The 982,504-nt window shown below is 47.0% G+C and overlaps 6 protein-coding genes, 1 long non-coding RNA gene and 1 pseudogene across 18 annotated transcripts; 4 read left to right on the top strand and 4 right to left on the bottom strand.

Annotated features, from left to right (window-relative positions):
- Positions 1 to 24,997: 24,997 nt before the first annotated feature.
- Positions 24,998 to 84,156, top strand: PSMB7 (proteasome 20S subunit beta 7). Its single transcript, XM_007094386.2, has 8 exons — positions 24,998 to 25,106; positions 25,548 to 25,641; positions 26,372 to 26,469; positions 27,895 to 28,035; positions 34,200 to 34,315; positions 54,470 to 54,528; positions 80,826 to 80,977; positions 83,920 to 84,156. The coding sequence occupies exons 1-8, from the start codon at positions 25,045 to 25,047 to the stop codon at positions 84,029 to 84,031; spliced, it is 834 nt and encodes a 277-aa protein (XP_007094448.2). The 5' UTR covers positions 24,998 to 25,044; the 3' UTR covers positions 84,032 to 84,156.
- A 1,002-nt stretch (positions 84,157 to 85,158) lies between these two features.
- On the bottom strand, positions 85,159 to 170,562 carry NEK6 (NIMA related kinase 6). Of its 3 annotated transcripts, none has more exons than XM_042964130.1 (10): positions 170,503 to 170,562; positions 130,251 to 130,368; positions 119,259 to 119,399; positions 117,639 to 117,701; positions 112,894 to 113,004; positions 108,482 to 108,590; positions 108,022 to 108,129; positions 98,276 to 98,370; positions 90,283 to 90,396; positions 85,159 to 86,765 (listed from the first exon to the last, which is right to left on the bottom strand). In XM_042964130.1, the coding sequence occupies exons 2-10, from the start codon at positions 130,338 to 130,340 to the stop codon at positions 86,655 to 86,657; spliced, it is 942 nt and encodes a 313-aa protein (XP_042820064.1). In that variant the 5' UTR covers positions 130,341 to 130,368; positions 170,503 to 170,562; the 3' UTR covers positions 85,159 to 86,654. The 3 variants fall into 3 exon arrangements, with proteins under 3 accessions (XP_042820064.1, XP_015398560.1, XP_007094447.2); XM_015543074.2 differs by lacking the exon at positions 170,503 to 170,562 and adding an exon at positions 139,690 to 139,889; XM_007094385.3 differs by lacking the exon at positions 170,503 to 170,562 and adding an exon at positions 137,714 to 137,855.
- A 63,567-nt stretch (positions 170,563 to 234,129) lies between these two features.
- On the bottom strand, positions 234,130 to 242,553 carry LOC122233112. Its single transcript, XR_006210572.1, has 3 exons — positions 241,231 to 242,553; positions 240,260 to 240,339; positions 234,130 to 234,393 (listed from the first exon to the last, which is right to left on the bottom strand). It is a non-coding gene; the product is annotated as an uncharacterized LOC122233112 (long non-coding RNA).
- A 72,503-nt stretch (positions 242,554 to 315,056) lies between these two features.
- On the bottom strand, positions 315,057 to 334,339 carry LHX2 (LIM homeobox 2). The gene is made up of 5 exons (XM_042964501.1): positions 334,220 to 334,339; positions 332,508 to 332,710; positions 331,104 to 331,511; positions 325,276 to 325,474; positions 315,057 to 315,367 (listed from the first exon to the last, which is right to left on the bottom strand). Exons 1-5 carry the CDS (start codon positions 334,337 to 334,339, stop codon positions 315,080 to 315,082), a joined length of 1,218 nt encoding a protein of 405 aa, XP_042820435.1. The 3' UTR covers positions 315,057 to 315,079.
- Positions 334,340 to 406,020: 71,681 nt separating this feature from the next.
- DENND1A (DENN domain containing 1A) lies at positions 406,021 to 915,285 on the top strand. 5 transcript variants are annotated; one of them, XM_042963734.1, is made up of 28 exons: positions 425,389 to 425,419; positions 427,000 to 427,059; positions 429,183 to 429,239; positions 429,371 to 429,405; positions 441,463 to 441,572; positions 449,164 to 449,234; positions 535,946 to 535,989; positions 560,639 to 560,688; positions 572,177 to 572,296; positions 648,148 to 648,217; positions 653,321 to 653,401; positions 658,011 to 658,064; positions 673,508 to 673,618; positions 693,927 to 694,027; positions 710,779 to 710,824; positions 735,567 to 735,668; positions 760,884 to 761,009; positions 848,066 to 848,170; positions 848,549 to 848,636; positions 850,531 to 850,571; positions 852,877 to 852,948; positions 854,195 to 854,251; positions 862,839 to 862,970; positions 886,988 to 887,044; positions 893,745 to 893,833; positions 907,934 to 908,062; positions 910,790 to 911,048; positions 912,200 to 915,285. In XM_042963734.1, exons 2-28 carry the CDS (start codon positions 427,044 to 427,046, stop codon positions 913,391 to 913,393), a joined length of 3,417 nt encoding a protein of 1,138 aa, XP_042819668.1. In that variant the 5' UTR covers positions 425,389 to 425,419; positions 427,000 to 427,043; the 3' UTR covers positions 913,394 to 915,285. The 5 variants fall into 5 exon arrangements, with proteins under 5 accessions (XP_042819670.1, XP_042819668.1, XP_042819669.1 ...); XM_042963735.1 differs by lacking the exons at positions 425,389 to 425,419; positions 886,988 to 887,044; positions 907,934 to 908,062 and having other exon boundaries at positions 429,174 to 429,239; XM_042963736.1 differs by lacking the exons at positions 425,389 to 425,419; positions 427,000 to 427,059; positions 429,183 to 429,239; positions 429,371 to 429,405; positions 441,463 to 441,572 and adding an exon at positions 406,021 to 406,121.
- LOC122233348 lies at positions 818,609 to 818,757 on the top strand (annotated as a pseudogene).
- Positions 915,286 to 915,725: 440 nt separating the features above from the next.
- CRB2 (crumbs cell polarity complex component 2) lies at positions 915,726 to 939,050 on the bottom strand. The gene is made up of 13 exons (XM_042963733.1): positions 938,943 to 939,050; positions 931,352 to 931,675; positions 928,775 to 928,970; positions 928,518 to 928,657; positions 927,905 to 928,090; positions 927,594 to 927,707; positions 924,018 to 924,893; positions 923,420 to 923,928; positions 922,724 to 922,889; positions 921,091 to 921,874; positions 920,176 to 920,292; positions 919,502 to 919,619; positions 915,726 to 917,813 (listed from the first exon to the last, which is right to left on the bottom strand). The coding sequence occupies exons 1-13, from the start codon at positions 939,037 to 939,039 to the stop codon at positions 917,589 to 917,591; spliced, it is 3,852 nt and encodes a 1,283-aa protein (XP_042819667.1). The 5' UTR covers positions 939,040 to 939,050; the 3' UTR covers positions 915,726 to 917,588.
- A 14,414-nt stretch (positions 939,051 to 953,464) lies between these two features.
- On the top strand, positions 953,465 to 973,746 carry LOC122232990. Of its 6 annotated transcripts, none has more exons than XM_042963743.1 (7): positions 953,465 to 953,562; positions 957,114 to 957,215; positions 957,352 to 957,472; positions 959,230 to 959,377; positions 968,055 to 968,172; positions 972,351 to 972,431; positions 973,177 to 973,746. In XM_042963743.1, exons 2-7 carry the CDS (start codon positions 957,126 to 957,128, stop codon positions 973,246 to 973,248), a joined length of 630 nt encoding a protein of 209 aa, XP_042819677.1. In that variant the 5' UTR covers positions 953,465 to 953,562; positions 957,114 to 957,125; the 3' UTR covers positions 973,249 to 973,746. The 6 variants fall into 6 exon arrangements, with proteins under 6 accessions (XP_042819677.1, XP_042819676.1, XP_042819681.1 ...); XM_042963742.1 differs by having other exon boundaries at positions 953,465 to 953,835; XM_042963744.1 differs by lacking the exon at positions 953,465 to 953,562 and adding an exon at positions 955,319 to 955,359.
- The last annotated feature ends 8,758 nt before the right edge of the window (positions 973,747 to 982,504 follow it).

Below are 982,504 nucleotides of genomic sequence, written 5' to 3'. Positions count from 1 at the left end.
GCCCCAGCCTCCGTTCCAGGCCCCCCTCTGGCACTGACAAGCACAGGGACCCAAGTGACCATGTCTCTGCACTTGCTCTTGGTTTCCCTCTCTTGTAAAGTTGGGCTTCTTGCCCCAGCTTAGAATGCTCACGCATATCTGTGACATACTTGGTCTGGAGACGTATGCAGCAGGCGCTCCATAAGTACCTGTACGTAATAGGGGAAACCAAGAACCAGAGACAGAAAGTGAGCTGTGGTCGCGTAGCAAATCCACGGCACAGCCTGGCCCTCCCCTTTCCTCACACAGCCCACCCCACCCCACCCATCTGTTTTCTCCCAAGTGCAAAAATATTTTTACCTCTATCTGACGTGACAGTGCTCCAGCAGGTGCAGAGTTTCTTTCGGGGGTGATGAAGGATTCTAAAATTGACTCTGGTGACGGTGGCACAAATGTGTCAATGTACTAAAAACAATTAAATTGTGTACTTTAAGTGAGCGAATGGTGCGGCATGTGAATTATATCGCGATTAAATGTTATTTTAAAAAAATATAACGTGCAAGAAAAAGTGGCAGACCAGGAGTCAGAAGACGTGGCTCCTAGTAGCTGCATGGATTCTTGGGCCCCGTTCACTTCCCCGGTGACTTGGATCCTGTGCCCCACTCTGGCTTCCTGCCAGCAATTTGTAGGGTAAATTGGAAAGTTGAGTCGTAATATGAGCAGAGTTGAAACCAGCATCAACAGTGTGGCCATTTCTATAAAAATGAATCTCTTACTCTCCAAGATGACTGGCTAAAGAAATGAACAAATACTTTACCAAAGAGGAAAAAAGAAAGTGAAAAATACATGGGGAAAAATTTTCCTCCTCAGTTTTAAACAAAAGAGTGAAAACAAAAGCAACGTTAAGGTATCGTTTTAAAATGGTAAAATCGGGGGCACCTGGGTGGCTCAGTCGGTTGAACGTCCGACTCTTGATTTTGGCTCCTGTCATGACCCCAGTGTCGTGGGATCAATCCCCACGTTGAGCTCTGCACAGAGTGTGGAGCCTGCTTAAGAATCTCTCTCTCTCAGGGCGCCTGGATGGCTCATTCGGTTAAGCGTCCGACTTCGGCCCAGGTCACAATCTCGCGGTTAGTGAGTTCGAGCCCTGTGTCGGGCTCTGTGTTGCCAGCTCAGAGCCTGGAGCCTGCTTCGAATTCTGTGTTTTCTTCTCTCTCTGCCCCTCCCTAGCTCTTTCTCTCTCTCTCTCTCTCTCTCTGTCAAAAATAAATAAACTTTAAAAAAATAATTCTCTCTCTGTCTCTGCCTCTGCCCCCTCCCCTGCTTGTGCACACTCTCTCTAAACAAACAAACAGCAAAGCTAAAAAAATAAAAATGGTGAAACTCTGTGCTGGCACAGTTGTAGTGAAATCAATATCCAAATACTGTTACACCATGTAAAATAGCACACTCACTCTTGGAAAGTGATAGATTAATATATTAAGAGCACCAAAAATGTTAAAATCTTTGACCCAAGCAATTCAATTTATGTTTGGGAGAGACATCCAACTAAATGAAAATGCTTCATGCATGAATATGTTCATCATAGTAGTACGTACAATATTGGAAATGTCGGCAGCTCGTGTCCAACAAATACATTATGGCTTATCCGTTGAAGAAATACTTATTGTCAAACCATTAAAGAGGAGAATTACAAAAACAGTGTACAGATAAGGAAATTATAAGTGACCTAAATTAAAGGGGGAAAAGTAGGAGTTAACTTATGATAAAGGAGCCAAGAACATTCAAAAGGGAAAGGAGAGTCTCTTCAGTAAGTGGTGCTGGGAAAACTGGAAAACCACATGCCAAAGAATGAAACTGGACCACTATCTTATACCATATACAAAAATTAACTCAAAGTGAATTAAAGACTTGAACATAAGGCCTGAAACCATAAAACTCACGGAAGAAAACATAGGCAGTAAGCTGCTTGACATCGGTCTTCATGACGATTTTTTGGATTTTACACCAAAACTAAAAGCAACAAAGGCAAAAACGAACAAGTGGAACCGTATCAAACTGAAAAGTGTCTACCCATCGAGGGAAGACATCAACAACACGAAAAGGCAATCTGCTGAATGGCAGAAAATATTTGCAAACTGTATATCTGATAGTTAATCAAAAATACATCAAGAACTCTTACAACTCAGTTGCAAAACAAACAAGCAAAAAGCAACCCATTTAAAAAATGAAGATTTTAAAAAATCTTCAGGCTGAAGATCTGAATAGACGTCTTTCCAAAGGCATACCAACAGGTACAACAAGCACATGAAAAGACGCTCAAATTCACGCATCATCAGGGAAACGCAAATCAAAACCACAATGAGATGTCGCCTCACACCTGTCAAAATGGCTATTACCAAAAAGACCAGACATAAGAAGTGTTGGCGAGGGTATGGAGAAAAGGGGACCCTTGTGCACTGTTGGTGCGAATGCAAACTGGTGCAGCCACTGGGGAAAACAGTATGGGAGTTCCCCCCAAACATCAAAAATAGAACTACCATATGATCCAGCGTTTGAGTTCTGGGTATTTCACTGAAGAAAATGAAAACACGAACTTCAAAAGGTACCTGCATCCCCGTGTTCATTGCAGTGTTATTTGCAATATTACAAATCGTGGAAAAAACCTAAGGGTCCGTTGGTAGATGAGTGGATAATGAAGATGTGGTGTATGTATATATATGAAATATTATTCAGCCATAAAAAAGAATGAAATCTTGCCATTTGGGAACTTGAGAACATCATGCTAAATGAAATAAGTCAGATAGAGAAAGACAAATACTATATAATTTCCCTTATATGTGGAATCTAAAAACCAAACTAAGCCAAACCACTGAGCTCACAGGCAGAGACAATGGATTGGTAGTTGCCAGAGCTGGTGGCTGGGGGTGGGCAAAATGGGTGAAGGGAGTCAAAAGGTACAAACTTCCAGTTCAAAAATAAATAGTTCATGGGGAGGTAATGTACAGTACGGTGACTCTAATAATATTGTAGTGCATATTTGAAAGTTGCTAAGAGGATAGATCTTAGAAGTCCTTATAAGAAAAAAAAATCTGTACGTACAGTAATAAATGTTAACTAGATTTATTGTGGTGATCATTCTGCAATATAGACAAATATTTTAAACCACTGTGTTGTACCCCTGAAACTAATATAATGTTGTATGTCAGTTTTACCTCAATTTTTAAAAAAAGGCAAGGAAAAAGTAGGAAGCAAAAATTATGTGTCGTGTAATTGTAACCAAGTACAACTCTAAGTAAACTCGTAGATATTATTGGAGACCAACGTAGCATTTGTGTCCTCCTTTGTTTTCAACATGTTCTTTCTCCGCCTCCCTTGCAGCTACAGATAGTCATGTTCCCATTAAGATATAAACCAAAGTCTCCTGGAGGAATTCAGAAAAATCTTTTTGCTTTTCTGATAAAAGGGATTATCACTGTTTTCACCATCCTCTCCTCCTATTCTCTTCTGTCTGGAATGCAGGTGAGGTGCCTGGAGCTGCAGCAGCCATTTTGTGACCATGAGACCCAAAGCAGTTGAAAAGCAACCTATCAAGGATGATATGAACAGCAAGATTTAAAAATCCTGGGTCGATGGCATCATTGTGCTGCCTCCCAACCTAGATACCACCTACTGTCAGTCTTTTGTTACACAAGGAAAATAGGCCACCATTTCTTTATTTTATTTTTTTTTTAATTTTAATGTTTATTTATTTTTGAGAGAGAGAAAGAGACAGAGTGTGAGCAGGAGAAGTGCAGAGAGAGAGGGAGACACAGAATTCAAAGCAGGCTCCAGGCTCCAAGCTGTCAGCACAGAGCCCGACGTGGGGCTCGAACCCATGAACTGCGAGATCATAACCCGAGTTGAAGTCGGATGCCCAACCAGCTGAGCCACCCAGGAAGTCACCCAGGAAGCACCGTTGTTGTTAGTTGCAACTGAGAGCATTCTTAACTGATACCTGGACAAAGACGTGAAAATACACTGGATGGTGTATGAGATTTGCAGGTAGATAAACGGATTCAGATCCCATTTCTTCCATTCTGTTTTTGTATCTGTGAGTTCAGGCAAGCCACTTTGCCTCTGAGCCTCAATGTCCTCAGCAATGAAATGGAGCTAAGGACACCCACCTGTTGGGCTTTTCAAGGCTAGAATGACAAGGCAGATTTAGAAGTGCTTAGTGATATCCATGTTTAGTCTTATCAAACTTATAGTCTGAACTGATACAAAAACAACAAATGAGCTCATTGTGGTAGGAAGGGGAATTTGACATGAATTTTCTCCCTTCCTTCCTTCCTTCCCTCTTCCTTCCTTCCCTCTTCCTTCCTTCCTTCCTTCCTTCCTTCCTTCCTTCCTTCTTTCCTTCCTCTCTTCTTTCTTTCCTTCCTTCCCTCTTCCTTCCTTCCTTCCTTCCTTCCTTCCTTCCTTCCTTCCTTCCTTATTTCCTTCCTCTCTTCTTTCCTTCCTTCCTTCCTTCCTTCCTTCCTTCCTTCCTTCCTCTCTTCTTTCCTCTCTTCCTTCCTTCTTTCCTTCCTCTCTTCTTTCCTCTCTTCCTTCCTCCCTCTCTTCTTTCCTTCCTTCCTTCCTTCTTTCCTTCCTCTCTTCTTTCCTTCCTTCCTTCCTCTCTTCTTTCCTCTCTTCCTTCCTTCCTTCTTTCCTTCCTCTCTTCTTTCCTCTCTTCCTTCCTTCCTTCTTTCCTTCCTTCCTTCCTTCTTTCCTTCCTCTCTTCTTTCCTTCCTTCCTTCCTTCCTCTCTTCTTTCCTCTCTTCCTTCCTTCCTTCTTTCCTTCCTTCCTTCCTTCCTTCTTTCCTTCCTCTCTTCTTTCCTTCCTTCCTTCCTTCCTCTCTTCTTTCCTCTCTTCCTTCCTTCCTTCTTTCCTTCCTCTCTTCTTTCCTTCCTTCCTTCCCTCTTCCTTCCTTCCTTCCTTCCTCTCTTCTTTCCTCTCTTCCTTCCTTCTTTCCTTCCTCTCTTCTTTCCTCTCTTCCTTCCTTCCTTCCTTCCTTCCTCCCTCTCTTCTTTCCTTCCTTCCTTCCTTCCTCTCTTCTTTCCTCTCTTCCTTCCTTCCTTCTTTCCTTTCTCTCTTCCTTCCTTCTTTCCTTCCTTCTTTCCTTCCTTCCTTCCTTCCTTCCTTCTTTCCTTCCTCTCTTCTTTCCTCTCTTCCTTCCTTCCTTCTTTCCTTCCTCTCTTCTTTCCTCTCTTCCTTCCTTCCTTCTTTCCTTCTTCTCTTCTTTCCTTCCTTCCTTCTTTCCTTCCTTCCTTCCTTCCTTCCTTCCTTCCTTCCTTCCTTCCTTCTTTTTTGTCCCCAATAATCTTTAAGGCTGCTCTTGCTCTCTGGCTTCCAGGCAGTGACCCCACCTTTGAGTGGAGTGTCTGGACCTGAGACAGGGGCCTGGCTTTCGGTCCTGTGTGAAGGTAGCAGTAGGTGGAGCTCGAGGCTCATGGCAGAGCTGGGCCGGGGCGCTGGGCTCTTCACCTGGTCCTGGCAGGCGGGCGGGCACTGGGGAGGCTGAGCATCACGGCTGTGACTCGAGGTAAAAATAATCAGGGAAGGACAGCTGCTTCCTTGTCAGCAACCAAGAGGGAAATAAAGCTCATGTCCCCTCCAGCGAAAACCTGCTCTCCGGGTCCCCTGGCTCCTGCCACCAACTGCTCCAAGTCTGCGTGCCAATCCAATTTGAACGCCTGCGATTCACCCCAGAGACGGCTTATTTTAACTTCATCAAGCGCAGAGAAAAACATCCAGACTGGAGTAAGTGGGAGGGAGGAGAAGCCGCTTGGGGGCCTAGGCCGGGAACGGGGCCCAGCTCTTCTGCCCCTCCAGCGGGTAGACTTGGGGTCCCCTCCTCCTGACCTGGTTCAACAATTGCCCATGTGGTTAATTCAGCCGAGGCTCAGTGTGCGTGTCATGGGTGTTCCCTGAAATCAAGGGGGTAAGTTAACCACGCGGCCCAGCTCAGAAGTTCGTCTCTGATGTCCTCAACCTCCTGTCCTGTCCCCTCTCTTCTCCAGTGCCCTCTCTGGGGCTGTAGTGGAAGGCCCAGATGTGCCGTATTCTCTCAGGCTTCCGTGCCTTTGCATGGCCGCCGTGCCTTCCACTTGAACTGCCTTTCCTATTTCTCTGTCCACAAGTTCTAGAGAGTTCCCAGTCATTCCTTAAGACTCTGCTTGCTTGGTGTCACTGGCTGCTTCCACGCCCCTCCAGGCAGATTGAGCTGTTCTCTGTGGGTCCCCCCAGGATTCTGTTTTAGCAAGGAAGTGGGGTGTCTCCTCTCCTTCCTTCTTTTCCTTTTTATCCATTCTCCTCTCCTCCTTTCTGGCAAACACAGCAGCCTCTCCTCTCCACCAGGCCCTCTGTTAGCTGCTTGGGACAGATGCGGATCCCAGCCAGTCCCTGCCCTCAGGTGGGGTCTCTGGGGACAGTTGTCAGCATGAGGAGAGGTGATCTGAGGGGGCAGCCACACAACCGCCTCCAAATGACAAAGTGAAGGATGGTGTTTGCGTTTCTCGTTTTCCTCCTTTATTATTATTATTTTTAATCAAGGGATGGCACAAGCAACATTTCTGACTTCTGCTCTGATTACCAGGGACTCACGTTTTAGTTTATTCATTACTCTCTTGTTTTTATGAGCATGTAGTACCTTATTGGTGAAAATAATAACAAAATAACAAATATTTAAATAACAAAGTTTAAATACTATGTATCAGAAACCCCAGTACATTAAATAAAAAATAAAAAATTGAGATAATAATAAAAGAACTGTAATTTAAAATTAAAATTTTTTTATGTTTATTTATTTTGAGAGAGAGAGAGAGCGAGCAGGGGAGATGCAGAGAGAGTGAGAGACACAGAATCCGAAGCAGGCTCCAGGCTCTGAGCTGTCAGCACAGAGCCCGACATGGGGCTCGAACCTGAGAACTGTGAGATCGTGACCTGAGCCGAAGTTGGACGCTTAACTGACAGAGCCACCCAGGCGCCCCTCAAATTAAAAAAAAACTTTTTTTTAATGTTTATTTGTGAAGGAGAGAGAGAGAGAGAGAGAGAGAGACAGAGCACAAGTGGGAGAGGGGCAGAGAGAGACAACGGAGACACAGAATCCGAAGCAGTCTACAGGCTCCGAGTTGTCAGCACAGAGCCCGACACGGGACTTGAACCCACAAATCGAGAGATCATGACCCGAGCCGAAGTTGGACGCTTAACCAACTGAGCCACCCAGGTGCCCCCCAATTTTTTTTAATGTTTATTCATTTTTGAGAGAAAGAGGGAGAGCATGAGTGGGGGTGGGGGAAACAGAGAGAGAGAGAGAGAGAATCTGGAGTGGACTCTGCACTGACAGCAGAGAGCCCAATGTGGGGCTTGAACTCACGGACCATGAAATTACGACCTGAGCCCAAGTCGGACGCTTAACTAACTGAGCCATCCAGGTGCTCCTGAAAGTAATTTTAAAATTAAGGTTTACTTTTTTGCCTGGCTTAGTCTTGCTTGCCCTGCCTCCCCAGGGGGGCATTTAGTCTGCATGCATGGTTAGGTTAGGAAAACGCAGTGTCCCGGGCTCCAGTGGGATGAAGAACTTACCTTCTGCCACCTCCCTGCTCTGGGGTAGGAATCCGGGGCTTGTTGATCTGTGACTCCCACTGCTGAGCCTGAGGGGGTCAGTCGCGCAGGGACAGGACTCAGGGCTGGACAGACGTTGTCCGTTCTGCAGGTTTGGTAATTTGGAATTTCTGGAAGTTGAATTGTTTCTCAGGCCGCATCGGAATGGCCTGGCATCCGGGAGAGAGTGTTAGCACAACCCAGGCTCAGTCTTGCGGGGTGTGGGGTGGGAGATAAGGGGATGGGGAGGGTGGGTGCTGCTGAGGCAGGCCTTTCGGAGGGTAGGTAGACAGGGTGAGAGGCAGAAGGTGGGATCCTAGGTGTGTGTGGGACTGGCAGGGAGGGAGCGATGACAGACCGGGAGATAGAAAAGAGGGAACTGGTGTGGTGGCTCAGAGAGGTAAAGCAAGTCACCCAAGGCCACACAGCTGCAGTGGCTGAGGTGGGCTTTGACCTCAGCTCTGTCTGACTCCAACACCCACACTCACCTCCCGAGAGTAGTGGGCGGGGCCAGCTTGAGACACGATCCCTGGGGTTGACCTTGGAGTCCTCCACACCTTTGTCCTCTTGCCTCCACACACTGTGGCCTCCAGATGGACCTCCTTGCAAGAGGTCAGGCTGACCCCAGTGGGTTCCTTCAATGGTGTCCACACCTGAAAGGTTGGAGAGGGAAGCTATCCCGTGAAGACTGCCACAGAGTAGGGTGGAGAGTGCCCAGCCTGGGGGTCAGGCCAACTGGGAGTCCCCACGTGCTAGCTGTAGTAGGCACCCATCGCTTCCCGGGTGCCAGCACACCCCCTTCTTCGGGGAAATCCCCCTCCCCCACCACTCATGTGACCCCACTCTGGCTGCCTCTCCTCAAAAGCAAACAAACGAGGAACACAAAACACACCAACTGTAGGCTTGGGCCACGGTTTGTCCATTTCTCTGGTCGTGTGTGTATGTTATACCAGCTGTGGAGTGAAGAGAGCAGGGGCCCTGACTCGGAGTTTCTGAGTAGGAACAATGTGAAATCAGAACTGCTTGTGGCCAGGCATCGTGGGGTTAAGTTTGGCTGCCTCTAACAAAAATTGCAAATAAAAGTAGTTTAAACATGCAAGGGTTGGTTTGTTTGTCACGTAAAAGAAGCCTTGTGGTGTCCAGTCCAGGGCTCATATTACTGGCATGGACATCCAGCCTCATGTCATGGCCCCAAATGGTTGCCAGAGCTCCAGCCATTACACCCATGGTTTAGGCAACAAGAAGGAGAAAGTGGAGAAGGGGAAAAGAGGTGCTCCTTCCAGCGGAGTCAGCTTGTCTTCCCTTAGGCAACCTTCCCATAAGTACCATAGAATACCTTCATTTACATATCGCTGGTCATAAGGGAGAAATGTTATTTATCACCTGGACATTTTACTGTCCAAATAAAACCAGGCTTTCATCTCTGCCAGGGGTATGCAGGGGGAGGGCATAAAGCAAGCCAAGAGGAGGGCGCTCATGAGATGGGAGACAGAAAGGAACAACCACACAGAGAGGGAGGGAGGGTGGAAGGGAGAGAAAGGTAGAGAGACAGGCAGAGAGAGAGAGAGAGAGAGAGCACGCGAGGCTGAGGGACTCACTGAGTCCCTGAAGGCAGCCCGCTCCTCGGTCTTCCTGGTCTCCTGCTCCAACACATGCTCCTCTTTCTCAAGTGAGGTTGTACTTCGTCTCTGTCACTTGTAACTGGAAGAACGGGCAAGGATTTACCTTTTGTGAGCCTTGATTTTTTTTGTTCTGAGAAATGGGGATCCTATTGCCCACGAGGCGGAGCTGTGACAACGACTAATGGTGGCAGTGCCCACCAAGCACACAGCACAGGGAGCCCTGCCCGGGCATCCCGTGACCTGGAGCACCTGCCGTTTCTCCTGTTACTTCCTCCTGTCCAACTCCAGCGATCCTGCACCGCGAGGGTTTACATGGAAACTGCATCATGTCTGACCCAGGGAGCCGGCCAGGCTCGGGTGAGTTTTCTGGACGCCTGCGTAGTGTGGGGTGAAAACTGAAGAAGCCAGAAAAACGGAGAGAAGGGAGGGGCGGGGCTGGAGAAGTGCCAGGGGCAGAGAAAGCCACTGCCACCTGGTTGTAGGGGCATTGTCAGAGCCTGACGCCGGGTGCCAGGGTGCCAGGCATCGGGGAGTCCATTCTGAGCTTGGACACTGTGGTGGACCCTGTCCAGGACCCTTTCCTGCTCCTTCTGGGAACAGCACCTGATTCGGGGGGAGCCCCGCCTTAAGGGTAAGCCTCTGTGCTGTTGGGAAGGGCTGATCCTGCTCTGTGCTCCATGGGTGGTATATTTGTTTTCTAATTCCTGCCGTAGCGAATTACACAAATTTAGCTGCTCCGTATAACACAGATCGATGACCTCACAGTTTGGTGGGTCAGATGTTTAGGTCGGCTCAAATGGCTCCTCTGCTCTGGGTCTCACAAGGCCAAAATCAAGCTATTGGCTGGGCTGCGTGTGTTTCTGGAGGTTCTGTGGGTAAATCACTTGCAAGCCCATTCAGGGTGTCAGCCAGATTCTGTTCCTGTGGTTGTGGGACTGAGGTCCTACTCCCTTGCTGGCTGTCATTCAGAGGCTGGGCTTTGTCCTGGAGAATCGTGTGTGTGTGTGTGTGTGTGTGTGTGTGTGTGTGTGTGTTTGTATATGTGTGTGTGTATATATATATATATATATACACACACACATATATAATATGTATATAAAAATATATATGTAGGGGCGCCTGGGTGGCTCAGTCGGTTGAGTGTCCGACTTCGGCTCAGGTCACGATCTCGCAGTCCGTGAGTTCGAGCCCCGCGTCAGGCTCTGTGCTGAGTGCTCAGAGCCTGGAGCCTGTTTCAGATTCTGTGTCTCCCTCTCTCTCTGACCCTCCCCCGTTCATGCTCTGTCTCTCTCTGTCTCAAAAATAAATAAACGTTAAAAAAATTAAAAAAATATATATATATGTAAATATATAGAAAAAAATATATAAAACATATAAAATATGGAGAGAGAGACAGAGACAGAAGGACAGATTTACTTTAAGGAATTGGCTTGTAGAGGATTATTGAGGCTTGGTCAATCCAAAATCTGCAGGGCAGGCTGGTGGGCTGCAGACCCAGGAAAGAGTCATAGTTCAAATTCAAATGTAGTTGGCTGGCAGAATTCCTTCTTGCTCTGAGGAGGTCGGTCTTTAGTTCTATCAAGGCCTTCAACTGACTGGATGAGGCCCACCCACACTACAGAGGAGAATCTGCTTTTTTTCAGGCGCCACTGCTTTACATGTGAATCTCATCCAAAAACACCTTTACAAAAACATCCCGAATAATGTTTTTCCCAACATCTGGGTCAAATTTGACACAGAAAATTAACCCATCACAGAGCAGTACCTAGGTTAGTGCTTAGTTGAATAACCAACAATGGAAATCAGGCCGGGGAGGGCATCTTTAGAATTCTGCCTCCCACAGGGGGGCATATAACCCAGGTTTATGCAGTCAGGGTATGATTCTATGTCCCCAGCCCAAGAGATGGATTGTAGGATGGACACATGACCCGGTAGCTCTTCTGCGAGAATTACCAGAGGAGCCATTGCAACTGGGGCAGCCAGACTGGGAGAATGGTACTCATCTCTGCCACGCTTTAGGGAAAAGTCAAGTGAACGCAAAGCCAAGCAAGAAGAGAGCAAAACCAAGAACAGGAAGAAGTTCTTGAGGCCATTATTTGTGTGCTGAATCCAGCCATCTCGGAAGTCGGCACCGATCAGTTTTGCTGAAAACAGATTCTCCCAAGCCAGTTCACCGCCAATCAATTAACGAATGATTACATCTCTAAAGAAACAGGCAATTGGCCAAATGAATCGAATGTATCTGTTAAACAAAAACTATTTCTTTTCACTAGGGCTAGAAGCACGTCCATGACCCCTGTAGCCAGAGAATTAGCTCCTGGCATCCTGCTGCCCCAGTAGAGACTGAGCACATGACGATGGGACATCTGGTGACTATGAGATTGAGCTATGCATCACGAGCTGGCATTTCGGGTCCTCAAAGCCTTAGGTCCGGTGGGTGCGGTGGCACCACCTCATCATATATGAAAATAGTACATTAGTGTTTGGGCTCAACCAGGTTCAGAGGACAGAGCTCTGTGACTCTGAGGCTGGGGCCTGGGGCTCGCGAGGGCTGATGTAGATACTCATCCTTCAGGCCTCAACTCCAAGTCTCCTGCCCCCCCATGATCTCATAAGGACCCTATGACTACACTCCAGCCGCAGCTCCTTTCCACTTGACCTCGAGGCTTGGCCACTGCCCTACTCTGGATGCGGGCTCACGAGGGCAGGTCACTGGGCTCAGCCTCTCTCGGCTGGAGACCGAAATGAACAAGAGTCTGCCTCTGATCCAGCAACGCTCACAGAGCATCTGTTGTATGCCTGGCACTTCGTTTGCTTTTGCCAATCTGAGGGGCAGGTTTCTCCTCTCCTTTGTGGGTATGGAAGACTCCGAGAAGCCAAGCGGCTTGCCCAAGGTCACACAGAGCGGAAGTAGCAGGTTGGAAATGAGGTCCAGGGGACTCAGGCCCATAGACGGGCCTCAAGGATGTCAGCTTCTCCTCATCTCCGGGTCATTTTTCCAGGGCCTCCAATTTTAGAGTTCTAGCTCAGTTCCCTCTGAGTTCCGCAGGAGTCGGCTGGGGCTCTTGGGAACAGAAGACATTAGGTTTCCTGTGCTGGGGGCCCCCTGCCACCCGGCCCCCAAACTACTGTCACCTTTTAATAGATTTCTCAGGGAATGAGTAATTTGTTGCTGGTGCCGGCTTGGCATTCGGCAGGAAGTCCCTGCAGGCCTGGAAGGTCAGCATGGAGCCACTCAAAGGCAACCGCTGGGGGAAGATAGTGGGTCAGTGCTGGCCGCTTAGCACAGCTGTGCCGCCAATTACTGCCCGGCCTGCTTCCTGCCGCAGACGTGCCCAGGGCCAGGGCTTTGAACCCTCGCAGGGAGGCCAGCTTCCAGTAAACAACCCAGGGCAGCGGGCAGATTGACAGCAGAAATGCGGGCGGCTGGCCGGCCACTGGTGCTGCTCACTGCTTCTGCTGGCAGATGGACAAGACCACAGTCCCCTGGGGGTCCCCCGGTCAGGGGCTCGGGGGCCGTCAGAGCCTCACTGCTGGGTAGACAGGCTCCTGCCACGTCCAGGGGGATTTCTAGGCCATAGTTTCTGGGCCACCGAAGATGAATTTTTTTCTGGGTCGGGAAATGAGCCTGGTCTGGGACCCCTTCCCAGCCACCAGCCTGGGAGCAGGGATTTGGAGAAAGAACTTGCAGACGGACAGCAGCGTCCTGCTTCTTCCTCTCTCCCCAGGAAAGCTCCAGAAAGATCTGGGGTGCAATGGTGGCACTGCCAGGCTCTCCAACACCGTCTTATTTGGCAGCTAAAAGAAAGGAGGTGCGCTCACTGCACGACTCTGTTTATGTGAAGTTCTAGAATGTTTGGGTATCAGAAAGTGATGGTCTCTTTGAGGGACTGACTGGAGGGAGCAGGAGGGAACTTTCTGGGCGGGGAGTGGAAGTGTTCATATCCATCTTTGTACTCTAATTAACATTCTTCCATGCACAAGCAGTAAATAGATGGATGTGAAGTGATATATGTGGGCTGGTGCTTGTCCCTAAGCAGCCACCTCAAGGCAACTGGCCCTATCCCCGTGGGATGGGGCCATTAACTAAAGCCCCGGCTGTTGACACTTCGGAAAGAGAACTTGGGGTGCCCACCAGCCCCCGATGCTTCACTCACTGTCTGCCGTGCTCCTTCAGGGCTCCCATGGGTCCAGAGGTGAATGGCTGTTTCTGTGCCCATGAGGCTGGATGGACCTAGCACGTGCTCCGTTGAAACATCCCATTGTGCCAGAGAGCAGACAGGGACTAAAACTTGTGGGGAGCCATTTTGAAAGGGCTCCAATGGCCAAATTTGGGGCAATGGAAGATCAAAATGATGAAGAACGTGAATGGGTTATGACATAGAATAAAAAAGAAATCCTTGAATTTGAAAAAAAAAAAAGAATTAAAAAAAACCCCAAGGGATTCCTTACAAAAGAGGGTCAACTAAGGAGCGATGGAAACAGAAAATGGCATCTTACAGTGAACAAAATCTGGGCAGAAATCATCGGTGGGTGTTACCACCAGTGGGTAAAAGACTACTGGGAATAGGGTATGCACGCAGTTTTCAAAGAATTAACCCACAAATTGACATTCTAATTATGTAGAGGAGAAAATCGTTTTACAAAAAGAGAAATCTGACAGATACCACCTTACCCAAATGGTTAAACCTCAGACCACTAATTTTGGGGGACACCTGGGTGGCTCAGTTGGTTAAGCATCCAGCCCTTGATTTTGGCTCAGGTCGTGATTTCATGGTTCGTGGGCTCAAGCTTCCCATTGGGCTCCATGCTGAGTGTGGAGCCTGCTCAGATTCTGTCTCTCTCCTCTCCTGCTGCTCCTCCCCACCCCCCTCAAAATAAATAAATAAATAAATAAATAAATAAATAAATAAATAAGCATTAAAAAACCCACAAATACTGGGATAAGCCAATATCTTCTGCACCCTGAGAAAGGACACATCACTTACGAAGAACTTCCAGAAAATGCTTACCTGCCAAAATCATCAGACAAGTCTATGCTGAGGACCATCCTTCAGAACAACTGACCTGGCCTCTTCAAGAGAGAAGAACAAAAAGCCTGGAGACTGCTCCAGATTGAAGGAGGCTAAAGGGTCACAATGACCAATTCAATGGGGATCTCTGATTGGATCCAGATCACAAAAGTCATAAAGGTGACACTGGGGAATATGCAGACTAAATATTAGATAATTATATTGAAACCTTATTAAATTGTCTGAACGTGACAATGGTAATATGGGGTTTTTCGGTCTTTTTTTTTTTTTCTCCTCAAATCTTATTAGGGAATAAGTGACAAATATAATTGTGTATATCTAGAGTGTACAGCATGATGATTTCATTACATATGACAAAATGATTACCAGTATCAAGGAAATTAAACACATCCATCATCTCCCATAGTTAACTTATGTGTATGTGGGGGGGGGGTGGGCAGGGTCAGAGTGCTTACCATTTCCTCTTGGCAACTTTCAAGTATGCAAAAAATGTCTACATATGTATCCTTCCCCAAGGAATAATTGCAATACTTAGCTTTCAATTCATCAATGTTTACTACCCACTGACAGTGTGGCCAGTGCTGTGCTGGGTGCCAAAATAGAAACAAAAAGAGAGTATCTGCTTTCAGCCCTCAGGGACCCCCAACCTCACCGGGAGACCACAGCTAGATTCACAGGCTCCAAGCCAACCCCTGGTCCCAGATGAGACTAGGGTCCCCAGCGATCCAAAGCTATCTGCTCTGTTAGTGGGGGTTGAGACTAATCCACTGGTCTCTAATCTCTACTTACAATCTCTACCACAAATGTGGGGCTTGAACTCACAACCCTGAGATCAAGTGTCACATGCTCCATCGACTGAGCCGGCCAGGTGCCCCATCCAAACTTCTTAATTTCTTGTTTCTTTATCTACAACATGATTTCCACTTGGGAAAATAAATATATATATAAAGTATATATTTATATTTATATATATTTTATTTACTTATTATATATATATTTTTATATAAAATTAAAAGCTAACTTGAGGGTATGACAACACATCTAATATTTATAAGGATGCATTTTTTCCCTTCCAGTTTTATTGAGATATAATTGACACGTAATATTGTACAAGTTTAAGGTATCCAAATAGTGATTTGAGATATACATATATTGAGAAAGGATTACTACAACTAGTTAACGCCCATCACCTTATGTAGTCACAAATCTTTTTTATCTTGTGATGGGAACTTTTAAGATTTACTAAGTAGCTTTCAAAAATAGAATACAGTACTGCTACCCAGAACTTACTTATCTTTTTTTTTTGATGCATCATTGACATACAATGTCATTCGCTCCAAATATTACTTTCAGGTGTACAACCTAGTGATCTGACAATTCTATACATTACTCAATGCTCACCAAGGTGTCACCGTATGATATTATTACAGTATTATTGGCTTTATGCTCTATGCTAGACTTTTCATCTCTGTGACTTATTTATTTTATAACTGTAGGTTTGTGCCTCTTTATCTCCATCACCTATTTAACCTACCCTCCACACCCCTCCCCTCTGGGACCCATCAGTTTATTCTCTGTATTTAAGAGTCTGTTTGGTTTTTGTTTGTTTGTGTTTGTTTTGTTTTTTAGATTCCACATATAAGTGAAATCATATGGTATTTGTCTTTCTCCCTCTGACTTGTTTCACCTTGCATAATGTCCTTTAGGTCCATCCATGTTGTCATAAATGGCAAGATTTCATTCTTTTTTATGGATGAGTGATATTCCATTGAGTATATATACTACACCTTCTCTATCCATTCATCATCTATCGATGGACACTTCGGTTGCTTCTGTATCTTGGCTATTATAAATAATGCTGCAATAAATATACAGATGCATGTATCTTTTCAAATTAGTGTTTTTGTTTTCTTTGGGTAAATACCCAGTAGCAGAATTACTGGATCTTATGGTATTTGTAGGCATTGTGGTTTTGCAGGAGAATGCCCTCGTTTTGAGGAGAATCCTGTAGAAGTATTTTTGGAGACAACTGAATTCAGTGTGTGATATTCGACTGGCTCCTGGATCACAAAAATCATAATGGATGGGTTTTTTTAATTAAAAAAATTTTTTTTAATTTTTTTTAATGTTTATTTCTGAGAGAGAGAGAGAGAGAGAGACAGAGCATGAGTGGGGGAGGGGCAGAGAGAGAGGGAGACACAGAATCCGAAGCAGGCTCCGGGCTCCGAGCCATCAGCACAGAGCCCGACTCGGGTCTTGAACTCACAGACCGTGAGATCACGACCTGAGCCGAAGCCGGATGCTCAACTGACTGAGCCACCCAGGCGCCCCTAATTAAAAAAATTTTTTAGGTGATCTCTATGCCCAACGTAAGACTCAGACTCATGACCCCAAGATCAAGGGTCATACACTCTACTAACTGAATCAGCCAGATACCCGCATAATTGTTGTTATTGAGATAACTGGGGGAATTTGAAAGTAGATTGAATAATAGAGAGCAATATTGCATCCACACAATGGTATTGTGGTTAGGTAGGAGTATGTCCTTGCTTTTAGGAGATTCATGCTCTAGTTTTTAGGGGTGGATCGTTGTGTAAAGTTGTGTAACTTTCAGTTGGTTCATCGGAGAGACGGGGAGGGGGGATTGTTCATTGCATTACTCTTGCAACTTTCTGAAGGTTTGAAAAATTTCAACATAAAAAGTTGGGGAAAAATAATGGCTATGTAGAGAATTTGAAAAAAAATGCAGAGAGGCACAAGGAGTAAAATGGGAATAGCCTGATATCCCACCAGTGAGGAATTATAGCTGTTAGTAACATGATTTTTTTTACATACATAATGTACATATATGTCATAAATTTGGAACCACGTATACTCTGCTCACTTCTCACTCTTTCTTCTGTCATTAAACATGCATTGAAAACACATTTTTTAATGGCCTCTTATGTTCCATCAAAAAATATTCAGTTACTCTCCTGTTGTTTGACATTAAAGCGGTTTCCAGATTTTCTTTAGATTATTGCTATATATTATAATATAAAGAATCCAGTATAATATCTAATATGTGTAATCCACTATCTAATATATACCCAATATATAATACATTATAAAATTCAATATAATCCATTTTAAATAACGCCACAATGAGCATTTTTACACACCAATCTTTGAGGATAAGAGTCCTAGGAGTGGAATTTTGGGGTTAAATGCCCTGAACTTTTTCAAGGATCTTGAACTTAAAAAAAATCCAGCTTTCCTGAGGTATAATTGATACACCAGAAAAAAAACTGTATAGATTTAATACACACTGTTAGATGAGTTTGGACATGTGTATGCATACATCTGTGATGCCCTTACCACAATCAAGGCAATAAACGTATCCATATGCCTCCAATAGTTTCCTTTTTTTCTTATGGGGTGTGTGTGTGTCCCAAGGACACTCACCGTGAGAGCTACCCTCTTAACAAATTTTGAGGTGCACAATACCGTGTTGTGAATCGTAAGCGCTGTGTCATATAGGATTCTGAACTATTTGGCAAACGGCTTTTCAGGAAGCTTGTATCATTTTACACTCCCACTAACAAACTACAAAAGTTAGGCACATCATTGCTAACACTGAGTGTTATTATTAGAAAAAATGTCTTTGCTAGATTTGATAGTGACAACAGCACAGCCAGTGAGAATGGTCCGGTGGACACATTTTGGTCCTTCTCTTGCCTGACTGTCATCGGGACCCTCCCTCCATCTCCAGCCTTCTCCCCCGTCGTGGTGGCTGTGATGTCATTCTCCCCTGGTCCCCGCCTGCCTCCCTGCCTGTGCCTTCTCTCCCCACTTCGCCCGTGCCTCATCTTTACTTGCCTGATAAATTACTGTCCCTGGCCTCTGTCCTTGGCTCCCCTCTCTCCCTCTGCCCACCCTCCTGTGGCATCTTATCCACACTCGGGACTTGCGCCACTTTCTCGAGAACTCTTGTACCTCTCCCCAGCCCAGCCCTCCAAGGCAAGATGTCCTAAGGGAACCCACGTGGAAATTCCTGCCCCCCAAGTCAGAGCCCTGGAGAATGTCACTATCTCCAACCTCTGACCACATCCCGTCTATCCGACTTTCTGTAGTATGTCTTGAAACTGTTCCCTTCTTGCCAAGGTCACTGCCATCACTCAAGTTCAGGCCACCTTCATCTCCTCCCTGCTCTCCTACTTCCGGCTTCTCCCTGTCCATCCATCTTCTGACCAGTTGCCAGGTTGATTTTCACAACACACTGTGTGATCGCGTCATCCCCCTGATTAGTACCAGAGGAGGGGCTCCCAGGTCCCGCCTGCCTTGGTTCCTGCCGAGTGTCCAGCTCCCCTGCCCCCAACCCCTCTCATTTAATGCTTCCCCACATGCCCGGCTCTTTAATGCCTGCACAGGTCTGCTCAGCCTGTCCCTTCCTTCGGGAGTGCACATTCTCTTCCTCCTGCCACCCCAGCTAGCCAGCTCCTGCTCCTCCTCAAAGTTCTGTTCACACTCCCACGTTTTGTTTAAAGGACTCGCTGACGCCTTTCCTCCCCTGGGGGAGCTGCCCTCTCTTTCTTTGTACTTCTTTGTACCCTGTGCAGTCCCTATCAGAAACTTCTGGTCTTTTAACTCTCTTATTCATTTCTGTATTCATTTTTCTTGAGGGCAGAGTCTTTGTGTTCCTGTGCCGGGCACAGTGCCAGACACAGAAGTGAAGTTTGTTCAAGGAACGTCTGAATGAATGAATGAATGGGGTAGCATTTGCCTCGCTGTGGAAAGGCACGGCAAGTCTAGGACCGTAGAGAAGATACAGAGGAGGATGTGCCTCGGAGACACATTCAGAGGTAGGCTTAGCTGGAGAAAGCATCCGTCAGCTGTGGTCCAGCAGCCCCAGGATGCCTTGTTTGGATGACATGCTCTGCTCAAACTCTCTTTGTCAAGTAAGCAGCCCCTTCTCCCAAGAGAGGACGTGCTGCTTCTCTGCTCACAAGCCTGCCATGGCTCCCCAGGGCCCTCGGGACACGCCCAGGCTTCAGAGCCGACCTACCTGTCCCGTATAGTTGGAGCCCACCCAGCTTACTATCCTCACCTCCCCACCTCGCCCCTGCCCTGCGGCCACACCCACCTACCTGCTCTTCTGCAGACCTGGCAAGCCCTATAACCTACCCCCCCCCCCCGCCTTTGTATGGGCTGTACTTCTCTTTGGAAAGCTCTTCCCTTCTCTCTACTCTCTTCCTCAAAGACCTGGTGTCAGCTTCGCCTCCCCAAGGAGGCCTGCCCTCAACGACCAGGTACTCACATCTACCCGAATCTCCTCTGTGATGCAAACAATCCCACTTTCTGCAGCCCACACTCCAGGGACCCACGTCTCAGCCTTGACTCTCCCTCCCTGTGGCCATGGGCCTGTCCCTTGTCACTCTGAGTCCCGCCCTCATGGTTTATTAAGAGAATCAGGTATGTTGAAAGGAGAGGCCGGGACAGGCCTGGGTTCAAATTCTGGTTCCTTTGCTAACCAGCTACGTGACCTTGGGCCAGGCACCTCCTCTCTCTCAGCTTACAGTTCCCCACCCTTGCGCTGGAAATCTAACAGCACCACCTGGGTAGCTGGGAGGATTAATGAGGTTGTGGCATGTAAAGTGCTTAACAGAACACCTGTTCTACATCTGGAAAGCTCTCAATGGGTGTTGACCATGATGATTAAACCAGGTAGAGAAAGGATTTATAATAAATTCTAACGTGCTACGGTAGCGGGAGGTATTCGCTGATTTCCCAGAGACTTGTACAAGCTCCAGATGGGAAAAGGGGGGGGGGGTGGTGGTGCCCACTCCTGCTCACCGTCAGCTGGGGGGTCACTCCTTAGGGGCTCATTTCATTCTCTGGGGTTAGGTAGTGAAACACCCATCCCAGGCCTCGTTTACAGTGATTGGGATTTTGTGGGTCTCCTCAGGGCACCCCAAATCCGCTAACTGTCCCAGGGGAGTCCGGAGTGGGTGGCGGGAATCCACATGGCTGGGACACGGCCGTGGGCCCGCTGTGCCTTCCCACTGGGCATCTGTGGCTGGGCAGTGAGGTTCGGCACCTGGGCGCTGTGCCAGGCGCCCTGAAGCCTGGAGCAGCTGCTCTAATTCATGCAAAGGAAGGCGCCCAGGTTTGCCCTGTCTATTTATAGCTTATTTATGAAGAAGGAAAAACAAGGGCCCAGTTGCCTTAGCAACCAGGAGCATCATGGGCTGCTTTCCCTGCAGTGGGAAATTGGCCAAGACTCCCGGTGGGGGGCACCCCCGGATGTGTGTGTATCCTGACAGAGGATGGGGGTGAACCTTCTAGGACCTGTCCCACTCTGGATTCCTAGCAGCCTACAGGCCACCTCCAGAGGCCCCAAGACAGGGAGGGTGCTTGCCAGGCCCTTGGAAAATCCGGGGTGATGCAGGGGGCCACGCACAGCTGAACTCTCTGTGGAAAGACACGCTCTGGTCTCTCGGTCTCGGTGCTGACTCCTGTCCTGTGGGTGCCCACCCTGCTGCCTCAGACCCTCTTGGGAACGTCTTCTGGCTGTGATCTGATGCCCCTAAAGGGCACTTAGTGCAGTGAACTGAAGGTGTAGTTCCCAGACCAGCACTCCTTAAGGCTGTGATCTGGCCAAGAGCCTGGCACCAAGGAGGGGCTTTAATAAATACTGAATGAACGCATAAATGAAGTGCTTTCATTCAAAGTGCATGGTCTTACTCAGGACGCATGAGGTAAGGGAAACATTGTAATGTTCTCTCATTTTACACATGGGGAAACTGAGATTCAGAGACATGAAGAGACCAGCCTGAGATCACACAGCTGGGAAATAGCTGGGCTGGATGAGAATCCTTAGGGAGGAAACCTTGCTTTTGCTCGGGCAAAGCCCCAGGGAACATGGGAACTTGGGTTCCAGCTGAGCCGTAATCGAAGGGAGGTGTGGTTCTGTGTGTGGTCTGGGGCTGAGAGCCATGTGGTTTATATCTTGACTGCCAGTTGTCAGCTGTGCAGCCTTGAATCATTGGCTTCACCTCTCTGGGCCTCAGCTGTTTCATCTGTAAAGTGGGGCAGTGTTGCCCGGTCCTTGGGGACCTCTAGCTCCCCGAGAGGGCAGGGACAGTATCTGTCTCCTAATCGTCTGTTTTTCCAGTGTTGGCACAGTCTCAGCGCCTGGGATGATGAGGAGATCCTGTGTACAAAGCAGATTGGGTGTTCTCAGGGAAGGTGGGTTGTTAACTATATTACTAGGGAACTGAGGCACAGAGAGCTTGATGGTTCCCCTGAGATCACACAGCCAAATCCAGAGCTTTACTGGTCTGTCAAGTTTTGGGGCCCTTGCTGGGGATTAAGTGGGACTGTGTCCACATCCTGGGGAGGGCATTCTGGACAGGGTTGCAGTCCCAGGGGACAGCAGTCATGTTGGACAGGGAGGCTGAAGCAGGGGTCTCTGAGTGCTGGGGACCGGGAGCTGCCCTTCAAGCCACTGAAGGGACCGAGGCCCTGTCACAGGCTGAGTGGAGCTTGCCTGGCCTTGGGCTGAGCCTCTCAAAGGCCAGGCCCAGGCTGCCTGGAGGCTCTCTGTCGCCCTCTGCTGGCTCCAACTGTCTTTGCTGGGCCACCTCCAGAGGCCCCAAGACCGGCAATGCCTCCCCTCCAGCTGTCTGAGAGCGATAACGGTACCTAAGAGATCCACGTAAGAGGAATGCCCCGGGACAAACCGAGATCACAAATCATTTCCAAATCCTTCCATATCCTGGGTCTCACCCAGACTCTATGGCAACACAGGCGCCCTGCCACCGCCCTCTGGGGGCTGCGGGCTGCTGTGCTTCCTTTGCCGCAATCGCATTCCAGTCATCACTGTATCTGGTGATTGGCTGCCCATCGTTGACGTTCCTTGGCGTGTAGAAGCATCACACACTTCTGCCTTCAAGTCCACAAAGCTCTCCCTGTGTGAATGTCCGTCTGTAAACTCGCCCCACCTCTATTTATTTATTTATTTATTTATTTAGAGACAATGCAAGTGGGGGAGGGGCAGAGAGAGAAGGAGAGAGAGAGAGAATCCCAAGCAGGCTCTGTGCCATCAGCACAGAGTCCGATGTGGGGCTTGAGCCCAAGAACCATGAGGTCATGACCTGAGTCAAAATCAAGAGTCGTCGCTTAACCAACTAAGCCACCCAGGCGCCCATAAATTTCCCCTTTTTAACAGGACATCAGTCATACTGGGTTAGGAGCTACCCCAATTCCCTTTTTTGTTGTTTTTTTAATGGTTAGTTTTGAGAGAGAGAGTGCGAGAGGGGGAGGGGCAGAGAGAGAAGAAGACAGAAGTTCGGAAGCAGGGTCTGCGCTGATAGCAGAGAACCAATGTGGGGCTCAAAACCCTGTGTGTGTGGGGGGGGTGGGCCTGGGTGGCTCAGTTGGTTGAGCGTCCAACTCCGGCTCGGACATGATCTCACAGTTCGTGAGTTCGAGCCCCATGCCGGCCTCTGTGCTGACAGCTCAGACCAGGCTTCGGATCTTCTCTCTCTCTCTCTCTCTCTCTGCTCCTCTGCTGCTCACGTTCCATCTGGCTCTCTCTCAAAAATAAATAAACATTAAAAAAATTAAATAAAAAAAAAGAAAAGAAACCAATGCGGGGTTCATAAGATCATGACCTGAGCTGAAGTTGGATGCTTGACTGACTGAGCCACCCAGGCGCCCCCCTAATGACCTCTGTAACTTAATTGCTTCTGTAAAGGCCCTGCATCCAAATTAGGTCACATTCTGAGGTATTGGGGGTTGGGACTTCAACATAAGAATCTAGGGGTGACAGGGGCGCCTGGGTGGCTCAGTCAGTTGGGTGTCTGACTTTGGCTCAGGTCATGATCTCACAGTTCGTGGGTTCGAGCCCCACATTGGGCTCTGTGCTGACAGCTCAGAGCCTGGAACCTGCTTCGGATTCTGTGTCTCCCTCTCTGCCCCTGCTCATGCTCTGTCTCTCCCTCAAAAATAAAGAAACACTAAAAAAATAAAAAATATATAAAAAAAGAATCCTGGGGTGACAAAATCCAGCCCCTAACATGCGGAGGGGAGGTATATCTGGTTCATCTTGTGTTCATTCCCTTGAGGCTGGGCCCAGGGCAGGAGTGAGAGAGTTTGATGAATATTGTACAGGCGGTTCTAGGATTATTTCCTGATTCCCACGGCATCCAGGGCATGTCAAACTGTCCTGTCTTGGTCTTATGGTGATGAGTCTCTGTCATCAGGAAATGGACTTCTCTAGAGCAGAGCTCAGATCTTCTCATTTTTGACAATCACCAGAGGATATACTCAGACTTTTTCATCGGTAGATTCCTGTGGAGGTAGGTAGGTGAGCCTTCATTTTCCTAATTCCACACAAAAGGCCCAGAAAAGTAATGAAAGAGAATTCAATCTTTGACAAATATTTATTGAACACACAGTTGTGACAGACTATGTCACTTCATTCCACAGTTACTGAGGCTGTCGCTTACTTGCTATGAAATGAATGTATTAATATTAAGTACTATTTATTGAAAAGCTGCTATATGCCAGGGATACAAGCTTTCCATGTACAATTTTCAATTCTTACAGCAGCCTTTTACAAATCAAAATAAAATTAATCTAACATAAAATGCACCGTGCAGTTTGGTGGTTTTTAGTATATTCACAATGTCATGTAATCATTACCACAGCCTAATTCCAGAACATTGTCATCACTCCAAAAAGAGACTTTGTGCCTCTCAAACAGTCACTCCCCATTTTCTCCCCCCATTTCCTAGCAACCACTAATCTAGTTTCTCACTGGAAACTAGTGATTTGTCTAGTACGGATTTCACAGAAATGGAACCATATTACATGTGATTTTTTTGTTTTTGTTTTTGTGCTTAGCTTCTGTCACTTAGTGTAGTATTTTCAAAGTTCATTCCTGTTGTGGTATTTATCAATGCTTCATTCCTTTTTATGGCCGAGTAATATTCTGTTGTATGGATGTACCACATTTTGTTTCCAAATGATGGACATTTGGGTGGTTTCTATTATTTGGCTATTATGAATAATGCTGCTATGAATGTTTGTGTACACGTTTTTGTGAACATATGCTTTTGATTCTCTTGGGTATATACTTCAGAGACAAATTGCTCAGTCTATGTTTAACATTTTGGGCAACTGCTGAACTGCTTCCCAGCAGATGTGTATGAGGGTTCGGGGTTCCCCATAATCCTCGCCAACTTTTGTTATTTTCTGTCTTTTTAATTATAGCCATCCTAGCGGGTGTCCATTGTGGTTTTGGCTTGCATTTCCCTAATGACTGATGATGTTGAGCATCTTCTCATGTGCTTCTTGTTCATTTTCACAGCAGTCTCTTGAGATAGCAGTTATTTCCATTTGGCAGCAGAGGAAAGAGATTCAGAACTGAGAGGACTCGCTCAGTGTAAGGAGGACGTGGCACTGTGCCTGGAACTCGCGTGTGTCTGTGTCCTAAGCCCCCATGGAGTCTGATCTACAGTAGACACGGCTCTGGTGTGGTCAGCAGGAGTCTGGTTTCCCGTGCCACCAACTTGGACAAGTCCTTTCCCGGCCCCCAGCGTTAGTTACTCCTCCGCGCCACTTGGGGCGAAATACTCCAAACACGTCCGGGCTCCTCTAGGAGTCCAGAACTCTAAGATCAATCGCCCTGGCGCGGAGTTTGCCCCGCCCCTTCAGGCCAGGTCGCCGCAGGCGCCGGAAGTGCCCTGCTCTTTTTTGCTAGTTCCCGCCCGTGTTCCGGAAATACTTTCTCGGGAAGATGGCGGCTGTGTCGGTCTATGAGTCCCCGGCCGGAGGTTTCTCTTTTGATAACTGTCGCAGGTGTGGCCGTGCTCCGGGCCAGGTTCAGGGCGGGAGCGGGAGTGCGGTGCCGGGGTCGGAGCTGGGCCGCGGTCTGATCTGGGAAGTCCAAATGAAGGGTGAACGGCGGGGCCTGCGGCCTGCGCCCCGCGGCCCGTGTGACTCAGGGGAATGAGGGCCTGAGAGTGGGTTTCTCTCAAAGCCGAGTTTGCCTTTCCGCTTGCCCAGCGCACCCGGCCAGTCCCCATCTCTGCCTCCTTGGGCGAGATGCGGCCCCTCTCTGACGCTTTGCATGCCGAATAACGCGACACTAGTCCTGATCTTGAGGGGATTCGGTGAACAGAGGGATGGAAAGCGAATAGTAGCTTTTCTCTTCCTGAGTTCCCTATTAGACATTCTTCGTGCCAGTGCGGCGCAAGGTGGTCCTGCCCTTCGACGCTTTATTCTCTGCTTTGCTTTCAGAAATGCCGTCTTGGAAGCTGATTTTGCGAAGAAAGGGTACAAGCTTCCAACGGCCCGGAAGACTGGCACGACCATCGCGGGGGTGGTCTATAAGGTGAGCAGGGATAGGCCAGCAGCAGCAGTGACAGCTGATTACGGGATGCAGGCCACTTGGCCTCCATTCGCTTCTCTGGGCTCTGTCAAGAAGGGTGCATATTTCAGAGAACGTCAGGAAAAGGGCCTTTGGGATTTGTCGGGAGGTTTTGTGCGTTTAGTAACAGTTTATATTCTTTCTTCACTTTGCAGAATTTTTGACAGGAGACCAATACTTTTCTGTCTTAACGTACTGCTTTGGGAAGCAGGGTGATATAATGGGAGAATACAAGATTTCTGGTCAGACAGGTGTATGTAGCCATTTAACTTTTATGCTGCTTCCAGCTTTGGGCAAGTCACTTCTCACAGCCACGCTTTCCTGCCCATCAAACGAACAGAGTAACTCCTGCCTTAAATTGTTGAAAGGGTCGAAAGAGAGAATGGTTATCGTGGTTAAAGATAAAGGGTGGCATATTTTATTTTATTTTATTTTTTGAACATTATTTATTTTGAGAGAGAGAGAGAGAGAGCGAGTTTGCACACATGTGTGAGCAAGGGAGGGGCAGAGAGAGAAGGAGAGAATCCCAAGCAGGCTCCATGCTGTCAGCGCAGAGCCAGACTTGGGGCTCCATCTCACCAGCCCCTCAAGGGTTTGGGGGGAGCAGGGGACGGCTAACATTGTTTTCCCTAGAGTAGAGAGCTGCGGGTTTGTATATGTGAACTTGTTTTAAAATATATGTTTTTAAAAATAGGATGGCATAGTTCTTGGAGCAGATACAAGGGCAACTGAAGGGATGGTTGTTGCTGACAAGAACTGTTCAAAAATACACTTCATATCTCCTAACATTTAGTAAGTATCAGTTAGTTTGAATAGCTCTTATATTTTCAAACTTGCCAGAGCCAACATTGAATTTACTGCGTTCCTTACTAAAACCTGTTGTTTAACTTGTATTTTCTTTTTATCTCCCTTAAATGGTATTTTCATCTGCCTGTCACCTGAGCTGGTTATCCTCACGTTCTCTCTTTGCTTTAGTCTTTAATTCGCTTGGTCCCAGTTCTGTTTCAGCTGTTCCGTCTGCTAAAGCCTTAGTTCATATGCTTGTTTCTCAGCTGGACTATTGCATTTGTCATTTGTTTGTTTGTTTGTTTGTTTGTTTGTAGCAGATTAAAACCCCCAAGTCATTTTTTACCTTGAGAGAGAGCTCAGGGGAGGGGCAGAGAGAGAGAATCCCAAGCAGGCTGTACAGGATCAGTGCAGAGCTTGTTGTAGGACTTGAACTCACAAACCATGAGATCATGACCTGAGCCGAAGTCAGCTGCTTAGCTGGCTGAGCCACCCAGGGGCCCCTGCATTTGTCATTTAAATGGCCTCTTTGCCTTTGGTCTCTTTATTATCTGTTCTTTTGCCATATTGAATTTTGTAAAACACAGATCTGATTATGTCTTTTTCTTCTTTAAAAACATTTCAAGAGACTTTTCACATTTCCACACTGCTTTCAGAATAAAATTGAAACTCTGTAGCATGATATTTAAGATCTTGCACAATGTCACAAAAATTTACCTTTTCAGCGTATTTAGCTGCCATCATCTTGTGTTCCAGTTACAGCCAGACCGTCCCTGTTCGCTTCATCTCTAAGCTCTTTCACCTTTGCTTTTGCCAGTCCCTCTGCTTAGAATTGCCCTTTCCTCTTGTTTTTACAGTGTTTCTTATTTGATCCTTTCAAATCCAGCTCATATGAAACCTCTTCTCAAAGATCAGAATTAATCGCTCTCTCCTCCAGTTTCCCATAGCATTTTGTACTAATGCTACTATATCGTATTATATAAGGTATTAGAAATTTTGCCTACTTTTGTTTCCTGCACTCAACTTTGCAATCAAGTACCAGGACTGTTTCATATTTTCTTTATTCTCAGCACTTTGTAATGGCTGGTACCTGGTAGTAAATGCTTGGTGAATGTTAAATTTTAAGGTTTTTAATATGTCTTGCTCTTTGGTGCAACTCAGATATGTTTTTAGGAGTAGTAAAATGCTCAGTCTGGTAAGAGCACAGAAGCTAATGATTTGAAATGTTCTGTTGAGGCACAGAAAATATATTTGCATATAACAAGATGAGTGTTCTCAGTTATGTAAGATTAGAGTAGTTAACAGCGCAGAATATGCGCAAAAACATCTCTCTGTGTACCTAAACTTGATGGAAGTTATCCAAGAAGCTCCACTTCTAATTGAGCCCTTTGGCAATTGAATTTCATCTAAGTTTCTAATTGTATTTTTTAGTTGTTGTGGTGCTGGGACAGCTGCAGACACAGACATGACAACCCAGCTCATTTCTTCCAATTTGGAGCTCCACTCTCTCTCCACTGGCCGCCTTCCCAGGGTTGTGACGGCCAATCGGATGCTGAAGCAGATGCTTTTCAGGTAAGATTCCAGGATAGGGATTTCTATAGCATCTTTTTCTTATGTCTTAGGTTTTTGGCATCTGGGAACCTAGAAACTACAGAAAAAGCATTCAGGTATACACATTTTATTCTAGAAATCAGTTGTTAACCATTTTAATTTCAGAAGGCTTTTTGATTATGTATTTGAATTTATGGGGTCTGTTTTTTTCCCCCATGAAGGTAACACATGTGACCAACCAAGTCATTTCCTGAGGCATAGGGTATTACTGGATTACAAACAGTCCTCTTTTGTTTATGGAAAGAAAGTTACCTTTGAGTTCATCTTGTGAACACAGACACAGACAGTTGGTTTTTTTCTCTCTCTTGTAGGGACAAAGTAGCAGTGAAATGAAAAATTGTATTTGTAGTTGGCTGTGAGTGGGTATAATAACATTAATATTAACCCACATTTACCTGTCTCTTTGTGCTGGGTCCTGTGCTTCGTGCTTTATGCACGATCTCCTTTTATCCTTGGAACTCTGAGATAGGGACTGTTAACATCAATATTTAAGTGAAACTGAGGCTTACAGAAGTATAGTCACTTGTCTGATCTGACCTTCATGCCATGCTGACTCCCACCCACAGCTCCTCTCAGTTTTGTCTCCTTTTTTTCCTTAATCACATCATCACTTTACGTTTGTGTAGGTCTCCTGGTTTTCACATCCTAAGTCTCTTTTCTCATTTGCTTCTCATTTGCTCCTCGTAAAGAGAAGAGAGGCCGTGTATTAGAGCAGAGCTTGGAAACAGCCTGAGCATGTAGTCATGGGTTAGAATACCAGCTTCTCTTTTGGAGACCTGCATTACCTTTAATAGGTTCCTCTTTCTCTTTCTCTCTCTCTCTCTTTTTTTCTTTTTGAAGTTGATCAGAGGCCTTTATTATTCTGGCCCTCCTCATTCATTAAGCAGCTTGCAAAAAACATTTTCTTTATCTCTGCTCCGAGCAGCAGCAGCTGTATCAAGGCCTGCAAGATTAAAGGGAAGCAGGAATAGAAAGCAGAGGTTGTAAGCTGCCAGCACACAGGCCATGTTCTGCTTGTAGAGAAATTATATTTGGGTCACAGTGTCTTTAAAATTATAGTGGTCAATAAATCTAAATTGGGGAGATTGGAATTAAAAATCTGGATTTCTGGCTTTTTTAAAAAATGTTTTTATTTATTTTTTCTGGCTTCTTTTGAAAAAATTCAGAAAGTGGGTGGGATGATAGGTGGCAGTAATCTTCTGGAACTGAGTGGCAGATGTTGCCTTTAGAAGTGGGAGAAGTGCTGTGGTCTGTCGGTCCTTGCCTGGTTTCACTTCCTGCTTGCCTGGCCCTTGCCTTCCTGTGAACTTGTGGGTCTTTGTGAGTCTAGCATGGCCCTGGGCTCTCAGCACATGGCTGTGAGGCACAGCGTAGCTGTGTAGCAAGGGCTGTGGCATAGTTCCCATTTTACAGGTGGGAAGACCAGGACTTAGAAGTTTATGGGTAGGAAGTCTAGTCGTATCTACCTAATCCGTGCTCTGGCTGTACTGAGCCCTTATGTCAGTGATTTCCTTTTGTTTATGTCCATGGTCATCGTTGTAATCCTGGAGAATTACCGCTTATCAAATAAATTTTCCCAGTACAGTGGTGAGAACTTGTTAAAGCACATCTGTTATCAAGAGTTCTGAAGACCTTTGTGATTTTGATTTTAAATTTAAAGCTCCCTCTGGTGGTTTGTGTGGTGCATTACATTTAAAACAATTTTTAAACTTGTAAAATTGCAGTTAATAGCAAATGTTCAAGATTCTTTCCAGTCATCTCGCTAAACCTAGCAGATGTTTCTGTTAATCTCTTTAGAGTGTTTTAGGAATTCTAAATTCACTTTTTTCAACGTCTTAATGTTTTTAGTTACTTTGCAAAATTTGCAAAATTTTAGTTACTTTGCACAAATTAAATTTTACCAAAGTTTTGAGAGGATCATTTAAAAATTTAACCAGGATGCTTGTGGTTCATTATATCTTCTTACATTTTTGTTGAGTTACATAAAATGAGTTACAAAAAATAAAGTGGTATAAGGGGGAAAAACAGAGGATTTGACTTTAGAGGTTTTGGTTCAGGTCTCATCTAAAGCACTTAGAGTTGTGTGACCTTGGGCTGTTCATCTGACCTTTCTTAACCTCATTTTCTTCCTCAGTAAAATGAGGATAATAGTTTCTGACTCTGACTTGAGGAGGAAATGAATAAAGAAGCAAGGCTTACAATAATGCCTAGTACAGGGCCTGATGCACAGTTAGATCCCCATAAAATTCAGAGGCTGAGAAAGAGAACAAGATGTAGTCAAGGTGCTATTACTGTTCTATTTTTCCCAGAGTGACCCATTTCTGTGTAGGTGAGTTGGTGAAGAAAGGGGGTTTGATAAATAGAAGTGGACATCTTTTCCCTCATTTAAGCAGTTTTTTTATTTTACTTGTATGATGGCTGGATGTATTACTGTTCCTTCTGAGCATGAGCCTCCTAGTTGAATCTAATAGAAGTCTTTGTGGTTCTGTATTCTAGAAACTCTTTGAATATATAGAAACTCTTTTATTTATTATATTAGTGGTGCTTTTTTTCTTAGGAAAGAATAAATATACATTGTAAAAAAGTTGGAAAATACTGAAAAGCCCAAAGGAAAAGGTAAAGATTTTACAATTCAGGGAGAATCACGTTTTGGTTGGGTATGTGTACTCCCACTCTTTTAAGTTGTTTGTTCACCCATTCATTTGTTCCTTCTTTGCTTCCTTCCTTATTACTAGTGTGTGTTCACAGTAAAACTTAAGACAGAAGATAAGAGATAAACTAAAAATACAAAAATTATCTGAGTTCCTACTACCCATAAGCAATTGGTGCTAGCAGGTTGCTGTATGCCTTTCAAGCTTTTTTTCCACTTACTAATACATATTTTGTTCCATAAAAATGGGATCATAGTTGTATATTCTATCCTAGAATACAACCTAATCTTCCCATCTGCCAGTTCGTGTTGCATAGTTTCCATTTGGAGCATTTCAAAATGAATATCACCTTTGAAACAATTTTTGTAAAAGTAACATGCGATGATTATAAAAAATTCCTACAGTGGAAATGTGAAAAGAAGGAAGTAAATGTTACGTGATGTTTCGTTACTTAGACACAGATGTTGTAAACCTTTGAGAACTATCTCTTCCAGACGTTTTATACTGTTGCTTATGTGCTCATTTATTACCAAAATGGAATCCTGTGTGTGGTTTTGTAACTGACCTGTTCTCATAATAGTATATCATGATTGCTGTTCCCAGTGGTAGAAGGGTTTTTACCTTGAGCCCACAGAGGTGTTCTGGAGACCTGTAACCCTCCCAAAACAGTAGAACCTGTGTGTACATTGTTATGGGGTCAGGGTTCCACAATATGAATCCGTTTTTAAAGGGGTCTATGACCCATCAGTATTAACTTTTGGTGGTATCGCAGTATTCCATTCTCTAGATGTGCCATAATTTAACCAGTTTTTGAATTTTAACAATATTGCTCGTTTTAAGGTAGTCCATGAACCTTTGAAACATAGAACCTTTAGGTACTTACTTGTGTGATTGATTTCTCAGGCTGTATTCTAAAGTAAATTCCTAGAAGTGGATTATTGAGTCAAAGGTATGCATGTTGAACATTTTGATACATACTGCCAAAATCACCCTTTGGAAAGGTTGTACTAAGTTGCACTACCATCAGTAGTGTAGGAGAAATAGCCAAACTATGGAAAGAGCCCAAATGTCCATTGACTGATGAATGGATAAAGAAGATGTGGTATATGTGTTCAATGGAATATTACTCAGCCATCAAAAAGAATGAAACCGTGCCATTGAAATCTTGCAACCACGTGGATGGAGCTAGAATGTATTATGCTAAGTGAAATAAGTCGGTTAGAGAAAGGCGGATACCATATAATTTCACTCGTGGAATTTAAGAAACAAAACAGGTGAACATAAGGGAAGGGAGATAAAAGAAGAGAGTTGGAAGCAAATCTTAGGAGACTTTTTTTTTTTGTTTTTTTTTTTGTTTGTTTGTTTTGGGGAGTGGGGAGGGACAGAGAGATGGAGACACAGAATCCAAATCAGGTTACAGGCTCTGATCTGTCAGCATAGAGCCCGATGCGGGGCTCGAACTCACAGACTGCAAGATCATAACCTGAGCCGAAGTCGGTCGCTTAACCAACTGAGCCACCCAGGCGCCCCAAGAGACTTTTAACTATAGAGAACAAACTGAAGGTTGGTGAAAGGAGATAGGTGGGGGATGGGCTAGATGGGTGATGGGTATTAAGGAGGGCACTTGTGATGGGCACTCGGTGTTATATGTAAGCGATGAATCACTAAATTGCACACCCTGAAACCAGTTTTACTGTATATGTTAACTAGAATTTAAATAAAAACTTGAAATTAACAAAAATAGTGTATGAGAAAACGTCACACAGATCTGGATCGTGTAGTGTTCTGTTGCATAGCTATATATATATCAATTTGTTTAGCTAGTTCTGTTTCCGCTTTTTTGGCATCATAAACTGTTGCAGTAAACATCCTTGTGCATTTATTTCTGTGTATCTGTCTTAGTATATCCTTAGAATTTGATTCCTGGAAGTAGCGTTTCTGGGTCAGTTTTTGAGGATTACAATAACTTGCCAAAGTATTTTAGATTCTTTTAAAGACATCAGACAGGTTATATTTAGCTTGGAGGGGAACTAACTGATTATTGTTGACTTTATGTAAACACTGTGTCTGGTAGGCAGTTGGGGTAGTGGGTCAGGCACTGGACCTTGCTGGGGGTGGTGGGTCTGTTAATTCCCCCTCCTTATCCCAGAGCCCAGAGAGCTAGTCTTGACCCTGCTATTACCTCATGTGGCTTAGGACTTGTTTCTTTTCCTCTGCCTGGGCCTCTGTTTTAAGACTGTTTTAAAATCCTTTCCTGCTCTTTAATTTTTCACTTCTAACTGGAAGATTCTTTTTTTTTTTTTTTTTAAGATTTTATTTCTTTAATTTCTATACCTAGTGATCAAGATCAAGATGAGGAGTCACACGCTGTACCAGGCGCTCCTGGAAGATTCTTTCTGAAAGAACAGTTTGGTAGTCAGGCATGGGGGAAATACTGGAGTTGACTATTCTGGTTACCTAGAGCACTTCGTGATGAGTAGTTATGTCTCAGACAGTCTATAGTTAGGGCTTTGATTGGTTCTTGTGTTTATTTGTATCAGTTTTAACAATTATATCATTAGGCAAATTCAGCATGTGCTCATTTCATTTTTCTTCCCAAAGAGCTAAAGGCACATAGTGGAGGGCTTTAAATCTAGCACGTGTATCTAGCATAGCAATTCTCATGGTAAAAAATGGAACAAATACAGGGAAAGCAATCTGTAGAGGTAGAAAACCAACCAGATAAAGGACACAGAGGAGGAGATAAGTGCACAATTACACGGAGGTAGGGTGGGGTGGGAAAGGTATCCCCCCGCCATGTTCCTGAAGAGGCGTAGCTTCGTCCTGTGGGCAGCAGCAGTGGGTTTTATAGGGTATTGTGGAGTTATTCTGCCGTTCACTTCCATGTATGATGGAATATTTTTCTCTTACCCAATATGAGCTTATATCTATGATTATAATTTTGTGGGTTTATTCAAAAGAGAAGGTGTTTTGACATGAGCCATCTTCCTGTGAGGCTGCGCTGAGGTGAGGTTGAGAATTTGAACAGCTTGAGTTTAGCCGCTCCTCAGAGTTTACCTTGAAAGTAGCTTATCTGCTAATCACTGAGAGGTGTGATGGGAAGGGGGCCGATAAATTTTGGAGTAAGCCAAGCTTGGCTCTGAGAGATTGGGCTGGCACTTAAGGTCTTTGGGTTCATTTTCTCTTCTCTAAAGTGAGAATGGTCCTCTTTTAAAGGGAGTTCTGTGACTAAGGAAATAGGCACGTTGGAGGGCCTCACACAATTGAGTCTGTATGGGCTGATAGTGGTGTTCCAACTCATGTTCCTTCAGTCCACATTTTGTTCCCATCAAACAGTAACCACTTAATGAAACAGTAGCAGTGTAAGAAAGCCTTTTGTTGTCTGACTTCTTCTCATACAGCTTTTGGGTAAGTTACAGTGATGCATTGTAGACTCATTTTTTTTTTTTTTCTTATACATACTCTGATCACCAGGTATCAAGGTTACATTGGTGCAGCCCTAGTTTTGGGGGGAGTAGATGTTACTGGACCTCACCTCTACAGCATCTATCCTCATGGATCAACTGATAAGTTGCCTTATGTCACGATGGGTGAGTGTAACATTTCCCTGATGTTTCAGAATCCTCTTATTTGCCAAAGTGGTCTCTTAAAGAGCTGGGCTATTTCCTATTAGAGGAACCAGGGCAATATAGTGCTTTGATTCATTCTGCAACATTTATTGAGTTCCTCCTATGGGTTAGGCCCTGTTCTAGGTGCTTGGGATATAGCAGTGAACACAAGTTAAAGATTCTTGCTTGCAAGGAGTTTGTATTTTAGTGGGGGTAGACAGACAGTAACAACAACTGTTACAAATATATTAATATTTTAGAAAGTGATAAATACTAGGAGAAAAAGTTACGCAGGTGATTCTGTACTACACTTACACAAGATACTACCTTTGGGGGAAACTGGGTCGAGGCTGTATAGAAACCCAGTGTATTATTTCTTATATCCACATGTGAATTTACCATCATCTCAAAACAAAAGGTTAAAAAAATTAATGCAGGGTAAGGGGGCTTTGGAGTGTGGGAGTGGAAGTCAGAATATAGTATTAAATAGAACAAAGTAGGCCTCAGGGTCAGGTTTCAGCGGAGAGAAGTTAGAGTGGAAGCCTCGTGGTGGGAACACGTCTAGTACATGCATTGACTTTTTTTTTTAACCGAGGGTGACTGGGGCCCCTCTTAATTTCTGAGAGATCAGAGGCATTTAATTCCTCTCCGAACCTTGATTTCCTCACCTGTGAAATGGTATCAATAATATCTACCATATACACCAGGTTGTAAGGATTAGAAGTAATGTATATAAAGCATCTGGTCAAATGCCTGGTCTATAATAGTGGTTACTCTTTTCAGACTAGCTTTCTATATTTGTATTTAGCTCTAAAGGCTAGTCAAGAGTATTTTTTTTTTTTTTTAACGTTTATTCATTTTTGAGAGACACAGAGCACTAGTGGGGGAGGAGCAGAGAGAGAGGGAGACAAGAATCCGAAGCAGGCTCCAGGCTCTGAGCTGTCAGCACAGAGCCCGACACGGGGCTTGAACCTACAAACTGTGAGATCATGACCTGAGCTGAAGTCAGACGCTTAACCGACTGAGCCACCCAGGCACCCCAAGAGTAATTTTTGTTTTTAATGATCACACACACGTGCATGCAAACACTTACACACAAAGGAGTGATAAAATTGGGATTTTCAAATTACGACTTTTATGTTAAATTTCTGAGTCAAATTGTGTAGGTGCAGAAATTTGAACAGGTCATGTGTAGCTGGTATTTTTCCAGCTGTTGTTTACCTCTTATGTTTTTTGTCTTGGTATCTTGGCTCTGAAGAGCTAGGAGAACTGCCTTGAATAGTTTGGAAATTGCCAGTTTGAGACCTTGCTATTCCATTGTGCTCTCTAGCCTCTTAGAAGGTTTTTAGACAACAGATGTTCCCTGTTTGCTGGGGAGAATGATTTACCCCCAGATACCATATGGGAGAGTCTTTGTAATTATTTTAAAATGAAGATACTTACAGTAATTTTAGAATTGTTCGGAATTGCTTTATTCAAATATATTTGTTATCTCCATCAAAGTACTGTTTTTATTTCTCCCTGTTTGATTGATGCCCTTAAATGGTGGTAAAGATGAATTAGCTCTTTCTCTTAAGTAGTTGCTTTTCTTCTTTTTTTTTTAACTGTAAAAGAATTTCACACTTGCAGAAAAGTAACAGTAATGTACTTTTTACTCCTATGTACTCTTTACTCATATGTGTCAGTTAACATTTTAGGACACTTGCTCTTGCTTTCTCAGACCTTATTACTGTTAACTTTTTGTGTGGAATCATTTGAGAGTAAGTAGCGGACACCATTATCCATCTCTGAATCCTTTACCTTGTTCTCTTACATTACCTTGATAAAATCATCACATTCGGGAAATTTAACGTTACAAAGCAGGTTCAGTTTTAAGCTGGGCAAATTGGTTTCTTTTGCTTTTGAACTGTAGTAATTTGTCTTCTGAGCCCAATCCCGAATTCAGGAAAAGTTGTTGAAAGTGAGCAGTCAGGCAGTTGGGCCACATGTACTCTCCCTCCCGGTCGACAGTGAACTTGCTCTTCCAAGTCTAGCGTGTCTCCAGGGTGATGCTCCTCAGCCTGAACTCAACGTGGCCTACGTCTGTTGAGAGATCTTTGCTCTACAGAGTCTGCTTTTGCTACCGTGAAAGACCAGATTAAGGAGCAGACATTTGTAACATCTGATTAATACACGAGTAAATGACTACTTTGAGCTGCAGTTTGTTCATCTGTTCATTTATGTGCCAACCATTTCTTGCCTCCTCTGTCTAGGCACTGTGGCTGGCTCCACAGATAGAGATGAACGTGTGGATCTTTGCCCTCGATATAGTCGCAGTGTAGTGAGGGAACCAGATGTATGAACTGACAAGGGCAGTAGGTAGAAAGGCCAGTGGAGGCCCAAGGGAGAAGGGATCACATGGAAATGGGAGGATCTCAGGAAGAGCTTTGCTTCACGTGAACAGAATCTTTTTTTTTTTAAATTTTTTTTTTTTTTTAACGTTTTATTTATTTTTGAGACAGAGACAGAGCATGAACGGGGGAGGGGCAGAGAGAGAGGGAGACACAGAATCGGAAGCAGGCTCCAGGCTCTGAGCCGTTAGCCCAGAGCCTGACGCGGGGCTCGAACTCACGGACCGCGAGATCGTGACCTGAGCTGAAGTCGGCCGCTTAACCGACTGAGCCACCCAGGCGCCCCTCACGTGAACAGAATCTTAAGAGAAGCATAAGTTACCTTCATTCATCTATCAGATGAATGAACTTAGCCCTCACGGTGTGCTGGGCACTGTGCTAGGTGCGGGAATATAGTGGTCAGCACAGCACCTGCCCTCAGAGCTTAGAGCCTCATGTGGGAGACAGGAATTTAAAAAGTAAGTACACATTCATCTGAAAGAATGCCCTGTGCTAAGTGCCCTGGAGGAAAAGAACAGTAATACGAGAAATAACAGGCAGGAATATGTGGATAATGGCTGTTTGGGAGGTCCTTACTGAGCAAATGACATTAAAACATTTTCTAATGATAGTAATTTACGAACATGACAAAACATTCAAGTGGGAATATTACATGAAAAATAAGTGTGTTTCGTATCCCTCCTCCAAAGTAACCACCTTTAAGGTTTTTTTGGTGTTTTTTTTCCAGATAATGTTTTATGAAACCGCTTCATGTATCTGTATCAGTCTGTCACTATTAAAGATACACAAATGAAGTCATACCAAACACACTGTTCCCTTACTGTTAACTTGTTTTGGAGAGGTTCTTGATCAGCACAAAAGAAGTTCTTTATCATGTAGATCTGTATCACAATGACAACTGCATAGAAATGCATTATATGGCTGTATCAGGACTTAACCCATTCTATTGATGCATATTTGTGTACTTCAGATCAATTCCTAGCAGTGGAATTTCAGGATGAGGGTATGTGTATGTATTGTTCCTGGTCCTCTGTGGCAAGCGACAGAATTACTGGATCATTTAAGGAAAAGAGAAATATGTTGGAAAGGATAGTAGGTGGCTCATGGAATAGCTGGGAGGGCAGGAGCTGGATGTGGGGCCGCGAGCAGTGCCAGAAATCCTGCTGTGGCATAGGCTGCCGCAGGCGAGCGCAGAGTGCTCCAGACCGTGCTGGGGCCACAGGTGCTGCTGGGGCCTGGCTCAGCCTCCCTGACTCTTCTGGAACCGATTCTTCCTGACATCCCTTTCACCACTGCCGGAGAGTTCCTTATTGGCTGGGGGGGGGGGAGGAGGGGAGGCAGGGATGCTTCTAATTGGTGAGGTTTGGTCACTCGCTCCTAAGGGGGTGGGGTTCCCCAGAATAGGAAGGGAGTCATACTATACACACTGCCACTGATCAGCCCAGCAAAGTGACAAAGGGCCATATAGCTCATTCTGCTTTTTGAGAGCTGTTGCCAAATTGCCCTCCGAAAAGATTATACTAGTTTATATTCCCACCAAGAGAATGAGATTGCCGTTCTCTTAACAACCTTACCAACACTGGGTATTTGTGCCAGTCTGATGGGTGAAAGATGGGAAGACGTAGCACGTAAGCAGAGACCTGAATGGTAAGTAGAAATTCGCCAGGAATTCGCTGCCCTGCTCCTTGTCCCCAAGGAGAGACTTCAGGCCCTGTGTGCACTAGGGACCTGTACGGTCGAGGAACTAAAGGGCCAGAGTTTGCTGGACGGGTGAGGCAAGTGCTCTGGGTGGGGGGAGTGCTCAATGCAGGGGGCAGAGCTGAAGCTAAGACCTTCTGGAAGGTGGAGTAGAGGTATGACTAGAAAGCTAGGCCCGAGAGGGTCTCAGTGATAGAGGCCAAGTTGTTTGGCTTTTGTCCTGAAGGTTCCCATCTAAAGTTTTCACGCCAGAGAAGGATGGGATAAGGTTTGCTTGTTAGAAAGAGCAGTCTTACGGCTGTCGGAAGGAGGATTGGCATGAGGGAGTCTGAGGCAGAGATGGAGATTGTGTCTGGCCAGAAATATTGAGGGTGTGGCGGGGTTTGGTGACGGTAGCGGTGGCCACTGTCTTTACAGCGAGCCCTCGGTAACCAGCTGACCATTAGACCAGATCGCAGGCGTCTGGCTTCCATCCTCTCCTGACTTCTCAATGCCGGTTCCTTCCTGGTTCTTGACTGCAGTGGCGCAGTTAGCTCCTTCACCTGGGGTCACCTCCCTTCCAGTTGGGCTGTAGGCCCCTTTTCCTGTCTCGTTTCCTGTTCCTCCTCTACCTGTCCCCTAGGCCTTAGTTGTAACAGAGGCACCTTGTACCTCTCGCCCTCCCCTGGGCTGGCTCCTACACCCCGCTGTTGTAGTGCTGCCTTCCTTACGAAAGGCCTTTTCTGCCCCCAGTGTTCTGCTGCTCATCCGGGGTCTAGCCCAGAAGCCAGTCCCTCGTGACTGCCCCAGGCTGGGTTAGCAGGTCCCTCTCGGGGCATTCCAGGATTCCCGCCTTGTCTGCTCGGCCCAGCTCTTGTCCCTTCCGCGCATGCGAATGTTTGGCGAATGTTTGAAATCTCTCAGAGCGTAGAATCTGTCTTGCCTCCAGTGCCCCAGAGTCCTGTGTGACTCAGTGAATATTTGATGGCGAAATAATTTTCTGATTCGCTAACTGGCTTGTGTCAAAGAGTATCTGAAACTTAGCGTTAGAAACCTTAGCTACTCGTTATTTTTGATGAACAGTTTCCAGTACCCTTGGAATGGAGTTGATTTATGATTTAGATTGTGGTGCATATGGGGGGCCTGAGGTCCGCTGTGAGAGAATGGCACAAAGTATTGGGGTAAGGTTTTTTTTTTTTTTTTTTTCCTTTAAAACTAAGTATCATTTCACATTTAAAGTGTCTTTGTGCCAGAGTCTCCTAGCGCTCTAGTGCGGTCACATTATTTTCAGTTAAAATTCTATGCGAGGGATGCCGCAATTGCTGTTTTATTGACGAGAGGCCTGAACTCAGATTAAGTGGTAACTTGCTTGTTATTGCGGCAAAGCTGGGATCTGGACTCTTCCGGCTCAGGCAGCCCTGGTACAACACAGCTGCTTTGATTTTACCTCTTACAGATGTTACTTCATTAAGCTATTAAGCCTTGCTTCTGAATACTGAAAATACCTCTACAGATTCCCAAAGGGCATTTATTTGTTTTGCCTATTTTTGACTGCCTGTGTGCGGATTTTCTATCCTACATATTAAAAATGGTATTTGCTGAAACCACTTAGTAGTATCAAAGGAAAAATTTAAAAATTATACAGTTTTACCATCCAAGACAACATGCTTTTTATTTTTTTGATTTTTATTTTTTCCAATCCAAGTCCGGTGTGAAGAGGAATGCTTTAGCAGAGAATATAAAATAAAACAGTTTTTGTACTGCCCTGGCTTGGTGTTTGTCATTTTTTAAGTTGCTTTTAGCCATTGTTCCCTTTGGAGCAGGGCTGGCTCGCGTCTCTCCCTATGGCGATGGCAGGTGCGGCACTGCCTTTCTTCCTAACCAGCCAGTTCTTCTGGCTTCCAGTCGTTGCTGTCATCTTCCCTCCCTCCCTTCTCCTTTCCTTAGTTCTTTTTTTTTTTTTTTTTTTTTTTTTTTTTTTTTTTTGAGAGGGTAGGGAGCTGGATGTTGAGGGAAAAACCCCGCAATGGCCAAAATTTGGTGGATCTTGTTTTAATTCATGTTACAGTTGACTCTTGGACAGCAGGGGCAGGACATGGATTGAGGGTCCTGACACACTCTGCCCCCCACCCCCCAAACCCCCTCCCCGCCGGGCACAGTTGAAAAATTTGCATGCAACTTTTGTTTTTAATGTTTGTTGATTGCGTGAGAGAGAGAGGGAGTGAGAGAATCCCAAGCAGGCTCCACGCCATCAGTGTGGAGCCCGACACAGGACTTGAACTCATGAACTGTGGGATCATGACCTCAGCTTAACTGATTGAGCCACTGAGGTGCCCCTGAAAAATTTGTGTGTAACTTTTGACTCCCTCAACACTTAAGTACATAGTAGCCTATTGGTGACTTGGTAGCCTTGCTGATAACGTAAACAGTCCAGTAATACGTATTTTGTATGTATTATGTACTGTGTTCTTTTGATAGAGTAAGCTGGAGAAAATGTTATTAAGAAAATCCTAAAGAAGAGAAAATGCATTTAAATTGCTGCCCTGTATCAGAAAAAAATGCACGTCTAAGTGGACCCATACGGTTCAAACGTGTTGTTATTGGGGGTGAGCTATAAACCAAACGTCAAACTACAGACACAATAGAAGGCCTTCCTGAACGAGATGTCCCACGCAGCATTAGCATCCACTGTGGAACTGAGGCTTTTCCTAAGTGTAGCTTAAGTGAGAAAATGAATATTTCATGGAAATTCCCATGTTTTAGTTAAGTTACGAGTTTTTTATTACGAGAAATAACAAAACTTTGTAATTAATCTTCTTTTTTTTTTTTTTTCCTGAATGATTTGACAGTAAGAGCTGGAAGCTACAAATTACCCGTAAGACAAGGGTGTCTAAATTTTGTCTACCCATGGGCTTGCATTGGCCACTAGCCAGGTGCCTGAAGGCTACTCTTAATTTACATGGAATAGAAGACACCTGTCTTGTCTTGTGCATCTTTAACATGTTGGCACAGCTTAGTGAGCACGGAGTCCAGGAGCTCCTCTCTGAGGTCTTGCTTTCCTCAGGATTTACTTGGGAGAAGAATGTATCCAATTCCTTGTGGTGTGGCCCTTGGACAGCTTCTGTCCTAAAACCTCTTGTGGACGTGATGTTGACCGCAATGACAGCAACGTTCAGTCAGCAGCTTACCCGTTGCGTTGCCGGCAGCTGTCGTGAGATGCTTTACTGATTGAATCTTTGCAACATTGTGAAGCGGCTACTATCGTCCCTGTCTCACAGGTGCAGAAATCGAGGCTCAGAGAGGTGTGCTCACGGCAGACGGCCAGGGTGTGCGTGAACTGGGATGGGGACCCCAGCCTCTGTGACTTTTCTCCCTTGGCCGTATTATTGCTGTGAATGGTGTGTGGCATGTGGTCCAGACCAAATGTGATTTGGTGCCTTCTCAAAGAAGAGGAGAGGGCCCCTTAGGTTTTGTTTAATTATTATTTTTTTTAAGAGAATAATTTGCAAGAGACTGCAGGTGATTGATTAGTGTGATTGTTGAAAGCCAGGCAGGATTCTTTGATTTTTCTTTATTAAGAAAGGGAAAAGGGTTTGGGTTGTATATTTTATAGACAAAATGGGGGCTCTTTTAATTCTCAGATTAATTAGCTTTTTCTTTTAACTTGCCAGCTTTTCTTTATTAGGCAAACTGAAGTAGTGTCAGGAGAAGCTTGGGGACCATCTTTTGCTATTAGTTTGGCAGTGTTCCTTGTAGCGGCATTGGCAAGGTATATAAAATTTTTATTTTTGCCCACTTATTCACATAAGAATTAATATGAATACAATTTCAAGCATGACATTCCTGGAAATGAGGCCCTTGGACAATTTAGGAATACTAACTTAAGGAATAAACATTGGTATGCACCATTAGGGAAGACTCGGGGTCACTGCCAAGGCCATCCAGGTAAAATTTGATCTCTAGGTAAACTGGTTGTAGGATTTCCTAATTACTGGAATGTACCTCTCAAGCCCCAGTTTACAGAGCCCCCTAGCAATTAAAAAGATTTGGGACAGGGTAGTAAACGTACTGGATGTCTCACCTTGTGGGCAAAAAAAACGAGTCTTAGAATTAAGTTGGAACATCAGTAGGGAATTCAGACCTGCCATTTTCTCCGTATTTTTACACTAAAGTGCAACCTTTGTGCAGACATTTTGATATCTCCGCATGACTTGATTTTGAAAATTTTCCTGCTCTGGATCAAATTAGTGCACTGCAAGATGACAAATGTTTCTTCTTTTTTTACTTTTTTTATTAAAAAGAATTTTTTTTCCTTCTTAACGTTTATTTATTATTGAGAGAGCATGAGCATGGGAGGGGTAGAGAGAGGTGGAGACACAGAATCTGAAGCAGGCTGCAGGCTCTGAGCTGTCAGCACAGAGCCCGACGCGGGGCTCGAACTCAAAAACTGCGAGATCACGACCTGAGCCAAAGTCGGACGCTCAACCGACTGAGCCACCCAGGTGCCCCTACTTTTTTTAATTTTTTAAACTTTATTTATTTTGAGAGTGAGAGAAAGTGCAAGTGAGGGAGGGGCAGAGAGATAGAGAGAATGAGAGAGAGAATCCCAAGCGAGCTCCACACTGTCAGCATGGAGCCTGATGTGGGGCCCGAACTCACAAACTGTGAGATCATGGCCCGAGTCGTAGTGGGATACTTAACCGACTGAGCCACCCAGGTGCCCCAGCAATTGTTGCTTCTGTGTTCATTTTCAACTCTTAAATCAGGTGTGGACTCCGCATCACTGCATGTGGTTCATAGGCCTACGTAAAAGTCGTTTCGGAGGCCGTGTGGACTTCATGGCTCCAGCATTGCTGGGGAGTCTTTTCCTAATAGTGTGGGCTGAGTGACTGTGTAGGGGTTCCACAAACATGAGTCTCTGTCAGTCCTAGACTGATGCTCAGACCCTGCTTTCCGCAGGTCAGGGGCTCTGCAGTGGACGGCACCCCATTCTGTTGGGGGCTTTGTCAGACAGCTAGGGACTTCTCAGAGCGGCATTTCTGTAAACCACCTGAGGCATAACCTAGAATCCTAGAGAAAGGCGGAGCCCCTGGCTCAGTCCTAGTCCTCCTTGTCCAGGGCTGCCCACCTAACCTTTCTGAACCCCAAGTCCCTCATTTCAAAAAAGAAACAGCGTTGTTTGTTTGTTTGTTTGTTTGTTTGACTTGGGAAGGTCCCAGGGTTATTGGGGTGCTGCAGTGTCATGTTGTGTGTGAACACACTGTAAGAAACCATGTATTTTTCTGTGCATCTGGTGCTCTTGACATTGTTTTTCGAGGTAGTGTGGGAGTCCAGTTGGGTTCAGATCTAAGTCCAACATTTACTAGCTTTTGACCATGAGCGTTGATTTCATCTGTAGAATGGGGGTTAGAGGAGCTCTCCCATGGGAAACCATACATAAAACATTCTTCGTAGCCCAGGGAAGGTGTTCAGTGCACGATATCTTGATTATTTTAGTGCTAATACATTCCCTGTGTGCAGTTCTGTACACTAAGATTTCTCTGGCAGTTTTCCTTGCTTCGATTAAGTACGGTGCATTTCCGAGGATTTAAAATGTACAGTGCATGGATTTTATATTTTAACATTTGTGCTGCTGTGGAATACCAGGAAACGAAACCACTGGAAACCAAAGATTCATGAAAGTGGGATCATGCATCTTGATTCCTGGTTACCGTGAAGGTGGTATATGAAGCCAATAGATGGTGCCGTTATGTAAGAAAAAGAGAAAAATGTTTACTCCTAAAATTCATCATGTCGTTGCAGGGAATGTTATCTAGCCAGCCCTCCGCAGCTCTTAATCTTTTCTAATTAAAGTGGACTTTGTTCTTGGTTCCGTGTAAAAAATATTTAATGTCTCCTCTAGGTAAAATTGAATTAATACGTAGGGTGCTATTCCACCTGTTTTTTCCCTGCTCTGACATTTTACCGTCAGAGTCTTTTCTGACTTGCGTTCAGTCCTTCGTCTACCCCCAAGTAAAAGCCCTCGCCAGCAGTACTCTTCGGAACGGTGAAATGCAGCCCTTGCAGTTTTAATTTCTTTGCTTTAAACCCTGCTGCAGAGAGTGTGAGGCTAACTAATTCATCTTTACCTGCTCTTGTTTCAGAAGTGGGCCAGAATTGGCCCTGCTACAGAAAAGGGCCTTTATTCTCTTCTAACCTAGTGTTCGATGGTCTTTTACTTATGGGACAGACTAAGCGGAAAGTCATTTTATGCATCGGAACACTTTTCACTGTGGAGTTCATTAGAGCAGGGATTTGCTGTCAGCCGTATCTGTCATGACTAGCTGTGTGACTTTGGGTAGGTTCCTTCACTTGTCTGGACTTAGTTTTTTTCAGTCTATAAAATGGAGGTAAAACCAGCTCGTCCCCAGATGGACTAAGTGAGAAAATACATGTAACGGTGCTTTGCGCATTTTTTCCACCCTGTAGGATTTCTTATTTGCGCACAGGCTCTGTGGGCCAGATAAACCTTTCCTGGTGATTCAGGCCGGGTGTGTCTTACAAATTATTAAACTCTGTGGTCCTTGGTCCTTGAGGGTCTGAGGGACATGAAAACTTGAGAAAGGCCTGCAAAGTGGGACAACCTGTAATTTGGGAAGTTGTTTTGAAACGTGGACCAGAGTGAAGGATGCCTGTGAAAGACCTGTCCGTTCGGACTGCCTTGAGCTCCTCCGGCAGGAGGGAGGAGTGGGTGCCCCGCGCCCACGGTGCTGAGTGAGCTTCGGTGTCCTGGGGGGGCCTAGTGCTGCGGGAGACTGAGTGAGAGAGGCCTGTTTTAAGAGGATTTCATCCTCCGTCTTATCCCCGAAGCATAGGGTTAGGTGGCTCCTCTGTTGGAAGGAGAACCATTTCCATCCTCATACCGTGGCGTTTCTTAAAAATACATTAATGAAACTTTCACTTTTGAGGCCTGGATGCCCTGATTTTAGTCTTTTCTTAAGAATTCGTGTTTTTAGCCTGTCAGGTCAGTGAGATGTTGCAGTTCCAGTTATAAAAAAAAGTCCCTGTTTCCTTCAAGTGGCATTTTAAATTACTTACTTAGAGTAAAATTTAACTCCTTTTTGACTATATCTAGAAAAGGAACTGCATTTTTTTGGGACATTCGTTTTTGAGTGAAAATGTCAGATGCTTTAAAAATCTATTTCTAAGCATATTAAACGGAATAATTTTTTTTTTTTTTTTATTCATTGGGAATAAAAGGTAGACTCTTTGACATTGAGGTACATTTGCTGATGAAAAGGAAGCATTCTTTCCCCTCACGAGGGGTTTAAATGTAATACTCAGTGCTTACTCAGGAGTGAAAACATCAAATTAAACTGTTTATGCTGACAAAGGACAAATCTGGATTTCAGCAACCCATGCAAGATTGTCTGATTGCTTGGCCTGCCTCGCCTGGAAGCTTTTGGCCAGGACTTATAATGAAATGCACGCATACAATTAAACCATTTCAAGTCGGTGTCTTGGGTTTTCCCGAGCGATGTGAGGTGCTCCACTGCTCTCTAGTGGCTGAATGTGGTCCCCTAGCGCCAACATTGCTTTATATTCATAAATCAGCTCTTCATACATTGGCGGTGTTGGCCTCCAGAGCAGGCACTAACACCGGGAGACTAGTCCTTGTAGACAGGAACGGAGTGAAAAATGATCCCAACCCATGGGTCTGCGGAAAGCACCGAATTTTACCCGGGACGAGTAGCCGGTTGACAAACAATGAGCAAGTGTGAGTAAGCACTCTGTCTGGGAGATCTGACACTGATGGATTAGAATGTTCTGTGTGTTACTCTCTTATCGCTGCATACATCTTACACCTTGGCAGGCCACGGTGGCAAACAGGTCCTTGGGCACTTAAAACAGTCCGCTCCTTAGCAGAAGGAGCAGCTTTTTTCCTGAAAAGCTCTGGTTAAATTGATTTGGGGGAGAAGCAGTAGAAATCCATTTCCGGCTGCCTGTCAGAACTTCATGACTTTGAGAAAAGAAATTTTGAAGACCTCTGTTTCCATTAAAACTGCCAACCCTGGAACTTGTTGAGGATGATTATATAAAATAGCTCCTGGAGGACGGGGACTTTGTCTTAGAGTAATTACAATAGCTAGTTTTTATTGGCCTTTTCCTGAGTGCCAGGCCTTCTGCTTTCTGTGTCCTTCAAGCTTCCCAGCCACGCGGTGAGGAAGATCCGTTCTGCTGTCCTCTCCGTCGTACGTTGTACGGGGGTGGAAGCTGAGGCCAGGGCGGCGTGGCTGCCACACTTGCAGCTTTCGGGCGACAGTCGCTCTGGGCTCGGAGTGATGGCGCGTCCCGGAGCAGCTTGGCCGCCTTGCGGGGCGGGGCTCTCAGCGCCTCAGTGATGTGCTGGGGCAAGCAGTGAAGTGCCGGAACTGTGCCCCCTCCTGCGCAGCAGTGTGCCCTCTGAGGCCGCCGCCTGGCGGGCTCCTGGGATGGTTTGCTTGAAGGAAGGAGGGGAAGTTGCCCTTCTGAAACGTGGAGCCACGAGGCCTGGGTTTGAGTCTTGGCTCCACGTCTTATTGACTGTATTGCTTTTACTAGTTGAGCCTGTTTCCTTGCCTATAAAGAGAGGAAATACCTACATCGCTTGAGTTCAGGGTCTGGGACCTAAAAGGCTCTCAGTAAATGCTTTCCCCTTTTCCCGTCTGGGATTTTGTGAGCATAGACCTTCTTAGAAAAAAGCAAATTCTGCCTGCTGGCTTTCAGTTCCTTCTAAGAGTTGGACTTAGAGCATTGGGTTTTAGAAAATTCTTTCAGTCTTTAATTTCTTCAGCATGTCTAAAAACATAGATTCTAGAATTGCTGAGTTTGATTTCATGCTTTAAAGAACACTATGAAAATAACATTTCATGGCTTTTTAACAAAATTCTTCTGCCCTCAAGCTCTATCAGTTCAGGTGTTTTTGAATATACAGAACAGGTAAAAGTGATCGATAGTAAAATTTTCTTGATACCCTTCATATTTTGTCCTGAATTCCTTCTAAAAAGTGAAGGTCACACTCACTGAAGTACTAATGCTGATAAGCTAAGATCAGAAATACCTTCAGAGGTTTTAGAAAATGAAGACTAATTTCATTGTTCTTTTTATTAAAAAAATCTTTTTGAATGGGCTTGTTTTAAAACAAATAGAACAGGTTCTTGAGTGGCATTGCTAAACAGTGAACGGCATCTGTTTCATCATTTAAAACATGTAACTAAAATTTCAATCCCATTTGAATTTCCAAGCAAAACTACACAAATTAACCATACCCAGATGTGTACTAATCATTCTGCTGAAATCCGAAGAAAAAGCAATTTAGAAAGCATGCTTTTTTTGCAGTGGGGAGCTAAGAAAATATAGCTGTTTCCACGCTTACTTGTTAATCTCGATTTCACGCGTTTGGTTTTGCTACGTAAGAGGCCACGTGGTGGAATGGAAGGAGCATCAGAACGATCTGGGTTCAAAATCCCAGATTTGCTAATCAGATTGGTTATGTGATGTGGGCAAGTTCGTCACCTCCTAGATTGTCTCCCCTTTTGTAAGATGGGACTACTCCGATCTGCCATGTCTGAAGAGCAGACAAAACCAACGGGACTGCGCTTTGAAATTTTTTAAACACTATGTGTACTGTGTTATTGTGGTTGTTTAGTGATTTGTGTGCCACAGTGTAGACTTCTGGATAAGTGGGAGCTGGCTTGGGGCTGATCTGCTCAGAGGACTTCATGATAAAGATGCTTTTACCTTGAAGGCCGTACTAAGGAGGCCCTCCTCAGGACGGTGGTAGACACGGTGTGTATATTTGTTTGAGATGATTGATTGCTGTCGTTCCTTGGACGTATTGACTCCTGCATGGATTGCCCTTCAGGCCCCTGGACACAAATTTCAGGAATCAGCTGCATGCTGCTGCTCTTAGCATGATGGTGACAGCTGGCAAGATCTTGGGGTTTTTGCTTTTGCTTTTTGATTTTTCCATCCCTGTACCATGTCAAATTCTTACTTTCTCCAAGTTTATACCTTAAAAAAATTGTAAGTAATGTCTGGTCTTTTGAAGAAAAATAAAAAAAAATGTGAGTAAACAAAATAGTATCACTCAGATATAAGCATAATATTTTGACTTATATTTTTCTAGATTTGTGTAATATGTGTCATAGAAGCTTCTGTGTTAACATTGCTTTGGAACATGTTTTTCCCCTCTTGAATATTTTATCACGGACATCTTCTTATTGCCAAAAAAATATTGTGTTAATGACTGTATACATAATATTGTCTATTTTTTCCTATTGTCTGATTGTTTACCTCTAGTGTTTTGTTTTGTTTTTTCTTCTGCTAATCTAAACAGTGATCTTTTTATATACATAATTTGGGTACTTATCCATTTATTTCTTTAAAATGACTCTAGCAGTGGAATTGCTGGTGGAGATGTATAACTTTATCCTTTCTGATTGATGTTTCTAAGTTGCCTGATAAAAAAGTTCTATTCATTTTTCTTCTACTAGTGTGTTAGATTTGCCTGTTTCACAACACCTTTGTCAGCCCTGGGTATTATTTTTTTAATCTTTGTTAAATGTAAAAGTCAAAAAATGATTACTTAAATTCATATTTCTTTGATTACTAGTGAACTTGAACAGTGTTTCTAAATGTACAGGCCTGTCACATTTTTTCTTTTTTTGGCAATTGCTGTGTCCTTTTTTCTGTTGGCATATTGCTGTTCTTTATCTGTGAGCCCTTTTTATTTATTGATGCCCTACATGTTGCATATATTTTCCTGAGTTTCACAGCCTATATTTTACATTGTTTACAGAAGTTGGTCTTCCCCGCCCCCAAACCAGTGGCCTGCTGTTAATAAGAGCAGATACTTCATTTTAAAAGATTGGCTGGAGGTGTGGCCCCTTGGCATTTTTGCCTGGGACCCCCTTCTCCTGGAGGTTAGCAGTGTGGATGGCTCCCACTGTCATCTTGAAGCGGGTTAGGCCCCGACAGTCAGAGATGGGGAGCAGACCTGCTTTCCGGGACCCCACAGGGTATCTGTTGTGGGAGGAATTCTTTTAATGGCCACCAAACAGGAGCAGCCAGGGTGCAGTGGTACCCACCTGGTGACTGCAGTGGATCAGGGAGCGCAGGGCAGTTCCTGGCCCCCTCAGGCGGAAGAGGGCTGCGTTCTGTATCCTTCCCCCCATCCCTGTCTCCACAGCTTGGCTGCTGGGTGGTTTGGGAGTCCCAAGGGGTTGAGCAGGGAGGAGGTGGGAGGTGAACTAGGGACATACGGTGGGTGCAGGAGGTGAGTCAGTGAATAGGGAGCCACCACTATGTCTTGCACCATTCTCTTTTCTCTTTCTTTCTTTCTTTCTTTCTTTCTTTCTTTCTTTCTTTCTTTCTTTCTTTCTTTCTTTCTTTCTTTCTTTCTTTCATTATTTATTATTTATTTATTTGGAGAGAGAGAGGGGGAGAGAGAGAATCCCAAGCAGACTCCTGCTTGTCTGCACAGAGCCCGAAGCGGGGCTCGATCTTACGACCGCAAGATCATGACTTCAGTCGCTGTCAAGGGTCGGACGCTTAACCAACTGAGCCACCCAGGTGCCCTGCACCATCGTCTTTCCAAAAGCTGGTCACTGATCGCACCTCGTTTTTCTGTTTTGAAGAACTTTGTTCTGGAAGCAACACTGGCTACTCAGCAACTGTGGGTGGGCTGCAAAAGGCAGCCTTGGTGGAGGTTGCTAAGGAGCAGCTACATGGAGACTACGAATGAGACGGGCTGTCTAGTAAAATGCAGGAGCCCACGGAAGGCATTTTACCCCTGTGGTATCACAGAGGTTTGGACCAGACCAGGACATATAATATGACATGGTTTTGTGGGTTTAAAGCCTTTTTTTCCTTTTGAACACTGAACTTGCTTCACATCTGAGTTTGTCTTATATTCACCCCAGTATGGTAAATTAGGCAATAAATGTCTTTTCCACTTTATCAAGGCATTTATTGCTATCATCACTCCTTCAGGGCCAGCTCAGAGTTTTCCCCAGCTCCTTCATTTGGACAGGTGTCCTCAAATCAGCCTGGCTTAATTCAGCAGATTCTATTTAGTGCTTGCTGTGTGCCTGAGACTGCTAGGGATGGGGGTGCAGATACGAACCCTCGTGGTGGGGGTTGGTCAGGGAAAGCTTGTGGGAACAAGCAGTCTCTCGGCTGGGGTTTGAAAGGTGACTAGGAATCCTGTAGACCGTCAAGGGGGCAAAGGGCATAGCATGTGCCAAGGTGCGATTGGCTTGAAGTGGTATAATTTAGGAAATTATTATCAGTTTTATGTTGGTGGGATGTCAAGTGTATGTGTCAGGGCTGAGGAGGGGGTCGAGGGAGACAGAGACCTGATCGTGGAAGGTCATGCACGTCTGCTCTGGCCAGTTGTGGTAGGAGAGGGTGACTGCCTCAGGTCATGCCTGAGACAGAGTCCTGCCGTGTGTTTATTCTGTAATGCCAGACAAGAAGCTTTACCACTTTAGTGGGGTGACTGAATGGCATGACGTGATGCGTGGCCCATGGCGGGTGCTCAGCGTGCCCTGGTTTCTTCCTCCTAGGCTGCCTTCTCCTCCCTGCTGTTAGATAAGCTCTTTGAGGTCAGGCCTCACACCTCTTGCTCCTTGAGCCCATCCTGCATTTGTGGAAAGCATCCTCCCTCTGACCTGTGTTTCCTTCACCTGACATGCCTGCCGTCTGAAGCAGAGGCCCTCGTCTCCTGGCCTTTCTGTTCATGCGTTCCTGAACGGGAAGCCAGGTACTTCTGACTAATTGTCTAAGGTGACCTTGGTTTTGGAATAGAAAACCAGTGTAAATGCTCCTTAGAAGATCGTTTGCCTTGGTTTTGGATTTGGAAGTGCCACGTTTGGGTAGGTTGATGCTGAAATAATGGAATGTATCAGGGCATTACTGTGGCTTAAAAATGGGATATAATATTTAAACATTTTGTCGGTCCATGGCTGCTATACTAGTGTGGCATTAGGTGATTTCCTGTATATAGTTTTAAGTGGCATGGAAGCAAGATCTAGGAAACCTGAGTGAAATTATTAAAGAATACTGGTCTCTTGGAGTTTACCATCTGTTTTTTCTTTTGAATGGCCAGCTTCTGTTCCTTCCCCCAGTTGCATTGCCTTGAAATTATGTGAGGATTTGCATCTTGTTCTCTGGCCACTTTGGGCAATTGCAGTCATTTTTGAAATTCTGACTTCAGTTTTCTAAATAGCCGGCACACGTTCAGGGATTCCTAGAAACCTGTTGACAAAAAGTCCACGGCTCTCCATCTCCTAGCGCTTCCACGGATTTCTGAAAAGGGGGCGCCAGAGTCCTCCTTTCCTAAAAAGCTGGGAGCAGGAGCTAATTTGCAAGTGACTTAGAAATTGTTTTTAATGTTGAATTTCCCTTTCTTTTCAAGTTTATTTGGAGTCTGCTTATCTTTGATCTCCAGAGCAGCAGAATCAGGCAGTTTAGCAAGACTTCTCCATACCATGCCTGTGCTCTGTAGGTTGGAGTGTGTGTGTTGGGGGCATGGTGTGAAAGGGGAAGTGGAAATACAGCGGGATAAATACCCCCGTGTCCTTTCTACATTGACCTCACCTGCAGCTTCCAGCGCTTGAAAAAAAAAGTCATCCTCTCTGATAATGTGAGAAGCATCCCCACACTGAAGAGACTCTTTTTTGGGCAACAGTTTAGACATAGTACATAATTTCTGCTTATAGAAATTTTGCCTGCAGCATTGTTCCCTAACAGGAAAAATAATATTTTTGATAAAGGAAGAATTATTATATTGAGAGGAAAGTACTTTTCATTCTTTAAAATATTAGATGAAGCTAAACAGAAGGAAATATATGTGCCCAGGAAAAATTAGAGTAAAATTAACCTGTTTATTACGGTGAACTGCCAAAGAAAGGGTGACCTGAGAGAAAAAGAACAGGGCTGGTAATTTTTAAGGAAAAATGTCTTTTAAGGTAAGCTTAAGCTTAGTTTTCTCTTATACAGTAATTGATTACAGTTTTCCACAAAGTTGTTAGCTTTTAGGTTCCCTGCCCTTCCCTGTCTTGTCCTAACGTTTATTTCAGGCCTCTGGTACATTTACCCGTAGCTCTTCAGAGGGAGATGCTTGAGCCAGATCGGATTAGGCAAGGCTGCTCTTGGGCACATTTGGTGTCTAGAAATCTTTTCTTCCGAGATTTTCTTATTTGCAGTTTTCTTGTTTCTTCATGAGAGCTGGCCTCTGTTTTCCGCACAGAACCAGCTTGTCTTTTTACTGAAGTCCAAGACTGGCTCTCACCTGGGCCTTAAAACTGGAGTTACTTTTTCTTCTTGATCCCTGAATCTCAGAGTAAACGAGCGACTCACAGAACGTTGGTGGACTTTGACTCTGTTTTCAGGTTTTCAAGGACATGTTTATTAACGAAATTCAGAGGCTTGGCTTTGGTGAATTTGCTCTTGCTTATCTGCTGGTTTTATTTGGATGCACTGGTTTTATAGCTGTTTAATTTCTCTCCTTTCCAAAGGGCTTTTAATATCTCTTTAGATCCCCCCCCCTTTTTTTTAAGGAGAAAAAAAATGGTAAGAGGGGAGAATGGGGTTGCCTTTTGCTCCCAAGCCTAAATGAATAGTCATTGCTTGTAATACCGGTCTACACTTGACGCTTCCTACTGCTTTAGATGTGATGTATCCGGTGCTGGGAAGGTAATGATCCTCAACCACAGCAATATTCCATAACAGGAGTATCTGTCATATTCATCGGGATTACCATGTTCGTTGATTTGTGTCTGTAAATCTGCTGTTTCTACCCTTTAAATTTGATCTATAATTGGACCTCCTTAAATGGTTCAGATAAGGTAGTCTGTATTTTCTCAATGCAGCGTGGCTGTCAGCTTCTCCTTTTTCATTATACATTCAGCAGACTTGATAAAATCAGCAGGACACCTCATTTGAAACTGTTTAATCGCTGCCTTTTTCCTTTGCTAAAACCATTGAGGTGGTCAAGCGATGTACACAAATCATTTTAAATAGAAAATATGGTTTTCTCTGTGACCCAGCTAAATAGATAGTGTTATGCAAAACAAGTTAAAAAGTAATAAATGCCAAAAAAATCTTCTAATTGGAGTAAAAAATTGTGGGCAACTCTATCCTCTCTCCAAAAGTACAGTATCCTGAAATATTGCCAGGACTCTGTAAAGACAAGATGATGGTTTTCTAAAGATTCTCTGGTTTCTGAACAAAGCAAGTTTAAATTTTCAAATAGTGCTGAGCTGCCTTTTACATTCATTCAAAGGGGGCCCACGCTTATTTGTAATGCCTTTATATCCTACTTTTGTAGGGAGAATTTGCTGTCTGTTAATATCTATGCAGCATAACCTTTCAGCCATTTGCTATTGTGATAATAAATTTTTGTTTCTTTGTCTGTCATTTTGTCTACTCAGCTGTTACTCTTCAAAGTGCGAACTAAAAATAATAGCTCCAAATAAATGCCACATAATAAAGTGTTTTACAGTTGAAGCCGGAATAACCTGGTGGCTGCGGCTCGCAGGCCTATTACCATTGCCGGTGCTGTGGTTTCTTCCCCGTGTGTCAAGGTGACTCTACCAGGGCCAGCTCATTAAAACAATCTATTCTTTCTAACTGGCCTGGTATTTAGCGCTGTACCCAGCAGCCTGCCAAGGCACAGTTGTGGAGCACAGGTCTCAACGGCGTAGGACGTATGAAATTATGTGCCATTCACTTTTTTGAAAAAATACAAATTCCCCATAACCTCATTTTCATGCTTCAGCGTTTTATTGTGAATAATTTACAATTACTCCTGTCAGTGGTGGATGTTGGGCCAGTTGCGGGTTTACCCGAGATAGTGGTAAGTGTGACTTCAGGCTTTTGAAGAGCATTGTTTACCTGGTTTATGTGGCCCTGTAGGATTAATATTTACACCGCGCTTGAGTGGGACGCTGGGCGTATTTTGCCATTTTTGCTGCCCCAAAGTAAACTCGACATGGAGAAGCTGGGAGTTGGTAAATACACTAAAAATGCATCTTTTTTCTTTCAGGTTCTGGTTCCTTGGCAGCAATGGCTGTGTTTGAAGATAAGTTTAGGCCAGATATGGAGGTATGTCGGTCCCTGCAGTTTTCTCCTCTTTCACGTGTTTTTCCAGTTGTATGTTGGACATTTACAGATCGATTGCCAATTCCTCCAGAGCTCCTATATAGCACTGCTGTTAGTTGGAACGCTCTTCGGCGCAGATAAGCATATTTGCTGAGAAGACAGGTTGGTTGCGAGAGCCTCGTTTTGGAGTGGCCCTGCCGTGCCCTCCCTCAGGCTTGGGGAGCCAGCACCCCTCAGCTATTTGCTCTGGCCTCTGGGCTGTCCGGGAGTCTTCTTGGCTGTAGATGCTGCTGCACCGTGGAATGTTTTTGTGTGCACTCAGCTTTCTGTGTCACGGTATCTTAAAATGACAAGTTTTTTTGTTTGTTTGTTTGTTTGTCTTCTCACCGAGAATAGAGAAACTGTGTATATCTTTGCATGTTACACAGACCTGGTCTGAAAATGGAGGCCGCTTAAAAAGTCCCTGTAGATGGTTCTGCATCTGGCAGAAGATGGGGACAAGATCGCGGGTGTAGTGGACCATGCTCAGAGGGTGATCAGGCTCTGGTGTCTCCCATATATTTTTAGGAGGTTCCGTATTATATTTTCTTTGGTGGTGGGGGAGGGTGGTACCTTCTGAATGGCATTCCACCTGTCTGCCTTAGTGATAGATGTACCCACCATTAAGCAACTTCCCTGTCTCCCAGACGTCCAAGAACAAACCCACAGGTCTTCCATTGTCCCTTTCGAAGGAGTGTTCCGTATGCTTGTGTGCATGGGACCGCATTATTCCTCCACTGTGCTTTGTCCCTGCCGCTCAGCCAGCTTGTGGGCACAGAGGTCCTGAAGGCAGCCTTCACTACCTGCTCTTGGTCTGTTGATAGTTGTTAATTTTGTGATAGGGAGTAGCAACTTGTTTTCGACAGTTTAGTAGGCTCTTTATACCCTCTTCTTTAATAGGTAGGCATCTGCCGTTTCTGCCTTCGCAATATTGTTTTCTTTAGATACCAGAAGATGTCTCTGGGAGTTGCTTTTTGACAATGCTTTATGCCTAACCATCTTTGGAGAAGATTGCATGTTAAAACTTTTTGATTTTTCCACCAGCTCATTGTCATCAGAGCACCAGCTGTCATTGGAACCCTGAAGCTCTCTCTCTGCCCTTTAGGTTTGGGCCAAGTGCCCTGAGAGCCAGAGGATGTAGGGTTATGGATGCTGCCCAAGCAGGACAGGGGTCTCCTGCCAGAAGCCTTGTTGCCCTTGGTACGTGACGTTAGCACACACAAGTGACTTCGTCACAGATAGCTAGATTTCTCCCCTTTGTTGGACATCTGCCGGAATTGAAACATAATGACTAAAGATAGGATTTAGCTAGGTGTTTCGTAGTAAAGATAATAGAGTCTTGCTCCAATTAAGGATAGTAAGCAGGTCTAAGTATCAACTATAAATGAGATTAGGATTCTGTTCTCATTTCTCAATGTGAAAATTTATTCCCAGATCAGCATTATTTTCTGTTTGGGGTTCTTAAGTACTGAGAAAAAAATAAGATGTACTAGGTCACTTAAAAAGAAAAAGAAAAAAAGGTCTCCCAGTCTCCAGACTAAAGGAGAGGAGTTCCTGAGGCTTCACAAATCTATTAGAACTAACGAAGGTATGGGGAGAAAGACTCTGATGATTTTTGTTTAGAAAATCACCTCAGTAATGTCAAGCCCTCCTTTAAACCACATTAATCTTTTCAAATTTTCTTGAAAGCTTTGTCTATTTCCAATTGATTGGAACCTCCATATGTTAGAGAAAAATGGGAACTGCAGAAAAAGTTGAAAGCATGAGGTATATTAAAAGTGACTTTAACCCTCTGCTAAAGTAATTTTACATTATTTAGAGTTTGGATTTGAAGTGATTCAAAGGCCATGAATTTAATATTGATGTGATTCGAGGAAGTAAAGGGAAATGTGATCATCCCTTCAATAAAATTTGTGCTATTATCAGTCTGAAGAATGTGTTCCTTAGATCAATTTTGTATGCATCTCAGACCACTTAGTGTTCTGTATTAGCTATGAGACCTTCAAACAGCCTGACCAGATTCCCATTTCAGATTGATTAATTAATTTCCCAATTTCAGGTGACCGGTTTTGTTCACTGAAGTTGTTGAAACTTGACACAGATGGACAGTGAACAGAATCACTTCATTGTGAAGAAGGTAGTAACCTGTTTTCCCAGTGAAGTGGGTTTAAATGTAAATAGAAAGCAAATAATAGTATAACAACTGTCTGTGGATAGTATTTACTCTAACGGGACGTTAATAGATACCAAGAGAATTTATTATAAAGACTGAGCAGCTGACTACTGGCCACCTTGCTTTGTTTTGATGGAGATTATGTGATGTGGTTTCAGCGGAGGCTGAGACTGCCAGTCAAGGTTGAGAGGATGAGTTTTAGTGACTTCTTTGCTATGAGAAAGAATTCAGCAAGGTGTCATTTCTGGTTTGCATAGAACTCGTGGAAACATTTTGGTTTCAGATTTCCCAACTTTATTTTCCTTCTTTCCGGGAAGGCTTTCTGTCTCCGTGACAAGAAGCCTTCCGTGACTTTTCTTTCTTGCCTGTCTAGAGATTGCAGGCTCGGGTGGCTAAATCCGCTTATTTCCTTCCAGTATGAGAAAGGATTATGGACATGTCTCACGCAGAGACCCAGGAGAGCGTTGCTGCCTCTCAGAGCGTACGTGGATTGCTAGGACGGTGGTAGCTGTTCTATACGTCACAGAATTGCGTAGGGAAGGGGCCATTTTAGGCTAGCATAATTACGTATTTTTAGCCAGACAGTCATTTTTAGTCCAGACTCGTTGAACAGACTCTTGGCTTTTTTATTGTCAAAACAAATCAATAAGAGGTACTCCATAGCCCCCCTCTCCTCTTTTTCTTTTTTAAAACTACAGACCTGTGCCTCGGACAGTGCTGGTCCTAGACTATCGTTATTTGTAGACTGAAAGCCCCTGTCTCCTCAAAAACCTCATGTTCTTACTGCCTTTTGCTACACGGTCCAGCGTGGTAGCCAGCAACCCCACATAGCTACTGAGCATTTGAATGTGGCTAGTCTGACTTGAGAACACACTGAGTGGAAAATACACACCAGATTTCAAAGACTTAGTATAAAAAGATTGGAAAATAAATTTCATTAATAATATTCTATTGATTACATATTGAAACAGTGCTACTTTAAGTATATTGGGTTAAATAACAAATTACTAAAACTTAATTTCACCTAATTTTACTTTTTTTTAAAACGTAGCTAATAGAAAATATAAAACTACATATGTGGTTCACATTATTTCTGTTGGACAGGGCTGGGATAGCATTGTTTCTTGAACTTGTCATTTGACATCACATTTAAGGTTTCTGCCATATCCAGGTGCCACCTGTGCTACTACTACTGTTATTATTTAAATATTTATTTATTTTTTTAGAGACAGAGACCGAGTGTGAGTGGGGGAGGGGCAGAGAGAGAGAGAGAGAGAGAGAGAGAGAGAGAGAGAAAGAGAGGGAGGGAGACACAGGATCTGAAGCAGGCGACACAGGCTCTGAGCTGTCAGCACAGAGCCCGATGAGGGGCTTGAACTCACAGACCACAAGATCATGACCTGAGCTGACGTTGGATGCTTAACTGACTGAGCCACCCAGGTGCCCCTGTGCTATTATTTTTCTTGAAAAATATTTTAAAAATGAATTCACTGTTTTACAAATTGAGACATTACCATTTACATGTAATAAAATGCACAGATCTTAATTAAGTGTACAGTTAGAGAGGTTTTGGCATTTGGGTTTTTGTTGTTAAGGTTTATTTATTTATTTATTTTGAGAGAGAGCGTGAGCAGGAGAGGGTCAGAGAGAGAGAGGTAGAGAAAGAAGCCCAAGCAGGCTCCACGCTGTCAGCATCGAGCCCGACGCGGGGCTCAATCTCATGAACCGTGAGATCATGACCTGAGTCAAGATCGAGAGTGTGGGATTCTTAACCGACTGCATTACCCAGGCACCCCAGATTTTGGCATTTGTGATTCATTTCGTTTCTTGTCAGTTCCCTTTCTCTTCTTCCCTACAACCACTTCAGTTCACCTTTTTAATATAAATTTAGTTTTTAAATATAGTTTGTATCTGTGAAATCCTGGGTTTGATGTGTTGGTTACTTTTCCCCCCAAAACACATGAAAGTGAGTGCACACTATTAATAGAAATTAAAAATGTATTCATGGCATCACCCATCGTGTGTCAGCCCAGGGGTATGAATATTAAACTTTGGGAAATGTAGGGCTACATTTCCACTCCACCACAGCCCGTCTTGCCAGCTTGCTGTTCTTTGAATTTTTTTTTTTAATGTTTATTTATTTTTGAGAGAGCGAGCGTGAGCATGAGTGGGGGAGGGGCAGAGAGAGAGGGAGACACAGAATCTGAAACAGGCTCCAGGCTCTGAGCTGTCAGCGCCGAGCCTGACGCGGGCCTCGAACCCATGAACTGGGAGATCATGACCTGAGCCGAAGTCAGACGTTTTAACTGAGTGAGCCACCCAGGCACCCCGGCTTGCTGTTCTTTGAGTACAGGGTGTACATGCTTGTCATTGAATCCTCACTGCTGGTGTCAGCCAGCAATGCATGCCCTCAGTTGCTTCTTCCTTTATTTGTGTCCTTGTCCTCCGTTGTACACCCCTGTCCCATTGTTTTATGGCTGTTTTCAGGGACATCTCCCTCACTTGCCCTCGATAGGGGGAGATCCTTGAGGGCAGAGGCCATGAAATCATCTCTGTTCTTCGGCTTCTTATGTTCAGTAGGTGTTTGATGAGTTGAGACAGAATAACCCTGCACTAAAGTAAAATCTGAGTCATCAGAAACCACTTGGGAAATTGAGGGGACTTTCTCTTCTTCCGACCTGGAAAGTGCTGAACGTTTGTTTGAGATAACGGAGGAAGATAACTACTACCGTTCTCAAATAACCTACAGCGTTGGGCAGAGTCAACAGAGCAAACACCCCATTAAGTACACAGGCGACACAAAGATGGAGCAAAGGGCAGATGCTCATTGGGAAATTATAGGCCAAAAAGCAGAGCAATGGAACCCAGCTGGGATTCATGAATGGCTAAGACAGGCCTCTGCTGTTTCAAGTTATCTGAGCCGATGATTTGCCTCAGGTGGAAGCCCTGGTTCGTGGTTGCACAGAAGCTGTCAGCTAACCATGTGAGTTTAAGGGACAGGTAGAGTCTTTAAAAATCTTCAGGGTACCTGGGTGGCTCAGTCAGATGAGCGTCTGACTTCAGCTCAGGTCATGATCTCACAGTTCCCGAGTTTGAGCCCCACGTCGGGCTCGCTGCTGTCAGCACGGAGCCCACTTTGAATTCTCTGTCCCCTTCTCTCTGCCCCTGCCCCACTTGTGTGCTCGCTGTCTCTCTCAAAAATAAATAAACATTTAAAAAATTAAAAAAAAAATCCCCAACCCGGTTGTGACCCTGACACTGCTTTTAGTGGTCTTGCAATTTTCGTCTTCTCGTCCTTCTCCTTGCTGTTCGTCTGGAAGTCCTCTGAGGGCAGGAACTGTGCTTCATTTCTCTTTCCTCACACCTAGCATGGTAACTGGTGCATGGTGGGCATTAAACCAGTATTTGCTGAGTGAGTGGTTGAAAAGGTGTCAAAAACCGCTTTACTTCATCGTTCCCAGATTAACCCTCCTTTGATGCGGTTTGATAACTTCACCTTTGGTGTTCATAGTACTCAGCTGTGATAGAAATGAAAGCAGAAAAAAACTGAATTACTTGTGATAAATTCCCGCTTTATTTTTATCAGCAAAGGTGCTTATTTGCTCTGTATTAGCAGAGTAGTGGATCTTGAAATGTGTGAGTTGACCTAATGACAAGGGGTCAGTTACGTTAGAGGTTTTTTTGGTGATGATGGATTGCACGGAGCCGTTCCCCCAGATTTTTTTTTTTTTTCTATTGTTAAAGCTGGAGTAAGGATTAAGCCCCTGATCCTGGTTATTACCCAAGGCTGGCTAGACAGGAAAAATTGTGATAACCACACTGTGGCCTTTTGAGTCCATTTTCCAGTTAAGTATAAGGGATTTGACTGAAATACCTGGAAATAATGGTGTTAGCTTTGTGAGGGTGTGTATCTTGAAAATTGTTACAATTGCTGAAATAAAAACATTTTATTTTAGGGCGGGGGAGGAATGAAAGGAATCCATCAGATAACTTGGGTTAGTTTTCTTTCCATCCCACTTCTTTGTAAGAAGGAATGTTTTCATTTTGCCCAGTGAGAAATTTAAACTCTTGAAGATTATAATTCATTAAAACGGGTAGAAGATTAATATTTAGTCTGTCAAGATCAATACTGTCCCCTCTTTGCACTAATTGTCAGAAGAGCGTGCGAGGGCCGCTGAAGGGTAGCGGTGTGCGGCAGGACCCTCACATCACAGGGAGATGATTCAAAGGCAAACTGTCCTGCACCCTCTGGTATCGACTTGCAAATTAGCATCTGGAATCTAATTAAACAAGCTTAATGAAAGTAGCAGCTGAATGCTGCTGGAAAAGACAATCAGCTTTTTTCCCCCTCTCTGATACATATTCTGTACTATTGAAGTTGGTCACCAAACACATCGTGTGAGCACAGTTAAAAAAAATTAGCATTTATTTGAAGAATAGAAACTGTTTTTCATTCTGTTATGCATTTGGCATGCTCTGGCGTCCCATGAGAGCCATGCCACAGCAGATAGTGCACAATATTTATAAATCCATGACAGGCAATAATAGCAACTTGAAAAATTCTTTTGCTAGAATCTCAAGTTGAGAGCTGCCAAAAGCGGAGAGGATCAGATCTGCAGTGGCAGCTGCTGTGCCCTACAGTTAGAATTCTAGACTTTGAAGATGCTCAGCTTAAAGAAATGAAGACTGCAGGCTTAGCCAATTTTTGCAGGTTTCTAGAGCTCTGGCGCTCTGCCTTTTGAAGATGAGTTGCTGAAGCTCCTACCACTGCCTGAGGCGTGCTAACACCAGCAGGATCTTTTTTTTTCCCCAGTCTTAGTGTGTCTTCAGTTTTAAGTAGCACATGCTTAGTCAGTGCCAACTCTGATGGTCCTTTCTCTGGTCACAATACCGAGGGATGAGCTCTTACCCTGTACCCTTCAGAGGGAAGCCGCGAAGATAGATGGTGACGTATACAAGTGCCACTTCAGCCGTCTGATTTATGGAGTCATATTTCATCGCTCGGCAAGTGCTGGCCTCTAGAGAAGCCCTTATAGATTGCTAAAGATGTGAGCAGCTATCGCCCTAAAGGCTTGTGGTTACCTCACAGACGTGATGCCAAACACCTAGCTACCGAAGAAACAGAATTAATCTGTCATTGCAGGCAGCTATAGATCCACTTTAAATAATGAAAGAGTTCATACCAATATGGTGTCCTGACAGCAAATCTTGGAAGTAACTATAGTTGCGTTTTTTTTCTTTTTTAAGTCTGGTAGTAGAAAGATACTGAAGTTACAGGTTCGTTTGTCCTTTGCAGATGGACAGTGGTGGAAGTGAGCTGCATTATTTTGATTAAAAAGAGGAATTTCTTCAGTTTGGCACATAGACGGGTCCCCAAGGAACACATGGAGGATGGGTTCGGTGTGGTCAGGTGGAAAGGGGCAGCGTTGCTTGGGAGCTAGAGGATTGGGCTGTGAGCCTGTCTCCACTGTCCTCAGGGCATGACTCTTGAGTAAGCCACGGCCCGAGACTGTTCATCTAGAAGATGGGGATCCAGAGACCTGCCTCGAGGTCGCTGTCAGGATTAGATGTGGTCTGTAAAACACCTTATATGGTGGCTCACACAAAATTGGCTCTAAAAGATGGCAGCTGCTTCTGTCTTACAGTTACTCAGTGGTCGGATACAAACCTCACATAGCAACGACTAGATACGATTATTTGTACTTGCATCAGGCTTGGAGATTATAGCAGAATATAGAGGCGATTTCTCTTTCCCATCTAGAAGCTTAAAATCCGAGACAGACTTGTGGGGAGGTCATAATGACAGTAGAAGAAGCCTGCTCAACCCATACCACGGGCTGTGGAAGGATTTGCCTTTCTGCGGTGACGGGGGAGGAGGTGATGAAGATCCAGTAATCACGGTAGCCGATGCTCGTTGAGTGTTGGCACACTGTGCCAGACTTTTCTAACCGCTTCCTCGGCATTCTCTCCTTTACTTTTCAGTAACTGTGCGGGGCCTGTACTTTGTTAGCGCTGTTTTGTGGAGCGGAACATGAGGATGTGGGGAGGTCAGATACCTTGCCCCGGGTCACACAGCTAGTCAGCGGTGGAGTCACCGTTTGAATCCCGGTCGGTCTGTCGGTCTGGCTTTAGAGCCCTCCGGCGCGATCCGTCACTGTGCCATTCTGCCTCTTTGCTAGGCTTGAGATTCTCTGACAACAGAGTGGGGAAGACATCTTATTCCAGGTGAGCAGAGGTCTGGGCTGCTCGGGCTGTTCCTTTTCTCTGATGAGGTCTTGTGAAGACGGCAGGAAGCCAAACAAATGTCAGTGGAGGTGCGTAAACCTCTTCGGTGAGCTCAGCGATTGGAAGGAGCCCAGGAACAGAAAGACGCAAGGAAGTTTAGAAATCCAGAGCTATTGGGATCTATAAAAAAAAGTCACTTGGCTGTGAAAAATATATGTTTTTCCTCTTTGAATTCATCGGACTTTTTCATCTTTTAACCCTTCTTCACCCCAAATACCCCGTGACTGGCTTTCTTCCCCCGCGAGTTTTCAGATATTTACAAGGGAGCTGTTTTCTCTATATAGGTAGCATTTAGCTGGCATAAGCCTCTTCAGATTTAGTAATGAGACCAAGAAGTCCTTAAATATTGGTGAATGGCATTTGTCCATTTGAGGCAAATCATGAATAACTTGAACAAAAATAAAAAAAAAAATAAGCAAGACTATCATATTTGAATAATGAGGTGCTCTTTTTTTCCCCAACTGCCAAAACTTTTTAATCTTCGTCAACAATTGTTCTGTCCTCCGTCTTATTTCGGTTGCATCTGTGTGACTCTGAGCTCAGGAGCCCTGACAAGCGGCATATGAATTCTGTATTCATTAGTGATCTTGATCCAAATGCCTCTGTCCCTGCCACGGGGGCTCAGGTGTGGAAGCTGCTGGCTAATCCCGCCAGCTGACATTCAGAGGTTTAATGACTCCATGGGTAGGTGACCACTCGCTGGGAGGGTTGCTGGCGGAACCCACACAGCAGACAATGGAGATCAAGGAAGACGATCGGTGTTTAGCCGCAGCACCTTCCTGTGCGACTTGAACCCTGTTGGCATCAAACAGAGTTTTAAGTAAATGCAAAATTAAAAAAAAAAAAAACTGACCTTCGCTAGCTCTCATAAACAATGGTTTTTCTGTCCTGTATTGATATTGATGGGGTTTAAGACTGTTTTTCTTGTTACACTTTAATGGGTGTCAGCTTAATGAGCTGAACTTGACGCACTTTTCCAGATTTTACGTTTGTCTGGTTGCTACATCTGTTTAGGGGTCTTATGTATGTCTGGGAAAAATATATATAGTTAGAGCCTAAATTCTTTCATATTAAATGCTTTTAAGGATCTGTGCTGACGTTTTTGTTTACTGTGATCTCTAGCTTTGAAAAAAATACTATTAGAATGTGAGTTCTTTGACTTGTGATGTGTCACAGGATGTTTTGACTCTTCTTTATTAGGTCCTGTAGTCTAAAAATGTTGGATGCCGGGGTGCCTGGGTGGCTCAGTCGGTTGAACGTCCAATTCTTGATTTCAGCTCAGGTCATGACCCCAGGGTGGTGGGATCGGGCCCTGCATCGGGCTCTGTGCTGAGATTGGAGCCTGCATGAGATTCTCTCTCTTTGTCCCTCTGCCCCTCTCCCCCACTCATGCTCTCACTCTCTCTGAAATAAGTAAATGAGATAAAAATGTTGCAGGCCTTTTTTTAAATAGTAGCTTGTTCAAGATATAATTTACATCTGTACAGCTCAGCTACTGTAAGTGTACAGTTCCGTGATTTTTAGGCTGTTCACAGAGTTGCACAGCTATCACCACAGTCGCTTTGGGAACATCTCCATCACCCGCAGAAGAAATCCCATCATCATTAGTAGTCACTCCTCATTTACCCTCAACCTCCCCAGCCCTGGGCAATAACTAATCTACCTTTTGTCTCTATAGGCTTGCATTTTCTGGACATTTTGTATAATAGGAATTATACAACATGTGGTCTTTTGTGACTGGCTCCTGTAACTTCCAATGTTTTCATATTGCATCCATGTTGTAGCATGTATTGGTACTTCATTCCTTTTTATGGTTTAATACTATTCCATTGTGTGGACATAACCACATTTTATTTACCCATTCATTCGTTGATGGACATGTGGATTGATTTTACTTTTAGGCTATTATGAATAATGATGCTATGAATGTTTGTGTACAAGTTTTTGTGTGGGGCATATACTGTCATTTCTCTTGGGTATACATACCGTGGAGTGGGATTGCCGGGTTGTATGGTAACTCTACGTTTAACCTTTTGAGGAACCATCAGACTGGTTTCCAAAGTGGGCTGGGTCACTGGATGTGCATTAGTTGTGTCTTTATTGTTGAATAAAAAATGTATTAATGTTCCTTAATAATTTTGTCTCTGGTTGTATTTAATGTAAAGCATTAGGTTTTTTTTTTTTTTTTAGAGATGTCAGAACCCAAAAATATAATCCCCAGGGCCCTGTGTAGAATTCTTAAGTAGCGACTTCCAGTGGAGTTAAACAGTTAATTTTAGAAATAAACAGATAGTGAAGTTGGCGTTAATGATTCCATGGGTGATTAGGAGAATCACTATTAAACCTTTAGATGATAAGGAGACCCTACTGATGGTCGTTAAAGCTTCTTACCAGATCGGATATGTTGAGTTGTCCCCCGTTTACAAAGTGAGTATGTTCTCTTAAGTTGGAGCACACTAGTGAATCTAATTTGCAGAGGCAGAAAGGGACTTCTTGAGTTAAGGTTACTCCCTTGGATCTTTTCCTTTTGTGATGTTTTATAAGGCAGATGGAAGTTTGGTCTCACTCCTGATGATTCAAGAGCAGGACTTTGCTCCCTATGGTACAGAGTTTGGGATTTCACAAGTAAATGCTTCTCTCCCCCTGATTCTGTGGGATTCTTTAGTCTCCCTTGACTTAGGAATGGCCACTTCAGTGTCCATTCATCTGGCTGAGTCTGTTTGTCCTCCTCGCCTCTCTGTCTTCAGACCCTCAGTTAATGGTGGTGGCTGGCCATCATGTCCACCGTGACTGTTTTTCTTCTGTCTGTGATACAAGTTGAAGTTCAGAGTGGAATATTTCAGGGAAGGGGCAAAGGAAATTTTAGAAAGGGTGTCTTAATTTTTCCCACTTAGTTTCAGGAAATAAAAGGGGATTGGATGGGAGGAGGCCCAGAAAGGAAGGTGTAGCTTACCAAAATCTCCGGCGTGCTGGGAATGGGCTCCTCTGGGGGCCAGGCCTCTGGGCTTCAGTAGTCCGCAGATCTTCGGGAAGTGATCCTGTGTAAAATGCGAAGTCATCTATCTCCAGATCTTTGAGGCCGTGTGGAGAGTACTGCAGGTGCCACACTGCCACAGTCACTGGCTTGGAGAATTCTTTGTTGGTTTTCTGCCAAAAACATTTCTGTGCAAAAATTTTTCCCACTGTGCTTATGTACACTGAATTTCGTTTTCTTGTAAAGTCAATATGTAATCAATCAGCAGGTACTTATTGGGCACCAGCTGAATGCGAGACATTACACGATGTAATGTCTCATCGTGGTGCTGCGATCCAGAGGTAGGATTGCAGGAGGCTGTTCTGTATGATGGTGGAACGTTCTTATACAGCTATGGGCAAAGTAGATTGAAAAGGAGGGATTATTTTACTCTGTGGTATATAGGTAATTATTTATGATGCATTTCTTTGGAGCAGGTGTTCCATTTGAAATGTTTTCACTTTACATATTTCCTGTAACTGAGAAAGGCAGGGGGAAATATTCCATACAGGAGAAATATTTCAGAGTATATTGCTTGCTGCACCTGTGGCAAAGATCCAGCAGGCAAAATGTAACTTCTTTGTGACCAGCAACTCTTCAATCAGAGAGAGGCAAGAGCTAGTTTCTAATGTTGAATAGAAATAAATGTTTGGTGACTTTCAATTGCATGGGTAGAATTAATAGGAAGTTATTATTGTTAACACAGTATTCTGGATCATGTTATCAAAGAGAAAACATGAACTTCTTTATCTGTCTCTTACCAAATTAAATGGTCTTTGCTAACTTGGGTCTCAGGGACATAATTTAAGACACTAAAAATGTCCCCTTTATCTGGGTTGTCTTTTTCTGTTACTCAAGCCAAGACTGGACTGCCATAGCTCCTTGGAAAAAGAAATAAACTCTTTTATTATTTTTATTATTCACTGATTTCTTTCCATCCTGGAACTCTTATTTTATAAAAATTTTGAATCGTAGCTACTTACTGAATAGTGGCTTTCAGGAGAAGAGGGGGAAACTCCCCTGAATTTCACTGTCAAGTAAGGCTGTGTGTCAGGAATCCAAGAGGCTGTCTGTGGTTAGAGGCTCGTGGCTCTTAAACAATGGATTTCCACTTTTCTTGTATATAAGTTAGAGGAATATAAGAAATGAAATATAGGACTGAGTGTTATTGGATGGTAGCTTAGAATCTTATAAGTTTTGCCTTGGCAGGTAATTTGGCATAAATTGTTAATGTAAATCTGGGTTAGTGGTGAAGACGTTATTTTAGTAAAAAAGATAAACTGCTGATTAATTCAGCATAGAACTCAATTACAAATTGAAAGTGTCTCTGCGGGACTCCCGGACCCTAAAGACAGCAGATGTTGAATTGATACTCCAGCATATTTCACAGTGGTATGAAATATTAACATGGTTTATTATACTTGTGTGGTGTGTGATATCAGACAGGGGGAGAGGTGGTGGGCTTGTGGGTGTGCAAAAGCAGCCAAACATTACACATTCGCTCATATACACTCAGTGTGATTAAGAATTTTAGGAAAGTTTCATCTTTTTTTTTTTTTTTTTAAATGAAATAGCTCTGTGGAAAAATGAACTGTAAAAGAACATTTGGGGCTAAATATTTAAATGTGGTACCTGTGTACATTTACGTTATACATGTAAATGAACATAAAACAAAGATGGTAAACTTACACAAGATACTGAAATGTTTTTTAAATTTTTTAAATGTTTATTTATTTTTGAGAGACAGCATGCGAGAGGGGGAGGGGTGGAGAGAGAGGGAGACACAGAATCCTAAGCAGGCTGCAGGCTCTGAGCTGTTAGTACAGAGCCTGATGCGGGGCTCAAACTCACAAAGTGTGAGATCACGACCTGAGCTGGAGTCACATGCTCGAGCAGCTGAGCCACCCAGGTGCCCCAGATACTTAAATGTTAAATGGGACCACTGTGCACAAGAGTAGGGGAACTTGAGCAGTTGATCTGTCAGCTTTCATGGGCTGGGAGGTTTTCATGGGCTGCTGTCCTGGTTTTACCTTCTGATCTAGAATGGATGGGAATTTAATAATGCCCCTGTAATTTGCATGGGCACAGAAGTTTTGTTTCACACTCTTCATATATCTGTATCAACTCAAGGGGGAAAATCAGCAAATATTATGTATCGGAAGATCTGAATAAATGGAACTGCCAATATTTGAAGAGATTAGCAATTTTTAAGAGGCGTGAGAGTAAAGTTGGCTTAGATGAGATATCTCAAAGCCATTACTACAGTTATGACAGGTTTTTTGTTTGTTTTGTTTTTTTTGCATCACAGCCTAGTCTAGGTTTTGCTAGCTGAAGTAAAAACTGTTCCAAAAATAGCCAGATGATTATGGTCAGAACGAATATACCCTGGATACCTTCTGTTGTTATGAAGGCTTTAAAAAATGGTGCTTTCTCAAAAACACCAAAATTGGCAAAGGCGGAAGGGTAGTGCGGGAAGAAACGAGAAGTTTCTGGGTACCTACGTCATCAGAAGGACCTCTTTTATATCCCCATTGAGTCACCAGGAGAACCCTTGGAAAGTATTGAGACGCGGGCCTCATTCAGAGATGCGAAGGGTGGCCTTATGTTCCGTTCACCTAAATCGTATTTTGATCTCCGAATGGGTGCCAAGCTCTGTGCCTGGGTATGAGCCATGGTCCCTTCCTTAGTGACATTTATAACTTAGTGGGGCGGACAGGCCTACGAGCCACTACTGAAAGTAGGGCATGAAAAGCACAAGAATGCAACATCTAAGGGGGGCACAGAGGTAACACAGGAGGGGAATTGGTGGGATCTGTCTCGGTACTTTAAGATGACCTCAAAGCACATGTGACTCCTCGCTTCAATTTTTTCATCCTGGGGTTTGAGGAAGAGGTGGGACAGGGAGCCTGCAGAAAAGGAGAGACCATCCAGCCAAGGGGCATCATGTCACGTACAAAGGTGCAGGGTAGGGAGAGGTTCCTGCTGTAACTTTTTCTCAGTTGTATGACCCCGGAAGTTTGGACAGCTGAAGATATTTGGAAATAGGAAAACGAAACTCCAGACGGTGTCCAGAGTTGTCTGGGCGGTCATTTCCTGAGTCAGTGTGGCCTTTTAATTAGCATCCGCTCTTCAGTGTGGGATAAGGCCGAGCCTAGCATCCCTGTCCCTGCGTGTGAATATTTAGTGTAGAAAGCTGCCACGTTCCATTAGAGGTGGTTGTGCTTCGGCAGTGGGTGCAGGAGCTGCGTAGACTTTTCAAATGTCCTTTGAGATTTACGTGGCAGTGTAATTGGGAGATGCTGGTACTTAGTGTGTTGTGCATGGTGGAATGTGAGATTACCTGCCGTAATGAGACCCCAGCAGCATACCTCAGGAAGGTAGTTAAAGTTTTAACCTTAACGGGTAATGTTACTTGTGGGTTTCTGTGAGGTAATTTATACTGCTCTCCCCTAACCCTGAAACTGTGTGGAAACAAAAATAAGAAAATGGTATGAAGTTGTGCTAAATTGATATTTTAAAATTCTACCCGGTAGTACAGATTTTGGAAACTGTTTGCGGCGGACAGCGTGTAGAGCAGAGTCGCGCTTGGAGTCGTCGTCACCCTGTCATAACGTTGGAATATGGTTTTTCTAAACTTGGAACTGCGGTGATACCAGAATATTGAAAAGATTTAAGGACTCACGACTTTGATTCCTGACAAGCACAGTGATTTCTTTTAACTGAGGTAAATTGAGTAGGGGTGACAGAGGAGCAAAAACGAGGCACGATGGAAAGTGCGTGCCTGGGCTTTGAAGATGTCTGGGCGCGAAGATTGATTTTTGCCTCTTGTGTAACCCCTGGAGCCCCAGTGTATGAAATCCAAAATCCAGGCGTGAAATGGGCTTAAGTCAGTACTTGAGGGTACTCTTAGGAGGAGGACCCTGTTTGTAAATTGCACTCAGCTTAACAAAAGTTTGTTCTCTTATCCTCTGACTACTACTTGCCCTGAAATGTCAAAAGAAAATGAAACTGCACTTGCCTTTCTTGATCAGTTTTGGTTAAGATTTATAATCAACCCGTGGCCTGATGGGAAAATTAAGTTAAATGGTATCTTTTTTTGATATACTGGGTGGTTGGAAAACAATTTGACTCAGTCTGTTTGCTGAGAGGTTTTATCCATGTGGGGAAAGGAAAACCTTTGAATGTAGTACTGATGTGGTGAATCGATAGGCTGTTGTTCTGGAGTTTGAGGAGTGTACATTCTGTATTAGAGAAATTCATCAGGATGTTCTTAGTTTTACCGGTTGTTAACAAGCACGATGAATTGCTGGAATGATTGAGTGGCATTATGTAAGCTTGCAGCTTTGAAGAATTTTAGAGGTGAACTATTTTAAAAAGGTGAACCCGTGAGCGGTCATCGGTTACACCTAAGGATCAGGCGAGCATCATTATTGATTTTGGAGACCAGTCGTTCTGAGGTTCTCGTCTTGAGTGAAAAAAAAACATGGGCTTGTGAGTCCGACAAACCTGTGTAGAATCTCAGGCCTTCTGTTGTTGGCCATGTGCCTTTGGGTTAGTCCTTTTCCCGGTCTGAGCCTTTGTTTCCTGGATTTGTAAATTGGACGTAAGGATTGTTTCTACCTTAAAGGGTTATTCGGAATAGTAAGTGGAAGAATGCACTTGGCACGGTGCCTGCACACAGTAATGTAAGTTCTTTTACTGTTTTCTTTTAGGATATAATTTCTAATGAAATACAATAAGTGAAAATGTGCTACTTAGTACAGTTCTTATTGACATGGCAATAAATTCTGTATGGAAGGTGTTCATGTGAACACAGGGTTTTATGGCATCATTTTGAATTTCATTTTTAGTATAATGGTTACTCATAATTGATTTGCTCCGAACTGGGGGTTGAAAAAGCAGAGTACTGAGTTACGATCCGTTGCCCGTTGCATCAGTAGTTCTGCACGAGTTAGGCTTTTGGTAACGGTGTTTGTGAACATTAGAGAAAGGGGGAGAATTAGATCAGGTTAGCATCTATCATGGATTTCCTGCGTATCAGGCACTGTGCTAGCAGTTTCTCCTATGCATAGAGTACGTTGGTTTAATCCTTATGACCACCCCGGTGCCAGATGGTTTTAGGCCTCTTTTGCAGATGAGGAAATTGGGACTTAAAAATGTTGACTTTACCACCAGGGTCACATAGTTCATAAGTAACAGGACTTGGATCTCCTGGGTCTTCATTTTCTTAAATTCTTTGCCGCGGCTCCTCCCTCCCTCCGAACAACCTTAAGTAACTGAGAGGGTATCTGAAGGCCGTGTGTGCCTGGGATCCCAGGAAAAGGTGATCAGCCGGGAGCCTCACAGAGGAGCGTCTGAGTTGGTAGCTCTGCACGATCTCCACCCACCTCTTGCCCCATAACTCCCCCCATCTGCTGTCTGCTTTACTTAGGTCTGTTCACTTTTACTTCCTTATAACTTTACTTTGCACACGGCCAAAACCTCATGACCACGATTTTCCCTTAGAACTTCACATTCTTTTGGCTCTTGCCCCCACAGTTGACGAACCCCCATACTTTTTCTGCCACTCTCCAGACGCCAGACAAGCATACTTCGAGAGCCCCTGCCACCAATGAAGTGGCATCTAAAAGTTGGCAAATGTTTTGGTTTTTTTCCAGAACAATAGCTTTTACTGGCTCTACCATTATCTTGTTTGTTTTTGGTGACACCTGTTAGGGGTGCCTACCGCAGGAGCTTACTGGTGCCTAGAATATATAATTTAAGTTAATCATTGCCTCCCATCAACCTACCAGAAAAACGGCTGCCAGGAAGTTATAAAAGGCCTTTCTGTGGTGGCCGAGTTTGTTGAGAGCTGGGTCAGTGCCCGTGACTGATGCTGGAAGTCCGGGCGGCACCCTCCACTTCCCGTCTCCTGCACTCCCACCTGACCACCGTTTCCTCCTCGCCATGCCGGCCTCCCGGTGCTGTTGATGGTCCTTCTCCCTGCCCCTGCCTGCCCACCGCCATCTCACTGAGAACGCTGTGATCACCTGCTCCACTTTCGCCTGCTTTGGCCTCTCCTCCCCTCCTGCTTCTGGGTTGCGGTTTCGTAAAGCTCAAACCTAACTACATCGTTTGCCGGCTTAAAATTCTCCACTTCCTCTCACCACCTCACGTGCAGGACCCGTGAGGTTCTCTGGCATTCAGCCACACTGCACTGCCTACCTGACCACACCTTTCTCCTCCTCCCCACTGTCATGGTTTTACTCCTTCCATCACTTCTGCCCCTTGGCTTGGCTATCATTTACTTGTATGTCAAGACTCAGCCCAGTCTTCATCACCTCAGCCCCATGATACCTCTGTACCTATAGTTCTCCCATCAGGCCTGCCTCTTAAGACTTCTTTACCACACTGTAGTGAGCTTATCTTCTTTTATAAAAATTTTTTTTTTAATTTTTTTTTTCAACGTTTTTTATTTATTTTTGGGACAGAGAGAGACAGAGCATGAATGGGGGAGGGGCAGAGAGAGAGAGGGAGACACAGAATCGGAAACAGGCTCCAGGCTCCGAGCCATCAGCCCGGAGCCTGACGCGGGGCTCGAACTCACGGACCGCGAGATCGTGACCTGGCTGAAGTCGGACGCTTAACCGACTGCGCCACCCAGGCGCCCCAAAAATTTTTTAATGTTTATGTATTTTTGAGACAGAGACAGAGTGTGAGTGGGGGAGGGGCAGAGAGAGACACGCACACACACACAGAATCCGAAGCAGGCTCCAGGCTCTGAGCCGTCAGCACAGAGCCCAGCACGGAGCCCAAACTCACTAACTGCGAGATCATGACCTGAGTAGAAGTTGGACGCTTAACCGACTGAGCCACCCAGGCCTGTAGTGAGATTATCTTCTTGTTTCCCTTCTCAACTCTACACTTTGGGCAAGGTCTTTGCTCAGACCTTATTTCCAGTGTTTAGCACAGTGTCTGCGGAGCATAGGAGTGTCAGCGTTAGTAAATGTTTGCTGAACCAAGCTGACCCGTACATTTCGTTCAGAGGTTTTGCATCATTTGAAATTTGCTTCGTACGTGGTCATCTTTAAACTTCCTCAGACAAAGGTGCTCTGTATTACGATGGATCTCCTTCTAGTCCTTCATAATCCTTGTGAGACTCTAGAAGCAGGATTGTGCTATAACACAGGCCCCGTAATAACCTTCCCACATGTGCCGTGCACTCTGCAGTGCTTTCTGTCCTCCAGACTTTGGAGGTGGGAAAGGCTCAATGTGAGTGTGGCTCTTGTTTTTTAATCTTTGTTGTGACCCAAGGAACAAATTCACTTCATTTTTCCCCCCTCTGTTTTCATCTGCAGGAATTTATTGGCAGAGTTATCACTGACCGCTGGAGAGAGAGAAATATTATGAAGATCTTATTACTACCTGGGGCAACTTGGTTTTCATTTGGAGGATTGTTGAGCATATTTCTTACTCTTTCTTTAAATCCAGTCTTGTTTTTTTCTCTGATTATATTTGATTCACTGCAGCCTTGGAAATATATATTTGTATACACATATGCTGTGAACGCTGATTTCTTCTTCTTGCAGAAAGCAATATGTTCCTGTCTCTCTTGGTCCTTTTCCCTCTGGAAGCTTAGGTGTTTTTCCTTCCATTCACAGTCTCAGAATCCAGCAAGACCTCTTGCTCCCCACTGATTTTCCTGTGGCGGGATAGGAGCACCTAGGCTTTGGTGATGCAAGGCACTGACCTGGCACCCATCCCTGACTCCCAGTCAGACACGGCCGTGTGCCATGAGTGCGTCAGCCAGCCTTTCTGGAGCCTCAGTTTCCTCTGCTCTCAGGCGACGATGAGGAGGATTAACTAAGTAACGTAAACGTTTGGCTCAGACCCAGGGACGTGGTGGGTTCCCCTGTTTTCTCACACCCTGGCCTCTCCTTCTACCCTAGAACCTGCTAATAATTCTGTTTATAAAGTCTGTGCGTCGGGGACGTTTCTGTCCCTTTATTCCTCCCAACAGCCCCTGGACAGAGGCATTAACTCTGTTCTTCCAACAGGCACCCCGTGGCTCCCAGAGTTCAGTGCCGTGTCCGTCAGTGACCCAGCTGTCCTGGCTTTTCTCTTTCCATAGTGGCAGCTTCTGGCCCATTTTGGCTCTGCGGCCTCAGACCTCTCTTCTCCTGGCCCTGAGTTGTGATCAGGCTCTTGCATCCTTTGGTGATCTGGGACAGGCCAGCTTGGCAGTGGCCTTGTTGGTAGTTCCTTGAATGTGAACACCCACCCCTTCCCATCCCTGCTGAAAACCTCTGAAATCACTCCTGCACTCCCCGCAGGTTGGTCCTTCCCTGTTTGCATCACCCGGGTCCTGGGTGCCCAAACAGCTGTGAGGGAAAGAAGTGGCAGCACCCTGTAGACCTTAAAGACACAGTCACTGCCTCGCTCCCCACCAGCTGCACCTCAGTTATGCCTGACAACCCGCAGGATCACACTGGCGGGCCGGGCCCCGTGGACCCCAACAGCTCGAGCCACAACCAAAACTTGGACACCTTTGCTTTTGTCACATAGCCCAGTCTGAAAAAAAATTAACCTTTTCCACCGTAAAATATGTGGCTACACGTGGGGTACGTCACCTGTTACACAGTGCGGGAAGCATTCTGCTTGTTGGGGGGGGGGGGGACTGTTTTAAACACTTTTTTGAGCTCTTTGAATTTTATTCAGCCATCAGCCACAAATGACTCCTTCAGGCCGCATCAGTGGCATAGGCAGAACCTCGGCGTGTCCACAGGCCACTGTGGAACGTTATGTTTAAACCTCTTCCTCTCTCACGTGTTTAAGGGTCTTTGAGTGCTCTTGTTCCCTGGTCCCCAGTTGGGACTGGTGCACTTCTGGAACTATCCCTTTTGGTCTAATCTGTCTCATAACTCATTTCATCTCTGAGTTTGGCAAAGCCACGAATGCATTTGAAGTTGGTGTTTCATGTTTTCATTCGTCGACATCTGCACCAAGCCCCGTGCTAGCAGCCTGGGATCCGGGGATGGAGACGGGGTGATTTTGGTCCTTTCGTTTGAACCCAGGCTCTCACCACACATCTGGACTTGTAATCTTTTCGGCTGCGGATCATCAGAGCAATAGCAGTTTTTGCCGTTTCGAGAAAATCGAAGTGACAAAAGATAATGCAGGTTTCCCAAGATGAATTTGGACTGATTCAGTTCTCTTTGGCTAAAATTCTTAGTTTTTAGTAAAGGAGCAAACTGTCATGAACTAAATGGTCCTTGCAGATTTCCTAGCAAACAGGAAAAGTGATGGAAGCTGTGAGAGAGTTCAGCTGTGTCACCATCCACAGCTCTCCCCGGAGCAGAGGTAGGACAGCCACTGTCCCCTGACTCCCGTGGGATGGTGGGGTGGAGGGCAAAGGGAGGCACCTGCGGTACCCCAAAGCCAGGAGAGCCAGGGCAGCCCTATTCTTCGTGAAGAAGGCTGAGTGTTTCTTCCTTTTTCATTCAGTGCCTCAGCCACACAAACGGGCCAAGTTTCCCAGCAAATAACTCATTGCATTTCTTTCTCAATTCTTAAAAAAGTTCTAGGTCAAGTCAGCTGTTTCGGATGGCTTGCCATCACAGGTACTCTCACACTCCAAAGCCGTATCTAAAAGTAGTGTGCCAGGGTTTCCATCAGATGCACATTTAATGTTTCGCCCGCCCCTAATGCATGTAAAACGCTGCTCAGCACGCGTAACTGAATGGTAGAACGTAGAGGGTTTATTTAAAGGGTAGTAATTTGATGCTGAACTGTCCAGGGTGCCCATTGGCTGGGGCACCTGCATTTTCCTCTGGCGACATTCCCAATCTAAAAATCACTTAAGTGAGAAGAGAAATTCGATTGTAGCCGTAGGCAAGGATAATGTGGAAAAGTTTCTTTGCAGTACTATTTTGGACCTGCACCATAGTGGATGCCGAGGTAATCTATCAGTTTGTGAGTGTCTACAAAATGCAACTCTCTAGATAACAGGTTTAAAGTAAAGATTTAATACAGTCTCCATCTCCTATGATGTTGCAGTGACAGTTTAAAACTCATTCTCTAAATCTCAGCAGACTTTATAGCTAGCAGTGGGCCAATATAAAGTTTAATGGCATTACAACACATAAATCATCTTTTAAAGATGCTACCAGTAGCTCCAATATTAAATGCAGACAATCGCCTGTGTTATAAATAATTTATCAAACACCATTTCAGATTAGCCTTCCATGCTGAGTTATTTATTTTAGCCTTTTCTGTACGATTCCTAAGGCACTTTTTGAAAGATCCATTACTGGTCAGTTTAATGAACTTGGGGGTCTGTTTTGTCCCCTCAAGCACTCGGGTACAGCTGTGGTGACCATTACATGGCCGACGCGGACCTCTTTGTGCCTTTTACAAGTGCTGCCCATTTGTCATGTAGCGGTAAATGGAGCTGCACATTGGAGTCGAGGGACACATTGCGCGATGCAGTGATGGAGACAAACAGATAGCTCTATAAAGTGCTGCTTGTCACAGCTGACTTGTAGTACAGTACATCACTCTTATTGTAATCTCATTTAAGAAGCCGGGGTGGCCCGGGGGACTGATATTCCCAGTTAGTTTGGTCTTTGTAGCCATAAAGCAGGAAGTGCTCCTTTTATATTCTCTGAACTTTTAGGGAGTGTGCTTTTTGCTTGGATTAATTATTACAGGAACTTCTTCACAGAACTGGGTGCAGATTCGTCAGCAGGTTTGTTTGGACCTCCTTCTCCTGGCCTGGGGTCTGGTCCAGGCGGTTGCTGCTTAGAGATAAACGGTCTCTGTGCTTCCAGGAGCCCTCTGGCTTGCTTCATTAAATAAGTTACCTTTTATTAAGCAACAGCTATATGCCAGACACTATAATAGGTGCTTTCTATACCTTATTTCTAATTCTTGCAGAAGTCCTGTGGTAAATCCTAATTTGTCATCACCGTACTACAGGGAGGGGAGAGTGAACTCAGAGAGGTGAAGTGACTTGTCTATGTTTGCATAGCAGTAAGTACGAAACGGGGTTCAGACCCAGTCTTTCTGCCTCCACCTCTGCCAGGTTAACTTTTAATCACCAGGTGGTGTGTTTTGGCTGAGGGTCTCAAAGTAAAAGGAAGCAGCCATTGGGCCAGAGGGCCATTTCTCCGGAAGCCAGGATGAGTCCTACTGGTTGGTGTGCACGCTGAATCCAAGTTCCCCTGTGACTAGCAACGTAAATCCATGAGCAGCTGGCTGGGGGAGGACGCCGGCCTGGCAGCGGGAAAGAGCATGGCACCTGGGCCTGACCAGCTGGGGTCACGGGCTCTGCAGGGTCCTCGTCAGAGCCCCTCTGTAGCAGCTGTCCCTGGGCAGATGCTCCTCAGAACTCAGGTTACCCCACGGCTTCCAGAAAAGGGAGGTGCAATTTCTCTATGAAGAATGAATCCTAGAGGAAGAAACGGTGCTTCCTGCATTTATTGTGGGCCAGAGATGGATAAAAATGTGGTGTTTTCCCCAGCTCTTGCTTTTAGTTTGTGGTTCTTCTCGATGGTATTCTTAAATATTTGGTAGAACTTGTTAAAGACAAGAGTTGTTTAATTGTGAAACTCCACTATAAAGAAAACACAGTATGAATATGCCCAGTAGCATATTTGCATATGTGTCTAGAATTCTGAGTGTGGAAATACAGTGGTAAAAGACAGTCTTCGACATACGAAGCATTTCCTGGAACATAGTAGGTGTCTTTTAAATATTTGTTGAAGACATTAACTGTGCAAGTAACGGGTAGACAACAAGTCCTTGGTAATTTTCACCCTGTTCGCCTTTTGACAGGTTTTGGTGGGGGTGGGGAATATGGGAAATAAGACATGGCTTCTTAGTACTGATCTCTACCATATTATTACAGTATAGAAATGTGTAAGGCGTGGTCTGTGGGCAAGGGAAACAGTGCTCCCCCACCGGTTGTGGAAATGACCACTGGAGGAACTGCTGGTTGGCCCAGAGATTAGTTGGCAGCCACCATCCTTCTCTTGAACATCCCCGGCTTCCAAAGATCCTAGGTGATTGAGGAGTGACATACCCCAAGTCAGGGAACTGCTGTCCACTGTCCCTAAGTCACCACGCAGGTTACTTGTGAGCTGGTGTGGTGCTGTGGCATTCTGGCTCTGAAGTCCAGTGGACCTGTTTTACTGGTTACTAGCTTGGTGACCGTGGGCAGGCCATTCACCCTCTCAGCTATAGTTTCTTTTCAGTACTAACTTCAGAAGAGGGTGAAGGGCGGAGGTAAAAACGATGATTGGCAGTATGCCTGACTCAGTACTTGACACGTTGTAGTTGGTGCTCAATAAAATGTAAGGTTCATTCCATTTCATGGCAGCTTCAATCCTGTGTACATGAGATGGGGGTGGGACTGGAAATAAGATTGCAGGCTTGTGAGATTTTTCTTCCTTAAGGAATTATCTTCTCTAGAATTGGTGGGGAGGAGAAGAATTTAAAAGGCATATTTTCTCAATTTTTAAAAGCCTTTTATACTTAAACAATAGCACGTACGATAATTTATCAATAAATCAAGCTATACATAGTACATTTTGCCCATTTTTAAGTTATTTAAGTTCATCTATTTACATTACAGAATATTTGCAAAATAGAGGCAGATGCGCCTGGGATCTCTGCACTGTCGCATTCTGGTATCTGTGTGCCCAGTTTAATTCATGGACATTAGATATGCATGCCTGATATCATGGGTAGATGTCCGTTTCCTCGGAGTCTTCCCCCATCCCCGTCCCCAAAATCTGCACTCAGTCCTGAGTGCTGCCAGTAGGGTTTGTGACACCCACCGGGTGCTGTTGGCTGGCTCGAGGCACCGGCAGCAGTGACGAGAAAAGCCGTGATGACAGAGCAAAGGAAATCCTCAAACAACAGAGAAGAGAAAGGAAGAGGAGAGGGTTGGTCAGGAGCAGGGGAATAAGGAAGGTGCCCTACACATACGCGCATGCGCACATGTGCAAATCTAGCCATTTAGTAAGAGAAACAAGTTGGAATGAGGCTTAACGAGCAAGTGTGTTAAGTTACTGGTTGGTTTTTGCTGTCTGTTTGGTAGCAGCAGCCACCTCCCTAAGATGCTTGCTTTGCTAGCACTTTCACTGGCTTTTGGCCCGTTGGGAGCCCCAGGAGAGATTTCCTGGTTAGAGGATCCTCTGTGAACGGATTCTCACGGGGCTGTAAATGCACAAGAGATAAACCAGCTCCGTTGGTCCCACATGGGTGCCACTCGGGAAGCGAAAAAACCTGGTGGCGTAAAGATCCAAATAACCCCTCAGCTCCTACTGCTGGGTTGCTTTGGATCCCACTTCCAGCAGAGCCCTCTCTATCCTCCTCCGAGTCTGTAGAGGGCACTCATGTCACTGGAATCCCACTTCCTGGCCTAGGGCAGGCAGAGGAGCAGGAGCCCTGAGTGCCTCAGATCCTTTCGCAAGGGAAAGTCAGCAATCTGCCCTTCGGGGATCTCAGGACGCCTTTGGGGCAGGGAGTGATATTTCTCAAAGGGTGGTATTTAGATGAGCTCTTTAGTTCAGCTTGCATGCTTAGGCACTCACGTGCTGGTGGATTAGGAAGGGGCAGCACAGGTTAGAGTCCCTTCCTTGGGAGAATGGTTCGTTTTTGTCCTTCTTGCCTGAAGAACTTGTATTTGATGTTCTCCACGTCCCACTGTGCTGCCTCCATTACCTGCCTTCTGTTTTACTGCCTTGTTTTCTACATGCCGGGCACGTGGCCTTTCAGCCCTTCCCGAAGCTTTGCTGACCCGGCTGGTGTTCCCACGGCTCCTTCTCAGTTATCTGTTAGCCCATATCACACTTGCCTTGTAGTTACTTAGGTCTCATACCCCCACTGGACTCTAAACCCCTACAGGGCAGAGACCTTGGGGCCTCATCCATCTCTGCAGCCCTGGCTTCTAGCATAGGACCTGGTGCGTGAGAGGCCTTCTCGGGTAAGAAATGAATTAATCCACTTAAGTAACTGTTGGTGACTTAGACTTGCTTCTAAGATGAGTAGAAGAGAGAGTGATTCAAAGAAATGAGTCACTTCAGTGAATTCGTAGGCTCTTTATTAGAAGGCAGTAGATTTTCTTGGGTAAGAGGTCCTGCCCTTGGCTTTGCCACCATTTTTCTAGAACTATAATGTTTTGGTGTATGTCTTACCACCCCCCCCTCCCCATGATACTGACTTCTTCATTATGTTACCTGGAGGCAGGTTCCAACCATTATTGCACACTTTTGACCAGGGGTTAGCAAACTACAACCCATGTGCTAAATCTGGCCCACCGCCTATTGTTAATAAAGTTTTATTGGCACGCAGCCACACACATTTGTTTATATATTGAGGGTGACTGTTTTGTGCTACCATGACTGAGTTGAGTAGTTACGACAGAGACAGTAGATCTACAAAACCTAAAATATTGACTTCCTGGCCTTTTACAAGAACAGTGTACTGACCCCTGTTTTAGATGTCCCGTTGCGGTCTGCCAGCCCACAGTCCTCGGTTATGCAGGGATTATCTGATGTGAAGCAGCATGTTGAAGAAGGGGTACGTGCATAAAGGGTTTGAAACACCTGTTCCAGCACTTGCCATTCGAGGAACATTCAGCACATTGTTGTGGTACTGTGCGATCTCTTCTTCATCTATAAAACGGGCATGGAAAATGTCTGCCTCACAGGTGATTCTGTGCCCTGCTTGTGAAAGCACTCTGTGGATGTCCGAGCAGGCCCTCAGAGCGACCGTGGACATTATTGCTGCTGTTCTCTTTCTCAGGAGGAGGAAGCCAAGAAACTGGTGAGTGAAGCCATTGCAGCTGGCATCTTCAATGACCTGGGGTCTGGAAGTAACATTGATCTCTGTGTCATCTGCAAGAGCAAGCTGGACTTTCTCCGCCCGTACTCCGTGCCCAACAAGAAGGGGACTAGGTGAGTGAAGGAGATGAAATTCTGCCTGTGGCCCTAATTTCCTTGGCCACTCTCAATCTCTCCGTGGCATTTCAACTGGGTTTTCTTGACTGTTAGCCACGTTAGGTTTAAGTAAATCCAGTGTCCCTGGGCCGGCCGGCCTGACACAACAGACCTGTGAGTCATTATTTGCTTTATTTGCTGTCAGGTGTAGGAAAGTGATTTAATTTGAAAATGGTGGTGGGAGAGGGAGAGCAGGGCCCAGGAAAGAGCCCTACCCTGGAGGGTTGTGGGGGAGAGGTTCGAATCGCCTGGTGTTCTTTCTCTGGTCTCTTAAAGAAGCCCCTGAATTCTGTATGAAATTCTGTGAGAAGCATTTTTTGGGGAAACCAGCCCATAGCTTTTCTCAGAGTGGTCCAGGAGTCGCAAGCAGTTATAAACCGTTCGTTAGGAGTCTCTGAAAGTCTTGGGAGCTGACTGGTGCCTCCTGCCCTCCAGGGAGCCCTGTCCTTTAGCCCGTGGCCATGTGCCGAGCAGGCTCCGTGTGTCGGTGGAGTGGCCCGGGCTCGGACTGGGGGACAGGGTTCTAGACGATTTGCTGAATAGAAGTGGAAGGTTTCCAGCCTCGTGGCTGGAGCATGCAGACGAGCTGCTCATTTGCGGTCTCCCATGGCCGTCCGGCCGTCCTCTGGCTCCCGGCCTCTTCTGTACCCTGCGTGGCTCAAGACGTGGCTCAAGACGTGGCTCCTGACCGCTGCTTCCAGCCACGTCCGTGCGAATGCAGCACGGCAGGATTTATAAACTCAACCACTTCCGTTTCGCCCCACAGCTAGCCCAGAGTGTGGCAAGCACCTTCTGGAATGCTTACTTTAACGCTCACTACTCATACCCAGATTCCAAATCGGGAGTAATTCCAAGGAAAGAGTAGAACATTGAGAACCAGCACTGCGCTCGGCATTGTGGGAACTCCCGTGTGCTCATGGAGGGTAGGACAGCTCAGCAGCAAGAAGTTCTCGCTCAGGGGTTGGAGAGATCTCGTTGCCTGGCGTGTGACTTCGGGCGCGTCAGTGTCCCAGTCTTTGAAATGATGGAGCTAGATTAGGTGATCTCTAACGACCTGTGGGGTACCTGGCGCTGTACTGGGGGAGCAGGCTTTGCCAAACTCCCTGATGGACTGCCTCCCCCATTATTTGCAAGATGCTGCGTGAGCTGAACAAGTCCATGGCGAAGAGTTCAGGGAGGGGGCGTGGTTACACTCCATCCAGACTGAACGGTGTCCTGGGTGAGGATTCCGGAAGCCATGTTGGAGCCACGGAAAAGTATTTGTGTTGGACAAGGAACCTGTGCTCAGCAGTAGCACATCTTAATTCTTGGAGACGCTGGCTTTCCTCTGGAAGGGAGACTGAACGAGAGCAGAAACAAAATGATCCCGTCGGCTGGTTGTGAGGGATTCAGTGAGGTGGTGTGAAAGGTGCCGGGCCCGTGGCAGGTGTGGGCAGCTTGCTCTCTAGACGGAGCTTGCTCGCTCCTCGGGCCCTGAGGCGGGTGCCATGTGGCGTCAGGCCCCGTGATGACAGTGTGTACTCTGGGATCTTCCCGTCACCTTTTCTGCCAGTGGCTGATCGCTGGGGCGCTCCCTGGGGTAGGGGAACCTCTCCCAGAGTGGGCAGTCCGGCGGGGGAGAGAGCGGGGGCAGAGCCTCAGGCCTGGGCAGGTGCAGACCCGGCCATGCACCTTCCTCTCGGCTCTGCCCCCAGCCCTCCGCAGCCCTGCTCCGGGAAGGAAGCCCTCTCTGCATGCCGACACCGGGCGCCATGACTAGGGTGGCGGGGCGGCGCCCGCGGCCAGGCCTCCCACAGATGTTGTGCTTCGGAGGAGTTGGGCGCAGCAGCCACGTGGGGCTCTGGCTCCAAGAGGACAGGCTGCCAAGGGCCGGTCTGGGGGAGGGAGCCACGTCTTCACACTGGCACGGACGGGTGGGGCACATCTTTAAAAGGTGCTGCTGGCCCCTCCTTGGAAGGGTGTGGTTGGGACCCGAAGGTTTGGCAGAAACGCGGCCAGCCATTCTTTGCTGCACAGGCTCCTCTGACGTCACCCACTTTTTTCCGCTTCCTGCTCCCTGTTTGAGCACAAGTGCCCACTCGAGGGGGTGATTTTCGAGGAGCACGTGGTCATGGCACAGCTAGCAGCCTTCTGTTAGTCCATGCCAGATTGACAGAAATAATGTCCCAGCTGGGGACAGACCAGAGGAACAGTTGGATTTGTATTGTTTGACGATATTGTAATTCCTGGCCCCAGTGTGAGAATTAGCAGCTCAAATGTGGATCTCACAGACCGCTTGTGCTCAGAGAAACCGCTGTCCACTCAGAGAGAGGTGTGGGGAGTGTCGTCGCGGTGATCCGCCACGCCGCCACAGGCAGCAGGCCACCCTCCTCGAGGCTCAAGGGTGTCGTCAACAGTGACAAGCCCAGAGTGCGGCTGTGGGCCATTTTTATACTTAAAATGTTCTTGAAGTGTTCAAGATAACATTTAAGTCATCCTTTTTTCTATACAAGAGAAGGGTGATGGCGGCTTAACAGATCTGCTTCCCGCTGATACTGAAAGGTGCTCTTGGGAGGTTGATGCTCGAAGGCGAATGACCAAGTGTTTTCCAGCATCTTCTGGGGATGGTAAGGTGGTGGGGAAGGAAATCTGAGTGCCCATTAAGTGCCAGGTGCTCTGCAGGAGTGCTTTTAATGCACATCTCTCCCAGGCGTCCCTATTTTGTGGCACTTGAGCACTGAGGAGAGCGAGCCTCGGGACGGCTGAATGAATCCCCCCCAGGCTACAGAGCAGGGAGTCAGGAGAGCCAGGCTCTGCGTCCGGGCTGTTCGCCACCTTACCTGAGCGCATGTCCCTCGCTCCGGCCCCGTGTGGGGCCCCTTGAGGAGATCCTAACTCGGCCTTTGTTTCTGTCCCGTTAGGTTTGGCCGGTACAGGTGTGAGAAAGGGACCACCGCAGTCCTCACGGAAAGGGTCACTAGCCTGGAATTCGAGGTGCTGGAAGAAACCGTGCAGACGATGGACACTTCCTGAATGGTGTCCGTGGATTGGGGTGGCGGGGTTACTGCTCTACCGGACGGGGGGCAGTGGAGGCTCCCCCGTAAGACATTCATTTGGCAGTGTGTGCTGATGAAACCCAATAAAAAATGAAAACCAAACTGAGTGGCTGAGGCCTGGGGGTCGTGTGGTTTTTTGGCCACCAAGGCTCAGTGACCTGGCCTGAGTGCCAGTCTGCGTTCAAGCAGGCGTGAGAGCAACGTCACCCTCCTGAAAGCAGGTGAGGCCTCATCCGTTGCAGCAGTCAGATGGACCTTTCTCCCCACCCCTTGTGCTACTTGTCTTTCTTCAGGGCGGTCCCAGGTTTTCTTGTTTTGTTTTTTTAGGGTGAGGGCAGCACAGCCTTTTACCTCAGCAGCCAAATAGGAAGAAAGTAGAGACGATCAGTTCTAAGTACGCAGAAAATGCAGGTAGGTTAGGTGGACAGTTTGCTTCTCCGTGGCCGTGTACAACTGGGTGCGCTCCACTTGGGCCGGTTTCACGGAAGTCAGAGGAACGCTTTGGGGCTGTCGGTAATGATTAGGATACCATCATTTCACAGGCACTCAGGCCTGCTGAATGGTTGAAATCTCATGCCTCCAGAGCGTTCTGGAGTAGGCAGTGTTGCTCTCATAGTGTTGGACGTAGATGGCATGCAGAAAGCAAGTTCATCTGGGTCTGAGGCGGATTCTGCCAAGGGTGACACAGTAGAGGCTCAGAGCCTTAAGCAGAGTAGGTGTTAAAAAAAACCTGTGTGGAATCAGAAAAACCTTCAGTGGTAGAGGCGAGGCAGAAGATAGGGCTTCGACTCTCCCCTAGAGATAGCGTGCTGGGATACACAAGAAAGAGTCCCGGCACCAAGGTCTTCCAGAATGAACCCACTCTCGGTCCAGCCCCCCCTTGTTAAAACTGCAGAGAGAGGGGTAGGGAGAACAATGCAATTACTTAGGGCAGCATTGTGGCTGACGATTGTCAGAATTATCTGGGGAGCTGAAGAAAATTCCAAGATTACTCAGAATGCCTGGGGTCTGAGAAATGTTTTTTAAAGGCGCCTCGAGAAATGTTGCTGACACACGAAGCTGTTTTAAAATTATGAACCCATGAATTGTACACATTCACAGAAGTGACCCCTCTTACCCCATTTTATTTCAAACATGGAGAACAAGTACAAAGCAAAGGTTGCGTCTGAAGAAAATGTCTCAAACCCGACAGTGTTACAGTAGAACAGAGTTCACACATGGAAACAGAGCAGTGGCCCAGCCCAAGTCCTTTATCCCCAGGGAGGCCTGGGCCCCTGGTCAGCAAGTTGGCTGCAAGCGGACCACCTGACCAGAACGCTAACAGAGCGGGCGGGCATGTCTCTATCTAGCTGGAGGGCTGAACTGTCACCAAGTCAGCGGGTGACAACTTAGACCATTTGAGGATTAACTTGAGTATAAGCAAACGATTTCCTTCAGAGCTTGAGTTTTCCTTAAGTTCACATTTATAAATTAGTCTTCACAGTTAATCCTATTTGGGAACAAATAAATGAACATAGTTCTGGTTTCCTATGCATAATACAACTGTATGTTAACTCTTGACTTACATGGTCCATGGGTCAGTTTTGTGAAGGGGGGAGTGGCAACCATTTTGGGATCGTCTGCAAGGCGATGATGCTAGGTAACTTGCAGATTTTATTTCAAATTCTGTCAGCAACGCTGAAGGTAGATAGTCTTAGTCCCAGTTTACAGATGAAGAAATTAAGGCTCAGGCTAAGGAAGATGCCCAGGGTCGCGGCGGGAAGTTGCAGAACCAGAACTTGCACAGAGAACAGCCCAAGGGCATGTTTTGTATTTGTTTTTTGGTTTTTTTTTGTACCCCATGCTTCCTTCCCACGGAGGACAACGCTTAACACTGATTGTTAAGTGACCTGCCGGCACTGAAGCAGGTGACGGAAGTGCCTGCTACACGGCAGGTGTTCAGGAGAAGGCGGCTGAGCCGGACTGCATGGAAGGCACACGTGGCTTCCCAATATTATTTGCCTTCTGAAGCTCTGTGCCAGATGCTGAGTTCTCCTCATCGTCATTCATCGAGTTATAAACATAGATAAAATATTAGGAAAATCACTCTGCTTAAAAAAAAAAAAATTTCCACCTTATCCTTTTACAACAGAGCAAGCACACAGCTTGATTTTTTAAAAAAGATTCTAAGAGCTAAACCGAACTTGCTACTAACCATTTTGAAAGGCTCACTACAAATCACACCGTCTCCTGCAACCCCCCTGTTCTTACAAACCTTGACAGGTCACTGAAGGAATTATCCTCAAGATTCACATTACAGTCCAGACACATGGGGCGCGTCAGTGGCTCGCCGAACCACTCACCCTTGGTAACAACCCAGCTGAGATTGTCCACAAAAGTTTAAAGAAAGGACTTTCGAATTTGACCACCAGTTTACGTGTGACCAGTGCCCCTCCCCCCAGCTGCTCTGCATTCGGCATCTGCTGTAAAGCCCGGCCCCCTCGGGGAACCCGCTGAACCCTCTTGTCTTAGTTGATCTAGGCTACCAGGCGGCCACTTTGGAGAGAAGACTCAAGTAAGGCAAAGTGGTGCGGCTCTGCTAAGGCACGCCGTGTCCACGTTCAGGTGCTTGAAGTCCACACGTGCATCTGTTTGGCAACCTGGTGCACATATCCGATGTCCGGTCTCTGGTTGGGGTCGGGGTAGATGCACATACTGACCAGTTCTCGCAACTGTAAGAGAGAGAACGCTGCGTGTTATTTGTAAGGAAGCAGCAGCCTCGTGAGGCTCTGCCGGCACTTGACCTGTCTGGACTCCTTCAACCCTCGCGGCTCTGGGGGGTGAGGGCTGGCACTTCCGGTAAGGGACGGGTGTGCAGGCACGGCCACCGCGGAGAGCCAGCCGAGACCAGTCCTGCGCCTGTCGGGCCCCGAAGGCCACGCTCCGAGACCTCGCGAGCGGGTACGTCCAGACAGCTGTGAACTTCCAGCTGCCCACGCTGCTGTGTGCGCGCGTGTGTGTGTGTGTGCGCGCGCGTGCTGTCGGTCATGCGGATACCCAAACCAGAGGACAAAACTCAAGGCGAGGGCTTATTGATGATAATAAATGCATTAACATGCAGCAGGGCTGCAGTCTGCCCACCCCCTGGCCTCTTTATTGTGCTCATGAAAGACAGAGCTTTTAATTATACAGACACCGAAGGCTGCTCCTGCCTCGGGGTGGGGGAGGGGCGCCTTGAGCCTCTGATCGCCTCGTTCTTCTGATAGCCAGAGTGCCAATTATTTTAATGGTAATTAAGATAATGACCTTAAAAAGCCTACGTCTCAACTTGCATCACTGGGCTCGCTGCAGTTTTAAATACCTGGTGCTGGAGGGGCTGGCCTGCCCTGGGGTGGGGGGCAACGGCGGAGAGACGCTTGGTTCCCAATAAGGGGGCTCGTGTGGACTCGGTGGCCACGCTCAGGGAGTCTGGGGAGGGCGGAGGGGTCACGCGGAGGCCCCGGGGCTACTGTACGTGCTCCACGTTTCACACCTGAGGTGTTTCGGGCTGCAGACGAGGTTTTTCCGGGTCGGGCATTGGGAGCATCTCCTCCAATCCGCGTGCCGCCTTTTTGGGGTTCCGCTGCTTTCTCGGCACCGGGAAGCCCCCCGGACAGGCGCTGAGGCCGAGTCTGCGGTCAGCCCAACACGCCTGGAGTCTGAGGCTGCCCACGACGAGCACGTACTTTTCAGAGCCCGACAGCAGTCAGGGGAAGGTGGCGGCTGGCCCCTGACAGCTTAATGTACCCAAGAAAAACACATCAGGGTAAAGTCATTGTGACTCCCAGTTACTCCTCTGTGAGTGGACTGTGCGGTTGGCAAGAAGGGCAAGTTTGGTAAACTTCAGAAATCAAGAGAAACAGACAATAAAGTGTCTTTATACCCATTTCTAAGAGGTGATGTAAACTTCAAAAGTGAGGTGTACTGAGTGACTCCAGTGCTAAGAAGCATCTCTCCTCACCACACTGCCTAGAAATGCTGGGTGTACGAGGTGAAAGCCAGATGCCCTGGGGAGTACGAGGTCACGGAGTTGGAATGATGGACTTGGGAGGGAAGGGGGCTGAGGGCTTTACTCAGCAGATTCATTCATTTCAGCTTCTGTCTGGAAGGCAGAGAGAAGTTGTGATCTGCTCCAAATTGCAAGTCTAAGCTTCTAAATGGTACAGAGTTCCAAATTTGTTAATTTACTTATTTTTTAAAGTTTTGAAAATGCTATTTGTTTGTTTATTTATTTATTTATTTATTTGAGAGAGAGAGAGAGAGAGAGAGGTGGTGGGGGGGGGGTGCGGGGGACAGAATCTGAAGCAGGCTCCAGGCTCTGAGCACAGAGCCCGACACGGGGCTGGAACTCGTGAACCATGAAATCATGACCTGAACTGAAGTCGGATGCTTAACTGACTGAGCCATCCAGGCACCCCTCCCAATTTAAAACGGTAAGAAAAGAGGGGCCCCTGGGTGGCCCAGTTGGTTAAGCATCCAACTCTTGATAACTGGGTCAGGTCATGATCTCGTGGTCACGGGATCAAGCCCCTCGTTGGGCTCCATGCTGAGCATGGAGCCTGCATGGGATTCTCTCTCTGCCCCTCCCTCTCCCTCGCCCACACACACACACACACTCTCTCTCTCTCTCTCTCTCTCTCTCTCAAAAATAAACTTAAAAAAAAAAAAAGGTAAGAAAAGAAAAACCAAATGCAACTATTAACTTGGTTAAGAAATCTAGTTTTTCCTTTCCTGCCAACTTCCACTCCAGAGCACTTCGACTTCTTCCAACGATACGTAGAAGAATTCTGTAAACCACTGAGGCAAAGGCCATGAGAGTGTGTACTGAACAACCCAAGGACTGTGTACTCCTGGTCCTCTCTCTCTCCTCTGGGAGCGTGCAAAGCCAGTGAGCACAGCCTTAAGTATGAAGCCTGCCAAGAGAAGGGTGGCTGACGACCCTTTTGGCTGGCCTGCCTGGACATGGGGTTCAAGCACGTTGGGAGACCTGGTCTCTGCTGCTCAAGCCCCCGGGAGACCAGGGCTGCTCCTTTCAGAACCTTCGGGATGGGGATCGCGGCGAGCTGCACAGGTGGCGCCTCATCCCAGCTGGACACCTGGGTACTGGAGACATGTGCCATCAAGATACGCTGGCACAGTGGTTGGGGGCGGAGTCTCTGGGTTCAAATCCTGCCTCCACCGCTCGCAAGTTACGTGACCTCGGGAAAGTTACTTTAACCTATCCGTGTCTCGGTTTCCTCAGTAAAGTGGGAGTTGGGGAGCGGGGAGGACTCAACGGTAAGTCATAAACGTGGGCTGTTACCGTGACAGTAGCTTCCAGTCAGTGTTAACCTGGTGCTAAACTGAGCGCATCACGTGCATTACCCTCATCCGTACGCCGACCCTGTGAGGTAGAGTCTAGGATCATCGCCACGTTACAGACGAGGAAACGGAGACTCAGAAGGGACTCACCCGAGGACGGTGAAGGGAGCGTGCAAGTGAACACATCCGTCTCAGCCCTCACACCCTCACATCAGCCTCAGCCATCTGTCACATCCGCCCTCAGCCAGGCTGTGTCGTAAACCTGCCATTTCACCTTCACATTTGATTCACAAAGGTGAAATCTTAGCCCTATTTTCAAGAAGACGGACCTGAGGAAGGGGACGCTCAGCCAGTAGCTGGCACGACCCAATGCCAGACCTGTCCGTCTGGACCCAGAGCAGAACGCTGACGGTAAGAACCCAAGGTGTGACTCAGGTCTGTGACAGTAGGGAGACCAGTCCGCTTGCCGTGGCTTCCGGTCGTGGGAGCGGAGTAGCAGCCGGCCGGCCGGGCTACGGGGCAAGCCAAGGCCCCGCCGCCTCCCGCCTCCGCATCTGGTTCCTGTTGTCCGACACCACGTGGAGCCCGTCTCCGCGACCCGCAGCAGCGAGCGTCCCACTCAAGCACCGGGTTGGGAGCCAAAAGGGCAGAAGTGTGCCCACGGGGCCTCCCCGGCCAGCTCCTGCTGGATTCGGTGCCGGTGGGCAGGCCACAGACTGCTGCTGGGGGCCCACACTGGTGTCTGTGAAACCTCTCCCGTAAAACTAATCTACTTTGCCCCCTCACTGAGTCGCTTTCCCAGAAATGTCCACCCGGCGAGGTGAACCCCCGCCCAACCCCACAAGATGCCTCTGCTCGTGAGCCACTGCTGGCCATCGGAGTCCCCAGGTCTGGTGACAGCAAACCCACCTTCTCAGAGTAATGTTCTCCAGGGAGAGGTGGGTAGTCACATTGCTCGATCTTCTGGCAGAGGGAGAAGAGATTCATTTTATCTCCATAGAAGGGGCTCTGGAGAGCTGCCATCTGCAAGGGGAGAGGGTGAGAGGCATGAGTTTGCAGCCCTGAGGTCCGGGGACAAAAGGGACCGCTCCGGATGGCCGTACGGTCCTTCTCTGGTCCTTGCTGCGACTGTCGGGCAGGCTGGCTTCACAACCCCGACGAAGCTGGGATTCAATAGAAAGCAGCAGTTTTAACGTGATCCTTGTCTTATAAGCAAAGCAAGCGGCACAAGGTTTCAGTGACAAAACCCGAAGGGCAACGAGGCGGGGCCAGCCTCGCGCAGGCACACCCCGCCTCACACCTCAGCTCCCAAGGCCTGAGTTTTGGCCGTGCGTGCCGCGCCGGCAGACGGAAAGAGGCTCTGCTCACTGGGATCGGGGCCCAGCAGGCCCGCTCTGGTACCCTGTCTTCTACTTCTAAGAAGCAATTCCAAAGACACCCGTGGGAGGATGTCCGAGGAGTACATTTACGGAATTACTTACCTGAGGACTAGCGTGTTGGGAGTGGTGGGGAGGTAAGGTTTTGGTTTGCATTCTGGCTATTTCGCTAGCTGCGAGTTCAGGGTTCTCTTTGGAAGCTGGACGCCCAGACATCATCAGGGAGGAGGGGCGGGAGGAAGAAGGCTGGCCGCCGGCCACCGACTGCAGGGGCCTGGGACCCTCCGCTGGGCAGAAGCTCCAAGGTGGGAGCAAGTGCCCGGCTCTGCGCTCTGCCTGCTGCGTCTTCTGTCTTCTGCCCTCTGGTCTCTTCGTCCATAAAACGCAAAGACGCTCCACGCACAGGGCTGTGGGGAGGCGTGGCTGGCACCAGAGGCGCCAGGAGCTGAGGCTTCCCGGACTCCCCACCCCGACCGTTCAGGGCACTACTGGCGGGGTGTCTTCAGAGGGGGTACGTGGGAGCTACGGGCGGCTCCGTCAGGCAGCCGCGTGGCGGCCCAGCGCAGTGCCCGCCGGCCCCATCTGCTGATTAATCCACGATGGGATTCAAGTGCTTCTTGTCACTCCCACTCACTGTCGCCTGCCGCCGAGAGACGGCCCAACGCCTCCCGCTGATGAAGTGCCCTTGGGTAATTGTGCCTGCCCGTCCGTTTGGCCTCGGTTCCCTTCGAGGAGCCGGGCTGCCAAGGCCACTATGTGCAGACTCCTTGGCCGGGGCACTGGGCTACCCGAGGACTCCTCACTTGTCCTCGGGCCCCGGAGGACAGGCCAGCAAGCGTGATCTCAGGGCAGGAGGGAGCCCACGGGTGCTGGGTTTATGGGTGCCCGCTAGCTTTAGTGTCCCGGTCTGCCCCCAACCTCTGTGCACCCCCGTGAACAGGTCCGGTGGCCCCCAGGGCAGGGCCGGCCTCCTTCAGGAGGGCCCAGGGGGCTTCAGACCCAGGCAGCATCCTTGGGTCGACACACGGCCTTTGGGGAAGCAGCTGAGCGTGACCGGGAGACTCTGGTTTCCTCTGACCCCGGTCCAGGCGTCTGCCCGGGGCGGCACCTGTGCGCCCAGGTGCCTGGGCCACGCTCGAGCTTTCAGGTGGATGTTCAGGGCCGGCCTCACCCCTCCTCCCGTGACCAGGGACTCCGACCCGCCCTGAGGAGGGCTGCGGGGAGTGGCCCTGGTCCTCGGCAGGGAAGGCTGTGTACGTGGAGGCCCTGCCCACCGCGGGCTCCGCCAGCCTGACGGGGAGCTGGCTTTACCACTGAGTGTGCAAAACGGCATCGCTCGGGTGATGCGTTTCCAATAGTTAAAATGAGAGCCTCGGGTGCAAAGGGTTAATTGGGCAGCTTCAAAAGGACATCTGTTGCCACAGCGGAGAGCAGCTGAGGCTCCGGGGCGGTCACTCGGGGTGATCTGCGTGCCCCGCGAGTCGTGGCTAGATGATTAAGACAGATTTTCCTGGAAAGTGTTTCTGTTCAGAGTAGAAAGGACATTTAAAATGTTGGTCCACTAACACAGGCCCTGACTTTCCATGTGTCGGAGCTGGGAGGCTGGCGAAGCCCTTCGACGAGCCAACCTGATCTGCACAAACCTTGCTGTTTAGGAGTCCAAAAGGGCCCCAGAAATCGGTGGCCTTCAGCGCACCCCTGCCTCCTTTCCGGCACCCTCCCACACAGGCCTGACCGGGGTCGGCAGCGGCTCCACCAGGGAAGCCCTCCCCCCGGCCTCCCCGCTGACAGCGGCTTCTCCATCCACACAGGCAGATTCTAGTGGCAGCGACATCCCCCCCGCTGCCCCTCCAGCTGCGGGCCCTGGGCCTTCCACCCGGATCAGGGCACTGGGCTGTGAAGGAACCTCGGGCTGCCCGAGAGGCTGGGATTAGAACGATTACCCCGAACGACGAGATCCTCGCACCGGCGACCACCCACGTCTGCACGGGCGACGCAGAGGAGGAATCGCCGTCTGGGGCCGATCCTGGCCGTCTGTCAGGGCTGCTGGAGCCGTGGCTCTCAGCGCTGCTCCTCAAATGCAGAACTGTCCCTCTGTGGCGTTATCGGGATGACACACGACCGGGGACCCGGGAGAGTGCCGGCACTAGCCCCCGCCGGGGGAGCTCGGAGAGACTGGTGTGCGATCTGAGGTGTCACAGGAAGAAGGGCAACTGCCTTTGACTCCTGCTCTGTCGGGGCCTCCGACGCCCATCTTGTCACCTAGTGTCTCCCAGAGGCCAATCACCAAGCGGTCTGCAGCCCTGTTCTGCCACGAGGTAAAGGGCAGCCGGACCACGCTCTGGGTCAAGCCACGATTCCAAACGCGCCTCTGCGCCAGGGGCGGCTGATTCTTAGTCTGTTTCCCCCACTGCTTTCTTGCTGGGTCTCAGTCCCTTGAGGCTGCTGTGAGAAGGTCCCCCGCCGAAGATCCTGAGGCTGGCACCGGATGAGCCAATTCCTTCAGCTCGTGCTTCAGAGCTGAGCTCTCGTGTAAATAAATAAATTCCGCAGAGCCCGGCCAGTCCGCCGGACTGTAGTGAAAACAAAGCCCCGGGCCTTCTAACAAGGCCAAGCCCCAGCATCTCTGGGACAGAGGGGAGGCTGCTGAAGTCACTTGGGGCTCCTGGCTCCTCACAACCTGGTCTTTCGTCTCCCAGGGGCTCTGGGCAGAGGCCCGGGTCCCTTTCTCCACCAGGGGCGCCTACTCCAGAAGGCCTGCCCGTCCTGCGTGGCCAGGGCCTGGCTCCTGTCCACAGGGGAGTGGGCTCCGACAGGCAGCCTGGGGACAAGCGCCCATCCTGGCCACTTTCCTGCTGTGTGACCCTGGGAAGTCTCTCCGCTTCTCCGAGCCTCAGTTTCCTCGCACAGAGCCAGGCTGGGACTGGCCTAGCGTGATTTCCCCGATTCACCCCAACGTCCCGGGCGGCGCTGGCCTGGCGGGGCTCCCCGCTGCTGAGCCAATTGGCCGGTTTCTCCTGGTGCTGACCTCTTCAAGACAGATCCCAGTTTGCGCCCACTCCTGGGGGACACAAGCCGGTGCTTTGTGGCAGCTCCTCACTAGCCACGGGTCAACATCAGCATCTTAAAGTGACCTCAGGAGTTCCTCCCTGGATATGGGGATGCCGTGAAAGGGGCATGGTGGGCTGAGTAAAGGCTCCCAGAAACGTCTGTCTCTTAATCCTTGAAGCCTGTGAACGTGTTACCTTAAATTCCAAAAGGGAGTCAGCAGATGTGATCGAATTAAGTGCCCCAGATGGCAGGTTCTTCTGGTTGGTCCAAGTGGGTCCTAAATGTAACCACAAGTGTCCTTACATGAGGGAGGCCGAGGGGGATTTGACTGCAGAGGAGGAGACGTGTCGCCACAGTGCTATGAGGAGGGGGTCACGAGCCAAGGAATGCAGGTCACCTATTTTCCATGGAAAAGGCAAGGAAATGGGCTCTCCCTAGAACCCAGAGAAGGAACCAGCCTCACCAACACGTGCTGTCCACTGAAATCGATTCTGGATTTCCGGCCCCCAGAACGGTAAGTGGATAATGTTGTTTTCGACTTCGTGATAACCTGTTACAGCAGCCAGAGGAAACTCACACGGGGGGCTTTTGAGACTTCCAGTCCAAGCTGGGGCTCCCGGAAGGGCAGGCCTGGCCGCATCGGGCAGGTTTTCTCTCGCTCTGTGCTGTCGCCCCAGACCTCACGCACCCCCCGCCCCCACCGGGTTCAGGTGTGTCCCTCAGGAGCCACGCCGAATCCTCAGATGTGGTCTGGAGGGGCTGCGTGGGCACGGAGCCTCTGTGGCAGCTCCTCTCGCCGGCGCTCCTGGAACCCACCACAGGCTGCTTAGCGGGAGCTCCAGCCGTGTCTGCGGGATGTTTCCTCCCAATTACCAAGCCCTGGGCACAGATGCATCTCCCTCCCTGTCTGCTGGGAAAACATCCGCTCCCCGCGGGGCCGGGGGTGTGGGGAGAGGGGTGGTGGCCCGCAGCAGAGCCCCTGCCGCCTGACATCCTCCGAGAGGCTGGCCACGGCTGGCCACATCAGCCACACTAGCCCTCTTCTGTGGGAGGCCCAGGTCCTTAGATCAGTGCCTGCTGTCCCCAAGGATGTCAGTGCCCGAAGGAATTGACTGATTTCATTGACCTCCCACTGCCAACACGTCCCTCCCTGGCTGCCAGCTGTGCGGCCCCCCATGCTGCCGACACGTAAATCAGCTCAGCTGAACGAGAGGCTGGTGCTGGTGAGCCACGAACACGGACGCTGCCTTGTTAGACGCGCGTTTAGGTGCCGCCGAGACCCAGAGGACCGCCTACCGGGAACCCACGGGCCGAGTGTGGCAGGCCTGGGTGGGCATCGGCCTCCAGAAGCCGAGACAAAGGCTCGGGCAGGGAGCAGGGCGGCTCTGTGCCCGGGGCTTGGCGCAAGCACAGGGAGCCAGCTGCCACCCTCTGGCCCCGGGGAGATGAGCCTGCCGCCTGCCGCACCCACCCTGGGCTCACACCCTGGTCGGTGGCCCGCGTGTCTGTTTATGTTTGCAGACCCTCGGGGTTCACAGAGGCAGGGAGCGGCTTACGGAAATCCCAAGCCCGGAATGGAAAAATAAGAGGACCAAACCATCTGGACCAGGGACGATATCCATGAAGGCAGGGGGACAAAGCTGAGTCCTCCATGGAAAAGGGGGCCAAGCTGCACTCTGGTTTCCTGCTGGCCAAAGCAAAAAGGGAAACGTGGCCAGTTGTGGGGTAGATGCCAACTGATCGGCCCGCACTGGGTCAGCAGCTCCGGGCAGCAGGGGTGGGGGGGCGGGGGGGGGGCAGGGGCGGGGGATAATGAACTTCAGTGACCTGCCTGCCATTGCCAGAGGGCTTTCTCTGAGCCACGCTCTGTTGGTGCCTCACAGCAAGGGACGGTGTGACCCCATTTTGTACTGGGGCGACGGAAGCTCCTGGAAGGAGACGCTGACTTGCCCCAGGGCCTTCATGGGGTGAGGGGGCAGCTGAGCTCTGAACGCAGGTCCTTCTGCCCAAAGTGGCCCCACACCAGGATCCTGCGCGCTCTCACCCAAATTACCGCAGCCACGTGAGTTAGCTGCGTGCACGCGCGCGCACAGTCGGATTCAAACTCGCACGCCCTGCCCCCTGCTACGCGGAGGGCATCTGCCTGGTCCTGGGGAGACCGGGAGCGGCAGTCCGGCCCCCTGAAGACTGACCCCGGGGTGGACGACGCCCGGTTAGTGGGGGGCTGGAACCCCCTCCTCAGAGGGGCAGGGGGGCAGGGCTGTGGGTACAGGAGCACGGAGCCCAGGGAGGGTGGGCTTGGCTTTGTCACCGGCCTTAGCCCTGGTGGCCCTGGTGTTCACCTGAAGAAGAGACTGTACTTGGAGAGATGGCTGGAGAGACCCCGAAGTCAGGATTCATCTTGGGAGGCAGATACCGGTGCCAGAGATTCTGAGACTCCGGAGCTTTGCCCACCTGGCTTTCATTCACTGTAGGCAAAACGCAACCGAACAAGCCCTCTGGGGCTATTACGAATGTGCAGGCACGTGGGGCACCCAGTAAAAGCGGGTTTCTTTCCTTTCCTGTCATCCTTGCTGAGGAGAGTTCCGACTTTCATCTCTTTTCTCTTGTTGCTAAAGACGCCAATTCCCCTCCACATTCCCTCCCGCCCCCACTGTCCTTCCCAAGGTCACCGCCCACCCCCCTGCTCAACCTCAACCACTCTGACTCCCAAACCCCACGGCAGCCGGGCTGTGGAGGGAGACAGGGACGGGGAAGGACACAGAACGCAGCCCTCTTCCGCCTGAGGGGGCCAGGAACTGCCCTGCGCTCCCTGATCCACTGCGGCCACCAGGTGGGCACCACCGCACCCCGGCTGCTCCCGTTCAGTGGCCATTAAAAGAATTCCTCCCACCACAGATGCCCTGTGGGGTCCCGGAAAGCAGGTCTGCTCCCCATCTCTGACAGTCAGGGTCCGACTCCCCCTCAGACCTTCAAGATGACACCGTGGGTGGCCCACACTGCTGACCTCCGGGAGAAGGGGGTCCCAGGCACAAATGCCACCTGGCTTCCTCTTTAACCACTAGGTTGCTTATTTAAAATGAAATGTCTGCTCTTAAAAGCATTTGAGTTGCTGCGAAGTTTCAACCTTGCAAAGGGATCAGTTTTGACCTCAGAGTCTCAATCAGTAACGTGGGGAGGGGGGGACCCTACTGCCAAAGGCCCCGACCACAGGGGCAACCACGGTCCCCACGTGGATCAGCAGTGGGCAGCTTTTTCCTTAAGTTCACGCCCAAGGACTGTGAGGTCAATTCCCAGAGGCAAAAGTCCCAAGGAAGCCAAGAAACCAGTCTCCGTGACACCCACACACTCCCGGTGGCCCCTGGCTGCTACCTTGAGCGTCGCCGCCCTGGCGGTCACGGGCCACGTCAGCGTGATAAGGGGCCTCTTCAGCTTCTCACTTCTGAGCCAGACCCCACGTGTGCTCAAGTCAGCTCCGGGGAAAGCAGAAAAATAATCAAGGTTCCAATTTTGAAAGCAAACCGTGCTTTCTGGTCTCATGGCCCTTGGAGGATTGTCAAAGCTTTTCACATCTGTTGTTGCATTTATCTGGACGGTGACGGTGCAGGATGGGTACTATTCCCATTTTACAGATGGAGAGGCGGGCTCAGCAGGATGCACAGAATCCCAGAGCTGCCCAGCACGACGGGGCCAGGGCCAGGGTGCTGGAGGGTGTGGCTGCCAGCGTGAAGACACGGGAGGGCTCAGGCCCCCTGCCCTCCCACTGGCGGCTGCAACAGCTTCATGGCTAAGAATGGCTTGTGCTCCCAGACCCCCAAGGGTGGCTGGCCAGAATGAGCGGGAGCTTCTGTTTGTTCGTGGCGTCTCATGTCTGAGCCTGCCGAGACTCAGAAATATTCCCGTCCTTCCATCCTGATTGACCACCACATCTGGAAGTGGCCATTTGGTGGCTCCATTTCATGGCTCACGGGAGGGAACAGTGGTCTTTAGTGAGACCCATATTGCTGAGCCCGGGAGAGTGTGGACACCCTCTGTGGCGAGGGCTTCAGAAGCATGGGCCAGAGCTGACCCCTTCTGTCCCCAACAGAAGCCTGAGGCATGGGTGAATGTCAAACAGTGGACAGGAGCACCCTGGTTACCAGGGAAACTGGGGCAACCAGACCCCCTGCCTGTGCCACAGGCAGACACTGGACTCTGTTTCTAGTCTGTCTCCCTCTGAGCTGCCCAAGGGTGGCATGGAACCCAGTCTGCCACTGGTCACACATCTAACAATGTCCTCCAGCCCAACGGTGTTAATCAGGCAGACGATGGGCTGAGTGGGGTGAAGGACAGGACCCAGATGGTGCCCATGTCACAGGTGGACACCGTACATCCCTGGGTTCCCACCTTGAGCCGGTCGGGGGAGCCCTGCCCCGGCTGGGTCCCTGACACGCATGCCTCCCTGAACGCCGCTGAGCCGTGAGGCAGACACTCACCTCATACAGCAAACAGCCCAGAGACCAGATGTCGGACTTGAAGTTGTAGCCATTCTCGTGGATCCTCTCCGGTGACATGTAGTACGGCGTCCCCACTGCAACACAGGAAGACGGAAGAGGGGTGGGTGCTTATGCTCTGTGCGGGGAAGGACGTAAGGGGGAGGGGAAGGTGTGGAGGCTGGGGAGAGATCCAGCCTTGGTCTCCCTGGGTGCCTGGGCAGCCCCCTCTCACTCTCCGCCTGTCCCCCCTCAGCCAGAGGAGATGCTGGACAGGACCGGAGCTCCCACACTGGGTATGGTGCTAAAGCCCCTGGGGACAGGGACCTCCTCACACCTGAGAATCAGCCTGGGGACTGGGCAGTTGGGGACAGTGTTTCTGCCAAGGGCCCGGGGGTGTGGGATGCAGTGGCCAGGCTCCGGGAAGCAACTGATCAAATGTCCTTTAGGGTGAGTGCTTGAATCCTAGAAGAGTCCAGATTTCTCAACAGTGGGAAGGAAAAAAAAAAAACCCCAAAAAACCTGTTAATGCTGACCTAACATTCGTGTTCCTAACAGTCCCCCAAGGAGGCATACCCACTTTACAGATGGGGAAATGGAGGCTCAGAAAAGCGGCAGGACTACGGTTCAAACACAGATCTTTAGGCTCCAGGAAGTGAGCTCTTAGCCACTACCCTTGGCTGGCACCAAACGGCATGTCCAGACTTGGGGTTGGCCAAGATGTCTTAAATCAAACCGAGGACAGAAAAGATAATAACCATAAAAGAAAAGACTGATAAATTAGACTTCACTAAAATTACGGACTTCAGTTCCCCAAAAGACCATTTAGAGAGTCAAGGCAAGCTGCAGGCTGGAAGAAAACAGTCCTTCCATACATATACCCAACAACGGCCCCGTACACAGAATATTTTAAAGCATCTATAATTCAGTAAGTAAAAGACAAACAACCCCCTCTCTCAAGTTAGCAAAAGATTTGAAAGGGCACTTCACAAAAGAGAATTTCCAAGCGGCCAATAAGCACAACAAACAGGAGCCACGAAACTGGTCGATCTCGCAGACACGGTGTTGAGTGAAAGCAACCATGACAGAAGGGCATGCGCTATCTGATTCCATTTTTATCAAGAACAGCGTATGTATATACGTGAGAATTCAGTTAAAAAGCAGAGGGGGCACACCCTTGACGATGCGGAATTAATTGTACAAAGATGAGAGGGTGTCCTGAGAGGAGGTGAGCTCCTCATCACCAGAGGCATGCAAACTGCAGCAGAGGGGCTGCTTTGGCGGGGCGGAGGAGGGGCCCAGAGTCAGGATTTGTAAACAGATCTGTGGTCTGAGACTCTGATCCCAGTCCATTCGGAGGATGACTGTCCTGGATGCTTTGCGATCAGACCTTAAAGGTTGCTACACAGAGAACATTTCCACTGGCCTGCAGATGCCACCTGGACATGATGGTGGCTGCTGCTGCTCCAGCCAGAGTCTGTGTAAGGAGCCGGAGTCCAGGGGCGCCTGGGTGGCTCAGTCGGTTGAGCGTCCGACTTCAGCTCAGGTCATGATCTCACAGTTTGTGAGTTCGAGCCCCGCGTCAGGCTCTGTGCGGAAGCTCGGAGCCTGGAGCCTGCTTCGGATTCTGTGTCTCCCTCTCTCTCTGCCCCTCCCCACCCCGCCCCATTTATGCTCTCTCTCTCTCAAAAATAAATAAACTTTAAAAAAAAAAAAAAAGGGAGCCGGAGTCCAGCTCGGCAGAGGCTGAGCCTGACATGTGGCTTATGACCTGCGATGGAAGGATGTCCTGCGTCACGAAACACGCGCGACCCTGAGGGAGAACAGGCCTTTCAGTGAGCTGGAAAACGACAGGCGCCCTAAAGCAGGGGCCCAGGCCTCAGAAACTCGTGGGCCAAAGACTTCCTGGGGCAACTTTGATTTTGCCAGGTCAGGTGGTTTTAAAAGTACAAAACCCCAACTGCCAGTTAGTGGCACTATTATTATAAAAAGAGAAGGCGGTTTAACACTAGAATAAGTGGAAGAACTCACAATCTCAAACTCAAGGACGGTCCTTTACATTGAAAAGTTTAGCTGCTTGAAAACTTGATTACCTTCTAGCGTTTTCTCAAGTCATTAGAGACGGATGAGGACTTACCACGGCCAACTTGTAAAGGCTGTGAAGAGTGATGGGAAGCCCTGCTCTGGGCTTGAGCGCCCTGGGGCAGGACCTTGTTAACCAGAGGGTCCCGGTGCCCTGTGCAGGACCAGGCCCCTGGGGGGCATCTTCTAAGTGCCGACTCACAGAGTCAATGAATCCGTCCCCGCGTCGTCACTGTTAACACCTTTTTCTTGCAGCCTAATGCACACCTGTTTAATGTACTGCCGTGGAGGAGCCTACTGGTTGGTGCCGTATGTGGACACCAACACCCTTTGATGGCAGCAGTCCTCAGCAAGGGCAGCAGCCATCACTTAAATGCATGTTGGAGAGACGGCGTCCTATATGCAACCTCCTGTATATTCTGGTCACGAGGGAGCAAAATGAATGGGCAAATACGAAGTGGATGACCAGCTCTCAGACCAGACGGTAAGGGACTCTGGCACCAGGAAGGCTGTGGATGGAGGTCAGGGGCCCTGTCCCTCAGCAAGGGACAGCAGTGTCCGCTGCTGGCCACATTTCACCCCTACTCCTGGCCCAGGCCCTGGGCGCTGCGAGCACAGGCTGGTCCCGACGCCTCTCGCCACCCTCAGTCTTGTCCTCTGCTCATCTTAGACCCACCTGGGCCTCTACGGGAGCAACTTGGGACAGATGCCCTGCAGCGTGGCCAGGCCCACCTGAAAGAGAAGACTTCGAGTGCCCGGCCCCTGCTTGAGACCCTCATACTGCACCCCAGCCCAACCCTACCTGCTCTTCAGTTCACCTCTGTGCCTTTGCACATGCTGTCCAGGTAAGCTGCCCCTCCCCCAGCCAGGGAAAGCTAGCTGCTCGGTGAGGCCTGGACTTCTGGGTTGTCCCTCTTTTCTGTCACCACTTTCTCCCTCCTCGGGCCTGCCTGTGGTGAAGGCCTTGGGGAACGTGGGGAAAGAAAGGTCAGGGAGCACCACTTCTCCCCCATGCTGCACCCAACCTTCAACCTCTCCATGGCTCCTTTTGCTTTTACCCGTTTCCACAGCGCGGGGGAAAGGCAAACACCCAGATGAACGTGAACTTTCTTCTAAGATGCCAGCGCTGCAGATTCTATCCATCTGCCTGTCCGTCCATCCATCCATCCATCCATCCATCCATCCATCCATAATCACCCATCTATTGTCTGCTTATCTACCCATCCATCAGTCTATCTATGGTCTGTTCATCTATCCATCAGTCCACCCATTCATCTGTCCTGCATCCAGTGTTAACGGAGCCTTGATGTTGTGCTGGGCCCTCCCAGGAGTGGGCCCATCAGGAAGCAGTGAGTTTCCAGTCCCCGAAAGTGTCTAGAAGGACACAGAGAAAGGCTGGAGTGACCAGGAGCTGCAGCTGAATCACTTGTAGAAACCTGTTAAAAATGTGGACCCCGGCCCATCCCCAGACCTATGGGATCAGAGTCTCTGGGGCCAGTGCTCGGGACACAGCATCTCTCTCTAGCTCCGGGGAGATGCTGACACATGTCACAGTCTGGGGGGCTGCCTCCCCCCACCCGCCATGGTCATGCTTTCAGATGCCAAGACACCTGCGGAGCAACCAAGCTTACGAAGTGTTAACTTAGGGAAATCTGGCCTGTCCCCGCTGGGCACTGGGTCCTCGTGCCCCCACCCCTGGGCCGATTCTCCAGATCTCTTGACCCCACCTGTGAACTTTAAAGCTGGGGTGCTCAGCTTGCGCCAGGTGAACACAGCACCTCTTCCTGTTTTGTCAGCTTTTCCTGGGAGTAAGTCTGTAAGACCTGCTTTCTATACTGACAACAGATACTCAAACGTAACGAAGCATAATGCACAACTTGCATGAGTTTTAAAGATAAAATGAGACACTTCAAAGAAATCCCAAGCTTGCGGCTGGCCCTGGAGGATGCATCCCCAAGCCCCAAGGGAGCGGTGATTCTGGGGAAGATTGGGAGAAGCCAACAAGAGGAGGGGCCCTGAAGGCCACAGCCGACTGGGTCCCCAGTCCTGCCCCAGGGGCCCCTGCTCACTGCCAGCAAAGCAGCAGCGCAGACCCGGAGACACTCAGGCGGGCCCAAGCCCCCTTCCAGCAGCCTTCCCATTGGAGCCCCAGCCCCACCAGATCCCAGCCAGCCCCCGCCCTCACTCCTCGCTGTGGGGGACGGAGCTGGCGTATGAAACAGGAGCCTAACAAACCCCGACCTTCCCCGCGTCTTTGCCTAGAACTCCCGGATTTCAAACCGGGTGGATATCAGAGGAGAACGTGGGACCTCAAAGCGGAGGCTGATTAAAGGGGCCGCATCCCAGAGATGCGCCACTCCTGTCAAAACAAACTTTGCTGCGTCTGGAGATGCTTGCCGTGTTTGAAACGTGTTCATTAGATATGAAAAAGGCAAAGATTTCACATGAAGGAGACGCTGGCGTCTGTGGGCTGCACTTCTTCCCCACTCGGCAGTTTTGAAAATGGCTGGAGAAATGGGGGTCCCCGCCTGACACCCACCCGCCAGGTGTGACTGGGGGCTGGGACCCCGTGTACAATCGTGGCGGCAGAGGTGGGGACCGCATGGACTCGAGGCGGCACGCGCTTCAACCCCTCAGCAGGAAGGAACTGAAATTCTCTCTCCCAACCTCAGTTTCCCCAGTGGTGCAACAGAGGGGTTGCACTTGAGGGTCCCCGGAGGCCTCCGCTCCACCTCGTGGAGACTTGGCTTCTCTCTCTGGAAAACGGGGACAGGACAACTGACCCACAGGTGCAGGTGGAGGGGCTCTGGGAGGCCCCCTCGGGCCCCAAGAGGGAGAGGTGGACTGCAGCCAGGAGGGCGGGAGAGGGGGCAAAGCGAGCGAGCAAGTGAGCGAGTGGGGGAAGAACACAGGAGGGAGTGAGGACCAGATTCCGGAACCCAAGGAGTGGCTGGCTCCCTCCGGGCTGGGCCCTGTGACCCACATTTCCATCTCACTGTGACCTGTCTTGTGAAACTCCCTCCCCACCCCCAACATCCAACCAGGCCCCCACATCCTGAGAGTGCTCCCCTCCCCTCCACCCACCGACTGGCTTGGCCCTCCCTGTCCTGCCTATTCCCACCCTTCCTCTGCCCCAAGGCGGGGGCCCCTGCCCCCCATGCCTGGCTGGCTTCTTATCCCCCCAAGGGAGAAAGGCCAGGTCCTCAGCCTGGCATTCGAGGCCTCTCCAGACTGTCCCTGCTCCCCGCGACACTGGATCTTTGGGCAGCCACATAGGCTGCCACTCTGTGCAGCACCTGCCACTCTGTGCAGCACCCTGTTATCCAGGTGTTAGGGTCTCACCCAAGACGGCCCGGGGGTGTCGGATGGGAAGGCGGGCGGCCGCGCTTCGGGCTCTGGCTGGAGCACCCCGCGGGCACCGCGAAGGTGCTCACCTGGCGGCACCCGGGCTTCCTCCTTTGTTAATGGACGGGGATGCTCCCCTCCCCCAGGGAGGCTGCAGCACTGTCGCCCGTAACACCCGGGGTACAATTATTAGAACTGCACTAGGACGGGGGAGACTCTAAGTGGATTCCGCAACCCGCCGCCCCCCGTCCCGCCCCCAGGCTGTAAGTTCCAGAGAGCAGGGGCCTTCCTGGTGAGCGGCCCTGGGGCCGGCCTGGCACAGAGCCGGCCAGGTGAATGAGCGGACAAACAGGTGAGCTGCAGTTTGCTTCCCAGCCAGGATCCCGTCTTCCTGTGCTGTCCTCTTGAGACCCTCTCCTTCCCTCTCTGGTGTCAGCTCAACCAGGAACAGTCTGTGCCCTGAAAAATGCCAGGGTGTGGCAGACAAGCCAGGTGCCCCTTGCCAGCCAGGTGTGATCTCCCGGGACCTCCACCAGATCAGAGTTCAGAAACCAGATGTACCTGCCGAAGCAGGTTTTCTAGGCCAGTTACTCCCAAGCGTCCTGGCTGCTGGAACGGGCAGGAGGTGGCCCAGGGGACGTATCTACACGAAGTGGGGTCCCCAGGGGCGCTTGGCTGTGAGGTCCGTGTGCCCACTCAGCAGCTGTTCCCCAGGGCCTACCCGGTGCCAAGCGTGGGCACGCTCACGGGACTGTCAGCGTGGCAAGGACCGGAGGCCATCCTCCCTGCCTGCAGCCCTGCCGGGAGGGTAGATGAGCTTCTCCCCTGAGTGGCTGGGCACCCAGAAAGCTCATCTGGACTCAAGCCCATTTCCCAGGATGCCGTGGCTGTGCCTGGAGAGGAGCGGACACCTCAAGGAGCTCTAGTCCCTGTGGGCCAGGTGACTACAGGGATGTGGTATCCCTCCCTCTGGGCCTCAGTTTCCTCATCTGTCAAATGGAGATAATAAACCTCGTTTGGGATGACTTTTTAAAAAGCCACACGTTTCAGACATCTTTTAAGCCTTGTCTTCTTTGTTAACTCACGTCTTCGGTGAGGTCGGTGACTACAGAAAACGGAAGCAAAGGGGCAGCCCTGGGAGGACCGGGCACGGCCCCGGACCCCCCCAGGGCTGGTCAGGGCACAGTTTAGAGACAAGAGCCCGGCACCCAGCCTGTACACAGGGGCCCTCAGGGGACAGTTTTGCCTGCCCCTTCCCACACCACCCTGGGACTGGCTGTGTCTGGGGGCCTCCTGAGAGCAGGGAAGGCTGCGGGATCCCATCTCCAGCACCCAGCCCTGGGCCAGGGCGGTCGGCCAGGAGAAGGGAGAAGGAAGGAAGTTCTGCCCTGTGGTCAGGCCAGGGGTTGACAGCCTGGGAAAGCCAGCGTGCCCTGACCGCTGTACCTGTCTGGGCTGCCCCCACTCGGACCTGCGAGGTGGCTGAGGCCCGGCACGCGCCCTGGGCACAGGCTGCCTCCCCGCCCACCCCTGATCCCAGCCTGCGGCCGCCCTGTCACTGCCGCCGAACAAGCAGGGCCTGCTCTCCCAGCCCTACAATTTGTCTTGCAGCTGCCGCCGTTGCTCGGAGCCAGACACTTGCTTGTAGCTTGTGAGCTGTGTATGGGCAAATCTTTCATTTTTCTTTCATTACGCCGGCGTGTACTGTCACTTAATTTTTATGTATGCAATCCTTCCTGACAAATATGATCTGCTGCCTGGTAATTCGTCTGACGCTCATTCTGTTCCGCGCTCTAATTACGGCTTCTATTCCTGACACCGAGGCAGCCGCTCTGCCACCGCTGGGTACCGCACCTGTCAGCCCGGCCATGGCATGACTAATGCCCTTTCATGCCAGCCTCGTGTTAGCAAATACAGAGGCGGGGAGGGGCCCGGGGGAGGGAGAGGCAGAAGGGGATGCGATTTGCATAAGCCTTGCCAGGGGGTCAGCAGCCTCAGGAGAGGAGGTAGTTGCCAGGGTAACGTGGCTCCCGCCACAGCATCCCCACATAGTAGGTGTGCAGGGACAGCGGATACATAATTCATACCCACGCGCGGGGCGTGAAGGAGCCCTGACCCCCGAGTCCCTTTCTGAGTCACGACGCAACAGCAATTAGTCTGATATCTTGCCGGAGCAAATTTGTGCAGGAGACTTAGCTGTGGCAGACCCGCACTGTGGAGAGGGGGCCTTTCTCCCACGTCGGGGGGGACTTCGGGCCCTGGGTTTCAGCTCTGTGCCGTCTTGCGGTGGAGCCCAGCCCTCGGTTCTGAGAGTGGTCCCATGCCAAGCCCCCTGCGGCCTCTCAGCTCCCTGGCATCCCCTGGACACGGGCACAAGGCCCCAGGAGGGCTCCTTCCATCCACCACTGGGCCCGGTCGCTGCTCGGAGGCCTCGGGAAGACCCCGGCCTAGCAAGCAGCCTTTTCCCCAGTTCCAATTCCTTCTCATTAATATAATAAGTGCACCAGTCCGAGTCGATAAACTCACACTGTCGGACGAGCCCGTATTTCTGCCCGTTCCTAATGATGTGATCTTAACTGGCTCTGACGAGCGCGCAGTCTCCTCCGTGGAGGGACCGAGAGGAGGGACCTGACTGACAGGGGACAGAGGCAGTGGCTTTAACTCTTCTCTTTGACAGTTGCCCCTGAATGTCTGGCCTTTTGAAACTCCTAAACCAGAGAGGTAAACAGTCCCAAACTCACCGAAGCACTGATTTTCATAAGGAAGGGTCTGAGGGGACCAGGGAACAAGGCTTCCTCTCGGCACGGCAGGCTGGGGGGCTCTGGAGGGAGAGCCAGCACAGCTTCCACGGCCCAGCCCTGGTCTTCTGGAGGAAGCGTGGGCTCCGGAGGAGAGGCCCATGTTCGAGTCCTGGCTCTGCTATGTGACTCAGAAGAATCCCTCAAGCTCCCAGGTTCCAGATTCCTCGTTTGCACAAAGGAAGGGTCCTGTGGACCCTCCCGGCTATTAGAGGTGTGAGTAAAGTGTCATAAACGCAGGGGACGTCCTTTCAAGCCCTGCCCACACCCCACATTCAGACACACACACACACGCACATGCACACTCACACACTCAGACACACGCACTCACACGCGCACACACACATCAGAGCTGCTGATCTCTTAGTGCACTTCTCCTGATTGTGTGCTTTACCCCGAAAGCCTCTAAGCCATCGGGACCTGTATGAACAGTGACAGATTCCACCAGGAAAGTGTGTCTCCGGGAGAACACCTCGCTGTCACCAGAAGCTGCTTTCTGTACTCACAGCATGCCGCAGGCACTCGGGGAGAGGGTGGGGGACACACAGGCTGGGGCCGTGGAGAAAAGAGTGGTTCCCAAGGGAGGGGGTCGGCCTTCACAGGGCAGGTAAGCCTCAGGAGCACCTTCCCCGGCAAACGCCACCTCCAAGAACCAGGGACAGGCTCGCTGGGAGCAGGATGCCCCTGCCATATCTGCGTCCTTCCCACCCAGCCCTGGTTAAATGTGGATATGCCCTGCTGTAACGCACAGGGGACCCCCACGTCTGTGTTCCACTGGGGGCCTCCCGGTTTCTCTTTCCTAATCAAATGAAAACTCCTCATCCTCCAACATTCCACGTTTCATACCCAGTCACGTACCCGGTGTATGGATTCGGAACTGTCATTGCTTCACGGAACCCGAAACCCACGCGTGCCCAAGTGTATCCCCAAGTCCAGCCCTCAGGTGCTCTCCAACTCTGGGAATGGTACCGGCCCAGCGAGCCTGGCACTTAGGCACCCCTGTCTGCGGCACCCCGCGCACCCCACTCTCCGGCTCACCCGTCCCCTGCTCCCTGCACCACAAGCTCCCCTGCACCCTTCACAGTCCAGCGACAATGTCACCTCCTGCTGGGTGAGACCCTGGTAACCTGGTCCCTGGGGCTTCAAAACTGCCGTGTAAAAGCCAAAACCTGAAAGAGCGCCAGTGTCCCCCACCAGGAGGACTGGACCGAGCGTGGGGCATCCACGGGACGGAACACGACGGGAGAAAGAGAAAGACGGGACCGCCATCCCGGACGGGCTCTGCCGTCCTTTCCTGGAAGGGGCGGCGAGGCAGCGTGAGGACGCAGGGGACCCCCAGCCGAGGCCTCTCAGTTCGCCCTGCTCTGGGTCACTGTGGTGAAGAGGTTAGTAAAGACTGGGGCTCAGGAAGGTATGTTCCTGCGTTAACGGACCAAAGGCCCTGTGGGGTGAACATTCGCATCTCCCTGCAGGGTCGCCCAGGACCGCCAGCCGCTGCTGGGATGTGGGCACAGGCCTCCTTACCTAGGGAGTGGGCTGCAGTGGTCTCGGAGCTGAAGAAGCGACCCAGGCCGAGGTCACCAAGCTTCACGACGCCCGTGGCCGTGATGAACACGTTGGCAGGCTTGATGTCTACAGAGGAAGAAGGCAGCTGGTGTGGGGGCAGAAGTTGGGGGGGTGGCGGGTAGGGCAGGACACAGTGTCGAGCATCTTGCGGGTCCTCGGGGGAATTGGAGAATGGGCACGTGCGAGGCCCTGGGCTGGACTCCCGGACTCCCCGAAGGCCAGGCAAGATGCTCACACGCCCCTGTCCGGGGAATACAAAGTGGTCCAGCTTCCTCACGGATGTCCCCAGACCATTCTCCCCAGAGCAGGGAACGCTGCCTCCTGGGCCCCAGGGGTGCCCAGCACCCCCCCGCCCCACCCGCGGGCTCTGGGGGGGAGTGGCGGTGCCCAGACCCCGCGGGCTCTGGTGGACGCGTACCTCGGTGCATCACCCGGCGAGAGTGCATGTGTTCCACGGCGCTGCACAGCTGTGCGAAGTACTTCCACACCGTCCTCTCGGGGATGAGCCGCTTCTGCTTCTTAAAGTACTGCGGTGGGGAAGACAGACAGGCCTGGGGGATGGGCTGCAAGGGAGGTGGCCACGGGGCAGTGCCCCTGTCCTGTCCCCAGCGGTAGCTGGCACCTGGCACGGGGGCGGGTGGTCAGGCTGCTGAACAAACAATACATCTGGAACGGAGGGTGCTGTGCTCCCGTCTACACTTCAGCCCCAGACGGCCCTCCGTGGCCACCGGTCCACCCCCACCCAGCGCTGACCTCCCTGCGGGTGGAGCAGGTCTGGCCCAGAGTGAAGGTCCTAGAGGACTTTGCAGAATGGATGCCTGGTCTGCATCTTGAAGGCTTCTCTCAATCACACTTTTTCTGGCATTTTCCGGACACAGGCCCGTCTCCCACACAGCCTGATGGGGAAGCTCCTTGCTGGAGCAGATAGGCATGGACTCTGTCTGCCCCTCGCCCCAGCTTGGCCCAGAATGGGGGTACCCGGTGCCTGGTGGTTAAATCCCAGCTGCCCTGTCCCTGGGAACCCAGGCACTAATCTACTTCATTGCCTGAAAAAACATATTTAATGCTCCAGAAAACAGAACGAAACCCAAAATGCCACCCAAGCTGCACTGAGTGAGCCGTAGGTAACCAAAGGTCCCGGAAGGAGCACACGGGGAAGAGGTCCTCACCCATGACCCTCCGGGGAGTCTCCCGTGAGCCAGGCCTGAGCGGTGGGGTGGGGGGTGGGGCAATGACTCACGCACACCGGTAACCTGAGTACTGGGTTTTTGTTCAGAGGCTTTTCGCTCCAGAACAACCACCTTTTCCAAAGCAGCCAGAGGTGAAGCCATAGGCCCATTTGTTCGGGCAGCTGCTCGGGTGCAGGGAAGACAGTGGCCGCCCCAGGACACGCTCCTGGCCTAGGGAAGGGAGTTTGTGGCAGAAGACAGGACCTGGGCTCACACGGGTAAGCACCCGCCTTGTGCAGCCACTGTGCTGGGCCCTCAGTAGGGGTGACTGCACCCATCTTACACACGAGGAAACCAAGGGCCACACAATAGCTGGTAAGGGGCAGTCACGGCTCAACCCCAACCTCCCAGGGCCAAGCTCTTAACCCTAATTAACTCTGAATGACACTGGTAACCACTGGATGAGGGACTGAGCTCAGAGAGGTTCAGGAACTTGCCCAAGGTCACGCAGCTGGAGTGCCAGAGGGGGGACTTGATCTGGGCACCTCCGACAATGGGACGGTCATGGCCGAAGGCCCCTGGCCTGGCAGTAAAGCCCCATGAGGCTCTCCCGAGGCTCTATTCTGGGACAGGGACCTCACGGGTGAGCTGCCGAGGCTCCCAGCACAGACCGCTGGCACAGGACCCCACTCCCCTCCATGCTACCCCGGGTCTCCGTGGTGGGTTGGGCTGGAGCGTTGTTTACGCTGTGATGTTGGTTAATCCTCATTACAGCTTTTAAGCTCGGCTGCGAATGGTGCTTTTCTAAATGTCACGTCCTATAAGCGCCGTGTGACATTTAGCGGGAAGGCGCAGAGTCTCTGGTGGGTTTTGGGGTGGCGGCAACTCTCAGCTTCACTGTCCGTCATAAATAACGTCGGCGCTGTGGCAGTGGTGGCACTGCTTGGCCTGAGGCTGCGGGCCCTTGGGACACAGGGCCTAGGCCAGTAGCCTTCAGGCTAGCCCAATGGAGTGGCCGTGGTGCAGCCCGGCCTGGGGCCCCGGCAAGATTCCCAGTTCCCCTCAGTACCCAGAGGCAGCCAGAGAGTGGGAAAGGCCACTCGGGGAAACTGAGCTCCTACCAAGTCCCAGGCATTGTGAAGAGCGTATTACAGATGGGGAAACTGAGGCATAAGGCCCCCTTCCCGCCAAGGGAGGAGGGTCTAGCAGGTGTGTCTGCCTCCAGACCGAGGGTGTCTCTCCTGCCCTGCCTCTCCCGCTTGCTGGGGGCAGCACCCAGCCAGGGCCCTGCAGGGGAAGTGGCTGGCACTGCATCAGAGGGAACAGGAACAGGCACGGGGGAGGGCCCTGTGACCGAGAGAGAGGAGGTACCGTGTCAGGAGGGGAGGGCTCCCGAGATGGGGCCGGGAGGCCGCCCCCCAGAAACCCAGCAGGTATGTGACCAACTTGATCTCTCTGGGCTGGTGTGGGCCCTGAGGAGGCCAGGGAGAAGGGGAGGGCAGCTGGGGAGGGGGCACCCCACCCCCCAGGCCAGGCACAAGGTGCTGGACACCCACATGCCTCCCTCCTCTCTTTCACCCGGAAGGAGCCTGCACCCAGCCCCGCACCCAGCACCCCCCCCCCACCCCGCAGTCCCTCACGCACCCCCAGGACAGAGATGGAAACCGGGCTTTGTGGGCAAGGGGTTTGATTTGCCCAGTCGCCAACCCCCGACTGTTTGATTCCAGCCCCGCTCTGCTGACTGAGACGCTGCAAGGGGCCTGGGTCTGCAGGGGCTTCAGGGTGCAGCACCCTCGCCATGGGCCACGTCCCAGGGCCCTTCCTCTGTCTCCCCTCCACCTCCTGTTCACGGATTCCACTCCCACCCCCCACCCCACCTTCTGCTGGGCATCTAGTCTTTCTTCTAGAACACCATACAAACCATGTCTACTCCCCACCATGAGTCCCGGGAAGCTCCCTGCTGACCTTGGGGCAAGGTCTCGAATCCTGGGCCCAGACGGTGAGGCCCTGGGCGACCTGACTGCCCCACCTCCCCCCGCACTCCCTCCACCTCACCCAGTACTTTGTGGACTCTGGACTGCTCATCCCACTGGGTTCTTGCAAGCTGTTCTGCTACAACACCCCCCTCCCCCCTGCGCTGTCTCCTTCAGGTCTCAGCTCAGGCCACCTCCTCCAGGAAGCCTTCCCTGGCTCCCACAGGTCCTGAACTTGGCTTGCTCACATGGCCTTGTGACTTTTTGTTCGTGGGTCTGCCCTCCTGTTAGAAGGCAAGCTCCCTGAGGGCAGCACTCACGCCTAGGTCTCGGCACCCAGCGGGTGCTGGATGCGTGTGTGTTCAGCAAGAGAACGACATGTGAAGGAGAAACACGGGGTGGGGGTGGGGGGGTGGGGGGGAGAAGGAAGAACTAAGACATGATAGAGCACATCTGTTCCCACCAGGGATCTGTGTGGAGATTAACATCCCGGCAAACACATTAATATGTCAACGAAAATATAAAAGCAGGTGATAACAGCTCAAGTAATGCCGCTTCCCAACGACGCCCGAATTCCTAGGAGCCAGATTTCAGGAGAGCAAGCGCTGAGCAATTGCTCGGTCCCCAGCGCCTGGTGGGAAAGACGGAGAACCCATGTCTGGCCCCTTTTGCAAGTGTTGCCGGGAGCAAGGTGGGGGCTCCGGCGTAGCTGGCCTCGCTCAGAAGCAGATGGACTGGGCTGGGGGAAGGAGGCGGTGGGGGCCCATGGCCAACAGCCTGCAGGCTGGTCAAGCCAGCAGGGGAGTCAGGGCCTTGAGGGAGGAGCATAGAGCGGGATGGAGGGCTGAGGGCTGGGGCTTGGGGGTCCCACAGAGAGGCTGTGTGGCCTCAGGCAGGCAACTAAATCTCTCTGAGCTCTGCTGAGGACGGTGTGTGCTTAGTGAGTGATGTGTGTGCTCAGCACGGTTGTGGCTCACAGGAGGTGCTCCAGCGATGGAGCTGTGATGGTTCCTGAGTCCAGACTCTCGGTGGGCCTGGGCCTGGGCCTGGGCCTCAGGATGGGGGGCAATGGGGGCAGGGCAGTATGGGGGCTGCCGTGGGACACAGAGCAAGAGCCAGACCTGGTAAGTCATTCAACCTCTCAGAGAGCCCCGCCTCAGCCACTGCATGGAGTGAGGTGTCCCTCCAGCGCTGGAGCGGCCCCAGGGGGATCACTTGGGTGCTGATGCCTGGAGGCCCTGGCTAGGAAACAGAGAGCGGCGCCACACAGGCACGGCGCTATCCCCGTGTTACTGGGTATCCTCGGGTAAGTCTCTTAGCCTTTCTGGGCTTAGTTTTCCCTTTGGAAAGTTGGACGCACAACACCTTTTCCCAGATTCTGTGAGCTGGGGTCTGACCTAACGTGGGGTTCTATCCCTGTCTCTACCATGAGGCGGCCTGTGGGCAGCCTGGGGCAGCCAGAGGCGTGCTTTCTGTCCATGGCTGACCCTCTCCCAGAGCCCGAGCGGGCACCCTCCAGGCCACGGCTGAGGCCTGTGAGGCACTGGCCAGGGAGGCTGAGTGGCCCTGGTGGACAGCCTCCACCCGAGGCCACAGCAGCAAAGACTCCAGGCCGAGGGGCTGCCTGATCCTGGGCTCCCTGTGTCTGGACAGTCCCCGGGGCCGGCCTGCCTGCCGGCCTCACTCACCTTGATCATCTGCGAGAGGTCACCCGCATCGGCCAGCTCCAGCACAATGTTCAGCTCGTTGTCCTCAATAAACGAGTCCAAATACTTGATGATGTTGGGATGATTTAGTTGCTGTCCAAAGAGAGAGAAAGAGGGGGAGGCAGAACCAATGAGGGCTGGTCCAGCCTAGCGCCTGCCCCGTGCTGGCTCACAGCAAGTATTCATTAGCAGGGCCCTGGCTTTGCTACACAAGGGAGTGTCTTGGGGGAAAGGCCTGTGCTTGGGAGTCAGGCAGACCCAGGCAACACTGGGAATGCCTTTCTGCATCTCTGAGTCTCAGTTTCCCCATCTGTACAATGGGCATAATGTATTCATGAGTAGTAGTGAGCATTAGATGTGCCGAGGCCTCTAACACAATGTCTAACTTGGTGACTGCCCGGACCTGAGACTCCATGGACACCTGTGGACAGGATCCTCCTCCTCCTCCTCCTCCTCCTCACCACCCGTGACCCTCGGCAGCAGGGCTGGGCCCCCACTGCCCTATTGCTGTGCTCAGCAGGCCTGTGCTGGTGCTCCCAAGTGCGCCCATCTCCCTTCTTCCTCCCTCCTCTCATTTTGACACATCCTTGTGAAATCCTGAAAAAAAAAACCCAACAGTTCCTGGCGTGCTCTGTGCTGAAGCCCTGCCTCTGGCCTGACCACCACGGCCCACGTGCTTTCCAGACAGGACAGCTCCCCACCAGCTGGAAGTCAGCCCCCGCCTGGCTAAGAGGGGACAGACCTTGGCAACTTTTTATAACTCAGACTGACTGTTTCCACCAAATGATTCCAGAGTCTGGGAAAGCAGAGGGGACTCAAATATTCTGCCAGGGCTTGGTCGGCCAAGTCCACGGGGGCGGCTGTCAGCAGACAAGCAGAGGCCACCGTCGCACACATTTTCTAGAAGACCTGGAAGTTGCTGTGAGAGGGGTGTGGATTTGTGCTGTGTGCCGACCTGTGCCCGCCTTCGGATTCTAAAATGAGGGGGACCTTGGCAGGCATCACATGGCTGTGCTCCAGGTCTGGGTCCGCAGACACCCCTCAATCAGAAGCCACAGGTGGCCTCTGTCGCTGGCCATGTGTCTGCCCCTCCCTCGACTCCACTCTATCCTGATGTCCACTGCCCGTCCGAGCCCTCAGGCCCCCTGTCCTGGGCCTCACCCCCTTTGTCAGCACAGCAAACAGCATGATTATAGTCTTAGCCTCTACATTTAGGGCTATGCTCCGTTTCAAATAAATTTTTATGTACAGCGTGAGGCAGCGGTCAAGGCTCACTTCTGTCCCTTTGGACGTCCAGTTTTCCCAGCACCTGGACTAAGAGTCTTTCCTTCGTCCACTGAACTGTTGTGGTGCCTTCGTCAAAAGTCACCTTTACCCGGATTTTGTTTTGAGGCCTTCCCAGAGCTAACGCTGGCCATCACATCAGCTGATATTTTCCATTTACCAAAAAAAATATCAAAGCGAGTGGAATGCTGGCACTTGATCAAGTTGAAAACGCTTTGAAGTCTCGAATGCACCTTATGACGTGCCAGCGCTGTTGTTATTATAAACGAGAGTCCCCTGCTCTTTCAGCCCACTCTTGGCGCTCACCTCCCCACCCCCCCACCTCCCCGGGGGGACCTTACATCCTCCCAGGGAGGCCTCCCCGACACCCACCAAGGTCATCAGCAGACTGGGCAGCACAGTTTTTCAAATGACTTGGAAAGACTGGAGGGGGTTTGGGTGGGAATGAAAGCTTCAGTCAAGGGGGCTGTTGCCTCGAGGTGCTGGCTCCTGGGGGGAGGAGGGGGAGGCCTCTCTCCCTGCTCCCAGGGCAGGCCTGAGGAGGGCAGGTGACGTCAGGGCTCCCTCGAATACCCCGCCAGGCTACAAAGGTACAGGCTGGGGCGAAAAGGGACCCCCAGAGGTCAGCTGGGGGCAATCCCCGAGGCCTGGAGAGGGAAGGGACTGGCTCTGGAGGACGAAGCCCGGTCCAGAACCTGGTCCAGTAACCGAGGACTGCTGTCCACCCAGAGTCCCCTTCTGAGCCTGCAGCCTGTTGGGGAGCTCAGGCGTGTCTCAAAGGGGACATGCCTGGGCCAAGGATGTAGGAAGTGCTCCAGAGGTGCGAGTGGTGGGGTTTCGTGGTTTGTGAGCGGGGGAGGGGTAGCTGCTTTGGCTTCGTGTATCTAGGGTTCAGGTAAGTAACACCTCAAGATTCATCTCAGTGCAGCTCCTCCTGGCAGCATCGGCCACCCTCTCGCTCTCTGGCGTCCCGACAATCCACGCCCGTGTCTCTCTCTCTCTCACAACCTGGAGCTCCACAGGGTGGGGCTGTCCCTGAGGTCCCGCGCCATGCCTGGCGGTCGTGCTGGCTGCCGAGGGATGGACGACGGACAGATGGCCAGACGGAAGGAAGGCAGAGGTGACAGTAAAGGGCTCAGGTCCCCCCCCCCCAACTTGAATCTCTGCCGCCAGGGGCTTTGCTCCGTCCCACTCGTGGCCCCGCTGGGACGTGACACGGCAGTCTGTGAGGATCTGTCTTCCCTGCTGGCTGCATCCTTGTGCCCAGCACTCAGTGCTGCTCAAAACTGTGCTGACTATATGAACACATGATCTCTGCCCGTGTTCCGACAGGGTCCGCCTTCCCGCCCCACGTCCGGGGGGGGGCCTCTGCACTGGGAGGTTTTGGGGTTCGGGTCCTGGCATGAATGACGTGAATGATGTTGCCCAGTGGCCCCTCTGAGAACTGTGGTTCCCTTTGTTTTGCAGGAAACACCTCGCGCCCTGGCTCATCCTGTTGACTTCCTCTGGGCAGGCGGGGAGCTGGATCGGCGTTCTGGAAAAGGGCTGGCGGTGAGCGGCAGAGGTTGTGACCACGATGACAAGGGCTGCCTGTGACCGAGCACTTACACACAAAAGATGCTACACTGAGCCCTTCCAACCCATTTTCTAATTCCCCCGGCACCTGAGGACAGTCCTGTTATCATCATTCCCTTTTACAGATGACAAAACGGAGGCCGCGAGTGGTCAACAGCTTGCCTATAGCCACATAGCTAGTGAGTAAGGGGTGTGCCCACTTCCAGAGCCATGGTCAATGGCACACGGCCACACTGCAGCCTGAGGAAGCCCCCGGAATAGGCCCAGGTCGCACCAAGCCTCACCTATGACTTCACCGAAGCCCAGGGACCCAGAACAAGCTGGCTCGGTACGAGCACACGTACAATTCCTTACTCGTTGTGAATGGCACATGTGCATTCTTGGCCACAAGAGAGGAGAGAGGGTGGGTGACCATGGCAGCAGGTCCCCAGGGCTGGGAAATCAGTCTGAGTCCTGAGACCACACCCGGGTCCCAAAGTCGACTGTTAAGGTAAAACTTTAAAAAGGTTATCCGAAGGGGATTTTTGGACCTGTAACAGCTGGAGTTAAGGACACCTCCCTGTAAGCCTCCCTGGGACCCATCATAGGCAGGGTCACAAATCACATCAGGCCGCAACCCCCCCGCTCTCAGCCACTTCAGGGGCCTCCCCGTTCCCGCGTTCGAGTCCCACATCCCAAGGGTGGCGTCCGAGGCCGCCACCACCTGGCTCCCCAATTCCACACTGCGGGGATCCCCCAGCCTTCCAGAGTCTGGGACGGGACCCTGCCCTCCTTGGGCCCTGGGTCAGCCGGCATCCCTCGCACAGTCACACCGGCTGCCTGCCTGCTCCCTGCTGCCTGGAAATGGCTGAGGGCAGGCAGGGACCAGGCCTGAGAGCCCAGGGCAGACCCGGCAGGGTAAACCGCTAACCAGAAATCCCGCAGTGGGGCTTCCGCATCATTGCGACCAGCAGCCCCACTTTACCAGAAGGTGTGGAGCAAGCCCTCTGTCTCCTGAAAGGGGAGGACCTACTGTGTGCTCTACTGTGCTGAGCCCTCCTCGGATACTATTTTACCTCATCTTCTCCAACTGCCCGTATCCCGTGAGGCAGGTATTCTCACCACTGAGCAGATGGGCAAACTGAGGCTCCCGGAGGCTAAGGCACTTGCTTAAGGTCACACGGCTTGTAAATGAAGACATTAGGATTTGAACCTAGGCTCCTGGGCCTCCGATATGCGGAACATTCCTCCTCCTCCACCACCCGTGAGACCACAGGCAGAATCCCAAGCCTGGGGAGTAGGGAGGGATCTCCAGGAGAAAGCAGCCTTAGTCTGGGGGCAAGTCTAGTCCAGAGAGTTCTGTTGTCTCTGACTCTGGGGAGACCAAGGAGGAAGCCAGCGGGGAGGAGAAAGGAAAGGACACAGATAGCACCACCCCCGCCCCCCAGCCTCCTGTTTGGGTAGGTCTGGGAAGAGCTAACAGGGTGACAACCCTCCAGCACCAGGAGCCCCGGGCCAGACAACTGGCTGTGAATCCTCTCCTGCATCCCGGGCTGGCCTTGCTGAGTCACCCCGGGTGGGGGCATCTCCCGGGTGGCAGTGATTTGGTGCCCTCGGGGGAAGGACTTTGGTGCCAGGTGCTGGTGTCCATAAACAGAATCAACGTGGGGCAAGGACGGCCAGTCTGGGGGCGCCATGAGGCCTGGGCAGAGGTGAGGTGGGGCCCACGCCCACCCAATCATGAGAAAACAAATGGACCACTAACCCTCAAAAGGGTGTTGTTTCTGAACCTAACCGGCTGCGGTCTGTGACAGCCAAGAGGTGGCGCAGGGTGGGGACCAGGCCACCGCAAGGAAGCAAGGGGCTCCTGCTCAGCCCAGGGCACTCACCTTTAGGAGGCCAATCTCCTTGACGCAGTCCTGCCTGGCTTTGGCATCCATCATCTCAAATATCTTGGGTGAGAAGAAAAAGAGAGAGAGTGGTCAAAACCCAGCTCCCAGGACCCCCACCGGGAGCCACAAGAATGGGAACTCCCACCCTGGCTCTCCCACCTCCTCGCCGAGGGACGCCATAAACACAACGGCTGTTTACCGGGTGCCCATCCTATGCCAGGCGCTCTGGGCTGAATCCTCCCGTGAGGCAGGGGTTACTGGTGCCGACTTACAGAGAAAGACCGAGAAATGTAGTGACTTGCTGAGGTCACCCACTGGTAAGTGGGAGGCCAGGAAACGTGCTTGGAGCCTCAGTCTTCACCTCTGGAAATGGGGCCAATAGCCTGGCCTGACCTCCCAGGCGGTCATGTGGGCTGAGTGAGAGGGTGTAAGCACAGCACCTGGCACTGCACACCCTACCCCCCCCCGCCCCGCCCCCCCGGGGCCCGTTCAGTGCCCGTTCGCCGTGGGCCCTCAGAATACCTTCTGACTCCCGGCAACAAACAGAAGGTCCCCACTACAAAACCCGACATGGCACAGAAAAGCAGGACAAAGAGGGCCAGGCGAGCCCCTCCTTGGAAGACAAATCAGAGCAGAAAATGGGCCTTTTCTAAAGAGAGGAGCCCGCCTCTCCTCCAGCGACCCGGAGCCACATGTGCGGTTTACAGACCAGCAAAGAAACCATCTGTCGCCTGGGTCCCCACCCGTGGCTGCGTCTGCGTCCCCTCCTCTGCCCAGGCGGTTAGGCTCATTCTCGAAGGACAAATGAGCAAACTGAGGTGTCGGGAAACTCTGCTGGGGGATTTAAAGCCACCTTCTGTGGCAACGTGCTGTTCAAATGTGCCCAGTGGCTCTCACTGAAACGCATCCTGGCAGGACTCTGCGGCTGCCAACCCATCTGCTTGAGCCCCCTCCTCCATTTCGGGGGGACACGGAGGTCAGGAAAGGCTCTCACACCCAGAGGCAACCAGCAAGTGCTGAGTCGGTGTGGGTCAGAGTCTGAGCTCCCCCTCAGCTCGCTCTGTGGGCTCGGTGAGATGGATACTCACGCCTCTGCGGTTCTTCTGATCTGAGGAATGGGGTGACCGCCCTCACCCACAGGACTGTTCTCAAGACACGACCCGGTATACAGTGGTGCTCAATGCATGCTCATTTGCCTTTTCCTCTAAGGCTCACGATGAGCTTTCATCAACAGGAGCCCACCTAATCCTTCCCACAGCCCAGTGAGTTGGGTGACGATTTCAGAGGAAGGGTCGAGGACTGGCCAAGGGCCACAATGTTTTTTTGTTTTTTTTTTAAATTTTTTTCTTTTAACGTTTATTTATTTTTGAGACAGAGAGAGACAGAGCATGAACGGGGGAGGGGCAGAGAGAGGGAGACACAGAATCGGAAACAGGCTCCAGGCTCTGAGCCGTCAGCCCAGAGCCCGACGCGGGGCTCGAACTCACGGACCGCGAGATCGTGACCTGAGCTGAAGTCGGACGCTTAACCGACTGAGCCACCCAGGCGCCCCAAGGGCCACAATGTTTAGACACAAAAGCTGGCTCCCGTGATGTGGTTTTGACCTTATGGGCTCACCTGCACCTTCTTTAGAGCCACCGTCTTCCTGTCCAGCAGGCAGGTGGCCTTGTACACCTCGCTGAACTGTCCTCGGCCTATCTTCTTCTCGATCTGGAAGTCTGCCAGCGAGCAGCGAAAAGACAGGGTGTTCGGGTGCCTCTGGAGGAGACGGACAGAGGGGTATCAGTAGCCAGGCTGTAGTGAGGGGCCGGGCCCTGGGCAGCTGGGGCCCCTTCCAGAACCTGGCAACTCCAGCAGTGCTCCTCCAAGGCCACGGAGAGACTCTGAATGCCAACCTCACTGTCAGAGACTCCATCGGCCCCCTGGGTGCTGTCCACACCACAACCCCCACTCTGTAGATGAGAATCTGAGGCTGCTGGTTTCTGCCATGGCACTTAGCACCACCCCTCATTACCTGATCGCACGGTCATCTGCTTGTTTCTGTCCCGCACTCCCAGAAAGCTGACTCCCTGGGGCCAGGGCCTCGCCCACCTTGTTCACTCCTGAAGCCCTTGTGCCCAGGCTGGAGCCAGCAAGCAGAGCAGGTGTGAAGGAAGCGACCCACCAAGATCACACAGCTAGGGCGAGGCCCCTCTGGGTCTCACTGGCCCCAAGGCCCTCCACGTGTCGGCCCCAACCCTAACCCTACGAGTCACTGTAAGACGTGACTTCCCCTCCCGGGGTAGCCAATCCCATCCAAGAGATGAGAAAACCAAGATTAAATCTGCAGTCTCACCATTCCGAGCCCCTTCTTTGAATAAACAGGCCCCTTTATGGCAACATGAGGGGTCCAGACACTTCACGGTGACTCTCCAGGGGCCAGCACAGAAACCCACAACTGAGCAGTACGACCTGCCCAGGGATGGTGCTGCCCAGTGAGGCAGCAGTGGCCACGTAGCCCCTTGCCACCACCCCCCCGCCCCCCCAACACACGTGCAAAGTGCTCTGGGGAGAAGGAGAGGAGGGGGTGCCTTCTTGGGCCCTGGAAAGGGGAAGAGGAGGGGAGGACGGCGAGGATGCCTTGGCTCTGGTCTGCCCCGCGCTGGCCTGCCAAAATACGTCCTCCTCCTGCTACCCGCCCCCTCGCGCCACTCTGGGACAGGGGGTCACCGCCACTGGGGACCCGCCCCGGCTGGGTGGCGGAGTGAGGACAGGGTCTCACATATAGAAGGGGGACAGAAACATCTGTGGAGTTCATTTTAGGGGGTGAGGGTGAGGCAAGAGGCACAGAGAGCCCCACCCAGGCAGGAAGGGACAAGTGTCTGAATTTTCTGATGCGAAAAGGCCTCTTCCAGACTTGGGCCGGAAGCATCCAAGAGGGTGGAAGATCAGGAACTTTATTGGGCTGCCTTCTGGAACTCTCCTTCACCCGAATACCAACTTTTAGACAAATAAGCCCCGGAAGGAGCCTGCGGAGCCCTGTGGGGCTGGCATCCGTTTCAGTACGTCTGCTCTCAATCAGCCTCGAGTTTTTCCTTCTTTTTCTTTGCTACACGAATGTGTTCAGTTTGAACCGTGAAATAGGCGAAGATAAGGAGAGCACGCCATCACGGTGAGGTGAGTAGGGTTAGCAACCTGCTATGGTAACTCAAAGTCCTCGCCCGACAACCACCCACGAAGCCTTTAAGACCCCACGTGCTCTGCCCACCCACATCCTCGCACCTCTGCGTCCTTGCTATTTTAGGACTTTCTCTTGGTCGCTTCGCTCCTTCCACACTGACTATCCTTTTTTTGTTCTCGCTGGGCCTTCGGCCTGGAATGTCCCTCGGACGCCTCACCGTTTCTCTCCCTTCCACACTTCTGACTCTTCCCCCTTCGTGTTCACCTTCCAGCATTCCAAATCCCACCCATATTCTACTTAGTTATCTTCTTTGTGTCCCGACCACTAGAAGGTATGCCCCGCAAAACGGTGTCACATGCTGTAGGCACTCAATAAATGTTTGTTCAGTGAACAAATAGTCACATATATGGAGATGGTGTACTTTTTAAAGACACAAAATCGTAGGGTGCCTGGGTGGCTCAGTCGGTTAAGCATCCGACTCTTGATTTCGGCTTGGGTCATGATCTCACGGTTTGTGAGTTCGAGCCCCGCACAGGGCTCCTCGCGGAGAGTGGGTATCCCTGCTTGGGATTCTCCCTCTCTTTCTGCCCCTCCCCCACTCACGTGTGTGTGTGTGTGTGTGTGTGTGTGTGTGTGTGTGTGTGCGCGCGCTCTCTCTCAAATAAACTTTAAAAAATTCCACAAAATGGTGTGAACGTTTTACTCTAAGACTTGCTTTCCCCTCTCTCAGTAACTGATGGATATTGTCCACTGACAGTGATTTAAATAACTGCCAAATATAGTCCACAGTAGGCTTGTTTCTAGTCTCTCATCACTACAAATAACGTTGCGATAAACATCCTTATGTAGATCTCCTTATGCCTATTTTCTGGGTTGCTGACTGGTGACCTTGGGCAATTACACAAGCTGCTGGGTCTCAGTTGCCTTGTAAGGCAGAGGTATAGAAGCGTGCCTGTCTTATAGGGTTGCTTTAAGGATCACGTGAGATTGCTGAGTATCACCCCCAGCACACAGTAGGTGCTCAGTGGTTTTTATTACTGAGAAGTGGGGGTGGATCAGGAGAGAGGGGCCCTGAGCTGCTGCTACTCCTCACCCCGGCCTTTCTGAACCTGCCCAGACCCAGCTCTGTGCCAAGGAAACCCTAACAGCACCCGCCTGCCAGGAGTGAGCGATGGAAGTCCGAGGCTCACAGCCTGCTGCCTCCTTCCCTCAGCAAGGTAACGGTGGGGCCAACCTTGGCTCTGAAGTCTTGAGGCATAATTACCTCTCCTGGTGAGAGATTTGAAGATGCTTCCTAGGGGGGTGCTGAGCAGAAGGCAGGGCTGGTGGAGGAGGAAGACCACAATCTTATCCACCATATGCCAGTGCCCGTCTAGTAGGTTGTTCAGTAACAACAATTAACCTACTTATATACAAAGTGCCCATGTAAGAAAGTACAAGCATTTATTGAGCACTTACTGTGTGCCAGGTACCGTGCAGAATACTTCCCACGACCCTGTGAGTAGGCATCACTGTTACCGCCGTTCTAGGAAACTGAGGCTCGGAGGGGAGGCAGTGACCAGCTCCAGACCTCGCAGTGAGTAATGGGCGGGATTTGAGCCTGGGACCCGAGACTCCAGAGTCCACGCCCTTTGTGCTATGCTGTGTGGCCTCCCAACTCAGATTCCTCCTCGGCTTTTCCTTCAAGATCCCGTGACTGGCCAGGTCTAGGCTTCTTGCTTCTTGCTTCCAGTCACCTGAGCCCCACCCTGTCCCCCGAACAGGGGCCTCTCCAAAACTGCGCCCCTTAGTCCCCTTCATGTCCCCTGAGCTGAGGCCCTCACCTGCCCAGAGCGAGTGCTCAGGGCACGTGTGTCCAATGACACAATGGAACGGGCTCAAAGCAACCTGGTGCGCTGTGGGACTTGGTGATGCAGCCACTGTCACTCGTGAGTGCAGCTGAAATCACACACCCTCAGAAAAAGTCACCTACAACGCATCAGTTACTGTACTAGCTGCCTACACAGATTTTGTGACTTAAGTCTCCTCACAGCTGGTCAGTGGGGAGCTGAGACCTGAACTCCCTGACCACATAGAGTCAGCTGCACTGAGAGGTGACATGGGCAGGGCCCCTCCCCTCTCCAGGCCTCAGTTTCCCCCCTGGGACAGCGAAGAGTTTGGAGGAGGCGATCTCCTAGGGTCCTTGCTCTGCAAACACTAGGTGAGAAGCCATCGCAAGTGGCTGGAGTCCCCAGCACTCTCTTGTCCACCCCAGAGATGTGCCCTGAAGGCCATGCTGCCCAGAGGAAACTCCCAGAGGACAGAGGTGACATCCCGGCTGGCATCCAGAGACTCCAGATGCACATCTGCATATGCGATGACCCAGATTTGCATTTCCTGTCACAACCCATTCGACCTAATTAGAGGAGTGAGCTCCTGTGTGGGGCTGGGGGGAGGGGGGTGGGGGGCAGGGGCGGGTTCCTCTGGCAGCAGCACAGCCTGTGAGGGGGACAGTCTGGGCAGGCTCAGGGCCACCACCATCCTCACAGGGGTGGGGATGGGGCCCTGTCCCCAGGGTGGCCTCTGTTCAGGTAGGGGACACCGCGGGCCACACGGTGCAGTGCCCGAGCCAGGAGAGCCCTGACTCAGATTTAATTCAGGGGATGTGAGCAGAAGAGGAAGAGGTGAAAGGAGTCATGGCCCCATAAGGCCATACCTCTCTCCTCAGTCACCTCCAAGGCTTCCTCCCCTGCTGGGGCAGCCCTCAGCCAGCTCGCTCTTGCCCTACAGCTGAGGTCATCCACAACAGGGGGACATTAGCGATATCAGCCCCAGGATTCCTCGGAGGATTCCAGATGATGTTGGTGCCAACCATCCAGGGAGCTCTGAGCTGCTGGGCAGACCGGGGGGCAGACTGGGGGCTGGTGGCGAGCAGCTTGCACTATGGAGACGTCAAGGTAATACCCCAGCCCCGATGGCCTTTCTGAAAACTGCTCGTCTAATAATCCTCACTGCCCCCTGTTACATCTTGGACCCCACGCTGGCTCCTGGGGAAAACAGGCACCAGCCCTGGAGCACGGGTTGGCAGAGGGGTGACCCCTGCTCTGGCTCCATCAGCTGAGACACGGACACTGGGGTGCAGAGGCTGGAGTTCCCATCCCAGATCTGCCACTTCCTGGCCGGGGGCCTTGGAGAAGCCCTCTGGGCCTCAGTTTCCTCAACTGGACAATTAAGGTAATAATAGTGCCTCCTTTAGAGGGCTGCTAGGGGGTAAGTTACCGAATGAAGGCTCTTGGAAGAGCGCCTGGCACGTGGGAGATGCTATAGGGTTGTTAATGTCATTACTGGTATTGGCATTGCTCTGTCTGAGGTGTGAACCTCGGACAAGGTCGGCGCCTGCCTCCTAGGGGGCTGGGGACGAGCTGAGGCAGGGAGGTCGTGGCTGTTGTTATCACCATCACCATCACCATCACCATCACCATCATCCCCACCCCACGGAAGGTCTGCACTGGGCCTATTTCAAGCTCTGGGCTCTTTGGCTGTGAAAACTACAATGAGTTTTAAAATAGAATAAGATCAATGGTATGCCATTTCCTTAACACCCACCATGTCAGATGCCACGTTGGGGGTTTAAAGTATACCATCTTGGGGCGACTGGCTCAGTCGGTTAAGCATCCGACTTCCGCTCAGGTCGTGATCTCACAGTTTGTGAGCTTGAGCCCCGCTTCGGGCTCCACACTCTCTCCCTCTCTCACTGGTCCTCGCTCATTCATGCTCTCTCTCTCAAAAAAAAAAAAACAAAAAACAAAAAATATATATATATACACACCATCTCAGTCTTCACGGCCCCATTTTACAGATGAGGAAACTGAGGCTCAGAGAGGTCACTTAACCATCGTCACCTGACTGCAGTAAAGCAGTGAGGTGGACGTGCCCCTGTAGCCTTCTGACTTCATGGTCCCCTACACGGGTTGTCCAGGACTGTTTGCCAAGGGACTGAGTTAGACCACAGGCTCACTCGCCTCCCTTTGGAGGGTTATTCTGTGAGCCACTCACTGGGAAAATGTGGCTGGAAATTCTGACTCCTCACCCCCCTTCCCCAGGGTGGGAGCCCCTTACTTCTCCCCCAGAGGAGGAGCAGATGGGCAGAGAGGCCGGGAGGCGGCGGCAGGGGTGCTGACCCGCTCTGGTGCTAGCTGCAGTGAGCCCACGGGGGAAACACCATCTCAGAGAGAAGAAGAGCCTCTGGGCGACTCCCTGGGCAGCAGGAGGCTCGGCTGAACCAGGAGTCCCCTCATTCCCTGATCCCATCCCTCCCCCAAGAAATACCACCAGGCTTCTCAGGCCAAGGCCAGACATGGCGGGCTAGTGAACCACCCCAGGACAGCCCCTCCCCAGAAAGCTCAGAGAAACCCAGGCTCTCTTCTGCAAGTCAGATCAAATTAGGCCACGAACACCTCCCATCCTGCGCTAAGTTGAGTTTAAAATGTTTGAACCACAATAAGCCTCAGCCATCGACAAATCCTTAAAAAAAAAAAAAAAAAAGGAGCATAAAATTACATGTTAAAAGAATAAAAATGCATTCGCCCAATTAATTTTCTGAAATCTCATTAAAAAATTTAGCCTGACTAAGTCAGACTTCTGACCTGAATTTTAATCATCTTTACACTGAATGGGTCTTTTTTTTCCCCTGATATTTGCAATGCATCATTAATTTTAAGGCAACTGTTTCTGTGATTTTAAAAAGCATACTTCATCAGAATGACATTTCCTGTAAACGAATTTCACCTTTAAAGACATCTGACATTGTGTGTAGGGAACTTCTAATGGGTTCGGTATACGTGTATACGGTGATGTGTTTTAAATCTGTGTTACACAGAAGAGGGGCATGATTTACAGAGAGTCCATATTGTCAGGCTCTTCACGAGGCCATCCCTGCTCAGCTCTTCACAATCTGGCTAATTTCAAGCCCAAGGCTCATCTTCCCTCTCGTAGATCTCGTGACGAGAAGGAGGGGTGCCGTGGGGCCCCAGGACCCGGGGTGACTCCTGCCTCTGCCCCTCAAGAGCAAAACGCACACGTTATTCACCTCGATTTCCTTCCCTGTGAAACAGAGTTCTGAATAAGACCTGGTTCTCTGAGTCAGAGGAGGATGGAATGAGGTCAATGCCAGGTGTCACTACTGGCACCATGGCCGCCATGACTGTCCCAACCTGAAAGTCTAGACTCTGCTCCGAGGGCCACAGGCGCGTGGGAACAGTGAGCAACATGCCCAAAACTTGGAAGTCACCTGGTAACAAACCTAGAATCATCTCAGCTGCGGTGCATCCCCCAGGACAATTCCCACTAACTGAGCTCAGAGAAAGCTGAGCTTAAACATACATAAAAGAATCTGGGAACCAGCCCCGATGACTAACGAGCCAAGACTTGAAAGGGGAAAGGCATAGAGAGCGTCAGTCATTCCACCACGAGGTTGGATACATCCTCGACTTCTCTCTCCCTCACCCCTTCAGTTACCAAGTGCAGTTGCCTTTCCCCCCCGGAAGTCTCTGGAATCTTTTCTCCCTGTGTTCAGCCGTTTAAGACCGAGACAGGGAAGGGAAGGGAAGGCAGGCTTCCTCCTATTTTCACCTTACTTGTGCCTTGAGCTCCAGCAACCGGTGTTCTTTCAAAAACGCAAACTCCCTTGTCCACCTAAGACCCTTAATGGGCTCATCATTCATTCACTATAGACTCAATTCTTAAGGACACAGCCTGTCATCAACACCAGGAAGCACTGGCATTTAAACACCTGCCTAACCTGACTGGTCCTGCACCTTCAAGACTGGCTCCTTCCTCTTCCTGGGACATCCTCTCCGTCCTGCCCCAAACTCCTGATCGTTGCCAGCCCACACATCATCCCTCTAGAGCTCCCCCGTCCCACCCCACCCTCTGGGCTCCCTCAGCATCTACCCATCCCTCCGTGGGGCCTTCCACCTCTCGTACGGACTGTCTCTACTTCTGTGTGGGGCTCCTTAGCAGACCCAAGGCAGAAATGAGACAGGTCCTTGCTGAATTTATGACACGTCGGCAAACACTTCTTGAATTTTAAAAGCTGTTAATATTTGGCCATTAAATCTTACCTAACTACCAACACTGCTTTGGGAAGATTTTTATAAAGATTTTGGCCTGTGTGATTCAGATCTAAGAGGCAGCTGTCTATCCATCCCGTGAAAAGGAACGCGCATTCCTCTTTCTCTGAATAGGGCCGAATGTAACTGAACTTGGCGTGCCCCAAGCAGGTTTGCAAAGACTTTCCAGATGGAAGACACATTAACCAGGGCTTTCTCAGACAAGAGCACCTTTCTCCTTCTTGGAAATTCACGTGGTTCTTAGTGGGTCAGCTATGTTTCATTCCTGACGAAAACGGTCTGCAGCACACTGGTAAAATCATAAAGCATCGGGACATTAAAGCTCTTTTTCTCAACTGCATTCATTCGTTTGTTCATTCATTCATTCATTCACTCACTCATTCATTCATTCATCTGAAATCTCAATGATTTCACATGTGATTCCACTGGGTTCAGCAAACATATTTTCATAAGCTGACAGCTCTCACAGCTAGCAAGCTCCTTGAAATGACAAACCATTAGCCTGCAGCACAGAAAGTTAACGAAACCAGTTTTGAGTGTTTGTTAAGTTGTTCTTTTGACACTGTGGGTATTTCCAACTCTGGGCTCCTGAGTCGTGAAAACTAAAATGAATGTTAAAATATGAGAATAAAATCAGTGACAGGGGTGCCTGGGTGGCTCAGTGAGTTAAGGTGGGGGGACTCTTGGTTTCAGCTCAGGTCATGATCTCACTGTTTGTGAGATTGAGCCCCACACCAGGCTCTGTTGTGACAGTGAGGAGCCTGCTTGGGATTCTCTTTCTCCTTCTCTCTCTCTGCCCCTCCCCAACTCACACTCATGCTCTCTCTCTCAATAAGTCAACTTTGAAAAAAGAGTAAAATCAGTGACACACATCTCCTTGACACCCACAATGTCAGACGCCATGATGCTTTAAAGTATACAGCCCCATTTTACAGATGCAGGAACCGAGGCTCAGACCGGTCTTTTACCCAATGTCACCTGGCTGGTGACGGATGGAGTTGGGAAGTGAGCCCCACCTGGTCTAGAGCACAGTATTTTTGTCACTGTGGGCCCTGGCTCCTTCCTCTAAGGATGATTTCAGGGAAACAGCAGCGTGTCCTGCCCCGAAGGAAAATGCCTCTGTGGTCAATTTGAGGAGTTTCTATGGCCCGAAACTGGCAAGATTCGGGCCCTGATGTCTCCCCAGCTGGTGTTTAAATACCGGTGCTTCCTGAGTGGAGGAGAGAGGAAGCGTCTGTCTTCATTCCCGCCCGAACCTGCAACAGTGCCGGTGTGAACACGGCTGTGGACCCTAGTTCTGCAAACCCAGCCAGATGCTGGTGGGTGTGGGGGCACCTTCACCGACAGCCGCCGCCCAACGACGAGTAATCGCGTCTAATTACACTTAACTATGTCATTACCCACTCCAGCATGTGCGGCGAGAGGCCCGGACGCTGCGGCCGCCGCAGCCCGCCGCCGCCTCGCCTTGTTCGTGAAATAATTACGGGGCTCTCTCCTCTGCCAAATGAGGCTGTAATTAACCCTAATTGCTCAAAATGCAACTGGCTAATTCTGGGAGATTAATCAAGGGGGACTCAATTGTTAGTGAATGACTTAATATGACAAATTGCTACATCACCCGAGGAGGCCCCACTGCCCCCAGCCATCAGTGAGATGTCCTGGTGGACTCTGGACCAGCCGTGTCCATAGGCCTTTGGGCTTTCTGGGATCTGCGCCCCCAAATTCCACGTAGGAAATGCGCCCGCATCCCATCCAGTAATGGGAACGAAGTACGAACAGTGTAGATGTGCTTGGACAGCCTGTGTGTGCAAGAGCATGGGTACACACACGCACAGACACACACACACAGACACACACACACACACACAGACACAGCGTCTACCAGTTCACACATCTGGCCTCTGCGTGAACCTAGAAAGGTGCTCCCTCCCTTGGGCTGATGCAGCTCTACCCTGGGAAGCATGGCTTGATGGGAGCTTGGGTGTAGAAGGATTTCAGACCCGTCTGCCTCCTTGACCAGGCGCCTTTGTGCAGCGTGCACCTGCACAACTGCACATGGCAACCCTGGCCAAGCAGGTCAAACACCAGCCCACCTGAAGCCCTATGACAGGAACTAGGCAGTTAGTAAAGGCTGGTACAAGCCTTCCATGGCTCAAGGAGGTAGCTGTCTCCGAATCTCCCCGATTCAGGTCTCACGGCTTTGGGGAAAAAGCCAACCCTGGACCTGACTTTTCATCGTTCCAGGCTGTGCACCAGACCCTACAGCACCTGGCCCTGGCTCTCTGTCCCCCCTAGGCCTTTGTATGCCACTTCCTCAAGAAGCCTCTCTGGCCATCTAGTTTGGATCATGTGCCTTTTTCGAGCTCCATGGGCCCCCGAGTTTCTTCTGCCCGGCTCATCTTTCTCCCCCAGGAGGCTGTGTGCTTTCTAGGAGCAGAACTGGGTCCGTCGCACACACCGCCAGGCAGGGCTATACTACACGTATCTGTAGTTCGTTCAGTCAGCAGGCATCGAGGGGCTCCTCTGTGCCTGGCCTGGGATGATGTGACCAGTGATGCCTCGCCCTAGAAGGTCCTCTGTTTAGGAAGGGAGACAGACTCAGGAAACCAGCTCCCCAGCGGGACACCGTGGCCATAACCCAGCACCCGTGCGGCACAGAAGAAGGAGTGGGGTGGAGCCGGAAGGCTTCCTAGAAGCAGCAGCATTTGGACTGAGGCCTGGAGGAGTTGGGGAGGGGACCCAGGCCCAGGGAACAGTGTGCACAAAGGCACGGAGTGTGAGGGCGGCTCGGAACCCCAGAGACTGTCTTCAGGGAAGCTGCAGGTGGCTGCCTGGCTCTCCAAGGATCTACGTCAAGGTCGAGGCAGGTGTGAGGAAACCAGTGTCCTGAAGCTCTGCTGGTTCTAGACAAAGAGGCTGAAGAGGGCCAGGGCACAGCTAAATCCAAAAGGAAGGCTGGCCTCAGCTCAGAGCGAGGAAGCACTTTCCGACCCCGCGCACAGGCTGCCCCAGAGCCCCTCACTCTCTCCTTGGGGCCTCCACAACATGGCCTTTCTACCCAGCGTGGATCCCACTGAAATAAAGCTGTTCCAGTCACACGGAAATCCCAGGGACAGACCAGAGTCCGGCACAGAGAAGGCTTCTCTGAGTGCTGCTGACTGAAATAAGGGCTGAGCTGGTGGGCAGTGAGCTCCACTCCCACCCTTGGATGCATTCGAGAAGCGACTCTGTCTAGTGGCTGCTGAGGGGCGTCCTCCAGTGCCCGGGATGAAGCAGCCTCAGGGATCTGTGTTCCTCGGTGAATCCCCAATGCTCTGCAGACAAAGGAAGAGGCCTCACCTGTGGGTCAGGAGGGTGTGCGGGCCCCGGCGTGTGGCAGAGGTTGTTCGGGCTCCCTCCGTGGGGCATGTGGCTGGGCTGTCCGGCCATCCTGCATGCCAGCCTCACAAGGCACAGGCTGCAAAAGAAAACGAGGGCTTTCTTAGACACACGTCTGTTTGCTTTCTCTGCCGGATGGCACTGGGATGAGGCGGGACTGTCAGATTTTACATTTTCCAGATAGACCAGCCCGGGTGCTGGGCGGCCATCCAGCCCAGCAGTGCCTGGGCTAAGACTCGATACCCGACGTGACACGCTTTCCCTCCATTATCCTGTCTGACTAGGTCACTGGGGTTATCTCTCCCCACTGGATAGAGGAGGTGGAAACACACTCTGTGCAGGGAAAAGTCTAAAGGTGGCCCCCCTGCCAGCCAAGGATGTGCCAGATTCAACCCCACAAGTGCTAGGCTCCAAAGCCTTGTTCTTTCCACATTACTGTCCACCCCGTGCCTCCTGGCAGAAAGTTACAAAGCCCTGTCCCCCATTACCACCCCCACAAAAACCCAGGTCGGCAGCCTGGGTGGTCAGGAGAGAGACCGTGAGTCAGACTGCAGGCAGCGGCTGCAAGAAGGACCCAACCTCTCCATCCTCGCTGGGCCCTGATGCACAAAGCCCTGGGAAGGCCAAGGCCATGGGGGCCCCTCACAGTGCCGCATATACCTCGGGGCAGGCGCAGAGCCCTCTGTACAGGGGAACGGCCCCTTCTACCCCCAGGGGTTGGGCTGCCACGTCAGAGGCCCCCAGGAGAGTCAAGGACACTAGCCACAGCAGCTGCTCCTGATTAAGCTCCCACTAGGTGCCCAGGCCTGCGCTAAATGCCATCTAAGAATCACTCCCAATGTCCCTTCCACCCCCGGGGTCACAGGCAGCCTCTGCTGGCCTCCCTAGCAGAGGCCTGCCTCGGGGGCAGGGACCAAGGCTGAGGCACACAGAGGCAGCTGTACAGACGGAGGGGAGAGCCAGCCTCCGGCTACCATGAGCCTCCTGGATGCAAGGGAAAAAGCCCTCCTTGGGAGGAAAGCCTTTCCTCCACCCACAGGCATTTCTGCAGCACCTTGTTGTGTCCAGGGCCAGGCCTGCGGAGCATGAAAGGGGCTGACTGATGCCCAGGAGGCACCCGTCACACTGCAGGCATAAGGTGAAGGCCCCCGAATCTGGCTGCCTCTACTTCTACCAGACCCCGCCCTGGCTGTCCCACGGACTCGACACATCCCAAATAGAGCCCCTGAGGACTGGCCCAGGCTATTGGAGCAGGTTCGTCTATATCCTCTGGAGAGCCAGAGTCCCTAGGAATCAATGACCTCAGTCAATGACCAAGGGGTCCAGATGAAAGTCAGTGCCCTTGCCTTGGGTCAGGATACTCTGAGGTGTAACCCACACTCCAGGGCCCTGGGTGGGGCCTCCCCCGCTCCCTTATGGTCTTCCCCACTCGGCCCTCTCCGGGTCTGCTACTGGGGAACCAACCTAAGACATCACTTTCTCCCCCGACACACTCTGCCTCTCTCAATCTTGAACCTGGTCATCTATACCAGCCAAATCCCAAACAGAGAGCCTTCCCCTGGTCTAGTGGCTCAGCAAGCTGCGGTACATATCTCCTAAGTAAACACATGCCCCCATTAACAGGGGTGTCTGGGCTGCGGGAAGGGAATCTCTTCCTTCCTCCCCGCCGTAGGTTTTTTCCAGCCACAGCGGGTGGCATCCAGCCCTCCCAGGCTCAGGGATGTCTGTGATGCCTTCTGATCCATCAAAGCATGTCCACCAAGCCCCAAATGACCCACGATGCTTGCCTCCCCAGCTCTGCCCCCGAAGCGACCCCCGGCCACTCTAGAGCCTGCACACTGGCATGATGGGGTCCAGTGCCCACGCTTCCTCTGCCCTCCAGATGGGACCAGCTCTTCCCTCACACGTTTCCTCAGCTGTTTCGGGGGGAAAGCAGCTCTCCGGCACACCAAGTAGACGGCAGAAATCAAGGCACCCAACTCAGGCTAGCAGGGGGAGCCTCCGGCGGCGGAGAGGGCATGCAGGGTGGGGGCTGCATCCCGCCAAAGCACAGCCCGTGCTGTCTCCTGTCTGTGAAGCTGCCAAGACGGAGCCAGTTTTGACCCACAAACATGGCATTTTATGTGATAGATGTCTTGCTCCCTTTTTTCTCTTATCTCGAATAGGCAGCAGGGGGAGGGCACCGTGGGGGTGTCTATACATCTGAGGCCTCTCCCCCCATCAAACCCCTCCCTCTGTCCCAGCGCAGGACTCACCTCCCACCTGGGTCCCCGGGTCTCCCAGTGCCTGTGCTCCGCTCACGGAGCCCCGCTCCATGTGGGCCACGGAGGCTTCCGGAGATGGGACCACAGCCCCCTCGGCATCTCCCGGCCATCTGTGCCTGAGCTCCCACACCGGAGCGCACGCCCCCAGGGTGACAGGGTGAGGACCAGGAGGAAGAGCCCCAGGATAAACAGACAAACACGAGCAGCTTCCCGAGGCAGCGCTGTTACTCAGGGGGGTAAACGTGTGCAACAATAAACCGGATTTGGAGGGAACAGAATGTAAAATGCGCATGCATTTTAAGATAAAACCGGAGACTCCTGCAGGCTCTGCGGCTGCTCGGGGCTGCACCCCCAGACCCCTCAGGGTGACATGTTCACCGTCCTCTGCCCTTAGGGAGACCTCCAGGGAAAGGTTGGAGAAGAACTGTCTTCAGCAAGAAGGTTCTGTCTTTATCTTAGAAGGTGCCAGAGTGGCCTAGAGGCCAGGTGCACGCATGTACTTGCTTATCCGCCCACCTGCTGACTCTGGATGCCTCTTCCCTCATCACACCCCACCCAGCCTGTGGGGGCCCGTGGGCCTGGGTTTGTATCTCAACACTGTCACTCACCAGCCAGGAGCCTGGGCGCCACACTGGGCAGAAGCTTAGCAGGTGTTTGCCTGGGTCATTCCTACCCGCCCCCGCCGCACCTCGTGTGGTATTAACAGCGCCCTCCCAACATCTGCACCCAGAGGCAGCAGACCGCACGCTCTCAGGGCTTCTCGGGAGACCCCAGACCTCACACGGGGCTCCGGGGGCACTGTCCAGGGGTCCCTGGCCTCATCAGAAATAAGAGTAATTAATAATAAGTCAACGATTATGTACCCTTATTATGCTAGGCCTTGCTCTATACACTTCTCCTCTTAGCCCACCTCGTTTTAACAACGCCATGAGATAGGGTCTATTATTGTCCCATTTTTCAGAAGAGGAAACCGAGGCACAAGAAGGTTAAGAGATTTTTCCCAGATCCACAGCAGTGGAGCCAGGACTCAAACCCACGGTGGCATCGTTGCCTAAAACCACCACGCTGCACTCCTCACAGGCTCTCAGTGGCAATTCATCATCTTTCTTTGTTACATACAAAGTTGAAAACTTCCTACGTCGTCTCCCCACTGAACAAACAGTCCCCTCAAAAACAGGACCTGTGCTGGGTGGGCAGGGGTGAGGGGCACGAGGGGCCATTTCCCCCACAGGGGCCCCACACACAGGAGCCCCCAGGGTCCATGCCCTTTGGGACGGCACCGTGGTGACTCAGCTCTGCCGTCCCTGGTACCTTTTCTGCCAACCCCCTGGAGCTTTGGTAAATTACTGTGCCTCGGAGCGGTTCTGTCCAGAACCTAATGGAAGGGCGGCTCCATGTCCTCCCCAGTGAGGAAGAGGGGTCTTTGTTCTAGGAAAGAAGCAGCCAAGGGGGACTCTGCAAGCCACAGAGTCCCAAGTGTCAGAGAGGGACACTACACAGGGGAAGGAGGGAAGAGGGAAGGGGGGGGGGGGGGGGGGAGGGGGGAGGGGAGAGGTGGGGAGGAGAGGAGGAGGAGGAAGGGGGAGGAGAGAAGGAGTGGGAAGGGAGGGAGGGAGGTAGAGAAGGAAGAGGGGATGGTTGGGAGAAAGGCATGGAAGGTTCTCTGAAAAGAACCTTCAGTTTTTTCCGGTGGGCCAGATCTTTCCCTTGCATCCTGGGGCTGTTGGGAGACCCATTTTATAGATGAGGACACAGGCTCAGAGAAGGGAGGCTGGAGGTCATGTGGCCAGTAAGCTGCATGGGGAGATTTACTCTCACTGACTCCAAAGCCTTCCTGGGTCCAAGATAGCCACTGCCTCTCGCTCTCCAGGGGTGCTGGATTTCAGAGATTTTGCATTCTGTCCGTCTATACCTCACTGGAAACCCAACCCCTTCACCCTGGAAATTCCTGCCAAAAACTGCTTCTTAGGGAGTGTTGATGCAGAAAGGCCGAGGCACACAGACACAGAGAGCAGGGAAAGTCCCTCAGCACTCATGGGCATCTCATGGGCATCTCTGGGTAGCACAGGGAGCAAGCTGGCTGCCTGTGCCTGGTGGCTCCCGCCAAGTTGCAGAACAATGAGGCCCAGGCAGCCAAAGCCCAAGTCAGGGGCCAAAAATCCGTGGAATGTGAGACCCAGGCACAGACCACACTGAGGGCCACCTAAAAGAGGGCCTTTCTTCTACAGGAAGCAAGGGCCTTTCTTCTACAGGAAGCAAGGGCCCTGCATTTCCAAGGCAGGGAGGATGCACAGTGTGGCTCCCAGCCTGGGTTCTCAATGTGTGTGCGTCTACCAGGTGCCCGGGGACCGAATCAGGATGCATCTAAGGGTTTAAGCAAGGCCTGCTGGGGAGTCCAACTGCCTAGGTTCAAATCCTGGCCTGGCTTCATTTAACCACGCAGTGTCTCAGTTTCCTCATCTGGAAAATGGGGCTAACAAGTAAGATGTTCCTCTTAGGGTCACTGAGAGAATTAAACATGTTACCAGATGTAAATGCTTACAGCAGAGCCCGACACAGGTGAAGGCCCTCTGAGATGCCAGTCGCTCCCAGTATGGTCATCACTAACCCTCACTGGGCAACAGAGGGCTGAGTGATCGCCTCCATGTGACAGACACGGGAACTGGTGCTCAGAGAGGGGTAGGGACTTGCCCAGGATCACGTAGCTGGTAAGTGACAGAGCTGGGGCTCTTGGCCCCCAGATCTTGCTCTTTCTGCCTCACTGCACGTCCTCCTTAGGACCACTCTGGAACAAATGCTTTTATCACTCATGTGAAGCGTGGCTACCTTCGCAAAGCCCCCCGAAACTCTCCTCCAAGCCCTGGCCTTTGGACAAGGCTCTTACTAATACGGGGCCTGGGTTTCATCTGGGCGCTCCCTGGAAGGGATCGGCTTCTGGGCTGGGTAGTGAGGTTTCTCCAGTGGCCTCTCTGACCAGGACTGTCACCTGGACCTTGCCTCCCAACTTCTGGAAACTTCACCTAGAAGAGTCGTGTCCCTCCTTACCCTACTGACAAATGCCACACCTCGCAGAGGCTGGCAGCTCAGTGGGGCCCTTGCCCTCCCCGTGAAAGATGACTCAAGACTCCAGGTAGGCTCAGGAAGGCTCAGGGCGAGGCCCCGGCTTGGGGCGGGTTCAGGGGGGGTCTGTGCGCGTGAGGATCTGTGTGTTGGGGGTCTCATGGTGGTGCATTCCTACACTGTGTGGGCGCAAGTATGTGTTTATACCCCACTTTGTTCCCAGACCCTGAGGCAGAAACAGCGTGTCCTGCCTGCCCTTCTCAAAACGTGTGCACGCAGGTCGGGTCCTCCTGATGACCGCGAGACTTTGAGCCCGGCCACATTCTGGGTCTGTCAACTGAGGCAGGGGCGTCACTGCCCCTCATTCGGGGGTGGGAGTGGTGAAGGCCAACGCGGCTCCCCGGCTGCCAGGCTCTGCCAGGCCCTCAGCCTCTGAGGCTCAGCCTCCACCGGAAGCCAGCCCCCATGCCAGTTTCCCTGAGGAAGGCCCCTCTCGGACCTTCCAGCGGAGTGAACAGCTTTACTGGTTGTTTTCCCAATGCAGGAAACTATCACTGTGACTTTCCACCCTCCCCTTTCCTCCCTGAACAAGTGACCCAACACCAGCGTGGGCACCAGGGACTTTCCGTCTGTCCAGCAGGCTCCCGGTGGCGGAAGCCCAGGATGGATGCCCACCGCCCGAAGCCGTCGGCCAACCCAGAGAGGAGAGACGCCACAGGCCAGCACTGCCTAACACACCCCTTCACTTACGGAGATCCGAGGCCCAGCCAGGAAACGCGGCAGCTCGCGGAGCCTGGCCGCTGGTGGGGTCAAGGTTAGACCAGCTTCAGCACCACAACACCCACTTCGAGCTCCTCCCCTGAGCTGAGTCACCTGAACAGCTCCCAAGAAGCCCAAGAGGTGCCATCACCCCCATTTTGCAGATGAGGAAACTGAGGCTCTGAGGAGAAACAGCCCTTGCCAGAATCTACACATCAGAGAATGCTGCCATTTAAACGTGCTTCTCAGACCAGCAAGGCCGTGAACAACCAAAGAAACTCCACTGACTTCATGTCCCAGGACGAGGCCTGGGGCCGTAAGGAATGTCCTACCCACGCAGACCGGCTGGTGGGGAGAACATAACAACAGCCGCCACTAATGGAGCATGTGCTGTGTTTGTACCCGGCCCGTGCCCAGTGCTGTGCGTACCCTGCTCCTTTACGGCAACCTTAGGTGGCGGCTGCTATAATCCGCATTGTGCAGAAGAGGACACACAAGTTCAGACTGGTTAAGTGATGAGCCCAAGGTCACACAGCACACAACAGGCAGAACTGACCCTTGAAGCCAAGTCTGTGTGACTCCCCTGGTCCATACTGCCTTGGGAGAGTGAATGAATGAATGAATGAGTGAGTGAGTGAGTGAGTGAATTCTGGCCCAGAGGTTTGGTTCTGGCTGCTGCGTCCTTCCCCCACCCTGGCCTCACTTCTCTTCTGGTCTTGGGATAAGCAGACGTTACCCATTCATCATTTGACAGGAAGCAGCCAGATCTCAGGCCAGAGTCATGGGGGCCTGGGAGCCATAGGGGATGAGCCACAGATGGTGTCTGGTTTCCTGACTGGTCCTATGTCCCCTCACTCCCCACCCCCAAAGCCACACACGCCGCTCCGATTCCTCAGCTCCAGGACCAGTAGAAGACTGTCTTCTCTAAGACACGGGACCGCGACCAGCCCCGTCCTTCCAGGATGGCAGGACCTCTGTACAGGGTGGGCCTGCAGAACCTAGAGGTCGGCAGCTGATCTCCTGCCTCGTAACCCAACCGCCAGCCCACAACGGGAAGGTTCCCTCCCCTGAACACACAAATCCCAATCTGCTGCTTCCCACCCACAGCTCCCCAGGCCAAGGCCCACGTGCCTGGACACGGCATTCCAAGTCCTGCCCGGCCGGCATGGGCCTGCCCTCCTGCATTTCCCAACTCCTCCACCCCACCCCAGGCCCCTGAACAGAAGGGCCTCCCCTTCCTGACCACATACCCGTGTGGCAAAGTCCCACCCGTACATCAGGACCAGATCCTGGGTCCTACTCAGACGTGACACTTCCTGGGAGGTCTTGGTAAAGTCTCACCTCAGATGTCTCCGTCCATAGAGAAGCAACAGTTGAACCCTGAAGAGCGGGCACGCAGGGGCAGTGGGGCGCTACCAAGGCCCCCCTTCCCCATCTGCTGGCGTCTAACTGATTTCTTGGTCATTCTCTCTTCCTCCTCTGCTGGCCTTTCAAACAGGAAACCCATCTGTGTGGTCATCTCTAAACCGTCAGTGTCTCGCCCAGGGCCTGGCGGAGGGAGCAGGCTGAATAAACTTCTGACCAGCCAGGGCGGGGAAGCCGGCGGTTCCTCCCACGCTCCTGAAACCCAAGCAAGAAAAGTGCGCCTTGGTGCGCAGGGCCCCCCTCAGATCAGACAGAAATCACCAAGCCACTCAAAACAGACCTTCCCTCACACTGCAGGGCTTCCCAGAGCCTTTTTAAAATTGAGAAGGTTCCTAATCACCTTTCATTTCCTCCTGCTTGTTTAATAAAACTCGATTCTGGGGAGAAAAAATATATATATAGGAGCGGGACACATCTCGTCCTTCAGTTAAAGGAGCAGTGAGGCAACTGGTTTCCGTCCAGGAAGGCCTTTGGCTCCAGGACCTGGTGAAGGCCATGCCTCATCCCACCCGCTGGGAAGAGGAAGACACTTGGCACTTCCTCTGGGCCAACGCGGCACCTCAGCACATCCCCGCTGTGAGGTCTGCAATGACCCCGTTTCACGGAAGGAGAAACCAAGGCACAGAGAAGTGACCCACCAAGCCCCGGCCTCCAGCAGGATGGCAAGTCCTGTGTTTGAACCGAAACCTAACTCCCTCCAAAGTCTGGGCTTTAATCTCATTCGCTTGGGGCAATCCTTGGAGACCACCTCGGAGCTGGAGGAAGCTGGGATCTCACTCACTCACCCCTTGGGCAATCCCACCATCCCAAGGACCCCTGCCCTTTAGATAAATGACCTCAGTCTCTCCTCAAGGCCTTCGCGGACTCTGCTCCCCCTCCCTGGCATGAACTGCCTCCAGGCAAACCTGGCTCCTGCTTCAGAACCCAACCTGGGCTACCTCCTCCAGGTAGTTTTCCTGGACTCCCTCAGTCAGCTACTCCTTGGCTCCACAGCCTTTGTCCTGGTGTTGTCGCTGCCTGTTCACATGCTTTTCCCTCCCCAGATGAAGATTTCCTTGAAGGCAGAGACCAAGCCACTCATCTCTGCAGCCCCAGCAGGCCACAAAGGGAGGGCCAGGTAAATGGCTCTCATCTAGTCCGTAAACGCCAGAGGCCAGAAAGGAGAAGCCTGAGGTCCTGGGGCCAGCTCATCGCAGGGGCCACTGGCAATGGATAATTTCAGGGAGAAATTCCTCTACCCCCATCTCCTGTCTTAGACCATAACTACTGCCCTGACAACCAATAACCAAAGGAGGAAACCCAGCGGACCGGCCCCCAGCTTCGGTGTTTGGGAAAAGCATGCCCTGGGAGCCACCATAATCCCACCCAGGGATTTCCACACGTGGGACGTTCTTGACCCCCTTGCCTCGCCTTATTTGGTTTCCTGCCCCCGTCTTAAGGTTTGAAGGGAGAGCTATCCCTGGTGGGAGAATCTTCTGCGGAGAACTCACTGCTCAGACATCAGACACGAGCCCAGGCAGCCGAACTTCACCCGGGAGAAATAAAAGAATTTTTTCTGCCTCCCTCATAACCTCAGGGCTTCTGGCAGAGCCCGCGAACGCACAGTGTGAAACCTGGTATTGACAACTGCCCTCACCCCCAAGCTGGGTGGTGGCAAAGGTCATGCCAGGCTGGAGATGGTGCTGACCCCCGCTGGCAGCCCCCACCAGGCGGATGATCAAGTGAGCAGCAGTGACAGAGGTACAGCCAGGTCAGGTACCCCAGGAGTCCAGGCCCCAGAAGTCTCTCCTGCCTGCCTCCCTGCCACTTGCTGTGCACACCCTTGCGGCAAAGGTGGCAGCAGGAAAGAGTGAGGGCTTCCCCGTAGCTGGAGACAGGGCAGAGGCCAGTACCTTGCAAAGTGGCTCCTGAGAAGCTCAGGAGAAGTGCTGCTCAGCTCAGGGTCGAGGTTGGGTATGTGCAGTGCAGGGGCCTCTGGGCATCTGGGAGGCCTCTCTGTGCCAGGGCGGGTGTGGGAAGAGGGGCCGGCCCTGTCTCGGTGTGGGACTTCCCCTGCCCGAGACTCCCATCCCCAGTCCCTGCCAAAAGGAAACTCCCCCACCACCCGCTGCTCCAAAAATAACTCCACTGCCACCTCCGTGGTGAATGGAACTTGTCACAGCCACCGGGGAGCCCTATGGTCACCAGGGACTGGAATCTGATGGCAGCGGCCACCAGACAGTCTAGGAAAACACAAGTGTGCCCCAAACCAGCAGGCTGGGAATGCAATCAGAATGCACTCTGGGATCACCCAGTCCTGCTCCCCTTTTACCTTCCGGGAAACTGAGGCTGGAGGACAAGAGGCTGGCTAGGGACGTGAGCACAGCAGTGGCAGCATGTGGCCAGGACCCAGCCTCCCTAACCCCTTCCATACCCTACGATGCTCAGGCAAAGGGATGTGCTCTCCAGGCTCTTTATGAACCCCTTTCCCCCAACCCAGAACCAGGCACACTGCCAGCAGACGGCAGGATTAAACCAGCCTGGGCTTTGGGAAGGACAAGGTGTCCCTTCCCTTGTCCCTTGCACTCCATCCCCACCCGTCCCTGCTGGGGCCCAGCAAACGCTAAGAAGTATAAAAGTTCTTGCTGTCCCTTGAAAAGCCTAACCCTTTCTAGTCTCTTCCTTTGTAAGCTGGGACAAAGATATTTGTTGCCTCAGAGAGGAGAGCTTTGGTAGGAAGCGGCCCTGCTTCGGAGTCCTGGGTCTGCCATGTCCCAGCTGCGGGTACCCCAGCGTTACCACCCTGGGCTGCTGGAGGGGGCCGTGATGTTACATGAATCAAAAGTACTTAGCCATGGGCCCGGCACGTAATAGACACCCAATCAATGGAGTTACTATTCATTATTATTACATCCTTATTCAGGACCCATACTCTCCCACCAAGGCTGTGGATCCTGGAGCTGAGGACTCAGCGTGTCCCTGCCTTCCCTTCTTCCATACGTCTTCCCAGCTGCTCTCTGTGTGCAGGGCCCAGGCTGATGGCCAGTCACCCTGAGGTGACTCAGACAAAACCCCGCTGCCTTTATAGTGTCCACAGGAGAGAACCCCCGAAACACAGAAGCAGATCCAAAGGCCAGAAAAGAACAGGAAAGGTACCCCCAGGAAAAAGACTGATGCATTCTCACTTTGGGCCAGGCAAGGTCACGGACAGCTTTCTACAACAGGTGGAGTACGAGGTGGCCTAGATGAATGGGCAGGTTTAGGAGCAGAGGGGAAGGGACACAGTGGGATCAAGGGCACGGAGGCTGGTGGACCTGAGCAGACGTGAACTTGGGAAGGCTCCAGGCCAGCCCCGGACCTCAGTCTCCAAAAAGCACCCCTGTGGCCAGCACCTGCTTCCTCCTCCAGAACAAGAGCCACCTCTACCCTGGGCAAACTACCCCCCTCTCCCCCCACCAATGCCCCATCTGCAGCTCGACCGCTGGGACTGACACAGGCATATGGCAGCTGAGGCCCCAGAGGGCACACGGAGCCAGATCCTGGCACCATGGCTCGGCCACCTGCCAGCATACCTTCCCCGCCGGCCGGGCCCAACTGTCGGGCATATGCCAGGTGCTGGGCCCCTGGGTGGCCGCTTCTGGGTCCAGGCCAGCCTTCCACAGGCCTGTGGGGTAGACTCTGCCCAGGCCCTGGTGTGTGCAGCACTCAAGGACCGTCCTCCATAACCTCGCTATGGGGGTGTCATCGGCCTTGACTCACAGAGGAAGCTCCAGACTGGCTGGACCAGGTCCCCGAGTTGGGCACTGTCTAATGTTTTTCTTCTGCTTCTGGGATCCTGTCTGCTGGAGAGGAATTCTCTCCAGGGCAGAGAGCTGCCTCTGAGGGGAGAGTGTGCTCCTGTCCCTCGGGACACAGCACAGCGCCCAGGGAACACAGATTCACACCGTGTGAGCCAACCCCAGGGAGCCTTCCTCTTCCTCCTGGGCCTGAGGTGGTGATAAACCTCCAGAAGTCTAACTCAGCTCTGCTCAGCCCCTGTGCCCTCAAACACTCATGTTCACTGCTGGTCGCTCCCCACGTCTGTCCACCTGGGACACGGAAGAGGGGGCAGAGCGGTGCCGGCGGGGGGGGGGGGTGCCGACAGGTGCACCAGCCCCTCTGTCAGCTGCAGGGCCTCCTGAGCTACCACGTGCCTCTGGCACCATCTCCACAAGGCTGAGCTCCACTTCTCCATCCAGTCCTGCCACCCGGCACGGAGTTATTGGCCAACAATCACAGCTTCTGGGGCCATACCTTCTGGGACAGGTGAGGTCCCTGCGCCTTCCTGTGTCAGGATCCTCGCTGACCCAAGCAGGGCCTGGGAAACGCAAGGCCATTTGTAACCCATACGGGTGATTTCTGCTCGGAGCGGTGGCATGTGGCATGGCGGCTGGCCAGGGAGGGGGTGTCGGGGTGGGGGGAGGCTAGGGCCTGGGACTCTCCCAGGACCGCGTGGCCTTGGGGAAATCTCGGCCTGTGTCTGGGCCTCAGTTCCCCACCTACAACGTAGTGGGTCGGCCCCACAGTCGAGGGGCTCTTTCTGTGCTGACGCTTTGTAGGAGTTGACGGAGGCCTTGCTGGCGTCCCCGGCTGAGCTCAGGGATCCTGTATCTAATCATGTATGTAGTGCTGGGAGGAAAACCAGATCTTCTGGGTCTGGAATTGCTGAGGGGACACCCTGTCTGGTTCGAGAAGACTTTCAGAAGCCCCCTGAACACTGCCCTTCCTCACTCACGACAAGCCACAGCATATGGGGGCATGGCTCACACACACACCCCCACCCCCTGCCCCAGGCTCCCAGACACACAACCACGGAGGTGAGTACGTATGTGGGAGGATCACACACAGAGTACCCCCTAAGTGCAGTGTGCTGGGCCTGGTCCTTCTGGAGTGAGAGCTGCACACACTCGAGCCACTCGTGTGCTCATAAAATAACCCTGCAAGGCAGACACACTGCATCCATCTGACAGGTGGGAGAACTGAGGCTCAGAGGTCACGTGGCTTGCCGGAGGCATCCCAGCTGGAGAGAGGCCGACCCTGGATGAAAAACGCAGGCCTGAATCCTCACTCACCTGGACATCCCCTGCAGTGTACAGACTGGGTTCCTGCCCTCAGGGAAAAAGGCAAATGTGGTGGAGAGGGGACGAGAGCAAAGTGCTTACCTAACGTTGCAAAATCACAAAAGGGGCCAATGCTTCTAACTTGAGCCAATCAAGGGGGCTTCAGGGAGGTGGTGGCTCTTGGTCCACCTGGGACCAGAGGGCCAGGGAGTCAGGAGGCAGCCCGGCACAGGCTCTAGAGTCAGAGAGCCCCAAGTTCAAATCCTGTGCTGCCTCTGTCCAGCCACATGAGCTCCAGGCCAGTCCCGAAGTCAACTCGTTGTCGTTCCCTCCTCTGTAAACAGGGGGCTGGGGAGGACCCACTTCTTAGGGTTGTTAAATGAGGACATGCAGGCAAAATACCAGCCTAGGACTATCAGGAGCCTGGAACACACAAGAGCTCAATAAACGTGGCTGTTGCTATTATGATTACCGTTATCATCGTGAAAAGAACAGTGCTTGTTCAACAGCAAACCCTTCTGGCAGCTCACTCTGCAAACCAACTGTTCACAATAAGGCCAGTCTTCATTCTCCAGGGGACCCCAGTCTCATGGCCAACCGGGCCCTTGGGCCTGCGGATGTGGCTGGAGGCACCCGTGGTCTCTGGGGGATCCCCCCTTTCCGGAAACACGGGCGAGGCCACGCTAGCTCCTGCCGCATTCTCTCGGAAGCTGGGAAGTGATGGCAAAGCGTTTCACAAAGTTACCAGGACGATGAACCTGAGCCGCCCCCCTCCCCCAACCGTCTCAATAAAATAAATCTTGGCCCGCGGCTGGCGAGAGACCCTATATATTTACATGACGATCGTGCCTCATGATCACAGGGCTCGTGGTTCCGGCAGGCGGCGTGTGGCAGGGATGCCGGCGGTCCTAGGAGACTCACTATTTTCCGGCGACTTTTATTGTCCATTATATCCTGGCGTTTACAGGGCTCTGCTCCGGGCCTGGCAGGAATATCGCACACAGTGGGGCCGGCAGGCCTTAATATTGCAGTCGCTGTACAGCAGCTGTGTCTCCGGGGCTCATCCATCCCGCCCAAGTCTCTGGGCGACACCAAGACCCCCAGGAGCCGTGGGGGCTCTGGCGGGACAGGGCTGGGGATGTGTCCCAGGCACAGCTATCACCCCCCACACGCACCCCCAAGCCATCTGCTTGGCTCCAGTCTGGGGTCCCAGGCTGGGGACACTGCTAACTCTGTGGCCTTGGGCCTGCACAGGGGAGGGTGCAGAGGGGCGCTGGAGCCACTGCTGGCTCGTGAGGGCCGCTGGCTACATTCTCAGGGATTTCGGGAGACAGTTGCTATCACTTTGGTTGCTTGAAATCAAACACGGGAGGAAGATTTACACCGTGGAATTTGGCAAACACTACGCGCCGGGGCTCTGGACAAGTGCCTCCCTCCACCCCCCCGGCCAGGGAGCTGTTTGTTCAACACTTGGCAGCGGACTCGGGGAGGGAGTGACCCAGTGGGCCACTGTGGGGTATGGGAACTTCAGAGTCAGGTGTGGATCCTAATTTCCTCAACCACTTGCCGTGTGGCCGGAGAGAAGTTATTTCCCTTTCTGAACCTCAGCTTTCCTATTGGTAAAATGGGGACATACCTAAGTTCCCAGGGCCGCTGCAAGGCTTAGAGCACCTTATGGGAAACCCCCCTGTGTCGAGCTTAATACGTATCAGGTGCTTAATAAACAGTAACTTTTGTCACTTATTCATTCAACACCTACCTGAGCACCTACTCTGTACCAGACACTGGGGTGGAGGTGGGGGATACGTAAATGCCCCGGGTGGGGGGATAAATATTTAATTCTTCACATCCGGACAGTTCTTGAACGTCTGCACAGGGATTTATACCCACACCATCTTATGAAGCCGCATGACAACCTGGAGAGGTGGGCAGAGCGGCATTTCTGAGACAGGGGCTCAGGGGTGGGCATGATTTGCCTGAGGCCCCTGTGTGGGGGTAGCAAGGTGGGGCTCAGCCTTGAGTCCCCACCTCCTGCTGCGGGTCCATCGTGGCACCCATCTCCGAATTCCCAGGCTCAGCTGGGCTGGCCCCCCGATGGTGGCCGGCTGACCTCAGAGTGAACCCACACACAGAAGACAGGAGAACTAGGAGCGAGGTGACACCGGTCCAGCATCCTGGCCACTAGTCTCGGCTCCGCGGCCTCCCTGCTCCAGGCCCTCCCCTCTGGGCCCCAGGGTCTCCATCAGAAGGTTGACAGGGCTGCACTCAGGATGCTGTTGGCCCTGACGGGCCAGCATCTGTCTCCAGGCTTCCTGGCTTGGCCAAGTGTCCCCTCCTGTCCACAGCCAGAGAGGACTCGGGCGTGTCAACACCTCCTATGCTCCAGCTGGGTCCCAGGTAAGCCAGGGCCTTGTGGGTGGGAAGAAAGAGGGGAGTGAGATGGCACAGGACTCCGACCCAGCCACCCTGGGTTTGCTAACTCACCCTGCTGGGCAGGGCTCGCCTACCCATTTCATAGGTGAGGACAGTTAAGTTCGGAGGGGTGACCCCAGGCTGGCAGCATCCAGGGCTCAGGGCTGGGGTCCCCAGCAGAGATCAGGAGGCCGCCAAGCCCCTCGGTTCTGACGCCCTGGAGGCCTATGGATGTGACGCTCCTGGCTACCCTGGACTCAGCCCAGAGGGACGGCAGAGCATTTTGCCGAAACAGGGGAGTGAGAAAAAACACAGGCAACGCCGATGACTCAAAGAACCTTTGCAACAGGAGGTGGGCGGAAGTGGGTGGCATGTCTGGTGGGCTTCAGCTCACTTCCTAGAAGGATGTGCCACCAGCTTTTGCGCCCGTCACACTCACACCATGGTCAGCACGGACCTGCATTTGGGTGGTACCTCCTGGCCCGCCCGCCCCCAGGGCCATCACAGGCTGGCAGGTGGGGGCCGTCCACCTGTCAAGGGACGGAAACTTCTCATTCCACAGATGGGGAAACTGAGGCCCGGGAAGCGGGGTGGGTGGGCTGGTTCAGGGATACACAGTAGGGACTGAAGTCTTTAAACTCCTTTACCAAAAGGGTAATTTTCCTATTTGAGGAAACAGGAAAGGAGAAATCCTCTGGAGCTTCAAAAGAAAAAAAAAAAAAAAAAGGGAGAAAAAAGAACTAGCAGCCGAACAGAATTGCAGCAAGGCCCCCAGCCAGCCCGAAGAGGTTTCCGAAATTCTGTGCAGTCTGAAGTTTTGCGGGCTGAAGGGTCACGCGATTTCCTTTGCAAGAGGCAGAGTTGAAAAAGTCTGACTGAGGGTGAAGGGGGAGGAGGGAAATGTCCACGGGACTAGAAATCATGAGTTTCAGCCTGGCTGCCCCAATGACTTGCTGGATGACCGCAGACGAGTCCCTTGCCCTTTCTGGGCCTCAGTTTACCCTTATTCATTCACCACGTGCCAAGCCTTGTTCTAACGCCACTTAAGTGACGTGAATCACCCCTCATAGGTACATTATTATCTCCGTTTACAGAAGGGGAAAACTGAGGCACAAAAAGGTCAGGCACGCTGTGCTGGTGAAGGGCTGGGATCTGGAGCAAGGTGATGCGGTTCCAGAACCCACGCTCCCAATGACAAGGCCCTCTCGCCTGCAGCATGCTGATCTCCAGCGGGCATCCTGCTTTTAGGGGCTTTGCATCTGGGGCTTGGATGCCAGCAGGCCTGTTTCTGAAGACACTGGGCCATCCTCCTCAATCTCGGCTGCCGTTCTGAGCTGCTGTCTTTTCTGTGACCTCTGATTGTGTCTGTTTGCTCAGCAGCCTTTATAACCACAGCCTGGGGCTTCGGGAGGCTCCCAGGTCACTGCAGCCATCGACTCATCTCTTTGAGCCTCCCTGGGTGCCGGGAGTCAGAGCAGGGATGGACGGCCCCGCTCTGATGTCCATTTTGGAGTTTTACACACAGGTCGGCCTCTGGGACCGCGGGAGGGAGACTTGCCATTCAGGCATCCAAGAAAGAGGGAAAAAACATCTATTCATAGCCAGACAGAGCCCGCTCTGTGGAAATGATGCTACCGACGTGACAGGCAGCCCAGCTGTGTAAGAGATTCCCGAAAAGCCTGACCTGGGAACGTCCACGTGGAAGGCTCAAAGGCTTGGGTGGTCACCGAGCTTATAAAATAACGCCTGGATGCTCAACCATGAAATTCCTGAGGGAATCAGGTTCTGACCCAAAACCTGTCTTCCAAAACAAAATTCTTCAGACAACAGACATTTTTTGGCTTAAGCAAGCAGACTGCTGATCTGTTTCACCCTGATCTCTAACGTAAGGAATACTCCGGCTAAGAACAGCCACCGTATCATGTGATCCTACCCCATGCCACACACCATGCCACATATTTCGTCCACTTGCTCATTCCCACAGGGCGGGAATTACTATCTCCATTTTGCAGGTAAGGAGACTGAGGCTCGGAGAGGAAGATGTTTGCACAGCTGGGAGACCGTGGAGGTGGAGGTTTGAAATCCGGTGCCAGCCTGAAGCGGAGGGAGCTGGGGACAGACCCAGCGGAACCTGCTGTATACATCACCAGGAGGCCTGGCACACGTAGAAGAGGAGAGAGAGAGTTCTCCACACCTCCATCCCTCCACAGGCCTGGGAATAAGTCCTGCAGAGGAACGGGGCGGGAAGGGCCACCGTGACTGCAGTTAAAACAACCAGCGAGGCTGCCTCAGTCCTGCCTTTTCAAAGACACCGGAATCCATTAACTGAGGACGTTGCGCTGAGTACCCAGAAAGTCCCCCATACCACGTTCAAACTGTTGCACGTCCGTGGCAACTGCTAGCCAAACGTGTGCTATTGTCACGCTTCTGTTTATTCCTGGGAGCAGGAGAAACTCTGAATCCATTCGAGAGTTCATGTCTCATCAGAGACCTCAGAAGGGCCCCAAGGAAGCCAGCAGTCCACACCTATATCTTCAAGACCGGAAACCAAGGAACCGAGCAGAGAAGTGTCCAAGGATGTTCAATCATTTGTTCACTCAATTTTCAAACACGCACTATGACCAGCCTCTGTGCTCAACGGGGCTCCTTGTTTACAGATAGGAGTCTCACACCAACACCTACAGCCCAGCGACATCACTGTTGTGTATGCCCAGGGTGTGGTGACCCAGGGAAAGGTATGTGCAGTCTGTGTGTCCCATCTCAGAATGGAAAGCAGCTCTGAGCAGGGGAGCAGGGGGAGGGCACTCCAGGCAGGGAGAACAGCAGGTGCAAAGGCCTGACGGCTAGGCAAGTCCGGCATCAGCTGTGGGACAGAGGCCCAAATGACAGCAGTGGCCTCAGGTCTACAGCAGAAAGTCTAAAGCAGGACTGATGAGGGCCCGTGAGCATCTGCACACAGGGCTCATAAGGGCTGCAAAGCCAGACCCCCTGCCAGTGCTCTTCTGCACACCCCTCTGCCTCCCACGGCACCAAGCCCAGGTATAATTTTACTCAATGCATCACGTGAGGAATCAAAGCCCCACATGTGGTTTAGCGGCACCTTCCCTCCGCCAATGCTACCTGCACACACTTGACCTCCTCACGCCTACCATGGTTAGCTCAGGTAACTGTGTCCATGCCCAGGAGCAAGGACATGCCTACAGAACCTTCCTCTCAAGGGACTCTGTTGGGACCAGGTCTCAAGAGTGCTGTGAAGTGTACTTCAGGCTCCACGATACTCTCTCTTATCTGGCTTGTTTTTATTGAGCGCCTACTGTGCACCAGGCTCCGTGCGAGGCACTGGGAAGATTCACAAAAGGGGGCTACAAGCCACTAAGTCACACAGCCATCTCCTAATCGTTCGGGGCTAGAATCATTACTTCGATTTCACAGTGGGGGCGATGCAGAGCTCAGAGAGGCCCTGGGACTTGCTTGAGCGAGATCACTGGCTAGGAGGTGTCAGGGCTGGGATGCTAACCCAGAAACGTCTGACCACAGAGCCTGTGCCAAACTAGATAAGGGTCCCTGGAGGAAGAGAAGAGACTGGATCCCTCCTCCCTGCCACACAGGCAGCCTTTTATCCACAAAGCAGGCAGAGGCTTCACTGGCGGTACTGCTGGGAATGGCGGGGCCCTGTCATTGCCGGGAGGGGCCCCCTCCATGCCAAAAGCACAGCCAGGCTTATGCAGAGCACTGGGGGGGGCGGGGGGGCTCTCGGTGCCAAGGTGTCCTAGCAGGTGCCACCGAAAGACTAGATACTGATGGCCTGTCTTTCAAAAAGTTGAAGTGAACCAATCCACTCATGTGTGGCGCCTGCATTAAAGGACAGAAAGAAGTCTAGGACGCAGAGCACAGACTCTGGAGTCAGAGTGCAGGGTGGCTAGGTCCCCTCCCATGAGACTGTTCAGTAGGGAGGGTGTCACACGACCTGGCCCTGGCTGTGGTGATGGTACTCCCTCCCTGGACTTGGGTCCTTGAGTGCATCTGTCCCCTCCAGCAAGCACGTCAGCGGGGATGCTGGGGCCACCTGGGTCCTGCAATCACAGGCGGCCTTAGCAGTCCATCTTGGGGACCCTGTTTTAACTCAAACAGCGGCAGACACTTGGCAATGCCCTATCCAGAACAGGCCTTCCTCCTCACCCCCTCAAGTCCCTGTCCCAGGCTGAACAGTGTCCTCACAAAACTCGTGTCTACCTGGAATGCGGGAACGTGGCCTCATCTGGGAATAGGGTCTTTGTGGATGTCATCAGTGGAAGATGAGGTCACACAGGATTAGGGTGGCCCAAACCCAACGACCGGTGTCTTTATAAGAAGAGGGACACACAGGGATAAGGGCATGTTATGACAGAGGAAGGGACTGGAGTGATGAGTCTACGAGCCAAGGGGCACCAAGCATCACTGGCAACCACCAGCAGCCAGGAGAGAGACGTGAAACACACTCTCCCTCGGAACCTCCGGAAGGAACCAACCCCTGCCAACACCTTGATTTTAGGCTTCTGGCCCCAGGACTGTGAGAGACTAAACTGCCGTGGTGATAAGCCCCCAGTTTGGGGTGATTTGTTATGGGGGCTCTGGGTAACTCACCCACTCCCGCCTCAACCCCAAGCATGGCCGCTGTTCACAGGCCGCCAGCTCCCCAGCCTCCCCAAGCACTGAAGACTTCCTGGAAGACTCCAGGCTCAACTTCTGTTTCTCAGGCTGCAGAGGAAATAAATCAGTGGTTCCCAGGTCTGGGGATTTCACAGGCCTGTAGCGTTTCCCCTAAATTCTGAAGATGGACCTTAGAAGGTTGCCAACTTTTTTTCTGGCACCTACGATAAAATTCCCACCTATTATCACCGTCCTGCGTGAAAGAGGACACCTGACATAAGAAAGTAGTTGATGCCAGGCCTGTCTTTAAGTTTTCTCATTTCCTATAGATGGGTGAGAATCTCACACAGCCCCGGGCCTGGCGTGGATCTGGCATTGGGGAACCAGCAAACTCAAGCCAGCGTGCCCTCCCGAGTGATTATTTTTATTCAATCCTGGCCGAGGAGAAGTGAGGCTGGCCTCCCCCACTCTCCTCTGTGGACGAAAAAGGTTTTCTCCCTCTCAGAAATTTGCCCGATATACCCCAGTTAACCTGTGGGTCATTCCAGACTGGGTGATCTCCCAGCCCCAGGGAGGAGGCATTCCAGGCCAGTCAGTGAGGGAGGGTCCTAAGGAAAAGAAAATACAAAGGAAAAAGCAGGGGAAGGAGAAAGAAGCCCAGACCCTTCTTTTGAAAAGAAAAAAACCAAAGCGTGAAATTACTCAATGTACAGACATCACGGGCCGGATGACTCCAGCTCTCTTCAAAGACACCTCGTAAACCCGCACCCGGCCTCAGAGGGAAAGGCCAGATGCCAGGCACTCCAGAAGGAGCTTTTCGAAACATCTGGCCCTGGCGGCTTGATGACCCAATGGAAGCCAGTCACCCTGTGCTTCATGAACGTCGCACCCACGTGTGCCACGTGGTAACCCGTGAGGTGTGCTGGGAGAGCCGTCCAAGGGATAAAGCTTTGTATGAGCGTGAGGAATGCTTCTTTTCCAGTAACTCAAGAGCGCTAATTCCCCCACAGAAGATGCCCCAAAAGTGGAGAAACTTTTGCCTGGAGTGCTAGGATTAACGGCCATGCAGGGGTGGCCTTGCTGGGACAGTCTCGGGCACAGGGTGGCCAACCTCAGATGATAAGGTCTGATGCTGTCGCTTTCCAGGCCGGAGCCCATCGCTCCCTCCCTCCCATTCTGCAAGCCCCGGCCAGGGGCAGGGTGGGCCCCAGTTCTCAGGAAGCCAGGAAACACACTCTCTTCTGGGCGAAAGGCCCAGATTCCTTGAGCGGTCACAGGACACGCTTTTTCAGAGCTGATCCAAAGCCACAAGCGCAGACTGGAAGTTTCTTTGGGCAGCGTGAACCTGTGGGGACACAGACAGGCACACCTGGAACTCCAGGCTGAGAGCCGGCCAGTGAGCAAGGCCCCAGCTGGCGGCGGACTGGCCGGGGCTCCACGGACCTCAGTTTCCTTTTCATCCTATTGTCGTGCATCAAGCATTTCTTGAGAAGCCTACAAAGCCAAGCGCTGTCTGAGGCACAGACCCTACCCATCCCCCCTCCCAGAGGGGTCAAGTGGTGGACACAGACATTGGACCGCAGTAAGCGCTATGGGGGAAGTGTAGCTGAGGAGGGGGTCAGGCCATGCAAATAAGGACATGTGGCTTCACACGGTCCCTGGCACAACTAATTCAGACTGGGTAGCAAACTGCTTAGCATGTAATCAGCACTCAGATAAGCCAGGTCCTCCTGTCCTCCCACTGCCCAGGTAGAGCACCCGAAGCCAGAAAGAGGTGGGCTGGGTGGGTGCTCGGAGACCAAGTGGGTTTGGGGCCCTATCTAGCCCCACATTTCCTGGGGAACCAAGGGGCCGCCCCCCTACCCTGCCCAACCCTGGCAGACTCCCTGCTTTTTCTGCATGGGAAAGTTCTGCCTCTGACATCATGCCCACAGTAACGGGTCAAAGCCACCCCTTCTCTAGCCAGCAGGTGACTGTCCTTCCTGAATTTGAACCTGGGCCCCATCACTTGTTTGCTGGGAAACCCTGGCCAAGTTTCATTCACCTCTCTGAGCCTCGCTTTCATGATCTGAAAATGGGGAGGACACCCACCTAAAAGGCTCACTTGCTCAATGACGTGGCGTAGATCAAGTCCGCAGGGTGTGACTGGCACACAGGAGGTGCACCTGCCCCATCTCCGCCCAGCACTGAGGGGAGGGGGTGCTTACAGGAGGGAGGGGCCCTGGTGCAGGAGCAGGAGTGCAGGCCTGGTCTGGGCAGGCCACGTCCAGCCCTGGGGGAGCTCGGTGTCCGGAAGGAAAGGCCAGACAGAGGGACCAGTGCTCTACTGGGAGTGGAAGTTCACACACGTGGGCAGACCAGCCTCAAGGCTTCTCTGCTGGGTGTCTTGGCCACAATCCTCACCTCTCTGAATCTCAGTCTCCCCAACTGAAATATGGCTTCTGGAGATAATAAAAATGAGACCCTAGATACATGAAGTCACCCAGCCAGTAAGTGACACATTTATCTCCTCACCCTCCTCTGTCCACTCAACATAAAAACACTCAGACTGTATCCCCAGCAGGTGCTAGGCCCTTTGGTGGGCGGGGGGCTGAGCCCCTTAATGGCAGGCAGAACCCAGTCTCCTTTAGAACCACCTGGCTCCATGGGATGATACCCAGCGGCTCTTGGGCTAGCCCGGGCTCACCCTCCTGGGAATCTTGCCTCCGTGGAAAACTACACCTGGACAGATCCCAGGAACAGCCAGCTTCTCCGCTGGGCGCGCCTACCACACCGCACTGCCTTACACCAAACCTGAGGCTGTGAGCGCCCCTCACTGCACGGCTGACGTCGGCTGCCAGACGGGCCGACTCCCAGCGGGCAGGGGGGGAAGCTGTGGCCCCAGCCCGCCCCTCAACACACACCACATGTCACAGAACGCAGAACTCAGGAGAACTTTGCCTCTTTCACGGCTTTGCCTCTGACTTCTCCAGATCAATCAACCGACCAAGCAATCAATCAATCAAGGGAGGATCAGAATTCAATCACAGTGACAACACAACTCGATCCCTGGGAAGCACGTTAGAACCAGGGATCCTGCAGATTAATGAGATGGCCTGGAAATCGGGAAACGAATGTAGTTAGGGACAGACAGCTCAAATGGGCCTGGCCCTTGGCTGATGCACTGGCATGAACTCCGACTTCTCTCATCCCCAAGAATCAGAACTGCTTCTCTGACGGGGAGGAAAGAAATGACAAGCAGAAATAGGATTTAGGGAAAATAACACACCCATGGCACCTTTCCCCCCCTTCCCAGAGCAGTGCTGCAAGCTTTACATATTTTATCATTTATTCTCACGTTGTCCCCAGCAAGTCCTAGGCGTTGGCCTTGCCTTTCACAAGAAAGCTGTGAGGGAGGCTGGGGTGTGGAGGTGAGGGGCCTCCCGCCAGACACCCAGCAGGAAGGGTTGGGGTGGTGGGTGGGGAGGTGGGGGGCTGGGGTCGAGTCAAAGGGATGGGACTGCAGCCTCAGGCGGCTGAGAGGCTCGGAGACCATCCACACTGTCGTCCACGTCGGCGCCTCTTCACCCCCTCCTGGTCTTATCACCCACCCTCACCAAGCCATTTTCCACACACGCTGCCAACACCACCACCCCTCCCGTGTCAGCCTTCGAGGCGGCCAGGTAAAGCCATCACTCCAGAGCTTAGCATCGAAGGCCTCCTTGCCTGTCGGACCCCAATCCCAGGTGGCACCTGTCATCCACCACGTCGGCCCCAGAGAGCGTCTTATGGTTTCCCGCAACCCCTGCTTCCCACCCCCAGTGCTCCACCCAGCATGCCCTCTCCACCCGACTATCCCCTGAAGATCCTCCCAGGTTATCAGCACACGGGCTCCCAGAGGAAACAGATCTGGGTCCAAATCCTTGCTGTGTGACCTTGGAGAAGTCCCTTTACCTCTCTGAGCCTGGAATTCACTTACACAATGGAGCTGTTTAAAGGTGAAGACTAGCTGATGATAGCAATGTGAACCCCTGATGGGTGCTCTGATGAAAAAGTAACAATAGCTCAATGTGCTGCAGGGTCATGACTGCTTTGTAATTCTTCTGCGTTCCCTCTGGCTGCTAGCCTCGCCCTATGGCTTTCGTGGGCCTTGGCCTCACCCCAAAGCCAGGTATCAAGGGCCAACCAAGGAGACTCAAAGGGCACAGAGCTCATGGTCCCTCCCTTTACTGATGAGAACAGAGAGACTGCCCCCCCCCTCCCATGCCCCCCTCCCCCCGCAGCTGCCCATCAGGAAGTCGATCCTGACATCTTGAAGCAGCTCAAGCCACGGTGGAACGTTCTAACCTGCAGCCCCAACTGCTTTGCTCCCTGACACAGGGTCTCCAGGTAGGATCCCAGATTGCCGACCCCAGGCCCCATCACTTGTGCCGTCTGCTCTCCTCTGAGAGGCTCACGGCACTTCCTGCCCAGGAATGTGAGCAGGAAGCGGGGCTGAACCTGCCCGGCTGCCTCTTTCCTCCTGAGCCCAGGCTCTTAAGACCTAAGGAACCAGCCATTTGTGGGAGTTTGGTTTTTCTCTCTTTTTCTTTCCTTTCCCCCTAAGCAAAACTGCGTGGCAGCCGCTCCTGCCTCTTGTCCCCAAGGCAGTTCGAACGGGCCCGTCTTGTCCTTGCAGCAGTGACGGCGGTAATTCCGTTAATGGGAAGCAAGACGGATGGTTCATGGTGCCCAAAGTGCAGGAGGCAAGGAATCGGGCCACCCCCGGGGGGGGAAGGAAAATGTTGCCGGAACACACCCTCCTTTGGGGCCTTATTAGGTCTTGAAAGAGCTGCCGCACTCGCTAAAACCTGCTTTTGCCAGCAGAAGCCTCATTTTACAAATACACAACAACAAAAAAACCCGTAAATGGGAAGAAAACCCTGCAGATTAGGCTCCCCTGCTGCAGTGAGGCGGCGCGCCCGCTCAGAGCTCAAGTCTTTAGCCTCGTCGTCTCTGGGTTTAAATAAATAGGTCTGATCGCCGGCTCACCATTTCGTGAATATGGAATATACGGCAGTTTCCTTGCTGTTTGAGGGCTGTCTGCTAATGGAGGAATGGGACAGTCCTGGAAGCATTTCCTTTGAAAAGGCCTGTCTGTCCCTGAGGTCAGGAAACCCTATCGCCCTGGTTGTCAGTCTGGGGAGGACCCTTGACACCTTATCTTATCACCTACCCTCGCCTCCATTCCCCAGGCCCGATCCCCAGGCCCACGCCTGCCAGGCCCTCGTCAACTGCTGTAATTTCTCTGGTCTTCTGCCCTGAGGGCCAGGGGCATCTCAAAAGCAATTTCACTGTGGAAAGGGTGTCCATTTCCAAAAGTACGCCAGGACCCACCCTCCTCCAATTCAGAATCAAGCCGCTGAACTGTTCTTTGGGCTTCAGTTGGTCCAAGCGCAAAATGAGGGTGGAGGGTGACGCCGGCAGGAGACAGCGGCGGTTGAAAACAGGCGGAGCAAGTGGAGGCAGGCAGCTGGGGCTGTGTGACCTTGGCAAGCTGAGGAACCTCTCTGGGCCTCAGCCTCCTCATCCCTAACACGGGGCTAACGGTACCCGCCTCACAGGCGTGGAGGAAAGAGTAACTGCCATCATTTCTCAGGCCGATCTGAGCGTTCTTCTCGACCACGCCCTCCCGTGGCACCCAGCGCAGCCTTGACACATAGTAGGTGCTTGCTGAACATCTGCTGCTCTGGGTGGAGCACATGGTTTTTGACGCCCAGAGAAACAAAAACACCCATCCACACTAGAACACAGTGGTTTAGGATGTGTGCTCTGGGAGCCAAAGGCCTGGGTTCAAATCCTGACTTGGCCACAGACCCACCGTGTGCCCCTGGGCAGGTGACTCAGCTTCGCTCGGCCTCCCTCTCCCTGTCTGTAAAATGGGACTAAAGAGCCTGGCTCACAGGGTCACCAAGAGGAGTCAGGGCAATAATACGTGGCCAGAGCCTGCCCAGGTTGGCCCTTGGTAACCGGCAGCCCTGAGACCGAGCAGTTCAAAGTCTTGGGAATGCCTGAGGGAAAATTCCCACATTCTAGCTGGGAAAACCACTTTCTCAAAGCAAGCCCCGTGATGCCATCCCAGCACCTCCCGGGAGAGCTGGGACCTAGAACAACAGGCAGTATGTGAACTCTCAGGAGACTGCCCTTGGAGGGAAGAGAGAGACTGCAGGAGCATCACCCCAGGAGGGAGCCTCATGGCGGGGATGGGGGGGCACCCTCACCCCTCCCACACCACAACTCCCATTCGTCTGTCTCCAACACTCGGACCAGTAACACTGGACATACTTGACTCATTTCTTGCTTATGACGGCTCTCCCCAACCAGAATGCCAGCCCCGTTTTGTCTCTTTTGTTCATTATGCCCCTCAGAACAGTGCCTGGCTCTGTTGGATGGATGAATGACGAAACAAAGCAAGGAAGGGAAGAATTCTTCCGGGAGGGCAGCTCTGGGCTGAGTGATGGCTAACGTGGTCCCCGTGTGCAGAGGAGCTCCTGAACATCACAGGTGACACCAAACTACAGTCCTCGCCCCACACAGGGTTGCTTATTGTCAATACAGTAACAGTCTCCAACTGCTGAATGGCTGTTATGTGCGTTGCTTACCTCACCGGGTCAGGAAAACTCCCCCAGGGACAGGAACTGAGATTTCCCCCTCGCTCTGCCACGTGAGAAAACTGACGCCCCCAGGGGGAAGCAACAAGTCAAGAAGAGTGGTGAGCAAAAGGCGGAGGCGTGGCTCGTATCCAGGGTGTCCAGGTTAACCCCCCCCACCTCCCTCCTCCGTATCTGGACCTAAGACCGCCGCACCGCTGGCTGGTCTCGGAGGGGAAGAGCTGGAGCGAGAGCCTCGGGACCTGCTCCCTGCCAAGAAGGGTGTTTGCTCAGAGGCAGGAGCTGACAAGCAGCAGGGTCTGGCTCCTGTCCCGTCCCCGTGCACACGCAACGGACAGTGCAGAGGCAGAAGACTCAGCCAGGTGGTGGCCCCAGCCACCCAGCCGAAGAGCACTCACTGGCTTTAGGGGTCAGCCAGGCCTGGGTTCAAGTCTCAGTTTCCAAACCATGTGGCTTATAGCTTTAGACTGGTGGCCTCAATCTCTGAACCTCAGTTATCCTCACCTGAAAAATGGGGCCAGCCCAAAGTTGTGGGGATTAACTAAGGTAACACGGATAAAGCGTTTGGCCACGCTGCCGGCACACAGTAGGTACTAAACAATAAGCAATAGTTAACTTTCCCAAGCCTCCCTCATTCGTGTTTTCAAGAGTGGCCAGATGTCCACATCTTGTAGCTGCCAGGCCCCCCAGTTTCAGGGCTGAGAACAGCGTGGGAAGCTGGTGGAATCTGAGCTCCCCACCCTCTCTGATCTCTGGGGCACCACCTGCTTGGCATTCTTCCTGAGTGAATGGGTCAGGACCTTGGCATTTGATTTCTGACCCTTGTCACTCAAGGATAAGTCGGAGGGGATGGGTTTGTCGGTACGATAACATCTGGCAACAACATGAGGAGTGAAATCGGGGAAGGGGGTGGCATTTCCAATTGGCTCGTGTCCATGTCTATGGTGTGGGCTTGGCAAGAGAGGCCCAGGGTGAGGAGAGGGACCAGCTGGCCAGCTGATAGCACTCACATTGCAGGCCAGTGGTCTGCAGACAGCACCTCACAGGGGAGCTTCTCCCCCGGGTTAGATCCGGCCCCAAGCCCATGCGGGGACGATACAGGGGCCGTGCTCTTGAAATTGGTGTCTCGGTGGGAGGAGGCTGCAGCCCTCCCACTGGGGCCAGCTTTGCACGCACTGCACGTGACCAGCGCAGTCTCGTCTTGCCCCGCCCTCGGAAGGGAGCCCCGTGCTTGGGAGTTTCATACTTGTGTCCGCTGCCTTTCAAGTCTTCACTTTACCTTTGAACTTGTGTTTTTTAAGTGAACTCTGGTGGAATAGTGGTGCACGTGCTGGGGGCTTGGGGCCCGAGCCTACAAGGACTTCCGCTCCTGACCCCTAACTCATAACCCCTGCCACCCTCCACCCTTGGCAGGGGCTCGAGTGCAATCAGGGGGTCAGGTGTGCCACAGGGTAACTGCAAGGGTCTGTCCTTGCCCTGTGAGTGTCCCTGCGCCCCAGGAAGCATGGCATTTAACAGCCAATAAAAACCACCGTGACGGATGGAGAGAGACTGACAAGGAACGGGTTTTTTTTCCTGCTTTTTAAACAAGAAGACCTGCATTTTCACTTTGTGCTGGGCTTCACAAATTATGTAGTTGACCCTACTGTCCATTTATATGACCTTCTGACTCCTATCCCCTAGCCTGGAGGCCCTTAGGAACATCCCTAGGCCTCCACAGAATTAGAAGACACCACGTGGTCTGCGACGATCACTGGCCCTTCCCTCACCCCTGCCCCCAGACCTTCTTTTTGGAACCCCTGTAGTTGGTCACTTACTGCTGTCTTGTGGACCAGGCCCAGTTTCCAGGGCTGGGGATGTGATGATCAACAGGATGCTGAGCAGTGACAAAAACAGGCAGGGCCGATGGTGGCACAGACAGGTGGAGGGAGCCTCATCCAGCGGAGCCTCGGGGAGGCAGGGAAGGAATGGTCCGCACAGGCACACTGCCTCCCGAGGTGGGGCGTGGCCTCGGGGAGATGGCAGGAGCCCCTCATCTGTAGGGTGGTGACCCAGGGCTTACCTCGCAGGGCTGTCGGGAGACCCAGGGGCTACTGTGTCTAGCACCCCCGCGTCGCACTGCAGGGACAGGGTAAGGCTCAGGTAAAGGCTGGGGCCCAGGACGGTCTGCAGACAGCCCCCTCCTGAATGACCACAAAACCAACAGAGAAAAGCATGGCAGAGGGGCAGAACTGCCACTTCCTGCGTCCCTGCCTCGTGCCAGGTGTGTGGCCTGGTGGCTCTCCTGGCACACAGTCGCCCCTGCTCGGCTAGACATTTGTTCCCAGGGTTTCTACTCCTGCCCGACATGTCACAGACGTCATCTTTCTTTCTGTGATTCAGAAAGTCCAGTCGGTACCAGGTGGCAGTGGCAGCTTTTCCGACAGGACTGGTCACGGGCAGAGCAGAAGACACAGTGACTATGAGCTCAGACTGCAGCCAGCCTGGGTTTGATCCTGGGCCCCTCCAGCTGTGGAGTCTAGGGCAGATCTGACCTGCCCGGGCCTCGGTGTCCCCTAGGTCACGTGGGATTATCAAGAGCCTCATCCTCGTGGGGTTGCTCTGAGGATCAAATGAAATGACATCAGTGAAGGGTATGGCTCACAGCAAGTGCTCAATAAATGTCAGCCACTGCTATTGTCACGAAACCCGAAAACATCAAATCAAAACCCTGAGCGTCGCGTGGTGCTTCCCAGGATCGCGTGAATCCGCTCCCTCCTTTCCAGCATCTGCCCCGACTCTGCTCCAAGACTACACTCTCCCCCCATTGTCACGGCGCATCAGTCCATAAATATTTAAACAACATGTCATCAGATTATTATAACATATGATCTATAGCACTGATGTGCTGCAGTTCTGCACATTTGGGCTTCGTTTTCAGAATATCGAGACATAAAATATTTATGTATTTAGCCAACCACGAGATCTCACATTCTGTCTCAAAATGCTGGGTGGCGGCAAGATGCGGAACTGAGACGCAACGTGTGAAGGAGATGCCTTGTTCTCACGTCGGTTCCTGGGGCATCTGGATTGTTTCTGGTTCATTCCAGGGCCTGTGAACGGTGGCTGGCTGGATTTGCCACAGGAAGCGGGGGGCCAGGACCAAAAGACCCCATCAAAATGCAGTGAGAGTTCAAACCACAAGGCACTGGATCATTTTCATTCGGCATCTCTATGGGTCTGTGCATAGTAGGTGCTCAGTAAACGACCACAGGGAAATGAATTCACCTGTAGCCCACACCACCACCCAGTGGGCTGGCACCCAGCGGGGATTCGGTAACATTTGCTCTTCTGTTTCATTCTGTCCCCAGTGCCCAGCACCAGTCCAGGCACAGAGTGGCACCCGGCAAATGTTGCCAATGAACAGCAATGGAAAGAATAACGCATGACCAGATAAATCACTTAATTAGCTAATAAATTAATGAGGGATAATGACTCCCTGTCTGCTGGTCCGGATTACACAGTGTGAGACCTTCCTCCTGAGAAATAAAGGCTCTCCAGTAACCCGTAGTGGATAGGCAAAGGGTTTTTTTCTGGGTAATTAAATATCTCGATTGCTAACATTAGCACATCACAGTGACCATATGTCCTAGAATTTTCAGCACTGTGCAATTTCAAAGATGCCGCCCCGTAAGCCGTTCAAGCATCCATGAACTTCTTACATACTAGCGACCAAAGAGCATCTTCCACACTGCCTCTCTTGTCCCCAAATGTCACTAAAATGCTTGTACAGACCACTGCCCTTTTGAGAGTTTGGAAACTGTGCTCATCATGTGCCTAAGCTCTAGATGGGTGATATCTGAAGGCCTGGGATGCCACAAAAGCATGTGCAAACCAAAGTTGTTAGCTTGAAGTACAAGTATTTTCTGTGCATTAGTTCCCAGATGCTGTGCTGTCACCATTAAGAGTGGGCAGCCCTCACCCTTGTCCCCAGCCTCTCCACAGAGAAAAATCCAGTCTTCATTTCCTCTTGGGTTAGCTGAGGAGGCTGGCATTTAAAACAAACACAAAAGGCCACCAAAATTCCTGGGGGAGATGAACGAAGGAAATGCATACACACTGAGTCAGGCACACCAAGTCTGCACTCGAGATGCTAGTGTAACTAAATCCGGCTGGACTCGGCCGGACCCGCCAAACGTACGGGTGGGTTCCCTCTCCCCCAGCTCCCTGTATGTCGCCATGTGGTCCCCGGTGGTCCCGCAATCTGGGCACCCACCCTGGTGGCCTGCCAAGGCCACACCAGCTAGGGAATCACTTCCTCTTTCAACTCCCAACCCCCCGTTTTCTGGGCTGGGTGAACTGTGGGCTCTGCTCATTTGCTGCACAGCAGTGTCTGTGCCCAGAGGTGGCTTGGGAAGGTTAAACACCTCCCTTTCCCTAAGCGAACCCCAAAAGATATGTGCTCTGAGAAAAAGAAGTATGCCTGATAAAAAATGTAGCTTTAAGACATGCACCCACTCAGTCCAACCCAAAGCTGTTCCCATACGGGCATCAAGAATGGCCCCTGCAGAGAAGGAGCAAAGAAAAAGACCCCAATAACTCTGGGAGGTACAAGCCCTCTATAAGTGTAGGTTTCTCCCTTGGAATAATTTGAGCCTTTCTCTAAGAAACCTTTTCTGAACAGAGAAGGGTCAGTTGGACACAACTCAGCTCTTGTCTGTCCACTGGGAGAAGCAAAGTTTGCTAACAGGTTTAGCAACTCCACACAGACACTCTTCAAGGATCCTGCCACTTGCCCACTTGAAACTTTCCATTCATTCAGTAAATATCCATTGAGCACCGACTACGTGCCAGGCCTAGTGCTGGGCACGGGGGATACAGTGGTGGTTCGCAGGTCAAGTCTTACCCTCATGGAGCTTACGTTCCAGTCTGGGAGGGAAACAACAAACACAGGAAATCAGGAAGGGGTAGGGGTCCCGAAGAAAAATAAGGCCAGGTCAGGGAAAGAGGAGTAAAGGAGCGAGGGACTCATTTTGACAGGATGGGGATAACAGGGTCACTTTGGAGAAGCGACTTTTGTGGTGTCCTCAATGAAGGCTAGGAGCAAGTCAGGGGAACACTGGGGCGGGGGGGGGGGAGCGGGAGGATTTCAGGAAGAGGGGACAGAGGGCAGTATCTGCTTGACCCGTCTGAGGAAAGGTTTAAGGAGGCCACATGGCTGGAGCGTAGCAAGCAAAAGAAACACTGCTGAGCAGCGAGGCTGCAGAGGCAGCAGAGCCCCACTGCCCTTCCAATAAAGTGCGCCCCCCCCCGCCCCCCGCTAAGGTCCCGCAGGCCGCAGCAGTGTCTTTTCCCACCATTTGCTCCTTGCCACGTGCTGTTCCTTCCAGCTGCCTAGGAGGCCCTCTCCCAGGCCCTGGACCTGGCCACCAACTCACAGCCCACATGACAGGCACTTCCAGATGGCAGCCTCTGCCCTCTGACTCTGCACACCAGACCCCGATGCGGCCGGCTTCCATCCAGCACACATGCTGATAGTAATCAACTAACCACATATATCCTGGATTCTCAGTGTCTGTTTCTTCGTCCACACAGTGGGCATAATGACATCTACATCAGAGAACTACTGGGAGGACCAAATGAGTTAATCCTCGTAAAGGATGGGGCGCCTGGGTGGCTCAGTCAGTTAAGCGTCCAACTTCGGCTCAGGTCACAGTCTCGTGATCCATGGGTTCGAACCCCACGTTGGGCTCTGTGTTGACAGCTCAGAGCTTGGAGCCTGCTTCAGATTCTGTGTCTCCCTCTCTCTCTCTCTCTACCCTTCCCATGCTCATGCTCTCTCTTGCTCTGCCTCTCAAAAATAAAATAAACGTTTAAAAAAAATCCACGTAAAGGGTTAGAATGGAATGACGCATACAGTAGGTGCCAGGTCTATGGAAGAGGTCAAGAGCTGGGGAAGTGGCAGAGGTCTCTGATTTCACACTGCTGGGGGTCTGCCCACAGCCCACGACCCCATCCCACAGCCCACCCACCCACTCACCCTGTGGTCTACCTGCCCTTCACCCCAGCCCTCTGAGACCTCCAGGCAAACCTCGCGTTTCCCTCAAGGCTGGCTCGGATGTCCTCCCTCCTGGAAAGGGTTCCTGCTTCCCCAGAGAACGAGCCCCGGAAAGATGCCTACTGCAGATGTTCACCAGCACCCAGAGGAGCTCGTGACACAACCCCTGTCCCTACCAGGTTGTTAGAGGCTGTGGGGTGGGGCCCTGAGAGGGTCTCTGGGACCCAGCTCCCAGAATAAGGCCTGACCCAGACATTGGGATGTATTACTCGAATCAATGAGTGAACGGACGGCCGCATACCAGCCGGCACAGGCGGGTCTGGTTAACCAGAGTCCACTCCACCCGCACGACCGTGAACGGGTCTGTGTTTCTGCATCGGACTCCTCGCCCACAGCCCAGGCTCAAGCACCATGACCAGAGCCTTGGCCTGAGAAGCAGGACAGCATCCATGACCTTGGAAACTGGTCACAGTCTCTCGGGGCCTCAGTCTCCCCATCTGTAAAATGAGAGGCTTTCATGCTTTTATTTTTAAGCATCGGAACCTTGTGAACATTTTTTGCACGTAACATAAAGTTGACCGTTCTGAAGTGACCAATTCGGTGGCGTTTAGCACATTCACAGTGTTATGCAACCACCACCTCTCTCTGGTTCGGAAACACTGTCATCACGCAAAAGGAAACCCTGTACCCATTAAGTGGTAGTTCCCCATGCTCCCCTCCCTCAGCCCCTGGTAACCACCAATCTGCTTTCTGTCCCCACATGGACTTTTAGATTATGGATGTTTCATATGAGAATCTTTTCTTTCTTTTTTTTTTTTTTAACGTTTATTTATTTTTGAGACAGAGAGAGACAGAGCACGAACAGGGGAGGGTCAGAGAGAGGGAGACAGAGAATCTGAAGCAGGCTCCAGGCTCTGAGCTGTCAGCACAGAGCCCGATGCGGGGCTTGAACTCACGGACCGTGAGATCATGACCTGAGCCGAAGTCGGACGCTTAACCGACTGAGCCACCCAGGCGCCCCGAGAATCTTTTCTTAAAATGACTCCTGTGCAAAGCCTCCTTATGTAAAACGGGTAACGGGGTTAGTGCTGTGGGAAGACAGGTCTGCCCTGCGCGACAACCCCCCCTCCCCCCCAGCTAGAGTCCCTCTCCCTTGGTGACCCTTCAGGGAAGGCTCTGATCCCAGACCCCTTTCTTTTCACAATTCTGGTTCTAACGTTGGATTTCTTTTTTTTTTTTTAACTGTTTTTGGAAGTTTATTCATTTTTGAGAGACAGAGGCAGAGCGTGAGCAGAGGAGGGGCAGAGAGAGAGAGGGGGACACAGAATCCGAAGCGGGCTCCAGGCTCTGAGCTGTCAGCACAGAGCCCGACGAGGGGCTCGAACTCAGGAACCTCGAGATCCTGACCTGAGCTGAGGTCAGACGCTTAACGGATGGAGTCACCCAGGCGTCCCTCTTTTTTTTTTTTAATGTTTATTTATTCATTTTTTGAGAGGGAGGAGGGGCAGAGAGAGCTGAAAACAGAGAATCCCAAGCAGGCTCAGCACTGTCAGCGCAGAGCCCCACGCAGGGCTCGAAATCACAAACCGCGAGACGGTGACCTGAACCGAAATCAAGAGGGGGTCGTTTAACCGACTGAGCCACCCAGGCGCCCTAAAGTTGGATTTCTAAGGCAAGTCCCCCCCTCACCCTCCTCCCTGCCAAACAGTGTCCAAGAATCAAGGGCCTCAAGCCTGGTGCTACTGGCCCATTTTCCTGACGAGGGAGTAGAGGTGCAATATTCCAAGGCGGCTCCGGAGCCCGCTGAGGCTCTCCCCTCACCACACACAGCACGGCAGGGTCTCAGGTGTGAAGAGCGTTTGCGGCCCATCGAAGCTGCCTCAGGAGGGGCGGCCACTTCCGTGGGACAAGGACCCCCCCCCCTTAGGGACAAGCCAGCCCGACAGAACCCCAAATGGCTTAGGAGGGAGCGCCAAACACGCACGGCCTCTCCCCGCCCCCACCCGGGGCCGGGCCTCGCTGTGCGGACCCTCCGCGAGGGCTCCCTGCCCCCGGGCCCAGGGCTGTGACAGCCGCTTCTGTCAGCACAGACCTCTGATGGGGCCCGACGCTGTGTAAATAATTAACAAAACATCTGCCTTGCTTAATAACACACTGTGGCTGACGCAGCTCTCGGGGCCTCCCGAGACCCTCCGACTCCAAGAGGACGCGTCAAAACCTTATAAGGCTCCCTTTCCGAGCCTCGTGGGGGGGGGGGGGGGGCGGAGGGCAGCACAAGACACTGACTTCTACACGTTTTCCTGGGCCGCCCAGAGCACCCGGACTTAAAGCCCGCCTCGGTCCAAACCGCGCGTCTCTTCCCGGTCTATTTTGAGGGTCATGATCACGGGGAAGTGCTTCAGCGGCCCCTGACACCGCTTTCAGCCTCATTTAGGGCCTCAGTAGGCAGGGGCGCTGAAAATGCTCCGGACAGAGAAACAACCTTCCTGGCCCAGTGACCCCGGCCCGGTGACCCTAGGAAACAACTAGTTTCCTCACCTCCCATAAAATCTCGGGGTAGCACTTCCGGGGTGCCACCCATGTGCTGAGGGGTTTATATCCATTGTTTCCTATAGTTCTTCCCTCAAATGTCATGAGGTCCTGATATTGTCTCTGTTCCCCAGTGGGGGAAACTGAGGCTCCGGGAGGTGAATGGCTTGCTCTGGGACTCCCACCTCGCTCCATTTGGTGCCAAAGCTCAGGTCCTTAATGTGATCGTGGGTTAGTGCCTTCCCCTCCTTGGGCCCCAGTCTTCATTCTGTAAAATGGGCGTGTGGTTCTTCTCTGGACTGCTCTGGACTCACCAGAGCTGAAGGTCATTTGCAAGGCAACGGGTACCCCTTTGCACGTCTCTTCCTGACAACTCCCAGTTTCAAAGACTTTGGGGACAAGAAGGAACAAGGCAGGGCAGCCCTCGGGGAGAGGGGTGGTAGACAAATTCCAAGTCTGCCACTCACCTGCAGTGACAAGGGCTCTGAGGGGCCAACCCCATATCCTCAACTACAACTTGGGGGCTTTGGGGAGCTCTCCTCTAAGGCGCCAGCTCCGTTTGTCAAGGTCAAGCACTGCCCCACCCCCAGCCTAATTTTGAAGTGTGGGGCTTCAACAACTCGAGGAAATGCAGAACCGCAGGCTCTCAATGGCAGCTTCCCTCCCCCTTCCCCTGCAGAAATTCCTTCACACTCTATGGAATTCCTACATAAAGCCCCTTTTTCTCTTCTATGAGGTCACCATCACACAGATGTCTAAGAGAAAGAAAGATCGGCTCCATGCGGATCAAGGCGGCCGGAACTGAATGCATTTCAGATCCCAACTGCACCACCTTTCAATTCGGCTGGCCCCTCGCTCGTCCGTCCCCCAGAATCCAGCCAAAGCAACCAGTTGGGTTTGGGGTGCGGCGATCCTGCTGGTGGATGCCAAGAGGCCCAGCCAGAATACCGGGCCTTTGCCACCAGACCACCCGAGCAGTCGTCTGTGGAAAAATCCAGAATTGGAGACAACACAGCAGAGGCTGTATGTGTGGGTCTGTTTCCACACAAGCAAGTCCGTTGGAAGGACAGATGTCAAACTGCTAGATCACACTCCACGTTCAAGTTCCCAAATTGAACGTCACAGGAAATTACACCACCAACTGATTTGCCCCAATGTCCGCTCCTGTCTGGAAGCTGAGTCTGAGAAGGCTGTTGGTTTAATTCAGTCTGGGCCAAACGAAGAGACTGCGAGTATGTCACCCAACTCAGACAAGGATGGGTGAAGCCACTGACCTGATTTTTTTCTTTTTAAAATAAAAATATTTTCGGGGCACATGGCTGGCTCAGTCGGTAGAACGTCTGATTCTTGATCTCGGGGTCGTGAGTTCAAGCTCCACAATGGGCATACAGCTTAACTTAAAAAAATACAAGTCTAAAAAAAAAATAAACATAAAACATAAAACCTTTTCTCCAAAGGCCATCTTGTCACTACCCAAAAGTCAGACATTAGAAGATGGTCACATACCAAAAAGCCACTGAAGATCTTTGGCCAATCCTGGTCATCATCTACCACCCACTCATTTCGAAGCCATTTCACAGACCCCCCGGGAGGTGCTCAGACCACCCCAGATGACGCCCCACACACATGCCAGGAGCAGCCTTGCTCCCCAAAGCTCCACATTCTGGTCATCAGCATTCTGGCAACCATCCGAAGTGATGGCCAAAAGAAAGGCCCGTGGTATGTGCACACCGCTTCCTAAGAATGACATCAGCAAAACTAAATAAATAAATAAATAAAGATAAAAATGTAGGAACAAGGACTATTTTTACCTCCCCAAATCGCAGGCCAGTCGGGAGAGAAATCCATCAATGCCAGAAATGTGGCTGAGCCTTCGCACAAGATCTATTATTTCACACCTTAAATTAACGCATCTCAAAGCAATTTGCAAATGTTCATCAATGTGCAGAACACGCTCAGAAGGGAGAGGAATGCCTTTTCCTTCCCAACATCAAAGGACACTTGCAGGGGCCCCACACACCCCAAGCGGCACAGGTCCGCACGCACAACATTCCTTTCAAGAACAGCATAGTATAAACCGTGATAAAAAGGAAAACGAACAAGGAAGAGAGACAGGCACGGGGCTAAAATGGCAAGTGACAAGCAGCCTACATGGAAATGATCCTGGTGTCAGGTATTCAGCATTGGGAGTCGGGGCCCTGGGGGTAACGCGCCATCACTGGGGGTCCAGCACTGGGCTCTGCCTGAGGGCAGTGCCCCAGCTTGCTCCCTCCCCACACAGGCCCAGAGATGCCAACCCATGTTTAATCTCGGATGACTCACCAGGGTCCTCCACTCCCCACCCGTTAACTCCCTTGCTTGGTCTGACCCGAGAAGAGGAAGGGAATATTCTTCTCTTTTCGACAATTGTTTTGACACTTCCCTTCTGAAACCAATCTTTGGCACTTCATGAGCAAAGAAAAAAATGTGAACTGTAGACCTTTCTCTCTGACAGTCCTGGCCCTGGGCGTGGGTCATCCACAGCAGAAGGGCAAGAGTGGACAAGGAAGGAGGGCAGCACCTTCAGGAAGCCCTGTACCGGAAGGCTGGAGCCGGCCGACAAACCCAGCCCTGAAGGAACCTGGAAGACAGTGACCATTACTTTCCAGGTCCAGTGGGAAGACTGCTGGCTCTGCCCAGACCAGCCTGAATTCAACTCCAGGGTCAACCGCGTGGCAGTCCACGATCCTCGGCACATTATTTAATCTGTGTCCCCAGTTTCCTGTAAAATGGGCATCAAGATAGTTCCCATCTAAGGGTGCCTGGGTGGCTCCGTCGATTGTGGGTCCAACTCTTGATTTCAGCTTAGGTCATGATCCCAGGGTCGTGGGATTGAGCCTTGTGTTGTCAGGCTGCATGCTGAGCGTGGAGCCCGCCTAAGATTCTCTATGTCTCTCCCTCTGCCCCTCCCCTGCACAAATGTGTGTTCTCTCTCTCTCTCTCTCTCTCTCAAAAAAAAAAAAAAGTTTTAAGCATTCAGATAGTTCCCATCTCATAGTGTTGCTGAGTGGATTGAGGGAAATAAGCCTAAAGCTTTCAGTATCATGCCTGGCACACAGGAGACCCTCAATAAATGGAGGCCCCTAATTGCAGCGCTACCTACAGAAAATTATGCACGTCGTTTCATCTCTTTGAGCCTCAGTTACCTCATCTGTAACATGGAGATAATAACCCCCTACATCCTCGTGAAGGTTAAATGAATAGATGTGTGAAAACACCGAGCACCCTGTGCGGCACCTTCAGAGGACAGGCCTGAAGTCAGGCAGGTGACAGGATCCTGCCTCCACCTCCTTTCAGCAGTCCCAGGACACAGCCTCGACCTCTCTGTGGCACAACTGTGATCAGGGCACCGTAGGGGCTCCATGAGCATGGCTTCCTTTCCCCCTTCCCTGCCCCCTCCTTGCTCGGAGCCACGGGAAACGCCACCGGGCAAAACCAGGAGCTTTGATTCTTCAAACCCTCTTGAAACCCCAAGCCCAGACCAACCTGGGCCACCGCTTCAGTCTGAGACTTTGTTTTGTGAGGACAGAAACTACTTTTTAGTCATTTCCGAAGTAGACTGGGACGGCAGTGGCTGACAAACCACAGGGACCATTTTAAATCCTGGGCCTTTTCTTCTGGGAAGTTAGGCAAGAACCTTCCCAAATGTTTGCCCGTGGGGCTCTCTGCCAGGGAGTGACTCATCTGCAGCTCCCCACAGGCATATTTTATTTGGGGGTGGGGGATGGAGGCAGGGCCTGGCCTTGAGGGGAGAAGGAGAGGCAGCATTTCCAGCAAACCCAGAAGGTGTTTTCTTCGTTTTTTGGGTCTTTTTTTTAGGACAAAAAAGAAAAAGAATGTGGGTCTTTTTGTTTCCTTCCAGGTTTTGTTTGCTAAAAGAGACGTCCAAAGTTCACTCTGTAAGCTGCTGCTTGGGGAACGGGCGCTTCCAGCCGGCTCTACATCCCTTTCAATGAAATTCTTCTTCCATTAACACTACGGATTTTTAAATGTGCCTCCAAGATTTGCCTGCGCACGACATTTTCCCCTCAGAGAGGCAAGCTGAGTTCTGAAAACGCAGGGGAACTAGGGCGCTCCGGAGTTTCTAAAGTTGGCCTTGAAGCAATTGAGACCTTCAACTGCAGAGATGTTCAACATTTCTAAAGCCCCCCCAAAAAACCGTCCCTCAAAGCTGCAGGACAGACCTTGGAAACCAGCATCCCAAGCGTGCTGTGCTGTTTCTTACTGTCTTGGGGACTCACGCTTGGAGCCCAGGCTCAACAAATGGATCAACTGGACGAGTATTCATCTACTTAGCAGAGTAAGCAGAGACAGAGAGACCCCCGGATACACAGGCTAGTATCCTGGGACCCCTAGTCTCCCCAGGGTCAGGCCCCCCAGGCACAGGGGAAAGGTTAAAATCTGCCAGGGCCGGAGAGGGGCGAGAACAAAGCCAGGAGACCCAGAAAGAGTATTTAGGAAGAAGTGAACACAAGTCCTCCGACACCAGGCCAAGTGGCTCTGCCAGACCCACCATAGCGCCAGCCCAGCCTGGGCACCCGGGGGACCCCATGCAGGGTCCCGCCAGCGGGCCCCACCAACGCCTGGCTCTGAGGCTTCCCTCTCTGCCAGGCCCAGCCTGGCTCCACCGGTCTGACCGCTGGCCCTCATTCACCACACAAGGCCCAGCACCCACCAGGTGCCCACCCCTGGCCTACTTCTCCCCATGGGCTCCCTGGCATCGGGGCCAGGGGCTGACGCATCATGCAAAACGCCGTATGGGTGCCAAGGGGGGCCCTCGGCCTCCATAATAAACACACTCCCACACTCCCGGACACAAAATACACATCCACACGCACGTCTGTACACTTTAGTCCTCAAAGGCTCACAAATGCACACAGAAACCACTTGTGAACGCTCACACACGTGCGCGCACGTACTCCCCGAACCCACACAACTCCTTCACAAAAATGGGATCCCACGTGAAGCGCTTGGCACACTCCTTGGCAAACAGTAAACAATAAACGTCCAAAAGGGAGCCACGCGCGCGTCCCCCGCACTCCTTCACCGCACACCCCACCACCCAGACCCTCCGCCGTGCACGCGCACACTCGGGCGCACACCCCGAGGGGCAGACGGACACACGCCGCCCACGCACGCTCGGACGCACGGCCGCCGACACACTCGGGCTCTCGCGTACACTCGCGTCCCGGCCTCCCGCGTACACCCCCGCCCGCCGTCCCCCGCCGAGTCGCGGCCGCGCGCGCGAGCACGCGCACCCCCCTCGGCCCGGCTGCGGGTGACTGCCCCGCCGCCCGGCCCCCGCCCCTTCCCCGGCCCGATCCCGCCGGGCCCCGGCCCCAGGCCACTCACCGGCGCGCGGGCGGCTCGGCTGCCGGCGGGAAGAGCGGCGCGCGGCCCGGCGGGCGGCCGGCCGGAGCGGAGGGTCCCACACGAGTCGGCGGCGCCGCGGCCGCACGCCCGTCCGCTCGGTTCCGCCGCCGCCTGCGCGGGCCCGCGCGCGCTCCCGCCCCTCCCCACCGCGGGGCCGCGCCGCCCCCTGCGCTCGTGCGCGCTGCCGCCACGCTGGCCCGGGGGGCGCCCCGCGGCTACCGCCCGGCGCCGGGACCGCTCCGCGCCCCCGAGCCGTTCGGACCGCGGGTGATCTGCTCGGCCGAGCCGCACCCCGCGCCCTACTTCAAAGATGGGGAAACTGAGGCCCAAACTCTCACAGCGAGTCAGGCCCAGCAGACTCCCCTCCACCCCTCCTCGGGTTCTAGACGTTTAGGATTAGGGTCCGCGATCAGAGGACTCGTGGACCCCTCCCATCTATTCTTGTGTACGCATCACCTAACGTTGCTCCCTTCACGGCCCTGGGCATACTGGCCAGTCAACCAGCGCTTATTGTGCGCCTACTGAATGTGGGCACTGAGGTAGGCTCCAAGGATATCTTGATGTGGCGAAGGTGCTGCTCCCTGCCCTCAAAGTGCCAACATCTCCTCATCTGGAGCTCCCCACTTCCTGCGGACCCCAGGACTAGTAAGAGTCAATGTGCAGAGCTTTCTGGGAGAAGGCTCTACTAATGAATGCTTAGGAGACAGAGTCTCCATGGGGCCCCAAAGGTTGCTGCTCAGTTCCCTGCTTCACTTCCTAAGGGAACCCGTCTCCCCCACCCCACCCCCCATCCCCAGAGGGGACGCTTCTAGCCTACACGGTTCCTGTTTCCACACTGGCTGCTTCTCCTCCACATGCAAAACTGTGCTATGTTCCCGAGGAGGACTGGAACCAGGGACTGACACTGACTGCCTGTCTACTGTCCAGCTTGGTCACAACACCGTGCTGGGCACAGAGAGGATACCCCAGTATTGCACCTGGCTGTGATCTGTAACAATAATGATACCAACCGAGTACCCACTGTGTGCCAGTCTTAACGACCGCACAGCCATTCTGTGAAGGAGGCATGAGGCTGCTTTCGTGCCCGTTTTACAGAAGGGATACATGAGGTTTAGAATAGAAGCTGAAAGAAACAAATTCTCTTGCTTAAAGTCACCCAGATGGTAAGCGGTTGAACAGGTAGCTGGGCCACAGATTGTCTAATTCCATTGCCTGCTAATCTAGGCAATCCTACCGCGTGAACAACATAGCCCTGGGCTGCTGGTATAAGAGAGGACAGATGGGGAGGCAGCTGGCCCAGAGGACCCAGCTCAGTCCCAGCCCTTCCACAAACTAGCAGGAGCAGAGTGGATCATTCGGCACATTTGTTAGCCGTTTAGTTGGGGACTCATTTACAACCTCGCTTCGCATGATATACGTGACAATAAATATCAGGTAGATCGAAGAGGTAACTATAAGCAATAACATTGCAAAAAGTAATAGAAATAAATAGAAGTTCTGAGACAACGTGTTGCAGGGTTACTAGCAGATCAGTGGTATTGACCACATCCACTCGGCAAACAGTAATTGCTTCATTCAATCACCCGACGCCTATCTCTGTGCACCTGATACCGGTCAGGTACTATTCTAGGCCCTGGGATATGCTTGGGAACAAAATATAGCCCTGACTCTCCTGGGGCTTCAATCTGGGGGTGGGGCGTGGGGAGAAGAAATTGCTAATATGCATGATGTGGTTAATAAGTTTCATGGAGAAAATAAAATAGGAAAGGGCTAGGAGAGCACAGGGGTGCTTTTTCATAGAAGGTGCTGGAAGAAGGCCTGATGAAGTGATACTTGAGCAGAGGGGGGGTGATGAGAGGTCTTCTGTATGTAGGACAGGCCCGAGGTTCCAAGAACAGTCCTGGTAAGCTACAGAACAACCTGAAATTTCCCTTGGAAGGAACCTTTGAGAGCAGTGTCAGACCGCCAGGAAGAGAAGCCCTGGTGTAGGATTTTGCAGTTTGTAAAGCCCTACCCCAGCCTCATGGAGCCCCTTTAACAGCTACTCCTAATATCCTCATTTTCTAGTCAGGAAACTGAGGCTCAGAGAGGTCAAGCAGCATGCCCCAGGTCACACAGCACACAGCCAGCTGCAATCAGCAGAGATGCTTCACACCTCCTGCGAGCTGACGCCAATGCAGAGTGTTAGGGGGATAAAGAGGCTTGTGCACCTCCCCGCCCCCTTCCTGCCCTCTTGGACTATAATTCAGAAGCTGGCAGGGTGGAGCATTCACTGTTTTCCCGGCCTTTCTCCTCCTCACCCATTTCCTTCCCTCCGGCATGGTCCCAGCCCCAGGTGATACGCTGAGGGCAAAAAAGCAGGTCAAATTCAGCCCAGAGACCCTCCAGATTCCCTGCACTCCCCCCACTACGTTGGCCAGGGTAGGGGGTAGAGGGAAATGGGTGCAACCTGAGCCCCATTCGACTTTTGTTTTTAACTCAAAGGATTTTTCAGCGAGTCCCCAAATGAGTCACCGTGAAGAGGTGCTTCGCAAAATGACTCCCAGAATTAGAATCAGCATCTCCCTGCGCATGCCGCCTGACACCTCCTCCCACGGTGGCATTTGTGAATCTAGTCTGGGAGAAAGCCTCTCTCTGTTCACCCCCGAGAGTTTCAGGATTAAGCCCATGTCGTTTCATTATTTCTCTGCATTAGGGGAAGAGAAGCTACCATTGCTGGCACCTTCTGGATCCACACCCAGCTCTGCATGAGGCATTTCATTCTCCCAGCGCGCCTCGAGATGGGGGCCGGGCTTTCTGTTTTACAAATGAAGAAACTGAGGCTCAGGGTGATAGAGTGGTTTGAACACAGCCAGGATTTGAACCCGGGTTTGCTGCTGTTGTCAGTATTTGGGGAGGCAGCAGTGGGGGACGAGAGAAGGCCTGAGAGACTAGAATCAGAACCAGGCCCTTTGGACACAAGGTCATCTTGCCGGCTTCCCAACGATGGGAATTTTTGGTGGGGGGACAATCTCGGTTTTCCCAGGAAGTCTCAACTCTGCTTATTGTCTGGACGAGATTACTGTTAACAGCATCCCTTTTCAGTCCAAGAATGTCTCGGTTCGGGTGATCAACGTTACGGTCACTTGGTTGTGTGCAAACGTCACTGCATTGGGGGTTTCAGTTTTTACATTATATGCGGTGCAAAATGGGGGCCCCTTGTCTGCGGGGCCTTGTCCACATCCTGATGACTGCACTTCCAACCGAGAGTTTATGGAACTTTCTAAGAGTAGCAAACCCAGCTGGCTGGGGAAGGAGTCAGGGCTGTGTGTCAGGACTCTGTCCCACCCCAGCTCTGCCATTTACTCCCTGTGTGACCCTGGGCCAGTTTCCCAGCTGGCAAAGTGAGGGGCGGATCTCCAAAAGCCCTGTCAACTTTGACCTTCTAGGGTTTCCCATTGCCCGGTGCATGCTGGGAAACCAACTAACAATTTTGGTAAGGACCAGGAATGCAGGGAGCCTCCTTCCCTTCCAGGCCATCATACGGTTCACTTTTTTTTAAACAACATACCTCATTTTTAGCTATTTTAAGTTTTAAAATAGTGTTCTAATTTATTTTTTGAATAGCTAATACCCACAGCTCGAAATTCAAAAGGTGCCGGAAAGATACACGGTGAAAAGTTTCCTTTCCTTTCGCCTCCAGCTACCTCCTTCTTTTCCCTGGAAGTAACCAGTATTGCCAAACACACTCTGTTCCCAGGCAGTGTGTTTTGTGTGGTTGTGTGTGTGTGTGTGTGTGTGTGTGTGTGTTTTCTCATTTTTCGTACAAATGATAGTGTCTGGTCCACACTGCTATATACCTTGTGTTTTCTTCACTTCCTTGGAGACTGCTTGCTATCACTTCGCAAAGAGCTACTTCCTTGTTTATGACTGTGTAGTACTCCAAAATATTTGCATTTCATCCCCATTAAATTGGCATTTGCTCTGTGTACTGTTCTAAGCACTGTGGGAGATAACAGAAGTTTTGGTCATGGCTCCAGCTCCCAGGGACTTACAGTCTGGTTGGGAGACAAGAAAAACAGAAAATACTGGCGGGACGAAGAAGCGCAGGTTCTCTAATGATCCCCAAGTTCATTTGTGAGGTTTGGCTTTGGCGCTGATTTGTTCCCAACTCCAGGTATGGGTAGGGCTGTTGGAAGAGCCCCGACGTGGGTGCTTTAAGACTTGAAAACTCAGGAGTGCAGATTCAGGCATTCTGCGTCTTCATTCTGGGCCTCGGTGTGCTCATCTGTACAACGGGGGCAGTCACCCTCTCTGCAGGACGGTGGTAGTCACACACAGGTGAGATCGTGTTCCTGAAAAGGCTTGATGAAGAGTGAAATCCCCCCGGGCCGGAGGGGCGGGGAGCCTGATGCAGCTGTAAGGAACGGAATATTAAGTGAGGCTAGCGTGCCTCTTCCTGGCCAGAGAGAAGCATCTGATTAAGCTTTTTGTGCTTTTCTGATCCTGTGATAGGAGCTGTTAAACAGTTATCTCCTTCCATCTTTGGCAGTGACATTCGCCAATTCTGGGTGTGCTACAGGCCAGTCCCGGAAGACCCCACACCCAGAAGAGGCCCTGGAATGTGGAAACGACATAAGCCAACAATCTTAAATTAAGGCATGGAGGGCTGTTGGGGATCACATCCCTACTCTCGTTACAGATGGAACTGGTTCAAAGCCACCCCAGCAAGAGGCAGAGTTGCACCCAGTGATGTTGCCACACCCCTGCACCTCCCTGCAGTTCCCTCCACCACCTTCCGCTACTTGCCGTTTCAAGGAACAAATTCAAATGCTACTGACTGAGTGACGAGGGGCAACAATCCAGCACCATTAATACTAGTGTGTCCTTTAAAAAAAAAAAATTTAATGTTTATTTTTTTTATTTAAAATTTTTTAACGTTTTATTTTTGAGACAGAGAGAGACAGAGCATGAACGGGGGAGGGGCAGAGAGAGAGGGAGACACAGAATCCGAAGCAGGCTCCAGGCTCTGAGCCATCAGCCCAGAGCCCGACGCGGGGCTCGAACTCACGGAGCATGAGATCGTGACCTGAACTGAAGTCGGACGCTTAACCGACTGAGCCACCCAGGTGCCCCAATGTTTATTTATTTTTGAGAGAGTGGGGAGGGGCAGAGAGAGAGGGAGACACAGAATCCGAAGCAGGCTCCAGGCTCTGAGCTGTCAGCACCGAGCCCGACGTGGGGCTCCAACTCATGAACCGTGAGATCGTGAGGTCATGACCTGAGCCAAAGTCAGATGGTTAATCAACCGAGCCACCCAGGCTACTAGTGTCCCCTTTGATTCTCCAAAGTGACTTAGATCAACAACCAATTATATGGCCCCCTTGTTATTCAGCTCAAATGGGTCAATTACTGTCCAGGTGAGTAAATCAATCATCGCCTGCAGCAGGTACAGAGTCAGGCACTGGTGTGGTCCACGCATCTGTTCTGTGATGTAGGTGACAGTGTCCCCGATGAGAAAGTTTACAGAAGAGAAAACTGATGAGGTTCGCCAGTGTGTCTAAAACACAGTTTAAGGGGGCATCTGATGGTTGCACAGTCTGTGTTCCCACCCACTCGGCTTTGAACCCAGACAGCAGGTCCCAGGCTGGCCGTATGTCTCCCCCAGGCATCCAGGCATCCAGTTGGCTCTGGGTGCCAAATGAGGGGGCCCAACTATCCTTCTAAAAGCATGTGGCTAAGGTGAGCCTCCTCTGGGCCCGAGGCCTCCCCTGCATGCCTAGTTGTGCTGGCCACTCTCAGAGCAGACAGAGGCAAGGGGCCCTCTGGATTTAGGGCCGATGACACCAGCCATCCATCCATCAACCCCAGATCCCAGACGTGAAGGGAGTGTTCCTAAGGAGCAGACGAGCATTCAGTTGTTGCATTTCTCAGCCCCGCCCCTCCCTACCCCCCAGTTTTCTGGGAATAGGTATAGTTTTTCCAGGCATCAGGACATGCCAGGCTTGTCTTGGGGACACAAAGAGGAGGAACCAGTGGAGACTGGAGACTGGCAACTGGGAGTGAGGACAAAGAGGGCAGGGCAGGGAATCAGAAAAGGGTTGATTGTTTGAGAAGGTGCTTGCCCGAGTCTGAACCTTGCCACTCCCTACCCACATCCTCAGACCGGCCCTCTGTATGAGGAATGGGGGCAGCAAGGGGCTAACCCGTCACTGGGAAATAAAATCCATTTTCCCTCATCCGATGATATTCTGAGGGACTTGGTTTTGGGGTGGCCATTGCTGTTTGGGGGTGATTCTCCCGAGGCAGGATACATGGGTAGAGGAGCACACCAGTGGAGAAGCAGTCTGGGGATTCCAGAACCCCTGAAGAAAGAGACATATGTGGGCACTGCCTGGCTCAGGAATGTAGGCTTTGGGCACTGAAGGGAGTCGCTCTGGCAGACCCCCGGGATAGGCAGCCATGCTGACCCCACACCTTCTGCCTGAAGCCGGTTGTCAAATAGCACAATCTGGTCTCATTTCTCAGCCCCCCAGAACTGGGCTGGGGCCAAGGGGCTTGGCAGAAACCCAACCTCGGAGCCAGTCAGACCAGGGTTCGAAGCCCGGTTTGCCACCTGCTAGCCATATGGCCATGAACAAGTCCCTCACTAACCAGAGCCTCAGTTTCCTCAGTGGGAGACTGGAAGTGATGACCTCTTTCTCACCAGGTCATGATTAGGCGAGGATACCAAGTCATCACGTGGCTGAAAATAATATTACCATCAATGGTTTATCAGACTTAAGACCTAGCACTTTACATTTTAATTTTTTTTAACATTTATTTATTTTTGAGAGGAAGAGAGAGAGAGTACGAGCAGGGAAGGGGCAGAGAGAGGGGGAGACAGAGAATCTAAAGCAGGCTCCACGCTGCCAGCGCAAAGCCCGACGTTGGGCTCGAACACATGAACCAAGAGATCGTGACCTGAACTGAAGCTGGGTTCTCCACTGACTGAGCCACCCAGGCGCCCTGCACTTTACCTTTTACATGTGTCATTTCATTTCATTATCCCAACAAGCCCTTGAAATGAGTGCCAGCGTTATCTCCTTTTCAGATATCCACACAGCTGGGGATTTACCTCAGTTTCTACACCAGACCAAAAAAAAAAAAAAAAAAAGGCTCAGAGAGGTAAAGTGACTTGCCCAAGGTCACGCAGCCAGGGGGAAATAGTGAAGCTGCAACTTCTAATAGATATGCAGATATGTTGAGCTGGCACAGCTAACCCCAGACTCTCATCTGTAAAATAAGCATAATGATACCGTGAATCACTTCCCACTTCTGGCAAATCCCATACTATATGCCTTTATTTAAAAAAAAAAAATCTCTGATTTGTAGTGCTTGCCAATTTCCATGGTGTAAAGTCCTCCCACCATGGCTGATTTAAAGCTACCGACAACAGCCTTCGCAGTTCCCAAATATTGAGCCACCGGTTCTGAAGGATCAGCTCTCGCCAGCCAGTGCAAACCTGGCCAGCACATTGCTGGTCCGATCTATCCCCCTCTCCAGGTTCTAAAGGGTGGCCCTGGTGTCAGTGCCTTAATATCCAATTTTCCTCTGTTAGGGAAGAAGGAAGGCAGCCAGCCTGTACTGAGTACCTACTGTGTGCCAGGAGCTATGCCCCTACATCCAAACCTAGGACCTCTTTTTATCTTTGCAACAACTCCTCAATGAAGGTATTAGGATCTCTGTTTAATAGATGGGAAGAGTGAAGCTCAAAAAGAGTAACATCCACTGGCTAAGGTCACCCAGAAAGTAAATGGCAGAATCAGGATTCAAACCCAATTTGCCTGCCTGACCAGACTCTCCCTTCCATCCTTCCTTCCTTCCTTCCTTCCTTCCTTCCTTCCTTCTCCTCTCTCCCTTTCCTCCTTTCTTTCTCCCTTTTTTCCTCCCTTTCTTTTTTCTCCCTTTCTCTTTCTCTCTCTTTTCCTTCCTTCCTCCCTTCCTTTTCTTTCTTTCCCTTCTTCTTTCCTTCTTTCTTTTTTTCTTTTTAGACTCTTTCCACTGAAGCAGGCTGTGTCCAAGTAGATCTGGGTTTGACGTGAACAAGTCATTGCTCCTTTCTGGGTCTCAGTTATTGTATCCATAAGGAGAAGGAATTGGGTGGATCAATATCTAATGATCCTTTCTGGCTTCAGTGAGTCACAATTTTAAGATTCCAAGTGGGATCTCATCCAAGTGGGGATGGGTGCTCATATCAATGGGCTGAATGCATCCCTGAAGAATCGTTCCTGTTAACCAGGGAGAGACGCACGCAGGAAGGGCATAGTGCCAACACGTACCTGGGATATGTGTACTTGGGAATCAGGGTGGTGTTATACAACCAACTTGGATCTGAACCCCAACCCCTCCACTTCCTGGCTATGTGATCCTGGGCTAATAGCTTCACCTCCCGGGTTGTTTTTGGTGCTGCTAGAAGCCTGCCCTGTTGTCCTGGAAGCCTAAAGGGGCCATGAAGGGTCCCAAAGTGGAATCCTTTGCTGCAGGTAAAAGTGGCAAAAATACTCCGTCTTTATAAACTACCACGACTCCTTCCCTTCTCCAGCCCCCGTCTCCCCAAGTGGATTTTAGCAAAAGCCAATGCTCTTTGCTCCCCAGTCTGGAAGCCCAAACCAGCTGAAAGCAGAGGGGAAGGCCTGAGGTTTCTGTTTCCAGCGAAGGCAGAAGCCAAGTCCCTCCCCGCTCCCCACCCCCGCCAGTCTGGGCCCACCTCCCTCTGGCCTGCACCGGCTGGCTGGTCTTCTCAGGTTTCTGAAAGCCTGTGTTCCCAGAGGAGGCATTAAGGATGGAGGAATGCAGACCCGGGTGTGACGGTTGAGGGGCTGTGCTGAGAAGCAGTCTGGAGAGAGAGCCCCCCCAACCCCGCCAGCTGCGCCCCAGCCCAGCCCCCACTGGAGAGGAGGAGAAAGGAAGCGGAAAGGAAGCCAATCCAGCAGGCTCTCAGAGGAGTTCCTGTGCTCTGGGTTAGGAATTCTTGTGTGGGGAGGGGTGGGGAGTCGGGAGGGCTCAGACCAGTCGGAGAGAATGAAGGAATTGGTTAATCAGGGGGCTTGAGACAAGAGCGGACAGGGTCCTGGTCAAAGGCGCTTGATGGTGAATATGAGAAGGGACGAATATTTACTGAGCAGCTATTGCTTTCCAGGCATCAGAAAGCCTCTTTACCCGGGTAACCCAGCTATAAAATTGGGCCCCCTTGCTCCCAGCCCACGACCCATCTCAGCAGGGAGTCACATCCAAGAAAAACACGAAGCAAGCAACCCGCAAGCGAATGCATAGGATTTAAAGAAAAGATTATCCAACCCAAATCCAATTCCCAAACTCTGCAAGGCAAAGCGGCTCTTTACTGAAGCCCTCTGGAGCACGGCGGATGGAGACACACGGAATCAGCACGTCCTGCTGGGAGACTTCCTAAAGTCAGCTCCAGACAGCATGCCCTCTCTCCAAAGTTTGCTTCTCGGAGCTCCTGCGGATGTCTCTCTTCACCTCTGCCTCTCCCGGATTTCTACACTCCTCTGTCACCAGGGGGTCACGGATTCTGGTTTCCTCCGGACAGCCCTGGCTTAAGTCTGTTTATTACTAACAGCGCCCCCTTGCATGCTCAAAAGGGTCCTGGGAGAACAGTAAATACCCCGGCTTTCCTCCTCACTCCCTGCCGACCTCCGGTCGGCCAGGGCCCCTCTGCCCAGCAGACTTGCAAGCAAAGGGCACCCATAGAAGGCAAGGGAAGGAACGAGGTTCTTCTGCCAGCACTTTTACTGTCTTGTCTCCAGCACCTGAGAGTTTTCTCGTTTATTCCATACAGTAGTGACCTCGCCAATCAGTCTGCATTCTCTCAATGAGAAAATTTAAGGCCCAGAGCTTAACACTTGGTCAAAGGCAAACATCCAGTGTATCCCAAAGTGGAGACTCAGACTCAGCTCTGTGTGAGTCCAGACCCCTTATGTTTCCCATGAGATCAGGTAGAGTGACTGGAAGGAGAGGATCAGCGTGGCACATCCTTAATTTCCAAGAGAGGAATCGAGAAGAAACCAACAACCTCCCTCGTGCTACATACAGAGACCCTAAGGCCCAGAGAGGGTTTGTGCCTTACTCAAGATCACATAGCGCGTAACAACAGAACTTGAGCTAGAACCAGGCACACTTAATCCCAAAACATTCCTGGTTTTTCCTGAGCAGACAAGAAGGCTTGGTGCTACTCGAGGAGAAAGCCAGAGAAGCCTCGGTCACCAGTGTTTCCACCCCCACCCCCAACCCCCACCCTGTGTTGGTCCCACGCATACAACTAAGTATCTGTCTTAGTTTCCTTGTCCAACAGACCTTTCTGGAGTCACTTGAAGGAACTCTTCTCCTGGCCTGCCCTTGACGGCCCCTCTCCCAGAGAAAGGAGCCTGCTCCCAGACCCCAAGCAACCCCACAGATCGGAGGAGATGTCATGAGGGTGGGAATAGTGTTCACACCCTGGAAGCTCTCACTGCAGTCCCCATTTGTCAAAGTCACCAGTGTGGAATGCCACATCAGAGATGTCTTGGGTAACCATGTCACCCAAACTTAATGTGGTATTTAAGACCCTCTCTTCTCCACCCTCTCCCCCATATGTATTCTATGCTCCAGCCATTCAGTTCTAAGTGGACCCTGTTTTTTCTAGTCATCAGGCCTTAGCACATGCTGTTCCCTCTGCCTGGAGTGTCCTTTTCCTTACCTGTCTGAAGAACTCTTATTCATCCATCAGGATCCACATCAAATGCCCCTTCCTGGGGCATTAATAATCACACTGAGGGGTCCTATGGATTATTTACAACCAGTATCCTTCTGATTGGTCAGTGACCAGGACAAGTAGGTTTTTAAATATTAAGGATCTTTCCCAGCCTTTCCCTCTCTGAAGTCTTCCTTGACCCTAGACAGGGTCATCCTTCCATCTCCCAGGGTCCCTTGTACCTCCCTCTGCTGTAGCCCTTCTCCCCCTGGCTGGCGTGGTTGTATGTGCCTCCCCCCTAGATGGTGAGCTCCCAAAGGGCAGGGACACTGACTGGTCATCGTGGTGTCTCCTTAGGTCATGCCAATGCCCAAGTGGCCACGCTAGCCCTTTGGGTACAGGTGCTGATCCCTGGAGGTGACTGCCAGGAGCTGGAGGAGCACCAGGACACTTCGAATTGTCCCCATTTTTGACAGGAGGTGCATCCTACGGGCTCTCACATCGTGTGTGCTCTCACATCAGCCCACCCCTTCTAGTTGACAGGAGTTGGTCCCACTTCACAGATAGAGAAACCGAGGTATACAGAGATAAAGAAACTTGGCTAACTAAGTGATGGGCCTGGGATTTGAACCCTGGTCTCAACCTAAACTGTCTACAGTTTCCATGAAGTCGCTGAATCCCAAGCAACCTTGCGTGGAGAAGGGCATGCTCACAATGGGGAACTGAGGAGCATACACTCACTCTCCCCACCTGCAGCAGCCCCAGGCCAGGGGGGTCACAGAAGTGGGACTGACCCTTTGCCGTGAGCCCCCCATCACAAGCCTCTAGGTCAAGCTGGCTTTGGCTGCCCTTAACATACATTCCAGACAAGGATTCTAGGAAACAGTTTTGCAGAAGCTGTGGGGCTTTCCAATGAACCAAAGGCACAAATGACCCTCCCGCAGGGTCACATTTGCATGGAGCCCTTAGAAGATCTTCTTTGTCCCAGATGCCACCCACATGTCCAGCTCTGTGTTGCTTTCAAGGGGAGTTCAAGGTGGCTTGGTGGAAGCAGCCCCAAGCCTTGGGTCATGGCATCTGAGTTCAAATCCTCACTCCAGTGTTTAACTTGCCCTATAACCTTGGCAAGCCACTTGACCTTTCTGACCCTTACTGGCTTTGTGAGGTGAGGGGTTATTGGGAAAACTAAACGTGGTGATTAGTACCAAGTGCCTGGCATGGGGCTGACGTTTCCTCTACAATGGGGATTGACTGGGAGCCTAGAATATTCCTGTCTTTCCAGAGAGGGTCCCTAGTCTCCTTCCCTCCAGTCTCAGTAATCTACAAATTCCCCAGGTAAGAGCACCACACCCCCTTCCTTAACATAACCAGGTTTGACCTTCAGGCTTGTGGGTGGGGAAAGCACAGTCTTTTTCCCTCTGTCCAGAACACTCTCCTTTGAAGCCCATGTGGGAGGCCCTGGGCCTCGTTTAGATGAGATTTTGCTTGAGAGAAAGTCCCTGTACTCCAAGAAACAGAAAGCAGAGTCTTGTCACCTCCACCTCCATGTGGTTTGGACAAACTTTTCAGAAGCTGGCTGAGCTGCAAACGTAATATATGAAAATTCCAATTTATTGAACACAAAAGTCACGCCTGGGGATTCACTGGTGGGTTCATTTAAGTAGTCGGCTCCCCTACTTATATTGTAAATGGGTCTCCCTTTATAGAATTGCAAACCACACACAACTTCTCAGATGCCTCCGTAGAGTCAAATAAAGTAGTCTTCCTGAAGTTCTACTGCATGCTGGAAGGCACCCGAGCAGGCATCTCAAGTGGACGCTTCTACCCTGAGCTTCACCGATGGTGAAGCCAGCACACATCCAGCATCTCACCTAACTCACCAGAGAAACTATTATCTCCATTTTCTTTCTTCGCCTTCTCCTTCTCCTTTCTCCTCCTCCTCCTCCTCTTTCTTCTTTTAATGTGTATTTATTTTGGGGGGGGGAGGAGGGAGAGAGAGACAGGGAGACAGAGGATCTGAAGCGGGCTCTGTGCTGACAGCAGAAAGCCCAATGCGGGGCTCGAACCCACAAAAACCATGAGCTCATGACCCGAGCAGAAGTCCAATGCTTCATGGACTGAGCCACCCAGGCGCCCCTATTATCTCCATTTTCCAATCTGAAAAACCAAAGCCCGCACAGCGGAAGAAACTCACGTCAACTCCCACACAGAGTTAGGACCCAACAGGACTAGAGTGACCTCTCTCCTTTCCCTGTGAACTCGTCTCTTAAGGCAGAGCTTGCAACCTTTCCTCCAGCTCCCATAGAGTTGGTTTCTCTTCTCTGGGTTCCCTGCAACCAACAAGGTGAAGTCTCAACTCCTGAGAATGACAAGCTGCGTTCTGACATCTACCGGTTTCTCCAACCCCAGCGTCATCTGTGTTCCAGCTTCACAGAACACCCCTCCTGGCCCCCAAAATGTGACTTAGAATTATCACCCATGTGAATGCTTCAAAGCTGCTAATGTGGATGGGGAAGGGTGCCGTGGGCATGAAGGTCATAGATGGGTGCGTGTGCACCAGGGCTGGGCTAGGATGCAACAAGTTAGACGCCCAAGGCGCAAAATGTAAGGAAATGGTTTGTCGATAAGTTAAACACAGAATTAGCATATGACCCAACAATTCCCCTCCTAGGTATGTACCCCCAAAGAACTGGTGTCCACAGGGGCTCTATTCGCAATAGCCAAACGGTGAAAACAGTTAAAATGTCCATCAACAGATGAGTAGGTAAATGAAATATGCTCTATCCATACAATGGAATATTATTCAGCCAGAGAAAGAAATAAAGCGCACCGATACAAGTGACCGCATGAATGAACCTTCAAAACATTCTGCCAAATGAAAGAAGCCGGTCACAAATGGCCACATATTGTGTGATGTCCAGAACGGGCAAACTCCTAGAGACACAAAGCAGATGAGTGGTTGTCGGGGGCCGTAGGAGGGGCGAGATGGGAGTTTCCTTTGGGAGTGATGAAAATTGTCTGGAACTAGATGGTTCCACAACAGTGTGAATGTAGTCAAAACCACTGAAATGTACACTTTAAAATGGTTTCAGTGGTAAATTTTATGTCGTGTGTATTTCACCACAATAAAAAGCAAATGTAAGGAAGCAGTCACTCTTGGGTGCCGACCCGTCCCGCATACCCTGTGCGCACACGTTTTGCGCCTGGGTGCCTCAGCCACCCATTCTCACCCTGGTCCTGGTGTCCGCAGTCTTCTCCGTGGAAGAGAGAATTCTGTGTTTGCTCTGTAAGTTCTCTGCCCACCACCGCCCCTGAGAATCCTTTCTTTGGCAGTCCCGTTCATGGGCTGATGCAGAATAAAAACATTTGGTAAGCAGACTCAGAGATAGGGAATTCAGAGCAGGGATTGCCTGGGAACAGCCAAGAAATAGTTATTGGAGAGAAAAAAGAAATTATAGAGAAAGAAAACAGAGAGGGGGAGGAAAGAGAAGAATTATGAGGCTCAGTTTTTAGAAGAGCTTTATTGAGATATAATTTACATACCATACAGCTCACCCATTCAAAGAGCACAATTCAGGGGTGCCTGGGTGGCTCAGTCGGTTAAGCAGCTGACTTCAGCTCAGGTCATGATCTCACGGTTCGTGGGTTCGAGCCCCACGTCGGGCTCTGTGCTGGCAGCTCGGAGCCTGGAGGCTGCTTCAGATTCTGTGTCTCCCTCTCTCTCTGCCCCTCCCCTGCTCACACTCTGTCTCTTTCTCTCTCTCTCAAAAATAAACATTTTAAAAAAGTGTACAATTCAATAACTTTTGTGTATAAAAAGGGTACAAACTGCCAGTTATAAGATGGATGTCTGAAGTACAGTGTGGTACCTATAGATCATAATACTCTATTGTATACTTGAAAGTTGCTAAGAAAGTAGATCTTAAAAAGCTTTCACCTCCCTCCACACACACACACAGTAACCAAGTGAGGTGATGCATGTGCTAACTAACCTGACTGTGGTACTCCTTTTGCAATATATGCTTGTATCAAATCATTGTACCTTACATTGTACCTTAAACTTACACGATGTTGTATGTCAATTACATGTCAATGCAGCCAGAAACAAAACAAATTTTAAAATGGTTTTTAGTATAGTCACAGATAGGTCAGCTGTCACCAAGGTCAATTTTAGGGCATTAAAAATTTTTTTTTAATGTTTATTTATTTTTGAAGGAGAGAGACAGAACGTGAGGGGCGGGGGGCAGAGAGAAAGAGAGAGACTCAGAATCTGAAGCAGGGTCCAGGTTCCAAGCTGTCAACACAGCACCCGATGGCGGGACTTGAACTCACAAACCATGAGATCATGTCAGACGTTCAACTGACTGAGCCACCCAGATGCCCCAATTTGAGGGCATTTTTTATTACCCAAAGAGAAACCATTTTTCTCTTCCTTCAACTCTTGGTTACTGCTTCAAGGGATCAGGGTCAATGTCTGCCTGTGGGAATGGGACAGCTCTGGAAGGAGGAGCTGAGGCCAGAGCTGGGATGGAGCATGGCAGCAAAAGGCCCTGAGCAGACACGAGGTAGAGGGACACGTGGCTCAACCACTGAGGACAGCAACCTTAGGATCGCTAGCAAAGGCAAAGATTCACATGTCTAAAGACCTAGCTGTTCCACTCCCGGTTTAAAACCGAGGGGCTTTTGCATTTGTGCAAGAAAACAAAGTAAGGGTGATGAAAGGAAAAGGAAACAACTTTAGTATCCCTCAGCAGAGAAAAGAATCCTTCTATTGTGGAACATGTGCACGGGGGCTGTTATATGACAAGAAAGTGCATGACTCCCTGTGCATGTAGCGACATTTTTCAAAAACATGGTGTCCCATGAAAAAAATCAAGTTGTGAAAGACCGTATGTAGTCTAAATACTATATGTGCATTTTGTCATACATTTTATCATACAAAAGCAATCATGTATAATTTTTAACTTCTTTTAGACGGAGAGAGAGAGAAAGAGAGAGAGAATGTGGCCACACGCACACGTGAGCAGAGGAGGGGAGAGAGAGGGGGAGAGAGAGAATCCCAAGCAGCCTCCACACTCAGCACGAGCCTGATGCACAGCTCAATCAGTCCCATGACCCTGGATCATGGCCTGAGCCAAATCAAAAGTTAGATGCTTAACTGAATGAGCTACCCAGGCGGCCGTTAACTTTTTATTTTGAAACAATTTCAGACTTAGGAAAAGGTTGCAAAATAGAACAAAGAATGTCTGTATACTTTCAGATTCCCTAAATGTTAACATTTTCCATGTTTGCTTTGTCAGCGTCTCCTCACTATATAAACACATATATGTGCTTTATCATTCTTACCCCTCTAATCTCTGTAGGTGTATAGATATAGATACATATATAGATATATACACATACATACATATATACATATACATGTAGGAGGCATGCACAAAGAAACACACAAACATATTCTTTTTCTCTGAGTTATTTGTCTTTTGTCTTGTTTTTTAAAGATTTGATTTTTAAAATAATCTCTGCATCCAACGTGGGGCTCAAACTTACAGCCCCAAGATCAAGCGTCTCATGCTCTACTGACTGAGCCAGCCAGGTGCCCCTCCTCTGAGCTATTTGAACGTCAGGTTTACTGAGATATAATTTACATATGATTAACGTATGCCTTCTAAGTGTAGGATTTGAAGACTCTTGAAAATAGAATATGGTCTTGTAACTACCACCACAATCAACACACAGAACATTTCTGTCACCCCCAAACTCTTCCATGCCCCCTTGTAGTCCTTCCCCCCCAACTCCCCCTTATAGACATTTTATGAGTTTCGTTAAGTCTAGAAGTTCTAGAAATTTTATAGTATTATATTTTATGTCATTCAAGGAATTTTCCTCTTTCATCTAAGTTGTCAAGTTTATGGTCATAAAGTTAGGCATAACATTCCCTGATTATCTTTTCAATATTCTTAGCATCTATAGGGATGTACTTGCTTCCTTTTTGATATTGCAACGTGTGTCTGTCTGTTCTTCCTGATCAGTTTGGCTAGAGGTTTATCAATTTTATTTACATTTTCAAAGAGCCAGTGTTTGGTTTCATTTATCTTCTCTATTGTTTTTCTGTTTTCTATTCAGTGATTTCTACTCTTATCTTTGCTTTTTCCTTCTTCTTGCTTGCTTTGGGTTTGATTTGCTCTGTTCTGTCTAGTTTCTTAAGATGAAAGCTTAGGTAATTGATTTTGGAACTTTCTTCTTCTTGAATATATTCACTTTGGGGCACTTGGGTGGCTCAGTTGGTTAAGCATCAAACTCTTGATTTTGGCTCAGGTCATGATCTCATGATTCATGAGTTTGAGACCCACATCGAGTTCTGTGCTAACAATGCAGAGCCCGCTTGGGATTCTCTCTCCCCCTTTCTCTGTCCCTCCCTCATGTGTACCCTCTCTCTCACTCTCTCTCAAAATAAATAAACTTAAAAAAAAAGAAAATGAGTATATTCATTTTTAATACTATAACTTTCCCTCTATTATGCGGCTTTAGCTGCATCACACAGACTTTGATATGTTGTGTTTCCACTGTCATTCAGTTCCAAATATTTTATAATTTTCTTTGTGATTTCTTTCCACCTATTATTTGCTTATGCATACAGGTATATTAAAAGTCAAAACAAAATCCGTAGACGAAAATGATACACAACAGCTTCCAGATGGGGCTTATCCCTGGGAGTTGAGTGACAGATGGAAATAGGATAGAAGAAGCGGTAGATATTAACAAAGCTCACCAACATTTCGGTTCTTCTTCTGAGCACATGAAATGATTACACTTCACTGACCCTTTGAAGTTGTACGGGGACATATGACTTGCTTTAGGCAATGAAACGTGAGCAGAAGTGACATATGCCGCTTCCAAATGGAAACATCTAAGAGCAAATGTGTGAGTCTTCGTGCTCCCTTCCCTGCGTGGTGAGCCTTGGAGTCTCTTGTTGAGATCACAGCATCATAAAATGATGGAGCAGCCATCAACCTGGGGTCCTGGGAGACTACAATAAATACAGCTCTCTCCAGGCAATCCTCACTGGATATAGAGAACAAGAGAGAAATAGACCTTTGTTAATTTAAAGCTACTGAGGTTTGGGGATTGTTTGCATAACCTAGTCTTTCCTGACTAATAAGGGAGCTTTGATGGGGTAGTTGGTGCGTGAGTGTTTGTCATAAAATCTCCTGTAATTTCTGTACATTTTAAATATTTAGTTTTTGAAAGGAAAGCAATATTAGGGAAAGAGGGGAAGTAGAAGAGGAGGAGGAGGCTACTGGGGTGTTGGGCTCCTTTGTTCTAGCTGTTTCTCTATCTCTATCCTCTGGGTTTGGGCGAGTCGGGGGAGAGGGGCCTGACTGATTGTTTCTTCAACCAGATCATCATCAGGCCACTTGTCACCATCTGGTACATTATATACTCATTCGTACGTTTATTATCTCTCACCCTGTAGAAAGTGAAGTCCTTAAGACTGGGGGCTTGACGACCCCAGCATCTAGAACAGTGTCTGGCATCCAGAAGCAACTCAGTATCTGTCTGTTAAAAGAACTTATGCAGAAGATTCCGCTGGTCATCTCTGCCCAGAGAGGACACGGACCTCGTCTTTATATTCCTTCTCACTTCCCTCAAAGCGAACATACAGTGGAGTTGATGGAAGTGTGAGCAGCTGTTTACTCAAAGGCTCGTATATAAGTTCCAAAGCCATGTTTCTGTGCAACGTGTGTGTGTGTGTGTGTGTGTGCACGCCTGCATCTGTCTGGGCTTGGGATGAGGGGGTTGGGGGCCATGTCCTTGTGTAGACATCTTCTTCTACTCCATCCCCTGGCCAGGAGGCAGGCACAGACAGCCCCTCCTCACCAGGGCCTTCCCCACAACCTCAGGGAAGAGCCTGGAGCTTGGCTTTCTCCAGCGGACGCAGGGAACATGGGCCTTGCTCTCAGGGCTGTTGTGAGCTCCTCTGACAGCCCCTGCGCTGGGACTCAGCTGAAGAAGTTCCCTGGCCACTTGGGCACAGAGACGCTCTGGCTCCACCAGCCCACGCAGAAGCCTGAACTCGTGTAATTAGACATAATGACACATGGCGGGAGCTTCCAGCATCTCATGCTCTAATGACACATCAGCCTCCCAGCCCATCTCAGGGGCCAGCGAGGCTCTAATTAGGTCTGGCACCAGCAGGTGGGAGAGCCAAGGGGTGACGGGGCAAGGAAAGAACCTTGGCCTCGGAGTTCATCAACCCGAGTGCCGAGTCCAGTTGGGCTACTTTTTGACTAGGAGGCGCTGGGCGAGCCAGTTCATTTTCCCAAGGTTTCATTTCTCATCTGTAAGATGGGGCCGTAAATTCATACCACACAGGGCGGTGGTGAGGAGGGTGAGTCCTCCCCAGGGTGCTGCTGGGGGACTGGGGCTGGACTGCGGTGGGAATGGCCTGTGTTCGGGGGAGGGTCTGGGTGCAGGGGAAACCACCAAACCTCCAAAGGCCAGTTTGGCCAAAGTTAGTCCTCCAAAGGCTCGTTGAGGGACCACTGCCCCATATTACCAAATCGCTCGGTTTCCCAAAAACTTGTTTAAGAAATATTCTTTTCAGTTGTGTTAAGCATACATTTTTCTGTTAAAAATTTTTTTTTGAATGTTTTTATTTATTTTTGAGACAGAGAGAGACAGAGCATGAGCAGGGGAGGGGCAGAGGGAGAGGGAGACACAGAATCCGAAGCAGGCTCCAGGCTCCGAGCTGTCAGCACAGCGCCTGACACGGGGCTCGAACTCATGGACTGTGAGATCATGATTTGAGGTGAAGTCAGAAGTGTACATTTTTCTAATGGACCTAGTCCCTTCCTGGCAGCGTGTCAGGGGTTATTCAATGTGACCAAAGCTAAGCATCGTAAGACCCAAACTCTTCTAGTTTATTCTTCTTTTAAGATAACATCCTATGAATATTTTTTCATTGTATCACAGGGGAAATTTTCATTTTAGACTGATTTTGAAAAAAATCCCTTAAGAAGTCCTTTTCTGTTTTCTCAGGCCTCTAGCATCTGGGGGATTCTTTTGCAGATTTTGCTAAATAGGCAACTCCACAAATTGTCCAACTGCATTGCTTTGCTCAAAACGTGTTTCTGTTCATTATATTTTTCGATTTTGATTTCAATTTTTATTAAAATTGTACATGCCCTGTGTTCTGCAAGACTTACAGTGCTGCGTCCTATCTAATCTCTTTGCCCTCGATTCCCAGCCACCAGAGGCAACCGCTTTCAACAAGACACAGCAGTTTCTGTTTCTTTTACTTTTGTGCTTCTAAATAACATGCTCATATTGGGGGTTTTTTTTTTTGAATTTTATATGAATTCATTGTTTATTGTTGAAAAATCCTTTATCGAATTGAATGTATGAAATATCAATGTATATACAAAGGGATCTCACACTTAATATATACCATCATCTTTAAAAAGGCAGGATGAGGGGCGCCTGGGTGGCTCAGTCGGTTAAGCGTCCGACTTCGGCTCAGGTCATGATCTCACGGTCCGTGAGTTCGAGCCCCGCGTCGAGCTCTGTGCTGACCGCTCAGAGCCTGGAGCCTGTTTCGGATTCTGTGTCTCCCTCTCTCTCTGACCCTCCCCCGTTCATGCTCTGTCTCTCTCTGTCTCAAAGATAAATAAACATTAAAAAAAATTTTTTTTAAAGGCAGGATGTAAGTCATAATAATGGGTTCTTTCTATTCCCTTTTATTTCTTTTTCTTAGTCCTTTCTGTTTGCTTGTTTAAGTAAACTCTACACCCAATGTGGGGCTCAAACCCATGACCCTGAGATCAAGAGTTGCACATCCTACTGACTGAGCCAGACAGGTGCCCCTGTTCCCTTTTATTTCTTGATTTTCAGTTTTATTTATTTATTTTCATTTTTTTAAAGAAGTTTACTTTTTAATATTTATTTATTTTTATTTTTGAGAGAAAGAGAGCAAGCAGGGGAGGGGCAGAAAGAGAGAGATACACAGAATCCAAAGCACGCTCCAGGCTCTGAGCTGTCAGTGCAGAGCCAGATGCGGGGCTGGAACTCACGAACTGTGAGATCACGACCTGACCTGAAGTCAGACACGTCACCACCTGAGCCACCCAGGTGCCCCTTGATTATCAGTTTTAGATTGAATTTACTGCATTTTCTACTTTAGCAAATAAGAGTTTCCTTCCCATACGATCCCCTTCCCTGCTTCTCCTGGTAACATCTTCCTTATATGATCAGATCATAGTTTTTGGTTAGATAAATACTCACAGTTTATTTTGTGACAATGTAAATGTTATTGATAGCCCAACCACGGAGAGTACTATGATTGCATTTACTTTCTTGTACATGTTTCTGTTTCTCCTGGAGTTATTCATCTTCCTGGTTTTTGCTTGCTTGGTTTCAGGGTATCCATCCTGATTAACCCCAAACTCTCTACCAGGAGATGCGATCATCACACAACCCTCAGCTTCCTCTTTTTCTCAGAGATATACACCAGCAGTCCCCTTTAGCACTTTTACAAAGTTGTGCTGCGTGGGATTAAAAAAGAATTTTAAGGGTGCTTGGGTGGCTTAGTGCATTGAGTGTCTAACTCTTGATTTCAACTCAGGTATGGCCCCGGGGTCATGGGATCGAGCCCTGCATTGGGTTCATAGCAGAACGTGGAGACTGTTTGATATTTTCTCTCTCTCCCTCTGACCCTCACCTGCTCTCTCTCTCTCTGTCTAAAATAAAAACAAAATAATTTTAAGATACTTCAAATTAAGGAAAAGATGCAACAATGATGCTAAGAACTCCAAACGCCCACCACGTTTCACCAGTTGCCCCATGATATGACTTACAGAAAGTGAACCAGCCCAGCATCCTTTCCTCCATCCTGCCTGGGGTTTCACACTCTTGATGTTTTAAAGATAACAGGGCGGTCATTTTGCAGAACGTTGCTCGGGTTGTGTTTGTTTGTGTTTCCTGGTAATTATGCCAGGATTGTGCATTTCAGGGCAGGGCGCCACAGGAGAGACACTGTGCTATCTCACTGCCCCTGTCAGGTGCCACTCAATGTCACCTTGTTCCCACTGGTGGCATTAACTTCAATCAATTCACCATTTGACCCAGTTTCTCCATTGCCGAGGGCTTGTGTTATTTTTGTATGAACGAGCTTCTGGGTGGGGATACTTCAGCACTATGTAAACATAGCACTCCTGGGTCGCCTGGGTGGCTCAGTCGGTTGAGCATCCGACCGCGGCTCAGGTCATGATCTTGTGGTTCGTGAGTCTGAGCCCCACGTCAGGCTCTGTGCTGATAGGTCAGAGCCTGAAGCCCGCTTCAGATTTTGTCTCCCTCTCTCTCTGTCCCTCCCCTGCTCACACTTTGTCTGTCTGTCTCTCTCACTCGAAAATAAATCTGAAACATTTTAAAAATTGAAAAAAGAACCCCACTCCTTATTTCACTTATGCCCCTAGGTTTAGCTTTCCTTGTGGTCACTTACTTGAAATCATCATCACGATCACAGCTGCCAAGAGGTGATTTTTCTTCTTCCTTTATTGTTTGGCATCTTCTTGTAAGGAAAAGCCTTCTCTTCCGCCCATTTGTTCATTTGTTTGTTCACAGCCGTGTGGATTCGTGGATTCCTATTTTATTTGACGGGCTATGCTCTATCGCTCATTTGTTTTGATATTTGAATTATATCAGGTTTGGCCCCAGCTGGTTCTTGTGCCCTTTCTTTTTTTTTTTTTTTTTTTTTTCAACGTTTTTTATTTTTTTATTTTTGGGACAGAGAGAGACAGAGCATGAACGGGGGAGGGGCAGAGAGAGAGGGAGACACAGAATCGGAAACAGGCTCCAGGCTCCGAGCCATCAGCCCGGAGCCTGACGCGGGGCTCGAACCCACGGACCGCGAGATCGTGACCTGGCTGAAGTCGGACGCTTAACCGACTGCGCCACCCAGGCGCCCCTCTTGTGCCCTTTCAACGTGTCCCTTTGATCTCCGGGCACTCCTTCACTTTCTGACACCGGGCACATCTTGTACTTCCTCTGGCCCCGCCTCAGAGCCAGCCATTCCTCCAAAGAGCTTGATTTCTGTCTAGGGGGAGGATGGTATTTGGAAAACAAGACCTCGGTGCTCAGTGTGCTTGTTACTGGAACGTTGCTTCTCCCAGACCTTTTTGGTGAACAAGCTGGAGAAAAACACATGCACACACATGTGGGCACACACACGCGCGCGCGCGCGCGCGCGCACAGATGCATACGCGTGCACACACGTGTGCAGCCCACACCTGCACACAGGCACATACATACACATATGCACACACACGCACACACAAACACACACTTTAAAGGACGCATTCTTGCTAACAGCTCCAATTCCAATCCAACACCACAGGGTTCTTCAGTGTCCTCCTTTCCACATTCATGCCTCCCTTGTCAGCGAGAAACCTGCCTCCTTTAACCTGCGGTGGTTCATTCATCTGCTCCATCCCCTGTCTATACCCGTCCTCTGACCCTCCAGGCTGTGGTCCCACCCGATTTTAACTCTGGCCTCACCAGGGCCACCAGCACCTGCCCGGTGACTTTCAATGGGATGCACTGAGAAAGGAAGGCAGGCAGGAGGAAGAAAGAAAGAGAAAAATAGGCCGACAGGCATGGGATGGTTTTTATAGCTTTAGCAGATTGCAGGGATTTATAGGAATGTTCACATTGTCTCTACCCCACCTCCCCGATGGAAAGAACTAGAACAAAGACTCAGGGGAGAATGGGCTGCACCCCAGGCTGCGCGGCAGATCCCAGAGATGGAGGGATCTGAGGGCCCCAGACCCTGGCTTCTGGTGGCCCTTTGAAGGCCTTGCCAATTCATCTCCTGCACATTGTTAAAGAAACAAACTTTAAGTCAGGCTAAGTGTGGCTAGCCCCAAGAATTGGTGATATGGCAAACCAATTCTCTGCTGAATTAACTCAGTCTAGGTGGGGGGTGGGGGGCGAAAGGTGGTCGCTCCTCACGCACTCTCGGGTCCCCCCCTCTTTCATCCAGAGTGCTTCTGCTCATCTGTGTTTAAACTATGGGGCCTCACTATGATCTTCTTAGGTTTAGAAAGAAGATTGAGCCTGGACGCAAGCCCCACTGGGCCTCCAGCTTGCTGTGTGACCCTGGGCAGGCTCCCTGCCTTCCCTGGGCCTCAGCTTCCCCTTTGGGAAAGGAGAGGTTGGGTTCTAAGTTCTGTGCATCTCTGCCTTGGCGTGTGGCACACACAGCTGGGGACCAGTGGAGTCCTCTTTGGGCATCAGTTCCCAGGGCAAAGGAGCCACCTTCCTTCCCATCCTCCTCCCCCCCCTCCCCTCCCAGGAATAGGGTGGCTGGCTGGGCCTGGGCTGGTGGCCAAGGGGAAGCGCAGACAATAAGCCAGAGTCACCCTGACTGCCTGGGGCAGGTTGTGCAACTTCCTCCGGCAAATAAGACTTTGGCCCCAGGACTTTGAGCTCTGGGCAGCCCGCTCCCCTCCCCCAGGCCACCCAGCTTAGGGGACAAGGCTGGGGGAGTGGCCAGGGTGCTTTCGGAGTCCCAGGGGCAGCCAGGCGGCTCTGGGTTTGTGAAGAGGGTCTCAGCAAGAGGGGTCGGCCCACATGCTGTGGGAGCCGGAGGAGGAAGCCGGCCAAGGGGAGGCTCTGTGTGAGGGTGTGTGTGTGGGCAGCAGCTCCTGCGGGCTGGGGGGAGGCCTTGCCTGTGACGTGGTGATCCCCATGGTCACGGTCGTCAGGGGAGTTATACTAGAATGGTGGGCCCGGCTGGATGCACGGGAGTAAACGCACCAGTCTGCATGTGTTTGAGGGCACCTTGGTGAGCCGATGTACGCACGTGTTAGCTGTGGTGTGCGTGCACGTTGTGGGACACATGCTGCAGATTACATACATGTGCGATGACGCACACCGTCGTGATCCCACGGGGCCACGTGAGGGCTGCGTGGCTCTGAGTGTGTACTGATGAGTGTGCATGTGAGCGTGGATCCATGTATGTGTGCACGTGTGGGTGGTCGTGTCTGCCCGTTAGGGGTACACATGTGTGCGTGTGCTTATGCATGTGTTAAGTGCCCGGTTGCTGAGCCCGCGGTCTCTGGCCGGGGGGGGGGTGGGGGGTGGGTGACGGTTTGTAGACATGTGTGGCCTCTGGGGCACGTGTGTGCACAGGAAGTCTGGACGCTCACGCGAGTGCTCGCGTAGGACACATGTCCCCGGGGTCTTGGTCCAGCTCCTCACCTGCTTCACCCCACCCCCTCCCACCAACCTGCCGAGGACGCTGTGTGCTTCCAGTAGGTCTGCATTCCGACCCCCAATTTCCCTACCTGTACCACGGAGGGCAAGATCGGACTAGAGCTATCAGGCTCCTCCTTACTTTGGGGGGGTTTGTGTAATCGCCCCCAAAGAACACACACAACATGAGGGCGTTGAGAGCCCAGGAATCCTGGGATTTACCTTGGCCCCTGGGTGAGGGGAAGGAGGCCTCAAAGGAATAGGTGAGGCCAAGGGCCCGGAGCCTGGGATGGGGCTCTCCCAGAAAGGGCCTGAGGGGACCTGCTGGAGCCACCCTTCTGACCAGGCCCTGCTGTGGCCTAGAGGCAGGGGGCTGCCTGGAGTGACCTCTACCCCGGACTCCGGAAAGGAAGAAGGGAGTAGGGGGATCACGGCCAGGGGACCTCTGTGAGCAGCCCCCAATAGGAGCCTCAGGGGGCACTGGTTGGGAGGCAGGACTACACCCCTCCACTCACTCAAAGGAGTCTGGCCTGGCTTCTTTGCTCCTTGAGGAGCGGGGCCCTGGGTGGCTGTCCTTTCACGGAGAAAACCTTCATTCCCCTCAGAGCTTTGGCCCGAGTTTTAAAATTCAAGGCTTTGGCCTGAGTCCCAGGGAGGATCCTGAAGCTGGAGGAAAAGTTACACTTGCTGATACACAGGTCTGTCCAGGCCCCCTGCAGGGGTGGCAGGATGGGGTGCTCTTTGCCTCCTTCACTGTTTTCTTCTTTACCCCAGCTCCCAGCCAGTTGTCCCAGCCTTCGTGCAGACGAGCCTTTGTGCAGGGCAGCAAAGAGGAAGCATCGCAGCATCCTGGCACACTCTGTCTGTCACACAAAGGGCAGGGGTACCACTAGAGAGTTCTGTTTGCTGGGAGCGGGTTCACTGCAAAGAGCTCAAGGGAGCTAGAGTCCTGTCCAGTCCTGGTGTGGCACTCCCGCCGGGCTCGGACCCTGACCCCAACCACCCAGGACAGGGACCCCGGGCTTGGACAAGAGGGAGGAGATTCCATGGGAAGGAAAGTCCTAGAGGTCTCCTGCAAAAGTCAGGTCCAGTGGGGGGGGGGGGGGGGAACCAGAAACCACTCTAGGTATTTCGAACAGGGGAAATTTAATACGGGGGATTGATTCCACAGGAGAGGAAAGAGCTGAAAAGCCCTACAGCAAATGGGAAGGCAGTCTAGCTAGGGCACGAGCTACTACCACTCTAGGCCGGAGCAGCACAGGGAGGAGGTGATGATTCCGCCCAGGGTGGCTGAATCATGGCGGGGATCGCCGTGGGGCTGAGCCACAGGAGAATGGGTGGTTCTGCGGGAGCTGAAGACAAGGAGGCAGCAGTCAGCGCTGGAACCCTGGCTTCCCCCACCCTCCAGTCCTGTCCCAGCACTTCCCATTGGCCCAGCCTCGCAAGAAGCCAGTTGGCAAAGGAGCCTGGGAAAAGCAGGCTGCGGGAGACGGGCAGTCGCGAGCGAGCGCAAACGGACAATGCCCAGTACTTCCCCATGTTGCACTCTGCAGGGGCTGGGAACTCGGGAAAAGCAAAGACATAATTGGCACCGTCCCCAAGACTGGGGATATGACTAAGTTTTGATAAGAGTTCGATGGGCTTCATGCGTGCACACACACGCACACATACACACACCTGCCCCGGGCCGCATGCCCCCCTGAACGTTGGATTCACGCTGTCCCCACCAGAGCCCAATGAACTCAGGACAAGGCCCTCACACCAAAGTCGAGGACACTGAGGCTTTTGGAAGGGAAGTGGCTTCTCTCGGGCCCCACGGCTGGAAAACGGCCGAGCCAGGGCTCACACCCACGTCAGTGTGACTCCAGGGACCCAGGGCCTAGGAGGAAAGTGGTAAGTCTGCCATCCGGTGCTATAGTTGGGAGCAGATGCTGACAGACAACCAGCCTGGGTTGGAGGCACTGGGTAAAATTCTCAGGAGGAGAGAGGCGTTGAACCGGGTGAGACGGCTGGAGAGAGAGCCACGGATGGCCGATTGGGGAGCATCGCGTGAGTGGCAAAGAGTAGGACTTGGGGACCCAACAGGCTGGGTCAGATCTGCCCTGCCACATACCAGTTGTGTGACTGGATCTCTGTGCCTCGGTTTCCTCATCAGTAAAATGGGCATAATAGTGATAGTCCCTGCTCCACGGGGCTGTGTGAGAACTGAAAGTTGGAGAAGTGTTTGCTACTATTATGTGTTATTCTTATTTCTGTTTTATAGGTGAGGAAATTGAGGCTCTGAGAGGTAAATCAGATGGCACCACTAGGAAGTAGAATATGACTCAAGTCTGTGCTGAGTCTGTGTCACCCTCTCCCACCCCTTCCTTCCCTGCCTGGTCCCCCAGACTGCTTGCTCACCCCCTGTGAGCACAACCCATCCCCACCATGATGTGAAGTGCCCTTCTCCTCGTGTCTCCCTCTGATCAGTCACCTCCTCCCGTTGGCCTCCAGGCTTGGAGGTGCCACCAGCTTCCCGCTGTCACTCATCTGTGGGTAGCAGCACTATCCCCCCGCTGGGTTTCTTCTAACCTTCTTGCCAGTCCCTGTATTGACTTCCTTCTGTTAGAAACCTAGTGTTTCAAGAGCGCCTGGATGGTTCAGTCGGTTAAGCGTCTGACTTCGGCTCAGGTCATGATCTCACAGGTAGTGAGTTCGAGTCCTGCTTCGGGCTCTGTGCTGACAGCTCGGAGCCTGGAGCCTGCTTCGGATTCTGTGTCTCCCTCTTTCCCTGCCCCTCCCCTGCTCACGCTCTGTCTCTCAAAAGTAAATAAATGTTGAAAATAATTTAGAAACCGAATGTTTTGGTTTTCCTGCAGAGACCCTGCCTGGTACAGTAGTCGCTGTTTGTTGCGGTTTCCTTGGACCGGGGACGCTTCCAGGTGCCTTTCAGAGGCTAATGTCCAGGTTAGGGACCCTCACCACTTGACGGAAGAGGAAGCAGGGCAAAGGAGAGAGGAAGCCGTGTGCCTGCGGTCACGAAGCTAGTGAGAGGCAGGACCGGGGCCCCGAGTCAGGAGGTTGAGATCCAGAGCCCACGGCCTGCCCGCCTCCCCGCCTGCCAGTGGCCACCCTAACTGCTAGGTGACTGCCTAGGTCACCTCTGTGACCTCCCTGTCTGGCTGCTCTGCCCCACGCCAGCCCTCAGAGACACGACTGTGGATGGTATCTCTGCACGTCCCCTCCCGCTAAAGACCACCAGGGTCTGCAGGTGATTTCACGTCCTTCACGTTCGGTGGCCTCCTAGCTCTCCCTCCTCGTGGTGGCACCCCTTCCTGCCAGGCTCTTCTCCCCGCCCCGTGCCACTCCCGGCAGGCCCCTCCAGGCCAGGACCCTCGATGACTCACCCACGCAGGGCTTTCACTTCCTCCTCGGATGAGGCTCTTGACCTGCTGCAGCTGCAGAAAGGAGGTGCCTCCTTGGAGGCTTGAAGGCCAGGAGGACGAGTCGTGGGCCCTGTTGAGAGCTCAGGGCCCAGGCCTGAGGGGCTGGAGGGCTGTCTCCGCAGAGGGCAAGGTGGCGGGAGGGCTCCTGGGGCTCCCTGTCTGGCGCTGAGCTGGGCGAACTCTCTCCAAATGACCAGTCTTCTACACAGGCTGGCACACAGGGAGATTGGTCTAAGAACGTTTAAGCTGGAATTACGCCTCTCATCCTTACTGATGGCATTCAGTATACCCATAAACAGAAAGCCCAGTACCATAGGGAAGCCTTGGAAATACTTCTGGGATCTCTTCACACAGTTCACCAAAAATGTTTACACAGAAATACTTCCTCATTACAACCTGGCTTCCTCTCTCCCTTTAAAGCACTCTCTAACTCCCAGCTGCTCCAAGGAGTGGGGAAGGGCAAGGCTGAAAAGTAAGCCTCCTCGGTGCAGGTGCGTTATACAACTTCCGGGGCCCCCATTCCTATCCTGGTTAAATGACCCTGCTGTGGAGTCAGACCTCCATTACACTCCTGGTCATTTTCTGACCGTGTGACCTTAAGGAAGATGGTCATCTTCTCTGAGCCTTGGTTTACTCATCTGTAAAATGAAGCTATTATTGATAACAACTACAGCATCGTGTTTCTGTAAGAATTCGATGAGCTCAGCCAGGCAGAGCACCCGGCACATTGTCAACATTGAAACACTCGGTAAATGCCAGCTGTCACAATAAATACTCCTGTTTACGATGAGGGTCTACGGGCGCCTGATCCCGTCTGTGCTCACGTGTTTGGGCCTGTGTCTGTCTACGGGGTGGTCAGGGAAGGCTTCCCAGAAGAGGTGACACTGGCCTTGTGTCTTACAGGAGAAGGTAGGGGAAAGGGTAAGGCCAGACGCCGTTAGAGTGTGGGGAGTGCGTTGGGGCAGGAGAAGGGACCGGGCCAAGAGTGGCCTGGAGGGGAGGCCTGAGCTCCTGGGGCCTCCACGCTGCAGCCTGGCTGGAACCGACTGTTGGATCTGGGTGGGTGGGGGCTGCCCCAGCTCGGTCTCTGAAATGCTGGCAGCTCTCACCCTTCTGCCCCCTCCCGTTTCTGGGCCTCCACTTCCTTCCCCTGCACAGACCACAGAGGCGTTTCAGAGGAAGCTGCTACTTATTTTAGCAGTGATCCCTGGACACCCCCACCCGCAGCTGCCCCTGCCCCTCTGGGCCCCTGAAGAGGCACCAGGCTATTCTTCTGAGTCACAGCCCAAAGCACTTATGGGTGAGGGTCAGGTCCCACCCCTTCCCCGCTGCAAACTGGGCACTGGAAGACATGGGTTTAAGCCCCGCTCTGACGTTAACTTACTGGACGATGCCCCAGTCCCTTTATCTTCCAAGCCACAGGTCCCCATCGGGGCTCTGGGACCTGCGGCGGGGCGGGCACTGACTTCTGGGCAGAAAGGGGGGTGGGGCTGGATATGCCCTGGAAGAAGCAGAGAGAGGGTCTCAGGCAGGTCAGGTTTGGGGAGCCAGAGCTTATATTTTGGGGGTCTGTCTTTAAGAAAAACAGAATCACAGGGGCGCCTGGGTGGCTCAGTTAAGTGTCCGACCTCGGCTCAGGTCATGATCTTACAGCTCGTGGGTTCAAGCCCCGCCGTTGGGGTCTGTGTTGACAGCTCAGAGCCTGGAGCCTGCTTTGGATTCTGTGCGTGTGTGTGTGTCTCTCTCTCTCTCTGCCCTTCTTTGCTCACATTCTGTCTCTCTCTCTCTTAAATTTACATAAACATCAAAAAAATTAAAAAAGAAAGAAAAACAGAATCACAAACACAGATTTGCTTATGCAAGTGAATTTCTATTTAGTGAGGAGGAGCCCCGAAGTTTTTTTTTTTTTTCAGCATCCTGCAAATCTGCCTTTGGAAAGGCTCCTCCAAATCCTCAGGAGACAGTGGGGAGGGAAACTGAGGCAGAGAGCGAGGACGTCACAGGCTCTGCACAGCCACACAGCTGGGGAGTGGAAGGCTAGGCTTTGAACCCAGATTTGTCAAAAATCAATACCCACATTTTACCCCCTACCCTCAGCAGCCCCTCGTAGCGCCACTGAGGTGAGGAGGGCATTAGGGAGGAAAGATGAGAGACTGACAGACTGACAGCCAGGGCAGGGCAGTGCTGGAGAGAACACAGGACTGGGGTCAAACAGACTCTGACCCAAGTCCCAGCTCTGGCCCTTTCTAGCCATGTGACCTTTATGGAGTCTCTGTGTCCTCATGTGTAAAATGGGGTCACAGAAGAGCAGTTGTGGGTCCTGCACAAGGCAGTTCTATTTCTGTCTTCACCTGGATCTCGTAAGTTCAGCCTGAACCACACTGATAATGCCAATGGCTAAAGCTTGTCTAGCGCTTACCTTGTACCAGGCGTGGCTCTGAATACAGCTACTGAACTTCACAACAGCATGATGAGGTAGGTGCCGTGATCACTCCCATGTTCCAGATGAGGAAACTGAGGCCCTGAATCCATACCAGGCTCTGGGCTGGGCGCCAGGCATGCAGTTGTGACACGGGGATGGTCTCTGTTCCTCAGGACCCCAGAACTCCAGAAGGGTGCTGGTAAGTGTAACATTTGGGATCTAAAGGAAGTCTCGAGGGAGCAGAAGGGAAGGAGACGTTCCTTGGGACCGGAAGCTTCGTGCAGGACCTGGCATTTGAGCAGAGCCCTATGGATTCCTAAAGGAGTTTTCCACATTGATCATGGTGGGGGGGTATTGCGGGCAGAGGGAACAGCACATGCAAAGTCAAGAGGCAGAAGGATGTTGGTGGGGAGGGGACAGGAAGCAGGAGCTTGTGGATCTGGGGGGAGTTTGTGGGCCAGGAGCAGTATGGAGGAGGCCGAAGAATTAGCTCCCTGGTTTCTGGTTTTCTTCTTGGGTTCCAGCCCCCGAGCGGCAGCTTCAGTCCTGCGGGACAAGTGTCTGCGAGGGGCAGCCCTGCGTGTGTGCAGGGCAAGTGTAGGACACAGAGTCTCAGTCGGGGGGCAGTCTCTGACATCAGTCTTTGGGTTGGGAAAGCCCGTGGCAATGACACTTTGCTGCCTTCCCTCCTGTTCTTCTAGCTTTGACAATTCAGAAGCCTTCACCGGTGAAATGAAGCGGGAGAAGATGTGGTCCTTAGGGTCACCCCACTGACCAGCTCCTCTCTCCCCAGCTCACTGACCCCTTGTCCACCCTCACATCCAGCCATGAGTCCACACGTGCAATGTTTACCCGGAGCAGATGCTGTTCGTGCATTGCCCCTATTCCCTCGTTCTGAGGTCCCCTGCTCTGTAATGACTGTCCCCACTGCAAAGGGGGATACCCCTTATCCCGTCCCCAGCCGTCACATCTCCACTTCCCTGCCTGGAACTTTCTCTGGCACCGCAGGAACCAACTTCCCACAGGGTACCCAGGGCCGGAATGTCCATGGGGGCAGCCTTGACCCAGTGATGGATGGTGGCCAGTGACCAAACACTCCAGCCTACCGGTCACTGGGTAGGACGGCTCTAGGCACACTGCTCACAGTCGCTCAGTGGACCCCCAGGGGGGCCGAGCCCCAGGTGCCCACTGGGTAGCCTGCTCCTTTTCCCCCCTTATTGGCTTTTCCCTCTTCCCCGTCACACTTTCCCACTCACCCCTCCTTCCCTAGATTAGCGCCTCCCGGAGAAGCCACGTGCTCCCATCGTCTGCCCCGTGTCCCCCCACCCCGCTCACCTGCTCTTGTGCTTGTCCAGACAGCAAATATGCACGGTACCCCGCTCTGCCGGACCCTTGTGAGATAAGGGAGGCACAGCCCTGCCCTCGAGAGCCCGCTAACTTGCATAGATGGACACGGGCTCCTGGGGGCCACGACCTGTCCGCCAGGTGGGCTGGGACAAGAGGAGGGTAAGTGCTGAGCTAAGCCACTCCCTCATCCAGTCATGGGTCCCCACCCGTGGCTCTCTCCTGTGTGTAACTTTCCAAGGAAGCTTCCGGCAGCCTGGGCTGTGCACGGCAGGCAGGCAGGAAGAACAATAGTTAACATTTTTGCTTGCCTCACTCGAACTGCTTCACACATATTAAGCCCATGCATCTTCCCATCCGCCCTGGGACGGATACTCTTAATCTGAACTCCATTTTGCAGATGGGGAAAGTGAGGGACCAAGAGGCTCGCCCAAAGTGGTACAGGTAAGAAGTAGAGCTGAGATTTTGGTCCAGGCAGCATGACCTCGAGAGCCTGTGGTTCGGCTTCTGTGCTCTACTCTTTGCGGAAGGAGGGAAGGCAGGACGGGTGTCGGTTTGATGCAGAAGGGAGGATTCAAATGCACGTGAGGGTCTGGGCAGAGAAGGCAGGTCAGCACCCCCCAAAAATGCCTGGACCCCCCACTTCCACACCAGTGTGCTTTAGCATGAATGCCACGTACACGCAAAGACAAGTCTACACAAAAGTGTGTGTTTTGCTAAATGCCGCCATAGCCACCTAAGTGTGTAAATACGTGCACGCCCTCCGCACCTAGAGGCTTGTTCACACACACGTGCATGCATCTGGGCATCCAGAGGCCACCACACACACGCACACACACACGTTTGCACGTGTGCACAGGCATCGGCACGCGTGCACATCCACACACATCGGCACACGCGAATACAAATTAGCGGTCGCTTCGAATTCTTTGCTTAAAGAAAACTTGTGACTGTATTAAAAATGTAGGACACATTGGCCAAATAATTAAAGCGAGGAGCGAGGCAGTGGGACTTCTCACCACTCTCTCGGGGCCGCCTGTGCTGGGCTGTGCTCAGCGTGGCTTCGTCCTATATATTTGAGGAAGAGGCACTTTATTACAGTAATTTATCACCCCCATAAATGTGGCTCCTCTGTAACGCGGAATAATTTGGGAAGAAATATGTGTTAAAAATTAAAAATGCAGTCGGCATGCGCCCCGGCGGGTCTGCAGGGAGACATCGCCGCACCTCCGGTAACTGCCCGTGTAGCTCTAATACCTACAACTTCCATTATTTAAAGTGTGATTATATTTTTCCTGCTTGGAGCTTTGTCAGCTATAAATAAAAGATAAGGGTGAATTGTTGCGGGGCCTAGTAAGCACTTCCATTATTGGTACTTAAGGGGGCTTGGGGATGGAGGGAACGGGCAGGGGGTGGGGAAGGATGGGAGGCCATCTGGGGGGTACCGCCTGGGTCTGGAAGGCGAGTTGTGGGCATGGGTGGGCCCAGTCCTTTCTCTAGTTGAGTTTTCCATTGGGTCCAGAGCGACGTGACCCCACGAACCTGGGTTCTGTTGTCCACCGTGGACCACAGTGAAAGTCATCCACAGAGGTTGCCACCTGCTGTGGCTCCCTACGTGCCGACCCGCTCCTGTTCTCCCCAGGGACCCCACGACCATGGGACACCCAGGGGAGAAGGATGTCACCCATTTGAAGAGAAAGGGATTCATCCACTTGAACGTGTTTGTTTTTTCACAACCAAGAGTTGTTGCTTTGAAGTAAGTCCAGACTGTGGCCGTGGGAGAAAAAGGATTCACAAGAGAGTGTACGTGTGGGGGGTGCCTTTATTAGCCAAAGCAGGTCCTTGGCCTCTGAGCCAGAGAGCTGTTCTAATTAAACAGAGAGTAACACGCCTCTAACAACAATCAGATGGGAAAACAAATGTGTTTGTTTTGTCACAAGAAGAAAAGGAGCAAAATAAAGCTAAATGAAAAAGAAAAAACTGGAAATCATCTCTTTGTCCAGTTTCCCCAAGTCTTGCACGTTTCTCTAAAGTTTTCTCACTTCCCTGAGCCTCTGTTTGCTCGTCTGTAAATTGGGGATGACAGCACCCATCTCCAGGGTTATTGTGGCAATTAAATAAGATAACATCTGTACAGCATTGGGACCGGCTGTCGCCATACCCCAGTTAGAGCTCCAGCCGTCACACTCTTTGGTATTTACCAAAACGATTTGAAAACTTCGGTCCACACAAAACTTTATAGCAGCTTTATTCATGACGGCCCAAACCTGGAAGCAACCAAGATATCCTTCAGTAAGGGAAACGGATAACCAAACTGTGGCCTAACCAGACAGCAGACTATTACTCGCAGATAAAAGGAAATGAGCTACAGGAATGGGACATTATTGTCTTATGGGTATGGAGTTTCATCTTGGGAAAGTGAAAACAGTTCTGGAGGCAGTGGGGAGGCTTGCACAACACTGTGACTGTGCTTACGGCCACTGACCCGTACACACTTAAAAAGAGTTCAAATGGAAATGTTTAATGCTACATATATATTTTTTTAAAATTTTAGCATTTATTTTTGAGAGAGAGAGAGAGAGAGAGAGAGAGAGACAGAGCATGAGTGGGGGAGGGGCAGAGAGAGAGGCAGACACAGAATCAGAAGCAGGCTCCAGGCTCCGAGCTGTCAGCACAGAGCCCGACGCCCCAAGGACCACGAGATCATGACCTGAGCCGAAGTTGGACACTCAACTGACTGAGCCACCTAGGCTCCCGTTGTGTTATTTATATTTTACCACAAAAAAAAAAAAAAAGAAAAGAAAAAGACAAAAGAAATGGGCTGTCAGGCTATGAAAAGACCTGGAGGAATCTTAAATGCATGTTGCTAAATGAAAGAAGCCAGTCTGCAAAGGCTTCATGCTATATGATTTTGGCTGTAGGACATTCTGGAAAAGGCAAAATGGCAGAGACAGTTTGGGATGGGGAGGAGAGGGAGGGTTGAAGAGCCTAAGTTCAGAGGTTTTGGGGGCAGTGTCACGGTACTGCATGATTCTGTAGTGATAGATGCACGTCATTACACATTTGCCAAAACCCGTAGGGTGCACAACACAAGGGGTGAGCCCCTACATAAACTACGGACTTCAGTTGATAATGATAATGCATTGATACTGGCTCATCAGTGGTGGCAAATGTACCACAGTGAGTTTAATATCAGGGGAAGCGGATGGGGGGATTATAGGAGAACTCTGTGTACTTCCTGCTCCGTCTTAAACCCCAAACGGCTCTGAAAATCGAAATCTAAATATTTAAAATTCAAATGAAAAATAGGGGTGCCCAGATGGCTCAGTCGCTTAGGTCTCCGACTCTTGATGTTGGCTCAGGTCATGATCTCGAAGACGTGAGATGGAGCCCCGGGTCCAGTTCCATGTCGGGCGCTTGGGATTCTCTCTCTCTCTCTCTCTCTCTCTCTCTTTCTACCCCTCCCCCACTCCTGCTTGCGTTCTCTCTCTCTCTCAAAATAAATAAATAAACTTAAAAGAATAAAATTCAAATAAAAAATAAAAACTTAGGATTAAGGGGCACCTGGGTGGCTCAGTTGTTTGAACGTCAGACTTCGACTCGGGTCACGATCTCACAATTTGTGAGTTTGAGCCCCACATCGGGCTGAATGCTGTCAGCTTGGAGCCTGGAGCCTGCTTCGGATTCTGTGTCTCCCTCTCTCTCTGCCCCTCCCTTGCTCCCACTCGTGCTCTCTTTCTCTCAAAAATAAAATAAAACCTTAAAGCAAACAAGCAACAACAACAAAAAAAACCCGAACACTTAAGATTAACCTTAAAGCTCTAAAAATTAATTTTAGTAATTGGACGGAAGTCATTTTCTCAGTTCTCGACACCACGGAAAGCAGCCTGGAAGCCATCTTAGCAATCATTCCACCTGGTGACTTCCAAACGCTTTGTTTCTTTTTCCATCCCAACATTTACAGGACCCCCCAATACACTTACAAAGCCTACTGTGACCAGAGCACGTTGGATGGGAGCAGCAAACAGGTTTGGACTGGCTCAAGCCACATCCTGCCTGCAGGGGCTCCCTGACAGTAACTGTCCACAAGCCCTCGAGTTGGCCTGCGTCAGCCAGGCCGGATCAGGGGAATTCGTCTGAGCTCCACAAACAGAAGCAGCTGATTCAGACCCTTTGGAGCTGGTCCTGGCTGGTGGCATTTGTCCTAAACCAGCTCAAACCACTTGCAATTGACTGAAATTAGCCCCCAACCTAGAGCCAAGGGGTATGCCCCCAAACGGAGCCCCAAAGGGAAGAGAAGCTGAGATTCCACTTGGGGTGATCAAACAGGAGTCTGGGCGCAGGTCAGGCTGGATCAGACCTGTCAGGACTGATGAGCCCATTGCTGCTGAGGCCGGAGGGAGAGGCTCTGGCAGACACAGAGTTCCTCGCCTCCCTCCCCAGCCCCTGGAGCACCTCCCTGGGTGAGTGGCTCCGAGGAACAGAGGACGGTTGGGTTGGGCTGGGGAGAAGATCAGGCAGGTGAGGAGGAGGAAGAGATTCTTCTGAGAAGATGGGGGGAGAGGAGGTGCAGTGGGGCCCAAGGGAAGGCTTTGTAAAGAAGCAAGACCCTGGAGCTGATCTGTGCGCGGATGGGCATGGACTGGCAGGGAGGGAGGTGCTGCTGATGGAAGGGAAAGGGAGATAATGAAGGGTTCCAGTCCTTGAAAAGGTGAGAAGCAACAGGACCGGGGGCACAAGTGGCAAGATCAGCCTCTGAGAGGAGAAGGGTCGCAGCCTTTAGGTGTCAGGAGGGAGGCAGCAAAGACCAAGGCAGATACAATAGGTCCACAGGATGGGGCGGGGGAGACTAGGATGGCAGTCACATCTCGTGGCACCTGTTCTTTCAATGACATTTGGGACAAGGTCACCTACTGAGAGCGAGGTGGGTGGCAAGGGGGTGGCGAGTTTGAAAGGAGAGAAGATAGGGCATGGTCACCCCAGAGAAGCAAAACACAGGGGGCTCTGGGGGGCAGCTTGAAGGGCCCATTGGAGGTCTGTGGTCATGAATTTAGAGCGAAACCTGGCAGCTCGGGGGTGTGATTTTCTCCTACAATATTCACTGACATGCAATAGCACAGGTCTCCAGAGCACCCAGTAATGCGATGGCTGGGCTAAATAAGACCAGAAATGCCAGGAGGGAACCACTGGACGGAACCAATGGCAAATGGCAAGGGAGCCAACCAAATGGATGGCAGTCCCCACAAGAATCCCAGAACCACGATAGGGGTGGTGCTTGAGCAGTGAGGCAAGTGTCGGTGTGGGGTGTTTATAGAGTGGGAAACTGAGGCCAGGAGAGGAGATACAATAGGTATCTATTGGAGATAGACTTATCCGAGACTTATCCTATCTCTTATTGGAGATAGACTTATCCGAGGTCACACCGTTATCTGTGGCTGCGGAAGAAACTTCCGGTTTTTAATCACGTCTTACGTCATTCGCTCGTTTAATCGCTAAATTCCCGTTGAGTGCCAACTATGGGCTAGATGCTCTGCACACTGAGGCCAAAAGATCTGATTCCCACTCTCAAATGACTCAGTGGATGTAAGTATGAAATTAATTCATCATTTTCTTAATGTAGTACGTCTATCATTAAATAGTAACATGCACATTGTTAAACAAAACCCAGCACCCTTATGGCTTGTGTGGAGCTTGACGTATAGTGACTTACTAGCGGGATGTTGGGCCAGGATCTTGGCTTCATATCTTTGTGTCTCAGTTTCCTCATCTGTAAAATGGGGATCTTAATAGTAGTCGCCCCACCCGTGGAGATGGAATGAGTTAATAGTATATAAAGGGATTCAACATAGTATGCTCTCAGTAATGTAGCTATTTTTGCTCTGTGGTAATTTGAATGCATGTATATCCTAGATTCTCAAAAGACCTGTTGCGGCAGCCATTGTGGGTGTTGAACCCATATCCCCTGTGCACTCTCTTTTCCCAGACGTGGTAAAGCCTGAGCCCTTCCTCTTGAATCCGGTGCAGAGTTGGTGAGCGTGGGCCAGAGGCACTGAGTGGTTAACACCTCCAGGAGCACCCTTTAGCCAAGGGTACATGGGAATGGGACACCCTTGGGTGTGCCCCTTGGGTCAGACATTTCTTGGGCATGTTCTATTCTGCCAGTCCCCAGTGAGTCTGAGGCTCAGCTGCCCACAGTGGGCATCTGTTCATTAATACACACATTATCGGCCTTCCTTCTCTGTGTCCCTTCCCCATTCTTTATTGCTATTTCTGGGGATCAGCTTTAATTTTTTTTTAATGTTTATTCATTTTTGAGAGAAAGAGAGAGAGAGGGAGAGGCAGAGAGAGAGACACACACAGAACTTGAAGACAGCTCCAGGCTCCACACTGTCAGCACAGAGCTCGATGCGGGGCTCAAACCCACAAACCATGAGATCATGACCTGAGCCGAAGTCCGACACTTGGCTGACTAAGCCACCAAGGCTCCCCTGGGGATCAGCTTTAAAACAAGCTAGCTGCTTTACTCCATCCTTGTCTCAGATCTGCTCCTGAGCTCAACCAAAGACAGTTGTGATACAAATGGTCCTAGGAAGTAGACTCTCGGGATGGGCCCCTGGGACTGAATCACTCACCGGCCAGTTGGCACCAAGGACCACATTGCTGGTAGGAGCAGAGTGGTTCCAGCCCCTGGTATGCAGATTCTCTCACCTGACTGGGTTAGGAAGAGGTGCAGGTGGGAGAGAATGCCCTGGTTTATCTCGCGGCCCTAGCATCTGAGAGGAGGGGAGCCGGGGGGGGCCGCTGGTAACTCAGGACTGCAGAGTTGTTAAGGTGAGGTTAACTGCCGTGAAAGCCCTGAAGGAGGAAAGTGTTGGTCAGCCCGCTATCAACCTAGGACCCAGTGCGAAAGCCAGAAGCCTGTGCGCTCAACTGGACCTTTCATTCCCAAAGCTGGAGGGCAGACTGTGCCGAAAATCAGACCCAAGATCTGAACCGGAGGAGTAGAGAAGGCACGCGGGAGGCTAAATGCTCAGCCCGGCGGGCCTTCTGTGTTGAAGTCAGCGAGCTGATAGAGAGAAGCGGGGGCCGTGAGACCTCGGATGGGAATGTTCGTGTGGATATGCTTGATAAACCTGAGCCTTGGGGCTGGGAGAAGCGGCCCCTCCTCTTTGCTAGAGCTTCCGGTGGGTGAGACACAATGCCGAGGCCTCACCTGCACCTGCGCTGGACGGTGTGGGCCCCTCCACAACACCCCCACCCCAGCTTCTCCTCCTTGTGGTCCACACCAATAACTAGGTCTCAGCGTGGCCTGAGGGGGTTGGGATTGTCTCTGTAGGAGGAGGAAATGGACTCTACCAAAAGAGCTGCCAGACCTGGCTGATGCGTAGTGGCGGGAACCAGGAGAACACCCCCAGGAGTGGGTCCTGAAGGTCCTATACCAGGGCAACGAGGCTGTAAGGCTGAATGGGGAGATGACTGATACGGGAGCACTCTCCCGTGACTCAGCGCATGAGCCCATCTCCTGGTGCTGCCGGGATGGCTTCCAATGGCTTAGATACGAAGTCAGTCCACAGTACATGAGATGGAGATGGTAAAACTGTGGTGGCAGAGCACCAAGGGGGGACCAAAAGCCTCCAAGAGGTGGACTTATTACAATGGGCATAGTACGACATAAGACGAGCGAATTCACCAATGTGCTACGCTGGGCGTACCGAGGCAACGCGTGGAGTGCTGGCCTAAGCCCATCTCGAAGCGGGCCTCGTGGATCCGCAGACCCACCCGTGGTCATTTCCCCAGTCCCTGCGTGGGTCATTGGCTTGGACACACGCAACAGCTGGCAGAGCCCTCAGTGTGGTTCCTTACCCTGTGGTGTAAAAGGCCTCCTCATAGGGAACGTGGAGTGGAGGCCCCTAAAACTGTCCCCACCCCAGCCAAGATAGTAAATCAGAGCCATACCGCATTCTGGGAGGCTGGCCGAGATTAGAGCAGCTCTCAAGGACGTAAAGAATGCAGGAGTGCTGGTTCCTATCAGATCCCCATTTTGCTCGGGCATACAGCCCCTGTAAAACCTGAAGGATCACAGGAGATGATGGGGAATTAGCACAATCTCAACTACGTGCGGGAGCCTCGATCTCACTGCCTGCCGATCGAAACGCCTCGGGCACTTAGTAAGCGCCTACTGATCTGCGGAATGTTACCTTCCACCCCCACAGGACACACGGGAGGGGCAGAAGCACTTCAGAGTCACCTGGGGCAGAGGGCAGTGCGCATTCAGTGCCTTACCCTTGCTCTCCCTGTCACTGAGGTTATGGGAACTCTCCTGCTCTGTCACCACAGAATCTGAAGGGATCCTGATCATCTGAACCGGGCTCGCTTGGCGCCCGGGTCAGCCTAACTAAGTGGAATCCACGTTTCCCAGAATTCCGTTTCCTGCGTCTCTCTGGGGTAGCTCGGGTCCCAAGAAGGATGGTTTGAGAGGTTTAGCTAAGATGGGACTGAAGCCACGGACATGTTCATTTCACGCCTGGAAGGTGATGGCTCAGCGTGAGACGCTGCTGCAACCCCGTCTGTGGTCACTTAGCTGCTGACTTGTGTTGTCAGGGGGTAGCAGCCGTGTCTCCAGCTTTGCCACCTCTTGCCACTACGTGTGCCAGCCCTACTTCAGGTGCTGGGGATGTGGCAAGACAGGACACGTTCCTGCTCTTACTGAGCGCATAGTCTCTCCGAGGTCAGTGAAGGGGGTGGAAAGTGCTTCAAAAACCGGTTCTTTGCAGCAACCCTGTGCTCTTAACCCTCCTAGGATCTAAATGACCTCCCGGGACAGTATGATCCATAACCGTTGGGGTCACGATGACCAAGGCCATCCCAGCCTTTCCATCTCTCCCTCTCGGTTTCTATCTTTCTCTCTCTTCTGGGTTTGCATCTTGAAAGAGAAGAGTCTGCAAAGACACCCTCTGAACCGTTAGCAGGGGTCACTTCGGAGAAGTGACTTTGGGAACAGGGTTTTCCTGCTCCTTTAACACACCATGGAGGCAGAGAAATTACATAATGTGCCCGAGATCACACGGCTGGCAGTTACAGAGCAGAGCGGAGGCCTTGTCCCCCTGACTGCTTTGCACATCCCAGTTCCTCCCATGACCAAAGACAGTCCTTTGCACCTCTCATCCCTTCCGGCTCAACTCGGCCTCCAGACTTCCAACTCGGACTTTCCCCTGAAATCCCCTTGTGCCCTCACTGCCTTTGCCGAGGCTCTGCGGTAGAGGGACAGAATTAGAACTTGCCTCGTGGTGGGAGGTGGTAGCAATGGCTGCAGAAGAGAAGTGACTTTCAACTTCTAGGAATTGACTCTGACAATCAGATCGGGCAAGGGGCTGAGTCACCGGCAGGCCCCTCTGGCTGGGTTTTAATCAGGTCAGATGGTGCAGGGCGTGGGGGTGGGTGGGGGTGAAGAGGGCTCGGTTCCGCTTCCTCCCGTAGAGGCCCAGGCCCTTTCTTGCAGTTTCTGTCTCTTTGATGGGGAGGACTTGCCCAGCAGGTGTCAATCCAGGCCACCTGGGTGGGCTAAATTTAGGTCCTAAGATGTCAAAGCTGTGAGGACCCAGTATCTTGTTTTGCAGGTGAAGAAGTTCAAATGGAGAGAGGTCAAGAGACCTGCCCCAGGCCCCACAGCTGGACTCACAGCTGGAACTCAAACCCAGGCCTCTCCAAAAGTCACCACACCAACTCCAGAATGAGTGCTCTTTCTAAACACCCACCAACCTGGGCTACCGTCCTGAGACCAGCCCTGCCTTGGGGTTGAGGGTAGGGAATGGGGCACTGCTCTGTGTCTGAGACCAAACACTGTTTTGGGGGCAGACATCTGGCTTCTAATTCTGGTTCTGCAATTTACTGTATGACCTTAGGCAGCTTCTTCATTTCTCTTGAAAGTAGGCATCATGGATATTGTTGGATTCAAGACACAACTGTAACCCAATTGCCTAGGACATAGTAGATAGTCAATGAATGCGAGTTCTGTTTTCTTTATGTAATGATTTCCTAAGTGACTTTGGTGGAATCCTGGGGCTCTTTGACAATATCTCAGGGGTCCTGGCTGGGTGGGACCAAACAAACGGGGGCTTGGAGCTCCCCACCCCCATCCTTCTTCCCTACCCCCACTGCCACGAATGTATGTCCCCCGTGAACCAGAGTATTTCTGTCTTTATCTGTCATATGGTTTGAGTTATGCCTGAAATTTTTTTAATGAGCCTGCTACTAAAAATCTGGCCATCCTCCACGGCCTTAAGTTTGCAAACTCAGAGAGGACCTAGTGGAATCGCAGAGAAATAAGAATCACAGTGCTATTTTAACGTTCATGCATTTGGAACCTGCATTAAGGAATGTTGTGTTTGATTGTTGGTTTCCTGGGGCGGCAGGAGGCTGTGGCCACCTTGTGGGTTCCCACTCAAGTGCTATGGCCCACTTCCTTTCATGCTAATGGAACCCACATTTCAGTTGACCACTGGGTGCCCCTATGATTCACAGAACCCCTTCCCCACCACAAGGAGGGAGGAAACGTGCATTAATATGAACAAATCACAGTGGTTCCATCCTTCTTGCCAGTGATCAACTAGGGCGTGTGTGACAGGCCTGTGACAAGACTCTGCCCATGAGACAGGAGGAGATGTTTATGGGGGAGGAGGTTTCTGGAAAAAGATGTCCCTTTTGATTAAAACCAAAAAGCTACGTGGAGAAAAGCTGTCCCCTTCTTCTGCCTGCCCATGTAGCTGTGTGGCCACCTGACCTTCAGCACCCGTCTGAGACTTGAGGGCACCGGCCCGAGGACAAAGTGAACCCCCAAGAGCATCTGTACTAATCCCCAATTGCTACAATAATGCCACGAAACAACCATTCCCCAAACCCAGTGACTGACAATAGGCATGTGTTTGCGTGCTCACAGGTCACAGGTCAGCAGGTTCACCACGGTTCATCTAATTTAGGCTGGGCTGGGCTGGGCCACTCTGCTTCAGGCTGTGGGTCAAGTTCCAGTCTGTTCCACATGTGTTTATTCTGGGGCCCTATGGAAGGGGCCGCAGCAAAACCAGGGACAGCTCTTCCCCCAGCAGATCACAGGAGCTCAAGGCCAAACCAACTGGCACAAGCACATTTAAGGCCTTGGCTCATGTCATGCCTGCTACATTCCAGTGACTAAAGAAAGCCACAGGCTGGGCCCAACATAGTGGGTCGGGATGTACATTCTCCCCAGGGGAAAGAAGGCCAGTAAATATTTGCTGACCAATCCTACTCCAGCCTATCACAGAGGCATGCACCTGAAAATGGCCCTGTCTCCCTGCGGCTTCCTCCTCTGTGACACAGGAAATTCTGCCAGCTGAGAATGGCCAATGGAAGCCGGGGTGCAGGGAGCGGCTGCGTGGCCTCCTAGGGAGAATTAATTGTGAGAAAACGTGGATTCTGGAGTAAGTGACGGAGCCTGAGCACAAAGCAGAGTCCTAGAGTTGAGGCAGTGCCTGGAAACTGAAAGCCCCCTAATTCCACTCTCCTAGCGAGATATGTGCTACACCCAAGGGAGAAAGGCATCGTGTGGGTTTGAACTAACAGAACAGCTTCACTGGGGTGCCTTGCTGGCTCAGTCAGCGGAGTATGTGATTCTTTTTTTTTTTTTTTAATGTTTATTTTTTGAGAGAGAGAGTGGGAGAGGGGTGGAGACAGTGGGAAACAGGATCAGAAGCACTGACAGCATAGAGCCCGATGTGGGGCTCAAACTCACAAACCGCAAGATCACAACCTGAGCCAAAGTCAGATGCTTAACCAGCTGAGCCATCCAGGCACCCTAAGCATGTGGCTCTTGATTATGGGGTTATGACTTCAAGCCCCAATTGGGTATATACAGCTTACTTTAAAAAAAAAAATCATCATCTCTTTCTCTGTAAAAGAACAACTTCATCAACTTATGCATCGCATTAGGACTTAAGCACTTTTACTCCAGGGACTTCCTGACTGACCAGAGTGTTTGTCACAGACCTGGGAGCTGCCTGGGCCTCAGGCCCTGGAACCTTCAGTAAGGGTCTGAAGCCGGGCCAAGACCAAGGCAGAGTCTAGGTGGAGCAGAGGCTGGTGCAGGAGACTGAGCGCCTCAGAGGACGGCCAAGGTGCCCAGAAGGCCCTGAGAGGTCCACCACACAAACAGAGGGGCGGAGGCCAACTGAGGCCGATGCCGCCCGGTCAGATTCATGGGCCTGTGGAAGGCCCCACTGAAGGACAGCCAGAACTACCCAGGGGAAGTAGCAGGCAGGGGTTTGTGCTGGACTAGAGGTCTGGGCAAGGATGTGGGCCTGGGGGGCTGGGTGTGATCTCTTTGTACCCATAGGCTGGTGAGACCCGGACAGACTTATGTCTTGGGCTGAGGATCCCGGGTTCAGTACCCAAGTCTGCTGTGTCTCTAGACCCCCTGTGTCCAGCCCCGGGTCAGAAGAGAGTGGGCAGTGGGGAAGTCTGCTCAACGGGCAAGAAAATAATAACACGAACAACAAGAAACTTAACAACAGCAGCTGCTTCTGTCCACAGGGTGTGGACGGTGTCCCAGGAGACCCTAAAAAACACCTAGGGTATTTGATGTCTTACAGGCCCAGGTGTTTCCCTGCCTCCCTCCCCGCGCTGCCTGGGGTGCCCCACTGATTCCAGGCGGGGCTCTGGGGGACTGGTTCGTCCACAGGGAGCTCAGCCAGTCCGACCGCGAGGCTCAGTGACAGAGAATGTGGTCAAGTTTGTGGCTTCAGTGGCCAATCACAGGCACTCTGGTGCGTGCCCCAAATTAGTGAGATGTGTGTGGTGGAAGGGGTGGGCGGCATGTCTCGCTGGGCATGATTGGGCACCCAGGGGCCACACTGGCAGAGGTGAAGCCTGGTGGTGGCAAGAGAAGAAGGGAGAAGGGTGGTGGCTGGTGAGGAGCAGGGGACCTTTGGGGACTTTAGGGAAGTCAAATGTGTCATGGTCTACTGTGACCAGCCGGGCCCTGGGCACTCTGCCCACGTGATCTCATAACCACCCTGCTTTGCAGGCTGTCCCCTTCTCGCAGATGAGGAAGCTGAGACTCGAGGAGGGAAGTAGCTTGTACTGGAATTCAGAGAATGCCAATCGGCCAATCATTCAATTTTCAAGCCAATCTCTGAGAGGGTCTAGCTGGGCGGGCAGGCGTGGCAGACACCCTCTGTGGCCCTCCAGCCTCTATCTCCTTTTCTGAGACCTGCACCTCCCCCGGGATGGCACCCCACAGGCCCTGTTAGTGGCCCACCTCTCTGGCCCCCTGATGACACCAGGGGTGAACGCTGACTCAGGCTGGGCCAATCAGCTTCTCTCTTTTGCAACTTAGCACTGAGGGTCAGTGATGCTGAGCTGCCTTTCGGTTAGCTATTCGAAATGAAACATAAAGCAGGGTCAGACTGGCTGTATTTGGCCATGCGTTCATAAAATGGCAGAGAAAAGACACAATCGTAGAGAATCTGAAAGCTGCTTAGGGGAGAGAAAGGGAGACAGGGAGGGTGGGGAGGGTACCTGAAACAGAGGAGCCAGGCAAACGGGGGCCAGAACCCAGACGTTAAAGCCCAAAGAGTCAGAGCAAAAGCACCGAGCTGCCGTCAGCCTAGAATCCACAGATGCTCTGTAAACCCTCCCTCTTGTCAACTACAACAAAGCATTTGTTGGCAGTTTGTAGCATTTGCCAATTTCCGTGGTGTAAATATTCCCCCTGTGGTTGATTGCAAGCTACCGACAGATGTCCCGGGGAAGAGACAGCTGGAAAGACAGCCAACTCCATCCAGCACAGCCAACCAGGAAATGGGGATGAGGACTAGGAGCCCTGGCAGGTGGCCTGGAGAGACCTGGGGCAAGAAGGGAGAGGAGGGGGTCAAGGTAATACTCCCAAAGTATCACTGCAGGAACTTGGCAGGGGTGGCAGTTCTGTTTAAAGGAGCCAGAAAAGACAGCAATACCTGGTTTGCCGTGGGCCTGTGTTTGTGCCCCAGGGGACCACACTAGTGAGGCCTCTGTCTGGCAAACAAGGAGATAGTCCATTTCTCAGAACTCTGGGCTGAAAGCAGAGCTACACTAGCAGCAAAGGTGGGGGAGGTTTCATTCATTCATTCATTCATTCAACAAGCAGTTAATGAGCTCTGACTATGCACCGGGCACCAGAGTTATAGCAGAGAACAGGACAAACACTGATTTTCCCTTCCCTCGGGGAATTTGGAGTCAGATAGACGATGTGGGCATAGAAATAGGCAGAGAAAATGCACTGTGAGAAGGGCTGGAGGGGGTGCACAGAGCCCTGGGGAGCCCTAAGAAGCAGCATCGAACCCCCAGTGGGGAGGGAGCATCAAGAGAGGCTGTCTAGGGGAAGGGTCTGTAAGCTGAGGGCTACAGGAAGCATGGAGGAAGGGGCCCAGGGCAGGAGAAGGGAGAGGATTCTAGGCAAGGGAACAGCCTGTGCCAAGACCCCAGAGGTGGGAGGAATGAGGGCCATTCAGTCTGGTGGGAGGGTGGGGAGAAAATGACAGAGTCAGCAGGGGCCTGAAGGAGTGGTCAGAAGCCGTCAGGGGCTTTCGAGCTGAGGGCTGCTGTATCAGATACCCCTTCCCCTCAAGATTCTGGCTGCTCTGGAGGCAAAAGAGGGTCAGGGAGACTAGTTACTAATGTCCCAGCAAGAGCCAGATGGGGCTCGAGCTGAAGAGAAGTGAGACTGACTCAAAACATATTTTGGAGGTACATGGGTGAATGTAGGGGATGAGAAATAAGTCATCAAGGATCCTGGCAAGATGGTTGGTCTGAAAAATGGAGCGATGGTGGCACCATTTACCAAAGTGTGTGTGTGTGTGGGTGGCGGGGTTGGGGGACCTGGGAGAGGAATGAGTTGGGGTGAGAAGCTTATTATGGGGGTGTTTTACCATTTTTTACACTAAGCTTTTTCCTTCCTTTGGAGAGATTTCCACCTTGGGAGTCTTGGTGGGAGCAGAGACTTCTACCAATGCAAATGCAGACAGAGTCCCTTGTTCAAAAATTATGAATTTCAAAAGATGGCAAGAGCAGACCAGTAAACCAAGTACAAGGCTGTATAGGCCACATGTCCTTGGAGTTGGCCTGACAGAGGCATTGATTTTCCCAGCATGACATGCAGCTCAGGAACCATGTGGATGATATTTCAATAGATGGTTTTAGATGAACCATGGAATCAGGTGAAGACACCTAGGGATAGAGGGCCACAGAGAACCCAACACAGCCGTGGGCATTCAAACATTCAGAGGTCCGGGGAAGACAAGAATCAAGGAAAAAAATGAGAAGGAGCCAGAAATGTAGAAAACAGAAGGGTGTGGCATGATGGAAGGCTAGGGAGGGAGTTTTTCAAGCCTGAACTATTCAACAACATTGAATGCCTGCTGAGAGACTGAGGGATGCTACCATTGAGGGATGCTCCATCAAGGGGTGGAGTTGAGGGTAACAGGATGAGGTCCTTGGGGGCACCGTTTATCAAATGCTAATGTGCACAGACTTGTCTTGGGGTCTTGTCAAAATGTGAATTCTGAGCCCTCAGGTCCAGGGAGGGGCCTGAGATTCCACATGTCTAGCTCCCAGGGGATGTTGGTCTTGGACCACACTTTGAGTAGCAAGTCCTTAGGGTAGCGGTTTGGCTGCATAGGAGAGACATCTGGAGAACTTGACCAGCATGGAGCGCACCCTAGATTCAGAATCAAAGTCTCCAGGTGTGGGGCCAAGGCACTGGGAATTTTTAAAGTTCCACAGATGATTCTAATGTGTAGCTGGAGTCCAAGACTCATACTTAGGAGTTCAGAGCATAAGTGTTTGTGGCTCAAGATAGCTCTTCTTTGAATCCTTCCAAGTATATTATTATTATATATTTATATTATGTATATAATTATTATCATTATTATTATTTAATACTATTGTTCTTAAAGTTACCATTTATTGCCCATTCATTGAGCTGGACACTTTACATTCATTACCAACATCATTATTATTTTTGTGATTTCATTTTATTTATTTATTTATTTTTAATGTTTATTTATTTTTGAGAGAGAGAGAGAGAGAGAGAGAGAGAGAACGTGAGCAGGGGAAGGGCAGAGAGAGACAGGGAGATACAGAATCTGAAGCAGGCTCCAGGCTCCGAGCTGTCACCACAGAGCCCAATGTGGGGTTCAAACCCACGAACCGTGAGATCATGACCTGAACCAAAGTTGGATGCTTAACCAACTGAGCCACCCAGGCACCCATATTGTTGTTATTTTAAAAATAGGAAGAGTTAATGTTTATTGCAGGCCTGTCCTAGACCAGACACTACGCTAAGCGATTTGCACACATTATCTTATTTCACAAATGAAGAAACTGAGGTTTGGAGAGGTTAAAATACTTGCCCATGATTCCATAGCTAATACATGGTGGTGACAGTTTACAATCTCAGATCTGTCTGAATCAAGCCTATGATATTATCCATGATTGTATAAAACTGCATTTCTCAAATGTTCCTGATAATAAAGATGATCATCTGACATTTGTTAAAAAATACAGATTTCTGGGGCCCTCCCTTGGAGACCCTGGTTTATTAGCTCTGAATTAAGACTCAGGTCTTTATATTTATTTTATTTTATTTTTTAATTTTTTAAAAATATTTATTTTTGAGAGGGGGGGGTGAGAGGGGCAGAGAGAGAGGGAGACACAGAATCCGAAGCAGGCTCAAGGCTCCGAGCCGTCAGCGCAGAGCCCGATGCGGGGCTCGAACTCACGGACCCTGAGGTCATGACCTGAGTAGAGATCAAGAGTCAGACACTTAACCGACTGAACCACCCAGGCACCTCTCAGGTCTCTATATTTTGATCCCCAGGAGATTTTTATTGTCAGGCAAGCTTGGGAAACCCTGCTATCACACCTAGTGATAGGACTGTAATGAATTCTTTTATTGTTGACAATTATTTGTTCCCTTCCTGATAAGAGGATGGTATAGCCACACCCTGGCCCTACCCCCTGGTAGGCTGGAACATAGTTCTTGGCACCACTGCCAGGCTTGGCAGTGTGAATTACTCTGACCACTGGAAAGTAAGCAGTATGGCCTCCAAATGTCTAGCACAAGCTTTGAATGCGATTGTATGGTTCAGCCTGCTCTCTTGCACTTTTGTCCTCTGCCATGAAAATGACATGTCTCAGAGAAGGGGCTATTTCTTCAGCCTGGCTTCCAGAACAAAAAGTCATATGAGGCAATGCTAACTTGCAGTCCCCATGAGAAATAAAGATTTGTTATTGTGACCCTTTGAGATTTGGGAGGAGTTTGTTACACAGCACCGCTGACTAATACAGTATTTATTTATAATACTATACAATAATAGTGGCATCTGTTGAGGACTTCTTATGTGTGAAGCATTTTATTTATATATTTCGTCTCTAATCACAGCAAAAGCAAATTGTAAGCTAGGGATTATTGTCTCCACTTTAGACACGAGGAAACTAAACTCAAAGAGGTGAGGTGACTTGTCCAAAGTTGGGAGCAGCAAAGCCATGGCTTCCAGAGCTCTTTGCCCATGAGTGAGTCTTCTTGCCCCCTCCCCGTCCCCCTCTTTTCCACCTCTCCCCTCTGCTTTCCACCATCATCAGTCTCAAGTGCAACCTGTTGGCAGAAACAGACATGTGCAATATGTAATTCACTTTAATTAAAATATATTTTAGTGGATTTTTTTTCCTCTGGGACATAACTCATTTTGATGGGAACCCATTGGATTTTAATGGGAAACCTATTAGAGGAACATATTGTGATCTTTAATGAAGCTGGGCTGTGTGGAGAACCACCTACAGGTAATTAGAAACCCTTCAGGCCCTTGGGGAATAAGGTGAGACGAACTTCGGTTTGTTTAAGACAATTAATGCAGACAATGATCTGGGAACGAATTAAATGGTCCTTGATTAGGAGCAGCTGTGCAGGTGACGTCCTCAGGAAAATGGGACATGCAAGTGGGGCTTTTAAGAAAGAGTGATTATTAATGCTTATCTGTTTATATTGGCAGCCAACTTCACCAGGCTGTCAGTTTGATCAAGTGGCTCCATCTCGCCCACCCCACCTCTTCACGCTACCTCCCCTCATTGATAACTTCTGGGTCTGCCAGTGTCTCAAGGGAACTGCCTGCCTCCGCTAGCAGATGGGTGCGTCCACGTCGGCAGGCTGGGAGCCCCCACTCTCCCGCCGGTAGATGCTTCCATACTGATGGGCACTTCTACATCGGTGGGATTGGGAACCTCTGTATCCTCAAGGATGGCTATTTCTACAGTAGTTAGAATGAGGACTTCTATGCTTATTTGTGTGAATGTTTTGTATTTGCAGCTCTAGGATACTTTGTACCCCAAAACGACTTTTTGTACTCCAAAAAGGAGGCATTGCTCCAAGTCTGAGATGGGCTCGTTCCTGCTGGAATACTGAAGAAATCCACATTGGAGGAAATAATAAACAGTGGTTTGTACTGCAGAGAAGAGCATGTTTCCCCTTTGCCTTGACTGAGGGCCCCTCTGCACATGCAGGGAGGATGCATCTTCACTGGAAGAATGGGAAGGCTGCCTGGAAGAAGAGACATCTAAATTGGGTCCGTGTGGGAGTTAGCAAGAGGGCACTTCTATATTGACAGGAATGGAGCTCACAGCTGTGGGTGCTTCTATGTACATCAAAAGTATCTGCAGTGATTGGGCTGGGAGTGTCCCCATGGACGGGAATAGGTATGATTATCTTGAAAGAAAGACCGGTGAGTCTATACTGGCAGGGAAGGGTGCCTCACACAGGTAGAGATGGAGCACGTCGACACTCACGTGAATAGGAATCCCTACATTTGCCAGAATGAGCGCTTGTATAGATGGGCATGTCTACATTAGCAAGGATGGGCCCTTCTATGCCAACAGGGCTAAATCCCAGAAAAGAACGGAGATTTCGTACTGAAAGAGAAGGTTGTCTCTTCATCGGTGAGCATGAGCACTCCCACACTGCTCTCTGACATTTCCTGACCCCTGACCAGTACAACCAGAGCGATTCCACTGACTTCTCCAAAGTCCCAGACCATTCCCTCAACTTAAGGCAACTCAGCTCACAGTCCAGGGCCACTTTGTCCAGAGGTGGAGGAAGTGGCCACACTGTGGGTGGCACAGGACGGGGAGAGATAATGGAGAGAGGAAGCAGGACCACTGGTCACCGACCTGCCCAGGAGTGGGTTAGGAAGGGAAGAGCCCAGGGTGGATTCCAAGCAACTTTCTGGTACTCAGAACTGATGAGGCTGGGAGGGTGGCAGCCAGGACCCCCCACCAACACCAATCAGCCCCAAGCCCCTTCCCCAATCCCCTCACAGCTCAAGCTTCTGGCAGGGGCTGCTGTGAGATTCCCCATGCAACCCTGACACGGGGCTGTAGCTAAAACATTGGTCTGGCAGTTTTCCCTCTTTAAGTTGAAGTGTGATGTTGGCAGGCAGTGAGCTGTGGTGGCAGGCTGCCAGAGGGAGCATGTGTTGGAAATCCTTGTTCCACGTTGCAGCAATCTGGGGCTCCCCCACCCACAAACTGCTCCAGAGCCAGCCAGCCATGGGGGCCAGAGCCTTTCCCTGATGGGGAGCAGCCACCGAGGATAAGGAGGATGAGACACAGGATTAGAGAAACCAGGAAGAGAGGAAGACGTGAATAGAAATGGAGCCACAGAGAGACACAGAAACAGAACCACAGCCAGAGACAGACATAGAGAGACACATGGAGACCCAAGGTCAGAGAGATCCAAGGAGGACAGAATTGAAACAAAATAAGACGCTTGGGAGATTGGATAAAAATGATAGACTGGGTCCAGTCCACTCTCCTCAAATCTCCAGTTACAACAGAAAAAATATATGTATTGATGTAAGTGTATATACTATTGTAACAGTTGTAGAAAACAAGAAAGCCCTCAGTGGATCAGAAACTCTGTGCGATTCCTGAAAGATGGAAAGTAGACAGGCCTGGATTGACAGAGGAGCCCATAGCCCCAAACGCACAAGGATAGCATTACTGTGCAAAGTGGGGCTGGTTCCAGGAATGCTCCAAGCTCAAAGTCAACAGGACCACAGGCTATCCAGAGCAACAGGGGAGCCAGTGCAATAATCAAAATGAGCAACTGAGAGCTGCATTTGGAGCAGACAGGCTGGCCTATTCCTGCCCAACTGCCCCCCCCCACCCCCCGCCATTGCTCGTGCTGAGCAGCTGACAGCAGGGGAGTTTACCCATAAGCCAAAGCAGCGAGTGGACATATTTAGCTCTGAGAGTCAGGGACATGCCCTGGGGAATCTAGTGACACAGTGGGAAGTGGGAAGAAGACCAACTTCCATCACATACCACTGACAACACTCAGCCGCAGTGATCACCAGAGACAAGCTCTTGTGCAAAACCATCCTTCAGAGAGAGCAAATAGAGCAAATCACCACAGAAAACCAGGAAGGCCCAAGCATTTGAGGAAAATCAACACTGCTAAAGAGAGGACTCAAATTTAACAAACGGAAGACCTAAGACTCAAGGGAATAGACTTAAGGGGGCAAACACACAAAAAAAGAAGACTTTAAAGTAGTATAATTACCATCCCTGGGGAGATTGGAGAAGATATCATATCCATAAATTGAGAACAGGCTGTTACTAAAATGAAGCACTGAGATCTTGGAATTTTAAAATAATTGTTCAAATTTAAAACTCAGTAGGTTGGCTGAATAGTACAAAATACAGCTAAAGGGAAAACTGGAATAAATTCAAAGACATGCAGCCCCTATACCACTTCTAGGTGTATGCTTAGAAAAACTTTTACATGTATGTAAGGAAACATGTGAGTGTTTACTGTCGAATTGTTTGTATTAGCAAAAAATTGGAAACAATCCATAATCTAACAGAGAATGGATAAGTAAATTGTGGCTTGTTCACACTACAGAATCCTATGCAGCAGGTTAAATAAATTACCTGGAGCTACATGACTCCACAGGGATCAGTTTCTTTCTTTTTTTTTATGTTTTATTTATTTTTGAGAGAGGGAGAGGCAGAGAGAGGGGGCCAGGGACAGAGGATCTGAAGCGGGATCTGTGCTGACAGCAGTGAGCCTGATGTGGGGCTCGAACTCAGGAACTGCAAGATCATGACCTGAGCCAAAGTCAGATGCTCAACCTACTAAGCCACCCAGGTGTCCCAGAGATCAATTTCAAAAATATAATGCAAAGTGAATAAAAAGCAATTTCATAATGATAGATTGGTACACTATCATATAAAGTTAATATATGAAAACAATAGTATATGCCTTTTCTATGAATTCAGTATAACATTGATGGTCATATTTCAAGAAAATGTACATTAAAATTGGAACATGTGTATCTAAAATATATAAAGAACTGTTACAATGTGATAGTAAGACAAACAATCCAATAACAATGGATAAAAGATTTGAATTCCACAAAGGAGGATAAATAAATGGCAATAATCACATTAAAAATCCCCAGCTTCATTAGTCATTACAGAAATACAAATTAAAATAATAATGAAGCACCACACACACTACGGTTAAAAAGACTGGCAATACCAAGTGTTGGCAAGAATATGGAGAAACTGAAACTCTCATAGGTTGCTGGTGGGAATGATGCAAAATGGCACAGCCACTTTGGAAAACAGTATGTTAGCATCTTATAAAGTTAAACACGCACTTACCCCATAATGTAGCAATTTTACTTTCATGTATTTACCTACAGAAATTAAAACATATGTTACACAAAGATCTGAACACAAATGTTCATAGTTGCGTTATTCAGAATAGTCCCAAACTGGTAGTAATTAGAATGTTCATCAACTGGTGAATGGATAAATGAATTGTTGTACAGACATACTACTCAGCAATAAAAAGTAATTAAACATGAATAATGCATGCAAAAATGTGGCTGAATCTCAGAAATATTATGTTAAGTGAAATAAACTGAACATAAAAGAGTATGCGCTATCTGATCCCATATATGAAATTCCGAAAAAGGAAAAGCTATAGTGACAGAAAGTGGTTGTTGTCTAGGGCCAGGGTAGAAGCAGGCAATCAACTGCCAAGGGGCACAAGAAAACTTTTTTGGGTGATGGAATTGTTTTATATCTTGACTATGATGGTGGTTACACAATTTCATACAAATAGCAAAATTCATCAAATGGCACACTTAAAAATAAGTGAATTGTATAGTATATAAATATACCTTAATATAAAGGTAATTTAAAAATCATAAAGACAAAATTCAACATAGTTGTTACCTATGGGGAGAAAAGAAGAAGAAAGGAATTGGGAAGAGAACACAAAAGAGCTTCAACTTTATTGATAATATTTTATTTCCTAGAAATAGAAATGTAAAGCAAATATGGCAAAATGTTAAGATCTGACAAATCTGGTGTGTACTAATGTGTACTAGTTTGTTTGTTATATTGTTTATTCTTTATACTTTTCTATATTATTGAAATATTTCAAAATTATTTTTGAAATAATGGATTAGTGAGTTAAAAATAAGCTGAGGAATTCACTAAGACGGTGGTGTAAAATGGCCAAGAGATATGGAGAATGAAAAAAATAGTTAAATGACATAGAAACTAGATACAGAAATGTCAACATTTTTCTAGTACTTAGTAGGAGTTTCATAAGCAGAAGGTGGGGTTGGGGAAGATAATCAATCAATAGGAGATCATTTCCCAAAGCTGAAGACAGGCAAGAGACTTGAAGTTGAGAGGATCAATCAAATGCTAAGCAAGATAAAGGGAGGGAGAAAGACTCATTCCTGATACACAGTTGGTAAAATTTCAGAAGGAAAAGTCTTAAAAGACAGAGGAGGGACGGAGGGCACTGCTTATTCTCAGAGGAATAAGATTCAGACTGGCAAATGATTTCTATTTGGCAACAATGGAAAACAATGGAAAAAGAGCTTCAAATTTCTGGAGAAAATTGTTTTGATCCTAAGATTCTGTGCATAACTCAACTGGCCTTCAAGAGCGAGGGAGGATCAAAGATATTTTGGACAGAGTGTCTCTGGACAAATATATTATTCACAGACTCTCTAAAAGAATTACTCAAGGATGTACTGCCATAAAAGAAAAATAAAATGAATACAAGACCAAAAAAGACATGGGGTATGGGAAACAGTGATTAAAAAAAAAAAAGCAGTATAAGCTAACTAACTAGGATGCAAATTAAATAAATAAAAATATTTTAAAAAGCAGTAAAACTTTGTAGTTAAGTCTAAATTTTGATGCTTAATATAACAGCAGTAGCAGCATCAACAGAATAACAGCAATAACAACCCAGGAACTTGCACTCCAGGTGATCTCAATGTAGGATGTACTCAGGAGTGGGGATGAGGATTGAAAATGTTTTTAACTTGTTCAAGGAGAGGATATAGATCTAGACATATATAGAACAGTGCAAGTTTAAATACGTGTTAAGAGAAGGAGATTTCTCTTTCTGAGTAGGGTATAGTGGCTAAGGCAAGTCAGCCTCTCACTACATTAGCTAGGAAAAAAAAGATAGGTTACAAAATCATACTATTAAAAACATCACAAAGCTGTGGGAATGAAGACTAGATGAGCTAAAACCCAGAGCAGGAGGAGCCCTTTCTAGAGGAGTTGGTGATCAGCCTTGGGAACATTTCCCAATTCTATGCTTGTCTGAGGATCCTGTTTGGTTCAGGCTGAGAGGCTTTACTGAAGCAAAGAAAAAACAGCAAAGCTTTTGGTGGTCTTGTAGCACCAGTGTGGTAGGTGGAAACTGTAGAAGCCCACAATGCATTGTCCCCACAGAACATTTCTTGAGGTCTGGGCTGTGTGGGAGGCTGACTGGCTAGACCAGAATCTTCTTAAGAATTATGTGAAATCTGTGGTTTCACAGTACTTGGTCCCAATAGAGAGAGGAGACTGCCTCAAACACTAGTGTTCTCTCTATCAAGAGGCCAAACCTCCAGAGAGAAGAATAGGATCTCTCAGTCATGTAGGGATGAGGAGACAGACCTTCCAGTCTCTCAATCAGAAGCTCAGGAGGCCATACCCAAAAAACAGAAATAAATCAGAGATAGGCTGAGACTTTCTAAACTCAGGGGGTGCCTGGGTGGCTCAGGCGGTTGAGCGTCCGACTTTGGCTCGGGTCATGATCTCACAGTCCGTGAGTTCGAGCCCCACAACCAGCTCTGTGCTGACAGCTCGGAGCCTGGAGTCTGCTTCAGATTCTGTGTCTCCCTCTCTCTCTGACCCTCCCCCATTCATGCTCTGTCTCTCTCTGTCTCAAAAATAAATAAACATTAAAAAAAATTTTAAAGTCAACTCAGCCTTCATCCAACTCAATTCCTCATTGTATTGAACTGATCAGCTTCCATCTTGTCTAACAGGGGGATGGGTAAGCCTTCATCTGGAGCATCTATGATTGTTTTATACACAGTGTGTGGCATAACATTTTTAAAACAATTGTTAAACATGTATAAGGGCAATACCAATAATCAATGGAAAATATAAACAATAGAAAAAAACTCATAGATGAATGAAATATTGGAATTATCAGGCAAAGACTTAATAACTATGATTAATATGTTAAATTAAATCATTGAAAAAATGGGAAATATGAATGAGAAGATGGAGAACTTCAAGATATTTGAAATTAATAAAAATAATCAAATAAGCATTCTAAAATAAAAATATGAAAACTGAAATTAAAAACTCATTAAGAGATGCATGTGGCTCAGTCAGTTAAGTGTCTGACTTAGGCTCAGGTCATGATCTCACAGTTCGTGGTTTGAGCCCCATATCAGGCTCTGTGCTGATAGCTCAGAGCCTGGAACCTACTTTGGATTCCGTGTCTTCCTCTCTCTCTCTATTCCTCCCCGACTCATGCTCTGTCTCTCTCTGTCTCTCAAAAATAAATACACATTAAAAATATTTTTGAAATAAAAACTCATTAAATGGGCTTAACAGCAGTTTAGACACAGCTAATGAGGTAATTAGTGAAGTGGAGAATAGGTCAGAAGAAAATATTCAGATAGGTAAGAGGTATGGAGAGAGGCAAAGAATGCAATACACAGAAAAGAGACAAAGACATATGAGATACAATGAAAACAGGGAGTCTATCTCCCTTTTCTCTATTTTTTAAAAATATTTTCTTAAAGTTTTTATTTATTTTTGAGACAGAGAGAGACAGAGCATGAGCAGGGGAGGGGCAGAGAGAGAGGGAGACACAGAATCTGAAGCAAGCTCCAGGCTCTGAGCTGTCAGCACAGAGCCTGACGTGGGGCTTGAACTCACAGACTGTGAGATCATGACCTGAGCTGAAGTCGGATGCTTAACCGACTGAGCCACCCAGGCGCCCCTCCCTTTTCTCTATTATAACTGTAGTTCAAGAAGGAGAGAAAAGAGGAAATGAGGGAGAAAAGATATCCAGAGAGATAATGCCTAAGAACTTTTCAAGACTGGAAAGTTAGTAGCCCCCAAATACAGGAAGTTCAGCAAACTACAAGGAGATTAAAACAGGTAAACCACATGTAAGGGCATTGATATCATCTCAAAAACAGAAAGAGACACAGAAGGGGAAGACACACATTACTACATTTCCATCAAAGAATTACAGTAAGACAGCTGACTTCTCAATGGAAACCACAGAAGCCAGAAGGCAATGGAACGAAAATTTTAAAGTATAGAAGAAAAAAGAACCTGTCAACATAGAATGCTATCACAACAAAAATAGCCTTCAAAACTGACATTTAAAATAAATAAAAGTAAAAAAATTCATTGCCAGACCATTTGTACTACAAGAACTACTGAAGAAAACTTTTCAGACTGAAGAAAGCTTTCTCAGACTAGGAAAGTAAGCTCAGATGTGTATATGAAACTACAGGAAAGAATGAAGAATGAAGAAAATAGATAAACATAAGGCTAAAAACTCTTTATAACAACAATGAGGCAAATGTGTTTTGACCTTAGAAACTATGTAAAGGTAAAATATATGACAACAGTACCAAAAAGATCAGGAAGAGGTAAATAGAGTTAAACTGCTATAATTTTCTTACATCCTTCAGAAAATGATAAAAGGATATAAGAAAACTACAGCAGTTTGACTCTATTTACCACTTCCTGATCTTTTTGGTATTATTGTCATATATTTTACCTTTACATAGGACTAACTTAAGACCTGAAGCTATAGAACAATATCAAATGGTCTAATATACATGTAACTGAAATTCCAGAAGTAAAAGAGAGAGGAAAACCAGGTCAGAAGAAATATTTGAAATGATAACTGAGAATTTCCCAAAATTAATAAAAGACAACAAACCACAGATCCAAGAAGCTCAGAACACAACAAGGAGGATAACATTTTTTAAAAGAGAGTTACATCATATTCACACTGCTGAAAATTAAAGATGAACTGAAAAACCTTAAATCTTAAAGGCAGCCAGAGAAAAGTCACATTACATACAAAGGAACAAAGATGGGAATCTAGCAGACTTCTCCCAGAAGCCACATAAGCCAGTAGCACTTAGAATGTCATTAATGTTTTAAAGAAAAATAACTAGCAACCTGGAATTATCTACCTAGTGAAAATATTTTTCAAATATTCCAGATAAATTAAAACTATCCTTCTTTGAAGACAATAAAAGTAGAGAATCCAACAGGAACATAATGAAAAACTATTATAAACTGATAAGAGAATTCAGTAAAGAGGCAGATATAAAAACAACACACAAAAACCCATAGCTTTCTGAGCCATTGGTACTAACCAATTACAACACTTCCCAGGGAAAACCCCACTCACAATAGTATCAAAAAGTAATAAGTGTCTAGGAGTATAAAGCACCTGTGTGGCTCAGTTTGTTGAGCATCTAACTCTTGGTTTTGGCTCGGGTCATGATGCCAGGGTCATGGAATTGAGCTTCGTGTCAGGCTCCACACTCAGCATGGAACCTGCTTAAGATTCTCTCTCTCTCCCTCTCTCTCTCTCCCTACCCCCCCCCCCGCCACTCTCCCTCTGCTCACACACACACACTCTCTCTCTCTCAAATAAAATTTTAAAAAATTCCCAGGAGTAAACTTAACAGGGAATTTGTTCACATCTATGAAGAAATGTACACAACTTTATTGATGTAAATAAAGGAAGACTTAAAGAAAGACACACAGCATTCCTAAAGGGGAAGGCTTTATGTCAACAACAACAACAACAAAAATACAACAAAAACAACAACTCCATTTCCCTAAGTTTATAAATTCAATGCAATGCCAATTAAAATTCTACTGGAATTTTTCCAACTGATTCTAAGGCTTATTGAAGGAGGAGACATGTACAAAGATAGTAAAGAAACTTTGTAAACTTTATAAAGAGAACAACAATGGAATCTTTAAGTATAAACTATACAAATATAAAGTTATAGTTATTAAAACATTATGGTATTGATGAGGGAAGATATGAATGAACCAACAAAACACACGGGATTTAAAAAATAATCATAAAAGTTTTAGAAGAAAAAGTAAAAGAATATTTTCAAAATCTCATGGCAGGAAAACCCTCATTAAAAACCAAACCAAAACCAAAACCAAAAGTAAACCTAAAAGAAAAAGATAGATATGGCAAAACATATATAAAATTCTCTATGTACCCTAAGGGCTCATCTAGAATACGCAAATAGCAAACGTCTCATAGCTTACTGATTTTCCACTTGTGGCAGACATCATTAATCAATCTCAGAACAATTTCCTGCTGAACCCATACAAGTTTTCACAGCTCTGTCCAAAAGAGTACATTGGGCAGCTATTACCAGTTCCTTATACTTGGCATAAAAAGTGAAGCCATCTGACACCCCAGGGTTATATAATTCTTCCCTATGGATGTGACTTATAGGGGTATTCATGAACTTCTCAGGATAAAAGGCTTTTGTCCCCAGATCATCCAGTACAGCTCCCTCAGAGCTCTCCTTGGTGCTGAAAAGTAGTCTCCATTTGCCTGTAGGTCCCTGGATCTTGCCACTTCCTACCCTGCCATCACTGTTCACATGGTCCAAATTTCCTATAGCTGCCAGAGATGTACCTTGTAAATAAACAGGACCCAGACTATATTAAAGGATGACTAAAGAACAGTTTTGAAATAACTAATTCTGAAAGGGAAGTGTTAGAATTTGTTATAAGGTATGATCTAACAAAACCAGAACCCAGGTAATTGTGGCAGTCAGAATCAGAGAAACTTCGGTGAACATTAGAGCATCCTGCAAACTATGAGTGACAGTGTGCATGTGGGGGAGTGAGAATCTAATGTTTTCAACCTGAAGCACACCTGAGACAGAGTGAAGATGAAGCAGATCTCAGACACAGGAAATCAGAACCAAATTCAGGCACTGGGAAAGGTGAGTGACAAAGAATTATATGGACATTGATTAAATTCAATTGAAACGATCCTTATTGGCTAATGGATACTTATTTCTTCATGATTACTTCTTTATCATGTGACTCAAAGACCCAACCCTCTAATCACATGGCTTGACTTTCTGGAATGCTCAGTGTCCATCCTAAGTCTTCTCATTAGCATAAACTTTCTTGGGGTCTATAAGTCACCTCATTAGTGTAAGCCATCAGGTGATTTCTGAGGGGCCCATCTTGAATAACAAAGATACTCCTATTACCCAGAAAATTCCAAGGATTTGGTGGTACCTCCCAGGAACGAGGGACAAAGACCAGCCAAATTCTTTATTACACTCTGCCTGTACTTTTGTAATTATCCTTATATTTAGCTCCCTTTAATTTACTTGATTTGAGGGTGCCATCTCTTTCCTACTGGGACCTTGACTAGTACAATAAATGAAACTAAAGTTAAACACATCCCTTCTAGCACTTCCATTGGCAAGAATTTAGTGACATGGCCATACCTAGCTGCAAAGCAGCCTGGGAAATATAGTCTATAGCTGTGAGTCCATGTGCCCACCTGTAACTCTGCTATAATGGCAGAAAAAAAAGGATGTGTTTGAAGGAATAAATAGCAGTCTGTCACATTGCCTAAGCATTTTAAACATCTCAAAATCTTTGCCTGTTTGATAAGCAAAAAATGGTATTTTGTCATTTTATTTTATTTTATTTTTTATTTTAGAGGGAGACTGGTAGTGGGGAAGAGGGGCAGAGGGAGGGAGGGAGAGAGAGAGAGAGAGAGAGAGAGAACCTTAAGGCAGACTCCAAGCTCAGTGTGAAGCCCAATGCAGGGCTTGATTCCATGACCATGGGATCATGACCTGAGTCCAAATCAAGAGTTGGATGCTGAACTGACTGAGCAACACAGGTGCCCCATATTTTGTCATTTTAATTTTCATTTTTTGTTCACTAGAAAGGAAAAACATGTTTTCATTTCCTATTGACCATTTGTCTTTATTGTACAATGATTTATTTTTCAGGTCTTTGGTCCATTTTCCATTGACTTTTTAGAGAGTTTTATTGATCAAATGAGCTCTTTAAAGTTTAAAGATAACTCTTTTTCTTGTCAAAGGAACTTAAAAAAAATGTTAGTTCAAAACCGAAATGAAGAAAGTAATAGACAAATCACAAAAAAGACAAAGTTAACTAAGCCTCACATAAGGTAACTTCTTCCTGGTGACTTATTCCTCATGGATTCATACACACTTTGTCTTCGTCTCTCTCTCTGGTAGTTCAGGTCTCCACGTAGCCATTCTAAATGCCATCACCTTGGAGCAAGCAAATTAAAAATATTGCTATGTTCCCTTCTTTCCAGAAGGTACAAATCTCCTCCTGTTCAGGTTGCACCTAACTTGCAGCCTATTTCTCAAGCCCAGGAGACTGTCTTTACTGTAGAGGTCCAGTGACTGTTAGCTCTTTTGGGGGTTTTCAAGCTGACCACTTCTGGAGAATTCTGGTTAGCCCAGTCACCTGGCTGGGACTTCACAAAATATGATTCTAATGTCTTAATTTGTATTCCTCCCTAAAGTAGAGCCAGAGTCAAGGACTTGGGAACCAAGAGTTTCATGCTGAGGTAATATCACAAAACTGGAGTAAGGGAGAAGGGGAGTGGGAAATGGGTAGGAAACGCCAGGGAGGGGTTGCATTAGACTGGACAAGTGACAGAGTCTTCTGGGAAATCTCTAAGGAAATATGTAGAATACACACTTGCAAATGGTCTCTCTAAAAGACAGTAGAGACGTTTGTCCACTGGCTTCCCTCCCCCTATTGGCAGAAGCTGACCACAGGACTGTTAACTCCCCTAGACTTCCCAGCTGCCTTGGAAAATCCCTAAGTGGCCACCATAGCTGCAATTGAACTTAGAGTTGGGTCAAGCGGATATGGTATGGGCCACAAATAGCATGGCTCTGTTGCATTTTTTTTCAATATGTAAATACTTCAACCACATACTAAGAAAAATACACTTGTTATATTTTGGGTGGGCCCATTCCCAAAGTGGCTGGGACCTCAGCAATATGGTGGTGGGGAAGGGCTAGAAGCTGGACCACATGGAGAGGGTCTCCAGGTGGCACCCAGTGAATCAAACTCAGACAGGGAGTGGGATGCAGAGTGCGAAGACGTGTAGCTCCAGGCAGTAGTTTGACAGGCTGAGGCTGCTGATACAGCCCTCAAGGGCTGGACGGCCTGGCCCAAAGGTGAGACCGGTGTCCCAACCATGCCCTATCAGAGCAAGGTATCCACAAGCAGGCAAGGGAGTGTGTGCAAGGATGTTCCTCTTAGCGTGGCTAATTATAGCAATTCAAAAAGATATGCTGGGCAAGCAGAAGGCACTGGTTACAAATTACAATGCAACCATTAAAAATAAAGCCGATTTGCATGAATTGCAGAAGACAAGGGACAAATTGAATTTCACTGGACAAAACTCAGACTGTGGGAAACTCTATAGGCCAAACAGCCAGCGTTTCTTAACAGTCAGATTTTAAAGAGAAGGACAGGGAGGAGGCAAACCTGTAGGTGAAAAGAACTTCAATGACATATCAATTTTTTTTTTAAATGGCCAACTTAACTACAGTGTCTAAGTATTTCCACTTGGGTGACAAAACCACAGAGAAATGCAAAGGAGTGATTGACATAAAATAAGGACAGTGGTTATTTTGGGGTGTAAGGAACAGTTGTGGCCCAGCAGGGCACAGGGAGGCATTAGGGAGGCTGGCCAAGTCCTCTGTCTTGAACCAGGTGGTGGTCACAATGGTGTTGATCATAATTCATTAGGCTATACATTCATCTTACTGTGGCTTCTGTCTCTATGTTTTATTTTTATAATAAAAAGGTGGGCTTTTTCTGACCTGTGTTTCCTTTTACCTTTCTGTATTACCTGACTCTTACACAGTGAATCTTTTTGTTTGCATTGAATCATTTAAATAACTATTACTTTTATTTCTTTAAAGCCAATTTTGTTTTAGGGGGAAAAAAAGAATAAAGCACAGACAGTCACCATGCCAAGCCCGTGCCACCTGTCCCACAGTCCCAACCAGCCCTGTCCTCCTGCCCTCATCTCAGCTGTGTGGTTCTGGCAGGCACATCCTCACTCCCCGGCACTTCATAGTGGCCCATGTTCATGGAACACTCACTCAGGGCCTCACCCTCTGGCACTGGCTTCTTTACTCTTCATGTCTCCAGTGACAGGACCTCCAAGGTGTCAAGAGGTTGGCACACCTAGAGCATGGAAGCTGTGTGCCCCCTCCACCTCACACCTGCAAACACAAGTAAAGTATTTTTCCGTCAGGGGTTATAGGTGCACTCAATACGGATTTCTTCCGGGAGTCCAGTAAGGACCTGGAAGAGTCTCTGAGACTGGAGCGAGAACCTGGGATCCAGTGGAGGCAACAGCCTCTGGTGAGACCTGGCCAGGTCCCTAGACTCTGTCAGGGACATGAAGCTCTCCCTGGAGGCTCAGCTCGGAGTGGGACTTTATCTGGTGAGAGTCAAAGGTGGGAGGAAGCCCATGGGTCTCCTCCCAGGCTGCAGGGCAGGTGGGGACTGGAGGCTGGGGATAGGGGGGCTCACAGGAGCCACAGACTCATCATCCTCCCCAAACCTGCTCAGCCTGCAGGTCCCCCAAATAAGTGGGCAGAACTGCCACCCTCCCAGGCCCCACCCCCACCAGGACAGAGTGAGGATATATCTTTGACTCTTCCTTTCCCATCCTTTCCCTCTCCATGGTCTCACCCATTCCACCCCCCTACATCTCTCAAGTTCCCCATTTGTCCCCACCCCTGAGCTACTTTCCACATCTAGGCCTCTTTGCTAGGTTGATGGTTAACTGCTGTGACTCCATGATGGAAGGCATGTGCTCCCCCAGGACACTATGACATAGTGACAGTGCCCTGCCTGCAGGCACCTTGCCAAGCACTTTGTTCTCACAACCCCACGAGGTGATGCTATTATTAACCCCACTTTACAGATGAGGACACTGAGGCCTGGACCTCTTATGTCAGTTGCCACATTATGTCAGATGTCACATGCTGCAGTAAGGATGGGATTCAAATCTAGGCAGCCTGGATCCAGGCTTGGAGACTGAGAGTGAGGGCTCTGTTATCTGTTAGGTCTGGACTGGAATTTCCCTGTTTCTTGCCTAGAATCTTCCAGGTCAGTTGGGTTCTTGCCAAGCTCCCAGGAGCTTGCAAGCTGTGTAGCCTTAGGAAATTCACTTCATCTCTTGAGTCCCAGTTTTTCCATCTGTAAAATGGACACGCTGATCTTACTTGGGTTGTGGAGAAGGTAGGAGGAAGCCATGCACGTAAGGCTCAATGGACGGTACCTACTATCTCATTGCTGATGGTGCGTCCTGCTTCCCACCACCCCTGCTGAGTCCCACCCACCACCCAGCAGGCAGAGTAGTCTTTCTAAAAACAAGAAAATCAATTCTTAAAAAAATAAAAGCCATCTTGATCCCATTATTCCCTGGTTAAAACATTCTACATTTCCCCAAGTCTCCTCATTGCTGCAAGACAAATCCTCTCTCTTTCCGCCAGATTTCAAGGCCTCCCTGATAATGCCTCTGATGTTCTGTCCCTGGCAAATCTCCTCCTCTGCCCCTCCTGCCCTGGGTTCTCCCTCTCACATCCTACACTCTATTCCCTGGCCTTTTTCTTTACCTACCAGGCTCCTCGCACACCCTCTCCTCTGCACATGCAGTTCCTGCCTCCTAGGACACAATTCCCCACCATGTCCACTTGGCACTCTCCAGCTCAGACCTTAAGACTCAAGTTCAATTTCACCACCTTTGTGGCTCCCCTTCTCTGCCCAGGTGAATTAGCCAACACTCTCCCCTCCACCCTTGCCTTGCAACGCCTTTATCCTTTATCATTACTCTTACAATGCAAGGTGGAGTTATGGCATCTGTCTCCTTTACTAGAATATACGCTCTTGGAGGCAGAGACCATATGCAGATGAGCCACACCCAGCTTGAGGTTGGGAATGCCAAGTGGCCCTCCTCCTGGGCCCCGAGATCCTCTTTAGCCTTTCCATCTGCCTCCCTGGAGGACAGAGAAGCACCTGCTGTGGGAGGAAGCCCTGGCACCCAGGGTCAGGAGTGCCCCTTGTTGGAAGATGCCTTTTGGAGGGCTCTGCCCAGCTCACAAGGCCTTCTCCTCCAGACTGCTCTCCCGTCCAGTGGTGGACCAGCTCCCTTGGACACATCTGATCAGACTGTAGGCGGTGGCCCCGAATGTCCAGTCTCAGCACAGAATCAGATGCAAAGACATAAACCATAGCCATCAAATAGGGAATTAAAAAGAATTCCAGCCTTCACCTGAATGTCAAGAACAATGAAGGAACCCAGACTAGAACTCACAGCAGCACTTCCTGCCTGTCCTTCCCTCTTCCCCGCCCCCACTAGCACCTGCTCCACTGCCCTTCACACACCAAATCCCCAAGATCCCCCTTAGGTTTCTGTTTTTCTCTCCTTCCTTCTTCCCAGTTCTTTATCACGTAGATTGTCTTAACCTCTCACCTGTCTCCTTCCTTCTTTCTGCTCCTATCCCCTATACCCATTCTTCCGATTCTTCACAACCGGGGAACCAGGTTGGCAAATGATGGTTGGAGAACAGGGCAGGGGTAGGGAATGTACCTGACCTTGGCACATTGATAAATATCATCCCCACCATGTACACAGGGAACCGGGCACTTTCTGTTAGTCTTTTATTCCTGACACTGGTCTTGTGCACAATTTGCATATCATTACCATATTTATCCTCAGGTCTTGCAGCAATCCTGTGACACCTGTCTTTTCCCATGACTTGTCTGCCTTTTATAGTTTACAAAGCCCTTTTGTATTCCCTGTCTCACTAGAACTTCATGATAACCGTGGGAAGGTGGAGACTAATATAGTCCCCATTGTACAGATGGAAAAACTGAAAGAAATGAAATCACCTGCTTAAGATGCCACAGGCAGGATTTGAACCCAGGTCTTCCTGAGTCCAGGGTATGGCTCTTTTGTTCATTTGTTTGTTTTTAATGGTTAATTATTTTTGAGAGAGAGAGGAGGAGGGGCAGAGACAGAGGGAGACACAGAATCTGAAGCAGTTAGGGTACAGCTCTTAAACACTACTCTCTTTCTCTCTCTTTTTTTTTTTTTTTAGAGAGAGAGAGACAGGCAGGGGGAGAGGGGAAGAGAGAGAATCTTAAACAGGCTTCACATGACCGACCATAAGATCATGACCTGAGCTGAATCAAGAGTCAGATGCTTAACCAACTGAGCCACCCAGGAACCCCAGCTCTCCTGTCTTTTAAACTAAATCTTCTTTCAGCTAATGCTGAGACCACTGTATTCATATTAAGATACACACACATATACACACATAATCACATCCATCCACACAGAAACATATCTAGATTCACACACATCTATACACTCCAACATGCAGAATAACCTGTGGATGCCAAGTGGTGCACGCGTCCACAGGGGCGAGTACAACACCCGGGCACACGTGTCCACACACAGTATAGTCTCCAGCAACCCACGTGTGCATCCTCTACTAGAAAAGCTTCATTAATATGGACAAGAGTGAGGCTAACCCCACTGCTCCCCCTGTGGTCCTCCAAGGCCCTGAACTCCTCCCAGTCCCCCCAGTACTGGGGCCTGCCCCTGCCTGAGATCCTCCACCCCCTTTCCCCCCTGCACATTTCTTTCGTTGTGCCCTTTCCTGAACTCAGCTCTGCCACCAGGCTCTGCTGGGACCTTGTTATTTTTACAGCTGCAGGGAGCAAACTCTCAGAGAGAAGGGAAGGCTTTGCTAAGAGGGCGGGTGCCTAATGTTCTGAGTCACTGTCAGCCCAGCCTAGAGGGGCAAAGTTTTCCCCCGTTCAGCTGGGATGGTGGCTGTGGTCAGCCTGCACCAGCTCCGAGGCCTGCCGGAGGGACCTTCCCTGGCAAGCTGGCTCAGTACCTCTGCCAAGTCTCCCCTCGGGGCTGGGGACAGTCTGGGTTGGCGCTGGGCTCTGCGCCCAGAAAGGTCTCTAGACCAGCAGCCAGGAGAAGGGGATTCTGCATCAGTGAGGATGTGAGCAGAGCCCTGGAATTCTCCCTGTTTCACTTCCCCTTGCAGGGTGGGGAGCTCCAGGGCTCTGTCCCTTTGTGTGGGTCAGAGAACCTACTGGGTGGTTCACAGCGTCAGGAGACAGGAGGGAAGGGCTGGTTCTGGGAATCTACATGAGGGAAGAAAAGTGTGGGGGAGAGAGGAAGGGAGAGGCTTGGGGACAAAAGGAGGGAAGAAGAGAGCATATTATGGGTAGGGTCTCCTGTTGGATGTAGAAGCCAGAGACGACCACCTCCTGAAGACACGTGCATGTTGCCATCTTGCTCCCACCTCCGTGAATCTGCCAAGAGAGCAGAAGGACTCTGGATTCTTACCGCTAACTTCCATCCCACTCACTGCGATCACTTTAGCTAAAGCGGCATCTTCCCTCCCTGACATCTGGCTGTAAAGACCCAGTGTGACATCAGATGTTCTCCTTCCAAGCCTCCCCTCTTGCTGCCCTGCCTCTCAGACCCACATCCAGCCTCATAGGCCCCAGAGTCTCTGCCAAGAATTGTCCATGAGATTGGACACCTCTGAGTCCCTGGCTGTGCAAGGAGTGGCCCCTGGGACAGCCTGGAGGCCCCATACTGGCACAGGGTCTGGGAGAGGCCTCTGAGGGCTCCCCCAAAGAAGTTCTGCATCTTTCTGCTGCAGAGCAAGGATGTTGTTGATTTTAGCACAAAGAACTCATTATTTCGTTTTCCAGCCCAGAAAGCCCCACGCATGGAGTTAATTCCCCATCCTGACTTAGGGCTAGTGCCAGCCAGAATCGAGAGTTTTACTAAATACCCACTGGGCACCACTGTTTCCATCACAGGGTTAATTGGTCCCCACGAGCCTCAGCCAAGGAAGGCTGCTTGGGCTGGGAGTCCAGAGACCCGGCTGTCAAATCTACATTTGCCAACGCCTGTCAGCTCTATCAGACAAGGCCCTTCCCCTCTCTCGGCCTCAGTTTTCCTATCTGCAAAATGAGCAGCTGAACCTGGACAATTCCCAGAGTCCCTTCCAGCCGGCTCAAACTTTCTATGACATTCTGTGATGCTGACATTTCTATAATAGCCAACCACACGGTCTAGGATGACGTTCTAAGTCATTCCGTGACATTACAGCCATCTACAGCCTTCTCGGATGACATGGAAGGTTGGTCCTTGACATCTGATGACATTTACAACCATCTACAGCATTCTATGACATGTCTTGACATTTACAACAATCTGTGACATTTACAAGAATTCACGATATCCTGTGACATTGACATTCCAGAGCATTTTACGACATTCCTTGACATTCAACAGCACTCTATGGCATTCTAGCCATGATATTCTGTGGCATTCTGTGACATTCTAAATTTATACCTCTCTTCTGAGGAGCCCCCTGGTGTAGCCAGAGAAGCCTCATGCCCCCTCAAGAGCCTCCACCAAATCTCCTACCCAAGATACACGATCCCTCTGTGGCCAGAGGTCATTGAACTTGGGCCTCTTGCGCCATCTGGCCACAATCCTGATGTGGGCTTTGGGGTTGGAGGGGACAATCTCTCCAGTCACCTCCTCAGGAGGCTTTGCTCCCAAAGAGATTCCCCCTCTCACCCCGCCACCAGAATGTTCCAATTAATGACTCCTTCCTTCAGGATAAGGGAGTCCCCTTGTCATAGCATTAAACTTAAGCATACCAGATATTTGTAAAACTTTGACCTATGGGAATGGCAAGTTTATATAGTTCAACCTAATGCAACAGAAAGAATGTGGGTTTGGGAATCAGTCCTGGGACAAATACCCGTGCTACCATTGCTTATAGCTGTGAAACCCAGGCGACCTCACCAGGTCTCACTTTCCTTATCCATAAATACAAATAAGAACTTTTTATTTAAGGGATTGGTGTAGGGGTCGACAGAATAATGCAGGCATAGAGTAAGGCCAAAGATCCAGAACAGAATAAGAAGGCCTCAAAGATCATCTTCCTTCTCCTTTGTTCTCTTCCCCTAAAACAATAGGAAAACAATGCATGCGTGAGGTAGCACAAGTCAAAAAAGAAGACCTACGTTTTGATCTTGGTCCAGCTACGTCCCCACAGCGTACCCTTGAGACAATGATTCTGTTCTGTGGACCTCAGCTTTCCCATCTGTAAAATGGGATGGGAAACACATCAATTCGAAGACCTTCTGGCTCTGATGGCCTGGGCTTCTTTGGCTGGGGAGGCGAGGGTGATAGAACACGGAATCCTGAAGTCTGGTGGGGCAAGCACTGGGGAGCAACGGGCCACCATAGTCTGTGAGGACAGGACACTGGCAAACGGGAGGAGGCAGACCTGAAGAAGCGCTTCCTTCTAACCACTGTAAGATGACGGGCTTGGTTGGAATGCTGTTCCTCCAGTGTTTTAGGAGAATGGCCCCAGTCTCCAGCTGAGGGGGTTGACAGGTACCCCACCTGGTGGGTGGTGCGGGTTCCAGCCTTGCAGGCCCTGAGTGGTGGGAAGGATTCGGGACCGGCGCTGAAACCTTAAGAGACTGCGCCCCCTGGTGGCCAGACTCTGTCACTGCAGCACAGGGCTCCAGGCCCAGGAGGCTGACTCACCCCCCTGACCGCTGGCTTGGTCTTAGCAGGGCAAATTTCTTTTTGAGGGGACACTGGGATCAGGGATTGGAAAGACATGACTCAAGTGGCGGCAAGCCTATAGGGTGGAAGTCTGCTAAAGATCCTTAGTAACCTTTTCAACAAAGTTTAGTGAGCACCTACTGTGTGCCAGGCAGTGTATTGAGCTCTCCTGCCTAGTGTTGAATAAGACAAGGCCCTTGCTTTGCTTGGAGCTCACACAGTCCAGGGCTCCTGGACTGGCTGAAGACCTACTATGGACCCAGTTCTTATCTCTGGACTCTTCACAGTAATCCTGGGAGGTGAGAATTATCATCCCCATTTTACAGGCAAGGAAACTGAGGCCTGAGGCCCACATAGCTGTAGGGGGCAGAGCTGGGATTCATTCTTAGGTGTAGATGATTCCAAAGCTTCCCATCACCTGAGGTTTGTGTGGCAGGAAGAGCCCATCCTGGGCAAGCCTCTCATCCCAGGTAGCCTCCTTTGGGAAATGGGGTCTGTGAGGTGCCAGTGGGTTCAGCAAGGGAGGGAGTGTCCTGACGCTCACGCCCTGTGCCCAGTGGGACCTCCTTCCAGAGTGGGGGTTACTCCAGGGAAGCAGGCGTCCGGGAGGCTGGGCGTTGTTCTCATTGTCTCGGCCTTCTCTTTGTCTGAGGAGCATCCGGGGCTCGCTCCTCCCCTGGCGGAGATGGGGGCCAGCTGCCTGGAGGGTCTGCTGCTGCTCATTAGAGCCCTCACAGATGCCTCTCTCACGGGACTCCCCACCCCAGGGTCTGAGGGAGAGTTTGACACGAAGCTAAAAATAGCTGCTGTTTTGTTCCTTTGTTGGGGGGGAGGGGCTGGCAGAGGGCTCCGGCTCCCCTTAATGACCTGCCCACAAAGAACAAAGCCTTTGCTCTGGATTTGCTCTGCTTCTGCAGTGCCCCCGCCTCCCCAGCTCCTGGAGATGGACGGCGAATGGTGGTCCGGCTGGCAGGGGCAGGGCCGGGGCCCAGGACGCTGAGTCAGACACCCTGGGCCCCAACAGCACACAATGTGCGGTGACACCTGTGGGCAGGGCTCTGTGGGGGGAGGGGTCTGCCCATGCCATGTGACATAGCGTGTGATGTCATATCCCCGGCACCACTGATAGAGTAAGGGACAACAGATCACTGTGTGAGGCTCGTTGTAGGACTCTGTGGGATTGTGTGCAACTGAGCTGGAGACACCGTGTGGCTGTGTGCGGGTGACACCATGAGTGAGTGATGGCTGTTCATAGTGAGCTTCACTATGTGCAGGTGACACTGCGTGTGACTATTGGTGACATTGGGAGGTGGGGCTAGCTGCGCAGGTGACATAGCAAGTGGCCCTGTGACTGTGCGGGTAACAGTGACTAACCAAAGGTCAGGAAGCCACAGCAGCCCCCATAGTCTGTCACAAGCTTGACCCAGCTTCTAACTCCCTGTCTCTCTGGGCAGCTCATGGGGCCTCCTTCTTAGGGTTTCTCTTGCCCATGGCTCCTGTTCTGTTCTGCTCACTTCCTTGCCTTGCTCCCCTGGCATCTCTCTGCATCTGTGCTTGACTCTCGGGGGTCCCACAGATGTGGCCATCCATCACTCACTGTTGGGAGAAAAGCTGGACTAGAAGTAAGTATACCACACTCCTGCTGAGGCTTGTCCAGGGAAAGAAGGCAGCAGTGGGACTTGGGGACGGGCTGGGAGGCTCTCAGCTTCACCTGTAATGTTTGGGTTACTTCCCAAGGGGAGAATACGTACATATATTACTGCATGTAAAAAGAATTGAAGCAGATGTGACAAAAAAAAGTAATTTGTTGTTAATCTGGTTGGTGTGATTAAGAGTGATTACTATACTATTCTTTTGACCTCTCTGAATTTTTAATCTCTCAAAATAATTAAACAAAAGCAATACATGCATGTGATAAAGTTTATTATACATAAAAGTGAACATTGATGTCAGGCATTGTGATGAGTGCTTTATGTGGATTATCTCACTGGATGTTTGCCACAATCCTAGAAAGGGGTATTACTAGCATCCTCCATTTTATAGATGAGGAAACTGAGGCTCTAAGGCCCTGTGGCAGGTCTGCTGGCTTTGACATCAACTGCCACACTGCATGGGGGCTCAGGAAAGCCCTGAGTTTCCCTTTGCTGGATAACGTGGCACAGGGGGAATGAGACCCGTGTCCTATGTATTATCTATTCCATACAAAATAGTTATCTATTCCATACAAAAATCGTCCCCAACTGCAATTGCTTAAAACAACAGTAATCATTTGATATCTTTCACAGTTTCTCTTAAGTCAGGAATCTGGGGGTGGGCTGGGCTGGGAAGTCTTCCTTATTGATCTTGAGTTTTCAATAAGATGTTGAGGGGCTGCACTCATCTGAAGGTTGGACTGGGACTGGAGCGTCCACTTGCAAGTTGGTTGACTCATGTGTCTGACAAACTGGCAAGACTTATCAATCCCTCTCCATGTGGGCCTCTCCTCAAGGCATCTGGAACTTCCTCACAGCATGGGTACTGGGACCCAAGAGTGAACACCCCAAGAGAACCAGGCAGAAGCTATCTTGTCTTTTATGACTTGGTCTTGAAGTAACATAGCAGCACTTCCATGGTATTCTGGCTGCAAGGGAAGGACTGTCAAGGACTGTGCAGAGTTTGAAATTTTACCCTAATTGCATGCTAATAAGTTAGCCTGCCTCTGCTTCTTGGGTGCTGGCAGAGGACGTGAAACAGACCAGAAGTTTGATACTCACAACAATAGCAGTAGTCAGGATTATAACAGAGGAACCCTGATTCCCACAGATCAGTATGAAGAGGGCTAGAAATCACCTGTACACACAGTGGGTTGTGTTACAGGAGCAAATCTGAGCTTAGGGGACCCAAATCTTCTATCACAGGCAGTAGCACGCTTGCTCTTTGCCCCAGATGGGTGCACTATGTCTTCTAGGGGGGTTGCCACACAAACGTCCATGACAAGAGAGCCCAAAACAGAGGATAGTCAGTGCCTGGCTCTCAAGTCATGCCCAATGTGAGCTCTGTCTTAGTCAACTGGGGCTGCTGTCACATAATACCACATTAGGGGGCTTAAACAGCAGAACTTGATTTCTCAGTTTCAGAGACTGGAAAGTCCAAGATCAAGGCACTGGTCAATTTGGTTCCTGGTGAGAGTTCTCCCATTGGCTCGCAGATGGCCACCTTCTCACTGTGTCCTCACATAGCAAAGAGACAGAGAGATCTCTTATGAGGCCATCAGTCTAAGGGATTAGGGCTAAATTAACTCCCAAAAGCCCTATTTCCAAATATAGTCACATTGGGGGTTGGGACTCTTACATAAAAATTTTGAAGGCACACAATTCAGTCCATATCTAGCTCCAGGTGAATTGTCTCCCAACAGGCACTGCCCAGGAAGGTGAAACGTCACCTTGGAGGCTGGCTATCACAGCTCAAGTTCTGTAGCAGCATCCTTAGGTAATCTCTTCTTGGTGCAACAAGTGGGGAATGGAGGCCATAGCCTCTTTGTTGTTAGTGATAACATCCTTTGACTAACACCCTTAACTAACTGACTGATAACCCTCCTCCAAGCCCAGGTCCCAAAAGGTAGGAACTAGGGCCCTCATCTCTCACTGTGTCTCTGCCTTCTCTGCCTTTCTTTCTCTCCCACTTTTATCTCTGGGGCAGGCTTTCCTCAATGTCACATCCCTCCTCCTGGCTCTATCCATATGGTTATAGATTTAATTGATAAATAGGACCAACAAGAAGTTGACTATTGTGTGGCCACAAAATCCTATTTTTGAATGTCCAAAGCTGAAATTTGTCTTTCTCTTATTTCTTCTGGAACATTCCTAATTCCCCCAAGGCAGATGGATGTTCCCTAATTAACCATTGCCAAGATCAGAAAATTTTTAAAAAGTACATTGATAATTTTTAAAACCATTAAGTCAGTTTGCACACAGAATGGTTCAGAAACACAAGTGGGATTATCTAATACATACCGTTTAAAAATGTACTTTTTACATTAGAAAGCATATTATAGATTCTATGTTAGTAATACAGATCTGTTTTTTAATTTATTTTTAATTTATTTTTTACATTTTTAAAGTTTATTTATTTATTTATTTAGAGAGAGCATGAGGGAGAGCAGGGGAGGGGCAGAGAGAGAGAGGGAGAGAGAGGACGAATCCCAAACAGGCTCCATGCACAGCTCCATGCAGGATTCGGTCCCACGAACCGTGAGATCATGACCTGAGCCAAAACCAAGAGTCAGACGCTCAACTGAGCCACCCAGCTTCCCCAGATCTACATTTTTTTAAAAAGCAGTGCTCTCCTGTTCCAGAGTATAGATACACCACAGTTTATTCAACCATAATTCTTCTGAAGGACATTTAAGTTGTTTCTACATATTTCTGTATTACTGCAATGCTGTAGGGAATAACCTTACAGATATATCTTTGCCTGCATGTGCTAGTAATTTTGTAGGACGGATTTTTACAAGTGGAATTGCTGGGATTTAGAACATACATATTTTATATTTTGATAGACATTTGAGTGTGCTCATTTCCCCACACCCACTCCATCACTGAATATCATCAAGCTTCTTAGTTTAGTAAATCTGTTGGGCAAAAAGTGGTTTCCTCACACATTTTAGTTTTAATTGCTGTTAGTGAGCTTAAGCTTTCTTCATCATTTACTGGCCATTTGTGATATTTCTTTCTGAAATACTTGACCATGTATCTAGCCCATTGTACTATTGGATTGCTGCTATTTTCTTATTTGTTGACAGCAACTCTTTATATGTTATAGATATTACTCTTTGTCCATAATATAAATTTTAGAGGCTTATTTCCAGTCAATTTGCTTATCCTTTAAATTTCCTTGATTCCTTTCACTGCACAAAAAAATATTTTTATAGAGTTGGATCTCTTTATCATTTGCTTTATAACTTCTGGGCTTCCTGTTTTTCTTCCACAAGCCCTTTATGAAATAAAGGCATTAACCCTGGCAGTAAGGCTGGATCTTGCTCTCTGAACATTGTCTGATGCTGCCATTTGAGGTCCTGAGACTGCAGCCAAAAGAGGTTACCTCCCCCTAGCCTGGCACTAAAAAGGGGGGCATCCCAGAGGATGATGATGGAGGCAGTGAGGGCCCCCCAGTGGTGTTTGTTGAACAAAACAAGCTGAACTCCCAGGAGCAGGTCTCTCTGCAAGGGCAAAGCTTTTTAAGAGGCCCCAGGGGGAGTCTGGGAGGGGCAACTCTGGATCCTCGCTTCCTGGGAGGCTGTAGGAGGAGACTGCACCTGACACCATCAAGCTTCCTCCCTGTTGTGCCTCTGCCAGCACACACTCACAGCCACTCACAATCGGTGTCACCCAACAACAGCGAACACAGCTGAAATACACACCCAGGGAGGGACAGCAGAAACTCAATAAAAAATGCACGCGCGTGTGTGTACGCTCATGGACATACATGTTATGTGGCCCTATTGATACAAGGTAACACGTGCACCTATAAGCATGCTCACATATACAAAGCACATGTACATGTGTGCACAAATATATAGAAACGTGTACACAGGTCCTTCCACGTACAGCTCTACTAAAAGATGCAGTGCATATCCAAATGTATGCACCTGCTGTCTCAGAATTCCAGCAAGAAATAGTTGGAACACTCAAATAAGGTGAACAGAATTTAATAAAGGGGCCATTCACAAAGGTGAGGGTAGGGTAAAGGGAAACTGGAGGCAATAGTGATGCACCTGGGGGCTGGCAATAGCAAGGAGCCAGATTGCCAAGCCTAAGCCTGGAGGGTCAGGGGAAGGAGCCATGTGGGAGTCGGGGAGAGCTGTTGCTTTGCAGAGGACTGCCCAGTAGAAATTGTGGTAGTCAGACGATCAGATCACAGCCACTACTGAGCCACAGCCTGATGGGGAAGAAGCCAACCTGTCCAGCCCCCTGCCCTGCGATCTGTTGGCCAGGTTTCCCATTGACCAAACCCAACCAGACAAGTGTCTGATTGATGTGTTCCCAGGGTCGGGGTCTTGGGGGGCATGACACAGGGTGGAGAGCAAGTCTGAGGGGGACAGAGTATGTCTAACATCCGTGCACGTGTGGTGATGCCCACACTCAGGGGCACTAGGGTACACACACACACACACACACACAGAAAGATACACAATGCACACATGTTCACACGTGTACATCTGCCTGCATGCAGTTTAGAGCTCTGTGTACGCAAGCTCAAACAGGCACAGACCCACACTGGCCTGTAAGGAAGGCTGAAAGCAACACTCTGGGCCTGGCCTAGGCCAGAGGCGAGCCCCTCCCCCTTTGCCTCCCCCCCTCCCACTTCCCTACCCCTCCCTCCAAGCCCAGAGCCAGCTCTTTGCTGAGCGCTTTGTTACTCTTGGCAAAGACCGAATCCCAGTGGGACAATGGGCCAGCCAGGCCTGCACAAATCACCAGCTCTTTGGGGGCCTTTCAAGGCCTGGCCTGCCTGAGTGACAGCTGAATCAGGTCCAGAAAGGGCAGGGGGGAGGCACTCCTGGAGGCAGGCCCTATAGCCACAGAGCTTGGTGGTGTCCAGGCTCCTGCCTGACTCCACCCCCAACAAGTTCCCCCCACCCCACCATTGACTCCTGTACAGGGGCATCTGGCCTAAGTCAGGGAAATTGGAGCCCTCACTCCTCTCAAAGCCTTACTCCCCACTCACATCTGGCCCACCCCCAAATCCTATCCATTTTACCTTCTGAGCCCCACCAATGCCACCCCCAGTCCGAATCTTGGTTTCCTCATGGCCTGGATGCCGGCCCAGGAGCTCCCTGCCTCCAGGGAGCTGCTACTCTTCAGCCAGAGGAAATTTTTTGAAATGTAAATCAAATCGTTTTCCACTCTTGCTTAAGATCCTTAAATGACTCCCATTTGTCCCTCCAGATGAAATGCCATCTCAGCCTCCTCATACACTGTCTGGTCCCTGACCCCATACCAACCTCTTGGCTCACTAGCTGCCCCCCTCCCTCACCCTAGGCTCCAAGTTCTCCCCAGGCCTTAGCACATGTTGTTCTCTCTGCCAAAAAGCCTTTACCCCAAGTACTTCCTACTGACTCCTCCCAGAGGAAAACTCAAACTAACTGTGGGATGGGATCAAGTTGGGGTTTTTCCCTTTCAGCCCATCATGAAGAAGTGCTGTTGTAAAACACAATAAAATTAGGGGGGGAATTGGAAAACAAAGTAAGGAAAAACCACCTTGGAAAATAATAGTTTCTTGTAAAGTTAAATATTCACTTACCATGTGACCCAGCAATCCCCACTCCTAGGCACATATCTAAGAGAAATGAAAACATATGCCCACACAAATCCTGTACAAGAACACGTACAGTGGTTTTATCACGATCACGCCCAACTGGAAACAACTGAAATGCCCCTCACTGGTGACTGGATAAATAAACTGTGATACATCTATACATTGGACTACCACTCGGTAACAAATGGAAAGAACTACTGATTCTCACAACATAGATGAATTTCAGATACGTTACGCGAAATGAAAGAACGTTGCATTCTGCGTGAGCTGGTCTATATGACACTCTGGAAGAAACAAACTATAAACACAGAAAACAGGTAACTGGTTGCAAGAGCTGGGTTATTGCAGGGGGGCGGGGGTGAGCACTGATGACAAAGGAGCATGAAGGAACTTTTGGGGATGAAGGAAACGTTCCGTATCTTGATTGCGGTGGAAGTAACACGACTATACATATTTGCCAAAACTCACAGAACTATACAGTCGAAAGGGTGAATTTCACTGTGTGTACGTTAGCTCCAATAGATCCAACTCTTTAAAAAATGCAAACTCCAACTCCATTTTTCTTACTGTGCTAAAATTGGCACAATGTAAAATTTACCATTTTAACCCTTTTCGAGTGTAAAATTGAGTAGCATTAAGTTGATTCACAATGTACAGTCATGTTGTACAACCACCACCACCTTGCATCTCCAGAACGTTTTTCATCTCGCAAAACTGAATCTTTGTACCCATGAATTACAACTCCCGTTTCCCTCTCCCTCAGTCCTTGGCAGCCATCATGGTGCTTCTGTGTCTATGAATTTGACTATTCTAGATGCCTCACATAAGTGGAATCATACAGTATTTGTCTCTTGTGACTGGCTTATTTCACTCCGCACAATGTCCTCAAGGTTCATCCATGTTGTAGCAGATGACAGAATTTCTTTCCTTTTTAAGGTTGAATAATATTTCATTGTTATACCACATTTTGTCCATTCATCCGTCGATGGACTTTTGGGTTGGCTCCACCTTTTGGCTGTTGTGAATAATTCCATTATGAACATTGGTGTGCAAATGCAAGACCTATTTTTATTTTATTTTATTTTATTTTTTTCTATTCTATTTTATTTTATTTCATTTATTATTTTTGAGAGAGAGAGAGAGAGAGAGAGAGAGACAGAACATGAGCAGGGGAGGGGCAGAGAGAGAGGGAGACACAGAATCCGAAGCAGGCTCCAGACTCCAAGCTCCAAGCTGTCAGCACAGAGCCCGATGCAGGGCTCGAACCCATGAACCACAGGATCATGACCTGAGCCGAAGTTGGACGCTTACCGACTGAGCCACCCAGGTGCCCCTCAAGACCTATTTTGAAAAACTATTAGACTTAACACACAGAAAACTATTTTGTCCATTTGCTAAGCACTTACTCTCAATTTTATTATCCATCTCCCTAGTCTGCCTTTTTGGTAGCAAAGGTGGCCCGTTCCCTGGGCTGGCTAGATCCTACCCTTCCTGAGCCCCCAGTTATCTCACAACTCCCTGGCTATGTCACACCCACTGGAGTGTCCTGTTTGGGATGCAGGGCTCTCTGAGGTAGCACTAGGCTTGAGTCTTTTCTAATTGCAGCCCCTAACTATCCCCTAACTGGGGTTGGGGGAAGGCCCAGGCAAGGGACTCAGTGCAATCCTGTCTGGGGGCTATTGGGGGAGCAGGGGTCTGAACCCACATCTGTCTGGCTCCAGGTTTGTATTCTTTGCTGTAAGATACACACAGTAACAATAGCCCTGAGTTAGAGACAGAACTCAAGGCCTGCCTCTCTCTAGCTGTCATGCTCAGGATTTTTATGGCTTGCAGAGACTTCTACTCATTTCCAAGTTCAAGGTGGGGTCACTGGTCAAGAAGTATTAGTTGTTGTCTGCCTTGTGTTGGTGTTACCTGAAACTGGGTTCTCTTGGTGGGTGTTGAGCCAAAAGACACAACCAAGCCAAGGAATAGGAAAAGGAAAGGTTTCACTTACAACAAGTGAAAAAGAATACTGCGGATATTTGCCAAAGCAGTGTCTCCTCGAACAGAAAATTCAGCATGGAATTGGAGCAAAAGTCATCTTAAGGTGACAGAGTCCAGGTCAATTCTCTGGCTTTAGTAGGTCAGGTATCTGAGTGCTCAAAGGGGTTTAGATCCTGCAGAGATAGGTCAAGAATGTGCATCAGGTCAATCTTACTTTTGAATCAGCCTTGGGAGTTTTACCACTGACTTATTGTTCCTGATATGATTGAGCTATCTCCCGACCTGATAGTGGCTGTTTGTTCTTACATTCTTTTGTTCCCTTAAAAGCATTATCCACTGAGGTCTATTCTTCTGCAATTTCAACATATTCCAGGAAGTTCTGCAAGAAAGGCGCTTTGGGCAAGTAGTGCTGGTCGGGCATATCACAGATGGGCAGGAGCCTGAAATGACTTTTCTTGTGTCTTGTTGTTTTTTTTTTTCAGGGGACCACAAACTCTTTCTGCTTACACTGGCTCCTGGGCTGTGGGCTGGGATGTACTACTAATATACGTGGGCACACGCGTGTACCACAAATATGTTACCTAGGTCTGGGGGTTCAAAACGTGTGTGTCTGAGTTTCAGATGACTCAATTTTTTATTCTTTTTGAAAGAACAGTCATCTCTTTTCAAAGTCCTAGGGTCAGGGAAGGAGCTTTTAAGGGGTGATAGGAGCATAAATCTCTTTTCTAGTGGTTTCCTTGGCACTTGAGCTCTCAGAGGATCATAGGAAGTTTTTTTTTAAGCTGCAATATACATACAGCATCATGCTGACATACATGCTTACACATAAACATACAATACTATGTGTTTAACCACAGACTGGCCCCTAAACACCTGCTTAGACAGATACATAAATCCAAAGACAACCATATACCCATAAATACACATAAAACAAATAATTGCCAGTATTCATTAACTGTTTCCTACGATCCAGGTATGGTGCTAAGTATTTTACATGCACTGCTTTACTAATCCCTTTGCAAAAATCAACCAATATGGGCATTCTAATTTTCACCCCTGTTTTACAAATAAGGAAAATAAAGCTCAGAAAAATCACTTCACTTCCCAAGGTCACGGAGCTAGGAAGTGGCTGAGCTGAGATTTGAACGTCTGTGGGTGAAAGTCTGAAACCAGAGTGCATAATCATTAGACAATTTGCGAACACAACTGCATACATCACATACTTGTGAATTCACACATAGATCACATGTACTGACACATTGGTTCACACCTATAGGCATACACACGCACATGGACCCCCACATATGGCATACTTGTGCACAGAGACACATATACACACAGACATACAGTCAGATACCAGCAGACTCATAGCCACACATTTAAATGTAGACCACACGCATTCATACACACTGAGCTTATGGACATGAGTCCGTACGGAGCTGAATCTAAGACTTAGATCTAGGTTCTGGCATAGACTTCCTGCCCTTGTTGCCTGCCCTGCTCCCTCCTGGCAGGTAAGTGCTTGCAGGGTTGGGCAGGGCTGCATTGAGCCCTGCCAGCTGGTGGCTCAGATCCTCTGGGGACAGGCTCCTGCCTCCTGCTCCCATCCATCAGGTAAGCAGAACCACCCTTGGGGCCAGCATCACAAAGCGCCACACCTGGCCCCCACCCAGGAGAGTCTGAATTCAAGAAAACTTCCAGGTGGCCACCACAGTGGCTCTCCCCAGACTCAGCCCACAGCTCCTGCTGCTTTGTAGCACCTTCTGCAGTCGCAGGTGTGGATTATGGAGGCAATGACCTCCTACCTCTTGTGTCTCACCTTCCATTCATCCCCCTAAGATCCCCCCCCCACACCCTGGTGCATGTGGGGCCCCAGGGAACACAGAGCAGCAATACCTAGCCAGACTGGAAGTCAAGGAAAGCTTCCTGAAGAAAGAGGCATCTAAACTGAACTCTTAACCTGAAGGTAGAATGGGAATTCGTGCATGAGTCAGAGCAGAGGAGAACTTTAGGCAGAGGGCAGCATGTGCAAAGTCCCAGAAGTGAGAGAAAATAACACCTTCGGGGACTTGCAATTGATTCATCATGACTGACAGGGAATGAAGAGGATTCCAGAATGATCAAAAGCCTTGCTTTGTGTGCAGGGAGGCTGGGCCTTCCTTGGGGGACAGAGGTGAGTTCAGAACTACAAAGGCCTTGGGCAACTGCCAGAGCGGCCACTAATTCAGGCCTCCATGAATGCTCTCGGACCCAGAGCACTGGCTCACTGTCCTAGGGCCACCTGGCAGCCCAGGACTTGCTCAGATGACTCAATGGTCATGTCTCACCTTCATGAGCCAAGCTAGTGACACTTCTGGGTGGGTATCAGTAGTCTCATTTTACAAGTGAGGGAATTGAGCCTTGAAGAGGTGAATTTGTAAAGCAAGAGCATGATCTGTCCAGAGCTAGCCATGAGGAGAAAGATCCCTCTGGGTGTGGTTGGGAAAGCAGCCTAGGAAGCCTGTGCTGTTATCCGGGTGGGGGTGAGGGGAGTGACAGGAGAGAATTAGTGGGGCTGAGGGGCCTAGAGAAAGGGGCCTCAGAGACCAGAGACCAAAGCTGGACTTCCTGGGTGGGAGTGGGTCTCCCAACCTTGGTGTGACCTAAAAGGCACTCCTTTGCTTTGCTTCATGCCATACCCAGCTTCAACCCCCTCCCTGAGAGTCCAGAGACTACCTACCCCCATGTCCATGTTGACAGTCTTAAATAAAACTTTCTAAGAATCCTAGAAAATTCCATTAATTTGTATGGTTCCCAAGTAATTTCCCTGTGAGTTGGGTTTATGACTGTAACTGTGGTGACTACACTCCTAATGAGACAGACGCTGCAGTCCCCTCTGCCCAGCCTCCAGCTCAGGCCTTCTCCTGAGCCAGGCCCTTGGCCTATAGAGAGTCAATGACCCTTGGCCATGAGAGGAAGGACTAGGAGGTACAAAAACCAGAGTTTTCATCCTGGTTCTGCCCCAGAACCAGCTTTGTGGCCTCAGACAAGTCCCTTCCCTCCTCTGTGCCTTAGTTTCATCACCTGGAAGAAAGGGGATGATTATAACTATCTCAAGGTAATTCATTACAAAACTGTAGTGAGGATTTAATTAGAAAATGTATGGAAATGGTCAAGCCCTATGCCTGGTTCTTAGTAGAGTCCCTATGGATGGTGATTTTTTTTAGGGGGCTCCATATTTTCCATGGGAAATAATGTAATATTCTATAGTTCATAATTCAAAACTCTTCTAAAGTGGACCTCAGTCAAGCTTCTCCACCTTACCTTTCCCACAGAACATGGCAGAGCTCAGCAGTAAGGCTCAGAGAGCAGGAGGTGGTAGATGTCAATGGAGCAGCACCCACTAGGGGAGGGTACTAATGCGGTCTCAACCTCTGCTAGTCTGAAAGGGCTCTGGGATGGGGGATCCAAGCCTTTGGGTGGAGATCTCTGTGCCTCCTTCTTAGGTGACCTGCATAACACCTCATCCACTTTATTGACTAGGGCTGCCATAATCTCCCACTGACCAAAACCTTGGCTCTGGGTGGAAGACAGGTGGGTGGTTGGGAATGAATAAGACAGTCCATTTCCCAGATACTCCTAGGACAAAAAGACTCACAAATCAACCCTTCACCAGCGTGGAGCCAAGGTCACCAGTGTTTGATGATTTGCCTGATGATGAAATCCGGGGTGGACTCCCCACCTTGTGAGGATGGGGAGTGGGAGGTCTCTGAGATCTGTGGCAGCAGCATGAAAGAGGGACTAGATCACTAGCCAGATCATTTTAGATTCAAATGCTAGTTCTATTACTTGCTGTGTACACATAGACAAGGTGCTCTGTGTCACTGATCTTCAGTCTTTGCACCTGCAAAATGGGGGAAATGATATCTACATTTCAAGTCCATTGGGCATATTAAGTAAGATGACATATGTACACCATTGGAATGGTGCCTGGCACTTAGTCGATATGATAAATGTCCTCTTCTCCCAGCTGTTAGCACTAGTACCCGGGACAGCTCCCCACCCTTGCCTGCTTGGCTGCTGTCCACGGTTCTGATAAAAGATTACAATCTGCTATTCTCTCCCCCTTGCTTCATGTTATTGACCACTGTAGCATTTGCAGAGGTCTTGGAGATCAAGACTTGAAAAATTCTTGTCTCCTCTTCTTTTCCAGTCATGATAATCTGTAGAGAAAAAGCACCTGTCCTCCTGGATCTCTCAGTCCCAGTACTGTAGTCAGGGATGTAGTCAAACCCTTGATGATTCTTTCAGCACATCTTCTAGCAGGATGAATCACAGGTACACACACAACAGAGTATAGAATTTGGACTCTGCCAGACCTGAGTTTGAGTCCCAGCTGTGTTACCTCACCAGCTCTATGACTTTGGCAACTTCTCTGAGCCACAGATTTCTCATCTACACAGTGAAGTTAGTAACTGTACCTCCTCCTTAGGGCTATTGGGAGGACCAACAGGAGATGTTGTTCCTAAAATGATTAGTAGTGTCTCAATAAATTCTCAATTAATTGGTAGCTATTATTACTTCAGACATCTGACTCTGAATCTCTCAATGAGGCAACACCAATCACCATGTGTCCTTTCCAGTAAAGTCAGCTGCAGACCCCTTAATATTGGGGACTGTCATGGAGGCCTGGCTTTCCTTCTATTAGCATGGGCTGTTGTACCTCCCAGGATACTAGTTCCTTTCTTTTTATTTATCTGTTCAGGATAACACCTGCCCACTCTCACTCCCTGTCTTTATCAATTCTTGTTTGGTTCAAGTCCATCCTGTACAGAGTTTGGTTAATATCTATTTGAGAAAGACAGGCAAACTTGGGTTTGAATTCTGGCTCTGCACCTGCTAGCTGTGGTGCTTCGGGCAAGTCACTTAGGCTCTCTAGCCTCAGCTTCCTCATCTATAAAATGGTGATGGCTACATCCCCTTCCTCATGAGATTGTTGCAAGGAGCAAAGGGAAAATGCATTAAAGGTCTTAGCACAGATGTACATGGCAAGTGTCCAATACCTATTGTCCTTATTATCGTTCTTCTTGACTTCCTGATTTTTGCTTCTACCACTCTTTTCTCGGGATGTTCTGCCTTCTCTATAACAAGCTGGAGAGTAGAGAATCATATCTCCAGCTGCTGTCCTCTCTTCAGAAGCAAAGTGAACACCTGTATTTGGAGCTCATCTGGTGTACTTTCATCTCTGGAGGGGAAGACATGCGTGGAGCACATCCTCAGTCCTCTGGGACCTTTATCTCTTACCTAGGGTTGCGATCCCAAGGGGAATGCTCAGCCTTTGTGGTTGTTTTTGCTTTGGGGTGTGTGTGTGTGTATGTGTGTCTGTGTCTGTGCACCAACATACACAAGATTATGAGTATGTATATCTGAGTGTAGAAATAGGTATGTCATGTGATTGTAGGTAACTTTTTATGGAATTACATGTAATATGGCACATAAGAACATGTGCAAATGAGGAACAGTAGTGTGTGTGAGGTTGTGCACGTATGTGTGTGTGTGTGTGTGGGGGGGGTGTAGCTGTTAGACATGGTGCCAGCTCTTTAGCCATCTGCAGGCTTGAGGCATCTGGGGCCATTCACGAAGTTGCTGGTTGCCAGCACCTGCCACTCTGAGGAGCATTCCCAGCCCGTTGTTTTAGGAATAGCCATGCTTCGATGACTCACAATCCTGCTTACTCAGAATTTTTCATAATCTGACCTAGGCAAGGGATTGTGAAAAGATTTGCCAAGCACATAAGTGGTACAGGGAATATGGTTAGCTTTGTAAAGACAAAGTTCCCCAGTACTTTCAAAACCACCCAGATTGAAACCCCTTGCTTACAGTGAGTGCTTAATTACCCGAGATTCTTATCTGTTCATTAAAGCAACTCTCCTGAGGGACCTTTTTTTGACAATACAATGTTAGCCATTCATTCGCATTAATTTAAAAGTAATAAAAATTTTGCAATGTTCTATAATTCAGACTTATCACTAATTCACCAACACCCTCCCTCCAATTATTCCAAATCAGGAAAGTTCTATTATTTAACAGCAATATATCCAATACTCAAGGGAAATAATTTCTATGTCACCATTTAGAATTCAATAGCAATAACCTAACTATAGAATCCCTTCATCTGGACAGAGAAGAAAATTTCCAAACCCTTAACCACACATTGTTTTCTCTGATTTTCACAACAGGTCAGGGGGTATAGTGCCCGTTTATCAGGGAACTGATGCTCACAGTGGTGAAGTGAGCTGCAGCCCAGGGCTCACAAAGCTGATTAGTGAAGGCAGTGAGAATTGGATCCAAGGGGTCTCAGTGGCCTCAGTTTCTCAACACACAATTGCCCCCAGAAAAAGCCAGACTGAACTCTCGTCCTTGGCTATAGGCTCAGGAAAGATGTAGTTTTTGGCAGTTTGTCGTTTCACTTACCCCAGGGTATTGTTTCAGGAAATAGTAAGAAGCAGAGAGATTTTAGCAACAGGGAGAAATTCCTCAAAAACCTATTTCTTCCCTGCCTCCTCCAGCTTATCCTCAGACCCATCCTAAATATCCACCGTGTGCATAACCTTGTGCTAGGGCCAAAGACTGGCTCCCAGGTGGGTCTGTTAGCTGAACCCGAGGACCTCAAGGTCCGATAAGGAGAGATGGAGACAGAAAAAACAACTATTCCAACCCAGAATGACCTGTGGGGGCAGGGTGAGCAGGGCAAGGGACCGTGGAAGTGCAGAGAAGGGTGGCCAATGCACCCTGCGGGGTGGGGAGTCAGAGAAGCGGAATAACGTGGAGTTGAGTCAGCCAGGCAAAGTATTATGGGCTGAATTGTGTCCCCCAGGAATTCACATTAAGGTCCTAACCCCCCAGTACCTCAGAATGTGACTGTATTTGGAGAAAGGGTCTTTGAGGAGGTAATTAAGGTAAAATGAGGTCATATGAATAGACACTAATCCAATATGACTGGTGTCCTTATAAGAAAAAGATATTAGGACACAGCCACGTACAGAGGGAAGATGATATGAAGACAGGGAGAAGATGGCCATTTATACGCCAAGAAGAGAGAACAGATCCTTCCTTTACCATTGTCAACACCATGATCTTGCACTTCGAGCCTCCAGAACTGTGGGAAACTAAATCTCTGTTGTCTAAGCCATCCGGTCTGAGGTACCATGTTCTGGCAGGCCTAAGGCAAGTGTGAGGAGTTGCAAGTGCTTGGCTGCTGTGGGCTGTCCTGGGCAGGGGGGCGGGGGCAAGACTAGAGAGGGAGCCAGAACCAGAAGATGGGGGAACTGCGCATGCCAGGCTCAAGATTTTAGATTTTGCCAAAGGCCGTGCAGTGCCGTGGAAATTTTTAAGCAAGAGAGAAACAGTTCTCTAACTACAGGTACCCAAAAGGAAAAAACAAAACAAAACAAAACAAAACAAAACACCTAACAAGACGATGACAGAACAAACAAATCTTGGAAATGGCCCCCTGAGGCCTCTGGCTCATGGAAACAGCTCCAAAGCAGGCCATAGAGGAGAGGGAAGTACACAGGCTTTTAAGTCAAACAGATCCAGGTATGAATTTTAGCTCCACTATTTTGTTCATGCCTTTATCGATTTGCTTGGCTAGCAAATATTCACTGAGCACCCACTATGTGTTCTAGGCACTGGGAATACGTCAGTGATCCAAACACAAAGTCTTTGCTCTTTTGGAGCGAGCCTCCGTTCTGCCATACACAATAAACAAATTCATCACTAAATATGGACATGGCAGGTTGTGATAAAAGCTGTGGACGGAAGTCAAGCAGGGGAAAGGACGCAGATGGAGAGAAGGATACTTTTTTTTTTTTTTAGATCAGGTGGTTAGGGAAATGACATTGAAGCAGACACCTGGAGGAAGGGAAGGGATTGAGTCAAGCAAAAATCTGGGCAAGTACACTCCAAGTGGTGGGAACAGCAGGAACAAAGGGTTGGCAGGGGTGACAGGCTGACTTATAGCTGCTTCCTAACCCCCTCCAGAGGGCAGAGGCCAAGGATCCAGAAGCCGCAGTTCCTGGACTTCGGTGTCTTGACCAGAGTGTCCTCACGAGGGGTAGGGATGAAGGTCTGACCTGGAAAGCTGAGGAGTGAACGGGAGAGGGAATGGAGACCGCAACTCCAGGTAGCTCTGGCAAGAAGTTTTGCTCCAAAGGAGGTCAGAGGAGTAGGGTGGTGCCTGGAGGGGATGTGGAGTCACGGGAAGGTTTTCTTCCGGGGGATATCAGACGTGTTTGTGTGATGGGTGTGATGCAGTGGAGGGGGAGAGCGAGGGCTCAGGAAGCAGGGGCGGTCACTGCAGAGGTCAGATCCTTGCTGGCGAGACGGGAGGGTCCGGGGGCATTTCCACGCGGGTCCTGGCCCCACCAAGGAGCAGGGAAGGTGGAAAAGCGAGTGAAGGGTGGACGAAGGTTGGGGAGACTGGGGCATGTCGACCCAGCCCTGTGCTGCACTGGTGCCGACTCAGAAGAACAGATGGTTCTATTTAAGGACTTTTCATGAGCTGGTTATTAAGCCATCGGCAGCTTGAAGTAGGCTGTAGTGGGAACATTTACACCACGGAAATCAGCAGGTGCTACAAATCAGGGCCTTCTGTTTTTAAATTTTTAATACTTATTTACTTATTAAAAATTGTTAATGTTTATTTATTTATTTTTAATGTTTATTTTTGAGGGGGGGGGAGACAGAGCACGAGTGGGGGAGGGACAGAGGGAGAAGGAGACACAGAATCCGAAGCAGGCTCCAGGCTCTGAGCTGTCAGCGCAGAGCCAGATGTGGGGCTCAGACTCACAGACGGCGAGATCATGACCTGAGCTGAAGGTCATGCTCAACTGACTGAGCCACCCAGACGCCCCTAATGCTTATTTATTTTTGAGAGAGAGAGAGAGAGAGCACGCAAGTGGCGCAGGGGCAGAGAGAGGGAGACACAGAATCTGAAGCAGGCTCCATGTTCCAAGCTGTCAGCACAGAGCCCAACGCGGGGCTCAAACTCACAAACCACGAGATCGTGACCTTAACCAACTGAGCCACCCAGGCGTCCCTATTTATTTTTTGAAAGAGAGATTGAGAGCAAGCCAGGGAGGGACAGAGAGAGAGAGAGAGAAGGAGAGAGAGAGAAATCCCAAGCAGTCTCTGTGCTGTCAGCACAGAGCCCAGCTGGGGCTCAGTCTCACAGACCATGAGATCATGACTTGAGCTGAAACCAAGAATCAGACACTTAACAGACTGAGCCAGCCAGCTGCCCCAGAAATCAGGGCCGCCTTATCCAACAGCCGGTTGCTGAACCTTTTCCAACACATCCAATCCAAAGAGGCAGTTGTCTTCCGATCGCCTCATGCACTCAGTGAAACAAGAAGGTGAGGTGGTGAGCTGACCAGGAGGAGGGGGAAAGGGAGCCAGAGAGGCGAGGAGAAAGACAAAGATATACAGCAATCATCTTGGAGTCAGAAAATCGTCATCTCGCCCAGGAAACTTTCTGGACGGTGTAACCCACTTCTTCCCACTTCCCACTTCCGAGAGCCCGCTTCCTGGCCACGTGCCCCTGGGAAATTTGCTCAGTCGCTTTGAGCCTCGGTTTGCACATCTGTAAACGTGGAGTCCCGATTCCAAGGTGACTGGGAGCACGAAGTGAGGTAAGGCACACAAAACGTCTGCCCAGGAGAAGAGGGCAGTGGACTGGTTGAATGGCCAGTGATCTGGGTCTCAGGTTTGTAGAGGAAGAAAAAGCTGGGGATAGTTCTCGTTTTTGGCCACTGCAGGAGGTGGCTGATGCCCCCTGACCACTCCTAGCCGACCTCCTCTGTGGACTGGGATAGATGGAGTCCAGCTTCAGGCTCAGAATGTATTACCCCAACTTCCCCTGATCTATATATTTATCACAATACAGCAACTGCATAATTTAAAGTGGGTGTTAAAAAATATTCCAATGTGTTATGTGATTTTGCATTCCTGGGTGAAGAAAAATTGCTACAAGAAGGTGGTTAATTATTTCAAAAGACAAATTCCATGCAATAAAATAAAAATAGACTCCTTGTCCAGAGGGAAAGTGAGAAAAAAAAAGGCGGGGGGGAGACATGAGGAATGGTCCTCTCTAAATAGAATGTGGATGTTTCCTCAAGTAGTGAGAGGGTCCACGGGACAGAGGCGGACTCTGGGCACCTGTCACATGGCCAGGAGAGGAGAGGACAAGGGGCAGCGAGAGTGCCAGTGGGGAGCCCCGTGAGGAGGCTGTGATTGCTCTGGACGTGGGACGCGGCGATGCCCTAGTCAAGGGGAGGGCGTGGTGGTGGAGTGAAATGGTGAGGTCCAAGAGAACGTGCTGGCGGGCATTGGAAAATAAGGCCCATGTGCCCCCTGGGAAGTGTTGAAGTGGGGAGCCTGCCCAGGAGGCTCTGGTGGCCCAGATGGGGAGCAGATGAGACCTCCCGCTCCCTGTGGTCAGCTTGCTCCCAGGGATAAAAGGAAAGCACCAGATCCAGTTTATTCTCCCTACATGTATCAGTCAGAACCGTCACTCTGCCTCCTCTGGGACAGAAGAGTGGAGGGAGGGAGAGAGCCTGGAGTTACACCCACTCAGCCTCGTGCAAGGTGGCCTCCGGCATTACCCCAGAACCCCTGCACAGAAATGAGGCAGCAGAGGACAAGCAGGCTTCAGGGAGGGTGATGGGCTCCGCGTCGGCTGGGAGACACCCGGCACCGTACGACCAGTTCATTAGCCATCAGACACATCATCCCGGAGCGCGCGAGAGACCCCGAGACATTTGTGTCCAGCACGGTGATCTCCCCCTCACCTGCCTTCTCGTGTGGTTTCTTGAGCAGGAGGGGAAGAAGGGGCTTCGGGACAAGTGCCAGGAACTTTGCAGAAATCCTCTGTGCTCAGTCTGCACACATCTGTGAAGCCTTCTGGGTCCCCACTGCTCGGTCTCCTCCATGCCTCGTGGCTTCTGGGTCTTCTCTGCCCCCCTCTCCCGGACAGAGGACTCCCAGAGGGTTTGCTGAATGAAGGAAGCGAGTTGACCATCAGCAGAGAGGGAGAGGCGAGCCCTTCTCTCTACGGCGGCGGGAATTTTCCTTCTGAGCACAGACCTGCTTGGCCTCCCTGCACTTCGGGGTGGGGGTTCATGCCCCAGTTTCTTCTCCAGCTCCCGACACAGCCTCAGTCGAGTGAGGTGTGGCCTCAGCCAGGTGACTTAGCTCAGCATTTCTTCACGGCATGATTGTTGAGGGGCAAGTCGTGTGCTGATGTGATGAGACCGGAGAAACTGCTTTTATGAAAGGTGGCAGGAGCTGTGAGCCGGCTGGCTTGGGAGGGTGCAGAGCCCTTCTTGGGGGAACCCTGCTCCCTTATTAAGGCAAAACACCCCCGCGGGCCAGTTTGGTCAGGTAGGGCTCGGGGGGAGGAGGTCAGGCAGTGAGGAGTCAGTGGTTCTGCCCATAGCTGCTCGTGGGCACTGAGAGGGAGGTGCCCTGGGGGAGAAGGGTCTGGAGAGGGGACAAATGCAATCCAGCAGGCTGAACAGAGCAGAGTCTCGGGCAGTTCCCGTGGCGGGAGGGCCTGAGCTCAGCCGGCAGGGACCATGTCTGACTTCCAGACGAAGGCGCTTCCTCTTGCACTCAACGACAAGTTGGGTGGGTAGGTCTTTGGGGAATGAGGAAGAGGGAGAGCAGTGCCAAGCTTCCACGCTGTGCTCACAGCCTGGGGTGCAGTAGTGGCCTGAGAGGGAGCGGGGCATCAGAGAAACAGGCTGCCACGCGGTCTTGAGACAACTCCTTTCCCCAAAGAAAGTGACAAGGTGACCTTTAGGGGCAGGGCTAATGTGAGAATGAGGCAGGAAGGGGGCTAGGTCCTGCTGTTCATGGGATGAGGGTGGTCGTTTTGTTTCAATATTGAGGCTAAGGGTGACCCCGGGGTTGCAAAGGCCTTGGAGGTCCACGGGCAGCACTAATGGCGAGTTACGTGCCCCGTGGCTTAGGGTCATCTCCGTGAGGACATCCCACCCACTCTCTGGCTTTCTGTTTAACTTCTTGAGTGGGAGAGAAGGGGTGGGCATTTCAGCCAGTGCCTGCATGTGCCAGGGAGTGAGTGGCTCACATGAATGTCACATGTCACATTGGTGACGTGGGAGAAAAGGTCTCATCTCACCGGCACGGGTGTAGATAATGGACTGGATTGGTGATGGACGGTGGACGGGTTCAGCCATCTCTGGGGCCGAGAGGCACTGGCCTCCTCCAGCCCCCGCAGACCGGCAGTGGTGGGAGTCTCAAAAGCTCAGCTGGCCCACCACGGGCCTCTGTGGGCTGCACACCGTGGGCCCACAAAGAAGCAAACACAGCCTCTGCCCTCAGTGACCGGGTTGGGGGGGGGGGTGCGGATCCGTGGGGAACTTCCATGGTCTGTGTTAAGAATTGTAAGATGTCAGCCTGTGGGGAGTTTGGAGATTGCGGTCACGTCCGGGCACACATCCTTCACCACGCTTGGGCTTAGTTCGAGCAGCTGGGTACCTGTTGTGAGGCTTTTGGGGGGGGGGGCAGGGGATGTGGCATATTTGTGTTTGAGCGTGAATGGGGGGTAAGGCGGCGGATACACGCGTGTGCTTGAAGGTACACATTTGCGTGTGTAACTGGGTGTGTGCACGTGCGAGGATCGGTCGGTGCGTGTGAGCACCAGTTGGGAGGGGGGGCAAGCATTTGATTGTTTCTGGGAAATGTCCCTGAGTGTCTGCGAGTGTCAGAGGGTGGAGGTTAACTGGGGGACGCAGACAGACGCACGTCTCCGTGTGTGGGTGCGTGTCTGCAGGTCGCCGTGGCTGTGCGTTATCCACCGGGAGACCTTGGGCGAGTTACCCAACCCCTCTGTGCCTTAGTTTCCCCGGGGGTGAAACGAGGATGCTTAGTACCCACCTCGTAGCTTGCGGCGAGGGCGCCGTGAGGTGGTTGGCATGGACCCAAGAGAGCGCCTGGAAAGCGTTAAGCGCCGTGTCCACGCTTGCTATTGTTATTACTGAAGTGTGAGTTCGCCTACGTGAGTGCCCATGTGTGAGCATGAGCGTGTGTGTGTCACGCCCTCGTGAAGGGGCGGGAGTCCCCGGTTCTCAGGTAGGTGACTCCCGGCACAAGGAATTAGGAGACAGATGGACGGGAGGCCTGAGGCCTGCAGCCGGGCATTGAAGCCAAAGCCGGAGGCGAGACCCAGGCCCGGCTCCTCTCCCGGAGGCATCGAGCCCCTTCCCGCTGCCTCCTGGGAGGACGGAGGACCTGAGCCAGACCGGGGTTCCCAGGGCCCTCCTGCCCTCCTGGGCCCGCTGCCTGCCCAAAGATCTGACAGAAGGTGGGGGGCTGGGGACAGACAAGCCAAGGGACCAACCCCTCCTGCTCGGCAACCTGACAGCTGTGGCCCAATTAAAATCAACAGTTCACAGGTGTTCCTGGTAATGACTCACGAGCAGAAAGCTCGGCTCCCTTTAGGGCTCTTCTAAAAAAATTTAGAGCTCTTTAAATTTTATTCACCCACAACATCAAACCCAGGGAGGAAGTCATAAACGTGTGTGTGTGGGGGGGGAGGGACACTGCACACACGTGTGTGCACGCACACACTCACTCATAGGTACATGCGTGAACTAGCACACCCTTGCCAACACACACACACACGAACACACGCCATCCAAATCCCTACCCACTGTCGCACACCCACCACGTGACCCACACCACGTGAGACACACTCACGCATGCCCCAACTGTTTTGGTGCTCTCTTGCCGCTCAGCAAATGACCCGTTGGCTTAAAGCAACACATATTTATTACCTCACAGTTTCCGCGGGTCAGCAGTCTGGCCGTGGCTCGGCTGGGTCCTCAGCTCCGGGTCTCCCGACGCCGCAGTCAACGTGGTGGCTGGGCTGTATTCTTACCTGGATGCTCGGCTGCCAGAAAATCCCCACCTAAACTCCTTCAGGTTGTCGGCAGAATGAGTTTCTTTTTGGACTATGACTAAGGGCCCGGCTCCCTGCTGGCTGCTGGCTGAAGATTCCCGTAGTTCTTTGTCCCGCGGGCCTCCTCAGCGTGGCCACTAAGCTCATTGAGCCAGCCGGGAGAATTTCCCTAGTCTGTGCTAGCCAGCCAGAACTCTGTGTGTGTGCGTGTGTGTGTGTGTTTGGTACCTAATCACAGGAGTGACATCCCATCACCTTTGCCATGTTCTGTCGGTTAGAAGTAAGTCAGAGATGCCACGACACTTAAAGTGAAGAGATTATACAGGTGTGAATGTTGGCCACCCTTGGGTCTGTTCACACCTGCTCACATTCGTTTACCCACCGTTGGATGCGTGCACTCAGAGATCACACACCACACGAGCCCATTCACCAACCCCTTTTGCTGGCCCTTGTATACACACTCAGCAGCCTTCAGGCCATCCAGAAGGTTCTGCCTAGCCTGGTCAGACAGGTGAGGCCTTGACACTAAAATCGCTCTGGTGGGGGCACCTGGATGACTCATTCGGTTGAGCATCTGCCTTCGGCTTAGGTCACGATCTCACAGTTCGTGAGATCAAGTCCCACATCGGGCTCCGTGCTGACAGTGTAAAGCCTGCTTGGGATTCTCCCTCCCCCTCTCTCTGCCCCTCCCCCAGTCAGACTTTCTCAAAATAAGTAAACTTAAAAAAAAATAAAGGTAGCCAAACACCTTCAGAAGCTGGAAGCAAACCCACTGGCCAGCACCTGTTCCCAGTGTCACTGCCTCTGAAGTCCTTTCCCGATCGCCCAACTCTTGATCTCGTTCAGTCCTACCTCTTCTCCACATGTTCACATTCCCAGCGTCCACAGGGACTTGGTCCCCAGACTCCACCCTTGGATCCTGGACTCAGTCTAACACCCACCCGGTGAACTGCCAATTCCTTTTGTTTTCTTTTAAAATTGTATTAAATGTTTATTTTTGAGAGAGAGAGAGAGACAGAGAGACAGAGTGTGAGCGGGGGAGAGGCAGAGAGAGAAAGACACAGAATCCGAAGCAGGCTCCAGGCTCCGAGCTGTCAGCACAGAGCCCGACGCAGGGCTCAAATTTATGGACTGTGAGATTATGACCTGAGCTGAAGTGAGATGCTCAACCGACTGAACCACTCAGGAGCCCTTGACAATTCCTTTTTTCAATTTATTTTATTTTTAATTTTTTTTAATGTTTATTTATTTTTGAGAGAGAAAGAGACTGAGCAGGGGAGGGGCAGAGAGAGGGAGACACAGAATCCGAGGCAGGCTCCAAGCTGCATCAGTGCAGAGCCTGATGCAGGGGTTGAACCCACAGACCGTGAGATCATGACCTGAGTCGAAGTCAGATGCTTAACTGAGCCACCCAGGCACCCCATGACAATGATTTTTTAAAATGAAATCCATGACACTTTTTAAAGTCCCAACACTTGCACCATTCCTCCCAACTTCAGATCAGCACAGATCAATTTTCTGGGTGCCTTTGACAAGTTTATTCAATTGTCTGAAAATGTTAAATTAAATTACAGAGCCTTATGGCACACCACTGGAGACTTGCCCGAAGGCCAATACCGTGGGAGGGCATGGTGGAGGTTTTGGAGCCCAGGAACTGGACAAAATCTTCTGACTCTCCATCCTTTTGTTTGTAAAATGTAAGAATTATTCCTAATCTGTATCAACTACAGTTAAATCTATACCTATCTTATGACCAGTAACTCCACTCCTAAGTGTAGACCACAGAAATACGTACAAATGTCCATCAAAGCACAATTATAGAATGTTCACAGCAGAGCTATTCATAACAGCCCCCAAAATGGAAACCACACAAATGTTCATCAGAATAGAATGGATTCTCTCTCTCCTTCATTTCTCTCTCTCAACGTGTGTGTGTGTGTGTACGTGCGTGCGTGCACACACACACACGCACGCACACACACACATTTTTTAATGCAAGGACATTCTCTTACATACCTTTTCTTACTCAAGAAATCTAATCCTGATCGAAAGTGGACTGTATAGTAAAGGCAGAAAAAAAGAAAGAAAAGAATTGGGTTGGGGCGCCTGGGTGGCTCATTCGGTTAAGCGGCCGACTTCGGCTCAGGTCATGATCTCACAGTTCATGGGTTCGAGCCCCGTGTTGGGCTCTGTGCTGACAGAGCCTGGAGCCTGCTTTGGAGTCTGTGTCTCCCTCTCTCTCTGTCCCTCCCCTGCTTGTGCTCTGTCTCTGTCTCCCTCAAAAATAAACATTAAAAAAAAGAAGAATTGAGTGGATACATACATTGTGTGTACACAAAACAGCAATGAAAAAGAGCCGACCACAGCCACGTGCACCCGTAGGCGTGAATCTCCCAACAGTGAGCAAAAGAAGCCTGACACAGAGGTGAACATACCTCGTGATTCCACTTGTAGGAAGTTCAGAAAGGAGCCAAACCAACCTACAGTGTCAGGAATCAGGGCAGTAGCTGTCCTTGGGGGAGATGGTGCCTGGAAAGGGGACACAAGAGGTGCAGGCTGTGTGGGTGAAAAGTCACTGAGTTGTACACCTGTGTGTGCAGTTTTTCGTATGCGTGTGTTACCGCCACAAAAGGACGTAAAAATAACAGAAGACTGCCTAATGCCTGATTTGCACCTGGTACATCATAGCGACTCCCATTAAGACTAGCTCCTCCTTCTCCTTTGTGAAGAATGTTCTCCCTCGTGAGGGGGCAGGAAGAAAACCAGAATGTTCTGTCTTTCTGTTAGCATTACATTCCCAACAAGCAGTGAGTCTGTATCTTGTGTCTCTCTCCCCAGACACACCCCGAAGCACCTTCGGTTTGTTGCAAACATTTTTCACAAGCTTTGACTTTTCCCCAGCCTTCAAACCTTCAAAACCCTCTTGCGCTCCTCTGGATCCTTCTTAATTACGCTCCTCCTGCCACCCTGGGTAGCGCACTGGGGTTGTTCCCACTGATGTCCCCTTCCTCATGGGCCCCCTTGCGGTTAGATTGTCAGAATTTCCTCTCTGCTCTCTCATTCTGCAACTTAATAACCAGCCTTGGCCTTCCTGCAAATTCTTTGACATCCACTCTCCAAAGGAAGTGGAAAGCCAGGGAGGAGTCTGATGTGGGGCCTGGCAGGATGCGGGGACAGCTGGGAACACCCGGGCATCCTATTTGCATGAGGACTCACCAGGCTTCCAGGGACATAACCTGGTAATGACTTTGGAACTGACAGGTGGGTCCAGGAAAAACCAGGACTCACAGTTTCGAATTAAAAATGGAGATCGTTATCTGTTAATCTCGGGGGCTGTCCGAGTCCCGCTCTGTAGAAGTCATCGCTTTCTGGGGCTAGGTGACAATGGCGATGAGAAGGAGCTGGGGCCAAATCGGTGTGGAACAAGAGTCTGAAAACTTTCTCCGTAGAAAGCAAAATCAATATTTTAGGCTTTGCAGGCAAAACAATACATAAATGAATGAGCGGGTTGTGTTCGAATCAACTGTATTTACAAGACAGGCATGATTTGCGGATACAGAAGATCGTCTGTCCTTTAAGAAATTCCTTGAGCCTCTTGGCAAAGGTAGCCGTGCAAACATCAGTCTCGGGGGCCCTTTGCGAGATTAACAGAATCAAACTCACTGCCGTGCAATGAGAATTGATCTCAGGCCCTCTTCTCTCTTCAGCCACCCTGGGAAGGGACTCAGGTGGATTCCAGATGGGAAGCCTCATTCCCATCACCCTACGCAGTATTGAATGGGCCCCACATCGCCGGGACCATAGACTGGGTCCATCCCAGCTGCTTCCTACCACGCATTCCCCACTGTTTACCTGCATCCCACTCCTCTTCTGCCTGCTTTGTTACCCTTAATGCTGGTCCCCGTCACTTCCCTCCTGGAAAACTGTAGTGGCCTCCGCTGGTTTCCCCGTCTCCTCCCTTCTTCCTCTGCACCCCTAGGGGAATAATCCCTCCTAACTCTGATCATGCTATGCCTCCGAAACCTTCCATGGCTTCCACAGCCTGTTTAACAAAGCCCACATTCCCTAACATAGTGTAGTGGACACTTATTATTTCTGGGATTCCCGTCCTCTTTCTGGAAACTTCTTCATCTCCCATCCCTAACAGACACATCTGTGCATTCCATCCACAGGATTCTGGCATGAGCAGTTGTGTTAGTCAACATGACCCTTCCTTGAGCCACAATCGTTTGGTCAAGGTGTGGGCAAATGACTCAAGCTGCATCGATCAGAGGACTTGCCTGGAAATTTAGACCTGGAGCTGAAATGAAAGGTCAGGCTCTTTGGATGGCTGAACCTTAAGACACAGAAACCTAACAGCCTTGTTGGCTATGCCCTGCCATGACCCAGGAGAAGAAAAGGCCAGGTGTCAGAGGGAAGAAAGCAGACTGGAAGCCTAGAGGGAAGTGGGGTGTAAGACAGAGAGCATTTCCTGGGTTGGTTATTGGAGATGTCAGGCCCTGGTTCTGTCTGCACCCAACGCATGCCCTCAGGGAACTGGCCAGGCCCTCCAATTCTCCTTCTCTTGGACTTGAGTCTCCTAGAGGTGCCCCCCGTTACTAGCAACCAGAAGCGAGATTCCAAATATCACAATTGGGCCATGTGACCCTGACAATCAGAGGCATTGGTTCCTGGAGCAGGGTCCCAAGGTCCTCTGGTCTTCAGGACATTAACCTTTTAATTGAGAATGGAGAGATCTAGCAGTTCCGGAAAGAGCCAGGGTGGCCTGGTATCAGAGTGGGCAAGGGTTGCTGCCAGGGATTTGGGCCAGCAACTAGTTACCAACCAAACAGGTGTCATAATATCTAAAGAAGATGCCAGCTGCAAATAAGCCATACCTGCCAGCAGAACTGACCAAGCCAATACAGCCGGAGCCTTTACACTCAGACTCCACCTCTTAGCCAGCTCAGGTGGCCACACACACTGAATAGCTAAAGCCACAGAAATGTATTTTCTTGCAGTTCCGGAGGCTGGGATCGTGGTGCCAATTGATTTGGTTCCTGGAACTCTCTTCCTGACTTATGTGGCCTTCCTAGTGTGTCCTCCCATGGCTAAGGGAGAGAAAGAGACCGCAAGCTCGCTGGGGTCTCTTCTTATAAGAGCACTAATCCCATCATGAGAGCCCTGCCCTCATGACCTCATATAATCCTAATCATCTCCCAAAGGCCCCACCTCCAAATACTGCAGTGGGGTTTAGGGGCTCCATATGTGGATATTGAGGGGACACAAACATTCAGTCCATAATACCACCTTACTATCAACATTCACTCAACAAACATTTGTGGAATGCCAACTTTGTGCAAGGTGCTGGGATCAATAGTGTTGAAGACAGTGCTGGGCCCGCCCTCTTACTCCTTAATAGGTTGTGCATTCTCCCAGGGCCCCCTGCGGGCTTCCCTCTGGAATGCCCTTGCCCTTCTTCTCTGACCTCATACCAGCCTCCAGCCAGCCTCCTCCTCACAGAAGTCCTCTCAGAATCTCCAGTCTACATGGGCTTCCCCCTTCTGTCCCTTTTATTCCCAGCATGCTTCATGCTGCCAGAATCTTCTGGAATCCACCTCATGTTCACGTTCTCTCTGTGGATCTGCCACCACCCCACACCTCCAAACACACGAAGGTTGAGGGCTTTTAGAGGACAGGGATGGGGTCAGGGTTATCTCTGTGTTGCCCAGCGGCAGCTAGACTTGAGCTCTGCACGTAGTAGGGACTTTAACTGTCCTCCTCATTGATTGCTGATAATCCAGTTTTATTCTGCAGATATGCTCTGCTGATGGGGCTTGGTGAGAAGCAGGAGCGAATGGATGCTGATAATTCCATAAGGTCACACTGATTACATCTCTCCCCTCTCTGAGCTTTTCACTGCTTTCCCCATCTATTTCCTTTTGGATAAAGGTCAAGCCCCTTAATGTTAAGGGCTGATGAGTTGCTACCTGATCTGAGCCCTGCTTACAGCTCCAGCTCACCTGGAAACTCCAATCACCCTGAACCACTAGCCTTTGCTCCCCTCTCTTGCCTCTGGGCCTTTGCACATGATATTCTGTCTGCCTGCATCAATCTCCCCGGGATCCCTCCTCTTTCTCTTGGCTAACACTTAGCTTGCTCCAGGAAGTCGTTCATGATCCCTCCACCCCCACTCCCAAAGCCTGGTCCAATGGTCCCCCACACAGTCTTCCCTTGTCATAACATTTGTCATTGACATCACCTATTGAATTGCCCGTACTCTTTGTAAGATTTATGCGGGCAGTAACTACCTCTGCCCAGCCTAACTTGGTACCCAAGCCCCTAACAGAGTGCCCAGAGCCTTGCTATTCAAAGTGTGGTCCTCAGACCAGCAGCATCACCGTCATCCAGGCACTTGTTAGAAACGCAGCTCTTGGGGCACCTGGGTGGCTCAGTCAGTTAAGTGTCCAACTTTGGCTCAGATCATGATCCTGCAGTCCATGAGTTCAAGCCCCACATCTGGCTGTGTGCCGACAGCTCAGAGCCTGGAGCCTGCTCCGAGTTCTATGTCTCCCTCTCTCTCTACCCCTCCCCCCACTCGTACTCTGTCTCTGTCTCTCAAAAAATAAACATAAAAAAAATGCAGCTCTTAGCAACCCTGCCCCACCCCCTGACCTAGTCTACCATATTCTGTGTTTTAACAAATCCTAGGGAACTCATGTGCACATACAAGTCTGAGAAGCCCTCATTCAGGTCGGTTATTCTCAAACATTGGTAAGTCCTGGGGAATCTTTTAAACTACCGAGGCCCCCTCAACCTGAGAATCTGATGTACTTGATCTGAGGTGGGGCCTGCAGACCTGGAGCATTAAAACTCCCCACATGATCCTAATGTACAACAGAGCTTACAAACCCCCGGTCTGCTCAGTAGACACCCCTTGAATGAATGAACGAACATCTATTGAGCATTTCATACAATCTTCACAACGACCCTGTGAGGTATGAAATAATACCGTTCCCATTTCACAGACAAGGCAGGTGAGGCTCAGCCAGGAGAAGAATTGCCGAAAGCAGTGGCAGAGTCCAAAGCCCACGATCTTTGTCCTGCTCCAAGCTGCTTCCTGGGACAAGGACAAGGATAGTCCTCAGGAATGAAACTTGGCTGCATCCTGGCTCTTCCTCCCTGCACGCAGCAGCCCCTGTAGGCACACGGGAAAACAAGCCCCTTGGGGCACCAGGAGGCAAAAACACACATAAATAAAACTTGAACCCCTGTGCCCGCTGCGAAGATTAGGCATATATTTATAAAAATCACCAGAGCCACTGTTCCTCGGTTTCGTGTTTCATTTACGGCGAACACAAATAGCTTCAGCACGAATATCTGGGATCAAAACAGAGCTTCAGGTTCCGGAGCATCTGTGCTATAGGAGGTGCAGTATGCGCTGAGATAATTTTAGCCAAATGTGTTATAAACAAGATCTGCAGAACTGCGCGGCGGGCTGAGTTTTGAAAACTTAGGATTCTAAATGTATAAATTGTTTGGAACATTTAACATCTAGTCATTAAGCAGTCACCCCCCTGCCCTCCGCTTTCAGTGAGAAGCCTGCCGCACGGCAGCCTCCAGCTGACACCCCCTTCCCAAGTATTAAATAGGGACCACTAGGCTGTGATGCACACACACATGCACACACACACACACACACGTGCGCGCGCACATACGCACACGCACACAGGCGCGCGCGCACACACACCAGCTGGTCCAGACCGTTCCTTGGAAGGCTGTAGCAGCACGGAGGCAAAACATCCATTCACCGCTGTGCTGCAAAGACCGTTTCTCAGACACTGAGGCCTCTTTTTTTTTTTCTATTGAATTTTTAAAGCCAGTCTTACACCTCAGGTTCCAAACAGCCCCCTTGGATGGCGGAGAGGGAGGCAGAGAGGCAGGGAGGGAAGGAGGGAGGCACTGGGATGTTTATATCTCATCATGTAGTCTGTGCTACTTTGACCAGGTAAGGATATCGTTCCCTCTTTACCAGGGATAAAACTGAGGCAGAGAGAAGTGACATGCCCAAATCAGAGAACTGTCAGGAAGCAAAGCTAGGATTTCAACAGAAGGGGAAATTGTCTAAATGGCAGCCATATGGCAGACAGGGAGTGTTGATACCCACTCGAGTTGTTTCTTTTAGAATACCTGAAATCGTTCTTTCCCCGATTAAACAATCCCTTTTGAATCATAGCACTATGTGCACACACACAGCAACAAATCAAATGGTACAGAAATGGTTGTGATCAAAAGCAAGTCTTCCACTCCTTCCTACCCCTCCCACCTACCCAATTCCACCGGGGAAAAACAACTTTAAAAAAAATAGTTTGTCTTTCTAACTCTGTCTAGCTAATTTGTTTTTCTTTCTCTTTCTTGGTTTATCATCTTTGTACAATATCAACTCCATGATCTAAAAGATGGGAATTCGGCTCACTTAGTTTATCTCTTTTTTTCTTTTTCTCCCAATATGTGGTGCTTAATTATTTTTAAATCCCCTATTTGTTACCTTTGAAACTAAATGATATGTGAATAATTTACTTAAAACCGTTGTGTCTTGTTCACAACACATAAACTACTTTTTAAAAAAATATTTCTTGACTCCTTACTTTGAAAGTAAGTATTTTGCACTCCTGCCCTTTGCTTCTCCTTTCTGTCAGACTCAGTTTTATATTCACATTGTCACTAGCATTTACATTCTGATCTTCAACCACAACTAATACCTCTGTGCTTGGTCCACAGTTTGACTGTAGGTTGAGAGTCAAGAAATAGCATTTAAATTATTAACATGGTATAAATATTACTTACTGATGAGTCAAGTGATATCTTAGGGTCTCACTGCTCTTAACATCAAATTTCAGGACCTTTGGTTCACTGGTGGGAAACTTTTCCTAACATCACAGTCAAATCGATTTTCTTTTCATATGATCTATCAAACACTAAAAACATTGCCACAGTTTAGTGTACTTTGTATTTGGACCATGACTTTCTTACAAATGTTTGCTTCTCCTGGAGTTTATAATTGCCTTTCTTTTCTTTTTTATGCTTCATTACATCTTCCATTTTTTTTCAAATTTTCTATTATATATTTCTATTTATTTCTATTATATATTCTATTTCTATTTCTATCCACTAATCTGTTGAATTAATACCCACTCCTTCAGATACTTCTCTTTCTAACCCACCCATTCTCCTCTTCTCCTTTCTAACCCGAGAACCTCACTGTCATTCTTCTGTTTTGGGATTGGACTCACTGTTCCTAATTTTCATGCCTTTTTCTTTTTGGGTTTATTTCCTTATTAATACTAGAAGACATCTTCAAATAACCTCCTGAAAAAGGGTGCATGGAAAGTAAAATTTTGTGAGTCATTGCATGCCTAAAAATAGTCTCTCCCTCACATTTGACTGGTAAATAATGATGGGCATTGCATCTAAATTGAAAATAATTTTCTTTCAGAATGTTAAAAAATATTTCTTTCATCTTTTTGAACCCACTGTTGCTGATGAAATCACTAGTGCTAATCTGACTTCATTCTTTTGTTGGTGGACTGCTTTTTCTCTCTGAAAATTTTTAGGACTTCTCCTTTACCTTGACATTTCACAAAGATGTGCCTAAGTGCAGGTATTTTCTGATCCTTTGTGCTGGGTACCTGGTGGTCCTTTCAATGTAAAGATTATCTGCAAAATTGTGTGCTCCTATTTCTTTGGCTGCTTCCAACCCCTTCTGTTTTCTGTCCACTCTTTCTAAGGCTCAAACTGGTCCATATAGATTTATCTTTCTAAGAGATACATACCTATGTGTTTCAGGGTCTCGTGAATTCTTTTTATAATCATAATTTTAATCCTTCAGAGTTATTTCTTATCCTCTGATTGTTAATTTTTTTCATGACAACTTGTCTTGGTTTTATGGGCATAATACTTTATAACCTGAGTATATTAATTAGAGGATATTTTAAAAATTTCTTCTGTTCTCAGAATTAGTTCTATTTCCTCTCAGGTCAGTTTTTCTGTTTAGCTTGATCTTTTCTGAAAATTTAATAATGTTGGTTCCCTTCATATGCTTGCTGCTCCTTGGGTGTCTGTTAATATTTATAAAAGGACAGTGGGTTTCCTCTGCTTTTTTGTAATAAGTTTAGTTTTCTACTGGGACTCCCACCAACTGAAGATTTTGACTGCATGTTCTGCAAATGGTAGGGTGCAGTGTGTGACTGGCAAGGCTTTGTTTTAAGGAAAGTATGCCAGGAGTCAGCCCCCAAATGTTATAATGAGAAAACTTTCACTCTAGGTCACTAAAACACATACCAGGAGACTTAGCTTTCCCAGACAACTTTCTTAGCTCTTTATAAAAGAGTCTTCCAGAGGTGCCTGGGTGGCTCAGTTGGTTGAGTGTCCAGCTCTTGATTTTAGCTCAGGTCATGATCCCAGGATCACAGGATGGAGCCCTGCATCAAGCCCTGCATTGAGCTCCACACTGAACGTGAAGCCTGTTTAAGTTTCTCTCTCTCTCTCTCTCTCTCTCTCTCTCTCTGTCTCTCTCCCCCATTCATGGTCTCTCTTAAATCAATCAATCAACTAATCAACCTTCTGTTTTTTGGCCTGGGGTAAATGCTGCAGCCTGCTTTCTATACAAGGTAAAAGACAGGGCTGAAGAGACATACATGTAATCCCATGTACAGGCCTACAGGTAACATGTTGCCTTTAGCCCCTTCTTCTCTTTTGTCCTCCACCAAACCTGCTGACTCTAGGACTGAATGTGCCCATGGACCTCCACTGCCATCTTCTCTGTGACCCTCTAGGAGTGTATTCTATGTTGGGCCCACTCTACCCATCAACCCTCTCCTATCTGTTTTCTACCTTTTACACATTTGCTGAATCTGTTGTTTTAAGAGAAAGATGGTGAACCTCCCCAACCCCAGCATTTGCTATTGTGGGTGTATTCTTTCTTTAACTTAACTCTTATTCTTTTATTTCAGTGGTATGTCAAGATCAAAGATAGGGGACAAAGGCATGGGTCCAGTGGTTCATCTTAAACTTGAAGTGCTGAATGCCTGGATTCTGCTAGGAATGACCAATGGGTACCACATTTCACAGGTTCTAAACAGTAAGAGTAATGACTTTGCATTAAATAAAGTAAGTTTGTAGAATAAGATAATTCAGTATCTACAATTTACATTAAGTAAATGTCCACCAAATGGTAACACTTTTAAAAATTTGAAGTAGGTTTAAGGCAGATTCTAACTGTAATGGCTGTTGGGTACTCTGTTTTCCAGATGGCTTTCATTTCCTCACCATGTCCAGTTCTCCCAATGACCCAGTGAAGCAGGCATTTTTGCCTACCCTTTGCAGGTAAAGAAACTGAAGCTCAGAGAGGCTGAGTTGCTTGTTCAAGGTCACACAGTCAAAAAGGAACATTTCCCATGGATTTAGCAGAGCTGAGATCAGAGCAGCATCTGGAATGAGAGACTCCAACTTAAGAGAGAAGGAACCCATAAGTGGGAGGAAATATTTGCAAATCATATACCTGAGAAAAGATTTGTATCCAGAAGATACAACGAATACTTACAACTCAATAATAAAAAGACAAATAACCCAATTAGAAACTGGGCAACGGATCTAAATAGACATTTCTTCAAAGAATTTATCCAGTAGCCAGTGTGTGAATTATATCTCAATAGAGCTGTGTAAAAAAAGAAAGAAGAAAACAGATGGGAAATAAAGAAGGAATGAAGCCAGAATATCATCTTTTCATTCATGATGCAGTGACAGGATGAAGCCAGGAGGACCCAGGCTGAAGTAGGGGTGGGTGACAAGTGGGACCTTATCAGGAGTATGGAGGCACAAGCAGGAGACTAGACAAAGATGGCAAGTCAGTGAGATCTTTTAACAGTTAGTTATCCTTGTCCCATTGGGTGGCTGCGCCTGTCTTAAAGTGACACTTGCATTGTAATGACACTCCCATCTCCCTCAACTGCAGCAGGGTGGGGTCCTCTTATGGAAAAGCTCCTCCCACTCTCGCCCACCTCCGCCTCACCCCTGCCTTCCAAGAACAGGCTTCACTTATAATAATAGCTACATTAGTGGCAGGCAACTGGGATAAACTCTTTAAAAACATTTTTTACTATAGAAGATTTCAAACATGTACAAAAATAGGATGGTATAATGAACCCCCATGTACTCATGCTTCAGCTTCAACAGCTATTGATGTTTTGCTAATCTTGTTTCATTTATGCACCCCACCACCACCATATGCTAAGCTCTCTACTTATGCATATATTATCTTGTTGAATCCTCACAGCAAGCCCATGATGTAGGTGCTCTGATTATCCCCACTTTTCAAACTAAGGCCCAGAGAGGTGAAGTCACTTGCCCAAGGAAGTGGCAATGTTGGAATTCGAACCCAGGACCATCTGATTTCAGACCCTGTGTTTTTATGCTATCCCCAGCTGTGTGCAGCAGAAGGATAGAGAAGGATATCCCCATCCCCGCCACCAGCAACCCTCAATCCAACACCTGCTCTCTTTGACCCACCTTGCAATGAGCACTGACCCAGGGAGCACTTATTTTTTCCCCACCTTTATTGAGATATAATGGACATAGAACCTTGTGTAAGCTTAAGGTGTCCAACACGATGATGTGATACATGTGTATGCTGTTAGCCTTGTGAGTGTGTGTGGTGAGAACATCTAAGATCTACTCCCTTAGCAACTTTCAAGTGCACAACACAGTTATTATGGTTAACTGTAGTCGCTGTGCTGTACATTAGATCCCCAGAATCTCTTGATCTTTTAACTGGAAGTCTGTACTCTTTGACCACTTTCACCATTTCTCCCACACCCCTGCCCCTGGCAACCATGAACCTACTCTCTTTTTCTATGAGTTCAGGTTTTTTAAGATTCCACATATAAGTGAGATCACACAATATTTGTCTTTCTCTGTCTGGCTTATTTCAGTGAGCATAATGTACTCAAAGCCCATCCACATTGTTTCAAGTGGTAGGATTTTTTCTTTCCTATGGCTGAATAATATTCCATTATATGTGTAATAGATGTGTATATACACATATATATCACATTTTCATGTATACATACATATATTAACACATTTTCTTTATTGGTTCATCCATCAATGGACACTTAGGCTGTTTCCATGTCTTGGCTATAGTAAATAATATTGCAAAGAACATGAAGATGTTCTTGTTGAGATAGTAATTTCATTTCCTTTGGATATACACATAAAGTGGGATTGCTGGATCATAAGGTGGTTCCATTTTTTTAAAACTTTTTAAAAAATTTTTTATTTATTATTGAGAGACAGAGACAGTGTATGAGCATGGAAGGAGCAGAGAGAGAGGGAGACACAGAATCTGAAGCAGACTCCAGGCTCTGAGCTGTCAGCACAGAGCCCGACGCGGGGCTCAAACCCATGAACTGTGAGATCATGACCTGAGCTGAAGTTGGATGCTTAACTGACTGAGCCACCAAGGAGCCCCAGTTCCATTTTTTAGAAGTTTATTTATTGAGAGAGAGAGAGAGAGAGAGAGAGAGAGAGGCAGAGAAAGGGGGAGAGAGAGAATCCCAAACAGGCTGCACACTAAGAGTGGAGCCCAACACAGAGCTTGAACTCAAACCACAAGATCGTGATCTGAGCCAAAATCAAGAGTCAGACGTTCAACCAACTGAGCCACCCAGGCACCCCAGAGTAGTTTCATTTTTAATTTTTTGAGGACTCTCCATACTGTTTTCCATAGTAGCTATACCATTTATACTGGTTTTCCTTTTCTCTGCATCCTTACCAACACTTGTTATCTCTTGTGTTTTTATAACCGCCATTCTAACAGGTGTGAGGTGATATACCTCATTGTGTTTTGGTTTGCATTTCCCTGATGGTTAATGATGGTGAGCACCTTTTCTTTAGAAAAATGTCTCTCCAGATCTTTTGCCCATCTTGAGATTGGATTATTTGTTTTGTTGCCATTGAGTTGTATGAATTCCTCATATATTTTGGATATTAACATCTTATCAGATATACATTTTGCAAATATTTTCTATCATTCCATAGGTTGCCTTTTCATTTTGTTGATTGTTTTTTTCACTGTGCAGAGGCTTTTAGATTTGATGTAGCCCCATTTGTTTGTATTTGCTTTTCTTGCTTGTGGTTTTGATATCATATCCAAAAAATCATTGCCAAGACCAATGCCAAGGAGCTTTTCTCCTATGTTTTATTTTCTAGCAGCTTTATGGTTTCAGGTCTTTAATCTATTTCAAGTTAATTTGGGGGACTGGTGTAAGGTGGGAGTCTGATTTCATTCTTCTGCATGTGAATATCCAGTTTTTCCAACACCATTTATTGAAGAGACTATCCTTTCCCCATTGAGTATTCTTAGCTCCCTTGTCAAATACTCGTTGACCATAGATTGTTGGGTTTATTTCTGAGCTCTCAACTCTGTTCCATTGGTCTATTTTTATGCCAGTACCATACTGTTTTGATTATAGTTTTGTAACATACTTTGAAAGCAAGCAACATGATGCCTCCAGCTTTGCTCTTCTTTTCCAGAATTGGTTTTGGGTTTTCAAGGTCTTCTGTGGTTCCATATGAATTTTAGGATTGTTTTTTCTATTTCTTTTTTTAAAAAAGTCATTAGAATCTTGATAGGGACTGCATTGTATCTACAGGTTGCTTTGGATAGTATGGACGTTGTAACAATATTAATTCTTCCAATCCCTGAGCATGGAATACCTTTCCATTTGTTTGTGTCTTCTTCAATTTCTTCCATCAGTGTCTTACAGTTTTTGTTGTACAGATCTTTCACCTCCTTGTTTAAATGTATTCCTCAGCATTTTATTGTTTGTAATGCTATTGTGAGGGGGATTATTTTCTTTATTTCTTTTTCAAAGAGTTTGTTGTCAGTGTATAGAAATGCAACCGATGTTTCTGTGTTGATTTTGTTCCCGGCAACTTTGCTGGATTTGTTTATTCTAACAGGTTTTTTTTTTTTTTTTCTGGAGACTTTAAGGCTTTCTGGGCATCCCATTTTTCAAAACATCCTATGTTAATGATGTAGAAACTGAGACTCAGAGTAGTTAAATAACACACCCGGGGTCACAGCTAGAATTCACAATCTGGACTCCATTCAAAGTCTGCCTAACTCCAAAGCCTGGGATCTTCCTAGCACAAGATATTGCTTCTGCTGTTCAGCCCCTGAAACAGCCCTAAGCACTGGTTGGTGCAATACCTAATAGAGAAGAAACAGAGAAGGAAAAGAAAGATCAGATTATGCACTTCAGCGCCTATAGCTTCTTCCCCACCTTAACTGCTATGCCCCCACCTGAGTGTATATGTGATGTGCGGCTGCCTATATGGAGGTGGGGAGTGACCATGGGCATCTGCGTGTGTCTCTGGATGTTTGTGTGTCTGTGAACATGTGGTGCGTGCTATCATTGTAGCATGTGCCGATATGTCTGTGTGATATGTGTGTGTATATGGGGGTATGTGTAACGTAAGTCCTGTGTTGGTATGTGTTTGTGTGTGTGTGAGAGGTTGCGATATATATGGAGATCTGTTTGTGTGGAGTGGCATGGGCTTGTGGGCTATGATGTGTGCTGTGTGTATGGGGGGGGGGGGCGGTGCGTGATGTGTGGCATAGCGTGTGTTCCAGGAGAGGAGATCCAGGGACTGGTCTCGGGCGTGTTTTCCCTCCTCGAGCATCCCAGCATCTTGCTGACACTGATCTGGGTCTGAGAACGTCTTTCCTGAATAAACATGATGTCATTTCCATTCCATCCAGCCTGCGCCGGGACAGCTGCTGTCAGCATCACTGAGGGAAATGCCACCTCGGCCCTGACAGCTGCCACTTGGCACACTTTGTAGAGAGCTTCTCCGGGAAGAAAAAAACCAGCCAGTCATGCAGATGCTATTTAAAGTATGTTGCATCTTGATGAGAAATGTAGAGGAAGCTAAAGTGTGCTGCAGGGATGGCTCGGGACCCCGGGCTGGGGGGAGGGGGAGACTTGGGTGTCTATCGCACAGGTTCCATGTATCTCGAGCTAAGTCTAGCCTTACGTCCCATTTTACAGATGACGAAACTGAGGCCCAGAAAGGGGAAGGGGCTTGTCCAAGATCAAAGAGCAAGTCAGAGTCACAGAACATGAGAGCCAGAAGTCACAGTCAAAATTTTCAAATGTAACTCCTGCAATGCATCAATGGGGAAACGTTGGCCCAGAAGAGAGAAGCAATGTGCCCCAGTTCATGCAGCGAATCAACGGCAGAATATAATCCAGTTCTCAGGGATGAGTATTTAACCTTTGGCTGGAACACACCGAGAGCTTCTGTCTTGCATACAGTAGGAGCTAAACAAATACTTGCTAAATGAGACTTGCGTTGCTTTGGATGACTTGGAAATGCATTGAATTGTCCTTATCCTGTCCCTGCCTTTCGCACTCAGGAATATCACATTGCTTGCTATGCAGCTGCCTCTAGACCTTCCAACATCCTGGAATTGTTTTCTACTCCATCAGGGAGTATATATGATGTGCCTGGTCAGGTCAGGGGACTTCTTACTCCTTTAACTGAGTGTTATGCAAACGATGGCTTGAGTTTGACTCCACCTGGCTGACTTCTCCCCGTTCAAACTCCTTTCAGTGACATTCAAAGCTTTTCATCACCTGGTCTCTTTTCACTTTCCATGCTTTTCCCATGAATCCTATAATTTCTCATTCTCCCAGAGTAAACTATGCTCTTTCATACTTCCATATGCTTCTGCATATGCTTTTGCCTAGAACGACCTTTCCCTGCCTGTCAAACTCCTACTCATCCTTCAAGGCCCCACTCTAATATCATGGAACAGGTAGGGGACCTGTTCTTGGACTCACAGCCTCATGGACATCCTTTGGTCATAAACCTCACTACAATGAGTTATATTTGACGATCTGACTCCTTTATAAGATCAAGAGCCATCAGGCAGTAACAGAGGCTGAGCAGAGTCCGTATCTCCAGCATCCAACTCAAAGCCTGAAGTAGAAAGGTCTTGAAGAAATGTTTATTGAGTGAATGTCCTGCACAATGACCTACTGATGGACCATGGCAGAAACTCTGGCCCAAAAGGCTAGGATAGCCCTGAAGAAGTGAAAGGAAAGAATGACACCAGCATGGCATTGTATTCCAGGTCAAATGAAGAGGTCAACCTCTAGCAATTCATAAAATTCAGCCAATTGTGTCTTTGAGATCTTACTTCTCCCCTTTCATGGCCCCCGTCTGACTCCATTCTCACACTTGTCTTGCACCTCACCAATACCTAGAACATCTTCCAGGCTGCTTGTCTCTTGATGGAGCAAGGCTCTAGAGTGACCTCTTATTTCTCCCTTAGCTTCCAGAAAAATTCCATTACTCTCATTGAGATGGATTGTCTTGGATGTTCGGAAAGCAATCTGACTTATAATTCAAATATAACAAAATAGAAATAGAATACGATCAAAACTTGAGCATTCAAGTGAAAACCGAGTTTGACAACCGCCTTATACTTAAAGACTAACGAGATGTTGTCAAGTGCAGCTTTCTGATGTTGTATATCAAGACGTGTCAATATTTGGAAGCTCTGCACAATACAGTCAACCAATATTTTCCAAATGACAATGAGTTATAATATAAAACTATGCAAAAGCTCCATTCAAGATGCAAGATATCAACTATACTCAAATTTTCAAAATCGAAATTAAAAAAATAGACGTATTTTATTTTAAAAATGCAAAATAGACCAGTGGATTTTTATGAAGCAGAATATGAAAAACTCACTGCTATGATTCAGAGTAAACATTGCAACGAGCTTTTTAGAAACTACTACTTCTCGGGGCGCCTGGGTGCCTCAGTCAAGCAGCTGTGTCTTGATTTCTGCTCAGGTCATGATCTCGCAGTTCGTGAGTCTAAGCTCCGCATTGGGCTCTGTGTTGACCTTGTGGAGTCTGCTTGGGATTGTCTCTCTCTCCCTCTCTCTCTGCCCCTCCCCTGCTCTCTCGCTCGCTCAAAATAAATAAATAAACTTTTAAAAAACTACTACTTCTCAAATTTTAGTGTAGTATCGAAGAATATATCTATAGTTATCTGAAAAAACTATTAAAATTCTCCTCCTTTTCCCAACTACTATTTGCATGAGATCAGAGTTTTCTTACATACTTCAACCAAAACAACATATCACAATAGATAGAATGCCAAAAACAAATGTAAGAATCTAATTTTCTTCTATTTTTTTAATGTTTATTTATTTTCAAGAGAGAGAGAGAGAGAGAGAGAGAGAGAGACAGAGTATGAATGGGGGGAGGGGCAGAGAGACACACACACACACACACACACACACACAGAATCCCAAGAGACTCAGAGAAATGCAGTGTCTTTGCCCAAGGTTCCAGCGGGAAGGTGCAAAGCTGGGATTTGAGCCAGGCTTATTCAGTTACAGAACTTGCCTTCTTTCTGCCCCTCTCTGGTGAGCCAGTGTGTACGTCCATCCACGCATACAATCCTCATGCAATCACTCGTTGGAAGTGCTTTATTTGTTTCAAGTCACCCTGTGATAGTTACTTGAGATGCACTTCATAATTTGGAATGAGGCTTGTTCAGATTTCTTAGATACAGAAAATTTCTAGTGCATTTAGAGGGTGGGGGGGAAATTATGAATGCCAGGATAAAATACCAGGACTATTTTTGGTCTCTCGAGCAATGGATTGATTCAGAAGGACTCAAATAAATTAGCTTTCTTACATTGAGTGATTCATTTGCTGCAAGACAAAATTTTCATACTATTTATCTTAGTTTGGAGTCTTCGAGACAACTATTTGGGTGCAAATAGTTTATTTGAGAGATGGTCCCAAGGAGGATGGTGAAGGAGCAGGGAAGCGGGTCAGAGAAAGGAACAAAGCCGGTAACGGTGCATTACTGCAGGGTTGACCACCGTGGGCAGTCTGGGCTTAGTCCACCTGGGGATCTTCAAGCAAGGGCATGGAACATGCCTCAAAGGGTCAGCTGAGGGGCAAGAAGCTGGGGGATTCATCCACCAGTTCCATCCCCTCATTGCTGAGGATTGCTGCTAGGGCAGCAACTCTCCAGCATTTCCCCGTGCCCACAGGTGGGCAGAGCATGACCAGAGAACAGCCTCAGGTAGAGAGAGCAGGCTCCCAGCTTGTAGGGAATTGTCTGCCTGTGACCTTGGGATAAGCTGAAGGGACATGGAGAGGCCGCTGATAGCATGTGCCCAACAGCCACACCTTTCATCCCTTTATTCAATAAATCCTTACAGGAGCCCCTGTGTGTGTGCCAGATCTTGTCCCAGGCCCTGGAGCTACAGAGACGATCGACCAGCACAAGCCCCGCCCTCATGAAGTTACCCATGGGCTGGCCCTTCACGCCCACACTTCCCTGAAGCAGGAGAGTAGATCGGGAGGCTTTCTTAGTAGAAACAGATACTGTTGAATAGCGGATAACAAGCATATAGAAGCAGAAAGACTCTTCTTTCCTTTTGTCTTTTTTTTTTTTTTTTAAGAGAGAGAGAACGCAAGTAGGACAGAGGCAGAGGAAGAGGGAGAGAGAGAATCTCAAGCAGGCTCTATGCCTAGCACAGAGCCTGACTCGGAGCTCGATCTCACAACTGTGAGCTCATGACCCAAGCTGAAATCAGGAGTCGGACACTGAACCTACTGAGACACCCAGGTGCCTCTTTTTTCTTTCTTTCTTTCTTTCTTTCTTTCTTTCTTTCTTTCTTATGGTGCCACCATGGGCCTCTGACTGGCATATAAAAGCAATGAGTACCATTTTTGCTGTCCCTGTTTTGGGACAGTTTATACTTTGCTGCCCCTGTTATAGGACACTTTGCACACATTATGTCATTTAATTCAAACAACCCTGCTGGTCGGGAACTGTGAGCCCCATTTTACAGATGGAAAATTGAGGATCAGAGAGATGCAGTGAGTTTATCAAAGACATAGCAGCTTAAAACCAAAGTCAATATCAATCCACCATCCTGGTTCTTTCTCCCCGCCACACCGTGGAAGGGAAGAGTGAAGAGGGGAACAGTGAGCAGGAGTGGGGAGAAGAGAGAAAGTGGGGAAAGGAAGAAGAAGGAAAGGAGAGAAACAGGGGTAGAAGAGGGAGAGCCTGTGGGGACAGAGCTTCGTGTTACCTAACACGTGTCTTCATCCATATTAGGAAAAATCACCCCTCTGAGCCATCGCAGCCCTACAAGCTTAGCTGCAAGGAACACATTGTGTGTAAAAAAAAAAAAGAAAAAAAAAAGATGTCCCTTCCTACTGATGGATGAAGCTCTTCCCAGGGCATGAGGTTTGGCAAGAAGAATGAGGGCTGGATTTCGGGCCTTCTTTTCCCCTTGCTTGGTCCCCCTGAGCAGGAAGGTGAATCAGAAGAGCAAAAAGGCCAGTTTGTATTGATTCAAGAGAAGCAGGAGAGCTCCTAACAGAGGCAATCTTTGCAGGTCCCACAGGCAGAATCGTGAAGGCACTCGGTGTCTAGAGGTGATAGGAGAGCACTCAACAGAGAGAAACCTGACTTCCTCCTATCATTCACACTTCCATCTTTTGCCCATCTTGTTCATCTACCCAAACTTCCACCACTCCTTCATGCTTCTGCCTCCTTCCATCTGCACATCCATCCACGCATCGATTCAGTCACTGCAAAAACCCTTTGAATCCACTCTGTACAAAAGTCTCCGTTGGATTCTGGGCAGAGGTAGTCAAGCAGGCACATCTTCCAGACCTTCAACGAGATGCAAACAATAGACACTAGGAACCAAAGGAGAAAAGTAGAGAGAGGAGGTATGGGGGTGGGGAAGAGAGAGGACGAGGGAGAGGGAAAGGGAAAGAGAGAGAGGTCACAGTCGAAGAGGAATTGTGTGAAAACAGGAAGAGAGGGGAAAACTACATGCAGGAGGTAACTGGTCTAGGCTTTGAAGACGGGGTAGAATTTATTAGGGAAATGCAAGTCATCAAAACCACAACGAGATACCACCTCACATGCATCCCCTTATGATAGCTACTATGCAAAAAAATAAAATAAAATGACAAGTATTGGAGATGATGTGGAGAAACTGGAACCCTTGTGCACCGTTTGTGGGAATGTAAAATGGCACAGTCACAATGGGAAACAGTAGGCAAGTTCCTCAAAAAAATTGAAAATAGAATTAGCATATGATCCAGCAGTCCCACTTCTGGCTGTATACCCCAAGTAATTGAAAGCAGGCTCTCAAAAAGATATTTTAACACTCATGGTCATAGCAGCATTGCTAACGGTAGCCCAAACGGGGAAGCAATCCAAGTGTCCACTGAGGGATGAATGGATAAAGAAAGTGTGTTATGTGCATACAATGAAATATTATGCAGCCTTAGAAAGGAAGGAAATTGAGACACGTGCCACGAAATGGGTGAACCTTAAGGACATTAAGGTAAGCAAATAATCCAGTCCCCCCCAAAAATACTGTATGATTCCACTCAACATGATGTACTACAGCAGTCAAATTCTTGGAGACAGATAGTAGAATGGTGTTGCCAGGGGCTGTGGGGGGAGAAAGGAGCGGTGAGTTGTTGTTTAACGAGCACAGAGTTTGGGATGTACAAGATGCAAAGAGTTCCGGGGATTGGTGGCACAGAGATGTGAATGTATTTAACACCTACTGAATGTACACGTATCCACGGTTAAGAGAGCAACTAAGGAAACAGGAAGGGCACCTGTGGCTGCTCCTCCCTGAGTGGATGGCAAATGACCACGTGGCACCCGGAACTGAAGGATGCATTCTGAGCACTTGCCAGTCCCCCCATCCCTGGGGACAAATCAAACAAGTGGAGAGGCTGATGGCACAGCTGAAGCCTTGCGAGCAACTAGGCAGAGACCAGGACCAGCTGGGACTTGGGGGCTAATGTCGATGACATAGCCTTCGTCTTTATAGACTAGTGAAGTCCAAGGTGGCCAGGCTGCCCTTACACTTCTGATCCAAATATATCTATTAAAATTAAAAATGTGTATGCTCTTTGACCTAGCGGTGACGCTTGTAGGTATTCATCCTACAGAAATACAAGAGACCAAACATATATGTTTATAAGGATGTTCATTGCAGTGTTGCTTATAACTTGGCAAGATTAGAAACAACTTAAACGTCCCTCATTAAGGGGAGGGGGTGAAATTTATTCTGAGACATCAGTACCATGGAAGACTGTGCAGCAATTTTGTCTAAATGAAGTCGTTACAGATAGGGTACAACGATCACGGCATATCGTTATACGAAAACAAGAAAGTTGCAAAAGAATGTGCATGGAATGATGACGCCATTTTTTTAAAAAGTCATTACTACTGCAGATCTTCATTTTGCATAGAAAAAGCTGTCTAGAAGATTAGACAGCAAAATATTCACAGAGATTTCTCTTGCCAGGCAAAGCCACGGGGAAACATTTGCTTACTATATTAGTGTCCGTAGGCAGTCTATGCAGTGGGTAATAAGAACCAACACTACAGTCTCACTGCCCAGGATGGGACAGCGCCCCGTTGCAACACCAACAAGCAGAGTGACCTCTGCAAGGCGTTCGACAGTCGTCCATCCCCTTCTCTATAAAGTGGGAATGATGGTTACTTATCTCAGGGAGGGGTGAGGACTAAAATGAGCCGGTGGACCCAGAGGCTGCAAATCGTAGAGGTTCAACATTGACGGTTTGTGCCAGGCAGACCCAACAGGTTGGATCCCCTGTTCCACTGCTCAGAAGCCTTGGGCAAGTCACTTAACCTCTGTATCTCGATTGTCTCATGCATCAGATGAGCATGAACTTAACTACCTTAGTACAACAGCTTTTAAAAACAACTACCTTATAAACTACGGTTTATACAGTTTATATATATAAACTGACATATAGTAAGTACCCAACACACGTTGTTTGGTATATGGTTGTGTGATATTTGCATTTTTATGATGTATATGCATTTTATCTTTTTCAACCCCTTTATCGAGACATATTTTTACATATTATAAAATTCACACATTTCAAGTGTATAATACAACAATTTTTAGCAACTTTACCGACCAGTGTAAACATCACCATAAATCAGTTTTCAGACAATTTCCTTCTCCATGAGGTTCCTCGTGCCTGTTTACTGCTGATCCCCATTCACAGCACTCTGACCACAGGCATCCACTCTTCTTTCTGTCTCTATATTTTTGCCCTTTCTGGTCATTTCATATCAACGGAATCATACAATATGTGGTTTCTTATATCTGGCATGTTCCACTCAACATCGTGTTTCTAAGGTTTGTCCATAATATGATATGTGCCTGTCATTTGTTCCCTTATTTGATGAATACTATTCCATTGTACGGATATACCACATTCCGTCTGTCTGCTCACCAGTCAATGAACATTTCAGTTGGCTACAATTTTGGGCTATTATGAATCGTGCTGCTAGGAGCATTCATGTACGAGTCTTTGTGTAGACATCATACATTTTCATTTATCTTGGGTAGAAGATGCCTAGGTGTGAATTTGCCGGGTCTTATAGTAAGTGCACCTTTAACTTTTTGAGGGACTGCCAAACTATTTTCCAAAGTGGCTGCATCATTTTACACTCCCCCCAGTGCTATATGAGCATTCCCGCTGCTCCACATCCTCGTCAACACTTGCTATTATCTGTTTTGTTTATTTTAGCCATTGTAGTAGGTGTGAAGCGGCATCTCCTTGTGGCTTTAGTTTGCATTTCCCTAATGACTAGACTGCATTTTACTTTTGTAATCAGAAAACAGGCGTGCCCAGGTGGCTCAGGTGTTTAAGCGTCCGACTTCGACTCAGGTCATGATCTCACGGTTTGTGAGTTCGAGCCCCACGTCGTGCTCTGTGCCGACAGCTCAGAGCCTGGAGCCTGCTTCGGATTCTGTGTCTCCCTCTCTCCCTGCCCCTCCCCCCTCTCAAAAATAAATAAACATTATAAAAAATAAGAAAACAAAAAGAGTTTGGATGAGTAACCATTCCTCTCTAGTGAGTGAAAGCTCTCCCTGCCCCTTTCCTGCCTCTCTCATTCCTGTCCCACCTCAACATGGACAAACACCCCCCCATCTGCCTGGGGGAGGAGGCCAGAGCAGACCCAGCGATATCAGCACCTGTTCTCCAGCAAAGGAAACCTGACAGCTTGGCTGTTGAATATAATGGGACCCTCTGTCCTGCCCCAGACTATCTCCTCCCCCTGCACACCTGCCCAGACTTACCCAGGGGTAGCCTAGGGCATACCATCTTACGAAGGTCACAGGAAAGGAACAAACCACAGGGACTACGCGGGGTGTCCAGATGGAGGGTTTAGCCCACCTGCCTCCCTCCCTCCACTCAGGGCCAGGAACAAGCTCTAGACGTGAGAGCAGGTCAACCCACAGCTGCCTGGGCCCAACCTGAGTTGCAGGGCTCTCCACAGGGTGCTCACGAGGGACCTGGAAACTGGGTGATAAAGGTTGGGTCCTTCCCTGGTGTCCGGAAGGATGCCTGGCACTGAATAGTGGCACTGTGCCCCAGTACCTGTGTGCACATGCAGGGTATGGTTTAGCGGTCAAGGGCACAAGTTTTGGAGGCAGACACCATATCAAACCCCAGCACTGGGCTCTAAGGAAACAGAGAAGCCCCCACAGTGTAAGGAGTCAGTCACTAACCCTCACAAACCAGGGTGACGAGTGCCGTGACAGGACGTACAAGGGACCTGGGGTTGAGGGGAGCAGCCAGAACAACAGTTTGCCGAGGGCCCTCCCATGCTGGGCAGAGGCCTGAATGTGCCTGATCCTCCCTGGGGCCTTGTGACGTATGCGAGGGAGAAGTTATCTAAACCGACCTGCACTTAACCGGTTTGCGGGACTGATGGCTACCCTCCCTTCCCCGGTGGAAACACACTGACACTGCCCACCAAGGCTGACGGCTCACCTTCTACAGCCTTCTCCACCCTGCCTGAGCTCTGCTCCCACTGGCTGAGCTGTGAGCTACCAGAATCTGCAGAGTTTGTCTCCAGTAAGGAGTGGCCAATTTGCGTTGATTGTTATAATTATGTAATTTAGCTAAATAAAACAAGAAGTGAAATCTGACTGTGAGAGAGAGAGAGAGAGAGGAAGTAATGTTTTGAGAACAACTAAGTCCGATGCTTTGGAAATAGGCAATAAAGACGGATTGCTAAAATTAGATCTGTTGCTGTAGTTCGGGGGAAGATGTAGGGTGGGTGGGAGGGAATAATAACAATGTAGAATTACAAATTCAGACGGCTTCACAAGGGTTCTAACGATCCATTTAGAAAGAAAAAGGGGCTGGAAATCTTTCGCAGGGCTCTGTGGCCGCAGGCAAACAGGCACAGGAAAACTCCAGCCAGAGGATTCGAACCCAGGGCAGCAGCTCCAGCCCGCTGTGATTATTTTATGTTACAATAAAGTGTTTAAAGTATTTATAAATCCATTATAGTGACTACCTTTCTCAGCCAACCTTTCGATTACGTAATCAACTTGTTTTGTTTTGTTTTTAATGTTTATTTATTTTGAGAGAGAGAGCACGCGAGAGCACACTCGAGCAGGGAGGGGCAGTGGGAGAGAGAGAGACAGAGACAGAGACAGAGAATCTCAAGCAGGCTCCACGCTGTCAGTGCAGAGCCCCACTTGCAGCTCGATCCCACAAGCCACGAGATCACCACTTGAGCCGAAATCAAGAGTCAGACACTTAACCGACTGAGCCACCCGGGTGCCCCGCTAATCAACTACTTGTTAGCTGAGAGGTTTCTACTGGGTTATTATTATGCCCATTTCACAGACGAGGAGAGTAACGCAGGAGAAGCAAAGTACCTTGTTTAAGGCCACACGGCCAAGAAATGCTGGTATTGGAACCCAGGCCTGAGCAGCTCCTGAGCCAAGATCCTCCCGCCCCTCACACGGCCTCTCGTGGGTGGGGGTACTGAGTGTGAACCGGAGACTGTGTGAGTGTGGGTGTGAGAATGGGTGTGTGGAGGGTGGTGTGGTGACAGTGTCTGCAGGCGACAGTGTGATAGTGTAAGTCCTGGGCATATGTGTATGTGTGTAGATGAGTGTGTGTGTGTGTGTGTGTGTGTGCGTGTGCACGCACATGTTCCTGACACGGTCTCGGTGCCAGCCTGGCCCACCTCCTCAAGTTTCCTCTGATAAGTCCGGGTCCCGGCAGCATGGCCTCCATAGGGGCGCCTGCCCCGTGCAGAGACGCGTCTAAATAACCCTGGCAGAGGGAGCCTCAGGGATCTGGGACCCAAGGAGAACACTTGGACATAAGTGATCAGGGCACAGCCCAGAAAGGGCCCCACCTCATCTGCCCTCCTGGCCCCAAGCGGTCAGAAGGTGGTCGGCCCTGCCCAGTCCTACACCCCAAGGAGGGCCCAGCCATATTGGTAATGTCAAGCCCTGCCCCCTCCTCAGCCCAAAGAGGCTGCCCACCTGGGCCTGCTGAGGACCTCCACCTTTCCAGCCGGCAGCCTCACCCTTTTCCAGGGGCAGTGGGCCTGGCTTCTGCATGGGAAACCTGAGGGCTCAAAGGACCTCCAATTTGGAACCCCTACGCTGTGCCATTTTTCCTGGGGATACGTGGGTTCCAGGGCACATCAGGATGGTGCAGGAGAAAAGCCAGGCAGCCTGGGTTGAAATCAGCACTACTCACTCAGGGAGGCTTGGGCAACCCGGGCACTTGCCCTTTCCACAGCTCGTTCTCTGCATCTGTTCAATGGGAGCGGGGGCACCCCCTTGTGAAAGGCAGGGAAAAGCTCACACTCAGGACTCTCTAGGTCCAAGCTCTTGTTCTGACACTTGCTCGCTGTGTGAGCTTGGGTAAGTGACTTAACCACCCTGTGCTTCAGTTTTTCTCATGTATAAGAAGGGACTGATAATAGTACCTATTTATTCGTAGTTATGAAGGTAAAATGAATTAATGTATGTAAAAACTTAGAATAAACATGCAAGACACATAAATCTGCAGCTGTTTGTTATTGTGATTATCATCATTATAATCATTATGTTTAACATTGCAGAGTTTAGGTGAACGTGAAATTAAATGCACTCAGCACAGTGCCCATAGGAGCCCGGGACATCTTGGCTGCCCCTCCCAGCCTGGGGAGAAGGCGGGGGAAGACACATGAGGAGAGACCTGGGAACGTCCCAGTTTCTGTACCAGCCTCTCCTATACTTTCTAGGACACGAACGTCCTTCCCACATGCTCACTACTGTCCGCTATGCGTGTATTTCCTGTCTCCTACCTTGTTTAGGCTAATAACAGACTTCAGCGGGGTTCTCGCCCCCATTTTCGAGATGAGATAACTGAGAAAGTTTCCAGGGTGTTTTACTGCCACCCAGAGGTCAGGATCCCAGAACATTCGAGTCAGAAAGAGCCTCAAGGCTCCCCGATCCCAGGAGTGGTTTCATCTCCCATGCCGCTGGGGCGGACTGGCCCTGGAGGCCTGCTTGAGGCTATGTGGGACCTCAGACAGAAAAGGTGCTGTGATTGATCAGCGAGGTGTTCCATGAACACAGAAGTGTTATTGGTCATCCCGTTCTCACCCATCCCCCTAACTTAGTGTATGACTTAGAGATGGGAGCCACTTGCCCATGGTCTCAAAGGACATAGATGGTGCCCAGTGGAGACAGACACTGCCCAGGCCAGGTTCTTCCCCCCATCTGGCACTGGATCATTCCTGCTTTCTCGGGGAGAAATTTTCTTGGTGCTTCCTTCCCCATCTGTGATTTTTCTAGGAATTAACTTATGCAGAGTGGACTGAGAAGCTTGTGGGAGGCTGCCCCTGCCTCTGCCCAGGCTCCTGCCAGATCCCGATGAGCCTCATGCCCCTGTAGCCTCCCACTCTGGGGCTGTCGGTTATCCGGAAACTTCAGGAGCGGTATGAACAAAGTAGGTCTCTGATATACCGTCAAGCTGTCCTTGTCACCCAAGTCACTGGGTGCAGACCCAGCAAGCCTGCCCCCACCATGCCACAAGAATGTGTACAGCAGCAGAAGGTGCCAGCAAGGCAGCCAGAGCAAACAGGAACACGGGAAATACACAGAGATGCGCATATCCCTTAAGCAAAGATGCGAAATTCACATATGTGCATGATTCATATATGGTCACACATACACAGTCAGGAGTAACAGAGAACCCAGAGAATATAGCGTAACAAAACCCACACACACCTGCTACCCTGAGTTAATACGTGGATGCAATGAATCATTTTTGCTTTAGACGGTTTTTATGAAAGAAACCGATGTTGAAGACTTTTAAATTGAAGTCCTTTATGATACCCCTCCCCAGCCCTATTTCCCTTCCTTATGCAGAAGCAACCACCATCAAGAATTTGGTATGTCTCCTCCCCAGGCCGTTTTTTAAAACCCACAAACAATACATAGTATTGTGTGAGTTTTAAAATTTTGCGCAGATGATGTCATGTTATACTTAGCATTTTCCAACTTACTTTATGTATGAGTTTCCTAAGGCTGCTCTAACAAAGTGCCACAAGCCAGGCGGCTCGAAACAACAGAAGTTTATTCTCTTGCAGTTTCGGAGGCAAGAAGTCTGAAATCAAGTGTTGGCAGGACTGTGCTCCTCTGAGGTTCTGGCCTCTTGTGATGCCCAGTGGTTGGCTGTCAGTCCTTGGCTTCCCGCTGCATTTCTCCAGCCTCTGCTTTTGTCATTATGTGGCCATCTCCCTCTGTGTCTCCGCCTTCACCTGGCATTCTCCCTTTTGAGCGTGTCTGTGTCCAAATATCCCTCTTCTTATAAGGTCACCGGTGATATTGGATTAGGGCTCACCCTAATGACCTCACTTTAGCTTGATTGCATCTGCAGACACCCTGTTTCCAAATAAGGCCACGCTCATAGGTAGGACCTCAACATATCTTTCAGGGCGACACAATTCAATCCGTAACACTTTTTTTTGTAATTTTTTTTTTTAACGTTTATTTTTGAGACAGAGAGAGACAGAGCATGAACGGGGGTGGGTCAGAGAGAGGGAGACACAGAATCCGAAACAGGCTCCAGGCTCTGAGCTGTCAGCACAGAGCCCGACGCGGGGCTGGAACTCACGGACCGTGAGATCATGACCTGAGCCGAAGTCGGACGCTTAGCTGACGGAGCCACCCAGGTGCCCCTCCGTAACACTTTTAAAAATCAAAATTATACTCTTTAATGTTTATCCAGTGTTGATAGATGTAAGGCAAGGCCCTCTAGTGTACAGTATGATGTTCTCTTTTATAAATAGGTAATACCGATTTATTTAATTACTCTGTTGAGAGATTCGCGAGTTGTGTCCTAGTTTAATATCCATGACATTTCCTTGACCACCGTGCAGGGATTTCTCTGGGGTGCATTCTGGGGAGCAGAACGGCTGGCCACTTGGTATGCATATTTCCAACTTGCGTAAGTTACTGTCAAATTGCAGTATTTGAGAGTTCACATTTTCCCACATCTTCACCAACACTTAATAGCGTCAAGCTTTGAACCTTTGCCAATCGATGGGTGTGAAATGGAATCTCTGCTGTTTAATGTGCATTGCTTCGAAGCAGTGAGGTTAAGTGTCTTTCGTATGCTTATTCACCATTCCTGCTTCCTTTTTTTGAGAATCGTTCATAGCCTTTACCCGTTTTTCTATTGGTTTGTCTTTCTCTTATTGATTTATGAGAGTTCTTTACATATGTGGACATTAGTCCTACGTATGCTGCAAATGTCTTCCCGCAGACTCTTGGTCAGATTTTAACTTTGCAAAGGGCCTTTTACTGCACTACAGTATTGGATTTGGTTGAGCCTAAAGCAAATAATATTTTCCTTTATGATTTCTGGCTTTTATAATTTACTCCTTTCCTATCCCAAGTCGTAAAAAAATTCTCCTATTTATTCTCTACAAACTTTTAAGATTGTTTTTCACATCTAAGGCCTTAATTCATTTTGCTTATTTTGTGTATATTGTGAGATAGGGCCGGATTTCATTTTTTCCCATACAGAAAGCTTCTCCAACCCCCATTTTTTTATAGTCCATCCCTTCCCCTCACAGATTTGTGATGCCTTTTGAACTTACACTATGGTCCCATATAAGTTGGGTCTGTTTCTGGGATTTCTCTTCTGTTCCATTGATTTATTAGTCCACTCCTGTGCTAATCACCAGGATACATTCTTATCAAAGCTTTGTAATAAATCTGGATACATTTAGGATAAGAGCCCTACCTTGTTCTTCCTCAGATTTATCCTCAGATTTTTATTTGTGATCTTAGCTATTCATGCACTTTTACCTTTCTGGGTGGATTTTAGAATCAGCTTAACAAGTTTGATGAGAACTGCTGTTGGGGGAATTTTAAATCGAGATTACGTAGATTTTATGAATTAATTGTGGAAGAATTAAAGTAGCTATGAAATTGAGTCTTCCTTTCCGTAAACATGGTGCATATCTTCATTTCTGTGTGTGTATGTGTGTGTGTTCTCCAATAATATTTTGTATTTTCTTCACTAAGTTATTACACATTCTTTGTTCGTTCATTACTAGACCATTTAAAATCCTATCTTTTTTCTGTTACATTTGCAGTCTCATTGGTTCCTGGTAGATAAGCACATGATGGATTTTCTATGTTAATCTCATATCCAGCAATGTCAATCCCTTTCTTTCTAGTTCCAGGAAGAAAGATGGGGAGCTTTGGACTTGCTGACTTACAGAACCCAAGTCAGGACACAGTGTAGGTTATGTGTTTCGAGCACGGATTTTGCCATCTGACAGGTGAACCTGGGTTTGAGTCTTGGATTTACCACTTACTAGCTGGATAAATTACTTAGTCTCTCTGAACTAACGATCACATTCATCCCCTGAGTTATTTCGAGAAATCAGAGAGATAAAATGCATAAAAGGGTCTAGCACAGTGCCGGGCACAGAGAAAATGTTTAACGGATGCTGGCTCTTATAATGTTTACCGAGTGGCTTCCCCTGCTTAGCTGGGGAGATAATAACCCATAGTAAAATAAATCACTACCTGCCTCTATTTATCATGAAGCAGCTATACAGAGTTGCCAGCATTTGAAGCAGCTTGATTATAAATTAACACCCACATTCAGTGACTTCCCTAGTGACTGCTGATTTGGAATTCATGTTTAAACCCCAGTTGTTCTCTCTGCCATTTTAATACACGTGGCCTCCCGATCAGCAAGCAATGGATTGTCAATAACCATTGATGTGAGAAACCTTGGAGGACAAGGATGGGTAATGCCCATCTCTCTGACCCTGCCCCATGCCCCCAGTCCTAAACCACTCTTGAGTAATGTGGTGGACATCGAGTGCTTTAGACTGGATGTATCCACCTGTCCAAATACGGATGTTGAAATCCTAACCCGCAATGTGATGGTATTTGAAGATGGGGCCTTTAGGAGGCCATAAGGTCATTCCTGACGAATGGGATGAGTGTCCATATAAAAGAGATCCAGGGAACTTCCTCACCTCTTTTACCATGTGAGAACACCACAAGAAATGGCTGCTCTGACCCGGGAAGAGGTCACGCAATCTTCCGGCTCCTTATTCTTGGACTTCTGGGTCTCCAGAACTATAAGAAATAAATTTGTGTTGTCTATTAACCACCCGGGCTATGGTATTTTTGTTGTAGCAGCCCAAACAGACAAAGACACCCAGTCAGACCATCCCAAACATACCTTCCAAACAATTCATGTGGCTACTTCTTCATAATGTGGAAAAAGATAAAAGGGGAGAATTATATCAACTATATTGATATTATTAGTAGTGTCACTACAACTCCTAATACACTGTAATCAACCATGTACACAGGGCTCAAATCCAATAGCTCTAAAGCCAGAGCCCAGAAAAAACTAGACGGTGGCTGTTGTTGATTAAAGAAGGAGAAATGGATCTGGGTAGGGGTCAGGGCTTTCTAAGACACAGTCAAAGGAAAACCAGAAAGTACACCTGAAAAGATACCCTGAAGGGTCGCATGATGTTTCAAGCTGTGTGTAATGCTCACGTGTTTTGTTCAAAGAAGCCATCCCATGGGACTCCTGGGTGGCTCAGTCAGTTAAACCTCCGACTCCGGCTCAGGTCATGATCTTATGGCTTGTGGGTTCGAGCCCCATGTCGGGCTTTGTGCTGACAGCTCGGAGCCTGGAGCCTGCTTCAGATTCCGTGTCTCCCTCTCTACTCCTCAACCACTTGCACTCTGTCTCTCTCTGCCTCTCAAAAATAAATAAATGTAAACACATTCACACACACACACACACACACACACACGGAGTGAATATCCCTACAGAAGAAGTTTAGCTCAGGAAGGGGCAGGGCCAGGACGTGAACCCAGATGCAGTCCAACGTTTTTAGTTTTTGTTGCTTTCCAAGAGAGCGAGTGCTTGTGGATGGATATGCACCACTCCAGGCTTAGTGAGTGTCTTCAGCCGCCTGTGAGTGGTGTCACTGGGCTGCAGAGTCATTTCAGCGTGCTGCTGAGTCTGGTCGCCAGGCCGAGGAGTATTTGATCACGCTGGTAAGCACTTCTGCCCAGCGGCCGGGTATGGGTGCAAGTCCTAAGCTCATCCGGGGGTGAACTGAGCACACAGCCGTGGCCAGAGCCCTGGCTCTGGCACCTCCCTTGGGTGCTCCCTGGCAGGATGGCTTCCCAAAGTACACAGCAGCTGTTCTGACTCCATGGAAATAGTTGAGGCTGGCACACCTTACCCCTTCTCCCCCTGCCTCTCCCAGACCCCCCACTCCCACTTCCCAGGGAGCCTGAGGCACAGCTGAGGCCAGGTTGAGGGTAGGAGGAAGCCTCTGGGGCCCAGTTCCACAGAGCCTACCCTGGCAGAACTTTGGGGCCCAGGGCATTGCCCCACCCCTTAAAACCAGCCAGAGTCAGTACTGCCGCAGACAGCAGCCTAGGGGGTCGGAGGAGAGGGGCTAAAAGAGAAGACCGCCAGAAGACTGCCAAGACCCCAAAGCCTCAGAAGTCACTGAGTCCACCACTTTCCGGCCCATTGCACAGGTAGGGAGAGTGAGGCCCCAAATCGGACTCTACAGGAATGCCCATCAGATCTGCCCATTGGAGAAAACATACAGGCAGACCCTGTCCTCTCTTCCCTGGAAGGGGACCCGAGAGGGCCCAGGCACAGCTAATTATCTCCCAGCCCACCCCCAAATACCTGTGCTTGACCTTCCCCTCTGGAATCCAAACCACATACCCAGAAGCTGGAACTGGGGCCCCTGAAGGTTGCGGGCTCACCTTCCACATGGCACTCTCTATGTGCTCCTTCTAAAGTGATATTAAATCACTTGTCGACTCTTCCAAATTTCTTTTATAACAAAGGTGGTACATGCTTTGCTAAATAAATACACACCGACTCCACGGCCCAGCAATTCCACTCCTACTCGTGTATGCAGACATGAGTGCATATGGCCACGAAAGGACCTGACGCACGTGTTCACAGCAGCCTTGTTTGGAAGGGCTCCAAACCGGAGACAACTCAATGCCATCAAGGGATAAATGAGTTGTGTGTTTGCACGATGAGGTGTTGCACAGCAGTAAGAAGGGGATGAGCCACCGCCATGTGCAGCAACATGGATGAATCACACCTTTATTATGCTGAACCAAGAAAGCCAGACAGACAAGAGGACTTTCTGTATTATGCCATACACATGAAGTTCAAGAACAGGTAAAACTATTACAGACAATAGAAGACAGGACAGCGCTTACCTCTGGGGGCAGATACATACTGCGTAGGGGCACTTTCTGGGGTGTTGGAAATGCCTACACCTTGACCTGGGTGGTTACATGGGTGTACATACATAAGTAAAAAGATTACCAAACCATACATTTTTACACACGTTACTGCATGTAATGCCACTTTCAAAAATAAAAATGTTTTCAGTGTATATAAGCTATAAAAGTACATGGGGGGTGCCTGGCTGGCTCAGTCAGGAGAACATGTGACTCTTAATCTCAGGGTCGTGAATTCGAGCCCGGTGCTGGGTGTAGAGATAACATAAAGAAGAAATAAGCTCACGGTCACTGATAGGAGTTGACAAATGCAAAGTTCTTTAAAGAAATTCTAGCTCTCCTTCTCCCAACACCAACCACTTTTCCCTGCTGAGTGTCAGATTCCATTGTGGGTCTTGGAGTCCGTCCGGAGGAACATTCTTGGGAGATGAACCAGGCGGACTTCCCTGCCTCCAGAAACCCACCACTCATTTTTAAAAATGTTTTTATTTATTTTTGAGAGAGAGAGAACGAGAGCGGGAGAGGGGCAGAGAGAGAGGGGGACAGAAGATCCAAAGCAGGCTCTGTGCTGAGAGCAGACAGCCCAATGTGGGGCTCGAACTCACAGACCTTGAGCTCATGACCTGAGCCAAAGTCAGATGGTCAACCAACTGAGCCACCCAGGCGCCCCCAGAAACCCACCATTCACTTGACGGAGGCAGGAGACGAGTTGCAGCCCAGCTCCTTACCCACCCTTCCAAGGCCTAGTTTTCTCAGATTGTTGTCCCCCTTTCTGGGGCCCTTTCTGCAGGAAGGGTAAGAGGAGGAGGACCCCCCGGGCTTGGAAGGAGCACCACTAGCCACATGACATATAGGCCAACTCTGCCCACTCATGCTCCTCCTAAGCCATACAGAGAAACATTCAGCCACCAAACAGTTAGCAACTGAGCCTTCGGCTTGTCTCTGTCTTCTCCAGGGACCCTGGAACTTGGAACAAAGCAACGATCCCACCCCTCCACCCAAGATAAGATCACTCAAGAACCCCAAAGAGTTAGGGAGAAAAATAGGAAAGTTAAGGAGTCTCCACCTCCTGCTTTTACATCTCCCATGATGCAGAGCTTACTACCTTCCAAGGTACCTCTCCTCTCCCTAACTGGTCCTGACTAAACAAGTCCTTGCTCTCAAGGAGAGGAAATCCGTGGCTTGTAGCTCCATCACTAGGGTGACCAACTTGTCCCAGTTTGGCCGGGCCTTTCCCAATTCAGGTGCTGCAAGTCCAGTGTCCCAGGAAAGCCCTCAATCTGGAGCAAACCGGGAGGTTCGTCGCCCCGTTCCTAGCTCCACCCTCTGGGCCAGTTAGGAGACATCGCCTCAGGGATCCTCTCCCTGGGGTACCACGTCCAGGCCCAGCCGCCACCCCAGGCCTGATAGCGTAGCATGTCTTCATTCATACATTTACGTATAGCCCTTCAGAATGGCCTAGAGACGTTCAGGCCTGGGCGCTGCTTCAGGACAAACCTGGGTTCACATTCTGGCTGTGTGACTTTGTACTCGTTACTTAGCCTCTCAGTGCTTCTACTTGGTCTTCTCAAAGTGGAGATAATAAGCATCTACCTCCCAGGAGTTTTGTACATATTAAATGAGATAATGAATGGGAAATGTTTCACATAAGGTCTGGCATCTAGTAACTACTCATAAACTGTTAGCTTTTATTCTAGTATTCACTCATTCAAAAACATTTATCGTATATTTAGTCTGTTTGGGCCCCACTTTAGGCACTGGGGACACACAAATAACCCAGACATGCTCCCCCTCCCCGCCCCACACACACCAAGCTGCTCACAGGCTGGTGTGGAAAGCAGAGGAAGACACAGGCAGTTATAGTCCAGCATGAAACAGGCTGTGAGGAGACAAGACAGAGGGAAAGACCTGGGAAGTTTCCCAGAGGAAGTGACTTCATTCTGGGCCTGAGAGAAGCCGGGGCGAAAGGTGTTCCGTGAAAGAGGGACTAGTTTGGGGGCAAGGACTAGAAAGCATGAAACAACAGAGCTGCTCAGGGATTAACGAGGGATTCTGTACCACAGAGTCTAGGCTGTACGTGGAAGAGGCCAGAGAAGGAGGCAGTTTAGAAAGAATTTTTTTTCTTGATAAAATAGGAAAATATTTAAATGCAATAGAATATATTTATTTTAGTTTTATTTTTAGAGAGAGCAGGTGAAAGGGGCAGAGGGAGAGAGAGAGAATTTTAAGCAGACTCCACGCTCAGCCCAGAGCCCAACGTGGGGGTCTATCCCACAATCTTGGGATCATGACCTGAGCCAAAATCAAGAGTTGGACTCTCAGATGACTGAGCCAGCAAGACACCCCTAGAATATATTTATTTTAACCCAAAAGCCAGTGTCATGTTTTTAGGGGAAATCCTTAAAGGCATTCCCATTACGATGAAAAATAAGAAAAGCGTGTCTATTTTCAACACTATTATTTAAAATAGTCTGAAGATACCAACCCTTATGATTAGACAAGAAAAAGAAACGAAAGGTATAAAGATCAAAAAGGAGGAAAATTGATCATTACTTACAGAATCAACGGAAAAACCTTTATAAATAATAAGGGACTTCAGTAAGATGGCTGGGTGCAAAATTAATATACTGAAATGAAAAGCCTTCATAAAAATAAAACAGTCAGTGAGAAGAGATAATGAAAGAGAAGTCCCTGTTTACAATAGAAGCAAAAACGACAGAATATTTAGAAATAAATTTAACAAAACTAAAATATACAAGATTATTAGGAATGTATTTTACACCTGAAACTAATATAACACTGTGTAGTTACTGGAATTAAATTTTATTTTATTTTATTTTTGGAAATAAAATTTAAAACAAGAAAGAAGGAAAGAAAGAAAGAAAGAAAGAAAGAAAGAAAGGGACTTTAATAAATTGCTGAGGGGCTTAGAAGAAAGCTTGAACATGTAGAATGGTTTTAGATTAGATGACTCAACATTACAAATATATACCAAATCTTTCCTAGTTTACATATTATATATTTGTATATAATATATATGTACATATATATATTCTGAATATATGTATTATGTTCTGGATACATATAATACATATATTCTGGTAAAAGGCTAATAGGAAGCTCCTTCTAAAGTCCTTATGGCAATGTGAATAAAAGGAAATTCTGAAAAATTCTGAAAAAAGAAGAATATGAGTGGGGACCAGTCTTAGATATTAGAACATAATATAAAACTACAATATTTTAAGGGGCGCCTGGGTGGCTCAGTTGGTTAAGCATCCGACTTCAGCTCAGGTCATGATCTCACAGTCCATGAGTTCGAGCCCCGCCTTGGGCTCTGTGCTGACAGCTCAGAGCCTGGAGCCTGCTTTGGATTCTGTCTCCCTCTCTCTCTCTGCCCCTCCCCTGCTCACACTCTGTCTCTCTCAGAAATAAATAAACGTTAAAATTTTTTTTTTAACTACAATATTTTAAACAGTGTGCTAATTTTAGATAGATGGATCAATAGAGCAGAATAAGACATTTGAAAGCATACTTGTAGTGGATAAAATTGTGTCCCCCCAAAAGTTAAGATCAAGTCTTAACCTAGTGAATATGACCTAATTGAAAATGGGTCTTTGCAGATATAATCAAATTAAGATGAGGCCATATTGAATTCAAGTCATATTGAATTAGGCCGTCATCCAATGGCTGGCGTCCTTAGGAGAAGAAGGAAATTTGGACATTGACATAAACTCACAGGAGAAGCCATATGAACACTGAGGCAGATATTGGAGTTACACTGCAACAACTCATGCAATGGCAAGGGTTGTTGGAAGTCACCAGAAGCTAGGACAGTCCAATTGCATGATGTGACCCACCAGAGGCACCACAGGGAGTCTGGCTTTGCTGACATCTTGGTTTCAGGCTTCTGGCCTCCAGAACTTCGAGAGAAGACATTTCGGTTGTTATATGCTACCCAGTTTGTGTGCTCATTTGTTACAGCAACCCTGGGAAATTAATACAGTAGCTAAATGTGTATAGGAATTGAGTTAGAACAAAAGCGATACTGCTAATCAGTACCAAAAAGATGGATTATTCAATAAAGATGTTGAGACAACTCGGTAGCCAACCAGAGAAAGAGCTGAACCCCTACCTCACACCTTACACCAAAACAAATTCTAGAGTGAGTAAGACCTGGTAGTAATTTCAAAAGTGTTCTTAGACTAAGGAAGGCCTTATAAAATATAAAACAATTTACTGAATCCATAAACGAAAAGATTGATAAATCTGGCTACACAAAATTATGTTTAATTCTTTATGAAAAATAATATAAACAAAGTCAAAAGGCACATATTATAGACGTATCACATGTTCCTGACAAAGGGCTGATAGCCTTGCTATTTTAAGAGCTCCTACATAATCAGGAAGAAAAAAAAAACAACCTAATTAAAAGATAGGCAAAGGATATAAACAAACAGTTCCCAGGAAAGGAAATGTAAATGATTCTTAGTCATACGAATACATGGTCAACCTCCCTTGTAGCAGGAGAAATGAAATGACAGCTACGAGATATCATTTTCTATCTAACAGATTGACAAAGATCCAAAAGTTTGATAACATGCTGTGCTGGCAAGGCTGTGGGAAACAGACTCTGTCATTCATTGCAAGTGGGAGGGCAAATTGGTCCGATCTCCCTGAAGTGCGGATTTGGCAATATCTAAGTAAATTAGAAATCTACATACCCTTCCACCAACAACCCCATTTCTAGGAATTTACCATACAAAATACATGCGCGTGGCAAGTTGACTATGGATATGGGTATTTATTGCAGCTTGTAATGTAGCGGTGGATTGGAAATAGACTGATTTTCCACCAGGAGGGGACTGGCGAAATAAGTTCTGGAACATCCATTCTGTGGAATACTATGGACCGTTTTTGAAAATGGAGCAGTTTTATATTTCTGACGTGGAAAAAATCTCTGATATGTAGTTAAAAGCAGGGAGTGGGGGGCGGGGAGCAAAGCTCAGAACCACACGGACAGTATAATACCATTTGTATAAGACCTACTTTATGGACGTGTTTTCATAGGCATAGAACGTCTCCCCAAAGATACAGAAAAAACGAATAACAGAGACTGCCTTTAATTAAGGAACCAGGACGCTGGATCAAGGTGACTACATACTTAAAACCTTCCTATTTTACATACAGGTGTTCCTCATCCAAAAAGAAATCGAATATATCAAACAAACAACGACAACAGATCCTGAAGAAAGCCCAAAAAAGTGAAAGTTTTCATCTGAGATCCGAGTTTAACTGTTAGCGCCACCATCTTCTTGGACACGTTTTTTTTTCAGCTCTTAAACTTCAGCTTCCCCAGCTGTAAAGTGAGAATGGTAACACTGCCCACCTAAGGATGGAGAGAAGGCACACAAGTGGCAAAGGTTAACAACTGGTGAATCTCCAAAGGGGTTCATGGCGTTATTGTATTATCGCCTTCTCTGCAATTTTGAAATTTTTCCCAAATAAAGGGTTTTGGGGTTTTTTTGTTTCTGTTTTAAAAGTTGCTGATTCCTGTGTCCCCGGCCGACCTCTTAAGTCAGAACCCCTGGAGGTAAGGCTGGCAAACCAACTTTTTCTCCCAAGCACCCTTGTACTCTGAGCACCACCGGACCAGGACGTAGGTGGGGCGAGAAGCCAGGTGACCGAGCCTGGTGACTGGGCCACCCCAGCATCTCACTGCTGGCCGCTTCCCTCCAGGGCGCAGGTAAAGAGGGCCCTTTTCCCTTCAGGCACCTGCCTGACAGGGAACTGGGAACCGGGCTTTGGGGACAGAGACTGGGGAAGGGGACCCTTCCCCAGTCTCTGCGCTTTCTGCCTCGGGATTGAGCGAGAGAAGCCGAGCCCCAGGCGCCAAACCCCGCCCCCCACCCACCGCCAGGGCTCCCTTCGCGGGGCCTGTGCCGGGACACGCAGGGAACCCCGGCCCTGGCCCAGCCCCCATCAGATAAGGCCGCCTCCCCCGCGCTGGCAGCCCTCGGAGCCGGCGAGGAGTTTACGTAAGCCTGTTGTTGATGGAAAAACAAATGCACCAGCAGGCGTTTCCTGGCCTGCTTGGAGCCGCGGGCCCCAGACGCTGGCTCACCCCAGAGAGGCTCCGTCCAGACAGCTCCCCGGGGGGCTCAGGCGAAACTCTGGGGGTCCCCTGTGCCGGAAGACTGGCTCTTAGGGGGCCACCCAGAGCCCCACCGCCAAGCCCAGGCCGCCTCGCCCTTGAGCCCAGCATGCAGGAGGCGGTTAATCAGTGCGGGTCTTCACCCCTCTCCCTCCGGCCCCAGCACCGGCCTGGGCCTCCCGGGGAGGCAGCTCTGGCCCTCTCCCCGCCCCGGCCTGGAGCCCAGGAGGGGCCGCTTCAGGCATCAGTCAGCACCGCTTCACCCGGCGCTCACTGCATGCCTGGCCCTGCTCCGGGGGGCGGGGGGGGGGGGGGGGGCGGCGATGGAGGTATGGGAACCAGGAAAGAGCTGAGAATGAGCCTGTGCTAGGAGAACCTTAATGGGGAATCGCAGCCGTCCGCGGGGCCTCCTTTCTTGCTTTTCAGAATGAAGGAGAGCCGAGGCAGACCTTCACGGAGCTGTCAAAGACAGAAAAGAGACAACCAACCGAGGAGGACGTCCCCCCTCCCCAGCCCATACCCATCTTTGCCAGGAGGGAGGCAGATGACCAGGGTTCAGATCCCAGCTCTGCCAGCGGCACGACCTCATCACCTTATGCCCGAGTCTCTTTATCTATAAAATGAAGCTGATTCTTGTACCAACCTCAAGTTTTGAGACCGTAACGAGACATTTTGAGGATTAAATGTGATAATGAATACGAAACCCTTAAAGTATGCCTATCATAATGTCTGGCGCAGAATATCACACAGGAGCATGTCCCCGTAGATGTAAATATCTGCCTTTCCATCTTAGCATGGACATCTGCCTTTCAGGGTGGCCTTTCCTGACCCCCGCCATAGGTCAGGCGCCCCAGTTATACTCCCTCCCAAGTCCCCCTTCTCCACTCCTCCTGGAAGCCCTCTTCGCCCACGTAACCACCCCAGACCTGTGTCTTCTCCATCAGACTCTGCACCCGCTGTGTGCCAGGCTTCGTGCTGGCCCTGGGCATCCAGAGGTAAATCACATTCTGGCCCACATTCCTCCAGGGGTTCCTAGCCTGGTGGGGTAAAGATGGGTACACAGAGCAAGGGGCAATGAGGAAACCCAGTGGATTTGGACATCACTAAGCATGTTATGGGAATTACAATAAGATCACGTGCACAGAGCACTGGCATGCAGCGGGACACCCAGTAGGTACACCCCCAAACCTTAATTACATAAAGCGATACTATTTAATAGTGGAAAGGCCTAGAATGAAACACTGACTCTGCCGCTTACTTGCTGTGTAAGCTCTAGCAAAGTACTCTTTCTTGGGGCCTCGGTTTCTCTGATTATCAAGGGAGATGCTATTATTAATGACCCATTGGGAGGCTCCAGTGGGATTCAAACAAGTCGATGCAGGTGAAAGCGCTTTCTAGGCTCTCAGAGGGTTCATTCTATCAGCTACAAACTATCCTATCAAGGCCAGTGGGGCAAATACAGCCGCGGACAAGGCTTTGGCAACAGACCTGGTCTCAGGACCCAGCCTGGACACCTTTTTGTTTTGTGACCTATGGCTAATGGCTCAGCCTCAGTTTCCTCATCTGTAAAGTGGGGATAACAATATCTCCCAGGGTGCCGTGAGGAGCCAAGAAAATCACACTAAGAGATCGTACTTGTTGCACACGTATTCAATGCCAGACAGGGCTTTAAAGTGATTTTTATTTATGAATTTGTCCACTGTTATTTTACGGCTGGGAAAATTGAGGCAGAGGGATTTTAAGTAACCTACCCAAGGTCACACAGCTGGGAAGTGTTGCCAGGAAACAATCCTGGCAGTCTGGCTGGCACTGGAGTCCAAGGTCCTGGCCACCCTGCCTCCCTGCCTTCCCAAAGCTGCGTAAAGCACTTAGAAATGGCACATGGTCCAGCCTCAGCGAACAGTAGCCGTTATTATGATTTTATTAATATATGTGTTGATATCATCACGATCTTAATTACTCATCAATCCCTTCTTCGAGCAGGGCAAGCTGGAGCTCTCCGGCCCTGGGTGGGTGCCAGCTGAGAGCTGGTGCCAGGAGCCTAAACTGTGGGCAAAGTTTTATTTCCTGGTCACACCCAATGACAGTCAGCCCATGGGGTGGTGAGGCTAGTGGGTCCAGTGCTGGGCTGGCTCCCAGGGGAGCATGAATGTCACAAGTGGCCATCTTTGCCCAGTCTGTCACTGGACACCCACTCGGCTCTTGGAGCAGGGCAGGGCCAGGAAGGGGAGGCGAGGGCAGACACTGGGCCTTTTGTGTCCTGCTCCCCACGCGGCCCAGCCCCGAAACCTGTCCCCACCCCTGCCCCGGGCTGGGCAAAGGGTGTGCAGTGCCCTTCTGGGAGAGGAAAAACTTCAGGCGGGAGTCAAGAGTCTGACCAATACCCTGGCTCCACTGCCTTTCTGGTGGAGGGTCCTTGGGCCCGTCCCTCCCGGCTCTAAGCCCGGTTTCCTCATCTCCAAAATGAGGCTTAGAGAGCTGGACTCAGGTACAGGTGAGGGTTAGGAAGGGAGAGGAAAAGAAGATAGTGGTCCTGAGAGGGCTGCAGCAAAGGGACAGGGCCGGGGCCTGGCCACCTCTCTGTTGGGTGGAAACGTGGTTAGGGTTTTTCACCCCCTCCACGGACAGGCCCCGATCGCCCTTGAACCCCAACACACACCTCCCAACCTGCAGTACACAGCAACCACCTTGAACGCCTGTGTGCACCCGAACACACAGAGGCACACTAACACACACACCTGAATACAGACACACCCCTGATCTCACACACACACACACACACCCTTGATCACAGGCATACGTAGACCCATATCGACACACTCCTAGTAAGAGACACACATAGACACACCCCCGGAATACACACACACACACACACACACACACACACACACACATCTGATCACAGACACACACATCTCAACAATACAAAGGCGCCCCCAAATTAACACCCACACCAACATGATCGCACACACCCCCTTACACCCACCACACCTCAATGCACACTACATCTCCGACCCCCGCCCCACAACCCGCCCCCATCGCACACGGGCTCCAGTGCTCAAGGAGGCCACTGGAGGGCAGAGTGAGCCCCTCGGGGAGCCCAGGATGAGTGCCTGGAACTGCACCTCCTCACCCCTTCCCGTACTTGGGGAGCTCTTCAGGCTTGAGCCCAACACTGCTGCCCATAGGAGCACAGGAATGAACCTAAAAGGAGGGCAATGGGGGGACCTACTGTGTGCCAGTCTCTGCGCTGTGGGCTTCCATATGCTGTCACAGCCACTAGACCGGACACACACGTTAAGGGGCTCAAAATTATCACTCCCGTTTTGAAACTGAGGAGAGAGTCCGGAGCCTGGAATAGATCTCAGGCCTCTGATTCTCTCCTGAGAGTTTTCTTTAGTGTAGACACCTCCTGGCCAGGAGTGTCGGGGGCGGGCGGGTTTGGAAACCCCAGGGCTATGCCGCGGTGCACCGCCAGGGGGCGCCCTCCGCCCGGCCCCTGCGGGGGCTCAGTCGCCTCGCGTCTGGCGTCCCTCTTCCCAGCCCCGCGGTGCCCGCGGTGCCCCCGCGGCTCCCCTGGGAGCTTCCCTAGGTCCTGGCGGGCGCCCCCGCAGGATGTCTCGGCTCCCCACCCCGCCGGATCCGACCTCGGCTCCGGCTTCCGCCCCCTCCCTGGTCCCCAGGGGCCATCTCCAACAGCTCCGGGCCCGCGGCCACCCCCTCGGCCCGGAACCGCCCCAAGCCCACCCCCACCCCGGGCTCTGAGAACCTCGGAGACCATCCCACAGCGCACGCAGAGACTCAGAGAGATGCCTGAACTGAAAGACCGCCGTTTCCCTCGAGCAGCGCATTCCTGCGTGCGTGCCAGGCACCCTGCTCGACGCTGCGGCTGCGTGAGTTCTAACAGTGTTCACAACACCCTGGGAAGCGGGTGTTACCGTTACCCGTGTTGCAGATTTAAAAGGCTAGAAGCTCAGAGAGGTTAAGTATTTTGCACAGGATCCTTGGAGCATGAGGTGGCAGGACAGGGTCTAGGGCCAAATTTCTAAGGATTAGACAGACCCTCAACCACAGTGATTGCCCCTACTAACATTTCTTCTCTGCAGGATTTAGAAAGTATTTAAGGACCCACCCCCTACCTGCCAGGCATCGTCTGGGTGTAATATAAAGACAGACGCACTGAGTCATGGAACTTACAGTGGCAGGAAAAATAGTAAAATAGTCCCAGAATACGCACCTACAGTTCATCATTAATTGGCTCACTTACTAAAGATGTGTTACTAGGAGCTAGGTGCTGGCCGTGGCAGGGAGGGCCCACCTGCCATGTAAAGCTTGGATGAATTTGGTGCACTTGGCTGACTTTGAGCCCAGAGACAGGTGGGTCCCAAGTCCTGCCGGAGAGGTGGGCAGGGACCAGCTTGTGCCCAAGTCTCAAACACCAGCTTAAGGACCAACTTGCTCAGGAGGGATGGGAAACTCAAAGAAGAGAAGCAATGGGTAAATGTCCCAGGTCTCTTTCGTGCCTTTCTCATGTGGCTTGGAGGCCCCAAAGGGAAGAACCAGCTAGCGCTATGATGTCTTAAGACATCAAAAATTCAGCAAGTCCCAACCCCAAATCCTTAATTCTCGTCCCTCCACCACCCCCCCCGACATCCTTTTCCCAGTGACTTCTCCCATTGCAGTGAAGGGCATCACCATCTACCCAGTTATGGCTCTGTCCCCCGCTTCCCTCCTTCCCCCTCATAGCCGGTCTGCCTTCTCTCCACCCAGTCAGATGCCTCATCATCTGACTGATCTCAAGAGCCTCCTCTCATCCATCCCTATCCCCTCCTGCCTTGATTCATCATTCCCAACTTCCTGGTGCTACCAGAATGAATACCTAATCATGCTGCCAGGAAAGCCCATATCTGTGTCTTCAGCCACCCCCCCCCCACCACCACCACCATTCTGGCCCTTCCTCTGAGAGCCCCAGCCACACTGGAGGGGTACACCTTTTAATGCCTTGGACCAGCTGGGCTCAGGGCCTTTGCACACACCGTTACTCCTTTTTCTCCACCTCCCCGTCCCACCTGCTAAGTTAATTGCCACTCGCTTGTCTGATTTCTCAGTGATCCCTTTCTCCAGGAAGCTGTCCTTTTCCTCATGTGTGTATACGCTGTCATGGTCCCACATATGCCTTATCACAGACATCATTAAGAAGTTACTCTCGAGGCTGTTGGACATTTGTATTCTCCACTAGTCTCTGAGTTGCCCTACTAGGAGGGCAAGGACCATCTCATTCACTGGTATCCCCAGTGACCAACACAGGACCTGCCACTCAATAAGGGTCCTTACACAGGATAAACCCAGTTCTGCTGCTTCCTGACAGGGCACCCTTAGCTAAGTCCCTTCCCCTCTGTGAGCTCACACTGCTCTTCCCTAAAATGAAGGCACTAGGTCCCCAAGTGGCGCTGCCTATCAGAATCCCTGAGGGACTTTTCAAAACCGCCCAGGTGACCACCATCGACATCATCGAATTGGGAGTGGTGGGTGCATGGAGGTACAGTCGTTACAAGACGGAGTGAATGTTGATGACTCCGGAAGCCGGGCAGTGAGTGCACGGGCGGGCGTTCAGTACACTCTTCTGTTTACTTTGTATATGTTTGAAATTGTTCAAAATAAAAAGCTTTTTATAGGATACGCCAGCCAGGGCTCCTCCCCAGTGAGTGGTGGAGAGCTAGTAAGGGTATTTGGGAGAAGCTGCTGGAACGGTTCGGAAGCACGTCTCTGGCTAGAGGCTCTCTGAGGCTGCTTCCAAAAATTGGCAGTGGTTCTCTCCTGCCCACGTGAGTGCCGTTCACTGGTGGAAAAATACCACACCCTGAGCGCACGCTTCTGTCCTCTCCCTTAATCCCCCTGTGGCCCCAAACACTTCTAGGTCAGTCGCCTGATCTTCCAACTCAAAAAGTCCCCCCACCCCAACATCAGTCTCTGCCAGGAGCCTCTTCTGGGCTTCCCCCGCATCTGGAAACCCCAGTTCCAGCTACACTCGCACCCGGTCTGCTTCTGTAAGATCCTAGCCTGGGCCTGAATTGTCAAGGTGCCCCCCGCCACAGTGCCTGGCATGACGGGGGAATTGATACGGGTCAACTGGATTGGCTGAATTGCGATGAAGGTATCTTTGGGGCCCCCAAAACTGTGTGATCCTGGGCAAAACGCTTCTCTTGGCCTCTCACTCTGTGAAATGGATGATAATCCCTGTCTCGTAAAGCTGTGGGGAGGACTCAGTGAGATCATGACTATAAAGGTGTGGCAAGTTGTGTGGCAAGATGGTCACCCCATGCAGAGCCAGCCTCTCTCTCCTGGGGGGGGGGGGGGTCCTGTAACCCCCTGGGATTCCCTCATGTTGGGAAGTGGCTGGCTGTTGACACGTCCGTCTCCCAGAGAGCCCCGGGAGCCAGAGGGAGGGGCTGTTGGCCAGATAATCTCCATGCCCCCGGTCCCCAGTGCCCAGCACTGGGCCAAGGAGGGGGGGGGGGGGCAGAAGAAGGGAAAGGTGGAAAGGGAGAAATGAAGGGCCTACTGGCACGCTTACAGTCCCCAGGGGCCAGAGGGTCCAGGTGGCCCTCCCTGGGGCTTCCGCTGGCAGATGAAGCCTGACAGCCTCCACTCTTACAGCAGGACACACAGGTCACAGCAGCAAACACTTTCTCTCCAGAAAGTCCCATGTGGGACTCCAGCCTGAACACAAGGTGGGAAAGGGGGCCTGTCGGGCCCGCAGCCTGGGAGAGAAGAAGGGTGTCAGAGGCAGCTACCTGTAGCCCCCAGGACGAAGTTCCTGGTGTTCAAGGTTATCTGTGCTGAAATTTCACCCACCTGTCTAGGGGCACCCCCACTGTTAAATCACTCTCCACTCCTGAATGTGCTCTGTGGCCTCTCGGCTGTGCCCTGGCTGTTTCCCCAGCCAGGAGTGCTCCCCTGCTCCCCTCCTGCACCCAGTCACATTTGGTTCATCCAAGTTTCCAGCTCAAATATCATCTCCTCCTTGGAGTCTCCCCACTTCGCAGGACGCTTCCTCACATCTCCTCCATGGCTCCCCCCCATATTTGGTCAAATACAACATGTACACAAATACAGCACGTACACATGGGTCCTGACAATGCCCCTGTCAAGTGGATACCCTTGGCCCCATCTTACAGATTAAGACACTGGAGTTCAGAGTGGCTAAGTACCTTGCCAAAATTATTTCAAAGCAGAGAAGACTGTGGAAGATCTGCCCCAGACCTCCCCACTCTGGGGAAAAGGAGACTCGGTGGGCTGGGACAGGACGAGGGGAAAGTCACGGCCGAGACCTCAGCTCCTGTAGGGTGCCTAACGACGATCTTGGGCATGCGTCCCAAGAACCGAGAGACTCCCCATATTCACAACAAGTGGGGAGCCCAGAGGGTCTTGGAGACGGTGCCTTGGTCTCCTCTGTGGCAGCATGAGGGGAGGTGGGGACAGTGCCCCAGAGCCACAGATGGCAGTGCTGAGAGGACCTCCTCCTTCAATCCCAGCACAGGTAGACCGAGCTGGACTGGCAGCCTCAGTGCCTTCCCCACTAAGCGCCTGCCCTCCTATGTCTGTCTCTCCCTCGGCCTGGGACTCTGTCTCCCTTCTCCCTCTCTGAGAGTCTCCCTTTGTCAGTCTCTAAGCGCCCTTCACTGTTTCTCTGGCTCTCTCTGTCTTGGCCTCTCTCAGCCTCCGAATCTGTCCCGGGGTCTGCCTTTATCTCTGAGGCTTCTCTTCTCAGTCTCTTTGTCTTGTCATCTGTCCTCTGTGCCTTGACACTCTGAATCTTGGCCCCCGTCTTTGTCTGTCTGCCTCTCTGCCTCTTCACTACTCTGCTGCTGTTTCTCTCTTTTCAAAAGTCTGTCTATTGTTGATCCGTCTGTCTCTGCCTCCTGCCCCCTGTATGTTTGTCACTGTCCCTTTCTTTCTCTGTCACCCAGACTCTGCACTATCTCTCTGCCACCCTCCCTATCTCCCTGTCTCGAGCACTATCTTTCTGAGTCTCTGTGTGTGTGTCTCTCCCAGTCTCTGACTCTGGGGAAAGCAGTGTCTCCTCCACAGCGCCCCCATCCCTGGCCTGACAGCAGGCCCTGCTTCTAAAGCTGCTCCCATGCAGGGGGAGGGGGACCCCCGGGCATCATTCCAGGGTCTGCTCCATCTGGGTGGCAGTGCTGACAGACGAGATAGGGATCGGACTCGGCTCTGTCCGGGCCTGAGCAAGGGGGCACAACCAGGCTATGCAGGGGCGCCTGGGTGCCTGCAAACGTTTGCACGTGTGCACATCTGGGTTTGTGTGCGGGTCTCCCTGTGTGGGGTGGTCTGGGTGTCTGTCTAGATGTACTTGTGAGTGTCTGGGCCTGTTTATGTCTGTCTGCGAGCTTGTATGTGTGTCTGTATGTAGGGCTGTCTGGGTGTAAGCAGCCTCCATGAGCGTCTCCAGAGCGGACACGTGCGCTTGTCTGTGGGCACGTGTACAAGCCCCCGGGAGTACCTGGACTTGTATCTTGTGCTCCTCCAACACGCCAGGCCCCCTGCTCGCGTTCTCTCATGCAGCCATCCGTGCGGTGCAGATCCTATTACCCTGTCTGACAGAACTTGGGGTCTGGAGACAGATCTGGTTCAAATCCTGGCTCCGTCACCACTAGCCGCCTGACCTCAGGCAAGTTGGCTAATCCTGAACAATCCTGAATTCATTCAGCAGAAATGTATCGATCGAAACCAGATAAAACTAATCCATGGTGCTAGAAGTCAGGATAGGAGCTACCTTGGGAGGGGTTCACAGCGGGGAGGCCCAAGGGAGCCTTTTGGGTGCTGTCGATGTCCTATATCTTGATCTGGGTGGTGTTTGCATGGTTGCTCTTCTTTTAGAAAACATTAATCAAGCTGTTCGTTTCAGATGTGGGCACTTTATGTACATTATACATCAACAGAATAGTTTACAAAAACTTACTGAGCTCCTGCCGTTTTCCAGGCACTCAACAGCAATAACCGCAGTAGTGTTTGTGAGTGTGTTTTTAACATTTCGGGAAGTGAGTCAGTCCAGGCTTTAAGCACTCCCAACCCATTCCTCCCCAATCCTGTCCCCACCAGGATGGCACAGGGAGGACAGGGGAGACCCCAGTCCTGGGCTGGATTGTTCCCCTGCCCAATCTCTCCTGGCTGTTTTCTCCTGAGGGCAGCTCTGATTTTCCCTCTGGATTTTCACATTGGCAGGCCACTAAGGGACATTTTGCTAGGTAACTGCTGGCATTCGATGAAGCTGGGAACAAAATGCTCTGCAGCAGGGCTCAGAGCAAGAAATCAGGGATGTAAGATGCCCAGTGGACAGATACCACACCCGCTTGATGCATCCGGCAATGACAGGCGATGCCTGGATACACACATGCCTGCTCTCCACCTGCAACATCCTCATGAGTCATGTCTGTGACCCAGTAAGAGATAGTGGGCCTCTGCTATATGCCAGGCCCTTTGCTGGGCCCTTCAACACACCTTGCCTCGTCCTCACTAGAACTGTTTATAAAGGTCACTATCTTCATCTTCCAGCTGAGGAATTGGAGGCCCACAGAGGTAAAGTGACTTCCTTAACTCACACTGCTACAGGAGAGACTCCAGCCCCATTCCGCCTGTCGCTAATCCTCTGTCCTCCCTGGATGTGTCTTTTCTGTGGGTTTCTGAGGTTGCCTGAAGCCTTAATAAAGGAGCTAAATTCATTTGCTTCTGCCCTCTAGGCAAATGATTTATTGACTTAATGAATTATTTTTTATTCATTAGGAAAACTGGAGTTTAAGCTGCCCTTTGGTGACAGGGTTCACTCCTAATAGGGATAGGCCTTCCTCGTTGCCTGAACCACCCTCCCAGCCCAAAGAAGAGCAGAAGAGGCAGATGTGATGACCTTTGACTTCTGTATTCAGCAGGATGTACATAATATTTGAAATGAATGAACTAATGATATACTTTGTGGACATACTCTCCACTCGGCACCTATGGCACCATGTTAAGATGATCTCTTCTGGGGCGCCTGGGTGGCTCAGTCGGTTAAGCATCTGATTCTTGGTTTTGGCTCAGGTCGCGATCTCATGGTTCGTGAGTTTGAGCCCCACATAGGGCTCCACTCTGACAGCACGGAGTCTGCTTGGGATTCTCTCTCTCTCTCTCTCTCTCTCACTCTGCGCTTCCCCTGCTCGCTTTCTCTCGAAAATTAATAAAGAAACTTAAAAAAAAAAAGATGATCTCTTCTGTCTCTGCCTCCACTCTAAATTCCTTGATGGCAGGGCCTGTACGGACTTCGTCTATGGATCCAAATTTCTGGCATTCCAAAGCCTGGCGCAGAAGAAGGGGCCCCATGCACATTAAAAATAAATATTATAGATAAATAAGGGTAGACCCCGGATATACGTCTGGACTTCAGTAAGACGGTTAAGTCCTGTGAATTTCGCGCCCAACTAAACGGCAGTGACACCAACTAGTTTCAATAAGTGGTTTTATTACTGGTTAGATTTTACAAATTCTGATATTCGAACAGACTTCCACCTTAAAATTCTAAAACAACAAAGCGACCGTTGGAGGGGGTTTGATTTTTCTTTTTTTTTTTTTCTTTTTTTAGGACTATTCAAAGTAACAAACTTTTTTTTTGTTTTTTTTTTTGTTTTTGTTTTTGTTTTTGTTTTTTTTTGCATTTTTGCTCTGGTCATAAATATACAGAGAGAAAAAGAGGGAGAGAAAAATGAACAAGTCATCCAAAGTATGGACATAAAACAGTATTCCTAAGGCACGTGGCAGTCTTTGAAAATACAGAAGCTCTAGCCAACTTAAATTATTTGTTGTTTTTCCTCGCTCAGTCCACAAAACTGTACAGTGACACAAATGTTGTGTTGCAGATAGATTTTCCAAGTAACTCCTCAATCCACACCGCTGCATTAGCCGGACGCACAATTTTTTCTTCCTCTGTTTCCAGGCGAGATCCTAAAATGTGGTTAGTTAGTTGCTCAAAGCCTCTATTTTAAAATACACTTGGAATTCAACTAAAGATAATTTCTTTTTTAAAGAAATTGTGGGGCGGGGGGCGGGGGTGGGGAGGGCGTGAGTCACTAGAAAAGGTTGGTGAGAGTCGTTTGTGAGGGGCTGTGAGGCTCGTGGCCCTCCAGGTTGCCAGGCACAGAAGTTAAGACTGACGTCACAGTTGGCAGGGCGGGGCTAGTCAAGTCTGTGAGGGTGGTGGGCGTGCTGGAGGGGCTGAGCGAGGCATTGGAGAGCTCCGAGGCTGGCCCCGAAGGCGTCCCGGTCTGCAACGCTGCCTCCGTAGACTTGTCCACACCCGTGTTTTCCTGCCGTAAGAGGTTGCGCCTGAACTTGGCCCTGGCGTTCTGAAACCAGACCTGCGTGGGGCAAGAGAGAGAGAGAGAGAAGGACTGGTTAGGGGAAGAGAGGCAGGGACTGGAGAGTAGCAGAGCATTCCCCAGGGATGCTAATCTGGGTTTTCGGGGGAGGGGGGGATAAAAAATTGGGCTGGCAATATTTTGCTCTTCATAAAATAAAATTGCCTTTGCCCTAATTGGCTATTACTGGGTTTCCCTTTCTGTTAGAAGGTTCTAGAGCTAAACAACATGGTAGGCACTAGCCATAGGTGGCTACTGAGCACTTGAAATATGTATGACTAGGGGGCGTCTGAGTGGTGCAGTCGGTTAAATGTTCAGACTCTTGATCTCGGCTTGGGTCATGATCTCATGGTTCTGTGGGTTCGAGTCCCACATAGGGCTCTGTGCTGATGGCGGGGAGCCTGCTTGGGATTCTATCTCTCCTTCTCTCTGTCCCTCCCCTGCTTGTACTCTCTCTCTCTCTCTCTCAAAATAAATAAATAAACTTAAAAAAAAAAGTATGACTAGCCAAAAAGTGGCTCCTTTGTAGATGAAAACACAGAATTACATTGGAAGATTCAGTATGAAAAAAAGAAGGTAGGATATCTCAAAAATAATGTTTCTACCTGTTATATGTTGAAATGATAATATTTTGGATATATTGGGCTAAATGAAATATATTCTTAAAATTAATTTTATCAGCTTCTTTTTGTGTTTTGAATGTAGCTGCTAAAAAATTTAACAATTTTTTTTAACATTTATTTATTTTTGAGAGAGAGAGCATGAGCAGAGGAGGGGAAGAGAGAGAGGGAGACACAGAATCTGAAGCAGGCTCCAGGCTCTGAGCTGTCAGCCCAGAGCCTGACATGGGGCTCCAACCCACAAACCATGAGATCATGACGTGAGCTGAAGTTGGCCACTTACCCAACTGAGCCACCCAGACGACCCCCCCTTTTTTTTTTTTTTATAAAAAATTTTTAAATGGAAAATTACATACGTGGCTCACGTTGCATTTCTATTTGACAGCACTGTTCTGGAAGATGTGCACAAATCAAATCTTGATCATTGTTCACAATGGTTGAGAGATTTTTTTTTCCCCCTTGAAAGTCACCGTTAAGCAGGCAACAGAGGGGCACCTGGGTGGCTCAGTGGATTAAGCATCTGACTCTTGTCTTCTGCTCCGGTCATGATCTCATGGTTTGTGGATTGTAGCCCCACATGGCACTACCAGTGCCGAGCCTGCTTGGGATTCTCTCTCTCCCTGCCCCTTCCCTGCTTGCGTTTGCTCTCTCTCTCTCTCTCTGCCCCTCCTCCGCTCTCTCTCTTTCTTTTGCAAAAATAAACAAACATGAAAAATTTTTTTTAAAAAGAACTGAGCTTGGTATGAAAAGAATACCAAAGAGAAAGAATAAGGGTTTGTTTTCATTTTTCCTTGGGCACAGACACACACACACACAAACACACACACCCATCCACGCCCATACCTTTGCACACAAGCCTGTTCGCTCTCAGGAAGACATGTGTGGAAACTCATCTCCACGGCACCCCCTCCCCCAACTATGACCACCTGTCTAACTGCACAGAGAGATCTAGCTGTACCCAGAGGTCCTCAGAGTACTTTGAGAGAGGCCTAGGAAATCCAGGCCACCGTGGGGCTGGTGGGGGGGGGGGTGTCTCCTAAAGAAAAAAGCCTGAAAGGCAGGGCCCCTTCACTTCCCTTTGCATGAGAAAAACACCCGCCAGAAGCCTCCCCATAAAACAAAGGGCCTCAGAGAATTCTACTGATTCTGGGGTGTCCAGTTGCATATTTCCAGATGTGCCTGCATCTGCCTGTCTTCCCAGTGTCTCAGGCAGGGGTGGGAAGACCTCACCCCTGGCCCCACCTTCCCCTGGGGACCACCCCATGACTTGGGCCTATGGTGTCAAACTAGCCTTTCTAGTTGCCTGATAAGATTTGTGCTCATTTAAAAAGCACATCCAGGAGAATCCTGGGGTAAGGAGAGAGACTTGGACCCTGTGAAGTCAGGAAATAAAGCTCTTTCCCCAGCATGCTGGATCTTCCCGGGAAGAAAGCACATTTTCCCCTGGCCTTCTGCCCAAAGCAAGCCCATCACCTCTTCTGGAGGTTTGCAGATAAGTATAGTGCTTCTAAGACCACCATCAACGTGCTCCTCTTAGGGTAGGGAATCCTCCCTGCCCAGCCTGCAGAAGTCTGCAGGGGTGAGACTGTCTCGCTGGCCCCGGGAATGGCTGATGGTAAAATGGATAAAGTCTGCAGAGGCCCTCAGGGACAGGAAGCGACTTCCCCAAAGTCTCATGGCCTCCGACAAGGCAGGCGAGAGCCTTGGGGCCACCCTTTGCCTCTGTCCTGGCCTGTGTGTGTCTCTCCAAGCAGTAGCTGGAGGAGGGAGCCCCGGGGGTGGGGTGCACGGCTCCCAGGTCCAGGGCTCTAAGCCCTCGGGAAGGGCTGGAACCAGTTAGCTGCCAGCTGTTTGCTCTTTCCTCTGCGTTGCCCCTAACAGTGATTTGTAAACAATGACACCATCTTCCACAACCGCCCTCTCTGCTTTACTGAATCTGAGGCGCTGGAAATCTGGCGGGTGAAAATCAACAACTCAACTAGAAGCCGGGTTGCTGTGGGGTTTGGTGTTGTGTTTTTCACCTGAAGCAGGGCTTCACCAGAATTCTCTCCTGACCATTTTACAAAGTCCCCTCCTGAGCGTTTTGCTGGGCAGGGCCCCCTAAGTCCACTTCATGTCCTTGGGATGTGGTACAGGGACCGGCAAAGACTAAGATTCAATAATATGCATTGAATTAATAGCAATGATGATAGATAACATTTGTGGACCACCATGTCCCAGGCACCGTGCCACCCTCTAACATGCAGTCGTAGGTTATCTTCAAGATAAGCCAAGCATCCCCACTTTATAGATTTGAAACCAGACAGGCTCAGAGAGGTGAAGTCACTTGCCCAAGGTCACACAGAGGCCAAGCTGAGACTGGAATCCAGGAATATCTGCCATTAAGTCCATACGCTCCCTACCACATGATCCTGAGTCAGCAAATAAATGAATGAATGAATGAGTGAATGAGTGAATGAGCACAAAAGCCACTGTGGCGAGGTGGACAGAGCACCCGCTGCAGTTTCCAGTTCTGGTTCTGCTACTGACCAGTCCAGTGACCTTGTGCTAGTCCCTTACCTCTGGGTCTGCCTCGGTTTCCCTACCTGCACAACAAGAGGGTCGGACCACCCCCGCGTGACCTCTGTGGCCCTTGGGGTTCTGACAGTCTGGGATTTCCAGCAGGCGCGAGACGATCTGCCCCACCCACCCGTCTTCTTAAACTGGCAGCCCCTTTTCTTCATCCACGAGGGGTGCCTTCGCCTGGTGCCCAGGGGACCCCCAGTAAGTCCTGGGTGAATGAAGAAGCCCACACTACCGCATGCCCCTCCTCAGGCACCCACTGGCCCTGCACGCTGTGTTTTGACTCACAAATTCCCTTCCTTAAGATTCTTTCATCAAGGGGACCAAGGGAGTAAGTGAAAAACCCGTTTTGCCTCACAAATCCCTTTCTAGGTCACTAAGGGAACCAGCCCAACGACAAAAGCTTTATGCCCAAAGATGTCCATTGTGGCATTAAAAAAAAAAAAAAAAGATTTTATTTTTAAGTAATCTCCACACCCAATGTGGGACTCAAACCCACAACCCCGGAGATCAAGAGTTGTGTGCTCCACTGACCGAGCCAGCCGGGCACCGTTCCCCCTCCCACTCCCACCCCCCCCCCCCCCCGCTTTATTAACATTTCATTTTTCCATTGTGGTATTTTTAAATAACATCAACTAATGGCCGCGTGCAAAGTGTCCAACCAGATGGGGCAAGTGGAAATCATGACACAGACACTCCATGCAGTTGCAGGGGTAATGTCTTATGATGAATGTTATATGAGGAAAAAAAAGAATAAAGAGGCTATGTCTTGGGGAGCCCGGCTGGCTGGCTCGGTCGGTGAAGTGTGCGACTCTTGATCTCAGGGTTGAGAGTTCAAGCCTCGCTTTGGGTGTAGAGATTACTTAAAAACAAAAGCTTAAAAAAAAGAGAGAGAATTTGTCCTCTGGTACAGCAACTTCATAAAGAAAGTAATGACGACAAATAATATTCACTCACTAAGTAGCAGGCATTGTCTAAGGAGAGTTTTAAGCATTTCACACATAGTAACTCATTAGTGCTTTACAAGGTGAGCGCTAACATTATTTTTTTTTAAGTTTATTTACTTTGAGGGGTGCCTCAGTAGCTCAGTCAGTTGAACGTCCGACTTCGGCTCAAGTCATGATCTTGCGGCTCACGGGTTTGAGCCCCGTGTTGGGCTCTGTGCTGACAACTCAGAGCCTGGAGCCTGCTTTGGATTCTGTGTCTCCCTCTCTCTCTGCCCCTCCCCTGCTCGTGCTCTGTCTCTCTCTGTCTCTCAAAAAATAAAATAAAAAACCTGAGAGAATCCCAAGTAGGCTCCTCGCTGTCAGCACAGAGCCCGAGGCGGGTTCAAACTCACAGAACCGAGAGATCATGACCTGAGCCGAAATCAGGAGTCAGACACTTAAACGACTGAGCCACGCGGGCGCCCCACAAGTGAGCGCTAACACGATTGCCATTTGCAATTCTTTGTTGCACATCTGTCTCCCTTCTGGATTGGAGTTCCAGCTCCAGCGGGTCCCATTCACCGTCTGGGTCACACCCCACCCAGAACATGGCGGAAGGTCAGCGTAGAACAAATGGGTGGCCAGAGAAAAGCTAGCATTCTCGGTTCCTGTGTTCTCACACAAGTTAGTGACCACTAACCAGTCATCTGAAGAATGTTTTTAAGCTGTTGGTGGCTAAAATATATTTTCTGCCAAAGTCACACCAGGAAGCCCTAAGGAGACTTTCAGCCACCCAAATCAGTCAGCTCACCTCCCCCGTCCCGAAGCCTGGCCTACTCTGCCTTCCTGACCCTTCCCCAGGAAGGAAGAGGGACTGCTCAGACGGGCATCTATGTGCTGCGGGAAGGTCTGCAAGCATTTACAAAGCTTAAGGCCTTCGTGGACCTCTGTCCAAGGGACCATTCTCTTTCCCAGTGACCTCGCCCACTGGTAGAATGTGAGAATTGTGGCCGTGCCGTGATGACAATTTTGAGCACTTTTTATGCATTTACGGCTTTACAGCAGGAAACATGCTTTGCTACCAAGACATGGCATCTATGACCCGCCCCTTCCCTTTCCTTCTCTCCACCTGTACCGCTGCATTCTACAGCTAGACCCAAGGCGGGAGGGCCAAAGCCCTACACTGGGCGATGCTGGAAAGAGCTGTGGAATCAGACCGATCTAGGCTCGACTCCTGGCTTCCTCACTTACTAGCTGTGGGACTTAGGGCTAGGGTCCTAGTCTCTCTGAACCTCAGTTTCTTCATCTGCAAAATAAAGATAATTAAATTTTTTTATTGTGTATGAGAGGTAGGTTGACTGAACCCTACTGTATAAAAGTGTGTGTGAGGTCCATGTGCATTGAGTCCCTAATCTGTACTTTAAATTTTTTTTAATGTTTTTATTTATTTATTTTTTAACATTTATTCATTTTTTGATATAGAGAGACAGAGTATGAGCAGGGGAGAGGCAGAGAGAGAGGGATATGCAGAATCTGAAGCAGGATCCAGGCTCTGAACTGACAGCACAGAGCCCGACGTGGGGCTAGAACTCACGGACCATGAGATCATGATCTGAGCTGAAGTTGGATGCTTAACCAACTGAGCCACCCAGGCGCCCCATGTTTTTATTTATTTTTGACACAGAGAGAGAGAGACAGAGCATGAGTGAGGTAGGGGCAGAGAGAGGGGGAGGCAGAATTTGAAGCAGGCTCCAGGCTCCGAGCTGTCAGCACAGAGCCTGAAGCGGGTCTCAAACTCACGAGCTGTGAGATGATGACCTGAGCCGAAGTTGGATGCTCAACCAACTGAGCCACCCAGGAGCCCCCCTAATCTGTACTTTATACATTACACTTGAAGTCATCTCATTGGCTCCTTGCAAACACCCAGTGGGTATTAGTATCGTCTCCATTTTATAGCTGAGGCTGCTGGGGCCCAGAGAGGTTAAGTCACTTGCTCAATATTGCTCAGAAAGTAGGTGAGACAGCTGAGCCTGGACCTCACATCAACTGACTCCAAATTCCAGCAGGGTTACTGCATCCCAGGCCTCCCATATTGATGGTGCTTCTGCATTACAGATCCAGGAACATCCCAGAAAACCTACACACACACACACACACACACACACACACACACACACACACACACCCTATATCACTGACCTCTGGGAACACAGCCTCAATCTCAACCTGTCCCTGCCACACAGACTCTCTCCAAAGGGTGGAGGTTGACCACCACCTCCGCGGGGCCCCCAACGCCTAGTACCATTAAGCTGGTGCAGACAAGTGATGAGGAACCATTTCATGGGCACCTACTTTGTAGCAGGCAGCACGCTGCCAACGCCTTCTCAATCCTCAGTTCTCAAGATACAAACTATTATTACCTTCGTTTCGTAGATAAGTAATCAGGCTCCAGGAGGAGATGTTAAAGTGCCTAAATCACACTGCTGGTAAGTCCAAAAGGATCTGAACCACTCTGTTACCTTCCAAAGCCACACCACCACCTGCGTGGCCCCAAACTGCCCTCACCCCGCCTCCCCCAGCTGGCCCAGCAGCAGTCAGAACCCCTGGGAGAGAGCCCCACCCTGCCAATGCCTGGCTCCTGAGACCTCCAGCAAATCACTTCATCTCACTACTTCTTAAGCTTCTCATCTGTAACATGGGCAGGAAAACATTAAGGGAAGGTAGATGAGTGGCTGGAAAGAGAATGTTTTGCAAACTGCTGCATAATCATGAACGGTTGTGCTTTAGGGACTATTAAGGATCAGTGCAAGAGACCTGGATGTCTGAGAGGAGGGAGAAAAGTGGTCTAGTACGCCCCCACTCCCAGCAACATACAGGCCCTACATGATCCTCCCACTCAGGAGCGGGCACTGCCAGGTTGGCTTAGTGGAGAAAGAGCTACATCCGTGGACCAGACAGGCCTGGATTTGGGTCCAGCTCTGCTACTTACTAGCAAAGTATGACTTGGGGCAAGTGGAAAGCATTTGGGCCTCAATGTTCTCATCTGTGCAGTGGGGAGGAGGTTATCATGATGCCTACCAGTGAGAACTCAATGAGCAAATGTATTTCACGGGCCTTTCAAAGTGCCTGACACACAGTAGTGCACTCAAACATTCATTGATTGGTAGACCCACCATGACTGTCCGTGCTCTTCTCTCTCAGCTAGTTCCATGTCCCTGGCTTTTCTGAGTCCCCATGGTAGAGGGGACACACAGGTGTGAGCAGGCCTGGCTCGGGATTGTAGGGGAGGAAGGCTCAGGGCAAGCATTCACCCAGGTCCCTCTGGTGAACCTTCCCTTAAACAAAGAACAGTTAGTTCTTCCTCTGGTCTCCAACAGAACGCCCCTCCCAACTGATCACACTGCGGAGAAACCGAATGTGGGTCTGTCTCTATAGCTAATAGGTGAGTTTCTTCTGGGCCAGGACTGTGGTTCATTCATCTCTGTGTCTCCAAGGCCAGTTGATATTGGCACCCCAAGGTGCCAATAGATATTTGGCCAGATGAAAGAATGAGAGACAACGATACTGGAAATCCGATTTGTTCCTAAATCAGGTAACCAAGCCTCTTGCCTCAAAGGCCAGCAGAGTGTGGCTCCTTATGCGGATTCAGACTCAACAATGGACACTTAGTCTCTATCATTTAGTCAGGATACCAGGGAGAGGTATATGTCCTAATGGTGCCCATTATATAGGTGAGAAAGCTATGGCTCAGAGAGGGTAACTAATTTGTTTAAAATGCACAGCCAGCGAGTGAGTAGAGGGACAGAACTGAACCCAGGCCCTCCTGAACCGAGCTCTCTGCTTGACTCCAAGTGCCTGCTCCTGTCCTGGCCTGATTCACCAAATGGCTCCCACCAACATGCCATAAGGGGCTCTAGAGAGGGGAAGGGACAAAGTATCCTAATAACCAGAGGAGAGGCTGATGACCAAATTCGCCCAGGGCTGAGGAATGGCGCTGGGGGGGGGGGGAGAGGGGGAGGGGGTGGTGCCAAGAAGGGTCCCCAGACCTAACCCAAGAAGGTAAAGTCCAAGGGAAATGGACAAGGGGGAATCCGAGACCCAGTCAGGCGCAGCAACGTCCTCGCCCCTTCTCAAGCCCAGGCCAGAGGGACCCCTCAGACAAAAGGGACGCAAGGAGGGGAGCGTCCCACAAGGAGCAGAGCCCCGGAGGTAGGGGGCGGGCCCAGAGAGGCGCATCGGCGCCCCATTGGCCAGCACTCAACTCCCTCAGCTACGTCATTGAGCCCTCCAGACACCGGCTCCCCTCGCGTTGCGCAGGGGTGCAGGCCCGACTACAGGAATCTACCAACCAGCGCCCCAGTCACAGTCCATCCCGCGCAGCCATCACACCCAAAATGCTTCCCCCCCCCCATGACATACTCGCAGGAGATCTTAGGGTGACTGCGTAGCCCTTGGTTTCCATTATCGTCATTCTCACTACACACACCCCCACCCCCGCAGTGTTGCAGTCCCCCAGCCCTAAGTCCCCAACCACCTGGGGCTGGAGGGGGAGATCAGACTGGCCTGGACTTGAATCTCAGTACCTCCCCTCCAGTTGTGAGACTCTGGTCAGATCTTCCTCTCTCCATTTCCTCCCCGCCAAATGTAAATTGCTCTCCCCACAGCCACAGGTTCTAAAGAATAAACTGGTTACACTGTGCTATAAAGAAAGATGCTGTCCCACCTTATCGCTGTACAGATGGGAAAACTGAAGTCCAGTGACCAGAAGAATCGTTCCTGCTACTTAATACCAGTTGACTTATTAACCTAGCTCATGTTATTCTTAGCTACCATCCACTGAGCAGGTAAGCGTTAGCTACCGTGGTGGACACTTCCTCATCTCAACGGCTCCTCAAATAAGCCTGCAGCGAGATAATTTCTTGTGTCCGTTTCACATGTGAGGGAACTGAGGCCCAGAGGGGTTAAATGATTTGCCCAGGACTGTGAAACGAGTAACAGGAAGAGCTGAAGATTTGAGAAGTGCTAGTCCAAATCCCTGCCATGAATCTGGGTCAAACAGGAGCCTGGGACTCCCCAAACTGGGCTTCTTAACGTCTCTGAGGTAGGGACAGGACCTTCAAAGTCTAGGGAAAGCTCTGGATCCTCTATCCGGGAAGCGCCCTCACATACAAGTGCAATTCTGCGCAGTTTCAGAGGTGCCCATCTGCCTCCAGCTCCCTGCAGGCAGATGAGCCTCCCGGGCCCACCCAGGGGATCAGCCCACACACCCCCCCCCCCAACCTTGCTTCTGGGAGAGTCTAAGAAACAACAAAGAGACAGAAGAAAAATCTAGAGAAAGAAAGAGAAACTGGAGACGGCAAGTCAGGAGAAGAAGCAGAAGGAGGAAAGAGCTAACGGCAATTAGCTTGGACAGCCATCCTGGGATGCGCTGCGTTTATCTGAAATGCTTGAACCTTTTACTACATGAACATATTTGAGTGTCACTCTAGTAATAAAGAGCAACTAAGAAGTGTTTACAAGAAAGAAAGAGGCTGAGTGTAGAGACAAAGAGGAAGAGGGACACATACACAAAATAGAAAGATTAGACAAAAAATTGGAAGAGAAGAGGAAAAGTTAGAAAAAAAATCCCTGAAATACAGCTAGAGTCTGAGGAGGTAGAGAAAGGGTAGAGAATGACAAAGAGAAGGGCACACATAGAAGGGAAGGTCCTTCCAAAGCCCATGGCAGCTACGGGGTTCCAGCGCAGGCCCTGCAGGCCCCGGGTGCCCCCGCCCTCAGCCCCTGTCCCGGCCCAGCTGACCTGGAGGACCCGTTTGGTGAGGCCCGTCTTTTGCGCAAGCTGCTTCAAGTCCTTGGCGTCGGGGTTGTGGTTAATGGCAAAGTAAGACTTCATGGTCCGAAGCTGGTGGTGCTTGAAGGAGGTGCGCATGCGCTTTGTCTTCTGGCTGCTCGGGTAGGGCTGGTCGCGGTCCAGGTGCTCCGCGTCGTTCTCGTTGCAGCTCAGCGCTGGGGAGGGGACGCAGAGGCGGCGGGTGAACCTCCTGACCTGCCCCCTACACCGCCCCACCTGCCACCAAATGTTTCTAGCCGCAGGACCACACAGCGTGAACTGCACCGCGCTGAGGTGAAAATATTATCCCCATCTTCTAGATCTATAGGAGAATCTGAGGCTCCCCGAGAGCCACCTGCCCGAGTCACTCAGCTAGGAAATGGCGGGATTCAAACCCAGCTCTAAGAGAATCCAAAAACCATTCTGTGCCATCGTGTCAGAATAATAACCAACAGCTACAACTTGTTGATGGCTATTCGACTCCAGATGGATGATGTGCGTAAAGGCTTTATATATTTTCACTGAATCCTTAAAACAACTCTAAGAGCCTAGCATTATTTCCTCCTTTTTACAAACGTTGATTAGAAACGGGAGTCACTTGACTTGAATACAGAGCAGTGTTCAGGACTCCCGCGCCCACACTCTTCCTGTTTCCCCCTGCACTCTCTAAGGAGGGAGGCTGTCTCCCCCGACAGTGTCCGGCACCCGGCACCTGAAAGTGGATGACTGACTGACATCTCTCCACTCACCCTGATTTCACCCTCATCGGTTCCCCAAACCAGAAGTTCTGGATGACACTGGGCCGCCGGCACTGGGCTAAGGTCGGAAATTGTATCTTGCAGTTTAATCCTGATCCTCACCACTGCCCTGGGAAGTACTTGTTTTCCAGTTATACAAATGGGCTGAAGGGGCCAGAGAGGTTAAGCGATCTCTAGAAATCTCACGGAGTGGTAGGATTCTAACCCGAAAGAGAAGGAAGTTGGAGGAAGAAATTGACATGTATCTGACACCCAGGGTATGCTTTTGGCTTTACATACATCATAGGGCCTTCACTACTGCTCCAAGAGGTGGCTACTGCTTTTCATCCCATTTTTGAGATGAGGAAACTCCTGCGAAGGGAAATGAAGCCATGTGTACACAGCCACACCACTGGTAAGGGCTGAGCCTAGATTCAGTACTGCAGTCCTTGCCCGTTTCCTTCCACCACGCCACAAAGGCAGGCAAAGATGACGCACGACTCTTTGGGGAGCCGGTCCCCATCCAGAAGGGGCCCAGCTGGGGCCTGGCTGCCAATGCCTGGAAGGCAATGGGGGTGAGGGACAGGGGTGGAAACCTAAGGCCTCAGAAAGTTGCTTGGTAACCTGGTGCCTGATGGGGACATCAAGAACTCCAAGATTCCTTCATCACATCCCCAGCCATCCTACATGTAAAGTTTTGGTTTGGGGAAAACCTCAGAGGAGATCAATTCAGTCCCCTTAAAGCAGACAACTGGGAATATGTCTTGTGCCCCATCACATGCCCGTAACAGAGCTGCTAGATTTAGCAAATAAAAATGCAGGACATCCAGTTAAATCTGAATTTCAGATAAACAATAAACAGTTTTTTAGTATGGCTCTAATTTTGCATGGGACATACCTCTACTGAAAAATTAATTTGCTGTTTACCTAAAATCCAAATATTGCATTGGATACAATTACACTAAAAAATTACTCATGTATTTAAAATTCAAATATTGCACTGGATACTCACACTAAAAAATGTATTTGTTGTTTACCTGAAATTCAAGTGTAACTGGATGTCCTGCATTTTATCTGGCAAAACCACTTCAGAAGTACTCCCGATCTCCTGGTGACCTACTCCACCCACTGCTCAGGTGGGGAACAGTCCCTTGCAGAAAGAATTTGCAAGATGCTGGTCTTGTCACAAATCTTGAAGCTGTCAGCAAGTGGCTACACTTCCTAAGCGTCCCTTCCCACATGCACCCAGGCACCCAAGTCCCCCACCGGGGCTGTACTCCCACTGAGAGCGCCCAGGGTGAAGAACGGGGGTCCAGCAATTTAAAAGGGATCAGAAAATGACTCCAAACAGAATCCATGGAAACTGCCCTGCCCCCACTGCAGGGAGCGACCCTCTCCTTGCCCCCAGTCCCCAGCTCCACGGGGGGGTGGGGCAGGCCTCCCCACGGGGGATCTCTGGGCCCATCCCTCTGCCCAGTCCCCGCCTGGGCCTTGCTGCTCTTAATGAGCTCCGTGGGGACCCCGGCGCCCCATTCACCCAAGGGACGTGCCCTGAGTGCGGCCTAGATGGGAGGAGGTGGTTTGGGGGAGGGAGACAGAAAGGGCACAGAAAGGAGAGAAAGACACAGAGGTAGAAAGACAGACAGAAGGGAGAGAGAGTAAAGGAGAGGGGGGAGGGAGGGGAGGTGGACAGGGCCAGGAAGAAAGAGAGGAGAGACGGAGGGAAAGGAAACAGTGGAGATGGGGAGAACCGGAGAGAGACAGCTACAAAGACAGAAAAAAAATCAGGAAAGACACAGAGAGAGCCCGAGGGGACAGCGAGGCCTGGAAAAAAAGGAGGACTGTGTGGTGGAGGGCCCAGGTTAAGGAACAGAATCCCGGATCTCAAGGAAACCAGGTCCCTTCGGGGAAGCGTATTCCAGAGCCGTTACTGGCCGGGGAGTGGCGAAAAGGGGAGAGAGGGGAAAAGAGGGGAGGGCAGAAAAGGAGCTGGCCCAAGATTGGGAGGCCGAGGTGGCCAGTGGCCCGGGCAGGGGGGCTGCGCTGGAGGAGTGAAAGCAGCCGGGAAGCAGCCGTTGGGTCCAGATTTGTCCGGTACCCCAGGCGCCCTCACTCCCGCCTCCCTCCCCAGGCCCCGGCTGGGTCGAGATTCCCCAAGATCGGATCCGGGGAGGAGCAAGGGGCTGAGGGGAGGGGGAGGAACAGGCTTTCTCTCTCCTTTTTTTTTTTTTTTTTCCTCTCAATTAGGCCGATTCAATGGAGCTAAAGAGCTCGTAAAATCATGAATAATTTACTCGTGATCTGTTATTAACCCATCGGGTTTCGAGCTCTTGTCGCTGGGACTGAACCTGTAATCAAATCTGACTTCGCCTCATTTTACTAAAGACGAGATTGTAGGTTCAATTGTCTAAATAATGGATTGGAATCAAATCAGTAATTACGCCGCCAGGCACACACACAAAAAGCTGGGGCTGGGGGAGGCCCGGGCGTCCGGCCGGTCCGCGCGGGACTCCCGCGGCCGTGGCTTACAAACCCCGGCGCAAAGTGCGCGGCCCGGGCCTCGTCCGCGCCCCGGCCCGCTGGCAACCCCGCTCAGGGGTTTCCTTCTGCCTCTGGGACCGGGGCTGCGCTCTCGGACCCGAGGGGCAGCCGGAGCAGGGCTGCCGCGGCCACCGCCCCGGAAGGACTTTCCGACCCTGCGGCCCCGCCGCTTTGGCTGCCCTTCCCCAGGCGGCGGGCTGGGCGCACCGACGGCCGTCCCTCCCCAGTCTGCCCGAGCTCGCCGCCCTGGAATAAGGTGCCGCCGCTCCGCCACCGGACTGGCCCACAGAGCGAAGGGCTTTGCAAGGGGTCGGTGTAGCTGGGCTCCCGGGTGTGGGACACTCACACCAGCAAGCTCGTGTCCTCAACGGTCAGAAACACGCACACACGCTCTTGCCCATACACACGACCCGCAGTGCACCCTCCACCCTCCACGGTGCCCTTTCCAGCCGCCCCACGGCCCACACTGCGGCCATTTCTCTCCTGCCCGGTGCGGGGAGAGGAGGAGAACGGCAGCCAGACCCGGGGAGGCCTGGCTGGGCCCGGCGCGGCCAGGCAGGCGCCCCCTTTTCCCAACCCGGCCCCGGGAGCCCCGAATACGCGAGCAGCGCGGCCACCGCCGCCGGCGCGCCGTGTGCGGTTTCTTCCGCCTGAGTCAAGGCCAGAGACGCGCGCCGGGAGAGAGAAAAAGACCGGAACAGAGAAACCCAGACAAAAACACACAGAGGGAGAGAGACAGAGAGAAAGGGGGATCGAGAGAGTTGAAAGGTAAAAAAGAGAGAAGGGTCAAAGAAAAACAAAAACCAAAAACCGAGGAGATGGCATGGGTGGGGAATGCCTTGCAGTGGTGCCAGATCCCTTGAAACTCAGCCTCCAGTCACATCTTCTCGCTCCGTGCCGCCGGACCTCGCCAGCGAAGGCGGCAGAGCAGCAAGAAGCACAAATAAATTTCTGAAACTCTTCTGCCTTTCAATTCCAAACCCAGTTGCAAACCTGCCTACCTAGAAAAACATGATCCCACTCCCCACGCGCTCTGCGGCCGAGTCAGCCTGCTGCTTCCTACTGGGGGCCGACCCCATTTGATAAATAGACGTGGCTTTGTTTGGGGGGGGGACCCGGCCTGGACCCGATTTAGTTTATTTTCAGGGTGCTGAGAGATGAAGGATGGAAGTTTTTGAGAGCCGGCATCTCCGGCAGAACCTTCGACAAATCTTTAATCTGCCGCCACAGACCTGTCTGCGGCCACTTCACCATTTACCAGACTGGGGGCTGCATTTTCCTCCCAGCTCCACACACTGAGACACATACACCCATCCATCTTCCAACAAGCAACTTCGCTGGATCGAACAGGGGACAACCCCCACCCCACCCTGCCCCTGGCTGAATTTTCCTGCCCAGCCAGCTCAGATTTTTAAAGATCAAAATAACCCTGACTTCCCCACGCTGCCCTCTCCCCCCAATCCTGGGTTTTTGTTTTGTTTTGTTTCCACTTGCGCATTAGACTAAGGGGAAAAGGAGGAAGAAAACAAAATCCCGGAATCCGATTCTGTCGCAAACGAAAGAAAGAAAATAATTGCAAATAAACTCTATCTAGTTCAGAAGCCCGGGGAGTCATAAACCTTTCCCGGCCTTGCAGACGTCGGGCAGATGTTGACGGTTCAATTTGCCGGGCCCCAGAACCTCCACAGCTGTCCAGAGCAGCAGGGAGGGGTGCGGGAGGGGGCAGAGCCTCTCCTGAAAAGGCTTGGGGTTCTGAGATGCCGGAAATGTGAAACGAGCCCTCCACCCGACTCCGTGAGAGGCCAGGCCTACTCCGGTCTTCTCATCCCCGGGCGCCGGCCTCCAAGGGTCGCCGCTCTCATCCCAGCACCCCGCTGGCGCCCAGAACTCCGAGGAAGGAGCCCGGGGAAAACTGAGACCTGGCGGAGCAAGAGGATCCCCCCGGGCACAGTGACCTGCTCTTGTTCATAAGGGTCCTGGGCCCAAGTTTCCGGAGCCTGCTGCCCTCAGTACATTTCACCTGACAGGCCCAACGCCAGGCCCAGCAAGTTACCCCAGGCCACCACCAGTCCTTTCTCTTGGGACCGTCGCTGCCCTGCCTCCTTCATCCATCGCCCCAGCTCCCTGTCCTCAGCCCTGCCAACCCAGAGCCTGTTTGGTGCCGGCTCCTCCTTGCTTTCTCTATCCTCACGCTTTCTGACCAACAAAGTGGGGGAAAGGCCCAAACCAAAAAACTGCCTCTAAAAATTTTCTCAGCGACGAGGCCCTGCACCGGGGTCAGCAAGACTCTAATGCACCTTCTCCTTCCACCCCAGCCAAGTGTGCGGAGGCTGGAGCCGAGGAGCCTAAACGTCCCTTCTGCTAGGTCCTGTGGCACCTAGGGTCTGGGGAATCTAAGGACTAGAGTACCCAGAGTGATATATACATATGCGTATCACACTGAGATTCACTCCGGCTTCAGGCGGTGGTCAGCCACGCACTTTCCCCCAACCCGACGGGGGCGCTCGGTGCGCCTCGAACTCACCAGCGTTGTAGGCCGCCAGATCCGCCCCGGGGCCGGGGCTCTTGCGCTTCCTCGGCCGCCCCTTCTGCACCGTGCCCACGCCATTGTAGTAGGGAAGACCCAGCGGATTGGCCCCGGCTGCGCCCAGCCCGGCGCTCTTGGCCGCCGCCGCTGCGGCTGCCGCCGCCGCCACGTCGGCGTGGTTGAAGTGCGCAGGGTACTCGCCCTGCAGCAGCGCTTCGAAGTGCAAGCGGCAGTAGACCAGGCTGTCCTTCATGCCGAAGTGGTCACCCGTGGTCAGCATCTTGTTACACGTGGTGCATGTGAAGCAGTTGAGGTGATAAACCAAGTCCCGAGCGCGCATCACCATCTCCGAGGCCGAGATGCCCAGGTGGCAGCGGGCGCAGCGCTGCACAGAGAACCGCCTGTAGGGACCATGGAGGGAGGGACTGTGGGGACACACGGTTGGGTACCCCCCATATCCCTCCTCCAGGTGCCGCTGCTGCCACGGGGGGAGATCTACTCCTTAAAATGGGAACCAGTCTTAAGTTGGAGGATGGGGAAAGAGGGAACTAGATTTTGGCCCAGGTCTTGTCCTACCCTAAAATACAGTTTCCCTTAAGCATATGTATGTCCACAATGCTTCGACCTTACCCAGAGTCTGGGCAAGCCCCAGGAAAGCCTTTGCTTGGGAACGCAGGGAGAGGGGGACTACCCACTTACCCTTTCTCAACCTTTACCCCTGCCCTCCATACCGGTACCTGACAATCCTACAGACTTTTGTAATTTGGCAGGGGGGAGGGGGGAACAGAGACAGGGAAAAAGAGAGAGGGGAAGGGAGAAAGAAGAGGAAGAGAGAGAGAGAGAGAGAGAGAGAGAGAGAAGGAATATAAACAGACCCTAACCCTAAACCAGAGGGGAGAAACAAGAAATTTGCAGCCTGTTAGTGACTCTGGCTCTTTAACCCTACAGGCAGCTTTCACCCCCATCTCCACGAAAGACCCAGAAACGCACCCAACTGATCCCCCAGCTCTCCCTCCAACTTTGTCGCACACCAGCCCAGGCTGCCTGGGCTTGGGGTGGGGGGGGGGAGGTGGTGCTGCCTGTTTCTGTTCTCTCTGCTTGACCCAAGAAACTTCAAAGGGAGAGGGGTGCAAAGACCCCCCCCCTCCAACCCAAGCTTATTTATGGTCTAAGCTCAGAAGAGAGCCCTTTACTCTGGGTCCCTATAGTTCTCAGACCTTTCCAGGAGTTCCCTCAAATTCCTGTTTGAAAAGGTTGTCACCCCATTTGTACTGGCTTGGAGAAGGGGGGACCCAGGTGGGGAACCCTCCCTTGGGACTGGAGGCCAATAAGACCGGGTCAGATTGTGTCTGAGAATACGGGGTCCTGGGGGGCAGAGGGTCCTGAGTTGGGGGTACCTGTAGTAGTCTTCCTTGCAGTAGATGCTCCCATCCTTGCTGAAACAGGTGAGCTCCGACTCCAGGTTGAGCTTGCACTCGCAGCACTTGAGGCAGCGCATGTGCCACTGCTTGTCCACCGCCAGCAGGTAGTAGCGGTCTGAGATCTTGCCCCCGCAGCCAGCGCACAGCGCGGCTCGGTCACTGCTGATGGACGGCATGGTCTGCGGAGGGAGGGAGGCGGGAGACCGCAGCGCCTGCGTCAGCCTGCGACTTCACCACCGCTTGGAAACGGGCACCCTCAGCTCCCCCCCGGTTGCTCCGGCTAGCCCTAAACCCGGAGAGGGCCGCCGGGGTGTGCGGTGGCTTCCTCGTCCCCAAAAGGCCCATAGTGAGGAGGCTCAGAACCCAGGCCCGCCCACACAGCCCAAGCCGGCCACAGGCCCAGGCCTGGCTGCTGGCCTGGACGGATCTCCCTCCTTAGTTCTCCCCCTTCCTGCCCCCTCTGCCCTTTTCCCAGAAAGGCTTGGGCTGTGTTTGAGGGCTGGGGCAGCAGTGGCTACTCCAGTCAAGCCCTGCAAAAGCTCTCTCAAAACTGTTTCTTAAAGGAGCCACTCTGCTGGGCCCCAGGAAAAGGGGTAAGATGACCATTAAAAGTCCCCCTCTCTCTACACAGACTCCTCTCCTCTCAGGAGACACACAGAGTTCCTGGCCCCGAGCCCCAGTGACCTCTGGATCCGTATGCCAAAGGTTTAGGCCAGGACAGGTCGCAGCCACGTCTGCCCCTCCACTACCTTGGCCACACTGGCTGGGGCCCTCTTGGGTTCTGGGAGATGGTGAGTGGAGTGCAGAGGCACCCTCAAAGTCTCCGAGTGCAGGACAGAATGAGAGTTTAATCCAGGAAGAAGAACTCAGAAGCCGGAGGCACTGAGGCTGCTGCCCTTGCTTTCCAAGTGGAGAGGCTTCCCTCCTGCTCCCCACCTCCTCGGCCTGGCCTCTAAAGGTCACTTCTGGGCCCAACTTGGATAGCGACTGCTTGCCTGGCCCTCTGGGAGGTCTGAGGTGAGGAACTGGCTATTTGGAGCTGGGCTGGCAAAGCCAGGTGTGGAGATCCAAATGGACTCCCCTTCCACAAGAGCCAGGCCAGGGCCTGAAGTCCCAGCCCTGGCCTGGCCTGGCCAGGTCGGCCGGCCAGGAGGCCAGGGGCGTGATCAACGAAAAGCACTGGCCCAGAAGACTTGGACCCCTGAAATTGTGCTGGGGAGGGAACTCCGATTGCCAGGAGGCGGGACGCGACTGGCCCACGCCGGCTGGAGCCCCAGTGCTCCCGTTTGGTTCGCCTTTCCTAGCGCCGCAGGCGGCGCCGCCCGCAGCTACAGCCGAGTAGTGGAGGGGAACGCGGAGCTGGCGACCAAAGGGGCCCGGTGTAGTGAGAAGAGGGCCAGCCCGGGACGCGGGTAGGACTTCGCTCCCACTTCGGGAGAAATGCTCTCTTGCACCCTCGGGGTCTGAAATTTCGGTTTAAACCTTGTTTCCCTCCTCCGCCCCAGCAGCCGGGTTTCCCCCGAGCCGGGAGCTACGGGCCTTGCATCCTGTCCGCGGATCCCCAGCGCCCAGTCCCGTGCGGCACGAAGGACGCTCCCCAAAGTGCCCCCAAACTTCGGAGAGCAGAAGCGCGGACCGACCCGGCCCCGTCCCAGCTTTCAGCCCCGACCCCGCAGCCGTGCGCCTACCGTCTCCGTGTCGCCGCGGTCGATGGCGGAGCTGATGGCGGGAGCCTCGCTCTTGGCCCTGCGGTCCATCTCGTCGATGACCCCGTGCACCTCGGGGCCCGACAGACTGTGGAACAGCATCGCGGCGGGACCGGCGGGGCCGGGGGCGCGGCTCCTCCGCGGGAGGGCTTGCCCCCCGCCTCAGCTGCCTGGCGCTCCCGGCGCTAACGGGCCCGGTGCATCGCCACCGCGGCCCCGGCCCCGCCCGAGCTCGGCTGCGCCCCCAGGCCGGGCTCCGGGCCCCGGGCGCCCGCGGGCCAGGACGCCTCCCGCCGAGGCGCAGGGGCAGCTACATCGCGGGGCGCCTGGGCGGCGGCGCCAAAGCCAGGGTCACAAGGGCAAGGGGCGGGGGGGGGGGGCGGGAAGGGGGAAGCCGAGGGCAGAGGTCGGCGCCCGCCGCGGGCGCTTTCACGCCGCGGGCATCGCCCGCCCGGCTTCAGCGCCCCGGGCGCAAAGCAGGAGCGCAAACTCTGCCCGAGGCGGCGACGGCTGCGGTCGGGGCTCACTCGGGAACAGCTAGGTGCCCGCGGCGGCCCAGCTGCCTGGACCTCTCCCCTCCCTGGGGTGTGCCCCCAGCCCTAGGCGACCCGCTTAGGCGCTGGGTCGGCGACTGTAGTACGGGTTTCTCCGAAGCCAGCGAGCCGAGCCGAGACACCGAGAGAATTGAAGAGGAGGAGGAAGAGGAGGAGGAGGAGGTGGTGGTGGTGATGGTGGTGGTGGTGGTGGTGGTGGTGGTGGTGGTGGTGGTGGTGGTGGTGGTGGTGGAGGAGGAGGAGGAGGAGGAGGAGGAGGAGGAGAAAAAGGAGGAGGAGCAGAGTGGGAGGTGGAGCCGCCGACCGCGGGCCCAGCCGCGCGCAATGCTCTCCAAGAGCGCGCCGAGCCCAGCCCCGGCTCTGCAGTCCGCGCCAGCCAAGCGTCCGCGCCTTTTCTACAGCCGCGCCTTACATCACGTCCTGCCGCCGCGCCATTGGCCGCCCAGCACCCCGGGCCCTGGCAGCGCGTGCTCCGGGAAGGCGGGAGACCCGAGAGGGAGGGGAGAAGCAGGAGGAGGAGAGGAGCGACGAGATGGTGGGAGCTGGTGGGCAAGGCTGGAGGGAGGGGGCGGGAGGAAGGGAGGGAGGAGGGTGAGCGCGGGGTTTGGAGTTTTTAAGCTACGAACAGTTTCCTGCGATTCTTTGGGACGGAAAATTAAACCCTCTCTCCCCGCCGTCTCCATCCTAAGAAGGCGCAGCCAGAGGATGCTTGAGGAGCTCTCACTCGGGTCTCCCCTCGGCCCAGAGCCGCCGCCTCGGGCACCGGCTGGGGAGGCTTGGGAAGGCAAGCCTGGGGCAGAGCTGCAGGAGCCTTCGGCTGCTTCCCGCGGAGCTCAGCCTTCGGCCCAGGCTCCGCGCTGCGGGTTGCGGGCGGCGGCGCAGGCCTCCTGAGGACCGGGCTGAGCCAGAGCGGCAAGAGCGAGCGGGAGCTGTTAAGACTCCGGGGAGAGGAGGGCCAGCCGGAATAGCCTCGCTCCAAGCAAGCTAGGGCCCACTTTATGGGAGCGTGTAGCTCATTCCTGCACTTCCCTGTCCCTCTGCAGCCTGGAAGAGTGGACGGGCGCATGGCTTTAGGGACTAGGAAAGGAATAGGTTCGAATCCCAGTTCTGCCATTTACGTGCAATGTAACCTTAGGCAAGTGACTTAACTTCCTTTAGCCTGTTTCTGATCTTTCCACCGAGGGCCAAGACAGCACCCTCCATACAGATGTAATGAAAAAAAAAAAAAAAAAGATCATGGATTTAAAGTACCTAGAATACAGTAGGCACTCACCAAACTTTCATCACTCCCTCTTTTCTTTTTCCATCTCCCCCTATTAAAAACTTTCCTACTGCAACATACATTCAGCGTTGCTGAGGTTCCTAAAGACCACAGGCCCATCCTCTGCTGGCTGGTTGCATCATGCCACAGACCCAGCTGTTGACAGACGTCCACCCTGCCACCTGACTGCACCACTTCTCCAAGATCAACAACCCGGCCTGTGGGTAAATCTCAACTGCCACCCCAGCCCCCAGAGTTCAGGCTCGACCTAGAGTCTCTTGGGGACTCAAGGATGACACCTCGGTGTGTGGTGAAGCTGAGATTTAGAAGATAAAAAGTGACTGTGGGGAAAAACTCAGTGAGCAAGTCAGTGACAGAGTCCCATTTTCTGGGTCTGCTTTGGAGGCGGGTCAGTCTGATCTGTGCGGTTCATCTTACAGGGCAGAGATGGGGGGGGCACAAAGTCCTACCTTCTACCTACCGGACGTAACTTTCAAATATAAATATATGTGTGCTTGTACTGCCCAAGCACATGCACTAGTGTTCGTGTGTGCAAACACACATGTTCATCTCTGTTGGCATAAAATACGACCGGCAGCGATGTAGAGCTAGGGTCTACACAGACACATCAAGTGTAAGTGTCCAGTGCCAGGCGGGAGGATGCACTTGTAAACGGGTAAATTGCATGTTATACATGCAATTGCATGTTCAGACAATACTACCTAAATCACTGCGTGCGCTTCTCCGAGGCCACGTTTTGCATATTTGAAAAAACTCCTTAAGTTACAAGTATGTGTGTACACGCTGCACATGCACAGATGCCCCAATGCGACGGAAGGACCATCAACCCAAAGACGCGCGCGTGCGCGAGTGTTCACACAGACGTGTGCCTTGGCGCCTGCACACGGCCCGCGCCCAGGCACGCGGACGCCTACACGTATACACAGGCATGTTTTACCGACGCATCTGGGGCACTTTCTTTCAAAGAAAGTAAGGAATGAAAACCTAATCTGGGAGTCACAGGGGTTCATCTGGAGGTCGCCCAAAGGGTAGAAAAAATTGTAACAACGCTGGAGAGGGTGTCCTTGGTGCAGCTCCGCGCCCAGGCTAGATGAATACAATACGCTTTCGAGAATTCTAGGGGCTGCTTTAGGAGGAGGGGGGCGGGTGGGGGAGGAGGAGCACTCGGCAACTCTTGCCGCGGGCTTCTCAAGAAACAGGGAAACGCACCCTGCGGCTCTTCATTCCCCCCCCCCCCACAAATGTAAGTACACGATTTTACCGCCTGTCCGACCTCCAGCCCACGCCCATCCCTGACCGACCCCAAATTCCCTGGCAGTCAAGATTCCCGCCGGTGCGCCCGCTTAAGCATCCCTAGGTGTCAGGCTGGGACGCGCCCGGGTCCGCTAGAGATTCAAAAGCATCTCCCGCCGCGGGGTGGGATCTGGGTGCCCTAGCCCTGGGCTCAGAGGCGGGTAACTTTGCTAATCTCCCCCAGCGGCGGGGCAGGGGTGGGGGTGGGGGGGGACGTCGCACAACCGCTGAGCCCTGTCCGTGAAGACTAAACAAGGAAAGGAACAGGCTGTAAACACACATCCTGACACGTGAGTGACATTTACACGGTTCGAGAAGCCGCAGCCGAGGGGAAGGCAGGGGGTAGGGGGAGCAGGTAAAAGTAATATTCCGAGGCGTCGGAAACGGCGACCCCTCGACGCCCCTCCCCCAGATAGGGAAAAAGAATCCCTAAATCCCCAGAACCTGCCTTTTGTGGGAGGTGACAGGTGAACGGGATTCAGGTCTGGCTACTCACGCCGCTGCCTACCTCCCCACCATCTGCTTCCTCGCAGACAAGCAGACCCGGCGCATAATGAGGTAGCAGCCTCCAGCCGGCCACCGTGACTAACTCAGAACAAAAGCGCTCCCTCCACGCCTCTTCCAACAAAGGGGCCACCAGCCCCGGCGCTCCCCGAAGGCTGCGGGGCTCCCGGCTGCCGGCTGCGGAGCTGCCGCGCGCAAACTTCCCGGGGCTCCCGGGGCTGCCGGCGCCACGGAGCCTGGGCCGCGGAGGGAGGAAGCACATGCGGCCCAGAGAAAGTGAGGCCGGGCGGGGCGGGGGACGAGGGGGTGGGATCCGGGGAGCCGCGGAAGGAGGGTGATTGATCAGTGCGCTGTTCCCGGCGCTCGGTCCCGTTATTAGAGGCGGCCAAAGCAGGGCCACGCAATAACCTCCGAATCGCCAACTAATTGACGCTGCAGGCAACTACTTCATTGTGCGCGCTGGTTTTATGTCTTCATAGCCGGTGATTGACAAGGTGTAATTAGTCATCTCACTCGGTGATAAACATGGGCACCCTCCTCCCGCGGCATCAGGCCGTGTGTACCAGCAGAGGAAGCGATAGTTGACGCTGATATACCATTAAATCAAAATGAAGACGTTCAGAAGTGTGTGTTTGCTGTGACGCTCTGATGGTTTATTTCTCAAATACGGCACCAACAGATTTACTTGATTTGCAAGTTAACTACAACATTAACTGGTTTTATTTATTTTGCCTCTTCCTTCCTCTTCCTAGGCAGGGATGTTGCTCTTGGAGAATGTGAAGACAGTTTGCTTCTTGACAAGCGAGCGAGCGGGCGCCCAGATTTTTGCAGCCTCTCCGAGAGTCTCCCCCGAGGGAAAGGCAGGCAGAGAAATCGCCGGATTTGGGAGTCACTAGGGAAGGATTCCGCGCGGAGGGAGCCGCCCTCCTTGGCCCCAGACCGGCTGCCTAGGGCCCCCCCTTTGGGCACTGCCAGTGGATGACCTGAAACTCTGAGGATGGTCTTGGGGATTGGGGTCGGGGAAGCCTCTCGGATAATAACTGCAAATAGAAAAAGAGGCAAAAACAATTTCTTCTCTGCCTTGAAGCAGAAAGGACTGTGTTCTTAAAGCCGCTGGTTGCAGTCACAAGGCCAGTTGCCTGCCTCCGTTGCCTGCGTCAAGTGTAATGTCGCCGGTTTTTCCAGTAGCACCATTCAACAAATTATATTCCTTGCTCCCGGGAGTGGGTCCTGCTTAGGGGAGTGTGCATGTGTGTGCGAGTGTGTGTGCGTGTGTGTGTGTGTGTGTGTGTGTGTGTGTGTGTGTCCCTCTACAGTGAGGCTGCTGTTAGAAGTGCTGGTTACTCCTTCCAGAAACCTGAAGGTTTAAATTTTAAAAGAAGAGGGAGCATTGCTCCCTGGGATTGCTATAGTCTGTCTTGACCCTAATTCTGGTTAGAGAATGGCAGGGACTGAACAAAGCCACCAACATCTGAAAGTCCACTTCGAAGGTATCACACTAGCCCCCAGGATCCGCTCCCCACCCCCCTGCCGCCCTCCAGTGGGGTAGGCTTCCTGCACTTTCCCCTTTCTAACCTCTGTCTCCTGTTTATACAGCAGAGGGATTAATGGTGGTTCTTTGCCACTGCGCAGGAATGTGGGGTTGTGGACATCTTCAAGAAAAGATGGGGTGAGGCCAAGTCACAGGGATGGCAGAAAAGCCCCGTATCTTCAACAAGGATTCCCCCCTCCCTTCCCAGGCCTGTGGGCCTCCTTCAGCAAAGAGGGGGAGTGTTTTATATTGATGTGAGAGGCTGTCAGTCAGCAGCAAATCAGCTCAGGCATGGCTACCTCTTTATGAAATCAGCTCATTGCCTTGGTCACACCTTAGAGAAAATCCGGTGGTCGCCGCTATCGATAATAAAAACTGGTGGGGCCTTAGTTGTTTCCAAGAAGAACCTCATGTCTGTGGACAGATAAATGCCCATCTCAGGCAGAGAAAGCCCAATTCTTCCTTCCCTTCTCCCTGCAGCGATCTGAACAATTCCGAAACCGCCTCCCTGGGCGTCAGCTGAGCAGGTTGGGGAACTAACCAGGGCCCTCTCTCTAGGGCCCTGTTAAATGCACAGAACTTAAAATGAAACACGAAGTGTGAATTTCAGGTTTGAACATGATGCATCAGGATACGTGGAGGCTGGCAGCCCCTTTCCTCCCTCCTGCATTTCGGTAGCAGGTATTAATATTGTATTAAATGTTATGAGGAAGTAAGGGCTGCAGAGAGGAATATGCTCAGATGCAATTTTGTCAAGGTTTTTATCTGTGATTATGATTCCAGATGTAGAAACTCCCGGAGGAGGGAAATGAGGGGCTGCTGGCGTGTGACATGTGTTTTAAGGTGTTTGGCAGTGTTTCTCAAAGTGGTGACAAAATGTTCAATTTTATTACAGCGAATCGGTAAAAAAAATATGAATACTAGGTCAGAGACGGTTCACCCCAGCAAACGGATTTACCCTTATTGATTTGGGTGGGGAAAGTTTGTATCTGGGTCCTGCTTAAATCACATTGTCAACAATGTAAATCTGTCATATCAGATTATTCTTAAAGAACACTTGTAACAAAATACACAATAGCTGATTGTATCTCCCCCACCTACTAATTTCCATGCAAAGATGTAGATTGCCCTGGGCTGGGGCACACATACACACACACACAGTAAATATTGCAACAAGATGGTCAATTTTTTTTTTCAGCCGGTATAACTACAGCCATTCCTTGAGGGTAATTTCTTTTTAATCTAACCCAGAATACGACCCAGTCCTAGAGGGGCCATTTTGCTAATCTCACTGCCTTTTAGGTTGAAACACAAATAAACGGCAATAAATTTCTTCACACAGGGAACCACGTTTTGCTGAAAGGAAAATCAGGAAGACTTTGTGTGAAAAAAAGGGGGATGGGGGAGGAAGAAGCTGAACTCTCGACTAGCTGGCAACTCTTGTATCTACATGCATGCCCTGGAGACTGGGAGTATTTCCCACCACAGTCTTTTTTAATTTAGAGGCATCTCTGCCATCCCTCTCTGACAGCAGGATACCCCTAAACTCTTTCTAAGCGAAGGTTTCCCCATAAACATTTTATGAGCTTTACATACACTAATCGACGCGGGTGCCCAGCCAGCACTGACCATACCAGGGAATGGGTTTGGTAAACATTTCCAGAGAACAAAAAGAGGGGTTTTTGGCTAAAGATGCTGGACTTGGCTCCTCCTTGGGTCCCCAGTCATAGGATGAGAGTCTCTACACACTCGCTGTAGGCATTGTTGTATAGATCACCCTGTGTCTAGCAGACCCAGTACGTTTCTCAGCCCAGTTCACGAAGAAACCCACACATAGCGCCAGCGTCTACTTAATTTAGGCTAAAGAATGTTGATTTTGGCTTCCCAGCCACTGGCACTATTTTACCATCACAAAACATTCTAGGCTCCTAGAAGAAATTGAACCTTCCTTCGAGGTAAGAAGGTTCCTCTTCTGCGAGGTGATGTAGGATGTACGTTTCTGAGGGGAGCAGTAAGGTTGCAGGAAGGGAAAATGCTCACTGTGGCCACTATCTCTCACCCTGAACTTCCGGCAGAACCTTTCCCCTACCCCAGCCCAACTTCCCACTGGACCCATTAGCAAATCTCTACTGCTATTTGGGAAGCTGGCATTGTCTCTTTAGGCGAGGAACAGTCATTTCCCACATGTTTCAGCTGAAGCCCAGCCCCTCATGCCTCCCCCCCCCATTTTTATTCTTCCATTAATTAAAACAACTAATGTCCCACCGATTATCTTTGCGTGAATGAAAATCATTATGGGCCCTTGCAGGTATACCGGAAATTCTGTTTGCTTAAGTATTCACACTTTGATTTCCAATAGACTCATTTTCTCAGGCATAAAGAAATTCAAACAAAACAAAACAAAACAAAACAAAAACAAAAACAAAATCTCCTGACACTTCGCAATAAGGCAGGAAGACTAGTAGTAACAAGCTTGTGTTGATCTCTTACTAGAAGTGTTCAGATGGCCCCGTTTTAGAGCTGAATTATACTACCTGGTAAAGGATTCTAGACAGTTAAAGCAAACATTGATAGGTCATCAGACACAGGTTTTGAATTTGTGCTTGTGTTGAGTCAGATGAGCTGATCCAAATTCACTTTTACATTACTGTGCTAGTCCTCGAAAGTAAAAAAAAAAAAAAAAAAAAAAAAAAAAAAGGCAGGGGACAATCAGCTCTATTTGGAATTTCTCAGCTACTTGGCCATTTCAGCTTGTATCTCCATTTCTGGGGGCTGCCATAATTAGAGCAATCTATTTTGCATTTACTTCTCTTTGCAAGCACTACATTATTCACTCTTTCCTGTGCTTATTAAACAGTGCCACCTGCACCAAATTCAACAAAGCTCTTCCATCAGTCAACCCAGCTAAGGATCCCGGACCATATATTATCATTAATTGAGGCTCAATTGAATAGTTGACGATAGAGGCATGAGTAAAAGCAACACATTTTCTAGGACCTGTTTATAAAAATATTTTAAGCAAAAAGTAAAAAACAAAAAACCCCCACACATTTATTCTCCAAATTGTTATCTTTTATAAACTCATTGCATTCTCTCTGTACAGTAATTCAAGTAGCAATTAGCAAGTCTTTTAATTAATGAACTATTCCCTGTAAGTCACCAAGGTGCCTCCAGTACAAATGTCCTCCTTCACAAGGTACTAGCAAATGCAGTCAATATTTTGTCACCCAAAGCCTTCGAAGCTGACCGCCTCGATTGTCCTAAAGCTATAAAAAGGATCTGAAGACTCAGAGACAAGGCTGGGAAGCAGAAGACAATTTTCAGTAAACCAACCATGGATAGTCTGAATCCAGAGAAGGAGTGGCAGAAGGAAGGGGACCATCAGAGAGGAGAGGCAGAAAATGAATGTAGGTAGGTATCAGTGGTTAAAGAAAGACACAGAAAGTTTTGTGCAGAGATGGGACCACCTCGGCTCCAGCTATGTTATAACAAACTCTCCATCTAAATGCTGATGATTTACACATTTTTAAGAGCCTCAAACCTCACTATGCCTTGTTCTTTAAAAAGCATCCTGCTTTGTTCAAAATACTGCTTATCTTTGGCATTGTCAACAGCTCTGCATCTGGGAGAGATTAATTAAGTGATAGGTCAGACACAATGAGGTGAAAGGGCATGTCCACCCAATCAGGACTGATTCATCCATTTCTTGGTGGATCAACTTTTTTGAGGGATGCCAATTTCAGTTCTATTTCCAGGGAGGATTTATCAATAGGAATGCCTGAGCTCCCCCAGTGAGCGGCTCTTAGCTGGAAAAGATTTTTCTGCAGATAGAGAAATCTAAAATCTACACTCTGTCTTTTTAAGATGTGAAACCAAAACCTAACTATAAATTGTATGCTTAAGTTTCACTGATCTGGGTGAAGGCTGATTTTCTTGAGCATGATCCTTCTATAAAATAGCTAATTGGATGATTGCAAATAAGATTGCCAAGCAACTCAATCAAAAAAATGAAAAGTTTGCTCTCTCTCCTCCCCCTTCCCAACTATTTCTTATTACCCCTTCCTTCCAAAGTCCACTTTTAAATTCTAGAAGGCAAAAGGAGAGAAAGAGATGTGAAAGAGAGTAGGAGAGGAGGAGAGAGGGGAAAAGAATGAAAGGGAAAGGTTTTCTAGACGTCGACTGATTTTTTTTAGACCAATTAGAGGTTATCTTTAAATCTCTATCCCTCCACCCCTTCCACACCTTTCTAAATAGATCTTTAGATTAGCGAGAAATTAGTTAATTGGAAAGGACTTGTGGCCAGTTCACCCTGTTCCTAACCAAAAAGGTTTTAAGGACCTTAGACTCCACTCCCAGAAATGACACCTTCTCCATCTCTTTAATAGCACATCAGTCTGGAGCAAAATTGTGGCTACCAGTGTGTGTGTGTGTGTGTGTGTGTGTGTGTGTGTGTGTGTGTGTGAGAGAGAGAGAGAGAGAGGGAGAGAGAAGGAAGTATACTCCCAGTCTGTGAATAAGCCTCAAATAAAGTGACTGTTTTGGGTAGACTCCCCCCCAAAACACTTGGAATATCGTTACCCTATTTGTGAACACCATTTCAAATGAAGTTCACATTTTCCAAAGTACTTGGTGGGGGGGGGGCAGTTAAACAATGGTTTGTGTTTTTTGTAACTGACCAGCTATTTCTACTTCTCCAAAGAAATGCAGAATGCCAGTTTTTGTAACTATCCAATTCTTAAAATCATCTGGGATCCATCTATATTTATAAAACCGAGCAGAAATACTTAACAGCCTGATCAATAGCCATTGACCGTCAGTGCACCCCACACCCTAACATGCACAGCTTGATCATGTATATTTGATCATCAAAAAATTCAAAGCATCTTGCAGCACTGTATCAAGCTTCCCATAAAATAGCCTGCCTTTTTCTGTGGTCTTGAAAAGAGTGTGAGCTTCTCTCTCTTCTGCATTCATCTATCTATCTATCCATCTATTTACACACACACACACACACACACACACAGGCACACACACACACGCCCCTCCCTTCTGGAGAATTTATTGCTCATATATTTGATGAAGAACAAGGTAATTAACTGCGAGGCTGTACATCTGGGTGGCACTTCATATCCATTGCAATAATAAAACACTTTTTTCCCATTTTAGCAGAAGAAAGGCTAGTCCTGCCCACAGATTCAGAGGACCCCAGAGTCTCCGTCTGCAAAGCCTCCTTGTTATAAATCCTGCCTCCCTCTTAAGTGATGGCACGCACAATTGCACCAAGGGGCACTAAGTTTATCTGTGCAAAAGCATCATTGGGGAAGCTTGTCCCTTCTCAGACCTTCAGCATCAGCTTGTGAGGGTTTGAAATAGACGTGGCTGGCTCCTCTGTCCTCAGTCTGCTTGGCAGCAAACAGGGACAAGAGTCCAAAGGGTCTGTCTTGCAAAGGGCCACAAGTAGAAGAGGTGTATTTTGGGATCTCAAGGGCTGATGTCCTGAGCATGTGCCAGTAACCTCCAGTACCCCCAAAAAGGACCTAGCCCTGCAGACTCTTCTGATATTCAGGGGTCAGAAGGCTGGTTCTAAGTTTCTCCATAAGGTATGCCCGATCTGTCCAAGCTGCTCCAAGGGTCCAGCCCAGGAATACCAGCTGGCAAGCCTGCTCCAAGGCTACAGCACAGTCATCTAACCCCAGCTCCAGAGATCACCCTCACCCCCCTCTCCCAGCCAGTGAAACATATTACCTGCAGAACCTCCCATTTCGGGAGTCCCCTGCTCTGTATTCCGAACCGTGCCCGGGACAAATTTCTTGGGGCCCTTCCTTCTAAAAGCAGCAGCATCTGGGCTGAGGCTCCCTCCTTTATATGGGGGGGGGGAGACTTCATATGATAATACGTGTAATATGATATGGAATGACAGAATGCATGACAGTTGCCCATAATACGGAGAAGTCAGTCAAAGGACAGAGGGGACATTTGGATAATTACCATCCATTGGCTAGTCAATCACGCGAACAGAGAGAAACTGCACAAAACCCACAATGGAGTTGGGAAACAAAAGAGACCCGAGCCAGACTCAGGATTAACCGGTCTAAAGCGATCTAAATGCTTTTGTATCTGAAGAACTGAGGCTCCCCAGTTACCCCCCCTTCCCAATCCCAGGGAACTAATTGCGGGGATCAGAGTTAAAGCTCTCTCTCTCCTTTCCCCATTCTCTTTGTAGACTGCTCACCACGCAGAAAAAAAAAAAAAATGATTTCTCTCTCTGTGTTCATTAAACTATTTTAAAGTTAAAGGGATGGGGGAGGGAGGCTCGATGTGGCCCCTCAGCCCAGAGGCTGGGATTCTTCAGCCTTCGAAGGGGCTGGGACAGTCTCCTTGCCCTCAATTCTTTGTTTCGGGGTAAAGTCTTCCCTCCCTGCCCCTGGAAACAAATGCCCTGTTCACTGGGGAAGTTGCCCTTTGCCTGGAGGCTAACATGGATGGCTGGTACCCTGCTTTGGGTGATGAGTCCCCATAACTGGCCCCTGCACCAGAAAAACACAAGGTCCAACCCCTGGCCGAAACCTCAAATTGAGTCTGCACACTCAGAATTAAGTGGGCTAAAAAGGTGACAGAGAAGGGGATCTAGGCTTCAAAATGGGAGAGTGAGACAGAAGACGGTTGTAAATTGTAAGAGAGAACTTCCTTATAAACTGGGGAGTGAGAAAGAGGAAGAAAATCCTAAATCGGAGCAGGGAGAGAATACGCTTAATTGGGGAAAGAAACGAGGAGTCTCTTTCTGCCGGAGAAAGAGAGAGGCAAAGAGTTGAATCCTCAAAAGAGACACAGGAAAACGGTCCCATAAATTTTTAGAGACACAGAGATGAAGGCGAGAGAGGATGAGGATTCCTTGAAAGATAAACGACAAGAACAGAGATCTCTGTCCCCGAGAGCAAGACCCCCCACCCCCACCCCCACCCCCTCGCCCCCGATCCCAGGACGGAAGGACGGGTAACTACCTCACCCATTTCCCACCAGGTCCTCCCTGTGCAATTCTAACTCGTCCAAAGCCCTCCCGGCCCCGGCGGGGCTCTCGCGCGTCCCCGGCTCGGTGGCAGAGGTAGCTCCGGGTCAGAGTCCGCGGGTGCCCTCTGGGCCCCTGCGCGCGCCGCCCCCACCCCCACCCCCGCGCAGCCCCCAGACTCCTGGGGCGAGCCTCGGCGCCTCCTTACCTTTCCGAGTCCTCCGCAGCGGGTGTGGCCGGCTCTGCGGGCGGCCCCGGGCCGGGGCCGGGGGGCAGGGGGCGGGAGCGCCGGGCTGGGGGGGAGCGGCAGGGTGAGAGCTGGGGGGGCTGGCACGGTGCCCAGGGGGGGCGACGGGGCAGTTGGCAGCCCCGGGGCGTGGGGACGAGCCCGGCCCAGCCGGAGGAGGTGCGAGATGGGGGAGGTCGAGGAGGGGCGCCGGGGCCCGGGCCGGGGGGCGGGGGGCTCCAGCCTGCGGGACCGGCCCGGGAGCCGGCCGAGGCGCCGGGGAGGGAGGCCCGGCGCCCGGGCGGCCGAGGACCGGGCGCGCGGATCAGAGGGGCTGTTTTGTCGCCTCGGCTGACAAATCAATCAGGGCCCGCCGAGCCGGGGGACTGGCACCGTGTTTGCGGCGCTCTCGGCTCCCCGGCCGGCCCCGCGCCGCCAGCTGCCGGCCGCCTCGAGTGGGCGCGGGCCGCGCGTCTCCGGCTGGGTTGCGGTCATTGGGCTGCGGGCGCGTGCGGCCGGGGGCGGGGGCGGGGGCGGCGGCGCGGCGCCGGGAGGGGGCGGGAGGAGGCGGCCCCGCGGCGCACCCTCCCCGGCCTCCCCCGCCCCGCCCGCCGCCGTCCCGCGCCCGCTCCGCGCGCTCTTGGGCCCCCCAGCCCCCGGTCGCTGTCACTAGCTCTGGCTGTTGGATCTGGCCGTCCCTGCCGTCCTCCCTCTGTCTCTCTTCATCTCCCGGTCTCTGTCGCGTCTCTCTGTCTGCCCTCCTCTGCCGGTCTCTCACTGTGTCCCCAGCGCTCCTGCTCACTGCGCCTCTCTTTTTCTCTTTGGATGGTGGTGCTGACTCTTACCCCTCTCCCCTCGGTCGTTCCCACCATCTTCTCCCTCTCTTCCTTCTTGCTACCTCCCCTCACTCTCCACCCTTCTCTCCCTTTGCTAGGAGGACTCGCTGTCCCTCCCTCTATCCCTTCTTGGAACGGCAGCCCGGGAATGCAGCTTAAGTCATTTCTCCGCTGAGACCTCGGACAAGTCACTTCCTCCCAGCTGCAGTGTCCTTATCTCTAAAAGGCGTTAAGCGGCTCTTGGTGGTGAGGCTGGGAGGGGCACTGGGTGGGGGGCACGCAGGAGGTGCTCAGTGACTCTGGTTTCCCCTCTGGGAGTTCATACTTACCCGGAGGCAGCAGTCACTGTGGTAGCCGCCTGGAACCAGGGCTCCTGGGGTGCCACGTGTGCCCCGCAAAACCCTTGTCGCCAGCCTTGAGGGCCAGGACGAGTACCAGAAAGCCAGTTGAGCAGAGAGAGTCAAGGGCTTTTTAGGGTCCCCAAAGTCCCTCCTGGGAAGCCTCTGTGCCACCTCTCTCCACCTCCCCAGAGCTGGAACCGACATTTCAGCCTCTGTCACCTGCTGGTTCTCCCTCACTGACACCAAGCAGAGGGGCAGTACTCTCCTGTCCTTAGACCCAAGCAGGAGAAAACCTATTTCTCCCGACTTTACACCCGCATACGTGCGCGCGCCGGCGCGCGCTCACACACACACACACACACACACACACACACACACACACACACCATGAGTGACTTTAAGTTTCAAAGATGTTTCCTGGATGGAGTGTGATTTCAGAGTCAGACAGATTCGGGGTCAAGACCACTTACCTAGTGCATGGCCTTGGGCTAGTCCTACCACTCTAAGCTTCAGTGTCCTCATCTGTAAATGGGAACAATAACTACCTCCTTTCTAGGATTATTTTAGGATTATCCGTAGTATGCATAAAGTGCCCAGCCTATAGAAGGTTATTCATTCTGTTCAGCTTTTATTCAACAAATACTTATTAAGTATTTTTGCTTGGCACTGAGGACACAGCAATTCGCAAAGCAGGCATGGTCTCTGCCTTCGTGCAATTTGCAGTCTAGCTAGGGAGACAGACTGTGAACAGCAATTTCATAATTATTTCACGACAGTTGTACAAGTGCCATGGGGGAATACAGAGTGCAGTGAGACCTAACATCAGGGAAACTGCCCTGGGTGGGGGCTCAGGAAGGGTTTTCTCAAGGTGCCATAGAAGCTGAGACCTGAAGACAGGTGTGGGGCGAGGGTTGCAGTTGGCAGGAAGTGGAAAGGAGCTGCTAAAGGGAGACTGTTCTTGGCAGAGTGACCAGCATGTGACAGGGCTGGGAGGCAGCAGGGAGCCTGGCGGGTGGTAGGAAGGCCAGTGTAGCTGGACCAGAAGGAAGGAGGGGCATGAGGCTAAAAAGGGTGGGGATGAGGCTGGAAAGGTGGGCAGAGCCCAGCATGGAGGGGGCGGGGCTTGTAGATTCTGAGGAGGAGCCTGTACCAAGGTACAGGGGAACCCCAGGAGTCCTGATTTCTCCTGTTCTGAAGTGGAAGGAAGACTGAAGCCAGACCCACTTCCGATATACGTCCTTTGCCTTTGGTCCTTCTTGGGGATGTCATCTCTTGTCCCCTCCTCTGCTCTGTCCCAGCACTGTCCACTCCACAGTGTCATCGCCTGCTTTGGCACCTATGTCCCTGCCCCCTGAGGGCACACACCCAGGCTTGGTTCCTCTCTGGGCCCTTAACAGTCAGTCCCACAGGAGGTGCCCACAGCCGGCATTTGATATTTGAACAATCAGTAGCTACCAAGTGCCTGATGTGTGCCGGGCTCTATGCTGGGCATTGCACCGGCCATCACAAAGTGCTCGTTTTGTGGGGACGACACTTTGGAACAGACAGGACTAGGATGGCCATCAGGAAGGAGTCCCACAGGAACTTGGGATGTGGGATTGGAAGCTCTTTGATGGCAGGCCCGTCCCAGGTTTACTCGCCTGGTGTGGTCTTAAGGGTGTGGCACAAGGTGGGCACTCGGTGACATGTGTTGAGAGGATGAGAAAGAAAACTAAGGTTTAAATGATCCTATAGTTAAACTAAGGGTGAAGGACAAGTAGGAGTTCAGTGACCCAAGCGAGGATAAGGAGACTTGCCTGTGGAGATCTGGTTAGTAGCAATACATAGACGGGAGGAGACCCAAGAGTCTGTATACAGGGAGGGAGATAATGCTTACTGAGCTTCTCCAGGCCAGGCGGGTACCGGGCACTTTTGTGCAGTTACCTTGGCTGACCTCCACAGTGCCCCTGCCTCATCAGCACTATTGACCTCAATTTTCTGAATAAGCGCTGGGGCCCAGAGACGTGAAGTCACTGGGCTCAGGTTGCACAGCTAGTAAGAGACTGCATATGCACTTGAACCAAGGTCCGCCTGCTCTCCTTCACTAAAGAAGAAAGCAAAAGAGGAGGGAAAAGGCAGAGGAAAGAGACAACCGAGAACAGAAGAGCTGTGGCAAAGGAGTGAGCTCCACGAGTAATTTTTCCGCTTAAAAACAATTCCCATTTCCCAGCCCTGCAGAGGCTGGCGCAGCGGATCTGAGGCGAGGCCGGCCCTCTGACTCGCAGGAGCCTGCCGAGGGGCCCTGGCAAGCTGCTTCAAAGCCAGCCTCCTCAGCACAAGCGCTTTTCAACTTCACACGGGAAACTTTCCAGGGCTGACTTCTTGCACTTTGTTTCCAAATCAAGAGATGGGGAAGTCCCTCTCAGCCCAGCGGGGAGGAGATCGCACTGAGAGACTTGCCCTGGGGTTCCCCACTTGGCACCGGGCTCCCCCACCTCCCAAGGCAACCTCCCAAGGCAGGGAGCCTCCCAAGGCAACCTCAGTGGGGTGAGGGCAAACTGCCCCCTGCCCTCAGTGGGTCCCCAGGGAGGATTCGGGATGTGGGCTTGACAGCAGCTTCCTCCTGGATGGATAAGGCCTCTCTTCCTGTGTCCTCCCAAGCCTGGTCTCTGCCAGGGTTCCCGGTGGTATTTGCTGACCAGGTGCGACCGTCTCCCAAGGCTTATTATAAAAATACACCTTGCTCTTCTCTGGGCAGCGGCTTCAAAACCAAACCACACTCCCTGTCCTCTCGTGATCACCATCTCGAGCAGCGGCGAAGGGTTTTCCTAACCCTCGGCTCCCTCTGATTTTTGGAATTCAGATTTGGATTTTGGATGTACATCAAGAGGCTGGCTCCATGCATTTTAATTAAGCTGTCTTTTTTCATTTATTACTAATACGCTCCTCTTAACTATGATTTATTTGTTAAACAAAGCACCATAAGCCGTCACTTATTCATCTTAATTTCAACAAAATTAAAGTAGTCGCTGTTAGATTGCACCTAATTGCTCTTGCAATGAAAAGAACGGAGATGTTAATCAAAATAAATTGAAGATAAACAATAAAATCATTACATCTTTGCAGCGGTAAGTGTAACTAATCAGTTTTGACTCTCAGCGACCAAACAGGAATAATGAATGTGTCACTGAAGGCGCGCTCATTAAGGAAAGCTGCTGCGGCCTGGGTCCTCAGGGCAGCAGACGGCCACCCTGCCCATGTGGCCCTGAGGGTTCTTGCCTCTTGGGTTGGGCAGAGGGGCCTGTAGGAACAGAGAGAGCAGGGAGGAAGCTCATAGAATGGGAGACAGTCCTGAGTGAAGGATCCTGAGGTTGCCCTGCTACAGAGGGGTTCTCTCACTCTGATGCGAAAGCAAGAGGTCCCAGGTCTATTTCCAGACATCCCAACTAACCAAGGACGGGGAGAGAGACAGGCAGAGATCCAGGGGACACAGACAGCTGGACACACACTGGGGGACATAGTAGAGAAGAGTCCAGGAGAAAGAGACAGGAGAAAGAGACATAGGCCGACAGAAAGAGACTGGGACAAGAGACAAAGGAAGAGGGGCAGAGCAAGGACAGGAATGGATGGTCAGACAGGACCTGTGAGGAAGAGGCAGCTGGGATAGGGTGGTGGAGGAGGGATGGAGAATGAGTCCAGTAAGGAGACAGAGACAAAGAGACAGAACCAGAAGGGTCTGCAGAGGTGGATGCTTGTTAATATCAAGCCAGTTAAAGCTCAGGAGGTCTCAGGCTAGGATTCCAGAGACAGAAGCCATCCTCGAGAGTCTGTTCAGGCAAGTGACCATCAGGTTGGGACCCCAGGGCTGGGCTCTTGGAACACAGAAGGGTGGGGGACACTGAGACAGATGAGGAAGAAGACCACCCTGGGGCATCTCCTGGGGTCATCCTCTAATTACAGGGATTTGCTGGGCCAAAAGGGTCCAGACTGTAGTCCCTTCCACATTTCATAGGCTTCTTCTTCTTCTTTAATGTTTTATTTATTTTTGAGAGAGTGCAAGTGGGGGAGGGACAGAGAGAGGGGACAGAGGATTCGAAAAGGGCTCTGTGCTGATAGGCTGACAGCAGCAAGCCCAGTGTGGGGCTCGAACTCATGAACTGCGAGATCATGACCTGAGCTGAAGTTGGATACTCAACCAACTGAGCCACCCAGGTGCCCCTCACATTTCATTGACTTCTGTACCAGCCCTTGGGTCACTAGCCTGGGCACCAGATGCTTAGCCAGAGAGATACAGCTCAGGGTGTTCTGGCTGAGGCTGCCTCAGCAACGCCCCTTTCCAGGCTGGGAAGACCCAGAATGTGGGCCACTTTGGGAAATAGGGCAATGCGAGGATATGACTATTGTGGTAAGATTGGACAACCAGGAGAGACAACCTAAAAGACCAATTTTTTGAATGCCAACCATGTATCTTGCCCTGAGCTGGGCCCAGGAAATAGAGATGAATCAGATATGATCTTCCTGTATCAATTTCCTTATCTTTAAGCTGAGGTTAATAATTGAGCCTAATTTCTGTGTTTATTATGAGGATTAACTGAGTTAATATTTGTAAAGAGCTTAGAATGGTGGTCGGCCCCGGATAGGGCCGTGTGTGTGTGTGTGTGTGTGTGTGTGTGTTAAATAAAATAAAAATAAAAAAATAAAATAAAATAAATCTCTGCCCTCATGGAGAACAGAGTTCGAAAGAAGAGATACATTCATTAGCAGTCAAGTTTACTCCAGTGGAGTAAGGGTCGGCACAGACGCACTTCGGGATGCTGTGGGGGATCCAGAGTGGAGGTAAAGCCTCCAGCTGAGCAATCTTGAAGGAGGAGTAGAAATCAGTCAGATGAAGAGTGTGGGGAAGGGGAAAAGAATCTTCTGAGTAAAGGGGACCATGAGCAAAACCATGTGGGCAAGACACGGCAGGATACATCTGGGATGTCAAGGGAATCGGAATTGAGGTCAGGCAGGAGACCAGGGGCTCGAATCTTGATGCGTCTTGGCATAACCGTTGACGAGCACCAGGGCGGGCATTTAAGGTTTGTTTGTTTGTTTGTTTGTTTGTTTGTGCCTGTTCAGCATGCACTTGCTATCCTCGGACTGGCACTTTTCTTTGGGAATTGTGTTTCCGTGCCTTTTTCTCCTTCTTCCTTTCCAGTCCCCCTGGTTCTGGTAGAAGCAACTCCACCAAGACGCTACGGAGGGAGCACGTGACCTAGGCCCAAGCCAATCAGCACATTCCATTCCTGTGGCCACAGTGATTGGCTGAGGGATGGACAATGGGGGAGAGCCGCTCCTGGGCTCAGGCTCAAGGGCCTGGGGGAGGTCTTTGAGTTTTCTGTCCTTCTCTAATATAGCAGGATGTAGGGCCCAGGGCTGCTGCCACCCTCCCGCTGCCACGCAGAGCTTGACACCGAAGCCAACAGAGCAGAAGGCAGCACCACACATCAAAAGGAGTTCCAGTAACATTGTTTGGCCTTCAAGCCCAGCCAAGATGAAGCTAGCTAGCCCTAGCCCCCCGTTTCGTGAGCCAGTAAATTCCTTTTTGTGTAAGCCAGTTTGGGTTGTGTTTTCCGTCACTTGGAACGGGAAATTCTAGCTGATAGGCTTCAAACGGGAATGTGACACCATGTGTATTTTAGTGACATCACTCTGTCAGTCACGGTGTAGCCGAGCGACGGAAGGGGGTGAGCTTGGAGGCTAGGAGGCCAGAGGGGAGGCTGGCTTATGATGAAGCCACCCAAGACGGCTTATGAGGAAGAGCAGGCAGAGCTAGGAGCTCTGGTCGCCACCAGTACGCGAGTTTCTTGCTGCTGTTGCAACAGATCACCGCAAGCTGGGTGGCTGAAAACGAGGAAGGTGTATTCCCTCACAACCCTGGAGGCTGGAGGTCGGATTCGGGACTCAGCAGGGTCGGACTCCCTCTGAAGGCTGTAGGGGAGGATGTTTCTTTCCCTCTCCCAGCTATGGCTGGTTCTAGGTGTTCCTTGGCTGGTGGCTGTCTAATTCCCATCTCCGCTGCCGTCTTCACGTGGCTTTTTTCTCCTCCGTGTCTTCTCTTCTGTCTCTTAGGACACCTGCCATTGATTGGATATAGGCCCCACCTGTGTAATACAAGATGCTCTCATCTCAATTATGTCTCCCAAGACCCCTTTTCACGAATATGTTCACGTTCATAGGTTCCAGGACATGGACGTGACTTTTTGGGGTCAACCCACTGCAACCAGCAAGGAAAATGATCACCAGACCCCGAGAGACCTGAATGAATATTGCCGATTAGAAACAGGAGGCCAGGAAAGATGAGGCAGTGGTGAGAGGGCACCAGGGGGCACAGAATTTAATATATCCCGGCTGGGAGGAGTTCATTCCAGGGCAACAAGAGAATTTGCACACAGGATTGCCAAGCCACTGTTCCGGTTTCCCAGGGAATCTGGGAGAACCAGAGAAGGCTCAAGAGCCTAAGAAGTGGACAAGGGTGGTTTGCATTTTCAAAGTCTGCAGGCCAAGAGATTCGGCAAACACAGTGGTGGTGAGCTTGACATTACTCTGAGCAGCTTTCCAGAAAACTCGGGGCTTGCAAGAGCACTTAGAAGAGAAGGCAGTGATTCTCAGGACTGCACACTGATTCCCTAAGAACAAGGTGTGCCAGATCAGTCTCATTTCTTTCTTTGCCGGAGTCACTGGATGGGTAGATCATGGAGGATGTGGTGAATGGAGTGAGCCCAGCCTCTCACTGTGTTCTTGCGAACAAGACAGAGAGACGTATGATGGATCTGAAGATGACTAGGAAGTTGACTACCCATAATCAAAGGGTGTTGACAGGTCTCTGTTTCATGGAAAAGGAACTCTAGTGGGGTACCTTAGCTCCTCTCTACTAGGCCCTGTTCTGTCCATCCAAGTCACATGTGATGGTGCTGAACATTGGACAGCCTGCTTGTCCCACTGGCAGATGGTTTCGGGAAGGAAGAACCAGAGATTGCTGAATGATAACACTCTTTTTTTTTTTTTTTTTTTTTGATGGGGGAGTAGTAGAGGGGTGCCTATTATGCCAGGACCTGAACTAGGCTCTGGTAGAATAATGAAGAATCAGACAGAGAGACAGACAGCTACCTGCCCTGATAGAGCTCACTGTTCAGTGGAGAAATCATACAAGCACATTTAGTGTGATAAGCATCCAAAATGATCTCAACAGGATGGGGTTTACAAGATGAGGGGAGGCAGGGGAAAACACGAACACCTGCCCCTGGCTCCACAACACCAACAGCATCAGCTCAGAAGGGAGACCTGGCCAACAGCAGCCCAAGTGAAGTGGAGAGGGCACTGATGGGGGGTGGGGGGTCCTCCGGCCCTGTCATGCTTGGACCTTGGCTGATCTGCACTCTCTAATTTCATGTAGAGCCTTTCCGCTTCTATAGAGTAGCATAGAAGAGGGTTTGAAAGTGGGGACAGGGAGCGGTAAAGATTCTAAGGGCAACTGGAGGCAAGAATAGGAAGGTTCAGAATCATACTGTTGATTATTGTGGGACCTGGAAAACCAAGGGATGGGGCAGGGGTGGCTGGGAGGGAGGCAGTGTGGCATCCTCCTCCCTCACCCCAGGCCAAGATACAGTTGACCGTGACTTAGGAGCCCTAGAAGCCACCCCAGAGCAGCATGGGTTGAGGGGGGCAAGGAGGGTTGGAGATACAGAGCCACTGACTCTTCTAGGAAACTTGTCTACTCCCAGGCCAAGGACAGAAGAAATCCTGTTCCATGGGAGGGAGGGAGAGACCCACACCCACATCATCACCATCTCCCAGGCCCTGCGCCTAGCTCAGTGCCTGGCACACGACACGGACTTAGTGAGGGTGGCCTGAAATAGAGCAATTTCCAACTCCAGTTCTCTGTGGCGCCCATCTCAGAACCTCATTTTTACCATCTGTAAAGTGGGCCAAGATGACCAACGCACCACGTGACAGAATTGTGTGAAAATTGAACAGAAAAACTGAACAGAAAGCCCTGTTCAAATACAGGGAATTAAAGAAACATAAGAAAGCAACCTCCATATGACTGCCTCATGCCCTTTTAGTCATATTTTAGTGGCAAAAAACAGGACCAATTTTCTGATAAAAATTTTTCTCTTCAATTAAAGAAGGATAAATTAAGTTGTAGGGACTGACACTTTTTCTGTGAGACACAAGGCATACTAGCGATATTCCATAAATGTGTGTTTGCTTCCCCACCATCGGTTTATATTAAGGAAGGGGAATTTAAATGGAGATAGGCCCGGGACGCCTGCTTGGCTGTCAGTCGAGCGTCCAGCTTCGGCTTAGGTCATGATCTCACGGTTTCATGGGTTCGAGCCCCACTTCGGGCTCTGTGCTGACAGCTCAGAGCCTGCAGTCTGCTTTGGATTCTGTGTCTCCCTCTCTCTCTGCCCCTCCCCTGCTCGTGCCATCTGTCTTTCTCAAAAATAAATAAACATTTAACAAAAATTAAATGGAGATAGATAGACCTGTGCAGAGGAGAGAGGTTTGGCCAACCTGAGATCTGCTTCCAAATGTCCTCAGCTGGGACCCTGAAGTGTCTCACCATCCTAGCTCCCTTCCATCTGGAAGCTTCACCTCCTTCAGTCTGGTGACCAGATGATGGCCTTGGTCGTGAAAGTTCCATTTATGGTACCAGGCAGAGGGCTTAGGGATTTCACTGGATTGGCTCACTTTTCTTATTAACAGAGCTTATCACTGTCCCCTTTTATAGGTGAGGAAACCGAGGCTCAGAGGGAGAAGTGACTTTCTCCAAGTCACACGGCCAGCAACTGCCAGAACTATGTGTCAAGCCCAAATTTGTCTGGTCCCGGAGCCCATGACTGTAACTAGGACACTAAGATGCTTGGATGCACACTCTGGAGAGCCGGTGGGGCTGGAAGACAATGATGCCCTGGGAGTGGGGTCCCCTGGGCTGTCAGCAGGAAGAGGTCATCTTCCCAGTCGGTGGCGCTTTAAGGCAGTTGGGCTCCATGGTGTCTATGCTTCAGCCTCATCTAGGGATTTCCACGAAACAGGGGGTGGCTCCTAAATTCCCCTTTGAAGTGAGAGCAAGAAGCAGGAGCTCCTGACGAGGGATGGCTGGATGGCGTGTGTCAGCGGAGGGCCAGGAACACACAACGACACCATCATAGTGGAGGTCAGCATGGCCCAGAGGAGCCTTGGGTTGGGTGCAAAGCCTGGTGGTGGGGAGAACCTGCATTAACTCTGTGCCGGGCCTGGGAAAGGTGGAGAAGAGCCCCGATTTGGCCATCGTGTCTCTGTTTAAGCTGAAGAAATGGAGACTTTAAAACACACTATATAGGGGCGCCTGGGTGGTTCAGTCGGTTGAACGTCCAACTCTTGATCTTGGCTTGGGTCATGATCTCACAGTGTGTGACTTCAAAACCCGCATCAGGGTCTGTGCTGACAGCATGGAGCCTGCTTGGAATTCTTTGTCTCCCTCTTTCTCTGCCCCTCCCGGGCTCACTTGTGCTCTCTCTCTCTCTCGCTCTCTCAAAAAATAAATAAATAAACATGAAAAAACACACACTATAAAAATGAAACATGGAATTATCACAGGATCAGGGTGACTGGGTAGCTCCGTGGGTTAAGCATCTGACTTTTGATTTCAGCCCAGGTCATGATCTCACATTGTGGGATTGAGCCTCACATCGGGCTCTGTGCTGACAGCATAGAGCCTGCTCGGAATTCTCTCTTTCTCCCTCTCTCTCTGTCCCTCCCCCACTTGTGCTCATGCTCTCTCTCTCTCTCTTTCTCTCTCTCTCTCCTAAAAATAAATAAATAAACTTGGAAAAAAAAGAATTTTCACATGATCTAGCAATTCCTCTCCTAGATATATGCGTCCAAAAGAATTGAAAGCAGAGACTCTAACATCCATGTTCATACAATATTATTTACAATAACCGAAAGGTAAAAGCAACTCAAGTGTCCATTGACAGCCGAAAGGACAAACAAGATATGGTCTCTGCATACAGTGGATTATTATCCAGCCTTAAAAAGGAAAGAAATTCTGACCCCTGCTGCAACACGGATGAGCCTCGAGGACATTGTGCTGACATTCAGCCGTCACACAAAAGGATGAGTGCTGTACGGACCCACTTATATAAGGTACCTTGAATGGGCAAATTCCCAGGGATGGAAAACAGAATGGTGATTGCCAGGGGCTGGGGACTGGGGAATGGGGAGTCCTCCTGTTCATGAGGACAGAGTTGAAGATTGGGAAGATGAGAGGAACACCTGGGTGGCCCCGTCGTCGGTTAAGCGTCTGACTCTTGATCTCAGCTCAGGTCTCGATCTCAGGATCGTGAGTTCGAGCCCCATTTTGGGCTCCATACTGGGCATGAAGCCCACTTAAAAAAAAAAGATTAGGAAGATGAGAAAGTGGAACACGGATGGTGGTGAGGGTTGCACAACAGTGTGAATGTGCTTAATGGCACTGAAAACTTAAAATGGTTAAAATGATAAATTCTAAATTATGAATATTTTAACACCATTAAAAAACCCAAAGCTGGCATTGTCCCTACTTCTTTTTTTTTAAAGATCTAATTTTTAAGTAGTCTCTACACCCAGTGCAGGGCTCGAACTCACAACCCCAAGATCAAGAGTTGCATGCTCTACCGACTGAGCCACCCAGTCACTCCGCCCCTATTTCTAATAAAATGTCTTCCCAGATGAAAAGGTAAAAACAAAAATCAAGAACAATGTGCTATGTAATCTTTTTTAAAAAAAATTAATTTATTGATTTTGAGAGCAAGAGCGCAAGAACAGGGGAGGGGTAGAGAGAGGGAGAGAAGGAGGATCCCAAGCAGTCTCTGCAGTGTCAGCACAGAGCCCAGCGTGGGGCTCGAACTCGTGAATCTCGAGATCCTGACCTGAGCCGAAATCGAGAGTTGGATGCTTGGGGCTCCCGGGTGGCTCAGTTGGTTAAGTATTCAACTTCGCCTCAGGTCACGGTCTCACGGTTCGTGGGTTCGAGCCCCACGTCGGGCTCTGTGCTGACAGCTCAGAGCCCGGAGCCGGCTTGGGATTCTGTGTCTCCCTCTCTCTCTGCCCCTCCCCCCGCTCGTGCTCTGTCTCTCTTTCTCTCAAAAAGCAAATAAACATTTAAAAAAAAACAAACAAAAACTTGGATGCTTACCTGACTGAACCACCCAGGGGCCCCTGTGCGGTGTGATCTTTAGTGAGGGCTCACAGCGTGCCGGGTACCGTGGCAACTGAGTTCCATGCATCATCTGTTTAGTCCTTTGGAACCGTCACAGCGGTACACGTTTTCCACGTGAGGAGGCTGAATATCACAGAGATACACCCCAGGCCTTACAGCTAGGAAGTAACTAAAGCCTGTGCTCTTTTGTTTTGTTTTGTTTGTGACTTTGTAATTTAATTTAATTTAATTTAATTTAATTTAATTTAATTTAATTTAATTTAATTTAATTTTTTAAAATATTTATTTATTTTTTGAGAGAGAGAGCGCACGAGCAGGCCAGGGGCAGAGAGAGGGGGACAGAGGATCCAAAGTGGGCTCTGTGCTGACATCACAGAGCCCAATGTGGGGCTCGAGCTCATGAACTGTGAGATCAAGACCTGAGCTGAAGTCAGACCTGAGCTGCTTAACGGACGGAGCCACCCAGACTCCCTTTTTTTGTGTGATTTTAAATGTGTGTTTATTTATTTTTATTTGCTTCAACAGTTTTTAAAAAATGTTTATTTGTTTTAGAGAGAGAGAGACAGAGAGACAGAGCCTGAGTGGGGGAGGAACAGAGAGAGACAGAGACACGGAATCCGAAGCAGGTTCCAGGCCCTGAGCTGTCAGCACAGAGCCCCACACGGGGCTCAGACTTACGAACTGCAAGATCAAGACCTGAGCTGATGTGGGACGCTCAACCCACTGAGCCACCTAGGTGCCCCTAAATGTTTATTTATTTTAGAAAGACAGACAGAGAAAGAGAGAGAGAGCGCGCATATGAACAGGGGAGGGGCAGAGGGAGGGAGGGACAGAGGATCTGAAGCAGGTTCTGTGTTGATTGATAGCAGACAGCCGGACACGGGGCTCAAACTCGCAAACCGCGAGATCATGACCGGAGCCGATGTGGGACACTTAACCGACTGAGCCGCCCAGGTGCCCGGAGCCCATGTGCTGACACAGGGCACTTGCCCAAAGGAGCACAGCCTAAAGTGGCAGCCCTGTTTGTCAGACTCTTTTTGGTGCAGAGGCAGAGTGAAAAGCGGGGAGAAGTCAAAGTCCTTGGCATACTTGACCTCTAGGCAGGGTGGACAGGCAGCCCAGGGGCTGGCAAAGAGGGTCTATGAGAGGCCAGTAGGGAGCCCTTCCTATGGCGGACACCCTTTTTGTATCTTAGAAAAGTCCTTGGGGCAGCTTCTCCTCCCCATGTTTTATTGCCTGCTGGGAATTGCAAGGAATCAGAGCATGTCCAATAAATGTTTTATTCTATCCTGAGCTGGCTCTCTTGGGCAAAATAAGCTCCTTTCTCCGGGAGGAAATGAAGGGGCAAGCATTTTTTAGGGCACCTATGTGGCAAGTTGTCTCTTTATTTCACCTGGAATAACTTTTGACTCAGAGAGGTAAAGCAACTTGCCTAGGCCCACACAGCTGGTCAGTTCCCAAGGCCCAAAACCAGCTTCTGGCTTCTGGCCCAGGACGCAGCAGATACTACCCTCCACTCTGGAGCTTTCTGAGAGCTGAGGCTGCTTCCCTCCCAGCCTCTGGGGGCCCCCTGTCTGGTTGTCCAGCAAGAGGAACACCCAGCAGGGCTGTGGGCCCAGGAAATCTCTTGGCATTGAAACTACAGAAATCCTCTTCCGGCCCCAAAGGGCACTGGACTGATTAAGTCATTAAAGATCTGTGAAGGTGACTTTTCTTGGGATGGCCCTCCATGCACAGATCCCTGCCTGCTTCTGCAGCCTCATTTGTCACCAGCCTGTCTTCCCTCCTCCCAACTCCCCCAAGCCACTGTGCTCTTTCTCTCCCCAGGACTTTGCCCCTGCTGTTCCCTTCCCACAGGCACCCTCACACCCCCTCTCTGCTGATCTAATCCCTTCTCATTCCTAGGTCTCACTCAGCTTACGTATCACTTCTTCCGGGAAGCCCTCCCTGATTCTCGCCTGCAGCCTGCACCACACATATGTTCCTAGATACTTGTATATATACACTCACTCTCACACACACATACGCTCACACTTACATACTCTCACGTGCTCACACACTCACTCGCACGCTCACACAGACCTTCTCTAGTGTTCACGGTTGCGTCCCCAGTGCCTACAGCAACACCTGGCCCAGAGCAGGCCCTCAGTACATTTTGGTTAACTGAAAAAAATACATTCAGACTTTGTTAACAATCTGGGATTTGCCACTACGCAGCTGGAGAGGCCTTGGGCAAGATGCTCAAGCTCTCCAGGACTCAGTTTTCTCATGGGTAAAATGGGTATGATAAAAGGCCCTACCTCACAAGGGGTGTGGAGTCGATGGGAGATTCTACGTAAAGTGCCTGGCACACTCACTCATTGTGAGGCCTTAGCAAATTGTAGGTACCATATGCTGGGGTAAATGTGCCCTCATCATAGCCCTCAAGCTTCCTTTGAAGCTTGAACTCCAGGGGCGCCTGGGCGGCTCAGTCTGTTAAGCGTCCAACTCCTGATTTCGGCTCAGGTCACGATCTCACAGTTGATGAGATTGAGCCCTGCGCTGATAGCAAGGAGCCTGCTTGGGAGTCTCTCTCTCCCTCTCTCTCTCTGCCCCTCCCCTCTGTCAAAATAAATAAATAAACTTAAAAAAAAAAAAAAAGAAATCTTATGAGCTCCAGAATTAGAAGTTTGAGGCATAAGTACCTTGACCTTCAAGGAGTTTATGGTGCCATGGGGGAGAAAGGCCCTTCATAGACAGTGACAGACAGGGCTGTGGTAGGGGGGTCCTGGTGGGAGCCCCAAGGATGATTTTCCGGATAAGGCAATGCTGGAGCTTTACCAGGAGAGAAAAGGCAGAGATTTAGGTGGAGGGACATCCTTCAGGCAGCGGAAGAGGCATGGGCAAAGGTATGGGGGCACCACTGAGGAACGGCGAATCGATCAGAAGGACTGGGCACTTGCTGGGGCTGGAGGAGGCTGGGGGAGGGTGGGCACTGGCCAGTGAAGGGTGGAGGGAGCCGCCATCTTAAGGAAGCTTTGAGCTGTAGGCCAAGAGGGCCATGGCAAGTTTCCGAGCGACCGAAGGTGAGGTTGAGAAGGTGGCATCACCAGATTCACTCTCTGGAAAGAGCATGGCCGGGGCTGAGACTGACAGAAGAGATTCCATAGGAGGCACATAAAACATGATTCCCCTAAGTTCATAGAAATAAGTCACTGGGTTTGGGGGTCAGATAGGCCTTGCTTCCTCTCTGGCTCTTCTTAAAGCTGTGTGACAGGTGGCTGGCCCTTTCTGAGCCTATAGTTCTCACTGTGAGTCAGGGACAAGGAGACTGACCCGCAAGGGTGCTGAGGGGATTGGGTGGGATTCTGGATGCGTGAGCGCCCGTGGGTGTGCTGGGCACCACACCAAGGCTCACTCCTTCCTCTCTGGGCCTAAGGGGGACATTATCCCAATTAGCCAAAGGACTTGGGTGTAACCAAAGCTCCAGGTCTGTTTTATGCCCATGTTAACCAGGTTCCTTCCAGAAGCAGCCTTCGGGACTTTCTGGAACACACCCCGCATCTCCAACACCCCTTATTAAAGACACCCTCCAAAATGGCTGGAGTGCCATCACCTCAGGAATGGGCAGGTGGACCTTTGTAGCCGCACATCAAAGCTGCCCATCCCTGGTTTCAGAGTTTATAACCAGAGTGACGCAGACACAAGATCTTGTGCTCAGGGAGATGTCCCTGATGCAGACCTTCCATCCACCTCGCTAGTCTGCCCCCCAAGACACGGGGAAGTGAGGGAACTTCAGGAGATTCAAGGCATACTGGATGCAAGCTATGAGTCCCAAAGGCTTACCAAGTAGCTGAGAATATGTCATATTCCTTCCCTCTCAGCTCTGCACACACATTAAATGTCACTCTTGTCCCCTACGATGTCGCCCTTTGTTAATAATAATCACATCTCTCATTTCTTGACCCTGACTGCGTGCCAGGCACCTTGCTAAGTTCTTTCCTTGGACAAATTCTCTTTACAACATCAAGAGATGTATAATTGCTAGTCCCACTTTACAGATGAAGAAACTGAGGCTCCCAGAGGTTACTTCACTTGCCGAAGTTATTGAGCTGAGAACTGGTAGCCTAGGGCTCGAATCTGGGTCTGTGAGCTCTAGATCCTTTACTTATCGCTGTTGCACTTTTCAGTTTGTTTAAAAAGACCCTTTCTAGGAGTACCTGGGTGGCTCAGTTGTTTGGCCGTTGGACTCTTGGTTTCGGCTCAGGTCATGATGTCGCGGTTCGTGAGTTCGAGCTCTGCATCAGGGTCTGCGCTGAGAGTGTGGAGCCTGCTTGGGATTCTCTGTCTCTCCCTCTCTCTCTGTCCCTCCCCTGCTCCTGCTCACTCTCTGTCTCTCAAAATACATAAATAAACTTTAAAAAAAGCTCCTGGCTAGACAAGGGGATGGGGGCAAAGATCCTATCAGTTGGGCCAAGGCCGGGCTTTGTTGCAATCTGAAAGGCAGGTAGTGGAGTCTACAGGAGGTTGCTAAGTCTCACTAAGGAGAGACTGGAAACAGAGCAGGGACTGGTCTCTTTGGGGCTGCACTGCCAGAGACCAAGGTGGAAACAGGGGGCTGGAGGACCCCACTGGGTGCTTCTCACAGCCAAACGCAACTCTTACCTAGTCCCTCACCCCAAAGACCCTTGCTGGCTCCCTGTTGATGCTGGGACAAAGTACAAACCCCTGTCTGGCACGCAAGGCTTTTCCTAAGCTCTCCACGTCTAACCCTGTACCCCCCAGCCCTACTCCCTGCCACTCGGCCCCTCCTGAGAGCCTCACCACTCTTCCATAGCCCTGTGCCGTTGTACATGCTGATCCAGCTGCCTGAGATCCCCTTCCTGCTTTTCCCATTCGGTGAACTCCTGTCCATTCTTCAGCACCGAGCTCAGACATCAGGGAAACCAACTCAATCTTTCCTGCTGGGACATCTCCTCTCTCTCTTAATCTCTGTCTCTCTCTCTACCTCTATTCCTGCCTCTATCTCTTTTTAAATGTTTATTTATTTATTTTGAGAGAGAGAGAGAGAGAGAGAGAGAGCGAGCACAGAGGGGGAGGGGCAGAGAGAGAGAATCCCAAGCAGGCTCCACACTGTCAGTGCAGAGCCCAATGCAGGGCTCGATCTCATGAACTGTGAGATCACGACCTGGGCCGAAATCAAGAGTTGGACACTTAACCGACTGAGCCGCTCAGGCCCTGGCCTCTCTCTCTTATTTCTACCTCCACTTCTAGCTCTCTGTCCCTAGCACAGGGTGCAGTACAGACTAGGCATGTGAGACGCTTGGAAAAGAACAGATGAGCCAAGGGGATAGACAAAGGTTATGGATGTGGTCATGGGAGGCTCAAAATGCTGTCCCTGGGAAAGGAGAGAAGCAAAAGCCTGAGGGAGAGGTCAGCGTGGCTGGAGGGAGATTCCAGTTTCTTTTGACTGGCTAAATGAAAAGCGATGCCCCAAGATTCTTTTTCAAGAAATATTTTTAGTGGGCTTTAGGACAACTAATTCTTTGACAGCTTCATTACACTCATAACTTCTTCTTTTTGTTAATTTTTTAAATGTTTATTTATTCCTGAGACAGAGAGACAGAGTGTGAGCGGGGGAAGGCCAGAGAGAGCGGGAGACACAGAATCCAAAGCAGCCTCCAGGCTCTGAGCTGTCAGCACAGAACCCGACGCGGGGTTTGAACCCATGGACTGTGAGATCATGACCTGAGCCGAAGTCGGATGTTCAACCAACTGAGCCACCCAGGCACCCCATACACTCATAACTTCTGAAGGGGCCTCGTGCCCCTGTCCAAACCCAGAAACCTTCCCTTAGTTCCGCTCCATTTCCTTACTGATTCCAGAAGTCAGAATAGGATAAGATCTGCTGCGGTAACAACCACCCCAGAATTTCAGTGGCTCCTTCTGTGTGCACATTGCAGGGTGGCCGGGGACCTCTTCTCTCCATTGTTCTCCCTCAGGGAACCAAGCTCAGGAAGGCTCCTTCTCTGTGCCCCTATGATTGCTGAGGCAGAGAAAAGCCAACACCACAAATCGCTCGCTAGCTCTTAAAGCTTCTGTTCAGAGGTGACTCACGTCATTTCTGCTCATATTTCACTGGCCAAGACAAGTCACATAACCTAATTTTACAAATTGGCAGAGAAGTGCAATCCTAGCATGTGCCTTGAAAGCAGAGCAACGGAAATATTTAGCAAGTAGCACGAACTACAACCACATGCATCAACATTTACTGTGCACCTACTATGTGGCATGTGTGGTAGGAGTTCCGGAATGGGAGGTGGGAAGTGCTCTGCCCCCGCGTTACCCCTGGGGTGTCCCTGGGGACTCCTGGCGGGCTCAGTTACCCCTTCTTCACACTGTGACGTTGCCAAAACTCTGCACACATAGTTCCTTCTGCTTCGAATGCCCTTTCTCTCTTTAGCACTTGGCAAATTCCCATCCTTCCTTCTTCCTTCTCTTCCTCCCTCCCTTCCTTCTTTCATTTCATAAATATATACTGAGCACCTCGGTGTGCCAGCACAGTGCGTGGTGTTTCAAGATTCAGTACAAATATATCATGTGTTCTTGGAGATTTTCCCTGATTCTCTCACTTGAGTAACAAATGCTTTCTGCTCTGGGTTCCCAGCACTTTGGATAGTCCTCTGCTTATCCTCTTGGCCTCCAGGTATCTGTGTCCACACTGTATTTGCCCACTAGGCTATAAGCTTTGCAAGGGCGAGGACTGTCTCTCATTCATCTTCATATTCTCATTCCCTGTGCTTGTGTTCAGAAAAGGATTGTTGACTGACCAGTCAACTGGCTGAGTGAAGGAATGAGCAAATGAATGAATGTCCGATAATAAGTTGCATACAACTTATGGACATGACTTCCCACTGCATTTATTTTTTATTTTTATTAAAAAATTTGTTTAGTGTTTGTTTTTGAGAGAGAGAGAGAGAGAGAGAGAGAGAGAGTGAGCAGGGGAGGGGCAGAGAGAGAGAGGGAGGCACAGAATCCGAAACAGGCTCCTGGTCTCTGAGCCGTCAGCACAGAGCCTGACACGGGGCTTGAACCCATGAGCCATGAGATCATGACCTGAGCTGAAGTCAGACGCTTAACCAGCTGAGCCACCCAGGTGCCCCTGGATTTTATTTTAAATGCAGTGGGATGGGACACCTGGGTGGCTCAGTCAGTTAAGCATCTGACTTTGGCTCAGGTCCTGATCTCATGGCTCATGGGTTCAAGCCCCATGTCAGGCTCTGTGCTGACGGCTCAGAGACCAGGAGCCTGTTTTGGATTCTGTGTCTCCCCTCCGCACCCCCCCCCCCCGCCCCTTCCCTGCTCACTCTGTTTCTCTCTCAAGTATAAATAAACATTAAAACAATTTTAAATAAAATAAAATAAAACCCAGGGGTGCCTGGCTAGCTCAGTCAGTAGAGTAAGTGACTCTTGATCTCAGGGTTGAGAGTTCAAGCCCCACGGTGGGTGTAGAGATTGTTTAAAAATAAAATCTTTAGAAAAGGCAAAATAAAATCCAACCCCCTTTCCACAGCCTCCCAGGCCCTGCCTGATCTGACCCTGGCCCACCATGTTCAGTTCCATTCATCTTGCAGACAACCAAAACAGCAAGTTCATTCTTGCATCAGGGCCTTGGCGCCTGTCATGCCCTCCTCCTGAAACACTGTATTTCCAGTTCATCGCTGGGCTGGCTCCCTCTTCTCATTCTAGCCCCAGCTCGATTGCTGCCTCTTCGGGGAGGACTTCCCTGACCACCCAGTCTAAAGCAACTTTCCACTGCTCTCGTTAGTGCACGTTCTGTTTTATTCCGTTCAAAACACTTCCTCTGAAGTTATTTAGTGTCTTTATTTGCCTCTGCTCCTCTGTTCTGCACCCTCCTTCTAAAATACAAAGTTTATGAGAGCAGAGACCTTATCTGACCTCTTCCTACTGCTGTCACTGGGGCGCTGAGTGGTGCCTGGCACGTAATAGGTGCTCAGTTCTTATCTGTTGGATGAATGAGGGAAAGGTACAATGTGAGCCATTATCTAAGAGTGGGGCAGCCTAAACAAGGGGGAGGGGGGGGGCTTCCGTTGCTCCCCGCCTGCCAGCAAAGCCACAGGCCAATCAAGCCACAGGCCTTGAACCTCCTGGCCCTCCCACTGCTTCCTTAAAGGTGGGTGAGCCGCAGAGCAGGCCGTGAGATGTCTGCACATCGAGGACATTGACATTCTCAACAGGCACACGCATGAAACCCCACCGGGCCATCCCTCCGGTCAGAAGCAAGAACTTGACTCGGAGCAGAGAGGTCCCGCAGGCCATCTCCTCGCTCACCTCACTCCTGGCCCCCGGGCCGCGTCGCTGCCTGGTGCCCGAGCTCCCGGCCCCGAGCAGCTGTGGCACAGCCCCGGGCTTTAAAGCCAGACTGGGTTTTGCTGCTGTTCTTCCTCAGAGGACGGGGCACGGGGCAGCCATAGCCCGGCTGGCAAGGCAGACACAGACTTCAAAGTCTGCTTCTTTAACCGCTCGTTGCCAGGCAGCCTGAGGCCAAGGGGCTGCGGGCAGGGTGGGGTGCGGCCTGCATCGGGCAGTGCTGCACGTGCTGGGGTCGGGGAGGGGGCCGTCTCCCCCGCTGGGGCCAAGCAGGTTCGTATTTGCTTTCTTCTCTCGGTAGCAGGTGAGAGCGCCACAAGGAAGCATCGGGAAGATTCATGGCTGGCTTCCCCATATCCTGTATGGGACTAAGTGGAAGACACTATACTCTCACGAACGCTCCAAGTGTCTTCCTTGCGGTGTGGAAACCAGCCCTCTCATTCCCCCACGTTGGTTCACTTTTTCCAGAGGGCAACTTTGCGACCCGTGAACATGCTCTGAAAATGCATACCCTGGGACCTGGTGGGTCTCCTGAGGACTGTGCCCTGTAGAAGCTAATACAAGTATGCGTTGATTCGTACGGGAAGTTGTTCCTTTACTGTTCACATAAAATGAACTGTTGGGGTCCTATTAGGTGCAAGGCACCGAACTAGTTACTAAGAATGTGTTCATGAACACACAGACGTGATCCCTTAGGATGCCTTAAAAATCTCAGAGCTTAGTGGGGGAGAGAAAAGTCGAACAGCCATTCACAGAGCTCCTTAGTTGAGATTATACCAAGTCCTTTAAGTGAGCAACGCAAGGCATGGTGGGACAAGGTACAAGCAATGCTTTTGCAAGTGAACAAAGGCGGCAGCCCAGGTATCTATCCACGGGTTAGCGGCAAGGGAAGTTGGGGTGCATCCATACTTGGGATTCCCGTGCACCTATGTCTTGGTCCGTGAGCACTGCCATAACAAAAAAGTCCCACAGACTGGGTGACTTATGAGCGGCAAACATTCATTTCTCACGGTTCTGAAGGCTGAGAAGTCCAAGGCCGAGGTGCTAGAACCTTTGGTGTCTGGTGAGGGCCCACTTTCTGATTCACAGATGACTGTCTTCTTGCCGTGTCCTCACACGGCAGAAGGGCTGAGGGAGCTCTCCGGGGTCCCTTTTATAAGGGCACTGATCCCACTTACTAGGGCCCTGTCCTCATGACCTAATCACCTCTCAAACCTTTACCTCTCAGTACCCTCACCGTGGGGATTAGCTTCAACCTACAAATTTGGCGGGTGGGGTGCGGGTGGGGGACAAACATTGGGTCTACAGCAATCTGTTAAAAAGAATGAGGCACATTACATGCGCTGACAGTAAAAGATGTTCTCGATGTAGTGTTAAATTTTTTTTTTAAGGTGTATGGTGTGCTTAATTTCTGTAACACTAACAATTATTATGTTATTTGTGTGTGTTATTAATATTTGCATGGGAAGAGACTGGGAGAATATGTTGCATGTTGTTAACAGCTGTTATTTTGGGGGAGGGGAATACCTGTGACTTTCACTTTTTAAACATTCCGATAATGTTTGAATTGTTAAAAATAGACACGCAATACCTTGGTAAAAAGCAAAAATAAAGATGGGGGGGTGGAATCTGATGCCGACCATTCTTGTGACTATCCAGCCATCCAGAATCAAGGCTTATTCAGAGAGTGGGATCTTCCTTCTGGGAGACACAGTTCCTTCCACCCAGGCCAAGAATCACAGTAATTAGGGAGTGGAAAGGTCTGTAAATGTCAGTATGGCGCAGTGAACAGAGTGTGAACTTCAAAGTTGGGGAGAAGCGGGTTCTAATCCTGGCTCTGCCATCCTGGAAAAGTAGCTGGCAATCTGCATAGATTGCATAGATTGCCCTGCATAGATTGTTGGGTCTCAGTTTCCTCCTCTGTGGGAAGGATCTAATAATCTCTCCCTCACAGGGTCGTCTGCAAATGCTACCTTAGAGTTTTCTCGGAAAGCTACTAACTCGGTGGTTTTAAACGGAGGGAGTGCCTTTGCCAGACCTGGAAGCATCATATGGAATCGTTGGAAGAGGAGAAACAATCTTGCTCTTGGGTTTTCTTGCAGGGAAGTGGAGTTTGCTTACATCATCCACCTAGGAAAATCCAGGAACCCGCCTGCTTGCTGATAAGAAGTGGTGATTTCAGGGTGCTTTGCTCAGCATCCCTCTCTGCCACAGAGAAGGTATCGGAGTTTGTTGACCGAATACATGAGCGAACTACTCGAACCTAGAAGTGACTTGTGGTTGTCACCCAGTGTGGAAATCAGCTGGACAGTTCACCGAACAAAACCCACATCTCACTGCCCAAAGAGTCTGGATTGTGAAACGTCTTAGGCATAATCCCACCAGGCGCACTTCCTCATCCAATACGAGCCTGGGGGATGCTCGGACTCAAGCTGGCTCTCAGTGGTCTTGGCTTCAGTAGCCAGCTCCAAACCGGAGAAAATAGTACAATTCAGGCAGGAAAACCCAGTAAGAAGATAATATTCTGAGTTGATTATGTAGCAGACACTGTTGTAAGCCCTGCACCCGGATTGACTCATAAGCCCCTACAGGACATGATACCACTACCCAGACCCTTCTGTGGCCTGATGTTGAGGTGTTCCTACCAAGCCGACCCTCAGCCAGCAGGTGGGTGGGCAAGAGCTGAGCCCAGGGTGCACCTGGGGCCTCAGAGTTTCCCCCAGACACATGGGTACCAGATGGGTGATGGCCAGACTGCTCCTGGGCTCCACCTGCCCAAAGGGCAGGTGTCTGTGCCCTCCCTCTACCGCCCCGCCCTGGTCAAGAGAAGTCCAGAAGCCTGGTGCGCTGTGGGCCAAGGCTATGCCTGGGGTCAGGACAGCCCTGTGTGGGACGGCCCCTCCTGGCCAGTCCTGCAGGCCTTCTTGGAGAAGGGAGTGTGGTCACCTGGTAATGAGCTAGTCTCTGGCACACCAAGCCCAAAGTGGAGGCAGAGGGTGATGGAAGATGGCCCACGGTCCTCACTGGAGGGTCCTCTGACCTGGCCTTTGCCTTCCTCTCTAGAATCATTTCTGACCATATCCTCCACGCCCACTCTAAACACACACTCAAACACACTCACATACACTCAGACACACACACACAGACACACACACACACACACACACACACACACACACACTGCCATTCTGAACAGTTTCCTGGAAGCTCTCTTAAGCTTCCATGACTTTCCATCTGCTGTTTCTTTTGCCTAGAATGTTCTGTCCCCCTTCCTCACCTGGCTAGCTCCTACTTCTCCTTCACGTTGACCTTCACGACTCAGCTCTGGCAACATCTCCTCCAGAAAGACTCACTGACCCCCAAACTGGGTTAGGTGCCCTCCCTGGTGTCTCGTGCCTCCTCCCTCTGTCACTGTGTGTATCAGGCTGGAGTTGAACTGTTTTTCTGTGTGTCTCCCTCCTTAGCCCATGAGCGCCTCCTCTCTCAGGCTGGACTGGGGGTGTCTCACTGCCATCCCCCCCGAGCCTCGCCAGGCCCCGTGGAGGGCAGGTCACCGTACGGGCGATGGTTGCTGAGTGAATGAATGGATAATAGACAAGAGACCCTCAAAGTCTCTCTCTTCTGCCTCTTTTCCTTCAAGATTGTGAGACTGGCAGCAAGAGGGTTAAAGCATGGAGATGCTCCAACATTGTTAGCAGCGTGAGGACCAGGTGAAAACAAATGGTTACCAGGCTGCCACGCCACATCCGCCAGGCTCTGCTTGTTCCTGGCACCACATATGGTCTGCACGCCTGCCCGCCTGCCCAGGAGAAGGGCTGAGCCGGGAGGGCTCTGGGGGCTGCAGGGCTCAAAGTGTGTGTGCCTGGTGCGGGGAGGAGGAGGGGAGAACCGAGGGGATGCAGGGGAGATAAATGAGGAGGGAAAGGAGGAGGAGAGAGAAAAAGAGAGTGATCGAGGATGAAAGAAGAAAGAGAAGGTGGGATGGAGAGGAGAAGGCGGGGGTGGGGGTGGGGGAAGTAGGCAACATTTACCCAAAAGAGAAATGGACACGAGGCTGTGATTCTTGGGAGCTAGACAGCGAGTGGACCAAGAACTCAGCTGGCCCACGGGACTTTCAGGTGACACAGAAGCCAGGGGAAAGTGAGCGGGAGAGAGAAACAGAACTGTGAAGGTTTGATCAGGAAAGGCCTACCAGGGGACCCTGTTGGCACTCTGGTGTGACCCAGAACGGCACATGCTTTGGGGTGTCTTGACATTTTCTGGGCCCCCTTCTCACGGCTGGCACTGGCTAAGCTCGCTGTGTCATTTGCCTGGGACACCCTGAGCTCGGGCTAGAAATTTGTGGACCACAGAAACCATTTCTTCCCCTCAGTCCGATGCCTGGAGAGTTTCAAGTCTTATGCTGGTGTGGGCTGGCCAGACTCCAGTTCTAGGAAGGTGGCCTGGCAAGCCAGTCATTCCTGGTGGCTAATGCAGAATTTTGCAGAATCTTGTGAGATTAGGCCACCAAAATGATGCTGACTTGCTGGTTTTAAGGGACCCAGACTGTTCACATAGGACCTGCAAGAAATATACGCCCAGTGCTCCGCCAACCTTAGGAGGACCCACCGGGTTGGAAGGGGAAAGGAGTGTCTGTTTGAGGAAGGGCAGCCTTGGCTTCCCTGCTGAGCATTTCTGAGCTGAAAACGGGCGGCAGGTGCAGAGCGTGAAGCTGTGATGGTTGCCGGTCCAGCCAGCATCTCTCTCCCCACTATGTCCACCAACCGGGGTCCTGAGTTTCTTCGCCCACCTGGAGAGGAGGACATCCTCTCTCTCCTCCTCCATCAGCCAGGACAAGGTAAGGAGGGAAGGTGATGGAGCATGTTGCGGGGAAAGAAGAGGGGACGTGGGCACAGAGGAGTCAGAAAGCTCACAGAGGAAAGTAGCTTTTATTCAGCTCTAAATGTGAAAGCTGAAACACAGGCTTCCCCAAGAAAACAGAGGCGACTATCTTCATGACCTGGGGTTCGCGAAGATTTTTTTTTAAAACCGGACACACAAAAACCTTCCACCGTAAAGAAAAATATTGATAAATTGAACTTCACTAAAAGTTCTGTTCATCAAAACCCATCATGAAGAGAGTAAAAAGCAAGCCACGAACTGAGAGTATTTGCAATGTGTTTATCCAACAAAGAACTCCTACCTAGTATATTCAAAGAGCTCTGCAAATCAATACCAAAAAACTCCCCAGATAATCCAATAGAAAACTGGACCAAAACCTTAACAAGACACTTAACAAAATCAGGAATCCAAATGTCCAGTAAACGTAGGATAAAATACTCAGCATCATTAGAAATCACAGAGGTGGAGGGGTGCCTGGTTGGCTCAGTCGGTGGAGTGTGCAACTCTTGATCTTGGGGCTATGAGTTCAAGCCCCACATTGATCATAAAGATTTTTTTAAAAAATTTTAAAATCTGGGGCACCTGGGTGGCTCGGTCGGTTGAGCATCGACTTCGGTTCAGGTCATGATCTCACGGTTCGTGGGTTCGAGCCCCGCATCGGGCTCTGTGCTGACAGCTCAGAGCCTGGAGGCTGCTTCGAATTCTGTGTCTCCCTCTCTCTCTGCCCTTCCCCGCTCGCACTCTGTCTCTCTCTCTCTCTCTCAAAAATAATTTTTTTTTGCTTTCATGTTTTCTATTTGAATTATTTACATTTTTTTCAAAAATAAATTTAAAAAATTAAACACATTTTTTAAAAATTTTAAAATCTTAAAAAAAAAAAAAAAGGAAATCACGGAGGTGGAAGTCACCATCACAGTGAGATATCACCCCACACCTTGAATGGCTAAGATTTAAAAATCTGACACTCTTGGGGCACCAGGGTGGCTCTGTCAGTTGAGTGTCTGACTTCAGTTCAGGTCATTATCTCACCGTTCGTGAGTTTGAGCCCCGCATCGGGCTCTCTGCTGTCAGAGCTGAGCCCGCTTCGGATCCTCTGCCCTCCTCTCTCTCTGCCCCTCCCCTGCTTGTGCTCTCTCTCTTAAAGATAAATAAAACATTTAAAAATTTTTTAAAAATTAAAAAAATAAAATAAAAATCTGACACTCCCAAGTCTTGGTGAGGATGTATGGCAACAGAATTCTGTACTCTGCCGGTAGGAGTGTGAATTTGCACAACCATTTTGGAAAACTGGCATTATCTTCAAAGGCTGATCACATGTACACTTAACATAGCCATTATTAAGTATTGAGTAATAGAAATGAGAGTGCAGATGCACCAAAATGTATGTACAACAATGTTCATAGATCCAGAGACAGAAAGTAGAATGTGGTTACCAGGGGCTGGGGAGGTGAGAGTGGGGAACTATCTTTTAACGGGTACAGATTTTCAATTTGGGAAGATAAAAACATTCCGGGAATGAATACCATGATGGTTGCACAACAACGTGCATGTACTTAATGACCTAAACTGTGCACTGAAACCTGGCAGAAATGGTCACTATGATGTCCATTTTGCCACAGTAAAAGAAAAGAATATTCAGAGTGACTTTTTTTCATATTCATCCACCTAGAAATGACCTAAATATCCATTCAGGATAGAACGGATCAGAAACAAAAGGGAATAGAATGGATAATAAATTGTGATAACTCTGTATAAGGGATTACCACTCTATAGCAACAATAAATAGCAATATAAGGGATTGCAATATAAGGGACTACCACTCTATAGCAATGAATAAATCATTACTACAAGCAACCACAGGAATAAATCTTACAGACAGAATGTTGAGTGAAGGAAGCCGGTTTCCATCTACGTAGAGTTCAAAAACAAGCAAAATGAACCTATAGTGTTAGAGGTCAGAAAAATGGTCATCTTAGGGGAGCAGGTAGGGAGCAGTGAGGATGTTTTGATGTGCTGGTAATGTTTGGTTATCTTCTTGTGAATGATGGTTACACTGGGGTGCTTATTTGAGAAAATTCATCAAGCTTGTGATTTGTAAATTGTGAATATTTCTGTGTTCCTGTTGTATTTCAGTAAAAAGTTTAGGGGCGGGGGCGCCTGGGTGGCGCAGTCGGTTAAGCGTCCGACTTCAGCCAGGTCACGATCTCGCGGTCCGTGAGTTCGAGCCCCGCGTCAGGCTCTGGGCTGATGGCTCGGAGCCTGGAGCCTGTTTCCGATTCTGTGTCTCCCTCTCTCTCTGCCCCTCCCCCGTTCATGCTCTGTCTCTCTCTGTCCCAAAAAAATAAATAAAAAACGTTGAAAAAAAAAAAAAAGTTTAGGGGCGCCTGGTGGCTCAGTCGGCTGAGCTCCGACTTCAGCTCAGGTCATGATCTCACAGTCTGTGAGTTCAAGCCCCGTGTCGGGCTCCGTGCTGACAGCTCAGAGCCTGGAGCCTGCTTCGGATTCCGTGTCTCCCCCTCTCTCTGCCCCTCCCCTGCTCACACTCTGTCTCTGTCTCTCTCTCTCTCAAAAATAAACAAACATTAAAAAAAATTTTTTTTAAGTTTAGTTAAAAAAGAAAAAAAAACTAACCTTGTTGTTGGGGAGACATGCATAAATGACTCTAATGCCACCAATAATCTATTCTGTGCCTGACGCCCTCTGTATTAGTCAGGGTTGTCCAGGGAAACAGAAACAACAAGAGATATATATTTATTATAAGGAATAGGCTCACATGATTATGAACGCTGACAAGTCCCAAAATCTGCCGTGGGCGAGCTAAATCCCCAGGAGAGCCAGCGGTGTAGTTTGAGTCTGAAGGCTGGCAGGCTCAGACCCAGGAAGAGCCATGTTTCACGTCAAGTCAGAAGACAGGGAAAGACTGAAGTCCAAGCTCAAAGGCAGTCAGGCAGAAGGAGTTCCCGCTAACGCAGCTTTTTTGTTCTATTCAGACCTTCAACTGATAAGATGCGGCCCACCAACATTAAGGAGGGCCATCTGCTTTATTCTGTCTACTGAGTCAAATTGATCTCATCTCATCCAGATACACGTAGAATAATGTTTGGCCAAATATCTGGGCACCTTGTGGCTCAGTCAAGTTGACCCATAACATTAACCATCACACCTTCCCTGCATCAGCTCAGTTAATCCTCCCAGAAGCACTAGAGAAGAGCTTAGGCTTTAAGGCACCCTATACACTTCCTCAGTGTCTATTGGCCTCCAATTTCTGCCATATGCATAAGCTTGGGCTAACTTGTTGGAAGAGGAGAGAGCTCATGTAGAAGACTGCTGAGTCACCTAGCCACAGCCACCCAAGACCACCAGCCCCCAGTGCACCCACAGGCTGACCTCATAGCCACTGGAGAGCTTTACAAAGTTCAGCCAAGGCTGGCTTGAAGCAGTAGAACTGCCCAGCTCATCTATCGACTCATAAGCTAAAGAGACTGTTTTAAGTCTAAGGTTTGGGATGATGTGTTAGGCAAAAATACCTAATGGATACATCCCCGAGGCCCTGTGTGATCCCCAGTGGCATTGGCGCTCCAGCCTTGAGTTCCCAGTGAGGATGTTCCTCAATCTTATGTTACAGTGGCACAGAGATGCATCCCGTCTCTCCTCTTAGACTGTGAACCCCTTGAAGGGAAGGACTCTGGCTTGGTTTCTTTGCCCGACTCTAGGACCCTTAGCAGTCAGGTGCGCGATCCTTGCTGGTGCGTGAACACATGGGCGGCACCAACCCACTCAACATGTGACACAGTCAGCCAAGGGAGTCCTATCAAGCTCACAGCATTTCACCACCCTGTGCATATGAATTCCATTCATTCATTCACAGGCAGAGATGGCTCAGCTCCAGTCCCCACAGTTGAGGAACTCACAGCCAAGTTGGAGAGAGAAACTCATGAAGAATGAACTGCGGCAAGGAACTGAGCACCCTGATGTCAAGGGCAGCAAGGAACGGCAGTTCAGGTGGGGCCAAGAGGGTGGGCCGTGGCATCAGAAAGGCTGTGAGTTCAAGTCTCAGCTGTTAACTTACTAGGACAAGTTGCTGAGACTTTTCATCCCTCCTGGTGCCATAAGGATGAGATCATTTATGTCAACTGCTTTGCATAATTCTTAGTGAATAGCAAGCCATTGTATTAATCCTAAAGATCGTTATTATTACACCGGGAGAACCAAAGATGGAATCATCATCATCATCATCCAGGCCCCCAATTCAAAAATCCTAAATGCCCTGAAAAACAGCACCAACACACCAACGTTTTCTTTCAGAACTGACTAAAGCCTCACCTGACCTGACACGAAGCTATTTTAGTCCTCATTTAGCGTGTGAATATTCATGCAGTCACTGCAGGCACATTAATGAGTTTTGTTATGGGGACCTGCTCCATATTCTGTTGAAGCTCTTGTATACAATATGGTATATGAGCTTTATATATTTTGCAAGATCGAGAAACTTCCGAATTTCGAGGCCCACCCAGCCCTGACGCTTACTGTCCTAAGCATTTTATGCGAAGTGGGTGATTTAGTGGATATGTCGATTGGGGGGAGCAGGAGACAGGGAAAGGCCTGGGAAGTTTTGTGGGGAATCATCGCTTCAGCTGAGCCTGAAGCAGAGCGCAGATTAACCATGGCAACAAGGCAGAGAAGGTGCAGCGGGCAGCGGCAGCCTCTGTAAGATATTGGAGGAATAGAAGTGAGGATGTTCTGTGGAACCGTAGTTCTTTAGTGTAGCTGACAAGGGGAGGGCCGGGGAGAGCACCAGGATAGGAGGCCGGGAGGTGTGGTAGAGACCGGATCACTGAAGGTCTTATATGCACAGCTGAGGAGTTCACTATCTATCCTACAGGCAATGTGGAGTTGTGGGTTCTAGCAGAGGAGGGCCAGGTCAGACTTGTGTTTTGGGGAGTTCCAGGTAGGCGAGACCCTCCTTCGAGCGGCTTGCTGAAATCCAGACTCACTCTGCCTACAGCCTCCCCCAATCCACCCCGACCACACATGGAAATGAGGCTGCTTTGGCATGGTTTGCCTGGCACAACTCGACTTCTAGAAAACATATCTGTAAGAATCGATCATGTTGTGGCAGGAAACCAACAAAGAAGCAGGCAAGTGTGGCTTTGAGAAGTCGATAAGCAAGGTTCTGTGGGCAACCTCCAACCACGACTTCCTCAGCTGCCCCCTCCCCTGCCCCCCCTCCCGGCTTCTATGCCATCGGGGCCGACCTGGCCTGCGGGCCAGGCCCAGCCGGAGAAGGGCTCACAGCTCCGCTGCTTACTGGTCTCTGCTCCGTGACGCTGTCACACACACTCAACAGCACCCATTTGCAGCCCAAACAGACACTGTTCACTTCTCAAGTTGGTTTTAAATTTTGCTCTTTTTGTTCCTGTTTTTCATTTAGATTTTTGGCTGGTTCAAGTTCGACAGGCAATTTCAACACTGAGATCGAGGGGAGAGAATATAGCCTGTAAAAGAGCAGACGACGTGCGTGTCTCGTGATGTTACTGATTTTAGAGGGACCCTAAGAAGGTACATACGTGCATTGAGTCCGTTCGGCCAGGTCCCCAGATTCGTGGCATCCCACTGTCTTCATCTAGTATGACCCCCGCCCCTAGTTTTTTGGTCCACTACCTTTCTTTCATAACCTTGACCCTTCCCCCAAGGCATCCACCTTTGCGTATCGGGTGTGTGTTCTTTCAGTCCATCTTCTGTATCTTTATTCACATGTACGTAAATATATAGCATTGCTTTGCGTGCACTTTTAAAATTCTACAGAGGTGATATCGGCGTACATCTAATCCTGTTTCTTACTTTCTTCTTTTGACATTATCTGTAAGTGGATGTAAGTCATTCCCTTTGACAGGTGTCATATTTCATCCCATGCATTTCCCACATTTGACTTACTCATCTCCTTGCTGACGGACATACAGGTTGCTTCCGGTCCTTTGCCATTTTAAACAACACTGTGATGAGCATCTTTATGCCCGGCTAGGACAGAAGCTACGCAATCCTGGAAGGAGTTCAACTTGTACCACCCATTCATTGCATGAACGTAAGCGTCAATTTCATCATCTGTTAAAAAAAAGGGGGGGTAGGTGAAATAATAGCAACCCTCCCTAATAAGGTGCTCCATCCCCAAGCTCTCAAAGCCTGGCACAAAGTAGGTACTCAATAAATGTATATTGACTGGAACGACTCTTGTAAGGATCAGCTGAGATACTGCATACGAAAGGCCCTTGGAAATGCTGAATATATATATACACAAATGGGAGTTCTTATTACTCTTATTAAATAACCATTACTCATGGTTATTTAAGTGAAATTAACCAGCAATGTATAATCCCAATAAAATGAAACTTACTTATTTTAAAAATTAAGGTTTTAGATTTATTTTACATTTTTTTTAACGTTTATTTATTTTTGATAGAGAGACAGACCGTGAGTGGGGTTGGGGCAGAGAGAGAGGGAGACACAGAATCCGAAGCAGGCTCCAGGCTCTGAGCTGTCAGCACCGAGCCCAACCCGCGGCTCGAACTCACGAACTGCGAGATCATGACCTGAGCCGAAGTCGGACGCTCAGCTGACTGAGCCACCCAGGCGCCACTTTAGATTTATTTATTTTAAGAGAGAAAGAGAGAGCGGGGGAGGGGCAGAGAGCGAGGGAGAGAGAGAATCCCAAGCAAGTTCCGCACTGCCAGGGTGGAGCCCAACGTGGGGCTCGAACTCACAGTGAGATCATGACCTGAACTGAAACCAAGGGTCAGACGCTCAATCGACTGAGCCACCCACGTGTCCTAAAATGAAACATATTTAAATGACGACAGCACCAGGACTTACATTCTGCATGTGTCCCCAGTTTTTCTGCCTCTTCTTCCTATCCACCTTTCTTCACATCAGGAAACATTTTCTGAAGATTAATCGAGTGGGCCTGGTTTGGGATTGGGAAATCTGAGACTGGCCTGCCAGACCATCCAAAGGCCTCCCCTGGGCCACCTTGGCCTATAAAACCCGGGTAATGCCATGCACCCACCTCACTAAGGTGTTGCAAAGATTAATTATGGCTTGTAAAGGGCTTTGAAGATGAAACGTGCTTGTTATGGAAATAAATGGCTTGAGACGCAAAGCTTTCTTCAAGTCTTCCTTCGTGCCCTCTCTCTTGCTGTTCTTGCCTTTAAAGAGCCCCGGATGAGTTCAGAGGTGAGGGTGACCTCCCCATGACTCCTGTGGCAAGCCAGGGTTGAACGCAGACTTCCCTGAACAACATATAGATGTGACCCCTCGCTGCCACTTTCAAATTGAAACTCCTACTCCATTTCCTAACCAGCCGAGCTAGGCTGGTTCGGATGCATTAAACAGATTCAGCAATCGGGTGGTGAAATGTATTTCCGATACCAAGCTTTCTGCTGCCAAATGTAATTATTCAAATTGGTAATTAAAAAAAAATGGGGTTTCTTCCCTCACCATGTCCTCCTAGATTTAGAGGTATCAGAAGTGGAGAAAATGTGGGCCAAATGTCTTCCAGTGGGAAAGTGGAGAAAGCATGGGTGTTAATGTCTGACAGACCTGAGTTCAGATCCTGGCACAGCCTCTCACCTGCCATGAGCAAGTTATATAACCTCTTTGAACTTCAGTTTCCTAACCTGTCAAATGGGGATAAGAATCACCCGTATAAGAGTTATTGTCAGTGTTAATTGAGTGGATTCAGGAAATGTACATAAAAGGCACTCAATAAATGTTAGCCATTCATAATAACACAACCAAAACCTGGTGAGAAAGGTGTTATCATTCCCATTTCACAAATAAGGAATCTGAGCTCGGAGGGGTGATGTGTCTTGTCATAACTTGCAGAGGGAAACTGGGGTGCCAGGATTCAAACCTTGATCTTCCTGACTCCAGAGCCCTGGGGTCACCCACACGTGACCTCATCCCTGCACGGAAGCTTGTTTTCCAGAACTGGAACGTGCAGTAACTGCCAATGCAAGCAGAGAGAGAAAGAGGGAGCCCAGCAGAGTGTTGGAGCCTGGAGGGTGGCTGTTCCCATGCCACTGAGTTGTTTAATCCCACGTCTCTGTATTACATTGGCATTCCATATGTTCACTCCTCATTTCTCGCTTCTCATGTTAACCCTTGCTTACCCAAGTAGGGAGTGCTGGCTAGAAGCATGTTTTCTCAGGCACCCTGGTGGGGCCAAGAATGTCCTGGTAGCTTTGAGGGCTCCTGACCCCTGAGCGGCGCTTCTGCTGTGGAAAACCTAGAGGCTGCTCAGCCTTTCCTGGGTCTAGGCCCGTGGGCCTCATCTTAGCGCATGTGGAAGTCAGTGTGGCCAGATCCCTAATGGAAAACCAGGATCTTTGCTCGTATTAACTCGTGTGCATTCAACGCTCTTCATTCTTTTCCTCAACAGACGTTAATAGAACTTCTACTGGTTCTGAACGCTGCTTAATTACAATGGTCCTGTTTGATATTTCCCATCTGTCAGCCACTGCACTTTCAAGGCATCATCTCATTTAAACCTTACAAAAGATGGGGTGCCTGGGTGGCTCAGTCAGTTAAATGTCCGACCTCGGCTCAGGTCATGATCTCACAGTTCGTGGGTTCGAGCCCCACGTCGGGCTCTGTGCTGACAGCTCAGAGCCTGGAGCCTGCTTCGGATTCCGTGCCTCCCTCTCTCTTTGCCCCTCCCCCACTCATGCTCTGTCTCTCTCTCTCTCAAAAATAAGTAAAAACATTTAAAAAAAACTTTAAAAAAACTTACAAAAGGGCTTTGGGTTAAATATTAATATCATCATCATTTTGCAGTTGAAGAAAAAGGACTCAGGGCAAAAATGAGTGCCAGAATAAGGAACAGAACCCGGGTTTTTTTTGTCTCTACCATCTGTGCTCTTAGCCATGACAACATACTTCCTCCTTGAGGGCATGCATGGCATCTCATTCATTTCTTCTCTCCAGCCCCCCAGCACCGTATACAGTAGGTGCTCAATAAGTGTTTGCTATTGAATAAATACATAAAGTGCTAGATAATCACTAAGATGTGTATAGTGCTCTACAGAGTTTACAGAATGCCTGTCTTTTGCATCAGACGGAGGAGATAGGTTTCATGATCCCGTTTCACAGATGAAGCTTGTGCGGTAACTGAACTAGGGCCACAGGAAGAATAAGAGGCTGGAGCTTGGGCGAGACCCCAAAATAAACTCACAGGGAAGACACAACATCCAACGGAGCTGCAGAGTGGAGAAGCATCCGTCTGGCTGAAAAAATACGGATGTCACAAAGCACTAGAATTTAAGCCGAAATCATATGCCCAGCACATGTTTTCTGAAAACATTCACATCACTCAACGTGGCCGGTGTGAGGTTTCAGATATTAAAAGTATGAAAGAGCAAAGCAAGATGTGAAAGGCAGAGATGGAAAGAGAACAAAGTAAACTTCAGCCTTGTCGCCACCTTCCAGAAACTTCTCAAGGATCCAAGTTTCTGACCCAAATTCACCTTCAATGGGATAGCTTGTGGGTGGGAACCATGCTGTAAATAGACAGATTTGAAGATTTGAAGCTGGGTTCCAACTCAGACTCAGTTACTTTCCAGCTATGTGGCCTTGGTCAAGTGTCCTTGACCTCCATGTCTGAGTCTGTACAGTGGAGATCAATCATGGCTTATTGGAATAATGACATGTTTTGTAAATTATTATGCATGTTATTTTTTTGCTTCCTTTTTGGAATTGTAGGAAGTAAAAATTATAATAGTTATTTAATATAACAGCAATACAGGTTGGAATAAGCTAGATTTTGCTATAATAATAAACAACCCCAAAAACTCAGTGGCTTAACACAACAAATGTTTATTTCTTTTTTCTTAATGTTCATTTTATATTCTAAAGAGAAAGAGAGAGAGGAAGAGAGAGAATGAGCAGGGGAGGGGCAGAAAGAGAGGGAGACAGAGGATCTGAAGTGGGCTCGCGATGACAGCCGAGAGCCCAATGCAGGGCTCAAACTCGTGAACAGGGAGATCATGACCTGAGTCAGAATCAAGAGTCACACACTTAACTAAGCCACCAAGGCACCCCAACAAATGTTTATTTCTCACTCATGTTCCGTGTTCATCATGGGTCAACATGAGAACATGCTGTTCATTGCGGTCACAGAGGGAGTCAGGATAAGCCACCATCTTGTTTATGATTATTGTATCCAAGGGGAAAAAGGGATTTAGGGGGTCTCCGAGGGTTAATTAACTGCGTTAGCCTGGAAGTGACACATGTCACTTTTTGTTCACAATTCTGTGGGCCAGAACATGTCACATGGCCCAAGCAATCACCAGTGGGTCAAGGTGAGCCTATTGTGTGCCTGTTAGTGGAGAGAATCAGAAATATTTGTTGGGGCTCCTGGGTGACTCAGTCGGTTAAGCGTCCGACTTCGGCTCAGGTCATGATCTCGCAGTCTGTGAGTTCGAGCCCCGCCTCGGGCTCTGTGCTGACAGCTCAGAGCCTGGAGCCTGTTTCGGATTCTGTGTCTCCCTCTCTCTCTGCCCCTCTCCCTCTCACGCTCTGTCTCTCTCTCAAAAATAAATAAACATTTTAAAAATAAAAAAAAAGAAATATTTGTCAATTGGTATCCACCATTCATTGAATACTTATCACATGCCAGGCATTGTGCTGAGGGTTTTTCGGATGTATCTGTTCATGCCTTCAACAATCCTCCAAAGCAGGGACTTCTATCTTCAGTTAATCCTGGAGCAAACTGGCACTCAGAGATGTGAAGTAGCTTGCTCCAGGCTGCACGATGAGTAAATAGCAGAGTCAGACCTGACAGTCAGGTAAGAGCGCCTGCCCCTTCCCCGACAGCCAGGCAGGTGTCCAAACCAGGTGGTCAAGTATTTTCTTGTTCCAAGAGCTGAGATTAACAGAGCTCCTCCTCTGTATTAATCCCTTTACTACCCTCTCAGGTTATACCTGAGAGTTCATTTCCATGTGAATGATAAAGGATCTGAGGCTCAGAAAGTTTAAACAACTTGCCTTGGAGAGGTAGCTCTTGAACCCAAGCCTTTCTGGGTCTAAAACCTATGCTTGTTTTATACCCGCTCTTCTCTACTCCTCCTCATTATTTGTCATCATTTACTATAGTAACGATAGTACGGAGGAGTGGGAGGCAGAGAGGGTAAAAGCATGGATGTTAGAGCTAGATTGCAGCTGCACTTGAATTTGGGCTCTGCCATTTCCTGGCCGTGTGACCTTGGGTGAGGATATCACCTCTCTGGGTTTCCGAGTTCGCAACATGGGCTGATAACCGTACCTACCTCATAGGTTGCTGTGAGGAATAAATGAGATTGCCGTTGTGGTGAAAATAATAACTAATATTTTTCAAGAACTTACTGGGTCCAGGTACTGTGCTCAGGGCTTTATCTGTGTTGCTTTATAACTTTTTATTTGGGGATAATTTTAGATTTATAAAAAAGTTGCAAGGATAGTACACTCCACTTTCCCCTAATGTTAACTAACGTCTTACGGAATCAAAGCACCTTTGTCAAAATAAGTTAACATTCGTATGACACTATTAAGTAAGTGATAGACTTTATTCAGATATTATGAGCTTTCCTACTAATGTCCTTTTTCTGTCCTACAGTTCAATCCGGGACACGACATTGCACTTAGTCACGTCTCCTTAGTCTCTGCAAATCTTTAAGTGCATTCTTTTATTCTCATTTTCTGTTGAGGAAACCGAGGGTCAGGTAATTAAGTCCCTGGCCAAGGTCACAGAGCCAGTAGGGGGTGGAGTTAGAATTCCACCCCAGGTCTGTCTGACTCAAAGCCCCAGTCTTTACCATTCATAAAGAAATTATCGGAAAGAAGTCCAATGTTCCGAATCACATCAGCACACAGAGAATAAGAAGCTCAGAGGGAGAAAAAAAGACTAAAGCACAGAGAACTGGCTTTACAGCTTTAGAATACTAACTCAGCATGAGCTACTCGAAACACAGCCAAAGTCCGGGTAATCTGTTCAGTAAGGAAGAGACTCCGGCTGGTGAGTGTGTACCTTGGGAGTCATGCAAAGCCATCAAGCTAAGCTCTGGCTTAGCCACTGGCAGAGGGGGTCCCTCCAAGGGCCAGACTGCTCACACCCTGGCAGCAAAGCCTATTGCAGAGCACCCTGGTAGAGGCAGGAAGTCAGCAGGACGAGGGCCAGAGACAGGACCACAGAATTCCTTTAATAGGTGTTTCCCGGGGGCTCCTGCTGTCCAGTGCACACGATGGAGTGACTGCCCCCAAACCACCTACCGCAAATTTGACCTGATGAATACCTACTATAAATCGTCCCTGCTTGCCTGGCATTTTATGTGTCTAAGCTCCAGGGAGGGGGAAACAAGAGGAGGGTCCTGACATTCTGTGTCTTCAAGGAAAGAGAAAGGATCGGATGGATCGGACAGTCAGTGCACGGAAAACTGAGGGAGGGCGCCCCGATCCTTCCTGGACCCCTAAACCCTGGATGTTGAGCCCGGGCGTGGCTGCTCTGGCACAGAGTTGGGCAAAGAGCAGGTACCAGTGATTGCCTGTTGAGCATGTGAGCAAGTGAATTAATTAATTTCCACGTACTCCAGTACCCGGCATCAAGCATGGCACCTGCTAGGAACTCAAGAAAAGACGAAATAAATCAATCAGACCACTTCGATCTGGGCCAATATTCACGACTCTGGCTGGCACTTAGGAGCTCTTTAAATGTTTTTTGACCCAGTTGGTGGGCCATGGCTAGGGTCTCCGGGGAGAGATTTCTACCTTGTGGTTTGCAGTCTGTTCGCACGGAGACACAGTATACCATAGCTGCTGGGAGCCTGGGGCCTGGCTTCTCAGGTTTGAATCTTAGGTTTGTTACCTACTGATTGCCTGACCTTGGACAGATCACTTAAACTTGTCTATAAAATGGGGGATGAAGATGATGATATTATGTACTTTAAAGAGCTGGTATGAAGATTGAGTTAACACACACACACACGAATAAATGTGTGTGTGTTTTAATCTGTTCACGTAAAATTTAGCTCGATTTTATAACAGAGGCTGACCCATAGTAAGTACCTCCCAGGGTTAGTTATTATACGAAAACTTCCCAGCCTCCTCCCTGCCCCAGCCCCAATTCCGATTTAAATGCCTCTCTAAATCTGACTTATCTGTAATCTATTACAGAATCTGTTTAAGTTAGTTAATATTAAGTGAATTCTGCAGTCAATATTTATAATGTCAAATAAAACAGAAGTTAGAGTGCATCACACAGAATAGGGAAATGTCCTATTTGATGTTTCTGCTATAATACATACGCATGTGTGTGCTCAGGGTTGCAATGTTAACGAAATTTTTTCCAGTGGGTCACAGTAAAAAGCCAATGCCTCCAGAGGCAAATGGTGAATGGCTTTCAGCAGAGAGGGAGGAGGAGCAGAGGAAAGGGCTGGCTAGCCCCCCAAATGAGCTTCGCAGCCTACCTCTTCCTTCTGGCCTCTGTTGCCAAATGACCTCTGGGAAGACGCCTCTCCTATTTGGCCAGCCCCCTGTCACACTGGCCCACATAGCTCTATGGTTTCTACGGAGAACTTACTGAGCACTGCACCGGGCCTTGCACACACCTTAGCTCACAGAATTGGCCCCATCAGGCCACGGAAGTGGCTCTCAAAGTGTGGTCCCCCTGTGAGCTTGTTAGAAATGCAAATTCAAGCCGCAGCCCAGACCTACCCCATCAGAAACTCTAGGGCTCAGCAACCTGTGCTTTACCTCCAAGTGATTCCAATGTAATCCGAAGTTGGCAAGCCACTCCCCTTTGAGGAAACTGTTTTCCTTTGGGACAACTGAGGCTTCGAAAGAGGAAGTGACATCCCCAAGACCACTTAGGGAGGAAACAATTGGGCCAGGATTCTAACACTATGAGCACACAGCAGTGCAATTTCTTACGTGTCTATCCCTCCACTGGATAGTGAGTCCTTCCCGGAAGAGACCAAGACTGACTGATGTGTTCCTTTTTTCTCATCTTTATAAATGAGTGGGCCTGAAACACAAGTGCTGTGTGACCTCTGATGGCTGGGTGAAAAATCACACACATCCTTTAAAAAGTCAGTCCCGGTGAATGCTCGCATCACATTCAAATGGACATAACCACCTCAGATTGGAAGAGAAGATACACACGGGATTGAGGAGTTCTTGATTAGCAAAATTCCCCAGAGCCCCTCATGCAAATCATAGCCCAGAGCTGAGTCATACTCAACTTTGACTCCTCTCTTAAAAGGGTGTCAGTTCCAAGTGGAGCTGTGTGGGGGCGGGAGGGGATGGGAGCCAGAAAATGGTTAACAGTTTGATAAAGTTAAAAAAAAAAAATCCTCTACTGGTTGTGAGACTTTGCAATAATGAGAAGTCAACACAATTAGACAAGGCACTAAATTTTTGTGCAGAATGCCAGCTGTCACTCTTCTTGACTAGCTCAGATCAAAGAAACGTATTTTATCTCCTAAGTTATTAGACATGATGGGGCCATTAAGTGGAGATATTGTCATAAGAAATGTAAGAACATAAGAAAAATGTTGCTTGCTTTGAAAATAAACGTCTCACCTTTGCTCCTTTTTCCCTGTGAAAAGCTGAGAGCCATCAAACTATTAGCTTGGGCCTTTCCAACATGCTTGCATCCTGCCATCTTTTCCGGCAGTGAGACCTGGGGTTTCAGTCCTTCCTCTCGGTCCCTAATGTCTGTGGGTCGGAACCACGACATTGAGAACCCAGCAGAGGTTCCTGTTAGCTGTAGCCCATCCCTGCTTTCACCAGTCATAACACAACCTACCACTGATCCAAAGCTCTACGTGCTTTGAAAGGAGCTCATCCTTAGATGTCTTTCCAAGTGCCTCACCTTACTTAACCTTTCTTCATCTCTAACTTGGATCGGAAAGAGCTCCCTCTTCATTTCTTTAAGGAACACGGCCACTTGTCTGGCCCGAGAACGGGCCCTGGGTTGGTGACGTTTACTTACATCCGCTGATTGCAGGGGACCTGGGGAGCTCCGGGGAAAAGACTTCATATCACTCAGGGGCCAGGATGGGAAGAAGGGACGCATTCAAAAGGGAATGCTTAAGAAGAGTTTGGTGCGAAGGGACTATTTCCAAGGACGGGCAGCATTGAGGATGGTGAAACACCACAGGGGCAACACCAGGGCGACATTACTCTCCTTGGTGTGAGGAGGCAAGGAGAAGGGGAAGTTACTGGAAATTGATGAGAGTAGTAGCTGAGGACAGACGTCACCGATAGAACCTGTGGCCCTGGAGACCAGAGGCAGCCTCTGCCAAACCACGTGCAGCCCCACCCCTCCCCCTCCCCCTCCCCCTCCCGCCCTCCAATCTGCTGCTGGTGTTTCCCATTGGCTGGGCCTGACCGGAAGCCAGACTATAAGGGAGCCTGGCGAACTCAGTCTGTATGCTCAGCCTCCAGGGCCTAGAGCAAGCAGAGTGGAGAGCGGATCTGGGGAGTACCCGGAGAATTCCCAGCACGCACTGAATCCCAAGCACCACGGAGGTTTGGACATATCCAGACAAAATAGGGTTGGGTGATGGAGACCCTGCAAAAGCCACACTGCAGGGTAAGGATGAGGGCTCGAGAGACTTTAACATCAAGTGGTTTGGCATAATGAGTGAGACTCTACAAGGAAGGTGAACACAGGCACTAATGAAACTCGTCCTGCGGTTGCCCCAGGGAGCAAAGAGCTTTGTTCCCGAATGGAAAGAACTTCAACACCTCTCTGACCTCTGTGACTCTCAGGGCTCAAACAGCCTTGCTCTGGGGACCCGCTCTCACCAACTGAGCACACAGGAGGCATGTTCTCCTCACCTGACAAGGGTCATGAGGGGGGCTTCCAGCTTTCCAGCTTCCTGGTCCCTAGATGGTGGCTCAAACATAGGCCCAGAGGCACCTGAAGTGCCCCTCTGTGCAGGTGTGGGTCACAGCAGGGATGGGTGTGGGTCCCACCCTGCCGGGTGATATAGCAACCAACGTCCAGGTCTGTGATGCAGACACACGTAGGCGCGCTGAGAATCCCAGAACCGCTTTGCAACCGCGAAAGCCTGGACTTCTTAACGAGAGAGAGAAGACTTTGGTGTACTAATTAATGCATTGTCCTCAAGGCCATCGAAGCCAAAGATCTTTTCCCACCCTTGTGGCTGATCTTCAAGGTAGGAATTCTGGCCCCAGTTTTATTAAAATTTTTTTTAAGTTTATTTATTTATTTTGGTGGGGGAAGGGGCAGAGAGAGAGACAAAGACAGAATCCCAAGCAGGCTCCACGCTGTCAGAGCAGAGCCCAACGTGGGGCTCAAACTCACCACCCGTGAGATCACGATGTGAGCTGAAGTCAAGAGATGCTTAACCAACTGAGCCACCCAGACTCCCCATTATAAATGAGGATTCGATCCAGAGAAGACAGCCCCAGCAGACCGTGGGCACCCCTCCCAGGCTCTTCCTCTTCCCTCTGCTTCCATCACACCAGCCTCCTTGCTCAGCTAGAACTTGCCAGGCTCATCTTTGTTCTAGCACATTCGTGCCTGCCCTTCCCTCTGCCTGGAAATTTCTTCCCCCCAGATAGCCACATCCCCTACTCCTTCACCTCATTTAGATCTTTGTTAAGTGACACCTCTTCAGAAAGCCTGAGTGTTGACCTAGAACACCCCCCTCCCCATCCAGTTTTTTCTAATTCCTTACCTTGCTTTGCATTGCCATCACCTTGTTTTTGTTTTGTTTTGTTTGCTTGTTTGTTGACAGCCTGTCCTAGGCTCCATGGAAGCAGGGCTTTGTCTCATTCTTAGAACAAGCGCCTAAATGCCTAAGCCCCTAAAGATCACATAAGGATTTTATTATTTTATTTTATTTATGTTATTTTTTAATTTGAGAGAGAACAAAAGCAAGCAGGGGAGAGGGGCCGAGGGAGGGAGAGAGAATCTTAAGCAGGCTCCCCACTCAGCACGGAGCCTGATGGGGCCTCAATCCCACCACCCTGGGATCATCACCTGAGCTGAAATCAAGAGTCAGATGCTCACCTGACTGAGCCACCCAGATGTCCCTAGGATTTTTTTCCTTCAAAGTTTTTTCTTAAGTTTATTTATTTTAAGAGAGAGAGAGAGAGCAAGAGTGGGGAAGGGACAGAGAGAGAGGGAGAGAGAGAGAATTCCAAGTAGGGTCTGCACTGACAGTGCAGTTTGATGTGGGGCTCAAACTCATAAACCACGAGACCATGCCCTGAGCCGAAATCAAGAGTCAGACACCTCACTGACTGAGCCAACCCGGTGGCCCGGATTTTATTTTTTGAGATGAAATTCACATAACATAAAATTAACCATTTTTAAATGGACCATCCAGTGGCATTCAGTACATTCACAATGTTGTGCAATCTTCACCTTTATCTAGTCTCACAACATTTTTATCACCCCAGAAGTGTCCCTTGCGCCCACTAAGTAGTCGCTCCCCATTCCCTCCTGCCTTCAGCCCCTGATAACCACCAGTCGACTTTCTGTCTCTATGGATTTGCCTATTCTGGGCACTTCATAAAAGATGTGGCCTTTGGGACCAGCTTCTTTCACTTCGTATCATGTTTTCAAGGTTCTTCCCTATTGTAGCACCATCAGTCCTTCATTCCTTTTCATGGCTGAATAATATTCTATTGTATGGATATACCACAATTTGTGTATCCATTGGCCAGTGGATGGATATTTTTGTTGTTTCTACCTTTTGCTATTGTGAATAATACTGATAAGAACATGCATAAGTGTCTGCTTGAATACCTGTTTTCAATTAGTTTGGTTATCTACCTAGTAGAATTGCGAGGTCGATGGTAATTCCATGTCTACACGTGGGGGCTTTTCACAAATATTTATGGAATGAATTAGCAAGTGAAAGAAAGAAAGAAAGAAAGAAAGAAAGAAAGAAAGAAAGAAAGAAAGAAAGAAAGAAAGAACGAACTAGAAATCCAGGTTTTTGCAATTCCCGAGTGCCCTCTAATCTGCCACATTACCTTCCAGAGGAGGGGACTGATGACTGTGGGTACCCTGAGGCCTAATCAACCTTAGGACAGTATCATGCATTAGCTGACATATAATAGGTGCTCAACTAAAAAAATGAGACAAATAAATGCTGCCGTGACCATTTTTATGCATTTATTTTGTCTACAGCATTGATTGTTAATGTCAGACAGATTCTGAGAGGGAAATTACTATATCAAAGAGAATTAACTTTTAAAAGTCTTTTGATGTGTACACAAAACTGCTTTCTGAAAAGGCTGAAAAATTTTCATTACCAGTCTCAAGAATGTTTAGGCTCATTTAGATGGTTCTACCTGGTGGGTGCTTCCTGTTGGAGGAGAGTTTTCTGGAACTGTCTCTACCATCCTCTTCAGCTAGGTAAACAGAAGCTAGGCTGATTGCTATTGTTGCTTTGCTTTTCCGTATAATTTCTCCACCTGTATGATGCGCTCCAGCCAACGTGTGCTTCTTGACGTCGATAGCCTTCTTTCTCTTGAACACTGGCCCCCACTTGAGCCCCGGATGCACCCAGCCAGTTGGAATTTCTGGACTTAGAGACCTCAGGAATGCAGCCTGCTGGAAATGAGGCCAAATTAGTTCTTCCAAAGAAAATGCCCATTTGGAAAATGACTTCCCGTGTCTGTGCAGCCACAGGCTTGCCATTCTGGAGAGACGTGTCAGGATACGTTGTGCTTGGCGGCAAATGAAAGCTGAGGGGTTTATTGCCACTATTAGTGATTATTTGTATGGGGCCGTAGGTGTATACAGCCCCTTACAATGCCCAGAGGAAACTGGGACAGAGGGCAAAGTTTCCGCCCTCAAGGGACATCCTGCCTTGGCTGGTGGTGAGAATGGGTGCCCATAGGAACTGAATGGACTGGCACAAACCAGGACTGTCTGAATGACTGGGAAGAACAAACTGGGAGAAGGAGCAAAGAAGGATTCCTCAAGCGCCTCTGTGTGCCCGGTATTTAAGAGACATGTCTTGTTTAATCTGCTAAATAATCCTAGGATTTAGGAATTTTTATTTCCATGTTCAAGTGAAGGGATTGAAGTTTCGCCTCTTTCTCTCATATTTTCTGGACGCTCCTTCTCCCACATTGTCTTAGCATTTCCCAACTGTGTGAAGGGTGATGATACCACCGTGGATATACTACCAGGGTGAGAATTGCAGGAGGCAGCAGAGTGGGTAAAAGTGGGGCTAGAAAGAAAGGACTGAGATGTTTTTTATGGATTCTGTGCTCTTTGCACTAGAATCTGCCTGACTTGGGAGTTTGTGTGAGCATCCGGGGTTCAGAATCCAGCAGACCTGGGTTCAAGATCTGCTCTAACCCAGGAGCCTGGGATGCATCGCTTCTCTTTCTGAGCTTTCATTTTCTCCTCTGTACATGGAGGTAAGGACCTCTGCCCACCCGGTGGTTCATGTGAGGATTAAACAAAGCAGTGTATGAATATTGGTGCACAGATGTCAACAGTTGTTGACCTACCACCAGAAAGAGTTGAGGAGGAACAAGCGGTGGGGAGGTACGATGGGTGCTGTCACTCACATGTTGCTTAATAGCTTGATGCCTCAGTTTCCTCATCTGTAAAAGAGGAATGATCAGGCGTCTTCCTCATCAGGTGAATGGGAGGATTAAAGGAATTAATACAGGTAACACACTTAGAACAGTGCCTGCTACAGGGTAAGCTCTCAATACATCTCCACTGTTAATATTATCTAATTCTAAGGGGCGCCTGGGTAGCTCAGTCGGTTAAGCGTGCGACTTCGGCTCAGGTCATGATCTTGCAGTTTGTGAGTTCGAGCCCTGCGTCGAGCTCTGTGCTGAGAGCTCGGAGCCTGGAGCCTGCTTCAGATTCTGTGTCTCCTCCTCTCTCTGCCCCTCCCCCGCTTGTGCTCTGTCTCTATCAGAAATAGATAAATGTAAAAAAAATTTTTTTTTAAATATTATTCCTCTTGACTTTAGGTTGGATCAGGAGGCTATACAAAATGAATCAGTCATTTGCTGGGGCGGTGGGGAGAATAGAAGTCACAATGAGGATCACTTGATCCCCTAGCAGGGAGGGGAAGGACCCAGTGTTGTCTGTTCTACTGTTCTACCTCTGGGTGCGGGGGTCTGGTCTGATACCTGGCATCACCCAATCCTGAGAGAAGAGCTGTGTCAAGAACCTAGTCTGCCAAGGTCAAGTGGGACATGAGTGAATGGTGACTTATCATAATGGAAGAATGGAAGAACTCGGAATTTGGGATTTCCCTAGCTGTGAAGATGGTGCCTAACCTCACTGAATGTTGTGAGTTTGAACTCTGATTTTATATATATATATATATATATATGTGTGTGTGTGTGTGTGTGTGTGTGTGTCCAACAGAGACACACACACACACGTATGTATATATACAGGTACATGTTAAATAGCATTATTTTTTAAATGTTTATTTATTTTGAGAGAGAGAGAGAGCACTATCAGGGGAGGGGCAGAGGGAGAGAGAATCCAAAGCAGGCTCTACACTCAGCATGGAGCCTGATGTGGGGCTCTAACCCACAAACCGTGAGATCATGACCTGAGCTGAAATCAAGAGTCAGATGCTTAACTGACTGAGCCACCCAGGCACCCCTAAACAGTATTATTTATGGATTTCTTACTAATGTTCACAAGAGAGGAGAAGAGGGGTGGGCACATATTGAGCCTTTGCACATGTTGTTCCTTGCATGGAATCCCCAACCCCCATGCCAGCCCTGCTATTTTCTTTGTCAATTAACAAATATGCATGTATGTGTACTATAGGCCGGACACCAATGTTGAGTGGGTCCTTGCTTCCTAGAGCTTAGCTCAAATAGTATGGCAGGTACCATTGACTTCCCAGATGCCATAGAAGCTTTCCCTCAGACAGAAGAGAAAACCAAAGACTTTCTTTGATGTCTTGATGAAACCTGAAACCAACCACTTAGGTCCATTGCCCCTTGCTGCTCTTTGGCTGGGTAACTTCTTCTATTAATTGGGATGTCAGCTTAAAGCTCACTTTTTCTAAAAGATGCCATTGATGGCCCATGCCAGAGGTCAGGTCCCGTTTCCTTAACATCGTGGACTTCTCCCTCATCCTACTCATCATGATTTGCCATTATTTGTCACATAATTTAACATCACTACCTTCCCCCCCCCCCCCCCCCCCCCCCCCGCTAGACTGCCAAGTCTGGGAGGGGCAGGGGTGGCGTCTCTTCTCAGGTCCATATCCCTTGGCAACAATTGCATAGCAATCAGTGAGGTCTCTATAGAACCTTATCGAGTGAGGAAATGAACAGAAGAGAAAGCATTTTGAGGGCAATAATATGAAATAAATGAACATACACATTAAAAACCCTTGTCTTTCCTCCTGCTTGTGCAGCAGAGATGAGAAAGCGGTGCTTTGGCAAACCAGGCTGAACTCAGCCTTTTGGGGCCAAACCAAGTAGAGGGATAATTATTTTTTATTTTTCTCATCCGCTTCTTGTTGCCGTAGGTGCTGAAGGCCGACGAACTGTGGGCTTTGCTGAGTCCCCAAGGAAAGCCCCTCAGGGTCTCTCTGCTGGAGGCCTGCCTCCCCCCCTGCCAGATCTGTACCTCTGCCTGGGGTTTCATCCACTCTTTCATGTCTGGCTCCTCCCCTTTACTTGAAAATCCGTCTCCTTGTTTTCTGGAAAGTGCCTCATTTCTCCCAGGAGGCCCAGGGCTGTCTCCACTCAGGGGCTGGAGACCTTGGGCTGGACTTGCCGGTGGGCCCCAGCCAGGCCCCCCCCCCCCCCCAGACCCCAGCGTGGCCTTGATTTCTTTCCTCAGAAGCTGTGCAGGCTGGGCTGGGTGGGATCCGGCGACAGTTCCCACCAAACTCCCAAGCTGACTGCAGACATTTGTGCTGTCAACAGAATTGCAAAAAATGCAATTCGTGTTGTTAATGAGCAGCTTGTTTGGGTAAACAAACCAGGTGAGGTGAAAAAAGCGATGCTCTCCAGTAGGAAACACAAGTGAACATTAGCCAGATGGAGAGCCGTGCTTCCCCACGCTTCCTTTTCGGCAAGGCTCTGGGTGGCTGGAAAGGACGTTGCCTGCGCTGCATGGTAGCTGGGACTGTGCACACCTCCCACCTGGCCTGGATTTCCTCCTGAGGGAGAAGAGCCACCTTGTACCCAGCACAATCCTAAGCCTGGCACTGTGCCTCATGTCCCGCCAGGCCTTTATCTGCTTTATTACTAGTTCTCAAGCACCGCGTAAGATGGCTGTTATGAAACCAATTTCACAGCTGGGGAAACCGAGGCTCCGACATGAGAAAGAGGTTGCCCAAAGTCAAAGTGGTGGGTTTGAACCCTGTTCCACCTGACTCTTCAGGTCTCTGATCCCCCCACTCTCCCACATAATTCTCCCTGCCCTCATTCCTGCCTACGCAGTTCTTTAGTCTAATGGAGGTGTCTGCGGCTGCCACTAACGACCTCCTCTCTCAGACTGTGAGGCTAAAGAAAGTTTTAACTTCCCATAGTGGGGGCCCCCCCATCTGCCTAGTGAGGGTGGCATGGCTTTCTGAAATTCGTGCGGGTGGATCTTGGACCAGCTTCCCCATGACAACAAAGAGAGTGTGTGTATGTGTGTGTGCATGCATGAATATGTACATTTACCCATCCATTCCAAGAGGAAATGCTTGCCCCTGGAAAGTCAATAACTTAGGGGCCTTCACAGTCCTGTGTCTATAAACTGCATATTCTGTTTTGTTAGCCTCAGATCATTCCAGAAAACACAAGCACAATGATTGTGAATGATTTGGGTGATTGCAGTGGCTAAATCTTCTCCCTGTATAGACAGGGCCGGGACGAGGGAGATTCAGAGTATAGACTCAAGTCCACATATGTTTCTGAATTTCTCTCCACATTGCTCAAGAGAAAAACCCCATATTACATTCATATGTTATAATGCCATGAGTTATTTTCTCCTTAGCATTCAAGGGTAAAGAGTCCATTAAGCTGTCATCGGCCACATTACCAGCAGGAGAAGCCAGGGCAGACAGTTCGGCTTTAGCTGCCCGGAGCACGTGTGCTCCGCCCCAGGATGAAGGCTCTGTGGTGTCCGTGTATGCGTTGCCCTAGAAGCAGAAATCAATTACTCCCACTGCTATTAGAGAGATGATCTGGTTGGGAAGGCTTGCTGTGAATGCAGCCACCGTTCATTATCGTGCTCTTTATATGTATTATATCTTTTTTACTCTAGGAAAACCGAGGCTTGGGGAGAGAAAGAAACTGTCACAGAACCAGAGCATGCTATATGCTGGGGTCTGATCCAGCCCCCTCCTGTGCAGTTAACCACGAGGCTATCCTGCCTCTCCTGCGAGTGTTGGTGATCTACTCCACGCACGCGGCCTGTATCGCAGAAGCTCCCAGCTTTTGACGGACCACATATTACATGTCAGGCTCCATGGATTATCGTTACTCAATCTTCACCAGAACTCTAAGGCAAGTGCTTCTATGAGCTCAGTGTAACAGCCAGGGAGACTGGCTCTTGAGAAATGAGTAGGGACTTGCCCAAATGTGGTGGGAATGTGTGAATGATGGGGGGTTGTTTTCCACTCTGCTCTGCTGCCATCCAGCTAGAGACACAAGCCTGGAAGCGGGGGGGTGGGGGGGGGAGGGGTTCAACAGGCAGCTCCCTTTTCTGAATTCAGATGAGTTTTCACTCAAGGAGAGGAACAGCTCAGCTCCTTCCTTCATGTTGGTGGGAGCCTTTTCTTTGAATGAACTGATTATGTTCAAAAAAGCAAAAAATAATGTACGCATATTAGCTGATGAGGATGCTGTTCTAGATATTTTTAGCCGAGCTGAGAGAGAGGGTGAGAGAATGGAGCTTGGTAGAAGTTGTTTTGGAAGAAGAGGCAGCTTGGGAATCAGACAGCCCTTTAACATTACTATCAGTTCTCACTGCTTTTGGCTGGGTGACTGTGGGCAAATCACCTTCCCTTTTGGAAAATGTGTATCACCGTACCAACCTTTCTGGGGTGTTGTAAAAACTGAGGATAATGTGAATAAAGCATGTGGTCACTGGTTACCCATTGTACCTATGATAATTATTCATTTATCAAATACTCATTGTCACTGGGTTCTCGGTGTTTATGGATATAATCATCTCATCCTCATCACCATACCATGAAGCAAGTACTGACAGTATTTTCATTTTCCAGATGAGGAAACTAAATTAAGGTTGAGTAATTTGCTCTTGCAGGGTCACGATGCAACCCCAGGCAACCTGTGCCCTAACCACCATTCAATGCTGCCTGCATCACTCCTAAAGAGATTGGACTTTCACTACTGGAAGCAGAGCTCACAGGAGGGTCATTGTTTTTAGGGGCAAGAATCTCCTTTGAGAACCTCACAAAGCTCCCTACAAACTAGGAACAACACTGTCCTAGTCTAGACCCACTGAACTGGGTCAGAAGATCTCTCTAATACCATGGCCACTCTGACCAGTGGAAGCTCTGCTCAGGCCAAGAGGTCAGAGAACAGGGGTCTTAATCTCCACTCGGATGCTAGGCAGGCCACCACTGTCACTCATTTTGTGTGCCCAGATGTGGGAAATGGGAGGAATGCTAGGACTGAAACTTGAGAATTCAGCTGATTTTTTGCTCACAACCAAAATACTAAAATGGTTAGGTGAGAGATATTAGTTTAGGAGAAAGGGTAGTTGAAATCAAGAGGGAAAAATAACATATAATACCTATAGTAATGAGATATATATATATATGCATATGGGGTGGAAAAGTATAAAATAAAGGAAAACTGGCAAGAGAGTCCAAGAGTACAATGGGGCAGAGTCCTGCAAACTCTCTGGTTTACTTCCAAAAGGGTAGAGGCCCGTGGTTACCATCTTCAACGTGGAAGGGAGGAACAGGGCTGTGCCTCTGGACTTCAGGCCTGAGTCTTGCCTAGAAGACTGGGTTAAACAGATGGAAATGGGAGCAGCCCTAGGACAAAGGGTCAGGACTGGGAAGACAATGGGTGTCAAATCCCAGAGTTGCCGAGAGGAGGATGTGGAATAACCCATTGCAAGAGAGTGAGCCAGAGAGCTCAGAGATCTGAGGACCGGGACAGGGGTAAGGGTCTTGGAAGCAAGTTCCAGAACACAGAGGTCCTTTTGCAGGGTGTCCAGCACGAGACACCAGGAGCAAGCAAGGTGACTGTAGGGATCACACCAGGCCAGACCCTGTACTGTGTCTAATCTACTGACCATCTCATTTGTAGCTGTATCCTTAGCACAGGCCTGGGGATCAACCACACAGTAATCTCACAGGGAATGTTTGCTGAAGGCTACACCACAGGGGTGGGCAGAGGGATGGGCCTCAGCTGGGAGCAAGAAATAGTCCTCAGCACCGGACCTGGCTCGAAGGAGGAATTTGGTGCATGAGTGAATTGTTTGTTGATGACACCTCCCTTGGGTCTCCGAGTACTAACGAGGCTCAGCCCAATGCACTGACTGTCTTAGGAAGCCAGCAGGTGGAATGCAGGATCTAGAGCTGGAGGCTGGTGAATCTTGGGAGAGGAGCAGGTGCCTTGCTGAGCTCTGTAGGTACTAATGGGAATTCAATTCTTATTGGCATCTGGGTAAGGCTTAAATCAGTGATTCCCTACCTGGTTGTGGATCTGCATTACTTGTGGAACTTGTTAAAACACAGAGGCTCTGATCTTGCTTCTGAATCAGAGTTTCCTGGACCAGAACTCCGGACTCCACATTACAAACAAGCTCCACCAGTGGTGCTGATGCACAGAGCTCATTATGGGAAGCAAAGCCTTAAATCATCAATTCTCATTGGCCTTTCTTAAAATTTGTCTTTTAGTGTTTGTTGTTAAGAAGACACTATATAACAGCACGCATTGAGCCATTACTAAATTCAAGGCTGATCTATGTGGTTCATATATATTCACACATTTAATTCTCACAACGACCCCATGAGGAAGGTACTATTATCCCCACTTTACAGATGAGGAAACTGAGTCTGGGAGAAGTTAGTAATTTGCCCGAGTTCACACACATAGCCAGGCAGCCTGGCTCCAGAGTCCATGCTTCTTAGCTTCAACCAGAAAAGACTTAAGTACATAATTTCAAATTCATGTAGAGCCAGGAAAGGACTGCAAAGGGATTGTGTGTGCTATTTATTCTTTTTAAAATTTTTTTAATAATTTAAAATGATTAATATCACTAAGAAAAATAATATTTGATGAATTAATGAATAAATCAACGAAGGAAAACCAGAGGGAGATAAAACGCTGTATCCTAGGGAACTAACAAATAAACCCACAAGTGGGAGCTGGGGAAGTTGAGTTGAGTCCTGGCTCTTCTTTTCTAGCTGTTTGATTTCAGGGAAGTCGCTTAAGCCAGCTGTGTATCAGCAAGCAAGGATAACAGTTCTTCCCAATCATTGAGCAGTTAGAAAAATAGAAACCATTAAGTATTTACAAGGTGGTATTATTAAACACTAGAAAAAGAATGAACCTTGTACTCAGAGAGCAGGTGAGCTTTCTCGCTGGGGTTACTAATCACATGAGAGGGAGGGTTCAATCCCTGTTTGCCCTCAAAAGAAGGTAAAGACCTTTACACTACATACAAACATTAGCTCTAAATGCATTAAAGACCTGGGTGTAAGAGCTGAAAGTATAAAACTCATAGAAAAGAAGCACAGGAGAAAACTTTATGACATTGGCTTTGGCAATAATTTCTTGGACATGACACCAGAGATACATGTAACAAAAGGGAAAATAGATAAATTGGATTACATCAAAATTTAAAGCTTTTCTGCATCAAAGGACTCTATCACCAGAGTGAAAAGGCAACCCACAGAATGGGAGAATATATTTGCAAATCATATATCTGTCAAGAGGTTAAAAATCCACAATATATGGGGCGCCTGGGTGGCTCAGTCGGTTAAGCGTCCGACTTCGACTCAGGTCACGATCTCGCGGTCCGTGAGTTCGAGCCCTGCGTCGGGCTCTGGGCTGATGGCTCGGAGCCTGGAGCCTGCTTCGGATTCTGTGTCTCCCTCTCTCTCTGCCCCTCCCCCCGTTCATGCTCTGTCTCTCTCTCTCTCTCTCTCAAAAATAAATAAACGTTAAAAAAAATTTAAAAAAATCCACAATATATAAATAACTCCTGTAACTCAATGACAACAACAAAAAACAACCTATGCAAACAGCCAGCAAGTATGTAAAAAGATGTTTAGCATTGCTATCTTTAAGAAAATACAAATCAAAACCACAGTGAGATATCACCTCCCACCCATTAGGATGGCTACTATGAAAAAACAGAAAACAGCAAATGGTGGTGAGGATGTGGAGAAATTGGAACTCGTGTGCCCTGCTGGTGGGAATGTAAAATGGTGCAGGCCCTGTGGAAAACAGTATGGGGGTTCCTCAAAAAGTTGAAAATAGAATTACCATATGATCTGGCAACTCCACGTCTGCATATGTACCCAAAAGAACCGAAAGCAGGGATTCACGATATTTAGATACCTATGTTTATAGCAGCATTAAAAAACAGTGGCCGAAAAGGTGGAAGCAAACCCAAGTGTCCATTGACGGATGAATAGATAAAAAAAATGTGGTATACACATGAAGTGGAAAGGAAGAGAATTCTGACTTATGCTTCAACATGGATGAACCTTGAGGACATTATGCTAAATGACATAAACCAGCCACAGGAGGATAAATACTGTATGATTCCACTTACGTGAGGTTCCTAAAGTAGTCAAATTCATAGAGACAGAAAGTAGAATGGTGGTTGCCAGGGGCTGGAGGAGGGAGGAATGGGGAGTTATTGCTTAATGGGTACAGAGTCTCAGTTTGGGGAGATTTTAAAAAAAGTTCTGGAGATGGATGGTGGTGATGGTAGGAAAACATTCTGAATATCTTTAATGCCACTAAATTGTATACTTAAACATGGTGAAAGTGGTAAATTTCATGTTATGTATATTTTTATTTTTATTTATTTTTAATTTTTTAACGTTTATTTATTTTTGAGACAGAGAGAGACAGAGCATGAACAGGGGAGGGGCAGAGAGAGAGGGAGACACAGAACTGGAAGCAGGCTCCAGGCTCTGAGCCATCAGCACAGAGCCTGACGTGGGGCTCGAACTCACGGTCCATGAGATCGTGACCTGAGCTGAAGTCGGACGCTTAACCGACTGAGCCACCCAGGCGCCCCAACGTTTATTTATTTTTGAGACAGAGAGAGACAAAGCATGAACAGGGGAGGGGCAGAGAGAGAGGGAGATACAGAATCTGAAGCAGGCTCCAGGCTCTGAGCAGTCAGCACAGAGACCGAGGCGGGGCTCGAACTCACGGACCGTGAGATCATGACCTGAGCCGAAGTCGGACGCTTAACCGACTGAGCCACCTAGGCGCCCCAACATGTTATGTATATTTTATCACAATTTTAAAAAGAAAAGATAAGGGGTGCCTGGGTGGCTCAGTTGAGCATCCGACACTTGATTTCAGCTCAGGTCATGATCTCATGGTTTGTGCCTTTGAGCCTCGCATTGAGCTCTGTGCTGACAGCATGGAGCCTGCTTGGGATTCTCTCTCTACCTCTCTCTCTGCTCCTCCCCCCACCAAAGTAAATAAATAAACTTAAAAAAATAGAAAGTGAAGAAATATATTAATTTAATACACTAAGTTCAAATTTAAGAAAAAAAGCATTTCCCAAATCTTATTCTGTGGCTTATTATTTCTAGGAGATGAGCCTCAAAATGAAGGTTTTGAGGTCATTTATTTATTCAGTCAATATTTGTTGGTCACTGCATGCATGCCAGGCTCTGTACTATATATTGAGGTCTAGGTATGAATGAGCCTGATGTGGTTTCTGTCTTTATCAATCTGGCATTTATGACAATAATATTTCCATTTATCGAATACCAAATATATACACAGCAGGAATCCTACATTATTTATTTCATTTCATCTTCATGAGGTGGGTATTATCATCCCCTTATTAAAAATGAGAAAATTAAGGCTCAAAGAGTTTAAGTAACTTTCTCTAAATTCACTCAACTAGCAAGCTGGGTCTCCTTGATTCCGGTGTCCATTCTCTTAACTACTGGGAGCGCCTGTGCTCCCCTCTTAGGAGATCCCCGATACACTTTGCCACATGAACGTCCATGAGATGTTCAGGGAAAAAAAACTAACTTGATATGGTTCTGTATATCCCAAACTTACTTCATTATATAATGTCTTCTTTTTTGGGTGAAGGGAGCAGTACCCCCTATTAATGAGCTGTGGATTCTCTCCAAAGAATATAACCACAACACCCAAGAGAATTATCAACATATGTCTGCACAAAAGCTTGTATGTGAATGTTCATAGCAGCACTATTTATAATAGCCAAAAAGTGGAAACAACCTAAATGTCCATCAATAACAAAATGTGGTCTAGTCACTCAATAGAATATTATACGACAATAAAAAAGAATGATGTATTGAGAGGTGGTACAAGATGCATAAACTTTGAAAACATTATGGTAAGTAAAAGAAGCCAGACAGAATGGCCACATTATTATATGATTCCTCTTGTATGAAATATCCTGAATAGACAAATCCATAAAGACAGAAAGTAGATTCAAGGCCAGGGGCTGGGGGGAGGGCAGGAAAAGTGAGTGTGTGCTGATGGGGACAGACTTTTCTGGGGCGTGATGAATGAAGTGTTACAAAGTTAAGGTGGTGATAGCTGTCCAACTTTGTGACTATACTAACAACCATTGACTTATACACATTAAAATGGTGAATTTAAAAAAATTTTAATGTTTATTTTTGAGAGAGAGAGAGAGAGAGAGAGAGAGCACGAGCAGGGGAGGGGCAAAGACAGGAGACACAGAATCTGAAGCAGGTTCCAGGCGCTGGGCTGTCAGCACAGAGCCCGATGCGGGGCTCAAACCCACGAACCATGAGATCATGCCCTGAGCTAAAGTTGGATGCTTAACTGACTGAGCCACCCACGCGCCCCTAAAATGGTGAATTTTATAGCATGGGAATTCTATCTCCATTTTTAAAAAAATATATAATCACAACTAAGTGTGCTAAGAACAACATGTCACCGACCCATTGGTCCCGGTGTTTCATACTGTATTGTTGATGAGGTATTAGAAATCTTTGGGGTTGCAGGTCCTTCCCTAAGTAGATACAGATCTCAAAATCCTAAGCAGCAAAACCCAAACAGGTACAGAGAGTGGGGGCAAGCTTGGAAACAGGAGCATCAAAGTGTCTGTGCGGGTGGTATCACACACACCATTGGACTATTTATCTGCCAGGTACGCTTAGCCTATTTTGACAACAGTCCAGAAGGCAAAGTTCCCAAGCCCTTCCTCATCACTGGAAGGTTTCAATTCCAACAACTGATTATGCCATGTACTTGGCAGAGAGGCCTCCTTTTATTTGAATAACATCAGATTTACCTAGGTTTATAAAACAATAAGCCAATGAGTTATAGACTTTTAGAACTGGTAAGGACTTTGAAGAGCGGTCGTCTGGCCTATTTCTCCTACTTTGGATATAGGGAAACTAAGGCCCAGAGAAACACCGTGACTTGCCCAAGGTCATATAGCCACACCCAGCCTGGCTGAGACTGCTGGTTGTCTTGCACTGTCTGTTCTCCCTTTCTTCCCTGGAAATGACCCCCTTCAGCTATGCACATGATTGTCTGAAAAAAAGGGCTAGATTTCTTAACGAGATGTGGTTGTATAGCTAAGTTCCGGCCAATAGAACGTACATGGAAGTGGTGGGAGGAACTACAGGGAAGTGTACTTAAAGATGGGTTGGGATGGGCATGACCTCCTTTCTTCCTGCTGGCTGGGTTGCGGATTAGATGGCCAGAGTTCAAGCAGCTTTCCTGGACCACGAGGTAGAAGATTGGGAGAACAGGGGAGCAATATGATAGATTTCCGGGTCACCCAAAGAGTCTGACACAGATAGAGGACAGGTACACAGGCTAATGCAGAGAAAACACTACCACAGCACCAAATCAGCTGCCCTGTCCTGTTTCTGTGCCTTCAAATCCTAGAGTATGCTTTGTAGAACTGCCACGTCAGCTCTGGAATGTGCAGCTCCAGACCTTAGGTGAAAGAGAAATTTCTTTTTTTTTTTTTTTCTATCACTGTTATTTGAGTCTTCCATCATTTACAGTTGAACTAAATTGTGCTTCAGAATATAAACAATTGCATTCTGGGTTGGAAACTCAGGTCTCCCGAATCCAAGTACAGGACTATTTATTAGGAAGATTATTACTGTTAATCATGAAACCAAAACTGGGCCGAGTTGTGCATATAATAGTTGCTGATAACTTTTGTGTGCTTTTCATAAGCTCTTCCCTGTTTAAATACTTTATAGATGTCATGTATTCATTTAAATCTCAGGTCAACTCAGCAAGATCTATGACCATCATTTCCATTTTACAGGCAGAGAAACTGAGGCACAGAGAGAGTGAATACCTTCTCAAGGGTACACATTTAGTGAGAGGTAGAGCTGCGATCTGAACCCAGGTAGCCTGGCTCCAGATCTTGGGCTCTTAACTCCTACATTATACTCTCTCTTATGATGCGAGCTCCTCCTCATCCTCTATAGCCATTTGACCGAGGAGGAAACCGAAGCAGGCAATTTTCTGATCATTTGCTTTAAATTGCTCTGCTAGACAGTGGTGCAGTTAGCATTAGAAGCCAAACTCCTAACTCCCAGTTCAATGCTCTCTCCCCAGACCACCCTGTAGTCTCAGAGGCCACCTGGACAGATACATAACCCCCCAAGCCCACTTCCAGTCTTCCCCTCCAACACACATACACACACACACACACCACCCAGCAGGCACCCAGACATTTTTGTGGCCAGGATGGCTACAACCTCCTTTGAAAGGCAGCCAGCTTTGCCCTCCACCAAATAACTTTGTTTTATTTATAGTCTCCTGCTCAGAGCTTTTGAACTGGCTGCTCATTCCGGGGAAGATCTTGATAACAACTGTTCTTTGGAGAGGGTCCATAAGAAACAAGGTGAATAAAAACCACAGAGGCCCTGCCCGTCTAGCAGAGTTTTGCTCCTGGGGGTGTTTATAAGTCGGTGTTGGTGTCTGGGTGCAGAAGACTTTGAATTCAAAATGGCGGTTTGGATTTTCAATTTCTTTCTTGTTTCTTTTTTGCTTTAATTCAAAAAAGTTTATTCTTTTAACAATCTCAAGGCATAGGTCAAAGAGAGAAATTACCTTTATACTGAATACAACTCCAAAAGAAGCAGTTCTTCTTGCTTTCTTTGCTCCCTGCCTGGCTGGGACCTAGGGCCAGTTACTGTAGTGATTGAGGGGTTGGGGGGACACTTCACAAATTTACAAGAGCTAAAACGGCAGAAAGAATGAATGGCATCGTAGGGCAGAAGAGTGTAAAAGAAAAAGAAGTGGAGGAAGAAGGAGAAGAAAGAAAAGACTAATTTCAAAAGTGAACTATGAACCTGGTATGTTTTCTGACTTGTGGCCAAGGTGCCATCCTAAAGCATAACTGTGTCACATGTGTTTGGAATTATTCAGCCTGGATGCTAATCTCCGGTCCACCAGTTGCTAGTTATGTAACCTTTCCTCTTTGCGAGATGGAGGGGTGTGTGTGTGTGTGTGTGTGCTGTAAACTCACTAGATTATTGTGAGATGCTAACCACGTAGGGGAAATATAGTGCCCGGTTCAGTGAGAACACTCACTCACCCACTCAGCCAACAGTAGCTATTGGTAGCTGTCTTTATTACTCCCTTTGTGATTCCTCCAGGCTTAGAGGGAATGATATTGAGGTGTTCATGAAAGTAGCCCCAAGGGGGAAAGGAGGCAGGCAGCATGTTGGTGCTTGACTCAAATACGTTCATTTGCGTTGTTACTGTTTGTCAGGGGCCGTTAAGGTGACATAACCTTCCTGCATGGGAACCTCCCAAATGGCTTATAAAGGGAGGCAGAGGTCCTCAAGGGTAGGGCGGAGCAGAGCCACTAAACGGGTAGTACAAAGCCCCCAGGTGGCGTTCCTGCGGGTATATGAGGTCTCCTTACGGCTCTAAGGGGAGAGGAAGGGGCTTCCATCAAGCACCATGCTGGGGAAGTGGATAGTGTGCTAGAGGAGAGGGTCTGCGGTTCCCTTAAGGAACTTACTGGAAGGTATGGCATTTAAAAAAGGGAAAACTTGTGCTTTCACGGAAGCCTGATTGGGAGACATGATCTCAACGCCAAAGCTACTGAGCGGGAGGACTCCAAGGGGAGGAATGGGTGAAGGCTTCTTCAGGTGAGCTCGGGAGTCTCTAAGGGACGAGGGTCTCTCTTCAGGGGACTGTAAGGTTTCCACCGGAGCGCAGTCGGAGTGGGGGAGGCCCTCGGGAACACCGCGCCCCCAGCTCCGCGAGGCCGGCGGACAGACGCGCCCTTCCCGCCCCCCACCGCCCTCAGGCGGCCCCGCCTCCCGGCAGCCGGACTACACTTCCCGGCAGCCCCCGCGGGTGGCGGCGGCGGCGGCGGCGCGGACAGGAGGAGGCGGCTGTGTGAGAGGCGGAGGGGGCGGTGCGCGCCGGGTACGCGCGCCGGCGACCATGGCGTTCGCCGGGCTGGAGCGAGTACATTAACCCCGGGAGGCGGCGGCGGCGACGAGGGAGCGAGCTGCGAGCGGGCGGGCCCAGCCTGAGGGAAGGGAGGAAGGGGCGGGGAGAGCGCCGGAGGGAGGCCGGTCGGCCGCGGGCGGGCGGGCAGCGCAGCGCCGAGCGGGGCCCGCGGGCCCATGAGGAGGCCCGGGGACCATGGGCTCCAGGATCAAGTGAGTGCGGCCGGGCGGAGCCGGGCCGGGCGCGGGGCGGCGAGGCCGGGCGAGGGCTGCAGGCCGCGGGCGGCGCGGGGGACTTGTTGCCGGGGCCTGAGGGGCGCCCCGCGTGCCGGCGTCACGCGGGGAGGGGGACGGTTGCCATGACGATCCAGGGAGGCGCGAGGGCGGGGTACGCGGGGCGGGGGGGTGGTGGTGGTGGTGGAAGGGCTCTGGTGGTCAGGTGTCCCCTGTTCACCTGAGGGCGGGAGCCGCAGAGATTACGAGGTGGCCCCTTTCCTGGGGTAACAGAATTTCTGAAAATGCTCATACAACTGTTGGGGGGGGGGAGGGCCAGAAACCTCCGGAAGCAACTCCCCAAATGGGCGTGTTTGGGGCTCCCCTGAGAGTTGGGCAGGTCCTGAGAGGTCTGCTTAGGGCCTGCGGTCCCCACAAAAAGTCGCCTGCGGTTGTCGGAGGGGCCACTCGTGGATTTAAGGTCTGGATGGCCTGAGGGAGGAGGGCCCTTTTCTCTTTCCTCCTTTAAAAGCCCTGTTATCTGTGAAAGTCTCCACACAGCAAGGGCCAAAGGCTATGAAGATGCCTCTGTGTCGTAATTGAGCACCTGATCCCGATGGTGGTTGGAAAGGCTTTGTAATCCAATCTGGCAAATTCCTTCACTCATTCATTCACCTGGAATCCTCAGTGGGGGATTCGTTTTCCGGGGATGTTGTTGATACATGGAACTTCAGAACCCGTGGAAACATTGTTGCCTTTGCTTCTAGACCTAGAAGTTGACTTTGGAAAGTGCAAACTTTTATGCAGTCCAATTTGGGTGTGTTGCTTTGGACTCTATCTCCCCTCCCAGCCGGGTCCTTTTTCGGCCTCTCCCTTCCTCAGCTCCAGAGCATGAGATGCCTTATCTCTAATCACTAACAAATGTTCAGTTTTCTCTATGAGTAATAGAATTGTTTAAGGGCACTTAAAGTGGACAGCATAGGCTTTTCCCTAAACGGCTTTCACAGGACACTTGAAACCTGCTTACAAGAAAGTCTGCGGAATGTGTTTATTTCAGCGCTTTGAGAATGTTGCTTGGGAAGTTGGAAAGGGGAAGGGCCTTGAGGATGAACTCTCCTACTTACTCAAATGCTGCCTCTCAGGTGCAGTCCGTGACCTTGCAGCGTGACCCTTGCCCATCCTTGTAGTCCCCTGATTGACTTAGGCTTCCCATTCACTAAATGTCTCCTGTGCTGCCGCAGCCCTGAGACATGCGCTAAGTGAAGCTGCGAAAGTTTGCTTATGATAATGAAAACGGAAGAGGTGCGGGAGCCCACTGTTCATTCTTGACTTTGTGGAAAGGAGGGGAGAAAGTTACAAGTGTGCTCCAAACAAGAGCTTAAGGGGTTTGGGAGGTAAAAAGACGTGGTGTGTGAAGCCTCGGGATTAAGGAGGTACTCCAAGTTCAGCTGCTGCTTCCAAGTAAGAGTTGTAAACTTGGATTCCGATAGCACTTAGAAACACTTCCCAAAAAGCCGCCTTACGGTCGCAGAGTATGCTTGTGACGATGCTTACCCTTGTTACAGAGACGTTCAGAAACTTGGCCGACCTGAGGCGGTCAGTGTCAGAACTAGCGTGAAAATCCAACAAGTGGAAGGTCAGATGACGGGGCATCAGGTCTCTCTCTTGATCTTGAAGGTTGCAGGTTAATGTGCATCTCAGGCGCGTTTTGTGGAACCCATAAGTGTTCTGAGCACTTGGGCAAGGGAACTTAGTAAGGTGTGAAATTAGCATAAAGAATAACCTTCTTGGTCTTGAAACTAGACTGCTCTGGGATAAAAAACTTAGGCTTGGGGAAATACGTTTGCTTTCCCTGTGGTGAGACTGGAAGAGGAGCTCTGAAAAGTAGTTGTAATTTACGGTGACTTCTGACTAAGCAGCGTCTGTGTGCAGCTGGGAATGGGGATGGACAGGTGGCTTGGGACCATCTACTTCGATGCTGCCCTAGTCTTTGGAGGAAACAGAGTTTTGGCCACTACTGCCTGTTGCACCCTGACAGGAAAGAACAGACTTCGCTCAAGGTGTTGAGCTGCCTGAGTTGAAATCTAAGTGTACAGGCTCTGTTGTGTAGGGACAGTTGGGGGGGGGGGGCGGACTTGTAGGGGGAGTGTGGGACAGAAAGCACTGTGGGGCCCCTCTGGGCAGGAGAGCATTGTGGCTGCCAGGCTTCCCACTTTTTGCTGCCGTGTGGCCCAGTCAGGCTGACGATGTGGAATCAGATCTGGGTTCAAATTCCAGCTTTTGTCCACTGACTGTGAGACTTGGCACAAACTACTTCTTTCACCCTCAGTTTCCCTGAGGGTAGAATGGGGGAGACTATAATGCTGCAGAGTCATAATGAACAAATAAATGCAGTGTCCACGTGATTGCTGGGCCCGGATTTAAAAATTCAGTAACTGTTAGTTTTCTTTTATACCTTCTCTATCAAAAAAAACCCTAAGAAAACCAGTCTGTTTTATGCCAGGAATGTCAGGGAATGGCACGCTATGAGAAATGGAAGAAAGTTTTGATGATCAAGGAATTAGACTGTTAATGTGAAGAGCAGGACTTAACACTCTCATTATTAAAAAATAAAAGTTGATGAAAAACAATGTGTGTAATTGTGCAGCTGGTGTCTCTTGTATCATCAGTAAAGCAGGTGAGTTGCCAGGCATAGGTGCTGAGATTTAGTGCTTGATCAGACTTTGAGGCTAAGGCTGGTTGAGCACAATCTCTGTGTCAGGCGTGGTGGTATTGCCTTGTGTGAACCATTTTATCAGATCCCACAACTGTCTAATGATGTAGGTACTACTAACCACATTTTTCAAATGAGAGAATGGGAATTTATTGCCTAAGGTCAGATGCCATCCCCAGGAAGCCTGCCCTGATGCTGGTTCTGCACCCTGAGTCTCCTCCCCAGCCTAGGCCAGCCGCCCTCATCTCTGCATCCCCCTCCCCAGCCTAGGCTGGGTGCCCCTCAGCTGTGTGTCCTCTCTTCAGCCTAGGACAGGTGCCCTTTGTCTGTGCACCCCTTGCCCAGCCGAGGCCACGTGCCCCTTGTGTTTATCGCCATCACAGCACTAAAGTTAGTTCCTTGACCGTCTTCCACATTAAGCCAGGCATACTTGAGAGCAGGGACTCTCTTTGTCTTTGAGTTCTCTGTGTCAGACCCAGTACCTGCCATATAAGGTTGTTTAGGAAGAATTTATGGAATGATTTAAGAAGTCTGCTAGGATCTGAATTAAGATCCTAACTAAGGCTCTGGGTTGAGTACACGTAGAGTTAAAAGAATAGTTTGCTACCTAAACTCTTGAGGACAAGAGTTTTTATGTTTTTAAGTCAAGTTGCCCTGGTCTATGCAGAGAATTACTTATTTTTTTCTGAAGAGTGTTTTTTAGTTCATGTTCACTTAAGTAAAGGAATATCGTCTGGCTTCAGACCAAACATTTACTTGACCAGGGAAGGAAAATGTCACCAGTATGCAGGTAGCACCCTGGAAAGCAGACCTTTATCTAGAGGGATGAAAGGAGCAGGGGTAACTGGCAGTCTTCGACAGGTATGTTTAAATCTTATTTAGTGTTTGAGTGATCCCGGTGGACTAGAATGTGGTTAATGTGAAGCAATTTAACTGATAATGCAGACATATAGCAGGAAACTGTGTGGCAGTTTAATATTGCTTGTGGTGACATCTTAGAAACTGTTTCCAGGCACCGAGGGCAGGAAGTGGATTGTAAGTAATCGAAGGAAGTATTCTAAGTGGGTTTGAGGAAACCTGACATTTATGGATGCAGAGAAGAGCATACTCTAAGATTTGAAGGCATAGGGACAAGGCAGAGCAGCTCATTTGGCCTTGTGGTGGTATTTATTTTGCATTAGCCTGTGTACCTGTCTTCTGTCCCTGTCAGACTGTGACCTCTTTGAGGTTGGTGACCCAGAAGCGTATCCGTTTATTCATTCACTCACTGTGGAACTAAGTGTGAAGCACATATTGAACATTCACCCACAAAATGTTGGTGATTATGTTAGTATTGTCGTAACTAGTAGTACTCTATCATGTGCCTGGTAGTGGGCTGAGTGCCCGGGACACAAAAATAAAAGTTTTTCTTAAAAAAATAAACTAAATACAAAATAAAGATTTTCCTTCACGTTAAGGTTTTCCAAAATAGTAGTGAGACAGAAATGCAAAATAAACTCCCTCTGGGGCCCCTCCCCACCAAAAAACCCGAGTATGATACAGTACGAGCAGTGCTATGGTAGGGATGCGGCTCATGCTGAGTAGGTGAAGGGATGGAGAGGCTGTCTGCCGAGGTGGTTTCAAGGAAGGAAGGCCAGCTGGCTTCATAGAGCTGTTTTAGCTGAGACAGGAGAGGTGATAAGGGTGTGAAAAGGGCAAGTGGTGGCAGTAGTCCCCACCGAGGGAGCAGTATGTGTGAAGATGTGGCATACTAAGAAAATAAAAACGTTAATTACCGTTTTTAGGCACATGCCAGGAATTGTGTTAGACACTGAGAATTACGGTGCTGAATAATGCATATTCGTTCTTACTCTCATGGAGCTTATAGTCTGGTGGACCCAACAGATGAAAAATCACAGATCAATTCCCATAAAGCTATGTGGATGTGCTAGAAAGGAAACAAGATGCTGAGTGACAATGCAGGGTGGCTGTCCTGTTTTAAAGCAGTGAGGGAAGGTTTACTGTAGAGCTGACATTTGAGCTGAGACTTCAAGGATGAGAAGTCATTAGTCCTGTAAAGAGACTGGGCAAGACTTTCCATTCGGGACAGAGTTGAGCATATACAAAGGCCTCGAGGCAAGACGATTCTAGACCTGTTTCAGGATCTGCTAGAATTCCACAGGTTTGGGTAGTGACTGATGGGACAGAGCCTTGTTGTAAGGTCTGAGATCAAGACTGGGGACTGAGTAGGGCCTTGTAGGCCATGGCAGTCAGAAAACAACTTGAGATGTAATTCACACAACTATAACATTTGTTTTTTTTAACGTGTAATTAAATGATTTTTAGCTTGCTCACAAAAGTGTGGTCAATAACTACTATCCGACTTAACATTTTCATCCACCCCAGAAGGAAACCTCATGCCCATTAGCATTTGTTTCTCATTCCCCCCAAACCCTCTCAGCCCTGAGCAATCACTAATCTATTTATAGTTGCTGTAGATTTATACTGGGCATTTCATATGGAATCATATGTGGAATCATACAATAATTGCTGAATAATATTTCATTGTATTGAGAAACCACATTTTCATCCTCTCATCAGTTGTTAGGTATTTGGGTTGTTTCCACTTTTCCACTGTTATGAATAATGTTGCTGTGAACATTTTGTGTGGGCATATGTTTTCCTTTCTCTTGGGTATATACCTAGGAGTGGAATTGCTGGATCATATGGTAACTCTGTTTAAGAAACCGTTAAACTGTTTTCCGAAGCAATTGTACCACTTTGTGTAAAGTGGTTATCTCCTTGTGGTTTTGATTTGGCCCAGATGAGTTGCGTGGAAAACAAAAGATCAGCATAGAAAGAGATAGGTTTCTCAGCAGAGGTTGGAACTTGAACTGAAAGAAAGGTGATGTTTGTCTGTTTTCCTCCCAGACTCTTGGGGTTCAAAGTCCTTTGGCTTCAGCCCTTGTTTGTTTGGGAGACGCGGGAAGTACGAATCCCCCTACTTCTCCACCATGTTGGCCTTCTTGTAGAAAGGTGATATTTGGAGAAGGGAGGAGGCATTCCTAGAGGAAGAACAGCGGAAGTTTTATGACTTGGGAGTGGGAGAACCCCTTCTTATTGTTTTCTGGTACAGAGAAGCAGCTTTGGTTTCTTAGGATAGCTCGGCTCTAGTCTTGTTTTCAGACTGCTCCTCAAAGGATCCCGTTACCAAAATACACTACAGACTTCCTTCTTTGTGAGGCCTGTGTGTAGCATGGCCGACATGTCTCCCTAGTGTGGGATGAGAGCAGAAGTTGATAAGTGCCTTCCTCCAGGGCTTCTCCCACTATTGTCTCTTCTATTTCCTCTCGCCACCACAGTGCTCCCCTGCCAGTCCCCGTGGAAGATGGTACGAAGGGTGGTGGAATGAGAGTCTTGTTGCAGACCGTGCTCCCCATTGTCAGTGCCCAGAATCAGTCACTTGAATTGTCATGACTTTTCTGAACAGTGTATTGGGTGCCACTCTGTCGTTCTCGTCTTAGCCTGTTGCAGTCAACTTCAAGGGTTTTGTACAGCAGCTAGGAAGGTTGAAACAGGGAATGTAAAACCTGGAATGTTGCTTTAGGAAAATATGTTTCAGACTGTTACATCTGTGTGTAAGCTCCTAGCTGGAATTCTAGTTGTGGGTTGCAAAGATTCAGCCTTTTTCCTGGCCCTAGAGGGAACTAATCTCTGGATTTACAACATCCTTTTGCTTAAAAGGATTTTGTTGGGAAATGGAAAGATAAACAAGGAAGAAAAATAAACCAAAGAAAACAAAAACAAAGTTGGTCTCCTTGACTTTTATTGGAATCCATACCCATTCTTTCCAAGTACTTAGGACTTGAAAAGGAGCCAAGTAAAGGAAGTAACAAAAGGTATGTTCAAAACATTTGACTTCCTATAGAAAAGATAGGTTATCTTCCCAAAATTCATTTGTAAATTGGTTACAGTATTTAGAATGTATTTTTTTTCTTAGAGACATGTTACTATATATGAATCAGTGGTTGTCAAAGACTTTGTAGGCAGAAGGAACTGTGTAAAAGACAGGTAGAGCTGAAATATAGGACATGTGAATAAAGGTTAGGGGTGAAATTGAAAAAGTCAGCTTATGCCACCGGGACATGATGCCATTGAAAGATTGAGTTGGGAATGTGATACGATCAGATTTGGGTTTTTAGGAAGATGACTGTGGCAGCAGTAGTTTAGAACAGTGATATCTCAGGCTTGTACAAGATGATGCACTGGGGTGTGAAAAGAATATGTTAGAACTTATCTTTGTTTTTATTCTTATTTTTCTTAAAGTAGGCTTCACACCCAGTGTGGAGCCCAACGTGGGGCTTAAGCTCATGACTGTGAGATCAAGACCTGAGTTGAGATCAAGAGTTGGGGGCTTAACTAACTGAGCCACCCAGGTACCCCTTCTATATGTATATGTTTTTTATCAATCTTCAAAATTTTCTTTTGTGTTTTCAAGTGTATATATTAGTATAGTAAGACATTCTTATAATTTATAAATCATTGTATCAAATGTATGCTTAAATTTTTTGATAGGGAAGGAGTGCATGGAAAAAAAAATTGGAGACCACTGGTTCATGGAACTGTGTTACAGATGCTGTAGAAGATCAAGGCCTGATGTGAAGTTTTAGTTGTCAAAAGAAAAAGGACAGATTTGAGAGAGATTTTGGGTAGAATTGACAGGACTTGGTGACAAATTACATGTAAGGGGCGAGAGAAGAATCAAAGACGATTTGCCGAGGTTAGCAAAGTTACATTAGAAATGAGTGTTTGGAAGGTGAGGGCCAGTTATGTAACGTGTTTGCTTTTCTGAGGAAAAGTGGAAAGTTATAATTGGGAGAAGGCGTTTTAGTCTGCAGCGAGAAGGGAAGAAATCTTTTAAGGGCCTCGTAGTGAATGTGTGTGCTTCATTTGATGAGTAAGACTTTAAGTGGCCTGAGCCAAGTTGCTGAAGGGAAATCTGTCCATGTTAGATGTTAGAGAAGAAATAAACTTTTGAACTCACTTGAGCCACAGGAAAGGTTTCAGGGATGTTTCATTGATCTCGCTTAGGCCGTATGAATAAATAGGAGGAAGGAAACTAATGTAGAGAAAGATGCTGTTTGACTCCGAGCAAACAGTTCTTGTCCTCCAGGGTGTGAGAGGAGCTGGGGAATGTGGGCCTTGGAGACCCGTGCAGTCCCGATCTGAGTCCTGAAGCTAACAGATTCACCTGTAAGGTTGTTGTGAGGGCTAGAAGCGACCTTGCATCTCGCCTTCAGTGGAGAAAGGATTGTTGAGTAAATGGCAGCTGTCACTACTACCGCTTGGAGAGGACGAGCACGCCTGTCTGAACCACCTGGAGTCAAAGCAAGTGTTCTTTTTTATAGGCTTTTTTTTTTTTTTTTTTTTTTTTTAAAGCCAGAGAGAAAGTATTTGCTTGCTCTCCGTGAGTATGATAGGATGGTGTGTTTTACATTTTACTGAATTTATTTGAAGGTTTGTGATCCTATGCAAGGCACTGTTCCTCTTGCTGGTTGGGAGAAAAGAAGCTCAAAGTCCACTGAGAGAGATAAGAGAAGCATGCGAATAATTAGAACAATAGTGATTAACATCATGTCTCTTCTCTCACAAACTATTTGAAGATTTTATTCACCTTTACATAAGATTTATACCTTCTTATATTTATCTTTGTGTAGCTGGTGCTGTTGTTCACGTCTAGCCTTTTTTTTTTTTTTAATTAAAAAAAATTTTTTTTTTAATTTACATCCGAGTTAGTTAGCATATAGTGCAATAATGATTTCAGGAGTAGAATCCAGTAACTTATCCCCTACATGTGACACCCAGTGCTTATCCCAACAAGTGTCCTCCTTAATGCCTCTTACCTATTTAGCCCATCCCCCCAACTACAACCCCTCCAGCAACCCTGTTTGTTCTCTATATTTGAGTCTCTTATGTTTTGTCCCCGACCCTGTTTTTCTATTTTTTTGCTTCCCTTAGCTTCGTCTGTTTTGTATCTTAAATTCCACATATGAATGAAATCATATATGTTTTTTTCTGACTAATTTAAATTAGATAATACACTAGTTCCATCCAGATTGTTGCAAATGGCAAGATTTCATTCTTTTTGATTGCCAAGTAATACCCCACTGTGTGTATATACCACATCTTTTTTTTTTTTTTTAATATGATGTATTGTCAAATTGTCTATCATAACAGTGTGTAAAGTGTGCTTTTGGTTTTTGGGGTAGATTCCCATGGTTCATCGTTTACATACAACACCCAGTGCTCATCCCAAACTGCCCTCTTCAATGCCCATCACCCATTTTCCCCTCTCCCCCACTCCCCATTCACCCTCAGTTTGTTCTCTGTGTGAGTCTCTTACGGTTTGCCTCCCTCCCTCTCCGTTTGTAAGTTTTTTCCCCCTTCTCTTCCCCCGTGGTCTTTTGTTAAGTTTCTCAAGATACACATACGAGTGAAAACATATCTGTCCTCTGACTTATTTCACTCAGCATAATACCTTCCACTTCCATTCACATTGCTGCAAATGGCATGATTTCATCCTTTCTCATTGCCAAGTAGTATTCCATTGTATATATAAACCACATCTTTATCCATTCATCAGTTGGTGGGCATTTAGGCTCTTTCCATAATTTGGCTATTGTTGAAAGTGCTGCTATAAACATTGGGGTACATGTGCCCTTATGCATCAGCACTCCTGGATCCCTGGGATAAATTCCTAGTAGTGCTATTGCTGGGTCGTAGGTACCATATATGCTTTATCCATTCATCTATCGATGGACATTTGGGCTCTTTCCATACTTTGGCTATTGTTGATAGCACTGCTGTAAACATTGGGGTGCATGTGCCCTTTTGAAACAACACAGCTGTATCCTTTGGACAAATACCTTGTAGTGCAATTGCTGGGTTGTAGGGTAGTTCTATTTTTAGTTTTTTGAGGAAACTTCATACTGTTTTCCAGAGTGGCTCCACCAGGTTGCCTTTCCACCAGGTTGCCTTCCCACCAGCAGTGCAAAAGAGATCCTCTTTCTCCACATCGCCCACATCTGTTGTTGCCTGAGTTGTTAATGTTTGCCATTTTGACAGGTGTGAGGTGGTATCTCATTGTGGTTTCGATTTGTATTTCCCGGGTGATGAGTGATGTTGAGCATTTTTTCATGTGTCAATTGGCCATCTGGATGTCTTCCTTGGAGAAGCGTCTATTCATGTCTTTTGCCCATTTCTTCACTGGGTTATTTGTTTTTTGGGTGTTGAGTTTGGTAAGTTCTTTATAGATTGACTACTAACCCTTTATCCAATATGTTATTTGCAAATATCTTCTCCCATTCCATAGGTTGCCTTTTAGTTTTGCTGATTGTTTTCTTCACCGTGCGGAAGCTTTTTATCTTGATGAGATCCCAGTAGTTATTTTTGCTTTTGTTTCCCTTGCCTTCAGAGACCTGTTAAGAAGTTGCTGCAGCCAGGGTCAAAGAGGTTGTTGCCTGCTTTCTCCTCTAGGATTTTGAAGCTTCCTGTCTTATGTTTAGGTCTTTCATCCATTTTGAGTTTATTTTTGTGTATGGTGTAAGAAAGTGGTCCAGGTTCATTCTCCTGCATGTCGCTGTTCAGTTGTCCCAACACCATTTGCTGAAGAGACCGTATTTGCTCCATTGGATATTTTTTCCTGCTTTGTCAAAGATTAGTTGGCTATACATTTGTGTCCATTTCTGGGTTCTCTATTCTGTTCCGTTGATCTGAGTGTTTTTGTGCAAGTACCATACTGTCTTGATGATTACAGCTTTGTAATACATCTTGAAGTCTGGAATTGTGATGCCTCCAGCTTTGATTTTCTTTTTCAGGATTGCTTTGGCTATTTGGGGTCTTTTCTGGCTCCATATAAATTTTAGGATTGTTCTAGCTTTGTGAAGAATGCTGATGTTATTTTGATAGGGATTGCATTGAATATATAGATTGCTTTGGGTAGTATCAATATTTTAATATTCTTCCAATCCAAGAGCATGGAATATTTTTCCGTGTGTGTGTGTGGTCTTCAATTTCTTTCATAAGCTTTGTATAGTTTTCATTGTATAGATTTTTCACCTCTTTGGTTAGGTTTATTCCTAGGTATTTTATGGTTGTTCACTTCTACTCTTTAACTGCTGATTTCTTTTTCCTGGGTGCTTAAAATGATTGTTTGTAAACCTTTTTTTAGGGAAATTTTAAACATCTACAAAAGTAGAGAGAATAGTATAATGAGCCCTCAAATGACCATCACTGTTTCAACACTTACTAATTTATGGCGTATCTAGTTCCATTTATAGGTAACTACCCATAACTCCTTCTGCCCTCCAGTTCTGAATTATTTTGAAGCGAATCCCAACTGTCCTATCTCATTCTTAAATATTTCCATATGTGTCTCTAAAAGAGAGACATTATTTTTAAAAAGGTGACATCACACCTAAAAAAAAATTCCTTTGTGTCATCAAATATCTATAGTCACTAAAAAGTTTTCTAGTTACATCTCTCTTTAAGGGTTGATTTATTTAAATCAAGTAAGATCATACTTTTCAATTGGTTGATGTGTATCTTTTTTTTTCGCAATTTATTTATTGAAGTGTGTTATTTATGCTATGTAGTTTACACTGCATCCTGTTTAATATGTTCTGTCCCCTTTATTTCCTACAAATTGGTAGTTAGATTTAGTTACTTGATCAGATTCAAGTTCATTTTCTTGGCAAGCATACTTAAAATGTGATAGGTACTTCCATCAGGAGGCACATTATGTCTGATTATCTCTCTTTTTGGTCCATTAATTTATTAGGGGCTATTAAATGGTGATATTTTGCTTCTATCATTGCTTCATATTAGCTAGAATACTTCTATATAGAAAAACTTTACCATATCCACTATTTGGTTACCCTGAGGTATAGTTTATCTAGGAAAAGCAGGATAAATATTTCCTTTAATCATTTTTCAAACTGAGTTAATTGGCTAGTGTTTTCCAGACGGGACTGTTTTTTGTTTTTGTTTTTTTCCCAAGTGTCACTTTAAACACATGAATTTAAACCTATTTATTATATTTGAATCTACTGTAGTTCTCAATGATGTTTAATTTGTCCTTTGTCTAGTGACTGCTTCAAGTTAACTTCCAGAATCCTTTTGACAGGATCCCAGTAGTTTTTTTTTTTTTAAATGTTTATTTTTGAGAGAGGCAGTGTGAGCAGGGGAGGGGCAGAAAGAGAGGGAGACACAGAATCGGAAGCAGGCTCCAGGCTTGGCACCATTAGCACAGAGCCCGACTCAGAGCTTGAACCCATGAACCGTGAGATCATGACCTGAGCTAAAGTCGGAAGTTCAACCGATGAGCTACCCAGGCAACCCTCCCAGTAGTTTTTAATATCTCCCTTGCTTTTTGGTATGACAAGATGTTCTAGGCTTATCTTGTATTTTTCCTGCTCCAGACCTGTATTCCTGTTTCTTTAAGGAGTCTTGTTTCCTTTTAGTGGGAAATGGTATTAGAGATTTCACTTTGGGTTTTAGGACTCTTGTTTTTTGTTTTTGTTTTTGTTTTGAATGACTACTGTTGTCAGTCATTATTCTAGGCTTTTCCAGGGATCAGCACTAGGAGGTTGTGTGTGTGTGTGTGTGTGTGTGTGTGTGTGTGTGTGTGTGTGTGTGTGTTAAAGGTAAACTTCATATTGATATTTCCAGTTCAAGTCTATAGCATTGTTATTTAACTTTATCACTCTTGTATCTGAATCTCCTGTCATTCGTACCAAAAAGTGCTGATTTCCAGTGACACCAACATAAGTATCTTTGCTTTATCACACAAGACCCACATAACTCAGCAGCAACACCGACATTACTATAAACAATATGATTACTGAAAACTGGTTGGTTTTGTTTTTAATTTGGCAGTTCTTTCAAGCTTTGCGTTGGGTTCTGTGCTGACAGCTCAGAGCCTGGAGTCTGTGGATTCCAGGTCTCCCTTTCTCTCTGCCCTTCCCCCTACATGCTATCTGTCTCTGTCTCTGTCTCTCTCTCTCAAAAATAAACATAGTATAAACAAGGTTTTAATGTAGCCTTTAAAACAAAAAACAAAAAACAAAATGTTTAACTTCTATCCCTCCCTCATCACTGTGTTCCCTCCTTCGTAGGTAGTTTTTAAAAAGATGTTAATTTGTCATTAAGAAAAAAAGGTAAATACATGTGTGTATTCACACCTTCTTCCACCAGTCCCTCAGGTAATGATAGCATTCTGAATGTGCTTTTCTCTCTTTTTCTCATTTTATACCTTGTAAAGAAGTTCCTTCTAGCAGTGTCTAGGGGTCATCCTCATTTCCTTTTTTTTTTTTTTTCCTTTTTATTTTAGAGAGGGAGTGTGAATGGGAGAGGGGGGCAGAAGGACAGAGGGACAGAGAGTGAGAATCTTAAGCGGGCAATATTTGTTAACTCCCTGAAGTGAAAGACGATGAGCACCTTTATAGTAATTATCTTTTCCTCTTCTAGTGTTTTATATATTTATATTATTTCGAATTCTTAGAATGGTTTTATTTTGACATAATTACTTAATCCTTTTTATTCCATTAACTTTCAATAACGTCTCTTAATTCCTTACTCTCTAAGGGAAGGATACCTTTTTTCTAGTTTCTTCTAAGCTATACTTTTATGTGGTTATTTTAGTTCTGATCCATGGCCAGAACCAAGTCTTTTATTTTTTTTTCTTTATTTTTTTAAATCTTTATTTATTTTTGAGACAGAGAAACAGAGCATGAGTGGGGGAGGAGCAGAGAGAAAGGGAGACACAGAATCTGAAGCAGGCATCAGGCTCTGAGCCATCAGCACAGAGCCTGACATGGGGCTCGAACCCACGAACCGTGAGATCATGACCTGAGCCGAAGTCAGAGCTTAACCAACTGAGCTACCCAGGTACCCCTCCAAGTCTTTTATTATATATGCTTAGGTTAAGCTTAAAAATTAAATGTTATTGGGGTACCAGGATGGCCCAGTCAGTTAAGTGCCAAAGTCTTGATTTTGGCTCAGGTCCCGATCTCACGGTTCATAGGTTCGATCCTTGCACTGGGCTCCGTGCTGATGGTGTGGAGCCTGCTTGGGATTCTGTCTCCCTTTCTCTCTGCCCCTCCCCTGCTTGCTCTCCATCTCTCTCTCTCTCAAAATAAACATTATTTTAAAGCATTTAAAAAAATTAAATGTTATTGTGAGTATTTAAATACTATTCAACATAGGCCGGGTAGGGTGCTGGAATAACCTTTTCTTTCTTCTTGGTGCATTACCATCCCGTTTGAGGGAGAATGTGCTTAACATCAGGGTCACAGAAACTTTTTTCCATATAATCCATCTAGAATAAAAAATTATGCTCTATATGCTAATACATACATTATTGTTGCATTTATTTGCACAAAAAACACAGGGGGACACCTCCCTGTATAGAGAGCAGCACAAGGTGTCATGTGAGTACTGCCATCCTCATGTTGGCAGACAGAAGCCTCTACTTTGCAGTCCTTGTGGGGGCTGGGGCACTTTTGGGAGCATGAGCCTTGGCTTTGATTTTGACCTTGTTGGTAGTCTCAGTCCAGCAGAGAGAGGCTGGCACCCTGGCAGTGTTGTAATAAGCTTGTTTCTTAAGCTTGGGGCCCATGCCTTTCAGAACATTGAACTTGACAAAGGCCTTGATGGTCTTAGTTTTTTTTTTTTTTAATTTTGTTTTAATGTTTATTTATTTTTGAGAGAGAGAGTGTCTCTCTGCGGGGGAGGGGCAGAGAGAGGGAGACAGAATCCACAGCAGGCTCCAGGCTCTGAGCTGTTAGCACACAGCCCGAAGTAGGGCTTGAACCCATCATGACCTGAGCTGAAGTCGGAGGCTCAACTGACTGAGCCACTCAGGTGCCCTGATGGTCTTAGTTTTATTTTATTGTTCTGCATCTTCATTAGATCCTTCGTGTGTTTTCTTGACAAAGTTCGAGGTTCTCAGGAACTTGACAAAGTGTATCTTTATGATTAGGGCTTCCTGATGCCGTTTCTGACCCATTTTGCAACTGATTATGTGTGGTGTGGTTCTTGGACTTGGCTGTGTCTGCATTGCTGCCCGCAGTCCAGAAAGTGCTTGAGACTGGAAAATAACGAGCTATATCTGGATTTTGATTTTTTAAAATCATAAGTCTCTTCTTCCCCTTCTCCCTGAGTTTCTCGTCTTTTTTCTCTTCTTGCATTATTTGCTTTCTCACATCGTTAATTTTTTCAAACTTGAGATCATACTTGCAGTTTTATTAAGGCTCTTTTTTTTTTCCTTCTTGGTTTCTTCCCATCTTCCTGTTGTGATCTGTGCAAAGCTAGCTATTTTGTTGTAATCCTGGAATGTCCCTATTTCATTATTTCCTGGCCCCTGTGTTCTTTTAATTTATTTGCTGGGGTATATATTCAAGTTTTTTGTTTTGTTTTTTTAAATTTGGAGAGAGCAGGGGACAGGTAGAGGGAAAGAATCTTTTTTAATGTTTATTTAAAAAATTTTTTTTTATGTTTATTTCTGAGAGAGAGAGAGAGAGAGAGACAGGGAGAGACAGGGAGAGACAGGGCATGAGTCGGGGAGGGTTAGAGAGAGGGAGACACAGAATCTGAAACAGGCTTCAGTCTCTGAGCTATCAGCACAGAACCTGACATGGAGCTCAAACTTGTGAACTGTGAGATCATGACCTGAGCTAAAGTCAAACACTTAACTGACTGAGCCACCCAGGCACCCCTTAAATGTTTATTTTTGAGAGAGAAAGAGACAGCATGAGTGGGGACGGGGCAGAGAGAGAAGACACAGAATGTGAAGCAGGCTCCAGGCTCTGAGCTGTCAGCACAGAGCCTGACATGGGGCTCAAACCTGTGAACTGTGAGATCATGACCTGAGCCGAAGTGGGCCGCTTAACCGACTGAGCCACCCAGGCATCCCTTAAATGTTTATTTTTGAGAGAAATAGAGATGGAGACAGAGACAAACAGCATGAGTGGGGAAGGGGCAGAGAGAGAGGGAGACACAGAATCCAAAGCAGGCTCCAGACTCTGAGCTGTCAGCACAGAGCTCGATGTGGGGTTTGAACTTGTGAACTGCGAGATCATGACCTGAGCCGAAACTGGACACTTAAGCAACTGAGCCACCCAGGCACTCCAAAAGAGAGAATCTTAAGCAGATTCCACGCTCCGCTTGGAGCCTGATGGGAGGCTAGATTCCACAACCTGGGATCATGACCTGAGCTGAAATCAAGAGTCTGATGCTCACCCAAGTGAGCCACCCAGGAGACCCTCAAGTTCTTGTAAGAGACAACCACACCAGTGGACTTGCAGGAAGGATGCATTTGAGTTTTTGCATGTCTGAAAATGTCTACTCTCTTACACGTGATCAGTAGTTTGTATGGTTGCTAGAGTTCTGGGCTGAAAAAATTGCCCAAAGAACTTGAAGAAAGTTTCCTGCTTTCACCTGACTTCCTTTGACACTGCTTTGGAAGGGGAAGGGAGTACTTGCCCTCCTGTTGACTGTTAGGGTATATGTGTACATTCCCTGTTGAGGCTTTGTTAACACTCGGGGTAGGGAATTCCCTTTACCTAGGGAGTAGGTGGGAGTTCTCATTCCCCAAGAGGTTTCTGCTGACACCTCTCTGGCTGGGTAGAGTGGTGCCTTTTTGCTGCTCTCCCCATGGCCTCAGTGACTGCCACCGGTGAGCGGACGTCCAGGTTTTCCAGTTTCCACCGAAACCACATCGAGGGGCTCCTCATTACTGCTGGGGATGATGAAAGTCCCAGCCCCCTACTTGACTTTCTTGGCAGTGGTGGGTGGATGGGATTCTTGATGACAGCCCGGCCAAGGTAGAAATTTGGTTTCTTCCCTGTTTGTCCTTTGCTGACCTGAGTGAAGGTGAGGCTGAACAGGTTTTTCTGGGGTGCTTGGCTGGTGTTTGGTGGTGGGTTTTTGTCTTTGTTTTTCTTTTACTAAAAGGTTTCTGACTTGTTAGTCTGGCCCTTTGGCAGACTTTTGTTTGAGTTTTTTGGTCTGCGTCAATTGGGATTTATGGGTTGCCAGCTTTAGTCATGAATGGAGGTTGAATTTTATCAAATGCTTTTTCTACATCTATTGAGATGATCATAGGATTTCTTTCCCATGTGTTAACGTAAGTGATGTTTATTTTCAAATGTTAAACTAACTCTGCATCCCTGGGACAAACCCATTTGGTCACGATATATTATTCTTTTTATATATACTGCTGGATTCAATTTACTGATATTTATTTTATGGTCACATCTATATTCATAAGAGATTTTAGCTGTAATTTTCCTTTATTGTAATGGTCTTGTTAGTTTTTGGTATCAAGGTCATTCTGGCATCACAAAAAGGATAGGAAATATTTTAAAAAACTGTTACAGAAGTGGTGTGGTTTTAGTATAATAAGTTATTGGTGATTGTAGATTTTTGGATGAGCATTGAATTTAGGAAAATTAAACATTACTCATAAGCATTTCCTTAACCCCAGTGCTTATTTGTGTTTCCCTATAATATGAGGGGATAAGTAATCCCTTCTCCCACCCTCCTTATATACACATATTTATTTTACTTTTTTTGGCTGGATAATTCCATGTCAGGTGAAGGCCGTCATTATGTTTCATCTGTTCGTATTTTGGTGCATGTCTCTTAAGAACACCTGTATTTTTCTATATAATGAGTGTACTTTTGTCACCATCAAGAAATTTCATACACTATATTATCCAATAAACAATCCAAGTTTACATCTTCCCATTTGTGCCAGTGATGTCTTTTGCAGCTGTTTATTTTTGAACCTGGGTCCAGTTAGGGATCATATGTTGCATTTAGTTGTCGTCTCTTATTCCCTTTTACTTAGAACAGTTCTGGGGTGCCTGGGTGGCTCAGTCGGTTGAGCGTCCGACTTTGGCTCAGGTCATGATCTCACCGTCCGTGAGTTCGAGCCCTGTGTCGGGCTCTGTGCTGACAGCTCAGAGCCTGGAGCCTGTTTCAGATTCTGTGTCTCCCTCTCTCTCTGACCCTCCTCCGTTCATGCTCTGTCTCTCTCTGTCTCAAAAATGAATAAAACGTTAAAAAAAATTAAAAAAAGAACACTTCTTCTGCCCTCCACCTTTTGCCTCTAAAACTGACTTAAAATTTTTTTTTTCTAAGTTTATTTATTTTGAGAGAGTGTGTGAACAGGGGAGGGACAGAAAGAGAGGGAGAGAGAGAATCCCAAGCAGGCTCTGTGCTGCCAGCATGGAGCCAGATACGGGCTTGATCTCACAAAACCATGAGATCATAACCTGAGCTGAAATCAAGAGTCGGACACTTAGCCCCCCTAGGCATCCAGGCGCCCCTGAAGTTGACTTTTTAAAGCATCCAGACCAGTTGTTTTATAGAATGTCTCTGATTTAGAATTTGTGTCATTGTTTCCTCATGCTTAAGTTCATGTTTAAACATTTTGGCAACAAAACAATAGGTAATGTGTCTAATGCCATGCATTTTTTTTTTTTTTTTTTTTTTTTAAAAGTAGGCTTCACGTCCAACATGGGGCTCAAACTCACAACCCTGAGATCAAGACCTGAGCTGAGATCAAGAGTCGGGTGCTTAACCGACTGAGCTACTCACGTGCCCATAATGCATTTTTATTCTCTTTGGAGTTACTCTGTTACTCTTTTTTCTTCCATCCCCCCACCCCCTTTTTTTAAAAGGCTTTTATTTGTCATCTTTTTTATCCTCTTGTAGCTTTCTGTTCCTGTTTTGTAAAACTCATGTTTTTTTTTTTCCTGTTCTATTTAAGGATACCAGTTTCCTGAAACATATTTCTTAATCATTTTCAGAGATATATTCTTCTTCCAAGAGATGATGTTCCCTTTCCTCCATTTTTAAAAGGTCTTTTATTTTCCACATGGCCTTGAGCTAGGTGAGCCCTATCTAGATCTGCTGTTTGCCATAAGCGGGGTGAATGGGTTACCATGGGCACTGTTTTTTGTGCCCTGGGTGACTATCCGGTCCCCTTCTCAGAACTTGCAGCTGAAGAACTGGTTCATGTTCGCTGTTCCTGTTGAATTCCTAGTGACTAGCAGGCATTTATGCCACTGAGGTAGAATTTTATTCCCTCACTGCCTGATACTCTCCTATTTTCAACTAATGATATACAGAAAGACTACAGTTCCCAAAGTGTACTCCTTTAGAGTTGTTCTTGTCTCTGTTCTCACCGTACTTTTTGTGTGCAATTATTATAACCAGTATAACTCATTTTAAAAGTAATTCAAGAGATAAGTGGCTCTACCTACCTATTAAAATGTGTGTGTGTGTGTGTGTGTGTGTGTGTACAATCCATGACTATAACCAGGATTGAAGGGCACAGTGAATAAAGGTAACCCATTATAATAGAAGAGCCGTAATGAGGACTGATATTTGGGTATTTCCTTTTGGTTTACATCACATTGTCTTCAAGAGTCCAGCTATCAGTGACAGTTGTCAAGAAGTAATATCAGAAGAGGAGAAAGTCTTCACAGCTAGATGGATGATGACTCAAAGGTTTGTCACTTGGGTGACCAAGAAAAAGGTGACAGAACTTGCTTTAAGAAGAGGGAAATTGAGATTTTCTGGGTTTTGATTTTTTATTGGTTTGATTTGGGTTCTATGGAGTGTGAGGTTACTGTCCATGTGGAGCTCTCCAGTGACAGTCGTAATCTTGGACCTGAAGGTCACTGGAAAGGTGGGAGCTAAAGATAGAGTTTGCAGTTGGCTACAGAGTGGTGAGCAGGAAGAACTAAAGACATTTCATGAATCTTTAGCAGGCAGATAGAGGGCCGGAGGAAGGGAGGGGTCAGTAAGACCTCTTACCTCCTAAATCCAAACATCAAGTCGTGTGTGTGTGTGTGTGTGTGTGTGTGTGTGTGTGTGTGTGTGTATACACACATACATACATACATATATATATATTTGCCTCCTTCTCTATTGCTGTCCTCTTGGTCCTGGCCACCATCTCTCACCATAGTGGCTGTAATCCCTCCCGACTGGGTTGTTTACCACTCTTGCCTCTCTCCAGTCCTATCTCTGCAGTATCCACAGTGAGCCTTCCAGAGGGCAAATCTGATCCTGTCAACTCACTGATTAAAATCTTTTAGTTGTTCCCCACGCTTCCAGATTAAAGTCCACACACCTGACATGGCTTATGAGGCCCTTTGAGATCTTGACTCTGTTATTATACAAATAGCGACTAACATTCATTGAAGTCTTTTGAATGTTAGTATTTATTCTAAGTACTTGGTATGTGTTATCTCCCTGAATCTTCACACTTAATCTTTCAATTTACTCTTAACAACCTGATGGAGAAGGTACTGCTATGATCCACATTTTGCAGATGAGACAGACACAGAGAGATTTCCAGTTGCCTAAGGTGACAGAGCTGACCAGGGGCATCTACTGTATATTATGTAGTCCTTACCATAAATCTAGGAGGTAAGTATTGCTACCCTCTTTTACAAATGAAGTAATTCCAATCAGAGGTGATGTTTGCCCAGATGACACAGATTATGGGTGGTGGAATTGGGATTGAATCCCAGATCTGTGTGACCCTGAGCGTGTTTTCTCCTCCATTCTGTCTGACCCTGGCCTCATCTCCAGTCCCCTTATGTCCTACTTCTAAGCACACATGCATGTACCCTTGGTTCACTTCCAATCATTCTTCAGGTTTTAGCTCAGACAGAGCTCTGGAGAAACCTCTGAGCATCCCCTTTACCTTTCCTGCTGCACTTGCAGGAGCTTTGCCCATCAGCCCTAGTTGTTACTGTTGTTGATTTTCCCCAGAGTGTACAAACTTCATGAAGTCAGGTGCTGTGAGAGCCTTGCTCACTATTAAACTTTGAAGGACTTGCACAGTACATGGCACATAGTGAGTACTCAGTTAATACAGATTGAAAAATTAATGTTTAATACAGTGTAGAAGTTTGGTGTTGACCAGGTTTCATCTTCAAAGAGTATATAATCAGTAGTCTTTTCGTATCTTTAACTCCCAAATATTTATGATTTTTCCAAATAACTAATGATCCTCAAATCATGTGGTTTTTGGCAGATTCCCTTTGGGATTGTAAATATTTACTTTTTGGAGACTAATATTGTTATGCTTTATTCCTGGAGCAGAGAAAGTCCAGAAAGTGCTGATTTAACTGGAGGATGCAGCCTGGATGTGCCTCACTTGTGGTGACTACAGTATAAATTCATTTATTCTTATACTGATCATTGAAAGTTGTTTCTACTCTACTTGTAAGATGGTTATTCTCTTTGGTGCCAGAGGATGGGCATTCACAGCCTGGAATTAAAGAGGAAGAAATTTATAGAGTGTTCTGATGGCCTACTTCTTAATCTTTTCTCAGGCAAATTGGTCTCACCTTTCCCATCTTGGACTGACTTCCTCATTGGAAAAGTTTCACACTGCGTAGGAAGGAACAATCTAGCAGGAATATGAGTTGCACATTATTAGCTCAGTGGTGCTCAAACGTGTTCAGGTGATCGAGTGCCTGAAAGTCATGGTATTGTGTGGAATACTCTGAAATATTTATACATTAAATGTCAAACTACATTTCCCCTCCCTAAATCTGATACTATTTTATATTCTATTTTAGAAGAGACAGGGAATAGCAGGTGAGAAAGGTTTAAGAAAAACTTATGGTAGGAAAACTTAAAATTAGATTACATTATTTTTCTCATGCAAATTGAGAAGAGGCCATTTTTGGCCTCTTAGTCTAGTTCCCAAACCTCCAGTGTTTTAAGTAGCATAGCTGAAGAACTATTAAATTCATTGAATATGGGGGAGAGAAGAGAGAACTAAAATAGAAGGTGACCATGTCAAGGTTTTCAATTTGGGAGCATCAAAACACCACTGACAGAAACTGGTGAGTCAAGAGGGAGAACTGGCAGTGAGGTCAAGAAGAATGACTTCGGTTGACGGTAAACTTAATGACAGGTCAACGAGAAAAATGCAACAGGCAGTTAGAAGGTAGCTTTAGCACCTATCACATAGTATGGCCTTCAGAAAAATACTGGATGGCACTGTTACCAGGAAGAGACTGTAGAGCTTTGGAAATCATTGGCACGGATGAGAAGCATGAAGCTATGAACGTTGTTTTCAGACTGAATATAGCAAAGCACAGTTCAGGGTTTGGACCTAAGAGGAAAGAGGACTGACCAAGATAAGCAGCGTAGCATGCTGTTGGGATCGCAGTGGAAATGGGAATCCAGAGAAGATGATTTGGTTTAACAGTGGGTTGTGGATGTCCTTTGAGAAAATGGTCTCAGGGTGGTGTTCCACTAATTCACTCCCGCAAGGCAGAAATCTAGGAGTTGTCCTTGATTATCTCCCATATCATTTGTCCCTTCAGTACAGTGAGGGAGTGCTGTCAAATTCACCCTCCTAAGCAGGACACAAAAGTGAAACTATACAAGAGTAATGGCTACATTAGGCTTTATCAAAATTAAAATCTTTTGCTCATCGAAAGACACTCTTCAGGGAAATGAAAAGACAAGCCATCAAGTTCTGAAAACTCAATTTGTACACTCTTGCTACTCAATAAGAAAATCCAGTAAAGAAAAATGGGCAAAAGATTTGAACACTTTATCAAAGATGATCTACAGATGGCAAATAAGCTTATGAAAAGATGCTTAGCATCATCAGTCGTTAGGAACATGCAAATTAAAACTACCTTTGGAAGGCTCTGTACAACCAGAAGAGTGGCTAAAATTAAAAAGACTTACACTATGAAGGGTTAGTAAGGATGTGGAGCAGTTGGCATCCTCATGCATTGCTGAGAGACTCAGATGAGCCTTGGTCGTCAAAACCCACTTCATGGGGTCATTTTCCTGAGCTCCTCTCCTTCTCTTATCTCCCTGTTTCCCTGGGCCTCTCCGTTTGTTCTGCAGGTCAGAAAACTGGGGCTTTGTTTATCCTGTTCTGGGCACTTCCCACGACTACATCTGTAGTCCAGACCTAGCAGTGGGAGGACACGGAGGAAAAGAAAGTAATTGGGATTTGCCCCATTCTCTTAAGGTTGCACTACTGATTGGAGAGGAAGGTTCTTCACACACTGCTTTAGGTACCTGTTGATCCCCCTGCTTCTTTTCCACTCCTTGAGCCTGAACTAGAGTGCTTTTCCTGGAACTCTGTCTATGCTGTTGTCAACTCCAGTTTTTATGCTGCCTACATCCATGCTGAGTGATGCCAGAGGAAAGAAAGCGGTAAATGTATGGTTTATCACTGGGTTGGTGAAACTGAATTCTAGTTTTCTACCCCAATCCATATACTGTTATTTCCCTTCTTGATTCCTCAGACAGGTGCTCCATGAATTTTGCCCTGGTTGTAGAGAGGTGTAGCTATGAGAGACCAGGTAGAGTATGCCTACTATATTTTTACTTGGAACCAGAACTTCTACATTTCCTTTTATCTGGCTCTGCATTGATTGGACTTCTTGAATGTGTATCTGTTGTCAGTTTTGGAACATTGTCAGCTTTTTTTCAGACCGAGAACTAAGTGAAGATGGGAACCCAAAAAAGGTAAATAGAGCATTAAAACCAGTTTGGGTTGTACCCCATTTTCTTTACCTCTTCTGGAGTATTAATTAGTCTCATAATTTCTGTGTCTACCTTTGTCTTTTGCTTTAATAATTTCTGTCTCTGAACACTGTTCTAAATAATTTCTGTAAATTTTTGAACTCATTTTGGTTGTATCTCTAATTCATGTTGGTTGTGACCTTTCTGCTCTTAACCAACCATAGAGTTATTCTTATTTTGAGAAATGCTTTGTTCTCTTCAGTTTTGCTTGGTCACGTCATAGTTTATTACTCTTTACTAATTTTCAATCCTTTTTTTTCCTTTAAGCTTATTGAACATTTATTCCATATCCTGTCGTTTGTAATTGTAATATCTGAAATCTTCAAAAGTCGGATTCTGCCATCTTTTATTTCTGAGGTTCTTGTTTATGGGCTTTGTTTCCCTGAGGATTCTAATTTTTGCCCACAAACGCATATTTCTTAGAGCTGTGTGTGTGTGTGTGTGTGTGTGTGTGTGTGTGTGTTTAGGCCAAGGTTGAAGTGAATTTTTCCAGAGAAGATTTACATACTTTTTGTTAGTGTTCTGCAGCCACTTTCAGTTTGTGACCACTTCAACTTGAATTCCTGGGCTGAGGTTTTTGACCATTCAGTAGCAGCCCCTTGTGAGGGCCAGCTTGTGGTTGAACTTGCAGGAAGATTGCCAAGTTTTGAGAGTAGTGGTTTTCATTATAGTTCTTGATGTGTATGTGTGTGGATGGGTTTCTATCTTGACCACCTTTTGTAGTCCAAGTTTAAATTATGAGGTGGGAGCATATGTTATTCTTTCTGCCTCAGGCTGGATGTTACTTTTGTCTTGTATTCCTTGAGCCCCTCTTAAATGGGAGAATGAATTTTGCATTGAACTATGCAAATGCCTTCAAGGGGAAAGCTAGTTTTTGTGTTTTGCTTACCCTGTTGGGTTTCTCTCGGCACTTAGTTCTTCTTCATCTGAATCTTCCTGATTTTCTTCCAGGCTCATTAATGTATTTATTGGAGAAGATAAAAACATCCATTATTTGTAATTATTTTCAGTAGAGGATCAGAAAGTTACTTAGCTTGTCATATTGCCAGAAATAGAATTCACAGCTGCAATTTTTCCAAGTTTCAGCCTGATTTAGTTACTATCCTTCAAACTTTACAGGAACACTTATGCCTCAGTACTTTGATCAGGCTGTTTCCCCTGCTTAAAATCTCCTGTTCTCCCCACCTAGCCAAATCCTGTTCACTGTCCAGTGTTCACTTCAAGTTCTACCTCTTCAGGAGAAGCATCACAGAATGCCCTACCTCAGTACTTCCCAACTGTTTGGAATGCTTGTACCAATAAAATCTCAAAAACAAGTTTTGTGGAACCACATGGAAATGATTATCTTCCATCATTATTTTTGAAAAGAAATGACATTTTTACAGCAAAGAGCAGGAAGAACATGTCAGATTAAGGACGGTTTTAAAAATTGAATTAAACACTTTTATATGGAGACCACACTGCAAAGTCCCTGCTCTCCCCCTCATTTTGCTTCTGACTGTAAATAGCCTCATTGCAGACTGTCCACAGGTAATTGGACCCATTGCCTTCAGCCTGGATGAGGTCTTCAACTTGCAAGCCCACAGCATTTTATTACCAATTATGGGGCATACATATAGTCATGTATTTTCTCATGGCAGTTCATGTTTGACTGTTTACATTTTATTAAAAAAATTTTTTTTAATGTTTAATGTTTTTGAGAGAGAGTTGGAGCATAAGCAGGGGACGGGCAGAGAGAGAGGGAGACACAGAATCTGAAGCGGGTTCCACGCCCTGAGCTGTCAGCACAGAGCCCAACACGGGGCTTGAATTCACGAACCGTGAGATCATGACCTGAGCCGAAGTCGGACGCCTGAGCCACCAGGCACCCCATACCTTTACATTTTATTATATTTTATCTCCTTGACTGGGTTGTAAGCTCCTTAAGAGCCATTATATGTATGTATTTAGATTATTCATAAATATGTGTTGAATGAGTTAAATTTAGATGCCTCTGATGATAGTTGAAACCTAGAGATATTTATAGAGCACACATTTGAGTATATCACAGCTTTGAATGTTGTTTATTTCTTGAGGAAAAAGAAGTTCTAATATGAATCATGAGTCTCTTACTCATCTCCCTTCTCCTCAGGGAAATTCATTCAATTAACAAACTTACTGAGTGCTTGTTAAAAGCCAGGCCTTTTGTTAGAGGCTGAGACTACAAAGATGAAGTGAAACAAGGTTCCAGTCTAGTGGGTAATATGTACATAAAAGTAGAAAGCATGGAATACCACCTGGGAAGCCTTTTAATAGAGCTTTGAAACCGGTCTTGTGACAATGTGGAGAGAGCAACTGAGTTTTGTAAGGGAGTCAGAGAGGCCTCCAGAGAGGAGGAGAAGGCATTTGTTCATTTATTCATTGATTCAGCAAATAATCTCAAGTCCCTATTATTTGCCAAGCACTGTTCTAGATGCATCTTGAATGAACAGGATGTTTGGAGGTAGAGCACATTTTAGGAAGGAAAATTGTGATCAAGAACATACCCTTTGAAGGAACAACAGACCTGGGTCTGAGTTCATACACTGCTACTTACTAGATATTTGTCCTTGGGGCAAGTTATTTAATTTCTACAAGGCATTTATTTATGTATGTACGTGTGTATGAGAAAGAGCTTGAGCAGGGGAGAGGGAGAGGGAGAATCCCAGGCCCATGCCCAGTGCAGAGCCCAACTCAGGGCTTGATCTCATGGCTGTGAGATCATCACCTGAGCTGAAATCTCAAGTCAGATGCTTAACTGACTGAGCCACACAGGCGCCCCATCTACAAGACTGGTTTGTAAAATCCACAGACACTCCCTACATCACAGGATCGTCATGTGGATAAAATGAGGTGTGGTATATAAAATACTTAGCACAGTTCCCTGCCCTTCTGAAACAGCTCAATAAAAAGTAAGTGTACATACAAGGCATGGGCGATTGAGGCCTGATGAGAAGCTGAATGTGACTGTAACATGGGAGGTGTGTGTGTGTGTTAGTGAGTAGTGGCAGAAGCTGAAGGGTCTGGCTGGGGCTCAATTGGAAACAACCTTGCTTGTCATGTTAATTAGTGTCTTTATTCTTAAAAAAAATTTTTTTTTAAATGTTTATTTTTGAGAGAGAGATAGAGAGATACAGAGTGCAAGCTGGGGAGGGGCAGAGCGAGAGGGAGGCCCAGAATCCCAAGCAGGCTCCAGGCTCAGAGCTGTCAGCACAGAGTCCGACTGAAGCTGGAAGTCAGGAACCGTGAGATCATGACCTGAGCTGAAGTCGACTGCTTAACTGACAGCCACTCAGGCACCCTTCTTCTTTTTTTTTTTTTTTTTAAGTTTATTTATTTTGAGAGCGAAAGAGAACAGGCATACAAGTGGGGGAGGAGCCAAGAAAGAGGGAAAGAGAGAATGCCAAACAGGTTGCACACTGTCAGCACATAGCCTGATGTGGGGCTCCATCCCACGAACTGTGAGATCATGACCTGAGCTGAAATAAAGAGTCGGATGTTTAACCGACTGAGCCAGCCAGGTGCCCCAGTATCTTTATTTTGAATGCATTTGGGAGTCTTGGAGATTTATGTTTTTGTCTTTATTGACTAAACCGTGTTGTGACACATAGAGCTTCGCACAGTAGTTAGGAGCATGGACTCTGAAGCCAAAATGCCTGGGTTCTGGGTCCCACCTTCCTCATTTCCTAATTGTGTGACTTCAGACAGGTACTTGAACCTATCTGTACCTTAGTTTCTTCACTGGTAAAGTGGATTGTAAATTAACCTATCTTACATGTTTGTTTTGTTTGCATATATGCTCTTGAGCTACTTTTTTTTTTAAAGGTGTCAGAGGAAATATTTAAAATTTAGAATTTTAAAAAGCAGTAAAAGTAGATCTATATGATGGGTCTCTTCCCTTCCCCCTAAGGCCTCTGAGACATGTCTGCCCTACACTGAAAACCACTGCCCTAGAAAAGTGACCATCTTTCACTTGTTCGTTGAATTGATATTCAGGGCAAATAACTTACGAAAGTTGGGAAGTTAGCATTTGTATTAATCTAAATATTTTGATAAAAAATCATGAGCCTTCATATTAATTAAAACATAACTTTGTATTTTACAAAAAAAAGATTTTGCAAAATCTTTTTTTTTAAATTTATTTATTTTGAGAGAGGGGGAGAGAGCATGAGCAGGGAAGGGACAGAAAGGGAGAGAGAGAATCCCAAGTAGGCTGCACACTGCTGGCAAAGAGCCCCATGCAGGGCTCAAACCCATGAACCTGAGATCATGATATGAACCAAAGTCGGATGCTTAACCGACTGAGCCACCCAGGTGCCCCTGCAAATCTTTTTGACTTAGAATGCTAGAGCTACAAGATGTCAGAACTAGAAAAGATCTTAGTGATCTGTTTATAGATAGGGAAATTGGATTCTACAGAGGGAGGTCTTTAAAGCTGTGCTATAGCCAGTCCCCATGTGCTCATGTTTTAGACCTTTTGGCCCAGTGTTGTCTCATTTCTTGCCCAGAGTGGCATAGCCAGTTCATTGCCAGAAGGAGGGCAAGCAGACAGTTTTCACCATTCTAGGAGTCCTGCTGCTTCTACCTCTTGCTGTTTTGCAGTATGTATTCTTGGCTTTAATGTTGACTTTGCTGTGAAAGTTTACTCGGTGAGTCCATGGGTTGTTTTTTGTTCTCCTGATTGATCTTAGAGCTCTCGGAAAGTACCTAAGGATTGGGACTTGGGCTGATTAGGTATTCCAAGATGCCTTTCCTATATTGTTAAGTTTTAATAGCTGTGATTAATAACCGTCTATCCATAAATCTAGGATGTAGGTAAACTATGAAAAATAAAGATGTTCTAAATTAAAAGTGGGTATTATTATTTACCTGGGTGAGTAAGCAGACCCACCATAGCTGAAAATCATAAGGAAAATTACAGTTGTTTTCCTCTCTGTTAATAGTCTTTATATTAAGGAAATGGCAGACCCTTGAATGGGTGTCCATGACTGGTCACACAGAGCCTGCATGCTCCTGAACATTCACTCGGGAACTAAGGTTCTGCAATTAGGCTCTCAAAACATTCTGACAGTGTTTAGGCTTTTCTAGTCTCTCAGGGACCATACAGACTCTTGTGTTGGATTTTCTGTCTTTCTTAGTCTTTCATTTTTAAGCACTGTTATTTAAGTGGGTCCTAAACCTGGCTGGCTATGCACCAGAATCACCTGGGGAACTTAAAAATTTTTTGGGAGGGGGGAGGGCCACTGTAGATCCTCTGAACCAGAACCTCTGGAACACCTGGCAATCTATATTTTCAAAAAGTTTCCTCAGGTGATTTTCTTCAAACAGTTCACTGACCGAAGTTCTAGAACAGTTGTATAACTGACATCAGCTCTGAGGTTTCATTCTGGATTCTTAGGAGAGAGAATCTGACTCAACTTATTCTCAATCCTTGTCCATGTATTTTTTCTAATTGAATAGTCCTATATTTTGCTTCTTAGTGATGGATGAATTTATAGCAGTTTTCAAGCTATATTCCCATAGAACTTTGGTTTTCCATGAGTTGCTGTTAAAATTGAATGATGCTGGATATTTTTCCCCAGGTCTGTCTCTTTCTGCCCCATCCCCCCCCCCCCCCCCATAAATGGACAGAATATTTCCATTTAAAGTAAAAATTTCTGTTGTTGGACAGAAACTCTTAATTTTTATATAATCAAACCTCTTCATTTTTCACATATGGTTCTTTTTAAAAAAGTTTATTTTCATTATTAGTAATCTATACATATCACGTGGAGCTTGAACTCACGACCCCAATATCAAGAGTCATGTGGTCTTCTGACTGAGCCAGCCAGGTGCCCCACTGGTTTGTGCTTTTGAAAGTCTCCTATCCTTCGCTATCCAGATCTATGGTTTGGGCTTTGAACACTATCAGAGAAGGAGTTCAAAGAGAAGGAGATAAGATGGAAATGGAAGAGTTGTAGATGGAAGAGAGAGAATGAAATTATCTTAATTTCAGTTCCAAATTCCTTTCTGCATAGATGGTCCTGTTGTCTGCGTGACAACATGACCTTTTCAGTCCATATGCCTTTAATTTTTCTTGCCTTATTTCCCTGGCTGGACTGTCTAGGACAATGGTGAAGTGGTGTTGGTGGACATCCTTGGCTTGTTTCCAATCCTGGAAGGAAGGTATTCAGTATTTTACCATTAAGTATAAGGTTAACTGTAGGTTTTTCATAGAGGTTCTTTATTAGGTTGAGGAAGATCTCCTCTATCCCTAGTTTTCTGAATTTTTTATCATGAATGTGTATTAAATTTTATGAAATGCTTTTTGTGGATTGATTGATAGAATTGTGATTTTTCTTCTTTAGGCTATTAAGATGGGATAGACTGTATTGAATGATTTATCGATACTGAGCCAGCCTTACATCGTTGGAATAAACTCCACTTGGTCATGGTGTATCTTGTTGAATTCTATTTGCTATTTGCTACTATTTTGGTAAGGAGTTTTTTTGTCTGTATTTGGGAAGGATATTGACCTATTGTGTGTATGTGTGGAAGTTATATTTTTGGTAGTGTCTTTGTCTGGTTTTGGTATTAGAATAATACTGGCCTCATAAAATGAGTTGAAATGATTCCTCTTCTGTCTTCTGGAAGATACTGTAAAGAATTGTTTGTTTGTTTTTACATTGAAGTATCTCTATGTACAGTGAGTTATTAAGGTAGGTATCTTGGGTGTCTGCAGTTAAGGTATCTGGGGTATCTGTAGTAAGGGAGGCATCTTGGAAGACCCGTTCAAGGAAGTTCATTTAACCCAACTTAACGAACCTTATATCCTTTGTGTACTGACGGAAACACTGGCAGCACCCAGTGAGGCCCTATTTCCGGATCAGACTGTGCCAATTTGAGTAGATGCGGCAAGGATGAGAACCCTCGCCAGATCTCCTCGGATGGCTCCAGGAGAGCTGCTGGTGACGTCTTGCTCTCTTGGGTGCAACGAGGCGAAAGGTAGAATTGGTATTCTTTAAATGTTGGGTAGAGTTCTCCAGTGAAACCATCTGCATCTATTGAGATGATCATTTGACTTTTTTTATATAGTTCTTGTAGTACCATTTCTTCTTTTTTTTTTTTTTAATTTTTTTTCCAATGTTTTTTATTTATTTTTTGGGACAGAGAGAGACAGAGCATGAACGGGGGAGGGGCAGAGAGAGAGGGAGACACAGAATCGGAAACAGGCTCCAGGCTCTGAGCCATCAGCCCAGAGCCTGACGCGGGGCTCGAACTCACGGACCACGAGATCGTGACCTGGCTGAAGTCGTACACTTAACCGACTGCGCCACCCAGGCGCCCCTTTAGTACCATTTCTGATGCTCTTTATTTCTTGGTATAGATCCACATTTCCATCTGGCATCATTTGTTTCTGCTTGAAGGACTTCTAACATTTCTTGTAGTGTGGGTCTGCTGCTGCTGAATTCTTTCAGCATTTGTGATGTCTGAAAAATCTTTATTTTGCCTTCACTTTTGAAATATTCTCTGGGAATAGAATTTGAGGTTGTCAGTTTCTTTCTTTCTGTACTTAAAAGATGTTGTTCTACTGTTCACTCATTTGCCTTGCTTCTGACAAGAAATCTGTCATTCTGATCTTTGTTCTTGTGAATGTAACCTGTGTTTTTTGTTCTACTTTTAAGATTTTCTCTTTATTACTGATTTTGAACAATTTGATTATGATGTGCCTTAGATTTCTTCCTGTTTCTTGTGCTTGAGGTTTGTTGAGCTTTTCGGATTTGTGCTTTTATAGTTTTCATCAAATTTAGAAAGTTCTTGGTCATTATTTACTTAAAATAGGTTTTCTGCCTCTTCTCCACCTTTGGGGATTCCAATTACTGATATATTAGGCTGTGTGATGTTGTTCCATAGGTCAGTGATGCTTTGGGTTTGTTAGTTTGTTCCCCATTCCCCTTGTGTGTTTCATCTTGGGTATATTCTAAAGATCTTCAAGTTCACTAATCTTTTCCTCTGCAGTGTTTACTCTGCAGTTAATCTCATTCAGTGGATTTTTCATTGTAGTTTTTATCTCTAGAAATTCAGTTGGGTCTTTTTTGAATCTCCTGTGTCTCTTAATTTTGTGAACACTTGGAATACAGTTAGAACAGTGGTTTGAATGTCCTGTCTTCTGATTCTAACATCTGTGTCAGTTCTAGGATGTCTTCAATTGATTTTTCTCCTTGTTATGGGTCATATTTTCCTGATTCTATGCATGTCTGGTAATTTTTTATTGACTGCCAGCCATTGTGTATTTAATTTTGTCGGGTGTGGGGTATTTTTGTATTTTTCTGAATAATCTTGGACTTAAGGCAGTGATTGGAGGCAATTGAAGGGTCTTCTCATTTGTTTTGCATCTCTCAAGGGATTGCTGTGCTTTGCTGCCTGATATCTTGAAAAACATTTTTTCATATGTTACATTAGTTGAGTTTGAAAGAGTTTGATCCTTCTGGGTCTTGCCTTTAAGATTTGCTAGGTGGGACTGAAGCAATAATCAACCTACGGCCAATTGTTCCCCATTCCTAAGGTAATACCCTTTTCTATCCAATGCACTATGAATCGTGAGTTTTTCTGCCTTGGCTTGGTTTTTTAACTTTTTTATTTGGTTTTAAACAACCAAAATCTTAACAGAAAGTTGATAATACAATATGAAGAACTTAAAAAAAAATAAAAAACCCAAATCAAAACAGTTTTAAGTGAGGTGATCTGATGCCCCCTGAAAAATTCAGTGGGCTTTTCCTACAAACAAGGACATTCTCCTATGAAACCACAATCTAAACCTCAAAATCAGGAAATTAACATCAATGCATTACTACTCTAATCCTTAGACCCCATCCACATTTCAGTAATTCCAATAACATTTTTTTTTATTATAGCAAAAAAAAAAAAAAAAAAAAAATCCAGGTCAGAATCACACATTGCATTTAGTTGTCGTGTCTCTTTGGTTTCCATCAGTCTGGAAGAACTCTTAGTCTTTTCTTGATTTTCATGACTTTGATACTTTTAAAGATTACAGGCCAAATATTTTTTAGAAGATCCCTCAATTTGAATTTGATTGTCTGAGGTTTCTTAAGATTAGATGCTGGTCAAGCATCTTTGGCAGGAATATCATGGAAACGATGCTAGTTTTCCCATTGCTTTCTAACAGGTTGTCTCATTACTTAAGTTGATCACTTTAACGAGTTAATTAAGGTAGGTTTTGCTGAACTTCTACACTGAAAAGGTACTGTTTTCCCTCTTGCAATTAGTATTTTGTGGGAAGGTACTTTGAAACTATGTAAGTGTTTTGTTTCTCATTCAGTTTTCAACCTATTCACTTACTTATGTCAATGTGGACTCATTTTCCTATTTTATTTGATGGGTTAGTAATCTGTTAATGTCATTATTGAACTTGATGCTCAAATGACCCCAGATCTGGCCAGCGGGAACCTTTTCAAGCTTGTCTTTTTGACAGTTCCTATCATTCTTTGAGCACTTCTTTGCTTTCTGACACAATAAGATGTTCCAAACTTATCTTGTACTTTCTCTGCCCCAGCCCTGGAATCGGCTATTTCCCCAAGGAGTTCTGGTTCCTTTTAGAGAAGAATTGTATTTAGAACTTAATGTCTGGGTACTAGGTATATTCATTGCTATTGGGTGTTGCTGCTTCCAGACTGAGCCAGGAAATATGTGTATGTTCAAAAGTCACATTACAGGGGCTCTTGGGTGGCTCAGTTGGTTAAACATCCTACTTCAGCTCAGGTGATGATCTCACTGTTCGTGAGTTGAGCCCCGCATTGGGCTCCGTGCGGACAGCCTGGAGCCTGCTTCAGATTCTGTGTCTCTTTCTCTCTCTCTGCCTCTCCCCTGCTCTCGTTCTGTCTCTCTCAAAAATAAACATTAAAAGAAACTTCCCTTATTAAAAAAAAAGATTACATTTACATTTTATTTCCTTATGGATATATTTATTGAAAACTTTGTGTTCACAGTAATACTTCCAATTCAAACCTAACTCTACAGAATTCTGGTTTCTTGTTAACTTCGCTTGTAAGAAAACAGGCCCTCCTTACTGGTCTTGGGCTCCAATTAGGCACATTGCCCCTTCACCCCTACCCCATGTGGATGCTCTCCTCTTTCACCTTGCTTTCCTGGGATCACAGCACCTACTCTGGTGGTTTGAAATGCCACTGCCGTCCCTGCTGCCCTGTGGGTACCTTGCTTGGACTCTGATGCTCCATCATGCTGAGCAAGCCTGACCCAGCCCCACATGGCCAACCTCTTTATACCTACCCAGGCTTCCACACCCCACTCTAGGGTGCCCTTGTGCTTGGACACGCCCCTCACCCTCTTGGGTTCTGACACCCATGTACCTCTGTGCAGCACACTCCTCACTCCGCTTATGTTTCAATATCCTTGGCCCGGCTGCCCCTGTGTGTGAACACACTTCTCCCTCCGCTCAAGTTCTGGCTCCCCCTGAGTGAATGTCTTCCTTATCCACTTGGGTTTTGCATTGTATTGCGAGGTCATCCCTGAGGATGGATGTCCTCCTACCGTGCTCATGTTCTGACATGCCTTGTCAGGGTCTTTGAGGGACATTTTCCTCGCCGTGTTCAGGTTCTGACACCCCACACTGGGCCATTGTCCACGTGGACATCTACCTTGCTTTGCCTATGTAATAACTTTAGCACTAAACTGTTCAGAAAGAGCAGAGGAAACGTTAGGGAAAGGGAGGCTTTTAAGTATTTTTTAAGAACAAAAGTTTATCAGTTGTGAAATAGATATGATCTTTGCACATGTTATAAATATGGTTGAAGACTCTATTTCACACTGCAGCTCAGCACGGCAGAGAATTTCTTAAAACTGTATGGAGTATTGTACATGGCTGAGGGGTGTGCAGGCACTGTTTTTCTTGAAATCCAGCTAAATTTCTTCCATTTGCTTTGCTCATAGTGGCATGAGAATCTTTCCATAGGCATATATGGAAAAGTGAAACTTTGAAAGTCCTCGCACAGCAGGATCTGTGTATCTTTATTAATCTGATCCTGAGAGCATTATTAGAAATGAAAAGTTAAGTGTAAAATCTTGAAACGACTTGTTTGTATAATTACACAACTAAGTTAATCATTTTCTAACAAGTCTCAACAATGACTGCATTCTTCTATGGAGGTGTTAACTTGTTATGGGTTAGAAAGCACCCTTTGATACAGCATTTTCGGCCTGGAAAACGGCTTTAATTTCAGAGTTCACTGAAACAAATGGAGACTTGTTGGAAATATTAACACTACTCTTTTGCTTGTTTGTCTGGCTTAAAGGAATCAATGTTCAGTAGGTGATGTTTGCTAGCATGTTCCGAAGCGTATAGTTTCTCTTGACTATGTTGTCAACTTGAAGACAGTTCAACTGGTATGAATTTTGAAACATACCTTAGCCGCCTCAGCATATAAGTCTGTAACTAAAGAAACAGTGTGGTAAAGTCAGATCATTAGACTAGGTTGCTATTTTGCTTGATAGATAGTAGCTATCTAGTGTGTGAAGATTTGATGCTGTGAAATGGGCGAGGGGTCCTAACACTGTGTTGCAGTTTGTAGCTCAAAGTAACACTTAAAAGGATGAGGGCCTAGCATTATAGCATGGTTACCATATGCGGGGAAGATTCATTTTGTGAGGAGTTAGTGTTATATTTTTCTCCTAATCTCATAATACGTTGTAATTGAAGAAAAGTAGATCCTAATTGAAAGCTGATGATCCAGCAGAGTGATCAATAGCATGATGCTCTAAAACAACAACAACAAAAAAACCCATTAAGCTTTCCTGCTGCCTGAATATTGTCAAAGCCTTTGTCTGTTTCATGACTTCAAGCTGAGTGTACTTAATCATTTTGAGAACATGGCCCTGAGCACTGAGCATGGCCCTTCCAGTGAATCACTGAGAATTGTGTTCAGAAGAGTGGTATTGAATAGAAATGCTCTCTTGGCTTACTTTCAGGCTTCATTCTCCCAGAAGCAAGAACTGAACAGACCTCCCTTCTTTCAAACACATTTTAGCTGTTGGTGTGTCATTTTTCTGTATTTAAGAGCCAAGGCTGTTGTCAGCAGGTGTGACTTATTGACTTATTGATTCCAAAGAAAAATATCTCTAAAGACTAACAGTCGTGTGTAAGCAGTGTGTTCAGTAAGTTACCTCTTGTCAGAGAGAGAAACAATTATTGGGAGTTGGAAACCACATGTCAGGTGTTGGAGGAAGACTCATTTGTCAAACACTTACTATGCCAGGTGTCAGACTGGGGTTATGAGAAGACAGTCGGTGCCCTCATGGAGCTGCCAGTCTAGTGGGGAAGATGGATATTTGATTAGAGGTACATGGGTGGTTCTCCACTGGTTGCCCATTAGAATAAGTTGGGGGAGCTTTAGACAAATACTGATGCCTGGAGATTCTGATTTAATTGTTCTGGGGTGTGGCCTGGGCATTAGGACTTCTAAAAGCTCCTCGTGTGGGGCTCCTGGAAGCATACAACTCTTGATCTTGGCCCAGGTCATGATCTCACGGTTTTTGAGTTTGAGTCCCATGTTGGGCTCTGTGTTGATGGCGTGGAGCCTGCTTGGGATTCTGCCCCTTACCTGCTTGTGTGCATGGGCACACGCACGCGCTCTCTCAAAATAATCTTTGAAAAAAAGCCCCTCGGGCAATTGTAATTGCATCAGAGTGGAATGTGGTAAGAACAGCAAGAGTGGGGGAAGCACAGGGAGCCCTGGGAAGGTAGAGGAGGGGCTCTACCCAGACTGGGTTATGGGTATGGGGCATTGAGGAAGGCTTCCCAGAAAAGAGGAAGTGCTGAGCCGAGGCTTGATGAGTGCATTTGTCAAGGGCAAAAGACTGGAAAGACTATTCCTCCCAGAAGAGCACCTGAATAATGTCGAATGGTAAAGTGGTTCGATCATCCTTTGGCTGCTCCGTGTTGATTCAGCTGCTCCCTTGCTTTGACTGTGGTTAGTTTATCCTCTGAGTGTCGGTACCTCCTCTTTAAATGGGACAACAACACGTACAGGGTGGTTGAAGGTTAACTGAGATAATGCACGCAAAGTGCTTAGCATCACGCCTGGCACATAGAAACAGTCACTAGTGGAAGTGTGCAGTAACGATGTTATTAGAGAACCAGAGCATGGTTTGTTCAGACGGCTGCAAGTAGTTCTGTCCAGCTGGATGTTCGGGTACAAGACTGCAGGAGATCAGGGTGGGTGGCAAAAATACTGGTTGGCAGGTGGGCAGGGTTCCAGATCATTGAGGTATACGAATGTAAGGCAATTAGTAGTGGGATATCATGGCAGAACCAGGACATTTCCATGGTAATATGTTAAGCTAGATCATGAAGTGTTCTGGGAAAACTTGGGTCCATATTGGAAAATTGGCTCCGAATATGGTATTCTCAGCATCATTACGTGTACTGAATTAGCAGTGAGTGTTAATAGGACAGAAATAGGATTTTCGGTTCCTTTAGCCAAGTAGTTAAAAATATTGAGCATCTTGAAGAGTAATGGAGGAAATAAGCAGTCTCAAGGTAGTCCTAGAGACTCTCTGGAAAGTGTTATAGGCTTAGTTGTTTATAGGCTTAATGAAAATATTAAGAGTCTCTTGGCCATTTGCATTTAGAAGAGACACTTTTAAATTTGTTTTTTTTTTTTTGTTTTTTTTTGTTTTTTTTTTTGATTTGCAGAGAAATAGAAAATGCTTCCATCTGCATTGGCTTCACTGGCCCTTAAAATAACTTATGTATATTTGTTGGTATGTTATATAACTTGTCACAACATTAGTCACCACTTCTTCCATAAGGCAACATGTAAGTGATCATGGATAAGCATGACTATAACTTATAATTATAGTCCAATTTGTTCTTAGTGTTTTTAGTCAGCTTTTTGCCTTTTTTTTTTTTTTTTTTTTTTTTAAAGAAACTGTCATAATCTTTGGCTCCATGTAATAAGAACTCTGGCAGCTATTTGAACTGAGTGAAAAACTTAGGTAGTTTTATTATTACTCATTAGAATGAGGCAGTAACCATGGGTAGCAAGAGAAGAGGAGTAAGCTTCAGTGCTTCTACAAATGCTGCTTTTCTTTGAAATTATTTTATTGCAAAAGCGCTGTGGAAATGATGGATTCTTGAGGTAGACCTTAGGATTATTTTATGTTGTGTGTACTAAATTATTTGGAAGAAGAGTTCCATTTAACTAGATCAATGGTTCATTCTTAGAGTGAGATCACTAGTCCAGCAGCGTCGCTGTTACCTGTTAGTAAACAAATACTTGGGTACTCGTTAGAAATGCTTATGCTTGGGTCCTACCCTGCTTCCCGCCCCCCCCCCCCCCAGCCCCCAAACTCTGGAGGGGGCTGGAAATCTCTCTTTTCACATTTTGACAATCATGGAAGTGTATAATCACTTCTGTCATTTATTGAAATCTTTCAGACCCCAGGAAGGCTGGTCTGTACTTCCTTTATTCCTTCTACTTAGTGTTTGATTCTGATTAATGTGCCAGGCACTGTTTAGGTACCTGGGAAACACTAGTGGGTATGATCAATGAAATCCTTGCTCTCCTGCAGTTTACATTCAAAGGAGGGAAACTGACAATGATCTAGATTGTGACAGGTATGCTGTGGAAAATTAAAATTAGATGGTAGAGAATGTGTTGGGGAAGGCCTTTCTGAGGAGGTCAAGTAGAAGCTGAGTTTTGAATGGCAGGAAGGGTCACCCGTATGAAGATCGATGCGAAGACTATAGATAGGAATGAGTTCGGTGTGTTTGAGGAGCTGGAAGAAGGCCAGTGTGGCTGGAGTGCAGTGAGCACAGGGGAAATGTATGAAATGAAGTTGGAGAGATACAGGCCAGATCATGTAGACCCTTGTAAGGACCTTTTTCCCCCTCCTCAGTTTTTTTTAGTTTTTTTCTATTAGAGTGAGTGTGTGTGTGCACACATGTGCACGTAAGTGGGGAAGGAGGAGGGGGAGAGAATCTTAAGCAGACTCCATGTGCAATGCAACACATAGCTTGATCCCAGGACCCTTGGGATCATGACCTGAGCTGGAATCAGGAATTGGACACTCAAAAGACTGAGTCACCAGGTGCCCCAGTTTTGTTTGATTTTTTTTTTTTAATTTTAACTTGTTTTATTTTTTATTTTTTTAAATTTACATCCGAATTAGTTAGCATATAGTGCAACATATGCTAGATGATTTCAGGGGTAGATTCCTTAGTACCCCTTACCCATTTAGCCCATCCCCCCTCCCATAACCCTCAGTTCTCCATATTTATGAGTCTCTTCTGTTTTGTCCCCCTCCCTGTTTTTATATTATTTTTGTTTCCCTTTCCTTATGTTCATCTGTTTTGTCTCTTAAAATCCTCGTATGAGTGAAGTCATATGATTTTTGTCTTTCTCTAATTTCGCTTAGTATAATACCCTCCAGTTCCATCCACGTAGTTGCAAATGGCACGATTTCATTCTTTTTGATTGCTGAGTAATACTCCATCGTATATATGTGCCACATCTTCTTTATCCATTCATCCATCGATGGACATTTGGGCTCTTTCCATACTTTGGCTATTGACGATAGTGCTGCTATAAACATGGGGGTGCATGTGTATCTTTGAAACAGCACACCTGTATCCCGTGGAGAAATGCCTAGTAGTGCAATTGCTGGGTTGTAGGTTTGTTTTGTTTTGTTTTGTTTTTAATTAGGATAAAATACATATAAAATAGACCATCTTAACCATTTCTGTAGTGTACAGTTCAGTAGTTTGAAATATGTGCATCTTGTGCAACCATCCCCATCATCCATCGCCAGAACTAAGACTTGACTTTGACTTTGTGTGATATGGAACACTTTGGGGAGGTTTTGAGCACAGGCCTAACATAAACTGACCTTTACAATAAATGGATTACTGGCCACTGAGGTGAAATCTGACTGAAGGAGGGCAAGAGAGGAAGCAAGATCAGGAGAGTATTATAGTCATCGAGGTGAGATGATGGTGACATGGCAAGGATAGTAGGGTTGGGATGCTGAGAAGCATTCAGATTCTGGATATATTTTGAAGATCAAACCAACGGTATTGGCTGATTATGACATGTAAATGATTGTGGTATATTGAACAGAGGAGTCAAAGATGATAGCAAGTTTTTTTTGGTCTGAATAATTGGTGGATTTCAGGTGATGCGGATTTAAGGAAGAAAAGCACCATTTGTTAAATTAGAAATGCTTCTAATGTCTATCCAAATGGGGATGTTGAGTAGGCAGTTGAATAAGGGAGTCTGGAGTCGGGGAAGGTTGGAGACATGATTTTGGGGCTTGTCAGTATTTGCATGGTAATTAAAGCCATGAGGCTGAATGAGATCATCTTAAGTAATGAGTGGAGACCAGGAGAGGTCCAGGACTAAATTCGAGGGTAGGAGAGCTTACCCTCTCTTGCATTACCCTAATGCAAGGGGATTAGTAACGGAGCAGCCAGTAATGTAGGAAGAGAACCAATAGAGAGAGTGATATCTTGGAAGGCAAGAGAAGAAAGTGTTTCAAGTAGGGAAAAATCGATCACCTGCGTCAAATGCTGCTGAGAGATTAAGACAAACCCTGAGAATTGGTCATTTTAGCACATTTTAGCAATGTGGAGGTCATTGGTAATCGTGACAAGTTGTTGCAGTGTTGTGGTGGGTTCAGAAGCCTGGTTGAAGTGGATTAGAGAAAGGGAGGAGAAGCAGCAGAGACAGTATAGACAACGTTAGGACAGTCTTCACTTAGTAGGTCTGTACAAAATGCTTCAAGCTAGTGGCACAGGTTAGTGTATCAGAGCTCCAGTGTTTAAAACTTTGGTATGTAACACCTTTCTATGCACATTATTTGTTATTTTAATTTTCCAAATGAAATTTTGAGATGAAATAAAACCAGTTGCAAAATAGGCTTAAGAAAGATTTGTTTAGGTCTTAGAAGGAATCTTTCTGATGTTCTTTAGATGACCTAAGAACATTCCTTTTCTTTCATCAAACACTCCACTTTGAGATTCTTTGAATCAGAGGCATGTTTCCATATGACATTTTCCACAATATTTGGTGGCTGTAGGATGCTGACCTGGTAGAGCTTTTTGTACCCTCCTGCAGGGAAAAAAGCACAAAAAATTTTAAGACTCTTTAAAAAAAATTTTTTTTTAATGTTTGTTTATTTTTGAGAGAGAGAAAGAGAGCATGAGCAGGGGAGGGGCAGAGAGAGAGGGAGACACAGAATCTGAAGCAGGCTCCAGGCTCTGAGCTGTCAGCAGAGAGTCTGACACAGGGCTCGAACTCCTTGACCACAAGATCATGACCTGAACCAAAGTGGGAAGCTTAACTGACTGAACCACCCAGGCGCCCCTTCAGGCTCTTTTAAAACTTCAGTTTACTTTGTTTTATTCAGCTTTTCAAATAAAATAGTCTGCTTTACTATCTGCTTTTAAAATTATGTTTGACAATGTGTATTTAAATACCTTGAACATTAGAGCAGCCAACTCTTTTCACTGTAGGTACTTATTTAAAGCAAAATCTTAAAGTTTCTCTTTAGTGAAGGAGTGATGATCTTCACAAGACAACTAAATAGACCCTTGATCGATAAAACAGAGTTCTCTTACTTCTAAGAAGAGGGAGTATTAACATATTTTATTGAATCTAAGATGCCATTATTTGTAAAATGCACTGTTATATGTATTACTAAGAAAGAAAAAAAAAATGCTGCCATTTAGCATTGTAAGATGCAATAGATTGTAAGAGGTGTGCAAATGTGGGGAAAAAAGTTCATCTTAGAATCAGTGGAGCACAGAATTTGTGCACCAGGAGGGTGAATTCTGACCCCTGGCAGGTCACATAGAATCTTTTTGCCTCAGGTTCCTCACCTGTATGTTGAGAAGAATAATAACTGATCCGCCTGCCCTCATAGGATTATAATGAGGTTGAAATGAGATGAATGAGAGTTATTTTGAAACGTGGAGTATACTGAGCAAATTCAAAGTATTTATTTGATTGAAATTAACCCTTAAAACTGACAAGGTGACTCAGTTTCTTCTCTGAGCCTTGTCAGGTTTAGAATACAATTCAGTTACAGACATTTAAAAGTATAACATTTTTGGGGCGCCTGGGTGGCTCAGTTGGTTAAGTGTCCGGCTTCGGCTCAGGTCATGATCTCACGGTTTGTGAGTTCGAGCCCCACGTCGGGCTCTGTGCCGACAGCTCGGAGCCTGGAACCTGCTTGGGATTCTGTGTCTCCCTCTCTCTCTGCCCCTCCCCCACGCACGCTCTGTCTCTCAAAAGTAAATAAACATTAAAAATTAAAAGTATAACATTTTCTTCTGAACGATTTTCAGTCAATCTGGAATTTAGTCAATCTGAATTTCATTTAACCATTTTTTTAAATGTTTATTTTTGAGACAGAGAGCGAGTGAGAACAGGTTCCAGGCTCTGCTGTCAGCACAGAGCCTGATGTGGGACTCTGACTCAGACCTCACGGACCTGGAGATCATAACCTGAGCTTAAGTCGGATGTTCCACCTACTGAGCCACCCAGGCGCCCCTTAAATGTTTATTTTGACAGAGGGAGGGGGTGGGGGAGGGGCAGGGAAAGAGAATCCCAAGCAGCTCGGAGGCTTTATCTCTCGAACTGTGAGAGAACACGACCTGAGCCAAAATCAAGAGTGGACACTTAACTGAGCAACCCAAGTGTCCCAATCTGGAAATACCTTTTTACTATAGTTTCAGAATCAAAGAGAAAATTCAAAGACAATATAACCCAATGTTCTTGTCACTCAGAATTAACAACTGTTAATATCCTGTTAGTGCTGTGATCTTTTTCAAACTTATTATGAAATATTTATGACATAAAGAGGTAAAAGGATATAATAATGAACACTCATATGCTTGCCATTGCCGATACTGGTGAAGCCCCCTTTGTGGGAATGTTACGTTAAGAAAATTTTTTTTTTCTAGTGTTTGTTTATTTTTGAGAGAGAGCATGAGCAGGGGAGGGGTAGAGAGAGGGGGAGATACAGAATCCGAAGCAGGCTCCAGGCTCCGAGCTGTCAGCACAGAGCCCGACACGGGGCTCAAACTCACAAACTGTGAGATCATGACCTGAGCCGAAGTCAGACGCTTAACCAACTGAGCCACACAGGTGCCCCAGGAATGGTATCTTTTATTTAGATTAGCATCTTGTCTTCGTAATAGCCTAGTGGTGTAGGGTACTGTTTCTCTTGTTTCAGTCTTTAAGTGAAAATAAGCAAGCTGACTTCATCATATGTATTGTATCCTGGAATATGTGGGAAAGCTACTTTGTACTAGTGTTGCCTGGGTTTGAGTTTCCTCAGAATTCTTCCTGTGGCTTTGGAGATACAGCTGTGTAAATTCAAAATATGACACCTATGGAATCATAATAATGGCTAGCCTGTTATTTGCCTGGCATTGAACCTAGACAGTTTTTGTGTGTTTTAAGTTTCACAATAATTCTTCTGGTTAGGTATTTTCATTTTATAAATGAGGAAGGGCATGGCTCAGAGAAGCTGAGGACCTTGGCCAAAGCTATTAAGTTGTGGAGCTAATGATTTTGATGAAGGTCTGTTTTATACCATAGCCCACATGTTCTATATCACGCTGCCTCAATCCTTGTCAGTAATCACGATCTGTTTCTTTTGTAGGCAGAACCCAGAGACCACGTTTGAAGTGTATGTTGAAGTGGCCTATCCTAGGACAGGTGGCACTCTTTCAGGTATTTGCACATTCCATTATGATATGTTTATTGTGTGAGATAGCTGTGCATGTGGGGTATGCAGATATTTCAAACAGTGGTTTATCTTTATGTTTAATTGTTTTTCCTTTTATATGTGCCCGCATCATCCCAAGGAATGGAGAATAAGCACAGTGAACAATTTAGAGTCACTGCTATAAGAGGCTTGAAACATGGCTCTTTTCATTGTAACCATCGGGTTTCGGTTTGTATCTTTCACAGATGCCTGGAAGTCAGCTGTTTAATATGAACTATTGTCACCTTGCTAATGAGGAAGGCTAAGAATTAGGTTACAAAATAATATAAAGGGCAATCGCGGCCACTAAACTGGAAGGAGATGTTTTTTTTTTTTTTAATTTTTTTTTAACGTTTATTTATTTTTGAGATAGAGACAGAGCATGAACAGGGGAGTGTCAGAGAGAGGGAGACACAGAATCTGAAACAGGCTCCAGGCTCTGAGCTGTCAGCACAGAGCCCGACGCGGGGCTCGAACTCACGGACCGCGAGATCGTGACCTGAGCCGAAGTCGGCCGCTTAACCGACTGAGCCACCCAGGCGCCCCTGGAAGGAGATGTTTGAAATGGATTTAATGTAGTATAAGTTTTATGTCTGCCGATAAAAGATGGTTGGAAATTAGCTGAAGGAAGTACCTTCTCTGGCTTTAGTTTTTGGAATAATTTGGACATGTATTCCTGGACAAACAGGGTCTTGATAAAGTAAGAGTATCTTGCAAAGGCTGAGTATATTATTTCTCAACCTAAAATCTTTCTTGGTTAATGAGAAAAAAATAACCCTCTAACCTAGTGCTCTTTTTCTTGGTGAGTGAGAGAGTGATGCATTTGCCAGAGGTATGTCAGGGAGCATCTCTTGGTCCACACACACAGACAATTGTGTTATATTACTTGGTGTTTTAAGGGGAGTGAATTTACTTGGATTAGAAACTTGGAATAATCATGATTCCAGTGATAGTTATGCTCTTAATTGGCTATGCAAGATTTTCAATTTCATTATGTTAGACTGTAACACTCCCAACATAGCTACCTTTCGTTCAGTCTCTGTTGTTCTGTTGTCCTATGTGCTTGACGTACATAGTCCATCCTTACAATAGCCCTCTAAAGGTAGCTGGGTGGCATCTTCATTATACCTACGAGAAAATGGAATCTCTGGTCAAATAACTTCCCAAGATCACATAGCTACTGTGTAGGATAACCAAGATTTTTGGTTCAAGTCTTCTTTACTCTGCTAAGTTGAGGGCAGTGACCATGTTGGGCACGACTCTTCATGTCACCTGCAGGGCTTTGCAGAAGGTCACTAATATTAAAATGCATGAATTTCTCTTAATATCAAAAGTGAGATAACTGTGTGCTTCACTTTCTGGATTATGGAATGAAGGCTGTGAAACATGTTACAAATTTGTGGTCATTCCAGAAGTAGAATGTTAATATGCATGTCGAGTTATGCCTGTTATTCTGCATCTGCTATTAGGTATGCCCCGGCAGCAGCTTCTCGGTAGGCTGACTTTACAGAGTGACCATTTGATGATGGCTATGATTTGACAGATTTAGGGACAAACCTTTTCTTATTTCTGCAGTTGCTAATATTTCCTCTTGCAATGTTCTAGGATTTCTTCCCCCACCCCTGAAGTTAAGATGAAATTTTTTTCGAATATGAACAAAATGCGAAATGTACCAATATGATGGAAAAATAGGCAAAATGCAAAGTCTTTATCATAATTCTCTTACCCAGTCACCTAGTTCCTCTTCCCATAGACAACGTCTTTCTTGTTTAACCCTTTATTGTATTTTGAGAACTTATTATGAAAATATTAAAAAAAAATGAAAGTTATAAGAATGGTCAAGTGCGTATGCCCTTTCCTTGGATTCATCAGTTGTTACCATTTGTCATATTTGCTTTAACACGCTGTATGTGTATACATATTATTTTTGCTGAGCCATCTGAGAATAAGTTGCAGACATAGTGACCCTCTACCCCTAACTACTTCACCATATATCTCCTAAGAATTTTCTTACATAACTCTAGTACAATTACTGAAATCAGAGAATTTAATGTTGATATAATGTCAGTTGTCCATATTTAAATGTAATCAGTTGTCCCAGTAGTATCCTTTATAGCATTTTCCTTTCTGATCCAGAATCCGATTCAGGATCATACAGTCCATTCAGTTTCACATGTATTTAGTTTCTTTCAGTAAAGAATAGTTTTGCAGTCTTTCTTTACCTTTTACGACAGACACATTTTGAAGAAGTTAGGTCTGTTGTTTTGCAGAAAGTCCCTAGATTTGGATCTGATCATCTCATGATTAGATTCAGGTTATGGATTTTGGCAGGGGTCTCTTTGTGATATTGTGTATCAGATCAGCATGTACATGATGTCTATCCCATTATTTGTGGCAAGAAGTACATGAAACTTATATGTACATTTTAACAAACAATTAGCAAGTCAGTGCCCATGTTACTGCTGTCCAGGCTAAGAAATAAAATGTTGCATGGGTCTAAGGAAATATTGTTCCTGGCAAGAGGAATTCTTCCCTGGCCCTGTGCTTCAGTGGGCCTTGCTTTGGCCATCTTCTGTGGGGCAGAGAGTCTGTGGAGCCCATGGGACATGCCCACTTAGAGCCTGAACCCTTCCATGGTAGACCACACTTAAGTACCTAGGATCTCAGAATTTCTTGCCCACATGGCTCTGAGCTTGTTTCCAGAGCCTGTGTGAGTCCCTTTCCTAGGGTCCGTCCTTCTGAGGGTGGACTAGGCTGCTGGTGTAGACAAGAGATGGCCTAAGTGTGGCTGTTTGTGGAGAGTAGGGTATGGGGTGGAGCTTGGACTTGTGAGTGGAGGTGCGAGGTCCTTGGCAGTGTGGGATGGAGAAGGGGGTGATGAGCAGTGGGCCAGTGGCTGTTTCTCTCTGTACCACCATGTTTCTGCATGGAATGCTAAGGAATCCAAAAATTCTCTGTATGAGTCTGTCTTTCCAGGCAATTATAAAGGTATGTTTGTCATGATAGGAGGATAGATCAGATTTTATGTAATAGTTTGTAAGCTTGCTTCATATCTTTTAAATATTTACCCATGGGGTATGTGGGCCTCTATTCATACTCTTGCTGAGGCCCTGTAAATGTTGGAGGTGGGTTTGGTTGGCACCCCAGAGGTACCTCCTTTGCTTTCTCCAGAGGTAACAACTATCCTGACTTCTAGGATAATCATTTCTTTGTTTTTCTTTCTAGTTTTACAACATAAGGATACCTCCTTGAAAAATAGAACTTAGTGCCTGTTTCTGAATTTTATAGAAATAGGATAATTTTTTTTGTGGAGTTTTGCTTTTTTGCTCAAGACTATGTTTGTAGGGTCCTTCATGTTGTGTGTAGCACAACATTCATTTTCGTTACTGTCAATGCACGTTAGGATTATATCCATTTTATCCATTCCACTGTTGAAAACACTTGCTGTTATTTGCCGAAGCAATACTTCCGTGATCTTTCCTTATACATGAATCCTGGCACACTTAAACGTATATTTCCTTAGGATGGATACCATACTTAATTACTGGATCATACTAAACTGTTTTTCAGAATTGACTGTGCTAGTCTATACGTCCTCCAGCAGTGTTTGAGACTCCTTATGGGCCTACAACTTTGTCAGTCCTTCGTACGATTAGATGTGTTGATTTTTGCCAAGCTGATGGTTCTTTAGCAGTATCTCCTTGTTGTTTTTACTTGCAGTTTCCTGATGACTAATGAAACCAAGCACCTTTTGTTTATGGGCCTCTTGAATAGCTTCTTTTTTTAAAGTGCCTGTTCAAGTCTTTTGCTAATTTTTCTTACTGAGTTTTCTGCCTTTTCCTCATTGATTTATAAGATTATCTTTGTCTTATGGATGCCATAATTATCCTAATTATGGATATTAGGAATATCCTCTTCCACTGTATGGTTTTTCACTCTCTTTATGTTACCTTTGATCAGAACGTCTAGATTTTAATGTAGTAGAGTTGATCAATATTTTCCTACCCTCCAGATATGAAGGTGTTTTCCTCTAAGAAATTTATAGTTTTGCCTTTAAGTCTTTATTAAGGATTTTAGTTTTCTATTAGGTGACTAGCTGATTTAAAAATTGGGAAACTGGGGGTGTCTGGGTGGCTCAGTCAGTTAAGTGTCTGACTCTTGATTTCGGCTCAGGTCATGATCTCAAGGTTGTGAGATGGAGTCCCACGTAGGGCTCAGGCTCGCGCTGGACGTGGAGCCTGCTTAAGATTCTGTCTCCCTCTCTCTGACTCACCCCCACTCACGAGCGCACATGTGTGTGTGTGTGCTCACTGTTTTTCTCAAAAATAAATAACCATAAAAAAAAAAGATTCTCTCCCTTCCTCTCATTCTGCTCCCCCCTGCTTCAAAAAAAAAAAAAAAAAAATTGGGAAACTAAATAGGGACACCTGGCTGGTTCAGTCAGTAGAGCATGCAGCTCTTGTTCTCAGAGTTGTGAGTTCAAGCCCCACACTGGGCATGGAGCCTACTTAAAATTTTTTTTTTTTTAATGTTTTTGTTTATTTTTGAGAGACAGTGCATGAGCAGGGGAGGGGCAGAGAGAGAGGGAGACACAGAATCTGAAGCAGGCCCCACGCTCTGAGCTGTCAGCACAGAGCCCGACGTGGGGCTCAAACCCACAGACTGTGAGATCATGACCTGAGCTGAAGTCGGATGCCCAACCGACTGAGCCACCCAGGCGCCCCGAGCCTACTTTAAAAAAAAATTGGGAAACTAAATAAGGATGAATTACTGGGATCTGCTACTCCTTTACTTAAAACATCTTAAGGAAATGATCAGGTACTTACTTCTAGGAGTGCCTGGTTGGGTAGAGTGTGCAACTCTTGATCTTGGGGTTGTAAGTTTGAGCCCTATGCTGGGTGTAGAGATTACTCAAAAATAAAATCATAGAAAAAAAAATGATCAGGTACTTCAAAATCATACCTAAAAAAAAAAAAAAAAAAAAAATTCCCCCACAAAAATGACAGATGTGAGAAAGGGCAGTAAGAAAAATTACTAAACTTTAAAAACAGTTCTTTCCCCCTCGATTACATGTCTACATTACAAAAGGCATGTATCATAAACTCTTTGTGTGCTGTGCTCTGAAGAGCATCCCATGACATCCATGGAAGGAACATGTGATCTGTCAGTTTCACTTAGTGCATCAAGACCCATGACACTGAATGGGACACCTTGGAAACATTGTGCCCATAAGGTTTGGGAACACAAACCGAACTCACGGTGCCGCTCGCTTTCTTTGGGAATTTGTAAGACTTCTTAGTTGCTATTACCAGGAACTAACCTGTCACTTAGTATTTGATTTAAGGTACCCTTTGTCTATTTCTACAATCTTCTTGTTTTTAATAAAACTTACTATGTTTGCCTTTTTCTGATGTTATTGAGTGTATTATTGTCTGCCACTTTAAATGATTACAAGGAATCTCCCTTAAGATTAGTCTTTGTTCCTTGGATCTGCATCTCTGATCTCTGCCAAAGTATCTGAGCAAACTTAGGTATAAACCTTATGCTCTACAGTACTGGTGTCTGGGCATAATCTTCTCTTTGAAGTTTGTTTGCATCCCCCAGAGGGATTAATTCCCTGCTGTGAGAAGGTGGGTTAGAAAGCACTGAAACTACTTTACGGGCCTTTAATTGGAGGATTTAGTATACATTTTGTTCTATAAACTTCTGTGGGAGTTTCATTCTTACAATTTTTCTTATACTGTGGTATATTATATCCTCATTGTAAATAAAAAAAACCTAAAAATTTTCTCAGGTTATTTGAGTACATATTGACTGATTATCCTAGCTTGTGTGGTTGATTTTTTTTTTTTTTCTCTTTAAATTTTTAGTAGTTTTCTGATTGGGTTTTGAATATGCATACAATTTAGACATTTTTGAAAAATTAGAGAAAAATCCTCAGTGGGTAAACACTGTTAATGTTTTGGTATACTTATTTCCTTGTAGTCTTCTTTTGTGGGTGGGTGTGTATAAATAACACCTATAAACTTTTTCCCTGAACTCCTGCTGTATGTGTGTTTTCCTTGCCATCTCCCCCAAATCATTAAGCTTTTTCTGAAATTATTTGTATAGTTTTGTGAAAATCCTTTCAGTTGCTGTGAATTATTATATCATGTTAATGAGCAATAGTAACTTATAATTGGATCTTTAGACTGTTTCCAGAGTTCTCTTGTTGTAAATAATGCCGGCAGACATCTCTGTACAGTGCTCGCTACTTAGGTGTGTGATTTTAAAAAGAAGCTGGAACATTTCGAGTAGAGATTTGATCTACTTTGCTCTTCATTTTTATGCTTCTTTGGCCATGTCCCATTTTGTGTACTCCCAACTTATGCATTTGTTCAAGAGCCCACCTTTACCCAGGGATCCCGGAAAACGAACAGAGCCATCTTGAGCCGTGAAAGCTGCCGAAGCTGAGTTCAGCCTGTCTGACAGAAGGTCTCGGAAGAGGGTGCTCTTGCAAGAGGGATGAGCCGGCCGGTCCCATGATCAGATGGTTCTGGCCATGCCGAAACTCTGGAATGCATTCCAGACACAAGTGTCTCCTTACAGCTGGCATCCCTGGGCCACTGCGTGGGCAGCCGCTTGGCCCCGGAGACTGGCAGCAGCATCAGGTTCTCCAAGGCTGTTCGTGCCCCCACCAGCTTCCTGCAGTGTCGGCTCCCCGCCCAGTGTCCTAAGGCAGTAGCCCAGGGGCCGGTTGGTAAAGAGAAGTGGACGGCCCAGTTGAGACACTTGTGGGAACTCGGAAGGAGGTTAGCTGAGGTTTGCAGCTCTAATCCGTTAACGTTAAACCAACAAAAACCCTGGCTTTACAATGTCCCTTGAATATCTGTTCCCATTTCTGGATCAGCAGTATCCTGAAGAAAACTGAGTCTCATCCAACTGAAGGGATTGAATGAGACTGATTTGTTATATTCTGAATTTGAGCTCTCACTTTGCAGGACTCCTAATTCTACGAACTTCGCCTAGATCTGTGACCCCAGTGGACACTCAACTTTGTTAGATATTTTTAAAAAATTGATTTAAAAAAATAACAATTTACGCTGTCTCTTTAGAAGTGGAGCGGAGGGAAAAAAAATCCCTTTGAGAGTTGTTTTACTTCAGATTAAAATACTATTAGAGGTACTAGCTAAATTTATTATCTTCTTTTCAGTAATGTAATCATAGTAAGCTTTTGAAGAGTGGTGATAAAGTAAGCTGACTTTTACTGACTTTTCATAGTATTGACTTTTCATAGTATTGACTTTTCATAGTATTGACTTTTCATAGTATTTGACTTTTCATAGTCAAAAGTTGACTTTTCATAGTATTACTTTGTTACACCTTAACCCTATAAGATGGCTCTTATTTTTGAAGAAACTGAGGCTCAGAAAGGTTAATTTGCTTGCTTGGATTGGACAACCACCAAGTTGTAAAATCAGGATTTTAACTTCATTCTTGTAGCATCGTCCCAAAAAGTACTGGCTAAGAATACCTGCATATGCAGTAATTAGAAACATCAGATATTGGGAGGGAAGAAAAATCAGGCTTGTACAGAAAATCAGGGGAAGGGCAGTTTTCATTCATGAGCTGTACAAGGATTTCTTTCTTTTTGTTGTTTTTTTAAATGAGTCAGCATGATTACTTTAGCTTTTCTTTCTTTTTCTTCTCTTGAATTTTCCGGTGAAAGTGAGTCCATTTTTATGGAGTATTAAGGTGTGAACCATGATTGGCAGTGATGTAGGGACAGATTACCACTCACTCAAAAGATATGGATTCCCTAAAAGTCTTCGTAATTTTTCCTGACTCCTAAGTACTTGACATGCTTATTGGAAAACCTCTTACTTGGGCTAGAGATGTGGAACCTCATCTCACTGTACTTTTTTTTTTTAGTTTTTTAATGTTTTTTTTTTATATTTGAGAGGCAGAAAGAGGCAGAACACGAGCAGGGGAGGAGTAGAGAGAGAGGGAGACACAGAATCTGAAGCAGGCTCCAGGTTCTGAGCTGTCAGCAGGGAGCCTGACATGGGGCTCGAACTCACGGACTTCAAGATCATGACCTGAGCTGAAGTCGGGTGCTTAACCAAATGAGTCACCCAGGCGCTCCTCATTGTACTTTTGAAGCTGATTTTCAAAAGGGATACCTTTGAGAATCGTAATGTGCCTATGTTTTAGTATTGTTGGAATATTTCTTTAAACTATAGTTGAGCCTAGTTGAGCTCATTGTGTTAAAGCTTTTGCCTACCACCTGATGAAGTAAAAAGTATTAGCTGAATTATACAGGTAAGAAAAGTAGCATTCCATGTGGGCAGAAATTCCTTTCTTGTATCTGTATATTCCAGCAGATAGAACAGTACCTGGCATATAGTAGGCCCTCAATAAGTATTGGGTAATTAAAGCGTAGAAATAAGAAGTGACTTGTCCAAAGGACAGAGTTGGAATGGGTGTGTGTGTATTTTTAAGCTTATTTATTTATTATGAGAGAGCTCACGCGTGTGAAAGTGGGGGAGGGATAGAGAGAGAGAGAGAGAGAGACAGAGAGAGAGAATCTCAAGCAGGCTCTGCACCGTGAGCATGGAGTGAGGCTCAAACTCCCAAACCGTGAGATTGTGACCTGAGCTGAAATCGAGTCAGAGGCTCAACTGAACTGAGCCACCCAGATGCCCCCCCAAGAGTTGAGATTTGAAGTCTAGTCTGACTGTGTTCTTTACACAAGTTTATGAAAACTGTCATGCAAATTATATGTGTGAGTACAGCTTAAAGAATAAACAAAAATGTACATACCACCACTCAATTTAGGAAATAGAACATTTTGTATCTTTGAATCCCTTCTCAAGTTGCCTTTCTCTACTGAGATTACATTTTGAGTTTTACCTTAATTATGTATGCTTGCTTGAAGCTTATGCTTTTTTTTTTTTTACACTATGCTGATGCTCTAAATTGGTGAGGTAGAATGACTTTGAATTGCTGTTCTTAAAAAGTCACAGAAATTGAGCCACATATTTTCTTAATATTTAGTTATTTGAAGCTGATTCCAGATTTCATCCTAAAGTGTGCAATTTAGGGGCCATCTGGGTGTAAATTACAGTGTAGGAGAGTTTCAGGATTTTTGGTAATTCGTGGCAGTATGATTCGTGCTGCATTTGTGGTTCACAGTGTAAGGCCTTTGGCCCTCTAGGTGGAACAGCAGTTCATTGATCTACTAAACCATAAAATGCGTGTGAGCAGCAAGTTTGTTGATACAGATTTTAGTTCCCTCAAAATACAGTTTGAGTCTCATTTTGTCAACTATAAAATGGAAGCCTTAATAGTACCTACTTCATTTAGTTGAAAGGTCAAATGGGAGTGCACCGAGCATGAGACATGGAAAATTCTTAGTAAATGAGAGCTATTATTTATCATTTGTTTTAAAAGTTATTTTAGAGAAGGTTTAGGTTTACTGCAAAACTGAGAGGCAGTTGCAGAGGTTTCCCGTATTCCCCACCCCAGGCTTCCACAGCCTCACCCATTGTCAACATGCCCCACCGAAGCAGGACGTTTGTTAACTATCCAAGAACCTACACTGACCTATCGTAACCACCCCAAGTCCATTGTTTATGTCCTGGTTTACTCGTGGTGTTGTATATTCTGTGGTTTTAGAGAAATGTATAGTAACATGGGCCCATCATTACAGTATCATCCAGAGTATTTTCAGTGCCCCCCAAATCCTCTGTGCTCTGCCTGTTTATCCCTTCATGTACCCCCTAGCCTGGCAACCACTGACCTTTTTTATTGTCTCCGTGATTTGGCCTTTTCCAGAATGTCATATAGCTAGAATTATACAGTATGTAGCCTTTTCAGATGGGCTTCTGTCCCTCAATAGTACACATTTAAGGTGACTCCGTGTCTTTTCATGGCTTCCTAGCTCATTTCTATATAGTGCTTAATCACACTGCATCATCTGGATGTGCTACAGAGTATTTATCCACTCACCTACTGAAAGACATCTTGGTTCTTTCAGGTTTTGACAATTATGAATAAAGGTGCTCTAAACATTCACGTGCAAGTGTTTGGGTGGATGTAAATTTTCAACTTCTTTGGGTAAATACCAGTGTGACTGCTGGATGGCAAAAGTATGTTTAGTTTTTTTGTTTTTTGTTTTTGTTTTTGTTTTTGTTTTTTTTTTAAGAAACCACCACAGCTGTCTTTCAAAGTAGCTGGACCCTTTTGTATTCTGCCAGCAGTGAATAAGAGTTTCTACTTCTCCATATCCTCACCGGCATTCGGTTTTGTCGGTGTTCCAGATTTTGGGCATTCTAATACATGTGTAGTGGTATCTTGTTTTATTTTGTTTTGTTTTATTTTTAAAAAAATTTTTAATGTTTATTCATTTTTGAGAGAGAGAGAGAGAGAGAGAAAGCAAGCAAGCAAACAAGCAAGTAGGGGAGGGGCAGAGAGAGAACGAGGGAGACACAGAAACCGAAGCAGGCTCCAGGCTCAGAGCTGTCAGCACAGAGCCTGATGCGGGACTTGAACTCCCAAACTGTGAGATCATGACCTGAGCCGAAGTCAGACGCCCAACTGACTGAGCCACCCGGGCTCTCTGGTATCTTGTTTTAATTTGCGTCTCCTGATGACATATATGGAACTTTCACATGCTGATTTGCCATCTATATATCTTTTTTGGTGAGGTGTCTGTTAAGGTGTTGGGCTCACTTTAAAAAATTGGATTGTTTTCCTACTGAGTTTTTTTGTTTGTTTTTTTAAGAGAATGAGCATGTGCATGAGTAGGGGAGGGGAAGAGAGAGGGAGAGAGAGAGAATCTGAAGCAGGCTCCATGCGCATCATGGAGCCTGATGCAGGGCTCGATGTCATGACTCTGAGATCATGACCTGAGCCAAAATGAAGAGTCAGTCACTTACCCGACTGAGCTACCCAGGTGCCCCTCTTATTGAGTTTTAAGAGTTCTTTGTATATTTTGGATAACAGTTCATTATCAGATGTGTCTTTTGCAAATATTTGCTCCAAGTTTGTGGCTTGTCTTTTCATTCTCTTGGCAGTGTCTTTGGTAGAGCAGAAGTTTCTAATTTTATTTTTATTTTTATTTTTATTTTGAAGTTTCTAATTTTAATAGAAGTCTAGATTATCAGTTATTTTTTTCATGGAGCATGTCTGTGGTGGTATATCTAAAATTCCTTGACCTGGAGTCATCTAGATTTTTGCCTATGTTATCTCTATTAGTTTTATACTGTGTGTTTTATGTTTTGATCTATGAATGATTTTTTAAAACATTTTTTCGTTTTTATGTTTATTTTTGATAGAGACAGAGCACAAGTGGGGGAGGGGCAGAGAGAGACAGAGACACAGAATCCGAAGCAGGCTCCAGGCTCCCAGCTGTCAGCACAGAGCCCAACGCGGGGCTTGAACTCACAAACTGCGACTGTGAGATCATGACTTGAGAGGAAGTCGGACCCTTAACCTACTCAACCACCCAGGCGCCCCATGAACGATTTTTTTAAGGAAAACTTTCATAAGTTTTTTAGAGAGCACGCATGCACAAAAAGGGGAGGGGCAGAGAGGGAGAGAATCCCAAGCAGGCTCTGTGCTGTCAGTGCAGAACCCGACACAGGGTTTGATCCCACAAACTGTGAGATCATGACCTTAGCCAAAATCAAGAGTTGGACACTTAGCTGGCTGAGCCACCCAGGTGCCTCGATCTAGGATTCATTTTGAGTTAATTTTTGTGAAGGGCGTAAGGAAGGTCTGTGTGTAGATTCAATTGATTGCATGTGGATGTTCACCTGTTCCAGCATCATTTGTGGACTAACTTGCTCCTTTGGCAAAGATCCGTTACTATATGTGGGTCTCTTTCTGGGTTCTCTCTTGATCTATTGTTTCGCCAATACTGTCTCGTGTTGGTGACTGTAGCTTCATAGTAAGTCTTGAAGTCAGTCAGTGTCAGTCTTCCAATTTTGTTCTCCCTAATATTGTGTTCACTCTTCTGGGTCTTTTACCTCTCCATGTAAACTTTCAAGTCAGTTTGTCAGTATCCAGAAAGTAACTTGCTGACATTTTGATTGTGATTGCGTTGAGTCTAAGATCAAATTACAAAGAGCTGACATCTTGACATTGAGTTGTCTTATCCATGGACGTGCAGTCTCTCTCCATTTATTTAGTTCTTTGATTTCATTCATCAGAGTTTTATAGTTTTCCTCATGTAGTTCTTGTACATTTGTTAGATGTATCCCCAAGTAACTTATTTTAAAATACTACTTTTAAGTCAAGAGTTCATGTCTGCATAGAACTCTGTTATTCAGCAATTGTTAATCAAGCTAACACAGCTGAAAAATGGGAAGTAAATAAAAGTGATGAGCCAAAGTAGATTTCTCAGAATCCATGCATTTAAACTTAAATCTTTTATTCACGGAAAAGCCCTTTACTTACGCCCTATGTGCTTTGGTTTGCCCTGAGGACTTTTCTTTCTTTTTTTCAAACTTTTTAAAATGTTTATTTATTTTTGAGACAGAGACAGAGCATGAGTAGGGGAGGGTCAGAGGGAGAGGGAGACACAGAATACGAAGCAGGCTCCAGGCTCCGAGCTGTCAGCACAGAGCCCGACGCGGGGCTCGAACGCACAGACCGTGAGATCATGACCTGAGCCGGAGTCGGAAGCTCAACAGACTGAGCCACCCAGGTGCCCCAAGGATTTTTCTATTATATTGATTGCTCAGCAGGGTTATTGATCACGTTGATGACATTGTATCATTGTATTAGTCAGGATTCTTTTTGTTTAAGTGGCAGAAACCCAGTGAAATCTGGCTCGAGCAAAGGAGGGGATTATTTGCTTCTCAGTACCTCGAAGCCTAGTGGTAAAGCTGGCTTTCGGTTTTGGTACATCTAGGTCATCTACTTGCATTTTCAGAGATTTGTCACCTCTTTATCTCTTGGTTTTCTGTCTAGTGTGTTGGGTTCATTTCTGGGCAAGTGCTTCCCATACAGTGCCAGAGATGGCTACTGGCAAATCCAAGTTTATATTCTATCAGTCTAGTCACCCAAGTGGAAAAAGAGGGTCTTACATTATTTTGAGCCATAGTCCCAGGGCTGACTGTAACAGGCCCAGTTTGGGTCATAGGCTGATCTGTGAACCAATCACCAAGAGATTGGGTGGGGACTCTGAAATATTGGTTGGGTGTTGAGGGAGTACGTCTGTGGGGGCCTGTTCAGTGCCACCTGGATTCTGTAGCCTGATAGTGGGGCAGGGGAGTTCTGCAGAGAAAATCTGGTGCTGTTAGCAGAAGAAGGGAGAATGGATGCTAGGCAGCCAAAACAGATGTCCATTGCAGTCATCAAGAAAATGTTTTATTCAAAATATTCTTTTCAGAAAAGCAGTGAGATGTATAATCTAGCTTGGAAAGATTTACAACCAAAATGTTTCAGTGCTTAAAAGTATAGGTCTTCAGCTTTTTCAAAAATTGCCATATAAGCCTGATTCCCCAGGAGTCTGTGACTGAGGTCTTATCATCATCCATCTAATTTTTAGAGTTCTTTAATCACTTATTCTTTGAGCACTCACATTTAGGTTCAGCACTGTGCTAGACTCTCTGGAAAGTGGAGTGTAAGCTCTATAAAACAGGAACTAGACCTCATATTTTAAATGCTTAAGAGACTTTTTTTTTTTTTTTTTTAAACCTTTAGGAAATTGTATTCCAGCTTTTGAACTTCTCTGGTATTATTTCACAACACATTTTGCATTTCCTTCTTTATGTTACATTGAAAGCATGCGGTGTGCTCAGAGGCTTTCATTAGAAAAAGAAAGCTTTACTGAAGATTTCACTATGAGCTTGCTTTGCCCAGCAGGAAACTGTAATAAGTTGCTTGATTTAAAGACAGTTTTCTTACCTTTAATGTGTTCACAGGCATTAGAATTTTATGCTATCACAAAGCCTTATTTGAAGAGAAAATAGATGCAGATGAATTGCTGTCTAGATTATAACAATGTCATTAAGTATCTTCATGGATAATTTGTAATAAAAACAATGTAATGGGAAAGACTGTAGGCTTTGAAATCAGATTTCTTCTGCCACTCACTAATTGTTTGACCTCGGGGAAGTTATTAAACTGAATTCTAACTTGGCCATTATTTAAATGGGACTTATATCTATTTGGCAGGTTGTTTTGTAAATTAGAAACAATATGTATTTAAATGTCTAACATAGACACTTGTACAAATTAGGCATTCTTGGAGTGACTTAATTCAACATTATACTTAAATGAAAAACAAAAAACCTAAACTCCAAACCAAAACCAAACAACAAAACTTCCTGCAATTGTGATTTTGTTAAGAGATTAAATCTTCCTTCTGATAGAATTAATTTAAATTCCTTTTTGAAAGGGTTCAAGGGGCACCTGGGTGGCTTAGTCTGTTAAGTGTCTGACTCTTGATTTCTGCTCAGGTCATGATCTCATGGTTTGTGAGTTTGAGCCCTGAGTCAGGCTCTGTGCTCACAGCACAGAGCCTGCTTGGTATTCTCTCTCTCTCCCTCTCTCTCTCCCTCTCTCTCCCCCTCTCTCTCCCCCTCTCTCTCCCTCCCTCCCTCTCCCTCTCTCTCTCTCTCTCTCTCTCAAAAATAAATAGACATTAAAAAAAAAAAAAAGCATTCAAATACCAGAATAATAGTATGATGAAGATTGAAACTTGATGAAAAGAAAACTGAGTGACCAGTTTTCTCTTTCCAAAAATGTAGGATTTACTCTGGGTTTCCAGAAAAGCATACTTTGGATAATTTCAAATGATTAACTTATGTATATTTTCCCTCTACTTACATGTTAAACTTTAACAAAAACAATGATAAATTTTAGTTACCAGAGTTTCTTATTTGAACTGGCTTTTTGTGAGGCGAGCCAGATACCAAGAAAATAAACTGGTATCAGGGACTTAATAATTAACAGCCCATTTCTGAAATTTGGTGTATAGTTCATGTATATGTAGCTCAATTCTCTGTTCTTAGCAGTAATCATCACTGATATTCAGAATGATGGAATTGGGTTCTAAAACATGAAAGGAAAGAGTTTTATTAGTTAGATTGTGCTTATATGAAAGGAAAATTGACAAAAGAAATTGGGAAAGATTTTCTATAAAGACTGGAGTGAAGGATGTTTTCATCGTGGCTGTCAGTGAGGTAGAAAATCAACTAAGCAAAACATTTACCTTATTCCCTCTTCCTACCAAATATTTTCGTTAATAAGAGTTTCTTCCCTGCCTCCCCCCGCCCCCCTCCCCCGCCCCAAATTTCAAACATATAATCAGCAAAATCTAGCTAAGAGCATGGTTTTTAGAATCAGATCATCTGGATTCAGATTTCAGTTACACCACTTATGACTTCCATCCCTATGTGATTTGGGGCAAATTACATAATCTCTCTCTTTGTTTTAGTTTCCTAAACCATAAAATGGGGTGACGATAATAGTATCTCCTAGTGTTGTTGTAAAGGTTAAATGAGAAATAAAAGTTGAAGAATTAAACATAGGATGAGTACTTCTCAGTTTGAGCTTTCATTAAAGAAAAATAGGTTGGGTTTGTTTTGATTCTTCGAACTAAAAGTTGAGGATCATTGTGGGGCTGAACTGGGGTAATGTCACTTGCTCCTGTTGTAGGTTCTTTCCTTCTGTATTCGGGATAGAAGGGCATTAAGACTGGATCTAAGGAAGGCCCAGGCCCAGGGCCTTTGGGAGGCTTGACTAGGTTTCTCTGTTGCCTCCAGCCGCCCCTGCAAGTCCGGTTTAGGTTTTTAAAAAATTCTTAATCCCTGGGGTGGACCCTGGAACAAGCTGACCTATTTTCTCTTGCTGAATGGAGATTGAGTTGACTCAGGTTTTATTTGGGCTTCTCTGGATCTGATGCAGGATAAAAGCTCAGGTCTAGACCAATTTAAATTGCGATTTAAGGCTGACCACTGTTCTATTTCCTCCTTTTTGTTTAGGGAGATCTTTTTATATCACCCTACATTCCTCCAGCAATATTGGTTACAAGCCTGTGGTGTGATAGGTGGTGGGGTGGGGGTGGGGAGGGGATTCCAGACAGAAGGCAAAGCATTTGCCAAGCTATGGAGGGATACTTTTTTTTAATTAATAAAAATACGATTTTTAGCCAGATCAATTTGAGGAGACCCTGCACAATCACACTCAGCCTGGCAGTTCTATAAGACCAGAGATCTTTATTTGGTTCACTGATACGTCCCAAGCACCTAGAACAGTGAGTGCTGCATAGTAGTAGCTATATCTGTTGGAAAAATGAATTAACACAATTCCAAGTTGAGGATGATCGGATCCTTTGATTGCTGTGAACCTTGATATTTTGATTAATCTCTGCGGTTTCATTGCAGACTAATAAGTCATGTCCAGTAAGCTAATGGCTGTTCAATTCACTACATTCTGTTTTTTAATGGAAATTCTTGGACAGCACTAGGGGAGGGTATTTATGGTAGAAGCAAGAGTTGTCTTAGTTTCGTCCAGCAGTTTTTTGGAAGAGCTCTTTCTGCCTTTTCTGTGAGCAGATGTGCTCAGGATGAAAAGTTTAAAGGAAGGCGCACTCACATTCGGCTCACTAGGCGAGGAATGCCTTTTCCTCTTCATTTAGTAAGTGTCCATCAGACTTCCCAGAGTACAATGAGGCATTTACCCAAGGCCTCAGCGGCAGCCCGTACTTTCTGCATTTTAGGCTTTTTCTGCCACCCCTGGGAAACTGCCTGGTGGTCTGGCATCATGGGAATTTGTCTCACTGAAAGCTCTTTCTCCACCCTTTCCTTCTGGAGAGGCAGCGGGTGTAGTGGCAAGAGCTCTGGCCTTGGCATCTGAATTTTGGCCACAACTAATAATAGCATTCTGGCCTTCAGGAAGTTCTTCATCATTTTTGCTGAGTCTCCTCAATTGCAAATATGAGTTCGATAATGCTTAAGATTGCTGTGCGGACTGAATCAAACACTAACAGCAAAATAATGAACAGTGCCTTGTTAGTTTTCTTTCTTCTGTCACATCAAATTATTGTTTTCCACTCTTATCCTACTGACACAAAAGGACACCCATATTTTTCCTCGCTCGGACAACTTAGTCTTTGGAACACTCGATAAGAATTTTCTGTGTGTGTGTATTTGGTGAAGCAATGTGGAGTTTTGTTAATGTATTTCCAAAAACATGGAGAAGCTATGTTAAAAAAAAAAAACAAAACGACAACGACAAAACCGCCTCGTATACTTAATTTAGAAGTTTTCCACAATGTGGCCTTTAAAGTAAGGATCTTCCAAGGCCGATCCTATGCCCATACTCTGCTTCCTATAGAGGGCATAGCATGTTTTCGTGTTTATGTGTTGGTGAGTGAGTGAGCGTGTGTATGTGAGAGAGAGAAAGAGAGAGAGAGAGAATGAAAATATGTGTGGTGAAAGAGATATTTTAGCCTGCTTTTGTAACTTTAGCTTTCTGAGCAATGTGCCAAAAGTTATTTCTCCCTAGGGAGTGTCTCTTTCAACAGTTTTTGAAGGCAGCATAAATTCTCACTTGGTGTTCAAGGAAGATGGTAATACAATTTAGTACAGCCAGAGTATTTTTCTTTAACTTGTTAGGAACCAAAATGTGATTGCCGTGGCAAAGTTGTCAGCCCACTCAAGTTTAACAAGCGTTGGAAGGATTAGTAAAGGAAATGTAGTTTACTCTGCAGCTTTTATGACAAAGAATTTAAAAGGTTTTGCTTTAAGCCCCTCCGTGTGTTTCTTCCTTTTCTCCAAAACATACCTCTAAGTTGAAAAGAGAGATGAATCTCTTAGGGAGAAACTATTAACTCTGAGGGAGTTGATCATTGTTTGAGAGGAAGCAGAACATTTACATTTGAATCAGCGCTGAGTGTAGCTTGTGCCCTAATCTCGTTCCTCCTAGAAGTTGGTGAAGAGTTTAAGTACTTCCTACTTTGTGTTCTGGTCCTTGTAGTGCCATCCTAATTTTCTCCGGGATCATAAATTTCCTGATTCCAAGTAAGCAAACTTCGGAGACAATGTGCATTGGCATTGCTTGGAAATGCTTTCTGTGGTTGTCACAGCTCTCTGAGCGGGGTCACTGGCCAGAATGGTCCTTGTTTTCACAGCACGGATTACCACACTAAAAAATACCATAAAGAAGGACAGAATATTAAAGGAAGTGTGAAATAGAGCAGATAAAATCACCTCTGTCACATTCCCACCCCAGAGTTTTGAATATTCCAGTTGACGTCGTTGCGACTGGTGTATAATTTTAAATGGGAAAGTAACACCTTATTTGTCATGAACATTTTGATCAGTGTTTGAAGGCTCTCTCAAAGTCTTCCAGTTTGTTAATCAGTTCTCTATTATTACACATACAAATTCGGCCCCCTTTAAGACAATACTACTCACAAGTTTATGGACTTTTGGGACCAAATCTTTGGTATTGCCTTTTTTTTTTTTTTTTTTTTAAAGCTGTGTGGGACAGAGAAGGGTTGGGGACATGGAGAGGCAGGTAGAGGAACAGAGAGCTGACGAGGACTTTGCCAAAGATTAACTGTTACAGATGGAAATGTTTTCCTAACTCTACATCTTGTAAAAAGCCTTAAATTGAGCCATTTTCTGAGATTGAAAAAAATACTTCTGTTTTGCTCTATCATGGATTAAAGTACAAATTCTTTAAAAAAATTAGACTTTAGGGATTCTTGGGTTATTTTTAATGCATGCTTCTATCACTGATTTTTATTTTCTTATTTTACTTGAAGACCATTGGTGGATTTAGGTCATTTTAGCTTAAAGAGAATAGGAACCATCTACCTAAAAGACTGGTTGGTGGGAGAAATTCTTTGTATTTGCTCTTATGTCTTGTTAAGACAGCTGTGTTCTGGACTGGAGTTAGCTTTTGTAGCAGCTGTGAAGTCATCACCTTACATAAAATGTTCCCAGTGAACGGTTGTTTCTATAACTTGGGACTGTCATTCAAACCCACCCCAAAGAAACAGCGTATGTATAATACTTCCTAGGTGTCAGATGAAGAAATCTTGTTGGAACTATAGTTTACTTAAACCCAGTTGTGTGTGTGTGTGTGTGTGTGTGTGTGTGTGTGTGTGTGTATTTTTTTCCTTAAAGGAATTTAGTCAGGGTTTGGGGAGGTAACCTGTGTTCATTCCTTAGAGATTGGGACAAGAATTTTGCCTTTGCTGAAAGAGCTTATGTAGTTAGGGACTAGCCTGAAAATGATTTGCCTGGCATTTGCACTGGGCATATTTGGAAAGGAAAGCCTCTTTGCATTGTGCATTTAGAAAAGTGTCTGTAAGCGTGCTTAGAAAATGGCAGCATTTGCTGGTCTTGGCTGTCAATGTCTTGCTGCTACTGACTGTGTTTAACCAGAAAGGGAAACTCAGAGTAGAAAAAGTCTCACTCCCAAGACTTTACAAGAAAACCCCTCTTTGTTGATTTATATATATATATTTTAAAGGAGCTTGACATCTTCATCAAGTTCACAGTGGGCTTGCTTTGTTTGCTTTCTCTTGAATGCTTGATAAGATTTTTCTTCTATTGTTTTGTGCAGCAAGAACAGATCTTTCCATGGCTGGGGTGGGTTTTTTGTAAATCCACAATATGGTCATTGTCTGGTGGTGAATAATTGTGGCTGCTTTTTGTACAACCAGAACTAAGGCTTTGGCTGTGAACAGATTCCTTCTTAGCGTGAAAAGGGACTAATCCATGTAAATACAGCCCCAAAATAAAGCTTTACAGAAAAAGGGGAAGGCCGCTAAGCAGGAGGGCACAGGTCAGCAATTTAACCTTTAACCTAACAAATAAGAAGCATGAAAGTTCCAGAATTGGTTTACAAAAGAAAGCTCCTGTGATCTGTCAGTTTTTCTTTTCAGGAGGGAGCTGGGTGAGAGATCTGACTGACAGCTAGTGCCTTTTAACTGCAGACTGAAATTAACTGCCAAATCGAAACTTGAATATGTGAAGGAGATTTTTTCTTAAATAAATTGAGGTAGCAGAATAGGCTAACATAAGCGTTGGTCAGGCCGGGTCTCCCAGGAGGGTTTTACCCTTGGAGCTGGGGCATAGGCATTTGACTGGACTACCTTTAAGGTCCCTTCCAAGTTTAATAAAGAGTCTGTGGTCTGCCTCTTACCAAAGTAGACATGAACTTAGCAGTTTAAGGCCAGATGAAACTCCTTCCTCTTTTGTTACTATCATTGATCCCTTTGTAGACTTTTCATGGCTCCATAAATTAATTGCAGCCTTTACTAAAGATTGGTTAAGAGCTTTTTGTAAATATAATTGATGCGTTTGTCACAAAATAGCTATCTAGAGATTTCATACTATGTACAACTTTTACGACCTGATGCACTATTAGAAACTCTATTGAGCCACGTGAGCACTGTAAAGCAGAGGACACGGGCTTTCTTTCATGTGCTGCTGCTTTGTTCAACATGCTTAGGCATTATTAGCAGATACAATTGAGGAAGTTAAAGCTGCAGAGAGTGAAGTAGAGGTGTTTATTAGGCAATGCAGCGGGGGGAAATGGTAAGCTGTGAAAAATGAGGGAACTGCCCCGTTTGGTACATGGGCTTGAAGAGTTAACAAAGTAAGGTTTTGTGCTAAGTGGTAAGTTTTACTTTTATGCTGTTGTTGTACTCATTTACAAACTTTGTAAACAGTTTGTATTTATTTAATCACAACAGGTAATCTTGTTAATGAGTGTTATTTTTTGCTTAAAGCGTAATACATCTGAAGTCAGCTGTTCTGTTTCACTATAGAGAATTCTGTAACTGATAAAAAAAAACTTTAATTAATGAGAATCATTCTGATTAAAAAGAAACAATGAACTAATGACTTTAAAGTAGGCTCCCTGTAGATTAATAAGAATGGTAATTATGCTGTGTGATTCATTGTGGAAACAAAATCCCAGGGATGATTGTTTTAGTTTTGCAGGTGTCCATAGTATGACTGTATAGGTTGTTTAAAACTTGCTTTTTCTGAAGGCCTCACAGGCTGCCTCAGTTTCCCCAAGGGTGTTAGAGACCAGAGACAACATAATGTTGCGGATTAAAATTAGCATGAAGTTAAGTGGCCACCTTCGGTTTAGCTTAGGCATCTACTCTCTTTTTCCCAGCTTATTATGATAGCCTCCTCACTGGCCTTTATGCTTTCCTTCACATCCGTATTTAATGCTGTCATCTGAGAGCTCTTTCGGAAGCACAGCTGAGACCACAGGACTCCCATTCTTAGAGATTTCCGTGTCCTCTTATCCCCACAAGCTCAAGTCAGGCTCGTTAGCCGGGCCAATGAGGTCTTCAGTGATCTATCCCCTGCCTATCCCAGCATCATCTTGGCTAGCTCATTCCCGGCTAAATAGGCATCTTCCAGTATGTCCCAAGCAAAGTGCATGCATGTTTTCTATTTCTGTGTCCTATCTGGTTTCCCGAAAATGTAAGAAGGCTGGTATCTTTAAAGGGGAGATCTGATGCTGATGCTTTGAAAACAGCTAACATGTGTATAGGCTTCACCCTGTAAACAGCGCCGTGTTCTTTTCTTTGCTTCTCACAGCAGCAATACAGAATAGGCCATGTTTTCTGAGAGGTACTTAATATTTGAATGGATGGATGAATAAATGAATGAGTGAACTGTGGAGTCAGAAAACAGGAGTGACAGTCCAAATTCTTCTAATTAGCCATGTAATTTTAGATTAAGTAATTTGACCTCTCAGCCGATTTGCTGATCTGTAAAATTAGGTGTGTAGTGGTGTTCCTTGTCACGCTAGACGGTGTGAGGTCTGAGTGAAAGAATGCGCAGTAAATAAAAATGCTTCTCAAACTATAAACCCCATGCAAATGTTGGTTTCTGCTGCGAATATCCTTACTGTATTCCCGGTCCTATAAAGGAAGAGCAAGCATTCATGGATATAGATAGATTTGTGTTTTAATGACTGAAAGAACATCAGAACTGTTTTATTCATATCGTGTGAAAATATAAGCCCACTTTGATAGCAAACAGAAAACAGTATACCCTTGTTTTCTTTCATGAAGAAAATGTCAGGTTTATACTGTTAGTAAATGCTAACAAAGGAAGCACACACTCTGTGGTAAGCTGGTGTTCACATGTAGCATTTAGAGGCTTGTCTTTGCTCTGCCTTCTCCTTGGGTTGCTGCTCAGGAACCTTAGAGCCTTTCTTGCCTTCCAGTTCTGTGAACTACATGCAACTCTTTGGGTAAGCTATTGTTTTTGTATGCATTTTTTTTGATACTATGCATTTTTGTATGCTGTTATGATCTCCGGCTTGATGTGTCCTCCTTTTATTCTTAGCCTCTTAGTTTACACGTGTATTTTTTATCCTTTGAACTATATATATTTTTGTAAGATACCTCAAATTGTTTCTAGAATGTGGCGGAGTGTAAACTCTTCCAGTGTGATCTTAGTCCTACCTTGGTTTCTCCTGTCACCTACAGACCGATAGATAGTTCCCCAGTCTGTGTCTTTGGCCCAGACTCTTGAGTGACAGGCTTGGATCCTTTGCCAGTGCTGCTTCTAGATGTGCCACAGGTAACTCACATTGAATTTAACACCCCCCCCCTCCCCCCAACACATCTGTTCTCCCAGGCTTCTACCCCCCCACCCCTCTCCCCGCGGCCACCCAGCAAAGCAAAACTGAAAAGCCAGTCCTAAACTGTTCCTTCTGTTCTGGGGTCTTGTCGAATGGCATTAATACCCATTCACTCGCTCATGCCAGAAACCTGAAAGTCATCCTATACATCCAATTAAACCTCAATATTTTTTTTTCATGTTTTTAAAAGCCTTTAAAAGTATTTTAAATAATCTCAGAGTTAGAGAAAAGCTACAATTACACTGCAAGGAACTTGTTTTCTCCTGCACCGTTTGTGAATGAGTTGCAGACTTCACGCTCAGATAATTCAGTGAGTGTTTGCCATGAACCGGGTGACTCTCCTGTATTACCACAGTATACCCATCAAAATGAGGACACTAACATTGATCCAGTCCTGCCACTTAATTCTCACAGTTTTGTCGGTTGTCCCAGTAATGTTCTTTAAAGCAAAAGGACTCCGTTCAGGACCACATACTGCATTTCGTTTTATGTGTCTTTGGTCTCTCTCAGTCTCAGCTTGGAAGAGTGCTCAAGCTCTCCTTGATTTTCGTAACCTTGATATCTGAAGATTCTCAGGCCTCCTGTTTTTGTCGGTCTGGTGTTTTCTTATGGTTAGATATAGGTCAATAAGGATCTTTGGCAGAAAAATCATAGAAGTGATGTTGTGCTGTTCTCGTATCGGATAATGGGACAGTTTCAACTTGTCCCATTACTGATGATGATCGTTTGATTAAAATCATGTTTGCCAGCCTTCTTTATTGAAAAGTTACTCTTTACTGCTTTGTAATTAACAAATGTTTTGAGGACAGTACTTTGAAATTATACAGATGTTCCATGACACTTTCAATTTGTTTGACTTTGGACTCATTTCCTTTTTTAATTCAAGGCTCTTATTGAATTACTCACATTATTATTTGAATACATTGCATTATTCAGTCTGTTCCAGCTTTGACCAGCAGGAGCCAGCTTGAAGGAGCTCTTGTGCTCTTTTGACATATCCTCCTTATTCTTTGCTTTCTTGCATAAGATGTTCTGTGGTCATCTTTTACTTTCCTTTTCTTAGACCTGACCTCTGCCATTTCTCCAAGGAGTTCCAGTTCCTTTTAGTGGAGGAGGCTATTTAAGAGCCAAAGTCTGGATGGTAGGTGTGCTCATTGCTGTTTGGGTCTTGCTGCCCGTAGGCCTTCTTAGTGGACAGAGCTAGAGAGTATATGACGTGTATGTGCGCACACATTTACATTTGTATGTATTTCTGTACCCATCTGTGTATATTGAAAAGTGTGAGTTCGTGCCAGTACTTCCAATTTCAATCTAACACCACGAGATTCATTCTAGTTTTCTCCCTTTGCATATTTGTAACTTCCTCCTTTGGCAGCAAGCAGCCTGGTTCCCGTTATACTTAATACATCTACTTATTTTGTCAATCTCTGGTATATGACGATCATGGCTGCCACCACCCCCTTCCCAGCACGAATGCCCTTATCCACAAGGGTTCTGATACTGAATGCTACTCTGCCTCAGCTGCTTGGATGCCCACCTCATCCAGCTTGGGCTTTGACAACCCATGACAGGCTGGTCCTTCCTTATGCATGCTTTCTTCTTCTTGGGTTTTGAGACCTCATATATGACTGCCACTTCCCTCCATGTTGCCCTCTTCATCCTGTTTGGGATTTGACACCCTATATTAAGTGGACTGTGCATGGATGGCCCTTTAGCTTACTCAGGTGCTCTGACACCTCACATCGGGCAGCTGCTCCCTGTGGATGCCTCGTCCCTCCTTGTGCTCTGACTTCCAGCACTGGGCAGCTCCCCCTGTATGGACACCTTTGTTATTCTTCTTGGGTTCTGACACCCTGTGCTTACAACAAGGATACCCTCCTCATATTGCTTGGACTCTGTCTCCCCATGTTAGGTGCCTTCCGTTGTAGGTACCGTTCTTAACCTGTTCTGGACCCCTATGGCTACTCTTGCAAGTGTGGATGTGTTCCTTGCCCTTAGAATTAAATAGTCAACTAGGAAGAGGGGAAGGGAAAGGGGAAGTTTAATGTCTTGATCTCGTTCCTATCTTCTTTTTTGTCATTCTACTCCATTGTCTTAGTTCTGGCCCTTCTTATTCTTTCTTGGATTTTTGCCACTTAATTGGTTTTCTTGGCTGGAGTCTTTCCCATTTCTATCTATCTTCCATCTTGCAGTTAATGAGAAGTGTGTATTAAAGAGATATGATCATGCTTGTCCCTTGCTTAAACTCTGTAACACCTTTCCATTACCTACTGGGCAATACTCCTGAGTATGACATACAAAGCCCTTCATGACTTGGCTGACCTCTTCTCCCTCATTTCTCACCAACCCCTGGCATTGACCTGTGCTCTAGCTGAATCACTTTAATTTCTTCTACCTCCATGCCTTGACACTTGCTTTCTCCTTTGTGTACCATTGTCTTTCTCCTTCTTTTCCTGATATACTTACATTGTCCTTTAGGACTCAGTTCTGGTACCCCCTCTTCTAGAAGGCTGCCCTTAATTGTCTCTCTTACTTTTCCCTCTCCCTTACCCCATGCAGACTTGGTAAGATGACTTTCCTCTTGGTACCCTGCATATTGTATTATAACTGTCTTTTCCTATTATACTTAGGGGCAGGAACCATATTGTCCAAATTCTTTTCCAAAGGATTACCCTATTCAGTAAGTAGCTGGCTAAATGAAGAGATATTTAAAAGTACTTGTTTTAGAGTATTTCTCAGTTAGTGGGATTTGTTTTGTCCAAATAAGCAAGGCAATATTAGTATCAGTTGTTTGTGAAGCTTTTGAAGTAGCCCCATTTACATAGGACTGGACACTGTAATTGTATTTCTTTAGACTGGGGTTTTACCTATAGTTACATTTACTTCTAGAATATCTCCATGGATTTATCCTTTTTTCTCCTAGCAGGGTGAAAAAGAGATTTAGAATGTAGCAAAGATTGGCTCATTACCTTCTGTTTCTCATCCATTGCATTTATTATCACTATGCATGCAGTAGGCCACTATCTAGGTAGCTGATAAAGATATGCTTGACTGAGAGAAGAGGGGAGACAGACTTCACCTAGATTGTTAACCATTTGCCTAATTGGTGAAATTGTTCAATTCGTTGTTTTTTGGTTTATTTTGCTTTCTGGATCAGTTTGAATTTAGTTTTTTGCTCTTAGGCAAAGTTGTAACCTCAAGGGTCCTATAATTTACAATAATTGTTTATTTTTGAGAGAGAGAGAGAGAGAGCGTGCGCAGGGATGGGGCAGAGAGAGAGAGGGAGAGAGAATATTTAGCAAGCTCTATGCTCAGCACAGAGCCTGACATGGTGCTCCATCTCACGAACCGTGAGCAGAAATTAAAATTTGGATGCTCAACTGACTGAGCCACCCAGGCACCCTGCAGTAGTTCTTTAGAAAGGTTGTGATTGGGATCAAGAAATAGTCTCAGGTTCACGGGCAGGAGAGTTAGCCCAGGGCTGGAATGAATGTTCACTACTTAACATTTTGTTAAGAGAGACTAGGAGGGCTGATTGTCAGAAGAAAAGTACTATGAATGATCAGGCTTAAAGTGAGATAATGTAACAAATTCAAAACTGATTTGTAAATACTTCCACCTGCCTGAGTTATTGCTGCCCAATACTTGTGTCCCCGTGGGTTTCCTTTTTCCTGCAGATTGTACGCTCAGATAATACAAGTGACTTGAAGTTGAAGGTGTATATACTTAATTTTTATTTTAGAAGTAGCCCATTCAGGTGTATTGTAATAAGTATCTGAAAGAGGTGATTCTTAACCTGAGAAATTTTCCAGCCCAGTGAGAGAGGAACAGTAGCCTTGTGGAGAAGCAGACATCTCCAGACAGAAAGCTGTCTCTAAGTGCTGCCCTAGAGTGATACTGAGTGGTTTCTTTACTCTGTCATTAGCCCTTATTGTGTCATGAAAGAAATCTCTTAGAAACCCTCACAGAAGAATTTGTTCCTGAAAACCTGAGTATTAGCAGAGTAAACTAGCTAGAACTCATAATTTCAGTATCTTCCATTCAGGGCCTTTCATGAAAGTGTTGTTTTAAATGAGATATTTCCTTCTATCCCTCCCTCTTCTCTTATACAACATCTGGGGGAGTCATCTGTACCCTGCCCTGTGCATAATCTATCACTGGTTGTTTATAGTCAAATTTAAAATGAAGATAATCATCTTTGGGACTTTTTTTCTTAACCAATTGTATTCTGATCAGACAATATTTTTGAGTATGTCAGGCTATTAAGATACAGTTCATAGGGCAATGTTTTCAGGATGTTCTTGAGACTCAGTCCTGCGTTTCAATATTCCATATGCTGCTGTGGTCCACAAAGTGACCCTTCTTGTTTTTAATCGATTAGTGATCCTAAAAATGTTTTCCTGGGGACTCACAAGTGCACTCACGATGTGGTGTCATTGCCGTCAGCATGGATTTGCATGGTCTGACTCCCTGACGGTCTGGGCTTTCTTCGTATACTGACTGATGTAATTCAAACAGGTATTTGAGGGACCAGTAAGTGTGGGGGATATAAATAAAACACTTTGTTTTTAAGGAGTTTAAATCCGGTGAGGAAAACAAACATTAAACCAGTAACTATAGGTATTTGGGATAAGTATATTAGAAGTAGGCCCAGGGGTGCCTGGGTGGCTCAGTTGGTTAGGTGGTTAGGTGTCTGACTCTTTTTTTAATTTCTTTTTTCTAATGTTTATTTATTTTTGAGACAGAGTGTGAGCAGGGGAGGGGCAGAGAGAAAGGGAGACACAGAATCTGAAGCAGGCTCCAGGCTCTGAGCTGTCAGCACAGAGCCTGAGATGGGGCTCGAACTCAGGAACAGTGAGATCATGACATGAGCCCAAGTCAGATGCTTAACCGACTGAGCCACCCAGGCACCCTGGTGTCTGACTCTTGATTTCAGCTCAGGTCATGATCTCACAGTCATGAGATTGAACCTCCCATTGGGCTCAGTGCTGACAGCTTGGGATTCTCTCTCTCTCTCCCTCTCGCTGCCCCTTCCCTCCTCAAAATAAATAAACATTTAAAAAAATAATTTAAAAAAAGGAAATAGGCTAGAGTGCTGTGGGAGCTTAATAGAGGGAGCAGGGAGCAAACAATTGTCCACCCTATTGTGATGGAAATCTGTGTACACCCAGCATCTCTCAAGCCCCTCCCCTCTTTCATTCCATTACAGCCTCAGCTCAGAGCCCTCTATCCCCTGAACTAGATCAGGCCTAGATGGGGATGAGGCACCTTAGATACAGTTCCTGAAGTACAGCTTCTCAAGCACAGGCCCTTCTAACTTTTTTTAAAAAAAAATTTATTTATTTTTTCAATGTTTGTTTATTTTTGAGAGAGAGAGAGAGAGAGAGAGAGAGAGAGAGAGAGAGCGCCAGAGACAAAACACAAGTGGAAGAGGGGCAGAGAGAGAGGGAGACACAGAATCCGAAGCAGGCGCCAGGCTCTGAGCCATCAGCACAGAGCCCGATGTAGGGCTTGAGATCTCAAGAACTGTGAGATCATAACCTGAGCTGAAGTCAGAAGCTCAACCAACTGAGCTGCCCAGGTGCCCCCTAACTTGTAAACTAAGAGAAGTTATCTGTTCCCCCACCCCAACATATAATGATGAGACAGTCATAGGATGACTACTGTAGACACCTTTCTTCTAGAAGCGGGATAGTGGAAGGCACACAGGAGCACTCAGAAGGCCCTGCTCCATAGCATTTCTGAGATAAGGTTTGGCAAATATCAGAAATGTCTTGATGGAGACTCAGTCCTACTCCTGAGAATGATTCTTCAGGGCTCTTAGTCCCACCTTCTAGGCTTTTGGATTCTGAGTTATCTTTTTATATTTTATTTTATTTTTTAATTAAAAGGGAATGTTTGTAACTCAGTTTTTGCAGCCTGTTTCTTGCCTGTAGAGTTTGGTGATTCCAATGCCTGTTTTGTTTTTCTTCATTTTGTGTTGTGTTTGTTAGTTTTAGTTGGCAGTGTCTTTCCCAACACACTTCTGTGAAGTCCTTGGTTCTCCTCTGAATCTTTGGAATTTACTCCTTCACGTTATATTCATATCCACAAATGTCTTTGAGATTAGCCTGTTTCTGCTTTGGGTTTCTGATGAGGCCACTGAGGGAATTATACTCTTAATCTTACAAAAAGCCCTCTTGTTTGACTGAATGGTTCTCTGTAGTAGCACCTTGGATCTTTCACTGGTCTTACAAGGACTTTAAAATTTTTTCCTTCAGCTTCATCTTTAGACAGTGTTTTCCTAGGAATGCCCTGGATTTGATCTTTACTCAGAGGCCATTTCTTTAAGCTTAACATAATTTGTTATCTGGAGAGGCTAGAAATGGATAAAGAAATTGACTTATATGCATATGTGATAGAATACTAGTAAGTAATAAAAAGGAACAAAGTATCAATACACTCAGCAACATGAATGGATCTCAACCTGGTGATGCTGAGTGAAAGAAACCAGACAAGAAAGAATACATACTTTCTGATTCCGTTTATATAATCTGGTTGAAAGTGCAAACTAATGTACAATCAGTGGTCTCCTAGGGATGGGTAGTGCGGAGTAGAGGGGAGGGGTAGATTACAAAAGAGCAGGAGGAAATTTGGGGGAGTGATTGATGTGGCCATGGTTTCACCAGTGAAAAAATAGGTTAAAACTCATCAAATTGTACACTTCTATCCTCTTAATTTCTTATTTTTTCAATCTTGTGTTGAAATGTGTCTCTTATAGTAACATTTAGGTGGATCTTCTTTTTAAAAAAAAATTTTTTTTTAAGTTTATTTATTTTTGACACAGAGAGAGTGAGCGTGAGCTAGGGAGGGGCAGAGAGAGAGGGAGACACAGAATCTGAAGCAGGCTCCAGGCTCTGAGCTGTCAGCACGGAGCCTGACGTGGGGCCTTAACTCACGAGGGCCAAAGTCGGATGCTTAACCGAGTGAGCCACCCAGGCACCCCTAGCTGGATCTTCTTCAATTCAGTCTGATTATCTGTATCTTTCACTGAGAGAATGCTTTTTTACGTTTCATATTTTATTCTTTTTTTGCTTTCTTTTGGATTAAGCATTTTTATTGTTTTGTTTGTTCTCTCTTATAGTTTCAACTTAAATAGTGTTTTTTTAATGTTTTATTTATTTTTGAGAGAGAGGCAGAGTGCGAGTGGGAGAGGGGCAGAAAGAGAGGGAGACAGAGAATCTGAAGCAGGCTGTAGGCTCTGAGCTGTCAGCACAGAGCCCGACACGGGGCTCGAACCCATGCACAGTGAGATCATGACCTGGAGCCAAAGTCGGACGCTTAACCCACTGAGCCACCCAGGCACCCCTCTATATTTTTTAACAGTTACACTAAAAATAATAGCAGCTATTATTCTGTGTGTGGAATGTGTAAAACACATTGTTCTATGCGTTTTACATGTATGTAGCTCATTTAATCCTCATTAAAATGCCGTGAGACAGATGGTATCATTGTCTCGATTTTACAGGTGGGGAAACAGTTGGCATGGAGAGGTTATGTAATCTGCACAAGGCCACACAGCCATCAAGTAGTAGATCCACTCTAGTACTACACTACTCACATAGCATGCCTTTAGAATCCATGGTGTTCGTTAAAATAAATATGTAGTCTCTGAGCAATTTTAGCTTGCTTATGTAACTTAGCAAGTTAATTAGCATATTCTCCTTCCTCCCGAAAAATGTAAAGGACCTGATGTTGTTTCAACTGTAATCCCTCCTCTCCAGCTTGTATGCTTTTATTGTGGTGTATTACTTTAAACCTATATGACATTAATTTTTATATAGCCGATTATTTAGATTTACCCACATACTTTCCATTTTCCTTTTTCTTCATGGCTTCCTGTGTCTTGGAGTTTTTCTACTTGGTATACTTTTATTCTAGCTTGAATAATATTCTTTTGTTGCTGGCAAATCTCTCAGTTTTTGTTTATCTGAAAAGTTTATTGTTGTGTTTGTTCCCCCCCCCCCACCCCCCGCAAGATTGATAGTTACCCTCTTTAAGCACGTTGGAGATATCCTTTAATTGTCTTCTGGCTTCTCTTGGTGCTGTCGAAGTCACTTTGCATTCTAGTTATCCAGTTTAGCAATCACCTATGTCTGGCAGTGGATTTTTCTTCTAAATATCCTGATTAAAATTTAGCTCTTTGAATCTGAGGACTGAGACCTTTTTAATATTTGATTCTCATTTCTTTCCCCACTCTCTCCTTCCTTCTCACTTTTTCCTTCACAATTTTTTTTTTAATTTATTATTTATTTTAAGTAGGCTTCACTCCCAGCATGGAGGCCAACGTGAGGTTTGAACTGAAGGCGCTGAGATCAAGAGTTGGATGCTAATGACAAAGCCCCCCAGGCACCCCTTCCTTCACAATTTTAAACCATGTTATTTTGTGTTTTCTATCACTTCCAGTCTTTTTTTTTTTTTCCTTTTTCCAGTTTCCTAGTTCTCTTTTCAGCTGTGTCTAATTGCTGTTAAAGCCATCAATTTAGTGTTTAATTATTTTTTAACAGCTTTGTGGGGATATATAATTCACATATCATTCAGTTCTTCTGTGTAGGGAGTACCATTCAGTGGTGTTTGGTGTATTACATTAATCTATTTAAATTGTGGCAATATCTATCCTAAAATTTGCCATGTCAACCATTTTAAGTGTACAATTCAGTGGCTTTAATTATATTCACCCTGTTGTGCAAGCATCATCACTATTATTACCAAAACCTTTTCATCACCCCAAACACAAACTCTGGAACCATGAAGCAGTAACTCATTATTCTCCCTCTCACCAGCCCCTGATAACCCCTAATCTACTCTCTCTCTGAATCTGCTTATTCTAGGTTATTCAGATGAGCAGACTTACACAATGTTTATACTTTGTGGCTGGCTTATTTCACTTACCGTGATGTTTTCAAGATTTGTCTGTGTTGTAGCATGTATCGGAACTTCGTTTTTTTTTTTTTTTTATGGCTGAATAATATTCCATTGTATGTCCATACCACATGTTGTCTATCCATTCATTTGTTGATGGATACCTGGGTTTCTGCCTTGCGGCAGTTGTGAATCATGCTGCAATGAGTAATAACATATAGGTATCTGAGTCCTTGCTTTCAATTCCTTTGGGTATTGCTGTGGAATTATTGGATCTTATGGTAATTCTATTTTCAGCCTTTTGAGAAACTGCCAAAATTTTTTCAAAAGCAGACGCACCGTTTTCCATTCTTCGAAATAATAAGAAATAATACATATTGGTCTCTGCCTCTGGTCCCTGTCACAGGCCTCCTAGAAGTTTTGTAAGTAGAGATACTAGGAGAATCTTTTGTTCTCATGTTTCGTCTTTGACCATAGTTCTCAGCACAGACCTCCTACAACCTTTGTAATTTCCTAAGTGATAAGAGCACTAGGAGCATGTTTTATTTTATTATGTGGATTTGACCCCAGTTCCTGACACAGGGCTTTCAAATCCTTTGGAATTCCCTAGGGAATAGGAGTGTCTTTTATTTTAATGAGATGACTCTGAGTGAGCTCCTGGATGGCTCCTGGATGGGGGCTGGTCTGAGACCAAGCCATGATTAGAAGCTTGGAATCTTCAGCCCTAACTTCCATTCTCTAGAGAGGAGAATGAGGTTGGCTATGGAGTTAGTAATTGATGGAGCGTAGGTGATGAAACCTCTGCAAAAATAGTATGGGAGCCTCCAGTTTATGAAGACATCTATGTTCTGGGAGGGTTACATACCCTAACTTCATGGGAATGGAAGGTACTGTGCTCGGGACTCTCATAAACTTTGCCCTATGTCTCTATTTCACTGTCTCCATTATCATACCTTTTATTTTATAATAAACTGGGAAACGTATTTCCCTGAGTTCTGTGAGCTGCTCTAGCAAATAATCCAGTTCAAAGGGGAGGAGGTCAAGGGAACCTTTGCTTTTGGCCAAGCCAGACAGAAGTTGCGGGTAATCTGGGGACAACTGTTTCCCCCGCCACCTACCTTCCCTCTGATAACCATCAGTCCTCTCTAGTTATGAGTCTGTTTCTTGGTTTGTCTCACTCTTTTTTCCCGTTATTCATTTGTTTTGTTTCTTAAATTCCACATATGAGTGAAATCATGTGGTATTTGTCTTCTCGCTGACTTATTTCACTTAGCATTATGCTCTCTAGTGTCATCCATGTTGTTACAAATGGCAAGATTTCATGCTTTTTTATGGCTAAGTAATATTCCATTATATATATACACCACATCTTCTTTATCCATTCAGCTATTGAAGGATACTTGGGCTGCTTCAATAATTTGGCTATTGCAAATCATGCTGCAATAAATAAACATAAGGGTGCATACATCTTTTCAAATTAGTGTTTTTGTATTTTTGGGGGTAAATACCCAGTAGTGTGATTACTGGATCATACAGTAGTTCTATTTGTAACTTTTTGAGGAACCTCCATACTGTTTTCCACAGTGGCTGCACCAGTTTGCATTCCCACCAATAGTGCCTTTCCTCCACATCTTTGCCAACACCTGTTGTTTCTTGTGTAATTGATTTTAGCCATTCTGACAGGTGTGAGGTGATACCTCATTGTATTTTTGATTTGTTTCCCTGATGACGAGTGATGTTGAGCATCTTCTAATGTGTCTGTTGGCCATCTGTATGTCTTCTTCGGAGAAATGTCTGTTCATGTGAAGCAGAGAGGGATAGAGAGGGAGAATCCCAAGCAGGCACTGCGCTGAGGGACTAGATCTCACAAACTGTGAGATCACGACCTGAGTCATAAACCGTGAGTTGGACGCTCAACTTACTGAGCCACCCAGGCGCCCTCTGAAGCACAGAAGTTTTTAATTTTGATGATGCCTTCTCTGTTTTTTGTTTTGTTGTTTGTGCTTTGGTGTTGTATCTAAGAAACCATTTTCCATCCTAAGGTTACAAGGATTTATTCCTATGTTTTCTTCTAAGATTTTTATAGTTATATTTCTTACATTTGAGTCCATAATCAGTTTTGGGTTCGTTTTTGAGTATGGTATAAAGAGCAAGTCTAACTTCATTCTTTTGCATGTGGCTATCCAGTTGTCTTAGAACTATTGGTTGAGAAGCACTGGGGTGGCTTAGTCTTTTAAGTGTCCAACTCTTGGTTTTGGCTCAGGTCATGATTTTGCGGTTTCATGAGTTCAAGCCCAGCATCGGGCTCTGTGTTGGTCATGCAGAGCATACTTGGGATTCTCTGTCTCCTCTCCATCTGCCCCTCCCTCGCTTTGCAGTATCTCTGTCTCTCTCAAAATAAATAAACTTAAAAAAGAAAAAAACTATCTATTGAGAAGACTGTTCTTTTTCTGATTGAATTGTCTTGGCTCCTTTGTTAAAAATTGCCAGTTACAGTGCACAATTGTAAATATTTATTTTTAGACTCTTCCATTCACATCCTTATGCAAATACTATGCTGTCTTGATTGCTGTAGCTTTAAATGTTGAAATTGAGAAGTGTGAATCTTCCAAGTTTGTTCTTTTCTAAGGTGGTTTTGGCCATTTTGGGTTCCCTGCATTTCCATATGAACCTTAGGGTCAGTTTATCAATTTCTGCAAGAAACAAACAGCTGGGTTTTTGATAAGGATTAAGTTGAATCTTAACATCACCATCTCAACATCAAGTCTTTCAGTCCATGAACGTAGAATGTCTTTCAATTTGTTTTGGTAATGTTATTTTTTCCTATAATGTTTTGTAGTTTTCAGAGTAGAAGTTTTGTAAATTCTCTTGTTAAATTTATTCCCATGTATCTTACTCTTTTTGATGTTATTGTAAGTGGAATTTTCTTAATTTCATTTTCATACTGTTCATTGGTAGTGTATAGAAAAAAATCAGTTTTGTATATCGATCTTTATCCTACTGCAATTTTGCTGAGCTAGTTTACTAGTTCTAATAGTTTTTAGTGAATTTCTTAGGATTTTCTTTATATAAAATCATGTCATCTGTGAATAGAGATAATTTTACTTTTTTTTTTTTTTTTTTTGAGAGAGAGAGAAACAGAGCACAAGCAGGGAGACACAGAATCCAAAGCAGGCTCCAGACTCTGGGCTGTCAGCACAGAACTCAAGAACTATGACATTCTTGACCTGAGCTGAGTCAAAGTTGGATACTTAACCGACTGAACCACCCAGCTGCCCCTAGATAATTTTACTTCTTGCTTTCCAATCTTGATGACTTTTATTTCTTCCTTAATTGCCCTGACTGGAACCTCTAATACAATATTGAATAGAAGTTGCAGGAGTGAATATACTTGTCTTGTTTTTTATCCTAAAGGGAAATATTCAATCTTTTACCCTAAAGTATGATATTAGCTGTAGGTTTTTTGAAGATGCCCTTTATCAGGTTAACCCCATTGAAGATCTGGTCCCCTTCTGGTGACCAACACTTTTTTTTTTTTTTTTTTTTTTTAAATCCAGTGTATAATTGGCTAGAAACCTGTTAGCTTTGTCCTGGTTGCCTATCTTCTCACTCATCCTCCATATTCAATATATAAGAAAAGTTTGATTGATTTACCTAAATGTCTTAAAAAAAATTTTTTTTTAATGTTTATTTTTGAGACAGAGACGGAGTGTGAGCAGGGGAGGGGCAGAGAGAGAGGGAGACACAGAATTTGAAACAGGCTCCAGGCTCTGAGCTGTCAGCACAGAGCCCGATGAGGGGCTCGAACCCACAAACTGTGAGCTCATGACCTGAGCCTAAGTTGGACGCTTAACCAACTGAGCCACCCAGGCGCCCCTACCTAAATGTCTTTAAAAGCTAGGTATTTCTTTCTTCCTTTTTTTTTTTTTTTTTTTTTTTTTTTAAGTTTATTTATTTTGAGAGAGGGAGAGGCAGAGAGAGACGGGAAGAGAGAGAATCCCAAGCAGGCCGCTCATTACTAGTGCAGAACCCGGCACGGGGCTCGAACTCACATAAACACAAGGTCATGACCTGGCGCCAAAACCAAGAGTTGGACACTTAACCTACTGAGCCACCCAGACACCCCCAAAACTAGGTATTTCGTTGTCTCAACTATCATTATCCTTAAGTCCCCCCACCCCCTTTTTTTTTTTCTCACTGGGTGACTCCCATTCCTTCAGATCATACTTCATACATTACATCTTCAGGGAAACCTTTTCGGATCACCAGAGTAAACTTGTTCCTTACACTGTAGGCTCTTGTAGCACTTATCATAGCTTGCAGTTAAGCTGCCACAAGTCTGTAAGGGTAGGATTACCTTCTGTTTTCTTTACTGCTATATGGCCAGTGTTGAATACTAAGAAGATTTAATAAATACAGAATGAATGAACCAGTGAAAATGAACTAACTTATGTGGAAATACTTTTAAAATGAAAATTGCTAGAGAAACACATATTATTTTGATGATCTCAACATTTAGAATAACTGTGATTACTTTATTGAATTTACAGTATTTTGCTTGGGTGTAGAGAAATTCCAAGGTCTGGTGGTACTTCACGGTGGATCATCTTGGATAGACTCACTTATTACTGATTAGATTTTGTTTACTTGGATTATGGAGTTAGTATGACAGTAACAAAGGGTATGGAAAGGTCTCTCTAGGAAACACTATAAGACTTCCTAAATGACACCTTCTTGGTAATAATCACATTTGGTTTAAGATTTCACTTAGCACAAAATGGGTTGCAGAAAGCCAAACCTTCGTATATATTCAAGTAAAGGTGATGACTTTCTTCACAATAGAGCAGAGATGAGATAGCTCCCACATTTGTTATTCTGAATGGAGCCTTGGGATGAAATTCCAAGCAGCAGAATGCCACTTAACATTCTGCATGCTATTTTGCTCTTTAGTAGTATAATTGTAAAATGAGGCAATAAAACCAGAGAGGATATAATATTTATACCTGTGCAGGCACTTCACATGATAAAATGTCACACGGGACTGTTTACTCCATGCTGGTTATTTGGATAATGCCCCACCTGCCTACTGACAGGAGGTGCTGAGTCTTGCATAAATCTTGAAAAGAAGGTTAGGGTTAATATAGTGAATTTTTCAGCAGGAAAAAAGAATACATCATATGTGATAATAATAATGGCTACTCTTTGAGCAGTATTTTTGTGCCAGCACTGTACTGGGTCTTTGGGGACCAGAGAGGGACAAAAGGGGAGAGAATTAATAACAGTGAATACCTTCCATGTGTCAGTTACTCTACTACACACTTCACTTAAAATCTAAACCTTAACAACTCTCCCAGGTAGGTGGTGTTATCCCCATGTATATGTGACTGACTCTTGTTTATGTCATAAAAAAAATTCTAATGACCTCACTAGAGTTCTGTTATAATTATCATGTTTAAACTTTGGTGTGTGTGTGTGTGTGTGTGTGTGTGTGTGTGTGTAATTTTTTTTTTTTTTTAGTTTAAATAGCCTTTTTTTTTTTGAGACAAAAAAAAATTAATGAGAAGAGACAAAGAAACATCAAAGAGCTTTTTCCTCTGATTGCTGTGTTAGAACTTTTGCCTGAAAATAGGTTACATTCCTTCTGTTTTCAGCTGAATCCTCATTAACTTTACATTTTAATGATGTCCAGGGCAAATTACACCATTTATGGTCAGTGCCTTAAAGGGATGCTTAACAGGGACTTAAAAAAATTTTTTTTTCTTAAAATGGTGGATGCATTTACCCTGGGAATATAAATTGATGCAGAATTCTTTAAAAAAATAAATAACAAAAAACTCTTGAAGTGGGGGGTTGAATTTCTGTTTCCAACTATTCTGACAACTTAATTCAGAGGAAATTATTTTCAGCTTAAAATAAAATGAATCATTGAAGAGTGTATTTATAATATTTGGGAGTATGTAACTGAAACCAAGGTCCTCCATTTATTTTTGAAAATAGTTTCAGTTTCTCATTTACTTGGATTTAAATTCAATTTTACTGCTTAGCTTTAGAAATAATTCATAGGAGGTAGATGCTCCATAGGAATAAATGAAGACAGCTTCTCCCAGTTATGAAAAAAAGCAAGGGTGATTGAAATGCTAATATGTTGATAGACAGATTGTATTTGCACAAGAATGAGGGAATATGCTGTAAGGTGGAACTCTTCACAGGATTCCAAATTATTCAATTTAAAAGAACAATATGAACTACGGAGCTGTGCTTTCATTGTAAGCTTTGAATGCTTAATTATTATTAGATGATAAGTTAGAATAAAGTGTCATGTTGTGTCAAATACTGTTTATTTCCTTAACAATTATTTGATAAGTGGATTAAGGGAAATTGGCCTGTCGAGGGAGCTGTAATTATAGGAATACCCACCTAACATCAGGTATTTGGTAAGGTTTGTGCTTCTGTTTTTTAAATGCGTTTAACTGAATCCCTTCTGTGTGCTAGGCCGTGGGCTGATGTCCTTGTGAAGGCTTTTTTGAATGCAAGGAGAGGAATTTCACTAAAACTAGCTCATGAAGGGCAGGGATGGAAATGGAGGGATCTGTTGTAGAGGGAAGAACAGGAAGCCAAATACGGCTGGGGTTCCTGAGGACAGACTAGGACTGGAAAGTCATGGACCAAGTGACTTTCTCTCTTTCTTTGTGGCTTTCCTCATTCTCATCCCCCACCCCCACCGGCTTCCTTGGTTAGTGTCACGACACAGTTCACATTGATGCACGCAGACTATGTGATCTTTCAGACCTGGCTTCCCATGGCTAAGAGACATTTTTGTGTTTGTTCCCAGCACAGAGCATGTGGCTCAGCTCAGGCCCTGGATGATCCCTGTGGTCACCCAGGTGCCATGCTGCATGCCTTTCCATGCCTCACCTGTGGGTGAGCAGAGAGTGAAATGTAACTGGATGGTTAAGACATGGCCTTTGCCTGTGGGCAGCCTTTTGTGAGGATGATGATGCACATAAAAAGGATAGTCTCTACTTAATGTGCTGAGGACTTCCCTGTAAATAAAAACAGATGGACTGTTGTAGTCATCTGTGATGTTTGGAGACTGAGGAAATGGTGACAGGGCTTGGGGGTTACCACTGAGGGCAGATGGAATGATTTTCTTTTGGAATGACATTTCCGAGGTAGGACTCCTCAAGGGTCCAGATCCTTAATTGGATCCTGCCTGCAATTGTGCAAAGAAACCGAGTTTAGAAAGAAAAGTAAAACTTCTTTCTTAGTTGGGTTTTCCTTCCAGGTGTGTGCAGCACTGAACAGTTGGCCGAAGTACCTGATACAGTTCAAGGAAGTTTTGCAGTGTTGGAGTTGGGTCCATTGCGGCTAATGAGTCTTGATATGGCTCTTTCCCTACTTTTCAACATTTCGGTTTTCTAATGACCTAATTAAAGTACTAGTAGATTTTTGCATTTGCTTTTCAACCATCGTCTCCTCATCTTTCTTCTTTTATAACTGAGCCTTGAAATGGAGCAAATTCCAGGGGGGTAGTAAAGATTGTGGATATTGATGTGGGAAACAGAGGCAAAAGAAAAAATTAAATTTCCTTAGTACCTACAACCCATTGACAAGTCCTTGAAACAGGCAGAGTGACCTTCCTTTTGGGAGCTCAGCTGCCTCCATGTTGACACTTTGCTAAGGGCAAAAGGCAATCTTAGCTTAACATTATCCCTACCCCCTAGGATCCTGTAAGTCTGCTTTAACATAAAGAAATTCCTTTGGCAACTTCCTTTATCTCTACCCCCAAGATATATGTTAGCATTCGTCCTCCAGGCATAGGGCGCACTAATAAACATCTGAAGGGTCTCCTGACTGAGGGTTTACTAAACAGTAATAAATGACCTTTTCCTAACAATAGCTAGCCTACCCCCCTTCCCCCAGGGGCCTGGAAATCTTGTTTCCTAAATTCCCTGGAGGCTTGTGCTGTCCCTAACCCACTCCCAACCTGAAAGTATGTATGATAATCTGTCAACCCTCACAGCCCCTGTACAGCCCTTTCTGCCCACAGGTCCTGTCCCTGTGCTTTAATAAAAACACCATTTTGCACTCAAGAGGTCTCAATTCTTTCTTGACCATTTGCTCCAAACCCCAGCATTTCCACATCAGATATGACATTTGTTGAGTTTCTATTTGCTGTATACATACACACACATACATGCGCACACACGTGTGTGTATTTTATTCTTCCTAGAGCCCATAAGGTATGAATTCTTGTCTCCCTTTTACAGCTGTTGCAAACAAAGGCACAGAGAGATTAAGTAACTTGTCCTAAGGTAATCGAGCCACTAAGTAGTGGATTGGTGATTTGATTCTAGATCTATTTTTTCCCCACTCTACCATGCTGCCTCCAAAAATATACACCGCTGTCTGTGATATCTCTGTTTAAGGATAGCGGTTCAGGGGCACCTGGGTGGCTCAGTCGGTTAAGGATAGTGGTTCATTTGTGTTCTGGAATGTTCAGCTTCTCTGATGGAGCAAGGTGTTTTGTTTTGTTTCGTTTTGTTTTTTTCCAGTATAGTTCAGCTATAAAAGCGTAAGTTCAAGTATAGCCATTTATAAGCTGTGTGATGATAGGCTGTGTGAGTTAGCTCTTTATTTTTTAATTTGTAAAATGCAATTATTAATGGGCCTGTCCTAGAGGCTTGGTATGAAGAATAAAGGATCTAGTACAGTTTTTGTCACATGTGTTTCTGTCATGCAAATTCACTCATAGCCAATTGGTAAAGAGAGGAGTGTTCAGTAATGTAGAAGTTGCATTGGTTTGTATATTTTATACTTCCAAGTTACATTAGGTGAATTCAAAGTAGATTAATGCTGTTTTTCTCGGTCTTTACCTTTGAGCAGATTTTCCACTGTAAGTTCTGCCTTTTTTGGGGGGAGGTCTTTAGGAAGAGAGGTTTTGACCTTGAGGTTTAGGATGGGATTGGCACTGATAGGGTAAGGACTCCTGAATTAATGCTTGTTGCCTTTCTTTGTAGAAATTACATAGTTTTGAAAAATAATTTAAAAATAGTTTTGTATTTCAGTTTTCAGAAAAGCTGTATATGTATGTATGTTTTTATCCATATTTTTACTCCCGGACAGGAGAATGTAGTCGCTTCTGGGTTGTGGTGATCTAACAAGACTATTTTGAAGTTTTGTTTTCTCCTCCTTTAACTTCACCTGGTTTGTTGAAAAACAGTCCTTTCAGGAGCAAGCAAGGGGGTGCTAATTGTGGACTGTTTGAGTGATGAGACACTGGTGTCTGAATGCTTTGGGGCAGTGTATTGCTTTGCTTATTTTAATTACAAAAACATAGTAATATGGGAAGAAAACAGCATGCGTTGTATGAAAGGCACAGGCTCTGTTCTCAGCTTGGAATTTAAATCCTGGCCCTTCAGTGGCCAGTAAACTGACTTGAACAAGGCACTTAATCTTTTTGAATCTCCGTTTTCTCACCAATAATACAGAATTATCCTCGTCTGCCTCACATAGTTCTCTTGAGAACTGTTCTAATGTCTAAATGACATTAGAAATTTAATGATATGATGTATTCAGAGTGCCTCACGCATAGTAGGTATTTAATAAATGTTTAGTAAGGGAACTAGAGAAGATCACAGAGATACACTTGTAATGTGTTTTGTGCAATAAATACTCCAAATAATTTCACATTGTTACTGTTTTTGTAATAAGTCACTGTCAAGTGAAAAAGAAATGGAACTTCTTTGGAAAAAGTCTGGCGAATCTTATATGTGAATAACCACTTGTAAGACAGCCTTAAAAGTTATTTTTAAAAAAGCAACGTACATCTGTATAAAAATTTGTTATACTGCAGTATTTTCTCAAAGTTGAAATGAATACGTTTCTCAAAGTTGAAATGAATTGATTATGTCAAATCAGTTCAAAAAATCCTGTGATATGAAATATTTAAAAGCTTAGACTCAAAGTAGAATATATTTTACCTTTTGGGTCACTTTGGAAATTGTACTTTAGATTCTCCCCCTTTAATAAAAAAAAAAAAAACCACAAAACTATATTAGCTCTTTTTCTTAAGCCACGTTTTTCTTCTTTGTAATTTTATTTGAAAAAATAAATTTGTATTACTTTCTTTTCTCTCACAGGCGGCCAAGGCTAGTGAGTGAAACGCCCATAGTCAGCTAATTTGCATGAGCTGGGTTACACCGTTAACTCCCAGCTTTCCTTCACTCCTGTTATTTCATATGTGAGTGAACTATTATTGCCCATTAGCCTTTCCTCACAGTTATTTTGTGAAAGTCAGAATTGACGTGTGAGTGTTGTGAACTCTTTGGAGACACAGTGCCTTGGACCTACTGGGGTAAATTTTGTTCACAATTGGCACCTAACAAAGTACCATAATCTGCCGGTGCCTTGTTTATGTCAGTAAAATTTCTGGTTCAGCAAAGACTTTTTATTGTCCTTGAAACTTAACCTACAGTGTGCCACAAGTCCAGAAGAAATCATGATCGTAACTGCTACACACCTACTGTGTGTCAGACACACTGCTGGATACTGTACAGATAGGATCTTCAATCCTTATCACAGCAAAATGGAACATATTTGTCATTTGATGGAGGCGAAGAAAACTGCCCCAGCCACACTGCTTTTGCCAGGCTTCATAGCTGGAGCTCTCCCCACTTTTATATTCTATTTTCATAGCAACCCCAATGGAGCTAGTGGAAATCAGAATGTATTTTGATGGAAAGTTAGTGATTCTCTTCTGCTTAGTTTTTTGTTTTGTGTTTTCCACTAGAGTACATGAAATGTGTTGTGGAGGAACGGGAGAAAGGTACTTCGATTTTCTCTCATGTCTTATGAAAATGAAGAGGAAAACATTGATATCCAAGACAAAAGAGTGAGGGAAGTTAGTAGTTTGTGGGCAGAGTTTAGATTAACCAGACTTCTGGAAGGGCCATTGGATTTTTGAGTTTATTATTATTATGCTTGGATATTTGTGTGGTGGGGCTGGGGGAGTGGTCCTGTGTGTGCTTGGCCCTCATAAACCAGAGGGACAACAGATTTTTTTGTTTTCCTTCCATGACTGTATAGTTGAAAGCTTTCTTTTATCATTTTGCTGCCATATGTGTTTGTGAAAATCAGTTGCGCTGTAAAAATTCTTACTTCCTGGAAACCAGAAACCCATTCAGTAAGTGTCCCTGCCTTGACCACTTCCTCTTCGTTATTTCTAAATGATAGTGCTGCTCTGGAGCATTCCAGACATTCAGCTAGCTAGGATTCCTTTTTCACGTTTGCTATTTGGTGCATTTTCTCCTGTCTTATTTCACTTCTTTGTCCTGATGAGTTCACCAAGTATAATAGAGGAGACATTTTCTTTGTTTTTTTTTTCTAAAGCAAGTTATTTTAGAGAGAGAGTTTACTAGTGATAAGAGCTGTTTATGTCCTAAGCGATTGATTTGTAATTAATGTTGCCTGGGCTCTCACATGTTGGCAGAATTGGTAACAGCTTGCAGAATTTTTTTAATTCACTTTTCTTTTTGGTATTTTGACAATGTCATTCATATCTCATGAAAAAGTACCTCAGACAGGTTAAATGTGTTAAAACATGGAATGAAAAGGATGGAAGGAGACCCAGTGCTGCCTAGAAACCTTGATCTTTTGCCAAAGTATTTAAACAATTTAGTGTTTTGGTTTCCTAGCTCCAAGCTGCTTCTCAAATCCCTTGCTAATTAATCCAGTTAATGCTTTGTGGACTTACTATATGCAGTGCTTTGGCTTGCTCGGCTATCATTGAGAAGTCCGTTTTGTTTCTTGGAGCAAACCTAAGCTCTGTTCGGGTGCAGTGATACACAGGAGATTTGCAGACGTGAGTATAGTTTTTCGTCTTTAAAACCATCATTAAGTGTGTATATCTGTACGTGTATGTGCAGTTCCCTGCTCTACATAGTACTTAAGGCTTAAAAATCTCAGGATAAAAAAAGATTGACACAAAGCAGAAAATATAAATAGAAAACATCTTTCACACCAAACTAGAGAACTGATTAACTGTGTGAATTATGCAAATTGTTTGACTTCTCTATGCCTCAGTGTTCTCATCTGTAAAATGGGGAAAGTGATCTTTCTTGTAGTGCTGTTGTTATAATAAAGTGAATATCTTAAATGCTTAGCCAGTGCCTAGCACTTGGTGAGACTCAGTAAATAATGACTACTTTCATTATCGTGTTATGTTGAACAAATTCTTAGGGTGCTTTGCTAAAATTTGGAGTAGGTGGATTCCTTTCATCTATTTTTCTTTTGGCAAAGGAATTTGGAAGGTCTCGGTTTGTGTCAAGGATATAAAATTCAAGCACTCATTCTTTTAAGAAGGATAATAAGAAACAAACAACTGTATTTTGCTTCAAACTGTGGTTTTAAGACCCACCGATGTGGATTGTCAGTACAGGTGATTTCTTAAAACATTTTGAAAGGTAAATTTCTCTCATTTGCTCACTTGAAAGCTTAGGTGCAAAAAAATCCATGAGCTGTTCCCCTGCCCCCTCTGCATCCCGCCCTGCCAGTTAAATCAAACATGGATGCAAATTCGGGAATCTTCACTGCTGGTGAAGCTGATGGTGGCTTTCAGCCACTCCATTTCTGAAATCCTATATTACGCCTTTTAACCTCATGGTGTGTCCTAGTGATTCAGAATTAATCAGGTCCTCATTTGATCATTAGGGGAAATACTCCCCTTCCCTGAGGATTTCAGAAAAGAAATTGGCTGACAAAACATGTTACATTCTAATTTTTTTTCTCCCTGCATACTTTAACAACTTGATGAACTATCGCAGAGTCAAAAGATCCATGTAACTCCCATCCAGGCCAAGAAATAGAACATTACTTAGGTCTTACAAACCATTCTTACATGTCATTCCAATCACTACCCTTCCATTCTCTCTAAAGAGAAACATTATCTTCTAAGAGCATTGATCATTTTTGCCCATTTTTGAATATCTGGAAGTGGAATCATTAAATAGAGTCATGAGTGAATTTTGTTTTCTTTTGCTAAATGTTAAATTTGTGAGATTATCTTTGCTGTGTGGTCCTGTGATTTGCTCGTTTCATTCATTGCTATACGGTGTTCCATTATATGAATATGCCATAATTGATCCATTCCACTATCAACAGACGTTAATATTTCTTTCTTGTTTGGGCTATTTCGAGTAATGTAGCCATATGTCATTAGTGTGACTATATCTGGTGCTTACGTACTCACATTTCTGTTCTGCTAATATAATTAGGAGTGAAATTGCTAGGCCGTGGTATATGTGTCTGTGTGTTTAACGTTAGCATAAAATGCAGCGGTTTTCCAATGTGGTTGAACCAGTTTGCATCCCATCTGTATGTGAGAGTTTCTATTGTTCCATATCTTCACCAACACTTAATATAAAATATCTGTCCAATTTTAACTTTTCTGGGTAGTGTATAATGTATTTCATTTTGGTTTTAGTTTGCATTTTCCTGATTAGCAATAAAATTGAACATCTTTTAATACATTGATTGGTTATTCGGCTATCTTTTTTTTTTCTTTGTGTATTCTGGTTATAAGCCCTTTGATGGTTATATACGTTATAGTCCTCTTGTATTCTGTGGCTTATATTTCCACTTTTTAAAACATTTTTCCTTTTTTAAAATTAAAAAAAATATATTTTATATTTTTGAGTGAGAGTGCATGCTGGGGAGAACGACAGAGGGAGAGAGAGAGAGAATCTTAAGTGGGCTCTACCCTCAGCATGGAGCCTGACAGGGGGCTGGATCTCACAACCATGAGACGACCTGAGTTGAAATCAAGACTCAGACACTTAACTGACTGAGCCACCCAGGCGCCCTCTATCTTTCCACTTTAAAAAAAAAAAAAAAAAATTATTTATTTTGAGCGAGAGAGAAAAACGCAAACGGAGGAGGGGTAGAGAGAGAAGGAGTGAGAAAGAATCCCAAGCAAGTTCTGCACCATCAGCGCGGAGCCTGATATGGGGCCTAAACTCGTGAACTGTGAGATCGTGACCTGAGCCGAAGCCGGATGGTTAACCACCTGAGTCACCCAGGTGCCCCGTGTCTTTCCACTTTTGATGAAATCTTTTGCTCAACAGAAATTTTTCCTTTTCATGAAATCCAATTTATTAATAATTTTCTTTATGCTTAGTGTTTTGTGTCCTGTTTTAAAACTCTTTCCCTATTCCAGGGATTTAAAAGATTTTCTCCTATATTATCTTCTTGAGGTTTTAACATTTAATTTTACCTTTCACATATAGTCTGTAATTCACCTGGAATTGTGTGTGTGTGTGTGTGTGTGTGTGTGTGTGTGTGTGTACACACACCTACACGATGAGGTATAGGGTGATAGGGCGGCAGGGGCAAAGAAAAGTGTTGCCGATCCCCTGCTCTATGTTACTTAATTCTGTGAAATTTGTTGAGACTTGCTTTTCGGCTCAGAATTTGGTACATTCTTCTAAATGTTCCATGTGTACTTTAAAGTATATTGTGTGGTTGTGGTTACAGTGTTCTGTCTACATCAGATCAGGTGTTTTTCCATTTATCTATGCCCTGACCAATTATTTGTCTTGTTCTTTCAGTTGCTTGCAGAAGATATGTGTATTAAAATTTTATTCTGTGATTATGGTTGTTTTTCATTTATGCTTGTGGTTCTGTCAACTTCCTTTTTTTTTAATGGTTGTTTATTTTGAGAGAGAGCGTGTACATGCTGGTGGGGGGGGGGGCAGGGAAAGAAAATTCCAAGTAGGCTCCATGCTCAACGTGGAGCCAGATGCGGGGCTTGATCTCACAATTGTGAGATCATGACCTGAGCTGAAATCAAGAGTTGGACGTTTAACCAACCGAACCACTCAGGCACTCCCAATTTTTGTTTTTTATATTTTATGTGGTATTGGCATTGTACACTTAGAATTATTTCTTCCTAGTAAGTTGATCCTTTTATTATGAAATGAATTTTATATTTATTAACGGTTTTTGCCTTAAGGTTTACCTCATCTGATATTTTAAAAATCGAGATACAATTTATATACTATAAAATTCACCATTAAAAACATTTTTTTTTAATGTTTGTTTATTTTTGAGAGACAGAGAGACAGACAGATCGTGAGCAGGGGAGGGGCAGAGAGAGAGGAAGACACAGAATCCGAAGCAGGCTCCGGGCTCTGAGCTGTCAGCACAGAGCCTGACATGGGGCTTGAACTCACGGACCATGAGATCATGACCTGAGCCAATGTCGGACACTTAACCTACTGAGCCACCCAGATGCCGCAAAATTCACCATTTTAAAGTGTACTAGTCAGTGCTTTCGCAGTATATTCACAAGGTTGTACAATCATCACCACTATCTAATTCTAGAATATTTTTATCTTTGAAAAAGTAACCCCATGCCCATTAGCAATTACTCCCCATTCCCTTTCTCCTCATGCCTTGGTAACTATTAGTCTACTTTTTGTCTTTATGGATTCACCTATTCTGGACATTTCATGGAAATGGAATCATATGGTATGTGGCCTTTTGTGTCTGTCCGCTTTCACTTAGCATAATGTTTTCAAGGTTCATCCATATTATAGCATTTATCACCACTGCATTCCTTTTTATGACTGAATAACATTTCATATTGCCCACCCTAATCTTAATTCCTTCTCTTAAAATAATCACTATCATAACTCTACAGTAATCACTTTCTGTGTTTCTTTATCATTTTATCACTTGAATGTACCTCCTAGGCAGCATAGTTTAATCTTGCCCATTTAAAGATTTTTAATGTGTCCCTTTAAATTTCTTCTACATTAGAAACTTACCTTTCATTGCTTTGTTTTTATTGATATTTGTTGATGAATGAATACCAGTCATGTGACTAATAGAGTTTCCCATAGTCTCTATTTTGCTGATTGTGTACTCAGGGTGCACTTTAACATGTTCCTTTCTCTTTGTATTTTCTACAAATTGGCTGTTGGGTCCATAGGCTTGGTTGGAATTATGTTTGATCTCATTGTCAAGGCATAGGGGGTGGCATGTTTTTTCGTGCGGAGACATCTAGTGTCTAGTGACCTCTGTTTTTATGTTAACAGCTGTTGTTGCCCACTGTCTAGATCTACTTATTAGTAGGACTACTTTTATAAGGAGACACTATCCCTTGTTTACTATTTGCTAAATGTGTTACTCTTCATGATAAAGGTTGGATAATGGTGGTTTCTTTCCCTTTACCAGTTTTCAGGATAATGAATTAGTTTGTATTTTTCTGCTTCTTTGCATGGCCTGATAATCTTTAATTTGATGCCAGAAATAGTGAATTTACCTTGTCGAGTGCTGGATATTTTTGTATTCCTATAAATATTAGTGATCTTTGTTCTGGGACATAGGTAATTTACTGTTCAAATGGGAAGCAATTTGATCCTTTTGGGTCTTCCTCTTAAGATTTGTTAGGGCCAAAGCACCATTTAATCTGGGACTGAGGCTAGACCCTTCTTTGTACCCTACCTGGTGCCCAGTGAATCATGAGTATTTTTCCAGCCTCACTGGAAGAGCAGTCACTATTCTTGACCTTGTATTAGTATGGGCAGTGTTACCTCCAATTCTCTTGGGTGATTCTTCCCTCATCTTTGGGTAGTTTCCTCATGTGCACGTGTAGATCAGCAGGGTTCTGAATACTTAAGGGAGCCTTCAGAGATTTCTAGAGTTCTCTGTGCAGCTGTTTCCTTTTTGGTATACTTCCATGCTAACTCTAATCACTTTTGAGTTCCCTTTACACCCTTAGCTGTGTCTTTTCAACTCAAGGTATCTGATGGGATCTTCCTGTGCATTGGCCTGGAAACCTTCTATAGGCAGCAAGCTGGTGCAGTTGTAGGCTTACTTCATTTGTTTGCCATTTTAAGGGGCCACTTTTGTTCATTTCCTGAAAACTCTTGTTTCATGTTTTTGTTTTTGTGTTATTGTTGTGGTTGTTGTTGCTCCGGCAGGAGGTGAATCCTGTCTCTTGTTATCCCGTCTTGAGCCAAAGCCAAGTAATTTTACTAGACTATGTGATGGTTGGTTGTTCTAGGTCAGTATTCTTCGGGACTGGGTGTGCTTCTTCAATATGTAATTTCAAGTCTTTTTTTGTTGTTGTTAATTTTGAGAAGTTTTCTTGAATTTAGTATTTCCTTGTTTTTGTTCTTTTTGTCTTTTATTATGCATGCGTTTGATTTTCTTTGCCTCTCTTCAATATTTGCTACTTTATTTTGAATTCTTTTCATCTGTTTCTTCACTTACTTTGGCAATGACTCCCCTTTCCCCTTACCTTCTGTTTCTCTTCAGGTTGTGTTTGTTTGGTTTTTGTGTTTCCTCTGATTCATTTTCCTATCCTTTTTTCCTAATTCTGATTCTTTCCTGAGTTTATTACCTCATTTGTACATTTTTACAGTTCTGTCTTCTTTCATGTCTCTACAGTTTTCTTAATGTATTTTAACTAGTTTGAAATAGAAAGTTACAGTTTTGATTCTCATGGTCCTGTTTTTCTGGCTGTAGGGGTATCGGTCTGAATCTTACTCTGATTTGTCTTATTATAACTTCCTATCTATTCAGTTTTGGTTCCACTGCAGCAGTTTCCCTTTAGTGGAGGGCCGTATCCTGGAAGAGAGCCCTATATGAGGACTCAGAGTTTCAAAAATTAAGCTGCTGTCCTCCAGCCTCCTCCTCAGCATATCCTCTTCATCTGTAATATTCTAATTGGCTATAAAAATGTAGTTATCTGCAGTTATTTTCCCCCCAGAATCTTAAAAGTATTATCTCATTGTCTTCTGGCTTCCATTGTTTCTACTGGAAAGTCAGCCTTAAGTCTTGTTGTTGTTCCTTCAGTGGTAATTTTCTTTCTTTTTTCTGGCTGCTCTTAAGGTTTTCCTCTTCATGTTTTTTTGTTTTGTTTTATTTTAAAGAGAGCACAAGCAGGAGAGAGGGGCAGAGAGAAGAGGGGCAGAGGGAAGAGAGAGAGAATGCCAAGCAGCCTCCAAGCTTAGCACGGAGTCTGGTGCAGGACTTGATCCCGTGACCCGGGGATCATGACTTGAGCCAAGATCAAGAGTTGGACGCTCAACCAACCGAGCAACCCAGGAACCCTCATCTTTTGTCTTCAACAGTTGTGCTATGTTGTGTTGCTTTATATTTGTCCTGCTTGAAGTCTGGAGTATTTCTTGAATCTAGGATTGGATTTTTCTCAACTGTTTTGGGCCTTTCTCACCATTATTTGCCTAACTATTGCTTGTAATCCTAGTCTCTCCTCATGCTGCACCCCCAATCCGGTGGTCCAATTACATATAATTTAGACTTATTTATAGTAATTCATATATTTTTTTATTCTCTATTTTTTATTTTCCAGTCTTGTCTATTTTGGCCTAATCTGGAGATTTTCTTCTGGTTTATCTACCAATTGACTAACTTTTCACCTTATTTGACTTTGTTAAAGTTTGTCCAGAGGGGCACCTGGGTGGCTCAGTTGGTTGAGTGTCTGACTCTATTTTGGCTCAGGTCTTGTCCATTGAGTTTTTAATTATGTTTCCAGTTCTCAGATTTGTTTTTTATTGTTTCTAATTCTATGCAGAATCCTTCCATCTTTCCTTCCTTCCTCCCTTCACCCTTAGGCAACATTATTTTAGTGTCTGTGTCTTTTAACACCATTATTTGAATCTTTCTTGCTTCTGGGACCCTCTAGTTTTCAGTCATTTTGCTTTTCTTGTTTTCTTGGTTATTTTTTGAGTACCAGTTATTAGCTATTCAAAAGTGCAGATCTATTTTAAGGCCTAGGGTAAGGATTTACATTTATTTTTGGCATTGAGGCTAGGAGCATTAGCAGTCTGCCATCTTTCTTTCTCTCCCAACCAGGGATTTAGATCTGTGAGGGTTCACCTATTTCCTTTTTACTTTCTCATGAGAAGTTCTAATTATCTAAGGTCCCAAACCAAAACCTGACGTGCTTCCTGGGACCTTTTCCCCTTTATAGGCTCTGAATTCCAGTTTTGTCCTCTTAACCTGTTGGTGATTTGAAAACTCTGATCAGCTTTTAGCCTCCTCCTCTCCTGGAATCAGTCTGTATCTTTAGGAGAAATGTGGCCTCAAACGCTAGAATAATTTTTTTTTTTTTTTTTGAAGATTTCTTCTCCGGGATCTCGGCTCAGTGTAATTTGCTACTTTTTTGGTAATTCTTTGATGCCTTTGAACAGTTGCTCTTTTTTTATATTTTATTCATCTGTTCTATTTTTTCTGAATAGGAACATTGATCTAAATCCTAATTCACCTTAACTGGAGTGGAAATCCAGCTCGCTTTTTAAAAAGGAGCCCTTTTTATTCGGGCAGTGGTTTAAGTTTGTTATAATATATCCTAATCCTAACATTTGCTCTTTGAGGAAGATGGTATTTATCCCCATTTTCCTTATGAGGAAACCTATGCCTGAATAGGTTAATGAAGTTGTCTAAGGTCACAACAAAATTGTTACCTTGAGACACTAAGTAATTCTGTTCCAGGCCTACTTCTCTTTCAGACTTTGGACTTTAGAATAGCAAGTACCTCGATATTGTATGGCAGGTACACAGGAAATCTAAGTGATAGAGAAACGAGTCCAAAGAAGATGAGTGTTATGTGGGTGTATATATGTAATGTAGACTATAGAAAACCTATAATTAATTTCATATGCATGAATAATTGGGTGTGAATCCTCCCACACAATCAGTTGAGTAGTATTTAGCTATTTTTCAATGTAAAAATCATCTTCCAAGTATTTGTCATACATTACAAGCTTTGATTCCTTGTTGAATCTCTCTGTGTATAATTTTCAGTCCATACTGTGTGATTAATCCTGGGTGTGTTAGAATTACAGAAATTATTTTCCAGCTTTCAGTCGCATTTAAATTATTTCTAGAGTTGTACTTTGTACTTTGTTGTCTGTTTCCATACTGCTTGGGATCACATTCAGTTTGAGAGAGGAACTTTTAATTTTTTTTCCAGAAACATTGTATTTTATTTCGTTTCATTTTTAATTTATTTAAATTCAAGTTAGTTAACATAACAGGGTAGTATTTGGTTTCAGGAGTAGAACCCAGTGATTCATCACTTACATACAACACCAAGTGCTCATTTTAACAAGTGCCCTCCTTAATGCCCATCACCCACCTCCCCTCCAGCAACCCTCAGTTTGTTCTCTATATTTAAGAGTCTCTTATGGGAGCACCTGGGTGGCTCAGTGGTTAAGCATCCGATTTCGGCTCAGGACACGAACTCGTGGTTTTGAGTTCAAGTTCTGCATCCAGCTCTGTGCTGACAGCTCAGAGCCTGGAGCCTGCTTCGGATTCTGTGTCTCCCTCTCTCTGTTCCTCCCCCACTCTCTCTCTCTCTCAAAAATAAATAAAGATTAAAAATAAAAAAAAGAGTCTCTTATGGTTTGGTTCACTCTCTGTTTTTATCTTATTTTTACTTTCCTTTCCTTCCCTGTGTTCATCTGTTTTGTTTGCTAAATTCCACATATGAGTGAAATCATATGATATTTTTCTCTGACTTATTTTGCTTAGCAAAGTACACTCTGGTTCCATCCACGTTGTTGCAGATGGCACGATTTCATTCTTTTTGATCACCGAGTAATATTCAAGAGAGGAATTTTTAAAGTACTTTTTGGTAGATCTCCAGCTAAGAGAATCTAGTTGTTGTTTGGACCTTATGTCTGATGCAAAATCTGCATTCACATTTCTTTGGCCACGACTTCCACAGAGAAGGCCACGCAAGTCATGTGCCAACAGGCAGGGATGCAGAATTCTCTCCAGGAAGGAGCAGTGAAAAACCGGGTACAAAATTTACAATCAGCCACATCTTCTTTTCCAGATGAGCCTTTCATATGATAAATGGATGATCTTGTAGAATTCAAGCCAGTTTACCTTCCTGGTTCTAGGATGGGTTTTCTCCCATAGTTTAATGTCTGAAATCATGATGCGTCTACAGTAGATGGGATCTTATAATCGCTGCAAGCCCGACAGCTGTTGTGATGTCATTGCGTAGGCATGGAAGAACTTGGCTGTGAGTCCTGGTGGTACGATCGGACACCTGCAACTACTGACCTTTCAGGATCATTTGAGAAAGTAATATGAGGCGTGATTGTAATCTGAAAACTTTCTCTTGACATCCTTCTGCAAGATCAGCATCTATTAGAGATGGGTGTCAGCAACTTGGGAAAAAGGTCTCAGAGGCCATAGAGAAACATTTAATTTTGTTTTAGAAAAGCTGCATTATCAAGTGCTCCTGGCAACAAGGGGTCATACTGTGTGGAAAACCTGGATGGAGGACTCTGAGTTGAAAAGTGATTCAGAAGAGTTGCGCTCTGAATGTGGAAACATTTTAGGAATACTTGCATTAATTTATCATGCTTATATTTTATGTTTTATGTATGCACAGTAGTGTCTGATTAAAAACTCTGTTCTAAAAAACTGAAGAAGTTATTTTTACTTAAGAAACCATTGCGCCGTAATTTAATTTTCCCTCCTTTCTTTTGGGATGGTGATAGACTGGTGCATCTTACTCTCAGTGGTTTCTGAGATTCTCTGAAGTACAATAAGTTGTTTCTTGCATACTTAAAAAATGTTCAGTATTTATTGGGTAAATGGGGCCAAAGTTTCTTTCTTAGAAGGCATTTTTATAGTACATGCCTTGAGATTAATTTTGAACTAACTTTATTCATTCTGGTTTTAAGTAAGATATATAAAAGATGGATTAGTTATACCAGTGTTCTTTTTTTTTTTTTTTTTTTAACATTTATTTATTTTTGAGAGACAGGGCACAAGTGCAGGAGGGGCAGAGAGAGAAGGAGACACAGAATCAGAAGCAGGCTCCAGGCTCTGAGCTGTCAGCACAGAGCCCAATGTGGGGCTTGAACTCACAAACCACAAGTTCATGACCTGAGCCAAAGTCAGACACTCAACCGACTGAGCCACCCAGGCACCCCTGTTTTATTTTTCTAATTTAATCTTATATTGGGGTAGGTGGCTAAAACCTCTTTTGAAACAAAATAAGTTTATAGTAGTAGATTGGGGGGGTATGCTGGTATCAGAAAACAATTGGATGATACGTATAAGAACACATCTGGAAGAATATTTTTGACATCTTTTTTATTTCATTTTGTAGCCCTCTCGGTTTTGAAGTTACCTTTATGTTTTGAATTTAAATTACATACATTATTTATAAAAGTTAATGATATGCCATCTCTTGGTGATTTACCAAATCTAAAACTTGATTTAACAGCAAATCAAGGGAATGTGCCTTCTTGACATTCCATTCAGCAAACCATTAATGATGCATTGTGGTAGAATTTACAGAGCCGAGCTGAGCACTGTTCTGCCTTCAAAGAACTTTATTTATTATTTAAAAAAAATTTTTTTTTAATGTTTGTTTATTTTAGAGAGAGAGAGCATGAGCAGAAGAGGGGCAGAGAGAGAGGGAGGCACAGAATCTGAAGCAGGCTCCGGGCTCTGAGCTGTCAGCACAGAGCCTGATGCAGGGCCGGAACTCACGAACCGTGAGATCACGACCTGAGCCGAAGTCAGACGCTTAACCAACTGAGCCACTTAGGCGCCCCTGCCTTCATAGAACTTTAAATCTCTTGTTGGCAGGTGGTTGGGAGTTAAAGGTCTTGGTGGTCCCACTCTGGATTTCAGTGTCATTGTGGTTTAGAGGTTAGGAGCATAACTTTTGCAGTATGTCTAGATCTGAGTTTAAATCCTAGTATTGCTCCTTTGTCAGCTTCTTCAACGTTCCTCACCGCTCCAAGCATGGTTGTGGTTGTGAGTACCCAGCACACTGTAGAAGTTCAGTAACTGTTGATGCTGTATCGTATTCCTCATTATCACCGTCATAATTCTCATCTGCATTTCGGTGTAGTGAAAGAACTTTGATGTCAGGTAGACCTGGCAAGATCCCAGTCTGTCTCTGACATTTATTAGGTGTGTGGTATCACACCGTCTGCTTGAAGGCTCCTCTTGAATTTCTCCTTATGGACATCTTAGACCGTGCTTAGGATCTTTCCCTCAAACTTGGCTCCTTCTACAGCTTTCCCATCTTAGAGTTGTTTGTATCAGAAACCTGGGAGTCATTCTCTCTGTCTTCATCTCTCCTCTCACTCACTCATTCATCTTTCATGTCCAGTTCTGTCTCTCATCTCAAGTCTGCTAACTTGTCTTCCATTGCCATCACCTGCATCAAAGCCCCTCCCATTTCTCACTCTGACGATTGCTGTGGCCGCCTAGCTAAACTTACTTTAGGCTTTGCCTATTTACAGTTAATTCTCCACAGAACAGCTAGAGTACTCTTTGGGAAACATATCTGATCCTGTTCCCTACCTCCCAGTCCTTGTCCAAAACTTTTCAGTGGCTTCCTTGTACACCTGAATAAAGTCCAAAGCCCTTAATGTGCCCCGTGAAACCCTGCATGGCTTGGCACCAGGCTCTTCTGGCTTCGTTTCCCTTGTGCTCAGCGATTGTTACACTGGCCTTCTTTTATTTCTTCTCTTGACCCAAATTCCTTCCTGTCTCGAGCGTGCTTCTCGTCAACACTGTTCCTTCCTTCCACCCATACCATGTTTCCCTACTTTTGTCTGCCTGATTCCTTTGCATCCTTGAAGTCTTGTGATAATTCTTTTGGGAACCTTTTAAAATCTCTCCTTCTAAGTTGGATCTCTCTGTTAGGTACGTCATAGCATGCCATGCTTTTCTCTGTAACACTTACCTCCCATTTAAGGTCTTCCTTCCATGGAATCTAGTTTTTTGAGGGCAAAGACTGTATGGGTTTGTTCATTGCTCGGTTATTCCCAGATTTTTAGTGCTAGTACCTAACACAGAATAAGCGATCAGTCAACATTTGTTGAAAGGAAGTTACGTTTGTTGAAATGACTAAATATGACCTGACTTATTGGGTTGGTGTAAGAATTAGGACACAAATGATATCTTATTGCATATTATTAGGTGGCACATAGTGGGTCTGTGGTATTATTCTTTTTTCCCCTTCGTCCTAAGCATCACAAAAGGCCTGCTGGTAGTTTTTAAATGAACTAGGTTGTGACCCACTTGTGGGTAATGAAATCAATTCAGTGGATCTTAAAGTAAATGAAAAAAAAAATTAAATAGCAGTTCTCAGAGAAAATAACATCTAGTAAGGAAAAGCATTGTTTCCTGAAACTTTTGTTCTGTGGGCATAATGTGTGTACAAGTGGAGATATAACATATTTCTTAATGTGGGTAATTAATGGGCAAAAGAAGTTTGAAAGCCACTATTACAGCTGTAACACAATATAGTATATACCTTCTGAGCAACACAGTGTTTACGTTAGGGCAGCTAAATGTGAATTTATCCAGTTCTTAAAGAAAGGTAATTCCAGGGGCACCTGGGTGGCGCAGTCGGTTAAGCCTCCGACTTCAGCCAGGTCACGATCTCGCGGTCCGTGAGTTCGAGCCCCGCGTCAGGCTCTGGGCTGATGGCTCGGAGCCTGGAGCCTGTTTCCGATTCTGTGTCTCCCTCTCTCTCTGCCCCTCCCCCGTTCATGCTCTGTCTCCCTCTGTCCCAAAAATAAATTAAAAAAAAAAAAAATGTTGAAGAAAGGTAATTCCATATACTCTTGCTGACTTGTTAGTATTGCTGAAGTCCCTGGAATCTTTTTTAGGCATCAATGTTATCACCAAAACTTCTGGGATTTCTAATTTTTCCCTTTTATATACAGCCTGTAATGATCTATCTCTAACCTGCATATTTTTTGAAAGTAATTTTTACTTCTGTATGTTGTGCACCATGACCTCGTCCAGGGTATTGAAAAGATAGCTCCAGTATTGTTAGTATTTATTACGGTGACATCTGTCTTATATAAACCATATAGTGATGATGGTAACATTATGTTATAATGGTATTCTCTAATAGCTCAAAGTATTGCTCTTATTAAATTTTATTGCCTTAGTGACTTTATAGGCTAGTATTACTAGTTTGATAAAATCAAGCGCTGTACAGATAAATAAAAACCCAGATTATATGTATGGTCATAGAAAGACCCAGACGAAAGGAGACCAAAGCATTTCAAGATTAAGACCGTAATAGTTATGACTGTGGTAGCTTGGTAAGTGATTTCATTTTTCAATGAATTTTTAAAATACAGGTTCGATAAGCATTTGTGTAACTGAACTACAATTTTCTTCTTTAAGGCCAGTGGTCACTTCCAAACCTTTGATGCTGTTGGCTTCCTCAGCATTAATCATTGTTTTATGCTCAGGTCTCCAAGGATGCATAAATTATGATAATGGAAGCAAGAGGAGGGCTGAAGCTTGTGGTTGCTGCTGCCTTATTGTGTCCACTGGGATGGTGTATTCTGTGTGCTTGTCCTCTGCAGATTGTTGGGCTGAGAACTGGATCCCGTTCCCTGCAAAGCTAGAGACAACAATGAATTTTTAAAAGACACGAGAGTAGTCCTATTCATCTGTTTGGAACTCTTATAGACTTGATGGACCAAAATTATTCTGGGGATCTTAGGAAATCTCACGCAAGCATAGATTGTCTCCTTCCTCACAGTTAATCTGTTTTGTAGGGATTAGTGGCAAATGCTCAAATAATTCACATTGTTACCTCTAACCCCCCCCCCCCCCCCCCATAAGGAAAGATTGCAGTCAAGCCACAGAGTTTAGTTTTCAGGTTTTCTCATGACTGGTCTCTGTCAGCCATTGCAGACTGTTGAGCTCGGTGTGGTCCTGTTCTCCGAGCAGGAGCCAGACAGTGGTTCCTTGTTTACTCTTCACATTTTTCATTTTAAAAGGGTGACACTTGTTTTGGAAAATTTGGGAAATAGAATATTTAAAATGCAACATAAAATTTTCCCAACACTCAGGTAAATTCCTGTTATTTTATAACGTATATTTCTCAGTCTTTTGTCTGTTTACATATGAGGGAATACTGCGTATATTTTTTGCTGATAAATTTGAGATGAAATGAATATTTTTAGGGAAAATACATTACCAAAGTAGATGAAGAAGAGGTAGAACACTTACCTGGAGTGATGTGCATGGAGGAATTTGATAAAGTTGTCAAAACACTATTCGTAAGAAGTTGCTAGTTCCAGATGGCTTAGCCAGTCAGTATTCACATCTTTGTGTAGAGGATGCCTGTGTTATTTAAATTGTTCTAAAATATGCTTTTCCATGTCTTGCTTCTTCATCTTGCTAAGTTGCTGTAACCCAAATACAAAAATGCTGGACAAAAAGATAAGATCAGTCTGTACTTTTCTTTTTGGTCTTATTTATGACAAGGAAACTGACATTGGATAATCCGCAATCGTGGTGCTGTTCCAGCCATGTGTTTGAAATCCCACAAGAAAATAAACTTCGTTATATTTTGAATATAAAATGCTATTACATTATTCACTTTAGATATAAATAACTTATACATTAAAGCTTTTATCCTACAAAAGATGATTTATCATCTCTAAGATATCAGAAACAGCAATAAAAAATTTATTTTCCATTCTCTGTGGCTGCCTCTCAAAATCACCTCGAAATTGCCTTACGTGATGCAGTACTGACTTACTATTTCTCACACTTCTGTGGGTTGGCTGGGCTCTCACCTCAGCGTTTCTGCTCCATGCGTTGTTGGCTGGAGCCACTCATTCAGCTCGGAGCTCCGATGTCCAAGATGGCTTCACAACTGTGTCTCATGCTTCACCTGGGTGGCTGGAACAGCTGGGTCCAAACTGGGCCTTTCTCTGTCTCCGTGGCCCCTCTCCTTTCGGGAGCCCAGCCTGAGATACATGGCGGCCAGATTCCAAAAGGATGCAAACAGCTCCAAGCTGCCAAGCCTGCAGAGGCCCAGGTCCCAAAGTGGATCCGTGTAATTTCTGCTGCGTTGGGTTGTTCAGAGCAAGTCACTAAGGCAGCCTGACTGAAGGAGACGGCAGCAGGCTCCATGGCTGGGGGGGAGGTGGCGTGTGCCAGAAGCGAGGGACATGTCTGAGGATAGTCTACCATATTAGTTTAAACAGAGCATTGCTAAGGTCTGCAAGCCGTCTGTGTGCTCCTTCCCTGAATTTACCCTCCTCTTGTCCCTCACTCCCGTCCCGCATAACCTCTGCTCCTCCCCCCACTGTTTTCATTGTCTTGCTTTTCATGATCGCTTACCACATATGTAGGTATCTCTAAATAATGTATTATTTAGTTTGCATGGTTGACATATATATTTCTTCGAGTGATCTCTGAAGTTTCAGTTTAGAGTACCTACATTGAAGATTATTTACAAAACTCAGAGAAGCAACCAGAACAAAACTAAATTAGCTTCTGCTCCCAATTCTTAGGTATAATCATTGGTAACATTCTGGTATATGTTAACAGGTGTGTATACCCCCAAATTTATATCAAACATCTCTTGTTCTCTGAATCTATTTCTTGAGTTAGAGTGGTAAGGACTTCTGCTTTATCTGATTTTGTAATAACTGGTTCCTGAATTTTGTATGACAAATGGCAAGAACTTGGATTTACTAGAGATTCATTTAAACATTATTTGACTCTGTTAGGATGATTAGAGTTTGCATAGTGAAGGATGAGATACATGTGTGTGTGTTTGTATGGTGTGTAACTTTAAGCAAAGGAGGCAGAGGATCATATAGAAATGCTGCTCTTTAAAATTTAGGATGGGGAGGGGTGCCTGGGTGGCTCAGTTGGTTAAGCATATGACTTCAGCTCAGATCATGATCTCGTGGTTCGTGAGTTTGAGTACCGCATCAGGCTCTGTGCTCACCACTCAGAGCCTGGAACCTGTTTTGGATTCTGTGTCTCCCTCTCTCTCTGCACCACCCCCCACCCCCACCCCCACCCCAAATAAATAAACATTAAAACATTTTAAAGTTTAGGATGAAGAAATGGTCTTAGTAAGTAGGTGACAAATGTTATTCTGTCACAGTCCTCAAATTTTAGTGTGCATGACAGTCACCTGGAGAGCTTGTGAAAGCACAGCTTGCTGGACCTCAAGCCCAAAATTTAAGTAGGTGTGGTGTAGGCCTGAGAACTTGTATTTTTAAATTTCTAAGTTACAATTCTGCTGGGCCGGGGACCACACTCTGAGAACTTCTGTTCTACAATATGATTTTTAATGGAGGTATTGTATTTCATTACATAAATGTATCATACTTTATTTAGTCAATCCCATATAAGTCAGGTATCTAGTGTTGTTATTATAAACAATATGGTAATGATCATCATGTACATTTATTAGCATTTCATTTGAATATATTTCTAGAAGTTGAATTACCTGGTCAAAGGGTTGGCACATTCTTTTTTTTTTTTTTTTAATTTTTTTTTTTATTACGTTTCTTTATTTTTGAGAGGCAGAGAGAGACAGAGCATGAGCGGGGGACGGGCAGAGAGAGAGAGGGAGACACAGAATCCGAAGCAGGCTCCAGGCTCTGAGCTGTCAGCCCAGAGCCCGACGTGGGGCTCGGACCCACACACCGTGAGATCATGATCTGAGCCGAAGTTGGACGCTCAACCGACTGAGCCACCCAGGTGCCCCAAAGGGTTGTTACATTCTTAAGGCCTTTAGTATGTAATGCCTAATCATATGCCAGAAGACTGTATTCATTATATTCCCAACTAGGAAAATATGAGAGATTTAAATGAACATTCCAAAGTCTCTGAGGGACGTTTCCAAATGGGACTCTCAAAATAATTTAACTGAAATAAATGTACTGCCAACATAAGGTTATTATTTTGTGAGGGTAGTACTCCTTTGGATGTAAAAATTCCAATATATTAAAAAAGCATTGCACAAGGATTTTAAATATGTCTTCCTCAACCCTCCCAACATGTGGACCAACATGCCATTTATCATTTATAATCTTATAGTGAAATCTCTGTAATTTTCATTTCCTGTTGTAATTTGACATAAAAATATCTTTCTTTTTTTTTTTTTTTTTATAAAGATATCTTTCAAAGCAGTTCTTCGGGGGATAATAATTTCTAATCTTGAAGGCTAAAGATTGGATCTGAATCTCATGTCTGCCACTTACTTTGTTGACTACATTAATAATCTAAGCTCTGGGGCGCCAGGGTAGCTCAGTCGGTTAAGTGTCCGACTTCGGCTTGGGTCATGATCTTACGGCCTATGGGTTCGAGCCCCATGTTGGGCTCTGTGCTGACAGCTCAGAGCCTGGAGCTACTTCGGATTCTGTGTCTCCCTCTCTCTCTCTCTGCCCCTCCCCCGCTCGCACTCTGTCTCTCTCTCGCTCTCTCAAAAAGAAATAAACGTTAAAAAAAAAAAATCTAAGCTCTGGTTGTCATTTCTGAAATGACAGTAACCCTTGGAGTTGTTTATGTAGAGAGATTGGGTATTTATGGAACAGGGCCGTATTCTCTTGCTATAGCCCATGGAGTTCTGCCTGAAGTCACCTCCTTGTGTGAGCCTCAAGGGAGGATGACAGTGAGAGACCAGTTGATGGATTACTGCACTTTTTATCCTGGTGGCCATGTTTTTGCCTTGAGAGGGTGTGGGGGATAGAGCTTGGGACTGATGACTACTCTTGCCTGTGTTTAGAATACCTCTCTTTATTTTCCTGTTTAGGTATCCGCTACATTCCTTTAATCTTTTCACTGGATTGTTTTGAGGATTTTATGAATGCTAAAACATGTGAAAGCTCTTTGAAAACTATAGTCTTTTTTGAACTCAAAGTAACATGATGTTTGGCTCTATTCAGAGATTAATGGAAAGAATCACTTAATGGTCCCCGAGGATAGTTAGTATTAGAGAGCCAGGTAATTATTTATATTCCTCTAAATTGTTTTCTGATATTTGTTACAGATTTTTGTTACAGATCTTTGTCATGGATTTTTGAGGTATCAAATGTTCCCAACTTAAGAGGGGGTCATTTAAATAAGTTTATAAAATATGTATTTGGAATTATAAGTCTCCTTAGACACAACTTCATCCACAGCATTTAATTTCTCAGACCAGTCCACACAGGCCATTTCATCATTTGTTTGTTTGTTTGTTTGTTTTTGGTGAGGAGAACTTGGTGCAAATGACAGTTTGGACTTTAAAGTCATACAGACTTGAGGTTCTATCTCGGCTTTGTCCCTTAGCTGCATAACCTTGGGGAAACCTGTTAACTTCTGAGATGTGCTTTCTTCTTCCATAAAGAATGATTGTGCCTATTTCATAGGATGGCTGTGAAGATTGAAAAAGGAAAATGTGAAGTCAGTTTGGGGCCCATTGGCAAACAGGTCCTCAATAATCATTTTCTTTCTTCTTACCCTCTGAATATATTGTTGTAAGTTTTCCTATTCTTTTTGAGTTACTACAATACCTTTGGGTGTTGTTTGTTTGTTTTTTGTTTTTTTGGTACAGATTGCTAGATTGCCCTGAACGACTAAATTATAGATATGTTTTAGCCTCTTCATATTGGTAGATGTTATGTAATAAAGGAGAATAAAGTCAGTTTGGAAAATTAGGTAGGTCATAATAATGTGTATCTTTAGGAATTTTCTTAGAAAACATGCTTTTAATTAATTAAACAGTTACCCCATTTTAGGTACTAGAAGTTATTCCTGATCTGCCGCACAATAGCTGTTTGCAATAACTGACTTTTTGATCCTTTTATGAATTAGATTTGTTCAGTGTGTGCAGTTGTTTATAGTCACGCAAATTTATTGAAGCGGTTCTGTGGTCAAATGTGTATTTGGGAGGGGGGATGTCAGACTTTACACATTTGCTGATTATCTAGTTAGGAATACTGCTTATGCTGGTCAATGGTTCCTGCTGATATAAAAACAGAAGGTGCATCTGTAGACAGTGCTTAGATGGTATAAAATTGGTTGCATTAGCATCTGACACTGCAGGAGAGCAAATTATATCTTGAACGAATAATTTTAAAGAATACAGCTGTTTGTGATATCTTTGTAATGAAGGTACCATTTTATCTCCATCGTTTTACTTTCAATAAGATTTTAATTTCCTACCTAACCACATCACTTCTTTTCTAGTGGGATTTAGTCTTTATAGGTTGAATCGTTTCTAGTTTTATATTTTTAATGAAGAAGATTGTCAGCATTAGGAATTCCTCTAAGGCATTTTAATTCATTTGTTTTCAGCTGAAGTTGGAACTGTTGTTAACCTCACACAAATATCAGTGAATAAGACTGTAACTGATTGGCTTTAAACATATTTTATTAGTATTAATATTATTCCAATTATTGCATCTTTGGTTTTTCTTGTTTAAATATCTTTTAGGTAGCATCACTTGGACACAGGAAACTAACGTGCATTGTTCTCTTAATAAAGACGTGGTTGTTCTCTGATTTGATTGTTTGAATTGTGTGAATTGGAGAGTAATGTTTTTTTAGCATGACACTTTGGGAACTGCTACTTGGTTAGGATACTTTTGTTCCAAGGTCTCTTTGAGTCAGTTCCTATTAAAAGTGAAATGTGACAACCTGTATAACAATGAGAATATTTGAACAATACAAACTTGTATTATTATTGTATGGCTTTGAGGAAAACCTCATACTGTGTCTAATTGAATTGATAATGCTTAATGAATTTTAAGCCAAAGAGTACCTTTTTTGTTTCCTTGACCATTGAGTTTACGTTTTTAAGTATATGTAAAACATACTATGAAGTAGGTAGAGTGCTGAAAATTTGCAGCCTAAAAGATAATTATACAGCAGTTACATTATAGCATTTCCAAAGAAATACTGCTAAAAATTGTATTCTCAATAAGTTCTAATAGATGGCAGAAGGAAGGGGTAAAGAATATTAAATTAACATTTGCTTTCATTAATAGTTCCTGTGAATTTTTATAAAAGAATTGATCACAGTGAATTTATTTGGTAAATTATCAATCTCCGTATTACATACCTTTGTAAGAATGCCTTGGAGTGTCATATTCAGAAACATATCATTAACTTAAAATGGTGTTCTTTCCCTTTTTCAAGAGAACAAGGAATTTACATTTAACTGCTTGATACTAGCTATATTATGTAAATTATTATGGTAAATGTAAAATTATGTAAAAGCCTCCCAAGTAGTTATAAAGTGGTAGTAGTTATGAGGATTTCTATCCAGTGAAATAATTTTTGTTATTTAAGAATATCACTGTGAATGAAGTTTAGTGATGATTACAGCAGTAGCAAGTAAGCATTTCTCTTTTCTTCATGTTGTAACTATTGAAATAAACATTACTTAAGTGACCCTTTAATAAATCTAAGCTTTGGAAAAGAAAGGAAAGCCATGAGAGTATGAATTTTGAGGGCTAGGTAAAAGTTGGGGTTTGTGTCCCCATGAAACTCTTAAAATTTGGTATTTCGTGACTGTTAAAGAAAGCTGGTAGGAATGTCTGACCACTTTGCTCATTGCCCAGTATTTGCACTTGCTAGATGGTTTTGTATCTGGATTCCTTGTGCTTTTATTGGATAAAGACATATTGGTCTTTTTTTCTTGGGTCTAAGAAAAGTTGACCCAGTATGTTCTGTTCTACCAAATATCCCTAGCTATGGCTTGCCATGTTGAAGGGATATTAAAAAATACCCAACCCTTTCTTTAAACATTTTTTGTTTTTTTTTGTTTTTTGTTTTTTGGTTTTTTTTTTTTTTTTTTTGATGAGGAGGGCTTTGCCAAGAGCCCTTAGGAATTAGGAGTAAATGGCTGTGATCAGACTGTTCTGCTATTTTGGAGAAACAACTGACTATCCACTTAAAAACAGTTGCTTGCTCATAGCCTTCATAAAAATAAATTTCAGTTGGATTAAAGACCTACATTAAAAAAGGAAAAGTTCATAATATTTGAAGAAAATGTGAGAATAGTTTTAGAGTTATAGATAGGAAAGAATTTCTTGACTAAGATATGAAAAAGCACAAATCCTGATGGAAAGGACTTGATGTAACCACACCTAAAATTTGAAACCTTGGTATGGCAAAAGAAACTATAAACAAAAATTTCAGATTAAAGGGAAATTTTTGTGAGGCTTGGGACCCAAATACATAAGGGAACATATGCAAGAAAGAAATAGGAAAACAGGCAAAAAGTATTAAACAGGTCACAGAAGAAGAAATCCAAGTGGTTGATAATCATATAAAAAGATTGCATCATTAAAAATCAGGGAAATAACAATCAATGCCAAGAGATACCATTTCTTACATGAGAGCGGCAGAAAAATTTAAAAGTTGAATAATACCAAGTATTGGTGAAAATGTGGGCGGACAAAAACTCGTAACTCTTTTGTTAATACCTAGTAAAGTGAAAGGTGCTCATACCCTAGGAACCAACAGTTTCAGTTTTAAGTAGATAATGTAAGGAAATTCTCACATATGCACAAGGAGGTATAATCAGTATGTTCATAGCATCATTTTTTAAATAGAAAACTTAAATATTTTTAAATATTGAAAACTTAAATGGCCACCAGTAGAGGAAATGGATAAACTATGACTTATGTGTAATCAGAGAATTTTATAGCCATTAAAATGAATGAATCCAAATTGGACAAATCTCAAAAAATATAATTGAGTAAAAAAGCAAGCTGAAAAGGCAGTATCCAGATATGTCAATGTTAAAACCGCAAAACAACTCTATATTTTTGCCATGCGTGCATTCATGTGTGTTAATAGTGTACAAGCAAGGGGAAGGCTGCACACTAACCTCGAGATGATGGTGATTCTCTAGAAGGAGGAGAATGGGATGAGTGTAGGAGGCAGTGCTTTAGCTAGATTTGTAAATAGAAATGTTGCAGAAGTTAATGTTTCTGCCCATCGGTTGGTGAATTAATAGATAAAATGTGTTAGACTCGTATAATGGGAAAGTATTCAGCTATATAAAGAAACTACTGATATATGCCATGGCGTGGATGCACTTCCCAAACATTACTCCAAGTGAAAGACACAAGACACAAGAGGCCAGGTATTGTACGATTGTATTTAGGTGAATGTCCAGAAAAAGCAAATGTAGAAGGTTAGAGTAGATTAAGGGTAGGAAAATAGGTTAAATAGTAAAGGGGCGTGAGGATTTCATTGGGGTGATAAAAATGTTCTAAAACTGATTTATGGTGATGGTTGCACAAGTTGGTAAATTTACTAATAATCATCGAAGTATACAGTTCAAACTGGTGAATTATGTCATGCGTAAAATGTACTGAAGTCATCCCATAAAAAGTTAATATTAAATCTTTGTAGCAGTCAATATGAAAGTATTTCCGGGTCCAATTAAAAATTATTAAGGGGTGCCTGGGTGACTCGGTTGGTTAGGTGTTCTGACTCTTGGTTTCAGCTCAGGTCATGAACTCATGGTCTGTGGGATCAAGCCCTGCATTGGGCTTCAAACTGACAGCACGGAAACTGCTTGGGATTCTGTCTCTCTCACCCTCTCTCTGCCCCTCCCCTGCTTGTGCAAATGCATGCACGCTCTCTCTCTTTCTCTCTGAAATAAACTGTAAAAAAAAATTATTAAAAAGGACACTTTTTCATGTCATTTACAGTTCCAGATCACTTTATTATTTTTAAAAATGTATTGAGATTTAGAAAGAGGTTAAATCCACGAAAGTAAGTATATAGCTTCATGAATGTATATAGTCCTGTAACCCTTACCCAGATCAAGATCATTTGGAGTACAGCAATGTGATTATAGTTAACAATACTGAATTATGTACTTGAAATTTGCTAAGAGGGTACATCTTCAGTAAGTGTTCTCACCACACACAAAAACGGTAACTGTGCGAAGTGATGGATATGTTGTGCAGCTGGATTGTGGTGATCATATAAGAATATCAAAACATCAAATTGTATACCATAAATGTATACAGTTTTTTGTTTGTCAATTATACCTCACTAGAGATTGGGTGAAACATCCTGTGTGGCACCCCAGAAGGCTCTGTTGTGTTTCCTCTTAGCGTCCTCCCTTCTCCTGCCCCCAAAGACAACTACTGATTTGATTTTTATTGCCAAGTATTAGTCTTATTTTTGAACTTCATAGAAGTGGGTTCATATAGTTTTATTCAAAAATATGTCTGTGAGATTCACCCATGTTGCATATAGTTCATTCTTTCTCATTGCTATACAGTCTTCCACTGTAAATATACTACAGTTCATCCCTCTGTTGATCGACACTTTTGTTTTATAATAAAGCTACAATAAGCAATAAAGCTACAGTGAATATTCTTGTACATGTCTTTTGGTGTACATATACATTTGGTTCTCCTGGGTATATATCTAAGAGGGAATTACTAGGTCATGAGGTGGGTGTATGTGACTTTCACTAAATATTGTCAAATTTCTAAAGTGGTTGTTGAACTTATTCTCCCTCTAGCAGTATATGAGTTCTGGTTGCTCCACATCGTCCTAAACCACTCTTAATGGCTCCATTGCATGGGTTGACCATAATTTATTTACCCATTTCCCTGTTGATTGATATTTGGGTGGTTTCATAGTTACAGTATTTTGAAAAACACTCTAATGAACTTTTTTGTAGAAGGCAGTGGCTTCCATGAGTTCTATAAATGCTTTCCTAGAAGTAAAATTGGTGATTTAAAAGGCATGGGCATTTAAAATTGATTCTATTTGTGCTTCTGAAAAATTATAATTAATTACTTTCCATCCAACCACATTCTCTGTTGCTGACTGTGTGAGAGTGCTTCTTTCCCCAGATGCTTCGGCCTCCAGAAGTTTTCCATACTTTTAACCTTTGCTTACCTGATGAGGGGAAGACAATGACAGGACTTATGGGACTGTAAAATTTCAGCACCTCTTTCCAACCCTTTTCTGGCATCTTGCAGGGTGGTAAGGTATGGGGCCTGGTGTCCCAACTCCTTTGGAAATGCTTTCAGTTTTGGAGTCTGCGAGGGGAAGGAAGGCCAGGTCGATCGCTTAACAGGATCTAGTCAAGGCTTCGTGCAAGAAAGGTGAACAAATTCAAGCTCAAATGGAAATATTGGCTACCTAGATAACTGTGGACTATGTTGGTGTGGGATAGGGAGCAGATACATTTCTTTGGCAGAGGCTGCCACCTCTCTTCCCTCATCTGAGTAGGAATGAGAGTCCTTGTTGACCCTTTCTTTCAAAACTGTCCTAATTTCTGTTGTACTTGAGCAACTTCGACAGAGTATTTGTTACCTCTTATGAGGGAGAGAACACAGGTCATGTCTCTTGATGCCCTCTTAGTGCCTAACATGCTGCTTACCAGTAGTGGGTGTATAAAAAATAATTTTTCGGTGAATGACTCCTTCACCGAAAGACTCTTTTTTATCACCTTGGAAAGGCAATATCAGGATAGTTTGACAACCTCGTATTACTGCTCAAGATTAGACCTTCTTGGGGAGGGCCAATGGTGATCAACTGAGGGCAAGGACAGGCTAGGAGCCCAGTGTGGGTTAGCAAAGGCTCCTGTCTGGCTGAACTGGGATAATAGGACAAATGTAAAAGATCAAACGTCTTACCGGGAAAGGAAGGGGAGCACTAAGACAGCAGGGCTGACCAGGAAGGGTCAGGATTTTAAGTAGAGCTCAGAAATAGAGCTGAGGTGAAGACTCCAATCATATGTAAGCAGACGGTCGCAGAGAGGAACTGAATCATTGGCTACTTTGGAAGCTGTTTAGTGTCTTTTTTTTTTTTTTTTTAAGTTTATTAATTTTGAGAGAGAGAAAGAGAGGCAGTGCAAGTGAGGGAGGGGCAGAGAGAGAAAGATAGATAAAGAGACACACAGAGAGAGAGAGAGAGAATGAATCCCAAGCAGGCTCCGCACTGAGCCCAATGTGGGGCTCGAACCCCTGAACTGTGAGATCATGACCTGAGCCAAAAATCAAGAGTCGGACACCTAACTGACTGAGCCACTCAGGCACCCCAAAGCTTCTTAGTGTTTTTTTTCTGCCTTATGCATAATGGGGGCCTTGGGAGGAAAACGAGTATTAAGCATCTGCTAGGTGCCAGCTACTGTTCAAAGTGCTTCACATCCAGTATTAATCTTGAAAATTCTGTGAGGCAGATAATTATTATGCCCAATTTATATATAGATCAGGGCCCTGGTGCTCAGAAAAACAGGTTTGTGCAGGATCACACAGCTGGTAAGTAGTTGAATCAAGATTCTAATTTAGGACTGAGTTCAGTGCTCATTCTCTTTTTTGCTTGCCACACGATTATGAAAAATAATATTAAAAATGATAGTAATGCCTAATATATACTGGTAGCTTACACATGCTGGCCCTTAGTTCAACTTCTTTAAGTGCATTATTTCATTTATTGTGTCATAGCAGCCCTATAAAACAGATACTGTCTTAATCCCCATTTTACAGATGAGGAAGCGAAGCCCAGAGAGGTTAAATAGCCAACACAAAGTCACACAGCTGATTACTAGAAGAGTTAAGTGTCGAAATCCAGTTCACGCCAGCTTCTCGGGTTGTAGTCTGGAGTGATCTTGCCCAAATGGTGTCCAAACAACTTCATTAGCCTTGAGGGTCTGCAGCTTTCTCCTGTCAGGCACTGGGATCACCTTACTGTTCACCGTTTGCATAATCCTGCAGGTGCCAGGGGCTTCCAGAAGAAATAGATCTAGAGTTGGCTGTGTACGTTGAGCTAACCCATATAAGCTACTTATATGGGTTGTCTTCCATCAGGTGAGATAGTGGACTGTGTAAGTCCTAGAAGAGGGCCATGGTGGTGTGGGGCAGGTTTGTCCTGACTAGCATGTGTAGAGAGAAAGGCCTGATCAATGCCCTGAGATTAACACTCCACAGCCAGAGTTTACTGCATCCTGTGAACTCAGTTACTCACCCCTGTCCCCTGTTGCGTCTGGGAAGAGTCAACCCTGACAAAGTCCCATTCCTATTCTTGGGGGATGATTTGCTTGTTTATACAAAGGTATCTATGTGAGGGACTGTGTGAGCAAGTCTGAGAGAAGAGCCATAACTGTCTTTGCTTCACCTTTATCTCAATGTGCCCTGAGCACAGACTAATTCTCTGAGAACCCTAGTTTATTTGGTCTTGAAGAGCTTGAAGAACTTACTGGAATTTTGACAGTGGTTAGCTTTAGGCACTATAGGGTTTGCATAGGGTCTGTTTTGTGTACCAGCCTTCTGCTGCCCTCTTAACTGCTCCCTTCTCTCGCCTGCTGGCCCACATTTCCTGTGGGTCCTGTTTCTCCAGCCCTGGCTCCTCACCTGGCTCTACAGAGCTTGCCTTCCCTTGTGATTCGGCATGGATGCAGAGTCCAGAGCGTAGGGAAACCCTGAGTGAACTTTATCCAGAAGAGAGTTGTGCTTTTAAGACCCGTTGAGGAAATGCAAGTGGAGGAGGAGAGATCTCCCAGCGTTATTCCAAGCCAAGAATTCTTGTGTTATCTCCTACGAAGTGTTATTGGTTGAAATGGAGGCTGGGCCTTTATAGAATGCAGGTTTTATAGCAATGGAAGGAGGGAGGAAACCCCTCCAGATAATGAGGCGAAACCACAGAAGCAAAGTCGTGGAACCAAGCAGAGGACGAAAGGAGTCTTTAAAATTCTCATTGTTATGTCAAGTGTATCGGTCTAGTTCAGGACAGTTATTGAATTAATTGCTTCTTTTCTTTCTTTTCTTTTAAGTTTATTTATTTACTAGGGAGACAGCGCAAGCGGGGGAGGGACAGAAAGGAAGAGGGAGACACAGAATCCAAGACAGGCTCCAGGCTCTGAGCTGTCAGTGCAGAGCCTGGCACGGGTCTCGAACTCACGAGCAGTGAGATCATGCCCTGAGCCGAAGTCAGACGCTCAACCAACTGAGCTACCCAGGTGCCTTGAGTTAATTGCTTCTTAATGTAAAATAAATATTTCAGCGTGCAGACTTCCTAAATCCTTAAAAAGGGCCTATATAGAATGGTATTTCAGTATTAGCCACTCCTGCTTAAATTTAAAATTTCACTTCATTGAAAGGACTTTATTTTGTTTTCTGTCTTTTATGAGAGTCTTGTTAACTCGGTAGGATGGTTGGCCACAGGGAAAACCAGAAAGAAGTGCTTTCCTCAGGGCCATTTTCCTTTAAAGGAAACTTGTAGATATGGATGTTTTACCAAAGCAGTGAGTTGTCTGAGGATCTTAGATCATAGGATGACAGAATTTTAGAGTACAAAACACTCTTTTAGTCAACACTTCCAGTTTATATTTCAGAGAATTCACAAAGACTTACTTATGATCACATAGTGGCAGAATCTAGGCCTGCTGATTCCCAATCTGATACTTTAGTATTCGTGCTAAATCTTTTTCATGTTACAATGGTTATTGCAATTTTCTGAAAGCTTACTGAAAATGATTGTGTGTTAAGAGTCAGATATTGTTCTAGGTGCAGAAGACACAAAGATAAATAAAAGTGGTTCTACGTTCAAGAAGGGTAGGGTTAGGTAGGGCAAGTCAGCAAGTACATAGAAGATTGTCCAGTGTGATAATAGCACAGAGGTATGCACAGGAAGCGTATCAGTCAAGGTCTAGTTGAAGTTAAGAGAAACCACTCTATCAGAAAAGGAGTGAATACAGAGAATTCAGTCTTACGGAATCATTAGAAATCCTGAGTGTAGGAATACGCTTTAAGTTGAGTCTCCAGGAATGACTTTCAGAGTCACACTGTAGAGGTAGCTGGAAGATTCTGGAAGCTGCTATCCCAAATGTCAGCCCCAGGGTATTCCCACCTTTGACCACTTGGGCTTAGGAAGTGTCTAACAAATTTGTTGCCTCCAGAGCCATCATGCCATTCCTGCTAGTTCTGCATTAGAAAAAAAAAAAAATCTTTTTGTTCCCTCCTGGCTCTCTTCTTGCCTGTGCTCTGATTTCAGGTCTCACCAAGTGGATCTGATTGGTGGAGCCCAAATCATAGCTGGTACCCTAGTGTCAGGGGCCTTAGAGAAATAAAATTTTTAACTTTCCAGCCTTTATAATACTAGAGGACCCATAGAAGGAGATTATAGTAGGGGTCTTACTAGTAATAGTGTTAGTAATAGTAATGGGGCGCCTGGGGGCCCAGTCGGTTAAGTGTCTGACTCCTGATTTCGCCTCAGGTCATGATCTCACAGTTTATGAGTTCGAGCCCTGCATCAGGCTCTGTGCTAACTGCACAGAGCCTGCTTGAGATTCTTTCTCTCTCTGCCCCTCCCCTGTTGATGCTTGCTCTCTGTCTCTCAAAACAAACAAAACATAGTAATAGTAACAATGTAATATATACATATAACAACGTAATATATACATATAATATATAGAACACATGATTTATATAATACATTGTGTACGCACGCACGTAATGTAATTGTAACATAATGCTCAAAGTAGAGTGAGCCAGTCTATAGTTAACTGGGATCAAGGCCTGAGAGGGGCAATCAACCTGCTAGTGGTGGGAAAGAAAGGCCAGAGAATTTTCACTGAAAGGAGTACCTGACCTGAGACTCAAAGATGGAATTGAAGCTGTCTCACCTTTTCTGAGGAACGTACCCTGGTATTTATCAGGTCTGTAAAATAGCTATCCTCAGAGCTCTGTCCTCAGATGAGCGACATCAGTACGACTTTGGGACTTGTTAGAAATGGAATTTCTTGGGTGCCACCCAGACTTACTGAGACAGAAGCTGAATGAAGCCGTTCAGGTGATTTTGATGCACACCCAAGTTTCATAACCTCTGCTGTGTTAGTCCAGTGAGTAAGACCTGTAGTCAGCGGTAGTAGATTCCTGGAAGAGGCTGGTGGGGGGCATAATAAGCTATATATGCACAGTGATTAAAATCTATAGATTTTTGAGTCAAATCTATGGGTTTGAATCTTGGCTTTTACATTAGCCCATCTGTGTGATTAAGAGCCAGTGATGTCACCTCTCCTGGTCTTCTGGGGATAACAATACTTGCAGAATTGTTGAGCTTCAGTGACACGGGTCTATGCCTCTCACAGATGGGACGCAGGATGGGCATAAAGTCTTTTGGAGGAGACTTGATGAGAAACACCCTTAAATTAATCTTTCTTGGGAAATTTTATAAAGGCATTTCAGAGTAGAGTTCAATTCAGAAAGCATTTATGGCAGGCAGTCTGCTCTGTGTTTGGCACTGTGCTTGAATGCCATGGTGCCTTGATTCTTGGGAAGAGTACAGATGGTAGAGAGATGTGGGTCCTGGCCTTGGGAACTGCTTATTTTATTAAGAAGACAAGTACTTAGACAAGGGAAGTAACAGTCTAAGATAGTAAAATAATTAGATGCACAGTCAGGTGTTAATAATTTATGATGCTACAAAAACAGTAAATATTACAGAAGCTCAGAGGAAATCAGTCATTGTGAATTGAAGTAATCAGGGGTAGATTCCTGGAAGAGGCAGATGGGGACATTATATGTGGGCCGTTTAAGTCAAATTTCTCAGGAGCATATTCCTTTATTTACAGAGTTTTTTTCTCCTTTTTTCTTTTTCTTTTTAAATTATGAACGTTGTTTAAAAATGTGAAAAATTCAGGAAATAAGGCAAAAAAAAAAAAACAAAACGCTGTAATTCCACAACTCAGACACGTAGCTAGAAGTTTTGCTGGGTTTCCATTTTGTGTCTTCTGAAAAAAAATTTTTTTTTAATAGCAGTTGTTGTTACAGTGTGATACATCTTTATATTCCATTGTGAGTTAATTCTTCTTAATGCAGTGATGTTAGTATTCTCCCATGTTATTACAGACAAAACCGAATTTTGATGGTGGCATGTCGGTGTTGGGTCACTTGAGTTTATTAATACTCCCAATTTTTGAAATGATGTTTGAAAAAACATAAAAGCAATTATTGTATTTCCTTGGGATAGATTCTGAGAAGTGGAATTACGAGGGTATGGGTTGTGGGCTCAGGAAACATGTTGCCAAATTATTTGCTGGAAGGAGTGGTTGAATTTATGCTCCCTTTCTTCCTTCATTCTCTTTGACTCATTCAGTATTTATGTGCTAGGCCCTATTCCAGGTTCTGGGGATATAGTAGTGAATGAAATAGGCAAAATTCCCTGCCATCAGAAAGCATACACACTAGTAGGGGGAAACAGATAATAAGAAAGTATGTAGTATGTTGGATGATAAAATGTGCTAAGGAGAAAAATAAGACCGGGAGAGAGAACAAGGAATTGTGGGGAGAGGGAAATTATAATTTTAAATAAGGTGATTGGGCAAGGCAGCGCTGGGAAAGGAACTTGTGAATGAAGACAGATAACACATGCTTCATTCCTGGGTATTTATCTCACAGAGCGAACGGTGAGGGAAAGGGCCGCGAAGTGGAAGCACGGCTTGCGTGTTTGCAGAAAGGCAAGGAGACCTGTACGTCTGGAACAGAGTCGGGGGGCAGGCTAGTAGGAAGCGAGGTCAGAGGGTTGCTGGTGAAGGACGACCTGACTTAAGTGATAGGATTACTCTGGCTGCTGTGTTGAGAACAGTCTGTAAGGAATCAGAGGCAGGAGCAAGAGAACCCTTTGTTAGGACACTGTTGTAGTGGAATGATGGTGACTTAGACCAGAGTGATAGTGGTGGCGATGGAGAGAAATGGTCAGAACTTGAGTTTATTTTGAAGGTTTAGTTGACAGGATTGGCTGACAGATTGGATCTGAAATGTGGGAGAAAGATCAGGAGTTTGGCGTTGGACATGTTAAATTTGAGATGTCTGCTAAGGCATCCAAGTGGAGATGTTGAGTAGACAGTGAGATAAATGAGACTGGAGTTGGAAGAGGCCTGAGCTGGAGAAATCAGTGTAAAGCTGACAGTGCATGTTTGTATTTGTAGTGATGAGACTGAAAGAGACTGGTGAAGGAGGACATCAAGAAAGAAAAGTGAAGTCCAAGGACTGAGGTCTGGGGCCCTTCAGCAGGGAGAGGTTAGCAAGGAGCTTAAAAGAGAAGCCGTGAGTCAGAGGGACCCTCTGGAAGAGTGTCGAGTGGTGCTTATAGGCCAGGTAAGATGAGGAAGGAGGACTGATAATTGATGTTGGGAGTAAGAAGTGAGTTGGTGTGGTCATTAGTACGGGAGCAGTTTTACAGAAGTGCTGGGGCATAGAAGCTTGGTTGCCATGGGTTCAAAGAGAGTGAGAAGAGAGGAATTGGCAAGCGCGAGTATACTCTTGAAGTATATAGCTGTAAAGACAGTGAAAGAAATGGGGTGGTAGCTATGGGGGGCTTGCCCTTTTACTTTTTTTTTTTTACGTTTATTTATTTATTTTGAGAGAGACAATGTGAGTGGGGGAGGGGCAGAGAGAGAGAGGGAGAGAGAGAATCCCAAGCAGACTCCACACCAGCAGCACAGAGCCCAAAGTGGGGTCTGAACTCATGAAACTGTGAGATCATGACCTGTAACTGAGACTAAGAGTTGGACACTTAACTGATTGAGCCACCCAGGCGCCCCAGGGGCTTGACCTTTTAAAAAAGCATAGCAGAAATAACTGCATGTTGGCATGCTGATGGGAAAGATCCAGTAGAGAGGTAAAATTAATAACATAGAATTGGTAGAGCAATGTCTGAGTTGGCGAGAGGGGATGGGGTCCTGGTGCACAAGTGGAAGAAGGGCCTTTGCAAGGGCACAGACAGTTGATCGTATCAGTAGGACAAAGGCGGAGTCTGTGGGTCAGTGATCTCAAGTGGCTAGAAGACGTGGCGGAGGCTTGTGGGAGTTCTCTTCTGATTAATTTTCTCAGTGAAGGGGCAAACAAGGTAATTAGTGGCAATTGAAGATGGAGAAGGTTTGAGGGGAGAGAAGAAAGTATGAAATCCTCACCGTGGAGAACAAGAGAGTGAATGAATTAAGGAGAATGTGGTATAATTACCTACGCTCACTTAGAGTAAAGAATCCAAATTTAAAGCTAGATTAGTCAGCAGAGTTGGATGTTTTTCTCTGGCCGGTACCGGGGTGCAGGTGGATCATTGGATTTTTGCCAAGTAAGGTTGACAAAGTAAGGGAGGCATAAAGATGTCGAAGTATGGAAAAGAATGGTTATAAAATAGAATTTCAACTGGGTGAGGAGGATAGTGTGGACCTGAGGTGGATAAAGGGGAGTGAAAAGATTAGTAGAGTGTCCCTGTGGGGTTGAAGAATGAAGACAATACTGTAGGGACTGAACTAGAAGGGAGGGTCATGGTTGGAGGCTTAGGTGCTGGAAACTGATTATTGAGGGATTTTCCGTTTTTGGTAACTGCAGAGTTTGGGTTTGACCATGGGAGTGAGTAGCTGAGATTGGGTAGAGGATCAGATCCTTGGCCGGGAGGAGGCCAAGGAATCAAGAATTCAGGGATTCAGAAGGATTTTCTGTGTGCATAGTGGGATCACTAAGACTTGTGGTGGGAGTGGCCGTGGAGTCAGTGTCCGTGCACCAGGATCCGTGTGACTCAAGGAACGAGGAGTAACCCCGGGATTGGTAGATGAGAACAGAGTGGGGGTTGGGGAGTGTAGTTGGAGAGTAGTTTGGTGACCTCAGGTTAAAATCTGGAATTTTGGACGATGAGGGAGAAAGGTCCAGAAGTGGAAACAAGGAACAGAGGCTTCCAGGATGGAGAGGAAGCATTCGGCCGTGGAGAGGGCTCCAGAGGAAGCCAGCATTAGGTCAGGGTGAGAACGTAGGAGTGGGAAGGGAGCTTAGTGCGAAGAGATTGAGAATTCTACTGATCACTGACCAGGAGTGCCAGAAGGCGAGTGAAGGAGTTTCAGTGAGTGTGCCAGTTTTGTTGTTCCTTTGCCAGCTACACTTCAAATTCATTGCACTTGTGATGGAGGACATGGTTCTCTGTCTTTTTAATTTTTTGAAGTGCCAGTGTAATTGAATGTTAATTCATATAAGAATATACAGTTGGCCATGTTTGTAGGTTGTGCTGCCTGACAGCATGAACCGGAAGGGTCTGATTTGGATGTGGGAGGAGGAGAAAGATGAGCAGAGCATGTCCCGTTTTGTGGCAAAGCCGATTGATCAGGCTGGCTAGGTTTGGAGGTTGATTTTTAAGAAACAGAGATGAAATTGGGTGGTTTGGTCTTAATGGCCAGGCCAAGGATTCTAGACAAGTCTAGCTTTACAACACAAAGGTCTTGAAAGATGTTAAAAGTGGAAAAGGTCCTCAGAAAAATGGAGTGTAGAATTGTCACATGATCCAGCCATTCCAATTTTGGACATATATCCAGAAGAAGTGAAAACAGGGACTTGCACAAATATTTGTACACTCCTGTTCATAGCAGCATTATTTACGATAGCCAGAACTAGAAGAAACTCAAGTGTCCACAGATAGATGAATGGATAAATAAAATGTATACCCATTCAGTGGAGTATTATTCAGCCTTAAAAAGGAGGGAGGGGCGCCTGGGTGACTCAATCGGTTAAGCATCTGACTCTTGGTTTCTGCTCAGGTCATGATCTCAGTTTCGTGAGTTCGAGCGGGGTTGTCTCTGTCTCCCTTCTCTGTCTGCCCCTCCCTGGCTCACACCATCTCTGTCTCTCTCAAAATAAATATATAAACTCAGGGGGAAAACGGGAAATTCTGACACATGGCCACAACATGGATGAGCCTTGAAGACCTTGTGCTGAGTGAAATAAGCCAGTCACACAAGGATACATACTGGATAATTCCACTTATATGAGGCACCTAGAGACGGAAAGTAGAATGGTGATTGCTAGGGGTTTTGGGGAGGGGGGAAAATTGGGAGTTATTTAGTGGGTTCAGAGTTTTAGTTAGAGAAATGAGAAAGTTTTGGCAATAGTGATGGTTGTACAGTAATTCAGTAGCTGGACTGTGTACTTAAAAATGTTAAAATGGCAAATTATATATATATTTTACTCTCTGCTACCCTCCCACCCCCCACAAGTGGTATAGGATATATAGGTGCTGCTTCTTTAATGGTACAGACAAGGACTAGGCAGCAATAACTTGTTTCCAGGGAAAGAGAGGCAGAATTCTGTCTATAAGAAAGTCTGGTTGACAGGCACAGTATATATCCCTTGCTGAGGTGTCAGCTCTATCAGTACTAATGTGGTAGTTTGGCCTTAGCATTGGGGTTCTCAGTATGGTTTAGAGGCAGTGGAAACACATTTCCCAAGTAGGAAAACATTTTCTCTGTGTTCTTATTCATTTGGTTTAGCAAATAATTTCTTTCGTAGATAATCCAAGGATAACCTCTACTCTATAAAAATACTCAAAGTTCATCGGAATTCATCTTTTCATTCTTTTTTTTTTTTTAATGTTTATTTATTTTGAGAGCTAGAGAGAGCGAGTGCCAGCAAGTTTGAGCAGGGGAGGGGCAGATCCCTCCCTCGAGATCATGACCTGAGCCAAAATCAAGAGTCGGACGCTTAACCGACTGAGCCATCCAGGCGCCCCTTGGAATTCATCTTTTAATTATCATATTTACTAGTTGAATTGAGTGCTAGTTACTTTGGAGTCATTTTATTTATATCCTCAACTTGGCAAAGGAGTTTAAATCGAGAAATTGGAAAGCTCTCATTCATAATCTGCTAAGGCCTATTTCATGACAACATGTTTTGGTTATTTGTCCAGATGTATTCTCATTGTTGAGTCACAATAATAACTAGAAGACAGATCCACGGGAGGACATACATAAATAAAGCCAAAAAAGAAAGCCACTGTTGGATTCTTGGGAGTCTGATGGATCCATGCTGAATCCCAGCTCTGTTTCTTAACTGAATTTGTTCTTAGCCTCACTTCTCTTATTTATAAAACAGGGATACATGTACTTACCTGGCAGAGTTGTTGTTATGATTAATTAAGATAATAAACCATCTCTGGCAACAACTGGGATACATAGGCATTCAGTAAATGGTAGCTGGTAGGTAATATTGTAATTATTACTGCAAAAATGTTTAACGGAACTGTTTCTGAACCCCGGAATGCAAACTTAGAACGCAAAGAAATTAGCAGAAAGGTCCTTCCATTTATACAGAGATTCACCTCAGGGTTTCTGTAAATCTGGGAGAGTCCCTAGTGCATTTGATGTTTACAGATCATTAGCAAACAGATGCCAGGAGGCAAATAAACTGTAGCTTAAGGATTTTCGAACCACTGACGATGAAGAGAAAAGCAGTTTCTGATAAAGTTATAACATCTCTAAGTACGTAGTGGCAGGCAATGGGAAAATTTTAATTGGGTTTATAAAAGTTTATTTCAGGAACACATGTACTTCCAATTTGAGGCATACCTATACATCTGTAGCCATCTAATTTATAGTGCTTGCTTATTTCTCCACTGGGGTTAATAATAAAACAACAACTAATATTTATTGTGTGCTTACTTATATGCCAATGTGTCTTTAGGAAGGAAGCCTGTAGCGTTCAGAGGCTTGTTTTCAATGGGATGTTTTAAAATTGGCCTTTTATCCATTTAGAGAGGCGGGTATTTAAGGAGTGTGTTCTGTTTATTCTGTTTTGCCAAAATATGTGTTGAGCAGTTGTAACAGGGCAGACCTTTTGCAGGAGACCATGCTAAGTAGAACACGGGCCCTGGCCTCACCAAATACTGACTCCCTGTCCCCTGGACTGTTCACAAGGGGGCTTGTGGTAGCACGAGATGAACCATGCATGGTCTGGTCCTAGATTCCACGTCTGGCTCTGTCACTTCTTCCCTGAAGCTTTTCCTGTCCTTGTGAAAATTGGGTTCGATGCCCTTCTTTTAATCCTTGCACAGCACTTGGCAAGCTCTGTGGTTATTGTTTAATTCTGCGGATTCTCTGCTAGGGTTACACTGTAGACTCCTTGAGAGAGCAAGGACTGGCCCCTTCCTCATCTGGGCCAGTCACTTCTGCATATTTATGCCGTGAATAAATACTGATTTTCTAATTTTGGACAAATGGTAACCTATTGCTTTCTTTAACGATGATGCACTTATGATAGTCCTAATGTCATAGCTTTGTTATGAAGATAAAATTAGAAATTTTATTTTAAATTCCTATCACAGAGCCTGGCACATAGTGGGTACATGGTCAGTCGTTGTATTTGAATAACTGATGAAGTTCTCTCTTCCCCCTGGATCTGATAGAGGTGTTCTATCTATTTGTGAAAAGACTGTATGCAGTGATGTTACATTTGTAGTACACAAAGGACACAGCTTCATTTAGGTTGAGTCTGAAGTAGTTATTCACATTGGAATAAAAGTCGGACACTTATGGTACACATTCAAAAGAGGGGCTAAAACAAATCCTAACTTACAGGGAAGTTAAATGGAAACCTGGGATTTTAACCGTTAAAAAAAACAAAAAAGGACCTTCATCAATATTTATCAGTTTGATAGATTTTAGCAATTAGTTCCAAACTTAGAACTGATTTTTAAGAACCTAAATATTTAAATAACAATGAAAGTTGAAAACTAGGATGTTCAGCAGGCAAAAAAGCGAAGTATAAGTGCACGTATTCTCTTGACTTTTTTCGTCTCTCCAGTACACCCCCTTTTTCCATTTTAAAGCTCCCTTTGGGGGGTGCCTAGGTGACTCAGTTGGTTAAGTGTCTGACTCTGGATTTCAGCTCAGGTCATGATCTCTCACAGTTTATCGGTTCGAGCCCCACATTGGGCTCTGTACTGACAGTGCAGAGCCTGCTTGGGATTCTCTGTCTCCCTCTCTCTCTGCTTCTCTGCCTTTCTCTCTTTCCATCTCTGTCTGTGTCTCTCTCTCACATACATACATACACGCACACACAAACATTAAAAAAAAAATAAAGCCCCCTTTGGAATTCGACTTGTGTTTGATTTTGGGGTTCACGTGGCATAAGTTCGATTGAGAATCAGGTTTTCATAGACCTTTTGTGGATGGAATTAATTATGAAAAATATTTCAAATTATTGGTAAGTAGCGGCATTTGCTAGTGAAAAGTCTATCACCCTTCCCTAGAAAGAGAGATGAAACTCCCAAGATTTTACTGCGTAATGTCAGTGGACTTATTATTTGTAGAACAGTTGATGCATTTAGGACTTGCTGATTCACTTAATTGGTAACTGTACTACATTCATAAGTCCAACAACTGAAAACAATAGGTCAGTGTCTGCTGTTTATGCATAAATAGTCACATCAGAGCAGGATATGTCTGAAAGGCAGAATCTGTTAGTTTGTGGAGGAATCTGGCACGTGAATGGTTCCATTGCTTACCCTTCTGAGGTGGGTCGTGGTCTCCTTCCCTGAATAATGTTGTTTGGGTTTTTGTTGTAGGTGTAGACGGTGACCTGTTCTTGTGTTATCAAGCTGGCTGCTGTTAAGTAGTATTTGAATGTGTTTTAAATGCCAGTGTTGAGGGAAAAGGCTAGACTGGATACATAGTTTTAAAACCAGTGATGACTCAAAGTTTTATGTTTTACTGCCTTTATGTTTTAGAGCAAAAAGTTAAAACCTACAATAATTTTTGTTTAAGAAATTCCACTTTTACATGGAAACCAAATGTTCATTTAAAGGACTTTGAAATGCTTTTTATAATAGTGAATTATATTCCTTTGTAATTTCAGGGTAAAACCTGCATTTTGAAATCAATAATTTTTTGAGAAGAAGTAATTTTTAATTTAAAAACATTTTTATTTTATTTATTTATTTATTTATTTTTAGCGTTTATTTATTTTTGAGACAGAGACAAAGCATGAACGGGGGAGGGTCAGAGAGAGGGAGACACAGAATCTGAAACAGGCTCCAGGCTCTGAGCTGTCAGCACAGAGCCTGACGCGGGGCTCAAACTCACAGACCGCGAGATCATGACCTGGGCCGAAGTCAGCCGCTTAACCGACTGAGCCACCCAGGCGCCCCTTTAAAAACATTTTTAAAGGAAAGACAACATAAATTATTTTGTTCCACTGTTAAGAAGAAGGAAATCATGTTGATGGTTTTTTTTTTTAACTGTGTACAACATTTGTAATATTCCTTTCAAAAATACATTATTTTTAATAAGTAAATTTTAACTATGATAAGTGGAATAGTTTAGTAGAATAATTGTATTTAGTTAAAATGCTATACTAATGATTTAGGTATTTTGGAATATAAAGTAAGTGAAACTGACTCTTTATAACAGTAATGAGTTTAATAGGTAGTGTCCTTAAAGCTCTGTTTTAGTGCAGTCCAGTTTGCATTCATACTGTCCAGAAACTTTAATGCTACATTATACAAAAAAAAAAACAAAAAAAAAACTTCTCTTCATGAAGATTAAAAAAAAAAAGTTTATTTCTGAGTGCGTTTTGGGGAAGATTGAGCTCGTCCTCAAAATATACGACTTCTCAGACTACTTTCTGAGAGTGACCATTTTCAGTGTATAAAATTTGAAAATGTCATTAGGGAAAGAGCAGGGTAATGGACTATTTCCCCGTTTGCAGCATATTCTCATCTTCTCATCTGGAAAATTAAATCTGATTACAGCTCGGATTAACATTTACGGTTGTGGGAGAGAGGAAGATGGTACCTTAAACAACATGGAATTGAACAATGAGATTCTATCGTTTATAGCTAATTTTAAAGGCTAGCTTTTGAAGGGAAGATTTTTATAATTGTAAGCTTTAATATGTTCACTGTTTTGTTTCTTACTGACTGAAATCTCCTAGAGGTAATGACTGGATAAACTGAGAGGGCATTAAATGTAATGTTTTCTGCCTTGATGCCTACCATGTTAAAAGTGAAAGCAATGTAGATTCCCGTGTTGACGGCTACATTTGCAGTTTCTCTGAAATTTCCTAAAAGAGCTCCAGCTCTAGAAGATTGTGACGTTTGGTGAGTGTGCCGTTGTTACACATTTCATAGAAAAATGAAGTCGGTGTGTTTTTCAGTAGTCAGTTCAAGTGTCATGCCTTGACCCTTCAAATGGAGTCCTTGGTGTGACAGAGAAAAACAGGCAAATAACTTGGTAAGGTGTGAGTGTGTGCACACATACTGGTTCCTGATCTGCAAATGAGCCCTCATACATAACCACAGTACTTTTATGAATTATTTTGCATTTCTGTTGTAAAAGATCTGTCTACCACGTTTTCTAGGAACTTGAAGCCTAAGGCAGAACTCAAGGTTTTGGAGCCTGTGTAAAATAATTTATAGCACCGTTCCAGCAAGTCTTGCCCAAACTCTTATTCTATTAATTAAACATCCTGTGGCAATCTGGTATATCTTAAAGATTTAAAGTATGTTACGGTAGAAGACTAGAAAACATGAACAATTGAAGTTGAAGAAAATTAACCTTTCTTTAAAAAAAAAAATCAAGACATATTTGTTCTGAGACTTTTTTTTTTTTTTCCCCCCCGCTGTGAAGACATAGCCTCTTAAGCATGGTCATGTTCGGTGCCTGAATCAGATCGTGCTGTTGGGATTCCCGTGCTGTGAAATGTCTTAAGTATGGAAATGCTTCTGGTGGCTTCCAGTGGAAGTGGTGCCCATGTGTCTTTGTGGAGACCTCCTCTTGCAGGGCCACGGTGCTGGAAGCAGGGAGTAGCCCATCACATGGACATAATGCAAAGCCTTGTCCCAGAGCCAGCTGCCTCTTTGAGGTGTACGTAGTTAAGAGATGTATGGACTCTACCATACCATGCGTCTTGTGGCGAGATATTTTTAATATATTTTTTGTCGAAAAGTATTTTCCTGAGAGATGATGAAATTAGTTTTTAATTTCGTTAAGAATCAACCACTTAAATCTGGAGAAAGTTGCCGAGAGAGAAGGAAAAGGAATGTTCTTAATTTTCCTTCAGGGGGACAATTCTTAGAGAAAAAGCTTGACATATGCCCATGCTTCTCTTCTCACTGCCAATTGCCTAAGCAAATTGTTGCTTTTTTCCTTGGTAGTTCTCTGATCTGCAGATTTTTGTGTTGAAAGTTAGCTGTTTGGTGACACTGCATTTGGCGGTGAGGGTATGAATGTGAGAAGGTGTTTTGGAACATTAGCAATTACAGTATTGGATGGTGGATAAAGAAATAGATATATAAATATTAGACCGATGCACAGTTTTCCAGTGTATGTTATTTTCCATATAAAGATATAGAACATTTCATAAAATGTTCCCAGACCATTTAAAACTCAAAGAAATGCAGCTGATGCAATGAAATACATAGAGTCCTTGTAAAAACATACAGACACGCAAGTGGATTGCTGCCAGACAGAAAATTTAAAGGCGGTTTGCTTAACTGCAGGGTGCTACGTTTTGCACAATGTGCCATGCTGAAACTGTTAGTAAGGCGGGTGTTGTGTTGCTTGAGAAAAGCAGATTGTATTTGGACCTTTTAAACTCAGATGTTTCCAATGTCGATATTTTGGTGACATTATGGCATTATGATCGACTCAATGTGAAAAAAGAGGATTTCACTCTACTGTGCAAAATAGACATTTTAAGGAAACTCAAATCAATTATTTTCGTCTTTTTTGTTAATTTTTACAAAATTCCTTTCATAGTGTTTTATCAGATCGGATCTTTAGCTAATGGAATGGGACTTAGTAGGTTGGGCTTTGGGTTTTAAAAAGCATTGCCCTCCCTATCTGCCCCCATTCCGCTTTAAAAAAAAAAATATTGCTTTAGAGAATGTTAAGAACCCATGAAGTTTGCTTTTGTGACCCTCAAGGCCTTAAAGGAAAGCACAAGCTTTATGCTTAGATCATAGTAAATAATAATCCATGTATTCTCTTGGAACGTGATTCTGTAAAACTCTGGGCGTCTCACTTTGGGGTTAGTCTGAGGACAGTTGGAGGAATTTGATGATGATGGTGGTTATGGCTACCACTGAGGCAGTGTTGAGGATGGCATGATTTGAATGAGTTCCATCTTGGCATTCCATGGTCATCTTTACCGTTAGTATATTAAAATAAGTTGAGTTTTCTTTTTATCCGTGCTTTCTTCTCGTTTTAAAGTTCTGCACTGCATATATGAATAAAATACATTTTCTAATTATTAATGTAGTTTCTTATTAACGTAGTTGACCAAGGATGTAAAAACCTTCCTTCTCCCACCCATGAGTAGGAAACTTATTTTTTAACTTGAAGAATATATCACAAATTTTGGTTTTTGACATTTGTCCCCTCAGAGAATGGTGATAAGAAGATAAGTCTTTGTGTTTTTTGCCATCTTTATTTTCATGAGTATTTTTGTGGTTCCTGAGAAGCACCAACTACTGCAAGAAAGAGGACATGATATTAAAGATGTATATGTGAGTCATTTCTGTATGAGGTTTTCTGGTTAAAGAGTGTTAATCACATGACAGTTGGAAGAAAAAGAAGCCTTAGATTATTTTGTGGCTTTCTGAACTTGTTTTTTACCATTTCCCTCAGTGGCTTGCTTACAAGTGCATTTTTGTTTCAGTCTTGGGCGCAAATTTTAAATCCTAATACGCCAGTTTTTCTCTGCACCAGGGTGACGTACGTATGTTTCAGGAATTGGAACCCCTGCCTCTTACGGAAGCTCTCCCCACCCCCACCCCCACCCCAGCAGCACACTTTGAGAGGTTTGATAGGCATCTGGCTGTATCTTTGCATCCTGCTGACTAATTCTTCCCTGTAGACCTAGTGCTGCTCAGCCCACACCGTTAGCGCCCTCTGGCCTCCTGTCCCAAGAGGGCCAAGTTCTTGAGTGATTTCAGCCCTTCCGGCCAGAGAGAAGCAACAGCTTCTCAGCTTCCTCAGGCTTACTGGGGCAGCCGTGAACAGTACCTCAGAGGGGGTCACTCCAGAATTCTGCTGGTCACAGTCTACACGGGTCCTTTGTCCCATCTACTACTTGCAGATGAAGGTTAAGAAGGAAATTGGTCCCCAGTTTGTAAGTCAACCAGAAGATCCTTCAAGAAGAGTTGAAATGGTCTACAGATAGTTTCAGCTTTTTTGCATCACCCATTGGTGGAAGCTTTGTTTTTTTGGTATGCCTTTTTGAATATTCCTGCTTTTGTTACTACTCTTGGGTTTTGAAAAAATAACATCCATTGACTTGAATGACTTGAAAACTGGTATTTCTAGGGTTTAAATGTAGTATGTGAATAGGCTCTTTGTTTTCTCCCTTTTTGATTCTTTGCTGCAGAGAGGTTCTTGGCTGCATTGTTGTGTTGTGATTTGGAGGGTTTTAACTTTTAATGTGGATTCACTCATCGAGAAGTAAATTGATGATTTAAAAGGTAGTTATGAAAAAAAAAAGATAGCTCTGAAAACCGAGTAGCGTATTTTGTGATCAGTGTGCGAGGGGACCCTCAAATACTATGCTTTTCCACAAGCCTTTGCACTGATATGTGATTTCTCAAATATGTAATATTATTATCACTCCCCCATAATGTGTCTCTGAGGAACCAAGTCTTACTCTTATTAGAAAAGATTGAATGTTTTCCTAATCAATAGCAAATGGAGTGCTAATAGCTTTTAATTAGTACACTTCTGTATTGACTTGCAGACGATGGCATTGGATTATCTTGCAATTATGATTGAGGAATCAAGTGAACCCTTTGGTAATTCCATTTTAAACAGATGGCCATAAAAGGTGTTTTCACCTATGTATTTTTATAGTTTCTATGCAAGTCTTATTATGTTCAGTAGAACATAATATCTCATTTCATGATATTTTGTCTGCACTGCCAAACCAAAAGTCTATTGTTTGGTTCTGTTTTGAAGAAAACTTCATCTGGTTTTATCTGTATTTTCAAGAGTTCGTGAGTGTTTTGCTAAGGGTATATTTTATTTTGAAAAGCAAAGAGTTTTGCATTTGTTCCTTGAAAGAATTCTTCTCTTACTCCCCCCCACCCCCGCCCACACACACACACACACACACACACACACACACACACACACACACACACTCACACACACTCACACACACTCACGCAATCTGAAACTGGTGTTTAAGGTGGTTTATCAAGCCCACATCTGTAACTGTGAAAAGGAGGCTTCTGATTAGAGAAAAAAAAGTCAAGCCAGGTTTAAGACTCATTTTCTTTGGAAAAATATATTGAGTGCAATTTTCAGCGGGCAAGATTTTTGCATTAGGTAATAGTCTAAAGTTAACAGTAGCATCAGGTCTTCAGAATTTTTCTTTTTTATATTTCTGGAGGAGGGTAATGGGAGTGCCTTGCCGAGTCCGTCCTTGTGCTCATCAACATAGCAGCCTCAGCTGCCCCCCTTGGATCCCCTGCCAGGGCTGCTATCATCTTCTGATCAAATATTAATGTGTGATCCTCTGCTTGCTCACTAATCCAAAGCCAATTAATATTATCTGTCAATTATTTACAGATCCTGAGGTGCAGAGGCAATTCCCGGAGGACTACAGTGACCAGGTTCGGAATGCGTAATTAATTTTTTACATGACAAAATTTATTTCAGAGTTGTTCAACATATTATTACTGTTCTTTTTACTGAAAGAGATAAATGAATTTTTAGAGGGAAGAGAAATAGCAATTAGGAACCCAAGACAAAAAGTAAAAACAGATGAGGTATCGGATTGAAAATATTGGTGCTAGATTTGGGGTGTTAACCTTCAGGAACAAATGCACAAAAAGTAAGGAAGAAAAATCTATCACAAATTTTTACCTTTTACTTTGAGGTATGCTGTAGTCTGCAGTTCGTTAGGAAATCCTTTTTGGGCTGCCTGTGAACTTTTATTTATTTATTTATTTATTTATTTATTTCTTATTTATTTATTTATTTATTTAAATGCTATTTAAGCAATCAAGAACCAGCATAACAAAAAAAGAGATGATGTGGAGGGAAGTTTATAACATTTCCTGGAATTTGAAATAGATTATGAAGCTGTGTGTTATGGTAGTACTCCAAGAAGAAGATACACATTCAGGAACGGTCTTCAGGGTGAGGTTAGTTCTAATGATGGTAGTGAAAGTTGAGGTTGGCTGGTTGGCCCTGCCATCTCGAATTTCCTGTATCCCGCAAGCATGGAGTGAAGTGAAAGGAAATATTTTAGTCACAGAATAGCGCTGAAGTTGTGATGTTGCTCTACTCTTGATAATTAGATCCGGGTTATACATTCTGGATTCCAGTGTCTATCTTAAGAAATATTAGAGATGTTTTATAGCTTTTTGGGGGGCATCTTACATTTTTAGTTCAAATAAGCAATTTGGGATGCTTTTTAAAGCCATTTCAAGATAGAAGCATCCTTGATTACACTGAGTAAAACAATTATAAGGTCTTTCACATGTAGAATATTGTACACAATAAAAACATGTTTCTGAAGTACCTCCATTGAATTTTGTCTATTAAAAAATGTCCTTGAATGAGGATAAGTACAATGGAATAGAAATATCCAGTACAATAGTCGTAACACCTTTGCAATGTGGCCTGTTATATAGAGGGCAAGGTATCTGAGACATCTTTATGAATACAGGGGACATAATGTGACCAGGAATATAACTGGATAATCAGTATAATGAGATGCTTTGTAATGAGATTTTATTGTACAGGAACCCAAGAGAACTGGTATGGTTTGCTTTGTGTGTGATCTCAAGACTCTTGAATGAGATTTTAAAAATACTAATCTTCTCTAACCCTTGCTTCGTCTTCCAACAGGAGAGTTACATTTTTATCTTGCCTTAAATTGCTGTGTGATTGATTGAACCCATTGGATTTAAACTGCACAATCCAAAGATTATAAGACCTCATTATTAATTTTTTTCGTCAAACAATGTCTAAAGAGTGAAAAATCTCAAAGTGTGGTTCTGAATAGACTTGAGTCCATAGCTCTTAAGAAAATCATTATTCTAAAATCTTTTGTCTAGGTAAATAACCTTTGTGGTCCCAGGTTCTGAATTAGCCAACAAGAGAAAATTTTGTGGGACAAACCTGAAAATAACAGGGTTAACATCTGCATCTATTCCTTTAAACATAGTTTCTTGCTATATCTGAAACTTTTTGACCAGAATGACTATTTCCTCTTTTTGGTGTAACTTTTAAAAATCACATGGGTAGTATGTTCATGACAAAATACTTAGGAAATATGGATAAATCAGCAATAAGTTTAAAAAAGAATGAAAAGAAAGCAAACGTAATTCATCTATAGTTTTTACTCAGAGATAACCACTATGACAATTTGGTATTTACCTTCCCATGTTTGTTTTTCTGAGTATATGTTTGTATGTTTGGGAGGCACATATGTGTATATACACATATGTATGTACAGTCCCCATATATATAGTATGTGTGTGTATATAGAGAAATACTCTTCTGTTGCATGTGAAACTCAGTTTAGAGATTAAATATTATGTTATGAACTTAGTTCCCTTTACTTTGGTTAATGGATGTTATCACAAGTATTTCATATGTTGAAGTTGGAATAATTTAAAATTACGGTAAGAACCTAAAAAAATGATGATTTTCAGCTATTTTAAAGTATTCACAGGATAGTTACTTGTTTTCTTTGTTTAGATCTGTTAACATAATGTTAAAATTTGGAGGACGGTACTCATGGGCTAGATGCAGACTTAGGAGAGTCTTATTTAACATTTCTTCCAACTCCGCATACGTGGTTTCCCTTCCTTATCACATATAACTCGAGAATGAAGGGTGAATGAAAGGTCTGCTTTGCTTTTGGGGAAGTTACCTCCACGTTCCCAGAAATTGATTTGACAGTTGATTGGATGGTCAAGGGAATGAGACCTGCATGTTTCTTATTTACCTTTTTATCAGTTGGGTGCCAATCTTCTATTTTTTCCTCCTCTTCTCAGCATTTTTTGGATTAAACCAAATTATCTTTTCCCTTGGTGTACTATATTAGAGGGTTCTTAGAAATGTTTTAGTCCATAGAAACCTTAAATGCTGAATATGTGCTTGATCTAGACAACATTTCTAGTATTAAAACATTTATGATGTAATCCGTAAGGAATATGGGAGCTAATTCACCACAAAGCATAGTGCTTGTTACTACATACGCACGCACACAAAATTCCCTCCTCCAGTTTTCCTCCTCATTCGCCTAACCTACCAGTGCTTGTTTTTACATATAGTGTATTTCCCATGTACCAGCACACTTGATCAGAGACACTTGCTGCTGCTAGATGTTTTATTCTGTGTGTTCTTTGTACCTTACAGTAAAAGAATCTGTCACAAATTATTGTGGCTCACTGCTTTAGAAACTGAGAAAAAAGGGAGGTTAGATTGACATCTGTGACTGAATAATGATGACCAGCCTTTTGGCTCTCCTTGAGCCACAAAGCTAGCACTGCCTTTAGAGTGGAAAAAGAAGTAAGAAGAAAGGGGAGGGATAAAAGAGAGTTACAAATCTGTGGTCCCGGAGATGTATTACTGTTGGGCCAGTTGTCTGCGTGGTATGATAATCCATTTTGATCTTCTCTGTCTTAATTGTCTGCTAAAGACAAATGGGCAGTAAAAGTTCATCAGTTTCATCTTTTTGCTTCTCGTTTAGAAGCAGAATAAATGATCCATCACTACAGAAGTAGCCTTTCTTTCTGACACGGAAGTAATGCAGACCCAACACGTTTTATTAAAATGTTTTCCCCTCATTATTTCCCTCCTCTCAGCTCTGATACATCTTACTGTTTCATAAAAAATGTAATCTGAAATGTAAATAAGGGTCTCGATTCAGAAAGAAGAAGTAATGAGCAGCCTGAGCCACATCTTAGGACTCTTGATTGTAATTACTGACAAAGTGATTTCTCTGTGCCCCATTTTTTTTTCTTCCTTAAGTTGTCTGTGACACCCTCAGACCGCAACGACATCTATGGTTTAAAACCATTAAATCACTGTAGCACTCAATATTTCATTTAAAATCTGGTAAGCCTGCTATCTTGAAACCTGAAAGTATAGGCTTTGTTAATTCCGGAAAGACATGCAATTCCTGTATTTTTGAAAATAGAGGAACAAACCAAAAAGGCAAAAGCAAGGGCTTCTCAGAGTTCACATTATTTATTCATCTGCTTTTGTTTAATGCTTAGCTGGTTTATATACTAAAACATCAGCATTGATAGGATCCTGACTTGAATCCTGCATTTAAAAAAATAAATCTTGTAACAACGTATTTAAGAAATTTAAAAAATTGTGTCCCTAAGCGTAATATGAAGTAGTCTAAATTTTTTTTGGCGGGGGGGCGGGTGGTGTTAAGATTCCGAAATCACGGATATGATTTTTTGGTTACTTTGGTTTTGGTAGCTTAAACCACATTCTTTTCAATCTCTCACTCCAGGTTTAGATAATGAAGTTCTTAATAAAGCCTGGACCATAGAAAAATTTGTTAAAAAAGACCAGAATCGCAATAAGATTATTTTTCATTTCTAGAAATGGTTCTGAAAGATATGAGCATGTCAATCTAGCGTTAAAAATAAAATACAAAACATGAATACCTTTTTTTGTTGGAAACAGGCTGTAGTTAATTAAGTAGATTTATAATTATTCTGTTTACTGTATTCATTCATAATTATGGAAATAATTGGTAAAACTTTATTCATTGTGATTAGTGTAGTTTTAATGAATACTAATTGAATTAAGGGAGGAAAGGATAGTTAACATGTTAGCAAATTATGGTCAACCATTCTCATCAAAATCCCATCTTTGGTTTCAAAACATTATATGCTTTTCCAGATTAAAAAGGGCCTTTAGTAATTATAACGTACTATGGGATAATTTGGAGTAAAGCTATGGTAACCTATCAGAAGATTTCCATAAATAGCCTTGTAATATGTCAAGTGTAATAGGCATTACACATACCATTTTAAAACATGTTAGTTATAATACGATTACCTCTTGTCCTAAAACATGAAGAATTAATAATTTGTTCTCACAGTTGCACTTTTTACAGCCTGTTTGTTCCAAGAGTAGTGTTTAGAGGGGGTGTGCGAGAAGTTGCTTCTCCAGTGTGCTCATCTATATTTTGGTGAAATATAGCCAGTGTCTTAGAGGTTTTTGAATAGAGGTCTGAGCACCCTTACTCACCCTATTTATATAGTTCGCTGTTTAGAGTTGCAGGTAATTTTTCTTTCCATTGGCACTGAAACAGAGGTTATAATGAAACCAACAATCTTTATGCATTTATAGAAACTATAAAAATTTTATGGAAATCTTTATATAGAAACTAACAGTGTTTCTTGTACAAGCTCTATAAGCAATGTAGAAACATGGGACATTGGGAAAAATAAAAAGGTACCCTTTCTTTTATGGTTTTATATGGTCTGTGTGATTTTAAAATTTCACTATAGGCAGTTAAGCAAATTATAAAAACATACATCACCTATATACTAAAAAGGAACAAAAATATGTTGCATAACTTAGGCTAATTGTGATGGAAATTGGCATTTGTGAGTTGCGTGTAATTGCTTAAATATGGAGTTTTCATCTGTTCATACTTCAGGTATGCTCTAAAGAAAACATTTTTTAAGCTCACAATTATTCATAGTGTAACCTATGTAAATGGTTTGGAAGATTCTGGTTAGAAAGACAACAGAGATAATATTTACTCAAGACTTAAACTGCCTGTATGTTGGTGATGGCCTCAGTTCTTTTGGTGAGCTCCTGTTTAAAAACTTTTGTGTTATTTTTTTTTTTCTAAATCTTGATAAGCCAGAGACTAAACATTTCTATTCAAAACTTGTTCATGCCCTGATTCATTGAAAGAATACAGATATAGTAACAATATAATATATAATAATACAGAAAATTACAGATACAGTCCACAGCTCCTAAATTTTCTGTTACTGTGAAAGGAAGTCTCATAGTGACATTATATAACATGACATATGTGTGTAATATTCACACAAGATTTAAAACAAATGACACAATTTGATTTTTCTCATTATTGTTAGGTGGAGAACCACAGTGTTGTGCGCCTGGTTTGCATAAAATGTGACATTGATTCCAGAAGGATTCTGCCAGTCTTTCTATAGTGACTTGTCTAAGCTGTAGAATCTTCAAATTGGAATTGAGACTTTGGGCCTTGCTTTCACCAAACTCACAAAGAGTGGACTCAGACCTGGGTATATCCCATTTCTCTTGGAAACTTGAGCTTCCTTCCCCCCCACCCCCATTCTTCTCCAAGGTGTGGGTGCTGTCATACTTCCAATCTGCTCATATAATCTCAGATTTGATCCACTTTAAATGGTGAGGTCAAGTTTGGTCCTGGAAACCATATACATGGGAACAGAATATATTGATTCATTTGAATCTCAGCCAGAGGGTCAAATAGATCACACTTTAAAATGGCTCTACAGGGGCACCTGGGTGGCTCAGTCGGTTAAGCATCCAACTTCGGCTCAGGTCATGATCTTGCAGTCTGTGAGTTGGAGCCCCGCGTCAGGCTCTGTGCTGACAGCTCAGAGCCTGGAGCCCATTTCAGATTCTGTGTCTCCCTTTTTCTCTGACCCTCCCCTGTTCATGCTCTGCCTCTCTCTGTCTCAAAAATAAATAAATGTTAAAAAAAATTTTTTTTTAAAGGGCTCTACAACCCGACCTTTAAAAGACTAACTTATAAGTGGCTGCATTTTCTGATTTTTTTTTCCCCCTTGTGCCTTTGATGGCAGAAACTGGGAGACTAGATTTGATTTTATGCATTCATTGAATGAGAGATTGATAAGTGTAGTGTCTGCACACTGTGAGCCAGATACCATATCAGGTAAAGAAGAGAGAAGTAGTAGATTCCATCTTTCCCCTGAAGGACCTTAGTGTCTAGTAGGCTACAGGGGTAATGGGGTCTAGTAGGGGTCTAGACCTTACGGTCTAGTAGGCTACAGGGGTTGTTTTGTTGGACTGTTAGAACAATGGCATGACCAGAAATTGGGGATGTCTCTGAAAACTAGGACCTTTGGGTAGTGACGCCACCATGTAATCACATTCCTCAAATTTCTTGTCCTTTGTGTCATGACACTGTAGAAGGTAATAAAGTTAATCAGAGTAGTACAGAGAAACCCAAGTGGAAAGTCCTGAAGCTGCCCTTAAAGATCATCTTTTAAGTTTGTTTTAGATGTGTGCTTTTTCCAAGAGTCACTGTTGATTTATGGATTTTTCCACCTCTTGCTCAAAAAGGTCCGTTTCCATATTTCTTAGTAACTTGGCAGTCTGGGACTGTAGATGGAAACATAATTTTCTCATCCACAGATATAAACTCTCAATCTCTTTAGACCCTAGGAGGTGATTGTTTAGCATAATAGCAACAGAGCACCCCGCCGAAGCAGCTTTCTTCAAGTAGTGCGTCAGTATCCACGATTGCCATCCACTGTAGCCATTTTGATGGACCACATTACAGATTTTGAAAAGATTCATTGATAGATTGCAGATGTATAAATGCAATCCAGATTAAACATCTGCTTCCTTGTATATGTTTAAGAGTGTCCTGTTCTTGATGATTGTCTTGGTTTTAATGTTTTTTCGAGTATAGGTTCACGGATGGGTAAACAATAATCCTAAGAAAAAAAAAATCTGTCACGTGTTGCTTTTATTTCTCCCAGTGTTGTTACAAGTCAAATTTATCACCTTGGATGAATGTCAAAATTCATGCTTGTTAAAGTGTGTGCTGAAGAGAAAGCCACCTTGTATATAAGAGCAGCTATCCTGTCATATCTATATCATGAGTTTCCCCCTCTCCCCCATTTCCAGAAAAGGGTGAATTTAAGAATGGGATAGGGTTGGGCTGACTTCTTAACGAAAACTGTATTTCAAAACCTTAAACATGTAGCTGAACTCAATTGAAAAATTGATACATTTTCTGACTTAAGGCTTTTCTTTTAAGTTGAAGATTTCTTCCCAATTTGGTCACTCCCCAGCTGTTACAGTTATATAGAAGGAACTCATTAAAAAGACAAATTCTTTCTGAGCTATTCTTTCTGAAAGCGCGCCAGGCTATGCAGCTACGTTGTACTACTACTTACTTGAATCTAACGCCAGGAAATGGTAATTATGCAATCCTTACTTACACATTCTTATTAGAAGTGTTCTTCTGGTTTTATTCTGGCTCCAAAAAAGCCCCACTAAATTTTAGACATCTGTGAATACTATTGGATGGTCTTGTTTCTGGTGAGTTACTCCATGATTATGACTAAATGGACTGTGGCTGTTTTTGAGAGTTGTAGTCTGAGTCTTAACTTCAGCCTCACGTAACCAGTCTGTTACACATAGGGCAAGTCTGTAGTCATCCAGTCTCATTCATTATCCCTCCTAAGGTGCTCTCCAGTCTCCCTAGTGTGCCATTTCTCTCTGCATTCAACTCTCAACTTCTCTCATGTGGACTCTTCCTAATGGCCTACAACCCAATGTCCTTATAATCACTACCTTCCATAAGATGGCCGAAGAGAATTTTCTAAAACCTACGTCAAATCACACCATTTCTCTTTAGTCAAAACTCTCGATGGTTCCCTGATGCCTTCAAGATTGACACCAAATTTCTTAACTTGGATTTAAGGCCCTTCACAGCCTGACCTTGACTCAGCCTCCAGCCTGGTGTCCTACCACTTTTCACTTTATAAGCAGACATAGAACACCTCACTGTTTCCCAACACGGTTTTCTTTCTCCCACTTCTGTTTTTGCCCAAGCTGTTTTTATGGTTGAAATGCCTTCCTCAAGCTCCCACCATGTATCCCCCAGGTATACTTCTGTTCAGCATTAATTGCCCTGCTTTATATCACTTCCTCTGTGAAATTTGCCCTGACTGATCAGTTACTCCATCTCAGCACTTGGAGAGCACTTGGAACATTGACTCCTTACACTGTATTATTGTCTGTCAATCTGAATTGTTCAAGTATTGGAATGACTATAGTCCATGTTAGAGACTCTTTTCAGCAGATAGGATAAATTACAGGCCCGTGAATAATTGTGAATATGAAGTATGTAATACACAGACATAATTGTTAAGGAGTCCAGGTTCCAGAAAGGAGACTACAGGTGCATGACACTGGTAATCAAGAGCATGGACTTTGGAGCTAGACTGATTGGGTTTGAATCCCAGCTCTGTTATTTAGTGGGATTTACCTCTTTGGGATGTCATTTCCTTCTCTATGAACTAGAGATAATCAGAGTAAAGACCTCCTAGGACTTTTGCGAGGGTTAAGTGATTTTGAAATGTGTAAGAGTGCTCAGAATGAGAACAGGCATCTAATAACCAATAGTTATGTAGTGCCTCCTCCTTCTAGGGGGCAGGTTTAAGGTAGCAGTTACCCCGGTTTGGGTACTTTTGTCAGGTATTAGGGTTATATGTGATGAGCTTTGCCTCTAGAATTTGACAGGTCCTAAGAAGAATTCTAGAAAACCTTTCCTGCATAAGCCTGCGCTATTCCAGAGCAAATTTTAGAGAAGTCGTAAAAGGAAGAGAGAGTACTTTGTCAAGTAGAGATGAAGAGATATAATCAGAAACAGTTTCTGAGTATTTATGTTCTAAAACGTACTGAAAATGTGGAAACTCTTGTAATGGTGATGAAGGGGTTTCAAATAACTAATTATTTTTCATTTATTTCATTTCCGTCGTGAAATCTGTTTTGAGACTTTCCATGTTCAAAACCCCAGAAATTTAGTAACGGGGCCCACAGTCCTTGTGAATTAGCCCTTTTTGTTGCATATAGTGATTTGTACTATTGTGTTAGCTTTTATCTTTTAAGTACTTACATGCAGCAGAGTTAAGAGTCTTGTGGCTACCATAATTTCAAACTGTCAACTTTGGTCAGTTTCAGATTTCAAATGTGAACTAGCATGAAGCCCAGACTGTTGGACTACTCTGTAATATGTGCCTGTGTGTGTATTTGCAAGTGGGGATTGGTGGGTAGAAATGAAATGGTATTTATGAAAGAATTAAGATTGTCTTTGAAAGAGCATTGAGTTGACCAAAGTCACTTGCTTATATATCAACCTTGTGAAATGTGTGATATAATACTGTTTCACGTTGCTTTTATTCCTGGAATATTCTTACCCGGCACTTTGTCTAATAAATACTGACTCATCTCTCAAAAGTCAGGTCACGTGTCACCACCTCTGAGGAGTCTTCCACATCCCCTTGGTAGAACCTGACAGTACCTTCCTTATTCCTTGACCATACTTTCTGTCAGAAAACCCAGCACACTTTATTGCATGTATCTTCATGCATGTATCTTCTTCCTCCCTTAGGCAGGAAGTCAGGAAATCTTACTTGCTTCCTGTCCGTATCTCTAGGACCTGGTACTGTGTATGGGGATTTGTATTCCAAATATTTGCTATATAATAATAAATGATTGTTTGAATAACGTTCCCACTGTGATCTTGGGCTCAGAATTTGAATGAGGTAGGACAAACCAAAACCCACATTTATTGAATCCTATCTTACCTAGCAGAGGCTTTTAAGGTTCTTGTATTTGAATGTATTTCAAACAGGATGCCTCTTTAGTAACATCTAATTTTAGAAGTGTAAACTGTAAATTGTTGAGAGCATCATTTTTATCAGAGAACTCTTCCAACCTCCCAGATACTTCTCATCTCTAGAGCTCTAAACCGCTGGTAAATTGAGTGTTTCTAAATTTCTAAAATATATCTGTTATAATAAACAGATTTAATGGCAGCTAAAATCTTTGCATTATTCATGTATCACTTCTTTCTTTTTTAAAATTTTACTTATTTATTTTGAGAGAGAGTGAGTGAGTGTGACTGGCGGGAGGGGCTTAGAGAGAGGGAGAGTGAGAATCCCAAGTGGGCTCTGAGCTATCAGCAGAGACCCCAACACAGGGTTCGATCTGATGACCTGTGAGATCATGACCTGAGCCAAAATCAAGAGTCGGATGCTTGATTGACTGAGCCCACCCAGGTGCGCCCAATCTTAACAATAATCCCCCCTACAATTTTAAGTGCCCCCCCCTTTTTTGTGTACATTTGGCCCAAAGAAAAGTAGAAGGCAAGTATCTCCATGTTACATGAGGTCTGGCTTTGTAAAGGTCACGTTGGGCAAAGGCTTTAGTTTTTCAGCCTATTTTTTTTTTTCATCTTTAAAACGGGAAGTATAGTAATTTTGTAGAACTGGCAGGAGAAGTGGGCATGATATATACACAACACCTGGATTAGTCTGGTTTGATAAAGGTTATCTGATGTAGCATGAGGAGAATGAAGCAAAGAGAAGATTTTCCTGTTTCCATGTAATTGATGATGTCTGGTATTGTATTAAGTCCTAGAATATAGATAAGTTTTTAATGTGGATAAAGAGCCTAGAGTCAAGTGATAAAAACTATTCTAACCTCTCTCCCCAGTTTCCCATCACAAGGCAGATAGAACAGCTGTGTGTTCTTTCACTACCCTCCAGACAAGCCATGGGTTTCTCTCTAAGACTCTGATGACCATAACATCTAGGGCACTTTCGAGAGTGAAATGGGCACCATGATAACACAGAAATCATGAGCAGACCAGGATGTCTTGGGCAGGCTGGCACGTGAGACTCCCCTACCTAAGAGCCTGTGACCCAACAACATGAATCTTTCACTCCACTGCTGCAATTGGAAAGTGAGGTGGGAGAGAGGCTTTAGCTTCATTTGGTGTGGAGGGCTACCACTGCAAAGGTGTAGCTGTGTGAGTGTTTGTAACTGTGGAGACAGAATCCTAATCAAGTAGGGACCAAGAATGAGACTCTCCTTTGTAGTCAGCAAAACAGCAAGCTGAGAATTGTTGGAACAGCTTAAGCTCCAGGGGTAGATGAACTTGGGTTTGAATGTTGGCTTGTCCATTCACTGTCTACTTGCAGTTAGGCAAGTTATTTCACTCTTCTATCTGAAACTAATGTTATTCTGCTTTCAAAGTTCAGTTCACTCATAAGAAGTTGATAATCGTTATAATACATAAGATTACTGGCAGGATTGTTGAGCATCTGTACTTCTAGCACAGGTTGTGCAATGTATTAGCTGCTTTGTCAGTCTCCTTCCACTGGTCACTTTACCCCCTCCAGAGAGCAGATGACCATTGGTATATGAGGAACATAATGAAGGCTGAATCAGAAGAGACTTACATAGGTCAATTAGATACTTTAAATTATATACATAATTCTTTTTTTTATGTTTATTTATTTTTGGGGGGGGAGAGAGAGAGAGAGAGAGAGAGGGAGAGAGGGAGAGAGAGAGAGAGAGAGAGAGAGAGAGAGAATGAATATATCCCAAGCAGGCTCCACACTATGAGTGAGAGCCAGATGCGGGGCTTGAACTCTTAAAAGGTGAGATCATGTCCTGAGCCGAAACCAAGAGTCGGCCACTTAACTGACTGAGCCACCAGGTGCCCCTAAATTATATACATAATTCTTATGTTTATTGGGCACAGATGGTAAGCTTTTGACAGAAATTACTGATACTACATTTATACCAACTTTAATCATTTCTTCCATTCGTTTCATTTTCTATATCAAAAATAAATATTGATTCTCTGGTAAATTCCGGTCTCCTTTGGCCCATTTGGTCTCACGGTTTCCTATGAAAGTTAAACAAGAAGACATGTAGGCTGTTAGCACAGTGCTTGGTAGTAACAAGTGCTCAGTTAATGCTATGTTTTTTCTTCTAAATCCCCTTAATATCGCCCAATCATTTTTCAGCACCATCTTTCACTGGAAGTTTCCTCTGTGCTGGGTACTCCACTGGACATTGGCAGTGGGTGTAATCCCTAGCATTCTTAGCTCAGTCTAGTGGGAAAGACAGATCTGTAAATAAATGTATTCCATCAATTCTAAGAGGCACACATTTTCACATCTTAACATCTTAACGTCTCTGAAATTGGGATGCATCTTAGAGTCGATGGTAGATCATTTATGGCCATTTTCTCCCCTAGTGGTACTGAAAGATAATAGTCTTACAATCAGTGGCTTCTTAGATGCAATGATATCCAACAGGTTACCGCAGTAAGAAGTCTGCTTTCTTTGTATACGGGAAAATGGACTTTGGGAATCTCAGAAGAAATAACAGATTATCAGGAGCATGTTCTGAAGAGAGATTTAAGCTGATCCTGTGTTCAAATTTGTTACACATCTTTTGTTCTCTTCAACTACAATCCCTTTCCATGCTGCTGGGTTATTATTAAGGCTCCTGTGTGAGGCCCCTCTTCCTTCTCAGGGGCCTGGCAGGCACCCAGTTGTGTGTCTTCACCGTCCTGAAAGAATGTAGGGTCCTAAGATTATGGTCAGTGTAATGCTAGGAATGATAGCAGTAGGATTGGCGTGGGAGCTCAGGTGAAGAGCTCACTGAGGGTAGCTTCTGAACCCCTCACAATCTGGAAGACTTTGCGGGTGGCAGCAAAGTTAGAAAGCAGCATGCAAATAGATGTAAAGGATTCAAACCCTCTTCGTGACTTCCAGTGCTCTAGAATAACGTCCAGACTCCTTAACATGCCCTGTAAGGCCCCTCATGATTTGGCCCCTGCCACCTTGTCCAACCTCATCTTCTTGCGTTCTCTTTCCCTGCTGCCTCTGCTTCAACATGCTAGGCTGACTTCAGTTCTTTGAACGTGCCCAGGTTCTTGTTCAGTGGCTCCTGCTCATGCTTTTACTTTTTTTTTTTTTTTTTTGCCTTGCCTCTCCCTGTTCCTCTTCCAATCTTTGGTGAACACCTCCTTGTTCCTAACATCCCAGCTGAGAATGCCACTTCCTGAGATGCCTTTCGTGACCCTTCCATCTAATTTCAGGCCCTGTCATTCTGTCGGAGAGCACTCTCTTCTGTCATAGCACCTGCCACGGTCACCTTCTACCTTTGCGAGGCATCCATCTCTCCAACCAGATCACGAGCTCTGCACAGACGGGGCCTTTAACACATTGGTTTGAAAAGATTATCTTGCTTAGGGAAAAATAACCCTCTTCATCTTCTAAGATGACTGAAATATTTCTTCTAAAATACATCTTCTAAAAATATTCCTCTTCTAAGATGACTGAAATGCTCTTGATTCCAGGGGCTCCCTTGTGTCTCCTTTCTTGTTTGTTAACATTGGAGAAGCTTTTAAGGAGTTGGAAGCTTTTCTTCACGGATTTATTTCAAAATTCAACAACCATGGCAAATAAATTGAATCTAAGTCACACAAATGGATCGTCTGTCCCCCAGCGAGTAATAGTGGTGCCCTGAGTTCTTTTCTTGTTTCAATGGGGTGAAAGAGCTGAATGAGTGGTGGGGTTCCAGGAACCTAGATGATGCATCAGGATTTTCAACATGTTAAGCTTGAGGTGCTTAGGGGACATGGGGCAGTAATGTCCAAAAGGCGGGGCGCCTGGGTGGCTCGGTCAGTTGGGTGGCCCACTACAGCTCAGGTCATGATCTCGCGGTCTGTGGGTTTGAGCCCCGCATTGGGCTGTGTACTAACAGCTCAGAGCCTGGAGCCTGCTTTCAATTCTGTGTTTCTCTCTCTCTGCCCCTTCCCCGCTTGCTCTCTCTTTTTCTCTCAAAATAATAAACATTAAAAAAAAATTTTTTTTTTTAATTAAAAAAAAAGAGAAAAAGAAATGTCCAAAAGGCAGTCGGAATAGAGCCTGGTGCTAGATGTAGTCTAGGAAGTGAAGATTTGAATCGGACTCTTTACAAAGCAATGATAATTGGAATTAAAGTGTAAATAGACTATGAATGGAGGAGAGTGCAGAGTTAGAAGAAAGAAGATAATATCCTGGAAAACACACTTAAGGGGAAGAAGTTGAAAGAAGGGCCAGAAATTAAGTAGTGAGAAGGCCCTGGTACATTCTACATCTAATAGCACGTTGGGTCCGTAACATGTTGTTCGCATGAGTGGCGAGTAAAGCGGTAGAAAAGACTTTTCTTTTAATACTGCTTTTTGTGATACTGTAAACAAAATAATTCTCAAATTGAAGAGCTGTCCATGATCCGGAGAACATCAGTCTATCTGTTAAGAAAACCCTGAACCTTACTTGTAGTAATAGTGAACTGTTAATTTAGGAAGTTGTTTCTCTGAGGGGTTTGTGCCAAAAAACAGTTGTGAATTTTGAATAGTGAAATATGGTTGGTTTGTAATTCTTTTGTTTTTTATTTTTGACAATTTTTTAAAGTCTATTTTGTTTAGAGAGAGAGCATGAGCAGGGGAGGGCAGAAAGAGAGAGATTCAGAAGCAGAGCCCGATGTGGGGCTTAAGCCCATGAACCATGAGATCATGACCTGAGCTGAAACCAAGAGTCGGACACTTAAGTGATTGAGCCACCCAGGTGCCCCTGTTTCTGTTTTTGTATTTTAAATAATTTTCTAAAAAGAGAGCATGTTGGAATGCAGTAGATATTTGGCCATTTAGCAATAACCGTGTGTGAATTGTTGGCTCACCATAGAGCCAATACGATTGGCATGGCCATTTGACCTTTCAGAAATTTCTGGATTGGGGGCTGGCACACTACAGCCACCTGGCCAAGTACTGCCTTGGGGTGGCTCTTATGTGTGTCCTTTGAGCTAAGGTGGTTTTTACTTTTATGAAGAAGTTTTTTTTTTTTAATTTTTAATTTAATTTTTATTTTAGAGAGAGAGTGCAAGGCAGGGAGAGAGGCAGAGGGAAAGAGAGAATCTTGAGCAGACTCCAAGCTCAGCATGGAGCCCAGTGTGGGGCTCAAACTCATGACTGAGATTGTGACCGGAGCCTAATTCAAGAGTCAGTCACTCAACCGACTGATCCACCCCAGGTGCTCCTATGAAGAGTTATTTAAACAAACAAACAAACAAAAAGCCCTAGAAGAATCTTTGATGGAGTCCATAAATGTCCTGCAAAGCCTTCAAATATTTACTATCTGGCCCTTTAGAGAAAAAGTTTGCCAACTCCTTCTTTACTTGGTAAGTTGTAAGTGAAATGAACCAAAAATTCCTTAGGAAAACTTCAAATTGATGATTGTTGTTCCAGAATGTCTTGCATGTCATAAAGCTTTTCTTTTAAATAGTGACTTAGCTGTTGAATTACGAGAACATGTTTTCGTTGGTCAATCAATCAACACTTGACTGATGGATGACTGCCTTGTGTGGCTTGATAGTGTGGTCAGAGGGTGGAGGCTTTCAAGATTGTATGGTATCTTCTAGAATTGATCTGAAAAGTGTTTAAATCTATTCAGATACTGTTGTTGTGTTTACAGTTTATCCCAGCCTCAGGTAAACACTGGCATCCACATATTAGAGCAAGATATGTAAAGTAAAATAAAACATATATGTGGAATTATTTTCTTTGTTTACATTTTGCTGGCCCTCTGAAGAGCTGTCTCTAGCTTCAAAAGAAAGAAATCCTTGAGTATTAGATTTTGGAGAATTATTTAAATTGCAAACTTTTTTTTATTTCAATACTGTTTCATATCACCTGCCTTCTGTCTGTATAGTGGGATGTCATTGATCTGTTCTGAGTATAAATTTCCTCAGTTCTCGAGTCCTCCTGATACCATTTTATTAGGATCTGCAAGTTGTGGGAAATAAAAGTTGATTTGAAATCGTTCTGTAATTGGAGATGACTGTTCAGTGAGGCCCTGTCTAATCAATTGCTAAATAATTCTCTCTCAAAAGCAGATTTGATATTTACATTTTGATCTTCATAGTCTGTTCCCAGTGTTTGTTGATGGCGTCTGACATCTCCTGCCACTGGATAAATAAAGCCTATTATTTCCTTTTCAACGTTTTAAGCGATTACTCTCATACAAGAGCTGAGAAGCAGAAGGTTAGATATATTATCAAACTATGATCCTGCCTATCCAAAGAAGCTGGGAACCTTGATTAATATGCCTTGTTAACTGATGATTTCAGTTCCATACTGGTAGTGCTAGAATAATTTGTATAAACCAAGCAGTACAGATTCCTTATTTTAGCACTAAGACTTACAAAGGCTTCTTTTAGCAGCCTTTAATTTTGTACTTATGTATGTGACATAGCCTGTGGCTGTGATAGCTACTGTGAATCTCCAGTTGTTTGGGGATGAAAGGAGGAGGCAGCTGGAAACTCGGTAGCTACATCTAGCTGTCTACCTAGAGAAGGCCTTGATTTCAAGTTTATCTAAACAAGCTCGACTAATCCCAACTATCTAGGGGGATCCACTGTCAAAACAAGCAGCGTGGCCCTGAGGCAAACACAGCTATACAGAAATGAAGGCTGGGGCTTCCAATACTCCGATGACTGCATACTGGAGGCTTTTTTTCCCCCCTGAAAGAGGGTAAGAGAGGTAGAATTTGCATAATGCCTTTTCATTGGAAACTTTTGGAAAGCTGACAGACCTCCAGCTTATAGATCTGCAGCCACAATACAGAGTCTATAGGAGAATCCTTGAATGACCTAACCATATTGAAAGAAAATATAAAAGCGTCCAAGTATAGCCAAGTGAGAGAGGGAAAGAGGCTGATGCATTGTCTAACATCTGCTGTACTTCTCGTTAGTTTTGTTCTTTGCTATTCTGTGTGGACTTTGGAGAAGCCTAAGACAGCCTAACACGAATCCTATAATCTTCCTTCTGAATATTTATGTAGTGTGCCAGCTTCTAAGCTGTCCTTTGCGTTTCCCTACTTCCCCCTCATTTTCATGCTCTCAAATGAGGCCAACATTTCAAAAGCTAAATAAATGTTTGTGAATGTTTATAAAAGATTTGCATAAATTTGTCCTTGTCTGACAGAGATCACTTTTTTCTTATGCCAGTTCTGAAAAAAATTTTTTTAAGGTTTTGGTGCTTGTCTGGACAACAAAGTCCTGCATCCCAGAACAATGATTGCTGATTAAGTGGGTATGCAATTGTGACTGAATAGGCTTTCAAGATACTGGGTAAAAAGGCCTATCATCTGAAGGCCGAATCATAGCATTTAGAAAATGTTATCAGAAGTACACATTTAAATCTATTTTTTTGGTACCGTGTCATTAGGTAAGACAAAGAGTGCTTACAAGTTTAAAAGTATAACTGCCCACCGGTTTTAAAAATTCTTCTGTATACATTTTAATAATCAGGACGTTTCAGTAACTCAGAATATCACCGGTCTTTCCTACGGTTGGACACATTTAAAAATAATTTTTAGACCTGGAGGCACTCTTTGGAAACTGTAAGCCTACCAGTTGTGCGTGTTTAACACGGTTACTGGGGTGGTGATCAGAGGAAATCGGACACTCCTTCAAGACATCTGAATGCACAATCATACCTTGAGAAAATATAAACTACACGAAATATGTGTTAGGGCTTAATTATAGGACACACACACACACACACACGCACACACACAGCCCAGACACTTGTGCCGCCGACGTGTTTTGCTGAATTCATTTATCTTTTAAAATTAGAATAGATTTTGTGGGGTGGCAGGGGATGTTGTGGGTAGAGGTGCTAATTCAGTTCAGAGATATTCAAAGATTGGCAGGAGAGAGAGGTAACAGCCAGTTCTGTTAGTCCTTTGGTTGTATTGGTTTAGAGGCTTAAGTTGTCATTAAGGCACAAACTAGAGCCACTTCTCTGACACAGTTTTTATCACATCTGCTAGGCTTGTGTCCCAAGAGGAGACGTGGAGAGCAGTGAATTCAGCATGGGCCCATTATCGACTGCTTTTTCGTGTGTTGTAAAAGGAGTGAGACCTCAGGGAGGCTTGGAGCCTCCTCCCGTGTAATGTCCAAGTCAGATTTGAAGGACTGGTGGCAGGAAAGCTTTGGCCTTTGGGTGTGAATTCTTAGAAATAGAGGCACAATTAAGTTTAAAAAATTCAAGGACTTTGAGCTTGATAATGAAAGATTTTTTTTTCTAGACTAATGTGAGCAGAAAAGTTGCCCATCTGTGCACATTTTTGTGTGCATTTAAAATATTTAAAAGCTGACAGCTTTTAATATGCTTACAAAATACTATTTCTATCAGTGCTCTTTTTTTTTTTTTTTTTTTTTTTTTTTTTTTAATAGCATCTTCCTGAGGGCCAGTTACTTCTTCAGTGAAATCACGTTTGCAGTTTTACTGTTGGGACTCTATTCCTTTGGTAGGTGTTGACTTGTATTCCCTCCTTGCCCATTTTCCCCATTCTTTCTTCCTTTTAGGTATATTGATAACATAAACGTTCAGATGACAGGACTTAAAATGTTTAAGGAAATGAAACAAGGCAAAATATTTTATAGTAATAATGTTAGGGCCAACCAGTGCCACCAAATGCTAACTGTAAGAGATTCTAACCAAATCATTTGTCCATCTTCTAAGTATTTGAAACAAGTGTCAAGAAGTTTATTGGTGTTTAATACTGACCTTAAAAATATAGCTCTCTCATTTTCACCTCTCTGCTATAAGCTTTTACGTTAATAAAATGAAATGTTAGAACAGAGGATTTTACATAACACTGTAATTTGGGAACGACTTTAAGTAATTTTTTTGAAGAAAAAGAGGGATAGAAAGAGAAATTTTGTTAGTTTTTTTTTTTTTTTTAAATAAGATCCAGTATTTTTACTTTTGGACTTCACTTCTTGAAGCTCTGTACTTAAAAGTAGTTCTAGAAGAGAGGTGGTTCTTCTGCTGTTGTTAGCATTCCACCGATGTACTTACTATCCATGATAATTTAGATATAAAATTTATATGATACATGTTACAGAATATAATGAATTTCTGTACTCTTTTGTAATTTTATCTTTGCATGACAACAGCGAATGTGTATATTAGGTATTGCACAAATTAGCATGATAACATAGGTAGAACTCAAAATTAACATTTATATTTAAAAAAAGAGTAAGGTAGGAGTAAACATTGAAATATACCAAAGAAAGGAAGCAGATTCTGTAGCATTGGAGCAGCCCTGTTAGAAATTTGACCTGGCTTTTATGTTTAGGTTGAAAGGCCTTTCTATAAAATCCCTTATGCAAAGATTTTTCTCACTGAATAACATTTTTTTAAAGTTTGGTTGTAAGTGTAATATGGATCTTGGATTTAATTTGACATTTACAGAGAAAGAAAAAAATTGCATTTCCTCTTTTCATATTTAGAAATTTCTGATCAACATTCTTGAACTTGGTGCTAATTAGGCCTCTAAAAACTTGTTACCATTCCGCTTTACCCTTCTCAGTCGTACGCATTAAAACCTCTGGTAGCTTTTACTTGGAGTCCCTGGTTTTAACCTGAAATGGTTTAAAATCGAAATTTTGTTAGCTTTTTGTGTGTTTGGATTTTGTGTGTGTTCTGTTTTTAACTTTCAACTTGAGTTTTAAGATCATCAATCAAAGGCTTTTCTTTCAAGTCAGTGCCACTCATCTCAATTGCAGGACTTGGACGGTCAGCATTTCCCTCATGCTAATAAAAACAAAAAATTAAACATTGAAATAGAGTATTTTAGGAATTTAAGCTCCACTGATCTTTTCATCACAGTCTACATTTTGAAATGAACAAATAAATTGGATATAAAAAAACTCAGGAAACGTTCTCCCACTCTGTTTCCCTGTCTGTCCCTCCTTAACTCTTTTTGGACAAAGGTAAATTATCGACTGCTGTATGAGCTTTCAGCAAGCTACAAGAGGGGCTGATTATAGCTCTCCGTGTTTTAAAATATACATTCATTTACTCAAGCTGTCTGCTTCCTTTATTTGAATGTTTGCCTGCACACATTTCCTTTTTCCTTTTGAACTATTGAAAATGTGTCTCATCTCCCAGCATTCTATAACCCCAGTGGACATTATAGTCAGCCTGCACTTTTGTCTTTCAGATGGCATTTATTTGTGGGGTGTGTATGTCTGTGTCTGACTGTCGGTGGTTTTCATCTGCTGAATACAACTAATTTTTGTTTATGGGTTTCAGTGAAGCAATGAAAACAAAGTATTGACATCCAAATTGATGGCCGTTGCAGGATCTCGTACATCTCCCCACCCACACCCCAAATTCAGAGTGAACTGGTTAGCCTCATTATTCATAATCTCAGTTGACTGCATCAAATGTAGTCTTCGAAGTTTTGCTTCCAGATAGAATTCTATGATGAATAATATTATAAATTAAAACCTTTACCGTTTTTTTTTTTTACATTTATTTATTTTTGAGAGACAGAGACAGAGCATGAGCAGGGGAGGGGCAGAGAGAGAGAGGGGGAGACACAGAACCCGAAGCAGGCTCCAGGCTCTGAGCTGTCAGCACAGAGCCCAGCACGGGGCTCGAACCCACGAACCGTGAGATCATGACCTGAGCCGAAGTCGGACGCTTAACCGACTGAGCCACCCAGGCGCCCCGTAAACTTTACTAGGTTTTTAAGAGCACATCTCAGTTTCAGCGAAAATTCAATTTACTTTATCCAGATTGGAGCAAGTCCCCTCGATGGGCCTTCTCACCAGATGAGAATTCACACTGGGGGAAACGAATCCAAAGGAGACTGATGTGAATCTCAAGTTCTTTTCTGATTTCCATTTGCAAGTGAAACCAGTGTTAGGTGTGTTGATTTCGTGTTTGGTTCATACTCTGAGGCTTGGTATCTCCTTGTGGGCAGAGCTTTGTAGCTGTTGTTTCTCTCCTATACTGTGCAATCTGCTGTTTGATATATGCATAACTGAAGGTTTGTGCAACTGTCCTCCATGCATCTCCCCACCCCCTCTGCTCTGCTTTCCTCCCACATGAAGTATCGTTGATTTTGTTAGGAAGAAAAGCCCTTTCAGAAATTGCCTATTTCATAAATTGTCTGGTGACACAAGGGGTTGAATGCTGCATTCTTGTCTCATTTATTTTGAAAACTTTGCTACTGAACTCACCTTAATCAATGAGCTCGGTGTTGTCTCCAATAAGTTATGTGTTGGATATATTGATTGGGAAGGATTTTAGAAAACCCGTCTGGGGTTTATAATGTCAGCAGTGTTTTGATTATGAAAAGAGTTGGAACCTGGGGACGTGGAACCAGGTGGCGAATGTCCTAAAGCCAGCGGTGACATGGTGGACTGGTTCTCTCCTGGGATCTAGTTCATGCCCTGCACTTTAACTGTGGTGACTGGCTACTATAGATGCACTTTTTTTGCTCATTAAAATGTTAAGAAATCAAACTGTACATAAAAAGATTTGTGAAAATATAAACTTGGGAATTGATCTGGAGAGCTGGCACGATTTTCCCCACCCCCTGCCTTAGCAATGAGGTCATTTACATTTCATCAGCCGTACTACATCTTGAAGATCTGATTTATGTGGCAGTAGTTGAGGTTGTACTGAGGCTGGTTGTCTGAAAGAGCTTGTGTAGGCAAGAGAAAAAGGGGAGAAAACAGGAAGATTACCATTTACAAAGAAAGTTCCCCAGCCAAAGACACAGAGAGGGCAAAAAGGGGTTGCTAACTGCCTAGTGACTTTGGCCAGTAGAGTTAACATTGAAAGACACTCTGCCATAAATATAATGCTCAAAATATATTTATATCAGGGTTTTGAAGTCCCCTCTATTAGGGAGTGGTACTTTTCCTATCCAGGTAATTGTGTTTTTTCCTTTGGAAAAGGACGATACGGTAGTTAGATGTGTATATATAGGGAGAAATCAGTATTAAGAAAACTGGTCTATTTCAGCAGTTTTTATGTATAAGATACATTGCTTGTTTCCCCCTTCCCAAACTAAGACGTGGATTTTTCAGTTCTGATTGAGATAATGTGTGAATATGCCTAACACAGAGTAGATGCTCATTTTTGTTTTCTCCTCTGACAGCACACCACTGTCTTGTTTGACTTAAATTGGAATATCAAGCTCTTGTAATATCACAAACATGAAGAAACATATTGTAATGCACAAACATGTGCCTACATTTGCCTATATTCCCTTCCCTCCTCCCCTTCTCCTGCCCTATTGCTTAATTAGACTTATCACTGCTTTCTTGGGTAAAAGGAAAGCTCTTGGGAGGTGGGTTATACCCAGCCCACATTGGGTATTTTGATATTTGTTCTAATATTATCTGACAGACAAGTTCACGGTTGGTTATTACACTTGACATTAGAAAGTGGTAAGTAGTTTCTATATTGTAGTGAGTAATAAGTTGGGCATATTAGATTCCTTTGACTCTGCTGTAGAGCACAATGCTTCCTCGGAGCCATGGGGGTCCTTTCTTTCAAAAATCTTGAGGCCTTTTGGCAGCTCCACTCCAGCATAGAGTAGAGAAGCACTTCTGCACCTGTCACTTCTGAGGGGAGAGGATAACTGTCTTTGTAGCTGATGTTGGCAGTGAGTGAGCACCGGGTACTGAGTTTTAAAGGATGCTCAGTACATATACTGAAGTCAGGAGATGCTTTGTGGTATCTGGAACTTGACGGGAAAGGAATTTGCAAGGATTTCTTTTTTGCATGTAAATCGTAAGAGTTTTGTATACGTGGGTTAGAGTATGTTTTAGAATTAAGACGGCAGACGTTGAATGTTTTCTGTGACCGTTTTCCCAATATTTGCCTGATACTGACATTATGCACTAAGAAATGGCTAATTTTTTTCTGATTCTCAATTAGCTTTTGCAATTCATTTAAACATGACTGGTTTTAAAACAATATGTATGGACTTCTGAATGCCACATTATGGAATTAACTGATGTGTCAGCGATGCCTCATAGAACATGCTGAAGTATTCTTATCCACTCTTTTTCATTTTTTAGTTTCCTCTGCCTTCACTCTTTCATGACATGCCTTAACAGTACTGCAATATACACAGTAGCAGTCCAAGATGATATTAAAAAATAGGATATGCTCAATTGAATTATGTAGGCGGAACATGCCTGGCAGAGCAAGTCAGTGTGCTTTCTGCTTCATTGAGTGGGTTATTAGATTGATGTGGTTTATTTCTTGAATGATAGAACTGGTTTTAAAAATAAATGAAGCGAGAAGCATCAATTCAGTTAGCATTGATAATTCATTATTATTGGTTAGAAAAGTGCTACATTTGTAAACTGATCTATAATTTATCACTTGGATTAGGATTTGCAATGGGCAGGTTTGTTTTAATTTGAACCAGCTTCTCAATGGCCGAACAATGTGTTCTTCATTTTGTCTTGAGGTTGGGATTTTAAATAGTTAAAGAGGAAATCAAATGCATGATAGGAATACTTTTTTAAAATTTATAACATTGGTCTGTGAACTTATGATAAGCACCAACTGTGGGCTGTCCAAGTCTGCAGTTAAATTAAGTCAAGCTAGAGAAAATTTTATGAAGGAAGTAATAATTAATTACTTGTATATGTGTTTAGCTATGTGTATATATGCCATATATGTGGAAATGTGTCTCTTGGGAAAAGACACACACACACACACACACACACACACACACACACACACACACACACACTGTATTGTGTCTTATGTAGTGGTGGTCTTAATGTCAGAAGCCTCTCCTTTATGCATCTTCGCAATGTTGCTCTGCTTATTATTCTCTTTTTGTACACTTCCCTTAAATATTATGTTTGGTTTTATGTACACGTTTGTAAAAAGGTATCTAATCTGGTACTTTGCTTCGGATTTTCACAAATTACAAGCAGGTAAGTGTGCCCATCTATAATGACATTTAACTGAAAATAGTGCATACTTAAAATTGCTGGTGTTGTGATTACAAAATAAATCTATGCCAGAGATGGCAGCTTCTTTATAAAGTAAGTAAATGAAGTTTTAAACTCTAAAAAATGTAGTTGACAATGTTCAGGGACAATTACCGTCAAGTTGGCTTTCTCTTCTGCTTGCGATTTGGCCTATTGATGTAGGGAAGCGTTGTCTAATCCCGGCCCCCTCTGTTCCTAGGTAACAGGCAAAAACGGTGCCAGCAACAGCGGCCCTGCCAGGCCAAACCCATGTGGCTCGGTGTTATTCACTCTGATCCATATGGTCAGGCTGGAGATGGTCCCTGGAGGGGTGTTAACACTCAGCAACCCAACCGCCTCCCTCCCTTCAGAGCTTTCCTGCACGGCTCCTGCTGCTCGCCCATGTGTGATTCTTGATTAATTTTTCATTTTTAATGAAGTTTGATCATGTTTATTATTTCTCATGATTGACTGCCTGTACTCCTCCCATGTAATTGATAAAGCCCATATTTCTTCATCTGTCTCCTCTTTCTTTAGGGTAAAGTTGCTAGATTGTGTGCCGTGGTTAATGCTAGATTTATTGGTCCCATTAGATGTATAAATTATCTCTCTTTCTCTCCACAGGAAGTTCTACAGACTTTGACCAAGTTTTGTTTCCCCTTCTATGTGGACAGGTAGTGTCAGATTTTCAAACTTTACTAGAAAAAAAAGTGTCAATAAACCTGCTATGGAAAATAAAAACCACACCATTCTTAACATTCTGTCTGTTTAACCAAGATTTAAAACATCTATGTTTGAAGGAGAGTTGCAATATTCTCCTTTCCTGGGGATTTTATTGACACTATCAAAAAGTTTAAAGCTTAGAGCTTTGCATTGGTCAGTCTGTGAGATGTTTTTCACCCGGCATTAAATTTTTGATTTTGGTTATCAGTCTCAAACCATGATTAAGAATGGTTGGTATTTATTCCAATGCTATTTAATTTTACTTAAATATGAATATATTTAACTTAAGCAAGCAATGTTGCATTATTCCATGACCTTATGAATATTATATAGACTTTGTTTTTCCTTGATTTAACTTAAAATTTAAATGATCACAGGCCTATCTTGTTTAAAGGTGTTCAGCTATTTAAAAGACATGTTGCTAAATAGCATCTTGCATTTTAGGTGGCTAAGAATGGCATCTATGGGCAAATAAGCATTTTCTATAGCTTTCTAGACTAAAAACAAACAAAACCATCTGAATATTACCTTAGATTTTGCGTTCTGGTAAGCTGTTGGAAAGGTATCGATATAAGAACTCCAAGATAATTAAAATAGTCCGAGGGTTAAGAAAAAAAAAAAAAAACACTAGTTAATGGTAACAATTTTGGAAGAACTTTTTTTTAACTGTATAAAAACTATACTTGACTAACAATATTAATAAAATGTCAAAGCAGTCTTCTTCATCTTATTTTCAAGAAATGTCTCCTGTGTGTTTCATTAAAGTTTAAGCATTATTTTTGCAACCTACCTTATGCCTTCAAAAGCCCACTTTTAGTGACAGGGCTTTTAGAAAATATCATTATAAGTTATAGCTGCCATAATGTGTTCTAAGGAAACTACACAATGGCCCATCTTCAGGAAGGTTCTGTCTTGTATTTTAGTGTGCCCAAACCAGGCAGGTCTGAAGGGTTTTGGTGGTTTAGAGAGCACGTGGGGAGTGTGCTGTTTGGTCTTTTCTACACTTGGTAGGAGGGGCGTTCCGCTTTGTTTGGCAGCAACCTGAAAATGGTGTGAGATGAGAATTGGTAGCCAAAGGAGTTTAAAAGAGTATTAAAAGGAAAAAGAGTACTAAAAAGCAGCACTGGGATGTTGCCAACTACTTATAATCACTATTTTCCCTGGTTCTAACATGTTATTTTTAAGCCAATCAGCCATTGTAGTATTTCCAGACTTGGGCCTTTTTAAATCCTGGTACCCATGTTGTTTTAGCAGTGGATTCATGCTCAAAACAGAATAGCCTTAGTTTTAAGAGGGTCAGTCTTTGTAATGAGAGTCCTCTTGTCTCTTCTTTATCCTGTTCCTTCTTAAAATAGCAAGGAGGTAGGGTTTTCTTGAGAGACGTTTAATGCAAACTTCACATTTATATGTATGAATTAGCGATGCATGAAATTTCCTCCAGTCGCCTTTAAAATGTATTACAAATTATGGCAAGGGCATATTTATATAAATTAATAAAGCTGAGATGTTTTTATTTAAGTTTTTTTTTATTTTGTTTTTTAAGTTTTTAAAGTTTTTTTTTTTTTTTTTTTTTTTTTTTTTTTTTTTTTTTTTTTTTTTTTTTTTAAGTAGTCTCTACACCCAACATGGGGCTTGAACTCATGACCCTGAGATCAAGAGTTGCACGCTTTGGTGACTGAACCAGCCAGGCCTGGAGCCCTAAAGCTGAAATGTTTTAAAATGTGGTTAGGAATCTAACAAAGAAAAATGAGAGAGCACGTTTTTACATGACTTCTTGTAGTGGTGATCAGTTTGGGAGAGGTATTCCTTAACTGACTTTAAAATCGAACTTGGGAAGAAATGCACAATGTGATTAGATCCCCTCTTTTCCTCTCATGGCAACCACACCCCTCTACTTCCCTACCTGTCTCGGTGATTACATTCTTGAGAGAAAGCAGAGTCTTTAAATAGTTCTAAAGGTTTTTTGTTTTGGTTACCAATCCCCTGATACCTTTTTTTCTGTTGTTAGAAAAATATTTTTCTTCTAAAATGCTTCTCTTTAGATCACTCTCCCCTAATCATGTTTCTCATATTTTTAAACAGAATGATTTGGGACAGACATGTCCCTTTATGGATCTGTTTTAACCCTTGCCTTGTATAATGGTTCTTCTTTTTTTAATGTTTGTTTATTTATTTTGAGAGAGAGAGAGCGAGAGAGAGCGAGAAAGCATGAGTGGGGGAGGGGCAGAGAGAGGGAGAGAAAGAATCCCAAGTAGGCTCCACACTGTCAGCCCAGAGCCCAATGAAGGCTCAGTCTCATGAACTGTTAGATCATGGCCTAAGCCAAAATGAAGAGTTGGACATTCAGTCGTCTGAGCCACCCATGTGCCCCTATAATGGTTCTTTCTTACATTTCATTATGTTCCACACTCTGTAAGTGTTGATAACTTTTATTGATATAAAAAAAAACAACTCACTTTATTTTGGGGACTGTATTTTTTTCTCTTCTCTTTCCCCACTTGTAACCTTTGCATACTTTAATGCCGAAGAGATAATAATGATGGAGTGTACTTACAATAAACACAAAGGTTTTAATGTCAATATTTTTTTTATTACTTTGCAGTTGGCCCTGTCGAATGGATATGCCCAGATTCTGAGGCCCACAACCCCCCCCACCCCCAATGTATTTATGATATCGTTTGCTTTAGAAAATATGTCAGCATGAGAGATGAGTAATGCCCTAGGTGATTACGTTCAAAAAAGAAAGCTTCCTAATCTTTTTAGTATTTGTACTTTTCTACCCCAAGGAACAGTAATACAACTTTCCGACACTTCTAGTCTATATCAAGAGTGGGATTTTCACAGTCATCATCAAATCACCCGTTAACATTGACATCTTACTGTCTTTTGTGTTGTTTTAAGATTTTTCTTTCTGAAACTAGGACTTATGAAAAATAATAATGCCAGTGGCTCTTCAAAAGAAAGTGCTTTCTCATGTGTTACCTCACTTTATCCTCCTATCCCAAGAGATGAGAACGGGTGCTATTATTCTCATTTGAACAAACTCTAAGCTGCAGAGAAATTAGGATTTGCCCACAGCCCCCTTAGGCTGCTAGCACAACGTAGATGTCCATCTCCCAAATGAATACATTTTTCTAGAACATGTTGTGGGAGCATCAGTCACCAAACAGAGCAGAAAGGAAGGAAATTTGTATTTGAGCCCTTAATTGATTCTAGTCAGCGTGCTGGACACGTCCACACTGGTACTTCATTTGTTTCTTCTAAAAGATGGATGATGGTGGTATCTATTTTACAAAAGAGCAAAGGAAGTCTCCAAATGTGTAGCCCTCTGTCGGGCGGCACGGAAATGGTATTGGACTTGGGGTCCCGCCCACCATGTGTTTCTCAGTGTAGTTCAGGAAGTATTACAAGCACACATTAAAGAGTATCTCTCCAAATGGACAGTGAGGTTAGAGAAGACTGAGATGGTCAGAGAAAACTTCTCACGGTGGGGGAGACGTGGGTTGAGTCTGCAAGGACAGTAAGAAGGGGGTAAGTGGAAGGGAGAGCCTCCCTCCCCATCTGTGCTGAAGAGCAAAGCAGAGGAGAAACCACGAGTGAGCCTAGAGCTTGCTCAGCCAGAGCAGATGGAGCCTGTTGGGGAGAGGGTGACGTGTACCGTGATAGCTTGGGCTCTGGCTACAGGAGGCCTTGAAAGTGTGTGGGAGCAAGATGAAATTCATCTGGTTCAGACGTCCCATTTTACAGAAGGGAAACCAGGATTTGTAGAGGTGAAATGATTTGCTTATGGTCACAACGAAGTAATCACAGCTGGGAAAGAAACATACTCTTACTCCTAGTGCAGAGTTATTTCCACCCTATGCTGTACTTGAGGCTCTTGGTGGAAAGGAGTCTTGACTTGACCTGTTGAATGGCTCAGTTGGTTAAACGTCGGGCTTCGGCTCAGGTCATGATCTCGCGGTTTGTGAGTTCGAGCCCCATGTCAGGCTCTGTGCTGACAGCTCAGAGCCTGGAGCCTGTTTCGGATTCTGTGTCTCCCCCTCTCTCTTTCTCTCTCAAAAATAAACATTAAAAAAAAATTTTTTTTTAAAAAAGGGAAGAAAAAAGATTTATGTGCCATTTCATACCGTGGTGCTACTTGCTTGCCCTTGGTAGCTGGCAACCTGCTTCAATCGGAGCACTCAGGAGACTTGCTGGAGGATGGAAAAGCTCTTCCTTCCTTCCAGGTTTGTGCTTCTCTTTCAGAACCCAGCAAGTCAGCTACCGTTCGATTGCCCTATAAATCATCCTGTACCCCAGTACACACAGATGACATGAGCACAGGATGAAGTGACATGATCTTTTAAGGGTCAGGGGAAGGTGCAGTTTGTTGGTTTAGGATGTAACCAGGGACGCAGATGGGATTCACACGCTGTTTGCTGTTTTGTTATGTATCTGTTATGTGCCAGGCAGTGTGCTGTGTTCTCCTGCACTAAAGGTTTAAACATTTGACAGCTTACCATCACCATAATGCCAAATATGAGGAAACGGGCTCAGAGAGCTTCAAAACCTTGCCCGAGGTCCCACTCCTAGTAAGTGGTAGAGCAGCTCTCGGAACCCACATTTATCTGACTTCCAATTCCACCTTACTTTTTCTCTATCACACCACCTCCATTAGATCCATCACACCAGAAATAAAGTAACCAGGGGCACCTGGGTGGCTCAGTCGGTTAAGTGTCTGACTCCTGGTTTTGGCTCAGGTCACAATCTTACAGTTTGTGGATTCGAGCTCCGCATCAGACTCTCTGCTGACCGCACGGGGCCTGCTTGGGATACTGTCTCCCTCTTTTTCTGCCCCTCCCCTGTGTGCACGCGTGCACGCGTCCTCTCTCTGCTCTCAAAAATAAACATTACAAAAATTAAAAAGAAATAAAGAAATACCAAAAAAAAAAAAACAAACCCCATCAAAGTTTCTTTCAAAGCAATGTATATTTGTTGTAGAAAAGCAGAAAATTCTAAAATCGGAAGAGAACGAAACCTAAGGCAGAAAATGAAACTAATGTGCATGATTAGTGTGTCAGTCTCTGCCTGCCCAGACCTTGGCCCTTATTCTGCGTCTACACATTCATCATATTCTGCTTTGTGAAACCGGATTCGTTTGGCCCACTTTCATCCCTGTCTGTCGTCTTTGGTTTTGTCCCGTGACTTTTCTTACCAGGGTCATCTGCAACCTCTGTTTTGCTCCTCGCGCCTTGTGATCACTGTCCACGGCATTTGATAACAGTGAAGCAGCGGGGCTTTAGTGGGCAGATCATTGGGGGTAGCAACCTGGAGGACCTAGGTTTTATTTTTTGTTCTGCCACTGACTTGGTCCCTGATGTGTGGCAAGTGACGTTTCCCCTAAGGGCCTTAGTTTTCTTCATGGGTAAAATGAGGGGACTGGATTAGATCTCTCCTGTTCCTTCTGGTTTTGATACTGTTTTCATTTTCCAGTTTAGGATTCAGTTTTGCTTTGTCAGGTTCATGTAGGCGAAGGAGTGGAGAGCTCTCTCTAAATTATCTGGTGAGTTTCTCGAGCAGATAGGTATTGCCCTGTATCTGGCAGTGTGTAACCTACTCTAGGTCCCCAGACATTTTGGGTCAATGCCACTCTTGCCACTTGGATCTTTGAGCTTGGAATGTGAGAAACTTGAGTCTTAGGCAGATGAAAGGTTTATGGAAGGAAGCTTTGAGGCTCATGTAACTTAAGGTTGAGATGTGGTAGTATGATAAAACTTGATCCCTGCCCAATGTCCTGTATGCACAGAAGGAAAGGAAAAGCAGCACTAGGGGGGCCCGGCAGTGGTGCTTGACAGGTAATTGTTAGTGAGCCATATTAAATTGAGGATGACAGAACGTTAGGTTCCATGTCTCGAATTTTATAATTTCATAACGATTATTTTCACTTTGTATCTACTATATGCTAGTTTACTTTGCATACATTGTTTCTACTCCCCAAAACCACTCTGCAAAGTATTTTCATTTTGTAGGTGAGGGTCAGAGAGGTACAAACTTGCCTGCCCTCCCAGAGCTAATGACCAGCATATCTGGGATTCGAATCCAAAGGCCTGTTTCTTCCCGCTCCTGCGTCATGAATTTCTGCCTCTGTTGAATCATCTCGAGCAGCTTAAAAAACCAGTTCTGCTAGTTCTCTATCCTCTTGTTCCCGTTCATTGTCCTTCTTGGAAGAGTTAGCTACACACTCCAGCTTACCCCTCAGCCCTCTTCAGTCTTTCTTCTGCCTCTGTCATTCACCTCGAGCTTTTCTTATCAAGGGCATCTGCAACCTGCATATCGCTCACTTCAATTTTTCTGTCCCATCTTGATTCATGGGTACAGTTGACCATTCCTTCCTGCCTGCTCTCCACTTTTCCTTTGATGGTCTTTTATCTATGGGTAATCTCGTCCTGATCCTCTTTTGTTTCTCTGAATGCTCTCGCTAAGTGACCTTGTATTTTACTGTGACATTAAATACATCTGGGTGTAGATGACATCAATTTATAGCTCCAACCCAAACCTTCCCTCTGATTTCCTAGGTAGTATGTTAAACCACGTACTTGACATTTCTATCTCAGGGTTTCTCAGACTTACCATGTCCTGAATGGAACTCTTAGCTCTCCCCGCAAACTGGTGTTTTGTATCATGAAAGAGTAATTTGCTGTCTTTTCACTCTCCGTACATCTGCAAGCCTGTCATTATGCACACCAGCTGGCTGTAATTTGGAACGCTCCACCCGGACCCCACCTTCACTCTTCCCACCATGAGTTAAGCCTCTACCTTGTCTCACCTGGACTAGTCCAGCAGCCTCCTGATTATTTTCTCTGCCTCTACTTCTGCCTTCTCCTAAACTATTCTCCACGTAACATTTACAGTTGGATTAGACTGTTATTCCCTTGATGAAAACCTGTCAGTGGCTTTCCATCACCTTTACAAAAAAAAAAAAAAAAAAAAAAAAAACCAAATTTTTACCATAACCGATGAGGCTTTCTGTATGATCTGGCTTTTGCTTTTATCTAGCAACTTCCTATCATGCCACTTTCCCTTTAGCTCCCGTATCTTAGCTGCACTGGTGTTCTTTGAGATCCTTGAACATGCCTAGCTCTTTCCCACCTGAGAATCTTTGCCCTGCTCATTCCTCTGCCTGAAACACCCTGAAGTCGTTTCTGAAGTCGTTGCTCCGGCTCGTCTTTTGTCATCTTTGAGAAGCTGTCTCTAACCTCCTTGTCTGAATAGGGCTTTGCCTTTTCTTGCATTTTCTTCCCTCCTTGTTCTTGCTTTGGTTTCACAGAACACTGGTACAAGCTGTATGCTTTGTGGCACACTTGTTTATTATTCCTTTCCCGCTAGCTGGGAATCTCTGTGGCAGGACAGATGGTGAGCACTTCTTACGGGATAGTAGTCTAGTAGTTGCTCTCATAAGATGGACAGCTAAACTGAAAGTGAGATAATACGGAAAATCCCATCTCTCCCTGGAAGGTTGAAATCACCCTGTCTGTTGACATGCTTCCTGTCATGTATACACTGAACCTGTAAGTAACTTCGAGATTAAGCAAAATGCTGCTGGAGGAGCCTTGAATGGTTCACAGGCATTTCCATGTCAGCCTGAATGTTAACATCTGGTTTGAATATTCGTTGCTTTTCTCCCTTGTTTTCCATATTCATCTCGGCTTGGGAAGTGCAGTGAAGGGTGGTGTTGGCCCTGGTCTCCTGGGCTTATTTCTGGAAATACTCAAATTTGGTTTCCCTTGCTCAGTGGGCAGTGGGTCTGTTTGAGAAGACAACTGTCTGGATCCCTCACATACCTGAGTTCCTTCAGTGGAGTTGAACGCTGGAGGTGAGGGAAGGGTTTCATTGTGTTTAGTGGAGGCTGGCAGGATGGAGAGGGCTTTGAAGCAGAATGGGGCGTGGAATTTCGTTTTAGTCCTGATACCTTGAGAAAACAAAACCAACAAGACAAAAAGACCATGTGCCTCAGTTTTCCCATCTTATAAAGCAAGAGACTCGAGCCAGATGGTTTCTGCAGTTCCTCCCCGTTTTAATCATTGTGAAATCTCTGATCCCTGTTAAAAAGTTCTGGATTCTGATACTGGAGGTAGACACAAACCCTGCAGCGTCTAGCGAAGCAGACCCTTTCCCCAAAGTCATTTTTATGGAGAGAGAGTGAACACTCTCCCACAGTACAGCAGCAAGCGGAGAGGGAATGACAAGATTCCTCAGAGATTGAGAACCCTTCAGCTTAACCTCTGAGCACCCTTGCCTAACTTTTAGTTTATTGCAGATTGTCCAAGGAGAAGAGATTTGAGAGTTTGCTGCTTTAGGACCCCTTTTGCTTGTTTGTTTAAGTGGCTTGTACTTTATTAGTGTTTAAATGGTTTTTTTTTAATCTTTTTTTATTTTTGAGAGACAGTGTACACGATTGGGGGAGGGGCGGAGAGGGGGAGACACAGAATCTGAAGCAGGATCTGAGCTATGAGCACAGAGCCTGATGAAGGGCTCAAACCCACAAACCACGAGATCATGACCTGAGCTGAAGCTGGATGCCTAACTGAATGAGCTACTACTACCCAGGCACCCCTACCCTGTTAGGATTTAAAAACGGTGAATCAACTGAGAATAACAAATGTTGTCTCCTAAGCTGTGTCCCTTTACTCGTTTACATTACTGAAAGCATGAGCAGCTCCCTTGGTCTCCCAAAGGACTGTCCTTTACTGAAAAGATGCAACTGAGAAGAGGGAAAGGCAGGCTTCCTTTCTCCACTCGTAAGGATTACAAAAATGAGTCCGTCAGGAAGATGCTGAGCAAATGCATGATTTTAATATGAATTTTTGGTTTCCTTCCGAAGGTAACTTGACAGCTTGCATCTCTCTTATTAATTGTTTTTATTATGGACTGGCCTTTATGGTAAATGCTTACCTCACTTATTCCCAAAACCTCCTTTGGGTTGAGCAGTGGTCTCTCATTGTTATTCCAGGTAAAGAAACTGAGGTGCTTAGAGGTTAAGTAACTTGCTAAATGAAGGCCCCGTTAGCAAGTGATTGAGTTGGGATTTGAACCAAGTAAATGAGTGATGAATCTTTCTTTGAGCCTAGGATGTCGCTAAAAGCATTTTCAGCATTTTTAATGGTGGTGAAAAGATAAATAGGGAAATTAATGACACTCACTTCACAAACCAAGTTGTGTTCATTCTGTGTCCTTTTCCTAAGGATCCCGGGTGTTTTCTTTTCATTCAGTCCTATCAATACCCCTTCCTTCTCAGATGCCTCATTTTAAACATTCTAGAAGTGAAATCACACCCTGAGTTAAAATAATGAACAGTCATATTTTATATGATCACATAATAGTATGTCACAAAAGCATGACCTTATTTGTAATTTAGAAATCATTGTGACCTGTTGCTTTAAATATTTCAATAATTCAAGTTTTTTTCTCCTCCCCCCAGTGAGGCCCACTTTTCTCCCCAATCACTTTAATTATGTGAGCTAGAATCCTGTTTCTCACACATCTTCAGTTCTCAACCTTGTTAAAATTAATCATATAATCCCCCTTTAAAACATAGTATTAAATCACCATAGTAACACAGTATCCAAGCTTTATTGATAAAACATAACAGCCATAGGAAGGTAGAGTTTGGTGTCCCCTGGACAGCTCTATAACTTTTATAGAAATGTGTTCCTTCTCCTGGCTTGTGTAAGGTGGAGGGGTAGCATTACTTACACCTGTTTTATTACCGCGTTGCTTTTAAATTGCCACCTTGTTTTCGCTCACCTTCCTAGTTAAGAAGGGAGAGTGGAACACTTTCTTTTCTTTCTGAATTATTTTCTTGTACTCTGTAACCACCCTCTAGGGGATGGAATTGTTTCCTTAAACATGACCAGGTAGGGTCCATTGACCCTGTTGTACTGGGATACCTTGAAAGTCTCTTTCATTTTAATTTTCTTGTGTGGTTTGTATAAGGAAGTGTTAGAAATGAAGGCTATCCATATTTGAAAAATTAACTACGTATCCTATTCCAAAGACTCAGTAAATCTATCTGCCTTTGGAAGGGGCTTGGTGAATGATTTTTCATTTCTGCTGGCAACTTATAAAGTAAATTACAGGTGAGAGCATTGATTTGAATATTTATCAATTTGAGTATATTTTGTAAAATACAATATATGTGAAATACAAGTTAATGAGTTCGTTTGAATAATTCGATGTCAAATTCTAAAATATTACGCTAGCATAGGTTTGTGTATTAGAATTTGGAATATTTAAGTTTTTAAAAAGGAATCCGAACTAAGTGGTAAACTGATTTTAAAAAGGGGGTTTTAAAAACATTTTGCAAACGCCAGAAACGTTTCTAGATTAATCTGATTAGTAACATGCCTTTTAATCTCTTGAAACATATTTCCTATTTTATGTTTTATGCGTGGCTTGCTGATTTTTGTGTCGATGCAGGAATTTTTGGCTTTTTTTCTTTACTGTTTGTCTTTAAAGCCTGTTTCCATTTCTTAGCACCTTGCATTGTTAAGACATTTGGTATTTCTGTCCTGTAACATACATGTTCCCCCCGAACCCCAATGTTGTGAAAGATACAAGAATTCAGGACAGTAGTAACTAACCTTGCCCTCTTGAATTCCACCTCCTCCCCTTGGAAGCTCTGTGAACATGATTCGCTTACATGCCTATTCCGTCCTGTAGTTGCTTTTCCTGTAAAATGGGAACATCATCTAAATTCCAGGGTTGTTTGGAGAGTAAATGAGATGGAATATATCAAGTGTCCAGCTTGGTGACTGGCACACAGTAGACGCTTAAGTTCTGTTGCCATTTTGTTTTCTGAACTAGAGGAATGGTCAGGTGAACATCGTTAACAGCAAGCTGGCAGGGTAGGCTTTGGCGTCACAAAGGCCTAGGTTTAAAACCCAGCTTTTCGCAGCTAACCAGCTGGCACCTTAGGCAGTGCTGCCCTAGGCTGTTGCCTTGTCTATAAAATGAGGTTAATAGAATGCTCCTTTCAGGATTCGGTGGAATGATTAACAGGGCTACCTGCCTGAACTCAATCTGTGGAAGGCATGGGAGCTCCAATGAGGTGATGAGGCGGTCACTATGTATAAAATGAGGTTAATAGGATGTATCTTCAGGATTTGATGAGATGATTAACAGGGCTACCTGCCTGAACTCCGTAAATGGAAGGTTTGGTAGCTACTTTGGTAGTGAGGTGGTCACTAGAATGGGCTGCTTGCGGTCTTTTTTGTTTGTTTGTTTGTTTGTTTTTTACTAGCTCACAGTCTGTTCCCTTCAAGTGTGTAAATTTTGAGTTCATTTGTAAAGAGTTTCACTGAGAAAGGAAATGTTACAGGTTCAACGACTTGTCGTGATTAGATACTTTATCAAGAAACTCACTGCACATTCGTTTTTCCCTTTGTTCTGTCTTTGCCGCAGCCTCACAGTTAGCCAAGTTGGCCAGAACTTCACGTTCGTGCTCACTGACATTGACAGCAAACAGAGATTCGGGTTCTGCCGCTTATCTTCAGGGGCGAAGAGCTGCTTCTGTATCTTAAGGTAAGGGAGAGTGGCTTTGGCTCTTGGCTACTTCCGTGAAACAATGTCAGCCTCCACGTTGTTCCTCTGCAATTAAATTTTCCAGCTGTTCTCCTTATTTTCCTATCTGTTTCCCACAAGTCACTGCATTCGGGGAGAGGGACTCCACAGCGTTGTTCCTGCACTCTAAGTTCTGCAGATAATTGTATTTATTTATTTGCATCACGTCCCTTGGGTGGGAAAGGGATCATGGCTTCTGTGGAGTTTGTGGAAGCTGGGGAGTCAGCATGGCTTCGGTTTGTCCCGCTGTTATCTGGAGCTGTCAGAAATTCGCCTGTTAGGCTTTCCCTTGGACATTTTGTGTATGTAAGATTATTAATAAAGTATGCGTCTGCAGCTCAGGACGTCTTGCAGACACTGATTGTGTCCTCCTCAAAGTAACACCCTTGCCCTCTCTGGGTCAGTGAGGGAGTAACTGTTTCCCCAACTGGGCTACTTCTCTAGAGGTTTGAAAAAAGTATGGGATCCTGGAAGAAGGCTTCTTTAGGTCTTCCAAACCCCTTTGTACACCAGAGCCACACTTGGCCTAATGCTCTGTTTCCTCCTGCCAGAGGGCCAAGGTGTGTTCCGAGGAGGCGAGGAGGGGGAGGATGTGTGGAAATCCGATTTTGGAGCTGCTGGCTCTGTGGGCTCCTGCTGGGCGCCTCCTAAGGGGGAAGTAAAGGCATCCCACACACTCTCCTCTCCATCTGCCTCGGTTAAGTAGGTGTCAGAGGGGCCTGCCTCCTGTCTCTCTCTGCTCGTGTGGAGCAGCCCCGGGCAGGACAGCAGGGAGGCGCCCCTGACAAAACCCGGGTCCCCAGTCTTGGGCTTGCGCCCAGGGATAAAAGGCCAGACTCTATGAATTCCAGAAAGAGCGGTTCTCTGGTACATTAGTTTTTGCACTTTCTTCCTCTCCTCACCAAGAAAAGACCTCCCATCCCAGCCCCCCAAGCACATACACACTCCTACCATAGGAGAAAGAGGGGCTGACTTTTGAAGTACCTTTGCTCAATAACTGTCAGTCTGGTTTACATTTCTCCGCACAAATGTTGTTATTGTTGTTGTTAATCAGCAAAGTCAGCTCTCTTCTTCACCAAGCATAAGGTCTGTAATTCGGCCCTAGAGGGCAACCGCTGGAAAGACCACGGGAAGGAGATACAATGCGGATGCTCTGTGAGATTAAATGTGTGTAACTGCTCTCAAGCTGGCTCAGGAGCCCAGGCCCAAGGGTTACCCACTTGGAGCATTAGCGTCTGATGTAAATGATGATTTACATTTTGATTCAGCAATGTTGGATTTGTTTTTTCTTTTTAAACAAAGTTTTCTCTTCCATTTTGCCTAACGTTGCATTTTAGACTTGGCTTGGGCGCTGATATTTACATAGTCATTTAGAGGAGATGGAGGTTTAAGACAAGTTCTTAAAGTTTTGCAGAAAGGCTTTTTTGTTGTTGTTTTTTGTTTTTGCATAATGTTTTGGTTTACAATGTTTCTTCCTTTCAAAGCTGGGATGTGCATGTTGGGGGGCGGGGTGGGACTCTGAACTGGCACTATCTCGTTCACTCAACAAATTTCTGAGAGTGGAAAACTGTTGATGTAAAAACATCAACAGTGTGTATTTGACTTTGCGTGTCTGTGCGTAGGGTCATGGATGGCGTGCTTACAAGAAGCTAGTTGATTAGCCTTCATGCTGCCATCATTTAGAATGAAAAAAAAGCAGCAATTGGTCTGTTTTCTCTCTGTTATCCCAGCTTGGAACTGTGGGAAGAATTTGGTGGGTTAATTCATTCATTTGTTCGTCAGCCCTTACTTGAGTGCCTACTATTAGCTGGTCCCTGCCCTAGAGGAGTTCCCAGAACAAACTGGGGAGAAGTATGATCATGCTGTAGTATGCTATATATAAAGCATAGGACGGTTCCGCGGCACAATGTCTCCTCACTATTGATGTTCTAGGGCCAGAGGATAGTGATTGTGGTTAAAAATAGAGTCCAGATGAAGTCTGGGACACGCGTTTCACGGGTATTCAGCATGGCGGGTGGAAAGCTCACTTCCCTTGCCCAGGTTGTACATATGCAAAAAGCATGCACAGGGCCACTTCCCCCTGTGGCTTCGTTTGGGAACATTGCTGAATTGAGACTGGCATTTGAATGGAAGGGTCTGCTGTTCACCTTGGGTGACAAGTTGGCAGCATGTTCAGTGGAGAGTGGAGAGGTCTGCCGGGAGAATGCAGGTGCGATTTAGGCCTAGGTTCTATTAGCATTTTCAGTCTCCTTGCTTTTTCGAGATGCTTCATCTCCTTGCTTTTTTTTCCAGATGCTTTTCCTTTATTATTATTATTTTTTTAATGTAATTTCTTGTCAAATTGGCTAACATACAGCGTGTAAAGTGTGCTCTTGGTTTCTGGGGTAGGTTCCCGTGGTTCAGTCACTTACATGTAACACCCAGTGCTCATCCCAACAAGTGCCGTCCTCAATGCCCATCACCCATTTTCCCTTCTCCCCCAGCCCTCCATCCACCCTCAGTTTGTTCTCTGTATCTAAGAGGCTTTTATGTTTTGCCTCCCTCCCTCTATTTTTTTCCCCTTCCTCTCCCCCATGATCTTCTGTTAAGTTTCTCAAGATCCACATATATAAGTGAAAACATATGATATCTGTCCTCCTCTGACTGACTTATTTCACTTAGCATAACCCTCTCCAGTTCCATGCTACAGTTTGGACAGTTTCCTTGCTACAAAAGGCCAGATTTCATTCTTTCTCATTGCCGAGTAGTATTCCATTGTATATATAAACCACATCTTCTTTACCTTTTCATCAGTTGATGGACATTTGGGCTCTTTCCATAATTTGGCCACTGTTGAAAGTGCTGCTATAAACATTGGGGTACAAGTGCCCCTATGTATCAGCGCTCCTGTATCCTTGGATAAATTCCTAGCAGTGCAATTGCTGGGTCATAGGGTAGTTCTATTTTTAACTTTTTGAGGAACCTCCACACTGTTTTCCAGAGAGGCTGCCCCAGTTTGCATTCCCACCAACAGTGCAAGAGGGTTCCTGTTTTTCCACATCCTCACCAGCAATAGACGCCTTCCCTTTAGTTCACCAGTGCCTTGAGGTCCAGTGTCTGTTCGCAGTGTGCCCGGTGCTCTAGCTTGTGTGCTCATGAGCCACCTCTACTTGTGCTCTCCATTTCTTCTCATGGTGGGGAGGGCTGGGTAGCTCCCAGTGATTGTGTCTTGTGCAGACATAGTCTCCACTGTTCTAGAATTTGGCTTCTTAGGATTGCCCCCTCTCTGACTGCTCTCCCAAGCTCATGTGCTTCCTGGCCCATATGAGTCTCTGGGCCTTTCTGCCTTCACACCTTTATCCATCCACCCACAGCAGCCTTTTCCAGGCAGAAGTAATCATCCTCACCTCTGGGGGCACCTAGCATGCTTTGCATACTTCAGTTACATGCTCATAAGCCTGCATCATCCTTTTACCTCTTCCTCCTCTTCCTCTAAAATGAACTCATTAAGGGTAAAGATAGTGTCTTAAGCAACTTTGTATCTCCAGCACTTAGTGCAGCCCTTGGCCAACATACTGTGTGCATGGCCTTCAGACATGGAGATGTATTCCATTTGAATGCAAGAATAGGACACTGAAGGCTCTGAGTGACAGGACAGGCCTCATGGGACACCAGTTCAAGAGAAAGTGTGAAATACAGTAGTAGAGAGATGTGGTTCATACTCCCAGACTTATTTCTGTTAGTTACAAGAGGTCCTCTTGAATCTCACTGTGGAGATCTAGTGTTGAATGACAGGCATTGTGTCCATAAAATCCGTAAAGGACTAGGCCATCAGTGTTAGAAACTTTAAACTTAATTTCACAATGAAAGGTTCTTAGATACCTGTCATACAGTATAAGTTATTGGGTCCATTGTTAGAAGTGTTGTCTGTTCCTTCCCCCTAGAATATAAGTTCCATGAAGCTTGGGAATTTTTATCTGTTTTGTTCCCAAATATACCCAACGTACAGAGTAATGGCTATGCATAGTAGGCACTTAGTAATACTTGTTTCATGAAGGAAAGAATTCCTGATGAAGAAGCCCTGTGTTTATTTTTAACACAGGTCTAATTCTGTCACCAGCTAACCTTGACAGAAATGTAGTTGTGCTAGGGTATGAACAAGTCTCATTAACACAAATACCATGGTTTGTAAAGTTCAAATGCATTATTTTGTCCCACGGTTGACTAGTTCTTTATATTTAGGCATTTTACTTTTCCTTGAGATTCGCCATAATATTATTTAACTATTTGCTGGATGGTAGTCAATACTGGCTTAAAAGCACAGCTGGGGGTGGGGGTACCTGGGTGACTCAGTCGGTTAAGCATCTGACTTTGGCTCAGGTCATGATCTCATGGCTCGTGAGTTCCAGCCCTGCATCGGGCTCTGTGCTGACAGCTCAGAGCCTGGAGCCTGTTTCGGATTGTGTCTCCCTCTCTCTCTGTCCCTCCCTTGCTCCCCCTCTGTCTCTCTGTCTCTCTGTCTCTCTGTCTCTCTGTCTCTCTCTTTGTCTCTCTCTCAAAAATAAACAAACATTAAAAGAATTAAAAAAGCACAGCTAGAGAGCAATAGATACGTGTAAGTTAGTCCTTCTTCATTATAAACCCAGGAATGTGAGGCAGAATTAGCATTTTCAGGTAGCACCAGCTGAGTCTGTTATGGTATAAGCATTTACCTCTGAAATCCTTCAAGTATCATAAAGTGACCTAGAACCATACTTTTTTCATGACTTCCGACTTGTCCAAATGGCACATGTTTCATCAAGGCTAAAACTGTAATGAAATATGTTATTTATAGCCAACTTCTGGTTTGGAGAAACAGAAGGAGCATAAGAGTTCAAAGCCATAACTGTGTTGTTTGTGGGTGTGGATTATGGGAGATATGTCACATAATAATTAAATGTTTTACTTTTTATAAAGGAACTTTTTAAATTTTTTTTTGAATCTTTATTTATTTTTGAGAGAGAGACAGTGTGCAAGTGGGGGAGGAACAGAGGGAGAGGGAGACACAGAATCCAAATCAGGCTCCAGGCTCCAAGCTGTCAGCACAGAGCCTGACTCGAGGCTTGAACTCATGAACCGTGAGATTGTGACCTGAGCTGAAGCTGGTCGCTTAACCAACTGAGCCACCCAGGAGCCCCAAAAGGAGCTTTTTAACAAAATTTATTTATTTAATTAATTATTTTTTAATTTCCATCCAAGTTAGTTACCATATAGTCCAACAATGATTTCAGGAGTAGATTCCTTAATGCCCCTTACCTGTTTAGCCCATCCCCCCTCCCACCACCCCTCCAGTAACCCTCTGTTTGTTCTCCATATTTAAGAGTCTCTTATGTTTTTGTCCCCCTTCCCGTTTTTATATTATTTTTGCTTCCCTTCCCTTATGTTCATCTGTTTTGTATCTTAAAGTCCTCATATGAGTGAAGTCATATGATATTTGTCTTTCTCTGACTAATTTCACTTAGCATAATACCCTCTAGTTCCATCCATGTAGTTGCAAATGACAGGATTTCATTCTTGTTGATTGTTGAGTAATACTGTATTGTGTGTGTGTGTGTGTGTGTGTGTGTGTGTGTGTGTGTGTGTGTGTATATACACACCACATCTTCTTTATCCATTCGTCCATCGATGGACATTTGGGCTCTTTCCATCCTTTGGCTATTGTCGATAGTGCTGCTATAAACATGGGGGTGCGTGTGCCCCTTCGAAACAACATACCTGTATCCCTTGGATAAATACCTGGTAGTGCAATTGTTGTGTCGTAGGGTAGTTCTATTTTTAATTTTTTGAGGAACCTCCATACTGTTTTCCAGAGCGGCTGCACCAGCTTGCGTTCCCACCAACAATGCAAAAGAGATCCTCTTTCTCTGCATCCTCGCCAACATCTGTTGTTGCCTGACTTGTTAATGTTAGCCATTCTGACAGGGGTGAGGTGGTATCTCATTGTGGTTTTGATTTGTATTTTCCTGATGATGAGTGATATTGAGCATCTTTTCATGTGTCTCTTGGCCATCTGGATGTCTTCTTTGGAGAAGTGTCTATTCATGTCTTTTGCCCATTTCTTCACTGGATTATTTGCTTTCTGCGTGTTGAGTTTAATAAGTTCTTTATAGATTTTGGATACTAACCCTTTATCTGATATTTCCTTTGCAAGTATCTTCTCCCATTCCGTCAGTTGCCTTTTAGTTTTGCTGATTGTTTCCTTCGCTGTGCAGAAGCCTTTTATTTTGATGAGTTTATTTTTGCTTTTGTTTCCCTTGCCTCTGGAGGCATGTTGAGTAAGAAGTTGCTGCGGCCAAGGTCAAAGAGGTTTTTGCCTGCTTTCTCCTCGAGGCTTTTGATGGCTTCCTGTCTTACATTTAGGTCTTTCATCCATTTTGAGTTTATTTTTGTATATGGTGTAAGAAAGTGGTCCAGGTTCATATTTGTGTTCTACAATTTTCTTATGTATGGGAATCTTATTTAAGCTCTTGAGAAAGTTTGAGTAGCTTTTTTTTTAAATGTTTGTTTATTTTTGAGAGAGACAGAGACAGAGTGCCAGTGGGGGAGGGCCAGAGAGAGAGGGAGACACAGAATCCAAAGCAGGCTCTAGGCTCTGAGCTGTTATCACAGAGCCCGACGTGGGGCTTGAACCCATGAACTATAAGATCATGACCTGAGCCAAAGTTGGGCACTTAACAGACTGAGCCACCCAGACGCCCCTGAGTAACTGCCTTAGTACCTATATCAAACTGTTCAGTCCCTATTATACATTTTGGGAAGAAATAACTTGTTTCATCAAGACAGGATCTAAATTTTTTTTTTAGTTTAACATGTAAGATTTTTCTTCAATTAGTGAGTATCTTGGTACGTAGTATAAACCAGGAGTGAACAATGTGTAACACTTGGTCTTTGGCTTTTTATTCACTTCAAGTTCCCTTGATACAGAGGTAAAGATCTCTCCCCAGTTCTCTATAAGAACCTTTCAGATATCATGTTCAGATGTCATTCAAGATTTTGATGAGCTGAACTTTTAAAGTTGGTCTTACAAACTGAAAACAATATATACTTTTGGTCCTTTACCAAATTTAAAACTTAATATGCTTCTGGGTGCACCGTTCCCAGACCACCTCTGATTTTGTTACTTCCCCTCCTGTTTCGGTTCGGCTACACTTACTGTCCTAGGAGCCACTAACTCTTTGGGAAGGGACTATGTAAACAAGGAAAATATGATGTGATAAGTGCTATTTAAATCAAAAATATGTATGTGCGAGGTTCTTTGGGGTCACTGATTAGGAAGTGCCCATCTCTGGCTTGGAATCAGAGAAAGTGTTGCTGACGGTTTCCAGTTAAACTAGGTCTTACAGAATCACTGGGGGCTGGTCTGGAGGAGAATTGGAGAAGAGCTTTCTAGGCAGTGAGAACTGACATGTAAGGCCCAGAGAAATGAAGGATATGGCAAGATGGAATACTGATGTGATGGTAGGGGATGATACCATAAATGTCTTGGGGCCAGGTTGGGAAAGCCCTTGTGGGACATGCTCAAGAATTTGGATTTACCCCATAGCAAATGGAGCATGCTCAGATGATAGGGCAGGCGTTAGAAATATCGATGTTTATAGACCAAAAGGAAAGTGGCTTTTTATACATGTAACTGGTATTTACACATGCTTGGGATTTTCTGGATAGTGTTAGAAGGGTTGCTGCATATCACCTTGGGGGTAGCACTCTGATTTAGATGAGAAGTTTTAAGCCTCAACTTTAGTTGTTTGTTTGTTTTAAACTATAACAACGAAATACATTTCTGGGACCTTGCTGGGGAATTACTGTCTTTCTTTCCATGCAGATTGGCATATGGGCTTGTGTTTCAACATTAATTGTGTTAAGTGATAACCCATCTTCCTTCTGGAATACTTTCTGACTTAATGGCAGGAACAACTATTGCGTCCTTTTTCATCTGAATTGTACTCATTTCTACTATAAACACAGAAGAGCTCAGTTTTCACAGAGAAAAAAGAAGCTAGAAGTAATAAAATAGTGTGGTTTTAAGAACTTTGGTTTCTCCCCCTAACTGCTCTAGTGTTTTTAAAACAAGACATATAGTTCAGGAGAAAAATCAAAGGACTCTTTCCTTAAGCAGGTGCGGTGGCAGAGCCCTTTTGGATGGATTGTGTGTTAGCTGCTTTGGTTTAAAATAAGTGTATGGGGGGTGGGGAAGGGAGTCGGGAAGGAAGGCAGTGGGGACGGCTCCCAGATTTTTACCTTGAAAGCAGGTGCTGCTGAAATATTCCAGAAACAGATGGAATCTCCTATTCTTGTTTTAAGCTATTTATGGTTGTCTCGCCTGAGGGTACCCTGCTATACAAAACTACACAGCCTGATGTTTGAGGGCAGTTTGGGCATCAAAGCTGGGGCCCCTCTGGGAGAAATCAGCCTTTCTTCCCAATGCCTTAAATACCATTTGGGAAACCTGGATCTTTCATACTATTTAACAGAGAACTTTCCTCTGCTTTTCAAGTGTTTCCATCTCTCTGGAGCTGTTTGATTTCTTCTTAATTTCTCCCCCTTAAAAGTATGGTAGGGTACAGTGTTGTCTTCTGAATGGTCAGCTGGGAGAAGACCCAGTTGCTATGGCAGATTATAATTCCACCCGTTGTGGATCTGTCAGGAATTGAACCCATGGCTTGGGTCCTGTGAAGGCTCTGGTTTAGTAGCCTCAGGACCCTTTCTGACATCTTCAGTATTTTGAAAGGCCTGCACGGGGAATGTGTTCATCAGGACATCATTTTGTGGGATGTGATAACTTTTTTTTTTCTTAATTAAAAAAAATGTACTGGTTGGGGAATGTTGCACATTTTATTGCCACACAGATGCCTCCATGCTTAGGAACGTATAATCCTCTGGGGAGCCACAATTCAACAATAGTAACAAGCTGTACAGTTTAAAAAAAAAGTCACCTTTGAAGAGAAGAAAGGGACATAAACGAAACTGCTCTTACTGTCCAAGCAGAGCCTGCTGTTTGAGGGCTGGGAAGCTGGGCAGTTGGAAGGACAGGTGTATCTTCTGTAGCAGCGGCCAGCCTCAGAGCTGTCCACTGTAGGAGGAAGCTTCTTTTCTCCTCCTGGTCCTTTTCAAAGGACCCCAGCCTGGCTCAGCCTTCCCTCAAGCAACCTGAGCCCAGCATTGTGGGTATTTGAAGCTTCAAGACTTTGGCTACAAGAAATTTCTCCTTTTGGGACTGGATGAGTTGGAGATGACAAGAGACACGGTATTTTGTTGATCTGTTCTGAATTTTTTTTTTTAACGTTTATTTATTTTTGAGACAGAGAGAGACAGAGCATGAACAGGGGAGGGTCAGAGAGAGGGAGACACAGAATCCGAAACAGGCTCCAGGCTCTGAGCTGTCAGCACAGAGCCCGACGCGGGGCTCGAACTCCTGGACCGCGAGATCATGACCTGAGCCGAAGTCGGTCGCTTAACCGACTGAGCCACCCAGGCGCCCCTTGTTGATCTGTTTTGAAAGCAGAACATTTCCTTGTCTTCATGATCACAAAGCTTACCATAGGGCAGCAAGTGAAACCACCCTAAGTAGGCGCTCCAGGAGTGCACTTTGGTTCTTTCGTTAGTTTCCCCCATACGTCACTCATCTTGCCACCTCCACCAGCTACTGCTGACGGTTAATGTTGTTATACCATTTCGTAGATGGATAGACTAAGTCAGGAGAACTCATTACAGAGGATTTGGAAAGGAGCAGGGTTGGGGGTGGGAATGATCATTTGTTAGCATTTATTTAATATGGCAGGTGGCTTATATAATTCTCATTCTTATTGCAACTTGATGAAATTATGTCCATTATAGAGGAGTAGGGATCGAGACCGAAAGAGTTGCCGTGTGACTTGGCCAAGATCTCACCAGGAAGGAGTAAGTGAGGGAATTTGGTTTGGAACCCAGAATCCAACCCAAAGCTCATGCGCTCAACAGCTTTGGGCTTATTTCTCATAACTTCCTTTTGGCTCTGATTCAAAGTTTCAAATTTTATTTTCTTGCCACTAGAGCAACCATTATGAGTTTCAAAAGTTTTTTTGTCTGTGTATATTTAGTTAAAAGAGCCACGATGGGTAGTTTGCCACTGCTCCAGGATTTCAGAGGTGAGCTTGCAAAAATCAGTATACTACATACAGCCCACCCTCATTTTATAAATAATGAAACTGAGACCTGAAGAGAGATTGTTGTGCCAAGTTCTTTAGCTGGCTAATAGCAATCTTTTGCCCCCCACTCCCACTCCAGTCCAGAGTTTGTCCAGGATATGGCAATGATTCTTCCAACTCAGGAGAATAAGGCCAAGGCCACCTGGACCTAAAGTTTTTTTTAAGACTCCGTAACCTCCAGTTAGCATCAAGGAGTCACGTTGCCTTTTGGCCAGCATCATTGCAGTCTATGTGAACAATCCAACCATATGATTATAGAGTAAAGAAAATGATCCGCTCTGTTTAAATCTGATGCAAAGTCTGTTTGAATGGAAAACCAGTAAAACTGAGCCTGCCTTCTGAAAGAAAGAGTCTTAAGAATTCCACATGAGGGACTCTTTTTGGGAGTTGGAAAACATTCTATAGGAGAAGCCAATTGATGCTCTTTGGTGGAGTTTGAGTGTCAGCAATTTTTTTGGACCCCCACCCCCAACCCCCTCCCCTTGCAAGCAAACCACTTTCCTATAACAGCAACAACAAGCAGAAGGCATTTATTTGAGCCTTATCTTTGCTTTTCACTGGGCAGGAAGTGGAAAGGAAAATAACTCAATATGCTTCACACCTAAAATTGCCCTTTGGATCTAAGCTGCACTCTTATTTTAAGAGCAAGTTAGATTTGTGAATACAAAGAGGAGTCTGAATTTAGGTTGTCTGGCCCTTTCAGTGATCAGTTTAGAAGCAGTGGGAAGCCTAGCATTTGTCCCTCGTGGAGAAGCTCCAGAAGACTGAGATAATTGTGTACCTCTTTATATCATGTCAAACAGAAAAATCATTGTGCCATCTAAAGTTTGAAGATGCCACAATTCTCGTAATCACTTATGAGCCATTGATTTTTAGGATGTTATTTTATGAGACTGTGAAGATATACTTCCTCATTAGAGGAATTTAGAAAACCTTACAGAAGTAAGAGAAGGAGTTTATCATCCCATGACTCTAATAGTGACTAGAGGTGTTTTGTTCCTTGCATGGGATCATGCTGTAGGTGGAGCTTTGTACCTAGCCTTTTCACTTAGTATAGTGTAAGCATCTTTGCATATCGTTAAATATTCTTTCCTGGGAATGTTTTTGACTGTGTACTTTGTGTGAGGCTGATTTACAAGGGAAGAAAGCTCTTAGTAAAATCTGAGAAAGTATTTTTTGTCAAGACTTATGTTCTTTTAAAAAATGCATTTGCTGTAGTGAATTTGTCATTGCGCTAATTACTTTGGTAATTCCGTAAAAACAACCCAAACAACCCAAAAGCCCTCAACTACTTTTTGCCTTCAAATGTGAGATATTACCAGATTCTCGATAGGAAAGATAGTTCTTAGCTTCTGAAAACAATGAACATAAAAGTATGGAAATAGTATCAAAGTGTTCATTAAATCAGGTGGTAAATAATGTACTTAGTTTATTTTTCCTTTCCATATTTCCCTTTGTACATTTACGTCTTTAATCCTTTTCATCAGTATGAGTTGTATTGTGAATGGCAAAAACAGTAATGTGGCATAAAGGGAATACTTTTAAAGTTAGATAGCAATACATTCTGAATGAGAACTAATTACACATATTTCAAGACTTTATGTAAAACTGTATGGAAGTTTTAAACATTGTAGGCACAATTAAGTTCTGCATTCTAGTATGCAGTGGAAATTGCCTAGATTTTTATTTCCTAGACATGGGTCATGAAACTATTGGCAATCTTCAGTACAGCCAAGGTCGGTTGCCCTTTAACTCAGTTCACAGGTGTTAGGCTGCTACTCTGGAGCTTTTTAATCCCTTATCTATAACACAAAGCAATATTTATTATAAAATTAATTCTGAGAGGCATCGTTTAGGGTTTCTAATCCATTCTATTTCAGATGCCTTTGAAGTAAAGTGGGTGGAGCTTTGTATGTGGGGTTAATTGTCCCATTGTTCATTTATTCAGTCTGGTATTTTAACTAGCTCTTTATTTGTATTAATGAGCCCAAAATGCGGCAAAAAAATCCTTGGCTCTAAAAAACTTGAGATTAAAAAAAAAAAACACCTTATTTAAAAAGTGTGATGGAAAACGGAGTTGGGTGAAATTTAGTGCCCTGTACTTTTTTGCCTGAGCTCTTAATGACTGGTTTCTTTTTTAAAAATATAGTCCCATAGGAAAGCAAGAAGTCTTTGGGGGAATAAAAAGCAAAAAACAAAAAGCCACTGCAAGCAAAAACAACTCCAAGCCCAAAGACTCTAGGAAAGTATATTTCCTAGTGTCTAGTTAGGATTCTGCTAAGTTCTGCTAAGTTAGGATTTTTATGGTCCCCTCTGCTTAAAAAAAAAAAAAAAAAATGAATTTTGGATACCAATTTTAGAGAAATTTTTAGTTTGTACTTCCTCTTTTTTATTAGTATAAGAAAGTATACTAGAGGCGCCTGTGTGGCTCAATCGGTTAAGCGTCTGACTTCAGCTCAGGTCATGATCTTGTGGTTTGTGGGTTCAAGCCCCGCATTGGGTTCTGCACTGACAGCTCGGAGCCTGGACCCTGCTTCAGATTCTGTGTCTCCCTCTCTCTCTGTTCCTCTGTTGCTTGTGCTTTGTCTCTCAAAAATAAATAAACATTAAAAAAAATTAAAAAAAAGAAAGTATACCAAATGTTGATCATCCTCATTAAAGATAACCAATGTTTCCTGACCACTGGAGACTATACTTGTTTTTTTTTTTTTTTTTTACTATTCACTAATATTTCCCAGTTATATATATCCCCAACTATTATAATTTTAGATCTTTTTATTTGAAGAGGTAGTTTAACTTTCATATGGTGGAGCTCCTCCCTGAACTTGTCTTTTCCTTGATTTCAGTCCCTGTGTTGTGATAGAAAACACTTGCGCTGCATGAGTTAAAAAAAAAAAAATCTTCTTCTTAAGAATTGCATTTATAATAAACATGTTTTTTACTTATCTGTCGCTCATTTTTGTCTCTGTTACTTTAGTGGTGAATTGAGGATAATACTAACTCAGAATATTGTGGTAGGAGATTAAATAGTGAACACTTGATAAAGCTCTTTATATATTGTATTTACTATGTTTAATTACAACCTTGTGCCTTCCTTTTGTAAATTGTGAAATATAACCTGCAAATAGAAAAGTGCGTTGAGTTTAACTACATACGTACACACACACACACATATACACATAAATATATACATATTTATATATATGCACACACATACACTAACTTAAGTACACACTAATAATTATATAGCAAATATCCATGTAATCCTCCTGTGAGAAATCTGTACCCCAGAATAATTTTTTTCAGCTGCGTATGTATTCCTAAATAATGTTGGTATAGTTTTGTCTGGTTTTTGAAATCTGTATGAATGAATTCTACAGTTTGGAATTGGTAAGTCTTATTTCTTTTGCTGAACACTTTTGAGATTCAACCATGCTGTTGCTTATAGTTGTAGCTTGTTTTCTTTGCTATCTAGCATTCCGCATCGTGTTTGTTTGAGCATGCAATTATAAGTGTCCATTTGGGCTGTTTCCAGTTCATGGCTTTAATGAACATTCTTGAACAGGTAGCTCGCTGTGTACAGACACTAGGTTTTTTGGCGTGTAAACCTAGGAGCCGAATGGCTATGTCATAGGGTACGTGTATCTTCAATTTTATTGGATAATGCCAAATTGTTTTCTAAAGCAGCATTAGAATCTTATGGTTCTGTCAGCTGTGTATGAGAGTTGCCATAGTCCCACGCTGCTGCTTACATCCTGCTTTTTAAAGACGTGCAACATGCTCTTTCCTTTCTCAAAGCCTGTGAGATCCAGGGACTGTCCTTCTTCATTGACCTCATTGTCTAAAGAGGCGTCTCTAGAGAAGGAGGCAGTCCCTGGGGAGGTGAGAGGAAGGTCAACCGTCCCTGAAAGGTAAAATGAGCTATGAGGTGGCAGGGCCTTAAGAGCATGGTCAGCGGTCTGTACAGGGCTTAAATCCTAGTGCTGCCAGTGTGGATGTGGGCTTTTGGGTGCCCCATTTACTCTTTTTGAATCTTAATTTCCTCCTATCCACTCTTTTGGTGAGGATTAGAGCTAATATAAGCAAAGATGTTGGCAGGGCAGTTGTTGGCACCTTCCAGTATTACACAGTGCTAGAGTTATTGCTAGAAGGATAGGCCAGTTGTAACATACATGTCTTTGGCATAGGTGTGGTTTGTGTGGGCATGTACACAACCAAGTCTACATGAACCTGGTCATGTCAACATAAAGATGACACTTGGTGGCCATGAGGTAGGCATTTACAAACTTGTGGCTGAGGGTATAAAATGGTTCAGCATTCTTAGAAAACAGTTAGCAGTATATATTCAAAACCCTTCAATTATTCCCACTTTTGAGATTCTGTTCCTAAGGAAAACTCAGGAATATATGTACAGAAACATGCATGAGGATGCTTATTAGCATGTAGAATGAAAAATTAGAAACCATTTGTGGAGAGGGGATAGCTACAATATAGCCATTAAAATGATGTTTTTTGGTGATTAATGACTTAGAGAACATTTTGGACATAATGTTATACAGGAGAAGCAAGAGATGAATTATGGTATGATCTGTGTTTTGTAAGAAATTTTTAGAAAAGCGATGGGTTGATTGGGTAACAAAGTATTAACAATAAGAATAATTAGGTAATAGAATTATGAGGATTCTAATTTTCTTCTTTTTTTGTCTTTAAAAAATTTTCTTCTTTTATGTCTTTCTTGTCATACCCAATCCAAATGTTCTTCGTACCACAGTTTACAGATTTTTTTTAACTTGGAAAAATGATATCTACCATCATATAGCACATGATTTCAAATACAGAATGCTACAAACAGTAGTGCTTTAAGTACCCAATGGATGACTAATGCTGTAGTGGGTTTTTCTCCCCCTGAGTTTGTGGTATAGACTCGAGCCCTAGGAAGACCTGTGTTCAAATGTTGATTCTACTACTTACTAGATCAGAATGTAAGCAGGTCATATCACCTTTTTGAGCCTGTTTCCTGGTCTGCAGAATAGAAGATAGTTCCCATGGCAGCGTGAGGATTAAGTGAGATTTTTGACGTTCAATCCAAAGTCATTATTCCTGTGTTGCCTTGCAAGATTTAAAATACCACCATCAAGGGACACCTGGGTGGGTGGCTCAGTTGGTTAAGCTTCTGACGTTGGCTCAGGTCATGATCACATGGTCCCTGAGTTTGAGCCCCGCATAGGGCTCTGCGCTGACAGCTCAGAGCCTGGAGCCCACCATGGATTCTGTGTCTCCCTCTCTCTCTGCCCCTCCCCCACTCATGCTCTGTCTCTATCTGTCTCAGAAATAAACAAACATTAAATAAATAAATAAATGGATGTTAAAAAATTAAAAAAAAAAGATAACGACCATCAGTTATGAAATGTACCGTTGATGTGAAAACGGCTTTTCCTTGCTTTCAAGAAGCATCTTGATTTAAAAATGTTAAAAGTGAGTTAGAGTTCATCTTAACTGAGAAATGATTGTATTAATTTCACAGCGGGATATTTAGCGTCTGTCCCATAGATTATTGCTATTCTCCAGTCACCTAGTTGACCTTTTAATTTTCTCAGAAATTTCTATCTTATTTGTGTAAAGGGACTAGGAGCCTATTCCCAATGCGTGCCTCAAACCTGCTTTTTATGGCCTCAGGATCTCTGTCATAACCCGTTTTATTCTTTCACAAACTGAGCCCCTGGGGAGCTGTCTGCACTTTTCAGTGTGATCCAGCTGAATTCCTTCCCTTCCCCACTCGAGCCCTTTGATTTGCCAGGTTTTTGTTCATCTACCCTAAGGATGGACTGAGATCGCTGAGCTCGGCCTCTCTTGTGGTGCAAAGTGAGAATTGTTTTTAATTGGGCAGAAACATGTGGAAGGATCAGGAATATCTCAAGGGATTACAGAGAAATTCCAAATTTGTACTACTTACAGCTTGTGTTTAGAACAGGGTCTGCTGGGAATAAATGTTAGTTAGTGTGGCCTGTGACCTTAAAAACTGTTGACATGGACTTCAGCCAGAAACTAGCCACAGACCTCCTTTGTTAAACTCATTCATAGCTCCTTGAAAACTCTAGTCAGTGAAAGTTGCCAGCTCCAATCTAAGCAGAGCGCCTTTTTTTTTTTTTTTTTTCCCATGCTTTGGAAACAGAGGACGCCCCTTAACCAGCAAGGCTTCTTTAATAGGACTACATGGCCTTAAACGCAATTGGAATTGACAACTTCCTGGCTTGGGTTTGCCAACTGGCAGGGCTCTGAGGCCGAGGGGACAAACAGCGTTGGGGCGCTGTGCACTTGTGTTTGTGTATGTGCAGGGGAGACTGAACTCCAGAGCATTGCGATACCCCTTCACTCCAAAAGCCACACTCTGGCCTGAATTGGACACGTCTTCCTAGTGTTCTGGCTGGGACAACTCTGGATTCTCTCTCCATATGAGGGAGGAAAAGAAAACTGCCCTTTCTTTTCAGGGGTGTTAGGCCTAGCTTTTCCCTTCTCCCCCTCCAAACCCTTGATTTAATCTTCTTTTCATCTGTGTTGTGTTGCTCAGATACAGAGTAAGAGTTTGCAACTGAGATTGGAGAATTGTTAGTGCTGAGCGGTACCCCTCCCCCACTCAGGAGCTTTACGTGACAGATTTTAGTTTCTAAAACTGAAGCTGAAGGGGCAGCCAGAGTATCTCTTCATTTTACTTATTGAGGAAACTGAGGCATGGAGAGGTTAAGCTCTCTATCAAAAAGGATCCTAAAAACAGGCCTTACACAATTGGCTGCCTCTGCAAACCAGCATCTTAATTAAACAAAAAACCAGTATTTTTCCTAGTTCTTGTCTTTAATCCAAAGACTACATTATCTGAATTTGAAGACAGGGAGGCAAATAAAATGCGTTGAAAAATGAGTAAGTTAATCCTACTAAAAAGAGGAAACAGTTATTCTGCTTACAAAGTTTATTTATTTTAATACTGCAACATGTTGATGGTGGGTAGGGAATCTATCTTAGTTATCAGCTGTCATCCTGAGATACACAGTCATACCCATCGGTCTCTCTCTCTCTCTCTCTCTCTCTCTCTCTCTCTCTCTCTCCCCCTCTCTCCCCCTCTCTCCCCACTTAACCATTTGTTAAATTTTGGTGGTTGGGAAATAATACTTCTTTTCCGTTATGCTGTGGAAATTGTTATTTTTAACATAAATGCTCTAGCAAACCCATCACTTCTAAAAGCTGCTGAGGTTTGGTGTGATTTCAGCCAGGCATGTGTGAGGGGAAAAAAGGGGATGTCATGTTGGCCTAGGAATCAATGGCACATAGGCCTTAGGAACATGACAACTCTGGAAAGAGAAATTATATGATTTCCTAGAGACTTCACAAGAGTTTAGATGTAATTAAGAGAGAACACTCACATGTACCTGATCTGAAGACGCTCTGTAAGTATTTGTTGAATGAATAAAGTGGGTGAAATAAGTTATTTCCCAGTCTCAGTTTCCCTTCCTCACCACCCTTACCTTAGAGCATTTATTCCTCCCACAGAAGATAGATGATGCTCTCATGTTGGGTCACCTAAAGTTCTAAAGAAAAGCTTTTAGATTTAGTCAGAACTAGACTCAAGTTCTGACTTCTTAGCCATGTGACAAATCAGAACACTTTTCTGATCCTCATTTCCCGTATCTATAAAATAAAGATAATGAGACCTACTTTGTAAAGTTGTTAACATACAGGTAAAAATGTTATATAAAACATCTAATTGGGGAGTTAGTAATGTGGATTTTTTTTTTCCAGAAAGGAACTTATATTTTCATCATCTGCTTCTCTTTTCCTTCTATCAAAGGGATTCCAATGAAAAGGTCTCAAATACTTTGCTGCCTCTGTGACTCTCACTGCTCATTCAGGGAATGTAGTTACTCTGTAGACCAGCTAAGAATGATTGAAAATGTCCCAGACTCCACATAGAAAATCGTTACAGAGCCCCTTTTCATGACATTACTGATTGCATCTTTGTGTTTCATACTTGGTATCGGAAAATTTAAATGCTGCGATTTGTGTAGATTTCCGTACCAAAGACAGAAGTAGACGGTTTTTCCATATACTTTCTTGCCTTATGCAGCTCTTGTGTAATACGGTGAATCAGAGTGATATTTCACTTTGTAGTATTTTATAAACATGTCAATACAACAAATAGTTATTACTTGCATTAAATTGAAAAAAGTCTTTAGTGGACTGTGGAAATTGTTTAATGGTTGCTTACCATACTAAGAATAGATTATGTTGTTAGACAAGATATTTAGATAGATTAATAGGTGATTAAGAAAGCCAGATTCTATGTTTGATTGCTTTTTTGACAAAAAAGGAATGATAGTAATCTCAGAACATTAAGCAGTACAGAGAATTATGTAGAATTCTTCAAATTTGTGTTGAGTTCCCCTTCGTATGGGAATTCACTATAAATTATCTCTTTCTTAAACACACTTAAAAGTTGCTTTATAAGAATTCTAAAAGTCTCCTCCATTTGAGCTGATGAATCCACTGGGTTTCATAACCTCTGTATTTATTGTGTGAGTCTCTTGGTGTTTTGCGTGAATAGCAAATTATAGGAAGCCCATTTTCTGTCTCCTACATACCAGGGGATTAAGAATGTGCTCTGGACAAGGCGGAGGAGGGCGAGGAATTCTGGTGTGTAGAGAAGGGAAGATTATTTTTCAGATTTCATTTTACTGGAATATTCCCTCTCCCCCCTGCCCCCCGCCCAAGAGTTCATAAGATGAGAGTATGTCATCTTTTTTTCTAAAGATTTGCCCCTCTAATGCTACCTCATTTTCTAAACTTTCATTAATAGCTCTTTGCAGCTGAAGCAAATATTTTAGATCTTTCTTGTACTCTCCTCCAGCTGGGAGTGTCTTTCACACATCAAAGGCAGATATGAGCCTCTCATTAAAAATGATAGTATGAGTTCATCATCTCAGAAGAGTAGGACCTGAAAACTTGAGATAACTTTCAGCTACAAGTCAGATCTAAGCCGGACTGAGATTTTTCCATGGGTTACCACATTTCTTTTCTCAATTTGTCACTCCAGATGCTTTAAAGTCTGCCCCCCCTTAGTTTTATTATATCTGAAGATTATCTTTATTTAGTATAGGAAGTTAGTTGTAGAGCTTAGGAATGATAAATGCCTTAGAATTTATTCTTAATGAGAAAATGAGGAATCCCGAAGCTTAGGAAGAAAGCCTAGGGTGTGCCTGTTTTTTTCCCTCCCTCTTCTCCTAGTTTTGGGCTAGGCTGTCATACTCCCTAACTGCACTGCCTGGCCTAGTGTCTGCAAGATAATTACTTAAAACTTAAGTCAGCTCTGAAAATTCACAAATTCCTTTTCTCCTACCTTTTGCTAGTGAAAAGCAACACTAAAGTCAGAGGGGTTGGCAGTGTTTTTGAGAGTATGGGAGGACAACAGATTGGGTCCTTTAGATTTTATTTTTGAAAACATTTGTAGACTGAGGTAAAGGCTGGAATGTTATAAAAGCCATACTAAGTATCTTTAGCTGCTTTTGTACCTATGTGTGCGCGCACACACACATGAACATGTTATAACAAAGTCTTATGGGTTCCATCATTTCCATCAATAGCCACAGCAAATCCAGATTAAGCCTTTTCCATGGTATTTACTTTCCTTACTTTGGTCAATTTCAAGCTCTGTGTTAGCATTTTCTAGCCAAAGGTGAAGGTTGTCCCCCAGATAAATATTAGGATGGCCTGCCAGCCAAATCCCAGGCAACCCACTGAATTGCTCTCTTTGATAGCAGAAAGGTCCATCCAGTTCAAGTTGCTCTGAATGGTATTTTTTAACTATAAAACAATAGCCTTAACAAAAGTTACTGGTGTCCTTCAAATGGTTTCTGAGCCAGCAGCCAATTCTTTTGGCATTTTAGCATATGAGGCTTGTTCCATAATAAATCAGAGTACAAGTTTTCAGAGCATTACGTAGCCAACAAATGGTGGGGCAGCGGGGGTAGGGGGGTTGGGAGAGAAAAGTACATAGATGTATTGCAAATGCATGAAGCAAAAAATGAAAAGCAAGCAAGCAAACAAAAACATCACCCCCCACTCACTCACACGCACATGCACATGTACGCACACACAAACCCAGAAGCTGTTGACTCGGCAGATTTTCATTCTTTATGGCTCTAGGGACAGGTTTAAATTGGGAAAAAATTTTTTATTCTCTTGTGCTATGTTGAACAGAAATGCAGTGTTTGATGTAATCTGGCCCAGATGTCAGCAATGCGCAGTTTTGTGATGATTATTTATCTTCAGGTTTTTACTCTGTAAAAGGAGAATCCGCAAACAATTGTTTAGGGTTGTAAGTTCCATTTAGTGACTGTTTTTGAAATCCTGTGTAACAAATAAACATATAGATTAGGTTAAATATGTATTAAATTTCATTTCATTTTAGCTATTAATCTTAAAATCCTCTTTAACAAATGCTGTTTACGAGTCCCCTGATAAATGTTAATATGTTCAGCGCTTTTCATTCTGGGTATTGTTCCTCTTACTTCAATTTCTTATTCTTATAGGAAGTTTTCTCAGCTAAGATCATTAAACTCATGGACTCTTTTATATGGTCTTTGAAAGAATTTTCTCATGTAAATTTCCCAGAGGGATATTTGTGTTTTTGGTTACATAATAGCTTCAAGTGTAAATGGTGAATTTCAATAACAGCTACCAAATGGCAGTCTATTTACTTACTTGGAAGTCAGGTGTATTTGTTTTAAGACTATTGTTTTCAAAGTATTTTCAAAGGATGGGAATTGCTCATAATTTACACCAATCCATTGTTGGCCCCCTTGGCCCCCTTTGAAGTGCTCCAATGGCTACTAAGTCCCCTGAAGAGAGTGGGGTTAGAAATTTGTTTTCAGAGGTTGGAGAGAGGATGCCCTGTTGTCACATACTCCTATTTTAAAGATCAAGGGATGCACACAAAAATCTTTGCTTCTGTTATGTTTCTTCCAAACACAACTAGGTTTTCTTAGGAAATTTCATTCAAATTACTCAATTATATGGTGGGCTGCCCTTTCAGGACTGAGTTCAATTCAAGGTTAAATTAAAAATTTTTTAAATGTTTTCCATATTAGATGCCAACACTAATTCAAACCTAATATAATTATAATCCTAACTCAGGCAGGATTAACTACTGTGCTCCTTTAGGTCTCCTCATTGGCTTTAACAAAATTGTCTTAAAAATGCTGAATAAATTATATTGACATTCTGTAACTTTAAGTGCCAATGTGGGGCTACTGATCTTAATCAATTAAGGCAGTCTTCGTTGGCAGCATTTTAATATGTATAGAAAAGATTAGGTTTAATATCCAGGTTCAAGTTTCATACATGTAGCACTAATAGGCCAGGTGACATGGGACCAGTATCCTCAACTGTAAAATGAGGGAGTTGGATTACATAGTTGTCATCATCCCTTAAGACTCAAATATTCTGTAACTTTAAAAAAATTTGTTTTTGATAGAGCACGTGCATGCGCATGTGGGAGGGGGCAGAGAGAGAGACTCTCAAGCAGGGTCTGCACTGTTAGCATGGAACCCGATGTGGGGCTCGGTCTCATGAACCCCTAGATCATGACTTGAGCCAAAATCAAGAGTCGGTCGCTTAACTGACCGAGTCACCCAGGTGCCCCTGTGATTTTTTTTTTTTTAAATCACACCATCTTATTAAGTTCCAATGAGCTTATTAGAGCTTTATTGCCGTGATGCACATTTCCTGGATGATTTCCTTATTCCCATGAATGTGTTTGAGATACACGATCAGAGGGATTATAGAAATTTTAGTACATTCTTGCTAATGTGTGGCAGTGTTTAAAACTTTTAAAGTTGCATTTGATTATTAGCATTTTCGTAACTTTTAGATGGAACATTAAATATGAGACCTCATCCATTTTTTTTTTAAAGTAGGTAGAAACAGTGGCTTGATGTTGTCATCATCTTTTCCCCCCTGACAGCTCTCCCTGGGGAAACAAAGAGAGCAAGGGACTTTCTCCTTGCCACAACATAACATGACCTAGCCTGAAACCCTGGTGTAGTAAGAGAAGACCACTGCATAAGAACAGTCAAGACCTTTGATCTAGACTCTGCTTAGACTCATGGGCTGTGTGACTTTGGTTAAGATGCTGGATTTTTCTCCCTCTGTTAAATGGAAATGATAATGTTAGCCCTTCCAAGCTCACAGGTCCTGTTCTCAAACACTTACTGAAGACCTTCTTTTCATTTATTCGTGCCGTCAGCCTCAATTAAGACAAAATTGCTATTGGTGTGTTTACTTATTGTGAGGGATTTTGCCTCTCAATAGAACTGCATGTCTAGGTCTGAGTACCTATGGAGAAGGTGCAGTCTAACTGCCTTCAGTGATTTTTCTAAAAGGTAGATGTTGCTTTGGCAATTCTGAATTCTTGGTTAATAATAAAAACTTCTCTAAAGGAAATAGGTCTCAACGCTTACTATTTTGAAAGGATAATTTCTAGATGTTCAGGCGAATATTCAGTGCTTGTGTATGCAGTGAGGATGATGTAAGGAAATCATGAAGTTGGCCCCTTTGGAAATTTAAAAATCATAATAACATCCTAAAGCTTCCGGAAGTGAGCACTGTGGTATAGTGGGCAGAACGGGAGCTTTGGAATCAGATGGGTTTGTGTTTGCTTCCCAGCCCCCCACTTGACAGCTTATGATCTTTGTTAAGTTATCTAACCCCTTGAAACCATTTTCCTCCATCTCTGAAATTCAGACATAAAGATTTGCCTCAAGGTGTTGTTGTTTGAGACGGTATTTGCAAATCAGCAGAGTGCCTGGTAAATAGTAGGGACTCTGAATGGTAACTATGCATGCCTCCCTGGATTGACAGGTGTAGAGCATTGAGAAGTGATCATAGTAGCAATTGGACTATTTTAATTTTCATCAACTGGTTAATACTGGGAAGGTCACTGAGCCTTTAGATGGCTGTATCTTTTTATTTGTTCCTTGATTCTCCTGGGTTGAAAAGCCCAGAATAGGGGTGCCTGGCTAACTTGTTGGTTGAGTGTCCACCTTCAGCTCAGGTCATGATCTCACGGTTCGTGAGTTCAAACCCCACGTTGGCCTCTGTGCTGACAGCTCAGAGCCTGGAGCCTGCTTGGGATTCTGTATCTCCCTCTCTCTCTGTCCCTCCCCTACTCATGTGCGTGCATGCTCTCTCTCTCTCTCAAAAATAAAATAAACATTAAAAAAAAAAGCCAAGAATATAAACTAAGAAGGTTCAAGTCCCAGCTTTTGTTTTTTTAAGCTACATCTCTATAAGCATATCCTCACTTTTCTGGACTTCTTTTCCTCATCTATATAATGAGAACAGTCATAAGTCCTTCAAAGGATTGTTATGAGTATCAAAAAAATAATATGGTACAACTTTGTAGTATTGATCCCTATACAAGTTTTACCTGGTGACCAACTAGAAATCTAATATGGCTTTTAATTTTTATTACTTAAAAATTTTTCCCACGCCATGTTTTGGATGTGTTAATATAAGAGAATGAGATAGAAATTTGCCATAGAGGTAGAAGCCATTACATTTGGGGAACTGAGTGCTTGCTATGGTGATGAACATGATCCCATTCTGTCTTCACGACAGTCCGGCAAGGGAAACTGTATTTTCATTTTATAGAAGAGGAAAAGGAGCCTTGGACATTAGTTATTAGCTAATAAGTTAATATTAGTTATTAACTAATAGTGTCAGTATTTGAACCTAGCTCATCTGATTCTAAAACCTGTATGCATTCGACTCTTCTCTGCTGCCCCCATCCCATACTTTCTGTCTTACCAGAGTTAGGTTAAGGAGACAATTATTAGGTGTCTGTAGGTCTGGATATGCCACTGGAGGCCCAGGGGTCTGATGGCAGACACATAACCAATCAGTTGTAATGTTGAACACTGCTAAGAAAAACACAGAATATTAGACGACTGTGTAAATGGTTGTCATCTGTGTATTTTAAACAATTTCCTCTGAAGAACTGACTTCTTTTGGTTTTTCAGGTATCATATTATATAGCCTTATAACCTTAAAGTAGTTCTGGTTTTTGAGTGAATGCAGCATCCTTTATTTCCATAACTTAAAAAACTTGCTAAAATATGCATACAAATTCAATAACAGCTCATATTTATTAAATACTTGATATTTGCTGAATGCTTTCCATGCACTTGCCACTTCTCATTTAATCCTTATAAGGACCTTAGGAGAGGGTGCTATGGTCTCCATTGTACAGATGAAGAAACTGAGACTTGGAGAGATTAAGTAGTTTGCCTAAAGTGATACAAGTAAAAAAATGACAGGATTCTTCTGATTCTAGAACCTGCATTTCTTTTTAAAAATTTTTAATGTTTATTTATTTTTGAGAGAGACCAAGAGAGCACAAGTGTGGGAGGGGCAGAGAAAGATGGAGACACAGAACCCGAAGCAGGCTCCAGGCTCTGATCTGTTGGCACAGAGCCCTGCTCGGGGCTCGAACTCACAAACCACCGCTAGATCATGACCTGAGCCGAAGTTGGATGCTTAACCGACTGAGCCACCCATGTGCCCCTAGATCCTGCATTTCTAAACAAACTTGATCAAATAAGGATATTAGAGAAGTTTAAATCTATTTCCTTTTAAAATTAAGAGATACTGCAATCCCTATCAAAATAACACCAACATTCTTTACAGAGCTAGAATAAACAATCCTAAAATTTGTATGGAACCAGAAAAGACCCTGAATAGCCAAAGCAATCCTGAAAAAAGAAAACCAAGGCTGGAGGAATCACAACCCTGGACATCAAGCTGCATTACAAAGCTGTAATCATCAAGATAGTATGGTATTGGCACAAAAACAGACACTCAGATCAGTGAAACAGAATAAAGAACCCAAAAATGGACCCACAAAAGGATGTTCAACTAATCTTTGGCAAAGCAGGAAAGAATATCCAATGGAAAAAAGACAGTCTCTTTAGCAAGTGGTGCTGGGAAAACTGGACGGCGACATGCAGAAAAATGAACCTGTACCACTTTCTTACACCAATACACAAAAATAAACTCAAAATGGATGAAAGACCTAAACGTAAGACAGGAAGCCATCAAAATCGTAGAGGAGAAAGAAGGCAAAAACCTCTTTGACCTTGGCCGCAGCAACTTCTTAACACGCCTCCAGAGGCAAGGGAAATGAAAGCAAAAATGAACTATTGGAACCTCATCAAAATAAAATCTTCTGCATAGCGAAGGAAACAATCAGCAAAACTAAAAGGCAACCGATGGAATGGGAGAATATATTTGCAAACGACATATCAGATAAAGGGTTAGTATCCAAAATCTATAAAGAACTTAATCAAACTCAACACCCAAAAAGCAAATAACCCAGTGAAGAAATGGGCAAAAGACATGAATAGACACTTCTCCAAAGAAGACATCCAGATGGCCAACTGACACGTGAAAAAATGCTTCACATCATTCATTATTAGGGAAATACAAATCAAAACCACACTGAGATAGCACCTCATGCCTGTCAGAATGGCTAACATTAACAACTCAGACAACAACAGATGTTGGGAGGATGTGAAGAAAGAGAATCTCTTTTGCACCGCTGATGGGAATGCAAACTGGTGTAGCCACTTTGAAAAATAGTATGGAGGTTCCTCAAAAAAGTAAAAATAGAACTACCCTATGACCCAGCAATTGCACTAGGAGGTATTTTTCCACAGGATACAGGTGTGCTGTTTCAAAGTGGCACATGCACCCCAATGTTTATAGCAGTGCTATCGACAATAGCCAAAGTATGGAAAGAGCCCAAATGTTCATTGATGGATGAATGGATAAAGAAGATGTGGTAGGTGTGTGTGTACGCATGTGCATGTTTGTGTGTACATACATACATGTATATATACACACACACACTATATATACATGTATACACACATGCATACATACACACAATGGAATATTACTTGGCAATCAAAAATAACGAAATCTTGTCATTTGTGGCTACGTGGATGGAACTAGAGGGTATTATGCTAAACGAAATTAGTCAGAGAAAGACAAATATCATATGACTTCACTCATATGAGGACTTTAAGGTATAAAACAGATGAACATAAGGGAAGGGAAGCAAAAGTAATATAAAAGCAGGGAGAGGGACAAAACGTAAGAGACTCTTAAATATAGAAAACAAACAGAGGGTTGCTGGAGGGGTTATGGGAGGGGGGGGGAATGGGCTAAATGGGTAAGGGACACTAAGGAATCTACTCCTGAAATCATTGTTGCTATATGTTAACTAACTTGGTTGTAAATTTAGAAATAATAATAATAATAAAATTAAAAAGTAGATACTATGGCTAATTTAAACATTGTTCAGTTTACATACAATAAAATTCGCTTCTTTAATGTACAGTTTTAAAGTTTGACAAGTGCATAGGCCTATATCTAAACTGCAGTCAAGATGCAGACAATTCCAAATTCCCTCCCAAATTTCCTTGTGTTGCCTGTTATAGTCAAATCCTCCTCCTGTTCCTAACCCCTGATGACGACTCTGTTCTCCATCCTGATTTTTGCTTTTTCTGCAGTGCCACTAAAACGTAATCATATGATCTGTTTCTTTTGGGGACTGGTTTCTTTCACATAGCAAAATGCATTTGAGATACATCTATGTGGTGCATATCAGTGACTCATTCCTTTTTATCATTGAATAGGCATTCCATTGTATGGATGTAACCACAGTTTGTTTATCCATTCATTATTGAAGGGCTTTTGGGTTGTTTCCAGTTTTTGTGATTATGAATAAGACTGTTACATACATTTGCATACAGATTTCTGTGTGAACACAAGTTTTTGTTTCTCTTGGGTAAACATCTAGGAGTGGGATTGCTGGGTCATATGCTGACTCTATGTTCCACCTTACAAGAAACTGCCAAACTGTTTCCCCAAAATGGCTGCATCATTTTGCATTTCTACCAGCAACATATGAGAGTTCCAGTTGCTCCACATCTTCACCAGCATTTGGTATTGTCACTTTTTTTTTTTTTTTTTTTTTACTTTTTATTCTGTTAGGTGTTAGTGGGATCTGTTGTGGCTTTCATTTGCATTTCCTTAATGACTAGTGATTTTCAGCATCTTTTTATGGCTTATTTGCCATCTGTGTATCATTTTTGGTAGTGTCTATTCAAATGTCTTGCCCATTTAAAAAAATTGGTTTGTTCATCTATTGTTAAGTTTTAAGAGTTTTTAAAGTGTTCTTGATACAAACCTTTTGTCAGTTACAATTTGCAAATATTTTTTCTGTGGCTTGTCTATTCATTCTCTCAGGGTTATTTCACAAAGCAAAGGATTATCATCTTGGGAAGGTTTATTAACACGTCAGTCTTTTATGGATCATGCTTTTAGTGTCACATCTAAGAACTATTGGCCTTCCTCAAGGCCACAAAGATTTTCTCCTGTGTTTTATTTTTGGGAATTTTGTGTGGTTTTATAGTTTACATTTGGATCTGTGATCCATTTTGAGTTTTGTTTTTTTTTTTTTTTTTTTTTTTTTTTTTTTTTTTTTTTAGGGTATGAGGTTGAGATTTTTTGGTGTTTTTGATTTTTGCATCTGGATGTCTAGTTGTTAAGCACCATTTTTTGAAAAGTTCATCTTTATTGAATTACCTTTATACCTTTGTCAAAATGAACTATATTTGGATGGGTTTGTTTATGAACTCTATCCTGTTTCACTGGTCATTGTGTCTGTCAATACCATACTGTCTTGATTACTGTAGCTTTATAGTCAGTCTTGAAATCAGCACAGTTCTTCTAGTTGTGTTTTTTTAAAAAATTGTGCTTGCTATTCTAGTTCTTTTGCCTTATTGCATAAATCCACTGGGATTTGGATTAATATTGAGTTGAATGTACAAATCAGTTTGTGAGATTTGGCATTTTAACGATGTTTGAGTCTTCCATGAACACGGGACATCTCTCCATCTATTTAGGACTGAATTGATTTCTTTCTTTGGTATTTGGAGATTTTCAGCATTCAATTCCCATACAGACTTTCTTACATTTATACCTAAATGTTTCCTGTTTTTGTTGTTGTTGTTGGCTTTTTTGAGGGAGGAGGTGCTAATGCAAATGGTATAGTTAAAAAATTAAATACTACTTTTTCATTAATTTCACTCTAACTTAGAATCTTTGTTTTCTGAAGGTATTTTCCTATCATTTAAGGTCTTTAGCGAGTAAAAGATTGTTTCTTGATGTTTGTTCTCTGATTCTTCATCTGTTTGTGACTTCATGGCCCTTACACCATTTTGTAATTATGATGTCAAAGCAGAAGCTTCAGAGGATACATCTGGGAGGATCCGAAAAGGGTTCTCTGTGGACTAGTTTTGAGAGAGAATCCATGTTTCCTTCTTTCAGTTGGTGTCATAGCATTTTAGAATTTCTTTTGTTTTGCTATGCATGTGAAAATACAATTCAACTCCTTTTACCTCAAAATCTTGTCTAAAGTATGTGTATTAACTTTTAGCTTGATTTAGAATGAGGCTTTGTAGTGTACACTCTGGAAAAAGAGGGTGTTTTCCGGGTCTTTCCTCTTAGATGACTTAAGAAGAGAATAGTTTCAGGGAAAATAACAGCAGCTGTTACCTCCATTGTATTTCCTTCAGTGGTTCTGTACCATCTCCTGTTCGTGGTTTATTGTTGTATAGCATACGCACTTGGTGTGCGACCAGGTAGAGAGGACATATCCTGCCTTAATGCTTTCAACATTCATCATCTGATTTAGTTCTTTTGACAACTATGTAAATTACAGATGACAGCACTGACCTGAAGGTCAGCAGTGACATGACCAATGTCGAGTGGCTGCCGGAGGGCATGACTTGAACACAGACCCCCCCCCCCCCCCCCCCCCCCCCGGCACCAGGATTCCTGGTCTTCCCTACTCTGCTCTCTCAAGATATCTCTTCTCCAATTTTAATACTTTGTGGGGCTAACCTTTGGGGTGATGGGAATCCTTTGAAAATCTGCTAAAAGCTCCAGGAACTATTTTCAACAAAGTGTTTTAGGGATGTCCTTATAAAGTTTTACAGGGTTTTCACAGAACCCCTTCTATGGTCTTGAATCCTAGGATGAAAATCCATATTCAGGACTTCCTCTTTACACACTAATTTCTTTTTTCCAGTTACCAAGAGCCACCTAAGTGCTGTATTCTCTCCTGTGACACTTGGATGCTCATTGACCCTCCCCAGCATGGATGCTTGCTTGTGGGCAAGGGGGAAAGGCCTCAGGCGCCTCTTCCTACTCTCTTCACTTCCTTCTACTCGCTCCATTCATTTTTTTTTCTTTTTTTTTTTTCCTTCATTCGTTCTCGGTCTGTGCTGGCCCTGGGGATTCAGCTGTGAATAAAACCCTATCCCTGTCCTCAAGGGCTTCATGGTCTAGTGCATTTCGGAAATAGTCATGCTTAGAATGGCTAAAGTTTGTTCCAATGATGCAGAGAGGCAGCATGGAGGAGTGGAAGAATCTGGATTTGTAGTCAGCCCCTGGGTTAAATCTTAGGCAGGTTATTATTGAGTTATTCTAGGCCTTTGTGTGAAGGGAATAATGATCATGGCACCTACCTTACGTCATTTCTAAATGAGAGCTTTTCCTGGTAAAAAAAAAATGACTTTTTCTAGAAATTTAATACACATAAAGTCTTCAGAAGAATGACTGTTGCAGACTTAGCCTTTATTAATGTTTCATCGTTATTAGCAATTAAGACTTTATTCTAAAATGTTTGAGGGTGAGTCAATGCTGTGAGTCGGGACCTGTTAATGGAGACAGAGCAGTAGCCTAGCGCAACAGAAACTTTGATATTTAAGGTCTGTATTTGCTAACATCCGGCCAGATTTTACTGACAATGGGTTTAAACAGTGAGGAGAAGTTCTATTTGGCTGTGCAGTTTTTCTTCCTTGCTAAGAGCTGCCCTCGGTTTTCTTTTGTCGTGTGCCGTTGACCTGTGAGAATCCAGTTTTTAAGTGACCACACAGGTATTTCCTCGGGACGAACCCTGCCTCAAGATTTCCATGGCATAATTTGTGACAGGATTAAGTTATGCCACCTTTGAAGTCAGTCACAGCCTGAGAGCACAAGAAGTTGTTTACAAAAGGAGCCCATCGATTCTCCCTCTTTCTCTGGAAGCATCCGAGCAGTGAGACTCGCACAGTCTGTTTGGCACAGTGGCCGCTCTCAGCTGGCCTGGGGCCCTCCTGCCGCTGGGCAGAGAGAGAGGAGGCACCAGGACCCTGCTTGTGGCTGAGCAGAGCCCGCCTGCCGGTCTGCGCGAGCTTAGCTGGGACCTTGCAACTGTGTGCCGCAGCCTGCTGGTTTCGTTGCAATATCTTTTCCTTAATATTTTCCATCTGGCCAACAATGACCTATACAAAGACAGGCACAAACCAGGATTTGAATTATGAGGAGTGCGATGCTAAAATGCTTCCAAATCACACTCTAGAACCTGGAGTCACGGGCGGCTGACTTTGCATACTGGAGCGAAGGAAACTTTTCCCAAGTTGGTTTGTAAAGCATTCAGTCACATCAAAGACCTGAGCCATTCAGCTTTTAAGTGTCTTAAAAGGCTTTGTAAGTTGTCTCTGAACGTCACTGAATTTTTGCATTTAATTCACAATTATGCACTAATATTGGGAACTTTTTGAGCAAAAATATAATGAGGGTCATGAGCCAGTTTCATATGCAGCAGCTACATTTTTAGCTAAATCTAAAGCTTTAATAGTTAGTGAGGCTTGGGGTATAATTGGTATCATTGCCGTCTGAATGGCATTACAGTTGCCGGGATGATATACTATAAACTTGGAACTCCTTGAAAATGAGATTTCGGAACCGAATGAAGAATTGCCTTTGAGTTTCTCTTTGCTGAGAATTTTCCCGATGATGCGTTTGTTAATGGCTTTTGAACCAGACTGAAATGGTATAGAGTAAAGCCAGTTTCATGGTCTTGAGTCATTAGAAACCAATTTAGAATATTAGGCAAAATTAGAAGGCACGTTTACATTTTGACAATTTTGTATCCACTCTCAGAACACTTAGGGATCGTTTGTAATTTTTTTTACAGCTTGGTTCTTTGAAGAATTGCTAATCCTCTCAGTCTTTTTGTTCTTAGAGCGTCCTGTAGACCAACAGAGGTGAGTTGCTCCTTCCTTTTTCAGAGGACAGACATGTGCTCAGAGAGGTTATGATCCGGCGTCTGTGGCCCAGCCTTGAAGGAGAGGCTGGGTGGGGAGGCCTGGCCAGGCATTTTGATGCTCAGACCTCAAGTCCATGCTGCCACCTCCTGTCTGCATCCTAGCTTTCATTTGAAATCAACCCGGCTTTTCTTCTGAAGTTTGCTCCACGAATATATATATATATATATATATATATATATATAAATTTGCCATTTTGTGCTCCTCCGGCTTCTCCTCACTTTTCTCTTCTCCTCCCCTCTCCTCCCCCTCACTCCAGGTGGTTAACTCTCAGTGCCAAAGTTGAAGACAGATTTGGCCTGGAGCCAGCATTGGGAAGGCAGTGTTTATTTTTCAGTACCACTAAAGGATGAAATTCATGCTCAAGTCTTATGAGGAAAGTTTAGGTGTGTGTGGTTTTAGAACCTGACTGGATGCTCCACATCTGTGACCCTGGCCCTCCCTCTTTCCCGTCTGCCCTGATGAGTGGTGCTGGTTTTATATTGTGGCTCTCAGTTTCCAACTCTGGGGGTTAGGATGAGAAATGCAGGTTAATTGGAGCAACTCAATTGACTTTAAAAATGGGAGCGGGCGCCGACTGCTGAGACTACAAAGGTTAGACTAGTTCAGTGCCTTTGAGAAGAATAAGGAAGGAAGGGAAATCTGGAATTCTCTCTGTCTCTCTTTCTCTCTCTTTCTTTCTCTCTTTCTTTCCTTCCTCTTTCTTTCTTTCTTTCTTTCTTTCTTTCTTTCTTTCTTTCTTTCTTTCTTTCTTTCTTTCTTTCTTTCAGCTATCAGGGCAGCAGGCACAAAGATCATACCAGAATATGGTTAGTGTTACAGTCTATTCCTTCATTCAATAAACGTCGGTTCAGTAAACATTTACTGTGTTCTACACGAAGCAGCAGTGTGGAGACGAGGTGTTCTTGTGGGAGAATGTGGTCAAGCCAACAGTTTCAACGTGGTGAGTGCGTGAAAGAGGAGAGCCCCGGGGGAGGTGGGAAGTAAACTGAGACTGACAGGGCAAGTGAGCATGTTTAACCCAGGGAATTGGGGAGCAGGGGTAGGAATGGGGAATAGAAAGAGCATTAGAGGCAGACTGAATCACACGGCAGAGAGGCCAGGCAGCAAGGCGGCTAGGCACGGCCAGGTGCCTCTGCCTAGTGGCAAGTCATTAACTGTGCCTCCAGCAGAGTGCCTCTGGCAGGGGGAGCCTGAGAGCAAGGACCTCACATGCCACGTCGTGGCTTTTGGACTTGAACCTGAAGTCAGTGAAGAGTGACCTGGAGAATCTTAAGTAAGGGAGTGACATAATCGGATTTGTGTCTGAGAAAATCCTTTGCACTCCAGTGTGGAGATGCTGATGTGGGTCCCAAGCCTCGCTTCCTGACCCGTGCTAGTGCCGAGGGGTAGAGGAGAGCGAGGAAGCAAGCTTGCGGTCGAAGGTGAGAGACAGGCCGTCACTTCCACACTTGGAAAGACTATCATTTATGATCTAGAAATCTTGAAGGCTAATAATTGAAAGGTCCTGTTTTGTATACCTAAATTCCTAGCGTTTTGTCTCTTAAATGCCCATGAGATGTTTGTTGGAAGAATGAACGCCATTTCTTTTGGGCAAAGGTGGCCGATTTAGTCTTCTCCTTCCATTTTGCTTGAACTCTCCTATCTTGTGTTTCCCAGGTGTATGCTCACAAACCACAGAACTGAAATAACGCACACAGATCCTGGGTGGCAGCAGGAAGCCAATCTTGGCTTCCGAAACTTGCCAATGATAAGTAAGAGTGAGTTGTAAATTATCGTGGACCAAACCGTGAAGGAATGGTAAAGTTAATTCTGCTAAGATTAGTCAGAAAATAGTTTGAATGTGTTTTGAATTGCCCTGACAGAAAGGTGAGCATGTGTCTGTACTGTTTGCTGGGCCTGGTCAAAAGACCGTATTTTGCTGAATGAAAGGATCGGAGGGGCAATTCTTCTGATCTTTTGCTAGGCTGAACTGAGTCCTCCACTTTGATGACATTTGAAGTTGCAGGCCCATTAATGAGAACACTTTAGCTGGTCTCAGACCAATCTTTCTTCCTCTTGTCTCTACCTTTGTTCATTTGGGGCCCCCCTCTTTGGTCCCTCAGCATGGGCAGACCTTCTTCCATTAAAGAATAAGAGCATTTTCCTCTGGAGCTCAGGCCGTCTGAGACAGCTGCCCCTTCTCTCTCCCCCCCTCCCCCCCCCCCCCCCGCCCCCCATCCCCAGTCCCTCTTGTTTTCTGTCTTCTTTAAGACTTAGCTGAGGGGGTGAAGAAAACCTTTTTTCCTCTCACCAATCCATTACACTGCTCTCAGGGACCTTCCCCTGTTTGAGTACATGGTGATTTTGAGTTACATTTTGATGTAGAAGGTGCAGTCTTTAAAGAAGAGTTCACATATTTAATTGATGATCATGGCATGGAGGGAATAGAGTAATTGAGTATATTGTCCATTTTCAGGATGGAAATTAAATTAGAGCCAGCCTTTAATTAAGAGCTGCGGTAGTTACTGAGGCAGTGCGCCATGGTGAAAAGGAGGAAGGCTTTGACTCCACAGACTTGAGTTCAAGTGTTGGTTTCCTCACTGACAGATTTGTGACGTTGGGCAAATACTTAAACTTGGCTTCACTCTCCTTCTCTTTAGAATGGGAATTAATAACACCAGCAGAATCTCGGTTGTTGAAAAGAATGAAGGTCAAATAAAATAACAGATATTGAGTACCAGCTCTGTTTTTGACACCTAGTGAGAACTCTCTGTAGGACAGTTGTCCTCATGATTGTCATCCACAGTGGTGGCAGCATAGTGCCCTGTGGAGCGAGTGGACCCGGGGTCAGGACAGGGTGTGTGTCCTAACCCGAAGCCACATTCTGGCGGTGGGTGTGATGCTGAGGAGGGGGCACTTCGCCTCCCATAGCCTTAGCTTATACAGCAAGGGCTGCGATTTCTACCCTAAAGGGCTGTGGAAACTGAGATGGTGAACGTCCAGCAGTAGTCCAGACCTTGGCAAGTCATAGGCATCCCGAACGCAGACCTTTGTCAATGTCATCTGGACTCTCCTTTGAAAACATTTTTTTTTTTTTTCCCAACAAAGCCCCTAATTCAAATTCAACATTGGCTTCAAATTTTGATTACTCTCAACGTTGCTGCAACAGAAGCACGCCCAGAAAATAATCATTCCAGTGTTCCTCTGAACCTGGAATGTACGAGGAATCAAATGCAAACATATAATCCTCGATATGAATCTTGGTAGGAGACTCTCGTTTCAACTGCCTTGAGAAATTGCACTGAGTATGGAAAGGATGTCAGAACTTTAGCCAGAGCTGCAACTATAATCACATTATTTTGCTGCTGCTCAGTGGAGCTAAGAAAGCTTAAGAGTATTACCATCTGGGCAAAGCCAACCAATGGTGAACTGTGAACTGCTTACCAACTTAACAGAAACTCTTGCTACCTCATTCATTAATTAGGCCTTTATGGCACACCTTCTCTTGGTTGCCTGGCAACCATAATAGCAGTCATTAAATTCTGTCATTTTGTATTAACCCTTTGGCCCTGGGTGGATTGGGAGCCCCCACCTTAACACTAATGCATTTTACATTAGTACATCTACCTGGGAAATCCCATTCCCTTGACACATAAGCCGTAAAGAGCAAATAGCCAGAGTCCAAAACCAGAAAAATTTCCTTTTTTCCTTCACATTAGTGTATGTGCTTTTAAGGCTTTACAAAATGTATCTGTCAGGATGGAGGCCATTTCCCAATTTGCTGACAGACAGACATAACATACACCCAGCAAGATGAAAAGACTGCTGGTTTCCCAGAAAACAGGAGCTGACTGTGACTTCTGTGGGCTTATGGAGGAAGGAGCCCGTGTGAAAACCAGATGGGAGAGCTGTGAAGAGTTGTATGTTTCCAAAATTGCCTTTGTAGCTGCTTTACAAAAATTTGGACCATGCATGCTGGAGGGATAGGGGCCATTCCAACGACACACTGCTTGGCATCTCAGCGATGGATTAGCATGGTAGAGAATAAACTCACAGCAAAAGCTGTGAGGAAATGGAGTGGCCAAAAGGCAGCCTCTAGGAGACGGTCAAGGGCTCCCGCAGTGTTCCGTCCCCTATTACTCACAATTCCGTAAATGTAAACACGGGGTAAAAGTCCTAAATTAAAATAGGGTTTAGGAATTTAAAATGATCTATTCTCTTTTCTTGAATGGACTGAAATGATTTGGGGCATGTGTGGTGTAAGTAAAATAAAATAATTCAGTTTCAAGGAAGTAGTATTTTTCTCTCACCGAAAGGAAGTTAGGTTTTGGTTACACAAACCTAGGTTCAAATCCCCACTCTACCCGGTGGCTGTGTGATTTTACACAGCTGGCTTGCTTTCTTTTTGAACTCCCTTTCCTTATCTATGAAGTGGGGGTAATCCTTTCCCCCATAGGATTGTTGCAGGGGTTGAATGAATTATATACATCTATGGTCAGAACTTGGCCCATGATATGTATTCCATACATTTTTTCAGCAAACGAGTACTGGGACTACCGTGGTGAGCCAGACACTCTGCGTTTCTCAGGAAATTTTACCGCCACAGTTGGTGTCAGATCCCCTTTTTCCCCCAGTTTACCAGTAAGTCCCAGAGAAGGTGTCGCCTGCCCAGATTATTTGACCAGATCTGAGAGTCGTATTTGGGTCACCTGACTAATCTATCTGGCGGCTTCTCGATTAATTTTGTAAGAAGTGAAAAGCAGCCACGTGCATTCACTCACTAAGCCGGAGTTGTTTTATCAGACGTAAAAACTAGATGGTGCATTTGTGGCTCGTGTGATTACAGTGGGGTGGCCCTGTCTTAAAGTTGTTGGCATGGTTTATTGAGAAGTTAACATAAAAATGTATTCTTCATGCCTCCATCCCGCCAAGAATGCATGTGATACTAAGAGCATCTGGGATTTTAAGTGGCTACTGTTTGTTAACAAAGCAGTAACTTCCCCAAAGGAGTTTTGCGAGTTGGGAGAACTCACAAAGGCAATTAATTTTGTTCTTCGGAGCAGTGCCTCCACTGCATTCGTTTGCACTTCATGCAAGCTTAAATTATAACCCAGGAGCCAGTCCTACCATGATCCGATTTGATATTTAGTTTTGATTTTATTAGTAGTTGTCTTTAATAGATGTCTTGTCATGTAGGTTTCCTGATTATTAGTAATTTAAATTGACTCTGAGAATGAAAGGAAACCGCAGGCAAGAAACTGATGGGCTGTGACCACAGCGGTCCTCCAGCTCTCACGGCAGCTGTGACGCCTCAGGCCCCCCCACCCAACCCCCTCCAAGGCTTTGAACAGTCTTGCAGCTAATGCTGAAAATGAGAGCTTAATACCGTTAGTGTATGGGAACCTGTAAAAGCAAATGAGCATCGTAAGTGTTCTTTCCTCTTTGAAGGTAAGTGTTGTCCATGGGTCCCCTCTCTACTTGATCAGATCGAATTTGACCCAGGAGTAGCGATCTGGGAGGATGCTAACTGAAAAACAATGATCGCAGGAGAAGTAATTTCCCTTGTTCTTATGCAGGGCCTTTCCACCACCCTCTGGAATTGCTTATGGTGTCTTTGTGAAGGGAATAGATGAACACTTGCTTTTCTCTGCTGTGCTTTAGGTAGTGGCCAGATGCACATGTATACTAAAAAAGGCTGTTCCCTGGAGGGGTCCAGGGCAGTGCAAGTCATGCTCTTCAGGGGCATTTCTTGTGGGCTTTAAGATCCAGTGCTTCAGCACTAATTTCCCTGAGCTCCAGTCCTACGGTTGATGACCCTGGAATCTCGTACCTTAGGGTAGATTTAGCTTACTTTAAATCCAGAGATTTGAAAGCCAACTCTAGGTCATTTGCTAAATAATTCTACTCATTAACCAAGCATGTATTAAGTACCTACTTATTCAGGCATTTATGTGAAGGAAGGAGGGAAGGACGTTATTTGGGTGAGTTACTTTCTGTCTTGAGGTAGCTCCCAGTCCCTCAAAGGATGGTCTGACCAAGGCAGTTTTTATAGGAGTTCTGGAATCTCATGTGATATGGCCCCACCCCAGGGTCTCTAAGCCACAGAGTTACTTTTTTGCAATAATTTTGTGTTCTCATTTTTCTTGCCGATCCAGAAAGTTAAATTGTGAACAAAATATATTTTAGAAGTGAGTGAAAAAAAAGAATTTTTAAGAAGTCAGTGAAATCTGTTACGGAGAAATGTTTGTTCCTGGCAACCAACCTGAAGACTTTTCTTACGGAGCTAGAGCCTAGAAGGGAATCCATTTTCAACTTATCTGTCCCTCCCCTTCTCCCCCCTACCCCAGCCCAGTTTTCACCATTTTTATAGTTGTGGTAACATACAGGCATGTGGTAGTGTGTGAAAGCATGCTGCTTTTCTCCTGCCACAGCACTCCTGGCTCCCTCTCCAAGAAGGGCTGGCTCTGAGAGGTTTTGTCCTCCCAGCCTGCTGGTAAACAAGGTGGCCCGGAGGAAGTCACCAGCACAGCCTCCCACACCTCTGGGGCTGATGTCTGTGACTGAAGCAGGCTCAGTGAAAAATCAAGAGGACACCAGTCCCAGCCTGCCAGAATGACTTTTTTGGAATATTCGAGGGTGGGCACTGGTTACCGCCACCCAGGCTGATCCCACTATAAATGTACGTTTTCCAGCATATGATAATGCCCGTACTTTGCCTTTTGCTTACTTGGATCAATTCTAATGTGTCTGCTATAGGCAAGAATGCTTTTAATTATACACATTAATTTTTAAGCAATTTCAGAAGTAAATTTCAATTTCTGGATAGCTTTTGTTTGTAAGCCATGGGTCTAGCTTTAAAAAGGGACATCATCTTATGATTTATTTTTAACCTCCCCTCCCTATATGAAAAAGTAGAGCGGCAAAGTCATGTCTAGACTCAAACCTCAGCTCATCTTTTATGAACTAGGTGTCCCTGGGCAAGATATTTCACTTCCAAACTCCAGTTTCGAGAGAAAACCAATTAATTAATTAACAAATTAATCCCCTCTCATTGTTGCTAGAATTAAATATAATGTATATATGAAATATTGGCAGATTGTGATGCTTAGGAGAGTCCAGCCTTTTCATGTTCTCATTCTCTTTAAATTTTAAAATGTATTCATTGTCTTTACTGTGATTTGTGGGAAAACTGTGTAGTTTGAAATGCCATAATAAGGAGTTTGTGCAAAGCCGTGATGAAAAGCCCGAAGTCCCATTGCCCTGCTCCTATGAACAGTTGCTGTGAAGAAATGGAAATGCTATTCTGAATTGACCTGAGCCAGTGGTCCTGTGCTCTAGTCTCTGATTCCCAGATGATAACAGATGTCTCTTAAGTGATTCCAGGTGTTCTGAACATTGTGAAATCTCTTATCTGCCACCTCCACGGTTACTCCTTAAAGTTCTTTTATATCGCCTCTTTAATAGTATTTGAAGGATCGGGGTTCCTTGACAGCTGTTGGAACTCTAACTCCCTACTTGAAGGGACGCTGCTTTTAGTCCTCAGGTGATCTCCAGACTTTCATGCTGTACTGTTTGATTCGAGCCCACATGCCAAATAGTTTTTAATATGTTCTCCTTTTTTATTAAACAGATTTTGTCATGTCCAGGAGATTTCCTGCCGGTAGCAGCTCTAACTTTTTCTCACCATCAAGGCATTCCCTGCCCCTTGTTAACTCTCGGCCTGGGATTTTCTGCATACTTCTGTTCACAGTATTCCTGTTGGCATCCTGTGGGCTAGGAAACCTTCCCTGACCACCTTCAGAATCCAGTCCTCCCTCTCCCATAATTTAGAGTGTTTTATGCATACTTGTAGGTTCAGGCCTTTCAAAGCCCACATTCACTTTGGGGGAAGTTCTCGTGTGTCACATCTGAGCTTCACTTCTGTAGCAGGAGTTGAGGTATTTCGGTAGAACATTCTGTCAGATTAAATGCGATGGGAAGTATTTAAGTATGTAAGTATGTAAGTCCATTACAGAGCTGGACTTGATGTCTAAGTTAAGCTGTACATCTTAACAGCTCTATGACCTTGGCCTAGTATTTCGGCTTCTGAGGCTTCTCGCATTAGGCTGTTGCAGTGGTTTTGTTTTCATCCTGCCCCAAACCCAGTGAAAAGGAGGGGAGTGGAGGTCTTGGCTTGAGATGGAAGGAGACGTAGACAATTTCCTGTGTTTTAGCAGAAGGGAAGGAAGACGAGACGAACGTACATTTGCATGTACGTCCCATGTCTGGCCATGTAGCTGTCGTCCTGGTGGTGGTAGTGGCTGATATTTATGGCATGCTTACTCTGTGCCACCCACCATTCTAAATGCTCCAAATATGTTATTTGACTTTCCTGCAGTCCTGTGAGGTTGGTGCTACTCTTATCTCCCATTTAGAAATGAATAAATAGCACAAAAAGGTTGACTTACCCAAAGGACAAGGGAGAGAATAAGGGCCTCGGTGATCTGGTTCCAGAGCCCAGCCATCCAGTGGTGTTTAATAAATATTTATTGAATGAATGTGTTTTTGGAAAGTTGAGGCAATTCCTGTCTGTTAGCTTCTATTTTCTTGATGAAGTAGGTGGTGAGATGAGACACTGAGAGTGAAGAAGAGTGTGTGTGGAGATGAGATGTTTGAGTGGAGAATGGAGGAGATGTAAAATAGTTATGTAGGCCGACTGGTGAAAACAGAATTGCTGGGTGGTGTTGAAGGCTTAGTTGGTACTGTAGACTCTGGAAGTGTGGAATTTTTAGAGGCGCAATATGTTTGTGGGGATTTTTTTTCCCCGACCATGCTTATCAGCCCAAATGTAGGCACAGAGAAGGTAACTAGTTGTATTCATTCAGGAATTAGGTGTTTCCATGCATATGTGATGAAACGGAAAGAAACATGATAGACCACAGAACTCAGCTAGGTGAGGAGCAGTGAAGAATGAAGGGTCTAACACATGGGGAGGTGTATGGTCTGGTGACAGTTGTGAGATGAGTAAGCACCAGGGACAGGAAACTGGTTTCAGAATTGGGGATTCTGAATTGGTGACTTCAGAGGCAGAAGAGGTTTGGGAGTGGCAAGGTCAGAGGGACACTAAAGGAGAAGGTACAGTACAGAAGATATACAGAAGATGTACAGAAGGTACAGTACAGAAGGTGGCCGAGGTGCAGTACAGAAGATGGTCAGAAAGATGACAGGCCATTGAAACTCCTGAGAGGCCAGGGTATTGGATGCAGTCAAATATGCACTTCTGTTTTTAGGTAATATTTCCCAGTAGCAGGGGAATCATTAATACTGATGTATATTTGTTTATTCCCTTTTGTATGAACATTCTCAGGTACATATTACTCATCCCAGTAGGTGAGGGAGACGAATGGAAACAACCTCTTCCAAGATGTTTTAGTTATATTATAATTTTCAAGGAGGTGGGAGGTCCCTAGCAACATTTAAAGATTATCAGAACTTTCTAAAAGTGCAAACCAGGGACGCCTGGGTAGCTCAGTCAGTTAAGCGTCCGACTCTTGATTTCAGCTCAGGTCATGGTCTCACGGTTCGTGAGTTCAAGCCCCATGTCTGGGTCTGCACTGACTGCCAAGCCTGCTTGGGATACTCCCTCCTGCTTCCCCACCTACCCACCCACCCCCCTGCCCCTCCCCTGCACCTGCTCTCTTGGTCTCTCTCAAAATAAATAAATAAAAACTTAAAAAAAAAAGTGCAAACCAAATTTATATAATACTGAATTTTTTAAAAAATAAGGTACTGTTAGATGCAGGGCAGTTGCACTTTGGGGTTATCTTTCATTGGCTGGTGTGTGACCAGAAAGTATTCCCTAGAGCAATAGTTTTGTTGAACCTTGCACATTTGGCTTTCAGACTCTGATAATGATATCCCGATTGTTTGTTGCTTGCAACTGAAAAAAAGGCCGTCGAAACTCATGATACGTGGTGCCTTGTTAGAAAATTTGGTTGGTGGTATAAAAAACAGAACAGGACAGGGGCGCCTGGGTGGCTCAGTCGGTTAAGCCTCCGACTTCAGCTCAGGTCACGATCTCACGGTCCGTGAGTTCGAGCCCCGCGTCGGGCTCTGGGCTGATGGCTCAGAGCCTGGAGCCTGCTTCCGATTCTGTGTCTCCCTCTCTCTCTGCCCCTCCCCTGTTCATGCTCTGTCTCTCTCTGTCTCAAAAATAAATAAACGTTAAAAAAAATAAATAAAACAGAACAGGACAAACAAAAGACTCTTGCATCAGAATGCTCTGTAATTACTTTATCTTAGTTTTTATAACTTTAAATGCATGCTTTTTGATTAGCGAATATAAAATGTTTATAAATCTGAGTATTATTTACATAGGTAGGTAAGGAACTTGCAAATGCTTTGGTAGCTCATAAGTATGTTGGTTTGATGAAAAGAGCATTAACTTGAAATCAGAAAGACCTGAGTTCAAAACTTGCTCTACCGAGTGCTATGGGTTCTTTAATGGTAATTCTTAATTCATTGAGTTGTGACAAGGATTAAATAGCTTGTGTAGGTAAATGTTTGGCAGGTAGTAGTTGCTGAACAAATATTAATTTTCCCCATTATTCCAGTTATTTTTAGATCATTTGGCTTGAGGAAACTTTGGTTTTTCAAGTTCCTTAGAAACCCTAAGTGGAGGGACACCAGGGTGGCTCAGTCAGTTAAGCATCCGACTCTTGATTTTGGCTCAGGTCGTGATCTCATGGTTGGTGAGATCGAGCCACAGTCCAGCCACTGTGCTGACAGTGCAGAGTCTGCTTGGGATTCTCTCCTTCTCTCTCTCTGCCTCTCCCTTGCTCATGTACTTGCACACTCTCTCAAACTTAAAAAAAAAATTCTAAGTGGAAAGTTTGTCATACATTTTCCAGCTTTCATGAGTGTGGCCAAGTTTTAGGAGAAATTTCAGTAGGTACTATCAGAAATACAGTTCATAGTGTAGGGATATTTGCCAGAATTGACCCTTGTAGAGATTGACCTATATGGGTGGATAGTAGCCATTGTTGAGGCGGCCATGCACCAAGGGGGTAGAAATAAGCCTTGATGCTAGAGGAAGGTGGGTATTTGCAGAACACTTAACAGGACTAGGGAAGTGCCCAGGGGAGAGGTGTAGGGAGTAAGAGGCCTCTGACATTTGTCCTCTGGGGTCAAGTTCAGGAGTTAGCAAAGCAGAGGCAGTGCCAGGCCAAGCATAGAGACTCAAGGGAAATCACTTTGGGGAGAATGAGACAGAGAAGGCTTTAGAGCAGAGTTGATCCCAATGTGAGTCAGTTCTTGATCATTACAACAATTCCATCCAAAAGGCATGAGAACAAAGAACATACCTTCTCACCTGGAAACGGGGGCACTGGTGCTCAGAGAGGGGCCAGAGGCAGGGGCAGGGCCGGGAAAGAGAAGTCCCTGGAATTAAGGAGACCTCATACAGAGGGGCCGCTGAGCTGACAGGAGACTTGTCTACTCCACTTAGGCCTTCCCCCCTGATAGGGTTGCATAATGCTTGGCATCTCCACTTTTAGACAGAGAACAGACCTGACCATTTTCCATCCTGCTGGGCTGTGGAACGACAGCTCTTGATATGCTGACCAGCTGCCTCAAGGTTGATTCCAGGGGAACAGTGGGAAACTTGCTGATAGCCAAAAGAGGCTGAGACAGAAGTAGTTATCACAAAACTGTAAATGAAATTCAAGTCATATGTTTAACCCAGGGTCACGTATTTATTATGTAATACCTGAGAATGAAGGGTCAAAACCAATGACATCACAAAGAAATCAAGTGACCATTTATTAAGAGATTAGAATCCAGTTAAAAACAAAACTCAGTTTTGGGTATGTTAAAAGAGGTGGAAAGAAGCAGAAGGCTCTAGGAGTTTTGTTTTCTTTTAATTTTGTTGCTGATTATATAATCAATATACGCTCATTGCTCAGCCTACTCCCCTAGCAAATTGAAGGTGCTATAAGAAAATAGAAGAAAAAAACCCACACAACCCTACCATCTGCATGCAACAATTATGACATATTCTTTTAGTGTTTTTCATGTACTTATATTTTATATATGGTTATTTAAAATTTATTTTTTCTGTCATGAATATATTTAGGCTCTCGCGTAAATGTAGAGCATGCCAAAATTGAAGAAAGTGACCCATAATCCCCTCTACCCTGAGAATGTAGATGTCCGAAACTATTAAGCAAACAGTATATCAACATTTTCTTGGTAAATCGTTAATATAGAAATATGTAATTGAGATAATACAGGTTAATAAAAGGGTACAGTTGACAACCCTTCAATTCCACTTCTCCATCCAGAATATCACTTTTATGCATAGTTATTACATGTGTTATGTGATGCATATGAAAGAACAGAACATGTATAAGGTGTCATAAATTGAATACCTGAGAATCTGCTGCCCTAAGAATATGACCACTGGCATTAAAACTATTCCTGTGGGACACGTGGACTGTTTCCAGTTGTTTTTCACTTGTTTGTTGTTATTTTGCTGTAACAAACACTATTATGGATGGTCAGAAGAGAAAGCCTGGAAGCTGCTACCACATCTTCTGACCCATCTGTACATTTGTCTGTGAGTTCTACTTTTTCTCCTGCTCTCATGGATGTACTGTCCAGATTCTTGGCAAGAGGAGAACCCGCATCTGCTAGGTTCCATCCGCTCTCGCCTACTCAAGATGTGAGTCCATCACCTCTCCCCTTTCTATTCTATATTATCGCTTCCCTCACTCTGTACTCTATCTTTCCCCTCACTGTACAAGCATGTGGCTGTTTTCCCCCATCTTAGAGGGGGTGTGAGAAATCACTCTGTTGGATCAAATTTTTTTTTTAATGTTTATTTTTCAGGGAGAGAGAGGGAGAGCGCGCGCACGCGCACACACGCAAGTGGGGGAGGGGCAAAGAGAGAAAGGAGGACGCAGGATCCAAAGCGGGCTCTGTGCTGACAGCAGACAGCCCGATGTGGGGCTCCACCTCCGAACTGTGAGATCATGACCCGAGCCGAAGTTGGAGGCTTAACCCACTAAGCCACCCAGGCACCCCTGAACCAAGTTCTGATATCTTTCATCATCTGATCTCCAAGGAACCCTATTTTCCAGTTTTCTTCCTACTTTCCAGGCTTTTCTGTCTCCTTTGCTGATTCTTGTATGGTCTCCCAAATCTTTCAACATTTGTGTGCCCCAGGGCTCAGTCCTTGGACTGACTTCTTTCTCTTTGAAATGTATTTAATCCGCTGATTACATCCAGTGTCATGTGATGGCTCTAAGTACCATCTGACAGCTCTTAAAATTAAACATCAATCTCAAGCCTGGACTTCCCTGTGAATTCCAGTTGTCTACAGCTCTGCTTGGCTGTTTGACAGGCAGTTTTTTATAGCATATCCAAAATTCAGCTTCTGATTCTCTCAGTCTTCCCCATTTTACTTAATAGTAATGCCATCTTGCCTTGTGATCATGCCAGAAACCTTAGAGCTGTCCTTGACCTCTCTCTTTTGCTCACACATTCTGTATCTAGTCTCCTGGTCAGCTTTCGCTTGTATTCAAGTATATCTTAAGGATGTAATCACTTCTCTTCACCTTACTGCTACCACCCTGGCCCAAGCCATAACCATTTCTTGCTGGATTACTACAAGTGGCTTCCTGGTTTTCAGTTTTAACCTCTTAAATATTTTTATATTTTATTTTATTTTATTTTATTTTTATTTTTATTTTTATTTTATGTTATGTTATGTTATGTTATGTTATGTTATGTTATGTTATTTTATTTTAGAGAGAGAGAGAGAGACTATGAGTTGGGGAGAGGGACAGAGTGGGAGAGAGGGAGAGAAAGAATCCCAAGCAAGCTCCACTCTCAGCGTGGAGTCCAACTCAGGGCTCGATCCCATGGCCCTGGGATCATGACCTGAACTGAAATCAAGAATTGGATGCTCAACCAGCTGAGCTACCCAGGCACCTCCAGTTTAAAAAAAAAATTTTTTTTAATGTTTTTATTTATTTTTGAGACAGAGAGAGAGCATGAGCAGGGGAGGGGCAGAGAGAGAGAGGGACACTGAATCCGAAGCAGGCTCCAGGCTCTGAGCTGTCAGCATAGAGCCCAACGCGGGGCTCGAACTCATGGATTGTGAGATCATGAGCTGAGCCGAAGTCGAACTCTCAACCAACTGTGCCACCCAGGCGCCTGGGGCACCCCCAGTCTTAACCTCTTAGCTGCAACTTTTCTCAAAAAGCATTCCTCATCTGATCCCACAATGCAGAAAAGGGTTTGAATGACTATTTTCTCAATTCTCTCAAGGAGGGAACATAAATAGTATCACTCTTGATATATAGAAGTGTAGTTAATCCTTTACATACAAAGGAATACTTAAGGCATTAAGTCTCCCCCCACCCCAGTTTCACTGACATACAACATTGTATTAAGGCACACAATACAATGATATATGCATACATTATAAAGTGATTACCACAGTGCATTAAGGCTTAATTCTTTCCTTAGAATTTTGAGAAGAGAATGACAGTGTCTACAGTAGGCACAGCACCTCGAGGGATTTTAAAAAAATTGTCAGACCACTCCTTGGCCCCATCCTCCAGTGGTTTCGTTTTGTAGGCCACGTCTTCACAGTACAAGGCCCGAGGTAATGTGGTCCCCTTTTACCTCTCCTTATTTTCATTCCATCTCACGCTTCCTCTCACTCACTCTGCTCCAAACATATTGTCCCCTGCATTGTTTCGTCTGGTCAGTGTTCTTCCAGATAACGACATGATTTGCTCTCACCTCTGATTCACGTCACCTGCTTAGTGAGACCTTCTCCGACCCCTGTGTTTAAAATCACCCCTTTATATACCTCATCCCCCTTCCTTGACTTACTTGTTTCATGCTATTTCAGTTCTCTTTTTCTCATCCTTCCATTTGCTCTCATTATCCTAGGAAACTTGATTTTTCTGTTATCATTTCCCACTTCATTTTGTGCTTTTTTCTTCAACTTTTAACATTCATATATTCATCACCTAGATTTTAAAATTAACATTTTACTATACTTGCTCTACCACATGTCTATCCATCCATCAATACGTCTTTTTTATGCATTTCAGAGGAAGTTGCAGACATTAGTACACTTCACCTCTAAACACTTCTGCTTATGTATTACTAACTAGAATTCAGTATTTGTTTATCATTCTTTCCCCACCCTTCCTAGAGAAAAGTTATGTACAATGAAATGTATAAGTCTTAAGTCAGCTATTTGGTGAGTTTTGACAAATGCATACACCTGTGTGGTCCAAGCTCTTCTCAAAATATGGAGCATTCTCATTACCCCAGAAAGTTCCCTCATGGTTTTTCACAGCCAAACCCTGCACCTGTCCCCAAAGGAAGCTACTTTTATTATTTTCTTCCATAGGCGAGTTTTCCCTGTTCTAAAACTTCATGTACTCTTTTGTGTAAGGATTCTTTCCTCATTGTGATGTTTTTGATATCCATGGTGGTGTTGGTTTATCAACAGTTCTTTGCTATCTATTGCTGAATATTTGTCCATTATATGATTATGTCCCAGTTTGTTTATCCTTGCTCCTATTGATGGACGGCTGGGTCATTCTAGTGTCTGACTATTGTGAGCAACGTTGCTATGAACACTCTTATAGAAGTCTTTCTGTGATCACATATTGTCATTTCCCTTCGGAAATACAAGAAGTAAAAGTGTTGGGTCATAGGATAGTTGTATATTTAGTTTTATAAGAAATTGCCAGGCCTTTTCTTAAGGTGGTTGTACCATTTTGCACTCCCCCCACGTGTGAGAGTTCCAGTTTGGCATCTGCACCAATATTTTGTGTTGTCAGTCTCTTTATTTTCAGTCATTCTGGTAGGTGTATCTCACTGTGGTTTTAATTTGCATTTCCCTGGGGACTAATAAGCACTTAATGTGCTTATTGGCACGTGCAGAAAGTTGGTTAAACCTTTGACTTTTTCTTTATTGAGTTGTAGGAATTCTTTATATATTTTAATACCAATCCTTTGTCAGATATATATATTTCACAGATATTTTCTCCCAGTCTAGAGCTTGCCTATGCATTTTCTTTTGATAAACAGGGTTTTTTTTATGTTGATGAAGTTTATTAATACTTTCCCTTTATGATCAATATTTGCTCTGCTTTACAAAACTTCTGCCTGCCCTCAAGTTGCTCTTATGTTTTCTCTTATGCGCTCATCTAGAAACTTTATAATTTTTGCATTTAAATTTGTTCTCTATCCTAAATTAATTTTTGTGCCCGGAATGAGGTGGGGATTTGGTGTTCATTTTTTTTCTTTCCATGTGTTTATCCAGTCTTTCCACATCATTTGTTGTGAAGACTATTTTCTCTGTTGGGTTGCTCTGGTGCCTTAATGATTGTATAAGTGTGAGTCTATTCTGTGCCATTGTTGGATTTATTTATCTTTATGCCACAGTCTTGAGTACTATAGTTTTGGAGTGCCTATTGAAGACCCGTAGTATATATGCTCCAACTGTGGTATCTAGATTGCTTTAGATATTCTAGATCATTTGCATTTCCATGTATATTTTAGAATCAGTGTGGCAGTTTCTACAAAAACATCTGATTGCAACTGTATTGAATCTATGGCTCAGTTTAGAGAGAAGACATCATAACAGTATTGAATCTTTTAATCCATGAACATGGCCTATCTCTCCATTTATACATATCTTTAATTTCTTTCAGCAGTATTTTTTACTTTTCAGTTTCAAGGTCTTACATGTCTTTCATTACATTTATTTCTAGGTATTTTTAGGGTTTTTTGTTTTGTTTCGTTTTACAATGCTGTAAACAGAATTGTTTATTTTATTGTATTAGCCAGTTGTTTGATATACATGTAATTGATTTTTTTGTATATTGACACTGTATCCTGTGACCTTGTTGATTTTAGTTATTAGCTGTTATAGTGCTTTATTAGATTCTCTAGGTCATATAAACAATCGTGTATTCTGCATGTATAGAGAGACAGTTTTACTTCTTCCTTTTGGATTTTTATGCCTTTAATTTTTGTTTCCTTCCTTATTGCACTGGGTAGGACCTCCAGTGCCATGTGGAATGTTGAACACAAGTGGTGTTTTTTATCTTTATCTTGTTTTCAGTGTTTTACTATAATGTATAATAAAGAACTGTAGATTTTTTTTAGAGATGCCCTTAAAGGGAGGAAGTTTCCTTTTATTCCAAGTTAACAGAGGTGTTTGTTGTTGTTGTTGTTGTTGTTTATCATGGGTGGGTATTGACCTTTGTTTTTTATTCTGCATCTATTGCTATGAACACCTGTCTTTCTCCTATGTTCTTTTAAAATGGTAAATTACAGGGGCACCTAGGTGGCTCAGTTGGTAAAGCATCTGATTCTTGATTTTTGGCTCAGGTCTTGATCTCACAGTTTGTGGGATTGAGCCCTGAATTGGGCTCTGCACTGACAGCACAGAGCCTGCTTGGGATTCTCTCTCTCCCTCTGTCTCTCTGCCCCTCCCCTGCTCATTCTCATTCTCTCTCTCTCTCTCTCTCTCTCTCTCTCTCTCTCTCTCTCTTTCTCTCAAAATAAATAAATAATAAAAACATTTAAAAATTGAAAAAAGTAATCTTAAAAAAATAAAATGGTAAATTATAATCAATTGCTTTTAAATGTTCTACTAAACCACTTGATAATATTTTATCCTTTTTATATATTATTAGACTTTGTTGAATATTTAGTGTAGAAATTTTGTCTGTTCATGAGAGATATGAGGTTATATTTTTTAAATATCTTTGTTCAGTATTATTATTGGGGTTATTTTTCTTTTAGATGTTTGAAGTTTCTGCCTTTCACATTTAAATTTTTAATCTACCTGGAATTGCTTTTTATGGGTATTCTGTAGTTGAATTCCAATTTCATTTTTTTTTTTTTCTCCATTTGGAAATCTAGTTGCCCCTGTAATATGCTTTGAATAGCCATTCTTTCCCCTAGGGGTTTGCATTGTCCACCTCGTCATATATCTATATCAAGTTTTCCTTTATCTATAGGTCTTATTTCGGGTTTTTCATTCTGTTAGCTACTTTGTCTATCCCTATGCTAATATTTTGTTGTGTTGGTTACTGTAGTCTTAATATTTGTCAATAAAGTTTCCTCACCTTCTTTTCTTCAAAAATGTCTTGCTTTTCTTAGTCCATATACATTTTAGACTTGTGTTACTAAGTTTCATAAAAGCCATGTTGAGATTTTGATTAGACTTTCATTGAATACGTAGATCGGTCTGTGGTGGATTAACATCTTTATGTTAATGAAACTATCCAATTTCGAATGTGATGTCGGTTTTTTTAGGTCTCATTTTAATGTCTTCTAATAACATCTAAACATATCTTCCATAGTGGTCCTGCACATCTTTGAGTCATTTTTTCCTGAAGAACTTATTTTTTTGTGTGTGAGTTTATCAATGGCATGTATCTTTAATTTTCTGTTGTTTAGCAATTCAGTTTTTAATATCTTGATCTTTGGCCCATGTACCTAATTAATTCTAGTTATTTATTACATGTTCTTTTGGGTTTCAGATAGAAATTCATGTAATTTATAAATGACTATTTTGTCTTCTTTCCTTTTTTAAAAATGTTTGTTTATTTTGAGAGAGAGAGTGAACGTGTGCGTGGGTGCCCAAGTGCATGTGAGTTGGGGAAGGGCAGACAGAGAGGGAGAGCGAGAATCCCAAGCAGGCTCTGCGCTGTCGGTGCAGAGCCTGACCTGGGGCTCAGTCTCAGGAGCTGTGTGATCAAGACCTGATCCGAAATCAAAAGTCAGATGCTAAAGCGACTGAGCCACCTAGGCGCCCCACTTTCCTCTTCTTTATACCCTTTATTTCGTTTGTTTGTTTGTTTGTTTTTTTTGTCCAGTTGTACTGTCCAGTATCTCTAATACAGTGTGGAGTAGAATTAAAGATAGTGAATTTTTTTTACTGTGTCTGATCTTAAAGAGTATTTAACATTCCTCCATTAAGATAGGTCTTAATTAGTTATTCATTAGGTTATAGAGGTTCTTTTGTGTTTCTGATTTGCTTTTACTTGTTTGTTTCATTTACTTGCCACGAATTAGTGTCTAATTGTTGATCTTAAATGAATTTGCTTATTCCATCTTCCTGATTTGTCTTTGGAGTTCTGTAATTTCACAGTGCTTTATCTCTGATATAGATTTCTTTTATTTCTCTTGCTTGGGATATATGGATCAGAAGTTCTGGAATATTATCAGCCATTATTTCTTTGACTTTTGCCTCTTCTCCATTCTTTTTATTACATTCTTTTAGAAATCTGATTAGAATGTGTTAGTTAGGCTTTTTCACTCTCTCTTCTTAGTTGCCTATCTTTTGCAGACTTTCAGGGTGGTATGGCCATAGACTATCTTCTTTTTCACATGTAATTTTTTCTCTTTGTCTATTTAGACCATATTATGGGTAACATATCTGGGTTTATTTTTCAGTTCACTAATTTTACCTTTACATGTGTCTAATTTTTTCGATTTGTGAAATTCCATTTTATTCGTTTATAGATCTGCTTGGCTATTTATAGTCTTTTGTACTCATTTTCAGTCTTATTTTTTAAACATATTGAACAGTTTTTAATATTCTGATTATTTTAGTTGTCTATAAAGCGATATCTGTAGGACATTTTTGAGGCCTTGGTTAAATTTTGAGTCCCTCTACACTAGATCTGTATTTCACTTATGCTTCTGTCACCTAGATGTACTGATAATTAATTATGCTGCCCTATAAATTATCTGTTTGCCATTTTATGAGACCATAGTAGGTGAATTTGGGTTACAAATCCATGTGAGAGCATATTTTAGTTTGAAATTCTCAGTGGAGATGTTTGTTTCCACCCTGCAAGAGCATCCAGAATAGAACATTTTCTGCTGGCAGAATTTATGCAGATTTAAAAATTTTTACACTAAAGATGTAGCCCTCAAGCACCTAAATTTAGGCTGTAGTATACTTAGGAGGTTTCTAGGCTTTACCTCTTTTCACTTCTGCCTTGTATCTCCATCATTTGGGAACTCAAAATGCCCACAGCTTGGTAAAGGGTTTCGGGGTAAAAGCCAGCTTTGTTGCTAATTTACCTGAGTTCCTGTTTCCATTTCATCTTCTGCTCTCTGGAGTATTTGCTTTTTGCCAGATTAACAATTTGTTTTTCCGAATATCTAATTTTCCATACGCCAAAATGGAAGACCTAACAATATGCAAACACACACAAGCACAAATTCACCGATTTTAAGTGTACAGTTCAGCAAATTTGACAAAAGTATACAGTTGTGTAACTACTACCATAGTCAAGATACACAACACTTGTTACCCTGAGAAGTTCCTCGTTCCCCTTCTCAGTCATCCCCTCCCAACTTTGGCCCTAGGCAACTGAAGACCTGTTTTCCTTCACTAGAGATTAGCTTTGTCTGTCCTGGGATTTCACGTGACTGGAATCATATATTAGGTACTCTTTTATGTCCATCTTCTTTTGTGCATCTTAACATTTTTGTGATTCATCCATGTTGTTATGTATATGAATAGTTTGTTCCTTTTTATTGCGGAGCGATATTCCATCGTATGGATATATCTCCGTTTATTCCCTCGTTGGTGGCCATTTGGGTTGTTTCCAGATTTTGGTTACCCTAAATAAAAGTGATATGTTTAAGCTTTTGTATGAATGTATGATTTCTGGGTCTTGCGGTATAATAACTTCATAGGAAACTGTCAAATTTTTCAACAATATATAATCGTTCAATTGCTCCTTGACTTCATCAACTGTTGCTATTGTCTTTTTCATTTTAGCCATTCTGTTAAAATCATGGTAGTGTCTCATTGTGGTTTTCATTTGCATTTCCTTGATGACTTACAATGTTGAAAGTCTTTTCATGTGCTTATTTCCTAGAAGATACTGTATCATGTATTTCCTTTGGTGAAATGTCTATTCAAATCTATTGACCATTTATTAGTTGGGTTCTTTGTCTTACTGTTACTCAGTTGTAGGGGTTCTTTATATACTTCAGGTACAAATCTTTTATTAGATATGTGGTTTGCAAATATCTTCTCTTAATCTGTGGCTTTTCTTAAATTTCCATAACATTTGCTTAATTTCAGAGTTCAGTTTTTTCCCAATTGTTTCTTTAATGGTTCGTGTTTGCTTTGTGTGTTTTATGAAATCTCTGCATGACCCAAGAACACAAACATTTTCTCCTATACTATAGATGTTTCATAGATTTTTCTCTTATATTTAGAGATCTATTTCTATTACTTTTATATTTGATGTGAGGTAAGGAAATTGATATTAAAAATTATGAATTGAAATTAATAACATACTATTTTCTGGTAGCATTAAAATATGAAATACTTATACCTGAAATTAATATATTCTGTGTCAACCTTAATTTTGAAAAAAATGAAATACTTAGGGGTAAATTGAACAAAATATTTGCATTCCCTAGACACCAGAAGGTGTGAAGCCTTTCTGAGAAATGTTCAAAGAAGATCTACATAAATGAAGTGATAAGCCATGTTCATGGATTCTAGAACTCAATGTTGTCAGGATGTCGTGATGGTTTATTGTACATATCAATTGCGCTATGCTGTGATGCCCGGTTGTTGGGTCAGACGCTAGTCTAGGTGGTGCTGTGATTAACATTTATAATCTGTTGACTTGAAATAAAGGAGATAATGCTCCAGTACTTGGTTGGGCCTCATCCAATTAAAGTCCTTAAAAGCAAAAACTGAGCTTTCCTTGAGAAAAAGGGATTTTTGCCTCAGGACTAAAACATAGAAATCCTGTCTGAGTTTACAGCCCGCTGGCCCACCCTACACATTTTGGACTCAAGAATGCAATATCTCCTCTTACCTGAGTTTCCAGCCTGCTGCCTGCCCTAGAGATTTTGAACCAGTTCCTTAAAATAAATCTTTCCGCGCGTGTGTCTGTGTGTGTGTGTGTGTGTACACCCCCTATCGATACGGTGTTTCCCTGGAGTACTGTTACAAAGATGTCAGTTCTTCCCAGGCTGACCTATGGAGTGCAGTGCAATACCACTAGGCTTTTTTTCTAGAATTCAGTAAGCTGATTCTAAAATTCGTATGGAGATTTATATGGCAAAGGATTTAGCTAAAATAAGTTTGAAAAGGAAGAATGAAGTTGGAAGAACCACATTACCTGATTTTAGGTCTTATTGTAAAGCTGTCGTAATCAAGACATTGTGGTATTGGCACAAAGATGGACATACAGATCAGTAGAACAGAATAGAGAATCAGTTTGTTTGTTTGTTTGTTTGTTTGTTTGTTTGTTTGTTTGTTTTTGACAAAGGTGCCAGAGTCATTCATGGGTGGGGAGGGGAAAGGATAGTCCATTAAAAAAAATGTCAATGGAACAATTGGATATCCACAGAGGAAAAATGAAAGTGACTTTTGAATGAATGAATGTACTTCTTTTCAGTACAGAACCAAAAAATAATTAACACCATCCTAAAATAGAAATTGTTATGTGTTTCCTTTTCAATCTTTTCTAATGATACATGTAATATACATATGGTACACATGTACGTATTTGAAAATTTACATATTTGAAATCATGTACCTTTTTTATCTTACTCCCTTTTTACATATTTTTGTAACATTAACGTGTCCTCTCTGAAGGACATTTTTTTCCTGAAGGACATTTTAATGGCCACATAATGCTAAATCATGAAGGTGTTTCCATACCTCACTGATCCTTCACTGTCGAAATTAATAATAGTAATAGTAGCTGCCATTTATTGGTTACTCGCTACCTAGGAACTGTTAAGCATGTTACATGAATGTTACTGTTGAATCCTTATGACAACTTTAAGATATTTAGCTCCATTTTAAAGAAAAAGAGGGACACCTGGGTGGCTCAGTCAGTTGAGCGTCCGACTTCGGCTCAGGTCATGATCTCACAGTCTGTGAGTTCGAGCCCTGTGTCGGGCTCTGTGCTGACAGCTCAGAGCCTGGAGCCTGCTTCGGATTCTGTGTCTCCCTCTCTTTCTGCCCCTCCCCTGCTCATGCTCTCTTTCTCCTTCAAAATAAATAAACATTAAAAAAAATTTTTTTAATGGAAGTACATCATGCTGGTCAAGTCACTTAACTCTTCTCTGACTTGTTTTCTGTCTGTGAGAAGGTCACTAGGTTTATAGCTTTATGGCCAAGTGAAGTGTCCTAAGGAGGGAGTGTTTCCCAGTGAGCAAAACCTTACCAATTCTTGATTGGGAAGACACTAAGGAGGCAACATGGTGTTTTGGCTTTGGATCCAAAGAGAGCTGGATTCAAATATAGCCCTAACATTTATCAAGTGATCTCACACACATTTCCTGAGGCTCACCCCACTTTTCTAATATCTCAGGATGTAGAACAAACACATGCTGATCTTCCAAACAAAGGGATCTCAAGAGTCCTTGGTTTGTTCTCCAGTGCACACACTGCCGCCCTCCCCCCTCACGTCCTACCCCCCCATTAGGGTACAAGAAGCAGGGTAATCCCGCTTTCATATGATCCCAGCCTTTCTTCCTCTGAGGAGTTACTCAGTTCAGCCTCTTCCATATGACATGGTAATGGTGGAGTTAAATCTTCCTGGTTCTTGACTTCTGTCATCTGCAGGTCTATTATCCTTTGCATTCTCTTAACCTGTTGTTTGAGATCCTAAGACCCAAGTGAGATAGGAGGTCACGTCTAAGTTTGTGGAAAAGATTGTTTTTAAGCAGCCTAAGGATTGTGTTTACGTTTAGAATATCCTTTCATTTTCATTTCCAAGCTTAAGGCTTAAGTACCCACCCTTGGTGTTAGGGGAGGAAAGATAAAGACAACTCTAACTGTCCATTACACCTGGTGTCAGTCTATAACTCCTTCTGCAGTTCCCGGGATTTGCACTGAGGCGCCAAGAATCTCAGAAACCCACCACAGAAGAGGAGGAGGAGGAGAAAGGCTGATAAATTAAAAGTTGGAGAAGATTAGCTAGTAGGTAGAATAATGCCCATCCACTTGTACTCACTTCTGCTGATGGGAGCATGCACTTCTAAATTTTGTCTATATTAATAGAGCTGTGGTGATTTTTGCTTAGAGAAACCTCTGTTAAAGATGATTGTTTTTAAGTGCAAGAAGAGAGGAATACGGAACCTAGGTGGAGATTAAATAATTATGCATGTGTGCATGTTTATAAATATGCATGCTTTCTTCCTTTTCTCTTCCTAAAATGGCAAGAAGGATATCTGGGGAACAGAATGTGCTTCTTCTACAAGCAGATCTTTACCTTGTTGGAATTTGGGGATTCCTCTTAATGCATAAGGCATGCCTCTTTCACTGTTTAGCTCTGATTTCCATTTTAAATTTAATGGGCTTGGTTAAGTTAGTGTAGTGGCAGGTATTTGGTAAGGCATACTGTTAGGTAGCATCTTAAAAAGTTTGTTTAGAGTGAGCCACAAAGGGTCCTGGTGAGCTTTGTGGTTTTTATTTCTTGTTTTCATATGCTTAAGTAACCTTAAGAGGACATGATATGTATAAAATAGCCATCGTAATTTAGAAAGGAACATGCTCGATCCCTGTCTTTCTCCGTCTAATGAGTTCATGTAAAAAATATATCAAAAGAAGGACTCATAGCAGAATCCTCACATTTCAAAGGGGAGTATATTTATTATAAGAACTGCTGATTCATTAGGAATGCTTCCTAATTTGAACAGCAGCAGCTGCTTCTGGTTAGAATAAACTCCATCTCTTCTGTGCCCTCTCTCTCCAAGGGGATGTTAAATTTTGGTTTAAGACTTTTCTCCTGCTTTAGCTTTTTCTCTCCCTTCCTCACCCTTTCCTCAATTAGGATGCTTTATCCTTTTCAGTGTTCGCACGATTTGAACAACCCCCACCTTTAAAGAATGACTTTTGCTAACATTACAGATGCTAATAAAACCCTTCTGATAATGCGTTTTGTTTGTATTCACAGTGGCAGTGGAGTGCACTGTGCAGCAGAAAGAAAAAAAGTTGAGACATGTTGTAGTCGTGAATTCTAAGTGCAATAATTTAAAATACAGAGAGCATTTGAGAAACTGCCATTGTCCATTAAATGAAACCACCGTATTAACGTATCATAGCATGCTGTTCTAATCACTTTTCTCCAAATACCAGCTTTTGAAAGAAACATGGTGGTATTTTTCGTACAAAATCTGAAATCGTGTAATTGAATGGCTTGGCAGAATAGGTAAATGAATGTAGCAACATGCATTCAAATATGTCTCTTTGGTTTGTAATGAGCTGATTGAAGTTCACAGTTGTAAGACTCGCCATTTTATTTCCTGATTTTACATTCTCAACCCAGACAAAGGTGCCAGTTTTTTATATTAACAGAAAAAGGAAGAAGAAAATTGTTCATAAAAATCAGGTGAGCTCTTTTTGGGGGTCACTATTGGATTCTGTGCGCCAGTAGCTTTTACTCAACTGTCCTTCTATAAAATAAAGAATCCTCTAGTGTGACCATTTCTGTTTGATTTTAGGATTATTAACAACCCCTCCTAGGGCTTAAGGAAATTCTGTCACATCTGATGGAGTTGGTCATCTGCCACGTGTGTGTGTGCTCTCATGAGAAAGATAATTGGTGCCTGTGCATACTTCTCTCACAGCACTTATCTTGGTAATTACACTTGTTGATTTATGCATCTGATTCTCCCTCTGGGCACTGAGCTCCTTAAAATTAGAGACTGTTTGTGGTACCTGTTAGCCCCAGGACCCAGCAAAGAGCCTCCCAGTCAATGAATGTTTGATGACCAAATGAGCCATGGGATACTAAAGGCAAATGGGGGTCAGAGTAGATGTCAAAATACACAGTAGACAGAAAGATCATCATGTTTGGAGTTGAACAGGCATTATTTTAAATCCTGGTTAGTAAAGGACTCTGGGAATACCATGTGGAATCCAATTAAATTTTTGATGTTTCAGGACAATTCTAAGTATTGAAGACCACAGCTGCTCTACGTTCTCTCAGACAAGAGAATCCGTGGTTTTTTTTTTTGTTTTTCGTTTTGTTTTGTTTTTTGTTTTTTGTTTTTTTGTTTTTTCACTCTTCTTGGTAGGAGGTACAGCAGAAAAAAGAGAATAATACCAGGGGGTTGCAGGGCCATGCATTAGGGACAGAGATAACTACTTCTGGGTTTGTCGGGATGTCCTTTTGGCTGTGCAAATGTGTGGCTCTGGGTTTTGACTCCCATTCTTGCTACAAAATAAGAGTGTTGAGTAGTTCGGAACGGCTGGCTGCTCTTATACCTCCTTTGTCTCACATGCATGGGTCAGGTGGCAGAGAACTTTTGTCATGCCTTTTCTGATCATGGAGCAACCCCTTGCCACCGCCCATAGTACTGTAGTTAAACCTCTGGACCGGGCATGGTTTCTTAACTAGGAGAAGACATGATACAATACGGAGGTACAATACATTACCACCCCAGTGTAGACAGACTGGTTTATTTCATTCACATGTGAGATGCATCTCAAGTAATCTGTTAATGTTAAGTTACATAGCTAATGAAGCTTGTGAATGTTACGCTGTTTTAGTACGTTAGGTGGACTGGAGGTATTCCTGTAATATCTCCTCACTTGGGATAGAGTGACAGCTCGCACCATGAAATTGTGATACACGGGCATGCCCACGGGGATATGTTACTATTAAAATGTGTCCTTCATTGGTCAGCACTGGGGACAAGGCTAAAGTATATGGTGTGGCTTAAGAGATCATATATAGAATTATAGGACTGCATACCCAAATGAGCGAATTTTAATTGATATTTAAAAGATATGAACTTTAAAAAGATAGATGGTGGTCAGAACAGGTGGTAAACAGATGATCTCAATATAGCGTGGTAGGAACTGGGATACATTAGTGGACACCCCATACGGGGTGAGGAGGGTTGACTTAGATGGGGCAAAAGGAAACATTTTGGGGTCCTGGAAATGTTCTATGTGTTGATCGTGGTGGTGCACACAGCTGTGTGCAGAGTTATCAAAACTCCTCTAAGTGCACATGTGGAATGGATGGGTTTTATTATATGTAAACCATAATTCAAAGTTGATTTATAAAAAAAAAGAGGATTATGAGCTCTGGAACAGGAAGACCTTCAAATCCTGACTGCTACTTAACTACCTTGGTGATTGCTACGCATCTTTGAACCTCCATGTCTTAATCTATCAGTCGCAGCTGAAGATACCTATGTCATGTAGCTGAGGTGAGGAGAGATAATGGCCTTGAAACTGTGTAGTCCAATGCCTAACATAGCTGAGGTGTACTAGATATTTTCACTCCCATTCCACAAACGGCTCAGTATGCTGAACTGGTCTTTAGCTGAAGCTGCTTTATTTTATACCCATAAAAGTTAAGTTCAAACATTTGTGAAAGGTAAAAATGTTAACATCCATATGTTTGTTTAATGATAGCTCTTATAGTCTTTACTGTTGCTATCTTTTATATCACCATAGCATACTAAATCTTATAGGGTTAAGTCTTATTTAATTAGGAACAATATATGGTATTCCTTCAGTCAGGAAAGCACAAGGAATTATTTGCAGTGTTATTTTGAAAAGAGTCATTCATTGAAGAATGATTGAAAAAAAAATACTGGTGATACAGTTATGATCCCTACCTTTTTTTTCTTTTGCTTTCATTCTGTCTTTGAAATGAAATCTTTATCTTGCATCAAGTAGAGAAATATTAATAAAATCCCTATTGACCTAGCCCATTCTTTTGTGATAAATACAATCTTAAAAGTAACTGTGAAGAATATACATAGGCCTGTGGCACCTTAGCATTTTAAAGGCATTTAGAATAATCCAGAATATGGCTTAGAACCACTCCGTGGCCTGAGAGAGCAAGTAGACCTCTTCTACCCAATAATCGTAACAGGAGTTACCTATTTTGAGTACCTGATATGGTCTGTGAACTGTAGTGGGCACTTGGTATTATTTACGTTACTTTATTATTGAGTTGCTTAATTTGTTCTGCCTTGTTGGGTCAATAGGAAGTGGCATCCTTTTGTAGAAGAAAGTGGGCTTGGAGAGGTGAAGAACAACTCGGGGGGCCCTTTGGTAGGTGGGGGAACCACACCTGTTGCTCTGGGCTGTCCACATCAACCTCTTCTCCCACCGTGTCACACAGCAATGCTCCCCTCTTTAGGCCATCCTTTGCCTAAAAGGAGCTCATTTTTTTTAGTTCTTCTCCTAGAGCCAAATCCTAGGATTTCATTGCATTTAGTTATTTCTTTAAGTAATTAAAAGGGCGCTGACATAGCCTTTACTTTCAGAAACTTCCTTCTTCCTTGAGGACTTAGGCCAGCTACATGGGTCTTAAGACCTTTGAGTTTATCTGCTTCCAGACTTCCACTCTGTTAAAGTGATACCCTATAAAAAGATAAATCTGATCAAATTCCTCCTCTGCTTAAACTCTGCTTTCAGGAAAAGAACTAAACTCCCTAGTCTCACACATAAAACTCATAAGCTGGTCTCTCTGGACTTCTCTGGGTCATCTTCTGCCAGGATTTCCCTGCCCCTCCCCCACTTCACAAAACATTACATAGAGAACCCTCTCGCCCCACCGGTAGGTGGGATCCAACCACCTCAAGTCATTTATGGTTCCTTGTCTCTGCCTCTGAAAAATTTTGTTCCCTTCAGACAGAAGCGCTCCTTTGGCTTTCCTCGTTTGGCTGACACCCTGGTCTAGTCAAGATGCTCTCTCCTTCCACGTTCCCATAATGCTTGGTGCCCACCTGTATCACAGCATCCTCATGTTGCACTGTGATGAACTGTTTACATGTCTGTCTTCTCCTTAGAGACCTATGTCCCTTGGGGACAGGCAGCACTGTGTCATGTATTTATCCTGGCTGTTGAGCACAGGGCTGGCAGGTATTGATGCTTACTAAATGTTCATATAAATGCCCTGGTGTTAAAGATTTGGCCTCACGATCTAAATCTTCTTTCCTTTCTCAAGTTAGGGTAGCCTTGGCTAAGTGAGGGTGTCTCACTTTCTGAGGCCCACTAGAGTTTATTGAGACTAACTGTTCCCACATGAAGGAAGGTCACTGAAAACCTTATTAGCCAACCACCCCTTCCCTTGAACTGAGATCTATGATAAACATGGTGCAGTGGAAAGAGCACAGACTCTGGCATGACCAGTAAAGAGTGCGAACTTCTATTTCATCCAGAGAGCCTGTTGGGGAACTGGGTCATCATAGTTATTAAGCATGCTTAAGGAAATAAGAAGGTAGGCTTTTGATTCCACTCCCTGAACAATTCATTTCCCTACCACCAAGCAAGATGACTTGGAAGTTGGTAGGCAGAGAGGAATTGAACATGTGGCTATTTTTTAATTTAAAAGTTAATAACAGTAGGGGTGCCTGGGTGGCTCAGTTGGTTGGGCATCTGACTCCTGAAAGTTAATAAAAGTAATATGTATTGATTGTAGAAAGTTTGGAGAATATAGGAAAACACAAAAATGAGAAATTATTTGTACATATTACAGAGCCTGCTTTTATATCTAAATCTATTGCAAATATTTTTCTGTTAAAATATTTTCCTGTAGTCTGATTTTAATGAATATATAACTCCATCATTTGGATAGTTCATAATTTATTGTGAACTACTGTACATTTAGTTTGCTTCCAAGTATTTGCACTTATTTAAAAAATTTTTTTAATGTTTATTTTTGAGAGAGCGGGAGAGAGAGCGAGCGAGCATGAGCAGGGGAGGGACAGAGAGAGAGGGAGACACAGACTCCAAAGCAGGATCCAGGCTCCGAGCTGTCCGCACAGACATGGGGCTTGAACCCATGAACTGTGAGATCATGACCTGAGCTGAAGTCGGATATTTAACCGACTGAGCCACCCAAGCGCCCCAGTACTTGCCCTTACGAACAGTACAGAGTACTAAAAGATGAAACAACCTTTTCCTAATTTTTAATAGATTTTTTTAAGTTTACTTATTTTATTTTGAGAGAGAAAGAGCAAAGGAGGGGCAGAGGGAGAGGGAGAGAGAGAGAGAATCCCAATCAAGTTCCACACTGTCAGCGCAGAGCCTGACGCGGGGCCTGATCTCATGAACCATGAGATCATGACCTGAGCCAAAATCAAGAGTTGGAGGCTTAACTGACTGAGCCATCCAAGTGCCCCGACTTTTTTTTTTTCTAATTTTTAAGACACTGCATGTTTAGTACATAAGCCATAGAAATTGGAGAAAAGAATGTAAAAGGAAACAAAAATTGTCTACGAATTCCATAACCTAGAAATAACCACTGTTAATTTATCTTCTAGTCTTCCTATGAATGTATATGATTACCTATGAAACATAGTTGTGGACATTGCTTCTTTTCAATCTATATTATGTCATGGATATCTTCCTGTATCATTAAGGATTTTATTTATTTATTTATTTATTTATTTATTTATTTAATATGAAATTTATTGTCAAGTTGGTTTCCATACAACACCCAGTGCTCATCCCAACAGGTGCCCTCCTCAATGCCCATCACCCACTTTCCCCTCCCTCCCACCCCCATCAACCCTCAGTTTATTCTCAGTTTTTAAGAGTCTCTTATGATTTGCCTCCTTCCCTCTCTGTAACTTTTTTTTTCTCCTTCCCCACCGCCATGGTCTTCTGTTAAGTTTCTCAGGATCCACATAAGAGTGAAAACATATGGTATCTGTCTTTCTCTGACTGACTTATTTCACTTAGCATAACATTCTCCAGTTCCATCCATGTTGCTACAAAAGGCCATATTTCGTTCTTTCTCATTGCCAAGTAGTATTCCATTATATATATAAACCACAACTTCTTTATCCATTCATCAGTTGATGGACATTTAGGCTCTTTTCATTAAGGACATTTTAAAACCTCATTTTCTGTTTCTTGGATTTAACTTAATTTACTTAACCATTCTCTTAGCACATGTTTAGGTGTGTGTATGAAGGTATTGCTATTATACATAATAAAGAACTACCGTTTAAAATATATTCCCCCCAAAATTAAGCCACAACATTTAATGCTGGTGAAAACACAGTAAAAATAATTCATGCGTACATTTTTGGACCTTCATTTTAATGTTCTGCTTTTAGTAGTTACTCATTGAAGGACAACTTTACTGCTCTCTTTCAAACTATGTGAGTTTAAGAATTTATATCCAAGAAACCTGTTTCTGCCAGGTTTGCTGTTTGAGCCTCCTTTCTCTAAAGATTAGTTTTTAGGGACTCTTTTGAGGAAGACTCACAACTGGTACTGTCTCTGGGGATTTAAGACTTACGCCTTTTTTAACCAAACACTTCACCTCCCTCTAAGCTACCATGTTTTGAGTGAGTAACACCACCAGTTTTAGGGTTTTGTAACATTGCCGACTGCTCTTCTAGGTTTATAATAAATCAGTAAGTCATAGGCACCAATATTATTTAAAAAATAAGGAGTGGCTGGGAGGTGTAGGGTTGTTTTTGTATTTATTATTGTTTTTAAATCAAGGGAACAAAACAGTGAGTGATTGATGGCATGTTGTTTCAACTCAGTCTCCCTGTTAGTGGATCCTCAGCTCCTCCTCAGCTCAGGATTGGGTCTGCCCAGCCTGTCGAAGGGCTCACCTGAGGAAACTGGTTCGTGCTATGGCTGTGTTATGTGGTTATGAGGAAATGCACACCTCACCTCTTCTCAGGGGGGCCCAACCGCTACTCATAATTTTCAAGTTGTGTTTTTATTGCCTCTGTCAGATCGTTCCTAACGCCATAGTGGTTTCACATACAAATCTAAACCAGGGACCTACATGCGTGGAGGCTACCCTTTATTCACCTCTATCCAGTGCTTGGCTTATATTAGGCAGTGACTGGATGAATGAGAGCTAGCTACAGAGCAGATGAGTTTAATGGTTGTTCTGTTGCGACAGTTTGAAAACACCTAATCAAATGTCAAGTGCACATGTCATCTATGGCATTTCACTGATGCCGTGTCATTGATACTATTCCCTGAGAGATTTTTTTTCAGTAAAGAACCTGCTGGTGTAGTAAAGCACACACACCTACCTGAATTTAACCCTGATCCCCTGATCTGCTTTGTGGCTGCGGGACTCTGAGCGGGTTACTTACCGTGTCTGTGCTTCAGTTTTCTTATTTGTTACTAGGGAGATTTAATGGTACCTGTTTAATAGAATTACTATGAGGAATAAATAGGCAAACGCATCTAAAGCTCTTGACACACTGCAATTTCAGAATATTGGTGGTCTCTACCATTATTACTTTTATGTTTGGTGCATGATAAGGAGCACAGCAGTAAAGGTTCTTGGATCTAGATGGGTCTTGCAGTTGGATAGATGATACTACCCTGTTCGGGGTGGCTGTGTCTCTGTGTGATTAATTTTGTATAAAGAAATCTGCTTCCCTCAGCCTGGCCCATGTGCGCTAAATGAGATAGCGGTAGAGGTTTTCTCCAGGGTAAGAGAATCCCATGAGCAAGACAGAGGCCTGTGGCAGAATGAAGCAGGGGAGGGGCTGCTGGGCTTGCACAAATTCCTTTTTCCTTCCCTCAAAACCTTTAGCCTCATTTCCAAGAACATCTTGGGAGAGACCTCTTGGTGAGAGAGTTGCTCTGTCACAAAAGGTAACTTGAGAGCAGTTTCCTGTCTGTCCTTGTTGCTAGCTCTTAGTAAGGTCCTGCTTTGTACCCAAAGGAGGCTTTGAACATCAGTTGTCTCGAACAATCCCTAGTCTTATCGCTTATTTTAATGTTCCTTGCACAGGTCACTCTTGGATGTGGTGCTCTGGGCAATCTCACCCCAGAATGCTTCCCTTCCTTTATTTAACCTCTGACCTGTGAAAACAAGAGTTAATCAAGAGTTCTAAGGTAGCTAAGAGGAAGGGGAAGTGTTTGGTTACAAATTAAATATGAACAAGTCATAAGTCATAAATCCCCAGTAGCGCTACCAGTTGTGTGTCTCAAGTTGCATATGGTACAGGGTGTTTGGGTTATAAATTCAAGTTCAGGGCTCTCTGATTGCTTGAGGTTAGATGCCCGGTTGGTTTTCTTTGGGCCTAAAATCTCTTTGCCTTTTAAAACATTACTTTTATTGGACCGGCTACCTTCACATCCTACTTTCTCTCCATGTGCCTGTCTGTCCTTCTTCCTTTCTTTACCTGCCTGCCTGCTTGTCGTGATTGGTGTGCTGTTCTGTGAATTGAGACAGAACTGCCCTGAAAGAAGTGAAGCATATGGAAAAAGTTGCCAAGGAGAGGCATTGAAGCATAGAGCGTAAATGGGTTTAAGAGACAGCCAGACACTTTTATAGAGAGATTTGCGATGGAATGATACAGCATTCGAGCAGAGATCAGGGGCGGACCTGAGCTCAAATGAGTGCTACTCGTGGAAAACTGATGCCCTGTCTAATCCAGCATTTCCTTAATTGTCACCATAAGCATACATTTAAAGCTTTATACTCTAAATTTAAAAAGGCAACACAGCCTGTTTAAGAATCTGTGACCTGGGCCATGATTTGTCTAGATAAATTCTTAGAAATCCAGATCTAAGGTAGCAGAGGCATTAGGTCTTGGCATGAAGCTCTGGAAACTTAAAAACTGAAAACACCGAAGACAGTTTAAATCCAGCCATTTATATTTGTGTTTCTGGATCTAACATGTACACTAATACCTAAAGCAATAAAGAGCTGACACATGACTAGTGTCCCTGGAGCTGGCAGAGTAAGAAAACATGCTGAATGGCTGGGAGGAAGCCAAAGTTGGATTGCTCAGAACACTTCCAGCAGAGGGACTTTTGGAGGCAGGCTTTCATTTATCAGGGCATCACAGTGAGAACCACAGGTAAGAATTCTAAATCCTAATTTCAGGATTGATCATTGCATGGGATCGTGCTGTGCAATTAATAATGTGTTGCATGGAGCGGGCAGGGCAGAAAACCTACGGGACTAGTTTTGTGTCTTGCGTTGTGCTTTTAGTAGCTGTGTTGTCCCAGGTAGGTCACTTCACTTGTCCGTGACTCCGTTTTTCTCACCTGTAAAATGGGATGATGATCCATCTTCTAGAGTTGTAAAGAATAATACTTCAGAGCTCCTGAAGCTTGGTAAATGTTTTCCCTCTTTCTCCACTTTTCGCTCTGAAACGAGAATATCATCAAACGGTGTCTCAGTGGGTTCATTAATTTTGTTGTTTACTCCTGAAAGTAGGACAGGATTTCTTGTGTAGCCATTTCTTCTCCTTGCTGTGTTTTTTTTTTTTTTCAGTAGAGACAATGTATTTCTCTTTTAGTCTATGAAAGATTCTGTAAGGTGGGCCTTGGTTAGAACCTCCCTAACCCATTATATTATATTATGGTAGTAATTTAAAACCATAGAATAAGATGCTCTGAATGGGGGGAAAAACTTGTAGGTGTGTGAATACAGGAGCAGGCTGCATCATAAGCTCTCTTAGGAAAATGATGAAAGGCCTGTGCGCTCGCCCTCTCTGGGCTCAATGGAAAATATCTGAGAATTACACTCAATTGTCAGTGCAGGTGTCATTACTCCAAAGATCTTCTGTTACCAACACTTCACCGGTGATAACAGAAAAGTGCCTCTGTGCTTTCCTCCTGAGCAATCTCCCTCAATCACAGCGACGCTGTCATCGAGAAGACGACAGCAGATCTGCTCTCTAAAAGCAACAATTATTGAATACCCATCAGGAGAGAAAAGAGCCTTCTTACCAAAGTCAAATCCAAGTGTGTGTTTGGGTAGATTTATGTAAGCACAGATGTTTTATGGGAACTTTTTGTGTTTTTTCCTAATGCAAATTAATATTTCTACTCATTCAGTACATGCGATATATTTTCCTGCATAGATGTAGTAGGTATCACAATGGGATGCTAATTATGGACATAAATCAGAGATTTTTGAGCTTAACTGGCTACCGTAATAAATTTACAGTTCGATGTTAGCAGCTGTGAGCAAAGCAGAATGCTCACATTGAGTGAGACTAGCTTTGATCTCCCAAAGGGGGTAGTTTGTTGCCCTAGTCAAGTTCCTCTGACTTCTGATCTTCCTAGCACTACGAGTATGGTCTTGGCAGGGAAAAACATTGATTACTGCGTTCCAGGCACAGTGGTAGGCACCCTCACATGTCACCCTCATAACAGTTGTGTGAGCGTAGGTAGTGTATCCCCATTTTATACATGGAGGGGGGAAAAATGCCTCAGGCCACAGCTAGGGACAGAAGTGATACTCAGACCCAGGTCAGTCTTCTGACTTTGCACTCTGTGTAAAAGAGATCAGCAAGGTCATTTCTGTGGGAAGCCTTCCCAGAACTTCTCCTCTGTTCCCTTTATGCACCTCTGCCCTCACACAGGCCCTGCGTTGCTGACGTCATCTGCCCATGTGTCTGCTTTTCCCTCCTTAGACTGTGGGCTCCCCAAATGCTGAGACCTTGTTCTCTTTCCCCGTGTACCTGATACAATGCCAGGCATTTACTGGATGGGCCTCAGTAAGTGTGGAGAAATGTGTGGTTTGACGGACGATTGACTGTCACATTTGCAGAATGAATGATCTGGAAACGTGTGATGTTTGGACTGTAAACGTCACTTCGGTTTTAAATTCCAGGAAAGCATTTATTGAAGCTTAATGTGGTTAGCTCAGGAGGATGTGGTGTGCTTTTCTCATAAGGATGAATGTGGACTCTTTGGTGCTAAAGCTGTAGTTTGAAAACTGTGGACCGGCACACATGGGTGGTTTTGTTATGCGTACAGATGGGAGTGCTAAGAAGATAGGTCTTCTAGAAGGCAGTGTAGTTGGGATCTAGGGTCTTCTCTACTTCCCAGCTCCTGTTAGGAGGGCAGGCATGAAAAGTCTAGAAGTGGAAGAGAGGAAAACTCATGGTGGAGCTTTTCTCTGCAGGTAAGTGTGGAGACCAGAGTATCTTCTGAAGAGCAGGAGAAATGGGTTAGGGACGGTAGAAGAAGGGAAAGTTTAGAGCAGACTCTCTTGGGGAACTTGGCCTGACAGAGGATTCTTGAGTAATTCTAAAGGCTCACCTGTGCTTGAAAAATTAAGTGGCCAAATTAAAACAATCAGCTTGGTTTTGTGACATTTTCCCCACAGTGCTTGAAGTCGGAACAAAAAAAAGTAGGTGCTGGTGTTCACTTGTATTGGATGGGTGGGCTAAGGGCAAGAAATCGTAACTTTGTGGGTCCTTCGTGATCTACTTTGACTTTTACTCCAATTATTTGTCACAGACTCCAGCAGTCCACTGGCAGGGGTCAGTTTTGGTTCTGGATCATTTTCCTAACCCAAATGCCCTGTCTTCCAGTAAGAGTTGATTGACTGTTAACTCTAGTGGCAGTGGCCCTAGTAGAAACTGCAGTCATGAGTTACAACTGTCAAGGGAACTTCTGACTTACTGAATGTCTAACATGTGCCAGGCACACCTTAGAGATTAAATAGTCAACACACAGCCGTGATGCCTGCTCGCATGGAATTGACACTAATGGAGAAGACAAAGAAAAAAAAGCATACATTATAAACCATGGTGACTCAGCATGTAGGGTGAGCCCAGAGGGCCTAACGTTCTGGGAATAAAATCTGTATTTAAGTGGGGACCAAAATTTTATAGTAAAAATTAGGGGAAACTTCCTTTAGGATTTTATCTAGAAAGAAATGAAACGCAAATTTTGGAAATAAATTGAGTTTGGCAAAACCTAGCTTTTATACCAATGATACATTCTTTCTTAGAAAGAGTAATGAGTCCACAATGGTTTTTTTTTGTTTTGTTTTTTTAGGGGAGAGGTTGTGATTTTTCTGACAAAATGACACTCTATGTTTGACTTTCTCAGCATAGTCATAAAAAGCCATTTTTCCAAAAGTATTTGACGACTTTATCAATTTCCCCAAGGCCTCTCTTAATCTTTTGATATTGAATTCATCTTCTTTTGATGTGACTGTGGTGCCTCCATCCTTGCTTTTCTTGACTTTTCTCTTTGTCCCTTGTTATCTGGTCTGAAGCTCCCACGTCTTCATTTGTGGGTTACTTTCCTCAAATCCAAGCATGTGGCCAGCATCTTAAACCAGGGCTTCATGAAATCCTGCATCCTTTGCAATGGGTGTGGTTTTATTTACATTTTATCGTAGATGTTTGGCCACCAAGACCCTGACGGAGGAGCAGGGATAGATACTATGTCAAACCAGAAGGGGCGAGTGGGGACTTACTGGTTTAAGTGGCCACATCATTGGTTTTTCCTCTCGTAATGGCTCATGCTCTCCTATTCACTCTCGTGACTGCAGGGCATGAGGATTTCCTGTACAGAGTCCTGAAGGCACCTCTGCCCCAGACAGAATCAAAAAGAGCTTCTCAAAGCTGAGATTGGCGAGAACGTTAGGTAGAGATTCCAGGCACCAGACTTGGGTGCGTCTGCATCCCTCAGTTAAATTCGTTAGGTGGCGTATATCTTCTTATGGAAGAAGAAACCGAGTCTTCAAGAGATTGCTTTCCTGAGGCGGCACAGCTAGAAAGTTTCAGAACGGAGATTGACCCAGGGTTATTACTCTCCAGCACATGCCGCGCTGCTCTGCATTTTTTTTTTTTTTCCTTAATTGTGGGCCGGGGGTGGTTTTTTGAAAACTTTAGATACTGAATGCCAGATAGCCTTAACCAAAGGATGCTTTGTCATCCGATGAATCTTGGCAACATCTGACAGGAAACAGGGGAAAAGAGGGATATGTCTCTTCTCTTCAAGTACCCAACGTGGAGTTTTACAAACTCCTTAGGCAGTGGAAATCACTGAGAAAAATTGAAGAGCGTATTCAATTCAATTGTGTCACTCTTTTTAGCGTTAAGTTCATTCCAGACGTCAGTTAAAGCAGCTGTAGAGTGCTCAGGGAGGTGCTACTTCATTGTATTTCTAATATAATGGTGTCTCGGTGTTTAAATGTTAAAATTTTATTATAAAGTACTTTTTATTATTTATATTAGAGCCCAAACATCCTCTTGATTGTCTTAAAAATTAGGTATATAACTAGATTATCAAAGACTTTCGGGTAACAAAGTGGACATGATCTGGGCAGGCTGAGATCCACTGGACCGTGCCGAGGGGGAAACCATCACTCTCCACCTAGTTCTAAATACTCGTCCTCAGACTGTTACTTCTCTTTAATTGTCGCTTTGGTTTCCCAGTGATAACAGAATGAAGGGATGAAGGGGAGGCCCATCAGTTCGGCATGTGACAGGCCCTCTGGAGTCTGGCTTTTTTGACCCGTACCTTGCCTTGGGTCCTGCAGCCAGCACCCCCTTCTCTCTGGCTCCTCCAGCTGCGCACAGGTCTCCAATCGGGCCCTGAGGGACAAGGCTGAGAGTCATGGCTCTTGAGATTTTTTTCTGTCTCTAATGCTCTTTATCCCCGCCCCTGCCAGCCTTCCTCCCATACATGGAGAACGACTTCTTGAAAACTTAGCTGTTGCTCAACCTTCTCTGTGCCCTGGGGATTGACTTCCCCCATTGCAAGCAGCTGTTCTCTCTATTGCATGCTCCTCCCGATAGCCATGGTTTTAGATTTTTTATTTTCCTAGCTCATATTATTATTCTGTATGCTCTAATTGGTCTACGTATGCTATGTTTTTAAAAAGTTTGTTTATTTTGAGAGAGAGAGAGAAAGAAAGAGAAGGAAGGAAGGAAAGAAGGAACGGAAGGATGGAAGGACGGAAGGATGGATATCCCAGGCAGGCTTCACACTGTCAGTGCAGAGCCTGATGCGGGGCTTGAACTCACCAACCCTGAGATCATGTCCTGAACTGAAACTGGACACTTAACCAACAGAGCCACCCAGGTGCCCCTACTTACAGTATTTCTGATGATACAAAAGACCTTTTCGATTCTCTCCTCTCCATTTTATTACAATTTTGAAACAATAACATACAGAAAAGTTGTGAATACAACACAAATGCTCCATATGAGAGATGTTGCCAAAATAATACCCAGTAGCCCCCAAATACCTTAGTGTATTTTTTAAAAAGGACACATTCTTTTACATAACTACATTATAATCATCACAATCAGGAAATTAGTATTGGTTTTGATACAGTGCTGCCGTGTAATACTTGGACCACCTGTATACGTGGAGACGCAAGCTGTAGTTAGAATCACGTGTTGCATTTAGTTTCGTGCCTCTCTCGTTGTCTTACTCTGGAAGAGCTCCTCAACATTTCCTACACTTCTGTGAACTTGACATTTGGCTGTTAGCTTGTAGAAGGTCCCTCAATTTGGATTTATCTGATTTTTCTTCCTTCCGTGCCTAGAACGTGATGGAAGTATTCTGTCCTGTTTCATTGCATTCTGCCAGTTGATACACCAGTTCAGTTCATCCCGTTACTTGATTGAGGTCATGTCTCCCAGGCTTTTTCCTTCTTTTTCCCTTTGTAGTTCAAAAGTGTATTGTGAATATCCTCATCTTCTCTCATCCTCATCAAACTTTCAATTCATTTATTCCTATTAGCCCAGACTCACGATTTCCTAATTTATTTATTGTTCTATTATCTCTTTCTATCATAATTTGTTTTGGTGCTCAGATTGTCACAGATTTTGTCAGCCAGAACCCCCCTCCCCCAACTGGCTTTTGTGTCCTGTCGGCATGTCCTGATCATGTGTTGAGCACTGCCTTTTTTCTAGTACAACAAGATATTTCCCAGCCCCAGCCTTGAAGTCAGACATTTCTTCAAGGAGCTCTGGTTCCTTTTTGTGGCAGATGGTCCTTAGAAACCAAGACCTGGACACTAAGCATGCTCATCGTAATTGGGGTGTCTCTGCTTCCGTGCCCCCTCAGTGGCTAGAGCTAGAGAATATATGTACATATAAGGTGTATATGCACATTATATACACACATACATTTGTCTTTCTGCTCATTTTATCTGTCTCCATGATTTCACACAGTTTCATCGAATTCCAACGTGACACCATAGGTTCATTCTTGTTTTTTCCTGGTCCATACTTGTAACTCTCTTCTCTGATAGTAGTAATGGTTTCCATTATGCATTTACATACTTGATCGGACTCGCTCCGCTGCAGGTCCTTTCCTCCGTGGCCGCCCTCCTCACCCCACTTGGACTCTGACATCTTAGGCAGGGCTATTCTGTTTGGACTCTGACCTCTGAGGCACTGCCGCCTCCTCCTACCGTAGACATTCTTCTCGACTGCTTGGACTCTGCCTCACCACCCTTCATGGAAGCCCTCCTACCCAGTTAGGCTCTGCCACCCCACACTGAACTGCCTTCCAGATGCTTTTTTCGCTCCTCTTAGGTTCCAATACCAGTCTAGCCAACCTCTTTCTCTTGACCTAGATGCTTTCCTACCAGTACCAGGCCTTTGCCCCTACTTAAATCTTTACCCCCTCTTGAGTGCTGACATTCCAAGCCAGGCCACCTTCTGTGTGGATGCTCCTCTTATCTTGCTGGAGCCCTGGCTTTCCCTTGCCAGGGAACCCTCCTCACCCCACTCAGACCCCAGCACTCTGTGCCGGGTTGCCCCTGAAGGAGGCTCTCCTCCTTCCCCTCCTCCTCACGCTTGAACTCTGACCTCCTGCTCACAGCTTTTGCTCTCTCAGGTGGCCACCTTCCTCACCTTGGTCAGTGGCTGCCTCTGTTGCTCCCTATCACGCACACCCCTGCCTTGTTTGAGCTCGTCTGATGTCTCTGAACTGAACTATTAGCAAGAGATGTGGGGAGAGCTGTTTCAAATTTGTGATGGCTTTCTATCTAAATGCTTAACGACACTGGCGTGGAATCCCATCATACATACACTTACACAAGGTCACTTAGACACGTGTACACACACAAAACAGTGGGAACGATTATCCTGACAGTCCATTCAGTGGAGCGAGATTAGAAAAGTAAGTCATCTGTCCTCAGTTGGACTTGGTTCCTGAGTTCAGCCGGAGGGTAAGCAGCTCTCCAAGCTGACAGATTGGAACAGAGTTTTCATTCACCGTGTCCCCCAAACTCAGGCCGGCTACTTGGTGTCTACAAAACCATGTCTGCTCTATGGTGGGGGCAATTTAAGGACTTTTACAGGTGATTTTTACTGTGGGCCATTTGACTCTAAGCACGGTCTCTGGAACCTACCCCTGCACATCCTACCAGGGCCTGTGATGGCCCCATGTCAGTGAGGCCGTGTATGTAGGAATACTCGGCTACTACCTGAATTCTCAAGTTTAAGGCTCTGTATTGCTTCACACAAAACAAGAGCCTGTTGTCCATTTGACTGTTAGGCCAGGGAGTGACGGCAGAGCCTCAGGGACAGTTACCTGAGCCACAGTTTGGTGAGAGAAGCATGGATCATGGCCAGTGCCTTGGAAGCGAGCTTGTCCTGTTTTGGCTTTGTCCCATCGAGGCTCTGCTGGTTGGTTATGATAGCTTTATAAATTGATCCAAAGTGTGAGCTAAATAAAGCCCTGGGAAAAGAATTCCAGCTCCCCCTACCCAAACTATTTTGTTGTGTACGTCTCTCTTCCCTACTAGGACCATGGCCTTCCTGAATACAGGGACCCTTTGTCCTCTGGCGATTGTGCCCTGGCCTTGGACTGAGCCCACCGCACAGTGATGCTCTGCATCGCAGACTCGAGCAGTTGCATAAAGGTAGCAAGCAGAGCAGGCCCAGGGATGTTTGGAACTGCTTTAGATGTCTAGGGACGAACAGTGTAATGGAGTGTTTGTTTCCTGTCTCTGGACCGGGAAGTAGTGTTTACTCCATGATGACAGACACGCACAGAATGGAGTGGAGGGTCTCCATATCCTCACCTGCAACCTCGCAGGCCATGCAAAGCCGTTGTGCCAGCACTAATGAAGCGATACAGGAAACGCCACTGGATAAAGTTCAGCTGTGAACCCTGGCCTCCCAACAGGGGAAAAGAGGGATCCTTTGAAGAAGAAGACAGCTGGGTTTTGGTTTCAGGACCTTAACACTGCCATCACTGGATATTCATCTGTCAGTGAACAGGGGACAACATGTGGGGAACAGTTGTGTCCGGTCAGGCCAGAGGGAGAAAGAAATGGCTGATCTCCAGGGTAACTGCAAAACCTCCCAGGACTGAGGGTTCTGCTTAGTGTAGCCAAGAAGAATTGATTCGGTGAGGTGGAGGCCCAGCGTGGGAAGCTGGGTGCTGCCTGGCCACGTCCCCTAGCAGCGGAGCACGTCCCGTGCTAGTTGATCAGCTGAACCTAGCGGCAAAAGCCTCTTGCACGTATACTGCAGTCCTGACTTCCCAGAGAATCCGGCCTGCCCCATCGCTTCATCAAGCATTCCTAAAATGACTTCAGCTTTTCTCTCATTTACTTGAGGCCGTGGTTTCCTTGCGAGAAAATATTTTCTCTTCTTCCTTTCCTACCCCCGCCCCCCCTCCTTCCTTCCTGACTTGGAGTTGCTGGATTTAACTAGTGGCATTTTTTCTTTCAAGGGATAAAAAAAAAAAAATTGTAAGCCTTGGTTGAATTTGTTTACTAAGAGTCCTCTCATCTGGGCAAGAGTTTTCGTCTGAGGGGATTTATTGTTCCCACTATAATGGCTTTTAACTCAGCCGAGGTTTATTTAACAGAATAGGAAGGGAGAAACTTATCTCCTCCCTAATCCCTCTTGAATGTTTACATTGCTCTGCCAAAGTAAATGCTGCGTAAAGTGGCAGCAGTCATTTGCTGTGTAATAGTCAATATGCAGCTGCCAGGGCTGATTGAAACATATTAACAGAAGTGATAATACTGTCATAGAAGTGAAAAGTTAAGTTGCTTATCAGTATATTTTGATAAGCTACTTAAATTTTACAGTAGCATGTGCTGGCTTCAGACAGACGTTAATGATGGAGAACTGTGCACTTTATCTGTCCCCTGGATTGCCTCTCACTTCATCTATTACCCTCGGCCGTACAGCTGGTAATCTGTACGGGGTGCTGAGTTCCCTCCGCCGGCAGGATCAGCGCTCTCTGCGCGTCCAGCTCTATCAGGAACAGACCCTGTGAGCTAAGCAGGGCGGACGTGAGCAGGACAGCAAGAGCTTGCCTGGTACGCCACTCTCCTCCTTTGACTCTCTGTCGCTTTGGAAGTCTCATATGGAAAACAAAGCCATTTCAATGAAGTGACAACGCTTCTTGGGAAGCGGGGAGGGGGGGGGGCGGATCGTTCAACAACAATTCTGTAACATTAACGTGCTTTTTGCTCGTAGTCTTTGTATAGTTCTGTTTGTTCAGTCAACACCAAGCGCTGGGCTCCATGCTTGGCCCTGGAAAGACAAAGTGAAGAAAGATGCGATCCTTCCTGTCCGTGCACAGTGTGTTAGCAAGACAGACAGGCCATTGAGTGCCAAATGGCGTGTGGAATGTTATAACGGGAATATGCATGTGACCGGGCAGCACAGAGAAGAGGGAATTAGGACATCAGGGGTGGGAACGGGACGTGCAAGGGGGAACATCAGGAGGGTGAGTGGAAACCTGCTAGAGTAGACCATGAAGGTCAGAGGGAGGGAAGGGCCAAGTGTCTGCAAGCTCGGGCAGGTTTCAGGATGCCTGGCCATTCTCAGAGGGAGGCTGCAGTGAGAGAAGAGTGCATGTGGGGAGGTGGAGAGGGCAGCCAGAGAGATAGTCGAGGACCTGACAGTGAAGAGTCTCCAACATTAACCTAAAAAGTCCGGTAGTGATGGGGCACCACTGCAGGAGCTGGGTCAGCGTGCCACTTAGATGTGCATTTTGGAAGGAGCATTCTTGAAGCCCCACAGAGGGTAGAGTCAGGTCAGGACCAGACTGTCCTCAGAGTGAAGGAGCAGCATGGTGAGGACCCAGCGGAGGCCAGTGGGGACAGTATTAGAACTGGTCCTGCAGTAAGTATGGAGGGCATGCGGTACAGGTGCAACGTCTGATTTAATGTTATGACTGGTTTCGGGCTCGTGGGGCCTTTGGGACACCAAAGTAGCAGGGGAAGTGCTGTGTGTTTGCTTGTGTGTCCGTGTGTGTCCAGTCACGGGCACTTGATTAGAGGCTTTCCTGGAAAGGGCGAGTGTGGTGGGAGAGGCCTGGGGGCCTATTCAGAGATGGTTCCTGATAGCAGAGTCTGCTTTGAATTTCTTCTCTGTGAACCTGTTCTAGCTCTGAGGCATGGGAATAATTTATAATGGACATTCAATCCTCTACCTTACATAGACAATTTTTTAAAATCCCAGAAATAATTAGCATTCTACTAGTCTGTGTTTCCAGGAACCTATGACGGGAAGCCTCTTTCAGGATGTAGAAGAAAATCTGAAACCTACCAGTCTTGCATTAGCTCCTGGTTAAAGTTTTTGACCTGCATACTAATAGTTCGTGTTTCTGCCCTTCTTTCCACAGCTATCTCCCCTGGTTCGAAGTATTTTATAAGCTGCTTAACATCTTGGCGGATTACACGACAAAAGGCCAGGTATTTACCTTATATTTTATTCTTTTTAGCAAGTAACTTTAAAATTTTGATTATTAAAGTAATACATGTCTTATGTGTCACCAAAATGTTTACCAAAAAGTAATGCATGCCCATTATAGAATGTTTGGGAAATTCGGGAACTAGGAAGGAAGAGAAAATGACTCCTAATATGTCCCCCTAACCACCCTCCCTAAAATAAGAATCGCTAGTATTTGGAGATGTTTCTTCCTTTGCTTTTTGAGTTAAAAAATAAATAGACCTTTAGCATTCAGAGTTAATATTCACAATATCTGATATTCCCAAGCAGCCCTTAAAGTTCATGACATGTATTAAATTATAATTTTGCTGAATTTGAATTGCTCATGTCATGCTTGCAGGGCTCGGATCTGTGAATAAAACACTTAACTGGCAAGTGACCTAGCCACCTGTCCCAAGTTCCCATTTCCATAAGGCTTTGTTGTGCTCTTTCAGTAACTTCTCTAAGGGTCTTGGAATTACTTAAAAAGTTACCTGTACCTTATTGTACTTCTGGAAGAAATGATAGGCTGAAGGTCTTCTATGGATGTGAAGGGTCGACGGGAGCTGTGTTTAGACTTTCATAGCTCACAGTTTTCAGGTGCAATACGACAGAAGCATTTCCCCATGCTAGTAAAAACATTGTGAATATTTTTCATGGCTGCATGGCATTTTATTATGGACCTTGGAAGCATTTCCCTACTGTTGGGAGTTTTTATTACTTGGGATCCCCCCCCCGCCCCCCGCCGCGTAAGCCATCAGCCATTAGCATCTTTGAATATAAGGCATTTCCTTCATTTTGGATTATTTACTTAAGAGGAGAATCTCAGATGGGTCCTTTTAAGGGCAATGCACATAAACATTTAAAAACTATTTGCCAAACTGTTTTCCAAAAGAATTGTACCAGTTTCTTAATAGATACCCTTTGCTGCCAACATACAGGAATGCCTGGTCACCAAGCTCTCACCAGTATCGTTGGTTGAATTCACTGTTTATCTGATAAGTGAATAGTCCCACTGTTTTCATTGCATTTCTTTGATTATTAGTGAGTTGGATGTTTGTCCATATATCTAACCTCTTATATATTCCTTTTTGTAAGTGGCGTAAGATTTTTTAATTGGTGATACGTTATTATTCAATGCTACAGAAATTTTTCCCCCCCATACTTTCTACAGAACATTAGTTCTGAGAAATGGTCCATGCAAAAAGGTGCCGTAGTTCACTAATACTGCGGTTGGGGAGAGGGAACGTTGTGTTTCATTTTTGTCTCCTTAAGATTCATGTCCTGGTGGTTCTGAGAAGGTCCTGCAGTGGAGAAATGTATGTTACTCACTGCTTCCCATCCTGTTTGGCCCCAAACCCTTTTTATTCCATGACAAATAATAATATTCTGAGATACTAGTGTTGCCTGGAACATACTTTAGGAAATGCCGTTTTGGAGAAAAAGTAGAAATCGTGTGTGTAATCAAATCTTTCCTTCAAGTTAGATTTACTCGCCAGCAATATATTCCAGAGGCCACAGTAAACAGAAGGAATAACTAATAGCAATGACTCTGAAAGGGTGCTTAGGTATCAGGGAATTCTGTCACACAGGAAGTGATTTATTCTTTAATGAATGAATTCAGAGGCCATCTTGGGTCTCTTCATCGATTTCTGTTCACAATTCACTTCACTCAAACATTCAGGTTTTCACTCAGATTTGAAAGATGTCTTTAGTAAATAGAATGGCATCACATGTAAGCTCTTAACAGTCTTAGAATTGGAGACTGACTCATGTAATTTTTTTTCTTCCATATTCATGCTCCAGTCAAAACATAATGGACTTTTAAAAACATGTCCTGTGATACAGGAAAGATTGGGTGTGCACAACCCACACGTAGGAGAAGATAGGATTATTGCCCTGTAAAATTGGTGTACCAGTCCTCTGGGCCATTGCCCCAGGAAGGACCCTGCCTCTTGGAGTGAAGAGTTGAGATCAGTGATGTGTTTTAGTGGAGTCTCTTTCCACTGTACCTAATACTCTTTCTGTTAAATTCTTTCTGGTTAAAGGAATTATGACACAGATGAAAGGGAATCTGTGTACAACTGGCTTACTTGTCGGCAAGCCATGGGTTATCAGATTAGAACGGGGAGGAAGAGCTTTTATTAAAAGAACAGAATCCCCTCCCCAAATCCAAAAGTCACTAGGAAGTTAGGCTTCAGCTGGGGGGCTTAGGTGTGGCTGGTGACCATGATGGCTCAGAGTGGAGTGTTGGAACCTCAGCTACATGATGAGGGTGTCTGTCTGGGTCGCTGACCCTTTTTGGTTATTTTTGGTTATCAGACTGTGGATGGGGCATGGAGGGCATCCCTGTGGAAGAGTTGGCAGGGGTTGAAGAGGGCATCTGAGCCAGAGAACAGCCTGGTTGAGAGTGTTGGAGCCTGAGGGATGAAACGGTTCATTACGTGGGATAGTGGTGGCAGTGGCTTGGCAGCAGATATCCGAATGCTGGGAGGATCTAGAGGGATCCACAAAGGAAAGGAGACGGCAGTGGCCCAGCACTGGAGGGTTGGAACCCAGGGTGGGGAGGGCTTTTTTGTTGGGAAAGAGTGAACAGTGGTGGCCTAGCACTGGATAGCCATATTCAAGCAGGGAAAGAAGGGCCCCTGGGTGGATAGGGTCAGCTGTAAAAGATAGGTTACGTACAAATTAGTAAGTATATTAAGAAAATAGGATCGGTTGTTCACTTCTGTGGAATTTAGTTACAAATATGAAAAGGAAGGAAACTAGAAGGATTCCTATGTTGGATTGGAATTAGACCCATTAGTATGAACCCTATGGCTTTTGATATATGTGGTAGATATAGAAATCAATAAAGATGTGTATATTGTGGATCTCTCTGTGTGTGGTATATTCTCTGGCTCTAACCACTAAGAGAGTCTGGGATTAGCAATACCCAAGTAGCAGTGAGCACACCTAGTGTGTAAATTGTGGTTTCTAAATAACATTTTCCACTAAAAGGAGCCAGAACTCTGAAGAAATGTCTAATTCCAGGGCTGGAGCAGGGAAAGTATACAATGAGCCTGGAATATCTTTTTGTGCCAAAAAGTGCTCAAAGGAAATGCTCAAAACATGATGGGGACATGTCAGAAAGACCAAAAAAGTGAGCTTGAAAGACATAATAGGTTCCCACTGGTCCGATCTGGGACAATTTCAAGCATCAAAACAAATAGCAATAGCAAAGGATTGCAGTCATTGAGTAAAATAGGAAACTGTGTGTCCTTATGTGTGTGTGTATGTAAATAGACAAATTAAAAGTTTGATGAGGAATGGGATATTTACCTAAAGTATCATTCCACAAAATGCTTGCTAAACACAGAGGGAAAATGAGTACCTTCATAATAGAGACTTCAGATGAATTAATGAAATGATCAAAGTGGAACATCATCAATCATGGAACAAATTGAAGTCTGAATCAATAGAAAACATCAAACAATTGAGAGTTATTCCACAGAACGACTGGACTCACTGTCAAGTGCCTATGAATCTAAGAAAGACTCAAACTGTTCCAGACTGATGAAGACCAGAGAATCCTAACAACTAAAGGCAACATGTGATTCTGAATTGGATTATTTTGCTAACCAAGGACATTATGGGCACATTTATAAAACTTGATGAGATCTGAGAATTAGATGGGAATGTTCTATCAATATTAATTTCCTGATTTTGATGATTAATTGTGGTTATACAGGAGAATGTCCTTTGTATATATGGATGATGGGGAATAATGTCAGCAACTCACTTGTACATAGTTCAGGAAATAAAAAGTTGCTGTCTTACAATTACTCTGTAAATTCGAGATTTTTTGCAGGCCAGAAGTAAACGTGTGCATGTGCACACATTCATTTATCTGTGAGAGACTGGAACGATTTATCAGAGTTCGGAATGAAACAGGTTTTTTAAAAATTTTTTTAAAACATTTATTCATTTTTGAGAGACAGAGTGTGAGTCGGGGAGGGGCAGAGAGAGAGGGAGACACAGAATCCGAAGCAGGCTCCAGGTGAGCTGTCAGCACAGAGCCTGACATGGGGCTTGAACTCACGGACCGCGAGATCATGACCTGAGCCAAAGTCAGACGCTTAACCGACTGAGCCACCCAGGTGCCCCTGAAACAGGTTTTTGATCTGGACTCATCCTCTTTTCCCTCTCCTTTAAGTTTATTCCAAAGACTGCCATAGAGCAGCGGAGAGGCCTCTGGGCTTGAACGCAGAAAACTTGAATGCGGCTCCTGGCTGTGCAACTTACTAACCGGCTGACTTGAGCCAAGTTGTTGCACCCTCCGGAGCCTCAGTTTTCCATCTGTGAAGTGGGGTAGTTGTGAGGATCAAACAGGTAACAAATGGATACAACTGCAAGCTTAATACTATTCTGTCAGCACAGAGAATTCCACAGAGTGGGAGAAATGGCTTTTGCATAATTCTATAAGCAGTGTTCTTTTGAGCATTTTAAAAGTGAATCTGTTCTCAATCGAATAATTTGTACTGCTTTGTATTTCATTCTGTGGCTCAATTTCACTAATTAAAATGCACAGCCACCATACTATATTGCATGCTGTTGTATGTAGTTCATTTTAACTTTCCATAATTGGATGCTGCTGTGTACATCCAGCGAGCACTCAATAAAATTAATTGAGGGTAATGATGATGAAGACAAGATCTATAGTGTCGTCGTTGTTTCTCCCAACCACCCCCGCCCTGTAAGCTGGGATTGTTTGCATTTAAAAGTTGTTGCTATGGAGTTGAGAGGGTAGGTTTGCTGAGAGCTTATGGTATATGATCCATAAAAGGCGGTCATGGTAGGTGTCTTACTCAGTAGAAAATGTCAAACTTGGTGTAGGAGGATCTGTTTGGCTCTTCTATTGAGCCATAAAGCAGTGTCTTTTGTCCAACCTACTTGAATATCAAGGCTGTTTCTATGCTGCGGCCACTACCTCCCCAGCCCCCTCTGTCAGGAGGGCCTCCAGCTCACTGTGTGCCCAGACCTCCCTGCTGGCCTCTGACTGAGGGCCCAGCCTTGCTTTTGTTACTTAGGCTTTTTATTTCTTTCAGGAAAATCAGTGGAATGAGCTTCTTGAAACTCTGCACAAACTTCCCATTCCTGACCCAGGAGTGTCTGTTCATCTCAGCGTGGTAAGTGGGGGCAGAAAACGAACGATCGCCGAGAAACCATTTCATCATTAACAGTAAGATGGAGTTAGCCGAACAGGATCGTCTTTTGTTGTCTGCACCTTCCCCAGCCCTGCCTCTGAAGCCTCTGGACTCAAGACAGGCCAGAGAGTTTAAAATTCTTCCCTTTCTTTGGGATTCCATGAGGAATGGGTCCCAAGTGTCCCCAGGGCTCCCCTCTTCCTGGTTGGCATCCCATCACTAGCATCTCCTGGATGGCAGGTGCCGGGCTTGGGATGTGACGGCTGGCCCCTTCCCGCCTCCTCAGCCCCCTGCCTCATGCTTTCCTTCCCTTCTCATCATTGCTGTGCATGCCCCTTTGCTGAAGCCCATGCTGTCGCCCCTGAGCCCTCAACACTGCCTCTCTCCTCCTAACTAAGGTAACCCACATTTATCCTTCAGAACTCACCTTGGATTTTATTTATAGAGAAATCCTCCCCTTGCCTCCCTTCTCTCCGCAAGGCTTAGACGAGGTTTTCTTCTTTGCCCCGAGCATCTTGTACGCTTTGCAGTGTTTAGTCACACCACATCTGTTCTCTGGTCTCGGCCACTAGCCCCTCAAGGACAGGAATGGAGAGAGCCTAGCATGGTTCCTGGCCCACAGGAATGATTGTTTCTTTGAACTCTTTTAAGTACACGCTACGTGATGTGTGGTGCGCTCAGCTGAAAACCCTCCACACTGGGAAGTTTCAGTCTAGCTGTAGTTTTGCTGGTGACCTCGGTGATCTTAAAACCTTTAGCCTGTGGGTCCCAAGCTCCTCATTGATCGGATAAGATGTCAGAAGAGGTGTAGGGGATCTTTTTCATATTTCAGTTACTGGAGTTCTCTGATTCTCCAGGTCAAACCTTTGCCACCACCTTCATCAGAATTCTCAGATGGACACCCATTGGCCAGCTATTGACTGATTACCCAGGGGCTATTTTCCCTATGTTGTGGGATCTGAATGTTTAAAAAGTTGTGTTGGATGTGTGATGTGACATCTGCCATCCCGCTGATCACAGGATCCAGCTGATTTTGCCCATCCCCTTCCTCCCTCACCTCTCCATGTGTGTCCCTCCCAAAGCTGTGCCTTCGGTCGAAGAGCACGACCTTCCCCTGATAGAGGAGGATCGTTCTTTAGTCCAGGGCATAGGAGTAGCTGTGCTCTCCTGCTAGAATCTCCAAACAAGCTCTCAAGGTCCATTTGTAGGAGAACATAGGGTAGTCAAGCTTCCAAGGCTCTAGGTACATCCAAATGAGGTGTTGCATGTGGCAGTCTGCCTTTCTTTAGACAGACAGACAGACAGATAGATAGATAGATAGATAGATAGATAGATAGACAGACAGACAGACAGACAGACAGACTGACCGACCAGTCTGGTAGATAAGAAGCTTTATTTTTGAAATAATAGAAAGTTTTGTTGTTCAGCTTCACTAGGACCATGTGCAGCACTGGTATTCAGTGGTTAGTGTATTTGCCCTCATAAAGAAAACATATCTCACAGGGTTTTTTTAATGATCAAATTGAAAGCAGTATTACTACCAATAACTAATAATAGATCTTCTATTTTGTTAAGTTCTTAATTTCTGCCAAGTATGCATCTCTAATGCTCAAAACAACTCTACAGAACAGATAGTAGCATTCTCGTCTCATAGATGAGGCTTAGAGAGAAAAAGGTACTTGCTCACCCAAGGCTGTGTGGTTAATAAGTGAGAAGACTGGGGTTTTCAAACCCAGGGCTAACTTCCAAGCCCATGTTCTTTCCACTAGGCCATGAGTGTTGAAAGAAAGGGAGCAAAGAAGAAACTGGTCTGATAGAGGTTTTTGTTCATTCTAATAGAAGAGAGGAAGGAAAGGAACCTTGTTAGAGAAATTCTTGAAGGGAAGACTGCACGGAAAAGATGATGAAGAAATGAGCTTTAAACCTGTTCGGGTCATTGCCAGATAGCTAAGCAACCTTGCCTTTGTCCCTGTCCCTTTTCCTCAAGCAGCTTGATCTCTCCGCTTCAGTCTGTAATGACATCCGACAGGTAGCTGTGGAGTAGCCTGGCTGGGTCACCAGCTGCTGGGGAGGAAGGGCCACTCCTTCCCCTGAGTGGCTGCCAGACCTCAAGGACAAGCCATCCCAGGGGCAGGAGAAACTGTTGGGGGGAGGAGGTGCAGCTGTTTCGTGCCAGTGGTTCCTAGGAATGTTTCTGACCTCCTCTGGTTGCTGCATTTCATGGGTGATGGAGCAAGACAGAATCTCAAAGGACAGCCTGGGGACTACTTGGTTTTGGAATTGCGTTGCCTCACTATTTACAATCCATTGCATCTGTAAAGGCAGATATTTGTTTCTTTCCTATTCGGGAGGAATTCTCTCCATGTTGCATTTCGGATTTTGAAGGGCTAGTCACATTCAGCTTATAAAACCTGAAATGTGGGAAAATGGCAATCCTGGACTTTGTGTCTTTGGCCAGAAGAGACTACTTCCATGTGTCTGGTAGAGGCAATTGAGAGAAAATACAAATGCAAATTAGCAGTCGAGAAGTAATAATTTTCTATTAAAATATAATGTATGGAATGCTAGGCATTCCACGTGTATAACATTTATTCTTCAGAACAGTTTTGAAGGAGACCTCAGGTTTCCCATTTACAGGTTCGGAAACTGAAGTTCTGAGCTATCAAGCGAAGTTGACTAAGTTCACGTAACTATTAAATGGTGACTCTGTGGTCCTTGTTCCTTCTCCCTTGCTGTGCCAGCCACTATTTTGTCACTCCATCACCATGTGGACATCCATTACTGAACATTTCCTGGGACTCCCCCTAGCCGTTTGTGATAGAAGTTGGTATCTCATAGCATCAAATTTAACCTTGTATTTTACAACTCATTGTTAAATTGAATCGGATGTTAACTAGTGTTTTTTTAAATGTTTATTTATTTATTTTTGAGAGAGAGAGAGCGAGAGAGAGAGAGAGATTGTGAGCAGGGGAAGGGCAGAGAGAGAGGGAGAGAGAGAATCCTAAGAGCCTGACAGAGTTCGAGGGGCTCGAACTCACAAATGTGGGATCAGGACCTGAGCCAAGATCAAGAGTTGGACAGTTAACTGACTGAGCCGCCCAGGTGCCCCAATTGTTAACTAGTTTTCATGCTGCATAGTCTCTATTATAAGACTTCATAGGTGGTATTTTGGCACAGACATGCAGCTTTTGGAATGATGCTTTGCAGAGAGGGTTTTTTTTTTTTTAAGTGGTCTTTTCATAATTTTTGTTTCTGCCTTTTAGTTTACTTTAATTCAAGAGGCTTTAGCTATAATTTGTTCATGAAAAGTGTAGGTATAGCAGTCTGTTACAGTGGGAAGAGAATAGCTCTCGTTCTCTGGACCTGGTTTCAGTTCCTGGTTCTGTTACCTGCTAGCTGTGTGCCCTTAGCCTTAATTTACCCATTTATAATATGGAGATAATATCGTCTTAAAATTTGTTATGGAAATTAGAGATAGCATTTATACAACTCCCTGACATAAAGCCTTCCGTGTAGCGGTATCCAACGGTCAGTATCTGTTGAATATCAGGCAAGTCGCTTATACTATTATTGTTGTTGTGGTCATTATTGCAGTTGTCACCCAGCCTTTCATTTCAGGAAGTCTATACGACCCATTCTTCTTGAGACCTACTTATTTTGCAATTATCCAAGAATGGAGGGGAGGGACTTCCTGAAATGTCACTTGGGGGTCCAGGTTTGAACTTTGGCCGTGGCTAAGCTGACCTTCTCTGCTGCGACCTTTCCTGCCCTCTGCACAATCCCAGTTTTAATTGGCTAGCACCAGCCTCTCCCGTCCTGCTTGCCATTGTCCTCCTTGTCTTTAGTAGCACAGAAGAGGTGTCATCAGTTCAGCCTGTTGTCATTTAACTCAGGGACATATGCTCGTTACATACATGGGGATGCCTCCTTGAAAGTTCTTTGAACAGGTCAGGCTTTCAGCTCCATTGAGTCTCCCACTCCCTTCGCTGGAGATTACACTGGAAGTCAGGAGGCTTATTTGCAGAGCCTGCATAGGGGACAGAATTCTCCACTGTTAGCCATCTGTAGTGATCTCAGTGCAGCAGACCTTCAGTTAGAGCTGTCCTTAACATCACTTGGGCCTTCGGGGCAGATTTTGCCCGCAGCTTGTATATGGATATAACCTCAGATGCTAAAATGAAATGGCAGGTTTGGTTGGTAAGACCATTGCTGAGTGAACCTAGTGATACTTGGTCCCTTGAGTCCACTTGCCTCATTGAACAATAAATTATGAAGCCTGCAGCTTTCATGTGTTCAGAAATGTGCAAACATTGTAGGGGAATTTAGCCTTTAACCTCGTGGAGCTGTTCATTTATATCTCCTAAAGATGTTCATCTCTCATAGAAAAGAATTCCGTCTACCAAACTGATGATTTAACATGTCTGGCTGTAATCCAACATTATCCAAAGAAAATATTCTGTGGTCGTTTCCTATGAGTGAAACTTTCCTCAATTGAGTAAGGAACTATCTTCAGATCCCTTACTGGATTTCTGAGTAATGTGCTTGTGGCAAATGTTTACAAAAATAAATAGCATTTGCTTTTCTTTTCCAGCATTCTTATTTTACTGTGCCTGATACCAGAGAACTTCCCAGCATACCTGAAAATGTGAGTACTTGGGGAGAAAAGTTAAGTTTTTCATCTTGTTTTTTACTTAATTTATTTTATTTTTGTTAATGTTTATTTAATTTTGAGAGAAGGAGAGACAGAGCACAAGTAGGTGAAGGGCAGAGAGAGAGGGAGACGCAGAATCCAAAGCAGACTCCAGGCTCTGAGCTGTCAGCACAGAGCCCGACACAGGGCTCGAACTCACAAACCATGAGATTACGACCTGAGCCAAAGTTGGACCCTTAACTGACTGAGCCACCCAGGCGCCCCTACTTAGTTTTAAAATAAAGTAAAAGGATACATTTTCCCATTATAAAAATAATGCATTACAAAAGCAAAGGCAAATAGAGAATATTTGAAAGGAAGAGAAAGTGTAAAGACAAGGAGGGATCATTGCTCATACTTCTCAAAGGTAATCCCCTATTAACATGTTGATGTCTCATTCTATTCTTTTGGGAATGTATGTTTCACATAGTTAAAATCACCTATCGAATAAACGTTTGTCTATCTTATTCATAAAAATCATATTTGGTGGTTGCATAGTATTTCATTTGCTATGTGGTTTACTTAGCTCTTCCCTTAGTGTTGTATATTTAGATGGTTTTTAGTTTTTCTCTTATAAAGAAAATGCTTCTATATGAAGAACTTACCTGTAAAGATTTTTTTATTCAGGTAGGTCTACTCAAGTACAATTATACTATGGTTCTATATTCACTTTAAGAGAGTAAAAGAAAATATTTGTGGGTATGAGTGTGAGGCCCCTCCAGTCCCACCTCTTAAAGAGTTTGGAGCAGTGAACTTGAGTCTGAGGGAGCAGAGGTTAATGTTTGCCCTCTGAACAAGATGAATTATGTATCTAGCCTTAAGACATATTTCCAAAATGTTTTACTTAGATTATAAATAGTACTATGTAGGGGCACCTGGGTGCCTCAGTCGTTTGGGTGTCTGACTCTTAATTTTGGCTTAGGTTGTGGTCTTATGGTTCATGGGATCTAGCCCTGCATCAGGTTCCACATTGGAACCTGCCTGGAATTCATTCATTCATTCATTCATTCATTCTCTCTCTTTCTCTCTCTCTCAAAATAAACAAACAAACAAACATTTAAAAATAAGTAAATAATACTATGTTGAATTAAATATAGATTCACCACCATGTAGGCACTTGATTACTTTTTTAAAATTGTATCAAAATATATATAATATCTAATTTACCATTTTAACCATATTTGTGTATACATTTCATTAGTGTATATATATTCACATCGTTGTGCAGTCATCATCAGCATTCATCTCCAGGACTTTTTCATCTTTCCCAACTGAAACTGTGTACCCATTAAAAATCAACTCCCCATTTACCCTCTCCTCTCATCCCCTGGCAACCACTATTTTTTCTTTCTCTCTCTCTATGAATTTGATTAGGTATCTCCTTTAAGTAGAACCATAGAATGTTTGTCCTTTTGTGTTTTACTTATTTCATTTAGCATCACGCCTTTGTGGTTCATCCATGTTGTAGCATGTATCAGAACTTTCTTCTTTAAGACTGAGTAATATTCCACTGTAGACATAACAGCCCTCTCCATTTTGTTTATCCATTGATGGACACTTGAGTTGTTTCTACATTTTGGCCATTGTGAATAATGCTGCTGTGAACATTGGTGTACAAACATCTAGATGTTCAAGTCCCTGCTTTTCATTCTTTTGGGTGTATATTTGATTATTAAAGTACTGGAATAAGTGGTATATTTCTTTATAACTACTACAGATGCACAGAAAGGAAATTCTTTTAAATGTTGTCTGTAAAACAGATAAATTATAAGTGTCAAGTAACCATGCTTTATTAATGAAGTTATTAGACTATAGAATTGTCCTTAGGTAAACATCTTAGTCAGTTGGGACTATCAAATATATCCATAAAATTTATTATCTATATGATCAGGCTCTGGTGTAAAACACTGTTTTCTTTTTGTTTGACATTAAGTAGTAAAAAGTTTGGACTGTCATTCCCATTTCAGCAACAATAGCTAATATTACTGGGTACTACTGCTTGTCAAATGGTGTATTCAGTGATTACCTGCATTTTTTCATTTACCACTCTTAACAAGCTTAGTTGCTAACTATCATAATTATTATTTTATATATGGAAACAGAGACCCTGAGAATTTAAGTAACATGTTCAAGATTCTACAGCAAAGAAGTAGTAGGATTAGAGTTCAAACAATGGTCTTTCTTATTCTAGAGATGAGCCTTCATATGCTATGCTACACTTCGAGCCCACAATTTTACCTTTCACCTCGCAAAAAATTCCATGGAAATGACAAAAGAACTATAAAATATAGTTCCAGAGGGAGCTGCCATGCACCAGAAAATTTCAGGAATTTCCACAACATAAAGGAGATGATTATGGATACTTAGCAGTCAGTAAGTAGACACTGGAAGAACCCAAAAAAGAACTAGAAAAATCCTGTGGAAGAGAAGAAGCAGGGTCTTACTGTGGACAAATAGCAAAAGGCTGTTTGTCGTGGGATTATTTTCAAATGCTATGAAACATTTATAAAAATTGATTATGTCCCAGATCACACTGAAAACTTTTAAAGAGAGAAACTCGAAGTCTTACAGGCCAGTCTCTTTTATGGCAATGCATAAGACTAGAAATTAATGATAAATAAAAATTTAAAAATAATCATCTACTTGAAATAGTGACTGGGTCAAAGAGGATAAAACATTAAAGTTGTGTATTATGTAGATATTAATGGTAACAACACAAACAACAAAAAGCCAACGGATGCAGCTAAAACTACCCTCAGGGGGAAACTGATAGCTTCTAATGCTTTATTATAAATGAGAAACTTAGAAAGTAATGAATTTGACTTTTAGCTCAAAAAGCTGGAAAATGAATAGCAATAAAAAAGCCAAAGTAGAAAAATGAATTACAGTTTAGGTAAAAAATTTTGTTAAAGTAGAATTGAAAAATAAGACTTTTTAAAAACTGAATTTTTGAAAAGAAAACTAAAGTAAAATTAAAATTATGCAATAAATTTGGAACAGGCAGTAGAAAATTTTCTAGAAAAATATAAGTGATTGAAGTCAACCTAAGAAACAGGAAATATGAATATAGAACCAGAACTTGAAAAGATTAATGAAGCTTTTTTGGCCATCTCTACACCCTGCTGTTACAAATGTGCCAGCTTTAGGTGGTTGTATAGGCATGTTAAGGAACAGATATTATGTAAACTCTTCCAAATCATAGGAAAGGTATGTACGTATATGTATTATACAAAAGCAAAAGAAAAAATCACTTGTAATCCCATATCTCAGAGAAAGTCACGTTCCAAATTTTTCTTTCCTTCCTCTTTACAATAGTACTAGTTTTCACACTATGCAGCCTAGAGCCCCAAGGTTGCTGTAGGACCCTGGATGGCCGGGGGGAGATAGGTGTCTGGCTGGCCAGAGCACAGGTCACTGCTCCTGCTTTATTCATAGCAAGTTTATTTCTAGCCACTTAAGTTGGGAATTAGATAATACTTTGAGATAAAAGTGTCCTCTTGATTTAAAAAAAAAACAACAAAAAACAGTTTTAGAAGCTACGTTTTAAAAAACATAGTGGGGAGGGGTACCTGGGTGGCTTAGTCGGTTAAGCGTCCGACTTTGGCTCAGGTCATGATCTTACAGTTCGTGAGTTCAAGTTCTGCGTTAGGCTCTGGCTGACAGCTCAGGGCCTGGAGCCTGCTTCAATTCTGTGTCTGACAGACACAGACACAGACAGACAGACGTCTGTCTCTCTCTCTCTCTCTCTCTCTCTCTCTCAAAAATAAATGTACATTAAAAAAAAATAATTAAACACAGTGGGGATCATACCAAATATATACCTTTATGTCAACTTTTTTTTTATGACAGTGTATTATGGACATCTACCCTTGTCATTAAAATTTGTTACAGAATATCTTTGTTATAAAAAACATTGAACAAGTAAGAAGTACATATAGAAAATGAATTACCGTTGTCCGTCCCCTACCCCTAGTCCCATTCTCCCTCAAATTTGTATGTCCTTCCAGACCTTTTAGGCCTTTCTCTGTGTATGTGCAGTGTCGTATGTGTGAGTACCTGGGTGTGTTGTAGACATTTTTTTAAGACATAAATGTGATACTATTCATATTGTTTTACAACTCACTTTTTTAGTTTAGTGTATTCTAAAACCTGTTTATATTTACTTCATCCTTTTTTAATAATGATTTTTTTAATTTAACGGCATTACTATTCTTATGAAAATTATGCCTATTAATGCCTTAAAAAATCATATAGTACCACATAATTGTTGATGAAAATTTCAAATTCTCCTTACTTTCCACTTCTTGCAGTATTTCTGTCCGTGTTTTAAACCAATGTGTATATATGGCTACCTCTTAATTTTTCTGTCTCAGATATCACCTGTTAATTTTCTTATGGAAGTTGAGAGTTTAGGTCTTTTACCATCTCTGAGCCCCTCTCTCCCCAGAAAAAAAACCTTTTTATCACTTGCATGTTTTCCCTCCCCCATTTTTCCTCTATCTTCAGGAAAAATTTTAAATCCATAATGTTTATAAATAAGCATGCGGAAGGAGACATTCGATTATGATTGCGTTTCCTTTCTTGTACAACTTTTTGTCAATTAAGAGTTTCTGGATTTCACATCTTCCTGTTTATTCCCTTCTGGTGAAACATTCTCCAGTAGTTTCTTCAGAAAGTATTGTGTTGGAGCAACATTTTGAAACTTTCCATCACTGAGAATGATTATCCTACTCCGGAATGAGTTGGAAGTTTGCCTTCAGAATTTTGAAGATGGAACTGTGTTGACTTCTAGTTTTCCTGTTAAAACTTGGAAGTTGTAAGCCTTTCTGGTTCCTGATTTATTTTTTAGGATCCTTTATTTGTCTCTGGTATTCTGAAATTGTACAACGATTTGCTTTGCTCTGGCTCATTTTTATCTGCTGTGCTGGGCACTTGGTGGGTTCATTCAGTCTAGAAACTCATGTCCTTTAGAGCTGGGAAGTGTTGTCACATTATTTCTTTGAAAAAATTGTTCTTTATTTTTCCGTTTCTCTGGGGCCTCTATGGTAGGATGTTCAGCTTTTGTGTTGATCCTCTAATTTTCTTTTCTGGTTTCTGTCATTCCCTTTTAGTTTTCCTTTTTCCAATGAATCTTTCCTCCCTGATGAATTTCTTCTGCTGTCATTGTTGATATCATGAAGAATTGATTACAAAGTTTCAAGTTCAATGCTTGGTCTAAGAGAGATACGGCTTTTGATGGTCCTTTTCTTTTCCCTTCTTATTGAAGAGTCTTTTGGTTCTGTTCAATAACTTGTTGTTTAATGGCATCTTGTTTTAGGAGTGCAATATTTTTTTTTTTCTCGTCTCTTTGAGACTATTGTGTATAGATTTAAAAAATTGTTCTTCTTGCATGTTTTTTTCTTCAATGTTTTCTCTCTTCTGTTTCGTTCTGTATCTTTGATTGTAGAGGCTTTCTTCAAGTGGCTGTCCAGCCCTGTTTAGACTGAGGCACTAAAAAGCTAAGTGGAAGGTCTGTGTTCATGAATGGGGCTTGTTACCTGGGGCCTTTATTGTAGATGATGGATCAGAGGTCTGGTTACTTAGGGGGTCTACGGGGGAGCTCTTAAATGTCAGTATCAGAATCTTTTCTTTAGATCTAGTAAGTTTTGTTTGTGTCTGTGAGCATAAGCTTCACCTACCAGCATTCTGGAAGCTGAGGAGGGTGGTGAGTTATGGGATATCAATATGTAGGATGTGTTCTTTAAGTCCCCCTCCCATTTTTTATTTAATGCTTTATCCTCTGTCCTTAACTATACCTGGTGTCCCCAAGATTTTCTGGTTCAGTGCCTTTCTGCTGGAGGGGTGTCAGAGTGAGCCTCTTGAGAGAGAAGAATCTTATTTTCACTGGCACCCTTTTTCCAACCTTCAGAGGTTCTGGGTGTCTCTGATTCCTGAGCCTTTTTGGAGTTCTGTGGCCTGAATTGGGCTTGAGCTTGCGCCCTGTCCCTCTGTCCCTCTGTCCCAGCTTTCGTGTTCAGCCCTTTGTCAGCTTCCAAGTCACCCTCCATGAGTTTTTCAACCTCAGTTGGTGCTGTGATTGGTGTTGTGGGCACGTTGGGCCAGATAATTCTTTGTTGTGTGGGATGGTCTTGTGTGTTGTGGGGTGTTAGCAGCATTCCTGAGATCATGTAGTGATATGATGGTAGCACACACCTCTCCAGCTGTGACAGCTGAAATGTCTCCAGACATTGCCACATGTCTCTTGGGATGAATGACCCAGCCTGAGAACTGTTTCTTTAGTAACATCTGCTTTCTGGCTTCTAAAAATTTGACCTCTCTCTTCCAGTAATGTCTTTTCTCTTGTTCTTTGGGGTTTACGTCTTTTAAAATTATTTCACTGTGACTTTTCCTGGGGGGTTATTGGGGAGGGATGGTATCAGAAAGTAAAGACAAATATGTGTATTTAGTCTGCCGTATTTTACTGGAAGTCCCTCTGGTGTTTTAACTGTACCTCTCCTACTAATAGACGTTTAGATGGTCTCTGATGTCTTGCTATTATAAATAATGTTATAACAATTATTGCCTAGGTGAGGTTCATTATTTTAGTTTTTTTTAATTTTAAGGACTGAGAATTCCTTAAGAACTTAAATTTAAGGTACCTGAAAGTTCTGATAATTTCTTAATTTTCAAAACTGCTATAACTAAGGTTAGAAATAGGTTAGGAGGAAAAAACAAACCTGTCTTCTTCATAGCCTCAGCTCCAATTCCTGTCTGCACTGCCCCCACCATTAAAAAAATTTTTTTTTTTTTTTTTTTTTGCATTCCCTCTGCTGGTTTTGCCACTAATGAACCAATTCCCTGTGTATGACCCATTGTCCCCTAAATCCTCCTTTGCAAATCGGTAAAAGGCTGGCCTTGTTTGTTTCTAAGCGGGAATAATAAAAACAATCTGCCAGACTCCTAACATACATGGTTCCATTTAAATCCTTACAGCTCCTCTGTGAGAGGTAGACGTGAGCCCCATTTTATATGTAGGGACCCGGGGCTCCCAGACCTGAGGTTACCAGCCCAAGGTCTGTACCTAAGTGGGGTGTAGTGACTGAGGTTGGTAAGGAAACCAAGCATTTTGTTTTCATTATGCCAGCCTGCCTCCCTGCAGTTGGCTTTTGATATTCATGAGGAAAGAGAAAAAAATTATTTTTCATGTCTCAAATATGAAGTGAAGCAGGAACGCTTTTCCTCTAAGGAGAATCTGAACTTTTGTAGGACCAATTTGTGTGATTTTTGACACAGAGTCAGTACTGAGCTCTAGCCATGTTGAAATTTGCATTTTAATCTCTTGGTGATTTTTCAAGGATTAATTTAAAATGACTAAATTGGTGCATTGCAGATTGAAACAAGCAGTAACCACGGGGTTGTTAATATGACATAGTCTGCGGTAGTGGAAGGAACATGAGTTGTGGACACAGCCCGACACTGGGCTCCACCACTTGGGGACCTTGGACTACTTACATATATTCTCGGAGCCTCAGTGTCCTTATGTAATTAAAAAAAAAAAAAAAAATGGGAGGAACAAATGAAGCATTGAATGTAAAGTTCCAAGTGCAATGCTTGGTGCAAGAGAGATACAGCTTTTGATGGTCCTTTTCTTTCCCTTCTTCTCTTTGCTTTCCTACAATCCTAGTCTTAACCTCTTTTGAGGTCTGTGTTGTGGCTACGGGCTAGGGCACATTACTTCTGGGGGCTTGTCTTTCTCTGGGTTTTTGCTAACATTCTGGGTTGTGAAGATCATTTCCTTTCATGGAGTGTGTGTCTGGCCACACAAGTGTCTTAGCAGCTTCCACTGACACCGTGATTTTTGAAGCTTAGAAATGGTGCCAGGAATGAAGTCCAGGACTCCAGTGCCTACCACATGGGGGGTTCTGTAAACATTTATTGACTATCTCCTCTAAGGGGCATACTGAACTTAAGAGAATAAGCAAAGAAAAGGATGGGAGGACTTTGGCACATAGAACTTAATTCTGCCACCAGAGAATCCTGTTGCTCTGGACAGCTTCAGAGAACGGTTAATGTAAGAAAGAGATAACACCTACCATGGATCAGTTCAGGCAGTATTTGTTATGTCATGGGATCTTCACAGCAGCTTGTGGTGTGGTTGATCTCCCTGCTCTGAAGAAGAAATGAAGCCCAGAGACCTGAAGTAACTTGCCCCTAGTCAGCCGGCCAATAAATGCTAAAACCGGGCATCACACGCAGGTCAATCTGATCCCAGCGCTGAGATGCTGCTGAGCCCTGGGCCTTAGGCTCCATGGCTTCCTATGTATGCCCTTCTAAGAAATTGCTCATCGGCAGTTTCAGTTCTGTCGTTAATTTTGTGAACATGTTTAATGTCATTTCTCCTTCCAGAATGAGAGGGATTAGTATTTTTTCGTCGCTGCATCTCTGTAATTAGCACTTTACCTAGAACATAGTAGATTGTCAATATGTATTTATAGAATGACTGAATGGTTGGCTGGCTGACTGAGTGAATGAGTGAGCAATGCAGCCACCCCACGGAAAGGGGAAAATAACAATTCTTCTCACTTGGCTTTTGGGTCAGTGTGTCTGCAAAACATTAATGAAAAGCAAACAGAAAATTCTTTCCACTTTTAGATCGCTGTTGAAGTTAATTCTCATTAATCCTGCAATTTCTGCGTCGAAATATTTTCTTCCTTTTCACTGAAAAAGCATCACTAGGTAATTGTTCACCAGGGTTTTTCTCCATCAAGATAACACATGTAGGAGTGAATTTTATACAGGCAATAGTCAAATGAGCATAAATCTTTATAAATTTTAAACAATTGACCTGCACTAAAAAGAAATCCCAGATCAGGAACAATAATATTAGGTATGGGTAGTAATAATAACATTGTAAACTGGCTGTATAAGGGACTTTTTTTTTTTTTTAAGCACCCAGGTTTTGAAGTTTACTTTTGATTAATGGATAATCGTATAGACCTTCATTTGGGATATTAAACAAACCTGTCTTAATTATCTGGTCAGTGTCATACCAAGTGGTTAATGATGCAGGAAAAGCATTTAGAATGGACAGTTACATATAACATTGCCCAGGCTCCACTTTGTCAAAAGATGTACCATGATATAGAAAAGATTTATGAACTCATCGTGACTTTGAAAAATAAACAAAGTTGAGGTGGTACTAGAAGGCCTATTATCAAGTACTGAGATTGTAGAGAATTCCATTGTTGCTCTTAAGGGTTGTCAGGTAATTGTTTATTCTAATGGTTTTTCCATTCACATAGGAGGGATAAAAGTTGACCTCTGGGTAAACCCTGCCTTCTTTCCTATAATATACTTCTCTGATGTGATTGCTTAAGTGAGTTTGTGGAATTCTTAGACAGATTATTTTAGAATGCAAATTTATAATTCCCTTTTAAGAATCCCACACAACTAAAGTAACCTAAATTCTTTAAAAAAAAAAAAAAATCAATTGAGGATTCTAAAGGTTTACGTTATGGTAAAATAATCTGAGCAAGAGTTATTTCAGGAAATAAGACCCATTGGCAAAACCAAGCCTCTTGCCTTAGAAGCCTCCTCCAGACACAGTACAGTAAGTCTTTATCATGTGGACTGTGTATGAAGCTGAAAGTCACAAAGACTAATAAAATGACAGACCGTGGGGCGGATTAGCATCTGTTTCGAAGGCTCCAAGGAGTACCCAGCTTAGAGTCGGTTCTTTGGTTTGGGGATTATCTCATTTCCCCAAGGTATTGAACCTAAGACGCTTTTTCTCTAAGCCCCACTATATCCCCTCCCATCCTTGGCCCATCCCCCCAAACCCCCACCTGCTTCCTAACCCCGGGCGTGGATCACAGTGAGCCTGAAGTCCCCAGCCACCTGGATCGGCACAGGAGCCAGCAGGGATGGCTAGAAGTAAGCAGCTATTATGGGGCTTCTCCTGGGGGAAATGAGGTTTGTCAGGTGCCTTCCCCTCCTCTTTGTCTGGATTTAGAGCCACAGAGGGTTAGAGCTGGAAGGGACCTTTACTGTCATTTCTTTGTAGAGATGAGAAACGGGAGCCTGGAGAGGCTAAGGAGCTTGTGCAGCACACACCTTTTCCGAAACTCAACTTCAAGGCTGTTTTGACCCTGTTGACTAGAAACCTTCCTTGGACCTGAGCCCTTCCCAGCCCAAGTAGTGGTCAGCTTCATATCCCTGCTACCCAGCCCTACAGAGTAAGCCCATAATACATGCTAGGCAGATAGGAGAATGCTCACAAGGCACATCATTGATATGTAACTGAAATAATGCTTGAGCTCTATGAATGGAAACAGAATGTCCTTAAACCTAAAAATGTACTGGCACTGAGAAAACTGAACCCTTCTGAGTCTGGACACTGGAAATAGTCCCTCTAAGCAAGATTTTCCTTCCCAGTAGGTGAGTCACACAGAGAATTCATTGTCAGGGAATAAAGGGAATGGTGATTTAGACTTAGCCTTGGTGGCATTATAACCCAGGACACTAGGCCCAAGACCAGATGAGCGGCAACACCTTGCTTGACAGGATTGATGGTTCTTTAGAAGGAGGACTGATCCCACATTAAATGAGTGGACTCTCCCTCTAAAAAACCGGGGAAGGGGCGCCTGGGTGGCGCAGTCGGTTAAGCGTCCGACTTCAGCCAGGTCACGATCTCGCGGTCCGTGAGTTCGAGCTCCGCGTCAGGCTCTGGGCTGACGGCTCGGAGCCTGGAGCCTGTTTCCGATTCTGTGTCTCCCTCTCTCTCTGCCCCTCCCCTGTTCATGCTCTGTCTCTCTGTGTCCCAAAAATAAATAAAAAACGTTGAAAAAAAAAATAAATAAAGAGCTTAATTTTGAAAAAAAAAAAACAAAAAACAAACCGGGGAAGTGGACAAGTGTGGTACTCTGTAACCTGGAAGTCCTGGGCGTTGTCTGAGCTTCTTCCTCCCCTCTCCACTTCTCAGGTCTAATTCATTATCAAGTCTTGTGATTCCACTTTACAGAGATCTGTCGCATCCATATCCAAAGCTTTCATCTCAATAGTTTTTTTTGCTGTAATCATTCATTCCGGGAATATGGCGCCAGCCTGTTAACTGATTGTGCTGCTTCCTGCTTGCCCTCTCCTGTGCGTCCTCCATAGGACCTCCAGGAAGATCTTTCCAAAACACATATGTGATTATATCATGATCCTTCGGCAACTCCCTCTGACCCACAAGGGAAGTCTAGGCTCTCACAGAATCTGCACCCAGTTCCCCTGCCCCAGCATGTCCCCTGCTCTAAACCCTGCTCTTCATTTTACTGAACTGCTAAGAGCTCTTCTCTCCTCCTTGCCTCTGTCTCTGCCTGGAATACGCTTCCTCCTGTGTCCACTGAGTGAACCGTTGGTGGGAGGCCCAGACCTAATATCTTCTCCTCTGTCAAGCCTTCCTCCTGTATCGGTCCAGCAAAGTTGAATCTGCCCTTCTCAGGCGGCCCTGGAGTGTGTGCGGCCTGGACCACAGTACTTTGCACACCATACTGATGCCATTGCCATCCCCAGGCTAAATTCCTGGAAAATGGGGATCATCTTTTCTTTAATCTCTGCAGGCCCAGCTCCCAGGTTGGTACTAAACACATAGTAGGAGTTAAATACGTTTGTTGATTGGCTGATTACAGGAGACAGAAATGGGAGGTTGAAGATTTAGTCCCACTGAAGGAAAGTGCTAGGAGGGTGGTATACCTTGTGTCCTTTATAAGTATAAGCTCACAGTATATTCTGGCTGCAGTGTTGAACTAGGACAACTTGCTATGGAAGTCGTCTCTTCTCGTTATTCCCTATACTCTTGTCTTACCCATCAGAGATATATGATTGAGCTGGCTGTGAAATAAACACCTGCTTCTGCATGCAGCCCCTCCCCCATTACCTGATGAACAAACCACCTATTTCTTTACACTTGTACTAAATAGAGCCACACACACCTTAAACAACTCCCAATCCCATCCCCCTGCCATTTTATCTGACTTTGTGAGTTGCTAGTGTCAATTTTGTTTTCCATGAGCCCTTCACCATTGATCACTTCATCCAGCTCAGACCGCGGTTTTCTGACGTCAATGCTGTGTTCTTCCTAATACACCACCTTGCCTGTCTTCCAGGCTGGTGTGTTCCTCTTAGTCCAGCTAAGCAGGCTTAGTCACTGCTTTCTCTACTTATTGATTCTTTCATCAAACTGCTAGGTGATGGGATATGTCATTATACCCAGAGGGACCTCAGTGAAGTGACAGAAACCTACTTGTAACTGAGTGGTTATAAGATAGAGACCAATCACCATGCCTGCTCAAAGTGGAGGAGCTTGACAAATGAGGAATCTAGGAAGACTTCCAGGGGGAGGTGACATCTCAGCTGGGTCTTAGAAAGTAAATGGGTGTCCTCAAGGAGGAGAAGAGCATTCTAGGAGGAGGAAACAACAGAAGTAAAGACCTGAGGGTAAGAAAAGGCATGGCAGGTTTGAGAAATTGGGGATTGGTGGGGCTTAAGCCACTGGATCCTTTAAGGCACAAGGGAGAAAACCCCTTTCTCCAAGGGGTGTTCTTCGGAGATGAAGCATGGTGGAAACTGTAAATGTTCCCTGCAGCTGCTCCCAAGGCCTGCTGTGCCCCACAGGTGCTCCCATGGTCTGCTCTGCCCCACAGGTGCTCCCAAGGCCGAGTGAAGTTCCCGGGGCTGTCGCCACTCCCACCCACTCCCACCCGCCTGGGCGGGTGGCTTCCCAGAAGGAAAGAGGCAGGGGAGGAAGCAGATAAGAAAGACAGCTTCTGTTTAGACACAAATATCTTGGTAATCAGCACAGATGGGATGAGAAATACCAAAAAAAGTACATGACAGTTTAGAGAGAATTTGGCTAAATGTTACATATTTTTAACATACCTGTGTAGAGTTTTTGGAACAAGCACCTGAATCCCTCCGAACCCGATTGGGCCTGGGGGTTATGCCTCAACCAAGTGGTGTTTTTATTTCAGAAATGTTTCCTTCCCCATCCACAAAAGTATCCTTATGATTTTTTTTTTTCTCCCACCAAAATAAGGTGCAGGATTTGTCTCTGACGCTGTGTCTCCTTATTTGGACGGCAAGCTGTGTAACATATTTCTACCCAGCGTGAAGCTTCTTGGCAGACTCTTGAGGCCACGTTTTGGTGGCTTCAGAGTTATCTTTGGATCTGTCAAAAGTGCTAATGGGCTTTCTGGCCTTCTTTAAGCTCCTCATTTCTATTTTCTTTTTACTTCCATCCTCTCCTAAAAGAAAAATTTATGTAATTCATCAGCAGTTAAGCATTTTACTGAAATGCTCAGCTGAGGGCCTTGTATTTTTGTTTGCGAGAATAGCTCTGCCATGTCACGGTCTTCAGAACAAACCCCACCCTGACATCATCAGCTCAGCACTCCTCAGTCCACCGGGCAAGAGATGCACTTGTTGACTCATTGAGACTGCCTTTCTTGTTTTTGGTTTTCAAGTTTGTTAAGAGGCAAGTCGGCGTGGTGGTTAGAGCAAGGGTTTCAGATTCAGGAGACCTGGTTTTGAAACTGGGCTCTGCCTTTTCTAGCTGGGTGACTTTTGCAGACTACTTACCCCTCCTGAGCCTCAGTTTCTACATCTGTAAAATGGAAATGAAACTGCCTTTTTCAGCGCTGTTGAGAAAGATTAGAGAGAACACAGGTAAAGTACCTGTTGTCCAGCACATAAGGATTACTCAGTAAATGGGATAACAGTTCTTAACAGCAGTGTTTCTCTTTCAGCAGGCATACTTTGATCCTGCTTTGTTCCTGTGCTGTGCTTTCTTTCCCGAATACAACTTTTACCTACAATTTTTAGTGATATAAACGATGAGCACAGGCTTAGAGACAAACTCACCCAAGACTGAATATGTACATAGTGTGTAACCTTGGTCATATTACTTCATTTTCTCTGTTGCCTCTGTTTTCTTATCTGTATGTAGAGATGATAATACCTGTTCAAAGAGTGGTTTCAAGATCAAATGAAATAACGTATGTAAAGCTGTGTGTATTGTAGATGTTTAAAAATGTTTAAGTGGGTCAATGTAACGTAAGGGAAAATATATGGGCTCTGGAGTTGGATCTGAGTCCAAATTCTGACTCTACCAGCTACTGAATCTCTCTCAGACTTACTTTATATATTGGGGGAGAAATGCCTCATTGGAGTTTTGTGGAAAGTGCGTAAGATCACACATCCAAAGTATCTGCTATAGTACCTGGTACTTGGTAGGTAGTCAGTATATGGAACTGTTAATTCACTCGCTATAAAGGTCACTGGTTAACCTGGTATTCCAATCAAACAACAATAAATCATAAGATAAGTGCCTATTCTTTTTCCCAACCTGTAATATTGTTGAAAAGCACTTTATGCTATTTTGCATGGAAAATCCACCTGGTTTTCTTGAATTTATGGGTTATGGCTCTTTCATCATTATACATTGCAACCCCTTGGCAGTAGTGTTCCCTCCCCGACCCCCTTCATTTTCAGAGGATTATATTGTGTGGCATTGAAAACCTGTAACATTGAGGAAATTAACATATTCATGTATATTATTAAAGTCAGGTGGGTATAGAAAGGATTGCAGAAATGAAACACATTGTATTTTTTCTGAAACCTAAAGAGGGCCAATCTAGAGTACTAATTAAAGAAATGAAGTCCCGGCTACAGACAAAAGCTGGTTAAAACACTGCTTTGTCACCACTTGCTGCTTGTCTGCAATTTTTTTTTGCCTTTTGAGTGAAATACCTGGAAATTGTAAATCTTCGAAATTGCTCCAATTCCTGCCGAGTCCTTTCAGAGAGTGTAAACTGTGGAGGAGGGGGACGCCAGCAGTGATGACAAGAGAGGAGCGTGCCCAGCCTTTGCGGGTGGGATCTGTTGGACAGAAACGGGCTCTGTGCCAAAAGCATTTTGGTCCTTGGGTACTTTCTCTTGACTATGCGTATGGTGCAGTGCATTGGGAAAGTCTTAGGATCTGGGGTCAGAAGATCGGAGCTGCAGTCCTGTCTTTATTGCTCATGAGACTCTTTGATCTTGGCATCCCTCTCTGAGCCTCGGTTTCCTCATTTGTAAGATTGCAGACTTCCTGTCCTGCTCACCCTTTGGAACTGATAAGAAAAGCAACACAGTGCTGCCTGTGACCTCACGTAAACTGTAATCACCACACACAAGTGCTTCGTCTCTAAAGTCTCTTCCAACTTTGCATTTCATGATTTTACACACAGTGGGATTCAGCCTCCCAGGTGGAAAGAATAGGACAGGGGCAGAGGAGAGTATACTTTCTGATGATTTTTTGCTTCACATGCTTTTTTAGATACCGCCTGTAACAAGAGCAAACAAAATAAGCTACGATCTCCCCTTCTTGTTTCTCCTAGAGAAATCTGACAGAATATTTTGTGGCTGTGGATGTAAACAACATGTTACATCTGTATGCCAGTATGCTGTATGAACGCCGGATTCTCATCATCTGCAGCAAACTCAGCACTGTGAGTAGAGTCATGAGATGGGCTTTTTAATTGCTGTAATTGAAAGATGGATCAGAAAGATTAAAGACAATTTTAGAAAAAAATCAGCCACAATCCCCTCAACATGTCATTTTCATTAATTATTCATGTTTCTTTACAGTGCATGTTTCATTTATTCTTCTAGCTTCACAATCAGTTATAAATAGTTTTCCATTTGGTCGTGTCATGAACACTTTGCATATTTTCACATAAGCTTCCGTCATTGTCATTTTCTTTACATGTCTGCATCATATTCCATTGTATTGATGTGTCATCATTGCCTAGATCTTTCTTCTCTTGATGGCCATTTAGGTTGTTCATAGTTTAATCCTTTAGTAGATAATACTGCGGTGAACATCTTGTGGCTGCTTTGGACGGATGCAGTTCGTATTTGAATGAGTTAGACCATCAGGTCAAAGGACTTGATGAACACTGTGACTTAGGGACTGCCAGACCACTTCCCAAACAGGCTGTATTTGTTTATAGTGAATGCTGCCAGCTGCATATGAGTTACCATTTCTGCTGCAGCCTTGCCAGAATTGTGTGTGTGTTCATGCATTTGTGTGTTAATTTTGCTAATAAAATAGGTATAAAATGGTATTGCAGGTTTGCTTTATTTTTCTTTGGTTACAGGTTACTGAATATTTTCCATGGGTTTGTTTTCTGTTTATATTTTGTTAATGTCTTTTCCCATTTATCTTATAGGACTCTTGTTTTTTGTTTTTTAATACATTGGAATGAGGTCTTTTATATTGTAATAGCTTTTGCTATATGTATAATATAAACATTTTTTCATATTTTTATTTTAGTTTTTTGTTTTTAACTTGCCAAGTATAGGAGTTTGTATCATTCCCTATATTTCATAAGGAAAATTCTCAAAGACAGAAAGTAGAAATCATTTTACAGTAAACACCCATAGAATTCAATCTAGGTTTTTCCATTAACACTTGACTGTGCTTGTTTTGGCACATGTTTATTTACCTGCCCATCCCACATGCTATCCATCAATCCATCGTATTTTATGATGCATTTTAAAGTAAATCACAGACATCAGTATACATCCGCCTAAATAATTGAGCATGTTTATTATTAACTGAAGTTCAGTATCTCTTTATAGTATTATTTTTCTTTTGAGGTTAAACTTACATACAGAAATTGACTGGGAGTGGAATGCCTAACAGGTACCTCTCTGTTAGAGAGGGTAGAAAGACCTTCTTATAGTGAGAGTTTCCCTAATGAAGGGTCTATGGATAAAATCAGTTGAGTGTTTACATATTACTATAAGGCACCTAATAATGAAAACTTTGTGAGGCTATTAGAGTTTTCTTTATGATTTTCATCATAACTTCATTATTTTATTATTTCTTTGGTGTTGTTTGCTTGTCAAGAACTCACAGTTTTTTCATTGTGCCAGGCTCATAGCATATGCTTGGTGATAAAAGCATGGCCCTTGCCCTCAAGGGGAAAACATCCCAGGGTAGACCTCTTGCTTTGTTTTGCATTTTATTTTAAAGTAGGAGTGCAGTTCATAATCTTAGGACCTGAACACCCAGACTGAGTTTCAGAACTAAAGGATTGCCGCTGTGTCTTTATGAGGCCAATTAGAATAAAAGTACAGTCAGGGAGCACCTGGCTGGGTCAGTCGGAGGAGCGTGTGACTGTTGCTCTCGGGGTCGTGAGTTCAAGCCCCATGTTGGGTATAGAAATTACTTAAATAAAACTTTGGGAAAAAAATGAAAAAAGAATAGAAGTACAGTTGAAAGAGTCTAGTTCAGGGGTGCCTGTCTGGCTCAGTCGGTTTGGCATCTGATTCTTGATTTCGGCTCAGGTCATGATCTCATGGTTTGTGGGTTCGAGCCCCTCATTGGGCTGGCTTTGCGTTGGCAGTGCAGACCCTATTCAGGATTCTCTGTCTTCCTCTTTCTATGTCCCTTCCCTGCTCCCTCTCTCTCAAAAATAAAGAAACATTAGGGGTGGCTGGGTGACTCAGTCGGTTAAGTGTTCAGGTCACGATCTCACAGTTCATGGGTTCGAGCCCTGTGCTGACAGCTCAGAGCCTAGAGCCTGCTTTGGATTCTGTGTCTCCCTCTCTCTCTGGCCCTCCCCCTCCACCCCGACCACATGCTCTGTCTCTGTCTCTCTCAAAAATAAACAAACACTAAAAATTTTTTTTGAAGTATAGTCCATAACCAGTTACTGTTATATTGGAGTATTAAATTTCAGTAGAACAAAAAGACATCATATTGATTTAATTTAAATTCCCTATAATAAAATTATGATATTTTGAACTCTTAATATGTGCCAGGCACTGTGCTAAGCACTTTGCAATTACTAACTCATTTAATCCTCACTAAAACAGTGTGTGGTAGGTTCTGGTATTGCCTCCTTTTTATAGATAAGGAAGAATGTACCTTCTGTGTGATTTTTTGTTAGGTAAATATAATAGATTAAACACACAAAAGTATTTCTGTTCTTTTCCAAAACTAAAATGAATTCAAGAATAAATCAACAAGCACAAAGAGCAGATGAAGCAGAGATTTTTAAAAATACTAAGAAAATACTATTATCAGTGTTACGCCCGTATTTAAAAACTAAGGTGCAATGGACAGTAAAACATAATTTATCAAAATTGAATCAAGAAAGAAAAATTGAATAGGTCATTTAATTTATAGAAGTTGAGTCAGTATATAATTTCTTTTTTTCTGAAACACTCAGATGGTTTTACAGATATGTTTTATCAAACATCTCAAGGAATAGATAGATCCCTGCAGTCTTAGACAAACTTCTTGAGAGTCTAGAAAGAAGGAATACACTCCACCTTTTCTTGTGATAATTGTGTAACCTCGACATTCAGCCACACAGGAGATAATACAGGAAAGAAAGTTTATCAGCCAATCTCAGTCATAAACATAATAGTTTTAAAGAAACTGGTAGCAAATGTATAAAAAATATAATTCATAATAACTCAGTTGGGTTTATTCCAGAAATGTAAGGTTGATAATATTAGAAAAGTCTGTTCGTATAGCTTACCACATTAACATATTAAAAGGGAAGATTCATAGGGTCACCAATAGACCGAGAAGCATGGTAAGTTCATGAATAGGAAGACAATGTATTTAAGATGCCATTCCACTCTAAAATGATCTATATAGATTGCATACAGTTCCATTGAAAATCCCATTAGGATTTTACACAGTGCTTGGCAAACTGATTCTAAAATTAATGCAGAAAAGTCCAAGGAAAAGCGAAGACATACTTGAAAAAAAAGAATGGGTCATGGAAACTTGCTTTACCCGATATCAACATTTTTTGTAGGGCTGTAGTAATTAAGATGCTAGTAATGCACAGGAATACACAAATCGTCTTGACGGAACAGGATCGACATTGCAGAAACAGGCCATGTGTGTGGGGCTCTCGATAGACAACTGAAGTGGCATTGTAAAATCTGAGGGAACGGATGGAGCTTTCAATAATTGATTATCCACATGGGGAAGAAAAGGGAGACGATTTCTATCTTACACTCTCTGCAAAACCGAATCTTAAATGTGTCAAGGACTTAAGTGTGAAAGGCAAAGTTTTAAAACTTCTAGAAGACAAAATAGAATAATATCTGTGATCTTGGAGTAGGGAGAAATTTAACCAAATAATCCAAAATGTACATTGTATAAAGGAAAAGATTAAAATTGGGAAAGTTTGTTCATTAAAAAATATTCAGAGAATGAAAAGACACATCACAAGCTGGAGTTGAGATATTTGCCATATGTAACAACTGACAGAGTATTAATATCTGAAATATATAAAGAACTGCAGTTGAAAAGCAGAAGACAAGTCTATCAATGGAAACATTGGCCAAAAGCACAAATCGGCATTTCACAGAAGAAAATGGCTAATAAAATATGTGGAAAGATGCTCAACTGCCTTAGTAATCATAGACAAGCAAATTAAAATGACAATGATTAAAATACTAGGTTTGCAAAAATGCGATGTCTGATAAAGTCAAGTGTTCTATTGAAATTGCATTGGGGAATTTATGAACTACTCTGAAAAGTATGTGGCACAATTATTTGCATACACTCAAAACTCAGCACTTCCATCCCTGGGTAGAATTGTGTGTGTTTGTGTGTGTGTACATGTGCATGCATGTGTGTGTGCATACACCTACCTACACACACTCATTGGCCATTTATAGTGGGGTTTATGTACAAGTATGTTCATAGCAGCATTGGGTCTTTTGTTTTTTAAACCTGGACAGAGGCTGCGTGACCACCAACAGAGAACAGATAAATTATGGTATAGTCATACAATGGAGTCCTGTTATCACTGAAAAAGAACTAAACTACCAACATGATTAGGTCTCTAATACAGACTTTTGAGTGAAAGAAGCTACTGAAGAATATACAGTATGGTTTCATTCACGTAAAATTCAAGTAAGAGAAATTAAAAGGGATATTACTTAGGGATACATACAAACTCCATGGGGGCAAAAGATATAACACAAAATTTAGGTAGCAGTTTCCTCAAAAGGAGTGAAAACAGTATAGTCAGAAAGAGGCATACAAGGGGCATCAGCAGTATTGTTTTCTGTCTTGAGCTTGGTTAGGGAATCAGCAAACTATTCTGTCAGGCGTCCAATAGTAAATATGGCTTTGTAATCCAAACGGTCTTGTAATTACTGGACTACAACCTTATAGTTTACAATCCGTAAACTAGTGGGAGAGCCTGTGTTCCAGCAAAACTTTATTTACAAAAATAGGCAGGACAGACTTGGCCTTCAGGCGGTAGTTTGCCAACCATGAAGCCAGGGTGCTGGATTTCAGATTCTTAAGTTTTTTGTTTTTTTTTTTTTTCTTTTAAAAGTTGATTATATGGGAGCACCTGAGTGGCTCAGTCGATTAAGCGTCCAACTTTGGCTCAGGTCATGATCTCACAGTTCATGGGTTTGAGCCCTGCGTTGAGCTCTGTGCTGACAGCTGGGAGTCTGGAGCCTGCTTTGGTTTCTGTGTCTCCCTCTCTCTGCCTCTCCCCCACTCTCACTCTGTCTCTCAAAAGCGAATAAACTTAAAAAAAATTTTTTTTACGTTGATTATATGATATACATAATTTTATATGTATACATATTTCAGAATTTTTGAAAAGTTGAAAAAGAAGATACCAAGCCCCTTCATCGTGAAATGTTACAACACAGACATAGAGACAAAGCAGTGCTTATGCAAAGGTTAAGAATTAAAATTGCATGAGATTTGGCAGGGGCAGTTCTAGAACCCAGAAGATGGTGCAGCAGTATCTGGTGCTTCTTGGGGAAAAATGATTTCTCACCTGAAATTCCGTGTGTATCTAATGGAAGCCGCTACCATACCTCATCAACCTCCTGAGGTCCCTGTTCCTCCACTCTGCCTTCTCGGTTGTGGATACACCATTAGTTCTCTTGAGGGCCAACCACTCTGCTGATCCACCTGACTTCATTCAACTGGTATTTTTCATGGCCCCATTTTAAGGCAGTGGGGATACAACAGACAAAATCCCTGTCCTCACGAAGCTTACGTTCTAGTAGGCAGACCTTCAGTAAACTAAGTTAAATATATAGTACGGTAGCTAATGATTAATACTAAGGAGCATAATAAAATGAAGAAGGAGACTGAATGGGAAGGGTAAGGCATTGCATTTTTAGGTCGATGGTCAAAGAATGCCTTATTCGGAAGGTGATGCTACAGGTTCCTTCTTACTACCTTAAGAGAATTCCTCTGACATTGAGCTCCTCTCTGATGTGTCTGTTTGCTTCTCTATTGGCTATTCTTAGGAGCTTGCTGATATGGTGGAATAGCTCCCAAACCTCAAAACAAAACTTCCACATCCCCTTTATCCCATTTTTAGTCTCCCTTTTAGAACAAAATTCCTTGAGAGTTACTTCTATTAAGTGTCTAATTCTTCCCCTCCCCTTTCCCCAGTCTGCTGTTAGGATTTAGCCCCATCCTTTCCACTGAAACCGCTTTGTTCAGGGCACCGATGACCTCATATCAAGTGAAATTGAAATGAATTAGTGCTTACAGAGTCCTTAGAATGGAGTCTGGCCTATAGTGTGTGTGTGTGTGTGTGTGTATAAATATATATTATATATATATATATATAAATATATATATTTATAAGAAGTTAATAACATCTATAATGGGAAGTAAAATACTGTTTAAAATTAGGAAATCGTTATTTAGAAATAGATAAATACTGTGTTGAATATGAATACTAGGAATTAAGGTTAAGGACTTTTTTTTGAGCTTTTTGTAGTTTTGTTTTATGGCTATACACATGTATCACTTTGACTTAAACTTTTTGTTTAAAAACAGTTGATTTTTAAATAACTTCTGAATTTTGCTGATTGATAGTAGAAACCTCTTTAGGAAGAAGGGGGTGGTTCTTCTTATATCTCACATGTGGCCAACAGCATCCCGATGTGTAATTTCTCCAGGGATACAGTAGGTGAGCAGACATCAATTTTATCTAAGCCTTTGTACTTCTCCAACTTCAGAATTTAAAATGGTTTTTTTTTTTTTTAAGTTTTATTTACTTAAGTAATCTCTGTGCCCAACGTAGAGCTTGAACTCATGACCCTGAGACCAAGAGTTGCCTGCTGTTCCAGCTGAGCCAGCCAGGTGCCCCTAAAGTTTTCTAATTGTTGCCTTTTATTTCCTTAGTAGTGACTTTTCATTGTCTTTTCAATGACACGGGGAATGCAAAGGTTTTAATAGCCTGAGGTTTCTTCTTCTTCTTTTTTTTTTTTTTTTTTAATGTTTATTTGTTTTTGAGAGAGAGACACAGAGCATGAGCAGGAGAGGGGTAGAGAGAGGGAGACACAGAATCTGAAGCAGGCTCCAGGCTCTGAGCTGTCAGCAGAGTCCAACACGGGGCTCGAACTCACAGACCGTGAGATCATGACCTGAGCCCAAGTGGGATGCTTAACCAACTGAGCCACCCAGGTGCCCCTCTTGCCTGAGGTTTCTGATGGCCCTCTCTTGATAAACCAAGATGTGGCCTATCATTACCTTGGCAAACCACATTTTTCTCAATTTTGTTTGATAAGATGTAGGCTTGATCCTCCTCAGGACCATCAAGCATCTGAAAGATGAAAACTGTCAAACACTCCAGAGTGCCATTTTGTATATAGATGACTGTGTCAATAGAGATGAATCCAGCAATATTTAGTTCAGAGTCAAGTAATACTCATTTCGGGCTTTTCTTGGTCAATAATGTGATACTCTATATAAGAAAAATGTGAGTTTTTGTTCTCTTTGCTCAGTTAATTCATATTGATTGTTTTCCTTTATAAATGATAAATAGGGAAGGCTTACCTAAATCTTGTTCTCTAATGTAAATACTTCAGTGTGATCTCTTCTGGCACAAAGGCCCCATTTTTCTTCCAGATTTTTATATCTGAATTTAACTCCTGGTGCTTTTTTTTTTGTAAGTCTTATGGATAGCAGGTCGGTCTAAGACAAGACCTTTATGGACATGGTGTCCTGTAATTCCAAGAAGAGTCCTGGAAGATCAGTATTATCCCCATTTCACAGAATGGTTCATCCCCTCAGAGAGATGAAGTAAACTGACCAAGATTAGGTCCTAGGACCTTAGGGCCTTAGGATGCAGTGTGGCTTTAGGAAAGGGAGAAACAGCCAGGAGGATGATACATACAAATGACTCATAGTCCCTTCACAGCGCTTGCCTTGGGGATCAGGTATGTTTATTGGGTGTCACCTCAAACTATTATCAGAACCCTAGCCGTGGGAACTGTCAAAGGAGCCAGAGGCACATTGTTAAAATATCCTCCCACTGAGGGAATTTGAGAATTCTCCTAGAGAGCCAAAGAAATAATCTGAGCCCAGTCCGAAGGATAAGGTGGCTGATGGAGCTGGTTAATACTGGTTTGGGTAAAAAATAAGTCCCTGATTGTATAGTAATTAGAGGAACTTCTTGTGTAGCTTGTAAATCGTTCCAAGACTGCCAAAGAGGTATGTTGACCGCATCAGTGGACTAAGTGTGTAGAACGCCCTCATTCAGATTCATACCCCTGTGTTTTATAAGGGAGGTCCCCGGTTCTCCCTCACACCCTGTTAAAATTCTTCTAAGTTAACCTTTTTCAACCACCTACGATGTGCCGGGCATTGTGCTAATCCTGTGTGTGTGTGTTCATTAGTTTTTGCAGCAACCCTAGGAGCTAGTTGGTTGGTTCTCTTCTCCCTTTGCAGATGAGAGTATCTGGCCCTGGGAAGGTTGCAGTGTCTTGTCTAAGATGCTTGTCTCTGCCAGCAGAGATGGGATGGAAACCCATCACCTTTGAATGCACATTCAGAACATTTTATTTCAGATTTTGTAAGCACTTGCTATATGCCTGGCCCCACCCAGCACCAGGGAAAAAGAAGGGCGATACGTGAATTTCTAACTGACGCACTCGCCCATGAGCACTGCTCAGATTGAACCCACTGTGTCTGTGGTTGTTACATTCACCCATCCACTAGCCTCACCCCAGCCGTGAGCGCGGCCTTGGTGGGTCCCTGGGCGGTATCTTCCCCAATTCACTGTGGCTTCAGGCCTCTATTACTGCAGTTCCTGTCAGCCCCTGGGCATCTTGGCCCTAATCGCTCCTTCTATAATTTAGGGGTAGTGCAAGAAGTTTTGTAAACCGAGACTATCCAGTAAATGATGACAAAGGCATATTTACTTTCTAAAGGAAAGTATTTTATTTGTTTTAATTAATTAATTTGTTTTATTCAGCGGACTTGTTTTTAATGTTTATTTATTTTTGAGAGAGAGAGAGAGAGCGTGAGCAGGGGAAGGTCAGAGAGGGAGGGAGACACAGAATCCAAAGCAGGCTCCAGGCTCCAAGCTATCAGCACAGGGCCCAGTGCGGGGCTCAAACTCACGGAACGTGAGATCATGACCTGAGCTGAAGTCAGGCACTTAACTGACTAAGCCACCCAGGCGCCCCTCAGCAGACGTTTTTTAAAACAATTTCTGAGGAAGGAAGCACAGTTTAGTGACAAGACCATCATCTAATTAATTGAGCCTCCACATCTAATTATTTGTGTAGTACTCACAACTGTGAAAAGAATGGTTACTTTTTTGATAGTACCTCATTTAGGGGAGAAAAACCCCCAAATGTCTTCTCCCTGTCAGTTTCTTCCTAAGTGTAGTGGTGGAGGACGTGGGTGAGTGATACTGAGTGTCATAGGTGTGCAGAGACGGGTACCTCCCCAACCTTGCCCCAGTCCCATCCCACCCACTCCCGCTAACAGCATCCATTTACCTTGGTGCCACCTGGTCTCGTCACCTAAGAGGGCCAGTTTGTGCACGAGGCTGTTTTTTCAGACTTGGCTTCATTTTCGCTCCTTTCCTGATGAACTCCACCTGTTCCTGACTATGCCAGCCTGTGTCATGGGACCGGTACCCGAATGATGTGTGTAAAGCTTTCCTAGCTCTCCTGGCCTAGAAATAACTAATCCTGTTTGCTTATCTGCAGCTCTTGAAGCAGAGAGGAGAGTGGCAGTTTAAGAAGGTTGGAAATACTGGACCGGAGCCAGGCCCTCTCTGCCTGCACACTCCACTCTGCATGTTCCAGCCGTAGGAACAAACTGCATTATTTTGTTTCAAACTGTGCTCAAGGGAAGCCAAGACCTTGTAACTGGAAACTTACCAAACAGAGAATTCTAAGACTAAATTTAGTGTTCTATTTAAAAAATAAAATAAAATCGAACATTTTGTTTGTTCATCTTTTATATGTTAAAAAAAGAGAGATTAACCTAGTTCACACTAACAACCTAAGAAGAGTATTCAAAGAAGTGAGAAGAAAACTAATCCTCTTGGTGAAGAGGGAAATCCTTCACAAAATGTAATGAAGTGGCGTGAAATACAGACTCTGCAGCCAAACTCTCAAACAGCGTAGCCTCTCTAATCTTCATCACATAAAATTTTATTGTGGCTCAGAGAATATTAAAAACTTAGAAAGAAATGAAAGGAACTTCCACTGGCAGGAAGTAGGAGAGAAAAGATTGGTATGTTTTCTTTATGTGGGTTTTTCTCTGGTTTTGAAACGTAAATACAATTACCTGCTTTTTGAACTGTGTTCTTCATTTAATTACGTGTGCATTGGTTTTCTCCTGTTCATGTTGAGCTGTAACTAGAAAGAAGAACCTGGAGATGTTACAGCGGCTACGTAATATAGAATCAACCGTTTAATTTGTGAGACTTGAAAAATTGCTGTGATTCCGGGGCGCCGGGGTGGCTCAGTCGGTTAAGCGTCTGACTTGGCTTCAGGTCATGATCTCACGGCTCTCGAGTTCAAGCCCTGCTTCAGGCTCTGTGCTGACAGCTCAGAGCCTGGAGCCTGCTGGATTCTGTGTCTCCCTCTCTCTCTGCCCCTCCCTGGCTCACACTCTCTTTCTCAAAAATAAGAAAATATTTAAAAAAAAATTGCTGTGATTCAACCAACCCTGGGAACCCTAACTAGTTCTTGCTGTACCTCTCCTGCTTCTGCTCCCATTGCTTCGGTAAGCATCAAGCACCTGCTTTAGACGAGATACAGGATTCAGATTGCTAGTGATTCCCAAATGCTCATCCGTGGGTTATTTGTGTTAGAATGGCCCAGAGTACTCGTCTAAAAATTCAGTGTTTTGGCCACCATCTCCAGACATTCTGGTTCGTAAGGTCTAGCACGAAATCACAAAAGTCTATTTTTTTTTTTTAACGTTCCTTAAATGATTGATACACAGCCAGATTCGGAAACAGTGAATAGACTGTTCTCTAAGACAAAAACAATATTTTTACTTTGAATACTGTTATTTTGCCTCATTAGACTAATTTTCATTTTGGGGCTGCATAATGGAGGCCGATTAAGTTTGTTTAGAAGACGTGAGCATAGACTAGCACTAAAAAATTCTTTGTTTCCATGTTTCTCTTTAGGAGAGCTTTGATTTTGGCACTAGTGAGTCTAGGATAGGACACAGCTAAGTATAACCTATTTAAGCTGTCAGTAATGTTGGTTGCTGATGCATTCCGCGGTTGTAATTTGGGGTGCATGTGTATAAAGAAGACCTAGAGAGGTGATGTTTCTTTCCAGCCATTGCATTGAGAGCACAGCAGAGAATTTTATTTATTATTTTAGTGGTGTGGTCAATTTGTGAAATAGTATATTCTTTAGGTTATAGGACTGATTATAGCTTATTTTTTGTTATGCCTCTTCTGAACCAAATCTCTACCCCAAAGCACTAATGCGTAATGTATTCAAGTCATTGGTATCTTAATATGCTTGAAAAGCCCTAAATGGCACCCATGTTGGCAGATGTCATATTGATGTTGTTAAAGAAATTTGAGCACCTACCAGGTGCTAAGTCAGCAAGAACAAGGAGTCCTGATTTCCTGCGGTGTCTGGAGGCTGAAAGTGTGGTCACTTTGAGCTAGAGCCTGATGCGAGATTAGGCTGTGCTGTTGGGTTGCTACAGATCTTATGAAAACTCACATTTTTTCTCTTTTGCTATCTTGATAGCTATGTAGTCTGCCAGCTAGATGATTCAGCCAGCGTACTGGTGATCTTTTCCCAAGAAAAAGGACAGCAGGGCTGGATGAGAGAGTACCAGACTTCAAATCAGGATGGTGATGTTCAGTTCCTACCTGTGTACTTAATCCTGCCTACCCATCTGGTCTTGGGCCACTTACTTGATTTTTCTGAATCTTTCTGTCCTTTTCTTTTAAAAATGGGGATAGTGTTGGGGCGCCTGGGTGGCTCATTCAGTTGAGTGTTTAACTCTTGATCTCGGCTCAGGTCATGATCTCATGGTTTGTGGGTTTGAGCCCCACATCAGGCTTTGTGCACTGACCACACGGACAGAGCATTCTCCCTCTCTCCCTGTCTCTGCCCTTGCCCCCACTCTGAGCTCTGTCTCTCTCAAATAAACTTTAAAGAAATAAAATAAAAATGGGGACAGTAGTAACACCCACCTTAGGGTTGTTGAAAGAATTCAGTGGTCGTAGATATGAAAGCACGCTGCCCAGTGCTGGCTACATACTGCCCAGTCAGCAGAAGTAAGTGGGCTCCAAAGGGCAGCCAACTCTGATTTGACTTTTAGAAGTAAAGAAGGCTGTAGAGATCCTGGAAGTGTTGTGAGGATTTAATTTGTATAAACGGTAATAGTAGATGTTGAATGAATCTAGGCAACAGAGGATAGTCATGGCAACTCATGAGGTTTTCCATATCTACCCACTTCTCATTAGTCACTTAGTCATTGACTAAATTGTCATTTCTTGTTCAAGTCTCCACAGTCATGACTACATAGAGATTGAATGGCCTAAAAAGTTGCTCTATTTACTTGACCCGGTGTTACCACATGACCAGGCTTCCAGGGAGAGGTCTAGCAGCTTCCTGTCTGCATCCTACCAGGCTCTGATTTCTCTGTCTCTCTCTGTCTCTCTGTCTCTCTCTCACTCTCTCTCTCTCTCTCTCTCTCTCTCTCTCTCTCTCTCTCTCTGAAGTAGACCTGATTCTTGCCCCAGGCAGAATTAATGATTCCTTCTTCATAGGCTAACACACTTGAACCTCTATCATAGCACCTCTTTCATAATGCCTTTGTGTTGAAGTTGATTGTTGGCATTTTGATCTTTCTCTCTCTATTTTGAATTGCTTGAGGGCATGGCTCGTACACATAGTGGATTCTCAGTAATTGTCAGATTAATACAGATCCTAGCACAGAGGCAGTTTCCTGTGAGCTAAGAGCACAGGCTCCAGAGCTAGACTCCCTAAGTTCATATCCTAGCTCTGGCACTAGCTCTGTGACCTTGCACAAGCTCCTTAAGTATGTAGTCACCTTAGTTTCCTCATCTGTAAAGTAGGGACACTGCGGCTACCCACCTTACAGTGGTATTATGAAGATGAGATGAGTATATAGAAACACTTAATACAGTGCTTGGCGGTAGTGAATACAGAGGAAGTGGTCGTGGTGGCTAGAGCATGGCTTCAATCTGTCTGAGTTGACTGGTACTTTCTAAGGTTGGATTTGCCTGAAAAAATGCTACAGGGGCGATTCTCCCCACCCCTCATGCCTACATATCTAGTAACTCCCACCACCTGAGGTTTCCTCAGTTTCTTCACGTGTGGCGACCTGAGAGATGGGTACTCATGATTCCATGTTCAGTTACACCATCTTTCTTTTTAAAAAAATGTGATCCTTTATGAGAGCATTAGTGTAAATTGGCTAAACATAAATGAAGAGCTTAGGAATATTTTCAAAGCACAGTTAATATCCACTTACCCAAGAATTGAGGCGGCACATTTCTTTTTGGGTGCCAGCTTGGATCCATTGGCAACGGTTGCGTGGTTGGAGGAATCTTCAGGCCGTGGCCTGACTCCGTAGGTACTCATGTCCATCAGGCACAGAATGGAAGACAGCACCTTGCCGTCCCTGTGTTTAAATGAATTATCAATCCCCATGTAACTTTGCCTTTTTCTCTTTCACTTTCCTCACTCTTGGTGCTAGGGGCCTATTGACATAATAGTTTACCATCCCGTAGCTTCTGCCCCTGCCTTGGAAGCTAGAGCTTTACTATGGCAGTTTCAGTTGCTTTGATAGTTTGAAGTGTCAAATCTTGACACAAAAGCTTATTGTCCTGGCTAATAACTTACTCTAATTACTTTACCTAGTAGATAGCTTTAAAAAAAAAAAAAAAAATGGGAGCCAGAAGTAGTTAAGCAGGGCATCGCCTGAGAAAGCTTCCTCTTGACTGGCTGCTCCTGCTCTCAGAGGAACGCACTCTGCTTGACTCCATGTTGGTGGGTTGCTTTTTTTTTCCTTTCCCCAGAGGATAGTGGAGAAACAAGAGGTAGGATGAGTTCCATCCAACTAAAAGAGAAACTACTGGAAGAAAGATTGTCTCCACCCCCTGCAAAAAAATAAAATAAAGAAGCATTACATTTTGGCTTCTAAGAAAAGCAGGACTTTCTTTGCTCTTTTCCCTCTTTCCACGCACATGTCTGGCATCTGTCTAGACCAGCTGAAGGTCTTTGATTTCTGAGGCCTTATAAGTTGTCTTTATGTTAAAGCATCTTTGATAGTTTCTTAAAAGCCAACTCTTCCCTCACTAAATATAGTAAACACAATGTGATCATAGCTGAACCGTTTGTAATGAAAGGTTTTTCTTATACCCTTGGAAGGGTTGAGTAGATTAACTTTCATAGATCCTGCAAAAAACCTTTTTGTTGATTTCATTGTGGGTTTTCTATTTGAGAATAAGTAAAAATCAAAAACAAACGAAATCCACAACACTATTTGATTCACGGCACCGTTTATTTCCTGATGACTACAAAGGTGGTTTATAATTACACAGAAGAATCTAGTTCTCAAACTGAGAGAGCTGACAACTTCTACAAGGCATACAACATTTTCTGCAACTGTCCTGCTTTGGAAAGTTCTTGGTTGAAATGAGTTGACCTAAAAATGCCCTATCTTTAAAGTTAGAAATCTGGTATTCTTTCTGTACTCTGTGTTTGTTTGTAATCAATTTCCTGGTGTTTGGCTTCAGAGGGGAGATCCAGATGCTGCCTCTGACTAACCCCGTGATGAAGCAGGTGTCAGTTTGATCTTTCCTGAATTCTAGGCTGTGAAGAGGGACTGTGCCCATCTGATTGTCTGTCAGCCTTTGGAACTCAGAATCTCAATACCTTTTAGAGATGTGCAGCTTCAATTGTGATCTCTTAAGCAATTACAATTTGTTAAATGTCTGGTAATTTTGCCTGCCGTTCCTCATGATGTGAAGCTGAAGGCATCCTAAAATTCCCCAGCATTTGCTCAGCACCTGCTCTGTGTCCAGCATAGTAAGAGATGAGGAAGGGAAATCCAGTGTGGTCTCTGCCCTTGAGGAACTCACATCTTTGGTTTCACGCCCCTGTTCTCCTAAGATCATCTACCTCTGAGATATCCAGAGTGTTGGGGGTCAAGCACAGAGGAAGGCTGTGCCCTCCACAGTCAGGTGATAAGGCTGCAGTGGTTCTGAGGTAGCACATGAATTCCAGGTGGACCCCTATAACTGTAGACACGAAAAAGCAAGACTGGCTTTGAGACAGACCCTGTTTTACTTCGTCAGTCATAGCTTAGTCAGTATAGCTGAGGAAGGTGAGCTGGGGCAAAGGGGGCACATTCTTCACGTCAAAGGATGGCAGTTCCTCTAGATCAGAAATTGTCAGAGCTGGAAGAGGGCACAGAGATTACCGAGTCCAACTTCTCGTTTTCCATGTAGGTGAAATTGAGACCCAGGAGAGGAAGCAGCTTGCTCAGATCAAAAAGAGTTAATGGAAGCTCCATGGAAGTATATGAAAGGGAACATGACAGAAAGCCGGGCTTTCAAATAGGTGTGCCAGATTGGGGTATAAGCCTTTCCATTTGACCAACAATCATTACGCCACTGTCTAGAATTTCCAGTGGATTGAAGACAGCATAACACTTTAGTTAAGTATAACTAATCCCCAGGAAATTATCACATCTGTGTTTGTTTTAAAAATGATTATTTTCTGTTAATTGGCACTTTACCAGATGATTTGGTCATCTAACAGCAAGGCAAATGTATTTCTACATAACATGGCCATACTGATAGGAACAGTATCTTGCCTAACTCAGAATCCTCAGTATGATGTGTAGACACTCAGAAATTTTTTTAGTTAACTTACATATTGTGGAAACACAGCGGCTATTATAGCCTGACAGACCTGGACGTGAGTCCCAGTTCTGTCACTTATGAGCTGTGTGGCTTTGGGCAAGTTATTTCACCTTTGAGGCTGTTTCCATATCTGAAATGTGGTGATGAGTGTATATGTATGTAAACCTGCACACTTCTTAAACAATACTTTGCAATATCCTAAAATCCCCAACATGGTACCTGGCACATAACACTGTTGGGATTCCTTTTTTTTTTTCTTTCCATGGAGAGAGTCTTACTTTTGTTTCATGTTGAACTGCTAAGCTGCCATTAGGAATCTTTACACCCCCCCCCCCACACACACACACACACTCTCTCTCTCCCTTTGTGATTTTTCCAGCTCTATCATTGATCACTCTTCATGTCCTATCCCTATTGCCTTCTTTCTTTCTCTCCCTTTGCCTCAGAGAAAACTAATGGAGCCATACAGAAAGCTCCAAGATAGAACTGACCTTGTGCACCTTTAATTGAGGACAGAATTTACTAAAAGTGCGTCTAGAAACCCACCAGTGGTTTACTTTACAATCTGTGTCCTGGCTAGACTGGCTGTTGGCTGTATAATTTGTCTAGTTTTGTCTGGAGTCTTAGACTATTCAGCTGCTTCAGGGCAAAATCTTTTGGGGTGTCATTAAATGGGATTGATAATTGGCTTCTGATGAATATTCATTGTGACTAATGACTTTGGGCAAATTTTACACATACTATCTTTCTATTCTCCCACTGAGTGAGATTTTGATAGGATCATTTTCTTCAACTTGCACTTCAATTAAATATTCACAATGCCCCTTTGTTGCCTATAATCCAAATTGTATACTTCCATTACTTTAAAATTTTGTATTCTTTAAGGAACGAGCATAGGCTTTTAGGAACCTTAGTTTTAAAAATGGAGTTGGCCTTAGAGGTGTTTTTAAATTAAGTGGCTGATGATAATTTATGGGATGTAATCTTATTTCTGATGAAGCTCTGATAAATCCCAACACTTTTCTTGTGGTTGCCTCACCACTATTCCTAAGTAACGATGTACATTGTTTTGCCACTTAGTGTTTTGGAAAAGAGTCAAACAGTTTTCCTGTTTGTTTTCGTAATCAAATGGGTAAATGCATTTTACTTCAATTGCAGAGATTTGGCCTTTAGAAAACTCCCAATGAAGATGATGATGAAACACCTTAAAAGTTTGATTTTTATGAGAGATAGGTAATTTTAAAATCTTGACATTTAACTTTTAGGGTTTTTGTTTTTTGTTTTTTTAAGGAAAAGGAGACATGAAAAGAACATTGTCTGGAGCTAAGATCTCTGCCACTTTATTGCTTGAAATAGGATTTTGACTCAAACCAACTTAAGCTAAAGAGAGGCAGGGAATCAAGTTCTATCTCAACCAGGAACATTCTATTGAATGACTTTTTCAAAGAGAATTACAAGTGAATTCGTGTGATGGGGACATCTTATGTTTGTATGTCACCTTATAGATTTTGAAGGGCTTTTACTTACTTATTTGATGTGTTGCAGAGTTATAGAATAGACATTTGTTGAATGAATGGATGAATGAATCCACTGACACGATTTCCCAAAAGTGGCATATTTGTGTGTCTGGGCTTGCCGTTACTGTTTTGGAACTTGAGTCATATACCCCACTCTGTGAGACTCATGGAAATGTTAGTCCGATAGTGGAAAGCCAGGCCACTATCTTTATATTGTGAGTATATTTTAAGTTGGAATTGTTTTTTTATTTATGGAAGAAACATTGCATTAACTTCCACCTACATCTGTGCTGTGCCACTGAGAGAACACAGGGAAGAAGAGAGACATGGTCTTTCTGGGCCTTACAGTGAGAGGACAAATATGCAGACAGGTCTAGTCCCATTAATAATGGGGGCTTACACCCAGGAGAGCCATGAGGGGAATGCAGTGCTTTCGCAGAGACCCAGAAGAGGAGGAGTTTGCTAGGGGCACAGATCCAGGAAAGGAGTACATAGCTACTCCTAAGTCTGAAATGATTTATTCAAAGGATAAAGTTGGAGAAGGCAGTAAAGACCGTGGAGCTGCTCTACAGGTAGACTGAAAGTTGATGGAGACAGGCCTGCTCCAGACGTGCCCCCAAAGTCTCCAAGTAGGATGTTACATGACCGGACCTGCATTTTAGGATGAGTACTTTGGCAGCTGGTTAAAGTATGGCAGGAAGAGCTGGGGCCCAAAGCCAGGGTAGCCCTCCGGCCTGACTTCAGGGTGCAGTTGGAGTGAAGTTTGTTCATTTTCCATTCATACGACACCAGCAAAGATTTTTCATCTCTTCTAACCCCGAAGAGATTAGTCATGTAAAACGTGACAGCCTTCTTTATATGGAATCCTGAAATGGGTTGAGAAGGGATGGATTAAACCTACAAGCCTTGGCGGAGTCGCTGGGAACAGCTCTTGAGAGCTTGCTGGATCAGCTCCTGTTCATGACATGTACCTGATTTAAAGAACAGGGTCTGGAGGGAAAAGGAGGCGGGGGAGAAAGTAGCGGCCCTGGATTTAATACACAGCTCTCACAACTGTGAAACATCAGCAGAATATCCAATTTAAAGCTGTTCATGTTACACTAACCTCTGGGATTCTTTTAACTGGGCCTTGGCACGTCACTCTTTTGCCACGTAAATGTCCTTCTGTCAGCAAAGGCCAGTTAACAGCTTCCAAAAGAAGCAAAGTCCTCATGGGAACAGGCTTCCCAGAAACCAAAGAAACATTAAAGAAGAAAGGCAGAGAGAAACATGTGTTGTTGGCTTTTGTCGCTTCATAGCCATATCTCCAAAGGTGTTGGGTTTTTTCCTTTTATATTGAATTTTGTAGCAATTTTATTCCATTATATCTTTGTCCCTAATTTTTAATTCTCTCAAATCCTCATATGATGTGTCTAGCTCTTAAGAAAAAGAAGGAATATGTCAAAAGAAGACGGAGTGGAAGGATTAGTCAATAAACAGTGTTGGGGCAATTGATTAACTATGTGGAAAAAATAAATTCTCACCTCCGTCCTTAAACCTAAATTAATTCCAGATGGATCAAAGAGTTAAATACTGGGGAAGAATTTGGAGGACTTTCTTAGTATAACAGCAGTAGAAACCATCATGAAGGAAAAGATTTGTCTGTGTAATTATTTAAGCCTTCTCTTCCCCCAGAAGTGCAAAGGAAATTACAGAAGGATAAATTATTTTCAGGAATGTTACAAAGGATTAGCATCCTTTGTATATCCAGTGTTTGCTTGTAAATTACTTTTTCAAAATACTAATGCTCAAAATACTAAGAATGCGAACAGACCATTTACCTAAGAAATATTACCAAGAACAGTGACAAGAGGTTAAGCCTTAGTCATGATCAGAGGAATAAGAAGAAAATCCAGATAGATACACTTTCAAAGCTACTAACTTGACTACGTTCTTAGTGCTGGTGAAGTATGGAGAGAACATTCTAGTACATGGCTGGGGGAGTGCAAAGAGACTCCATTCTTTATTATTACATTTATTATATTATAGTTATTAAGTGCCTTAAAATATTTATAACCTTTGTCTCTGAATCCTATATTTAGGAACCATGTATAAAAAGTATTGACATGGGGCAGACTGAGTGGCTCAGTCTGTTAAGCGTCTGACTCTTGATTCAGCTCAGGTCATGATCTCATTGGTTCGTGGGATTGAGCCCTGCATCAGGCTCTGTGCTAACAGCATGGAGTCTGCTTGGGATTCTCTCTCTCCCTCTCTCTCTCTCTCTGCCCCTCCCCTGCTCAGGCTCTCTGTCTCAAATAAATAAATTAAAAAAAAAAAAAAAAGTATGGACATGATCTGATTATATAACATAATGGTGGGAGAGTAGTTAAATGTAGTTTGGGAAATTCACTGAGTGTCATTAGAAGATAATGTTTTCTAAGAATATTTGAGGACGTGGGAAAATGCCAGCAAATAAACATAAACTTAAAAAAAAGTAAACGAGCACTGTATTTACAGTAATCCTATGTATGTGCCTATGGAAAAGGAAATAAAGGAAAAGGAAATAGAAGTGCCTATGTATGTAATACCCCAAAATGTCAAGTTATTTTCAGATGGTGAAGACTTTTATTTTCTTTTATCCCCTTTCTCCATTTTCTAAAACTTTTACTGTCCATTGTGCATTAGCCTCATAATCGGGGCAGGTGGGGGGAGATTTCTTTTGAAAAGCAAGCTCTTACTAAATTTTAATTAGAGTGATTGGATTAGCTTACAATTTTAAATATGTTGAAAATTATGTATTTAATTTTATTGCTCAACTCCAGTGAGAGCATCTCCTTACTTTGATTTTCTTTAAATGTTTGAGAAAGACACACACACACACACACACACACACACACACACACACACAGGAAGAGAGAATGAGTGGGGGAGGGGAAGGGGGGGTGGACAAAGTATCCGCGCTGATAGCAGAGAGCCCGATGCGGGGCTCGAACTCAAGAACCACAAGATCATGACCCAAGCTGAAGTCGGATACTTAAAAGACTGAGCCGCCCGGGTGCCCCCTCACTGTGGTTTTTTAGCTCTGATTCTTTGATTTGTTTCTGTTGCAGTTGACTGCCTGCATCCACGGGTCTGCCGCGATGCTCTACCCCATGTTCTGGCAGCACGTGTACATCCCCGTCCTTCCTCCACACCTGTTGGACTACTGCTGGTAAGGCTGCTACTCCCCCTGTCCTCTGCTGTTCCTTCTCTAGGAACTGATGAGGATGTTAGGTCTGTAACTTGTGATGCAGCTGGTGACTAAACTAGAAATAGTAACTGGAAAATGACATGGATTTTAGACCATGTGATTACATGGCCCTTTTGTTTCCAAACTGTTCTCATCTATGTGATGGCATTCTTAAAAGTTCAAGGCGGTAGATCGTACTTCCCATTTCTCACTTTGGGGAAACCAAAGCACCAAGTAGTGGTGTGATTTCTTCCCCCCAAGGTGGACTGGGGACTGGTGAGAAGAACACTTGAGGTACCCAAGGTCTTCACGTTTCAGCCATACCCTGGCACATTCTGTAGGAGTCGCTCTGGCTGTGGTTGGGGAGCACAAGCCAGACTTCAAAGCCCTCTGCACTTCTTTGACGGGAGTTTCGCTGTTCAGGGGAAATGTATTTTAGTGGAAGGCACGCGGCCTTAGAGTCCGCTCTGCCACCTTGGGCGAGTCGCTCAGCCTAAGACTTTGTCTCCTCATCTGTAAAATGAAGTTGTGCCATAAATAATATATGAAGATAAATGATACAGCAGAATAAAGGACATGATGTAGAAAACCTGACTCATGGTAGGCACTCACAAAATGTTTCTGCAGATGCATTGTCACTATCTGTCCTCCACGGATTACCAAAAAAGAGTGTGTCTGTAACTGATTTGGGTCTGTTTTTCTTCTGAGTAATTTCTTTCTCTGGTGTAATGTTACTAAAGACATTGTCTCCAGACAGCTCAAGTCAGCAGACGTTGATAAGGGAGCACTGTACACGTATAGGAAAAAATACCGCCTGAGAGAAATTAAGAGCTTCAGGAGGAAAGGACCCATTGAGGGATCACAGCCCTGTCACTTAAGAACAGATGATTTAGGGGGCACCTGGGTGGCTCAGTTGGTTGAGTGTCTGACTTCAGCCCAGGTCATGATCTCCTGGTTTGCGAGTTCAAGCCCGCGTCAGGCTCACTAATGTCAGCACAGAGCCCGCTTTGGATCCTTGGTACTCCCCTAACCTCTCCCTGCCCCTCTCCTGCTCACGTGCGCGCATGCTCTCTCTCTCAAAAATAAATAAACATTAAAAAAAAAAAAGATGATTTAGGATACTTGCCATCAGTTCAGATTGAGTCTGGGTCATAATTCTTGCTTGGGTTCTTCCAGCCCATTTTGCAGTCCCGTCACTGAAAAGGTTCGTCGAGGTAGTCAAATTGTCCTGGGAGCTTAAAGGTATTCCGCAGGACTCCTAATCTGAATGTGTTGTGCTCGCTCTCATCCCAACAAGTCATGTGTACAACCAAGATGTAACTCACAGCCATCAAGTAAAAATCAGTCACCCTCTCCAGGGCAGTGCAGGGCATTTAGTACCTTATCAAGGTAGGTGTTTTTATCTGTGCATTTCTCCCACCTCTTAAGAAATTAAGGGACTGTCCCTCTGCTTAGACTTGCCACTTCCTCTTGAGCTTCTAAACCAACTCTCTTGGTTTTCCCATTCTGCCACATATCTCAGAGGAGAGGACTGTGTTTGCTGTCTAGTAGTTTGTTGTTGTTTGAGTGAAAGACTGGGGAGCTGGGTGGAGGAGGACCGTGAGGCTCTGAAAGGAAGAAAGAGGTAGGGGGAGTGAGAGGGGGAAAGAGGACAAGACACAGAGCCAGGGGAGGTGGAGGAGGATGGTGAGGGGAGTAGATGGAAAAGGTAGAAAGGGACATGTGTTCCCTAAGACTCACACAGTGAGTCCCAGTTTCCTTAGCACACCTCCTGCCCCCCACCATGTAATAGTGTCACAGGCACCTACTCCCACACAGACAGGGGGCCCCCTGTACCCATACATACGCACTGACATGGGTCCCTTCCCTGTGCCTGTGTCTCTGGTCCCACCCACCCACCCACAGACTCCCCCTGCACACCTCAGCCCAGGCACGTGCTCTAAGAAGAAGCCCTCAGGTTGTCCCTGGAAGAAACTCCCCCATATGTCTTGATGCTGAGCCTCAGATCGGAGCACTGGTGGGCTTCTGAGTGCCGGTATTGGTAGGAGGAGGCAGAGTCATTGCAGTTCCTCTGCCTCCCAAATAGTACAACTTTATTTTTCCATTATTTGGGAAGCTTTGGTGGCTAAATTGTCAGCTAGCTTAAAACTAGCAGCTTACGTTTCCAGAACCGTGCAGAGAAAAATGCTTTGTCAGTTACAGCGATAACAGTAGCTGCCATTGTTGAACATCTCCTGTGCCCCAGTCTGTGATGTCACTTAATTCTTCTAGCAACCCCATAAGGCAGGTATTATTAGCTCCATTTCACAGATAGGTAAACCAAGGCCCCACGAGGTTTAGTAACTTGCCCCAATATAGATAGCGTGTACTGTATGATTCCATTTTTATAAAAACAAATGTGTGTGCATATAAAACTCAAAAATGTGGATATATGTACATATGTAGATGTATGAATGTGGATATATGTAGACACACACAGATACACACAGGCAGAAATCAAAGAGGACATACACCACGGTGTTAGCAGGGATTGGTGATGGGGAAGAGGGAGAAGAATGCTGCATGATTTTTGTTTTGTTTTATTCTGTTTCTCCAGTGAAAAAGTATGGTTTCCATAGCTTACAAGTTTCCCTTTCAGAAAATCATTTATTCTAGCCAGTTGTTGTTTCCAGCCCTCCATTCTTGTTTGCTTAAAGGATTTATCGGCTGTATTGCTCTTTGCTGTGGAAGGTGATCCCAGATCCTCTTTCCAACTTCCTCTCTCACGCCAGCCCTCTCACGAGCTGTGGTAGCGGCCTGTCCGAGAGCGATGATGCCGACAGGTCTTCCTTAGGAGGGAGACTTGACAAGGAAAACTATTAAGCCCTTGTCTCCCCCACCTTGCACTCCAAAAAATCCAAGTGAAGACTTGTCTTTTTCAGAGCCTGAGTGGGTTTTTCGATTAGGCTCCATCTTAGAGGTTTCTGTGTATGTGATCGCGGTCCCTCTCCTGGTCTCTTGTTTTCACAGTAGAACTTTTTTTGACATTTGACCAGAGGATGATTGCAGGCCAGTGGGGGTTGGTGTCTGTTTATTAACTACAAGATGTAAGAATGATGAAATAAAAGACCCCAAGAGGAAAAACAGATCCTCCATTCAAGGCTTGATTTGATCACCTTCAGCCTGCTGCCAACTGCTTTGGTCAGAAACTACAAATGTCCTGAAATTTGAGTCAATGCTAATAACTTTATTCTATTGTGCTCGGTGACTTTCACCACTGTTGAGTTTAATCCTTGGTGGTAAGAGCCAGCAGGGATAACTAGCATTTTGAGTAAAGTGCTCGGAGCTTGAAACATGTAAATTTGAAGGAGGTTTGTTCCTCTGCAGATGATTTAAATGTTAAGTACGTCCCCATGCAGGGGATACACGAAATGGAATCTGAAAACTATTATCTCCTGTAGAAATGAACTCTCAATTTACTCACTGCACAGGAAGGGCAGATTCTAGTCATTTTCACTGCCAGCAGGTGCCCTTTCTATGCATAATAGACTTCGAAAGTGTAATTAACACATGAGGACCACTGCTGCCAGTTTTTCTTCAGGTACATGCTGCTCGGGGTTTTCAGGACAACAGTGTAGGCTGTAAGAGCTTTTTACATGGCACTTGAAGATGAGGTGTTCATTGACTTCTGGACAAAGACATGTTAAATGAGGCTGAGTCCAGATCCCGCTGTTGGTATCGCAAGTCATGGTGCTTGGGCCCAGAGCCCCCAAGAGCTCTAATGCAGCCTAGTGTAGAACAGAGGCCAGGAGCCCAAAGCTCTGGGATGCGGTGAATGTGTGGAAAGTATGATGCTGAAATCCCCGCAATTATGTGGACTAATTGCACATTCACAAATACAGCAACCAATTATCTGAGTTAACTTTAATTAGAGGTATAATCACAGATTTTAATTATCTGAATAAATCAGTTTAGTACAAATAGTCTGCCCTGAATATTTCCCAAATTAAAATTTTCAGCTCCCTTCCCATTTTTGGAGAGGGTGGTGAAGAAATTGCTGAGGCTTTGGATTCGGACAGACCTGGGTTCAAATCTCAATTTCATCTCTTATTAGCTGTGTCACCATTAAAAATCTATTTTATCTCTCTGATCTGCGATATCTTTTTCTGTAAAGTGGGTTTAATTTGCCTACTTTGAGGAACAGCTTTAGGAATCAGAGATGTTGGTCATCCAGTGGTACACAGGCCATTTAGTTCTTATCATGGTTATTATAAACATGGGACATGGATTTTTGGTTTCCAGAAGGTTTAACTCACATCAAACATTCTTGCTTCTGCTGCTTTGTGAGCTCAGGGGAAAACTTTATAATTCATCTTTTCTTTTTACCCCTCAGATTGTTTTTATTTTGATTTTTTTTTTTATTTAACTTGAGTTATTGTATGGTTGTTTTCATTTGCAGCTGTGGCATAAGAATGAAAAGAAAAGAAACAAAAGCAGATGGCAGAGAAAACGAAAGGAGTAAGACATTTCCAGCCCTTATGAATATTTAAAAACATGTGCTGCTGGTTCCTTTCTACTTTAGATCTGTACCATTTTCTTGACTTTGAAAGTGAAAATGAGAATGTTCCCCTACCTTGGCTGATGGCAGCCCTGACCTTGGCCAGTGTTGGGAGAGCCTGCCCATTTCTGGGACAGAAGGACTAACTTGCTGATGAGAATCTGCATTTCCTTTCATTATAATAATCACCGTCTCTTGAGTAGTGTGTACCAAACTCTTTATAAACACTATTGCAGATCTTCACAATCAGGCCATAAAGTAAATAGTACTGGCTTCACTCTATGGATTAGGAAATTGAACCTCAGGGAGGTTTAGTGATTTCAACCACTGTGACACAGCTAAGAAATGGTAGAGCTTGCCCTTGAAATGTAAAGCCACCTCATGTTAAAGCTTTCCTTATTAATATCCTCCAAAGTTTTAGAGAATAAGTTGCATCCATCACCAAGAGTTGGTGAAAATTTTTTTCATGTAGGCTCCTTGATAACTTGCTAATTATAGACTTACGTTGTTCATTCAGAAAACATTTATAGGACCCTTACTGTGTACTGGGCACTATGCTAATTAAATGTTGCTAATAAAAGGTCCCAATAGAAACCACATGGTATTTCCCACATAAATTCCTTTTTCTGCCTTATTCTTTCAGAAGTAGTCCTAAATAAGGACTCCAGTCAGTTCCCAAATTGAATTGTGTCTTTGGGTAATTCTGGACACTTGTGGACCCACCTTTGTGACAAAATATTTCCAGAGCAGATCAGGGCAAGTTCACGTTGTCCCCCAGGGGCCAGCCAGATCAAGAGCCACGTTAGTAGCTAATTCTGATGCTCTCTGAGGACACGGTTGAACCAAAAAGTTATATCCTATGTGTACAATTAAGGTGTGAATTTTGCACTTGTCTTTGTAAAATGCATTCTATTTCCTGACATTTCTAGAGGATTCTGTAAGCCGTTTTTCCACTCAGCTTGGGCATGCTCAGATTCTCTGTGAGAGATACCAGTTCTAGATCCTTTATCCATGCTGCCTGTCATGTTCTGAATCAGTCCCCACATGCTGCATCATGCATTCAGTCTAGAATTTTTAGCAGACGGTCTGAAATGTGCCAGGGTGCACGGTCCATGTGGGTGGAGGGCATCAGTCTGGACACAGCTATGAAGTGACTTCTGGATGACCGGAGCTAGGTCCAGTCGAATCTCTGTTTTCATTGATGCCATGAGATTTTGCATAGGGAGTAAATTGATTCTAAAGTTAGTGCGATTCTTGATATTCTTAGTGACAGAAATAAAAATCAATGAAGTGTGGTGTGGTGGAAACAGAAAAACCTGGCTTTGTTCTGGCTTCCCCATTCACTAGCTTGAACCTCTCTGAACCTCTCTGAACCTCCTTTCTCTTCTGTCAAACATGGATAGTAATTACTACTGACACAAAGCAGGTGTTCTATAACTAGTATGTACTATTTTTTGTTATTAATAACTACATATACGTATTTATAGTTCTATTAATACGAATGTATATAAATGGCCCAAGAAAATCCAGTCGAAATACACAACCCCCAGGTAGAATGGGAGTAGGTTAGGTAGACAGGTGTGGCTAAAATTCTCCTATCTATACCAAACCCTGGGATAGGTAGGTTTTGTTAAAGATTGAATTCTAGAGGCTCCTGGGTGGCTCAAGTTCGTTAGGCGTCCAAGTTCGGCTCAGGTCATGATCTCAAGGTCCATGAGTTCGAGCTCTGCGTTGGGCTCTGTGCTGACAGCTCAGAGCCTGGAGCCTGTTTCGGATTCTGTGTCTTCCCTCTCTCTCTGCCCCTCCCCCATTCATGCTCTGTCTCTGTCTCTCAAAAATAAATGCTAAAAAAAAAGATTTTAAAGATTGAATTCCAATAAGTGAACAAAAACTGTCATTTCTATTGTGCAGCAAGTATTTATGAGTGCCTACTACAACCCTGGCATTGGGCATAGAAAGGTAGGAGAAAACAGTCCTTCACAAAAGAACTCAGGTTTCCAGGCAAGAATGGGAGAACAGATTTTTTTAAGCTAAGAAACAACAAGTCACCAAGACAGGGTGGAACACCACACCAGGAGCTCCTCTGGGAGCAGGAGGATGGGATAAGGGCCAGGGTTTCAGTCCCAGGTAGAACAAGCAGGGAAATGCACCATGTGTGTTGGTTGAATAAAAGGAAATTACAGATTTCCAGATAAATCTCTTAGTAAGAATTGGCTAAACTTGACCCTGACATTTGAACAGAGAGGCTGAGTAGGAGACAAGTTAAGTTTTGGATCCAAATCCTGGCTCTGGTCCCACTGAATACATGTCTTTGGGTGAATCACATAATGTCTCCAAGCCTCAGTTTCCTCATCCACCAAAGTATAGCTAAAAATATGGTTGTCCGTGAAAAGCCTGACAACCAGAAAATTTGTTTGCTGTCCACATCAGAGCCCTACGTCAAGATGCACGTGCATTTCCTGCAGCAGCACCCAAGACTGAGAACGCTGAGAGCCTTTGGAGGAAGTTTTGGACAATTTATGAGTAAAGTGTCTTCCTGGTGGAAAAATGGCAGAGAGAAGAGACTGGGCTCTTTGTATTATCGATGCTATAGATTCTGTAGGAAGGTAGGGTTCTGTAGGTTCTATAGGCTCAAGTTCTCCATTTGATGTAAACAAAACTTTTTAATATTTATTTATTTATTTATTTGAGAGAGAAAGCACAAGCAGGGGAGGGGCAGAGAGAGAGGGAGATACAGAATCCGAAGCAGGCCCCAGGCTCCGAGCTGTCAGCACAGAGCCTGACACGGGGCTCGAACTCACAAACTGTGAGATCATGACCTGAGCCGAAGTTGGACACTTAACCAACTGAGCCACCTAGGCGCCCCCCCCATTTGATTTTTTTAATTAAAATGTAATTCATATACTGCAAAAATTACCCTTTTTAAAACTCTACAATTCAGTGGGTTTATGTATATTCCCAAGGTTGTGCAACCATCACCACTATTTCCAGGTCCATTAGATTTTTTTTTTAATAAATATTTTTTAATGTTTGTTTATTTTTGAGAGAGCACAAGTGGGGGAGGGGTAGAGAGGGAGACACAGAATCTGAAGCAGGCTCCAGGCTCTGAGCTGTCAGCGCGGAGCCCGACGCGGGGCTCAAACTCACAAACCAAGATCATGAAACGAGATCATGACCTGAGCTCAGTGATCAATGGATCCTGACCTGGATCCATTAGAAATTTGATACATTCTTTATTGTTAGTAAGGTAGTTCATCCTTATTTTAAAACATACATTTTTTTTTTTAACCTTCCACAAACATATCCAGCAGAAAGCAAATGTCCTGTGAAAATGAGCAATCCATGTAGGTGGTTGGCATCAGACCCTTTACTTGGCCCTTCCAAGGTGCCCCTGTTGGCCCAGACTCTAGGGATGCAGCGGAACAGCTTGTCCGGCCTCAGCATCGCGTGCCTACAACGGGGCAGAGACTTGCAGGGTTAGAGAAGACATCGTGCCCCTTTACCACGGGATTGGCCCTTCCCCAGTTGGGGGTGGGGATTGTTGGCTCACCCACCCGCCCTGCGGCCCTCCATCTCCTCTGCTGCCATATATACCTCTGAGCGGCAGAACCCGCCCTGCTGGGCCCACCTTGCCAGTCCCCGCCCTGCTGCCTGATGTGTTACAGGGCAGCACGGCTTGCCTCCCTTGCCCCAGTGTCTGACTGGCCTCCCTGGAACACAGCTGGCCCTGACCTCTGCTTATACGACCGAGCCTTGGCCTGGCTTTCCATTTCCTGAGACACATTCTGTGTCTGATTCCTCACTCCTCCCTGACATGGAGCCTGTCTTAGACCCAGTACTTAGAAAACTGTGGCACAGCATAGCGGTCTCTATAGCAAAAAGATTCTAGACACGTTCCTGGACACCAATAGAGCAGGAGCCACAGTAGTGCCGTCGTGCCTCAGCAGTGGAGGAAGTTACCTCATGGCAGGACTCTGGGGACAAGTGCCCCTGCCTCTCTCCATTGTTGGGACAAGGGAGAGTCCGTGGGGCCACCAGCACAGTGCTAGGCTCAGCATAATCTCTCAACCAAAGTGGGTTTGTGATTGCCCTTAAATATTTGAAAGACTGAGAGGCCAGGCTAAGAAGTAATTGGATGCCGTGCATCTTGACATGTGACATATCTTAGTCCTGGAAAGACAAAAAGAAGAAATTTTCCCCACTTATTAGTTGCATTCTGAATTTTTACATTGACCAGAGGGGCTTGCTTTCTTTTGATTTATCCATAAACCTCTTTCACGCTCTCTCTTTCTCTCCTCATTTCTTTCAAACCTCCCTCATTCATTCCTGCATTTCTGTGAGAGTCTCACGGGCTGTTGGTGGATCCCAACTTGAGATTTCCCTTTGCATCTGGCTCCGGCTGTTATCGTTCTCATTGAACTCTCTGGGGCAATAGAGAGCCCTGTCTCCTGACCTTTTTTTTCTGTGATTAACGTCTCCTGCTGCAGCGGTCTTAGCCATGGAGCCCTGCTTGATGTTTTCCAAGTATGTCTCCTTCCGGTAGACTGAGGAGGCACAAAAGGGCGGACCACTTCAGGCTTTGATGTTGACCTTTCCAGGTTTTCACCCAGGCGTTATCTTTGTAGCTCATGTATTCGTTTAGGTTGGGTTCGGGGGGCTTAAAGCTCTGAAAGCCATCTCCCCCAACCCCTCCAGGGTTACCCCAGGAAGCCACAGGGCCCCACTCAGAAGGGCACTGTCCCCTCTCCCCCCTTTCATGCATCAGCTGCAGCGATAGACATGTGTCGCGTTAGCAGACCATCTCTAGCGCCCGAACCATGCACACCCAGCTCCCTCTGTGCTCTGTTGTGAGCCCTGCGCTCTGGTTACCCAAGCACACATGAAAGTGGACAGTCTGTGCCTCCTCTCCCGGTCTGGGATTGCTCTTGTCCTCTCACGGGTCCTCATCCTGGGGTATTGCTCATAAATCAGGGACGGCGGGGTGGAAACCAGGCACGAAGTTAAATACCTTTTTCCCCTAAGAGAACCTTGATTAACTCATGGCATTTGTGCCCCTTCCACTTTTCAAGCCATATTTTCTGCCTCTTACCAGCTGTGACCTTTGTCGAGTCACTTAATCTGTTTGAGCCATAGATTCCTCTGTAAATTATGGAGATCAGCCTTTCAAGACTGCTGCCACGATGAAGTGAGGTCATCTGAGGTCCGCCCCACCACGCCTTATTTGTTTCCTTATAGCACTTTATACACATACTCTAATACGCTTACTTAATGCCTACTCGTAACTGTAAATTCCAGATAGGCAGGGACCAGAACTGTTCTCTCCTGTGTCCCCAGCCCGATGTGATGCCTGACACCTAGTAATATTTGTTGGTTGACTGACCAGCATATGAAAGACAGTGAGCACATAATAAATGTACCATAAGATGTTAGTTTTCTCTTTTCTGTCCCCACTTGCCTTTTTAAAATTCAAGCTCCTGAGCGGCTAGTTTATTTTTCTCTATGGACGCCGTGAATCCTGTTACGATCTTATTTTCCTGGTTGGGTGTCGGCAGCTGGAGTGTCACAGCCAAATTTGTGGCCCTCCCAGCCAGTGTGCGAAACCTCACCCCAGCTTGCGATTTTTCCCTTTGCCCCTGTTTCCTTTCCTGCTTTTGTTGCTGTGTTAACCTGCTTTAAAGCTTGTTTAGAACAAAAAAAAAGAGTATCAATTCATTTAAGGGAGTAAGGCTAACGGATTTATTCTGTGGAGTATCTACTTGCTGTTTTATTTTTCAATTACAGTTGTCAAATGACTTTTTTTCTTTAAGTTAGCATAATGGTTAAGGGAGGTTCATATTTAGCAGGAGTAGTATAAAAGACTTTGCAGTAGAGGGATTTGAGCTGGAATCACCATTAACTGTGACCATGGGCAGGTTTCTGAGAATCCTTTTTTTAATCCGTAAAATGGATGGTATAAATTGGATTCTTTGGGGGATTAAATGAGATAAGGTAGCTAAAGCCTCCCGCACAGCCCTCTGACTCCGGGAAACAGGAAACAGTTGGGTTCTCCTGTGGCTGACCATCTAGAATAACTGTGCAAATTAACCTGTGCTTTATGCCAAGTGGGCAACCCACACAGAAGCCTCTAAGAAGGGAGGTGTTTGCAACCACTGGGGTTCTGTGAGAAGTGGTGCTTAATGGGCACGCAGGTTCAGGAGGACCTGAAGGAAGAGGGCTTGAGGCCCAGGGGACACCGTATGACTAAGGGCTCAGAGGCAGGCTGGGAACAAGAGGATTCCTCTGGTGAGGGGAGGTGGGGATTGGCGTTGACGGGACATGATGTGACACGGCTGAGACCTGGTCCAGCTGCTGACCGGCCCTCAGAAAGCAGATTAGAAGAGAACTAATCTCCTTCCCCTCCTCCTTCCACTGGCCTCGCCTAGGCTGGGCTTCTGGGAAACGTCTTGTCTCAGCAGAGCAGACTTGGGTTCTGGTCTGTTCTGTCATTTTGCCAGCTGTGTGACCTGCATGACCTTCACGTCTTCACCTTTATGGTGGCAGTAGCAGTAGTGCCTGCCTCACACTGCTGCCGCGAGGGGCCGCCGAGAAAATGCCTGGTGAGCCCCTAGCCTGATGCTGGCTGGCTCTCGGCAGGCGTGCGGTGAACGGTGAACGGTGGCCGCTGTTGTCGACTCCCTGTGCACATTGGCCCTTACACCAGCCTGCACGCCATCCGTCGGAGACCAGAACTACGATCGTGTGCGCTCTCTGACAAGATGTGCTGTGAGGTCTTGGCTCGAGCCCTTTCTCCCACCTCTCGTCCTTTAACCTGCCCACCCATGCCGGGCCCCGCTGTCTCAGAGCAGAATTGGAAACCATTTGGCAAGCTGTATTTGCGCTTTTGTTTCTTTTCCAAAGAAGAAAGAGAAGCTCAAATGATTAAGACTTCTTTCAGAGTTTGCCTTTCCTTTGAAAGTAGTGGACTGAAGAAAGACTCCTGGGCTCCCCGTAGCCGGTCCGTCCGGGATGTGATTGAGGAGGTGTGTGCCTCGGAGAGGTCCACTGGGCCCTGCAGCATGCGAACTCCAGTGCTGACTTTGCATTTTTATGGCGATGAGCAAAGCAGTGGACCTTCCATCCCCCCTCCCCGCCCCCTCCAGCCCCAGGGGCTAGTAGCTGATTCCTTCCTGAGGTCGAAGAAGAGGTGTCTCTCACCTGGGGGTGGGGGGGCCCCCCGCCTCTCCGCGGGTCCTCCCGCCCCTCCCCCTTTGTCCTGGGAAGCTTTGTTTTGTGTCTCTGAGCAGCCAACCTTCTTTTATTAAACCTCACTCTTTTCCAATTAGTAGCCACTCACCTCAGGGGAACATAATTAAGAGGGCTCTAGTTGTCTGGAGAAGGGAATGAAACAAATTGTGGAAGCGCAGTAATCATAAACAGGGCCACAGCACCATTCCTAAGTCTGCGGGAGCCATAGCGGTGTGGGGAATGAGCTCCTGCGTAGAACTCAGCTGTAAGAAAGGCCTGAGTTCATAGGAGGATTGGGTGAGTAGCCCCCTTGGGACATCAGCACCTCTTTTGGCTTAAGTACCAAGTGTGTTTCAGGAGACAGCTTGGGCACAGCCATCCGACAGCCCCAGGTTGGAACATTGGTTCCAGGTTCACCGTTTACTAGCTGTGTGACGTTGGACAAATTACTTCACCTTTCTGAGGCCGTTTCCCAGTCTGAAAATGTGGATGATAGTGCTACCTTGCAGTGTTGTCTTGAGAACTGTGTGTAAGTAACGCCTAAAAGCGGCTGAGTTGTAGTAGCTCGATAAATATTAGTTCTTTTTCCCCTTAGTAGGATTCGAATTAAACATACCTCTCGGGTAAAGGTCACTGCCTTGACACCAGCTTCCCTTTGCAGGGAAGAAGGAAGGAAGAATAGTTTTTATTCTTCCAGAATGTAACTGATGAAGTCAGATACTGCAGTAATTCCCAGAGAACAAAGGCCTAATAGAGACGTACCCTGTGATGTTACTCGGAGAAGCACGATGCATCCCACAGTTGCTATCGGCCATAGGGTCGTTGTGACACAGTTGTCATGGCCTGCCTCTGTGTGAACTTGGTCATAGCTGTTAACATTATCACCGCTTTAATTATGTGCATTATTGGTTCTGCACATGTTGTGTCTAAATGCCATTTAAAATGGCTTCAACATCACACTTCGAATCGCCATTAAAATGTAAAGTCACTGCGAATGCCGAAAGGCACCAACAGCAGATAAGCATGGTGTTCATTTGCTGTTGAACAGATGTTTGCGTTGCTGTGTTCTTGAGAAGCAACGGACAAGTTCTTTTGGGGACCTAATAAAGGAAGACAGGTTCTAGATGAGGTTTGATTGTATCTTGTTTCTGAGATAAAAACACGGACATTGATGACCGAGTCACAAAATGATCCAGAATGGTTGAACTCCACATGTGAAGGAGATTTTTAGGAGCGGCTTGAATTTATTTTGCCATATTTGCCTTTTAATGTATGCTCAAGAGGACTAAGTGGTTTTGAAAGTTTGTCATTCTAAGTGGTGAGAAAGTAACGAATTATAGTTTACTTGTGATTTTTTGCATTCTTGGTGGTTCTCTAAAACCAAGAGTAAAGGTTGCCTTCCTGCAAAAGTGTTAAGCAACTTACCGAACTCAGTACATAGACGGTGACCAGAGAGTGTGCTTGGAGTCAGACACCCTTGTGTTGACATGACGTGTATCAAGCACCTCACCTCTCTTCACGAAGCCGTGACTGTCCTCACCATGGCTTTGCCAGGTGCCCTTCAGAGCCGGGAACAAGAAACCATTCTTTGGGCGCTCAGAGAATGGGTCCAGTAGGACCTGCCATGTCAGGGACTCAAAGAGAACCCATCTGGGCGTGATAGGTTACCGAGCCTACCACGTGCTGCTCCTGTGCCTGGCACTTCGTGGGTTATTGCAGTAGTCCTGAAGGATTCCCACCTTAACAGAGCCTGCCTGTTTATTTATTTATTTAAATTTTTTTTTTTCCTTTTTAATGTTTGTTTATTTTTGAGAGAGAGAGAGAGAGAGAGAACAAATTATATGCACTCTAGAATTTCAAAGATAGATATATGTTCCTTATTTGTGGGCCAATGTTGGGTGAGGAAAATGTGAAAACAAAAGTACCGTTCAGGTGAGGTGATCCCCTCTCCCCTAAATTTCTCCTTACCATAAAAAGACAAAGAAAAGAAGATTTCCAAAGAAAACGAGTCAGTATCTGCAGTAACTACTGAGGTTTATGGAGAACAGAAACTTTCAGGACCCACCTAGGATTACCCAGTTACATATTTGCCACATTGAGATGTTAAGCGGACTCTGGGTTTCTTTTTTCTTTTCTTTTCTGTTCTTTTTCTTTTTCCTTTTTTTTTTTTTTCCATTTTCCTCTCCCCACTTGGAATTTGTAATTAGTATCTTTGCCTAGTGAAAATGCAGTCAATTCAGGGAAGTATTTGAGGCTTTGTAAGCAAATGATGACAGTATAAAAGGTATTTGTCCAAATTTGCATTTATACAAAAGCTGGGGCTGCTGTGATTTCAGAGTAAGTGTGCTTTCAATATTTTCTAAATACAGAGCTGCTGCAGCCCTAGCAATACTTGGCTAAGAAATTGCACTTCTATGATAGGCCGTAATTACTCTTTGGAAAATTATTGGGCTTAAAAAAAAATGCCTACCTAATGATACCTGAATGGTGAGTCTCACTTTGTCCCTCTTTGCACGTGCAGTCACTTCTGCAAGACTACTGTTCCTGTCTTTCAAAATATCGTTGATTTTTATTGCAGGACAAAAGGGCATGGCATTAAAACCTATGCATTTAAAATTCTAGAAAACATTTCTTTTTCAGGTAAGAGACTTGAGGTAGACGGAGACTTGCTCCGTATTTGTTTTCACCTTTTCCTCACAGTTGTTTGAATGGTCTTTTTCTGTACATTAACTCACCGGCTAGAATTTCAATTCTGAAATTCTGATGAAAACCCCACGTCATTTGTCAATTGCATGAGTCAATGCAGGAGCTGGAAAAGTTGCTAAGATTCGGTTAAATGTTACAGATTGGAGTTTTTCCTCCCTTCTATGTGTTAGGCTGTGCGGCTGGACAAATTAATAAGTGGCCATTTTTCTGGAATTCTCTCTTCCTGCTTCCTTTCATTACATTAGGCAAGGTTCCACGAGATGAGACATTTGCAGTCTTAAGACTTCCTGCCAGGGTTCAGACTTTGTATTTTTGACATTGAAGCTGTCGTGTTCCTGAAGCTACTTAATTAGAAACACATTCATTTCAGCGTACCCTGGAGAAAGCTTGGACAGCAGAGCCCGGCACACTGGGAAGTTCGAGTATTTGTGTAACTGGCAGCTAAACTAATGGTTTACAGTTTAAGGGGAAAAAATATCGCAGGGCATTTCCTTGCCCCTAGAAGCGAAGAGAAGCTGAATGTGCACAGCAGATACCTTTTTTAAAAAGGAGAGAGGAAGAAGAAGAAGAAAGCACAGAAAAGACAACTCCACTTTCAGTGCAGTTGTGTGTATAATTCTTTCTTTGGCTATTATCAAACACAAAAAGTCTTCTAGAAGAATAGTTCCCAAACTGTGCTGCTAATATTCAAGTCTGTTTTACAGGCTCCCAAGATCTATTACTGCTGAGATCTGTAGTGAGGAGGACATTTTATATTCTGGGGAAGGATTTTTGCTTGAAGAATTTTATTTGTTGAATGGTAATGAGGGAATTGTGCCCTCTCTTATTTTTAAATGTTTGAGCAATTTTAAAATGCACATCTGATGTTTAAAAACCTTCATTCCCTATCGATTGCTTTCAGAATAAAGCCTAAACTCCTTAGTATTCAAGTGGACGCACCCCTCTCCTTTCTCATTTCTACCCTTGTGGTTCTCCCGACGCTGTCCCCAAGAAAGCCATCCTTGTAGGTGCGCTTCCGCTCTCCTGGCTGCCCCAGAGGGAAGGTGCCTGGTCCCCTTGGTTGGAGCCAGGTACCTTTCCTCTACGCCCACAGAACACCCTTGACCTTTCATAGGATGTGTCGCATACTGGAGAGACACTCCATTCCTCCTCCTCCTTGACTGCCGTCCCCTACTCCCCAGGAAATACATGCATGGGAGGTGGGTCCCGGGGTTTTAGGTTCAGTATTATGAAGTCAGCGTGGCCCAGAAGGAGGAAATTCAGAGCCACCCCAGGTTTGCTGCTTCCTGTGTTTTGTGGCATTAGACAAGTGATTTCAGCTCTCTGGGGGCTATTCTTTCCTCTGTCAACTGGGGATAAAGCCTACCTGATGCCATTGTTGGTGTGGATTAAGAAAGATGAATTTGCAGTTCCTCACATAACGCCTAGCACGTTTATTATTGGTAAGTAGCATCATAATGTGATGCACACAATGTGTGTGAGCATGCTTGCACACACACACACACGCACGCACACACACACGCGCGCTCCCGAAACCAAAGAAGATCAATCCGTAGTGCCCAGGTTTTAAGAGCTTTGGAGTTGGGTTCTCATCTTCTGCTCATTTGATGACTTAGGGAACCATTGCCCTGTGAATGAAGCAGTCGGAAGGGGCTTTTTGAATTGGGTGGTGTGTGTGCAGTCGGGGAGGGGAGGCTTGCTCGAAGTTCCCCATGTACTTAGGCCAGTCAGAATGGACAGTTAGATCACATCTCTTGAGGTCGGAAGGAAACATCAAATTAAAAAAAAAATCAGTCTTCTTTGAAACCTATTATACCTTGCGTCCAACCTTGTTAACTGCTTTTTCTGTTGTAACTGTGGCAATTTGTTGTCACTAGTGTCCATTTGTGCCACGAACTCTACTAACCGCTTTGCGTGTATGTTCTCTCGTTCTGATCACAAGCTGCCAGTTTGATTCCGGTATCCCATTTTAAAGATAAGGCAACTGAGGCTGTGTGCTCACATGGGGCTACTTAGGGATTGACTCCAAGGTCAGTGCTCTTCCCACACCGCCCATGCTGCCTCTAATGCTGCCCACGTTTTGAAATTCTTCTGAAGTTTCTAGGCTTGGGAACAAAATGTCACATTAGGATTTTTGTTGTGAAAGGAAATGTAACTGTGCATACGTTTATTAAAACAGTTTTTCTCCAAATAGTGAACCATCTGTAATTTTCTGTCGGAAGCAACAGACATTAAAGCAGCTGTGTGTCTCTGTTTCTCTTCACAGTGCTCCCATGCCCTACCTCATAGGAATCCATTTAAGTTTAATGGAGGTAAGTTGGCGCCTTTCCTCCCCAGATCTCTCTACTCGCGGCTTTGTTTTGCTATGCGGCAGTGGAAAAGACACAGTCTCGGGATTCACAGCTCTGCACATGGGAGCGTGTCGAACCAACACCTCATGCTCAGCCCCCTCGCAGGTGCACAGAGCTGAGCATCCGGCGGAGGCCCTTTCCACTGGGCTCTGCTTTCCCGTGTTTTTTCCGCTTTGCTTGGAGGTTGTCAGTTTTCATGGGTGAGGGAGAGAGGTTCAGAGAGGCAGGAGGAAAGGGAAGGGAAATTGTTTGCTTTTCAAAATGATGTTTATTATAAATCACTGTAACAGTACGACATTTTTCATTGTCAAAAACATGGTATAAAAAAGTAGGTAGGTATATAAAGAAGAAAGTTGAAAAGTGTCCACGATACTATTATTTCAGACTCAACTACTATTAGCATTTTATTATTCTTCCTCCTAGTCTATATTCTGTGAATATATATTTTGTATAAATATGCATAACTGATATATATATGTATACATATTATATATATAGTTTTAGGTCTGTTTCACTTAATATTATGGCATGGAGATTTCTACATATTTTAATCCACTCTCAATATGAATAATTTTTAATTTGTTGCCTGTCCATCCACTGTTTGGATATACCACAACCTAACCATTTTCCTATAATTGTTGGACACTTGGGTTGTTTATCATTTTTCACTATTATAAATAGCATTTCAGTGAACATCTTTATGCATAAGGCTCTCTCCGCACCCTGACTTATTTCTTTAGCACAGAACCACCCCCCCCCCCCCGCCCCAAAGTAGAAATGCTTGGTCAAAGCTAGGAATCTGGTGCCAGATTGCTTTCTGCATGGCTGTACCAATTAGATAGCAGTTCTTTTAAAGGGCTTTTGTGTGCTTTTGTAAGTGCCATTGGTTTGTAGACATGAACCTTAAGCTTTTCCCTCCTCGAGAGAGAGAGCTTAAATTTGTACTAGAGCAAAATGGGGTGGGAGGTGGGGGCTTGCCTGTTTTGCACAGGAGATAAGTTCCCAGAGGGAAAATCTAGAGCCCTGTCCGTCTGTGATGATGCTTTGCATGTCTTAAAGGAAGTGCTACTTCTCTTCTTCTGTTGCCTTCATTTCACGTCGACGAGGACCACCTGCTTCTTCACTAACTGTTGCACACTGTGCTATTGTGCTTACGAAAATGAAACAAGTTGGTTATCGAAAAACCTGTTTGTTTGACATTGAGAATCTTGATCAAAATAGACCACAGAAATCTGCTCAAATTTCTAATTTGACAGGACGGCCATGTGGCTCCTACATTCTGTTAACAGTTCCTCCTTGTCGTCACCCAGCCCTGAGCACATACAGTACACAGTTTATGGACGATCTCGGATGGTGTATTTAGATCAGATTGAAGAGATTTCTTCTGTGTTTTACCTTTGTTTGTCAAGTTTAGGGGTGTATTCAAGGCTCCTGTGTGGAAAATTGAAAGTGAATACTTTTCTAACCGACCTTTCATGCCAGTCACTGCAGAGTTTGAGACACAAATGTAAAGACCATTTGGTCTATCAGAGTCCACAGCTCTTTCCGGCCCCTCCTCCTGCCTTCCAGGCTGTTCTAGTACAGGCTTTTTCAGACTCCTTTTCATGTCCCTTTACCTTCAGCATTGTCCATGTTTCTAGTCTTAGCTTGCTTTTCTTCTCCACATGCCCTCTAGTCATCTCCCGTAAGGCTTTTGCTTCAGCTACCAACGTGATATTTGTGACTCTCAGCTCTGAACTTCCTCTGGCTTCTCTTTCTCTGAACTTCAGATGCCAAGTTTCAAGTGCTGATGGATTGTCACCTAATGTACTACAGATGTCTCAGACTCAGTCTTCCCCAGACAATGCGTTATGTACACACGCGTGCGCACACACATACACACACACACACACACACACACACACACACACACACACACACAACCTTCTGGTGTTCCCGGTCTCTGAGTGGCACCATTGCCCGCAGAGGCACCAAAGTGGGACACACCAAACATGGCTGAGTTCTCCTCTCTTCCTCATTCTTTCTCTCGAAATAGTCACCAGGTCTCTGACATCTCTCTCCACCTGTTCTTTCCTCACTGCCTTCGATGACCTTTTTCTTTGCTTTCTTGGATTCCTGTGAAGGCTTATTCATTCCTGTGATAAGCAAAATGAAGGCCTCTGTGTTCTGAACAGTTTGCTAGGCCGTAGAGAGAGGGAGACGGACATGAACTCAGGCCAAAGTCCCGACACGTGGTGGGGTGCCTTCCGCCTCGTCGCCATACCTCCGTAGCCCGCCTTCCAGCCTCTCTCTGCCCTCCCCCATGTCCTGCTGTCTCCACTGCTGTCCTCTCACTGTCCCTTGCTAGCCAGTGCTCTCCCTGATCCATAAGCACACCCACATCCCTCCTCAACACCCCCTCCCTCCGGCTAAGCTTGCCCTTCTCCACCTCTTCCCAGAAGTCCCCAGTTGTCATCTTTTACGTACTGTACTTCTTGCCCTGGATGATAGCTGTCTGCTGCTCTGTCCTCTCCGTCATCCCTAGAAGTATGAGTTCTTTGAGAACAAAGACTGTGCTGCATTCATGTGGTGGCCTCAGCACCTAGCAGGACGCCGAGCACGTACTTTCTGAAAAGGATTGAGTGCGTGCTTGGAAAACTGGATTCCTGGACACATTCAGAGCCTCACTGTTTCCGGGGAACCAGCACCATAAGTTTACTTAAAGGTGGAGTAAATTTTTTACTTTTTATATGATCGTAAGGAATTTTTGAAAAGACCTCTGGTAGTAAAACATGTAATGCAAAATATACGTAAATTCTGAAGCTGAAACTTGAGACAGTTTTGCCTTTAGGTGAATGGGTGCAAATCCACTCTCCTTCCTCAGCCTTTGAGGGGTTTTACGTGAGAAGGTTCAGGAAGCACTGGGTAAGATCAGTCTTAGACCTGTTTGACTGAAGTTGGGGAGGGGTTTGCCATGCCAAATTCTTGTGTGATCAGCAGTAAAAGAAAAGCCACATCAGTCGTTGCCCCATTCTTGAGGCCAGCTAAACCACTTTCCAAGCAAAGTCGTGTTTCCTGGGTGTGTTGGGTAGCCGTGAACTACCAAATCGTGGAATTTAGTCTCTTAATCTCCTTCCGTGGATTTCAGCTCAGACACGGAATGCTCTAGTTATTCTTTTTGATTGGGTTTATCTGGTTCTGTTATACTCTTCAAGGGAGAGAAATGCTTCCCTGAGATTTCTTCCAGGCACCATGGGCTGTAACGCTTGGGGAGGAGCTCGTACCTGGGGCCAAAGGAAAGCTCTTTAAGGAAGGAGCTTGGGAAGGCCCATCTCCTCTCGCACACTAGTTTTCTTACTGGCAATTCAGCAAAAGGCTTATTTTTGACTGTCTTGTTATTTTTTCTTGAAAGCTATAGGCACCTTATTATGCCTTTGCATATGTGCCAGAATTTTTTAAACTTCAAATGAATGTGGCAGATGTTCATAAAAGTTTAGAAAAAGCTACCATAGGAAGACTTTTTAACCATTTTTATGACACTCAAATTTGTTGCACAAAAGGAAATATAAATTATAACCTAGTGTTCTCATTTGAAAAAAAGGTTATTTTGGGGAAAGACCTCATTCTGGTCTTCCGTTCTAACAGGGTGCCCCTGCTATTTGTTGAATGGTAACCCAGTCACCTTCAAGAGTCTGCCTTCCTTCTGAAGTGACAAGTTTATAGTCAATCCGGATTCTTACCCCTCCTTCCGCCTTTTTATATTCTTTCTCTCATTTAAGCAAACATTAATTTGAGGCTAGTGGTACGTTAGCAGGATAGCCAAGGGTATTGGCATGGACCTAGTTTCTTCTTGGAGAGAGTGATCTTGTTAGCTGGCAGCTAGGAAATACCGAAACGTGGCCAGATTCCGCAGGGCCTGTTTCCTTTCATTCTCTCCACCTCGGTTCAGTTCAGGAGACGTTTTCTGCCGCCCCTCTTCTGTGCCTGGTCTGGTAGCAGGTGCCAGGTTACATCTGGTGGATGGTGCTTCTCCGTTTTGATAAGTGAAGACTTTCCTCTCCAAGCCTCACAAGCAATGCTTTGTGTCCAGGCCTCAGAGTGCTACAAGGGATGTAGGCAGAATATCGTATGCATGTGTCCCGGTGGTCAGGAGGGAGGAAGGCGAAGCGATAGCTATGGCACAGTTGCAGACAGAGGCTGGGGTTAGCCTGTGTATCATACCCCACCTGTACACAGAGGCGGTGAAGTGCAGTGTTTAGAACGTGGACTCTGGATTTTAGCCCTCCGAACTTCCTGCTTATGCGGTCCTGGGGAAGGTAATGACCTCTTAACGTCTGTTGTCTTACCTATGAAACGAGGACAGTGGCCACATCTCCCTTACAGGATTGTTGGGAGATCCAGTGAGATAATGCTTGTTGGGTGCCTCACATAGTGCCTGGCACATAAAGAGTTCAACAGAGATCAACAACCGTTGATGTTTTTATTTCCTCAGTGGGCTTAAAGCCATTTACGTTGTTAAGTCGGTAGCTTTGGGAGCACGTTTTAGAGACTCTTAGGTTACCAGGGCCATCGTCCTCATTACCTAGGGAAGGAGAGTTTGTGGTCGCCCTATTTTCTCCTGGTCTGCAGTGCTAGAGACACTTTTTCCGGGATGGGAGCGGTCCTTTTGTAGAATTTGAATGCACTCTCGACCCTCTGCTTGACCGCTGTCCTGCTGTAGTAATTTCGGGCAAGATACTTGGTCTCTCTGTCTCTCCCTTTCTTCATCTGTAATAGCGGTTAGCACCCATCTTTTAGAATCATGGGAAGGATTAAATAAATACATGTGTCCTGTGTGTGTCCAGCATACGTGAGTGCCTGGTCTGTGCCGGGCACACGGTCCACGTCCCCTTCTACAGTGATGTTTTGAGAGCCTTCTGAGGACCAACTACTGCATCCTGCTAGGGGTTCTGTACGAAATGGTGAGCGTCACATAATCCCTGCCTTCACAGGGTTTCGTCTAGAGCAGATGCAGGCAAGTCGAAAGTCATTACAGTGAATTTGGGAGGCCATGGGTCCGGTAGGGGAAACACCAAAATCTAGCCTCGAGGGCTGTGCCTCTGACAGGAAGGGAACACCTAAGCTGAAGCCAGGGAAACCGGGAACAGCATCTGCAAAGACTTAAAATGACCACCATGGAGCTTTCCAGGAAGTAGGAGTAGTTCAGTGTGTGACGGGAGCACAGAGCCGAAGGGAGAGAGCAGAGCCGAGGTAGGCAGGCAAGGACCAGGCCATCCAGGGCCTTGTAAGCCTTGTTAAAGAGTTTGAACTTTATAGGGCAATGGAGAGCCATTGAAGTGTGTAAATAGGGGAGGGACATGGTCAGGCCTTCTCCTTCTGGGCCATTAGAAACACAGTCCTTCCATATAAAATGCTTGGAAACTGCTTAACCATGTTAATAAAGTAAATTGATATTTATAAAGATCAAGGTAATTCTTAAGTAAATTACACACCACAACCATATATATAAAATTCAGATGTGTTGGCATCCCAAACCCAAGCTTCCGAACGGCTCCCTTGCTACCATGCTGTGGCCGAGGTGTTTGCAGCGATGACTTTCTTCGAGGGTTTAAGCACCGCTTTTACTAGATTTTGTCTTTTCCTCTCTGTTTCTAAGTACTTTTCATGAATTAGATATTCTTTCTACAGCCCAGTTTGAGGATATAGATTTATTTTTTAATCCATGAAATGTTTGTTTATTTGAGAGAGAGAGAGAGAGAGAGAGCGTGCGTGCGTGTGATGAGTGGGGGAGGGGCAGAGAGAGAGAGAGAGGAAGGGAGGGAGGGAGGGAGACAGAGAATCCCAAGCAGGCTCCCAGCTGTCAGCACAGAGCCCGACGTGGGGCTTGAACTCCCCAACCTGGAGATCATGACCTGAGACGAAGTTGGATGCTCAACCAACTGGGCCACCCAGGCGCCCAGAGGATAGACATTTAGACTGGCAGTCGGAACAGGGGGAATGCGACCCAGAAACCAAATTCCCCGGCCCCTTGCTACCTCTGCCACCGTCGCAATTTCAAGAGGCGTGTGATGGGTTCACGAGGGCACGAGACCAGGCTTCCAGCATTCTGTTCTCTTTCTCGCCATCCTCTCCCTGGGGAGGCTTGGCGGGAGCTCCTAGAAAGACACCTGATTTTGCAGATGCACCAGGTGCTTGGCACAGCCCTGAGGCACCGCTCCTGAGGCCACACCCGGGTGCCAAGGCAGAGCTCCTTTCAGTCTCTGGGAGCCAGAGGGGCTCCCGGCGTAAGTAGCGGCTTTTTGCACAAAATAACAGGATTTACTTATTTACAGAAAAGAAAAATCACCCTTCCCCCCCTGCCTTTGCATCTCAAAGAATCTGAATTTCTGTCAAATGAGTAGGCACGATTTTAACTAGTTCTTTCTTTTCCCTTTTTCCCTCAGCAGAGAAAGCTTTAATCCTTTTTTCATTTTTTTAATAGATATATATTTATCTTTAAACAGTTTCATGAGTGGGGAGTGTTTCCTGTTCACCATCGTGCCATTTGCTTCTTCGCAGGACTCCACAGGTAGAGGGTAATGAGATGTAGTTCACCCTTGTTAAAGCTGAGACTGGTGCAGAGCTCGGAGCCACAATTCTATTCTAGATGGGAGTGGGGACCTGTATATGGATCCTCACAGGAGTTGAGAAATCCCGGGTGAGGTGTGTTAGTGCTGAGTAGTCCTCGTCCTGCTTTGTAAGAAGGTGATATTTGCCTGAAACATTCCACCTGGGAGTTTCAGTCGCAGGCTCGCGGGGAGAGCTCTGGCAAGAAAGGCCAAGGGTTGGGACATCTTCTGAGTCCTTGCTCAACACCGGACACGGTGCCAGGTACTCTACCCGTTTTCACTTTGGAGCATTCCTCGGAATCTCTCCGCCAGGAAGGGGTATCCACATTTGCAAATGGGGAGGCTGAGGCTCAGGTAAAATAATTTCTGTCTAGTCCCTCGGCCACGATGGGGTTGTGAGGACCCAGAGACTCTGCCCCTGTGCGCCGTCTACTCAGGCCGTGTGGATCGTGCCTAACCCCGCCTCAGTCTTGAGCAGAGGCCCAGCTTCACCTGAGGTTTTCCTTCTCGGGTGGCCTCCATGCCGTGCACGGACGGGGGATGGTGGCCAAGGGACCCGGGAGTTCGTGTCTGGCGGCCTCATGTGTGTCCAGAGAAGGGCTCTGACTATACTTGTAACCGGGGCTGGGTTACTTAGCCTCTTCATGACGTCATTCTCTCATCAGTAAAATTAGGATTGTCTTTGCTCCCTCAAGGAGTTGTGAGAATTCAGTGATATAACAGATGTGAAGGGCTTTTTAAAGATACTACACCAATAAATTATGTGTAAAAAAAAAAAAAAAATACCACGCCAAACATGATTCTTTATAGTTAAGAGCAAAGTTTAGGTCACTTGCTGGCACTTGCTTTATTATATAAAGAAAAAAAGTAATCAGACAGTAGCTCGGCTTTGCTGGAATTTCCTCAGCATACTGTTTGTTATCCGGCAGAATCGTCACACGTGAGTCTGTCACACGCACAGCGTTCAGGGTGACCGTTCAGAAGCTCCATTCAACTTGGGGCCCGAAGGAGGTCCTGGACTGTGCCTGATGAGTTTCCCCCAGATGCTCTCTCCTCTTCACAGCGGCTTCTACTTTTACAATAAGTAGGATTTGTTTTGTTTCTGAATTTTTTTAGGTTTTAAAGAATTTTTTATTTTAGAGAGCATGGACTGGGGGGAGGGGCAGAGGGAGAGGGAGAGAGGATCTTAAGCAGGCTCGGTGCTCAGCACTGAGCCCAACACAGGGCTCAATCCCACAACCGTGAAATCATGACCTGAGCCGAAATCAGGAGTCGGATGCTCAACTGCCTGAGCCGCCCAGGTGCCCCTGAATGCGATTCTTAAATGTCACTTATCCTGATGTTGAATTAGTTAATACAAAACAATTTAAAGCTCTAGTAGTAATTTATGTAATCAAAGGGAACAAGTAATTCTGGCTGATTTAAGTATCTCTTGCAGTCAGTACATTTTCAGTCTAATTTGTTGTGACTGAAATGTTCTCTTGTGAGATGAGATAAGCCTCTGTTATAGATTAGAAAAACTGAGTAATTTATGAGGGAGAATCCCAGTAGAAAATGTGAAACCATCGTTGATGCTCTTGTTTGCCAATTTTCCTATCATCACTTAGCCAGTCATTATATGTAAGTTCCGCTTAGCAACGTGAAAACCGACTTCAAAGAAAATTTAGTTTATAAACTGTTACTAAGAGAAAGCTTGAACTAATCAAAATCCTATCAGGTTAAGAGAAGGAGCTGCACGCAGGGGGGGCGTGTGGTGGAGTGAAAAGGACTCTTGGGCTCTAGAGTTAGATGGCCCTGGATTCAAATTCTAGCCCTAGTTAACGTCTGGTTAAAGTCCAGATGACTTTAAACAACCTCCTTTGTTGAGCTGAGAGGTCAGTTTGGCAGGCGGGGAGGGTGTTGTCATTGCATCACACAGTTGGACCACTCTGTGCAAAAGGATTATTGTGTTATCTTCTTAAGAGATGCGTGTTGGAAGTACTCAGTGATATCAAGCATTGAGTGAAGGTCTGCGAGTATACGTGGCACTTGAGCCCTGTCGTTTCTAGTTGTCACCCCCGTGAAGGAAGTGTAGATTTTGCAGGATGTCGGGTGCTTCTTTGAGCCTTAGACACGTCGCTCATAAAATGGGTACGTTCCCCACTTTGTGGGAGTTTTTAATGAGGAGTAAGTGAGGGAATTGGTACCTGACGCATGGTAGGTGCCAAATAAATGGAAGGGGCTATATGTGTATCGATATTTGTGTAGAACCGAGAAATCTTCTTTAAAGCTAGTTAAAAGGCATCTACCTAAGTTTGACTCTGCCCTCTTTTTCAGCTTCCTTTTGTATTTTTTAGTGAGTGACTTTTTCTAAATTGACATTAACTCAAAGGCACTTTTAACTGAGCGGAGCCACATGGGACTGGTGACTTCTTAAAGTCCTTGGAAGTGAATAGGGGCGGGGCTGTTGTGGGAGCTCAGAGACCAGTCTCGTGATGATTGAAGAGCCGTACCCTTGGCCTAGGCAGATCCCACTTGGAATCCGGGCACATGTGGTTTTGTTTAACACCATGCTCCACAGACTCACAGTCCGAGTTTGTGACCATCAGACATTTGTTGTTGATATGTGAGGTCACCACAGTAGGGGTGTTTGTCAACCAAATTAAACTTCCTCTTAATGACCTAAAATAATTGATTCGGAAGGCCTTTAAATGGGCCGTGGCAATAGGTGAGCAGGCTGGAATCTGGCATTTTCTGCACAGATTATTGCGTGTTATTCTTCTGCTTTTAGGGGGAAGACATGGGTGGACCATGGGCTTTTGGGGCAGGCAGTGAACCTAAGTTTGAATCCCAGCTCCACCATTTATCTAAGTGTGCCGCGGGCAAGTCACTGAACTCCTGTGCGTGTGTGCCTTGACACCTCCATCTGTGAAATGGGACGCCTGCCTTAAAGTGATGACAGCTAGAAGTAACATGGCTGACGTTCCATGCATGTTAGTAGACCCTCACTGGATGGTACATATTATTATTAATACAGTGTTTCTAGTAGGCGTCTGTGAAGAAGATAGCTTAGTACTAATTTTGTGCAAAGCGGTCAAACTCTGATGTAGTAACCGTACCTTTTTTTTCCCCCCTGCTAAACTGATTTCTCCATAAACTGCTTTCTGTACTAAACTTAAACGCCCATAGAGAAAAGTGTGACTAAAATTGGAGTCTGTAAACCTCTCTTTACATATTGTTTGATTCTCAGCTGATTTCAAAATGCATTTAAAGTTGAATATTTAAGATCTACGCCATGTGGGCTACACAAGGAGTGAGTTTTTTCTTTGCCTTTGGATGCGGACATTAATGACCTAAGCTCTGGCCTTTGCAGGTAGAGTGGGGCCACCGCATTATATTTGTTAGAAGTAAAACACTGGCTCAGAGCTCTTCCTGATCAACAGTGGCGCTAAAGTTTCCTTGTGTGTTTGGAAGTTATCGGTATCCCACAGAGTGGTTTATGTGTCCTGCGTAAAATTCTTCCCTCCATAGACACAAATATCTGACAGAAACTAAAATCCGCAGGCTGGGGCTGCCCAGGGGCCTGGACATGGCTTTAACCAAATATAATACCTGTTAAACTTTGGCATCTATTGTTTTTGAATGATTCGATGGTAATAAATTTATATCCCGCCTCTTCAGCATTTTATTGCAGATATTTTGTACTGACCGAATGGGTTAAATTATGAAGCTTGATAAGTACATATGCACATTACCCATCCCTAGCTTTAGAAGAAAAAAAAAAAAGGAAGAAAAAGATAGCTATGAGTTTGGAAGTCATCCCAATTTTTAAAAATAAGAGAATTTGGACATTTTGGCATATGGGGCTTTTTAAATGAAATTTCATGGAACTGAAAACAGTCAATTTTAGGTTTCCAAAAATTGTTTTGATTTTCATTGGTATAAATTTGCTGCACATGGTTTTAGGGAAGTTCTGAGAGATGCATTTGGGACTTCGGGGTTGATTTTCTTTTTTTTTTTTTTTTTTTTTTTTTTTTTTGAGATTTGTGATTTATTTTTAAAAGGTGATTTTTTTTTTTCTCCCCTAACTCAAAGTATAAATCGGAGGAGACAGAGTTCCATTTCTAGGACAGCTTTTTTGTAATGACATCGTTAAACATTGCCAAACAACTGGACTCGGGGCAGAATTATTGAGCATCATTTTGGCACCCACCGTTTGGACACTGAGCAGCCGACTCCTCTCCCCCCGTCTGGGAGCTAGAATCTCGAGGCCAAATGATTTGGGCCATTCCATTAGCAGCAGCTGCTGGTGATAAGCACCGTGAGAGTCACCTGTGTAGGGTCAGGCTTATTGCACATCAAGGTTCGGCAGTGTCGGAAGAGAGGGAAGATGCCCAGGAGGGGGCTCTAGGCCACCTGCTGTGTGAGGATCAAAGGGTTGAAAGGTCAGAGGGCGCAGCTCCCTTAACCATATCTGTCTGTGCAATAGCTGTTTCAGATTGTAAATCTTGGCGATTTCATTAAGTCCTCCTGGCTGCTACTGGGGCATTGAAATAATAAAATTTTATATCTGTTGCCTTTCCTGCCTCTGGCAGCCAGGCTGATACATTCTCTGCAAAATGGGGCGTCTTTATGAAAAGCTTTCCTGGAATGATCAGAGCAGCCCTGGTGAAGCTTCACGTTGGGAAGTTGGGGTTCACAGAACCTCATCCTCTGGAATGGTTTAAACGCACGCACGCACAGACCGGTTAGCAGCCTTTGTGATTTATGTAACACCTCTTTTCCGAAAAGCAGGTCACCAAAGTATTACGTATTGCTGAATGCTTAATCTTACACGTAGGAGGAAAGCTTTGCTTTCTCAGTGCTGTATTAAATAGCCCCTGTTCTAATGACTCTGGGGTCCGTCCTCTTGGGCCATCCCGAGCCTCTCTACAGGCATTACTTCCCACTCGGCAGACCATTTGGGTGTTTTTAGAGACGTGTCTCCTGAATATGATTTTCCAAACACTTTTCCTAGATCTTAAAGTTGTTATGGACCTTTAGGGCTCCTTGGCTCTTGGGCAAGACAAATCACAGTAATGGCTGCCCCTTTACTGCCCATATGTTTAAGACCCCCTGTAGTTTGGGGGGGTCTTAACTTGAAAAGTTAAGAGATTTTCACAGTGAAGGTGCCATTTCTGAAATTTAAAGTGTTCCTTTTCACCGGGAGATAAGTTCACTCTGATTAAGTCCGTAATTCTCACTAAGCCATGTTTATGGGGGCAATAAACAATGTTTCAGCGTGCTTGTTAAATTGGGTTTCCAACCTCTCCACTCTTTAAAAATTGACATTTCAAATAAAAGGCAGGTGGAGATGGGAGTCCAGGTTTTCTGTGCCTAGTGATGAATGAATGATGGCAAGTGGCAGTTGTGTGGGAGGAATGAGGCCCTGTTTTATGGGAGGGTGACCCCAAACCATTTTGGGACTAGGGAATCAACGTCCCCTTATACCCCCAGTGAAACTCTTAAATTCAAGTTTCACGGTTTCAAATTGGACGGATGCTGTTTTTGAAATACTGCCAGCCACATTGCACACATTATTTAATTTCACAGCAAGCCTGTGTTCCAATAGTGGTGGCCCCCTTTTACAGATGATGAAATTTGGGCACAGAGAGGTTAAGTGACCCGTCCAAAGTCACATTGCTAAAAATCACAGGACCAGAATCCAAACCCAGTTATTTTATTGTGTGAAGTGGTTTAGTGTATACAAAAGAAGAACATGATACTGGTCCAACTTTTAGGGTCTGTTTGCTGTTAGGTGTCTGGCCTCTGGTAAGTCTATCCACGAAGGTTACAAAATAAATATGTGACCTCGTCACTGTCCGGTCTTTGCTAAGCCAGGAAAGTGGAAGGGGCTGCACAGACAGGAGAAGGAGACCACTGGGCTTTGGGGTCGGACAGCCCCAAGCTCTAGTCCTGGCTCTGTTGTTACCCCAGGGCCTGGTGCAAGAGTTTCAGTTTTCTGTGCTATAAAATGGGAATAATCATGCCAGTTCCATGGGACTGCTCTGAGGATCAGATGAAATAAGGTATCTTAAAATAATAGTGTTTATATTATACTTTATAGATGACAGTAGTAAGCCTTAGTGCAGTATCTGTGGATATAGTAAGGTTGAAACAGTTATTTAAAAATTTTTTTTAATGTTTACTTATTTTTGAGAGAGAGAGAGACAGAGAGTGGGCGGGGGAGGGGCAGAGAGAGAAGGGGAGACACAGAATCCGAAGCAGGCTCTAGGCTCTGAGCTGTCAGCACAGAGCCCGATCTGGGGCTCGAACTCAGGAACTGTGAGATCATGACCTGAGCTGAAGTCGGATGCTTCACCGACTGAGCCACCCAGGCACCCCAAAACAGTTATTTTAAAGGCAGAGTGCTCTCTCTCCCTCCGCCCCTCTCCCCCACCTGGTTTCTCTCTCTCTTTCTAAAATAAATAAAATGGAAAAAATAAAAAATAAATCTAAAAAGAAGAGGCGCCTGGGTGGCTCAGTTACTTGAGCGTCTGACTCTTGATCTGGGCTCAGATCATGATCCCAGGGTCCTGGAATTGAGCCCCGTGTCGGGCTCCACGATGAACATGGAGCTCACTTAAGATTCTCCCCACATACACACACTCCCGCTCCCTCTCCCTGTCCCATGCCCTTCTTCCCCACTCGCCTTCTTGCTCTCTAAAATAAATAAGTTAATGAAAATAAAGGAAAAGTGATAGGGGCAGCATGAAACAGTTGGAGACGTCACTAAACAAGTTTTATTTTCGTTCTCGTGTTTTGAGGGCCCAGCCCCGTATTGTCCACCGTGCTTGGCGCTTAGGCCTTTGAGAAGGCAGTGTGCTGTGGGACAGGAATAATCAGGAAGGTTTTGTGGAAGAGCAGGGCCTCGTGGGACGGAGATGATGACGGCGGCTTTCGGGCCGTCTTCGCATCTCACCCAGTGCTCCACGCTTCGTCTCTCGTTCGTGCTTTGCAACAGGCCTTCCTCGTCTTCTGTTCACAGACGAGGAAGCGGAGTCTCCAGCATAGGGAGGGTGCTTCAGTTGGAGGCAAAACACCACCAGCCCAAGGGCGGACTTGTCCAGTGCGCTGCCGGGAGAACTGGCAGAACCGGGCTCTCACAGAGGCTGCTGGCACCTACCTGCCTTCTAGCTGGCCCTCTGTGAGATACGTGCCCTGCTTAACCTTTAGTCTTCTCGACAGTCCTGAGGCTAAGGACAGTGACTCCCGTGTCACATGGAAGAAAACTGATACCCAGAGAGGTAAAGTGCCGCGCCCGCAGCTACCTGGCTAGTGAGCGAAAGAGCCAGGACACCAACCTTGTGACTTTTTGACCTTGGGCCCTGGACCATCCAGCAGAGGAAATCGAGCAAGTTCCGTGTGAATAGAGATGCTCTCTTCCCCTATACATTGCTATGCCTTTTCTTTTTTCTTTTCTTTTCTTTTCTTTTCTTTTCTTTTCTTTTCTTTTCTTTTCTTTTCTTTTCTCTTTTCTTTCTTTTTCTCTTTCTTTCTTTCTTTCTTTCTTTCTCTCTCTCTCTCTCTCTCTCTCAAATTCTTTAATGTTTATCTTTGAGAGACAGAGCATGAGCGGGGGAGGGGCAGAGAGAGCGGGAGACACAGAATCGGAAGCAGGCTCCAGGCTCCGAGCTGTCAGCACAGAGCCCGACGTGGGGCTCTGACTCACACACCACAAGATCATGACCTGAGCCGAAGTCAGACACTTAACTGACTGAGCCACCCAGGCACCCCGGCTGTGCCTTTTCTTAGGCCATTTGGTTATAGTTTACCTCACCAGTCCTTATCCAGGCCGTCTCGTAGGTAGGCCGAGGGCCTCTTCAGTTCAGAGATCATGCTTTATTATCTCTCTGTCCTTAAAACCTAGCATGGAGTTGACATGAATGACCGACTGACATATGACTGACTGAATGAGTGAATGAATGGGTGAGTGAGTGAATGAATGCCCAGGAGATGTATGGTCAAGAAAGGAAAAATAGTCCACTGGAGAAAAAGCTCTGTGCTGACCCGGGTTGAAAGTCCTTGGACTTGTTAATGAGAGTCAGTGCTTATTACCTTGTGAGGAGTGGATTTGGCCTGACCTGTGAGGGGCTTACACCACTTCCCTCCCCTGTCAAGCTTCTGTTTCTGTTTAAAGCACACTGGGAAATTCCAGCGGTGTTTTCAGGGGTCCTCTGAACTGTCGGGCTTAGATTTTTAATTTTGTGGAGCAGGAAGGAGCAAATCAGTGACTCCTGGCTCCAAAGAAAAACCACTGCGTTTATCAACCGCTTGGCAGTTCAGTGACCTTTGGGGCCTGAGGAAGGGAAGGAAAATGTCACTCTTGCCTCTGTGTATATCTGAGATTTCAGGAGGGAATAAAGAGTTTAGAGTACCTGAAGGTTTGCCTTTCCTCTTCTTGTCCTTTCCACTTTCCCTTTTATTTCTCTTTCCTTTCTTCCTAGGAGGCCACCAGCTCCCATGCTGTTCTTTGTTATGTGCTCATATATATGCGCATGCATTTGAGCACATTTTATATGTGCTGTATAGTGGAAAGAACATTGGCACGTGGAACCCAGATTCAAATCCTTTCTCTGACACACACCACATTGTAAGAACATGGGCAAACCATTTACTCTCTTTAGGCTCAGTTTCTTCATCCATCAAATGGGTATGATATTCTGCAGAAAACCCTCTCCCTGGGGAATTTTAATGGGAGTCTGGGCCAACCATCGAGCTATGAAGGGCTTGATTCTTCTGCTACGTGCTTGACAAACTTCCGCTAAGTTACAGTTGCTCAATATGCTTGTTGGTTGAAACAGTGGCAGAACAATTAGTAAGATGCACTGGGTAACTGGGCGTTGGTGTTCAGCTGGTTGCAGTGTGTTACACCACTGCTTCTAAGCCCTACGACTTTGGACCAGCTACTTTTCCTCCCTGAGCCTCAATTTCCTTCTCTCCACGGGAGTGTCATGAGCATTGCATTGTATGGTACTCAGAAAGGTTTGGGCCGTGGGAGGACCACACCAGCTAACAGCTCTCACGTCGTTGTTGGAAGAGCCCGTATGATGACGGAGGCAGAGCGTGTGCCCCAGTCCCCGGCCCGTGCCGACCCTCTGTCAGCCTAGCTGTGGCTTGGCCCATCAGGCGCATGGTTGGCCTAAGAGGGGACTGCACGAACCCAGCATCGATCACGTAGTATAACATGTGGATTAACACCCTATTAAGATGGAAGAGCCATATTCGCTACCTTCCAAAATTAAAACAGCGGCTGAGCAGTCAGGCTTAAGGGAGACATAGTGTCAGGAGCCATCCCAGTTTGCCTCCCTCCCGGAGGGACAAAGACTAGACTTTCTTGGAGCCAAAGCAGAGCATTTTATGTTCTGATCCGGGAAGATGCTGCGTCATCTTGAAACAAGACGTCCTTGCAGGAAGGACCTTGTCTGGACCTGTCCCCTTTGCTTGGTGCTCTAGTTGCTGGTCTCAGAGGTGCTGCCTCAGCCTTGGGGAGAGGCGACTAGGCTTGCAGACCTCAGAGGTCACGGCAGCAGGGATTAGGCCTGCCTGTGGTCAAGGCCAGTGCCCGGGTCAGATGGGAACATGGACATGGTGTTGCCAAACAAATATTTCTTTTTTTTTTTTTTTCTGGTTATTTAATCTTCTCACAACGCTAAGTATGTGGTGATAACCACATTTTATAAACGAAGAACCTGAGGTTCAACGAGATTTAAATTCCCTGCCCTGGGTCCCATTTGCAGTAATTAAAGAAGATAAAACCCAAAGCCCAGTCCACATGACTCCTGCTTCTTCCACTTGGTCCTGCTGCTCCCCCAAACCGAGCTGTCACAGGACCACGGGGGTCTCTCGGAAGGTACACAGATAACGTTGCTGCTTCGATCCTCGTGGGGAAGCAACAGGACAGATTGAAGAAGTAACATGTACCCTGGAGGTGTCGACTTTTACAGATAGATTTTCTTTTTTTAATTTTTTAAGAAACGTTTATTTATTTTGAGAGAGAGAAAGTGTGAGTAGGGGAGGGGTAGAGAGAGAGGGAGAGCGAGAATCCCAAGCAGGCTCCGTGCTGTCAGCGCAGAGCCCCACGCACGGCCTGATCCCACGAGCCAGGAGATCATGGCCTGAGCTGAAATCCAGAGTCAGACGCTCAACCTACTGAGCCACCCAGGCGCCCCTACGGATAGATTTTTCCTACAGTGAAATACATTCTAGAGTGAATCCTTTTTATCAAAATAATTACTGTTACTTTGTTTTTCATAATAATAATAAACACCCAGTGTTTATTATATACCAAACATTATCCTAAGTACTTATACGTGTTTTAACTCATTTAATCACCATAACAGTCCAGTGAAGTCCATGTTATTTGCTTTTTGTCTACATACTATTGAAATATGAAATTGATAGGGCAAAGTACACTCATCCAAAGTGCACAGCGAGATTTGTGTTTACAAGGCAGGTACACCCGTGTGACCACCACCAGATTGAGAAACAACGTTACCAATCCCCCAGAGGCTCCTCTTGTGTCCTCTTGTAGTCATTCTCCCTCTGACCCAAAGGTAACCATTATTCCCGGTGTCCTGTTTGAATCGCATTGAACAGATGAGTAAACTGAGGCACAGGGAGCTTAAGGGGTTTGCACGCGGTAGCACAGCTGTAACTGGCAGAGTTGGGAATTCAGACTGAGGCAGACGCTCCAGAGAATGTGCTCATATCCCTGAGACCAAGCCAGGAAAAGAACACTAGATTGGTGGTGGTTTGAATTGTAATAGCACAAAATCATCAGAGTGAAATCTTACTAGCTTCTGCCTTTGGTCTGAAAATCAATTTACATTCTTACAGTCTTGGGGCACCTGGGTGGCTCCGTTGGCTGAGCGTCCGACTCTTGATCACGGCGCAGGTCATGATCTCACAGTTGGTGAGCTCGAGCCCCACACGGGGCTCTGTGCTGACAGCACAGGGACTGCTTGGGATTTCTCTCACCCTCTGTCTCTGCTCCTCCTCAGCTTGCTCTCTCTCTGTCTCTCAAAAAATAAATATATAAACATGCTTTAAAAAATTAAATTCTTACAGTCTTGGAGCTCTAATCCATTTTATTGGCATAACTTTGAAATTGCAAGGATGGAAACTCACTTCTGTTCCTCCCCCACCCCCCATGTATTGCTCACCCACTGCAGTCAGGTGCTGTGTTAATTCTTTACACACGTTATCTCACTTAACCCTCACAGGTCGTCTGTGCGGTAGGTAGCATTCCCATCTTAAAGATAAGAACACTGAGGCTCAGAGGTAAAGAGCTTGCTGGAGGTTACACAGTCACAGAGACAAGGCTTGAATCTGACCGTCTCATTCCGGAGCCCATGGTTTTAACCACCGTGTTAACTCCTATCTTACTTCCTGTGTCAACTATGAGTTAATTCTACACTAATTAATCATGATAATTTCACATAATTATTGTCATTGCCATCATTATTCTTATTCCCCTCTCACTTCCTTGAGCAAATTCCGTTTTGCCTACTTTGGGCTTACGTTGTCCATTTGGGCTTTACACTGACATCTGCTTCCAGGCGTGCCTCCCAGCAGAGTGGGTCCAGCCACAGTATTAGTTTATTCTCCGGTTCACGAGCATTTGCCCTGCGTCAGGCACCGTGCTGGGCACTGGAGAGGCAGAGACATATATGCCCCGGCTCTGCCCTGGCGATGGTCCTACTGGAAGGACAAGAATAAAAATGCACTGCATGCTGGCTCAGTGACTCCATGCATGCTGGCTCGCTGACCTCCACCCTAGATAGGGAGCCAGCCCAACGCTCAGCTGAAGAGGCTGAGTGGAGCTGGGCCCCTGCTCCTCAATGTCTAGGACCAGCTTTCTTCCACATCCTGCTCCTAGCTTCCTCAGCCAGGGAAGTATCACATTCTCCTGACCACTCTTTGAATCCCCTGGATTACACTGCCAGTGCAAACCCTTGCTTTTCATCTTACAGGCTTCTTCTGGGTCCTAACTTTTGTCACTAGTTGTCCAATCCCTTCCTTGGACAGGCAGGATCATCCCCATCTGTGGGGGGTATTGGTGTGGTTTGAACTAGTGTCACTACTTCCTATGTTAGGGGAGGAAATCCATTGTTTTCAGACCACCAGTTTTAGAAAGTGAGGCTCAATAAAGTCTTGGTTGCAGGGGAAACACCAAAGGTAGAGTGTTTCTCAAATAGATTCCACTTTAATGTAGAGAAGTATACTAGAATCTCTAGGGGCATTGGATTTTTATGTTTATCCTAAGAGGTCATGAGTGGAAAAGCAAAGTTAAAAAAAAAAAAAAAATTCCTGAGCTAGACAAAAGAAAAGAAGGAACAGGGAGCCAAACTCAGCTGCAAATCTGAATGTAGCAGGGACAAATGACCTTGTCAGATGGCATTCATTCACCATTCGTGCATTATTAATTTTTTGTCGTCTTTTCTGATTTTATTCTGTGTTCTGGACATAGTACTAATGTTTTTATCAATTTCATTGGGTTACAGTTTATGTGCAGACCATCTATTTAAAGCATACAATTTAATGAATTTTGACAGTTTCATACATTTGTGAAATCATCACCACCACAGTAAAGATATAGAATATTCCCACCACCCTCAAAAGATTGTTGTTGTTGTTGTTGTTTTAAAGATTTTATTTTTAAGTAAACTCTGTACCCAACATGGGGATTGAACTCACAACCCTGAGATCAAGAGTCGCGTGCTCTTCCGGCTGGGCCAGCCAGGTGCCCCAAGTGATTGTTCGTTTTTATTTAACAAAATAAAGCTCACTTATCTTGAGCTTCTCGTGTGCCAGGTGCCACTGTACCACTTTTAAAATGTTGGGGCGCCTGGGTGGCTCAGTCGGTTAAGCGTCCGACTTCGGCTCAGGTCACGATCTCGCGGTCCGTGGGTTCGAGCCCCGCGTCGGGCTCTGTGCTGACAGCTCAGAGCCTGGAGCCTGTTTCAGATTCTGTGTCTCTCTCTCTGCCCCTCCCCCGTTCATGCTCTGTCTCTCTCTGTCTCAAAAATAAGTAAACGTTAAAAAAAAAAATGTTAACCCGTTTAATCCTTACCACATTCTTATGAGGGAGGCACTGTTGTCACCTGCAGTATATAGAGGATGGCACAGGGGGCACAGAGAGAGTGAAATGCCCACATTTGTACAGCTGGTGAGTGTTAAAGCTGGGTTAGAACTCACAGACTGGCTTCCAGATCCTGTGTTCACCTCTTGCCTCTGGTGCCTTCCGTTCTTTCATTCATTCATTCATTCATTCGTTCGTTCGTTCAGGAATTGCCTCCTGTGGGCCAAGTGCTGGAGTAGGAGCTGACAGTGTAGAGTTCTCTGTCTTATTACCCTAAGAAGCCCGTGGACTAGGGGAGGAATTGAATACTTCTATAAATAACTCTAGGTTGGCATATTATTCTGGTTGTAGGAATGACCTCAGGGCAGCACAGGGAAAGGCAAACTTACTGCCAGCCCGGGCCCTCTGCAGTGAGGCTGGCCAGGCTTTGCTGAGTTCTCAGGAACCATCAAAGGAAAGGGAACAGACGGGCAGGAGAGCCACTGTTTGATGAATGCCTGTTCGGGTGTCCCTGGAATCCTGCCGACTCTTCCACGTACATTCGCTTATCCAATCCTCCCAGCAGTTCTGTGAGGGGGTACTATCTTGATCCCCATTTCACAGATGAAAACCTGGAGGATTTTGGAGGTTGAGTGAATTGCCTTAAGGCAGCCCTGGAGGTGGGGGGCAATCCTTAAGTGAAGCCTGTGTGTTAGAACCCAACCTCTCTGCTGCCCCCACCACCTCCCGACTATGATGTTCCCCTCCCCTGTCCTGAAAGGCCGGGGTCAGGCTGAGTCTGTCTGTGACAAAGCATAAAGAGAAAGACATTTTTGATTAACAATATTTATGGGAGGATGCCATTTTTGTGTGTTTCTCTGTGCAAGAAATGCCATTTGGAAAGTCGGTGTGCATGTCAGTATTTTTTTTTTTTTTCATTCTGAGAAAAAGCCTATAGAGTCTGGTGGGGGGAGGGTTTGCAGCTGGCAGGAGCTTTGGCATATGTTGTAACTAAAAAGAGAGGGAACGTGTTGGTGGGACAAGCTACCGGAGAGCTGTCTCGGTGTGCCGCGGTACTCGTAAGTGTTTTAATTGGGTAGGGTTTTTGGAGGACTATTTTGACATCTGCTCGTGTCTTTGCTGATTTTTCTTCACTTAGAGTAGGAAACACAAGCTGTGGATAAAATGACTTTAAAATAATTGGAAGTAAAGATATCTCCCTCAAAGTCGAATTTGAGAGGGACACTTTTTAAGAAGTGGAAAGGAAATTCCACTTCTAGGAACCTGTCCTAAAGCCCAAGGCGTTATGCCTACAAATTTCATGACAATATCATATATAAAAATTACTTAAAAACCGGTGGTAACGGCCAACGGGAGGGGCTTGGTCGAGTTTGTTTCCACGAAGTGGAACATTTTGTAGCAATTAGCAGTGATCTTTACAAAGTTTTTAATGAAGTGGAGCATTCATATATTGTAATGAGAGAGAATCGGGAAGAAATATTAAGAACTATTTTAACTATATTTTTAAAAGTAGGGATTGAGATGAAAGGATATGGAAGGAGACATCAAAACACGATCTCCAAATGGAGGGATGAGCATCACTATACTTTCCTTTTTTGAAATTTTTTGTCTGTCCTTTTTTTTTTTTTTTGAACAGACCCATGTGATTTTTATGATACAAAAGGCAAGTGTTTTTTTGTGTGTGTAAGAGAAAGCTCGGCCCTGAGAGGATCCATATAGCTTCATGCCCTACAGGTACTCGTTCTGAGGTCTGAGCAATTGGATTTGGGACGTCTTCAGAAATAGCGAGGCTTTCGAGTCAGAGCGGGTTCAAAAGTCAGCTCTGCCACTCACCAGCCGTGTGATTTGGGGCGGTTTATTTGACGTCTCCAAGCCTTATTTTCTCATCCCTACCACGGAGATGGTAGTATCTGCCTCCTGGCGTGGTCGGGATTCAGTGAGATTCAGTGAGCAGGCTCCCAGTAATGGTCTAGCTTCCTCCTCCACCAGCTCTTCCCACCCCCACCCCAGTTTGAAGGGTTTTGTGGGGTTGGTTTTGTGTGTGTGTGTGTTGACGAGGGAGGGTTTGGCCTTTCTTCATTGCTCTTGTTTCCTTGAGCCTTTCAGGGATAAGGCACCATCCGGCTGAGCTGGCCTCCGATTCTTTCCTTGGGAACACTGAGCTTCAGGAAGGCCCTTGAGTCTACGCCAGCCTCTTTGGAAGAGGCCTTGTTGCCAGGAGGGCAGCTTTGTCCTGTAAGAGGAAACTGTGCCGACCCAGCTCCTTGCCTGGAGCCTGGTGCTTGGGCATTTTGGTTACTAAGGGGACCCTGGCCTGCTAAGTCAGAAAAAAGGGCCAGGTTTTTTCCTCTTCTTCAGCCTGCTGCCATTGTTGAAAAAGTAAACACTCCACACAGCTTAACCGGCAGGCCCTCCAGTCAGGAGTGGGAAGAAATCAAAAGCCTGTTCCAGCCCAGGCCGCGGAGAGCCCACAAGGGCTGGTCTGTGCTGCTGGGGCCCCTCTGGGAACACAGAAACAACGCCCAATTCTGGTCCAGAATCAACATCCCTCTTGCTGGGCCTTTCAGCCCCTGAGGCTTCTCTCCAGTGGCCAAGCCCCCTGCCCCCTTCTGTTTGGGACTCTTTTAGAAGGTCAGATGAGACAGAAGAGGCAGTTCTGGGGTGCAGTGGCCCTCAGCGCAGTCCTCCAGGCCTGGAGTCCCCTGCTGAGTTTTGGGGTTCCTTGTGGCCTCTTCTCCAGTTCCATTTCTGGTGTTTCAGCTTTTGAGGTGAGAGCCCATTAGCCTCCAAGAAGGGACCAGACGGTTTTTGCCCTTAGGCCATTGGCACTACGGCTTTCAGACTTGCTGTAGCAGATGTGTGAATTATGAAAGTAATAATAACAAGCACTATTTATAAATCCTGTGTGCCTGGCACCGTGCACGTATTACCTCTACTCCCTCACAGCAGCCCGGGGGGCAGAGGTTAGAGGATGGTGGTCACAGTCGTTGGACCAGTTTTACGGATGAGGTAGCCAAACTATAGCCACATAATCCGGGGCGAGCCACTTCACCTCTCTGAGCCTCAGTTTCTCATTCCTGCAAACGGGAATGGTGATACTTTGCCTCCAGCTACGTTGTTGACAATGAAAGAATGTGTGTGAGCTCCACGGGTGATATGAGTGAAAGAGATTGTTGTTGAGGCTATTTCTGTAACTTCCTGCCAGCACACTGCTAGGTCTTAAAGTTTTTGGACTGAAAAATGAGGTGGCAGTGGAGCCCCGGACAGTTCACCAGGAATCTTAACGTTCTCATCTGAAAAATGGGGGTTGTGCTTTATGAAACCCTGGTGATTTGTATTATTATCAAGGCTGTTTGCTGCCAAGTTTTTACTCTGTAAAAGTTTTAGTCTGTAATTAATGTTTGGAGGGGAGAATAAACTTGTAAGTAGGCAGGGAATCTTGTCTCTCCTCTGCGGTTCTTAGCCCATAGTGAGCACTTAGGAAATGTTGACGAATGGATTGAAAGGCTTGCGGGCTAGCCCCTGGTGGTGTGGAAAACTCAACAGCAAAAGGAGTTTGAGGCTCTTAGGTGTGTTAAGTGGAAGGGTTCCCGGACTCTGCCACCTGGGACCATTTTTCAACCCTAGGAGGCTTCTGACCAGCTCAGCTCCACCCTCCTGCTGGGAGGAATCTCAAAACGTTTACTTAGGTACCAGGCTATGTCCTAGAGACTGGGGTTTAGCAGCCATCGGGATGGTCCAGGCCCATCACTAGGCTGTGCGGTTCTCTTCGATGAATTAAGAAAAGGCGTCTATCTCTTCTCTTCCACGGCCACCACCCCTGACCCAGACACACGGCTTAGCCGATTTCAGCCCCAGGTGGCTGGTGGGACGTCCCTGGGCAGTACATACCTGCACGGTTATATTCAGTGCCTCAGAGAGTAGCTAATAAATTGATCGCTTATATATGTAAGGTGACTGTATGTCCCGTTGGATGTCTTCTGCCCTAGCATAATATGCCCTCTTTCATACCAACAAGCGTTCCAGTTTTGACCACAAATGATAAGGTCTTCCTAATTAACTGGGGCCAAGTGAGATAAAGACACAGTTGTGAAGTTCTAGACTCTAAAGGAATGAGCTTTGATATTGGACAGGAGAAGAGGGTTGAATGAGATTGGGAGCAGTGGGTAGGCGGGAGAAAAATGGAGGAGGATTCTAGCAGTGGGTGAATAGTGTGATTAAAAATTAAAAGCTCAAGCTACACATAATCTTGTACTTCTGGAGACTGTGGAGAGCTGCTCCCAGAGGGTGGGCCTTTCCTTTCTCCATATTTTACCTATCCCTTCTTCCCCGCACAAACATGCGCACCTAATAAGCACATCTCCCTTATCTTTTCCATGACTGCGCCAGTAGAGTAATGGCTCATGGCCAGAGCCTCTGAGCCTTGACTGACTTGCTGGGTTTCTGTGGAAAATGGGACCCAACTGAAAGCGTGACCTCCCTACTCCGTGTTTAAGGGAAATGTTGACATGGTAACACCAGTCCATCTACCATATTCCATCCCAAGAATGGTAAGATCCAAAAGAGAGATGGGCAAGTGGCTTTTGGTAAGTGAGTGGGGACAGATTGAAGGGTGTCATTTGGGCTTAGCGGTACATCAGAATTCCTGCAGCCAGAGGTTTAGACTATAGCTCCTAGTGTTAAAAAAAGAAAAGAAAAGATAAGAAAAAAAGTTGAGGTGTAAAGATCTCTCTTCCTAACCATGTGACCTGAGCATATTAACTTAGTCATCTTCATTCTTGTGAAACCCTTTCCCCTGCTGGGACTTGGGGGGGAATGTAGAGCCCCCAGAGTTTTTGTGACAGTTAAAAGGCCTAAGAGATGTGACCCACCTAGCATTGGGCCTGCCACAAAATGAGCCTTTGGCAAATGTCACTGTTCTTCCTTATTCCGCTTCCCCGGAGAGGGCCAGTGGAAATATCCGTGTCCTCATGGTGCTTCAATTATTTTTCTTTCGGAATTTTTTTATTTGCAGAAAGTCAGAAACATGGCCCTGGATGATGTCGTGATCCTCAACGTGGACACCAACACCCTGGAAACTCCCTTTGATGACCTCCAGAGCCTCCCAAATGATGTGGTGGGTAATGAGCTCTTGAGGTCTGACTCCTGTGAGTTCGGGCAGTGGACATGAACATGACTTTCGAGAACGGAAAGGAGGGGAGACGGTCGTGGTTTTCCTCTGGCCTAAGAACTACAGTTTGTTTCTCTGCTGCGTCTGCCACCTTTGTCTCAGTGAAGGAAAGTTGGAGGGTGGTTCATTTTGTTTAGTTGCTTTGCTCTCACAACGTGCATCTGGGGGGCTGTGTAGTGATCCCAGCGTCTAGTCAGCTCCTCTTTGTGTGGGAGCCTCGGGGACTTGCGTCCCCTCTCCAGCATATTGCCGCATCCCGAGGACAGCACAGCTTCCCCTGAGCAACTCCGGAGGGCTTTCTGTGTGAGCGATATGGGACACTTCAGGTCTGTATGTCTTTCCTGGACCATCATCAAGCAGCCATTTTCCCAGGTAGCAAGATATCTGCTGACAGTGCTCTGAATGTGGCTCTCTGTCCCATAAATCTTAAATACCTAACGTCTAGACAGATAGTGGGCTCTCTTTAGCAAAAGCAACCGGCTGCCACATTTGCCACGCCGACACCTGACCACCTACCTGTCTCAACGTTGCTACTCAGGCTGCCTCATGGGCAGCTGTGCGAAGCAGACCCAATCTCCCCCATCGTCCACAGGAATGAGGAGGACTGGGGCTCACGGGGAAATAGGGTTTTGATGTTTCTGGTGTGACCTCCATGGCTCTGTCTGCTGGAGGATCTATAAAGTTATTCTGACTTCCTGGCTGAAGGGGGTAGATGTTCCCGGCCCCATGTGCTGACGTGGGATCTGGTCTGTGCTGCTGGGTTTGTGTCGTGGGAAGTGGAGCTCCATTCCTGCCGGAGGTCCCCGTGGCACTTTGGGGTTAGCTGTCTGGAAGAGATGCTGCTGTTTGTTGATGAACAACTTGCAACATGGTTTCAAACTCCTCTACTCTTAACTCAGTGTAAGATTTGGGGAAGTCATTTGTGCTACATAAAGATGTTCTGGGGCACCTGGGTGGCTCAGTCAGTTGAGCGTCTGGCTCTTGATTTTGGCTCAGGTCATGATTCCGGGGTCACAGGATTGAGCCCTGTGTCCAGCTCTGCGCTGTGCGTGGAGCCTGCTGAAGAGTCTGTCTTCCCCACCTCCCGCCCCCACTCTGCTCCACTCCCCTGCTCTTGTGCGTGCGTGCGTGCTCTCTCTCTCTCTCTCTCAAATAAAATTTAAAAAACCCACAAAATTTAAAGATGTTCCATTTGTAGTCTAATTAAACAATGGCTACCCTTCATTGACTTCCTATGTGCTAAACTCTATGCTAAGAGCTCGTACTGACCCCTCATTTCCTCTTCACACTGCCCTGAGGAAGGCATTTTCCTTATTCCTGCTTCGTGCCCAGAGCTAGAAAGAGGAGGAGCCAGGAAGTGAACCCAACTCTGTCTCTCCTGAGAGCTGCCAAGCCCCACATCCTCTCTAGGGGCCGTCTGCATTCAGGGATCACATGCAGTTAGCATTATAGCCCAGTGGAGTAGGTGTTCTCTCCTTTACATAGGGCAGATGAACCTCAGAGAGCACATGCCCTGCTATAGGTCATATGACTGGCTGGGGCAGAGCTGAGATTGGACGGCACCAAAGCCCACACTGCCTCCTCTCCTTATACCCTGCCCCCGCCCCCTTCTGAGGCAAACAGATGGCAGAAGCAGGAAAAAGGAAAGGACCAGACACCATGAGGCTCTACCTATTTGTGTCAGGACAAGGTATGGGCTTGGGATCTCAGGGCCTCCTGACCATAGTTTGAATCATTGGTCCAAAGAATATGTGGCTTCCACCCTGGTTCCTTCCTAGGGAAAAGCTTTCCCCTTAATCCATGGGTGCCATAGGTATGGACCTGGCAGTTCCTGAGTGAATTTTGTAAGTGAGCCTGAGGTATCAGATGCTAGGAATGGCCAGGGGCCTGGGGCAGCCCAGAATGACTGGCTGATAGCTAGGAAACAGTGAGGTAGACTGGTCCCATCTGCTGTGTGCTGGCCCAGTGCTGGGCATCAAACAGCAAAGATGAAATAGATCTAGTCCTTTCCTTCAAAGAGGAAAGTAGGGGAAACAGATATGTTAAAAAAAAAAAATATATATATATATATATATATAAACATATATATATAAACATATATATAAACATATATATAAACATATATATAAACATATATATATATATATATATATATATATATATATATATATATATATATCTATCTATCTCACGATGTAGCATAATAGGGGTCACAAGGGAAATAGGAATCAGGCACAGAAGGGTCCAGGGATGACAAAATTTGGGAGACGGAAATAGAGGCTTCCTGAAGATGGCACATTCCAAGATGCTTTTTAAATGATCGTCGCAGTGGTCTCGGGGAACCAAAGGAATGTAGGCAAGTTATTTTTTTCTCTCTGAGCTCAGGCTCCCGTGTTGGAAGGAGGAGTGTGAGCCCTGTAGTTAGGATTGCTGTAGCAAATAAACAAGATGGTTATGTTCCTCAAATGCTTAGAACAGTGCTCACGTATTGTTAGTGTTCAATAAATGGTACCTGCATTTGTTTTTCATAAAATTGTTGTTAATCATTGCAGCCAGAGTTGGAGGACAGTTAGGTTCCCTAAAAGTCCTCTGCCTACACAAAAACGAGGTCTGTGGCAGGGTTGAGAACGTTCTACAACAGTATTCAGCATGGGGCTCCAGAGCCATGAAAGACTCCAAATAATGGATAGGGAATGTGGTCCGTAAGGCAATTGTGTTTCCGGGGAATGCATAGGTTTGATCCCATAAGGCTGTGTGAACTGTCACATCCTTGAGAGAAGAAACCACATGCTGTGCATCTTCGTGTCCCTTGCCTTCAGCACAGAGCCGGGACTTGCAGGGCACCGCCATGTCCACAGCTGACCTCACAATTTCCCCTTTGGTTGGAGGTGCTTGTTTGTGGCATCTGACAGATTCTGCTTCTTCAGCCGTTTGTCAAATTCTCTTCTCCCGTTCTCCCTCCACCACCTAATCCAGGCTCTTCGTTTTCTCCCCACACCATTAACCACCAGCCCGTGAACTTGCTCCTCTGACTCCAGCCTGTCCTCCTCTTGCACCAGAGCAGCCTTTCCAAAAATAAATTTAACTGCATTTCCCTCTTAAAACTACTCCATTAATGAACATAATTAAAAAACAGAAACAAACAAGCGAAAAACAAAACGAAACAAAAACCCATTACCTCTCAGTGCCTATAGCTTAGAGGCGAATTCCTTTTGTTGGCTTTGAAATCAGACAGACGCGTCTTTCATTCCTGGCTTCTCCACGTACTAACCGTGTGATCTTGATCAAAATTACTTAGGCTCTCTGAGCCTTAGTTTCCTCATAGGTTGTTGTGGGAATTGAAGGTAATGTATATAATATATGTAAAACATACATCCTATGAGTGTGATAGATGGTAGTTAGTGATGATGATTATGGATGATGATTTATGGATATTTACGATGAGCATGGCATTCAGGGTCCTCTTTCATATTCTGACTCTCCTGGGTGTTTTTCTGATAGCTTTAGCTCTCTCCCCTCCCAGCTCCAAACTCCATACATAATTGGAACTGTTACTAGTTCTGCAAACCTTGCATGTTATTTTATAACTTCAAACTTTGCATATAGTCCCCCACCCCCCGCCCCCAATGTCCTGCCCCACCCGCCAATCTCCTACTCAATCTTCAAGACTTACTCTAAATGTAAAACTATAAAAATCTTCCCTGGAGCACTTGACTGGCTCAGTTGGTAGAGCATGTGACTCTTAATCTCAGGGTCGTGAGTTCAAGCCCCACATGGGATGTGGAGCCTACTTAAATAAATAAAGAAGTAAGTAAGTAAGTAAGTAAGTAAATAAATAAATAAATAAATAAATAAAACCTTTCGTCACCTCTACAGGTCATTTCACTATATCTTTCTCTTTGTGTTCACAGCCCCTTGTATAATTGTGTAATTATACTTGTGTAATTATACGTCTCACCCAACAGTATAATTGAGTATATACTTCTGGCTTTTCCTGTGAATTGTGACTTCTTTAAAGGCAGGAGTCAGGTTTTATTCATCTTTGTTTCCCAGAGATGCAGCAGCCACTGAATAGATAGGTAGAAGGGCAGAAGGGACACATGGATTGGGTTATTTTGGTAGATGAAATCTTGCAAAATGTGGCACCCGTGCTGGAAATTTTACTAAAGGAGGCCTCTGTCCCGCTTCTAGCCATGATGGAATAATTGGAACTGGCTTTATCCTCCCACCATTAACAACTACAACTCTGGACAATTTTAAAAAACAGTGGTTTTCACATGTTAGACAACAGGCCGTGCAGGACTTCGATTCCTGAGAGAAAGGAAGCAAGTGAGGTGAGGCCTGCCATTCCCCTGGCTTTTTGCCTTGAGGCATTTCTGGACCATGGTGCCAGGAGGGGATCCCCAGCAAAGCACACCAGTTTTGCTGAGTCGAGGGGTCAGAAAGCTGAGGAGCTTAAGGGCGAGATGGTTTAAATTTGTGGGTCAGAGTACCGGACTGGAAGAAGGCGCTCATCACAAGAGCTCCAGAAATCTGACTCAAGTCCTCTTGACTAATGTGCTAAAGACTGACCTGCCCCTGTGTAGGGTGGAGCTCACATAGACTCTCGCTCACACAAGCTCTGACCAGCCAGAGTAAGATCTTGCTGTTCAATGAGGACAGTCGTTAGAGACTGCCGGAGACCATGCCTTGGTAGGACTCTAAGTTCGCTCTAGAGTAAGGATTCTTTTAGCCTGGCCCTAACCAAGGTTAAAAGCAAACCTTGAGAAGCATAATCTCTCTTGTTTAATCTGAATACCAGTTACGTGGGCAGGAATTCATTCATCAAGCTGAACACCAATGTTATGTGTGTGTTGTATATTTAAACTTCAGTAAAAGTTTTAAAACTATTTCTTTAAAAAGAAAAGGCCTTGAAAGGTTCAACCTCATATGCAAGGAATTTAACTTCCCATCAAAATAAACTATAACTCTCTTTAAAAGAAGACAGTAGGGGCACCTGGCTGACTCAGTCACTGGAGCATCCACTCTTGATCTCAGGTTTGTGAGTTCAGACTCTATGTTGGGTGTAGAGATTACTTTAAAGACAAAAAAGCCAATAAAATCCATATACAACAATGTAACATTCACAGTATCTGGCAACCTATTTTAAATATATGAGAAGTGTTGAGATCAGAAGAAATGTAGCCCATAACAAAGAGAAAAATCAGTAAAGAAACAAGCTCAGAAATGGTGGAATTAGACAAAGGTCTTGAGATGTAAAGGATTATAAATCAATATGCTTGTGAATTTAAAGGAAGACCTGAACTATTTGAGAAGAGAAATAGAAAATATAAAAAGAATGAAAAGGAACTTGTAGAGGTGAAAAACAGAATACCTGGAATGAAAATTTCATTGATAGGATTAAGAGGATATTAGACACCACAGCATAAAAGATCAATGAACTTAAAAACATAGGAATAAAAACTACCCACTGTGAGGCAGAGAAAGGGAAAACACTGGAAAAGATTAATAGACCCTCTAGGACCCATAGCACAGTATTAAGAGGATTAAAATGCTTATCATCCTAGAAGGAGAGGAAGGTGGGGAAAGACAGAAGAAAAAATATTTAAAGAAATTATAGCATTTTTCTTTACTTTTGATGAACATTGTAAATTCAGAGTTCCAAGAAGCTCAAGGAACCTCAAGCATAGTAGATCCACACAAAACCAGAGCCCAGAATGATAATTACTCAGAACCACTGATAAAAACAAAGGCTTAACATTAGCTGGAGAAAGAAGACACATTACGTAAAAGGAAGAAGTAATGACTGAAGACTACTTATAAGAAACTACATAAGCCAGAAGGTAATGGAATGACATTTTTAAAGTAATGAAGGGAAATTTTTCAACCTAGAAATCTATATCCTTCAACAGGATGAAAATATCCTGCAAAATTGAAGACAAAATTTAAGACCTTTTCAGATGAAAAAAGTGAGAGAAAAATCACTGTCAGCAAACACTACGAGAAATATTAAAGGAAGTTCTTCAGATAAAAGAAAAGTGAAACCATTGAGAAACTTCAACAATAAAGGAGGGAAGAGTGCCAGAAATAGTTAATATGTGGGTAAATGTAAGAGACTTCTTTCGTCATTTTTTGTATCCAAAAAAAATTTTTTTTGACGTTTATTCTTTTTTTTTTTTAATTTTTTTTTTTTAACGTTTATTTATTTTTGGGACAGAGAGAGACAGAGCATGAATGGGGAAGGGGGAGAGAGAGAGGGAGACACAGAATCGGAAGCAGGCTCCAGGCTCTGAGCCATCAGCCCAGAGCCCGACGCGGGGCTCGAACTCACGAACCGCGAGATCGTGACCTGAGCCGAAGTCGGACACTCAACCGACTGAGCCACCCAGGCGCCCCACGTTTATTCATTTTTGAGAGACAGAATGCAAGCAGGGGCGGTGAAAAGAGAGAGGGAGACACGGAATCCGAAGCAGGCTCCAGGCTCTGAGGTGTCAGCACAGAGCCCGACGTGGGGGCTCGAACCCACAGACCGCGAGATCACGACCTGAGCCGAAGTCGGACGCTTAACCAACTGAGCCACCTAAGTGTCCCTAGACTTCTTTCTTCATTTTTAATTTCTATAAATGATAACTTGAGTATTTAAATTAAAAAATACTAACGTATTGTGTGTTGTAACATGGGTAGAAGTGAAATGAAATGTATGGCAGCGGTAACAACAGAGGACAGTGTGTAGGTGGAGAAAGGAAGCATACAGTTTTCAGATTCTTAAATTCTATGTAAAATGGTATGACATTGTTTGAAGGTAGACTCTTCAGTTAAAGATGTATACCGTAAACCTTAGAGGAGCCGCTAAGGGGGAAAACAAGATGTACAGCCAATAAGCCAATATTGAAGATCCAAACCATTTAGAGGGAGGGGGAAGGATGATGGAACCAAACACAGAGGGAACAAGTAGAAAAGTTAGCAAGATGAGAGATTGACCCACTATATTGATTATTGCATTAAATGTACATTGTCTAAATATTCCAATTAAAGGAGAGTAATTATATAAATAATCAAGACCCAATGGGATGCTGTCCACAAGAATTTCATCTCAAAGAGTCAGCCAGATGAAAAGTAAAAGCATGGGAAAGGTACACCATGCAAATACCAGCCAATAGAGAGTTGGTGGGAGATGAGAGGCAAATGTTGCTCATAGAAGAGTTCCAAATATCTGTAGATACTGTCCTCTCAGGAGAAGGAGCTTAATCGTCCCCACCCCACCCCACCCCACCCCACCCCACCCCCTGCAACACACATACACTTGAGTGGGGGCTGGACTTACTTCCAAGAAACAGAGTCTGTAAAGGGAGAAAGTGTAACTTGAATGGACAGATGTCAAGCACTTCTTCAAGTGATCAAGTTTAATGTCACCAGTGATGTTGTGTGAAGATTATGTAACCTTGATATGATGAGAAGGATACATGACCTCTCAGGCATTCTTTCCAAAAACCCAAATAATGACAAAAAACTTCAGTTAACCGAAAATTGCGGGGTATCTTATAACATACCTGACTAGTACTTTTCAAAACTGTCAAGGCCAGGGGCACCTTGGGTGGCTCAGTTGGTTGAGTGTCTGACTCTTAGTTTCGGCTCAGGTCATGATCCCACGGTCGTAGGTTTGAGTGTGGAGCCTGCCTAGGTTTCACTCTCTCTTTCCCTCTCCCCCATTCATGTGTGTCTCTCTCTTTCCCTAAAATAAAATTTGAAAAGCTGTCAAGGTCATAAAAAGCATAGGAAAGCCTGAGGAACTGTCACAGACCAGAGAAGACTGAAGAGAAATGACAAACTAAATACAAGGTGGAATTCTGGATTGGATACTGGGATAGAAAAAGAACACTACTGGAAAAATTGGTGAAATCACAATGAGGTTTAGAGTTTAGTTAATAATGTGTTAGTTTTGACAAACGTGCTCTAGTAATATAAGATCTATTAGGGAAACAAACCGTGGAGTGTATAGGTACTCCCTGTAGTATCTTTGCAACTTTTCTGGAAGTATAAAAATATTGCAAAATAAAAAGGATATTTAAAAAAGTTTTTTTAACGTTTATTCATTTTGTGAGAGGGAGAGAGAGCGAGCGAGCGAGCATGAGTGGGGGAGGGGCAGAGAGAGAGGGAGACACAGAATCCGAAGCAGGCTCCAGGCTCTGAGCTGTCAGCACAGAGCCTGACGCAGGGCTCGACCCCACGGACTGTGAGATCATGACCTGAACCGAAGTTGGATGCTTAACTGACTGAGCCACCCAGGTGCCCCAAAAGGATATTTTTTAAAAAGGAAATAAGAGAGTTTTATAAAGAACTCTGTGCCTATAATTTTGATAAATTAGATAATCAAATTCTTTGAATACACAAATTACCAAAAGTTACTCAATAAGAAATAGAAAACAGAAAAAGTAGCACTATTTCTATTAAATAAATTTGAATTTGTAATTAAGACTTTCCCACAGAGAAAATTCCAGTGCCAGATAGTTTGGTTAATTCTATCATGCATTTAAGGAAGAACAAATAGCAACCTTACACTAACCTTTTTGAGAAAATAAAGGGGAAAGGAACAGCTCCCGCCTTATTTTCGGAGGTTAGCATTACTCTGACATGAAAAGCACATGAAGAATCTACAAGAAAAGTGCTGGCCGATATGCCTCATAAATACAGATGTAAAAATCTTTAACAAAATTTTGACGAATTGAATACAATCTATAAAAAGGCTAATACCTCATAGAACCACATATTTTAGGAAAAATTCAACCCCTCTCATGTTAAGAGCTCTTTACAAACGAGGTTTCCTCATTGTGATCAAGAGCATCTTGGAAAAACCTACAGCTACCATCTTACTTGCTGATGAAAGAATGAATGCTTTTTCCTCTCAGAATGACAACCAAAAGAATGTCTGCTCTTCCCATTTCTATTCAGCAATGTACTAGTGGTTCTAACCAGCTTTGCTAAGACAAGGAAGAAAAAAAGGACGAAGTAAAATCGTCTTTTTTTCAGATATGATCATGTGTATGGAAGATCCTAAGGAGTCTTGTAAGTTAATTTAGCAAGCACGTAGGATAAGGTCAGTATACAAGAGCTAAATATATTTCTATATAGTGGTGATAAGCAGTTGAAAAGTGAAAAATTTTAAGTGCCATTTAAAATGGCACACAAAATATTGAGGAATAAATTTAACAAAACATGTGAGATTTGTATACTAAAAGCTACAAAATATTTCTGAGAAAAAAACCTAAAAGACCTAAACAAATGGAGAGATATTCCATATTTTCGATTGGAAGACTCCATATTTTAAAGATGTTAATTTTCCCTGAATTGATCTATAGATTCAATATATTCCCAACCCAAATTCCAGATGGCTTAAAAAAAAAAAAAAAAAACTTGACAAGCTAATTCTAAAATGTATATGAATATGCGAAAGATCTAGAATAGCCAAAACAATGTTGAAAAAGAACAAAGTTGTAGGACTTACATTGCCTCCTTTCGAGACTTACTATAAAATTACAATAAGTGTACATATATAGTTCGATAGAACAGAATAAATATTTCAGAATTAGACCCAACTGATCTCCAACAAATATGCCAAAGTAATTTAATAGAGAGATGATAGGTTTTTCAACAAATGTTACCAGAGCAACTGGATATCCACACAGAAACAAAATGAATCTACTTTTACCTCACGTAAATTCTAGTTCAAAATGGATTCTGGACATAAATATAGAAGCAAAAACTATAAAATGAGCAGAAGAAAATAGAGGAGAAAGTCTTCATGAGCTTGGGGTAGGCAAAGATTTCGTAGACATAGAAGGCACGCATCATAAAAGCAAAAGCAATCAATCAAACCTAATAAAAGTAAAAACTTACCCTCTTCAAAAGACACCATTGAAAAAATGAAGAGGCAAACCATAGCCTGAGAGAAAATATTCTCCCTACCTATATATGAAAATGGGTTTTTATCCAGGTTATATGAAGAAGTCTTAAACCCTGTAATAAGGAGATAGCCCAGTTAAACTTGAAGAGACACTTAACAGTAAAAGATCTTCAAATGGCCAATGAATACGCAAAAACATGCTCCTTGAAGGAGCAGGTTAATATTACAATGAGTGTACCACCATATACCCACTGGTACAACCCAAATAAAATGACTACAGTTCTTATAAATGTGTATGTTAAACATAGGTTTACTATTTGACCAACTATTTCATTCCTAAGTATTCACCCAAGAAAATTAAAACTTATGTGCACACAAATACCTGTATGTGCATGTCTTCAGCGGCTTTGTTCATAATCGCCAAAAACTGAAACAACCCAGCTGTCCGTCACCTGGTGACTGTATAAGCAGTGATATACTTATAAAATGGAATACTACTCAGCAACAAAAAGAAACAACTGATCTGCCCGACAACATAGACGAATCTGAAATACCTAACACTGAGTAAAAGAAGCCAGATGTAAGAGAATATACTATATGATTTTATTTATATAGAATTCTAGAAGAGCAAAAGCTAGTCTTTGGTGGATGAAAGCAGACCAGTGGTTGCCTTGGGCTGGGTTAGAGAAGGCAAGGAGTGACTGACAAGGGCACCAGGGCACATTTTGGGGTGAAGAAAGCATTCTGTGTCTTGATTTTGGTGGTGGTTACACGGGTCCATACATTTGTCACAACTCCTCCAGCTGTACTTTCTATGCATTCTGTCATACATCAGTTATGACTTATGTTCATTTTTAAAAACGAGAGGACTTGGAAATAAATTTAAAAAGGAGGCTCCAATATCGAGTTGCTTTCAGAACATCACTCTTGATTTTCATGTGATCTGTGAACACGGGGAAAGGGGTAACTTGGGAGGTAGGGTGGTTCTGGCTTTCTAGTAGGTACCTAGATAGTTTCGTCTCAACTTCTGTAATCTGACGTCCGTTATCTTTTTCTACCTTAAAAAAAAAAAAAAAAAAAAAAAGGAAGAAAAACAGGTTGACCAGGTTAATGCTATTGTATTTTGCTGGGTTCCATGAGACTTGCAGATTTGCCGTTCTCACTGACAATATTGTATTGTTCCCCAGCTGTGGATTTTAGAGGAGGAATGTTGCAAAGATAGTACGTCTCTTATTGATTTCCACGCCTGTTTATAGACTTCATGTTTATCTCAAGCCCATGTGGATGCTGAGAACAGAAACATAATGTCCCCTCCCTCCACAGCCATTTAACGAAACACTCTTCATCTGTTTCTCTCCTAAATTTTAAATAACATCTCTTGTTCCTTCAAGAGCATTAAGTAAGTATAGGCTGCTTGGCCAGTACATAGTTTGGAGAGCTTTTAAAAAGCTTGATAAAAGGGAACTCAAATTCTTCCAGGCTTCCAGTGATGTGGACGTACCACATTTTATTACTGGGGAACAAGATTTCCCATGGCTCAGTTAGGGCCTTTTTTTTTTTAATATTCTTTGGCCTGAAATTTGTAGGCTTTTGTGTAAGCAAATGTTTGTGGAGGCCTTTACTGTCTGCTTACTCTTTTCCTTTTTTCACTCCATGCTTTTTGTAGCCTGAGTGATGCTCTTTTATAACAGGCTTTGTTATATCATGATATATTTAAATAGGACGTTAAGATGTGTATTCTTTTTTTGACTCAATAATTCGACTTCTAAGATTTTTTTTCTGGTAAATACTTCTAAATGGAGAAAGCCACCTAACCAAATAGCATTGTTGATGTTTTGTTAACCAACGTTGGAAGCAACCTTAATATCCAAAATTAGGAGGAGTAATTAAGGTAATGTATCCATTTGCTATTCAGTGGAGTGCACCCTACAGTCATTAAAAATGATGGTTATGAAGACTGTGGGCAACACAGGGAATGCTAAAGATGCAACTTAGTGGAAAAAAAGCAGAATAAATGACACATCTACTATGAGACAATGAAGAAAAATAGCCATATACACAGAAGTAAAAGATTTTTAAAAGATCTCCCAAATTGCCAGCAGTAGGGTGTTAAGATAGGAAAGCTGTGGGGCACCTGGGTGGCTCAGTCGGTTAAGTGTCCGACTTCGGCTCAGGTCATGATCTCACACTTTGTGAGTTCGAGCCCCGCATTGGGCACTTGCTGACAGCTTAGCGCCTGGAGCCTGCTTCGGATTCCTTGTCTCCCTCGCTCTCTGCTCCTCCCCTGCTCATGCTCTGTCTCTCTCCCCTTCAAAAATAAATAAACATTTAAAAAAAAAAAAAAAAAGGTAGTAAAGCCATGAGTTGACATTTTTCTCTATTTTTCTAAATTTTCTATAATATTATCACCAGGTTTATGATAGAAAAATCATCTTTCTTCCCCTCATCTGAAACACTTGAATGTTTGGGCTTTGGGCTTCCTGGTTGGTATGTCTTCAGGTGTCTACCTATCACCATTCACCCCTCATGCTTTTAAGTCCTTGTCTGTAGGACTCTGTTCTGTGTTGGCCACTCTCCTTGATGGTGTCCACTCCATGACTTGTAAATTTCATACAGCGAGGGCAGGAGCATCCTGACCCAGTGGGCCTTGCCCTGAGTGTGTGCGTACGATTTGTCAACAATCAAGTATTTTATGGGGGTTTATGGGACTTCATTAAAGATGCTGGAGCAGGAGCACTGTGGGACATCAGAAGAGACCTCAGCAATAAACCGCAACTCCAAGCTTTGGAATGCAGTAAATGTTTAAAAGACTTCCTTCCTTTCATTACTGAATTTTACTTTACTTTTATACCAGTAAAGAGTTGTGTTTTATTGGTTGAAATTTCTTGATTCCGTTTCCCCAGGTCTGTTTAAAAGCTACATTTTATCTTTGAGGATGTTTGGCTCGTGGTAGAGGAAGGGCTGCCAGCGGATTCAATTAACTGGCAGAGCTCACAGATATTGTACATGGGTTTCTTTTTTTCTCCTTTTTCACAACTGCTACATAAACACAGCTGGGTTTAATATTTGTCGTAACAAAGATTTAACTTGAATCCTTGTACTCTGGGTAATTAACGCTTGGAATCTCGGCTACTTTTTCGTTCGTCCGTTTGTAATCCTCTGCATTTCTTTACTCTGGCTATCCAGATAATGAAGTGCGCTCCTCTAGGTCTTTGCCCTGCCTTAAAACTGCTTAATATTTGGCCGTTCCCACTAGAGAGCAGATGCTTTTCTTTGCAAGAATTGAATTTCTGTCAGCTCTTTTATGCATCATGTGTTTGGAACTGTAAGTGGATCAAGTTGTTCATCACAGCAGGGACACTGTGAAACACATCTATTATACACACTTCCCACCCCCCCCCCCTTCCTGTTTTTTTTCTCCCCCGAGGAGGTGGAGATGCCCAGATCCCATTGGAAGATATCTCACTCTGTGGGGATGTATCCATGTGATCCACCATGGATCCGGCCTGGCTGCATCCCTGAGCGTGGAAATCTACATCCATCCAGCCCAGGATTGTTGCTGGGACAAATCCCGCTTTTATCTTTGTAAACACCGTGCACTTCATTAACTCCCAAATACACACCGAGTTTGGGTCACTAAATAAACCCACCGGGTTTAGCATAGCATAATGAGTGACATTTCAGTAATTGATGCCCTAGAAAATGTTAATTGTGAGTCCGCTATTTTATTTTTATGCTACAGTAGTGGCTAGGGTTGTTTTGGCTTTGGAGTGGAGTTGTATGGAAAAATAGTCACCATCTATGAGGCTCCTACTCTGTGCCAGGCACTGTGCTAGAGGCTCAGAAAATGTTGACATTTAATCTGGGTAACAGTTCTGAAACAAATGTGGTGGGGGGGGGTACTTTGCCCCTTTTTTATAGATGAAGAGAAGAGGTTAAGTCACCAGCAAATAGCCAGCATCTAAAGCAGAATTTGACCCCAGACTAAATCAGCACACTTTTGGGTATTGTACCTTCATGCTCAGGGTTTGCTAGACATACATTCATTCATTGGTCAGTCAACGCACTGATTCATTACACGTGCATGTTACATGCTGCGGTCCTTCCATTTGAGTTGCCTCATTCTTCTCAAGTCCAAAAGCCAGTTGGCTTTTAGTAACCAAGCACCTTTGTATCCATCCATCTAAATCTGAGCTGCTGGTGGTACTTGGAATTATTTATTTAGTTTTGCTTTTTCCATCAGAGCTCAGTGTGAATATGATCCAACTTCCCCAAGCAATGGTACCGTGTTCTTACAGTTTTCATTTTGAGAATTTCCATCCCTAGATTTAGCTTTGAACTGATGGCTAAAGATTCCCAGTCTGAGTAGTTTCGTTTGTCAACATCGCTTTGAAAGGCAGGAGTCTTGATGATGTTCCTGCTGTGATATACTCATCTTTTAGGTCTCAGATAGTGGTGGTGAGGGCAAAAGTGCCTTTTGGTACATTTTTAATAGATATCATTCAATTTGCAGGAGTCATTCTGAGACGTTCACATGTCTGACTGAAATACCGCTGATCTATAGAATTAATTACAGTTAAATGGATAGATGGCTTTTGCCCATGAAGAACGTCATTAATCTCTTGATCAACATTTTTAGTTATGATTAACTTTAGTCTTCCTGCAAATACTTCAAATTAGAACCAGGCATTAGTGTCCTGGTTCATTAAAAATAGACCAACCCCTTTATTTTTGATTTGCAGTCCATTTTGTTGTTGAAAGATGTTGGCATTTAAAAAAAAATCGGCAGAGAATATGTTGTAAAAAAAAAAAAAAAAACGTATAACTTCCCTTTTGCAAGTGTGTATCTGTTTTTTCAAAGGTAACTTACATTTGTATTTTGTGCCTTGTGTTTGCAAGAGAATGGTTCTTGGTTTATTCATGTTGACAACTGAAAAGCCTTAGACCTAATTAAAAGAATTTCCACGAGCACCTTTACTGAACCATTTCATTACGCGGCACTGCACAGATTGCATTGTGAAACATGGTGATAGTTTAAATCTGACCTTTAAACCTAAACTGCCAGAAGTATGGGGGAGAAAACCCTTCTTTTAAAATACTCCCCGGATGCATGTATATATATAGGCATACTCGCATGCACATATTTGGTTAGAAATAATCCCTTTATTGAATGACCACCTAATAATATAAATACACATTTACTCAGAGCTCAGCTCTTGCTTGTAGCCTCCTTTAGCTTGGGCAGGATTTTCAGCTGCATTAATTGTGTGTGTGTGTGTGTGTGTGTGTGTGTGTGTGTGTGTGTGTGTGTGTGTTAAAGCTAAATTGTTTTATAGGGAAAACAAAGACAATTTCACTTCCTCTGGGCAAAAAAAAATGGGGGGGGGGCTTTTGGAAGAAGAAGAAGATTACAAATAGGTAGAAGAATGCAAAGTTGTTGCTTCTGTGTTTCAGTTTAAAATGCCAGGGTACTTAGATTCAATGCATGAGGTTGGGGGGCTGGAGGGCTCTAGTATGTGGTGCACTATTGTTAGGCAGATAGTGGAAATGGGCCTTTTTGTTTCAAAATTCTACTTTTTTACTCCAAGAGTGGCATTTTAAGGACTTGATAGTTTTTAAGATGCTCAACAAAGCCATTATAGCCTATAGTGAAGTAGCCATTCACATAATGAAAATTGATCCTTTTGTCTAACAAAAACTGCCTAGATAGTAAGGCTTGCCTCTAACTTTCTGACTTAATGCTCAACCAGTGAGATGTCAGGAGAGAGACAGAGGGGAGCAGCAGCCTGGGCCCCGAGGGTCATAGCCAGCTCCTGCTTGGAGCTCCACGTAACTAGCACGGTCTCCACTCCCCCATGGAGAACCAGGATCTTTGAGGGGAAAATGGGATGCAGAAGAAGCAATTAAAGCCAACTGAGGTCAAGGTACAACCATGTTCTCAAGAAAGAAACAGAAAAACAAGGAATGAGAGGAAGCAATAATGGAGATAGATTTAAGTTGGGGAAGAAATAAACCAGTATCAAGGACAAATCTAATTTGCTGGTCTTAAGAAATCCTGGCAGCAGTGAGAATCCATGAAGTTGCACAGACTTGGAGTAAGACAGACCTGGGCTTGACTTTGGTCTGGCCATGTGACATGGTGCTGTGGCTCACTTTCCTTATCTATATAGTGGGGATAACCATGCCTGTCTAGCCCAGTTGTAACTTTTTTTTTTTTTAATTTTTTTTAACGTTTATTTATTTTTGAGACACAGAGAGACAGAGTATGAACAGGGGAGGGGCAGAGAGAGAGGGAGACACAGAATCTGAAACAGGCTCCAGGCTCTGAGCTGTCAGCACAGAGCCCGACGTGGGGCTCGAACTCACGGACTGTGAGATCACGACCTGAGCCGAAGTCGGACGCTTAACTGACCAAGCCACCCAGGCGCCCCCAGTTGTAACGTTTTTAATACAATGCTGGGTATGAAAACACCTGCCATGGTGTTTGGTACCTAGTCAGGGGCTTGATAAATACTAATTCCTCTTCCTTTCTCCTAATGAATTCCTGGTTTCAGACAGTAGGGTGGGATTGCCTTTACACATCAAGACTTTGTGCTTCAAATTTGAGGCAAGAACAAAGGCATTGGTAGATACACTGCCATTTTTCATTGCCCATGTGAAGGTAGTAGAGGGAGCCAATGTATCTGTGTCCCTGAAAATAGGAAAACAAGGCAATAGTTCCTTCTCTCCTCTCCAGACCCAGACATTGCCCCGGGGATCTTATAGCAGCCTTGATATCTAGTCTGTTCAGGAAAGGAAAAATCAATGTGGCTTGGTCCTTACAGGCCATTTAAAAAAAAAAAATTGTTTTTTAATGTTTATTTGTTTTTGAGAGAGAGAAACAGAGTGTGAGCAAGGGAAGAGCGGAGAGAGAGGGAGACACAGAATCGGAAGCAGGCTCCAGGCTCTGAGCTGTCAGCGCAGAGCCCGATATGGGGCTCAAACTCCTGAACCAGGAGATCATGACCTGAGCTGAAGTCAGACGCTTAACCAACTGAGCCACCCAGGAGCCCCCTTACAGGCCATTTTTAAAGGGAGAAAGAAAGTGTGATTCTAGTGCCTCTTTCCAGGTGCTGCTGGATGTCTGGGCAAAACAAAAAAATCTTTTAACTTCATTTCTTTTATTTATCTATCTATCTATCTATCTATCTATCTATCTATTTATTTATTTATTTATTTTTGAGACAGAGAGAGACAGAGCACGAACGGGGGAGGGTCAGAGAGAGAGGGAGACACAGAATCCGAAACAGGCTCCAGGCTCTGAGCTGTCAGCACAGAGCCCAACGTGGGGCTTGAACTCACAAGACCACAAGATCATGACCTGAGTCGAAGTCGGACGCCTAACCAACTGAGCCACCCAGGCTCCCCCTTTTGACTTCATTTCTAACACTGGGCAGTTAAGGCGAGAAGTGGGGCCCCTTGCACAGGCTACCTGAGTCAGACTTTTTAAAACTCTCTGCTTGAAGTGTTGTGCCAGCCCTGAGGATGGTCATGGTTCCTGCCTTCCTAGAATGTCCAGCCTAATAGAAAAGAGACATTTATGGGATTGTTGCAACATGCACCATTTCACATTGAAGGAACGGTGCAAGGAGAGTATGTGACAGGGAACCTTGGTCTACTCTGAGGGGTCAGACCCAGGAAGTGATTATATTTGAGCTGAGACCTGGAGGATGATGGGTCGTTGTTCAGTACGGTAGCCACTATTCGCCTGTGGCTATTTAAATTTTGATTGATTACAATGGAATAAGATAAAAACTTCAGTTCCTCAATCACACCAGGAGCATTTCGAGCACTCAGTTGCAGCTACCACAGCAGACGACACAGGCAATAAATTATTGGCAGACGGGCCTATTGGACAGCGCTGGGTTGTGGGCAAGGGGGTCATGGTGTTGGGAGCACTCCGGAGGACCAGGCCCACCAGAGGTCTTGGGGTGCACGAGAGGCCAGTGTGACCGGAGTCCAGAGGGTGGACGCCATGGAGGGGATACAGAGCCTCGAATCTGAGAGAGGCTGAGGCCAATCACCCCGGGCCTTGCAGGCCAGGCTAGGACTTTAGTCTTTATCCTCCAAGCAGTGGGGATGCTACTGAAAGATCCTAACAATCAGAAGTGCATAAAATAGAAAGTGAAAGCATCCCTGCATAGTTCATGCTTGATACGTGGCGCTTTCGATTTTTGCCATATATACTGCTCAGCAACTTGCGTTTTTCCCCGTCTGGCAGTATTTTGTAGATCCCTTTTCCTGTCAGAAGTGGATAGGAGCGTCTTAGAGGGGGGTAGGTGAATCGTGGGCCGTCTTTATCTCCACCTTCCTGCCTCCCCGCCCACAAGTTGCAACCGAGTAATAACAAAATAAATCCGGGGCGCCTGGGTGGGTCCGTTGATTAAGCGTCCGAGTTCGGCTCAGGTCATGATCTCACAGTTCGTGAGTTCGAGCCCTGCGTTGGGTTCTGTGCTGACAGCGCGGAGCCTGGAGCCCACTTCGAGTTCTGTGTCTCCTCCTTTCTCTGCCCTTCCCCCGCTCACACACTGTCTGTCTGTCTGTCTCTCTCTCTCTCTCTCAAAAATAAGTAAACATTAAAAAAAGTAAACTAAAATAAAAAGAAACCTGTATCTGTTGAGCGCTGATAAGTTATCTTCATTCTGGTGGGGAAGAAGCTATGTAAAAATACTGGTTATTCAGAAAGCTGAATATGAGGATGATGATATATACCACCCGAGAGCCCCTTTTGGAGTAGCAGCAAGCTGCCTGTGGCTCTCCTGGGGGAGCCTGACTACAGACAGCTCTCCTGCACTGGGTCCTGGCCATCCGCACCTGTTCCCAGCACATCTCCAGCATGGGGCCTGCGAAGATTAGGATCAATGGAAGGAGTAAGCTACTGTGCCCTAAGAAAGAGGTATTTGTTCTGACAGAGGGTGTCACAGAAAGGGGCTTTTTTTTTTTTTTTAATGAAAGGATTTTGTTCAAGAATAGGATAAAGAATATCCCAGGCTTAGGGGTGGTTTGGAAACCTCTGAAATTCAGTAGAAGGCAGCGTTGGAAATGGAGCTTGAGCCGAGCCCATAGAGGGCCTTGAATATTGTGCTAAGAAATTTGGACTTTGATTATGTGAGCACTATAGAGCCACCAAAAATTAAAAAATTGTTTTCAACGTTTATTTATTTTTGAGAGAGAGAGAGAGAGAGTGAGACAGAGCGCAAACACAGGAGAGTCAGAGAGAGAGGGAGACACAGAATCTGAAGCAGGCTCCGGGCTCTGAGCTGTCAGCACAGAACCCAACATGGGGCTCGAACCCAAGAACCACAAGATCATGACCTGAGCCAAAGTCAGAGGCTTAACCGACTGAGCCACCCAGCACCACTGGAGCCATCAAAAATTTTAGAGGAAGGGAGTGATATGATGTAGCCTCTTGTTTTAGAAAGGCAAGTTCACGCAAAGGTTGTCTTAGACCAGGGTGAAAATAGAAGGGCCACCACTTGAAAGATGGTCGCAATAGTCCAGGTAAAAGAGGAAGCATGAATACCAAAGCAAATTAGGCTATCCGCTATATCCACTATCCATTTTACGCCCCTTATATTGTAATCTTCACAACGTAAGTAGGTTGCAGATACGTCATTTTACAGCAAAGGAAATGGAAGCTCAGAAAGGCTAAGAAAGTAGGAAAGCCAGGTTTCTGATCTTAAAATTAGGTGAGTCAGGCTGCCCTGCCACCTGAGGAGTGCATGGGGACAGAGAAGCAGGTGAAATCAAGATCTGTGAGGTAGAGCCTTCAGTGACCAGGTGAAGCAAGAACACGGTGTGGGGGCTGGGGGTGGGGGTGGGGTGGGAAATACTGCTTTTGTCGTTGCACATGTTGCATTTACAGTGTTAAGGCTGGGCTGGCTGTCCGCCTCGACTGCTTCAGCATCCGGAGGTTCGTTTTCCCTGCAGTTCCGGCTTCATCCAAGCGGTGGCTTTCTGCAGAAGGGGAATGGATGGGTAGCTGTTTCTCCCCCAGTCCTTCCCGACTGAGACCAGGTTCTTGTAGTGATCAGTCTGCTTGAAGAATGTGATCCTAGACTTTCCTCCAAGCAGAATGGCTCAGCCCCTGGAAATGCCACTTAGGATATCAAAACATTCTTTCGCCTGTTCCTTCATGTAGCAGCAAGGGCTGAATGGTTACACCAGCCAAGCACTGCTGGCCCTTCTGGGAACTCAGTCGAGCAGGAGATGTGGTAGCCGCAGTTCACCTCTGCGGTCCAAGCGGCCTCAGCAGGGTGTCATTAACCCTGTTTTAGGGGTCAGGGAAGGCTTTGCAGATGAGGGGACATCTGGATTCCCTCTTTTCCCTTAACCCAGGGCAATCTTTCATTTGACCATTAAGGAAAAATACCTCATTTAAATTCTTTATTATAAAAGGAACATATGCTTTTTAATAAAGGATAATCAAAACAATCAAAAGTGCATAAAACGGAAAACAAAAGCATCCCTGCATACTTAAAGTTTGATACATGGCATTTTAGATTTTTACTACATATATAAGCATATATATATGTATATGCATATATAAATTTTTAAATGATTCATGCTGTATATATTGCTCTGCAACTTTCATTTTTCCTCCCACTTGGCAGTATTTGGTGGACATCTTTTCACATCAGCTCAACTGCTATCACATACTTCTTAGCAGTTATGCAATATTTCGTTGTGAGGATGTGGTATAATTTACTTCCTTGGCCCCCGTTTATGGGCATCTGGATGCTCTCTCAGAGGGGTGAATAGATGTTCACAAAAAGGACAGGAAGGGACAAGAGACCACGCGGTCTGAGTAGTCACCGTGTGTATGGGCTGGAGAGTGGTGTAGGCTTCTGGATAGTAATTCACTACCCGTCCAATATACGTTAAGTGGGGCTGAGGGAAGTGAGGCCAGTTGAGCAGAGCGTCAACAACGACTCTTGAGACATTGCGATGTTTTTCTGCAGGCGGTGATGGCCAAGGGCGGGGGCGTTGAAGGATTTTGACGGAGGGATTGAAGTGACTGGATTCGTATGTTTCTGACGTTACTGGGACAGCTGTGGGTGGGTGGCACTGAGGGGACACTGGAGACCGAGAGCTCGTCTAGGAAGCTACTCCACCAGTCTGGGCCAGAGAGGGTGGGTGGAGCTGGACGGCACAGTGCCCTGGTCATGGGCACGGAGAGGAGAGGGCGGATTTGGGACCTGTTTGGGGTGGTGCTGGTAAGATATGGAGGGTGGTAGTGGGTGAGGAAGGAGAAGTGTGGAATCTAACATCTGCCTCTGGCCCTGGAAAAGAGGAGCTGGGTGACACTGCAGTGACCAAGATGGGATGCGGGGCGGGGTGGGGGGAGAAGCTGATGCATTCGATTCAGTATCCTCTTCTGTTTGTTTGTCTTCCTCCCGATACCTCATTAAAGGAGGAAGCCATCCTCATCAGCATTTCCATCGCCCCCAGATTATGCCCAGCGAACCCCGATGTTAATGATTTGACCAGAACCCCTGCGAGTACTCCCGGCAAGTTCAGTTTTAGATGTATGACTGTGGGTTATGTTAAGCCTTCGTCGGCCCTCGCTTTTATTTAAAGGACAAAATGCTATCACCGGTTATCAGATGCACATATGCTTGAAGTTTCCAAGTTGGAAGTGCTGACAGCAGCTTCTCCATGTTGCCGGGTGAGGAGAGGTCTTCCGAAGTCTTGGCCTAAGTGGTCACGGGGGCAGCGAGAGCCCAGGACCACTTGGCTGGTTTCAGACCAGCTGGGGCAGGCGGGAAGGCACACACTCGTATTTGCTCAGTTACAATCAGCAACGACTTCTTTGTGTAAAATGATAATGAGGCCATTAGGAGAGGCTCACCTGAAGTGCAGCGTTGTGAATCCAAGGTAATTAAACACCTCCCGAATGAAAGGGAAAGGCCGGGGAAGGTTAAGTGAGGAATAATCTGCAGCACAGGTGGCCCAAGGCCTTTGAGGAGCTAGGAGAGTGACAGTGGCGTGCACCATTTCAAAGGATGGAAATGTCACCCTAGTCCCTGGGAGAGGCAGCATTTCTGTTACTGGGAGGGTGGGAAGTGGGCCATATATATATATATATATATATATATATATTTTTTTTTTTTTAACATTTTAATAAAGCATGTTTCTTTTTCACATTGCTGTTTCAAGTTGAAAGTCCGTGACAGAGTCTGCCTGGGTGCCAAGTGGCCTGCCTTGCTCTTCATGGGCTCTCACGACTGGCGCGGGGCTTATGTGCCCCAGAACAGGAGAGGTCACCATCAATGGGATATTTACTCCCAGGTGTTGAGACATACTCAGAACTCCTTCTAGAGGAAAACTGTTTTCCTTGGCCTACTTCCAAGCAGAGAGAGGGTAACCAACCCCCTCTGTGAATATTCCCATCGCTTCTGACTTCCCAGAGAAGGACATCAGCCGTAGCCCGACCTCAGTTTACTGCTCAAACACATAGCACGCCCCATTAGCAACAGCACGGGATTTTTTTTCCCTCGGCTCGGCAAGCCCTCCATGGTGACTTACTGTGTGCCAAGCACAGCGCTCCATGACTTCGTGTGCCCTTCCAGCTCATCTTCACAGGCTCTGGCAACAGAGGATTTTTTATCCCTTCAGTTTCTTCAAAATCTCTGCTGTCTCCATAGCGTTATTCGTAATGGCCAAAATGCGGAGACAACCCAGGTCCCCATTCCTTAGATAAATACATAGGATAGATAAGATGTGGTATGTCCGTTTGGTGGAATATTATTCACCTGTGAAAGAGAATGAAGTATTGATAAGTGCTACAACGTGGAGTAACCTTGTTTATAATGAGCATGATGTGAAGTGAAGGGAGCCAGTCACAAAAGACCGCATATTGTGTGACTCCATTGATGTGAAATGTCCAGAATCGGCAAATCCATAGAGAAAGAAGGGGGATTCCTGGGTACGTAGGACAGGGTGAAGGAGGGAGGTGGGGGGAGACTGGTCGGGAATGAGAAGTAACTGACGGTAAGATGAGTTTCTTTTGAGGGTGATAAAAATATTTGGGGATTAGGTAATAGTCATAGTTCTACAACCTTGTCATTATACTAAATAAAAACGGCTGAACTATATACTTCAAATGAGTGCATTTTATGGTATGTAAAATATATCTTCGTAAACCACTAAAAAATCCCTTATCAGAAGCTTGTTAGTAAGAAATAATGTCCTAGGAGCATTTCTAAAGTCTATGTAATCTATCCCAGATCTGGGATCCTTAATATTTTTAGGTTCACAGGCACCTTTAGGGATCTGAGGAAAAGTGTGGAGCCTATGCCCAGAAAAATGAGCATCACTCATTCATATTAAAATTTGTAGATGATTCATGGGCCGCCTGCATCTAATTTTTCTATTTTATTCTTGAATAATGTCAGGCCGTTACGTAGTCCTACATCTAAGCCCATACACCTTCCTGAACTGTCACCTGTGTGCTTAAAAACCGTCATTAGGTTTACATTTCCCTCAAGAAGAAGGAAAAAACTCCTTAATGTACTCACAGCACCTCTGACCTCTGCCTCCCTCCCGCCCCCCGCCTCGTTTTATAAAAGCCATATTCTCCACCATTCTGTCCACGGAACCTACAGTCCTTTCTATTCGCTGAACTCCTTCTCACCATCGGGTTTTTTTCCCCTGTGTTTGGTACTGTTCCTTCCCCTCTTTGCCAAGTTATACTTCCCCCTCCAGATTTCTTTTTTTCTTTTTTTTTTTTAGAATTTTTAAAAAATGCTTATTTATTTTTGAGAGAGAGGGAGACCCAGAATCCGAAGCAGTCTCCAGCCTCTGAGCTGTCAGCACAGAGCCTGATGCGGGGCTGGAACCCATGAACTGTGAGATCATAACCTGAACCAAAGTCGGATGCTCAACCGACTGAGCCACCCAGGCGCCCCCACCCTCTAGATTTCTGTTCAAGCCTGATTCCCTCTAGGAAGCCTTCTTTGACCTCCTTAGTGAGCTCTGTCATACACACACCACAGTAGCAAGGTCACACGGATTGGTATTTTCCTTACTGGAATGTCAGCTTCATGAGGGCAGGGCCCATGTCTGGTGCTGCTCACCATTGACTCAAGGCTACCACGTTGCCATGCTCCCGGGGTACTTTTCATATGGAACACAGTGTGAATGGTGTGCCCGGAAGTTGTGCAGTGTGGCATCCCGAGGGGGACGGAAAGCATGTTCAAAACAGACCAGGAAGCTTGATGTTGTCTCTGTTACTGGGGGCAACAGCCACCATGTTACACAGTCTTTCCTGCATTGAGGATTCACAGGGAAAAATCTCTTTTAGTTCCCACTTCCAGGAAAACGTGTTTTCATTTGTTCGGCTGGTTTGTTTGTAATACGTGGATACAAAGAATCTCACAACTCGTGTTTCTCTTTTTGCTTTGACCACGAGGAGGCCCTTAAGTCAAATTTGCAATGTAGTTCTAGCCACCATGTAAGACCTTATAGCTTACATTTATATACTAAGTATTTCTGGTGGCTTTTCCCAGTTCCACGGCTTTCTTGTCTATTTTTTAAAATCTCTTGAGGAAATATCTACAAGCTGCTACTGTTTCTTCAGAGCATGAAGTATAGAATAATTTATATTATACATATATTTATATACATTTGATAAACAATTTTTAATATACTTATTTAATGTATAGAGTATGAGGTGTGAGATATATATTGTATGTTCTAAGTAAGCCATTTATTTCTAATATATAAGTAAGTAATAATATGTAAGTAATTTGAAGAGGAAGAGTAATTTGGCACCAAGATAATGTGTGTGGTTTGGGCTCAGATTATAAGACTTTCAATTCATATTCCAATTAACCACTTCTTGGGTTTGTTCCTAGACCTGTATTCTAACCTCTCTGAGACTCTTTCCCCCTTGTGAGACAGGAACACTAATCCCTTCCTTGCAAGATTGTTGACAGAATTAAATTAGAAAATTGATGTGAAAGCACTTACCTGGTACATTGAAACTACTTAGAAAGTGGTTTTGTTTTTGTTCTTATCTGATACCCTCTAATAGGAACGACCTTCTATTCCAGTTGGAAAACCTACCCTAATACTGAATGCAATTTTGTCCTCCCAGCAGCGGCGATATTAAAGCCATCCCCCGCCCGGGGAATTGCTGGAGCTCCGTGCGTGTTGGGCTTAGCTGGCCATGCTCCCACCCTGCCCTCAACCTGTGTCTCCTCTCTCTCTCTCACCAGATCTCTTCACTGAAGAACCGGCTGAAGAAGGTCTCCACAACTACGGGGGATGGTGTGGCCAGGGCCTTCCTCAAAGCCCAGGCCGCTTTCTTTGGCAGCTACCGAAATGCTCTGAAAATTGAGCCGGTGAGTAGCTTCTTGGCATTTACAAATCCATGTTTGGTCAGGGCTGAGAAATGTACCGCAGGGGTCACAAGAAGCCAGCTCTTCATCTGGTTGTTGAATTCACCTAGAAGAGTGTGTGTGTGTGTGTGTGTGTGTGTGTGTGTGTGTGTGTGTGTGTGAGTGGTGAGGCCAGGAGGGTGCCCTCTCCTCGCCCTACCTCTTGGCATAAAGAGGTCGTACTGCCCCTGTGACTGTTAAGATCCCTCCCCTCCCGGGTAGCCCCAGCTGCATGTAAATACGGTGCCCAGACCTCACACTCACCTGCTCTCACTGCGGATCCTCTCCACTTAACCAATGGGGAAACTGAGGCTCAGAGAAGCAACACGACTTGCTAACCAGTGGAGGAGCCGGATAGTCCCAAAGCCTGTGCTTTCCCTCTCTGTCCCAGTGCCTTTTGCCTTTTGCCTTTTGCCTTTAAAGGGGCCTCTACTCCACCCTTGAGAAAGCAAGGTGTCCTGGGGATTCACTTCTTAGGTGCGGCCAAGGTGGAGTGTGCAGAGGACTGGGAAACAGTGTTACCCGCCTCCATGGCCCTTCAGCCTTCCTGAGCCTCAGTTGCCTCATCCATGTCCCCCGCCTGCCCTGTGAGGTGAGAAGTTATTGTGGAGATCTCAAGGCCTCGGGTCAAACCAAAGAAAGTACCGACTGTCCCAGCTTCAGTGGGAAGCTTTCATCTAATACCCTCTACCCGGCCCACTCCTGGCCAAGGAGAACGGAGAAGTTGGCTTGGGGACCTGGGTCACTCTGTATAGGAGAGAACGTGGAGGGCAACCTTGCCGACAGCCCTTTTCTGTCAGGAGCACAGAGTTCCCTTCATCCTGAGCCGGCGGGTGATGGCAGCCGACCCCCGGTCGGAGTGGGGATGAGGGACCAGCTTAGGCTGCGCTGTCGGCCAGGCCTGTTTGTTTCTGTCTTTTGTTTTAACTTGTAGCATTTTATTGTCTTAAGTGACAGCAGGTGAGTATATGTCGGACGGTACATTTCGTGTGCAAACTCTGACAGTGACTCTCGGTTATGCTTCCCCATGAGCCACAGTTATATGTTAAGATTTTTTTTTTTTTACCACTTTGATTCGGTCATGTGTCTCAGCGAGACCCAGAATAGGAGCAAACACCTGCTTTCCCTTCACCCAGGACATGCTGTCCGCAAAGTGAGGGTCAGGGAGCGGCAGCCTCGTGCCACCAGCCTCCTGTTCCTTGTCTCCCGTCTCGCACTGAGGCCTCACTTGCTGAGCTGCCTCAGCCTCAGGCAGTGTCATGGTCACGTAACATAAGGGATGCACTCTCTTCGAGCTTCCTGTGAGCGACTTCCCTGAGGTCCTCTAAAGCCCTTAGTTAAAGCACATTCTCTAGGTCTGCCTCCTGGTCTCCAAGCGAGGCAGCTCTCGTTCTGTGTCCTGACCTCGGGCCCAGCCAAACCAGTCAGGTTTAGGGCTGATTTGAGCACCCGTATAATTCAAGAAAAATTTGGCTGTCTTCCCATCCCTAGAAGGAGAATGGGATAACTGGCCCGGTCCTTCCCCTGTGTTGCTGGGAACTGACAGACGTGCGGTGTCTCCACTTTTAAAACGATCTCGTTATCGTCGTGTATGTGTCGAGAATCCGAAGGCTGTTGAATCTTGGTAGGCATTGCTGGATATATGATCTGGGCACAAGTTGCTCCTCAGAAGAAGTTTATGGTTGTACTTTGCACTTGGCTCTAAAAGGCATTGGGTTTAAGGACGGAAGCCCTGGAGTTCAAAGCCTGGCTGTGTACTTCCAAGCGGTACGACCTTGAACAAGCCACTTAATCTCTTTAAACTTCAGTGTCTTCACCTGTGAAATGAGGATTAGAATACCTATCATTCTGCATCCCCAGATGGTTATAAGGATCAAATAAGCCATAAAACGTTTCATAGGGAAGGTGAAACTTGACCTGGGTCTGATGGTTTAGGTTTGGAAAAAGAAAGAGCCTCCGTTGGTGTGGTGGCTGTGGAGTTAACTGAGCGAGCAAAGGCTTGGAGGCAGTACCCCTCATGGCCACTTTGTCTGGGGCCGTGAGTTTGGGTAAGGAGAGGGGGCTGCAGGAGAGAGGTTGGAGCCAAATTTGACAGAGCCTGGGATGCTAGACTAGAAGTGTAAACTTCACCCCCTAGGGAATGTTAGTTTTTCAGCAGAGATATGTTTGAACAGTAAATACAGGAAGCAGGACCAGGAGACCGTCAGGGGGACTCAGAAGAGAGCCCTCTGGTGGTGACACCGGGAAGAGGTACCATGAAGAAGAAATGTCTAGATGGGTCTACAAAGGTAAAAAATAAAGGGCAAAGATAAAAAATTATGGGGCAAGAAATGTCAAAATGCTTCCCAAGACTTCTGGGAGAAGATGATGATGCCCATAAGTAGAAAAAGAAAAAACTTAATGCAAAGGTGTTCCCAGTAGCTGTATTCATCATGGTAAAATCATAAACAGACTAAGTGTTCCGAATAGGCAACTGGTTAAATAAATTAAAAAATATCCATCTGCTAGAATATTACATAGTCGTTAAAAGTAGCATTTTGAGGATAGGATAATGAGTTTGGTTGTAAACATGGTACCTTTCGTGGAGTCTCAGCTGCCATTCGATCGTAAAATGCACCCTTACTTTAGGTACCATTACGAAACAGGAAAGGGTGCTGCCGATGACAGTTGGATGCCATCATTTGTAAGACACATCCAGATTCCAGAGATGGGTGTGTCTGTGTGAAGAAATCTGCGTCCTAGAATCAGTGAGATATGGCAGATTTGTCGTGCTTTCTGTCCCATTCATCTGCTCCCAAAGACGTTTTTTTCTGGAAGGCCGGGAGGGAAGCCAGAGGGCCTAAAATTTTCTGGCCAAGAATCATCACCATGTTACCTGGATGGTTTTTGAACCATAGTTTTAATTCTAGGCAGTTCTTCTCATCCGAAAGATGGGATAACAACACTTTCCATGCAAGATTGTTTGGGGGATTAATTAAAATATTGACTGCAAGGCACATGTGAGCCCAAGAAGGGATGACGGACAGGGAGCACCGGCCACATGGGGGTGGCGTGGGGAATGGTGCCTTGGGTGGCAGTCAGCACAGTGCTGAGAGGGAGGTTAGGATGACCTCCCCGGGGCCACTTGTCTTTTAGTTGTTTCTCTCGTTATAAAAATAGCACCTGTTCTTGGTTTAAAAAAAAAAAAAAAGTTTAAAGTAACAGAGAACTAGAAATGAGAAAACACCCGTGATCCCATCATCTGGAATTAAGACATGTTAGCATGTTTCTACCTAGGCCTTAGGGTTTGGGGGTCCTTTTTGTTTCATTCTGATTGTTTTTTTGGTTTTTCACTTTCAGACAGTTGAGATATTCCTGGCAAAGCTGTCCAGTTCCCAGTTAATTTGGTTATGCCTTTAGTATATTGCAAGCATTTTTTCACATTATATAAAAACTCTTCTTAAACATCATTTGTAATGGTGGCACATATCTCATCAGATGACCCCAGTGGTTCTCAACCCTGGTGTGGATCAGAATCACCTGTGGGGCTCTTTAAAAAGACAAGGGTCTGAGGTTTGTGTCAAGTTCCCACAGGCTGCCATCCGTTCTGAGGCCCACTACCTTATCCTAACGCTGGTTCTTTTGATCGTCGGTAACCTTTCACCATTTTAAATCACACTGTGATGAACATCTTTATATAAATCTTCGTGCACGGGCTGAATCATTTCCTCAGGCAGAATCCCTGACGTGGATTCACTCGGTCAAAGGATCGGGGTACACTGAGGCCTTTGAGACATAAAGGGAGGGGAGAAAGCTGGTGGCCAGAAGCAGGCGGTAGCCTGGAGGGGAGAGCCTCTGAGGCAGACTGCAGCACAGGGCCCAAGCAGCAGCCTTGTGTGCGGAGAACATTCCATGGCTGATGGCAGAGGAGAGCCCGCGGGACGGAGGGCACAGCCAGCCGCTGGGAGCTCCTGTGGCTTGTCTGCTATGGCCACTTTGTCGCATGCCCACGGTGACCACCACGCTGCTACGGTGTGGCGGCCTCCCACCCTGGGCCAACCCGCGTAGTCGCGGGACTTGGGTCACCGCAAAGTCACAGCATTTGGGTTTTTTAAAACACGAGACATGACAGACTAGACTTGTGCTCCTTTCTACTCTGCTTGGCGGCCAGCTCCTGCTGTGCCCCTTGGTGCCCCCCTGGCTTTGGGAGGAGGGCGAGCCCCAGGCTGAGGGGCCCAGAGCTCACTGGAGACTTTTAACTCTTTGGCCTTTTTTTTTTTTTTTGTCTCTCCTACTGGAAAAATTTCAAAATGCAGCTGGCTGGGGAATCTTGAGCTTCATTTTCTTTCCCCTGCCCGGAAGGGAAGAGGGAGGCAGCCCCCTGCTGAGGCCGGCCACATGCCAGAGCTAGGCTGCTCCCGTCCATGCCTTCTGCCGTGTGCTTGTGCCCGGCCAGGAGGGCCTGCGTTGGCTCTCTGGCAGTGTCTCTTCAGGGCCCCCGTGAAGTCTTTCTCCCAAGGGTCAGAGACTGAGACACCAAGGGTGTCCAGTTAGAGCCAAGTCTACCTGCTCGGCGGCCTCCCACGAGGCTGGAGCCTGGTTCATCTCCAAGTCGGTCCACATCTGTGATGTCAACAGTTCCCTACAAATGCCCCCTTACTATCTGTTTTACAGGGCCGGGGGGGGGGGGGTGCGGGAACAAAGGCCGAGCTGGCCGGTGACTTCCTGGTGAGCAGTAGAGCCAGGAGGCAGCCTCAGGTCGGCCTGACTCCAAAACTCAGGTTCCTTCCACCACACCCTCTTGCCTGTCTTTGTTCTGGTTTCCTCGTGCTCCGTGTTAACGACTCTGTCTCTGCATTTCCAGCTCTGGGCCCGGGGCATGACACAGTGCAGGCATCAATGAGTATGTTCTGGAATAGCAGGTGGCAGGACGGTTGAAAGAAAGTAAGGAACAGAGAAGTGTATGAGGCCAGGATTGTGCTCAGGGTGTTCAACACAAACCCGCCGCATCCTGCCTTGTCTCTGAGGCTTTGGAGGTTGGTGCTACCTGGCAGAGGGGAGGGTGTCTGCAGATCACGGGACCCACTTTTCAGTCACCCAGAGGATATGAGGCGCAAGGCCCAAGATATTTAACAGTATCGGCCACGCCAACTTGCTCTCTTCCACTTAAAGGACAGAACCACAAGCAGCGAGGCAGCCCCGTTTGGAAAAACCCCCTTTATCCATGTCAAGCAGCGGCCCAGGCTCCAGCTCATTTATTTAGGCCTTTCTTGCTCTCTGACACGCCTCCCTAGCAGTTGCCAGGCAACTCTGGGAGGAGCAGTGTGTGTTAGGGATTAACTAGTTAGGGCTGGGGTCCTTTTTGGCAAGAAGGGGATGAAAGACAAATGATTTTAATTGCTGGCCCAAGGATCCTTTCTGTGCCTGGTGGAAGATTGCAACTTTTCGAGGATAGGTGATAGCAGTGTGGTTCTTGAATTTGCCTCGAACAAATGAATTTTTAAGACTCTTACTTTTGCCACACTCCTTTGTTTAAAATTATATCATCGCGAAATCTGAACGAGACTAACCCTACCACCCTCCCTGTGGAAGACGAGCCACAGTGGCCTCAGTTTTAAAGAACTTTCCAAAAGAGAATTGGGTGCTTCCATTTCATCCCTTTTCCTGTTCAGAGTTTCTCGCAGCTCACACGTGGAGTCATCTTAAGGCTGTGCATTTGAAAGTAGCCGTTCCCACCTCCGGCCCGCTGCGCGTCTTGGTAAATGTTAGAGAGCAAAACTGACGCCTCCTGTTCTGGGCCGGTCATCTGCCGAAAGGCCGGTATAGATGGAGCGCCATGAGAGTTGTTGACTCGGCAAGCCGGTGCGGCTCTCTCTGGGCCAGCCTGCCAGCCAGACCCCCCGCACCCCCTCCCCATGAATGGAGCACAGCCCCTGCCCTCAGGGAGCCGGCGCTGGGGTGGAGGCAGTGAACCGAGCGAGCATCACTGTTGTATGTTCTGCAGGAGGCCATGCGGGCAGCATCCTGCTCGCTTTGTCTAGCCCAAGAGGCCCAGCTTCCAGATCAGCTGTGGGTATGCTGGCATCATCCACCTTACAGCCCCTGATTTTGCACGTGATTCTGCTGAGTCATATTTATCCACCTAAAAAACCCCTTAAAGACGGAGAAGTTAAGATGAAAGCAGATTGATAGCCTGGCTTTCAAGCATGAGCGGGTGAGGCTGTGTCGGAACGGGTCAGAAAAACACCACGTACGTCTGTGTCCTGGTTGAGTGACACCATTGATCTCATGGTTTCAAAACAGCGCAACTGTGTGTGTGTGTTTATTTTCGGCGTGCCAGAAAATAGAAGAATGTTTAGACACCAGAAAAATTAAAACATCACGACCGTCCCACTGAACTAGCCCAACTACCTCAACCACCTTTCGTAATATTCTCTTAAATTATTTTTTCATTTTGCAAAGCGTCTACATAGCTGCTGTCAAATCTAAGTGAGAAGTTTGTTTCCCTTCCGTTTAACACCACCTCCCACGCATTTCTGGATAGCTGCAGAGCATTCTTTCAGGCATAGCTACCATAATTTCTGGAACTACTCACATCGGACCTCTAGGTCGTTTCCAGTCTTGTAACGCTATAGTTAATACTGCGCCGAACATCTTTGTGAATAAAGCTCTGAAACAGCATTTTGAGGGCTCCCGAGTAGAAGAAATACAAGTGAGATGCAGGGACCTGACGGGGCGCCAGCGCGTCACCAGGTGGGAAGGAGCAGATTTACACTGACCCCGTCTAACAGCTCGGGGGGGAAGCATGAAGAGCGCTTTGTGGTATGAGCGGCCTGCTCTCCACATAGGCGAGCGGAGGGCGCCCAGAACATATATAAGGGTGTTACTAAGTTATGCCTCCATCTTGTGCTAAAAAAAGGTTTGAGGACCCTTCAAAACAATGTGTACTGCAAGACAAGAGTCAGGATGTGAGGGAAGCGGGAGTGGTGGGGGGAGGAGAAAGCCCAGAAGAGGCCGGTGTGTGCGCCTCTGTGCTGTCAGATTCTCCACACAGCTTGGGAGTATAGGGCTGGACGTGGAACCCACGTCTGTCTTCCAAGCCCACGCTTTTCTCTTTTCTTCCTTTTTTTTTTTTTGGTGGTAAAACGTAACATAAATTTTTTAACTTGAACCATCGCTAATGCCGTTTGGTGGCGGTAGGGACAGTCCCGATACTGTACAACCACCATCACTATGTGTTTTCAACATTTTTCATGACCCCAAACAGGAACTCTGAGCCCCGGAAACAATAGCTCCCCATTCCCCCAAACCACCAGCCCTCGCTAACCTCTCATCTACTTTTTATGAATTTCCCTATTCTAGATACATCATGTAAGTGAAATTAGATCATATTTGTCCTCCTGTGTATGGCTTATTTCACTCAGCGTAACATTTTCAGGGTTCGTCCACGTTGTAATGTGTGTCAGCCCTTCATCCCTTTTTAAGGCTAAGTGATATCCCACCGTATATATGTACATACCCCATTTTGCTTATCCATCCTTCTGCTGATGGACACTTGGGTGGCTACCACCTTTTGGCTATGGTGAATACTGCTGTGAACATTCCTGTGCATCTATCTGCGGGCGCCCCTGTTTTCAGTTCTTCTGGGTATATACCTAGGAGTGGAATTGTTGGGTCATACGGTAATTTTATTTTTGAGGAGCCACCAAATTGTTTTCCACACAGAGCCCATGCTGTCTTTAAGCAGACAGTGGTGTGTTTATGAAGCATGGATATGTACCCATGAATATTCTGTAGGAAAAGTTGGTGAAAGATTTTATTTTTCCAGTTTATTTTAGGCAAGCAGATAGGGAATTAAAGCCAAAACCTACAGTCCTGAGCTACACAGATGCATCGACGAGAGGAACCTTGAGTGGACTAGAGAAGGGGCTAGTGACTTACTGGTCACTGTTTTTTCTCCGTGTAGTGTTCATCCCAGGTCAAGATCACAACCCTGGGAATGAAGCAGGGAGAGGAGAGGTGTGAACACCTCCGGGACCCCAGGGACCACCACTGTAGCTCCGTGGGTCTGAGCAGCCGAGGAGGCAGAGTGGGATGGACAGAAGATGTCTTGAGCCACCTGGGTTTTTGTCCTGGCTCTGTCATCTGCCAGAAGATGACCTTGGAAACCACTTAACTTCTCTCAGCCTCAGTTTTCTCATCTGTAAAATGCAAATAATGCCTACCTTACAGGGCTGCTGAGAAAAACACCAGTAATGTATGTCAAGCACAGCACAGTGTTTCTGCTGACAGTAGATATTAACTAAATGATAGTGACTACCATTCCTGGGTCAAGGGAGTAAAGGAGGAAGAGGAGAATGCCATCTTCTGGAACAGTGGGGTCCATTCTTGCTTAAGTGTCAGATTACCTGAAACCAGTCACAACACAGTGAGATTCTGGCCCATTTATTCCTGTCTTTTGAAGTAACTGAAAGTTTGGCTTTTATCTCAAATGCTACATAAAGGATGTGTAAGAAGACACATAATATCAAATAAATACTGAAGGAAATAATTATTAATGGTATTGCTCACCAGCACTTACAGGCAAATACGGGGGTGGTAGGTACCAAGGGTTTAAAATTAAGAAATACATTAGAGTCGATTTTCTTTAAATGCACAAGAGAAAATATGGTTAATATTTTTTTCTGTTTCATTCAAACGTGTCTTGCCGCTTGGGAGAAGATGACCATCATTCCATATTGGCCCCAATTTCCACGGTCCACCTCCCGGGGCGGGGACCCCTATGTTGCTGGCATCTTGAAGCCACACCACAAATGCTCACTGGCCTGAGAGCCATTGCTCTAGACTGCCCAAGGGCAACGTAGGTCCTTACGTTAAAGAAGATGAGAACTGGAAGGAAATCCTCTTAAACACGATGACCGAGCTTATCTGAATGAGTTCGAAAAGCATCACTGAATATGACCAAAATGAAATTCCTGTATGTCCTAAAATACTTGAAAAAATAAACCCCAGTGAGTGTATCTTGATCATCCAGGAGGAGTTCTGTGTTTCCACTTGATCTCCTATCATAATCCTGGCTCCTTTCTTACTTTGTTCCTATAGGATGGGACCACATTTTGTACTCCTTGGGGTCCCTCACATAGTCTGGTATTTAGCAGGTGCTCATTAAATATTTGTTGAATGTGTAGATGGACAAATGAATGAATGGTACCTGTTTTCCCATGCTGTGCATCGGGAAGACTAGTGGTCATATTCCAGTGTTACATAATAGAGATGCTTAGTTTAAAAAGCAAAACAAAACGCAGCTCCATTAGAGAGTGAGAAGAAGAATGTGACACAAACACCATATTGTGAATGTATAAATGTAAAACAAAGGCACAACCCAGCAGCTACCTGGTAGCTAACCATAGGCAGTTAGGGTCTGCAGAAGATCCCCCTGCACGAAATCGCCATGTGCAGTAAATGCTCAGTTCTAGTTAGGAGCATTCGAGAGGTGAGTGTGTTAATGGAATAAACTCAGTTTTCAATACTGTATCTTTGCGGAAGCAGCAGCAAAGAGAAGTGGTTGCTATTATTGGAGTTTTAAGTCAAATGATCTCACTTTAGGGTCTTTTACTTTTTTATGGAGACTCTGAAAAGGAAACCTTTCTGATCCATTTCCAAGCAGTGATAACATTTGACAATTTAGAGCCTGCAACAGAGCTGTGGCTCCATGAACTAGGCAGACTGAGCTTAAGAACAGGATTCTGTCTTATTCTTTCTTCTATACCCCTGGCACATAGTAGTGGCTCAGTAACCTAAGACAGAGTGATGGTGGATTTGTTCTCTGGAGGACATTATGGTGTTTGTGATGATTAGAAGATAACATTGTGGATTTATTTCCCTCTCCCCACCTCCCAGACATGCATCCACGCTAACTTTCTGTGGGATGTGGGTATTCTCAGAAATACCCGGCTGTATCACAGTCTTGTATTGCCCTTTCACAAAGAAATAGAAACCTCTGGAAGGCAGTAGAGTGTCATGATTACTCATGTATCCCTGGCACAGAGCCTGATACACAGAAGGGGCTTAATAATTATCTGTGGAGGGAGTGACATTATAATAGTCCTTACCTATAATGTCCTTAGTTGTTTGGGAGCTGAAACAGCTTTGTTAAGTAAATCATTAAGACCTGAAGTCTTAAAAGAAAACAGTATAAAACATTTGTTATATGCTAGACTGTCCGTTATTTGATTTTTACAGCCCCCATATGGAGAGAGTGTCCCCATTTTACTGATGAGAAACCAAGGCTAAGAAAGGTCATGTCACTTTTTCAAGAAGTGGCAGAGCCAGGATTCGGACCGTCCATCTGTCTGATTCTAGCAACCGTGCTCTTTCCTCTGACCACTTGCCGCAACAGTGATTACCATATGGTCCATGTTACGTACAGTTTGAGGGCATTTCAGAAGCAAAACTGAGCTGGTTCCCTCTTAGGAGTCAATGTCTCCAATCTGTGCAAATGTTTCTTGAAAAATACAGGTTAAACTAACACCATTTATAAATTCTTTTGCAAAGGGGAAATGTCAAAATTTTAGACATCTTTTTAAAAAACATTCCTTTAATATATAATTTTAATTGCCTAATATTTTGTTGTTTAAATATTTGATACTTGTGGTGATAATTGGATGAAAAAGTAAAACATTTGAAAGGGGAGCCCGCCCTCCTCTTTTCCTGGGCTGACACCTAGTGGTGAGTTTTGTCATGGCAGTGTTAATCCGGGTGCTGAACTTAATCTTGAGAGTCCGTTGATTTTAGGATTTTTAAAAAATCAGTTATTTACATCATAAAAGTAGCTGCATTCATATAAAGTTAACTTATGAGGGAGCATCATAACAATGGAACTTTGATTTAATGTGAGATTTAATTATAATCCAGCCGTGCTAGCTGAAAATGATACAAGTATTGAAAATCTTGGTGTACTTGGGGTGCCTAGCTAGCTCAGTTGGTAGAACATTGCAGCCCTTAATCTCAGGTTTGTGAGTCTGAGCCCCACACTGGGCATAGAGATAAATTAAGTAAATAAAAAAAGAAATATAAATTCTTGGGAACGCTTCCCTGCCCGCCCCCCCCCCCCCCCCCCCAGACTTGGCCAGTAACCACCCTGCCCTGGGCACTGGCTCGCACACACACTGCCTAAGACTCGATCGCTGTGCTTAAAGACAGTGCGGGGCAGAGAGAGAGTTGCATTGAGGCGTGGTAACTGCGACGGTAGAATGTCGTATGAGGTGGTAGGCATCCGAATGCAAGGCGAATCGCTCCGCCTAGGTGCAAAGGGGAAGTTTCCGAGGAACGGACGCACATATGTGGCACTACGAGAGGAGGAGCAGTTAGTTCCCCAGGAGCAGGGCAGAGAGTAGCTCACGCAAAGGCGAGGAGCTTTGGAACTCCACGGCATGGTTGAGTGCCGAGGACCGTCGCCTGACTGGAGCGTGGACAGGAGAGTTAACCCAGGGTAAAGTGGAGAAGGGGTCAGGTCCAGTCCATGAAAGACCTAGATGGTCACAAAAGAGTCTTTGCACCAATACCATAGACCAGCATTTCTAGAACAATGTTCCTGGAAATATTAGATCCACAAGATATTATGTTTTCTGATCACATAAATTTTGGGATTGTCACACAACGCACACTGTAACTCTTTTTTTTTTCTTTAAGATATTTGCTATGCACGTTACTGAAGCCTTGCTGTAAAGAAATCTGGTTAACTTTGTTTAACCTAGCATTTTTCCAAAACCCTTTCCCCGACCAAAATACCTATTAGCATTCCATGCATCTACTATCCTCACCACAGTTTGGGAAACACTTCTGTAGCTAGTGATTGGTGATGAATTTTTCTCACTCTGAGGTCATGGAATTAGGATGCCAACTGTGGTCATTTTACCCCTGTCTCTTTGCTGTGAACCTCAGAGAAAAGCGTGCTCCTTTTCCCAAGCATTTTTTTGTCTGGCCAGACAGAGGTTTGTGGCCAATATGTGGCCTTGAGACATAGAGCCCAGCGATCACTAGACTCTCTCAGTTCAGGATCACAGGCTGCCACCTGGTCCCCTCAGTCCAGCACCTCGATCAGGGTGTGAGTCAGGATCTATCCAGGACGACAAAAACCCCTTCAGATGTTTACAAGAGGGAAAATAATTCAAAGGAATGGTCATCCAGCTGATAGAGGAGATGAGACTCAGGGCAGGGAGGTAATCCAGAGATCAGCAACAACGGAGGTGGTGTACCTGAGTTCCAGCGTCAGGGTCAGGGTCACCGGACTAAAGCTGGACCCTCTGGGTGTGTGCACTGGGCGCCTGAGTCAGAGAGGAGGCGAACCACTGCTGGATGACCCACCCAGGCAGAGAGAGAGGAGAAGAGCTCAGCTTCTCCCTCCTGTCCTCCTCCCCCTCCTCATCACTCCTCACAGGCCCTCGCATGGGCCCAACCGGGCAGGAAGCCAGCCGACCTGGGCGCCCGGGCATCAGCCTTCCTTCTTCTACACAGAATAGAACCGAAGAGCGGAGAGTTGGTCCGAGGTCAGACAGGAAGCAGCCAGAACCCAGATAATCTATGTAGTAGCACGCTCCCCACCCCCACCCCTGGCAAATAATGTGCAACCTGGTAAAGTTAAAAACCCCTGATTTCTAGTTGGACTTGATGCCAACCTGGACCCTGCCTCTTCTCAGCTGTGCGACTCTGGGCCAATTATTCTGCCCCTCTGAACCTTAGTTCTTCAGTTGTGAAACAGGAAAAAGAATCTCCACTGAAACGATACCTTCACAGGGCCTCCTTGACATATTCGTGGCCGGTTCCTGTTTTATAATGAAATACGAACGAGGTATTTACAGCTTTTCGAGCTTAGCGTGAAACTAACAGGAGTGTTTCGCAAGTCACGTATGTCGGTTGACCACTCTGAACTTCAGTGAATTGGCTGAAGTTTTATTAGCAGCAGTCATTACCTAGTAGGTGTTTTATTTCTTATCTTAATGTATTCACATCCCAGGGACATTGGGGGGAAGCTTGAAAAATGTGCCCTGGAACATTCACGTGCTGGAGAGGTTCTCTGCATGTATTATTGTTACCAGTTCAGTACCAGCTAAAGAAAATTGAGATTCCAGGAGAAAGACCACTGAAGAGATGTTGCACCTTGGGAATCACTTCCTTCTTGAACCACAGATTTTTTATTTTGTGAGCAGAAAAATGCTATCCTCATAAAACTATTTTAAAAATGCTTTTAAGTATTTATTTATTTTTGAGAGAGAGAGAGAACAAGCAGGGGAGGGGCAGAGAGAGAGGGAGACCCAGAATCTGAAGCAGGCTCCAGGCTCTGAGCTGTCAGCGCAGAGCCCAGTGCGGAGCTCGAACTCACGAACTGTGAGGTCATGACCTGAACCAATGTCGGACACAACCGACTGAGCCCCCCAGGCGCCCCTATAATTACTTTAAGAATTAAAGGAGATGGCACGTGTAAAGTACTTGTTCTCTGCCCTCCGCAGAAAACTGTGGAGGCAGCTTCCACTTTATCCAGCGAATGTCCAATTCGCCAGCAGCCGCATTGCGCATTGGTGTGGCAGGATTTGGGGGAAGCCTTAATGGGAGATTATTTGTGTTTGGTTTGCTGTCCCTGTTGGTGATGTGACCTGGCAGGCCTCCGCTCCCCCTCTTCTCGTCGGTCACAGCTCACTGGCATTATTCATAAGCCATTTGCTTAAGACTTTCTTTGCCCATATTCCCACTGTGATGCATTTTTAGTCTCCTCTTCTCCTCCTTTCAAAATGGTCTGTAGGTTTTGAGACTGTCCTGAGCAAGTCATTTGTCAGCTTAAAAGGTCATTATCCTTTGAAGGGGAACTTTTATCCTGAGTTCATTAGTTTTATCCTCGTTTGATGAGTGTTAAGCAAAAAAAAAAAAAAAAAAAAGTGTGGGGGGGAAGCCCATCTATTGAACACGTGCTTCTTGCCTTTTATTTTTATCTTCTTGGTTAAACGTGTACGGTATTATCCCCAAATTGATAGTTAAGGAACTTAAAGCAGAGAGACTTGAAATAATTTACATCAGCAACTTGGAACAAACATTACCGAGACCCTACTCTCCCAGACGCATTCTAGATGCTTGGAGATAGAGCAGTGAACAAAATAAAGTCCCAGCCCCTGAATCCCTTATATTCTAGGCAGACACAGGAAACAAAGATGAAAGTATGTAATGTGTCGGGTGGCGATAAGTGTGCATAAAAGGAAAGCCGTGGAAGGGGATAGAGAGCCCCGGATGAGGTAGATGCTATAATAAGAGAGAGAGCTGGATTGGGGGCCAGGTCTGTCTGCCTGTAGAACTCATGTTTTTGCCACTGGTCCCAGTCTGCTGCTGGTCCTCTTTGGTGATGGCTTCAGTGAAGCACCATAAACTCAGACACTTTGCTTCTCAGTCTGGACTTGACAATTCAGTGTTTCGGGGCGGTGACATTGCATTCTAAGGGTACAAAAGAAATTTTTGCTGCACTCCCTGCTGTCAGCCGCATGTAGCCTTTTCCTTCATCTCTCTGGTTTCCCAAACACATTTCATCTTGGTGCAGAAAGCATCTTGCCGGCTTGGACTCAAGCCCTAGTGCTGAGCAGACCAGTCTGTCCTAGAGGAGGGTCCCTGTGACTGCCGGCTCAAAGGAACTCATTGCCTCTTTTCTCTCTACTTCCAAAAAGTGATGTCACAGGTAGTAGCTTATGTAGTCTTGATTTCTGTTTCCTGATCTTTAGTATTCAGTAAGGCAGTTGAATTCCATGAGTAGGTACTGGGCACCAAGAGATGGACCAAGTATGGAACGTGCCCACAGGATTCAGCTGGACCTGGGTTCCACTTTTCTATTTATGTAACTTTGAACAAGTTAATTAAGCCCTCTGTGCTTCAGTTTCCTCATCTGTAAAAGGGCAGAACAAATGTTATTTGCCCCAGAGGATTAGAAGATTCAGTGAAGTAATACAGCATGGTGCCTGGCATATGAAAGGAACTTCATATTAGTTGGGCTTTTTAAAAAGTAAACTATATTTCAGAACAGTTTTATGTTCACAGAAAAATTAAGTGGAAGGTATCGAGGTTTCCCAAATCCCTCCTGTTCCCACGCATGCATAGCCTCCTCCATTAATAATACTCATTTTTATATAAAAATAACTCTTTAATTTATAGCTGAGTTCTCTCTACTTTCTATCCTATGAGGAAACAGTAGATAGGAAGTATCCTTTTTCATAGTGAAGACCGTATACGTGTTTTAATGAAAACGATGGTAAAAATTCTCATCATGATGACAGTTTATAAAGAAATGTTGATATTCAATCTTTACAATTCTTCCCACTGGATAGATATTATTATACGCTTAAAAAAAAAAAGTACTGTATTGTAAAATAGATCGAGAAAACTGCCCTAATCACGCAAACAGCTTAACCAATTTTTATAAGACTAACATTGCCTGAGATGAGAAATAAGGTTTTACTACCCATCACAGAAACCCCCTTCCCTGAAAGCCCTTTCCCCCTTGCCAAAAGTAACCACCATCCTAAATTTCCTATTTTTTAAAAATAGTTTTATTACCCAAATGTTTATTCCTAGATTCTGTAGTTTAGTATTGGCCATTTTAAAAAACAGTATGGTTTTTGATTCCCTTTTATATGTTCCTCCTCCACCCCTTTCATTTCATTACAATTTATCTGTTGAAGACCCCTGACCTACAGATTTCCAGGGTGGGTTTTGCCAGTTGTATAATCATGGTGCTGTTCACCGTGTTCCTCTGTCTTTTGTATTTCTTGCTAATTGGCAACTGGATCCTGAGATTGGATACACTGTGGTTCACTCCCTTTGTCAAGACTGTGGGTGGTATTTAGCAAGACGATCAGAAGGATGTCAAAGTCTGGTTGTGTCTCTTGTAGTGTTTTTAGTAGCCAGTGATGCTTAAGCCTACCTCTGTTTATTCGTTGGGAGTTGCAAAATGATAATTGATGTTCTAAGTTTATCACTTAATTTTCATTTATTGGTTGGAATATTTTTATAAAGAGACATTTTCCCTCATTTACTATTTTGTTACCCAGTGGTACAGTTCATATGGCAAAGGTAAGATAAATACTTGGTTCTTTCCCTTTATGTGCCAGTTTTAATATAATGAATTAGTTCTCTAACACCCTCAAAATGGGCCAGTTCTTTTTTATATGTAGATTATGACCTGGTGGATTTAAACATTTGATGGTTTGGGGTCTCTTACAGTTGTTATTATTAATAAAATTCAGACTCAGGTTTGTGCCTGAGTACTTCTTTTTTTTTTTTTTTTAAACGTGATCCTAGTAGTCTTTGATAGCTCCCTTGTTATCTGATATTACAAGACGTTCCAGGGCTTATCGTGGACATTTCCCACCCCCAAACGTGGAATCGTACATTTCTTCAGGTAGCCCTGGGTTTGTTTTAGTGGGAAAGAATATCTCAAGACTAAAACCTGGGTGCTAAGTATACTTGCTGCTCCTTGACTGGTCAGTTTCCAGGCCTCTTCAGTGGAAGAGTTAGGACACACACACACACGCACGCACGCATGCACATGCACACGTGTATATATATTGATGCTTCCAATCCAAATTCAAGACTATAGAACTTTTGCCTAACCTCTTCTCTGTTAGGTTTGTATTTCCTTTCTTCCATACTGAGAATTCTGGTTCTCAAAAGGACACAGTGGATAATAGAATTAGAATATCCCATAATTACTAATTTGTTTTCATACACAGCAGCCTCAGTAAACAATACTAACGCTAGCAGCAGCACGATTACAGAAAACCTTTTAATCCTTGTTTGCATATTCTGTCCCTATTCTCCCCAGCTTTTGGCTAGTTGTACTGTTTTTCCACTGCTGCAATGTTCAGCCTTCACTTGCCCTTCTCTCTCCCTCTCAGCCCTCCCGGTCTTAGTCTTCAGGTCATAGTAACCAGTTTGAATGGTGATGTCTCTTCAGTCATTTTTGGTTGTATCAGACGCTCACTCCCTGGTGGATTCCTCAGGAGAGGCTCATGAGAACAAGTACTCCCTCTTGTTATTAAAGATTGATCATTTTCCTGTGCCCTTTCCACATGAGTCAGTTTGGCTGGATATAAAATCCTTGGCTCATACTTTCTTACCTCAAGGATCTTAAATATGTTATTCCATTTTCTTCTGACAGAAAGTGTTGCTGTCAAAGTCTGATGATAATCCTAACATTCATTAAGTTACATGTTCTTGGGGGGCCTGGGTGGCTCAGTCGGTTAAGTATCCAACTTCGGCTCAGGTCATGATCTCACTGTTCATGAGCTGGAGCTGTGTGTCAGACTCTGAGTTGACAGCCTGGAGCCTGCTTCGGATTCTGTGTCTCCCTCTCTCTCTGCCCCTCCCCCATTCACACTCTGTTTCTCTCTCTCTCTCTCTCTCTCTCTCTCTCTCTCTCTCTCATAAACATTAAAAAAATTTTTTTTAAGTTACATGTTCTCTTTTACTAGGTGCCAGGGATTTTTTCTTTCTCTTTTAAAGTCCAGTAATTTTATTAAACTATCTTGGGTGGTCATTCTGGGTCTTACAGGGATATAATGTCTTACAATGTATGTGAAGCAGATAGTTTCAAGGTTTTTTTTTTCTTTTTTAATTTCAAGAAAATTGTTCTCAAGTGATAGGCTTTAGCTTCTGTTCTTTGCTTAATTTTTCTTCTTCAGGGGTTTCAATTCTTATATTTGATCATACTTGTATCTTCAGTCTTTTTCACTTAAAAATTTTATCTCTTTATTTCTTTTTTTAACTTCTTATATTATTATTGAAATAGAATTTCTCTTTAATTTTTAACATTTTTCTGTTTTGTTAAAACATGATCTGGCCAGTTGATTTGCCCTTATATCCCCTCTAAGTTTGTTTCTAATCCTTTTCTGCATTCTGTCTTCTCATTTCTAAGTTTTTATGATTCAGATATATGTTGCTCTTTGATGCTTTGTGTATTTTCTTAATGTCTTTAGCACATGTGGACACCGCAGATTTCAGTTTGAATCTATTTTGTAGACATATGTTCAGGATATATTTTTGTGGACATTTCTTTCTTTTTTTCTTATAACTTTCTGTAGGATTTGACCTCAGTGCCTTTATGTTAGTAATTTTTACGTGAACTTCGTTTTCCTGACTTGAGAATGAGATGGAGTTCAAGAATGCTTTCCTAACTTCATAGAGCTCCCTCTTCTGTCATTTTTGGTAGCGTTCAAAAATTCTGCAGCTGCTTTCTGAACTTTTCTGGCTGTGTTCCCTTCTCCCACTTTGATGTAGCTCTTCTTTTCCCTTCCTCTCTCGTGTCTCCGTCCTGCTCCGTTTTGCTCACTCTTGATTCCACTCCCAGAAGCTTCTTTCCCCAGCGTCGATCCCTTTCTTGAAACGGGGTCCTGACACATTTTGTCCAGTATCCACAGGGGCTTCTAAGACTTGTTGGGGCGGACCCATCCAACCCTCAGTCCTTCTTCCTGTCGGCCCCTTGTGCTCACTGCTGTCACAGAGGTCAGAACCATCCCAGTTTCACCGACTTTTCTCAGACTGGCCCACCGAGCTTTCTGCAAGATCCTGTCAGCTGTTCTCGTGTCTGTCTGTCAGCGACGATGCTGGCACCGAGCAGGTCTGTAGATTCGCGGTGTTGATGGTTTGCACTCACCTGCCTGCATTCCGGGACCCACTGCTCATCTCGTTTTGTCGTCAGTGTTGCACCTTTGAGGTTTTGCTACCTAGTTGTACCTTAGTTTTAAAGGTGGGGATTTGAAGACACTAAAAAAAACAAAACAAACAAACAAAAAAACCTGTGCTGCTGCCATTATCCAGAATTTCCTAATTTCCAGAATTCCCCTTTCCGATTTCCCATTTCTTCCTGAGAAGTCCGGGAGAGGTAACGTATCACCCACAAGTGTAGGACGTGCCCTTGTGGAACTTACGTTGCACTGGAGGAGGACTAGTAGTAAACATGAACAAAAGATGGAAGCGTATGATCTCAGACAGTGAAGAAAAGAAAACACCAGAACAGGTAGCGAGTGATCAGTGTGAGGGGTGTAGGGGAGGTGCTCTCCTTTTTGGTGCTTTTCTCCAAGGAGCGGGCATCTGCACTAAAACATGAATGATAGGAGGTAACGGGTATACAGGCGCCCGGGGTGAGAGTGCTCTGGGCAGAACAAACAACCAGGACAGAGACTGGAGGTAGGAGTAGGTTTGGCCCATTTGAGGCTCAGAGTGCAAGGCAGTGTGGCTGATGTGGAGCAAACACGGGCAGAGTCCCAGGAGACAAAGCCAGAGAGGCAGCCAGGGCCAGATCGTGAAGGAATCGCCGTCCTTTCGGGCTCGGGAAAGAGTTTGGATTCTGAGCCAGGTACAGTGGAAGCCAGCGGAAGAACTTTAAGCAGAAACGTAGCATGACCGGTTCAAGGTTCAAGAAGCTTGTTTTGGCCGCTGTGTGGAGAAAGTGCTGTGGGCGCTCCAGAGTAGAAGTCAGGGAATGATCAAGGAGTCCGACCATTGGGGAGAGACCCTGTGGCCAAGTGGAGATGGAGAGGAGTAGTCAGATTTGGGGTATAATTTGGTGACAGGACTTGCTAATGGGTTGGATGAGGGTAAGAGAAGAATCAGGGATTCTTCTAGGTTCTTGGTCTACTTCCAGTTTTTTGTCTTTTTTTTTTTTTAATTTGTTTTAACATTTATTTATTTTTTGAGAGACAGAGACAGAGTGTGAGCGGGGGAGGGCTAGAGAGAGAGGGAGTCACCGATTCCGAAGCAGGCTCCGGGCTCTGAGCTGTCATCACAGAGCCCGACGCGGGGCTCAAACTCATAAACCGTGAGATCAACGCTGAGCCGGTCAGGTGCCCAACCAACTGAGCCACCCAGGCACCCTCAGTTTTTTGTGTTTTTGAATCTTATTTCTCTGAGAAGATCCAACAGAACTTTGCTCCTGAACAAATAAATAGATAATACTGTAAAGCAAGTGAAAAATAACAAGCCACAGACTGAAAGAAGATATTTGCAACTGAACAGAGCCTTGGTAGAGTATATAAAGAATTTCTGTAAACCAGGAAACATTAAAACAGGGCGAAGATATGAGCAGACATTATACAAGAGAATTAACATCAGTGGTCCATAAACTTACTGAAAATATACTCAACTTTATAATAATAAATCAAGGAAACTGAAATTAAGACAACCATCACTTTTTGCACCTACTGAACTGGCGAAACTTAGGAAGTCTGTGACTATGTGGAGCCATGGGAGCTCTTATTTTGCTGGTTGAAGCATAAAATCGGTACCTGAATTTTATAAAATTGAAACTCTGGCTCATTTAGGCTAAGAGACACGCACAAAAATTGCCACAGCGACAAAAAAAACTAGAAACAATTCAAACACCATTGAAGGATAGTAGGCAAAGTACAGTATGTTTATTTGATGCAGGGTTTTTTTTCCCAATTTTTAAAAATGTTTGTTTATTTTTGAGAGAGAGAGAGAGAGAGAGAGAGGCAGAACATGAGAGAGAGACACACACAGAATCCAAAGCAAGCTCCAGGCTCTGAGCTGTCAGCACAGGGCCTGATGCGGGTCTCAAACCCACGAACCACCAAGATCATGACCAGAGCTGAAGTCAGACACTTAACTGACTGAGCCACCCAGGCGCCCCTATATGGTGCAGTATTTATTATATCACCATGAAAAACAGTGAGTTAGTGAAGCAACAACGTGGATGAATCTTAGCAACTTGCAATGTGATACCAGTTTTTAAGGCTCAATAGTAAGTAAAACTAATTATTATTTAGGCCACATAATGTGTGCTAAAAACTTTTTTTTTTTTTTTAATGAGAATGGGAAGAGAAGCATAGACTTGAGAATAGGAATTTGTGGAGGATGGGGAGAGGGACAAGAGGAGGCAGTGGAGGGGATACCAAGACAAGGCAATGATAACGTCTGTTTTCTTCATCTCAGCCGTGGGTTCACAGATGCTCATTTTATTACTATGCTGCACAACTCAGTATAGGGTACATATAGTTTCTCGTGCATAAATATAAATTGCATGATAAATAAAATTCAGTGGAATTACAAAGTAGGTAAAGTATTAATGATTTCCAAATCCCATAATCTCATACCATGATGTTTAATATCCAGCTCAGAGTCTGTGAGATCTGGACCCTTCTAGTATAACACATTTCAGACCTCTTAAAGGATCTCAAAATGCGCCGCCCCCCCCCACCCCGGTATGTTGAGGTTGTGGATCTCCTTCGTGGCTGTGAAAGAGAGGGGGTGGCCCAACCTGAACGTGAGTACACGTTCTCTCCCAGGTTTTTGGTGACCAAACACAGAAAAGCCAAAAGCAAGAAAGAATTCAGAAATACTTTCAGCAGATGCATTGCTCCCTGCAGCTTTGAACAGAAAGTCTCAGAATGATCTGCCAGGTCCCTCTCCATAGAGGCCTCGTCATGTCTCCTATTCTAAGACTACGTGACTCACTGGAAGACTCTTCTCAAGTTGCCAACACTTCAGACACCCCACAGGACGCATCCATGCAAATCATGGTCACCAGCCTCAAAACTCCAAGAAGTCTATCTTTCTGAACCCCATTTATAGCACAGAGAACAGCAAGTCAACTTTAGAATCTGAGAAAGTCAGACTCCAGTGTGGCGCCAGCTAGAGGAATTCGCTGTTGTGGAGAAGTTACAGTATTATTACACCATTTCTTTTTATCTATTATTTAAAACTGTCCTCTTCTAAACCTCAGAATGTCAAGGATAGTGGCTCAGTCGGTTAAGCATCCAACTTCGGCTCAGGTCATGACCTCATGGTTTGTGAGTTTGAGCCCCCATATCGGGCTCTGTGCTGACAGCTCAGAGCCTGGAGCCTGCTTGGGATTCTGTGTCTCCCTTTCTCTCTGTCCCTCCCCTGTTTGCGCTCTCTCTCAAAAAAAAAAAAAAAAAAAAAAAAAAAGAATGCCAAAGGATAGCAGAATGTTCCTGTAGATTCCTTAGCTTTGTTCTTGGAGTGCTAAGGAAAGTGAGTGAATTGGTGGATGGATGGATAGATGGATTTGTGCCATTTTCTTTTTCGTCAAGCTAAGAATCCCATTGGGGGAAAAAAGCCCACCACTAAAATGAGTAAAAGCATTAAAAAAAATTTTTTTTAACATTTATTTATTATTGAGAGACAGACACAGAGCATGAACAGGGGAGGGGCCGAGAGATGGAGAGACACAGAATCTGAAACAGGCTCCAGGCTCTGAGCTGTCAGCACAGAGCCCGACGCGGGGCTCGAACTCACAAACCGCAAGATCATGACCTGAGCCAAAGTCGGATGCTTAACCGACCGAGCCACCCAGGTGCCCCAAAAAGCATTTTTTTAATGCTTTTTTTTTTTTTTTTTTTTTTACAACATCTGTTCAGTACCTACTGTGTGCTCGACACAGAGCTCAGCACTTTGCAGCCACATGGCACGTTAGAGGTAGAACTGTGATCCAGATATGGGACTTGGCTCTGGAGAAAATGTGCTTTTCCTTTTGCCGGAGAAACACATTGCAACAGCAGAAACCGAGGAAGCCGACATGAGAGAATTCACCCAAACATTAACTTGTAGCCCTGCAATTTCCACATAAAATGCCCTAGACATACTCGTGTGTGGGTGAGTGCCACCTTTGGGTAAAGCAGTGGCCGCCACTCCCTGTTACTTTTCCATATCTCACATGCTGCTTCTCTGATTCATTTTCCGCCCTAGACTGGTTCCTTTTCTGTTGACTAATACACAGAAGAACCCTTGCAATTCTTAGAAGATACAGTGAGAAAGAGTGCAAGATTTAGAGAACAGACAAGAGTCCATCCTGGCTGAGTCTCCTTATCTATAAAAGTGGAACCTTACCAGCAATTTCAGAAGCTGTTATGAGGATGAGGTGCATATTACCGTAACGTGTATAATCACCACATTGTAGATGCTCGGAAAACGTCAGTTTCCAGTCTTCCTTCCCCACTCAGTCACCACAGCCTTCCTGGAATGTTAATCCGAATGTCAGATTTAGGAAAATGGCCAGTGGAGAATATGTACTTCCTACATGTTGGGTGATGCTAAGCCAATGACTTTCTGGCATGAGCAGGTTTTCTGTGTGTCTTTTAGTTTTTAATTCTCTTAAAAGAAGGGATTTTTATTTTCAGGGCAGTTATTTTATTTTAACTGCTATTTTCTAGGTTCCCCGATGCAGATTTCACATGAGTTTTCAAAGAGAGCTATGATAGAAGCTATAGACCCCACCTCTGCACTTGAATCACATTCAGAAGATTTTAGGCATTCCTAGTGCTTTATCCAACAGTGATAGTTTAAGAGTAGAGGGTTTGACCTGAGTTGATGAACGTTCTACAAGATAGCTGGCCAGTACTCTTCAAAAATGTTAATGTCTTGCAACAAAGAAAGACCCAAGGATTATTCTAGATAAAAGGAGAGTGAGAGGAGAACTGCATGTAGTGTATGATCCAGGATTTTCTTTTGCTACGGAAAGACATCATTGGGACAATTGGTGAATTCCAAATAAAGTCCGTAGATGAGATTTTTACTGTATCAATGTTAAATTTCCTGATTTTGATCATTATACTGTGGATATGTTCTTGATTTTAGGAAATAGAGTCAGTTTGCTATAATGCCTGCTTTGACAACACAAGATTGTTCTAATGCAACTGGTAGATTCGGGAACAGTTGCAGCATGATGTGAATTTCATGTTTGGTTATGCACGATCTCATCCGTGAGAAATACCAGGTGAATGCAGAAAACTGTGCCCAGATTAACCAAGATGTGTAGGAATACACAGAACGCACACCGGCACACACCCCTCGTATCTGCTGGCTGCCTCAGTTTACCGCATGTGTTATGAGCCACACGTTCTGTCCACAGCAGTGTTATATCCCTCCATCCTTTTCCCACCACGCCACAGTCTGCCCATATGCTGCAGTCCTCCTGACACACACTTCCACAGTGAACTTCAGGTCTTTTTCTAACATGTCACCAATGAAGTTTTTGAGCAGTATGCCCCTAAGCATGGTGCTTTTTAGGAGCATGTATGTTACAATGTAGCATAACTGATTCTACTTAAGTATATAGGGGTAGGATATCATGTCTTAAATTTATTCTCAAATGGCTCAAAAAAATACTTTATGCAGATAAAATGTATTTATAATATATAATTGTATGTATATGTTCACATGCACATGCAAGGGAAAGGAGGAAGGATAAAGCCATTATGGTAAAATGTTAATATTTGGGGAATCTAGGTGAAGGGTAAATGGGAATTCTGTATACTATTCTTGCAACTTCTCTATAAATCTGAAATTGTGTCAAAATAATGTCAAATAAAAGGTTAAAAGGGGGAAAAAAGAGTAGAGTATTGGGGAATGTTTTTTAATTTAATTTTAGAGACAGAGCACTTGAGTTGGGAAGAGGGGCAGAGGAAGAGAGAGTCTTTTTTTTTTTAAGTTTATTTATTAGAGAGAGAGAGCATGGGGGAGGGGCAGAGAGAGAGAGAGAAAGAGAGAGTGTCCCAAGAGGGCTCCACATTGTCAGTGGAAAGCCCAGTGCGGGGCTCAAACTCACAAACCGTGAGATCGTGACCTGAGTGGAAACCAAGAGTCAAACACTAAATGACTAAGCCACCCAGGTGCCCCAGAGAGAGAGAGAATTTTAAGCAGGCTCCACACTCAGCACAGAACTGGACATGGGGCTCGATCCCAGGACCCTGGGATCACAACCTGAGCTGAAATCAAGAGTCAGACAACCAACGGACTGAGCCACCCAGGCACCCCAGGAAATTTTTTTTTAATTGAAGTTCAGATGTGAAAAGGAAGGAAATTAAAAGAGAAGGGAAAAGGACTCATCTGGGGAAAAGAGCAAAGCAGATGGGGGGAGAGGATCCTAAACACACCTTCCACAGAGTAGATTAAAACATGAGCTGAGTTTGAAGCAAGCATTTATAAAATATTATAGGAAGACTACATCTACAAAATGGAAAAGAGAGACATTTTGCTTTTCCAGGAAGATTTTTTTTGGGAGTCTAGCCCAGAATACTGAAAAACAGAATAAACTTACATATATGGAAATCACATAAATTAACAATTCTAAATTAGCATCTTTATTCTCTTCCTAAATAATACAGAATTCCTGTATTACTAGACTTATTTGGACACCCCCATGTACAAATCTTATCATTATTAGAATATTAGTTTCACTTTTTAAAAGAACATTACCAATAAAACTGTAATTAGTTTTATAATTTATCAGTGTGTCCACTACTGTTTCTCCTTGGGGTGATTTTTGTCTTTGCAGGTCTGAAAATATCTTTATTTTGCTATGACTTTTGAAAGGATAGTTTATCTGGGTATGAAACTATATATTAATAGCTTTCCTGCTGCCCTTTAAAGTTTAGTCTTTTCTCATCTGTTTTTATTGGTGAAAAGTCTGTTATCAATACAACTATTATTTCTTTCTATAAAAATATCTTTTCTCTCTAGGAACTTTTTCATCTTATATTCTGCAATTTTACTATACTATATCTAGGAATGGGTTTATTTTTATTAATCTACTTGGTACTAATAGTGTCTTTTCAATCCGAGAGCTCATGTATTTTCTCAATTCTGGAATATTTGTAGCCACGATCTCTTCAAATATTACTTCTCTGCCAAGCCTAGGGTTTCTTTGTTTTTGTTTTTTATTCTGGAGACTCTTATATAAATATGTTGGAGCTTCCCAACCTGTTAGCCATGCCTTCAAGTGTTCTTCTTTTCCTCTTGATCTGCTTTGTTCTACTGAACTCTTCAGAGGTATCTTCCAAAATAGGTGATCATTTTCTAATTCTATGACTTAAAAAATCCTGAGATTGTAAAATATCTAGTAATATAGAGAACCTGGATTTGACCCCAGGTCTGCCTAACTTCTGACCTAGGCTCTATCATCTGTGACTTAATAAGTTCATCCCCAAAAGTTAAAACCCCAGAACAGTGAAATCGCTTCAGATCACTGTGTTATCCTGTCATGTGAGTGGATGTAATTGGGAGGATGAATGTGACTTCAGCCCAGACTGAGCAGGATGCCACGTGCTGGAAGACCTGGGATGTGGTTAAGAGTTTTATTTGGCCTCTTTCCCATCGTCATCCTCAGTTGCTTCTGAGAAAGAGAACTTTAATTCCTCTTTGTCTTTTATGATACACAAATTTCCATCTTTCCCATTCTTTTGGCCGTCTAAATAGATTGTTTACCAAGATTTGTTTGTATACCACTTGTCTCTTCTCAGTGGCAGAATTTTGGTTTTGTTTTATTGGGCAGATGTTGTTAAACTTAGAATTTTTCAACCACAGGGAAGTGATGAAATGTTTACAATGTTATTCTATAAATATAAAAGAGTCCATTGTTGTTATTATTCAACATTTGTTAAGCGCCCACAGAGTGCTGGGTGTTGAATATCACTGGGGGGGGGGGGGTGGCGGGGAGGAAGGGTCCAAGCTCACAAATTTTTTTTCTGTGCAAATCACATCCCTTAAAATTTCTTTGTAATATTATATCTGTTGTTTATTTCAAGTCATTTGGTAACATTTTGAAGGAGCTCACACCACCCAGCTTGGGCATTACAGCCAAAGAGGAGGGTGACACATATATTAATTTGTCATTCACTCATTTAAAAAAAAATATTATATTGATCATCTGTTACTTGACAGGGGAACTCACGGTCCCATAAGGAAAACAAACACGAAAAGCAGTTGCAGTGCAGCATAATGAAGAAACGTGCTAGATAAGAGAGCGGCACAAAAGAAGGCGTGATGAGCTCTGCTCGGATAGGTTAGGGGTGGCTTCCCACAGGGGGAGATACTCACTCGAAATGGGTCTTGAACGAGTTTTCCAAAAAGCAAAATATTACTTTAAATTGAGAGGACAGCAAAGCAACCCTTTAGAAAAAACTCCAGCTGTTCTGCATGGTTGGATTATACGGCTGTCTTTGAAAGACGTCTCCAAGAGGTAGGGGCCAGTCCGTGGAATTCTCTGCTTCGTGGGAAATTTGGGTGTCTTTCTGTGGGCAGTGACAGCAGAGGATTTTAAGCAGGAAGCATTTGCATTTCTGGGGGCATCAAGGAAGCTGGCTGGAAGGAGGGGAGACCCTGGCAGAGACCAGTGAGAAGGCTGTTGTCATCACTCTGGGAAGAAAAACAACCCAGAACTCTAAAACAGTGGAAATGGAGCAAAGAGAACACATGTGAGGAGAGTGAGAAGAGGTGGAGTCAATCTGTCAAAAACGAGGGGCCAGCTGGAACGCGAGTGGGCTAGGATGCTCTCGAGGACTCCGGCTTGGGACATCCATCCTGATGGAGGACACCATCAGCCTCCAGCAGGAAATCCAACAGGTATTTCTTTGCACCTTGGTTTCTGACGAGCGATCCCCGGTCCTGGAGGGAACCAACAATATTGCTTTCCCACAAGAACAGTGTCCCAGAGAGGCCGCCCGAGGGAAAAAAATGGCTTCACTTTCTCAGCTGCTTGCTAAGAAAGTAATGAGAACAACGTGTGGAAACTTAGTTCTTCTGATTTAACGTCTTTGGAGGAATCCTCTCCTTTGCACAGAAGAGCTTTGATATTGAGTTCGTGACTCCTGCCTTTAGCTTTCTTTCATCATTGCAGATGGAGTGCTGGTCATGTGTCTTACCAGCCAGCTCTATTCTCATGTGCCTCAAAATGTTCTTTTTGAATAATTAGACTTTTTCACTTAATTTAAAAAAAAAAAAAACTCATCTCTGATGCCTATTATGCACCCTGCATGGTGGCAGGAGTTTTCATGTGCCATCTCACTTAATACTGCAACCTGAGAGATAGGTAGTGACACCAGTTTTACAGATGAGGAGCTGAGATTCCAAGACATTAAATAATCAATCCCAGGTCACAAAGTCAATCAGTTGCAGAATCAAGGTTGGAAGCTGATTCATACCACAAATCTGTGGATTTTTTTTTTCTACCGGTCTGTGGCTGTCCACTCAGAACTCGAACTTCTTTTCATTATCAGATGCATCTTTGGGATTTCTCTCATTCGTCCATTCATTGTTGTAACCACAAATAGCCCCTCTTAGGTGTCAGTAAGCAGATTGGGCACTGGATAGGCAACAAGGAATGAGACCAGTGGAGAGAATGAGAAGCAAATAGGCAATTATAATATGGTCTAGCGAGTGCTCTGGAGGGGAAACAGTGGATGATGTGGGAGATCTTAGGAGGGGTGCCCAACCAGGAACCGGGGTTGAGGGAAGGTGCCCCAGAGGAGGTGATACCCAGGCTGAGACCTGAGGAGTGAGTGAGAGGTAGCCAGGAGCGGGAGGGAAAGCAGCCCCCAGGCACAGGGAGTAGCGGACACTGGCCCAGGGAGGGCATGGCAGGGGATGGAATTTAAAGATAGATTTGGGTCAGATCAGGGAGGACCTTATAAGCCAAATCAGGAAGCTTCAGATGAATTCTAATGTCAGTTGGGGCAGCTCTGGAAGAGTTTTGAAGCAGGAAAGTTACATGAATATGTAGGCATTTTCAGAGGTGGCTGTGGTGGTAGTGTCCAAAGGGAAACGACAAGCATGAAGGCAGAGACCACCCGGGAGGTGGTTACTGTGTGATCCAGGGGTGAGAGGATGGTGACCTGGCCTGCAGAAGCGACCACAGACATGGAAGAAGCGGATGGGCTTGAGAGACGGGCGGAATCCACCGGTCTTGGTGCCCGAGGGGACAGAGAGGAGACAGAAAAGTAAAGCAAGACCGGCCCTCGAGACTAAGTGGGGCCATTCACTGGGATGAAGGAGGAAGAACCGGCTTGGGAAGGACGAGGGGTTCAATTTTATTCATGTTGAGTGTGTCAGTGGACATCTGACCAAGAAACGCCCTGTTAGGCAGCTTTGAATATGATTCCATGAGGTCAGGAGAGAGGGGTGGGATGGAGACACAGTTTTAAGAGATGTCAGCATACGGATGGTAAATAATTAACCGGGGAAAGGGTATAAAGTAGGAAGTAAAGAGAATGTAAGCCAGAGAACATCCGTATCTAAAATACCAAAGACAGAGGAGGCAGTAGAGGAACCAGGAAAGGTCCATCCAGAGAGAGGGGTTAAAACCAGGATAACATACCAAAGCCAAGGGATGAGAGTGCTTATGTGTGTCCAGCCACTGAAAAGAGGCTAATTAGATAAAGACAGAGAATCTCCTGAGGGCTTTAGCCACAAGGTCTTGGGAACCTTGGGTGAAATTAGATAGCTTCTGTGGGCAGTTTGACTGGTAGGAGGCAGAGAGAAAGATGGTGACACCCATGTGGTTTTATAGGGATGAGGGAAAACTTGGGGGAGGAGGGTTGGTGTGTGTGTGTGTGTTGCTTTAACATCGGAAGAAACTCGAGCACAGTGAAATGCAATGAGAATGAAGCAAGGCGCTGAGATGGAAGGGGTTTGGCAAAGCAGAGTGTTGGGTTGGCCTTGGAGCAGGGGAGAGGCCCTCTGCCTGAGCATCACTGGGGAAGGAAGCCTGGGGGTGGAGATCCAGGAAGGACAGGGGTGGAGGGGGGAGAGGCTTTTATCTGATGGCTCTAGTTTGTGACACCCAGATGAAGAGTGTGTGTGTGTGTGTGTGTGTGTGTGTGTGTGTGTGTGTGTGTGTGTGTTGGGCAGTGGTTGAGGATGAAGAGGAACAGGGGTCAGCGGCTGGGGAGAGTGGAGCAGGTTTCAACAGAGAATGGTGGAGAGCACTAGGCGAGTGAACCTGGAAGGTTCATGGTTTTCTTTGACCTAATGCTGGGGGGTTTACCCATTTGTGGAGAGGAAGTGGACTTTCCATGGTCTGCCTCGTTTTGTCCGGTTTGCAACGCGGTCTCAAATTTTTTTCCCCTATGGCTCCTGTGGAGAAGGGTCGTAATGCCGGCTGATTACTGTTCAGTGAGTTATCGATCAGAGAGAAAAGGATCCAGTTAAAGCAGTCTTCCCTCTGCCCTCTGGCGTGTGGCATTTGCCCGCCACCTATGTTAGTACACAGGGGTTGAGGTGAACTCTTGAATCGTGTCTTCTCTCTTGGAGTTTAAACAGTTAGCACATATATCAGGGATGCCCTCAAAATGGGAGGCCGCGATTCTTGCTCTGCTCCTTCCTTCGGCCAACCCCCCACTCCCCCAGCAAGGGTCAGTTTAACCCAGGAGGCCAGGTCGTACGTAATGGCAGGCCCTGAGCGTGGGGGAAGAGCCCTTCCTACAGAGACCTCTCCCGGAAGAGGGCTTCTCTCCTGGGCCAGGTTCCTGCACCGACATCTCCAGTCTCCCTGTAGAAATAAAACACGTGTTTAAAAGGAAGCCTTGCCTAATTTCAGATCCTGGCTCTGAGGCTCATTCACAGTGTGACCTTGAATGTGTCTCCCCCTTTCCTGAGTCTCAGTATTATCATCTGTAAAATGGAGTGATTATACCTACTCCCCAGCATGCTTCAGGGAAATTCGTGACTGTTCCCTGTCCTTTCCCCACTTCCAGTTATTGAAATAAAGAGTAATCCCTGGCTTTTCAGAGGTGGGAACATGCTGAGTTGAAGCCCCATCTACCTCCTGCTAGGTGGCTAAGTCAGAGATAAGCATTTGGTTATGCGCCTCAGTTTCCGTAATGAGGTTGCACACTGCCATCCGCTCGTCTGAGCACCGAAGGACCCAAAGGTACAAATGCTTCATCAGTACGACAGAGTGACGGCCCTTCAGACTCCCTCTCTGAGACGAGGCCCCTGTCCATGGCCAGTCTGAGACATTAATCGCAGAGGCATTTTTGATGGGAAGACCAATGTGATCCATCCACTCCTCTGTCAGAGGTCAAAACTGGCAGCCTGTGGGCCACATTCAACAAACCCAGTTATGGGTGGTAGTTTGTCAAGTGATATTTTATATTTTAACCTTTATGGGGGGATGCTTGCAAATAGGAGGACACGGAGACGGGACGTGACGGCTCTGTCTACACCACTCTCTGCTGTCTTACGCCCTGCTCCATCACTCATCTCGTTTATTGTGCTCCTTGTGGGTCCGTGAGGACGTTTTGAGTTTGCAGCCTTTATTTCTAGATCGACTCTAGTTTCAGTCCTGAAGTAAGCCTGACCATTAACCCCACAGACACCATTGAGTTTTTTTTAATCTTCTTGTTGTATTTGCCGAAGGGTATTGTTGGGGATGTTATTCACTTATTCATTCAAAGTCTGTTTATTGGATGAATGCCTACTATGTGCCAAGTATGATATATACCCTGTTCTCAGCATCTCTGTGCCCTCTGTCGGAAGCCCAGCATAAGTGGCCTCTTTCAGATAGGTGCAATTCATTGCCAAGTCAACTTCCCCATTTACATATCTTTTCATCCCCAAGACGCCACCGGATCCTTCTCTCTTTCTCTCTCAGACTGCATGCTCAGATCACCCGTTCTGTCACCATGCTGTTTCTACAGGTGCAAAGGGCCTGCTCTGTCATTTCCTTAGTTTTTAGGGAGTCTCGGGCTCCTGCTTTCATCACCTCCCAGAAGCTCCAGCTTGTGGCCTAAATTTCTAATTTGTCGAATGCAAAGTTGATTCCATAGAGCAGACCCAGATAGTTTCTACAAGTATCCCATACACTGAAGTACTTCCAGGTAAATTCATTCTAAACTCTGACCCCGGGATGCAGTTCGCCTTTTCCGGGTCAAGGCAGGCTGAGGAGCAGAGCCCTTGGCGCCCAGCCACTTAGCATCTCTGGTATGAGATCTCTTCCACTCTTCTGAGTTGCCACTCTTTCCCCCCACCCGCCATTTAACTAGTCCTCCTTTTCATTAGAAGTAGGTTAATTTAATGGTATGAGGTATCTTTCAGTGTCAGCTCAACTATTCCAAGAACAAGCTGTGACCTTTTCAATGAGTGACGTGTCAGCCTGAAATCCGTTCAGCCCACCAAATAAACACTCCGGGTGTTTTACCAAGATGTCTTGGGTTCACTACTCTGTAACTTCTTAGCTGTATGACCCTGAAAGCAAGTCACAACTTAGTTAGCCTTGGTTCCATATCCTGTTGTCCATGTGGAATCAGAACTATCACTTCCCATGGTTCTGGTGAGAAAGGCCTCAACAGGATGAGGAACATGAAGTGTTGAGCAGACCATGTGGCCTGCGGTTGGGGACTAGCCTACTGGTGCCGTAACATGTACAGGAGGTATATTGTCATCCTGAAATCTGTTTTGTTAAGGAAATTACCGATTGTGGTCTCCTGACTCCATATGTTAACAATTAGATGTGGCCTCACCTGTTTTCTCCATGTTTCTTCCCTCCGCCCCACCCCGGAACACATACTATACTGTGAGTTTTCTGAAGGAAAAGGAAGTTTCTTATTCATCTTGGTGGATGCCCACTGAGTGTTCATTCAAGACTTGGCTCAGATGCCACCCCCTCCCCTAAGCAGATTTGCTTCTGGCTTTCTCTCACTAGACTTCAGGCTCCTTGAAGGCGGGGACAGCATCCAGGACATCTCATGTCCCCAGAGCAGATAGAGTTTGCACTCAGTAGATGCCAGCTGATGGAATTAAGTGAAGTCATCAGCGCAAGGCCCAGGACATAGTAGGAGCTCATTAAAAGGTAGCTGCTGTTATCATTATTAGGACCAAAAGAGAGAGAGCGAGAAAGAGAAGAGAAGAGAAGAAGAAGGAAAAGAAGGTAGGCATCTATCTAGTCACCCACTTTGGCATGAAGCGTGGACATTGATTGCAAGACTATTTTAGAGAAACAAAATGGCCCTTTATTCATTTTTGGGGAGGGGAGGGGGCTTAACAAGAGAGTCTTTTTCAAGTGTTTGCTCCATCTTGCTGCCACTTTACTATGTGTGGCTGCTGTTGCTATGGCAATTCTTTAAGCAGTTGAATAGAACAGCACTGAGTTGTTGCAAACCGGCTCTAATTGCTCCCATACACCAGGCCTGCCCACACGACCACTCTCTGCACAGCAATCCCTTTTTCACATGCGTATTTTCATAAATCTCTGGGCATTGTGCGGCTCCCTTGCTCTTGTGACACTGCCATCCTCGGGCAGAGGGCACGAGCAGCAGCTCCGAGTAGGGGAGAGGGGTCTGCCAATTTTCTCTGTGTGAGCGAGAGGCGCAGACCCCCACGTTCAAGGGGGTGGCAGGATGCAGGCACAGCAGGGCCTTGAAACCAAAGAAAACATTTGTGGGGTAGGTTTATTATATGTAGTTGCCATTGTTGGGCAATTTAGTCATCTTTTTCAAGCCACCGGTACCATTCCTGTGCCCTCCTGCCAGGGGACCCAGTTCACTGTGTAGTGAGAACTTCTGGTTTTAACCCGAACGTGATTGGGAAGAACGGAGGCAGGGAGTTAGCAGGTACTGTGGCTCTCCTGTGTGCCAGGCACCGTCCCAGACACTTTCCATGTGCGCGGTTACTCAGTCCACTGATACGTTGGGCTGGGGGTGGGGGCAGTATGATCCCCGTCACGGATGAGGAAACTGAAGAGCAGAGATTTGGTGTCAAACCCAAGGTCGCAGCCATTGAGCGTACGGCTGGGATAAGACCCCCAACTCTGACTGACTCCAACGCCTATGCCCTTTTCACTGGGCCACGCCGTCTCCCAGGAGGAAGGCCAGCTTTTGGCAACACTGGGAATCCAGATCTCACCTGCCTTGTGGCACGTGACATTCTGCTAACTCCCGTGTCCTTCAACCTGTAAGGCCCTTCTTTAAGGAATCGTGACACTTAAAGATTGCCCTAGGAGCAGCTTCACTGTAACTAAAGCTTTTTTTGAGAATTAGCAATATACCAAGCTCAGTACCGTATGAGTACCACAGTTAATCTCACGCCTCCCAAAAAAATCTATGAATTTGATATTGTTCCCATTTTATAGACGGAGAAGCTGAGGCTCGCAGAAGGCAAGTCACTTGCCCAAAGTCACAGCAACTAGGGGTGACAAAGCCAGGATTCAAATCCAGGTCTGACTGCAAAGCCATTTAACCAAGAGGCGGCCTCCCTTGGGGCTGATTCGGAAACGGATACTCACTCCGTATCCACTGAAAACTTTTCCTGTGAATATTCCGGGAAGCTTAATCACCAAGGGGAAATTTTTCTTCCTGTTCCTGAGCTATGTGTAAAGTTACTTGAAACTTAGACTGCACACAGAGGGACTGCCAGTACCCCCAGGGAAACTGCATTCCGTAAGCTGCCGCAGTGCATGGGGTCTGTGTTTCCAGAAGAACCTTCACTTTAACAGCTCACTTCTGCACTACATTGGGATGGTAGAACTGTGCTTACAGTTTTTTTTTCCTTTGTCTTTTAATGAAGTTGGTGTCATAAAAAGGAGGAACAAAAATTGGATACGTGTCTCATAGAAATGGTATGACTCCTACTTTAGCAGCAGGATTTTTTTTTTCTTAAATTGTTTTTTTTTAATGTTTATTTTTGAGACAGAGAGAGACAGAGCATGAGCAGGGAAGGGGCAGAGAGAGAGAGAGAGGGAGACACAGAATCTGAAGCAGGCTCCAGGCTCCAAGCTGTCGGCACAGAGCCCAACGCAGGGCTCGAACTCATCAACTGCGAGATCATGACCTGAGCCGAAGTCAGACGCTCAACTGGCTGAGCCACCCAGGCGCCCCAGGATTTTTTTTTTCTTAATACTCTACAGTGAACACTGATTCATTCACTCAAATAAGTTTTATTGAGCCTACTATGTGTTAGACCCTACACCAGATGGAGGAACAGAATACTGTACCAAGAAGCTTTCAGCTGCAGGTGTGACTAAAAGAATGTGGCCTTTATGATCAATCATGCGAGGGTCAGAGGTAAGCAGTTCAGTGATTGGCTGCTTTAGTAATTGACTGATGATATCAAGAACTCTGTTCTTTTATTCTTGAGTCTCGTAACTTCAGCCTGTTGGTAATGCCATCAGGCAGTCTTCCTTCCTGGCCTCAAGATGACTATGTCACTTCAATGCATTACTTCCTCACAACAATCTTTCAAGGCCGGGAAAGGATGGGTATCTCTTAAGATCAGAAAACCTTTGCCCAAAACTCTCCTGGTGACTTCTCATGTGTCATTGACCAGAATTGAGTCCCATGCCCATACCCTGACCAATCACTGGTAAGGGCATGAGACCACTGGGATTGGCTGTGAGGACCCACCCCCTGCCTCTGGGATAGGACCTAAATGACTTGTCCTCATAGAGGGGGATGGCGGCATGAACGAACTGGGGGTTGTGTTCGGAAAGAGAGGGGAGAGAATGAGGATTGGGGAGGCAGCCAACAGTAGGGACTAGGAACAGAGTACATTCTGGTAAAATAGGTACAGAAAACAGGGAGACAGACGCATCATTTGAAACGTGTCATCCGAGTTCTTCCATAATTCTACTGCAGACGGGGCGGTCAAGGAAGTCTTTTTGGAGCTGACATTTCACCCAAGAGGTGAAGGATGAATTGGGTGAGGGGAGAAAATGTTCCAGGCAGAGGGAAGGAGGTAACCCAGCACCTTAGAAGGACTAAAGGGAACTGGGGAGCCCAGGATGGAGCGAGCAAAGAGGCAAGTGGCCTGAGTTGAAGTTAGAGATCTAGGCAGGGCTGGATGACATAAGGTCTTACAGGCCACACAGAGTTGGGACTTTATTCTCAGTCAGTGGAAAGCCGTGAGGGTTTTTAAAACAGGTGTAACACAATCAATTGTATGCTTTCTAAAAAAAAAAAAAATCACGCTGGCTACTGGGGGGGGGGGGCCTTCATGGAAGCACCGAGAGCAATTAGAAGCTGCCTGTGATCACCCAGGCAGGAGATGAGGGTTCCTGGACTCTCATGGCCAGAGTGGGAACGGAGGGAAAAGTTCTTCGGGAAATGGGGTCCCTAAGACTCACCAGGCACTGTGCTAAGTGCATCCCCATGCCTCTCTCGTCCAGTCTTCTCTGTGCTCGTGTACAGAGTTTTCTTTTTGTAAATTAGTATGCCCACTTTATAAATAAGAAAGTTTCAAGAAGTGGCCTGCACTGGGTCATAGCATGCAGACCAAGTCCAGGGAGGAGAGGAGCTGGGTTCCGGGAGAGGTGGGCGGGGCCACTCAATCGGTGTTGCACTGGGCTCGTTTGCCTGGATGGAGTTTTTGTTTTCAAGGGTGATTTTCAGCACTGCTGTCTCCGTGGGAATCTTCGTTGGGTGCAGCAGAACCATGTCTGTGTCTACGTTTCCTTGTGTAACACACGGCTGTCTTTATAATGAGTGCCTTCTTCGGTATGGGGTTATCAGAGTAACTCTGAATCTGTTCTACAACTAAATTAATGATACCCAGGAAACATTTATTTGGCTCCTTTTCTACTTATAATATTGTTACCAACTAATTGCCTTTGAGTGTTCCTACTTAGACGGTCCTTTCTGCTAGTTAAAATCCGTCCCACGTAGGTGTAGCCCTAATACCACTCAGGGCTACCCAGTCAGTTGCGAAGTTTATCTTCTTGGTATAATAACAGGAGCAATCATAGAAATTTACACCAGGGCGAAGGGCCAGGTTGAGACAACATCTGAAAACTCATGATGTGTATTGTTTTTTCTGATTATAAAAGTAATATGTTTTCACTGCAGAAATTTTAAAAAGGCAGAAGAACATGTGAAAAAAGGTCACTCACGTTCCCACTACCCTGAGGCAACCAGCATTAAATTTTGGTGCATCTTTTCACATGTTTTTATGCCTCTTTACATAATTGAGCTTACATATAGTCCGTACAGTTTTCTTCTCTTTTCATGTGGCCCTCTTCATACGGATTTTCCTCCGACCTAGAGACAGCGTCTTTATAAACAGTTGTATAATTCCTTTGACTAGTTGTGAAACAATGTACCTAACTGTGCCCCTCCCGAGGAAAATTTAAATTTTTGTTGTTGTTTTGCTTGAACAATTTTGTATACAGAGACTCCTTAGCATTTGAGTTTTTCCTTAAACTAAACCCCCAGCAGTTCCAATACTAGATTAAAAGACCAGCATACTTTTAAGGTTCTTAATATACTTGCCAAATTATTTTCCATAACTGTTACTACCGTCTGTAATTTTTTTTTCCTATTGAGACAGCAGAAGCAGGGGAGGATCAGAGAGAGAGGGAGAGAGGATCCCAAGCAGACTCCATGCTGTCCGCACAGAGCCCATCGTGGGGCCTGATCCCATGACCGTGAGATCATGACCTGAGCTGAAATCAAGGGTCCGATGCTTAACTGACTGAGCCACCCAGGCGCCCCTGCCATCCATTCTTATCTACATTTCCATTTACGGTGCCCCTGGGCTACAACTAGGAGTCCTCGATCTTGTGAACATTTTACATGATTTTTTTTAATGTTTATTTATTTATTTTTGAGAGGGAGAGAGCATGCGCACGAGTGGGGTAGGAGCGGAGAGAGAGAGAGGGAAAGAGAGAATCCCAAGCAGGCTCTACACTGTCAGTGCAGAGCCCTATGTGGGGCTTCAACTCACGAAGTGTGAGATCATGGCCTGAGCTGAAATCAAGAGTCAGACGCTCAACCAACTGAGCCACCCAGGCGCCCCAACATGATTTTAAATATATAACAAGGTTCATTCAAACCAGGCTTTCATCCCACTTCCTTCTACCCCAGATCTTCACTCCCTCCTAACCCCCCTCCATTACTTGGGGCGCCTGGGTGGCTCAGTCGGTTGAGCGTCCGACTTCAGCTCAGGTCACGATCTCACAGTTCGTGAGTTCGAGCCCCGCGTCAGGCTCTGGGCTGATGGCTCAGAGCCTGGAGCCTGCTTCCGATTCTGTGTCCCCCTCTCTCTCTGCCCCTCCCCCATTCATGCTCTGTCTCTCTCTGTCTCAAAAATAAACATTAAAAAAAAAATTAAAAAAAAAAAGAGAGAGACGCTCAACCAACTGAGCCACCCAGGCGCCCCAACATGATTTTAAATATATAACAAGGTTCATTCAAACCAGGCTTTCATCCCACTTCCTTCTACCCCAGATCTTCACTCCCTCCTAACCCCTCTCCATTACTTAAACACACACACACACACACAAGGTAGCTACTACATATAATCATTTTCTATTTTCCTAAGTATACGTTTGGGGTAGGTCAGATTGCTGGGTCAGAGGGCAACTGCATATATAACTCTGCTGGATGTTGCCAAATCCCCCTCCACAGGGTTGCATCTTCTTTCATTCTGTCCTTTTATCCCGCGGCTTTACCAGTAAAGTGTGTTGCTAAATTTATGGATTATTTCCAATCTGATGGGTACAAAGTGATGTCTCAGGGAAATTTCATATAGCTCTATTACTGCAAGTGGGGCTGAATCTCTTTTCTTACACTTAAGGGTAATTTGTGTTTCTTGTGCTCTGAACTATAGGATTCTCTTGTCCATTTTTCTATGGAGTATATATTCTTTTTCTCGATTTTTAGGAACTTTTTATGTATTAGGTTAATACGCCTTTGTTTACGATACAGATGACAAATATTTTTTTCAGGCTGGGAATTCATAAAACGACTGTTGACCTTGCATTTCTTGAGTATTATACATATACATATATATACATATATACATACATATACATATATGTACACATATATATATGTATATATGTATATATATATATATAGCTTCTGTTTGACCCCCACTGTTTCCTTTCTATCTTTTTCATCCTACAGAATAGAGGCTTTGGGGATAGGTGTTGGGCAAGGCCACAGTGAGGAGGTGTGGAAGGTTCTGAGTTCTCATCCAGGATCTATCTCAAGCAGACACTATAGCAGGCAGTGCAGGAAATCATTAGCGGGGAGATGTTTCACTATTCTGCACGGCCATTAGCCTTCCAGGCAGCAGTAAGCCCGGCTGTACTGATCACCCCGTCCTGTCCATGAAGCAGCAAACCAGCCCCTTCCTACCAGTGGTCAAGGGCAAGGCTCTGTATGTTGTCTTTAGAGGCAGAGCAGGGCAGCACCAACCCCGACCCCAACCAATACTTCCAGTTCCTTGTGTAACCTGGGGGTAAATTGCCTGACCCTTTGGGCTTCCCTTGCTCCAACAGTAAAAGAAAGAGATGGACTTGATGAAATCCAGAGACTCTTCCGGCTCTGACATCCTTAGACCCTGGGCCTTATTGGCTTCCTAGCAACCAGGAAAAGAGGTAGAGATCTTGACAGAAAATTATCGTGTAGCACTGGAGTCTATAGAGTATCTTCTAGTTGTGCCTGTTTTGTTGGATCTCCTCTGTCCAGTAGGACTCACCCTAAAAAAAAAAAAAAAAAAAAAGTATTTCCTGCTTGAAATTTCTGGTACCACATGCATGCAATGTGTATAGAGAAACAACCTCTACCACAGTGAGCCAGGGGTAGTTTTGGGCCTCTAACCAGAGTCTCTGACCCCAAAGCCTGAACTCCTTCCCCTGTGCCAGGCTGACCCTTGTTGTGGCTGTGGAGTAAACAAGGAAGCCTGGGCTGCACTGAGAATAGGAGTCGACAGAGAGACTTGCCCTGAGCTCTTCATCCGGAGCTCAGTCCAGGGCCGCCTCATAGGGCGCTGGAGAAGAAAGGCCAAAAGGTAAACAGACCTCAGAATGACATTCCAATGGTAATAAACCTGAAAGATCCAAGTTCCTGTAGCCCATTCAGAAAAGAGCCACAAGTGATGCAGCTCGTTCTCTAGTTTCCAGAAATACCAGACATGTTTTCAAATATGGCAGCATGACTTCTTCAGATTGCCTCGACCGAACAACTGTGAGGCAGACACCCTGCCGGGCATCTTCCCATCTCATTTAGCTTCACCCCCACAGCAGCTCTTGAGGTGTGTGTCATTATCCCCATTTTCCGGTTTAGGAAACCGAGACTCAGAGGGATGAGATAATTTTAGCCAAGATCACATAACCATTATTGGCAAAGCTGGTATTAGAACCAACATCTGCTGGCTCCGAATCGACTCCTCCTTCCACTGTTCCAAGCTGCCCACAGGTCTTCATTGTTGCCAACCCGGTTTACGTACACCCTTTCTGGGGCCACCCCGCAGATTTGGGAGTCTCCCAGTTGTATTGCTTCTGGTAAGTTTCTGCCTGCGGCTTCGTTGAGGCGTGCGGCACTCTGTCGTCGCCGGCTGCTGCGACAGCCAGGGGGCCGTGCAGCAAGGAAGGCCGCTGAAAAGAGGAGCGAAGGAACTCTAGTCCCCGTGATGCCGAGGACACTCACCTCTCGTCATTTGAATCTATAAGTCCACGTCCCAGGATGCTGTTCTTGCCTGAGATCTGTATGTATAGAGGCCTCTGAGCTTTCAAGTGAAGTGAGCCAAGTGCCGGCCCATTCACTCGCACCCCACTCCCGTGGCCAGGGGCCACGCTCCCCCCCGAAGCTAGCACAAGGCGAGGTCTTCATGGGGCCTGGCCCTCGGCGTTCACAGAGGAAAAATGAAAGTTGCTTTATTCCCCGGCCTCTTCATAGCTCCCATTATGACGAGAGGGCTCCACAGTGAGGAGCCGGGGCTGTGATATTTCTGCTTCAGCATGAGAGATTCATATGTTTGACTAATCAATTCTTTGGCACTGACTTCCCGTCCTGCATTTTGTTCTCCTGCTTTTGATCGTCTGTTTGCCTTTTTGCCATTCTGCTGGTTCTTGTTTGGAGCTTTTATTTTCCAGGAACACTTTGACCTACTGGATCCTCTATACTCTTCTCTCTCTCTCCCTTTGTCATTTTCCTCTCTGATTTTGGTTTCCCGTGTGATTGACCGCACACAGCTTCCACATACAAGCGAAGTGGAGACCCTCCAGTCACGAGGCCCTGATAACTGCGGGGTTTTGTTTTGAGAGCCCAGGGACCCTGGACTGCAGCCAGCCCCGAGCCGCCCAGCCAAGCTGGGCGGCAGCTTTTCTGTCCCCCATCCCAGCCTCGCCCTGCGTCATGCAGTCGCCGATGGCTTGGCGCTCTGTGGTCCACAAAGCCCGCTGTAAGGGGGGAGGTGCACAGAACTAGTTTTTGGTCCCGTTCTCAATGGAAAGAACTGGGGCTTGGAAGGATGAGGTGACTTTCCCAGCGTTTCAAGCCCGTAAAGTGGCCAACCTAGGAGCAGACCCAGGTCTGCTGAGAAGCCAGGCTGTGTTCTGAGGTGCCACCGCTGCTGTCATCGGTCGATTGTCAGTGTCTTCCATTGTCGGCCGACGTTGGCCGAGCAGCTGCTTTGTCCCCAGCATGAGCTTGTCCGGCAAAGCTGCCCATGCCGGGACGGCTGCCACTTCCTGAACACTTGCTCCGTGCCAGGCACGGGGCCGACTTCTTCGCCTACGTTACTTCTCAGACCCTCGCGGCAACCTGAGCTCGGAGCGGCAGAGGAGCTTTGCTGAGGTCACCCTACTAATGCCACAGCTGGGACTGGGGCCAGGTCTGGCTCCCCCTGACATCTGGGCTCTTAGCAGAGAGCCAGAAGCTCAGCAGAGGGGGCGCCTGGGTGACCCAGTCGTTTAAGCGCCTGACTCTTGGCTTTGGGCTCCGGCCATGATCTCATGCTTTGTGAGTTCGAGCCCCATGTGGGGCTTTGTGCTGACGGTGCAGAGCCTACTTGAGATTCTCTCTCACTCTCCCCCTCTCTCTCTGCCCCTCTCCTGCTTACACACACTCTCTGTCTCTCTCAAATAAGTAAACTAAAAAAAAACAAAACAAAGCATAGCAGAGGGATTCTTGCCTTGCAAAGGAGTCTGGGAAGTGTCTCTAGAGGCAGGGATATTCGAATGGGGACTTCGGGCCAAGTAGGAGTTCGGCAGTCACAGGAAGAAGATGACTTCTTTGTGTCCTGCTTCCTGACCTGTTCTGGGCTCATCTTGTTTTCCTAATCTGTATTTTGCATTTGAGGATCTTAAGACTAGAGGGATCTTATCACCTGTTCCACACTTGAGTCTCTTCCATGACAATCCTCCACATCCCGCCCCCAACCCCACCATGAGGCCTTCCAGCCTCTGCTTGCACACCTCCCGTGCCAGGAAGCTCGCTTTCTTCTGACGCAACTGTTCCGTCTTTAAAATGCTCCTATTGTTAGGAAGCTTTGCTTATTTTAGTGAAAAGGACCCAGGCTCTCCCCCCCCCACACACACACCCCCACCCCCTCCGGGTCGGAGAATGCCTCAGGGCCACGACGCTCCTTGGAAGCAGTTGACAGCAGTACCTGGAATGTGAGGTGGAGGTGAGGTGTGTGCATTTCTGGCTGCGGGGAGGGAAATACGGAAAGGCCAGCCAAGTGGAGTCCCAAGCCCTGGGTCACATCTCACTCTGTCAGTTTTGCTGTGTGACCTCACATGGGTTACTCTCCTCCCCTTAACTTCCTCCCCTGTCGGATGGGAATAACAACCCCCCACTCTACCCATCTCAGGTGGCCGCCGTTCACTAAACACGGCAGGCAGACGCGTGCTTAATAAGGCAGAAAGTGCCACGGAATGATGCGGTGCCGGGGTAGATGCAGGGAACATGAGGAGCTCTCAGTGTGGCAGGAGGCACGAGAGCGAAACTCTGGGGTGCTCAGGGCCTCAGGCAGTGCTGCTGGGGCTTTGGGGAGGACAGCGGTGCTTGGCACGTTTGTCTGGACTTGTGAGCTGTCCTTGAAGAGGCCGACTCTGCTGACCCGAGAGGGGGAGGAAAAAGGAGCGAGGAGGCAGGGACAGCTGGAGATACTTTGCAGGTGGTTTCATCCGAAGTAGGTGGCTTCTCAGAAGTGGAGGAGGAGCAGAGACGGGCAAGTTGGAGACGGGGCCGAACACAGAACCCAGCGAGTGAATGAGTGGAGATTTCTTGGCCGAGGCCGGAACGCCTACAGGCTGAGTGGCGGGGCAGAGACTTCAGTGAGGGGAGTGCCAGGTTTGAGGACCGCGTGGGTCATCCCAGGGGTGGCACTCAGCGTGCTGGGAAGACAGGCCTTGGAGTTTCAGAGGAAAGTCGGGCCTGGAGCTGGAAAATCAGAAGGCTTTTATCCCTCATCAGTTCATCTAACATCGTAGAGGCCTGTTTGGTGCCACCGAGGAGTACTGAAGGCACCCTTGTGCGCTCCCTGGGAGTGTGCATTCCGTCGGCAGCCCGGGGGGAAGGCTGGGAAGAAGGTGGTGAAGATGGGGCGGTCCCTGCCAGGTCCCTTTGTGGAGCGAGCACCTCCGCGTGTGAGATGCTGCGCTGCAGCGCCCCTAATCCCCCCCCCCCAGCCCTTCCCAGTGAGTGTTGCCATCCCCACTTTACAGATAAGGAAACTGAGGTCCAGACGAGTTTAGGCAGCCGACTGGTGCCTAGAAGACACCCCCCCACCCCATGCCGCTGTACTTGCTCGTGCGCTGTCTAGCGGTGAGCGCCTTCGACAGGCTGAAGCTCCTGACGTTTGCCCAGAGCCGAGCCCGTCCGCGATTCCGTGTGTGTATTCATTATCCAGCGGGCACCTTCTTTTTGCAAATTATCTCCATGTGCTGGTGTGTGTGTGAGCGTGAAGATCATCAGGCGAACCATCCCCTGCTCACCTTTGAAACAGTATCCCTACTGCACAGCCCAAAACGGTCTTCCCCCATCTGTTTCCTTCCTTCGTTTCCTGTCCGGTTCTCTCGCTGTGCCTTCTGAGGGCTAATGGTAGACCGTGACGTCAATATGCGTTATGTAAGTCGTAATTCTGCTTTATATTTAAATGAACTGTGTGCACACGGAGCGTAAGATGTATGCAGGCCACGGTCGGGGGTCCCCGACTCTGAATTCCTCTGGCTTCTGTGGGTTTTTTTTCAAGTTTGAAAATGTGTTAGGAAGAAGGCAATGTTATGATAATTGGAAGTTCAGTATATCTGTCTTTTTGCTCTATTCTTTTATACTTTTTTAGATACAATTAACACTTCACACTTCACCTGGTCCCTCCTTGGTTACCTTTGACACTTCCTTGATATTTATTTAGATGTTCATGGCACCTTCGCTTTGAACTCTGGTTAAGAAAATCAATAACTTTAACATAAGCATTTTTTCTTCACTGAAGAAATGCAATTAGTGAATTACATACATGTGGACATCCCTTTACCTTTTTTTCAACGTGTCAAAGGATCACGGCACAGTTATGTGAAAATAGTAAAGAAAAGTGATTTACCATCAAATCAGAATACCTGCTGTGAAGTTGCAAGAAACAGCTCATTTTATTACATTTCCCAGAACAGAGCCTCTCACAGAAGATGGGAAAACGTAGAGCGAGAACTTCATGGGTGTCGTCTTGGAATTTACAAACCATGAATGACGCATTTATTTGAAAATGGCTCTCCCTTCTGTAAGCGTGTGTGAATGCAAATTTCAAGACATACTGGGATGCAACTCTTTCCTATCAGGTGCAGATAATATAATCTATCGTCCTCACTGAGAATGAAAGTAAAAAAATGTGCCTTTTGCCAAAACTTTTGCTACTTTCCCAGTTTCATTTTAGGAGGCTTGTCTTGTGTAACGTTGGCTCTGGGTTTGCCAAGTCTAACTGAGGCAATGTTTTTCTTGATTAGTTCCATCCCTCTTTGCCTCTGCTGTTTGGGAACTGTCAGATAATGTCATCATTAACCCGTTGCCGACGTGCTTGACAAAAAATTCTGAAACTCTAGATGGATTTTGATGTTAGAACTTGAAAGATAAAAAGAGAGCTGTTTTCTGAGTGAACGCAGTTTAAGGGAAACCGAACAAAATGGAACAAAATTTCACTGTAGAAATGGAAAACTGTCTTTTGACTGTCTGAACACTAGTTATTTTAAGACCAAAAAAAATTATTTTCCTATGTTAATATTTCCCTGCTTTCATCCATTTGGGAGAGAAAATCCTAATCTCACAGAATCAACTTGAGTGGCTCTCAGCCTAGAGCCTTGCCCATAAACGCACAGTGAAGGAGTTAATACACTTAATCGTAACTATTGTTCTTCTCCATTATAATAAAGATGCCAGTTTTTGTGCTTGAATCATTTGCTACATCAGATGACTTAGGTCATCTTTTTGGAGATCATAAAATCTACTGGAATTTCCTTTTGGACAGAAGTTATGGATCTCGCAAGAGAAAATGGTAGTGATTACACTTACTCCTCTCTGCCCAGTTACCCAGACAAAAATACTATAAGTGTTCCAGCATATGTGGAAATTTTGAGCCATCTCTGGGTTCTGAAGTTTCAATAGGTATTTATTCCATTTTATGCCAGAAGCGACATCTCTTAGTGGAAAAGAGCCTGAACTGAAGACAAGTCTGGGTTGAGATGGCTGTGTGAACAGATAACCCACCCTCTCTGAGCCTGTTTCTTCATTTGTGAAAGGGCTGTACTCACCCGTACCTCAGTAAACTGTTGTGAGGACAAATGTGGAAATATTAAAAACAATAGTGGTAACAGCGCTTACACGGTGCCGAACACTCTTCAGAGCACTTGACACGTTACCCATCTAGCTTCACACCAACCCTGTGAAGTGGACACTATTATTTTTCCTATTGTACGGATGAGAGAACCACAGCAGAAGCAGAAAATGACTTGCCCAAGGTCGCACCGATGGTAAGCATTAGGGTTGTCATTCTGACGCAGAGGGTCTAGCTCCAGAGTCCTGGCCCTTGGTCACCATACTACGTCGTCTTTCAGAGCCTGGCATGCAGGAGGTGTTTGATAAGTGCCTGTCGTATCTGGAACCTTCCAGCTCAGGCATTTACAGGGGGCATACTCCTGCCTGCTGAGGGGCAGTGGCACGATAGATGGCATTTCTAGCCCACTCTTGTTGACCACAAGGCGCTCGTCCAAGGGAAGCCACGTTGCTGAATAGAAGAAATAGCACCTCTGACCCAAGGCTATCTGGGATCATCATGTCACTGGGGAGTCTCTAAATATGCTATTTCTAAATTTCAAAGCTAGTTTGAGCTATATTTACAGCGTTTAGCATATGAAAAAGCATTGGGAAAGTGGGCTTTTAAGTGGAACGGTTGTGTAATGGAATATTTCACGTTCCGGTTCAGCCATAAAGCTCAGGGCTGATAAACAAAGCATCTGAAACCAAATGGCTCCTCGTCTGACCCCAATTAAAATAAAGATTTCATTCCATTCTGTCCTGACAGAGAGGAACATATTGTTGCCTTTAAGGGAGTTTGGTTTAGTTAATGAAAGAATTTTATTTCATTTTTTCCCCCCAAATACAATATCTAATTAAATAAGATTCAATTTGTTAGGACTTCTGGTAGGGATATGTTAACTCTTTTAAAGCTGTGTTGCCTACGTGCCTCAAGATGTAGAGGGTACTTGTAAAGCCCACCTCACAATCTATTGTTTAGAGAAGAAATAAGTTCAAGTCATTTTAAAGACAAACATCTTCAAGGCTTATCTGTTGATACATCTATCACGGCAACCTGTGTATGTAGGTAGCATGGGTTCTATATAAAATATCACATATTTACATAAAGCCCCGTTTCCTAGAAGCATTTGTACTTGTACATATTGTAATTTACCAATCACCATAGATCTGTCCATATAGAATATCTCACACAGGGAGTTGTAGCTGCTAAAATATGTTAGGTAACATAAGTTGGATATTGATGCCAAATTATCACCGAGTTCCTTCAGAGTTATCTTGAAGAAATATGTGACTGTCTAAAGAATTCATCATTTAACATTAAGAGTGAACACCAGCCAACTCTTCTGGGGGGGTGGGTGGCGGAGGGGGGGGGTGGTTCTGGTGTCGTGCTGTCACTTTTTTGTAGCCTTTTCTATATGTGCTGCAGCCCATCATGACTGTTGAGTTCATAATTACCAAGCAGAACATTTCAGTGTCATTGTGGGAAGTTCTCTTCACTCAGCTGGGCATGAGGGAGGCGTCTGGCTTGCAAGACCCCGATGGGTCATCTCTACACCTCTGAAGACTTGACTGTGTAGTTTGTGACGCTAAAGGGAAAGAGGGTGGCCTGGGCATCAGGGCACCTGCCCCCGGGCAAGCCCCTCCCATCTCAGGGCTTCCGTTTCTTCATCTTTAGAATCACTGAGCAGGGTCAGTGGATCCCTGAAAAGCCCCTTGGCTCTGCCTTGTTCAGATTCTGCATTCAGTAGAGCAGAAAGTACAAGACGCTTTAAATCCACTAAGAATTTATAGTCAGATGCTAAGGATTTATGTTCTGAGAAATAAAAAGTCTTTAAGACTATAAAACCTAAGGCATTTAAACCACGTTAAAAAAAAATCTATGACTTTGCGTGCAGTGGCTCCTTCCGACATTCAGTGGGCATTGACTCAGCGTAATCGAGCACCTATTCTGTGCACGCCCAGTGCAAGGTGTACAGAGGCAAATTATTCGCGGCCCTGCCTTCCACGAGCTTATCTGCTGGGCAGAGGACAGGGGAGTGAGAAGCAAGTGAAGAGGTCAGCCCTTTATTAAGAGTGTACTCTGGGACCGAGGGAGTGGGGGGTGAGATGGGACGAGGGGCAGGTGTCACAGAGGTGGGGATATTTTGGCTGGACCTTGAAGGGTGAGTGCAATTTTTCCAGTTGGAGACGGGTGTTCACTGTAGGCAGAGATACACAGAAATGTGGGGGCAAAGCAGTAAGTTCTGCACTATCGGAACATGGGCTTGGGCCGAGGGAGGAATAAAACTAGAAAGGAAGGCTTTGTGAAAAATCTTAAACTCTTACAAGTTCCATTCTAAGGTGCGTGCTCAATGTTTTTCAAACTGGTAGTAATGAGCGTTCTTTGAATATAAAGGATTCTGTGGCTTGGAGATTCTGGGAATGCAGTTGAATTAGTTCCCCTTTTAGAAGTAGACAGTGTACGATAAATACGTACACCTCAGCAGTCATATGTGCTAAACTTGGTTTAACCCAGTGTTGCTCAGTCTTTCGGCCGTTGAACCCTTCTGAAGCAGAAGACCTCTTGATGCCGTGGGGCCAACTTTAGGACCGAGAACTTGAGATGGGGAGTTCCGCTGGAGAGCTGTGGTCAGTGGAAATACAAGATCCGGTCTGCATTTTAGAAAGATCATTCTGGCCTGGAAGAGAAGTGGAGCTGGGGGAGAATGGCAGGGACAATGGCACGGATATCAGGAAGGTGACTAGACCCCTGGTTACGCTTGGAGTTGTTTGAGGTGCATTTCAAGGAGAACCCCGTCCCGATACAAGCCACACCTTCTCCACGCTGATTTGTGAGCCTTGCACGAGTCCTACCAACAGGAGCTCTCCAGATGCTGACGTTTAAAGTCATCTCCCTGGCAGCCTTTCAGGAGCGCACAGATAACGTTGGTGACTGGCACAGGAATGAACTTGGTGTTGGGATGTTGGAGGCAGAAGGTGAAAACTGATGCTGAAGTCTCCGTGGCTCCCTGAAGCCATTTTTGAGGGCCTACTACGCGCAAGGACTGTGCTAGGTACTTGTACGGACACTCCCAATTATTCCTTGAAACCATCTAAAGGCACTGCTGCTGTTCCACCTGGATGAGGAAAGAGAAAGCATAGAGAGGGTGGTTGACTATCCCAATGTACCATGGCTGACAGGCCTTAAACCCATCTGACTAACCTAAGTTCATGGCCTTTACAACTGAGCTGTCCTGCCTCCCCTAAATAGCCTCCATTTAAAAGCACTGACCATCTACCAGGCACTGTGCAAAGCATTGTGTGTTATTTAATTTACTCTCCCCAGCAGCCCTATAAAGCAAGTGGTGTTATCCCTGCCTGATCCACAGGCAAACTAAGGCTTTTGTCAAGTAGCCGAAGTCATAGCTGGACATTGCAAAGCCAGGAATTGAACTTCAGTGTGGCTGCTCTCTTCTCCCCCTAAATAATTCTGAGGAGGTTGTTCAAGAAGTTGCTCAGAAATGTTTCTCTATAGAAATACTATGGGGGTCACCTGGGTGGCTCAGTCGGTTAAGCGTCTGACTTTCGCTCAGGTTATGATCTCACAGTTCAGGAGTTCGAGCCCTGCGTCGAGCTCTGTGCTGACAGCTTAGAGCCTGGAGCCTACTTCAGATTCTGTGTCTGCCTTTCTCTCTGCCCCTCCCCCATTCACGCTCTGTCTCTCTCAAAAATAAACATTAAAAAAAAAATTAGGAAACGGGTGGGCTTTATTTTTGGTGCAACAAAATTCCAGCTCTGGGCTAAGAGTTGAGCCCGATGGTTTGATCCTTGCCTTGACACTGGCAATGCAAAACCCAGATTTGAGTGAAGCAGTTGTTGCGTTAAATTCATCGCACGTTATCAAGCCCCTACTCCAGGCCTTTCGCCGGGCTCACAGCTGGAGACCCAGGCTTGAGCAGAACCCTGCCTCTGCCCTTGCTGTCAGCTGGGATACCCATACAGAGAACTCTCAGTGCCGTGTGTTAAGTGCAATCACAGAAACCTGTTGAAGGTAACCCAGGAGAGGGAGAAATTAACTCCATCTGGGACATAAGGGCAGGCTTCACGGGAGGTATGTCTGCCATGGGTTTTAAAGGATGAATAGGAGTTTGCCAAACAGCGAAGGGGAAACGCCCAAGCTTATTTTTCGCTCTTGGGTTGGACGTTGATGATCCACTTAAGAACAGCAGCAGCATGCCTGCAGAGCTTGAAATCAGTGCCCTCATTGTCTTGATTTGCTGTTAAGAAAAATCTAATCCCACCCTGTCTGCCAGCCTGACATGATTGGAATCCTGAGATGTGGTGACCTGTGGAGGCCTTTTACGTCTGTCTTCTCTGAGCGGCGTTTACAAATGTTTGTTCATTTAGAGACCCTAGTGTATCCAGGTGACATGCTTCACTTAAAATCGTTCAAATGATGAAACCTAGGGAAAAAGTAAGTAAATTATTAGACTTTCTGCTTTTTAATTAAACCCACCCGCCCTCCTCCCCCCACGTGGGCTGACTGGCTGGAATGAATGGGGGGGGAGGGGGTGGTTTGCCCGGGTGTGAAGGGATCGCATGCTTCCTTGCTCATCCATTCATTCGGTGGTGGCAGGATGCTTGCTCTGGGCTGGGCTCCGAGGGTACAAGGACGGGGGCACAGGGCCCGCTTGCCAAGTGCTCACAGATGAGTAGAGGAGTCAGAGGTGTTTGTGGGTGACAAGTACTGTGGGAGCAGCCAGCTCAGCCAGAGGAGAGGTTGCTTAGCAGCATTTGCCTAAAGCAGTGACTGAGCTGAGCCTTGAAGGATGAATGAACCACCATCGCCATCAACCCGTAAGCAGGAGGAGGTGGTGGGGAAGCATGTGGGCTTGGGAGGCAAACTGCAGGGTCCCGGTGCCAGCTCTGAGTGCCCTCGGCAAGTCCTTAATCTCCGTGTGCATTGTCTCCTCGTCTGTAAGACGAGACTCGCTAATAGGCTCTCCCCTCTTAGGGTTATCGTAAGCATGAATTGAGTCATTATTTGTAAAGAGAGTAGAACTCTGCCTGGTACCTTGCGAGAGCAGTAAACAACCATTGCCTTGTGCCTGATGCCGGGATTATAAGTACTTCGGCTCCTCCCCGCAAGCCTTCCTGGTGTGTGGTTTTATCCCCGTCATCCAGATGAGGAAACCGGGTGTTGAAAATGACTAGTGATTTACCTAAAACCACGCGCCTCGTACGTGGCTGAGCCAGGAGTTGAATGCCAGCGTCCCGGGCCCCGAAGCCCTGACTCCCTCCATTCCTCTGTGCTCACATCTTTACTATGTACCTCCTTCCAAGCTCCGGGATTTTGTGAATGGTGTTTTTGCTTCAATGATAGTTAAAGCTCTCTTCCTCAGAGGAAAATTGTTGACCTTTGTCAGAGTATGGTAGAGAGAGAAAGGATGGGCTTGGAACAAGAAAGACCTGACTTTCACTTCCCAGCCCCACTCCTGCCCGGCACACTGGTGATCTCGGACTCTGCTCTGGCCCAGTGCACTGGTGATCTTGCCCAAGTCCCCTTACTTCCTGAGCCTCTTCAGGGACACTAATTCCTGCCTCACAGGAATGGTTGTGGAGGCGAACGAGAAATGTGTATAAAGCTAGTGTGTGCCGAGTGCACAGAGTAAGGACTCTGCAAATGTCAAGTGTCCCTTTGTCTTTCCCTACCCTTCCGTGTTGTACAAAACCCTTCTTTATAATTAGAATTCCCCCGCGGTGATTGCATTCAAGGCTGGACATATTTAAACCATCTCTTAGTGTCAGCATGTAAATTCTTCTATTAGAAGTGTCTTTCTGACACGAACCCTAAAATCGCACCCATCTTTTTTCCATAGCGCGTCCGTCTCCACGTATACTCTTCGGACTCCTTGCCCGGTAATTACGGCCTTTCCCTCTCCCAGCCTGGGGTCTGGCTTGAGGAGGCAACTGCTACTTCTGTGGTTCTGCTCATAAAATCCGTGTCCCGTTTCCCAAGGTTTGGGATGTAACTTGAGGAGTGGAGTTTTTGTTTTTTGGTTTTTGGTTTTGGGGTTTTGTTTTTGTTTTTTTAGGTGGGAGGGAGATGGGTCTGTGGAACTAAAACTCAAAACAGACAATATTTGTGTGGCTAGCCACAGAAGATGGATTCAGCGTACTGTTTTTACGATCGGAATAATGCCCGTAGGCCCTCGTCTAGGGAAGCAGGGTAGCAGATCGCATCAAGAGCCTCCAAAACACTCATGCCAGTGGACTCAGCGAGCTTTCCTTGAGTCCCTGCCGCGTGCCGAGCCCCGCGTTAGCAGTCACCCCTCTGCTCTGGCTGTGCACATTCGAGTAAAGGGGGTCAGCCGCCCCAAAACGCTTCCAAAACGGCATCAGGAGCTGCCCAGTAAAGGGGAGCACAGAAGTTAGGGGGCCCCGCAGAGGGCGTGCCAAATCCAGCCCAAAAAGGGGCTGCAGGAACTCAGTGTTGAACGCTGTCACCCCAGGAAAATTGCCACTCCACCTGTCATGGAGGCGAGCTGCACGGGTGGCCGTGTAGCTAGAACATCCCAGAAGAGGTCGGGAGACTGCACGGAACAAGCAAACGGGGTCCAGATCCTGGGAAACCGAGGGATGCACGTTCCGGTCCTGGACCCGAAATGAGTTGGATTTCAGCCCAGCGTGAGCGGCCTCACCGAAACGGTGCCCCCCAGCACGCGAAGGACAACGTCCTCATAGCGGCTTCTAATGAAAATTTTATCGTGGTCCTGGATGCACCGCTGACCTGCGCGCACTTGCAAGTGGGGCTGATTCATAGGACGCTTGCGCGGCTCTGCACATTTCCTGAAGAGGTATTTTTTCTCATTGTTGCTTCCTGGTCCGGCAGAAGGTCTAGTTTGTGTGAGGTGGCTTCGGTAATTAACCAAGTGTGTTCTGTGGAGGGAAGCGGGAGGACTCAGGGCCCGGCCGTCTCGCTCGGCGTGTTCGTGTGCTTAGTTGTAAATACCGGTGAAATCCTCAACAAGGACGACCTGGTTGTGTGAAAGATAAAAAAGAACCCGCGCCAAACGTGTCCTGTTCAGAATCACTTGATGAAGCGGAGTTTTTTGAACTCTGACTGGAACTTAATTTTAGCTACTTTTTTTGGGTAAAGCTCCAGAGGAAAGCAGCGAGACTTTGAGATCTTTAAATCTCCTTTTTTGGGAGCGATGACAGTGCTCCTCTAAAGTTTGTTTCTTACCTTTCCACCTTTGAGCAATTGATTTTGATTAGAAACATTACACCAGCATTTACTTTGACGTCCCTGAGTACAAACAGTCATTTTAATGGTTTTTTTAAAAACAAAATCATGACAGGGACATCAATCCTTTGCCTGGTGTATGAAGGCCTGGTATATTAATTGGCTGTCAGATTCTGAAGAAATAATGGATTAATGTGCTTGATCGTAACGCTGTGTTCAGAGACTGAAGTTTGATCCTGATGTCCCCAGTCTCTCTGCTTAATGCAATTACAGATATGCATTCAGGACATTTGAGTGGATTGCATTTCATTAATATGATTTGAGCGGACAACATTAGGCTGCTGTCGGGTCCTCTCTGACAGCTAATTACTAGAATGAAGCGTGTATACCGCTAAGGAACAATGGTGCCCTTATTGGGGCCATTAAAACAATAGAAAAATAGTGCTTTAAAACACTCAGAGAGTTACTTTCCATACTAGTCATGAGCCATGAAGACCGCTCAGAGGGGGATGTTGGAAAGAAAGACATGGACAAACACTGGAGGAGTCTCTAAGAGCAGGACTCTCTTGTCTTTCAACGAATCCAAAAGTTTAACGAATAGGTTAGATCCTTCCAAAGGAATTTGGGGCATCGCTGGCTCAGTATTGATCTGGGGGTTCTTTCAGGAAGTATCATAATCTCTGACCATTCAGACCTCATATCTTGCCTCCTCCCCACCCGCCCACCCACCCTAAAAGGTCTTTCACAATGGAGAAAGTGGCAATGTGGAATACCCATGGTTTATTACATTTTTCCTTTGAGGAGAAAAAGTGGCCTTTGTCTCGTGGGGTTATAACTCAGCCATATGGGCTATCTGAATGTCTACCCGTGGAGGGAAGAGGTGCTGGTGGTAATGAAAGTTTGTCATCCTGGGGGTATCTCTAGCTCTCCGAACCCCCTGAGTCTTACGAAGCATTCACCTGGCTCCCATCGTGTGTCCAGCACTGCTGATAGCTGGTGACAAAAAGATGAATCAGGCACAGTCCCTCATCCCTGAGCTCCTCAAGTCCTGTGAGGGACAGACATAAAGAAAGAAAGGGAGGGGGAAGGGAAAGGAAAGGAAAGAATGAGGCGGTGCTGGATTGGAACAGATGGATGTTTAAGAGAAGGGAAGCCTGAGGGCTTCTCAGAAGAGAACCTAAGAGGCTGATCTTGAAAGACGAGTAGGAGTTTGCTACAAAGTTAGGAAGTGAGCGGGGGCTTCTAGACAGAGGCCGCCGTGCAGGGTGGTCTGTGTGTCCTGAACTGGGAGGAGCTGCCTTAATGATCCATCTAGGACCAAACTGGAGTGGAATTCTTAGCTGCACTCTCCAGGGTGTGTTCTGGGACCTTGAGGCACCTTTGGCCAATGCTCCCGAGAGGCTGTGGCCAAATCTTGAACTCAGCAATAAGGTTCCTGGATTCTAGCCCTAGATTTACTCCCTAAAAGCCATGTAAATCCCCCAAAAGTCATTTGGCCTCATTTTTCTCATCTGTGAAATGGAGGTAGCACCCGCTCTGTCTGTCAGCCTCACGACGGGTCAGGTTTGATTTAAGAGGATGCCGTTGTTACGTATGCCCAGGTTCCCCTGGCTGCTGGTGGGTGTCAGAATCCAGAGTCAGACTCAAGTTAGGCCAACTCCGTGGCCTGTATGCCACACTGCTCCAGGTTCCTTTGGAGAACCAGTGTGAGAATCAGCTAAGTGGGAAAGCTCGGGGGAGATCCAGTCTCCTCTTTGGAACCTCCTCTAGCAATACAAGGTGACATGAAAATCCCTGCCACTGAAGCGGTCCTCGGTTGAGAGACTCTCCACCCTGGCCCCTCGAATGCACCCTGCCACACTACCAGGAAATGTGACGAGCCTCCGGCCACCTGCCCGGTTCTGTATCCCTAGGAGGTAGCGCCTCTGGTGGAGGGGACCTCCCCAGAAACCGGGGTGGGCTGTTCCTAGAGTCCCAGAGACAGATCACCACCCTCCTTCCCCCTGAGATGTCTGCTTTTTATCCAAACTGCCACCAGGAGAGAGGGCCAGAAGCTGTTCGTGAAGTGATGGTGGTACAAGTTGTCACCCTCTGGTCTCCTGGCCTCTACTGTCTCCTCCGTCGCTCTCCACACCCTGTCCCTTCCCACCTGTAACTCAGGCAGCTCTTCATCACCCGGGTGCACTTCTCAGATGCCCTGAAGGCAGTGTGTCCAACTCTGACCCCCAGAAATCAGGTCCTTGGCCAAGCTACATTTCTTCAAGTATGCATACCCCGGTTAGAAATGCCAGCCCCAACGGGACAGTTTAGGGCACAGGCTGTGATTACTCCTCTGTGTTCCCTAGCTCCTGGCCTAAGGTAGGCGCCCTGGGAAACTCTTGGATAAGGGGGTACCGGAAGCCAGAGAGAGTTGCTGATGTGATAGCCCCACTCGCTGGATAACCCCCATCTGCCATAACGGCAGTTCCCAAGTCCTCGGTTTTCATTCTGACCAGTGAGTCGCCTCTCCTCTTATGCTCTTGATCTGAACGATTGCAATGACAAGAGGACCCTGGTGTAAGTCAAGCAGCAGGAATGGGCGTGTGAGTAAACGGCATCCCTCCCTGCCATGGCCCAGAGTTACGGGATGGGGATGACGAAGCGAGGCCCGCCCTGCCTCTCTCCAGGCTCGGATACCACCACATCAGGGAGTGTGAGCTTCCTGGGGACCAAGTGGTGCCTTAGTCGTCACGCATGCCTGGTGCATCACCCGGTGCCTGGAAGAGGGCCCCAGGGGTGATGGGCCTGGGGACCACGGCCCTGCCTGGGAAGGACGCTCTGCTCACCCGAAGCCTGTCACAGAATGTCGGACACGTCTGCTGCCTCATCAAGGGTTCCTCAGGTGGGAGCCACATGTGCCATTATTCCCCAGGAGCCCCACGGGGTGAGCCCAGAAGCCCCCGCTTTCTTCTCTGAATTTTATTTGCTAATTTCTCCATGGGAAACACAGCCCTGCCAAGACCTGTTTCCCTCCTATTACCTGGCTGGCGTTTTTCTAATGGTTCCCTTCCTAATGATCCTCAAACAAAGAGACGATGGTGGAGGGTAATGCATCACTCCTGCCTCTCGCTCCCTGGTCATTCTTGCTAACAGGCTTAGCCGCGCTTCACAGTCATTATCACATGTCGCACTGTCTTTGGGATGCAGAAATGATTTGCCAGCCCCATAATGCTTCATTTTTACTAAAATGAAGGCAGGACAAAAAAATTCTTATAATAAAAAAGTGTACACTTACTCCTGACAGATCTGATCTTAAAACCCTCCTCTGTCCCCTGGTCCATACAGGATAGTGTCTCAACTCCTTGGCCGGGCATCCGAGACCTTCACGACCTGGTCAGCGACCTCTTTTCACTTCGCGGTCTCCTCTCGTCACCCTCAGGCCCCTTGTGGAGACACTTGTTCCCAAAGGCCCCACCTCTTCCTCTTGCGTTCCTGCTCATCTCTGTAGGCGAGACGCCCCGCGGGGTCTGCAGAACCGGGCTTTCCAAGCTCAGTACCAGCGTCACCACCCTCTGTTCCTCTGTGACACTTATCCTGACAGCCCAGGTAGGATGGGCACCTTCTTCTTTCCGGCCTCCTTTCTACCCAGGCAAGCCTCTACCTAATGTCCAAGCCCCTCAGTGACAGGAGCCCCATCCCCATTAGCGTCCTTGGTGGTCCCTGGTGCCCAGCACAGAGCCTGACACACAGTGACCCGTATGAACATCTGGGAAAGGAGAGGAAGTCCTTCCCCGAGAGGTCCCCCACATGAGGGTTTTGAGGTCCAGCACCCAGCTCAGAGAGGGCTGACTAGCTTAATGGCGAGCTCCCCCAAATCTGGACTCACAGAGGAACAAGTTGAGGGTTGGGGTAACAGAAGGAGCCGCGTCTGGGACATGTTACTGTTGTTGTGTCCATGGCACATTCAGGTAGAGATGACCAATGGGTACTGACACCTTCAAAGCAGAGCTCTGGGCTTCCCAGGATCTTTGAAGAGCCAGAGGCCCCTCCAGCCTGGAAATCCATAAGGGCAACTGGAAGTGTTCTTTTTCCGTGAGATGGCAAGAGGGGCATTCACACAGACTCTTAAGTGGAGAGGGCCTCAGAGACCCTTCTAGTACTTTCTGCTCACCATAGTCAGCTGAGGGCCAGCACGCTGACAACATTACTCTGGGAATGTTCACTGCAGACACTCGCTTACAAGCTCCTTGAGGGCTAGAACTATACAAAGTAAGGCCCTACGATCCCTGTTTCCCACAACCAGAATTATACAGGCAGCCTGTGAGGTTTGGCCAGAATAAACCTGTCCCCTCCCAAGAAGACTACTTGAAGGAGAAGACCTCTTTGGGTGTGTATGTTCTGGTCTGTTGGCTAGACAGTCATTTTACTTGATGGTCATACTTAGTGTCTCCAAGCCTTGAATCCCAGAGTTGGTAGGCAGCTTGGATGTGTGTATCACTCTCTTGTGGGTCAGCTGGCTTCTGCTGGCACACCTTTGATGTTGGGGAAACTTACTCTTACAGAGCCAAAATCTTCCTACAATTTTCATCCACTACTCCTAGTTTTTTGTTTTTGTTTTTGTTTTTTTCCCTTGGTAGTCACGTAACGTCAGTATCGTTGGTGATTTTTCTACTGGTACTAGAGGGGCACAGTCCTTTTGGACTGAGCCTTCTCATCCAGTTCTTCACCTGGTCTCTGGAGGGCTGTGCTTTGCCATTGTCCAACCTCAAATGTCTGGAACACCAGATGCTCCAGGTGTGGCTGACGAGAACAGAACTCAGTGGACCCCTCAACCTTACTTTAGCCGTACGATGTCCAGTACAGGAGCGGCCGTCTGTGTTTGGCCTCTGAGCGCATGAAATGTGGCTAGTGCGGGTGGAGATGTGCCGTAAGGGTAAAACAGACACCAGATGTCTAAGACTTAGTATGAATAAAAGAATGTAAAACTCATTAATAATTTCCTATATAGATTACAGGTTGAAATTATAATTGTTGTATACGCTGGGTGAAATATAATATATTAGAATTTCCCTATTGCTTCTCGGCCTTTTGGCTAAGATCAAGTGTAGAATTTCCCACGTTTCTTTTTACTTTCCACACGTGCTACTTAGTAAACTTAAAATTACGTATGTGACTCGCATTATTGTTCAATTAGACTCCACTGCCCTTGAGTGCAGTCTGAGATTGTCTACTTCTGTGAATGGTTACGGGTTGCATTATTCTTTTCTTGAACCGTATCACACGTGGGCCATTGCTGAACACATACCAAACATAAATCCTGCCTCTTTTACACCTACCATATAAACTTCTTTTAAAACAGGTCAGCCTTGACTAGTATATCTAGAGTTGATTTTTTTGAACCTAAGTGTAGAAATTTACATTTGTCCCAAATACATCTCAACTTGTTAGTTTCAGCCCATGGTTCCAGTCTCCTGAGAATTTTTTAAATCCTTTCTGTCACCAGCTCCTTTACAGATCTGATCAGCATTTTCTATGTTTCTAAGTCACTATCAATGATGTTGGTCGAGATTAGAACAAAGTAGAGAGTTCTACTGCCCGCCAAGCACATTGGCCAGCAGTTTTAACAACAGCTACAAACCCATTATCCAGCTGTGGTTGTTCAGCCCATGTTTGTCCATTCTGCCCACACGAAGACTGGGTTTTTCCAGATGTCTCATGAACACCAGCCTGTGTTGTATCTAAAGTAGCCTCCTCTTCTCCCACCCAGTCTCACCCCCAAGCTGACTTACCCCCTATTAAGAGTGGGAACACAAAATGTGGTATGACTTCTTCTGGTTTTAGACACCAAATGGATGGACTCCTTTTCACTAAAGTGTTAATGACTGGTAAGGTCTGAACTTCACCTTTGTGTTAAAAAATAATAATAATACATGATTTAACCGGGGCCTTCAGTACCACAGGCAGGTGGAGAACTTTATTTGGAGCTCATGCCACTAAGGCAGAGTCAACAGGGAAGAAGTCTTGAGACTTAGTGGAGGAGGAATAGGGGCCTCAAGTCTTTCCTATAGTTGAGGATGAAGACCCAGTCAGTGTAATCCAGCAAGTGCCAGGATTCGTCCATGGGAGCATGTCCTTTGTGTACCCACCGCGGTGCTGGCAGTTCAATGAGCACTTCTACCCACACTGTGTGTCTTTTTTTTTTTTTAAGTTTATTTATTTTGAGAGAGTGAGGGCAGGGGAGGGGCAGAGAGAGGGAGGAAGAATCCCAAGCAGGCTCTGCACTGTCAGCGTGGAGCCCGAGGTGGGGCTCCATCCCATGAACCATGAGATCATGACCTGAGCCAAATTCAAGAGTGGTACACTTAGCCGACTGAGCCACCCAGGTGCCCCCCACGCCCTCTGTCTTAATCTCCTTTAGTCTTCATATTTTTTGGAACTAGGAATTGAGCCTCTGACTTTAGATCACATGGTTTGGCGTGACCTTCATCTGCAGTCTCAAGCCCAGTCCCCTCCTTTCTAGCTAGGCGTGTACTTTTGGTTCTCTTCTGCAGCTGTGTGCACGTGGTGTGTGTGTGTGTGTGTGTGTGTGTGTGTGTGTGTGCGTGTGTGTGTGTGCGCGCGCGTGTGCACTCGCACGCATGCATCGCAGAGGGAACAGAAAGATATTCTCTCAGCTGTTACAGGGCAGAGGGAAAATCTTTTTCCCATTTCTACCTTTGAAGCCTTTACTCTAACAAATGTTTTGAGTGTGGGAGGCCAGAGGGGAGCATTTGCAGACCTCCTGCCTGGCCGAATTGTAAGCATTAGCTGTTTTTCCTGGGTGGCTTGGCAGGCCCTTTCTCCCTTTCTTTGGGGCTGAAGAAAAAGAAGGCAGGCACCACACAAAGGTGCCTGTTTTCAAGTGCACTGCATGAGGGACACTCACTTTATTTCTAGTTTATGAAGCATCCCCCCCTCCGGGAGGACAGAACTTACTTTGTGTAAGCAGACATCTCTCTGTAACACCGTCTCTTTAAGAAAACTACATCCTCTGCTTTAAAGATTTTGAAGTTCTTGGGGCACCCAGGTGGCTCAGTCGGTTGGGTGTCCAACTTCAGCTCAGGTCATGATCTCGCGGATTCGTGAGTTCGAGCCCCGCATCGGGCTCTGTGCTGATGGCTCAGAGCCTGGAGCCTGCTTCAGATTCTGTGTCTCCCTCTCTCTCTGCCCTTCCCTCGCTGGTGCTCTGTCTCAAAAATACATAAACACTTAAATAAATAAATAAATAAATAAATAAATAAATAAATAAATAAAAGATTTTGAAGTTCTTGCCACGAGGGTCACTAGTCCAGCACCATCAGGTGACAAGGCCTCTCCAGGACCATAGGGAGGGTCCCTTACAGAACTGAAACTGAGGCAGGCTTGTTGGGGGTGGGGGGTGGTGGATGGAGAGCCTTGTGAATATCTTGCCCAGCAAGAAGAGCATGATTTCTTGAGTCGGACCAAACAATTCTGGTCCACTCTTCAAACCGCTGCAAACCAGACTCCTTCATTGGGGTCCGTCTCAGAAGACATGGTGTCCTTTGCATTTAGAATTAGCTGGATGTAATGAATTCTGGGTTTTACATATTTATTACCATTGTCCGTGCTCCCTCTGGTCTTGTAACCACTTCTGCTACCCAGCCTGACTCCCTCCGGGGAGAACAAGAGGGAGGCTCAGAGGTGCTGGCAGTCACGGAGGCAGCTGGGGGAGGGGAAGCCCTGGCTGGCTTACATTTGAACCAGCAGGGTTCAGATCACGACTCCCTCATCCATTTCTTTCCTCCAGCAAACATTCATTGCAACCCTGCCCTGGGCCAAGCCCTGTGCTGGTGGATAGAATGTGCAGATGGGTGAAATCCAGTCTCTGCCTTGAGATCTTGTCTAATGGTAGAGGCGCACCTGTAACCGACGGGAGGGATACCCTGTGGTAACCTCCGGATGGAGGAATTGGGGACTTTGCTGGAATTCCAGGACGGAGGCTTTAGTTCACATGGGAGACACTACTGGAGCTGGGCCTCGAGAGGGGAGGAGGACGCATTTGCCAAGAAGTGTGATAGAAAGCAACTTACTTAACACTCTTCAAGCCTCAGTTTCTACATCCGTAAAAGGGGGTTATAATACATCCGTTACAACATAAAGGCTGCAAACATATCAGCATTTGCTTTCAGAGTGCTTCATACTGTTCAATGGGCAGATCTTTGGTTCCCCCTCCCTCCTCTTTTTCCCAATTATTTGAAAGCTCTTGATATTATAGGATATTGTGTATATTTATGTTTTTGTGATTTTTGTTGTTCAGAGCAAGAAAATGATGGAAAACATTCTAAGGGATCTTCGGGCAAAAACAAACAAACAAACTTTGAGAAACAAACAGGGGCCTTTATAAGGAGCATGTGGGGCCAGAAAGTGTCCACAGGACATGTGTCCACAGGACATCTGCACCCAGGAGAGCCATTTGGGGGCCACAGGCATTGATCTGAAAGCAGCCTTGGGCCCTGCCGTGTCCTTGTTTGCCTCATATCAAGAACTGAGACTTTGGCTTATAACGAAAAGACAGGAGGGGGGTAGAAATGACCATGGAGACTGTTCTAATTTAGGACAGTAGCAGAAGTGAGATTGAGGAGGGAAGAAAAACATACCTGCGGGCAGACTGAAACGGCCCTAGACCTGGTTAAACTCTGGCTTGGCCTCTCTCGGTTGTAGATGATAGAAGTCCAGCCTAACTTGGGCAGAAAAGGCAGGAGGGAGAATTTCTTGGCTCATGTGACTGAGAAGTCCCAGGCTTCTCTTACTACGAGCAGGCTGGATTCAGGAGCTCCCGTGATGTTGGCTAATCTCTCACTGACCACTGTTTGGCTCTTCTTTTCCCGTCAGTTTTTATTTTCAAACATTCTCTTGCTTTTTGATAGAGGCATGAGGGCCCGTGTGGTCCGTAGAGCTTGAAGTGAGGCATGCACATTCATAGGAGCCTGCTTGGCCCAGCTTGGCCACATCTGGGCCCCCCTGAACCAATCGCTGTGACCAGAGGATGGGGTCCTTACATTGGTCAGGTCAGGGTCACATGCCCACCCGTTGGCTGGGTGTGGGTTGGCAAGATGAACCCCGGCCGGGAAAGGGGATTTTGCTACTTTCCGTTCACATGGGAATGAAGAGACAAATGTGGGAACGAAGCATCCGGACAGCAGGTCAGTGGTGGGGCGGAGGGAGAAGTGGTTATCATGGAGGGCTTCACCGAGGTACTTGCGTAGGAGCTGAGGCTCTAAGGACAAGGAGGACATCACCAGCAAAGTGACCCTCAGAGTTTGTTAACTGGACCCTTGCGGCTCAGTTGGTAGGACTTTCTGAGAGCTCCCGTTGGACATGGCTGCAGGTGTAGAAGATCAGTGGGGTGTGCTCTGCGGAGTGGATCTCATGGGGGGGACAGGTTGCCAAGCTGCCTCCTTCCCTGCCTCCCAGGAGTCTCTGAGGGCATGTTGCTGAGATGCAAAGCCTCCTGGGGGGGCTGGTGGCAGGGCCCAAAAGCCATGGCAAGTGAACTCTGTAAACAGTGCAGACATAGGGGCGCCTGGGTGGCTCAGTCGGTTAAACGTCCAGCTTCAGCTCAGGTCATGATCTCGCGGTCTATGAGTTCAAGCCCCGCATCGGGCTCTGTGCTGACAGCTCAGAGCCTGGAGCCTGCCTCGGGTTCTGTGTTCCCACTCTCTCTCTGCCCTTCCCCTACCCACACTCTGTTTTTCTCTTTCTCAAAAATAACATTAAAAAAATAAATAAATAAAATTAAAAAAACAAAAACAGTGCAGACCCTCCCCGGCGCCAGCATCCAGATTCCAGTTTCCCAGGTGTAAGTCTCTCCGCTCCAGTGACCTTGCCCGAGGACGCCCTGCCCTTTGGCTAACTCAAGCCCAGTGTGGGGGCTGTATTGGAATTATTTTCCCCCTTCCGTCATGATCCTCCCCTCTCTCCTTTTACGGAAGTTTTAAACACACGATAATTGTAAGTGAACTACTTTTACAAACGGTTTATTATTTTTTTAAAATGCTCTTGGGCCATGATTTTCTTACGCTCCTTTTACAGATGAGGGAATTAGGGCCCGTTTGTGACTTGACCAAAGCCACCACAGAGCTGAGAAAAGAGGCAGTGCCGGAACCCCTCCATCTCTTCTCTCCCTGCCACCCTGCGCACATCCACCGTATCGATGATTTCTTGGGAAGCCGGTCACTGAAGATCCCAGGGGGAATCACTCCCCTGTCCGCGGGTCACTGAGCTCACAGGCCAGGGAGGAGGTAGATCCAGAAAGAGAAATGTGCCCAGTGCTAGCTAAACATTCGTGGTGGCTAGAAAATCTGGAAATCGAGGCATGAGGGTTTTATCTTCCACATGTGGAAGCCAAGAAGGAGATCCTTTGATCCATTCCTTGGGTTTAGGAAAGCTTGTGGTAAAAACCCAATGCGCAGCTTCCGGTAACATGCTCCTCAAAGATCAGTGAACACTAAGAGGGAGGCATCTCCTTGGATGGTCTGGCTCCTTTCCCTGGAAGCTGACCCCATGCTGTCTGTGTGTGTGTGTGTCTGTGTCTGTGGTGCGTCTCCTGGCGGAGCATGGCGGGGGGAGAGCTAAGGCCCTTCAGCCTCTCCAAAGCCTGTGGTCAGGTACTCAGGTGTGGGAGCCCTGCTCGCAGCCCCTGAGCCTGATCTGCTTGTGTTCAGTGGAGATTACAGAGCTTAATGATTAGCTCCTCCAAGCTGCAGCTGATGCCAGCCTCTACCCCCTTTACACCTAATTAGTCTCATTAATGAGCTCCTCTGCTCTCCATAGAGAGAGTTTCCTCTTTGGAATAAGAGGCAAAAATACCTTGCCCAGGTAGATTGCTGAAGCCTTTAATTATTGCCCACACCTGCTAAGCCTTGTGACTCACACCCAGTGATAGTGCTGAGCGGAGATGGGGCTTGTTTATAAGCATGAGCAGATTTTAACTCTCTCCACACCAAGAAGCCTTTTGATTTAAAGAGACACATTTCCCCAAGACCTCACAACTGCTCATTTCAAGCACACCAGGCTCCGCCACTCACATGGGTCGTCTCTAGATGGCGGAGGCACAGCTTTTGCCCTCAGGGAGCTCACAGTCTAGTGAGACGACAGGCAGGAAACTACGTGGACAATTGTTCTGACCTCTATGGCCAGTGTACTCCCCACTCTCACCCAGGGCCTCCGTTTCATGCCACGCCACGCCACGCCACGCCGTGGGGGCCACGGTGGACGCGAGCTCATGCTGTGAACCTGGGACCGGGCAGGAGTTACGGGCAGGTGGGTGACCATCGAAGGACTACCCAAGCAGAAAGAACCCGAGCAAGACTCAGAAGTGAGAGCACGCCCCGTGCATCCACAGACCTGCCAGCCTTTAGTACGGCTTAAGTCGAGGGTTGGGGGGCGGGGGTTGGGCTATGGGGCAGCAAGGCAGGAAGGGGAGACCGGGACCAGAGCAGGAGGCCCTGCGATGCAGGGTGAAGACTTTGGACTTCCTGTCCGTGTCCCCGCACCCTCCCCAGTACCTAGCATGGCTTTTAAAGTAGGTTGCGGTCAATGTTGGCAAACAGAGGGACGCCCAGCCTGAAGGTAGGACATCCACTGAAAGATTTAAGGCAGCGGAGGGACGGTGCGTGAGGGCTGGCTGGAGGGATCCCTGGGTGGATCTCCCGCTGCTCGTGCTCTGATGGATGAGAGGACGCTGGGATTTGAGGGTCAAGTCCTTGCCAAAGCCCTTTGCCCCTGAGTGAGAGGGTTGCCCTGGGCTGCCCCACCCTGGGTAGCGGGGGGTGGGATTCAAACCCAGCCCCGTGGGCCCGCGGAGTCCAACTGTCTGTCTTCACTGTGTGGCCTGCTAGATGGGGGCTTACTAAATGTCTTGGAGTGCAAACAGAGAGTTTCCTGGCATGGGCTCTTTGGATGCTGAGTAAGAAACTCTGAGGACAGGCGCACAGGCTTCCCAAAAACCAGAGCAGCCAACTCAGCACAGCCAAGTCACTCTGACCAATTTAGACGAACTTTAAGATGAATAAAGAGAACATTTAACAGCTTACATGCAGTGAGCACATGCACTAGGCGACACTAACCAGTTTGCTGTATAGTCCCAGGAGAGAGAGAATGAACCTTTTTTTTTTTTATAAAAACAAAGCCATGTCTCAAGGACAGTAGTGACAGCCCCCAACCACCGAGCCTCTATTACATGTCTGGCCCCGAGTCAGGTGCTTTGCATAAAATCTGCCCCTCACGACAACTCTGTGAGGTAGGTTGTGTCATCCCCATTTTACAAACGCCAAGCTGAGGCTGGGAGAGCTAAAAACTTTCCCACGGTCCCACGGAGAGCGAACGGCAGAAATCCTCAGCCCAGCCCGTCCCACCTCAGAGCCCGAGCCACCCCAGAACGCCCTCCCTCGGCCGCCCGGAACGTGACGCCGATCAACTCGGGGCGCCTGCTTCGTGACAGATGGAGTGCGGGACAGACTCTGGCAAACTGAGTGTGCAAGCATTCGGTCAGACAAGAACCGGGGCGCCTGGCAGCACCCCCGGGACTGGGCTGGCAATCCTTTCCGGACAGAGATGGTCTGCACACAGAGGCAAGCATGCAAGGCACACGCTTTGCTCTGCTTGGAGCTTGTTTCCTGGGTCCCTGGGGGCTGCCGTGAGGGGTCATCAGGCAGCCGGGCGGAAGGGCCCAGCTGCTAGCCTTGGAGCGGCTCGCTAGCCCCTGGTTTGTATAGTCAGGAGTGGGAGAGCACTTTCTGCGTGCCAGGCCCTGCCCTCAGGGTCGGGGATTTAGCAGTGAGCATGACAGCCCCTGCTCGGGGCCTCTGCTGGGCTCTCACCTGGTCCCACCCGCCTCTCCAGGGCCCTCGGCCTGGTAGCGGGGATGGTCCGTCTGCCGGATCTAGGCCGTGCCAGTCCGTGTCAACTCTGACCTCCTGAAATAGCTCTTGAGTCCCTCCGTTTCCATTCCTGCCCCCTCGCTTCCGCGTCTCTCACCTGCGTTCCCCTGGCGGCATCTCAGCGGGCGCCTTGCTTCCACTGTGCCTCTTTGGCAGACACATTCCGGGGGCCAGAATGACCCGAAGTGCAAATATCTACTCCTCCCCCTTCGCCCCCCAAGCTTTAGGGCTTCCCCGTTGCTTTAGAACATCTTGGCCTAGAAGGGCCTGCGTGATGTGGGCCCAGCCTGCCTCCCCGCCCTGACTCACACCCTTGCCCCTCGGTTTCTGTATTCCAGCTGGTTTGGCCCTGTTCTCGGCTCCTTTGCGCCCCTCCACCCCACCGAGGCTGGGGGAGGTCCTGCGTGCCTTCCTCTGTCAGCACACCCATCACTCCCCTGGGAGCATCTTCTGCTGCCTCCGGGCCAGACCGGATCTTGGCACCCTGGCATATGCTCTGCCAGCGGCAGGAACTCCTTCAAAGCCATTACCCCAGGTGGGAATTGCACCGCGCGAGGTTGCTTGACTACTACCCTCAGGTAGCTGACCGTGAGAGCCCAGCAGGACCCTGGCAACTCCTGGCTGAATCGATGAGCGAAAGGCAAGGACCACCCCGTAAACTTGGGAAGGCAGAGTCCTTTGAGTTGGATCCTGAAGGATGAGTACACATTTGCCAGACCAAGGGAATGAGCCACCATGCGTAGAACGCACAACGTACATAATGGTGACCTACATACTGAGCCGTTGCCACACACCAGCGCTTTCAGTCCCGGCGGCGTCCCCCTGAGGTTGGCGGTATCAGCTCCAGTTGCCAGGGGAGATAGCTAGGTTCAGACAGGCCCAGGCTCGCTTTGCTCACAGGTGCCGGCCACACTGGTTCAGCAGGGACACAGAATCCGCCATGGAGGACAGGCGTGTTCAAAACCTCATGACACCGGGGTGGGGGGGGGGTTGTCTGCTCATGAGGCTTTGCTGAGATGAGACCCACTTTCTTAAAAGCTAACAACTCTTTTCTGAGCAGGGACAGAGGAGCGTAATCAGATTCAGTTCAAGCGTTCCTCCTCCAGGAAGCCTTCCTTGATCCCCCCACATATGGCAAATAGCCGGGACATCGATGCCTACGGCAAACCCTTTCTTGGTCACTAGCTGGTGGCAGCATGGCTGGTGGAACCCGACCTACCGTTTCCTTATTTGGGTTTCTTAACCTCTCAGACCCACCGTGTCTTCACCTTCACGGTGGGAATAATGACACCTAGAGGGGCAGAGGCTACACGCGTGAAGCCATCTTCTGTAGCACCCGGCACAGGTAGGCATTCGGTAAACGTGCGCTTCCTGTGGCTTAGGCTTCTCCCCGCCATTTCGCTCCCCCCTCCCCCGCTGCCACTTCTTCCTGTGCATCGTCGCTGCTCCTGTAGGTTTCTAGGTAGCTGCCATCCTGCCTTCACTGTCTCCACCAACTAATAACTGCTGTTTAGCTCGCCCATGCATATTTTAGCCTCATAATTTTTCCTTCTGAATCAGCCTCTGCAGATTCTAATCACCTTGCTTTCTCTTCCCTGAATTCCCTCCAATTTGGAGATTCAAAAGAGGCGCTTCTCTGCATGAACATGCTGTGATTCAATTTGAAAATAAATTTCTCCTGGCAGCAGCCATCTCTCTGAAAAGTGACATTTAAGACTGACAGTGGACAAGATTGTAAACAGGTTTCCAATAGGAAAAAAAAAGTCAGTGTTAAGTGCATTCTATGAATTTTTTTAAACAATGTGTGCATGTGTGTGCACACGTCTATAATTGCAGCCTTGCTGTGACACCGTCTGCTTCAGGAAGAATTCTGGGATAGCGCAGGTCTGTTTCGAACTATCTTGGTATTCTTTTACTTCTCAGAAATCAACTTCATTTCCTGGGACTCACTCCCATACAGGATTGTGGATGCTTAGTTCATTCAGTCATTCAACACGCAGGTAGTCAGTGCCGCTGTGTGTGAGGCTGTGTGCTCAGAAAGGTATCGCAAACCGATATTCTCTATCCGTAAAGAGCTTACGTCCTCAAGAGGGAGGCCAGTGGGTAAGCAGGTAACTATATGTCATGTGGTAGAGACAGGCTCGGGTTTCACAGGAGCCCAGAGGATGTTCCACAGTGGGGAGGCCGTGGGGACAGGGACGGCTTGGGGGGTTAGCCTTGTGAAGGGAGGAAAGGACATTCCAGGCAAAAGGAGAAGCAGGAAGGTCTGAAACAGCGTCCTGTACCCGAAGCTGTAGACAGTGTGCGGTGACTGAGATGTCTGGTTTGCAGGGGGAGGTGTTAGGAAATATGGCTGGAGAGGCCTCTGGGGGGCTCGCAGGCCAACCAAGAGCCTTGGAGCCCCCACAAAGACAGCAAGGAACAGTGTGGGCTTTAGGCACGTGTGATGTGACCAGGGGGTCAGAGGGACCCTTTGGGAAGATCCCTCGGGGTAGCGCTGCAACAACATTGGGTGGAGAGAGCCTAGAAGCAAAGTCTGGGGTTGATGAGGAGACCCTCGAACCAACCGGGGCGGCCTGACAAGGTCAGAGGGAGGGCTCAGGAGATCAGAACTTTTAGAAGGTAAAGAAGGTGGCCCTGCAGCAGAAAATCTCTTATCTTGTGTTTCTCTTAAAACAGCTTTGTTCCTAATAGCCAAGTTACCAGCTGGCTTTTATTGTTGCTGTATTGTGTTGTGTTGGTCTATCCCGACACAGGGAACGAATTGCTAGTAAGATGAGTTCAGCTGACACTTGCCTTCTCCTCATCATTACTAGATAAAATCTCTTTCCGAGGGTTCTTGAAATGGTTTTGACTCTTGAAGTGTTTGGCCGGACCACAGATTACCCTGCAGTTACTTTCTAAAGGAAGAAGTGGGAGGCTCCCGATGTACGACCAGAGCAAGAGGGAGAATCCTTTGGTCCCTGTAGAGAAGTTATTGGCAAGAGGCCGTTGGGGTCCTGGTGGGGCAGACAGACCCAGTGGGCAGTGAAAGGCCTGGAACTGTCGGGCCAGCTCTCATCCAGATGCTCCAGACTGACCAGCCCCCAGGAGCCCTGGGGCAGAGGGAAGTGGAGGCCTGAGCAGACAGCCTGTCACAGTTCAAATGGGTTGCTAACTACCACGGGAATTCCAGAGCCATCTTTTAGGGTCACGTGAGGATTAAATGCGGTAATGATTGGGAAGCCACCTTAAAAGCCGAAAGGTTTCCCTTTGGGTGGAAGGGAAAAGAATGCAAACTGTTCATTGCTGGTGTGCTGGGACTTAGTCTGATGAGGGGCAAGGTTGAAAAGAAGGACTGGAAATTTGGCAGTGACCTTGGGTTGCTGCTCTTCCGTGTAGCTCCTCTCATCAAGAGCAAATGAGATTTGGGGTGCCTGGGTGGCTCAGTTAGTTAAGCATCCGACTTCTCAGGTCAGGATCTTGTGGTTTGTAGGTTCAAGCCCCACATCGGGCTCTCTACTGTCATTGCAGAGCCCACTTTAGATCCTCTGTTCCCCCCCTCACCCCACGTACACACTCTCTCTCAGAAATAGAAAATAAACATTAAAAAAAAAAAAAAGCGAATGAGATTTGATGATGGTAGTGGCCTTTTGAAAGGTAGCAGGCAACAGTAAAGAACCCAGACCTTACACTCAGACATGCCTAGATGTGAACCCCACACCCCCACCTCCTCATTACATGGTCTTGGGCAAGTCCCTTGACCTTTCAGAGCTTTGTTTCTGGAGCTGTAAAAAGAGGGTAGATGCCTCCATGTGCTTGTCACATGTACATTTGTGTATGTGCCCACGTGAGAGAGCGAGAGAGATCTCCCCACCTCTTTCAGGGGAGGGACCCTGACTGGTTTAACCATTACTAGCCCGGTGCTTAAACAGTGCCCGGCTCACAGTAGATGTACGATAGTTTGTTTTTTCATTTATAACTCACTTTTAATACCTCCTGTCACTAGATTAGCAGTAAATTAGATGACACGGTGTCATGGTTGGAGTCTCGTCAGGACAAGTTGACTATAGAACGGCACATCCTGCTACCACCCTCGCCCCTCCAAAGTCTGATATTCCGTGTCCCCTTGTGGGAGTTTTACAGTGAACGTTCTCATGCCTACCATCTAGACTGTACCATTAACATTTTACTACGCTCACTTTGTATAGACTTATCTGTCCATTAATCACTGCATTTTAAAGTTAGTTCAGATATCAGCCCTTTACTCTAAACAATTGAACATGTATATCTCTAATTATAATAAATACTTTTTATGAATAGCAGACACACTCAGTAAATTGTTGCTATCATCATCATCATCATCATCAAGGAAAGGAGGACAGTCGTGGTGATTTGATATTCCCAAAGACAAGACACCTGCTAGCCTTGGTGTTAGGACGAACCCGCCATTTCCTGGGAACCAGGCTGTCCTTATTTCATGGACTAGCCTCAGGCAAGGAAATGACTGGAAGTCACAGGCACCGTGGTGCCCCCAGGCACAGACTTCAGACTTCAGCCCATCCCCTGGATGCACATCCCATTGACGATGTCCAAAAGCCTTGGGAAGACTCAATAATGCAACTGTAAAAGGGAGGTTTGGATTTTCACAATGGATTTCTGCAGAGCTAGTTGGAGTTTGGTTATCTGGGCTTGGTCTGTCCCAAGTTCTGCTGGGTCAGATACAGTCCCACCCTCCTCTCTTAACATTGTCTATCACAGAAGGGACCTGGGGCACAGAGGTCAGGAGCTGAAAGGTCATGAGTACAAGTTCTAGTAAGTCAGCATCTGGGGCACTGACCAGTGGCCTTGGCCTCACCTAGGACTGTTATTGTCCACATGTCCCAGTGAAAGAGCCCAGGATATAAAAGACTCTGAGAACCCGCTCTTTCCCAAGAACGATGTGGGGTCATAGTCACAATTGGTATGTTTATAGTCAGTTAACAAATGTTCATTGAGCCCCCTTGTCTTTGAAGCTAACCACCTTGGGAGAAACCGAGACCATCAATCAGAAGGATTTGAAAAGCAATTTAGTCTATAACGGCGTCTCATGTCCATTTAATCCTTACATCCATCTCATGGAGCCAGGAATTTGCTACCATGTCCCACTAGGCTATGGCAGGAGATGAAGGAGTGAGCCAGGCTTGGCCTCAAATCCCAGTCCCGCCCTCACTGTGAAATGGCCTCAAGTTGCTTAATGCGCTGTCCAGCCCTCGATTTCATCTGAAAATGCAGGGATGTGATCCCAGCTTCCTTGGGATAACGTGTGATACAGCCTATGTAAAAGTGCCTACGTGTTTAATGAATATTCCACTACCTACTCCAGAAGATTCTGCCCTGGGCACCGGGGATATGGTGACGAAAAAGAGGAGCAGAGCCCCTGCCCTAGTGGTGCTTACAGTCTAGGTCAGGCACAGACCAGAGCCAGACTACCCGGGGTGAATCCTGCCTGTGTGAACCCAGGGAAGTCGCCTTACATTTCTGTGCCTCAGTCTCCCATTTGTAAAGTGGGACAGCAGCATTATCTACATCGCGGGGTTGTTAACGAGGATTACATGAGTGGGTGTATGTAAAACGCTTAGGTACCTGGCACAGAGAACGCACAGGCGTTTGTTACTCTTATTACCATTATACTTACCACCCCCACCTCCCAGGTTCCCAAACGCATTAGAATCTTCTGAGCAGCTTTGCAAAGGTCTGAACCGTGGCCCAGGAATCTGCATTAAAAACCTCCCTAGGTGAGTCTCCTTGTGATAGCAGATGTAGGAACCACTGATCAAAGTTAGCTTCCCATACAGGTGTGGAAACTGAGACTTGGGGACGGAGGGGAGCATGCCCAAGGGGTCACGGCTAGCAAGCCCTAGACCCAGAACACCGTCTCAGACTGCTGGACCTTGAACCACATCTGGGTTCTGCATTCCATTGTGACAAGTTCTCATGTAAAGGGTCCAGCAGACCTGAATCAGCTATTTGGTCTGGAGAAGATCATCTCTCAAGTAAGGGAATCCCTATATCAGGCACATCAAGACCCTGCCCAGATAGTTTAACCAAGCCGCCCCCAAATATTTAGAGTCCACCAGCCATGAAATAACTCCTTGGAGGAGGTGTGTGAGAAGTTGTCTCCCCCAAATGGTCTCTTCATCTGCATATGTAGATGCGGGAATATTTACACAACTCCAGCACTCTATCTGGGTGACTCTTATAATTAATATTTACTTAAAACAATCATTAGTCTCTGCTGGGCGACATTAAACCCACGTTAGCAGTATTTTTAGCTGGGCCTTCCCCACACCTGTGATGGCAGGCGAGCACGCGGCAGCGGGAAGCCCTGCGTGCTTTATAAATAAGCCTCCCTGCACCTGCACGAGCCTGCTGCACGGCACTCGGGCAGCAGGCCAGGGGGCCTGGGTGGATAGCTGTCCTGATGTGTGCCCAGGGCCACCCACACCTCCGCTCGGGGTCCTTCCTTCACTCTGCTTCCCCAACATCAGAAATGAAATGCATTTCTCTTGCGACCGTGTGGCATCTGTGCCCCGGGCTGGACCCACATAAAAGACATGATTTTTCCCAAAAGGGTGGAGGATTTCTCCAGTAAGGGTGAGGGGGGATCACAGCAACAGTCGCTTGCTGGATGCTCACGGCTGGTTTTATGTTCATTCTTCCCTTTAAGCCACACAACAGCAACATGACAAGGTAGGTCCTCTTGCCCTCCTCTTCCGGAAGAGGACACCGAGGCTCAGAAAAGACGAGTGTTTCCCCAAGACTACACAGCCAATAGAGAAGGAAATGGAACTGACATTTACCAAGTGCCTACTACGTGCTGGGCAGTTTGCATATATCATCCCAATTAATTCTCGCAAGTGGAATTAGCTCACGGGAGATAAGAATGATTATTCCCATTTTGTAGATGAAGAAACTGAGGCTGTACAGAGTTTTAAGTTACATGCTCAAGATCACATCGCTAAGTGTCAGAGCCAGAATTCAAACCCAGCTTGACTCTCCAACACGAGGTGTTTTCTCACCTCAGCTGAGACCTTAATGAGAGACATTTGCCACACATGTGGGCAAAAAAGTATGTTTTCATACGGAGCCTAAGATTTTGTCATTTTCCTAGGACTCTGCTGGTAAGTCTTTCTACTTAAAATTTTTGAGGTTTGTAAAGAAATTTTATCCCAGTAAAAAAAATGTATGTAGAGTTTTATAATTTTCAGGGATCTTCTGTAATTATTTAATCCTTATAATAGTCTTCTGAAAGTAGGTGTCACAGAGGCCCGTTTCACAGAGAAGTAAACTGAGCTCAGAGGGACCGAGTGCATACCCAAGGTGAATACCTGGCCGACCAGTGCTCCGCCTCAAAGCTCGTGTTTTCTGCACACTCACACAACGTTGCTCCCAGCTCTGGATCTGTTCTGTAGGGCCCAAGAGTGAGGAATTTAGACCCTTTTCATCGCGAAAGAGATAGGGGTGGGGGGGTGGAGCCGATGGCAAGTGGAGCCCAGCCGTCGAGCATCCCCTCGTTAAAGGCGGTGACATTTCCTCACCCATAGGAGCAGGCCGGAAGTTGTGATGGTCGGAGAACTACAAAAATAGCAGCTTTCACACTGATTCCTACATGGGCGGAACTGGTGGTTCCAGGGCAGATGAGAATGACTTTACAAGATGAAAATGATCAGTGAGGGCACGCAGGTCTGGAGGGGAGCGGAGTTGGCATTTTTTGGCCCTGCAAATAGCTGCCCATCTGCTCTCTGTCAGAATATGTTACGAGTGCATCTGGATTGCTGCCCCTGAGTCTCAGCTCCAGGCTGGTCATGTGGTTGTCTCCACGACAACTCCAGGAGCCGTGTAAACTGCTGTGCTTTGAGCCAGATGCTGTTCTGCACATGTGGTCTAATTAGACGGTGTTCCCGGCCTCCCGCCTCCCTCCTCGGCCCCTCCTCGCACACACACCGCGCTCTCTCTTCTCCCTTCCTCCCTCCCGCCAGCCCTCTTCTTCACGTCCTCAGTCTGTCTGTCTTGCTCTCCACCCCGTTGGCCTCTTCCTCAGAAATGCTCCTGTTGCCTTGTCTGTGGTGAATAATTCATCCAACAAGCACGGGATTGTCTGCGCTGACCCGGGCCCCGTGCTAGGAACCGGCGATGGCAGAGACAAATAAGCCGCTGCCCGCACCGTCGAGGAGCCCGCCATCTAGCGAGGGAACTGATGGGCAGACGGGCAGTGCAGACACGGCTGCAAGTCCCAGGGTGGAGGTGAGCACAGGAGCTGTGGACCCCGGAGCAGGGACACCTAAACCCGAGCCCAGGCAGGAGGGAGGCGAGGCGGTGCGTCCGGGGCAGCCGTCCCCAAGTTAAGGCTTGAAGGATGAGGGGGACTTCTGCAGCCTGAGAAAGCAGGAGGCCCTCCTGGCAGAGGGCACAGCGCGTGCGGAGGCAGGAGCCACCGACCAGTCTGGACGGCCGGTCTGTGTTGCGGGAGTGCAGGGCATTTGAGGAGGCTTGGAGCCGCGATTGACAGGCCGCACAGGGCCACGCTGCTCGGAGCGCTTCTCTCCAACTCCGCACCCTGCCTGGACGCGCAGGCGCTGGGAGCTGGGAAGGGGGCGTGAGTGGTGGCCGTTGCAGCGGCCAGGCCTATAGGGGGTGCTTTCAGGGGCGAGCCTCCGAGTAAACGAAGCCCCTTTGGCAGTCGTCCCTGTGGATGAGGTCTGCTCTTTGGACACAGGAGGTTCAGTTCAGGGCCGGGTGGGTCGCTCGGGCAGCAGCTCCCGGCATATGCCGAGCATGTGGGTGTTCCGGGGTCCGGCATCCCCCGCTTCTCAGTGAAGATGCCCCCAAGTGAAGAAGGAGAGTGTCAGCATCTCACTTGTCCCACCTGTGATGTGCCCCTCCAGCCCCGAGGACACCAGCTCCTCACTGTGCCCCGTCACGGGACCTTGTCACAGCCCCACTCCTGCTCACGCTGTCCTCTGCTTTTCCATCTAGTGAGTCCCTGCTCCTCAATTTTTACGGCACCTCTTTCCCCGTGTGGCCGTTCCTGGACACCCCCCCCCACCCCCGCCCAACAGAGCCACCTGGCAGTGCTGTCTCAGCACCCCTGTCACAAGTTTTTGTCGAGTGAAAGGTACAGAAGGCCCCGACAAGAGGCGGCTGGGTGGCTCAGTCGGGTAAGCGTCCAACTTTGGCTCAGGTCATGATCTCATGTTTTGTGAGTTTGAGCCCCACATCAAGCACTGTGCCATGAGCACGGAGCCTGCTTGTGGTTGTCTCTCTCTCCCTGTCTCTCTGCCCCTCCCCTACTCTCTCTCTCTCTCTCTCTCTCTCTCCTCTCTCCTCTCTCCTCTCTCTCTCCTCTCTCTCTCCAAAAAATAAATAAAACTAAAAAAAAAAAAAAGGTCCCAATAAATGTAATACCCAGCTCTCACAGGGCATCTGAAAGAGCTGTTAGGACTTCAGCATCCATTAAGCGCCTGCTGTGTGCTACTCAGTAGTCTCACCTTGACAAATACTGTATCATTTCAAAACTCTCAATAGGATGTAGGTAATATCCCCAATTTACAGATGAGGAAAGTGATGCTCACAGAGGCTCACTGGCTTCCCCATTCGTGAAGCTCTGGGCTGCACTGAGCCTCTTTTGAGCCCCCCGACCACACATAATCCCCACCTAGAGACGCCGGACTCCTTGGACTGGGGCTGCACTATGAGGAAAAGGACATTTTTGTGTGGGAAATCAGCTGTATCTTGAAATCCCCAGAAACCCGAAGGAGAAAAAAAATATGTTTGGGCAACTGAGCATGCTCAGAGTGCCTTGGGGTGTCATGGGAAGAGTGTGCCTGGGCTTTGGGGTCAGACAGAATTGACTTCAAGTACAGTTCTGGCTCTCCCCAGCTCTGTGGCCTTGGGCAAGTCACATCCCCTCTCTCTGTAAGATGAGGGATAAAAGAGCCTCTCTTAATAGGGTTATTCAGGTCCAACCCTCAACCACAGTTAGCCTGTGCCTGCTGGGCCCGGTCGGTGGCAGACAGCTTTGGTGGTGGTCCCTCTTCTCCTTGCTCTGAGTCATGGTCTTGACTCCAGCGACCCCCACACGTGTCCTGGGCAGGCAGTCCACGTCCCATGCCCTGAAACGTGGCTGAAAGCGTGTTTTGGGCGGAGAACCGTCATTATTTGGGGCAGAAGACTGATAAATGTTCAGCCCCTCTAGAGGTCAAGCCCCGAGCCAAGCAGTTTATGTGAATCACCTGCTGATCCCACCCAGCCCTGTGGGGAAGTATCTCCTCCATTTTATGAATGAGAAAATGGCCTCAGAGGGTTTAGGCTATCCACCACATTCCAGATGCAGTTAAGTAGAGCCGTCCTTCCCACTCGAGTTCGTTCTCCGTTCCCAGCTCTGCACCTTCCCATTTTACAGATGAAGACACTGAGACCTGAGCAAAGAAAAGGAATCAAGGCCGAGTTGGGTGTTTTGACGCCTCTTGGGTTATTTCGCCTTCACATTGCTGCCACCCGTTCATGGCTAAAAGCTCGCTGCCGAAGCCGCCTGGGCACGAACCCCCACGAGGCACCAGAGATCGGGCCTGGATCAGTGACCTTCGGGAGAGGGGTGATCCTGAGTGAAGCAGCGAGTGAGCCCGAGAACTCAGAGTGTGGACAGTGCTGCTCCGGAGGACCACCCGGAGGGCCCTGGGGACTGGCGAGCAGCACTCACCTCAGAGGGTTGGGATTTTTCCTTCCCACAGACTTATTTGTGCTTCCTCAGTTTTATCTCCATGTCCTTTAGCCTCATGACCCATGAGTCCCCCATTTTCCTGCGTCTACAACTACTGTTAGCCTTCCTGCCGGTCACTTTCAGGCCCACTGTCTTCTGTCCCGGGGACCCAGCAGGCCTTCAAGGCCACCCTCTCTGCAGTATGCTCCCTGAAGTCGTCTTCTCCTCGCTCTCAGGAAACCGAAACCCTCTTCTCCAATCAGTTTAGCACCTCCTTTCCTGGGACTTAGGGATGTGACCGTCACTGTGTTAAACCCAGAATCTGGCTCTCAGTGACAGGCAAAGTCTGGTGTGGCCAAGATGGCTGAGCGAACAGGAGTTTGACACCGTGATCTCGGCATGTCCGGTGCAGGGTCCGTACCGGGGAGGGGAACTTTCGCTCTCCTGCAGCATGGGGACGGCCACCAGCTTTCTCTCACTTCCAGCCGGGCACCGTTCTTGGACCTGCCACCATAATGGGACTGGGTGGTTAGAGCGCGCGGCAGGTATCATTCCCCGCGTATCGGGAAGCAGACAGGGGCTCCAGGTGGTGAGATGGCTTCCGCAAGCCCATGGTGGAGCCAGAACACGCTCGATTCTCCGAAGCCCGCTCTCTTCCTCGCCGCCCTCCAATCTATCTCTTTAAACTGCTAGAGCACCCCCCGCGGGCGGCTGCTTGGTCAAATGCCATCGTGTGACTTTGCTTCCCACTCTGGCTCTGCACTCGGCTACAGGAGCCTCAATATCCTTGTCTGTAAAATGGAGATCATACCTCCACCTAACCTCGCGGGCTTGCCAGGAACAGTAAGTGAGATAATGCATGTGAAACCACCTAGCATGGGGGGCAGCGCTCAGTAAGCGGGAGCTGGTTTTAATCACTGCACCTGCTTTCCTAGTAGAGCCAATTCCCATCTGCATTTCTTACGGAAAGCAAATCTTAAGCCAGTATGCACGGAGACCCTCTTCATTGTGCCTCAGCTTCCACAGGCCTCCCCGCTCATCTGCCGTTCCCGTGCTAATCAGAATTTCCTGACTTCTCCCTGTTTGTCTCGGTTAATGCAGAAGGAAGGGGCTGCTGGCACAAAGGAGCCAGGCGTGGGCCGACGCGCCTGTGATTTGAATGTCTTTACTGTAATCTAGCGAGTGTGTGTGTGGGGGCTTCTGTCAATACCGGAGCGGATGGCCGGGACGGGCAAATGCTGTCATCCCGGCAGCCCCTGCCCCGTGCAAATCAGCAGAGGAGCTCTTGTTGGGCACCCACATTCCCCCTGACTTAAATCATCCGAACGGCGAGGCGGCCTCCCAGGGACACATTGATTCTTTGTTTAGGGCTTGTTACAGTGACAGGGGCCCAGGCTGGGAGTCTGCCCCTGGCGTGCCTGGACCGCCGCACAAATGGTTCACAAGGCTACCTCGGTCCCGTCACCCCAGACCGTGGCTCAGCCCGGGCCAGCCTGAGCCGTCCGACTGTAGCCGTGTCGCACCCACCCTGCCAGGCCCACCTTGGTGAGGGGAGAGCGTGTGTGGACTTGGGAGTCGTTCGGACCCACCCACCCCTGGAGGACCTCAAGCAAAAACACTTGGCCCGCGTGGGCGTCCGTTCCTCATCTGTGGAATGGGAGGCCTGTATAAACGTTTGTGAGCTCTGGTGAGGATTCGGTCAGGGCGAGGGTCAGGTAGGCCCACGGCGAGAGCTCGGCCGACCTGGGCCCCTTTCTCCTGGACTCGTGGCTGCTGTGGCTAACCTGAAATCATCGTACTCTAACCCTGCCGCCCCACCCCTCCTCCTCTGCCTCCAGGAAGGGTTCGGCATTCTCTAGGCGAGACACCACGCTAAGCCTTTCCTGTGTTGGCTGGGAACTCACCCTGGTTTCTTGGCAGCCGCCACAGCGGACCGTGTGAAGAGCGGCCCCTGGGACCCAGCTCTGGGAGCGGCACCATGGCCCTGGGCAGGGGGCTCAGCGTGAGATTCCCAGCGTGGCCTGTGGGGTAGTATTAGCTACCCGCCAGGGGCTGTAGAAGCCCCCTTTGCACACTTCAGAACAGGGTTCCTGGCTGTGCTGCACTTTAGCCAGGGACTCGGGTGTTTTATTAGGAACGTGGAGGTATTGAAACAAGATGCAGCCAGGTTGGGACTGCTGGTGATAAATGGGGCCAGATTTTCCGATTTTCCTCATTTGTACATTTTAAAAACTGTTGATTGGGCTAGGCGCTGTGCTAGTCTCTTGTACCTACAGCAGTGATTATCCGCCTCGAGTACGTTGGAGTCCTGGAGAGTTTTAGGAACTGCGGCCTCGTAATGGTGCCTGGGTGACTCAGTTAAGCGTCCGACTTCGGCTCAGGTCATGATCTCGCGGTTTGTGGGTTTGAGCCCCACGTCGGGCTCTGTGCTGACAGCTCAGAACCTGCAGCCTGCTTCAGATTCTGCGTCTCCCTCTGTCTTTGCCCCTCCCCCACTCACACTCTGTCTCTCTCTCTCTCAAAAATAAATAAACATTAAAAAGTTGTTTAAAAAAAAAAAGAAACCGCGGCCCTGTGGCATGGGGATTTGCAAGGCACCCCTGGTGATCCCAGTGCGTGGCCAGGGTCGAGCACAATTGACCACAGCACTGCATCCTTCCCAGTGTAACCCCCGGCACCCCCCCTGAGGCTGGCGGGAGAGTGAGGATCTGAGAGCTGCTGTCATCTGCATCATTTGCACACAGGGCAGAGCCGGGACTGGAACCCGGCTCCGTGTCCCACTCCCCTGCCTGCCTCTTCCTGCAGCTGACGCCACATGCCCGGTCCTGAGGGTAGCCCGCCCTCCGGGGAGCCTGCAGCGCGTTGGGGGTGTCGGCTGGCCCAGGTGGCGTTGGTGTGGAGGCGGCGGGTAGAACTGAGGGCTTCTCTCCCCCTGAAGTCATCAGGCAAGGTTCTCAGAGGACATAAAGTGAAGAAGGAAGCCAGAGGAGTGCATGTGCGGGGAGAGGTTGGGTGTGGCGGGCAGTCCAGAGTCTCTGGGGCAGGAGATGAGTGTGTGGATGAAGTAGACAGGATGTCGTAGCCAGAAAATTCAGCTGGGGAAGCGTCCTGCGCACGAGTTTAGAAACCCCACTTCCATGGGCCCACAAACTTGCTTGAAGCTATTCTAGGCTGCTGTTACTAAGTCAGATGGCAAACAGAGGTCAACCTCCAGAGCCCCTACTGAGTATTTATCCCGTAAAGGGCAAGGGGAGAAGTGTCAGGCCTGTGCCCACTTTTATGCTTTTCTGCCATCTTGAAATTCTTAATTTTACCTTCAAACTTGTGTTCGGTAAAAGTAGCCCGAGGCGGCATCCATCCAGGATGGAGCGTGTGCATGAGCAGAGAAGGCCTGCACAGATTTCCTCCCCGGAGTCTTGCCATCCCAGCCACATAGAACTTTTCGGAGCCCCACGCACACAGTCCCAGTGGACCCACAGGGTCTGGGGGTTTGGCGAGACTCAAAGCACTGACAAGGTAAAGCTGTCATGTCCACAACCGAGAAAGAGGGGCGCTGGCAGCCCCAAGAGAGCCACGTTCTATGTTAGAACTAAAACTTGTTTCAATGCCAGCAGAAGGCAGTGCTGTTGTAAGAACCTCAAATGATCGCATTTCCCATTCACGCGGTATTAGCCGCCTACTTACCGTGAAAATGATGACCAAGAAGGAAAGGAAAAGATGGAGCAACCATAGTTCCTCTTCCTTTCTCATCAGTAAGCAGAAGGCAGAGAGTGTTAGTAGGATGTGTGTATATCAGGAACTGAAATAAAAACATTTAATTAGTTTTGTGCAGCATTTCCACTGGCCGATAAGAACAAAACACAAATGCATTTGTGAGCTATGAAATACGATCCCACATGTTAGCATTTAAAACTGGCACATTGCACAGTATAAAGTTGAGCAATAATGCTAATAATTAGCTATATTATTAGCTAATAATTGCTAATATTAGCAATCATGCTAATAATTTAAATTTTTATTTTTTCTTTACATAGAATGACATTAAATAGTAAACTTAAAAAGCACCATTATGGGCCTAGAAAGAAACCATGGAAGAAAGAAAAAGCCTTATATTTTAGCATGGCGCTTATAGACTTAACAGCACTTTCTTTTCCTGCATATTCTTGTTGCACTGTGTCCCACACGTTATGTTGCCAGCCCTGGTAAAACCCAATCTCTGCCCTTAAGAAAATGGTTATTGGGGTGCCTGGGTGGCTCAGTCCGGTTGAGCGTCTGACTTCAGCTCAGGTCATGATCTCACGGTTCGTGAGTTCGAGCCCCGCGTGGGGGTCTGTGCTAATGGCTTGGAGCCTGGAGCCTGCTTCGGATTCTGTGTCTCCCTCTCTCTCTGTCCGTCCCCTACTCACGCTCTGTCTCTGTCTCAAAAATTAAACATTAAAAAAGAAAGAAAGAAAATGGTTATTTGTGGAAAACCTACTTGCTGTAATTTGTTGTCACCTTCCGTATTGATGGACCAGGCGTGATTAAGTGTCACAGGTGAGGGATGAAAGTCCCCTGACATCACGTAACTAGTGTGGTCAGAGTCACAGATCGAGACCAGGTCTTTCTGATTCCAAGACACGTTCTCTCTCCACTGTGTTGTGTTACATTAACTGGATCAAAAAAAAAATTTTTTTAAGGTTTGTTTTTTTTTTAAGTGCCTTTACCCCCTGCCCGCCCCGCAGTATTCAAAAATAACCAGCCCTCGGGTATGCCAGTTTTCGCACTGTATTGTGGTTTTTAGTTGCCTGAACTAGACGGAATTCCTTGATAATAGGAACTTTTCTTTTGGACTTTTTATTATGGAAAACTTCAAATTTATGCAAAGTAAATGAACTCCCACATACCCATTACCCAGCTTCCACAATTATAAACATTCTGTCTTGTTTATAGATTAAAAAAATTCTAATTATAGTAAAACACACATAACATAAAATTCACCACAATAACCATTGTTAAATGTACAGTTCAGTGGCATTAAGCACATTCATATTGTTGTGCGGCCATCGCCACCATCCATTTCTGGAACTTTTTCCATCTTGCAAAGAGGAAAGTCCTGTTAACCAGCCCCCTATCCCTCCCCATCCAGCCTCTGGCAACCACCTTTCTGCTTTCTGTCCCCAGGAAGTTGACTACTCTAGATATACGTAGAATCAGACAGTATTTGTCCGTTTGTTCTGGGCTTATTTCATTTAACATGATGTTTTAAAGGTTCAAACATACTACGGAATGTGCCAGAAATTCTTTCCCTTTTAAGGCTGAATGATATTTCGTTGTACGTATGTATATCCATTCACCTACAGACCTTTGGGTTGCTTCTGGCTTTTTGGCTACTTTGAGTAATGTCTGTAAACATAACATCCTGCCATTCTTGGATCATCTCCACCTTCGGCTACTCCCCACCCCTCAACTGATAGTGGTATTACTTACAGGAAATGTGTTTTATTCATGTTTATATTCCTCTAATATAGATCCTGGCACATAGTGGGTGTTTTTTAAATGTTTGCATGGCTCAATCTTGCAAAATTACTATTTATATATTTTTAAGCAAGGGCCATAAAGGAGTGCCTCGTTTTTTCCCCTTAGAATTGCAGAGTAAATGTGCACATAAAATTTTGATAAATCGGGGCGCCTGGGTGGCTCAGTCAGTTGAGCGTCCGACTTCGGCCCAGGTCATGATCTTGCGGTCCGTGGGTTCGAGCCCCGCGTCGGGCTCTGTGCTGACAGCTCGGAGCCCGGAGCCTGTTTCAGATTCTGTGTCTCCCTCTCTCTCTGACCTTCCCCTGCTAATGCTCTGTCTCTCTCTGTCTCAAAAATAAATAAACATTAAAAAAAAAATTAAAAAAAATTTTTTTTGATAAATTTGTGCAGGAAAATAAGCAGTGTAGTACTTTAAGTATAGACCAGCAGAACGAGGAAAGTTGTCTCCTCAGAAGACTGTAAGAGGAGATTTTATTTTTACGCCAGTACCCACAATGCTGTGGATAAAAGCCATTTATTTCTAGAAGTCTCAAAAACCTCTGGAATCACCAACTTCACCTGTTAACAAAGATTGATTCATTAGCAATGAAGTTTTCAATTGGTTCCATATGTCAAGAAGATAATCCAGGAGTAAAACTTGTCTGTTGGTACCAAAGTCCTCGATAGGGTTAAGCAGCTGTGTTTTACTGTCCTCCGGGTCATAGATGGAAAACTCTACTAATGTGATCTAAGCTTGAACACTCACGGTCTGACTTGCCTGCATTCATGTAGCTGTCCGCCAGTGGTCCCATCGCTAAATGTCGCCTAAGAAGACAAAAGGTTTAATCAGCATAACAGGAGAACTAAATCAGCAATTCTTACAAAGAAGGGTTTCAGGAGACACCCACCCTTACTCCTCTCCACTGCAGGGAGTGGAGTGGGGTGGCCTTTTCAACCACAGGAGGGAGAACCGAATAGCTTGGGCAAATGGTTCAGCTTCCTTGGTCTGGACCTGTGGCAGTACCCCGGGAGTGTTCATCTCTGTGGGGCTAGTGCGTGGGACATCTGTCCACACTGAGACCACAGGCTCCTGTGGCAGCAACCAGGGTCAAGCTCATGACCCTGAAAACATGAGGGGTCCCAACCTGAAGGAGTCACATGCTCTCTTACAGATGACCAAACAGAACTGGGGCCTCGGAGACCACCTGGGCCTGGAGTGGACCTCATGCGTGATGGCTGGGCTTTGAAGGCCATTGCCATTTATGGGTCTCGTGACCTTGGGCAAGTGACCCTCCCTGTTATTCTGTAAAGATTTAGGTGAACTGTGGTGATTACCATTTCCTTAGATGGTGAGTAGCTCCAGGGAACTGAGCCCTCTGTGCCTGTGGTCAGCCAGACCCCTATACGTGACAAGGGGTGACAGTGTCCCTGTTCTTCACCAGGATTAGAATTAAACAGTTGCTCTACATAGATGGGATTTGCTTACCTGACTTCTGTTCACGCTTTCAGGATCCGCCAAGATGTGCCCACTTTCTCACACAGTTTCTGGCCTGCTACCCTGGGAGGATTAGCCTTTTTGTCTCCTGGCGGCTCCTGTGGACATTTTGCCGCCCACCCCACTCCAGTAGCTCTACACTGTATGTTAGCATTTGTCCCCGTGTCTAACTCACACTGCTGATGCTGTCCTTTAAGCTTTTTACAGAAAAAGCCCCCATTGTCACATTTTCCCTGAATCTTTCCCATCCGTGCCCTTTTGTCCATTTTTATGGCGCAGACATCTGATCCAGGGGGGATGTCACCTCCAGTAAGTAGGCAACAGGCCCAAAATGTTCATGTCTCCCTAAAGCTGCGATTCTTTCTGCTCTCCTACAATGAAATTCTGCCTCAGGCTACTCTTACATACAAATCTGGTTGCAAACTCTCTCTCGAATTTATTGGTCCCTCAGCAGACTTCTTCCTGGCAATACTGGGCCACAGCTCTAGGAGTGAATGCTAACAGCTCCAATGAGCATTTCCTCCAAGGAGCTCTAAGCTCCCTGGACACCAGTGTCACTCGCCTGGCATCGTGATCGGAGACCTCTTTACCATCAAGCCAAGTGGTGTCTCAGCCACACCAAGACCACGGGGCTCCTGTGGTGGGAACCAGGGTCAGGCTCATCCTATGGTTCTTTATCCTGGGGATATAGAGGGGGGCTCTGCACTGTGTCTGGGCAGTGTAGCCCGAAGTCCAGCAGGACCTCTGCCCTCTTTAGCTCCTGGTCATAGGGACACCAGTGAAGATTACTCAGCACCCAGGGAGTATGCCAGGCAGGGTGGGAGCATTGAGCAGGGGTGAGTGACTGCCACACAGAGGCCTGTGTTTAAGAGGAAGATAGTCCAGGGGCGCCTGGGCGGCTCAGTCGGTTGAGCATCTGACTTCGGCTCAGGTCATGATCTCACAGTTCGTGGGTTCAAGCCCTGTGTCGGGCTCTGTGCTGACAGCTCAGAGCCTGGAGCCTGCTTCGGATTCTGTGTCTCCCTCTCTCTCTGCTCCTCCCCTGCTCATGCTCTGTCTCTCTCTCTCCTTCAAAAATAAATAAAAACATTTTTAAAAATTAACAAAAAAAAAAAAAAAAAAGAGGAAAATAGTCCAGGTGCAAGGAACAAAACTGGCAAACGCAAGGAAGCAAGTGGAAAAGGACATGCCCTGTGATCAGGAGAAATGCACTTAGAGCAGAAGGTACCTGTGGTGGGGGGGGGGGGGGGGGAGAGGGTATGGGGAGGAATAAGGGACACAAAAGGACTCTGGAAAAGAAAGCTGGGCTCAGCTTAGGAAGGGTTTATCTGCCCAGCTAAGGAGCTAGGACCGTTTCTCTCCTCTCCCACATGGGACCCTGTGTCCATAACTCCCGAGCTGCTAAGTGTGCGATGTTGAGTGAAACGGGTGCCCTCTTGCCAGCGTGAGGCTTATGGTCTGGTGGAAGAAGTGAACATTAACCAGATCATCACGAAGTTTAACCCCTCTGCAGTCACAGTTCCTGAGTAGGATAGTAGCATGATCTAACGTGCATTTTAGAAATCCTGAAGAGCCGGAGTAGACAGGAGGGGACATAGAATTCAGTCTCCACCATGGTGAGCAGGCCTGTGCCAGGCAGTGATGGCAAATAGGAACAAACTTGAGACCTTTCCCTGGCAAACCAAGGAGGACTTGGGCAGTGTGATAGGTTCATGGGTAGCTGTGGACAGTGCCAGCTTAAGAAAGAAACATGGGGCGCCTGGGTGGCTTAGTCACTTGAACGTTCTACTTCAGCTCAGGTCATGATCTCACAGCTTATGGGTTCAGGCCCCTCATCAGGCTCTGTGCTGACAGCTCAGAGCCTGGAGCCTGCTATGGATTCTGTGTCTCCCTCTCTCTCTGCCTCTCCTTGCTCACGTGCGCGTGCTCGCTCTCTCTCTCTCTCAAAAGTAAAGATTAAAAAAAATTTGTTTTAGAAAGAAACAGATTTGGGGTAAAGTCTGGGTGGGATTATAATTGAGAGTTTTGGCCATTTTGAGTTTAAGGTGCTAAAGGGCCATCCAGATGGGGATTGAGACAGATACGGTTTTAGAGCGAAGGATGCCAAGCGACAGTATTATCAGGAGTCATCCGTGTATGGGTGACACTGCTCATGGATGAGATGGCCTGGAGAGGGACTTCACTGCCCTGCTGTGGTTCCCGGGATGGGAAGCAGAACTTGCAGGCCACAAGGATGGGATGTTAGGTGGGCCTTTGCTATCACTAGCCCATCTCAGCTGGTCAACAAGGAAGGTGTAGATACATGTCAGAGTAGCAAGTGTCATGAAAAGCTCTTTTTTCCTGAGGAACCACTATGCTTTTTGTCCTCGTGGACAATTGTAAAGTTTGCACATTTCCCTTCTTGCTTTTGCAGCCAGGAAACTCAGAGCTAATTTTGTAACTTTGTTTTAGGAACCATATGTACAGGACAGTGCATATCCAGATACTCTTTTCCTAAGTAAACACGTTTTATATATTTACGTATTCTTCAGCTCTGATTTTTTTCTTTGTTTCAGGTGCCGGTGTAGGCTGTCTCCAATCCTTTGTAAAATTAGGTGGGGTTTAACTGTATAAAAATAAGCACTCCCCCATCCTAATTGGGGTGGGGGGGGCATCCTGGCACCTTTTGTAGAATGTCTGCCCAATTGCTGAGCTAATATTGGCTAGACTGAAGCAGGAGGAACCCTTGGAATTTACAGCAACCAGACAGTAAATTTAACACTCACACAACTCATTAAAACAGGATAAAAGTGCAGCTTCAAACATCTCTGTGTTTGCCACCAAGTCTGTGAAGGGAGGAGTCCCTTTAATTCAGTTCAAGGTAGAAAAGTCTGATCTTTCAGAATTGAGGCTCCACCACTGGAATTAAAGACTTGTCTGAGTAGATGAGCACTCCAGATACCTTCAAAGAAGGATCGAGGTGTTGACTACAAGGATGGGCTGTGTCTTCCGCTTAGGGTGTTATTTTCTTCACTCATAAAGTATAGTTTGGTTAAAGCGTACCTTCCTCGTCAAACGTCATAAGCACACAGTTGACTGGATGGTAAATCTTATTTTTCATCATCCTCGCTTTTTAATATAAATAATCATTTTAGGGGTGCCTGGGTGGCTTCGTTGATTAAGCATCCAGCTCTTGGTTTTTGCTCAGGTGGCAATCTCGAGGTCGTGAGATCGAGCCTACCTCTGGCTCCGTGCTGAGCATGGAGTGTGCTTGGGATATTCGTTCTCTCTCCCTCATAAGCGTTTTCAAAGTAAATAAGTAAATATTTTAAATTTATAATTTGCTAATGGTTGAGAGCCCTGTGTAAATGGTTTCCAAACTGTGTTCCATGGCCGAGGCCTCAAGGACTGCAAAGGTACTGGGGTGAGAGAGGAGGCCCAGCAAGGAGAGCCCAGCCGCCACCACCCCTGCCCCTTGCTTCCCAAAGAGCATCTGGGCAGTTTTACTATCAGGGCTCCATCTGTACAAGGTGCTACCCGAAGAAAGGATTCTCTTCAAAGTGAAGAGAAAAGCTTGGAAATTAATCGCTTGGGAAGGCACATCCCACTGGCTTGCTGTCGGGATATGACTGGCTCGTATGGAGGGGGCCAGGGGTGGGGTTCAGAAGCTCCGCCTCCCACCAGCTCTGGGACTTCGGGGGGGGGGGGTGGCTTTTCCTCTCTGAAGCTGCCTCCTCTTCCACAGAATAGAATGCCTTCAATGACAGTAGCCACTTCGCCAGGTAAACGAGGATTAAATAAATTAGCAGATGGAGAAGTGCCGTCTAACTGAGTTTAAGAACTGACCGCCTTCACCCCGTGCCTCCAACCCTCCTCTCCCATCTCCATTTCTCAGGAGGAGCCAATCACCTTCTGTGAAGAAGCCTTTGTGTCCCATTATCGCTCGGGAGCCATGAGGCAGTTCCTGCAGAATGCCATCCAGCTACAGCTCTTCAAACAGGTACCGGCCCTCCTGAGGGTGGCCCGTGTCTGGACCCCCGATGGGGCTGTCTGCAGCTGTCGTGTTGGATGGACCGAGGCTCAGCCTGAAGGGGCTCAGCGTCTGGGGAGGGGGAGTGGGCGCAGAGGGTGGTCAGCGACCAGACAGACCCTTCACAAATGTGCCATTCGATTTCACAAGTTATCATAAACATGCAGCCGGTATTTTGAAAACTCACTTAAAAAAACAAAAGAAAACAAAAACCTCACGGTTCCAAAGGCCCTTTCCTGTCTTGGGAAACATAGCGGTTCTTTGGTTGTACCCTCAGGTGCCCAGCTGAATGGTTTTCCCTCTGTTTCTTTGCATAAGCTGTTACGCTTTTGTTCTTTCTTTATATAGTTTATCGATGGTAGACTGGATCTTCTCAATTCTGGCGAAGGTTTCAGTGACGTTTTTGAAGAGGAGATCAGCATGGGCGAGTATGCTGGTGAGAAAGCGTTTTATTTTCCTTTCCGTGCTGTGGGCCGTTATGTGGGACTAGAGTGTGCGTGGCAAGGAGTGACATTAGCTTCTTTTTCCCTTCGGTGGGGGTTAGGGAGAGACTGATTTCACCCTTGAAATGCTTGAGGAATCCCTCTTCATTTTCTGATACGACAGAGGTACCTTGGCCTGTCTGAGATCTTCTGTCCTGAGGTCACCTGCTTCCCCTGGGTGGCCAAAGTCTAGTTAAATGTAGTGGCCAGCATGCTACAGCACAAAGCACTCAAGATGTCGAGTTAGAAGAGCTGGCTTCAAATCGGGGCCCCCACTTCCAGTAAAGTGGTGAGAACTTGGTCAGGCCATGTCCCCCCTTCAGCTGAAGCGTCCCCGTCTAAGCACCGAGGAGAACGCAGCCCACCTCACAGGAATCCTGTGGAGATTAACTCAGAGTCCATGAGGAAAGGCCCATGCAGCCATCAGGACAGGATGCTAGCACAGGTTCACTGCTAAGTGGGCATTTCTTTAAAAGGTGGCAGTCATCACAGCGTGCCCGGTCGCCACAGACTATTAGACCTGGAGAGGTCAGCCTCTCCTCTTTCGGAGGAGGCATCTGAGGCCCAGAGAGGTGTTAGTGACTCTCCAATCCCGATCTGGCCTTCTTTCCGAGTCCCAAAGCCTTAGTCTTTGGCAGTGAAGCCAAAACCAAGTGCAAAATCATAATAATCATGCTGTCAGCCCCCTCACTGCTGGGTGTGTGTCTGGTCTGGACTGAGTTTATAATCCCAACTCCTAGAGTCGGGCAGAATCTCACCTATAAAACCCCGTTTACAGGCCTGACCAGCCTGTGCTGCACGGGGAGCGCAAGTCCCCAATAAACCGAGCCTGTGGACAGTGACAGCGGGTCACTGATAGACATTTCCAGAGCCCCATGGAGTAAGAACCGGAGGACCCGGTTTTGCCCTCAAGGAGCTTTTAGTGGTGGGAGAAAGAGATGCGTAACTAAAGACAGATACAGATTAAACCAGTGCAGGAAAAAAAGAGCAGAAATAGGCTCTTATGCGGTTAGACTAGGACTCCACTAATCCTCATGCTAACGTGAGAGCTTCACAAAGGAGACCGCACTCTCAGAGTTGAATGCGAATTCTGAGGACAAGACGGGGCTTTCTGTGTTATTAAACCAAGTCAAGTCATTCAGAGCTTCTAGAAAAGCTGTCCGGTGATAAGACCTCCTTATCCCCCCAGATAAAATGAGTAAGTTCCCCAACAGCGCCTCCCTTTCCTTTCCCTGTCACTGTCCCGGTGTGTTGGGGGCTGCGTGTGTGTCCAGCAGTGTGGGGACACGCAGCCCTGTGGTTCCTGCCCTGGGCTGGCTCACAGAACCTCAGAGAATGTGGACTTCTGAGTGGGTGTTGCCTGTTTTAGAGGGCTGGTCAGAGGACGGGGAGGGAGAGGCTTAGCGAGGAAATGACATCGGAGCCGGTCCTTGAGTGTACTCAGCACAGAGAGTGGGGAATGGCGGCTGCCAAGGGAACAGCATTGGTGAGGGAATGGAGAAAGCGGGGAATGGAAGTACGGGATGGAAAGGCTGAATGTGGGAGGGGCCCAGACGAGACTGGAGAAGAGAGTCAGGGCTGCTAAGGGGTTGCACCCGAACTCTATCCAGTAGGCAGTGGGGGAGGAGGATTTGGGTCGGCACTCAGGGCACTGATAGGATCAGATCTCAGTTTGAGAAAGAAAACTCACGGCAGCAACTCACGGCTGCCTCCTGCAGGGAGTAGAGCACGGGAGCCTCACGTGTTTCTCTAGATTTTGAACTTTCCAAGTCCTGCTCGCTGTAAGCAATTGGAGGAACTCCTGAGGGCACATCACATTAACCCGTTCTCTGATTCCTCTTTCCCCAGGCAGCGATAAACTCTACCATCAGTGGCTCTCCACAGTCCGGGTAAGTGTGCACCCCCTCAGAGCTACCCGGGCCCCTCTGAGCCTCCTGGTAGCCCTCTGCCTCCCCTGCCACCCACAGGGTGGTCATCCCGCCTGGGGCCCTCCATTCTTTCGGCTGAAGATGCTTCTGTTTGTAAAGCCAGGCCATCGAGTGCCAGGTGGAGGCTTGCAGGAGGAGGCTGTCCGAAGCATCCTTCTGTGAGGGCAAGGAGAGCCAGGAGAAGCTTCCTCGTCTCAGGAAGCTGGCCCAGGAGTGTTGAGTGGATGTTGTCATCCTAGAGCGTTTTCTGGGGCGTCTCCTTCCAGACCAGCACGATTGGGACATTTTCATGGGAAAACCAAAAATGTGTCCCTCTTGCCACCCTGCAGTGTTTTTCACAGCAAAGGCTCCCAGGAGGGTGGAGAACAAATCACTGGGTTTTTTTTGTTGTTGTTTTTTTTTTTTATCCCTTTGCTGTGGTTATGAACAGTTTCTGGCCGTGTTAGAAGCCAGGTGCCTAGGTCTTCAGAAGCCACTAAAGAATTCAACTTCTCGCCTTTGCCCGGGTTTATCAGTGTGCATGTGCTGAAGGCTTCCTGTGTACCGGAGGCCATGCTGGGGACACAGTGGGGAGCAGAAAGACACAGGCCCTGCCCTGGGGAGCTTGCTGTCTTCTTGGGGAGGCACACGTAAACAGGCAACTGCAACATAATGTGATAAGTGTTCTTTTCTGCTTACGAGCCAAGCACACCACTGCCAAGTCAGGTCCCTTGGAAGTGGCTGCATTTGGCCGAGAGTAAGGAATTCCTCAGTGAAAGACCTCTTTTGTTCTTCTTGTATGGCCAAACACTGCACTTGGCAAATCACAGACCAGCAATAAGGACTTGCTGATTGATTGATAAAAGGAGTTTTAATATTCCAAAGGACCATTGAAATAGGATACTGAGTAATTTTGGAAAGCAGTATGGAATAAATGAGCAGGTCAAAATTTCATATTGTCCTATGACACAGAATGCTTTCTGGGTCAGACTGCAGTGTTTTTTAATTAAAGCTCAAAATTTCTAATACGGGCTGTTACCAAAAATTGTGCTAAGTGTTAATCCTAATAATTACATTACTGTATCTCATTCTTTTATATACCCACTTGATCCACTCTCTTTGTTCGAATCAGTTAGAATTATCTTTCCAAACCAGCACAAATCAGATTATGTGATACATTTGATTAAAAATCCTCTGGAGTGCCGGCTCCATATCCTGGCCCTTCGTGAGCTGACCTCATCTGGCCTCAGCCCCGCTGGTCATTCCTCCCATGATGCACTGACCACTTCCTAGGATCGCATGGCTTTTCAGCCTCTGCACTTTTTTTAATGTGCTCTTCCCTATCTCTCGAATGCCCTTACCCATCCTATCCCCCTGTGTGAACTCCTCATCATCCCTCATGGACCAGGCCAAATGCTTCATCCTCTTAACTCCTTCTCTGACCTTGCAGACCACGAGCTGCCTCCACGCGCCTTGCGCACACAGGTAGTGCGGCCCTCAGGACCTTCAGCTGCGGCTGTTTACCCTGGGGCACATACCCCCCCACCCCCCATACTGGATACTGGATACTGGAGGTCCTTGACGGCTTAGGCCAGCCTTCCCATGACTCCATATCCTGCAAGGCTAACACAGGTGCCTCCACAGGGAGGGCTCACAAAATACCTAGAGCCTGTGCACTACGTATCCATCCCTTGGCCTCCTTTGTGTCCTGGGAAAGCCATCTTTCCTCCTCTTCTCCCCGCTCTCCCAGAGAACCTAAACCAAGAAATCGGTATGTCGGATGTGTACGAGAGCCATGATTAATGTTGATGGCTACTCATTCTTTCCTTTTCTCAAGATATCAATGTTAAGGGAGGCAGCCTGCCAGAGTGATTAAAACTAACAACACAGAAAACCAAGGTGAGGAAAGGAAGGCACATGATTCCGGGTAGCCAAATAAACTAGAATTTCTTGAGAAGTCATAGATTGCTATGGGGAAACCTTGCCTCAGAGAGCCTGGGAAGAGCTTTTCTTCCAGCCAGCAGACTGGTGCCAACCAAAATACTGGGCCCCCCTGCGCCTAGTTATCAGTGTCTGTATCCGCACCCTGCTCTCCCAGAACCACCCATCGTGATCCTACCATGGCCGTAACTACTTGCCCAGGACCAGTTACCATCTAGGCCTGTTTCTCTAATTAAATTACACGCTCCTGGAATGCTGCTTAACTTGTTTAAAGGGAAGAGGTTTCTGTTGGTGTTGGCCTACTGTTCTCTTCAGTCCAGGTTGCCAATTGATGTTTTTATTATAGAAAGGAAGCGGAGCCATTCTGAATACCGTAAAAACAAAGGCGAACCCAGCTATGAAGACTGTCTATAAGTTTGTGAGTACGGGTCTTGCACTCAGGATCCAAACAGATCTGTTCCTTAGCATGACAAAACCCTTAAATACACCTGACCCTGCCTTGCAGAGGTGAATCAGGGGCTGGCTGTATCCTAAAGCTTCCGAGGCTCTTAGAATTATGTAGTGTTGATATTTTGTGACCAGGTCGGTGATGTTTTTCATTGAAACTGTTTGTGCTCACAGTTGCTGCCCTCAAGAAATGGGAAGCTACTGGTTTTAGCTTGTACTAAAATAGAGACTGGGTGGCTTAAGATGCTGGCTGTTCTGTGCCGGTGTCCCTGGGACCTGGAGGCGTGGTCTGCGGAGCGTTCTGGTAAAACCTTTCCTGTGGGTATCCCCATTATCACGTCAAAATAAAGCAGCTCCTTTGCTGGTTACTGAAGACCGTTCACGGTGGGACACACTCCCTGATTTTTGTCCCAAATTCTTCATCATCTCTCTCACCACTGCCCTATAGGACGTGCATTGTTTGTGAAACCCATGCCCACAAGCAGAGAGAAAATAGGAGAACACGTCAGTTCCCGATCCGATGTGCCATCTTTTACAAGCCTCAAGTATTTTTTTTTTTTTTTCTCATGGTTTCTCTTGCTTGCTAATTTGACTGTGAGCCACTTAACTGGGGTGGTTTTGTTTTATTTCCATTTTTAATTTTGTTAGTCCTTTCCGTGCTTAAACTGCAGTTATTTTAACCGGGCGGGTGGCCTGCCAAGAGAACCACACAGGTCTAAAACGACAGAAAATAAAAGCCAGGGTGTGTGCCGAAATGAGATTTAAGGAACGGCACTAGGGGCACCCAGCAATGTGTCTGCTCAGGCCATTCAGCCCCGGCGGAAAATTGGTCCTGAGGCCCTGCCCTGGTGAAATGTAATAGACATTCAGATTCTGGCAGCCTCAAAAGCTGCTGCTCGACACTTACTGGTGGCTATCACCGGGCTGCTGAGATAAATAATCATAGAGAGCAGATGAAGGGCTTTGGAAGGGGGGGAAAAAATCAGTGCCATCAAAATGCAGAAAATAAAATCTCCGTAGCCTCTTTAAGGGATTTTTTTTTTTAACCTCTTAACATTGTATTTGTTTTCATAGCCATTATGTTTTCGACTTGATGATCCCATTTTTCCTTCCTTTTTCTAGTAATCAGAGAAGGTGATTCACGACGGATTGAAATCAAGCATAGTCCCTGCTGGAAACAGAGAGGGAATCTTAACTTAAATTAATTTTTCATGCAGGCAAAAGATCATGCAAAAATGGGAATAAAAGAGGTGAAAAACCGCTTGAAGCAAAAGGTACTTGAAGTTCTTATTCAAAATGTATAAGCACCGTGTATGAAATGCGTGGCCACAAAAAAGTATGATGTGATCAATAGAGGGCTGTTTGATACAGTGTTGTTAGCACACTTCAAAATGCATTACCAGCTGTCCGGGAGTTTTCACACTGTTATAAATATTCACAGACAAAAAACTGTCTTCAAATAACATTAAGACTGGCTTAAACCCACAAAGGCAAGCAAGTTCAGAGTCCCCACTGCCAGTCTGCCCCTTGCCCACCCCACCAGGCCTGGGGTTCACCGGGCTGTATCGAAATTGGCTCAGCGCCACCCCCACCCCCCGCCCCCCATCTGGGCACCACAGCCGACCTCTGCCCTGGGGCTGCTTATGACCAAAACCCAGAAGCATCTCCAGGGAAATGACTGCCATGATCCCAGCAGGCACCTGGCCACCATGCAGACATAGGGCACAAAGGGTGGGTTTCTGGAGGACTCCGCGGGCTCTCCTCACGGTGGTGGGTTCACCAAGAGGAGCCCAGCAGTTCCCATTTCAGACTCTTGGGAGACAGGGAGAGGACTTTGATTATCTTCCTGGACCATCAGTAAAATGGTATGAAACCTACAGCTGCACGCTGGCCCAGAGTCCCCTGCCTGATTCTCTAGCCTTGTACAGGGAGGTGAACATAGCAGAGGGTATTTTTATATTATGATGAATGTCATCAGTATTACTGTTGTCACCCTTCAGTCACCACTTCCTAAAGATGGTCCGTGCTGGGGGCTTTTACATTTAAGCCTTAGAACAGCCCCGGGGCGGGGTATTATTCCTATTTTGTGTGTAAAGAGACTAGACTGTGGTTTGGAGGTGAAGGAATTTGCCCAAGGACACACTGCTGGAGCCTACAGAAATGGGATCAGGTTCCAGACCCGTCCATTTCTAGCATCCATGCTCTTATGACAACAGCATTTCTTACTGCCCGTCTAAAACAAGTGTTTGCTTTTCCAAAAGATGTTTGGGAGCACTTGACTTCATTATCCCACACCCCCCAGTGTGCAACTCGAACAAGGGCCTTTGTCTATCTTGGCAGTTTTTAAAAAATGGAAAGCAGTTTTAATTTTATGAAGTCAGAAAGGACCTCTCATTAACTTGCAATGGTCAAAGGAATTGATTCCTTTCTTTTAATTGCAAAATAATTTGTTCTGACTAAGCATTTAAATTCCTAGTTTCAGCTGAGAGTGAATTTTTAACGGCCAAGATTCAAGTCCCGAAATAAAACTCCTGTCATGTAAATCCAGATAGACCTTAACTGTGGTCTGTTGCACCCTGCCAGAGGCCGACAGGTGGAATTCTTGGATGTTAAGTCCTATACATACTTTTTTATCTCCTACCCCAGCCGCGTGTAACTGAGTGGGATAAAATACAGAGTGACAGGGAGGGGGGAGTTCTCTCACCAAATTTTCCCTCCTTGATGACCTGATCTCGGCTCAGCTGGTGTTAGAATACTACTGGAAGTAAGTAAAGAAAGGGGTCCCTCCTCAGGCGGAGGACAGATGTTCCTTATTGGTCGGATCTGCTCTCTGCAGGCCATCGCCTCCCTCCTGGTACACGGAAGCGCTGGGCCTTCCGAAAATCCCCTTTTTATGATACGTGACATTTCTGCAAATAACCGGTTCCGCTCCGGTTTTGTGATGTTGTTGTTCAAAGGTTCACTTAAACAATCCAGATCGCGCTGCTTCCACGCCGCCCCCCCCCCCTTCCTCTCCTTGATAGTATCTAAAGCAGATTTTTCCCTCCCCTTCTCCTCTTCCCCCTGCCAGTCTTTTCAAGAATAGCTTCAGGAGATAATGTTCTATAGAAAGTGTCAGTACATTTCAGGTGACACAAATGGTGAAGGCATTTTATAGAAATGTGGCTTGTCACCATCGGACTGTTGACAGATCTATTAGTGCACCTTTTTCAATTTTCACTTTTCCCCCCTTCGGTCTTACAGATTTCTACAGGCTTGATATTTTGCAGTTGTTCTTGGAAGAGCTATTTTGTAATTGAAACTCTAGCATTGTTCAGTGCAGACAGGACTTGGTCTTCAGTGATGTGCTCTCCTGCTCCCTTTCTTGAGCTAATTTAGGATTTGGCTTCATCTGACCTCTCTCACTGCGGCAGAAAATATTTCCTTGGCTTTTTTTTTGTTCCCCACCCCCCACCCCCCCCTTCACACAGCAACATATCCGTGTGGCTCCCCAGATGCATCTAATACAGACATCTCAAGTTTGGTTTCTGCTATGAAATTGAGGCAGTTCCCAACAAAGATCCAATTTTCAAATGTACTGGGTTGCCACCTGGCCTCCTCTAACTCTGCATAGTGATGGTGACCTCGCAGATATAATCAAGAACCCAATCTTGCCCTCTGTGCTCCCGCCTTGGGTTTGAATTGCAAATAGAAAATGTGGGGCCGACCTGCGGAGAGGTCACCATGGTGTGTGGAGGGTCCATCTCTAATATGACTGCACAGGGCCCCCTTTCCATCCCTTGTTCATTTGTGCAGCAGATTTTCAAAGCATCTGAAAGAGGAGCTTTCACGGTATCCGTGTGACCATTGGCAAAGAATTGTTAATAGATACTATAGTGTGGCTTTATTCCATACCTGCTCTGCTTCAGCCCAACAACAAAAAAAAAAAAAAAAAGAAGAAGAAGAAGAAGAAGAAGAAGAAGAAGAAGAAGAAGAAGGAGGAGGAGGAGGATGGATAATAACATGTTTCTCTGGATAAATGCAGCAAGGTGGTCAAGTTCTTCTGTAGCTTGGCCTTCTTTGAAGTCAAGCTCAAAATTAGGAAGAAGAAGAAATGGCCAAGATGCTTGCCGGCTGTCGCTTTCTAAACAGAGAGTGTAGTGCTTTCCTCCAGAGCATCTCCCCCCCCCACCAGACCTGGCCTCCAGAAGAACGCCGCCGTGTGGCTGGGCTTGTGACTGTCAACAGATTGCACTCCTACAGCGTCACACGAGGGTGGCATGGGAGTGCTGTTTGGAAAACAGTGGCCACACACACGCTCCTTCTCACCTGCAAGGAGCATTAAGATATTCACATCAGAATGTCATTTTGTCATCTCCTGGGAAACCCCTGAAGAATTACCTTTTTTCTTCCATATTAGAGTGACTGAATCGAATGGGCCCATTTCACAGCCCTTTTTAAAGTTTTAAATCTTTGATCTTGGAGACACAAATCGAGCTTGTTGATGAAGAGCTTTTGATGGAAAGGAGCAAATTCACAGCTGGGTTAGCGAAGCCTCGAGTTTCTGGCCAAACATCTCCTGGTGTACTGAAGGGAGTAAGCGCGTGTGGGGCAGGCAGATCTAGGTAGACTCGCGTAGAACAGACATTTTCACACCTTATCACACAACTGTCAGCTCCCTGTCTCCAACACATTAAAATAACGGCGCAGCCTCATTCACAGAAATTTCCAACTTTGGATATTGTTTCGATATCAATATCCATATTTTAATTCTCATTTGCTGCGACGCGAGGTAGACTGGAAAAGAAGGGCGCTGCACGAATCTGAACTTGGAGACCAGTAATCTGAGTCGCAGATATTAAGGGCTCAGCCTCACACCCGCCTTTAAACCCCTGACGCCACGGGGTGGTAGTTGAGCTCCTGAGGTAGATAAGCCGGTTGTGTAAGATATTAACTGTGTGGCCTTGAGTAAGTTACTAGATCTCTCCGAACCTAGTTCTTTCTCATCTATAACTAGGAGAAGGATCCATTTTTACTGGATTGTTGTAAGGATTAGAAGAGGTAATGCCTTGCAACAGCAACACTTAGTAGCCACTCATTAAGTGGGAATTTTCATCCTATTCGTTTCCTCATGTCCCACATCAGAGCAGCCGATCTGCCCAGACACCCACGTGTACATATACCCTGAGAGCATGGCTGACATGGGGTCACCGTCCTTTTGGTCATCCACACAGCCACCAGAGCAATTTTTCTAGGCCACAGCTCTGAGTCACTCTCTTGATTAAAACCTTTCAGACTTTTCAAACCTTCCTCCACCTCAGCTAGGGGGTTCTTGAAATGCCCCAGCCGCTGGGTCACCTGCCCTTCCTTAACCGGGCTGTGCTCTCTACATGCCCCTGGGCCAGGAAGTCTCTAGCTACATCTCTGCCTCATGAAGTCCTGTCCTCAGCTCCTTCTGGGTCCAGCCCCCTCCCTAGCTTGTACCCAAGACCACTCAGCGCCCCCCGCCTCCCCTAGGTTTCTGCCTTCTGCCTTCTCAGAGGTACTCTGTCCGGTGACTGTACATGTCCATGCCTCTTCCATGGACAGGTGGAGGTTGGACCCTAGTCATGCTTTTTGATTCCAGCAAACCCTTAGGGAAGGTGATGGGAATTGAATTATTTTCTGACTCCTTGGCTTTACCAAGAGATGGGAACTGGTAGGGCCCCCAGGGCTCCTGGTAAGAGATTCGCCACCGTGTCGTGGCCTCCGATCTACAGATGTGTCTAGTGCCTCCCTCCCCTGTGACCCTTCGGGAAGGAAGGAACAGATTTACCCTTCCTGTCAGCTTCTTGGTTTTGCTTTCTCAAAATGACATTTCCATAGTCTTTTTTTTCCCCTTCTGTTTACAAACAAACAAAACAACAACAACAACAAAAAACATGTTTATTGGAGACAATTCAACAAATCAGACAAGCAAAAAGAAAATGACCTTGTTTTATAACCTGCATTTTCACTTACTATATTCTGAGCATTTCCCAGACCACTAAAGGTCTCTCCCTTCTGCTCGTCCTTGTTTTGCGTGGCTGCGGAAAATTTTATCTGATGGGCATATATACATTAGCCAGTCCCTTTGTTGGATACTTAAGTTAGTTCCAGTTTCTCCTAGGCAGGTATTCTCATAAGTAAAACGTTGCAGGAATTCTTAATTGTTTCATTAGGATAAATTTCTAGGAATGTAATTAATGGGCCAGAGGGCATGCACCTCTTTTAAGGTTTTGATATAAATTGCCAATTTGTATTCCCTCCAGAAGGGTTTGGGAGTGCCTATTTTCCCAAACCCTTTGCTGACAGCTTCTCAGTTCTTAGACCACAATTTCTTTAATCACAGGATCTCTACTATATGTGAGATCTCTGCTGGTAGGTACAACAGAGTTGGCCGCATTTCTTTCTTTACCAGGGCTCCTCCCAGCTCTGCTCTCCCTGGGAGGAAGCAGTGAGGTGTCCTTCCCCAGCGGCAGGAAAGAGTGAAGAAGTTAGTAAGTTAGCGGGGCAAGCCACGGGACTGTGAGAAGTCTTACGCACTTCAGGATCTTCTAACTGAGGAAAATTAACGTGCAGCATTGTTTTTTGATACACAGCACATTTGTATATTGGACACATTTGCTTTCCAAATGTTCGATTCGATTTACAAAGATTTGTTAGAGAGCATGTACTTACTACTATATATTGCAGGCTCTGGGGCAGAGAACCCAAACCCCAAGGAAGGCAGGCAGTCTTTAGGGACAAGCAGATAAGTGCAAAGAGACCGTGAGGCACGGCAGCATAAGGTCAGTGTTAACGGTAGGGATTTCCAGGGATCACACCTCACGGTCTCTTGAGCACCTCCTCAGCTCAGGATGTCTTCATGCATGCTGCTGTTAGGAGTTGATGTCAGTCTAAGTGCCAGAAATCCTGTAGTTCTTGGTTCCTCCACTTTCTAGCTTGTGTGGCTTTGGGTGAGTTGCCCTCTTTAAGCCTTGTTTCCTCACCTATAAAAGAGCCATCATCCTGTTTACCTCATGGTTGCTGTGGAAACTAAGTACGATGGTGAAGGTCAAGGGTCTGGAAAAGTGCCTGCCAATAGTGGGCGCTCAACACAACGAAGGGAGCTCCTCTTAGCGCTCTTTCCATCCACACCCCCCCCCCCCCCCCCCCGGGGATACAGATCGAAGGTTCCGTTTGCACGGGAATGTAACATTTTTCAAGCTCCCTTGTGTTCTGTCTCCTTTAATTCATTCTTCCCGTAGCTTTGAAGTTCACCAGGCGGCTGGTGGTCTCCCCGTTGTACAAATGAATAGGTACAAAAAGGTTGGAAAGATCAGCTAGTTGGTGGTAAAAACAAAACTAGAAGACAGTGCTTACTTACAAGCTTAAACTAAGACACTTTGCCCCAAACCACCACATACATTTTTTAAAAAGACTATCATCTTATAATTTTATTAACTGTGAATATTTTCTTACCATGTAACCTTACTGCTTCTTATAGCCAGTCACTCACACACACGCACAATATTTTTCCTGAACTAAAAGTGGGTTTATTTTTTCTCTCTCTCTCTCTGTCTCTTTTTTTTTTTTTTTTTTACTCTTTGGCTTTACCCAACCTTTGTGTCTGTCTTCTCAGTAACCCCACCTGGATCCAGAATGCCCCCTTTGCCCTTTGTTACTTTCTGGTGCAGATGGAGCCCCTCCCCCTCTTTGTTCCACTTGACCTGAGCACCTTAGGGCAGCCCCTTTCCAAAAGAGCCCTTTCTAATTGGCTGTCGGCAGCCTCTCATCACGCAGCCTCAGCCAAGCTAAGACTTGGGGGCCACTTAATGCAAGCCCTTCCTGTGAAACCAAGAGGCCATCACCTCCCTGTGTTGTCACCAAGCAGGACCAGAGTCTGCAGCTGAGTGTGTGGGGTTGCATATAGATAGGTAGATCCCTGGAGTTTATTATAATAAAGTCTATACCTTATTATTAGTAAGTACTCCATTATTATTAAGTGCTGTACGTAGGACATTACTGAGTAATAATGTTCTAGACGCACTTGTGTTGCTTTATCTCCTTTACTCCTCCTAGCTACCATATCCCCATTTTACAGATGAGGAGATTGAGGCTCACAAATGTTATGTGTGTTTCTTCCTTAATGCATTATTATCCGAGAGAGGACCACTTTGTTCCACTGGCCACCATTCTCTTTATTTGGCTAGGTTAAAAGCAACCAGTTGTCAAGTCTTTTGTGTGCAGAATTTAATGAGTACTAAAGGCGTGTGTCTTGACCGAAATATGTCTTTGTTTTAGCAATGAAAAGAATTGGAAATTTCCTTTATTATTTCATTCTTTAAAAAAAAATTTTTTTTTTAATGTTTATTTATTTTTGAGAGAGCGAGAGACAGAGTATGAGCGGGTGAGGGGCAGAGAGAGAGGGAGACACAGAATCCGAAGCAGGATCCAGGCTCCAAGCTGTCAGCACAGAGCCTGATGCGGGGCTCGAACTCACAAGCTGTGAGATCATGACCTGAGCGAAGTTGGATACCCAACCAACTGAACCACCCAGGAGCCCTTCCTTTATTATTTCATTCCGACTGGGAGTTATTTTTACTTGGTAAAAAAAAATTATTATCATTTAAATGGGGTTTTAAAAATTTTTTTATTTGTACCTTTATTCTCTGCCTTGTTCCAATGAGAATCTAAGCAACGTTCATGACTTGAGTAAAACACGTGGTCCATAGAGCACAAGTGGGCACCATCATCCTCCCAAAGAACCAAAGGAACCATTCCCTGCCTTTTGCACAGTGGGGTTTTTCTTTTCTTTATACTTTGACTTCATTCACCAGAAGTCCAAATTCAGTGTAAATTTCTGAATTTAAAAATATTACTTTTTGGTTCCTTAAGTGTTCTCCAAGTCATAAAATCCTAACTCAGACCTGGGTCTCATCATTCTTTGCCAGAAAGATAAAGGCTAAGAAAGATAGAGCATAAACACCTCATTCTCACAGACAGTAACATCATCAGGAAGCAAGTGTGGAGAAAGTGTCCACACTCACAAATAACAAAGTATGCAAATTAAAACAACAATGAGGTCTAATTTTGCACCTCTTAAATTAGCAATACATTTTTTTAAATGATAAGGCTAACAAGTACCATGAAGCTGATAACTCATCCATTGTCAGTAGTTGGTGTAAATTGGAGGCAATTTGGTAGAATGAATAAAAAGGCTTAGAATGTTTATATCTTTTGACTTAGTAATTTTATTCCTAGGGATTTCTATAAAAGAAATAATCCAAAAGAAAGAAAAACTGCAATGTTTATCACTATGGTGTTTAGAAAGACACACACACACACACACACACACACACACACACACACACGGAATAGCCTAAATGCCCAGTAACAGTAGAGTGGGTTATTAAGTTATTATATAGCCACTCAATGAAATATTATGCATCTATTAAAATTATCATTAAAATGACTAGTACTGTGGAAATGCTTATAATATAGTAGGAGAAAATAGAATGTAAAATTATGCATGAGCTGTGATTGCAAGTAATTTTTAAATGTCTGCATGTGGACAAAGTGAATATGTAAAAATGGAAATAGCTGTGCAAGGTAATAGAACAAAAAGACTTTCCCCCCACTGTTACGAATTGTTACCTGGTTTTTGTAATTTAACGTGTATGATTTGGGTTTCTCTAATCCTTAAAAGTCAAAGAGCCTAGTTAGCCTTCTGCTTCCTCCATCGCCCGGAGGAGAACGGGCTCTGAACATCCCAGAGGGTGTGTTCCGGGGCAGGCCCCTTGGCCATGGGCCTGGAGGGAGCATCTGCACACAGCAGGTGCTGCGACCCCAACGCCAACCTCCACTGGCTTCTCTCTGCAGGACATCACCGAGAATGGCTGTGCCCCCACCATGGAAGAGCAGCCGCCAAAGACTGTGCCGTCCCCACTGGTGGAGACCAAGGACCCTAAGCTCCGAGAAGACCGGAGGCCAATCACTGTCCACTTCGGACAGGTATGTACCCTGCCCTTTGGTTTTTTAGCAGAAGCTATATATAGCACCTGCAGCAGACTGGCTTTCCACTGCCGCTCTCGTTGGCAAAACAGCTCCGTGGAGTTTTGCACACCTTTGAACGTTTATTTGGTTACAAGCGTGTTTTGAAGGTGAACTCTCAAAAATTTTGAGACAGCGTGGCTCTGCTCGTAAACTAGCTCAACTCTTGAATGAAGTCATTAAATGCAGCTACCGCCTCCCCCACTCCAAGGCACTCCGTTTAAGGTGCCTCCGTTAGCTAAGCATCTCATTAGAACACTTTAGCATCCCAGGCCCTTCTTTGCACCTTCAAATAAAAGGCAACAAGCGAAGTCTTAAAAAAAAAAAATCAATTAGGAGTTCTTTATTAATGTACTTCCTGAAAATCAATATCGGGAGTGGTGCTTCTCAGAATAAACACCCACGCTACTATTCTAGAGATCCGATTCTTTCACCAACTATTTTTGATGACCTGAGCATTTGAAAAATTGTCTTATTTGTTTGATTTTTTTCCCCCTTAAGTAAAACATTGTATTCTGTAGAAAAACGGAATTTTTAAACCTATTTCCAAGCGGTGGCTATATTTTAGTTGAAATGGATTGTGCACTCTCCCTTATTTCTCTCGAATTGACTCTCCTGATGAGCAAAAGTCATAATTATTTGGTTTGTGAAAAATGGCTGTCAGCAAGATGTGACTGTAACAAGAATTCGCAAGGTTATGTATTTTTAAATCGCTTGACTCTTTAGCCATTTATCAGATGGAGCATAATTAAAATAGCCTCTTTTATTTTATCTTAAATATGATTGCTTTTTCGTCACATAAAGGATCTAGATACATTTTTAAATGCCCTGTTTTTAACAGACATTTATTTATCAAGTGCCTACTGTGTACCGGCATTGAGCTATTTAGGAATGAAGAGAATTAATGAAATGGTTGCTTTGGGTTATTATTGTAAGGGGTGAGTTTGTTGACACATAAGAATCTTCCTCTGTAATCAATATTTTCAGATGATACGTTCATATGTCGTGAAGTTGCGGGGGGTTCACCCCTTTTCCTGATTTTACACTTAAAAGGGACGTGATAAAAATGGAAATGTAGTACAAGAAAGAGGCATTCTTGGGGGCAGTGCTCCCTTGGTTGAATGCTTATCTTCAGATTGTGTTTGTTGCTTTTGCACCCTCAAGAGCGGCCTCCTCCGGGGCTCAGGCCCTGCTGGAGACATCTGCACCCCATTTCCCTGGCGGTGTTTGCTGAAAGCACAGCCCCCATTGTAGCCAGCGTGGCATTCTAGAGCCAGCTTCCTGCTTTCCTTTGTCCTCATTCCTGCACACACTAACCTTCCCATGAAAAGAGCCCCTCGCTGGAGTTTGAAGCCCATTACAGAGAAAGAGGGGGCGGGGGAGAGGGATTTCATGGTGTTAAACATTCCATTTTCGAAACACAAAAAAGGAGGCCCTATTTGAAATGGAGAAAAACCTTCTTTCCATTTCAGCAAGAAGTAGAGACGCTTTAATGTCATTCCCAGCTAAATGCAGAATAAGAGTGTATGTGTGCGGGTGGGGGATAAACAATTAAAAAAGCCACCCCAAACTCTGTTGAAATAAGAACTGTCTGTGCCTTCACAGGTCTGTAAACTGGAGAGGATGAAAGTGGCTTTTTCTCCCCGTTTGTCACTTCCCTCACGTGGCTGCCAGCATTATGCAAGTGTACAGGAAGGCAGGATTTTTTTTTTCTTAATGCATGCATGCGGATTAAGGTCAAGCCCCAAGTATCAGCCATGCAGCGGGCTCTCCCTTACAGCTGCAGCCACAGAGCCTACCCGCAGCCGCGAGATGCCTTAATTGAGACGTGCTGTCAAAGTGACAAACACATTTGCATACAGTCTACACTCTATTTATTTTCTCTGGAAAGGTCTACAGTCTGCTGTTGGTTGAACATTCTTAATCAGTTTGCCGTAAGTGAACTGCCAGCCAGCTCACTGCTGCCGGCCGCTTCTTCATTAGGTGACAGATTAGCTGCGGGGGGGATGGGCCGGGGAAACCGCAGACCCCTTTCTTTTAACTCTTTCCGGCTTTGCCCCTCACCCCCCCAGGCTGGGGTGTCCTTCGGTGCTTTTCCAGACACCCCGGTTTGGTGGGCCGCTGACCCGAACCCGCGGTGTTTCTAGAGCGCCTACTACTGGCAAGCAGGAATTTTAGGGACTTTATATTCTCAAAGAACAGGCTTTCGAGTTCCACTTCAAAAATTTTGGCCACACCCTCCTACCATCTGTGCTATTCTTGTACTTGCTGTTTTTCTTTAAATAGGCTCAGACCTGACGTCGGTACCAGCTTTAGCCTCGTCCTAAGTAATGACGTTGACAGAATCACAGGTCTGACGTCTCAGTCCAGTTTTTTTCTCTAAGGCATATCGAAAAAATCTCGTTAAGTGTCCGTCCATATGTCACCTGAAATACTCCTGTGACCCCAACAGTACACATTCTGTTTTTGGAAAATGTGTCATCTGTGCCCTCGCCCTTTGAGGAAGGGATCATTAGGCACATTTTAAGGATCCGGCACTAAAGCCCGGGGACCCAGGGGGACCTGGCCGGGGCCACAGTGCCAGCACCTAGGACAGTCCACCTGCGAAGCCCACTCCGGCTCCCTCACCAGGCAGGGATTTCAGCTGTTTGATGTGTCTCTTAAAGCGAATGTGTCCCAGCGAAAGAATTTGAACTAGCCAGACAGTACAGGCGAACCTCAGAAAGAGTTGGCCTTGGCCGTGCGTTTCTGTGGATCTCATTCTTTAAGGACGCTTAGCTTTCCATCTGGGCCAGAGACTGTTGAGACGGTTATCACATTCGAGGAGTACGTGTGGCCAGCCAGGGGAGGTCGGTGGGGACACTGCGGGGGGAGGGGAGTGGTTGTGCCCGGGAGCTGGCAGAGGGAGGCCTTCGAGGAGCTGGGCGGGGCCAGAGCCGACTCTGCTGGTGGGGAGAGGAGGTGCTCTCTGCCTCTTTGCCTCCCTGCAGCTTCCTCCTCTGAGGCTCTGACCATCCCTCCATTTATTTATGCATCTATCTGTTCATCCGTGTCTTGAGACCTACCATGTACAAAAAACAATAATAAGTCCTTGTGGGGCGTAATGAGGGAGACAGACTAGCAAATGGACAGTCCACCCCTGAGTGATGAGCACCGATGTGGGGTGAGCTTGGGGCACTCTCAGAGCCCCCAGAGGCAACCCCTTCCCCCTGAGGACCGTTCCCCACAGTCCCAAGTTGGGCCCTATAATTAAAAAATGTTTTGTCAACAAACTGACCTCACAAAGGATTCAATTGTTTCCTAAAGCAGACGCACGTATGGCCGCTCGTGTTGATGGTTCCAGACAAGAGCGAAGTAAATGGATCCTCAGTTAGCCCCTGCATCCTGATCATGTGTGCTTTCTCTTAAAGAGTTCAAAAACCTCAGGGGCGCCTGGGTGTCTCAGTCGGTTGGGCGTCCGACTTCGGCTCAGGTCGCGATCTTGCGGTCCGTGGGTTCGAGCCCCGTGTCGGGCTCTGGGCTGACGGCTCAGAGCCTGGAGCCTGTTTCAGATTCTGTGTCTCCCTCTCTCTCTGCCCCTCCCCCGTTCATGCTCTGTCTCTCTCTGTCTCAAAAATAAATAAAAAAACGGTAAAAAAAATTAAAAAAAAAAAAAAAAACCTCAAAGAACTTGACAATGCCCATTCCTACCTTGGAAAGTATTTAGGTTTAGAGAGGCTTTAAATACCTCTTTCTTCCCCTCCCAAGTTCGGAATAGTTGAGAAATAAGGCCCAGGAGATAGTCAAATGAGATAAGAATGCCAGCTTTTTTACTGATAAGGCTGAAAGGAGAATACTGTTTTAGACCTGAGGCCAGATGGGCTTGCTAAAACTTCACTTCAGAATTAAAAAGACCGAGCTACCCCACACAGGAGAAGGGGGACAGTTGCGGGCAGCGCCTGCGACTGGCTGCTCCGCAGGAGGGAAGTGCCAGGGTGCAGGGAGCGAAGCGCATGGGCAGTTCTTCTCCCACGCCCCCGCCCCTGGGGAAGCACTCCTCCCCCCTGGCAGGGGTGCAGAGAGAAGCTAAGGGGTCCCCCCCAGCTTTTCTCTCCTGGGAGGGGGAATGGACATTCCCTCCTCTCCGTGGCGGTGGAGGGGTGAAGAAGCCGCGTCCTCCGCTCACCCTTCAGCCAGAACACCTTGCCTTGACCCCTTCTTTGGAGAAGTCCTCAAAGGTAGCACCACCCTGGAAACTGCTTTGCTCCCTGTGTCTAATAAGGTGGACAGGCCGCTAGGTGCTCTCACCTCTGTGCTGGTAAGGAAGAAAAGCACAACACCCGTTGTACAAATGAGGAAAGAGGCTTGGGAGACGCGTGCTTGAGTAGCTGATTCACACCGCGCAGCCAACGGCACCTCTGTTTCTCGGCCCCCACCCTGGCTGGTGGGACCCGACTGGCCGCACGAGCCTAGTGACTGGGTTCTAGTCCTGCTTACGTGCTGGCCACGCTATGCGTCTCAGAAGTAGGACAGCACCCCCCACCCCACCAGCAAAAACATCATGGTAAACCCCCTCCAGGGCCCCATTCGTGTGTTTCCTCCAGATGATTGGTCCTGCAAACTACATGATCACCTGCCTTCCAACCTGGAGATCCCCAAAAGCGCATCGAAAGGTGCTCTGCTCTCCCACTTGAGCAGAGGCTTCTAAACCTCTTTAACATAAAGTTTGAAAAGCTGGCTAAACCGAAGCCCAAACTAGGCACTAGCGTGTCTTCCAGAGATCTGGGACAGAGTGGTTTGGATACACCCCCGGGAGCAAATCTTGGAATATGGTTGCCTGCTCGTCTGTGCATATGGAGAGCTCTTGCTTGACAAGCATGAGCTGGGCCATTTAGTGCCAGTCTCGCACTAGGCTGGAAAAGCTGCCCAGCCCGTGACTGCCTTCTCAGCACCGTTGGCTCTGAGTGCCCTGAGAAACCCCTTCTGCCCCATTGAGCTTGGAAGTCACCCGAGATTCCTTTCAAGTTAGCCATTGCCTCCCAACCACCTCCCACAGACGTTCCCGTAATCCCCGGGCACCTCAAACCACAAGCCTGCAGTCTGAACACACACATTCCCCGCCAAACTCACTCCTCAACCTCCGTCTCCACCTCAGTGAATGGCCGCTCTCTCTCCAGAAGCCTGGGTCCACTCACGCCCTCCTCAGAGCCTCTCCCTTCCGCCTCCCGGACACTGCTCAGTCCCTCTCCTCTCCATGGCCTCCATCACAGCTTTGGTTCAAGCTGTGTCATCACTCAGATGGACTGGCCCACCGTCTCCTGACTGGCGTCTGGCCTCCAGACTTAACCCGACTACATACCCCACATGGCCTCTCAGGGTCCACTTGAAGCGTGTACAAGTGGCCTTGTCACCTCCCTGCTCCTCCCCACCCCCAAACATTCCCCCTTCCTCCTTGGCTTAGCACACAAGGCCCCTCATGGTCTACCTGTCTGCCCTCACAGCAGGACCCTTTTGTAAATCCTCTCCTGGGAAGAGTTAGCTGCTCCTGTCTCCGTGCTACCCTAGAACTTGGCACACGCCGTGCGTCTCGCACAGCCTTGTAATTATTTCTTTGATGCTCGTCCTCCCCTGTGAGAATGTGAGCCTCTGGAAAGTCTGCCACAAGACCTGGCTCTGAACTGGCGTTCCGTAAACATCTTAAGGTTTTGGTATTGATGTGGATTTTTAAATTGATTAATAATTGATTGATTATTGTTTAAGTACTTGCGGTGTGTCCAGCCAGTCATTTGGTTCTATTGCAGTTGCTCTGCTTATAATTCTGTTCACGTGAAGAAGAAAAATGAATATTCCATTAGTGGCCAAAAACTACTTCCAAATCACTTTCCATAAATAAGGGGTTTATTTCCAAGTGGAAACAGCTTTGTATTATAGGAATTTAGATCCTCTTATTTTGTGTTTTTAGGAGCTCCCAAGGTCTAGTCCCGTGTGCCTGGGGAAAGGAAGGCAGGGGAAAAAGGCAGAGGAATGGGGTACCCCCTGTTCCCAGGGTTGAGCCAGGGAGGAGGGGAGCCAGGGAGAGCAGTCAAGGGAAGGAAAAGTCTGGCATCCCTTGAATTACATAAAGCAAAGATTTTGTCTATAGAAGAGACTAAACTGCATGACCAAATGCAAAGGAAGAACTTAACTTGGATTATGGTGGGTTTTTTTTTTTAAGCTTTAAAGACATTCTTGGGGAAGTTGGCAGATTTGAAGATGGACTAGGATGTTAGTTGATATGATGGAATTATTGTTAATATCATGGTTGGTGGGGGGCTATCTTTATTCCTAGGAGATGCATACTGAAACATTTAGGGGCAAAGAACCATGATGTCTAAAACTTGCTTTCAAGTCGCGTGGTCAAAATATTATGCGTGCACACACACGCGTATATACCATCCATTCACAGAGACAGAAAAAGCAAACACAGCCCGCGTCCCCGCCACCCCTCAAAATGTAACTACTGAAAAGGCAGATGCTGATCGGTTGCTGGGGGACAGGGTAGTAGAGAGAATAAAGCACAGGTTTTAGCATCAGGCAGCTCTGGAATTAAATTTCAGCTCTGTTACTAACTTGCTGTTCCTAACCTCAGTGAAATGAGTTTCCCCATCTTGGGCGTGGGGATGGTAGTACCCATGTACCAGGTTGTTGTAAGGATTTAGTGTGATATTATCTGTCCAGCTAAGTGCTGCACATAGGCCCTCGGTAAATACGTGTATTTCTCCAGTGGGGAAGCAAGAGCCAGCTGGTTGGTGGTCACCCACTGACACGGCCCCCCAGCCAGCCTGGCTGCCCAGGCCCTGACCATCATCGTGGCTCTCAGAACCCATACCCCTCAATGGCAGCCTTCCTGCCTGTGTGCGCTGGTGACTGACCTGTGTCCCCACAGCTCTTGGTGGGAAAGCCAACACCTCAACTGAGCAGGGGTTGCCTCATGGAAGAGAGGGCGAGGGGCTGGTGGCATGGCCAGGAGATGGCGCCGGAAGGAGCAGATGTGACTAGGACAGAGAGCACAAGAGGCCGTGGGGCAGGTTGGGGCACCAGACGGGAGGAAGCCGATGAGCATCGTGGTCTGTAGTCCAAAGTCATTTTCGTGCTCTGATTCGTCAGCCGTGTTTTCACAGTCCCCAGAGTCCCCGTTGTTTCCAAATCCTGGTTCCCCTTTTTTCCATCGCCCCTCTTCCTGCTCTCTCAGCCATGTCTGTGCGTGAGAAGGCGGATGCTACTGTGGTGGTCCCCCACTCCAGCCCCTCTGGCTCCACTCCAGCTTTTGTGCCAGCTGCAGCCTGGCCACAGCCTACTCTGCCTTCAGTCCTGGTGGGGTGGCTGTCCAGAGTTGTTGGGACTCATTCACTGCCATTCCAAAAGCAACGAGGCCCCTAATTGCTGGTGGGTCTGTCAGGCCTGGAGAGGGTGGCTGGCAGGCCTGTCTTTCCACGCGGACTCACTTTTTCAGGAGCCCAGGCTAGCCCAGAGACAGCTTTCCAATGGAAGGTTAACAAGGCCAGGGTTTGCTCCTCTGGGCACACATGTTCGATTTGGGAGGGGAACCTTGCCAATCAAAGAGAGAACTCAGATTCCGGAAATTCATAACAAGTGGAAAACTCAGGAGAATTCTGATTAAGCCTTCTCAGATGCTATTCGTCTCGTCGCCGGGAGCTTGAGGAGGCCAGAGAGTTCAGCACTGCGGGGTGAATTTCCTGATGCGCCCTGGAAGGGCCGGGAAGTGTCAGCAGCCAGGAGAAAATCCGGGTTCGGACAGCAATGTAGCTGGCTAAGCTACAGCACCTGGTCTCCACTCGGCACACGTGAGGATGGTCAGCTCCCTCCCTGACCACCCACCTTCCAGAACTTTTGAGCAGTTTACCAACAGTTTGAGCACCTCTTGTATGCGAGGCATTGGATGGTCTCAGGGCAGTTGTGGGAGGGGCGTGAGGACGAATTGCTCATGTCGCGCCCGCCAGGCACTGAGCGGAGACCCGGAGAACTGTGTTCCAACCCCAGGTACGGTGCTCGGCAGTACCCACAGGTTAGCCCACAATCCTTTCGGCCACCTGGGGGAGTTTCAGGTATTCTCTCCCCTTGCAGAGGGGAAGACGGGCCAGACAGAGCGAGGATGGAGACTTAGCCAGGGTGTACAGCTTAGAAGCAACAGTCAGGATTCCAAGCCATGTCGTTTGTGACTAGAGCTTGGGTTTGTACCCCAGCTCTGTGCTGAGAACACGGCATCTTTGTTCTGGTCGCCCCGGTATCTGCTTTTACCTCATTCCTGTTTCGTGAGCTTCTCTCACTGCCCTTGGCCTCCCCCAAACCTGCCCCACCCCAGTTCTACCAGGACGCCAGCCCACTGTACCCATACATCCCTCTATTTCTGGGGTCACACGTTGCTCTCCTCTACTGGTCTGTGAGGCATAGGGACATCAGAAAACATCAGCAAGCAATGAGATAGGCAGGCCCTTTGGCCCTCCAGAATATGGGACCCTCCCCAGGATTTCCCTCCCGGATCACAGACTCACCTGGTGGTCGGAGAACTTACCCAGTCTTCAGGGCTCTGCCGGAATGACCCCCCTCTCAGGCTCCCCTGCCCACCGCTGAGCCTTTTGGGCTGGAAGTACCTGCCATCCTCCACGTCAGGCCAGTGCTTCTCCCCCTGTGAGGCTCTGCTAAGTGCCCTCCAACCTGGACAGGGTCCCATCCTTTCCTCTTGTCCCCAGCACACAATTTGTACTCGTTCATTCCACTGCTCTTCCTGGGTATCTGCTCCAGGCCAGATCCCATGCTGGGTGCCGGGGGGAGCCCCTCGGTGAACCAGCTCCTACTTTGTCCACTGCCAGGAAGGAATGTCCTTCCTCCTCTGTTCCTCCTGACAAAAGCCCATCAATGTTTCAGGGCCCCCCTCAAGCCCCTCTTTCCCGAGGAGCCCTCCCTGACTCCTCCAAGCAGAGCTCTTCCCTCCCTGCTCTGGATCGGCCCCATCCCTATGCCTGACACACTGTCCCGAGACGGGGACGGTATCAGCTTCAGCTCTGTGACCTTGGCAGCCTCACGGGGCCTGGCACAGAGGACTTGTCCAGACAGAGTTTGGGGAATGACCGAGTGCTGAGTGAGTACGTGAAAGGTGGAGAATTGCAGGAAAAGGTGGGAGTAGCTCCGTGCGCGCCTTGAGCAGCCGCTCAGTTCGGCAGAGCAGGAGAAACTGAAAACAGGGGTGGCTGGTATTCTGAAGGGCCTGTGTTCCCTTTGAAACCCCCGTGCGCGGTGCCGTGCGTGAGCGACAGGCCTCCTGCGTCCCCCGAGTCTGTGCACGCTCCGCAGCGTGACAGCGGGGCCTCTTTGCCAGAGGACTGACCAGAGCCTAAAAACAGCATTTCTTTTAAGGTCTGTGCTGGAGCAGCTCCGAATCCAGCTCCCTGCCAGCGAGATATTGAGCCCAGCAGGACAAGAGCAGGAAATCTGATTCAGCGAGACCAGAGGAGGCATTTTCTCAGATTAGAATTCTCTGTGCCAAAGGTGGGGAGTTTATCACGGTAGGGAAGGGGAAATAAAACATAAAATATTGAAAATAAGTTATTTCCTACAAGCAAGATCCTCTGGGAGAATGGACTCGAATGGTGTCAGGGGCCATGCCGGGAGTCCCCACCCCATGGCTACAAGCGTGCTATGCCAGGAGCCGCCTGTCGTGTTGTCCCCCGTCCATCCCTAAGCACATCTGTGAACTAGGTAAATTATTAACCTGGCCATGCCGAGAAGGAAGGGATGACAGACTGAGCAGTGGCACCATAAGGACGGGTCAGGTGGACTGGGTTGGTTTTCATTATAACGTGGACCTACTCTGTGGGATTCAGGCCTCTCACCGGCAAATCACCTCACTTAATCTTCTCACCAACCCTGTAAGATTGATACAGTTATTATTATCTCCAGAAAGCCAGTCCCAGAGAGGTTAAGCGACTTGCCCAAGGTCACACAGTAAGTGGCAGAGCAAGAATTCCACACCAGGTCTGTCTGACGCCGGAGACCAGGCTCTCCCCTCACTCTGAGCCTCTCGTCAAACTCTCGCCGTCATTTCCGCCTGGTTTAGACTCCAGCAGTGTGGACAGGATGGCCGTGGGGGTCAAGGGCACTTTGTTCTGCCTCTGCTCATGGCTGCTGCCTGGATTTGGGACCTGGCTTTCTCCCCAGAATAAACCTACAGAGTCCCAGATTCCTTACCACCATGGAGTGAGGAGTGTACAAGGAACAGTGATGTTGCCCTTCTGAATGCCTGGGTACTGGGTGCTTGCCTTTTCTCACATTATCTTACCCAGACTGATGCAGTGGGGTCTAGACCGCCCTCCTCTTTAGTAGGGTCAAGGGCCTCACCCTAAATCCCCTGGCTGGTACGATGGATTCAGACTCAGAGCCCCTGAGTCTGAAAAGGTAAAGGCTTTTCCCTTTACCTCCAGGCCCCCTGACCTTGGGGCACCTTGGCAGCAAAGGCTGCGTGCCAGCCTCCTGCACACTGGATCTGGGATCGCCCTGACCGTGTCCCTCATTTGAGCTATGGCTTTGCCACGTTGGTTTTATCGTCAGTCTGCTTGGTTCCGCGTCTTCTGCAGTGTTGCGGTGCGTTTGTTTGTTGATACTGCAGAGAATTTTAAAATGTAATCAAAGTACGAAAACAGAACGTATAAAAGGGACTGCTCCCAAGGGATCGTTGATTCTATCCCACTTGAAATGCAAAGTGTGGTAGGGGATTATCATTGCCTGGGAGCCGTTGAAACTGAGTTTCTGAGGTGTTGCTCCCCATCGGCCATCCGGTTCCATGGTTACGGGTACATCCCGGCCCTCCCTGGGATGCCCCGGTCCCAAACTCCTTCTAGGTGGATCCCTGTTTGCACTCTCTTTCCGGAGAGGAGACAGCAAAATCTTTGCAGAGGGCCAGTAGGTGGGGTCTTGGCAAGATGGTGCCTTGAGGCCGGCTGGAATAAAGCAGTCAGGAAGCCCAGGAGACTGTCACTTCCCAGGCCTGCTAACCAAGGGGTTGTTCTTTCTACAGATGGGGGAAGCAGGGTGGGAGGGAAGCTTCTGCCCCAGGGCTATCTCCCAGACACCTTCAGTTGCCCAAGCCATGATGACCAGCTAAGAATTCTTCTTCCCCTGCTGCCCTTCTGTCTTTGGGAGTAAAAATCCTGAAGCCTTGGAGTTGTTTTTTTTTTTTTTTTGCCAGGCAGAACTCTGAGTTATTCTTTTATGTCCTCATTAATGCCTTCCTTCACTTATCCAACATATAACGAGGCGTATCGGCTGCAAGCCCTGTCCAAGGCCCCAGGGTCACAGAAGAATAAGATATGGTCCTGCCTTCATGGCATTCTTTCCAAACCATATGGAGAGAGAAATGCTAATGGACGTAGTGTACTGGCTGGAGAGGTGCCCTAAGATGTTTGGCCAAACCAGGGCAGGCTTCTCAGAAGAGGTGACATTTCTGCTGCATCTTAAAAGATAAGTTGTATATTAGGTGGAGGAGGAGGGCATTCCAGGGAAGCAGAGTGACCTATGTAAGGATAGGAGAAGCTGACTCTTCAGAGAAGAGGGGGGCTGACACGGGGAAGCAAGAGGACAGGAAGCAATTGGCAGGACTGGGAGCCAAACCGCGGAGGTGGGCAGTGCCCAGGTCTCGGGGGAGCTTGAAATGCGTCTTGTGGGTGTCAGGGAACCAGTGAAGATTGTATTTGAGGGAGTGGCATCCGGGGACTTTCTAGGCCACATGGGAAGGGGTGGGAGGTGGGTGAAGCAGGGAGGCTGCCGACGAGGCCTTTAACTCACAGTCAAGAGCTAGTGGGAGTCTGACCTACGACCCCGCTTATGGGGGTGAAGAGGAGGGAAAGGTTTGAGAGAGATCCGGGAGACACAACCTGGTGGTCGGCTGGCTGCCCTCCGCGGGAGCTATTGAAGTTCACCTTAGAATGACCCAAGGCTAGACACAGGCTGAGCTTCTCTTCCGCCCGCCAACGTGCTCTCATGAGATTTGAGGCACAGCCCATGAGAGCAGGAGTATCTGTTCGGGGTGGACATCCCCCTCCGTAGCCCAGTGTGAAAGGTTCTGCCGAGGGACAGAACGGCCAGCTTGGGGGAAATAGGGTACAGTGACCTCCACCCTCTCTGTCCCGCTTTTGCCCCAAGGCTGTCTACCAGCCGCCTTTCTTTTTCCACTCTCTCTGGGTCCCGTTACCCATACCTTATTCACCCTCTCCCCCTTCCCGGGGTGTGGAGTGTTATGGCTCCTGCTCTCTGGGTTGCCAGCTTTCCGGTGTCCCAGGTCATCTCTGCCAAGGATGATGGACGGTATTATGCTAAACTTTACGGGCAGCCCCTTAAAATGCAAGCCTCTGCCCGTGATGGATGGAGAACATCCGGTTGTTTAGCCGACCACTTAAGGTTTGTTGCAAACCTGCAAGAACCACGCACAGGCGTCTTGTTAGGCCCGTTGCGACAAGGACCCCATAAATAAATAGCAGAGCGTGCCTTGGTGCGTCAGGGCTGGAGTATGGAAATAGAGGCACCGTATAAATAATACATATTTACAAAATAAATACATCAGTATGTTAGTATATGCAGCCATAACCAAATCACCCAGCGTAACAACCCGAAAAGCTCCGAGGGTCGGCCACGTGATTGACTTCCATCCATCAGTGTGTATCAGTGGAAGGGAGGGGGTCCTCCTGCCCGCTGACCTCGAGGCCTTTGTATTGAGGCAAGTGGTGAGGATGCAGGTGGGCATCCTGGCACGCAGCTTTCCTGCCAGGGTCTGAAACCTGCCGCGGCCGTGTGTTCCTACAGATGTCTTAAGGTCTGCCACCAAACAGAAGGCTGATTAGCACCAAGTTGCAGGATGTAATGGGTTGTGCCTACAGGAAGATGGCTGGCTGGGGTGGGGGGTGGGGGTGGAGAGGGGAGCGGATTTTCAAATTCCGCAGATTCGCTTCAGCTTACGAAGAGAACCCGTGGGTCGACGTTCCGGGTGACGCGTAGCCGAGGCCTGTAACCTTCAGCCTTTCGCCCTGAAGGTAGGGCTGGGCTTTTCAGAAGGTCGGCTCCCCATCTCTGCTGCCCCTTTCCGAGCCGTGAACCCCACTGGGCATCTGGCTCCAGCATCTGGAGCTCCGAAGAAGCGGCTGACAGAATGGCCACTGGAGCGAGTGCCCCTCCCCTCGCTCGTAATGGCACAATGCTGGATTTCAGTATTTTAAATGAAAAGTATATGCAGTTAGCTGTGCGCTGACAATGTCCTTGAGGATTTGACAGTGAGATTTTCCAGTAGTTGGTCTTCGTTAGGATCCTGGCGGTGTTTAATAAGGCAGTCGAACTGCTGGCACCTTGGGTTCCTGTTTGTTCTCCGAGGGCTCTGGGGCTGCTGCGGTAAGCACATCGACCAGAGCTGATCATTACAAGGGCGTACGCCACCATGAATAAAAATGTCACACGTTTTCCCATCTCACAGCGGTACAAAATGTCAGTCCTGTCAAACACACATTGCAGGGAGCTGTGTGCAGTCCGTACAAATTGGAGAGCCGCATATTCCCCCGGCCTTCTGATATTCTCCATTTGAAGCTGAAGAAAAACAGTTGTTAACCTATTAGCTAGGATTTTAAACTCTGCTGAGGCGGTGGAGGGGTAGACTTTGACACAGATAGAAATGTATTCCAGGGTCCAGGAATTTTAAAACCAGGTCCTCCATCCATTTGTTCCGAGGGAGGGGAAAAAAAAAAAAAAAAAAACAACAAAAAACCCTCTGTCTCCTGAACCTGACTGTCTTTCTTTAACAGACACACTGGGGAAACTTGGGGATGTTTCACATCTGGGCATCGTATTGCTTCTCACTTTTGCATTCCTCTCAAAAAGTCTCCTGCTTTTCGGCATGGCCCCGGGGCTCAACCTGTTGGACCGGGATACCTCTAGGTTGGGAGTTTTTCCTGATCAAAAGCATGCCGGAGATGCCGCCAGCCTTCTGGGCATAGCGGCTGGGGCCCGGGGACAATGACTAGTTGGTCTGGGTGAGTCAAATGCTGGGCGATGGCCTCCCTGATCATTTGGTCCCGGTTCCACAGTCTTGGGCAAGCAAGTACTTTGCACTTAACCACGCGCCGGCCTTGCGCCCAGAGCCGGTGGTCCAGGTGTGAACTGGATGCGGTGCCACCTTTGAGGGGCCCAGTGTCATCAGGAGAGGGACAGAAGAAAGAAGCCCGGCCCTGCGGAGCCAGGAAGAGACAGGTGGCTTCCAGGGAAGGGACAGAGGCCTGAGGGATGAGAAGGATCCATCGGGTAGGCAAGAGCAAGAGGGGCACACGAGATGAGCATTTGACCGCGAAGACGGGTGGCACAGGACGGACAGGGCGGGGTCTGTTTGGGGCTAGACAGAAGGGGCTGCTTGTTGTGGGGTGAGTCATGGGGCTGGTGGGGGCAGGGCTGGCCTTGGACAGCCTGCTAAGGACAGTCTGTGGGGCTGGGCCCAGCTCCCCTAGGCGGCGAGCGGACCAGGGAGAGCGGTGGAGAGGCTTTCGTGACATCAGGCTCTCTGTCCAGAGGATGCCGTGCAGTTCTAGCTGTACAACTGCAAAATCAGGAGAAGATTTTTATTTTAATTTGCTAGTGGCGTACTGCTTGGGGTGGACATCATTCCGGAGATGATAAATTAGCCTCGGTTTTGCTGAGCTGGCCCTGGCCCTTAAATGCACTGAGCAAACCCTCACCGAGTCAGGACACAGGCCCGGTGAAATGCAGGTGGCTGCAGAGGTGAACGCTTCTGTGTGGTCAGAACAGATGTTAGCAGGGCAAAAAGCTCAAAGGATAGTGTGGGAGATCTCCCCAGGGAGAGGAGAGCACCCTCGGCCTTGAGGGGATACGTTTCTGCATCTTCCTTCTGCTAGTGGGATATCGGATCTGATGGAAGGAATGTGGGCTTCTTCGGAGTCAGACATACCTGCCTGGGCTTGGATCCTGGCTCTGCCACCTGTTAGCTGTGAGGTCTGGCCTGGGCAAGTCACTGAGCCATGTGGCCTCAGTTTCTTCATCTACCAAATGGGGATTTTCCCCCATTTTTCCCTTCTCTGCAGGGTTGTTGATGTCATTAGAGGCCTTACGTGTAACGGTCCTAGCACAGGCCCCGGTATGTAGCAAGGGCCAAGAAAACAGTAGCCCATGTTGATATCGCGGGAGTTTTGTCTCCCGACATCTGGAAGCCCCTCCCCATGACCCCCCACCTCCTGGGAATGTCACCCAGGCACCCTTGATGGCATCCCCGATGGCTACCCTGGTGTAGGTAGCAGCGAAGCACCCGCCTCCTGCTTCTGTCTGGGCAGAGAATGGTACGCGTCAGCAAAGCTCCCTGCCCAGCCACCAGCCGCATCTGGGGCCCGACCTCCGGCCACCAATGGGATGCCACCTATTCAGACCGAGCAGCTGCACCTGACTAAAAACAAAAGGCACCCCTCCCCCACCCCACTGCCGGCCCTCCTCTCTACCCCCGCCTCTGTCCCCCAAGCGGCTGGGGTCACCCGGCCCCCTCGCAGCCTTCCTCACAGCTGCCTCGCCGCTTTTGTTCAGCATGTGAACTTCCCCATCAGCCAAGCTCCTTGCACGGGAGGTAATCAGGGATCTTGACAAGGCTTCAAACCACAAATGCCACTACAAATTAACCAGCACCACTACAAAATACTACTCCTGTCAACATCAGGGAGGAACGCACCGCTCTTCGGGACCGGGCTGAGAGGTCTTTCAGCTCCACACTCACTGTGGAGAAAGTGCCCGGGACCAACCTGAGAGAATGGCCTCGCAAGGTGACCTGTTGAGGGGACTGTAACCTAAGCATCCCCTTTCCGGAGATGATGGCTTACAGACCTAGTGGCAGGTGCCACGGCTTCTCTCAGAGGACCACCTTTGGTCCTGAGTGTCCCCTCACAGATGATGCCTCGGGACGGCAAGTCACGGCATGTCGAGACCCTCCTCTGCCCGGCAGCCGGCCTCACTGACTTCCTAACTATGTTGTGTGAGTTTCAGCAAGAGGCTTCAGTTTCTACGTCTGTAGAACAGGGATCATGATGGAGCCTCTGTCCAGAGTTTTAGGACTGACTGGGATATTTGGAGTAACACTGGCCCATCCAGGGTGCTCCAAGATAAGAGCCCCCCACCAACCTCCCTTTCCCATGTACAAGCACCTCCTTGCCACCTGCTGTGGGCAGGTTGGAAACTTCATCCTCGGCCGTGATGTAGAAAGTCCACCCTGTGCCACATCTTGTAAGGAGCGTCCCTCCAAGATTACAGCCTGGAGCATGGAGGTAACTCTGCAGGTGCTCAGGGCTAGAAGGTTCCGGGATCCTGTCTAGGGGCCCAGGGCCCTGCCCAGCGCTGTCAGCACAGAGCGAGTACCCCGGGACACCAGCGCCCAGCCCCTCCAGCTGTCCTTGCTGAAACGCTGAAGCAGAGGCAGGCATTTGATCTTCCCACAGGCAGGACCAGCTCTCAAGGGTGGACGAGAGGACTGCAGGTAATGACAGGAGTTAGGAAACAGGTAGGAGCTGTGCCCAAAAGAGCTGGTTGGGCATTTCAAAGGCGACGCTCTCCACAAAATATAGCGCCAGTACAGTCCTTTTTGGAGGCATATCAAAAGGAACCTTCTTTTATTTCCATATCTTGCGTAATAGCAGCTTTCCAGTCCCGAGGAGTAGAGGCGGCCTACTCTCAGCCCAGAGGCCCTTTGTAAAGCCACAGAACGCTTTGCCTTCCTCTCCCAACCAGGGCCGTCTCATGCACAGGTCAGAGAATTGATGTGGCTACTAGCCAGGAAAATTAACCAGGTGAACTCTTTCCTCCTTAAACAGTGACAGAGTTTAATTGTGAATTTCCTCTTTCTCCCTCTCCATTCCTGGCAACATATCTGGTTGGGGCACATCCCTAGGATAGAGAAATCCCAGGCATCTATCCAGCCTCCCCTTTGGGGACGCTGGGGCAGCTTCCTTATGGGCTACACAGAGTCTGACGGGGAAGAGGCAGCTCAGAGCACCATTCGGACATAGGACCCGAGACCTCCAGCTGCCATCAGGCACATCCACTATCTCCAGCCCTCAGAAGGGGGAAGTGCGAGGGCCCTGGCTGCCTCCACACCCCAAGCTTTGTATGCACAGCCTTCTGCTTTCAACAAAGCTCGTGGATCCCGTGGGCCTCCTGCATCTCTGTTCTTATGCCTCCCTTGCCATGCCACCAGTCTCTGATTGGGGTCTGGCCTATCTCCCCACTGACTTTGACATTTCACCTTCTGTGTGGCCTTAGGTAGCACCTGTCCCTCCACTCCCTCCTGCCCCTACATTCCCAACAGCCTAATGGCGATGCTGATTGTGACCTCGAAGCATGTTGAAGGGATAGTCCAAGATGTGTCCCCCTCGGGGACTGAGTAAATCCATGCTTTGCTTCCTAAACAGCCAGCCCCTCCCACTTAGATCACAGGACCCCGCCCCGACCCACAATTGACTTCAGATGAGCTCTCTGACCTTCTTCCGGAGGCCTGTCATCCACTGCCCTATGTGGCCCTGGGCAAGTCTTTGCCTCCCCTCATCTGTGAAATGGGGTAACGACCCTCGTTTCCATCCAGAGGATTCCCCTGGCAAGCAAGCAAGCAAGCTGGTTAGACGCCATACCACACAGGCAGGCAGTGCTCTGGCTGTGCCTACTGTGCAGGCTGACCCCCCCACCCCGACCCCCACCAAGCACGCACTGCACCCTCTGCTCCAGGGCCGTGCCTCCAGTCAAGCATTTGCCACCCGGAGCCCTGTGCAGGGCACCCGCTCATCCATGCCGCCCAGGTAATTAAGTTGATATTCCAACACGGCTTCCCCTCCTGACCTTTTGGAAACAATGTGTTTTGCTGCATCAACAAATTAACTGCAAATCAGATGCTGTCCTCATAAATGTGGGCTTCATAGCCAATGAACATACTCACCTGGCTCACACGGCTGACAGATACAAACGCCAAGGGCCGGGCAGAGGCCAAAGCGTTCCTCTCTTCTCTGGGACTTCCGTGTCAATCACACTTTCGGGCTTACTCTCTCACGTTTACATCGCGCAGTAGTCAGGTGGCCGGGAGCAGTGAGTTCACAACATGGAGGCCTGGGCAGGGCCCTGTGGCTGGCGGTGGGCAGAGGGGGGGAATGCCTGTCCTTAGAAGCCCACCCATCCTCCTCCTCCCATCCAACTTCTACACCAAGGCTTTGATATGTCCCCCCAACCCCTTACCTAAATCCTTCCCGACTGCTCCCAAGAGAAAAGCCACACTCCTTAGCCTGATATTCAAGGACCTATATTATGTGACCCCCACCGGCCCATCCAGGGTCCTGGCCTGACCTGTCTTCACATTTATCCTTGCTCTAGCCATGTTGGGCCACCGTAGTTCCCCTGTACCGTGCACTCGAACTCTCTACCACCCCTATCCAGTAGAGAAGCTCCCCCTGTGGACCTCCACAACCTCCACACCCCTCTATCCCCCCTGCATCATCACCCATTCTATCAGAGTGGGAGGCCTTGGAGGACAGGACTGTGTCGTCTTCACTGATGTGCACTGTTTGTTAAATGAATGAACAAATGAATTTCATACCTCCTTTGGAAGGCACTGGAAAGACGTGCTCAAGGAAGGAAGGGGAAGATGTGAGTCACTCTCTCATGCACGTTTTCTCCTAGGCACAGATCTCTAACAACAGATTCTGTCTGCAGACGGATTAGAAAAACCACATCAGAAGGGATTCCAGAGGACTCTGGAAATTTGGGTTGACAAGGGTAGTGCAATGCACTAAGAATACCTGCTTGTTTAGTTCCTGCTACTAGCTGTGTGACCTCATACTAGTCCCTTAACCTCTCCGGGCCTCCTGTTTCCTGCCACTATAGCAGAGAAATGATCCTCCTTTAACTTGCCTCACTGAGGGATAGGAGTCTCAGAGGAAAGAGGAGAAGCAGAAATGCTTTGAAAGGAAAACACATCGTATAAATAAGAGAGATTATTATTAAAATCCAGTCACTTTCAACAGTGCCTTGCTGACAATACAGTCCCTTGGAAAACCAAGGTCTTCACATCCACGGGACCTTTCTGGGAAGACTTGTCAGTCCAACAGGGGAAGAGGGGATTGGCTGGTCCTGTTCATCATCAGGCGCTGGGCCAAAGCCCCCAAGGCCACAACTGAACTCCTGTTGTAGTATCCTCACACCAGTGCATGTGACTCAGGAGTTATTTCCATTTTGCGGAAGAGTGAACTGGGACTTGGGTTAAATAACTCACCCAAGTGGCAGAACCAGTGCTGAACTCAACTGGAAAACGGCAGAGCTGACACATGAACCCACGTCTTTCTAGCTCGACGTATATCTCTTGGTTTTAGCCCAAATACTCTTTATAAACTCGGAAAGGTGTTTTTCTACGATAGGTCAAATGCCACCAGACCATACATTTCTTAAGGACAGGAACTGTGTCTTACTCTCCTGAGTCTCTGGGCCCTGGCCCCAAGCAGTTGTTCCGCAAACATACGTAGGAGGAATGCTTCCGCTCTGTGAGCATGAATCTGCTTCCCTGATTGGACACAACCTTCAGGAAAACAGGTGTATGTGTTGATTATCAAAACCTCCAGCCCCACCATCCCTCCTACCCTAGCCCAGCTCAGGAAGTGCCAGATGAAATGCTGAATGGAACTCTTCTTAGCAAAAGATTGCCAAAGGCCCAGCCTTTTGAACTCACTTAAGAAACAGCAGTCAGTGTAGCCGCATTTTGATCCAGCCAGGGAATTGAGGGCCGCGTACAACGTGATTTCTGTGCACAGGTGCCCGGACCTGGCTTTCTCAGTGCTCTGCTCCTTCTGATTTAAGGCTCTTCTGGTTTTGTCTCCACCTACTCCAGCAGTGGGAAGCACATTGGTTCCAGAGTTGAGGCCTGAGACCCACTCCCAGGACTCCCCAGTACCAGTTGGGGCCATGAGCGGGTCACTTTGCCTCGCTGCAGTCTGTTTCCTTGTTCACAGATAGATATGCTCCTCATACTAGGGCCATGTGAAGAGAAGAACAGGCCGGTACCGGCCCTGGACTGGGGACTGCGGTGCAGAGAAGAATGTGAGCGGGTCTCTGCCCTTAGGGAGTAGGGGACAGGGCTCCTGGCCAGCTCTGCAGCCTCCCTGGGCCCCCGCTCACACTGCCAGAGCCCCCGTTTTCTTTTTTTTCTTTTTAATGTTTATTTCCTTATCAGAGTGTGGCCAAAAGAGAGGGAGAGAGAGAACCCCAAGCAGGCTGCGCACCCTCAACGCAGAGCCCAGCACAGGGCCCGATCCTGCGAACTAGGAGATCGTGACTTGAGCCAAAACCGAGAGTCAGATGTTTAACCAACTGAGCCACCCAGGCCACCCTGCCGCCACGTTCAGTTAGTCCCCGAATCAGCTTCCGCGCACTGGGGCCACGTTCTGCAAAGTGGTGTGTTGAGTTTATCCTTCCCTGACTTCTTTCTTCACTCCCTCTTCCCACCCAAATCACCACCACTCACCCTTGTGGCCTCTTCTGATTGTCCCCAGGGCACTCAGCTCTCCCCAGCCTGTGTCCCCAGCTGCCATCCCACGCCAGCAGACTTGGGAAGTTCTCGGAGTGGTGTGTCCGCTGGTGCGTGGCCCTGTGGGAAGTGCCATATACCCCAGCAGTGGGGCCCTAACATAGGTACCACATCACCCTTTCATAGTGACTTTAAATCCCCCTGACTTACTCTGCTGGCTTCTGGGTCGGGTGTGATCGAGAGTCTACGTTCTCCCCCACCATGTATAAATTCAGTTGCAAAAGGACCAGCACTTCCTGGTGACAGTCAAAGGGAAAGAAGTTAAATACGAAATCTGGAGAGCGAACATTTGTCAAATCTCTGCACGTGCCAGGAACTTTAAGCCAAGGATATTTTGCTGAGCGCCTATTATGTACCAGCACTCTACTAGATCCCAGGATAAACAGAGAAATGACACCCTGTGTGCTGTGAATACACTGGTAGCAGGGAAGTGCAGGGAGGGACTCCCGGGGGCGGTGACACCTGAGCCAGGCATCAGAGGACAAATACGAGGCACCCAGGGTGAGACGCAAGGAAATGAAAAGGTGTTTCAGGCAAGGGGACCAGTATTGAAGCACTCAGGGAGAACAGGAGGGTAAGCCGAGTGGGATGGGGTAGAGGGGCTGGGGAGGGATGGGGGGGGGCGGGGGTGGGAAACACCAGGGAGGAGACAGCAGAGGTCTGTGGGTGGCGCCCAGTGCCTGGAGGGCTTTGAATGCTGCAGGTAGCGTTTTCTGGGGAAGATTAACAGCTGTTATAGGGAAAGTGAGTCTGTGTTCAAATAAATTGGGAGAAATAGGAGATACAAGAAAAAAAGTTAATAGGGATTTGCCTGTTTAAGGTGGGTTTTTTTACTGCAAGCCTTGGCAGCCTTTGCTGTGCTAACTGGCATTGTGAATCTCTCCAAAAGGAGCAAGGCGGGTAGGCAGCATTTCCCGGACGTGTCAGGCTAGGGAACCCCCTTTTCTTCCTTCATACAATGCATCTCCTGGGATGCAGTGGGAGATGCCTTGGGAGACGCTGGCCTTCTGCTGAGATGATTTAAGCTGGCAAATGACACGATTGGGCGTATATATATATATTTTTTTAAGTCCACTCTGGAACAAGCGTGGAGATGGATGGGGAGGGGAGAGGCTGGAGGGGGAGAGACCTGCTAACGGTGATGGTTGCTAAAGTCTGCTGGCGGCACAGTGGGAAGATCTTGGCGAACATGTCTCACTGAATCTCCCTAATGGCCCCCTGGGGTGGGTAATCCACTACCTGCTTTTACAGATGAGGAAAGTGAGGCACAGGTGGTTATATCATGGGCCTGTGGAAATCCAAATGATGGGGTGGGGGCTGGGGTTCAGCCCAAGACTCTCTGACCCCAGAGGCTGCCTCCTGGGGGTTCTGCCACCCCCGCCAGCAGGGTGACAATGACTCGGTCAGAGGCGATGAGCCGCAAGGAGTATGGGCTGGAGAACTGGTCATCCAGAAGTAGAGTGGCCAGAAACAAGTGAAGCAGGGCTTGGGGGGGGGAGGGCGGGGTGACGAGGAGAGGCGGGGGAGGGACGAGGCGGCAGCCTGTGCACACCGCAGGAGGCACCCCTCTCCCTGTCCTTTTACTTTCCCTTGATCAGTGTGGGCTGAGGGACTCCATTCCCTTTTGCCCCACACTTTTCCTGTAAACATGGAGAAGAAATAGGGTGCAGTGGGTTGCCGGGCTCATTTCACTGGCATTTCCACCCAGGTGGCATTTCCAACCCCCGGGTGGGCTCCAGCCAAGGACAGGTCTGTGAGCACGGTTGGGCCCACGCTGCCAGCTAAACAGCACAGGGCCCAGAAAGCCTCAGTGTATCTCCAGTGTATCTCCATCCAGACATGCTCTGGACGTGCTACGGGGGGGCCAAATTCTCTACCGAGTGCCTCCGCCATCTCTCCCCTTGGGCCACTCTGACAGACCCTGTGCCGGGACCCAGGGACCCAGGGACCCCTGAGACATGGCCCCTACTCTCCAGGAGTTGGGTCCAGAGAGTGAGCTCCGAGGCAGGTCTGGTATCCAAAGAATTTCTGCAACCAAATGAGGCTTTAACGCACCGTCCAGGAGAAACCTAGCGGGAGCCTCCCATGCAAGTCACACGTGGAATTCTAAAAATGTTTTAGTAACTACATCGAAAGCGTAGAAAGGAACACGAAATTAATCGTAATGATATTTAACCAAATAGCCAAAATACTTTCATTTCAACAAGTAATAAATATAAAAAATTGTTTAGATGCTTTACATACATTTAGATGTTTCTAACTGAGTATCTGAAAGTCAGTGTGTATTTTATATGTACGGCACATCTTAATTCAGACCCACCACCCATGGCCGTCGGCTGCCGAAGGGAGCAGTGCAGGTGTAGACTTTGTGAACCTCCTGGGTGAAGGGGGAGGAACCAACTGGAAGCTTCCCAGGGTTTGCGGAGGGTCGTGGTTTGGTCTAGTGTAAAGGCTTCCTTTCCTTCCTCTGCCTGCCCACCCCCCACACCTGTCTGGGGCATCTATGCACGCAGGCCATTGAAAGGACAAAGCTAGACTTTCAAAATACAGGGTCGGAGGAGACAGCCAACAAGCCTGTGCTCTCTTGGTTTTTATTCAAATCCTGATTTCAAAAGCCAAGCGTTTTGTTCCATTTTTATTTGTTCATCAGACATTTATTTTGCAGATATTCCCCCCCCACCCCGGGAACAGGGATGAATCCCTCAAGGAAATGAACATTTGAAAGATAGTGCAGGGGAGGGGGCGCTGGGAGGGAGACAGCGGGTGATAAGTCCCAGGTAGCAGGGAGCACCGGGCAGGGGGAGCATTGAAGGCAGCCTGTGACCCACTATCTTGAATGACAAGTAGACATTTATTTGCCAGGCAGATCAGGATGGGGTGGGTCATTCGACCCTAAGGGGCAGGCAGGAAACGAGGCATGAGAGTCCAGGGCCATTTGAGGGTCTGCCCTGGTGAGCAAGGATGAAGATTGGGAGGGGTCTGTATGGGGCACAAGAGAACCCAGGTCTTGGAATGCCAGCCCACAGCCTTGTTGAGCTGTCCCCCAAGGAGGCAGGAAGGGCAGCAGAGGTCTCGAGGTTGGGGTGCAACAAGGTCGTATTGCATTTTAGAAGATCCCCCTGGGCCCATGTGGAGAAGGGCTGGAGGAGATCCTGTTGGGAGATGATTACAGTGATCCAGGCCTCAGAAATGCATGTGCAGGGTCCGGCGACCAGTTGACATGGGAGTGAGAGAGAGGGAGGCATCGAGGACGCTTCTTGGGGTCTGGCTTGGGCGACTGGATGCGTCCTCTCGTGTGCCGTGTGTGGAAATGCATCAAACCGTCTCCATGTGTACTGATGTTTTAAGTTTCGCTTTAATGCAGCCACAAAGACTCCGTCCCACTCGCCCGCCGCCTCCCAAGATACAGCGCTCGAGGCCCGTGAGTAGCCAGTGGTTCTGCCCTCCGCCTAACACTGCCTGAGCCGTCCTCCCCGCCTGACTAAACCTCGGGAGTTTGAACTCAGCTGCCTTGCCAAACAAAACCGGGAATTGGGTTTTTCAGCTTCCCTCTCTGCGTGGCATGAACCCAAACTTGCATTTTCTGGGCTTCTGTCTCCTTTTCCCCGAACCAGTTTGACGACTTGTAGGCCAGAGCTGTAGGTAGCCGTGGGCCACCGTGTGATGTGTTTGCCGTGTGTGCGTGTGCGCGTCACTTGAGCACATCTAGGTTGACTCCTACTTCTAGCCAGTGAGCTTTAAAGCCCAGCTCCAACTGCCTTTCCTCACAAAGGAAGCAGAAGTCTGGCAGCAGGGGTCTCATTCCTGCCTGCTCTTGGTTTGGAAATGCGTTTGATGTCCCTTTGCGAGGGCAGAGGCTACGCCCAGAGAATCTCGAGCTAGCTCGGATGGAGACAGGGCCTCCTGTTCCAGGCCTCACGTGGAGCTCCACCTTGCCCAGTGAAGTCCCAAGTCAGGGTGACACACCCACCGACACCTTGGAATGGGGTGGGCGAAGCAGAGAGACCCATCCGAGTTGTTTTTGTTCTTGTTTTTAAGTTTGTTTATTTGGGGTGGGGGGAGCACGATCAGGGGAGGGGCAGAGAGAGAGGAGAGAGCAAGAACCCCAAGCAGGCTCTGCACTGCCAGCGTGGACCCCAACGCAGGGCTCTAGCTCGCAAACCATGAGATCATGACCTGAGCTGAAGTCAGACGCTTAACCGACTGAGCCACCCAGGTGCCCCCCCATCCAAGGTTTTTAAAGACAAAAGTCATGGAAAAGTATTGGGTGTGGGGCCCCGTTTTCCTTAGAAGCTCAGACTTGGGCTGTGCTGAGGCGTAACCACTTTAACGGGTTCCTTCAAAGTGGAAACTTGCCAGGACCGTTTGGTGAGGCCTGTTTACCGAGAGAAGAGTTTCTATGTCTCAAAGCAGACTCAAAGCAGCAGTCTCTATGTTCAAAGCAGCCACCGCTCCTGCAGCCCAGCAAGAGGTCAGGTTCCCATCCAGCTGCGACCAGAGTGCCCCACAAACCCACATCCCAACCCCTGCTCCCCCTTTTCCAATGCACACATCCAAATTGATCTTGTGACACGTGGCAGGCGAGGGGTGCAGGTGGCCAGGCCCTACCGTGTCTGTTTTTAATACTTGGTGCACACGCCCAGCATCGATTGGGTGGCTGCTTTCTGTGCGGATGTTGGAAAATTCTGTGGTGCTCTTTTCCTTCCCTTCCCTCCTGTGTGTAGGAGTTAGAGGGCAGGGGTGGAGGTGGGGGGGCGAGGGCGGTGGGGACTTAGATACCTTCACCTAAAGCACGCTCAACCAACTGAGCCACCCAGGCACCCCACCTCTCTCCCTTTAACACACCTTCTGGGGGCGCCTGGGTGGCTCAGTTGGTTGAGTGTCCGACTTCGGCTCGGGTCATGATCTCACGGTCCATGAGTTCGAGCCCCGCATCAGGCTCTGTGCTGACAGCTCAGAGCTTGGAGCCTGCTTCAGATTCTGTGTCTCCCTCTCTCTCTGACCCTCCCCCATTCATGCTCTGTCTCTCTCTGTCTCAAAAATAAATAAACATTAAAAAAAAAAAAAAAACCACCTTCTGTCTAACATGCCCTCATTCCCCAGAGGCCTAGACGATCCTTGTAAAGCACCGAGCACAGTGCCTGCCACACAGCAGTGGCTCATACTCTTAACAGGCTTTTAAACCTTAGAACTTCCTTTTTTTTTTTTAATGTTTGTTTATTTATTTATTTGTTTGTTTATTTATTTATTTATTTTTGAGAGAGAAAGAGAGAAACAGAGTGTGAGCAGGGGAGGGGCAGAGAGAAGGAGAGACACAGAATCCGAAGTGGGTTCCCAGCTCTGAGCTGTCAGCACAGGGCCAGACGCAGGGCTCAAACCCACAAGCCAGGAGATCGTGACCTGAGCTGAAGTCGGTCGCTTAACCGACTGAGCCACCCTGGCGCCCCTGAACCTTAGAAGTTCTAAGGAGTGACTCAGTTTCTTAGTGACTATCATTTGCCGAGGATTTTTTATAGTCAGCAAGTAATCCTAGCTAGGCCTCACAGTAACTCTGTGAAGTAGACATCATCTCCACCCATTTTAGAGATGAGAAAACTGATGCTTGGTAACCTAACCCAAGTCCCTCAAACGCAGAAAGGGGTCACCAGACTCTAGAACCCATGGTCTTTCCGGCATACTGAGCTCTCCCAAGACCCTCCACCTGCAGTTCCATGGAACCTGCCTTAGTGTGAAATACTGGGCCAGAGCCTTTGATGGAGAAAAAGTAATCATTAGCAGTGAGCTGGGCTTTCTGTGGAATCTCTGGGGTAGTGTTGGGGCTTGGCAAAGACACAGAGGTGAAGAGAATTAACAATTACGTACTGAGCGCCTTTTCCGTGCCTAGGACTGTGCTGGGCCCTCGTGTAATTATGATCTCATGTGTCCCCACCACAGCCTGGAGGAGGCAGAGCTATTTACCCAGCAGGCAGCCGAGACCACAGAGATGCTAAGAGGCCAAGCTGGCCACGGAGCCCGGGCCTGCCTCTCCGCACTCCTCACCAAGCAGCCTCTCCTTCAGCCAGCCCTACAGAGAGGGCTGCTCTCAGAATTCCCTGTAGAGACCTGGGATCCAAGGCAGGCAGGGGCTCTCTTGCAAAGCATGATCCGGGACAGGACTGCTCCTGCTGGGAAAGCTCAGGTATTGGAGACAGCTCCTGTGGATTCCATGCAGTCTCACCAGCGTGGGGATCCATGTGGACTGGGGGAGGCCCAGCCACACCCACCGGCAACTGAGGACTTGGGAAGGCAAACCTTACCCCAAGAAACACTCGAGTAGTACCCGCCTGTGCCACTGCTCTGGTGTAGGAGGCGAGCGGATCGGTACCCTGGGCTCTGCCCACCCTGCGTTATGGTACCCTCGGGGCAGTGTGCCTGGCAGAACCATTTCTCCTGAGCTTGGAAGTCGAAGAGGCCTGACCCGATTTGAATCACAGGTTGGCAATTCCTGACTGTATAACTTCAGGCAAGACGTTTAATTCTCGGACCCTTAGTTTGATCATCTGTAAAATAGGTTCAGCAGCCCCCGGCCTGGTGAGGGTAGTGAGATCACATGTGTGTGGTGCCTGGCATGAGGTGGGCATGTATACCACACTTCTGCCACCCCACACACCCTCTGCCAAGCAGGGTCACTATGGGACTAAATTGGGGGTCCTGGAAGGCTCGTGCTTTCTGGGCCCGGCAGTGCCCCGTGCCCCGGAATCTGCCCGCTGAGTGTACTCGTGTAAGCCTTTCCAGTATGCACCGCTGTCCGCTACGGGTGACCCTGGGAGACACGGGGCCCCTCGAGGGCCTTGAAAAGAATGGCCCGACCGGCTCTCCTGTCAGGAGCCTCTGGCCCCCAGCCGGGCTTTACCGCGTACTTGGCCACAAACGTCTGGTTAGCAGTGCGGCCGTTGGCCCCGGGGTGGCAGGAGCATGGGGGCTAGCCGTTCAGCCCTTCTGGAAGAAGCTTTGTAGCCAGGCACCTGTGGCTGGAGTTCAGATGTTACCAGAGGATTTAGATTTTCTTTTTAACAAGAAGAGAAAGGAAAGAGCAGAAGAAAGCCTTGCCAGTGTCTGGTGGACTAGGGGGAGTGGGCTGGGGCGTGCAGGGGAGAGGCAGGCTGTGCCCGGCCGCATGTGAAGCGCTTTATAAGCTCTGTATTTATTATTTCTTGCTCACCATTAAAATCAAATGTACTCGGTGCTTTTGTATTCAATACACATTTAACCCTGCCGACTTAGATTTCTCAGGTTTTAAATCCAGTGGGGAATTGGCTGGTTTCCCAACTTTCCCCACAAGTCCCCCTTGAACAGAGCTCAAAATCCCTGTTTAGCATTTTCTCCCCTGGCGCTGCTGGGATCCCATCACTGGAGGGGCCGGTGGCTGTGGTGCGTGCATGTGTTTTCTTCCCCCTCCCCCAGCCCCCGCCCCTGCTAAGCACCCCCCAAAGACGATGTGATCGCTGAAATCTGACGGGCCAGTAGTCGGCATCGTCTTGTGATTCGGGCTTCATTAAACCATTTTGTGTGTGTGTGTGTGTGTGTGTGTGTGTGCGCGCGCACGTGCGCATGTGTGTGCCTGGTTGCGGCTCCAGCTGAACGTCTCTGGCCGTGTGTGTGCACGCAAGTGTGTGATTCGTGCACGTACCTTCGACTCTCGTGAGTGTGTATTTGTGAGGCTGAATGCCGGCGCCTGGAGGCCTCTGTGCGTGTCTCTGGATGGTTGTCTGTGAGTGTAATTTGTGCCTGGCTTTGTCCACACCAGTCAGGTGTGTGTGACTCTGGGTGTGTCTGTAGCTGTGCAGGTGACTGACTGTCTCCGGGTCTGTTGTGCCTTCCTCTCCCTCCCCCGCCTCCCTGCCTCCCCGCTACCCTCCCCCACCCCCTCTCCCTGCTCTGTCTGTTTTATCATCCCTAATGAAGCAGTCTTCTCCATCGATCCTGCTGATTGCCAACCCATTCCTTTTGTTTGTTGGCGCTGAGCCATTCGGCGGCACTCTGACAGCTCAGCTCGTCTAATTAGCTCTGTTGTTCTTTTTCCCCATGTTTCACCACGTTGCAAGTTCAGTTGAAGTTGCCACAAACTTAATCCCCCCATTTCAGCCACAAGTTCACATTCCAAACCCGCCTTTATTGTAGCGAGGAGCAGCCGTGTGCGAAGAGGACAGGCTGACAGGCCTTAATATCTGACCTTTCCCGAAACCCCCACCCCGGGACCTCTGGGGCAGGGCAGAACTGCTCCGTCAGCCCACGCTGCACATCCGCCTTTGTGCTGAAAAGTCTGGGGGAGCGTTCCAGCCCCGTGATCCTGCTGAGCAGCAGCGAGAGGGAGAGGAGTCTGGCTCTGGGCAGGGAAACCGGTTCAGAGGTTGAGCGGACGGAGCCTGGACGTCTGCTTCGGAGCAGACATGGTTCTGATAACCGTGGTAACAATAATAGCAACGGTATTATGCGCTTCTTAGATTCCAAGCAGCAACATTCACCTGTTCCTCAAAGTCTTGCTGAGTGACCACTGTAACACTACACACGGAGCAGGATGCTAGGCAAGGGTCATCCTGGATGGCATCTTCTAATTCAGAGATAGCCCACCCTCCTCCTCTTTTTTGTTACTGATAAGGTCACGGGGAAGCCCGGCTGGTGCCAGACTCCTTGCTCGTGCTTTCCCGCGACCATCTCATTGGATCCTCATTCAGAGTAACCCTGGTGGGGGGGAGGTTGGATCCTCATTCAGAGTAACCCTGGTGGAGGGGGTGGGGGGGGTAATGGGGTGGGGGGAAGACCACAAGTTTCGTGGAATGCACTTGGCTGTTACCGTGTGTCTGATTTGCCAAACAAGGCTGAGATCAGACTGGCCACTCCACAGGAAAAACTTCGGTTAGATCAGACATGCAGAGACCTGAGGGCTTGATGAGACTCTATAAAGACTTGTCTTTCATGCAGCCAACTTCTGTAATCTGTGTTCCTCAGCCATTGTGCTGTGTTGCCCACAAATTGCTGGGGGGTGGGGAGCAGGGGGCTCAGGAAAGGGGGGGGCAATAAACGGAGCATGTGTGTGCTCTTCCTTGTCTTGTCTGAGGACCTCAGCAAATTGTGGCATTGTATCCACTTTGGCCCTTCATCTGCAGAGAGAGAGCCAGCCCCCTGCATGGGGACGTCCAGGCATTTTTATTGGCAACAAAAGTCACAGATAGACTTTCTTGGTTTAGCTGTCTCCAGTCCCTCTCTGGCACTGGAAATGTTCAGAGATGATGGGGCCAAAATTAAAGCCACGTAACGTGGACTGGAACAGACGAGGATCCTTCTAAGGACACCTAGAAATTCTTAGCCTAACTCCCACCACAGGCTCTGGTGGGGGAGGAGGGAGGTGTCCTTTTCTGTGGGCCCACATCTTGTTGCCACAGGCCAGCTGTGGATTAGGAAGCCGTATGCTTCCCCGTCACGCACCCCCACCACCGACCCTCAAGCTAGGTCCCCGTGAATGTAGGAGCCCCACGGGGTGTGTGGCATCCAGGCCGAGCCGTGCTCAGGAGGACTGCACGGACACAGCCTGGGGAACAGAAAAATGATTTTTATTGGTGCTCAGTGATGGTGACCACTTGCTTTATTCCCCGCTCCTCCTCGGGAAAATAAGCATCCTGTAATTCAGTTGTAAAAAGAAGGAAATAAGCACGTGTACCCTAAAAATAAAGCCCGAGTGAAACCTTTTCATTGTACCAAACCAGTTTCAGCATTCTAGAAGAAGGCGAGGGGGGACTTACCATCAAGGAGGGCCTCCGCATCCCGGTCCCGCGTGGACAGTGTCTGGTCGAACTCCCACGGCAGCCCCGCAAGGAGGGGGCAGGTGGAGCCGTCCCCTCCTTGCAGATGAGGAGACCAAGCTCTTCAGAAGAACCTTTCCCACTTAAATAGGCCACGGATTTCCCGTGCGGGTATCCGCTGCACACTCGGTGCCACGTTCTCACGAGAAGCAGAGGCTTTGTAGCCTGTGCTATGCAAATGCCTCCACGTTTATTTTGGGGCTGCTCATCTAGATGTGTGGAATGTCCCTGTGTGGCTTTTCCAACTCACTCCTCGGGGACTTCCCTCTGTGCCCGCTGCAGGTGCGCCCTCCCCGTCCACATGTGGTAAAGAGACCAAAGAGCAACATCACGGTGGAAGGCCGGAGGACGTCCGTCTCAAGCCCCGAGCAGTGAGTACCCCGTCGCTCACCTCCCCTCTGTCTGCCAGAGCCCAGTGGGCCAGGCCTTTGCGGTGTCCACGCTGCAACCCTGGCCTTTGAAGGGCTTCCTGGAGCCCTGAGCGGGTGTTTCAACAAAGAGGTCAGTCGGGGAGCTAGGCTTGATCTTCCGCATCGCATCGGCGTTTGCTCGCGGTTCTCATGCCGGCGGGAGGCCCCGGAGGCCTCCAGCCAGGCATCTGGGCTGGGTTTTGAGTGGTGACACCCAGAGCGTACTCAAACAGGCTCAGAAGAAGGTTCCAGGCCTTTTCTTATGCCAAAGGTATAAGGTCAGCAGGAGAGAGCTAGGAACCTGGTCAAGGAGCTGACCCATTTAACAAGGGCCACCACCCTCCTAGGCCTGGGGTGCTCAAGGTCTCTAAAGCTTGGCTTTATACCCAGGACAGTCCTTATCTGTCGCCCCACACCCGTCAGTACTTTTGCTCACCTGTGCCATAGCATTTATTTTACTAGGGCTTGGCTTTTCCACTTCCCCTCGGGCCCATAGTTCTGCAGGCAAGCACTGGGTGTTCTGCCCGGAAGCCAGCAGAGGGCCCGACTCAGAATCGATGCAGGACAGATGCTGGATAGACGAGGGAGACGACAGGTGGGCAAGCAACGCCTGAGATTGAGCTGCCTGGATGATGTGAGGCTTGAAGCGGCACACGGCCCCAAGTCCCGAACTGTTTGGAGTGCTTCCCTTTGTCCCCAAGGCCCACAGCCCTGGGGCTCTCCCCAAACAACTCAGCAGCTACACACCAGCTTCCTGCGATGCTTTGAAAAAGTCCACAAAAGCCTCTCAGTCTAGGGTTTGTTAGGGGAACCAAAACTGTTGCCCGGGGGACCCTGAAGTCCCTTGGCTGAGGCGAGGAACGTGCCTCCTGTCTGCTCTACCTTCAGAAAAGTTGTCAGGAAACAAGCTAAAGGAAATGGCAGGCCCTAGCCAGAAAAGGAGCCAAAAGGAAGAAGAAATTCTGAAATGTCCACTTGTGACCTAACCCAGGTTGCAGCACACTTGAGCTCTTCCAGGATTTCTGGTTTACAGTATGGCATTGCTGGAGGCCACCGTGTTGTTACAGAACCAGCCGACCTAGGCCTACACAACCTTGCCCAGAAAGCGCTGGGAGATGGCCTGTGTGTGTGTGTGTGTGTGTGTGTGTGTGAGCATGCACGTCTTGAGAGATGCTTGTTTATGTGAACTGTGGAAGAGAGGAGTCCTGAAGTTGGTTGTAGGTACAACTTGTCCTCTGCACAATAGGACGGTGGGAATCTTAAGGAATAGTTCTGGCCCTGACTCGCATGGATTATGACTGCCCCCGTGTGGAGAAAGTCCTCCATGGCTCCAGAGTTCCTCAGACCCTGAAGATTTCTCCTTAGGAAGAGATGAAATTAGTTTACTTTCCTTTAAAACCACGTCTTTAAAACCGGGCTAAACCTTTTAGACACCATGCTGGGATAGAGAGTTGTGGGTCTGTAGATACTGAAATGCAAGCCTAGAGTCGCCGTGCATGCCCAAGAGCACCCAGAGCCAGCAACACTCCACGTGTTACTGAAAACCATTTCCTATTTTGTGACCAGGGCACCAATTAGAGGTTAGAATTCCTGATTTCGTTCATTTATGCCGCTGCTGTCCCAGCCCAGTGATAGGGGAAGCCTCTTCAGTCCATGCCCCAGAGCCAGCGTCTGGCCATCCCATCATCCTGGTCGTTAGCCCAACTGCGCCGGTATCACTTTTCATTTCTTTGTGCAATACGCCGTGTTTTAGGTTTCTGTTCCGGAAACATTTGGGTTGAAATGAACCAGTGGGAACACGGGCGCTAGTTCACTGGCAGTGATAGAACGCAAATGGCAGGTTCTCTGTCCGCCACGGCAGCTCCAGCCCTGCAGGTGGTAGAGAAGTACGTTTGGGGATGTTATTCCAAGAGTTTCTGTTCGCGTTTTTTTGGTGGGGGGGAGGGGTGCCGTTCTCCCCTAATACCAGCGACATTTCTGGTGCAACCGGGGTATTTTCCTGCATCTCTTCCCATGCTGCCTACCCATCCCCCCCCACCTCCCCACCCCCACCCCCCCCACCCCCGTTGTGCTCCTCCACTTCCAAATGCCATGTCACAACAGCACTTGGATGTGTTTTTCTCAACTGTCATCAGCTCCAGCTGGCAAGACCAAGTTCTTGAAACACAGGAAGCATCCAGCGGAAAATATTTTAATAAAACAGACTCCTCATAAAATATTGTTCTGGGGGGGAAGAAAGCAGCTCCACCAATCTGTCAGCATTGTGTTGGGAGACACGAGAAGACAAGCCGGCAGGCAGGAGCCAGATCCTAATGGGCCTTTGTTGCCGGTGGTTCCGTGTGGGGCACGTGGACTCGGTGCCTGGCCCTTTAATCTGGCCTGGATTTTCTGGACTCACGGATCTTTGTCTCCGCTGGGAATATCAAAGTGCATCGGCAACTTAGAGGGTTCGGACGGCAGCAAGAGACAGGAGATCTTTGAAGTGGAGCGAGAGGTTCCGTCCTCCCGGCTTCTGCCCCAACTCTCACTTCCAAATAGACCATTAAATAATTAACTTTGTGGACGGCAAGATGGAGCTGATTAACAAGAAGACAGTCTCCTTGGCCTCCCGCAGCAGCTCGGAGTCTGGAATTCATCAAGGCCCAGGAATATCGGCTGCCAGCTCTCTGGCTGGCCCACCCGTTGGACTCTAGTTCTTTCTTTCCAGATGATGTCCATCTGTCCATTCATGCATCCATTCATTCAGCAAATAGCTTCAAAACCCTACCAGGTGTGAGCTATTTGGGATCTTTTAAAGGCGGCCTTTAAAGAGAATCCCCGTGCCGATTCTGTTTTGACTTGCATTTCCCCAAAATGAAATTTTCTCCTATGTCAAATGCTCTTTCCGAATCAAAGGTGGGTGTCCCAGCCCCTGACAACCGTCTGATGACAACTGGAGGAACACTTGAGAAAGATTTCTGGGGAAAGCATTCCCTCTGTTTTCCAGTTAACACCTGCTAATTAATATTCAGTGACTATTTCTTCTCCAGAAGTACTAGCTACTTCCATTATTATTCAGAACGGGCTGCCGGAATGCCCTGAGGATTCCCCAGGGTGAGAGCCAGGGCTGGGAGGGGTCAGGCAGTGCGGGCTGGGGGTCAGAGACCAGTTAGCAGCAAGCACAGCCCAGCGCCTGTTGTGTTCTAGGCCCTCTTCGGCGGGTATTTGTTTCTTCTTCCACCGAGTGGGAACTAGGGCTCAGAAAATGCATTTGACCGCTGTTCCCGGGGTCATCTGGCCAGAAGGTGGCGGGGCCAGGACTCCACATGCTACTTGATTTCATTCTCTCCGCTACACTCTGCCGCCCACGGGGTCCCCTCGTCATTTTGGTGATTCTGTGTCCTAAGATGAGTTGCCCCACACGCTACCCTTTCTGTCTGGCTGCTGGAAGTTGGGATCTAGAGCCGTTCAGTCGTCTTCCTGGCAAAGAAGCAGTGTCCCCTGGTGCCTGAGTGCCTCTGCCTACGACCTTTACTGAACCATCCCTTAAGCTTGAGAAAGGTAGGTGGTGGCTTTCCCCTCTCACAGAGAAACTGAGGCTCAGAGAGAGATCTTCTGGAACTGGCTGAAGGTCTCTGGGCTAGAAAATGGTGCGATCGACCGTCTGATAACACAGGCCTCGCCCCTTCTTCGGTACCATCCAAGCCTTTTGGTTACGAACCTAAGTATGACCATGAGTTACTGTGAGTAATGAGGACAGTGGGGGCTGCGGTGGGCACGAGGAGTTTCCCATCTCCCGCCTGTTAAAGGTTATTTCGGCCGCAGTGTGCATGGCTGTCAGGCCCCAACTTATTTTCCCTTTGGCCTGCCAGGGATCGGAGAATTTCTCATCCAACGTGACGCTTAGAAGGAGCCGGCGGCAAACTCTCAAAGGCAGCGCTGGGCTCAGTACCGCCCGCCCCTCAGGATGGCGCTCGGTGTGCAGACAGAGGAGTGGCCTGCTGGTCCCCAGGTGCCTCTCGCGGGCCGGGCTGCTCGTCATCTGTTCCCCGTGGTGGGGGTTCGGGCAGTGGCCCTCACAGAGTTGCTGAGGGTACAGACAGAGTCACGTACAGCCTCCACCTCGCTTAATCTTCACGACAACCCAGAAGGGTAGGGCTGTCTTCTGAGTCTTAATGGCGAAGAGGCTTGCAGTCAGTATAGATCAGAGACGAGCCCCGTGCCGACCAGCTGCAGAGCCTGAACCCTTTTGACGGCACACCTTTGTCTCCCCTCCAGCGGGCGAGCCAGGCACCACCCCCCCAGGAGTCCTGACTGGCTGCAGGCTGCTTATTTGAAGTTTCATTGTACTAAGTAGGAATGGTCAGGATTCAGGCACCGAGGGCCCACCAGCCATTGCCCTGCTCACCTCGCTGGCCGGATCTGTACAGCCTCTGCTCTTTTCAAGTGATTTTGTTTGTCTATAAAAATAACCCAATAACCTTACAATCCAGAAGTTGGGCAAAAGAGACAAGATCATTCTGAACCTCCCTGCCTACCAGCATTTCTGCAGGTTCCCCTCAGGTCTTTTTCCTATATATATCTTGTAGAGCTGCAGCGTCCTTGCAGTATTCCGTCCTGTGGACTTGCCCGTGTCCTTGTAACCCCTGCCGTGCGTGACTGTGCCAAGATCGCATTTTGCATCCATGCGTGGGCCGCCTCACCACGCCCCCTCCTATTGGATCTGTACACTGCTCTAGATTGGATCTGTAGACACGAAACGCCGGGAAAAAATGCCCCTGTTCTTAAAGCTTTTCTCATCTGATATCGTCATAAGGAATGGAATGATTAACAACTACCATTAATGCTGGCCAAGCACTTTATATACACCGTTTCATTTAATCCTCGCAAGAAATCTTGGGAGTGAGGGTAAGGTATCATTAGCTCTATATTATAGAAGAAGTAGCTGAGACCCTGAGAGGTTGTCACTGCCCTGTACCCTTACCCAGTCATAGAGGCAAATTTCTAAATTGCTAAATAACTTGCTGAAAGATTTGTACCACTTTGCACTCCCACCAAAACTCTGGACTGCCTGCGAATCTGAGTCTGGGGGGACCCAGAGGAGCATGTGGCTGCATTAGGAATCCTTTTTTTAAGTTTGTTTGTTTGTTTATTTACTTATTAATTAGTGCAAGTGAGTGAGGAAGGGGGAGAGAGAGAGAGAGAGAGAGAGAGAGAGAGAGAGAGAGAGAGAGAGAAAGAGAAAGAGAAAGAGAAAGAGAATGAATGAATCCCAAGCAGGTCCATACTGTTAGCACAGAGCCCCACGCAGGGCTTGAACTTACGAACCACGAGATCATGACCCGAGCTGAAACCAAGAGTCGGATGCTTAACCGACTGAGCCACCCAGGTGCCCCAGGAATCCTTCTGACCAAGGAGAAATTCCGCAGGCTGTGCTGGCTGGGCTGATAGTCTGTGCACCAAATGGCCAGCCCCCGCTGCTTAGGAATTTGTAGAGTCTGATCATCCAAATTGCACTCCGTGACCCCAGCACCCAAAGCCCCAGAAGATTAAAATAAGATCAGAGGAAGCTGCCAGAAGCATTTAGTGAGAGCTCTACCCACAGACAAGGTCTCAGAACACTGCAGTTGTATCTCTTTGGGCCAGGTGCACACGTGCTCTGGCCAAAGACGATGTTCCACACCCTGCCATGTCCTCAAGACCAGGGCTCAGCACAGCGCCTGGTGGTGCTGGCCACAGAGCACAGTGGGGTAGAGCCCCGTTCCCTCCTACCCAGGCCCAGAGCTGCCCCAGGGGTGTGGTTGGTGAACTGTTGCCAGGGCAGTGGCCTAAGACTCTGGTGCCAGGGACAGACCTGGGTCAGCATCTTGCCCACTAGCTGCCAGCCAGAAACCCTGGGCAAGACTTTTTGCCTTTTTTTTCTTTTTTTTTTTTTTTTTTTAGAGAGCATGAGCTGAGGGGCAGAGGGGGAGAAAGAGAGAGAGGGAGACAGGGAGACAGAGAGAGAGGGAGAGAGGGAATGACAGAGAACGAACGAACCCCAAACAGGCTCCACGCTTAAGACCAGGGACCCTGGGATCATAACCTGAGCCGAAACCAAGAGTCAGATGCTCAGCCAACTGAGCCGCCCAGGCGCCCCTGCCCTTTTTTTTTTTTTTTTTTAAAACACAATGCCTGTTCACATCCCAAAGAACATGATTTGGGAAACCGCCCACAAGAGCCACACTGGCATGCTAGGTTGGCGGGGAACAGCAGTCTCCCCTCCTGCAGGGACTGCTGCTGTCAACAATCTGATGCCCACCCTGTTGCCCTCCCTCATCAGCTGCCCCTCCCTCCCATGCCCACAGCCCCCTGGCTGGCCCCGCGCCCCCCCCCCCCGATACCACACTGACCTGCCCCTTGTATTCTCTTACGTCACACATACACACAGGGGTCTAGGAGCCCCTCCAGGGCAAGGGTCACGCGCCCTTCGGCTTTGACTCCTCAACTCCCGGACCAGAGCCTAGCTTAGGGCTCTGCTCGGGGACATCTACTGAATGAATGGACAAGGGAATCACTGAAGACAGGTTGAAGCTAATAGCTCATAGCTCATAGCACCCTGGAGATGGGGAAGGGATGTCAGTTAACCACAAATGTGGAAAGAGCGCCTACTGTGTGCCAAATATGATTGGGTGTGACTGTGAAGCTACTAGCACCTGTCCTGCCCAGGCCATCTAAGAGCCAGAAACTGCCATCAGCCCCAGGAGCAAGTCTCCAAGATGCCAGCTGGGCCCTGGGCCCCAGGGGTAGGGACAGCTGTCTCCGTGCTAACCCCCTGGCAGCCTGCCAGGACCCACTCCCTGAGCAGCCAAGAGTTCAAACCCTGGAGCAGAGGGTCCCAGACCCAATTAGCAATGTGAGAGAGGCCCCTGACCCCACTCAGGCCCCCCTCCCCTCTCCAGCAGTAGGTTCTGGGCCCTGGAGACAAAGCCACACAGCAGAAGTCTGACGTGGAGCCTGAGCCCAGACCGGAAAAGAAGGAACTACTGAGGAGTCCCCAGGGATGCGCAGCAGCCCAGGCAAACACAGGTCTCCCTTGTCCCCAGCCACTTCTGCCTACCGCTCAGAAGGAAGGAGCCCTCCCAGGAGCTGTCATGACAGGGAGAGTTAGTTCCAGCTGAGAACCCAAGCCTTTAGCGCACCCCCGGGAGAGAAGGTGCCCCACCCCCAAGACCTGCTGCTTTCAGCCTCCTTTGAAAGTTTTGCCACCTCTCCTGAGCCCCTCCCTCTTCCAGGAGCCCCGTCACCCTTTCTCAGGGCCTGTTTCAGGCCCAGCACTTCTACGTGTCACCTTGGTTAACCTACTCTCCCCCCCCACACACACGCCCCCAAAAGTCATCACGGCTCAGGTGTGTTCACCTGTTCAGCCAGTGAGGGAACCAAGGCTCTAACAGGTCGAATGGTGGCCTTAGATCCAGGATGTGCAGCTAGGTCTGCAGGGTCCCATGGCCACGTCCACTGCTTTCTCACCAGACACCCTGTCCTCCACCACTGCTCCCAGGGCCCCCACAGGAGACTCAGGCTCAGGGCAGGCAGAGGCGGTCCTTGGGGTGAGGGCTACTTGTTGTTTACAGTCTACACAGTTTCTCTTCTGGGTAGGAAACGTGTAGACGGTGTCCCCACCCCCATCTTCTCTCTACCAAAGAGCCTGAAGAATGGGAAGGTGAAGCCCGGGTCCTGTGTTCGGGCTTCTCTGCCTATGAGAAGGACTGGGAAGGAGGACTTCTCAGGACGTCTCGGGGATGGGTGTGGAACATGTTGACACTAGTGTTTTTTCAAAAGAAGGGATGAATGAATGAACATAAACGTTGACAGACAGATGGAATGATGAAGATTGGAAAGATAAAGGGTACAGCCAACCCTCTCAAGAGAGAGATGAGGCCAAGCCAGTAAGGCCCCCTCCCCAGTCCTCACATCACCCCCTAATCTGGCACGTCACCTCAGTCCTCCTGTGGGTTCAAGGCCCTCCTCCACCACCTGGTCCCTACCAACCCTGCCAGTCTTTTCTTGAAACTCCCACCCTGACCTCAAGCCCCTTGTGCCCACTCCTCCCAGAGACCCCTCCAGGCCATCCTGCAGCCTCCTCCATACTCAGCATTGGAAGCCCAGCTCCCACATCACTTCCCTAATGGAGCCTCAACCAAGAGCCCCTGAACCAGGGGTACCCCCCCCCCACTGCCCTCTGGCAGGGCACGTTCCCAGTGGGGTGAGAAAAAGTTGCTCTCACACCCACCCATCCCCACCAGACCAGTTGACCTGACAGGAAGAACACCCTCTGCTGGTGATCTTGACTCATGACAGCAGTGATTCAGTCTTCCTGTTTTAGAGTAGATCGCCACGTACAACTGAGTGCAAAGATCCAGTGTCCAGCAGGTTCTGTATCTGCCTCCAGTTCTTCCTCCCTGAGAATGGTCCTAGCTCTTAACCCAGGTCACACAGAGAATAGCTCCAGTGCAGTTCTGGAGCTTCCCTTGGGGGCTGTGCACCAACTTGTTTCCCCCAAAGACCCTCTGACTTGCTTCAGGGCTCTGTTCTATTGTTTTCATCTATGCGTATGCCCGGGTGTGGTCTGGAGTCTTGGTCCTGTGTTATGGTGGTGGAGAGATGGCGTGGGAGTTCTGGAAGGCAGCCACGCTCACCCCTGTACCACCAACACATGGCGTGGGAATTGTGATGTGCTACCATGGGCCCAACTGACCCTAACCCTCTAGGTTAGGGGACCTAACCCTGACCTAACCAGTTAGGGGACCACTAACCCTGACCAGGAAAGTCTTTGAAAGCAGGAGCCACCTTATATTCGTCCTTGAACACCTAGGGAAGACCCTACACCGGATGAAAATGCCCAGAATCTGTCAGCAGGTGAATGTGGCATATGGATAGTAATTGAGTATGTACTATCCCTGGGCATGAGGCCAAGCCCTTTACGAATAATTTCATTCAACTTTGTGACAACACCATCAGGAGGGCTGTAGAACCCCCATTTTGCAGATAAGATATTAGGGGGAAGGGAGGTAAAATGACTTTCCCAAGGTCATCTGGCTGGGAAGTGGGGGGTGATGGGAAGCTGCACAGAATGGCACATCTACTGGGCAGGCAGGACCTGGCCTTGTCGGGGCCTGTCCCTGCTCATCGGCCCAACAGGAGCCTTGTAATCAAAGGATGCCAGGGCGGCCATTTACAAAGCGAAGATCCTTTGTGCTGGAGTGAAACGATCCTTTAAAAAATGATCACCGGCTCCCCTTGTTACCTCTGGAGACCAAGTCCTTGCTGATTTTTCCCTTCCTTATCTCAAGTACATTTAAATGTCAATTAAATTTGAAATATCTACATTTGTCAGCATTTCATTTTGGGCCAGCGTGACGTGCTGCTGATTTGTCCACGCGATGTGACACATGAAAAAAACTCTCGAGATGCAGATCTTCCTCATTAAAAAATAAGCCCATGCGATCCCGGCACGGCGGAGAGCCACAGAGCACGTCCCCGCTTCCTGACGCCGTGTCTCTGACATGGTATTTAAAAAGGAACAGCCGCGCCTGTCACCACTGTCACACGCGTGCGCTAACCGGCGACACGTTAAACCAAACATTAGAAAGGGTTCGGGAAGTCATCTGCATGGGAACTCCGAGATGAGGTGGGCAGAGGCGGGAGCAGCCGTGGGAGATGATGGGGTCTGAATGGTGATGGACAGCGGGCCTTTCTTTCTCGCCAAGACTCTGGCAGCCCCTCGCTGGGTAGCCAAGTTCACCACGACCTGCCTTTTCACAGACAGCTCTTTGTGTGTAATCAAATCCAGGCGAGTGGTGGGTGGCAGACTGCAGGCTACTAGCTGAATTGGGTTAATGAGGGAAGAGGTACGCTTTTTTTTTTCTCCCCGTATTCTGCCTTAAGCTAATAAAAAATTTAAACCTGGACATTTTCAACGATTCATCCTTTATCTCTGACAAATATCTGACTCTGTGTTTCAGAGGAGGACATGAACAGCTGAATTTAAATCAGTTTATTTTGAAATCTCACCTTTTATTAAAAGTGGAAGGGGGCACACCCTGCCCCTTACCGCGTTGTTTCAGATACACAGAACTGAAGAGGCCGGGATCACAAAGTGGTTTGGAGTCAAACAGATCCAGACTCCTGGCTCCACCTATGGCTGCTGTGTGATGCTGGGCAAGCGACTGGCCCTCTCTGAGCCTTGGCGTTCTCTGCCAAGCGAGCACGTGATAAAGGAATTAAGGAAACTGTACGGCCAGCGTTTAGCTTGCATCGTCGTCATCATCCACGTGGCCCGAAGCCTGAAAACACTCTGATCTGACCAAACCACCCGGCGAGGGTTTTCGTCACTCTCGAGAGACAGACGGCATGTTCCGGAGATACCCTGGGCCTCTTGTGGAAGCCACTGTCCGGCCCGCCTGGCCTGGCCAGGCCAGGAGAGCTGACTGGAGAGGGAAAGTGGTTCCCTCCCGCCCCTCTCACCCCGCAGGCCTGCTACGCGACCACACCCATGTGGGGAGGCCCTGGACTCTGACGGGGGTGTGAACTGTGGCAGCCGGGTTGAGTGAAGCCAAGGTCCAGTCCAGCACAAAGGCTGCTTGCTCTTCTGTGAGTCCAGACCTTCCTGGCATTCGGCTCACGTGCCAAGCTGTGACTGCTGCTTTCTGGTCGAAGCCAGAGGAGGAGACCGTACTTGGATGGGTGTTGGAAGGGCACTCGGGATGGATTTGAGGGACACCAAAGAGCTTCATTCAGGTTGACCTAAGCAGAGGTGTGTGTCCCCTCGTACGCCTCTACCAGCAGCCCGGCTGACGGGACAGTGAGGGCCCTGGCCTAGAATCTCTGCTTGTCACTCCCTGGCCAGGTCACGTGGTTACCTCTCTCTCCTTCACAGAGATGCCCAGTGCCCACCTAGCACTCGGGAAGTGCCTCTACCTGGAAGTGTGGGTGGGTGGGTGGATGGATGGATGGATGGATGGATGGATGGATGGATGGTTGGTTGGTTGGATGGACGGACAGACCGACGGACGGACGGACTAATGACAGTCCCATCCTCTGTAAAATCAGCACAGTGATACACCTCCCTGCTAGGCTGTTGGGAGGGGTGGAAATAATCTATGTAAAGCCCCTGGCACAGTGGATATTATTTTACACATTTTTCCAAGACTCCTGCCTGCTCCTATGTACCCAGCACCCTCACCCCCAGATGTGGTCCCACTCTGCAGCCTCAACGTCTCAGAGGATAGATGGGGAACCTCAGGGGACACTTTTATACCGTAGCCCCAAGCTGATGAAAGGGACAGGTGCTGTGCTGGGGCTCCAGAAAGGTGGGTGAGATGGATGGGGGCTGCCTCATCTCCCCAGCACATTGGCTTCCAGACATTTGACTGCAAACCTCCATCGCACTAATGTTGTGCCCCATGTGGGGATAAAGAGAAGAAGGAGCCAGGCCCCTGCCCTTGAGGAACTCGACTTAGAAACAGAATTGCAAGAGGTTAAATGGTATGGATGAAGTGCTAAAACATTCAGCCCAAGGGGAAGCTAGCTTCATCTGAGGGGAAAGCTCCAGCTGGGGATTCCAGGGAGACTTTCTAGAGGGCCCATTGAGCCAAGTCTTCAAGACCTCAGTCAGTGCAGCAGGCAGAGCAGGAAAAGATGTCAGGGAGGTCTGCGGGGCGTGTAGGGGGGCGGCAGGAGGAGGCTGCAGGGGTGGACAGGCTCAGGCGGACAGCGTGGTGTCTATCCTGCCTGCAGCTGGCGCTGGGCACTGCCTCCCTGCAACCCTCACCCCTGCCCACCCAGCACATTCCAGAGCTCCCCAGAGTGGAGCAGGAGGCCACCCTCCTCTCCACCCTCCACCCCTCCTCACCTGCTCAGGAGAGCCGTCCGGTGCTGGATTTAAACAGTTGAGTAAATCATCCTGTGAATACCTGGATGTTATTATTCTTAACACTTACTGGGTCTACTCACCACACAACAGCTGCCTCAGAATTGCTCTGCGGTGTCGTAGATTTGCAGGTGTCCAGCGGGAGAGTGACAAGGTTGAGTTGGTGAATCAGAGCAGGATTCCAGTGGCTGTGTGGGGTGGCCCGTCTGTGCCTTGTTTTATGTCCCAGTGGGTGTGACAGGAGCTGGGTGGCCTCGTTTCTGTGAATCACATCTTCTTGCCCTCTGTCCTGAGTCCGGAGGAGAACACCCCACCTAGGCTGATGCTATCTCTGGTCTGGGAAGGACAAGTCCCTGACACCCAGGCAGGCAGCCTGGGCAAGGGGAAGAGCCCAGCGACCCGCCACCTCCCTGCGTGTGGCCCTGGGCAAGTGGCTTCCCCTCTGGGAGCCTCGGTCTCCACCTCAGTATGAGGACAAACCGCTTAGCCTGCCTAACTTCCAAGGATGACGCAAGGAGTGAGGGGGTTTGGGTATGCGAGTGCCGGGGAGCTCTGCAGCTCTGGGAGCCAGCCCCGGGTTCTCCTTTTAAAAGAATAGCATATTCTTGGTGACAACTGCCTTAGCACTGGCGATGGCAAATCACAGCCCAGCCTGCTCTCCTGGTCCACCAGGAATAGCTGCTGCCCGTCACGGACCCTCCGGTGTGGTTCCCATTCACTCTTATGGACATGGTGCCCTTTTATGAAAGGAAACCTGGAAAGAAGTGCATCAGAAAGCAGAGAAAGGAGGGGTGCCTAGGTGGCTCAGTCCGTTAAGCCTCCGGCTTCGGCTCAGGTCATGATCTCGTGGTTTACGGGTTCGAACCTCGCGTCGGGCTCTGTGCTGACAGCTCAGAGCCTGGAGCCTGCTTCAGATTCTGTGTCTGACTCTCTCTCTCTCTCTGCCCCTCCCCTGCTCATGCTCTGTCTCTGTCTCAAAAATAAATATCAAAAAAATTAAAAAAAGAAAAAAGCAGAGAAAGGAGCCAGCTCTGGCTGGGGGTGTTGGAGAGGAGACTGCCCCCCACCCAGGCACCCCTATGCTTCCTACTCCATCGTCCCCCGAACTCCACCTCTGCCCCCCTCACTGGTATCTGAGCATGCCCAGCCCGGTGTGTGGGGCCCAGATGTGACCCCGGGTCTGTCCGGCCCAGCTCCCCCTCTCCCAGGCCCGCACCTCTCCCGGGCCCTGGTCAGTGTATAATTCATGGCAGCCACGCGGACTTTCTCGGGGCTGCGTAGTGTTTGTGTTTATAGAGGTAGAGCTCACAGGTGGCTGACAAGGGAGATGTATTTTTTATAACAATGAATATTTAATTTCCACATCACAGATGAAAAAGACTCTCTGAAGAGGCATGTGAGGGAGACTCCAGAGAGCAGCCGCTAATCAGAAAAGGGCCTTCTAGCCAGTGCCCCTCCACGTGGCTCACTTTCTTCTTTAACTTTCTATTTTTATTTTTCCCTGATTATTGAAGTAGGTATGCACATTGAAGAAAGTATAGAAGACACAGAAAATAAAAAGAGGCAGTGTGGGAGGGGGGGATTCGCCCCTAATCCCGCTAGATTTTGTGGACATTTAGGTACATCCCTTTCTGGTCTTTTTTCTGTGCGGTTTCCCGTAAGTAGCTGCGAGAGAACGCAGTGCAATTACAATTCTGCATCCTGGCTTTTAGATTCTTCTTTCTTAGACACACTATAGTTGATGGGTGGGTAATATTCAGCCAAATGTACCATAATTCACTCCAGCAGACTCCTATTGCTGGAAGTTTAAGATGTCCCGTGTTTTGATATCCTCAGCATGGCAGCAGTGAATGTCTTTGTGTCTCCTTCTTTGCTACATTTAGGATTTTCTAGACAGACGTGGGGTTGTGAGGTCATACGTGGCTGGATCCGTGTTTAAGGCTCTCGACACCTATGGCAAACTCACGGTTTCTTTTCTGTTCGGGACCAGCTTCCTCACCTTGGGGGACCGGTCAGGCCCCCTCTGGCCTTCTCCAGGGAGCCTCTACCCCAGGTTGGCAGAGGGAGGCGGGGGCCAGGCGCCGAACGCAGACGCCCCCCTCCCACCGGCCACATGGAGTTCTGAGGGTGCCTCCTAACTGCCTCTTCTCTCTTGTCTTCCTCTGCCCCAGCCTGGTAAAGCCCTTGCGACACTATGCGGTCTTCCTCTCCGAAGACTCCTCTGACGATGAATGCCAGCGGGAAGAGGGCCCGAGCTCTGGCTTCACCGAAAGCTTTTTCTTCTCCGCTCCCTTTGAATGGTCTCTCCTTCCTTCTTCCATTTCCCTGAGCTCTGCTTGGTGACTCTCCTGGGCCGCGTGGGGGAGGGGGGCCAGTGCTGCTTGCCCTTGTGTGCGGGGAGGGCCGTCTGGAGCCACTGCCTTCCGGTGCCCCTGTGCCACCACGTGGGGTGAGTGAGTGTCCCCCGTGTGTGCCTCTGCCCAGAGTGTTCATTCTGCCAGCCCCGTGGGCTCTGTGGTGAGGAGTGAGGTGATGGGAGGGTGGCAGGGCCGACAGGTGTGAGACGGGAGCATGAGTCTCTGTCCCTTACCCAGGAGACTGCACTTGACCGTTAATGGAAGTGGTTGTGGATGCCTGGGTCCTCCTCCAGCTCAGCACATCTCAGAAAACTACGGAGACGGAGGGTCAGATTTTAACCTTAAAAGAAAAAACACGTATTGATATGGAGCGTATATGTTATTGCTGACAGATCCAAATGTTGTATCGATCTGCCTGACTTTAAGATAATTTATATCATCGCTGTTTATCGCCTGTGCCTCATGCTAATTATAAATTGCAACTTAGAAAAAAGAAGGTTCGCCCACAATCCAGCCACCGCCCAATGTTAAGCTTTGGTAGTTACCCCTTCTTTATCAGTTCTTGCCCATCTACCCACAAGTTTTTCCCAGCTGGGCTCAAGCAGAGGGACAGCTTTTGTCTGCATTTGTTAACGAAGTTGTAATGTTTTTAATGGGAGCCTTTTACAGAAGGGAGCTGCCCTTTGCTGAACACCCACGGGGCCACAACCAGCCTCTAGGGAGTGAGCTATTAAAACCATCTTAGGGAAGAGGGGATTCTTCCCTTCCACCCCGTCCCAGCCCCTTCCCCTGAGCCAGGCCTGTGAGCTGCTCAGGGCACCTGATAAACCCACCACTTCTGCTCCTACCATCGCCCCCTGGGGTAGCAGGGTTCTGCCACCAGCTCACCTGTGACCACAGGCAAGTCAGTCCCCTCCCGTTGTCCTCACTCAGAAGGTGGTGGCCTAAGTCAGTGTTGCCCGAGTTTCACAGACCACCTTTTCTGTACCTTGAATCTTTTTCTTTAAAATTTTTCTGTCAAAACTTCAAAAAATTAACCTTCTCCTCAGCAATAATATCTCTAATATCATAGGCCTAATGTGTCAATTATTATCTCTACTGTTAGTTAAAATAAAGGTAGAACCATTGGAATAAGACCTGTTCATCCACATAATCAACTCAAAATCACCTTGCAGATAAAAACACCCTGCCTGAGTGATGTCCAAGGACCCCCCACCACAGAGTGCGGGGGTCTCGTTCTTTTTAAATTAATTGATGCCTTAATTATTTAAATAGTGAATAGCGCTCACTCCTTTGGCCATGACCTAAGAAAAGTAGAGGTTCTTGTGTGTGGTGTGTGTTATTAAACAGGAACTGGCTCATAAGTTAACTATACTGGAGTAAAAATAAATAAAAATAAGTCGCACAGGAAAGACAAGGAACTGGCCCATCGTAAGTCCAAATAAAATGGTTTCTTTTTAAAGAATACTATTTCCTTCCTTAAGTGTAAGGAGCACATTGACTTTTCTTTACTCCTTGGTTGTGTTCAAGCTTGGTTAAAAGGTCTTTAATTCCTTGGTCAGATGGCTCAGAGTCAGTGGAAACTTTTGAAGTCTCTCCAACTCGGCATCCATTGCTACCTTTTGCTCTGTGACCTAGGGTGAGTTACTTAGCCTCTCTGAACTTCAAGATACTAAAGGCTGATGGAGTCCTGACTGCTGAGCCCTCTCTCTGCTGTCGGTTCCCTACCCTGGTTCCTGCAAGTGTGACTTTGGGACCAGCAGGTGGCGCCCTTCCCCCACTTTACCAGAGCCGTGAGCAGTTTCTGCTGAGACACAGGGGACAGAACCAGCCCTAGCCTCTGTCCTGGTCTTCACTAGAGTCAAGTCAGGGTTTATCCAGGCACCGTTCTCCATGTACCCAGTGGTGCCCTGGGGGGCTGAGCCTTGTGAAAAAGGAAAATTAGAGAAACCTTTCGTCACCTATGCCTGAGTCAAATGTACAGAAGGCTGTTAACAGCCTCTGTGCCTGCCATTTGCCAGGCACCATGGTAGGTAGTTCACATAACCACCACCACCACCAGCAAGGGAGATACACTCTGGAATGGGGAAGAGGCTGAGGTTCAGAGAGGTTAAGAGACTTGCCCAAGGTCCCACAGCAAGTGATGGCAAGACCAGAGCTAGAACAGAGGTCAGCACAGGCTGAAGCCCAGACAGTTATTCCTGAGGGTCCTGAGGCGTGCTGGGTAGTTACCCGGGGGGAGAATTTCTCCCAGCTCAGTTCCCCATGAGCCACGGGGAGGTGGGAGGGCAGAGACTGGGCTCAGGAATGGGCAGGCTGCCTGTTCCCTTTCTAATCACGTCCCGTTCCTCATGCCTTGTCTGGATGGCTTGCAAGCCCCCTCCCCAGTCATATGGTGGGTCCTGTGGTTTTCAGAGGAACTAAGTGGATCCCCTTAGTGCAAATTAGAGCCAAAGCAATTTGCCCAGGGTCCCACAATAAACAACAGAACCCAAATTCAGCCCCAGGTCTGTCAGATTGCCAGTGACCAGACTCCGGCACTCACAGGGACCCCAGGACACTCACCTGTCCCCAGGCCTCCCGGGTGTACTCTTCCTGGGGGTGGGGGCTGCTGGCTCCTCCCGTGGAGGCTCTGGGCGGGAGGATCCAGCCTGCTCTGCCTCCTCCCAGGCCTCAGCCATATCGGACACTCAAGGAGTCAGACAGCGCAGAAGGTGACGAGGCAGAGAGCCCAGAGCAGCGAGTGCGGGAGCCCACAGGCCCTGCCCCAGCTCCACCTGACCGAGCTGCCAGCATCGACCTCCTGGAGGACGTCTTCAACAACCTGGACATGGATGTCCCACTGCAGCCACTGGGCCAGGCCAAGAGCTTGGAGGACCTTCGGACCCCCAAAGACCTGAGGGAGCAGCCAGGAACCTTTGACTATCAGGTATGATACCGGGGTGGGGTGGGTACCTGTCAGGGCCGGTGCCTTCCACACACGAGGCAGATACCCCCGTGTGACAGCGAAGGAGACCAAGGGAGAAACAGTGACTTTTCCAGGGTCCTCGGCCGATGCTCAGGGTCAGTCTGACTGCAAACCCTGCCGGGCGGGCCAACAGCCCGGCCGACAGCCAGTGAGCCACCCTCAACGGCGATCGCCGTAGAAGATGCTACACCTGGTGGAAATCCACCCCTCACTTCCATTTGTGCATCAGACAGGGGTGTGCTGGTGCTCCACTCTCCCAGGGCCCCAGCCCCACCCCCAGGCGGGGCTTTGACGCCTGATCCAAGTGGGCGTGCTCCCGTGCCCATCAAGTCTCCTTGGAGAACCTTTGGATCAGAATTCCTGGATTCCGGATTATTTGCATGGGACCGCTGATCCGCCATCGCGACTTCCAATGTGTCTCATCCCCTCTCTGCGCCTGTCTCCCCACTTGCAAGTGGAGGCTGCTGAGTCTCTGGGTCTGTGGAACTGACAGGAGCTCCCGTGGGTACAGTGATTCGAGCGCACCCTCCTGCGGGGAGTCCCCTGTTCCCCTGCCGCTGAGGACCAAGTCCGGGCCAAGAGAGGGGAAGTGGCGCCCAGGTAGTGTCGCTTGCGAGTGGCAGAGCCGGGACATGAGCCCAGTCCTGTTTTCCTGCCAGCCAGGGAAGAAACCTTTGCTCAGACCCCGTGCCTCACTCACCTTCAAGCTCACAGGTGATTAAAAGTACCCACATGCTTTGAAAAGTAAAAAAACCCCAGCCAGTAGATGGTCAATAAATGGAGTCATTTTCCTAAAACTACTTGGCGACACTGACGTAAGAGGACAAGGGCTTTCTCTGGAATCCCTTTGTGCGGTGAGAAAAAAGCCTGACTTGGAGTCGGAAAAGAGGAAAACAGAGAAGCCTGGGCTTGGCGTCCGGACAGACCCGGGCTCTCTGCTGGTGCCCTGGGCCCGGCTGCTCTGAGTCCCAGGGACCCGATCGGCCACACGCCTGGGATCCCAGTCTGAGCGCCCACCCGGCACACGGGAGGGGCACGGGGATGGATATGTGCTGCCTTCCAGTCTGTCCAGGTCAGTCTCTGGTCACTGCCTCCCTCTTTCTCTCCAACAGAGGCTGGACCTGAACAGGAGCGACAGGAGCCGCGGGATGCCAATGGCCTTGAAGCTCACCCACCCGTACAACAAGCTCTGGAGCCTGGGCCAGGACGACATGGCCATCCCCAGCAAGCTCCCGGCCAGCTCCCCTGAGAAGCCCTCATCCCTGCTTGGGAGCTCCCTGGCTCTGCCCCGCAGGCCACCGGCCCAGGACAGCATCCTGAACCCCAGTGACAAGGAGGAGGCGCCCACCCCGACTCCGGGCAGCATTACCATCCCCCGGCCTCAGGGCAGGAAGACCCCGGAGTTGGGCATCGTGCCTCCGCCCCCCACTGCCCGCCCAGCCAAACTTCAGGCGGCCAGCGCCGCCCTCGGGGACTTCTCAGAGCGGCCGCAGGCTGAGTGGGAAAGGCGAGCCCCCCTGAGTCCAGCCCCGTTCCCCGGGCTCCTCCCCAGCGCCGCCCGCCAAGGACCCACCGAACCACTGCAGCCGCTCAGCCTGGCCCCAGGGGCTGCAGGCACAAGTGGTGATGCCCTGCTGGCCCTCCTGGACCCACTTAACACAGCCTGGCCAGGCAGTACCCTTCCACCAGGACCTTCAGCCCCAAACGTAGCCACCTCATTCACACCCCAGTTCAGCTTCCCCCCAACAGGGACGCCCACCCCATTTCCACAGCCATCGCTCAATCCCTTTGTGCCAACCGTGCCAGCGGCTCTGCCCGCCATGCCCCTGGTCTCCACACCAGCCGGGCCTTTTGGGGCCCCTCCTGCTCCCCTGGGGCCAGCTTTTGCCCCCAGCCTCCTGCTGTCCAGTTCTGGCTTCTGTGTCCCACATAGATCTCAGCCCAACCTGTCTGCCCTCTCCATGCCTAACCTCTTCGGCCAGATGCCCATGGGTGCCCACACCAGTCCCCTGCAGCCCCTGGGCCCCCCAATGGTCGCCCCTTCGAGGATCCGAACATTGCCCCTGGCCCGCTCAAGTGCCAGGGCCGCCGAGGCCAAGCAGGGGCTGGCCCTGAGGCCCGGAGAAGCCCCCCTCCTTCCTCCCAGACCCCCGCAGGGCCTGGAGCCAGCACTGCAGCCCTCTGCTCCTCAAGAGGCCAGAGACCCCTTTGAGGATTTGTTACGGAAAACCAAGCAAGATGTGAGCCCGGCCCCTGCCCCAGGCTCAGTAGAGCAGCTCAGGAAGCAGTGGGAGACCTTCGAGTGAGCCAGGCGCCGAGAGCGAGGGCAAGCCGGGCCACGCGCTGTGCCGCCCGCCACTGTGCTCCGAGGCTGGCGGGCCCTGCTTCCCCTGCTGTTCTGTTTCCGCCCAGGTTCTGCCAGTGGGAAGGGATGGGTCCCCTCTCTGCCGCCCCTCTTTCCCCTCCACGCCACCCATCTCTGAGGTCTGGCCGCTAGCAGATGGTGCCAGTTCCGGCCTGGGAATGGACCCAGCTCCTGGGCGCCCACCCCAGTAGCCCTGCCATCACCCCTCCCCTGCACCCTTGATTAGGTTTTGCACTAAAGAGGTCAGCTGGGCGAATGACTGCCCCAGACCAAGTCCTACCCACCGTCCTCCTGGAAACCTCCCGCCGGGAGCCCCAGGGCTCCACAAGGCCTCCCCTCCCCAGCTCTGTTCTCTTGCCCCAGCCGCAGCCCGGCCCTGCACACCCCCGCAGGAACCAGCACAGGCATCGGTGGTGGCCTCGGTGTGAGCTCGTCTATACCAGACACATGTGGTCTGGAGTTTGGAGTAAGGAGCCCCCCTCCCGGGCTGGAGAGCCTGCCCACCTGGAAGGGCATTTACAACCCTCTCTAGCAATACCCTCACTCGTTCTTTCTTTCTTGAGTCTTCACCCAACCCCAACCTTCAGTTGTTTCTGGCTTGGGAGGGATTTGGGGCTGAGGGATCCTTGGGAACCCTCTGACAGCCAAACACAGTCGCAGCCAGCCCTGCGTGGGGGCTGGGAGCACCAGCAACTCTTGATTCGTAGAAGACAAAAGAGCAACAGGTAAACTGAGTGCATCCGGAGGAGTCGGGCTGCCGTCCTGTGCTCTGCCTCTAGTATGTACTGAATTGGGGCCCAGCTTCTTGTCGCGTGGGACCTCGGGGGAAGAGCTGAGAAGCAGGCACCCAGATCCCAACTGGGAAGCCAAGCTGAATGCCACAGACTGATGCAAGAGTCCCAGCTGCTGTTCAGGAATGGGCAGGGGCTCTGAGCCCTTCTCCAGGCCCTGGGGGAGTGCATGAACTTGGCTTCTTGCAGCCTGGAGGCCGGAGAAGGGCCAGGAGCCACCCCCTCCCCCGCCCACATAGCGTAGAAATTCCTGAGGCCCACGTCACCAAAGCTAAATTGAAATGTTTTGTTATTGTTTCTTTTATCTATCTTTTCCTTTCTACTTTATTGATTTGACGATTCTTAAAATTGACTAGTTTCAATAAACCGAGTTAAAATACGGCCCAACCATTTAAGAAAACAACCATCTGAGACATGCAGGAAATTGTGAGCATTTTGACCTGATTTCTCATTTCCTATTTGTGAATGGTCAGACACACAGTCTCAGAGGTGTCTGACAGGGCCAGGGGGCTCCTGGAGGCCCCCGGAACCCCAAGGAGCCTTGTCATCGTCTGAGGGACCCTGTGTGGGTCCGTGAGGCCGGGAGGGCTGGCCCGGAGTTTCTCGGACACCAGGTGCGAGGAGCTGCTGGCACACAGCCCCTTCCTGAGCCGGTCACGGCCCCTTGGGCAAGCCCTCTCTCTCTCTCTCAATCTCTGCGTGTCCTCGGCCCGCTGAGGTGGCGAGGGAGCCACGTGGTGTCTGGGCACATGGGCACCTCCAGGATTCTCAGGTGTTTCCGCACCGGTTCCAGATCCGCCCACCCACCCCGGGCAGCCCCCAAGCCCCATCGGAGACAAAGTGTGAGATGAGGGATGCTGTGGGGCCCCAGGGAAGCAGAGCCCACCCCGTGGTCGGTCTCCCCGGCTGTGCTGGGGGCTGGTGGCGAGCACTCCGTGTTCTCGAGAGCATTGTTGTCTCTTCACTGGCTGGATTGAATTTGCACCCAAGGGTGAATGTTGTGTGTGCGTTCAATAAAATCTTCTTGGGGAGAAGGTTGGCATCCCTGTGTCCTGAGGAAGCTCTGGGGGAAAGGGAGGGCTCAGAGCAGTCAGGGAAGAATTTGACCCCTGGCCCACTCCCCAGCCTCTGAGACCAGGTCCTTTTCCCTCTGGAGTAGGGCATGGGCGGGGGGTAGTCACAGGCATGCCCAGGCCTGGCCAGTCCTTGGAGCAGGGCTGCAGGTCACCGGTGGTGTTGAAAGTGCCCACACTCCAGGGAACAAGTTCAAGGGAACAGCATGAAAGTCAGTCCCATAGATAGGTCATTAGCAAGGGCAGAGCCTTAAAAACCAACACCTCTGTTGTGTTGGGGGAGATTGGGACCAAGCACCCAGAGTAGGTATTAAACACACCCAGTCACCCTTCATGTGCCCATCATCCGGTCGTGTCCCCGTCCCTGGGCTGTCCTTGAAAAGGACGAGAGAGGAGGACAACATAGGGCTCCCCAAAAAGTGGCACTTTTATTTATTGGGGTTCCGTGTGTCTTAGGAGTCTGCAAGGACATAGGTTTGTCAAATCCCTGATTTAATAAAGTAAAGAACCAAAGCACCAGCTGTGGCTAAGGTGCTGGTACCGGATGTTTCCTCCCCCACCTTCCCAGGAGTCATAGTGGAGAAGGTTGGGGGAAAGGTCCCACCTCCTACAGGATAAGGACTCATCAAGCCCCTTACCCTAGCGTTCAGGGCCCTTCCTGTCCCAGCCTCAGCTGAACCCCTCAGTCTGAGGGCGCCCACATGCTCCCTTACCCCTCATCACCACGCGGTTCTCCCACAGATTTGATCCTGTGCCTCTGGAAGCTGCCTGAGACCCCGAGGGCAGCCGGGGAAAGTCAACCGCCAATCTAAAACTGGGAAGGGGTCCCCTGGTCTTGGCACAGGAGGTGCTGGCCAAGGAAACAGGAGAGACAGAAGGGCATGTCTCCAGGTCAGGGACAAAGGGACTCCGTGGGGCTGGGAGGAGGCCCGGCACTGGGGGCCGGGAGGGCGGGTGTTCCTCTGGGATCAGTGTGATGACATTACCAGGGAAGGGACCGACTGGAAGGAAAGCAGCACATTCTTCCCCTGTGTCTGTGTCTGTGTCTGTGTCTGCAGGACCAGCCCCGACACAAAGAGGCCATGCCAACATTTGCTGAGTTCAGCAAACAACTCGGAGGCCTTCCTGCGAGTCCTGAATCCACTGCCCCCAGCCATTTAGAGAGATGACTGGTCTGTAGGTGAAGGAGTGGCCTCACCAGGCAGCTGTGACAGGGGAGTGCTGGCCCTGGAGAACCAGAGGTGGTCAGGCGGGACGTGGCGGGGGGCGGGGGGTGCGGGGGGGAGGCAGAAGTTTTGCTCCTTTATCCTCTGGCCCGCTTGCAGGCCCCCGGGAAAGCCCACCCCCAACTTTCTCTCGGCTCCAGCCAGAGGGACAACCCTTCCTGAAAGCTAAAAGGGTGACCCAGACAACCCAGTAGCGCACACCGTCCCGGGCTCTTTCCCCGCTGTCATCCACTGATCCTCACCACAGCCCTGTGAGGTAGGCGGAGGCCGCAAGGTGGGACGGCTGGGGGCAGCCCGTCCTCTGCTCCCGCAGATCCGCCCTGGCTGTGGTCCGACTCTGCCACACAGCTGCCGGAAGGAGCATTTGTCCTGGGAGCCAGGGGCCGCTGGCTGATGACCACCCTCCTTCCGGTTTCCCAGTTGCCTCCAGGTTGGGGACAGCCTCAGACATGGGAGAAGACGCCAGAGCTGGGGGGTCTCGGTCCCTGGGCAAGCCTTGGCCTGGCCTCCCGGAGAACACGTACTGCCCCTGCCCCAGGGCTGCGAAGGGTATCCCCGCTGCCCAGCCGCACCTCTGTGGGGCCTGCACCCACTACACGGTCCTGCGCGCCCACAGCAAAGGCACGGACAGGCCCACAAGCCCCATCCAGAACACTCTCACTGGCATCTGCAGATCAGCAGTCCCCAGGTACGTGCCCACACGCACTTCTGAATGCACCGTGTGCACCTGCGTGTGCCCCTCCCCAGCACAGCAGTCCACCTGCCGGGGCAAGAGCTGGCAGGTCCGATGGAGACGTCCACGGCCTTGCCAGGCCCCGGTGTGCTTCCCTGAGTGCTTCCCGCGGTGCTCCCCTCTCCCGTCCACAAATGGGGCGCAGGCAGGGGCTGCCGGCAAAGGTGACACTTGCCCAGGTCTCCCAGGCTCTCCGGCAGCTCCCCAAGGCTGGTAAGAGGCCAGCCACTTCCCTGCAGGCTCCTGGAAGCGGCTTCCTTGGGTCCTCAGGTAGGCGCACCTCGCAGGTGCCAGAGCCCGCAGCCAGGCAGGCCTAGATGAGTCTCTCCTCGGGCGGCACCTTGAGGACACTGTCCATCTCCAGCCGGGCCCCAGCCACCTCCTGCTGGCTCGGGCTGTAGGTGCCCTCTGACTGGCGGCGCTTCCTGGCCGCCAGGATCCCTGAGAGGAGGCCCAGGAGGAGGAGGAGGAGGCAGGCGCAGGCCGCGGGCACCGCCACCTCCAGCAGCGGGAACGGCAGCGGCAGCGGCAGGCTTTTCTGCAAGAGACCAAGTCACCAGGCCTGAGACCGGGGAGCAGGAGGGTGCGAGCCTGTGCGTGGGGTTTTATGTAACGCTTACAGTGGTCTAACGGAGGGGGAGTGAGGACACTCCCTCGTGTCCCTAAGGACAGGAATCTTTGCTTTATTTTGTTCACCGGTAAATTCCAAGTGCCCAGAGCAAGGCCTGCGTGGTAGCTCTTGGTAAGTACTGAAGGAGAAAACAGGGGCTTTGCCCAGATTCCCCCACACGACTAGCAAGCCAGGACGGCAGTCTCCTCCGTCTGCCCCCAGTGCCCATGCCGTGGCCACACCACCGTCCTTCAGTCTTGAATTCCAGCTGCAGGCCCTCCCTTTAGTGGCCAGAGATGGCCCCTGCCACCCAGCCTCCCAACCCGGCCTCCCCCTCCCTGCAGTAAACTCTTCCAATCTGAGCCCACGGGGACTTGATCCCTCCCCATCCCAAAGGGTGGTCTGGTTTTTTAGTGTCTGTGGAGACCATGCTTAACTCTAAAGTGGGAGGCCTCTCGGGAAGCGGTAAAAGAGGCTCCCCGGCCAGGTGGCCTGTGCAGGGCAGGAAAGGGGGGGCAGGCCGACCTAGCTGATGGGGAGCTCAGAATCCACCAGGGTCTGCCCAGCTAGGGAGACTGAGACCAAGCTTTAGGGAGCCCAGAAGACCTCTCCATCTCCAGTCACAGACTGCCAGGATGCCACCATCAAAGATTCTACGGGCCTGGAATTGTTAACCACCACCCCCCCCCCCCCCACCTCCCACTAAATCACCAAATTCCTGGATTCTGGAGCCTAAGAGTCTCAGACTCCTCGGCCCTCCCTCTGTCCCGTGAAGCCTCTCAGCCCATTGTGACCTGCATCCCAAGTCCCGGTACCCAGCCCTGAATGAGAAAAGGCATCCAAGGCTGTAGAGAAAAATTCATAGCAGCCCCGAGTGGGCCCTCACCAGCCTCCACCCCTGGGCACTTCTTGGGGAGCTGTAAAGCCATCTCCTCCCTTGGCCCTGGGAGGAGGGTAGGTGGAGGAGACAGAGGCCGTAAAGCTCAACTTGAAAGGAAACATTCCCCAGAAGCAGAGGGGATTTGCGGGTTTATGACCCGGGCTGCCAGAAGCCTGTGGAGATCAAGGCTCCTCCCCAGGCCTCCCGGCCTACGTCTCTCCCATTAGCACCCACTGTGGGCTCACTGCCCACTGGGCCTGTGGCACCTGTTCCACCCCTCGGTGGGGAGGGGGTTTAAGCTCAAGTGGCCTGCTGGGCCCCATCTATTGGGCCCCTCCTCAGCTGAGCCGCCCTGCGGTCACGGGCTCTCTTAGGCAGCAGAGCCTGCTCTGGCTCAGAATCCTGGGCTCTCCAAATCGTCCTGCTCTAGAATTCTGGCACACAAACCACTGGAGATTACAGGCTCGTGTATCGGCCAACTGAAATCCCAGAATTCCAAGATCCTGTGGGTCCCGAATCCTGATCCCCAATAGGACTTGGCCGTGCCCAGCCGTTTCCCTGCCAGTCCCCAGAGGGAGGGCGGGCCCCCCAGGCTCTCCCCACTAGTCCGTACCCCAGGACAGGGTTGGTCCAGGAACAGTGGGCCGTACATGCTCTCCGCACCACCCCCCATCCCCCAATCATCTCGCTAACGTCCAAGACAGGACACCCCCCAAGCCCCTGTAGCATCACTCACCACCACTTCACAGAACTGGCCTGAGAACCTCGCACTGCAGATACATTCATACACCCCACCGGCTGCCCGGCAGGTGCCCCCGTTCAAGCAGGGGTTGGCTTCACAGGGGATCTGACATCTGGGAAGCGGAGAAGGTAAAGGCTGAGGAAGCTGCCTTGTTCCCCCGTCTGCTTTAGCTTCTCAACACTCCCCCCACCCCCAACCAATACACAGGTGTCCATCCGCTGTCCCCATGGGCTGTCCCTGCCAGGTGACTGAAGCATACTGGGACCTCCACCACCACCCCCCTCTGCCCCAGCTCGTGGCTGAGGATGACTGGCTCCATCGGAAGCACAGGGCGGCTGCCCAGGCATGCTGATGCCCTCTCTGCGGAGTGGGCCCAGAACTTGCACCTGTCCAGTCTCCCTGGGCGACCCGAGGCAGGCAGGCTGAGGACGAGGCTCTAAGAAACACCACCAGGCAACTACTTCCCCAGGTGACAGCATAACAGAGGACGGCCTTGGAAAGCCCAGGAGAAAAGCACTCGAGTGGCAGAGGTAGGCTGTCTGGCACTGTGATCACAGTGAGGGGTGGGATGGTGAGCAAGGATCCACACCCCACTTTGCCTGCCCTGGTTGGAGGGCATCCAGGGGCCCACCGTGCCCAGCTCCCAGGCCCCCGGCCCCCAGACCCACCTCTGGCCAGCAAAGCCCTCCTGGCAGCTGCAGTTGGCAGCCCGGGGCCCACCCTCACAGGGGCCACCATTGAGGCAGGTGAAGTTCAAGCTGCACGCCTCTGGCAGGACAGGCAGTCTGGGGAGAAAACACAATGTCTACGCTGGGGGCGGCATGCGGGGGACCTGGCCCCAGCCCCTGAGGCTACAACAGGCCACTGGAGCCTCTGTGTTCTGAGCTGTGGAATTCGGGGCCCACCTGCCACAGACTTAGTGGTGTCTGAGGTGGAAGGGATGGGGCATAGGGTGGTCCCCACCCCCAACATAGTGCACAACCTTCAGACCCTGGATGGGAACCTCTCCCCACAGAGAGAGTCCTTTGAGAAGCTGATGACATGTCAGGACTCTCCTTGGAACAAAAACCATGTTCCTAAACGTAAAATTTGAGCCTGGGGAAGGGGGAAGTCAGGCCAGACAACCCTCCCTAAGCTTGCTTCCAAACGGAGTAGGGAGTCGAAACCAGACTGACAGGGGGAAGTGTCCAACCACCTCCTTCTGCCCCCGTCATCATCCTCAGGGGACTAATGGGCACAAACGTGAATGGTGGGAGGCTAGGCAGGAAAGCCTCCAGGTGTTCTTCCAAACCTAGCCCTGTGTTCCCCCTGCACCCCCAGACGAGAGCGTTATTTATCTCAAATTCAAACTGTTCTGGGTCTTAGCTGGCAACCCTAGGGGCCTGCTGTTCCCATTTCACAGATGAGGGCACGGAGGCTCCGAGAAGGGAAGTGGCTGGCCCACGGAACCAGAGCATCGGCTGGGGGGGGGGGGGGGGGACTTCGTCGCCCCACCCGGCACCCCTGAGGGCCGCACCCCCACCCCCACCCGCGCGGACAACCCACAGGGCCCCTTGGGCCCAGGCCGCGCCGGCCCTCCGCACCTGCAGCGCGGGCCCACGAAGCCAGGCGGGCAGCGGCACTCGAAACCGCCGTCGGGGCGCGAGTGGCAGCGGCCTCGAGCACAGGGCGCCGAGCGACACGGGTCGGCGCGGGCCTCGCAGCGCGGGCCCTCCCAGCCCGGGCCGCAGGCGCAGGCGAAGGCGTCGAAAAGGTCTCGGCAGCCGCCGCCGTGCAGGCAGGGCGAGGGGACACACACGCGCGCGCCGTGGCAGCCGAGGCGCGGGGCCGGCGCCCCGGGCCAGGCCGAGAAGTGCTCCCGCGAGCCGGGGGCCGCGCCGGGCCGCGGGGACGCCAGGGGCAGCGGGAGGCCGCCCACGGCCACGCGACCCAGGCAGCCGGTGAAGTTCTCGGCCAGCTGGACGAGCGCGGCGCCCGGACCGCGCAGGAAGCCCAGGTCGCCGGCCAGGCCGCGCAGCGCCACGGGCGTCGCCGCGCCGTCCAGCCACAGCAGCCAGCGCGACGCGGCGGCCTCCGGGCGCTCCATGGCCAGGCGCACGCGGTGCCAGGCGCCGTCGGCCACGCGCGGCCCCGACGCCGGCAGCACCGCCCCGGGCAGGCCGCGGCCGCTGCGCACGCCCGCCGCCAGGGAGCCGTTGCGCACTGCCAGCCAGACGGTGTGGGCGCCCGCGGCGGCGCGCAGCAGCCCGGCCTCGGAGTCGCGCGTGCGGAAGGCCAGCGAGAGGCCGCTGAGCGAGCGCCCCGACGACGCGTTGTGCCCGCTGAAAGCGACGGCGGGGCCCTCGCGGAACGTGGCTTCGGCCACACCTGCGGGGAGAGGGAGCGTCAGGGAATGCCCTAGCGGCCTCCACCCGGGCCCAAGCACCCGGGTGAGAGACCTGCCGTCCCCACTGCCCCTGCCCATCTCGAGGGGTCACACACACCGGCCTGTCATCTAATCCCAGGAACTGCCCCCCCCCCCCCCCCCCCCCCGCCCCCCCCCCGGCTGTGGCTTCCACCCACTCATAATTCTGTACCTCGGAGAACCAGCTTCCGGCCGTGCTGGGGACACCTGCCCCTACCCTACCATGGCCCACCCTACCCTCCAGGTCACAGACCAGGCAACAGTTATGCCTCAAAAAATCTGCCCCCTTCCCTCCTCAGTGTACTGGCTCTGTCTCATCACTGAGGCTATTCACTGCAGCATCTTTTTTAAACGCAGATTTTTAAATGCTGATCATGCATTTTAATAAAATGCAGTCATCTCTTTAAAATGCTGATCATGTGCTTCTCCTGCTTAAAACGGCCCCATGGCTCCCCACGACCCTTGGGAACAAGTCCTGAGCTGCCTGGCCTAGTTTTCAAGGCCCCTCCTGGCAATAGCTCCACCCCAACACCTGTAACTATGTTTCACTTGTTCTTATAAACCCCAGGGCCTTTGCGGGTGCTATTGTCCTTCCCTAAAATGTCCTCCCCTATGCCCAGTCTTGCCCTTGGAAACCTGGTCAATGCTGTCTTCCTCCAGAAAACCTGTCCCTCTGCATGCAGCGGCCTAACCATGCTGGGCTGGGGGTGTTGGCATCCTGGTCCACTATGTGCCCTCAGGGTAAGGGTGGGCTCTAACTCAGCTTGGGTGTCCGGGATCCAGCATGTGGGCTGCCCACAGTACACACTCACAGACAAAGCCATCGGGGACCTCCTCGCAGGTAGCAGGCGGGAGGCAAGGCTGGCCAGGACACCACAGCCGCTGGGCACATGTTGGCCCCGTGAAGTTGACAGGGCAGGTGCAGTGGAAGTCATTCCAGGTGACGAGACACATTCCACCATTGAGACAGGGGTCAGGCTGCAGAAGAATCAGGGCAGGGATTGGCTCAGGCCTGGGGGCTATCACCACCCCTCCATAACCACTACAGACACATTAACTCCTCACAGACAATTAGAGAGGATGTCACCATTGTCCCTATTTTACAGATCAAGAAACTGAGGCTCAGAGAGGAGAAGCCACTTGCCTGACTCATCCAGCCAGTAAATAGAGGAGCCAGAGTTCAAACTCCGTCTATTCCAAGGCTGGTGCTTTGTTCATGGACCCAGGGATGTCCCTGTCCCCCAGGTAGCTCCTACAGAAAGGCTCAGCCAGCCCTCTGCCTGGGCCCGGGTGTCTGTCTCAGACCAAGACTGGGGAGGGAGGTATGGGGACCACCAGAGGGCAAGAGCAGCTGGGCCAGAGAGAATAATGTGAATCCAGTCCCTAGCAGTGGTGCTAGAGGTGCTTCACCTCCTGCCATTTTCCTCACCAGCAGAAGGGGATGCTAACCCCGTGATGCACGACAGACCCTGGAGAAAGGGACCCACCCCTTTCCCCAGGGAACTCACACTGCATGTGTCCTCGGAGACGCAGCCCACGGTGAGGTTCCAGGACTGCCTGCTGCCCAGCTCGCCGGGCTGGCTTGAGTTCCCCGGCAGCGGCGGAAAGAATGGGAGGTGGAGGTCATTGAGTCGCAGGTCCTGGAGGCAGCCTCGGAAGGGCCCACCCCAGGGCTGGGCGTCCGCAGGGAGGAGCCTCCCACCCACGTGCACCTCCTGCCCCAAGCCCTGCAGCTGGTCAGGCCCGAAGCTGAGCGTCACCAGGTGGCGGAGCCCATCATCCCAGCGCCCAGGGAGCACCAGAGCGGGCCCGCCCAGCACCTCAGCCTGGATCTGGCCCTTGCTCAGGAATACTGTTAGCCCAGCTACTGAGTCATTGGCAAGTTGGAGCAGCAGGCCAGCAGGTTCCCGAGTACGGAGGAGGAAGGACACGGTGAGGTTGGGGCCTGGCAGCTGGTGGAGCAAGAAGGAGGCAGAGCTCAGGGTGCCCCCCAAGCCAAAGGTGGCAGCAGGAACCTCTGCGGGGAGAGAGGGTATCAGGTGAGAGGCCTGTAAGCGAGGGGAAGGCATACTCTCTGCCCCAGGGTCCCCCGGGCTTATTCCTCACCATCAGCACATGTAGGACCACTGTAGGGCCGGGGGCATTTGCAGTGGAAGTGAGTCCACAGGTCCACGCAGGCCCCTCCATGGGCACAAGGCGGAGGCTGACACTGTTCACGGCGCTCGCAGCCCAGGAGGACATTCTTGCCGAGATCCTCGGGCAGCAGGAGGTGACCGTCCACACGCACGTCCTGGAGGCAGCCCTCGAAGGCTGCGCCACCCAGCTGGGCGGAGCAGAACCTGGCAGGCGTCGGGGCCGCGGAAGCCACGGGAGCTGGGGCCACAGGACTGGAAGCCACACACAGCCGGGCAGGGCAGTCCTCATGCCAGAGCCGCAGCTCCAGGACCCCCGGGCGGAGCGAAATCTCGGCTTGGTGCCAGTGGCCATCATTTAGGGCCAGGTCCAGCGGCCCCAGGGGAAGCACGGTGGCGTTGCCATGGCTCCAGAGTGTGGCCTGAAGCGTGCCCCCCGCCAGTGCCAGCTCCAAGCTGTCCTGAGTGTCAGTGCGAGTGGCCAAGGCACCGGCAGGTAGTGTGGTGCGAAACCTCAGTGCCAGACCCGGGGGACCTCCAGCTGGCACCGAGGCCCGCAGAGGGCTCCCAGCCACCACAGAGAAGGTGGTGTTCTGGCCACAAAAAGGTCCGTGGGTACCAGGTGGGCAGCGGCAGGCATAGCTATGGAGCCCAGACTTGAAGATGGGGATGCAGGTGGCAGCGGGTGGGCAAGTGTGGCCCTGGCAGCCGGTGAGCCGCACAGAGCAGTCGTGCCCGCCCCAGGTCTCCGGGCACCAGCAGGTATAGCCTGCCACGGTGTTATCACAGGTCCCGCCATGGAGGCAGGGCTCCGACAGGCATTCGTCCACATCTTCCTGACACGTCAGGCCTTCAGGAGAGACCAGGCCAAGGTTCAGCACTCGAGGCAAGAACCACAATCTTGATGCAGAACTTACACACCTTTTGGGACAGGGATCTCAGCACCTGTCAACCAAACCAATTCCTAATTCCCAAAAGATTTCTCATGGTCTCCTGAAGTCCCTGGAGGCAGGTATCTAAGATGCCCCTTCCCTTACCATGTCTGGTGGGCCTCCATGCCCCGTGGATTCAATCCCCTAAGCACTCTCTGTCCCCCCCCCCCCCGCCTTTCCCCTACTCCACCCGTCTGCCTCATCAGCTCTGAGGGCCACAGTCTAGTGTCCTCTACTTTGCCTGCCTTCAACCACCCCTACCATCCATCTCCTGGCCTGGCCAGATTCCCCTGCTGCTTAAGGTTCACTCACTCACCTTGACATTCCACATCCCTCGGGGGCTGGGCCCTCCCAGGCCCTCAAGTCTCAACCCTGCTCCCCACACACCTCCAACTGCCTGTTCCTCCAGGCATTTCCTGGACAGCGTTTCTCTGGGGGCTTTGCTCATACTGTTCCCTGGAATGCCTCCGCCTCCTCCTCACTGACCCTGCCTTCAAACTCCTATTCACCCTGCAAAGCCCAAATTCAAAAGCCCTAAGGGGCTTTTTCTCTGATTCCCAAGCTATTGTGTCACTCCCGACTCCTTGCCCACCCCCAGACACAGCTCCCCAGAACCCTGTACTGAAAGTATCTGTTTCCTCAGCTGGGATCTCCTCCAGGGACCTGAATATGTCCTTGGTGCCCAGCAAGGGGTCTGGCACAGCTTTTGTGGACAGAGTGCCAGATGGAGGAGGGAGCGGGGGTGGGCATATGCATCCAGTCTTCAGTCCCCAGTCCCTCTGCCCCCAGGGCCCCATGCTGAAGGGGCCACATCACCCTCCCCTCCAAGAGCTCCCACACGAGGTGCTCTGGTCCCAGTTTGGGTCAAGAGACCACAGCCCAACCCCAGCTCAGTCAGAGCCTCCATGAAACAACCAAGGCTGGCCCTTGACCCGACCCATACCCCCGCTGGAGGGGCCCAGGCCCAGAAAAGCCACCAGGATTTGAATCCTGGTCCCAGTCGGCCCACAGACACCACAGCCTCCTGGGGACAGCCGGCCACACCTCACCCTGTCCAAGGCCCTGCATACCTGCCAGGAGCCACAGGCCCCCCAGGAAGGTCCACAGAGCCCGCGGCCCCATTGCATTTTCCCATGGATGGCCGAGACTGGTGGGTGGGTGCTGAGCCCAGGGAGCAGAGCTCCCCGCCTGGCCAGCCGCCTCCTTCAGAACCGCCTCAGGAATGCCAGGCACTGGCCTCCCCCAGGCCAGCACGACCCAAAGGGAGGATGAGGGTGGACAGTGGCAAGCAGCACAGCCCTACAGCGGGGTTCCCCCGCCCCGTCCCTGACCTCAGACCTGACCTCCCTGTCACCCGTCCGCTGAGCTCAGCTTGGGGAGGAGCTGGGCTTTGGCTGACGCTGGTGAACCTCGGGAAATGATACCCCCTCTCTCAAGCATCCATTACTTCATGTGTAAGAACCCTACCTCACGGGGGTGGGGTGACAAGGAGGGAACGAAATGCACAGAAACGCTCTTCAGAGGCAGCGTGTGCTGTGTGTGTGGGGGGGGGGGGGGGGGCCAGTGTGTGCCAGGGGCCTGCAAGGCCACTGCTCCCGGGCAGGACTTGGGAATCTTGGCCCGCGGGGCACAGAAGACGGGCTTTGAGGGCACCCGGGGGTGGTGGCCACCCCGGGGGTAGGGGACACCGAGCCCAGCATCTCTGGGCAGCTGAGGTGGGAGGGACGGTAATCACCACCTCGTTCCCCTGGGCAGGGGAGCCAGTGCCCAGGAAACCTGCCAGGGAGAGGAGGCAGTGTGCCCAGGCAGGAATGTGGGCCGGTGTGGGGGAAGTGTCACAGGCATTCCAGAGGGGGCAGGGACACTCAGAGAGTGTGTGAGTTCTTCGGGTTCACCAGTATCTGCGCAAGGGTAACTGTGTGTCTACGCATCTGTGGTACCCGAGGCAGGGAGAGGCTTTCTGCAGCCCAACTCCTGCCCCATAGGCAGCAGCTCCCCAGAGGTCAAGTGGTGATGCCCCCCTTTACCTCTTCTGTCCTGGCCAAACTGCCGTCCTCTCCCTGCAGGCCTGTCGGCTTCTGCCCAGCCCTTGGATGCCAGGTGTCTAGAGTTCTCTCTGCGCATGACTGCACACATTCTCCCGGACAGCCTTGGCCACCCGTGGCCCCAGCTGCCACAATTGTACTCCTGACCCTCAGTCTCTGGCTTTTCCCGGGCCCCAGTCCCAGGACTGCCAACCCCCACCCAGGCTCCTCCCTAAGGGTGCTCCACAGACACCCGGACTCAGAACGGACAAGGCTCACCCAACATCACCCAGGGCAGAAGCAGCCAGCATTCCTGACATCTCCCACTCACACCTGGACTAACCCCTAGGGCCGGAAGAGTGTCCCTCCTAAGGGTTCTCAGTCCAATTAGTTTCCTCTGCTTTCACCTCCAAAGCCCGGTCAGTCCCCACTCAGCCCCTCTTAGCTGTCACCTGGACCCCCACACCCGCCTCTTTCCTGATCTCCTCATCCCCATCAATCCAGCCTCCACATATCAGCCAGAGGAACCTTCTCACCCCAGGCCCGCCAACTCTGCCCTGGCTCTGCCCCGAAGCCCAGCCCACCCCCAGGCACCTGTGTAGCCATCCGGACAGTGGCACTGGAAGCCATTGGGCAGGTCCTGGCAGCGGCCTCCACTGAGGCATGGCCGTGAGGCACACTCGTCCACATCCACGTCACATTCGTCCCCTGCAAGAGGGCCAGCCGTGGTTCCCACCTGTGCCCTCAGAACCAGACTAGATTTGGAAGGGCCCATTTCAGAGCTATGGAGACTGAGACCCGGCAAGAAGTGCCGACTCAGGCAGGTGGCACCCTGTGTGGCAGGGCCAGGCCTGCATCCGGACACCGAGGGACCTGCTTCCCTGGAAGGGTGTAGGGGGACTCACCCTCAAAGCCCGGAGGGCAGCGGCATAGGAAACCCTCAGCGTGACGGAAGCTGAAGGTGCCGGGGAAGGCAGCCTGGACGCCTCCGTAGAGGGCTGGGTCTGAGCGCTGCAGGCACTGTCCCCCATGCTGGCAGGGGCCCGACGCACACTCGTCCTCATCCACCTCGCACCGCTGGCCACTGTAGCCTGGAGGCACACGTGCGCGGGCAGCCCGTCATACGGTGTCACCGGGCCGCACCCCACCACTGGTGCCAGGCCAACCCGGGGCCAGGCTGGGACGACAACTCAGAATAGGGGCACCAACGGTGAGGGAGGGATGCAATGAGGAGGGTAGGGACGACCGTGGCAGCCCTCAACAGGGTCCTGTTACCATTATTAGCAGCACTAGTGAGCACTTTGCTCCTGTCGAGGCTCCACGGGCATTACACCTTTCCCTTCCTCGCAACCATGCTAGGAGCAGGTGCTGTGATGAGCCCTATTTGGCAGATTACTGCAAACCTTGAGTTCAGAGAAGCTGCGGTCACCCTCACACCCTCGGAGGGCAGGTGAGCGCAGGCGCACACCGGCCCCACGGCCCGGGGCCGCGCCCGTGCGCCCCAGCACGCGCACGCACCTGGCCAGCAGAGGCAGCGGAAGGTCCCGAGGCCCTCGAGGCAGGACGCGTTGTTCGCGCAGGGAGCCGACGCGCACTCCAGCACCTCCTGCTCGCAGCGCGCGCCCTCGTAGCCCGTGTCCGCGCAGTCGCACCGGAACCTGGAGCGGGGAGCGAGGCCCGGCCGGCCCGGACTGAGCACTACGGCACCCGGGGCCCACCTGCCTCCACCGCCTTTCCGCCCCGCGCAGCCCCCTCCCACGCCTCCGTCCGCTCACCCGTTGACCAGGTCGTGGCACCGGCCCCCGTGCGCGCACGGCTGGCTCTGGCACTCGTCCAGGTCCAGCTGGCAGCTCGCGCCCCCGTAGCCCGGCGCGCACACGCAGCGGTAGGAGCCCACGCCGTCCAGGCACGAGCCCCCGTGCAGGCAGGGCCCCGAGGCACACTCGTCCACCTCCGTCTCGCAGGTCACCCCTGGACAGGGCCGAAGACACAGACAGACGGATGGACTCCCAGAGGGAGGTCGAAAGAGGCCCAGGCAGGCCGCCCTGAAACCAGCTCCAGACAGTTACAAGGAGTGGAAACTTGAGGCTCCAGAGAGAAGCCGTTGGTCCTTTCATCTAGAGCAGGTATTTCTTGAGCCAGCAGTGGCAATGGGGTAGAAACCAGACAGACGTCCCTGTCTCCTGAGCCCACAGCGGTCTAGCCGGGGAGACGGTGATTGGGCCAGTATTACATAGATGAGGACTTTTAATTGTGATAAACTCGGCAATGGGAGCGTGCTGGATCCCAAAAAAGCAAGAGCCAGGGTTTTGGCCTTGGGTATTGGGAGTCAGGGAAGGCTTCTTGGAAGAAGAGCCTTTTGAAAGATGAGTGGCACGCACTACATTGGGATGGGGCTGTGATGGCAGCTGGATTCCAGGGTGGGGAACTGGTCAGGAGTAGCTTAGGGCTGGGGCATGATGCCCTCAGGAAGGGGAGCATGGAGGGGCAGGAGCAAAGGAGAGAGGGGAGGAGGCGAGGCAGGGGTGGAGGTATTGGGGCATTGGGGGCCCCAATCTGGGCTTATCCTAAAAGTTGGAAGCAGCTGAATCACCCGGTGCTGTGGACACTGTAGAAGGCTCACTCTGCTGGCTTTGAAGAGCGTGTAGAGAGGGCCTCCATGGTGGAGGGACTGCCCCTGCGAGAAATGAGTGACCAGCCTCTCCTGGCTCCCCCTGTACCGTCTTGCTTCGAAAACTGCAAGTCCTGGGAACCCCCTCAGTCCGAGCCAAAACTGAGACAGTTGGCCAGGGACTGGGGATGTGTGGAGATAGAGGGAAATGGAGAATTTCGGGGTCTGGGGGTGTGCCGCCTGAGTTCATCCAGGAGCCCACATGTCATGATAGACTCCGGAGGCCCTGCCGCCTGCCACCTAAGCGGGGTTGGTTCTGGGGGGCCAGGAGCCCAGCTGGCTCCGGCTGGAAACGTCCCCCCTTCCCAGCTCAGTGAGCACAAAGCATGGCCCCTCCTTCCCGTGACCCCCTCACTCCTCCCACCCCAGTCCTACTCCCACCCTCCCTGTGCCAGGGGGAGCCAGGCCCTGGCCGCCTGGAATCCCAGCCTCCCCCGCCTGGCTTGGAACGGAAGGAGGAGGAGAGAAATGAGTCATGGCAGACTCTGCCCCCACTCACATCCACAACTGAGCCAGAAAGTGTTCCCCCAAAGCGCCCAAGCACCGCACATCTGTCACACGCACACCTGCTAACACACCTACGTTTCCCACAAATACCTTCAGGGAGCCCAGACACCCCGCAGATGCTGGCAGACACACAGGCCCTTGGCGTGACCTCCCTCCCACACACACAACTGATACTCCAGACACCGAGACTCTCAAGTGGTGAGAAAGACACATGGGACCCGTTTCCAAAGTGCCAAGATCCATCTCCCCTGGAACCCAGTCCCTCCGGCCTGTACCCCTTGCTCCGGGGTGACCTGAAACTGCCTTCTGCCCTCAGAGCACAGTTGTCTGAATTCAGGGCTGACATAGAACCAGCAGTGTCTGTACTGCAGGCTCCCCACTGCGGTATAGACTGCAGCACCAAACTGAACTCCAGAAGGGGCAGTAGACCTGGCCTCTTCCAGACCTGTGCCCAGCTGCCCCCTCCCTCCTGGCTTCTAGGCAGTCACTCCAGGATGCTCCTGCCTTAGAACGTGGATGGGCCTGGGACAGGGCCCTGCTCTGGAGGAGAGAACCAGCGTGTGCTGGTGCCAGTCACTTTTCTCAGCACTTGTCTATGCGTTATCCCCCTGTGGATAGCAGGGATCCCTGGGGGTGCGTCCACAGTTTGAACAGGACCAACAGTGTCTCCCTGCTGGAGCTTTAGGGCCTACCCAGAGGGGAGGAGGGCCCACGTTGCAAGCTGAACCATACCAGGAGTAGAGACTCTAGAACCATGAGATGAGCCAGACGGTGTCTACACTACAGCCTGACACAGGTCTGGAGTGAATAGATGCTAGATATACTGTCTAGGCTTGTCCTTACTAAAACCAAACCGGGCGTACCTGCACTCCGGTCCCACCAGAGGTGCCTGGGGGTGTCTCCACCCCCCAGCGCCAAACTGAACTCTAGAAGGGACTGAAATAACATTTGGGCAGTGTCTGTTAAATGTCAGGCACCATGCGCGCTCACACGTTCGCACTCTCATCCCGAGCTGCCAGGTCAGCCCGAGAAGCATCAGTTCTGTAGCAAGACCCAGAGTGGATGTCTCTACACTAAAGTCGGAGCTGAATTCGTGATTTGACACCCTGAGCTGCTGACGGGATGGACAGGATGGACATTACAGACCTCCTCCCAGGGCGGCTGAGGCTGTTACCTGCATAGCCAAGGGGGCAGTGGCACTCATAGCGATCAGCCAGGTTGCGACAGGTGGCCCCGTGGTGGCAGGGCCGGGATGCACACTCGTCAATGTCCAGCTCACAGCGTGGGCCCTGGAATCCGGGCACGCAGTAGCAGCGGAAGCCATCGGGATCTGGCCCCTGGGGCACACACAGAGCGCCATGGTGGCATGGCTGGCTGGCACAACCCCGGGGCTCTGTGGGCCCACAGGTGTAGCCACCATTCTCCATAGCCTGGCACTCGGCCCCTGGAGCGCACGGGTCTGAGGCACAGACACTTGGGGTCTCCGATGGCACCGTTCCTGCAAAGAGAGAAAGTTGGCTGGGTGGGGGGAGCCAGGACGTTCCCCTCCCCACAACTCAGGCGCATCCCAGAGCCAGAAAGCAGCATGGCTCTGTCTGTTTTCAGGAGGATAGAGGGAGGGCCAGGGACTCTACAGGCCACGCACATCAGGAGGGTCTCCGTAGCAGAGAAATGGGACCCGGATGCCTGGCTACCCACCCCCACCCGGGCAGGATTAGAGGGCAGACACCCTCTGACTCTGGGAGCTTTGCGCTCCACTGTCTGACCCCCTCCCTGCAGGGGCTCTTTGGGGCAGGCTCTGTCATGCCCATTTTACAAAAGAACAAATTGAGGCTCCAGAGAAAGCAAAGACTCTTGCCTGAGGTCTCACGGCAAGTTAGCAAGTTAGCACTAGGACGACCTTCAAGCCTGTCACATGTTTCAGCCCCCTGGGGGGAGGGGAGTCTGCTCTGGGTCTCCCTTCTGTGGCTCCTCCGTTTCCTGGGGGGGGGGGGGGTGTCCTCCCACTGTCCCCTCCGCCTCTCTTGCTAGGGGTCTGGCAGCTCCATCCCCGTGTGAAACCGGAGATGAAGGACTTCAAAGGCAGGGACTGTGAGCCGGGCCCCCTCCCTGTCCCTCCTTCCCACCCTCTTCTTTCCCCTCGGGCCTAGAAACCTCTCAGGGGATCCCTGGCCCTCACTGTATCTCCCCTCAGCAACTGCCTGACTGCTGGCATGGCCAAGGTCACAGGGTACAGGACAGGTATTGAGACCTGCTGACAGACACCTGGCTCAGGCCACTGTGCTGCCTCCACCGTGTTAGAGGGTCACCTGCTGATCTAGAAGCCAAGTTACTGAGAGAGCCAGCTCCCCGCCCCCCCGCCCCACCGCCCCACCTGCCTGAGAGCCTGTAGTGCTGGATTAAGAGTTTAGTCTTTGACATGATTTCACTCATATGAGGAATTTAAGAAAAAAACAGATGAACATATGGAAAGGGGGGGTGGGGGGAGAGGGAAACAAACCATAAGAGACTCTTAATGATAGAGAACAAACTGAGGGGTGGTGGAGGGAGGTGGGTGGGGGAGGGGCTAGATGGGGGATGGGTATTAAGGGTATTAAGGAGGGTACTTGTTGGGATGAGCACTGGGTGTTGTATGTAATTGACAAATCACTGAGTTCTATTTGTGAAACTGATATTGCACTGTAGAATTTACATTAAAAATTTGGAAGAAAAAAAAAGAACTTAGGCTTTAAGTAAAACTGCCCGGGGTTCAGATCCCAGCTCAATTACTAGCTCTAAGACCTTGAGCAAGTCATTTCTCCTACTGAGCCTCTGTCTCCCATCAGAAAAGGGATGTTAATAGGGCATGCCTCATAGAATGTGGGAGGATTCAAAGCCTCAGGTATGCAGTTGCCCGCTTGTGGGAACTCAGTAAGTGATGGGGGGAGAGGAACCACCCACGAGCAGGAGCCCCCCCCCCCAACCTGGGGCTCTGAGAGGTGCTCCTCCTCTGCCCAGGTTGTCATCCAGACACTAACCAGGCCTGGAACAGCTTTAGGCCCTGTGCCTCCCTTCCCCCACCTTGGTGAAGACCCCCCCTACCCCCCAGATAAGGCTCAACAGCCTCTCCAGAGTCATCCACATTCCACCAGGCAGGGCCGTCCACTGGCCGACCCCCACCCTTCCCAGCCAGGGCCCAGCAGGATGGGGGACAGGGATATGGAGATGTGGACCATGGCGCCAGGGAGAGAACCTGGCTGTCAGCCCCACCCCCGAGTGCCCAGAGCACCTGGTACAGCTCAACACGGGCTCCCTCACTCCCTGACCGGGGCTCTTGTGCCCACCCAGGGCTAAGCGCGTTGCAAGGGGCAGGCGGACATAACCCTGTAGGACTCCTGCATCCACAGGCCCCTCCCCAGCTCAAGGCATCAGTCCCCAGCCCCCCTCCCAAGCCAGGTCATGTAGGTGAGGGCAGGGTATCTGTGTCTCTCTGAGGGGCTTCTGGGAAGCTCATCCTTCTTTTTCCCACCCCAGCCACTGTGGCTGATCAGTTTAGAGCCATGTCCCTTAGGGCTAGGCTGTCTGATGGGGGTGGGAAGATGGTCTGAGGGAGGTGGAAAGATGGTCTGAGGGAGGTGGGAAGATGCCTGGATGGGGGTGGGGGTGAATCAAGCTCCTTGAGGAAAGGACACAAGTTTGGGCATCAGACAGGCCTGGCTTACGGGGTTCTAACAGTGCCACCTCATGGGGTGTTGTGAGGAGCCACTGAGGTGACCTGCGTGAAGCCTGGTGCCTGGTGAGGGCTGTGGCCATTCTGATCAGGGTCCGTCAACCCAGCACAGCCCAGGACTGGGTGACAGTAACCATAGCGCCCACTCTGAGGAGCCCTAGCTTCCGGGTCCTGCACCAGCAGGCCCTTCATTTAATGCCAACAAGGCGCTGCTCCTTACCGTGTGGCCTAAGGGACCCCCACCCGGATCTGGGGCTTTGCCCCCAGTTCAGAGCCTTCCATTTCAGAGCAGATGGGACCAGGATGGGGAGACAGTGTGTGAGGGAAATGGGGCAGGTGTTGCATCACCGTGGGGCAGGTGGCCCATGACCCCAGGAGACACAGTCCAGCCACAGGGGAGGAAGGAGCTCCTCCAGTGAGAGCCAGGTGGAGAGGGAGGGAGCTGCCTGTCCCAAAAGGCATGCAGTAGCCCCGAAAGCCTGCCTGTGAGAGACAGCCGTCTTTCTTGTGTATTCCCATTAATCTTAATTAATGTTCACCTTAGGAGATAGATGGTGCTGTTATTCCTGTTCTACAGCTAAGGAAAGTGAGGCTTGAGATGAAGTGACTTCACCGTCCCACAGCCCATAAGAGGCTGGAATCCAAACGCAGGTCTTCACCCCAGGGGTTTCCAGACCCTCCGGCCTGTGTTAAGAATACAGATTTCTGACCCCTGCTCCAGACCTGGAGATTCAGAGCTCTGGGGCCTGGGGCCTGGGAATCTGCACTGCAGCATGCTTCCTGGGAATCCTCTGCACGTCGAGGCACGGAACCGCTGACCTTAGGTCCTCTGTGTTGCAGGAGTGAGACCATAAAGCCAGACTGGCCCTGGGCTGAGAGGCAGAGAGGTGAGGGCAGTGGGGCAAAGGGGGGCCGTCCCTGAGCCAGCCTGGGGGGGCGTGGCCTGTCGCCAGGGCAACGAGGGGCCTGTGCTTATCTTTACAAATCCTTCCTGACCTCTCAGGCTGCCTGGGACGACCTGGCAGGGGAGGGATTAACTGACACATGCCCCTCCCCTTTGACCCGCTGCCCTGTCCCCCGGAAGGCCCAGATCCTGACACCAGGAAGGGAATTCTCTCCCCAGAGAGAACGATCATAATAATATAACAGCAATCATTTACTGAGCTCGTACTATGTGCTCCAGGCTGTGGTGCACGTGTTGCGTCTATTATTACATTATTACATTTGATTCAAACCAGGAAAGGTGGGCCCCGGGTGAGAAAACCGTCTTCCCACTCGGAGAGGTTATAAACTTGCCCCAAATCATCCCTCAAAAAACTAAGTAGATTGCCATCTCCAGACTTCTGAAAGGTCCACATCTCCCAAAGCCTGTGAAATTCCCACTTTGCAAATGCCAAATCACCAGCCATGTATTGTCATTTTAGTGCATTCCAGCCCAGCCTTCCCCAGGCACTGGAAAAAGGCTCTAAAGGCTGGAGCAGGCGTGGAGGTTCCAGGATCCGCCTGGGCAGAGCGAGCTGTCCTTCACTCAGTGCTTAGTAACTCCTACTTTACGTGTACTTGTAACAGGCCTAGTGATCACTGCTGACAACTCATGGGAAGTGTTTACTCATGGGTGGATTTTGAGAAGCTTCTTGTCTTGACAAAGCAAGAAAGAGGACATTTCTTTCTCTTCTATTTTCTTTTTTAAAATTTTAATGCTTAAAAAAAAAATGTTTACTTTTGAGAGAGAGAGAGGGCACCGTCACGTTGGGGAGGGGCAGAGAGAGAGGGAGACAGAGGATACAGAGGATCTGAAGCGGGCTCCGTGCTGACGGCAGAGAGCCCGATGCGGGGCTTGAACTCACGAACTGTGAGATCATGCCCTTAAGCCGAAGTCAGACGCTTAACCGACTGAGCCATCCAGGCACTCCAAGAAAGAGGATATTTCTCAGAAGTGGCCCAAGATCTTGTAAGATGTGGGAGGTTCTGACACAGGGGCAAAAACTGTCCATCTAATAATATCACTAGGCCTCGAGGACAGGACTGAATAACAGTACCATATGATACAAATACTGCCTCAGAGCCATCAGGAGAGGGCTAAGTTACTCTAACAAGACAGGAGAGTTTGGAGTACTCTTTTACAAAAAGGTTTACCCCCCAAGGCTAAAAGGGGGCAGGGGGTAAATATTTATAATTTTGGTAACAGTTATGGCAACGATGGCTGTCAGGACTCACCGCCTCCCCGCTGCCTAGCACTGGCTTTGGTCTCAGAGCCATAGGGCCGTGGAGACACTGCCCCTGTGAGGGCCAGACAGACTTGGTGAGGTTCTGCCACCCAAACAGGCCACTGTTAACTGTTAGTGGTCTCCGTCTAAAATGTGCTTAAAAAACTGGGACTTCCACGCCAAACCTAAGTTGGGGAACCACTGTGTTTTCTCATCAAATTCTTGTGATGGCCCTCAGAGCTACATGGCTTGCCCTCTTTCAGCAGAAGCACGGAGAAGGGGCGTGACTTTGCACAGGCTAGCACTGAAGCCAGCTGTGAAATGCAGGCCCTGCCACACGCTAGCTTTGTGACTCTGGGCAAGTTCCTGACCCTCTCTGGGCCTCATTTCCTCCTCTGTAAACTGGGGGTGTGAGAGCCGACCTCACAGGGCAATGGTGAGATTCAAAGTCCATCCTGTGGCGCGCCTGGCTGGCTCCGTCGGTAGAGCATGCGACTCTTGATCTCAGGGTTGTGAGTTCGAGCCCCACGCTGGGTGTAGAGGTTACTTAAAAATAATAAGTAAGTAAGTAAATAAATAAATAAAATCTTTAACAAAAACAAAAATAACAAAGCCCGTCATGTTAGTTCATTAGCACAGCATCTTCCAGGTGGCGGTCACTGATAATATTTATTCGTTGACCAACGAACCTTTACCTGGAGCAGAGGCCGTCTATCCAGCCAGTCTTGAGGTTGGTTCACATGTGTGTGGCGCCCCGTTCCACCCCTGCCTCTGTCCCACAGTCCGCCCGCCGGCCCTCCCGGTTGGAGGAGGGGCCAGACTTGGGGGACTGAACTGCTGTCCCTTTGTCAGTGGGCTCCCAGGGTGTGGGGAGGGATGTGAGAGCCCAGCACGCCCCATTGTACTCCAAGATGCTTGGCCCTCTCCACAGCAACCAGCCAGGCTTTTGTGGCAGCGTGGGCCCAGGGTGGAGGGGCTCAGCTCCGGGCCTGGCAAGCAAGAGCAGCGGAGCCAGGGGCCCAAGGGCTTCCAGAAACCCCCATCTCCTCTGGGATAGAAACTCCTTTTCAGGTGGCACAATCCCCAGCCCCTCTCCTGGCACTCAGGCCTCGGGTGCTGGTATCCAGAAACGCTCATGCCCACGGTGCCCTCACCCCAGCCTTTGGGGATCCCAGAGGAGGCCCCCCGCACAGCAATCACAGTGGGAAAGGCCGCCCCTGGGCACCCCAGCAGGGTTGTGCGGAGGTGAGCACGTACATCAGTGTCCATTTTTTCTGTAGCACCCATCTACTTTGTGTCGACTCTGCGTCGGGGTTCACGTGAACATACATTTCAGCATGAATGCACACGTCGACACACGCACACTGGTGTGTGCAGGCGTGTGCCTGTGGACACCTGTTCATGTGGTGCTGTGTGCCCTTGTGCATGCCACACCAGTGTGCAGGTGTGTGTGTGTGCGTGCATGCATGTGTGATTTGTGTGTTCACGTGTGCATGTGTTTGCAGGTAGTCTGTCATTTTTCTGTGTGCACGTGCATATGCGAGTGCAGACATTAGAGGGCAGGGACGGATAGCAGATCCACTGACCAGGATTTCATGCCCCTCACGTGCAGAGAGCAGAGAGCAGACCCTCACCTCCTCTCATGAGCCCAGATTTGCCTCAGGGGCCCAGCTCATAAGCCCCCATCCCTGCCAGAGCCTCAGTGCCCTCCACTACAAAATGGGGTCCTCGCCCTCCCCAAGGGCCCTGCAGAGAGGAGGAGATGAAGCCTTCGTGAGGCAGGCCCCGTGAATGGGGAGGAAGCCCCCAGGGGCCTGGGGAGGCTTGACCTCCCATCCTGAGAGTCCGAGGGGTGAGTCCCCTCACAGCCTCCCCTCCCACTGCAGTGAGGCCCAGGCCACCCGCCCAGGTTGGCTCCCCCTCCCTCCTCCAGCACTGGAGGCGGGGTCAGGGGACTTCCCAGGCCTGGCCCTGTAGCTATAGTGACCGAGACAAAGCGTCCCCCAGACCCCCCAGGAAGAAGTCCAGGCGTGCACACGTGAATCCATGAATCTGCTCGGACAAAAGCAAAACCGTTTGGCGAATGGGGTCGGACTTCAGGAAGCCCTTTCAGCTTGGCGTGGGAGTGCCAAAGAGGGGACAGCGGTGGGCACACATGCTCCTGAGTGCCTGGCCACCCCCAGGGGCCCCAGAGCACCCCCAGCCCCCCAGTGCAGGCAAGGCTAATACACAAATGGAGGGATGCAGGTAGCTGCCGGGTTTCCCTGATCTCCTCCTCCCCCTTCACTGCAATCCACTGGGCTGGGGTCTGCTGCCCCCACCCCACGTCCCCGTGTCCCCATGTCCAGAGCTAAGACACAGTTCAACCCACTTGACAGCTTATGTCCCACAAGTTGTGCTCGGACGCAGCACACCTCACCCAGAAAGCCTCAGACAACGGCTCACCGCTCACCCGGGACAGCTCACAACTTTAACACACCCACGGCTCGCACCCCACAGCCCCGCGCACGCTCACAGCAGACCCTGGGGTGAGGCTCACACTACCTGCAACCCCCCACACTCACAGCCCAGGACTTCCCAGCCCCAGCACCCCTCCCAAGCCGCACAGCCCATCCCAGGATCCCTTCACAAAGCCCCCCCACCCACCCCACACAGCAACAAAGTCCCAGGACGCACTCTCTTCCACGCAAGTTCCGGCAGCAGCACACCCCTCTGCACCCACATCTTGGCCTGCACCCGGCCCTGCAGTCCATCCTGGCACCCACACAGAGAGCCCCGGGGCCTGGCGTGTCTGCTTTGGGAGACAGACCCCCAGCCCCCCACCCCCCGAGGCTTGTGCCCCAACTCACCACCCAGGAGGGCCAGGGCAGGACTCAAGAGCAGCAGCTGCAGCAGGAGAGGGGCCTGGGGCCTGGGGGCCAGGGTCCCCGGCCTGGCCAGCGCCATGGCAGCACGCTCAGCTCGCGGCTGTGGGAACAGGCGGCCTGGCTGGCTCCACACCCCCCTCTCCCTCCAACCAGCACTGATGCCGTGGACAGAGGCCCGGCCCCTCCCTCCCTCTCCTCCCGCCTCCTCCCCCACCCCAGGCCCTCCCAGGCTGCTCCACTGGGGACAGATTGGAGAGGAGGGGTCTGACCCAACCCCGTCTCCCCAAGCCCCAGGGCTCCAGACAGTCCTTAGGGGCCCCTGCAGTCGGATCTGATCTCCGTGCCCCCCCACCCCCCCTCCTCCCACCTCTCAGGTCCTGCTGCCTCAGCTTCTAGGGGAAGGGGGGATTTCTGTTCTCGCCAGATGATGCCAGCTACTCCCAAATCCTAGGTTATCCCACCCTGCTGGACCCCCCTCCCAATCTCCTCTCAGCCTGGGCCTCCCTCCCCAGCCTAGGCCTGAGCATCCAGCAGCCTCTCACACCTCCTCTCTGCTCAGAAGCCCCAGCCCCTCCCACCCAGCCCGTTCCCTCCCAGCGCTCCCCACCTGAACAAGGCCTCGGCCACCCTGCGGCCAAAGCCCCCTTCCTCTCCCTACACTCAGTCCGCCAGCTCCTGGGGGCTCTTCTTCTCACTATCTCTTAATCCCATCCCTCCCCTTCACTCCCTGGGGCCCCACGCTGCCACACATAGCCCCTCATACCATGGCCCTCAGGATAAGGTCCCTGGCTCCCTCACCAGCCAAACTGAACCTTTTCTGTTTCTCCCCTTTGGCCTAAATCTTTACCTCTGCTGTTTGCAACTCAGGAAACCTCACTGCAATCCAAGGCAGCCCATTCTACTGAATGGCAGCTCTAGCTAAGCAAACTTTCCCTCTCCCCTGCTGGGAAGTCCTTCTTGTTGTCTGACCTTACCATCTCTTGCTGCATTTGATGTTTGCTTGCTGCCGGCTGGAAAAGGGAATGTTGTTTGCATGGAGAGGAGAGGTTCTTTGGGGGACCTGGACCCGGGAATCCAAGCCATCTCTAAGGCACCACAACATCAAAAAGCAGCCCATTCTTTCCTCCCCTGCACTCAGCTCCGGGGGAGGAAGAAACTGTTGCTGAAAGGACTTTCTGAACCTAGCCACTGGCCTCTGCCAGTGCACCCCATTGGGCTCAATTCAACGACCATGGACTCTGGCCACCCAGACCTTGTGCTGGGCTGTGGGATGTGACCTGACACCCAGAGGGCATAGTCTGGAGAGACAGACCTGACTGATTGATTGACTGATTGACTGATTGATTGGGGGAGCTCAGGCTGTGCTAGCAGGTCCACAGAAGAGCAGGGAGAAGAGTGATGGCATCACATGCCACATGCGTGGCCTATGGCCCCGCTGGTCCTCCAACCCTGGCAAAGTGCTCAGAGAGGGAGCCGAGGGCCTGGGTGGTCCCCTCATCCACATCCTACCCCATCCCCACCCTGGAGTCTTGTTCCCTCTGGGGTGGGAGGTGCTCCTTGGTCTCTGGGACCCTCCTCACTCCCAAACCACCTTTATTTAAATTCCCTGCCTCTCACAGATACCAGGAGCTCCCCACCAGCACCAAGCCCCTCTCAACTCTGCAGGGAAAAGCACAGGCCCCACAGCTGGATAGATCCCAGTTTACACCCAGCTCTACCAGTGATTAGCAGAGTGACCTCGGCATATGACTTCCTTCTCTGGGACTCAGTTTCCTAATCTGTGAAACAGAAATAAGTTCCCACCCTGTAAAGCTCTTTAATGAGCTGCAGCGGCAGAGCAACGTCTGTTTATTCTGCGTCTCAGAGGTTCCTAAGAGATCCAAGCAGCCGGGGAGGAGGCGGACAGGAGGACAGCAAGGCTCCCACAGCCCCCTGGGGCTCTGGATACACAGACACAAACATCCACGCTTTTACAATGAGCCCTGAGGTCAGGACGCCAGCCCAAACTCCTGTTCGTGCCCCAGCCCGTGTCCTGCAGCCGCTGGGCACCACCTTGTGGCCAGGCCTGGAAGTGCCCTGTGAAGTCTGGAGGACGGGTGGATGTGGACGGGGAGGGAGGGATGCAGAAAATGAACAGCCTGGGCCAGGGAGCCCCACGTGAGCGAGAAGGAGGAGGCCAGGAGCCACGGCATGGCAGGCGGGCGGAGGTTAGACAGGGCAAACCGCTCCCTGTCCGGGTCTGGAGAAGAGACAGTGAGAGTAGGCCAGCCCCTCTGCAGAGACGGGCCCTTAGGAGAGTCCGTTTCCCCATCCTCCCAGCCTGGGGGGCAGGTGTGAGGAGGGGGAAAGGGAACCAGCATAACCTCATTTCACCCCCTCAACAGCAGTGCAAGGTGAGCATTGTCCCCATTTTGCAGATGAGAAAACGGAGGCTCCAAGAGGTGAGATTGGCTGCTGGCGTCCCACAGCTAGCTAGTCAGTGCAGGGGTGGGATTTGAACTCGGGGTGCCCTGACACCAGCCCTTTCCACTCCTTGAATCCTTGACTCCAGGCTGAGTAGCTGCACTCCACTCTGCTCAGGAATTATTTGCTGGCTTCTCCCTGGTCGAGGGCACCCACCCCCTCTGGAGCCTAGGGAGATATGCCAGTAAAGCCCCAGCTTCAGCATCCCCCCTGGTTCGTATGAATCCTGGTTCTACCCTGTGGCCTTAGGCAGGGTTTTGTTGGTCTGTTTTACTCTTCTGGACCCCAGTTTTCCCATCTGTAAGTTGGGATAATTGTATCTACCTCAGGGTACAGTGAGGAGGGGGCTGCTGCCACCAGGGACTGGATGGGGGAGGGGATGGTGCCCGGGGCTGCTCCCCACTGAGGCGATCTCCAAGGTGACATCTGCCCTGGATCCCCCCACTCGGGTCCTGCATCTCCCTTTTCCAGGGGCCGTGTCCACTATTCCATCTCCCACTCTCTACACAGATCCCTCCTCTCCTCCCCTCCACCCCACTGGTCCCGAGGACTGCCTTCGCTCTGGCTTCTGGGAGGGGGCCAGTGGAGGCACAGCAGGAGAGAAGAGGGAGGGAGGAGGGGGAGCGGGGCATTTCCTCCTCCTCCTCCTCCTCCTCCTCCTCCTCCTCCTCCTCCTCCTCTCCCTCAGCACAAACCAGCTCAGGTAACCCTGCTCCTTTGAGCAAACCTGCTCAAAGGTAACCCTTTGTGGCCACATGGGGCCACCTTCAGCCCTGATCTCTCTGATCTCGCAGAGGCCTTCTCCACTCTCACCTACTCCCCCATCCTTGGAGTCTCCCCGTCTCCCCTGGCTTCCCTTCTGTCTTCCTGGCCTTCTCTTGCTCTCTTTCCTCCCAAAATGTTGGGGTGCATTGGGATCTGTTCCCAGCCCCCTACCCTTCTCACACCTCCCTCCCTGGGTGAGTCTTTTTATACCTGTGAGCTCTCCGCCAGTGGGTCTTAACCATTTCAGTGCCCCCTGGACAGATATCTTGTATCACCCTTTATTCCCTTGAAATGAAATGGCATATGTTTGTATATAGTTCCCCAAGGAGAACCATCCCAATGCCCTAACTGAAATATCAGAACGAGCCATTAGAGGCTAGTGGTGAAATGCACAGATGCTGGTTCAAATCGTGGCTTCTACACTTTCCAGCTGTGTGACCTTGGGTAAGTCACTTCACCTGTCTGTGCCTCAGTTAGCCCTCCAGTAAAAAAAGAAGGGAGGGGGAGGGATCTTTTTTTCTTCTGTGCAGCACTTTGCTGCATAGAATATTATGAGGATTACTAATTATTCATGAAGCACTTAGAACAGTGCCTGGCACACATTAAGAGCTAAGCAAGTTTTGGTTAAACTAATAAGGAAAGTAATTTAAGAGGATGTGTATTGCAAGTTGTAAATACTTTTATCGACCACACTAGAAGACATGGTAAAGTAACGAGACACTTCTGCCTATACATAGAGCCCCTCCGAATGTGACAGCCACAAGTGTGGACTGTTAAGGAGAATGTCAAGTTGGCAACTCAAATACCATAAGTAGTGTTGACATTAAGTATGTAATTTTCCGAAATGGTGACAACTCAGGGTAAGGTTCTGAGCAGGATAAAGAGCAATCTTCCCTCAATTTACATGGGAGTTGTATTTCTGGCAATTTCAGTGTATGTCAAAATTCAGAATATTCATACAAAAATGCTCTGTATTTATTTGCAAGACTTGGGCTCTTGCTCAGACACAGACAGGTGTTTTTTCCTCTACTTAGGTGTCTGGTAGAACGTTCCGAAGTCAAAGGGCATATGGGATATTCTTCATGGTGTGGACTCTTCTGCACGTCACAGGGTGTCCAGAACCCCGGGCCCCACCCACTAAATGCCGGTGGTGGCCCCCAGTCATAATGAAAGCAGACAGCACCCCCAAAATCCCCCCAGTAAAGCACCTAGGAGTTCCCCGGGTTCTATAGCAACTGCCAGAAGGACTTTGTCAAATCCCAAATTGTGTCTCCTGCTTGTTGACTTCTGATTACCTCAGGCCAAGTTCAAATTCCTGAGCCTGATGCCCAAAGTCCTCATAATTCAGCTCCCTGCTTACCTTCCCCCAGATGCGGATCCATACCAGTAACCCCCGCCCTCTCCCCTACCCCCTGCTCCTTGCTGCCAACTGAACACACACACACACACACACACACACACACACACACACACACACCAAGTTGGCTTTTTGCTGGCAAGTCTTTGCTCCCAGGGTCTGCTCCCTGGAAATCCCACCACTCCTCCCTCCATCTGGTTCAATGCTGTGCTGAGGCCTTGCTAATCCTTTAAGACCTGGTTCTGGCACCCCCTCCAGGCTGGGTTGGGTTCTGGGTCACCTCCAGGCTTGGTTGGGGCCTCTCCTGTGCTCCCACAGAACTCTGGGCTTCCCCGGAAGACCTCAACACTGACCATAACGTGTTTTAGTTGCCAGTCTAGTCTTAGTTCCGCACCATCCTAAGGCAGAACACATAGTGGGTGAGAGCCATTCAGCCCTCGGCCTTCAGGAACTCACATCTAGTGGAAGGACAGACACGTGGACAATGCCAGGAGACACTCGCTCAGAGCCTGCTGGGAGCCCCAAGGACAGAGAGGCCAGCCGCCAAAGGGCAGTTTCCCAGAGGAGGTGGAACCTTGGGGTGTGGATAGTTTTCCAGGTAGAGAGGAGGCAGAAGGCTTACCTGGCTGAAGACTCAGTGGGCGCAAAGGTCAGGTGTGAGAGAGGGCACCGTGCCACCGTGCCCTCAGGGACTGCAGGCAGGTGAGTGTGGCCTGAGGTCAGGAGCTGAGGGGCTGTGATCAGAGGTGAGGCTGGTGCATCAGCAGAGGACAGTTCATATAGAGCTTCTAAGGTGCCAAGGAGGTTGGGCTTTGTCCTTGGGGGCACTGGGGAGCCATGGGAGGGGTTGAAGCACGGGAATGAGACGATCGGTCTGCAACTTCTGGGAGGAGTGTAGAAGATGCACTATAGGAGGGTGAGAGTAGAAATAATCCAGGGAAAGGTCACAAGTCTAATTAGGACAGGGACGAGGGTGGAGAGAAGGGAGGGCATTTGTGTGGCAGAAACAACAGACCTTCGGGTCTGCTGGGGCTGAGAAAGAGAGGAAGGCCAGAGTGTACTGCAGCATTCTCGCTTGGTGAACCACGCAATGATCAGGGTGGAGATGGGAAGAGTCAGGATGGCTTGGGGAGGGTGGTCCCCCAAAACTCAGTCCTCCCCAGCCTACAGGATTGGCTGCAGGCCCCCCTGGAGTCACTAGAGGGAGCTCCAGGATAGGCCAGGCTCCCCTCTCTAGCCAGCTGCCAGTTTCCACCCCTTCCCCAGGGGATAGGACACCACACTGCTCAGATGTGGGCTTTGGAGGGCCCACCAGGGCCTGGCCCAAGTGCAGGTGCTTATAGACTTGGGTCACCCCGTCCTCCAGCCACTGGGTTTGCCGGAGGGGAAGGGCACTTCTTGAACTGAGAGCAGGTGGCGGGCAGAGGTTGGGGACTGTGGCAAGCAGCAGTGACAGCCTGTCCTGTCTTACCTTGCACCTCACCCTCTATTCTCACGGGGTGAAGGGGAGCAACCCACTCGAGTTCACATCACTGTCAGAGGCAATACTAATCACCAATGCCAGCCAGAACTGCTGTCCTCATCTGGGGATGGAAACGGGCCAGAGCTCCCCAAGTCAGAGCGGCTCTTGAACTAGGACAGTGCAAGTGACCTTGACGAGACCCCCTGACTCTTCCTAAAAGAACCTGGGGTGAAGGGAAGATCCCTTGAGCCACCTCCTGCATCCTCTGGGACCCCCAGGCATGGGGAAGATAGCATTCCAGGCGGGGTGGGGCGGGGTGGGGGGGAGCCTCTGTCCATAGGCAAAGGCCTGGAGGCAGGGAAAGGCTGGCAGGTTTAAGGAATGGGGCAGAGGGCAAGTTGGCTGGAGTACAGGCAGCAGGGAAGTGGCCCAGAGGCTGCTGGGAGAATGGGGGCACCATTAGGGAGTCCAGATGCTGCCTGAGAGCAAGGGTGGGGGGGCTTCAGCAGGCCTCTTGCGAGGGAGTGCCAGGAGAGCTCAATGCCAGAACAGCCTGGCATCTGCAAAGGATCACTCCAGCTGCAGAGAGGGGAGTGGCAGAACAGTTTTTGGAAAAGTGGCCTCTCCACTTGAGTCTAAATGGTACAATCTCTTAAAGTTTTATGAAAACAAAAAATGAATAACGAATGGAGATCCTGAAAGAGGAAATCCATTTCCTTTTAAATCTGATGGAAAGAGCACATCCACCCCAAAATAATACCAGCAGGATTTTAATAATCTGTAACAAAACACGCAATGCCATCAGAACTCACTCCAAGCTGCCTCCTCAGCTGAACCAAGAACCCTGAACCTGAAGTCTGTTTCGACAACATAGCGCTCATTGCCCACATGGAGAAACTGAGGCTTGGGTGGGGTCAGGGACTAACCCAAGGTCATATGGCAAAGTTGGAATTGGAACAAAGACTCCTGACTCTCAAGTTTGGGTCTCCTCTCTCAGTACAAGGCTGCTTGTCTGCACACATTGCACACACACACCCACACACACACCTCACACCGCTGCACAGCACACAGGAAATGCTTTCCAAACTCATGTGTATGCAAGGGCGCCTGGGTGGCTCAGTTGGTTAAGCGTCTGACTTTGGCTCAGGTCATGCTCTCTCGGTTCGTGGGTTCGAACCCCGCTTCAGGGTCCGTGCTGACAGCTCAGAGCCTAGAGCTTGCTTTGGATTCTGTGTCTCCCTCTCTCTCTCTGCCCCTTCCCCACGTGTGCTCTGTCTCCTTCTCAAAAATAATAAAATTAAAAGAAAACTCATACGTGCAAATACCTGCATACATATGAGATCCACAAACTCACAGATATGCTCACATAGAAGTATGCGGACATCCACACAGTTCCCCCCCAGAAAACCCAAACACCTAAACAGATATACTCACATTCACACACACAGGGGCTTGTGCACACAACTATCTGATCAGTCCAAATCTGAATCCTCAAATGTATCCAGGTACCTGCACAGGGCACACATGCATATATCTACAGAAAGACATAAGATGCAAAAACATCCCTCGGGGACGCCTGGGTGGCTGGCTGTTGAGCGTCTGACTCTTGATTTCAGCTCAGGTCATGATCCCAGGGTCGTGGGATCAAGCCCCGCGTCAGGCTCCACCCACCTAAGATTCTCTCTCTCCCTCTGCCCCACTTCCCTGCCCCCACCTCCCTGCTCACACGTGCTCTTTTTTTTTCTAAAATTAAAAAGTAAAAACCCACCAACACATCCCTCAGTACACATCTACAAACACAGCACTCACGCATCAACAGACACAGAGACTCCTAGAACTTTCACAGACATGCTCACACATACAGCATACCTCTCACCCCGTGAGACCCACAGGCCAACACTCTGGCCTAAACAGCCATATCCTCTTGTTCACCCCCAGGCTGTGCTGGCACCAAGGTCAGCGTGGAGTGTCCCGGAGACCCTGCCATGCCTCTGCAAGGGCCTGGGAATCTGAGACGGACGAGGGCCTGTAAGAGGCCAAGGACACCATGCCCTCTGGAAAGAGCTGGCGGTGATTTGGAGCAAGTGCCCAGGCAGCTGGGGGGGGCCGGGAGCTCAGCCCCCACATTCTCCCCACCCAACAGGAGTAAGTGGGTGGGTGTTCCTTAATGGGGGGGGGCACAGGGGCAGAGTAAAGATGGAGGAGTTCAGCTACTATGTGGGTTTAGGATTCCTTCTTTCATTCATTCATTTGATACTTAACATTTTCTGAATCAGGCAAAACGAAGACAAATAGACAAAGCCTCTGCCCCCAGGAGTGCAGTCTAAGGGGTGAGCAGGCACACCCAGAGCTGTGCTGTTGTTTTACACATTGTGACAACGTCTACGAGGCCTCCAGAGATCTGGGTTGCATCTGAGGCCTTGGGCCACTGAGCATTCACATTCTTCTCTGAGCCTCAGTTTCCTCATCTGAGAAATAGGGACCACAATCTCCCTGACCACCTGCCAGGTTTGTTGTTAGAATCAAATTCGATGATGGATGTGGCAGCGCTTTGGGGGGAATGGGAAAGTTTTAGTAAAATAAGACATTTATTAGGCACCGGCTGTGTGCCAGATCTATGGTATAGGACTGTGGGTAGGTGCATGGGCCCTGGAGTCAGAGAAACCCGGCTGGGTTCTAATCTCTGCTTTGCCAGGACTAGCTGTGTGAGCTTGAGCAGGTTCCTTAACCTCTCTGAGCTTCTACTTTCTCATCCATAATTGTGTAATAATAATACTCACTTTATGTGAATGCAGTGGGATAGTGTACCTAAAAGCATGGGGCCTGCCACAAAGCAGATGTGCAAGTAAGTCAGTTCCTGTATTTATGTATAAGCTTTCTCTTATTCATTCACCAAACTCTTGCTGAGCATTTACCGTGAACCAGGCATGATTCTAAGGGCTCTCCAAATTCTGACTCATTTAATCCTTCTAGCAACTCTACTATTATCCCTGTTTTACAGCCAAGGAAACTGAGGCCCAGAGAGGTCCCGGTCACTTATTTGAGGTCACACAGCTGCTGGAAGTCAGAGATGGAATTGGAACCCAGGTCTGTCGGTGTCTCTAAGCCCATCTATAAGACATGCATTTCCCTCTTAGGGCTCAAAGTCCTCCCCTCTCCCAAGCAGCAAGCAACCCCTATTAAATAAATCATCCAGTAACGGTTTCTAATTCCCAGACTTGGTTGCAAATGAATTATTCACATTGTAGGGCCTGCAAACGGCCGGCTGGGCCTCATTACCCAAGAAGGGCTCCCCGCCCGCAAGATGCTACTCCCTCCCCTGGGCATGGGTCCTGGTGGGCCAGCCAGAGGCTGCCAGAGTGTTGGCGGGTGCCGGGGCTGCTCAGGGAACTAGGGGGAGGGACTCTCCTCCTCCCACTCGCAGCCTTTGCTTTCTAATAAGCTCACGGCCTGGCATTGTTAAGAGAACATAAGCTCTGGACTCCGCCAGTTCTGGGTTCCCATCCTGGCTCTGCCCTGAGCAGCTGTGTGACCTCAGCTAGGTGGCCTACCCTCTCTGGGCCTCTGGAGAGGCTGACCGGCCCACCCCACTTCACACGTTCCCTTCTTCTTCCATTTGTGGGCTGAGGCTTGTGCTGCCCAGCCAGGCCCTGTGCTGGAAGCTGGGGACAGAGGTCCCGTCCTGCGGGGATGCTCAGTCTCCTGTGTCTCATCTTCTATCCCCGGTATCCGGCTGAAAGCCAGGTCTGAGCCAGAGCCCGGGGCTGGTTGTAGGGGATACTGGGTGTTCCAGGGCCAATTACCCACCCCAGCTGCTCAGAACTCCGACTGCTGATGGCTCACTGGGTTACCCCTGCTGCCAGGGCAGCAGGAACCAGTGCCTGACCCATGTGAAGGTACCAAGGCCCAGCTCTCTTGCCCCAATTGGGACAACCTGAAGGACTGTCCCAGCTCCAGGGGTCTCCACAGGGGCCTCGGCTGCAGCCTCATTGTGGGTCAGCCTCTCCCTCTGCCCAGTCCTGCCTTCCTCCTTCCTTCCATGGTATCTCCCCAGGGCATGCCCTGACAAACCTGTGTGTAACCCTCCAGCTCAGCGGGTTTCCAGGAACTCCGCATATCGTACCTGTCACAGACAGGGCCCAATCTCAGCCTCAAATGGGACCCAGTCCAGGTCACCAGTACTCAGTACCGCTTATGGGCCGAGCCTACATTCTGCCCCAGTCCGAGCTCCGCTTCTCGTCCCACACTGAGCCCAGGTATCCCATGGGAAGCAGAGGATTGCCGAAGGCAGAAGTAAGAGATAATAAATGGAAGGTTGAAGGGGATTGGAGCCTGGCGTAGACTGAGAACAGGACCAAAGCAGACCTCCCTGGAGAAGATGAACCGACAGCCTAGTCAGCCAGGAGGTGGGGGGGGTCACAGAATCTCACTTCCCAGAGAGGGCTTTTTCAGAGACAACTGAACAGGATCTTCTTTATGGAAAAACCAAATCTGAACCGAGAATGATAAGAATGGTCCTAATAGCTGCCATTTCTCGAGCAAGGAGTGTGTGTCCTGGGCACCGTGCCATGGGGTCTACGTGGTGGTCTTACTGCCTCCTGAGAACAGCCTCATGAGGTTCCATTATCACCCACTTTACAGATGAGGAAGCTGAGGCTCAGAGAGCTGAAATGACTTGCCTTGTGCCTCAGACATGGCAGAGCCAGCATTCGAACCCTGGACCATTCTGTGCTTCTGTGGGATCTAGGCTCAAGCAGAGACTGGTCTCCCAAAGCAAGATCCAGAAGGGGCTTCTAGGCCCCATGGGTCACCTGAACAATCTGTTCACCAAGTCCCTGCAAGTGCCCAGGGCTGCAAAGGAGTCAGGAAAAGAGTGGTGGGCAGTCCGCGGGCCCGTGTAAGGTGACCTGGCCCCAGCTTCAGGCAGGCCGCCGTTCTCAGGGCCCTCCAGTTCCCATTATTTGATTCCTACAGCCATGCACATATCCATCCACCCACGCTTCCGTGCATTCTTCCATCCACAACTGTGCAGTGAGCGTTCACTGTGGACCAGGTCTGGCCTGGGTGCTTGGGACAGAGCGGGCACAGCCCGTCCTCGTGGAGTGTACAGGCTGGCAGGGGAGCCACGTGTTAAACAAACAGCCCACGAAGCCCGGATGCATCACCACTGTGCTAAGTGCTGGGAAGAGGCAGCTCAGGATGTCGTGAGTGGATGTAACAAGGACGTCTCTCTTGGGAGTGTTCTCTGGGCCCCAGGGAACTAGTGGGCGGGAAACCTGCTGAGACAGCCCCATGGGCTTGGCCTCAGGGGACAGAAGCTGTGAGAAAAGGGTGAATGATGCCCCAGCGGAGCCAACTGGCCCGGTGAGGCTGCAGCCAGCCCACCTTCAGATGGGGGTTCCTTGGCTGCAGCAGGAAGTAAGTCGGGAGGTAAGTGAGGGTTGGGGGTCTTTTGAAAATCTCCCTCCAGATTTCCTTTGTGAGCCTTCCCAGCTGGAGCCTGAAGCCTCCAAGAACTGTATCAGAGTTTTAGGAAACACAAGAGAAGTTATTTCAGGAGAAGGGAACAGCATGAGCATACGTGTGGAGGTGGGGATAGTAGACAGACTCAGGAAGGTAGAGCAAGGAGAGAAAAGGGAGGAGAAACTGAGCTGTGGTCCTCAGGGGTTTCATTAGCACCCTGGGGGCTTGGTCCCCACCCTATACCAGTAGTAGTGATTACTGTGGAAAGCTGTGTGCCCCAAGAAGGTCATGTGTGACCCCCACTTCGTCCTCACCAGATCCAGTAAGATTTTTGCAGCTGGACCCCATTTTACAGACAGCAAAACCAAAGCCAGGGGAGGTTAACTGTGTCACCCAAGAGCACAGAGTTAGCAAGTAAAGGGTCAGGATTCAATCCCAGCCCGTGATCTTTTTTTTTTTTTTTTTTTTTTTTTCAAATCCCAGCCCATATTCTTAACAACTCCCCTAGTGTGCTCAGCAAACAGTGGGAGGAAATCCGGATATATGATGGGCAGCGCCCATGCTCACTCCACTGTGGTCTTGTCTGGCCCTCCCACTAAACAGAGTTTATTTACCTCTGTCACCGCACGACACTGCACCCACAACTGGTGCTTAGAAAATATCGTGAATAAATAACCATCCTAAGTGCTCACCATGTGCCACATCAGCACAGCCCTGCGAGGTTGATACGATTATTAGCCCCATTTCACAGGTGGGGAAACTGAGACTCGGCTAGTAGGGGGTAAGGCCGTGATTCACTAAGCAGCAGGTAAATAAATCAGCAAACTCATTGATAAGCGTGAGTAATGACCAGTGAATGGATAAGAGCAAAGGTAAATAAGTAAGTAAGGAGTTGAAGGAGGGACAGAGGGAGCCAAGGTGAGATGTAGGTCTCAGTGGCGTGCAGGAGAGGTAAAGGCCATTACACCTGTCCCCACCTCCAGCTCCCAGGAAAAGGGCTTTTTCTGCTCCCAAGATGGCCTGGGGTCTTTCCAGGCTGTTGCCTAGCAACAATGCCCTCACCCCGGCCCCTCCCCCTTTGACTGGCCAGAGCTGGGGCACAAGCAGCCAGCCCCAAGCCCCCCATGGGAATGGGGACCCTGGGCTCTCAGGCTGGGGGCACGAAGGCCAGGGCCAGAGAGGTGGGCCTGGCTGGGCTCCAAGGCTGAGAGAAATGCCCCAAGACCTACCCGAGGGAAGGGCTGCTTCCATTTATTCTGCAGACTGTCCATCTGGCACTGGGTTCATAGCTGCCCAGAGCAGTGACCTGGGGCCCTGAGTTCAAAGCCCTGGGCTGGAGATCTTGTATGAGTCACTTCCCTTCCTGAATCCATTTCCTCATCTGTAGAATGGGGACACGGTGCCCACTCGTCGGGGGGACAGTGTGGGAATAGAGCGGGGCCAGGCAAGCCTTCACGCCAGGAGTGTGCCGGCCACTTCTAGAGGAGAAAGATCTGGGGTGAAGACCTGTCACAGCCCCCTCCAAGAGAGGATAGCGTGCCCTGCGTGGGAGTGGAGGCCTCGAGGGCTCCCTGAGGAGGTGGGCCTGTGGGACCTCCCTCAGTGGGGATGGCAGAGGAAGCAAACATCCTTTCTAAGGCCCTGAGGCCAGAGACGGGAGCCCACCCAGTCGCAGTGACTATTTGCCCACGGCCAGGCACATTTACGTTTAGTCCTTACTGAAGCTCCAGAGTTTGGAAGCTGTGCCCCCGGCTCAGAGGAAACCACGGTTGGCTCAGAAAGGTAAAGAGACTTGCTCTGGGTCACACAGCTGGTGAGCCGAGTGGCAGTGAAGTCCAGCTCCCTTTCTCCTGCTCAGATGGGTGGAGCCGAGAGCAAGTGGCAAAACAATGCCACCGTGGAGTCCTGAGGGGCCCCTCCCGGCCCCGTGAGGGAGTCTGGACTTTGTGCAGAGGGCAGTGGGGAGCCACTGATGGTTTCTGAGCTGGGAGAGAAATGACCCAGGCTGGGTCCTCAGGTCCCTAGGTGCTGTCCTGGGCCATCTGTCTCCACCTCCCACCCCTGCCACCCTCTGCATCCACCCACCCCCCCCCCCCCCCCCGCTTCTCAACCACACCGAGAAGCCATGTGTGACGGAGGAGAATGTAAAAATATATGTGTAACTGAACAACAACGTGCTGACAGAACACAGCTATAAATACTCTGACGGTGCAGCACCATTCCGCGGATCCTGCTTCCTGCTGCCTGAGGAGTGGGGGCACGGGGTTTGACAGGTGGGGTGGGAACTCGGAAGGGAAAGGAAAGGGGACGACCACTTGTGGCCCCACTTTGTGCCAAAAGCTTCACGAGTAGTATGTCTCTGATTCTTCCTCCAAACCCCAAAACCCCCTCAGAGAATCACTACTGTCGTCTCCAGTTCACAGGTGAGGAAACTCAAATTCAGAGAGGGAGGTCATCTGGTCAAGATCACACAGCGAGGAGGCAGTGGAGCTGGGATTCCCGCAAGCCCTGCCACGGGCCAGCCCCAGCCGTCCAAAGAACAGCAAGCGGGCTTCAGGCTCTGCTTCCCTCACTCCCCGTCCGGGGCCAGAGAGAGCTTTAGGCTTCCAGGCACTCCCCTGCTTCCATGCCTTCCATGGCTCCCCAGTGTCCTCTAGATAAAGACCAAACTCAGTGAGGCCCTTAAGATCCTGTGCTCTGGCCTCTGACCATCTCTGGAGCCCACCTCCCACCATGTCCTGCTCTCTGTGCCCCAGAGATCTGTGCCTCCGTACCTCCCGTTCCCTTTGCCAGGCATGCTGTCCCTCTCTGGTTACATCTACCTAGGGGCTTCAGCTCAAGTGCCACCTCCCCCCGACCTCCCACCACAGCTGAGGCCCTCCCGTGCTTTCCCTGCGATTTGTGAAGCCCCATTGTGACCCGGTGGGTCGTTAGGGGTGGCGGCCACAGCCGGTGAGGGCGGAGACAGGGCAGGCTGCAGGCAGCGCGGCCACAGGGCGGGTGCCCCCAAGTGCTCGGCCCCTCAGGAAGTGCCATGTCACATAAATGCCCCTCTCTGATGCATGGGCGGGGCCGGAAAATGACCACACCAGGTGAAGTGGCCTTCGATCTGTCAGAGACAATCTGGGGTGGCGTGAGACAGACGTGGAAGGGAGCTGGCCTCTGGGCTCCGGGGTGAGCAGGAAAGGAAATGGAGGAGGAAGAGAGGCAAGGGGGCTCCCGGGGCCCCTGCAGAGGGCACTGGATACCCACTGAGAAGTCATGGGAGTAAGTTGGCCCCGTCTCTCGGACCCTCGCTGTGTCTGGACCAGCCTTCCACATGTGGTCTGAACCTGTCTGCACCTCTGGCCAGCGTGGGGGCAGAGGTAAGGCCGCCAGCAGGTTCCCTGTTCGTCTTCAGACCTTCCCAACAGACCGGCGCTGCCCCATACAATGCCCCACCTACGGCATTTTTACTTTGCATTTTCTAGTAGCCACTTAAAAAAAAAAATAAGCATCTGAAGTTAATTTTAATGTTTTATTTTTTTAGTGTTTATTTTTGAGAGAGAGAAAGAGAGTTCGAGCAGGGGAGGGGCAAGGACAGAGGGGGACAGAGGAGCCAAAGCAGGCTCTGTGCTGACAGCAGCGAGCCCATTGAGGGGACTTGAACTCATGAACCGTGAAATCATGACCTGAGCCAAAGTCGGACGTGTCACCGACTGAGCCACCCAGGCACCCCAAATGTTAATGTTTTATTTAACCCAGTAGATTCCAATATCATTTCATGTAATCCAGATTTTTTAAATTGTTGAGATTTTTTTTTAACTTTTTTTTCTTACTAAATGTTCAAAATCCAGTGTGTCTTATATACTTACAACGCATCTCAGGTTGGAGTAGACACATTTCAAGTTCTCAACGGCTACATGCGGCTACTGCACTGGCCACTGGGAAGCACTGCTCTAGACGATGCCCTGACAAGAGCCAGGACCATGACTGTATTCACCACGATTATCTCTAGGGTCTGGCATGTAACACATACTCAGGAAATGTTTGTTGAATGACTGGCTGACCGACTGGGTAAATGGAAGAATGAATGAATGAATGAATGAATGAACAAATGATCTGAGACCTTGTTAGATCAAAAGCCAGATTCCCAGCATGTGCCATGGGAAGAGCCTAGAAATAAATTCCAGTCCCACTTTTGCATCCAAGCCTTTGCATGACCGTAAGTGAGTCCCTCCCCTCTCTGGACCTCAGTTTCCCCATCTGTACGATGGGTTGTGGGTTGGACTGCATGATTTTTTTCTCTGCCTTTCACTAGAGGTGCTCAGGGGGAGGCTGCTGTCCTCTCTGCAGCTGCCTTCCCTATGTCAGGCCCCCAGGGAAGTTCCCTGCCCCATTCCCCCAACTACCCCACTCTCCCTCCTCCTGTGTGTGAGACAGGAGGTCTCAGGAGAGGCCTCCAGGTGACCTTCTGTGCAGAACAGAGCCAGGCCTCAGTGGACTCCTGCCAAAAATAGCCGTGGCACAGGGAATGAGCCTACCATGTATCCTCGGGCTTGGCCCTCCTCCTTGGTCACTTCCATATCTTACATTTGTTCAGAGCTGGGAAGAGAGCAGGGCAGCGCTTATCCCTTTGATTCTGTAGAGAAGGAAAAGGAAGGCCAAGAGATGTGCCCGGTCCTGTCCAAGGTCACACAGTGAACAGGGCAGAAGTGGGCCTCTATTTGCCTCATCTGAAAAATGGGCACAAAACCTGCCTTCATCCCATCGAATGTCAGTGCCTCAAACCCAGCCTCTGCTACCTACAGCCCTGTGATACTCTGTCTCACTGTACCTCTGGAACTCCTTCTTTGTCAACGGGGATAACAATCATCCGATTGCCGTGCCACTGCAATGTGTTAACGTAGGTAAAGTGCTTCGAAAGTGATAGATATTATTATTAGCCTTCACAGGGGAGCGGTCCGCAGTTCAAATGAGGCGAGGGGTGCAACTGGGATTTACAAACTGTAAAGTCCTCTCTTGAGAGGCGGGCACTTTTTGGCTGCAAACGAGGTTGCAAACTGTACTCCACACAGTGACTTGCAAAGTGTTTTGTGAACGTTGCCGCATTAAGGAGGCTGTTGCAGATTAGCTTTTTATAATCTGAAAGGCACTTCAAATTCATAAATCACTTTGGAGACCTTAGGGCTCTTTGTAAGGGCTTTCTAGACTGTCGAGTGCAAGTCTGAAACGAGTGGCCTTTCAAAGCCATGGGCAAGAAGCAGGGTGGGAGCGGGTAGAGGAAGAAACTAGAACCAGAGAATCACGACAGCAGCCCATTTCCCCTCTGATCTCGGCACCATCGCCACCCATGCCAGCCGGTGCGGAGAAATTCCAGCGCATCTGCAGATTCCTGCTATTCTCCTCTGAGGCCAGGGAGGCCTCGCTGCATTGCTGACTCAGCCAAACGGGATGAGTTAAGCAGGAATTGGGCCCCATCTTCCTTGCACTTCTGCCTTGTCTTTTTTCTTTTTTCTACCACAAAGGCAATGAACCTGACACCATTTAAAGATTTCCCTGTGGGCTGGGAAGGTGGTGAGCTCCTGGGCTGCCCGATGACCTTGCTCTGAGGCCCAGACTTGGGCCTGCTCTAGAGACCCAGCCCAGACTGCCTGCTACCCCCGAGTTGACAGAGTAGCAGGGGTTCAAGGGCTGGGGGCAGGTGGAGGCCGCTGCCTTCAAACAGATGTGGGGGGCGGTGCAAAGGCCCCAGGTTCTTGGGTTCCAATCCCAGCCCTGCAACTTTCTCACCTACGACCTTGGGCAAGTTCCCTTACTCTGAGCCGGGAGTCCCTCAGCTGTAACTTAGACTGATAATGCTCTTTTTTTTTTTTTTTTAATTTTCTTTTAATGTTTATTCATTTTTTGAGAGACAGAGACAGAGTGCAAGCAGGGGTGGGGCAGAGAGAGAGGGAGACACAGAATCTGAAGTAGGCTCCAGGCTCCGAGCTGTCAGCACAGAGCCCAAGGCAGGGCTCGAGCTCATGAACCATGGGATCATGACCTGAGCTGAAGTGGGGTGCTTAATTGACTGAGCCACCCAGGCGCCCCTGATAATGCACATTTGCGTGCAGCCTTTAGGTGGCCTGGTGTGCATGCAAATTCTGTCCCTTCTGCTATCCATAGGCCTGTGGGCTTTCCAATAAGGGAGAAATAGAAGGTGAGGCAGCCTTTACAGCTTCGGGGTCATGAGCATGGCATTTCAAGTCCTAAAGACCTGGATTCAAATCCTGGCTCTGTGACACACAGCTTTGTGTCTTTAGGCAAGTCACATCAGCCCCTTGAGCCTTCATTTCCTCAGCTATAAAATGGGTATAATAATAGTTGCTACCTTGCAAAAAGCTGGTGAGTATTTGTGTGGCACAAAATGGCACCTAAGGACTGTTCCATCAATGGTAACTGTGATCTGCCTCTCCCCAAACCACGTGGGGAACCCCAGTGTACTTCCCAAGGCCATGCAATTCCCCTTCCTGTGCCTCCTCACATTTGGGCAATTCCTTGATAAAAAGCCTGCCTTACCATGTGACCCAGATGACAGCTGGGGCCCTGGGACCTCTTCATCCAGCTAGAGTCTTCTGCCCCTGCCGTTTCTGCAGAAACCTTTTTTTTTTTTTTTTCACAGCCCCATCTCCTTATGGTCCCTGGACTGCATGATGTTGGCCCCAGAGTGGAAGCTCCTCTGAGCTCCTTATACAAACCATGCACAAGCAACACGCCCTTTGCTGTAGGTGTCGCAAAGGAGGGTCTACCGGAACCTGCTCCAGAGCCGTCTCCCTGAGCTCACCCCAGGCTTTCTCCACCTGCTGGCTTCTGCCTCTCTCACTCCTGCCCTGCCTTCTCTTCCTCTCCTCCCTTTTCAGGAGCAAGACATCAACATTTTGCCTTCTGCCTCCCGCAGCGTACCTCATTTTTTTGAACCAAGCCAGGCTCTTCCCGGGATTGTAGTGAATGCGAGTTTGCTTCATCTAGTTGCATCCATGGGTCTGTGTGATGTTTCAGGGCTGGTACCATGTCCCTGCGCACTGTTGTATCCCCAGCCCCCAGCCCAGTATTTGGCCCCCACTAGGCATTTGGTAAATATGTAGCAAGTAAAAATGAGTGGGACAGGGGCTACCGAGGAAGGGGACTGAGAAAGTCGCTTTCTGTGGCTGTCTGGGGCCTCTCGCTCTTGGAGGTCAGTTCTGTGGCAGAGGGACTAATTCAGGACGAGGCTGAAGCTGATGTGTGTCCGTCTCAGGCCCCAGAAACGACACAGTGCTAACACATTCTTGGCTCCTTCGAGGGCCGCGTGAACAGTAACCCTCGGGGGTCCTTCTTTAGGGTCTAACACATCAGCCTGTCCTGAGGGGTACAAAGGGCAACAAAGAAACAGGGCAGGGGCTCCCAGGACAGGCTTCCCATCAGACTCCCTGGGACTTTACTCCCCGTAAAGTATTTAACCACCAGAGCCACCGGGGCCTCACACCTCCTTCCCAAGACCTGAATCAAATGTCTGATGTGGGACGTGGTGATTGATTTATTAAAAGTCCTAGGTGATTCCAATATACCTCCCTGACACAGAGAAAAGAACTGTGTTTCGTTTTTTGTTTTTAAACTAATCTGTCTGTAATGCCTGTGGGGTTTCCACATCGGGCCCCCTGAGGAGCAGGCTGTCTGTAGGCTGGTGGTTCAGGGTGAGGGCCTGGCCAGATGGGAGAGAAGAAGGGACGTGGGCTTTGCAGGCATTGGAGAACCTGGGTTTGAACCCTGTCCTCCAGCATCCCAGCTCTGTGGCCTTGGGCAAGTCACTTCAGCTGTGTGCATGTCGGTGTCCTCTGTTAATTGACAGAATTCCTACTGCACAGGTTGGCTGGGATCAATCGCCTAACACAGGGTCCAGCCTAGAGCCAGTGCTCCATAAAGTGTGGTTCCATTACCTTCCTGACCAAGCTACGGGGGTGGGAGGGGAGGTCACGTGGGGCCCCCAGCCTGGCTCAGTACCTGACGGGAAGAACCCCGGCCTGGGAGAATGTTCTAGTGCTGACCCATCATGATATGTGACCTTGGCCAAGTCAGCCTCGGTGACCCCATTCAGCTCTGACCCGGGAGACAGGTGAGGGCTGACATTTAAGGGGGTGAATAGATCTGTTTCAGCCAATTCTCTGGGGCAGATCACTCAACCTCTCTGAGCCTCAGTTTCCTCATCTGTGAACAGAGATCCAGCAGTGTGCACATCTCACTGCAACTCTGTTTGGTGACGTCATGTCGCTAGCTTGGAGTGGGCCACGGTGGGAGTATTGACACCACGTAAATTGGCAAACATTGCAAATCAGGATTTCCCCGGCCTCCCCTTCCATCCCCACTCTGCCCCTGACAGTCAGTTCACCAGCACATCGGCCACCGGGACTCCGATAAATCAACTTTCACCATGGTTGTTGGGAGATTCAGAGAACTATTGCCTGTTAAGCAATTAGCACAGCACCTGGGACTTAGCACAGCACCTGGGCACTAATATGTGCTAGTCACACACAGTTAAAATTTATCAGCTATCACTTTGTCTCTGGCCTGATAAATGGTGATCACATGTGTGATCTCATATAGCTTTAACAACGCTAGGAAATATCTAGAAGAGGAAATTCAGGCTCAGACGGGCTCGCTGACTTCAAATGCAATTAAATTTTGCAGCCGTACTATGTGCTGGGTTTATTTTTATATACCCATCTCAGTTCAGCCTCACCAACCCCTTTTTCTCACTACAGTTGAAAGGCCCAGAATGGGCAAGCGACCCGCCCGAGGTCCCACGTTGAGCACGGGGCCTTGTATCTGTCTTGAACCTACATGCACGGGTCTCCGCTTCTGCCCGGCTCCCTCCGAACCACATCCAGCTGCATTCTCTTCTGAATCAGGGTAAGCTTTGCCGTTATGATCTCTCTGGCCCTTTCTAGCTCTGACATCCTCGGTATTTAAATCAGCACATGAATATTTCACAAGCATCCCCGGCGAAAATAACCCCCTGCCTGGTTATGTCAGGCCGAGGCCCCAGTGGCTGCCGGGCGCTTCAGCTATTTGCGAGACCTGCAATTCCGCGAGGCCGCCCGGCAGCAGCCAAGGAATCGATAGCCTTTAAATAAGTAATTAGAGGAGCTGAGGACGTCGGCACAGCCAGGAGTGAGCAGGGGAATATAAACTCATAACTCTCCCAGACTCACTGTGGAAGGCCGGGCTCTGTTTCTTGCTCAAGACATGTGGCGGGGCCTGGGGCAGGGTGAGGGGTGGGGGAAGCACAGGGAAGCAGAAGAGGAGGCATTTATTGAGCCCTCCCCATGTGTCAGGGCTTGCTCTCATCATTGCCATGCCCAGTGTTCTCCAAAGATGTTAAGGCTCAGAGAGGCGAAGTCAGTTGCCCAGGGCCACACAGCTAGGAAGTGGCAGAGGCTGCAGGCCTGTCTGACTTGAGCACAGATTTCTCTCAGCTTTGGCACTATTGACATCTTTTTGGCCAGGTAATTCTTTGTTTTGGGGGTGGGGGGCCCTCCTGTGCATTATAGGATGTCTTAGCCCTGGCCTCTACCCTCTAGATGCTGGTAGCACGTCCTCCTCACTTGTGACACTCGAAAATGTCTCTGAACATTGCCATATGTCCCCTCGGGGGCAAAATCCCCCTCCGCCCCGGTGAGAGCCCCTGCTTTAGAGTCTGTGTTTACTAGGCTGTTCCTCTCCTCTGCTGTCGGTGGCTTTTAGGATAAGGATCAAAATCTTTCTCCCCACCGAGAGAGGCAGTTCTGGAACCAAAGTCAGGCCAGGTGAGAGCACACCAGCTGTGTGACCTTGGGCTAGTTCTCAACCTCTCCGTGCCCCGGTTTCCCTATCTGTAAAATGAGCCCTCGTCCCCACAAAAGGTGATCGTGAGGTTTTTTTTTTTTTTTTTTTCAACGTTTTTAACTTATTTTTGGGACAGAGAGAGACAGAGCATGAACGGGGGAGGGGCAGAGAGAGAGGGAGACACAGAATCGGAAACAGGCTGCAGGCTCCGAGCCATCAGCCCAGAGCCTGATGCGGGGCTCGAACTCACGGACCGCGAGATCGTGACCTGGCTGAAGTCGGACGCTTAACCGACTGCACCACCCAGGCGCCCCGGTGATCATGAGGTTTAAATGAGTTAGCATATGTGAAGCATTCAGAGCAGTGCCTGGCACACACAGTGTGAGCCATCACGACAGTCCAAAGGCCTGCATGACCGAGTCCCAGCCCATGCCTGTTCTCCCCATCAGAAAGGGGAGAAGGACCCCAGCTCCTGCTAGGGAGCTCCACAACAACTTCTGCTGTTCTCCGTCTTCCCCTCGCACTCTCCCTCCTGCCAGCCTTGGAGATGCTGGAGAAAACAGCGACAAGGACGGCCACATAGTCCCACAGGATCACAAGGCACTAAGAACAAAAACTGCCTCTTCCTCTTTCCCTGCAGTGCTGGTGGTGCATAGAGAGGCGTGTGGAGGTCCGCACCTGATTTACAAAAGCATCCGATTAAAATACAGTTCCTTTTATTATCCAGTAAACTATAAAAATACATATAAACAAACACATTTTGTCATTGGAGTTGGTCAGCACATTTTACTGGTCATTAGCGTGTGTTTTTGTTGCACTGACGTCTGTTAAAAACAAGGTTCCAGAATGCTGTCCTCCTTTGGGTGCTTGGGAGAAATAGTATCTCGAAAGGCATTCCAGGGTGTCCTTACAGGAACAGCTCCCAGTGCAGGAGCATATGTGGGCGTGGCTTAAATCTTCCCTTTCTTTAGAAGGAAGGGTCCCTAGACATTACCAGGTCTAGTCTTCTCCTAGTGGAGGAATCTGAGGCCCAGGACTGTCCTTTGTCCAAGATCAGAGAACACCTTGTTCAGCAACCGTTTTCTGAGTGTATTAGTGAGCCCCAGCTGCTGTAATAGATAGGCCCTCAACCTCAGTGGCACAATGGAGTTGTCTTTCTTGCTCACATGGCAGGTGTTCTGGTTAATGAATGAGCCTTCTAGATGGTAACTCATGGACCCAGGTTCCTTACTTGTGGCTGCACCCTCCTCTAGGGCCTCAGAATCATCCGCTTTTAGCTGGATAGGGAAAGAATTCTGAAGATTGCACATTTTTACAGATTTTTACAGGTTTTTTTTAATTAAAAAAAATTTTTAATGCTTATCTATTTTGGGGAGAGAGAGAGACAGAGTGTGAGTGGAAGAGGGGCAGAGAGAGAGGGAGACAGAGAATCTGAAGCAGGCTCCAGGCTCCAAGCTGTCAACATAGAGCCCGACACGGGGCTTGAACTCATGAACCATGAGATCATGACCTGAGCCATGTTTAACCAATGGATGTTTAACCAACTGAGCCACCCAAGTGCCTGGAGTCTTTTTTTTGTTTGTTTTAATTAATGTCAGGCTGGGGAGTGGCCCATGTTGCTTCTATGCATGTTCCACTGGCCATTCCTAAGTCATATTTCATACCTAACTGCAAATGAGGTTGGGAAGTGTAGTCTGGCTGTGTGTTCAGAAGGAAGAAGACACAGACTGGTGGGTAGTGGACCAGGTCTCAGTGTCTGGCCCTGGGCTAGAAGCTGCCTGGGCAGGGATGGCTAAGAAGGCAGACCTGCCCTCTTGGGGCTCACAGCGTGGAGGCGGTGGGGTGCGGTAGCAGGTGCAGGCAGCTAATGTCCTCAGCCTGAGGTTCAGAATAAGGACTTGTCTTTTTGAGCCCTCCCTCCCATTGATCACTGGAAGTCTATTTACTTCTCTCTAGAGAGACCCCATCCCACGATAAGACTGAGACTGCTGGGGTCCTTGCCAACTCAGTCCAAAAGGAGTCAGCGATCCCTGTTTCTAAAAGACTGCAGAGAAGAAACTGGAACGCCTGGTTCATTTTCTGAAAGGCCCTATTCTCTGCAGTCTTTCCTTTTCGGGGGAGGTGGAGGGAGCCTCTCTCCCCAGGTCACCTGTCACTTCACACTGCCACAGGCCTGGGCTCTCAATAGAACAGCTCTGGAGAGATGGCCTGGCTCCTCAGTTCACCTGCACGTGTGTGCACACGCACGTGCACACATGCATGTATGCACACGTCCCTCAGAGCCACCTATAGCAGGGCATCTGGGTGGCTCAGCTGGTTAAGTGTCCGACTTCAGCTCATGTCATGATCTTGGAGTTCGTGGGTTTAAGCCCCGCGTTGTTGGGCTCCATGCGGGCAGCACAGAGCCTGCTTGGGATTCTCTCTGCCCCTCCCCAGCTCACACACACACACACACACACACACACACACACACACACACTCCCTCTCTCTCTCTCTCTCTCTCTCTCTCTCTCAAAATACATGTATGAACTTTAAAAAAAAAAGAAAAGAACTAGCTATAGCATACATTTGCCACTTTTGTTAACCAGTATCTATTTGGGGGATCCCAAGATGGTGAGAGGACCTCCCATTACAGAAGCTGATCGGGGCAGATATCTGCACCCCCATCAGCTAGAATAGGGACATGTGGCCCAGAGTGTGGCCAAATGGACGTGCCCTCCCAGGACTTTGCTTTGTTTTGTATTTTAATTTTTTTCAACATTTATTATGTTTGAGAGACAGAGAAAGAGCACAAGCAGGGGAGGGGCAGAGAGAGGGGGAGACGCAGAATCCGAAGCAGGCTCCAGGCTCCGAGCTGTCAGCACAGAGCCTGACGCGGGGCTGGAACTCAGGAACGGTGAGATAGTGACCTGAGCCAAAGTCGGATGCTCAACGGACCAAGACACCCAGGTGCACCCCAAGGACTTTGAATCTTTACAGTGACACAGGCACAGGGCCAGTCGAACTTTAAAGGCCACTGCAGCAGAATGGCATCTAGTGATGTGTGATACATCATCTCCATGTCCCAAGGTACCAGCAGGAGCCCCAGGGACCAGCTGGCAGATGGCACCTTGGCTGGGCTTTAACTCTCTGGGTTCCTGTTAAGCCTGTTTCTCCAGTTCCCTTGCATGCACCACCTGACACTTTTCCAGACAATTCCTTTAGGTTAACTGGAGTCAGTTTTTACTAACTGCAGCCGAGAACCCTTCTTATGCAGCCCGTGCTGGAGCCAGGCCACCAACCCACGCCCTCCAGGATTTCCTTTGCTGCCAGCTTCACCCAGGGCCATCCCAGACCCCCCCCCCCCACCTCCCCCACCCCCACACACAGGACTAACAGCTTCCACACTCAAGGGAGAAGCCAAGGCTCCTGGCTCTTTCCTCCAGGAGATTCTGAGCAAATCTCTAATTAACCTGTCTGTTCACACTCCTTCGACATCCAAAGTTCTCAAGAGGGCTGTGGGCAGAACCAACATAATTGGTTTTCTTTGCAATCCTGTGTATTTTATGCATTTGAAACTGTTATTCTGAGAAGAGGTCCATCGTCTTCGCTCAGTGCCAGAGGGGTCTGGGGCGCCAGAAAGGTGAGGATCCCCCCTGGACTGCTGGTAACAGGATTCCCTCCTCCATGATGCAAGGCCCCTTTGCTTTATGAGACCCCTAATGGGTTGGAGGACCACCCCATCCTCCCGGGGCCATTCTTTCTGGAAAGAGATCCCTACTTCCTTCTGGGGCCAGCTCCTCTCCCCACCCTAGAGGTAGGTGGTCCCAGCAGAGGCCGCCATGGTGTCACATAACCCCACTCTCCAGCTTCAGCTGACTGGTTAGGGAGGGCCGGGCTCTGGACCCAAGCCAGGCCAGACAGGCCCTTCTCTGCAGTTGCTGTTTTTTTGCTTCTTCTTTCTCTTTTTTTCTTTTCCTTTCCTTTCTTTTGAGAGAGAGAGCATGAGCAGGGGAGAGGGGCAGAGGGAGAGAGAGAGACTCTCAAGTAGGCTTCATACTCAGCATGGAGCGGGACGCATGGCTTGATCCCATGACCCAGGGATCACGACTTAAACCAAAATCAAGAGTTGGACACTCAACTGACTGAGCCACCCAGGTGCCCCTCTGCAGTTGATTTTCTAAAGTGGAACTCAGGGTCACCAGTTACACTCTTCCCTGTGGGGGCTCAGAGTTGAGAGTGGTCAAGTTTCCCACAAAGTAAGGGAAGCCAATTGAGTAGGACAGAGAGGCTGAAGAGAGAGAGACAGAGACAGAGAGACAGAGAGAGAAGAAAGGAAGAAAGAGAAGGGGGGATGCGGGGAGGGGAGGGGAAAGGGAAGGAGAGGGAGCTGGCTGCATCCTGGCCCATGGTTTGTTTAGTTGTGACCCTGCTGGTTTGGTATTCATTTAGGTATGGTTATTCATTGCTTCCTTAAGTTCCCCATTTTTGGCCTCAGCTAGTTGGAAATGTAGTTTGTCACTGTCTGTCTTATTCCCACTGAATCCCCAGGGTCTGCACAGAGACTGGCACATAGTAGGTGTGCAGTCAGCACCCGTGAATGAAGGAATGAATGAATGAACAAGGTACGGAGGAGAGGGTGAGTGTGTCTACGTGGGGAGATGTCAGGAATCATATGGGGCGGGAGGTGGTGTTCAAAGTGGGATTTAAAGGGTTAATAGGAGCTTTCTGGATGACAGCTGTGGGGGAAGAGGCTGGAAAAGACAGCAGAGACTAGGTTGAAAAAGGCTTAACTATCAGACTAAAAATTGGGATTTTTAAATTATTTCTCATGCCTCTTTATTTTGAGAGAGAGGGAGAGAGAGAAAGTGTGAGCAGGAAAGGGGCAGAGAGAGATGTGGATGTAAAATCCAAAGTAGGCTCTGTGCTGACAGCAGCAAGCCCGGTGTGGGGCTCAAACTCATGAACCGAAACGCAAGAACGTGACCTGAGCTGAAGCCAGATACTCAACCAACTGAGTTACCCAGAGCCCCAGGGTTTTGGGGTTTTTTTTTAAATTATATTTAAATCCAAGTTAGTTAATATATAGTGTAATAATGGTTTCAGGAGAATTTAGTGATTAAACATTAGGATTTTTAGGGGCACCTGGGTGGCTCAGTCAGTCAAGGTTAAGCATCTGCCTTCAGCTCAGGCCATGATCTCACGGGTCCATGGGTTTGAGCCCCGCATTGGGCTCTGTGCTGTCAGTGTAGAGCCTGCTTTGGATCATCTGTCCCCTTCTCTCTCTGCCCCTCCCCCCCATGCTCTCTGTTTCTCTCAAAAAATAAACATCAAAAAAAGTTTTTTTTTAATTGGGATTTTTACAAGTAGTGGCTTATCTAGGTCTAAATTCTAAGTGTTCCTAATGATGCCTGAGCTCCGTCTATATGAGCAAACGTGTGGGTGCTCTTAGGCTCCCCTCATGGCCCTGCCTCTAGAGACCCTGCTAATAGGAAAATCAGGCTCTCTTTCCATCCCACCCAACACCCTCTCTCATCCCCGACTGCCCCCACGGCGGTCCCTGCTAAGCCTTCTTGTGGCTCCATCCAGCAGGTCCTGACCTTCACCGACCTCTGGGCAGCCTTCCACCTTCTGACCTTCACCCCCACTGCTTCTCCCCCGCAGCTCCTTGTCTGTCCCTCTCGAGGTCTCTTCTTCCTGGACCCACAGCCATTCCTTAAATATCAGTGGCCTTCAGTGCCTGTACTGCTTCCTTCCCTCGCTCTGCACTCCCCCTGGATGGCCCCTTCCCCTCCCGTGGCTTCAGGGACCACTTCAAGCTGCACATTCCCATCGGCTCCAGACGCAATTATCCGGAGACTGGACCTTCTCCTCCGGGCTCTGCCGTGGGCACTTTGGACGCAAACACATCCCAAATCAGACTCATCATCTTCCCCTCCTGCCCACTGTTTGCACCCTCCTCCTGATGTACATACCGCCTCCTGTTCTGTGAAGAGCCTGTGAGGAGAGGGAAGGAAACAGACTCGGAGGAGGGCAGGACTGAGCACATGGAGTGTCTGCCTGACTCCGGTCATGCTGCTCGATTAGGACTCAGGATGGGGCAGTATTTCTCACCTCTGACCCCCAGGCCTCCGGGGGCCCGGCCAGTAAACGTTGACCAGATCGATTTCCACCGTGTTGGGAAGTCAGCGGTCAGCTGCTGACCACACTGTCAATTATTCAGGCTCCCTGGGATTCCACCAAGAGCAACGATTTAACTAAAGCATGGCTCCATTGTCCTCACTCACCCAACTTTCCCTCAGAGGCCTGGGCGGGGGGGGGGGGGGGGCCGCCTCTTGGAGCAGCCAGGCAGAGGTCTGACCCAGCCCCTGCTCCCACACCCCAACCCATATGTCCATCTAGGACTTGAGAGCGTCTTCATCAGGCGGTGTCTTGGAGGTTTTCCTGGGCCAAGGCAGGGGAGGGGGCTGAGGCCTTGAAGGCATAGCTGGGACCAATGGCCGGAAGTTACCTGAGGCAGGTCCCGGCAGGTGTAAGCTAGCGGGCAGCAGACCACCATCCGGAGGCACAGCTGTCACACAGAGAGACTGGACTGTCAAGGAGAAATAATGATCATTTTCAGGGTGCTTTAAATTTGCAAACTTTTCATGACATGCATCATCATGTGGCCTCCAGCCTTTTTTGGGAACCAGGTGATACATAAATAAAAACACGTTCATTTGATAGTTGCTTATTGAACAGGTCAGGCACTTTGCTAGGTGCTGTGGATGAGATAAGAATATCAATTTGGCCCCGCCCTTGAGTAATACTAGCACTAATGCTAATAATAAGGGGAACTCTGATGTGTCACGGAAGGTTCTAAACACTCGACATGCTTCAAGACACACTACCCTCATAACAACCCAGTGAGGTGGCTGCTGGAGCTGTCTCCATTTTATAGGCAAGGCAAGATTTTACAGGTGAGGCACAGAGAGGTACAAAACGTGCCCAAGGTCACACAGCCTCTGCAAATGATGCAGCTGGAATTAGAGCCCAGGTGCCTGATTTCGAGCCCCTGCTCTCAGCCTCTGATCAAAGTTGTGTGTGTGTGTGGGGGGGGGGTTCGTTGGGGTTAGGTAGATGATCACATATGTAATGATCTAACAGAGCTGTGGAGGAGAGATCAGAACTAATCTATCCAGGTTGCAGGGAGGAGGTGACGAGTCAGTGAAGGCTTTCTAGAAGTGTCCTTTAAGCCAAGAACTTCGGGAAGAAGAGTTGGATGGGGGAAGAGTCCAGGGAAGGAGGAACATTTACAGCGGTAGCACTTCCAGCTGGAAGACCCTGCAGCCCCAGTGCCCTGGGAGGACCCCCTCTGGGCCTGGGCAAAGGGGAGCAGGCAGACGGGGCCACGGCTGCGCTTCAGCCTCCCCCTCACTGTGCCCACTTCCTCTCTGTCTGCCAGCTGTATTTTTAGAACTCTTACTTTCCGATGGCTGGTGGGCTGGCAGTATCTGGGCCTTCCTCGGGACTTTTATAGTCTCCTATGGCGGGTGTCTCCGTCACAGCCCTCCCCTCGGAGACCTGAGCTGCTGGGCTGATCGGAAGCTCCTGAAGCCCTGTCTGCTTCACCGACACAGTCGGTAACCGGTCCCCTGGGGTCAAGGGGCCCACACTCAATTGCCAGTTGACACTGGCCACCTCTTTCCCCTCTGTCTGCTTTCTCTCTTTCTTCCTGCCAGTTCAGTGCCACTCCGCTCCACCTCTTTCCCCTCTGTCTGCTTTCTCTCTTTCTTCCTGCCAGTTCAGTGCCACTCCGCTCCACGGTCCCGATCTGTGTCAGACACCGGGCTGCTGGGTGCCGACAAGACAGACCTAAAACTGACTTGAGTGCCTTTAGCATCGCCTGTGCTAGAGGCAGGGTGAGTGTACACGATTCATATCCCAAACTGGGACATGCGTGAAAGCAAAGGGGTGCTGTTAACAGTTCTGCTGGGAGCACAGCATCAACCCAAGCAAACTGAGATGGGAGGTCACCGCAGTTCAATAGAAGGATGGAAAAGTGAGGAGAGACTTGATGAATGCAGGGGCAGGGAGAAGGGAGTATTGGCCAGGGTAATGGCACTTGCAAGGATGCAGCAAGTTTGGAGATAAGTGGAGAGTTTATGGTGGCCATAACCCAGTACCTGGACCATGGAGAGGGGGCGGGAGGAGAGCCCAGGGTGGACTCCTGGTGGGAAAAGGTGGACAGTTCGGTACAAGTGGAATAGAGTGGCAAGACCTGTCACCCCTGGGCCCATGGCAGGCATCACCAATTGATCATTGCACTCCCCTTCCCATGGATTCAACCTGCCAGCCCTCAGCACAATGCTGGGGCTGGTCACTTCCAGCTGTCAAGTTGTGCACTAGAGGAAACCTATTTGCCACAAGGGGCTCAGCAATGGGTACAGGGTGTACTTAGCCAGAGAAAAGGCTGGAGTTCAAATAGAGAGAGGCCCAGAATGCGGGACCAAGGAGCTGGAATCTTCTCCAGGTGTTAGGGAGTCGTGTTAGGGGGAGGGATGTACCAAAGACTAACATTTCAGGAGTCTCGGGAAGGTTGCCGAGGTGGCAGGGAAGCCAGTGAGGGGGTGCCGACATCCAGGTGAGAGAGGAAGACCTCTCCCCTCCCCTGAACTGGGAGCAGAGAAGGTTGTCTGATGACTGAGCAGATGCTGTGGGGCAGGAAGAGAAGAAGAAGGCATTGAGGATGCCTCCCAGGCTTCCCCGGGGCCTGACTTGGAGTCTGGGAGCACACTGTCTGCCAGGCAGGTGTGTCAGCACTGTGGGGGGTCCTGATGGGAAGCTTTGCTCCAGAGGTCACCAAACAGGGCAGGATCTCCGAGGAGAGGGCCACCCTGGACTCGGTGCCCCCAGGACGGGGGTGGGGCAAACTGGTTCGGCAGGTGTTACCAGAGAGCACCGGGGCCTGGAGAAATTTGCCTTTTGAGGGAATGAACCATCACAAAGATCTCATCCCTGCCCCTCAGGACCCTACAGAGGAGAAGGGGGGCCTGCAGTGGTTCCCGCCCCATCTCTGAGCAATGGGAGCCCAAGGGAGCTGCTTGCAAAGTTTCAGGGTGACTTCCACAAAGGGAAACTGACGCTTCATTCCCTGGTTGGATGTCCGCTTAGCCATGGGCTGCCACCTGCCCCAGGGTCACCAGAGTGGGACATGGACACACGGCCAGGGTAAGGCCCTGGGGTCTGGTTCTGGAGAGGAGCAGGGACCGAGCCTAGTAGAGTCTGTGGAGGGCCAAAGGGAGTGGGGGCTGCAGACTCCCTGGCACCCTCTCGGCAGGGGGGGCAATGTGGCTGCGGAGCCAGCTGACAGGTGCAGACTTGTCTGGAGAGGGACCACCGGTGCCCGGGGGAGGGCCCGGGAATTGGGTCCCTGGTCCGTGGGATCTTTGGGAGCCTCCGCCCACTATCACCAGACCTACAGGCTTTGAGCTAAGTCCGCCCCAGCCCTGACTCCCAACAAGGGAACCAGAGCCTGGCCAGATGTCACTAGAGGAACGGCCATTTCCCTCTTCCTTCTCCCCCAACCTCCACCCTAGAGGTGAACCTGGAGGTGTGTGCATGTGCGTGTGTGTGTGTGACAGAGACCACCCTGCCCTCTCCAGCCCTCCCCCAAGTGCATGTACTCTTGTGCGTGCACACACACACACACACACACACACACACAATTTGAGGCCCTAGCTTAGCTTACCTTGAACTCCCAGCTTAGCTTACCTTGTGGAAAAAGAAGAAAGTTTTGGGTCAAATCTGAACCTGAAGTTTTAAAATGACCAGGTGTTTTTTTTTTTTTTCTTTTTTAAGTAGGCTCCACACCCAACATGGGGCTGGAACTCATGATCCTGAGATCGAGTTACTTGCTCTACTGACTGAGCCAGCCAGATGCCCCTAAAAATGATCAGGTGTTAACCAGAATGAGACTTTTTTTTTTTTAAGTTTGAGAGAGAGAGAGAGGGAGAGGGAGAGAGAGAAAAAGATAGAGGGAATCCCAAGCAGTCTCCCCACTGTCAGTGCAGAGCCTGATTCGGGGACTGAACGCACAAACTGAGTTTATGACCTGAGCCTAAGTTGCATGCTTAACCGACTGAGCAGCCCAGGCACCCCTGATCCTTCTTTTATAACCAAAAGGTCTAAGAGCTAAAAAAGGGACCAAAGCACTGTCAAAGGTGCATGTCTCCCAACTGGTAGGAGAGTTCACAGGGCCTGGTTGGTAGCCATTATTAGAAAAATAACTGTAACCTCATGAGCTGAAAGTCCTTAACAAGCTGTTTACAAAGGGAACCCCAAAAGGGAATTGGATTTGAAGGGAGAAAGATGATTAGACATAAGGATGGAGTGAGGTGTTGTTGAATGAACTAGGCAGAGGGACCCAGGAAGGTTGGATACCTGCCTCTGCACTCACCCCTCCCTACAAGGTCTGGGGGAGCCATATTTATGGGAAACGGGGTCACTGTGTTATTGGTTGGGCTTCTGCTCCCAGGCCTGACTCTGAGCCCTCCCTAGGCCAGCTTCCTCCAAAGCCAGACCCAAATCTCAGGATCCCTTTGTTAAGTGGGCCCAGTGGGATGGGTGTGAGGCAGGGGATCATGCAAATGACCTTCCAGGGGGGAAGGAGCCAACAGAAGCAAGCCTCTGGCCCCCACTTAGCCCACCGCTTCTACAGCATGGCTGGGAAGGTAGCAGAGGTGGAGCACAGGGTCCAGAAGGAAGGAGGGGAGAACACCAGCATGAGGCATCGGGTTCCTCCTGGCACCCACCTGCTGGTAAACATGGCTCAGTCCAGGGATCTGACTCCTGACGTCTAGTTCCTTGTGCGTGGAGGTGGGGTAAGGGAAGCAAGGGGGTGAAGGAGGGAGCTCTTGCCTCCCCCAGCTCCCCATGCCTAGGGCTGTAGAGAGGGGTTCAGCCTGGGTCCTGAATTGGGGGAGCCTGTGGCATATCCAGGGGTGAAGGATAAGAGGTCAGGGGCTCTCAGGAGAGAACTTGGGTAGAAGACAGAAATCTGGGAGTCATCGGGGGATGCCTCCAACCTCGGTGCAAACGTGCAAACGCAGAGAGGAGGAGAAGAGGCGGCGAGGAGAAGGGAGCCTGGGGGAAGCCAACTTTTGGAAACCAGAGGAAGAGCTGCAGGAACTCGCCTAAGAGCCTGCAGCTGCCAGATCCTGGCCACCCTCCGGGCCAGACCCCCTCTGGCAGCTGCCAAGACGCATCTCTGCTGCTCTGGGAAACCTAATGGCCTGCGTCTGCCCAGGTGGGCAGCGGGACAAGTTCACCTCCCCGCTTCCTGCCTCCCCCTCCTCCAGGAGGAGGAGGCTACTGCTCTGGGCCGCTCTCTGGGGCCAGCCAGCGCTGCCCTCCCCCCTCAGGCCCCACGTTCCAGACTTTCTCCTCATCAGTTTACCAGCCTGGTCTCATTCCCTCTCCGGAGCCTCTCGCCAAGTTCTGCCTGGCTCCCTGCCCCTCTCTTCTCCTCTCCTTAGAGCAGGAGCCAGTTGGGGCCCCTTCTGCAGACGCAGCCTCGTGCCAGGCCTGGGGACCCCTCCCACCAAGCTAGCACTCTCAGCCTTCCAAGCGCGTCTGCGTCTGTCTTCACACCCAGTTCTGACAAGAGGGTTTATGCTCCGTGTCTGAGACTGAGCCCCCGGCACTGGTCTCTGTCCCATGTTTGTCACATATGCCCAACCTGGGCCACACAGACTGGAGTCAGGATCCTCAGACCCTAGCTCCAGGCTGCAGCCACAGGGATGCAGACGGGAGCTGATATTCTCAGGGTTCGGGGCCTCTCTAAGCCTCAGTCGGCCATCTGTAGGCAACCCATTTGTCAGCTGGGGTCCCCCAGTCCCATACGATTTTAAAAATACCGGTTCAGATCCATATTCCACAGCCTGTGGAAATGCAAAAATATCTTTAATATCCTTTGGAGAGTTCTGGAATGGTTTGTTTTTTCACACTCCCCTCTGCATCAGAGCTGTGGCTTCTGGTAAATTCGTTTAGTGTCTGGATTGGGCCGCTGACCCAGGCCTGCTGTTTCATTTTTACACAGCTCTGGCCGAGACAGGGAATGCAGTGGCCACCTTCCGCTATTTCCACCAGAAACCCATGGAGGAATGTATCTGTGTGTAAGGTAGGCAGGCACAGGGAGATTTAGGGAAGTGGGGTGAATGGTTCCAAGTGCTACAATTAAATCAACTTCAAACAGAACACTGGACATCCTGTTCTTAAAAGTTCTCGGGTCACCCCACCCCTGGGAAGTTTCATGAGCCCTTTGACCTCACTCAGTTCCCCAGCCAGTCCTGGCTCTTTATCTTCCTTGTTTGCATGTCTCTTCCTTGAAAGGCAAAATAGTGCAGTGGTCCAATGCAAGGGCCTGTCTCTGTGAGCTTGGCTGTGCATCTTATCAGCTGTGTGATCATAGGAGAATTACTTAACCTCTCTGAACCTCAAGCTTATCTTTTATGAGAATCGTAAAAGTTGAAGGTAACAGGATTTGTGGTGAGGATTTCATAAAGCAATTCATGGGAAGCCCTTAGCACAGTGTTAGCTCAATGATGTTAGTTATTACTACTACTACCATTATTATTATTATTAAGTGTTTTTTTTTGAGAGAGAGAGAGAGAGAGAGAGAGAGAGAGAGAAAGAACACAAGTTGGGGAGGGGCAGAGAGAGAAAGGGAGACAGAATATGAAGCAGGCTCCAAGCTCTGAGCGGTCAGCACAAAGCCTGACATGGGGCTTGAACCCATAAACCATGAGATCATGACCTGAGCCGAAATCAAGAGTCAGATGCTCAACCAACTGAGCCACCCAGGTGCCCCTTTTACTACTATTATTATTAACCCCTCCAAATTCTCTTCTTACTCTCCTCCGCAGAACAATTCATCCTTCTTGGGCATTATCCCAAATACTGCACATCTGTACATATGTAAGCCCCGGAAGGGCTGAAGCACAGAAAAGACTTATTCTTTGAACAGGATTGACCCTCCTTTGAAAGGGGGCCAGCTGAGACTGTGAATGGGCCTAACAGTGACCCTACGGTGGTGGTAAATACTAAACAAACATATGCCCTTCCTTCCTCTTTCTCTATCTCCCCACCCTACTCCCCATTAGGCTGAAAGTGGATAGCCGTGACCAGCAGTGGCAGATCCGGGGCCTCATGGGAATTAGCTCGATTTTCCTGAATTATTGAGAAAGAGGTGCCCTTTGCAGGGGTTCCTACACAGCCTGGAGTTGCTGTGGGACCGTTTTTTCTACCTCATGGGAAATCCTAAGAATGAAGCCAACATAAACAAAAAGACAGTTTCTGGGTGATCTCATTTGAGTTCCTGCAACCTACCACACTTAGATTCAGCTCTTGAGTTTTCTTTCCAATCATATAAGCCCAGAAATCCCCCTTTTCTTTTTTAAGCTAGTTTGATTTGAGCTTCTGTCATGTAAAATTGGATGAATCTTGACTAAAGACTGTTGAATCTTGAATTTCAACTACAAACGGGGTATATTATAAAGCAAGGGGGGATAGCATGGAATTCACTGCAGGAAGTATAACCAGAAATCACAGGAATGGAAGGGTTCCTCTGACTCCATTTCTCTCTCTCTCTCAGGCCAACACATACAATCTCCCATTTCTGCTTTTTCTCTGCATATCTGCTTCTTGTTTTTTAGTTCTGCTGAGCTGTGTTTTTGCTGGCTCATCCAGGTAAAGGTCCCAGGGCTAATGTTCATTGGCCCAGATTTGGATCATGTGACCACCCTGAACCATTCATTGTGATTGGTCAAACAGTGAGCCGTTACCTCTGGATCTGGGGATTAGGATCAGGCCCACCTAAACCAAACAAACTAAGAGGATGAAGAATGGTTTAAAAAAAATCAAAGTATTGTTTCCAGACCCATGGGGAATGAATGCCCCCCCCCACCACCACACACACACACACACTCAGCATCTCTAACATGGAGTTAAGTGAATTTCTGTTTGACCAACCAGTGAAGCCCTGAATAAGCTCAGGGCCAGCCTCTTGTCCCAGAAGAGCACCTCTAATGGAAACTTCCACCTGTGACAACAGCTTCTGGAGATCTGGTTTTGCTTGGGCTTTCTTTAATCTCTTTTCAAATCTTACCACATGCTAGAGGGGAGCTGGTTCTGACTCTGGCCCCTGCATGAGGCTCTGGCATGGCGTCACTTGAATTTTAAATGCCCCATCACATGGAATGATGATGGGGAGGTGGGGAGCTCCCAAGGAAGACGCCAGGGAGCGAGGAAGGGATCACTGCAGAGGGACCCTCAAGGATGGACAGCAAGAACTCAGGGCTAGAATCAAGAAAACAAATGATCACAAGTGTAAGTGAGGGTGCAGAGAACTTGGAGCCCTCATACATTGCTGATGTGAATACAAAATGGTACAGCCACTTTGGAAAACAACCTGGCAGGTCCTCAAAAAGTTGAACACAGAGCTACAGTATGACCCAGCAACTCCACTCCTAGCCATACACCCAGGAGAAATGAAGACTCATGTCCACACAAAACCTTGTACATGAATCTTCATAGCAGCATTAGTCATAATTTCCCAGAGTAGAGACAATCCAAATGTCCATCAACTGGTGAATGGATAAATAAAATGTGGTACATCCATTCAACAGAATATGATTCCCCCATGAGAGGAAATAAACTGGTACCTGTTACCACATGGTTGAACCTTGAAAGTCTTTTTTCCTTCTTTCTTTTGGCAGATCATCAAACCTTTTCTATTTTAAAGCTAGAAGGATTCTTAGGGTTGGCAAACTATGGTCCACAGGCCACATTGGCCTGGTTCCTATTTTAATACATTTAGGGTTTTTTAATTGATTTATTTTTTAAATTCCCGTATGGTTAACATATAGTGTTACATTAGTTTCAGGTGTACAATATAGTGATTTACCAATTCTATACATTATTCAGTGCTCATCACAGTAATTGTACTATTAATCCCCTTCACCTATTTCACCCATCCCCCCACCCACCTCCCCTCTGGTTTTCAGTTCTTTATAGTTAAGAGTCTCTGGGGGATTTTTGTCTCTTTTTTCCTTCGTTTTGTTTTGTTTCTTAAATTACACATGTGAGTGAAATCATACGGTATTTGTCTTTCTCTGGTTTATTTCATTTAGCATTACACCTTCTAGATCTATCCATGTTCTGCAAATTGCAAGATTTCATTTTTCTATGGCTGAGTAATATTCCATGATACACACACACACACACACACACACACACACTACATCTTCTTTATTCATCTATCGATGGACACTTGGGTGGCTTCCATATTTTGGCTATTGTAAATAATGCTGCAATAAACGTAGAGGTGCATATATCTTTTCAAATTCGTGTTTTTTGTATTCTTTGGGTTAATACCCAGTAGTGCAATTGCTGGGTCGTAGGGTAGTTCTATTTTTAATTTTTTGAGGAACTTCCATACTGTTTTCCAGAGCGGCTGCACCAGTTTGTGTTCCCACCAACAGTGCACAAGAGTTCCTTTTTCTCCACATCCTTGCCAACATTTGTTGTTTCTTGTGTTTTTGATTTTAGCCATTCTGACAGGTGTGAGGTGATAGCTTATTGTGGTTTTGATTTGCAATTCCGTGATGATGAGTGATGTTGAGCATCTCTTCATGTGTCTATTGGCCAGAACCTTGAAAATCTTCTTAAGTCAAAGAAGCCAATCATAAAACATCATATATTATGAGATTCCACTTGAATGAAATGTCCAGCATAGGCAAATACATAGAGACAGAATGTAGAGGAGGGGTTGTCTACGGCTGGGCAGAGGTGAGGGTATTAGGGGGAGAAAGTGACACTAATGGGGATTGGTGGTGGGGGGAATGTTGGAAACTGATTGTTGAGAATACACAAAAAACATTGAATTGTACACTTTAAATGAGTGAATTGTATGGTATGTGAATTATATCTCAGTAAAGCTATTACCAAAAAAGAAGTATTATGTATATAGATATAAATATAGATATATCTACATATATATATAGATATATCTACATATATCTGTATCTATATCTATCTATTTATCTATATTTTTTAGGAGGTAGGAGAAGAGGAGCCTATGGCACATATCAGCCTGGGAACTCTGGGGGCCAAAGGTCTGATAAGCTGGCCCCCTCCCCACCTTTCATTCCTTGGATTCCAAAGCAAGTAAAAGGAATTCGGGGCCTGAGAATCCAGCTCTGGGGCATAAAGGAAAAATGCTCAGATGAAAAAAGGGGATTGGAGAAAGGCTGTCTCTGACAACCCGAGGTGGGCGGGAAGCTCCATAAGGAAGCAGAGCATCGCCAGCGTGGGTCATCGGTTCAATGTTGAGGAGAGAGCTGTAGGCACAGTGCAGCTTCTGATGGATGCCAGTGTCCTTTGTGTGGAGGACCTCTAGCTGATACCATTAGTGGTGTCTGCTTGGCTCTCAACAACCCCCCCCCCCCCCTCCGCTGTTGCCCACTCTCTAGCCACAGAGGTGGGCTCCTGGCAGCCAAGTTTGTGCTGCGGGGCCCTTGGCTATAGCAGACTGTCCCGGTGTGAACATCTGACCCAAGCTGAATCAGTCATGGTCCCTTCTCTGGAATTTGGGGTCTTGACAGAGGAAAAGGACTTCTCTCCCAATGGCTAGAATTTGTGAACTAGGGGGCTTTAAGACAGCCACACCTCCTTCCCCAAAGTCCCTGTGGGCAGGGCTGAAAAGACTAGAAAGCTGATTCCCCAGCCCATTGGAATGTTCTAGGTTCCCAGTGGAAGTAGCTCTAAAGTGAAAGCACCTGGGGACCCTTTGGGAGCCTGAAGGAGAGCTGTGAGCCCTGAGCTGCCAGAGCTGCAGCGGTGAAGTGGGGAAGCAGGTAAGGAGGATTCTAGACGAACAGCACTGATGGGAGAAGGCAGGGAGAGGCTGGGTGTCCTAGCAACTTCCCCAGAGAGGGTTTGGGCATCAAAGACCATGGCCATTGGTAACCACGGCTCCTGGCCAACAAGTACCAGGGAAGCAAAACTTCCACAAATAGCGACCTAATGGCCTTGTTAGTGTTATCAATAATTAATATTTTGTGCCAGTACAGCCCATTATACTTTTCAAAAGCATATCCACCTTCACAGCCTCATTTGCTCCTTCTCCATCTGTACTGGGGAGAGATGTGTTATGCTCTGAGAGTTCCCACGCCCACTGCCCCTTCTAGAATAAAGCTACCTGTGTGACCCATCCCTCGCACATTGGATTAAGGTTTGCGCCTGACATAGAGGTAGCCCCTCCACGGTGGCAGCAGCTTTGGAGGTGGCACAGCAAGAGACCAGTCCCCAGCACAGATCACAGTGACCACTGGAGCCAACACAACCTTTCTCTTGGGGCTTGACAGTGAGCCTCCAGAGAGAGGCAGCGCTCTGTTTTTGCAAGGGCAGAAGCCAAGAGACACAGAGAAGGCAGTGACTAGAAGCCAAGAATGAGTAAGAAGTGACGGTGGTAGCCGGGAAGGTAGAAATGAAGGTACGGGAGAGACATTCACGGGCAGGGGAAGCAACAGGCTGGCCTCAGTGGAGGAGACAAGGGAAGGGCCCTAAACAGAGAACAGTTTTGGCAGATGGCAGCCCGTGGCCTGAGCGCTAGAACAACAATGGACCCTGAAGCACATTCAGGGTTTTGTCGCCACAAAACACAGTCAGGTGGCATAGATTCCCATCTTCCTTATTGTCACAGGTATCCTCAATGGAATCTCTAAACAGTAACCACCTGAGTCCTCTATCCCTTAAGGCAGCCTTACAGCACCATTTCAGCCCCAGCCCCGCCAGGCGCCAGGCGCCAGGCGGAGGTGATTTCTGGCCAGTGTCAGCACATCTCAGCAGGAGCCTTCCTCTTGTCTGCTTTTGAACCTTCTCTTCCCCAGAGGGGTGCCTGTCGGGGGCAGGGCAGACTACAGGAAGAACCCTGCTGTGATGTGGTGACATCAGTCAGGATGTCACCTGCCTTCAGCCTGAGTAGTTCAGAGGTATATCTCATCAGAGATGACCAACTCCTTGATTAATAGCTGACCAAACTGAATCAAGATATGATAAAGAAATCCTTTTTTCCTCCCTCCCTCCCCTTCTCTTTTGTTCTCTCCCTCCTTGTTTCCTCAAGCAAACTTGACTCTCAAATGAGTCACTTGCTGTCTCAAGCACCCAGCAGAGTCTGACTGGTATCTGTCCCAATTCTAAATTCAGTCTGGCCCAGTTTGGGTCAGGTGACCACCTCTGGTTCAACTACAGCCAAGGGAACAGGGTTGTGTAGCATTGATATGGCTACTGTGGCTTCTCAGGGGGAAAAGGGAGGACAATGCAGACCAAGACCTAAAATGTGTGCACGAAACAGAACTAAGATCAGGGGACAGGAATTAACATTTTTAAAAATTGACATATTGAGTGCTTCGGAAACAGTCCATACAGTTTTAAATTGATTTCGATCCTCACAACTCTGTGAGATAAGCATTAATAACATGCTTTTGCAAATGAGGGAAGCTAGACTTGTGAAGTTAAGGCACTTGCTCAAGACACTAGTAAGGGGTGCAGCTGGCTAAGAATCCAGAACCGTCGAACTCCAGGGATTATGTCCTTTCCACTAGCACACTGCCCGCCATGGACTTGAAACGGTGTTTCTTCCCTGGCTTTGCTAAGGGCTCAGACTCCACTGACTCAGCCTCACGGAAGGGCCTTTGAAGCTTTCTAGGTCACATTCATCAACATATAGTCGAGGAAGTAAAAAAGAGACAGTTAGTGACCAGCCCGTGGTCACACAGGAATTCAAAGAAAGGGGGACAAGCACCCTGGTCTCCCAAGTCCCAGGCTGGGACTCTCCCCTGCACAGCGTGCTGGCTTGGAGGTGTCCTGAGAGCCTGTTCCAGGGCTGCTTTTCTCCCTGCAGAGCTAAGGGGTGAGGGTACCCCATGCTGCTTCCTGTTCTATGTCTCTGACTCTGCTCTTTCTCTGGTTCCTCTGTTCTTCTCTTGAATGTAACATTGGTCCCTCTCACCTGAAGTCCCCCAGCAGCAGAGTAATTTGGCTTTGCAACTGACCCCTTTGTTCTGCCCTTGGGACTCTCTCTCTCCAAATAGACTGCAAATGTCTTCTTTGACATTCCCTAAATTCCTAACATGACCCAAACATCCAGAAAGTGCTTCATAAGGGCTAAGTGTTAGATAAGATCATTGGAGTATGTGTCCCTCTGTGGCCACTGCATCCATTCACCCACTGTCCATCCATCCATCTGCCCATTCATCTATCTATCATCTGTCAAGCCTTGGGTCCAGGCAGACTGGGCTTAGGAGGGGATCTCTGGGATGCCATACTTATTCACCCGTCCATGTCTTTGTTTTTTTAGTTTATTTATTTATTTTGAGAGAGAGAGAGAGAGCTAGTGGGGCAAGGGCAGAGAGAGAGAGAGGGAGAGAGAGAATCCTAAGAAGGCTCCACACTGTCAGCACCACAGAGCCCAATACAGGACTCGAACCCATGAACTTCAAGATCATGACCTGAGCTGAAATCAAGAGTCGGATGCTTAATTGACTGAGCCACCCAGGCACCCCACCCCTCCATGTCTTTATCCATGCTGTTCCTTCTGCATGGAATGCCCTTCCCATCTTCCACCGTCTGACACGCATCGTCCAGCCGTGGCCATAACATCATCTCTACTGAAGAGTTTTTCCCAAAGCCCATGCTTGACTAAGATCTCTTCTGTGTCCCAAAACACCTTTTACACTTTTGAAAGGAACACTTTTACATTTTTGAAAGGAACAGCTTTAATAAGATATAATGCATATAGCACAAAATTCACCCTCTTGAATTATACAATTCAGTGGTACATTCAGAACTGTGCGACAGTAACAATCACAATCAGAATAATCTGAAATTCTAATTTCAGAATATTTTCAGCACCCCCTAAAGGAACCCATACCTATAGTAGTCCCTCACCATTCTCCCTCAATTCCTCCAGCCCCTGGCGATCATAAATCGACTCTCTGTCTCTATAGATTTGCCTATTCTGGAGATTTCATATACATGGAATCAAACCATATGTAGCTTTTTGTGACTGGCTTCTTTCACTTGGCACGTTTTTAAGGTTCATCCATGTTGTTCCATGTATCAGGACACTTAAGGGTTGTGAGAACCTGGAGCCCCATTTGGTTGCTTTCGCCCTTTTTGGTCCTGGGGTGAGTTGAGTGAAAAAGAGACCCATAGACTTAGAGTCCTATTAGATCCAAAGTGGTCATCCTAGAAGGTTTATTAAAATCAAAAGGCAAAGAACAGAACTTCTCCATTCCAACTGTTCATAACCCTTCCTCCCCAAAATTCAGCTCCCCCTCCAAACTGTAACAATGTCTAATGACAGGCGTTATCTGTCAGCTTTGCACTGTATCTTTGTCCTGAACTCAGAGTTGTTCATCCTGACATGTGTCATCCTATCTCAACAGCTCTTGGCATCCTGAGACCCTCTACTCACAAATATGAAAGAATCCAGACTTTATAGACATCTCTGTCTCTGGTACAAGCTCTGTCCCCCGGGGTCCTTCCCCCATGTCCGTCACCAATAGATGAGGCAATTACCAAAATCACTTATATCCTGGATATTAACCAGTGGGGGAGAAGTGGCAAAACCCTAAGATACAGAGATTGTAGGTTGTCATTGACAAGACTTTCATGAATAAGGTGGTGTAAGAGTCCTAGAAAAGAACAGGTGAAATTATTAGCTTGAGTAGCTTTGATTTCAGGCCATAGGAACTCAGCACATTCTCCTTCTACTAAGACCTCCCCCCACCCTCAGATGAAAGGATTTATATCTATGCCAGTCACCCTATCCAACCCCTGAGCTACCTGTGGTAGGCAGAATAATAGCCTCTAGAGATGTTAATGTCCTAATTCTGGAACCAGTGAGCATATTAGGTTACATAGCAGAGGAGAATTAAGGTAGTGCATGGAATTAAGTTTGTTAATCAACTGATTTTATGATAGATTATCCTGGATTATCTGGGTGTACCCAATGGGACCACAAGGGTCCTTCCTTATAACTGAACAAAGGAGGTGAGAGAGAAGTTAAAGTGAAACATGGGAGAAAGACTCAAGCAGCCATTGCTGGCTTTAAAGATGGAGGAAGGAGCCATACGCAGAGGAATACAGGTGACTTCTAGAGGTTGGAGAAGATGAGAAAGTGGATTTTCCCCCAGAGCCTCCAGAAAGAATGCAGCCCTGCTGACATCTTTATTTTAGCCTAGTAAGACCCAATGGGGACTCTGCCCTCCAGAACTATAAGATAATACATCTGTGTTGTTTTAAGCCCCGAAGTTTTGTTAACTTGTTATAGCAGCAATAGGAAACTAATGCAGATTATGGTATCTGGAAGTGGAGTGCCAGACCATACCTAATTCATCTCAGAAGCATAGGGAGACACTACACACCAATGAAGCATTCGGATTCTGCCTCGGATAATCCAGGATTTGTATTCCAATATTGGCATGCTGTGTGCCTTGAGCAATGACTTGTCCTTTCTCTAGAATTTCCTCATCAGTAAAATGGGAGTAACTATACTTCCTCATGAGATTACAAGGTGAACAAAGAGCATATGTGTAAGTGCTTAGCCTAGTGCCAGGCCCATAGTAAGCACTGAGTAAATAAATGTTACCCAATATTATTATTATCACCATGCATCATTACCTGTTTTTTGGGACAACTCAAATCAGAGCTAACTCCTCCTTCCCTGTTGTATCTAAAAGGACAGTACCCAAAGGGTACTTGGGCTCAATGTGGATTGGACTTGGTAGCCAAGAACATTAGTTCCTAAGAGCTGAGGCTCCAGATAGCAGGCGTGCTCTTCATACAGGTGGCCTTACATGGTTCTAGATGTTTGTCTAGTTTGGAGTGGGGCAATCACAATGGTACAAGGAGACAAAGGTGTCGCCTTGCATAGGAAGGTGAGGGATAGAACCAGGGGAAGGATGTGGGTGGCTAGGTGGAAACAAGTATGAGGTCTAGGGTCAAAGATGGGCCAGTGTGGTCAAAGATGGGCAACAGGGAAGCTGGGTGGACTCTTGAACCCAGAATGTACACTAGACCGAACAATTAATATTAAGTGCTACTCCCACTAGAATGACTACAACAAAGAAGCCAAGTGTTGATGGGAATGTGGAGAAATTAGGACCCTCCCACATTGCTGGTGAGAAG

Source organism: Panthera tigris, chromosome D4 (assembly GCF_018350195.1).
Source record: "Panthera tigris isolate Pti1 chromosome D4, P.tigris_Pti1_mat1.1, whole genome shotgun sequence".
NCBI lineage: Eukaryota > Metazoa > Chordata > Mammalia > Carnivora > Felidae > Panthera > Panthera tigris.
The sequence above is the reverse complement of the archived record's forward strand: the minus strand, read 5'-3'. Positions and strand labels throughout refer to the sequence as shown.

Excerpts from the sequence above, each read along its gene's own strand:
- PSMB7 (XM_007094386.2), top strand. The coding sequence starts at position 25,045 with ATGGCGGCTGTGTCGGTCTATGAGTCCCCGGCCGGAGGTTTCTCTTTT. Across the intron at positions 28,036-34,199 it reads CTGAAGCAGATGCTTTTCAG|GTATCAAGGTTACATTGGTG; the intron begins GTAAGATTCCAG and ends TCTGATCACCAG. Across the intron at positions 80,978-83,919 it reads CCCAACAAGAAGGGGACTAG|GTTTGGCCGGTACAGGTGTG; the intron begins GTGAGTGAAGGA and ends CTGTCCCGTTAG.
- NEK6 (XM_042964130.1), bottom strand. The coding sequence starts at position 130,340 with ATGGCCGGACAGCCCAGCCACATGCCCCACGGAGGGAGCCCGAACAAC. Across the intron at positions 113,005-117,638 it reads AGGAGATTGGCCTCCTAAAG|CAACTAAATCATCCCAACAT; the intron begins GTGAGTGCCCTG and ends CTCTTTGGACAG. Across the intron at positions 90,397-98,275 it reads TGGGCTGTTTGCTGTATGAG|ATGGCAGCTCTCCAGAGCCC; the intron begins GTGAGTGTCTGC and ends CTCCCCTTGCAG.
- LHX2 (XM_042964501.1), bottom strand. The coding sequence starts at position 334,339 with ATGCTGTTCCACAGTCTGTCGGGCCCCGAGGTGCACGGGGTCATCGAC. Across the intron at positions 332,711-334,219 it reads ACCGCGGCGACACGGAGACG|ACCATGCCGTCCATCAGCAG; the intron begins GTAGGCGCACGG and ends CTCCCTCCGCAG. Across the intron at positions 331,512-332,507 it reads TGCAAGGAAGACTACTACAG|GCGGTTCTCTGTGCAGCGCT; the intron begins GTACCCCCAACT and ends TGGTCCCTACAG.
- DENND1A (XM_042963734.1), top strand. Across the intron at positions 908,063-910,789 it reads TTCTCCGCTCCCTTTGAATG|GCCTCAGCCATATCGGACAC; the intron begins GTCTCTCCTTCC and ends GCCTCCTCCCAG. Across the intron at positions 911,049-912,199 it reads CAGGAACCTTTGACTATCAG|AGGCTGGACCTGAACAGGAG; the intron begins GTATGATACCGG and ends TCTCTCCAACAG.
- CRB2 (XM_042963733.1), bottom strand. The coding sequence starts at position 939,039 with ATGGCGCTGGCCAGGCCGGGGACCCTGGCCCCCAGGCCCCAGGCCCCT. Across the intron at positions 928,971-931,351 it reads CTGCCCCCTTGGCTATGCAG|GGGTGACCTGCGAGACGGAG; the intron begins GTAACAGCCTCA and ends GGCCCTGTCCAG. Across the intron at positions 920,293-921,090 it reads TTCGTGGGCCCGCGCTGCAG|ACTGCCTGTCCTGCCAGAGG; the intron begins GTGCGGAGGGCC and ends TTTTCTCCCCAG.
- LOC122232990 (XM_042963743.1), top strand. The coding sequence starts at position 957,126 with ATGGTCCCTGGACTGCATGATGTTGGCCCCAGAGTGGAAGCTCCTCTG. Across the intron at positions 959,378-968,054 it reads GCATTCTCTTCTGAATCAGG|TTCAGTGCCACTCCGCTCCA; the intron begins GTAAGCTTTGCC and ends TCTTCCTGCCAG. Across the intron at positions 968,173-972,350 it reads TCGCCTGTGCTAGAGGCAGG|CTCTGGCCGAGACAGGGAAT; the intron begins GTGAGTGTACAC and ends ATTTTTACACAG.